Here is a 1,153,433-nt window from a genome sequence, read left to right on the forward strand (position 1 = left end):
TTTCGAGCAGGGCTCTCCTACCTCGATGACTGTTTGTTATTACCCAGTTTTGTTATACAGTATCATTGTTTTGTTATACCATTGTTATTTCCAATTGTAAAGCGCAACAGAATTTGCTGCGCTATATAAGAAACTGTTAATAAATAAATAAATAATTGCCTACCACCTGTTATTCTCTACTACAGTGGTTCCCAAAGTTTCTTTAATCATTGCATCCTAGAGCATCAGCATTTTTTACAGCACCCCTAGGCTAAAAATTTTTGAAAACATTCTGAAAAAATAATTAAAATAAGTAAATTGTGCTTATACATTTTGTCATTCTTACATTCAGTTATGTGGTGGTGGACAGGATTGCAATTCTGTTTGTCCAGTAGTTTTACTTATCACATGGACCATAAATAATTTTATTTGGTCCAGGACCATCAACCCATCATACCCCTGCAAGTATGATTATATCATACTATGTTCTTCCCATTATGCGATGCTCTTGCAATATTTGTGTCTGGTGTTATTGTTTTATGATTACAATTGAATAATAAGGATAAGATATACTAAAAGAATTATGAGTCATAACAAAACATCTGCTTAATGGTAATCTCTGCAAACAGACAAGCTCTAAATAGGACAAAATAAACATCCTATAATAAACATACTGCATTATTATATAATCATCTAATTATACAAATGAAAATGCAAAATATGAATGCAGTACATTTAAAACACCACTGACACTGCTATGATTTATATAGGCATCTTACTCATGATTTTGTCTTATCATTTATTAAGCTTTAGTAAACTGAATAAGTACGTAAAATTATTTAAAAGATGTCTAAAAGTAGTTACTGGCACAATGGTCCGGGTCCCTATAACAATCTCTTTGTACAGGCAGGGCCGGCAACAGACATCTTGGGGCCCGGTACAGTGATATCTCTGGTGCCCCTTCAGAGCAACGGAATTTGCTGCGCGATAAAATAAACTGTTATTAAATATATATATATATATATTTATCTATCTACAGTATACAGATAAATATGTATATCTCTCCTTCCTCCCCCACACACACACCACGGTCTGTCTCTCCCCAATAACTCCATGATGATTCCCCGCTCATATCCCTGCCGGACACTAAGTGGCATCTACTGTACTTGGGGCCCCTCTGAGCCCGGTACAGGTGTCCCCTTTGACCCCCGTCGCCGGCTCTGTGTACATGCATGTATAAACTTATCAGGTGAAAACAGGGTTTTGGTATCCCACAATGATAAGTAGTTTAAGCAGAAATATAAATATATAAAACCCCCAGAGCTGGCCCTAGGCGAAAGCAGTGAAGGCAAAAGCCTATGGGCATCTGAGCAGGCTGGAGGGCTAAATTCTAATTAACAATTTCGTGCTGCAGCTTTATTTCAGCAGCTGTAGCTGCAGTAGCTTTAGTGTACTGGTGGTGGCCGGTGAAATAAAGTTTTTCTTGTTCATTGTGGAACAGCGTGTCTGTGATATCATAACATCACACAGCACAGCTGAGACAGGTAGAGCAGGGGAGTTGCGGGTGTGGACAGCCAGAAGACAGCAGCGGGTGGCTAGAAAATATCAAAGAAGGTACAGTATGTGTGGTGCAGGAGAGACACTTGTGTAGGCTGAGGCTAGAGGTCTGCAGGGATTCATTCATTCATTATTTGAGATATTATATATATTATAATGAGTCAGGGTAATTAGCTCGGTAGAGGAGTTTATTTGGTGCAGCGTCTAGGTGCTAAATCAGGATTCACAGACAGCTTTTCCGGTGAGTAAATTAAATAATCAAGCTTTACTGGCATCATAAATACAAATGGACAGAAAATAACGAACACCTAGCCCCATGAAGGGCACTAACTCACTTCTCCACCCCTGACTATCATTGGGCAGCTAATCTGCCAACATAAAGTCTAAAGTCTCAGTCTTTTCAGATATACTGTAGTTAGCTTGGCCTATCTCGACCTCTGGCTTCTCCCACAAGGTCACAGTCCTGCTCCTGCAGAGTAACATAGGCTCTAGCCTACTCAGGCCCTCCGACCTGCTCACATTCAGGCTCTCCAGCCTGGTTTCTTCTCAGCAACACATAGCTCAGTCCGTGAGTTTAGTGGTCTTCCCTGTCTCCTCCAGGGTTAGACACTGACCTCCTGACCCTCAGCAGCTCCTCTGCAAAATGAGCTCTGACTGGCTTCCACACTGCCACTTTAACTGGACATAGAGAGTAGACCCCAGTCTGTCCTGTCTGCAGCGTCTTCCAGACTTACTCTCCACTGCAGCCATTAGGTATGGTCACACCTGTGAGTGGATCCCTGCCGCTGCACACAGCATCTGAGGCTAACCATCGCCACCTAGCTTCATTCCTATATTGATATATATATATATATATATATATATATATATATATATATAAATAACAAGTGGGGGGAAGCAGCGGCACTCACAGGTCTTGAGTACATGCAGTAGATAATTAACCCATCAGATCTCTATGTCAACATTTCAATTTATTATATAAATTTTCGTCAGGACAGCAAACTCACCTCTTCCTTGTATAAGAAGAAACATCCCGCCACCAAGACCATCACCGCGCACTGCTGCACCGCTGACGAGCTCCAGTGACATCACACTGTTGCGACATGCGCCTCCCATCGCCATTGCCGTGGAAACCCGCCGCCAGCTGCAGCGCTGAAAAAAATCAATAAGAGAGACATAATTCAAAAACGTACACAAGACGGTAGCCAAGCACATGTGTAGTACATTATAGATATATTATATACCAACACAAATATAGGAGGGTTATATATACTATTAAAAGAAATGTATATACTGAAGTATCATGTACCATTAGAGGCATTATGTATCAATATACTATAGTTATACTATTGATACATTATCATTAGCCTATATAAAGTAGGCCACAAGGACAATGTAATAAAACACTCATTGGCAACTATGAGACATAAGATCATTGATCATGCCCCCCCTAATATTAGAGGGGGTGACCGTGGAACCAGACTGTTGCAACTCGAGGCTCGATGGATTTATTCCTTACGTACAGTGGCCCCTTTGGGATTAAATGAGTCTAACAATTTAGGATGTTTCCTTTAATTTTCCCTTCCAATATTCTAATGATAATGTAGCAATAGTATAACTATAGTATATTGATACATAATGCCTCTAAAAAGTACATGATACTTCAGTATATACATTTATTTTAATAGTATATATAACCCTCCTATATTTGTGTTGGTATATAATATATCTATATTGTACTACACATGTGCTTGACTGCCATCTTGTGGACGTTTTTGAATTATGTCTATCTTGGTGATTTTTTCAGTGCGGCGGGTTTCCACGGCAACGGCGCCGGGAGGCGCACATCGCAATCGTGTGATGTCACTGGAGCTAGTCAGCGGTGCAGTAACGCACGGTGACGGTCTTGGTGGTGGGATGTCTCTTTATATATATATATATATATATATATATATATATATATATAGGTTGAGTATCCCTTATTCAAAATGCTTGGGACCAGAAGTATTTTGGACATCGGATTTTTCCGTATTTTGGAATAATTGCATACCATAATGAGATATCATGGTGATGGGACCCAAGTCTAAGCACAGGATGCATTTATGTTTCATATACACCTTATACACACCGCCTGAAGGTCATTTTAGCCAATATTTTTAATAACTTTGTGCATTAAACAAAGTGTGTGTACATAGACACAATTCATTTATGTTTCATATACAGCTTACACACACAGCTTGAGGGTCATTTAATACAATATTTTTAATAACTTTGTGTATTAAAGAAAGTTTGTGTACACTGAGCCATCAGAAAACAAAGATTTCACTGTCTCACTCAAAAAATTCCGTATTTTGGAATATTTGGATAAGGGATATTCAACCTGTATATATATTATATATATATATATATATATATATATATACAGAAAAATAGTGGAACTCGGCGCCTACAGTGTTCATTCAATCCTTACAAATCTATATATATAAATGCGAAAGCTCTCACTCTCTCACTGACTCATCACTATTTTTCTTATATATTAGGAAGCTGAAATTTAATATTGGTATTCTTTAGGTGGGAAATAGGAAAACTTCATAATTAGAATTCTACTAAACCTCCCCTAAGCGGATGAAAAGGGGGTTGACATAATAACGCCATTACTGATGCTTGGCTTGCGTTCCGTGAATGATAAAACCCAAACGGACAATCAAATCTAAATTTGGATTGCACCTCCAGTGTGTAGAACTTCATAAATTACAAAAATGGTCCTGTCACTTTTTACCGTATCTCTCACTCACTCTCACTCACTCACTCACTCACTCACTCACTCACTGACTGAGTCATCACTAATTCTCTTACTTCCCAATATGTTGGGAAGCTGAAATTTAACATAGGTATTCTTCAGGTGGGAAATATGAAAACTACATAATTAGAATTTAATAAACCTCCCGTAAGGGGAGGCGGCATGGCCATGGCAGCAAGGGAGTAGGACACATTCTTCTGGAGCTCCCCAGAACCTTACCCTAACTGCCCACCCTGCCTTGTGTCCAGGCACACATTTGGGCCACATACCTCGCCTATGTCCCTGTGAAGCTGCCGGTGGGCTGTGGCGCCGCCGTGTCCCTCCTGCCTGGTGTTACTGCTGCACTCTGAGGATCGCGGCCTGTGTGCACCGGGAGCCTCCTGAGCATCACTGGACTTCAGGTTGTGCACCCGTCGGCTGCCCGGCTCCTGTCTCCAAGGCGCAGCCTGACATTCTCCTGCATCGGGGGTGAGCGGTCTGGCCTCCGCTAGTGGGGGATTCCACGCTGCCTGCACCCTACATCTGGCTGTGTGGACCGGGGAGGAAGGGCCTCTTTGCCCGGCAGCCATCTTGAGGGAGTGTACTTCTCCCTGCAAGCACACCTGAACTGCTAGCCTGCTGTGACTACTCTGAGGGTGCAAACTCTTTGAGGCTCATTTTCGGTGCTCTGCTGCACAGCCACAGTGAGTAGGAGCTTGTTTCTGCCTCCATCCCTGCTCTCCTACTATTTTATATTGTTCCCTGCTATTACTGGGCTAGTGGACTGTTGCCCTGATTATAACCTCATATTGCTGCGCCCTTTTTTTTTTTTTTTTTTTTTGGAGTACCTGCATTATTGACTTGGGATTCTTCCTTAATATCTCTGTTATCGGCAAGATCATCTTATTTGTGCATTATGGTGAAAGGTGGTTCAGCTGCGGCTAAATTGGAGAAATTTGCCAGACAATCTGCAATTCAGGCTGCTGCCTACCCTCCAATGCCTGATCAGTCTGCTCATCCTGATTCCCCCTCTGCGGCGGGTCCCAGCCATAGGCACACGCAGGGGGGTTTCTGGTTGCCTGGAAACCCCTCTCCTCATGCCAACTGGCTTAAATTATGACAATAGCAATTATATATAATACAAATACTAGAGCTGCTGTCACATCATGCAGTTTAAGGTACAGAGCAGAGCTGCTGCGCATGCCCAGTGTAGCAGCTTTATCTACCAAGTTTGCTGTGAGTGGAGTAATCAATCAGTGCAATGGACCAGAGAAAAGCTGCCAGATAGAAGACACAGGAGCCTTATCATGATATGGGAGAATGTGTGCTTAGAAAATGCAGTACTGGTTCTATTATGTTGTGTATTTATTACGGTTTGTTTTTCCTTTTCCTGACCACTTATTTATATTATTTAAATACAGTCTATACTATAGACCATCTATAATGTTAAATATTAATAATGTATTCCATACAGTAACCAGTGTATAAAAAGACCAATGTGAACAATAATGTCCATGGTCTGTACTAGGTACTCCCACACTTGCTCCAGTGTTCTACAGAGTAGGAAATTATGGACTGTATTTGGAAACCCCCCTCTAGAAATCCTGCGTTTGCCACTGCCAGCTACTCCTCACAGCCTTCTATTCAGCAGGTACTTGAGGCTATTGCGGGCAGTGAAAAACGCCTATCTGACAAAATAGAAAAGTACAATGTGATCTCTCCTTATTACGGCAGGATGTGCAGCGTATCCGTGAACGAGTTGGGGAGGTCGAGACCCGTGTCTCAACATTGGAAGATATGAGTGGTCCCCTGAAACAGACTGTTTCTTCCTTGTCTCAGCAAGTTTCCTCAATCCAAACTAAGCTACTTGACATGGAGGGGCGTCTGTTTAGGAACAAGGGGGGGTCATTCCGAGTTGATCGCTCGCTAGCTGTTTTTAGAAGCCATGCAAACACATAGTCACCAGTGCTCGCCACCCATAGGGGAGTATATTTTAGCCTTGCAAGTGTGCGATCGCATGTGCAGCCGAGCTGTGCAAAAACCTTTTGTGCAGTTTCTGAGTAGCTCTGAACTTACTCAGCCCTTGCGATCACTTCAGCCGGAATTGATGCCAGACACCCGCCCTGCAAACTCTTGGACACACCTGCGTTTTTCCAACCACCCCCAGAAAATGGTCAGTTGACACCCATAAACGCCTTCTTACTGTTAATCTCTTTGCGATCGTCCGTATAAATGGATTCTTTGTAAATCCCATCGCACAGCAACGATCCGCTTTGTGCCGTGCAAGGCGCCTGCGCATTGCAGTGCATATACATGCGCAGTTCTGACCTGATCACAGCGCAGCAAAAAAAACTAGCGTGTGATCAGGTCAGAATGACTTCCAATGTCAGGTTCGTTTGCCTCCCAGAGATAGAGGAGGGTGCACACCCTGAAGAATTTCTGGAAACCTGGCTTAAAGAACTATATGGCGCAGCCTCCTTCACTCCTCAATTCGTGGTGGAACGTGCTCATAGGATCCCTTTCAGACCTTTACCACCTGGTGCCCCCCACGCACGTTCATCGCGGAATTTTTGCACTATAAGGCTAGAGACGCAGTCCTTCGCTTGGGGCGCTCTCAAGGCACACTCACCAGAAATGGTGTGAAGATATCTGCATTTCCTGATTTTGCCGCAGATGTCCAAAAACACCGGGCTTAATTCATGCCTATCAAAAGACGCCTTCGAGACCTTAACCTCTCCTACTCCATGTTGTTTCCTTCCAAACTTAGAGTTGTGGCGGAGGGGGAATCTACGTTCTTTAACACTCCTTGTGAGGCAGCTGCTTGGCTTGACCACTATGCACCGGGTGACCGACAAATGGCCCCGGGACTAATTGTTTGTATCACATAATTGGTATTGTGTCCTGGACCTATATATATTGTTCTGAGGAGCCACCATGCTTTGGTGGTATCCGTGTTATTGTTTCACTATTTTCTGCTATACATTGAAGTTATACTGCCTACAGTGGTTGTTTAGAGTATACTTGATTTTTGTCTTTTAGGTTTGGTTTAGGGAATAAAGTATGCCATTGTATACGGGGGGGGGGGGGGGGGGGGAGGGAGGGAGTTGGGGTTTGGGTTTGTTTCTCTGTTGCTGCTGTTTTTATGATGACTCTATGATTGTTCACTGCAACTGTCTATGGGGGTCATTCCGAGTTGATCGCTCGCTAGCAGTTTTTAGCAGCCATGCAAACGCTAAGCCGCCGCCCTCTGGGAGTGTGTTTTAGCTTAGCAGAAGTGAGAATTAATGTATCGCAGAGCGGCTACAAAGTTTTTTTGTGCAGTTTCAGAGTAGCTCAAAACCTACTCAGCGCTTGCGATCAATTCAGACTGTTAAGTTCCTGTTTTGACAACAAACCAGCCACACCTGCGTTTTTCCTACCACACCTGCGTTTTTCCGAACAATCCCTGAAAATGGTCAGTTGACACCCAGAAACGCCCACTTCATGTCAATCACACTGCGGCCACCAGTGTGACTGAAATGCTTCCCTAGACCCTGTGCAAAACTACAGTTCGTTGTGCCTGTACGACGCGTGTGCGCATTGCACTGCATACGCATGTGCAGAACTACCTTTTTTTAGCCTGATCGCTGCGCTGCGAACAAATGCAGCTAGCGATCAACCCTATATGCCCAGTATTATGATGGAAAGTCTGTGTGTGCCCTCCAGCGATGGATATCCTTAACTTGTATTTTGCCCTGTGTGAATCATGGGGTGGTATTCATGTGACCGGCGGTCTGCTGACCGACAGTCACATAACCTCCTCCACCATCCCGCTGGCTCAGTATCCCGATGGTCGGCATGCCGACCAACAGGGACTATTTCCACTCGTGGGTGTCCACGACACCCATAGAGTGGGAATAGAACCCGTGGCGACCGCAGGTCGCCACGGAGCCCGCAGCGTGGCGAGCGCAGCGAGCCCGCAAGGGGCTTGCTGCACTCGCCCCTCCCCGCCGGGATCCCGGCGTCGGTATGCTGCCGGGATCCCGGCGTCGGTAAGCTGGCGGTCTCGTCAGCCATACTACACCCGAATCATGGCCCTCATTCCGAGTTGTTCGCTCGCAAGCTGCTTTTAGCAGCTTTACACACGCTAAGCCGCCGCCTACTGGGAGTGAATCTTAGCTTCTTAAAATTGCGAACGAAAGATTCTCAAAATTGCGATTACACACCTCTTAGCAGTTTCTGAGTAGCTTCAAACTTACTCGGCATCTGCGATCAGTTCAGTGCTTGTCGTTCCTGGTTTGACGTCATACACACACCCAGCGTTCGCCCAGACACTCCTCCGTTTCTCCAGCCACTCCCGCGTTTTTCCCAGAAACGGTAGCGTTTTTTCACACATGCCATAAAACGGCCTGTTTCCGCCCAGAAACACCCACTTCCTGTCAATCACATTACGATCACCAGAACGAAGAAAAAACCTCGTAATGCCGTGAGTAAAATACCTAACTGCATAACAAATTTACTTGGCGCAGTCGCACTGCGGACATTGCGCATGCGCATTCGCGACTAATCGCTCCGTTGCGAGAAAAAAATAACGAGAGAACAACTCGGAATGACCCCCCATGTCTGTATTGAAATTTCTAGCATGGGATGTCCGGGGACTTAATAATAGAGTGAAACGCTCCTTAGTCCTCAAAATGCTTAAGAAATATGACCCGGACATTGCATGCCTTAATGAGACACATTTAGAAGGTAATAGACTGTTATCGCTTCGTAGACCATGGGTTGGGTGGGCATATCACGCATCGCATTCTTCCTTCTCGAGGGGTGTATCTGTTTTGATTAAAAAAAATTAGTACAATTTGAATTATTATCTCTGCAGATGGATCCCCATGGTAGATTCGTTTTTATGAATTGTAAACTGTACTTGCAACCGACTTTTATATTGGCTGTCTATGTCCTCCCCCCCCCCCCCCCCCTTTTTCGTACGATGTTTTACAAAAGGCTGCCACCTTTGTAGCTTCTTTTCCTTGTACTCCTGTTATCTGCTTGGGTAACTTTAATAACCTTTTAGACTTTTCCCTCGACAAATGGAGATCACCCCCCAACTCCATAACTAGTGATGGCCCCTCAAAATTTGCAGGATATATTGACAGTTTAGGTTGGGTAGATGGCGCATGGCGAACTCGTAACCCATTGTTACAGCAATTCTCCAGCTTTTCTAGAACGCATGGCTCTTTCTCCAGAATCGACCTGGCCTTAGTATCCCCTTCACTACTTCCCAGGATTACGGATGTCCACTATGAGGCTAGGGGTATCTCTGACCATTCACTTTTATTGTTGTCACTTAATGTTGAATGCCAATGGGGTCACTCTTACTGGAAACTACATCCGTCTTGGCTGGCTCAGATGGGGGCTGATGCTGATTTAGTGGAGCAGTGGGGGGAATATTTTACCACTAACATTGATTCTGCCCATGTGGCTGTTGTCTGGGATTCATTTTAAGCCTTCTTATGCGGCACGTTTATTAGAAGTATTGCTGCCATTAAATCATCTCGGCGGCGTACTGAAAAGGATTTTGAGTCTGACTGGAGTTAGAGATACAGTACCTGAGAGATGGTTCGCCCATTACCAAAACTCACTAGCAATTGGCTCAATCAACTTGGTTGGCCCACTTTGCAGATAAAAACTCCCATGGCCTTATGTTTCATGCAAATTCCATATACATGCAGGCTGACAGGCCTAATGGCTTATTGGCCCATTTAGTTCATTATGACCGCCCTGGGACTGTTGTCACACAAATGATTGTCCCTGCTGGTATCACTGTTAATACAACACCTGACATTGCACAAGTTTTTCTATCTTTTTATAAGGAGGTATATAGATCCAGGCTGTATTGCACTGACCGGGAACTGTGACAATATTTGGCGACAGTTCACCTTCCTAAGTTGTCTGTTGAAGCATGTGCCTTTCTAGACATTCCTATTACTATTGAGGAGATTTCTGCAGCCATCAGAGCCTTTCCTAACGGTAAAGCTCTGGGATAGCTATGAAAGCTCCAGGATAGCTACGAAATCTCTTAGATTTCAGCAGATCCAGGATAGCTACGAAATCTCTTAGATTTCAGCAGATCCAGTTTTACATACTTCACAGGACCTATATGACCCCTGTGAGACTCCACAATGTGCCCTAAGTGTAACACTACCCAGGGAACTTTTTGGCTTCTGGTGTGGGAATGCAGTGTATTACAGGCATTATGGATGTGGGTCAGGTTGATTCTGGAAGACACGGGTATAACTTCAGTAGTGCTTACTCCAAAGTTATGTGTTCTTGGAGCGGATGTCTCTGACTCTCTCTCCAAATGGGAGGGACTGTATGTTTATAATATGTGTGCCTTAGCGAAAGTGCGTATTGCCAGGGGGTGGATGGCACATTATCCACCTTTAAAATGCTAGTTAACGATACTGTATTTAAGGAACGCTATGTTTATATGCAAAATAATGCTAGCTCTAGGTTTGGAAAAATACGGTCTTTTTGCCTTGACTCTACACACTCTGCACCAGATTCTCCTCCAGAATTTTTTTCTCATTCTACATAGGGCTGTTGAGTACTATTGAGCAAAGATATGGAGAGTTTAGAGTGTATGCTTTTGGCATTATTGCTTATGCTTCATTTTGCAATGTAATTGGGGTTTATGTCAGCATGTTTGGATTTTCCCTTTTTGTCTTAGGTCTTACAGTGGCAAACGCAGGATTTGCATAGGGGGGTTTCCAGAACTGGGTGGAGCCAATCACGGGGGTGGGGACTGAGGTGACCCAGTATATGCTGGGTCCATAAAACTAGTGTGTCTGTGTATATATATATATATATATATATATATATATATATATATACACATACACACATATCTACACATATATATATATACCGTATATACACCTATAAATATATATATATATATATATATACATACACATATACATAGCATAATAAACTTGCATACACACATATATATATATATCCAAGAAGAGTTTAGGCACTCACCACTTCCTTGATGATAATGAATTTATTATACCTCACAGGTATATCTCACATAGAGAGGAACGACAGCATGTCAGCAAAAATGTCGATGTTTCGGCTCCATCCGAGCCTTTGTCAAGACAGACAAAATCACATCAGGCTGCTGGGTGTTAACCTGATGTGATTTTGGCTGTCTTGACAAAGGCTCGGATGGAGCCGAAACGTCGACATTTTTGCTGACATGCTGTCGTTCATCTCTATGTGAGATACACCTGTGAGGTATAATAAATTCATTATCATCAAGGAAGTGGTGAGTGCCTGTACTCTTCTTGGATATATTTTGGACTATTTGAGAGCCCTTTATGGAGCACCGCCCATGATGTAATTTGCAGCAGTGAGTGTGGATTCATTGGATATATATATATATATATACACACACACACACACACACACACACACACACACACACACACACACACAGTACACGTATATATACACATGTATATATATCATATGTGTGTGTGTGTGTTTATATGTATGTATGTATGTATATACATGTGTATATATATGCATGCACATGGATATATACTGTATGTCACACGCCATAGGCGGCGTTCACCGCGCTTACCCCTGCGTGCCTGCTGGTCTGTGTTGCGGCCTCCGCCTTCGTTGGTCCACGGGCTCCGGCGCCTGGCTGGCGCAGCTCCCGGCGGTTCTCCGGGGCAGGGGCGCTGCCATGACACCCGGCATCACGTGGGCGGGGAGCAGGTGACGTCATCAGACTGTTCCGCCAATCTAGCGGAGGCGGGAGATTCAAAGGCAGACGCCGGGCAGCGCCTCGGCGCCTGAGTATCGTCTTTTCCCCTGAAGTGAATGCCAGTGCTTCTGTCCTCGGCGGATCTCTCTGCAGAATACCCCAGTGTCTCCGGCATTTCCAGGTGTCAGTTGTTGCACAGCTTCCAGCGTTCCCAGCCGCTGCTGGGTTCCACTGCGCTCTTGTCACCAGTGCTTCTTGGAGTCAGCGTGGGCTGCAGGTTAAACGTCGCTCTCAAGTTATACAAGTCCTCAGTGTCTTTAACCCTCGCTCTCAAGTTATACAAGTCCTCAGTGTCTTTAACCCTCGCTCTCAAGGTATACAAGTCTTCAGTGTCTTTAACCCTCGCTCTCAAGTTCTTCAAATCATCAGTGTCTTTAACCATCGCTCTCAAGTTCTTCAAATCATTAGTGTCTTTGGCCACCGCTCTCGGGTTCTTCAATTCATCAGTGTCTTTCACCACCGCTCTCAAGTTCTTCAAGTCATCAGTGTCTTTGACCACCGCTCTCAAGTTCTTCAAGTCATTAGTGTCTTTGGCCACCGCTCTCAAGTTCTTCAAATCATTAGTGTCTTTAACCACCGCTCTCAAGTTCTTCAAATCATTAGTGTCTTTAACCACCGCTCTCAAGTTCTTCAAATTATCAGAGTCTTAACCACCGCTCTCAAGTTCTTCAAATCATCAGTGTCTTTTAACCACCGCTCTCAAGTTCTTCAGTCACCAGTATCTTTTACCGTCACTCACAAGTACTCCCTGGACATTTCTCCATACACTCCTTCTCTGTTATGTGACATTGTGTTGCTCTCTTCCTGCAATAAAGTCCTTTAATATTTTCACCAAACTTTTCTGTCAGAGTCCTGTATGAGGAAGACCTATATCAAGCCATCCCTGTTCCGACCCAACTGTGGTTCCTCTCCCCTACCATCGGGAGAACCCCCGAGTTCACAACACCCCCAACCTAGGTCAGTGACACTGTATGTACTGTAATTAAAATAAAGTAAACTTTTATTAAGCACTTACAAGTGCCACCAGGAAGACAGCAGGCTGCAGAGGACAATAGACAGCCATTAATAATACTCATGCAGCAAAAAAAAAAATATATTTTTTTTTTCTTTGGTGGAGGGGGGGTTTCTCGGTGCTCGGAAACCCCCCCTGGGTGCGCCACTGTCTTAGTATTAGTTTCAGTTAGTTGTAAAACTAGAAATTTTAAATTATATTGAAGAAGGTATAAGAATACACGTACAATTTTTTTTTCTTGAACAGATTCTTTTATTGCATTACAGTTCAACTGATTTTCTCTTTTTGATATGTGCTAGATGTGATTATATTGTAACTTGTTATACCTCCAATGTTTACTTATGCATCCGATTGTATGTACATTGCTTTTTCCTTTTTGTAATGTCTTTACGTGTAAGTATTACTTTCTCTACAATAAATAAAAATACTCTATTAAAAAAAAAACCTACGGGGATGAACAGGGGGTTTACGCAATGACATTACCGATGCGTGGCTTGAGTTACATGAACAACTAAACTAACCAAACTGACTAAAATTTGGATCGCACCTCCAGTGTGTAGAATTTAATAAACTACAAAAATTGTCCTGTCACTTTTTACCGTATCTGCTATGGGTGCTCCTCAGGTAACGCCAAGAACCATGGATTAATATTTACTTACATTAAGACGTCTCAAATTTACATCTCTAGAGATTTACCAAATTTTTAACACTCATTTATATTTACAACCATGAAAATCAGAAACTCCCATACGAAGAACGGATAGAACAGCTAGTTCTAAATATATGCGTACCAACAGTAAGAGTAATGCCAGCTCATTGCATTGTCTTTAAACCCTCTTCTCCACTTGTCCCTTTGTAAACCCTGATACGCTTTGAATTTGTTGGATCATGGGTATAGAGAAAAGGAATAAAGGTTGTTTATTGCATTAAATAAAGTGACTTGTGCTCACATTAAAAAAAGAAATATGCAGAAAGTCTTAGCTCTCAATAAAAAACAACATATTTCTATTTGGAACTCAATAAAGGCACCCAGTGTAAGGCAACACTATACAAACTGTGCCATAGACCACACAAACTCAAAGACATAAGGCAAAAAGATAGATTGATTAAGAAGAAAATATATATTGGCATATATACCCTTTGCAGTTGCAGTAATATGTTTGGCGGAGACGCAGTGGAGGTTTGGCAACTGACAGCTAGCCATGAATATCGTACATGTGGAGTTCCCTACTTACTGTTCTTGTAGACACGGGATGTCTTCTTATTTTTGACCACAATCATCCTCAATGCCCTTCTGTCTCTGGCACTTAGTTTACACTTTCCTCCATGCTGGTAGTTTAGCTGATATTTTTCCGGAAATAGTATATGCCATCATTATCTATGCTGTCCTCTCAATATCCCAAAGAAACTGGCTATTGCGGCCACATATGCACCCACTAGGTGGGCACCAACAATTTGAAAGTCCCTGAGCTCAGATATGATTCACTAACGCCTGCTCAAAACAATGTCGACAGAGATACTGAGACCCCGAACTAGAAACGAGCAGTCCGGATTCCACCGCTCTGAACTCCCAGGATTGGAGTCCACCAAGCCCTAGCTAGGTGTTCCTTCCCACCAGCCTTGGATCACACGTCGAGGCCGAATATCATACTCCCGGAGTCTGATTCTTGCGGGACTTGGATTTTATATAAGGCGCCACTGCCAGGTCTGCTGTATGCTGTACTGTACTCTGCTGTATTGGCTGTGCTGAGACTCTATACTTACAAGTGGCTATGTTCTATAAAGTGACTGTGTATACGGAGCACGCTGCTGTATTGGCTGTGATGTGTCCAGACTCACAAGTGGATGTTCTCTATAGTGACTGTGTATAGAGCATACTGGCCTACTCTCATGGAATGTCCGGGAAGCTCACGAAAATCGGATGATCCTTCCGGCGCCCGAAAGAACAGGCAAGTCACCTGATTTTGAAGGTCTCCCCGCCCGGTCACCCACTTAGTGAGTAAAGTGGATGGTCCGGGGAGTCGATGACTCGATTCTTGCTGAATCGCATCATCATAGCCATGCCCCCTGAAGTATAATGCCAGTAATATCGGCATTACAGAGTGTGTGGGGGGGGGGGGGTGACTTTAATGATGCGGATGCGGTAACCATGTCCCTTTCCACCTCCGCCCCACCCCTTCTATGCATCATAGCCCTGCCCCGCCCCCCTGCTGAGCTGACCTGGCTGCTCTCTCCCGGATGGGATGTAAGATGCAGGGGTGTCTTTGCAGGGAAGGGAGTTTCAAGGTGCAGGAGGACTGGTGCACAATAGGAGATTAAGGAACAAATGGTTAGTAGTGGGGTAAAATAATACCTTAGAGGTGGTGTAGATAAGGGTATTCAGAAACGGGAGCAGTGTCGGACTGGGGTATGAAGGGCCCAGCGGGGGAATGCAGTGATAGGGGCCCATACTTAGGGGTGTGGCCAGTCTACAAAGGGGGGTGTGGCCAGCCTCCACAGAGGCTTGAAATGTACAATAGTCTTGTGCAGTATAATGTAACATATCTACCATGTACAATACAAGTGCACAGTCTGGAACCTGATCCCTAGAGGAAGGAGTGGGCCCTCAGGCAGTGGGGCCTACCGGTGGTTTTCCCTGTACCCCTGTGGGCCAGTCTGACCCTGAAAGGGAGCATTCTACAGCAGCAGCAAGAAACCATAAGAAATGGACAGATGGGGGGTTACAACGCAGGGGCCAGAAGCCAAAGTGTCCATTCACAGCAGCAGGAGATCAAAGGGGAGCCCTGCAGTGAACAGCAGCATAGCCTGCCCTGACAGCGAGAGGCACCCGGGACCCCGCTCTCCCTTCCCGGCTGCAGATAGAAGTCTCCTGCTCGGACACATGCCGCATGGCAGGTACACTCGAGTTTGCTGCCTCGCAGCTCTCCTCCCACCACGTTGCTGTTAAGCAGGCAGGGGGAGAGCCAATCTACAGAGAGCACCCATGTCACCCCTCTCCCCGGCGCCAGCAGTGGAGCGCGTCACCTGCTAGATTGGGGACCAGGACACGCAATGAACCCCCTGATGCTGCGCCTCCTCCTCCCCGTGAGTGCCAGCGATCACTACAGCAGGCATGTGTGATTAGGGGGTGCCTGTGCGCACCAGGCACCTACCGTGCACACGCCTATGCGACCACTATTGGTCGACATGCATTAGGTCAACATGGTCATTAGGTCGACATGGAAAAGGTCGACATAAGTTTTTAAAACTTTTTTTGGTGTTGTTTTTTTCATAAATTGACGGGGAACCCCAATTAGTGCACAGTGTCCCCTCGCACTCAAGGTGCCTCGCTCCTCTACCACTGCGCACGGCACAGGTTACTATTCCCATTCGTAGTCCACGTGGATCGTAAAGTATGAAAAAGTTTAAAAAATATTTGAAAAACGCATGTCGACCTTTTTCCATGTCGATCCAGTGACCATGTCGACCTAATGAATGTTGACCAATAGTGGTCGACCTAATGACTGTCGACCCAAGTGTGGGCGCCCTAATGACCATATCCCGTGAGACCATGCACCTTCCATGAGGCCATGTCCCTATTTCATGTGTGTGCATGCCAAAGATGCACGCAAAAGCTCACACATTGGGGGTCATTCCGAGTTGTTCGCTCGTTGACGATTTTCGCAACGGAGCGATTAAGGAAAAAATGCGCATGCGCATGGTACGCAGTGCGCATGCGGTAAGTATTTTAGCACAAAACTTCGTAGATTTACTCACGTCTGAACGAAGAATTTTCATCGTTGAAGTGATCGGACTGACTGACCATTTTCTGGGAGTGTGCGGAAAAACGCAGGCGTGCCAGGATAAAACGTGGGAGTGTCTGGAGAAACGGGGGAGTGGCTGGCCGAACGCAGGGCGTGTTTGTGACGTCAAACCAGGAACGAAACGGCCTGAGCTGATCGCAGTGTAGGAGTAAGTCTCGAGCTACTCAGAAACTGCTAAGAATTTTCTATTCGCAATTCTGCTAATCTTTCGTTCGCTATTCTGCTAAGCTAAGATACACTCCCAGAGGGCGGCGGCCTAGCATGTGCAATGCTGCTAAAAGCAGCTAGCGAGCGAACAACTAGGAATGACCCCCATGGGGTGGGTTACAAAAAAACTTGCTTAAGGCAACAAATTGGTCAGGGACAGCTTTGAAAACCCCTCTAACTTTACCATTTAAGCAAATTCACATTTTTCACAATTGACTATTAGAGTTTTTATTTAATTTTGCTTAAATGAATTTGACCAGAAGAAAGATACAATTCCACTTATACAGAAATTATCTGCGCATGCAGCTATATATACCCTCTGTGAGGAGCCGAGGACCGTTGTTCATTCACTACAGAACCCACATACCCAATATTACTGCAATATACAGTACACTGCTTGTGCACTAGCAAAATCAAGATACTAACATAAGTTATAACAATAGTATATGCAGTCACAGTTCCAGAACAACTTTGAGTATTTTGTATGTCAAGGCTACTAAACAAGATGTAAAAATAACAGGAAGTTCAGGCTGCCACGTGAGCAGGTCTTAACGCTAATAATAACAACACCTAGAGTTAGTTTGTAAACTAGTTCAAAATCTCAAGAAAATAAAAATGAATATTTCACTAGCACTACTATACTGCCATCTCCTGGGCGAACCTAATGTTTACACAGATAGTTAGTTTCAGTAAAAATAAAACAGGCATAAAATGTAATGCAGCATTCTTTGCACACTAATATGAAAGAACTACAGTTAAAATGAACTATTAAGGAGCACTTTATACTGTAACAAACACAAAAGTATAATTGTAAAGTAAATATAATACAAAATGTGATCAGGTTTTCAAACAATAATAAAAATAACAACAGCCCATGGTATTCATGTACAACCTTAAAGGGGCCCATATACCTAAAGCTTTATCTTCCAATCTGGCTGTTTGGAACGAAAATCTGGCAATGGCATCCATGTCATTTGCTCCCATCCTTTACCAGATTGTTCGTTCCAACCAGCCAGATTGGAAGATAAAGCTTTAGGTGTATGGGAACCTTAATTCTTCATAAAAATGAAGCTAGTAACTTAGGCCCTCAGTCCGAGTTGTTCGCTCGTTGCCGAGTTTCGCTATATTGCGATTAGTCACTTACTGCGCATGCGCAAGGTTCGCAGAGCGCATGCGCTTAGTTATTTTACTGAAAAGTTAGGTATTTAACTCACGGCATAACAAGGATTTTTCATCGTTCTGGTGATCGTAGTGTGATTGCCAGGAAGTGGGTGTTTCTGGGCGTAAACTTGCCGTTTTATGGGAGTGTGCGAAAAAACGCTGGCGTTTCTGGGAAAAACGCGGGAGTGTCTGGAGAAACGGGAGAGTGTCTGGGCGAACGTTGGGTGTGTTTGTGACGTCAAACCAGGAACGAAACTGACTGAACTGATCGCAATGTAAGAGTAAGTCTGGAGCAACTCAGAAACTGCTAAGAAATTTCTATTCGCAATTCTGCTAATCTTTCGTTCGCAATTCTGCTAAACTAAGATACACTCCCAGAGGGCGGCGGCTTAGCATGTGCAATGCTGCTAAAAGCAGCTAGCGAGCGAACAACTCGGAATGAGGGCCTTACTTTACTTCCTCAACCTAAAATAATGTATGTGGAGAAGAAGGGTTATTACTTTGATTGTGATTTTTCTTAACTTTAAGAGGCCTATTTATTAACCTAATTCCCCTGAAAATCAACTTTCAGAAGCACTGTACTGACAATTAAGCATACAGTACTTGTCTACTTTTGAAAACCAGAATCAGGGAGATTACATTAGGATGTTCCGAGGGGGCGAGTCATACTCTGGCCAAAGAGCGTGTTTAGTTCCATAAATGGGCGTGTCTATGCTTAAATGCTTGCTGTTTCGAGATATTTCTATACAACATTAGTAACAATATATTTTGGGAAGTTTTACAAGTATTGATATTAACATTGCTGTCTGCAATATTTGGTTTCTTGTTTGTAATATATATTCGCTGTGATATTTCTTTTCCTCTCACTCAGCACAATATACATGATAAATGTGATGCCTGTGCAATAATTCCAAATGCAAGTTGACATTGTGTGAATTCACCCCTAAGCATATAAGAAAATAATGATTTTTGTGTATTAAATGTTATTTTATTGTGAACATTGGACTGTATCTTGTAGGCACTACCTATATTTATTGGATGTGCTGTTTTCCATACCATTACAGCATTATCCAAATTATTACAGACACCAGATACTCTAATTAGACAAATGTGTTTAACTAAAGAAAGAATCTTACCCTAACAACAGAAGCAGATGCTATAGATTAGTGCACTGCACATCAGCAAAGATAAGGGAGGTCATTCCGAGTTGATCGCTAGCTGCCGTTGTTCGCTGCGCAGCGATCAGTGAAAAAAATGGCTAATCTGCGCATGCGTATGCACCGCAATGCGCACGCGCGTCGTACGGGTACGAAGTCCTTTGTGGTTTTGCACTGGTTCTAGCGTTGATTCCAATCGCACAGCCGAACGCAAGGAGATTGACAGGAAGAGGGCGTTTCTGGGTGTCAACTGACCATTTTCTGGGAGTGTTAGGAAAAACGCAGGCATGACCGGGCGTTTGCTGGGTGGGTATCTGACGTCATTATCGCGTCATTCGTCGCAGCCATCATCGCACAGAATAAGTAACTACAGGGCTGGTCTTGTTCTGCACAAAATGTGTTTGCAGCCGCTCTGCTGCACAGGCGTTCGCACTCCTGCAAAGCGAAAATACACTCCCCCGTGGGCGGTGACTATGCGTTTGCATGGCTGCTAAAAACTGCTAGCCAGCGATCAACTCAGACTGACCCCCAAGAACTGAAGGGTATGGGGTCAGCATACTGCTCATCAGTATCCCGGCTGTCACAATGCCGACACCGGGATCCCAACAAGGGCACCGTGCCACCGTAGTTATACTGGCGAGGTAGGTGATACCCCTGTATAGGTGTTCACGAGCCCGCAAGGGGCTTCGTTGTGCTTGCCCCCCTGCCGGCATTCTACCGCTCGGGATGCCGATGTCAGTATACTGACATTCGGCATCCCGTGCGGCGGTAAAATACATACCGCTCCCAACTGAAGACCCTGTGTCTAATCATGTGCTGCTGTCTCTCTCTCCTGTCAGTGTCAGGGGTTCCCAGAAGGGGGGGGGGATAATGAGAGTCATCAGCAGTGACTCCTGAACAGCTACAGCAAATCACTGTTCTTGCAAAGTGTCGCCCCTGGAAGAATCTGAACAATCAGTGAGAACTGACCTACAAAGCAAGGTAGCAGGAGTTTTATGGCTGAAATGGGAATGCAACTATGCAAATAAGCAGTGTTGAATATCTCCTATAAATTGGAGGTAAGCAATGCAATATGCATTGTTATTTATCAGGTAAAAAATCCTCAAAATTAATAAATACACATTGGGCGATATTCAATTGTTTATCGCTCCCGATCTCTCATAACAAGTGATGGGAGATCTGGTGGGGGTGGGGGGCGATATGTAATTGTTTCTTTTTTATCGAACTTGTCACACCCACGTAAAGCAGCTAAACCTAACCAAACCAATGGGCGCGTCACAAAAAGTATAGTTTGGGCACTCAGACGAGTCACTTTTCGCTCATTTTAACTCGCCACCCCCGAATGGAGCAACAGTTGAATAGCTCTGTTGGGCGCCATCTACCAGCTGCTGGCAAAAGAGACAATTGAATATTCAAAGCAGTGTACGGTAAGGGAAGCAGTTTAATATATAGTGTATGTGGGCCTTGTATTAGACACCTTATTGGAATATAGGCCCTCATTCCGAGTTGATCGGTCGCAAGGCGAATTTAGCAGAGTTACACACGCTAAGCCGCCGCCTACTGGGAGTGAATCTTAGCTTCTTAAAATTGCGACCGATGTATTCGCAATATTGCGATTACTAACTACTTAGCAGTTTCAGAGTAGCTCCAGACTTACTCTGCCTGTGCGATCAGTTCAGTGCTTGTCGTTCCTGGTTGACGTCACAAACACACCCAGCGTTCGCCCAGGCACTCCCACCGTTTCTCCGGCCACTCCTGCGTTTTTTCCGGAAACGGTAGCGTTTTCAGCCACACGCCCCTGAAACGCCGTGTTTCCGCCCAGTAACACCCATTTCCTGTCAATCACATTACGTTCGCCGGAGCGATGAAAAAGCCGTGAGTAAAATTACTTTCTACATAGCAAAGTTACTTGGCGCAGTCGCAGTGCGAACATTGCGCATGCGTACTAAGCGGATTTTCATTGCGATGCGATGAAAAATACCGAGCGAACAACTCGGAATGAGGGCCATAGTACTTACCAAAATGAAATTTCTATCATTGTTGACAACTCGACAATCAACCCAACCCCACAAGCTCACTGCCTAGGTGTCATCCTTGCAGAGCGTAATTAGGGTTGATGGTGCCCAGGGCAAATGTTAAAAAATGTTGCCCCTTCTCCCCCAACTAACCAGGAACCCCCTGCCACAGTACCTTCAGATGGCCCAAAACATCCTGCCAGGATGCATACACCAGACACAGGACAGATGTCTGCCCTGTCAAAAGCCCTGACATTCAAAACAAGGTGCCTATAGTCGGGGAGGAAAAACCGTCCTCTAGAACAGTGCTTCTCAAACTCGGTCCTCAGGACCCCACACAGTGCATGTTTTGCAGGTAACCCAGCAGGTGCACAGGTGTATTAATTACTCGCTGACACATTTTAAAAGGTCCACAGGTGGAGCAAATTATTTCACTTGTGATTCTGTGAGGAGACCTGCAAAACATGCACCATGTGGGGTCCTGAGGACCGAGTTTGAGAACCTGTGCTCTAGAACATGAAGGCACCAGATGGGATGCAGCTGTTGATGGAAACCATCAGAGGGAACAGGCAAGAAACAGAATGGACATAACAGACTCGGAGCTCATTGCCATCATGATGAGGAGACAATAAAAATGTAGGTGCCGAGTGAAGTTGCAGGGTCCTGGTGAAACACCCTCTAGACTGATGGCCGGATGGAAGTCATTGTCAGAGCTGAGGGAGACATGAGAAAGAAAGAGACATGGGGGAGGGAGAGAGAAAGAGAGAGAGAGAGAAATAAAGACCTGAGGCAGAGAGAGAGAGAGAGAGACAGAGAGACCTGGAGCAGAGGGAGATAGAGATCTGGAGCAGAGGGAGAGAGAGATATAGACATAGGTAAGAGGAAGAGAGAGAGAGAGAGAGAGAGAGACTTGGGTCAGAGGGAGAGATACCCGGGGAAGAGAAAGAGACATGGGGCAGAGAGAGAAAGAGAGATTGGGCAAAGAGAGAGTGGCCAGGGGCAGAGAGAGAGACCAATAGCAGAGAGAGTGTGAGACCAGAGGCAGAGAGAGAGAGAGACATACAGACCAGGGACAGAAAGAGAGAGATCAGGAGCAAAGAGAGAGAGAGGGAGAGACCAGGTGAAGAGAGATGGAGAGACCAAGGGCAAAGAGAGAGAGAGAGAGAGAGAGAGATGGAGGAAACACGCAGGGAAAGAGAGAGAGAGAGACATAAAGGAAACACACAGGGGAAAGGAGAGAGAGACTTGGGAGGAAAACGCTTAAGCTTACCTTGATCTGCCGAGTGCAGGGTCACCGCAGGTTGGTGAATCCATGGTCAGGATTCTCCTACTGCCGGTTTCTAGCTTGGCAGCAAATGACTGGTGCTGTTACAGGTGCCTCACACACACTTTTCAGCACACACAGGCAGTGCAGAGACCGATGCTAGGATTCGCTTGGGAAGGGAAGCCCCTCACTTGTTGCCCCTCCTCAATGACTGCACAGCGCACAGTGTATACCATGCAGAACTCTTCCTCAAGCCGGGCATACACAGAGCAGCAGCCGCAGCTCCATGCACAGCGATCAGGAAGAAGTGGCAGGGCAGGCAGCCACACACTTCGGTTCAAAGCTTGCGGTCCTGCAGCCAATCAGGAGCCGCAGCCGCCGGACCACAAGCTCAGATTGGCTGATGCCCGGCACCACATTTAAGATGGCACATAAACCCCAGGCTTACACATTTCTCTGAAGTAGGCCTACATTCTGCAGATGATGAGACTTTCTTTTTCCTTTAAAAGGCACTGAAATAGTGCATTCAAAGGAAAATCTAACTAGCTAAATTCAGAGGCGTCACCGGGTCTGGTGACACCCGGTGTGCACTCTGTATCCCCCCCCCCGGACACTCAAAACAGAGGTGTGGCCTAACAATCACTCCGGGAGTGTGCTCAGCATTCCCGGAGTTCCTGGGCTGCTCCCGGAGACTAGTGCCTGCACTGGCGGCTCTCCTCTGAGCCGAGAGCTGTAGGAAAATGTCACCCTGCAACACCCTACTCCTGTCACTGTAGAGGAGCTGCCATTTTGGTGTCACCCACTCCAAGGCTGACACACGGATGCAGCCCGCACCCCTTAGTGATGTCACTGCTAAATTAAATATTGAAAGCGTATTGTAACAGGTGCTTTTCAGCGTTTTGGGTGTGGTTTCAACATCCAAAACCAAATCATATTTGAATACAGTCAGTATGCAGAAGACACATCTTCAAGGCATTCAACACTGTATTAGACTTTACAAACAGCCTATACTCACTAGGGGGGTAATTCAGATCTGATCGTAGATGTGATAAATTTAGCACATCTACGATCAGTTACTCTGACATGTAGGGGGACGCCCAGCACAGGGCTAGTCTGCCCCGCATGTCTGGCTCTGCCCCCCCTGCATGGGTGCAAAAGCTTTTGCACCCGCCGACTAGCTCCCTGCCTTCGCAGCTCCTGCGTGCTGGCAGTGAGCTACCTGCCGCCTCCCGGGTCCCGCCCCCGCAATGGTCAGTACAGCGCCCCACCAACGGCATTCTAATGCCGTTGGCACTCCCCCTCCCGCCCTGCGACCACCTCTGCCTGTCAATCAGGCAGAGGCGATGGCAGCCCTGAGATGCTGTTAGCATCTCACGCCCGCGCAAAGGGCTCCAGACTGCGATCGCTGCTGCTGCAGCGATCCAGTCTGGATTAGGCCCTAAGACCTGTAAATTACCTCATGCATTCAGCAATGCACTTTTCTAGCTAGCTACAGCAATTAAAACCCACAGGGTACTACACCCTTGCCATGCCTACTTGCTCTTGTCTAGACTCCATGGGAAATAAATAAACCCACAAGATGAATAACTTAATAAAAACTACAACACCCTACTTTCTCAGCTGACAAGAAAGACACACGGAGAAGTGGTAGTCAAACTATATGCCTTCTGGAGGCATTTGTTTTCCCCGTCTTTCCCCAACTGAGTCAGGTAAGTTTGCCATGAATAGAATATTGGGCCCAATTCAGAGCTGATCGCTGCAACGGCAGTGATCGCACTCTGAAGCCCTATGTGTTGTGCGCACACGCACACAGTGAGATGCAAAAGCATCTCACTGGTGAGATCACCTCTGCCTGATTGACAGGCAGAGGCGGTCGCAGGGAGGAGGGGGCGTGCCAGCGGTGTTCAAGCGGCGTTGAAGGGGGGTGGGCTGGGGCAGCTGTGTGACGTCACACGCAGCTGCTGTGACCCAAACATGGAGGATAGCTAGGCTGTGTAGACAGGGAGCTACTTGCCAGGTGCGAAAGCAACACTGCCATGCGATGCTTTCACACCTCTGCGGGGAAGGGGGGAGGGCTTGATATGCAGGGCGGACTAGCCCTGTGCTCATTTTCCCCCCGCATGTCAGAGATCATGATCGGAAATGTGCTATTTTTAGCACATCTATGATTAGCTCTGAATTACCCCTATTGTTTTAGAACAAAGATATTTGGGCTATTAATACATTCATCACAAAAATGATATGCGTTTGGTCTTAAATTTTAGCTCATTATAATCCAGTCACTGACTATATCACAATTTACACACACCTTTTTTCCTCCCAAAGCACTCATCCTTAAATCATAAGACATTTTTCATGTGCCGTATGGTACTAAAGTTCAATGACTATACATATAGCACGATCCTTATACAATAGTACATGTAAGGACGCTGACAGAACGGATGTGATACTTGTGACCGGCAGTCAGGATGCTGGTGGTCACTAGAGATGTGCACCGGAAATTTTTCGGGTTTTGTGTTTTGGTTTTGGGTTCGGTTCCGTGGCCGTGTTTTGGGTTTGAACGCGTTTTGGCAAAACCTCACCGAATTTTTTTTGTCGGATTCGGGTGTGTTTTGGATTCGGGTGTTTTTTTCAAAAAACCCTAAAAAACTGCTTAAATCATAGAATTTGGGGGTCATTTTGATCCCAAAGTATTATTAACCTCAATAACCATAATTTCCACTCATTTTCAGTCTATTCTGAACACCTCACACCTCACAATATTATTTTTAGTCCTAAAATTTGCACCGAGGTCGCTGGATGACTAAGCTCAGCGACCCAAGTGGCCGACACAAACACCTGGCCCATCTAGGAGTGGCACTGCAGTGTCACGCAGGATGGCCCTTCCAAAAAACACTCCCCAAACAGCACATGACGCAAAGAAAAAAAGAGGCGCAATGAGGTAGCTGTGTGACTAAGCTCAGCGACCCTAGTGGCCGACACAAACACCTGGCCCATCTAGGTGTGGCACTGCAGTGTCACGCAGGATGGCCCTTCCAAAAAACACTCCCCAAACAGCACATGACGCAAAGAAAAAAAGAGGCGCAATGAGGTAGCTGTGTGAGTAAGCGAAGCGACCCTATTGGCCGACACAAACACCTGGCCCATCTAGGAGTGGCACTGCAGTGTCAGGCCGGATGGCCCTTCCAAAAAATACTCCCCAAACAGCACATGATGCAAAGAAGAAAAAAAAGAGGCGCAATGAGGTAGCTGTGTGACTAAGATAAGTGACCCTAGTGGCCGACACAAACACCTGGCCCATCTAGGAGTGGCACTGCAGTGTCACGCAGGATGGCCCTTCCAAAAAACACTCCCCAAACAGCACATGACGCAAAGAAAAATGAAAGAAAAAAGAGGTGCAAGATGGAATTGTCCTTGGGCCCTCCCACCCACCCATATGTTGTATAAACAGGACATGCACACTTTAACCAACCCATCATTTCAGTGACAGGGTCTGCCACACGACTGTGACTGAAATGACGGGTTGGTTTGGACCCCCACCAAAAAAGAAGCAATTAATCTCTCCTTGCACACACTGGCTTTACAGAGGCAAGATGTCCACCTCATCATCATCCTCCGATTCATCACCGTGTACATCCCCCTCCTCACAGATTATCAATTCGTCCCCACTGGAATCCACCATCACAGCTCCCTGTGTACTTTGTGGAGGCAATTGCTGCTGGTGAATGTCTCCATGGAGGAATTGATTATAATTCATTTTAATGAACATCATCTTCTCCACATTTTCTGGAAGTAACCTCGTACGCCGATTGCTGACAAGGTGAGCGGCGGCACTAAACACTCTTTCGGAGTACACACTTGTGGGAAGGCAACTTAGGTAGAATAAAGCCAGTTTGTGCAAGGGCCTCCAAATTGCCTCTTTTTCCTGCCAGTATACGTACGGACTGTGTGACGTGCCTACTTGGATGCGGTCACTCATATAATCCTCCACCATTCTTTCAATGGTGAGAGAATCATACGCACTGACAGTAGACGACATGTCCGTAATCGTTGTCAGGTCCTTCAGTCCGGACCAGATGTCAGCATCAGCAGTCGCTCCAGACTGCCCTGCATCACCGCCAGCGGGTGGGCTCGGAATTCTGAGCCTTTTCCTCGCACCCCCAGTTGCGGGAGAATGTGAAGGAGGAATGTTGACAGGTCGCGTTCCGCTTGACTTGACAATTTTCTCACCAGCAGTTCTTTGAACCCCTGCAGACTTGTGTCTGCCGGAAAGAGAGATACAACGTAGGTTTTAAATCTAGGATCGAGCACGGTGGCCAAAATGTAGTGCTCTGATTTCAACAGATTGACCACCCGTGAATCCTTGTTAAGCGAATTAAGGGCTCCATCCACAAGTCCCACATGCCTAGCGGAATCGCTCAGTGTTAGCTCCTCCTTCAATGTCTCCAGCTTCTTCTGCAAAAGCCTGATGAGGGGAATGACCTGACTCAGGCTGGCAGTGTCTGAACTGACTTCACGTGTGGCAAGTTCAAAAGGTTGCAGAACCTTGCACAACGTTGAAATCATTCTCCACTGCGCTTGAGACAGGTGCATTCCACCTCCTATATCGTGGTCAGTTGTATAGGCTTGAATGGCCTTTTGCTGCTCCTCCAACCTCTGAAGCATATATAGGGTTGAATTCCACCTCGTTACCACTTCTTGCTTCAGATGATGGCAGGGCAGGTTCAGGCGTTTTTGGTGTTGCTCCAGTCTTCTGTACGTGGTGCCTGTACGCCGAAAGTGTCCCGCAATTCTTCTGGCCACCGACAGCATCTCTTGCACGCCCCTCTCGTTTTTTAAATAATTCTGCACCACCAAATTCAAGGTATGTGCAAAACATGGGACGTGCTGGAATTTGCCCATATTTAATGCACACACAATATTGCTGGCGTTGTCCGATGCCACAAATCCACAGGAGAGTCCAATTGGGGTAAGCCATTCTGCGATGATCTTCCTCAGTTGCCGTAAGAGGTTTTTAGCTGTGTGCGTATTATGGAAAGCGGTGATACAAAGCGTAGCCTGCCTAGGAAAGAGTTGGCGTTTGCGAGATGCTGCTACTGGTGCCGCCGCTGCTGTTCTTGCGGCGGGAGTCAATACATCTACCCAGTGGGCTGTCACAGTCATATAGTCCTGAGTCTGCCCTGCTCCACTTGTCCACATGTCCATGGTTAAGTGGACATTGGGTACAACTGCATTTTTTAGGACACTGGTGAGTCTTTTTCTGAGGTCTGTGTACATTTTCGGTATCGCCTGCCTAGAGAAATGGAACCTAGATGGTATTTGGTACCGGGGACACAGTACCTCAATCAAGTCTATAGTTGGCTCTGCAGTAATGATGGATACCGGAACCACGTTTCTCACCGCCCAGGATGCCAAGGCCTCAGTTATCCGCTTTGCAGCAGGATGACTGCTGTGATATTTCATCTTCCTCGCAAAGGACTGTTGGACAGTCAATTGCTTGGTGGAAGTAGTAAAAGTGGTCTTACGACTTCCCCTCTGGGATGACCATCGACTCCCAGCAGCAACAACAGCAGCACCAGCAGCAGTAGGCGTTACACGCAAGGATGCATCGGAGGAATCCCAGGCAGGAGAGGACTCGTCAGAATTGCCAGTGACATGGCCTGCAGGACTATTGGCATTCCTGGGGAAGGAGGAAATTGACACTGAGGGAGTTGGTGGGGTGGTTTGCGTGAGCTTGGTTACAAGAGGAAGGGATTTACTGGTCAGTGGACTGCTTCCGCTGTCGCCCAAAGTTTTTGAACTTGTCACTGACTTATGATGAATGCGCTGCAGGTGACGTATAAGGGAGGATGTTCCGAGGTGGTTAACGTCCTTACCCCTACTTATTACAGCTTGACAAAGGCAACACACGGCTTGACACCTGTTGTCCGCATTTCTGTTGAAATACTTCCACACCGAAGAGCTGATTTTTTTGGTATTTTCACCAGGCATGTCAATGGCCATATTCCTCCCACGGACAACAGGTGTCTCCCCGGGTGCCTGACTTAAACAAACCACCTCACCATCAGAATCCTCCTTGTCAATTTCCTCCCCAGCGCCAGCAACACCCATATCCTCCTCATCCTGGTGTACTTCAACACTGACATCTTCAATCTGACTATCAGGAACTGGACTGCGGGTGCTCCTTCCAGCACTTGCAGGGGGCGTGCAAATGGTGGAAGGCGCATGCTCTTCACGTCCAGTGTTGGGAAGGTCAGGCATCGCAACCGACACAATTGGACTCTCCTTGTGGATTTGTGATTTCGAAGAACGCACAGTTCTTTGCTGTGCTTTTGCCAGCTTAAGTCTTTTCATTTTTCTAGCGAGAGGCTGAGTGCTTCCATCCTCATGTGAAGCTGAACCACTAGCCATGAACATAGGCCAGGGCCTCAGCCGTTCCTTGCCACTCTGTGTGGTAAATGGCATATTGGCAAGTTTACGCTTCTCCTCCGACGATTTTATTTTAGGTTTTTGAGACCTTTTTTTACTGATATTTTGTGTTTTGGATTTTACATGCTCTGTACTATGACATTGGGCATCGGCCTTGGCAGACGACGTTGATGGAATTTCATCGTCTCGGCCATGACTAGTGGCAGCAGCTTCAGCACGAGGTGGAAGTGGATCTTGATCTTTCCCTATTTTTGGAACCTCAACATTTTTGTTCTCCATATTTTAATAGGCACAACTAAAAGGCACCTCAGGTAAACAATGGAGATGGATGGATACTAGTATACTTATGGATGACGAGTGACTGACGACACAGAGGTAGCTACAGCCGTGGACTACTGTACTGCGTCTGCTAGTATAGAGATGATAATGATATAAAAAATATATATATCACTACTGCAGGTATATATAATATAATGACGGACCTGCTGGACACTGTCATCAGACTCCTAAACTACTAGTATGAAGAAGATAGAAAAAAAAACCCCACCACAGGTAGGTATACAATTATGGATGAGCACTGACGACACAGAGGTAGCTACAGCCGTGGACTACCGTACTGCGTCTGCTAGTATAGAGATGATAATGATATAAAAAATATATATATATATATCACTACTGCAGGTATATATAATATAATGACGGACCTGCTGGACACTGTCAGCAGACTCCTAAACTACTAGTATGAAGAAGATAGAAAAAAAAAACCACCACAGGTAGGTATACAATTATGGACGAGCACTGACGACACAGAGGTAGCTACAGCCGTGGACTACCGTACTGCGTCTGCTAGTATAGAGTGATAATGATATAAAAAATATATATATATCACTACTGCAGGTATATATAATATAATGACGGACCTGCTGGACACTGTCAGCAGACTCCTAAACTACTAGTATGAAAAAGAAAGAAAAAAAAAACCCCACCAGAGGTAGGTATACAATTATGGACGAGCACTGACTACACAGAGGTAGCTACAGCCGTGGACTACCGTACTGCGTCTGCTAGTATAGAGATGATAATGATATAAAAAATATATATATATCACTACTGCAGGTATATATAATATAATGACGGACCTGCTGGACACTGTCAGCAGACTCCTAAACTACTAGTATGAAGAAGATAGAAAAGAAAAACCCACCACAGGTAGGTATACAATTATGGACGAGCACTGACGACACAGAGGTAGCCACAGCCGTGGACTACCGTACTGCGTCTGCTAGTATAGAGATGATAATGATATAAAATATATATATATATCACTACTGCAGGTATATATAATATAATGACGGACCTGCTGGACACTGTCAGCAGACTCCTAAACTACTAGTATGAAGAAGATAGAAAAAAAACCCCCACCACAGGTAGGTATACAATTATGGACGAGCACTGACGACACAGAGGTAGCTACAGCCGTGGACTACCGTACTGCGTCTGCTAGTATAGAGATGATAATGATATAAAAAATATATATATATCACTACTGCAGGTATATATAATATAATGACGGACCTGCTGGACACTGTCAGCAGACTCCTAAACTACTAGTATGAAGAAGATAGAAAAAAAACCCCACCACAGGTAGGTATACAATTATGGACGAGCACTGACGACACAGAGGTAGCCACAGCCGTGGACTACCGTACTGCGTCTGCTAGTATAGAGATGATAATGATATAAAAAATATATATATATCACTACTGCAGGTATATATAATATAATGACGGACCTGCTGGACACTGTCAGCAGACTCCTAAACTACTAGTATGAAGAAGATAGAAAAAAAAACCCCACCACAGGTAGGTATACAATTATGGACGAGCACTGATGACACAGAGGTAGCTACAGCCGTGGACTACCGTACTGCGTCTGCTAGTATAGAGATGATAATGATATAAAAAATATATATATATATCACTACTGCAGGTATATATAATATAATGACGGACCTGCTGGACACTGTCAGCAGACTCCTGAACTACTAGTATGAAGAAGATAGAAAAAAAAACCCCACCACAGGTAGGTATACAATTATGGACGAGCACTGACGACACAGAGGTAGCCACAGCCGTGGACTACCGTACTGCGTCTGCTAGTATAGAGATGATAATGATATAAAAAATATATATATATCACTACTGCAGGTATATATAATATAATGACGGACCTGCTGGACACTGTCAGCAGACTCCTAAACTACTAGTATGAAGAAGATAGAAAAAAAAAAAACACCACAGGTAGGTATACAATTATGGACGAGCACTGACAACACAGAGGTAGCTACAGCCGTGGACTACCGTACTGCGTCTGCTAGTATAGAGATGATAATGATATAAAAAATATATATATATCACTACTGCAGGTATATATAATATAATGACGGACCTGCTGGACACTGTCAGCAGACTCCTAAACTACTAGTATGAAGAAGATAGAAAAAAAAAAACCCACCACAGGTAGGTATACAATTATGGACGAGCACTGACGACACAGAGGTAGCTACAGCCGTGGACTACCGTACTGCGTCTGCTAGTATAGAGATGATAATGATATAAAAAATATATATATATCACTACTGCAGGTATATATAATATAATGACGGACCTGCTGGACACTGTCAGCAGATTTCTAAACTACTAGTATGAAGAAGATAGAAAAAAAAACCCCACCACAGGTAGGTATACAATTATGGACGAGCACTGACGACACAGAGGTAGCCACAGCCGTGGACTACCGTACTGCGTCTGCTAGTATAGAGATAATAATGATATAAAAAATATATATATATCACTACTGCAGGTATATATAATATAATGACGGACCTGCTGGACACTGTCAGCAGACTCCTAAACTACTAGTATGAAGAAGATAGAAAAAAAAAACCCACCACAGGTAGGTATACAATTATGGACGAGCACTGACGACACAGAGGTAGCTACAGCCGTGGACTACCGTACTGCGTCTGCTAGTATAGAGATGATAATGATATAAAAAATATATATATATCACTACTGCAGGTATATATAATATAATGACGGACCTGCTGGACACTGTCAGCAGACTCCTAAACTACTAGTATGAAGAAGATAGAAAAAAAACCCCCACCACAGGTAGGTATACAATTATGGACGAGCACTGACGACACAGAGGTAGCCACAGCCGTGGACTACCGTACTGCGTCTGCTAGTATAGAGATGATAATGATATAAAAAATATATATATATCACTACTGCAGGTATATATAATATAATGACGGACCTGCTGGACACTGTCAGCAGACTCCTAAACTACTAGTATGAAGAAGATAGAAAAAAAAAACCCACCACAGGTAGGTATACAATTATGGACGAGCACTGACGACACAGAGGTAGCTACAGCCGTGGACTACCGTACTGCGTCTGCTAGTATAGAGATGATAATGATATAAAAAAATATATATATATATCACTACTGCAGGTATATATAATATAATGACGGACCTGCTGGACACTGTCAGCAGACTCCTAAACTACTAGTATGAAGAAGATAGAAAAAAAAACCCCACCACAGGTAGGTATACAATTATGAACGAGCACTGACAACACAGAGGTAGCTACAGCCGTGGACTACCGTACTGCGTCTGCTAGTATAGAGATGATAATGATATAAAAAATATATATATATCACTACTGCAGGTATATATAATATAATGACGGACCTGCTGGACACTGTCAGCAGACTCCTAAACTACTAGTATGAAGAAGATAGAAAAAAAAAACCCACCACAGGAAGGTATACAATTATGGACGAGCACTGACGACACAGAGGTAGCTACAGCCGTGGACTACCGTACTGCATCTGCTAGTATAGAGATGATAATGATATAAAAAATATATATATATCACTACTGCCGGTATATATAATATAATGACGGACCTGCTGGACACTGTCAGCAGACTCCTAAACTACTAGTATGAAGAAGATAGAAAAAAAAAAACCACCACAGGTAGGTATACAATTATGGACGAGCACTGACGACACAGAGGTAGCCACAGCCGTGGACTACCGTACTGCATCTGCTAATATAGAGATGATAAAGATGATAGAGATGAACAAAAAAAATATAACACTACTGCAGGTAAATATTTATATAATATAATGAATGACGGACTTGCTGGACACTGTCAGCAGAATGCGTTTATAGAATAAAATAAAAAAACACCACAGGAGTGTTTAACTTTTTCAGGCAGACAATATACTGGTGGTCACTGGTCAGTCACACTGGCAGCAAAAGTGTGCACTGTACTCCTGCTATAACTGCACCCCAGTTTCCCCCACAATTCAGCTGTGTGAGCAGTGAGCACTCAGCACAGTCAGATATACATAGATATATCATGCAGCACACTGAGGCTGAGCACAGATATGGTATGGAGCATTTTTTTCAGGCAGAGAACGGATTAAAAAAAACTAGCAAAACTCTGCACTGACTGTACTCCTCCTAACAGCTCTCCCCAATCCTCCCCACAATAAGCTAAGCAGCAATCAGATCAACTAACTACTAACAGTAACTATAAACGGAGAGGACGCCAGCCACGTCCTCTCCCTATCAATCTCAATGCACGTGTGAAAATGGCGGCGACGCGCGGCTCCTTATATAGAATCCGAGTCTCGCGATAGAATTCGAGCCTCGCGAGAATCCGACAGCGGGATGATGACGTTCGGGCGCGCTCGGGTTAGCCGAGCAAGGTGGGAAGATCCGAGTCTGCCTCGGACCCGTGTAAAAAGGCTGAAGTTCGGGGGGGTTCGGATTCCGAGGAACCGAACCCGCTCATCTCTAGTGGTCACATGACCAACAGCAGCATCCCGACCTTCAGAATGCCGACAGGGGACGGGGTAATTATTTTATGCCTCCCCTGTCCACTACCCTAACCCGCCTGGGGTGTCAGCTAGGGCTTAGATTGTGGGTGTGGCAGCTAGGGCTAAGGCACAGAGGGTGGCGGCTACGGCTACCCCCCCCTTCCCCCAGCCTCTACTGCCTAACCCTAACTTCCCCTCCGGGCCCTAACCCTCACAGGCCCCCTTATATATACTTTCGGGATGTCAGCGGTTAGTGTTCTGACATTGGGATTCTGAGTGGTGTTGATATTCCGGCGTCAGTCACATGACTGCCGACAGCACGACTGCCGGGATGTTAACCGCATCCAGAAAGAACACTGTGCTTCCTTTCTCCAATTATCATTTCGCAATTACAATTAGACTAATTAGGCAATTGGTCATTCTGTTCTATCAAAGTTTATCTATTCATGAGAAGACATTATGGTTCTTATGCAAAGTTAGCATATGAACGTTTGCTTAGCATATCTTGCGTGAATTCCGAGAAAGGGAAAGCATCTATATGAAGTTATGCAACCTGTACGTATTTTGGATGTATCAATGTTTACAACTTAAAAGGCGGAAGGAGTGGGAACCATTCTCACATAGGTGAAGTTCAGTAAGGGCAAATTCATGCAAATGCGGCACAGTAATAAGTGCATGTACACCTGCCAGTACAGTGGCGTAAGTTCATATGAGACGCCCGGAGGGGAAACAGACTAATAGTGCCCCCCCTTCACTTTCAACACCAACACACACAGCCACATATATACAAACATAAATACACACAGCCACATATACACACATATGCACACTCACAGCCACATATGCACACACAACCACATATATACACACTTTACCACATATGCAGACTCACAGCCACATATAAACACACGTAACCACATACTGCATACACATTCACAGCCAAATATACACACAATTAACCACATATACACACTCACAGCCACATACACACACACACCACATATGCACACTCACAGTCTCATATACACACACTTAACCACACATGCACACTCTCAGCCACATATGCACACACATAACCACATAAACACACTCACAACCACATATGCACACTCAATGTCACATATGCACACTCACAGCCACATATACACACACAGCCACATACTGTATGTACACACATTACTACATATGCACACTCATCCACATACTCACACCCATAACCACATTTGCACACTCTCAGCCACATATGCACACTCATGACCACACATGCACACTCACAGCCACATATGTACATGCATTACTACATATGCACACTCACAGCCACATATGCACACACATAACCACATATACACACTCACAGCCACACATACACAACCATATATACACACTCACAGCCACATATACACACACCTAACCACATATACACACTCACAGCCATATGTACACGCATTACTACATATACACACTCACAGCCACATATGCACACCCATAACCACATATGCACACTCACAGAAACACATGCACACCCATAACCACATATGCACACTCACAGCAACATATGCACACATAACCACATATACACACTCAAAGCCACATATGCACACGCATTACTACATATGCACACTCACAGCCACATATGTACATGCATTACTACACATGGACACACAACCACATATGCACACCCATAACCACATATACACACTCACAGCCACATATGCACACACATAACCACATATACACATACATAACCACATATGCACACACATAATCACATATGCACACACATAACCACATATACACTCACTGCCACAAATGCACACGCATAATAAATTTATTTAACACTTTTCTCCTATTACACATACAGTATAATAAATCTGTCTAATATCTCAACCTCCTTTGTACTATTTAGTGGGGGACACAACATACTGTACAGGTACACGTCTCACAAAACCCTGGGCCGCACACAATAGCGAGTTCCCTGTATAGGATGCCACCCGCTCAAATGCCCATGGAGACCTGCATCCCCCCCATTCCCTCTTACTTACAGCCAAACACCACACAGTGAGGAACCCCATGGCTGTGGGCTGCATGATGCCGGACGCTGATTCCCACATCCACTGCCAGCCACTACCCCCATTGCTGTCGGCCGTGTCACCATGTTACAGGATAAAGTGCAGGACCGCAGGGCTGCTGCTCCCCGAGCTCACGTGACGCACAACAGAGGGGAAAGGAGGTTCGTTGCCTCTGCGAGCAGGAGCCAGCCTGTAAGGAGGCGGGTACTCTGCTGCTTAACACTACCGGTAAACCCCGCCACCCCTTGCATGGACTTGAGAGCTGCTCATTGCTCACTGGTGCACAGTAGTTGAAGTGACCAGAGGCAATGGAGGAGGTGCCCCCTTCAGAGCAGGAGCCCGGCAGCAACCAACTCCATTGACTCCGGTACTTTCACCACTGTGTCAGTAGGCATATCTTATGCACATACCGTACTATTGGGCAGGTGCAAGCACACACTGATGATTTTAAGAATACATTAATGATACACTGTACTTTCTACTAACTCTGTATCAGTCACTACAGTATGTTTCCTGGTAGATCTGGAGGAATAGGAATCTTGCTCTTTCAGTGGGATATATTGGTGCTATACAATATAAATGAAAGATGTAACAATACCTGAAAAGGTAACTCTCACTTTTATAAATCAAGTAATTCATAGGCTAAGTGCTCAGTGCCCAGTGTTCTCTTGCTGGGTCCAACGCTGCTGTCTTCTCTCCAATACGCACTCTAGGCACATGACTCTGCCCTTGATTAAAGGGCGGAGGGTTGCCCTCACTAAGGGCCTAATTCAGACCTGATCGCTCCTCTGTGTTTTTCCCCCGTAAAGGGAAGATTCTCAATGCCCCTTTTGGAATCAGCATCCGCTGTCCACTGTCGAAGCCACAGCGCCTTGCGAGCTGACACAGCCATAGCCGTGGAGCGTGAATTGATCAGGCCAATCTCCTTTATAGCCTCGCTCATGAAGTTAGCGGAATCCTAAATGTGTCACAGGAGTGTGAGAAGCTCATCCTGAGGCATATTATCAAAACCCTCAATTACGTTACCAGTCCATTTAACAATGGCCCTTGTGATCAAACCAGAAGCAATGGTGGGTCTCTGTGCGACTCCCACTGCAGCGTAAATGTATTTGAGCATAGTTTCCATCTTACGATCATCAGGGTCCTTTCCTATCTTCAGGGGGAAATGGGAAGGAAGTTAGCAACCGCTTAGGGGTTTGAAATTTCTTGTCAGGATTAACAAATTTCTTTAAAAAGTGTTTTTAATTTCTTTGACACAGGAAAGATAGCAGTAGTCTTAGGTTTTACATTAAAAAAACAACTCATCAGGTTCTATCCCCTTATCAGGAATACTAAGGACCTCCCTATTAGAATATATAAGGGCTTCCACACCCTGAGACAGAGTACCATCTCCCTTATCAACCTCCACTTCCCCCTCCTCCAAATCTGGCAACTCCTCATCAGAGTCAGATTGGAGCATATGGGGCAGTGTGCGTTTCTGTGAAACTGGCAGTGGGGGTTGAGAAGCAGGTCTGAGGTCTGAAGTGTGAACCAGAAAATCATCCATAGATTTTTTTTAAACACTTGTCTTTCCTGACCGGCAGTAGCCAGTTCAGATGATATGTTAGAAATCATCCTCTTAATAGAATCCAGCCATTCTGGTTCCCGTGTGCTGTTTATCTGAGAAGGGAGACTGCACTGAGTACACAACAGACACCCTCCTGGAGTAGGGGAAAACTTTGTGCTACAGGACTGACATAGCATTTTCTTGCCTTACATACTGTACAGCAGAACACACACACAGGAGCAGTGAAATAACACAGTAACCCAGAGAGCCTGGATGGAGTGAGACAGAGAGGGATAAACCAGCACACTCTTGCCTCAACAGCTTAAGCAGTGCTTGGCCGGGCAGTAACTAGAACCTTAGATAAGGGATCTAGATATAAACAGACAGTATATTGCTCCCCCCCTACTACAAACCCCCTTGGTACCAGTTTAAGGTGCTTTAGAGGGTCCCTGGAGGAGCAGCACGTCCCTGCATGCAGCCTGGACTGTGATGCAGCAAGAAATGGTGATCTGTGCCGCTGGTCCCGCTCTATGGGTTGCCCTGCCCCTTTAATGGTGCGCGGTGTCCCTGTATTAATTTATATTGGCAATTCTCACAAACTCAGAAAATGGGGTTAAAAATCCTTAACTGTGTCAGCACCAGTGTGGCTATATGCAGCGGGCTCCACAGCTCCGAGTGCCCGCTGCGCCCTTATGCCACCATCTGAACCGGGGACCCACTAACCGGTTCCTGTACTCACCAACCAGCATCTTCAGCTCTGTTAGGGGTGGCGGCGGGCTGTTGGAGCGAAACAACACCTCAGGAGCTAGCGTCCTGTCAGCGGGGACCAGGTCCATTAACCCTTCAAGAGGTTGGTATCGGTCCCACCCCTAAGTCCCACAATGCAGGCTGACTGGTGCCAGCCAGAAAACTCTCTGGAGCTCCAGAGAATGCACCCGGCACCTTGGGCACATTTTTTTAAACTGAGTCTGCAGGAGGGGCATAGAGGGGAGGAGCCAGCACACACTGAAGAATTTTTGAAGTGCCAAGGCTCCAATGGACTCCATCTACACCCCATGGTACTAACCCATCTCAGTATCCCCTAGGACGTTAGAGAAAAATGGTTTCCGTTAACCCTCTCAACACTGCAATCCTTAAAAAATATATCCCTACAAGTTCAGTCTTCCTGCACAGCCTCAAAAGACAGAGAAAAAGTTGATGTTAATCCTTTCATCACAGCAATCATTGTTTGTCTTTCAAAATACATGTACACACCCATAACAGTGTGCATCTCATCACTGCAATTATGCAGAATTGTTTTGTTCTTACATATACCATAGCGACAGATCAGTTCCTATGTCTGGTGTATATTTCATATTGCACAATATACATTGTAAATATTTTATTTCTTATCTTGTACAATAATTATTATTTATGCTTTCTGCGTAAAAACGTGAAACAAAATGAAATATCTAATAACGGGTGGCATATCCCTTATAACAAATTGGGCCAAAATAATTAATTGGGATAAATAACTTTCTTAATACAGACTGTACCAAGTCTAAGAGAAAATGTATATGTAGCATAGAAGGGTCATTGTAGTTACGGGTGGTCTTCAGGTTGCCGAATGTCGGGATACCGGCGCACAGTACACCGGCGCCGGAATCCCGACAGCCGGCATACCGACACATATTCTCCCTCGTGGGGGTCCATGTCTCCCCTGTAGGGAGAATAACTAGCGTGGCGCGCTACGCGTGGCGAACGCAGCGAGCCTGCAAGGGGCTCATTTGCGCTCGCCACGCTGTCGGTATGCCGGCGGTCGGGCTCCCGGCGCCGGTATGCTGGTCGCCGGGAGCCCGGCTGCCGGCATACCATACTACACCCGTAGTTATAGTATGCACATGGTTGCATGTTACATAATACTGGATGGAATTAGATATATTTAAAGCTATTCCTTAAAGATATTTAATATCTGTTTGAAGCTAAATTATATTCATTTATTGTATTGATAAGAAGTTGCTATAAACACATCAAATCATTTTAAATAGCATTAGTAGTCAAAATATAGGTTCAATTGAGAAAGCCTTTATATGGGGTTAAGTAGGTATAGGGTTATTTTAGCTTTGAGTTGTATAAAATGGACAGGATATAGGGACATGTTAGGATAAGGATGAGACCTGAGACTACTGTATATGGGGGGTCATTCCGACCCGATCGCTCGCTGCAGTTTATTGCAGTGCAGTGATTGGGTCGGATCTGCGCATGCGCCGGTGCCGCAGTGCGCCGGCACATGCTGGATGGCTAAAGGCCGTTGTACCGTAGCGATCGCCTCTGCCTGATTGACAGGCAGAGGCGGTCGCTGGGCGGGAGGGGGCTAGACGGCGGTGTCAAGCCACCGTTTAGGGGGTGCATTCCGGCCAACGCAGGTGTGGCCGGACCGTTGGGGGGCGGGCGGCGGCAGCTGCTGACATCACACGCAGCCACTGCGACCCGGGCAGCGAAGAGGTTCTCCCAGCCAGCCGCAGGAGCTGTGCTGGCCAGGAGTTACCACTGAAATGCGAAAGCATCGCCACTGTGCAATTTCTGCGGGAAGGGGGGGGGGGGGGGGGGGCGGCACTGACATGCGGGGCAGACAAGCCCTGGGCTGGGCATCCCCCCGCATGTCTGAGTGTCTGATCGTAGCTGTGCTAAATTTAGCACAGCTACGATCAACTCGGAATGACCCCCATGGTGATTTATTCAGTGAGGAAATAATGTAGAGCAGAAGGAGCAGATTTGATCTAACCCAGGCATTTTTATACCATTGCCCAAAGACAAATAAGACCCACTAACAATAAGCAAGGAAAGGAAAAAAAAAGACTTTGGGGGTTATTCAGAGTTGTTCGCAATCCAAAAAAGTTATCAACTGGGCAAAACCATGTTGCACTGCAGGTGTGGCAGATGTAACATTTGCAGAGAGATTTAGATTTGGGTGGGTTATTTTGTTTCTGTGCAGGGTAAATACTGGCTGCTTTATTTTTACACTGCAAATAGATTTCAGTTTGAACACACCCCACCCAAATCTAACTCTCTCTGCACATGTTACATCTGCCCCACCTGAAGTGCAACATGGTTTTGCCCAGTTGCTAACTTTTTTGGCTTGCAAACAACTCTGAATAACCCCCATTGTTTCCTCCGCTCTATGGAGTGTTGCAAAAATGTGGTGAAGAAAAAATCATGACCACAGCACTCAAAGGGGCTAATTCAGTAAGGATAGCAAATTCTGCTAATCAGCAGAATTTGCTATCCTTTGGATCGCATGCTGGGGGCCACCCAGCATGCTGACCGGCACCTCCCCCTGTTGATGAAGCAGAAATTGCAATTGCCTCGCAATTTCTGCTTCATTGTAAAAAATGATTGATGCCCCAGCTGGTGCAGCTAAGCTGCGGCCGCAGGAGACCTGGCGCCACCTTACCTATTGCAGCGGCTGCATGTGACGTCATGCAGCCGCCGTGATCACACCCCAGACATGCCCCCTTTCGCACTGCAGCGCCCCCCGTTCGGCCGCATCTGCAACGCTCCGTCTCCTCCATGGAAACGGAGCATTGCCTCCCTTCCCCCCACGACCACCTCTGCCTGATTGACAAGCAGAGGTGAACGCATTTTCTGCGGCCATCCCACAGAAAATGCGGGCACATGCGCAGGATGTGCGATGCACTCGCAATTTTTTTATCATAAATTGCGGTTGGATCGTTTACTGTGATCTAACCTGAATTAGCTGCAAAGTACACAGCCCTCTCCACCAACAAAGCAAAATGGCAACTTCTATTTAGAATACTATTTCTCCTGCCTCCATATTGCAAGTGCAAAGCATCTCCAAGGGCAAGTAAACCACACAGATGGCAGTCCTCTCCCAGGCTTAGAGCAAGTAAGTTTACAGGTGCCAGGGTTACTTTGTGTTCAAGCTCAGACTGGTAATTAGTTTCCAGGACTATAGCACTTGGCCCCAAGCCTAATGTGGCACCATGTCTGACAAAAGGAGATCATGGGAAAAGTGTTTACAGTATATTTCTCTATAAGCCACGCACCATCATTCAATTACTAACAGAACCCCAGGGGATCTAAGAGACACAGGGCCCTATGCACTGGCGTCATATAACGAATAGTTCATGAGTGAACTTCATCACCTGAGATATTTCTGTGTATACTATGGTGTACTCATAGTATAAAATGTGTGTTACATAAATGGAACAATATTGTACATTGTATTGTATGTATCCGCATTACTGTATATACTAGGGTCTATCTGAATATAGGGCCTGATTCTGATTCACATGTTATCATACTTCCCAACCTTCTCGATTTCATTGGGACAGTACTGCATTTTGGGCACTGTCCCGCTGTCCCACCACTGTCAGTGTCCCGTGGGAGGTTGGGGGACACAGTCACTGCTGCTCAACCGGCAGACGCAGGGACACAGTCTAACTCCCCCCTATTCATCTACTCTGGCCATTTAGCCTGAAAGGCATAGTCTGATTTGGCCACCAATGTGTGTGCAAAAATAGGCATTCCGGCAATACTGTTCCATGTGCAGGGCTGTCTTAACAGCAGTGTAGGCCCCTGGGCACAGCAATGCACTGGGGCCCCTACCCACTCATAAGCGGCAGGGGTGGGGGGTGCTATCAGTGGCAGCTTTAATGTCCAGCTTTGCTGGTGGTAGGAAGTTTTCTGTCTTCTGCTCAACATGTAAGACCTGGAGCAATCATTTCTGCTAATTATTCCTTTACTGCACAGATGGAGCGCGAGGGAGAACACTAAACTGTAGAAGGGGACATTGGGCTGAATGAAGGGTCCCCGATACATGACTTCCAAGGTGGTATGGGGTGTTTATTACATAGGGGAAGGTCAATAGTGGAGTGGGCTTAATATTCATAATTTTCTGGTGGGAGGGCAGCATGCTTGACTGCAGATATCTCCAGTTCCTGGAAACAGATTTCTTAGTTTTAATGGGATAAAAAAACGAGAGAGTCCCACCTTTCAGGAGGGACTGGGGACTTGAGGATCAGAGATCAGGAGCCAGAGCAATCCACCAACGAAAATTTAAAACTGCATATTAGGCGTGTGGAGCTGGATCAGGGACCAGCTGCTTGAAGGCTGATATCTCTGGTTCTGGGCATATTAGAGACAAGCTGCCAGTGCTTTCCAAAAGGGGAGAGTCCCAGCTTTTGAAATATACCCTCAGAAAAACTCTAAGTCAGACAGAACCCAAGATATCTGTCTGGGAAGAAAAATGAACAGGCTTGGATGGGGACCACTACTTTGGGGATACTACGGATATCTTTGGTTCCCCAGGGCCAATTTTCAAATATCTGGTACCCCTGGAAAGAGGGGACCCTCAGCTATCAGCCTAGGGCCCTTTTACCCCTGGGACCCTTGAGCAAGAGCCCATTGAGCCCATACAAAAAGATAGCCCTGTCCATGTGTGTCAAACTATGGCGCTTCCAAACACAGAAGATATATATTTTTAAACTGTTAACTTTTTTCCAGTTTGTCTTTCCCTTAATGAAGAGTTTATTAGTCTACATAATCTCTGGTCCAAAAGCTATTGTATGCTGTACATTTCTACAGAATGAATGGTTAACATACAGCTGCACTCTAGACATGTATAACGCCAGGTCTCACCTCAAGCTCTAACACATCACTAGCAATACAAGCAAGACACACACTCACACCTGCACTTAGCTCAGCTATTACTGTACACTACGCACATGCACTCATCTGTACAGCTCACAAACTATATTTCAAACGCTCATCCAAAGGTAACGCTTTAAGTGATATAAGCAAATAATTGATATAAGCAAATAATAAATGGATTATAAAAATGGAAAATATAGGTATCTGACAGCAAAGCATTTTTTTAAATGACCTTCTCTCCATGTTGTTATTCATTACATAGAAGTGAGTTCCATAGAAATGTATCCTTAATGCACTGTTGGAGGCTTAGAAAATTAATTAGGGAAAGTCTGCAAAATGTTCACTAAATACAGATTTGGCACAATTTATATAAAAGCTGTAATACAGAGATCCATTATCTGTTATAGTTTGCAGGCAATCTGCAACATGCAGCCAGTGGTGCTGAGAGAGGGGGGTACAAATTACCTGGGCCCCCGTGAGAGTCCAGGGCCCCTTACCTGGCAGCAGCTGCAGCTCTTCTCAGCACAGCACACGCTGCTGTGGCCATGGAGGCACTTAAAATACTATTTTTTTCAGTATTTTTTTCTAAGGATGTACCTGGGCCCAGCCAGGATCTCTACTGCCCTGCTCCCAGCAAACTGATGCGGGCAACAAGAAAGTGCCCAAAATACATCGACCAAACAGATCTACAATCATGCTATGGAATGGTATCCAAATGTCTGTAGCAAATAGTTTCCTCATGAATACTGAATAAAACCTAAAGGGCCATACACACTAGAAGATATTTGTGAAAGATCTGAAAGATAATGATGATTGTGAACTCAGGGGCGTGGCTTCATGTGTGTCATGGGGGCAGATCTAGGCTTCGTGTCCCTAGACTGTGAAAAAAAAAAAAAATATATATATATATCCGGTTGCTCTGTAACATTGATTGTAGGAAACCATCTTGTTCTCCCCAACGATGCTAAAAGTAGTTGCCATCGGTCATAAACCATTTACGATTTTGAATCATCAATGGCCATACCCCCCCACACCCCTCAGTCTGCTCCCATCCCCCCCCGCTCCACCCAGTCTGCTCACTGTGCCCTGCTCACATCCTGCTTGGTCTTGTAGGGTTGTGTCTATGTTACCTTGGTGATCAGGACCTGGAAGTGACATAACGAGAGGGCAGGAGCGAACTTCCGTCCTTACAGCACCTAAATGTTTTCTCCGTTTGTTTGAGGTTATTATTTTTTTTCAACCATTGGACGCTCGCCACGCTTCGGGCTCGGTGTCTCGCTCCGCTTGCCAAAGGTTAATATTCCAAATAGTTTGTGACATGGACCCAGGGGCTTATGGGAAAAGTCCTCTCCATGAAGGGGAACTAGACGCTACCGTCTTGTAGTGTAGTGCTGGCTTCCTCTGTCCCTGATCCACCAGTGCGCGCGCGCACACACACACACACACGTCCAGCTTGCCAAGACTGTGTAGACCCTCAGCAGAAGACTGCATCATGGGAGCCCACATTTTCAGGTCACTTTGCCAGAAAGGTGAGAATACGACGAGGCTGAAGTTAGCTTCTTATTCGGCCAGCTTCTTATTCACTTCTTATTCGAGCTCCAGCTTCTTATTCAGATCATTCAGTTTTGCAAGGGTTAATGAGTCTTGGGCAACAAATTTGACACCTGAAATTCACAGAGTAGGGTCCCTTTCATATGACCCACCTGTATTTTGGCTTGCCCAACGCTGGTTTGGGCATTAAATACGCTGCCCAAGTGGGCACCTTAACACTATCATTTTCTATCATGAATAAGTAGCTATAGTTTTGCAAGGGTTAACGAGTCTCTGGCAACAAATTTGACACCTTAAACCAATAGAGTCGGGTCACTTGCATATGACCCACATGGATTTTGCCTTGCCCAACAGTGGTTTGGGCATGAAATACCCTGGCAAAGTGGGCACATACACATTTTGATTTACTATTATTAATAAGTAGCTGTAGTTTTGCAAGGGTTAACGAGTCTCAAGCAACAATTTTGACACCTGAAATCAACTGAGTCGGGTCACTTGCATATGACCCACAGGGATTTTGCCTTGCCCAAAACTGGTTTGGGCATGAAATACGCTGGCAAAATGGGCACTTTAACAATATACTTTTCTATTATGAATAAGTAGCTGTAGTTTTGCAAGGGTTAACGAGTGTCGGGCAACAATTTTGACACCTGAAATCAACTGAGTCGGGTCACTTGCATATGACCCACATGAATTTTGCCTTGCCCAACACTGGTTTGAGCATGAAATACGCGGGCAAAATGGGCACTTTAACACTATAATTTTCTATTATGAATAAGTAGCTGTAGTTTTGCAAGGGTTAACGAGTCTCAGGCAACAAATTTGACACCTGAAATCAACAGAGTGGGTATCTTTTTAATAAGAAAATTGCTACATTTATATGATAAATATGGTAAATTTCATAAAACAAGACACACAATGGCCCTCATTCCGAGTTGTTCGCTCGTTGCCGAGTGTCGCTATATTGCGATTAGTCGCTTACTGCGCATGCGCAAGGTTAGCAGAGCGCATGCGCTTAGTTATTTTACACAAAAGTTAGGTATTTTACTCACGGCATAACGAGGATTTTTCATCGTTCTGGTGATCGGAGTGTGATTGACAGGAAGTGGGTGTTTTTGGGCGGAAACTGGAAGTTTTATGGGTGTGTGCGGAAAAACGCTGCCGTTTCTGGGAAAAACGCGGGAGTGGCTGGAGAAACGGGGGAGTATCTGGGTGAACGCTGGGTGTGTTTGTGACATCAAACCTGGAACGAAACTGACTGAACTGATCGCAGTGGCAGAGTAAGTGTCGAGCTACTCAGCAACTGCTAAGAAATTTCTATTCGCAATTATGCGAATCTTTCGTTCGCAATTCTGCAAAGCTAAGATTCACTCCCAGTAGGCGGCGGCTTAGCGTGTGCAATGCTGCTAAAAGCAGCTAGCGAGCGAACAACTCAGAATGAGGGCCAATATACACTGAATTGTTGTCTAGCTAACCAAAGAGAAAGCAACAAAGCTTGTATGGCTACATACACTGCCAGTACAGCTTAACACAAATCATCTAGACAAAACCAACCTACTATACAAACAAAACTCATCATAACCACTAGAGATGAGCGGGTTCGGTTCCTCGGAATCCGAACCCGCCCGAACTTCAGGTTTTTTTACACGGGGCCGAGCGACTCGGATCTTCCCGCCTTGCTCGGTTAACCCGAGCGCGCCCGAACGTCATCATCCCGCTGTCGGATTCTCGCGAGGCTCGTATTCTATCGCGAGACTCGGATTCTATATAAGGAGCCGCGCGTCGCCGCCATTTTCACACGTGCATTGAGATTGATAGGGAGAGGACGTGGCTGGCGTCCTCTCCGTTTAGACTAGAGTACTAGAGAGAGACACAAATTTTGGGGAGCATATTATTAGGAGGAGTACTACTTGCTGCTGATAGTGTGACCAGTGACCACCAGTTTAATTAATCCGTTCTCTGCCTGAAAAAAAACGATACACAGTGTGACACAGTCACATACCATATCTGTGCTCAGCCCAGTGTGCTGCATCATATGTAATACTGTATATCATTATCTGACTGTGCTGAGTGCTCACTGCTCACACAGCTTAATTGTGGGGGAGACTGGGGAGCAGTTATAGCAGGAGTACATATTTTAAGTACAGTGCACACTTTTGCTGCCAGAGTGCCACTGCCAGTGTGACTGACCAGTGACCACTGACCACCAGTATTGTGATTGTCTGCTGACCACCAGTATATTGTGATTGTCTGCCTGAAAAAGTTAAACACTCGTCGTGTGGTGTTTTTATAAACGCATTCTGCAGACAGTGTCCAGCAGGTCCGTCATTACATAATATATACCTGTCCGGCTGCAGTACTAGTGTGATATATATATATTTTAATTTTATCTCATTATCATCCAGTCTATATTAGCAGCAGACACAGTACGGTAGTCCACGGCTGTAGCTACCTCTGTGTCGGCAGTCGCTCGTCCATCCATAATTGTATACCACCTACCCGTGGTTTTTTTTTTTTCTATCTTCTTGATACTAGTAGCTTACTTTAGGAGTCTGCAGTGCTGAGTCTGACAGACAGTGTCCTGCAGGTCCGTCATTACATAATATATACCTGTCCGGCTGCAGTACTAGTGTGATATATATATATATTTTAATTTTATCTCATTATCATCCAGTCTATATTAGCAGCAGACACAGTACGGTAGTCCACGGCTGTAGCTACCTCTGTGTCGGCAGTCGCTCGTCCATCCATAATTGTATACCACCTACCCGTGTTTTTTTTTTTTTTCTATCTTCTTGATACTAGTAGCTTACTTTAGGAGTCTGCAGTGCTGAGTCTGACAGACAGTGTCCAGCAGGTCCGTCATTACATAATATATACCTGTCCGGCTGCAGTACTAGTGTGATATATATATATATATTTTAATTTTATCTCATTATCATCCAGTCTATATTAGCAGCAGACACAGTACGGTAGTCCACGGCTGTAGCTACCTCTGTGTCGGCAGTCGCTCGTCCATCCATAATTGTATACCACCTACCCGTGGTTTTTTTTTTTCTATCTTCTTGATACTAGTAGCTTACTTTAGGAGTCTGCAGTGCTGACAGACAGTGTCCAGCAGGTCCGTCATTACATAATATATACCTGTCCGGCTGCAGTACTAGTGTGATATATATATATATATTTTAATTTTATCTCATTATCATCCAGTCTTTATTAGCAGCAGACACAGTACGGTAGTCCACGGCTGTAGCTACCTCTGTGTCGGCAGTCGCTCGTCCATCCATAATTGTATACCACCTACCCGTGGTTTTTTTTTTTCTATCTTCTTGATACTAGTAGCTTACTTTAGGAGTCTGCAGTGCTGAGTCTGACAGACAGTGTCCAGCAGGTCCGTCATTACATAATATATACCTGTCCGGCTGCAGTACTAGTGTGATATATATATATATTTTAATTTTATCTCATTATCATCCAGTCTATATTAGCAGCAGACACAGTACGGTAGTCCACGGCTGTAGCTACCTCTGTGTCGGCAGTCGCTCGTCCATCCATAATTGTATACCACCTACCCGTGGTTTTTTTTTTTTCTATCTTCTTGATACTAGTAGCTTACTTTAGGAGTCTGCAGTGCTGACAGACAGTGTCCAGCAGGTCCGTCATTACATAATATATACCTGTCCGGCTGCAGTACTAGTGTGATATATATATATATTTTAATTTTATCTCATTATCATCCAGTCTATATTAGCAGCAGACACAGTACGGTAGTCCACGGCTGTAGCTACCTCTGTGTCGGCAGTCGCTCGTCCATCCATAATTGTATACCACCTACCCGTGGTTTTTTTTTTTCTATCTTCTTGATACTAGTAGCTTACTTTAGGAGTCTGCAGTGCTGAGTCTGACAGACAGTGTCCAGCAGGTCCGTCATTACATAATATATACCTGTCCGGCTGCAGTACTAGTGTGATATATATATATATTTTAATTTTATCTCATTATCATCCAGTCTATATTAGCAGCAGACACAGTACGGTAGTCCACGGCTGTAGCTACCTCTGTGTCGGCAGTCGCTCGTCCATCCATAATTGTATACCACCTACCCGTGGTTTTTTTTTTTTTTCATCCAGCGACCTCGGTGCAAATTTTAGGACTAAAAATAATATTGTGAGGTGTGAGGTGTTCAGAATAGACTGAAAATGAGTGGAAATTATGGTTTTTGAGGTTAATAATACTTTGGGATCAAAATGACCCCCAAATTCTATGATTTAAGCTGTTTTTTTAGTGTTTTTTTAAAAAAAACACCCGAATCCAAAACACACCCGAATCCGACAAAAAAAATTCGGTGAGGTTTTGCCAAAACGCGGTCGAACCCAAAACACGGCCGCGGAACCGAACCCAAAACCAAAACACAAAACCCGAAAAATTTCAAGTGCACATCTCTAATAACCACAAGCAATGAAAAAATGAATGAAACCTTTTAGCCACATGAAAACCGTTTCAACAAAAAAAAAACAGAAAAAGAAAATCTACGGGGAGGGGAAGAACAGAAAGCCAGAGGATGAACAAGAAAAGGATTTCTGCTACCCACTCAAGGGGGTTTCAAGTTGCACCAGAGCCTAGACCACCCGACAGCATCCAACCTCCTCCTGTCCATCTCCATCATCCTCCTAATCTCGTGTAGAATATTTCCCACCAACACTTCACAGGGGAGGACCTTTCCTCTGAGAGAAACCTGACACTGTGCACTCCATGGGGGTAATTCCAAGTTGATCGTAGCAGGAATTTTTTTAGCAGTTGGGCAAAACCATGTGCACTGCAGAGGAGGCAGATATAACATGTGCAGAGAGAGTTAGATTTGGGTGTGGTGTGTTCAATCTGCAATCTAATTTGCAGTGTAAAAATAAAGCAGCCAGTATATACCCTGCACAGAAACAAAATAACCCACCCAAATCTAACTCTTTCTGCACATGTTATATCTGCCACACCTGCAGTGCACATGGTTTTGCCCAACTGCTAAAAAATTTCCTGCTGCGATCAACTTGGAATTACCCCCCATGTGTGAAACCTAATTGCTAAACTAACTAAAAAAATTGTGGTTAAATCATATCCTTTATACCCTTTGAACGTCCCATAAACCCACTCAGGGTAACTATGCCCCGAAAGGCACGGGATGAAACCACTTTACAAACCTTTATATTGAAGGGACACTCAAGGAGGTCCATTGTCTCCTCTTCCCCTAGACATTGCTTACGATCATCTGCACTTCGGCACTTGAGATTACCCCGCACATAAAGTCTCCCTTGGAAGGAAAGCCAGGCAATATCCCTGAACTTCAGTGGGATTCTCAGAGAATTAATCAGAGACAACCCAACTGAGCAGACACTGCCCGGGCAGTCCCCTAACAACAGCGGAGCATAGAAGTGAGTCTATAAAATTCTTCTCACCAACTCCCTTCTAGAGAAGTTTTTGACTTCACCCACCTCCAGCCCCAAAGCCTCGTCATCTTCAATCACAGTATAACGTAGATCAGGAGGTAGCCATGCCGGACGCCAAGGGTTTTTACTCGGACACCATCCATCCATAACCCGAGGAAGGGAGACACCCAGGCCCTAAAACTTTCTACCCATAGATGGGGAGTTTCTAGAAACAAACTTCCTAGATTTAGCTTTCAAAAAGTTGTAGCGAAAAACACTACAGGGTTGACCATACTCAGCCCCCCTTGTTCCCTCGTTCTGTAGGTAATCCCTCTCTTGACCAGATTTATTCCATTCCCCCATAACATCAGGAAGAATAAAGAATACATCCTGGTCCACAAAGATTGTGGTAAAAAGCACACATAACGGACATATAAGAAAAGCGGAACCAAGTAGGTTTTGCACAAATCAACCCTTTCCCTGAGAGAGAGCTGTCACCCTCTCCAGGACCGCACCTTTCTAGTAGCATCTTCCAGCCTCTTATCCCAATTTTGAGTGGCATAATCACCACGGACAAATTTAATGCCTATCTCTGGACTGGCGCGGGGGAGACAATCCGGAAGGGCAAACTCGTCACCTTCCTCCCCCATCCAGAAAGCTTCACACTTGTCCTGATTGATCCTGGAGCACGAAGCCTGGAGTACTCACAGATAAGACGTTCAATATCACGCGCCTCTGCCACAGACGACATGACCACAGTAACGTAATCCGCCACCCTCAGTGGTAGCCCAGGGCTCAGCTGCACCCCTGCAACAGTACCGCACTCAATCCTCCGCACAAAGGGGTCAATTGCGAATACGTACATAAGGGGGCTCAGGGGACACCCCTGACGGGACACCCGAGTCAACCGAAAATGTGGGCCCAACCCAACCGTTGACAAGCGGGAAGCTCTCAGTCTGATTGTAAATGACTTGTAGCCAATCTACCACCCTTACTGGAAGATTATACCTTTCCAGCACAGCCCACAGGTACTGATGATTAACCCGGTCAAAAGCCTTGGACTGGTCCAACGCCAGCAAACACTTACCCCATTTTTCAGCACGACATTGCTCCACGGCCTCCCAGATGACAAGGACAGCACTAAAGGTGCTTCGACCCTTTACAGTGCAATGCTGAGACGGGGAAAGTAACAGCCCAGAAACTTCCATCAGCTGATTAAAGAGTACCTTTGCCAGAATATTTCTGTCCCTATTGAAAAGAGCGATGGGACGCCAATTCTCAATACGGGCTGGGTCCTTGCCTTTAGACAATAATATGAGAGCAGAGGATCTCGTAGAGGGAGGGAACACTCCCTCACCCAGGCTTTCATTAAATACCTGTACAAGATGAGGAGCCAAGATGTCTGAGAAAACTTAAAAAAATTCAGATGTTAACCCATCTGGGCCCGGAGATTTTTTTATAGACAAACCGTCTATAGCCTTCTTGACCTCCTCCACTGTCACATTATTCCCCAAAGAGTCAAAAGAAGGATCAAGCTGCTCAAGCCCAGGTGTCTCCCCCAGAAACCGATCCATCTTCTCTCTAATGAGTCGCTGCTCAGACAAAAGGTCGCAGTAATCAGACCTGATGACTCCCAAAATACCCTCCCTGTCTCCATTAAGAGTACCCTGGTCATCAAACAGGAACTCCCTCAAATCAACTGATTTTCTGCAACTCTGGTAGGGATCAGGCAAGTGGTATGTCCCATAATCCCTCTCCAAAATCAAAGAAGCCAGATGATTATACTGATATTCTCTCATCTGAGCCTTCACCCGGGAGATTTTCCCACAATCCCCATGCCCAGAGATCAAGAAATCTAGTTCCTTTCTCAGGCTCTGGTAGATACATCTTTTTGTCAAGATTTTCCTGACTACCAGCCTTTGAAAAAACCTTTGAGTCCTCTTTTTACACCCCTCCCACCACTCAGATCTACTCCAACCAGCCTCCAGAAGTGTTTCCTGCAGTTGAAAAAAGTCTCTAAAGGTCTCTCTAACTCCCTCCTCCTTGAGGAGCCCGGAATTCAAACGCCAAAGGCCCCGCTCTTTCTGAGGGGTTTCAGAGACGTTCAAAGCAACACACAGAAAAACGTGATTGGAGAACTCTACTGGCTTTGTCTCAGGAGGCAGTTTTTGAGGACTCCTTTACAAAAAAACCTATCTATCCTAGACCTATGGCTACCACAATGATAGGTGAAGCCGGTGAGGTCTGGGAAATAGCGAACATGCACATCTACCTAGACCAGCCTCTCTAATCATGCTAACTAAAAAACTGGAATCATAGCCCAGGGTCAACTCTGTGACTCCCCTATCTTTTGGCCTAATGATTGTGTTCAAATCACCAGCAAAGACAATCTGCCGGGCCGTAAAGAGAAACAGTTTTATCTCCCTGAAAAGATATTTCCTGTCCCAAGCTGTTTGGGGCTCATAGATGTTTATTAATCTCAGGTCAAGTCCTCTCAGGTTGACATCCAAAACCATGCACCTACCTACCTGTAATTCTATAATCCTGTGCACGTTTACCATACCAGTAAAAAGCACTGCCAACCCACCGTACGCAAGAGACCATAAGGAAGGCCCACGTTTCCACTGACCCTTGGCCTGATGAAGTGTGGCCAGGTCACCTATCCTGGTCTCCTGCTAAAATAAAAAATCAACATCAACCGTATTGAAAAATCAAAGGCCAAGAAACGAGCATGTTCGGAAAAACACGGAAGCCACATTAATGGTGGCACATAGCATAGGTTGGGGATTCATGTTTTTTGGATTATAGAAGTAGGATCCCATTCACTTTTTCTTTTCTTGTCTTTTAGAGTCCTCATCCGAGCATCCAACTCTTTTACATGCCACCCCAAAAGGGATAGCATCCTCGTCAGACAGGGAGATTTCTTCCACCACCCCCTCCTCCTCCTCACTCACATTATCAGCAACAAGGACCAAAGTCTCACTAAGTAGACTCTCGGACCCCTTCCTACCAATCCCCTCCCCAACAACACACCCCTCCTCCTTTACCACCTCATCCGGGCGAGGATCCGGATCAGGGGCCTTTGGGGTACTAATAAAGGAGCCGCCTCCGGGACCACTCCCACCCGGGGACCCAGGAGTTTTATCAACCACCAACAGCTCACCTGAAGAATGAGGGACTTCCCCTTCTGGACACTGAGCTACTTCAACCACGTCTAACAGGGGTCCTACACCTTGGCTCAACTCTATCCCCACAGGATCCCTCTCCAGCTCACCCTGAGAACCATTTCTTTCCAAGTGTTTAGTTTTGCTTTGGGCTTTACCTTGTCCCATTTTTCCCTGTTTATCCTTAGCTACAACCTACTTTGGCTTTCTATTTTTTGAGACATTTGGGACAAAAACTAATTCTTTTCCCCCAACAATGACCAACTCCCCCTCTTCTTCATCATCAGAAGAAGACAGGACATCGAACCTATTTGAGCAAACAACATCTGCCTTTTTTTAGGCTTCCTCCTCCCTATATTGACGATCTGAAAGGATGCCTCCCCCTTTTCAGGCTGAACCTTCTCTTTCCCACCATCTTCTATTTTCTTTGAGATGTCCTGATGCTGCAGAGTTACCGGTATGCTATCTTCGCGACCAGAACTAGCCTCCGGCACCACTTCTTCCACCCCTGCACTATAATTATGCGAAGCCTTAGGGCATCGACTGTAGGGATGACCAACTGCACTGCAAAGATTACACCTGACCTTGCTGCATTCCCGGGACCCATGCCCCAACTGGCCACACAAAGCACATTTAATCACCCCACAATCGCTACTGAGATGACGGAAGTCACCACACTTATGACAGGTTCTGTGTTGCCTAGGGCAGAAACACTGGAGCCGATCACGGCCAATGTAAGCGGCGGAAGGTATGTGTCTACTCTCAGCCCCTACCTGGTGTAACCTCACAGAGGCCGAATAGGCACCACCCAAGACCCCCTAGTATGATCAAACTTTACCAAAGGAGATAGTACTGTACAAGACCTAGACAACCAATATATAATATCAGCAGGGGGCAGTGATTCATTACGCACCAACACAGTGATCTTAACCCTGTCCTGTCTCGTGATGGTATGGGCTTTGAAAAAGCAATATGGTTCCTTCATCTTGTTTTTCTCCCAACGGGAGCCAAAGGCCTGCAGGCCATTCAGGGAGAGGAAGTTCAGGTCGAAATCTGGAGTTCTCACTGGGTGAATGCATGTGAAAAGATCTACAGCCTCAAACCCCAGTGAGAAGATCATACCTAAGAACTCTGACTTCAAAGGAGCCTCCCCATCCCCTACCCATCTGAACTGCACCACATTTCTTCTTTTTATGGGCTGACCCCCACTCACCCCGAACTGAGGCCCAGCACTCGCCCGACCAGGAGCCGCCAAAGAATTAGCATACGAACCAGAACCCGGCCTAACCTCAGATGGAGTTACAGGGAGACCTTCAGGTGCCAGACCACTACCAGCCCCTATTCCCACACTCCCCACTCCACCAGTCATCCTGACCAGGTTCGCCTGAAGCGAATTCACAGCTGCTAGAGCCCTCACCGGCATATCCATGTTACCATATACAGTTTCTACCAACATAACTTCTTCAGGGGTTAATTTGCTCTTATCTACAGCTGGCAGTCCTTGAGCCAATCTCTGCCCCTCTTTCAGTATGGCTTCATACTTTGAAACACCCATCGACGTGGGTAATGATGTCACCTGCGATGTCATACCCGATGCGTCTTTGGCCACGCCTCCCTCAGCCACCACGGCGACTAAGCCAGAGCCAGCCACCGCAGGCTTACAGGGATGGTAAGCCTCAGCATAAACCACGGCCCGCGCCGCCCCCACACTTGCAACCTTAGAGGCTAGCGTTTCGGGAACAAGTCCACAGGGAGCAGCGACAGTAACCAGCACCCGCCATTACCCCAGCAACCGCCAAGCCCAATGCACCGTCACCGCCCAGCACTCCCTCCAGGAGAAACGCCTCCCCCATTTGGAAGTAGAGATGTGCACTTGAAATTTTTCAGGTTTTGTGTTTTGGTTTTGGGTTCGGTTCCGCGGCCGTGTTTTGGGTTCGACCGCGTTTTGGCAAAACCTCACCGAATTTTTTTTGGTGGATTCGGGTGTGTTTTGGATTCTGGTGTTTTTTTCAAAAAACACTAAAAAACAGCTTAAATCATAGAATTTGGGGGTCATTTTGATCCCAAAGTATTATTAACCTCAAAAACCATAATTTCCACTCATTTTCAGTCTATTCTGAATACCTCACACCTCACAATATTATTTTTAGTCCTAAAATTTGCACCGAGGTCGCTGGATGACTAAGCTAAGCGACCCTAGTGGCCGACACAAACACCTGGCCCATCTAGGAGTGGCACTGCAGTGTCACGCAGGATGGCCCTTCCAAAAAACACTCCCCAAACAGCACATGACGCAAAGAAAAAAAGAGGCGCAATGAGGTAGCTGTGTGAGTAAGATAAGCGACCCTAGTGGCCGACACAAACACCTGGCCAATCTAGGAGTGGCACTGCAGTGTCACGCAGGATGGCCCTTCCAAAAAACACTCCCCAAACAGCACATGACGCAAAGAAAAAAAGAGGCGCAATGAGGTAGCTGTGTGAGTAAGATAAACGACCCTAGTGGCCGACACAAACACCTGGCCCATCTAGGAGTGGCACTGCAGTGTCACGCAGGATGGCCCTTCCAAAAAACACTCCCCAAACAGCACATGACGCAAATAAAAATGAAAGAAAAAAGAGGTGCAAGATGGAATTGTCCTTGGGCCCTCCCACCCACCCTTATGTTGTATAAACAGGACATGCACACTTTAACCAACCCATCATTTCAGTGACAGGGTCTGCCACACGACTGTGACTGAAATGACGGGTTGGTTTGGACCCCCACCGAAAAAGAAGCAATTAATCTCTCCTTGCACAAACTGGCTCTACAGAGGCAAGATGTCCACCTCATCATCATCCTCCGATATATCACCGTGTACATCCCGCTCCTCACAGATTATCAATTCGTCCCCACTGGAATCCACCATCTCAGCTCCCTGTGTACTTTGTGGAGGCAATTGCTGCTGGTCAATGTCTCCACGGAGGAATTGATTATAATTCATTTTAATGAACATCATCTTCTCCACATTTTCTGGAAGTAACCTCGTACGCCGATTGCTGACAAGGTGAGCGGCGGCACTAAACACTCTTTCGGAGTACACACTTGTGGGAGGGCAACTTAGGTAGAATAAAGCCAGTTTGTGCAAGGGCCTCCAAATTGCCTCTTTTTCCTGCCAGTATAAGTACGGACTGTCTGACGTGCCTACTTGGATGCGGTCACTCATATAATCCTCCACCATTCTTTCAATGGTGACAGAATCATATGCAGTGACAGTAGACGACATGTCCGTAATCGTTGTCAGGTCCTTCAGTCCGGACCAGATGTCAGCAGCAGCAGTCGCTCCAGACTGCCCTGCATCACCGCCAGCGGGTAAGCTCGGAATTCTGAGCCTTTTCCTCGCACCCCCAGTTGCGGGAGAATGTGAAGGAGGAGATGTTAACAGGTCGCGTTCCGCTTGACTTGACAATTTTGTCACCAGCAGGTCTTTGAACCCCAGCAGACTTGTGTCTGCCGGAAAGAGAGATCCAAGGTAGGTTTTAAATCTAGGATCGAGCACGGTGGCCAAAATGTAGTGCTCTGATTTCAACAGATTGACCACCCGTGAATCCTTGTTAAGCGAATTAAGGGCTCCATCCACAAGTCCCACATGCCTAGCGGAATCGCTCCCTTTTAGCTCCTCCTTCAATGCCTCCAGCTTCTTCTGCAAAAGCCTGATGAGGGGAATGACCTGACTCAGGCTGGCAGTGTCTGAACTGACTTCACGTGTGGCAAGTTCAAAAGGTTGCAGAACCTTGCACAACGTTGAAATCATTCTCCACTGCGCTTGAGACAGGTACATTCCACCTCCTATATCGTGCTCAATTGTATAGGCTTGAATGGCCTTTTGCTGCTCCTCCAACCTCTGAAGCATATATAGGGTTGAATTCCACCTCGTTACCACTTCTTGCTTCAGATGATGGCAGGGCAGGTTCAGGCGTTTTTGGTGGTGCTCCAGTCTTCTGTACGTGGTGCCTGTACGCCGAAAGTGTCCCGCAATTCTTCTGGCCACCGACAGCATCTCTTGCACGACCCTCTCGTTTTTTAAATAATTCTGCACCACCAAATTCAAGGTATGTGCAAAACATGGGACGTGCTGGAATTTGCCCATATTTAATGCACACGCAATATTGCTGGCGTTGTCCGATGCCACAAATCCACAGGAGAGTCCAATTGGGGTAAGCCATTCCGCGATGATCTTCCTCAGTTGCCGTAAGAGGTTTTCAGCTGTGTGCGTATTCTGGAAACCGGTGATACAAAGCGTAGCCTGCCTAGGAAAGAGTTGGCGTTTGCGAGATGCTGCTACTGGTGCCGCCGCTGCTGTTCTTGCGGCGGGAGTCCATACATCTACCCAGTGGGCTGTCACAGTCATATAGTCCTGACCCTGCCCTGCTCCACTTGTCCACATGTCCGTGGTTAAGTGGACATTGGGTACAACTGCATTTTTAGGACACCGGTGAGTCTTTTTCTGACGTCCGTGTACATTCTCGGTATCGCCTGCCTAGAGAAGTGGAACCTAGATGGTATTTGGTAACGGGGGCACACTACCTCAAGAAATTGTCTAGTTCCCTGTGAACTAACGGCGGATACCGGACGCACGTCTAACACCAACATAGTTGTCAAGGCCTCAGCTATCCGCTTTGCAACAGGATGACTGCTGTGATATTTCATCTTCCTCACAAAGGACTGTTGGACAGTCAATTGCTTGGTGGAAGTAGTAAAAGTGGGCTTACGACTTCCCCTCTGGGATGACCATCGACTCCCAGCAGCAACAACAGCAGCGCCAGCAGCAGTAGGCGCTACACGCAAGGATGCATCGGAGGAATCCCAGGCAGGAGAGGACTCGTCAGAATTGCCAGTGACATGGCCTGCAGGACTATTGGCATTCCTGGGGAAGGAGGAAATTGACACTGAGGGAGTTGGTGGGGTGGTTTGCGTGAGCTTGGTTACAAGAGGAAGGGATTTACTGGTCAGTGGACTGCTTCCGCTGTCGCCCAAAGTTTTTGAACTTGTCACTGACTTATTATGAATGCGCTGCAGGTGACGTATAAGGGAGGATGTTCCGAGGTGGTTAACGTCCTTACCCCTACTTATTACAGCTTGACAAAGGCAACACACGGCTTGACAAATGTTGTCCGCATTTCTGTTGAAATACTTCCACACCGAAGAGCTGATTTTTTTGGTATTTTCACCAGGCATGTCAACGGCCCTATTCCTCCCACGGACAACAGGTGTCTCCCTGGGTGCCTGACTTAAACAAACCAGCTCACCATCAGAATCCTCCTTGTCAATTTCCTCCCCAGCGCCAGCAACACCCATATCCTCCTCATCCTGGTGTACTTCAACACTGACATCTTCAATCTGACTATCAGGAACTGGACTGCGGGTGCTCCTTCCAGCACTTGCAGGGGGTGTGCAAATGGTGGAAGGCGCATGCTCTTCACGTCCAGTGTTGGGAAGGTCAGGCATCGCAACCGACACAATTGGACTCTCCTTGTGGATTTGGGATTTCGAAGAACGCACAGTTCTTTGCGGTGCTTTTGCCAGCTTGAGTCTTTTCATTTTTCTAGCGAGAGGCTGAGTGCTTCCATCCTCATGTGAAGCTGAACCACTAGCCATGAACATAGGCCAGGGCCTCAACCGTTCCTTGCCACTCCGTGTGGTAAATGGCATATTGGCAAGTTTACGCTTCTCCTCCGACAATTTTATTTTAGATTTTGGAGTCCTTTTTTTACTGATATTTGGTGTTTTGGATTTTACATGCTCTGTACTATGACATTGGGCATCGGCCTTGGCAGACGACGTTGCTGGCATTTCATCGTCTCGGCCATGACTAGTGGCAGCAGCTTCAGCACGAGGTGGAAGTGGATCTTGATCTTTCCCTAATTTTGGAACCTCAACATTTTTGTTCTCCATATTTTAATAGGCACAACTAAAAGGCACCTCAGGTAAACAATGGAGATGGATGGATACTAGTATACTTATGGATGGACCAGCGACTGCCGACACAGAGGTAGCTACAGCCGTGGACTACCGTACTGTGTCTGCTGCTAATATAGACTGGATATAATGAGATGAAATTAATATATATATATATAATATCACTAGTACTGCAGCCGGACAGGTATATATATTTATTATGTAATGACTGATGACGGACCTGCTGGACACTGTCAGCTCAGCAGCACCGCAGACTGCTACAGTAAGCTACTATAGTAATATGTATCAAGAAGAAAAAAAAAAAAAAAAACACGGGTAGGTGGTATACAATTATGGATGGACCAGCGACTGCCGACACAGAGGTAGCTACAGCCGTGGACTACCGTACTGTGTCTGCTGCTAATATAGACTGGATGATAATGAGATGAAATTAATATATATATATATATATAATATCACTAGTACTGCAGCCGGACAGGTATATATATTTATTATGTAATGACTGATGACGGACCTGCTGGACACTGTCAGCTCAGCAGCACCGCAGACTGCTACAGTAAGCTACTATAGTAGTATGTATCAAGAAGAAAGAAAAAAAAAAAACACGGGTAGGTGGTATACAATTATGGATGGACCAGCGACTGCCGACACAGAGGTAGCTACAGCCATGGACTACCGTACTGTGTCTGCTGCTAATATAGACTGGATGATAATGAGATGAAATTAATATATATATATATATAATATCACTAGTACTGCAGCCGGACAGGTATATATATTTATTATGTAATGACTGATGACGGACCTGCTGGACACTGTCAGCTCAGCAGCACCGCAGACTGCTACAGTAAGCTACTATAGTAGTATGTATCAAGAAGAAAAAAAAAAAAAAAAAAAACACGGGTAGGTGGTATACAATTATGGATGGACCAGCGACTGCCGACACAGAGGTAGCTACAGCCGTGGACTACCGTACTGTGTCTGCTGCTAATATAGACTGGATGATAATGAGATGAAATTAATATATATATATATAATATCACTAGTACTGCAGCCGGACAGGTATATATATTTATTATGTAATGACTGATGACGGACCTGCTGGACACTGTCAGCTCAGCAGCACCGCAGACTGCTACAGTAAGCTACTATAGTAATATGTATCAAGAAGAAAAAGAAAAAAAAAACACGGGTAGGTGGTATACAATTATGGATGGACCAGCGACTGCCGACACAGAGGTAGCTACAGCCGTGGACTACCGTACTGTGTCTGCTGCTAATATAGACTGGATGATAATGAGATGAAATTAATATATACATATATAATATCACTAGTACTGCAGCCGGACAGGTATATATATTTATTATGTAATGACTGATGACGGACCTGCTGGACACTGTCAGCTCAGCAGCACCGCAGACTGCTACAGTAAGCTACTATAGTAGTATGTATCAAGAAGAAAGAAAAAAAAAAAACACGGGTAGGTGGTATACAATTATGGATGGACCAGCGACTGCCGACACAGAGGTAGCTACAGCCATGGACTACCGTACTGTGTCTGCTGCTAATATAGACTGGATGATAATGAGATGAAATTAATATATATATATATATAATATCACTAGTACTGCAGCCGGACAGGTATATATATTTATTATGTAATGACTGATGACGGACCTGCTGGACACTGTCAGCTCAGCAGCACCGCAGACTGCTACAGTAAGCTACTATAGTAGTATGTATCAAGAAGAAAGAAAAAAAAAAAAAAACACGGGTAGGTGGTATACAATTATGGATGGACCAGCGACTGCCGACACAGAGGTAGCTACAGCCGTGGACTACCGTACTGTGTCTGCTGCTAATATAGACTGGATGATAATGAGATGAAATTAATATATATATATATATAATATCACTAGTACTGCAGCCGGACAGGTATATATATTTATTATGTAATGACTGATGACGGACCTGCTGGACACTGTCAGCTCAGCAGCACCGCAGACTGCTACAGTAAGCTACTATAGTAGTATGTATCAAGAAGAAAGAAAAGAAAAAAAAAACACGGGTAGGTGGTATACAATTATGGATGGACCAGCGACTGCCGACACAGAGGTAGCCACAGCCGTGGACTACCATACTGTGTCTGCTGCTATTATAGACTGGATGATAATGAGATGAAATTAATATATATATATATATAATATCACTAGTACTGCAGCCGGACAGGTATATATATTTATTATGTAATGACTGATGACGGACCTGCTGGACACTGTCAGCTCAGCAGCACCGCAGACTGCTACAGTAAGCTACTATAGTAGTATGTATCAAGAAGAAAGAAAAAAAAAAAACCACGGGTAGGTGGTATACAATTATGGATGGACCAGCGACTGCCGACACAGAGGTAGCTACAGCCGTGGACTACCGTACTGTGTCTGCTGCTAATATAGACTGGATGATAATGAGATGAAATTAATATATATATATATATAATATCACTAGTACTGCAGCCGGACAGGTATATATATTTTTTATGTAATGACTGATGACGGACCTGCTGGACACTGTCAGCTCAGCAGCACCGCAGACTGCTACAGTAAGCTACTATAGTAGTATGTATCAAGAAGAAAGAAAGAAAAAAAAAACACGGGTAGGTGGTATACAATTATGGATGGACCAGCGAATGCCGACACAGAGGTAGCTACAGCCGTGGACTACCGTACTGTGTCTGCTGCTAATATAGACTGGATGATAATGAGATGAAATTAATATATATATATATATAATATCACTAGTACTGCAGCCGGACAGGTATATATATTTATTATGTAATGACTGATGACGGACCTGCTGGACACTGTCAGCTCAGCAGCACCGCAGACTGCTACAGTAAGCTACTATAGTAGTGTGTATCAAGAAGAAAGAAAAAAAAAAAACACGGGTAGGTGGTATACAATTATGGATGGACCAGCGACTGCAGACACAGAGGTAGCTACAGCCGTGGACTACCGTACTGTGTCTGCTGCTAATATAGACTGGATGATAATGAGATGAAATTAATATATATATATATAATATCACTAGTACTGCAGCCGGACAGGTATATATATTTATTATGTAATGACTGATGACGGACCTGCTGGACACTGTCAGCTCAGCAGCACCGCAGACTGCTACAGTAAGCTACTATAGTAGTATGTATCAAGAAGAAAGAAAAAAAAAAAAACACGGGTAGGTGGTATACAATTATGGATGTACCAGCGACTGCCGACACAGAGGTAGCTACAGCCGTGGACTACCGTACTGTGTCTGCTGCTAATATAGACTGGATGATAATGAGATGAAATTAATATATATATATATATATATATATATAATATCACTAGTACTGCAGCCGGACAGGTATATATATTTATTATGTAATGACTGATGACGGACCTGCTGGACACTGTCAGCTCAGCAGCACCGCAGACTGCTACAGTAAGCTACTATAGTAGTATGTATCAAGAAGAAAGAAAAAAAAAAAAACACGGGAAGGTGGTATACAATTATGGATGGACCAGCGACTGCCGACACAGAGGTAGCTACAGCCGTGGACTACCGTACTGTGTCTGCTGCTAATATAGACTGGATGATAATGAGGTGAAATTAATATATATATATATATATATATAATATCACTAGTACTGCAGCCGGACAGGTATATATATTTATTATGTAATGACTGATGACGGACCTGCTGGACACTGTCAGCTCAGCAGCACCGCAGACTGCTACAGTAAGCTACTATAGTAGTATGTATCAAGAAGAAAGAAAAAGAAAAAACACGGGTAGGTGGTATACAATTATGGATGGACCAGCGACTGCCGACACAGAGGTAGCTACAGCCGTGGACTACCGTACTGTGTCTGCTGCTAATATAGACTGGATGATAATGAGATGAAATTAATATATATATATATATATAATATCACTAGTACTGCAGCCGGACAGGTATATATATATATTATGTAATGACTGATGACGGACCTGCTGGACACTGTCAGCTCAGCAGCACCGCAGACTGCTACAGTAAGCTACTATAGTAGTATGTATCAAGAAGAAAGAAAAAGAAAAAAAACACGGGTAGGTGGTATACAATTATGGATGGACCAGCGACTGCCGACACAGAGGTAGCTACAGCCGTGGACTACCGTACTGTGTCTGCTGCTAATATAGACTGGATGATAATGAGATGAAATTAATATATATATATATATATATAATATCACTAGTACTGCAGCCGGACAGGTATATTTATTTATTATGTAATGACTGATGACGGACCTGCTGGACACTGTCAGCTCAGCAGCACCGCAGACTGCTACAGTAAGCTACTATAGTAGTATGTATCAAGAAGAAAGAAAAGAAAAAAAAAACACGGGTAGGTGGTATACAATTATATATATATTATATACAATTATATATATATATATATATATATTTATTAAACTGGTGGTGATTAATTAAACTGGTGGTCAGGTCACTGGTCACACTATCAGCAACTTGCAAGTAGTACTCCTAAGCAGACAATCACAATATATACTGGTGGTCAGTGTGGTCACAATGGCATTGTGGCACTCTGGCAGCAAAAGTGTGCACTGTACGTTAAAATATGTACTCCTGCTCTCAGACTCTAACTGCTCCCCACTGTCTCCCCCACAAGTCAGATATACAGTCACACTATCACTTCAGCAAGTAGTAGTACTCCTCCTAATGCTCCCCAAAATTACTAAAGTAAATACTGTGTCTCTCTCTACTCTAGTCTCACTCTCTTCTCTATAAACGGAGAGGACGCCAGCCACGTCCTCTCCCTATCCATCTCAATGCACGTGTGAAAATGGCGGCGACGCGCGGCTCCTGCGATAGAATCCGAGCCTCGCGAGAATCCGACAGCGGGATGATGACGTTCGGGCGCGCTCGGGTTAACCGAGCAAGGCGGGAAGATCCGAGTCGCTCGGACCCGTGTAAAAAAACCTGAAGTTCGGGCGGGTTCGGATTCCGAGGAACCGAACCCGCTCATCTCTATTTGGAAGCCACCAGATACTGCCATCATTGGCCTTTCCACGATCTCTACAGCACCATGCACGATCTTAGAAACATCACTTCCATCACAGCTCCCGACAGCCACTTCCTTCTCCATAGGCTGGACTCCCACCTCCATACAACCTGCCAGGATTGGGCCGCCACTGCCATCCTGTTCAGGCAGAGATTCCTGCAACTCAGTTTTCCCCTGAGACAGAACCTGACTACACAATGCTGACGCTGCCACCGAAACTGCCGGGACTGAGCCGCTACTGCCCCCACCATCCTGCTCAGGTAAGGACTTCATCAACACTTCTTTCTCCTGAGAAAGAGCCAGATTACATAACGCTTTAATTCTTTCCTTTACTGCAGCAAGGCTAGTAATTAGCTCCCAGATCTCATCCTTTAGGAGAGCTCTCTCACGGCTGCTAAAAGTATTTTGTTTCCTTCTCTTGAGGGAAAGACGAGAGGTTAAACGAGTCTGCACCATTTTAAACTCTTCCAGGCTCATATTCACATATTCATCCACAGAGGATTCTGAGCTGCTATTAGAGACCACAGCATCCCCCGCTTGACCACAGGCAGGTAACTTCGCCATATCACCTCCCGGGTTTCCTCACCCGGAGAGCCAGCGTTCCATGGTTTGGGGGTCACCAGTTGGGGATCCTGTTTCTACACAGGGTCCACAATCACTGGGGCTGCCACACTGACCGAATCTCCCAATGCTGGAACTTCCACGGCTGTCTGCAGGCCAGAAATCCCGGGGCCTCCTTCGGGCCAAGCACCCCGGGACTCGCCGTCATCGTCCTCCCCAGGAGGACCCGTCCTCCCCTGGGAGGCTCCCAGGAGAAACACCGCAGGCTTCAAAAAAGGACCAGGACCTAAGAGCTCTTGGGCAGCCTCGTACAGTCTCGGGCAACAATTTTGACACCTGAAATCAACAGAGTGGGGTCAATTGCATATGACCCGCATGTATTTTTATACTACCGGTATCTGGTCAGTGGTTGACAGTGTCTGGGTCAACACATCAAAAGGTCAACATAGTTTATGTCAACATTGAAAAAAGCTCAACACAAGCAAAAGGTTGACTTTAAAAAGGTCGACACAGGAAAAAGTCAACATCTGTTTTTCATGTCTTTTTTAACCAACTTGTTCTTACTTTATGATCCACGTGGACATAGAGTGAGATTCCAACAGTGTGCCCGAAGCATGGCGAGTTTAACAGGCTATGCGAGGTTAGGCTTTGCACTAATTGGGGTCCATGTTGACAGTTGTCAACATGGACACTAAAAAACTAACTTTGTCATGGTGACCTTTTTACCCTGTTGACTTTTTGCATTTTGATCCTTTGCATGTCAACGTTTTTACCCTTATGACCTTTTGACCCTGTCGACCTATTGCCACCACTCTTTCTTTGAGGTGCGTGACGTCACTGGTGTGGCGCACATACCTCATTTCAGCTGGGCACGTGGGCTTCTTATTGTGATATCGGCTGCGCTAGTACTAGCTCTAGGCAGGCATCCATGTACAAAAGCCATGACCAGATGACACGCTAAGGGGGCGTGCGGGGGCACAGATGACAAGCGGCCCTGCACCCCGGGTGGCCAACCGGGGGACTTCAAAACGTGGGTAATGGCCAATGAGCAACTAGATACAACACATATATTACATGCATGATAACATGCATGTATATACTGATAATGTCGATATTATCTTAAACCATAAAGCTATACCTTTAAACACACTTTTACCATGGAGCCGCTGCGGCCGCTAAACTTAATATGCACTCTACGTACCTCTTACGCTATTTGCGTAATGAGTCCCGTACCATGTACGGACTCTGCGTACAAACGCTGCGCTGGGGGTACAAAGTACACGCAGCGCGTACACACCCAATTAATACACTTTTAAACCTTATACAGTTAGTCAATGTAATACACTTTAAACCCTAGCAGGGAAAAGAGGACACAACACCGATTTGTAGTTAATCACTGGGTTCCGACACCACAGAGTAATATTTCTGAAAGGGGGTCTTCAATAAAAATTATGCACTACAATACAACAGAGTAAATGGCTACAGTCAATGTACATACTAGTGATGAGCGAGGTTCGGTTTTACTCGGTTTTACTCGGTTCTCAAAACGGCATCTTATTGGCTATCCAAAACACGTGACATCCGTGAGCCAATAAGATGCCGTTTTGAGAACCGAGTAAAACCGAGTAAAACCGAGTAAAACCGAATCCGCTCATCACTAGTACATACGTGAGAATATTCGCATGCGCCTCCCGGTCCGGTCCTCCGCTATCAGGTAGATAACGTTAAGAGTCTTGTGTGTCCGGTCAGGCAGCAACAGGCTTTTTATACAATACTTCCAAAAGCAATACAATGGATACTGTAATCCCTTTGTCCATTGGACACAGGGATGCATCTTTACAGTACAGGAGAGGTCATAGGTTGTTTTTGAAAAGGTGGGCGATGTCTTTCTCAACTGTTCTTGTGGGTGGTCTCCTCTGGATTCCCGCCGCATACATAATATACAGTAAATACAGTTTATATCTATATTCTGCTTCTGCACATAACTATCCACAGGAACATGCGATCTTCCTCATACCAACACCGGAATGTTACCCTTAAAATACCCTACAGCTGGATACCAGACACCACCTTATAACCTGTCCCCTCCTTTCATGCAAAGGTGAATCCCTTTGTTCTGGAATCATTTAAACTGTTGATGCTTGCTGATGTGGTGCAGGGGGACTATGTGTACAATGTGCACTATTTGGATTAAATATGTAATGTTTTGATAGCCCTCCATGCGTTCACAAACTCCGCCGTAAATACCCACACCACGCGCAGGACCACGGGAGCGACCATACGCAAATTGCGGATATGTGCACGCACGGCGGAACAAGTGCACGCGCAGTGGGCATGTGTGTGTATTTTATACGTGCTGCGTGTTCTGTAATATTTTTCGACTTTGACAGTACACCCTTTGGCAGTCAACAATAACTGCCACTATCTAATCACTAAACAGAAGAATATCAATACAATATCTACAAACGATTGGATGGTAGGAGGAGAGTTGTAGGCGGGAAATGTATGACCTAGTGGGATAGTAAAAAGCATGTATGTATGAATCCATGTCTGAGGGGCATGTATCATCGTGCCGTATATGTTCTAGATAAGCTTCGAGGTATTGCGAAGTATACATTAAATCCTTCTTATCCCGTATTAAGGGTCTGTAAGTGGGCCAACAAACACTACCGAGCTCTTTTCGGCTTCTTGTTCCAACAAATGGGGTGCACATTTAGTTGATGATACATGGAGGGGGAACATATGTGAGTGCTAGTATATGTGGATATCACCTGTCGACTATGTGTGTCACTAACTGGAGGTTGTAGACATGAAGATAAGACATATATCTAAAATACATTCACATAACATTTTCATAATCATTCTTGGGTAGGATTGATGTCTTTTCCGGATGGGTGTATCTGGGCAGAGGGGGAGACAAAGGAAAAACGTGTGAAAGAAACAGGCCATGGAATTAATTTGCAATCATGTTTATCATAACACTGTCTCTATGGATGGGTCGTAAATTAAATCTGCTGCTGTAACAATGCCCCCGCTCCTTAAACTCATCAAATTTGTGCCGTGCTTGCGCCGCGTTAGAATTCGAACACTCCTAAATATCAAGCCAATAATTATGACGACTCCCAGGATACAAAGGAGAAATTTTCCTACACTCATAATAACATTTTGAGCCCACTCTCCTAATCCTGAGAACCAATTTCGTGGGTTCAACCATGAGACCCAGCCGGTCAGCTCATTACCCACAGCGGTCAGGGTAAGGTTGTGTCTCCTCCGGAACTCCCACTTCAACTGCAATATATCATCCATATTTTGATCGATAATCTCTGTGGGGTCGTCAGTGCTGTTTGTAATATACGTGCAGCACTTCACACCATATTGAGTTGCCAAAGTGACACAGTACCCACCCGTCACGGCTGTGATATAATTGAGGACCATCCTGTGCTGGATCAGTTCTGTCTTGTAAGCTTGTAAATCCCTACCCGTATACCTGAAGGTGTCGTCATACATCTCAGTGATATTATCTATCAAGTTCGCTAGCGCATGGATATACCTATAATTTATAATTCCTCTTGCAGTACGGGTGATGTCTAATGCGAGAAGGAATTGAATCCCGGTGGATTCGTGGATCAAATCAGAGGCTTCGTGCTCTGTCCTCTCTATGAGGTGTCTCTTGACGATGTGTTCATAGTGAGTATGAGTATAAGGAGCCTGAGCACTGCGGTGAACATCTTTCATCTTATCATGGGTTATGGTCATGACCTCTGGCAACACTCTTCCAACATAACACAATCCCTCTGAGTTCGGGGCAAGCCACTTATACGCCTTCCTCCCACATATGAAATAGGCATCATCGGGGAGAACATATGGGACAGAATATGACATTACCATATTACAAACTTTCCAAGTGAAAAACCCAATCCCTAGTTCTCCCATCTGCTCAGTACAAGTATCAGGCTGGATGATATGAGCACAGTACCCTGGTGATACTTCTCCAACCCACATGGTCTTGCTTCCTCGAGTATACCTATACCGAAAATACCTTCCACTGTTGGCTATTTGGCGTACAAGTTCAGAGTCTATGGGTATCCTATCAGCTCTGTGTGAAAAGGCCATTGTCTGGTTATTCCATGTCACCTCCCAATTTCCCGGTTTTCCGTAATTGGAGATATTGAAACATAATAAGGATCTATCTACATGATACTGGTGGAGCTTCAAACTAGGGGGCCTAGAAATATTGAATTTCTTGTCCACCGGTCTCCCACCCCGTAATTCGAGTACCTCATCTATTGCTAAAGGGTACGGTACTAATCCTGACTTGCTCTGACCTTGAGGTACTTGTGAGCACACCCAGCATTCTGTCTGGTTTAAGACCTTACCCACTAGTGAGTGGTAATCACTCAATGGATGACGGTCCATGTTGATATTAAGGCTGGACTGACATCTCTGGATGCACCCATCCTCGACTATGTTCTCACAATTCCTACAAATGCAATTTTCCTTAGCCAATAACCCTTCACAGTGCCTCCGAGCTCCCTGACTACCAGATCGCTTTCTGATACTCGCCTTTGCTCGAGTGATGTGTTGCTCTTGAGATTCTACAAATCCATCCTCGCCATCATAACCCATTCCAGATCCTTTCTCGACCTCTCTGGGACCCTCACCGAAACAGACTGTCCTGGTCAACAACAGCATTAACAGGAAAACCCGGAACGCAGTCTCTTGGGGTAAGTCCATCTTGTTAAGGGAAGAGAAGGGAAACAAGAAGGGGGAGAAAGGGAAGGAGAGAAGGAGGGTAGTGGGAGATGGAGAAAATAATAAAAAAGAAAAACTGGTGCGACAACCGCCTCTGGTCTTGTTGTTCTCCACGCTCAGGTGCCGTGACAACAGTCCTGCCTCTCAACCTTCCCGGAACAGACACTCCAGTGATACGATGTTCTCTACACTCTGCTCTTTGTCACGGGTTCTCTCTGGGTCAGCGACCTTCTTACAGTGGGACGAGTGGACCCAAGTCTCTCTTTCGGCAACCTCTAATGCTGTCGTGCTGGTTAGTAAGACTTGGTACGGTCCTTCCCACCTGTCAATAAGGCAACCTGAGCGTAGAAAATTTCGAATCATTACATAATCCCCAGGTTCAATGTCATGACAATTACTGTTCGGTAGGTCAGGAATCACCAGCTTTAGATTTCTGTTTTGATTCCTCAGCTGCTGGCTCATCTTAACCAAATATTTTACAGTCACTTCGTTATTGCATTTCAAATCATCCTGGGGGTCTATCATTACATGGGGTTGTCGACCAAAAATAATCTCAAAGGGTGATAGGTTAAGGGGGGACCTGGGAGTGGTTCTGATGCTGTACAATACTAGTGGCAAAGCTTCTGGCCACAACAATCCAGTTTCAGCCATCACTTTGCTCAGCTTGTTCTTAATAGTGCTGTTCACTCTCTCCACCTTCGCACTCGCCTGTGGGCGGTACGGAGTATGCAGCTTGCTATTAATTCCCATCAGTTTGCAAATAACCTGAAAGACTTCACCTGTAAAATGGGTACCCCTATCGCTTTCAATTATTCTAGGGATACCATATCTACACACAAATTCCTGCACAATTTTCTTTGCAGTGAACGTAGCAGTATTTGTGGCAGCAGGGAACGCTTCTACCCAAGTGGAAAACACATCAATACAGACTAACACATATTTTAAATTCCTACGCGGTGGTAACTGTATGAAATACATTTGTATTACCTGAAAAGGGCCGTCTGTCGGAGGGATATGGGATGGTTCTGTTGGTATTGACTTTCCAATATTCTTCCTCAAGCAAGTAAGACATGTCATTGCTCTCTTACCCGCATGAGAAGAGAATCCTGGCGCACACCAGTAGGCTCTCACCAGCTTACACATACCCTCTTTACCCAGATGAGTCAGACCATGTGCCGCCTCAGCTAAGCTTGGAAGATATGCTCTGGGGGCCACTGGCTTACCCTGTCCACCTGTCCAGAGTCCTGAGGACTCCTGGCAATACCCCTTTGACCTCCAGACCGCCTTTTCCTGTGGAGAACACAAATTTTGCATTTCAATAAATTTTTGTGTATTGATTGTGTTGAATGTCATCAGTGATGTGATATCTGTTTGTATGGGGGTGCTGGCTGCTGATTTAGCAGCTTCGTCTGCCCGGCTGTTACCAAGTGAGTTTGGATCTTAGTTGTAAGTGTGTGCTTTGCACTTGATAACAGCCACTCTGTCTGGTTCTTGTATCGCAGTTAGAAGCCTTTTTATGTGGGATGCATGCGCTACAGGTGTGCCAGCTGCCGTCATGAAATTTCTGAGGCGCCATAGGGCCCCGAAATCATGCACTACTCCAAAGGCATACCTAGAATCTGTGTATATATTGGCTGACTTACCCTTGGCCAATTCACACGCTCTGGTTAGGGCGACCAGCTCAGCAACTTGTGCTGAGTGCGGTGGGCCCAGGGGTTCAGCTTCTATGATACCTCTGTCATCTACGACTGCGTATCCAGTACACAAGTCTCCCAAGTCCGTCTGTCTGTGGCAACTACCATCAGTGTAAAAAGTAAAATCTACGCCTTCCAGTGGGTTGTCACTAATGTCAGGTCTTGCAGTGAAAGTCTGGTTCAGGTATTCCATACAATCATGCGTGTCAGTGTCTGCACTAAATCCTCCTTCACCATCATTCTCATCCTCCACCATTTGTGCCTGTCCAGGCACACCCGGCAGATAAGTTGCAGGATTTAGTGCGCTGCATCTCTTTATGGTGATGTTTACAGGGGCCATTAGTGCTAATTCCCACTTTGTAAACCGTGCCGATGAGACATGTCTGGTTTGGGCGGAGTTCAGTAAGGCTGACACTGCATGAGGTGTATGGATTGTCAGGTTGTGTCCTAACACTACGTCTTTGCTTTTACTCACTAGCAAAGCTATCGCTGCAACACTACGCAAGCATGTGGGGAGAGACCGCGCTACGGTGTCCAACTGTGCACTGTAGTAAGCTACCGGCCTGCTGGCATCACCATGTCTCTGGGTTAGGACACCTGCCGCACACCCAGCACTTTCCGTACTGTACAATTCAAAGGGTTTCCCATAATCTGGCATGCCTAATGCAGGTGCCTGTGATAGGCACTGTTTGAGTCTCTCAAATGCCAGTTCGGACTCATCTGTGTGCGAGATCCTGTTATGCACACCAGTGCCTGCAGGAATGTACTGGTGTTTGAACTGTTATGCACACCAGTGCCTGCAGGAATGTACTGGTGTCTGAACAGAGAGGGATGCAAAACAAATGAACTCACAGACAGACTGGGAAATATGACATAACGTACACAGAAGGTGATAGGGTAACAAAACCAACACAGAGTGAACAGAGAAGCCCAGAGGCTAAGAAACTGGGTGTCTCCCTAGTATTAGAAATGCTCAGATGGAAAAAGCAAGATGTTGTGTTTTAATACGTAGAGAACCCGAAATGCTGTTGCTAAGGGCAACAGCAAAACCCTAAAGGGTTACCAACGGGTGTGGCAGTAAACTCCTTGGTCAGAGATGGAATAATAGACACAAGGAGAGTCTCCACAATCCTAATTCTCACTTGCAGGGCCCAGGTACAGCTTACTGCCACTAAACTGACACATGGACACCCTGCACAGTGAGAGAGGATTAAGCAGGCAGGTCTGAAAGTACAGCCACAAACCTGCTGGGTTCACAGAATATCAAAAGAACCTCAGCAGGCTAAACGACTGACTCCAGTCTTACTGCTAGGTCTGGATTGGCAGAGTGTAGTACCAAATCCCCAGGCCTATTTGCAGTAAGCAACAACAAATACAAAGCTACACAGTACTGGCTAACTTTCAGGAACTGACTAACCAACAAAGATTCAGCAGCATCTGCTTAACCTGAGAAGAGGCCTTATAAAGCAGGTGCTGTCCACGCCCCCCTCAGACCTCACAGACTGTGAGCACAAAAACCAGCACCGGATCCCCTGCCTGTAACCACTGCACAGCAAAAGACCCGAACCGGAGTATCAGCTGCGCTCAGGTTACTCCGCTAGCACTTGTCTCCCGGTTGCCATGACGACGTGGCAGCACAGGGCAGGAGACCCTAACAGTACCTCCCCTCTGACGAGGGGTCAAAGAACCCCTACCACCGGGTTTATCGGGGAACTGCGAGAAGAAAGAGCGTATCAGTCTGGGGGCATGAAGATCACAACTGCGCACCCACGACTGCTCCTCCGGGCCATACCCCTTCCAGTGCACCAAAAATGACAGCCGACCCCGAACCATCTTGGAGTCAAGAATCCTTTCAACAACAAACTCCCTCTGGCCACGTATCAGAAGAGGGGAAGGTCCTCCTCTGGAAGAAGGATTACTAATCGCCCGTTTTAAAAGGGAACAATGAAATGTTTTATTGATACCCAAAGAACGGGGCAGATCTAACTGAAATGCCACCGGATTGATAACCCTGGTGATCTTATAAGGGCCGATGAACCGGGGGCCTAACTTATGAGATGGCTGTCTCAACTTCAAATTCTTGGTAGACAACCAGACGAAGTCTCCTAATTTGAAGCTGCAGGGTCTTTTCCGCTTATCAAAAACCCTTTTGGTCACTAATGACACAGACACAAGGGCTTTCTTCACTTTCCTCCAAATACCTCTAAGGACCGAAACGACAGAGGAACCACCAGGCGTGGAGTCCAGGGGGTCAAAAGAATTGGCCTTAGGATGATGCCCATACACACAAAGGAAGGGAGAGATCCCTGTAGCAGAGTGAGCCGCGTTGTTATAGGCAAACTCCGCCATTGACAGATGAGCAACCCAGTCAGTCTGACACTTGGAGACATAACACCTGAGGAACTGCTCCAAGGACTGGTTCACCCTTTCAGTCTGCCCATTAGACTGCGGATGGTAGCCTGACGACAAGCTGACAGAAATCTGGAGATCGGAACAAAATGCCCTCCAGAATTTGGCCACAAACTGGGATCCGCGGTCAGAGACCACATCAAGTGGCAACCCGTGGAGACGCACAACATGCAGCATAAATAATTCAGACAGGCGTCTGGCCGATGGCAGCCCAACCAGTGGAACGAAGTGCGCCATCTTCGAAAACCTGTCAACGACAACCCAGATGGCTGTCATCCCCGAGGATTTGGGCAAGTCCACAACAAAATCCATTGAAATGTGGGTCCATGGCTTAGATGGAATAGAGAGTGGATGTAATGGGCCAACAGGAACCCCTCTAGGAGTCTTATTTCGGGCACAGATGTCACATGCCCGAACCCACTGATCCACATCCTTAGCCACCGAGGGCCACCACACCGCCCTAGATAGCAACTCCCGAGTTCTGGCAATACCCGGGTGACCTGACGACTTCTTGGCATGGAATTCCAGGAACACTCGCTGTCTTAGCCTAGGGGGCACAAACAAAAGACCTACCAGAAGGTCTGGAGGAGCCTGCTCCTGTGCTCTAAGGACTAATGACAAGAGGTCCTGGGTAATGCCCACTTTAATACATGATGGGGACACAATGGGCAACGGCTCCTCGGTGGTCTCCTGGATTGGAGCAAAACTCCGCGAGAGCGCATCAGCCTTGATGTTTTTTGACCCAGGGCGATATGTTATCAAAAAATTAAAGCGAGCAAAAAACAAAGCCCATCGTGCCTGCCTGGCATTGAGACGCTTCGCTGACTCTAAATATGCCAAATTCTTATGGTCGGTGAGAATTGAGACCACAAACTTTGCCCCCTCAAGCCAGTGTCTCCACTCCTCGAGTGCATCCTTAATAGCCAACAATTCCCGGTTACCCACGTCATAATTCATCTCGGCAGGCGAAAATTTACGGGAAAAGTAAGCACAGGGATGAAGGCGATTATCAGACACTCCCATCTGAGAGAGCACTGCCCCAATACCCATCTCAGAGGCATCCACCTCCACCACAAAAGGACGCTCTGGATCTGGGTGTCGCAGCACCTTGGCCGAGACAAATGCCCTTTTGAGACGGGCAAAAGCCGCTTTGGCCTCACGAGACCAGTGAGCAACATCCGCCCCTTTCTTAGTGAGTGCCACCAAGGGCGCCACTATAGACGAAAATCCAGCGATAAATCGTCTATAAAAATTTGCAAAGCCCAGGAAATGCTGAAGCGCCTTCAAACTAGTGGGCTGCACCCAATCCAGGATTGCCTGTACCTTGGAACCCTCCATTTGGAAACCTTCTGGGGAGATAATATATCCTAGAAATGCGATTTGCTGAACTTCAAATTCGCACTTCTCCAGCTTCGCCCCAAGCCGGTGGTCTCTGAGTTTCTGGAGGACTAAGCGTACATGCTTCCGATGTTCCTCCAGGGAATGGGAGAAGATTAGGATGTCATCTAAGTATACAACTAAGAATCTATCCAAATATTCTCTGAGCACATCGTTCATGAAATCCTGGAAGACTGCCGGGGCATTACAGAGCCCAAAAGGCATCACCAAATATTCATAATGCCCTGAGTGGGTATTAAAGGCAGTCTTCCATTCATCCCCCTCTCTTATTCGGATTAGATTGTACGCACCGCGTAGGTCAATCTTAGAAAAAATGGTGGCAGTACGAAGCTGGTCAAACAAGACCGAAATGAGAGGCAGTGGGTATGAGTTTTTAATCGTGATACGGTTCAATTCCCTGAAGTCGATGCAGGGTCGCAATGAACCGTCCTTTTTACCCACGAAGAAGAACCCCGACCCAACTGGAGACTGTGAAGGTCTGATAAATCCTTTAGCCAAGTTCTCCTGAATGTACTCTGCCATAGCCTGAGTCTCAGGACGTGACAGGGAGTACAACCTGCTCTTGGGAAGCTTAGCATTCGGCAACAAATCAATGGCACAGTCATAGGGGCGATGGGGAGGTAGTACCTCTGCAACTTTTTTGGAGAACTGTCAGATTGTGTTCGGTCTGTGTCCCCGGAGGGGGCGCTAGTGGGTCAGTGGAGGTGGAAGGAAGGAAACGAGGAGGTTGAATAACGTTCCTGCGCATGAGCGCAAAGGTATTTTTATTAGGCAGATGTATAACAGTTATTGCAGCAGAAATAATAATAACAGGTGAAAAAAGTCAATCACTCAGTAATGAATCTGAAAGTCTATGGCAAATGAATGATAAATGAATTTGAGAAATAATATCCAGAATATAAATCAGAAGAGCAGAATGTCTTATGGAATGGTTCTGGCTTGGAAACCAGTGCAGGGTTAAAACGGGAAACTAGGCAGTAGATGATATGGCAAACCTGAGCATAAGCAGGAGACCGACTCACAGTGCAGGTGATGGGCACTGGCAGCAGCAAGCTGTGTCACAGGTGGAGGAAATGAACGCACCTGGAGTTTGTCTTCAACTGCAGGCTGAAGCACACAAGGTGGTGATGAGTGTGAAGCCTTATGCAGGTTGCAGGTATTGCTGAGCCTTGAAGTTCCACGGGAGAATGCAGAGTAACCAGGAGTATAATGTTCTTAGCAGAGAACCAGGAACTCAGGAGAGACAGGAACCGATCCTTTCATGTAGGTCGCAGATAGACACAAAGTCCAGGATGCCTGTGAGCTGTACCTGTAGCCTCCTATATACCCCATGGTACGCAGGGATTGGATGAATGCAGGAAAGGTGGGTGCGGCCACGCACCGGATTGGCCGCAGCATACTGGCTATTGCAGACTGTCATGGCGGCGCCCACGCCGCGGCCCAGCGGGGACGCGGCGCGCTACACGCCTGCTGTCTCAGCAGTGCCCCCAGGATCCAGATGATGACCCATGGCAGGGGCATAGGCGACCGGTGACCGCAGGGAGCCAGGACGGAGTCCGCAGCGGCGGACGGATGTCAGCCTGGTAAGTCGATTCCTGACAGTACCCCCTCCTTTAGGGGTGGACACCGAACACCCACGTGGTTTGGAGGGATGAGTGCTGTGGAAAACACGGACCAACCTAGGAGCATGGACATCAGATGAATTCACCCAGCTTCTCTCCTCTGGGCCATAACCGCACCAATCGACCAGGTACTGGAGACGTCCATACCGGCAACGGGAGTCCAGAATCTTGTTGATCTCAAATTCCACGCCCCGCTGAGTTCGGATCTTGGGACCTGCTGGAAGAGTATTCTGAAAGCGGTTTAGAACTAAAGGTCTGAGGAGAGAAATGTGAAAGGCATTAGGTATACGAAGTGAAGATGGTAATTTCAACTTGTAAGCCACTGGGTTGATGACACTCTCAATAGGGTAAGGACCAATGAAGCGTGGTGCAAACTTCATGGAAGGAACCCTGAGACGAAGGTTGCGGGTTGATAACCAAACTCGATCCCCAGGTTTCAAATAGGGAACCGCACGTCTCTTGCGGTCGGCAAAGATCTTATATCGACTGGAGGCTTTTTTGAGGGAAACGTGAATCTTTTTCCAAATGGTTGAAAACTGAGTTAGTGCAGAAGTGGCAGCTGGAACATCCATATGAGGAAGCTCTTGGAATTCAGGTACACGGGGATGTTGCCCATAAACTGCAAAGAATGGTGTCGTATCAGTGGCAGTATGATATCGAAAGTTATGGGCAAACTCGGCCCACGGGAGCAGATTGAACCAATCATCCTGGGAAGATGACACATATAACCTTAAAAAAGTCTCAAGTTCTTGATTGACTCTCTCTGTCTGCCCATTCGTCTGAGGATGGTATGATGACGAGAATTTCAATTTTACCTGCATGGCAGAACAGAGGGCCCTCCAAAACCTCGCTACAAACTGTACCCCCCGATCAGATATTATTTCAGAGGGTAAACCATGTAAGCGGAAAATCTCCTGTATGAAGATTTGGGCAAGTTTCGGGGCAGAAGGGAGACCCTGGAGGGGAACGAAATGAGCCATCTTGGTGAATCTGTCCACTACAACCCAAATGGTATTATGTCCCTGAGAAGATGGAAGGTCAGTGATAAAATCCATGGACAGATGAGACCAAGGACGACTAGGGACAGACAAGGGTTGTAACTGACCTGCTGGTGACTGACGAGGAGTCTTGTGCTGCACACATTTAGGACAGGATGCCACGAAATCCTGGATGTCCATTTTCATCTTTGGCCACCAATATGATGCGGAAAGGAACTTGAATGTCTTCAGGACACCAGGATGACCAGTGAACTTGGACTGATGGGCCCAAGATAGCAACTTGGGACGGAGCTCTGAGGAAACAAAAGTCTTACCAGGAGGAGGAGCTGGGGAGACTTGAGAGGCAGCGAAAACCACGGGACTCAGGATGGAATGTGGCACAGAGTCAGATGTTCCTTCTTCAGATTCCATGGATCGGGATAATGCATCGGCTTTCACATTCTGTGAACCTGGGCGGAAATGAAGCTTAAAATTAAAACGTGAGAAAAACATAGCCCACCTGGACTGGCGAGGGTTAAGGCACTGGGCTGCTTTTAAATAAAGCAAGTTCTTATGATCCGTGAAGATGTTAAACGGATGTTTGGCCCCTTCTAGGAGATATCTCCATTCCTCGAGAGCCAGCTTGATTGCCAGTAACTCTTGATCTCCCACGGAGTAGTTAGCTTCTGCAGGAAGAAACTTGCGAGAATAGAATCCACACGGGTGGACTTTCCCATCAGATCCCTTCTGGGAGAGAACAGCACCTACCCCAACTGTAGAGGCGTCTACCTCCAACTCGAATGGTCTGTCGACATCTGGCTGTGACAGCACTGGAGCAGACATAAAGGCTAGCTTGATTTTCCGGAAGGCTGCCAAGGCTTCTTCTGACCAGTTGGAATGATCTGCCCCTTTCCGAGTCAGGTTGGTAATAGGAGCGATGAGAGTGGAGAATCCTCGAATAAATTTTCTATAGTAGTTGGCGAAACCCAGGAACCGCTGGATAGCTTTGAGGGAAGTTGGAATGGACCAGTTGGCAATGGCTTCCAATTTCGTCGGGTCCATCTGAAGATCCGATCCGGAGATTATATAACCCAGAAAGGGTATAGAGGGAACTTCAAAGGTGCATTTAGATAGTTTCCCGTAGAGACGATTCTCACGAAGACGTCGGAGAACTTCACAGACTTGTAGGCGATGAGATGGAAGGTCTTGAGAAAAGATAAGAATATCATCTAGGTAGACAACGAGGTATTTATACAGCACATCTCGAAAAATTTCATTCACAAAGTGTTGGAATACCGCTGGAGCATTACTCAACCCAAATGGCATTACCAGGTATTCATAATGGCCATCTCGAGTGTTGAAAGCTGTTTTCCACTCGTCACCACTCCGGATTCTGATGAGATTATAGGCACCGCGGAGATCTAACTTGGTGAAAATGCGGGCCCCCTTAACTCTATCAAAAAGTTCGGTAATGAGTGGTAAAGGATAACTATTCTTGATGGTAATGTCATTGAGACCCCGATAGTCAATGCATGGGCGCAGTCCTCCATCCTTCTTTTTGACAAAGAAGAAACCTGCACCAGCGGGTGATGATGACGGACGGATGAATCCTTTCTGGAGATTCTCTCTGATGTAATTACTCATCGCCTCTGTTTCAGGAACAGATAAAGGGTAGGTGCGCCCCCTAGGTGGCTTCTTGCCAGGAAGGAGATCGATGGGACAATCCCATTCCCTATGGGGCGGCAGAATATCAGCAGCCTTTTCACAGAAGACGTCTGCGAAGTCTTGATAAACTGCTGGAAGACTTAGCTGTGACTTTACTTCGGTTGATTTAATGGGACACACTTGGGCTAAGCAGGATTGGTGACAATGTGAACCCCATGAGGTAAGCTGCAACGTTGTCCAGTTGAACTGTGGGTTATGTAGCTGGAGCCAAGGCATGCCCAAGACAATCTCCTGGGTGGCCTGAGGGATGACCAGGAACTTGATCAGTTCTGAATGAAGAAATCCAACTCCCAGAACCACTGGGGTAGTTTGATGTGAAATGTTCCCCTTAGAGATTCTACTACCATCCACAGCAGTAATGTATACAGGACAAGAAAGTTCACAGGTAGACAGACGAAATTTATTTACGGCAGCTTGGGTGATAAAATTTCCTGCAGCACCGCAGTCCACTAATGCTGACGCAGACTGGAGCCCAACGGAGGTTTCTAGAGTCACTGGAAGAATGAGGTCTTGTTGGGAAGGAGCTTGACTGAGAGATCCTAACTTGACTCCTCCCTTACAAGTCAGGATCTGGCGTTTCCCGAACGCATCGTGCAGGAGTTAATTTGATGACCCGCAGCAGCACAGTACAGGCAGAGCCTCTCCCGTATTCTTCTTGCCCGCTCTTCAGGAGATAGGCGGGACCTATTAATCTGCATAGGCTCGTCAGAAGAGGGAGACTGGAACTGTACAGGAGGTATGTACCTTGGTCTGCGAGACTCACTCCGAGCGCGTTCATTATTGCGTTCGCGGATGCGAGAGTCCAGCTTAATACATAGGGAGATCAAATCAGGCAGTTGAACAGGAATGTCACGGGTTGTCAATTCGTCCTTGATCCGATCCGAAAGTCCGTGCCAGAAGGCTGCTACCAGAGCTTGGTTGTTCCACTGGATCTCTGCAGCCAACGTCTGGAACTGGATGACATGTTGTCCCATGCTTCGGTTACCTTGACGAAGTTGGATCAGGTCTGCCGAAGCTGATGTTGCTCGACCAGGTTCGTCAAAGATCCGTCTAAAGGTTGACACGAAGTCTGAGTAGTTGTTGATCAGAGGGTCAGCACGTTCCCACAGAGGAGACACCCAACTCAGAGCAGAACCAGAGAGTAAGGAAATGATGTAGGCAACCTTGGACCTTGGTGTGGGAAAGTTATGTGGCAATAACTCAAACTGTATTTCACACTGATTGAGAAAGCCGCGACATAGTTTAGGACTGCCATCATATTTGCTCGGCACGGGCAGGTGCAGGCGTGATACTGGAACTGATGCAGCCGACGTAGAAGAATTTACAGCACTGGCAGGTGCTGGAGTAACTGGAACAGTAGGTGAAAGTACACTGGGCAGGGATTGCTGCAGTGTATCCAATCGGGAGGACATCCCTTGTAGAAAGTGAAGCATCTGCTGCTGCGCAACCTCTTGACCATCCAGACGGGAGACCAGATCTTGCAAGGCCTCTGACCCCACACTCCGTCCACCATCCGAGTCCATCGATCCTGGACTTACTGTCAGATTGTGTTCGGTCTGTGTCCCCGGAGGGGGCGCTAGTGGGTCAGTGGAGGTGGAAGGAAGGAAACGAGGAGGTTGAATAACGTTCCTGCGCATGAGCGCAAAGGTATTTTTATTAGGCAGATGTATAACAGTTATTGCAGCAGAAATAATAATAACAGGTGAAAAAAGTCAATCACTCAGTAATGAATCTGAAAGTCTATGGCAAATGAATGATAAATGAATTTGAGAAATAATATCCAGAATATAAATCAGAAGAGCAGAATGTCTTATGGAATGGTTCTGGCTTGGAAACCAGTGCAGGGTTAAAACGGGAAACTAGGCAGTAGATGATATGGCAAACCTGAGCATAAGCAGGAGACCGACTCACAGTGCAGGTGATGGGCACTGGCAGCAGCAAGCTGTGTCACAGGTGGAGGAAATGAACGCACCTGGAGTTTGTCTTCAACTGCAGGCTGAAGCACACAAGGTGGTGATGAGTGTGAAGCCTTATGCAGGTTGCAGGTATTGCTGAGCCTTGAAGTTCCACGGGAGAATGCAGAGTAACCAGGAGTATAATGTTCTTAGCAGAGAACCAGGAACTCAGGAGAGACAGGAACCGATCCTTTCATGTAGGTCGCAGATAGACACAAAGTCCAGGATGCCTGTGAGCTGTACCTGTAGCCTCCTATATACCCCATGGTACGCAGGGATTGGATGAATGCAGGAAAGGTGGGTGCGGCCACGCACCGGATTGGCCGCAGCATACTGGCTATTGCAGACTGTCATGGCGGCGCCCACGCCGCGGCCCAGCGGGGACGCGGCGCGCTACACGCCTGCTGTCTCAGCAGTGCCCCCAGGATCCAGATGATGACCCATGGCAGGGGCATAGGCGACCGGTGACCGCAGGGAGCCAGGACGGAGTCCGCAGCGGCGGACGGATGTCAGCCTGGTAAGTCGATTCCTGACAAGAACACGTCCGCAAAATCTGCATAACACCCTGGCAATCCTGGCAAACTTAGCTGCGAGAGCCTGACTGGAAGGCTCAAGCAACTCCTGAAACAATCAGTACCCCAACTAAGAATCTCCCCAGAGACCCAGTCAAATTGAGGACTGTGGGCCCTTAACCAGGGTAACCCCAACACCAATGGGGCAAAAGTACAGACAGTCACATAAAAGGACAATTTTTCAGAGTGTGTGGCTCCAATAAACAAAGAAATCTGGCTAGTGCAAGAGGTAATTTTACCCTGGGATAATGGTTCCCCGTTTAACCCACAAATCTCAATTTCCGACGCCAAGGGTACTAAGGAAACAGAGTGTTTCAGGGCGAATTGGCGGTCCATAAAAACCCCGTCGGCCCCACTGTCCACAAAGGCCCCAGTCTTGACAGTTTGACCGAGGATCTGATAAAAGTCTTCTTGGGAAATTCTGACTTCTAGCCTGACAGGATATTTCCCATCACCCTCAGGCCCTGAAGTTTTCCGGCTTTTCTGGGCATTATACTACCACATGACCCTTATTCCCACAGTACAAACACAACCCCTGCTGTCTCCTCCGCGTCTTCTCACGCGAGGAGAGGCGGGTAGCCCCAATCTGCATAGGCTCCTCAGAAAATTCCTCAGAGTCTGAGGTTCCCTTGGGAAAGAAGGAAACCTCGGTCTCCCTTTCAAGCCTACGCTCTCTCAGCCGTCTATCCACCCGGATGGATAACTGCATGAGCTGATCCAAGCTATCAGGCAAGGGATATTGTACCAGTTGGTCTTTTATCTGGTTAGAAAGACCTCTTCGGTACTGGTGTCTCAGGGCTGGGTCATTCCACTGGGTATCATGGGCCAACCTCCGAAACTCCGTACAGTAAACCTCAACTGGCCTTCGCCCTTGCTTAAGGATCGAAATCTGAGCCTCGGCTGAGGCCGTCTTGTCAGGGTCATCATACAACATGCCCAGTGCCGTAAAAAAAGCATCAACACTTTTAAGCGACAGACAGTCAGGCTGCAACCCATATGCCCAGACCTGTGGGTCTCCTTGTAGCAAGGAAATCACTATGCCCACCCGCTGAATCTCTGACCCAGAAGACTGAGGCCTAAGCTGGAAATATAACTTGCAGCTCTCCTTGAAACAAAAGAACTGCGAGCGATCTCCAGAAAAACGATCCGGAAGATTTACTTTCGGCTCCTTAACCCCTGAAGGTGCTGCTGCTGCGGGAGCTCCGCCAGCGGCCTGGGAGGTGTGCATTTTAATGGACAAATCATTAAATTGACGAGTCAGGACCTGCACCTGATCGACCACCTGTTGCAACGTATTTTGAGGGGTATGCTCCATATTCCCACAAAATTTCAACAGGAGTATTGGGCTGCTGAATATGTTATGCACACCAGTGCCTGCAGGAATGTACTGGTGTTTGAACTGTTATGCACACCAGTGCCTGCAGGAATGTACTGGTGTCTGAACAGAGAGGGATGCAAAACAAATGAACTCACAGACAGACTGGGAAATATGACATAACGTACACAGAAGGTGATAGGGTAACAAAACCAACACAGAGTGAACAGAGAAGCCCAGAGGCTAAGAAACTGGGTGTCTCCCTAGTATTAGAAATGCTCAGATGGAAAAAGCAAGATGTTGTGTTTTAATACGTAGAGAACCCGAAATGCTGTTGCTAAGGGCAACAGCAAAACCCTAAAGGGTTACCAACGGGTGTGGCAGTAAACTCCTTGGTCAGAGATGGAATAATAGACACAAGGAGAGTCTCCACAATCCTAATTCTCAGTTGCAGGGCCCAGGTACAGCTTACTGCCACTAAACTGACACATGGACACCCTGCACAGTGAGAGAGGATTAAGCAGGCAGGTCTGAAAGTACAGCCACAAACCTGCTGGGTTCACAGAATATCAAAAGAACCTCAGCAGGCTAAACGACTGACTCCAGTCTTACTGCTAGGTCTGGATTGGCAGAGTGTAGTACCAAATCCCCAGGCCTATTTGCAGTAAGCAACAACAAATACAAAGCTACACAGTACTGGCTAACTTTCAGGAACTGACTAACCAACAAAGATTCAGCAGCATCTGCTTAACCTGAGAAGAGGCCTTATAAAGCAGGTGCTGTCCACGCCCCCCTCAGACCTCACAGACTGTGAGCACAAAAACCAGCACCGGATCCCCTGCCTGTAACCACTGCACAGCAAAAGACCCGAACCGGAGTATCAGCTGCGCTCAGGTTACTCCGCTAGCACTTGTCTCCCGGTTGCCATGACGACGTGGCAGCACAGGGCAGGAGACCCTAACAGTACCTCCCCTCTGACGAGGGGTCAAAGAACCCCTACCACCGGGTTTATCGGGGAACTGCGAGAAGAAAGAGCGTATCAGTCTGGGGGCATGAAGATCACAACTGCGCACCCACGACCGCTCCTCCGGGCCATACCCCTTCCAGTGCACCAAAAATGACAGCCGACCCCGAACCATCTTGGAGTCAAGAATCCTTTCAACAACAAACTCCCTCTGGCCACGTATCAGAAGAGGGGAAGGTCCTCCTCTGGAAGAAGGATTACTAATCGCCCGTTTTAAAAGGGAACAATGAAATGTTTTATTGATACCCAAAGAACGGGGCAGATCTAACTGAAATGCCACCGGATTGATAACCCTGGTGATCTTATAAGGGCCGATGAACCGGGGGCCTAACTTATGAGATGGCTGTCTCAACTTCAAATTCTTGGTAGACAACCAGACGAAGTCTCCTAATTTGAAGCTGCAGGGTCTTTTCCGCTTATCAAAAACCCTTTTGGTCACTAATGACACAGACACAAGGGCTTTCTTCACTTTCCTCCAAATACCTCTAAGGACCGAAACGACAGAGGAACCACCAGGCGTGGAGTCCAGGGGGTCAAAAGAATTGGCCTTAGGATGATGCCCATACACACAAAGGAAGGGAGAGATCCCTGTAGCAGAGTGAGCCACGTTGTTATAGGCAAACTCCGCCATTGACAGATGAGCAACCCAGTCAGTCTGACACTTGGAGACATAACACCTGAGGAACTGCTCCAAGGACTGGTTCACCCTTTCAGTCTGCCCATTAGACTGCGGATGGTAGCCTGACGACAAGCTGACAGAAATCTGGAGATCGGAACAAAATGCCCTCCAGAATTTGGCCACAAACTGGGATCCGCGGTCAGAGACCACATCAAGTGGCAACCCGTGGAGACGCACAACATGCAGCATAAATAATTCAGACAGGCGTCTGGCCGATGGCAGCCCAACCAGTGGAACGAAGTGCGCCATCTTCGAAAACCTGTCAACGACAACCCAGATGGCTGTCATCCCCGAGGATTTGGGCAAGTCCACAACAAAATCCATTGAAATGTGGGTCCATGGCTTAGATGGAATAGAGAGTGGATGTAATGGGCCAACAGGAACCCCTCTAGGAGTCTTATTTCGGGCACAGATGTCACATGCCCGAACCCACTGATCCACATCCTTAGCCACCGAGGGCCACCACACCGCCCTAGATAGCAACTCCCGAGTTCTGGCAATACCCGGGTGACCTGACGACTTCTTGGCATGGAATTCCAGGAACACTCGCTGTCTTAGCCTAGGGGGCACAAACAAAAGACCTACCGGAAGGTCTGGAGGAGCCTGCTCCTGTGCTCTAAGGACTAATGACAAGAGGTCCTGGGTAATGCCCACTTTAATACATGATGGGGACACAATGGGCAACGGCTCCTCGGTGGTCTCCTGGATTGGAGCAAAACTCCGCGAGAGCGCATCAGCCTTGATGTTTTTTGACCCAGGGCGATATGTTATCAAAAAATTAAAGCGAGCAAAAAACAAAGCCCATCGTGCCTGCCTGGCATTGAGACGCTTCGCTGACTCTAAATATGCCAAATTCTTATGGTCGGTGAGAATTGAGACCACAAACTTTGCCCCCTCAAGCCAGTGTCTCCACTCCTCGAGTGCATCCTTAATAGCCAACAATTCCCGGTTACCCACGTCATAATTCATCTCGGCAGGCGAAAATTTACGGGAAAAGTAAGCACAGGGATGAAGGCGATTATCAGACACTCCCATCTGAGAGAGCACTGCCCCAATACCCATCTCAGAGGCATCCACCTCCACCACAAAAGGACGCTCTGGATCTGGGTGTCGCAGCACCTTGGCCGAGACAAATGCCCTTTTGAGACGGGCAAAAGCCGCTTTGGCCTCACGAGACCAGTGAGCAACATCCGCCCCTTTCTTAGTGAGTGCCACCAAGGGCGCCACTATAGACGAAAATCCAGCGATAAATCGTCTATAAAAATTTGCAAAGCCCAGGAAATGCTGAAGCGCCTTCAAACTAGTGGGCTGCACCCAATCCAGGATTGCCTGTACCTTGGAACCCTCCATTTGGAAACCTTCTGGGGAGATAATATATCCTAGAAATGCGATTTGCTGAACTTCAAATTCGCACTTCTCCAGCTTCGCCCCAAGCCGGTGGTCTCTGAGTTTCTGGAGGACTAAGCGTACATGCTTCCGATGTTCCTCCAGGGAATGGGAGAAGATTAGGATGTCATCTAAGTATACAACTAAGAATCTATCCAAATATTCTCTGAGCACATCGTTCATGAAATCCTGGAAGACTGCCGGGGCATTACAGAGCCCAAAAGGCATCACCAAATATTCATAATGCCCTGAGTGGGTATTAAAGGCAGTCTTCCATTCATCCCCCTCTCTTATTCGGATTAGATTGTACGCACCGCGTAGGTCAATCTTAGAAAAAATGGTGGCAGTACGAAGCTGGTCAAACAAGACCGAAATGAGAGGCAGTGGGTATGAGTTTTTAATCGTGATACGGTTCAATTCCCTGAAGTCGATGCAGGGTCGCAATGAACCGTCCTTTTTACCCACGAAGAAGAACCCCGACCCAACTGGAGACTGTGAAGGTCTGATAAATCCTTTAGCCAAGTTCTCCTGAATGTACTCTGCCATAGCCTGAGTCTCAGGACGTGACAGGGAGTACAACCTGCTCTTGGGAAGCTTAGCATTCGGCAACAAATCAATGGCACAGTCATAGGGGCGATGGGGAGGTAGTACCTCTGCAACTTTTTTGGAGAACACGTCCGCAAAATCTGCATAACACCCTGGCAATCCTGGCAAACTTAGCTGCGAGAGCCTGACTGGAAGGCTCAAGCAACTCCTGAAACAATCAGTACCCCAACTAAGAATCTCCCCAGAGACCCAGTCAAATTGAGGACTGTGGGCCCTTAACCAGGGTAACCCCAACACCAATGGGGCAAAAGTACAGACAGTCACATAAAAGGACAATTTTTCAGAGTGTGTGGCTCCAATAAACAAAGAAATCTGGCTAGTGCAAGAGGTAATTTTACCCTGGGATAATGGTTCCCCGTTTAACCCACAAATCTCAATTTCCGACGCCAAGGGTACTAAGGAAACAGAGTGTTTCAGGGCGAATTGGCGGTCCATAAAAACCCCGTCGGCCCCACTGTCCACAAAGGCCCCAGTCTTGACAGTTTGACCGAGGATCTGATAAAAGTCTTCTTGGGAAATTCTGACTTCTAGCCTGACAGGATATTTCCCATCACCCTCAGGCCCTGAAGTTTTCCGGCTTTTCTGGGCATTATACTACCACATGACCCTTATTCCCACAGTACAAACACAACCCCTGCTGTCTCCTCCGCGTCTTCTCACGCGAGGAGAGGCGGGTAGCCCCAATCTGCATAGGCTCCTCAGAAAATTCCTCAGAGTCTGAGGTTCCCTTGGGAAAGAAGGAAACCTCGGTCTCCCTTTCAAGCCTACGCTCTCTCAGCCGTCTATCCACCCGGATGGATAACTGCATGAGCTGATCCAAGCTATCAGGCAAGGGATATTGTACCAGTTGGTCTTTTATCTGGTTAGAAAGACCTCTTCGGTACTGGTGTCTCAGGGCTGGGTCATTCCACTGGGTATCATGGGCCAACCTCCGAAACTCCGTACAGTAAACCTCAACTGGCCTTCGCCCTTGCTTAAGGATCGAAATCTGAGCCTCGGCTGAGGCCGTCTTGTCAGGGTCATCATACAACATGCCCAGTGCCGTAAAAAAAGCATCAACACTTTTAAGCGACAGTCAGGCTGCAACCCATATGCCCAGACCTGTGGGTCTCCTTGTAGCAAGGAAATCACTATGCCCACCCGCTGAATCTCTGACCCAGAAGACTGAGGCCTAAGCTGGAAATATAACTTGCAGCTCTCCTTGAAACAAAAGAACTGCGAGCGATCTCCAGAAAAACGATCCGGAAGATTTACTTTCGGCTCCTTAACCCCTGAAGGTGCTGCTGCTGCTGCGGGAGCTCCGCCAGCGGCCTGGGAGGTGTGCATTTTAATGGACAAATCATTAAATTGACGAGTCAGGACCTGCACCTGATCGACCACCTGTTGCAACGTATTTTGAGGGGTATGCTCCATATTCCCACAAAATTTCAACAGGAGTATTGGGCTGCTGAATATGTTATGCACACCAGTGCCTGCAGGAATGTACTGGTGTTTGAACTGTTATGCACACCAGTGCCTGCAGGAATGTACTGGTGTCTGAACAGAGAGGGATGCAAAACAAATGAACTCACAGACAGACTGGGAAATATGACATAACGTACACAGAAGGTGATAGGGTAACAAAACCAACACAGAGTGAACAGAGAAGCCCAGAGGCTAAGAAACTGGGTGTCTCCCTAGTATTAGAAATGCTCAGATGGAAAAAGCAAGATGTTACCAACGGGTGTGGCAGTAAACTCCTTGGTCAGAGATGGAATAATAGACACAAGGAGAGTCTCCACAATCCTAATTCTCACTTGCAGGGCCCAGGTACAGCTTACTGCCACTAAACTGACACATGGACACCCTGCACAGTGAGAGAGGATTAAGCAGGCAGGTCTGAAAGTACAGCCACAAACCTGCTGGGTTCACAGAATATCAAAAGAACCTCAGCAGGCTAAACGACTGACTCCAGTCTTACTGCTAGGTCTGGATTGGCAGAGTGTAGTACCAAATCCCCAGGCCTATTTGCAGTAAGCAACAACAAATACAAAGCTACACAGTACTGGCTAACTTTCAGGAACTGACTAACCAACAAAGATTCAGCAGCATCTGCTTAACCTGAGAAGAGGCCTTATAAAGCAGGTGCTGTCCACGCCCCCCTCAGACCTCACAGACTGTGAGCACAAAAACTAGCACCGGATCCCCTGCCTGTAACCACTGCACAGCAAAAGACCCGAACCGGAGTATCAGCTGCGCTCAGGTTACTCCGCTAGCACTTGTCTCCCGGTTGCCATGACGACGTGGCAGCACAGGGCAGGAGACCCTAACAGATCCGATCTGGTTTGTTCGAAGAGACCATTTCTTGCAAAGGTAAAGCCAGTATGGAGAACCCTGGGATCCAGTTTCGGCAGTACCCACACATTTCAAGAAAGGTGCGGATCTGTTGCTGGGTTTGTGGCAGAGTCATGTCGCGAATCGCCTGTATTCTATCAGCGGTGAGGTGTCTAAGTCCTTGCGTCAAGCAATGTCCCAAATATTTTACCCTGGTCTGGCACAGCTGCAACTTATCCCTTGAAACCTTGTGTCCCGTATTAGAAAGGTGAAACAGAAGCTGTTTCGTGTCTTTCAAGGACGATTCGAGTGAATCAGAACACAGCAGTAAGTCATCTACATACTGTATTAATACTGATCCGCTCTCAGGTTGAAAGGATTGTAAACAATCATGCAAAGCCTGGGAGAAAATACTTGGGCTGTCAATGAAACCTTGGGGTAGGCGAGTCCAGGTGTACTGTACTCCCCTGTATGTAAATGCAAACAGGTATTGGCTGTCAGGGTGCAGAGGGACCGAAAAGAAGGCAGAACAGAGGTCAATGACAGTGAAAAATTTTGCTGTAGGGGGAATTTGCATGAGGATGACAGCTGGATTTGGCACTACGGGGAATTGGCTCTCAACTATCTTGTTTATCCCCCTTAGATCCTGCACTAGCCTGTAACCCCTCCCCCCACTCTTTTTCACAGGGAAGATGGGACTATTGGCAGTGCTGGACGTCCTGACTAGGATGCCCTGTTGTAGCAAGCGCTCTATGACTGGGTACACTCCTAATTCCACCTCTGGCTTCAGAGGATACTGAGGGATTTTTGGAGCTATCCTACCATCTTTTATTTGCACTACTACGGGAGCTACATTCGCCATCAATCCAGTGTCTTGTCCATCTTTGGTCCAGAGGGATCCCGGTATTCGTGAGATCATTTCCTCTACCTTTGATGGACACCTGTCTATAACAGCAGAATGTGACATTAGCCCTTGTGGGGTGTCTATCATATCCTGCACTTCCTGAACGTGATTCTCGGGTATATCCAAGAAGACACCCTCAGGAGTACAATATATGACACACCTCATTTTACACAATAAATCTCTCCCAAGTAGATTAGTCGGAGCCGATGCAGCTAGCAAAAAGGAATGCTTAATCTGCAAAGGCCCTATCGTAATCTCCGCAGGTCTACTCAAAGGGTAGTGTTGCACTACTCCTGTTACTCCCATTGCCGAAATTGTTTTACCCGTGGTTTTCATACCTACCGTAGAATTTAACACTGACCTGGCAGCCCCTGTATCTCCAAGAAAAGGTAATGATCTACCAGCTACATCAACTGTGACCTCAGGTTCACTACCAAGGCTAGTAATCAACTTCACTGGCTGCAGACTACAGGTGTGGCCCAACCCCTATTGTATATTGTGACCCTCCCGCAGCGCACTGGCAGCTACAATATGTGAGGGGGGTAACTGAGAATTTTCGGAGGTCTGCCAGTCCCTCCTAGGTGGGTACCTCCTTGTTTCCCCTGCATGTGGCTCATAACTTCTCCTATGCGATCCCTGATCCCAATTATGTGTATTATAGTGTGGTTCATATCCTGGTCTAGGGGGTCGATATACCTTATGTGTGTTTGTATACCTACAATTCCGTGCAAAATGGCCTTCCTTCTGACAGTTATAGCATACTACTACACGTGACTTACCATCAGGGGTCTGGGGTTTTGGCTGATGCGGTTTTGTTGTAAGAGCATTTATACTTACTGTCATTAGTTTATCCCCCTGTGACTCCCTGTGCTTAATAATGTACCGATCGTGCTCGATAGCGGACTCTCTTAATGCAGCCACCGAGATACCTCTCCAGTTAGGTAGAGTGGTTTGTACCCTTGTTCTTTATGTCTCTTTTAAACCGTCCATTAATACTGACACAGCTACCTCCCTGTGATGTACATTGTCCTTAATGTCCTCAATCCCAGTGTATCTAGCCATTTCCTGCAGTACTCAGTGGAAATATTCAGATGCCATTTCACCTTCTTTTTGTCTTATGGAAAAGATTTTATTCCATTTGACAACAGTAGGGAAATATACTCCTAATTGCAGATTTATTTGTCGTACATTCTCCTGAGTGTACTCATCAGTGAGAGGTACTTCTGTGTCTAATTTACAATCAGTAATGAATTTCGTGGGGTCAATATTGGAAGGTAAACATACTCGTAGCACTGTTCGCCAATCTTTGTTTGTGGGTTCGGTGGCGTTACCTAACTCTTTAATGAACCTCTGGCATGCGACTAGATCCTTTCTGGGATCGGGAAATTCTGACATAATTGCCCTCAATTCTGTCTGGGACCAGGGACAATGCATAGCAATGTTCCTGATGGGAGTGACTCCCTGAGCGTCAGTCCTCCCATTGGGGACTGCGATCACCCTGACAGGATTTAATTAAATTACGTCATACTGAGTTGACTCCACAATCTGAGGTGCTATTGTCTCTGCGTAATGTATGGTACCGTACTTACCTGTGGACACGACCTCACTTATCCCTCCGCTAGGGGGCCATACTACTGCTCTTACTGGTTGGGCCGTGCCCACCTGAGTATTCTGTATGGTGGCTGCTAGAGAGAGTGCCGATATCGTGCTGGGCTCATCTTCTTGCTCACAGTCCTGAGGAAAGTTTAAAATGGGATACAACTTGCAAGGGTTAGGGTTAGTACATTTATCAACTATACTCTTATCGGAAACCAATATGCCATTGTCTGTAGCCATTTTCTCCACTACAATATATGGTGGTGGTGGTGCGGTTGCCATCATTTGCCTGCTAGGTTTGGAACCTGCTGCGTGAGCTAATTCTCTTTGCATATCGCCCTCTTGCTGCCATAAGTTTAAACAATTTGTGTGTCTGACCCTTTGTTTTCGGGATTTTATCAGACATATCCTAATCCTTAAATTCTGCAATACCTCTGGTTCAAAACTGCCTACCTTAGGGAATGGTTCCCTATCTCCCGCAGTCATACGTTCCCATTCATTGCACAAAACCTCTGTGTGTGGTCCATACTTCTCACACATTATGAACCTCCCTGACCCCCTGGGCCGCGGTATGTCAACCTGAACCCTGGTTGAACGTCCCTTACTTGAGCAACTGGCCCCCATATTTTGCAGGTATTGTCCTTTAGGCTAATCCCACAAAAAACCAAAATACTCAATATAAGGCAACAGTGAAAGTTCTCCGAGCGCTCTTCACCCGCTCACCGCCCACGTTGGCCAATACTACCATACACTGTCGATAGCGAAGGCAATGTACCCAACTTAGGGCCCTATGTAACCTCTATTTACTGGAAGTTTCTGGGAATAACTTACCCTTTCTAGTAAATATAAGCTGTTGGAGATTTCCTGAGAGAGACCAGCGAATACTCCCTAAACCTTTATTATACACAAATCACGCTTGCGTATGCTATATACAGCGCTTATGATACCGCGATTTTATGCAAAGCTCGTAAAAAGGATATCACGTTGCGCTAAATATTGCACCCACGAAAGCGCGGTCCAATCGCACAGCGTATAGGTACTTGTTACTTATCCGCCGTACGACCACTGGAATCGATTTTCAGGCTGCGAAACCTCAGCCGGAGCGTATAAAAAAAAAACTAAATGGGTAAACCTCGCTGACCCCCTGGGCCACGGTACTCTAAACCTCGCTGACCTCCTGGGCCGCGGTACTCTGCTACCTTGCTCCTTTGTACTTCAATCTATATTAACATGAGTCAGCTGCCTCACGCCACCAAGTCTCCACTCACTTGATGTACCACTCGACGGGATCCCGAATTCCCTGGGTCCACTACGTTCTCTGTTACGTTTGCTCACTCACGTTCACTCATTCAAATACACTTTGTTTTTTTCTGTACAGAAAATTATTTTTCATTCAGATAAACAGCTCGACTACCAGAGGCAATACAGTAAAAAAGGTTTTATTTAAACTAAATCTTGGAAACCGAGCAATTTGTGCTAATGTAGCGTGGCTACTGTCCCGCCCCTAAACTAAACAATGCTATTGTGTAATTTGTACTTAGTGGTCGTACCCTTACGCACGTTGCATAAACACGTGACCGTGTGTATGTCTTTACGTTGCGTATGCAGTCCCGTCCTTTGTCCGAGACACGTGTACAGAAACCGTACGTCTGCAATAGTACAAATCCCACACTTCTATAAATGTAAGCGATGTTACCTATAATCGCTCACTTAACACAACACAGTTTCTTTCTGTATAAACCTTTTTAACTAGGCCAGACTGTGTTTGTGTTTTATGTTTATTTCCTTAATATTTATTCTATGTTTTAACTAAACAGCAACAAATTTCTCCGCACAGGTCTAAATGAATCTAGTAATCAGTACTTATGGCAACAATGTGAGCAGGTATACAGAGTACAGGTGTACGCTTGTGTTGTGTGCGCATTTGGCGCCAAACAGAAATTCACAGACTTTTTAAATAGCTTTGCGTATTTACTCTACGGGTCCCACCAGCATCCCCACAAACCATGCAGAGCAGACGCCATCTAATCAGCAATAAAATAGGGTTTCCAGTGTATCCTGCGGCCAGAAAAAGGTTTACGTAGGATACCTGTCCACCCTTTGCTGATAGATAAAGTCTGCTTTAACCTGCTAGGCTGCGGGTATGTGGAAAAACCGGACGAAGCCCCCAATTGATAATGTCGATATTATCTTAAACCATAAAGCTATACCTTTAAACACACTTTTGCCATGGAGCCGCTGCGGCCGCTAAACTTAATATGCACTCTACGTACCTCTTACGCTATTTGCATAATGAGTCCCGTACCATGTACGGACTCTGCGTACAAACGCCGCGCTGGGGGTACAAAGTACACGCAGCACGTACACACCCAATTAATACACTTTTAAACATTATACAGTTAGTCAATGTAATACACTTTAAACCCTAGCAGGGAAAAGAGGACACAACACCGATTTGTAGTTAATCACTGGGTTCCGACACCACAGAGTAATATTTCTGAAAGGGGGTTAACAATACAAATTATGCACTACAATACAACAGAGTAAATGGCTACAGTCAATGTACATACGTGAGAATATTCGCATGCGCCTCCCGGTCTGGTCCTCCTCTATCAGGTAGATAACGTTAAGAGTCTTGTGTGTCCGGCCAGGCAGCAACAGGCTTTTTATACAATACTTCCAAAAGCAATACAATGAATACTGTAATCCCTTTGTCCATTGGACACAGGGATGCATCTTTACAGTACAGGAGAGGTCATATGTTGATTTGAAAAGGTGGGCGATGTCTTTCTCAACTGTTCTTGTGGGTGGTCTCCTCTGGATTCCCGCCGCATATATAATATACAGTAAATACAGTTTATATCTATATTCTGCTTCTCCACATAACTATCCAGAGGAACATGCGATCTTCCTCAAACCAACACCGGAATGTTACCCTTAAAATACCCTACAGCTGGATACCAGACACCACCTTATAACCTTAGTCTGTCCCCTCCTATCATGCAAAGGTGAATCCCTTTGTTCTGGAATCATTTAAACTGTTGATACTTGCTGATGTGGTGCAGGGGGACTATGTGTACAATGTGCACTATTTGGATTAAATATGTAATGTTTTGATAGCCCTCCTTGCGTTCACAAACTCCGCCGTAAATACCCACACCACGCGCAGGACCGCGGGAGCGACCATACGCAAATTGCGGATATGTGCACGCACGGCGGAACAAGTGCACGCGCAGTGGGCATGTGTGTGTATTTTATACGTGCTGCGTGTTCTGTAATATTTTTCGACTTTGACAATACATTGCCTTGGTATTCACCCCCTTCGCATTTTTCATGTTTTGTTGCCTCACAACCTGGATTTAAAATGGATCATCATTTCATTCACAGAACACGCCTACAACTTTGAAGATTTTTTTTTTATTGTGATGCAAACAACAAATAGGACAAAATAACAGAAAACTTCAGCGTGCGTAACTATTCACCCCTCTAAAGTCAGTACTGTGTAGAGCAACCTTTTGCAGCAATTACAGCTGTAAGTCGCTTTGGATAAGTCTCTATGAGCTTGACACATCTTGCCACTGTGATTTTTGCCCATTCCTCAAGCTACAACTGCTACAGCTCCTTCATGTTGAATGATTTCCGCTTGTGAACAGCAATCTTCAAGTCTGACCACAGATTCTCAATAGGATTGAGATCTGGGCTTTGACTAGGCCATTCCAACACATTTAAATGTTTCCCCTTACACCACTCGAGTGTTGCTTTAGCAGTATGCTTCGGGTCATTGTCTTCATGGAAGGTGAACCTCCGTCCCAGTCTCAAATCACAGATAGACTGAAACAGGTTTTTCTCAAGAATATCCCTGTATTTAGCACCATCCATCTTTCCCTTGACTCAAAACAGTTTACCATTCCCTGCTGCTGAAAAACATCCCCACATCATGAGGCTGCCACCACCATGTTTCACTGGGGATGGTGTTCATGGGGTGATGGGATGTGTTTGGTTTGTGCCAGACATAGCGTTTTCCTTGGTGGCAGAAAAGTTCAATTTTACTCTCATCTGACTAGAGCACCTTCCTCCATACATTTGGGGAGTCGTCCACATGCCTTTTGGCGAACTCAAAACATAGTTATATAAATTGCATCCACAGGATATCCCACTTTTAATAACGTGGAATCCCCCATGCATGCGATAGGGCGCCAGCAAATGCCGAAAAAGAGGAGATTCCTAACTGAACACTAATAGATACTGCTGAGGAAGCCGCTGAGGGAGCGTTAAGGCGGAGAAACTCGTTTCCAGGGACTGTGTGAAAGACGATCACCTGCTCGACTGGTATGGTGCTGTGGATAAGATCCGTCCAGTGTGTATGCAATACAGGCTACTTCCAGCAGAGGGAGCCTGAACACTGAGACAATATATCAGGACACCAGAAGGAACTCCACTCTACCTGCATTATAGGTATACTACCAACAGAGGGAGCCTGATTATTAATACAAAGCACTTTAATACCTTGGAGGTGAAGTGATCTCAATGATATGCGATAACCACTAATTCTATTCGTATATTTTTATATATTTTTTCTTCTTTTTCAAATGTGTGCACACATATAACTCAGCACTCTGAGTAATTTGGGACTCTATTATAAAGCTCAATCATTAAGCCTCTTGATATATAATTCATATAAGTTTTGGAATCAGCCATTATGTGGGAATCAAGTTATTAAAATCCCACAAAATTCATTGAGAATTGTACATATATACGGGATTGGACATCTCCAATGGACTAATGCTTATCTGAAAGTTATCTATGAAGGAATAATATTAAGCGTTTAGGGAACTGAATGTGGAATATGTGTTATTAACCTTTTTAATATATGCTGCTGCAGCATTCTTGACATATATATGTATATAATAAAAATAATAAACATTTTTTTAATTCTAAGGATTAAGTGTATAATGTGATATATCAATACTGTTTAGGATAATTGATAGGTACAGCGCACCTGGTGTTTGCAGGGGATTTATCCCTTGCAAAGTGTTTTGTACTCAAAACATGCCTTATTATTTTTAACACTAAGTAATGGTGTTTTTCTGACCACTCTTCCATAAAGTGTGTGGAGTGTACTGCTTATTGTGGTCACATGCGCAGATACACAAGTCTCTGCTGTGGAACTCTGCAGCTCCTTCAGGGTTACCTTTGGTCTCTATGTTGCCTCTGTGATTATGACCCATGACCTCTACAAGGGGCGCACATCAGGCACGAGAGGACACTCCCTCTCTCCCCAGTCAGCACACAGCATGTAAAAATAATGTCCAGCACAGGACAATCCACCCACCAAGGCGTTCACAGTTTCATCACAAATAATAAGTACTGTACCTTTGAAAAATTTGGTTGACCCCAGGCTACTCAGAATATTGAGCATGCAGTTGCATTGGACATTATGTTTTAAGTCACATCAATAGCAGCTGACGTCACATGCATGCGTTGAAAACCACCATGACATTTCTGCATTTTTTAACCACGCACTGAAAATGCACATAAACGCCCATCATCTGTCAATCAATCTGTGATCGCATCCCGTCAGCTAACTACTGTAGCTTGAAACTCAGCAACCGCTGAAACATTACTTACCAAATAACAATGCAGTACTTATCTAAAAACAAAGTTGTACTGAACCAAATAACCACTGCAGGAAAATGAAGCGCTGGGCGGGCTCTCAGCATCCTCTACGGACTACGAGAAAAGGATTTACCGGTAGCTAATTAAAATCCTATTTTCTCTTACGTCCTAGAGGATGCTGGGGTCCACATTAGTACCATGGGGATGTACCAAAGCTCCCAGAACGGGAGGGAGAGCGCGGAGGCTCCTGCAGAACTGATTGACCAAACTTCAGGTCCTCAGAGGCCAAAGTATCGAACTTGTAGAACTTAGCAAACGTGTTTGACCCCGACCAAGTAGCCGCTCGGCAAAGCTGTAAAGCCGAGACACCCCGGGCAACTGCCAAGGAAGACACCCCCTTACGAGTAGAGTGGGCCTTAACCGATTTCGGACACAGCAATCCTGACGTAGAATATGCATGCTGGATAGTGAACCTGATCCAGCGAGAAATCGTCTGCTTAGAAGCAGGACACCCAATTTTCTTGGGATCATACAGGACAAACAGAGAGTTCGATTTTCTGTGACGAAAAATCCTCTTCACATAGATCCTCAAAGCCCTCACAACATCCAAGGACTTGGATGTTATCGAGAAGTCAGTAGCCACTGGCACCACAATAGGTTGGTTGATATAAAAAGCCGACACAACCTTTGGAAGGAACTGCTGACGCGTCCTGAGCTCAGCTCTATCTTCATGGTAGATTAAATAGGGGCTCTTACAGGACAAAGTAACCAATTCCGACACACGTCGAGCAGAAGCTAAGGCCAACAAAGTGACAGTCTTCCACGTGAGAAACTTAACCTCAGCCTCCTGTAAAGGCTCAAACCAATCTGACTGCAGGAACTGCAACACCATGTTAAGATCCCAGGGTGCCTTAGGCGCCACAAGGGGAGGTTGGATGTGCAGAACCCATTTCAAAAAGGTCTGGACCTCAGGGAGGGCAGCCAACTGTTTCTGAAAGAAAATGTTTAAGGCCGAAATTTGGACCTTTATGGATCCCAAACACAGACCCATATCCACACCTGCTTGCAGGAAGAGGAGAAACGATCCAAGTTGAAACTCCACCGTAGGAAATTTCTTGGATTCACACCAAGACACATATTTTTTCCAAATGCGATGGTAATGTTTAGACGTTACCCCTTTCCTAGCCTGTATCAGGGTAAGAATAACCTTGCTTGGAATACCCTTTCGGGCTAAGATCTGGCGTTCTACCGCCATGCCGTCAAATGTAGCCGTAGTAAGTCCTGATTGGCAAATGGCCCCTGTTGCAGAAGGTCCTCGCAAAGAGGAAGAGGCCACAGATCTTCCAGCAGTAGGTCCAGAAGATCCGCGTACCAAGCTCACCTTGGCCAGTCCGGAGCAATGAGAATTGCCTGAACCCTTGTTCTCTTAATGAGCTTTAGAATTCTTGGAATGAGTGGAAGTGGAGGGAACACAAACACTGACTTGAACACCCATTGAGTTACCAGGGCATCCACCGCCACTGCTTGCGGGTCTCCCGACCTGGAACAGTACCTCCAAAGTTTCTTGTTGAGACATGAGGACATCATGTCTATTTGAGGCACGCCACAATGACTGGTCACATCTGTGAACACCTCTGGGTGGAGGCCCCATTCTCCTGGATGGAGATCGTGTCTGCTGAGGAAATCTGCTTCCCAGTTGTCCACTCCTGGAAGGAAGATCGCTGACAGCGCCAACGTGTGCATTTCTGCCCAGAGGAGGATTCTTGTCACCTCTGACATTGCAGCCCTGCTTTTTGTTCCTCCCTTTCGGTTTATGTATGCCACCGTCGTCACATTGTCCGACTGTACTTGAATGGCCCGATCTTGTAGAAGATGAGCCGCTTGGAGAAGACACGGCTCTTAGTTTCAGAATGTTTATTGGAAGAATGCCTTCCTGATTTTGACCATCTGCCTTGGAAGGTTTCCCCTTGGGTGAACGCTCTCCAACCTGAGACTTGCATCCATGGTCAGAAGGATCCAGTTCTGGATTCCGAACATGCGGCCCTCCAGAAGGTGAGGCATTTGCAACCACCAGAGGAGAGGAATCCTTGCCTTTGAGATCCCGACCATTTGTCTAGGAGATCCAACTGGAAGGGTCAAGCATGGAATCTCCCGCACTGTAGAGTCACGTAGGAGGCAACCATCTTCCCCAGAAGGCGAATGCACTGATTAACCGATACCCGAATCACCAATGCTTTTTCCCTTGAAATAAACACCCTCTGCACTTCCGTGTCGAGGACCATCCCCAGGAAAGACAATCTCCTTGTCGGCTCCATATGTGATTTTGGAAGGTTCAGGATCCAACCGTGATTCCTGAGGGGTTGAGTCGTAAGAGCAATGGACTGCAATAACTTCTCCCTGGACACTGCCTTTATCAGTAGATCGTCCAAGTATGGAATTATGTTAACTCCCTGCCTGCAGAGGAGAACCATCATCTCTTACATCACCTTGGTGAACACCCTTGGTGCCGTGGAGAGACCAAATGGCAGTGCCTGGAACTGAAAGTAAATGTCCAACAGTGCGAAACGGAGATAAGCCTGATGCGGCTGCCAAATTGGAATGTGGAGGTACGCATCCTTGATATCCAGGGATACCAGAAACTCCTTCTCCTCCAGGCCTGAGATCACTGCTCTCAGAGTCTCCATTTTGAATGTGAACTCCCTCAGATAGGGGTTCAACGATTTCAAATTCAAAATTGGCCTGACCGAACCACCCGGTTTCGGTACCATGAAAAGGTTTGAATAGTAACCCTTGTTGTGCATATGAGGTGGAACTGGGACAATGACCTGTGACCCTTCCAATTTTTGGATGGCTTCCTGTAGGATAGCCCTGTCTCCAGCCTGTACCCCTGGGACACAATATCCTGTACCCAGGGGTCCATACCGGACGACACCCACACATGGCTGAATCGTCTGAGCCTCACCATCACCTGCCAATCCTCCAGGCCGTGTAGTCCACTGTCATGCTGAGGATTTTGATGTACCAGAAGGAGGCTTCTGGTCCTGGGAGCCTGCAGTAGCAGGTTTTTGGGATTTTTCCCGCCCTCCTCTAAATTGATTTAGGAGTCCGAATGGACTGTGATGTAGCTGAAGAAAAGGGCTTCTTTGTAGCAGGTGCAGCTGAAGGAAGAAAAGGTGACTTACCCGCAGTTGCCGTTGAAATCCACGCATCTAGCGCTTCCCCAAATAAAGCCTGACCTGTGTAGGGTAGGTTCTCCACGCCTCTCCTGGATTCCGTGTCGGCAGACCATTGGCGCAGCCAGAGTCCTCTACGAGCCGAGACCGACATGGAAGATATCCCAGCAGCCATCGAACCCAGGTATTTCATGGATTCCACAGTAAATACCGCAGAATCCTGTATGTAACGTAAGAACAATTCAACGTCACTTTTATCCATTGTTCCAAGTCCTCAAGTAATGTGCCAGACCACTTTACTATAGCTTTAGAAATCCATGCACAGGCAATGGTAGGCCGTAGTATCGTCCCCGAAGCCGTGTATATGGATTTGAGCGCAGTGTCAATTTTGGGATCAGCCGGTTCTTTCAACGCGGCAGATCCCGGGACAGTTAAAACCACCTTCTTAGTCTGGACACCGATGCATCAACTATGGGTGGGTTTTCCCATTTCTTTCTATCCTCCTCAGGGAAGGGTAATTTTTTATCTGGGTTTTACCAGGATTTTTCAAATATAGCATTTAACTCTTTAGACGCAGGAAAGGTTAGCTTTCTTATTATCCGTGAAGTAAGCCTCCTCAACCTGCTCAGGTATCGTGTCAGCAATATTTAACACATCTCTAATGGCTTCAATCATGAACTGCACCCCCTTTGCAAGAGATGCCGCAGCCCTCAGCACATCCCCATCACCGCCTACCGTGTCAGACTCGGTATCCGTGTCATTTTGCATAATCTGAGCAAGAGCACGCTTTTGAGAGTGAGTGCCAGGGGGCCCTGAAGGTGCCAACCCGGACCAAACAGCCATAGAATTCTGTAAAACCTGAGTTGCAGTTTCATTCTGTGCTACCCTAGCAGAAATCTGAGAGATCATACTCTTAATAGAGGTTAACCACTCAGGTTCTCTTATTGGAATCTGTGCTAAACCACAGCAATACTTATTACATGGAATGTGATCATCCTGAGAGGATGCAGCATATGACAGAGTCCCTAGACATGGCTTTTTGTGAGACAGCAAACACCCCCACACACACAGGGAAATGGCAGACAGAGTTTCCCCACTGAGAATGCCAAGAGAGACACAGAGTTTGGAGCTAACCCACACACAGCGCTTTTTAAGATAAAGGATACCCCTTACCAGCGCTAACTGTGTACCTTAATAGGTTACAAAGTCTATTACACAGCTTCTCCCCCTTCTACAATTCCCTGGTACCGTACAGATAGTTGGAGTTGATGTGGAGGGATAGCTCTCCCTTGTCAGCGTCCCTGCATGCAAGAAAGATGGCGCTGAACGCTGCTGGGTCCGCTCTGAGGAGAAGCTGCGCCCCCTTTCATGGCGCTGCTTCCCGCTCTGATTTGAATTTTATACTGGCCTGAGGTATGTGCTGGCGGTGATCCTGGGACCCTGACAGGCTTTCTAAACAGTGTAAGGTGTAGTCGCTGGCTCAGAGCGCCCCTCACAGCGCCGCACGAAGTACCACTAAGCCCTGGGCAGTTAGTACTGCGCTCCCTACCCTGATGCCGCCATCTTCACACCAGCTCCCCGCTTGTCAGGGGGGCCGGTAACTAACTCGCAACCGAAGTCTTCTGGCTCTGTAAGGGGGTTGGTGGCATGCTGCTGGGGTGAGTGATCCCCTGTGGTGGTGAACGTTCGATCCCCTCAGGAGCTCAGTGTCCTGTCAGTGGAGATAGTGGCTCAGACCCCGCAGGGCGGACACTACTCCCCCTCTTAGTCCCACGTAGTAGGGAGGCTGTTGCCAGCAGCCTCCTTGTGCCTAAACTCTATTGAAAAAAATAAAACTAAAGAAACTCCTATGGAGCTCCCCTAGCTGTGACCGGCTCCTCCGGGCACATTTTCTAAACTGAGTCTGGTAGGAGGGGCATAGAGGGAGGAGCCAGCCCACACTCTCAAACTCTTAAAGTGGCAATGGCTCCTGGTGGACCCGTCAATACCCCATGGTACTAATGTGGACCCTAGCATCCTCTAGGATATAAGAGAAATTGCGATCACCTCGCAATTTCTGCTTCATCGTAAAAACTATTGATGCCTCCTGCCGGCACAGCTTAGATGCGCCCGCAGGAGAACCGGTGCCATCTTACCCATTGCGGTGGCTGCATGTGACATAACACAGCTGCCGCAATCACGCCTATGACACCACCCCCATTTGTGGTGCCCTGCCTGCTGTTTGCGCTGCCCTGCAACGTTTTGTCTCCTCCCTGGAAAGGGAGCGTCGCCGCCCCCCACCCCGCGACTGCCTCTGCCTGATTGACAGGCAGAGGCGATTACTTTTTCTGCGCCACTCCCCCCCCACAGAAAGTGCGCCCCGCCTGCAGAAAGTGTGTGTGCATGTGCAGGACGGGCGCATGCACAGGACGGGCGCTGCGCATGCGCCAGCTGGGCCATCGTAAAAATTCAGGTTGGATCGCAATTTGCGATCCTACCTGAATTAGCCCCTATGTAAGAAACTTATAATAAATTAATACATTAAACATAGATAGGTTTACCATACCACCCCTTTAAACAGTGACACACATTAATTATACAGGTTCTGTGGCTGATTGAAACAAAGTGAAATTCAGGCTTGCAGTCAGACAGCCACAGAACCTGTGGAATTTATGAGTGTCCTGGTTTAAATAAGAATTTACTCACCGCTAATTCTATTTCTCGTAGTCCGTAGTGGATGCTGGGTACTCCGTAAGGACCATGGGGTATAGACGGGCTCCGCAGGAGACTGGGCACTCTTAAAAGAAAGATTAGGTACTATATCTGGTGTGCACTGGCTCCTCCCTCTATGCCCCTCCTCCAGACCTCAGTTAGGGAAACTGTGCCCGGAAGAGCTGACATTACTAGGAAAGGATTTTGAATCCAGGGTAAGACTCATACCAGCCACACTAATCACACCGTACAACTCGTGATAACTATACCCAGTTAACAGTATGAACAATAACTGAGCCTCTCTCAACAGATGGCTCATACAATAACCCTTTAGTTAAGCAATAACTATATACATGTATTGCAGAGAGTCCGCACTTGGGACGGGCTCCCAGCATCCACTACGGACTACGAGAAATAGAATTACCAGTGAGTAAATTCTTATTTTCTCTGACGTCCTAGTGGATGCTGGGTACTCCGTAAGGACCATGGGGATTATACTAAAGCTCCCAAACGGGCGGGAGAGTGCGGATGACTCTGCAGCACCGAATGAGCAAACTCAAGGTCCTCCTCAGCCAGGGTATCAAACTTGTAGAATTTTGCAAAAGTGTTTGAACCCGACCAAGTAGCAGCTCGGCAAAGTTGTAAAGCCGAGACCCCCTCGGGCAGCCGCCCAAGAAGAGCCCATCTTCCTCATGGAATGGGCTTTTACTAATTTAGGATGCGGCAGTCCAGCCGCAGAATGTGCAAGCTGAATCGTGCTACAGATCCAGCGAGCAATAGTCTGCTTTGAAGCAGGAGCACCCAGCTTGTTGGGTGCATGCAGGATAAATAGCGAGTCAGTTTTTCTGACTCTAGCCGTCCTGGAAACATAAAGTTTCAGGGCCCGGACTACGTCCAGCAACTTGGAATCCTCCAAGTCCCTAGTAGCCGCAGGCACCACAATAGGTTGGTTCAAATGAAACGATGATACCACCTTAGGGAGAAATTGGGGACGAGTCCTCCATTCTGCCCTTTCCATATGGAAGATCAGATATGGGCTATTACATGACAAAGCCGCCAATTCTGACACACGCCTAGTCCAAGCTAAGGCCAAAAGCATGACCACTTTCCACGTGAGATATTTCAGCTCCACGGTCTTAAGTGGCTCAAACCAGTGGGATTTTAGGAATCCAACACACGTTAAGATCCCAAGGTGCCACTGGAGGCACAAAAGGGGCTGAATATGCAGCACCCCTGTAACAACGTCCGAACTGCAGGCAGTGAAGCCAGTTCTTTTTGAGAGAAAAAGGGATAGGGACGAAATCTTGGCCTTTATGGATCCTAATTTTAGGCCCATAGTCACTCCTGACTGTAGGAAGTGCAGGAACCGACCCCCCTGGAATTCCTCTGTAGGGCCTTCCCGGCCACACACCAAGCAACCTATTTTTGCCATATACAGTGAAAAAGTCTTGCTGTCACGTCTTTCCTAGCCTTTATCAGCGTAGGAATAACTGCATCCGGAATGCCCTTTTCCGCTAGGATCCGGCGTTCAACCGCCATGCCGTCCAACGCAGCCGCGGTAAGTCTTGGATCAGACAGGGTCCCTGTTGCAACATGTCCTGACTGAGAGGCAGAGGCCATGGGTCCTCTGAGAGCATTTCTTGCAGTTCCGGGTACCGAGTCCTTCTTGGCCAATCCGGAGCAAAGAATATTGTTCACACTCCTCCGTTTATTACAATTCTCAGCCCTTGGGTCTGAGAGGAAGAGGAGGGAATATACAGACCGACTGGAACACCCACGGTGTTACTAGTGCAACCACAGCTATCGCCTGAGAGTCCCTTGACCCAGCGTAAAACCTTTTTTATCTTTTTATTGAGGTGGGACGCCATGTAGTCCACCTGAGGCAGTTTCCATCAATTTGCAAAACTACGTGAAGACTTCCTGATGAAGTCACCACCTTCCCGGGTGGAGGTCGTGTCCACTCCCGGAATGAACACTGCTGACAGTGCGCTTACTTGATTCTCCGCCCAGCGAAGAATTCTGGTGGCTTCTACCCTCGCCACCCTGCTCCTTGTGCCGCCCTGGCGGTTTACATGAGCCCCGGCGGTCTGACTGGATCAGAACCGGTTGGTCGCGAAGCAGGAACTACGCTTGACTTAGGGCATTGTATATGGCCCTTAGTTCCAGGATATTGATGTGAAGGCAAGTCTGTTGGCTTGACCACAAACCTTGGAATTTTCTTCCCTGTGTAACTGCCCCCCACCCTCGGAGGCTTGCATCCGTGGTCACCAGGACCCAGTCCTGAATGCCGAATCTGCGGCCCTCGAGAAGGTGAGCACTCCGCAGCCACCACAGGAGAGACACCCTGGCCCTGGGGGATAGGGTGATTAACCGATGCATCTGAAGATGTGATCCGGACCACTTGTCCAGTAAGTTCCATTGTCCTTGCATGGAACCAGCCGAAGGGGATGGCCTCGTATGATGCCATCATCCTTCCCAGGACTCGAGTGCAGTGATGCACTGACACCTGTTTTGGTTTTCAATGGATTCCTGACCAGTGTCATGAGCTCCTGAGCTCTCTCTATCGGGAGATAAACCCTCTTCTGGTCTGTGTCTAGGATCATGCCTAGGCGAGGCAGATGAGCTGTAGGAACCAACTGCGACTTCGGAATATATAGAATCCAGTCGTGTTGTCGTTTCACTTCCAGAGAAGGTGATACGCTGTCCAGCAACTGCTCTCTTGATCTCGCTTTTATGAGGAGATCATCCAAGTATGTGATAATAGTGACACCTTGCTTCCGCAGGAGCACCATCATATCCGCCATTACCTTGGTGAAATTGGTAATGACAATCCCGTACCGCAATTCTGAGGTACGCCTGATGAGGTGGATAAATGGGGACACGAAGGTATGCATGCCTTATGTCCCGATTCATTTCAGGCTTGCAATGACCGCTCTTAGCGATTCCATCTTGAACCTGAACCTTTTCAGGTATATGTTCATGGATTTTAATACAATATGGGTCTAACCGAACCGTCTGGTTTCGGGATTATAACATGGTCGAATAATAACACCCTCTTGTTGAAGGAGGGGACCCTTGACCACCACCTATTGAAGATACAATTTACGAATTGCAGTTAACACTGGCTCCCTCTCTTGGGGGGAAGCCCGCCGGGTCCTCGGTGAGGGGGCATCTTCTCACAGTCCAGCCTGTATCCCTGCGATACAATTTCTATTGCCCAGGGATCTAACAGGGAGTGAACCCACTTGTGGCTGAACTTACGAAGGCGTGTCCCCACCGGGCCTAGCTCCGCCTGTGGAGCCCCAGCGACATGCGGTGGATTTTTGTAGAGGCCGGGGAGGACTTCTGTTCCTGGGGACTAGCTGTGTTGTACAGCTTCTTTCCTCTGCCCCCGGCTCTGACAAGAAAGGACGCACCTCAGACTTTCTTGTTTCTTTATTCGAAAAGCTGCATTTAATAATGTCGTGCTTTCCTAGGCTGTGCAGGAATATAAGGCAAAATATCAAAATTACCAGCTATAGCTGTGGAGACCAGGCCCGAGAACCTTTCTCCACACAATCCTCAGCCTTCCATATGCCTCTTAAGTCGGCATCATCTGTCCAATGTATATTCTACAGGACACGTCAAGCAGAAATCGACATAGCTTTTGTCTCTAGGACCCAGTATACTCATGTCCCTTTGGGCATGCTTTATAATTATATATCTATCACTTAAGACAGCATCTTAAAATATTTATATGCATACTAGGGTCTCAATCTCTGCTGATAAGGTACCTGTCCACGCTGCCACAGCGCTATAAACCCATGCCGACACAATCGCCGGTCTGGGTAGTATACTAGAATGTGCACACTATCTGCAGGATCCCTGAGAATAGCTAGTGCAAACAGGACACCCAAGGGGAAGATTCTCAACACATCCTGGCCCTAGTGGGGAAAGGATACAGCCTGAGAATTCTCTTGTGGGAAGCTGCCGTCTCTTGTCTGGAGATTCCCGCTCTTTTTCCTCATGAGAGGAGGAAAATTTACCTCAGCATTCTTCCCCTTAACATGTGTACTCTCGTGTCAGGGACAGATGAGTCATCAGTGATATGCAAATCATCTTTTATTCCAATAATCATATATTGAATATCTTTTAGCCCTCTTGGCTGTAACTTTGCATTATCGTAGTCGACAGTGGAGTTAAACTCCGTGTCGATACTTTGTTATTTTGGATAGTGAACATAGAGAGACTCTGAAGGACTCTGTGACATAGGGACAGACCAGGGTAGATTTCCTTTCTGTTCCCTAACCTTTTGTGCAATAATTTTACCTCAGCACTTACACATATCCAAACAGGTGTCGGCGTTGTTAACGGAGACACCCTCCCACACACTTATCCGCTCTATCACCTCCTTAGAGGAGCCTTTTACCTCAGACATGTCGACACACGCGTACCGACACAACACACACACAGGGGATGCTCTATTTGAAAACAGTTCCCCCACCAGGCCCTTTGGAGAGACAGAGAGAGAGTATGCCAGCACACACCACAGCGCTATATAATACAGGGATGTACACTATACTGAGTGATTTTTCCCCTATAGCAGCTTATATACACAGTTTTGCGCCTAAATTTATGTTCCCCCCTCTCTTTTTTACCCTTTGTGTACCAGGATACTGCAGGGGAGAGCCTGGGGAGCTTCCTTCCAGCTGAGCTGTGAAGAGAAAATGGCGCCGGTGTGCTGAGGAAGAAGGCCCGGCCCCCTCAGCGGCGGACTTCTGTCCTTTTATGTACTTTAATGGCGGGGGTTAATGCACATATAAAGTTTATCAGACTGTATTATGTGCTTTTCGCCAAGTAAGGTAATCTGATTGCTGCCCAGGGCGCCCCCCCCCCCAGCGCCCTGCACCCATCAGTGACCGGAGTGTGTGGTGTGCTACGGGAGCAATGGCGCACAGCTGCAGTGCTGTGCGCTACCTTAATGAAGACCGGAGTCTTCAGCCGCCAATTTTCAACTTCTCTTCGTTCTTCTGGCTCTGCAAGGGGGACGGCGGCGCGGCTCCGGGACCGGACGACCGAGGACTGGGCCTGTGTTCGATCCCTCTGGAGCTAATGGTGTCCAGTAGCCTTAGAAGCCCAAGCTAGCTGCAAGCAGGTAGGTTCGCTTCTCTCCCCTCAGTCCCACGTAGCAGGGAGTCTGTTGCCAGCAGATCTCACTGAAAATAAAAAACCTAACAAATACTTTCTTTTCTAGGAAGCTCAGGAGAGCCCCTAGGGTGCATCCAGCTCTGGCCGGGCACAGATACTAACTGAGGTCTGGAGGAGGGGCATAGAGGGAGCCAGTGCACACCAGATATAGTACCTAATCTTTCTTTTAAGAGTGCCCAGTCTCCTGCGGAGCCCGTCTATACCCCATGGTCCTTACGGAGTACCCAGCATCCACTAGGACGTCAGAGAAAAGGGATATGGTAAACCTACAGTATATATAACTGAATGTTGATAACTTAGACTGTTGCTTTAAGGTGAGGTCATCTTGCTTAACTGACCCTCCCCAGCATCAGTAATTTACAGCACTACTGGGTGAATCTTATTGCAGGAGCAGTGCAGCCCTCAGCTTAAAAGTATAACTGTCTCAACTGGCATTTGCAGAGTTCACTGTCTCAAGTCTGGATGGTATTTAAGGCGATTTTCGCGGGACAGTCCCATTTTATGGGGACTGTCCAGCTGTCCCACCCGCAGGTCGCAATGTCCCGCGGTGGGTAGGGGCAGTTGGGAGGATCCTGTCATTGCTGCCCTGCTTAGCAGAGCAGTGGTGAATAGACGCTGTGCGCATGCGCACAGCGTCTATTCACTGGAGTCAGAGGGAGAGGGGGCATGCCCAGCGCTCTGTGAGCCGAAAATGAAAAACCGCTCAGTGATGAAAATGGGGGCGTGGCTCGCGATCACAGTCCTCCCGCGAAGCCACGCCCCCTTTTTCTTAGGCAACACCCCTTTTTCGGGAGCACACGCGGCGAAGCCTCCTTGGAAAAATGAAAAGTTGGGAGGTATGTTTAAGGTGATTGTTTTATTATTAGAGGTGCACTTTTTAACCATAATTTATACACATACATGTGGTTTTATTTCCTGTAAATGGCCATACCTTTGCACTTAGCATTTTTCAAAAAGCACAATGTCTTGGAGACTGTTCCCTGATCCAAAAGCAACAGAAAAAAAGATAGTTGAACTATTTTTTAAAAAACAATTTCATTTAAATCAGGAATGTTATAGCAGAGAGAAAACTCTGTGTGGGGGAAATTGCATGTTTGCTATCTGCAAATAATATAACAAAACAAAAGTGGCTTTACCAAATTTGGAAAGAAGACCGTCGAAAACTGCGTACTAAAGCATTACAGTTTACTTTAGATTTTTCCTCTCGTGATGAAATTCCACAAGTTGAGAATAGTGATCAAAGTGGCCAATTAAAACATAGTAAAGAATCATTCTTAATAAATGATGCAGGAGTAGAAGATGACCAACTGTATTGTTTATGTAAACAAAAAAACAACCCTGATGAACCTTATGCACAATGCAGTCGGTGTAAGGACTGGTTTCACCCATGGGGCCATATTCAATTAGCAGTGATAACGGACTTTTCACGTGAAAAGTCCGGTTTTCGGGTGAAAAACCGGACTTTTCACGTGAAATGCAATTACAGCCTATTCAATTATCCTGGAAAATTTATCGGTGATCATGTTTTCACTAATTTCACTTCACCTTCTCTGAAGCAGGTGAAAAGTTGGGAAAAGTCACTATTTTAAGGTAAAAATGTTTGGATATGGTACAGAACTCCTGGGACACCCCCCTTTATGACTAATTAGGCACGTTGAAGTTTTTAATTATTTTTAATTGGCCAATAATGACATGTCATTTTTGGGGTGAAAAAGTAAAAAGTGATGGAAATTGGGGTTCAAGGTATGGGACAGGTATATTGGGGTGCTTTATGAGTGGGACAGGTGTTTTTTAGGCTTGCAGATGGGAGTAATCGGTCTGTTTCCACTTTTTTTTAAAGTACCCTAAAATGACCCAAATATATACTTATACCCATTTTCATGTACCCCAAATTTAATGAGAGCATTTATTTTGCTCAAAAAAACTTGCGTTCTATCATTTTTTTGCATTTAAAAAAAAATGCATATAACCGCCATTTCACACAATTTAAGTCCCCAAAAACTCTCTAATGTGATCTCTAACACACTTCTCTTCTGTTTTCCTATGTTAGTTTAGCATTTTTTGGGGTACAGGCTGATTTCCCCATTTTCACCTGCACTTTTCACTGCAAGAATTTTCACGTGAAACCCGGTCGGAATTGAATAGGTCGAAAAATGGAGCGTTTTCGCGGAAATTTTCGGCCGATTACCGCGAAAAAAATTTCGGGCGAAAAATTGCCGCGAATTTGCGGAAAATGGAAAAACAGAGCGTTTTCGCGGCAATCGGCCGAAAATTTTCGGGCGCAAAATTGCCGCGAATTTGCGGATAATTGAATATCCCCCATGGTGTGTTGGTTACAAAAGTATCACTGACATTCAGGTTATTTCACCATGGTTGTGTCCTCTCTGTAAGCCAAAGAAACAAAAAATAATTAAAGTATCCCCAAGAAAAATACTGGGCCTGTAAGACACTAAATCAGCTCCTGGAGAAACAGAAAAAAACAAAAACTAAAGTTGTTACCCAAATTATATGCATTCCATGTGATGTAGCAAGATTATCTTTATCTGATGAAGGTGAGAATGTTCCAGTAATAGAAGATAACAGAAATGTGGCCTTAGAAAATGAGCAAAACATAACAGAATCGATGCAATTAAAGCCACAAGAGGAATGCAGTGATATAAATAGTGCAAATTATCAAGAAAAATCACTGCTACCTAATATTTTAAAAAAAGGCACAACTCAGTCCATGATTAATGCAGATCATCTCTCTATGAAGGAATTCATTAATGAAACATGTCCATCTAATTTCACAATTTCTCTATCAACTGAGGAATGGAACCAAATAAAACCAGAAAACAGGACAGGTTATCGTGTCCTTAAAAGTGGTTGGACTGAGACAATATGCAATAAAATAACGAAAATTAATAAGTTTTGCATTGTAACTTTCAAATACAATCGAGTGAGACAAGCTTGTTCCAGAAAAAGGCATTGGGGTATATTTACTAAAATTCGTATTTTTCCAAATGAGGTTAAAGTTCAAACACGAATGAAATTAAAAGTGTAATTTTGCAACTTTTTGAATTTTTTACGACTAATTTACTAAACTGACGTATTCTGCATGTTCGTATTTTCCGATGTCGATGTCATTCGTATTTTTTGGCAGTGTTTTACGGGAGTGAATAGTAAAACACTGCCGACATTAACACAATGAATCTCGGCCGGATCTGTGAGATCCGTGCAGGGCTTCATTGTGCACCTTTCGTAAAAAAAATAACTGTTAAAAATAAAAATGCGTGGGGTCCCCCCCCCCTAAGCAAAACCAGCCTCGGGCTCTTTGAGCCGGTCCTGGTTCTCAAAATATGGGGGGAAAAATGACATGGGTTCCCCCATATTTCATAAACCAGCACCGGGCTCTGCGCCTGGTCCTGGTTCCAAAAAATACGGGGGACAAAAAGCGTAGGGGTCCCCCGTATTTTTGAAACCAGCACCGGGCTCCACTAGCCAGGTACATAATGCCACAGCCGGGGGACACTTTTATAGTGGTCCCTGCGGCCCTGGCATTACATACCCTACTAGTCACCCCTGGCCGGGGTACCCTGGAGGAGTGGGAACCCCTTAAATCAAGGGGTCCCCCCTCCAGCCACCCAAGGGCCAGGGGTGAAGCCCGAGGCTGTCCCCCCCATCCAAGGGCGGCGGATGGGGGGCTGATAGCCTTTTGAAAAAATATGTGAATATTGTTTTTAGTAGCAGTACTACAAGTCCCAGCAAGCCTCCCCGCAAGCTGGCACTTGGAGAACCACAAGCACCAGCATGCGGTGGAAAACCGGGCCCGCTGGTACCTGTAGTACTACTACAAAAAAATACACCAAAAAAAACAGGACACACACACCGTGAAAGTATAATTTTATTACATGCATGCACACCTCCAAACATACATACTTACCTATGTTCACACGAGGCTCTGTCCTCTTGTCCCTGTAGAATCCTTGGGGTAAATTATGAAAAAAATTATACTCACATAATCCAGTGTAGAATCTGACCTTTGTATAATCCACGTACTTGGCAAAATAATAAAACGGAAACCCGACCACGCACTGAAAGGGGTCCCATGTTTACACATGGGACCCCTTTCCCCGACTGCCAGGACCCCCCCTGACTCCTGTCAAAGAGGGTCCCTCCAGCTGTCATCCTAATGCAAATCCCTCCCACTGCCAAATTTTTCACTGTTATTGACCTCTGCTCCGCTTTCTTTTCGGTACCTCTGCACCCTGACAGCCAATATTTGTTTGCATTCACATACAGAGGAGTCCAATACACGTGGACTCGATTACCCCAAGGTTTCATAGATAGTCCAAGTATATTTTCTCAGGCTTTGCATGATTGTTTACAGTCTTTCCAACCAGACAGTGGATCAGTATTGATACAGTATGTGGACGATTTATTACTGTGTTCAGATTCACTGGAAGCATCTCTGAAGGATACGAAACAGCTCCTGTTTCATCTTTCAGACACCGGACACAAGGTGTCCAAAGACAAGTTGCAATTATGCCAAACTAAGGTAAAATATTTGGGACACTGTCTAACACAAGGACTGAGACACCTGACCGCTGATAGAATCCAAGCAATTAGAGACATGACCCTGCCACAAACCCAGCAACAGATCAGAACGTTTTTAGGAATGTGTGGGTATTGCCGTAATTGGATCCCAGGGTTTTCCATTTTAGCGTTACCTTTGCAGGAAATGGTCTCCTCAAACAAACCTGATAGGATTTCGCATACAGACGAGTCTGAAACAGCATTTGAGAGACTCAAACAGTGCCTAACGCAGGCACCAGCACTAGGTATGCCAGACTATGGGAAACCCTTTGAACTATACGGAACAGAAAGTGCTGGTTGCGCGGCAGGTGTACTAACCCAAAAACACGGTGATGCCAGCAGGCCAGTTGCATACTACAGTGCTCAGCTAGACACGGTAGCGCGATCCCTCCCCACATGCTTGCGAAGCGTTGCTGCGATAGCATTGCTAGTGACAAAAAGCGAAGACGTCGTGCTAGGCCACAACCTCACAATCCATACGCCACATGCAGTATCAGCCTTATTGAATTCTGCCCAAACCAGACACGTCTCATCAGCGAGATTTACAAGATGGGAATTGGCACTAATGGCCCCCGTAAACATCACCATAAGGAGATGCAGTGCATTAAATCCTGCAACGTATCTCCCAGGTGTGCCTGGTCAGGCACAAAGGGTGGAAGGTGAGTGATGGAGAAGGAGGATTTAATACAAAGGAAGATACACATGATTGTATGGAATATTTGACCCAAAATTTTACCGCAAGGCCTGACATCAGTGACAACCCACTGGAAGATGCAGAACTCACGTTCTACACGGACGGTAGTTGCCATAGACAGTCAGACTCGGGAGACTTGTGTACTGGATACGCAGTCGTAGATGACCAAGACACCATAGAAGCGGAACCGCTAGGCCCACCTCACTCAGCCCAGGTTGCTGAACTGGTCGCCCTAACCAGAGCATGTGAATTGGCTAAGGGTAAGTCAGCCAATATCTACACCGATTCTAGATACGCATTCGGGGTAGTCCATGATTTTGGAGCCCTATGGCGCCTCAGAAATTTCATGACGGCAGCTGGTACAGCGGTAGCGCATGCAGCTCACATAAAAAGGCTTCTAACAGCGATACAGGAACCCGACAGAGTGGCTGTTATCAAATGTAAAGCACACACATATAGCCAAGACCCGGTATCACTTGGTAACAGCCGAGCAGACGAAGCTGCTAAGTTAGCAGCTGCTACCCCCATACAGACAGACACCACACAATTAATGGTATTTAATACCATTAACACACAGAAGTTGTGTGAAATGCAAAATTTGTGTTCCACACAGGAAAAGGCAGTCTGGAAGGCAAAGGGATGTGGCCAGGAGTCTTCAGGACTCTGGACGGATGGACATGGTAAACCAGTGGCCCCCAGAGCATATCTTCCATGTCTGGCTGAAGCAGCTCACGGGCTGACTCATCTAGGCAAGGAAGGGATGTGCAAATTGGTAAGAGCCTATTGGTGCGCCCCAGGATTCTCCTCTCATGCGAGTAAAAGAGCAATGTCATGCCTTACCTGTTTGAGAAAGAATATTGGAAAGGCAATACCTACAGAACCATCCCATATCCCACCTGCCGGCGGCCCTTTCCAGGTAATACAAATTGATTTTATACAATTACCCCCTTGTCGGAATTTGAAATATGTACTTGTTTGTATAGATGTTTTCTCGAATTGGGTCGAAGCATTTCCTGCAGCTACAAATACCGCTATGTTTACAGCTAAGAAAATTGTGCAGGAATTTGTATGTAGATATGGTATCCCTAGAATAATCGAAAGTGATAGGGGTACCCATTTTACAGGTGATGTCTTTCAAGGAATGTGTAAGTTGATGGGAATTGATAGCAAGCTGCACACTCCGTACCGTCCACAGGCGAGTGCGAAGGTCGAAAGAGTGAACAGCACTATTAAAAATAAATTGAGTAAAGTGATGGCAGAGACAGGATTGACATGGCCAGAAGCTTTACCCATTGTACTGTACAGTATCAGAACCACTCCCAGGTCCCCTCTTAATCTGTCTCCCTTTGAAATCTTGTTTGGTCGACAACCGCATGTCATGATTAACCCTCAGGATGATTTGAAATGTAACAATGAAGTAACTGTAAAGTACTTGATTAACATGAGTAAACAGTTAAGGAATCAAAATGATAATCTGAAGTTGGTGATTCCTGATCTACCTGATAGTAATTGTCATGACATTGAACCTGGGGATTATGTAATGATACGGAATTTTCTACGCTCAGGTTGCCTTATTGACAGATGGGAAGGACCATACCAGGTCTTATTGACTAGCACTACAGCACTGAAGGTTGCTGAGAGAGAGACTTGGGTCCATTCATCCCACTGCAAGAAGGTTGCTGATCCAGAGAAGTCCCGTGATAAGGAACAGACGGTAGAGGTTGTATCACTGGAGTGTCTGTTCCAGGAGGACTGAGGCGGCACCTGAGCCTTGAAGACCGAGAGCTGTTGTCGACTCCCCACTCCCTTTTATTGTTTTTCTCCACTTCCCATCCCCTCTCCCTCAAATTTATTTTTCCTCCTTCTCATTCTTCTCCGTTTCCTCCTATAAGATGGACTTGCCCCAAGAGACTGTGATCCGGATTTTCCTGTTGACCATGATGTTGACCAGAGCAGTCTGTTCCGGCGAGAGTACCATGGAGGTCGATAGAGGTTCTGGAATGGGTTCTGATGATAAAGATGGAGGCGTAGTTTTCCAAGATCAACCTAACCAACAAGCAAAGGCGAGTATCAGAAAACGATCCGATAGCATTGACCATAGAAGAAATTGTGACGGATTGTTAGCTGAAGAAAACTGTATCTGTAGGCTCTGTAACAATGTCATTGAAGATGGGTGCATTAAGAAATGCCAATCCAGTTTTAATATCCATATGGACCGGCATCCATTGAGTGACTATCACTCCTTAGTGGGTAATGTGTTAAACAAAACAGATTGTTGGGTATGCTCTCAAGTACCTCAAGGTCATAGCAAATCAGGGCTAGTACCATTTCCTTTAACGATAGGGGAGGTACTTGAGTTAAATGGTGGGAGACCGGTGGACAGGAGGTTTAATATCTCCAGCCCTCCTAGTTTGAAGCTCCACCAATACCATGTGGATAGGTCCGTATTATGTTTCAACATCTCCAATCCCAGAAAGCCGGGAAATTGGGAAGTGTCATGGAGTAACCACACCATGACCTTTTCGCATAGAGCAGATAGAATGCCTACAGATACAGAGCTTGTACGCCACATAGCCAGTAGAGGAAAATCTTTCCGGTATAGGTACACCTTAGGAAATAGGATTACGAGAGTTGGAGAAGTATCACCAGGATACTGTGCACATATCGTACAACCTGATACGTGTATTAAGCAGATGGAAGAATTAGGGTTAGGAGATTTCACCTGGAAGGTGTGTAATATGGTTATGTCCTTCTCCGTCCCATATGTTCTCCCCGATGATGCATATTTCATATGCGGGAGAAAGGCGTACAAGTGGCTTGCCCCAAACTCTGAAGGATTGTGTTATATTGGAAAAGTATTGCCTGAAGTAATGACTGTAACACATGATAAAATGAAAGACATACATCGTGGTGCCCAAGCTCCTTATACTCACACCCACTACGAGCACGTTGTTAAAAGGCACCTGATAGAGAAGACAGAGCATCCGGCCTCTGATCTGATAAGTGAATCCACCGGGATTCAATTCTTAATCGCGTTAGATTTCACCCGCACCGCTAGAGGAGTGCTAAATTATAAATACATATCGGCGCTCGCAAATTTGTTAGATAATATCACTGAAATGTATGATGACACGTTTAGATATACTGGAAGGGAACTTCAAGCTTATAAAACAGAACTGGTGCAGCATAGAATGGTTCTTAATTACCTCACAGCAGTGACAGGTGGATATTGTGTTACATTGGCAACACAGTACGGCGTGAAGTGTTGCACGTATATCACAAATAGCACCGAGGATCCGGTCGAGGTCATAGACCAAAAGATGGACGATATTCTCCAATTGAAGTGGGAATTTCGCCGAAAACACAATCTCACTCTTGCTGCTGTAGGTAATGAGCTGACTGGTTGGGTGTCATGGTTGAACCCGCGAAATTGGTTCTCTGGTTTGGGAGACTGGGCTCAAGGAGTCATAATGGATGTTGGGAAGTTTCTCCTATGTATCTTAGGTGTTATCATAACGATCGGTTTGATATTTAGATGCGGTCAGGCTTTAATGAGGTGCAATCGTCGTACTAAGGTAATGAGTTTGAGGAGTGAGGAAACTGTAATTAACCTGGATTTGATTTATGACCCAATGATAGAAACAATGATGTGATGAAAATGCGATTTCTACGGTCCGTTTCTTTCACCTGTTTTTCTGGTTTTTCTCCAAGATAAAAAGACCCACTTGGACGAGGAAGTTGACGAGACGCTATACAGACAACGGATAGACCAAAGAAGAAGTTTTGACCACTTGAGATATGGACATTTGATGAACTTTGCCATGGATCCCCAGTTTCCCTAGAATTCTTAAACTTACGCTAGCCCAACATTTTTTGTAAATCTAATGGCATTGACAAAGCTTTTTGCTCACCCCTAATGGGCAACACAGCGCAAAGAAGACGACTTTCAACTGATACCGAACAAAAACTTCAACCGACAGATGTACATTAACCTGACATAGAATACCACCGCATTTACCGTAATTATGTCTTTTCTTCATTTCTACAACCCTCAGGTAATGACACACATAGTATAGGGAATACAGGCACAGATATCAGCAATCACATATTCCCCCATTCATGTATCATCAACTAAAATGTGCTCCCCATTTTGTTCAAAACCCGAAAAGAGCTCGGTAAAGTTTGACAGCCCATCCACAGACCCGTACCACGGGATAAGAAGGAATTCAAATGTATACTTCGCAATACCTCGAAGCTTGATTTACAACACGTACGGCACGATGATACATGACCCCCCAAACACGGATTCATACACACATGCTTCTGCTATCTCACTAGGTCATACCCTCTTCACACCTACTCCGCTCTCCTCCCTTACCCAACCATGGAAATGAATTAACCCCTAACATATATTTTTCTCCTTTTGAAATGTTTTCAGGAAGTGGCAGTTATTATTGACTGCCAAAGGGTGGACTGTCAAAGTCAGAAAAATATCTCTATGCACACTACCATATTTGCACCCCACACAGGTCCGTGCTGCGCATGCGTACGCTCTCCCGTACGTGCGCATACTCACAGTCGCGGGCACCCACAGGCGCATGGTATGCGTATTTACGGTAGAGTTTATGTGGTTGTAGCGTGCGACTCAATCATTACATATTTTCACTTATAATGTATTTTGTAGATCATGGTCCCTTTGATAGATTCTGAAAGTTTGGTTAATATAGAATGTTTATGAACAGAGGAATCCCTCTTTGTTTGATACGAAGGGTCAGACAGGAGTAATACAGTGGTGTTTAGTATCCATCGGAAGAATATTTAATTAGAAATATTCCGGTGTTGGTTTGAAGCAGATCAATCGCTCGTGCGAATAGTTATGGACATAAGAAGTTTATGAACATTTACTTTATTTGCACTTTATTACCCATGCGGCGGGAAACCCAGTTTCCCTCCCACCTGAGCAGTTGGAAATAGTCACAGCCCACCTGTATGAATCAACCTATGACCTTTTGTTATAATGCGAAGCCGAATTCCTATGTCCAATGAACAATGAGATTGTAGGGACCATTGAATTGTATTGTGTGTGGGGCATAAATAGGCAGGCCGACCGTATCCAGTTCTCTCTCTTCAACGGTTCTCATTGCTGATAATCGGGAGCTGGATATCGAGGCGCATGCGATCGTTCCCCTTGTGCGTAAGTTTTCTCCGTAATCATATTGTCTTACTGTGAGCCATCTCTCTCTCTCTCTCTATCTCTCTCTCTCTACTCTTTCTCTCGTATTTTCCTTAAATTGTATTGTATTGTATTTCCTGTGTAGTTTATCTGGTTAGTTGGTTTATGTTATATTGTAGTGTATCATTTGTACTGTGATTCCTTTTGCAAGTATAATAGTTATAATACATATAATAGGTTTCGGACCCTAAGCCCAGGTATCTGTGTATTCTTTATAAGGGTTAAGTATTCTCTGAGCGTCGGTGACGCTCAAGCAGCTTTGTAGTTAATCAGGTTACACCAGGTTGCACTTACACTCTGTCTCTACACTAAGGTATACTGTGTATCTCACTGTTAAAGGTATAGATATAAAGGTTTAAACGTTGTAAGCGTCTGCACCGCTGGTGATCTCCTCGTGGTCCCGAGCGTACGCTACGCTATAGCGAATCATCACGTTAGTCGGCAGCCAATAGCGTGCCTGCCTGTGATCACTGGGCCGTAAGCGAACGTGACGCTTGAGCGTCTCGACTACGGTTGAGCGATCGCTACACAACTTGCGTACCCTTACGGTACTTCTTACGTAGACAGCGTACAGTGTTCTTAGACCTCTTAAGGGTTATATATACGATAAATATTCAGCTTTATCACAGGGGTTAAAGACGCTGTTGAGTTGTAGAACTCTGGACCGCAGAGAGATATCTGGAACCGGTGCAACGAACTGGCACCTGGAAACGAACTGGCACCTGGAAATGCCGGAGACACTGGAGTACAACTGCAGAGATCCTTGCCGGGAACAAGAGCGCTGGCATCCACATCAGGGAAAGATACTCAGGCACTGAAGCTCTGTCCGGCGTCTGACTTTGTATTCCCCGCCACCGCTGAATTGGCGGAGCAGTCTGATGATGTCACCTGCCCCCCGTCCTCATGATGCCGGGTGTCATGGCGGCGCCCATGCCCCGGAGAACCACCGGGAGCCGCGCCAGCCAGGCGCCGGAGCCCGTGGCCCACCGACGGCAGAGGCCGCAACACCGACCAGCAGACACGCAGGGGTAAGCGCGGCGAACGCCGCCTCTGGTGTGTGACAGTACCCCCTCCTCCAGGAGTGGCCCCTGGACACTTTCCAGGTTTTGTTGGATGTCTGGAATGGAACATCCGCACCAGTCGGGGAGCCGTAACCTCAGTAGCTTTGACCCAGCACCTTTCCTCGGGGCCAAAACCTTTCCATTCCACCAAATACTGTAGATTCTTGTGAAGATAGCGAGAATCAAGAATAGCTTTTATCTCAAAGTCCGTACCTTCTTCAGCCTCTGCAGAGGTTGGCCTTGGGCACTTGGAATGAAACCGATTCAAAACAAGAGGGCGAAGCAGAGAGACATGAAAGGAATTTGGTATCCGGAGATGGGAAGGCAATCCCAATTTGCAGACAACCGGATTCAAGACTTGTAACACGGGGTAAGGACCAATGAACCTTGGAGCGAACTTCATTGTGGGCACCTTTAAACGGAGATTGCGGTTAGAGAGCCATACCCTGTCACCAACCTTGTATTGAGGAGCTGGCCGTCGCTTCCTATCCGCAAAGAACTTATAGCGGCCAGAAACTCTCTTGAGGTTGGCATGAATTCGGCTCCAGATTTGGCTGAAATGCCGGAGAGTAGAGGATGCAGCAGGAACTTCTTCTGGAGGACAAATGGGTAATTCTGGAACTTGGGGATGAAATCCATAATTAATGAAAAATGGAGACTCACCAGTCGAGGAATGATATAGATGATTATGGGCGAACTCAGCCCAAGGCAACAACTCCACCCAGTTATCTTGTGAGGGGGAGAGGTAAATACGGAGAAAAGTCTCTAAATCTTGATTGACGCATTCAGTTTGCCCATTGGTCTGTGGATGGTAAGCGGATGAAAACTTGAGTTTTATTTGTAGGGCCGTGCAGAGGGCTCTCCAGAATCTTGCCGTAAATTGTACCCCTCGATCAGAGACTATTTCCAGAGGTAACCTGTGCAGGTGGAAGTGTTCCCGAATGAATAACAAAGCCAACTTAGAAGCTGATGGTAATCCGGTCAACGGAACAAAATGTGCCATCTTAGAGAATCGGTCGATAATCACCCAGACGGTGTTATGACCCTTAGAGAGAGGCAGTTCAGTAACAAAGTCCATAGAAATATGAGTCCAAGGCCTCTTAGGAATGGATAATGGGTGCAACAACCCCGCAGGAGGCAGACGAAGAATTTTGTGCTGAGCACATTGAGGACACGAGTTGACATACTCTTGAACGTCCTTCTTCATAGTGTCCCACCAGTAAGATCTTCGTAGAAATTCCCACATCTTCTGAGCTCCAGGATGGCCAGAAAACTTGGAAATGTGAGCCCACTGCAACAATCTTGGTCGAAATTTAGCTGGCAACGACATTCTTCCAGGAGGAGGACCCAACGCGGTGGGAGCCGCAGAAATGGAAACTGGACTGAGGATCAACGCCTTTTCAACGGAACTCTCCTCATCCGAAGCCATTAAAGAACGGGATAGGGCATCCGCCTTGGTGTTAAGAGTTCCAGCCCGGTACTTAATGACAAACGAAAATCGGGCAAAGAAGAGCGCCCATCTTGCTAAACGGGGATTCAAGCACTGGGCCGTCTTGAGATGCAGCAATTTCTTGTGATCCGTAAAAATCGCAATTAGGTGTTTAGCACCTTCCAAAAGATATCTCCATTCTTCCAAGGCAGATTTTATTGCCAACAGCTCTTTGTCTCCAATGGTGTAATTTAGTTCAGCAGGAGAGAACTTGCGAGAATGGAAACCACAAGGATGTAACTTCCCATCTGGAGCGTACTGCGAAAGTACGGCACCAATGCCTACCGTAAAAGCATCAACCTCCAGAAAGAATGGTTTTTGAAAGTCTGGTTGCTGAAGTACCGGAGTGGTCATAAAGGCTGCCTTCAACTGAGCGAACGCTGCTACAGCTTCAGAGGACCAATGACTTGGGTCAGCCCCCTTCTTGGTTAGGGCAGTAATAGGCGCCACGATAGTAGAGAAACCCCTTATGAATTTCCGGTAGTAATTTGCGAACCCTAGAAATCGTTGCACCGCTTTCAAGGAAAGAGGCTGAGTCCAATCCCGAATAGCAGAAAGTTTCTCCGGATCCATACGCAACTCCATGCCTGAAATAATGTAACCCAGAAATGGAATAGAGGGGACCTCAAAGGTGCACTTGGAAATCTTGCCATAAAGATGGTTCTCTCGCAACCGAAGGAGTACCTCCTTAACTTGTATTCTGTGCTCAGTGAGATTCTTTGAAAATATCAGGATTTAGGTATAACATGTCCCGAAAGACTTCATTAATGAATCCCTGGATGATGGTGGGGGCGTTGCTGAGGCCAAACGGCATTACCAGGTACTCATAATGCCCGTCCGTAGTATTGAAGGCCGTCTTCCATTCGTCCCCTTGTCGGATACGTATCTAGTTATAAGCTCCCCTTAAGTCGAGCTTAGTGAAGACTCGAGCTCCGCGAACTCTATCAAAAGCTCCGTGATGAGTGGCAGAGGATACTTATTCTTAATGGTGACTTCATTTAGACCACGATAGTCGATACATGGCCTCAGGCCTCCGTCTTTTTTCTTCACAAAGAAGAAGCCTGCTCCCGCTGGGGAAGTAGAGGGGCGGATGAATCCCTTCTGCAGATTAGACTTGATATATTCTGACATGGCTTGTGTCTCTGGTACTGACAAAGGATAGGTATGACCTCGAGGTGGCATTTTCCCCGGAATGAGCTCAATAGGACAGTCCCAGGGTCTATGCGGTGGTAACTTATCGGCCGCCTGTTCCGAGAACACATCTGTAAATTCCCGATAAGCCTCAGGAATGAGCTCATTGTCCGACTTGGACGAAACACGAAGCGGGTAGACAGGAATAAGACAATTCGAGTGTCAGAATGGACTCCAAGAAATTATCTGTGTCGACCTCCAGTCGACGTGAGGGTTGTGAAGCTTGAGCCAGGGAAGACCAAGGACGAGATCGTGAGGCATCTCCTGAATCACAAGGAACTCCAGATGTTCTTGGTGCAAAGCTCCCACCTGCAGCTTGATTGGCATAGTACAACTTGTAATTAGAGCATTAGGAATTTGGGCACCATTAATAGCAGTTATCGTAATAGGTCGTTCGACCGACTGTAACTTCAAACCCAGATTCTGGGCGCAGGAAAGGGAAATAAAATTCCCCGCAGCTCCTAAGTCCAACAGTGCCTTAACAGTTTTGACTTCAGACTCAGAAGACAGAGATACAGAGAGTAGACAGTCCACTGCCGGAGAAGATTGAGAAACAACCCCTAGCTTGACTTCTCCAGAACAAGCTAGGACTGCCTGTTTCCCGGGCGAGACTTGCAGGACTTGAGAAAATGATCTGCGGCTCCACAGTAGAGGCAAAGTCTACCCTCACGACGACGCTGACGCTCTTCTGGGGACAGCCGAGACCGATTAATCTGCATGGGTTCGTCTGGACTTGAATTAACTGTTTGCTTAGAAGGAAGAGATCGGAGTCTCGACCGGTCAGACCAACTACGTTCACCACCTCGTTCCTGCATGCGAAGATCCACCTTTACACAGAGTGAGATCAACTGTTCCAAGGAATCTGGCAGATCTCTAGTAATCAATTCGTCTTTCAAACGATCCGAGAGCCCGTTCCAAAAAGCAGCCCGAAGGGAATCATTATTCCAGCTCAGTTCAAAAGCTATAGTTTGAAAGTGAATTACATACTGTCCCACTGTACGAGAGCCTTGTCGAACTCGAAGCAAATCAGCTGAGGCAGCAGTCGTCCTGCCGGGCTCATCAAAGATCCTTCGGAATGACACAATGAAGTTGATATAACTAGAAACTAACGGGTCTGATCGCTCCCATAACGGTGACACCCACTCCAACGCTGAACCCTCAAGCAAAGAGATAATGTATGCCACTTTAGACCGATCAGTAGGGAAGTTATGTGAGAGGAGTTCGAAATGTACCTCACACTGATTGAGGAATCCACGGCAATTTTTCGGATTCCCGTTATAACGAGGATGAGTGGGAAGCTGAAGGCGTGACCTGGTTCCAGACAAGGAGGGAACATTGCCAGAGACAACCACTGGAGCGGATACTGGAACTGGAGCTGAAACCACTGAAGACAGCGAAGTCTGGATTTGATCCAGCCGGCCAGATAATTCCTGGAGATAATGCATCACCTGATTCCGTGCTGTTTCCTGACTCTGTACTCGGGAAACCAGGTACTGCATGGTATTTGCCTCTGGGTTCCGATTCCCCGGGTCCATGTGGCCTGAGTATACTGTCACTGGCCTAGGCTGAGGGTGTTGTGAACTCGGGGATTCTTCAGATGGTTGGGAAGAGGAACCACAACTGAGCCGGAAAAGGGGTGGCCTAATATAGGATTTCCTCATACAGGACGCTGACAGTGGAGTTTGATGAAATATAGAAGAACTTTATTGCAGGGAAAAAACAACTTAAAGTCATATGTCAAAGAGGAATTAATGAGGGAATGTCCAGACCCACTGAAGGGTTTTGTGAGCAATGATAACTGAGGAAACTGTGGGTGATGCTTAAAAGTTACTGATAACTTGAGGAGCTTGTAAATAATGATTAAAGGCACAGATGGATAAAGAACTTGTGAGCGGAGGTGAAGACACTGGTAAATTGAAGAACTTAAGTGCAGAGGTTTAGGACGCTGATGATTTGAGGAACTTAAGTGCAGTGGTTTAAGACGCTGTTGATTTGTAGGACTTGTGAACGGTGACTGAGACGATGATGATGTAAAGAACTGAAGTGCAGGGGTTAAAGACGCTGTTGAGTTGTAGAACTTGTGATCGGTGACTGAGACGCTGATGATGTGAAGAACTGAAGTGCAGGGGTTTAAGACGCTGTTGAATTGTAAAACTTGTGAACGTAGACTGAGACGCTGATGATGTGAAGAACTGAAGTGCAGGGGTTTGAGACGCTGGTGACTCCTAGAACTTGAGAACGGTGATTTAGGCCCGCAGACCACGCTGATTCCTAGGAGCACTGGTGATTGGACCGCAGAGAGATATACCGGCCGCTAAATACACTGGAACCGGTGCAACGAACTGGCACCTGGAAATGCCGGAGACACTGGAGTACAACTGCAGAGATCCTTGCCGGGAACAAGAGCGCTGGCATCCACGTCAGGGAAAGACGATACTCAGGCACTGAAGCTCTGTCCGGCGTCTGACTTTGTATTCCCCGCCACCGCTGGATTGGCAGAGCAGTCTGATGACGTCACCTGCCCCCCGTCCACGTGATGCCGGGTGTCATGGCGGCGCCCATGTCCCGGAGAACCACTGGGAGCCGCGCCAGCCAGGCGCCGGAGCCCGTGGCCCACCGACGGCAGAGGCCGCAACACCGACCAGTAGACACGCAGGGGTAAGCGCGGCGAACGCCACCTCTGGTGTGTGACAGACTTGACACAAATGAATACTGGAATTGTATGTTAATCCAAAAAAAACTTGATGAAAAGGAGTTAAATACAGTTGCTACAAAGCATGCTTACATACAGCACATAGGCGTGATCCCATGTGTTCTCCATATGTATTCAGAATCACAGTTGCATATGTTGAAAGATTTGCAAGCAGCGGCGCAATGTTTTCTGTACCTAGACGCAACTGGCTCTGTAGTAATGAAACCAAAAGACATTCAAAACAAAATTCTGTACTACACACTCTGTATTTCTTTGACCAGTGAAACAAGATCCACCATCCCTGTTGCAGAAATGCTGTCTTCAGATCAGAGCACACCAACTATTCAGCATTGGCTATCCTGTTTATGTCGTGATTTTTTTAAAGTATGCAGGAGAAAGCTTAGGCCACAAAAGGTTGAAATCGATTTTAGCTGGGCTCTAATCCATGCATCAACACAGACTTTCAATCAAAACAACATAATGGACTATTTAAAGAAATGTATCCTCATTTGCGAAGGAAAAATATTGTGTAATTTTACAATTCTCCATATATGTGCTGCACACATGATGAAACTCATGAGCATCAAGCTGTCAAAATTGAAGGCAAGCAAAGCCACAAAACAATTTTTCCTTTACTCATTTGCATTACTACAAAATGCAGGTAGTCTTGGTGAAATTGAAATTCAACTATTACGGATGACGTATGTTTTCTCAGTGCAGAAAGAAACAAATGCATGCAAAACACACATTGCAGAATTGAATGAAGCCATCAACATTCAGAAAATTGAAGGGATTGAAAACATTACAGAGACTGGGACAAATTAAAATTTGGGTAATGAACCAAATGAAGAATGGAATATCAACAGGAATTCACCATTTTCAAAGAAATTTTCTAAAATGTTCACACAAACAAAAACAAAAGCAGGTGATGATGATGATGATGATGATAGTGCAACAGCAGCTGATAATGTGCTATACTGTCCAGCATTAATAACCCTGCTTCAGGCATATATTGCCACAATCCCATTATGGAGTGGAATAATGTAAAAAAATCTAAGTCTTCTCAAAACTCGTGACACTAATGCAACAGTTGAAAATTGGTTCAGAACTACGAAAAAGGTGATTTTAAATGATAGACTTCATCGAAGCCCAGGAGATTTTCTACAGTGTATGTATGAGTTTTTGCAGGGAAGAATGAGAGAAATTGGTTTGAAGTTTTTCAAATGTGTACAAAAATTGGAGAATGAAAAATATCAAAGTGATAGACCAGAACAGGAACATCTTACCCAGTTAGAAAAATGGCAGAAAAGAAAAAAATAGGTAAGAGTAAACAGGCCAAATACTACCAGCCGCCAACACCAAAATCTACAAAACAAGTGTCTCATGCAAACTGTCCAGCTTGGCCCGGGAAAGGGAAACTTGGAAAAAAGACAATTATCCTACGCAATACATGTACCGTTGACAATTTGCTTTTTATAACTCATATGGCAATAAGGAAATATGATTGGATATTAAATGAATTAAATGGTCTAAAAACACAGGATTCAAGCATCAATACATTACTGAAGGTTCATCAGCATTTTCAGAGGAAAGATTGGATTAAAGGAAAAATTGAATGGTTAAAGCAACTAAACAGATTTAGAGGCCGAACTGTGTGGGACGCATATGGAAGTGAAGAGGATTTTGTTGTATGTTGTTTAAATTATCTACTTACAACAACAGTTGAGTCTATCTGCAGTGGACCTCTCTGCCCAGAGCCAGTTACCAATAGATTCACCAATCTTCTTGAAATTTGGTAAGAATGTTTTCTTTTTCTTTCTTTCTAGCATTAAATATATGTTTGAGATATTTGTCGACAGTCATTATGTAGACATTCATCATGTCGACATGGTCATAGTGTAAAAATTGACCATGTCAACATTCCATGAAGACAGTGATGAAATGTTGACAAATTACAATGTTAACATATCATTCTTGGTGGCCCAGTAGCGACGTACTGGCTCCTTGTGGCTGCAGCAACTCTACCACAGCTTAGAGGACACGATGGTCATGTGACTGTAACTTCGGCTGCAGTTCTCTGATCTTCCATGATTTACTTCCCTATCCATAACACCACCCCCTTTCAATCGTACCCTATTCCCTGCAGCCTAATCCTAACACCCCCCCCCTACCCGCAACAAAACCCTAACTTTCCACCCTGCAGCATTACCCTAATGTGCGGCCAGCAGTATAACCCTAATGTTCTGAGATTGTCAACACACTGCATATTGAAATTTTGAATAATGGCATCATAACTGTTTACTTTATAAATGTTGAATTTGTCATTGTCACATTTTGACTACATTCCAAATGGGTAAAGGTTTTGTATTGCATTTTAGTTATATAACATTTTAGGTAAAAGTAATTGTTCAATGAAAACAATGGAATTGCCCCAATCATTTTCCTGAAACATGGCAATAGCATTCCAAGCCATCATTATCCTATATAATAAAATTCTAAAATGGCCTACACATGGGGCGACTTCAGCACTTAAGCACAGATCGCTCAGCACACATGCTAGTCAGATTATTTAGAAAATAGGTACAAATCACTACTTGCGTAGGCCCTACAAGTCTGTTCCTCAGATAGGAACTGGGTGAGATAAGAAAAATAAGGATTAGGGGCAGATAGGGATTGGGGTGAGAGATAGGGGAGAGGGGTTGAGGTAGAGAGGTAATTCATAGAGAGTGGAGTGGTAGGGGCAGAAAGACAGTGGAGAGCGGTGCAGATTTTTTCAATATAGTATTGCATATCAATCGATATATATAACTGCTCCTAACTTTTATGGTGGGAATTTATGTGTTTTGCACACTGGTGGACACTACATGGTGGGGGTAATTCAGACCTGCTCGCTAGGCTGCGTGTGTTTGGAGCATAGCAAGCAGGTTAACGCAGCCCCTCCAAACGCACCCCCCCCCCCACTGCCCAAGCGCCTGTGCAGGGCTGCTAATGTATGTGTCAGCGCACACATCCATTCGCTTGTGCCTGCACAGAGGAGAAATCCTTTGGTTACTTACCATAGAAGGATTTCTCCTCCTGGCTCCGGCGCTTGCAGCCGCTGCGTGAGCCAGGTCTCGGAGGCTGGACGTATTTGTCCGAAATCGGTGCGGGTGCTGACGTCATGCAACATCATCCACCCACCACGAACAGGCAGGGGAATGCCTGCGTTCCCTAGGATGAGCCCAGCGTTTCTATGGGCGCGCCAGGAAATGCCGAGTCTCTACCCCGGAACACGCCCTGCCTGTCAATCAGGCAGCTATAGACCCCGCCAAATTAAAATTTTGCCAAAGGCGCTCACAGCGGAGGCCTGCACATGCGCATCAGTGCCTATGCGCATGCGCAGACCCCCACAATCGGTGACGGTGCCGAATTCGGACCTGTACGAACAGGTCTGAATCAGCCCCGGTGCCCAATGAAGTAATTCAATTGTTGCTCAGTTTGGGTTTGCACAGCCACAGGCACTGACATCAGTGCTCACAGCTCCCCAAGCTGAAAATAAAATAAAAGTGAAACGCGTGAATGCTCAAAGACGACTTTTCACAGGCAGAACAATTTACGGTGATTTTGATGGACTGGTAACTAATTCAATAAATGAATAGATTTTAAAATGTAAATTTATTTTAGCATTAACATTGTGATTTATTTTCCACAGTTGTGATGACCTTGGGAACATCCAAACTGTACTTAATACTTGGACAGATGAATATATAAGCAGTTGCAAAAGAAAACGGTAAAAAAAAATAAAAAAAACATTAAAGAAGGCAGTTTCATTATTGTGTTTTGTTTTAGATTTTAAACAACCTGATTGCACATATTAGACACATACTCACATGATGGTGCTGGAGATTTTTCAGGTGGTCACCCACACCCCCAGATTAGTGAGTAGATCTCCTGCATCCAGTCCACTTCCCTATGAAGTGAGCAGGATCGAGAGATAATACCGGGAACGGTGGTTACATATGTAAGAAATGTAAAAATTATGTCATTTAAAATCAACTTTCATAACCAATGACCCCAGTTCACAACATTTTATCTTGATGTGAGTGGGGCTTAATTACACGTGTCCTGAAGTAGTCTGCTGCATCTCCTCTCGGTTTTTTTCCTGAAGAGAATTTATAAGTAGGAAATTATGAAGAACACTAAAGTTTATAACATACATTTTATAGATTATAGAGTGGAAAGCCCCTTGGCTCACAATATCTTGGTTTCAAGAACCAAGCCGTCAAAGCCATCCAACTCAAATATGGGTGTAGACATGGAACCTGATTAAGAAGATCTTGATGTAGCTGAAGATGAGGATAAAGGAAGTTGGATGGGTCATTTAGGAAAGGGAGTAAGCTGTTAATTGATAAGTTCCAGACTCCAATAGAACAGAAACATATCTGAGAATAATTGCATCCCCCAGATTGTCGATAGAGGACAAGTCACTAAGATCTGCTTGATATTATATCCCCCCCAGTAAATCCATGCAGCATTAGAACCTTGAAAATTGCTGGATTAAAGATAGACTGCAATTTGTTCTTTTAATAGCATTTCCATACTAATAATTTAAGGGTCATTGTTCGATAGTTTCCAGCTTCTTCACTATTTCCAGTTTTATGAAGAGAGCCTACTAGTTAGTATTGATTAGTTATACTGCATTTTATTGTGGACAAATATTTGAAATGCATAACAAAAATATATATTAAGCAGAATCCATATACTGGAAAATTTTATATCATGAATATATTTTATGTTACCAGTGGAACAAGTTCTTGTGACGGGATAAGAAATTTTTCAAAAAGAGAATTCAAACATGGCTTACCATGCATATTGTTTGTTACTATTGTGAAAAAAACAACAGGTTATCCTTTGACCTGTCCCTCGCGCCATACTGTACTTCCATCTATTGTTACAGTTTCTGGGAGAAGTTAAGTTACTAATTACATTGTATAAGTATGTAAGTAACTATGTAATTAGTATGACTTGACATTTGTTTTTTACTTAAATAGTTTTGTTAAATTTAAAATCTTCATTTTTTAAAAATTTGTGCATCCTCCATGGTGCTCCTCTAAGGAGGCATCAGTCCTTTACTAAGATGGTTACTCTCTGGTATTCTGTGCATGTGTAACAGCATCTTGTAACTTTTTTCAAGCAGCAGTGTGCTACAAATGTGATACACTTAGCTCACAGATACCTTGCGTTATTCCTAGGATCAGGGCCATGTTAACGTATGGGCACACCTAGTAGCTTCACAGGTCCTACAATTCTAGGAGCCTTCAAGCAGTGGGGTGTTTGGGTATATGGGCACTGGGATAATGCCTCCGGAGCCTCTTGGTTGGCAGATAGAGAATGCTGTGTTGATTTTGAATTACACACAATTACAGTGTCTAGGCACCATTGTCTTCTGCCAGGCAGTGAATGGCTATCAGCACTCTGATTAGTGGATAGCGCCAGCCATCTACCAATCAAAGTGCTGACAGCCACTCACTGTATTGAAGCATGTGGACAGACTACACGGGACTGCAGGAGGAGGGGCCAGTTATGTTTTTTTAAATTATTACCGTCAATGGGTGAGTTAGTAATTATATTAATTTAAGCTAAACAAGTTTCTTCTTGCTAAACAAAGAACCAGAAATTGACACCTTCAACCCACTTTCAATTTCCTTTTTTCCCTATCTCCTTTTTCATACTGTACATCTTTTTATTTTATTAATATTTTTTTATGTATAGTGTGTTAGAATGTTCTCACCTTTTATAGCTTCATAAGTAAAGTTTAAACAGTTGTCTTAACAATTAACACGAGATTTGTATGTATTCTCAGATTATACTTTATTTATATCTCAATGTGTATAGACAATTTTGATTCTTTCCTTCTATGTCTATTTTTATGACATATAAGCCAGATGTTTATCTTATTGACTGCTACTGTACAGTTTTTATTCACTCAAATTTGAAAAATATATTTTAAAAATAAACACATTAACAATACTATATGCTTTCAGAATTTGAAGCGACATATATCAGAGTCAATAACATGTAAACTCTATTAAAGATTGATAGCCTTTTTTTAAACTATTATATATTTTCCCTACCTAGGTATAAGCCGGTAGCAGTAACCTACAATGTTGGAGAACATTTTATTTGCTTCTTCAGGCTAACAGATGATGATTCCTGGCACTGCTATGATGGAATCAAAGAATTTAAAGATCCTGGAAAGGGAATTGAAGTTGCCACCACAGAGTTAATAGAAGAAGCTCTTGTGCCAGGCGTCACTGTCGGTCACGTAATCATGGTTCGTCTCAATGAATCTTCATTGAATATTGTGCAGGTTTATGAATATTGAATGATTTTATATTTTTGGGTCTAACCCACCCCTCCCCAAATTTACTAGCAATATCAGAACTTCACTAGCACCCTATAGATATTACATTCTGGGTTTAATTCATGTTTGTAAGCAATGGACATTTATCATGAAACAGCGATTATTATCAGACTGCACATGTGCTGCAATTGCAATGTGCAGGTGCCACTGCGATTCCGCATGCAATGAGTATTTCACTGCAAAGCGATTGACATGTATTGACCATTTGGAGTTTATGGGAAGTGATTTGGATTGAGTCCAGTCTGTGTAGCCATAGACCAACCATTAGAGCAGATGTTCCTTGTGTTTGCATATAGGCTGTAAATGTGTACACAATTGTTGATAAGCTTGTGATGGCTCCGGTTTGTTGCTTAATTTATGGGCGGAAGCAGCACTTGATTATAATAGCAACTCTGTAGCCTAGATAATTTTAATACAATGTGTAGAAACATGAATTAGTCACTCTGAATGCCACTTTTACTCAGAATGCCTTAAGTATTATCCTCATAAGGATTGGAAGTATACCTGCACAGTCTGGTTTGGACTTTGCAGGCATGCCCCGCAAATGCCCAGGGCAGGGGCTTCCATGAGCCCTGTGGCACATGCTGCAGCTCTGGGGAAAAGGTGGATGGCCTCGTAGCAAGGGGATGTGGCCACACAGCCCAAACCAACATTTCCATAACTCCTGGGGTACGGGAGATGCTCATCTGACCCTGGAGACAGCTGTGACTGCACTGCCAGCTTCTTCAATGTTACAGGATCAGTGCTGCATGTAATGTTACAATGCAGCACTCAGCTCGTGTCACTGAGGAGAAGCTTGCATTTTGGTGTTAGCCCATTGGAGGACAACACCCGTGAGCATCCTTGACCCTCCTAGTGATGACACAGACCTGGATAACTTTTGTATTGTACAATTCATGCTGTTTGCTCAAGCGCATAGGCTGGTTTCCAATGAATCATTTTGGAAACTGACCCAAAGGGGAAGTCTGGATCAGTGGCCTTATTAACAAATAAATAACATTTTATATTTGATGTTATTATTATTATTATTATTATTATAAAAGTAACCTTTAATTTCCATTATAAATAAAAAAACATATTTTTATTCTATAAATATTCCATAAACAACATGTTTATATTTTAAAAACCGTATAACATAAAAAAATAAAATAAAAATTGTACGTTTTGTGCATACCATCACATTGCATGGTACACAAGGATAACATAATTTGTAACTCCTTTTTTAATGTTTCCAATTTTTTTTTAAAGGAACCTGCAATACTGAAAGACATGATTGCAGCACAGAATTGGGTAGGAGATCATAAACATACATTTTCCGGTCAAGTTTTTATACCATCACTACTATACTTTATGACAAAAAACGAGGCAGAAGATTGCATAAAAAAATACCATAATGACCTAAATTTGGATAGTGACATGGATGACTGTCGTGAGCATTTTATATTCACTTTTACAGGTAAAGATGACATGGAAAAGTTTCGAGACAAGAGACAAACAAACACTGCTTGTACATACCAAGTTAAGTGGGTAACTTAATTATCCTCGTTATATTTCATGGTGTGAAAAAGGGTGTTATCGTTAATATTTAACACCAGGGGCTATTAAATTAGAACCTCTTTTCTCACACAGTAAATTAGTTGTTTTATAGAGTTTACACAAATAATCTGGAATAGGTTCCTGGACATATCTGATAACATAGTCAAGGCACTCCAGAAACGGGCTACTTGTGCTAGCCATACATCAAACCAACTTTTTTCTAACTTTCCAAACCTCCAACCGTCCAACTTGTCTGTCCAACAAAAACAGTGCTCCACACATCTAACCAACTTTTCATCAGACCAACCAACCTACCAACTTCTGTCCAACTTGTGATGTCACCGAAGTAGGCGGACAGTGTCAGTGAAACTGTGCTTTTCTTTCACCATACATTTATTAAATTGACAAACAGCTCGCACCCACAAATAAGTGTGGCTGTATGTGGTACTCGCACCACCACCGGACTCACAGATTTTTATTATAACCACCTACTTTCGAGCTGTTCACACCAAATTGGATTCCCCCTAAGAATGGTATTCTCACTGCAGCTAAACACCATTCATTATTACTGTACATGTAAGCTCTCACGAGCAGGTCCCTCTCCCTCATGTGCTTTTGCTTCTCTTACACTATGCTATACTCTATACTCCCTTCGATGGCACCATAGTCTCGGTTTTCTGCCACCGTTACCTGTTCCAGTGTCAGGATTTGCTGGTGCAGCTATTGTTAAATATGTTGTACTTGTCCTATATCATCTTGAACTGTATGTGCTGTTTCTTGTTCTGCTCATTTGTTTATGTACTCTGTAATGGGCGCCATATATATATATATTAATAATAATATTATCTACATATTTTAGACTCATGGTTTACTGCCAGGTGAGGGGGTGGGGTGGGCAGGGGACACAGTGCAAGCCACAGCCTGTTCATGCCGGGACGAACGAAGATGCGTTGGGCTGCTTGCTCAGTGTGGACCTACAGTATAGTGCAGCTACAGTAATACTTTGGAAGATGCTGGTCAGTACTAATAGCCCTGTCTTGTCTCTGCGACATACTCCGTATTGACCTGCGGAGCAACTGAAGAGTACACTCTGTACTGATATACTATAAAGGGCACCCATTGCCTGTCAAAGGGAGGCAGTCAATTTCCCGCCTGTTGGGATCCCGGCGGTCAGGTTACTGATGCCGGAATCCCAACACCAGCTTAAATACTGGCGGTCGGAGTCCCGAACGCTAGCTGGTCACCCCTCTTGGGTGGTGGTTCACGCCACCACCCGGAGGGGAATATGACCCTGGGGCGACCGACACACTGCGCTCGCCGCCGGGATTCCGGCTGTTGGTCTCCTGACCGCCAGGACCTCGTACTGATCCCGTCATGTCTCTGGGAGATACTCGGTACTGTCCTATAGTGTAGCTGATGAGAATGGTCAGTAATCAGTACCTCACAGATAGCACTGTCAGTGGGTGCCCTATATAATGAATTTGTACTGACTATAGTCATCAGCTGCTCTATATGTCACTCCTGAGTATGTACCACAGACAGGACAGTGCTGAATGTGTGCCACAGAGAGCACAGTCAGTGGGTGCCTTATATAGTGTACCGTAGGTCAGTACTATCCTGCCCTGTCTCTGGGAGATACTCATTACTATGCTATAGAGCAACTGATGGGTATAGTCTGTATTAATATACTGTACTGTGTCGATACTCGGGACTGGCACATACAGCAGATGATCAGAATATGTATAGCCAGTACTCGTACACTGTGGAGGGCAGCACCTGCTGCCTGTCCTGCGCTAAGATATACTCAGCCCTAATGTACGGTCACCGTGCAGTGGGTGAGCCTGGCAGAGCAGGGGTTACTGGTAGTGGGGTGCGCTGATGCCGCTGTGTCACCCTGGCTCTACGCCCGGCGGCCACGTGCTCTGCCAGGGGGCGGGTATGAGGGGGGGCAGATCCTAAGTCCTGTGCTCAGCCTCAACCCGCAGCACCACTACTAGACCATCAGCAACTGTCAGTAACCCCAGGGGGGGGGGGGGGGGGGGGCGGTCAGCGCAGAGCCCTCTGCCCCCCGTCCCCCCCCACCCGCAGAAACTTTGCACCAGCTCCGGGCTCTGGCTGAGATGCGCCAGTTAGGACTTGGCACAGTGAGAGGGGGGCATGAGAGAGCCCGGGGCCGCCACAATGTCCCGCACGCAGCGGCTGATGGCAGCGGTGACGGGCTGCTGCTTCATCTGCGGAGGAGGGGTGCCCCGGGGACGTGAGGTCCGACTGACAGTCCGGTGCCCGGGATGGCTGCGCCTTCTTCCCCTTTCTGCAGCAGCAGAAGCCTGCACACGGGACGGAGCCGCTGAGCCCGGGGGGCAGTGCGCCGTGTATCAGCGCTTTCTGGGGGCGGAGTGTGACTCCTTCGAGCTCAGCCTGACCGCTCTGGGGAAGCTCATGTACTTGCTGAAGAGTGCAGCGAGGGGTCCCAGGCTCACCCCCGGGACTGAAAACCCAACTGGTTCTGGAGGCTGCACCTTTCTCAGGTGTGCTGCTGGCATGGAGGGGCACCACATAGCGTTGCTGTAGGACAGGCACACATTGGTCTCCGCCTACTAATCGACCAGTTGGGGGAAACTTTCCCCCTACACTAGAACAGGTTTGATTTTCCCAACTAGTTGGACAGACCGTTTCTGGACGTTTTTTTAGAGTGTGGGAGCAAACGGCTGATAATCGTTTGCTCCCACACACTGCCAGATTATCTTTCCAACCAGCCAACTAGTTGGCTGGTTGGAAAGAAATCGTTCTGATGTATGGCCAGCATTACTTATCACTGTTTATTGCAGCAGGCTGCATTCGGGGCTAATTGAATAGTACAGGGTGATCAATAAGATGGCATTAAATTATTCCATTTGTTATTCTGTTTTGTGGTTTCAGATATTTGTAAAAAAATGTGGGTATTTATGAATAGATATTCTCATTTTGGATACAACTGCTATATTATTTTTTATTTATTTATTTTTTTAGCTCCATTAAATAAGAATTTACTTACCGATAATTCTATTTCTCGTAGTCCGTAGTGGATGCTGGGGACTCCGTAAGGACCATGGGGAATAGCGGCTCCGCAGGAGACTGGGCACAAAAGTAAAGCTTTAGAACTACCTGGTGTGCACTGGCTCCTCCCCCTATGACCCTCCTCCAAGCCTCAGTTAGGATACTGTGCCCGGACGAGCGTACACAATAAGGAAGGATTTTGAATCCCGGGTAAGACTCATACCAGCCACACCAATCACACCGTATAACTCGTGATCTAAACCCAGTTAACAGCATGATAACAGAGGAGCCTCTAGAAAAGATGGCTCACTACAGCAATAACCCGATTTTTTGGTAACAATAACTATGTACCAGTATTGCAGACAATCCGCACTTGGGATGGGCGCCCAGCATCCACTACGGACTACGAGAAATAGAATTATCGGTAAGTAAATTCTTATTTTCTCTAACGTCCTAAGTGGATGCTGGGGACTCCGTAAGGACCATGGGGATTATACCAAAGCTCCCAAACGGGCGGGAGAGTGCGGATGACTCTGCAGCACCAAATGAGAGAACTCCAGGTCCTCCTCAGCCAGGGTATCAATTTTGTAGAATTTTACAAACGTATTTGCTCCTGACCAAGTAGCTGCTCGGCAAAGTTGTAAAGCCGAGACCCCTTGGGCAGCCGCCCAAGATGAGCCCACCTTCCTTGTGGAGTAGGCATTTACAGATTTTTGGCTGTGGCAGGCCTGCCACAGAATGTGCAAGCTGAATTGTACTACAAATCCAACGAGCAATAGTCTGCTTAGAAGCAGGAGCACTCAGCTTGTTGGGTGCATACAGGATAAACAGCGAGTCAGATTTTCTGACTCCAGCCGTCCTGGAAACATATATTTTCAGGGCCCTGACAACGTCTAGCAACTTGGAGCCCTCCAAGTCCCTAGTAGCCGCAGGCACCACAATAGGTTGGTTCAGGTGAAACGCTGAAACCACCTTAGGGAGAAACTGAGGACGAGTCCTCAATTCCGCCCTGTCCGAATGGAAAATCAGATAAGCGCTTTTACAGGATAAAGCCGCCAATTCTGACACGCGCCTGGCCCAGGCCAGGGCCAACAGCATGACCACTTTCCATGTGAGATATTTTAACTCCACAGATTTAGGTGGTTCAAACCAATGTGACTTTTGGAACCCAAAAACTACATTGAGATCCCAAAGTGCCACTGGAGGCACAAAAGGAGGCTGTATATGCAGTACCCCTTTTACAAACGTCTGAACTTCAGGGACTGAAGCTAGTTCTTTTTGGAAGAAAATTGACAGGGCCGAAATTTGAACCTTAATGGACCCCAATTTCAGGCCCATAGACACTCCTGTTTGCAGGAAATGTAGGAATCGACCCAGATGAATTTCCTCCGTCGGGCCTTACTGGCCTCGCACCACGCAACATATTTTCGCCAAATGCGGTGATAATGTTTTGCGGTTACATCCTTCCTGGCTTTGATCAGGATAGGGATGACTTCATCCGGAATGCCTTTTTTCCTTCAGGATCCGGCGTTCAACCGCCATGCCGTCAAACGCAGCCGCGGTAAGTCTTGGAACAGACAGGGTCCTTGCTGGAGCAGGTCCCTTCTTAGAGGTAGAGGCCACGAATCCTCCGTGAGCATCTCTTGAAGTTCCGGTTACCAAGTCCTTCTTGGCCAATCCGGAGCCACGAATATAGTGCTTACTCCTCTCCATCTTATCAATCTCAGTACCTTGGGTATGAGAGGCAGAGGAGGGAACACATACACTGACTGGTACACCCACGGTGTTACCAGAGCGTCTACAGCTATTGCCTGAGGGTCCCTTGACCTGGCGCAATACCTGTCGAGTTTTTCCCAACGGTTTATAATCATGTGGAAGACTTCTGGGTGAAGTCTCCACTCTCCCGGGTGGAGGTCGTGTCTGCTGAGGAAGTCTGCTTCCCAGTTGTCCACTCCCGGAATGAATACTGCTGACAGTGCTATCACATGATTTTCCGCCCAGCGAAGAATCCTTGCAGCTTCTGCCATTGCCCTCCTGCTTCTTGTGCCACCCTGTCTGTTTAAGTGGGTGACTGCCGTGATGTTGTCCGACTGGATCAACACCGGCTGACCTTGAAGCAGAGGTCTTGCTAAGCTTAGAGCATTGTAAATGGCCCTTAGCTTCAGGATATTTATGTGAAGTGATGTCTCCAGGCTTGACCATAAGCCCTGGAAATTCCTTCCCTGTGTGACTGCTCCCCAGCCTCGCAGGCTGGCATCCGTGGTCACCAGGACCCAGTCCTGAATGCCGAATCTGCGGCCCTCTAGAAGATGAGCACTCTGCAACCACCACAGGAGGGACACCCTTGTCCTTGGTGACAGGGTTATCCGCTGATGCATCTGAAGATGCGACCCGGACCATTTGTCCAGCAGGTCCCACTGGAAAGTTCTTGCGTGGAATCTGCCGAATGGGATTGCTTCGTAGGAAGCCACCATTTTACCCAGAACCCTTGTGCATTGATGCACTGAGAGTTGGCTCGGTTTTAGGAGGTTCCTGACTAGCTCGGATAACTCCCTGGCTTTCTCCTCCGGGAGAAACACCTTTTTCTGGACTGTGTCCAGGATCATCCCTAGGAACAGAAGACGAGTCGTCGGAACCAGCTGCGATTTTGGAATATTGAGAATCCAATCGTGCTGCCGCAACACTACCTGAGATAGTGCTACACCGACCTCCAACTGTTCCCTGGATCTTACCCTTATCAGGAAATCGTCCAAGTAAGGGATAACTAAAATTCCCTTCCTTCGAAGGAATATCATCATTTCGGCCATTACCTTGGTAAAGACCCGGGGTGCCGTGGACCATCCATACGGCAGCGTCTGAACTGATAGTGACAGTTCTGTACCATAAACCTGAGGTACCCTTGGTGAGAAGGGTAAATTGGGACATGAAGGTAAGCATCCTTGATGTCCCGAGACATCATGTAGTCCCCTTCTTCCAGGTTCGCAATCACTGCTCTGAGTGACTCAATCTTGAATTTGAACCTCTGTATGTAAGTGTTCAAAGATTTTAGATTTAGAATCGGTCTCACCGAGCCGTCCGGCTTCGGTACCACAACAGTGTGGAATAATACCCCGTTCCCTGTTGCAGGAGGGGTACCTTGATTATCACCTGCTGGGAATACAGCTTGTGAATGGCTTCCAAAACTGTCTCCCTGTCAGAAGGAGACATCGGTAAAGCCGACTTTAGGAAACGGCGAGGGGGAGACGTCTCGAATTCCAATTTGTACCCCTGAGATATCACCTGAAGGATCCAGGGGTCTACTTGCGAGTGAGCCCACTGCGCGCTGAAATTCATTGAGACGGGCCCCCCACCGTGCCTGATTCTGCTTGTAAAGCCCCAGCGTCATACTGAGGGCTTGGCAGAGGCGGGAGAGGGTTTCTGTTCCTGGGAACTGGCTGATTTCTGCAGCCTTTTTCCTCTCCCTCTGTCACGGGGCAGAAATGAGGAACCTTTTGCCCGCTTGTCCACGAAAAGACTGCGCCTGATAATACGGCGTCTTCTCATGTTGAGAGGCGACCTGGGGTACACACGTGGATTTCCCAGCTGTTGCCATGGCCACAGGTCTGAAAGACCGACCCCAAATAACTCCTCCCCTTAATAAGGCAATACTTCCAAATGCCGTTTGGAATCCGCATCACCTGACCACTGTCGTGTCCATAACCCTCTACTGGTAGAAATGGACAACGCACTTAGACTTGATGCCAGTCGGCAAATATTCCGCTGTGCATCACGCATATATAGAAATGCATCTTTCAAATGCTCTATAGGCAATAATATACTGTCCCTATCTAGGGTATCAATATTTTCAGTCAGGGAATCCGACCACGCCAACAAAGCACTGCACATCCAGGCTGAGGCGATTGCTGGTCGCAGTATAACACCAGTATGTGTGTAAATACATTTTAGGATACCCTCCTGCTTTCTATCAGCAGGATCCTTAAGGGCGGCCATCTCAGGAGAGGGTAGAGCCCTTACAAGCGTGTGAGCGCTTTATCCACCCTAGGGGGTGTTTCCCAACGCACCCTAACCTCTGGCGGGAAAGGATATAATGCCAATAACATTTTAGAAATTATCAGTTGTTATCGGGGGAAACCCACGCATCATCACACACCTCATTTAATTTCTCAGATTCAGGAAAACTACAGGTAGTTTTTCCTCACCGAACATAATACCCCTTTTTGGTGGTACTCGTATTATCAGAAATGTGTAAAACATTTTTCATTGCCTCAATCATGTAACGTGTGGCCCTACTGGAAGTCACATTTGTCTCTTCACCGTCGACACTGGAGTCAGTATCCGTGTCGGCGTCTATATCTGCCATCTGAGGTAACGGGCGCTTTAGAGCCCCTGACGGCCTATGAGACGTCTGGACAGGCACAAGCTGAGTAGCCGGCTGTCTCATGTCAACCACTGTCTTTTATACAGAGCTGACACTGTCACGTAATTCCTTCCAACAGTTCATCCACTCAGGTGTCGACCCCCTAGGGGGTGACATCACTATTACAGGCAATCTGCTCCGTCTCCACATCATTTTTCTCCTCATACATGTCGACACAAATGTACCGACACACAGCACACACACAGGGAATGCTCTGATAGAGGACAGGACACCCACTAGCCCTTTGGGGAGACAGAGGGAGAGTTTGCCAGCACACACCAGAGCGCTATATATATACAGGGATAACCTTATATAAGTGTTTTTCCCCTTATAGCTGCTGTATTGTTAATACTGCGCCTAATTAGTGCCCCCCTCTCTTTTTTAACCCTTTCTGTAGTGTAGTGACTGCAGGGGAGAGCCAGGGGAGCTTCCCTCCAACTGAGCTGTGAGGGAAAATGGCGCCAGTGTGCTGAGGAGATAGGCTCCGCCCCTTTTTCGCTGACTTTTCTCCTGCTTTTTTATGGATTCTGGCAGGGGTTAAAATTCATCCATATAGCCCTGGGGGCTATATGTGATGTATTTTCGCCAGCCAAGGTGTTTTTATTGCTGCTCAGGGCGCCCCCCCCCTAGCGCCCTGCACCCTCAGTGACCGAAGTGTGAAGTGTGCTGAGGAGCAATGGCGCACAGCTGCAGTGCTGTGCGCTACCTTGGTGAAGACAGGACGTCTTCTGCCGCCGATTTTCCGGACCTCTTCTGTCTTCTGGCTCTGTAAGGGGGCCGGCGGCGCGGCTCTGGGACCCATCCATGGCTGGGCCTGTGATCGTCCCTCTGGAGCTTATGTCCAGTAGCCTAAGAAGCCCAATCCACTCTGCACGCAGGTGAGTTCGCTTCTTCTCCCCTTAGTCCCTCGATGCAGTGAGCCTGTTGCCAGCAGGTCTCACTGAAAATAAAAAACCTAAAACTAAACTTTTCACTAAGCAGCTCAGGAGAGCCCCTAGTGTGCACCCTTCTCGTTCGGGCACAAAAATCTAACTGAGGCTTGGAGGAGGGTCATAGGGGGAGGAGCCAGTGCACACCAGGTAGTTCTAAAGCTTTACTTTTGTGCCCAGTCTCCTGCGGAGCCGCTATTCCCCATGGTCCTTACGGAGTCCCCAGCATCCACTTAGGACGTTAGAGAAATATATTAAAGTGTAGTTCTTTTAATTATGAGTGATAATAAGTCATAAAATAAGGATCTCAGAAGAATCACATTTTAGTCAAGATTCTGAATGGTTGTTACTCTTTTTAATGTGAAAGGGTTATTAATAGATGAGACTACATGAATGCAGGTCACCAACCTCAAATGTCACATTTTTTGCCCGATACTCGTTATCCCTTGCAAAACTACAGCTACTTATTCAAAATAGTAATTCATGCCCAAACCAGTGTTGGGCAAGGCAAAATACATGTGGGTCATATGACCCGACTCTGTTGAATTTAGGTGTCAAAATTGTTGCCCAAGACTCGTTAACCCTTGCAAAACGACAGCTACTTATTCATAATAGAAAAGGATAGTGTTAAGGTGCCCACTTTGCCAGCGTATTTCATGACCAAACCAGTGTTGGGCAAGGCAAAATCCATGTGGGTCATATGCAAGTGACCCGACTCAGTCGATTTCAGGTGTCAAAATTGTTGCCCAAGACTCGTTAACCCTTGCAAAATGACAGCTACTTATTCATAATAGAAAATGATAGCGTTAAGGTGCCCATTTTGCCAGTGTATTTCATGCCCAAACCAGTGTTGGGCAAGCCAAAATACAGGTGGGTCATATGAAAGGGACCCTACTCTGTGAATTTCAGGTGTCAAATTTGTTGCCCAAGACTCATTAACCCTTGCAAAACTGAATGATCTGAATAAGAAGCTGGAGCTTGAATAAGAAGTGAATAAGAAGTTAACTTCAGCCTCGTGTTTTCTCATTCCTTATGAATAGAGGCCTTAGTACTCCAATTTTCATGATTCGCTACTGCAAACTGTAGCCCACGAATCAGGTAACCAGGGAGAGAAACAAAATACTGTACACCTATTAAAATGCTCACACATTGGATGTATATACTACAAATAATTCAAGCGCATGATGTATGGCCGCTGCTGTGACTTTCTATCAAATGTAGACAGCAGCACTAACTATACGTGTTGCATCGATCTGCCCCGCACGGCACGAGAGTGTGTCTTAAAACCTGCCTTCTGCAGGAGTCAGGACCATAGCTGCCTCGTAGGCCACGCCTCATAGTTACGGAGTGTCATGCGACAGTACCCAGCGTGCAGTGCGGCGGCGGCTCCCGACCGTGTCAGGAGGAGGCGGAGCTACGGCTGGGGTAAGCGGCAGAGGGAGGACAGAACTGGGGGCAGGTGGCTTTTAGGTCAATATTCTGGGTAATGTCCTGTCCGTCGTCTCCCCTCACACCACTGCCAGCCGCATGGCCTCAGTGTTACCTGTGTCATTTACCTCCGTCATTTACCTGCGCTGTCTATACGGCAGTGCCCCAGCTCCATGTTACTGTCTGTGCGTGTGTCTCATGTACCCCCGGAGTGTGTGTGTGTCTGGTGCATGTGTCTGACAGCTCTCACATTGTCCTGGGAAAGCTTAACTGCATATCTATTATATCTGTCACACACACTCTCACTCTGAAGGGGAGATGTATCAAACCTTGGAGAGAGATAAGGGGGATGTATTATAGCGGCACGGATTGTGCTGCTATTACACCTCATTACCGAGGCAAAGCAGGAAGGACCTCGACAAGATGTAAAGGTCACTAACACACGTTTTTGTTCAAGTATGTAGTACCCCCCCGCCACGGATACATCACCGTAGTTGGCTGATTTTTTTCCCGTTTGTTTGGGAGAGGGGGCGGGTGGGCAGAGAGACGGAAGAGCTGTGTGAGACACGCTGGACCTGCCCCATCCTCATAGTCGCAATTGACAGCTGGCTGGCTGAATCTAGAGATAGGAGCTGCAGCGGTAGCGTACAGCTCCTCCTGTGCACTGTAGTTCCAACTTTCTATGGGTCTGGGGAGCCAGCCTGGTGATACACTCTTGTGGTCTGTCCTGAGTCCCGAACTTCCTTTTCTCACCGCCGGTGCCAGGATCCTGCTGCTGGCCTCTACAGTACTTTTATATATATACATATATATATACATATATATATATATATATATATATATATATATATATATATATATATATATTAGTTCCCCACCGCACGTCATTTCTCCACCACTTTGGAAACCCCTCTTCACAAATCCTGCATTTGCCCCTATCATTTCACATATCCTGCGTTTTCTCCCTATTAATCACTTAGCAATAAATTAAACGACGTCGTTCATTTTGACTTTTATTGAGCGACATTGTTTACTTTATCTCTGTGTGTATGCCGCCGCTGACGAGCGACGTGTGGCCCTGCGGGTCGTTAATGACCCTCGCAGCTCAATTTAGACTATCGTCCAAAAACTGCATGCACTGCATGACATCACTGAGTGATATCGTTTGCATATCGCTCAGTGTGTATGCACAGCCGTTGACTGCCCCAGCCCGGGAGGGAAACGTCGCTCATAGAGCACGTTGCTTAGTGTGTACCCACCTTAAGAACTTCTTGTCAGCCTAAGCAGCGGAATGCGCATTCTCCCCTCTGGCGATCCCCACCTGAGCACACAGCGCATCAGCGTGTCTCCCTGCACGGCCGGCTCCAGCGTGCATGTGCAAGATCTCGCTACTCGCTTTGCAAGATTTCACATGCAGCCGGAACCCGCCACAGCCAGGGATAGCGCTGTCCCTGGCTGTGGTGTATGGGCAACGTCACTTGCAGCTGCGATAGGTGCAGGTGTTGGATGGTCAGTACCACTGTCTGTTCATACATTGCCCTGCATATCGGTGCCCTAATACCACTTTCCCCTAATAACAATGAATAATACATCTACCCCAAAGTACCAGCCAATCAGCTCCTACTTGTCAGGCTGATTGGGTGGTAGATTATCTGTCCACTTAATTGTTCACCATGGTTTGACATATGTGTATTTATCAACCCATCTATATTTACTAATCGCAGTAGGTCCTGTTTCCTAAATGTGCACTTAGGGGAAGCCCTGGTGTGCGCCCAAATGGCTCCCAATGTGACGGAGACGTGACAGCTCTGGAAGAGGAGGGAATAGGGTAGGTATGGGAGCCAAGGGGGTGACGCCTGGGGGACTGTTTGGTGGGTGGGGTCAGAGCAAGGGGGTCGGGGATGATCTCTCCCTCCTGTCTCCCACAGTTCTTCACACTACCTGTTCCTCTGCTACCTGTCCTGGCCTAAAAAAAATATGGCGTTAAAATAAGCCATGGCAAAAAGCAGCCATTGCAGGCTCCTTTTCTCCCCTACAGGGCAATAGTTAATCAGCAAAACGCTGCTAAAATGGGCAGTGTTTATCATGCCACTTTCTCTGACGTCCTAGTGGATGCTGGGTACTCCGTAAGGACCATGGGGTATAGACGGGCTCCGCAGGAGACTGGGCACTCTTAAAAGAAAGATTAGGTACTATATCTGGTGTGCACTGGCTCCTCCCTCTATGCCCCTCCTCCAGACCTCAGTTAGTATCTGTGCCCAGCCAGAGCTGGATGCACCCTAGGGGCTCTCCTGAGCTTCCTAGATAGAAAGTATTTGTTAGGTTTTTTATTTTCAGTGAGATCTGCTGGCAACAGACTCACTGCTACGTGGGACTGAGGGGAGAGAAGCGAACCTACCTGCTTGCAGCTAGCTTGGGCTTCTAAGGCTACTGGACTCCATTAGCTCCAGAGGGATCGAACACAGGCCCAGTCCTCGGTCGTCCGGTCCCGGAGCCGTGCCGCCGTCCCCCTTGCAGAGCCAGAAGATTGAAGAGAAGTTGAAAATCGGCGGCTGAAGACTCCGGTCTTCATTAAGGTAGCGCACAGCACTGCAGCTGTGCGCCATTGCTCCCTTAGCACACCACACACTCCGGTCACTGATGGGTGCAGGGCGCTGGGGGGGCGCCCTGGGCAGCAATTAGATTACCTTACTTGGCGAAAAGCACATAATACAGTCTGATAAACTGTATATGTGCATTAACCCCCGCCATTAAAGTACATAAAAGGACAGAAGCCCGCCGCTGAGGGGGCCGGGCCTTCTTCCTCAGCACACCGGTGCCATTTTCTCTTCACAGCTCAGCTGGAAGGAAGCTCCCCAGGCTCTCCCCTGCAGTATCCTGGTACACAAAGGGTAAAAAAGAGAGGGGGGTACATAAATTTAGGCGCAAAACTGTGTATATAAGCTGCTATAGGGGAAAAATCACTCAGTATAGTGTACATCCCTGTATTATATAGCGCTGTGGTGTGTGCTGGCATACTCTCTCTCTGTCTCTCCAAAGGGCCTGGTGGGGGAACTGTCTTCAAATAGAGCATCCCCTGTGTGTGTGGTGTGTCGGTACGCGTGTGTCATGTCTGAGGTAAAAGGCTCCTCTAAGGAGGTGATAGAGCGGATAAGTGTGTGGGAGGGTGTCTCCGTTAACAACGCCGACACCTGTTTGGATATGTGTAAGTGCTGAGGTAAAATTATTGCACAAAAGGTTAGGGAACAGAAAGGAAATCTACCCTGGTCTGTCCCTATGTCACAGAGTCCTTCAGAGTCTCTCTATGTTCACTATCCAAAATAACAAAGTATCGACACGGAGTTTAACTCCACTGTCGACTACGATAATGCAAAGTTACAGCCAAGAGGGCTAAAAGATATTCAATATATGATTATTGGAATAAAAGATGATTTGCATATCACTGATGACTCATCTGTCCCTGACACGAGAGTACACATGTTAAGGGGAAGAATGCTGAGGTAAATTTCCCTCCTCTCATGAGGAAAAAGAGCGTGAATCTCCAGACAAGAGACGGCAGCTTCCCACAAGAGAATTCTTAGGCTGTATCCTTTCCCCACTAGGGCCAGGATGTGTTGAGAATCTTCCCCTTGGGTGTCCTGTTTGCACTAGCTATTCTCAGGGATCCTGCAGATAGCGTGCACATTCTAGTATACTACCCAGACCGGCTATTGTGTCGGCATGGGTTTATAGCGCTGTGGCAGCGTGGACAGGTACCTTATCAGCAGAGATTGAGACCCTAGTATGCATATAAATATTTTAAGATGCTGTCTTAAGTGATAGATATATAATTATAAAGCATGCCCAAAGGGACATGAGTATACTGGGTCCTAGAGACAAAAGCTATGTCGATTTCTGCTTGACGTGTCCTGTAGAATATACATTGGACGGATGATGCCGACTTAAGAGGCATATGGAAGGCTGAGGATTGTGTGGAGAAAGGTTCTCGGGCCTGGTCTCCACAGTTATAGCTGGTAATTCTGACATTTTGCCTTATATTCCTGCACAGCCTAGGAAAGCACGACATTATTAAATGCAGCTTTTCGAATAAAGAAACAAGAAAGTCTGAGGTGCGTCCTTTCTTGTCAGAGCCGGGGGCAGAGGAAAGAAGCTGTACAACACAGCTAGTCCCCAGGAACAGAAGTCCTCCCCGGCCTCTACAAAAATCCACCGCATGTCGCTGGGGCTCCACAGGCGGAGCTATGCCCGGTGGGGACACGCCTTCGTAAGTTCAGCCACAAGTGGGTTCACTCCCTGTTAGATCCCTGGGCAATAGAAATTGTATCGCAGGGATACAGGCTGGACTGTGAGAAGATTCCCCCTCACCGAGGACCCGGCGGGCTTCCCCCCAAGAGAGGGAGCCAGTGTTTACTGCAATTCGTAAATTGTATCTTCAACAGGTGGTGGTCAAGGGTCCCCTCCTTCAACAAGAGGGTGATATTATTCGACCATGTTATAATCCCGAAACCAGACTGTTCGGTTAGACCCATATTGAATTAAAATCCCTGAACATATACCTGAAAAGGTTCAGGTTCAAGATGGAATCGCTAAGAGCGGTCATTGCATGCCTGAAATGAATCGGGACATAAGGGATGCATACCTTCGTGTCCCCATTTATCCACCTCATCAGGCTTACCTCAGAATTGCGGTACGGGATTGTCATTACCAATTTCACCAAGGTAATGGCGGATATGATGGTGCTCCTGCGGAAGCAAGGTGTCACTATTATCACATACTTGGATGATCTCCTCATAAAAGCGAGATCAAGAGAGCAGTTGCTGGACAGCGTATCACCTTCTCTGGAAGTGAAACGGCAACACGACTGGATTCTATATATTCCAAAGTCGCAGTTGGTTCCTACAGCTCATCTGCCTCGCCTAGGCATGATCCTAGACACAGACCAGAAGAGGGTTTATCTCCCGATAGAGAGAGCTCAGGAGCTCATGACACTGGTCAGGAATCCATTGAAAACCAAAACAGGTGTCAGTCCATCACTGCACTCGAGTCCTGGGAAGGATGATGGCATCATACGAGGCCATCCCCTTCGGCTGGTTCCATGCAAGGACAATGGAACTTACTGGACAAGTGGTCCGGATCACATCTTCAGATGCATCGGTTAATCACACTATCCCCCAGGGCCAGGGTGTCTCTCCTGTGGTGGCTGCGGAGTGCTCACCTTTTCGAGGGCCGCAGATTCGGCATTCAGGACTGGGTCCTGGTGACCACGGATGCAAGCCTCCGAGGGTGGGGGGCAGTTACACAGGGAAGAAAATTCCAAGGTTTCTGGTCAAGCCAACAGACTTGCCTTCACATCAATATCCTGGAACTAAGGGCCATATACAACGCCCTAAGTCAAGCGGAGTTCCTGCTTCGCGACCAACCGGTTCTGATCCAGTCAGACCGCAGGGGCTCATGTAAACCGCCAGGGCGGCACAAGGAGCAGGGTGGCGAGGATAGAAGCCACCAGAATTCTTCGCTGGGCGGAGAATCAAGTAAGCGCACTGTCAGCAGTGTTCATTCCGGGAGTGGACACGACCTCCACCCGGGAAAGTGGTGACTTCATAAGGAAGTCTTCACGCAGTTTTGCAAATTGATGGAAACTGCCTCAGGTAGACTACATGGCGTCCCACCTCAATAAAAAGATAAAAAAGGTTTTACGCTGGGTCAAGGGACTCTCAGGCGATAGCTGTGGTCGCACTAGTAACACCGTGGGTGTTCCAGTCGGTCTGTATATTCCCTCCTCTTCCTCTCAGACCCAAGGGCTGAGAATTGTAATAAACGGAGGAGTGTGAACAATATTCTTTGCTCCGGATTGGCCAAGAAGGACTCGGTACCCGGAACTGCAAGAAATGCTCTCAGAGGACCCATGGCCTCTGCCTCTCAGTCAGGACATGTTGCAACAGGGACCCTGTCTGATCCAAGACTTACCGCGGCTGCGTTGGACGGCATGGCGGTTGAACGCCGGATCCTAGCGGAAAAGGGCATTCCGGATGCAGTTATTCCTATGCTGATAAAGGCTAGGAAAGACGTGACAGCAAGACTTTTTCACTGTATATGGCGAAAATAGGTTGCTTGGTGTGTGGCCGGGAAGGCCCTACAGAGGAATTCCAGGGGGGTCGATTCCTGCACTTCCTACAGTCAGGAGTGACTATGGGCCTAAAATTAGGATCCATAAAGGCCAAGATTTCGGCCCTATCCCTTTTTCTCTCTCAAAAAGAACTGGCTTCACTGCCTGAAGTTCGGACGTTGTTACAGGGGTGCTGCATATTCAGCCCCTTGACAATGCTAAATTCCTTGTCGTATAAACAACCCTTTATGAAGCTAAGAACACTGTACGCTGTTTACTTAAGAAGTACCGTAATGGTACGCTATTGGCGTAGCGATCGCTCAGCCGTAGGCGAGACGCTCAAGCGTCACGTTCGCTCGTGGCCCAGCGATCACAGGACACGTTATTGGTTATGTCTAGGGGAATGAATCGCTATGGCGTAGCATACGCTCGAGACCACGAGGAGGTCACCAGCGATGCAGACGCTCACAACACTATACCTTTATGTTAAAACCTTATACCAATGAAATACACTGAATACCTTAATGTGAGTACAGGGTGTAAGTGCAACCTTGTGTAACCTGACTAACTACAAAGCTGCTTGAGCGTCACCGACGCTCAAGTGAACACTTAACACTATAGAAAATACACAGATACTGGTTTAGGTTCCAAAGCCTATTAACTGTATTATATCTAATATACTTGTAAAAGGGGATAACAGTACAAATGATACACTACAATATAACAGAGACTTCCTAACCACAGAACTAAACAATAAATACAAAAGGACAATACTACTCTGACCTATATGAAATACAATACAATACTATAATACTATGGGAGATATAAGAGAAAAGAGGAGAGAGAGAGAGAGAGATGGAGAGAAATTGGCTCACAGAAAGACAATGATTACGGAGAGAAACTTACGCACAAAGGGTATGATCGCCTGCGCCTCGATATCCAGCTCCCGGCTATCAGCAGATAACCGTTGATGAGAGAGTGAGCTGGATGTGGTCGGCCTGCCTATTTATGCCCCACACACAATGCAATCTCCTGGTCCTACAATCCCATTGTCCATTGGCCGAAGGAATTCGGCCCTGCATCATAACAAAAGGTCATAGGGTGATTCATACAGGTGGGCTGTGACGATTTCCAACAGCTCAGGTGGGTGGGAAACTGGGTTTCCCGCCGCATACCTGAGTATGGGTAAATAATAGAAATGGACATAAACTTCTTATGTCCATAACTATTCGCACGAGCGATTAATACGCTCCAAACCAACACCGGAATATTGCTAATTAAATACTCTTCCGATGGGTACCAAACACTGCTGTATGATTCCTGTTAGACCCTTCGTACGATATAAAGAGGGATTCCTCAGCTCTGGGACATTGTATTTTAACCAAACTTTCAGAATCTATCAAAGGGACCATGATCTATAAACTACATTAATTGTGAAAATATGTAACGAATGAGTCGCACGCTACGACCACATAAACTCTACCGTAAATGCGCATACCGCGCCTGCGAGTGCACGCTATTGCGGGTATGCGCCTCCACGGGAGAGCGTACGCACGCGCAGCGCGGACCAGTGTGCGGTGCAAATATGGCAACGTCCATTGAGACATTTTTCTGACTTTGACAGTCCACCCTTTGGCAGTCAATAATAACTGCCACAAAACATTTAAGGAGAAAAATGTAAGTCAGGGGTTAATTGATTTCCATGGTTGGGTAGGGGAGAAGAGTGGAGTAGGTGTGAAGAGGGTATGACCTAGTGAGAAAGTAGAAGCATGTGTGTATGAGTCCATGTTTGGAGGGTCATGTATCATCGTGCCGTACGTGTGGTAAATCAAGCTTCGAGGTATTGCGAAGTATACATTTGAATTCCTTCTTATCCTGTGGTACAGGTCTGTGGATGGGCTGTCAAACTCTACCGAGCTCATTTCGGCTGTGGTTGTAACAAAATGGGGATGCACATTTTAGTTGATGATACATGAATGGGGGAGGTATGTGGTTGCTGCTATCTGTGCCTGTATTCCCTATCGTCTATGTGTGTCGTTACCTGGGGGTTGCAGAGATGAAGATAAAGAACACTTACGAAAAATGCAATGATATTCTATGTCAGGGAAATGTACATCTGTCGTCGAAGTTGTTTTCGGTATCTGTTGAGAGTCGTCTTCTTTGCGCTGTATTGCTCCTTGGGCATGAGCAAATAGCTTTGTCTGAGCCATCAGATTTACAAAAAATGTTGGGCTAGCGTGAGTTTAAAAATACTAGGGAAACTGGGGATCCATGGCAAAGTTCATCAAGTGTCCATATTTAAAGTTGTCAAATCTTCTTCTTTGGTGCTTGTCTGTTGTCTGTATAACGTCTCGTCAACTTCCTCGTCCAAGGGGGTCTTTGTATCTTGGAGAAAAGCAGAAAAACAGGTGAAAGAAACGGACCGTATAATCGCATTTTCATCACATTCTGGTTTCTATCATTGGGTCATAAATCAAATCCAGGTTAATTACGGTTTCCTCACTCCTCAAGCTCATCACTTTTGTACTTTGTTTGCACCTCATTAAAGCCTGCCCGCATCTAAATATCAATCCAATCGATATAACAACACCCAAGATACATAAGAGAAACTTTCCAACATCCATTATGACTCCTTGAGCCCAGTCTCCTAAACCGGAGAACCAATTTCGCGGGTTCAACCATGACACCCAACCAGTCAGCTCATTACCTACAGCAGCAAGGGTGAGATTGTGTTTTCGACGAAATTCCCACTTTAATTGCAGAATGTCGTCCATCTTTTGGTCTATGACCTCTACCGGATCCTCGGTGCTATTTGTGATATACGTGCAACACTTTATGCCGTACTGTGTTGCCAACGTAACACAATATCCGCCTGTTACTGCTGTAAGATAATTAAGAACCATCCTATGCTGAACTAGTTCTGTTTTATAAGCTTGAAGTTCTCTTCCAGTGTATCTAAACGTGTCATCATACATTTCAGTGATATTATCTAACAAATTGGCGAGTGCGGAAATGTATCTATAATTCATCACTCCCCGAGCGGTACGAGTGAAATCTAACGCTACCAGAACCTGAATCCCGGTGGATTCATGGATAAGATCAGAGGCCGGATGCTCTAACCTTTCTGACAGTTGTCTTTTAACTCGGTGCTCGTAATGAGTGTGAGTATAAGGAGCTTGGGCACCACGGTGTATGTCCTTCATTTTGTCATGTGTAACAGTCATCACTTCAGGCAATACTTTTCCAATATAACACAATCCTTCAGAGTTTGGGGCCAGCCACTTGTACGCCTTTCTCCCGCATATGAAATATGCATCATCGGGGAGAACATATGGGACGGAGAAGGACATGACCATGTTACAAACCTTCCAGGTGAAATCTCCTGACCCTAATTCTTCCATCTGCCTAATGCACGTATCGGTTTGTACGATATGTGCACAGTATCCTGGTGATACCTCTCCAACTCTAGTAATCCTATTTCCTAAGGTATATCGATACCGGAAAGATTTTCCTCTACTGGCTATGTGGCGTACGAGCTCTGTATCTGTAGGCATTCTATCTGCTCTGTGTGAAAAGGTCATGGTAAGGTTGCTCCATGACACTTCCCAATTTCCCGGTTTTCTGGGATTGGAGATGTTAAAACATAAGAGGGACCTATCCACATGGTATTGGTGGAGCTTCAAACTAGGAGGGCTGGAGATGTTAAACCTCCGGTCCACCGGTCTCCCACCACTTAGCTCAAGTACCTCCCCTAACGTTAAAGGAAATGGTACTAGCCCTGATTTACTGTGACCCTGAGGTACTTGAGAGCATACCCAACAATCTGTTTGGTTTAACACGTTACCCACTAGAGAGTGATAGTCACTCAATGGATGCCGGTCCATATGGATATTAAAACTAGATTGGCATTTCTTTATGCATCCATCTTCAACCAGATTATCACAGAGCCTACAGATACAATTTTCTTCAGCTAACAATCCATCACAATTTCTTCTATCGGATCGTTTTCTGATACTCGCCTTTGCTTGTTGGTTTGGTTGATCTTGGAAAACTACGCCTCCATCATCATAATCGGAACCCATTCCAGAACCTCTCTCGACCTCTATGGTACTCTCGCCGGAACAGACTGCTCTGGTCAACATCATGGTTAACATCAAAATCCGGATCACAGTCTCTTGGGGCAAGTCCATCTTTGAGGAGGAAATAGAGAAGAATGAGAAGGGGGAAAAAGAAATTTTAAGGGAGAGGGGATGGGAAGTGGAGAAAACAATAAAAGGGAGAGGGGAGTCGACAACTGCTTCCGGTCTTCAAGGCTCAGGTGCCGCCTCAGTCCTCCTGGAACAGACACTCTAGTGATACAACCTCTACCGTCTGTTCCTTATCACGGGACTTTTCTGGATCAGCGACCTTTTTGCAGTGGGATGAATGGACCCAAGTCTCTCTCTCAGCAACCTTCAATGCTGTGGTGCTGGTCAATAAGACCTGGTATGGTCCTTCCCATCTATCAATAAGACAACCCGTTGACACGACCTCACCTATCCCTCCGCTAGGGGCTTTCACTAATCTCGTGGGTGTCGCTGTGCCTACTGTGGTCTCTGCTATGGTGGCCGCAAGAGAGAGAGCTGAAATTGTTGCCGAATCTTCTTCTTGATCACACTCCTGAGGAAGGTTCAAAACAGAGTACAACTTGCACGGGTTAATACTTGCATGAGTTATTTGGTTAACATCATTAACATTTACAGTGTTACTAAGAGTTTGTGTTTTACAACCCAGTGCGTTTCTCTCCGCAATCAACTTCTCTCCTGCAATGTATGGTGGGGGAGGAGCTGTGGCAATCAACTTCCTGACTGCCCCAGATCCTGCCGCCAGAGCCAAACCTCTCTGTATCTCACCTTCCTGGTGCCATAACTGTAAACAATCATGATGCTGAATTCGTCTCTTTGTTGATTTTACGAGACATATCCTCCTCCTTAAATTTTGTAACACTTCTGGACTGAAGCTACCTATTCTTGGGAATTTGTCCCTGTCTTGTACAGTCATTCTCTCCCATTCATCACATAAAACCTCTGTGTGACTACCGTATTTTTCACACATTACATATCGTGCCGACCCAACTGGTCGGTTCTCTGAATCAACCCGAACCGAGGTTGATCGCCCCCTACCGGAACAAATGGCCCCCATAATCTGCAGGCGTTGCTTATTCCTCCTTGGATCTTTATCTCAAGGTTTTCAGCGAACCCTTACAAACAAACCAAGATGTCCTTGGGCAGGCCGGCGGTGGTGGTTTATCAAGTACCCCACTTACTTCTCGCCCACGTTGGCCTGTGCTGCAATCACTGTAACCAGAGCTGCGGTACCCAACCCAGGGCCCCTGTGAACCTTTATTTACTGGGGCGCGTTCCCCAGCAAGTATCGGTTGTTGGATAGTTCCTGAGTGACCAGCGAACTTCCCTTCCAAAAATAAAAAATTACACAAATCACGTCAGAATGTACAAATAGCGTTTGTGACCACTTTACTCTAATGGTATTAGGTCAGATTACTAACTACTGCACACAATTACGTGCGGTCCAATCGTTCAGTACACGAGCACTACTTGTCATGTACTGAAAGACCAATGGAATCGATGTTTCCGGCCGCGATTCCTTCAGCAAGAGCTTATGGCCTATATGGGTTCTGCACCAACACCCCAGGCGTTGTGCCACTGGACTTTTATAGCGGACCTTTTACCTTACGACCTCCTGGTCTTGTTCCTTATGACCTCCTGGTCTTGTTACCCTATGACCTCCTGGTCTTGTTACCTTATGACCTCCTGGTCTTGTTACCTTATGGTCCGCTATACTCTAATGCTCAAATATTATTTAACCAGGGATGCCTCCCTAGCCACCGTATATGTCACTTACACGTATGTCCCTTGACGAGTACCCGGCTTTCCTTTTGGTTCCACCTTAAAGTTGTATAAACTTTTGTATACAAAACACACTCACTCAACACATGTACACTTTTGTTTCTATATCTATTTCTGCGCAGAAATTGTCTTTAGGCCAAAAGTGTTACCAATTAGGAGCAGGATCTGTTAAACTAAATTTCAGATTTTTCCAAAAATAGATTTGCGTTATTTACCGCGTCGCGTTATCTACCGCTGTGCGTTAATTATCGCCTTTGCGTTACTTCACTTTATCACAACTTGAGCTACGTGGGCGTAACCGGACGCTACGTTGCGTAATGAACGCTGCGTGCGTCTGCCTTTGGATTGCGTACGCTAGTCTTTGTTAGTGACACGTGTACGCAATGCAAAGATCCACCGTAACACAATATATACTTTTATCAATGTAAATGATCCCTGATCATCTACCGCAATCCACACTGACTGCCTTATCTCCCAGGCAGATCGTGTGTTGTTCTATACTTTAACTATTACCTTTACTATGAAATAACAGCAAATCTCTTTTTAGCACTTTCTATCAACTATAAAATTGGCAAACAGGAATAGTGATATACGAAAATGAAACAGAAATGCAGATATATGCGTGCGTACGCAAGACAAGAGAAAAATAAACAGTTTTAAAAAGACACAAGCGTTTTGTTCTTACTTCCGGTTACCGGATTCCTTCAGCACTCTTTATCTAAGCGAAGCAGACGCTTATCCCGCCAGCACTATGAGACAATCTCCCACCCTTTGCTGGGGGATAATGTCTGCTGATCTACCTAGTGCAGATATGAGAAGGATAGGACGAGTCCCCAATTGACAATGCTAAATTCCTTGTCGTATAAACAACCCTTTATGAAGCTAAGAACACTGTACGCTGTTTACTTAAGAAGTACCGTAATGGTACGCTATTGGCGTAGCGATCGCTCAGCCGTAGGCGAGACGCTCAAGCGTCACGTTCGCTCGTGGCCCAGCGATCACAGGACACGTTATTGGTTATGTCTAGGGGAATGAATCGCTATGGCGTAGCATACGCTCGAGACCACGAGGAGGTCACCAGCGATGCAGACGCTCACAACACTATACCTTTATGTTAAAACCTTATACCAATGAAATACACTGAATACCTTAATGTGAGTACAGGGTGTAAGTGCAACCTTGTGTAACCTGACTAACTACAAAGCTGCTTGAGCGTCACCGACGCTCAAGTGAACACTTAACACTATAGAAAATACACAGATACTGGTTTAGGTTCCAAAGCCTATTAACTGTATTATATCTAATATACTTGTAAAAGGGGATAACAGTACAAATGATACACTACAATATAACAGAGACTTCCTAACCACAGAACTAAACAATAAATACAAAAGGACAATACTACTCTGACCTATATGAAATACAATACAATACTATAATACTATGGGAGATATAAGAGAAAAGAGGAGAGAGAGAGAGAGAGAGAGAGAGATGGAGAGAAATTGGCTCACAGAAAGACAATGATTACGGAGAGAAACTTACGCACAAAGGGTATGATCGCCTGCGCCTCGATATCCAGCTCCCGGCTATCAGCAGATAACCGTTGATGAGAGAGTGAGCTGGATGTGGTCGGCCTGCCTATTTATGCCCCACACACAATGCAATCTCCTGGTCCTACAATCCCATTGTCCATTGGCCGAAGGAATTCGGCCCTGCATCATAACAAAAGGTCATAGGGTGATTCATACAGGTGGGCTGTGACGATTTCCAACAGCTCAGGTGGGTGGGAAACTGGGTTTCCCGCCGCATACCTGAGTATGGGTAAATAATAGAAATGGACATAAACTTCTTATGTCCATAACTATTCGCACGAGCGATTAATACGCTCCAAACCAACACCGGAATATTGCTAATTAAATACTCTTCCGATGGGTACCAAACACTGCTGTATGATTCCTGTTAGACCCTTCGTACGATATAAAGAGGGATTCCTCAGCTCTGGGACATTGATAGATTCTGAAAGTTTGGTTAAAATACAAAGGGACCATGATCTATAAACTACATTAATTGTGAAAATATGTAACGAATGAGTCGCACGCTACGACCACATAAACTCTACCGTAAATGCGCATACCGCGCCTGCGAGTGCACGCTATTGCGGGTATGCGCCTCCACGGGAGAGCGTACGCACGCGCAGCGCGGACCAGTGTGCGGTGCAAATATGGCAACGTCCATTGAGACATTTTTCTGACTTTGACACCCTTTTGTGCCTCCAGTGGCACCTTGGGATCTTAACGTGTGTTGGATTCCAAAAATCCCACTGGTTTGAGCTATCTAAGACCGTGGAGCTAAAATATCTCACGTGGAAAGTGGTCATGCTTTTGGCCTTAGCTTGGACTAGGCGTGTGTCAGAATTGGCGGCTTTATCATGTAAAAGCCCATATCTGATCTTCCATATGGAAAGGGCAGAATGGAGGACTCGTCCCCAATTTCTCCCTAAGGTGGTATCATCGTTTCATTTGAACCAACCTATTGTGGTGCCTGCGGCTACTAGGGACTTGGAGGATTCCAAGTTGCTGGACGTAGTCCGGGCCCTGAAACTTTGTTTCCAGGACGGCTGGAGTCAGAAAAACTGACTCGCTATTTATCCTGCATGCACCCAACAAGCTGGGTGCTCCTGCTTCAAAGCAGACTATTGCTCGCTGGATCTGTAGCACCATTCAGCTTGCACATTCTGCGGCTGGACTGCCGCATCCTAAATCAGTAAAAGCCCATTCCACGAGGAAGGTGGGCTCTTCTTGGGCGGCTGCCCGAGGGGTCTCTGCTTTACAACTTTGCCGAGCTGCTACTTGGTCGGGTTCAAACACTTTTGCAAAATTCTACAAGTTTGATACCCTGGCTGAGGAGGACCTTGAGTTTGCTCATTCGGTGCTGCAGAGTCATCCGCACTCTCCCGCCCGTTTGGGAGCTTTGGTATAATCCCCATGGTCCTTACGGAGTACCCAGCATCCACTAGGACGTCAGAGAAAATAAGAATTTACTCACCGGTAATTCTATTTCTCGTAGTCCGTAGTGGATGCTGGGAGCCCATCCCAAGTGCGGACTCTCTGCAATACATGTATATAGTTATTGCTTAACTAAAGGGTTATTGTATGAGCCATCTGTTGAGAGAGGCTCAGTTATTGTTCATACTCTTAACTGGGTATAGTTATCACGAGTTGTACAGTGTGATTGGTGTGGCTGGTATGAGTCTTACCCTGGATTCCAAATCCTTTCCTAGTAATGTCAGCTCTTCCGGGCACAGTTTCCCTAACTGAGGTCTGGAGGAGGGGCATAGAGGGAGGAGCCAGTGCACACCAGATATAGTACCTAATCTTTCTTTTAAGAGTGCCCAGTCTCCTGCGGAGCCCGTCTATACCCCATGGTCCTTACGGAGTACCCAGCATCCACTACGGACTACGAGAAATAGAATTACCGGTGAGTAAATTCTTATTTTTTAGCATTCTTTTTAAATAGACTGCTGTGTTTAGGTGCTTGTGTGATTTCTGTCCACTGCTAACTCATTACTTGAGATTAAAGTACATCCTCTTTACCGTGAAAAAAGTGTACAGCACCAGACTGGTGTTACGTGGGTGCTTTAGAACATTCCAGTGGCAAAAGTTCTAGTGTTCACTCTAGGTACAGGGTACTGATCTGTGAGTAAGGCATATTTAAATTTTGGAGAGCAAAGTTTTCACATGATTTATCGCTTCAGAACATGTGGTAAACTAACCTTTTGCCATAGATTATGTATATATTGAGAGTAAAAGCTAAAGTAGGTTATATTACGAGTTTTCATGTAAGGTTAGTGTACCCTGTATTCTGAACTTTTACCCATTATAATATTTATTTCTCTAACGTCCTAAGTGGATGCTGGGGACTCCGTAAGGACCATGGGGAATAGCGGCTCCGCAGGAGACTGGGCACAAAAGTAAAGCTTTAGAACTACCTGGTGTGCACTGGCTCCTCCCCCTATGACCCTCCTCCAAGCCTCAGTTAGATTTTTGTGCCCGAACGAGAAGAGCTGCTTAGTGAAAAGTTTAGTTTTAGGTTTTTATTTTTAGTGAGACCTGCTGGCAACAGGCTCACTGCATCGAGGGACTAAGGGGAGAAGAAGCGAACTCACCTGCGTGCAGAGTGGATTGGGCTTCTTAGGCTACTGGACATTAGCTCCAGAGGGACGATCACAGGCCCAGCCATGGATGGGTCCCAGAGCCGCGCCGCCGGCCCCCTTACAGAGCCAGAAGACAGAAGAGGTCCGGAAAATCAGCGGCAGAAGACGTCCCGTCTTCAACAAGGTAGCGCACAGCACTGCAGCTGTGCGCCATTGCTCTCAGCACACTTCACACTCCGGTCACTGAGGGTGCAGGGCGCTGGGGGGGGGGTGCCCTGAGACGCAATAAAAAACACCTTGGATGGCAAAAAATGCATCACATATAGCTCCTGGGCTATATGGATGAATTTAACCCCTGCCAGAATACATAGAAAAACGGGAGATAAGGCCGCCGATGAGGGGGCGGAGCCTATCTCCTCAGCACACTGGCGCCATTTTCCCTCACAGCTCCGTTGGAGGGAAGCTCCCTGACTCTCCCCTGCAGTTACTACACTACAGAAAGGGTTAAAAAAGAGAAGGGGGGCACTAATTACGCGCAGTATTAAAGATACAGCAGCTATAAGGGGAAAAAACACTTATATAAGGTTATCCCTGTATATATATATAGCGCTCTGGTGTGTGCTGGCAAACTCTCCCTCTGTCTCCCCAAAGGGCTAGTGGGGTCCTGTCCTCTATCAGAGCATTCCCTGTGTGTGTGCTGTATGTCGGTACGTTTGTGTCGACATGTATGAGGAGAAAAATGATGTGGAGACGGAGCAGATTGCCTGTAATAGTGATGTCACCCCCTAGGGGGTCGACACCTGAGTGGATGAACTGTTGGAAGGAATTACGTAACAGTGTCAGCTCTGTATAAAAGACAGTGGTTGACATGAGACAGCCGGCTACTCAGCTTGTGCCTGTCCAGACGTCTCATAGGCCGTCAGGGGCTCTAAAGCGCCCGTTACCTCAGATGGCAGATATAGACGCCGACACGGATACTGACTCCAGTGTCGACGGTGAAGAGACAAATGTGACTTCCAGTAGTGCCACACGTTACATGATTGAGGCAATGAAAAATGTTTTCTCTATCGTCCTAGTGGATGCTGGGGTTCCTGAAAGGACCATGGGGAATAGCGGCTCCGCAGGAGACAGGGCACAAAAAGTAAAGCTTTTCCAGATCAGGTGGTGTGCACTGGCTCCTCCCCCTATGACCCTCCTCCAGACTCCAGTTAGATTTTTGTGCCCGGCCGAGAAGGGTGCAATCTAGGTGGCTCTCCTAAAGAGCTGCTTAGAAAAAGTTTAGCTTAGGTTTTTTATTTTACAGTGAGTCCTGCTGGCAACAGGATCACTGCAACGAGGGACTGAGGGGAGAAGAAGTGAACTCACCTGCGTGCAGGATGGATTGGCTTCTTGGCTACTGGACATCAGCTCCAGAGGGACGATCACAGGTACAGCCTGGATGGTCACCGGAGCCGCGCCGCCGGCCCCCTTGCAGATGCTGAAGTCAGAAGAGGTCCAAAAATCGGCGGCTGAAGACTCCTGCAGTCTTCTAAAGGTAGCGCACAGCACTGCAGCTGTGCGCCATTTTCCTCTCAGCACACTTCACACGCAGTCACTGAGGGTGCAGGGCGCTGGGGGGGGGGCGCCCTGGGAGGCAAATGTAACCTATATAAAGGCTAAAAATACCTCACATATAGCCCCCAGAGGCTATATGGAGATATTTAACCCCTGCCTGGATTCACTAAATAGCGGGAGACGAGCCCGCCAAAAAAGGGGCGGGGCCTATCTCCTCAGCACACGGCGCCATTTCCTCTCACAGCTCCGCTGGTCAGGACGGCTCCCAGGTCTCTCCCCTGCACTGCACTACAGAAACAGGGTAAAACAGAGAGGGGGGGCAAATTTATGGCGATATTTTTATATATATATAAAGCAGCTATCAGGGAGCACTTATTATAAGGCTATCCCTGTTATATATATAGCGCTTTTGGTGTGTGCTGGCAAACTCTCCCTCTGTCTCCCCAAAGGGCTAGTGGGTCCTGTCTTCGTTAGGAGCATTCCCTGTGTGTCTGCTGTGTGTCGGTACGTGTGTGTCGACATGTATGAGGACGATATTGGTGTGGAGGCGGAGCAATTGCCAAATATGAGGATGTCACCCCCTAGGGAGTCGACACCAGAATGGATGCCTTTATTTATGGAACTACGGGATAGTGTCAACACGCTAAAGCAGTCGTTTGACGACATGAGACGGCCGGACAATCAATTAGTGCCTGTCCAGGCGACTCAAACACCGTCAGGGGCTGTAAAACGCCCTTTGCCTCAGTCGGTCGACACAGACCCAGACACAGGCACTGACTCCAGTGGTGACGGTGACGAATCAACCGTATTTTCCAGTAGGGCCACACGTTATATGATTTTGGCAATGAAGGAGGCGTTACATTTAGCTGATACTACAGGTACCACTAAACAGGGTATTATGTGGGGTGTGAAAAAACTACCTATAGTTTTTCCTGAATCAGAAGAATTAAATGACGTGTGTAATGAAGCGTGGGTTGCTCCTGATAAAAAGCTGATAATTTCAAAGAAATTATTGGCATTATACCCTTTCCCGCCAGAGGTTAGGGAGCGCTGGGAAACATCTCCTAGGGTGGACAAGGCGCTAACACGCTTATCTAAACAAGTGGCGTTACCCTCTCCTGAGACGGCCGCACTTAAAGATCCATCAGATAGGAGGATGGAAAATATCCAAAAAAGTATATACACACATGCAGGTGTTATACTACGACCAGCTATAGCGACTGCCTGGATGTGCAGTGCTGGGGTAGTTTGGTCAGAGTCCCTGATTGAAAATATTGATACCCTGGACAGGGACAATATTTTACTGTCGTTAGAACAAATAAAGGATGCATTTCTTTATATGCGTGATGCACAGAGGGATATCTGCACACTGGCATCACGGGTAAGTGCTATGTCCATTTCGGCCAGAAGAGCTTTATGGACGCGACAGTGGACAGGCGATGCGGATTCAAAACGGCATATGGAAGTTTTGCCGTATAAAGGGGAGGAGTTATTTGGAGTCGGTCTATCAGATTTGGTGGCCACGGCTACAGCCGGGAAATCCACCTTTCTACCTCAAGTCACTCCCCAACAGAAAAAGGCACCGACTTTTCAACCGCAGCCCTTTCGTTCCTTTAAAAATAAGAGAGCAAAGGGCTATTCATATCTGCCACGAGGCAGAGGTCGAGGGAAGAGACAGCAACAGGCAGCTCCTTCCCAGGAACAGAAGCCCTCCCCGGCTTCTACAAAAGCCTCAGCATGACGCTGGGGCTTCTCAAGCGGACTCGGGGACGGTGGGCGGTCGTCTCAAAAATTACAGCGCGCAGTGGGCTCACTCGCAAGTAGATCCCTGGATCCTGCAGATAATATCTCAGGGGTACAGGTTGGAATTAGAGACAGATCCACCTCGCCGTTTCCTGAAGTCTGCTTTACCAACGTCCCCCTCCGAAAGGGAGACGGTTTTGGAAGCCATTCACAAGCTGTACTCTCAGCAGGTGATAGTCAAGGTACCTCTTCTACAACAAGGGAAGGGGTATTATTCCACTCTTTTTGTGGTACCGAAGCCGGATGGCTCGGTAAGGCCTATTCTAAATCTGAAGTCCTTGAACCTGTACATAAAGAAGTTCAAGTTCAAAATGGAGTCACTCAGAGCAGTGATAGCGAACCTGGAAGAGGGGGATTTTATGGTATCCTTGGACATCAAGGATGCGTATCTCCACGTTCCAATTTACCCCTCACACCAGGGGTACCTCAGGTTCGTTGTACAAAACTGTCACTATCAGTTTCAGACGCTGCCGTTCGGATTGTCCACGGCACCTCGGGTCTTTACAAAGGTAATGGCCGAGATGATGATTCTTCTTCGAAGAAAAGGCATATTAATTATCCCATACTTGGACGATCTCCTAATAAGAGCAAGGTCCAGAGAACAGCTAGAGATGGGATTAGCACTGTCTCAAGAAGTGCTAAAACAGCACGGGTGGATTCTGAATATTCCAAAATCCCAGTTAATGCCGACAACTCGTCTGCTGTTCCTAGGGATGATTCTGGACACGGTTCAGAAAAAGGTTTTTCTCCCGGAGGAAAAAGCCAAGGAGTTATCCGAGCTTGTCAGGAACCTCCTAAAACCAGGAAAGGTGTCTGTACATCAATGCACAAGAGTCCTGGGAAAAATGGTGGCTTCTTACGAAGCAATTCCATTCGGCAGATTCCACGCAAGAATTTTCCAAAGGGATCTGTTGGACAAATGGTCAGGGTCGCATCTTCAGATGCACCTGCGGATAACCCCGTCTCCAAGGACAAGGGTGTCTCTTCTGTGGTGGTTGCAGAGTGCTCATCTATTGGAGGGCCGCAGATTCGGCATACAGGATTGGATCCTGGTGACCACGGACGCCAGCCTGAGAGGCTGGGGAGCAGTCACACAAGGAAGAAACTTCCAGGGAGTATGGACGAGCCTGGAAACGTCTCTTCACATAAACATTCTGGAACTAAGAGCAATCTACAATGCTCTAAGCCAGGCAGAACCTCTGCTTCAGGGAAAACCGGTGTTGATCCAGTCGGACAACATCACGGCAGTCGCCCATGTGAACAGACAGGGCGGCACAAGAAGCAGGAGTGCAATGGCAGAAGCTGCAAGGATTCTTCGCTGGGCAGAGAATCAGGTGATAGCACTGTCAGCAGTGTTCATCCCGGGAGTGGACAACTGGGAAGCAGACTTCCTCAGCAGACACGATCTTCACCCGGGAGAGTGGGGACTTCATCCAGAAGTCTTCCACATGCTGGTAACCCGTTGGGAAAGACCAATGGTGGACATGATGGCGTCTCGCCTCAACAAAAAACTGGACAGGTATTGCGCCAGGTCAAGAGATCCGCAGGCAATAGCTGTGGACGCGCTGGTAACGCCTTGGGTGTACCAGTCGGTGTATGTGTTTCCTCCTCTGCCTCTCATACCAAAAGTATTGAGAATTATACGGCAAAGAGGCGTAAGAACGATACTAGTGGTTCCGGATTGGCCAAGAAGGACTTGGTACCCGGAACTTCAAGAGATGATCACGGAAGATCCGTGGCCTCTACCTCTAAGGAGGGACTTGCTTCAGCAGGGTCCCTGTCTGTTTCAAGACTTACCGCGGCTGCGTTTGACGGCATGGCGGTTGAACGCCGGATCCTAAAGGAAAAAGGCATGCCGGAAGAAGTCATTCCTACTTTGATTAAAGCAAGGAAGGAAGTAACCGTGCAACATTATCACCGAATTTGGCGAAAATATGTTGCGTGGTGCGAAGATCGGAGTGCTCCGACGGAGGAATTTCAACTGGGTCGATTCCTACATTTCCTGCAATCAGGATTGTCTATGGGTCTCAAATTGGGATCTATTAAGGTTCAAATTTCGGCCCTGTCGATTTTCTTTCAAAAAGAATTGGCTTCAGTCCCTGAAGTCCAGACCTTTGTTAAGGGAGTGCTGCATATACAGCCTCCTGTGGTGCCTCCAGTGGCACCGTGGGATCTCAATGTGGTTTTGGACTTTCTAAAATCTCATTGGTTTGAACCACTAAAAAAGGTGGATTTGAAATATCTCACATGGAAAGTGACCATGCTTCTAGCCCTGGCTTCGGCCAGGAGAGTGTCAGAACTGGCAGCTTTATCTTACAAAAGCCCATATCTGATTTTCCATTCGGACAGGGCAGAACTGCGGACTTGTCCGCATTTTCTCCCTAAGGTGGTGTCAGCATTTCATCTGAACCAGCCTATTGTAGTGCCTGCGGCTACAAGTGACTTGGAGGACTCCAAGTTACTGGACGTTGTCAGAGCATTAAAAATATATATTGCAAGGACAGCTGGAGTCAGAAAATCTGACTCGTTGTTTATATTGTATGCACCCAACAAGATGGGTGCTCCTGCGTCTAAGCAGACGATTGCTCGTTGGATCTGTAGCACAATCCAGCTTGCACATTCTGTGGCAGGCCTGCCACAGCCTAAATCTGTAAAGGCCCACTCCACAAGGAAGGTGGGCTCATCTTGGGCAGCTGCCCGAGGGGTCTCGGCATTACAACTTTGCCGAGCAGCTACGTGGTCAGGGGAGAACACGTTTGTAAAATTTTACAAATTTGATACTCTGGCTAAGGAGGACCTGGAGTTCTCTCATTCGGTGCTGCAGAGTCATCCGCACTCTCCCGCCCGTTTGGGAGCTTTGGTATAATCCCCATGGTCCTTTCAGGAACCCCAGCATCCACTAGGACGATAGAGAAAATAAGATTTTACTTACCGATAAATCTATTTCTCGGAGTCCGTAGTGGATGCTGGGCGCCCATCCCAAGTGCGGATTATCTGCAATAATTGTACATAGTTATTGTTAACAAATTCGGGTTATTGTTGAAGGAAGCCATCTTTCAGAGGCTCCGCTGTTATCATACTGTTAACTGGGTTTAGATCACAAGTTGTACGGTGTGATTGGTGTGGCTGGTATGAGTCTTACCCGGGATTCAAAATCCTCCCTTATTGTGTACGCTCGTCCGGGCACAGTACCTAACTGGAGTCTGGAGGAGGGTCATAGGGGGAGGAGCCAGTGCACACCACCTGATCTGGAAAAGCTTTACTTTTTGTGCCCTGTCTCCTGCGGAGCCGCTATCCCCCATGGTCCTTTCAGGAACCCCAGCATCCACTACGGACTCCGAGAAATAGATTTATCGGTAAGTAAAATCTTATTTTACACATTTCTGATAATACGAGTACCACCAAAAAGGGGTATTAGGTTCGGTGAGGAAAAACTACCTGTAGTTTTCCTGAATCTGAGAAATTAAATGAGGTGTGTGATGATGCGTGGTTTTCCCCCGATAACAGCTGATAATTTCTGAAATGTTATTGGCATTATATCCTTTCCCGCCAGAGGTTAGGGTGCGTTGGGAAACACCCCCTAGGGTGGATAAAGCGCTCACACGCTTGTAAGAACAAGGGCTCTACCCTCTCCTGAGATGGCCGCCCTTAAGGATCCTGCTGATAGAAAGCAGGAGGGCATCCTAAAAGGTATTTACACACATACTGGTGTTATACTGCGACCAGCAATCGCCTCAGCCTGGATGTGCAGTGCTGGGTTGGCGTGGTCGGATTCCCTGACTGAAAATATTGATACCCTAGATAGGGACAGTATATTATTGCCTATAGAGCATTTAAAAGATGCATTTCTATATATGCGTGATGCACAGCGGAATATTTGACGACTGGCATCAAGTCTAAGTGCGTTGTCCATTTCTACCAGTAGAGGGTTATGGACACGACAGTGGTCAGGTGATGCGGATTCCAAACGGCATTTGGAAGTATTGCCTTATTAAGGGGATGAGTTATTTGGGGTCGGTCTTTCAGACCTGGTGGCCACGGCAACAGCTGGGAAATCCACGTTTGTACCCCAGGTCGCCTCTCAACATGAGAAGACGCCGTATTATCAGGCGCAGTCTTTTCGTGGGCAAGCGGGCAAAAGGTTCCTCATTTCTGCCCCGTGACAGAGGGAGAGGAAAAAGGCTGCAGAAATCAGCCAGTTCCCAGGAACAGAAACCCTCTCCCGCCTCTGCCAAGCCCTCAGTATGACGCTGGGGCTTTACAAGCAGAATCAGGCACGGTGGGGGCCCGTCTCAATGAATTTCAGCGCGCAGTGGGCTCACTCGCAAGTAGACCCCTGGATCCTTCAGGTGATATCTCAGGGGTACAAATTGGAATTCGAGACGTCTCCCCCTCGCCGTTTCCTAAAGTCGGCTTTACCGATGTCTCCTTCTGACAGGGAGACAGTTTTGGAAGCCATTCACAAGCTGTATTCCCAGCAGGTGATAATCAAGGTACCCCTCCTGCAACAGGGAAAGGGGTATTATTCCACACTGTTGTGGTACCGAAGCCGGACGGCTCGGTGAGACCGATTCTAAATCTAAAATCTTTGAACACTTACATACAGAGGTTCAAATTCAAGATTGAGTCACTCAGAGCAGTGATTGCGAACCTGGAAGAAGAGGACTACATGATGTCTCGGTACATCAAGGATGCTTACCTTCATGTCCCAATTTACCCTTCTCACCAAGGGTACCTCAGGTTTATGGTACAGAACTGTCACTATCAGTTTCAGACGCTGCCGTATGGATGGTCCACGGCACCCCGGGTCTTTACCAAGGTAATGGCCGAAATGATGATACTCCTTCGAAGGAAGGGAATTTTAGTTATCCCTTACTTGGACGATTCCCTGATAAGGGTAAGATCCAGGGAACAGTTGGAGGTCGGTGTAGCACTATCTCAGGTAGTGTTGCGGCAGCACGATTCGATTCTCAATATTCCAAAATCGCAGCTGATTCCGACGACTCGTCTTCTGTTCTTAGGGATGATCCTGGACACAGTTCAGAAAAAGGTGTTTCTCCCGGAGGAGAAAGTCAGGGAGTTATCCGAGCTAGTCGGGAACCTCATATAACCGAGCCAAGTCTCAGTACATCAATGAGATGGTTCTGGAAAAAATGGTGGCTTCCTATGAAGCAATCCCATACGGCAGATTCCACGCAAGAACTTTCCAGTGGGACCTGCTGGACAAATGGTCTGGGTCGCATCTTCAGATGCATCAGCGGATAACCCTGTCACCAAGCACAAGGGTGTCTCTCCTGTGGTGGTTGCAGAGTGCTCATCTTCTAGAGGGCCGCACATTCAGGACTGGGTCCTGGTGACCACGGATGCCAGCCTGCGAGGCTGGGGAGCAGTCACACAGGGAAGGAATTTCCAGAGCTTATGGTCAAGCCTGGAGACATCACTTCACATAAATATCCTGAAGCTAAGGGCCATTTACAATGCTCTAAGCTCAGCAAGACCTCTGCTTCAAGGTCACCCGGAGTTGATCCATTCGGACAACATCACGGCAGTCACCCACGTAAACAGACAGGGTGACACAAGAAGCAGAAGGGCAATGGCAGAAGCTGCAAGGATTCTTCGCTGGGCGGAAAATCATGTGATAGCACTGTCAGCAGTATTCATTCCGGGAGTGGACAACTGGGAAGCAGACTTCCTCAGCAGACACGACCTCCACCCGGGAGAGTGGGGACTTCACCCAGAAGTCTTCCACATGTTTATTAAACTCTACAAGTATTGCGCCAGGTCAAGGGACCCTCAGGCAATAGCTGTAGACGCTCTGGTAACACAGTGGGTGTACCAGTCAGTGTATGTGTTCCCTCCTCTGCCTCTCATAACCAAGGTACTGAGAATTATAAGATGGAGAGGAGTAAGCACTATATTCGTGGCTCCGGATTGGCCAAGAAGGACTTGGTAACCGGAACTTCAAGAGATGCTCACGGAGGATCCGTGGCCTCAACCTCTAAGAAGGGACCTGCTCCAGCAAGGACCCTGTCTGTTCCAAGACTTACCGCGACTGCGTTTAACGGCAGGGCAGTTGAACGCCGGATCCTGAAGGAAAAAGGCATTCCGGATGAAGTCATCCCTATCCTGATCAAAGCCAGGAAAGATATAACCGCAAAACATTATCACCGCATTTGGCGAAAATATGTTGCGTGGTGCGAGGCCAGTAAGGCCCCGACGGAGGAATTTTCAACTAGGTCGATTCCTACATTTCCTGCAAACAGGAGTGTCTATGGGCCTGAAATGGGGGTCCATTAAGGTTCAAATTTCGGCCCTGTCAATTTTCTTCCAAAAAGAACTAGCTTCAGTCCCTGAAGTTCAGACGTTTGTGAAAGGGGTACTGTATATACAGCCTCCTTTTGTGTCTCCAGTGGCACCTTGGGATCTAAATGTAGTTTTTGGGTTCCAAAAGTCACATTGGTTTGAACCACTTAAATATGTGGAGTTAAAATATCTCACATGGAAAGTGGTCATGCTGTTGGCCCTGGCCTGGGCCAGGTGCGTATCAGAATTGGCAGCTTTATCCTGTAAAAGCCCTCATCTGATTTTCCATTCGGACAGGGCGGAATTGAGGACTTGTCCTCAGTTTCTCCCTAAGGTGGTTTTCAGCGTTTCACCTGAATCAACCTATTGTGGTGCCTGCGGCTACTAGGGACTTGGAGGACTCCAAGTTGCTAGACGTTGCCAGAGCCCTGGAAATATTGGTTTCCAGGACGGCTGGAGTCAGAAAATCTGACTCGTTGTTTATTCTGTATGCACCCAACAAGCTGGGTGCCCCTGCTTCTAAGCAGACTATTGCTCGTTGGATTTGTAGTACAATTCAGCTTGCACATTCTGTGGCAGGCCTGCCACAGCCAAAATCTGTAAAAGCCCATTCCACAAGGGAGGTGGGCTCATCTTGGGCGGCTGCCCGAGGGGTCTCGGCTTTACAACTTTGCCGAGCAGCTACTTGGTCAGGAGCAAATACGTTTGTAAAATTCTACAAATTTGATACCCTGGCTGAGGAGGACCGGGAGTTCTCTCATTTGGTGCTGCAGAGTCATCCGCACTCTCCCGCCCGTTTGGGAGCTTTGGTATAATCCCCATGGTCCTTACGGAGTCCCCAGCATCCACTTAGGACGTTAGAGAAAATAAGAATTTACTTACCGATAATTCTATTTCTCGTAGTCCGTAGTGGATGCTGGGCGCCCATCCCAAGTGCGGATTGTCTGCAATACTGGTACATAGTTATTGTTACCAAAAAATCGAGTTATTGCTGTAGTGAGCCATCTTTTCTAGAGGCTCCTCTGTTATCATGCTGTTAACTGGTTTTAGATCACAAGTTATATGGTGTGATTGGTGTGGCTGGTATGAGTCTTACCCGGGATTCAAAATCCTTCCTTATTGTGTACGCTCGTCCGGGCACAGTATCCTAACTGAGGCTTGGAGGAGGGTCATAGGGGGAGGAGCCAGTGCACACCAGGTAGTTCTAAAGCTTTACTTTTGTGCCCAGTCTCCTGCGGAGCCGCTATTCCCCATGGTCCTTACGGAGTCCCCAGCATCCACTACGGACTACGAGAAATAGAATTATCGGTAAGTAAATTCTTATTTTTTAGACAAGTTTATTTTTCTTTATGTAACTGATTAACGTTGGCCATACACTCATTGATATCACCTGTAGACTATAATCTCTGTGCTGTCCCCTGTCTGCACCTTCCTCATCAACCGATATGTACGTATTCGGTTTCCATGTTTTATTCAGTTTTTGCGTTTTTTTTTTTTTTTTATATAGGCTGTTGACTGGGCATGACACATTTGAGATGAGTCATATTATAGTTTTTATTCTAGCACCCTGCACCTGTCACAACCTGTGCAGTTCCTTTTTCTTGCCTGGGGTGTCACTCTCTGCTCCCGTGTTTCTAGCACACTTTGGTCTGAGATACAGACCAGAGTGTGCTAGAAGCACCAGAGCAGAGAGTGATACGAAAGAGGAACTGCATAGGTTGTGACGGGTATAGGGTGCTAGAATGAACACTACTATTAGGTGCGAGTTTGCTTCATGAAACATCGCATAAATGCACACACTTGAGAAACGTGAGATCCAATTAGAAATTCCGCTTCACGGTACTCTGTGTCAGGTTGCGTGATTTTTCTACAAAAAGTGACCTGGGAGAAGTGCATGGAAAAGTAGAGATACCATCCTGGACACTAGAAAAGTGGCAGCTGAGAGAGCAGGGCCATATAGATGGGTGTTAGTAGCCATAAAGAAAGTACTGGTTCTTAAAAGGTGTCGAATGGTTGGTTTCTGCATATCTTATTAATGGTGGACAGCATGCCAAATGTTTTTGGCAACTTAAAGTCTATGGTACTGAAAAATTTCTGTAAATTGTTTTTTCTGTTTTTATAAAAGTTTGTAAAATGTTGGGAAAAAACTTTTTAGCTTCCATTTACAAGTTCATAAACCTCTGTCCACAACACACCTCCACATACCTGTCCCACATGATTTAACCTATTATTGAGCTTTTTAGAAAAAATCGGAAATGTCTTTATTGGCCAAAGTAAACTGTTTAAACCTCCACATGCATGGTTTTTCATTGGGAGGGATACACCAGAGGTTCTACACTATGCCCTGACATTTTACCTTACGATAAAGCTTTTCCTACCTTTTCGCTCGTTGTGCACAAAAAAAACACAAACTTACATAGAAAATGCAAGACAAGTTTAGAATTGGATTGCTAATTAAATTTTTGGCGCATATTCACCATGAGAACAGCCTACAGAACGCAACTCTCACCTAATGAGATAAACCCCATTGTTTTCCTGGCCATCCTCCTTTCTCTTACACAAAACAGGTCTGTCAGTATCCTATCCCACTGGATTGAAGCTTTCTTATGTGATTCAGTACAGATTTTTAAAAAAATGCATCGATTGGTTGGGGTATGTGACGCTGGTTGCCGGGAACCTGGCATTCAGCATACTGATACCGGCAGCAGAATGCCGGCGGGGGGGAGGGGCAGCGCAACAATGCCCATTGCGGGCTCGCTGCGCTCGCCACAGGTTCTGTTCCCACTCTATGGCTGACGTGGGATTAGACCATGTGGGTCGGCATTCCGACTGCTGGCATTTTTAGCATTTGGGATCCCGACGTCGGCATGCTTACTGCCAGGATTCCGAGCTCCGGTAACATAACCGCATCCACTTGGTTGTATGACACTGCACAGCTTTCTCTGGAACTTTTGTCGACAGTTCCATGGTTGTATGGGCTCTAGACATTATTGGAATGAGCGAATATCTGATAAACTATGCTTGTTTTATGCACAATACCATCACAATATGTGGTGGAAGGCATTATGTACCAGGTGCATCATTGCTTAGAAAGTGATAAAATGGAGAGTGAAAACGTACCAGCCAATCGGCTCCTGACTGCCTTTTTTCAAACACAGCCTGTGACATGGCAGTTAGGACCTGATTGGCTGGCACTTATTCACTCTCCATTTTATCACTTTCCAAGCGATGATGCATCTAGCCATATGTGTTTGTGTGACATTGTATAATTACTAGTGACATCCTGGGAGATGTAGTCATGTGACCGGTGGTCAGGAGACCGACGGTCACATGACATCCCGCTCTCTCACAATCCCGACAGTCGGCATGCCGACCAACAGGGACTATTCACACTCGTGGGTGTCCACGACACCCATAGATTGGGAATAGAACCCGTGGCATCGCAGCGAGCCCGCTAGGGGATTGCTGCACTCGCCATTCCCGACGGTATTCCGCTGCCGGGATCCTGCCGTCGGTATGCTGTCTGCCGTTCAAACATACCACACCCACATCCTGGTGTTAGTATATCGTGCTTGGTTCTACAATTAGACAATTGTCGTGAAAATGATGCTTTAAGTTTCCTTGGTGATATGGAACACTAGCTCTTATTGGTAATAAGCATGGGCTGACTGTGAAACAGGCACATTTGCTTTGTGGGCACACATTGCTGACCTGAAAATGAATCCCATAGGTGCTGAGACACTCAACTTCTCTTAACCACTTGCGCAACCATGCTGCAAATGCTATATCTGACCTGGTCGCACAGGATGCAACCAATCAGATAAACTGTGTTAGCAGCGGCAGGGAAGGAAAACTTCCCTCCGCTGCTGTTGTCAGAGGGACAGTAGCAGCCGCGGGAAAGTGTAAACCAGCCTCCCAGGCCCCCCCTGTGTACCTGGCAGCTGTCCGGGCTCTAAATACTAAAGTCTCAATGTTACTGATGTTCCAAAGGTCGCGATGTTCCCAATGGATGTTTAAAAAAAATAAAATAAAAAATAAAATATAAAAAATATATATTTTTTTTCTCATTTTTTTTTTTATTTTAACTAAAATCATTTTGGATAGGGTTAAATTCAAGTTCTTCACCTAATTCACTCATAAAAAAACCCGACAATTTCTGAGCAGTTTTTTGGGAAAACATGGTTAAGCCGGGTACACACTATACGATATATTGTACGATAAACTGTTCAGACGCGGATTAGAATGATATATATCGTACACATCATACAGTGTGCACCTGGGAACCATTGTAATTGTTGTTGGTCACATCGAATGGGACGATTCCACAGATGATGCAATTTAATTTACATGCAGTATGCAATGATACATTGCACCGTTGTACGATACAGTTGCAAGAAAAAGTATGTGAACCCTTTGGAATTTCCTGGATTTGTGCATTAATTGGTCATAAAATGTGTTTTGATCTTCAGCTAAGTCACAACAATAGACAAACACAGTCTGCTGAAACTAAAACCACACAAACAATTATATGTTCTCATGTTTTTATTGAACACACCATGTAAACATTCACAGTGCAGGGTGGATAAAGTATGCGAACCCTTGGATTTAATAACTTGTTGACACTTCTTTGGCAGCAATAACCTCAACCAAACGTTTCCTATAGTTGCATATCAGACCTGCACAATGGTCAGGGGGAATTTTGGACCAATCCTCTTTACAAAACTGTTTCAGTTCAGCAATATTCTTGGGTTGTCTGGTGTGAATCGCTCTCTTGAGGTCATGCCACAGCATCTCAATCGGGTTGAGGTCAGGTCTCTGACTGGGCCACTCCAGAAGGCGTATTTTCTTCTGTTGAAGCCATTCTGTTGTTGATCTACTTCTGTGCTTTGGGTCGTTGTCCTGTTGCATCACCCATCTTCTGTTGAGCTTCAATTGGTGGACAGATGGCCTTAAGTTCTCCTGCAAAATGTCTTCATAAACTTGGGAATTAATTTTTCCGTTGATGATGGCAATCTGTCCAGTCCCTGAGGCAGCAAAGCAGACCCAAACCATGATGCCCCCTCCACCATACTTCACAGTTGGGATGAGGTTTTGATGTAGGTGTTCTGTAACTTTTTTTCTCCACGCATAGTCTTGCGTGTTCCTTCCAAACAACTCAACTTTGGTTTCGTCTGTCCATAGAATATTTTGCCAGTAGTGCTGTGGAACATTCAGGTGCTCTTTTGCAAACTTCAAACGTGCAGCAATGTTTTTTTTTTGGATAGCAGTGGCTTCCTCCGTGGTATCCTCCCATGAACTGCATTCTTGTTCAGTGTTTTACGTATGGTAGATTCGTCAACCGAGATGTTAGCATGTGCCAGAGATTTCTGTAAGTCACCCTAGGATTCTTCACCTCATTGAGCATTCTGCGCTTTGCTCTTACAGTCATCTTTACAGGACGGCCACTCCTAGGGAGAGTAGCAACAGTGCTGCACTTTCTCCATTTATAGACAATTTGGACTGATGAACATCAAGGTTTTTAGAGATACTTTTGTAACCCTTTCCAGCTTTATGCAAGTCAATAATTCTTAATCGTAGGTCTTCTGAGAGCTCTCTTATGCGAGGCATGGTTCACATCAGGCAATGCTTCTTGAGAATTGCAAACTCAAAACTGGTGTTTGTTTTTTATAGGGCATGGCAGCTTTAACCAACACCTCCAATCTCGTCTCATTGATTGGACTCCAGGTTGGCTGACTCCTGACTCAAATTAGCTCTTGGAGAAGTCATTAGCCTAGGGATTCACATACTTTGTCCACCCTGCACTGTGAATGTTTACATGGTGTGTTCAATAAAAACATGAGAACATATAATTGTTAGTGTGGTATTAGTTTCAGCAGTCTGTGTTTGTCTATTGTTGTGACTTAGATGAAGATCAGAACACATTTTATGACCAGTTTATGCACAAATCCATGAAATTCCAAAGCGTTCACATATTTCTCTGACGTCCTAGTGGATGCTGGGACTCCGTCAGGACCATGGGGATTAGCGGCTCCGCAGGAGACAGGGCACAAAAATAAAGCTTTAGGATCAGGTGGTGTGCACTGGCTCCTCCCCCTATGACCCTCCTCCAAGCCTCAGTTAGGTTTTTGTGCCCGTCCGAGCAGGGTGCAATCTAGGTGGCTCTCCTAAAGAGCTGCTTAGAAAAAGTTTTTAGGTTTTTTATTTTCAGTGAGTCCTGCTGGCAACAGGCTCACTGCATCGAGGGACTTAGGGGAGAGAAGTGAACTCACCTGCGTGCAGGATGGATTGGCTTCTTAGGCTACTGGACACCATTAGCTCCAGAGGGATCGAACACAGGCCCAGCCATGGAGTCCGGTCCCGGAGCCGCGCCGCCGACCCCCCTTGCAGATGCCGAAGATTGAAGAGGTCCAGAAACAGGCGGCAGAAGAATTTTCAGTCTTCATGAGGTAGCGCACAGCACTGCAGCTGTGCGCCATTGTTGTCAGCACACTTCACACAGCGGTCACTGAGGGTGCAGGGCGCTGGGGGGGGGCGTCCTGGGCAGCAATGTATAATACCTTTCTTATGGCTAAAAATACATCACATATAGCCCTTGAGGCTATATGGATGTATTTAACCCCTGCCAGATCTCACAAACTCCGGGAGAAGAGCCCGCCGAAATAGGGGGCGGGGCTTATTCTCCTCAGCACACAGCGCCATTTTCCTGCTCAGCTCCGCTGTGAGGAAGGCTCCCAGGACTCTCCCCTGCACTGCACTACAGAAACAGGGTAAAACAGAGAGGGGGGGCACTTTTTTTTGGCGATATTACTATATTTAAGCTGCTATAAGGATACAACACTTATATAGGGTTGTTCCCATATATATTATAGCGCTTGGGTGTGTGCTGGCAAACTCTCCCTCTGTCTCCCCAAAGGGCTAGTGGGGTCCTGTCTTCAATAGAGCATTCCCTGTGTGTCTGCTGTGTGTCGGTACGTGTGTGTCGACATGTATGAGGACGATGTTGGTGTGGAGGCAGAGCAATTGCCGGTAATGGTGATGTCACCCCCCAGGGAGTCGACACCGGAATGGATGGCTTTGTTTATGGAATTACGTGATAATGTCAGCACATTACAAAAATCAGTTGACGACATGAGACGGCCGGCAAACCAGTTAGTACCTGCCCAGGCGTCTCAGACACCGTCAGGGGCTGTAAAACGCCCTTTACCTCAGTCGGTCGACACAGACCCAGACACGGACACTGAATCTAGTGTCGACGGTGAAGAAACAAACGTATTTTCCAGTAGGGCCACACGTTATATGATCACGGCAATGAAGGAGGCTTTACATATCTCTGATACTGCAAGTACCACAAAAAGGGGTATTATGTGGGGTGTAAAAAAACTACCTGTAGTTTTTCCTGAATCAGAGGAATTGAATGATGTATGTGATGAAGCGTGGGTTAACCCAGATAGAAAAGTGCTAATTTCAAAAAAGTTATTGGCATTATACCCTTTCCCGCCAGAGGTTAGGGCGCGCTGGGAAACACCCCCTAGGGTGGATAAGGCGCTCACACGCTTATCAAAACAAGTGGCGTTACCGTCTCCTGATACGGCCGCCCTCAAGGATCCAGCTGATAGGAGGCTGGAAACTACCCTGAAAAGTATATACACACATACTGGTGTTATACTGCGACCAGCCATCGCCTCAGCCTGGATGTGCAGTGCTGGGGTGGTCTGGTCGGATTCCCTGACTGAAAATATTGATACCCTGGATAGGGACAGTATTTTATTGACTTTAGAGCAATTAAAGGATGCTTTTCTTTATATGCGAGATGCTCAGAGGGATATTTGCACTCTGGCATCGAGAGTAAGTGCGATGTCCATATCTGCCAGAAGAAGTTTATGGACGCGACAGTGGTCAGGTGATGCGGATTCCAAACGGCATATGGAAGTATTGCCGTATAAAGGGGAGGAATTATTTGGCGTGGGTCTATCGGATCTGGTGGCCACGGCAACTGCCGGGAAATCCACCTTTTTACCTCAGACCCCCTCCCAACAGAAAAAGACACCGTCTTTTCCGCCGCTGTCCTTTCGGTCCTATAAGAACAAGCGGGCAAAAGGACAGTCATATCTGCCCCGAGGCAGAGGAAAGGGTAAGAGAGGGCAGCAAGCAGCTCCTTCCCAGGAACAGAAGCCCTCCCCGGGTTCTGCAAAGCCCTCAGCATGACGCTGGGGCTTTACAAGCGGACTCAGGAGCGGTGGGGGGTCGACTCCAGAATTTCAGCGCGCAGTGGGCTTGCTCACAGGTGGACCCCTGGATCCTGCAGGTAGTATCTCAGGGTTACAGGTTGGAATTCGAGAAGTCTCCCCCTCGCCGGTTCCTAAAGTCTGCTTTGCCAACGTCTCCCTCAGACAGGGCGACGGTATTGGAAGCCATTCACAAGCTGTTTTCTCAGCAGGTGATAGTCAAGGTACCCCTCCTACAACAGGGAAAGGGGTATTACTCCACGCTATTTGTGGTACCGAAGCCGGACGGCTCGGTAAGACCTATTCTAAATCTGAAGTCTTTGAACCTGTACATACAAAAATTCAAGTTCAAGATGGAGTCACTCAGAGCAGTGATAGCGAATCTGGAAGAAGGGGACTTTATGGTGTCCCTGGACATCAAGGATGCTTACCTGCATGTCCCAATTTGCCCTTCACACCAAGGGTACCTCAGGTTCGTGGTGCAAAACTGTCATTATCAGTTTCAGACGCTGCCGTTTGGATTGTCCACGGCACCCCGGGTCTTTACCAAGGTAATGGCCGAGATGATGTTTCTTCTGCGAAGAAAAGGCGTATTAATTATCCCTTACTTGGACGATCTCCTGATAAGGGCAAGGTCCAGAGAACAGCTGGAAGACGTAGTAGCACTAACCCAAGTAGTGCTGCAACAGCACGGGTGGATTCTGAATTTTCCAAAATCTCAATTGAACCCGACGACACGTCTGCTGTTCCTGGGAATGATTCTGGACACGGTTCAGAAAAAGGTGTTTCTTCCGGAGGAGAAAGCCAGGGAGTTATCCGAACTTGTCAGGAACCTCCTAAAACCAGGAAAAGTGTCTGTGCATCAATGCACAAGAGTCCTGGGAAAGATGGTGGCTTCTTACGAAGCGATTCCATTCGGCAGATTCCACGCACGAACTTTTCAGTGGGATCTGCTGGACAAATGGTCCGGATCGCATCTGCAGATGCATCAGCGGATAACCTTATCGCCACGGACAAGGGTGTCTCTTCTGTGGTGGTTGCAGAGTGCTCATCTGTTAGAGGGCCGCAGATTCGGCATACAGGACTGGGTCCTGGTGACCACGGATGCCAGTCTGAGAGGCTGGGGAGCGGTCACACAGGGAAGAAACTTCCAGGGAGTATGGTCAAGCCTGGAGATGTCTCTTCACATAAATATACTGGAGCTAAGAGCGATTTACAATGCTCTAAGCCTGGCAAAACCCCTGCTTCAGGGTCAGCCGGTATTGATCCAGTCGGACAACATCACGGCAGTCGCCCACGTAAACAGACAGGGCGGCACAAGAAGCAGGAGGGCAATGGCAGAAGCTGCAAGGATTCTTCGCTGGGCGGAAAATCATGTGATAGCACTGTCAGCAGTGTTCATTCCGGGAGTGGACAACTGGGAAGCAGACTTCCTCAGCAGACACGATCTACACCCGGGAGAGTGGGGACTTCATCCAGAAGTCTTCCACATGATTGTGAACCGTTGGGAAAAACCAAAGGTGGATATGATGGCGTCTCGCCTCAACAAAAAACTGGACAGGTATTGCGCCAGGTCAAGAGACCCTCAGGCAATAGCTGTGGACGCTCTGGTAACACCGTGGGTGTTCCAGTCAGTGTATGTGTTTCCTCCTCTGCCTCTCATACCAAAAGTACTGAGAATTATACGGCAAAGGGGAGTAAGAACGATACTCGTGGCTCCGGATTGGCCAAGAAGAACTTGGTACCCGGAACTTCAGGAGATGCTCACGGAAGATCCGTGGCCTCTACCACTAAGACGGGACCTGCTTCAGCAGGGACCGTGTCTATTCCAAGACTTACCGCGGCTGCGTTTGACGGCATGGCGGTTGAACGCCGAATTCTAAGGGAAAAAGGCATTCCGGAAGAGGTCATTCCTACACTGGTAAAAGCCAGGAAGGAGGTGACTGCACAACATTATCACCGCATTTGGAGAAAATATGTTGCGTGGTGTGAGGCCAGGAAGGCCCCCACGGAGGAATTTCAACTGGGTCGATTCCTACATTTCCTGCAAACAGGATTGTCTATGGGCCTCAAATTGGGGTCCATTAAGGTTCAAATTTCGGCCCTGTCGATTTTCTTCCAGAAAGAATTGGCTTCAGTTCCTGAAGTCCAGACTTTTGTAAAAGGAGTACTACATATACAGCCCCCGGTTGTGCCCCCAGTGGCTCCGTGGGACCTTAATGTAGTTTTGGATTTTCTCAAATCCCATTGGTTTGAGCCACTCAAATCGGTGGATTTGAAATATCTTACGTGGAAAGTAACCATGCTACTGGCCCTGGCTTCAGCCAGGAGAGTATCAGAATTGGCGGCTTTATCGTATAAAAGCCCATATCTGATTTTCCATTCGGACAGGGCAGAACTGCGGACGCGTCCTCAGTTTCTGCCTAAGGTGGTGTCAGCGTTTCACCTGAACCAGCCTATTGTGGTGCCTGCGGCTACTAGCGATTTGGAGGATTCCAAGTTGCTGGACGTTGTCCGGGCATTGAAAATATATATTTCAAGGACGGCTGGAGTCAGAAAATCTGACTCGCTGTTTATACTGTATGCACCCAACAAGCTGGGTGCTCCTGCTTCTAAGCAGACGATTGCTCGTTGGATTTGTAGCACAATTCAACTTGCACATTCTGTGGCAGGCCTGCCACAGCCTAAAACTGTCAAGGCCCATTCCACAAGGAAGGTGGGCTCATCCTGGGCGGCTGCCCGAGGGGTCTCGGCATTACAACTCTGCCGAGCAGCTACGTGGTCGGGGGAGAACACGTTTGTAAAATTCTACAAATTTGATACCCTGGCTAAAGAGGACCTGGAGTTCTCTCATTCGGTGCTGCAGAGTAATCCGCACTCTACCGCCCGTTTGGGAGCTTTGGTATAATCCCCATGGTCCTGACGGAGTCCCAGCATCCACTAGGACGTCAGAGAAAATAAGATTTTACTTACCGATAAATCTATTTCTCGTAGTCCGTAGTGGATGCTGGGCGCCCATCCCAAGTGCGGATTGTCTGCAATACTTGTACATAGTTATTGTTACAAAAAAATCGGGTTGTTATTGTTCTGAGCCGTCTGTTCAGAGGCTCCTACGTTTGTCATACTGTTAACTGGGTTCAGATCACAAGTTGTACGGTGTGATTGGTGTGGCTGGTATGAGTCTTACCCGGGATTCAAAATCCTTCCTTATTGTGTACGCTCGTCCGGGCACAGTATCCTAACTGAGGCTTGGAGGAGGGTCATAGGGGGAGGAGCCAGTGCACACCACCTGATCCTAAAGCTTTATTTTTGTGCCCTGTCTCCTGCGGAGCCGCTAATCCCCATGGTCCTGACGGAGTCCCAGCATCCACTACGGACTACGAGAAATAGATTTATCGGTAAGTAAAATCTTATTTTTTTCTTGCAACTGTATGTCCTATATTGTGTATGGAAGCACAGTGTAACGTTACCATTGCTGGGTAACACATTGTTCTATTGTGTACTCAGCTTTTGATTACAAGCCTATTTCAACAAGGTCATCTTTCCTGTTTTTTTCACAGCTTAATAAGCATTTCTCAGACCACTATAGGGTGAAATATGTGATCATATATCAAAATCTTATAATTTCTGTATGGAATGTTGTGTTATGGCCTCGTCTATCCCGCCCATCGTCTGCCTTGCTGTAAGTTAACTGATTTGGAATCACTAGCACATAAGCTGACCTGGCTTGACATCACTGCATTGCCCGGCTGTGCCTTTTTCGTCCACTTACAATAGTGCAGACATCACAAGTTTCCTTGCTCACTTCTCAGGGAACACTTGCGATACCAGTTGTCCAAAAAGTAGATGGTTTGAAGAAATTTGAAGAAAACTAGTGTTCATTCTAGCACCCTGCAGTTACTGTAGCTGTAGCAGTACATCACTTATAAACTTTGTCTCTCCAAAATTAAAATATGCTCTGCTGCACTTTACAATTGCAAATAGTTGGAATTCATTTGTGATGCAAAAGATGCCATCCTACAAGTCATAAAATAAATTTCTCATACGTCCTAGAGGATACTGGGGTCACATCAAGAACCATGGGGTATAGACGGGATCCGCAGGAGACATGGGCACTTTAAGACTTTCAAAGGGTGTGAACTGGCTCCTCCCTATATGCCCCTCCTCCAGACTCCAGTTTAGAAACTGTGCCCAGGCAGACTGGATGCACTCTGAGGAGCTCTACTGAGTTTCTCTGAAAAGACTTATGTTAGGTTTTTTATTTTCAGGGAGAACTGCTGGCAACAGTTTCCCTGCTTCGTGGGACTTAGGGGAGAGAAGTCAGACCTACTTCTGTGAGTTTGAAGACTCTGCTTCTTTGGCTATTGGACATCATTAGCTCCTGAGGGTTTGATCACTAAGTACGCCTAGGGGATCATTCCCAGAGCCGGCCGTCACCCCCCCTTGCAGAGCCAGAAGTCAGATGACAGATGAGTAGAAGAAGAAGAAAAGAAGACTTCAGTGGCGGCTTATGAGGTACCACACAGCGATCGCATGCTGTGCGCCATGCTCCCACACACAGCAGCACTACAGGGTGCAGGGGGGGCGGCGGGGGGCGCCCTGGGCAGCATATAGACCTCTATAAGTAACTGGCAAGAGCGGACATAGTGCCAGGGCACTGTCCGGACCCCCGCCAGTATAAAAAAATTATTTGAAAAGAGCGGGTCTGAAGCGCGCCATTACGGGGGCGGAGCTTAGCCCTCACAGCAAACAGCCCGCCGCCATTTTCTCTACACAAGGCTGCGGAGACGCTGGTCCTTCCTCTCACTGCTGCAAGTATCAGGGTGAAAAACGGGGGGGCACAGTTATTTTGGTGCATTATATATATAAATTATAAAAGCGCTGCAGGTCTGGGGCACTTTCTGTGGTGTTTCAGACCGGGATTGAGCGCTGGGGTGTGAGCTGGCAATAACTCCCTCTGTGTCTCTCTGACAGGCTTTACTGTGGGTCTGTCCCCTATAGGCCCAGTGTATCTGTGTGTGTCGGCATGTCTGAGGCGGAGTGCTCCTCCCAGGAGGAGACTGTGTTAGGGACACAAACGGCTGTTGGAGTGACCCTGTCGGCAGCGCCGACACCTGATTGGGTGAATGTTTTGAGTGCTTTGAATGCTAATGTGGCTCTTATAAATAAGAGATTGGAAAAATCTGAGTCTCAGAACCAGGCATGGAAGAAATCCGTAGAGGATGTGTTGTTACAAGTCTAGACCCCCTCGGGGTCACAAAAACGTTCATTTGCCCGGCCTTCTGACACAGATACCGACACGGACACTGACTCAAGTGTCGACTATAGTGATGCCAGATTAGATCCAAAACTGGCAAAGAGCATTCAGTACATGATTGTGGCAATAAAAGATGTATTAAATATTTCTCTGACGTCCTAGTGGATGCTGGGAACTCCGTAAGGACCATGGGGAATAGCGGCTCCGCAGGAGACTGGGCACAACTAAAGAAAGCTTTAGGACTACCTGGCGTGCACTGGCTCCTCCCTCTGACCCTCCTCCAGACCTCAGTTAGAATCTTGTGCCCGGCTGAGCTGGATGCACACTAGGGGCTCTCCTGAGCTCCTTGAAAAGAAAGTATATTTCTCTAACGTCCTAGTGGATGCTGGGAACTCCGAAAGGACCATGGGGAATAGCGGCTCCGCAGGAGACTGGGCACAACTAAAAGAAAGCTTTTAGACTACCTGGTGTGCACTGGCTCTTCCCACTATGACCCTCCTCCAAGCCTCAGTTAGATTTCTGTGCCCGGCCGAGCTGGATGCACACTAGGGGCTCTCCTGAGCTCCTAGAAAGAAAGTTTATTTTAGGTTTTTTATTTTACAGTGAGACCTGCTGGCAACAGGCTCACTGCATCGAGGGACTAAGGGGAGAAGAAGCGAACCTACCTGCTTGCAGCTAGCTTGGGTTTCTTAGGCTACTGGACACCATTAGCTCCAGAGGGATCGACCGCATGGAACTGGCCTTGGTGTTCGTTCCCGGAGCCGCGCCGCCGTCCCCCTTACAGAGCCAGAAGCAAGAAGAGGTCCGGAAAATCGGCGGCAGAAGACATCAGTCTTCACCAAGGTAGCGCACAGCACTGCAGCTGTGCGCCATTGCTCCTCATGCACACTTCACACTCCGGTCACTGAGGGTGCAGGGCGCTGGGGGGGGGGGCGCCCTGAGCAGCAATAAAAACACCTTGGCTGGCAAATATATCACAATATATAGCCCCAGAGGCTATATATGTGATAAATACCCCTGCCAGAATCCATGAAAAAGCGGGAGAAAAGTCAGCGAAAAAGGGGCGGAGCTATCTCCCTCAGCACACTGGCGCCATTTTCTCTTCACAGTGCAGCTGGAAGACAGCTCCCCAGGCTCTCCCCTGTAGTTTGCAGGCTCAAAGGGTTAAAAAGAGAGGGGGGCACTAAATTTAGGCGCAAATCTGTCTATTATAGCAGCTATAAGGGAAAAATCACTGTGGGTAGTGTGAATCCCTGCATTATATAGCGCTCTGGTGTGTGCTGGCATACTCTCTCTCTGTCTCCACAAAGGACTTTGTGGGGTCCTGTCCTCAGTCGGAGCATTCCCTGTGTGTGTGCGGTGTGTCGGTACGGCTGTGTCGACATGGTTGATGAGGCTTATGTGGAGGCGGAGCAGATGCCGATAAATGTGATGTCGCCCCCTGTGGGGCTGACACCAGAGTGGATGGATAGGTGGAAGGTATTAACCGACAGTGTCAACTCCTTACATAAAAGGCTGGATGACGTAACAGCTGTGGGACAGCCGGCTTCTCAGCCCGCGCCTGCCCAGGCGTTTCAAAGGCCATCAGGGGCTCAAAAACGCCCGCTACCTCAGATGGCAGACACAGATGTCGACACGGAGTCTGACTCCAGTGTCGACGAGGTTGAGACATATACACAATCCACTAGGAACATCCGTTGCATGATCTCGGCAATAAAAAATGTGTTACACATTTCTGACATTAACCCAGGTACCACAAAAAAGGGGTTTTATGTTTGGGGAGAAAAAGCAGACAGTGTTTTGTTCCCCCATCAGATGAGTGAATGAAGTGTGTGAAGAAGCGTGGGTTCCCCCGATAAGAAACTGGTAATTTCTAAAAAGTTACTGATGGCGTACCCTTTCCCGCCAGAGGATAGGTCACGTTGGGAGATATCCCCTAGGGTGGATAAGGCGCTCACACGTTTGTCAAAAAAGGTGGCACTGCCGTCTTAGAATACGGCCACTTTGAAGGAGCCTGCTGATAAAAAGCAGGAGGCTATCCTGAAGTCTGTATATACACACTCGGGTATTATACTGAGACCTGCAATTGCCTCAGCATGGATAGTGCTGCTGCTGCGTGGTCTATTACCCTGTCAGGACAGGGATACTATTTGCTAACCATAGAGCATATTAAAGATGTCGTCTTATATATGAGGGATGCACAGAGGGATATTTGCCGGCTGGCATCCAGAATTAATGCAATGTCCATTCTGCCAGGAGGGTATTAGGGACCCGGCAGTGGACAGGCGATGCTGACTTTAGAAGGCACATGAAGATTCTGCCTTATAAGGGTGAGGAATTGTTTGGGGATGGTCTCTGGGACCTCGTATCCACAGCAACAGCTGGGAAGGAAAAAGTTTACCTCAAGTTTCCTCACAGCCTAAGAAAGCACCGTATTATAAGGTACAGTCCTTTCGGCTTCAGAAAAGCAAGCGGGTTAAAGGCGCTTCCGTTCTGCACAGAGACAAGGGAAGAGGGAAAAAGCTGCACCAGACAGCCAGTTCCCAGGATCAAAAATCTGCCCCCGCTTCCTCTGTGTCCACCGCATGACGCTGGGGCTCCACAGGTGGAGCCAGGTGCGGTGGGGGCGCGTCTCGGGAACTTCAGCGACCAGTGGGCTCGCTCACAGGTGGATCCCTGGGTTCTGCAAGTAGTATCACAGGGATACAAGCTGGAGTTTCGGGGCGACTCCCCCTTGCCGTTACCTCAAATCAGCCTTGCCTGCTGCCCTCGAGGAGAGGTAGTACTGGCGGCAATTCACAAGCTGTACTTCCAGCAGGTGATAATCACGGTACCCCTCCTTCAACAAGGCCGGGGTTACTATTCCACAATGTTTGGGGTACCGAAACCAGACGGTTCGGTGAGACCCATTCTAAAATTGAAATCCTTGAACACTTATATAAGGAAGTTCAAGTTCAAAATGGAATCGCTCAGGGCGGTTATTGCAAGCCTGGACGAAGGGGATTACATGGTATCACTGGACATCAAGGATGCTTACCTGCATGTCCCCATTTACCCTCCTCACCAGGAGTACCTCAAAATTGTGGTACAGGACTGTCATTACCAATTCCAGACGTTGCCGTTGGTCTGTCCCCGGCACCGAGGGTATTTACCAAGGTAATGGCCGAAATGATGATACTCCTTCGAAAAAAGGGAGTTATAATTATCCCGTACTTGGACGATCTCCTTATAAAGGCGAGGTCCAGGGAGCAGTTGTTCATTGGAGTAGCACTATCTCGAGAAGTGCTACAACAGCACGGCTGGATTCTGAACAGTCCAAAGTCGCAGCTGGTTCCTACGACGCGTCTACTGTTCCTGGGTATGGTTCTGGACACAGAACACGAAAAAGGGTTTCTCCCGGGGGAGAAGGCCAAGGAGTTGTCATCTCTAGTCAGAGACCTCCTAATACAAATACAGGTGTCGGTGCATCACTGCACGCGAGTCCTGGGAAAGATGGTAGCTTCTTACGAAGAAATTCCATTCGGTAGGTTCCATGCAAGGATCTTCCAGTGGGATCTGTTGGACAAGTGGTCCGGGTCGCATCTTCAGATGCATCGGCTGATAACCCTGTCTCCAAGGGCCAGGGTGTCACTGTTGTGGTGGCTGCAGAGTGCTCATCTTCTAGAGGGCCTGCAGATTCAGTCACACAGGGAAGAAACTTCCAAGGACTATGGTCAAGTCAGGAGACTTCCCTACACATAAATATTCTGGGACTAAGGGCCATTCACAATGCCCTAAGTCAGGCTAGACCCCTGCTTCAACACCAGCCGGTGCTGATCCAGTCAGACAACATCACGGCGGTCGCCCATGTAAACCAGCAGGGCGGCACAAGAAGCAGGATGGTGATGGCAGAAGCCACAAGGATTTTCCGATGGGCGGAAAATCATGTGTTAGCACTGTCAGCAGTGTTCATTCCCGGAGTGGACAACTGGGAAGCAGACTTTCTCAGCAGGTACGACCTCCACCCGGGAGAGTGGGGACTTCATCCAGAAGTCTTCAAAATGATTGTACACCATTGGGAAAGGCCACAGGTGGACATGATGACGTCCCGCCTCAACAAAAAGCTAAAAAGATATTGCGCCAGGTCAAGGGACCCTCAGGCGATAGCTGTGGACGCTCTGGTAACACCGTGGGTGTACCAGTCGGTGTATGTGTTCCTTCCTTTGCCTCTCATACCCAAGGTATTGAGAATACTAAGAAGGAGAGGAGTAAGAACTATACTCGTGGTTCCGGATTGGCCAAGAAGAGCTTGGTACCCAGAACTTCAAGAAATGATCTCAGAGGACCCATGGCCTCTGCCGCTCAGACAGGACCTGCTGCAGCAGGGGCCCTGCCTGTTCCAAGACTTACCACGGCTGTGTTTGACGGCATGGCGGTTGAACACCGGATCCTAAAGGAAAAAGGCATTCCGGAGGAAGTCATTCCTACGCTGATTAAGGCTAGGAAAGATGTGATTGCAAAATATTATCACCGCATATGGCAAAAATATGTTGCTTGGTGTGAGGCCAGGAAGGCCCCAACGGAGGAATTTCAACTGGGTCGATTTCTGCACTTCCTACAGTCAGGAGTGACTATGGGCCTAAAATTGGGTTACGTTAAGGTCCAGATTTCGGCTCTGTACATTTTCTTCCAAAAAGAACTGGCTTCACTGCCTGAAGTTCAGACTTTTGTTAAGGGAGTGCTGCATATTCAGCCCCCGTTTGTGCCTCTAGTGGCACCGTGGGATCTCAACGTGGTGTTGGATTTCCTGAAGTCGCATTGGGTTGAGCAACTTATATCCGTAGAGCTAAAATACCTCACGTGGAAAGTGGTCATGCGGTTGGCCTTGGCGTCGGCCAGGCGTGTATCAGAATTGGCGGTTTTGTCATGCAAAAGCCCTTATCTGATTTTCATATGGATAGGGCGGAATTGAGGACTCGTTCCCAATTCCTTCCTAAGGTGGTATCAGCTTTTCTCTAACGTCCTAGTGGATGCTGGGAACTCCGAAAGGACCATGGGGAATAGCGGGCTCCGAAGGAGGCTGGGCACTCTAGAAAGATTTATGACCACCTGGTGTGCACTGGCTCCTCCCACTATGACCCTCCTCCAAGCCTCAGTTAGATCTTGTGCCCGGCCGAGGTTGGATGCACACTAGGGGCTCTCCTGAGCCTCTAGAAAGAAAGTATAGAATTAGGTTTTTTATTTTCAGTGAGACCTGCTGGCAACAGGCTCACTGCAGCGAGGGACTAAGGGGAGAAGAAGCGAACTTGCCTGCTTGCAGCCGGATTGGGCTTCTTAGGCTACTGGACACCATTAGCTCCAGAGGGATCGACCGCAGGCCCAGTCCTTGGTGTTCGGTCCCGGAGCCGCGCCGCCGTCCCCCTTACAGAGCCAGAAGCAAGAAGAGGTCCGGAAAATCGACGGCAGAAGACATCAGTCTTCACCAAGGTAGCGCACAGCACTGCAGCTGTGCGCCATTGCTCCTCATGCACACTTCACACTCCGGTCACTGAGGGTGCAGGGCGCTTGGGGGGGGCGCCCTGAGCAGCAATAAAAACACCTTGGCTGGCAAAAATACCACAATATATAGCCCCAGAGGCTATATATGTGGTAAATACTCCTGCCAGAATCCAGAAAAAAGCGGGAGAATAGGCCGCGGAAAAGGAGCGGAGCTATCTCCCTCAGACACACTGGCGCCATTTTCTCTTCACAGTGCAGCTGGAAGAAAGCTCCCCAGGCTCTCCCCTGTAGTTTTCAGGCTCAAAGGGTTCAAAAGAGGGGGAGCACTAAATTTAGGCGCAATATTGTATATACAAGCAGCTATTGGGGAAAATTCACTCAGTTATAGTGTTAATCCCCACATTATATAGCGCTCTGGTGTGTGCTGGCATACTCTCTCTCTGTCTCCCCAAGGGGCTTTGTGGGGTCCTGTCCTCAGTCAGAGCATTCCCTGTGTGTGTGCGGTGTGTCGGTACAGCTGTGTCGACATGTTTGAGGAGGAGGCTTATATAGTGACGGAGCAGATGCCGATAAATGTGATGTCGCCCCCTGTGGGGCCGACACCAGAGTGGATGGTTAGGTGAAAGGTATTAACCGACAGTGTCAACTCCTTACATAAAAGGGTGGATGACGTAACAGCTGTGGGACAGCCGGCTTCTCAGCCCGCGCCTGCCCAGCTGTCTCAAAGGCCATCAGGGGCTCAAAAACGCCCGCTCATTCAGATGGCAGACACAGATGTCGACACGGAGTCTGACTCCAGTGTCGTCAAGGTTGAGACATATACACAATCCACTAGGAACTTCCGTGAATTGATCCCGGCAATAAAAAATGTGTTACACATTTCTGACATTAACCTCTAAAAATGGGTTTTTATGTTTGGGGAGAAAAAGCAGGCAGTGTTTTGTTCCCCCATCAGATGAATGAATGAAGTGTGTGAGAAGCGTGGGTTCCCCCTGATAAGAAACTGGTAATTTCAAAAAAGTTACTGATGGCGTACCTTTTCCCGCCAGAGGATAAGTTACGCTGGGAGATATCCCCTAGGGTGGATAAGGCGCTCACACGGTTGTCAAAATAGGTGGCACTGCCGTTTTAGGTACGGCCACTTTGAAGGTACCTGTTGATAAAAAGCAGGAGGCTATCCTGAAGTCTGTTTTACACACTCAGGTACTAGACTGAAACCTGCAGAGCGTGCTGCTGCAGCGTGGTCGGTGACCCTGTCAAACATACTAGTTTGCTAACATGAGAACATATTAAAGACGTCGTCTTATATATGAGGGATGCACAGAGGGATATTTTGCCGGCTGGCATCCAAAATGAATGTAATGTCCATTCTGTCAGGAGGGTATTAGAGACCTGTCACTGGACTGGTGATGCTGACTTTAAAAGGCGCATAGAGATTCTGCCTTATAAGGGTGAGGAATTATTTGGGGATGGTCTCTGGGACCTCGTATCCGCAGCAACAGCTGGGAAGAAATATTTTTACCTCAGTTTTCCTCACAGACTAAGAAAGCACTGTATTATCAGGTACAGTCCTTTCGGCTTCAGAAAAGCAAGCGGGTCAAAGGCGCTTCCTTTCTGTACAGAGACAAGGGAAGAGGGAAAAAGCTGCACCAGTCAGCCTGTTCCCAGAATCATAATTCTTCTCTCGCTTCCTCTGAGTCCACAGCATGACGCGGGGGCTCCACAGGTGTAGCCAGGTACGGTGGGGGGCCGTCTCAAAAATTTCAGCGATCAGTGGGCTCGCTCACACGTGGATCCCTGTTTCATTCAAGTAGTATTTCAAGGGTACAAGCTGGAATTCGAGATGTCTTCCCCCCGCCGTTTCCTCAAATATGCCTTGCCGACAACTCCCTCAGGCAGGGAGGCTGTGCTAGAGGCAATTAATAAGCTGTATTCCCATCAGGTAATACTTAAGGTGCCCCTACTTCAACAAGGACGGGGTTACTATTCCACACGGTTTGGGGTACCGAAACCGCATGGTTCGGTGTGACCCTTTTTTATATTTAAAATCCTTGAACACATACATAAAAAAATTCAAGTTCAAGATGGAATCGCCCAGGGCGGTTATTGCAAGCCTGGACGAGGGGGATTACATGGTATCCCGGGACATCAAGGATGCTTACCTGCATGTCCCCATTTACTATCCTCGCCAGGAGTACCTCAGATTTGTGGTACAGGATTACCATTACCAAGTCCAGACTCTGCCGTTTGGACTGTACATGGCACCGAGGGTGTTACCAAGGTAATGGCCGGAATGATGATACTCCTTCGAAAAAGGGGAGTTTTTAATGATCCCGTACTTGGACAATCTCCTTATAAGGGCGAGGTCCAAGGAGCAGTTGCTAGTCGGGGTAGCACTATTTTGGAAAGTGCTACAACAGCACGGTTGGATTCTAAACAGTCCAAAGACACAGCTGTTTCCTACGACACGTCTACTGTTCCTGGGGATGGTTCTGGACACAGCCCAGAAATAAGTGTTTCTCCCGGAGGAGAAAGCCATGGTGCTGTCATCTCTAGTCAGAGACCTCCTGAAGCCAAAACAGTTATCGGTGCATCATTGCACGCGAGTCCTGGGAAAAATGATAGCTTCCTACGAAGCAATCCCATTCGGCAGGTTCCATGCAAGAACTTTTCAGGGGGACCTGTTGGACAGGTGGTCCGGATCACATCTTCAGATGCATCGGCTGATACCCTGGTCCTTGGAGACAGGGTTATCTCTACTGTAGTGGCTGCAGAGTGCCCATCTTCAAGAGGGCCGCAGGTTCGACATACAGGACTAGGTCCTAGTGACCATGGATGCCAGCCTTTGAGGCTGGGGGGCAGTCACACAGGGAAGAAGCTTCCAGGGACTTTGGTCAAGTCAGGTGACTTCCCTACATAAATATTTTGGAACTGAGGGCCATTTACAATGCCCTGAGTCAGGCAAGGCCTCTGCTTCAAAAGGCCGGTCCTGATCCAATCAGACAACATCACGGCAGTCGCCCATGTAAACCAACAGGGCGGCACAAGAAGCAGGATGGCGATGGCAGAAGCCACAAGGATTCTCCGATGGGCGGAAAATCATGTGTTAGCATTGTCAGCAGTGTTCATTCTCGGAGTGGACAACTGGGAAGCAGATCTTCTCAGCAGACACGACTTCCACCCGAGAGAGTGGGGACTTCATCCAGAAGTCTTCCAAAGGATTGTACACCATTGGGAAAGGCCACAGGTGGACATGAAGGCGTCCCGCCTCAACAAAAAGCTATAAAAGATATTGCGCCAGGTCAAGGGACCTTCAGGCGATAGCTGTGGACGCTCTGGTAACACCGTGGGTGTACCAGTCGGTTTATGTGTTCCCCCCTCTGCCTCTCATACCAAAGGTACTGAGAATAATAAGAAGGCGAGGAGTAAGAACGATACTCGTGGTTCCGGATTGGCCAAGAAGAGCCTGGTACCCAGAACTTCAAGAAATTATATCAGAGGACCCATGGCCTCTGCCGCTCAGACAGGACCTGCTGCAGCAGGGGCCCTGTCTGTTCCAAGACTTACCGCGGCTACGTTTTGATGGCATGGCGGTTGAACGCCGGATCCTAAAGGAAAAGGGCATTCCGGAGGTAGTCATTCCTACGCTGATTCAAGCCAGGAAAGATGCAACTGCAAAACATTATCACCGCATATGGCGGAAATATGTTGCTTGGTGTGAGGCCACAAAAGGCCCCAACAGAGGAATTTCAACTAGGTCGATTTCTGCATTTCCTACAAGCAGGAGTGTCTATGGGCCTAAAATTAAGCTCCATTAAGATACAGATCTCGGCTCTGTCGATTTTTCTTCCAGAAAGAATTAACTTCAGTTCCTGAAGTTCAGACATTGTAAAAGGAGTGCTGCATATTCAGCCCCCGGTTGTGCCTCCAGTGGCACCTTGGGATCTCAACGTGGTGTTGAGTTTCTTAAAATCACATTGGTTTGAACCACTAAAAACCGTGGATCTAAAATATCTCACGCGGAAAGTGGTCATGTTATTGACCTTGGCTTCGGCCAGGCGTGTATCAGAATTGGCGGCTTTGTCATATAAAAGTCCTTATCTGATTTTCCATATGGAGAGGGCAGAATTGAGGACTCGTCCCCAGTTTCTCCCTAAGGTGGTATCAGTTTTTAACTTGAACCAACCTATTGTGGTGCCTGCGGCTACTAGGGACTTGGAGGATTCCAAGTTACTGGACGTAGTCAGGGCCTTGAAAAATTATGTTTCCAGGACGGCTAGAGTCAAGAAAATTGACTCGCTATTTATCCTGTATGCACCCAACAGACTGGGTGCTCCTGCTTCTAAGCAGACTATCGCTCGCTGGATCTGTGACACGATTCAGCAGGCGCATTCTGCGGCTGGACTGCCGCATCCTAAATCAGTAAAAGCCCATTCCACAGGGAAGGTGGGATCATCTTGGGCGGCTGCCCGAGAGGTCTCGGCTTTACAACTTTGCCGAGCTGTTACTTGGTCAGGGGCAAACACGTTTGCAAAATTCTACATATTTGATACCCTGGCTGAGGAGGACCTTGAGTTCTCTCATTCGGTGCTGCAGAGTCATCCGCACTCTCCCGCCCGTTTGGGAGCTTTGGTATAATCCCCATGGTCCTTTCGGAGTTCCCAGCATCCACTAGGACGTTAGAGAAAATAAGATTTTACTCACCGGTAAATCTATTTCTCGTAGTCCGTAGTGGATGCTGGGCGCCCATCCCAAGTGCGGATTGTCTGCAATACTGGTAAATAGTTATTGCTAACTAAAGGGTTATTGTTGAGCCATCTGTTGAGAGGCTCAGTTGTTTTCATACTGTCAAACTGGATATAGTATCACGAGTTGTACGGTGTGATTGGTGTGGCTGCTATGAGTCTTACCCGGGATTCAAAATCCTTCCTTATTATGTCAGCTCGTCCGGGCACAGTGTCCTAACTGAGGCTTGGAGGAGGGTCATAGTGGGAGGAGCCAGTGCACACCAGGTGGTCATAAATCTTTCTAGAGTGCCCAGCCTCCTTCGGAGCCCGCTATTCCCCATGGTCCTTTCGGAGTTCCCAGCATCCACTACGGACTACGAGAAATAGATTTACCGGTGAGTAAAATCTTATTTTCATGTGAACCAACCTATTGTGGTGCCTGCGGCTACGTGGGACTTGGAGGACTCCAAGTTACTGGACGTAGTCAGGGCCCTGAAAATATATGTTTCCAGGACGGCTGGAGTCAGGAAAACTGACTCGCTATTTATCCTGTATGCACCCAACAAGCTGGGTGCTCCTGCTTCTAAGCAGACTATTGCTCGCTGGATCTGTAGCACGATTCAACTTGCACATTCTGCGGCTGGACTGCCGCACCCTAAATCTGTAAAAGCCCATTCCACGAGGAAAGTGGGCTCTTCTTGGGCGGCTGCCCGAGGGGTCTCGGCTTTACAACTTTGCCGAGCTGTTACTTGGTCGGGTTCAAACATTTTTGCAAAAGTCTACAAGTTTGATACCCTGGCTGAGGAGGACCTTGAGTTCTCTCATTCGGTGCTGCAGAGTCATCCGCACTCTCCCGCCCGTTTGGGAGCTTTGGTATAATCCCCATGGTCCTTACGGAGTTCCCAGCATCCACTAGGACGTCAGAGAAAATAAGATTTTACTCACCGGTAAATCTATTTCTCGTAGTCCGTAGTGGATGCTGGGCGCCCGTCCCAAGTGCGGATTGTCTGCAATACTTGTATATAGTTATTGCCTAACTAAAGGGTTATTGTTATGAGCCATCTGTTAGTGAGGCTCAGATATATTTCATACTGTTAACTGGGTATAATATCACGAGTTATACGGTGTGATTGGTGTGGCTGGTATGAGTCTTACCCGGGATTCCAAATCCTTTCCTTATTGTGTCAGCTCTTCCGGGCACAGTATCCTAACTGAGGTCTGGAGGAGGGTCATAGAGGGAGGAGCCAGTTCACACCAGGTAGTCCTAAAGCTTTCTTTAGTTGTGCCCAGTCTCCTGCGGAGCTGCTATTCCCCATGGTCCTTACGGAGTTCCCAGCATCCACTACGGACTACGGGAAATAGATTTACCGGTGAGTAAAATCTTATTTACTGAGGACCCTACTGTTCCTAATACTAGGGTCTGTATGTATAAAGGAAAGAAACCTGAGGTAACGTTTCCTCCCTCATGAACTGCACATGCTTTGTGAAAAGGTTTGGGAAAATCCTGACAAAAAGTTTCAGATTCCCAAAAGGATTCCAGTGGCGTATCAGTTTCCCTCTGGGGATAGGAAAAATGGGAGTCACCCCCCATTGTGGACAAAGCTCTATCACGGCTGTCCAGAAAGGTGGCTCTTCCGTCCCCTGACACGGCAGCCCTAAAGGATCCTGTGGATCGTAGGCAGGAAAATACATTGAAATCCATTTATGTCACCACGGGTACGCTACTCAGACCAGCCATTGCATCTGCGTGGGTGAGTAGTGCTATCGAAAAATGGGCAGATAACTTGTCATCTGAAATAGATACCCTGGATAGGGATAGCATTCTTTTGACACTAGGTTATATCAGGGACGCTGCAGTCTACCTAAAGGAAGCTGCAAGGGATATTGGCCTCTTGGGATCAAGGGCCAATGCCATGGCAGTCTCCGCTAGGAGAGCATTGTGGATTCATCAATGGAATGCTGATGCTGACTCTAAGAAAGCTATGGAGTCTCTACCGTATAAAGGTGGTGTATTGTTTGGTGACGGCCTCGCTGATTTGGTATCTACGGCTACCGCGGGTAAGTCATCATTTTTACCTTATGTGCCTGCACCACAAAAGAAAGCACACCACTATCAGATGCAGTCCTTTCGGCCCAATAAATATAGAAAAGGCCGAGGGTCTTCCTTCCTTGCTACTAGACGAAAGGGAAAAGGTAAACGATCACCGGCCGTGGCCGGTTCCCAGGAGCAGAAGTGCTCCCCGGTTTCTGCCAAATCCACCGCATGACGCTGGGGCTCCTCTGTGGGAGTCCGCACCGGTGGGGGCACGTCTCAAGCTCTCCAGTCAGTTCTGGGCTCGTTTGACCCTGGACCCATGGGTTTTAGAAATAGTGTCCCAGGGGTACAAACTGGAGTTTCAAGACGTTCCCCCTCACCGATCTTTCGAATCGGCCTTACCAGCTTCTCTTCCGGACAGGGAGGTGGTATGTGCCGCAATACAAAAATTGTGTCACAATCAAGTCATTGTCAGGGTTCCCCCGTCGCAACAGGGAGAAGGCTTTTATTCGAGCCTGTTCGTGGTCCCGAAGCCAGACTGCTCAGTCAGACCAATCCTGAACCTCAAATCCCTCAATTTCTACCTAAGAAAATTCAAATTCAAGATGGAATCTCTCCGGGCAGTGATCTCCAGTCTGGAGGAGGGGGATTTTATGGTGTCGGTAGACATAAAGGATGCCTACTTACATGTTTCCATTTATCCTCCACATCAGGCTTACCTGAGGTTTGCAGTTCATGATTGTCATTACCAATTTCAGACGTTGCCGTTTGGTCTGTCCACGGCTCTGAGGGTTTTCACCAAAGTAATGGCTGAAATGATGGTTCTCCTGCGCAAGCAAGGAGTCACAATTATCCCTTACTTGGACGATCTCCTAATAAAGGCGAGATCCAGGGACCAATTACTGCAGAACATTACTCTCTCCCTGACAATTCTGCAGCAACATGGTTGGGTCCTAAACTTGCCAAAATCACAGTTGGTTCCGACGAGACGGCTGTCATTTTTGGTAATGATTCTGGACACAGAATTACAGAGAGTTTTTCTTCCAGTGGAAAAGGCTCTGGAAATTCAGAACCTGGTCAAACAAATTCTGAAACCAGCAAGAGTATCGATCCATCAATGCACTCGGTTGCTGGGGAAGATGATGGCAGCCTACGAGGCCATTCAGTTTGGCAGATTCCATGCCAGAGTGTGTCAGTGGGACCTGTTGGACAAGTGGTCCGGGTCCCATCTGCACATGCACCGAAGTATAATCCTGTCTTCCAAGACCAGAATCTCACTCCTGTGGTGGCTGCACAGCTCTCACCTCCTAGAGGGACGCAGGTTCGGGATTCAGGACTGGATCTTAGTGACCACGGATGCGAGTCTCCGAGGCTGGGGAGCAGTCACACAGGGGGAAAGCTTCCAGGGAAGATGGTCAAGCCAGGAAATTTGTCTACACATAAACGTTCTGGAGTTAAGGGCCATTTACAACTGCCTTCTGCAAGCGGAACATCTTCGCAATCGGCCCGTCTTGATTCAGTCGGACAACATAACAGCAGTACCGTACATAAACCGCCAGGGCGGAACAAAGAGCAGAGCGGCAATGGCAGAGGCCACAAAGGTTCTCCGCTGGGCGGAAAGGCATACAAGCGCTCTGTCAGCGATCTTCATTCCAGGAGTGGACAACTGGGAAGCAGACTTCCTCAGCAGACATGATCTCCATCCAGGAGAGTGGGGTCTTCATCAAGAGGTCTTTGCAGAAGTGACAAATCTTTGGGGAATTCCTCAAATAGATATGATGCCGTCTCGCCTCAACAAGAAACTTCAGAGAGATTGTTCCAGGTCGAGAGACCCTCAAGCAATAGCAGTGGACGCCCTAGTGACACCGTGGGTGTTTCAGTCGGTGTGTGTGTTTCCTCCGCTTCCACTCGTTCCAAAAGTGATAAAGATCATAAGAAGAACAAAGGTTCAAGCGATCTTCATTGTTCCAGACTGGCCAAGGAGGGCTTGGTATCCAGATCTTCAGGAATTACTCATAGGAGATCCCTGGCCTCTTCCTCTCAGGGAGGATCTGTTACAGCAGGGGCCGTGCGTGTTCCAAGACTTACCGCAACTTCGTTTGACGGCTTGGCGATTGAACGCCGGATCCTAGCCCGAAAGGGTATTCCCAAGGAAGTCATCCCCACTCTTATTCAGGCCAGGAAAGGAGTAACGTCTAAACATTACCACCGTATTTGGAGAAAATACGTGTCTTGGTGTGAATCCAGGAAGGCTCCTACGGAAGAATTTCAGTTAGGACGTTTTCTCCATTTTCTACAAGCCGGTGTGGATGCGGGCCTAAAGTTGGGCTCAATTAAAGTACAAATTTCAGCCTTATCGGTTTTCTTCCAAAAACAATTGGCCTCCCTTCCAGAAGTTCAGACTTTCGTGAAAGGCGTGTTGCACATCCAACCTCCCTTTGTGGCACCGTGGGATCTTAACGTGGTGTTGCAATTCGTTCAATCTCATTGGTTTGAACCTTTACAGAAGGTAGAGTTGAAATTCCTCACTTGGAAAGTGGTCATGCTGTTGGCCTTGGCATCCGCAAGGCGGGTGTCTGAATTAGCGGCCTTGTCTCACAAGAGCCCTTATTTGATCTTCCATGAAGATAGAGCAGAGTTGAGGACTCGTCAGCAATTTCCGCCTAAAGTGGTTTCGTCGTTCCACTTGAACAAACCTATTGTGGTGCCAGTGGCTACTGACGCCTTGCTGGAAACTAAGTTTCTCGATGTAGTCAGAGCTTTGAAAATTTATGTCACCAGAATGGCTCAGTTTAGGAAAACGGAGGCTCTGTTTGTCCTGTATGCTCACAACAAGATTGGGGCTCCTGCTTCCAAGCAGACTATTGCGCGCTGGATCTGTCATACGATTCAGCATGCTCATTCTACGGCTGGATTGCCGTTACCGAAATCGGTGAAGGCCCATTCTACCAGAAAGGTGGGCTCGTCCTGGGCGGCTGCCCGGGTGGTCTCGGCATTACAACTTTGCCGAGCTGCTACTTGGTCGGGTTCAAACCCCTTTGCGAAGTTCTACAAGTTTGATACCCTGGCTGATGAGGACCTCATGTTTGGTCAATCGGTGCTGCAGAGTCATCCGCACTCTCCCGCCCGTTCTAGAGCTTTGGTATAACCCCATGGTTCTTAATGTGACCCCAGCATCCTCTAGGACGTATGAGAAAATAGGATTTTAATACCTACCGGTAAATTCTTTTCTCTTAGTCCGTAGAGGATGCTGGGCGCCCGTCCCAGTGCGTACTGTATCTGCAGTTTTTTGTTACATTTCAACACGGGTTGTGTTACATTTTTAGTCAGCCTGTTGCCGACGTTGTTCATGCTGTTGACTTGCGTTATGTTGAATGCCATGTTGTACGGTGTGCTTGAGGTGTGAGCTGGTATGTATCTCACCTTAGTTTAACAATAAATCTTTTTCCTCGAAATGTCCATTTCCCTGGGCACAGTTCCTATAACTGGAGTCTGGAGGAGGGGCATAGAGGGAGGAGCCGGTTCATACCCTTTGAAAGTCTTAAAGTGGCCATGTCTCCTGCGGATCCCGTCTATACCCCATAGTTCTTGATGTGACCCCAGCATCCTCTACGGAAAAGGATTTACCGGTAGGTATTAAAATCCTATTATCTTCAATGACTGGATGATTTTATTATGACTAATTGTTTCCCAGAAATAAATTTAGAGGTCTTTTGTACTAACTTTGCAGAGAGAAAGTGGACAGAGATTAAGTACCAGCCAACCAGCTCCTAACTGTCATTTTTCAAATACAGGGGCAGATGTATTACCCTGGAGAAGGCATAAGGAAGTGATAAACCAATGATAAGTGCAAAGTTATAAACGCACCAGCCAGTCTGCTCCAATATGCAAATTGACAGTTAGGAGATGACTGGCTGGTGCGTTTATCACTTTGCACTTATCTCTGGTTTATCACTTCCTTATGCCGTCTCCAGGCTTAGTACATTTGCCCCACAGACTGTAACATGGCAGTTAGGTGCTGGTTGGCTTTTTCTTTATCTCTCTCCAAGGCTTAGTACATAGACACCTTCATTATCCATTTATACTCTTCCACTGCCTGCCACCGATTGTAGTTACTGTAGTATGTGTGAATGATGTTACTAACTTTTTGTTTTTCCCTACTACCAATATGTGTTTTATGTATGTTTCATCTTGTCTTGTGTCTTCACTGATAACCCTAATTTTCTATTTGCACATTACTGTTTTTATGCTTCCATTGTCGTTACACCTATTCACTTGACTTTGTTCGTTCTTCTGTTTGTGTTTCAAACTATTATTATATCTGATATCATGCAGGCTGTACTGCGGAAATTAATGAAGTTGGCTTTTTCATTGCAGCTGAATAGTTACTGGAAACATGGCTGCACATGCATTGGCCACTCGGCCTCGCACTGGAGATGTTCTGCAAGGCCCTGGGGAGACTTCAGATTTTAGCTCACTGCTTCTGTCACAACATGTTCTTGAAGGCTTAAAGGCAGCAGGATTCAACAAGCCCTCTCCAATACAGAGCAGGGCTATACCACTTGGGAGGTGCGGTTTAGGTGAGTGAAAGGAGAGAAAAGGTGACTTAAATAAATGTGTTAAATCTTCAAATGATGATTTGAAACCGCCAGGAGACACCTGAAGTGGTGTAGATACATTCTCCATTTTGAACCCCCTGTGTTGGTCAGAGTGAGTAGTCATGAAGCACTCCATCAGAGCAGATGAAGAATGGGAATTGTTATCCGCATCAAATGTGGGAAACAAGTCCCACTTGTTGTCCATACTTCAGCACCGCAGCTAAAAAGATCTAACCAGGTATGAGGCCCAGGTCACTGACTAAAAGTCCCCTATTTCTGCAGCGGAGTACACTGGTATCCCCACAGGGAATAACATCAGTGTGTAGAGTTGGATCTTGATCCGAGGCACCAACGGGCTAAAGCTTTGACTGTTCCCAGGATGCATTGCACCGCCTCCTATATAACCCTGCCTCCAGGCACTGGAGCTCAGTTTGTAAGTTGGTGCCTGCAGATCAGGCAGCTAACAGGCGCAGCCCTGAAAAAGAGCTTTTTTAGAAGACTTCAAGGGCCGCAGCACTGTTTGTCAGTCGAACATTCTGTGCTGCGGCTCCATCACCTCCCCCAGCAGCGCTGCATACTCCTGCGGCCTGGTTCCCGGGTACTTGCAGCGTAGGCGCACCGGACTTCAGGCACACACCGCTGACGCTCTCCTGGATCATGTGGCTGCACATCAGGGAAGGAGGTAAGAGGGTCCCCCAGGTGGTACCCACTAGTAAATCGCGGTCCGGCCGTGGTCCCAGTAGATGGACCGCGCCGCTAGCGTGGACACTGTACTACACAGGGACCCCACTATATCCACCAGGGCAAGGAGCACAGGTCGGATTTACTAAAATCCGTTTACAATAGGCTCCATAGTACCTGGTGGTGAAGTCCAGCAGAGCGGATAAGATGCTGACCTGTAGCCCCTCCCCCAGCTCCTGGCGCCATCTACTGCTGGTGTTCCCGCCCTGGAGCTGCATCTCTCTCCCTGACAGCGATTTTGGTGCCATATTCACTACTAGCTGGGCTGACCTCCGGGACAGCTGGGCTAAGTCTCCTCTGTAAAGCCGCCTGTCTCATCAGCGCTGTGCTTTTACTGGCACTTAAGTATTCTACATGTCATTTTAGACAGTGTTCGATAAGAACAAGTGTACTGCTAGCTGAATATTTGGTACAAGTATTCTTTGGTATACATCCAGTATCTACTGTTATATCTATACTCATACATAGTTATATGTAATTTACTAGTCCAGTGCAGCTTTATTGTTTATATGCAATAACTTCTGCATTGTACCTGTGACTGAGTGTGCCTGTTGCTGTTATGTGGGATTCCATTCTCCTTTATCACATATTGCTATCACTTACACAGAATATGCAATTTGGTATTTCTATAACGTCCTAGAGGATGCTGGGACTCCGTAAGGACCATGGGGATAGACGGGCTCCGCAGGAGACATGGGCACTTTAAGAAAGACTTTGACTCTGGGTGTGCACTGGCTCCTCCCTCTATGCCCCTCCTCCAGACCTCAGTTTGATACTGTGCCCAGTGGAGACTGGGTGCATTTCAGGAGCTCTCCTGAGTTTCCTGTAAGAAAGCATTTTTGTTAGGTTTTTTATTTTCAGGGAGCCTGCTGGCAACAGACTCCCTGCATCGAGGGACTGAGGAGAGAGAAACAGACCCAATTCTCTGAGTTCAGGGCTTTGTTTCTTAGGCTACTGGACACCATTAGCTCCAGAGGGATCGGTACGCAGGTCTCACCCTCGCCGTCCGTCCCAGAGCCGCGCCGCTGTCCTCCTCGCAGAGCCGGAAGAAAGAAGCCGGGTGAGTATGTGAGGAAAAGACCCATCTGAGGCGGCAGAAGACACTTGAATCTTCACTGAGGTAACGCACAGTACTGCAGCTGTGCGCCATTGCTCTCCTTCACCTCACACACTCCGGTCACTGTAAGGGTGCAGGGCGCAGGGGGGGGGGGCGCCCTGGGCAGCAATTTAAACCTCTCTTATGGCACAGATGTATATATACATGTACAGCTGGGCACTGTACATGTATAAAAAGAGCCCCCGTCATGTATTGAAAAAATTGAGCGGGACAGAAGCCCGCCGCCGAGGGGGCAGGGCTTCTCCCTCAGCACTCACCAGCGCCATTTTTTTCCACAGCACCGCTGAGAGGAAGCTCTCCGGACTCTCCCCTGCTTGACACACGGTGACAGAGGGTTTTAAAGTAGAGGGGGGGCACATAATTGGCGCAGATACATAAAACAGCGCTGCTGGGTAAACATTAATTTACTGTGTTAGTCCTGGGTCATATAGCGCTGGGGTGTGTGCTGGCATACTCTCTCTCTGTCTCTCCAAAGGGCCTGGTGGGGAACCTGTCTTCAGAAAAGAGCTTCCCTGTGTATGTGTGGTGTGTCGGTACATGTGTGTCGACATGTCTGAGGTTGAGGGCTCACCTAAGGAGGAGAGGGAGTTTATGAATGTCAGGTCTACGTCGGCGGTGCCGACGCCGGACTGGATGGATATGTGGAATGTTTTAAGTGCAAATGTTAATTTCTCTAACGTCCTAAGTGGATGCTGGGGACTCCGTAAGGACCATGGGGAATAGCGGCTCCGCAGGAGACTGGGCACAAAAGTAAAGCTTTAGAACTACCTGGTGTGCACTGGCTCCTCCCCCTATGACCCTACTCCAAGCCTCAGTTAGATTTTTGTGCCCGAACGAGAAGGGTGCACACTAGGTGGCTCTCCTGAGCTGCTTAGTGAAAAGTTTAGTTTTAGGTTTTTTATTTTCAGTGAGACCTGCTGTCAACAGGCTCACTGCATCGAGGGACTAAGGGGAGAAGAAGCGAACTCACCTGCGTGCAGAGTGGATTGGGCTTCTTAGGCTACTGGACATTAGCTCCAGAGGGACGATCACAGGCCCAGCCATGGATGGGTCCCAGAGCCGCGCCGCCGGCCCCCTTACAGAGCCAGAAGACAGAAGAGGTCCGGAAAATCGGCGGCAGAAGACGTCCTGTCTTCAACAAGGTAGCGCACAGCACTGCAGCTGTGCGCCATTGCTCTCAGCACACTTCACACTCCGGTCACTGAGGGTGCAGGGCGCTGGGGGGGGGGCGCCCTGAGACGCAATAAAAACACCTTGGATGGCAAAAAATGCATCACATATAGCTCCTGGGCTATATGGATGCATTTAACCCCTGCCAGAATACACAGAAAAACGGGAGATAGGCTCCGCCCCCTTATCGGCGGCCTTATCTCCTCAGCACACTGGCGCCATTTTCCCTCACAGCTCCGTTGGAGGTAAGCTCCCTGGCTCTCCCCTGCAGTCACTACACTACAGAAAGGGTTAAAAAAGAGAGGGGGGGCACTAATTACGCGCAGTATTAAAGATACAGCAGCTATAAGGGGAAAAACACTTATATAAGGTTATCCCTGTATATATATAGCGCTCTGGTGTGTGCTGGCAAACTCTCCCTCTGTCTCCCCAAAGGGCTAGTGGGGTCCTGTCCTCTATCAGAGCATTCCCTGTGTGTGTGCTGTATGTCGGTACGTTTGTGTCGACATGTATGAGGAGAAAAATGATGTGGAGACGGAGCAGATTGCCTGTAATAGTGATGTCACCCCCTAGGGGGTCGACACCTGAGTGGATGAACTGTTGGAAGGAATTACGTGACAGTGTCAGCTCTGTATAAAAGACAGTGGTTGACATGAGACAGCCGGCTACTCAGCTTGTGCCTGTCCAGACGTCTCATAGGCCGTCAGGGGCTCTGAAGCGCCCGTTACCTCAGATGGCAGATATAGACGCCGACACGGATACTGACTCCAGTGTCGACGGTGAAGAGACAAATGTGACTTCCAGTAGGGCCACTCGTTACATGATTGAGGCAATGAAAAATGTTTTACACATTTCTGATAATACGAGTACCACCAAAAAGGGGTATTATGTTCGGTGAGGAAAAACTACCTGTAGTTTTCCTGAATCTGAGAAATTAAATGAGGTGTGTGATGATGCGTGGGTTTCCCCCGATAACAACTGATAATTTCTAAAATGTTATTGGCATTATATCCTTTCCCGCCAGAGGTTAGGGTGCGTTGGGAAACACCCCCTAGGGTGGATAAAGCGCTCACACGCTTGTAAGGGCTCTACCCTCTCCTGAGATGGCCGCCCTTAAGGATCCTGCTGATAGAAAGCAGGAGGGTATCCTAAAATGTATTTACACACATACTGGTGTTATACTGCGACCAGCAATCGCCTCAGCCTGGATGTGCAGTGCTGGGTTGGCGTGGTCGGATTCCCTGACTGAAAATATTGATACCCTAGATAGGGACAGTATATTTTTGCCTATAGAGCATTTGAAAGATGCATTTCTATATATGCGTGATGCACAGCGGAATATTTGCCGACTGGCATCAAGTCTAAGTGCGTTGTCCATTTCTACCAGTAGAGGGTTATGGACACGACAGTGGTCAGGTGATGCGGATTTCAAACGGCATTTGGAAGTATTGCCTTATTAAGGGGAGGAGTTATTTGGGGTCGGTCTTTCAGACCTGGTGGCTACGGCAACAGCTGGGAAATCCACGTTTGTACCCCAGGTCGCCTCTCAACATGAGAAGACGCCGTATTATCAGGCGCAGTCTTTTCGTGGACAAGCGGGCAAAAGGTTCCTCATTTCTGCCCCGTGACAGAGGGAGAGGAAAAAGAAATCAGCCAGTTCCCAGGAACAGAAACCCTCTCCCGCCTCTGCCAAGCCCTCAGTATGACGCTGGGGCTTTACAAGCAGAATCAGGCACGGTGGGGGGCCCGTCTCAATGAATTTCAGCGCGCAGTGGGCTCACTCGCAAGTAGACCCCTGGATCCTTCAGGTGATATCTCAGGGGTACAAATTGGAATTCGAGACGTCTCCCCCTCGCCGTTTCCTAAAGTCGGCTTTACCGATGTCTCCTTCTGACAGGGAGACAGTTTTGGAAGCCATTCACAAGCTGTATTCCCAGCAGGTGATAATCAAGGTACCCCTCCTGCAACAGGGAACGGGGTATTATTCCACACTGTTGTGGTACCGAAGCCGGACGGCTCGGTGAGACCGATTCTAAATCTAAAATCTTTGAACACTTACATACAGAGGTTCAAATTCAAGATTGAGTCACTCAGAGCAGTGATTGCGAACCTGGAAGAAGGGGACTACATGATGTCTCGGGACATCAAGGATGCTTACCTTCATGTCCAAATTTACCCTTCTCACCAAGGGTACCTCAGGTTTATGGTACAGAACTGTCACTATCAGTTCAGACGCTGCCGTATGGATGGTCCACGGCACCCCGGGTCTTTACCAAGGTAATGGCCGAAATGATGATATTCCTTCGAAGGAAGGGAATTTTAGTTATCCCTTACTTGGACGATTCCCTGATAAGGGTAAGATCCAGGGAACAGTTGGAGGTCGGTGTAGCACTATCTCAGGTAGTGTTGCGGCAGCACGATTGGATTCTCAATATTCCAAAATCGCAGCTGGTTCCGACGACTCGTCTTCTGTTCCTAGGGATGATCCTGGACACAGTCCAGAAAAAGGTGTTTCTCCCGGAGGAGAAAGCCAGGGAGTTATCCGAGCTAGTCAGGAACCTCCTAAAACCGAGCCAAGTCTCAGTGCATCAATGCACAAGGGTTCTGGGTAAAATGGTGGCTTCCTACGAAGCAATCCCATTCGGCAGATTCCACGCAAGAACTTTCCAGTGGGACCTGCTGGACAAATGGTCCGGGTCGCATCTTCAGATGCATCAGCGGATAACCCTGTCACCAAGAACAAGGGTGTCCCTCCTGTGGTGGTTGCAGAGTGCTCATCTTCTAGAGGGCCGCAGATTCGGCATTCAGGACTGGGTACTGGTGACCACGGATGCCAGCCTGCGAGGCTGGGGAGCAGTCACACAGGGAAGGAATTTCCAGGGCTTATGGTCAAGCCTGGAGACATCACTTCACATAAATATCCTGAAGCTAAGGGCCATTTACAATGCTCTAAGCTTAGCAAGACCTCTGCTTCAAGGTCAGCCGGTGTTGATCCAGTCGGACAACATCACGTCAGTCACCCACGAAAACAGACAGGGTGGCACAAGAAGCAGGAGGGCAATGGCAGAAGCTGCAAGGATTCTTCGCTGGGCGGAAAATCATGTGATAGCACTGTCAGCAATTCCGAGAGTGGACAACTGGGAAGCAGACTTCCTCAGCAGACACGACCTCCACCCGGGAGAGTGGGGACTTCACCCAGAAGTCTTCCACATGATTATAAACCGTTGGGAAAAACTCGACAGGTATTGCGCCAGGTCAAGGAACCCTCAGGCAATAGCTGTAGACGCTCTGGTAACACCGTGGGTGTACCAGTCAGTGTATGTGTTCCCTCATCTGCCTCTCATACCCAAGGTACTGAGATTGATAAGATGGAGAGGAGTAAGCACTATATTCGTGGCTCCGGATTGGCCAAGAAGGACTTGGTAACCGGAACTTCAAGAGATGCTCACGGAGGATCCGTGGCCTCTACCTCTAAGAAGGGACCTGCTCCAGCAAGGACCCTGTCTGTTCCAAGACTTACCGCGACTGCGTTTGACGGCATGGCGGTTGAACGCCAGATCCTGAAGGAAAAAAGGCATTCCGGATGAAGTCATCCCTATCCTGATCAAAGCCAGGAAGGATGTAACCGCAAAACATTATCACCGCATTTGGCGAAAATATGTTGCGTGGTGCGAGGCCAGTAAGGCCCGACGGAGGAAATTCAACTGGGTCGATTCCTACATTTCCTGCAAACAGGAGTGTCTATGGGCCTGAAATTGGGGTCCATTAAGGTTCAAATTTCGGCCCTGTCAATTTTCTTCCAAAAAGAACTAGCTTCAGTCCCTGAAGTTCAGACGTTGTAAAAGGGGTACTGCATATACAGCCTCCTTTTGTGCCTCCAGTGGCACCTTGGGATCTCAATGTAGTTTTTGGGTTCCAAAAAAGTCACATTGGTTTGAACCACTTAAATCTGTGGAGTTAAAATATCTCACATGGAAAGTGGTCATGCTGTTGGCCCTGGCCTGGGCCAGGCGCGTGTCTGAATTGGCGGCTTTATCCTGTAAAAGCCCTTATCTGATTTTCCATTCGGACAGGGCGGAATTGAGGACTCGTCCTCAGTTTCTCCCTAAGGTGGTTTCAGCGTTTCACCTGAACCAACCTATTGTGGTGCCTGCGGCTACTAGGGACTTGGAGGACTCCAAGTTGCTAGACGTTGTCAGGGCCCTGAAAATATATGTTTCCAGGATGGCTGGAGTCAGAAAATCTGACTCGCTGTTTATCCTGTATGCACCCAACAAGCTGGGTGCTCCTGCTTCTAAGCAGACTATTGCTCGTTGGATTTGTAGTACAATTCAGCTTGCACATTCTGTGGCAGGCCTGCCACAGCCAAAAATCTGTAAATGCCCACTCCACAAGGCTGCCCGAGGGGTCTCGGCTTTACAACTTTGCCGAGCAGCTACTTGGTCAGGAGCAAATACGTTTGTAAAATTCTACAAAATTGATACCCTGGCTGAGGAGGACCTGGAGTTCTCTCATTTGGTGCTGCAGAGTCATCCGCACTCTCCCGCCCGTTTGGGAGCTTTGGTATAATCCCCATGGTCCTTACGGAGTCCCCAGCATCCACTTAGGACGTTAGAGAAAATAAGAATTTACTTACCGATAATTCTATTTCTCGTAGTCCGTAGTGGATGCTGGGCGCCCATCCCAAGTGCGGATTGTCTGCAATACTGGTACATAGTTATTGTTACCAAAAAATCGGGTTATTGCTGTAGTGAGCCATCTTTTCTAGAGGCTCCTCTGTTATCATGCTGTTAACTGGGTTTAGATCACGAGTTGTACGGTGTGATTGGTGTGGCTGGTATGAGTCTTACCCGGGATTCAAAATCCTTCCTTATTGTGTACGCTCGTCCGGGCACAGTATCCTAACTGAGGCTTGGAGGAGGGTCATAGGGGGAGGAGCCAGTGCACACCAGGTAGTTCTAAAGCTTTACTTTTGTGCCCAGTCTCCTGCGGAGCCGCTATTCCCCATGGTCCTTACGGAGTCCCCAGCATCCACTACGGACTACGAGAAATAGAATTATCGGTAAGTAAATTCTTATTTTATTGCACAAAAGGCTAGACAAAGCCGAAGCTGGGGCACAGTCAGGGAGTCAACCCATGCCTGTCCCTATGTCGCCGGGACCTTCGGGGTCTCAGAAGCGCCCACTATCCCAAATAGTTGACACGGATTCAGACTCCAGTGTCGATTACGATGATACAAAATTACAGCCAAAGGTGGCTAAAGGTATTCGATATATCGCAGTAAAAGATGTGTTGCATATCACTGAGGAACCCCCTGGCCCTGACTCGAGGGTACACATGTATAAAGGAAAGAAACCTGAGGTCTCCTTCCCCTCCTCACATGAGCTGAACGAAGTATGTGAAAAAGCGTGGGAAACTCCAGACAAAAAACTGCAGATTCCCAAAAGGATCCTAATAGCGTATCCTTTCCCGTCGCAGGACAGGATACGGTGGGAATCCTGCCCTAGGGTGGACAAGGCCTTGACGCGCTTATCAAAAAAGATAGCGCTTCCATCCCAAGATACGGCTACCCTCAAGGATCCTGCTGACCGCAAGCAGGAGGTTACCCTGAAGTCCATTTACACACATTCTGGTACGTTACTCAGACCGGCTATTGCGTCGGCCTGGGTTTGTAGTGCTGTAGCAGCATGGACAGATTCCTTATCAACGGATATTGAGACTCTTGATAAGGATACCATTTTATTGACCCTAGGGCATATAAAAGATGCGGTCTTGTATATGAGGGATGCTCAAAGAGACATTAGTTTTCTGGGTTCCAGGATAAACGCTATGTCTATTTCTGCTAGGCGTGTCTTATGGACCCGACAGTGGACTGGTGATGTCGACTCCAAGAGACATATGGAGTTGTTGCCTTACAAGGGTGAGGAATTGTTTGGAGAGGGACTCTCGGACCTCGTCTCCACGGCTACGGCAGGTAAATCAAATTTTTTCCCATATATTCCCTCACAATCTAAGAAAGCGCCTCATTATCAAATGCAGTCCTTTCGTTCCAATAAAAGCAAGAGAGCACGTGGATCGTCCTTTCTTGCCAGAGGTAAGGGCAGAGGGAAAAAGCTGCATAACACAGCTAGTTCCCAGGAACAGAAGTCCTCCCTGGCCTCTGCAAAATCCACCGCATGACGCTGGGGCTCCCCTGAGGGAGTCAGCTCCTGTGGGGGCACGTCTTCGACTGTTCAGCCACGTCTGGGTCCACTCACAGGTGGATCCATGGGCAATCGAAATAGTTTCCCAGGGTTACAAGCTGGAATTCGAAGAAGTGCCTCCTCGCCGGTTTTTCAAATCGGCACTGCCGAAACAACCCCTGGAAAGGGAGATAGTGTTACATGCGATTCACAAATTGTGTCTTCAACAAGTGGTGGTAGAGGTTCCCCTGCTTCAAAGAGGGCAGGGGTACTACTCAACTCTGTTTGTGGTTCCGAAACCGGAAGGTTCGGTCAGACCCATTTTAAATTTAAAATCCCTGAACCTTTACTTAAAACGATTCAAGTTCAAGATGGAATCGCTCAGGGCGGTCATCGCCAGCCTAGAAGGGGGAGATTTTTTGGTATCTCTGGACATAAAGGATGCATACCTGCATGTCCCCATATATCCTCCTCATCAGGGGTACCTGAGATTTGCGATACAGGATTGTCATTACCAATTTCAGACGTTGCCGTTTGGGCTTTCCACGGCCCCGAGAATTTTCACCAAGGTAATGGCGGAAATGATGGTGCTCCTGCGCAAGCAGGGTGTCACGATTATCCCGTACTTGGACGATCTCCTCATAAAAGCGAGATCACGGGTGAAGTTGCTGAACAGCGTATCACTTTCACTGAATGTGTTACAACGACACAGCTGGATTCTCAATATTCCAAAGTCGCATCTGAATCCTACAACTCGTCTGCCCTTCTTGGGCATGATTCTGGACACAGACAAGTAAAGGGTTTTTCTTCCGACGGAAAAAGCGCAGGAACTCATGACTCTAGTCATGAACCTGTTGAAACCAAAACAAGTGTCAGTACATCATTGCACTCAAGTTCTGGGAAAGATGGTGGCAACATACGAAGCCATTCCATACGGCAGATTCCATGCAAGGACCTTCCAATGGGACCTATTGGACAAATGGTCCGGGTCGCATCTGCAGTTGCATCAGCGGATCACCCTGTCCCCCAGGGCCAGAGTATCTCTCCTGTGGTGGCTAAACAGTGCTCACCTTCTAGAGGGCCGCCGGTTCGGCATTCAGGACTGGATCCTGGTGACCACGGACGCGAGCCTCCGAGGTTGGGGAGCAGTCACACAGGGAAGAAATTTCCAAGGACTTTGGTCAAGTCAAGAGACTTGTCTTCACATCAACATCCTGGAACTAAGGGCCATATACAACGCCCTACGTCAAGCGGAGATCTTACTTCGCAATCGACCAGTTCTGATCCAGTCAGACAACATCACCGCAGTAGCTCATGTAAACCGCCAAGGCGGCACAAGGAGCAGAGTGGCAATGGCGGAAGCCACCAGAATTCTTCGCTGGGCGGAGAATCATGTAAGCGCTCTGTCAGCAGTGTTCATTCCGGGAGTGGACAACTGGAAAGCAGACTTCCTCAGCAGACACGATCTGCATCCGGGAGAGTGGGGACTTCATCAGGCAGTCTTCGCGCAGATTGCAAGTCGGTGGGGACTACCCCAAATAGACATGATGGCATCCCATCTCAACAAAAAGCTACAAAGGTTTTGCGCCAGGTCAAGAGACCCTCAGGCGGTAGCTGTGGACGCCCTAGTGACACCGTGGGTGTTCCAGTCGGTATATGTGTTTCCTCCTCTTCCTCTCATACCCAAGGTGTTGAGGATAATAAGAAAAAGAGGAGTAAGAACAATTCTCATTGTTCCAGATTGGCCACGAAGGACCTGGTATCCGGATCTGCAAGAAATGCTCACAGAAGATCCATGGCCTCTTCCTCTAAGGCAGGACCTGTTGCAACGAGGTCCCTGTCTGTTCCAAGACTTACCGCGGCTGCATTTGACGGCATGGCGGTTGAACGCCGGATCCTAGCGGAAAAAGGTATTCCGGATGAGGTCATTCCTACGCTAATAAAGGCTAGGAAGGACGTGATGTCTAAACATTATCACCGAATATGGCGAAAATATGTTTCTTGGTGTGAGGCCAGGAATGCTCCTACGGAAGAATTCCATGTAGGCCGTTGTCTTCACTTCCTACAAACTGGAGTGAATTTGGGCCTAAAATTAGGCTCCATTAAGGTTCAGATTTTGGCCTTATCGATGTTCTTTCAAAAGGAATTGGCCTCTTTACCTGAAGTACAGACTTTTGTGAAGGGAGTACTGCATATTCAGCCTCCTTTTGTACCTCCGGTAGCGCCTTGGGACCTTAACGTGGTGTTAAGTTTCCTTAAGTCACATTGGTTTGAACCACTTAAAACAGTGGAGTTGAAATATCTCACTTAGAAGGTGGTCAAAGCCCCTATCTGGTTTTCCATATGGATAGAGCGGAGTTGCGGAACCGTCCTCAATTCCTACCTAAGGTGGTCTCATCCTTTCATATGAACCAACCTATTGTCGTGCCTGTGGCTACACGTGACTTGGAGGATTCCGAGTCCCTTGATGTGGTCAGGGCTTTGAAAATTTACGTGGCCAGAACGGCTAGGATCAGAAAAACGGAAGCACTGTTTGTCCTGTATGCAGCCAACATGGTTGGCGGCCCTGCTTCAAAGCAGACTATTGCTCGCTGGATCTGTAACACGATTCAGCAGGCGCATTCTACGGCAGGATTGCCGTTACCGAAATCGGTTAAGGCCCATTCCACTAGGAAGGTGGGCTCGTCTTGGGCGGCTGCCCGAGGGGTCTCGGCACTACAGCTGTGCCGAGCTGCTACTTGGTCGGGGTCAAACACCTTTGCAAAGTTCTATAAGTTTGATACCCTGGCTGAGGAGGACCTCCTGTGTGCTCAATCGGTGCTGCAGAGTCATCCGCACTCTCCCGCCCGTTTGGGAGCTTTTGTATAATCCCCATGGTCCTTACGGAGTACCAGCATCCTCTAGGACGTTAGAGAAAATAAGATTTTAAACCTACCGGTAAATCTTTATCTCGTAGTCCGTAGAGGATGCTGGGCGCCCGTCCCAAGTGCGGACTACTTCTGCAAGACTTGTATATAGTTATTGCTTACATAAGGGTTATGTTATAGTTTCATCGGTTTTGGGCCGATGATATGTTGTTCTTCATACTGTTAACTAGATAGTATATCACAAGTTATACGGTGTGATTGGTGTGGCTGGTATGAATCTTGCCCTTGGAATACAAAAATCGTTTCCTTGTACTGTCCGTCTCCTCTGGGCACAGTTTCTCTAACTGAGGTCTGGAGGAGGGGCACAGAGGGAGGAGCCAGTGCACACCCAGAGTCAAAGTCTTTCTTAAAGTGCCCATGTCTCCTGCGGAGCCCGTCTATCCCCATGGTCCTTACGGAGTCCCAGCATCCTCTACGGACTACGAGAAAAAGATTTACCGGTAGGTTTAAAATCTTATTTTTTTATTGTGTGTTTCAGTCACCTCCTATCGCTTAAATCCGCTGTTTTGTGTCCTGTGTTTACTGTCACATAACATAGGTTTTTTTTTGCAGATATTGTGTTTGGCTATTTTGTACCGTTACGCCCTACGGCTACATTCCCTATAATGTCTGCTACACAGGGCGGGAAATCCACGGACGCTTCTGCACCCTGCAGTACTGGCGCCACGGATTTACCTGAGGGGGAAGTTTTAGCTGCTGGTTCAGGCGCTGAGTGCCATACACCCAGTCTACCTGCGGTACCTGTGGCCCAATCAAGACCCACCTTGGGCAGTATTCTCAAGTATGCTGAGTACACTTGTGACACGTCTCGTGCCCCCTGTGGGACCTCCTGTGCCAATGCAGCCACATATTGTCCCTGTAGTTAATCCGCCCTGGGCGGATACTCTGTCTACCCAGTTGCAACAATTAAATCAAACCGTGGTTAGACAAAAGTCTACCCCCCCCCCCGCTCCTCTGGGGCCAAGGGGTCATCTAAAAGGGCCATTTTGTCCTCACAATCCACTAATAATTTGGATAATTTTTCTGATGAGGATGGGAATATACTGATACGGCAGACACTGATACAGTTGCTTCTGATGAGGAATCTACAACCCAGGTTGATGTTCCTGACCTGGTGGAGGCTATTAAGTTAATTCTTCAAATAGATGATGACGTTGTGTCTAAGAAACCTGCCAAGTTCAAACGTCAGATGGTTGCTAAGGTAGTCTCACCACATTCTCACCACTTAATTGACATACGTCAGGACTCCTGGTCGTCGCCAGTAAAGATATTTTCCCTGTCTAAAAAGATGCTATCCCGTTATCATATCCCTGCGGAGTTGAGTAACAAGTGGGAAACTTCACCGACAGTGGACTCTCATGTTGCCCGTCTTGTGTCATCTACTCTGCCTGTCACCACTGTCACCTCACTGAAGGAACCGACAGATAAGTGTGTGGAGGGATGCCTGAAGTCTATTTACTCCCTCACTGGCGCTGTACATAGACCCACTATGGCAGCCTCCTGGGCTACGAAAGATATTGAAGCATGGGTTCAGGCATTTGAGGATGAGCTGTCTCAGGATTTTTATGACACTGCCAGACAATATCTGTCTTCTATTACCACAGCCTCCCACTATTTTCAGGACGTGGCCTCTGATGCAGGTGTAATGGCGGCCAAGGCATCTACTACGTCCATCCTGGTTTGTCGAATTATGTGGTTGAGGTCCTGAAAGGTGGACCTGGATTCCAAAAAGACCTTGGAGGTGCTTCCTTTTAAGGGAGACATCCTATTTGGGGAGGATCTGAACAAGATCGTAACTGACTTGGCTACTGCCAAGACTGTGTGTCTCCCGAAAGCTAATCCTTCTGCTCGAAGGCTAAGAATACCACCTTCGTTCCTTTCTACCTCCAGGAAAAGCAAAGGGTCAGGCGTATCCGCAAAAGGCTCGCACTTCCAAAACCACTAAACCTAAATCTAAACAATCCTAGGCCGCCTGTCAGCCTGCTTCCAAACAAGACAAGCCTACTGCATTACGGGGCGGGCCTCCCCCTGGGGGACCCCAGTGTTGGAGGCCAACTTCTGCAGTTTGTTCAGGCCTGGTTAGAGACCACTTCGGACGCCGTGGTGCGGGAAGCTGTCTCTCATGGGTACGCGATCTCTTTCAAGAGACGTCCCCCTCGCCAGTTTTGCACAACTGTTATCACTGCTAATCCGTTAAGAGTGCGAGCTCTACACTTGGTTGTACAATCCCTCCTGGATACAGGAGTGGTAGTGCCTGTACCTCTGTCTCAGAGAGGCAGGGGATACTATTCGACCCTGTTTCTAGTTCTCAGGCCGAATGGGTCCTTCCGGACTATACTCAACCTCAAATCTTTGAACAAATTTGTGATAGTGTCCCAATTCCGTATGGAAACTCTGCGCTCTATTGTACTGGCCATGGAAGATTATATGGTATCCCTGGGCATACAGGATGCTTACCTACACATACCTATTGACATGCAATCGGCAACCAATCAGCAATATCTGCGGTTTGCTGTTGGCAACCTACATTATCAATTCCAGGCACTGCCTTTTGGATTGGCCATGGCTCCGCGGATCTTCACCAAGGTCATGGCCGTGACGGCGACTCTTCTCCGCTGTCGGAGAATCAGGATCCTGCCGGTTCTGGACGACTTGCTGATCCTGGTGAACTCCCAAGAGGTTCTCCTCAATCATCTGGAACTGACTGTCCAATTCCTACAAGCCCACGGGTGGCTCATCAACTGGAAAAAGTCCTTGATGGTCCCTGCTTGGAGCATGGTGCACCTGAGGGCACTACTGGACACACATAACCAACGATTGTTTTTGTCTTCAGAGAAAGTCCTGAAACTTCAGGACAGGATCAGATATATCCTCTCTCGCCCAAGAGTGTCGATAAACTCAGCGATGCAAGTACTAGGTCTCATGGTGTTGGCTTTTGACATGGTAGAGTACGCTCAATTTCATTCTCGCCTCTGCAGAGGTTAAACATTTCCAAGTGGGACGGCCTGCCTCATCAGATCAGGTCTCAAATGATCTCCTTTGCTCCGGAGATTTGTCTGTCACTGAGCTGGTGGCTACAGGACCAACAGTTGAGCAGGGGCCGTCCCTTCTGGATCTCCAGCTGGGTCCTCCTGACAACGGATGCCAGTCTGCGGGGTTGGGGCGCGGTGTTGGAGCAACACTCTCTCCAGGGTCGGTGGACAAGGGAGGAATCTCTCCTCCCGATAAACATGCTGGAATTGCGGGCAGTATTCAGTGCGTTGACACTGGCCCTGCCTCTAGTACAGAACAGGCCTGTTCAAGTACAATCAGACAACGCCACTATGGTGGCGTACATAAATCATCAAGGCGGCACTCAAAGCCGCATGGCAATGCTGGAAGGATCAAAGATCCTACGTTGGGCGGAACGCCATCTGCCAGCAATATCAGCAGTGTTCATTCCCGGAGTCCTCAACTGGGAAGCGGATTTCCTCAGTCAGGATGTTCACGCTGGAGAGTGGAGTCTTTCAACTCCTAGTGGACAAGTGGGGCCTACCAGATGTAGACCTGATGGCGTTTCAACACAATCACCAGGTTCCGATCTTCGGATCAAGGACAAGGGATCCTCAAGCAGTGTTCGTGGACGCACTGGCAATTCCATAGAACTTTCGGGTGACATACATGTTCCCTCCAGTGTCACTTCTGCCCAGGGTACTGCGGAAGTTCAAGCAAGAAAGAGGAATACTAATTCTAGTCGCTCCAGCGTGGCCCAGACGGCATTGGTTCTCAGACCTGCAGGGTCTCTCGATAGAGCGTCCTCTTCTACTTCCTCAATGCCCAGCCCTCCACGTTCAGGGCCCTTGCGTCTACCCGGACCTGGCCAGACTGGCTTTGACGGCGTGGCTCTTGAAGCTTGACTCCTGAGGGCCAAGGGATTCTCTGAGGCGGTTATTCAAACTATGTTGACAGCCCATAAACCGGCTTCTGCACGGATTTATCATAGGGTCTGGAATTCTTCCATCACCTGGTGTGCTGGCAAGAATAATGATGCATATACTTTCAAAACTTCCAGACTTTTGTCTTTTCTCCAACAGGGCCTGGACTTAGGCCTTCATCTGCCCTCCCTCAAGGTTCATATTTCTGCCTTGTCGGTGTGGTTTCAGAGAAACATTGCGCCTCTCCTCTCCCTGAAGTTCTTATTTTCACTCTGTGTTTTATGGATTCAATCTCCCTATGTCCCACCAGTGACTCCATGCGATCTGTCTGTTGTTTTGAATGCCCTACAAGAGTCTCCATTTGAACCTCCTGAGTCTGTGGACCTTAAACATCATACACTTAAGGTCGTGTTTCTGCTGGCTATTGCCTCTTCTATTAGGGTTTCGGACTTAGGCGCTTTGTCCTGTCGTCCACCCTTTCTTATTTTTCACCGTGACCGAGCAGTTCTTCGAACTCGCCCTGGTTATCTACCGAAGGTGGTATCATCTTTTCATCTTAACCAAGAGATTGTGGTTCTGGCCTTTATCTCTTCTGGTTTGTCCTCCAAAGAGCGGTCTTTGGATGTAGTATGGACTCTACGTATTTACGCAGAGAGGACTGCCTCCTTCAGGAGGTCAGATACCCTTTTTGTACTTTTTGGTTTTCATAAACGTGGCTGGCCTGCGAATAAGCAAACCTTGGCCAGATGGATTAGAATGGTGATTGCACAAGTCTATATGCAGGCTGGACTCCCAGCTCCTCCTGCTATGGGGTATATTCAATTGGCGTCGGATCCATTCCGACATGTATTTATCGGAATGGATCTGACAACCCCTAATCAATCTCATCTCAATTTGACTTTTTCAAGTCGAATTGAGAGGAGGGACGCAGAGGGGAGAGGGGGGGGGGGGATGGAGGCGAGCTGCGGGGAGACAAGCGGGAACAGCCGGCGGGCAGACAGAGGATATCAGCGTTACAGTAGCGCTGCAGGAGGATGTCACACAGCCGCCCGACCTCACGGCAGTGTCCACCCGGCTCCAGCACTCCAGCAAACGTGACCTCACTTGCTGGAGCCGGGTGGAAGCTGCCGCGAGCGGCGCAGCTGTGTGACATCCTGCTGCAGCGCTACTGTAGCGCTGATCTCCCCTGCCCGCCGGCTGTCCCCCCGTCTCCCTGCGGCTCCCCCCCCCTCTCCTCCTCTCGGGTCCCACATCTCAGTCCGACATTTGTTTTATGTCGGACTGAGATAGTCGAAAAGGGGGCCAAAACCTGACGGTTTTGGCCCCGTTTTCGACACAAGCTATTCTGCCGATCCACGTGCTTTTCGAATTCCTCGACTTGTCGAATAGCACTGAATAGGTCAAATCACGTTTCGACCTTAAAAAGTCGAAAACTGCTGTCTTTTCGACAGACGGCAGTTTTCGACACCAATTGAATATACCCCTATAACTGCTTTGGTAGTCTTCTGTATATGGAAGGAGAGCATATTTTGTTTTCCATTTCACTTTTAATGGGGCAAATACACATGATGCACCCTTGATTTAAATAGGGAAGTCCCCTCTTTCAAACAATATGCCTCTTAGTAGTTATTGTCTGGCATTTGCAAGGGATCACCAGAAATTTACACCCAACGCTGCTCAAAGCATTACATTTTCAACAAATGAGCAGTGAGGATGTAATGCTGAGATCTGCCCCATTTTGTTTAAAATTAAAACTAGTCCCCTCATTTAATACGGTAGTCTTCCTTTTTTTTTTGTTGAAAAAAAATAAAAAATTGAATGCATGTTGGGCTACCGTATTATTGCTATATATTGAATGTGTTTAGTTTAATATTGTGAAAAGTATTACAAAAATTAATAATTTCCTATTGTATCATTTTATAATAAAAGCATACTGTTTGTATAGAATACGGTCTTCTATTTTGGAATGGTGAATTAATACTGGACCACAAACCACAAAAAAATACTTAAGCTTGGTACGCATTAGGAGATATTTTAACGGATTGGAATGACAAATCGTTCAAATTGTCCAGTCTGTATGCACTACTTGTGCTCTTCTGCGGTCGTCAGTGATGTCTTCTGGTCATACCTGCATGCAGCAAAATCTGACCAGGTCATCAACGACAGCATACTTACTCATGGATGTGGCCACTGACTATATCTATATAAGACTATATAAGATTGCACAGTGTGTACACATTATATCGTTTCTCTGACGTCCTAAGTGGATGCTGGGGACTCTGTCAGGACCATGGGGATTAGCGGCTCCGCAGGAGACAGGGCACAAAACTAAAGCTTTAGGATCAGGTGGTGTGTACTGGCTCCTCCCCCTATGACCCTCCTCCAAGCCTCAGTTAGGTTTTTGTGCCCGTCCGAGCAGGGTGCAATCTAGGTGGCTCTCTTAAGGAGCTGCTTAGAAAAAGTTTTTAGGTTTCTTATTTTCAGTGAGTCCTGCTGGCAACAGGCTCACTGCATCGAGGGACTTAGGGGAGAGAAGTTCAACTCACCTGCGTGCAGGATGGATTGGCTTCTTAGGCTACTGGACACCATTAGCTCCAGAGGGAGTCGGAACACAGGTCTCACCCTGGGGTTCGTCCCGGAGCCGCGCCGCCGACCCCCCTTGCAGATGCTGAAGATTGAAGGTCCAGAAACCGGCGGCAGAAGGCTTTTCAGTCTTCATGAAGGTAGCGCACAGCACTGCAGCTGTGCGCCATTGTTGTCACACACTTCACACCAACGGTCACGGAGGGTGCAGGGCGTTGCTGGGGGCGCCCTGGGCAGCAATGTATAATACCTTATTCTGGCTAAAAATACATCACATATAGCCCCTGGAGGCTATATGGATGTATTTAACCCCTGCCAGGTCTCAGAAAAACGGGAGAAGAAGCCCGCCGAAAAGGGGGCGGGGCCTATTCTCCTCAGCACACAGCGCCATTTTCCCTCACAGAAATGCTGGTGGGAAGGCTCCCAGGCTCTCCCCTGCACTGCACTACAGAAACAGGGTTAAAACAGAGAGGGGGGGCACTTATTTGGCGATATGTATATATATATTAAAATGCTATAAGGGAAAAACACTTATATAAAGGTTGTCCCTGTATAATATAGCGTTTTTGGTGTGTGCTGGCAAACTCTCCCTCTGTCTCCCCAAAGGGCTTGTGGGGTCCTGTCCTCTATCAGAGCATTCCCTGTGTGTGTGCTGTGTGTCGGTACTTGTGTGTCGACATGTATGAGGACGATGTTGGTGAGGAGGCGGAGCAATTGCCGGTAATGGTGATGTCACTCTCTAGGGAGTCGACACCGGAATGGATGGCTTATTTAAGGAATTACGTGATAATGTCAACACGCTGCAAGGTCGGTTGACGACATGAGACGGCCGGCAAACCAATTAGTACCTGTCCAGGCGTCTAAAACACCGTCAGGGGCGTTAAAACGTCCTTTTACCTCAGTCGGTCGACACAGACACGGACACTGACTCCAGTGTCGACGGTGAAGAAACAAACGTATTTTCCTTTAGGGCCACACGTTACTTGTTAAGGGCAATGAAGGAGATGTTACATATTTCTGATACTACAAGTACCACAAAAAAGGGTATTATGTGGAGTGTGAAAAAACTACATGTGGTTTTTCCTGAATCAGATAGATTAAATGAAGTGTGTGATGATGCGTGGGTTTTCCCCGATAGAAAATTATTGGCGGTATACCCTTTCCCGCCAGAAGTTATGGCGCGTTGGGAAACACACCTTAGGGTGGATAAGGCGCTCACACGCTTATAAAAACAAGTGGCGTTACCGTCTCCAGATACGGACGCCCTCAAGGAGCCAACTGATAGGAGGTTGGAAAATATCCTAAAAAGTATATACACACATACTGGTGTTATACTGCGACCAGCGATCGCCTCAGCCTGGATGGGCAGCGCTGGGGTGGCTTGGTCGGATTCCCTGACTGAAAATATTGATACCCTTGACAGGGACAGTATTTTATTGACTATAGAGCATTTAAAAGATGCATTTCTATATATGCGAAACTCTGGCATCAAGAGTAAGTGCGATGTCCATATCTGCCAGACGATGTTTATGGACACGACAGTGGTCAGGTGATGCAGATTCCAAACGGCACATGGAAGTATTGCCGTATAAAGGGGAGGAGTTATTTGGGGTCGGTCCATCGGACCTGGTGGCCACGGCAACAGCTAGAAAATCCACCTTTTTTACCCCAAGTCACATCTCAGCAGAAAAAGACATAGTCTTTTCAGCCTCAGTCCTTTCGTCCCCATAATATCTGCCCAGGGATAGAGGTAAGGGAAGAAGACTGCAGCAGGCAGCCCATTCCCAGGAACAGAAGCCTTCCACCGCTTCTGCCAAGTCCTCAGCATGACGCTGGGGCCGTACAAACAGGTGCGGTGGGGGGTCGTCTCAAGAGTTTCAGCACGCAGTGGGCTCACTCGCAAGTGGACCCCTGGATCCTACAAGTAGTATCCCAGGGGTACAGATTGGAAATTCGAGACGTCTCCCCCTCGCAGGTTCCTGAAGTTTGCTTTACCAACGTCTACCTCCGACTGGGAGGCAGTATTGGAAACAATTCACAAGCTGTATTCCCAGCAGGTGATAATCAAAGTACCCCTCCTACAACAAGTAAAGGGGTATTATTCCACACTATATTGTGGTACTGAAGCCAGACGGCTCGGTGAGACCTATTCTAAATGGAGTCACTCAGAGCAGTGATAGCGAACCAGGAAGAAGGGGACTATATGGTGTCCCTGGACATCAAGGATGCTTACCTCCATGTCCCAATTTGCCCTTCTCACCAAGGGTACCTCAGGTTCGTGGTACAAAACTGTCACTATCAGTTTCAGACGCTGCCGTTTGGATTGTCCACGGCACCCCGGGTCTTTACCAAGGTAATGGCCGAAATGATGATTCTTCTTCAAAGAAAAGGCGTCTTAATTATCCCTTACTTGGACGATCTCCTGATAAGGGCAAGGTCCAGAGAACAGTTGGAGGTCGGAGTAGCACTATCTCAAGTAGTTCTACGACAGCACGGGTGGATTCTAAATATTCCAAAATCGCAGCTGTCTCCGACGACACGTCTGCTGTCCCTAGGGATGATTCTGGACACAGTCCAGAAAAAGGTGTTTCTCCCGGAGGAGAAAGCCAGGGAGTTATCCGAGCTAGTCAGGAACCTCCAAAAACCAGGAAAAGTGTCAGTGCATCATTGCACAAGGGTCCTGGGGCGATTCCATTCGGCAGATTTCACGCAAGAACTTTTCAGTGGGATCTGCTGGACAAATGGTCCGGATCGCATCTTCAGATGCATCAGCGGATAACCCTGTCTCCAAGGACAAGGGTGTCTCTTCTGTGGTGGCTGCAGAGTGCTCATCTACTAAAGTGCCACAGTTATGCATTCAGGACTGGGTCCTGGTGACCACGGATTCCAGCTTGAAAGGCTGGGGAGCAGTCACACAGGGAAAAAATTTCCAGGGAGTGTGATCAAGTCTTGGGACTTCTCTCCGCATAAACATACTGGAGCTAAGAGCAATTTACAATGCTCTAAGCTTAGCAAGACCTCTGCTTCAAGGTCAGCCGGTATTGATCCAGTGGGACAACATCACGGCAGTCGCCCACGTAAACAGACAGGGCGGCACAAGAAGCAGGAGGACAATGGCAGAAACTGCAAGGATTCTTCGCTGGGCGGAAAATCATGTGATAGCACTGTCAGCAGTTTTCATTCCGGGAGTGGACAACTGGGAAGCAGACTTCCTCAGCACGACCTCCACCCGGGAGAGTGGGGACTTCATCGAAAAGTTTTTTCCACATGATTGTGCACCGTTGGGAAAGACCAAAGGTGGACATGATGGCGTCCCGCCTGAACAAAAAAACTGGACAGGTATTGCGCCAGGTCAAGAGACCCTCAGGCAATAGCTGTGGACGTTCTGGTAACACCATGGGTGTACCAGTTGGTGTATGTGTTCCCTCCTCTGCTTCTCATACCAAAGGTACTGAGAATTATAAGACGTAGAGGAGTAAGAACTATACTCGTGGCTCCGGATGGGCCAAGAAGGACTTGGTACCCGGAACTTCAAGATGCTCACAGAGGACTCAGGGCCTCTGCCGATAAGAAGGGACTTGCTTCAGCAAGTACCATGTCTGTTCCAAGACTTACCGCGGCTGCGTTTGACGGCAGGGCGGTTGAACGCCGGATCCTAAGGGAAAAAGGCATTCCGGAAGAGTTCATTCCTACCCTGGTCAAAGCCAGGAAGGAGGTGACCGCACAACATTATCACCACATGTGGCGAAAATATGTTGCGTGGTGTGAGGCCAGGAAGGCCCCACGAAGAAATTTCAACTCGGTCGATTCCTGCATTTCCTGCAAACAGGAGTGTCTATGGGCCTCAAATTGGGGTCTATTAAGGTTCAAATTTCGGCCCTGTCGATTTTCTTCCAGAAAGAATTGGCTTCAGTTCCTGAAGTCCAGAAATTTGACAAGGGAGTACTGCATATACAACCCCCTTTTGTGCCTCCAGTGGCACTGTGGGATCTCAACGTAGTCCTGGGATTCCTCAAATCACGTGGGTTTAAACCGCTCAAATCTGTGGATTTGAAATATCTCACATGGAAAGTGACCATGATGTTGGCCCTGGCCTCGGCCAGGCGAGTGTCAGAATTGGCGGCTTTGTCTCACAAAAGCCCATATCTGATTGTCCATTCGGACAGGGCAGAGCTGCGGACTCGTCCCCAGTTTCTCCCTAAGGTGGTGTCAGCGTTTCATCTGAACCAGCTTATTGTGGTACCTGCGGCTACTAGAGACTTGGAGGACTCCAAGTTGCTAGATGTTGTCAGGGCCCTGAAAAAATAGATTTCCAGGACGGCAGGAGTCAGGAAAACTGACTTGCTGTTATCCTGTATGCACCCAAAAAACTGGGTGCTCTTGCTTCTAAGCAGACGAGTGCTAGTTGAATGAGTAGTACAATTCAGCTTGCACATTCTGTGGCAGGACTGCCACAGCCAAAATATATAAATGCCCATTCCACAAGGAAGGTGGGCTCATCTTGGGCGACTGCCCGAGGGGTCTCGGCTTTACAACTTTGCCGAGCTGCTACTTGGTCAGGGGCACACCCTGGCTGAGGAGGACCTGGAGTTCTCTCACTCGGTGCTGCAGAGTCATCCGCACTCTCCCGCCCGTTTGGGAGCTTTGGTATAATCCCCATGGTCCTGACGGAGTCCCCAGCATCCACTTAGGACGTTAGAGAAAATAAGATTTTACTTACCGATAAATCTATTTCTCGTAGTCCGTAGTGGATGCTGGGCGCCCATCCCAAGTGCGGATTGTCTGCAATACTTGTACATAGTTATTGTTACAAAAAAAAAAAAATCGGGTTGTTATTGTTGTGAGCCGTCTGTTCAGAGGCTCCTACGTTTGTCATACTGTTAACTGGGTTTAGATCACAAGTTATACGGTGTGATTGGTGTGGCTGGTATGAGTCTTACCCGGGATTCAATAGCCTTCCTTATTGTGTACGCTCGTCCGGGCACAGTATCCTAACTGAGGCTTGGAGGAGGGTCATAGGGGGAGGAGCCAGTACACACCACCTGATCCTAAAGCTTTAGTTTTGTGCCCTGTCTCCTGCGGAGCCGCTAATCCCCATGGTCCTGACGGAGTCCCCAGCATCCACTACGGACTACGAGAAATAGATTTATCGGTAAGTAAAATCTTATTTTTCCCAGGAGTTGAATGGAAATCGCTGACAATATCGCTTGGTTTGCTAGTCATCCAATGTGTATCCAGCTTTATGTTTGCCGGGCGTCTTCACATGCGACTTTTGGTATTAAAATGTGTCTTATTTGCAAACAGTGACTCAAGCAGCTTTTGCTGATTAAAATGATATGCAACATGCCTATATTCTTTGCGCCATCGTTGCTGTATCTACATATGAAATGGTAGGTTACAATGTTTTCCTAGAAATGCTTGTGTCTCCTATTCACATAGCGATGCGAATAAGACACATTTTCACAAAAAAAAAAGACGCCCAGTGCTAACTGAGTTCCACAGAACCTTCCAGTTCACTCATGCCAGACAACTCCCGCTACGTGGTGTATTGACGCAAGATGTATAACAACACATCTGTATCTGGGATTTTGTTTTGTCTGCCTCACGAAACCCAGTCCCAGATAAGTAAGCATTTTTTCAACTACTGCAGCTGTGAAAAAACATAGGTACGTGTCTTTTCACAGATTCTACGTGTTTTCTCACGAAAAAGGGTATTTTTTCTTACATCCACTAGGGTACACTGGAACTTCTTCATACAGCTGGGGTGTGAAGTATATGGAGATCGGAGGTAGCACAATTCTAACTGACAAATTTAGCCACAGCTGGCTTCTCCCGCTTCACGCCCCACAATCCCTCAGTTTGAAAAATTGTGCTGGAGGTGCAGAACATAAAAAAAGGAGCTCCTGCTCAAATAAGGGTAGATTTTTAAGGAAAATATCTGAAGCCAACCTATATAAAAGGGGGGCAAAGGTTTCCAATGGATAGACAGACAAAGACCCTGTTCGAAGGGGTCGGCATCTCTCTCTGGAGACTGAATTCAGCAGCAGAAGCAAAAAGTGAGTAACATTTACCTCAGGGCTTAAGCGCTAGACATGTTACGTCTTCCCCCATAGTGATCCCTAGAACCGCTTAAGATCTCCGCACAGATTAGGTGCTAGACGTGTGGGAAGAGAGCGTAGCTCATGGGCATTAGGAGCGGAGTCCCTGGTCCGGGCGGTAGGGACCGGAGGCTCCGGAGCGGGTGTAGTGTAGCCGTGAGGGTCGCCGCGGAGAAGGGGAAGTAAGCAAGTCCCGATGGCTTGCGTTGTACGGCGCGAGAGGCGTCAGCGAGGAGGAGTATTCAGGTCCTGCAGCATAGTGTAGGTTAGAGCCGTGTGAATAAGGACGTAGAGACTCCGTACAGCTGAGCAGAGGGCACTACATGAGACAGAGGCTAATGATGTGTCCTAAAAATTTCAGTTGCGCCCAGATTTTTTTTTTATAAAAGCGCGCAGCTGGATCTGGAATCCTCCCTGAGGGGAGGTTTAAGCAGAGGCCAATTCACGGAAAAGCAGTTAGCAACATATGTATATGTTTCTGGCATGCTGAGGCTAATAGATTATATTGATGGCGCTGCTAATGTAGAGCTCTGCTGCTGATAAATCTCTCTGAATTCAAGAAATAAAATTGTGTTTCTCTAGCATCCATAAGGGATATTGGGGAGACTTAGTACGATGGGGTATAGACTGGGTCCAAAGGAGCCGGTGCACTTTACATTTCTTTACTGGGTGTGCTGGCTCCTCCTCTCTATGCCTCCTCCCACAGGCAGTTTAAAAAAAAGTGCCCTCAGGAGACGATGCACATCTCTGCAGCTTCATTTTCTTTTAAATGTTTGTTATTTACGGTATGCTGTCTGCGGAACAGCATACCTACACCGTGGGAGTTGGGGGGGGTCGGGGGCGGACACCGGCCTTCCGAGGTGCAGAGCCGCTTCCCCGCTGCAGGACCACTGTCCTGAGGGGTGGTTGTTCAGCGGGGCACTGCGTCTTGGCTGTCACAACCGCAGCATGCCGCACACCCCTGGCATATGCCTGAAGGTGACTGTGGTGAGTACAAACCGTGGGCCCTGATTCAAAGTGCGGCTAAATGTGGGCGCGGCATACGGGACCATCCTGGGGTGGACCCGCTAGAGCCCCACGTGTAGACTGGCTAAAAACATCTTGAACTAGCACTTGTGTGATGTTTTAAGCAAACAGGAGACATTGCCAGTATAAAAAAATCACTGTAGCTCCGGCGCTACTGGGGTGGGGAGCTACCTCAAAGCGGGACCAGAGGCATTTTGATGCCTTCCTCTGCTTAATGCAGCCACAGACAGCACACACAGCGCTTCCTGCCTCACAAGACATGCTGGAAAACTGGTACAGGGTGTAGCAAAGGGGTAGAGCCACTATTGTACACTATCTGGGTACTCTACAGGACAGAAATTATTAGTGTTACTGTGATATAATTAGCGGTCAGCCTCATTGGGACTATGCAGCTAGGGGTGTGCTGGTCTCTCTCTGTGTGTGTCTCCTCTCATACAATAAGGGCAGACTTGAAAATAGCAGGGCATCCTGCTATGAAAAGCCACTCATCCCTGCTGATATCGCTGGGCAGAGGGGGAAAGCGCTCAGTGTGTATGCACCTTAACAGATTTTGTTCTATTTCCAGAGGTGCCTCTAATGCAAATAGATGCACCAGAGGTAAGTCAAAAAGACCTGCAACCGCCTGTTCTCAGGAAGAGAGCACCAGTTCTGCTTCCACTAAGTCCTCAGCATGATGGTGCCCACCCACCCCGAGGAGATCTCAAGGTGGGAGCCCGACTACGTCACTTCAGCCGCATCTGGGAAAGCTCCTACCAGGATACCTAGGTAGGGGACCACATTTCTCAGGGCTACAAGCTGGAGTTCGACGGCACTCCTCCCCAACTATTTTTCAAATCAAGTTTACCAGCTTTGGAGAATATGCGGGTTACGTTGCAACAGGCTATCCGAAAGTTGGTCCAGTCCTGTGTCACTATCCCAGTACCGATACCACAACGAGGCAGGGGTTATTACTCCAACCTGTTTGTGGTTCCAAAGCCGGACGGCTCGGTACGGCCCATTTTGAACCTAAAGTCCTTGAATCCTTTCCTAAAGGTTTTCAAGTTAAAAATGAAATCACTGAGGGCAGTGATTTGCGGGTCTGGAAGAACAGGAGTTCCTGGTTTCCCTGGATATCAAGGACACCTACCTTCATATTCCAATTTGGCCACCTCATCAGGCTTTTCTGAGGTTTGCCCTACTGGAAGATCACTACCAGTACCAGGCACTACCCTTTAGCCTGTCCATGGCTCTGAGGGTATTCACGAAGGTGATGGCGGAGATGATGTTCCAACTCCGGGTCCAGGGGATCAATGTTGTCCCTTACCTGGACGATCTTCTGATAAAAGCAAGATCCAAGGAGCTTTTATTGCTCCAAATTGACCACACTATCCAACTTCTGTCACACCAGAACAACTTAGCAGCTCCTGTTCTTGGGGATGTTACTGGATACAGTGGCCCAGAAGGTGTTCCTCCCACAGGACAAGGCGTGAACACTTCAGGAGATGGTCCGCATGGTGCTCCGACCTGCTCGTGTATCCATCCATCTTTGCATCAGATTGTTGGGAAAGATGGTCGCCTCCTACTAGGCGATCCAATATGGGAGGCTCCATGCCAGATCATTTCAATTGGATCTCCTGAACAAGTGGTCCGGATCACATCTACAGATGCACCTGATGATTCGACTGTCATCTCAGGCCAGGATTTCCCTCCTGTGGTGGCTACAGTCCTTGAATCTCCTGGATGGCTGGAGTTTTGGGATTCACGACGGATGCGAGTCTGCGAGGATGGGGTGCTGTTACCCAGGGGGCGCAGTTCCAGGACAGGTGGTCAGCCCACGAAGCCCTCCTTTCGATCAATATTCTGGAACTTCTGGCAATCTACAGTGCTCTGCTTCAGGCCTCTCCTCTGCTTGCGAATCGCGCAATCCAAGTTCAGTCGGAAAACGCCACTGCAGTGGCGTACGTCAGTCGACAAGGAGGGACAAAAAGCAGAGCCTGCATGCGAGAGGTGTCAAAGATACTCCTCTGGGCGGAAAGAAATGCAAGAGCAATGTCAGCAATCTTCATTCCAGGAGTGGACAACTGGGAAGAGGACTTTCACAGTCGTCACGACCTCCACGCGGGGGAGTGGGGGCTCCACCATCTGGTGTTTCAGCAGATCATCCATCGGTGGGGCTGCCCGCAGATAGATTTGATGGCGTCTCATGTCAACAAGAAACTCTCAAACCAGAAACCCTCAGGCGAGGGCAGTGAACGCACTGGCGTCACCTTGGCCTTACCGGCTGGTCTACCTGTTTCCTCCAATACCATTGCTCCCAAGGGTGCTCAAGCGAAAAAGAAATCGGGGAGTCCAGACAATTCTGATTGCTCCGGATTGGTCTCGGAGGGCGTTGTACGCGGGTCTTCTATACATGTCCGTCGAGGACCCTTGGCCTCTACCACTAGGAAGCGATCTTCTTCACCAGGGACCATTCGTCTACCCGGAGTTATGGCGTTCTTCGTTTAATGGCATGGAGGTTGAGCGGAACATCCTAGCTCACTAGGGCCTTTCCAAAAAGGTTATTGCTACCATAGTTCAGGCCAGGAAACCCGTGACGTCAAAACACTATCATCATATCTGGAGAAGATATGTCTCTTGATGCGAGGAATGCACCTATTAACCTGCGGAGTTCCACTTGGGACGTTTCTTACGTTTCCTGCAGGCTGGTGTGGATAAGGGCTTAGGTCTGGGTTCCATTAAGGTCCAGATTTCAGCTCTCTCCGTTTTCTTCCAGAAGAAATTGACAGTGTTGTCAGAAATTCAGACTTTCTTGCAAGGGGTACTCCACATACAACCTCCTTTTGTGCTGCCTAAGGCACCCTGCGATTTGAATGTGGTATTGAAATTTATACAGTCCTCCTGGTTTGAGCCTCTGACTGTAGAAGACAAGTACCTCACGTGGAAGACTGATGTTACTGGCCCTGGCTTCTGCTAGATGTCTCCGAATTGGGGGCCTTATCGTGTAAAACTCCGTACTTGGTCTTTTACGAGGACAGAGCTGAGCTCAGGACTAGGCAGCAGTTCCTGACGAAGGTTGTCTCTGCGTTTCACCTAAATCAGCCTATTGTGGTTCCGTCCATTTCGGACACTTCTGCTCCTCCAGAGGCATTGGATGTGGTGCGAACCTTGAAGATCTATGTCAAGCGGACGGCTCGGATCAGAAAGACGGATTCCTTGTTCGTGCTTTATGATGCGCAGAAGAATGGTTGTCCTGCTTCGAAGCAGTCCATTGCTCGTTGGCTTAGGCTTACTATCCAACAGGCCTATGTATCGGCAGCCTTTTCTATTCCTAAGTCTGTGAAAGCCCACTCTACAAGATCTGTGGGCTCTTCCCGGGCGGCTGCCTGAGGTGTTTCGGCCTTGCAACTATGCCAAGCTACTAACTGGTTGGGGAAGAACACCTTTGTGAAGTTCTACAGATTTGATACTTTGGCCAAAGAGGATACCCAGTTTGGGCAGGCGGTGCTGCAGCAGTCTCCGCACATTCCCGCCCGTTCTGGAAGCTGTGGGACGTCCCCATCGTACTCTCTCCAATATCCCTTATGGATGCTAGAGAAAATAGTATTTTAATTACCTACCGGTAATTCCTTTTCTCATAGTCCATAAGGGATATTGGGCGCCTGCCTCAGTGCGTTGACTTTTCTGCAGGTTCTCTGTTATGTGGTTACCTGTTCAGCTGTTGCTGTTATTGTTTCCAGCCGTTGCTGGTTGTTATATGTTCGTGGTGTGCTGGTATTATATCTCACCACTCTTCTCTCATATATGTTCTTTCTCCTTCGGGCACTGTTTTACCTATAACTTCCTGTGGGAGAGGGCATAGAGGGGAAGAGCCAGCACACCCAGTGAAGAAATTAAAGTGCACCGGCTCCTTTGGACCCGGTCTATACCCCATCGTACTAAGTCTCCCCAATATTCCTTATGTACTACGAGAAAAGGATTTACCGGTAGGTAATTAAAATCCTATTTTTTTTTTTTTTTATCTTCCAAAGGACTCTGCTGACAGGTCCAGCAAAGGTGGAGCTAAAGGAGTACAACCCAGCAACTCAAAGGCTGTATCATCAGTTGGTGGTGTGAGGGTTGCAGGAGTCAGACTGGTTTATTTACAACAAATCAATCCCAGCGGTGTGACTCAAAGTTACTTTGCTCCCCATATTTCCACAGTCTTTTTCTTCCTTTATTAATAGGGTGAAAGCACTGCTGACAGGTGTATGTGTATATGTGTTAACATGTCTAAAGCACCAACCAAGACCACAAAAACTTGCTATGTATGCGCAAAATGTAGTAATAAGAGCACTAATGTTGACCGTACCGGGGTGTGCGACACATGCTTAGGAATGGATGGGAGCAGTGGTCCTTCTACATCATGGGAAAGTGCTCTGGCTGATATTTCTAAAGAAATGGCAGAATCCCGCAAGCAACATTCAAAATGGGCTGCAGGGTTTTCCAAAACTATGGGGGAATTTCTAATAAGAATTACTCTGCCAGCACAAGTAGAAAGAAATGTGCGTAAAGTGGTCAAGAGAACACTCCCTCTCCTACGGGAAGACTCGGAGGAGGAGGAAGGTCCCATAGAAATTAGGAGGAAGGAGAGTATGTGGAACAGGTTATAGATATATGTCCTCAAGAAGAGGACTCAGAACTTAAGGGATTGACTTCCCTTATTGAAGAGGTGAAACAGATCCTTAATTTCAAAGAAGAGGAGGTTAAGGAGCCTGAGGTCTTTGAATTGTTTGAATCTCAGAAACCACAAACTGTGGTTTTTCCGATTCCTCAGATTCTCCAGGATCAAATGGCAGAGGCATGGAAGCAACCTGATAAACGCTGCCAAATTTCAAAGAAATTTACAGTTAATTACCCGTTACCCAAGGGGGTTATGTCTAAATGGGAGACACCGCCGATTGTTGACGCCTCCTTTACAAAACTGTCAAAGAAGACAATCTTACCGATACCAAATGTGACTACTCTAAAGGATGTGTCAGATTGCAAATTGGAAACATTAAAGTCTATTTTTATGGCTGCTGGAGCATCACACAGACCCACGATTATTAGTGCTTGGGTGTCCAAGGCTATTGTAGCATTGGTTTGTCAAATTGTTCAGGCAGTGGAGGAAGATAGTGACCAAGAGGAGATAAGTAGGCTAGCGGAGCATATTAGAGAGTCGACTACATACATTTGCCAGGATGCGAGGGACGTTAGTAGAATAGCATCTCGCATCTCAGCTTCAGCCATATCAGCCAGAAAGATTCTGATTCTAAGAAAGCTGTGGAGGCGATTCCCTTTATAGGGGAGTCTTTATTCGGGCCGGAATTAGATAAGTGGATTTCACAGGCGACAGCGGAGAAATCCACTCTTTTGCCTACCACATATCCTAGAACCACACCACCCACCGGTCAGGAGAAATTATTCGGGTCTGGTGTTCAATTCGTTTAGGTCTCAATCCTTTCAGGCCAGAAGTAGAGGCTTTGGTGGTCAGACTCGTGGAAACAGAGGTAGAGTTCGCTCCCAGACCACAACCAGAAAGCAGGACCCTAAGCCTACTGACAAGACCGTGGCATGATGGTCTCCCAGCTCACCTTGGGTCTCCTATGGATGGCGCAAGGTTGGAAAGGTTTCGGGACACCTTGGCTGAAACCTCACCAGAAGTCTGGATCAACAGTATTGTCTCCCAGGGATACAAGACGGATTTTTTTTATACCGGCCTCTCACTCAGTACTTTACAACAAGCATGCCTCGATGTCCTCAGAAAGCAAAGGCACTAGATATGGCAATCCAAAAGTTACTTCAAACGGCAGTTATCATGCCAGTCCCAACCTCTCAAAGAGGAACGGGATTTTATTAAATTCTTTTTGTAGTGCCAAAACTGGATGGGTCGGTCAGACCAGTTTCTTAATTTAAGAGTTTTAAATCAGTTCCTACAAGTTTACAGGTTCAAGATGGAATCAATACAATCGGTTATTGCAGGACTGGAACAGGGAGAGTTCATGGTCTCCTTGGACATAAAGGGTGCAAACCTTCATGTCCCAATTTGGACCCCACACCAAGCTTACTTGCGGTTTGCAGTGGGCAAGAGTCACTACCAGTTCAGAGCCCTACCATTCGGACTATCATCAACCCTGAAAATCTTTACAAAAATCATGGCAGTCATGATTGCGAAATTACGTGCGTTAGCTGTAACGATCATCCCATACTTGGACGACCTTCTGATCAAGGCTCCCTCTCAGAACCAGTTGATCTAGGATGCACAGACCACTCATCAGTTTCTGATTCGACATGGTTGGATCATAAATTAAAAAAAAACAAATCTGCAACCGACACCGAGAATCCAATTCCTGGGTCTAATATTAGATACGATATATTTGAAGGTATTTCTTCAAGAGGACAAGATACGAGACATCAAGGAAATGGTACATCAGGTTCTACAGAACCGGACGGTCTCGCTGCATCTTTGTGTAAAGCTTCTAGGAAAGATGGTGGCATCCTTCGAGGCGATCGAAGGATGCCACCATGGCAGGCTTCATTCCAGGACCTTTCAGATGAATCTGATTGCCTAAAGGGCAGGCCTGCACTGGTTTCTCAATCAAAGGATTCGCTTGTTGCACCAGGCCAGGACCTCGTTAATTTGGTGGTCGGTCCACAGGAATCTGGTGGCAGGAAAGATACTTGGAATTGGAAGATTCTGACAACAGATGCCAGTCTCAGAGGATGAGGGAGCTGTGCTGGAAGACCATCAGTTTCAGGGAAAATGGTCATTGCAGGAGAGCAGGCTTCCAATAAATGTGCTGGAACTCCGCCATTTACAATGCTCTGATTCCGGCGGAAGACCTAGTGAGGGCTCAACACGTGAGAGTACAGTCGGACAATGTGACGGCAACGGCCTACATAAACCGCCAGGGAGGGAAAAAAAAGCCAAATGGCTTTAAGGGAGGCCACAAATATCCTAGCTTGGTCAGAAAAGCGAAGCATAATCCTGACAGCAGTCTTCATTCCAGGGGTGGAAAATTGGGAAGCAGACTATCTCAGTCGCCAAGATATGCATCCAGGAGAATGGTGTCTCCATCCACAAATTTTCAAGACTGTAGTACGGCGGTGGGGACTACCGGAAATAGACCTTTATGGCCTCTCGAAACAACCATCAGTTACCAAGGTATGTGACCAGGACGCGGGATCCAGCAGCAGAGGCGGTGGATGCGCTGGCGATTCCCTGATCGTACAGCCTGGTGTACATCTTTCCGCCTTTTCCCCTGTTACCCAGAGTGCTAAAGAAGGTGAAAAGGGAAAGAGCATGGGTGATTCTAATAGCACCAGACTGGCCTCGAAGGAGTTGGTACTCAGACCTGACGGGACTCCTGGCGGAAGAACCTTGGAGGCTGCCTCACAGAGAAGACCTACTGTCACAAAGACCATTTCTTCACCCAGACCTGAACCGTCTACGTTTGACAGCGTGGTTCTTGAGACCAGGATTCTGAGAGACGGGGATACTGAAATCCGCTATTCCCACCGTGTTAACGGCAAGGAAAACAATCACTGCGTGGCATTACTATAGAATATGGAAAAAGTACATAGTCTGGTGTCAGTCTAAGGGATGGAATTCAAGGGCGTTCCGCCTCAATAGGCTTTTGAGGTTTTTACAAAATGGATTAGAGGGGAGCTTGATATTGGGATCCTTGAAGGTACAGGTCTTGGCTCCCTCTATTCTATTTCAACAACGTCTGGCGTCCCTACAAGAGGTTCAGACATTTTTACAAGGTATACTGAGGAGTCAACCTTTTCGTCCTCCCACAGCCCCGTTGGATCTAAATTTAATGCTGGATTTTTTAAATCTGCAATTTTCGAGCCTTTGGACAAAGCAGGTCTTAAGTACATATCCTGGAAGATTACCATACTTTTAGCCTTAGCATCAGCAAGAAGGGTCTCTGAGTTGAGAGCTCTATCTTGTAAAAGTATTTTTCTTATTTTTCATGAGGACAGAGCAGAACTTCGTACAAAGGCGGAGTTTCTTCCTAAGGTCGTATCAGATTTCACATTAACCGGCCTATTGTGGTTCCCTCTTTTGACGGAAGAGGACTTGTTGTTGGATGTGGTCAGAGCCTTAAGAATATACGTACAGGCTACGACCTCTATCAGAAAATCGAACTCTCTGTTTGTTCTGTATGATGGGCCCAGAAAGGGTTGGCCAGCTTCTAAACCGACTTTAGCCAGATGGATACAATTTACCATCAGACAAACTTATATCTCAAATGGTAAAAGAGTCCCATTTCGAGTTGGTGCACATACCACCAGATCAGTGGGTGCTTTATGGGTGGTAGCTAGAGGCGCCTCCTCTAACCAGCTTTGTAGAGCTGCAACATGGTCATCAGCTCACACGTTCACTCATTTCTACAAGTTTGATAGTTTGCGTCCAGGGATGCCAGGTTTGGACATTTGGTTTTGCAGGCTTCAGACACCACTCCCGCCCATGGGAGTATCTTTGGGACATCCCCAGCTGTATGAAGAAGTTCCAGTGTCCCCTAGTGGATGAAAGAGAAAAGAGGATTTTGGTACTTACCGATAAATCCGTTTCTCTGAATCCACTCGGGTACACTGGACGCCCGCCTTGGTGCTGTCAACATGCATGTTTCTTGTTAAAATAAGTTCAAACAGTTTCAATTATTATGTAAGTGGTTCTTGGTTGCTGTTTGACCTGTTGCTATGGTTGGTTCCTCTCCATAGGACCTATGTTTTGATGTTCCCTCTTCTCTCCGTAAACTTTTTCAAACTGAGGGATTGTGGGGCGTGAGGGGGGAGGAGCCAGCTATGGCTAAATTTGTCAGTTAGAATTGTGCTACCTCCGGACTCCATATACTTCACACCCCAGCTGTATGAAGAAGTTCCAGTGTCCCCGAGTGTATTCAGAGAAATGGGTTTTCAGTATCATCTGTACGCAGATGATACTCAAATCTACCTATCCTCCCCTGACTTGTCCCTATCTGTACTGGACCGTGTCACTGAATGCCTTTCTGCCATTTCATCCTGGATGACATCTCGCCACCTCAAACTGAATATTTCAAAGACAGAGTTAATTATATATCCACCGGCCAATAGTAGGTACCAACCTGATATCTCTATCACTGTTGAAAACTCGACTATCTACCCTACCCCACAAGCTCGCTGCCTAGGTGTCATCCTTGACTCTGATCTGTCCTTTGTTCCCCACATTCAATCTGTCTCAAGATCATGTTACATGCATCTAAAAAAACATATCCAAAATACGACCATACCTTACACAAGACACTGCTAAAACTCTAATCCACGCTCTCATTATCTCCCGCATTGATTATTGCAATAGTCTCCTAACAGGTCTACCCAAAACGAGACTCTCACCACTACAATCCATTCTGAATGCAGCGGTGAGGCTTATCTTCCTCGCTAGACTTTCATTGTCTGCAGATCCACTCTGTCAGTCCCTCTATTGGTTACCTGTACTCTACCGCATTTAATATAAAATACTTTTACTCACACACAAGGCCATTAACCAAACTACACCAACGTACATCACTTCGCTTATCACAAAATATCTCCCAACCCGACCTCTTCGCTCTTCACAAGACCTGCGTCTCTCATCCACACTCATTACTCGCTCCCACTCACGACTGCAGGACTTTCATCGGGCTGCACCCACTCTGTGGAATGCCCTACCACGCACAATAAGACTCTCCTCTAGTCTCCAAACCTTCAAGCGTTCCCTGAAAACTCACCTCTTTAGGCAAGCTTATCAAATTCCAGAACCGCTCAGATAACTTTCCTAAACCTTCCTATCAAATTGCATCCACTCTGTACAGTCCACACATATTCTCACATGTCTTCTCATTCTATGCAATAGATAGCACCTTTCCTTTTGTACATATGCCTATTTCCCTATAGATTGTAAGCTTGCGAGCAGGGCCTTCCTACCTCTATGACTGTTATCACCCAGTTTGTTGTTTTTTCAAATTGTAAAGTATGTGTGTGTCGGCAGTATGTAATAAAGTTGTACTTGTCACGGTGTGTGTGTCCTGTTTTTATTTGGGTATTTTTTTTCCAGTAGTACTACAGGTACCAGCGGGCCCGTTTTTCTCCCGCATGCTGGTACTTGTGGTTCTCCAAGTACCAGCTTGCGGGGGAGGCTTGCTGGGACTTGTAGTACTACTGGAAAAAACAATATTCTGACATTTTACTCAAGGCTATCAGCCTCCCATCCGCAGCCCTTGGATGGGGGGGACAGCCTCGGGCTTCACCCCTGGCCCTTGGGTGGCTGGGGGGGACCCCTTGATTGAAGGGGTCCCCACTCCCCCAGGGTACCCCGGCCAGGGGTGACTAGTTGGATATTTAATGCCACGGCCGCAGGGCGCTGTATAAAAGTGACCCCCGGCTGTGGCATTATCTGTCCAGCTAGTGGAGCCCGATGCTGGTGTATAAAATACGGGGGACCCCTACTCTTTTTGTCCCCCGTATTTTTTGCACCAGCATCGGGTGCAGAGCCCGGTGCTGGTTTTAAAAATACGGGGGATCCCCTGTCAAATTTTTCCCCGCATTTTTAGAACCAGGACCAGCTCGAAGAGCCCGAGGCTGGTTATGCTTTGGAGGGGGGACCCCACGCCATTTTTTTCCTTGATTTTACCGTTCCAGCTATAAAAAAAAAATATATATTTTTAAAAATATATAAATAATACTTGTGCCTCCAAAAAAGACAAACCAAGTACCTAATCCCTTCTAATATAAATAGATATGCTATTACCAAAAAAAAAAACACAAAAAAAAACATGTTTTAATTTTTTTTTATTGCTTTCACCCTCCAAAGTGTGGCGGATTGAAAATGACGAATTTACTGTCTAAAAGCACTGTTGTCGAATTTCCAAACTTCCATTGAATAGACTTTGGTCGAATTGCAGCATGTGTATCATTGCAAAAAAGTCGAATTTGTCAAAAGTCGAATTTCAAAAAGTCGAATTTTGAAAGTCCGTTTTTTTGTCGGAAAGTACTGAATTGCATTGTCGATTTTTTTTTTTTTTTTTTTTGGCGAAAAATTCCCGAAATTCGACAATTTCGGGAATCCGACCGCAATTGCATATACCCCTAAAACTGGCTCAGCACAGGATTGAGAAAACCTTCCCAGCAAAGAAATTGTTACGCTGTCTATTCTCTGCATTCTCAAAATCTCAGATAGTCATTAAAAGAAATGTAACAAAATAATTGTGATCAGTGTGTGTAGAAATCTGAACTCTGAAAATTAAATTGCTTTTTGAAATTGAAATGAATATAGTAAAATTGTTATTTGTATGCATCTTACCAGTGGAGCAAAGTGCATACTGCATTGAGCAAAAGCTATAAAGATAGGGAACAAGAACGTGGTGGTACTAAACTGCGCCTCTTCAGTTTTTCCAATAGGTCTGCTGGTTAAGGTAGACATCTTATTTGCAGAGGCAACTCCATAGTGTAGGCATGCACCTTGGCGTGTGCTGGGCAGAACATTGAGCTGCATACTGTAAGTGCAGTGCATTGTCTGCACATTGTACTGTAAATGACCTCCAATTAGTTAAGTACAAATACAGAAGGTAGATTTGACACCAGGAGGGGACAGCGTTGTTAGACCTGTGTAAGCTGTCTGCAATGGATTGGGGAGGTAATTGAAGAGACGAGTCTGTGAAGGTGTTATGTTACGTTTAGAAGAAACTGAGATATTTACAGTTAAAGATAAATTATTAAAACTAGAGAATTGGACATAGCACTTTTATCCACTGAATATCCGTAAATAAACTACCAACATTTAAAATAACATTGTTACTATGGTCCCTAGGTCATAACACCTTAAAAAAAAATAATAAAAAAAAATCTGAAAATTGTTAAATAATGCCTTCATCCACTCACATCATCTGTTATAATATAGCTGCCGTGGAAGGCCAGGTTAACACAAAACCCTGAATGCTTCATATCTGAAAATTGCTATTTTGTGCTTTATTGGTTACTTAACATCATCCAATGGTTTAGTAATTAATCTGACATCATCATAACAAAATATGCCCAAATATTCTTCTATTTACTGGTTATAGTACCATTTATTTTTTAAAAAGCATTGGTCACTAGGTTATGTTTTGACATGTTGTTTTATGTGTATCAAAAAATAGCGTACCTCTTTATTTCAATTCATCCTGGATAGTGCTTGCACTCTTCTTAACGTTTGCTTTCATTGTAATTTTAGATTTAATAGTGCAAGCGAAGTCTGGAACAGGGAAAACATGCGTCTTCTCTACAGTGGCACTAGATTCTTTGGTTCTGGAAAACACTGCAACACAGGTATATTCTGCATGTGGGTTATGTCCTCCATTGTATTGCAGTGTGTGTTTTATTTAATAGGCAACTAAATTGTTTATTCTTTTCAGATCTTGGTGTTGGCTCCCACAAGAGAAATTGCGGTTCAGATCCATTCAGTCATTATATCCATAGGGAGCCGCATGGAAGGACTAGAGTGTCATGTTTTCATAGGAGGGACACCATTGCCACAGGACAAAGCTAGGCTGAAGAAGTGTCACATAGCCGTGGGATCGCCTGGTAATTATTTTTCAGGCTGTCCTAATTTTTCCTGAATCTCATAGGTTATTCTGTATTTGTGTCCAGTAAATATAAATCTGCTTTTCAGTGTTTCCCTTCCTTACTGCCCAGTGCTTATTCTTAACAAAACGTTCAGATCTATAATGACTGTTAGGTTTCCTATTTTAAGTTTTCATTATAAGCAGGGAATCCATTTAGTCTTTGTACAAAGTATCATACTTTTATTCACTTATTGTGTGTGTAATGTTTATTAACTTGTATTTTGTATGTTGGGTCTGCATTCATACTATATGTCAGGGGTTCCCAAACACGGCCCTCAATGCACCTTAACGGTACAGGTTTTAAAGCTATCTATGGTTCAGCACAGATGGTAAATCAAATTGACTGAGGTACTAATTAAGTCACCTGTGGCCAAGCATGGATATCCTTAAAGCTGTTGGGGTGCCTTGAGGACCACTTTTGGGAACCTCTGCTATATGTTATTTTCTCTGTATTTACCCAACCTCCAACACAACTGAGTACTATAGATGTATTTACTGACATTTACTGACTGTCCTTTGCTGGGGTCTCTGATCTCTTGATTAGCCGATCATGCTATTGTGGTCTGCGCTACAGACCAGGGGCAGCAGCTGCCACTGACCGCGAACATAATGGCGACAGTATCTGCTGAGCTTGTTAGATTGCCATGTTTTTCTCCAGTGTTAATATTGCTATAGTTAGGTTTTATAGATATATATATATGTACATACATATACAGGTTTCTCTGTATTTATGACAATTAGATATTAAATTCAGTGGTACAAGTCCCTCTTTGTGACATCTGAATTATTGTAGTTGCTATGAGGGTTACAGATAGTTGGTCGTGTGATAGTTGCTCAACATTTTGCATTAGTGCGCTGCCCATTATTCAGCAGTCCTGATCCAGTGCTAGTAGTAAGGAGGAATTAACGAAAACCAACAAAGAGGCACTACACTACCAAGGAAAATGAGAACTGGTGAGGACAGAGATGCTCTAGGTGCCATGGGGGTCATTCTGAGTTGTTCGCTCGGTAAAAATCTTCGCATCGCAGCGATTTTCCGCTTAATGCGCATGCGCAATGTCCGCACTGCGACTGCGCCAAGTAAATTTGCTATGCAGTTAGGAATTTTACTCACGGCTTTTTCATCGTTCTGGCGATCGTAATGTGATTGACAGGAAATGGGTGTTACTGGGCGGAAACAGGCCGTTTTATGGGCGTGTGGGAAAAAACGCTATCGTTTCCGGAAAAAACGCAGGAGTGGCCGGAGAAACGGGGGAGTGTCTGGGCGAACGCTGGGTGTGTTTGTGACGTCAAACCAGGAACGACAAGCACTGAAATGTTCGCAGATGCCAAGTAAGTCTGGAGCTACTCAGAAACTGCTACGAGGTGTGTAATCGCAATATTGCGAATACATCGTTCGCAATTTTAAGATGCTAAGATTCACTCCCAGTAGGCGGCGGCTTAGCATGAGCAAATCTACTAAAATCCGCTTGCGAGCGAACAACTCGGAATGACCCCCCATGTTGGTGCATAGTTGATGAAGTTGGTGAGTAGCTTGTCGGTCAGCACAGCAGGACCCCTCACTCAGCGGCTTTAGACAATAGCAGCCGCTGGGGAAGTGTAAACCAAGCTGTATTCTTCTCCCGTGTACCTGGCACAGCTGTCTGGGGTGTAAAAAGTAATGTTGCAATGTTACCGATGTTCCCGACTGATGTTCCGATGTTTGAGGGGGGGAACTAAAAACATTTTTAATTTTCTAAAATCATTTTAGGTTAAATTTAATATTCTGCACCTAATTCAATCATTAAAAAAAGACAATTTGTGAGCAGTTTTTTGGAAAAAAAATGTCAGTTAAGTGGTTAAAAGATTTGTCCATTTTCGACCGATCGGAACAACAAATTGTTTAAAAAGTGGCGTGTGTATGCACTATAACAATGCTGATGTGCCACCCGTGGGTCGGTAGCAACAGCCTCAGCTGTTTTGTACCTGGAAGAAGATCTGGGGTAGTCGCTAGCGGTGCCATAGCACCCACCCCTGCTGTCGCTCTGTGCTGCCGGCATTAGTGTGTATGCCAATGCCAGCACCCCGCCGGGTCCAGTCACTGACAATATCACACTGGGGTACACATCGTCTCGCGTGTATTCAGCTTTAGATTAGATATGATTTAATTCCTCAGTATAGTAACCATATTTAGCAACATTGCAATTTGTAGCAAAGTTTTTTTTTAAATGGGTAGGCAATGACTTATGGGTCCTCTACTGTAAACCAGTGCAGTCAGTAGACTGCCATGTTCCCTGTGCTCTTTCATATCTCACAGCACTAGCAGGTGCCAGAGCAAGCACACATCAACAGAAGGGTTTTCAGCGACAGCTTGCACGACTGCTGTTTTTTTTAAGAATGGCAAGCATTTGTAAAGTATCCAGATTACAATCATGACCACTAAAATAAGACATGTACCTCTTTTTTTTTTTTATTAAATCAGGTAATGCGTATGGTAGAAATAGGGGTTGATGTCCACTCCTCAGTGAAAGGAGTGGACAAGTGGACCAGTAGAGAAGTTACCCGTAGCAACCAGCTTCTACCTATCATTTTATTGACTGTACTTGATAAATGCTGCCTCAAAGCTGATTAGTTGCTATGGGCAACTGGTCCACTTCACTTATTTCACTCCTTGATACCGCAACCCCATAGTTTTGTTGTTGTGCATGCTGTCGCCACAAGGGTTTTCCACTGGATCATTTTTTGCTCCTTGATCTTTTGTTCCCTGCACCTAGTCATTATATTGTAATTCAATTGTCACTCATGATATCCATAAAACCGACATGAGGGGTCTCATGCACACATATTTGGTAAGCTGAAGCATCTTTAAAGCTCATCCCATTGGGAAGCACAATGCAAACAAAATGGAAGGAATAGATCAGACTGAAGATCAGTTCTCTCTGCACCATGTACAGTATTCTGCCTGCATGTAATACTGAGCATGCCAGTGACCAATGTATGCAGACTTCAAATTTCATAATCAAGCAAATGTGATCACTTATAGTTAACACTAAATACAGGTATATTTAAAATAGATATATAGGATATGATACGCTGGGTTCAGTTTGAAATACTGGCGGCCGTGATGCCGGCCATCAGTATGCCGGAAGCGGGGCGTGCGCTAGAAAGCCCCTTGCAGGCTCACTGTGCTCAACATGCTGCGGGCACGTTGGCTCACTGCGCTTGCCACAGGTTATATTCTCCTTCTATGGGTGTCGTGGACACCCACAGAGGGAGAATAGCCTGTGTCGCCGGTATTCTGGTAGCGGCATTTCACAGCTAGTTGGGATTTCGGCGTCTTAACCGAGGGAGGCTGCATTTTAACCACTTCCCGATATGCCATCAGCAAGATCATAGTTACTGTCAGCTTGAACAATCTGAACAATTTGAAACTAATATCGAAAAGGCTTTCATGATAATCAGTATCAGAATGAAAAATAGCCTATGGTAGAAACTAACTAGAACCGTTCATTTAGATAAGAATGTGTCCATTGTATAGGACTGTCCAAGGGGGAGTATCTGTGGAAAAAGAAATGAAACATTCCATATTACAAGCATTGAATAACTTGACCAATGTTGAGATGTTTGTGCTCTTGTCCGTATTAGTATCACCATGAGTGCTGGATATAGATGTATTAGCAGCTGCAGGCACATTTTTTCTGCAGGCGATAGTGTGAATGATGGATGGAGTTCTCATCATTGCCATCAGGGGCTAGTGAAGGAGGTGAACTTTCCTCACCATCAACTTTCCACATTTGTGATGTTTATTCAAGAAGTGAACTGTCTGGCAGCCTTTCCATTCTCCTTTATTTCTGTGGGACTTGATTTGTGGTCTGAAGGTCATGTGGTATGCAGCCCTTCCTTTTTACCCCTTATTTCTCTGACGTCCTAGTGGATGCTGGGAACTCCGAAAGGACCATGGGGATAGCGGCTCCGCAGGAGACTGGGCACAAAAGTAAAAGCTTTAGGACTAGCTGGTGTGCACTGGCTCCTCCCCCTATGACCCTCCTCCAAGCCTCAGTTAGATTTTTGTGCCCGAACGAGAAGGGTGCAATCTAGGTGGCTCTCCTGAGCTGCTTAGAGTAAAAGTTTAAATTAGGTTTTTTATTTTCAGTGAGTCCTGCTGGCAACAGGCTCACTGCATCGAGGGACTAAGGGGAGAAGAAGCGAACTCACCTGCGTGCAGAATGGATTGGGCTTCTTAGGCTACTGGACATTAGCTCCAGAGGGACGATCACAGGCCCAGCCATGGATGGGTCCCAGAGCCGCGCCGCCGTCCCCCTTACAGAGCCAGAAGAGCAGAAGAGGTCCGGAAAATCGGCGGCAGAAGACGTCCTGTCTTCAATAAGGTAGCGCACAGCACCGCAGCTGTGCGCCATTGCTCTCAGCACACTTCAGAATCATCCCTAGGAACAGTAGACGTGTCGTCGGAAAAAACTGCGATTTTGGAATATTTAGAATCCACTCGTGCTGTCGTAGAACTACTTAAGATAGTGCTACTCCGACCTCCAACTGTTCTCTGGACCTTGCCCTTATCAGGAAAGCGTCCATATTTCTTTTAAGAAGAATCATCATTTCGGCCATTACCTTGGTAAAGACCCGGGGTGCCGTGGACAATCCAAACGGCAGCGTCTGAACTGATAGTGACAGTTCTGTACCACGAACCTGAGGTACCCTTGGTGAGAAGGGCAAATTTGGACATGTAGGTAAGCGTCCCTGATATCCAGTGACACCATATCGTCCCCTTCTTCCTGGTTCGCTATCACTGCTCTGAGTGACTCCATCTTGATTTGAACGCTTGTATGTAAGTGTTCAAATATTTCAGATCTCACCTAGCCGTCTGGCTTCAGTACCACAATATAGTGTGGAATAATACCCCTTCCCTTGTTGTAGAAGGGGTACTTTGATTATCACCTGCTGGGAATACAGCCTGTGAATTGTTCCCAATACTGCCTCCCTGTCGGAGGGAGACGTTGGTAAAGCAGACTTCAGGAACTTGTGAGGGGGAGACGTCTCGAATTTCCAATGTACACCTGGGATACTACGTGTAGGATCCAGGAGTCCACTTGTGAGTGAGCCCACTGCGTGCTGAAACTCTTGAGATGACCCCCTACCGCACCTGAGTCCGCTTGTACGGCCCCAGCGTCATGCTGCGGACTTGGCAGAAGCTGTGGAGGGCTTCTGTTCCTGGGAATGGGCTGCCTGCTGCAGTCTTCTTCCCTTTCCTCTACCCCTGGGCAGATATGACTGGCCCTTTTGCCCGCCTGCCCTTATGGGGACGAAAGGACTGAGACTGAAAAGACTGTGTCCTTTTCTGCTGAGATGTGACTTGGGGTAACAAAAGGTGGATTTTTCAGCTGTTGCCATGGCCACCAGGTCCGATGGACCGCCCCTTTATACGGCAATACTTCCATGTGCCGTCTGGAATCTGCATCACCTGACCACTGTCGTCCGGCAGATATGGACATCACATTTACTCTTGATGCCAGAATGCAAATATCCCTCTGCGCATCTCGCATATATAGAAATGCATCCTTAAAATGCTCTATAGTCAATAAAATCTTGTCCCTGTCAAGGGTATCAATATTTTCAGTCAGGAAATCCGACCAAGCCCCCTCAGCTGCACATCCAGGCTGAGGCGATTGCTGGTCGTAGTATAACACCAGTATATGTGTATATACTTTTAGGATATTTTTCAGCTTCCTATCACCTGGCTCCTTGAGGGCTGCCGTATCTGGAGACGGTAACGCCACTTGTTTTTATAAGCGTGTGAGCGCCTTATTCACCCTAAGGTGTGTTTCCCAACTCGCCCTAACTTCTGGCGGGAAAGGGTATACCGCCAATAATTTTCTATCGGAGGAAACCCACGTATCATCACACACTTCATTTAATTTATCTGATTCAGGAAAAACTACAAGTAGTTTATTCACACCCTACATAATACCCTTATTTGTGGTACTTGTAGTATCAGAAATATGTAACACCTCCTTCATTGCCCTTAACATGAAACGTGTGGCCCTAAAGGAAAATACGTTTGTTTCTTCACCGTCGACACTGGAGTCAGTGTCCGTGTCTGTGTCGACCGACTGAGGTAAATGGGCGTTTTTACAAGCCCCTGACGGTGTCTGAGACGCCTGGACAGGTACTAATTTGTTTGCCGGCCGTCTCATGTCGTCAACCGACCTTGCAGCGTGTTGACATTATCACGTAATTCCTAAATAAGCCATCCATTCCAGTGTCGACTCCCTAGAGAGTGACATCACCAATACAGGCAATTTGCTCCGCCTCCTCACCAACATCGTCCTCCTACATGTCGACACACACGTACCGACACACAGCACACACACAGGGAATGCTCTGACAGAGGACAGGACCCCACTAGCCCTTTGGGGAGACAGAGGGAGAGTTTGCCAGCACACACCAAAAACGCTATAATTATACAGGGACAACCCCTTATACAAGTGTTTTCCCTTATAGCATTTTTATATATGTAATCATATCGCCAAATAAGTGCCCCCCCTCTCTGTTTTAACCCTGTTTCTGTAGTGCAGTGCAGGGGAGAGCCTGGGAGCCTTCCTCACAGCAGAGCTGAGCAGGAAAATGCCGCCGTGTGCTGAGGAGAATAGGCCCCGCCCCCTTTTCGGCGGGCTCTTCTCCCGGAGTTTGTGAGATCTGGCAGGGGTTAAATACATCCATATAGCCTCAAGGGCCTCAATATAGCCTCAATTTTAGCCATAAAAAGGTATTATACATTGCTGCCCAGGGCGCCCCCCCCCAGCGCCCTGCACCCTCAGTGACAGTTGGTGACTGTTGGTGAAATGTGCTGACAACAATGGCGCACAGCTGCAGTGCTGTGCGCTACCTTATGAAGACTGAAAGTCTTCTGCCGCCTGTTTCTGGACCTCTGGACCTCTTCAACTTCGGCATCTGTAAGGGGGGTCGGCGGCACGGCTCCGGGACGAACCCCAGGGTGAGACCTGTGTTCCGACTCCCTCTGGAGCTAATGGTGTCCAGTAGCCTAAGAAGCAAATCCATCCTGCACGCAGGTGAGTTTTCTTCTCTCCCCTAAGTCCCTCGTAGCAGTGAGCCTGTTGCCAGCAGGACTCACTGAAAATAAAAAACCTAACTTAAACTTTTATTCTAAGCAGCTCAGGAGAGCCACCTAGATTGCACCCTTCTCGTCGGGCACAAAAATCTAACTGAGGCTTGGAGGAGGGTCATGGGGGGAGGAGCCAGTGCACACCACCTGATCCTAAAGCTTTTATTATTGTGCCCTGTCTCCTGCGGAGCCGCTATATCCCCATGGTCCTGACGGAGTCCCCAGCATCCACTAGGACGTCAGAGAAAGGCACATGGAAGTTTTGCCTTATAAGGGTGAGGAATTATTTGGGGATGGTCTCTCGGACCTAGTTTCCACAGCAACGTCTGGGAAGTCAGCATTTTTACCCCATGTCCCCTCACAGCCTAAGAAGGCGCCGTTTTATCAGGTTCAGTCCTTTCGGACCCAGAAAAACAAGCGTGGAAAAGGCGGGTCTTTTCTGTCCAGAGGCAGAGGTAGGGGAAAAAGGCTGCAACAAACAGCAGGTTCCCAGGAGCAAAAGTCCTCCCCCGCTTCTTCTTCCAAGTCCGTCGCATGACGGTGGGGCTCCACAGGCGGAGCCAGGTACGGTGGGGGGCCGCCTCAAGAATTTCAGCGTTCAGTGGGCTCGCTCACAGGTGGATCCCTGGATCCTTCAAATAGTATCTCAGGGGTACAAACTGGAATTCGAGGCGTCTCCACCCCACCGGTTCCTAAAATCTGCCTTGCCGATTGCTCCATCAGACAGGGAGGCGGTGCTAGCGGCAATTCACAAGCTGTATTCCCAGCAGGTGATAATCAAGGTACCCCTACTTCAACAAGGCCGGGGTTACTATTCCACACTATTTGTGGTGCCGAAACCGGACGGTTCGGTGAGACCCATTTTAAATTTAAAATCCTTGAACACATACATAAAAAAATTCAAGTTCAAGATGGAATCGCTCAGGGCGGTTATTGCAAGCCTGGACGAGGGGGATTACATGGTATCCCTGGACATCAAGGATGCTTACTTGCATGTCCCCATTTACCATCCTCACCAGGAGTACCTCAGATGTGTGGTACAGGATTGCCATTACCAATCCCAGACGCTGCCGTTTGGACTGTCCACGGCACCGAGGGTATTTACCAAGGTTATGGCGGAAATGATGATACTCCTTCGAAAAGGGAAAGATGGTAGCTTCTTACGAAGCAATTCCCTTCGGCAGGTTTCATGCCAGAATCTTTCAGTGGGACCTATTGGACAAATGGTCCGGATCGCATCTTCAGATGCATCGCTTAATAACCCTGTCTCCAAGAACCAGGGTGTCTCTACTGTGGTGGCTGCAGAGTGCCCATCTTCTAGAGGGCCGCAGGTTCGGCATACAGGACTGGGTCCTGGTGACCACGGATGCCAGCCTTCGAGGCTGGGGGGCAGTCACACGGGGAAGAAACTTCCAAGGACTATGGTCGAGTCAGGAGACTTCCCTTCACATAAATATTCTGGAACTAAGGGCCATTTACAATGCCCTAAGTCAAGCAAAATCCCTGCTCCTACACCAGCCGGTGCTGATCCAGTCAGACAACATCACGGCAGTCGCCCATGTAAATCGACAGGGAGGCACAAGAAGCAGGATGGCAATGGCAGAAGCCACAAGATTTCTCAGATGGGCGGAGAATCATGTATTAGCACTGTCAACAGTGTTCATTCCGGGAGTGGACAACTGGGAAGCAGACTTCCTCAGCAGACACGACCTCCACCCGGGAGAGTGGGGACTTCATCCAGAAGTCTTCCAGATGCTGATAAACCGTTGGGAAAAACCACAGGTGGACATGATGGCGTCCCGCCTCAACAAAAAGTTAAAAAGATATTGCGCCAGGTCAAGGGACCCTCAGGCGATAGCTGTGGACGCTCTAGTGACACCGTGGGTGTACCAGTCGGTTTATGTGTTCCCTCCTCTGCCTCTCATACCAAAGGTATTGAGAATAATAAGAAAGCGAGGAGTGAACACAATTCTCGTGGTTCCGGATTGGCCAAGACGAGCGTGGTACCCGGAACTTCAAGAGATGATCTCAGAGGCCCCGTGGCCTCTGCCGCTCAGACAGGACCTGCTACAGCAGGGGCCCTGTCTGTTCCAAGACTTACCGCGGCTGCGTTTGACGGCATGGCGGTTGAACGCCGGATCCTGAAGGAAAAGGGTATTCCGGAAGAAGTCATTCCTACGCTTATTAAAGCCAGGAAAGATGTTACGGCAAATCATTATCACCGCATATGGCGGAAATATGTTGCATGGTGCGAGGCCAAAAAGGCCCCAACAGAGGAATTTCAACTAGGTCGATTTCTGCATTTCCTGCAAGCAGGAGTGGATATGGGCCTAAAACTAGGCTCCATTAAAGTACAGATCTCGGCTCTGTCGATTTTCTTTCAAAAAGAACTAGCTTCAGTACCTGAAGTTCAGACATTTGTGAAAGGAGTGCTGCATATTCAGCCCCCGTTTGTGCCTCCTGTGGCACCTTGGGATCTCAACGTGGTGTTGAGTTTCTTAAAATCACATTGGTTTGAGCCACTAAAAACCGTGGATCTAAAATATCTCACGTGGAAAGTGGTCATGTTATTGGCCTTGGCTTCAGCCAGGCGAGTGTCAGAATTGGCGGCTTTATCATGTAAAAGCCCTTATCTGATTTTCCATATGGATAGGGCAGAATTGAGGACTCGTCCCCAGTTTCTCCCTAAGGTGGTGTCAGCGTTTCACCTGAACCAGCCTATTGTGGTACCTGCGGCTACTAGGGATTTGGAGGACTCCAAGTTGCTAGACGTTGTCAGGGCCCTGAAAATATATGTTTCCAGGACGGCTGGAGTCAGAAAATCTGACTCTCTGTTTATCCTGTATGCACCCAACAAGCTGGGTGCTCCTGCTTCTAAGCAGACTATTGCTCGCTGGATTTGTAGTACAATTCAGCTTGCACATTCCGTGGCAGGCCTGCCACAGCCAAAATCTGTAAATGCCCATTCCACAAGGAAGGTGGGCTCATCTTGGGCGGCTGCCCGAGGGGTCTCGGCTTTACAACTTTGCCGAGCAGCTACTTGGTCAGGGGCAAACACGTTTGCAAAATTCTACAAATTTGATACCCTGGCTGAGGAGGACCTGGAGTTCTCTCATTCGGTGCTGCAGAGTCATCCGCACTCTCCCGCCCGTTTGGGAGCTTTGGTGTAATCCCTATGGTCCTTACGGAGTTCCCAGCATCCACTAGGACGTCAGAGAAAATAAGAATTTACTCACCGGTAATTCTATTTCTCGTAGTCCGTAGTGGATGCTGGGCGCCCATCCCTAGTGCGGATTGTCTGCAATACTTGTAAATAGTTATTGCTAACTAAAGGGTTATTGTTGAGCCATCTGTTGAGAGGCTCAGTTGTTTTCATACTGTCAAACTGGATATAGTATCACGAGTTGTACGGTGTGATTGGTGTGGCTGGTATGAGTCTTACCCGGGATTCAAAATCCTTCCTTATTATGTCAGCTCGTCCGGGCACAGTGTCCTAACTGAGGCTTGGAGGAGGGTCATAGTGGGAGGAGCCAGTGCACACCAGGTAGTCATAAATCTTTCTAGAGTGCCCAGCCTCCTTCGGAGCCCGCTATTCCCCATGGTCCTTACGGAGTTCCCAGCATCCACTACGGACTACGAGAAATAGAATTACCGGTGAGTAAATTCTTATTTTCGGCCTTGTCCATTTTCTTTCAGAAACAATTGGCTTCTCTCCCTGAGGTCCAGACGTTCTTGAATGGTGTTCTGCACTTCCAACCTCCCTTTGTGCCTCCCACGGCACCTTGGGATCTCACTCAATGTGGTACTGCAGTTCCTCCAATCGGACTGGTTTGAACCGTTACTGGAGGTGGACATTTCACATCAACCAACCTATTGTTCCTGTTGTCACCGACACCTCTGCTACATCTTTGGATGTTGTGAGGGCTTTGAAGTTGTATGTGAAAAGAACAGCTCGTCACAGAAAGACTGACTCGCTGTTTGTTCTTTATGATCCCAATAAGATTGGGTGTCCTGCTTCAAAGCAGACAATTGCACGCTGGATCAGACTTACTATCCAACATGGTTATTCCACGGCAAGTTTGCAGTCTCCAAAATCTGTACAGGCCCACTCTACTAGGTTGGTGGGTTCTTCCTGGGCGGCTGCCTGGGGTGTCTCGGCTTTACAGCTCTGCCGAGCAGCTACTTGGTCAGGTTCAAGCACGTTTGCGAAGTTCTACAAGTTCGATACTTTGGCCTCTGAGGACCTTCAATTTGGTCAATCAGTTCTGCAGGAACCTCAGCACTCTCCCACCCGGTTTGGAAGCTTTGGTACATCCCCATGGTACTAAATGGACCCCAGTATCCTCTAGGATGTAAGAGAAAATAGGATTTTAATTACCTACCGGTAAATCCTTTTCTTGTAGTCCGTAGAGGATACTGGGCGCCCGCCCAGTGCTTTGTTTTTCCTGCACTGTTACTTGGTTAAGTAATGTTGGTTCAGCCGTTGCTGTTCCCGTTTCAAGTTTGGTTAGCTTGGCTTTCCTCTTGTTGTGTGTGCTGGTTCGGAATCTCACCCCTATCCTTATCTATCCTTCTCTCAAAGTATGTCCGTCTCCTCGGGCACAGTTTCCTAGACTGAGTCTGTTAGGAGGGGCATAGAAGGAGGAGCCAGCCCACACTCTCAAACTCTTAAAGTGCCCATAGCTCCTAGTGGACCTGTCTATACCCCATGGTACTAAATGGACCCCAGCATCCTCTACGGACTACGAGAAAAGGATTTACCGGTAGATAATTAAAATCCTATTTCTCTATCGTCCTAGTGGATGCTGGGGTTCCTGAAAGGACCATGGGGAATAGCGGCTCCGCAGGAGACAGGGCACAAAAGTAAAGCTTTCCGATCAGGTGGTGTGCACTGGCTCCTCCCCCTATGACCCTCCTCCAAGCCAGTTAGATTTTTGTGCCCGGCCGAGAAGGGTGCAATTCTAGGTGGCTCTCCTAAAGAGCTGCTTAGAGAAAGTTTAGCTTAGGTTTTTTATTTTACAGTGAGTCCTGCTGGCAACAGGATCACTGCAACGAGGGACAGAGGGGAGAAGAAGTGAACTCACCTGCGTGCAGGATGGATTGGCTACTGGACATCAGCTCCAGAGGGACGATCACAGGTACAGCCTGGATGGTCACCGGAGCCGCGCCGCCGGCCCCCTTGCAGATGCTGAAGTAAGAAGAGGTCCAGAATCGGCGGCTGAAGACCCTTGCAGTCTTCTAAAGGTAGCGCACAGCACTGCAGCTGTGCGCCATTTTCCTCTCAGCACACTTCACACGCAGTCACTGAGGGTGCAGGGCGCTGGGGGGGGGCGCCCTGGGAGGCAAATGTAAACCTATATACTGGCTAAAAATACCTCACATATAGCCCCCAGAGGCTATATGGAGATATTTAACCCCTGCCAAACTTCACTAAAGAGCGGGAGACGAGGCCGCCGGAAAAGGGGCGGGGCCTATCTCCTCAGCACACAGCGCCATTTTCTCTCACAGAAAGGCTGGAGAGAAGGCTCCCAGGCTCTCCCCTGCACTGCACTACAGAAACAGGGTTTAAACAGAGAGGGGGGGCACTAATTGGCGATATAAATATCTATATAAAGATGCTATTAGGGAGAAACACTTATATAAGGTTGTCCCTATATAAAATTATAGCGTTTTTGGTGTGTGCTGGCAAACTCTCCCTCTGTCTCTCCAAAGGGCTAGTGGGTCCTGTCCTCTATCAGAGCATTCCCTGTGTGTGTGCTGTGTGTCGGTACGTGTGTGTCGACATGTAGGAGGACGATGTTGGTGAGGAGGCGGAGCAATTGCCTGTAATGGTGATGTCACTCTCTAGGGAGTCGACACCGGAATGGATGGCTTATTTAGGGAATTACGTGATAATGTCAACACGCTGCAAGGTCGGTTGACGACATGAGACGGCCGACAAACAATTAGTACCGGTCCAGACGTCTCAAAAACACCGTCAGGGGTTTTAAAACGCCCGTTTACTTTAGTCGGTCGACACAGACACAGACAGGGACACTGAATCCAGTGTCGACGGTGAATAAACAAACGTATTCCTTATTAGGGCCACACGTTAAAGGCAATGAAGGAGGTGTTACATATTTCTGATACTACAAGTACCACAAAAGAGGGTATTATGTGGGATGTGAAAAAACTACCATAGTTTTTCCTGAATCAGATAAATTAAATAAAGTGTGTGATGATGCGTGGGTTCCCCCCGATAGAAAATTATGGGCGGTATACCCTTTCCCGCCAGAAGTTAGGGCGCGTTGGGAAACACCCCTTAGGGTGGATAAGGCGCTCACACGCTTATCAAAACAAGTGGCGGTACCGTCTATAGATAGGGCCGTCCTCAAGGACCAGCTGACGGGAGGCTGGAAAATATAATAAAAAGTATATACACACATACTGGTGTTATACTGCGACCAGCGATCGCCTCAGCCTGGATGTGCAGAGCTGGGGTGGCTTGGTCGGATTCCCTGACTAAAAATATTGATACCCTTGACAGGGACAGTATTTTATTGACTATAGAGCATTTAAAGGATGCATTTCTATATATGCGAGATGCACAGAGGGATATTTGCACTCTGGCATCAAGAGTAAGTGCGATGTCCATATCTGCCAGAAGATGTTTATGGACACGACAGTGGTCAGGTGATGCAGATTCCAAACGGCACAAAGGTGTATTGCCGTATAAAGGAAGAGGAGTTATTTGGGGTCGGTCCATCGGACCTGGTGGCCACGGCAACTGCTGGAAAATCCACCGTTTTTACCCTAAGTCACATCTCTGCAGAAAAAGACACCGTCTTTTCAGCCTCAATCCTTTCGTCCCTATAAGATCATATCTGCCCAGGGATAGAGGAAAGGGAAGAAGACTGCAGCAGGCAGCCCATTCCCAGGAACAGAAGCGTTCCACCGCTTCTGACAAGTTCTCAGCATGGCGCTGAGACCGTACAGGACCCCTGGATCCTACAAGTAGTATCCCAGGGGTACAGATTGGAATGTCGAGACGTTTCCCCTTCGCAGGCTCCTGAAGTCTGCTTTACCAAGGTCTCCCTCCGACAAGGAGGCAGTATGGGAAAAAATTCACAAGCTGTATTCCCAGCAGGTGATAATTAAATTACCCCTCCTACTACAAGAAAGGGGTATTATTCCACACTATATTGTGGTACTGAAGCCAGAAGGCTAGGTGAGACTTATTCTAAAAAAATTTTTTGAACACTTACAAAGGTTCAAATCAAGATGGAGTCACTCAGAGCAGTGATAACGAACCAGGAAGAAGGGGACTATATAGTGTCCCGGGACATCAGGGATGCTTACCTCTATGTCCCAAATTTGCCCTTCTCACTAAGGGTACCTCAGGTTCGTGGTGCAGAACTGTCACTATCAGTTTCAGACGCTGCCGTTTGGATTGTCCACGGCACCCCGGGTCTTTACCAAGGTAATGGCCGAAATGATGATTCTTCTTCGAAGAAAAGGCGTCTTAATTATCCCTTACTTGGACGATCTCCTGATAAGGGCATAGTCCAGGGAACAGTTGGAGGTCGGAGTAGCACTATCTCGGATACTGCTACAACAGCACGGGTGGATTCTAAATATTCCAAAATCGCAGCTGATCCCGACGACACGTCTGCTGTGCCTAGGGATGATTCTGGACACAGTCCAGAAAAAGGTGTTTCTCCCGGAAGAGAAAGCCAGGGAGTTATCCGAACTAGTCAGGAACCTCCTAAAAACAGTGCATCATTGCACAAGGGTCCTGGTAAAAATGGTGGCTTCCTACGAAGCAATTCCATTCGGCAGATTTCACGCAAGAACTTTTCAGTGGGATCTGCTGGACAAATGGTCCGGATCGCATCTTCAGATGCATCAGCGGATAACCCTATATCCAAGGACAAGGGTGTCTCTCCTGTGGTGGTTATAGAGTGCTCATCTTCTAGAGGGCCGCAGATTCGGCATTCAGGATTGGATGCTGGTGACCAAGGAGCCCAGCCCGAGAGGCTGGGGAGCAGTCACACAAGGAAAAAATTTCCAGGGAGTGTGATCAAGTCTGGAGACTTTTCTCCACATAAATATACTGGAGCTAAGGGTAAATTTATAATGCTCTAAGCTTAGCAAGACCTCTGCTTCAAGGTCAGCCGGTATTGTTCCAGTGGGAAAAACATCACGGCAGTCGCCCACGTAAACAGACAGGGCGACACAAGAAGCAGGAGGGCAATGGCAAAAACTGCAAGGACTTTTCGCTGGGCGGAAAATCATGTGATAGCACTGTCAGCAGTGTTTCATCCCGGGAATGGAAACTGGGAAGCAGACTTCCTCAGCAGGCACGACCTCCACCCGGGAGAGTGGAAACTTCATCGGGAAGTTTTTTCCACATGATTGTAAACCGTTGGGAAATACCAAAGGTGGACATGATGGCGTCCCGTCTGAACAAAAAACGGGACAGGTATTGCGCCAGGTCAAGAGACCCTCAGGCAATAGCTGTGGACGTTCTGGTAACACCGTGGGTGTACCAGTCGGTGTATGTGTTCCCTCCTCTGCTTCTCATACCTAAGGTGCTGAGAATTATAAGACGTAGAGGAGTAAGAACTATACTCATGGCTCCGGATTGGCCAAGAAGGACTTGGTACCCGGAACTTCAAGAGATGCTTACAGAGGTCTTATGGCCTCTGCCGCTAAGAAGGGACTTGCTTCAGCAAGTACCATGTCTGTTCCAAGACTTACCGCAGCTGCGTTTGTCGGCATGGCGGTGGAAAGCCGGATCCTAAGGGAAAAAGGCATTCCGGAAGAGGTCATTCCTACCCTGGTCAAAGCCAGAAAGGAGGTGACCGCACAACATTATCACCACATGTGGCGAAAATATGTTGCGTGGTGTGAGGCCAGGAAGGCCCCACAAAGAAATTTCAACTCGGTCGTTTCCTGCATTTCCTGCAAACAGGAGTGTCTATGGGCCTCAAATTGGGGTCCATTAAGGTTCAAATTTCGGCCCTGTCGATTTTCTTCCAGAAAGAATTGGCTTCAGTTCCTGAAGTCCAGAAGTTTGTCAAGGGAGTATTGCATATACAACCCCCTTTTGTGCCTCCAGTGGCACTGTGGGATCTCAACGTAGTTCTGGGATTCCTCAAATCACATTGGTTTAAAACCAGTCAAATCTGTGGATTTGAAGCATCTCACATGAAAAGTGACCATGCTCTTGGCCCTGGCCTGGACCAGGCGAGTGTCAAATTGGTGTTTTTTTTCTCAAAAAAGCCCATATCTGTTTGTCCATTCGGACAGGGCAGAGCTGCGGACTCGTCCCCAGTTCTCTCCCTAAGGTGGTGTCAGTGTTTCACCTGAACCAGCTTATTGTGGTGCCTTGCACCTACTAGGGACTTGGAGGACTCCAAGTTGCTAGATGTTGTCAGGGCCCTGAAAATATGTTCCAGGACGGCTGGAGTCAGGAAAACTGACTTGCTGTTATCCTGTATGCACCCAACAAACTGGGTGCTCTTGCTTATGAGCAGACTATTGCTAGTTGGATGTGTAATACAATTCAGCTTGCACATTCTGTGGCAGGCCTGCCACAGCCAAAATATGTAAATGCCCATTCCACAAGGAAGGTGGGCTCATCTTGGGCGGCTGCCCGAGGGGTCTCTGCTTTACAACTTTGCCGAGCAGCTACTTGGTCAGGGGCAAACACGTTTGCTAAATTCTACAAATTTGATACCCTGCCTAAGGAGGACCTGGAGTTCTCTCATTCGGTGCTGCAGAGTCATCCGCACTCTCCCGCCCGTTTGGGAGCTTTGGTATAATCCCCATGGTCCTTTCAGGAACCCCAGCATCCACTAGGACGATAGAGAAAATAAGAATTTACTTACCGATAATTCTATTTCTCGGAGTCCGTAGTGGATGCTGGGCGCCCATCCCAAGTGCGGATTATCTGCAATACTTGTACATAGTTACAAAAATCGGGTTATTATTGTTGTGAGCCATCTTTTCAGAGGCTCCGCTGTTATCATACTGTTAACTGGGTTTAGATCACAAGTTGTACGGTGTGATTGGTGTGGCTGGTATGAGTCTTACCCGGGATTCAAAATTCCTCCCTTATTGTGTACGCTCGTCCGGGCACAGTACCTAACTGGCTTGGAGGAGGGTCATAGGGGGAGGAGCCAGTGCACACCACCTGATCGGAAAGCTTTACTTTTGTGCCCTGTCTCCTGCGGAGCCGCTATTCCCCATGGTCCTTTCAGGAACCCCAGCATCCACTACGGACTCCGAGAAATAGAATTATCGGTAAGTAAATTCTTATTTTTTTATTTTATTTTTGTTACTCTTAAGGTGTAATGGGTGTTCGGTCATTGCTAGTCATAATTTCTCTATCGTCCTAAGTGGATGCTGGGGTTCCTGAAAGGACCATGGGGAATAGCGGCTCCGCAGGAGACAGGGCACAAAAGTAAAGCTTTTACAGGTCAGGTGGTGTGTACTGGCTCCTCCCCCTATGACCCTCCTCCAGACTCCTGTTAGATTTTTGTGCCCGGCCGAGAAGGGTGCAATTCTAGGTGGCTCTCATAAAGAGCTGCTTAGAGAGTTTAGCTTAGGTTTTTTATTTTACAGTGATTCCTGCTGGCAACAGGATCACTGCAACGAGGGACAGAGGGGAGAAGAAGTGAACTCACCTGCGTGCAGGATGGATTGGCTTCTTGGCTACTGGACATGAAGCTCCAGAGGGACGATCACAGGTACAGCCTGGATGGTCACCGGAGCCACGCCGCCGGCCCCCTCGCAGATGCTGAAGCAAGAAGAGGTCCAGAATCGGCGGCTGAAGACTCCTGCAGTCTTCTTAAGGTAGCGCACAGCACTGCAGCTGTGCGCCATTTTCCTCTCAGCACACTTCACACGGCAGTCACTGAGGGTGCAGGGCGCTGGGGGGGGGGCGCCCTGGGAGGCAAATGAAAACCTTTAAAAAGGCTAAAAATACCTCACATATAGCCCCAGAGGCTATATGGAGATATTTACCCCTGCCTAAATGTACTAAATAGCGGGAGACGAGCCCGCCGAAAAAGGGGCGGGGCCTATCTCCTCAGCACACGGCGCCATTTTCTGTCACAGCTCCGCTGGTCAGGAAGGCTCCCAGGTCTCTCCCCTGCACTGCACTACAGAAACAGGGTATAACAGAGAGGGGGGGCAAAATAAATGGCAATATATTAATATAAAAGCAGCTATAAGGGAGCACTTAATCATAAGGCTATCCCTGTCATATATAGCGTTTTTTGGTGTGTGCTGGCAGACTCTCCCTCTGTCTCCCCAAAGGGCTAGTGGGTCCTGTCTTCGTATAGAGCATTCCCTGTGTGTCTGCTGTGTGTCGGTACGTGTGTGTCGACATGTATGAGGACGTTATTGGTGTGGAGGCGGAGCAATTGCCAAATATGAGGATGTCACCTCCTAGGGGGTCGACACCAGAATGGATGCCTTTATTTGTCGAATTACGGGATAGCGTCAACTCGCTTAAGCAGTCGTTTGCCGACATGAGGCGGCCGGACACTCAATTAGTGCCTGTCCAGGCGCCTCAAACACCGTCAGGGGCTGTAAAACGCCCTTTGCCTCAGTCGGTCGACACAGACCCAGACACAGGCACTGATTCCGGTGGTGAAGGTGACGAATCAACCGTATTTTCCAGTAGGGCCACACGTTATATGATTTTGGCAATAAAGGAGATGTTACATTTAGCTGATACTACAGGTACCACTAAACAGGGTATTATGTGGGGTGTGAAAAAACTACCAGTAGTTTTTACCGAATCAGAAGAATTAAATGACGTGTGTGATGAAGCGTGGGGTGCCCCGATAAAAAACTGCTAATTTCAAAGAAGTTATTGGCTTTATACCCTTTCCCGCCAGAGGTTAGGGAGCGCTGGGAAACACCTCCTAGGGTGGACAAAGCGCTAACACGCTTATCAAAACAAGTGGCGTTACCCTCTCCTGAGACGGCCGCACTTAAAGATCCATCAGATAGGAGGATGGAAAATATCCAAAAAGGTATATACACACATGCAGGTGTTATACTACGACCAGCTATTGCGACTGCCTGGATGTGCAGTGCTGGGGTAGTTTGGTCAGAGTCCCTGATCGAAAATATTGATACCCTGGACAGGGACAATATTTTACTGTCGTTAGAACAAATAAAGGATGCATTTCTTTATATGCGTGATGCACAGAGAGATATCTGCACACTGGCATCACGGGTAAGTGCTATGTCCATTTCGGCCAGAAGAGCTTTATGGACACGACAGTGGACAGGCGATGCGTAGAGGAGTTATTTGGGGTCGGTCTATCGGATTTGGTGGCCACGGCTACGGCCGGGAAATCCACCTTTCTACCTCAAGTCACTCCCCAACAGGAAAAGGCACCGACCTTTCAACCGCAGCCCTTTCGTTCCTTTAAAAATAAGAGAGCAAAGGGCTATTCATATCTGCCACGAGGCAGAGGACGAGGGAAGAGACAGCAACAGGCAGCTCCTTCCCAGGAACAGAAGCCCTCCCCGGCTTCTACAAAAGCCTCAGCATGACGCTGGGGCTTCGCATGCGGACTCGGGGGCGGTAGGCGGTCGTCTCAAGAATTACAGCGCGCAGTGGGCTCACTCGCAGGTAAATCCCTGGATCCTGCAGATAATATCTCAGGGGTACAGGTTGAAATTAGAGACAGAGCCACCTCGCCGTTTCCTGAAGTCTGCTTTACCAACGTCCCCCTCAGAAAGGGAGACGGTTTTGGAAGCCATTCACAAGCTGTATTCTCAGCAGGTGATAGTCAAGGTACCTCTTCTACAACAAGGGAAGGGGTATTATTCCACTCTTTTTGTGGTACCGAAGCCGGATGGCTCGGTAAGGCCTATTCTAAATCTGAAGTCCTTGAACCTGTACATAAAGAAGTTCAAGTTCAAGATGGAGTCACTCAGAGCAGTGATAGCGAACCTGGAAGAAGGGGACTTTATGGTATCCTTGGGCATCAAGGATGCGTATCTCCACGTTCCAATTACCCCTCACACCAGGGGTACCTCAGGTTCGTTGTACAAAACTGTCACTATCAGTTTCAGACGCTGCCGTTTGGTTTGTCCACGGCACCTCGGGTCTTTACAAAGGTAATGGCCGAGATAATATTTCTTCTTCGAAGAAAAGGCGTATTAATTATCCCATACTTGGACGATCTCCTAATAAGGGCAAGGTCCAGAGAACAGCTAGAGATGGGTTTAGCACTATCTCAAGAGGTGCTAAAGCAGCACGGATGGATTCTGAATATTCCAAAATCCCAATTAATGCCGACAACTCGTCTGCTGTTCCTGGGGATGATTCTGGACACAGTTCAGAAAAAGGTTTTTCTTCCCGAAGAAAAAGCCAAGGAGTTATCTGACCTGGTCAGGAACCTCCTAAAACCAGGAAAGGTGTCTGTACATCAATGCACAAGAGTCCTGGGAAAAAATGGTAGCTTCTTACGAAGCAATCCCTTTCGGCAGATTCCATGCAAAGGGATCTGTTGGACAAATGGTCAGGGTCGCATCTTCAGATGCACCTGCGGATAACCCTGTCGCCGAGGACAAGGGTATCCCTTCTGTGGTGGTTGCAGGAGGCTCATCTATTGGAGGGCCGCAGATTCGGCATGCAGGATTGGATCCTGGTGACCACGGATGCCAGCCTGAGAGGCTGGGGAGCAGTCACACAGGGAAGAAATTTCCAGGGAGTGTGGTCGAGCCTGAAAAAGTCTCTTCACATAAGCATTCTGGAACTAAGAGCAATCTACAATGCTCTAAGCCAGGCGGAACCTCTGCTTCAAGGAAGACCGGTGTTGATCCAGTCGGACAACATCACGGCAGTCGCCCATGTAAACAGACAGGGCGGCACAAGAAGCAGGAGGGCAATGGCAGAAGCTGCCAGGATCCTTCGCTGGGCGGAGAATCACGTGATAGCACTGTCAGCAGTATTCATCCCGGGCGTGGACAACTGGGAAGCAGACTTCCTCAGCAGACACGACCTTCACCCGGGAGAGTGGGGACTTCATCCAGAAGTTTTCCACATGCTATTAAACCGTTGGGTAAAACCAATGGTGGACATGATGGCGTCTCGCCTCAACAAAACACTGGACAGGTATTGCGCCAGGTCAAGAGATCCGCAGGCAATAGCTGTGGACGCGCTGGTAACACCTTGGGTGTACCAGTCGGTATATGTGTTTCCTCCTCTGCCTCTCATACCAAAGGTATTGAGGATTATACGGCAAAGAGGAGTAAGACTAGTGGCTCCGGATTGGCCAAGAAGGACTTGGTACCCGGAACTTCAAGAGATGGTCACGGACGATCCGTGGCCTCTACTTCTGAGAAGGGACCTGCTTCAGCAGGGTCCTTGTCTTTTTCAAGACTTACCGCGGCTGCGTTTGACGGCATGGCGTTTGAATGCCAGATCCTAAAAGGAAAAGGCATTCCGGAAGAAGTCATTCCTACCTTGATAAAGGCAAGGAAGGAAGTCACCGCGAAGCATTATCGCCGTATTTGGCGAAAATATGTTGCGTGGTGCGAGCAGCGGAGTGCTCCGATGGAGGAATTTCAACTGGGTCGTTTTCCTACATTTCCTGCAATCAGGATTGTCTATGGGTCTCAAATTGGGATCTATTAAGGTTCAAATTTCGGCCCTATCAATATTCTTCCAAAAAGAATTAGCCTCAGTCCCTGAGGTCCAGATTTTTATCAAAGGAGTACTGCATATACAGCCTCCTGTGGTGCCTAAGGTGGCACCGTGGGATCTAAATGTAGTTTTAGATTTCCTCAAATCCAATTGGTTTGAACCACTAAAGAATGTGGATTTGAAATATCTCACATGGAAAGTGACTATGTTACTGGCCCTGGCTTCGGCCGGGAGAGTATCTGAACTGGCGGCTTTGTTTTATAAAAGCCCTTATTTAATTTTCCATTCGACATAGGGCAGAGCTGCGGACGCGTCCGCATTTTCTCCCTAAGGTGGTATCAGCGTTTCACCTGAACCAGCCTATTGTAGTGCCTGCGGCTACAGACGACTTGAAGGACTCCAAGTTGTTGGACGTTGTCAGAGCCTTAAAAATATACATTTAAAGGACGGCTGGAGTCAGAAAATCTGACTCGCTGTTTATACTGTATGCACCCAACAAGTTGGGTGCACCTGCTTCTAAGCAGTCGATTGCTCGTTGGATTTGTAACAAAATTCAACTTGTACATTCTGTGGCAGGCCTGCCACAGCCTAAATCTGTTAAGGCCCATTCCGCAAGGAAGGTGGGCTCATCTTGGGCGCCTGCCCGAGGGGTCTCGGCATTACAACTCTGCCGAGCAGCTACGTGGTCAGGGGAGAACACGTTTGTAAATTTTTACAAATTTGATACCCTGGCAAAGGAGGACCTGGAGTTCTCTCATTCGGTGCTGCAGAGTCATCCGCACTCTCCCGCCCGTTTGGGAGCTTTGGTATAATCCCCATGGTCCTTTCAGGAACCCCAGCATCCACTTAGGACGATAGAGAAAATAAGAATTTACTTACCGATAATTCTATTTCTCGGAGTCCGTAGTGGATGCTGGGCGCCCATCCCAAGTGCGGATTATCTGCAATACTTGTACATAGTTATTGTTAACTAATTCGGGTTATTGTTTAGGAAGCCATCTTTCAGAGGCTCCTCTGTTATCATACTGTTAACTGGGTTTAGATCACAAGTTGTACGGTGTGATTGGTGTGGCTGGTATGAGTCTTACCCGGGATTCAAAATCCTCCCTTATTGTGTACGCTCGTCCGGGCACAGTACCTAACTGGAGTCTGGAGGAGGGTCATAGGGGGAGGAGCCAGTACACACCACCTGACCTGTAAAAGCTTTACTTTTGTGCCCTGTCTCCTGCGGAGCCGCTATTCCCCATGGTCCTTTCAGGAACCCCAGCATCCACTACGGACTCCGAGAAATAGAATTATCGGTAAGTAAATTCTTATTTTCTGATGAGAAAACAGCTCTAACACTCACTGTTCAGGCCGTTCTTTTTTTAACTGCTTCATTATGAGCTTCAGGTGTTTGGAACTCATTCATGATGGCTGGAATCCATTGCTGAATTAAGTAGCTATCTGCTTTTAATTATGTGTAAAAATATTCTATGCTTTAATTTGCCAGGCTCCTTTTCCAGTTAGAGCTTACATGAAAATATTAACAATATTTATTTTGTTTTCCCCATTGCAGGCCGAATAAAGCAATTAATAGAAATTGGCTACCTTAATACAGGCAGCATTCGTCTTTTCATCCTTGATGAAGCGGATAAACTCCTAGAAGAAGGAAGCTTCCAGGACCAAATTAAGTACGGAATTGTAAAGATAATTAATATATTTATAATTAGAGTGAGAATATGACCTTTTTATATTTGTTTGGTTTAATAGCTGGATTTATTCGTCTCTCCCGGCCAACAAACAAATGCTAGCTGTTTCAGCCACATACCCAGAATCCTTAGCCAAAGCTTTGACAAAGTACATGCGTGAGCCAACATTTGTCAGATTGAATGTAACCGATCCAAGTCTCATTGGTATGTATTATGGACTGAAGCTGCACCATGCAGTAAACACTGTCACAAAATATGTCTTTCGGCGGGATGTAATGGCGTCCAAGATCGCCGGAAGTGTGGGATGCCGGCTGATCTTGGAAGTTTTTTTAAAGGGGCAGTCACTTACAAGGCAAAACCATGCCTTGTGAGTGATTGTCCCTTTAAAAAAATGTCCGGGATCAACCAGCGATTTTGCGCGCTATTACAGCCTGCTGGATATCTCCATTTTATTGAAACCAATGTTTGTCTTTTTATTTTGACTTAGGGTTGAAGCAGTATTACAGAGTGGTAAATTTGCACGCCCTCCCACACAAAGTTTTTGAAGAAAAGGTGCATCATTTACTGGAACTGTTTAGCAGAGTTCCATTTAACCAAGCCTTGGTATTCTCTAACCTTCACAGCAGGTAGTCATGTTTTCTCTGACTAATAACACTTCTAAAACTCCCTGTTTTATGTTCATAGTTTCCAGACATTTAAGAAGTAATTTGTCCCCTCCAGATGTTGCATTTGATGTTCCTTTGAGGTTTTCTTGCAGTGAATTTGGTTTAGAGCTCTTTGTCAAATTCAATGTAGAAGTGACTTTCTCTAACACTGATTACTGCATACATTTAAAACTAGATATATACAGTATATCCAAATTATAGCAGCAAACTAACGGGCAGTCTATCATTATATGTTGATTTATAGGTCCTATTATTATTATTACTATTATTATTATTATTATTATTATCCTTTAAATGGCACCATGAGGTGTCCGCAGCGCCTTAGAAAGTATATAAACAGAAATAAAAAGATAATTAGAGTACAAAATATTGTATAACATGGACTACAACCTTTATAAACATTGCTGCAGCATGGCGGCAGAACTCAAAGGTTGGTTGCCGTTGTTGGCAGTGGGATGGAGATGATAGTGTAAGTGAGGGAAGGAAAAGATCATGAGGAAAGAGGTCCCTGCTCAATCTACAGGGAAGTGGCAAACAGACGGGTGACTCAGCGTGCAGTGGCAGTGAGCGGGGAGTATGGGGCAGTGGGTTTAGATGAGAGTTGGATGGTTTTGATAAAGAAGTGGATCTTGAGAGCCCATTTGAACCTTTGTGCAGAGTCTGATAGAGAGAGGTAGGGAGCACCATGGGCAAAATCTTGGAGGGAAGAAGTAATCAGTCGGATGGCAGTCATGGATGGAGCGAAGTGGGCGGGCGGGAGTGTGAAGGGAGATGAGGTCAGAGATGTAAGTAGAAAAGTATTGGGTGCTGGCTTTGTATGTGAGTGTGAGGAGTTTGATCTGGGGTTGGAAGGGGACAAGTGTAGAGCCTGTAGGAGAGGGATGCAGATGCAGCACTTTTGGAGAGTGTCCATATATATGGATAACTGTAAACGTTTTCTATACGTTCAGGTATATTAAGCATTCCCAACCTTGGTCCTCAAGGCACACTAACAGTGCAGGTTTTAGTGATGTCCAGGCTTCAGCACAAATGGTACAATCAATATAACTGAGGTACTAATTAGGTCACCTGTGCTCAAGCATGGCTATAACAAAACCTGGACTGTTAGTGTGCATTGGGGACTGAGGTTGGGAATGCATATGGTATATATTTAAAAAAAAAAAAAAAAAAAAATTGAGTTAAAGTCAAGGAAAATGTTGAATTAGAAAACTATTTTTAAACATTTAGGAGTATATTCAATAAGAGTCGGGTCCATTCCATCATGCAGTTGTCGGAATGGACCCGACAACCCCTATTCAAAAGAGCGGCCAAATCCGACTGTCTGATTTGTCCGTTCCCTGTTTCCTGACCTGCTGCTGCTGTCAGCGCTGCGGGTATGCTGACAGCAGCGGGAGCTGTCAGTGGCGCCGGGGGTGAGGGGCGAGCGGTCAGCAGCGCCGGGAGTGAGGGGGGAGTGGTCAGTGGCACCGGAAGTGAGGAGATGTCTGCGGTGGTGGGGGGAGCAGTGGAGGAGATGGAGCGGACGAGTAGAGGAGGAGACAGGGGAGCAGCGGCTGCAGCAGCGGAGGCTCACGGCGGCGTCCACCCGCTTGCTGGAGCAGGGTGGACACTGCCGGTGGGTTCCTGCTCTCCCCGCTACAGCGCTGCTCTCCCCATCTCCTGCTCTCAGCTCCCTCATCTCAATCCGACTTTTTTTAAAGTCGGATTGAGATTGTCGGAAACGGGCCGCGATCAGCGTGCATTCCGACAGCATTCCAACAAGTCGGGTTTCCCGACTTTTCGGAATGAATGGGGCCGTAATGAATAGGTCGGAACCCCTTCCGACCTACAACTGTCTTGTCGGGAAGACTGCAGCTTTCGACAGTTATTGAATATACCCCTTAGAGTCTGATGCAGAGTTTACCGCAAGTCTGTCATAATTGCTCCTGTATTGCGTACACAGTATGAAATGCCTCATCCACATGCAGCTGTACACATTTGTGAGTGAACTGTCCCTGTGCTTTGTTTTATATCAGCCATTATCCGTTTGCATTTGTGCCAGCTCTGTCCTCTTGCAAAAGATCAGTCCCAAACAACAGGCGGATTTACACGTACACGTAACTTTGCATAGCCCCCTCACTGAGCTTAGCTTGTGTGCGAGACACCCAGTTACTGTATGCCCCTTCAGCCGAGATGGAGTAGTGTATGAATCTTAATCACGCCTAGTTGCATACACTCAGCTCCAGAGTCCGCAGAACTCTCTAGCATTTAACTCTTTAGTGCTCCTTTTAAATGTTATTTCTCTTACGTCCTAGAGGATGCTGGGGACTCCGTAAGGACCATGGGGATAGACGGGCTCCGCAGGAGACATGGGCACTTTAAGAAAGACTTTAGGTATGGGTGTGCACTGGCTCCTCCCTCTATGCCCCTCCTCCAGACCTCAGTTTGATACTGTGCCCAGAGGAGACTGGGTGCATTACAGGGAGCTCTCCTGAGTTTCCTGTCGGAAAGTATTTTAGTTAGGTTTTTTATTTTCAGGGAGCCTGCTGGCAACAGACTCCCTGCATCGAGGGACTGAGGAGAGAGAAACAGACCTACTTCTGTGAGTTTCAAGGCTCTGTTTCTTAGGCTACTGGACACCATTAGCTCCAGAGGGATTGGTACGCAGGTCTCACCCTCGCCGTCCGTCCCAGAGCCGCGCCGCCGTCCTCCTCGCGGAGCCGGAAGATAGAAGCCGGGTGAGTATGAGACGAAAAGAAGACTTCAGAGGCGGCAGAAGCCTTCAGCTTCACTGAGGTAACGCACAGCACTGCAGCTGTGCGCCATTGCTCCCATACACCTTACACACAACAGTCACCGTAAGGGTGCAGGGCGCAGGGGGGGCGCCCTGGGCAGCATATAAACCTCTCCTTTGGCAAAAATACATATATACATGTACAGCTGGGCACTGTACATGTATATAAAGAGCCGCTGCCAGTTTTTTAAGATTTTTGAGCGGGACAGAAGCCCGCCGCCGAGGGGGCGGGGCTTCTCCCTCAGCACTCACCAGCGCCATTTTCTCCACAGCACAGCGCTGAGAGGAAGCTCCCCGGACTCTCCCCTGCTTACTCACGGTGACAGAGGGTTTTCAAGAGGGGGGGGGGGGGGGGGGCACATAATTGGCGCATATACATATAAAAGGCGCTACTGGGTAAACTCTCTCTCTGTCTCTCCAAAGGGCCTGGTGGGGAAACTGTCTTCAGATAAGAGTTTCCCTGTGTGTGTGGTGTGTCGGTACGCGTGTGTCGACATGTCTGAGGTAGAAGGCTCGCCTAGGGAGGAGGGGGAGCGTATGAATGTGAGGTCTCCGTCAGCAGCACCGACACCTGACTGGATGGATATGTGGAATGTTTTAAGTGCTAATATAAATTTATTGCACAAAAGATTAGACAAAGCTGAAGCTAGGGAACAGTCGGGGAGTCAACCCATGTCTGTCCCTATGTCGCCGGGACCTTCGGGGTCTCAAAAGCGCCCACTATCCCAAATAGGAGACACAGATACCGACACGGATTCTGACTCCAGTGTCGACTACGATGATGCAAAGTTACAGCCAAAAGTGGCTAAATGTATTCGTTATATGATTATTGCAATAAAGGAGGTTTTGCATATCACAGAGGAACCCCCTGTCCCTGACACCAGGGTACACATGTATAAGGGAAAGAAACCTGAGGTAACTTTTCCCTCCTCACATGAGTTGAACGAATTATGTGAAAAAGCTTGGGAATCTCCAGACAAAAAACTGCAGATTCCCAAAAGGATTCTTATGGCGTATCCTTTCCCGCCAATGGACAGGATACGGTGGGAATCCTCCCCTAGGGTAGACAAAGCATTGACACGCTTATCAAAAAAGATAGCGCTGCCATCCCAAGATACGGCTACCCTCAAGGATCCTGCTGACCGCAAGCAGGAGGTTACCTTGAAGTCCATTTACACACATTCTGGTACGTTACTCAGACCGGCAATTGCGTCGGCCTGGGTTTGTAGCGCTGTAGCAGCATGGACAGATTCCTTATCAGCGGAAATTGAGACCCTAGCTAAGGATACCATTTTATTGACCCTAGGGCATATAAAAGATGCTGTCTTATATATGAGAGATGCTCAAAGAGACATTAGTCTACTGGGTTCCAGAATAAACGCTATGTCTATTTCTGCTAGGCGAGTCTTATGGACCCGGCAGTAGACAGGTGACGCCGACTCAAAGAGGCATATGGAGGTTTTGCCTTACAAGGGGGAGGAATTGTTTGGGGAAGGTCTCTCGGACCTCGTCTCCACAGCTACAGCAGGTAAATCAAATTTTTTGCCTTATGTTCCCTCACAGCCTAAGAAAGCGCCACATTATCAAATGCAGTCCTTTCGGTCAAATAAAAGCAAGAGAGTACGTGGATCGTCCTTTCTTGCCAGATGTAAGGGCAGAGGAAAAAAGCTGCACAACACAGCTAGTTCCCAGGAACAGAAGTCCTCCCCGGCCTCTGCAAAATCTACCGCATGACGCTGGGGCTCCACTGAGGGAGTTCGCCCCAGTGTGGGCACGTCGCCGACTTTTCAGCCACATCTGGGTTCACTCACAGGTGGATCTCTGGGCAATGGAAATTGTTTCTCAGGGATACAAGCTGGAATTCGAAGAGGTGCCTCCTCGCCGGTTTTTCAAATCGGCTCTACCGACTTCTCCCCTAGAAAGGGAGATAGTGTTAAATGCTGTTCACAAATTGTGTCTTCAACAAGTGGTGGTCGAGGTTCCCCTGCTTCAAAGAGGGAAGGGATACTACTCAACTCTGTTTGTAGTCCCGAAACCGGACGGTTCGGTCAGACCCATTTTGAATTTAAAATCCCTGAACCTATACTTAAAACGGTTCAAGTTCAAGATGGAATCGCTCAGAGCGGTCATCGCCAGCCTGGAAGGGGGGGATTTTATGGTATCTCTGGACATAAAGGATGCATACCTTCATGTTCCCATTTATCCACCTCACCAGGCGTACCTGAGATTTGCGATACAGGATTGTCATTACCAATTTCAGACGTTGCCGTTTGGGCTTTCCACGGCCCCGAGGAATTTCACCACGGTAATGGCGGAAATGATGGTGCTCCTGCGCAAGCAGGGTGTCAGAATTATCCCATACTTGGACGATCTCCTCATAAAAGAGAGATCACGAGAGAAGTTACTGAACAGCGTGTCACTTTCACTGAAGGTGTTACAGCAACACGGCTGGATTCTCAATATCCCGAAGTCGCAGCTGGTTCCTACGACTCGTCTGACCTTCTTGGGCATGATTCTGGACACAGACCAGAAAAGGGGTTTTCTTCCGATAGAAAAAGCTCAGGAACTCATGACTCTAGTCAAGAACCTATTGAAGCCAAAACAAGTGTCAGTACATCATTGCACTCAAGTCCTGGGAAAGATGGTGGCAACATACGAAGCCATTCCCTTCGGCAGGTTCCATGCAAGGACTTTCCAATGGGACCTATTGGACAAGTGGTCCGGGTCACATCTACAAATTAATCAGCTGATCACCCTGTCCCCCAGAGCCAGGGTATCTCTCCTGTGGTGGCTGCAGAGTGCTCACCTTTTAGAAGGCCGCAGGTTCGGCATTCAGGACTGGATCCTGGTGACCACGGACGTCTGCCTCAGAGGGTGGGGAGCAGTCACACAGGGAAGAAACTTCCAAGGACTTTGGACAAGTCAAGAGACTTGTCTTCACATCAACATCCTGGAACTGAGGGCCATATACAACGCCCTACGTCAAGCGGAGAACTTACTTCGCGACCAACCAGTTCTGACAACATCACCGTAGTGGCTCATGTAAACCGCCAAGGCGGCACAAGGAGCAGAGTGGCAATGGCGGAAGCCACCAGGATTCTTCGCTGGGCGGAAAATCATGTAAGCGCACTGTCAGCAGTGTTCATTCCGGGAGTGGACAACTGGGAAGCAGACTTCCTCAGCAGACACGACCTGCATCCAGGAGAGTGGGTACTTCATCAGGAAGTCTTCGCACAGATTGCAAGTCAGTGGGGACTGCCCCAGATAGACATGATGGCGTCCTGCCTCAACAAAAAGCTACAGAGGTGTTGCGCCAGATCAAAAGACCCTCAGGCGGTAGCAGTAGACGCCCTAGTGACACCGTGGGTGTTCCAGTCAGTCTATGTGTTTCCTCCTCTTCCTCTCATACCCAAGTTGTTGAGAATAATAAGAAAAAGAGGAGTGAGAACAATTCTCATTGTTCCAGATTGGCCACAAAGGGCCTTGTATCCGGATCTGCTGGAAATGCTCACGGGAGATCCGTGGCCTCTTCCTCTGCGACAGCACCTGTTTCAACAGGGGCCCTGTCTGTTCCAAGACTTACCGCGGCTGCGTTTGACGGCATGGCGGTTGAACGCCGGATCCTAGCGGGAAAGGGCATTCCGGATGAGGTCATTCCTACTCTGATAAAGGCTAGGAAAGACGTGACAGCGAAACATTATCACCGGATATGGCGAAAATATGTTTCTTGGTGTGAGGCCAGGAATGCTCCTATGGAAGAATTCCATCTGGGCCGTTTCCTTCACTTCCTACAGACTGGAGTGACTTTGGGCCTAAAATTAGGATCCATTAAGGTTCAGATTTCGGCCTTATCCGTTTTCTTTCAAAAAGAATTGGCTTCTCTCCCAGAAGTACAGACTTTTGTGAAGGGGGTGCTGCATATTCAGCCTCCTTTTATACCTCCGGTGGCGCCTTGGGACCTTAATGTGGTGTTGAGTTTCCTTCAGTTGCACTGGTTTGAACCACTTCAAACGGTGGAGTTAAAATATCTCACTTGGAAGGCGGTCATGTTATTAGCCTTGGCTTCGGCTAGGCGAGTGTCGGAATTGGCGGCTTTGTCTCATAAAAGCCCCTATCTGGTTTTCCATATGGATAGGGCGGAATTGTGGACCCGTCCTCAGTTCTTGCCTAAGGTGGTGTCATCTTTTCATATGAACCAACTTATTGTGGTGCCTGTGGCTACGCTAGACTTGGAGGATTCCGAGTCCCTTGATGTAGTCAGGGCTTTGAAAATTTACGTGGCCAGAACGACTAGAGTCAGAAAAACAGAAGCACTGTTTGTCCTATATGCAGCCAACAAGGTTGGCACCCTTAATTCAAAGCAGACTATTGCTTGCTGGATCTGTAACACGATTCAGCAGGCGCATTCTACGGCTGGATTGCCGTTACCAAAATCGGTCAAGGCCCATTCCACTAGGAAGGTGGGCTCGTCTTGGGCGGCTGCCAGAGGGGTCTCGGCACTACAACTGTGCCGAGCTGCTACTTGGTCGGGTTCAAACACCTTTGCAAAGTTCTATAAGTTTGATACCCTGGCTGAGGAGGTCCTCCTGTTTGCACAATCGGTGCTGCAGAGTCATCCGCACTCTCCCGCCCGTTTGGGAGCTTTGGTATAATCCCCATGGTCCTTACGGAGTCCCCAGCATCCTCTAGGACGTAAGAGAAAATAAGATTTTAAACCTACCTTTAAATCTTTTTCTCGTAGTCTGTAGAGGATGCTGGGCGCCTGTCCCAAGTGCGGACTACTTCTGCGAGACTTGTATATAGTTTTGCTTACATAAGGGTTATGTTATAGTTTCATCAGTTTTGGACTGATGCTAAGTTGTTTTTTCATACTGTTAACTGTTTAATGGATACACAAGTTATACGGTGTGATTGGTGTGGCTGCTATGAATCTTGCCCTTGGATTAACAAAAATCCTTTCCTCGTACTGTCCGTCTCCTCTGGGCACAGTTTCTCTAACTGAGGTCTGGAGGAGGGGCATAGAGGGAGGAGCCAGTGCACACCCATACCTAAAGTCTTTCTTAAAGTGCCCATGTCTCCTGCGGAGCCCGTCTATCCCCATGGTCCTTACGGAGTCCCCAGCATCCTCTACGGACTACGAGAAAAAGATTTACCGGTAGGTTTAAAATCTTATTTTTTATTGTTCCATTTCTATTCGAGATTTTCACACAAGTGTATTTTTGTAGAGCTCAACATTTGGCTGATGTTCTTACAAGTAAAGGTTTCCCAGCTGTATGTATTTCTGGTAAGTAAATGTGCACAATCTTCTTGCACTATTTAATATAACATCTGATGTAAGGGGCCTTTGAGTGTTCCTGCAACTTAATAGCATTAAAAATGTCTTCATCTGGGATAGCTGAACAGAGTCTGGGAAGTGGGAAGGTCGAAATCCCTCTAGAGCAGGCCTGGCAAACCTGTGGCTCTCCTTCTGTTGTAACACTGCAAGTCCCAGTATGCACTGCCACACTTTTGCTATTAGGGAATGCTAAAACTGTGGCAGGGCATTGCAGAATGTGTAGTTTAAAAACAGCTGGAGAGCCACAGGTTAGCCAGGCCTGCTCTAGAGCAGTGGTTTCAACCTCGGTCCTCAAGTACCCCCAACAGTTCATGTTTTACAGGTCACCTAGCAGTTGAACAGGTGTATTCATTACTCACTGACACATTATAAAAGATCCACAGGTGGAGCAAATTTTTTTCCCTTGCAATCCTGTGAGGAGACCTGGAAAACATGAACTGTGGGGGATACTTGAGGACAGCGGTTGAGAACCACTGCTCTAGAGGATAAATACTTTACAATCTTATTGGGGGGGAAGGAGGGCTATCGTCCTTGGGCTTTTTAACCTGAGCAATTATCACATTTCACCTTGTACCATTGAGCCTTCATACCTTTTGCTGTGGCTCCTTTATATGTATTGGCTGCATTGAGTCAGTGTACACTAACCATTGTATCTCCCCATAGGTGGTATGAACCAAAACCAAAGACTGGATGCCATGGCCAAACTGAAGCAATATCATTGTCGTGTCCTAATTTCAACTGATCTTGTAAGTTACTTGAAGTGAACTCATTTAATAACGAACTTGCACAATTAGTTGACATTTACTTTTGCTTATATGACGTATTTTACGGCTAATTTCTTATGGCCTATGGCCCTCATTCCGAGTTGATCACAGCAAGCAACTTTTAGCTGCTGCTGCGATCAATCGTTCACACCTATGGGTTAGTGTATTTTAGCTTAGCAAGGCTGCAATCGCTTGTGCAGCCCTGCTAAGCTAAAAAAAATTCAAGCAGTTTGAGTAGCCCTGGACATACTTACCCTGTGCGATGCTCCCTGCGATGCTGAAGCTGCTTCTGACGTCAGACATCCGCCCTCCGTTGGACTGGACACGCCTGCGTTTTTCGATCCACTCCCCGAAAATGGCCGCCAACGCCGTGGAGACGCCCAGGACCGCCTTCTTCCTGTCAATCTTCTCAGCTGTCCGCTCTGCGACTACTTTGTTCTTTGGACGTGTCGTAACCCGGCGACCTCTGTCGCCGGGCAACGTCGAGCACGCACAATGCGGGCGTCGCGCATGCACATTCCGAACCCGTTCGCACCGCAGCGATAAACCGCTGCGTGCGAATGGGTTCGGAATGACCCCCTATGTTATGGCAATAGGAGACACAGCATTGTTTATAAAATATATACAAGTTTTAATCCATGTGTTTTTTTTTAAAGTAAGAATTACTGTACAAACAAATAGTATAATTCACTGTTTTGTTTGTCTGCATTTGGTATAAAGGGTAGTATACTTAGTCATAATTGAGCTGCAATTAGTGGTTGCTATGGGAAGTTGCTTGTTAGAGTAACTGCACCTTCCATCTGCCCATCATTTTTTGGGTTGAACATTTAAAGGTACAGTTCTGACAACAATACGAGCATGGTTCAATAAGTAAGGTAGCAAGATCACTGACATATGTAATATTCTCTATTTCATTCTAATTTCCCACCAGGCGAGAGCATGCAGACCACTGCTTCCCCTCACGGCTGTCAGACTGCTCCTCATATCAGTCATACTGTCCCAGCATCAGTTGTAAGATGGCTGGCTGGCAGAAACATGGCTAAACATTGAGGTGCGGAAACCGGTTTCCATTGGTGATGAATTTCAGCTGCTGATGTGCATCACGCTACGCACCTCAATGGTTGACTGTAATTAGTTGATATGAATATGACCCTGAGTGTGGTTTACCCCTCTTATCTTGTTGTTAGAAAAAGTGATGCAGTATGTCATAAATAGTTTGTGACCTATTTTAACCTTTTTGTATTGGTTGTTAGGAGTTATTGAAATGTCTGAATAATTCAGTATTGGATTAAGATATTTAGAGTCAGATTCACAGGTCAATGCATTTGACCAGGTTTTGTTATGTGAAGATATCCCTCTTCTATGTTTACAGTATCCTGTGTCTCATTTTCAAGGTGGAACGGTTACCTGTATTAGTTTGACAACAGTGGTATTGACACTTGTGTTATAGGATTACCTTATTCTGCTGTTATCCTTTGGTACATAGCCTGTTTTGTTCATGAATTATTATTTTTTGGTCCATTTACCAAAAGCAATCATTTTAGGGGAGACATTTGGTACAGCACCTTTTTTTTTTTTCTTATCTGCATCTCACTTTCTGTAATACAAAAATACAACCAGGATGAATAATGTGCGTAGTATCACTCTCATAGCAGCTTAGTCATCCAAAATATCAGATTGTTTAATACTGAAAATCAGTATATACTCCGTTTAACACTTAAAGCCATGGTGTTTCATGTATTTGTACTTTTTAACTTTTTGTTTATTCATTGTTTGTACATGTATGTGTGTTACATTTTCTTTTGTATATTGAAGACATCTCGTGGTATCGATGCTGAGAAAGTAAATTTGGTTATAAACCTGGATGTGCCACATGACTGGGAGACTTATATGCACCGAATTGGAAGAGCTGGACGTTTTGGTAATTAGAAATAAATGTTTGATGTTTAGCTACGGTATTGTATATCTGCTATATGGATGCAGTGGTCTATGTAAGTGCTTGTCACAGTGACTTGTTCCGCAGCTTATATATTACCTCCCCTTGGTGTATTTCTGTATATTGTGGGCTGTCAAGTAACAGTATTAGGTCAAGAAATGCAGTTTCTTTAAATGGTTTTGCTTCACTTGATTTACTAAACAACATACTGTTTTACTCTATCCTTCTTACATGTTGTCACTTGTTCTTATACTGCTGGAGACCTTTTATCTGTGCAGCAAGCACTGCATGTTATCTCTAAAGCTTTTCTGTTTATACAGGTACCTATGGTCTGTCTGTCTCTTACTGTTGTCGGGGAGAAGAGGAGAATCTGATGATGTCAATAGCTCAAAAATGCAACCTCCGACTGCTTCCCCTACCTGGTAATAGGGATCATGTTCTCTTTTGTGGGTTATTCTGAACCTATGAGCCATATTTAAAAAAAAAAAAAATAATAATTTGGCAAGTGCACACACATTTATATACAACTATAGAATTGTATTGCTTGTCAAGATGTATTTCCATCTTTTGCACATATTCTCTATTCGGTTACATTAATGTGTTTTATGTATAGTGTCCATAAGATTGCAAATGTAACTTATTCTTAGCGCCTAAGTGGACAGAGACCAATCCGTTATTCAATAAGACCACACCCTCTGACATAGGGGTATATTCAATGAGAGTCGGAAACTGCCGTCTTGTTGGAAAGACGACAGTTTCCAACTGGAATAGGTTGGAAGGGGTTCCGACCTATTCAATACGGGCACATTTTTTCCGACAAGTCGGGAAACCCGACTTGTCGGAAAGCAGGTGGATCGGCGGAATACCAGCCTATCCGCCTGCTGCTGTCGGAAACGGGGGCCAAATCCGACAGGTTTTGGCCCCCTTTCCGACAAACTCAAAACTTGAAAAACAAGTCGGATTGAGGTGAGGAGACGGCGAGTGGTGCGGCGGGCTACGGGGATCGGGGATGAGAGGTACCTTGACGTCCGTCCCCCGGCCAGGAACCTCTGTCCCTGCAGTGCCTCCCCCGCTGCCGCAGACATCACCCCCGCTGCCAGCTCCGGCCGCCGATTTCCGCTCCCCCGCCAGCCGCCACTCTGTTCCCCCCGCTGCTGCTGTCAGCGCACTCGCCAGCGGCAGGACAAGACACAGGGAACGGCCAAATCCGACAGTCAGATGTGGCCGCTCTTTGAATAGGGGTTGTCGGGTCCATTCCGACAACTGCATGTCGGAATGGACCCGACTCTTATTGCATATACCCCATAGATGGTAATAATCCTCACTTCTAAGGAAATGGAAGAGGTGATTGACCCTCAGCTCCTCCATTTCCCTATTTTACATAAAGGGCGATGGTGACTTTAAATCTCCAGAGGGATCTCATGGGATCTCATTTCTCACAACGTGGTCCTGTTTGATGTCACTGAATCACTCATAAAAGAAAAGAGAGAACAGTAGTGCAACACCTTCAAAAAAGACTAAAAGGTTTTATTATTCCAGGGCACTCACATTTAAAACATAAAGAACAAGCATATCACCACATATAGTGGATATTCCCTAATGGACTCTCTTAAGGGGGGTACACACGTAGCGATGTGTGCTTAAATTCTAAGCAATTTAACTAGACTGCTTAGAAAAGAAGCACACATCGCTCCGTGTGTATGACCCATAGCTATTTGCAGCCCCGCACATCGCTATCGCTGACTCTAGATTGGCCTGCATGCAGGCACCGTCTAGTCAGACCGCTCACTTCACTGCTGGGTGAAGTGAGCGCCCCCCTTCCCCCTCAGCACACGTCTTGCTGTGCTGAGCGGGGGGAGAGATGTGTGCTGAGCGTTCTGTGACAGATCGCTCAGCACACATCTCCCTGTGTGTATCCCCCCTTGAGGATCTTAAGGTGCTTACCTGTTCCCAGATGGTATTAGGCACACATAGGAGCATCAAGGTCCCGAGTACCCCGAGTCCTATTTGTTTGTAAGCTACCCATATTTGTATCCAGCAGTTCCACAAAAGGTAGAGAGTCAGACAGGCTTAATGCATTTCATATCAAACAAGAGACTATATTTATACTCCTGTCAATTAGACACAAATTGCCCCATTCTCAATATGTTGATTTTCTGCTCCTGAAAAACTGGAAGTGACGTCATTCCACTTCCGCTTTGTGTTCCAAAGCAGCCATTGCATGCCACTGTAATTATAAACGGCTATTTATAATCCAGTCATGTGTAAAAGGTATCCCTCATTCTCCCCTTGCCGCAAACTGGGAGTTACGTTCTGCGGGAATGCTGATGGCATCATTTGGCTTCTGGTTTGCATTCAAAAGCAGCCATTTGCGTTCCATACATAGTAAAAATAGCCAGTTGTGGTCCACTTCATAATATCAAACAAGGTATATTACATTCCTCTTTAAAAGATAAATAATTTGTCGATATAAACCACATTGGTTGTCCAATGAATAAAGGGTCTAAGTATTCAATCATCCATATTACATAAAAATAGAAAAATCTGATCCAGGTGGCAACACACACTGAATCTGCCAAAAAGGACTAAATACAACACTCATTAGAAAAATGGACATCTTTAGTGTGAGTGAAGATAGTGTGGGATTCCAACCCCTTCCTAATATTATAGATGTGTTCAGATAACGGCACTTTGAAATTGCTATACGTCTTGTCTCCATCTACTATTAGATCGAATACTGGACCTATGACTCCTGTCTACTGAAAAATTTGTAACTTTAGTGGTACCCAGGGCCGGATGAAGGGTGTGGGGACTCCTGGGCAACAAAGTTGTGGGGGCCCCCACTAGTGACATTGCTGACAAAACTTTGAACACCTCATACACACACACTCTGGATGCAACAGTACTACCTGGCCACAACAGCAGGGATAGTTCACCGCTGCACCAGATGCAGCTGCACAGTGTTAGGGTCTTGGGGGAGTTCACTGCACTATTGTGTTGGGGAGCCAGTGTGTTGGGGCGCCTAATGTGTGGGGGCCTCGGGACTACTGCCCCTTTCGCCCCTCCCTTAATTCAGCCTTGGTAGTGCCCCCTTTATAGTAACACATAAGGCAGGAATCCACAATGGTAGAAACCCCTAGAACTAATACTGGACTTATGACCCTCTTCTATACTGATGAAATATTGTACCCAATTAGGAAATTCATAACCTGCCATATAAAGAATGTCCTCTGCGCCTAAAATGTGAATGTAGTCTTAAATATATGGGGGCGAGCCATCTACTGTAGGAGTTTAAACGTGTGGTTATCTGAACATATCTATGATATTAGGAATACGTTGGAAGCCCACACTGTCTCTCATTTTAAAGAAGTCCATCATTCGAAGGAGTGTTCTATTCTGTCCTTTTGGGGGATACAGTGTGTGTTGTCGTCCTGGCACACAACGGATGTGGAGATCAGATTATCTCAGGCTGAAATGAGAATGGATATTTAAACTAAATATAATGACTCCCAAAGGTTTAAATGGGGAGTTTGAACTGAAATGTGTCTTTAGACCTGTACCCATTGTTCAGTGATTTTATCTTTGAGTTTTTATATGGATGCTGCTAATATGTTTTTGTTTGATTTTTTTAAAATTAATGTAATATGGATGATTGAACACTAAAAGATTATCTGCCCAATCTGGCAATGTCTGGGATCAAATGACAAACAACCATTTGCTCCCAAATCAAGAACATGGACAAAAATGGTTGTTCAAATAAACTGGTTTAATGAAACAAACTTAACCAATTTGTCAGTTAATTTTTTTCTGTTTTCCAGTGTTTGAGAGCAAATAGTCCATTGTCATTTGCTCCAAGACATTGCCAGATTTTCTTTCCAATCAGCCAGATTGGACAGATAATCCTTAAGTGTGTAGGGCCCTTAAGACCCATTATCCACCGGACAACCAATGGGCCTTATATGAATGAATTATTTATCTTTTATAGAGGATTGTAATGTTCCTTGTTTGATTTTATGAAGTGGACTGCAAATGGCTGGTTTTACTATGTGCAGAATGCAAACCAGAAGCCAAATTACGTCATTGGTGGTCCAGCGGAACAACACTCCTGGTTTGCAACAATTGGAGAATGGGGCAGTCCTTTTACACATCACTGGATTATAAATAGCTGTTTAGAATCACAATGCAACGCAAAGGGCCACTTTGAACTGCAATGCGGAAGTGGCATGACATCCCTTCCAGTTTAGTTTCAGGAACAGGAAATACATATATCTATGGGGAGGTTTTTGTCTTATTGATATGGGTATAAATATAGTCTCTTGTGTGATAGTCAGCATGCTTCTGAGGAAAAACCTTAGGGTTAAAAATGCATTAGGCCTGCCTGACTGTCTACTCTCCCTGTTATGGAATTACTGGAAAGTACTCTGGGATGCTTACAAATAGGAAGCCTGGTGACAGGGATTTTGATGTGCCTATGTGTGCCAAATACCATCTGGGAACAGTTATGCACATTAAGATCCCCATCTGGGGATATCCACTGTATATGGTGATATGGTTGTTCTTTATATTTTGAACTTGAGTGCATTGGAAAACTAAAAACGTCTAGTCTTTGTTGAAGGTGTTGCACAACTGTTCTCTTTTATCTTTAATGAGTGTTTTTAGTAGAGATGTGCAGCGGGCATTTTTTGTGTTTTGGATTCGGGTCCGCGGTCGTGTTTTGGATTCGGACGCGTTTTGGCAAAACCACCCTTTCGGGTTTTGGATTCGGATGTGTTTTGGATTCGGGTGATTTTTGAAAAAAACACAAAAACAGCTAAAATCTGGGGGTAATTTTGATCCTATAGTATTATTAACCTCAATAACCATAATTTCCACTGATTTCCAGTCTATTCTGCACACCTCACACCTCACAATATTATTTTTAGTCCTAAAATTTGAACCAAGGTCGCTGGATGACTAAGCTAAGCGACCCAAGTGGCCGACACAAACACCTGGCCCATCCAGGAGTGGCACTGCAGTGTCAGACAGGATGGCACTTAAAAAAAAAAAAATAGTCCCCAAACAGCACATGATGCAAAGAAAAAAAGAGGTGCACCAAGGTCGCTGGATGGCTAAGCTAAGCGACACAAACACCTCAATATCACAGGAATTATTTATTCTAATTAATGGTATTATTTATTGGTCCAAATCACTGGAAGAAAATGACAAAAATAAGAATTTACTTACCGATAATTCTATTTATCGTAGTCCGTAGTGGATGCTGGGGACTCCGTAAGGACCATGGGGAGTAGCGGCTCCGCAGGAGACTGGGCACATCTAAAGAAAGCTTTAGGACTATCTGGTGTGCACTGGCTCCTCCCCCTATGACCCTCCTACAAGCCTCAGGATACTGTGCCCGGACGAGCGTACACAATAAGGAAGGATTTTGAATCCCGGGTAAGACTCATACCAGCCACACCAATCACACCGTACAACTTGTGATCTGAACCCAGTTAACAGCATGATAACAGAGGAGCCTCTAGAAAAGATGGCTCACTACAGCAATAACCCGATTTTTTGGTAACAATAACTATGTACCAGTATTGCAGACAATCCGCACTTGGGATGGGCGCCCAGCATCCACTACGGACTACGAGAAATAGAATTATCGGTAAGTAAATTCTTATTTTCTCTAACGTCCTAAGTGGATGCTGGGGACTCCGTAAGGACCATGGGGATTATACCAAAGCTCCCAAACGGGCGGGAGAGTGCGGATGACTCTGCAGCACCAATTGAGAGAACTCCAGGTCCTCCTCAGCCAGGGTATCAATTTTGTAGAATTTTACAAACGTATTTGCTCCTGACCAAGTAGCTGCTCGGCAAAGTTGTAAAGCCGAGACCCCTCGGGCAGCCGCCCAAGATGAGCCCACCTTCCTTGTGGAGTGGGCATTTACAGATTTTTGGCTGTGGCAGGCCTGCCACAGAATGTGCAAGCTGAATTGTACTACAAATCCAACGAGCAATAGTCTGCTTAGAAGCAGGAGCACCCAGCTTGTTGGGTGCATACAGGATAAACAGCGAGTCAGATTTTCTGACTCCAGCCGTCCTGGAAACATATATTTTCAGGGCCCTGACAACGTCTAGCAACTTGGAGTCCTCCAAGTCCCTAGTAGCCGCAGGCACCACAATAGGTTGGTTCAGGTGAAACGCTGAAACCACCTTAGGGAGAAACGGAGGACGAGTCCTCAATTCCACCCTGTCCGAATGGAAAATCAGATAAGGGCTTTTACAGGATAAAGCCGCCAATTCTGACACACGCCTGGCCCAGGCCAGGGCCAACAGCATGACCACTTTCCATGTGAGATATTTTAACTCCACAGATTTAAGTGGTTCAAACCAATGTGACTTTTGGAACCCAAAAAAACTACATTGAGATCCCAAAGTGCCACTGGAGGCACAAAAGGAGGCTGTATATGCAGTACCCCTTTTACAAACGTCTGAACTTCAGGGACTGAAGCTAGTTCTTTTTGGAAGAAAATTGACAGGGCCGAAATTTGAACCTTAATGGACCCCAATTTCAGGCCCATAGACACTCCTGTTTGCAGGAAATGTAGGAATCGACCCAGTTGAATTTCCTCCGTCGGGCCTTACTGGCCTCGCACCACGCAACATATTTTCGCCAAATGCGGTGATAATGTTTTGCGGTTACATCCTTCCTGGCTTTGATCAGGATAGGGATGACTTCATCCGGAATGCCTTTTTTCCTTCAGGATCCGGCGTTCAACCGCCATGCCGTCAAACGCAGCCGCGGTAAGTCTTGGAACAGACAGGGTCCTTGTTGGAGCAGGTCCCTTCTTAGAGGTAGAGGCCACGGATCCTCCGTGAGCATCTCTTGAAGTTCCGGTTACCAAGTCCTTCTTGGCCAATCCGGAGCCACGAATATAGTGCTTACTCCTCTCCATCTTATCAATCTCAGTACCTTGGGTATGAGAGGCAGAGGAGGGAACACATACACTGACTGGTACACCCACGGTGTTACCAGAGCGTCTACAGCTATTGCCTGAAGGTCCCTTGACCTGGCGCAATACCTGTCGAGTTTTCCCAACGGTTTATAATCATGTGGAAGACTTCTGGGTGAAGTCCCCACTCTCCCGGGTGGAGGTCGTGCTGAGGAAGTCTGCTTCCCAGTTGTCCACTCCCGGAATGAATACTGCTGACAGTGCTATCACATGATTTTCCGCCCAGCGAAGAATCCTTGCAGCTTCTGCCATTGCCCTCCTGCTTCTTGTGCCACCCTGTCTGTTTACGTGGGTGACTGCCGTGATGTTGTCCGACTGGATCAACACCGGCTGACCTTGAAGCAGAAGTCTTGCTAAGCTTAGAGCATTGTAAATGGCCCTTAGCTTCAGGATATTTATGTGAAGTGATGTCTCCAGGCTTGACCATAAGCCCTGGATATTCCTTCCCTGTGTGACTGCTCCCCAGCCTCGCAGGCTGGCATCCGTGGTCACCAGGACCCAGTCCTGAATGCCGAATCAGCGGCCCTCTAGAAGATGAGCACTCTGCAACCACCACAGGAGGGACACCCTTGTCCTTGGTGACAGGGTTATCCGCTGATGCATCTGAAGATGCGACCCGGACCATTTGTCCAGCAGGTCCCACTGGAAAGTTCTTGCGTGGAATCTGCCGAATGGGATTGCTTCGTAGGAAGCCACCATTTTACCCAGAACCCTTGTGCATTGATGCACTGAGACTTGGCTCGGTTTTAGGAGGTACCTGACTAGCTCGGATAACTCCCTGGCTTTCCCCTCCGGGAGAAACCCCTTTTTCTGGACTGTGTCCAGGATCATCCCTAGGAACAGAAGACAAGTCGTCGGAACCAGCTGCGATTTTGGAATATTGAGAATCCAATCGTGCTGCCGCAACACTACCTGAGATAGTGCTACACCGACCTCCAACTGTTCCCTGGATCTTACCCTTATCAGGGAATCGTCCAAGTAAGGGATGACTAAAATTCCCTTCCTTCGAAGGAATATCATCATTTCGGCCATTACCTTGGTAAAGACCCGGGGTGCCGTGGACCATCCATACAGCAGCGTCTGAACTGATAGTGACAGTTCTGTACCATAAACCTGAGGTACCCTTGGTGAGAAGGGTAAATTTTGACATGAAGGTAAGCATCCTTGATGTCCCGAGACATCATGTAGTCCCCTTCTTCCAGGTTCGCAATCACTGCTCTGAGTGACTCAATCTTGAATTTGAACCTCTGTATGTAAGTGTTCAAAGATTTTAGATTTAGAATCGGTCTCACCGAGCCGTCCGGCTTCGGTACCACAACAGTGTGGAATAATACCCCGTTCCCTGTTGCAGTCGGGGTACCTTGATTATCACCTGCTGGGAATACAGCTTGTGAATGGCTTCCAAGACTGTCTCCCTGTCAGAAGGAGACATCGGTAAAGCCGACTTTAGGAAAACGGCGAGGGGGAGACGTCTCGAATTCTAATTTGTACCCCTGAGATATCACCTGAAGGATCCAGGGGTCTACTTGCGAGTGAGCCCACTGCGCGCTGAAATTCATTGAGACGGGCCCCCCACCGTGCCTGATTCTGCTTGTAAAGCCCCAGCGTCATACTGAGGGCTTGGCAGAGGCGGGAGAGGGTTTCTGTTCCTGGGAACTGGCTGATTTCTGCAGCCTTTTTCCTCTCCCTCTGTCACGGGGCAGAAATGAGGAACATTTTGCCCGCTTGTCCACGAAAAGACTGCGCCTGATAATACGGCGTCTTCTCATGTTGAGAGGCGACCTGGGGTACAAACGTGGATTTCCCAGCTGTTGCCGTGGCCACCAGGTCTGAAAGACCGACCCCAAATAACTCCTCCCCTTATTAAGGCAATACTTCCAAATGCCGTTTGGAATACGCATCACCTGACCACTGACGTGTCCATAACCCTCTACTGGTAGAAATGGACAACGCACTTAGACTTGATGCCAGTCGGCAAATATTCCGCTGTGCATCACGCATATATAGAAATGCATCTTTTAAATGCTCTATAGGCAAAATATACTGTCCCTATCTAGGGTATCAATATTTTCAGTCAGGGAATCCGACCACGCCAACCCAGCACTGCACATCCAGGCTGAGGCGATTGCTGGTCGCAGTATAACACCAGTATGTGTGTAAATACATTTTAGGATACCCTCCTGCTTTCTATCAGCAGGATCCTTAAGGGCGGCCATCTCAGGAGAGGGTAGAGCCCTTACAAGCGTGTGAGCGCTTTATCCACCCTAGGGGGTGTTTCCCAACGCACCCTAACCTCTGGCGGGAAAGGATATAATGCCAATAACATTTTAGAAATTATCAGTTGTTATCGGGGGAAAACCACGCATCATCACACACCTCATTTAATTTCTCAGATTCAGGAAAACTACAGGTAGTTTTTCCTCACCGAACATAATACCCCTTTTTGGTGGTACTCGTATTATCAGAAATGTGTAAAACATTTTTCATTGCCTCAATCATGTAACGTGTGGCCCTACTGGAAGTCACATTTGTCTCTCCACCGTCGACACTGGAGTCAGTATCCGTGTCGGCGTCTATATCTGCCATCTGAGGTAACGGGCGCTTTAGAGCCCCTGACGGCCTATGAGACGTCTGGACAGGCACAAGCTGAGTAGCCGGCTGTCTCATGTCAACCACTGTCTTTTATACAGAGCTGACACTGTCACGTAATTCCTTCCAACAGTTCATCCACTCAGGTGTCGACCCCCTAGGGGGTGACATCACTATTACAGGCAATCTGCTCCGTCTCCACATCATTTTTCTCCTCATACATGTCGACACAAACGTACCGACATACAGCACACACACAGGGAATGCTCTGATAGAGGACAGGACCCCACTAGCCCTTTGGGGAGACAGAGGGAGAGTTTGCCAGCACACACCAAAGCGCTATATATATACAGGGATAACCTTATATAAGTGTTTTTCCCCTTATAGCTGCTGTATTGTTAATACTGCGCCTAATTAGTGCCCCCCTCTCTTTTTTAACCCTTTCTGTAGTGTAGTGACTGCAGGGGAGAGCCAGGGGAGCTTCCCTCCAACGGAGCTGTGAGGGAAAATGGCGCCAGTGTGCTGAGGAGATAGGCTCCGCCCCTTTTTCGCAGACTTTTCTCCTGCTTTTTTATGGATTCTGGCAGGGGTTAAAATTCATCCATATAGCCCTGGGGGCTATATGTGATGTATTTTCGCCAGCCAAGGTGTTTTTATTGCTGCTCAGGGCGCCCCCCCCTAGCGCCCTGCACCCTCAGTGACCGAAGTGTGAAGTGTGCTGAGGAGCAATGGCGCACAGCTGCAGTGCTGTGCGCTACCTTGGTGAAGACAGGATGTCTTCTGCCGCCGATTTTCCGGACCTCTTCTGTCTTCTGGCTCTGTAAGGGGGCCAGCGGCGCGGCTCTGGGACCCATCCATGGCTGGGCCTGTGATCGTCCCTCTGGAGCTAATGTCCAGTAGCCTAAGAAGCCCAATCCACTCTGCACGCAGGTGAGTTCGCTTCTTCTCCCCTTAGTCCCTCGATGCAGTGAGCCTTTTGCCAGCAGGTCTCACTGAAAATAAAAAACCTAAACTAAAACTTTCACTAAGAAGCTCAGGAGAGCCCCTAGTGTGCACCCTTCTCGTTCGGGCACAAAGATCTAACTGAGGCTTGGAGGAGGGTCATATGGGGAGGAGCCAGTGCACACCAGATAGTCCTAAAGCTTTCTTTAAATGTGCCCAGTCTCCTGCGGAGCCGCTACTCCCCATGGTCCTTACGGAGTCCCCAGCATCCACTTAGGACGTTAGAGAAATGACTAGAATTGCAAGCCAGTATTACGGGAATTGTATCAAATGGCAGACACTGAGCAGCACAAGACACTGAGCACTGACCAGTGATACTGAGCAGTGATGATACTACTGAGCAGTGATACTGAGAACTGACACTACTGAGAACTGACACTGAACAGCACGATGCAGCACAAGACACTGAGCACTGACCAGTGATACTGAGCACTGATGATACTACTGAGCAGTGATACTGAGCACCGATGATACTACTGAGCAGTGATACTCAGAACTGACACTGAGCAGCACGATGCAGCACAAGACACTGAGCACTGACCAGTGATACTGAGCACTGATGATACTACTGAGCAGTGATACTGAGCACTGATGATACTACTGAGCACTGACACTGAGCAGCACAAGACACTGAGCACTGACCAGTGATACTGAGCACTGATGATACTACTGAGCAGTGATACTGAGCACTGATGATACTACTGAGAACTGACACTGAGCAGCACGATGCAGCACAAGACACTGTACTAGTATTAGTATTAGTGAGCAGCACAAAAGCTCTCTGGAATTGTCACCCCCCAGATACCACTGTGACTGGAATGGTGATGACTGATGCACAGTCACAGGACACTACTACCACAGCACCCTACAGCAGCAAGATGCAGCACAAGACACTGTACTAGTATTACTGAGCAGCACAAGACAATGAGCACTGATACTGAGAAATGACATTGAGAGAACGTAGTCACGTCCTCTCTGTACTCTACAATGCCCGAGTGAAAATGGCGGTGACGCGCGGCTCTTTATATGGAATCCGAATCCCGCGAGAATCTGACAGCGGGATGATGACGTTTTGCCTCGTTCGGGTTTTCCGAGTCAGGCGGGAATAACCGAGCCCTCTCATCTCTAGTTTTTAGTCGCATCAAACCTGAACAAGATATGAGAAATGAGATTCCTCTGGAGATTTAAAGTCACTATCACCCTGCATGTAAAATAAGGAAATGGCTGGTTGCCTCCATTTCATGCAAGTGGATTAAAGATTTGGGAGGAGCCGAGTGACATTGACCTCTGCCATTTTCTTGAAGTAAGGAATATTGTGTTTATTTTATGTAAAAAGGTCTGGTCTTATTGAATCACGGATTGATGTAATCCATTATTAGTGCCTGAGTGGACAATCTTATTGACTGTGTTGTTTTAAGAATTGGTGAATTTTCCTTTTTTGTTCCACTGGCAGCTCTTGTGGGAGGTGTATTGCACATATTTTAGGTGTCTATTTTATGTTTTATCTACGTAGTGTTTTCTGATTGCTGATATCATTTATCTCTTTCCTTGCAATCATATTTATGTGCAATATTGGGAATTGTTTACTGGTAGTTTAAAACAATAGAGTTTACATTTCTGTGCTAGAATTTATTAAGGGAAGAAAATGCTGTTAGAAATTCAGAATATTTTGTGGCAATTGAACTTTTTAGCAATAGTTTTGTATTTCTGTATGGCAAAGTATCAGAAAATACAAAGGGGTATATTCAATTAGCGTTGGATCCATTCCGACATGCATTTGTCGGAATGGATCCGACAACCCCTACTCAATCTCATCTCAATTCGACTTTTTCAAGTCGAATTGAGATGAGGGACCCAGAGGAGGAGAGGGGGGGGGGGGGGGGGAGCCGCGGGAAGACCAGCGGGGACAGCCGCCAGCAGATGGAGGAGATCAGCGCTACAGTAGCACTGCAGGAGGATGTCACACAGCTGCCCAACCTCACTGCAGTGTCCACCCGGCTCCAGCAAGCGTGACCTCACTTGCTGGAGCCGGGTGGATGCTGCCGTGAGCGGCGCGGCTGTTTGACATCCTGCTGCAGCGCTGTACTGTGGCGCTGATCTCCACTATATGCCTGCAGCTCTCCCCCCTCTTCTCCTCTGGGTCCCACATGTCAGTCCAACATTTTTTTATGTCGGACTGAGATGGTCGAAAAGGGGGCCAAAACCGTATTCGACACAAGCATGTGGATCGGCAGCTATTCCGCCGATCCACATGCTTTTCAACAAGTCGAATTCCTCAACTTGTCGAATATATTGAATAGGTTGGAACCCCTTCCGGCCTAAAAATAAGTCGAAAACTGCCGTCTTTTCGACGTCAGTTGAATATAACCCAAAGTCTGTGTCCTCCAGCAACAGAATGAGTACAGTGTTAATATGCAAGGAACTCTAGGAGTAAGAGCCCCCAATACCTAAATATAGAAATTTTGTTTTTTCAATCCCACTTCCGCTTAAATCTTAACCAATTCTTCTGGTTTTGAGATTCCAGGACCATCTAGGATCATCTTGCACTGTGCTGTCAAACAGGGTGCCATATGTGGGATAGGTATTTAATGTTGTCAATGGCTGTACTATAAAATAGAAGTCCAGCATTAGTGTGGGAAATAATTTCCCCTGCAGACCTTCCAGGTGAAACTCGACCTTTTATTTCTCTAACGTCCTTGATGATGCTGGGACTCCGTAAGGGCCATGGGGAATAGACGGGCTCCGCAGGAGATAGGGCACTTTAAGAAAGCTTTGGACTCTGGGTGTGCACTGGCTCCTCCCTCTATGCCCCTCCTCCAGACCTCAGTTTTACACTGTGCCCAGAGCAAGATGGGTGCACTGCAGAGAGCTCTCCAGAGTTCTCTGCCTAGAAGCATTTTTGTTTGGATTTTTTTTTTTCTACCTTTTACTACTTTTTCACAGGGAGCACTGCTGGCAACAGGCTCCCTGCATCGAGGGACTGAGGAGAGAGGAGCAGACCTTCTTGTCAAAGATAGGCTCTGCTTCCTCGGCTACTGGACACCATTAGCTCCAGAGGGGGTGAACGCAGGTTCTTACTGGGCGTCCACCCCCGGAGCCGCGCCGCCGTACTCCTCACAGAGCAAGAAGTACAGAAGACAGAAGTCGTCAGGCGGCAGAAGCCTTCAGCTTCACTGAGGTAACGCACAGCACTGCAGCTGTGCGTCATTGCTCCCATACACCTCACATACTCCGGTCACTGTAAGGGTGCAGGGCGCAGGGGGGCTCCCTGGGCAGCAATATAAACCTCTGCATGGCAAAAAGACTATATACATGTACAGGTGGGCTCTGTACATGTATATAAAAGAGCCCCCGCCATATTTTACTAAGTTTGAGCGGGACAGAAGCCCGCCGCCGAGGGGACGGGGCTTCTCCCTCAGCACTCACCAGCGCCATTTTCTCTCCACAGCACTGCTGAGAGGAAGGTCCCCGGACTCTCCCCTGCTTACACACTGTGAAAGGGTGCTTAAAAGAGAGGGGTGGGGGGGGGCACATAATTGGCGGTTTACATATTTCTCTGACGTCCTAGTGGATGCTGGGAACTCCGTAAGGACCATGGGGAATAGCGGCTCCGCAGGAGACTGGGCACAACTAAGAAAGATTTAGGACTACCTGGTGTGCACTGGCTCCTCCCTATATGCCCCTCCTCCAGACCTCAGTTAGAATTTTGTGCCCGGCCGAGCTGGATGCACACTAGGGGCTCTCCTGAGCTCCTAGAAAAGAAAGTATATTTTAGGTTTTTTATTTTCAGTGAGATCTGCTGGCAACAGACTCACTGCTACGTGGGACTAAGGGGAGAGAAGCGGACCTACCTGCTTGCAGCTAGCTTGGGCTTCTAGGCTACTGGACACCATTAGCTCCAGAGGGATCGAACACAGGCCCAGCCTCGGTCGTCCGGTCCCGGAGCCGCGCCGCCGTCCCCCTTACAGAGCCAGAAGCAAGTAGACGTTCCTGGAAATCGGCGGCAGAAGACTTCGGTCTTTATCAAGGTAGCGCACAGCACTGCAGCTGTGCGCCATTGCTCCCCATGCACACCACATACTCCGGTCACTGATGGGTGCAGGGCGCTGGGGGGGGCGCCCTGGGCTGCAATATGAGTACCTTGCTGGCAAATACCACATAATATAGTCATAAAGACTATATATGTGTAAAATACCCCTGCCAAATATACATTTGAAAAAGCGGGAGAAGTCCGCCGGAAAAGGGGCGGGGCTATCTCCCTCAGCACACTGGCGCCATTTTCCCTCACAGCTCCACTGGAAGGACGCTCCCAAAGCTCTCCCCTGCAGTTTCCAGACTACATAGGGTAAAAAAGAGAGGGGGGGCACTAAATTTAGGCGCATATAATATATATATATAGCTGCTATAGGGAAAAATCACTTGTGTAGTGTGTATCCCTGCATTATATAGCGCTCTGGTGTGTGCTGGCATACTCTCTCTCTGTCTCCCCAAAGGACTTTGTGGGGTCCTGTCCTCGTTCTGAGCATTCCCTGTATGTGTGCGGTGTGTCGGTACGGCTGTGTCGACATGTTTGATGAGGAGGCTTATGTGGAGGCGGAGCAGGGGCCGATAAATGTGATGTCACCCCCTGCGGGGTCGACACCTGAATGGATGGACATGTGGAAGGAATTACGTGACAGTGTCAACTCCTTACATAAAAGGTTTGACGACATAGCAGATGTGGGACAGCCGGCTTCTCAGCTCGTGCCTGCCCAGGCGTCTCAAAAGCCATCAGGGGCTCTAAAACGCCCGCTACCTCAGATGGCAGACACAGATGTCGACACGGATACTGACTCCAGTGTCGACGATGATGAGACTAGTGTACATTCCAATAGAGCCACCCGTTACATGATTACGGCAATGAAGAATGTGTTGCACATTTCTGATATTACCCCAGGTACCACAAAAAAGGGTATTATGTTTGGGGAGAAAAAACTACCAGTGGTTTTTCCCCCTTCTGATGAATTAAATGAAGTATGTGAAGAAGCGTGGGCTTCCCCCGATAAGAAACTGGTAATTTCTAAAAAGTTACTAATGGCGTACCCTTTCCCGCCAGAGGATAGGTCACGTTGGGAGACATCCCCCAGGGTGGATAAAGCGCTCACACGCCTGTCAAAGAAGGTGGCACTACCGTCTCCGGACACGGCCGCCCTAAAGGAACCTGCTGTGAGGAAGCAGGAGGCTATCCTGAAGTCTGTATATACACACTCAGGAATTATACTGAGACCGGCTATTGCTTCAGCATGGATGTGCAGTGCTGCAGCTGCGTGGTCAGATTCCCTGTCGGAAAACATTGATACCCTAGACAGGGACACTATATTGCTAACCGTAGAGCATATTAAAGACGCTGTCTTATACATGAGAGATGCACAGAGGGATATTTGCCGGCTGGCATCTAAAATAAACGCAATGTCCATTTCTGCCAGGAGAGGATTGTGGACTCGGCAGTGGACAGGAGATGCAGATTCTAAAAGGCACATGGAAGTTTTGCCTTACAAGGGTGAGGAGTTGTTTGGGGATGGTCTCTCGGACCTCGTTTCCACAGCAACAGCTGGGAAGTCAGCATTTTTACCCCATGTTCCCTCACAGCCAAAGAAAGCACCGTATTATCAGGTACAGTCCTTTCGGCCCCAGAAAGGCAAGCGGGTTAGAGGCGCGTCCTTTCTGCCCAGAGGCAGAGGTAGAGGGAAAAAGCTGCAACATACAGCCAGTTCCCAGGAACAAAAGTCCTCCCCCACTTCCTCTAAGTCCACCGCATGACGCTGTGGCTCCACAGGCGGAGCCAGGTACGGTGGGGGCCCGTCTCAAGAACTTCAGCACCCAGTGGGCTTGTTCACGGGTGGATCCCTGGATTCTACAGGTAGTATCTCAGGGGTACAAGCTGGAATTCGAGACGTCTCCCCCTCGCCGTTTCCTCAAATCTGCCTTGCCGACAGCTTCCCCGGACAGGGAGGCAGTGCTGGAGGCGATTCACAAGCTGTATTCTCAGCAGGTGATAATCAAGGTACCCCTCCTTCAACAAGGACGGAGTTACTATTCCACAATGTTTGTGGTACCGAAACCGGACGGTTCGGTGAGACCCATTTTAAATTTAAAATCTTTGAACACTTATATCAGAAGGTTCAAGTTCAAGATGGAATCGCTCAGAGCGGTGATTGCAAGCCTGGACGAGGGGGATTACATGGTGTCACTGGACATCAAGGATGCTTACCTGCATGTCCCCATTTACCCTCCTCACCAGGAGTACCTCAGATTTGTGGTACAGGACTGTCATTACCAATTCCAGACGTTGCCGTTGGTCTGTCCACGGCACCAAGGGTATTTACCAAGGTAATGGCCGAAATGATGATACTCCTTCGGAAAAAGGGAGTTTTAATTATCCCGTACTTGGACGATCTCCTTATAAAGGCGAGGTCCAGGGAACAGTTGTTGATCGGACTAGCACTAGCTCGGGAAGTGCTACAACAGCACGGCTGGATCCTGAATATTCCAAAGTCGCAGCTGGTTCCTACAACGCGTCTACTGTTCCTGGGGATGGTTCTGGACACAGAACAGAAAAAAGTGTTTCTCCCGGAGGAGAAGGCCAAGGAGTTATCGTCTCTAGTCAAAGACCTCCTAAAACCAAAACAGGTGTCGGTGCACCACTGCACGCGAGACCTGGGAAAGATGGTGGCTTCTTACGAAGCAATTCCATTCGGAAGGTTCCATGCAAGGATCTTTCAGTGGGATCTGTTGGACAAGTGGTCCGGGTCGCATCTTCAGATGCATCGGCTGATAACCCTGTCTCCAAGGGCCAGGGTGTCGCTATTGTGGTGGCTGCAGAGTGCTCATCTTCTAGAGGGCCGCAGATTCGGCATACAGGACTGGATCCTGGTGACCACGGATGCCAGCCTTCGAGGTTGGGGGGCAGTCACACAGGGAAGAAACTTCCAAGGACTATGGACAAGTCAGGAGACTTCCCTACACATAAATATTCTGGAACTAAGGGCCATTTACAATGCCCTAAGTCAGGCAAGACCCCTGCTTCAACACCAGCCGGTGCTGATACAGTCAGACAACAACACGGCGGTCGCCCATGTAAATCGTCAGGGCGGCACAAGAAGCAGGATGGCGATGGCAGAAGCCACAAGGATTCTCCGATGGGCGGAAAATCATGTGTTAGCACTGTCAGCAGTGTTCATTCCGGGAGTGGACAACTGGGAAGCAGACTTCCTCAGCAGTCACGACCTCCACCCGGGAGAGTGGGGACTTCATCCAGAAGTCTTCCAAATGATTGTACACTGTTGGGAAAGGCCACAGGTGGACATGATGGCGTCCCGCCTCAACAAAAAGCTAAAAAGATATTGCGCCAGGTCAAGGGACCCTCAGGCGATAGCTCTGGACGCTCTAGTGACACCGTGGGTGTACCAGTCGGTTTATGTGTTCCCTACTCTGCCTCTCATACCCAAGGTACTGAGAATAATAAGAAGGAGAGGAGTAAGAACTATACTTGTGGTTCCGGATTGGCCAAGAAGGGCTTGGTACCCAGAACTTCAAGAAATGACCTCAGAGGACCCATGGCCTCTGCCGCTCAGACAGGACCTGCTGCAGCAGGGACCCTGTCTGTTCAAAGACTTACCGCGACTGCGTTTGACGGCATGGCGGTTGAACGCCGGATCCTGAAGGAAAAGGGCATTCCGGAGGAAGTCATTCCTACGCTGATTAAAGCTAGGAAGGAGCTGACCGCAAACCATTATCACCGCATATGGCGAAAATATGTTGCGTGGTGTGAGGCCAGAAGGGCCCCAACGGAGGAATTTCAGCTGGGTCGATTTCTGCACTTCCTACAGTCAGGGATGACTATAAGCCTCAAATTAGGTTCCATTAAGGTCCAGATTTCGGCTCTGTCGATTTTCTTCCAAAAAGAACTGGCTTCACTGCCTGAAGTTCAGACGTTTGTTAAAGGAGTGCTGCATATTCAGCCCCCTTTTGTGCCTCCAGTGGCACCTTGGGATCTCAACGTGGTGTTGGATTTCCTTAAGTCACATTGGTTTGAGCCACTTAAAACCGTGGAACTAAAATATCTCACGTGGAAAGTGGTCATGCTGTTGGCCTTGGCTTCGGCCAGGCGTGTATCAGAATTGGCGGCTTTGTCATGTAAAAGCCCTTATCTGATTTTCCATATGGATAGGGCAGAATTGAGGACTCGTCCCCAATTTCTTCCTAAGGTGGTATCTGCTTTTCATTTGAACCAACCTATTGTGGTGCCTGCGGCTACTAAGGACTTGGAGGATTCCAAGTTGCTGGACGTAGTCAGGGCCCTGAAAATCTATGTTTCCAGGACGGCTGGAGTCAGGAAAACTGACTCGCTATTTATCCTGTATGCGCCCAACAAGCTGGGTGCTCCTGCTTCAAAGCAGTCTATTGCTCGCTGGATCTGTAGTACGATTCAACTTGCACATTCTGCGGCTGGACTGCCGCATCCCAAATCTGTAAAAGCCCATTCCACGAGGAAAGTGGGCTCTTCTTGGGCGGCTGCCCGAGGGGTCTCTGCTTTACAACTTTGCCGAGCTGCTACTTGGTTGGGTTCAAACACGTTTGCTAAGTTCTACAAGTTTGATACCCTGGCTGAGGAGGACCTTGCTTTTGCTCATTCGGTGCTGCAGAGTCATCCGCACTCTCCCGCCCGTTTGGGAGCTTTGGTATAATCCCCATGGTCCTTACGGAGTTCCCAGCATCCACTAGGACGTCAGAGAAAATAAGAATTTACTCACCGGTAATTCTATTTCTCTAACGTCCTAGTGGATGCTGGGGACTCCGAAAGGACCATGGGGAATAGCGGCTCCGCAGGAGACTGGGCACAAAAGTAAAAAGCTTTAGGACTACCTGGTGTGCACTGGCTCCTCCCCCTATGACCCTCCTCCAAGCCTCAGTTAGATTTTTGTGCCCGAACGAGACGGGTGCAGGCTAAGGGGCTCTCCTGAGCTGCTTAGTGTAAAAGTTTAAAGTAGGTTTTTTATTTTCAGTGAGACCTGCTGGCAACAGGCTCACTGCACCGAGGGACTAAGGGGAGAAGAAGCGAACTCACCTGCGTGCAGAGTGGATTGGGCTTCTTAGGCTACTGGACATTAGCTCCAGAGGGACGATCACAGGCCCAGCCATGGATGGGTCCCAGAGCCGCGCCGCCGTCCCCCTTACAGAGCCAGAAGACGGAAGAGGTCCGGAAAATCGGCGGCAGAAGACGTCCTGTCTTCAATAAGGTAGCGCACAGCACTGCAGCTGTGCGCCATTGCTCTCAGCACACTTCACACTTCGGTCACTGAGGGTGCAGGGCGCTGGGGGGGGCGCCCTGAGACGCAATAAAAACACCTTTTTTGGCAAAAAATACATCACATATAGCTCCTGGGCTATATGGATGTATTTAACCCCTGCCTATTTTTACATAAAAAAGCGGGAGAAAGGCCGCCGAAAAAGGGGCGGAGCCTATCTCCTCAGCACACTGGCGCCATTTTTTCCTCACAGCTCCGTTGGAGGAAGGCTCCCTGACTCTCCCCTGCAGTCCTGCACTACAGAAACAGGGTAAAACAAGAGAGGGGGGGGCACTAAATTGGCATATAAATATATACAGCAGCTATATTAGGGAAAAACACTTATATAAGGTTATCCCTGTATATATATAGCGCTCTGGTGTGTGCTGGCAAACTCTCCCTCTATCTCCCCAAAGGGCTAGTGGGGTCCTGTCCTCTATCAGAGCATTCCCTGTGTGTGTGCTGTGTGTCGGAACGTTGTGTCGACATGTATGAGGAGGAAAATGGTGTGGAGGCGGAGCAATTGCCTGTGTTAGTGATGTCACCCCATAGGGAGTCGACACCTGACTGGATGGTCTTATGGAAAGAATTACGTGATAGTGTCAGCACTTTACAAAAGACTGTTGACGACATGAGACAGCCGGCAAATCAGTTAATACCTGTACAGGCGTCTCAAACACAGTCAGGGGCTCTAAAGCGCCCGTTACCTCAGGTCGATACAGACACAGACACGGACACTGACTCCAGTGTCGACGGTGAGGAAACAAACGTATTTTCCAGTAGGGCCACACGTTACATGATCACGGCAATGAAGGAGGTTTTGAACATTTCTGATACTACAAGTACCACAAAAAAGGGTATTATGTGGGGTGTGAAAAAACTACCCGTAGTTTTTCCCGAATCAGATGAATTAAATGAGGTGTGTGATGAAGCGTGGGTTTCCCCCGATAAAAAACTGCTAATTTCTAAAAAGTTATTGGCATTATACCCTTTCCCGCCAGAGGTTAGGGCGCGTTGGGAAACACCCCCTAGGGTAGATAAGGCGCTCACACGCTTATCAAAACAAGTGGCGTTACCGTCCCCTGATACGGCCGCCCTCAAGGAACCAGCTGATAGGAAGCTGGAAAATATCCTTAAAAGTATATACACACATACTGGTATTATACTGCGACCAGCAATCGCCTCAGCCTGGATGTGCAGTGCTGGGGTGGCTTGGTCGGATTCCCTGACTGAAAATATTGATACCCTGGACAGGGACAATATATTATTGACTATAGAGCATTTAAAGGATGCATTTCTATATATGCGAGATGCACAGAGGGATATTTGCACTCTGGCATCAAGAGTAAGTGCGATGTCCATTTCTGCCATAAGAGGATTATGGACGCGACAGTGGTCAGGGGATGCGGATTCCAAACGGCATATGGAAGTATTGCCGTATAAAGGGGAGGAGTTATTTGGGGTCGGTCTATCGGACCTGGTGGCCACGGCAACGGCTGGAAAATCCACCTTTTTACCCCAAGTCACCTCGCAGCAGAAAAATATACCGTCTTTTCAGGGTCAGTCCTTTCGTCCCCATAAGGGCAAGCGGGCAAAAGGCCACTCATATCTGCCCCGGGGCAGAGGAAGGGGAAAAAGACTGCAGCAGACAGCCTCTTCCTACGAACAGAAGCCCTCCCCCGCTTCTGCCAAGTCCTCAGCATGACGCTAGGGCCTTACAGGACTCAGGCACGGTGGGCGCCTGTCTCAAGAATTTCAGCGCGCAGTGGGCTCACTCGCAAGTGGACCCCTGGATCCTGCAGGTAGTATCTCAGGGGTACAAATTGGAATTTGAGACGTCTCCCCCTCGCCGGTTCCTGAAGTCTGCTTTACCAACGTCTCCCCCCGACAGGGAGGCGGTATTGGAAGCCATTCACAAGCTGTATTCCCAGCAGGTGATAATCAAGGTACCCCTCCTACAACAGGGATAGGGGTATTATTCCACGCTGTTTGTGGTACCGAAGCCGGACGGCTCGGTGAGACCCATTTTAAATCTGAAATCCTTGAACACTTACATAAAAAGGTTCAAGTTCAAGATGGAGTCACTCAGAGCAGTGATAGCGAACCTGGAAGAAGGGGACTATATGGTGTCTCTGGACATCAAGGATTCTTACCTCCATGTCCCAATTTGCCCTTCTCACCAAGGGTACCTCAGGTTTGTGGTACAGAACTGTCACTATCAGTTTCAGACGCTGCCGTTTGGATTGTCCACGGCACCCCGGGTCTTTACCAAGGTAATGGCCGAAATGATGATTCTTCTTCGAAGAAAAGGCGTCTTAATTATCCCTTACTTGGACGATCTCCTGATAAGGGCAAGGTCCAGAGAACAGTTAGAGGTCGGAGTAGCACTATCTCAAGTAGTACTACGACAGCACGGGTGGATTCTAAATATTCCAAAATCGCAGCTGATTCCGACAACACGTCTGCTGTTCCTAGGGATGATTCTGGACACAGTACAGAAAAAGGTGTTTCTCCCGGAGGAGAAAGCCAGGGAGTTATCCGACCTAGTCAGGAACCTCCTAAAACCAGGCCAAGTGTCAGTACATCAATGCACAAGGGTCCTGGGAAAGATGGTGGCTTCTTACGAAGCGATTCCATTCGGCAGATTCCACGCAAGAACTTTTCAGTGGGATCTGCTGGACAAATGATCCGGATCGCATCTTCAAATGCATCAGCGGATAACCCTGTCTCCAAGGACAAGGGTGTCTCTCCTGTGGTGGTTACAGAGTGCTCATCTCCTAGAGGGCCGCAGATTCGGCATTCAGGATTGGGTCCTGGTGACCACGGATGCCAGCCTGAGAGGCAGGGGAGCAGTCACACAGGGAAGAAATTTCCAGGGCTTGTGGTCAAGCATGGAAACGTCACTTCACATAAATATCCTGGAACTAAGGGCCATTTACAATGCCCTAAGTCAGGCAAGACCTCTGCTTCAGGGTCAGCCGGTGTTGATCCAGTCGGACAACATCACGGCAGTCGCCCACGTAAACAGACAGGGCGGCACAAGAAGCAGGAGGGCAATGATGGAAGTGGCAAGGATTCTTCGCTGGGCGGAGAATCATGTGATAGCACTGTCAGCAGTGTTCATTCCGGGAGTGGACAACTGGGAAGCAGACTTCCTCAGCAGACACGATCTTCACCCGGGGGAGTGGGGACTTCACCCAGAAGTCTTCCACATGATTGTGAACCGTTGGGAAAAACCAAAGGTGGACATGATGGCGTCCCGCCTCAACAAAAAACTGGACAGATATTGCGCCAGGTCAAGGGACCCTCAGGCAATAGCTGTGGACGCTCTGGTAACACCGTGGGTGTACCAGTCAGTGTATGTGTTCCCTCCTCTTCCTCTCATACCAAAAGTACTGAGAATCATAAGAAGGAGAGGAGTAAAGACTATACTCGTGGCTCCGGATTGGCCAAGAAGGACTTGGTACCTGGAAATTCAAGAGATGCTCACGGAAGACCCGTGGCCTCTACCTCTAAGAAAGGACCTGCTCCAGCAGGGACCATGTCTGTTCCAAGACTTACCGCGGCTGCGTTTGACGGCATGGCGGTTGAACGCCGGATCCTGAAGGAAAAAGGCATTCCGGATGAAGTCATCCCTACCCTGATCAAAGCCAGGAAGGATGTAACCGTACAACATTATCACCGTATTTGGCGTAAATATGTTGCGTGGTGCGAGGCCAGGAAGGCCCCTACAGAGGAATTTCAACTGGGTCGTTTCCTGCATTTCCTGCAAACAGGATTGTCTATGGGCCTCAAATTAGGGTCCATTAAGGTTCAAATTTCGGCCCTGTCAATATTCTTCCAAAAAGAACTGGCTTCTGTTCCTGAAGTTCAGACGTTTGTCAAGGGAGTACTGCATATACAGCCTCCTTTTGTGCCTCCAGTGGCACCTTGGGATCTCAATGTAGTTTTGGGATTCCTAAAATCACATTGGTTTGAACCACTCACCACTGTAGACTTAAAATATCTCACATGGAAAGTGGTAATGCTGTTAGCCCTGGCTTCAGCCAGGCGTGTCTCAGAATTGGCGGCTTTATCCTATAAAAGCCCTTACCTAATTTTTCATACGGACAGGGCAGAATTGAGGACTCGTCCTCAATTTCTCCCTAAGGTGGTTTCAGCTTTTCACTTAAACCAGCCTATTGTAGTGCCTGCGGCTACTAGGGACTTGGAGGATTCCAAGTTGCTGGACGTAGTCAGGGCCCTGAAAATATATGTTTCCAGGATGGCTGGAGTCAGAAAATCTGATTCGCTGTTTATCCTGTATGCTCCCAACAAGCTGGGTGCTCCTGCTTCTAAGCAGACGATTGCTCGTTGGATTTGTAGTACAATTCAGCTTGCACATTCTGTGGCAGGCCTGCCACAGCCAAAATCTGTAAATGCCCATTCCACACGGAAAGTGGGCTCATCTTGGGCGGCTGCCCGAGGGGTCTCGGCTTTACAACTTTGCCGAGCAGCTACTTGGTCAGGGGCAAACACGTTTGCTAAATTCTACAAATTTGATACCCTGGCTGAGGAGGACCTGGAGTTCTCTCATTCGGTGCTGCAGAGTCATCCGCACTCTCCCGCCCGTTTGGGAGCTTTGGTATAATCCCCATGGTCCTTTCGGAGTCCCCAGCATCCACTAGGACGTTAGAGAAAATAAGAATTTACTTACCGATAATTCTATTTCTCATAGTCCGTAGTGGATGCTGGGCGCCCATCCCAAGTGCGGATTGTCTGCATTACTTGTACATAGTTATTGTTACAAAAATCGGGTTATTGTTGTTGTGAGCCATCTTTTCAGAGGCTCCTTCTGTTATCATGCTGTTAACTGGGTTCAGATCACAAGTTGTACGGTGTGATTGGTGTGGCTGGTATGAGTCTTACCCGGGATTCAAAATCCTTCCTTATTGTGTACGCTCGTCCGGGCACAGTATCCTGAGGCTTGGAGGAGGGTCATAGGGGGAGGAGCCAGTGCACACCAGGTAGTCCTAAAGCTTTTTACTTTTGTGCCCAGTCTCCTGCGGAGCCGCTATTCCCCATGGTCCTTTCGGAGTCCCCAGCATCCACTACGGACTATGAGAAATAGAATTATCGGTAAGTAAATTCTTATTTTCTCGTAGTCCGTAGTGGATGCTGGGCGCCCATCCCTAGTGCGGATTGTCTGCAATACTTGTATATAGTTATTGCCTAACTAAAGGGTTATTGTTTAGAGCCATCTGTTGAGAGGCTCAGTTATTTTTCATACTGTTAACTGGGTATAGTATCACGAGTTATACGGTGTGATTGGTGTGGCTGGTATGAGTCTTACCCGGGATTCCAAAATCCTTTCCTTATTGTGTCAGCTCTTCCGGGCACAGTATCCTAACTGAGGTCTGGATGAGGGGCATAGAGGGAGGAGCCAGTGCACACCAGGTAGTCCTAAATCTTTCTTAGTTGTGCCCAGTCTCCTGCGGAGCCGCTATTCCCCATGGTCCTTATGGAGTTCCCAGCATCCACTACGGACTACAAGAAATAGAATTACCGGTGAGTAAATTCTTATTTATACAGCGCTGCTGGGGAAAAACATTTGTCTCTCCAAAGGGCCTTGACAGGGATACCCTGTGTGTGTGTATATGTGTGTGTGTGTGTGTGTGTGAAGTGTGTCAGTACGCGCGTGTTGACATGTTTGACGAGGAAGGCTCGCTTAATGTGGAGGGGGAGTGCTTGAATGTCAGGTCGCCGTCGGCAACGCCGACACCGGAATGGGTGGATATGCTGAATGTCTTGAATGCAAATGTCAATCTATTGCATAAAATATTAGACAAGGCAGAAGCTAGGGATCAGTCAGGTAGCCAGTCCATGCCTGTCCCTGGGGCGCCAGGTCCTTCGGGGTCTCAGAAGCGCACCATATCCCTGATCGATGAGACAGATACCGACACAGATACTGACTAGTGTCGACTATGAAGATGCAAAATTACAGCCGAAGGTGGCTAAGGGTATACGGTACATGATTATTGCCATTAAAGAGGTTTTGCATATTACTGAGGAACCCCCTGTCCCTGACACGAGGGTACACATGTATAAAGCGAAAAAGCCTGAAGTCACTTTTCCATCCTTATTTGAATTAAGTGACTTGTGCGAAAAGGCTTGGGAATCTCCGGATAGGAGACCACAAGTTCCCAAAAGGATTCTCATGGCGTATCCTTTTCCACAAACTGATAGGATACGCTGGGAATCTTCGCCAAAGAGGTAAAGGCAGGGGAAAAAAGCTGCACACAGCTAGTTCCCAACAGCAGAAGTCCTCCCCTGCGTCTGCAAAGTCCACCGCATGACGCTGGGGCTTTCCGAGGGGAGGCAGAACTGGTGGGGGCTCGTCTTCAGTTTTTCAGCCATGTCTGGGTTCACTCCCAGGTGGATCCCTGGGCATTAGAGATTGTTTCTCAGGGATACAGGCTGGAATTCGAAGACTTGCCTCCTCGCCGATTTTTCAAATCGGCTCTGCCGGCTTCCCCGTCAGAGAGGGAGCTAGTGTTGGCAGCAATCCAAAAATTGTATATTCAACAGGTGATTGTCACAATTCCTCATCTCCAGCAAAGAGAGGGATATTACTCAACCCTGTTTGTGGTCCCGAAACCGGACGGTTCGGTCAGACCCATTTTAAACCTGAAATCTCTGAACCTGTACTTGAAGAGGTTCAAGTTCAAAATGGAATCACTCAGGGCGGTCATCGCCAGCCTGGAGGGGGGGGGATTGGATGGTGTCCCTGGACATAAAGGATGCTTACCTTCCTGTTCCGATATTCCCCCCGCATCAGGTGTTCCTGAGATTTGCAGTGCAGGACTGTCACTACCAATTTCAGACGTTGCCGTTTGGGCTTTCCACGGCCCCGAGAATTTTCACCAAGGTAATGGCGGAAATGATGGTGCTCCTGCGCAGGCAGGGGGTCACAATTAATCCCATACTTGGACGATCTCCTCATAAAGGCGAGATCTCGGGAGAGGTTGCTGGACAGCGTGTCTCTGTCCATGAAGACGTTGCAAATACACGGCTGGATTCTCAATATACCGAAGTCCCAGCTAGTCCCTACAACGCGTCTGACCTTTTTGGGGCTGATTCTAGACACAGACCAGAAAAAGGTTTTTCTTCCGATCGAAAAGGATCAGGAACTCATAGCCATGGTCAGGAACCTATTAAAACCTAAAAAGGTTTCAGTGCATCATTGCACGCGGGTCCTGGGGAAGATGGTGGCTTCCTACGAGGCCATCCCTTTCGGCAGGTTCCATGCGAGGACTTTTCAATGGGACCTCTTGGACAAGTGGTCCGGGTCCCATTTACAAATGCATCAAAAGATCACCCTGTCTCCCAGGACCAGGGTATCTCTCCTGTGGTGGCTGAACAGTGCTCACCTACTAGAAGGTCGCAAGTTCGGCATTCAGGACTGGGTCCTGGTGACCACGGACGCAAGCCTCCGAGGCTGGGGAGCAGTGACACTGGGAAGAAATTTCCAAGGTCTCTGGTCAAGCCTAGAGTCTTGTCTCCACATCAACGTCCTGGAGTTGAGGGCCATATACAACGCCCTGCGTCAAACGGAGGAATTGCTTCGGAGAAAACCGGTTCTGATTCAGTCAGACAATGTCACGGCAGTGGCTCATATAAACCGCCAAGGCGGAACAAGGAGCAGAATGGCCATGGCAGAAGCGACCAGGATTCTATGCTGGGCGGAAGGCCATGTAAGCGTGCTGTCAGCGGTGTTCATCCCGGGGGTGGACAACTGGGAGGCGGACTTCCTCAGCAGGCACGACCTGCATCCGGGAGAGTGGGGACTTCATCAAGAAGTCTTCGCACAGATCACGGATCATTGGGGACTGCCTCAAATCGACATGATGGCATCCCGTCTCAACAAAAAGCTAAAGCGGTATTGCGCCAGGTCAAGGGACCCTCAGGCGGTAGCGGTAGATGCTCTGGGGACACCTTGGGTGTTCAGATCGGTCTATGTGTTTCCTCCTCTTCCTCTCATACCCAAGGTGTTGAGAATAATACGAAGAAGCAGGGTCAGAACAATACTCATTGTTCCGGATTGGCCACGGAGGACTTGGTATCCGGAGCTGCAAGAGTTGCTCGCAGGGGATCCGTGGCCTCTTCCTCTAAGGCAGGTCCTGCTGCGGCAGGGGCCCTGTCTGTTCCAAGACTTATCGCGGCTGCATTTGACGGCATGGCGGTTGAACGCCGGATCCTAGCGGAAAAAGGGATTCCGGAGGAAGTCATTCCTACCCTGATCAAGGCTAGGAAAGACGTGACGTTAAAACATTATCACCGTATATGGCGGAAATATGTTTCTTGGTGTGAGGCCAGAGCTGCTCCTACGGAGGAGTTCCATTTGGGCCGTCTTCTTCACTTCCTTCAAACAGGAGTGACTTTGGGCCTAAAATTAGGGTCCATAAAGGTCCAGATTTCGGCCTTATCCATTTTCTTTCAAAGAGAATTGGCCTCTATTCCTGAAGTACAGACCTTTGTGAAGGGAGTGCTGCATATTCAGCCTCCCTTTGTGCCTCCGGTGGCGCCTTGGGATCTTAACGTGGTGTTACGTTTCCTCAAGTCACCTTGGTTTGAACCACTCAAAACTGTGGAGTTGAAATACCTCACGTGGAAAGTGGTCGTGTTGTTGGCTTCGGCAAGACGTGTTTCCGAATTGGCGGCTTTATCACATAAAAGCCCATACTTGGTTTTTCACGTGGATAGGGCAGAGTTGAGGACTCGCCCTCACTTTCTGCCAAAAGTGGTCTCATCTTTTCATGTGAACCAACCTATTGTCGTGCCTGTGGCTACACGGGACTTGGAGGATTCCAAATCCCTGGATGTAGTCAGGGCTTTGAAGATTTATGTGACCAGAACGGCTAGAATCAGGAAGACTGAAGCTTTGTTCGTTCTGTATGCGGCCAACAAGGTTGGCGCTCCTGCTTCAAAGCAGACTATTGCTCGCTGGATCTGTAACACGATTCAGCAGGCGCATTCTACGGCAGGATTGCCGTTACCGAAATCGGTTAAGGCCCACTCCACTAGGAAAGTGGGCTCTTCTTGGGCGACTGCCCGAGGGGTCTCGGCATTACAGTTGTGCCGAGCAGCTACTTGGTCGGGGACAAACACCTTTGCAAAGTTCTATAAGTTTGATACCCTGGCTGAGGAGGACCTCCTGTTTGCTCAATCGGTGCTGCAGAGTCATCCGCACTCTCCCGCCCGTTTGGGAGCTTTGGTATAATCCCCATGGTCCTTACGGAGTCCCAGCATCCTCAAGGACGTTAGAGAAAATAAGATTTTACTTACCGGTAAATCTATTTCTCGTAGTCGGTAGAGGATGCTGGGCGCCCATCCCATGTGCGGACTTCTTCTGCAAACTTGTATATAGTTATTGCTTGCATAAGGGTTATGTTATAGTTTTTCGGTGGAACCGTGGCTATGTTGTTGTTCATACTGTTAACTGGGTAGGTTTATCACAAGTTATACGGTGTGATTGGTGTGGCTGGTATGGATCTCGCCCTTAGATTTACAAAAATCCTTTCCTCGTACTGTCCAACTCCTCTGGGCACAGTTTCCCTAACTGAGGTCTGGAGGAGGGGCATAGAGGGAGGAGCCAGTGCACACCCAGAGTCCAAAGCTTTCTTAAAGTGCCCTATCTCCTGCGGAGCCCGTCTATTCCCCATGGTCCTTAAGGAGTCCCAGCATCCTCTACGGACTACGAGAAATAGATTTACCGGTAAGTAGAATCTTATTTTTTATCTTGCAGCAAATTAGGCATCATAAAATGCCTACAAAAGCATAGAAATTAAGTCTGTATTCTTATTTGCGTGCGTGCGTGCGTATGTATGTATGTGTGTGTGTATATATATATATATATAGATATATATATATGTGTGTGTGTGTATATGTATGCATATATATATATATATATATATATATATATAATACAGGTTTTTTCCACACTAGTGAAAAAATTATAGCACTCTCCAGACTTCAAAATCAGTAAATCAAAAATGGAAAATTTTTAATGTAAAGGTTCCAAAGTTGTTTTCAAAAACGATCTCCAACGTTTCGGTCCTCAGCGGGACCTTTGTCAAGGAATGTACAGTCTAGTCAGTAAAGTCAGCATCACAGCAAGCATCAAAACGGCAGGAAACTGGAGACAGAGAAATTGCCTCACCGGCCCCTGTTAAATACCCTTCAAAAACGTGCAAAAACACACAGGACACGCCCCCATCGCGGCTGGGAGCCGTGTGGAACAAAGACGCATCACTTCCGCCGGAAGTGGGCTGCGTCCCTGGTGCTAGTGGAGTCACGGGCATAGCTTGCAAGTTGACCACATAGTGGAACGCATTACGTCACTTCCGGTATTACCGGAAGTGAGCGGTCACCATGGTGATCGGGGTAAATAGCGGACGTTACCTATAATAGCTCCGGTGCCAAGTGCACAGTGGAAAACTTAATCAGTCAAGTAAAGGGACAAGCACATATCAACACTAATAGTGTGTCCCACCGTTCGGGAGAATCACATCCCCGTTGTCACAGCAATACACTAGCTATAAATTAAGGTGCAGTTAGGGTATAGCAGAGGCCGGTGAAGCAACTCAGGAGGGATATACATAAACCATAAAGTAAATAAGCTAATATTGTAGATCAATATGAGCATTACAAATAGTGACAAATTATAATACCAGCAGTATTGTGGGCTATGCAAACGTATAGGGTAAAGACATGCGTGCAAGAAAAATAAATACAATTATTTCAAAAACATTGACAGAGGGTTGTTTTCATTCATGCTTCACCGGCCTCTGCTATACCCTAACTGCACCTTAATTTATAGCTAGTGTATTGCTGTGACAATGGGGATGTGATTAAGTTTTCCACTGTGCGCTTGGCACCGGAGCTATTATAGGTAACGTCCGCTATTTACCCCGATCACCATGGTGACCGCTCACTTCCGGTAATACCGGAAGTGACGTAATGCGTTCCACTATGTGGTCCACTTGCAAGCTATGCCCGTGACTCCACTAGCACCAGGGACGCAGCCCACTTCCGGCGGAAGTGATGCGTCTGCGTTCCACTGGTGCCACACGACTCCCAGCCGCGATGGGGGCGTGTCCTGTGTGTTTTTGCACGTTTTTGAAGGGTATTTAACAGGGGCCGGTGAAGCAATTTCTCGGTCTCCAGTTTCCTGCCGTTTTGATGCTTGCTGTGATGCTGACTTTACTGACTAGACTGTACATTCCTTGACAAAGGTCCCGCTGAGGACCGAAACGTTGGAGATCGTTTTTGAAAACCACTTTGGAACTGTGAGATTACCTTTACATTAAAAATTTTCCATTTTTGATTTATTGATTTTGAAGTCTGGAGAGTGCTATCATTTTTTCACTAGTGTGGAAAAAACCTGTATTGTACTATGGGCCCCACACCTTGCTGTGTGGGACTCTGATTGGCACCCCAGCCGATGGCTTTAGCTTATCTGTGAGAGTGCAGGATTATTTATGTATGTATGTATGTGTATATATATATATATATAGATTGCTGTGTACTCGGCACTCACGCATATGTTGAAAGGTGCTGCGGTGCCCTCCTGGAGGCGAAGACCTCTGATGTAGGATTGGTGATGAAGGCGGCACTCAAACAGACGTAGACAGCGGTGAAGTTTTTGTCAGTTTATTCCGACATGTTTCGGGGTAAATCCCCCGTCCTCAGGGTCGTCATGATGACCCTGAGGACGGGGGATTTACCCCGAAACATGTCGGAATAAACTGACAAAAACTTCACCGCTGTCTACGTCTGTTTGAGTGCCGCCTTCATCACCAATCCTATATATATATATATATATATATATATATATATATATATACACATATATATATTAGTGATGAGCGGGTTCGGTTTCTCGGAAACCGACCCACCTGAACTTCAGCCTTTTTACACGGGTCCGAGGCAGGTTCGAACCTTCCCGCCTTGCTCGGATAACCCGAGCGCGCCCGAACGTCATCATCCCGCTGTCGGATTCTCGCGAGATTCGGATTCTATATAAGCAGCCGCGCGTCGCCGCCATTTTCACACGTGCATTGAGATTGATAGGGGGAGGACGTGGCTGGCGTCCTCTCCGTTATAGTAGAAAAGACTGAGTGACTTAGTTATAATTGTGGGGAGGATTGGGGACGGGGAGCAGCTGTTAGGGAGTACAGTGCAGGGTTTTGATTATAATACCACCAGTGAGTTTAATCCGTTGTTTCTCTGCCTGAAAAAAAACGCTCCACCATATCTGTGCTCACTCAGTGTGCTGCACTGCTGCATGATATATCTGTGCTGAGTGCACTGCTCACACTGCCTAATTGTGGGGACTGGGGAGCAGTTATAGCAGGAGTACAGTGCACAGTTTTGCTGACAGTGACCACCAGTCCAGTATACGTTTGTCTGCCTGAAAAACACTCCTGTGGTGGCTTTTTTTTTCTTCATACTACTAGTTTAGCAGTCTGCTGACAGTGTCCACCAGGTCCGTTATTATTATACAGTATATTATATATATATATATATATAGCAGTACGGTAGGCCACGGCTGTACCTACCTCTGTGTCGTCAGTGCACTCGTCGTCCATAAGTAATATAATACTATACTATCCATCCATCTACATTGTATACCTGTGGTGGCTTTTTTTTTTCTTCATACTAGTTTAGCAGTCTGCTGACAGTGTCCACCAGGTCCGTTATTATTATTATACAGTATATTATATAGCAGTACGGTAGGCCACGGCTGTACCTACCTCTGTGTCGTCAGTGCACTCGTCGTCCATAAGTAATATAATACTATCCATCCATCTACATTGTATACCTGTGGTGGCTTTTTTATTCTACATACTAGTTTAGCAGTCTGCTGACAGTGTCCACCAGGTCCGTTATTATTATTATACAGTATATTTTATATATATATATATATATATATATATATATATATATATATATATAGCAGTACGGTAGGCCACAGCTGTACCTACCTCTGTGTCGTCAGTGCACTCGTCCTCCATAAGTAATATAATACTATACTATCCATCCATCTACATTGTATACCTGTGGTGGCTTTTAGTTGTGCGCATTAAAATATGGAGAACAAAAATGTGGAGGTTAAAAAAATAGGGAAAGATCAAGATCCACTTCCACCTCGTGCTGAAGCTGCTGCCACTAGTCATGGCCGAGACGATGAAATGCCATCAACGTCGTCTGCCAAGGCCGATGCCCAATGTCATAGTACAGAGCATGTAAAATCCAAAACACAAAAGTTCAGTAAAATGACCCAAAAATCAAAATTAAAAGCGTCTGAGGAGAAGCGTAAACTTGCCAATATGCCATTTACGACACGGAGTGGCAAGGAACGGCTGAGGCCCTGGCCTATGTTCATGGCTAGTGGTTCAGCTTCACATGAGGATGGAAGCACTCATCCTCTCGCTAGAAAAAAGAAAAGACTTAAGCTGGCAAAACCACAGCAAAGAACTGTGCGTTCTTCGAAATCACAAATCCCCAAGGAGAGTCCAATTGTGCCGGTTGCGATGCCTGACCTTCCCAACACTGGACGGGAAGAGCTTGCGCCTTCCACCATTTGCACGCCCCCTGCAAGTGCTGGAAGGAGCACCCGCAGTCCAGTTCCTGATAGTCAAATTGAAGATGTCAGTGTTGAAGTACACCAGGATGAGGATATGGGTGTTGCTGGCGCTGGGGAGGAAATTGACAAGGAGGATTCTGATGGTGATGTGGTTTGTTTAAGTCAGGCACCCGGGGAGACACCTGTTGTCCGTGGGAGGAATATGGCCATTGACATGCCTGGTCAAAATACAAAAAAAATCAGCTCTTCAGTGTGGAATTATTTCAACAGAAATGCGGACAACTGGTGTCAAGCCGTGTGTTGCCTTTGTCAAGCTGTAATAAGTAGGGGTAAGGACGTTAACCACCTCGGAACATCCTCCCTTATACGTCACCTGCAGCGCATTCATAATAAGTCAGTGACAAGTTCAAAAACTTTGGGCGACAGCGGAAGCAGTCCACTGACCAGTAAATCCCTTCCTCTTGTAACCAAGCTCCCGCAAACCACACCACCAACTCCCTCAGTGTCAATTTCCTCCTTACCCAGGAAAGCCAATAGTCCTGCAGGCCATGTCACTGGCAAGTCTGACGAGTCCTCTCCTGCCTGGGATTCCTCCGATGCATCCTTGAGTGTAACGCCTACTGCTGCTGGCGCTGCTGTTGTTGCTGCTGGGAGTCGATCGTCATCCCAGAGGGGAAGTCGGAAAACCACTTGTACTACTTCCAGTAAGCAATTGACTGTCCAACAGTCCTTTGCGAGGAAGATGAAATATCACAGCAGTCATCCTGTTGCAAAGCGGATAACTCAGGCCTTGACAACTATGTTGGTGTTAGACGTGCGTCCAGTATCCGCCGTTAGTTCACGGGGAACTAGAGAATTGCTTGAGGTAGTGTGCCCCCGTTACCAAATACCATCTAGGTTCCACTTCTCTAGGCAGGCGATACCGAGAATGTACACGGACGTCAGAAAAAGACTCACCAGTGTCCTAAAAAATGCAGTTGTACCCAATGTCCACTTAACCACGGACATGTGGACAAGTGGAGCAGGGCAGACTCAGGACTATATGACTGTGACAGCCCACTGGGTAGATGTATTGCCTCCCGCTGCAAGAACAGCAGCGGCGGCACCAGTAGCAGCATCTCGCAAACGCCAACTCGTTCCTAGGCAGGCTACGCTTTGTATCACCGCTTTCCAGAATACGCACACAGCTGAAAACCTCTTACGGCAACTGAGGAAGATCATCGCAGAATGGCTTACCCCAATTGGACTCTCCTGGGGATTTGTGGCATCGGACAACGCCAGCAATATTGTGCGTGCATTACATCTGGGCAAATTCCAGCACGTCCCATGTTTTGCACATACCTTGAATTTGGTGGTGCAGAATTATTTAAAAAACGACAGGGGTGTGCAAGAGATGCTGTCGGTGGCCAGAAGAATTGCGGGCCACTTTCGGCGTACAGGCACCGCGTACAGAAGACTGGAGCACCACCAAAAACACCTGAACCTGCCCTGCCATCATCTGAAGCAAGAGGTGGTAACGAGGTGGAATTCAACCCTCTATATGCTTCAGAGGATGGAGGAGCAGCAAAAGGCCATTCAAGCCTATACATCTGCCCACGATATAGGCAAAGGAGGTGGAATGCACCTGTCTCAAGCGCAGTGGAGAATGATTTCAACGTTGTGCAAGGTTCTGCAACCTTTTGAACTTGCCACACGTGAAGTCAGTTCAGACACTGCCAGCCTGAGTCAGGTCATTCCCCTCATCAGGCTTTTGCAGAAGAAGCTGGAGGCATTGAAGGAGGAGCTAAAACAGAGCGATTCCGCTAGGCATGTGAGACTTGTGGATGGAGCCCTTCATTCGCTTAACCAGGATTCACGGGTGGTCAATCTGTTGAAATCAGAGCACTACATTTTGGCCACCGTGCTCGATCCTAGATTTAAAACCTACGTTGGATCTCTCTTTCCGGCAGACACAAGTCTGCAGAGGTTCAAAGACCTGCTGGTGAGAAAATTGTCAAGTCAAGCGGAACGCGACCCGTCAACATCTCCTCCTTCACATTCTCCCGCAACTAAGGGTGCGAGGAAAAGGCTACGAATTCCGAGCCCACCCGCTGGCGGTGATGCAGGGCAGTCTGGAGCGACTGCTGATGCTGACATCTGGTCCGGACTGAAGGACCTGCCAACGATTACTGACATGTCGTCTACTGTCACTGCATATGATTCTCTCACCATTGAAAGAATGGTGGAGGATTATATGAGTGACCGCATCCAAGTAGGCACGTCAGACAGTCCGTACGTATACTGGCAGGAAAAAGAGGCAATTTGGAGGCCCTTGCACAAACTGGCTTTATTCTACCTAAGTTGCCCTCCCACAAGTGTGTACTCCGAAAGAGTGTTTAGTGCCGCCGCTCACCTTGTCAGCAATCGGCGTACGAGGTTACTTCCAGAAAATGTGGAGAAGATGATGTTCATTAAAATGAATTATAATCAATTCCTCCATGGAGACATTCACCAGCAGCAATTGCCTCCAGAAAGTACACGGGGACCTGAGATGGTGGATTCCAGTGGGGACGAATTAATAATCTGTGAGGAGGGGGATGTACACAGTGAAAGGGGTGAGGAATCGGACGATGAGGAGGAGGTGGACATCTTGCCTCTGTAGAGCCAGTTTGTGCAAGGAGAGATTGATTGCTTCTTTTTTGGTGGGGGCCCAAACCAACCAGTCATTTCAGTCACAGTCGTGTGGCAGACCCTATCGCTGAAATGATGGGTTCGTTAAAGTGTGCATGTCCTGTTTATACAACATAAGGGTGGGTGGGAGGGCCCAAGGACAATTCCATCTTGCACCTCTTTTTTCTTTCATTTTTCTTTGCGTCATGTGCTGTTTGGGGAGTATTTTTTTGAAGGGCCATCCTGCGTGACACTGCAGTGCCACTCCTAGATGGGCCAGGTGTTTGTGTCGGCCACTTGTGTCGCTTAGCTTAGTCACACAGCGACCTTGGTGCGCCTCTTTTTTTTCTTTGCGTCATGTGCTGTTTGGGAAATATTTTTTTCAAGTGCCATCCTGTCTGACACTGCAGTGCCACTCCTAGATGGGCCAGGTGTTTGTGACGGCCACTTGGGTCGCTTAGCTTAGTCACACAGCTACCTCGGTGCAAATTTTAGGACTAAAAATAATATTGTGAGGTGTTCAGAATAGACTGAAAATGAGTGGAAATTATGGTTATTGAGGTTAATAATACTATGGGATCAAAATGACCCCCAAATTCTATGATTTAAGCTGTTTTTTAGGGTTTTTTGAAAAAAAACACCCGAATCCAAAACACACCCGAATCCGACAAAAAAAATTCGGTGAGGTTTTGACAAAACGCGAACCCAAAACACGGCCGCAGAACCGAACCCAAAACCAAAACCCGAAAAATTTCAGGTGCACATCACTAAATTATATATACAGGTTGAGTATCCCATATCCAAAATGCTTGGGACCAGAAGTATTTTGGATATTGGATTTTTCCGTATTTTGGAATAATTGCATACCATAATGAGATATCATGGTGATGGGACCCAAGTCTAAGCACAGAATGCATTTATGTTTCATATACACCTTATACACACAGCCTGAAGGTCATTTTAGCCCATATTTTTAACAACTTTGTGCATTAAACAAAGTTTGTGTACATTCACACAATTCATTTGTTTCATATACACCTTATACACACAGCCTGAATGTAATTTAATACAATATTTTTTATAACTTTGTGTATTAAACAAAGTTTGGGTACATTGAGCCATCAGAAAACAAAGGTTTCACTATCTCAGTCTCACTCAAAAAAATGGCGTATTTCGGAATATTTGGAAATGGGATACTGAACATGTGTGTGTGTGTGTGTGTATATATATATATATATATATATATATATATATATATATATATATATATATATGTGTGTGTGTGTATGTATAAATGATTCTTTAGTCAGTTCAAAAACTTAATTAAATGTAGTATAGAGACTTGATGCATACAAAAAAAGGTGGACCACGCAATTAGCAATCACGGAATTATATACATAATGGTAAATTTATTGCATGTATTCACAGCAATCCCATGTTGCAGTAGCGCATGCAGAGATTTCTGCGTATCCATCTGAGTACAAATCCTGCGTTTGCTCCTGTGTTGCATATAAAATAGATCGTATTTAGGGTGGTATCCTATTAACAGCTATCCTATTAGCCTCAATGCCGGCACATATCGGGGATTATGCGTCGATGCATAATTCGCAATAACGTGCCGCCAGTACTGGGATTGGGGGATTTATCCCCAATCCCATGTGTTATCGTACGATTGTGGGTCCAATTTCGGCTGATAAAATTGGACTGTAATTGGATACCGTGATAATGACCATCGGTCAAACATCGGAATATCCGTCCATTTTTACAGACCGAAAGAGTTTCGGTTCTAATTGGATACCGCCCTTAGTGTTCATTTTAGCACCCTGCACCTAATCAGTAAGGAGGGCATATTTTGAAGGACAACATTTTATACCACGTCTAAAATTCTGACCTTCAAAATTAAAATATGGACTCCTTAGTGATTAGTTGCAGGGTGCTAGAGTGAACACTAGTATTCTTTAGTACATCACCGCCTTAATTGTAGGAAAAGTCCCTGTCTCTGGTTAAACAATGATATTTACAGTCAAATCCTCGAGGTAAGCAATTATGCCTACAGGTTACACAAGACATTCCTCTCTCTTCCAGCTTGTCTACCAGATTTTAGCACTGAATTTCCTGACAAGTACAGTGGGGATTGAAAGTTTGGGCACCCCAGGCAAAAATTCATTTTAATGTGCAAAAAGAAGCCAAGGAAAGATGGAAAAATCTCCAAAAGGCATCAAATTACAGATTAGACATTCTTATAACATGTCAAAAAAAGTTTGATTTTATTTCCATCATTTACACTTTCAAAAGAACAGAAAACAAAAAATGGCGTCTGCAAAAGTTTGGGCACCCTGCAGAGTTAATACCTTGTACTGCCCCCTTTGGACAACTGAGACCTGGAAGTGTCATGAATTGTTCTCAATCATCGTCTGGAAATACCAGGTGATGTCAATCTCAAAGGTTTTAAAAGCCCAGACTCATCTGACCTTGCTCCAACAATCAGCACCATGGGTTCCGCTAAGCAATTGTGTAAAACACTGAAACTGAGAATAGTTGACGCTCACAAAGCAGGAGAAGGCTATAAGAAGATAGCAAAGCGTTATCAGATGCCCATATCCTCTGTCTGGAATGTAATTAAGAAATGGCAGTCATCAGGAACAGTGGAAGTTAAAGCAAGATCTGGAAGACCAAGAAAAATATCAGACAGAACAGCTCGCAGGATTGTGAGAAAAGCAAGTCAAAATCCACGTTTGACTGCACGATCCCTCCAGGAAGATCTGGCAGACACTGGAGTTGTGGTACACTATTCCACTATAAAGAGATACTTGTACAAATATGGTCTTTATGGAAGAGTCATCAGAAGAAAACCTCTTCTACGTCCTCACCACAAAAATCAGAGTTTGAAGTTTGCAAATGAACATATAGACAAGCCTGATGTATTTTGGAATAAAGTTCTGTGGACCGATGAGGTTAAAATCAAACTTTTTGGCCGGAATGAGCAAAGGTAGGTTTGGAGAAGGAAAGGCACAGAATTTAATAAAAAGAACCTCTGTTCAACTGTTAAGCGTGGGGGTGGATCAATCATGCTTTGCGGTTGTATTGCAGCTAGTGGCACAGGGAACATTTCGCGAGTAGAAGGAAAAATGTATTCAATAAGATTCTAGCAAATTTTGGACGCTAACTTGATGCCATCTGTGAAAAAGCTGAAGTTAGAGAGGCTGGCTTCTACAAATGGATAATGATCCTAAACACACCTCCAAAATCCACGGTGGATTACATCAAGAGGCGTAAACTGAAGGTTTTGCCATGGCCTTCACAATCTCCTGACCTCAACATAATTGAAAATCTATGGATAGACCTTAAAAGAGCAGTGCGTCACAGACAGCCCAGGAATCTCAAAGAACTGGAAGACTTTTGTAAGGAAGAATGGGCGAAGATACCTCAAACAAGAATTGAAAGACTCTTGGCTGGCTACAAAAAGCGTTTACAAGCTGTGATACTTGCCAAAGGTGGCAGTACAAGGTATTAACTCTGCAGGGTGCCCAAACTTTTGCAGACGCCATTTTTTGTTTTCTGTTCTTTTGAAAGTGTAAATGATGGAAATAAAATCAAACTTTTTTTGACATGTTCTAAGAATGTCTAATCTGTAATTTGATGCCTTTTGGAGATTTTTCCATCTTTCCTTGGCTTCTTTTTGCACATTAAAATAAATTTTTGCCCAAACTTTCAATCCCCACTGTATAATACACTGTTATTAAAATAATTTTAATAAAAGAGTTAAACTTCAGTTGAAACAAACTATATTCCACTGTTCACCAATTAAGTCTGCAGGATCATATAGCCATATTTAATTTGTAGTAAGTATTTTAAAGCTTGAGATTTTTAATTCTTAAAGTAAATTGTTCACAAGAATATCTACTTGAAAATTAAGTTTTTTATATTTTTTAATTCATTTTACATTACTATACTGACAATGTAGGAATGTGTTAGCTTAATGCAAATAAAGTAAGACTGCTTACTGTATGCAATGTTCATGTCCAAGACAACTACCGTGGTTAGTGTAGATAATGAGTCTGTTAAAATGAGGGCCACCTTTTACCTGTGCACAAAAAGTTTGAATCCTTATACAAAGTGTCATCATTAGCTAAAAGTTCAGTTTATACACTCCACAATCATATACCAGATGAGCCACCAGGGACAGTGGAGGAGGGCCTCCATAGATTACACTATGTATGAAGGTGATATCCATTCACAGCCTGAATATGGCTGAACAACGGTTGGGTGAATCAGATGGGTTTGGAATCTAAACTATCCAGGCCATTTTTTTAGTGCCATGAATGATCTAGTAACCTACATTAAACGAAAATCATTCAGAGACCAATGATTTAGTTATCTGGTCCGTACGATTATCATGCAGTGTATGGTCAGCTTAACTTATTTCCTTCATAGCCAAGTTCTTACACATAGTGCTGTAATGGTCCTGTTTATTTTTGCAAATACGTGTCAATTGTAAAATGAATAATCATGGAATGAAGTTTGGGCTTGGAATGAGGTCATTTGGCAAAACTTTGGCCTAATGGTACTTCTATAACTTTACATAGATACATATTTATTTAAAAATGTTTTTGTACAGATCCAATTCCGGATGGACTTATGGAAGAAGCTTGTGAATGGGATGTCAAAATCACTCCAGTGAAGACCACACACACAGCTTTAAGTTCTGCAGAAAAAACAGATGATTCTTTAAAAAGCCATGTTTTCCAGGCAAATCCTGTAACAGAAATGTTCACAAGCAAGAAAGTGATTAAAGCTACTCCATACAAGCAGAAAAAAGTTCTCAAAAATAAGAGTATAGAAAAAGAGAGTCAGCACGAATGGGTAAATGCAGAGACTGCTAATTTGCATAAGAAAGTAAATGACATTAGTAAACCAAAAAAGCCAGTGGAAAGCCTAAAAAGTGACCGCAAAATCCAGGACGTGCTGGATAATTCCCTTCCTAAAATCCCAAGCTTATCTTCTTTCAAACGTCCTGTAGTCTGCACTTCATCCTTTGCTGAGCTTGTTGAAGACTATGAGCATTTCATCAAGGAAGGTCTAGAAAAACATGTAGAGATCATCCGTGTCTACACAGACTCTGGAAACCATGTAGAGGAAGATACACTGGAAAATCCTTACAAAGAAAATAACACTGTTGAGATGTCTTCAGATGCAGTGAGTATCCCAGAAACATTTCTCATCAGTGGTACTTCAGGTGTTGAGAGCAATAGCAGCTCATCCAGCTCTACATCAGAGCATGAAAACAGTGAGGAATTCCTTCAGTCGCAGGTGATGCAGGGGTCTATGGAACTGTCAAACCGTTGCCCAGATGTCTTGGCTGCAGAGACTGTTGGGGCCCCTGTTTCCATGCTAAATGTAGATGATTTTCCTTCATCCATGGAGGTGCAGCAAGCAAGCTTGGTTAAAGCTCATGGTTATGTTGGAGAAGGGGCAGTTTGCAGTAATGTCAAAAAGTCTAGAAAACGGAGTAAAAAAGTAACCCACCTGTCCAGAAGAGAACTCTGCCAGGAAACCCAGGATGATGTGTACCAGTTGGACTATGGGAATCCCGGTGCATTTCCTTATGACACCATGAACTATGCTGACTATTGGCGATCATACTATCAAGCATGGCAGACATACCACTCTACCATTTCAAGTTCCTATTATCGAAATGTCTACAAGTGCTCAAATTGGATGTCTGCATACCATATGCACTCTGTCTACCTCCATGAAATGCTGAAGCCATGACCATTCTGGAATGATGAAATGTAGCCATTTGTATTGAGTTTTTTCTTTATTTTTTATTTTTTGTTTTATTTGGGATATTTTCAACTCTTTCCTGAAGGTTTTCAGACACAACCCCTCGTACCACAAGTTACAACAGCTGGTCTAATTACTGGTTCATTTAAATAGGTTGAATTTATGTTCATGAAAGTGGTTGGACCAATAGGGCATGCTTTAACAAAACGTTTGATATACTGTGGTTTATTCTGCCTAAATAAACCAGTACAGTACTATGAATATCATTCCCAAAAGTTATGCTGAAAAATGCATATTACATTTATTGCATATTAAACCAAAACTGACAATCCTGTAAAGATGCACATCTGTGCCTTTTAGAAACACCAAATCATTTAATATCAAGCCAACTCTGTAAAAGGCAGCTTACCTTATTGTACCTTCACAATGCTACAGTGAGGAATTATCTCTTTTTAAATCATTTGCCTGCTGTTTCCCCTTCAATTTGCATATAAAGCCACTTGCTTTAAGGTGAATACAACTACGAATATGAAAGAGGAGCCTGGTAATGAAGTAAATAAGATGTAAGAAAAACCATAGATTTATATGACTCCAGATGCATCGAAAAATGATGGTGACCAGTCCGCATGAGATGGCTGAGAATGTCATAGAGTGGAAATAAGTGTTTTTAATGTAGACTAACTGGTTCTTCATCTAGTAGAAATGATATCATGTTTAAAGGAAAAATTCATAGTTTAATTCTGCACCATGTTAAAATAAAATGCTATTGTGATGCCTGTTTAGTTAGTCCATTGTGACCTATGCTTAAATATTCTAGTAGACTTTTCAGTCATTTGCCATCATAATTTCAGATTGCTGCCATGGCTGTAAATGTCTACAATTAACAGATAAATAGTGATCTACAGTTTAGTTATGTGGCTAGCCTGGATTGGAGTGTTAATAGTCAGAAGAGTTCACTTCTGCCATGCATTTTTACTGTAATCAGTGCAATCATAGTGGCTGCATACAGATCTAACCAGTTTACATATGCGCACGTATCGCTGCAGCAACTATTCGCACCTGGCCGCGAATAGTTAAGGGTGCATACGCACCACTGCATTGCAGTGGAAGCAAGTTCGTACGCACGTACCTGCACACACTCACGGGCACACTGTTTGTGGCAAATGTCCCGCCATTGTGAATAATCATAGGCCAGATGACCGTGAACACATCTCTATGCGTTTGGTTGATGTGAATATGCTTTTGCAGCATTTATGAAATATTGCATACCAGTGACATAACTCATGAATAAATTTTGTTTCTTACGTTTAAGCATTGATTTATTTTTATACACAAAGACATCCACAATTTATGAAGGTCGTTTCTTAAGCAAACCCAGCTAAATAAGGTAAGTTTATTTAATTGAAATGTATTATATGTGTGCTTTTTATCTATATAAAAATTAAAGGCTGTATTAGTTTTCACTGCTGGCATGTACTAGTTCATCTATTCACTTTTTTTGTGTAAATCATAAACATATAAGTCAGTACACTTTGGCTTTTTCATTTTTGTATGTAGAAATTAAATTTCTCTAACGTCCTAGTGGATGCTGGGAACTCCGAAAGGACCATGGGGAATAGCGGCTCCGCAGGAGAATGGGCACAACTAAAAGAAAGCTTTTAGACTACCTGGTGTGCACTGGCTCCTCCCACTATGACCCTCCTCCAAGCCTCAGTTAGATTTCTGTGCCCGGCCGAGCTGGATGCACACTAGGGGCTCTCCTGAGCTCCTAGAAAGAAAGTTTATTTTAGGTTTTTTATTTTACAGTGAGACCTGCTGGCAACAGGCTCACTGCATCGAGGGACTAAGGGGAGAAGAAGCGAACCTACCTGCTTGCAGCTAGCTTGGGCTTCTTAGGCTACTGGACACCATTAGCTCCAGAGGGATCGACTTCATGGAACTGGCCTTGGTGTTCGTTCCCGGAGCCGCGCCGCCGTCCCCCTTACAGAGCCAGAAGCAAGAAGAGGTCCGGAAAATCGGCGGCAGAAGACATCAGTCTTCACCACGGTAGCGCACAGCACTGCAGCTGTGCGCCATTGCTCCTCATGCACACTTCACACTCCGGTCACTGAGGGTGCAGGGCGCTGGGGGGGGGCGCCCTGAGCAGCAATAAAAACACCTTGGCTGGCAAATATATCACAATATATAGCCCCAGAGGCTATATATGTGATAAATACCCCTGCCAGAATCCATAAAAAAGCGGGAGAAAAGTCAGCGAAAAAGGGGCGGAGCTATCTCCCTCAGCACACTGGCGCCATTTTCTCTTCACAGTGCAGCTGGAAGACAGCTCCCCAGGCTCTCCCCTGTAGTTTGCAGGCTCAAAGGGTTAAAAAGAGAGGGGGGGCACTAAATTTAGGCGCAATATTGTATATACAAGCAGCTATTGGGAAAAATTCACTCAATATAGTGTTAATCCCTAAATTATATAGCGCTCTGGTGTGTGCTGGCATACTCTCTCTCTGTCTCCCCAAAGGGCTGTGTGGGGTCCTGTCCTCAGTCAGAGCATTCCCTGTGTGTGTGCGGTGTGTCGGTACGGCTGTGTCGACACGTTTGATGAGGAGGCTTATGTGATGGCAGAGCAGATGCCGATAAATGTGATGTCGCCCCCTGTGGGGCCGACACCAGAGTGGATGGATAGGTGGAAGGTATAAACCGACAGTGTCAACTCCTTACATAAAAGGCTGGATGACGTAACAGCTATGGGACAGCCGGCTTCTCAGCCCGCGCCTGCCCAGGCGTCTCAAAGGCCATCAGGGGCTCAAAAACGCCCGCTCCCTCAGATGGCAGACACAGATGTCGACACGGAGTCTGACTCCAGTGTCGACGAGGTTGAGACATATACACAATCCACTAGGAACATCCGTTACATGATCCCGGCAATAAAAAATAAGATTTTACTTACCGATAAATCTATTTCTCGTAGTCCGTAGTGGATGCTGGGACTCCGTAAGGACCATGGGGATATAGCGGCTCCGCAGGAGACAGGGCACAATAATAAAAGCTTTAGGATCAGGTGGTGTGCACTGGCTCCTCCCCCTATGACCCTCCTCCAAGCCTCAGTTAGGATACTGTGCCCGGACGAGCGTGCATAATAAGGAAGGATATTGAATCCCGGGTAAGACTCATACCAGCCACACCAATCACACCGTACAACCTGTGATCTGAACCCAGTTAACAGTATGATAACAACGAAGGAGCCTCTGAAAAGACGGCTCACAACAAGAATAACCCGATTTTTGTAACAATAACTATGTACAAGTATTGCAGACAATCCGCACTTGGGATGGGCGCCCAGCATCCACTACGGACTACGAGAAATAGATTTATCGGTAAGTAAAATCTTATTTTCTCTGACGTCCTAGTGGATGCTGGGACTCCGTAAGGACCATGGGGATTATACCAAAGCTCCCAAACGGGCGGGAGAGTGCGGATGACCCTGCAGCACCGAATGAGAGAACTCCATGTCCTCCTCAGCCAGGGTATCAAATTTGTAGAATTTAGCAAACGTGTTTGCCCCTGACCAAGTAACTGCTCGGCAAAGTTGTAAAGCCGAGACCCCTCGGGCAGTCGCCCAAGATGAGCCCCCTTCCTTTTGGAATGGGCTTTTACAGATTTTGGCTGTGGCAGGCCTGCCACAGAATGTGTAAACTGAATTGTATTACAAATCCAGCGAGCAATCGTCTGCTTAGAAGCAGGAGCACCCATCTTGTTGGGTGCATACAGGCTAAACAGCGAGTCAGATTTTCTGACTCCAGCCGTCCTGGAAACATATTTTTCAGGGCCCTGACAACGTCAATTAACTTGGAGTCCTCCAAGTCCCTAGTACCCGCAGGTACCACAATAGGTTGGTTCATGTGAAAAACAGAAAACACCTTAAGGAGAAATTGAGGACGAGTCCTCAATTCTGCCCTGTCAGAATGAAAAATTAAGTAAGGGCTTTATATATGATAAAGCCGCCAATTCTGACACACGCCTGGCTGAAGCCAGGGCTAATAGCATCGTCACCTTCCATGTGAGATATTTTAAGTCCACAGTGGTGAGTGGTTCAAACCAATGTGACTTTAGGAAACTCAAAACAACATTGAGATCCCAAGATGCCACTGGGGCACAAAAGGAGGCTGTATATGCAGTACCCCTTTTACAAACATCTGAACGTCAGGCACTAAAGCCAGTTCTTTCTGGAAGAAATTCGACAGGGCCGAAATTTGAACCTTAATGGACCCTAATTTTAGGCCCATAGACAGTCCTGTTTTCAGGAAATGTAGGAAACGACCCAGTTGGAATTCCTCTGTAGGGGCCTTCTTGGCCTCACACCACGCAACATATCTTCACCAAATGCGGTGAAAATGTTTTGCGGTTACATCCTTCCTGTCTTCGACCAGGGTAGGGATGACTTCATCTGGAATGCCCTTTCAGGATCCGGCGTTCAACCGCCATGCCGTCAAACGCGGCCGCGGTAAGTCTTGGAACAGACAAGGCCCCTGCTGGAGCAGGTCCTTTCTTAAAGGTAGAGGCCACGGGTCTTCCGTGAACATCTCTTGAAGTTTCGGGTACCAAGTCCTTCTTGGCCAATCCGGAACCACGAGTATCGTTCTTACTCATCTCCCTCTTATGATTCTCAGTACTTTTGGTATGAGAGGCATAAGAGGGAACACATACTCTGACTGGTACACCCACAGTGTTACCAGAGCGTCCACCGCTATTGCCTGAGGGTCCCTTGACCTGGCGCAATATCTGTCTAGTTTTTTGTTCAGGCGGGACGCCATCATGTCCACCTTTGGTTTTTCCCAACGGTTTACAATCATGTGGAAGACTTCCCGATGAAGTCCCCACTCTCCCGGGTGGAGGTCATGCCTGCTGAGGAAGTCTGCTTCCCAGTTTTCCACTCCCGGAATGAACACTGCTGAGAGTGTTATCACATGATTTCTCGCCCAGCGAAGAATCCTTGTAGTTTCTGCCATTTCCCTCCTGCTTCTTGTGCCGCCCTGTCTGTTTACGTGGGCGACTGCCGTGATGTTGTCCCACTGGATCAATACCGGCTGACCTTGAAGCAGAGGTCTTGCTAAGCTTAGAGCATTGTAAATTGCCCTTAGCTCCAGTATATTTATGTGGAGAGAAGTCTCCAGACTTGATCACACTCTCTGGAAATTTTTTCCTTGTGTGACTGCTCCCCAGCCACTCAGGCTGGCATCCGTGGTCACCAGGACCCAGTCCTGAATGCCGAATCTGCGGCCCTTTCATAGATGAGCACTCTGCAGCCACCGCAGAAGAAACACCCTTGTCCTTGGAGACAGGGTTATCCGCTGATGCATCTGAAGATGCGATCCGGACCATTTTTCCAGCAGATCCCACGGAAAGGTTCTTGCGTGAAATCTACCGAATGGGATCTTTTGTAAGAAACCACCATTTTTCACAGGATCCTTGTGCAATGATGCACTGATACTTTTCCTGGTTTTAGGAGGTTCCTGACTAGCTCGGATAACTCCCTGGCTTTCTTCTCCGGGAGAAAACATCCTTTTCTGGACTGTGTCCAGAATCATCCCTAGGAACAGTAGACGTGTCGTCGGAAAAAACTGCGATTTTGGAATATTTAGAATCCACTCGTGCTGTCGTAGAACTACTTAAGATAGTGCTACTCCGACCTCCAACTGTTCTCTGGACCTTTCCCTTATCAGGAAAGCGTCCATATTTCTTTTAAGAAGAATCATCATTTCGGCCATTACCTTGGTAAAGACCTGGGGTGCCGTGGACAATCCAAACGGCAGCGTCTGAACTGATAGTGACAGTTCTGTACCACGAACCTGAGGTACCCTTGGTGAGAAGGCAAATTTGGACATGTAGGTAAGCGTCCCTGATATCCAGTGACACCATATCGTCCCCTTCTTCCTGGTTCGCTATCACTACTCTGAGTGACTCCATCTTGATTTGAACGCTTGTATGTAAGTGTTCAAATATTTCAGATCTCACCGAGCCGTCTGGCTTCAGTACCACAATATAGTGTGGAATAATACCCCTTCCCTTGTTGTAGAAGGGGTACTTTGATTATCACCTGCTGGGAATACAGCCTGTGAATTGTTCCCAATACTGCCTCCCTGTCGGAGGGAGACGTTGGTAAAGCAGACTTCAGGAACTTGTGAGGGGGAGACGTCGCGAATTTCCAATGTACACCTGGGATACTACGTGTAGGATCCAGGAGTCCACTTGTGAGTGAGCCCCCTGCGTGCTGAAACTCTTGAGATGACCCCCTACCGCACCTGAGTCCGCTTGTACGGCCCCAGCGTCATGCTGCGGACTTGGCAGAAGCTGTGGAGGGCTTCTGTTCCTGGGAATGGGCTGCCTGCTGCAGTCTTCTTCCCTTTCCTCTACCCCTGGGCAGATATGACTGGCCCTTTTGCCCGCCTGCCCTTATGGGGACGAAAGGACTGAGACTGAAAAGACTGTGTCCTTTTCTGCTGAGATGTGACTTGGGGTAACAAAAGGTGGATTTCTCTGTCCTCCATCTGGGGGACGCTGCGCCGTTACTTGTGGGTTAGAGGTGTGTGGTAGTGGAGTTTGGCACAGAACTATCAAAAGCTGACTCCTCCCCCCTCTAACCACTCCCATCTCCTTCCTGCTCAGCCCTGTTCAGTTTTAGTTTTGTGCCTGTGGAGTACAGACACAGTTTTTATTTCTCTTTAGATTTTCTGTTTATTTTTATTTCTTTTGACAAGTACCTAGTCCCTGTTTACAGGTGACAGGTATAACAATGGAAGAGGGTTAGTATCCCATTCCAGACTGCTGCATGGAGGCCACTATACCTTGGTCACTGGGGCCTTCAGAGAAGAAAGCAGAATCAGGTAACTGGACAGCCACAATCTGTCACTGACAGTATTGGGCTGTCCCTATTTCCTATTGCCTGACTGGGGATTTTTATCCTATATATATATATATATATATATACAAGCCGTCGCTTCTCTCCCCTCTCCTCCCCCCCCGGAGCGCGCGACATCCACAGACAGCCGGATGACTGAACTGGGATGTAATTTGGTGGGGGCGGACTGTGTTTAGGTCCGGGAGGGTGTTATTCACTCCCTGGGACCGTTGCTGTGCTGCCATGACAACCGCTCTGTGTAGCGGCGCACGGGAGCCGAACTTCCGGTTTTGCCGGAGTGAGAGAGAAGTTACGTCAGGCGGGCAGAGGCAGAGCCGTCTTCCCGCCCAGCTCTGCCCGCGCGCGCGCTGCTGTTCACGGCGCCATCTTCTCTGCCTGCAGACGGGGGGACGCTGTGCTAAGAAGGGGGATCACACTTACACAAAAACCGCAAGTATAAGAGGCGGGGGATCACACTTGGGGGACAAGACATAGTACATCAGAGTACAAAATGACCAGTAAGCCAGAGAAACCTGCAAAGGGAAAAACAACCTCAGTGGTTTATTTCTCATGTTCACAATGTGGCACAAAGCTGGCTAAGGGGAGTGCTGACGCAGGGACCCTCTGTACATCATGCTCTGGGGCACCAGCGGCAGATCAGCAGGCCAGATCCACAGATCAGTCAATGCCCCCTTGGGTCAAGGCTATGGTGGATGCAATTTCAGATTTGCGTCAGTCAAGGTCGGAAGCAGCTTTGGCCCAGACTCAAGTGGAACCGCTGTGGGCCCAGAATATGGGAAAGTGTCTCACTGATTTGACTCAGTCTGTAAATAAATTTGTAAATTCTGCTAGTAGTTCGGCGGCTTCTAAGCGAACGCAGCCGCTGACCGCTATTACGTTTCCGGGAGAGGAGTTAGATACTCTGACATCTCCATTGGAAGAAGGGGAGGTAGATCCTGAATGGGACGAAAATTCGGCTTGGGAAGATGAGGAATTATCTACTAGTTCAGGTGTTAGGCTACTAATCGAAGCCATTCGTCAGACCCTTAATATTCAGGATGAGGCAGTAGCCGAGACTTCTTCCCCTTTCTTCAAACGACAGAAGAGACAGGTTACTGCCTTCCCTTCTTACTCGCACTTTGCGGATATTTTAAAAGAACCCTGGCTAAAACCGGATTCCCGTTTCCAGGCTCCTAAAAAGTTAAAATTTCTATATCCTTTTACAGAGGAGGATACAAAATTTTGGGAGACTGCCCCAAAGGTAGACGCTCCTATTTCGCATTTAGCAAAAGCTACGGTTATTCCGTCAGTACAGTCTGTGACTTTAAAAGACTCTACCGATAGGAAGATAGAAGCATTACTAAAATCTATGTTTTCCTTATCAGGTGTCTCTCTTCGTCCAGTTCTGGCGAGTGCCTGGGTGCTTAAAGCCGTAGATGAGTGGCTTGCACAGGTTGTATCTGGGATGCAGTCAGACGATCCGTCGGAGGCCATTCAATTAGCAGAACAGATTTCTGAGGCCCTTACTTACGTGGGTGAGGCCTTATTGGATTCGGTGGCGCTACAGTCCCGTGTTTCTGCCTTAACAGTATCCGCAAGACGATCTCTTTGGCTTAGGGTTTGGAATGCTGATTCGGACTCAAAGCAGACCTTGACGGCAGTTCCTTTTGAAGGCGAGTTTCTCTTTGGATCCGAGTTAAAGAAGATCATTTCAGATACTACGGGAGGAAAGAGCCCTTTCCTTCCGTCTGCTCCTAACAAACCAAAACCTACAAGATTTCGGTCCTTTCGTACGCAGGGCAGAGGTAACTTCCAGTCCTTTCGGCCCTTCTCCAGATTTCCACGGAGGGGATCATTCAGAGGTAGAGGAGCTCAGGCTACTCGCAGACCGGCCAGTAAGCCTGCCGACAAGCCTGAGGCATGACGCTTCGGGCCCTCTGGAGGGATCAATACAGGTTGGGGCTCGTTTACTTCACTTCAGGGAAGTGTGGCTCCTATCGAAACCAGATCGGTGGGTAATGGGGGTCATTTCCAGAGGATATATGTTGGATTTCGAAGAGACAGTCCCAACCCGACTATTTGTCACACCTCTCCCAGACGACCCCTCCAGACGTCAAGCTCTCCTTCAGGCAACAGCAACATTATTACAAAATGGAGTAATCCTTCCGGTCCCAGCTCCTCAGAGAGGTCGGGGTTTTTACTCGGGTCTTTTTCTCGTGGACAAGCCGGACGGTTCGTTTCGACCCATTCTAAATCTAAAAGCTCTCAATCCGTACCTCTCATCCCAAAAATTCAGGATGGAATCCATTCGCTCCATTATCGCAGCCATGGAGCCAGGGGAATATTTGGCTTCAATAGACATAAAGGACGCATACCTACATGTTCCAATTTGGATAGGACATCAATCCCTTCTGAGATTTGCAGTAGGGCCGTGGCATTTTCAGTTTCGGGCCCTTCCCTTTGGTCTCTCTACGGCTCCCCGGGTTTTTACGAAGGTCCTGGGTCATGTCGTCGCAGTTCTCCGTTGCAAAGGGGTCAACATCACCCCATACTTGGACGACCTGTTGATCAAGGCACCGTCACCGGAGATTCTCACTCAGAACCTGCGTCTAACGACAGAGACTCTACAGTCGTTCGGGTGGATAATCAATTTTCCAAAGTCGTCTTTACTCCCGTCGCAGAAAATGGTTTTTCTGGGTCTTCTATTCGACACCAACAGCCAGAGGGTGTTTCTGCCTACTGACAAGATTCAGGACTTACAAGCCAGAATCAGAACCCTGTTAAAGTTGCCGGCAGTGTCAGTCCTCAGATGCATGCAGGTACTGGGCAAGATGGTGTCCTCATTCAAGGCAGTTCCATACGCCAGATTTCATGCCCGACCTCTTCAAGCTCAGATTCTCCACTGTTGGACTCGGACGGATTCACGTCTCGAACTGCAGTTGATACGCTTGTCGATAAGGACTCGTCAGTCGCTCTACTGGTGGCTTCACAGTCACAATCTGAGGAAGGGTGCGCCGTTCACGGTCTGGTCTTGGATGATGGTAACCACGGACGCAAGCCTCAGCGGTTGGGGAGCAGTGTTCCAGACTCATCATTTACAGGGGCGCTGGAGCACTCAAGAGTCAAAACTACAGATCAACATTCTGGAATTGAGAGCGATCCGATATGCTCTCATTCGGATTCAGACCATGGTGCAAGGCCATCCAGTTCGGGTGCAATCCGACAATGCCACGGCAGTGGCTTACATCAACAAACAGGGAGGAACTCGCAGCTGGTCCGCAATGAGAGAGGTTGCTCAGATTCTCACGTGGGCGGAACGTTGGATTCCCGTGATTTCAGCAATTCACATTCCGGGAGTCGAAAACTGGGAGGCAGATTTTTTGAGTCGTCACACGATTCATCCGGGAGAATGGGAACTTCACCAGGAAGTATTTCTTTCTCTAGTGGATCGCTGGGGAATGCCAGACATAGACCTGATGGCGTCACGCCTCAACAAAAAACTTCCTCTTTACGGATCAAGAACTCAGGATCCTCAAGCATTTCTGATCGATGCACTAACAGCTCCGTGGCAATTTCAGCTGGCTTACGTGTTCCCGCCAATTCCCTTGCTTCCACGTCTACTCCAACGCATTCGGCGAGAAGGCCTTGCAGTAATTCTGGTGGCTCCGGATTGGCCGCGCCGACAGTGGTACACTCTTCTAAACAGCATGGTCGTCGGAGATCCCTTTCGCCTCCCTCTGCGACCAGATCTTCTTCTTCAAGGACCTTGTCGCCACCCAGATTTAAATCGGCTGGCTTTGACGGCTTGGTTCTTGAATCCAACATTTTGAAGGCAAAGGGTCTTTCTCGTGCGGTTGTTCAGACAATGATTCGGGCTAGAAAACCGGTGACTTCTGGCATTTACCATAGAGTATGGCGTATTTACATTGCTTGGTGCGAGAAAAGGAACTTGACTCCGCATTTGTTTAGACTTCCTCGCCTGCTCTCCTTTCTCCAGGAGGGTCTTGACAAGGGTTTAAAACTTTCTTCCCTGAAGGGTCAGGTTTCGGCCTTGTCGGTTCTTTTTCAAAAGAAGTTAGCAATCATCCCAGAGGTTCAAACATTCCTACAGGGTGTACTTCGAATTCAACCACCTTTTGTTCCTCCGATTCCTCCCTGGGATTTAAACTTGGTACTTAAAGCCCTTCAAAATTCTCCATTTGAACCTCTAGAATCTGTGGAACTACGTTATCTAACACAAAAAGTTGTTTTTCTTTTGGCTATTGCCTCAGCTAGACGAGTGTCTGAGTTGGCGGCTCTTTCCTGCAGGCCGCCCTTGTTAGTGTTTCATGACAATCGGGTGGTTCTGCGGACGAAGCCTTCATTTCTTCCAAAGGTTGTTTCAGCATTCCATTTAAATCAGGACATCGTTCTTCCAGCTTTTAATCCGTCATCTTCTCAGGGGGAAGATTCCCATTTGGCTCTCTTGGATGTTGTTCGGGCCTTACGTATTTATTTGTCTCGCACGGAGTCTTTCCGTCGTACGGATTCCTTGTTGGTATTGGTTGATGCTCCCAAACGAGGTTGGCCTGCCTCTAAGAACACTGTGGCCCGTTGGGTAACTTCGGCCATCAGGCAGGCTTACGTGTCCTCAAACGTTTCGGTTCCTGACTCAATTAGGGCTCATTCGACTAGAGCAGTTGGAGCGTCTTGGGCTGTTCGCGGTGGTGCATCTGTTGAGCAACTATGCAGGGCGGCGACCTGGTCGTCAGTCCATACGTTCACAAAGTTTTACCGGTTTCATACGGTTGGTTTGGAGACTGCCTCTGTTGGGCGTCGTATTTTACAGACGGCTATGCCGTCAACGTCTCCCTCCTCTCATTAGCTTGCTTTGGGAAGTCCCACAAGTAACGGCGCAGCGTCCCCCAGATGGAGGACAGAGAAATTGGGATTTTTGTTTACTTACCGTAAAATCTCTTTCTCTGAGTCCATCTGGGGGACGCTGCGATCCCTCCCATAGTTTGTCTGGTTTAATTGGTTAATTTTTTATTCTGGTCTATCTCCTTTGGCTTGGCTAAACGTTAACTGAACAGGGCTGAGCAGGAAGGAGATGGGAGTGGTTAGAGGGGGGAGGAGTCAGCTTTTGATAGTTCTGTGCCAAACTCCACTACCACACACCTCTAACCCACAAGTAACGGCGCAGCGTCCCCCAGATGGACTCAGAGAAAGAGATTTTACGGTAAGTAAACAAAAATCCCAATTTTTCAGCTGTTGCCATGGCCACCAGGTCCGATGGACCGCCCCTTTATACGGCGATACTTCCATGTGCCGTCTGGAATCTGCATCACCTGACCACTGTCGTGTCTTCGTCTGGCAGATATGGACATCACATTTACTCTTGATGCCAGAATGCAAATATCCCTCTGCGCATCTCGCATATATAGAAATGCATCTATAGTCAATAATGTCAAGGGTATCAATATTTTCAGTCAGGAAATCCGACCAAGCCCCCTCAGCTCTGCACATCCAGGCTGAGGCGATTGCTGGTCGTAGTATAACACCAGTATGTGTGTATATACTTTTAGGATATTTTTCAGCTTCCTATCAGCTGGCTCCTTGAGGGCTGCCGTATCTGGAGACGGTAACGCCCCTTGTTTTTATAAGCGTGTGAGCGCCTTATCCACCCTAAGGTGTGTTTCCCAACTCGCCCTAACTTCTGGCGGGAAAGGGTATACCGCCAATAATTTTCTATCGGAGGAAACCCACGTATCATCACACACTTCATTTAATTTATCTGATTCAGGAAAAACTACAAGTAGTTTATTCACACCCTACATAATACCCTTATTTGTGGTACTTGTAGTATCAGAAATATGTAACACCTCCTTCATTGCCCTTAACATGAAACGTGTGGCCCTAAAGGAAAATACGTTTGTTTCTTCACCGTCGACACTGGAGTCAGTGTCCGTGTCTGTGTCTGTGTCGACCGACTGAGGTAAATGGGCGTTTTTACAAGCCCCTGACGGTGTCTGAGACGCCTGGACAGGTACTAATTTGTTTGCCGGCCGTCTCATGTCGTCAACCGACCTTGCAGCGTGTTGACATTATCACGTAATTCCTAAATAAGCCATCCATTCCAGTGTCGACTCCCTAGAGAGTGACATCACCAATACAGGCAATTTGCTCCGCCTCCTCACCAACATCGTCCTCCTACATGTCGACACACACGTACCGACACACATCACACACACAGGGAATGCTCTGATAGAGGACAGGACCCCACTAGCCCTTTGGGGAGACAGAGGGAGAGTTTGCCAGCACACACCAAAAACGCTATAATTATACAGGGACAACCCCTTATACAAGTGTTTTCCCTTATAGCATTTTTATATATGTAATCATATCGCCAAATAAGTGCCCCCCCTCTCTGTTTTAACCCTGTTTCTGTAGTGCAGTGCAGGGGAGAGCCTGGGAGCCTTCCTCACAGCAGAGCTGAGCAGGAAAATGGCGCCGTGTGCTGAGGAGAATAGGCCCCGCCCCCTTTTCGGCGGGCTCTTCTCCCGGAGTTTGTGAGATCTGGCAGGGGTTAAATACATCCATATAGCCTCAAGGGCTATATGTGATGTATTTTAGCCATAAAAAGGTATTATACATTGCTGCCCAGGGCGCCCCCCCCAGCGCCCTGCACCCTCAGTGACAGTTGGTGACTGTTGGTGAAGTGTGCTGACAACAATGGCGCACAGCTGCAGTGCTGTGCGCTACCTTATGAAGACTGAAAGTCTTCTGCCGCCTGTTTCTGGACCTCTTCAACTTCGGCATCTGCAAGGGGGGTCGGCGGCACGGCTCCGGGACCGGACTCCATGGCTGGGCCTGTGTTCGATCCCTCTGGAGCTAATGGTGTCCAGTAGCCTAAGAAGCAAATCCATCCTGCACGCAGGTGAGTTTACTTCTCTCCCCTAAGTCCCTCGTAGCAGTGAGCCTGTTGCCAGCAGGACTCACTGAAAATAAAAAAACCTAACTTAAACTTTTATTCTAAGCAGCTCAGGAGAGCCACCTAGATTGCACCCTTCTCGTCGGGCACAAAAATCTAACTGAGGCTTGGAGGAGGGTCATAGGGGGAGGAGCCAGTGCACACCACCTGATCCTAAAGCTTTTATTATTGTGCCCTGTCTCCTGCGGAGCCGCTATATCCCCATGGTCCTTACGGAGTCCCAGCATCCACTAGGACGTCAGAGAAAATGTGTTACACATTTCTGACATTAACCCAAGTACCACTAAAAAAAGGGTTTTATGTTTGGGGAGAAAAAGCAGGCAGTGCTTTGTTCCCCCATCAAATGAGTGAATGAAGTGTGAAAAAGCGTGGGTTCCCCCGATAAGAAACTGGTAATTTCTAAAAAGTTACTGATGGCGTACCCTTTCCCGCCAGAGGATAAGTTACGCTGGGAGATATTCCCTAGGGTGGATAAGGCGCTCACACGTTTGTCAAAAAAGGTGGCACTGCCGTCTTAGGATACGGCCACTTTGAAGGTACCTGCTGATAAAAAGCAGGAGGCTATCCTGAAGTCTGTATTTACACACTCAGGTACTAGACTGAGACCTGCAGATAGTGCTGCTGCAGCGTGGTCTGTAACCCTGTCAAACAGGGATACTATTTTGCGAACATAAGACGTCGTCTTATATATGAGGGATGCACAGAGGGATATTTTGCCGGCTGGCATCCAGAATTAATGCAATGTCCATTCTGTCAGGAGGGTATTAGAGACCCGACACTGGACAGGTGATGCTGACTTTAAAAGGCACATAGAGCCTTATAAAGGGTGAGGAATTGTTTGGGGATGGTCTCTGGGACCTCGTATCCACAGCAACAGCTGGGAAGAAAAATTTTTAACCTCAGGTTTCCTCACAGCCTAAGAAAGCACTGTATTATCAGGTACAGTCCTTTCGGCTTCAGAAAAGCAAGCGGGTAAAAGGCGCTTCCTTTCTGCACAGAGACGAGGGAAGAGGGAAAAAGCTGCACCAGTCAGCCAGTTCCCAGAATCAAAATTCTTCCCCCGCTTCCTCTGAGCCCACCGCATGACGCGGGGGCTCCACAGGCGTAGCCAGGTACGGTGGGGGGCCGCCTCAAAAATTTCAGCGATCAGTGGGCTCGCTCACAGGTGAATCCCTGGATCCTTCAAGTAGTATCTCAGGGGCTGGAATTCGAGGCGTCTCCCCCCCGCCGTTTCCTCAAATCTGCCTTGCCGACAACTCCCTCAGGCAGGGAGGCTGTGCTAGAGGCAATTCACAAGCTGTATTCCCAGCAGGTGATAGTCAAGGTGCCCCTACTTCAACAAGGACGGGGTTACTATTCCACACTTTGTGGTACCGAAACCGGACGGTTCGGTGAGACCCATTTTAAATTTGAAATCCTTGAACACATACATTAAAAAATTCAAGTTCAAGATTGAATCGCTCAGGGCAGTTATTGCAAGCCTGGAGGAGGGGGATTACATGGTATCCCTGGACATCAAGGATGCTTACCTACATGTCCCCATTTACCATCCTCACCAGGAGTACCTCAGATTTGTGGTACAGGACTGCCATTACCAATTCCAAACACTGCCGTTTGGACTGTCCACGGCACCGAGGGTCTTTACCAAGGTAATGGCAGAAATGATGATACTCCTTCGAAAAAAGGGAGTTTTTAATTATCCCGTACTTGGACGATCTCCTTATAAAGGCGAGGTCCAAGGAGCAGTTGTTGGTCGGAGTAGCACTATCTCAGGAAGTGCTACAACAGCACGGATGGATTCTATACATTCCAAAGTCACAGCTGGTACCTACCACACGCCTACTGTTTCCTGGGGATGGTTCTGGACACAGAACAGAAAAAAGTGTTTCTCCCGCAGGAGAAAGCCAAGGAGCTGTCATCTCTAGTCAGAGACCTCCTGAAACCAAAACAGGTATCGGTGCATCACTGCACACGAGTCCTGGGAAAAATGGTAGCTTCTTATGAAGCAAAATTCCATTCGGCAGGTTCCATGCAAGAACCTTTCAGTGGGACCTCTTGGACAAGTGGTCGGGATCGCAGCTTCAGATGCATCGGCTGATAACCCTGTCTCCAAGGACCAGGGTATCTCTACTGTGGTGGCTGCAGAGTGCTCATCTTCAAGAGGGCCACAGATTTGGCATACAGGACTGGGTCCTGGTAACCACGGATGCCAGCCTTCGAGGCTGGGGGGCAGTCACACAGGGAAGAAATTTCCAAGGACTTTGGTCAAGTCAGGAGTCGTCCCTACACATAAACATTCTGGAACTGAGGGCCATTTACAATGCCCTAAGTCTGGCAAGGCCTCTGCTTCAAAACCAGCCGGTACTGATCCAATCAGACAACATCACGGCAGTCGCCCATGTAAACCGACAGGGCGGCACAAGAAGCAGGATGGCGATGGCAGAAGCCACAAGGATTCTCCGATGGGCGGAAAATCGCGTCTTAGCACTGTCAGCAGTGTTCATTCCGGGAGTGGACAACTGGGAAGCAGACTTCCTCAGCAGACACGACCTACACCCGGGAGAGTGGGGACTTCATCCAGAAGTCTGCCAACTGTTGGTAAACCGTTGGGAAAGGCCACAGGTGGACATGATGGCGTCCCGCCTAAACAAAAAACTAGATATTGCGCCAGGTCAAGGGACCCTCAGGCGATAGCTGTGGACGCTCTAGTGACACCGTGGGTGTACCAGTCGGTTTATGTATTCCCTCCTCTACCTCTCATACCAAAGGTACTGAGAATAATAAGAAAACGAGGAGTAAGAACGATACTCGTGGTTCCGGATGGGCCAAGAAGAGCTTGGTACCCAGAACTTCAAGAAATGATATCAGAGGACCCATGGCCTCTACCGCTCAGACAGGATCTGCTACAGCAGGGGCCCTGTCTGTTCCAAGACTTACCGCGGCTGCATTTGACGGCATGGCGGTTGAATTCCGGATCCTGAAGGAAAAGGGCATTCCGGAGGAAGTCATTCCTACGCTGATAAAAGCCAGGAAAGAAGTAACCGCAAACCATTATCACCGTATTTGGCGAAAATATGTTGCGTGGTGTGAGGCCAGGAAGGCCCCAACAGAGGAATTTCAGCTGGATCGTTTTCTGCACTTCCTACAGTCAGGAGTGACTATGGGCCTAAACTTGGGTTCCATTAAGGTCCAGATTTCGGCTCTGTCGATTTTCTTCCAGAAAGAACTGGCTTCACTGCCTGGAGTTCAGACATTTGTAAAGGGAGTGCTACATATTCAGCCCCCTTTTGTGCCTCCTGTGGCACCTTGGGAACTCAACGTGGTGTTGAGTTTCCTAAAATCACATTGGTTTGAGCCACTTAAAACTGTGGATTTGAAATATCTCACGTGGAAAGTGGTCATGTTATTGGCCTTGGCTTCGGCCAGGCGTGTGTCAGAATGGGCGGCTTTGTCAGGTAAAAGCCCTTATCTGATTTTCCATATGGATAGGGCAGAATTGAGGACTCGTCCCCAGTTTCTCCCTAAGGTGGTATCCGCTTTTCACTTGAACCTACCTATTGTAGTGCCTGCGGCTACTAGGGACTTGGAAGATTCCAAGTTACTGGACGTAGTCAGGGCCTTAAAAAATTATATTTCCAGGACGGCTGGAGTCAGGAAAACTGACTCGCTTTTTATCCTGTAGGCACCCAACAAAATATGTGCTCCTGCTTCTAAGCAGACTATTGCTCGCTGAATTTGTAGCACAATTCAGCTGGAGCATTCTGCGGCTGGATTGCTGCATCCTAAATCAGTAAAAGCCCATTCCACGAGGAAAGTGGGCTCATCTTGGGCGGCTGCCCGAGGGGTCTCGGCTTTACAACTTTGCCGAGCTGCAACTTGGTCAGGGGCAAACACGTTTGCTAAATTCTACAAATTTGATACCCTGGCTGAGGAGGACCTTGAGTTCTCTCATTCGGTGCTGCAGAGTCATCCGCACTCTCCCGCCCGTTTGGGAGCTTTGGTATAATCCCCATGGTCCTTTCGGAGTTCCCAGCATCCACTAGGACGTTAGAGAAAATAAGATTTTACTCACCGGTAAATCTATTTCTCGTAGTCCGTAGTGGATGCTGGGCGCCCATCCCAAGTGCGGATTGTCTGCAATACTTGTATATAGTTATTGTTAACTAAAGGGTTATTGTTATGAGCCATCTGTTGAGAGGCTCAGTTATGTTTCATACTGTTAACTGGATATGGTATCACGAGTTATACGGTGTGATTGGTGTGGCTGGTATGAGTCTTACCCGGGATTCAAAATCCTTCCTTATTGTGTCAGCTCTTCCGGGCACAGTATCCTAACTGAGGCTTGGAGGAGGGTCATAGTGGGAGGAGCCAGTGCACACCAGGTAGTCTAAAAGCTTTCTTTTAGTTGTGCCCAGTCTCCTGCGGAGCCGCTATTCCCCATGGTCCTTTCGGAGTTCCCAGCATCCACTACGGACTACGAGAAATAGATTTACCGGTGAGTAAAATCTTATTATTAGCTACATATTTTGAAAATGTAAACATATATTAATGAATACTATGAAACACATTATAAGCCCACGTCTCATCTCTTTGGTACCTGTGGAGATAGGATGCAACACCTATTCAGCTCTATATGATGTACTGTAGCATATAATGTCCAATGAGGTCTTTGGTTGACCAGCCAAGATCTTCTTTTGGATGCTATTTACATTATTTGCATGCAAAATGTATAAATGTATTAAATATTGCTTAATGTATATTCTGTTAATCTTACCACAGGTCCATAATTGGAGTGAGCAATTATCTCCATCCAGCTTTTAGAACATTATCATGATGTTCTGTAAAAGAAATGTATTGTACAACTTATGGGTGAGTAAACTTGTAATTTGTCTTTATTCCTTTCCAGTTAATATTGGTGCCTTGCCTGAGTTATAGTGGCAGCACGGACAGTTTAATGGTTAGCATTACTGCCTCACAGCACTGAGGTCATGGGTTCGATTCCCACCATGGCTCTAATTGTATGTAGTTTGTATATCCTCCCTTTGCTTGCGTGGGTTTCCTCTGAGTACTCTGGTTTCGTCCCACAATCCAAAAAATATAGTGGTAGGTCAACTGGCTCCTGACAAAATTAACCCTAGCATGAATGTGTGTACATGTGGTAGGGAATATAGACTGTAAGCTCAACTGGGGCAGGGACTGATGTAAATGGACAAATATGATCTGTAAAGTGCTGCGGAATATATGTGCGCTATATAAATAACTAGTGATAATAAATAATAAGAGTAGAACTATAAAAAAAAAGTGTTAAATATACTGTTATCTTTAGTGAACTGTGAGATAAAGTACCAACCATTCAGCTCCTAACTGTCATATTTATATGCGCACAAAACTATTTTATATTCAATATGAACTTGAAAGTGGTTGGAAGTAAAATACGGAATAGAACAAGTGCTTGTAGTTTTATTGTGCTAAGATGGGAATAAAAGTCAGCTTTTTAAAAGCGCTACTCAGCATCACATCCAGTATATAGAATTGATGCCAATCCATTGGTTATTAGCAACTTTAACTATGTGTTTGGAGGATCATATCACTTGTTGTGAAGTGTATAATTGTAGTATGGACAGTGGTTACAAGATCTTTGTTGCAAATGAAATGCTACAGATGTGTCCTCCTTCATCGTTGCCGCAGTCACGTTAAACAGCCCTTCTAGTCGCACCTAGTCGTGACTGCGTTTTCTAACACACGCATCTGCAAACAAAATGCTACAGCACATTACAGTTTCCTGGAAATCGCTGTAACTGAGCATTTTGTGTATAGATACAGCCATAGTCACACACACATTATAGGCATGCTGCATATCATTTTTATCAGCAGAGTCCGCGAATAAGACACTCGATGTTAGCAGAGCTCCCCGGGAACTGCTGGCTCACTCGCACCAGGCGTCTTGCGGTGCATGGCGTATTGAGGCAAGAAGTATGAGGACACATCTGTATAATACAATGTGACTCCTGGGAACAAGTGAGCCTTACATAGAAACAGAGAATTTGATGGTAGATAAGAACCACTTGGCCCATCTAGTCTGCCCTTTTATATTTGTGCACAATGAACTTACAAGCATGAGCAATTTCTAAACCCTATGGCTGGACTTCCATTAGTGAATCTAATCAGCATGAAGGAATTTACTTGATATAAAGAATAGCTTATCACATGAAAATGTAGACATTTCAAACAGCAAAGGAATACATCTAAAATACCACTCAGGATGGCCTTAGAGCCTACGTATTGCAAAGTGTACTCCTGAGATTTCTAGCTTTTTAAATCAACAGAACACTACAGTATTTCCTAAATGTAATAGCCTGCAATTTGTGGGCACCAGCACAATTCCTGCAGTATAGCCAGTAGATAAAAAGTGGCATTTAGTTTTAAGACAGAACCAGGACGGGACAAATTGGCACTTTAAATTCTGCGGTTATATCTCGGAAATAAGACTGGTGCTGGCCAATTGCTATTACATTTGGGTCTATATTCACAAACATGTTAATAATTGGATCTGCTTTTAAAAATGGGGTCATTGGTTTCTTTAAGTTGAGCTGCGGTTGTTGCACTGTATGACTTTTTTAGTTTTTTTTCTGCTGGAACGCATTGGAAAAGTACAGCCTAGTGCTTGGGAGTGACTACAGGGACATTTAAATGTAAGTAGTCTGAACATAAACCCACATTCTAATTTTAAAGCAAAGTTGTCTTTTAAACAATGTGAAACACATAGTAAATAGGACCACTGTTCATTTCACTTCCTAATGCTACAACATCACAATTACTTTATATGATGCTTTTTTACACTAGAAATGACAGGAACAGGGTAAAAAGTGAAATAACTTAAAAAGCCATAGGTACATCTCTCAATGTTTCAAACCTAAGAAGAGCAATGCCATGAGTCTTGTAAGCTCCAGCCCTGCAAGTCAGACTATAATAGGTACCAATCCAGCACTTCTATGCTGTTGGCTGCAGTATGGTTGTGTCTATGTTGCCTTCGTGCAAAGGACCTGGACGTGACAAAACGAGTGGGCAGGAGAGAACTTCCGCCCTTACAGCTCCTAAATGTTTTCTTCGTTCTCCGATCGTTTGGGGTATTTTTTTCTTCTATGCAGCATTGGACCCTCGCGGGCTCGCTTCGCTGGCCACGCATCGGGCTCAGTGTCTCGCTTCGCTCACCACACTTTTCTATTCCAAATAGATTGTGACATGGACCCAGGGGGTTATGGGAAAGGTCCTCTGCACGAAGAGAATCTAGACGCTACCTCTGCAGTATTGCACAAGTGAGAGAACCTGGGAGCTTTATCTGGCAACATGGGACCTCATAACAAGCCTGAAAGAAGCAGATTACCAGGGAGATTTTAGGATTTTATATGTTTTAACAACTTCAGGTTAGGAATTTATACGATATATGAAAATCAAACCATGCAACATATCATTATGTTGAAACAATGTGCCTTTATTACAGATATGTGCTGCTACTTCTTTGCAGCGTTTGCTCCCACGATTCGCTATTATGCGGGAGGCTGTGACCTAGCCGATGCTTTCCCACAGAAGTGAATGGACCGTTGTTGCGTGCGTACACTCATACATGCGCATATTGGAAGCCGGCAGTAAGCAAGGCTGCAACAGGACACATCTGTATAAATGAATTACATATGAAAGCTACTCATTCCACACATTTCCACAGTAAGTTTATGTAGTTTTAACAGAATTATGTTTTTAGGTTCTAACCATCAAAATAGGTCATTTTAGGCACTAACGCCCAGATTCTGTAATTTTTGGTCCAGTAGAAATTAAGTATGTTATTTCCTGGTGCATAAAACATAAAAGGAAACTGAAATTTGGGAATGGGAAATGATTAGCATAGGTAAGAACCTAAGAATCCAGAGTTTAGTAATAACAGTATAGTAACATATAATGTAAAATGGTTAGCAGTGCTTCTTAGACTTACCTGTGAATTGTTTAATGAACACTCAAAACATATGTTGTCCATGTGTGGCACATAATGAGTTTAATCCGGATTGGATACATTAGTTACAGTAGTGGCACAAGACAAATTACTGCAAATTATATACAATTCAACATATGCACTACATTTCAAATAAAAGACAACAGGATTTAAGCTGCAAGAAAGAAATTATACTTCTTTAGTTTTCCTCACTAGAAGAGCCAACCTGTAGTTTTCCTTCTTAATTATTATACAGTACTTCTTGTATTGGTATACATTGATTGCCTGCTAATTGCTTTGCTCATTGGTAATGATAAAAAGTAAAGCAATCTAGAGAACAGGTTTTGCAATCAGAGACAACAAAGAGAATGGGCTCTGCCATATGTTTAAAAAAAGAAAGAAAACAAACAAACACAGATTGTTATGTCAAGAAATGAAAATCTCTGAAAAGACATAGAATAGAACAGTAACATTGAAACATTTAAAACAATTCTATCTTTTACACAGCTATGCAACATTTCTAGGGCCTACTTTAGGCCAAACCTACACATATGTATCCACAAAGTATTTGTTGGGAATGACTGCTCTTCGTTCTGTGGGATATGGATTGTACTCCAGAACACCAAGGAGGATGGCAGTGAACATGTTAATACACTGCAGAAACGTCTCAAATTGAGTTTCTTTTGTTTTTTTTGTCCCATCGCATTATTTTGTCACATTGCATGTTGGGACATGTAGTTCTAATATATTTTTTGTTCTGCTTGTCAAGTCCAGTCAAATGTCTTTGGCTCTCAATGTCTTTCATTGCTGGAGAAGTTTACACATAAAAAGAAAGGAATGCTTCTTGTGAAAATTTAATCTGATACAGTAACTCACACAGGAACAAACAAGCTTGCTGCAGAGATTCCATTACCCGTCTTGGTAATGTACTCCCTGAAAAGGGTAGATCGATGCTCATCATTTCACACCTCCGCTTGACATTTTAAACTGAAGTAGTGGCAATTTGATTGTCACACGATGCCCTGATGTATGCCAGTTAGAATCTTAACATGGTGGAGACAGCAACAATTCACTAATAGGCCATACCCACCCATTGACAATTATCATAATTAGCATGGCCTCATTTTTGTTATCTATGTGGGAAAGAGCAAACATATTGTTTATAGCAAAGAAACACAACAAATTCCTGTAATCATAAAGAGAAATAGTTACAGAATATCCCTGCTTTGATTTGAATAGCCTAGTAAGTAACGTTGCTATTGTGTGTTGGCTTGGTGAACTTGTTGGTCTTTGTGTTTAGCCTGGCTTCTAACCAGGTACAGCTGGAAACAACTATTAGTGGATGGACAAGTAAACAAGACATATACACAGGGGATGTAAGAGGAAAAATAGATTTCCTTAACTGGGCAGCATTTTGTAGCCGTGTTACCTTGCAGCTCTTGGACCATCAGTATACTTATTAAACAAGTTGTCTTGTTGACAGGAAATTATAACCAGTATGAAATAGTGTTTGAGTGGGTTTTACATCTATAGATGACTTTAATTTATTGGCTTGTGCATGCCCTATTGCAACTTTTAATAAATACATTACTTGATCTTAACAACTGACCTGTGTTTTTTTTACCAGCAGCTTTAATCCTGAGGATTATTTTCGTTGGCCTTTAATATGACACAACTGCTCTATGCCTTTTAGTGTTCATAGAACAGTTGCCATATCCAAAGATATCAAAAATAATTTCTGCTGCCTAGTAGATATAAAGTTTTAGGTGACCAACACAGACAAAAGATGGAAAGAAAGCAGTGTATTAGTAAAAATTGAAGGTATGTATAAAAGCAGTTAAAGTTGTCGGTAATAGTCTTTCAGTTAAAACAGGACTGTGCAACACCCATTTTCTCAGTAATATTTCTAGACTGGACAAAATATTACTTAGAAGTTGATATATCCCATTAACCCTTTATGACCCCCTAGTCTATTTAAATGGACATTATTAAAAGAATGTATTGCGTAGAGCAGTGATGGCTAACCTTGACACTCCAGCTGTTGTTGAACTACGCATTCCAGCATGCCCTGCATCAGTTTTGCTATTTGGCCATGCTAAAATTGATGCTGGGATGTGTAGTTCAACAACAGCTGGAGTGTCAAGGTTAGCCATCACTGGCGTAGACTGTATTGTGATGACGGTTGCCATTCAAATCCCAATGTCCATTTAAATGTATGACAATCCTGTGAACACTTTCCGGCAGATGCAAGAGTATCTAAGTATCTGATTCAGCAAGTGCAGCTGTAAGAGAAATTTACCAGTGTAATTATCCTGACATAATTCATCATAACTTTGCACTAGTCTGCAGTTATTGTTCAAAGTCAGGTACTGTATATGGGTACTTCTATTTCAGATTAACACATTGCTTTTTAAATAGTATACATCATGCTGCACTGTCAACAGGGCTACTGCCGCAGTCTGTTGTATTATTAATAATTCAAGACTCTTTACATCATGGGTATTCATGCGGCCCTCTAGCTGCTGTAGAACTACACATCCCTGCATAACCTGCCAGAGTTTTGCTATTAGAGCCAGCTTAAACTGGCAGGGCATGCTGGGATGTATAGTTCCACATTAGCTGGAAGGCCATATGTTGAATTTACATCAATCATCTAAGTAACTTTATCTAGGCCATAACTGACCTTTCCATGGTCCAACTACTGACTTGAGGTTTTGTTTGTCACTACGATTGTTGTAACTTGCATTCTGCAGCTTGGGAGCTGAAGAGATGTTGCAGTGCTAATGTGCTGTAGTGTCCGTGGTTTGCTATAAATGCTGGAAAATGTTGTGTGTATGCCATGTAATTCAGGTGTCTTTTACCTCCACCTTGGTAAAAAGTCTTTTGAAACATAACTGCACATTTTTTGCCCCTGCTCTCTAATAGCCATTTTCCTGTACAATGTGGAAGAAAACTGAATGACACCAACAAACTTGGTTATTGGACTTTTAGCAGCCACTGTAATAATAGAAGTAAAATGTACACATCCAATGGGCAACAACAGTACAAAAACGGGTCTTCCAGTCACTCATTATAGAAGATAAAACATCAGGGTTTGTCAGCTTTTTCGTGGTAACTGTTGCTTGCCACCCTGTGTTGACGTAAAGCATTGCCTATCAGTCCAAGTGAAATTAAAAGGACATCTAGAGAGCAGGGAAATATTTTGTATGGATGAATACAATAATACCTATCCCTAAGCCTTACAAATCTATAAAAAGTCTGTTTATACCAGCACGCTGCAGCGTCATCAGTCTACTGTTTCAGTAACACCTGAGGTGGAGCAACAAGAGATCTATGTGAAAACAGCAAGGAACCTTTACAGTATATACACTGAGCACAAAGATCCAGGTTACTTGAAATGAATAAATCTCAGCAACACTGCTTTGCCATTGGAAATCCCCAAGTTTTCATCATACATTTTGTTTTATGCAGAATGTGCAGTGGCTCCTGCTTTTGAAGTCAGACTCTATAAAGCAGAAAATCAGTGGTGGTTTATAAACTTAATGCTATCAAAGCGACTTGTATTTTTTTTTTCTTTTTTGTTGGTTTTTTTCCGCTTTTTTTTTTTTGTTTTTTTAATGCTTCACAAATATGCTTTTTCACAGACAAAATACCTGACAACATTACAGTCTGAACTGCTTGGACATAAAAGGTCTATTACAAAATCATCTAAGAATTAAGAACACCAGCAAGGGAAGATGTATGCACTTGTGAGTTTGTGTGTGTGCTCGCCTCTACAATGTGCCTGATCCAAAATGTGCTAGGAGTTATCTGTTTTCTGAACAGTTCAATCTTCACAGAAAATGCAGGAAAATAGAATTTTCTTTGATAGATTCCCCAAACCCTACCCCATCCCCTTTGTCCAGCCTTTTTCCGAAGCACAAAACATTGTGTCGTTATGGTAGCTTGCAGATTCTCTTACAGGGAGAAAGCTGCATTTGTTTTTTCCCGTTTCACAACCTTCAAAAACTACTTGTCAATCCCTTATTTTATTTTTATTTATTTTTTTGTAATTTTTAGTCATTTCTTAATGAATAAATATTATCCACTGAAAACCTTAAAAAAAGGTGTTTAGACACAGTGTTGTCAATTTACTTTTGTGTTAACTCCTTTACTTGCCATGAAACTTCCTAGCAGCCAACATCCAAAATATACATACACCTATGTGTATGGTTATAGACATGTATGTATATATGTATATATATCCAGTACTCCCATCTCCTTTCCACGGTGGTAAATGGCAAGTTTAGCAGAAGCTTGTCACTTCTTCACTGCTAATTCCATTATATTGCAGCAAAAAAGGACACAAAACGGCAGCATTGGTTCGCTATGCTAGTTACATTGTCTTACAACGCAGAAACTTTAACAATGTTGCTTGTACTGTGAATGTTTGTGGTGCGTCCAGGCGGGTTTGCAGGCCTGTTCTCACCTTCGGGCGTCAAAGCTGGGGGCGTTGGAATGCTAATAATCGCTGTTGTGATCTGTGCAGCTTTGCAGTTTGATCTTAAGCCATCGTCTGACTTCATGTTCAGGCTGGATCGACTGGAAGACAGAAGATATTTCAGCAGTCATAAGATAAAAAAAAAAAAATTATATTCTCACAGCAATTCAGCTTCTGATGTTTTGTACTTTATCGGATTAATATAAAATATTAACTGCACTTGTCAAGTCGTAGCCATGATACTGTAGCTTTATTTCAATATTTTCCACTTAAAATTGAGTGGAAAGTGTGTTCTGTGCTATTTCGGCTTTTGTGAATATTAATTTAATGAAAATTGCAATTTACTGTAGTTTTTTTTTTCTCCTTTTTTTTTTTTTATTAGACATTTTTTCTATTTTGGGCCATTGAACGCCATCAGTTCTTTTGAGCCTCAGATGAACTCCTGTTGAAGTTTTAGTGACACGATAAAACTTTTTTTTTTCAAGATTGCCGAATGTTATTCTACATCTTAATGTGAACATATTTCTCAGGAATCAAGCAGTGTGTGAATTAAATACTCAGATAAGCAAATGTCATGAATAGTAAGACTGGTAGACTGAAAGTAATGTCATTTCATTTATATGGTACCTTAATGCTCCATGCACATACCGACATTAAACTTCTGCACTTAAGATGTCTTTCCACCACAAGTTAAGCGAATGTGATGGAAATATAATTGCACCAAATTAATCTTTCCTTGAAAAAGTATGTGTAATGACTGTGTAATGTAATGTTAAAAAAAAACTGTTACTATAAAATGATTTTTAAGAAATATTTTACCAGCTTGAGTGGGTGTGCTTTGGAATGCAGATAGTTGTGGGCATTCTAATTTAATTACCATGACCGAGCACAAGTAATGATAGCAGTGGATGTTATGGTCTTCTCGTGTAAACACTTCTTCATCCCACTACAGCAAAGGAGGTGAAAGGGGATATTTAAAGCTAGTTTAAGCAGATTGCAAGAACAAGTAGACATGAATGGCCCTTGTTCTGCTATAGAAAAATGCCCACTCACAGGTGCAAAATGTCTTGCCGGAAGGAGCTAAGAGAGTTTGAAAAAAGGATCATTGTAGGTTGCGTCATGTTTACAGGGCTGGTATACAGAACATTTACTAATCCAGATGGACTGGTCATTTTATAGTCCAGATCTTAACCCCATTGAGAACCACTGGGACGAATTGGAGCGACGGGTGCATTCTAGACCGACTCGACTTTCTTCATTGTCACAGTTGGTCACTGTACTTAAGGCGGAATGGCAAAACATACCGCCTGCTGTTGTCCAATCGCTTTTGTCTACATAGTGTACAACTACTTAATTTACTTTACCAATGACTCTAAAGAGAAAATCTACTTTCTTCCTGACTGGCCAACGAAGTAGATGAAACCATTTTGCATAGTTTATATTTAACTACATTGGTGAACATGCACATGTAAAAAGAGAGACAATTGTGACAATAGATTTGAGTATGTTACTGTGCGCAATCAAAGCAGCCTCTTTGACCAATATATTTAAATCCAGATTTCCGATGTCTCTGAAATATTTCAGGTTCTCAGAGAAACATAAAGGGAGAGACAATACAAACAAGCAATTGTGTAATACTGTTTGAAGAATGCCGCTCCCACCACCCAAGTAAATAATGTGGTATAAGTGAAAAGAATTTATTAAAGGTTCAGAACTAAATGTTAAATGAATGTTAATACAATGGTCACCAAGAATTCTAATGAACAGCAGTATATTCCATATTGGTTAAATAGTTTAGCTGCTGATGCAGTAAGTTCTCAGCCAATAGGGTAAGTCATTTTATTGAAAAATAACAAAAGAGGTATTACCAATAGTTTAAAAAATATAGTGTCATAAAATGAGGGCTTGAGGTACAACAAAATAGGTTATGGGTGAGTATAAAGGAGCAGAGTTGAGAATGTTAATTTAAAAACACAATTATATTTCAAACATTTTCCTTAGAAGAGTTTAATGTTCCTCTGCAGAACCATTATTTTTAGTTCATCTATAGCATACATACAGTATATAATGTAGTACATTTCTGATGTTTACCTGCAAGAAAATTGCTTAAACTATTTGTAAATGTATTTTATGTTAGTCCCCAATGTTCTATCATTGGATGGTACAAAGTCAGTGTCTTGATTGTCACTGTCTTGCCCCTACTCTGAGAGTTGACATGAAGGGGGCTGCAATTGACCGCTTCTTACTTCTAAAGCTACTGGCTGTTGCTTCTCTTAAGTTTGTAATGGATTTGTGGGTATGGTGCTGGACTATGACGGCACAGCACAATTACCAAGAACAGATGCTACCCCACTCCACACTAGGTTAGGAGGATCAGGGCATGCAGACAAAACTTATACACTGGCCCTGCTTGTTAACAGTGCTTGAGATATGTAAGCTTGATGAAAGTGCACCACGCAGTCTTGTGAAGTTAAAAAGATTTTTCTGCTGCGGGGTACACTGGGCTCCACAGGGAATGACATTGGGGTGTAGAGTAAGATCTTGAGCCGAGGCACCAACAGGCTCAAAGCTTTGACTGTTCCCAGAATGCCTAGCGCCGCCTCCTCTATAACCCCGCCTCCGTGCACAGGAGCTTAGTTTCTCTAACGTCCTAGTGGATGCTGGGACTCCGAAAGGACCATGGGGAATAGCAGCTCCGCAGGAGACTGGGCACAACTAAAAGAAAGCTTTTAGACTACCTGGTGTGCACTGGCTCCTCCCACTATGACCCTCCTCCAAGCCTCAGTTAGATTTCTGTGCCTGGCCGAGCTGGATGCACACTAGGGGCTCTCCTGAGCTCCTAGAAAGAAAGTTTATTTTAGGTTTTTTATTTTACAGTGAGACCTGCTGGCAACAGGCTCACTGCATTGAGGGACTAAGGGGAGAAGAAGCGAACCTACCTGCTTGCAGCTAGCTTGGGCTTCTTAGGCTACTGGACACCATTAGCTCCAGAGGGATCGACCGCATGGAACTGGCCTTGGTGTTTGTTCCCGGAGCCGCGCCGCCGTCCCCCTTACAGAGCCAGAAGCAAGAAGAGGTCTGGAAAATCGGCGGCAGAAGACATCAGTCTTCACCAAGGTAGCGCACAGCACTGCAGCTGTGCGCCATTGCTCCTCATGCACACTTCACACTCCGGTCACTGAGGGTGCAGGGCGCTGGGGGGGGGGCACCCTGAGCAGCAATAAAAACACCTTGGCTGGCAAATATATCACAATATATAGCCCCAGAGGCTATATATGTGATAAATACCCCTGCCAGAATCCATAAAAAAGCGGAGAAAAGTCAGCGAAAAAGGGGCGGAGCTATCTCCCTCAGCACACTGGCGCCATTTTCTCTTCACAGTGCAGCTGGAAGACAGCTCCCCAGGCTCTCCCCTGTAGTTTGCAAGGCTCAAAGGGTTAAAAAGAGAGGGGGGGCACTAAATTTAGGCGCAATATTGTATATACAAGCAGCTATTGGGAAAAATTCACTCAATATAGTGTTAATCCCTAAATTATATAGCGCTCTGGTGTGTGCTGGTATACTCTCTCTCTGTCTCCCCAAAGGGCTGTGTGGGGTCCTGTCCTCAGTCAGAGCATTCCCTGTGTGTGTGCGGTGTGTCGGTACGGCTGTGTCGACACGTTTGATGAGGAGGCTTATGTGATGGCAGAGCAGATGCCGATAAATGTGATGTCGCCCCCTGTGGGGCCGACACCAGAGTGGATGGATAGGTGGAAGGTATAAACCAACAGTGTCAACTCCTTACATAAAAGGCTGGATGACGTAACAGCTATGGGACAGCCGGCTTCTCAGCCCGCGCCTGCCCAGGCGTCTCAAAGGCCATCAGGGGCTCAAAAACGCCCGCTCCCTCAGATGGCAGACACAGATGTCGACACGGAGTCTGACTCCAGTGTCGACGAGGTTGAGACATATACACAATCCACTAGGAACATCCGTTACATGATCCCGGCAATAAAAAATGTGTTACACATTTCTGACATTAACCCAAGTACCACTAAAAAAGGGTTTTATGTTTGGGGAGAAAAAGCAGGCAGTGTTTTGTTCCCCCATCAAATGAGTGAATGAAGTGTGAAAAAGCGTGGGTTTCCCCGATAAGAAACTGGTAATTTCTAAAAAGTTACTGATGGCGTACCCTTTCCCGCCAGAGGATAAGTTACGCTGGGAGGGGTGGATAAGGCGCTCACACGTTTGTCAAAAAAGGTGGCACTGCCGTCTTAGGATACGGCCACTTTGAAGGTACCTGCTGATAAAAAGCAGGAGGCTATCCTGAAGTCTGTATTTACACACTCAGGTACTAGACTGAGACCTGCAGATAGTGCTGCTGCAGCGTGGTCTGTAACCCTGTCAAACAGGGATACTATTTTGCGAACATAAGACATTGTCTTATATATGAGGGATGCACAGAGGGATATTTTGCCGGCTGGCATCCAGAATGAATGTAATGACCGCCGTTTCCTCAAATCTGCCTTGCCGACAACTCCCTCAGGCAGGGAGGCTGTGCTAGAGGCAATTCACAAGCTGTATTCCCAGCAGGTGATAGTCAAGGTGCCCCTACTTCAACAAGGACGGGGTTACTATTCCACACTGTTTGTGGTACCGAAACCGGACGGTTCGGTGAGACCCATTTTAAATTTGAAATCCTTGAACACATACATAAAAAAATTCAAGTTCAAGATGGAATCGCTCAGGGCGGTTATTGCAAGCCTGGAGGAGGGGGATTACATGGTATCCCTGGACATCAAGGAGGCTTACCTACATGTCCCCATTTACCATCCTCACCAGGAGTACCTCAGATTTGTGGTACAGGATTGCCATTACCAATTCCAAACACTGCCGTTTGGACTGTCCACGGCACCGAGGGTCTTTACCAAGGTAATGGCAGAAATGATGATACTCCTTCGAAAAAGGGAGTTTTAATTATTCCGTACTTGGACGATCTCCTTATAAAGGCGAGGTCCAAGGAGCAGTTGTTGGTCGGAGTAGCACTATCTCGGGAAGTGCTACAACAGCACGGATGGATTCTATACATTCCAAAGTCACAGCTGGTTCCTACCACACGCCTACTGTTCCTGGGGATGGTTCTGGACACAGAACAGAAAAAAGTGTTTCTCCCGCAGGAGAAAGCCAAGGAGCTGTCATCTCTAGTCAGAGACCTCCTGAAACCAAAACAGGTATCGGTGCATCACTGCACACGAGTCTTGGGAAAAATGGTAGCTTCTTACGAAGCAAAATTCCATTCGGCAGGTTCCATGCAAGAACCTTTCAGTGGAACCTCTTGGACAAGTGGTCGGGATCGCATCTTCAGATGCATCGGCTGATACCCTGGTCCTTGGAGACAGGGTTATCTCTACTGTGGTGGCTGCAGAGTGCTCATCTTCAAGAGGGCCGCAGATTCGGCATACAGGACTGGGTCCTGGTAACCACGGATGCCAGCCTTCGAGGCTGGGGGGCAGTCACACAGGGAAGAAATTTCCAAGGACTTTGGTCAAGTCAGGAGTCGTCCCTACACATAAATATTCTGGAACTGAAGGCCTCTGCTTCAAAACCAGCCGGTACTGATCCAATCAGACAACATCACGGCAGTCGCCCATGTAAACCGACAGGGCGGCACAAGAAGCAGGATGGCGATGGCAGAAGCCACAAGGATTCTCCGATGGGCGAAAAATCACGTCTTAGCACTGTCAGCAGTGTTCATTCCGGGAGTGGACAACTGGGAAGCAGACTTCCTCAGCAGACACGACCTACACCCGGGAGAGTGGGGACTTCATCCAGAAGTCTGCCAACTGTTGGTAAACCGTTGGGAAAGGCCACAGGTGGACATGATGGCGTCCCGCCTAAACAAAAAACTAGATATTGCGCCAGGTCAAGGGACCCTCAGGCAATAGCTGTGGACGCTCTAGTGACACCTTGGGTGTACCAGTCGGTTTATGTATTCCCTCCTCTGCCTCTCATACCAAAGGTACTGAGAATAATAAGAAAACGAGGAGTAAGAACGATACTCGTGGTTCCGGATGGGCCAAGAAGAGCTTGGTACCCAGAACTTCAAGAAATGATATCAGAGGACCCATGGCCTCTACCGCTCAGACAGGATCTGCTACAGCAGGGGCCCTGTCTGTTCCAAGAATTACCGCGGCTGCGTTTGACGGCATGGCGGTTGAATTCCGGATCCTAAAGGAAAAGGGCATTCCGGAGGAAGTCATTCCTACGCTGATAAAAGCCAGGAAAGAAGTAACCGCAAACCATTATCACCGTGTTTGGCGAAAATATGTTGCGTGGTGTGAGGCCAGGAAGGCCCCAACAGAGGAATTGCGGCTGGGTCGTTTTCTGCACTTCCTACAGTCAGGAGTGACTATGGGCCTAAACTTGGGTTCCATTGAGGTCCAGATTTCGGCTCTATCGATTTTCTTCCAAAATAGAACGGGCTTCACTGCCTGAAGTTCTGACTTTTGTTAAGGGAGTGCTGCATAGTCAGCCCCTGTTTGTGCTTCAAGTGGCACCGTGGGATCTCAACGTGGTGTTGGTTTTCCTGAAGTCGCATTGGGTTGAGCCACTTAAATCCGTGGAGCTACAATACCTCACGTGGAAAGTGGTCATGCTGTGGGCCGTGGCGTCGGCCAGGCGTGTATCAGAATTGGCGGCTTTGTCATACAAAAGCCCTTATCTGTTTTTTATATGGATAGGGCGGAATTGAGGACTCGCTCCCAATTCCTTCCTAAGGTGGTATCAGTTTTTCATGTGAACCAACCTATTGTGGTGCCTGCGGCTACTTGGGACTTGGAGGATTCCAAGTTACTGGACGTAGTCAGGGCCCTGAAAAGTATATGTTTCCAGGACGGCTGGAGTCAGGAAAACTGACTCGCTATTTATCCTGTATGCACCCAACAAGCTGGGTGCTCCTGCTTCTAAGCAGACTATTGCTCGCTGGATCTGTAGCACGATTCAACTTGCATATGCTGCGGCTGGACTGCCGCACCCTAAATCTGTAAAAGCCCATTCCACAAGGAAAGTGGGCTCTTCTTGGGCGGCTGCCCGAGGGGTCTCGGCTTTACAACTTTGCCGAGCTGTTACTTGGTCGGGTTCAAACATTTTTGCAACAGTCTACAAGTTTGATACCCTGGCTGAGGAGGACCTAGAGTTTGCTCATTCGGTGCTGCAGAGTCATCCGCACTCTGCCGCCCGTTTGGGAGCTTTGGTATAATCCCCATGGTCCTTACGGAGTCCCAGCATCCACTTAGGACGTCAGAGAAAATAAGATTTTACTCACCGGTAAATCTATTTCTCGTAGTCCGTAGTGGATGCTGGGCGCCCATCCCAAGTGCGGATTGTCTGCAATACTTGTTTATAGTTATTGCCTAACTAAAGGGTTATTGTTGAGCCATCTGTTGAGAGGCTCAGTTATATTTCATACTGTTAACTGGGTATAGTATCACGAGTTATACGGTGTGATTGGTGTGGCTGGTATGAGTCTTACCCGGGATTCAAAATCCTTCCTATTTGTGTCAGCTCTTCCGGGCACAGTATCCTAACTGAGGTCTGGAGGAGGGTCTTAGTGGGAGGAGCCAGTGCACACCAGGTAGTCCTAAAGCTTTCTTTAGTTGTGCCCAGTCTCCTGCGGAGCCGCTAATCCCCATGGTCCTTACGGAGTCCCAGCATCCACTACGGACTACGAGAAATAGATTTACCGGTGAGTAAAATCTTATTATACCTCTTGAATTCCCTATTTGTGCTGATACACTACACAGGGAGTTCTTGTCAGGTATTGTGCTGCTGATATTGTTCTGTGTTGCCTTGCATTGAGCTTTTGATTATGTCCGCTACAAAGGGCAACGGAGCTGGGGCTGATCCCACATTGCGTGGTGTTGACTCTGCAGACACATTTGAGGATAACATAGCAGCTGAGAGTACAGGTTCTGGGGGTTCCTTGCCCCCCAGTGGGACTGTACTAACGGGGGTGCAAAATGACCCACCTTGGGCTACCTTCTCCACGCTATTGAATACGCTAGTAACTAGGCTAACGCCCCCTATGGGTCCTCCTGTGCCAGTACGACCGTTTAATGTCCCCGCGGTTAACCCGCCATGTGCAGATCAACTGTCCAATCAGTTACAGCAATTGAACCAATCACTGACTGCTCAAAAGTCTAACCTTCGCCCGCCTAAGACCAAGGGGTCCTCTAAGCGGGCAATTACTCCCTCACAATCCACCAATGTCCCAGACACCCCGTCTGATGAGGATGGCATTTATACGGACCCCACAGATTCTGATCCTGATGCTTCTGATGGGGAAGTTGTTTCGCAGGTGGATGTTCCTGACTTGTTAGAGGCTATCTGGCTCATTCTTCAGGTTGATGATGAGCCGGAGCCTGACACTGCCCCTAAGAAACCGGACAGGTTTAAACGTCGTCAGAAGGTGGTTAAAAAGTTTTACTTCACTCTGAACATTTAGTTGACATACGTCAGGAGTCCTGGGAAAATCCAGGAAAGAAGTTCACGCCTCACAAGATGATGCTGGCTCGCTACTCCCTCGCTGCGGAGCTTAGTAAAAATTGGGAAACACCCCCGCCAGTGGATTCGCAAGTGGCGTGGCTGGTAGTATCCTCAGCTCTGCCTGTAACTACCGTCACGTCCTTGAGAGAGCCAACGGACAAGCGTGTGGAGGGTTATTTGAAGGCAATCTACACCCTAAACGGTGCGGTGCATAGGCCCACTATTGCAGCAACATGGGCTGCAGAAGCTGTGGAAGCGTGGGCTCAGGAGCTGGAGGTGGAGTTGCCTTCCAGTGTTTCTGATCATGCTAGACAATGCCTGCCATATATTGTTACAGTGTCTCATTACATTAAAGAGGCGGCTTCTGATGCCGGTATTCTGGCGGCCAAGGCTTCTACTACGTCCATTTTGGCTCGCCGAATTCTCTGGTTACGGTCCTGGTCTGTGGACATGGACTCTAAGAAAACCTTGGAGGTACTCCCCTTCAAAGGAGACATTCTTTTTGGAGAAGACCTCAACAAGATATTGGCTGACTTAGCGTCTGCTAAAACAGCATGTCTTCCTAGTACTGCTCCTTCGGTGCTGAAGGCTAAGAGTACCTCTTTTAATCCTTCAGGGAAAGTAAAAGATCAGGCGTACCCAAAACAGGTTCACACTTCCAAACCCTATAAGCCCAAATGGGCCTGGGCTGCCCGTCAGCCTGCTTCCAAAACTAACAAGCCTGCTGCATGACAGGGCGGGCCTCACTCTGGGGGATTCCAGGGTGTGGGGCCGACTTCTAGGGTTTACCCAGGAATGGTTGAAGACCACTTCCGATGCCTGGGTACTGGAAGTCGTCACTTAAGGTTACGCCGTCTCCTTCAAGAATCGCCCTCCTCATCGATTTTGCCTGAAAGACGTCCCTTCGGATCAGGCGAAGGCAAAAACTCCATTCGGTGGTACAGTCCCTCCTGGACACAGGAGTGGTAGTACAGGTGCCTCTGGCTCAGAGAGGCAAGGGTACTATTCACCGCTGTTCCTAGTCCCGAAACCAAATGGATCTTCCCGGCCCATTCTCAATCTCAAGTCCTTGAACATATTTGTGAAGGTCTCCAAGTTTCGTATGGAAAGTCTTCGCTCAATTTTTCTGGCCTTGGAGCCTGGGGACTATATGGTCTCACTGGACATACAGGATGCTTACCTGCATATTCCCATTGCAGTGTCGCATCAGCAGTACCTGACCTTTGCGGTTAGCAACATCCATTACCCGTTTTGGGCGTTACCTTTTGGTTTGACCACGGCTCCGTGAGTCTTCACCAAGGTCATGGCGGTAATGACAGCTGTACTCCGCCGTCAAGGGGTCAGGAACCTACCGTACTTGGATAACTTGTTGATCCTGGCAAATTCCCCAGAGATTCTACTACGTCATCTGGATCTGACTATCCAGTTTCTGCAAGCCCACTAGTAGCTCATCAACTGGAAGAAATCCTCCCTGGTCCATGCTCAGAGCATGGTGCACCTGGGAGCGTTGTTGGACACTCACAACCAGCGGTTGTTCTTGTCTCAGGAGAAAGTCCAGAAGCTTCAGGACAGGATTTGATGCTTCCTATCTCGTCCGCAAGTGTCGATACATTCGGCAATGAAAGTGCTAGGTCTCATGGTGTCAGCTTTCGACATGGTGGAGTACGCTCAATTCCATTCCCACCCTCTCCAGAGGCTGATTCTTTCCAAGTGAGATGGCCTGCCTCACCGGATCAGGCCTCAAATGATCTAATTGTCTCCGGAGGTCCATCTGTCACTGTGCTGGTGGCTTCAGGACCAACGACTGAGCAGGGGTCGTACTTCTGGATCTCCAACTGGGTCCTTCTGACGACGGATGCCAGTTTGAGGGGTTGGGGCGCGGTGTTGCAGCAACAACTCCCTTCAGGGTCAGTGGACCAAGAAGGAGTCTCTCCTACCGATAAAAAATTCTGGAATTGCGGGCGGTGTTCAACTCATTGAACTTGGCCCAGCATTTAATACAGAACAGACCTGTTCAAGTACAGTCGGACAACGCTACCACGGTGGCGTACATCAATCATCAAGGCGGCACTCGAAGCCGCATGGCAATGAGGGAAATATCACATTCTTCAGTGGGCAGAATGCCATCTACCAGACATAACGGCAGTGTTCATTCCAGGGGTCCTAAACTGGGAAGTGGACTTTCTCAGTCGTCAGGACGTACATGCCGGAGAGTGGAGCCTCCATCCAGAAGTGTTTCAACTCGTGGACAAGTAGGGCCTTCCAGATGTGGACCTGATGGCGTCTCGACACAATCACATGGTTCTGGTCTTCGGAGCAAGGACAAGGGATCCTCAATCAGCATTTGTGGACGCACTGGCAATTCTATGGAACTTTCAGCTGCCATACGTGTTCTCTCCGGTGTCACTCCTGCCCAGAGTAATAAGGAAGTTCAAGCAAGGAGGAGGAATCCTACTTCTGATCGCTCCAGCGTGGCCCAGACGGAAGTGGTTCTTAGACCTTCAGGGTCTCTCGATAGAGCGTCCCCTTCTTCTTCGCAGCACCCAGATCTACTCGGGCCCCTGTGTATATCAGGATTTAGCCCAATTGGCTTTGACGGCGTGGCTCTTGAAGCGTCCATCTTAAGGGCCAAACGATTTTCTGAGGCGGTCATTCAAAACATGTTGAAGGCCCGGAAACCGGCTTCTGCTCGGATTTATCATAGGGTCTGGAATTCTTACTTTGCTTGGTGCGCATCTAACAATCATGACGCTTACAAGTTTAGTACGGCCAAACTTTTGGCCTTTTTACAACAAGGCCTGGACTTTGGCCTTCGTCTGGCCTCCATCAAGGTTCATATTTCTGCCTTGTCGGTTTGGTTTCAGAGAAAAATTGCGACCTTGCCTGATGTGCGTACGTTCACTCAGGGTGTGTTGCGGATTCAACCTCCTTATGTCCCGCCGGTGGCTCCTTGGGACTTGTCGGTGGTTCTGGAGGCATTGGAAGGGTCTCCGTTTGAGCCTCTTGAATCTGCAGACCTTAAGTGGCTTTCTCTTAAGGTATTGTTTCTGCTGGCTATTGCCTCTGCTAGACAGGTGTCGGATTTGGGTGCCTTGTCTTGTAGGTCACCATATCTAATCGGGTGATTCTTAGAACACGTCCCGGGTATTTACCTAAGGTGGTATCTTCTTTCCACCTTAATCAGGAGATTGTGTTTCCGGCCTTTGCCTCTCCTGGTTTGTCTTCCAAAGAACGGTCTTTGGATGTGGTACGGGCTCTCCGTATCTACGTGAAGAGAACTGCCTCCATCAGGAAGTCGGATTCTCTCTTTGTTCTGTTTGGTTTTCACAAACGTGGCTGGCCTGCTCACTAGCAGACCCTGGCCAGATGGATTAGAATGGTGATTGCACATGCTTATGTACAGGCTGGCCTTCCAGCTCCTGCTACCATCAAGGCCCATTCTACTCGGTCGATTGGACCTTCTTGGGTGCCCGCCGTGGTGCAACCCTTGAAGAATTGTGCAAGGCGGCTACGTGGTCCTCAGTGAACACGTTCATAAGGTTCTATGCCTTTGATACTTCCGCCTCCCAGGATGCTTCCTTTGGACGCCGTTTTCTTGTACCCGCTACAGTGCGTCCCCTCCCATAAGGAACTGCTTTAGGACATCCTCAATGTCATTCCCTGTGGAGCCCAGTGTACCCTGCAGCAGAAAACGAGAGTTATGGTAAGAACTTACCGTTGTTAAATTTCTTTCTGCGAGGTACACTGGGCTCCACAGGGCGCCCACCCTGACGCACTTAGCTTCTTTGGGTTGGTAAGGCCTTAGCCGCTGACACCCTCTCCTGTCGTGAGTGTGTGGTGTTTGAGGCTACTAACAGTTGTCATCTCTTTTACCTGCTACTGCATTGGACTGGTTAATAAAAACTGAGCTCCTGTGCATGGAGGCGGGGTTATAGAGGAGGCGGCGCTAGGCATTCTGGGAACAGTCAAAGCTTTGAGCCTGTTGGTGCCTCGGATCAAGATCCTACTCTACACCCCAATGTCATTCCCTGTGGAGCCCAGTGTACCTTGCAGAGAGAGATGTAACAACGATAAGTTCTTACCATAAATCTCGTTATTTATGTGGTATTATTGTTTGCAGTGCATACTTTGGTTCCGGTCTCTTGTTATTACTCTTTGTTGTGTTGAAGTTTCAGGTGTCCACATTATTTGGGCATGTAGGGCCTAATTCAGACCTGATCGCTAGGGTGCATTTTTTGCATCCGTGCGATCAGGTAGTCGCCGCCTGCAGGGGGAGGGAGAAATCGCTGTGCAGGGGTGCAATCGCATGTGCAGGAGAGCTGCACAAACAGGAGTTTGTGCAGTCTCTGCACAGACCAAGACTTACTCTTCCAGTGCGATGATCAGGGCCGGAGCTGACGTTAGAAACCCTCCCTTCAAACGCCTGGCCCCTCCTGCATTTCTCTGGACACTCCTTAAAAACGGTCAGTTGCCACCCACAAACGCCCTCTTCCTGTCAGAAACCTTGTGATCGCCCGTGCGATCGCTTTTCTCGCACCATCCGGTGAGCCCCGATGCTGCGGACCGGCGCACCTGCGCATTTCGGTGCATGCGCACTTCAGACCTAATCGCAGGCTGTACAAAAACGCAGCCTAGCGATCAGGTCTGAATTAGGAACGTAATCTATTTACATGTGGTCTACATCTAATGTTTTCATGCATATTGATATTTAGCAATATGCTCTGCTCTTTTTAAGACTGCATTAATGGTTCTGGGTCTGTGCAATTCTGTGAAAATGATTCTGGTGAAAATCCATTTTTTCCCCCATTATATTCCAAACCCCCCTATGCCATTTTCTGAGTAATTCAGTAGCATTCTGTGCAACTAAATGATTGGGATGTACACTTCAAATGTGATACACAGACATTTGCCTAAGAAAATAAGTGCTCTCACACCCTCCTCAGTAAAGCATACCTTAGCAATGTAGGAAGGGAACATTTAAATAACTTAAAATACAAATATTTAAAAAAAAAACTGTTGTTAAAGAATGAAGATATATACTTTTCATTTCTTTTTTTTTCAGCCTACTGTGACACCTCACCCTTTCTATGCAAATTTTGATAGGTTCCTTATTTCTTTTTCGGACTCTATGGCAGCCCTGACATATGGATTAATCTTTGGCCTGCTGGGTAGAGACAGGATACAGTTAGACTCCAGCCCCCCTCCAGAAGATATACAGTGCATCCGGAAAGTATTCACAGTGCTTCATTTTTTCCACATTTTGTTAGGTTACAGCTTTATTCCAAACTTGAATAAATTAATATTTTCTCCGGCAGGGTCCACAGGTTATCCGCAGGATAACATTGGGATATGATGAAGCGACAGCGGATTTGCACCAATCGGTCAAAGCTTTTCAGCCTCCCAGCATGCAACGTGCCCATCCATATAGCCCCGCCTCCTGGCTCAGGCAAATCATTTTTTTGTTTGGTGCGGCAGGAAGCGGACCATGGTCATTGGGCTGCTGGTTTTTAGCAGCCATAAGCTTTCTTATTTTATTTTTATAGTCTTACTATTTTATTGCGTGATCTTCCTAAAAAGCATCTTATACGTACCTAAGAAAGAGTCGCTCCAACAACTCTCCATTGGCCTGCGACAATACTTACCCATGAGTACAGTGCTGTTTCAGCGGGCGTCTGTGTCGGATATACTAGCAGGTCCAGCAGACATTACCAGGCTGTGGCCGGAGCATGGGGAAGAAGGTAAGGGATCGGTTCCACTTAGAGGGGGAATACGGACACGGATGCACTGCTTTGGGAGGAGACTACCAAACAGTCGCTGACGCGGCTGCCACCTCGGGTGCACCAGCGCTAGCCCTTAGGGATCATAGGCTCCAGGAGTAGTATGAGGCCACGATCCCTAGGGTTGATGTCAGCAGTGGGGAGTCAGATGCTCTCCTGGTCACCCCTTCCCCCGGTTCATGACCAGTTTCCTCCGAGTATCCCGCCATGAACTGTGTTCCTGCTTCCGTCTGAGACGCTGTGTACTAAGGGACCCAGTCGCAGCATAGGCGGCTGTGTGACTGGTGCATCAGTGTTCACTTGGGCATCTGTGTTCACTATAGGTTCACGGAGCAGACATATTGATCAATCCTGGAAGCAGGGTAAGTCTTCCTGTATCCCACTCTACTGAGTATGGGTTATACAGCACTAAGTATCTACCTTTTGAGCGCGAATAGTTGGATAAGTGCATAATGCATAAGAGTCTGATAATATTACTGTGGTTTCTCATACGTCCTAGAGGATGCTGGGGACTCCAAAAGGACCATGGGGTATAGACGGATCCGCAGGAGCTTGGGCACACTATAAAGACTTAAACTGGGTGTGAACTGGCTCCTCCCTCTATGCCCCTCCTCCAGACCTCAGTTAGACTTTGTGCCCAGGAGTGATGGGTCACACACTAGGGGAGCTCTCCTGAGTTTCTCTGAAAGACTTTATGTTAGGTTTTTTATTTTCAGGCAGACCTGCTGGCTACAGGCTCCCTGCATCGTGGGAGTGAGGGGAGAGAAGCAGGACCTACTTCTTAGTTTAAAGGCTCTGCTTCTCGGCTACTGGACACCATTAGCTCCAGAGGGTTCGATCACTTGGTGCGCCTAGCTGCTTGTTCCCGGAGCCACGCCGTCAATCCCCTCACAAAAGCCGGAAGAAAGAAGCCGGGTGAGTATTGGAAGAAAAAAAAGGCTTCAGTGACGGCAGAAGACTTCAGTAACGGAGGTAACAGCAGCGGTAGGGCTGCGCTCCAGGCTCCCACACACCAACGTCTCTATATATAGGTATATGTTGGGGGAGTGTTATTGAAATTGTATATGTATAATTCCCTCAGACCCCTCGGGGTTCCAAGATTATTATTATTTTTTGCCCGCTTACTATTCCTTGCTGTCGACATTTACTCAGTTTCTGTCGACCATAACGTTCCTGGTAGATCCACATCGGGGGCACGTCAGTACATGGTCATACACATTCACAACACATTACTGGGACCTGATGGGTCTGGACAATCCACTTGCGTATAGGTTATATCTATATGTATATATATATGTAGATATATGTTTATATATGCATGGTTAGGATATGTGTGTTTTATTGTGTATTACATTATGTAGATCCATGAATGCTAAGATAATGGTATTCTTCTCATGTGCTGATCGCTCTGTTGATTAAGCTCTAGATTGGCCGTGACGAGTCCGAATATTATTCTCTTCCCGACGCGGAGAGAACATTACGGCAGTCAACTCCTGGTCGACGCAGAGCCCGGTTGCAAAGGATCATACACAGGAAGCGAAGTGATATTTTATTTCTATACTTTGGCCTTATTTGCATTGCATGCACATGAGGGAGTGTTGTATTCGGGTAGGCATCCGATAGAATTACCCTACCCAGAGTGGGTAAGCTTGCTTATGTTGATTCTACTTTATAACATTGCAGCAGGCTGCCGCGTGACAGCAGGAGGTGTAGCCGGGAAAATGCTGAGGTTGTCTCCGAGAGATACTCGGGGGAGGTATACAGCTGTTTGGTGAGCCCTCTATTCAGTCACTCTCGGCGGATACAACTGGTAAGTCTAACTTCGTGAGTTAGCCTCCTTCACAACGGTTGGTGACGCATTTTTTTTGTGGGATGCAGTCGTTTTAACCGGTTCGATACTGTTCTTTTTTTCCTTTTCTGTGCAGACAGTGGAAGGTTGAAAGGTAAGAGTCTTGCAGCCTTGGTAGGTTCACAGAAGTGGATGTCGTTTTCTGTTTCCAACACATCCACCACTTGTCGCTGAGTCTATCTGGCTAGTCCCCACTCCGGTGAGCGCTCGTCTAATAATTTCAGTTAGTCCAGGAATAGACTAAGACTTGTGAGTTATTTATGGAATCCAAAAGGGGAGCATTCTGAGTTACGGTTGTTCCCCTTACTGTTTTTCTAATTTCTTGCCGTTTCCCTCTGGATGGGGAGGTAGTACGCTACGTCATACAGAGGTGCGTCAGGTTCATGACATTGTCCGGTTGTCCCTGTATAAAGGTGCAAATCGTTGTTTCTCTCTGACTGTTGTTCGACACAGGGATTGGCTGTTGTTCCCACCGTCACAGCTGTCGGAGGTGGGTTTCAGAGTAGATACTGACCGGTTAATGTTCGGTGTTTTTCCTGTGGAAAGAGGTCTGAGGATCCATAGTTGGATCAGCTTTGCTGGGACACTTCATCAATATGTTCTGTTACTAAAACAGATGGGTGCGGCCTACGAGGCCTGTTTTGGTGAGCAGGTCTACTGCCAGAGTGGCTTTCAAGGGGCCAGTTGGAATTGTGGTCCGGGTTTCACCTGCACATGCACCGGAATATAATCCTAAAGGCCAGGACATCACTCCTGTGGTGTCTGCTCGGTTATCTCCTTCTAGAGGGATGAAGGTTCGGGATCCAGGTTTAGATCCTGGTATCCGTGCATACAGATCTCCGAGGCTGGGGAGCAGGCCTTGCAAGGGACGTATTTCCAGAGGTTAAGGTTAAGTTGGAAAGCTTGTCTGCAAAAAGCTTTCTTGATTTAGGAGATATTTTCGACGAACGTATTCTTCGTGTTTGGCCCATGTTAGTTCTGCCAGACCACTTGTCAGCAGTGGCGTAAGTAAGCCGCTATGACGGAACAATGAGCAAAGCGGCAATGGCAGAAGATGCAGTTTTGCCGTGGGGCGAAAAGTCTGGTAGTATTCGTTCCGGTGGTAAGCGAAGGAGAAATAGATTTCCTCTGCTGACGCGATCTCCATCCGGGAAAAATTCAGTCATCGTCGAGAAGTTTTCACAGACGTGACAACTTTTTGTGAAGGGTCGCAATTGGTCATGTTGGCGTCTCGCTTCAACGAGAGGCCTCGGGGATATTGTTTTAGGTCAAGGGACACCCTCGTGACACCGTGGGTGTTTTTAGTCGGTCTATGTGGCCTCTCCTCTTTCATTTTTTCTGAAGGTGATAAACGTAAGAAGAACAAAGGTTCAGGCGATCCTCTCGGATCTGATCTAGCCAAGGAGGTTTTGCTATCCAGTTTTTCATGATTTGCTCATGGGAGATTCCTGCCCTCTTCCTTTACGTGAGGAACTGTTACAACTAGATCAGGGCGTGTATCAAGACTTACCGCGACTGCGTCTGACGGCGTGGCGGTTGAATGCCATATCCTAAGCCGGAAGGATGTTCTCAGTGAAGCCATTTCCTCAATGTTTCAGGCTAGGACAGAAGTAACGGCAAAGCCTTACCGCCGTGGTTGGCGTAATTCTGTGTCTTGGTGTGAATCAAGATGGTTCCTACGGAAGACTTTCAGCTTGGTCGTTCTTATCCATACTTACAAGCCGGTGTGGATGCAGGCCTACAGTTCGGCTCCATTTCGGTGCAGTATGGCCTTATTATTTTCTTTAAAAAAAAAAATTCTCTCTTGGAAAGTGGTCATGATATTGGCTTTGGCGTCCGCAAGGCGGGTGTCGGAAGTGGTGGTTTTGTCTCACAAGAGCCTTGTTTGATCTACCAGGTGGATAGAGAGGAATTGTGAACTCGGATTGTAGTTCTGCCAAAGAGTGGTTTCTGGGTTTTCAGAAAACAGTCTATTTTTGATGCCGGTGGTTACTTAGGCATTAGCTGATTCAAAGTCTCTCGGTGTTACCGGGGATTTGAATATTTAGGTCGCCAATTTGGCTCAGTTTGGAGAAACAGAGGCTCTGTTTGTCCGGTATGCTCCCAACATGCTTGGGGCGACTGCAGTGTGCAGTCTGTTACACGCTGAATCTGTGATACGATTTGGCATGTTTGTTCTACGGTTGGATTGCCGTGACCGAAGTCGTGGAAGCCCATTCTAATGGAAAGATGGGCTCTTCTTGGGCGGATGCCCGAGGAGTCTAGGCGGTTCAACTTTGCCGAGCGGATTATTGGTCGGGATCAAACGCTTTTGCTATGCTCTACGAGTTTGATACCATAATTGTTGGGGACCTTTTGTTTGCTCATAAGGTGCTGCAGAGTCGTCCGCACTCTCCCGCCCGTTTTGGAGCTTTGGTATAAACCCCATGGTCCTTTTGGAGTCCCCAGCATCCTCTAGGACGTATGAGAAAATAGGATTTTAGTACCTACCGGTAAATCCTTTTCTCTTAGTCCGTAGAGGATGCTGGGCGCCCGTCCCAGTGCGTACGGTGTCTGCGGTTAGTGTTTTTGGTTACACCCTGGTGGTGTGTCTTCTCTGTCAGGCGGTTGCTACCGTTTTTCATGCCATGGCATGCGGGGTCTTATTTTTGCTTATGTGGTTTTGCACACGGTTTGTGTTACATATTCTCTCAGCATGTGGCTGTGTTTTGTTCATGCCGTGGGCTGGTATTCTACTGAATGCCACATTCTACGGTGTGTTTGAGGTGTGAGCTGGTAGGACACTCACCGTGTTTATAACAATAAATTCTTTCCTCGAAATGTCCATCTCTCCTGGGCACAGTTTTCTAACTGAGGTCTGGAGGAGGGGCATAGAGGGAGGAGCCAGTTCACACCCAGTTTAAGTCTTTATAGTGTACCCAAGCTCCTGCGGATCCGTCTATACCCCATGGTCCTTTTGGAGTCCCCAGCATCCTCTACGGACTAAGAGAAAAGGATTTACCGGTAGGTACTAAAATCCTATTTTCTTTCGCTATGCTTCTGAATACGGTTAAAACTTTTATAAAGTAACTTTTTATAAAGTAATGCAGTACAGGTTGAGTATCCCTTATCCAAAATGCTTGGGACCAGAGGTATTTTGGATATCGGATTTTTCCGTATTTTGGAATAATTGCATACCATAATGAGATATCATGGTGATTGGACCTAAATCTAAGCACAGAACGCATTTATGTTACATATACACCTTATACACACAGCCTGAAGGTAATTATAGCCAATATTTTTTATAACTTTGTGCATTAAACAAAGTGTGTGTACATTCACACAATTCATGTATGTTTCATATACACCTTATACACACAGCCTGAAGGTCATTTAATACAATATTTTGAATAACTTTGTGTATTAAACAAAGTTTGTGTACATTGAGCCATCAAAAAACAAAGGTTTCACTATCTCACTCTCACTCAAAAAAGTCTGTATTTCGGAATATTCCGTATTTCGGAATATTTGGATATGGGATACTCAACCTGTAATATGTTTCTCCTACATACTTTAAATGTATCTGTAGTTGATTATGTGCGCATATTGCTTATTGTACTAATGCATAACGTGACTGACTGCTAGTGTGATTGCTGACTTTACTATAATTCAGTTTTCTCTTACGTCCTAGAGGATGCTGGGGACTCCAAAAGGACCATGGGGTATAGACGGGATCCGCAGGAGCTTGGGCACACTGAAAAGACTTAAACTGGGTGTGAACTGGCTCCTCCCTCTATGCCCCTCCCCCAGACCTCAGACTTTGTGCCCAGGACTGACTGGACACTCACTAGGGGAGCTCTCCTGAGTTTCTCTGGAAAAGCATTTTGGTAGGTTTTTTATTTTCAGGGAGACCTGCTGGCTACAGGCTCCCTGCAGCGTGGGAGTGAGGGGAGAGAAGCAGACCTACTTCTTCTTAGTGTAAGGGCTCTGCTTCTCGGCTACTGGACACCATTAGCTCCAGAGGGTTCAATCACTTGGTGCGCCTAGCTGCTTGTTCCCGAAGCCACGCCGTCACCCCCCTCACTGAAGCCAGAAGAAAGAAGCCGGGTGAGTATGAGAAGAACAGAAGACTTCAGGACGGCAGAAGACTTCAGTAACCAGGTACAGCGCATCGGTAACGCTGCGCTCCATGCTCCCACACACACACTTCCTCCAGCACTCACAGGGTGCTGGGGGGGGGGGGGGGGGGGCGCTGGGCAGCATGTTACTGAGGTTTGTAGGGCTGGCAGATGCTTTTTCGGTGCCTCGGCACAGTTTTCAAGACCCCCGCCGGCATTTTCAGGTTTTTGAACTTGGCGGGCTGGAGCGCGCCGGGAGGGGGCGGAGCTTAGCCGCGCGGCTCACAGGCGCCATTTTCTCCTCACACGCGGCATGCAGGAGACGCTGGTCCTGACCTGCACAAGCTCCACTAAAGTAACGGGGAGCTTATCGGGGGGGCACAGTAGCTGGTGCAGATTTGGTGTTATTGAGGCAGCGCTGCTACATATATTCGTTGGGTGGATATATGGGCGCTGGGGTGTGAGTTGGCATACTCCCTCTGTGTTTCTCTATCCAGGCTTTCTTGTGGGCCTGTCCCCTGGTTGAGGCATTGTGTGTGTGTCGGTGGGTCGATACTCTGTGTCGACATGTCTGAGGCTGAATGTTATTCACCGGAGGAGGTTATTGGGGGGGCAGATGCGGGTCTGGAGTTGGCTCTGTCGGCGCAGCCGACACCTGCTTTACTTGCACTGTTGAATACAATTAATTCTAATGTGGCTTCTTTATCAAAGAGATTAGATAAATCTGAGTCACAGACACAGGTGTGGAAAAAATCCATGGAGGATGCTTTGTCGCAGGTACAGACCCCTTCGGGGTCGATAAAGCGGCCGTTTACTCAAGTGGTAGATACTGATACCGACACGGATTCTGAGTCCGATGTCGACTTCACTGAGGCTCCTTTACATCCAAGATTAGTTAAGAGTATTCAGTACATAATTGTGGCTATAAAGGATGTGTTACGCATTTCTGAGGAACCTGCCGTACAGGAAACAAGGATTTGCTTGTTTAAAGAGAAAAAACCTGAGTTGCAGTTTCCTCCCTCTCATGAGATGAATACTCTTTGTGAAAAGGCTTGGGAGTCGCCGGACAAGAAGTGGCAGATTCCCAAGAGGATTTACATGGCATATCCTTTCCTCCCTAGTGATAGGGGAAAATGGGAGGCGTCTCCTCATGTTGATAAAGCTTTATCTCGTTTGTCTAAGAAGGTGGCGCTTCTGTCTCCTGACACAGCAGCTCTCAAGGATCCGGCGGATCGCAAGCTGGAGACGTCTATGAAGTCCATTTTCACTAATACGGGGGCATTGCTCAGACCTGCTGTAGCGTCGGTATGGGTGAGTAGTGCTATTGCTAAATGGGCTGAGAATTTAGCTGCTGATATGGATACCCTTGATAAAGATACTGTTCTTTTGACTCTTGGTTATATCAAGGACGCTGCAGATTACCTGAAGGATGCGGCGAGGGATGTTGGTCTCTTGGGGTCAAGAGCCAATGCCATGTCGATTTCGGCCAGGAGGGCGCTGTGGATCCATCAATGGAATGCGGATACCGATTCCCAGAGAGCTATGGAAGCGTTACCCTTTAAAGGTAATGTCCTGTTTGGGGACGGCTTGGCTGACCTGGTTTCTACTGCGACTGCGGGTAAGTCGTCTTTTCTTCCATATGTTCCCACACAACACAAAAAAAGCCACCACATCAGCAGATGCAGTCCTTTCGTCCGAATAAATACAGGCGAGGAAAAGGTTTGTCCTTTCTCGCTTCAAAAGGTAGAGGAAGGGGAAAGAAGTCGCCTACAGTGTCAGGCGCCCAGGACCAGAAGTCCGCCCCTGCCTCTACCAAGTCCGCCGCATGACGCTGGGGCTTCCCTGGGGAAGTCCGAACCGGTGGGGGGCCGTCTGCAGTTCTTCAGTCGGGTCTGGGTTCAATCGGACCTGGATCCATGGGTTCTAGAGATTGTATCTCAGGGTTACAGGTTGGAGTTTCAGGAGACGCCCCCTCACCGGTTTTTCGTGTCGTCCCTGCCAGTGTCTCTTCTGGACAGGGAGGTGGTGCTGGCAGCAATACAAAAGTTGTGTCATCAGAGGGTCATTGTTCCCGTTCCCCCGTCTCAACGGGGGGAGGGGTGCTACTCGAGACTTTTTGTGGTGCCGAAACCGGACGGTTCGGTCAGACCGATTCTGAACCTAAAGTCCCTCAATCCATACTTGAAAGTTTTCAAGTTCAAGATGGAATCTCTTCGAGCGGTGATTGCCAGCCTAGAAGGGGGGGACTTTATGGCGTCAGTCGACATAAAGGATGCCTACTTACACGTCCCGATATATCCTCCACATCAAGCTTTCCTAAGGTTTGCGGTACAGGAGTCTCATTACCAATTTCAGACGTTGCTGTTTGGGCTTTCCACGGCCCCGAGGATTTTCACCAAGGTCATGGCAGAAATGATGGTTCTCCTTCGCAGGCAAGGGGTTACAATTATCCCGTACTTGAACGATCTCCTGATAAAGGCGAGGTCCAAGGAACGGTTGCTGAGGAGTGTGAATTTGGTACTGCTGGTACTGCGACAGCACGGTTGGGTGCTAAATTTGCCGAAATCTCAGTTGATTCCGGCCACTCGGCTGTCTTTTCTGGGCATGATTCTGGACACAGGGTTACAAAGAGTATTTCTTCCAGAAGAAAAAGCTCTAGACCTGCAGTCGATGGTCAGGGAACTTCTGCGGCCAAAGAGTGTGTCCATCCATCAGTGTACTCGGGTTCTGGGGATAATGGTTGCGGCGTACGAAGCCATTCCGTTTGGCAGGTTTCATGCCCGGGTGTTTCAGTGGGATTTGCTGAGCAAATGGTCCGGGTCTCACCTGCACATTCACCGGAAGATAACTATCTCCCAGAGCTAGAATTTCTCTCCTGTGGTGGCTACAAAGTTCTCACCTCCTAGAAGGACGCCGCTTTGGTATCCTGGACTGGGTGCTTCTGACAACAGATGCAAGTCTCCGGGGCTGGGGTGCTGTCACCCAAGGAAGAAACTTCCAGGGGAGATGGTCGCTCCAGGAGGCGTCTCTCCACATAAATGTTCTTGAGTTAAAAGCCATTTACAACGGCCTGCTACAAGCAAGAAGCCTTCTTCAGGGTCGATCGGTCCTGGTATAGTCAGACAACATCACAGAAGTGGCACATATAAACCGTAAAGGCAGAACAAGGAGCAGGGCGGCAATGGTGGAGGCCACAAGAATCCTTCGCTGGGCGGAACAACACGTGAGCGCCCTGTCAGCAGTCTTCCTACCGGGAGTGGACAACTGGGAAGCAGATTTCCTCAGCAGACACGATCTCCATCCGGGAGAGTGGGCTCTTCACCAAGAGGTTTTTGCGGAGGTGACGAAGCGTTGGGGAATTCCGTTGATCGACATGGCGTCTCGTCTCAACAAGAAGCTCCCGACGTATTGTTCCAGGTCAAGAGACCCCCAAGCCAGCGCGGTGGATGCCCTAGTGTCTCCGTGGGTGTTCAAGTCGGTGTATGTGTTCCCTCCACTTCCTCTCATTCCAAAGGTACTGGGGATCATTCGTCGAGCAAGGGTTCAGGCGATTCTCGTCGTTCCAGATTGGCCAAGAAGGGCCTGGTATCCGGATCTTCAGGAATTACTTGTGGAAGATCCTTAGCCGCTTCCTCTAAGAGAGGACCTGCTGTTGCAGGGTCCGTGCGTGTTTCCGGACTTACCGCGGCTGCGTTTGATGGCATGGAAGTTGAGCGCCAGATTTTAGCTCGTAAGGGTATTCCCGGGGAGGTCATTCCTACTCTCATTAAGTCTAGGAAGGAGGTTATGGCAAAACATTATCACCGTATTTGGAAGAAGTATGTGTCCTGGTGTGAGACTAAAATGGCTCCTGCGGAAGATTTTCATTTGGGTCGTTTTCTCCACTTTTTGCAGGCAGGTGTAGATGCAGGCCTCAAATTGGGCTCCATCAAAGTGCAGTATTCGGCATTGTCTATTTTCTTTCAAAAGGAATTAGCAGTCCTCCCTGAGGTTCAGACGTTTGTGAAAGGAGTATTTCATATCAATCCTCCGTTTGTGCCTCCTGTGGCTCCATGGGATCTTGACGTGGTCTTACAGTTTCTCATGTCTCCCTGGTTTGAACCTTTGCGTAAGGTTGAGTTGAAATTTCTCACCTGGAAGGTAGTCATGATGTTGGTGCTGGCGTCTGCCAGGCGGGTGTCTGAGTTGGCGGCCTTATCTCATAAGAGCCCGTACTTGATTTTTCATTCAGATAGGGCAGAATTGAGGACTCGTCAACAATTTTTACCGAAGGTGGGGTCTTCGTTTCACATTAACCAACCTATTGTGGTGCCGGTTGCTACGGATGCTGTGGCAGTCCCAAAGTCTCTGGATGTGGTGAGAGCTTTGAAGATCTACGTCGCCAGAACGGCTGTTGCCAGGAAAACTGAGGCGCTGTTTGTCCTGTATGCTTCTAACAAAATCGGTCATCCTGCTTCAAAACAGACTATTGCACGCTGGATTTGTAGTACGATTCAGCAGGCTCATTCTTCGGCCGGGCTACCGATGCCAAGGTCAGTAAAAGCCCATTCTACCAGAAAAGTGGGCTCGTCTTGGGCGGCTGCCCGAGGCGTCTCGGCTTTACAGCTTTGCCGAGCAGCCGCCTGGTCAGGTTCAAACACTTTTGCAAAGTTCTATACGTTTGATACCCTGGCTGATGAGGACCTTGCGTTTGCTCAGTCGGTGCTGCAGAGTCGTCCGCACTCTCCCGCCCAGTCTGGAGCTTTGGTATAAACCCCATGGTCCTTTTGGAGTCCCCAGCATCCACTAGGACGTAAGAGAAAATAGGATTTTGGTACTTACCGGTAAATCCTTTTCTCCTAGTCCGTAGAGGATGCTGGGCGGCCATCCCAGTGCGGACTGTTACTTGCAGTGTATTCTTGTAGGTTAACTTGATTTATACACTGATTGTGTATTTCTGGTTTTCAGCTTGCTGCTGTTGTTATTTCATACTGTTATCTGGTTTACTGTTACTCCGGTTGTACGGTATGTTTGTGGTGTGGGCTGGTATGTTTGTAGCCCTTAGATTACACAAAAATCCTTTCCTCGAAATGTCCGTCTCTCCTGGGCACAGTTCCTATAACTGATGTCTGGGGGAGGGGCATAGAGGGAGGAGCCAGTTCACACCCAGTTTGTCTTTTCAGTGTGCCCAAGCTCCTGCGGATCCCGTCTATACCCCATGGTCCTTTTGGAGTCCCCAGCATCCTCTACGGACTAGGAGAAAAGGATTTACTGGTAAGTACCAAAATCCTATTTTTTCTATAAACCGATCCTCAATGCTGGTGTATAGCAGGGTAGGGTCGGATTGTATGTCACTTTAACGAGTCTTAAAGTGATTACAGTCACAAATTGTGTAGTACATTGTGTTGATTATTTATCATGTCTAAGAGCGGCAAAGGTGAGGAAGATACACTCACAGCAACACCAACACTCATATCATGTTTGTCTTGCAAAGCTGGGTAAACCTCTCAGAATCTGGTTCAGAATGGTTTGTGTGCAAACTGTTTTAGGTTTCACCAAGGTCTCTTGAATAGTACAAGGCAGATACAAGTGCAAGTTGATCCCCCTTGGGATATGTTTGCACAAACATTATCCAGTATAGCTGAGCGGATAATTCCAACTTCTGTACCAGGAATAGGTTACACAATTAACCCTAACATGCAGCTTCCCTCCTGCGGTTTTTCACTTCAAGCAGCACCCTCTCAAAAGAAACAGGCTGTAAATCTACATCTTCACAGTCTATACATGTTTCAGATGAGGATTCATTGGAGGATAGGTCTCAGCTCAGTGGACATAGCTGAGTTAATTAAGGCAATGAAAGCCATTCTATCCTTAGAAGAATCATCAGAGCCTGTGTTAAAATCCAAGGCACCTGTGTTTAAACGTCCCAAAACAGTTAAGATTGAGTTTCCTGGGACAGATCAGCTGACGGAAATCATGGAAGAGGCTTGGGCTACGCCCAGTAAAAAGTTTAGAATTCCTAGGAAATGGAATTCCAATTATCCTCTTCCAGCTCGGGATTGTTTAAAAAGGGAGGTGGCCCCGAAAGTAGATATGCATGTTATTCGTTTAGTGCAAAAATCTACATTACCTCTGCCTTCAACATCATTAAATGATGTCACGGATAGGAGAGTGGATGATTTTTTAAAAAAAAGCCATGTTTTCCCTGTCTGGGGCAGTCACATGACCAGCCATGGCTTCAGCTTGGATGGCAAAAGAAGTGGCTACCTGGGCTGATGCATTGGAAGGAGATCTTTCAATGGCATCTAGAGAGCAAAAATCCCATACGGCACATATAAAACAGGCTGCGATGTTCTTGGAAGAAGCACCATTGGATGTGGGTGCAATTGCCTCCAGGGCATCAGCTTCAACAGTAGCCGCTCGCAGAACAGTTTGGCTACCTACATGGAAAGCTGATTCAGAATCTAAAAAGGTTTTGGCGTCTTTACCTTTCTTTGGAGATATTCATTTGATAAATAATTTACAGATATTTTGGAGTCAGAAGCAGACTCCAAGAAAGTAAAATTTCCTTCTGTTGAAGTCGAAAATATTATGGTCACACGCATTACGTACAAACACCACACAGATGGCTTCTGTGCGTGTACTTGTTCTGCCGTACGTGCACATGCCCGCAAGTTGCGTAAAATCGTAGTGCGTATTAGCGCGTGGTATGAGTAATTACGGTAGCATAGGTATTCGCATGGAAAAGACACAAAGACGCATATATTTAATCCACATAGTGCACGATTTACACATAGCCCACATGCACCACACCAGCGAGTTACACTTGCTTAAAAGGTACAACAACAAAGGGATTCCCCTTTACAGGATATGAGGGGACAGAATTAGGTTAGGGGGTGGTGTTTGGCATCCAGCTGTACAGTATTTTAAGAGCAATATTCCGGTAGCAGTTTGCAGAAGATAGCATGCTTCTGCGCATAGATATGCGCAGGGACAGAATATTAATATTAACTATTTACTGTACTCTTGATATTCGGCGGGAACCCAGTGGAGACCATCTGCAAGTGCACCTTGACCAGGCATCGCCCACCTATTCAAACCGATCTATGACCCCTCCTGTACTGTAAATGACCAGCCCTTTGACCTATGGGTGAAGAGATTACAGTTTCTATTGTATCATGATTTGGACAAATGTATAAAAGCCACGCTGCCTGGCCGGTCATACACATTCTCTGAAGGTCATCTATCTTGATTGACTGAGGACCGGGACCGGATGGTGCTGGCGAAACAAACGTATGTATCATTGATTGTAGCCTCTTTTCTCTTAATTGTGTTCGTATTATCGTTGTAACCCCCTTTTAGTAAATAACTGTTGGTGGGTCGGATCCCAACATTTTTAAATACAATTGGTGTCGTGTTCCTTTCCTGCTAAAGTGTATTTCAGCCACACGTGTAGCTGCATTGTGCTTACAGCGTGTCGGTGTGTGTGTACTTAGTACATCCGTTGCAGCATGAGTACGCAAAGTACGTACACGTCACGGGCCTGTGTACGCTAAGTGGGTAAAAAGTACGTAGGTTAAGGATTATATTCAGCGACCGCAGCAGCTCGAACTTTAGTATAAAAGGTATTGCTTTTTCGTCCTGTAAGTTAACCAGCTTTAACACTTCCACGTACAAATTCAAACCTAAAGCTTTTCGGCCCTGTCAGTCTCAAGGAAAAGCTAAAGGGAAAAGTGACTGCAAACAACCCCAATGCAACAAGTCTGGTAAGACTAAAAAGCATTGGTCTACCAGAGGACCAGTTGGTAAAATAAGCCATCAGCCTGATGGTGCGGGCCTCCACCTGGAGGATTCCAGGGTGGGGGCCCAACTTCTTCAGTTTGCTCAGATCTGGCAGCAGTCTACAACAGATGCCTTGGTGCAGGAGGAGCTATCTCTCGGTTATGCATTTGCCTTCAAGAAACACCCTCCTCGAAGGTTTTTTTGTACTAGCCCGTTTCAGGTAGAGATGAAGGACAGGGCTTCGCAAGAGGCAGTTCAGAAATTGCTTCAGTCAGAAGTAATTATTCCAGTTCCTCCTGCACAACAAGGACAGGGTTTTTACTCCAACCCGTTTCTAGTTCAGAAGCCAAATGGGTCATTCTGGCCCATACTCAATCACGTTCCATCATTTTGGCCATGGAGCCAGGGGCATTATATGGTATCCCTGGATATCCAGCATGCTTACCTACATGTTCCTATAGCTCAGTCCCATCAGTGCTATCTCAAGTTTGCTATACTCCAACAGCATTTTCAGTTCCAGGCCCTACCTTTTCAGTTAGCACAGCCCCCAGAGTATTTACCAAAATTATGGTGGTAATGGCAGCTTATCTCCACCAGCAGGGAATAAGAATTTTTCCATACCTTGACGATCTTTTAATCCTGGCACAGTCTCAGGAACTGCTCCTGTGTCATCTTCAACAGACAATAACGTGTCTGCAGAAGCACGGGTGGCTCATAAATTGGGTGAAATAGTCTCTGGTTCCGCCACAGCGGATGACTCACTTGGGGGCTGTACTGGATTTAAGCCTTCAAAGAGTAATTTTACCCCTGAACTAGATATCCAAAGTTCAGTCAAGTATTCAGGAGCTGCTACACAGTCAAAGGGTATCCATTCACGCAGCAATGCGTGTGATGGGATTGATGGTGTCAACATTTGACATGGTGGAGTATACTCAGTTCCACTCGAGGCCTCTGCAGCATCTGATCCTTGCCAAATGGAATGTGTTTCATCAGATGATAAAAACGCAGACTATGGTCCTTACGGTGAAAGTAAGGAGGTCGTTAGCCTGGTGGTTACAGACATCCCATCTGGACAAGAGGAGACCATTTTGGATATCAGATTAGGAAATTCTGACAACAGATGCTAGTCTCCAGGGCTGGGGAGCAGTGTTAGGAAGGTTTTGTTGCCTGGGGCAATGGACCAAGGAAGAAGGTTGCCTGTCAATAAATATATTGGAACTTTGGGTTATATACATGGCACTGATTCAGGCAAAGTACATCCTTCGGGGAAAACCAGTTCAGATCCGCTCGAACAATGAGACAGCAGTAGCGTACCTCAACCATCAGGGAGGAACTCGCTGCCAAAAAGCTACGAAGAAAGTAAGTCTCACACAAAAGTGGGCAGAACTTCATCATCCAGCCTTGTCCGCAGTGTTCATTCCAGGAGTCCTAAACTTTCTCAGTCAATACGCCATTCAGGCAAGCGAATGGGCTCTACACCCGGAGGTCTTCCAGACCCTAGTCGACAAGTGGGTGTTACCAGAGATAGATCTCATGGCTTCCCGTCAGAAAAAGAAGGTTCTCGCATACGGGTCAAGAACAAAGGATCCCAGCGCAATCATTGTGGATGCCCTGTCGGTGACATGGGACTTTCATCTGGCCTATGTGTTTCCTCCAATCACCTTATTACCCAGGGTGATGAGAAAGCTAAAGCAAGGAAGGGGTGCCATGATACTAATAGCTCCGGCTTGGCCCAGAGACATGCCGATGGATGCTCCATTCCTACTCCCTCAACGTCCAAATATACGGACACAGGTTCCTTGTTATCACAGACATCTGGATCGACTGTCTTTGACGGCGTGGCTCTTGAGACCTCTATCCTGAAGTCAAGAGGATTCTTCAACAGCTAATTCAAACAATGCTCAGAGCAAGAAAACCTTCCTCAGCTCAAATTTATCACGGAATATGGCAAACCTATATTCAATGGTGCAGTGAACGGAAATTTGACCCTAGGTCTTTCAGAGTTTCCAGGGTCTTAGCATTCCTTCAGGCAGGAATGGATAAAGGTTTAAAGGTGACTTCCTTGAGAGTGCAAGTGTAAGCATTGACTGTGTGGTTTCAAAAGAAAATTGCCAACCTACAGGATGTGCGCACTTTTTTCCAGGGAATGCTGTGCATTGAACCTTCTTTTGTTCCTTCTATAGTGCCTTGGGTCTGAAGTTTAGTCCTAAAGGCCCTTCAAGTTGCCCCATTAGAACTACTTAATAGAGTGGATCTTAAATGGATGACAGCTAAAGTTCTTTTTTCTACTGGCCATGGCGTCAGCTAGAAGAGTGTCAGATTTAGGGGCATTGTTATGTCGTCCTCCATTTCTGATTTTTTTATCCAGATAGAGCGGTTCTCAGAACTAAATCTGGGTATCTTCCTAAGGTGGTGTCTAGATTTCACCTTAAAGAAATTGTAGTCCCGGTTTCCCAGGAACCGGGCCTTTCTCCGGAGATGCATCGCTGGATGTGGTCCGTACCTTAAGGTGGATCGTACCAGTGCCATCAGAAAGGCAGATTCTCTCTTCATTCTCTAGAGAGAGGATGGCCTGCCGATAAGCAGACACTGACGAGATGGATTCAGATGACTATTTCAGAAGCATATTCACAAGCTGATCTCCCTGTCCCGGCTAATGTCTCTGCTCACTCTACTCGTAAGTTAGGTCCATCATGGGCAGCACAACGTGGTGCTTCAGCAGAACAGATATGTAAGGCAGCCACATGGTCTTCCATTAACACATTCATTAGACATTATGCCGTGGATACCTTTGCCTCTCAGGACGCTGAATTCCGGCGAAGGATTCTCCTGTCCAATCAGAAGCGTCCCCACCACTAAATTGCTTTGGGAAATCCCAATGTTATCCCGTAGATAACCTGTGGACCCTGCCGGAGAAATATACGCTATGGTAAGAACGGTATTTCTCCTAAGTCCACAGGGATCCCACCCTGATGCACCTGATTTGAGGATCTTTTTACTCACTAACCTCTACCTTCTTGTATGGAAGTGTGTGCATGTGTGTCCTTCTCGCCTGATTTGGGCTATCTATGATGCTCCTGCCTTGAGCTTTGGCAAAACAACTGATTTGCCTGACCCAGGAGGCAGCGATATATGGACGGGCCTGCTGCATGCTGGGAGTCCAAAAAGCTTTGACCGATTTGTGCAAATCCTCTGTCGCTTCATCATATCCCAATGTTATCCTGTGGACTTAGGAGAAATACCGTTATCAGCATTAAGCTCTTACCATAATGTATATTTCTCTGACGTCCTAGTGGATGCTGGGGACTCCGTAAGGACCATGGGGAATAGACGGCTCCGCAGGAGACTGGGCACATCTAAAGAAAGATTTAGGACTATCTGGTGTGCACTGGCTCCTCCCCCTATGACCCTCCTCCAAGCCTCAGTTAGATTTCTGTGCCCGGCTGAGCTGGATGCACACTAGGGGCTCTCCTGAGCTCCTAGAAGAAAGTATCACTGGCGCCATTATTCCCTCACAGCTTCGCTGGAAGGAAGCTCCCTGGCTCTCCCCTGCAGTCCTGCACTACAGAAAGGGTAAAAAAGAGAGGGGGGGGGGCACAATTTAGGCGCAGTGTATATATATATATATATATATATATATATATATATATATATAATATAGGCAGCTATAGGGGAAAACACTCTGTATAGTGATATCCCTGTGTTATATAGCGCCCTGGTGTGTGCTGGCATACTCTCCCTCTGTCTCCCCAAAGGGCTTTGTGGGGTCCTGTCCTCTGTAAGAGCATTCCCTGTGTGTCTGCTGTGTGTCGGTACTGCTGTGTCGACATGTATGATGAGGATAATGATGTGGAGGCGGAGCAAATGCCTGAATGTGATGTCACCCCCTGCGGGGTCGACACCAGTGTGGATGGACTTATGGAAGGAATTACGTGACAGTGTCAGCTCCTTACATAAAAGGTTTGACGACATAGGACAGCCGGCTACTCAGCTTGTGCCTGTCCAAGCGTCTCAAATGTCATCAGGGGCTATAAAACGCCCGCTACCTCAGATGACAGATACAGATGTCGACACGGATACCGACTCCAGTGTCGACGATAATGAGACGAGTGTACCCTCCAATAGATCCACCCGTTATATGATTGAGGCTATGAAAAATGCATTACACATTTCTGATGATACCCGAGGTACCACAAAAAAGGGTATTATGTTTGGTGAGAAAAAACTACCAGTAGTTTTTCCTGCATCTTACGAATTAAATGAGGTGTGTGAGGAAGCGTGGTCTTCCCCAGATAAGAAATTGATCATTTCTAAACGGTTAATGGCTGCGTACCCTTTCCCGCCAGAGGATAGGTCACGCTGGGAAACTCCCCCTAGGGTAGATAAAGCGCTGACACGCTTATCAAAGAAGGTGGCACTACCGTCTCCGGATACGGCCGCCCTAAAAGAACCTGCTGATAGAAAGCAGGAAAGTACCCTAAAAGCTATATACACACACGGGCATTATATTGAGACCCGCTATTGCATCAGCTTGGATGTGCAGTGCTGCTGCTGCGTGGTCAGACTCCCTGTCGGAAAACATTGATACCATGGATAGGGACAATATTTTGCTAACGATTGACCATATTAAAGACGCGGTCTTATACATGCGTGATGCACAGAGGGATATTTGCCGGCTGGCATCAAAAATAAGCGCTATGTCCATTGCCGCCAGACGGGGGTTATGGACTAGGCAATGGTCAGGTGATGCCGACTCCAAGAGGCACATGGAAGTTTTACCCTATAAAGGGGTGGAACTTTTTGGGGAAGGTCTTTCAGACCTCGTTTCCACAGCTACTGCTGGGAAATCGACTTTTTTGCCACAGGCTACCCCACAGCAAAAGAAAGCACCGTATTATCAGGTACAGTCCTTTCGGCCCCAGAAAAATAAGCGGGCTAGAGGCTCATCCTTTCTGCCGAGGGGCAGAGGAAGGGGGAAAAAGCTGCAGCGCACAGCTAGTTCCCAGGAGCAGAAGTCCTCCCCTGCGTCCGGTAAGTCCACAGCATGACGCTGGGGCTGCTCAGGCGGAATCGGGAACGGTGGGGGCGCGTCTCAGGTTTTTCAGCACACAGTGGGCTCTCTCACAAGTGGATCCCTGGGTCCTTCAAGTAGTATCTCAGGGGTACAGGCTGGAATTCGAGACGTCTTCCCCCCCGCCGTTTCCTAAAATCTGCCTTGCCGGCAACTCCCTCTGCCAGGGAGGCAGTGTTGGTGGCTATTCAAAAACTGTATTCACAGAAAGTGATCGCCAAGGTACCCCTCCTTCAGCAAGGAAAGGGTTACTACTCCACAATGTGTGTGGTACCGAAATCGGACGGTTCGGTGAGACCCATCTTATATTTAAAAACCTTGAACACTTATATCAAAAGGTTCAAGTTCAAGATGGAATCGCTCAGGGCGGTTATTGCGAGCCTGGAGGAGGGGGATTACATGGTATCCCTGGACATCAAGGATGTGTACCTGCATGTCCCCATTTACCCTCCTCACCAGGAGTACCTCAGATTTGTGGTACAGGACTGTCACTATCAGTTCCAGACGCTGCCGTTTGGGTTATCCACGGCACCGAGGGTCTTTACCAAGGTAATGGCCGAAATGATGATACTCCTTCGCAAGAAGGGAGTTTTAATTATCCCGTACTTGGACGATCTCCTGATAAAGGCGAGATCCAAAGAACAGTTGATAGGGGGGGTGGCACTTTCTCAGGAAGTGCTACAACAGCACGGCTGGATTCTAAACATTCCAAAGTCACAGCTGGTCCCGACGACACGTCTTCTGTTCCTGGGAATGATTCTGGACACAGACCAGAAAAGAGTGTTTCTTCCACTGGAAAAAGCCGAGGAATTGTCATCTCTGGTCAGAGACATCCTAAAACCAGGAAAAGTGTCGGTACATCAATGCACACGAGTCCTGGGAAAAATGGTAGCTTCGTACGAAGCAATTCCATTCGGAAGGTTCCACGCAAGGACGTTCCAGTGGGACCTGTTGGACAAATGGTCCGGGTCCCATCTCCAGATGCAACAGCGGATAACCCTATCGGCCAGAACCAGGGTGTCGCTGCTGTGGTGGCTGCAGAGGGCTCATCTACTAGAGGGCCGCAGATTCGGAATACAGGACTGGGTCCTGGTGACCACGGATGCCAGCCTTCGGGGCTGGGGGGCAGTCACAAAGGGAAGAAATTTCCAAGGACTGTGGTCAAATCAGGAGATTTCTCTTCACATAAATATCCTGGAGCTAAGGGCCATTTACAATGCCCTAAGCCAGGCAAGACCCCTGCTTCAAAACCAGCCGGTACTGATCCAGTCAGACAACATCACGGCGGTCGCCCATGTAAACAGACAGGGCGGCACGAGAAGCAGGATGGCGATGGCAGAAGCCACAAGGATTCTCAGATGGGCAGAGAATCATGTGTTAGCACTGACGGCAGTGTTCATTCCGGGAGTGGACAACTGGGAAGCAGACTTCCTCAGCAGGCACGACCTCCACCCGGGAGAATGGGGACTTCATCCAGAAGTCTTCCAAATGCTGGTCAACCAGTGGGAAAGACCACAGGTAGACATGATGGCGTCCCGCCTCAACAAGAAGTTGAAAAGATATTGCGCCCGGTCAAGAGACCCTCAGGCGATAGCGGTGGACGCTCTAGTGACACCATGGGTGTACCAGTCGGTTTATGTGTTTCCTCCTCTACCTCTCATACCCAAGGTACTGAGAATAATAAGAAGGCGAGGAGTGAAAACCATACTCGTGGTTCCGGATTGGCCAAGAAGAGCTTGGTACCCGGAACTTCAAGAGATGCTTACAGAGGACCCTTGGCCTCTGCCGCTCAGACAAGACCTGCTGCAGCAGGGACCCTGTCTGTTCCAAGACTTACCGCGGCTGCGTTTGACGGCATGGCGGTTGAACACCGGATCCTGAAGGAAAAGGGTATTCCGGAGGAAGTCATCCCTACCCTGATCAAAGCCAGGAAGGATGTCACCGCAAAACATTATCACCGCATTTGGCGAAAATATGTTGCTTGGTGTGAGGCCATGAAGGCCCCGACGGAGGAATTTCAACTGGGTCGATTCCTGCACTTCCTGCAAGCAGGGGTGACGTTGGGCCTCAAATTGGGGTCCATAAAGGTCCAGATTTCGGCTCTGTCGATTTTCTTCCAAAAAGAACTGGCTTCACTGCCCGAAGTTCAGACTTTTGTCAAAGGAGTTCTGCATATTCAGCCTCCTTTTGTGCCCCCAGTGGCACCTTGGGATCTCAATGTGGTTTTGGCATTCCTGAAATCACATTGGTTCGAACCACTTAAGACTGTGGATTTAAAATATCTCACGTGGAAAGTGGTCATGCTGTTGGCCTTGGCGTCGGCCAGGCGGGTTTCAGAATTGGCGGCTTTGTCTTTTAAAAGCCCTTATCTGATTTTCCATATGGATAGGGCAGAATTGAGGACTCGTCCTCAGTTTCTCCCGAAGGTGGTCTCAGCTTTTCACTTGAACCAACCTATTGTGGTGCCTGCGGCTACTAGGGACTTGGAGGATTCCAAGTTGCTGGACGTAGTCAGGGCCCTAAAAATTTATATTTCCAGGACGGCTGGAGTCAGAAAGACTGACTCGCTGTTTATCCTGTATGCACCCACCAAGCTGGGTGCTCCTGCTTCTAAGCAGTCTATTGCGCGCTGGATTTGTAGCACTATTTAGTTGGCGCATTCTGCGGTAGGCTTACCGCAGCCTAAATCTGTAAAAGCCCATTCCACACGGAAGGTGGGCTCATCTTGGGCGGCTGCCCGAGGGGTCTCGGCTTTACAACTTTGCCGAGCAGCTACTTGGTCGGGGGCAAACACGTTTGCAAAATTCTACAAATTTGATACCCTGGCTGAGGAGGACCTGGAATTCTCTCATTCGGTGCTGCAGAGTCATCCGCACTCTCCCGCCCGTTTGGGAGCTTTGGTATAATCCCCATGGTCCTTACGGAGTCCCCAGCATCCACTAGGACGTCAGAGAAAATAAGATTTTACTCACCGGTAAATCTATTTCTCGTAGTCCGTAGTGGATGCTGGGCGCCCGTCCCAAGTGCGGATTGTCTGCAATACTTGTACATAGTTATTGTTACAAAAATCGGGTTTTGTTGTGAGCCATCTCTTCAGAGGCTCCAATTGTTATCATACTGTTAACCGGGGTTCCTACCACGTGTTATATGGTGTGATTGGTGTGGCTGGTATGAGTCTTACCCGGGATTCAAAATCCTTCCTTATTGTGTCAGCTCTTCTGGGCACAGTTCCTAACTGAGGCTTGGAGGAGGGTCATAGGGGGAGGAGCCAGTGCACACCAGATTGTCCTAAATCTTTCTTTAGATGTGCCCAGTCTCCTGCGGAGCCGTCTATTCCCCATGGTCCTTACGGAGTCCCCAGCATCCACTACGGACTACGAGAAATAGATTTACCGGTGAGTAAAATCTTATTTTCCCTCAAAATTCTACACACAATACCCCATAATGACAACGTGAAAAAAGTGTTTTTGAGATTTTTGCTAATTTATTAAAAATAAAAAACTAAGAAATCACAAGTATATAAGTATTCACAGCCTTTGCTCAATACTTTGTTGATGCACCTTTGGCAGCAATTACAGTCTCAAGTCTTTTTGAATATTATGCCACAAGCTTGGCACACCTGTCTTTTGGCAGTTTCGCCGATTTCTCTTTGCAGTACCACTCAACCTCCATCAGGTTGGATGGAAAGCGTCCGATATCTCCAGAGATGTTGAATCGGATTCAATTCTGGGCTCTTGCTGTGCCACTCAAGGACATTCACAGAGTTGTCCTGAAGCCACTCCTTTGATATCTTGGCTGTGTGCTTAGGGTCGTCCTGCTGAAAGCTGAGCCGTTGCCCCAGTCTGAGGTCAAGAGCGCTCTGGAGCAGGTTTTCATCCAAGATGTCTCTGCTCATTACTGCATTCATCTTTCCCTCTATCCTAACTAGTCTACCAGTTCCTGCCGCTGAAAAATATCTGTCACCACTATGCTTCACTGTAGGGATGGTATTGGCTTAGTGATGAGCAGTGTCTGGTTTCCTCCAAACATGATGCCTGGAATTCACGCCAAAGAGTTCAATCTTTGGGCCTATTTCAGATCTGATCGTAGATGTGCATCTACAATCAGTTTCACGGACATGTGGAGGGACGCCCAGCACAGAGCTAGTCCGCCCCGCATGTCTGGACCTCCCCTCCCCCCCGCAATGGCGTCCCGGGTCTCAGCAGCTAAAGGTGACATCATGCACCCGCCATGCCCCCCCCCCCCCCAACGGTCCAGACACGCCTCCGTTGTCCGAACTGCGCCCCTTCAAAGGTGTTCTAATGTCACTGGCACACCCCCTCCCGCTCTGTGACTGCCTCTGCCTGTCAATCAGGCAGAGACGATTGCAGCCCAAAGATGTTTTTAGCACCTCACTAGGCTCCCGGGCGCACTCCACAAAATAATTCAGACTGCGATCGCTGTCCAGTCGCTATTAGCCCCTTTGTCTCATCAGACCAGATAATTTTGTTTCTCATGGTCCGAGAGTCCTTCAGTTGCATTTTGGCAAACTCCATGCGGGCTACCATGTGCTTTTTACTAAGGAGTGGATTTCGTCTGGCCACTCTACCATACATGCCTGATTGGTGGATTGCTGCAGAGATGGTTGTCTTTCTGGAAGGTTCTCCTCTCTCCACAGAGGAATGCTGTAACTCTGATAGAGTGACCATCAGGTTCTTGACTACCTCCCTGACTAGGGCCCTTCTCCCCCGATCGCTCAGTTTAGACGGCCAGCCAGCTCTAGGAAGAGTCCTGGTGGTTCCAAACGTCTTCCATTTATCGATGATGGAGTCCATTGTGCTCATTGGGACCTTCAAAGCAGCAGATATTTTTCTGTACCCTTCCCCAGATTTGTGCCTTGAGACAATCCTGTCTTGGAGATGTAATTAATTGCCTGCGCTACGGGATTAAGCTGCTTTCTTAGATTGGATTTTTATGATATTTAAAAGAAAGCGCTAGGGATGTTTAGATGAAATATCCTGTCTTGGAGGTCTACAGACAATTCCTCTGACTTCCTGCTTGGTTTGTGCTCAGGCATGCACTGTCAAGTGTGGGACCTTATATAAACAGGTGTGTGCCTTTCCAAATCTTGTCCAACCAACTGAATTGACTACAGGTGGACTCCAATTAAGCTGTAGGAACATCTCAAGGATGATCAGTGGAAACAGGATCTACCTGAGCTCAATTTTGAGTTTGCAAAAATCTAATAAATTTTCACGTTATCATTATGGGGTATTGTGTATAGAATTTTGAGAAAAAAATTAATTTATTACATTTTGGAATAAGTCTGTAACATAACAAAATGTGGAAAAGGTGAAGCGCTGTGAGTACTTTCTGGATGCACTGTATAGTTTTGCATGTCTGTCCATTTGTTTTTCCATTTTCTTTAGCTGAGCAAGTTAAAAGTCTCATTGGAAGCAAACTTACTTAGTGCAGAGGGATCGGTTGGTCTTGGTGTTGCTTCAAGACAGATTGCCATGAAGTGGCTCCCAAAGCCTGTTGTCTACTGCAAAAAGTAGTAGACACAGTAAGCAGGTTTCTTAAAAATTCATGTGCAGTGCAAAGCGTAGTCTATGCAGTGGACATCATGAGGATGAGTCGCTGCACTAGAAGATATAGCTGCCTGCTGTAGAGAGTCATAACTTGACCCAAGAACCCTAAGGACACTTAAGTCTATGTAAGCCCAGTCTATATAAGCTATGGGGTATTTGTTTGTTTTTTTGACATTGGATAGTTTATTTTAGCCCTCGGTTTTCAGTCTCCATTTTTAATACTATTACAGAGCCTTGAGAGGTCAGCAACTGCAGGTAGTAAACTACAATACAGAAACTCTAGATCAAACTCTGAGACTGATGCAGAACATCTGATCTAATGGCAAGATAATACATTAACAGAAAAGAGAGTATGCCTTTCAGAACTGGCATGGACTGTTTTAACCACAGATTTCAACTACAAGTGTTGAAGTTTTAATTTATACTACAAGTGAGAACAACGTGATTGAAATCAAAAGGAAAATAGACTGCATGCAAAACCTTGGAAACAAGAGTCTGCAGCTTAATTACTGCAAAGCATCTACAAATCTTAATGGTAACCCTTGGCAAGCACATGTTGAATGAATCCAATTAACCACGAACACTTACGGTACTTCTGGACTCGCATATTTTTGTTCATAGCCCCATACGGCGAGTAAAAATGTGTGAGTTTGGCACTAGAAGGGGCCATGAGGCGGGGCGAGTTTGGGTACCGTTACCGGTGTTTGCACACCGTTGCAATGGCAACTCACTGCACCCTTTCCCCCTGCAGATTCCACCCTTAGATTGTTCTCTACTCATGATATTAGCACATTTAGGGGGTCATTCAGACACGATCGCACGCTAGCTTTTCCTTTTCAGCAGTGCGATCAGGTCTGAACAGTGCATGCATTTGCTCCGCAATGCGCAGGCGCGTCGGCAACAGGGATGAATTTAATGAAGAAAGCGATTGCACCGGCAATCTCATGTAGATTGACAGGAAGATGCCGTTTGTGGGTGTCAACTGAGCATTTCTAGGGAGTGCCCGGAAAAACGCAGGCGTGCCCAGCTGTTTGGAGGGAGCATTCCTGACGTCAGCTCCTGGCCGGATCATCGCTGCTGAGTAAGTCCTGAGCTGTGCAGAGACTGCACAAACTTTTGGTTGTGCAGCTCTGCACAAGCAATCGCACCTCTACACAGCGATTACCCTCTCCCCCTGTAGGCGGCAACTATCTGCTCGCAGCACTGCAAAAAAACGCCTGTGTGCGATCAGGTCTGAATTACCCCCTTAATGTAGAGATAAAGGACAACTATGTGGGCAGGACGAATGGTGTAATGGTTAGCATTACTGCCTCACATCACTGAGGTCATAGGTTTGATTCCCACCATGGTCCTAACTGTGGAATTTGTATATACTCCATGTGCTTGTGTGGGTTTCCTCAAAGTACTCCAGTTTCTGCCAACAGTCCAAAAATAGTCTGGTAGGTTAATTAGCCCCTGACCAAAAATGAACCCTAGTGTGCATGTGTTTAGGGCTAGGTTGGCCAAGTGGTTCTTCTGTGAATTCTATGTTTTTAAGGTGGCAAAATCGGTTGATTTTACATTCACACTGGAGAATGGGGGCTGCAAAAGGAGCTGTTTCATCAAATAATTTAGAATTGTTGGGATTATCCACATAGGTGCAAAATGGCAAATTTTTAAAATTCTACTCCTATCACAGAATCTTAAAATCAGAAAGCATAGATGTCTAAAATAATTGGAATCCTAAATAAGCAAAAGTCCTTCCATGTGTATCTCACTGGTATTGGTTTGCTATAGGAAAAAGAATGCTCCCAGATTAACCTCTTGCCCAGTTCTCCTCTATCAGGGACCTCCTGAGCTCATGGCACAGACATCAGCAGATGATCTCTGAAAAGCAGAAGAATAGTTGTTGCTCCATCATAAATTTTCCAAACTTCTGGAAGTCAGAAATCAGATGATCCTTATTTTGGAAAGATTCTTTAAGCAGTTGATCAGTATATGTTTTTATGTGAATGAATTGGTCTTTGCTCGATTTAATATTTTTTTACATTATATTTTTTTTCTGATACTGTTTCATTAACCCCTTAAAATATAGTTTTTCCAAGCTTTATTGCTTTTAAGCTCCTACTATATATTACCTTGTAGTTAGTGATGGTTGATCTCCACACTGGATATGAATAGTACTGAGCTCTTGCATGCTACGCAGCCTCGTAGCTGGTACATTGGAGTTTGGGAGATGTGTGGTCTTCTTATTCCGACGAGAGCAGCAAGATGTGGAGATCCCATGGTGACTGGACAGCGATGGGCTGCGGCTGGATGGGTAGTTCTGCATGGGACTCTCTCTACAGTTCTGTTCGAACATCTGTTCATCCATGAACTCATGGTTCTGTTGAAACACAAAGAGTGACTATCTAATACAATATACATACAGACTATTACAATTACAAAAGTGCAGCTCTTATATACTTGGGAATCTGCATTTATTGTTATCACTGTATAGTACCAAGAACTTTAAACAAAGGCTTAGGAATTAGCAAATTTAGGCTACAGTATTGTGATGAGTCATCATTTACACTTATATCTCATAGTAAATATAACAGCTGAGAAGTATTTTATCAGCTTTGTCTTGTATCTGATTCTTGCAAGGAGTTAAGCACAAGAGTTTTCAAAACATTATTGGGCAGTTGTGACATCTTTCTGTATCAATACAATAAGGTAGCCCCGATAAGCCGGCGTATGCCGCGGTTTATCAGGGATTATGTTTCTCCTGCCTCCGGCAGGCGAAGCAGAATCCCCGGAAATAACCCCATTTTCATCCGAAAACGGGTCTGTTTCACGCGAAAACACAGAGGTTTCATTGAACCTGTGTGTTTTCAGGAGATAGGGATTTTTTTGCAGGCGATCAATCTGGATAGTCTGTATGAAAAAAATCGGTTAAACATCAGAAAAAAAGATGTTTTACCGGGGATAATTGGATATGCCCTAAGTCTAAATATTTACAACCCTTAAATGGGTTTTTGAGATCCACTCTTGAATAATTTGAGGCTATATTAAAGAATTATCTGAAATCATATATTTGTAAATAGAACCCCATAAATAAGAACACTCTTAAGAATATTATGTACTTAACTTTTATGGCAAAATACCTAAAAAGTGTAATAAGCTTTGCCTTGTTTGAGGACACTTTGTACTAATGTACTAATACTACTTCTCATTTAAAATAGGACAGTCTCAAATTATTGTGGGGAACCAAAATAATAATTGAGTAAATTTTCCCGTGGAGCACTTTACTAACATAATTTCTGAACTGCAGATTGCTTTAGCGAGACGTTCTTGCCTACTGTGCAGTATTACAGTATAGCATTTACTAGAAAATTTGAATCTATCATTCATGCGAATTCTGTGTCCTCTCTCATCAGCCACCCTTTTAAACATCCTGTAATGCACGGATGAGCAGATTCCCATGTACAGAACCATTCCTAACACGTTCTCTTTGGGACATGACAAGACAATTACAATCCAGAGCAGTTAAAACTGAAAGCAACTCAAAACCAAGAGTGGGCATGTCACTGTGTTTCTTTTTCTTTTGTTCTTCAAAAAGAAACATTTCTTTGCCTATAGAAAAGGTATTATCATTCATAGGGGACTCGCCATAGTAGCACCCTGCTTGTTCTGTTCACTGGGGAATGCACAGACGAATCTGGACATTATAGGATCCAATAGCAAAACGAGCTTAACTGCTTGCACTTGCCGCCGTCGCCCCCCCCCCCCCCCCCCAAAAAAAAAAAAGTCAAATGATTAGCACACAGGAGGGTGGTTTGGTATGATTCCCTCTCATCTCATAGACCTGTAGCAGTCTCACCACCTAGAGAGACAGTACTGTTACCACTAAATAGTGCCTGGAGAGTTGTGGTTTGGAGTACGTCTGTGCTTCTCTGTTGAGTAAGATGATTAGATATGTGCACATGGACTGTACAAGCCACATTACCAGCACAGACTGGAGACATACCCTAAATGGTAAATTGCAAACTTTTTTTTTTTTTGTGTGAAAATCAATATACAAAACAGTAGAAGAAGAAAAAACCCTTGTGAACTTGCCCACTCTTATTTAAAAACATGCATTGAGAAATAAAATGAATACCTTGATAGTGGATGTTCGTACAGATAACAGGGGATCATCCACAAGATAGGACAATCCCTACCGGATAACATGCCAATAAAAGATAAGATTGATTTTACATTCCAGCATTCCATTTCTCAGCCCCAACATTCCAAATTGCACATGCAGGGTTTTTAAAGAACAAGGAGACTCTTCATAATCACAAATTCTAATCTGATTTTAAAAGTTATTGACTAAACAGCCTTTAATAAGCCAATTGGAAGAGCATTGGCGAATGGATTTGTCTTAAATGTATCCAAATTGCTTATTAAATTAATACTCTAATGAATGAAGATGTGTTGTTAGATATTTTGGTGACATGAAATCAACAATTCTTTATTGTAAATAATAGTTATATCTGATGTATTAAATATTTATATGTGGAAAATAACTGGATTAAGTACTTGTGAGAATAAAAAATTTCCATTGTACTCCAAAACATACTATTAATTCCCAATACTCTGTATAGTTAAAAAAAAACTTAAGGATTGGCTCACTTCTGGTTAGAGATTTCCTTCCCAGACAATAGGAAAGAGTTGATAGAAGCAAGAATATCAATACATTTAATAGCTGAATTGTGGGATTACAAGAAATCTATTTTGCAATTAAATTCTCTTCACTAACAAGGCCTCCACTGTAAGGACTCCATTGTGGCTGGCGAGGAAGTGTATTAAAATTGAAAAATCTTATAAACTGCAGAAGTTTTACTGGTCCCCAAAAAAACCCATAGAAATAGTGTGTGCAATATAAAGTAAAATGTTAACCCTTGCAAGACCTCACAATCACAAGTTGCCTGCTTTGTTGAATTTCATTTGTGGCAGTTAATGTTTGCCCTGTCACCTAGCTCCTATAACTTTCCAGACAAGTTGAAGAGATGTATTATATGCAACTTTCTTTTCTTTTTTTCCCACATAAACTGCTTACATTTTTCAGGATCAGATTATGGCCTGTATTGTCATCAATAAACACGCACAGAATTGGACTTTGGGCTTGAGCTTCCAGTTTCACCATTTCAAATAGAAGCTTTGTGACAAAAAAAAATGAGCCTGAAAAAAATATTCAGTAATTCATTTTTGCATCTTCTATCTGTTAATGCAATCCTGAGATGGCATTAACAGAAGTCTGCAATACTTGATAAATAGGCTTCCCATGAAACGACTGGAGGGGTTATTGGGGGTAATTCAAAGTTGATCGCAGCAGGAATTTTGTTAGCAGTTGGGCAAAACCATGTGCACTGCAGGGGGGGCAGATATAACATGTGCAGAGAGAGTTAGATTTTGGTGGGGTGTGTTAAATCTGAAATCTAATTTGCAGTGTGAAAATAAAGCAGCCAGTATTTACCCTGCCCAGAAATAAAATAACCCACCCAAAGCTAACTCTTTCTGCACATGTTATATCTTCCTCCCCTGCAGTGCACATGGTTTTGCCCAACTGCTAACAAAATTCCTGCTGCGATCAACTTGGAATTACCCCCATTGTCTGTATAACTCCTATGATTTATGGGGAAAGCAAAAAAACAAAGAAGTTTCATCTTTAGATCAATAAGCTCATTAGCATGTTTGTTTTTCATATAGTTTCTTGTTTTATTTTGTCAGAACTTAAATGGATGTCGCATCCACACCTTTTTACTTAACATTCCAATAAAGCATCTGCTCATTACTACTTCTGTCCTGTTATTGGATGTTAGGGAGTGGTATAAGTTGAGACTTTTTTTATCACAATTTTTACCACTGTGCATGTGCTTCTCTTCACTTTCCGCATATTTCTATTCTATCAAGTCTGACCTGCAACTGTCTGAAACTGGGGCTGGAATGGGCTTGTAATCATGGAGAAGTGGGTATAAATATGACTGCAATGGACATGCAGTTGCAACAAAAGTACAATAAGGTCATATTCGGGGCAAGTAGTCTCAAGCTAAGATAAATATGACCACCAAAAAGTCTGACTTGTGTCAGCTCTGAAACTGCTGTCAAGTTGATAGTGATGACTGCATCCTATTGGTCGCAAATGTGAAAAAAGCACCCATTTATTCATATACATGAAGTCACTTAAATCCTGCATGGAAACCATGTTTTCCAGAAATAAAAATGGATTAGTGCACAGTTGGGGAAGTGGAAGCCTGCACCTTTATTTATAAGTGATGAAATATATATATATGTGCATCTGTTTCATGGAGTAATTCAGATTCTCCAAGACTCTTGGAAATGTATTAGTATTGTGCGCTGTGATTTTTAGAGTTTTCTAGATTGTCATTGAAGCTACACTTCTCTCAGCCAGGTTCGACAAGCGGAGGAAGTCACAGCTCCAGATTTTGCGCACTTTCCCATTTGCTCCTGAAGGTAGGAAATTTTGGAAGGAACCCCCAGGGGTTGAGGTGTCAGTCTCTCGCCTGTCCAGAAAGGCGGTGCTGCCTGCCCCGGGCTCCTTTACCATGAAGGATCCTGGGGAAAGAAAAATAGAGACTACACTCAAATCTATTTACATGGCAGCAGGTGTATCACAAAGGCCGGTTATTGCGGGTTGCTGGATGACCCATGCCATTCATTCCTGGGCCACTCAAATTCATGGCGCCTCTCGGGGGATATGCCCTTGTTCACTATGGTGACCCTCCTAAAACACATTCAGGATACTACGTGTCCTCTGTGATTCGCTCAAGGAGATGGGGAACATTAATGCTAGGACTTCTGCCTTGGCAGTGTCAGCGCGCAGGGCCTTTTGGTTGAGTCAGTGGATTGTGGAATCCCTCCCCTTTTATGGGGAATGGCTCTTTGGGGTTTAATTACATACCCTGGATTTCCAAAGTTACGGCTGGGAAATCACGTTTCTCCCCTCTGGGGCCCCGCCGGCGAGACGCTCCTACCCGGGGCCATCTGTCCAGTCCGTTTGGTTTCACAGATTTCGATCTGAGGCCAGAGGTGCCTCCAATGCGTCTAGAGGCACCAGAGGTAAATCCAGAAAACCTGCAAGCACCAGCTATCAGGAAGAGATCACCAGTTCTGCTTCCGCTAAGGCCTCAGCATGATGGTGCCCACCCACCCCGAGTGGATCTTGAGGTGGGAGCTCGACTGCGTCACTTCAGCCGCGTCCTGGAGACTTCCTGCCAGGTTACCTGGGTCAGAAATCTCATTTCTCAGGGCTACAAGCTGGAGTTCGACAGTTCTCCCCAACGATTTTTCAAATCCAGCTTACCAGCTTTGGAGGATATGCAAGTTACGTTGCAACATGCCATCCAAAAGTTGGTCCAGTCCCACGTCATTGTTCCAGTACCAATACCACAACGTGGCAAGGGGTTTTACTCCAACCTGTTTGTGGTGTCGAAACAGGGTGGTTTGGTAAGACCCATTTTGAATCTAAAATCCTTGAATCCTTATTTGAAGGTGTTCAAGTTCAAAATGGAATCCCTGCAAGCAGTGATTGTGGGCCTGGAAGAACAGGAATTCATGGTCTCCTTGGATATCAAGGATGCATACCTCCATATTCCGATTTGACCGGATCATCAGGCGTACTTGCGGTTTGCCTTGCTGGACAATCACTTCCAATTCCAGGCACTGCCTTTCGGCCTGTCCACAGCTCCGAGGGTATTCACAAAGGTGATGGCAGAGATGGTGTTCCAACTCCGGGTCCAGGGGTTCAATGTTGTCCCTTACCTGGACGATCTTCTGATAAAGGCAAGATCTAGGGAGCTTTTATTGCTCCATATCAACTGCACTATCCAACTTCGGTCACACCATGGGTGGATCCTCAACTTACAGAAGTCCCACCTGGAGCCGACTCAGCGGCTCCTGTTCCTTGGCATGTTGCTAGATACTATTGCCCAGAAGTTGTTCCTCCCAGAGGACTAGGCGAGAACACTTCAGGAGATGGTCCACATGGTGCTCCGACCTACTTGAGGGTCCATCCACCTTTGCATAAGATTGTTGGGAAAGATGGTCGCCTCATATGAGGCGATCCAATATGGGAGGATCTATGCCCAGAACATTTCAGTTGGATATCCTGAGCAAGTGGTCCGAATCACATCTACAGATGCACCGGATGATTCGGCTGTCACCTCAGGCCAGGATTTCCCTCCTGTGGTGGCTGCAGTCATCCAATCTCCTGGAAGGCCAGAGTTTCGGGATTCAGGATTGGAGCCTCCTCATGACGGATGCGAGTCTAAGGGGATGGGGAGCGGTCACTCAAGGGGCGCAGCTCCAGGGCAAGTGGTCAGCCCATGAAAACCTTCCGATTAACATTCTGGAACTTCAGCCGATCTACAATGCTCTGCTTCAAGCCTCTCCTCTGCTCAAGGATCACGCGATCCAGGTACAGTCGGAGAACGCCATGGTAGTGGTGTATATCAATCAACTAGAAGGGACAAAAAGCAGAGACTGCATATGAGAGGTGTCAAAGATACTCCTCTGGGCGGAAAGAAATGCAACAGCTCTGTCAGTAATCTTCATTCCGGGTGTGGACAACTGGGAAGCGGACTTCCTGAGTCGTCATGATTTCCACCCAGGGGAGTGGGGTCTCCACCAGCAGGTGTTCCAGCAGGTCATTATCCGGTGGGGCTGCCCGCACATAGACATGATGGCTTCTCATCTCAAAAAGAAAATTCCCTTGTATTGCTCGCGAACCAGGGACCTCGGGCGAGGGCAGTGGATGCACTGGCGTCACCTTGGTCGTACCGGCTGGTCTACCTGTTTCCTCCGATTCTGTTGCTCCCAAGGGTGCTAAAACGAATCAGGAATTGAGTCCAGGCAATTCTGATTGGCCTCGGAGGGCGAGGTATGCAGATTTTCTGGACATGTCCGTCGAAGACCCTTGGCCTCTGCCACTAAGAAGCGATCTTCAACAAGGACTGTTCGTCTACCCAGACTTACGGCAACTTCGTTTGACGGTTTGGCGGTTGAGCGGAACATCCAAGCTTACAACGGCCTTTCCAAAAAGGTTATTGCTACCATGGTTCAGGCAACAAAACTGGTAACGTCAAAACACTATCATATCTGGAGGAGATATGTCTCTTGGTGTGAGGAGTGTACGTATCCGCCTGCTGAGTTTCACTTGGGACGTTTCTTACATTTCCCGTAGGCTGGTGTGGATAAAGGCTTACGTCTGGGTTCCATTAAGGTCCAGATTTCAGCCCTCTCCATTTTCTTCCAGAAGAAATTGGCAGTGTTGCCAGAAGTTCAGACATTCTTGCAAGGGGTACTCCACATCCAACCTCCTTTTGTGCTGATTACGGTACCCTGGGATCTGAATGTAGTGTTGGATTTTCTACAGTCGTCCTGATTTGAACCTCTGATGACGGTGGAAGACAAGTACCTCACATGGAAAATGGTGATGTTACTGGCCCTGGCTTCTACTCGACGTGTCTCAAAATTGGGGGCCTTGTCGTGTAAAAGTCCATACTTGGTCTTTTACGAGGACAGAGCAGAGCTCCGGACTAGGCAGCAGTTCATGCCGAAGGTTGTCTCTGCGTTTCACTTGAATCAGCCTATTGTGATTCCATCCAGTTCTGGCGCTTCTGCTCCTCTGGAGGCTTTGGATGTGGTGCGAGCCTTGAAGATCTATGTCAAGAGAACGGCTCGGATCACAAAGACGGATTCTTTGTTCGTGCTCTATGATGCACAGAACACAGGGTTGTCCTGCTTTAAAGCAGTCCCTTGCTCGTTGGATTAGGCTTACTATTCAACAGGCCTATGTGTCGGCAGCCTTACCTCTTCCTCAGTCTCTGAAGGCCCACTCTGCAACATCAGTGGGTTCTTACTGGGCGTCTGCCCGTGGAGTCACGGCCTTACAACTTTGCCGAGCTGCTACCTGGTCGGGGAAGTACACTGTTGTGAAGTTCTACAAGTTTGATACCCTGGCCAAAGAGGATACTCAGTTTGGGCAGGCGGTGCTTCAGCAGTCTCCGCACGTTCCCGCCCATTCTGGAAGCTGTGGGACGTCCTCATTGTACTAGATTCCCCAATATTCCTTATGTATGCTAGAGGAAATAGGATTTTAATTACCTACTGGTAAATCCTTTTCTCGTAGTTCATAAGGGAAATTGGGCGCCCGCCTCACTGCATTGACTTTTCTGCAGGTTCTTGTTATGTGGTTACCTGTTCAGGTGTTACTGGTTGTTTTAAGTTAGTGGTGTGCTGGTATATAAATCTCACCACTCTTTGTTATATTTCCTTCTCTCATATATGTCCTCTCTCTTTCGGCCACGTTTTTACCTATAACTGCTTGTGGGAGGGGGCAGAGGGGAGGAGCCAGCACACCCAGTTGAAGAAATTTAAAGTGCACTGGTTCCTTTGGACCCCATCTATACCCCATTGTACTAGATTCCCCAATATCCCTTATGGACTACGAGAAAAAGATTTACTGGTAGGTAATTAAAATCCTATTTTCACCCCTTTAGGAGTCAAAAAAATGTAAAAAAATCCTTGCTTAGTTGGTGCTTATGTCATGGAAGGAATATACTCCCCGAATTTCATGTTTGTAGGTCCAGGGGTATGTGCTGGGTGTTAATGTGTCAGGACATTTGGTTTTATATATGTATATAGATTAATTTCTAGCATTATAATCTAATTGTATATTATCTTTTATATGGAAAAAATAGTTTTACTAATATAGGTTGTCTTTTTCATTTATGTGCCTCTGTTTTGTTAGACTTATTTTTTATATCCTGCTTGCGTCTATGGTTCTTAAATGGTCTATGTAGTGACTGAGTCTGTGACCAAATGTTAACCACAAATAGAACATAATGAAGTGGAAGACCATCACAACAAATGTAAATAATTATATAAGTATATTATTTTCTTCCATTTAATAATATTTATTGGCACATCACCTCATGTATTTATTTTCCTCCGAGGCCGTGCCAATTTCTTTGTTGTCTAAATAGAGATTTTGTTTCTCCTTGGTAGTTGAGTCTCAAACCAGCAGTGAGCCAATTTATAAAAATATTACATAGCCAATCCGCTAGTATTCTGGCAAGAAATTAGTTCAATGAGAAAAAAAATATATAATATAAAAAAAAAAAACAATTTTAGATACACAGGCAAACTCATTCCAATATAACAAACTAGAAGCAAACAGTTTTGCAACATGAAGCATTAATATAGCATTGCCATCCAATGTCATATAATAATGTAAATGTCACAACTATAGAACTTTTCTCATGTTCACTTTTTCCTGTTAATATTTCTACATATCGTAACACACATGAAAGATGTGAGTATGCAGTACATTATCTGCACCATATTTATAATGCTAGTTGAAAGTGACTTGAACAACATGTACTGGGTGGATAGACATTTCTCCGGGGTGGTCTTCAGTTTGCCGGCTGTCGGGATCCCGGCGCACAGTATACCGGTGCCGGCATACCAACACCTTTTCTCCCTCTTGGGGGTCCACGACCCCCCTGGAGGGAGAATAGATAACATGGTGTGCGCCCCACCGTGCCTGCAGCGAGCCCGCAAGGGGCTCATTTGTGCTCGCCCAGCTTCTCCAGGGTGCCTGGATGTATACTGTAAGTGGTGACAACTTGTTAATGGTAACTGTGACCAATGTTTTCCACCGAATGTTATTGCTGCTTTCTGCTCCAACTCGCCAAGCAGCTGCAGATTACTGAAGCCGCTGCTTCATAGATAAACCCCTATGTTTCCTCTTCTAAAATGTGTGAGTGATCCTGCTGGACATCCTTGTACACACTGGGTAAAACAAAACGTGCATCTGAAAAGGGAGGGAGAAGTGTCCACCACATGGTGGATAGAGCTAGAAAGGCTATTATCATAGAGATAATTGATCTCTATGGTAATCCTGTTCACCTACAGTATAGCATGATGTTGTATTCTTGTACAGAGGTTGCAGTTACCATAGATACAGATATCCATGAGATCTATAATGGCAGGTATTCTCGCTGTGTCTGTCCCGAGGAGTGTCAGGCACAAAGACAATACATGTACTTTCAGCTGTGATATTTGCACTTTTAAGGCAAATATAACAGGACTCCCTGCTGACCGACAAAAATGATATATATCAATTTGCCGACAATAAATTGTCCTGCCTGATGTAATATTGAGAATAAAAGAAGCAGAGAATATCCAACAGTGCACTGCGTAAAGCAATCTCGATTTAATGAAAGAACAAAAACAAACATTGTTCCACATTCCAGACAATTTTATGTTTATTTTATTTGTTTTATAAGGACATTGTGAAGCCAAGTGTTCAGAAGCAAGAGGTGCATAGTTCTGAAATGTATTTTTGATAAAAGTTTTGGCAGGAACTCATTATATAAGCTTAATTAATGTGGGACTTTTAATTGCTACCTGCAACAAACATCTGGTACCTGGCTTATATATAGATTCTATTCCTGCATTGGATTTCCTTATTATATATTAACAACAGGGACACATTACTAGTTGTATGCAGTCCAACGATACTAATTGTATCGTAACTTCAGAGAGAGGCAGAGAGAAGGGATGATATTAACAGAGATGATGATATTAACAGAGATATTTAATTCATCAAGTTTCTGCAGCTAGATTAACCATGAGGTTCCTCCGGGATGCAGTCAGGAACCAGACAGTCACAATACCGACTGCAAAATCCCAACAGTCAGAGTCCTGACAGATCCTAAAGATAAGTACTGGGGTTAGGCTGCAGGGGTGGGGGAGGTTTGGGTTAGACTGTGGGAGGGGTAGGGTATGGTGAAACACCGCAATCTGTCCGATTTCTGACCTTCAGAATCCCAACTGCCGGGATTTTGCTCCCACCCGTACCTCCCATTGTAACTTAATGAATACTGGAAGTCATATAGATGTTATGTGATTAATATATGGCTATTGGCTGTGTACTTTTGATCATGTAGTTTATAGGTTTTAAAAAATTCTTTTAATCTAGATTATATGATATTGTACTTGCCTTTTAAATGTTCAAGTACTGAAAATATCTGATTATGCTAATATTCCTCTCAGTTATTAAATCATCTTTTTTAGTCTCATTTTGATTACACATGAGTCATCACATAAGTCCAGAACTACACTACAGCCCGGTAACCTAAATTCTGGCGCCCAGCACTTGCAGTGCATTCTAGGATCTGGAAATATTGTCAAACTGCAGCATCTTCCAGATGGAGCCAACATGATATATAACAGTCATGCTGCCACAAATCCTTGTACTTTGTAAATGCTACAGAGAGACTGCTACATTGGAGCAGGGCCGGTTCTAGCCCTTGTGGCGGCCCGGGCGAAAATAGGGGCGTGGCTTCATAAAGGGGCATGCCCCGTGTAGAGTTGTGCCCCTTAAAAAATAATAATAAATTAATACCAACCCCGCTCTTGATTTCCGACTGCTGCTGCCCTCCGCCGCTGGCCGCGCTCCTATGATCTATGGCAGAGACGTCATGACGTCTCTCCCATAGCACCGCATAGACACTAGACAATCATGACCCCTAGTGTCTATGTGCCTCTCCCACAATGCTGTGCGGTGCACAATGACTTCATTGCGCACTGCACCGCATCTACCGGGGGCACCAGTGCCCCGGGCAAAAATCCTGCATGCCCGTAGCAAGATCCGCTACTGCATGGGAGTGATCCATAACCTTGGGACTAGGCAGGCCAATCCCGGGCCGTTTTTTCAATCCCGGGATTCGGTATTGAAAAACGCTCAATCCCGGGATTGCAGTAGGGATCAGTTAAGAAGGGTGTAGGGAGCAGCGCTGGAGGGTAGGTAGCGGCGCGGAATGGAGGGAGGGTGTAGGTGGTGCAGGAGGGTGTAGGTAGCGGGGAGGGTTGGTAGCGGCACGGGAGGGAGGCTGTTAGCACTGCACGGAGGGAGGGTGGGTGTAAGTAATATCACTTACTTTTAGGTGGGCGGCAGCCATGGACACACTGAATGCGGCGGCATTTCAAATGAAGCGCCGGCCGCCAGCCAACCAGAGCTGGCGGACCGGCAGCCAATCAGGGAAGCGGCCGCTGCAGTCGCTACTGATTGGTTACTGCTGCTGCAGCAGCTTCCCTGATTGGCTGCCGGTCCGCCAGCTCTGATTGGCTGGCGGCCGGCGCCACATTTGAAGTGCCGCCGCGTTCAGCGTTTGTCTGTGGCTGCTGCCCGCCTAATTCTGACTAGTATTATTTACACACCCTCCCTCCCGCACATGCGCAGTGTAATCCCATGAATCCCGGGATTGGATGCTCCAATCCCGGGATTTGAATCCCGGCATTTTTGGGCCCAAATCCCGGGATTGGCCTCTCTAATTGGCTCGCTTTACATTTTGATATAACAGCTTGATACATTAGTAATTGATGGACAAAAGTACAGAATTGTGACACCTCTCCTTCACTGCTTACAAAGTATCTACTTATTACAAGTCTGGGCTAAGAGGCAGCAGTCTTGTAAGGCTAACTCAGACGAGCGAATTAAGTGTAAAAAATAATTATGGGCACAGTATGCATAGCTGCTAGCATTTAATATCATTTCCGGACACTTTGCTGCTGGGCAGATAAAAGGCATTCACTTACATTAATCTAGAGCAGGTACAGAGAACTGCACTTAGAGCTTAACTAGCAATACTGTTCAGGCATTATCTGGCACAAAACTCTTCCAAGGTTATGTTTTCAAACCTCAGGACTGCCCCTAGGAATTGGTAACGGTGAGCATGGCAGTACTCTGCCTGTATATCACCCAAAATACCTGTAATACTAGTATCTTTATGTGAGCACATAAGCCATTCATTGATTAGGCTTCCGAAGTTTACTAAACAACAAGCCATTAACATTTAGTTTGGTTCTTTAGGCATACCTATTAATTGCAGTGCAAGCAAAACATGCATTTTATCTCGTTATGTTTAATAATGTAACTCAATATTGCATATCTTGTAGCAGAATACATTCAATAAATATATTACTAGCCTAAAACATTTCCATATAGAAGCACTGTGATTAGAAGTTCCATAGTGTCACTGTTCTACTTACAGTTGTCTTTTCCAAACAGTGCAGCAGGTGGTGGTGTTGGCTTTCTATCAGTGATGATTTTCCAATGTGTGGCTCTTCCTCAGTGGAGCCCTAAACAGATACAGTTTATCATTAATGCACTTAATAAACCCAGTGATAAAGGGCTCAAGATGCTTTTGCACTGCGATATGTACATGGGGTTGTCCAAATACAGGCTACATTTTGGCTGTACATACTGTACTTGTCTTGATAATACTTCCAGTGTAATCCCTACTGACTGATTTCTTCATCGATAAATAGAACTTAAGTTTTAAAAAGAACAAGTTGCTTTATCCTAAATACAATACAACATAACTTCAGCATGCATGCTTACCTTAGGGAATACATGTATATATATATATATACATGCTTAGCTCAGAGATGTACATAATACTGATATATTTACAGAGCTGAGCAATTATTGGCCAACTGCACATGCATTACAGCCGCACTGCGCATGCGCCAAGCTACCCTAGACATGTTACATGCAGTGAGGAAATATAACACTGACTTCTCAAATCCCACCGCCATTCTGTGCGTACGTGGGGTTACTCAGATTATGGAAGGATCTGCAAACATTGCTGCGTGTTTGTACGCAGTTGCTTGGATCTGCAAATCCCCCAGTGGGCGTTTCAGTACATTTCCATGTGGCTACAGCATATTTTTGCACATCTGCTGTTTACAGGGTCACAGCTGCAATGCACAAACACACATCTCAATCAGTCCTATAGTGCAGGAGCTCATTCCCACTACAGCTTCAGATGTGTTTTAACACCCACATAAATTTAACATAAAACAATAGAACAAAAAAAAAGAACTCTATGGGGTAACTTTACTAAAGCTTCTAAAAGTGAAAAGAAGTGATGTTGCCAATAGCAACCAAATTCTGTCTGATTTCTATATTGTATCCTACAAAATGATCAGACCGAATCTAGTTGCTATGGGCAACATCACCTATTTTCACTTTTAGAAGCTTTAGTAAATTTACCCCTATGCGTGAAAGCAACATACACATTTATACTATTGCTGTTTTCTGAAGACAATATTTTCCTAATCCTTTTTTTTATTTCTTTATTTTTAAAGCCATGCCATCTCTACCATCACTGTTTGGTATAAACTGTTACATATGCAGGCACAGGTTCATTGTAATGGCTGTCCCTTGCAGGGGTGTATCTAGGGGTCTGAGTGCCCATGGCAAAGTAAAGGACTGGCGCCCCACACCTGCACATATTTGAAATATCGAAGGTGCATGCGCCAAAAAAAAGGGGCGTGGTCACTCAATAGTACCCAAATACAAATTACACCACACAGTAGCATCCCTTATTAACATTACACAGCACAGCAATGTCCGTTATTCACATTGTTACACAGTAGTACCCCTTATACACATTATGCCACACAGTAGTGCCTATATACTGTATCTCCAAAAAATCCTAACCCAGTATACCGCATCGGGCTATACAAAATATATCCATTCCGATAAGAAGAGGTGCACTCACCAGGCACTTTTCAGCAGGTTTTATTTACTCACATCACCAGTGTAGACAAAAACATAACGTAACTTTTCTCAAGACATCCCACCAGTAGAAGAGACAGAGACATGTCTCTGTCTCTTCTACTGGTGGGATGTCTCGAGAAAGGTTACGATATGAAACCGAAACGTTGCCACTGGTGATGTGAGTAAATTATATTTTATATTTAAATATATATATATATATATATATATATACTCACACACATGTATATATACATATGCACACACAATATTCTCCAGCACTCCAGGATTCCCTCAGGGTAATGTGTTCCAGGGCTCTCCTACGGGATATGTGCCCCCAAATATGCAGGCAGGAAAGAACAGGTGGCACTCGGAGACTCCAAAATAGAAAAATTCCCCATGCGCGGCATTGGTGATGCAGCCACCGGTTGTCCTGGTAACGAAGACGCCCGGCGCGGCTACCATCCAGCGCTGGAATTAAACATAGTGACTGTTTACAGAGCCCGTATATCCCATCATAGCTCTGCTGCGAGCAGGAGCACTCAAATACATGTTAGTGTTTTAGTGAACACCATATCAGAGGGAATTATGTGTATTATCTACCACACTCTTATCGTAATGCTTGAGGATCAAATCCAAAAGAAAATAAATAAGGGCTGATCCATATTGTTTTCTAAAAAATGTATCACATCCACATTAGGTTAATCTATAGTGGTCAGTCCAGGGCTGCCATCAGAAATTGTGGGGCCCAGGACTGCCGAAATAGGCAGGACCCCCAGCCTTCTCTTCACCCTTCTCCCTCCCCTCCAAAAAAGGGTGGGTGTAGTTATAGTGGGTGTGGGGAATTAGTTGGTGCATAAACCAATTTTATTTTAAATATAAAGTTTGGGCTGTGGGGTTGGGTGTTATTTTAACGTTAAGCTGTATCCACAGAAAAACACATTAATGATAAAGTCCTGCAGTGACACCAGTCAGGAACTGTGTCCCAAATCACGGCATAGGTATATTGTAACCATCATAAAAGTCCCCCAGGGAACCATGTGTCAAAGGTCACATTCTTATCTAACATACTCCAGTCTACACACTGACTGACACAACCCCAGGGTCAGAGCTTTACATGTACGACTATACACACCCCTCTGCACATCACATAGAAACCCTGCAGCTACAGGAGGCTGGGACCTATGGTTCCACAAGAAAAATACACCTTACAGATGTTACATACCTGGGAATGAGCAGAGAGTACCAGTCTCCCATGTACTTGTCACATGTCCTCTCAGTACTACCCACTGTGACGTCACCACCAATCATCTGCTCTCCTGGTCTGTGCCGTTAGGGTCACTCACTAAACTAGTTCTCCTGAGCTGCAGGTGGCCACCGATACTTCCACTCCTAGGACTATCCCCTCTCACCCATTCCCTGCTTCTAGCCAGACATAGCAAGCTGATCGTGATTCTGCAGCCGAGCATGAAGAGGAAGCGCAGCGGCATTTCGAGTGCTTGGCTCATGCCGCTGTGCATGAGCCAAGCACAACTCGCAGGCTGGTGGCCGCTCCTGATTGGCTGCCAGTCCGCGAGCTGCGAATAGCTCCAGGACAGCGGCAAATCTGAAATGCCGCAGTGCTGCCTCAGTCAGTGGCAGTGCCTCTGTACCCATGGCTGGCTGGTGGTCCAAGATGTTCTTTCGGGGCCCCCTGTCTTTCCGGGCCCGGGACGCCAGTACCCACAAACCCACCTTGATGGCGACCCTGGCAGCCACTGTAATTGGCGATGGGGTCCGCGGTGCGTGCTATAATCAAGAAACTACATAAACTACACCTCCCAGCAGCCCTTACTGCAGTGAGCTCCCAGCAGCCCTTGCTGCGGTGAGCTCCCGGCAGCAAGGGTTGCTGGGAGCTGTAGTTTATGTAGTTTCTTGATTGTAGCGCCGTGCTAATTACAGTGGCTGCCACTGCTGTCTGCTATAGTCATCAGTGTGGGTGACGAACTACCGGGGGGACGAACTTGGGGGGCGGAGGCGGGAGTGGACAGCTGCTGCGGCTTCTGCCATTAATATTAATCTACATATTGTCCGCGGGTGGCACCGCTGGGCGGCGCCCCTCCTCGGCTGGTGCCTCTGGGTAGTACCATCCTGGCCAATAGGTAGGTACGCCCCTGGTCCCATGCACAACTACAATTAGTCGCTACATTATTAACGTGCCACTCTACATTGCATTGTGTGTGCGTAGATTTAGAATGCCCATTCCACGCATCGTGAAAGGAAAAAGTGCAATATACCAGTGAGCTACTTATCGGTGCTGGTCATGCATTAGGCCTGCATTAAAAACTCAAGTCATCAAAAGTAATAATTAAAAAGATAAACTAATTCTATAAATAGGTTCTGACATTGCTGGGCTTGTTTTATGAATTAATAAATGAAAAGCAACTTTACTTCCCTATGAAAGGAATTCAGTGCTGAAGCTTATTAGGTCATTATCAGCATCTCACGGGCAGACTTGAAGAGAATGTAAGTACCCTAGTTAAAGACCAGCTCATACATACCGCTAGCTCCAGTGCCTCATTAAGTAAGCCATTCCTTTTACTGTGCAGGTAGGCAGTTGAAGTTCCCGTCTTGGCTACCTTTATTCTTGCAAGTCTGGCTTTCTGTGTAACAAAAAACAAAACAAGACGTAATCAGCAACATTAGACTTTACAGAGTCACAAAAACATCACATTCCTTTAGTAGTCAAATATTGGAGTCACTATAAAATGTCAGCCATCACTGAGCAGTACTGCTATACCATGATTTACAAATAAGTGAATAAAATAGTAACACACTTCTGTCTTATTTTTTAAAAGCGTCATATGTACAGTAAGTAGATAAAAAGTCTGCTGCAACCTTCACTGCAGATGCCAGGAAATGTGAGCTACTGTCCACTTTCAACCTTTTCTTCTGTAGAATGGTCTTACTATTTTATTAACTGTATATAACGCCAATATAGTGTGCTGGGCTGTGGGGCAGGATGTCAAATTAATTTCTTTGTGCCAGCCGCTGGCATACACAAAGTTACAGCACTGACTGCACTACCTATTGCTGTAATGAGGCAGGGTTGGGTACGACATCTCGGCAGCCTGGATCCCGACAAAAGACCGACAATGGAATATAGACTGAGAGAATTCCGACGTATCCTGGTATTTTCACCCAAATCCTAACTCACCCCTCATGCTGCCTTACCCTAACCTCCTCCTCCCGCAGCCTAATCTTAACCACTCCGCTACACAGCCTAACATCAACCCCAGTACTTACCTCTGGGATCCAGCTGTCGGGATTTTGACAGCATCCCACACAGCCGTATTATAGCAGCACAGTGCATGCGAACTTCCAGCGCCCCCACTTCATCTTCCCTTCTGCTCTGATGCTCTCCTATTGGCTGGACTGAATAACACATGCACAGACGTCAAATTCCACTTCTGTGCCTGCCCTGCATTCTGCACTGATGGGGGGACCGTCCAGGAGGAGGCATGACCAGCAACTAAAGAGGAAAGGGGGGCCCATTTATCAAACAGTATTTGCGGCCATGTGCCCATTTTCAGGGACTAACTGCAAATACTATGTTTCCCTTCAATGTAAGAAGGAAGGATTGAAGCAGGTATCCCTCCATTGATGCCCACAGCCACATCCCCCATAGGTTTCTATGGAGGATGCGATGCTGCCCGATGTAGCAATATCGGGAATGCGATATTAGCCACCACAGCTACCGCAATCTCCTGTTTGCGGTAGCCCATTGTAGGCTATGCTGCATGTAGTTCTGGCAGGGTTCCCCAGGAACCCTCTGCCAGAAATGGCCCCTGTGCACGGCGGCGAGGCTGACCGCACATGCGCAGAAGGCTTGGTTGTGCACATTGCAGGGACAGGCTCCGAACCCTTCCTGTGCTGAGTGATACATCCACCCGAAATGATTGCATTCTGCAAATGCGATCATTGATAAATGAGCCCCAAAATGTCCATATCTGCTCCAAGCTCAGCCCTGCCATACATGGGCCCTCATTCAGATGAGGATGGAGGTGCTATCATTGCAAACATAGAAGCAGCAGTGATAGCTATAATAAGGTACTGCAGCAGGAGGCATCACACCTTCTGCTGCATTACTGATCTGAGCTGCATCCTAGGACAATGTGTCAGATCATCTGTAACACCATCGGCCGGCTGCGTGACCCCCGCCGCATATGCTACCTACATGCTTATATGTTCAACCAATGGTCATTATCTGCTTCTCCCTAACTACCTTCCCCCCCCAGTATGTCTGTAGCTGTCACCAGCTGTCTCTCTCCTTGCTTTCCCCCTTTAGCACCAATTTTGTAGGTGAACGTGTCTTACATCTGCTCTTACCCAGGTGTTCAATACATACATACTCACTGTACCCCCATGTGTGCCGTTGCCCATACCGATGTGTGCCTCTGCTCCAGTTTGGTATTTGTGTGTATCACTGTGTGGCTGAATGTAGTTCTTAGAACCTAAATTAATTAGTTTCCCCTTATTACCGGGCCCCACTAGCTCACCAGTGACGTAACACCACTTTCTCTTACGTCCTAGTGGATACTGGGGAACTGTACTTTAGTATATCATGGGGTATAGATCGGGTCCACTAGCCTGGCACTATAAAACCTTTAGTGTGTGTGTGTATGTGTGTGCTGGCTCCTCCCCTCTATGCCCCTCCTACCAGACACAGTTTAGAAAAATGTGTCCAATGAGCCGGGTGCATTTCCCTGGAGCTCCAGAGAGTTTCCTTTATTTTTTATTTTAGTTATTTATTTTCAGGTAGTACTGGTTGGCAACCAGTCTACCTGCTTCGTGGGACTTAGAGGGGGGACCGAATCAACCTCCTGAGGTTTAATGGTTCGTAATCCCAGCTAACATGACACTGAGCTCCTGAGGTGCTGTTTCACACACCATACTGTGTGTGCCCACGCCAGCAGCTAGCCACCACCCTCTAACAGATGCCGAAGAGTTGCAGGTGCGGTGAGTGTTAACACCTGGGTCTCGGTTAGCGGGTCCCCGGTGTGGTTTGGCGGCATGTCATGCGGCAGTCACGGGCCAGACTACACTGGCTCAGCAGGGCTTTATGCGCCACAGGGTGCTCACTGTCAGTAGGCATTGTGTGCCAGTATAAACAACTTAGTGGGACCGTGCACCATTACAGGACCAGGGCTTCCTGGAGAGCAGGACCAGAGGCGGGAAGGCGCCATTTCCTGCTGCTGCGGATCACAGGCTGCATGCACGCTGCTCCTCCATGGACCCACACTGTTACAGGGGGGGGTCATAGCAGGGGGGGGGGGGGGCTCATCAGCGTTAGGTGATACACATACTTTTACACACTGCGCTGCTGTGTTTTGTGTGCTGGTCTCCATTTCTCTGTGTCACTCCAGGGGCTCTCTAGGGTCTGTGTGGAGGTGTTTTCAGTGGGTTTGTGCTGCATTATCATTGTGTGCAATATGTCTGTTGACATGGTTAGGTGTACTGCTTGAAACTCTACCCCTTCTTCTGCGGGGTCCCTCATTTGTGAACAGTGTTCCGTATCTCCACAGGGACACAGTTCACAGGCACCTGACTGGCTAGATACTTTTAACAGCATGATTCACAATGTGAATTCAGAACTAGCTTCATCTAAGAGGAGATACTGGTGTTAAAACAGATTATTGATTGTACGGCTAAAGTAGCAGATACCAGAAAGGCTTCTCAGCCACCTCTGTTTGTTTCACATAAACGCTCACTGCCACAGGCGCTGCAATCTGATTCTGATTCTGACCAGCCTGATGTAGATGATGATGATATGGATGAGGACAGCTCTCTGTCCCCCCAGGGTGGAGGCCCTGATATATGCTGTAAGAGAGGTTCTTCACATACCCGATCAGGAAGCAGAACCAGATGAGGAGTTGTACTTTAATGTTAGACCCAAGTCCTCAGCCATGTTTCCTGTGTCTAAGGAATTCAACTTCCTGGCTAGGCAGGCATTGGTGAACCCTGACAAGAAATTCAAAACTCCTCAGAGGTTTTTATCTACATTTCCCCTCCCAGCTGATGACAGGAAGGCATGGGAAAACCCCCCATCAGTCGATACGTCTGTGTCCAGACTGTCTAAGAAATTGGTATTGCCGATGCCAGAGGCTATATCCCTAAAAGACCCTGCTTACCGTAAAATTGAGACCACCCTCAAGGCAATATATACAGCAGCGGGCGTAGTACAGCGCCCCACAATTGTTTGTGGTTGGATTTCTAGGGCAGTAATCAAGTGGTCTGATAATATTATTAATGAATTAGACACTCTGCCCCAGGATGAGGTCATTACTCTGCTGCAACATATACAGGATGCTGCAAATTTTATGAGCGAAGCTATAAAGGAATTGTGTAAGATAAATGGGCGCACTACTGCTATGGCAGTTTTGGTACGCAGAGCTCTGTGGTTACGTCAATGGTCAGCAGACACTGATTTCAAGAAGGGTGTAGAAAATCTTCCCTTTACAGGTGATGACTTGTTTGGAGACAAATTAAATAAATGGGTCTCTCAGGCAACGGCCGGTAAGTCTACCTATCTGCCGTCGGCTGCACCACCAGCTCGACGTTCCTACCCAGGACCCTCCTTGCAGTGTGGCAAGGTTCAGAGGCAGGGGCTGAGGGGTCTCCACTACTCCCAGAGGATCTCGTGGTAAGTCCCATAAGCCTGCAACTGCTGCATTCCTGGACCAGACCACCGGGTCCCCTGCCACTAAGCCTTCCACATGACGGTTGGCCCCAATGGCAGGGCGACTTTCAGGCAGGTGCTCACCGGGATCCTTGGGTGAGGGACCTCATTTCCCAGGGATACCGGCTGCAATTTCAAGTCAGGCTTACCAGTTTTACTGGCAGCAAAAGTTACCTTGCAAGAGGCTGTTCAAAAACTTTTACAGACGGGAGTGGTGGTTTTACCTCTTCCTCCGTTACGCAACAGGGATTTTTACTCCACTATTTTTGTCGTTCCAAAACCAGACCGTTCGTTGCGACCCATCTTGAACCTGAAGTCTCTAAACCCGTATCTGCGGGTGTTCAAATTCAAGATGGAATCCCTGCGGGCAGTGGTGTCCGGTCTGGAGGAGGGGGAATTCCTTGTATCTCTAGATGTCAAGGATGCTTACCTACACATTCCCATGTGGCACCCTCATCAGGCTAAACTTAGGTTCACCATATTGGACGAACATTACCAGTTTTAGGCCTTATCCTTTGGCCTATCCACAGCTCTGAGGGTCTTCACCAAGGTCATGGCGGAGATGATGCTGTTACTAGCATTGGTGTCTGCCAAATGTGTCTTTGAATTGGGAGCCTTATCCTGTAAGAGCCCTTATTTGATTTTTCATGAAGACAGGGCGGAACTCAGGACCCAACCTCAGTTTTTGCGAAAAGTGGTGTCAGCTTTTCATGTGAATCAACCCATTGTGGTTCCAGTGTTGTCTGACGCTTCCGTTGGTCCAGAGTCCTTGGATATGGTGAGGGCTCTGAAGGTTTATGTCAAACGGACAGCTCGTCATCGGAAATCTGATTCGCTGTTTGTCCTTTATAATGCCACCAAGATTGGTCGTCCGGCTTCTAAGCAATCAATTGCTTGTTGGCTCAGATTGACCATTCAACAAGCCTATACTTCGGTGGCTCTGCCTTTGCCGATGTTTGTTCAGGCCCACTCGACGAGATCTGTGGGCTCTTCCTGGATGGCTGCCCGGGGTGTCTCGGCCTTACAGTTGTGCCGAGCTGCTACTTGGTCTGGTTCAAACACTTTTGTTACGTTCTGTCAGTTCAACACCTTGGCCAAGGATTATCTTCAGTTTGGTCAGGCGGTGTTACAGGGGTCTCAGCACTCTCCGACCCATTTGGGAGCTTTGGGACTTCCCCATCGTACTAAAGTATAGTTCCCCAGTATCCACTATGATGTAAGAGAAAATTGGAATTTAATATTTACCGGTAATTCCTTTTCACGTAGTCCGTAATGGATACTGGGTGTCCGCCTCAGTGCTTCGATTCCTGCTTACCTGAATAAGTGTTTGGTTGGCCCGCCATTGTGGTACCCTTATGTTGTTGGGATAGCTTTGCTATCCTGGTTAGGTTGGTGTTGCTATCCTCTGTTCTGGTTAGCGCCCTCCTTTTCGGTTATGGTTGTGTGTTGGCATAGGGCCTCCCCGCTGTTGTACCTGTTTTCTTCTCTCGTGGTATGTCCGTCTCCTCGGACACAGTTTCCTAGACTGAGTCTGGTAGGAGGGGCATAGAGGGGAGGAGCCAGCAGACACATACACACACTAAAGCTTTTATAGTGCCAGGCTCAAGTGGACCCGATCTATACCCCATGGTTCTAAAGTACAGTTCCCCAGTATCCACTACGGACTACGAGAAAAGGATTTACTGGTAGGTATTAAATTCATATTTTTTTTACAAGAGGGTGAAGCAGCGCTGGTAAGCTACAGCAACATATAAATACGTACCTTGTATCATTGTGTAAAAACTTATATAACCAGTAGTACAGTAAGCAAATGCTTTATTTTAGAACCAGGAGGTCCACCTTTAAGAACCAGAACCAGAAGGAGGTCCACCTTAAGGTTTCCTCAGTGAGGTTATCATAAATGGTAACACCATTTATATATAGGGCAAATGGATAACAAACCTTTTGTGCTAGTAAAGGCAACAGTTTTCTTCTGCAAAGCAGCTTTTCAGGTTTCATAAATCACCCCATGTTCAAAACCTTAAACCATCTACTAAGGATGGGCCACTCATGGGCAAGTACTTTGGCTCTCCCCCCAAGATAACATTTTCCAACCAGCCCCTGATAGTCTGAGGTACTTTACAGAGTCTTAGGGGGGGAATTCAACTTTGAGTGAAATAATGTGCCCGGCTGAACAAGCAAAATACCCACCACACTTCCTGACTGCTGTTGCCGGCATTTAAATGCAACGGCAATTTCCCCCCCTTCACTGGCAATTGAATTCCCACCATAGTAGTTCACATCTCTGTCCTTTATAATCTATATACTTATAAGATCATGCATATAGAGGTAGAACATACAAATGCCACACTGAACTTAATATTTATGTCACTAGTGGCAGTGGAAATAAAGTTTCATCCTACACAATGGGATGCCTGTTGCACCTTCCAGGTATACTTTGTACAACACAATATTTAAAACTGTATTTCTACATTTCATTTTGCAATGCTCTTGATGTGCACATACCATCCTGATCTATTTCAACAAAAAAGAGGCTAAACTGAACAGTATTGTAGATAGAGAAAAGCTGGAATTAGGGAGTGGGAGTCATCCAATAGTGCTACAACAGTGCTTTTTGTTTTTCTGTACAAGCGTATTTTCATCTAGACCCACAACGTTAATTATTAAGAGATTTCTTTGTTTTATAGAACAGCAGTTTCTTAAAGCAAAATTTTGGCATCTCCCTTTGTTCTACAAATAAATAGGGACTTTTAAGTATAGTTGCATTTACAGTGTGCACAGATATTTTGCAGATACAAACTGACTTTTATTGGGCCGGATTCAATTAAATGCGGTAATTTACAGCGAGAGGAAAGGGTGGTAGCCTCAGGCTTTAGCGCCCGGGGCTATTAAATTACAGCCCCTTTTCCTATTCGCTGTAAATTACCAGCTACTGCACGTTAACACATAGAATCTGCGATAATTTCCCAGAACTATGGGTTAACAGCTTTGCGGCACCCACAATCAGGATTGTTAAAGCAGATTTATTTTTGAGCCTCCTTGCGCTTGAACAAAAATCCATGTTAACTGCAGCCCGCAAGCTGCCGTGGGCTATAATTGAATAGCCCGGCAGATTAAATAGCCTGCGGTAATTAACTGCGGCTAATTGAATCCGGACCATTTACTTCATGAAGAAAAAGGATACTTTTGTAATATTCAGAAGGAATATATCTAACCTATAATTGCTATATATTTACACATGGGCAATTTTTTTGTAAGATGTTTGTGGGAAAAATGCAGTTTTGCTGGCAATGTATAAACACTATTTCTATAGAGGTGCACTTTAATGAGTTAATGGATAGTGACAAGGCTGCAGTAAATAACCATTATACGTGCATGTTAAAACAAAGTAACTGTCTGCAATAACCCTCAGTCCTCTTCCAGACCAATGGAGCAATACAAGAGAGACAGCAATGAAAACACTGCAAATAAGTTAGAAGCCATCCTTTGTCATTGATTAAAAGGAATTGCAATGCTACTGTATGAGAAAATTGGCTGGTGTGATAATCCTTTTCTGCGCTTAAGATTCCACACACTCCTCCAGTATCTGATAGTGGGAATCAGGCAATCGCAAGCATCAAACAGTACAGCTTCCTTTCAACACCAATCATTTCTGTTTCAGATAGTGGCTTAGTACTTGTAATTTGCTTAATCAAAAGCTCCAAGTCCTCTCTGTTGTATTTTTGTTCAAGTGGGCCCAGATACTTTGCTGTTCTATTCAATCACAAAGGTAAATATATGAAAATGAAGTCTGTCATAATTATATTTGGAGACATTTTCGAATGTAATCTTTCTGAGAGCTCATCCAGGACTGTGCTCCTTTCCCTCTAATTATTAATAGTTAATTAGATTTGGATTTAAAAGGAAGCAAAGTGTTGCAATTGTAGAGGTAAATATCTTGCTGTCACTGTTCCAAAGTGGGAAATAATGAGTACTCTATATTTATTCGGTGTTCTTATCTGGCAACTTTTAAAATTCATTTGAGACAGAATAACTTGCCGATGATATAAACTGATAAAATCTGGTGTTCTAAAACGCCAATCCAAATACAATGCCGCTGTATTGAATTGGCTGAATACTCAGAGATAAAAATTGTATAACATCTTGTACATTGGTAAAAGATTACTTACAGTAAGTAGCTGAAATATATATATATATATATATATATACATACATACATACATACAAACACAGTATGTATATATATATATATATATATATATATATATGCTCAGTCAATGTTCTTTTTGGTTTAGTCTGCTTGAGGCTTGGTATGCTGATAGTAATTTAAATCAGCCTTTGGCCTACCTCTCATATGATCTTCTGACAAATATAAAATAGTTAGAAATGTGTAAAGGCAGCGGGCAGTGCCTGGAATGGAACCCTGCAACCTGACTCTCTGCTGCTGTGCCAGCTGGACCAGGCACAGTGTAATCTGTGCATCCCCTGGAGTGTCCTGAGGATGAACAAATAAAAACGTAGTCTCGGCACACAACCTACATATTAAAACAATAATCTTTCTTGGTATTAGTCTATTAGAACCATATAAGAATGGTCACAATATGAACTCATAATTACACACAAAAGAGGTATACAGAATCTCAATTTATCTAGTCTAAAGTTATGATCTAAATAGCAGGAATATAGCAAAAGAAGTTAATAATCTAATGGACCCACCACTCAATGTTAATGGCAAAAATATAGAATACTTACATGTATATGGGGTAAATCACCTAGTAATATTTATTTGGCAATCACCATCACATGGTAATAACGAATCAATAGCAAATTATATACGCCATTACAGTAAATGGTATTCAAGTGCAAATGTAAATATATATGTAATGCTATACATTTGAACCATTTATTGTATTACTGTATACAGTTTGACTGCTTCTTACATGGTCATAGACAGTTGTCTTATGTTTCAGATGATTCTCTTAAGTATTGTGAGAGAGAGATGGTTTGAGATGACACTAGAGATATCGTTAATATACAGGCACCAATGATGATGGTTTGAGATGATGAGAGATGTCATTAATATACAGGCACCAGTGATGATGGTTTGAGATGATGAGAGATGTCATTAATATACAGACACCAGTGAACTCTTAGCACTGCTCCAGCAACTGATTGCTGAAAGATAGTGCTTGAGTTCTTTATACCTTAAAATGCACAATTACAAACACATATAATAATTGGGGATGGTTGTCATGTCCTTAACATGAAGCACCCTCCCCCTCCCCTCTGCCCAACCTTAGCCAACAGCTCGAGACAGCAGGCATTGGAGCTGGGGGGGCCGTCCTGTAAGAGAGGAAAGGAGGACCAGTACCTATAGTGGGGAGAGGATGGGGCAGAGTGGGGGTGTTAATAATAAGCATTGATAGGGTTATGGTCAATGTATTGTAAATATGGTCAACATACACTTTTCCTACTGGATGTTCTTTGTAGTGTATTTTTTCACCTCACATAGGGGGAGATGCACAAAGCCTTGGAGAGTGATAAAGGGGTCGGAGATAAAGTACCAACCAATCAACTCCTAATTGTAATTTTTCAAACACAGCCTTTAACATGACAGTCAGGAGCTAATTGGCTGGTACTTTTTCTCTCTCCAAGGCTTAGTACATCTCCCCCATATTGTTTATGGAGAAGTGACTCCAGTCTATTAACCTGTTGGCCCTAAAATCTGCATGCACATTTCCCTGGTTCCCTGGTTATACAATATGTATACCTGGATACTCTGAGTGGGTGCACTAAAATTGCTATAAAATAGCATATTCGGTTATTTGTTTCTACTGCAGGCTTTATTATCTGACACAATCCCTGGGAAGCTTTATTAAAGCAACAACATGTGAAATGCTACCTAGTTTCAACAGTAACAGCTATTTTTATCCTTTCAGCAGTTAAACAATTGCTAGAGCGGATACTTTAGTAAATCGCCCCATGGATCTCTAAAGCCAGAATACAATTTGCAGAAAACTAGGACATATTGCATTCTAGCTGTGACCAAGCCTTTATTTCTATGTAGAAGGCTGCACTAGATAGGACTGAGCTTACTGCCTCAGCTTTTATAAAACATTCACTTTAGAAGTATAGCAATAAACCCTTTCACTCTTGACCGTCTGGTTTCTGCAATTGCCAACATTTGTAACAGTTTTCATGGATGGGATGCTATACCTGCACAAAATTATACAATACAACACAACACAATACAATATAATACAATATACAACCGTAGGATATTATATAAAAGAAATTGTACTACACTCACCATAAGCATAATTTTGCTGAGACAAACAACTGACATGGTCAGACAACAACTGACATGGCCACTGTACATATACTGTATATTATATCATTCTTTACAAATCTAGAACACTACACCTACCATAGAAGTATTTACAATGAGTGCGGGGTGTTCTGTGCAAACAGCATACCCTTCACTCAGAGTATACTTACCTTGTGCCAGCAAATGGGTCCCTCCTCTTCTGGAGCACCATATTCCCAGTGACATCTTCTGAAAGATGGAGTTGTGCAGTGAAAGCAAAGACTCTAGCACTATGGCCATCATTCCGAGTTGATCGCACCAAGCAACTTTTTGCTGCTGGTGCGATCAACTAATCTCCGCCTATGGGGGAGTGTATTTTAGCATAGCAGGGCTGCAAACGCTTGTGCAGCCCTGCTATGCTAAAAAAGTTTCCTGCAAAACAAGACCAGCCCTGGACATACTTACACTGTGCGACGGATCCAGCGATGATGGGCACTGCTTTGACGTCAGACATCCGCCCTCCTTTCGCCTGGACATGCCTGCATTTTCCTTGCCGCTCCCTGAAAACCGAACCAAGCGGTGAGTTGCCACCCTGGAATGCCTTCCTGCAGTCAATCTTATTGTGGTCGCCACTGCGACCGCTTTCTTCGTAGTCAGCGTCATTGCCCGGTGATGGCTGATGCCAGGCAATGACGCACGTGCGCATTACGGCCCCCATGCGTGCGCAGTAGTGACCCGGTCGCAGCTGTGTGAACGAAAGCATGCTGCAATCGGGTCGGAATGACCCCCAATGCCAGAGCCTTTGCTTTCTTGTGCGCATGCTCTATCTTCCTGAATATCACTGGAAAAGGAGTGCCATGAGGAATAGGCATACACCCCTGACACCTACCCAACAAGACCATTATCACTACATGAGACACGACAACTCAAGTCTTTTATACCACTTTTCCACCAAAAACCAAATTCTCACCTGGGTTTCTGGACATGGGTCATTCCGAGTTGTTCGCTCATTGCCGATTTTCGCTATACTGCGATTAGTCGCTTACTGCGCATGTGCAAGGTTCGCAGAGCGCATGCGCTTAGTTATTTTACACAAAAGTTAGGTATTTTACTCACGGCATAACAAAGCTTTTTCATCATTCTGGTGATCGTAGTGTGATTGACAGGAAGTGGGTGTTTCTGGGCGGAAACTGGCCGTTTTCTGGGAGTGTGCGAAAAAATGCTGGCGTTTCTGGGAAAAACGGGGGAGTGTCTGAAGAAACAGGGGAGTGTCTGGGCAAATGCTGGGTGTGTTTGTGACGTCAAACCAGGAACGAAACTGACTGAACTGATCGCAATGTAGGAGTAAGTCTGGAGCTACTCAGAAACTGCTAAGAAATTTCTATTCGCAATTCTGCTAATCTTTCGTTCGCAATTCTGCTATGCGAAGATACACTCCCAGAGGGCGGCGGCTTAGCGTGTGCAATGCTGCTAAAAGCAGCTAGCGAGCGAACAACTTGGAATGAGGGCCCTGGTTCTAACCCGGGTCAGACCTTGTTTACACTGCACCTTGGATTTAGGTTATTTCCAAGTCGGCCCTGCATGTCACTCACAGACACTTCCTTGAGGTGGACCTCTGCATATATAGCCAATCAGCAGTTTTTAAGCATAACCTGGGTTGAGCTGTTTACACTGCACCATTACCTGGGTCCAACGCTGGTACCAGGGTCAGATTCGCTGGGCACCTTACCAGGGTTATTTTTCAAGGACTTTTTTACACCAAGCTGTAACCTGAGTAGACCCGGCAATAACCCAGGTTATTGTGGCAGTGGAAAAGGAGTGTTAGACAGTATGCAGACATCCACATGTTTCCCTGAACATGCATGACCATTGGACACAACTCTAGGGTTAGAGTTGACTTAAAAACGGGCATAAAACTGAATTTCAACCCAAGATGATCAGTAAAGAACATTACATAAACTTCTGTATCATTCTATACACTATACCTACCCAGCATGACTTGATCATTAAGCTTGATCAAAAGTACAGTTATGTACTGTGATCTATGCCATAGACTAACCTACCCAGTTACAGGGCCATGTGCACAATAATATAAGACTAATTTGCACTGAATTAGAGCAGCCAATTAGCATTAGAACAAGTTAGACAATTAAAGCAGCCAAATGTCTGATTGTGATGGTTTAATCCACATGTTGCAACAATATTATTACATCAGCCTTTATGCAGACATAGGGCATAATTCAATTGTTTTACGCTGGCAGCCAATAGATGGTGCCCAAACGGAGCTATTCAATTGTATCTCGGTTTGGGCGCGATGGCTGCCGGTGTCTTCATTTCAGCTTGCACCACCTGGGGTTGGCTAGCTGAAATGCATGAAAAGTGACCCTTTTGGGCACCCAAACGGCACTTTTCACAATTGCATCCAGCACTTTGGTCAGGTTTAGCTGCTTTACCAGGCAAAGCCTAATCTCAACGCAAAACACAGATGCAATTGAATATCGCTCCCATTTTAGATGGGATATCGTGCCCGATAATCACTTGAATATCATCCATAGATGACTACACCTATCCAACTTTACTTAATGCACTTCTATGATACTCTGTGCAGACATTTGACTCTACACCTACCCAATATGACCAATGACTGTCCATGAGCATAATGCATTTCCGTGGCACTCTATAAAGACATGATGCTATATCTACCCACAATTCTACTTATGTAAGGCACCAAAATCCTACGTATAGGGAAGACTGAAGGACATTTACGCACAGCAAGAGGTTTACCATGGTGCAAAGTTTGCAGAGGCAAAGAGGGGAGTTGACAGAATGAAGGTGACCTCACTGAAGTACAGAAGAGGCTTATCATTGCAGAGATGGAATTTCACTGGCAAAAAAAAGTACTGTAATGAGATGAAGGGTTGGAAAATTGGCATTGTAAGGGTAACCCTTTACCATGTGCAAGGACAGATACCAACTTACGTTCCACAAAGGTGTTGTACTATACACCACAAAAGGTCAGGTTTTGTACTATACTGTGAATGATAACAAAAACTCTTCCTGTATACACTACACTGTGTAATAATTTAGACTTCCCCTGCCAATAGTTATCTCTACCCAGTGCTAGCCATCTTGGGCTAGGTTCCACCAAGAAAACCTAGACTCACCCTACAGTGCTTAATACTGGCCCCATGCAGGTCAGAGCAGGGTAATTGCCACTAATGTTCAATTTAAACAATGCCCCCTTTCCAATTGCTACCATATCCAGGATGCAAGACATTGGGGCTCCTTAAGAACTTCTTGGCTGTGAAGATTCTGGTAATTAACAATATTTGGACCACTATAACAGGAATACCACAAGTGTGGCTCCTTTTGAAACGCAGTGACCAGTGGATTAGCGATGGATAGGAAGTATACTATGTATCTTTGCTCAAGCCAGGTGTTAGTGGAATAACTACTGGAAGTAGCACAGGTGACTAGTGTTACCCTGCTCTTCAGTATTGGAGAGTGCATGTGACCTAGCATCAATATCAATAATCCCAGGTGCCTTAAGGTGGCTTGTTTATACCAACAGAGAGGTTATACCAACAGAGAGGTGCTACATCAAGTGGAGAACCCCCCTCCCCTTACTGGACATCACCATATCACTTGACTGCATCTGACATACTCCTCTTCAATAAAGTTTAACTAGGGATAACTAGGCACAATAAAGACTAATAGTAAGGAGTCTATTTATCAAACTTTCTCTATCGTCCTAGTGGATGCTGGGGTTCCTGAAAGGACCATGGGGAATAGCGGCTCCGCCGGAGACAGGGCACAAAAAGTAAAGCTTTAGGATCAGGTGGTGTGCACTGGCTCCTCCCCCTATGACCCTCCTCCAAGCCTCAGTTAGATTTTTGTGCCCGGCCGAGAAGGGTGCAATCTAGGTGGCTCTCCTGAGCTGCTTAGAATAAAAGTTTAGTTAGGTTTTTTTTATTTTCAGTGAGTCCTGCTGGCAACAGGCTCACTGCATCGTGGGACTAAGGGGAGAAGAAACGGACTCACCTGAGTGCAGAGTGGATCGGGTTTCTTAGGCTACTGGACACTAGCTCCAGAGGGACGATCACAGGTTCAGCCTGGATGGGTCACCGGAGCCGCGCCGCCGTCCCCCTTACAGAGCCAGAAGAGACGAAGAGGTCCGGTGAAATCGGCGGCAGAAGACATCCTGTCTTCAGACTAAGGTAGCGCACAGCACCGCAGCTGTGCGCCATTGCTCTCAGCACACTTCACACTCCGGTCACTGAGGGTGCAGGGCGCTGGGGGGGGAGCGCCCTGAGACGCAATATAACGGAATACCTTAGGTGGCAAAACAGAATACATCACATATAGCTCCTGGGCTATATGGATGTATTTTAATCCCCTGCCATTTTACACAGAAAAGCGGGAGATAAGGACGTCGTGAAGGGGCGGAGCCTATCTCCTCAGCACACAAGCGCCATTTTCCCTCACAGCTCCGCTGGAAGGACGGCTCCCTGACTCTCCCCTGCAGTCCTGCTTCAGAATCAGGGTAAAAAAGAGAAGGGGGGGCATTTTTGGCAGCAAATAACGATAATAACAGCAGCTATAAGGGAATAACACTTATATAAGGTTATCCCTGTATATATATATATATAGCGCTGGGTGTGTGCTGGCAGACTCTCCCTCTGTCTCTCCAAAGGGCTAAGTGGGGTCCTGTCCTCTATCAGAGCATTCCCGGTGTGTGTGCTGTGTGTCGGTACGCGTGTGTCGACATGTATGAGGAGGAAAATTATGTGGAGGCGGAGCAGTTGCCTGTGTTGGTGATGTCACCCCCTAGGGAGTCGACACCTGACTGGATGATTGTATTTAAACAATTAAGTGATAATGTCAGCAATTTGCAGAAAACTGTTGACGACATGAGACAGCCGGCAAATCAATTAGTGCCTGTCCAGGCGTCTCAGACACCGTCAGGGGCGCTAAAACGCCCGTTACCTCAGTGGGTCGACACAGACCCTGACACAGATACTGAGTCTAGTGTCGACGGTGACGAGACAAACGTAATGTCCAGTAGGGCCACACGTTACATGATCACGGCAATGAAAGAGGCATTGAACCTTTCTGACACTACAAGTACCACAAAGAAGGGTATTATGTGGGGAGAGAAAAAACTACCAATATTTTTTCCTGAGTCAGAGGAAATAAATGAGGTGTGTGAAAAAGCGTGGGTTTCCCCCGATAAAAAACAGCTAATTTCTAAAAAATTATTAGCATTATATCCTTTCCCGCCAGAGGTTAGGGCGCGTTGGGAAACACCCCCTAGGGTAGATAAGGCGCTCACACGTTTATCAAAACAAGTAGCGTTACCGTCTCCTGATACGGCTACCCTCAAAGAACCAGCTGATAGAAGGCTGGAAAATATCCTAAAAAGTATATACACACATACTGGTGTTATACTGCGACCAGCAATCGCCTCAGCCTGGATGTGCAGTGCTGGAGTCGCATGGTCGGATTCCCTGACCGAGAATATTGATACCCTGGATAGGGACAATATTTTGTTAACTATAGAACATTTAAAGGATGCACTACTATATATGCGTGATGCACAGAGGGATATTTGCACCCTGGCATCAAGAATAAGTGCTATGTCCATCTCTGCCAGAAGAGCGTTATGGACGCGACAGTGGTCAGGGGATGCGGATTCCAAACGGCACATGGAAGTATTGCCGTATAAAGGGGAGGAGTTATTTGGGGCTGGTCTATCGGACCTGGTGGCCACGGCAACGGCTGGAAAATCCACCTTTTTACCCCAGGTCACTCCACATCAGCAGAAAAAGACACCGTCTTTTCAAACTCAGTCCTTTCGTTCCCATAAGTACAAGCGAGCAAAAGGCCACTCTTTTCTGCCCCGGGGCAGAGGAAGAGGAAAAAGACTGCACCATGCAGCCGCTTCACAGGAGCAGAAGCCCTCCCCTGCTTCTGCCAAGTCTTCAGCATGACGCTGGGGCTTTACAAGCAGACTCAGATATGGTGGGGGCCCGTCTCAAGAATTTCAACGCGCAGTGGGCTCACTCGCAAGTGGATCCCTGGATTCTACAGGTAGTATCGCAGGGGTACAAACTGGAATTCGAGGCGTTTCCCCCTCGTCGTTTCCTGAAGTCTGCTTTACCAAAGTCTCCCTCCGACAGGGAGGCAGTTTTGGCAGCCATTCACAAGCTGTATTCCCAGCAGGTGATAATCAAGGTACCCCTCCTGCAACAAGGAAAGGGGTATTATTCCACGCTGTTTGTGGTACCGAAGCCGGACGGCTCGGTGAGACCAATTTTAAATCTGAAATCCTTGAACACTTACATAAAAAGGTTCAAATTCAAGATGGAGTCACTCAGAGCAGTGATAGCAAACCTGGAAGAAGGGGACTATATGGTGTCTCTGGACATCAAGGATGCTTATCTCCACGTCCCGATATACCCTTCTCACCAAGGGTACCTCAGGTTTGTAGTACAAAACTGTCATTATCAGTTTTAGACGCTGCCGTTTGGATTGTCCACGGCACCTCGGGTCTTTACCAAGGTAATGGCCGAAATGATGATTCTTCTAAGAAGAAAAGACATTTTAATTATCCCTTACTTGGACGATCTCCTGATAAGGGCAAGATCCAGGGAACAGTTAGAAGTCGGAGTAGCACTATCTCAGGTAGTGTTACGTCAGCACGGGTGGATTCTAAATATTCCAAAATCACAGCTGATTCCAACGACACGTCTACTGTTCCTAGGAATGATTCTGGACACAGTCCAGAAGAAGGTGTTTCTCCCGGAGGAGAAGGCCAGGGAGTTATCCGAGCTAGTCAGGAACCTCCTAAAACCAGGACAGGTCTCAGTGCATCAGTGCACGAGGGTCCTGGGGAAAATGGTGGCTTCTTACGAAGCGATTCCATTCGGAAGATTCCATGCAAGAACATTTCAGTGGGATCTACTGGACAAATGGTCCGGATCGCATCTGCAGATGCATCAGCGGATAACCCTGTCACCAAGGACAAGGGTGTCTCTCCTGTGGTGGCTGCAGAGTGCTCATCTACTAGAGGGCCGCAGATTTGGCATTCAGGATTGGATCCTGGTAACCACGGATGCCAGCCTGAGAGGCTGGGGAGCAGTCACACAGGGAAGGAATTTCCAGGGCCTGTGGTCAAGCCTGGAAACGTCTCTTCATATAAACATTCTGGAACTAAGGGCCATTTACAATGCCCTAAGTCAAGCAAAACCTCTGCTTCAGGGTCAGGCGGTGTTGATCCAATCGGACAACATCACGTCAGTCGCCCACGTAAACAGACAGGGCGGCACGAGAAGCAGGAGGGCAATGGCAGAAGCTGCAAGGATTCTTCGCTGGGCGGAAAATCATGTGATAGCACTGTCAGCAGTATTCATTCCGGGAGTGGACAACTGGGAAGCAGACTTCCTCAGCAGACACGACCTTCACCCGGGAGAGTGGGGACTTCACCCAGAAGTCTTCCACCTGATTGTAAACCGTTGGGAAAAACCAAAGGTGGACATGATGGCGTCCCGCCTCAACAAAAAACTGGACAGATATTGCGCCAGGTCAAGGGACCCTCAGGCAATAGCAGTGGACGCTCTGGTAACGCCGTGGGTGTACCAGTCAGTGTATGTGTTCCCTCCTCTGCCTCTCATACCAAAAGTACTGAGAATCATAAGAAGGAGAGGAGTAAGAACTATACTCGTGGTTCCGGATTGGCCAAGACGGACTTGGTACCCGGAACTTCAAGAGATGCTCACGGACGAACCGTGGCCTCTACCTCTAAGAAAGGACCTGCTACTGCAGGAGCCTTGTCTGTTCCAAGACTTACCGCGGCTGCGTTTGACGGCATGGCGGTTGAACGCCGGATCCTGAGGGAAAAAGGCATTCCAGAAGAAGTCATCCCTACTCTGGTCAAAGCCAGGAAGGACGTAACCGCAAAACATTTTCACCGCATTTGGCGTAAATATGTTGCGTGGTGTGAGGCCAAGAAGGCCCCTACAGAGGAATTTCAACTGGGTCGTTTCCTTCATTTCCTGCAAACAGGACTGTCTATGGGCCTAAAATTAGGGTCCATTAAGGTTCAAATTTCGGCCCTGTCGATTTTCTTCCAGAAAGAACTGGCTTCAGTACCTGAAGTTCAGACATTTGTAAAAGGGGTCCTGCACATACAGCCTCCTTTTGTGCCTCCAGTGGCACCTTGGGATCTCAATGTGGTGTTGAGTTTTCTAAAGTCACATTGGTTTGAACCACTTTCCACTCTGGACTTAAAATATCTCACATGGAAGGTGTCGATGCTGTTAGCCTTGGCTTCAGCCAGGCGTGTGTCAGAATTGGCGGCTTTATCATATAAAAGCCCTTACTTAATTTTTCATTCTGACAGGGCGGAATTGAGGACTCGTCCTCAATTTCTACCTAAGGTGGTTTCTGCATTTCACATGAACCAACCTATTGTGGTACCTGCGGCTACCAGGGACTTAGAGGACTCTAAGTTGCTTGACGTTGTCAGGGCCTTGAAAATATATGTTTCCAGGACGGCTGGAGTCAGAAAATCTGACTCGCTGTTTATCCTGTATGCACCCAACAAGCTGGGTGCTCCTGCTTCTAAGCAGACGATTGCTCGTTGGATTTGTAGTACAATTCAGCTTGCACATTCTGTGGCAGGATTGCCACAGCCAAAATCAGTAAAAGCCCATTCCACAAGGAAAGTGGGCTCATCTTGGGCGGCTGCCCGAGGGGTCTCGGCTTTACAACTTTGCCGAGCAGCTACTTGGTCAGGGGCAAACACGTTTGCTAAATTCTACAAATTTGATACCCTGGCTGAGGAGGACCTGGAGTTCTCTCATTCGGTGCTGCAGAGTCATCCGCACTCTCCCGCCCGTTTGGGAGCTTTGGTATAATCCCCATGGTCCTTTCAGGAACCCCAGCATCCACTAGGACGATAGAGAAAATAAGAATTTACTTACCGATAATTCTATTTCTCTGAGTCCGTAGTGGATGCTGGGCGCCCATCCCAAGTGCGGATTATCTGCAATACTTGTACATAGTTACAAAAATCGGGTTATTATTGTTGTGAGCCATCTTTTCAGAGGCTCCGCTGTTATCATACTGTTAACTGGGTTCAGATCACAGGTTGTACAGTGTGATTGGTGTGGCTGGTATGAGTCTTACCCGGGATTCAAAATCCTTCCTTATTGTGTACGCTCGTCCGGGCACAGTATCCTAACTGAGGCTTGGAGGAGGGTCATAGGGGGAGGAGCCAGTGCACACCACCTGATCCTAAAGCTTTACTTTTTGTGCCCTGTCTCCTGCGGAGCCGCTATTCCCCATGGTCCTTTCAGGAACCCCAGCATCCACTACGGACTCCGAGAAATAGAATTATCGGTAAGTAAATTCTTATTATTTCTATTTTTAAAAGTTGAGGAAATGGGTGTGTCCGCATATTTAAGGCATTATTACTATTAGTTTAACAACAATTTATCAAAAGGTAAAAAGCAGGAGATATCTCTTTGTACAGTCCTTGCAGCAGCAAGTTTTCTATGGGGATGACGTTAAGGGGCTATTTACCAAGCTTCAAAAATATAGTTTTTGGAGCTTGCTTGCTATAGTTAACTCCATCTGCATATTGTGTTAGCCCACTTACTGTACATTACTGGAGCAGCCTGGGCAGAGAGAGTTCTTGCAGTCTCTGGTGGTCTGGAGGAAATTGTTAGGCCCATCATACTGTAACTTGGCCGCACATGTGCAGTTGTGATGCTGCATCCTGACCCATAAGTAAAGTAATATAAGCTATCCCTTTACTTCATACTAATAAATGGGATGACATTTTATCGGGGTATCCAATCAAAAGGATAACAGTAATCATGTCGCCATCGGAATGTCAACATAGTTCAAAGTGCCAAGAGGCACCAGGTCAATATGTCAACAGGTTCACAATGTGAAATGTTGCAATGTGAAATGTTGACATGCTGAGGCGGTCAAAGTTAGGCACCGCCGTGAGGGTTAGAGTTAGGCTGTAGGGGGAGATTAGGAACTACTTACCGGAATGCCGGTCCTCAGACGCCTCCAATGGAATGTATTCTCAAGTCACTGCTGGGACAAGGTAAGACACTGCTATACCACCAGGGAATGTTTGTCAACAGTTCATCATGTTGACATACCATACATGTAGACATGATCACTGTATACATGGTGACATGCCGCATTCTCATGTCGGCATGACTTATATTGACATTCTGATGATGACCATTTGTACCTATCCCTTTTATAGGAGCTCTGGCGAATGAACATTAATAGCCCCAAAATATATTCCTTATTGCCAGTATATGCATTGCTAATATGCAGGACTACACTGCATTTATAACAAATAGTAGCTTAAGAACAGAATCCAGCAAACAAAGAATGACAATAGTACTGGTAAATCGACCAGGGATATTGTTAGTAAAACTTTCAAGTATAAAATCTTAAAACTCCTGACAATCCATGGAACTGAATGACAGCTTGCCACTGTGAATCCGTGTAGAGAATTATCTGTCTACCTCTTGTTTTTCTGTTTAATGCAAATTCTTAATTAAAACTCAGCTCTCCTGTTCACAGATGGGGTCAGGGAAATCTATGCTCAGAACAGAACATTGTTAAAAGCTGGCCATTTACATTGGTGGTCAGGGTTTTAGGTATTACACAGTTTTCTCATCTCCTGGGGTGGGGGCTCGTGGTCATTTATTGAACTGTTATTGAGCAGCTTATTACAATTCCTGTCTGTGTTGGCATACAGTAATTTAGCACAAGTAATAACCAGTGGTGAGTTTTTATATAAGAAAGCAGTGGGTGAACACAGAGCAATGAAAACATTAAATATGCAGACTACGATAAATAACTCAAAAAATATTTTTGTAGTCAGTATAACATTAATTTTTTAATATACCTACTATTGCTGTGTAATAGATTATCTTGATTTACAGTAATCCTTAAAAATCAGTAGAAATTAACAATAGTCCTTACATTGTCTGGTTTACACAAAGCTACACATTTTTTAAATGAATCAAAGTAAATCCTTAGCTGTTTTTTTTTCTTGCATCAGATTATTATTTCCACTAACAATTGCCTGTGAAGATATCACCGTCTTTAGCTATTGCTGCTTTGTAAGTGTTGTTTTATATACGTATATATATATATATTAGGGCTGGGCAAGTTAACGCGATAATATCGCGTTAACGCATTAGCTAATTAACGGGCGACAATTATTTTAACGCGCACCGGCAGCTGCCTTGGAAGGACAGAGGCTAAGCCGCGGCGCTATTCTAACTACAATGCCGTCCGTGAGCCAATCGGAGGTCACGGACCGGCAGCCAATCAGGAGCTGCCATTTGGCAGCTACTGATTGGCTGCCAGCCCATGACCTCCGATTGGCTCACGGACGGCATTGTAGTTAGAATAGCATTGCAGCTCTGTTCCTCCTTGCCGTGGCTGCCTGGCGGTTCGCAGGCAGCTGGCCCTGTCCCAATCTTTGCTGCTGCCTCCCGGGTCCCCTCAAAATGTAAGTTTTGTAGAATGCAGGGGGGAGGAATGGGCAGCAGTACAAGTATGCGGGAACTTAGATATCTGGCACTGGGGGGGGGGATGTATACCTGGCACTGGGAGCATATCTGGCACTGGGGGAACTTGTGTACCTGGCACTGGGGTATAACTGGCACTGGGGGCATATCTGGCCCTGAGGGGCATGTATACCTGGCACTGGGGGCTTACCTGGCACTGGGGGCATATCTGGCCCTGGGGGGCATGTATACCTGGCACTGGGGGCTTATCTGGTACTGGGGGATATCTGGCACTGGGGGCATATCTGGCACTGGGAGGACATGTGTACCTGGCACTGGGGGCATATCTGGCACTGGGAGGACATGTGTACCTGGCACTGGGGGTATATCTGTCACTGGGGGGCATGTATACCTGGCACTGGGGGAACATCTGTCACTGGGGGGGCATGTATACCTGGCACTGGGGGCTTATCTGGCACTGGGGGATATCTGGCACTGGTGGGACATGTGTGGTGCATACAGTAGTTAGCTGCAGGCAGCCATGGAGACCGTGACAGCGCCGGTGCCATTTCAAGTGTATTGCTGGCCACCAGCGAGCCAATAGGAACTTGAGTACTGGCAGCCAACCAGGAGCGCAATACACTACTTTTGAATTCATTATTGAATCTTGCGCATAACAATGCGATTAATCGCGATTAATCTATGAAAATCATGCGATTAATCGCGATTAGAAATTTTAATCGTTGCCCACCACTAATATATATACATACATACATACATACATTCATACACACAGATAACAGGGGCGGCACTGTCCCAGACTCAGTACTTGGTGAAAAACAAAGTGCTTTACCTCAACATTTTGGGGTACACCCCCCCCCCCCCTCCCCCCCATTATCAGGTCACACGATTGTGGATTGTTTTATATATATATATATATATATATATATAGATAGATATATATAGATGGATAGATAAACAGGCAGGGAGAGGGAGAGATAGATAGATAGATAGATAGATAGATAGATAGATAGATAGATAGATAGATAGATAGATAGATATGGAGAAATATATTGCAAAATGTAAAGTGAAATGTCACCCAACACCGTATATTTAGCTCTGGCTGGAATATCACAAGTTGGTCCTGAGAAGAACCATAGAGAGGTTTTGAAGTCAGGGGGGAAATACGCACCATCTTGGGGGCATGGATATATCATGAGGGCCTTTGGTTACATTATAATGGGCATGGCTACTCCCTTTGGATCTGGAAAAACACAATTTAATTGCCACATGCATTGAAAGAACCCAGCCATGCACAAGAACCTTGTACTAGTCGGTGGGTCTATTAATTCACCCACCGCAGGCAGCATTTGAATCATCCCTCAACATCCAGCTTATTTTCTTCCCTTACACACTATAAAAATGCCAAAGGCTGGCTAAGCATGCTGAGGCCTATAGACCTACTTAAACCTTAGGCATCAGACAGTCACATGACTCACTTTTAGGCACATACATGGTGCTGTGGCTCAGCCTTATGTCTATGTAACAGCAGCAGTGATCTGTGAGGGAGTCTGTTAAGTTTAACCTGGCAGCTACCCAAGCAGTCTCCTTGTGGCAGTTGGAGGGCTGGCGGGTACTGGTCAGTAGAGGAAGGAGGCAGAGCAGCAGGCCTTCCCCCAGGGGTCTCTACATAAAGCAGAGAAAAGCTCCATTTTGCAGAAACAGGGTTTTTCTTTGCTTAGTGTCATTCACAGAGCATGTTTACATGGAGAGGTTCCTAACTTCTCCAGCAGTACCCACCGCTCTGTATCTAAATCGCCATCTAAGGATCAATGCGAAAATGGCAGGGAAGTTCAATGTTTCCCTGCTCTCTGCTCAGCACTTGCTCTGCACTCTTGATATCCCAGCAGCCCCTGCTGCTTTCCCTGACCTCAGCCACCGGTGCATGTGCAGAACGGACCTGGCTGCCAGCCCCACGCTTCACAGAGGCCTGCAGGAGAAGTGTGCTTCGCCAGAGCCCTGGATATGGATTGCTTCACCAGAAAGATAAGTATACATGAATTGTTTCTTATCTAAGCTATATATCACATCAAACTGATGCGATACATAGTGAAAAGGAACTATTCTGTTTTCATTTTCTACATGAATGGACCCCCAGTCCCTACTGAACAATAGCTGGTGGCTCAGTAGCAGGGGCTTGTTCCAGTCCGGTGTGGCACTGCAGGAGTGTAAGCTGGGGCAGGCCATGGTAGGGCAATAGGGGAGGGAAGAACAGACTGATTTGCATGTCCTGAGCACTACCATCACTGCATTGTAGCAGTGCCACTTGGGACTATTTATATGTTGGCGGAGCATTTGCTCCCCTCCTGACTACACACGCAGCTTACAGGTCTACCTATATGCTGCTTGTGCATCTTGCCAGAAGCAAATAAAGCGATGTCTGCTGCACTTTCCTTGCTCCTGCAGACTCTCTTTCTGTCAGACAGGCAGTGTGTAATGCAGTGATGTGCTGTCAGGTGAGGCATACTCCAGTATTCGCCAGAGTTTTTAATATATACAGCAGGCCTGACCAACCTGTTGCTCTCCAGCTGTTATGAAACTACACATCCCAGCATGCCCTGCCACAGTTTTAACATTCCCTAATAGCAAATCTGTGGAAGGACATGCTGGGTTCACAACAGCTGGAGAGCAACAGGTTGACCATGCCTGATATAAAGTATATGAAAAATGCAAAGAATGTATTATAAAGATCTTCTTTGTATTATTCTAATCATTTTTATAATCAAACCTCTGGAGTAAAAAGTCTATGATAGGTGAGGCAGGGTCTCACCTGCCTACCTTTTCTGCACATCTCTGATCAAATCTCACAAAATTCCCAGGAGTTTATACTGCTGCACCGGTGTATAATGCCCACATGAATCCTTTTCCTCATATATTGTGTGTAAATATGACTCTGGTATTAGCCAGCGCCTCCTGAGTCATTTACCTCACCACACGTCACTGGATAAGGCACTTCATAAACAATGAACCTCATATTAGTAACCTTTGTGTATAAATTGTCATTTCATCAAAGGCTAGATATTTGGATATAGTTTTCCTTTAACATTGGAATCTGTTCCTAGACTCACGTACACGGTATCCTATTTTTACGGACATTAAGTTTTCCCCTCTTTGGTAAACTGGGGGCCCATTTATCATAGTATATTTGTGGCTATATCCCCAAAAACACCAATTTTAAGGGGTTAGCCTCAAATATTAAGTAACACCTGAATGTTAGAAGAAGGGACTGCAGCAGATATCTCTGATACCTGCTGCAATCCCCCCATTGCTGCCCACAACAACATCCCCATAGGTTTCTATGGAGGATGTAATGCTGACAGATTTACCAATATCCGGAATGCAATGCACTCCCGATATTGGCAAGCAGAGAGAGCCCATGAGGGTATGCATTTGTACTGATGGCAGCTATTGTCATGTTGACCTTTTCCACCTGTCGACTGAATGCATGTCAACCATTTGGTGTGGACCACACCCCCAGGTTTACAGCTGTGTTTTTACACCCACAATTTTTTTTAATCAGTACTATACATCATTGACTTATTTACCGAACATCAATATGTCATTAATGCAGCTACAGACTTCAATCTCTCTCTTTTACAGTGATCACTGCTGGAAAGCTTGACTTAGGATATACTTAAAACATAAATTCAGTTCCAATTCATATCCAATAAGCATTATTATTACATCTTGAACATCTTCTGTTTGGGCCTCTGCTTTAGACTTTGTGGTACATTAGCTATAGCTATCCTGGATATCATTCCAGGGAGGAAGAAGATACTGTATGTTAGAGATGAGCGGCTTCGGGTTTACTCGGATTTACTCCGTTCTCAAAACGGCATCTTATTGGCTCACGAATGTCCCGTGTTTTGGATAACCAATAAGAAAAATCCGGATAAACCCGAACTGGCGTTAATTCTGGCGTAACATCCGAACCCACTCATCTCTACTGTATGTTTGACTAAGTGTCTTCCGTTAAAGGAACCAATTTAGCAGATGAGCGCTAATTTTGTGCATTATCAAGCAACCCTGCGGCCCGGTGGTGCTGTGTTTTTGCATTTACAGGTGATCTACATGTGAGATTATTGGAAAGTGGATTTTTTGGGCTATTTTCATTTTTTTTTTTAATAATAATTTGATTAGGAAGATGCCAATCAGCATGCCGGCCAAAGCATATGTGGCACCCCACCCAAAGAACCTTCTCCCCTTGTGCATTTACTGTGGTTATTCTTATATATATATATACCGTATATACTCGAGTATAAGTCGACCCAAATATAAGCCGAGGCACCTAATTTTACCACAAAAACCTGGGAAAACTTACTGACTCGAGTATAAGCCTAGGGTGGGAAATGCAGCTCTAGCCGTACACAGCCCTCATACTGCCAGATATGCCCCCACAGTGCCAGATATGCCTCCATACTGCCAGATATGCCCCCTCAGTGCCACATATGCCCCCACAGTGCCAGATATGCCCTCACACTGCCAGATATGCCCCCTCAGTGCCAGATATGCCTGCACACTGCCAGATATGCCCCCACACTGCCAGATATGCCCGCACACTGCCAGATATGCCCCCTGATAGTGCCAGATATGCCCCCTCATAGTGCCATATATGCGCTCCCCCCCAAGTGCCAAATATGCTCCCCCAGTGCCAGTTACTTACCTTCCGCCGCTCCCGCGCTGTCTTGTGAAGGAGGGACACGGAAGGCACAGCGCGCGCCTCTCCTGTGTCCCTCCGGCGGCCGCGGCGGGTCTGCTAAATGAAGTGCCGGTTCGTGAGCCAATCAGAGCTCACGAACGGGTACTTCCTTTAACAGACCCGCCGTTGCCACCGGAGGGACACAGAAGAGGCGCGCGCTGTGCCTTCCCTGTCCCTCCTTCACACTGCAGTGACTGCCGTCCGTGTCCCCACTCCTTCCCGTGCCCTGCACTCCACACACCTGCACTGACTCGAGTATAAGCCGAGGGGGCTTTTTCAGCACAAAAAAAAAGTGCTGAAAAAGTCGGCTTATACTCAAGTATATACGGTGTATATATATATATATATATATATATATATATATATACACACATACACACACACCTGATCTATTGTAATAGTACATATAGATATGGATGCATAGGATGCCCTGTAAGTTATGCTCCCTTATACATTGGTGACTTTTGTGCCCTTTCCCCTACTGAATGCAGCCCTGGCTGGACACTATTAATACTACAGCAAGGAAAGGGTTAACTGTGCCCTGAGTGCTGCTCCTGGCACTAGGACACTGACCAATCAGCAAGAGGCGTATGGATCCCAGGGAGAGAACCAGTTTGTGCTGTGGCAGTTACAGCCGGGTGCTGACAGGAGTGGCGCTAAGAGACAAGACCGGTGATGCTGCTGTGATTCCTAGCCAGGGAGGCGGGAAAGAGATATGGCTACCTGTAGCAGGTTAGAGCTGGAGACCCTGGGAGACAGCTCCATAGTGATAGAGCCCACCATACTTCCAGCAGCAGTGTGAGTGACAGCGGCCAGCAGGCCCTCTGAGAGAAGTACAGTAGCTATAGGAAGGAGCAGCCTCATTGACAGTGTCTATAGCGCAAACGTCCAGAGAGGTGTTCTTGCCATATACCTGACCGCCACACACCGGTGCAAGTTAGCACAGATTAATAGAGAGACCGGCCAAATAGAGTGTGGGTGTCGCAACAGCATTTAGAGCAGAGGTTCTCAAACTCGGTCCTCGGGGGCCCACACAGTGCATGTTTTGCAGGTCTCCTCACAGAATCGCAAGTGAAATAATTAGCTCCACCTGTGGCCCTTTTAAAATGTGTCAGTGAGTAATTAATACACCTGTGCACCTGCTGGGTTAACTGCAAAACATGCACTGTGTGGGCTCCCGATAACCGAGTTTGAGAACCTCTGATTTAGAGGATAAGCAGCATATGAAGGAGATATTGGCCCTCATTCAGAGTTGATCGCTCGCTGCCGATTTTTGCAGCGCAGCAATCAGGTGGAAAATCGGCAATTCTGCGCCTGCGCATGGTACGCAGCGCGCATACGCTAAGTACTTTCACACAAAACTTTGTAGTTTTACACAAGCTCGAGCAGCGCTTTTCAGTCGCTCGAGTGTTCGTTGTCTGATTGACAGGAAGTGGGTGTTTCTGGGCGGCAACTCAGCGTTTTCAGGGAGTGTGCTAAAAAACGCAGGTGTGCCAGGTAAAGACGCAGGAGTGGCTGGCCGAACGCAGGGCGTGTTTATGACATCAAACCAGGAACTAAACAGACTGCAGTCATCGCAAGCTAGGAGTAAGTCTTGAGCCACTCTGAAACTGCATGAAATTTTTAAGTAGCAGAACTGCTAATCTTTCGTTCGCACTTCTGCTAAGCTAAGATACACTCCCTTGCTAATGGCAAGTGTATCCAACTGTTCCTGCTTAATGCTAGTAATTTTGATGCATTTAACATAAAAGCATGGTCCTCCTCCATGAGACCACCGGTTGCAAATAGCAGATGTTGATTAAGGGGATCTTTGAACCCTATTATTACAAAATAAAGTGAAGTGTTCATTTAAAGCAACATAACTATTGTCTGGAGTGCATTAAGAATACTCACCTCTCTGCGAAGATCAGGAAGACTGAAAGTAAAAAGGAACGGCTATCCGAATACACAGTGTACACACCATCACACTTACAAAGGGTCTTATATTATAATCTCCAAGGGAGGATCACACATACTAGTGCTGCAATGGTTAGTTCAGAAAGCCCTGCTATAGTGGTGCTGGTCAGAAAGGAATTCACTAGCGACACCATTGTTTTGGTCAGTGATTTTCCACAGAGGTTTTATTTTATTCCAAAGAGAAAGCATTGCCACTTTGCTGTTAAGCACAGCAGCTGTGTGTTGTAGATGGAGATGAGAGAGAGAGCGGCAGTGCTGAAAGTAGGGTGGTACGGAGTACCACCAGCCCACTGCTGGGGCATAATTTATAAGGGGCATTTTTGTAAAATGGTGTCAGTGGCATAACTGTGTGTGGCATAATATGTAATAGGCATTACGGTGTGTGGAATAATGTGTAATGGGCATTATGGTGGGTGGCATAATGTGTAATGGGTGTTATGGTGTCTGGCATAATGTGTAATGGGCATTACAGTGTGTAGCAATATGTGTAATAACCATTACAGTGTGTGCCATACATCGTAATGCTTATTACACATTACCGTAATGCTTATTACACATGCCACACACCATAATTTGTAATGGGCATTACGGTGTTAGGCATAATGTGTAATGGGCATTATGGTATGTGGCCATGCCCCTATTGTCATGTAGCCACTCCTCTAGTTTGTGTGACCATGTCCCCTCATGAAACATGACCACGCCCATTTTTACTATCAGTACCACTAAGAAAAAAATTCTACTTGCACCACTGTAGACAGGGCTGGATTAAGCCTTGGGGGTGCCCGGGGCACTTAAGAAAGGGAGGCTCCAGTGGAAGGTGGAGGATGTATTATAGATTGTGCATACTTCCCAATATGTCCCAAATCAGGAGGGACAAAATGCTCTCTGCCTGGATTTCCCTTTTAATATATGATTGATGTCACCTGTGTTGAACTATTTAATAAATTAAGAAGGCAGTCCAGGTAGAAAGCATTTTGTCCCTCCTGGAATGGGTAATGGTGGGAGGTACAGATTGTGTATATTAAATTTAAACCAAAGGTGTATATTAGTTTTAAACTAGAAGTTTAATCATGCCTGGGTACTGTTTATACAGTAGCTCCACCTAATTGAGAGACAACTATTTTATAAAATGTTCTTGTAGTGGAACAAAGAAAACTTAAACAACCTTAAAATACACATAGAAAATTAAAATAATTTATCTTGTCACATGGAAGAATAGCAGCAGCCTCTGTACTACTTACACACTGGGACAGGACTCAGGAGGACTTTCTGTGTCTCTATCTCTAGACCCAAATGGTTTAGTTGTATAACAGTTTACACAGGAATCAGACACCCAGGCAGGGAGGAGGAAAAGCTTGGATCCCTGTGTCACTTACATCTCTCTCCACTCTCCTATTTCCCCTCTAGTCAGAAATCTCCATTAGTAGCTCATGAAACATGATATTCCTGTGTCTCTGCCTGCACTGCACACTGTCCTGCTCACATTCTGGCTCTTGCATTAAGAGGGAAAACTAGTGATATCAGTGTGCTTTGGCCGGGGGACCCCTGACACGGGGGGCCTGGGGTACAGTATGCCCTGTATCCCCCCTTAATCTAGCTATGACTGTAGAGTGGGTACGATATTACCAAGCCCCGCCCTCCTCATGGCAAAATGCTGCAATTTGTGGGTCTTTCTTGAGGGGGCGGGGCCAAAATGACAACACTGTAAACGAATTGCATCATATTGGCTCCACTCCCTCCCCAATCACCAGTGAATTGCTTAAATTTGCAGCGAGGGATCGGGGCCTTAGTAATATTGTGCCTTCTATCTCCCCTCTGTTGTGTGTGTGTGGGGGGAGGATGTCCAGGATTCTCTGCAGAAAAAAAGCTACAAAGGGGAGAAATCATATGATTTCATAGAGTAAAAGTGTGTGTTTAAGTGGAAGGCCAACAAGGACATTTGCATTTTCTCAACAGTCCAGAATATGTAAATTCATGGGACTGGGACTGACTATAATTCAACAGTGACTGGGGTTGAACATGTACATGTAGATCAATATCTGACAAACTACCCATACGTTGTGAAAGTTGCAAGAAATGTAGCATTTTTTTTTAACTCTTTTTATGTACCAAGCAATTTGGAATGCTTTTATTTATGCGAAAAATGAAGGTGGTAAAAACTATCTACAATTCACAAAGTAGGTGGCAGCGTTACTCATTACAAAATGAGCACTCAGCAAAGTCTAACCAGCAGGCATATACTAGAATTTATTCCTCAGGCAGCAGGGCGCTTTAAGAGAGGAGGGGGCCTGTGTGCACTTCCGGGTGGGCCCCCTCCTCTGCACGGCGCAGTAGTCTCCGGCAATGTGCCAGAGTCTATTGTGCATGCGCAGGTCTCTGGAAACATGGTGCCCGCCATATTACGGAGACCAATTTGGCTACTGCGCATGCGCAGTGGCCATTTTGGCTGCTATTTTCGCCGTGAGAGCAGAGCCGGATTAAGGGGGGGCCCAGGGGGTCAGTACCCCGGGCCCCCCCGTCATAAGGGGCCCCCCTACCAAAGCTGCTCTGTCCCGCTCTGATACAGGCAGCAATCTCCAGCCTCCACCGCCAGCAGCAGCTCTCCTGGCAGCAGCGGAGGCTAGAGATTGCTGCCTGTATCAGTCCCTGACCCGTGCTGCCCATGAGGAGGGAGCCGCACGCACAGTCGTGAGCGAGACATTGCACGCCCGCTGGCAGTGCGGAATCCTCCCTCCCCGGCAGCCGGGAGTCTTTCTCCTCCCCGCTGCTTTGTGTGCGTGCGGCGGGGGGTGGGGGGTCGGGGGGAATTTGGGTCGGGTCGGGGGTGGTCCAAAGTTTTTTTTCCAATGGCCATGGTCCTACGGCCGGCATTCGGAGCCCCTCCCCCTCGTGGCCGTGTGCCGCAATTCACGGGGCACAGCAGAGATAGCGGCGTTAATATGAGAATTCGTGTAGAATCACGTCAGAATGGTGAACTGTGCCCCTGGCTCCCTCCCAGCAATATGTCCTGCGGCATCCTCACCCCTTTCCTCAGGGCAGGCTTCAGTGAGTGTAAGTGTGCACACAGTTTGTGTTCTATATGTGTGTGTGTTTGTGTGTATATGTATTTGTGTATATGTTCTATTAGTTTATATGTATGTGTGTATATTTTGCTTAGTGATGAGCGGGTTCGGTTTCTCGGAAACCGAACCCCCCCGAACTTCACCCTTTTTACACGGGTCCGAGCCATACTCGGATTCTCCCGTATGGCTCGGGTAACCCGAGCGTGCCCGAACGTCATCATCCCGCTGTCGGATTCTCGCGAGATTCGGATTCTATATAAGCAGCCGCGCGTCGCCGCCATTTTCACTCGTGCATTGGAAATGTTAGGGAGAGGACGTGGCTGGCGTCCTCTCCGTTTATGTTGATGTATTGCAAATATTTTGTGCTTGCTTATTACTTAATTGTGGGGACTGGGGAGCAGCTGTATATAGGAGGAGTACAGTGCAGAGTTTTGCGGACAGTGACCACCAGTAATACGTTGTCTGCTTGACAAACACTCCATATCTGTGCTCAGTGTGCTGCAAATATCTGTGCTCACACTGCTTAATTGTGGGGACTGGGGAGCAGCTGTATTATATAGCAGGAGTACAGTGCAGAGTTTTGCTGACAGTGACCACCAGTATACGTTGTCTGCCTGAAAAACACTCCATATCTGTGCTCAGTGTGCTGCTTTATTGTGGGTACTGGGGACCACCAGTATAATATTATCTAGGAGGAGTACAGTGCAGAGTTTTGCTGACCAGTGACCACCAGTATATAATATATAGCATTACGGTACAGTAGGCCACTGCTGTACCTACCTCTATGTCGTCATTAAGTATACTAGTATCCATCTACATTCTATACCTGTGGTGCATTTTAGTTTTGCAGTTTGCTGACACAGTGACCACCAGTATACTATATATAGCAGTACGGTACGGAAGGCCACTGCTGTACCTACCTCTATGTCGTCATTAAGTATACTATCCACCTACATTCTATACCTGTGGTGCATTTTAGTTTTGCAGTTTGCTGACACAGTGACCACCAGTATATATAGCAGTACGGTACGGAAGGCCACTGCTGTACCTACCTCTGTGTCGTCAAGTATACTATCCATCCATACCTGTGGTGCATTTCAGTTTTGCACAGTTTGCTGACCACCAGTATATAATATATAGCATTACGGTACAGTAGGCCACTGCTCTACCTACCTCTGTGTCGTCAAGTATACTAGCTTAGTCACACAGCGACCTTGGTGCGCCTCTTTTTTTCTTTGCATCATGTGCTGTTTGGGGACTATTTTTTGAAGTGCCATCCTGTCTGACACTGCAGTTCCACTCCTAGATGGGCCAGGTGTTTGTGTCGGCCACTTTTGTCGCTTATCTTAGTCACACAGCGACCTTGGTGCGCCTCTTTTTTTCTTTGCATCATGTGCTGTTTGGGGACTATTTTTTTGAAGTGCCATCCTGCCTGACACTGCAGTGCCACTCCTAGATGGGCCAGGTGTTTGTGTCGGCCACTTGTGCCGCTTAGCTTAGCCATCCAGCGACCTCGGTGCAAATTTTAGGACTAAAAATAATATTGTGAGGTGTGAGGTGTTCAGAATAGACTGGAAATGAGTGGAAATTATGGTTATTGTGGTTAATAATACTATGGGATCAAAATGACCCCCAAATTCTATGATTTAAGCTGTTTTTTAGGGTTTTTTTAAAAAAACACCCGAATCCAAAACACACCCGAATCCGACAAAAAATTTTCGGTGAGGTTTTGCCAAAACGCGTCCGAATCCAAAACACGGCCGCGGAACCGAATCCAAAACCAAAACACAAAACCCGAAAAATGTCCTGTGCACATCACTAATTTTGCTATATGTGCATATGTGTTTTATGTGTATGTATTTGTGTGTATGTGGGTGTATATGCGTTCTATGTAACGTGTGTGTGTGTGTGTGTGTGTGTGTGTGTGTGTGTGTATATATACTGTGTGTGTGTGTGTATGTATATATATATATATATATACGCGCGCACACACACACATACGTGCGTGCATCAAAGGAAACCCCCCTTCCCAATCCTGCGTTTGCCCCTGCGGGGGGAGGTTGCTGGTGGGGGTCTTTGGTGCCCTGGGCCCCCCAAGGGCTTAATCCGGCCCTGCGTGAGAGCAGCGTCCAATGCTGGACTCCGAAAAGGTGAGTCTTAAAATATGGCTGCAGTGTGTACGGTGTGGGCCCCCCTGGACTTAGGGGCCCATGCACACACATTGCACCCATTATAGAAACGCCAATGTCCGACAGAGAAGAGAGGCAATCCAGCAGGCAAATGTGATGTCTGTTGCTCAAAGAGAGATGAGAGGGGCAAGAAAACGCGCAAAAAAAATCAAGATATTCTGTAGAGCGGGATGTCAGATGTTACAGTAAACACATTGTATAAAAGTTTTAAATAGATGTTCTTAATCTAATTCAGACATAACAAATTGACAATCTTTACACATTTTAAAATATACAGAAAAAAATTCTGAAGATTTTTTTAATAACCTTTTGTTAAATACATTTTAAATAGATGTTCTTAAAATAAATACTTTAAAAAAAAAAGCTAATAGAGCTTTAAAGCTTTTGAAAAAACATTAGCTAAATGGGTACCTACCATAGTGTTCTATTGTTTCAGCAATAGAGTATGCTGCTCTTAGCTGCAAACTAGCAGTCTGTTACCAATGTGCTTAATTTGTCAGCGATCTTCCCTTCTTCCCAGAGTTCATCTGCAGTGTGCATGGATAATAAGTCATCTGCAGAAAACTACACTTGAGAGTTAGATGTAAGATGAATATAGGGTGGAAAAAGAGCAAAAAGGATTGGAAAAATTTAAATCAAGCAGCTTTAACCAATTTGTCTGAGCGGGCAATGAAGACCCTTGGGGATGGCTGTGCTTGCCACGCTGCGCGCTCGGTGGCATGCCGACTGTCGGGATTTTGTGCTAGCAGGATGCATCTGCAGTGTGCATGGATAATAAGTAATGTGCAGAAAACTACACTTGAGAGTGAGATGTACAGATGGAGCCACGCTAATTGTGGCTCTGTCTGTGCCTAAGCGTGCCCATTGCATCGCCTGGGCCATGCGCTCGTCTGTGATGCACACGCTCCTCATTCACTACAATGGGAGCAACTCTGCACTCCTGTGCCCCCGCCGGGAGTGCACGTTTGCGATGGAGCCACACTTGATGAGTGCGACTCCATCTGTAAGATGAATATAAGGTGGAAAATAAGAAAAAACGAGTGTTTGGATAAATTTGTAAAATCAAACAGCTTTAACCAATTTGTCTGAAAAGGTGGGGTACGCTGTACCCGCGCTGGGGATCCCGGCGCTCACATAACTACATCCCATCTGAACGATTATTGTCTGTTTTCCACTGTGTGGGATCAAATGGTCTATAGTACTTTCCTCCCATATATTACCAGATTTTTGTTACCACCATACAGATTGGACAGATAAATCTTTAGGTGTGTACCCAGCTTTAGGAGCTGGTTGGTTGGTGCTCTCTCTCTTTCCACTTAATCTCTGTCCAAGGTTTAGTAAATAAATGCATTTAAAATATGTCCTATGGAATGACCCATTTTGTATGGGTGTTGTTCAGTCATGTGAAAATATGTTAAATAAATACAGAATGAGTGTGGCCCTAAACCCAACAAGAAAGGTTCAAGACTTCCATGTTTGTCAGCTATCCCTATCAGTAATCCCTAACAAAAGTGGTCTTCCATACCTATTTGCTGAAAAATAGTCTGTATCAAGTCTCCTTTTATGATAAGTGAATATAACGTTTTCAGAATATAAGTACAGCTAAGTTCCAAAAGGTTATTTACGTAGATTCAGCATTGAAGCTACCTGGCAAGATCTCCAGCCTCTTCCATGCACTCACCACAACTCTGCTCACTCCAGCATGCTTCCACTAGCAGCACATTGTTAGTATACATCATGTTCACCGATGTCTGCTGTGCACCACTCATCTTGTTGACTGGGTCTTTTTTATGACAGGGCGTGTTTGCTCTATGGAAATCATAAAGTGGGAGGAAGTAAGAGTGAGCATAGGGCACATAGGTGTGCGCATAGGATCTAGGGTATGTCCAGGAACAACCTAATGTTGGATGTGGTCGCCAAGCTTGGGTGGAACATGATATGGGTGGAGGCTAGGGGGTGACACGATGATGAGAGAGGCTATAAATTACATGAACATAGACACACTCCTTGATGCAGCATATACCTCTATATTTCCATAGGCGCACAGCGCAATATGTGCTGCACACTCCAATGAATGGACAGAATATGTGGGAAAACCTGCCAGATACCAGGAAAGTAACTTTCCAGAAGCGGATTCTACGTAGATCAGTCTTATTTTTAGAGAGACAGAAAACTGCAAATCTGTTCCAAATGGCACAAATTAGTTTACACTTTTTAAAAATGTGAGTTCTGTTAATACACTTACAGTACTTGGAGTGATAAGATGTAGTGTGGCACAACCCCTCACAATTACACTGTACTGCTATGGCTATGACATGGTTATGGCATCCACAATAAGCAACACCTGAAAATAATTAAGTGCTTAGAACATGCATGGCCAACCTGTGGCTCTCCAGCTGTTGTGAAACTACATATCTCAGCATGCTTTGCAAAAGGTTTAGTATTCCCTAATAGCAAAACTGTTGCAGGGCATGTAGGGTTGTAGTTTCACAACAGCTGGAGAGCCACTGGTTGGCCAGGCCTGGCTTAGAATATATGCAAGACCTACTGGAGTTGGCGGGATGCGGTTAAGATCCCGGCTGTCGGAATCCTGGCAGTTGAAATAGCGACGCCGGAATCCCAAAAGGGTCAGGATACTGACGCCGGACCACCGACAGCCAGGATCCAGACTGTTGTAACTATAGCCGCCGAGCTCGCGTTACTGCTGGGAGAAGGGGTGTAAGGTTTAGCTGACACCGGGACGGAAAGGGTTAGGCTGCGGACAGGGAGGTTGGGGTTAGGCACCACTGAGGGGAGGTTAGGGTTAGGCACTAAGGGGGAGGCTTAAGGTTAGGCTGCGGGGCAGGGTGTGTTAGGTTTAGGCACCACTGAGGAGAGGTTACGTTTAGGCACTAAGGGGGAAGGTTAGGGTTAGGCTGTGGAAAAGGAGGGTTAGGGGGTAGAGGACAGGGGTTAGCATAGTAAACTCACCTCTGTCGGGATTGCATACTTTGGGATGCTGGTGTCTGTATTTTGACCACCGGCATACTGTCTGGCGGTCATTCATACCGAACCCAACTGGACAAATGCAGACAAAAGGTGCAGTACTGAATTAATATCGGACATCATAGGAGTAGTTATAGCGGGTGCAGGGGGTGAATTTGCTATGGGGCCCAAAGGTGTAAGAGGCCCGGCTCATCTGCACCCAGGTCACATAGTGTAATTGTTTACCAAGTTGTCTACCAATATGAACTGGTACACGCAGTGTGACATAATACTGTATGTATTGGGAGTCACTGCGTGGCATAATATGTACTGGTGTCACTGTGTGGCATAATGTGAACTGGGGTCACTGTGGTATATTGTGAACTGGGGATCACTGTGTGGCATTATAGGAACTGGGGTCACTGTGTGGTATATTGTGAACTAGAACACTGCTATGGGACATAAAATGAACTAGGACACTATTGTGGGGCATAAAATATACAACTGCTGCAGAGAGAGGTGTCTCTCTGAAAGCATTGGGGTCCGGGCTCCTTAAAATAGTTGCTATAGGGCTAAGAAAGTTCTGGCAATGCGCCTGTTGGGCATCTAACCATATCACAGTGCAAAATGATAACAAACTTTCTCTATCGTCCTAGTGGATGCTGGGGTTCCTGAAAGGACCATGGGGAATAGCGGCTCCGCAGGAGACAGGGCACAAAAAGTAAAGCTTTAGGATCAGGTGGTGTGCACTGGCTCCTCCCCCTATGACCCTCCTCCAAGCCTCAGTTAGATTTTTGTGCCCGGCCGAGAAGGGTGCAATCTAGGTGTCTCTCCTAAAAATCTGCTTAGAAAAGTTTAGCTTAGGTTTTTTATTTTACAGTGAGTCCTGCTGGCAACAGGATCACTGCAACGAGGGACTTAGGGGAGAAGAAGTGAACTCACCTGCGTGCAGGATGGATTGGCTTCTTTGGCTACTGGACATTAGCTCCAGAGGGACGATCACAGGTACAGCCTGGATGGTCACCGGAGCCTCGCCGCCGGCCCCCTTGCAGATGCTGAAACAAGAAGAAGGTCCAGAATCGGCGGCATGAAGACTCCTCAGTCTTCTTAAGGTAGCGCACAGCACTGCAGCTGTGCGCCATTTCCTCTCAGCACACTTCACACGGCAGTCACTGAGGGTGCAGGGCGCTGGGAGGGGGGCGCCCTGGGAGGCAATGAAAACATATTTTTGGCTAAAAATACCTCACATATAGCCTCCGGGGGCTATATGGAGATATTTAACCCCTGCCAGAATCCGTTAAGAGCGGGAGACGAGGCCGCCGAAAAAGGGGCGGGGCCTATCTCCTCAGCACACAGCGCCATTTTCCCTCACAGAAAGGCTGGAGGGAAGGCTCCCAGGCTCTCCCCTGCACTGCACTACAGAAACAGGGTTAAAACAGAGAGGGGGGGCACTAATTTGGCGTTAAAAATATATAAAAAAGATGCTATAAGGGAAAACACTTATATAAGGTTGTCCCTATATAATTATAGCGTTTTTGGTGTGTGCTGGCAAACTCTCCCTCTGTCTCTCCAAAGGGCTAGTAGGTCCTGTCCTCTATCAGAGCATTCCCTGTGTGTGTGCTGTGTGTCGGTACGTGTGTGTCGACATGTATGAGGACGATGTTGGTGAGGAGGCGGAGCAATTGCCTGTAATGGTGATGTCACTCTCTAGGGAGTCGACACCGGAATGGATGGCTTATTTAGGGAATTACGTGATAATGTCAACACGCGGCAAGGTCGGTTGACGACATGAGACGGCCGACAAACAATTAGTACCGGTCCAGACGTCTCAAAAACACCGTCAGGGGTTTTAAAACGCCCGTTTACTTTAGTCGGTCGACACAGACACAGACAGGGACACTGAATCCAGTGTCGACGGTGAATAAACAAACGTATTCCTTATTAGGGCCACACGTTAAGGGCAATGAAGGAGGTGTTACATATTTCTGATACTACAAGTACCACAAAAGAGGGTATTATGTGGGATGTGAAAAAACTACCGTAGTTTTTCCTGAATCAGATAAATTAAATGAAGTGTGTGATGATGCGTGGGTTCCCCCCGATAGAAAATATGGGCGGTATACCCTTTCCCGCCAGAAGTTAGGGCGCGTTGGGAAACACCCCTTAGGGTGGATAAGGCGCTCACACGCTTATCAGAACAAGTGGCGGTACCGTCTATAGATAGGGCCGTCCTCAAGGAGCCAGCTGACAGGAGGCTGGAAAATATCATATAAAAGTATATACACACATACTGGTGTTATACTGCGACCAGCGATCGCCTCAGCCTGGATGTGCAGAGCTGGGGTGGCTTGGTCGGATTCCCTGACTAAAAATATTGATACCCTTGACAGGGACAGTATTTTATTGACTATAGAGCATTTAAAGGATGCATTTCTATATATGCGAGATGCACAGAGGGATATTTGCACTCTGGCATCAAGAGTAAGTGCGATGTCCATATCTGCCAGAAGATGTTTATGGACACGACAGTGGTCAGGTGATGCAGATTCCAAACGGCACAAAGGTGTATTGCCGTATAAAGGAAGAGGAGTTATTTGGGGTCGGTCCATCGGACCTGGTGGCCACGGCAACTGCTGGAAAATCCACCGTTTTTACCCTAAGTCACATCTCTGCAGAAAAAGACACCGTCTTTTCAGCTTCAGTCCTTTCGTCCCTATAAGAGTCATATCTGCCCAGGGATAGAGGAAAGGGAAGAAGACTGCAGCAGGCAGCCCATTCCCAGGAACAGAAGCGTTCCACCGCTTCTGACAAGCTCTCAGCATGACGCTGAGACCGTACAGGACCCCTGGATCCTACAAGTAGTATTCCAGGGGTACAGATTGGAATGTCGAGACGTTTCCCCTGCGCAGGCTCCTGAAGTCTGCTTTACCAAGGTCTCCCTCCGACAAGGAGGCAGTATGGGAAACAATTCACGAGCTGTATTCCCAGCAGGTGATAATTAAATTACCCCTCCTACAACAAGAAAAGGGGTATTATTCCACACTATATTGTGGTACTGAAGCCAGAAGGCTAGGTGAGACCTATTCTAAATCTAAAAAAAAAATTTGAACACTTACAAAGGTTCAAATCAAGATGGAGTCACTCAGAGCAGTGATAACGAACCGGGAAGAAGGGGACTATATGGTGTCCCGAGACATCAGGGATGCTTACCTCCATGTCCCAAATTTGCCCTTATCACTAAGGGTACCTCAGGTTCGTGGTACAGAACTGTCACTATCAGTTTCAGACGCTGCCGTTTGGATTGTCCACGGCACCCCGGGTCTTTACCAAGGTAATGGCCGAAATGATGGTTCTTCTTCGAAGAAAAGGCGTCTTAATTATCCCTTACTTGGACGATCTCCTGATAAGGGCAAAGTCCAGGGAACAGTTGGAGGTCGGAGTAGCACTATCTCGGATACTGTTACAACAGCAGGGGTGGATTCTAAATATTCCAAAATCGCAGCTGATCCCGACAACAAGTCTCCTGTGCTTAGGGATGATTCTGGACACAGTCCAGAAAAAGGTGTTTCTCCCGGAAGAGAAAGCCAGGGAGTTATCCGAGCTAGTCAGGAACCTCCTAAAATCAGTGCATCATTGCACAAGGACCATGGTAAAAAAATGGTGACTTCCTTCGAAGCAATTCCAGTCGGCAGATTTCATGCAAGAACTTTTCAGTGGGATCTGCTGGACAAATGGTCCGGATCGCATCTTCAGATGCATCAGCGGATAACCCTATATCCAAGGACAAGGGTGTCTCTCCTGTGGTGGTTACAGAGTGCTCATCTTCTAGAGGGCCGCAGATTCGGCATTCAGTTTTGGATGTTGGTGACCACGGAGGCCAGCCCGAGAGGCTGGGGAGCAGTCACACAAGGAAAAAATTTCCAGGGAGTGTGATCAAGTCTGGAGACTTTTCTCCACATAAATATAGCTAAGGGTAAATTTATAATGCTCTAAGCTTAGCAAGACCTCTGCTTCAAGGTCAGCCGGTATTGATCCAGTGGGATAAAACATCACGGCAGTCGCCCACGTAAATAGACAGGGCGGCACAAGAAGCAGGAGGGCAGTGGCAAAAACTGCAAGGACTTTTCGCTGGGCGGAAAATCATGTGATAGCACTGTCAGCAGTGTTTCATTCCGGGAATGGAAACTGGGAAGCAGACTTCCTCAGTAGGCACGACCTCCACCCGGCAGAGTGGGAACTTCATGGGGAAGTTTTCCACATGATTGTAAACCGTTGGGAATTACCAAAGGTGGACATGATGGCGTCCCGTCTGAACAAAAAACGGGACAGGTATTGCGCCAGGTTAAGAGACCCTCAGGCAATAGCTGTGGACGTTCTGGTAACACCGTGGGTGTACCAGTCGGTGTATGTGTTCCATCCTCTGCTTTTCATACCTAAGGTACTGAGAATTATAAGACGTAGAGGAGTAAGAACTATACTCATGGCTCCGGATTGGCCAAGAAGGACTTGGTACCCGGAACTTCAAGAGATGCTCACAGAGGACTTATGGCCTCTGCCGCTAAGAAGGGACTTGTTTCAGCAAGTACCATGTCTGTTCCAAGACTTACCGCAGCTGCGTTTGACGGCATGGCGGTGGAACGCCGGATCCTAAGGGAAAAGGCATTCAGGAAGAGGTCATTCCTACCCTGGTCAAAGCCAGAAAGGAGGTGACCGCACAACATTATCACCACATGTGGCGAAAATATGTTGCGTGGTGTGAGGCCAGGAAGGCCCCACGAAGAAATTTCAACTCGGTCGATTCCTGCATTTCCTGCAAACAGGAGTGTCTATGGGCCTCAAATTGGGGTCCATTAAGGTTCAAATTTCGGCCCTGTCGATTTTTCTTCCAGAAAGAATTGGCTTCAGTTCCTGAAGTCCAGAAGTTTGTCAAGGGAGTATTGCATATACAACCCCCTTTTGTGCCTCCAGTGGCACTGTGGGATCTCAACGTAGTTCTGGGATTCCTCAAAACACATTGGTTTAAAACCAGTCAAATCTGTGGATTTGAAGCATCTCACATGAAAAGTGAACATGCTCTTGGACCTGGCCTGGACCAGGCGAGTGGCAAATTGGTGGTTTTTTTCTCAAAAAAGCCCATATCTGTTTGTCCATTCGGACAGGGCAGAGCTGCGGACTCGTCCCCAGTTCTCTCCCTAAGGTGGTGTCAGTGTTTCACCTGAACCAGCTTATTGTGGTGTCTTGCGCCTACTAGGGACTTGGAGGACTCCAAGTTGCTAGATGTGGTCAGGGCCCTGAAAATATAGGTTCCAGGACGGCTGGAGTCAGGAAAACTGACTTGCTGTTATCCTGTATGCACCCAACAAACTGGGTGCTCTTGCTTCTAAGCAGACTTTTGCTAGTTGGATGTGTAATACAATTCAGCTTGCACATTCTGTGGCAGGCCTGCCACAGCCAAAATATGTAAATGCCCATTCCACAAGGAAGGTGGGCTCATCTTGGGCGGCTGCCCGAGGGGTCTCGGCTTTACAACTTTGCCGAGCGGCTATTTAGTCAGGGGCAAACACGTTTGTAAAATCCTACAAATTTGATAACCTGGCTAAGGAGGACCTGGAGTTCTCTCATTCGGTGCTGCAGAGTCATCCGCACTCTCCCGCCCGTTTGGGAGCTTTGGTATAATCCCCATGGTCCTTTCAGGAACCCCAGCATCCACTAGGACGATAGAGAAAATAAGAATTTACTTACCGATAATTCTATTTCTCGGAGTCCGTAGTGGATGCTGGGCGCCCATCCCAAGTGCGGATTATCTGCAATACTTGTACATAGTTACAAAAATCGGGTTATTATTGTTGTGAGCCATCTTTCAGAGGCTCCGCTGTTATCATACTGTTAACTGGGTTCAGATCACAGGTTGTACAGTGTGATTGGTGTGGCTGGTATGAGTCTTACCCGGGATTCATAAATCCTTCCTTATTGTGTACGCTCGTCCGGGCACAGTATCCTAACTGAGGCTTGGAGGAGGGTCATAGGGGGAGGAGCCAGTGCACACCACCTGATCCTAAAGCTTTACTTTTTGTGCCCTGTCTCCTGCGGAGCCGCTATTCCCCATGGTCCTTTCAGGAACCCCAGCATCCACTACGGACTCCGAGAAATAGAATTATCGGTAAGTAAATTCTTATTTTATTTATTACTCCTGCCTCATCAACCTGTCATCCTTTTCTCTTTCCTCACAAATGTGCTTCTAGTCATATAGTGTACCCTGCCTATCATGTCTTATTTGCAGTATTATATTCCCTGTGAGTCTGTTGCCTGCCTGTTGGAATTTATTTGTTAAATAATAGACTTCCTTACTGTATACTGTAACTGTATTTTTGTCTTTATAGATGGGGAGAACGATGAAAAGCTATATACTCTAATACAGTATGTGACCAAAAGAAAGTGATATTTATCCTGCACAAAAAAATAGCATCTATATATACATTATAACATTTCCAAGTATTCCAGGTGAAAGTGACATATTTCAAACATGTATAAATTATCAGGTCAGTAAAGCGCAAAAACCATCCAGTCATGATGTGGTTAATGAAAGGGACCTTGAATAAAGTTTGTTGACAAAAAAGAATCGTTGCCCTTCTAGGGTCTTTTTCTGTAATTTTTGTTAGTAAACAAAGCTTGCAACTGTCTGAAATACAAAGTAGAATGAAAAATGTACATTATTTAAAGAAAGTTTTTTTTCTGAACAGAAATTAGTTTAGTATAATTAACTAGTTCTGTTACTATGGATATTCATTGCAAATGTGTTTATGCAAATTACAAGGAAGTCTGTAGATTGTATATAGGGCCTAATTCAGACCTGATCGCTAGCGTGCATTTTTTGTATCCCTGCGATCAGGTAGTTGCCGCTGTCAAAGTCAGAAAAATATCTCTATGCACGCTACCATATTTGCACCGCACACAGGTCCGTGCTGCGCATGCGTACGCTCTCCCGTACGTGCGCATACTCACAGTCGCGGGCACCCGCAGGCGCATGGTATGCGTATTTACGGTAGAGTTTATGCGATCGTAGCGTGCGACTCAATCATTACATATTTTCACTAATAATGTATTTTGTAGATCATGGTCCCTTTGATAGATTCTGAAAGTTTGGTTAATATAGAATGTTCATGAACAGAGGAATCCCTCTTTGTTTGATACGAAGGGTCAGATAGGAGTAATACAGTGGTGTTTAGTATCCATCGGAAGAATATTTAATTAGAAATATTCCGGTGTTGGTTTGAAGCAGATCAATCGCTCGTGCGAATAGTTATGGACATAAGAAGTTTATGAACATTTACTTTATTTGCACTTTATTACCCATGCGGCGGGAAACTCAGTTTCCCTCCCACCTGAGCAGTTGGAAATAGTCACAGCCCACCTGTATGAATCAACCTATGACCTTTTGTTATAATGCGAAGCCGAATTCCTGTGTCCAATGAACAATGAGATTGTAGGGACCATTGAATTGTATTGTGTGTGGAGCATAAATAGCAGGCCGACCATATCCAACTTCACTCTCTTCAACGGTTCTCATTGCTGATAATCGGGAGCTGGATATCGAGGCGCATGCGATCGTTCCCCTTGTGCGTAAGTTTTCTCCGTAATCATATTGTCTTACTGTGAGCCATTTCTCTCTCTCTCTCCCTCTCTTCTCTTTCTCTCGTATTTTCCCTTGATTAGAATTGAATTGTATTGTATTGTATTTCCTGTGTAGTTATCTGGTTAGTTGGTTTATGTTATACTGTAGTGTATGCTTTGTACTGTGATTCTTTTTGCAAGTAATAGTCATAATACATATAATAGGTTTTGGACCCTAAGCCAGGTATCTGTGTATTCTTTATAGTGTTAAGTATTCTCTGAGCGTCGGTGACGCTCAAGCAGCTTTGTAGGTAATCAGGTTACACAAGGTTGCACTTACACATTGTCTCCACACTAAGGTTACTGTGTATTTCATTGTTAGAGGTATAGATATAAAGGTTTAACGTTGTGAGCGTCTGCATCGCTGGTGATCTCCTCGTGGTCCCGAGCGCTGCTACGCTATAGCGAATCATTACGATAAGTCAACAGCCAATATTCTGCTTGCCTGCGATCACTTGGCCGTGAGTGAACGTGACGCCTGAGCGTCTCGATCACGGCTAAGCGATCGATACGCAACTTGCGTACCCCTACGGTACTTCTTACGTAGATAGCGTACAGTGTTCTTAGACCTCATAAAGGGTTATATACACGATAAAAAATTTAGCTTTATCAATTGGCGGCTCGTCCTGTCCTTCACATATCTGCACTAGGTAGATCAGCAGACATTATCCCTCAGCAAAGGGCGGGAGGTTGTCTCGTAGTGCTGACGGGATAAGCGTCTGCTTCGCTTAGATAAAAGAGTGCTGAAGGAATCCGGGAACCGGAGGTAAGAACAAAACGCTAGTGTCTTTTAAAACTGTATTTTTCTGTCTTGCGTACACACGCAGGCACACATATATCTGCATTTCTTTTCCTTTTTTCATTTTCGTATATCACTCTCCTGTCTGCCAGTTTTATAGTCGATAGAAGTGCTAAAAAAAGATTTGCCGTTATTTCATAGTTTAAGAGTAAAGGTAATATAGTTAAAAGATAGACAAACACACAGTTTTGCCTGGGAGATAAGGCGAAGTCAGTGTGTTGTGTGGTAGATGACCAGGGATCATCTACATTGATAAAAATATAAATTGTGTTACGGTGGATCTTTGCTTTGCGTACACGTGTCCCTAACAAAAGACTTGTGTACGCAATCCAAAGGCGGACGCACGCAGCGTACATTACGCAACGGAGCGTCCGGTTACGCCCACGTAGCTCAAGTCACGATAAGTTGATTTTTAACGCAACGCGATAAGTAACGCAAAGCGGTAAATAGCGCCACAGGCGATAAATAACGCAAGTCTATTTTTGGAAATCCAAAATTTAAATTAACAGATCCTGCTCCTAATTGGTAACACAGCTGGGCTAAAGAAAAATTTCTGCGCAGAAATAGAAACAGAAGCAAAAGTGTACATGTGATGAGTGAGTGTTTTTGTATTACATAAGTTTATATAACTTAAAGGTTGAACCACAAGAAAAGTCGAGTACTCGTGAGGTACACGCGTGTAAGTGACGTGCACGGTGGCTAGGGAGGCATCCTTGGTTAAACATAATATTTGAGCATTAGAGTATAGCGGACCAGTATAGAACAAGGCCAGGAGGTCGTACAGAACAAGACCAGGAGGTCATAACAGACCAGGAGGTCCAGGTACAGTAAACAGGGAAGTCCGCTATACAGTTCAGAGGCACAACACCGAGAAGGGTTGGTGCAAGACCCATATAGGCCGTACAAGCTCTGGCTGAAGGAATTCGCAGTCGTAAGTTTCGATTCCATTGGTCTTTCTGTACACAAGCTTAGTTGTTTGTGTACTGAACGACTGGACCGCACGTAATTGTGTACAGTAGTTAGTAATCTGACCAAGTACCATTAGAGTAAAGGGGTCACAAACGCTATTTGTACATTCTGACGTGATTTGTGTAATTTTTTATTTTTCAAGAAGGGAAGTTCGCTGGTCACTCAGGAACTATCTGACAAACCTCACCTTTACTGGAAAGAGTAAGTGTTCTGCGGATAACCCTCACATGTTCCAGTAAACAACGGTTTTTATAGGTGCCCTGGGTCGAGTACGCCAGCACCATATCGGTGTGATCAGGTCGTATTGGTCGGCGTGGGCGAGTGAGTGGGGTACTCGGTAAACCGCCACCGTCGGCCTATTGTGAACAATCTGGTTTTCTGTAAGGGTTCGCTGACGACCTTGATATAGAGATCAGAGGTAGAGCAAGCAACGCCTGCAGAGTTATGGGGGCCAGTTGTTCAGGTAGGGGGCGATCAACCTCGGTTCGGGTTGATTCAGTGGTCCGACCAATTGGGTCGGCCAGGTATATCATGTGTGAGAAATATGGAAGTCACACAGAGGTTTTATGTGATGAATGGGAGAGAATGACGGTACAAGACCGGGAGAAATTCCCAAGAATAGGTAGCTTCAGCCCAGAGGTGTTACAAAATTTAAGGAGGAGGATATGTCTCATAAAATCAACAAAGAGACGAGTTCAGCATTATGATTATTTACAGTTGTGGCAACAGGAAGGTGAGATACAGAGAGGTTTGGCTCAGGCGGCAGGATCTGGCTCTAACAGAAAACTAATTGCCACGGCCCCGCCGCCACCATATATATCAGGAGAGAAGTTGATTACGGAGAAAGACGCACTAAGGGGTAACACAAAACCACTTAGTAACGGTGTAAATGTTAATGATAATGTTAACCCATTAACCCATGCAAGTATTAACCCGTGCAAGTTGTACCCTGTTTTGAACTTTCCTCAGGAGTGTGATCAAGAGGACGAAGCGACAACGATTTCAGCGCTCTCTCTAGCAGCCACCATAGCAGAGACCACAGTAGGCACAGCAACACCCACGAGATTAGTAAAGGCCCCTAGCGGAGGGATAGGTGAGGTCGTATCAACTGGTAAGTACGGCACCATACATTATACTGAGACTATTTCACCACAAGCTGTAGAATCTACACAGAATGAGGTTGTTAGAATTACTCCTGTTAGGGTAATAGCAGTTCCCAATGGGAAAACAGATGTATCAGGAGCCACTCCCATAAGGAACATTGCCATGTACAGCCCATTTTCCCGAATGGAATTAAGGACCATAGTGTCTGAATTCCCTGACCCTAGAAAAGATTTAGTTGCCAGCCAAAAATACATCACAGACTTAGGAAACACTTTAGAGCCCAATAATAAAGATTGGCAGATATTGCTAAAAGCTTGTTTACCCTCCAATGTCGACTCAGCTCAATTTTTAGCTGATTGTGGACTAGATCTGGATGTACCTCTTACAGATGTGTACAACAAAGATAACGTAAGAAGGATAAACTTACAGTTAAAGGAGCATTTCCCAGCAGTTGTTAAATGGAACAAAATATTTTCCATTAAACAAAAAGAGTCAGAAACAGCTGCAGAATATTTTCACCGGGCACTATTAGAAATGGCAAAGTACACTGGTATAGAGGACATTAGGACAAATCCAAACCATCGAGAAATAGCAGTATCTGTACTAATGGATGGTTTGAAGGAAACATTAAAGGCAAGGGTACAGACCACGCAACCATGTTGGCGCGGTCTGTCTGTGGCTACTTTGAGAGAGGCTGCTATTGATCACGACAGAAACATCACCAGACACAGGGAACAACAAGGTGACAAATTAATGTCAGTAAGTATACAGGCTCTGACCACAAAGCAGCCTGCGTAAGTACCATCCAACCCTGTGGGTAAGTCAACTATGATAACATGTTATTCTTGTCAAAGACAGGGGCACTATGCACGAGACTGTAGAGCGAAAAATTCGCAAAGATCATACCAACCCCCTAGACAACGACACGACACACGACATTGGGAGCAAGGTCCGCAGAAACGGAGTTATGAGCCACATACAGGGGAAACAAAAAGATATCCCCCCAAACAGAGACTGGCATGCCTCTGGTAGTTCCCAACTATCTCCCTCACAAATAGTTGCTGCCAGCGGGATTCAGGGAGGTCACCATACCCAATAGGGGTGTGGCCATACCTGTAATCTGCAGCCAGTGAAATTGATTGCCAACCTTGAAAGTGAACCCGAGGTCGCAATTAATGTAGCTGGTAAAACTTTAAACTTTCTTGTAGACACAGGGGCGGCCAAGTCAGTGATAAATTCGACAGTGGGCATGAGGACCACTGGTAGGACAATTCCAGCCATGGGAGTAACAGGAGTAGTCCAGCACTACCCTGTTAGCAAACCAGCCGAGATTACAATAGGGCCTTTGCATACCAAGCATTCCTTTTTGCTGGCTGCATCGGCACCAACCAATCTCCTGGGAAGAGATTTACTGTGTAAAATGGGGTGCGTCATTTATTGTACTCCTGAAGGTGTATTCTTGGACATACCTGAGAAACACGCTCAGGAAGTGCGAGACATGTTAGACTCCCCATCAAAATTAATGTCACATACCATTATGACAAATAGGAATCCATCCCAGATAGAAGAGATGACATCTCAGATACCAGAGTCACTTTGGACAAAAGACGGACAGGACACTGGATTAATGGCAAACGTAGCTCCAGTAGTTGTACAAGTAAAAGATGGTAGGATAGCTCCAAAAATCCCACAATATCCTCTGAAGCCAGAGGTGGAGTTAGGAGTTTACCCAGTAATAGAGCGCTTGCTACAACAGGGCATTCTGGTAAGAACGTCCAGCACTGCCAATAGTCCCATCTTCCCTGTTAAGAAGAGTGGGGGGAGGGGTTACAGGCTAGTGCAGGATCTAAGGGGGATTAACAAAATAGTTGAGAGTCAGTTCCCCGTAGTGCCAAATCCAGCTGTCATCCTAATGCAAATCCCTCCCACTGCCAAATTTTTCACTGTTATTGACCTCTGCTCCGCTTTCTTTTCGGTACCTCTGCACCCTGACAGCCAATATTTGTTTGCATTCACATACAGAGGAGTCCAATACACGTGGACTCGATTACCCCAAGGTTTCATAGATAGTCCAAGTATATTTTCTCAGGCTTTGCATGATTGTTTACAGTCTTTTCAACCAGACAGTGGATCAGTATTGATACAGTATGTGGACGATTTATTACTGTGTTCAGATTCACTGGAAGCATCTCTGAAGGATACGAAACAGCTCCTGTTTCATCTTTCAGACACCGGACACAAGGTGTCCAAAGACAAGTTGCAATTATGCCAAACTAAGGTAAAATATTTGGGACACTGTCTAACACAAGGACTGAGACACCTGACCGCTGATAGAATCCAAGCAATTAGAGACATGACCCTGCCACAAACCCAGCAACAGATCAGAACGTTTTTAGGAATGTGTGGGTATTGCCGTAATTGGATCCCAGGGTTTTCCATTTTAGCGTTACCTTTGCAGGAAATGGTCTCCTCAAACAAACCTGATAGGATCTCGCATACAGACGAGTCCGAAACAGCATTTGAGAGACTTAAACAGTGCCTAACACAGGCACCAGCACTAGGTATGCCAGACTATGGGAAACCCTTTGAACTATACGGAACAGAAAGTGCTGGTTGCGCGGCAGGCGTACTAACCCAAAAACACGGTGATGCCAGCAGGCCAGTTGCATACTACAGCGCTCAGCTAGATACGGTAGCGCGATCCCTCCCCACATGCTTGCGAAGCGTTGCTGCGATAGCATTGCTAGTGACAAAAAGCGAAGATGTCGTGCTAGGCCACAACCTCACAATCCATACGCCACATGCGGTATCAGCCTTATTGAATTCTGCCCAAACCAGACACGTCTCATCAGCGAGGTTTACAAGATGGGAATTGGCACTAATGGCCCCCGTAAACATCACCATAAGGAGATGCAGTGCATTAAATCCTGCAACATATCTCCCAGGTGTGCCTGGTCAGGCACAAAGGGTGGAAGGTGAGAGTGCTGGGGAAGGAGGATTTAATACAAAGGAAGATACACATGATTGTATGGAATATTTGACCCAAAATTTTACCGCAAGGCCTGACATCAGTGACAACCCACTGGAAGATGCAGAACTCACGTTCTACACGGACGGTAGTTGTCACAGACAGTCAGACTCGGGAGACTTGTGTACTGGATACGCAGTCGTAGATGACCAAGACACCATAGAAGCGGAACCGCTAGGCCCACCTCACTCAGCCCAGGTTGCTGAACTGGTCGCCCTAACCAGAGCATGTGAATTGGCTAAGGGTAAGTCAGCCAATATCTACACCGATTCTAGATACGCATTCGGGGTAGTCCATGATTTCGGAGCCCTATGGCGCCTCAGAAATTTCATGACGGCAGCTGGTACACCGGTAGCGCATGCAGCTCACATAAAAAGGCTTCTAACAGCGATACAGGAACCCGACAGAGTGGCTGTTATCAAATGTAAAGCACACACATATAGCCAAGACCCGGTATCACTTGGTAACAGCCGAGCAGACGAAGCTGCTAAGTTAGCAGCTGCTACCCCCATACAGACAGACACCACACAACTGATGGTATTCAATACCATCAACACACAGAAGTTGTGTAAAATGCAAAATTTGTGTTCCACACAGGAAAAGGCAGTCTGGAAGGCAAAGGGATGTGGCCAGGAGTCCTCAGGACTCTGGACGGATGGACATGGTAAACCAGTGGCCCCCAGAGCATATCTTCCATGTCTGGCTGAAGCAGCTCACGGGCTGACTCATCTAGGCAAGGAGGGAATGTGCAAATTGGTAAGAGCCTATTGGTGCGCCCCAGGATTCTCCTCTCATGCGAGTAAAAGAGCAATGTCATACCTTACCTGTCTGAGAAAGAATATTGGAAAGGCAATACCTACAGAACCATCCCATATCCCACCTGCCGGCGGCCCTTTCCAGGTAATACAAATTGACTTCATACAATTACCCCCTTGTCGGAATTTGAAATATGTACTTGTTTGTATAGATGTTTTCTCGAATTGGGTCGAAGCATTTCCTGCAGCTACAAATACCGCTATGTTTACAGCTAAGAAAATTGTGCAGGAATTTGTATGTAGATATGGTATCCCTAGAATAATCGAAAGCGATAGGGGTACCCATTTTACAGGTGATGTCTTTCAAGGAATGTGTAAGTTGATGGGAATTGATAGCAAGCTGCACACTCCGTACCGTCCACAGGCGAGTGCGAAGGTCGAAAGAGTGAACAGCACTATTAAAAATAAATTAAGTAAAGTGATGGCAGAGACAGGATTGACATGGCCAGAAGCTTTACCCATTGTATTGTACAGTATCAGAACCACTCCCAGGTCCCCTCTTAATCTGTCCCCCTTTGAAATCTTATTTGGTCGACAACCGCATGTCATGATTAACCCTCAGGATGATTTGAAATGTAACAATGAAGTAACTGTAAAGTACTTGATTAACATGAGTAAACAGTTAAGGAATCAAAATGATAATCTAAAGTTGGTGATTCCTGATCTACCTGATAGTAGTTGTCATGACATTGAACCTGGGGATTATGTAATGATACGAAATTTTCTACGCTCAGGTTGCCTTATTGACAGATGGGAAGGACCATACCAGGTCTTGTTGACTAGCACGACAGCATTGAAGGTTGCTGAGAGAGAGACTTGGGTCCATTCATCCCACTGCAAGAAGGTTGCTGATCCAGAGAAGTCCCGTGATAAGGAACAGACGGTAGAGGTTGTATCACTGGAGTGTCTGTTCCAGGAGGACTGAGGCGGCACCTGAGCCTTGAAGACCGAGAGCTGTTGTCGACTCCCCACTCCCTTTTTATTGTTTTTCGCCACTTCCCATCCCCTCTCCCTCAAATGTTTTTTTCCTCCTTCTCATTCTTCTTCGTCTCCTCCTCAAAGATGGACTTGCCCCAAGAGACTGTGATCCGGATTTTCCTGTTGACCATGATGTTGACCAGAGCAGTCTGTTCCGGCGAGAGTACCATGGAGGTCGATAGAGGTTCTGGAATGGGTTCTGATGATAAAGATGGAGGCGTAGTTTTCCAAGATCAACCTAACCAACAAGCAAAGGCGAGTATCAGAAAACGATCCGATAGCATTGACCATAGAAGAAATTGTGACGGATTGTTAGCCGAAGAAAACTGTATCTGTAGGCTCTGTAACAATGTCATTGAAGATGGGTGCATTAAGAAATGCCAATCCAGTTTTAATATCCATATGGACCGGCATCCATTGAGTGATTATCACTCCTTAGTGGGTAATGTATTAAACAAAACAGATTGTTGGGTATGCTCTCAAGTACCTCAGGGTCATAGCAAATCAGGGCTAGTACCATTTCCTTTAACGATAGGGGAGGTACTTGAGTTAAATGGTGGGAGACCGGTGGACCGGAGGTTTAATATCTCCAGCCCTCCTAGTTTGAAGCTCCACCAATACCACGTGGATAGGTCCCTATTATGTTTTAACATCTCCAATTCCAGAAAGCCGGGAAATTGGGAAGTATCATGGAGCGACCACACCATGACCTTTTCACACAGAGCAGATAGAATGCCTACAGATACAGAGCTTGTACGCCACATAGCCAGTAGAGGAAAATCTTTCCGGTATAGATACACCTTAGGAAATAGGATTACTAGAGTTGGAGAAGTATCACCAGGATACTGTGCACATATCGTACAACCTGATACGTGCATTAAGCAGATGGAAGAGTTAGGGCTAGGAGATTTCACCTGGAAGGTGTGTAATATGGTAATGTCTTTCTCCGTCCCATATGTTCTCCCCGATGATGCATATTTCATATGCGGGAGAAAGGCGTACAAGTGGCTTGCCCCAAACTCTGAAGGATTGTGTTATATTGGAAGAGTATTGCCTGAAGTAATGACTGTAACACATGACAAAATGAAAGACATACACCGTGGTGCCCAAGCTCCTTATACTCACACTCATTACGAGCACCTCGTTAAAAGACAACTGTCAGACAGGTTAGAGCATCCGGCCTCTGATCTGATCCATGAATCCACCGGGATTCAGGTTCTGGTGGCGTTAGATTTCACTCGCACCGCTCGAGGAGTGATGAATTATAGATTATAGATACATTTCCGCACTCGCCAATTTGTTAGATAATATCACTGAAATGTATGATGACACGTTTAGATATACTGAAAGAGAACTCCAGGCTTATAAAACAGAACTGGTACAGCATAGAATGGTTCTTAATTACCTCACAGCAGTGACAGGCGGATATTGTGTTACATTAGCAACACAGTACGGCGTGAAGTGTTGCACGTATATCACGAATAGCACCGAGGATCCGGTAGAGGTCATAGACCAAAAGATGGACGATATTCTCCAATTAAAGTGGGAATTTCGTCGAAAACACAATCTCACTCTTGCTGCTGTAGGTAATGAGCTGACTGGTTGGGTGTCATGGTTGAACCCGCGAAATTGGTTCTCTGGTTTAGGAGACTGGGCTCAAGGAGTCATAATGGATGTTGGGAAGTTTCTACTATGTATCTTAGGTGTCGTTATATCGATTGGATTGATATTTAGATGCGGGCAGGCTTTAATGAGGTGCAAACAAAGTACCAGAGTGATGAGTTTGAGGAGTGAGGAAACTGTAATTAACCTGGATTTGATTTACGACCCAACGATAGAAACAATGATGTGATGAAAATGCGATTTCTACGGTCCGTTTCTTTCACCTGTTTTTCTGGTTTTTCTCCAAGATAACAAGACCCCCTTGGACGAGGAAGTTGATGAGACGCTATACAGACAACGGATAGACCAAAGAAGAAGTTTTGACCACTTGAGATATGGACACTTGATGAACTTTGCCATGGATCCCCAGTTTCCCTAGAATTCTTAAAATTACGCTAGCCCAACATTTTTTTGTAAATCTAATGGCATCGACAAAGCTTATTGCTCACGCTTAATGAGCAAAACAGCGCAAAGAAGACGACTTTCAACTGATACCGAACAAAACTTCAACTGACAGATGTACATTAACCTGACATAGAATACCACCGCATTTACCGTAATTATGTCTTTTCTTCATTTCTACAACCCTCAGGTAATGACACACATAGTATAGGGAATACAGGCACAGATATCAGCAATCACATATTCCCCCATTCATGTATCATCAACTAAAATGTGCTCCCCATTTTGTTCAAAAATCCGAAAAGAGCTCGGTAAAGTTTGACAGCCCATCCACAGACCTGTACCACGGGATAAGAAGGAATTCAAATGTATACTTCGCAATACCTCGAAGCTTGATTTACAACACGTACGGCACGATGATACATGACCCCCCAAACATGGACCCATACACACATGCTTCTGCTATCTCACTAGGTCATACCCTCTTCCCACCTACTCCTCTCTCCTCCCTTACCCAACCATGGAAATGAATTAACCCCTGACATATATTTTTCTCCTTTTGAAATGTTTTCAGGAAGTGGCAGTTATTATTGACTGCCAAAGGGTGGACTGTCAAAGTCAGAAAAATATCTCTATGCACGCTACCATATTTGCACCGCACACAGGTCCGTGCTGTGCATGCGTACGCTCTCCCGTACGTGCGCATACTCACAGTCGCGGGCACCCGCAGGCGCATGGTATGCGTATTTACGGTAGAGTTTATGCGATCGTAGCGTGCGACTCAATCATTACATATTTTCACTAATAATGTATTTTGTAGATCATGGTCCCTTTGATAGATTCTGAAAGTTTGGTTAATATAGAATGTTCATGAACAGAGGAATCCCTCTTTGTTTGATACGAAGGGTCAGATAGGAGTAATACAGTGGTGTTTAGTATCCATCGGAAGAATATTTAATTAGAAATATTCCGGTGTTGGTTTGAAGCAGATCAATCGCTCGTGCGAATAGTTATGGACATAAGAAGTTTATGAACATTTACTTTATTTGCACTTTATTACCCATGCGGCGGGAAACTCAGTTTCCCTCCCACCTGAGCAGTTGGAAATAGTCACAGCCCACCTGTATGAATCAACCTATGACCTTTTGTTATAATGCGAAGCCGAATTCCTGTGTCCAATGAACAATGAGATTGTAGGGACCATTGAATTGTATTGTGTGTGGAGCATAAATAGCAGGCCGACCATATCCAACTTCACTCTCTTCAACGGTTCTCATTGCTGATAATCGGGAGCTGGATATCGAGGCGCATGCGATCGTTCCCCTTGTGCGTAAGTTTTCTCCGTAATCATATTGTCTTACTGTGAGCCATTTCTCTCTCTCTCTCCCTCTCTTCTCTTTCTCTCGTATTTTCCCTTGATTAGAATTGAATTGTATTGTATTGTATTTCCTGTGTAGTTATCTGGTTAGTTGGTTTATGTTATACTGTAGTGTATGCTTTGTACTGTGATTCTTTTTGCAAGTAATAGTCATAATACATATAATAGGTTTCGGACCCTAAGCCAGGTATCTGTGTATTCTTTATAGTGTTAAGTATTCTCTGAGCGTCGGTGACGCTCAAGCAGCTTTGTAGGTAATCAGGTTACACAAGGTTGCACTTACACATTGTCTCCACACTAAGGTTACTGTGTATTTCATTGTTAGAGGTATAGATATAAAGGTTTAACGTTGTGAGCGTCTGCATCGCTGGTGATCTCCTCGTGGTCCCGAGCGCTGCTACGCTATAGCGAATCATTACGATAAGTCAACAGCCAATATTCTGCTTGCCTGCGATCACTTGGCCGTGAGTGAACGTGACGCCTGAGCGTCTCGATCACGGCTAAGCGATCGATACGCAACTTGCGTACCCCTACGGTACTTCTTACGTAGATAGCGTACAGTGTTCTTAGACCTCATAAAGGGTTATATACACGATAAAAAATTTAGCTTTATCACCGCCTACAGGGGAGGGAGAAATTGCTGTGCAGGGGTGCGATCGCATGTGCAGGAGAGCTGCACAAACAGAAGTTTGTGCAGTTTCTGCACAGCCCAGGACTTAATCTTCTAGTGCGATGATCGGGGCCGGATCTGACGTCAGAAACCCTCCCTTCAAACGCCTGGTCCCTCCTGCATTTCTCTGGACACTCATTAAAAACGGTCAGTTGCCACCGACAAACGGCCTCTTCCCTCTTCCTGTCAGTCACCTTGTGATCGCTTTTCTCACACCAGCCCGTTGCTGCCCGTCGATCCCCGTCGCTGCGGACCGACGTGCCTGCGCATTGCGGTGCATACATATGCGCAGTTCAGACCGGATTGCTGGCTGTACGAAAATGCAGCCCAGTGATCAGGTCTGAATTAGGCCCATAGTGTTCAGGATCCTCAGATGTCAATACTACAAACCCTTATCCAATACTAAGGCCGGGTACACACTAGAACGATATATTGTTTGTTCGAGAGACAATATATCAGTAACGGGACACCGGGTGTGTACACCCAATATGTATGTGAGCAGGCATATCAAATTGGCCCTGCAGCACAGCTGTAGCTGCTGTATCTTGCAGATGTATCAGTATGTCTGGCTGTGTGTATGGCCAACCTGCCAGCCGTCTGTACACTGGCTGCAGGGACTGACATCACAACTGGGTGGGCAAATTCAGACATATGCACAGACATACTGAAATGCCGATCGGTAAGTGTATTTGCTTACCAAATCTCCGCCATAGTGTGTAGTGTGCCCAGCCTAAGGGATATAGTCAGCATCCTGGTGGTCAGGAACCCAGCGGTCAGCATACCAGTGCCAGGAACCCGGCCGCCAGAATGCCGGCAGGGGGCCCAGGACTATTCCCACTCCTGGGTGTAGCCAGAGTGGGAATAGAACCTGTGGCAAGCGCAACGAGCCTGCAAGGGGCTTTGTTGCGCTCGCCCCCCCCAAACCCCCAGCCGGAATTCTGGATCGGTATGCTGACCGCCGGGATCCCGGGCACTGGCCACGCAAGCACAATCCCCAGACTAAGTAGTGTAGTTTCATTTTTGTTCTTCCCATCTACAACCACTCCTTCTCCCACCTCTGTGTTTGACTCTCTGCACAAGCTGATAAAAGAGGGCATGCGTTTCCAGAGACACTGCCTCTGTCTTGTGTGATAAGAATAGTGTCATTCTTGTGTAGTCACCATGTGTGTTAACTTATAGAGCACTAAATATGACTGCAATACTGTACATCTTTATTCTTAATACAGTAACACATAGTTATGGACTGTTCTGACTGGAGGGTATGACATGATAAGCGCCTCTTGGGCTTTATGTTCTTGTAATGACTGTATAATATCCTGGATTGTTGGATCTGTTATGCATTGTGAACAATAAAAAAATTAAGTTGTCTGGTCTTTAAAACATGTTCAAAACCTAATTTTTTCCCCCATGCTGGCATACTGTATACCAATTACCATAAAGCAATATATAATTATTTATACAGTGTATGTAATATGTACAGGTGAAACTCAGAAAATTAAAATATCATGCAACAGTTCATTTATTTCAGTAATTCAACTTAAAAGGTGAAACTCATATATATTATATAGACTCATTACATGCAAAGTGAGATATTTCAAGTATTTATTTGTTATATTTTTGATGATTGTGGCTTACAGCTTAAGAAAACCCCAAATCCAAAATCTCAGAAAATTAGAATATTGTGAAAAGGTTCAATTTTATAGGCTCAAAGTGTCACACCCTAATCAGCTAATTAATCCAAACCACCTGCAAAGGGTTCCAGAGCCTTTACTTGTACTGGTTCAGTACAATTCACAATCATGGGGAAGACTGCTGGAATGACAGTTGTGCAGAAAACTATCTTTGAAACCCTCCGCAAGGAGGGAAAGCCTCAAAAGGAAATTTCTAAATAAGTTGGATGTTCTCAAGGTGCACAAGCAGCAGGGATGACCGCAGCCTGGAGAGGATGGTCAGGAAAAGGCCATTCAAAAGTGTATGGGAGCTTCACAAGGAGTGGACTGAGGCTGGAGTTAGTGCATCAAGAGCCACCGCACACAGACAGATCCTGGACATGGGCTTCGAATGTCGTATTCCTCTGGTAAAGCCGCTCCTGAACAACAAACCATGTCAAAAGCGTCTTACCTGGGCTAAAGAAAAAAAGAACTGGTCTGTTGCTCAGTGGTCCAAGTCCTCTTTTCTGATGAGAGCAAATTTTGCATCTCATTTGGAAAGCAAGGTCCCATAGTATCGAGGAAGAATGGAGAGGCACACAATCCAAGATGCTTGAAGTCCAGTGTGAAATTTCCACAGTCTGTGTTGATTTGGGGAGCCATGTCACCTGCTGGTGTTGGTCCACTGTGCTTTATAAAGTCCAGAGTCAGCGCAGCCATCTACCAGGACATTTTAGAGCACTTCATGCTTCCTTCAGCAGACAAGCTTTATGGAGATGCTGACTTCATTTTCCAGCAGGATTTGGCACCTGCCCACACTGTCAAAAGTACCAAAACCTGGTTCAATGACCATGGGATTACTGTGCTGGATTGGCCAGAAAACTCTCCTGACCTGAACCCCTTAGAGAATCTATGGGGCATTGCCAAGAGAAAGATGAGAGACATGAGACTGAACAATGCAGAAGAGCTAAAGGCCGCTATTGAAGGGTATCCGTTCACATGGTCGACCATGTTATGGTCGACAGTCATTAAGTCGACCACTATTGATTGACATGGTCGACATGGACACATGGTCGACACATGAAAATGGTCGACACATGAAAGGTCGACACATGAAAAGGTCGACATGAATTTTTTAACTTTTTTTCTTTTGGGGAACTTTTCCATACTTTACGATCCACATGGACTACGATTGGAACGGTAAAGTGTGCCGAGCGAAGCGGTAGCAGAGCGAAGGCACCATGCCCGAAGCATGGCGAGCGAAGCGAGCCATGCGAGGGGACGCGGTGCACTAATTGGGGTTCCCAGTCACATTACGCAAAAAACGACACCAAAAAAAGTTAAAAAACTCATGTCGACCTTTTCATATGTCGACCTTTCATGTGTCGACCATTTTCATGTGTCGACCATGTCAATGTCGACCAATAGTGGTCGACCTAATGACTGTCGACCATAACATGGTCGACCATTCATACCGGAACCCTATTGAAGCATCCTGGTCTTCCATAACACCTCAGCAGTGCCACAAGCTGATAGAATCCATGCCACGCCGCATTGAGGCAGTAATTCTTGCAAAAGGGGCCCAAACCTAGTACTGAGTATATATGCATGATTATACTTTTCAGAGGGCCGACATTTCTGTAGTTAAAATAATTTTTTTATTGATTATATGTAATATTCTAATTTTGAATGAGATTTTGGATTTGGGGTTATCTTAAACCGTAAGCCACAATCATCAAAATTAGAACAAATAAAGGCTTGAAATATCTCAATTTGCATGTAATGAGTCTATATAATATGTTTCACCTTTTAAGTTGAATTACTGAAATAAAAAAACTTTTGCACGATATTTCCCTATAGATTGTAAGCTTGCGAGCAGGGCCTTCCTACCTCTATGACGGTTTGTTATCACCCAGTTTGTTATCAGTAGCGGATTTAGGGGGGGGGCACCAAGGCACGTGCCCCCCCTGTCATTTTTAGTAGATTTTTGTATTTTTATTTTTATTATATTTTGTGCACTGATTTAGTGCAGACTGACATGCGGACGAGCGTCCGCATGTCAGTCTGCGGTCTCGTTTCCTCCCCTGCTGTTAGGAGGGACACGGAGGGCACAGTGCACGCCTCCCTGTGTCCCTCCTTGGTCTCCGGCGGCCGCGGGTCTCATAAAGGAAGTGCCGTTCGTGAGCACTTCCTTTATTAGAGTGACCCGCGGCCGCCGGAGACACAGGAGGGACACAGGGAGGTGTGCACTGTGCCCTCCGTGTCCCTCCTAACAGCAAGGAGGCGGGGGGAGCGGCGGCGGCGGAGGAAGCGGGGGGGGGGACGCACTGAGGGGGCATATCTGGCACTGGGGAGGAATATCTGGCACTGGGGGCATATTTGGCAGGGAGGGGGGGGGGGAATATCTGGCACTGGGGACATATATGGCACTGGGGGGAATATCTGGCACTGGGGGCATATATGGCACTGGGGGGGGGAATATCTGGCACTGGGGGCATATGTTGCACTGGGGGGGGGAATATCTGGCACTGGGGGCATATGTGGCACTGGGGGGGAATATCTGGCACGGGCATATGTGGCACTGGGGGCATATATAGCACTGGGGGGGGTGGATATCTGGCACTGGGGGCATATGTGGCACTGTCGGGGAATATCTGGCACTGGGGACATATGTGGCACTGGGAGCACAGCCCTAGCAACAAGGACTACCTCCTAGCAACGAGCATGACACCCAGTGCATGAAACCCCTGGCAACGAGCATGACACCCAGTGCATGAAACCCCTGGCAACGAGCATGACACCCAGTGCATGAAACCCCTGGCAACGAGCATGACACCCTGAGCATGAAAACCCCTGGCACCGTGCATGGAACCAAGAGCATGAAACCCCTGGCAACGAGCATGACACCCAGTGCATGAAACCCCTGACAACGAGCAGGTATTTGAAAAGTAATTAGAAGCCTTACTGTAGGACTTAATGTGTAATGGGCATTACGGTGTGTGGCATAATGTATCACGGACATTGCGGTGTGTGTCATAATGTGTCAGGCATTACGGTGTGTGGTATACTATATCACGGGCATTGTGGTATGTGGTATAATGTCTCAGGGTCATTGCAGTGTGGCATAATATATAACGGGCATTGCGGTGTGTGGCATAGGGTATAACGGGCATTGCGGTATGTGTCACAGGCATTACGGTGTATGGTATACTATATCACGGGCATTGTGGTATAATGTCTCAAGGTCATTGCAGTGTGTGGCATAATGTGTCACAGGCATTGTATGTGCTATAATGTATCGGGCATTGCAGTGTGTGGTATAATGTATCACGGACATTGCAGTGTGTGTCATAATGTGTCACAGACATTGTATGTGCTATAATGTATCAGGGGCAGTGCAGTGTGTAGCATAATGTATAACGGGCATTGCAATTCCTGTCATAATGTGTCACAGGCATTATAGTGTGTGGCATAATGTGTCGGGGGCATTACGGTATGTGGCATAATGTGTCGGGGGCATTACGGTGTGTGCATACTGTGTCATGTGCATTATTGTGTGTGGCATAATGTCTAAGGGCCATTGCAGTATGTGGCATAATGTATACTGGGCATTACTATAAGGAGGAAAAATGACAAATAATGTAAGGGGCATGAATCAGGATTATTTTTCTTTCCTGTGGTGGCCAACGTCTGGGCGTGCAGGTTGCAAAACTGGGGTATAAGGTAGTCTTTTCCTGCAATACCACGCCCATTCCAACGAAGCCACGCCCATTCCAACGAAGCCACGCCCCTTATGGTGCCCCCCCTGTAATTTTTTTCTGGATCCGCCCCTGTTTGTTATTGTTATTTGAAATTGTAAAGCGAAACGGAATTTGCTGCGCTATATAAGAAACTGTTAATAAATAAAATAAAATATTCTAATTTTCTGAGTTTCACCTGTGAGTCAACATCATTTTGTTCTAGAGTGACTGTAGAATGGATAAACCTGGCACAGGGGCAAACGCAGGATTTACCGAGGGGGGTTTCCGCATACATTTATATAAAAAAATATATATATTTATTTATATATAAATCTCGGCGTCGGTCACACAAATACATCCCAACTGACAGACGCAGGGACCAGGAGCACACTGACATATAGATTGTATATGGGCACACTGACACACACACACAGGGACCAGAAGCACACTGACACACACACACACACACACACACACACACACACACACACACACACACAGTATATGGGCACACTGACACACACATTGTACAGAGTCATACCGACAAATGCACACACAGTATAAAGGGGGAGCTGTCAGCCATGCAGAAGCACATACCTTCTCTGTTATAGTGCACAAAAATCATGCACTGTCAGTCTCCGGCTTCCCCATGTTTCCCTGCATCGCGGGAGGGCTGGGAGCTGGGAGGACACACAGCTGTCCTGGGTGAACGGGCAGGAGAGCAGGTAGGTGCTGGTGAGCGGGTGGCCGCGGCGGTGTAGAGCGTAAGTGACGGACAGTCACTCACACTCTGCAGTAGAGCAGCTTCCTCCTGACTCTGGCATACGCTGGCTGCCGCGTACCACTCGTATGCGTCGGGCCGGCACTGGCTGCTGTGAAGCCTGAGCTCTGCCCCGACGAGAGCTCCGTGCAGCAGCAGCTTCAGTGATCGTACTCAGAAACCCCCCCTGCGTGTGCCACTGTGCCACATAGCTGAAAGCCCTTTGCTCTCACCTGAATGCAAAAATTGAGTAGGGGGCTCTTTTTCCAAACTGTGGCAGTGGCTCACACTGAGAGTTCCCAAATTGCCATTGCAACCACTTTATCCGAGAAACATCCCATGTACAACATTGGCACACACTCCTCATTGCACAGATCCAATAGTGAAGATTCCTCCTTAGATGGCCTGGTGCACTTTCACATGGAACCCTGGGACTCACTTTACACCGGGGACTCTACTCTGCAGCACAGAAACCTCGATGGGATTGACTGCATCACATCTGTGAGATAATAATGGTACGGTGAAAGTCTCTATGCTCACAGATACACTTCTAGTAACGATATTTGGGACATATAAAGTAGGAGAGAAGCCCTGTGGTTTACAGTGTGTGTGACAGGAGATTACAGCCATAGGGGGGAAATTCAGACATGATCGCTGGGCTGCTAATTTTGCTGCCCTTCGTTCAGATAGTTGCCGCCTCCAGGGGGAGTGTATATTCGCCGTGCAAGTGTGCGATCCTATGTGTACGCTGAGCTACTAAAATCCACTTTGTGCAGTCTGTGCGCAACCCAGGACTTACTCCTCCAGTGCGATCACATCAGGCTGATCGGGATCGGAGCTGATGTCAGACGCCCTCCCTGAAAATGCTTGGGCACGCCTGCGTTTTTCCGGACACTCCCAGTAAATGGTCAGTTACCACCCACAAACGGCCTCTTCCTGTCAATCACCTTGCAAACGCCTGTGCAAATGGATTTTTCGCACCATCCCGTCACTGACCAGCAGATACCATTTGTTGCTGTCCGACGCGGTGCATACGCATGTGCAGTTAGTATCAGATCACCTGCTGTGCAAAAACAGCAGCAAGTGGTGCACGCAGGGGGGGGTTTCTGAGTACCTGGAAACCCCCCCCCCCCCCCCCTGATGAGCCAACATTTTTATTTTTGTTTTTATTTTTGAGACGGAGACAGGAGTGTCTCCGACTCCATAAAAGTCGCGATCGCGGCGCTGTAGCAGCAGAGAGCTATAAGCTCTCTGCATGGAGAATGTCCTGGGGGAGCTGCTAGCTGCGTATTCTCAGCCATAGCAGATCCCTCCGTCCACACAGTGCCACCCGCCTGCTCCCGCCTCCCCACCCCTGATGGTACAGTACTGTATATGCAATATGTAGTGTACTGTATACAGTATGTCAAGTTTGTTTGTATTTATGTATGTAGCTATGCATGAGTGATTGTGTATGTATGTTTGTATGTATGTACTGTGTGTGTGTGTGTGTGTGTGTGTGTGCTATGCTGTATGTATATGTATATATATATATATACACATACATACTGCATATACACACACAGTAAATATATATATATATATATATATATAATATATATACATAGTAAAGAATAGGCAGTGGCACTCAGGGACTTCAGTAGTGAAAAAGCTGTATTGAACAAGTCACAAAAACAAACAGACATTTCGAGGCTCGTGGGCCCTTGTTTACCTTGAAAAGGGGCCACGAGCCTCAAAACGTTGGTTTGTTTTTGTGACTTGTTCAGTGCAGCTTTTTCACTACGTAAGTCCCTGAGTGCCGCTGCCTATTCTTATACCAAAAATTAGTCACTCGAATTTGTGTCGTGAGGAGTGGGAGGCACTGCAGTCGCTCAGTAAATATGATGATGTGGTCATTCGCCCCGCCGATAAGGGTGGGGCCATAGTCATTCAGAATGTTTCAGACTATGTGTCAGAATTGGACCGCCAACTGAGTGACAACAGTGTCTACCTTAAACTCCCTGTTGATCCCACCTCCCAATTTAAACAGGAATTAGATAAGATTCTCAGTGAGGCTGTGTCTAGTGAATTGATCTTACAAACTACATGTGATGCTTTGACCACGAGATTTCCGGTAACCCCATTACTCTATTCGTTGCCGAAAATCCATAAGGATGCCCACTGCCCTCCCGCTAGGCCTATTATATCGGCTAGGGGATCGTTATATCAAAAAATTTCTATGTATTTGGATTTTTATCTCCAACCATGTGTACAGGCTAAGGCATCATATCTTAAAGACACAACTATGTTGTTGAAACGGTTGGGAGAGCTCCAACAGATTCCGCCTGAGTGCATACTGGCAACGATAGATGTCAATAGCCTATACACATGTATTCCCCATCAGGAAGGAATTTGGGCTGTGAGGTCTTTGATTGAAGGGAATCCATTGTACAAAGGTCCCGATATAGACCTTTTTCTTCGTTTTCTTGAACTCACCCTACAGCGTAACTATTTTATGTTTAATAATGCGTACTACCTGCAACTGCAGGGGTGCGCAATGGGGAGTAATGTGGCGCCTTCATTCGCGAACAGTTACATGTTTGCGGTGGAGGAATCCTTGCTCCTGAACCGTTTAGAATTTAACACCCAGATCATCTTATATGTACGCTACATTGATGATCTGCTGCTATTGTGGGGTGGGTCTCAACAAACTTTGGAGTCTCTGCTTGTTAGCCATAATGAATCAGATTCACCAGTAAAGTTTACCTATAACCTTGATCATAGGAGCGTTAACTTTTTGGATGTACGCATTCAGATCGTTGATGGTAAAATCAATACCAAGCTGTTTGTTAAGCCTACAGATAGGAGCAATATGTTGTTAGCTTCTAGCCACTCTCAAATGCTGCGGGTGCGCAGGATCGTGAGCGATGAGAGTGCGGTAGAACAAGCATTAGATTCCATGGTTATAAAATTCCAACAGAGAGGTTATCTACTTGATGACCTTATGGCCACTGAGCTTAAAGTATTGAGTACTCCTAGATCTGTTGCACTTATGTCTGCTGTTAAAAAACCTCAAGATCGCTTAATTTGGACCAATAAATTTCACAGTTCCAGCAATCAGATTAATAGACTAACTAAGTCCCTGTGGCCAGTGGTGCAGTCCGATAAACATATGAAAAGCCTAGCCCATACTAAAATCATGCCAGCCTATAAGAGGGGAAAGAACTTGAGAGATTATGTGGTAAAAACGGATATTCAATTTCCGTTATCTCATGAGGTTAAATCTTTGGGTTTTCTTAACCCGACACGCTTGGGCTGTTTCAAATGTTTGGGCTGCACGACTTGCAGTCACATGATTGCTGGTGACAGCTTCTGTCACCCCTATACCGGAAAGAAATTTAAAATCCTCCACCGGGTGACTTGTACAACCAAATTTGTGGTGTACCTGCTGAGTTGCCCCTGCGGCCTACATTATGTGGGCAAAATGGAATGCGCCTTTAAAGAACGCATGGCGGCGCATAGATCCGTTATTAGAGCGGCACTCAGTTCAGGAAAATGCGACCAACCGATCTCTAGACATTTTGTGTCAGCTCGCCACTCTCTGGCACAACTACGATATCGCATTATAGACCACATTCCCCCACTTAGACGGGGGGGTGATAGAGGTCTCCTATTGCTTAAAAGGGAAGCTAAATGGATCCATCTGCTTGACACAATGTCTCCTAGAGGTCTCAATGAACATCAGGGCCTCAATTGCTTCATTTAGAGGGTGTTTGCCTTAAGCAGTACTTAGTAGAAGCCTGTTGGTAGTTCTTGTGCTGGTGTGGAGTCTGTATGTTCTCCACACCTGTCCCATTTACATTTCATTGCCCCAAGATCTCCTGTATCCACTGCCAATGCGGGATGTTTGTATCTAGTCAAATTAGATTTTATGGACGATAACTGCTTGCTATGGTGTGGAGTTTGTATGGTCTCCACATAATTTCTATTAATGTCTGCTATCAAGCTGCGCTGTTTGTTAGAATATTTGTATTTTATCTGAGCTACTCTTTTATGCTAGCCATTATTCACAGGATATTGTCCTTTTGAGCTGTTATTTTTACCTATTTACTTTATTAATTATCTTATAATTTTGCTGTTTCTCTAACCCTGTATGAGGTTACCTTGAATATTATGCACTTCAATAGCATAGGACTTACAGTATCTGATATGCAAAACAGCTTTTATTCTCTTTATAGGAATGCAATATATATATTTCTTCTGCACCTTATGTGTGGTAGCACTTGTTCACTTTGTCTTTGTTGTTAATGGTGTGCTTCGTTCAGGTTGTCATGACGCCGGCGCCTGCGGATGACGTCATTGGACCGGGCGGGAAGTGACGGGCGGACGCGGCGGGCGGACGGCCTCATGCACAATCAGAGGAGGCTATATAGGTATGTATGTTTGCATGTTTTATTTGTCCTGATGAAAATTTAATTATTTACATTGAAACGTTGACAGTATCCTTGGCGTTTTGTCCTGTTTTATTCGCCGTGAGTGCCGCCCGCACAGACGTGGTATATATATATGTATATATATATATATATATATATTTATAATATATATACATAGTAAAGAATAGGCAGTGGCACTCAGGGACTTCAGTAGTGAAAAAGCTGTATTGAACAAGTCACAAAAACAAACAGACATTTCGAGGCTCGTGGGCCCTTGTTTACCTTGAAAAGGGGCCATGAGCCTCGAAACGTTGGTTTGTTTTTGTGACTTGTTCAGTGCAGCTTTTTCACTACGTAAGTCCCTGAGTGCCGCTGCCTATTCTTGACTATATATATATATATATATATATATATATATATATGTATATATAATATATATAATATGTTTGTGTGTGTATATAGATATATATATATATATATATATATTAGAGATGAGCGCCTGAAATTTTTCGGGTTTTGTGTTTTGGTTTTGGGTTCGGTTCCGCGGCCGTGTTTTGGGTTCGACCGCGTTTTGGCAAAACCTCACCGAATTTTTTTTGTCGGATTCGGGTGTGTTTTGGATTCGGGTGTTTTTTTAAAAAAACACTAAAAAACAGCTTAAATCATAGAATTTGGGGGTCATTTTGATCCCATATTATTATTAACCTCAAAAACCATAATTTCCACTCATTTTCAGTCTATTCTGAATACCTCACACCTCACAATATTATTTTTAGTCCTAAAATTTGCACCAAGGTCGCTGGATGACTAAGCTAAGCGACACTAGTGGCCGACACAAACACCTGGCCCATCTAGGAGTGGCACTGCAGTGTCACGCAGGATGTCCCTTCCAAAAAACCCTCCCCAATCAGCACATGACGCAAAGAAAAAAAGAGGCGCAATGAGGTAGCTGACTGTGTGAGTAAGATTAGCGACCCTAGTGGCCGACACAAACACCGGGCCCATTTAGGAGTGGCACTGCAGTGTCACGCAGGATGTCCCTTCCAAAAAACCCTCCCCAAACAGCACATGACGCAAAGAAAAATAAAAGAAAAAAGAGGTGCAAGATGGAATTGTCCTTGGGCCCTCCCACCCACCCTTATGTTGTATAAACAAAACAGGACATGCACACTTTAACCAACCCATCATTTCAGTGACAGGGTCTGCCACACGACTGTGACTGATATGACGGGTTGGTTTGGACCCCCCCAAAAAAGAAGCAATTAATCTCTCCTTGCACAAACTGGCTCTACAGAGGCAAGATGTCCACCTCATCATCACCCTCCGATATATCACCGTGTACATCCCCCTCCTCACAGATTATCAATTCGTCCCCACTGGAATCCACCATCTCAGCTCCCTGTGTACTTTGTGGAGGCAATTGCTGCTGGTCAATGTCTCCGCGGAGGAATTGATTATAATTAATTTTAATGAACATCATCTTCTCCACATTTTCTGGATGTAACCTCGTACGCCGATTGCTGACAAGGTGAGCGGCGGCACTAAACACTCTTTCGGAGTACACACTTGTGGGAGGGCAACTTAGGTAGAATAAAGCCAGTTTGTGCAATGGCCTCCAAATTGCCTCTTTTTCCTGCCAGTATAAGTATGGACTGTGTGACGTGCCTACTTGGATGCGGTCACTCATATAATCCTCCACCATTCTTTCAATGGTGAGAGAATCATATGCAGTGACAGTAGACGACATGTCCGTAATCGTTGTCACGTCCTTCAGTCCGGACCAGATGTCAGCATCAGCAGTCGCTCCAGACTGCCCTGCATCACCGCCAGCGGGTGGGCTCGGAATTCTGAGCCTTTTCCTCGCACCCCCAGTTGCGGGAGAATGTGAAGGAGGAGATGTTGACAGGTCGCGTTCCGCTTGACTTGACAATTTTCTCACCAGCAGGTCTTTGAACCCCAGCAGACTTGTGTCTGCCGGAAAGAGAGATCCAAGGTAGGCTTTAAATCTAGGATCGAGCACGGTGGCCAAAATGTAGTGCTCTGATTTCAACAGATTGACCACCCGTGAATCCTTGTTAAGCGAATTAAGGGCTCCATCCACAAGTCCCACATGCCTAGCGGAATCGCTCCGTGTTAGCTCCTCCTTCAATGTCTCCAGCTTCTTCTGCAAAAGCCTGATGAGGGGAATGACCTGACTCAGGCTGGCAGTGTCTGAACTGACTTCACGTGTGGCAAGTTCAAAGGGCATCAGAACCTTGCACAACGTTGAAATCATTCTCCACTGCGCTTGAGACAGGTGCATTCCACCTCCTATATCGTGCTCAATTGTATAGGCTTGAATGGCCTTTTGCTGCTCCTCCTCCAACCTCTGAAGCATATAGAGGGTTGAATTCCACCTCGTTACCACTTCTTGCTTCAGATGATGGCAGGGCAGGTTCAGTAGTTTTTGGTGGTGCTCCAGTCTTCTGTACGTGGTGCCTGTACGCCGAAAGTGTCCCGCAATTTTTCTGGCCACCGACAGCATCTCTTGCACGCCCCTGTCGTTTTTTAAATAATTCTGCACCACCAAATTCAAGGTATGTGCAAAACATGGGACGTGCTGGAATTTGCCCATATTTAATGCACACACAATATTGCTGGCGTTGTCCGATGCCACAAATCCACAGGAGAGTCCAATTGGGGTAAGCCATTCCGCGATGATCTTCCTCAGTTGCCGTAAGAGGTTTTCAGCTGTGTGCGTATTCTGGAAACCGGTGATACAAAGCGTAGCCTGCCTAGGAAAGAGTTGGCGTTTGCGAGATGCTGCTACTGGTGCCGCCGCTGCTGTTCTTGCGGCGGGAGTCCATACATCTACCCAGTGGGCTGTCACAGTCATATAGTCCTGACCCTGCCCTGCTCCACTTGTCCACATGTCCGTGGTTAAGTGGACATTGGGTACAACTGCATTTTTTAGGACACTGGTGAGTCTTTTTCTGACGTCCGTGTACATTCTCGGTATCGCCTGCCTAGAGAAGTGGAACCTAGATGGTATTTGGTAACGGGGGCACACTGCCTCAATAAATTGTCTAGTTCCCTGTGAACTAACGGCGGATACCGGACGCACGTCTAACACCAACATAGTTGTCAAGGCCTCAGTTATCCGCTTTGCAGCAGGATGACTGCTGTGATATTTCATCTTCCTCGCAAAGGACTGTTGAACAGTCAATTGCTTACTGGAAGTAGTACAAGTGGGCTTACGACTTCCCCTCTGGGATGACCATCGACTCCCAGCAGCAACAACAGCAGCGCCAGCAGCAGTAGGCGTTACACGCAAGGATGCATCGGAGGAATCCCAGGCAGGAGAGGACTCGTCAGAATTGCCAGTGACATTGCCTGCAGGACTATTGGCATTCCTGGGGAAGGAGGAAATTGACACTGAGGGAGTTGGTGGGGTGGTTTGCGTGAGCTTGGTTACAAGAGGAAGGGATTTACTGGTCAGTGGACTGCTTCCGCTGTCACCCAAAGTTTTTGAACTTGTCACTGACTTATTATGAATGCGCTGCAGGTGACGTATAAGGGAGGATGTTCCGAGGTGGTTAACGTCCTTACCCCTACTTATTACAGCTTGACAAAGGGAACACACGGCTTGACACCTGTTGTCCGCATTTCTGTTGAAATAGTTCCACACCGAAGAGCTGATTTTTTTGGTATTTTCACCAGGCATGTCAACGGCCATATTCCTCCCACGGACAACAGGTGTCTCCCCGGGTGCCTGACTTAAACAAACCACCTCACCATCAGAATCCTCCTGGTCAATTTCCTCCCCAGCGCCAGCAACACCCATATCCTCCTCATCCTGGTGTACTTCAACACTGACATCTTCAATCTGACTATCAGGAACTGGACTGCGGGTGCTCCTTCCAGCACTTGCAGGGGGCGTGCAAATGGTGGAAGGCGCATGCTCTTCACGTCCAGTGTTGGGAAGGTCAGGCATCGCAACCGACACAATTGGACTCTCCTTGTGGATTTGGGATTTCGAAGAACGCACAGTTCTTTGCGGTGCTACTGCTTTTGCCAGCTTGAGTCTTTTCATTTTTCTAGCGAGAGGCTGAGTGCCTCCATCCTCATGTGAAGCTGAACCACTAGCCATGAACATAGGCCAGGGCCTCAGCCGTTCCTTGCCACTCCGTGTGGTAAATGGCATATTGGCAAGTTTACGCTTCTCCTCCAACAATTTTATTTTAGGTTTTGGAGTCCTTTTTTTACTGATATTTGGTGTTTTGGATTTGACATGCTCTGTACTATGACATTGGGCATCGGCCTTGGCAGACGACGTTGCTGGCATTTCATCGTCTCGGCCATGACTAGTGGCAGCAGCTTCAGCACGAGGTGGAAGTGGATCTTGATCTTTCCCTAATTTTGGAACCTCAACATTTTTGTTCTCCATATTTTAATAGGCACAACTAAAAGGCACCTCAGGTAAACAATGGAGATGGATGGATACTAGTATACAATTATGGACGGACTGCCGAGTGCCGACACAGAGGTAGCTACAGCCGTGAACTACCGTACTGTGTCTGCTGCTAATATAGACTGGTTGATAAAGAGATGTCGTAGTATGTATGTATGAAGAAGAAAGAAAAAAAAACCACGGTTAGGTGGTATACAATTATGGACGGACTGCCGAGTGCCGACACAGAGGTAGCCACAGCCGTGAACTACCGTACTGTACTGTGTCTGCTGCTAATATAGACTGGTTGATAAAGAGATGTCGTAGTATGTATGTATGAAGAAGAAAGAAAAAAAAACCACGGGTAGGTGGTATACAATTATGGACGGACTGCCGAGTGCCGACACAGAGGTAGCCACAGCCGTGAACTACCATACTGTACTGTGTCTGCTGCTAATATAGACTGGTTGATAAAGAGATGTAGTAGTATGTATGTATAAAGAAGAAAGAAAAAAAAACCACGGGTAGGTGGTATACAATTATGGACGGACTGCCGAGTGCCGACACAGAGGTAGCCACAGCCGTGAACTACCGTACTGTACTGTGTCTGCTGCTAATATAGACTGGTTGATAAAGAGATGTCGTAGTATGTATGTATGTATGAAGAAGAAAGAAAAAAAAACCACGGTTAGGTGGTATACAATTATGGACGGACTGCCGAGTGCCGACACAGAGGTAGCCACAGCCGTGAACTACCGTACTGTACTGTGTCTGCTGCTAATATAGACTGGTTGATAAAGAGATGTCGTAGTATGTATGTATAAAGAAGAAAGAAAAAAAAACCACGGTTAGGTGGTATACAATTATGGACGGACTGCCGAGTGCCGACACAGAGGTAGCCACAGCCGTGAACTACCGTACTGTACTGTGTCTGCTGCTAATATAGACTGGTTGATAAAGAGATGTCGTAGTATGTATGTATGAAGAAGAAAGAAAAAAAAACCACGGTTAGGTGGTATACAATTATGGACGGACTGCCGAGTGCCGACACAGAGGTAGCCACAGCCGTGAACTACCGTACTGTACTGTGTCTGCTGCTAATATAGACTGGTTGATAAAGAGATGTCGTAGTATGTATGTATAAAGAAGAAAGAAAAAAAAACCACGGTTAGGTGGTATACAATTATGGACGGACTGCCGAGTGCCGACACAGAGGTAGCCACAGCCGTGAACTACCGCACTGTACTGTGTCTGCTGCTAATATAGACTGGTTGATAAAGAGATGTAGTAGTATGTATGTATAAAGAAGAAAGAAAAAAAAACCACGGGTAGGTGGTATACAATTATGGATGGACTGCCGAGTGCCGACACAGAGGTAGCTACAGCCGTGAACTACCGTACTGTGTCTGCTGCGACTGGATGATAAATAATGATATAAAAATATATATATATCACTACTGCAGCCGGACAGGTATATATATTATATAATGACGGACCTGCTGGACACTGTCTGTCAGCAGAATGAGTTTTTTATAGAATAAAAAAAAAAACACCACACAAGTGAAGTCACACGACGAGTGTTTAACTTTTTCAGGCAATCACAATATAGTATACTACTAACTATACTGGTGGTCAGTGTGGTCAGGTCACTGGTCAGTCACACTGGCAGTGGCACTCCTGCAGCAAAAGTGTGCACTGTTTAATTTTAATATAATATGTACTCCTGGCTCCTGCTATAACCTATAACTGGCACTGCAGTGCTCCCCAGTCTCCCCCACAATTATAAGCTGTGTGAGCTGAGCACAGTCAGATATATAATATATACATAGATGATGCAGCACACTGGGCTGAGCAGTGCACACAGATATGGTATGTGACTGTCTTGTACTCCTGGCTCCTGCTATAACCTATAACTGGCACTGCAGTGCTCCCCAGTCTCCCCCACAATTATAAGCTGTGTGAGCTGAGCACAGTCAGATATATAATATATACATAGATGATGCAGGCATGCAGCACACTGGGCTGAGCAGTGCACACAGATATGGTATGTGACTGAGTCACTGTGTGTACCGTTTTTTTCAGGCAGAGAACGGATATATTAAATAAAACAACTGCACTGCTGGTGGTCACTGTGGTCAGTCACTAAACTCTGCACTCTCTTCTACAGTATCAGCCTCAGGTCAATCTCTCTCTCTCTCTCCTAATCTAAATGGAGAGGACGCCAGCCACGTCCTCTCCCTATCAATCTCAATGCACGTGTGAAAATGGCGGCGACGCGCGGCTCCTTATATAGAATCCGAGTCTCGCGAGAATCCGACAGCGTCATGATGACGTTCGGGCGCGCTCGGGTTAACCGAGCAAGGCGGGAAGATCCGAGTCGCTCGGACCCGTGAAAAAAAACATGAAGTTCGTGCGGGTTCGGATTCAGAGAAACCGAACCCGCTCATCTCTAATATATATATATACATACATATACATATACACGCACATATACACCCCCATAGTGCCTAACACCTTTGCAGCCTCAACATGAAGATTGCTGCACAAGGGGTTGCAGCTCTGGCCCACTAGGTTCCCAGTAGCTTCTCCTCTGGAACAAATGAAAATGAGAGTGCAATGGATTTCTAAAAAGTGATTTCTTTAACAAAAGCCTTGAAAAGGAATCACTATGTACGGCAGCAATCACAAAGATCATCTACTGAAGTGAAAACTAGGGACAAATGATATATGCCTGAGTCCAGCTTGGAAGGCAGAATTAGGTATGTTTGTTGTCATGGTGTTTAACCAAGAATTGCTGCAGAGTGCAGACACACTGGAGCTTTTCTGATTCCTTCTATTAATTCAATCTACCTCCCAGTTAAAGCTCTTTGCATACTACTGTGGTGCATTCAGCTCAGTGCTAAGGTTAAATAATTGGAGCCTGTAGGCACATAATCTTTGTTACACTAATTGTCATTGCATCTACTAGCCACACTGTTATCACAGATAACTGTATAGCTTTTGCATTAACATCATAGAGCAGATTCTAGTTGTCACTACACTGTACAAATAATCCCCTTCTCCGATAAATTAATACACTTCATGTGCCATATGGTATGGGGGTCATTGATTCTTGCAGATGTGTATATCCTATATAATAAAAGGCTAACACTGCTCCTCACCTCTACAGGGGGATTCAAGTGTTTTGCTAGATGGTGCCCGACGGCGCAATTCAAGTGTTGCTTCATTCGGGGGCGTACAGCCGCCAGCGCTAACATTATTGTTGAGTTGTTCTGTCATTTTGACGGGCTTGTAACTAGTACAACTATTATATTGAAAGCTGAACAAACCGTGACTGTTGCCTGAGATGCTGAATCTTCCATATCCAAAATTCAGAAATACAGAATATTCCAAAATACTGAATTTTTTGAGCACGACTGAGATAGTGACACATTTGCTATCGGATGGTTCAGTGTGCACAAACTTTGCTTAATGCATATAAGTATTTCAAATATTGTATAAAATTACCTTCAGACTGTGTATACAGTTTATATGAAACAAAATAATTTCATGTATGTACTGTGGCAGTCCAGTCCGGATGCCACCCTGGGTGTTTGCAGGACAGGGCAAAAGTTCGGGTGCCCCCGGCTAAGGTGGCCTGGTTTTAGGGCATACTTGTCTACCTGACCCTCTCCATAAGGGAGAAAATACTCTGTTCCTGGACTTTCCTGGTAATGTATGATTGCCATCACCTGTGGTGAAACACCTTTCTTATCCATTAACTAGCTTAACACAGGTGATGGCAATCATACATTACCAGGAAAGTCCAGGAACAGAGCATTTTCTCCCTCATGGAGAGGGTCAGGTAGGCAAGTATGGTTTAGGGCTGGACCAAGAGGAAGCCCAGGGAGGTGTTGGGACACAGCAGGTTGTCTCTTTAATGTTGTGTCAAAGATTATCTGCCAGTTGGAAATGATGTTATTGTATTGCTGTTGATAAACAGATATACCCTGCAATTTCATACATGAGATCCATGTAGGTCCGGTCCAGGTATTGGAGCAAGCGCTCCCAGCAATCAGGCACACCTGTGCCATACTTTTATAAAGCTCGTTAGGGCAAGGGCTCAGGGCTCCTGATGCCAACAAGTGGCCAGGCGATAGAGGGTGGGCCAGTGGGTTAGAGACGGAGCCTGAGAATGTGTGCATGCTGTGAACCGGTGCCTAATTGAGGTACCCCTCAAACACGCTGTGAAACGTCGGTTTACTATGCTGTGGAAGTAAACGGTCTGCTTTTCTTTTATACAACTGTGTCAGCATCGTGTCTGGTGGAAGGTCACTTGTTACAGTACACAAACCTTGTTTAATGCACAAAATTCTTAAACATATTGTATACAGTAAACTGTCCTTCAGGCTATGTGTATATGGCGTATATGAAACATAAATGCATTCTGTTTTAGACTTGTGTCCCATCCTCAAGATATCTCATTATGGTATGCAAAGATTCCAAAATATGGAGAAATCAGATATCCAAAAAACTTCTGGTCCCAAACAATTTGGATATGGGAAACTCTACCTGTATATCTTGCATTAATACTATTTAACATTCCAAAATATTATTGGAATGGAGCCTAAAAGTGCCTTCCTACCACATGAGAACTTAAGACTAAATCTATTTTGCAGTAGAGTCTGTTCTGCAGTTCCAGTAAGTATAGTATTGTCCGTGTGCTGGCCGTGGGAGGCATATCCCCTGTCATCAGTGTGCAAGGTATTAAAGGGATGTCTTTAATCAATGGAAAGGCATAGGGACTAGGGCTAGGAATGGACATAGAAAACCAATGGTTGACAACCATCGATGTTCCCAATTCAATGAAAATGGTTTTCAATTCAATATTGTATTTGCAATGGTTGCCAATGCTGTCTACAGCACATGCAAACAATTTACGCATCAATTGTTAAACCACCAGCTAGTTTCCTTGCGATGGCTACCTGCCATAACAAGGCAAGTTGCAATGGGGGCATCACCGCCACTAATAAATGGCCAACCCTAGCTAGAGCTAGCGATGGCACATACCCCCTATGGCGCATGACTGCTCCCCTTCTAGACTGTGCATGTTCATCAGGCATGTTCTCTTGATATCCTAAGCAGTGGCGGATCCAGGGGGGATGGCGGCAGCGTGTCTCAGCTGTCAGGAGGAGAGCATGGCTATCTGGCGGCGTGTGTTGGACTTCAAACCAGCCGCCGGTTCGTGAGCCAATCAGAGCTCGCGGACCGGCAGCCAATCAGGAGCCGCCGGTCCGCGAGCTCTGATTGGCTCACGAACTGGCGGCTAGTTTGAAGTCCTACACGCCACCAGACATAGCCGCGCTCTCCTCCTGACACCCTCATAGCCAGCCGGGCAGAGAAGCAGCAGCAGTGGTAAGCAGCTGCAGAACTGCTGTGAGGGCATTTGTATACCTGCTGTGGGGGCATTTGTATACCTGGCACTGTGAGGGCAATTGTATACCTGGCACTGTGGGGGCAATTCTTTACCTGGCACTGTGAGGGCAATTGTTTACCTAGCACTGTGGGGGCATTTTTGGATCTGGCACTGTAGGGGCATTTTTGGATCTGGCACTGTGGGGCACTGTGGGGGCATTTGTGGATCTGGCACTGTGGGGGCAATTGTGGATCTGGCACTGTGGGGGCAAATAGTGGATTTGGCACTACACTATTGGGGGCATATGTCTGTGTATCATGTCGCATTTTAATTGGCCACACTCACTATATGACTGCGGGCATTACTACAGGCAACATTACTACTGGGGGCAATACGGACATTGCATAAGGGGCACCACTACTATGGGGTCTATATAAGGGGCACTACCAGTACAGTGGACATGCATAATGAGCGCTACAACTGTGGGCATTGTATAAGAAGCGCCACCTCACATGCACCGAAGCCGCACGCAAATGTACTTCCCCTTCCATGGTGCCCCCCCCTATCATTTTCTTCTGGATCCGCCCCTGATCCTAAGATAAAAGGTTGAGCAGTATGACACACACACTGCAGTTGAACACAATAATGTTTGCAGGATCATCCATCCCTTATACTGAATGCCTTTCTTAGCTAGAGTGAGTCATACATAAGATTCATTTATTGCTAACACTAACCTTATGTTTTAACCACTTTCATTGTGGCTGTGAGGACATGATATTAACTGTAAGGTCAAATCATGTATCAGTTGCGCTAAAAATAGGAATTACTCGGACTCTGGCAGATTAGGTTTCTTGTCTTTTAACTCTTTAATATAATTTGTTTCTGTTTAACATGGAATGGTAATGCCTGTGTCAGATTGAACTATTCACCCAGGGCTGTATTCAGTACTTTTTCAGAGATGATCTGCAGTGCTACAGTAGATATGATTTAGCTCCATTCATTTACAGAGAGCTTACTCCATCATCTGCACACAGGATCTGCATTACTACAACATAAGCAGGTCAGCAGCTGCTTGGTTCTAAAGTCTCAGAGCAATCAGGTTAAAATTAAACCTTGAGTTTTAGCACTTAAAGTGGAATTATAGCTAAAGGTTACTCTACAATATGAAAGCACAAATGTGTGCTACAATAATTTCAGTTGAACTAAACTTTGTGGCATATAGAAGAGAACCTGATGTTGCTGATTTGTTGCAGAAAATGTAACATGTCATATTTGGATCTTCGACTATTCCAAATACACACAAACATCATATAGCCAAGGCAGCCTGTTAGTGCACAATCACTTGCCCACTGACCAGTGTCGGACTGGGGCATGTAGGGCCCACCGGGGGAATGCAGTGGTAGGGGCCTATGTTAGGGGTGTGGCCAATCTGCAGAGGGGGTGTGGCCTGACTAACCATTAGAGAGTGCAACATCTGGGCCCCTTCATAAATATATACAGTAAATTCAGCTGCTGCATGCATGATAATGTACCAGATTAATAACAGCAATGCACTGTAGGAAATACACCATAGTCCAGTATAAGGTAACATATGTATAATGTATAATTCAAGTGCGCAGTCTGGAACCTGATCCTTAGAGCAGGAGGTGGGCTCCCAGGCAGTATGGCCCACCGGTGGTTTCCCCTGTACCCCTGTGGGCCAGTCCAAACCTGCCACTGACTGGGAAGACATCACTATTACCTAGTAGTGACTTTTTTGCCTTGAGCTGCTCCTTATTGTGAAATTCACTAGGACGAAGGAAAGGGGACTTTTCCTGAGGCACTACGCCAAATGTAGTTGTGAGCTGTCAACTACGTTTTCATCTGTTCATACCAAGTCCCTAGCTACACGTTACCCACTGGTCAAGAGCTGTATAGACATCTTCATGTACAGTGGTTTGGAATATGTTGGCACTATGTAATATAAACAGCAATGTTTTTTCATTGATTTTTACAGAAATAGCTATATACATGTGATGCCACACATTAGTGCTCCTTATACACATGATGCCACAGATTAGCACTCCTTATACACGTGATGCCACAGATTAGTACTCCTTATATGCGTGATACCACGCATTAGTGCTCCTTACACACGTGATGCCACAGATTAGCGCTCCTTATACATGTGATGCCACACATTAATGCTCCTTATACACGTGATGTCACAGATTAGTGCTCCTTATACACATGATGCCATAGATTAGTGCTCCTTATACGCATGATGCCACACATTAGTGCTCCTTATACATGTGATGCCACACAGCTGAGCCCCGTATTCACATTATGCCACAGTATTACTCATTATACACATTACACCACATTATTACTACTTATACATGTTACACCACTGTAGTATTCCTTATACACGCTATGCTACACAGTAGTAGCACCCGTTACACATTATGCCCACACAGTAGCAGTGCCCTTTACGTGATACCTCACTAAGGAGTACACACAAATCACACAGCCTCAGCTGTAACGGGTCAGATGCCAGGAGTTGTATCTGTCAGCACTGAGAGGGGGATAGTAAGAACCCTGGTAGAGCACTTTTTGCGCTGTTCTGCAAAACTTTATTCACAGGCTCTCACTGTGCCCATCTCCCTGCACACTATAAATGTGGTGCTATTGCTACCCAATAAAGAGGTTATTTACTATGGGCAGTTGGGACAGCAAGGTTGGTAAGCACAGCCACATCCATATGCTCTTGGCAGACACCCAGTCATACATGTTCAAGTAAGCAGCCCTTGCCAAATACTTTAATGACAGATAACTTTATAAATGCCCCTAATTGTACCCATTGAATTTGTTATTCCAGAAGAGGTTATAACCAGCAAAGCTCAACAACCCCATGTGTAGCTCCAGCGCTGAGACTCCCCATTCAAGGTATCTGTTACCAAGCCCCATATCCCCCCACATCCACCGTCTTTCAACCCCCCTGCCAGATCATGGAAGGTGAATGAAGGTGAGTGACAGTTCTGGAACTTACCTTGTACACTGCCTGAATGGCAACGCACTGTGACCCCACCATCTATCATATTCTTGGCTCCTCTCTCACATAATGATGCAGGAAGTCACATGTAGCACAACACAGAGGAGGCAGAGCAGGCACCCGGCAGCTGTCACAGTCCAATCAATGCTTTGACAGTCTACCGGGACAATGCACTCTATCAGACATTCCTGATGATGGGCCATTGGGACCATCCGCTACTGGCTCAGGGTCATGGTCAGATGGTGTCCACGACCAGAGCAACTGCGTCCAGGCAACAGGGAGGAGCACCATTGATGATGATTGGCACTCAGCCCAGCAGGGAGCACACAAAATGGGGCAGATTGGAGGACACATAACAGAGAAGCAGGGAGGACATGGAACTGGGGACAATGGGGAAGGTGCCCCCTTCAGGGCTGGAGCCCGGCGGCAACTGACTCCATTGTCTCCGGCAGTTCCGATCCTGGGTTAAAGTTACCCTAAGGATTTTCTATTGACAATATTCATGAAATCACGTAATGATTATTATATCATTGATTACTAAAATGGAAAAACATCCTCAATTGCAGATTATGACAACAAATGCAGCAGCGCAGGGCTGTCTTATCAGCAGTGTAGGCCCCTGGGTAAAGCAATGCACTTGGGCCCCTACCCGTCCTACAGCCATAGGAGTGGGGGGTGCTATCAGCGGTAGCTTTGATGTCCCGCTCAGCATGTAGAACCTAGAGCAGTAATTTCTGCTAATTACTCCTTTACTGCACAGATGTTGGGAGATGGGGTGGGATGGTGAACACTAAACTGTAGAAGGGGGCATTGTGCTGAATGAAGGGGCCCCGGTACATGACTTACAGGATAGTAGGGGGTGTTTAATATGCAGGGGAGGGGTGGATAGTGGATTGGGCTTAATATTTGCATAATTTTCCATTGGGTGGGCAGCTTCCTTGACTGCAGATATCTCCAGTTCCTGAAAATAGATTTCTTAGCGTTTAATGGGATAAAAAACTAGAGAGTCCCACCTTTCAGAAGGTACTTGGGGATCAGAGTTCAGGGGCCAGAGCAATCCGCAGACAAAAATATAAAACAGCATACCATGCGTGTGGAGCTGGAGCAGTGACCAGCTGCTGGAAGACTGATATCTCTGGTTCTGGGCATAGTAGAGACAAGCTGCCTGTGCCCACCGAAAGGGGAGAGTCCCAGCTTTTGGAGTCTATCCTCAGAAAAACTCTAAGTCAGACACAAACCGAGATATCTGGCTGGGAAGAGCAATTAACAGGCTTGGATGGGAACCACTACTTGGAAGTCGAATATCTCCGGTTCCCCCGGGCTGATATTCAAAAATCTGGTACCCCTGGAAAAAGGGGTCCCTTAGCCATCATCCTATGGCCCTTATAGTCCTGGGGCCCTTGGGCAACTGCCCTTTGAGACCATATGAAAAGATGCAGCAGCATATTAAACTGTACAAACCCTCAAACTGAATTTGAAATCATGTATTGCTGAATAAATAGGATTACAAATATTTTAAATCCTTTATTATTTTAAACGCAGTGGGTTCTGCTAATACCAGTTTAAAGAATGCCAGTTTATCCACCATAAAAATGGAGCTGCACAGACTTTACATTCTGTGACCATGTGTAGCATTTATTTATAGTTTTATAGCATTGGCAAAAAATGTATGTGATTACTTGGAGATGTAGATTCACACCTATATTTAGCTAAGATAACAATCACTCTTGCTTGTATAAATTATTTTTTCTTTAAAGAAATGTATTCCAGGAGAAGAAAAGATATTATAACAACGGAGGAAAGATCAGGTTTTCTTAAAATTGTGTCCTATACATTACTGGTAGGACATCACCTTTGCATCGCCATGGCAAATAATTAATAAATATGCAGTTTTGGGGTTTAGTTAGTGGAGAGTTATTTACTAATACTGGCCAAAGAATAAATCTGCAGCAAACTATAGCAACCAGATAGTTGCCGTAAATCTCTAATGAGGGCCATACATCTAAGGGACGTTGACTGGATATTACTTGGGTGATTGGTTACATCCAGTATGTTAAAAAAAAAATCCTGAAATGGTCAATTCCAATATTTTTTGTCAGAATCAGTGAGATTGTCCAACACGTTGAATTTTTTTCTGATCACCTGACCCAAGCATCGACAGAACAAGAAATTACCCTCAAGAGATGCCTGATGTACTGTATGGACCCCTTAACTTGCACAGAAAGATTATACAGTAGCTAAGCAGCCAAACAGTTACTCTGTGTGTCTGGTTAACTATTGATGATTTCCAGAGCCATGTTAAGGACAATAAGCCCCAGCACTCAAATATGTGGCATATTTTCATAGGCACCATGAAGTTGAAATTGACAGGCACAATAAATTGAAAAGAAACAGATGAACATGAGTGCTGTGCTCACTGTTAAGATTTGGAAATACCTGAAACATGGGGTGTGTTTTAATCAAAGCAATGAGGGACCAGGATGGTCACTGCTAGTGTCATCGTTTTTACTACATAGCTCCAGATAAAAATGAGGAACAACTCTCCTCTACAACTGCAATAAACTCCAACACTGAATATCACAAATACTTTTCTCAGCTGTGATTAGGGCAGTGGTTCTCAAACTGTGCGCCGTGGCTCCCTGGGGTGCTTCAGGGCACTTGCAGGGGTGCCTTGGGTTGGTGGTCCAGGACCAATTCATATTATGTATGGTCAATGTAATATGCTAAACCAGTGCTGGCGGCTGCCAATCATAAAATATGTGGCCAAACAGAAGCAACTCTCATCCCCCACCATATAACTAAACCTAAGGATGACTTATAAACACAATTTTCTTAATTTAATATTTATTTTCGAAATTTCTCAATAACAAACTTTTGGGCTAGGATGTAATGAAGTCCAAGTTCGGCAGCCGTGCGGGATGCCGGCTGAACTCTGCCCTTTTTTTTTTAAAGGGGCAATCATGTACAAGGCTAAACAATGCCTTGAACATGATTGCCCCTTTAAAAAAAAATCCAAATTCGGACGGTATCCCGAACATCCCACATCCCACCCTTGGCATAGGGGTGCCATGAAAAAATTCTGATACTCTAGGGTGCTGTGATGCAAAAAAGTTTAGGAACCACTGGACTAGGGTAACAAATGGAAAATGGGAGATTCCCAACATGAGGTTCCCACAGTCACCTTCTAAAAGTGGTGAACCGATTGCATTAAAAGAGCACTGAAATGTGCAGAGGTTTTCCAAGACACTCTGGTGAAGCGGTGCCTCAGGAAAGAAGTGGCGTCACTGAAATCACCATTACTAGGCCTAACAAAGACAGACTAAAGGTGGTGGCTATTAAAAGAGTTGAAGTGGGCAAGTCCTTAAGACCACTGCCAAATCCACAACTAACCACTTGCCTCATTATACAACATCTTAAATATTTTAAAGGTGTGTTGACTTCATTTTGAGCATTTTTATGTTATCAATATGCGTCTGCTATTCATGTGCACACTACTGCTTTAACAGAAATGATTGTCTATATCTTCACAGACACTCACACAAACCTCTGTGATGTTCACACATCCAACTTATTTTCTCTTTCTCAGAAAAAAAATCTTTATACACAATCAGAATACTGGGACTATGCAATAATTCTCCTCTGCAAACCTGTTATATCAATATGATCCCAGTGCAGAATAGTGTGGGAATTTTTTTTCTTCATTTTAGATACAACATGGGTTAGTAACAAAGAAACAAATAATTTGGTGTCAGATCAAAACCATTTGGCCCATCTAGTCTGACCCTTTAGGGACAGGGTACTAGGGTTAGGGGTTAGAGTTGGGTTACTATAATGAGCTACCTCAGAGGCAGATGGTAGAACTGAGTTGCCATTTGTCTGCCCATCCCCCATTGCCTATAAGGTGTAGGCAAATTCCTCAGCACTGTAAGAAGCAGCATATTTACTGCATGTGTGGGGACTGCAATTGCAGCTGTTACAATGCATTTCCATTGGAAATACTGCAGTGACTAACCAGTGAGAGATCAACAGGTCAACACAGCTTAGCAAAGGGGTTTCTTGGCTTGTGTTAAACTCTCAATGTTAGTCTGTGTTGTACATTTATACCTAAATATCTAAAATTGGTAAAAGAGAGAGAGAGTCCAGCATAAAATGTCCTTCCATGCCACACTTTATGGCCAACTCTCAGACCAGACTTAATGTAGCTAAACTTCTTCTGAATAAATCTCCTTCTAATTCTAGAATCGCTTTTATCTGAACATTGGCTGAATGACTTCACCTTGCAGATAAATATTACTACACAAAGGTTATTAGCATCTGAAAATAGGGGGTTATAATGGATGACTCAATTAAACATTAAAAATAGGGATTGCTTAAGACTTAAATTCAATATTAAGTTTAATCCTCTTAAAGACTGACTACAAGATGCTGTACACGCTGACATATGAAAATGTAGGGTACTATATGGAAAGTGCTGTATGCTGTGCTTCCCTGACTCTTACACATGTAGAGATGATGTAAATGTTTGTGTCATTATCTGCTTTTAGTGCAGTTGGTATCTATATTAATTACAGTATGGTTTTCATATTTAAGAGGATCAGTGGCAGATTTTATCCTAGGGGCTGCCAGGCTTCACTCCCCCCCAGCAAAATCCACCACCCCAGTGAGCCAGTGAGTATGTGCATTGGCTTCACTATCCGTGAAGCGCTACCTGCCAAAAACACACAGTACTGGCAGCCCCAGAGTGAGGTGGTTTTTCTCCCCATGGGTTGCTACTCTGTGGCATTCCATCAGCCTTATCTGGCTTCCTGGGGCTGCAACCGATGCAGTCCCTAGTAGAAACTGGTGTTTGTGTAAATACACTGGTCCATGAGCCTGCCAGATCCATTGCACAGACACTGTGGCTGTGGACGCTGCTTGTGCGCATGCGCCAGTCCTGGAACCTGCAGGCAGGAAGCCCACGTAGTCTAAAAGAGAAGGAACCATCGCTGAAGAGGATGGAACTTTTTTTAAATAACACTTTTCCTATTCCTAGGCTCTGCTCTTTACCATTAGCAATTCAAATTGAGGTGAATCTTCCTAAGATCATGTATTTGGCCCCCTACTGCTTGGGAAGGGGTGACGGTGTGTTGGTCTTGAAAACTGACCCAGGCCATAGTAATGTTAATCTGCAATGGAAAATATTCCAATTAATGTGGTATTCTGGGTAGTGCTGTAAATTGCTGTGGATTTTTCACACCCAATAAATATACTGAGAGAAAAACTGACATGTTAAACTGTTGTCCCTATCTTCAGCTGTTGGAGCCTTCTTCATACATTGAGCAGGAGTGCTATTAAACTACTAACCTTTTGTGCTCTCCTCTTGTCAGTCCGCTGATTCTGGTGGTAAATCCGGCTGAAGTTTGACACGATGACAGGGACTGGCAGTGCAATCACAAGGACCCCACTCAGCGAGCAAATGGATCCAAAGATTTTCCCAGCTATAGTCTTTGGAACCATATCCCCATACCTAACAGAAACATTAAGTGAATACAGTATTAAAATATTGGTTTTACTATCAGAGATCTTCTCACATAACTATTCAATTATAATTAAAACAGATCAACAAACTATAGATTCTTATTTTTAGTACCCATTTAGGGAGGGATACTTGGTTACGTCATTTTTGTAAAAAAATAAAATAAAAAAAGAGAGAGAGATATATGGTCAATTTACTGTAGGTCTCTTTTTACCATTGGAATAATGGGACATGATTATAACAAATGATAACATGTGGATTTCTGAGCAGGATGCTCATTATTGGAATATTCCCCAGAGTTCACCAATGCTATAATACTGCTTTAGACATGATAAGAATGGATGTTCTCTAATAACCAAGAGGCACATCTATATTTAAACATATTGAACAATGGTATTATGCAGCAAAGGGCTTAGTTAAAAACATCAAAAGGAGCATGTGCAAATCCCACTAGTGTCCTAAATGTTAATAGGTCCTTTGCCGTGCCGGATAACCAACAAAAGTGTTAATGATCAGGTCAGTGATTGTTTGGCCTTACATGTCCAAAATACAATAAAGTTTTCCCTAAATGACCTTGTGATACACCTAAATCATAAATGTAAATCTGAAACTGCCCTAAACTTGACAGGATTGGGATAATTCAAATATAAGCCTCTCTCAGTTTCCTCAGTGTGTTCAAAAGCTTTAATTAAAAAAGACAATGCCAGTAAGTGAATAATATTATGCATGCAAATCCTTCTAAGGAGGAAGCAAAATCGATGTCAGAAAGGTTAAATTGGGCTTACTTTGAAATTTATGAACTGTTAAACCTTTCTATTCTCTATGTCAACAGTGATTCATTTTTTTTAAATATCAGATGGTTATGTACAGTATTAATGGCAAAAGGACAGCACTAACCTATGCAGAATGTTGAAAATGGGATACAAAATCCAAGTACTGTATAAATTGGGTATATTTCTAAATATTGGGGCAGCGATATACATGCAAAAAGTGCTATAAACCAAACCGGCCAAGCCATTTTTGCTTTATTGTGTAAATTGTACTAGGAAGATGACTGAATGTCATTGTGTTTTACTGTAGCACTCATCGATGCCAACTGTCCCTTATTTCCTGGGAAATGTGTGGTCAAAAATAATATTTCCTCTAATGTTCAGTATTCACCATTTTTGGCTAACTAGTCCTCTTATTCTGTAAATTCTAAGTCATTTCACTATCTCTTCTCTGGGCTTTACAAATTAATATTCTTTAAAACACACTATCAGAAGACATCTTAGCAATTATTACCTCTCAGAAAATGTTTATAATAACTAATGAAAAAGTTCTTTCATTGCATGTATCACTGCATATTGTTTCTAGTAGGGACAAGACACATTAAATAAGTTGTCTATCTTTGCCTTAATAAAAACTACCCTCCCTTGTTGCAAACACGTCTAACTTATGCCATTCATTTCTGTTAAATAAAGGTTCATTCAGTTTCATTAAAGGGGGGACTGTCCAAAAGTAATATCAATAAAAAAAGTAATAAGCATACCAAAGTGATGCCCCTTTGAGATCAATACAATATACCTACATTAATTAAGATTGACATTGAATGACAAAAAAACAACAACCTTCATTACATGACATTTCACATAATGGACCAGCTGAAGCAATTACAGTAGAAGCAGATTTTTGGGAGCCCTCCTTGCCATTCACAGCTGGGCAGGCAGCACAAGGGTAGGTGTTTTCTTCCCCTGTGACTGCCAGTCCAGACTGCAATTAGCAGACAGATTGCTAAGCTTCCAATGAGAAGCCACTCCCCTGCTATGATGTCAGCCCTATCTGGCTTCTAGAGGCTTCAACCAATGCAGTTTTCTAGAAGCCTGGGCTGCTCGTTAATATGTGCGGGTTGCAATTCCACATATGTGCACAATCCACCCATTTCATACTGGCAGACTCAACAGACGACATGACAAGTAGCCCATTAGCTCATTGGGTAGTAATCAGAACTGGTTACTGTATAATAGGCAATTAAAAGAAAAAAAATGGAAAATAGTTAAAAGTGACTGTAAACTTGTATTCTGGTAGGTTACATGCTAAATTACATGCGTGGTTAGTTGTTAAATTAGAACGCCAAAGGCCTGAGACTATAAATTCTCATCTGTTGGGCATTCCTCTAGCTCATAGGTTCTCAAACTCGGTCCTCAGGACCCCACACAGGGCATGCTTTGCAGGTAACCCAGCAGGTGCACAGCTGTATTAATTACTCAATGACACATTTTAAAAGGTCCACAGGTGGAACTAATTATATCACTTGTGATTCTGTGAGGAGACCTGCAAAACATGCACTGTGTGGGGTCCTGAGGACCGAGTTTGAGAACCTGTGCTCTAGCTTATATGAGATGTATTTCCCATAAACCTACTGCATTTCCCTCCTAAGTATGTGAAATAGTATTTTCACTCCTTAAGAATCAATACATTAATTCCCTAGGAATGGAGCCATCCTTGTTGTTTTAGCAGCTCGTGTTTTCTTTCAGTCTTATTTTCTTACTTTTTTTTTCCCAAAGAGCAAATACTCAAGAATCTTCAAAACTAGACTGGGCATAATCTAATATGCGCCTCCTGTCACTATATATATTGCTTCTCACCCTGCTGGAATAATCTTATCATAGCCATCCAAAGCCGTGCACAACTGCTTGCCCACTGGCTGAGATGACATCACTATTACCTTGTAGTGACTTTTCCAATTTGCTCTTTAATGGTGAAATTCACTAGGACAAAGAAAAAAGGACTACTGAGGCACTACTATGTCAAATGCAGTTGTGAGCAAACTGTAAATTAGATTTTCATCTGTTCAAACTCAGTCCCTAGTTACACGTTCACCACTGGTCAATAGGTGTGTAGACAGTCTTATGTACTGTAAAGTGGTGCAGAATATGTCAGCACTATGTAATATAAGCAGTAATAGAAAAATGTTGTAAAACAATATGAGCTTGTTTAAAGAGACAATTTATACCTCATTATTATGAGTCATTTGGGGGTACAGGGAACAGATTCAGGGCGGTTATTTATTAAAGGGCAGTTTTGCAAATAAAATGTTGATTTTAGGTGAAGCTGTAAATTTCAGAAGCTACTGATGCCACACTTAGAACCACATTAGTTTGAAAAGCCATTACTGAAGTTATCAACTTAATTTTAACACATAGAAATGACACACACTAATACATCCTTGTTAAGAAAATTTTTTATCGTACTGTAGTTTAACATGATAAGTCAATTTACAAAACACAATATTGTAAAAGGGGAATAATTTTCGCTCTAACAAATTGCTAACTTTAATATATATATATATATATATATATATATATAGGAATTGTTTCTTTAGGGGGCGCCTATGTATATGTCTGTCTATAGGTTAGTATCTTTTGGATTTGTGTTTATGGTACAAAGATTATCCAATTTGTTACAGCAAACTATTCATTGAGTACAACCGCATCAATCTTTTCCAAGGTATATATAGACTTATTAAAATACTTTTTTTTAAATGTTCTTAAAAATTGCTGAAGCCTTGTTACAACAAGAAATTAGTTATACTGATACATAGGTACAATTGAGTTTTCAACAAGTACTTAAAAGACCGCTCTTTTCTTTTGTTTCATCATCTATGACTTTATCAGGGGTGTCTTATAGAAAGTCAGTATCAGTGTGCTTTCAACTATTATGTTATCCTTTCAGTTGGGTGATTTAGTATCTGAATTCATAAAGAAAGAAAATAGCTGTCTTTTAAGTACTTGTTGAAAACTCAATTGTACCTATCAGTATAACTAATTTCTTGTTGTAACAAGGCTTCAACAATTTTTAAGAACATTGTAAAAAGTATTTTACTAAATATATGTATACCTTGGAAAAGATTGATGCTGTTGTACTCAATGAATAGTTTGCTGTAACAAATTGGATAATCTTTGTACCATAAACACAAATCCAAAAGGTACTAACCCACAGAAAGACATATAGATAGGTGCCCCCAAAAGAAACAATTCCCATATATCTATTCAAGAGGCTCTTCCAGGTAGAGGACCAATCTGTGGGGTTGCTGCCGACTACACTCAAAGAACATCTAGTTATAGAAATCTTTACCAAATTTAATAATAGTATTATTAAAGTTTTATAAGCGGAGTACTAGTTACCAAATGAATATATATATATATATACATACACACACACACATCGAATAGGCAGCACTCACATGTAGACAAAGTATAAATGCCGGTGCCTTCCATGCAGGGTCCACGATACACCATACAGTCGGCACCCAGGAAAGAATGGCAGGATCCTTATGACGGGGCAATAAAGCAGCTTCGAAACGTTGATCTATCACACAGCAGTGTTTCCTGCCATTTTTTCCTGAGTGCCAGCCGACTATATGGTATATTATATATATATATATATAATATATATATATATATATATATATATATATACACAGTATATATATATATATATATATATAAATAAAATAATTTTAATGTCTTTAAATAAGTAATGCAACTGTTGTGAAAGTAAAGTTACCTCCACAAGCTGGCATACACTCGTTCATATACATGTAAATATACTATTTCCAGATGTTCTAGATCTCAGTGAAACTCACTATTTTAACAAGGCTACTTTCATAGGAATATAGTGAATTTGTTTTCTGTGCACTAAATAATAACACTTAAGGGGTCTATTCAATGCCTGTCGGATCCTCTCCGACGGACAGGATCCGACAGTGCAGTATTCAATTTCTGGGCATTTCCAACATTTTTCCCCATTTTCGACAATGTTGATCTGACTTTTTTTGAAGCCAGATCAGCATTGTCGAAAACAGGCCAAAAACCTGTTGGAAATTCCCGCAAATCCGACAAAATACGTGGACCTGCTGCTAATTCGCCAAACCACGTGTTTTCTGACAAGTCAGAAAAACGTCAACTCCATTGAATAGGCCGAATCCTGATTCGACCAAAAAAAGTTGCAAACTGCTGTCTTTCCGACTTGACGGCAACTCCGACACGCATTGAATAGACCCTTAAGTCAACATTATTTTTAAGTATAAAGAGAAAATCATTGGTGCTAATGAAATGCTCATCTACTCTGAGCAATATGTAGGAGTAACCCGTTGCAGAACACTATGCCCTATGTCTATTTCTATGAATGTCCCAATATATTATTTAACCTGTTTAGCTATTGTGTTAAAAACAGGATTATACAACTGAACACACACAAAATGAAAAAGTAGCAAATTGAAAGATCCCAGAAGATGGATAAGTACAATACACCAATCAGATAGAATAATTTAAGCATGACAATGTCGGATTTTGTGCTAGAACTATAAATGGAACCAGCATATCCCTGGTAAGCAGGTTCAAAACAGACAGAATTCAATCAGAGATTTCAGAAAAGAAAGTTTAATCAGTACAGCATAAGGTCTGTCCATGAGAGAAGTAGCACTACATCCTGGGGAGATTCATCTGACTCTCCATCCGAAGTGATCTATTAATATTGTACACAGAAAACCATTTCCCAGAGGCGGGAGAAACAAGTGAACCATAGATATTAAAGAAAAGCAAAATATAGGCACAAAGCTAAAATCTGTTCCCAGGAGCTTACAGCAAGCTTGAGTGTTCACTTGTAAATCACAGTGATTACAGTAAATTGCTCTTCCAATAAATTGGATGAATTCCAGGTGAATACTGATTTGTTTACATTACAAAAAATAAAGTAAAAAAAATATTATATAAATCTTTGGACAAAATATGTTGACTGGTGCTAATGATCAAAGATAATAGAATCTCATGACTATAATTTCCAGATGACTGCATTACGTAACCATCCATGAAAGTTCTTTGTGGATATCCACGTTCTGTAAGAGAGAAAGAGAGACTGCTTCTACTAGTGTGTGTGTGTGTGTGTGTGTGGGGGGGGCAAATGATGGAGTGAAGAGGGAAAATGTGTAGCATAAAGGTAGGTTTACAGTATCACTAGTGAACGGTTGATCCGTCATTGTATTCTAGTTTTCTGATAAGAAAACGTTGTGGTCAGTTTCAAGCCAAATATACTGTGGGTTCATATAAAACGGGAGATATCTCCTGCTTTTCCCGGCTTTGCTTATACACTTTTATAGAGAGACACACTAATGCCGTTATGAAGTAAAAAAACAAGCAAGTTTTTATAATGGCAATAAATGAGACTAGAAATTTGTTAATGCTAACCTTAAAGTACTTAATAGTTGTGTGGGTGGATCTTGTTCTTATATTTTGTACTTTCCTAATTTCCTAAGAATTTTGATGATATACAGCATTTACAAATGTATCCTTGTGCTTTGAAATATGTGAAAAAACAAAAATTTCCCTACTATTTAAAAAATACAAAAAAATGTTAGAAAACTAAAGATCAGAGCCAAATCACTTCTCTCTCTCTCTCTCTCTCTCTCTCTCTCATCCAGTGCGCAGATCCATAGTTTCTTACTTTCAAAGTGTCTCGATGAATGAAAGAAAATGGGAATAAAAGTTAAAATAATGTATCATATATACACTCTGCAAACCAGCCACCCTCATGGACCGGGTTACAGTTACCTGTATGAGATCTTTCCTTATTTTTTATCTTAATCTGAGTAAAACCTGTTTGTCAGATATCCCATTCTGAATCCACACACGCTTATATAAGTGTAGTATCTCTCTATTAGCTACTGTACATACTTAGAGCTTTATTCAGGTTGGATAGCTTATGCGATCCAACTCGTAGTTTCCCGATGGTTAGGAAACTGCATACACGCAGGACCCGTTCTATCCTGTGATTGCATTGTACAGTTGTGAACGCCTCTGCCTGATTGACAGGCAGAAGCATTCGGGGGAGGGACTGGGGCTGCTGGCATTGCTGGAAATGGGGGTGTGTAGCCCCGTTTTTCCAGGAGTTGCTAGGTCAAGTACTGAATGTTCCTTGTCCTCGCAAGCCGCATTCGCAGTCATATATGAACATCGTGACCGACGGTCACAATGTCCATCCAGAGCTGTCATGCAATTGCAGTTTTGAGATCGCAAATGCAGAAAGGAGGTGGTATGCATGGGTTGGGTATGTTCTACCAGCGTCTGGGATCCTGGTGGTCAACATCCCGATGCTGACCGCCGGAATCCCGACCGCAGAATGGCGGCGCGTGGGGGTGGTGGGACGAGCACAACAAAAGTCTTTGCGGGCTCGGTCGTGGACACCCACATGTGGGAATAGTCCCTTTTAGTCGGCATGCCGACTGTCAGGTTTATGAGGCTTTGGGATTTAGGGGAAGGTATTGTGACTGGCGGTCTCCTGACCCCCGGCAGGGCCGAAACTAGGATTTTCGTCACCCGGGGCAAGGCAGTAATTTGGCTCTCCAAACCCCCCCTCCCCCCAAAAAAACAATAAAATAAACAAAAACCCTGTCAGACTAAAATAATCAGATTATTAAAAAAATTAAAAAGGGGATACTATTGGACAATATTCCCCTATGTGCCTCAAATGCCCTATGCGTCACATGCCCCACTACATGCTCCTCTGTGTGTCCCCATACATTGCACTATACCATGACACTTCATCACTGCACTACATCACTATACTACATCCCCTACACGCTGAACTACATCACTACACTACATGCCCCTATGCACTGCACTACATCCCCTTATATGCTACACCACATCAGTGCCCCACATGCCCCTGTTTACTGCAATACATTACTACACTACATACCCTATATGGTACACTACATCACTACTCTACACCCCCCTATAAGCTACAACAAATCCCCCCATCTTGGAGGCACATCGGAGGTTGATACTGCTAACTGGGAGCACAGTTCGCTTCTATAACTTGTACGTTGCACTGCACGCTAGTCGCAGCACTGCATGGCAAAGAAGAGAGTTTAAGATATTAGCTGGCATAGGAGAGATCCCAGGTACTGGAGCTCATCCACACAGCGTCGGAGCCAGCTACGGGCAGACAGGTGGATCAGATACATTGCCACGGGAGCTGTCTGCTGTCTCACTGCGCAGCTCAGCACTGCCAGTTTAAAAAAAAACCCTGCTCCTCTGTAACTCCTTGGCACCCCCTCAAATCCTGCACCCGGGGCGCATGCCCCCTTAGCCCCCCCCCTAGTTACGGCCCTGCCCCCGGTCACATAACTACATCCCGTACTCATCTCCTGCAGAGCAGCTTTGCAAATGCAATCCTTACTGAATTAGGCCCTTAGGGTGGTTCCAATTAGCTGCAGTAATTTACCATGGCTAATTGACTTGCCCGGGGCTATCCTATTAGCCCCGATGTCGGCTTTTTAAGAGATTTATAAGTAAGCATTTTCTTTGCAATCACTGCCATGAAAACACATACTGTAGGTCTGTGGCTATCCATGGATCCTATGTTTTTCCGTACAAAAATGGGTAATTGGTTGTATGAAAAAACCTGTCTAAAATTGGATAGACTGTTAATGCCATAAGGGGAAAAAATGGCAATAATAGCCATTTTGTTCATGCGATCATTTATCACGGCTAATACCACCCATAATGGTCATATAAATTGACATGTACATTTCATGTCTTTTTTATGTTTTTGAATTTTGGAAATTTTATAATAAGCAAATTCATCTCGTGCCCATTGAAGCATCTGTTACTGTAATACATTGAACCTTAGAAATATGCAGTTAATAATGGGTTTCTCTATACCATATATATCATCATACAAAAGATTTTAGCAGCTGTAGTGGATGTAGTTAAAGTACTGCCGAAATACTGCCGCCGGATTCCCAAATGACGGCATAAGGCCGGTGTCAAAATCTGATGGAGAGCGTGATCCTGGCATCATAATACCAATTCCTGCAATCCCGATCATTCTTCCAGGGGGACGCACTTTCGTCCTGCCACGGGAGGAGGGTCGTTTAGGTTTAGGCATTAGAAGGGGGGTTAGGGTACAGGGACGGGAAGGTTATGGTTAGGTATCGGGGAGGGAGGATTAGGGTTAGGCAATTGGAAGGGGAGTTAGGGTTAGGCACCAAGCGGGGAGGTTTAGGTTTAGGCAGCGGGGAAGAGAGGGTTAGGGTTAGGCACCACCAGAGAGGGTTAGGCACCACCGGGGAGGGTTAGGCACCCACAAGGGAGGTTTAGGGTAGGGAGCAGGGGAGAGTTAGGGTACTTTTGGAGGGGCTATTGGGAATCTGATGGCCGGGATGCCACTGCGGGATTCTGACCGCCGGCATCCCATCCATCGGGATATCATACTGAATCCACTAATTGCTATATCAGTATTTTTTTTCTGGCTACAATAATTTACATATTTTTTTAATCACATACAGTATGCTCATTAGCCAACCATGGTTTTCATTACAGTAATAATTAGTCATGTGTTTTTTAGTGTACAGGGCTCATTTTGAGTTGGCTGCATTTGAACACACAAAAAAGAAACTAGTATATGTTTAGCTGGACATCTCTCAAGAAGCACCCAGTACTAAACCAGGGAGATTTGTGCTAGAAGTGCATCAGGCTTACAAGTTTGCAAATGTATCGTCCGCAGTAGTGTAAAGATGTGGCTTGATACTGTTAGTGATGGGATGTAGTCAGGATCCCCATGGTCAAAATCCCAACGTAAGTTTTCGGGTTAGGGTTAGAGTTAGGCCCTAGGGGAACGTTAGCTGTGGGAGGAGTGGGTTAGGGATACCATACTCATCCAATCAGTCAGGATTTTGACCGCTGAGATATAAATAGTAAAGTGACATTGCCCTGTGAAAAAACCCACTGTCTTGACAATTAGCAGTAAATGCAACTCACATTTTCCATATAAAATGTAATTAAACACAAACACCTCCACATCTGTTGTTTATCCTTTTAAAATCAAATGGTAATCTTCTTTCCTGCAGTAATCCAAATGGAAATGTCAATTAAGTAATGTGAATAGACAGTCCTGACTTTATATTATATAGCCGCAATGCAATATTTTAAGTACAGTACTATTGCTTAGTAGTGTCTACAAAGAGCAGCGGATAGTCATCATCATTACACCTATTCACTAACCCTCCAGTACCAACATGAAATACATCTCCTAATATGCATACAGTATGGTGTGGCTGTTACAATTACATGAACACATCATTACTGAGCTGTGTCTGCACTTGTCTTCGCCTCTCAGTCTACCTCTCCCTGTTCCCTTAACAACTCTCCATTCCTATGTTGTAACTCAAGAATATGCAAGAATTTACATACAGATGTAACCATACGTCCAAGTCAAAATGAGCCCCTATATTTATTGTATGTGGTTTCCTTGACATATTATGTGGCTATTCCTTTCTCTTTAAACATCTATGGTTATACTGCACAAACTCTGTATATACCTTATTCCACCTTAATACATTGACCTTGTTTCCTCACATATTGCCAAACAGAGCAGAATGAGGAACTCTTTTTGTTTGTATAATTGCCTAGCAACTATGAGGTCGCAGTCAGGAGCAGTCAAATACGTATGCTCCCTGCTGAATCAGTGGTGAGCCACTTCATAGTACGCTTGAGTACATGAATGAATGAAGAAAACTATGAAATACATTTACAATCAGCACTTTGTTTGTTCAATCACAAAGGTGTAAATATGGGAGTTTTAACATTGCTATAAGCAGGTACTAATTAGACAAACTTGCTACTCAACCATGGTTATCACTGTGCACTTAGATTAAATGGTAATTATGCACAGATTTTTTATACACTACAGGGCTCATTTAGAGTTGGATGTACTGGTACACCATATACTAGTCTCTCTAGTGTAAAGAAGTGTGCATGTCTAAGATATGATGCATAAGTGAAACTAGAGAAAGCAGAAGACATGCTCCTGTCCAATTGAATTACAGACATGTATTCCCCTTCTTCAGTACTGAGCTGCTTGCAGGGAGTCCTGGCTTCCTCCATCCTAAGACTTGTGTTTAGTGCATCCAGAGGTAAGCTGTCATCTTCAGAAAGATGAGTCCTTATAAGAGCAGATTTATAGACATCCAGATAGGCTTATTAAAGTTTGTTTGTATGTTACTGCATTATTAATTTTTACTTCTTCTTTAAACAGTGCATCCGGAAAGTATTCACAGCGCTTCACTTTTTCCACATTTTATTATGTTACAGCCATATTCCATAATGACAACGTGAAAAAAGTTTTTTCTAGATTTTTGCAAATTTATTAAAAATAAAAAACTAAGAAATCACATGTACATAAGTATTCACAGCCTTTGCCATGAAGCTCACAATTGAGCTGAGATGTTCATACAGCTTAATTGGAGTCCACCTGGTAAATTCAGTTGATTGGACATGATTTGGAAAGGCACACACCTGTCTATATAAGGTCCCACACTTGACAGCGCATGTCTGAGCACAAACCAAACATGAAGTCAAGGGAATTGTCCCGCTCCTCAATCCCAAGCTCCTTGGGATTGAGGAGCGGGACCTGGACACAGTCCGTTTTTTACGTTTAAACGGTCCTCCATTTCTTATCCATACACCGGAAGAAGGATATATGAAAGAAACCGCGATAGGAGTGGATATCGCTGACTTCAAGTAAGCATACATGTACGATTCTATACCGGACGAGTAAGAATATTTAAAGATACCATTATATGTATTGATTCAGCTTTTCAGTGTAAGCACAAAAGTGAGCATCATGTATTTTTGAGACACACGTTGTGGGTGACCCTTTAACGTTTAGCAACACGGTTTTGAGGGCGACTATAACCCGTTTTTCCAAGAGGTAACACAATACAGTACTACACATTGGAATACTCTTTTTGTCTCCACCTGTATATATATCCTGCGGAGGGTGCCTGCATAAGATTGCTTTTAGAAGACGCTTCCCAGGACCCCGATAAAGATACCTTTATAAGCATGGACCAGACTTTTTAAAAGTAAGGTTTGAAGTGAGCATCACCTTCTCTGATCCCTACACAGATTGGGTGATCCTATACACCTTTTCATCACTATATATGTGGAGGATTTGAAGATCCCTCGTACTATTTCTTTGACCCTTTGACTTTCATTATCAAGACTGTACTACACATTGGGACTTCCTTTTTGTTTCTCTTTCATATGAACATTCTTCTCTGATGAGCCCACATACTGGTGAAGATAGATGAACCAGTCTTAAGAAAAATTTGACGATAGATATCTCTAATTACCGTTAAAGATTGGCGCAATCCGATACCACCATTTTACCCTGTATGTGGTGTAAATGCCAGGCGTCATGTTTGGAGTAAACCAGGCACCACTCTTCACCAGGCCAATACCATCCCTACATTGAAGCATGGTGGTGGCAGCATCATGCTGTGGGGATGTTTTTCAGCGGTAGGAACTGGGAGATTAGTCAGTATAGAGAGAAAGATGAATGCAGCAATGTACAGAGACATCCTGGATGAAAACCTGCTCCAGAGCGCTCTTGACCTCAGACTGGGGCGATGGTTCATCTTTCAGCAGGACAATGACCCTAAGCACACAGCCAAGATATCACAAAAGTGGCTTCATGACAACTCTGTGAATGTCCTTGAGTGGCCCAGCCAGAGCAAAGACTTGAATCCGATTGAACATCTCTGGAGAGATCTGAAAATGTCTGTGCGCCGATGCTTCCCATCCATCCTGATGGAGCTTGAGAGGTGCTGCAAAGAGGAATGGGCAAAATTGCCCAAAGATAGGTGTGCCAAGCTTGTGGCATGTTATTAAAAAAGACTTGAGGCTGTAATTGCTGCCAAAGGTGCATTAACAAAGTATGAGCAAAGGCTGTGAATACTTATGTACATGTGATTTCTTAGTTTTTTATTATTAATAAATTAGCAAAAATCTCAAAAATAACTTTTTTCATGTTGTTATTATGGGGTATTGTGTGTAGAATTTTGAGGGGAAAATGAATTTATTCCATTTTGGAATAAGGCTGTAACATAACAAAATGTGGAAAAAGTGAAGTGCTGGGAATACTTTCCGGATGCACTGTATTTTACATTTCTCCATATAGTGGACTAGAGTAAAATAAATAAAAAAACATTTAGGAACTTTTAAAATGGCAAGAAGTAAAATCAATGGGGGTAATTCTGAGTTGATCGTAGCAGGAACTTTGTTAGCAATTGGGCAAAACCATGTGCACTGCAGGGGAGGCAGATATAACATTTGCAGAGAGAGTTAGATTTGGGTGTGGTGAGTTCAATCTGCAATCTAAATTGCAGTGTAAAAATAAAGCAGGCAGTATTTACCCTGCACAGAAACAAAATAACCCACCCAAATCTAACTCTCTCTGCACATCTTATATCTGCCCCCCCTGCAGTGCACATGGTTTTGCCCAACTGCTAAAAAATTTCCTGCTGCGATCAACTTGGAATTACCCCCATTATACACACCAATAATGGCTGGTCCATCATCATTCTGCAATACTGAGATTATCTCCAGTCAACAATTTTAGCCAATATTTTTAATAACTTTGAGTCATCAGAAAACAAAGGTTCCACTATCTCAGTCTCACTCAAAAAATTCCGTATTTCGGAATATTTGGATATGGGATACTTAACCTGTACTATATTTTGTATGCAATCTTCCAAGCTACATTAGACCGTCAATTTTCTGTCTAAATTACATAGTCTGGATTGTTAAAAAGAACACTGTATTTTATATCTTGACATTTCGTGATTTTATACTTTACAATAAAAAAGAAAGAAACAAGGCATTCCTATCTTCTCCATTGAACAGTACAATCATTTATGTGAAAGGTTTTTCACAAACTACCTTTTGGTAACGTCCTTGGAAACTCCAGAGCACTGGTTTATTTTCGTAAAGGAGATCTTGAAAATAATATGTAACTTACCCTCCAGTGTATTCAAAAGTATATTAAAATTGTTGTTCTTTCTGGATGACCATTTGTAGCACAATGAGAAAATCCAGATGTGTGTTGGCCTCTTGACTGCGGCCTGTGAAGACCTGTGTGTGGGAGGTGGAAATCAAGATAGTGCCAGGAGGCGGAAAACCGGTAGTGCCTTTAGGGTAAGGTGCCAGTAATTGTTGCTGATGAGTATCCTGTTAGATGTCACCAGAAGTATGAATTTGCAGGGATCCTGGACCATTTAGCTGCAGTGAGGAGAGATAGCAGTCTAATTTCTTAGGAGTACCCAAAAGGTGAACCTGCATTAGCAACGTTTTCATTGGATATACCAGCTTCATCAGAGGCAAGCTATGCACCTTTTGGGGTACACTGGAGAAATATGATCCCTATCTCTCCTTACTGATTTTGAATATAGTGACCCTGCACCTAAAGGGTTCCTGATCCCTGGTGATTCACAATCCTAGCAGGATTCTTATTCACAACAATTACTGTCACCTTACACTAAACTAAAGGATATGCGGTATTCCAGACAAGAGTCCGACATACATCCAGATTTTCTCATTGTGCCATAACTCTCATCAGATCTGGTAATTTATATAATCTGGAGAGACTCACTCCTAGTTGGAGTTTCTATATCCTTATTGGGCCCCATTAGTTTCTACCAATTGTTTTTTATTGAACTATTGTACCATTTACGTACAATTATAGTTTTTGTTTTTTTGTTTTTTTTAGTTCTTTATATCTGAACCTGCAGACATGCTCCTCTTGACTGATTGGATTGTTATCTACAGTATGTACTCACGATTTTATTCACTTATATAATTTTTATATGCTGGTTAATTTTTATGTTTATTGACGTATACTGTATTAAATAGCTTCTGAATATTTACACTATGGTCAATTCATGCATTTAATGCATATTATGTAGGTACTACTTACGTTTCAGTACACTGTGCCTTCTTTATTTTCCACTGTTGTACTTTGTTTACTGGTCACTATACCGTTTGCACCAGCACCACTGCATTGATGCCGTCACTAGATAACACCTACATATTATTGAGTCATTAGACTATAGACCAAATTCATTTTTCAGAGACAGACACAACCTTGTCTCCGTCTGTAGTGTTAGGTTTTAGGGAGCACCTAAACACTGAATAAGTGACAATGTACCTTAATCAAAGTCTTGATTTTCCTTGCAATGTTAGTTATGGGGGTTCCGTGATCATACAAGATTCACATGTTGGCTCTGCCCATTACTACACTAGTTTGTTTCTAAGAACTGACAACAAATGTTGTGTTATTGCATTCTTAATTCTACCTTTTAATCTGTTTTGGAGAAACTTTGAGATTCAAATTCTGCAAATTAAATAGGCTTGATTGACAGCAAATGGAATGAATGCATTTAGGAAGTAGCTAAAAATAGCATGGTCACTGTCTCTGAAGTGGGTAATTCCCAGTGTGAGGTCTACATGACCTTGAGTCCTTTCATCTCCCTGTGCCTCAGGAAATAACAAGTATACTCATGGGCCTCTTAGGACTATAACATTCTGTGCGCAGAACTCTCTAAACTGTCAATGCATTTGCATTATACCCTCTGCTTTTCTATGAATATATATTTTATCTGCTCTTCAGGGAGACAGAACCGACTGACCTAATTTATTGCTCTGCATGAGCCTCCTGGTTTTTTATTTGTAGCTCAAGGTTGCTTTGAACACAGCAACAGAGAGACCATCTGCCCATAATGCTCCAGGGCAAGGAGTATGGAGTGACTGGAAACTGATAGAGACAGGGAGTGCCATAGATTTCAACTTTTACAGCGTTCTTAAAAAAAGCTATTCTGTCATATAAGCCGTACAAGTGTTCAGAATAAAAATACACAATCAGACAGTGCAAACAATAATTTGGTGCCAGTAGAATCTTGGCAATAAGAAAGATTGTCACAGAAAGTGGAGTAACAATATACAGTACCTCACAATGTGTCAGATGTATAAATCGGGAGAGAATGTACTTGGGGGTATGGTTAGCAACACTTCCAAATCGGTAGGCAGCCACTTACCTTTTCTAGCACCACCACCACCTTCTCCCCCACCCTATCCCCTTCTCTCCACTGACGTTAACTTGCCTCAGCAGTCTCTTCTCTGGCTCCGGAGTCCAGACCACTCCTTACTACAGTATACACTCATGGTAGCCTTGCAATGTATTTACATCTCTTGCATGAAGATGCCAGGCCCAGGATACACTAACACTCGGAAACTCTTTAGGCACCCATTACAGCTTGCAGCCATGTGGGGGCTGTAGTTAGTGAGGTCTCCTGGGTGATCACCCTGGTCATCCTTCCTATAATCCACCCCGCTCCATCCCCTAGAATTTCATATCCACAGCTATGTGAATGGAACGTACCTCCCAAAATTCCATCAACTGGGAAAAGGTGAACTGAATGAGGACAGTTGGTAAGTATATAGACATGATAGCAAACTGGTAAGTGGGGGGAGCAAATGCTCACAGGCTCTGGATCTCTGGGTGCTAAGATGTGATTCCTATATGATGCACTGGTACACAACTGCTTGTTTCTTTTCCTTTCCTTGTGCCTGAGGAAGCACAAGCATCATTAGAATATAGGAAACTTTTAAAGTTGGGAGCCCTCAGAAAAGGAAGTATCCCTGATATCGTATTAATATGTGGTTTGCATTATCAGTAGTTGGGAAAGAGCCTTCAAGCTATGCCACTGACATACACATATTGTTTTATTTATGAGTCAGTGACAATGGCAACAAACCATTCCTGCCAAAGGTTAATTGGGACTGTCCCAAAGCAGCATGGCAGTTGGTGATTATGATATATATATGGTATGTTAAAGTATAACTTGTGTTATAATAAAAATAATGGGGCTAGAGTCTAGGGGTCACATGTAGCATGCAGAATTCCATCTTTATTTTTTCCTTTATAAAAAAATGATTTTGAGAGAAAAATCTTTTATTGGTTTCCAAATGTATCAATTTGATTACAATACAAAACAATGGCATTAAACACCGGCAGCTTTGTATATGCTGTTTTTTTCTCTATTTAGTTGAAATTCTATTAATTTGAGTGAGCATGTCTGCAATTTAAGGCATCAGTGTTACACTAATCCTAATTGGTCTCTGGGCATTTGATATGTTGAGAGGTACTGCATGTTATGCTGATCACTCAAACTGCTTGATATAAATTGGAGGTAGAACAGTGCAATGTGCTCGGTGGGCCTCCATAAATAACATACTAACAACCTTTAGAACAAAAACGAATAGAAATATTTTTTTGTAAAAAAGCCATTTCATTTTTTTTTCATTATACGAGTATATAATGTTATTCAAGGCAAAAATGTATTTTGTTAGTTTTCCTTTAATTGCCTGTATAAGTAGAATGCGTCCTTCTGATCTCATCATGAGCGTCTATGTTTTCCTTGTGTTGTCTTTCACCTCTTCTGCACTACAGAGTGGATCAACAGAGAGGCTCCTTTGATCACAACTTCTTATAAATGAGTTACTGGTTTTTTTAAGCAAGTGAATGAAGTTGCAGATCACTTTGAAGCCTTTTTAATGTCTGTCCTCATTTATGCGCAGTAACCGCAGTTATCCCACAGTGGGCTCATTTCGCTGGCAAGAGTCTAAAATTTTAAAATGCAGATTGCCTTTGCACCTGGTTAATATTTTCATTTCTGATTTCTATCCCTTGCTACATCATTTTAGTAAACTAATTTGCATGTAAAAATCCTTGAAATTGGCTGCCTGCAAGACAGGGACTGTGCAGCCTTTATCTGTGTTACACGTTAGCCTGTATACTGGGTCTCTATGAACATCTTCCAATGGTGATCTTCCAGAGAAAACACTTTGCCTTGGTTTAAAATAGGTTAACTCAGTTTAAAATAATGTAAATAAGAAGTTTGTTTCATTAAAAACAAAATATGGATTGCATAAAGGTATGGTAAGCGGCAACATTGGCAAAAAAGGCATATAAAGCATTAAAGCACATTTCTAAAGACAATAAGTAGCTCGTCTGTACACAACTTTTTATAAATATTCTCTAAATCAGTCCCATTCAATAGACAGCTTTAGGAAGGATACGATTCTGAATTTTTGTAGCCCCATAGTCTCTAGAAATATATGGTATGTCACATATATTTTTATATTCATATTTAGCCTGCAAGCACATAGCAGATACTCAAAACCAAATGTGAACTGCTGAATCACCCAATGCTTAAATATAACAATCCTTCGCCAAAAGTTGTGTTTGTAAAGTAACATTATATGTACTGTAACTGTGTTCAACTTGGTGAGAAACATGTAGTTTTATATGGCAAACACCAGAACTATGATGGTAAGCTGGGAAATGGGGAATCACTATTACATATTCTGAAGCAGTAATTCCCACCATTACAGTCTAGGTTTTAAGAATATCCATGCTTGAACACAGATGACTTAATTAGTACGTCAGTCAATTTGATTTAACCATATATACTGTGGGGTGGATGACTGCGCTCACTGTTTCAGCAATAGGATAAGTGCAGCTATACCTGGAGGTGTCCAACCTCCTGTGATAAGGAGGTAAGCGCAACTCAGTGTTGTGGGATGGTAAGCACAACTCAGTGGGAATGGGAAAGTCGGGGAAAGGGCGGAATCGGGGAGGGGTGAGGGTAGGCCCTAAAAGTACACCTGACATACACCCACTAGCTAAAGGTAAACCAATAAGGATAGTATACAGCAAAAGGGTAGTCTGTTGACCAACATAATGATCTGAGTATTGTGACTCTGAATTTATTTTAATAAAGACACATATCCTTTAACCTTATTGAACTGCCATTATTCATTAAGCATTTTGACAGGACACAACATATACCACTTCCCCTCCCCTACCCTCACCCCTTCCTGATCCAGTCTTTTCCCGACTCCCCCATTCCCACTGAGTTGCGCTTACCATCCCACAACATTGAATTTGATTTAACCATCTGGACTCTAGCATGAATATTCTGGACTCTAATGGTGGCATTTGGGGAGCTCTGCTCTCTATTGGAAACTGAATTAAAACAGGACTGAACTCCACATTTATTTATTTATTTACGAGGAGAATATACAAACTCCACACAGTTAGGACCATGGTGGAAATCAAACCCATGACGTCAGTGCTGTGAGGCAGTAATGCTAACCATTACACCATCCGTACTGCCCATACTCTCATGTGGTATTCATTTTAAATCCATTTGGGTGACTTAAAAAGCCTTGTGGCACACTGAAAAGCCGTCAAATATACTTAAGTGTCTATGTACTAAGCTTTGGACATAGATAAAGTACCAGCCAATCAGCTCCTGAAATTTTTCAAACACAGCCTGTAACATGGTAGTTACTTTAGGAGCTGATTGGTTGGTACTTTATTTCGGACCACTTTATCTCCATCCAATGGTTAGTACATAGACTCCTTAATTTCTACCCTTAACAAATTTCAATATCTTGTCCTTGCAAAATGTAATCATACTTTTGTGGGTGGTTTATATATAACCTGCTCCATCCTTATAGCTATAGGTTATGGGAGAGAAATGCCTATTATGCAAGCCAATATCTGGTCACTCTACAATGGATTATATTTGGAAATGCAAAGTTATGTGCAATCTTAATATAATAGGAGTACAGTTTGTAAATTACATTTTGTGATGTGATACATGACTTGTACATGCTTCATATATGAGATTTACATTTTGATGCTTAGTTGTCCCTTTAAGTAAAATTGAAGATGAGGCTTACCAACATGTTTATAATTTCTATTTGTAAGCAGGCATATAAAAATATTATAACGAGTAAAATGAGTTTTCTATCATTTCCATCATTCTCAGTTACATTAGTTACAGATTGTTCAGAAGCGGCATTTTATCTTGTGTAAAGTTAACAACTGATATATAAAAACAAAATTTACAAAGATAAAATAAACCAACCTTTTCATTGACTGAAAAAAAATCTAACAGCATCATTGATTAATTATTAATCAGGCAGACGTGATTTAGTAGCTGTTTGCAATCAATATCTAAATTGCTGATTTAACATGCGCGCTGCATAATTTTCAACCCATTTGTGGGCAATGTATGTCTCTCTGAAAGAATTACTGCTGTGAAAATATAAATTCATAGTATGTTCATAGCACTGAGTCTGGCAAGAGAGAGGATTTTATGCAGTGAAGTAGTAGGATTGATCATTTGGGTTCACTACGATATGCCGGCGGTCGGGCTCCCGGCGACCAGCATACCGGCGCCGGGAGCCCGACCGCCGGCTTACCAACAGTGTGGCGAGCGCAAATGAGCCCCTTGCGGGCTTGCTGCGCTCGCCACGCTACGGGCACGGAGGCGCGCTACGCAAGCCACACTATTTTATTCTCCCTCCAGGGGGGTCGTGGACCCTCACGAGGGAGAATAAGTGTCGGTATGCCGGCTGTCGGGCACCCGGCGCCGGTATGCTGGTCGCCGGGAGCCCGACCGCCGGCATACTGAAGACCACCCAATCATTTATATTTTGTCACCAAATGGCCTGCCCATTGCCCAGAGTAACATTAAATATATTTATTACTTAGTTTATTTAGTTAAGTGTCAACATATTATCCATAAGTAAATATTATCCAGCACTGTATATCAGAGTCGCAGCAGGGCAACACTGGACATACAGAGCAGGTCTGCAGCAGATCCTCAAGGCTGCCTTTTCATGCAACTTGCAAGTCAAATACAGGTGCCATGGGGCGGCAATGGTGCTGCACCCTCAACCTTGCATCCTGGGGACAGGCAACAATCGCTTACCCCTAGTTACGGCCCTGCTATACTGTACATTGATGAGGTCAGGACAACTATACATTACAGTACATACAGTACAACGAAATGAAAAAGGTAAAGATGGCCCTGCCTAAAAGAGCTTGCATAGTAAGAGGTGTGGGGAATAAACGACGCATAGTAGTAACATTTGTAGCTGCTGGTAGAGAAAGCAAGACAGAAGCATTGGTGCAGATGTATTAACCTGGAGATGGCATAAGGAAGTAATAAACCAGTGATAAACGCACCAGCCAATCGGCTCCAATATGTAAATTAACAGTTAGGAGCTGATTGGCTGGTGCGTTTATCACCTTGCACTCATCACTGATTTATCACTTCCTTATGCCATCTCCAGGTTAATACATCTGCCCCATTATCTGTAACAGATATTAAAGCAGCCTTGGCAACTGGTATTCCTGTGTGACTTCCATTGGTGAAGTTCAGTTGCATTTAGGGTAGACAGAGGCAAGAAAAATTAATTAGTTGTAGAAATTTTAAAAAGGTCATCTGCTTGTGGCTTGGGTGTTTGTGGTTGAGGGGTCTGACAGGTATGACCCCTATTTAATGGTTTGGGAAAATGACAAACATGGCCATACCCAACTGGTCATGTAGGGTTAAGCAGTGTCACATACGCACAGTAAATATGGATACAACATACCCAAGTTATGATGAACCCAAGCTTTTTAATGACAGATTCAGGGTTGGACTGGCCTACAGGGGTACAGAGGAAAACCCTGGTGGGCCCCACTGCCTGAGGGCCCACCCCCCCTCCTTTAGAAATCAAGTTTCAGACTGGGCACTTGAATGATATATTATATATATGTTACATTATACTGCACAGGACTATGGTATATTTTCTACAGTGTAATGCTGTTATTAATCTGGTACATTATTATGCATGTACTATCAGTATTTACTATACTACATATATATATATATATATATATATACTGTATTTATAAAGGTGTCCAAATAATATACTCTCTAATGGTTAGCCAAGCCTTTGTGTTAGCTAGCCACACACCCCTAGAGACTGGTTATACAACTAAGTGTGGGCCCTCACCACTGCATTTCCCTGGTCAGCTCTTCATGCCCCAGTCCGACAATGAACAGAATGTATCAAACATGGCTGTAATCAAATAGTACCATGATTTACAAATGAGGGATTTTTTCCCAGGAATCAGATGGCACAGACTATTCTACTTAGTGTCCTGTTTTAATTTACATCAGTAAGCAGGAACGTCAAGTTGTAAAACTACACTGTCGGCCACCGTCCCTAGAGAGCTGAGCCCTGCCTTGATAAAATGCTCGGAAATAGGTGTTATATTGTTGTAACGTGCAGTGAGAATTAAAAAAAAAATCTTCATGTAATAGTGATCTTGATAAATAAACCCCTTACTTTTATACCAAAGCTGAGTGAAATCAGAAAAGCTATTCAAGATGTAGTCACATTCTCATTTTAGTAAGCACTGTTACATTTTAATCTGGCTGCACTAAATGAATGGAGTTGCATTACAACAAAGTACATTCCTACAGTATATCAACTATCTCAGAAATAGAGCTCACTCAGATATATAATTTAACAATGATGGGTATAAAAATCATTTGTCCAGGGTGTTATATTGTAAATGAAGGGAGTAGAAGAGAGACTAGACAGCCTTAATGGGGAGAGGTATCTATGCCCAGAGACAATTGCCATCTCAATTGATCAATTAAGCCTCAAACAATATAGAGAAATGTCCATTAACATTTCCACTCAATACAAGTGACTGATCTGCAGAAGGATGCAGCCATGATTCTTAGTAGCCTCTATATTCCTTCCTTCCTATAATAATCTACTTACAGTATGTCTGCTTGCACCATGCCAAAATTTGCCATCGTAGAATAGATTTTAGAGATAATAAGATAAATACAGGTATATAATACTATGAAGCTTTTATCAGAGTCTCTTTATGTGTTCATTTTATATTCTATTAAAGCATGGTATCCTTTAAACATGCTTAGTTCTTGGAGTGTTCCCCAACAAACAGATCTGCCGCACTCAACAGTGAAAGCATACAGTATAAGGATACAGATTTCCCTCTGCGCAGAACAATTTGGTTGAGTCCTAAATCTTAGTTGTCCTTCTCTTTGTTATAAATAAACCATCCGTCTTCCTGCAATATATATTTCTTTCATGAAGCCCACTGCACCATTTTTTTCTCCATTCATCTTTCCTCTAATTTCATCAGGCCACATATTGAGTTTATTGTGCAGTGTTTTAATATTTACAGAACTGACTTGCTACACGATGTTTCATTTATATAGTTCCATTTCATTCAGTGAATTAGCTCCTTTCATATATTTTGTTTTGTATTTTTATTATTGCGGCAGTAATACAGCTTTATTAATGTGTCAATCCTAATACAATAACAGGAGCTCACTGGTGCTGCATCACATACAGAGATATTCTGCTAGTCACTTGTTATCAGAAGCTAAGGGTAAAATATTGGTCTTTTTCAAGTCAGGAGTCTCAGTAAAGCAAACATTTCTGTAGTGACATCAAAGATAGACTTTTCCAGGCTCAATTGACCCTTAAAGTATTTACAGTTTTAAGATTTGCTCTCTGCAGCTTTGAGCTTTCAGATACACACCGGGTAAGTCTGCTGGAAGCACTCATCCAACCATTAACTTTATAGTCATCATTGACTTTTTTTCCAAACGCAAATCTACCAGTTTCCAACATAACACAGGCAGGATTTATTCAACAAACGTGTGTACTGTAAATTGGCAATGGCTACAGGCTCCAGGGCCTAATTCAGCTTAGAACGCTGCTTCCGCAGCGTTCGCATGCTGAAGCCCTGTGCAGTGTGTGCAAGCGTAGAAGCCGCACTGCACGTGCGCACACAGTGAGATGCATTTCACATGCCTCTGCCTTATTTTGCTGATTAACAGGCAGAGGCATTCATGGTGCGGGAGGGGGCGTCGCATCAGTGTTTTGGGGGTGGCATTGAGGGGCACAGTCCGGACAACACAGGCATGTCACGGTGGTTGCGTGACATCACACGCAGCCGCTGTGACCCAAAAAATGGCAGGTAGCCGTCTACCTTCGCAGCTAGGCCACATAGGCAGAGAGCAACCCTAAACATGCAATAGCATCACCATCGTGCGATGCGCTCGCATGTTTCCAGGGGGGCAGGACTCGGCATGTGGGGCGGACTTGCCCTGTGCTAGGCATCCCCCCCACATCAGTGTAGTGGGTTGTAGATGTGTGATTTTTCGCACATCTACAACCCATGCTGAATTAGGCCCAAAGTCAAGACCTAATGCATCTGCTTGAGAATCCTGTCCCATTTAATGTAATGCTAATATCTATTGCCTACACCAGTATTTACTTATGATAAAGTTCTACATCATTACAGCTTGGTATAGCATTAGCACAGCACTGATGCTTTCAAACTGAAAATATGCTGTCACTATGGAAGCATGAATATCCCACTAATTGTTATTTTTTTTACAATGATTTTGGTCTCAAGCTCATCTCAAACTTGCTTATGGAGGTGGACATCACTCTATGGATGGACACAACCTTATGATGAAAAGTACCTGCTTCCGTTCATGGACAAAGCATCCACCTCTACCTCTATTCATTTCCCCCTACTCAGTGACCTCCCCAACACACTGAAAAGGGGTGGTATTCATGTGACCAGCGGTCGGGAGACCGACAGTCACATGACTTCCTCCAGCATCCCGACCCCTCACTATCCCGATGGTCGGCATGCCGACCAACAGGGACTATTTCCACTCGTGGGTGTCCACGACACCCATGGAGTGGGAATAGAACCCGGAGCCCGCAGCATGGCGAGCGCAGCAAGCCCGCAAGGGGCTTGCTGCACTCCCCCCTCCCCACCGGGATCCCGGCATCGGTATGCTGCCGGGATCCCGGCGTCGGTAAGCTAACCGGCAGTCTCCTGACCGCCGGTCAGCCATACTACACCCCTGAAAAGAGCTGAGAGGTCTCATTTTATTTATGGTCTCACTCCCCTGCCTGCACTTTTAGAAGATGAACGAAAGTGCAAGTTGATTTGTATGCAAATTTGTATGTGAAAAAAAAACATTTTCATAGCAATTCATATTGGATCAGCTTTTAACTGGATTGCCAATTAGCTTTATGGCTTCATCTCACTTGGGATGATGGATGAAATCCAAGTAGCTTATATTAGTAACGCCATAGCATTATTCATAAACGTAACATTTCAGGGGTCTGTATAACAGCTACATTATACAGGGGTGGAACACTGCCATGCTACCAATTTGAGACAGTAGAATAGAAAAAGAACAAAACAGGCTTACCGCTTACCTTTAAAGAACCTATAACTGGATAGTCTACCATCATAACAGAAGCAACATGGGAGACAGTGGAGCACCTTTATAAATGTGAAGTAAACAACTGGAGTAAGTTGTGGTATCATTGAATAATTCCATGGTCTCAAATAACTAGTTTTTACATTTTACTTCTCTTCTCATATGTAGAATACATACTATTCAGTCTGTACATTAAAACCATAATCCAGTATATTGTTTCCACATGTGATACCTTCCCATCACACTTGCACATTCTTTTAACAATCAGCTACGTTCAATAGATGGGTGTAGTATGGTTTGCCGGTGTTTGGGGTCCCGGCGACCAGCATACCGGCGCCGGAATCCCGACCGCTGGCATACAGACAGCTGGGCGAGCGCAAATGAGCCCCTTGTGGGCTCGCTGCGAGCACGGTGGCATGATACGCACGCCACGCTATCTATTCTCCCTCCAGGGTGGTTGTGGACCACCCAAGAGGGAGAAAAGATGTCGGTCTGGCGGCGGTCGGGATTCCGGCGCCGGTATGAAGGACGCCGGGAGGCCGGACGCCGGCAACCAATAGACTGCACAAACCAATCAGGAACCAGTAAGATTACATATTAGTGACAATCATACCTGAACATAACCCTTTGTGGACACGGACATAATATACCATGGGGGAGATTTATCAGAGCTTGGAGAGAGTTATTATAAGTACTATAAGTATCAACCAATCAGCTCCTGTAATTTTTCAAACATCTTATACCAGAAACTATCACAGTAAATTATCCTGTGTGTTTTATTAAGTGAGGAAAAACGTTGCATTGTATACTTTCATCAATAGCACCGTAGAGCCGGAGAACGGTCAGTATCAAACAGTTTGCATCTAAGACATCAGTTTATCTTCTCTGTCAATCAAACCTACCACACTTGCAGCAGAAAGCGTAAATGGGAAATAAAGCTCGATATATGTTCCATTCCATCAGCCAGTAAGTTTTAGAGACCATACCTCGAGTAAGACATAAATAAACTAGACACAAACAAACTGCATATAAAGTTCAAGGGTTTTACACATACCATAGTTGCAGCATAAAAGGATGAAGTGGGAAATGGATGAAGGCATGAAGAACCCGAAGGTTAGGAACAAAGTGGAGAATGAAAGCATAATTCAAGGACTGAGAGATATTAGGACAAGGGGTCATTCTTTATACCTGGGAGCAGAGGCGTATCAAGGGTAGGGCGAGTAGGGCACGTGCCCTGGGGGCCTTGGCAGGCCCAGGAGAGGGGGGCGCCGCCGGCGGCCAGGGCATCATGCCCCACTCGCCCCCGTCAACCCTAAATGTGAGGGGAGGAGAGCGCAGCATCTCTCCCTCCCCTCACCGCAGCTGCCAGCACTAGCAGCGCTGCCAGCAGCGCTGCTGTGTCCGGTCTCCGGCGTTAGCCAATCAGAGCTTGCGGACCGGCTCCTGATTGGCTGCCGGTCCGCGAGCTCTGATTGGCTAGCGAACCGGCGCCAGACACAGCCACCGGAGACGGGACGGGAGACCTGGACGGAGCGGTGAGGGGAAGGAGAGGCAGTGAGGGGAAGGAGAGGCGCTGCTCTGCGCTCTCCTCCCCTCACATAAGCGGCCGGTGAGTGAACGGGGGGGGGGGGGGGGGGCGCACAGGCACAGTGGGGCATGTAACTGGCACTGTGGGACATGTATCTGGCACAGTGGGGCAATGTAACTGGCACTGTGGGGCATGTATCTGGCACACTGGGGCAATGTAACTGGCACCAAATGGGGCATGTAACTGGCACTGAGTGGGGCCTGGCACTCTGGGGCATGTATCTGGCACTGTGGGGCATGTAACTGGCACTGTTGGGTATGTAATTGGCACTGTGGGGCAATGTAACTGGCACTGTGGGGCAATGTAACTGGCACTGTGGGGCATGTATCTGACTCAGTGGGGCAATGTAACTGGCACAGTGGGGCAATGTAACTGGCACAGTGGGGCATGTATCTGGCACAGTGGGGCAATGTAACTGGCACTGTGGGGCATGTATCTGGCACAGTGGGGCATGTATCTGGCACAGTGGGGCAATGTAACTGGCACTGTGGGGCAATGTAACTGGCACTGTGGGGCATGTATCTGGCACAGTGGGGCAATGTAACTGGCACTGTGGGGCATGTATCCAGCACTGTGGGGCATTGTGGCAATGTAACTGGCACTGTGGGGCAATGTAACTGGCACTGTGGGGCATGTATCTGGCACTGCGGGGCATGTATCTGGCACTGTGGGGCATTGTATCTGGCACTGTGGGGCAATGTAACTGGCACTGTGGGCCATTTTCAGTGGCCACACCCCTTCTGGAGCGTGACCTCACCCCTTCCGGAGTGTGGCCACACCCCTTCTGGTGTGTGGCCACGCCCATTTTTACGGCGCGCGCACACATGCCTCTTTTTGTGTGCTTTTTTTTTGGGGGGGGGGGGGGAGGGGGGCGCCATTTTACATCTTGCCCTGGGCTCCAAAAACCCTAGTTACGCCTCTGCCTGGGAGGCTCCAGGCAGTGGAAGCAATTCTTCCTTGAAACAGGTGGGAGACTGCAAGTCTGCAACCAAGGTTGATTCAAAGATGCTATCAATTATTTTTCACCCAGCACTAATATAGAAAAGGGGCTGTGTTAACAAAAAACAGGTTCTAAATGCCTTATGATAAATGTAATCATATTTGCAGCTTTTCTCAGCTGATTGGTAACATTATTCTACAGAAACTGTAAAAAAAAAAAAAAAGAGGTGAGGGTGGTATTTATCAGAGCATGGGGAGAGATAAAGTTTAGAAAGATAAAGTGGAGAGAGATGAAACATTAGAAGAGTGCCTAATACTTCATACAATTTGCATGAAAGAAACGTGCTTTTTGGTCTCCCAAATATTATTCTCAGAATCCATTATAGTGGTAATTGAAGAGTATGTGGAATGAAGATAATATATTGCTTGAAGTAATGTTTGTATCATTCATTCTAAAATCTTGTCTGCTCAATACTTTCTGAGTGCACACTGTTATGAGTGCACACTGTTCTGAGTGCACACTGTAGGCACAACACATTAACCATGGCAACCACTGACAAATACCTTCAACACTTTTTATTAAAGCTTAGTATTTTATATGTGATGAGCAGCAAAGGAAAATTCAGCCCCAGTAAATCATAATTTTAAAATCTTGGTGATTAATACATTTTCAATAAAATGATTAAAAACAAAATAGTGTTCTACTGGTAATTAACTCCAATTGCTACAGTATGTTTATTGCAATCGGCTGGGAGTAACTGTAAACTTAAAAACAGCAAAGATAGTTTGTAATGGATTTGATGCAAAGAATACATCATAGGATCATCTCACCTCCATTCATGCACAGTGCTGTTTGGCCTAAAACACCACTTTGTTTAATCTATACAATTATTCCTGGTATTGGATAAAACGTAACTTAATATTTTTTTTTTATAAAAACAAATAATTAGGAATTTACATGTATAACTTCAAGAAATTAGCAAAATTTGATGCAAAGCCCAATATAATGTACTGAAAAAACATACAATATATGAAATACACCAATACAAGTACTGAATGATTGCCCGCAATCTGCTTGTTCACCACTAGGTGGAGACCTTGCATTTCACTGAACATTTGCAAAGTACTGAGATCTGAAGTTGGCTATGTCTTGTGGTACGCAGTTATATTACACAGTGCATCACTAACAATGTCTGACATCCTCAGAAATGGCTCATCCTAACAATAATTAGGTTTCTTGTAATATACTTGACCTGTGCCCTATTGTAGATGCACAAATAACTTGTGGTCATAACCTGGAATTTATATAAAACTATTAATAGTCACAACAAACAGTACTTGTTTGCTATTGCTTCTGAAGCTTATACAACAGCGGGGGATGGGTGGACACTATCCTTTAGGACAGCATTGCATAGGCTCAACTGTCTTACCGAAATGACCTGGACAATGCAGTCTACAGGTGTATTGTAAATACAGACTTCAATAAAGCACGTGGCTCATTAGAGAATCAATTCCACTTTTTTTACAAAAGGCTGGAAGAAACATTTCACTTTTCCTACTGTATTTTATTAAATGTGTCTCTGAAAGCTTTCTGTCTGCTCTGGACAAACCTCTCACAGCAACAAAACATCTCCACAGCTTCAGAGCAAGTCTGCACAATCCACATATTGTTAAACATTTAATCATTTCTGCTAGGCATTTCTATTCACAAATTCCTCTGAAGATTGGTTAGGTAACACACCTGAGGCATCAATCTGCCTGATCCAATACCTGCTATCTCATGAGGAAAAGAATCAAGGAGGCAAAGCATCTATATGGCCCAATGATGGACAGCCTGTGCTGACCCAGGTGACACTTTCTGTTTTATTGCTCAACTGAATGTAAATACATGTTATTTTATATGACAGAGCTAATAAGATCATTTGTAAATATACTTGTAAACATCTGACAGGCTTATTAGAATGGAAGATATTCTGTACAAGGATTTGATCACAACGGAAGCTCCTTTCTTCTAAGGGCACTGCTAGATCTTCCTAGGGCCTAAAATATTTATGACAGGGCCTAGAACCGCAAGGTGGGTGTTAGACAGCAGTTCCAGAAGTAGAGGCTAAGGGGGTCATTCCGAGTTGATCGCTAGCGGATTTTGGTCGCTGCGCAGCGATCAGGCAAAAAATTGGCACTTCTGCGCATGCGTTTGCGGCGCAATGCGCACTCGCGTCGTACTATTACAACAAACTATGTAGTTTCACACAAGGTCTAGCGAAGCTTTTCAGTCGCACTGCTGGCCGCAGAGTGATTGACATGAAGAGGGCGTTTCTGGGTGTCAACTGACCGTTTTCAGGGAGTGATCGGAAAAACGTAGGCGTGCCAAGAAAAATGCAGGCGTGGCTGGGAGAACGCAGAGCGTGTTCGTGATGTCAAAACAGGAACTGAACAGTCTGAAGTGATCGCAAGCGCTGAGTAGGTATTGAGCTACTCAGAAACTGCACAAAAATTATTTTGTAGCCGCTGTGCGATCCTTTCGTTAGTACTTTTGCGAAGCTAAAATACACTTCCAGTGGGAGGCGGCATAGCGTTTGCACGGCTGCTAAAAACTGCTAGCGAGCGAACAACTCGGAATGACCACCTAGATTCTCCCTTTATTGCTCCATTCCCTTCCCACTGGGGATGTTTGGGATCCCGACTGCCGGTATACTGACCGGATACCCACTGGGCAGTGTGGAAAGTGAAGAGGTTCAGGTCGTTACATGGCCTAGAGGTAAGGAGTGCTGGCTCCTAAGAGTAGGCATTCCTTGGTAAGAACTGGAGACACAGGATGTACTTATGATCCCGGCGGTCAGCATACCGACGCCGGGATCCCGGCCACCAGAATGCTGGCAGGGGGCACAGGACTATTCCCATTCGTGGGTGTCCAGGACACCCATAGAGTGGGAATAGAACCTGCAGCGAGCTACTGAGCCCGCAAGGGGCTTCGCTGCGCTCACCCCTCTGTCGGCATACTGGCGGCCGGTATCCCAGCATCTGTATGCTGACTGCCAGGATCCCGACCACTGGTCACCCGTACCCAACTCAGAGACACTACCCTTTCCCCTTCTTAAATGGCTGAGTAACTATAGTATATTTGCTTGGTTTAAAAAGTTTGCATTCAGCAAATGAAGCATGTTAGTAGGAAGAACGTAGCAGTGAGTTAGAGATTTGAGTGTCTGTTAGTGGAGGTTGGAAAAAGTTGTTAACACCTGTTCTTATACCTAGACAGCTGAACAAGCACATGAAACACAACTATAAAGCTAGGTACACACTGGGACGACGGGCATTCATTCAGACATCAGATTGCCCGTATACAGTGCAGCAATGCTAATGAAGTTCAGAACAACCATGTTCCATCCTACATTAGCATAAACAAGGATGCTAGCGATATTGCTAGGTTTGATGTGCAGGACGTCAAACCAAGCGTCTGTCGCAAGCATTCGCGGGAGCGGGCAATTCTGCGCACACACTGAGCAATGTAAGTGATATGTCGTTCCAAAACTGCATTTTGGAATAGCATTGCTCCAGTGTGTACCCAGCTGAAGCTATTATGAGACTCAACTAACTTGAGTAAGAACGCAAGGGGTCATGAGTTAAAATGAAAATCACTCAATACCTTTGTTCTGCTGTTTATATTAAGTGGGATACAGACATTGGAAGATACATTTGGCTGCTAATATCAGGAACTGCTGTGGTTATTGCTGCAAACCGCAGAGTAAACTTTCTCCAGTTTGGACTTTTACTGGTGTCATACATTGTTAATAAACACTCCTAATGTATACACCACATTTCTTTTATAATATTTTATGATGATTGTATGATTGTCGGGTGACATGCATGTGACTGCAAAGGTTTCATATAATTTTACTGTATATATAGAAAGTGAATTTCCAGATGGATTTCTCTGCCCTGGTGAAGGAGTGACTAGATTTCAGTGATAATTCTATACACTTTGCTCAGTGCTGTTACGTAGAGTTTTTTGTAAAGATTTTAGTGTTTGTGGTCTAGCAATTTCTCCTGGCTGAACAGCTGCGACTAGGTAAATAATCTATAACCTAATTAATTTAGTAGTGATTTTTAGCTACTGATTCTTTTTTTCTTCTTCCATTTCTAAAGCTTCGTCCTGACAATAAAAAAAAATCATCATTGTACTGTAGTGCAATCTAGGTGTGGAGAAATGCAGGGAACATTGGCCCTCATTCCGAGTTGTTCGCTCGTTTGTGGTTTTCGCAATGGAGCGATTTGTCGCAAACTGCGCATGCGCAATGTTCGCAGTGCATCTGCACCAAGTAAATTTGCCAAAAAGTTAGGTATTTTACTCACGGCTTAACGAAGAAATTTCTTCGTTCTGGTGATCGGAGTGTGATTGACAGGAAGTGGGTGTTTCTGGGCGGAAACTGGCCGTTTTATGGGTGTGTGCGGAAAAACGCTGCCGTTTCTGGGAAAAACGCGGGAGTGGCTGGAGAAACGGCGGGAGTGTCTGGGCGAACGCTGGGTGTGTTTGTGACGTCAAACCAGGAACGAAACTGACTGAACTGATCGCAGTGGCAGAGTAAGTCCCGAGCTACTCAGAAACTGCAAAGAAATTTCTATTCGCAATTATGCGAATCTATCGTTCGCAATTCTGCAAAGCTAAGATTCACTCCCAGTAGGCGGCGGCTTAGCGTGTGCAAAGCTGCTAAAAGCAGCTAGCAAGCGACCAACTCGGAATAAGGGCCATTGTTCAGTAATGCGTTAGTCTAGGTCTGGCCAACCTGTAGCTCTCCAGCTGTTGTGAACCTACAATTCCCAGCATGCCCTGCCACGGTTTTGTTATTAGTGAATACTAAAACTGTGACAAAGAATGCTGGAACATGTAGTTTCACAGCAACTGGGGAACCATGATCCAGTCAGTCGGAATACCAATGTTGGAAATCCAACACTGGGATCATGACATGGATCAACATGCCAGCGTCAGAATACCGACTGGTGGCATCTGGAATGTAAATATGCTGTGGCTCCTTAGGGCCAGACCTCGGGGTGGGGGAGTTACATTAAGGCTGCTGGGGGGACCTCTAGGGTCAGGCTGCAAGGGGGGGGGGGTGGCAGAGGTTAGATTTAGGCATCAAAGAAGTAGAGTTAGGGTTAGGCAGTAGGTGAGGGGGATTGGATGGTTAGGGTCAGGCTGTAAGGGGGTGGGGGGGCAGAGGTTAGGTTTTTAGGCATCAGAGAAGTAGGGTTAGGCAATAGGTGAGGGGGATTGGATAGTTAGGGTCAGGCTGCAAGGGGGGGCAGAGGTTAGGTTTAGACATCAGAGAAGTAGAGTTAGGGTTAGGCAGTAGGTGAGGGGGATTGGATGGTTAGAGTCAGGCTGTAAGGGGGTAGGGGGGGCAGAGGTTAGGTTTAGGCATCGGAGAAGTAGGGTTAGGCAACAGGTGAGGGGGATTGGATGGTTAGGGTCAGGCTGCAAGGGTGGGGCAGAGGTTAGGTTTAGGCATCGGAGAAGTAGAGTTAGGGTTAGGCAATAGGTGAGGGGGATTGGATGGTTAGGGTCAGGCTGCGGAAAGGGAGGGTTAGGGGTATAGGAGGGGAGATTTAGCCTACTTACTTTCCAGGTGTTGGGATCCTGCGCCTCGCGATGCCGCTGTTGGTATTCTGACTGCCAGCATTCCAAGCGCCAGGATCCCGATACCATCCTGTAGGTTGGCCAGAACTGTGTTAGTTCATGGCAAAAACAATAAACTACAGTATATCATGCAAGTCGATGGATTTCCTGCCAGATTAATTTAACATGTCATTCGTTGCTTTGGTTAAAAACAAAAAAAACTTTATTTGCCCATATTCCTACAGCAGATTTTTTTAAAGATGCTTTAAGTAGACATTTGTAGTAAAACAAAAGTATGACTCTATACCTTAATTAATTTATACCATAGATGATATAGGAGGATTTGCTGCATTCTCTTAGGTGCTAGAAAACAGCAAATGCAGAAGTATATGACGTGTGGACCACATTACATGGGCATGAAAAAGACAAGTTATTTTCCTCCTTTTTTCTGTATTTGCAAAAGAAAATAGATATTTCCTTATCTTAAACAAGAAGAGTTTTATGTGGACAAAATCCAATTTGAGTTTCTTTGCATTTGATTTGGAATGCTCTGAATATCTGACAGTCCAATTTTAAATATATCACGCCACAAGGAATATGAATGAAGTTTTTTAGGATGTAACCTTTTTACTCTCTGGAAAATCTGCAATGCTAAGTAATTGTCTTTCTTGAAGAGAAGTAATGAACATAATGTTTAAACTTGTTAACATCTCAGAGTTTCAAAGCTGAGTATCAGATAAGACTGATGAAACAGATGTTCATTCTGTTGTCTACAATGTGTTTAGTCAGTTTTTTTAGTACAGGATCTACAGCATTGAAACAGTACCCACAGTGGGGGAGAGATAGGTTTGCGTACAGCACATCCGTGCAGACATTGTAATGGAGACCAGAGCATGCCCTGACTGATTAGTAAACTAGACAAGGTTTTAGCCGATGCCCTTCTCTAGTTCACATGAATATAATACAAATTAATGCTGGCTCTCACCTCACTGGTGACTGGTACAGGTGTGGTCACACTGCTGGTAGGGTTCACATATTTATTTATTAACAGTTGTTTGTGTAACGCACACATATTCCGCAGCACTTCATAGAGAATAATTGTCCATTTACATCAGTCCCTGCCCTAGTGGAGCTTACAATCTTTATTCCAAATAGCATCTACACGTTCATGTTAGGTTTTAATTTTGCTGAGAGCCAATTAACTCAACAGTATATTTTTGGATTGTGGGAGGACACTGGGGTACCTGGAGAATCGGCCTGATTCAGGCCTGATCGCTGCTGTGCATTTTCGCGCAGTGGGTGATCAGCCATTAACTGCGCATGCACCGCAATGCACACGCGCGTCGGCCGGTCAGTGACAGGCAGGTGCGAAAATTCTAATCGCACAGCCATTCTCATGCTGATTGTCAGGAGGAAGCCATTTGTGGGTGGTAACTGACCGTTTTCTGGGAGTGTCAGGAAAAACGCAGGCGTGCCCAAGCATTTTCAGGGAGGGTGTGTGACGCCAGCTCCGGCCCCCAATCAGCCCGTTCTCATCGCACTGTAGGAATAAGTCCTGGGCTGCGCAGAGACTGCACACACAGGGCAAATCATTCAATGGTGAGTGAGGTGCGACCGAATTTACAGCTGCCCGCTGACTGAGGGGTTTTTTCAGCAGCTCGGCGTACACATGCGATCGCACACTTACACTCCCCTTGGGCGCTACTATCTGATCGCAGGGCTACAATTTTAGCAGCCTATCGACAAGGTCTGAATCATCCCCAATATACAAACTCCAGTTAGGGCCATGGTGGATGTAAATTTTGCAGCCATGTTGGGACACATAAGGCTTTCGTTGATAAGCATTTTGGAATAACTTATTTAACGTTCATATTTTGGAGAGGATTGCATATCACAGCAGAAAGAACATAATGCATGCCCCCATGCACACTGCATTTCATTGTGTTTCCATGCAAACCCAATGTGGAAATCCAATATCCACACTGTGGTACATAGTGCTCATACGAGTCCAGTAACCAAAATTATTTTTCTCCAAAATATATATATATATCATATTTGAGCAATACAATAAAACATGTACATGCATTCAGTGAAAGTATCTGTATAGACATTACACAGAACATTATGATTTATTTGACTGACGAGATGTAGTCCATCCATATTGGTTAGTGTCCTGTCATATCTACTTACTAATCTCCAGATGACAACAGATAAGTCAGTTTTATAAAACACATAAGTACTAAAACAAACCTAATACCATAATATAATTAAACAGTCAACAATCCATTTATGGAGTTGCTCCTTAATGGTGATTCAGAGTTGCCCATTTTGCAGATGGAACTTTTATAACAGTGGATGCTCCATAGCCAAACATAGGCAGAGAACATGAGCATCTACAGAAGACTCAAATCGATGAACATCTCAGCTGTTTCTCCACTTGCGACTGAATAGGTGTAACTGGGCGGCAACTGGGTGTTCAAATGTTGCATAAGTGTTCCGAGGGCATATCATGGTGTGTAGGCAGAACTGCTGGCAAATCCAAGGTGAGCGTATGCAGAGATCATCTGGTGAGGACTACTTTCACAAGTGCATCCATAGTGGTGGCGTGGCCACATAGATCAGCATTTATTACAGGGCATCAACAACTTGCATGCAACTCTAAATTAGCCTTCAAAGTAAGTGCAGCATATAATAGTGTGTGTGTGTGTGTGTGTGTGTGTGTGTGTGTGTGGGGGGGGGGGTTATTAAAATGTTCATAGGTAGGTTGCAATATACACAGTAGTTAATCATCAATAGGATGCTGATCTGCCAGTATCTGACAGGAGTAGCCACTGGTGTGCTGGAGGAATGTCTTGATTCTAATTTGGTGACTGATGTGTTAGAAGGTCCTTATGCGGACTCAATTGATTCCACCATTGAAGAGCGCTAGGGATCACATAGGATGTGTACTATGAGTCCACTGTTATGAAATATCTTTAACGTCTCTTAATAGTAGTTGTTTTGATGTTGTTTTTTCATCAGCTCTCACAACATTTGATTGCTTTCCCACATAGTACATTTTCCCTAAAAAGGTATATCCAGAATATTATCACCATATCTGGTCATTTCCTCATAAACATTCTAAATGAACTTGTATTCATTCCAATCTGGAAACATTTCTGGTAAATTTAGATCATGTGGACAGCTTCAGGATTAGTAACACAAAAGGTCTTTCTTATTATCAACAATCAAGAACATGGCATGTTAAACTTTAAAGCACTTATACCCCTTTCATACCACCAATGCTGGATCCCACCCGGGAATTGGAAACGGGTCCTTCCCGGGTGGGATCCGGCATTGGATGCTGCTGCTGGCTTCCCCTACCCAGCAATATGCTGGGCGGGTTGCCATAGCGGTGGGAGGCGGGGCTGGCAGTGGGGGGCGGAGCTGGAAGTTGAGATCATCTCTGTGCCGCCTCTCCCTGTTGTAGTGAACGGGTCCCGGGTCGCATCGACCCAGGAGACTGTTTCCACTGCCATTGACCCGGTATTCAACCTGGGAATAACACTGCTTTATTCCCGAGTTGAATTGCTGGGTCAGGCAACCCGGGATTTCGGCTATGGCGCTTTCACACCGCACGCTAACCCGTGTTGACCCGGCAATATGCCAGCTCGATACTGGGTTATTTGTGCGGTGTGAAAGGGGTATTAAGTCATATATATGTATAATAAATACAGATACACAACATCATTTATATATATATATATATATATATATATAGAACCAAAGAAATCGGGTGGCACTCACAGACTTGTGGCTTGTAGTGAAAACAAACTTCACTCCGTGAAGAAATTTATTGTGAAACAATAAATTTCTTCACGGAGTGAAGTTTGTTTTCACTGCAAGCCACAAGTCTGTGAGTGCCACCTGATTTCTTTGGTTCTACATTGGTGGGCCTGCCGGTCCACAAGGAAGGGCACCACAGCCAGTTGCTTTGGAGGAGTGACGGGGCAATTCTGGGATATATATATATATATATATATATACATATTGAAATGAAGTATTCAGAGGGCGCACTGTGACTTTAACTCCAGATATTGGAAACCAGCATGAACCGAATAGCAATATTTTTTAATCAAGCATTAAAATCATACAGAAGTATAATAGTTCATAAGCACATTATTCATTTGTACATATGTAACACTTCATAAATACTTTCATAAACCCGTATATATATATAATGCTCTTTTAAATCACACCATATCTACAGAAACTACTTCTTTTTTACAGTGAGATTCTGCTTTTCACACTAATTTTCCAGTTGCAATAACCAGAGTCGAATTTGTTAACAGATGCTAATGAATGCATTACACTTAGAAAACAAGCCTGGAAACTGGAAGCAGAATATTTTCTTCCTGTGAAGAGGAGTCAGGTTCCAGGTATGTCATGCTGCAGAAAGTAATCTTTGCTGCTAAAAGTGATTGGCATCTTAGATCTTGCACAAGATTTTCAATTACTTTTCATCAACAGACTGACACAGGTATAACAATAAACACAATTCACACCTGCATTTGTTTCGCCACTGGCTTTTGTGAAACCTTTGTGCTAACTTGCTACCTGTTAGATGCCATCTTATGAATAAAAAGAAGAGATGTCACAAATCACTGTATGTAGGTCCAAAACCACCGCCAATCAACATCTAATTTGGACCAGCCTATTATGTTTATAAGGACTGGTGCAAGATGTGGCAGATAAAGAATCTAACTGTCCAGTCTAATGCTGGGTATACACTAGTCAATATATCGCTAATGGGTTGGCAGGTGTAGACAAACGATACTGTATGTCTGTGAACAGCGTTGTTCACTGACATATCGCATTGGCTGTACAGCACAGTCGATGGCTGATATATATTTTCAGATATTAGGTGCATCTGGCTGTGTGTCTGCGCGTACACTGGCTGAGGGGGCTGACATCATACAGTAGCTGGACGAGCAAATTCAAAAGCCCTTCTGGCTGTGACGCAAGACTGACATATCGAGCATGCAAACAGTAATTAGATCTACTTATCTGTCGGCATGACAATGGTTCTGCCTTCAAGTCATGACGGTTTGTACCCAGAGTAAGGGTCAAATGGCAATCTTTCTAGTAATATATATATATATATATATATATATATATATATACACACACACACACACACACACACACACACACACACACACACACAGTACTGTGCAAAAGTTTTAGGCAGGTGTGGAAAAAATATTGTAAAGTAAGAATGCTTCCAAAAATACACAGTCGAGTCACATTATTATAACCACCAGCTAATATCCAGAGCAACCACCATGTGCAGCACGGACAGCAGCTAGACGGGCTGAACTGTCATTTTAGACTTACGTCTGGTAGTCCCACGTTCATTTTGACGGTGACCTGCTCCACTGTAGCGTGTTGGTCAGTCCACCCTTACATACTGCACCTTTGTGGCACGTGGTGTTCTGCAGTTTCCACAATGTTTATTCGCAATGGTGCCATTTTTCCAGTCACAATACACCTTCACCACAGCAGCACGTGAGTAGTTCACAAATTGCACTGTTTCAGAAATACTGCCTCCCTTGGCCTGAAAGCTGATAATCATCCCTTTTTGCGACTCGGACAGCAAGGAGTTATATGTGTGCAGATAGCCTATCACACACCTTTTATACCCACCAAGCCAGCACATGACACGTGACGTCCTTCATGGCTACTCGCTGCTGACGTCAAATGTAGTAGAGGGTCATAATAATGTGACTCGACCATGTAGAAGTGTTAATATGTTTATTTTTATCAATTAACAAAATGTAAAGTGAATGAACAGAAGATAAATCTAAATCAAATCAATATTTGGGTAACTACCCTTTGCCTTCAACAGAGCATCAATTCTTCTAGGTACACTTGCACAGAGTTTTTGAAGGAACTTGGCAGGGAGGTTGTTTCAGACAAGTTGGAGAACTAACCACAGAACTTCTGTGTATGTAGGCTTGCTCAAATCCTTCTGTCTCTTCATGTAATCCCAGACAGACTCGCTGATGTTGAGATCAGAGCTCTGTGGGGGCAATGTCATCACTTTCAGGACACCTTGTTCTTTTTTACGCTGAAGATAGTTCTTAATGACATGGGCTGTATGTTTGGTGTCAATGTCCTGCTGCAGAATAAATGTGGAGCTAATTAGATGCCTCCCTGATAGTATTGCATTATGGATAAGTACCTGCCTGTATTTCTCATCATTGAGGGCACCATTAATCCAGACCAGGGGCCTGATTCAGCATGGATCACAAAAGCAAAATCTTTCTCTAATGGGCAAAACCATGTGCACTGCAGGGGGGGGGGGGGGGGGGGGGGGGCAGATATAACATGTGCAGAGAGATTTAAATTTGGGTGAGGTGTGTTCAAACTGAAATCTAAATTGCAGAGTAAAAATACAGCAGGCAGTATTTACCCTGCACAGAAACAATATAAACCACCCAAATCTAACTCTCTCTGTACATGTTACATTGCCCCATCTGCAGTGCACGTGGTTGTGCCCATCAGAAAAAAATATTTTGCTTTTGCGATCCATGCTGAATCAGGCCCCAAGTCCCCAACTCCATTTGATGAAATGCAGCCGCAAACTTGTAAGGAACCTCCACTGTCCTTCACTGTTGCCTGCAGATACTCATTCGTGTATCACTCTCCAGCCCTTCAGCGAACAAACTGCCTTCTATCATTGCCAAATATTAAAATATTTGACTCATCAGTCCAGAGCACCTGCTGCCAAAAGGTGGTCACACTAAGTATTGATTTGATTTAGATTTCTCTTTTGTTCATTCAGTTTGCATTTTGTTAATTGATAAAAATAAACCATTAACACTTCTATTGTTACTATTAATATATATATATATATATATATATATATATATAGGTAGGTAAAGAAGGCGGCACTCAGGCAGACGTTTTAAGCAAGTAACTCCGTGGTCAGTTTATTCCCACGGAGTTACTTGCTTAAAACGTCTGCCTGAGTGCCGCCTTCTTTACCTACCAGTATCCAGAGGTATTTGCCTCCAGGAGGGCACCGCAGCATATACTATTTGTTAAGAGCGTGTGCCGGGCACACAGTACAAGATATATATATATATATATTCAGCAGACACAAGATGAAAATATTTTAAAGCATTTTCATTTGTGTATAAAATAAACCAGGTCTGCAACAGGCTGTTCACTGATCGTTTTGGATACAGGGGGTCATTCCGAGTTGTTCGCTCGTTGCCGATTTTCGCTATGCTGCGATTTGTTGCGAATTGCACATGCGCATGGCACGCAGGGCGCATGCGCTTAGTTATTTAACTAAAAACTTAGCAGTTTTGCTGTGGATCCTGCGGCGCATTTCAGTCGCACTGCTGATCGGTGAATGATTGACAGGAAAGGGGCGTTTCTGGGTGGTAACTGAGTGTTTTCTGTGAGTGTGCTAAAAAACACAGGCGTGTCAGGGAAAAACGCGGGAGTGTCTGGAGAAACGGGGGAGTGTTTGTGACGTCAAACCAGGAACTAAACGGACTGAGCTGATCGCAATCTGTGAGTAGGTCTGGAGCTACTCAGAAACTGCAAATAATTATTTATTAGCAGTTCTGTTAATCTTTCGTTCGCTATTCTACTAAGCTAAGATACACTCCCAGAGGGCGGCGGCCTAGCGTGTGCAATGCTGCTAAAAGCAGCTAGCTAGCGAACAACTCGGAATGAGGGCCAGTATGCCATCTCTGAAAAACTGCTTGATGTTTTGTATTTCCTGCACTTGACCAAGAAACTGATCTTGCAGGAATATAGCAACAGCTATCAGCTGAGAATACTTCAGAAGCTAATCTGTAGGGGATGAAGGTGCACTAGATGGTGCTCTTTCTCAGGCTCTGATAATGTACTCTTGTTAAGTTATGAATTGAAAGTTTTACCTGCTTTGGTCACAGAGGGGCCTATTTATCAATATCTGTGGGATATCACCAGTGGTGCAAGTGGGCGGGACGGGTGGGTACGGCGTACCCGTAAGATTTAGCCGTGGGTACGCCGTACCCACACCGACGGGCCGCCGCCGCTCCTCGCACCGCCGCTGATGTGTGAGGGAAGGAGAGCGCAGCCTGTGCCTCTCCTTCACCTCAGTCTCCGGCGGCTGTCATAGTTTAATTCAGCGCCGATCCGTGAGCCAATCAGAGCTCGCGGTGCGAGCTCTGATTGGCTCACGGATCGGCGCTGAATTAAACTGTGAGACACCCGCCGGAGACTGAGGGGAAGGAGAGGCACAGGCTGCGCTCTCCTTCCCTCACACAGGACGGCAGCGGCCAGCGGCAGCGGTGAGCAGGGAAGGGGGGGGGGGGGTTATACCTGGCACTGGGGGATATCTGGCACTGGGGGGGCATTTCTATCTGGCACTGGGGGATATCTGGCACTGGGGGGCATATATACCTGGCACTGGGGGGCATATATACCTGGCACTGGGGGATATCTGGCACTGGGGGGCATATATACCTGGCACTGGGGGGCATATATACCTGGCACTGGGGGGCATATATACCTGGCACTGGGGGATATCTGGCACTGGGAGGCATATATACCTGGCACTGGGGGATATCTGGCACTGGGGGATATCTGGCACTGGGGGGCATATATACCTGGCACTGGGGGGCATATATACCTGGCACTGGGGGATATCTGGCACTGGGGGGCATATATACCTGGCACTGGGGGATATCTGGCACAGGGGGGCATGTATACCTGGCACTGGGGGATATCTGGCACAGGGGGGCATGTATACCTGGCACTGGGGGATATCTGGCACAGGGGGGCATGTATACCTGGCACTGGGGGATATCTGGCACAGGGGGGCATGTATACCTGGCACTGGGGGATATCTGGCACTGGGGGGGCATGTATACCTGGCACTGGGGGATATCTGGCACTGGGGGCATATCTGGCACTGTAGGGGCATTTCTGTATCTGGCACGGGGGGCAATGTATATCTGACACAGTGGGGGCATTTGTGTATCTGGCACTGTGGGGCAATGTGTATCTGGCACTGTGGGGCAATGTATATCTGGCACTGTGGGGCAACGTATATCTGACACTGCGAGGCAATGTATATCTGGCACTCTGGGGGCATTTCTGTATCTGGCACTGTGGGGCAATGTGTATCTGGCACTGTGGGGCAATGTATATCTGTCACTGTGGGGCAATGTGTATCTGACACTGCGAGGCAATGTATATCTGGCACTCTGGGGGCATTTCTGTATCTGGCACTGTGGGGCAATGTGTATCTGGCACTGTGGGGCAACGTGTATCTGACACTGCGAGGCAATGTATATCTGGCACTCTGGGGGCATTTCTGTATCTGGCACTGTGGGGCAATGTGTATCTGGCACTGTTAGTCAATGTGTATCTGGCACTGTGGGGCAATGTATATCTGTCACTGTGGGGCAATGTGTATCTGGCACTGTGGGGCAATGTATATCTGGCACTGTGGGGCAACGTGTATCTGGCACTATTGGGGTCATACGTGTATCTGCCCCTCCCCCATATGTGTATCACGCCCCCATTTCCATTGGCCACGCCCCATGTGGCATTTGGCCACACCCATTTTTTTGCGCGCGCGCCTTCGGCGCGCGCACACAGTACCCGTAAGACATTTTTTCTACTTGCACCACTGGATATCACCCAAATATTATGTATTCCTTGGATGTATCTACAGATGAACACAGCAGAGATTGGAAGTATCTGCTGCGGTCCCCAATTAATTACCTGTTCAATCATCAAAATGGTTATGAAATTGATATAATAGCAATGTCTGTTATGTGTCCCACATGTATTTTCTGCCTGAGTAAATAAGTGTGTCAAATGGCCTGGGGCTTTTTGAAATCATGGTGGGGGTCCCCCACACAGAAGGCAACCATGGGGCTTACGTGATGGTCTGTGAGCTGAACACTTTGTGGACATTATGGTGGGTCTGCCCGTATTTAATTTAAAAGGCTAAACCCAGCTGAGGTTGATTTTGTCTTTTAAATGTTTGCTGCTTTAAATATACGGACGGACTCAATGGAATTTCCACAGAGCGTGCAGCTCGCAGGCTATTAAATAAGCCCCCATATCTGATTTCCCCTGATTTGGGGATAACTGCATCAGTGCTGGTTACAAACTGGAGGGATCCCTTACACCTTTTTTTTTTTTTTTTTAAATACAGAAGTAGGACGACAGTGTCCCTCTATTTCTGTGACATCAAAACCACTGGAATATTTCCTCTTTTACTGGAATCATAAATATTTGGCCATCATCATCATGTTTAAACGACCATTTTCATGCTACCAACCAATTATCATTCAGTACCAAACCTGCCATTTAGTTGGCAAACTGGAATGAAAAACATGCATTGTATGGCAATCTTTAGTTGATTTAGAGGGACATTTACTAAACAGTGATAAAAGCAAATAGAAGTGAGCCAGTGGATAAGTTGCCCATGGCAACCAATCAGCACTGAAGTAACATCTATAATTTGAATACTATAAAATTATACAGAGCTGCTGATTGGTTAATGGGGCAACTTCTCCACTGGCTCACTGCTCCGCTCTTATCACTGCTTAGTAAATGTACCCCTTACTCTTGTAGAGCCATATTGCCTCAGAGACAACATCCATCCATTAAGCCATTTATATTCGGATAGTAAAAACTTAACTGATATAAATATCTGATTGTAATTAAATATCATTTTTTAAACCAGTTACTGTGGTTGAAACGTCAGTGAGAAATAAAAACAGGAGCATCCCATTAAGTGACTGTGAAATGTCACAAATTGGAAGGTATAAGATAATGCTTCCAAGTTTTCTGACATATACTGTATATTTCCATTTTATTTTAGATAGCAAATATACCATAACTAATACACAAACAACAGTGAGTAGTTTCTTTGTAGTCAGCCCATCACATAAACTGTAGTATAATACGAGGAGCAGCTGCTTAAAATCTGAGCAATATATTTTATAATTGCGATCCACCTTAGTAATAAACATATTTAGAATCCTATTAGTGGCAGAGCTTTCCTTTATTTGTGGCAGGAAAGCACGTCTGTTTTCCCCCCGCTTGGGCAGCGTTAGCTATCTTTAGAATGTGTGCAGTTTATAGATGATTTCACGATAATTGAACAGAAATCATCTTTCAAAGAGCTTTAATTTCCTGCCCGGAGAATTGTATTGCAAGTCTCTATGACGGCACACAGGTTATATTTTAGCATGCTGAGCAGTACTTGCTCAATAAATAGGTATCATTTATACTGAACCTGTAGAGACACAGCACTCCTCCCTTTACAAATACTTCTGGGAATGGGGAAAAAAAAGACATATTACTGTTTGTTTTTATTTGCAATCCTGTAAAACAACAGCATGATTTTTTCATAGTGGCAAAAGTGTGCAATGGCGACAGGTCTAATCTCCCCAGTGACATTCAAAGCCATTTGTGTGGTGTGTTCACCTTGAGTGAGAGATGGTATCAGTCAGAAGTCTGGGTACACAAGGGGTCTGTTGTGAAGATTCAAGAACTACAGCAAAGCAAGGGAATTATTTTTGCATCGCTTTACAAGAGAGATCATTTCAGGTTTTAATTTGCCTGACCCAAACTGAATTTTTAAGCATTTAAATTAAACTTTATGTATAAATAGGGTTTGTTTTAGTTATTTTCTTGATACTGTTCAGTAAAGCATATTGTACAGAAACCTTATTTTTTCTGTATATCGATCAGTAACGTTGGTTGTGGGGAAGCAAACCTGTAGCTGCAGTACATCTTGCCCATTTATTAATGAGGTCAGTCTAGTGGTGAATCAAAAGGAGCTTCCCTCTGATTCTTAACCGTGATTAGTTGAACCATGTAAAAGACTGTTCCTAATTGGCTATATGGCTAGAAAGTAGGAGGGGTCACCAGTGATTAAGGCGATTGAGGGCGGGATGTACTAAGCTTAGAAAAGCGATAATTTCACTGTGATAAAATACCAGCCAATCAGCTCCTAACTGCCATGTTACAGACTGGGTTTGAAAAATGACAGTTAAAAGGTGATTGGCTGATACTTTATCACAGTGAAATTATCACTTTCCTAAGCTTAGTACATCCTGCTTAACTCATTTGTGCTGGGAAGAGTTTGGATGCTGTTTGCAAGGCCAAAACTAGGATGTTTGTCACCCAGGACATGTCATAATGTCACGCACACAGATAGGGGGAAAAAATTATTGTGCCAGGTGATCAAAGTCCCTATATGCCTGCGTCCTGCTCATAAGTCCCTCGACACAGGCACTGAGCATGGTAACAATCACTGGACCATACAGCAGCTATAGATGTGTTGGGGGAACTTTGTCCGGGGGCCTTCTGAGAGACAGGGGCCTGGGGTTAATACCCCCTGTCCCCCTACCCCTTGATCCGACCTGGTTTACCCTCTGAAGCCTACCCAACTATGGCATGCTTCTGACTCATCACTGGTTTCCTGCTTTTTGTCTCCAACCGTCTCAGCGTCCCCACAAATCTAGCATGTTGGGAGATATAGGCCCTCATTCCGAGTTGTTTGCTCGCTAGCTACTTTTAGCAGAAATGCAAACACAAAGCCGCCGCCCTCTGGGAGTGTATCTTAGCATAGCAGAATTGCTAACGAAAGATTAGCAATTCTGCTATTAAGTATTTCCTTGCAGTTTCTGGGTAGCTCCAGACCTACTCCTAGATTGCGATCACCTCAGTCCGTTTAGTTCCTGGTTTGACGTCACAAACACGCCCAGCGTCCGGCCAGCCACTCCTCCGTTTCCCCAGCCACTCCTGCGTTTTTACCTGGCACGCCTGCGTTTTTCAGCACACTCCCTGAAAACGTCCAGTTTCCACCCAGAAACACCCACTTCCTGTCAATCACACTACGATCAGCAGAGCGATTGAAAAGCTTTGTTCGCCTGTGAGTAAAATAGCATAGTTTTGTGTAAAATTGCTTAGCGCGTGCGCCCTGCTGTGCATACGCATGCGCAGAACTGCCGGATTTTAGCCTATTAGCAATTCTGCTAAAAATAGCAGCGAGCGAACAACTCGGAATGACCACCATAGTTTCCAAAATTTGAGGTACATTTAGACAGCAGCCCTTTGCTGGTGGCCTCCACGTCCCCTGTCATTCTTTTCTTTTTAAACAGCCCTCCAAGACATATGAGTACTAAACACCCCTAAAATGTTAGAGCAATGAGAGATACATAACCATGTATTTATTTAGAAACCAGGAATAGGACACAGAACTAATGCTATGACATCTTATTTCCTGAGCAACTGCACTTTTGTGACCTTGGAAACATCAGTTTGTCTCTGTGTCCAAGGCACCAATAGTTGTCACCCGTGTTACTTTTTATTGCTCGGTGTAGTGTTTAAGAGCTCTCTAGCACTATCCGTTGATCAGAATCAGCATTACTGAAGGCCTGTTCTCACTCTGTAGCAAGTGTGAATGTGATTTGTAGAAGAGACTGGAGTACTACAAGCAACTAGAATCTGAAAGAAACCTGATTGCACAGAAATTTCACTGGCATTACCTCACCCAAAGCCCAGCATGTGTAATGTGTAAGGCACTTTATATGTGGCACAATCTCAAGGTCTTAAGATTTGTCATATTGCTAATTTAAAAAGTATCATTTAAGTTTCATACATATATTGAATCACTGCAGCCTTAATCAGGAGTTTTTGTCAGTTTTCTTTCTAAAGTGTGTCTATTCAAAACATCATTGATTTTGTCAGAGTTCCAATATAGGTGCAAGTAAGTTTACGAAGGGTTGGACTGGCCTACAGGGGTACATGGAAAGCACTGGGGCCCACCCCTCCTCTAAGTATCAAGTCCAGACTCTGTGCTTGAATTATACATATGTTACCTTATCTGCACAGTATTTTCTACAGTTCATTACCGTTATTAATCTGGTTCATTATCGTGCATGCACTAGCAGTATTTATATATATATATATATATATATATATATATATATATATTTATCTATCAAGGAGACCAGACAGTGCGCTCTCTTATGGTTAGCCAGATCTGGCCACACCCCTCAAGAGACTGGTCACACCCCTAGACATGGGACCCTACCACTGCATTCCCCCAGTGATCTCTTCATGCACCAGTCCAACACTGGTTAAGTATATACTATCTGGTGCAACTAACGACAAACTGTGAATTAAAACTTTCTCAATTTTATTTATAGATCCCATCATAAGACCCACAAGCTGTTTCTCTTTTTGACATCAATCTAAAACCTAATGACCTCATCCCATTTGAAGGACATTATATAATAGACTATCCAGTGCCTAATAAAACACAATTGGCTGCAATAACTGTATTTACTCCTCAGAAACACCATGTATAGTGACTAGCACCACGGACAGTTCTCTCAGGATCCATGTAAAATTAAAAGTGACCATTGCAAAGTTCCTAAATAAATATGTTATAGTTTCAACACTTTTGTGTTTCTAATAATTTTTATGCTAATACTTGCAATAGCAACAAAATTGTTCTGACATCTGAGTGGTTAACTAATACTTATAAATAATCCAGAAAAACATGTAAAACAAATTACTAAGTGTTGTTTTTTGGGTTTTTTTTTTTAGAAACAAACTTCACTTACACTTAAAGTTAGCTATGCTCCACTTTACACTGCTATTGCAAAAAGTTTTAGGGGACTTACTGTATGTTACTTTCTATACAGAAATAATAATCAATGATTCTACAATTAGGGAGTGTTTGCTTAGCGCTGTTAAAGGGAGTGTGTTACAATCTCAAAACAAATAAAAGTATAATTTGCAATCCCTATTTTAGAATCTGGGGAGTGTGAGTGGAATGGATTCCTCAGTGTACCCTCCTTTTTCTGTTTCACTTTCATTGCGTACTTAATTTAATTCCAAAAATATTCTGATAGGTTAACCGGCTCCTGATAAAAAAAATATTTATATACTGTATAGCGTGTGTACATCAAGTAAGGAATATAGATTGTAATTTCCACTTGAGCAGAGACTGGTTATATTAGAGGTAGCAAACATTTTCCCACTTAGTACATTATCATAATCCCTATTTAATGATCCACTAGTATAATGTGAGATACAATATAGTTATTTTCAAACTACATCCTCACCAAGATGCGTTCCAGGCTTTTCACTGCCCTGTGATAACAGCAAGCAAGTTTACAGGACAAGGACAAATTGCAGCTGTCAGGTTTAATGTGTATTGCACTGCATATTATCTTAGTAATATTAAAGAAATTAGAATTGTAAATTCAGGTTCCCAATTTAGCGTGGAATCAGTTATAGTATACACAAGCTCACAGCTCTGTACTGCACTTCATCACCTTTAAAGTCCACCAATTTTATAAAGCATTCTGACAGTCCATCATTCCAGTACGGTGGGACGAGACGAGCTATTCTAAAGAGCCATTATTATTCATGGACTATTATTAGTTTCCAGCTGGTTGAGACCTATATTCTCACCAGTTCCTTTGGGTCAGTTAAATGGGTTAGTTTGACTTCCTATGATTTCTTTGCCTCCAATGTTTATGTGACTTAGGTAGAAACTCTATTTCACGGCAGCCTAATTGAAGAGAGCTTATTTATATTCATGAGTTGTTTGGCAGTCGTCACCGAAAATCTTTGTGCGGATCCAGATTTTCAATTCAAATTGGATCAATAAATTTCAGAGGCACTTCTGCTATGATAAATATAATTACATGGCAGTGATAAATTCCTTCAAAGCAACATTGACTTTCTTCCAAAATATGTACAATTTGTGTTCATTGAGTACTTCATGAGTCTCAAATATCATACATTTTTCTATAATGTTACTATTGACTGATATCCTCAATCTGATATACCACAATGTAATCACTTGTGTTCTTTTTAAGCAAGTTGAGTAAGTGCTGATCAACATAGAATTACAACCATTTAATTGTATGGAAAAGAACACTGTTTCCCAAACTCGGTTCTCATGGAACTATAACAGTGCTTGTTTTCAAGGTATCCTCAGAAATAATTAGTTCCACCTGTAGATCTATTGTGTTAAGTAGGGTATACATTAGGCGACATATTGGATGATATATTGCTCTGATGTGAATCAGAATAATATATCACCCATATTGCCTAGTGCGTTTCCGCGATTGTGTGCTCCTGGCCTTCATCAGCAGGGTCGTCCCACCTGATGTGCTGCACATCAGATGAGCCAACCCAGCTTACGAAAGCATGCAGGTGGATGTGGCTGGTAATGATATATTGTGCGGCTGTACATATCGTTCCATTGGTCCTCAGGTTGGCTGGGACACAGACCATCCTGATGTGTACCCAGTCTTCGTCAACTAATACACCTGTTCACTAGCTAGATTATCTGGAAAACATGTACTGTTAGGGTTTGAAAAATGGTCTAGAAGCAGGTGAATCTGAGTTCCAAAACAAAAAGATAAATTGCTGGTGCTAAACAGTTAAGCTACCTCAAGCTCTTTGGATTGCACTCCTTTTCTATTTCATGGAATACAACTTTTAAATGTATTTTTACATTTGCATTTAAGTGATTTTCCAGTACATAGAGAGATCTTGAATGAAATTATGTATGATGTTCACTGCATTAAGCTTTATGTTTTTTCACATGATTGGTTTGACATCACACACACTTTGTCTCTGACTGTGGCCCTGGTAACTAGGCACAGAAGCAACACCTGGAAGATAAAGCTTCACATGCTAGATAGACCTCCTGTTTACACCACCTCTCTTTCTCAATAACAAGGACTTACAATATGTAGCACATGGCATGATTGCATCAGGCACTTTTTAACAGCCACATAGTAAATTCCCCTGTCACAGTAAAATAAAGCTTCATCAGTTCACCATCTTGCTACAGTGACAATTCTACCAAAACAGTGCTAATTCCAGATGCAGGAACTACTGTGAGTGAAGGAGGGAAAACTTCTCCTAAGATGCAAAATTGCAACAGTCAGACTGATTACTTTTAGTAGCATGTGGCAGCTCGGAGGCTGCAGTGCAGGTTCAACTACCAGTGAAAACAACTAAAATCGGACAATGATATCACTGCAGGTGACAAAGCCTCTGTCCATTCCCAATGCAAATGCCATTCCAGGACTGTCCATAATACTAGTGATGAGCGAGGTTCGGTTTTACTCGGTTTTACTCGGTTCTCAAAACGGCATCTTATTGGCTATCCAAAACACGTGACATCCGAGAGCCAATAAGATGCTGTTTTGAGAACCGAGTAAAACCGAGTAAAACCGAATCCGCTCATCACTACATAATACATGGCAAAAGTTTTAGGGCTAGATGTGTCATCGCTTGGAGAGTGAGAAAACTGAGAGAGAAAAATTACCAGCCAACCAGCTCCTGTCATTTTTGAAAACTCAGCCTATAAAATGGCAGTTAGGAGCTGATTGGCTGGTATTCTTATCTCTCTCCAAGCGATGACGCATCTATCCCTTTATCTTGATGATTTTTCTTTTAATCAGCTTCGTTGTGTGCTTTGCATTCTCTTTCTCTGCTACTTCTTTCTTCCTACTTCTGTTCCCTCTGTTCTACACTTTCTATTTTATTTTGTTCTATAGAGAATTTGACAGCAGATTAGAACCACTTGGTCCATCTAGTCTGCCACTTTGTTACCTTTTGGTAACCTGGACCCTATTTGATGCTTAGTTCTTTGTAAAGCTATTCATATGCCTATCCCAAGCATGTTTACATTGCTCTACTGACTAAAGGGGGGTACTCATGGAGCGATCGTTGCTTAAAATCTAAGCAATCTGACTAGATCGCTGCTTAAAATCTAAGCAATCTGACTAGATCGTTGCCTAAAATCTAAGCAATCTAGTCAGATTGCTTAGATTTTAAGCAGCGATCTCTCCGTGTGTAGCCCTCACAGCGATAGCGATGCGTCGCTCACTTCACCCGCTGTTTGAAATGAGCGCCCCCCGCTTCCCCCGCATGCTCAGCACACATCACGCTGTACTGTGCGGGGGGAGAGATGTGTGCTGAGCGGTTCGCTGAGGGTACTCTTTACCCAGGCCAGTTGGAGTGTCCTGGGTTCCGCTGCCCCCACTTTCCCCGTTGTAGGCAGCGGGGAGAGAGAGAACACTGCTCCCCCTGAAGCGTGCACCGCTTTATGGCTTCACAGAATTTTTTTAAAAATATACCCTAAGGAGGGGCCTGGCCACACCTTCCTGCATTGGCCACGTCCCCTCCGATTACCTGGGCACGGCACAGCTGTCAGCTCCCCTGAGCAAGGGTGACCACATTTTGGTGTGTACTATATTATCTATGGCTGCATCTTCAGGCAGCACCTAGAAGATATTAGACCATTCATTATTTTTGAATCTAAGATTATTTCAAAGCCTGATTCTAGGTACCAGCTTTTGCTACAGTATGGTGACCCTATCTAGGCTTTACTGTTATTGCTCCCTTATGTTCTGCAGCAGCCAGACATATGGTTATGATACAGTGTCTGAATTTAGGTCATTTTTATATAAATAAAAATATATTCAAGGAGCAGGAGCGGCTCATGGCAATATATAAGATGACTGAGGTTTCCTTATTAATTCAGCGTATTTTCTAATCCCAGTACTAGTGTGCAAACTAAGTCTGAAGAATTACATATTTATTCACAGTATTCCCACTGCATTTGGGCAGAATGGTTTATTTCTTACATCTTTCTTCAGTACAGTCCCACGGGCTCCCGTTCCCTCTGTAAATAGCAGGGAATTCAGCTTTCAAATGCTGCTGAAATTACAAGGTTTTAGATAAGTAGGCCTGCATTCTATTTCTTACATTCTATTTCTCCCTAGTTTGCCTTATAATTATTTAATCTAATTAAATATTTGAGGCTAAGTGCACAGGAATAGCTGTGTAATTGATAAGTGTTTATACGCTGCCCATGTAACATACTTTAATTTTTGTCATATTTTTATCTTGCTGTGAGTTATTAAACGTAATGAAACAGGTCTTGCCATATAATAGAGGTCTTTTAAAGGGAAATCTTACAATACATTTTAAAAATATTTCATTTGCTGGTTGAATTTAGAGTTAACAATCAACCATGGATGGAAAGCATTTTCTACAGGGTTGTGTGTAGGCATTTGCACTTTATTTTAATTAAACTTTTATGCAGCCTCTCCCAGCCAGACAGATACATGTCTGAATGCACTCCTTTACATTGTGCAAGTCATTCAAGGCAAAAGAAAGCAATTACCAAGATACAAATCTATGATGCTCTAATTAATAAGGGGGATCTCGTTTGTTGATGGAGACTGATAAGTGACTGCTGTGCACAAATGATTCTTTATTTTGCAGGAGGTACCAGGTTAGCACACTGAATAGTCAGGAGAAAAGCCGTGCAGAGGTGGTAACAGGAGTTTAAACATAACAGCACAAACTTTGAGAATCCTTTGGACATCCTCAGCTAGAATATCACAATAGTACTCATATCTCTGCAAAAGATCTATTTGAGGAAGATACATTCTTTATTGAGATACTGTTGCTTAGCAACATATGTTATGATTGGAGAACCAAGGAATGGTATTATGAGACATGAAGTTAAGAAGAATCTAAAGTGTCAAAAGTTGTTTATACTTTAATTAAAGCAGAGATTTTGCTATTCAACCAAAAGAGATAAGAAGCCATGAGGGCAGCACACAGACGACATAATGGTTAGCATTAATGCCTCACAGCACTGAGGTCATGGGTTCGATTCCCAAGATGGCCCTAACTGTGTGGAGTTTGTATTTTCTCCCTGTGCTTGCGTGGGTTTCCTCCCGGTACTCCGGTTTCCTCCCACAATCCCAAAAATATTGTCTCCCAACAAAATTAACCCTAGTGTGAATGAATGTGCATATACATGTCGTAAGGAATATAGATTGTAAGTTCCACTGGGGCAGGGACTGATGTGAATGGGCAAAATATTCTCTGTTAAGCGCTGCGGAATATGTGTGCGCTAGGGCCAACTCAAATTATTTATGGTCTGTGTAATAGGCAAAACCAGTGCTGGTGACATATATGGATGACATATAAACATAATTTACTAATTATATAAACATAATTTACTTAATTTTATTTATTTCTAAATTTCTCAAGAAGCAACTTTTGGCCTAGTGGTGCCGTGAAAAAAATTCTGATACTCTGGGACCCCATGATTCAAAAAAGTTTGTGAACCACTGCAATAAGCGCATCCCCTGTATGGAATACAGACGGTTGACTGGCGGATGGGATGCCGGCTGACAGCATACCGACAGCGGCATCCCATCGGCCGGAATCCCGGTAGCGAGTCCCCTTGCTGGATCGCTGTGATCGCCACTCTTCAGGCCTGGTGGCTTTGCTCACCACAGGTTCTATTCCCACTCAGGTGGTGGGAACTCTAGGCAGCGGTCAGGAATCCAACCGCCAGCGTTTCCACGGATGCAGGGATTCCGGCGTCGGTATACTGAACGGCAGGATCCCCACAGGCGGTATATTAACTGCATCCCCCCTGTATTGATGGTGTGAGACAAAGAGCATGTATAAAAGTAGGAACAGAGCATTAGAAAGTATTCAACCTCTCCTGGACACCTAACTTCCCACTATCTGTCACTGGAGGTGTGCATGGAGGTGGACACAGGACAGGTATGCCCCAGAATTAAAGCTGGGTGTATTTGTATACAGGCATAACCACACATTTCATAACAAGATTAACTGACATATTAGGTTTTATATGAGCTTTTTTCTCGACACATAACATTAAACAATGTTAAAGACTGTAGTGGAGCAAGGATATAGAAGTTACATTTTACCGTTGAATAAAGCTGCAATGGGGTGTCAGAGAAATGCTGATTTAAAATGAAAAGTTTTCGGTTTATTTGTACTTTAAATTTGTTGAATATGACACAATGACTGCTGCTGTCTGAGGCCTGTTTGTCCTTTATCATTGTGTATTATTATTATTATTATTACATTTTATTTATAAGGCGCCACATGTGTTTCGCAGTGCCGTACAAAGGACAGTACAGGGGACAAAACATTGCATTACAGTAAATAAATAACAGAAGTAGAGTACAGGTAACAGAGCACCACACATTCTCAAGACATAGTACAGCTAAGATGTAAGTATTGAGGGAGTGATCATCGTACTACTAGAGGCTGGTGGTCATAGATGAAGATGAGCCTTTACTAGCAGGATAAAAATGGTCGTTGAGTAGGGGAGAGCTGTGAGTGAAATGTGTTGAGACTAGGGCTTAGATAACAAGAGGAAAGAGGGCCCTGCTCTGAAGAGCTAACAATCTAAGTGTACATTATATACTGTGGCATCTAGCGGCCTATATAATAGAAATCACAGCAACGCCGTGATTATTGATAGTCCATCTCATTTACAAAAATTTCCCCACTATATACTAACTGTAATTCACAAGGAAACTTTCAAAAGCCTCATCCAGAGAATCTAACACAGCGCTTGAGCACAGTGTCAGATTCCGGAGCCGGAGGAAAGCAGCAGCAGAGGGATCGGAAGATCCCTGTCCTGCAAGAATGCCTCCATAGACATAAAGTGGTTTTTATGCCACCTGAGGATGACGTAAACTGAAGAGGCTAAACAAAGTTTGTTAGATAGGGGTCAGACCATAGTCTCCATTAATAATAGTGGGGACTGCAGTAGTTAATACCCTTCCTTTAATTTGCAACTTGTCTTACTATTATTATTATTATTATTATTATTATTATTTAGTAATCTACCTTTTGTGCTGCTGCAGATTCGTGAAAAAAAAAAAAAAGTAGGTCACACAGACAGAGTTCCAGTGCTGGGAATATTCCTCTGGTGAGCAGTTCAGTGCCCTATTTTTCTAGACGGCGACATTCAGTACGAGTGTTGTCTTCAGTGGCACTAAACGAATGCCACAGGCACTCTGTTGCAGAGAGATTCATGGCAAAGGAGAGAGATCCAATGTGAATTTTGCACGCTAGCTTCATAAAGTATTTAACTCTATACGCTACAAAATAGTTATTGTCCAGAAGTGCTGACAATACACCAGAGCCATGTGAATAACTGGTGGAAAAGCCTGACAGTTACAGCTGAATACACTATAGAAACTGGTTTGAGCCTGTCAGTAACAAGACAAGTCCTAGGTTCTGTTTGAAGTCAAGATGACGATTTGGCAGAGCTCTTCTGGAGAATGCACAGAGCAGCCAGACTCACACAGTAACACACAGTGCTCTCTCTGTTTATAAACATGTGACCTACTGTCGTTTCTTGTACTTCCTCATAACACATACAGCATTTACATGGAAATTATAGTGACATATACAGATGTTTGATTGCATCGGATACGGTTAGGTTTCCTCTAAAAGTAAACAAAAAGATTTGTTCCAGAAATCGAAAGAAAAAGTTGTGAGCAACAGGCATCTATCCGTAGATTCATCTGAGAAATGGGGAGATATTACCAAGGCTGACCCTCAAACAGGCTTCACGGTGAAGCCTTCAATAGAAGTGTTAGATCTCTAAAGAAGGAGCTCAATATATTTATGTACTCTAAAGTAAATAGCTAGATAATTACTAATGTAAAGTTTATAACATCTAACAGAATAAGTGAAGACATGGATAATATGAGGTAACTGGTTATGCGTTGAATGAGTCGGATATTTTGCCTACAAACACTGACATGTGCATAAAGACCACTTCAGGGTGTTTACGGTCTCCAGGAACCTGAACCCCCAACCTCCTGCCCGCAGACACAAGGTTTTGCGAAGGGATTCAGTATGGGATCCTGATGGTCATAAGGCCGATGCCAGTATCCCGACGCTTAGCTCACCACACTAATTTATTCCCCCTCGGGAGGTGGCGTGGACCCCCCCGCGAGTGGGGATTCCGGGTCCTGGTCAGGATTACGGCCGCCGGGTTTCCCTTGACTGTCGGGATTCTGGCGTCGGTATCCTGACCGCCGGGATCGCGACAGCCGGGAAACTAGCTCCTCCCTTTGCTAAGGTGTAAAATTGCATCTTCCCTTCAGTTATAAAGAATACTTGCAAATGCTCTGCTACCAAACTTCACACTTAATTTTCCGTTGCAAATACTTGTGCTGAACTAATTAATTGATGTTTTACAACACACCTTTCATCAATTAATTTATTCAGCCCAAGCACCTGTATTAGTAAATTAAATGGGGATTTCAGGTATAGAGCAGATCTGTCTGTGAGGGCCGATAGGATAGAAGAACTCTATTTTTATCATTTCATCATATGAGCTATGACTGCCATGCAGTTAAAATGTTTATTTTCAAAATGACTAAAAGGGGAGCGACAGGAACACTGAAAATGTGGACGAGTGCTCAGCAATGTACTCGTGGATATCTGAGGCTTAAATCAATTGGCTTCAATACGCAGAAGGAATTGGTTGCAGTGCATCATATTAAAAGCCAAATAGCTCTAGTTCTTAGAGACAACATGTTTTGAAGCCACCTTTTTTGTGAGCAGAGCTGTAAAACCTTGCTATGTAAATAAAATAGGTAAGATTTTATGATAAGGCAAGTTTTCCTGTAGGTAGTGCAGCTATTTAATGATTGAAAATGCATTGCAAGCCCTCACCGCAGCAGAGGCTGCAAATGTATTTGACAATTGAATGCTGTTAACACCATTTTAGAATGAAACAGCGTCTGTCTCCAACATTAATCATGCAATGTCGGTTTCATCCCTAGCAGACTGTGCAAAGAAAACTCAGGAAAATCATCTCTGTCAAAGCCCTTCCTATTCTGTAATGCAAAGCATAATTACTTTAATAAATAGGATTTTTGGGACTCCTGCCTACTGCCATAATGCAAAATCTAATCTGTGGTTGAGGTACAGATGAAGTTTGTTAATGAAATAGATCACAAGCATATGGATAAACACCTCCAGACCAAATGGTACACATTACTCTGACCTGCAATTAATTCTCCTGGCAGCAGGAAGAAAGCTTCAGCCCACACGTTACTAGTAAACATAAATACTCCCAGTAGAGGCAAGTGTGTAGAGCTTTGCCATCAAATGAGTTTGTACTCAGAGGTGGCAAATATTTAAAAGAAATTAATATTGCCATCCATTTATTATAAATTAAAGATTAAATTAATGAAATAATGGATACGGTTGCAATTATTACAATCAGTATTTAGAAAGCACAAACATTTCATAGATCACTATACAATTTCTAAAGGGGTAAATATGCACTATTTACTAAAACAAACTGATAAAGGGGTAAAGAGAACCCTGCTCACAAGAAATTAAGCGGCAGATGTATAAAGCCTGGAGAAGTGATAAAGAAGTGATAAGTGGAAGGTAATAAAGCACCAGCCAATCATTACGGGTTTGAGAAATGACAGAAGCTGATTGCCTTGTGTGTTATCACCTTCTACTTATTACTTCTTTATCACTATTTTATCACTTCTCCAGGTTTAATACGTCTGCCCCATTCTCTGCCATTCTCAACTCCCGTCCTCAAGTACCCGTAACAGGTCATGTTTTGATGATATCTGTCTGTGTGAGCAGGTTGGATAATTACTGACCAAGCAAAATAGTTTAACTCACCTGTACATGATTAAAAAAATTCAGAAAACGTGATCTGTTGGTGGTACTTGGGGACTGGAGAAGTGAACCACTGATCTAAATGGAATAATAAAACAAGCGAGACACAAGGGGCCGGATTCAGATGTGGTTGAAGTGAGCATTGCAGTGATGCTCAGATATGGTAATGCAGCAGGACACACTTGTGAGATCACTGGCTGGTTGAGGGACCCATGAGGTCACGCAAGCCGTCTACCACAGCTATTTCCAAGAGGTCAGGAACTTTCAGTCACAAGACAGAGACCTGGCCTCGGCACTCCCATGAAACGATGGTGACACACCTCAGTTTTATGAAACGGCTTCCATTTCCGCCCCCTACCCACTCCCAAACAGCAGCAGACTGTCTCAGTCTCTTGACGTCTGCAGCCATACTGCATCCAAAGACACAGGACCCATAATGCACATGCACTGTACTGGTCTGGCGCATGAGCAAAGTACCAAACATCACACCGCACACCCTGCTGCACCCATTGTAGATGTGCCCTTGAGTCAACACCATTATGTGAGACACTAGGTCTGTGGTTGAAAAGATAGTAAGAAGCTCAGGAGAAAGTCTTTATAGAAGGGATCATGCTGGTGTGGTTGCACTTGCTCTATCATGCGCAAAGTACCAATGTTTGATACTTTGCACATATGCAGGACCTGTTCTGCGCATGCACGAATGGGGCCTGCGATTTCGGAAGCAGGATGACAGCAGACTGTCAGTGATTGACAGTCTGCTGCCATCTGGTTGGCTGGCAAGGGGTGGTGACGGCCTCTGTTTGTGAAAATGGAAGTGTGTCACTGCCATTTAGGGGGTGGGAAGAGGTCAGGGATCTCTGTAGTAGGATTGAGATCTCATGGCTTCTGCAATGGGTGGCTTGCACGGCACCATATGTGCTATAAGCCGCCGGATGGTGGGAGAAAGCTCCAATGCTGGACACAAGTCAAATCACTACTGCAACAGGAGTAGATAGACGCCTCCTGCAGTATTACCATACGGTAATACTGCTTCCAAGGAAGCAGCAGTGATAGCAACTAGAACAACACCTGGATTAGGCCCAGAGTCTGAGAGAATGGGGAATATTAAGGAGAGATTGTGATGAACTGTATGACAAACTGCTGAAAGTCCATGAGCATTAACAAGGAATAATGACCTTTAGACTTGGCAGGGAACAACTCATTAGTCAGTTTAGAAAGGGCAGTGTCAGTGGAACGTTTTGGGGGCCTACACCAGATATGAGCAGCTGCAGAGGCAGACATCTATGTAAAGATTTTCCTCTACCAATGTGCACTTCCAAGAACAAGAGAAAGATCTCTCACAATGTTAGCATGGTTGAAAAAAGGCATAATGCAGGGAAAGTTCTGTTTGGCTCTTGGCTGTGCCTCGAGAAGGGGGGGGGAGCAGTAAAAATATATATTTCTCAATATGACTGAAAAAAGTATGCAGTTTGAACCGATTTGATCTGAATTTTGGAGTGTTGCTATTCTTTTTTTAGGGGATTTGTGTGGTGGTTTGAAACCTTAGTGCATCACCGATATTTTTTAAACCTTCAAACCACCTCATTTACTATTCAGCGGTCTGGAGAGTTAGGGGGACATTTACTAAGCAGTGATAAGAGCGGAGAAGTGAGCCAGTGGAGAAGCTGCCCCATCAACCAATCAGCAGCTCTGTCTAATTTTATAGTATGCAAATTATAGATGTTACTTCAGTGCTGATTGGTTGCCATGGGCACTTCTCCAATGGCTCACTTCTCTGCTCTTATCACTGCTTAGTAAATGTCCCCCTAATTCCCAAGTGCCTGTCAATACTGTATGTCGTGTTTAGAAATCACCATACTGCTGGAACGCTTCCTTATGAGGAGGGCTCCAATGCATTTGTTATGTGGGCAATCATTATGTATTGAATTAGTTCGTGAAAACCCTAATAAGTATTTTATGGGGGCAATATTATTACATTAATATATTGGGGGGCATATTAATGAGTAATTAATAGACCAATATTGTTTATTAAGGATATTAAGCTGTCTATACTAACTATGCTTATAGGGACAAAAATATATTCATAAATGGTACCCACGTCATAAAATAGTGTCATTAATATATTTTAATTGACCCAGTTAGCAATAATATTGGTCTATGAATCTAATGACTCATTAATTTCCTCTCTAATATATTCATGAAATAATACCCTGATAAGGTAAGAATTCATGTTTTTTTCCCACCTTCTTCAATACATAATGACTGTCCACATAATAACTTTTCTGCGCATCCTCAATTTCTGATAGATTACTGAAAAAGCATTCTGTTTCCGCTATCTTGCATGCCATTTCCCGACATTTTTTTGCTAGTGTTACTAGTGGGTTTTCTTTGCATAACCGCCCTTTGATATCAGACTGAATTTAGATGTTGATGTCCCACACTAAAGGGTTTAAGTATTATTATTATTATTATTAATAATTATGTTACCATTATAAGCAGTTATAATTGTGAACATACTGGATCTGAAACAAATGCTAAATACTGCAGTAAGTAATCTCTTTGGCCCTCATTCCGAGTTGATCGGTCGCAAGGCGAATTTAGCAGAGTTACACACGCTAAGCCGCCGCCTACTGGGAGTGAATCTTAGCTTCTTAAAATTGCGACCGATGTATTCGCAATATTGCGATTACTAACTACTTAGCAGTTTCTGAGTAGCTCCAGACTTACTCTGCCTGTGCGATCATTTCAGTGCTTGTCGTTCCTGGTTGACGTCACAAACACACCCAGCGTTCGCCCAGGCACTCCCACCGTTTCCCCGGCCACTCCTGCGTTTTTTCCGGAAACGGTAGCGTTTTCAGCCACACGCCCCTGAAACGCCGTGTTTCCGCCCAGTAACACCCATTTCCTGTCAATCACATTACGATCGCCGGAGCGAAGAAAAAGCCGTGAGTAAAATTACTTTCTTCATAGTAAAGTTACTTGGCGCAGTCGCAGTGCGAACATTGCGCATGCGTACTAAGCGGATTTTCACTGCGATGCGATGAAAAATACCGAGCGAACAACTCGGAATGAGGGCCTTTGTTTGTACAGTACTCTTAATTTTCTCAGTTTCATTTTAGGTACAACTTTTGCTTGATGGTATTATATGTCAGTGGGATACTAGTGCCCCAGAGGGGCACTCGCTGTACATTTCAGGGGCATTTACAAATATTTCTGTAATAGCAATGCAGTGCATTCATGTGATAATAATTACACACCTCGGGAAAGCAGTGTCCTAGGGATCTCTAGCCCCATTAGAACCATGAAAACAAAATGAAGAGTCTATCCCTGTAAAAGAATGTCTATGTGGACTATAGCTTTATTGTGTAATTTAATGTTACTTTTTTCATAAACTGTAATACTGTATGTAAGAAATATACATGCATAATTAATACTATTCTTGTGTCTTGTTTTAAATGATTTCTATGGAATATATGCTTTACCGGCAGTCGGGATGCCAGCTGTCCATATCTCGACCGCAGCATCCTAGCTGCAAGAATGCTGGCAGCATGGCGAACGCTAAGAGTCCCCTTGCGGGCTCGCTTCGCTCACTACGCTGCGGGCTCGGTGGCTCACCACAAGATCTATTCCCACTCTATGGGTGTTGCTGGCTGTCAGGATTCCAGCATTGATATCCTGACCGCCGGGATCCAAACAGGTGGCAAATTGACTGCATCTCATTTATACAACATTTAGAACTTTAATATATAGGTGTAAAAGATTGAGGACAACTGTTCTATATTACCAGCATTGTTACATGTTTGCACATTTGTGCGTCATCCAGTTATGTGCTTGTGGGGAGGAGTATTTATTACTAGCGCTCAACCACAGATACGATTTACTGGGATATTGATAACTTGTGTGATTACATGTTTTATATATTGTATTGAAAAGGTCTTATTAATGCTTACTTAAAATATGAAATAAATAAAGATGAACTTGTAGCTTTGCGCTGCATGACAGACTTTCTTCAGTATTGCTTTCCAGCTTGCAAGTCAGATGTAACGCATGGCATGTCTTCACCAATAATAGTACATCCTGTTACATCTACTTGTATCCGAGCCTAGATAAAGCTAAGGCTTTTTTCTTTCCTTATCACAAATGGGTTCTTAATGAGTGTTGTAAAAATGCCAACTCTCTACAATATAGCTTAAAGGCATGTGCAACAAAGTGATTTCCAGAATAAGAGCGCTCTATTAACAATCAAAAATAAAGTATTCATCTAGGAGCCCCAACAGTTATAAAGAGCTAATGCTATACCTCCAACCAAACTACCAGCTAAATGAGCTGAGTTTTAAATTCTACTTCTCAAATGATGAAAGTCTTTTCCCACTGTCGCACTGCATGGCTGTCTGATTCTACAGTTTGAAATCACTTCAAGGATGATGATTTTTTTTTTTTTTTTTTGCATAGGCCCATTATCCTTTAAAAAAATCCATAGTTTTGGAATTCCTAATTTCTGTAATAGTGTCAGTGCACATGCATATTGAACATATCTGCAGATGTCTTATTCAGTCCATTACCACACAACAAGACAGTTCTACCACACATGGATTAGCTGCAAAGTTGGCCACAATTCAAAAAAACAATATTGGAACAGAAGCAATGTAGAAAAAATGCAGTATATAAAAATAAGAGATATTCCCTGCACACTTTAGAGCAGCTACAGTAGGTGTCAACGTGAATGTGTCACCAGTCACATGCAGGGGTAGCAATATACAAAACAGAAAGTGTTAACACCTTCCGGGGTGCTCTAACGAATAGGATGAGTGTATGTAATACAGGGTTAATAAATGAAATACAGTATATCAAAAACAGTTTCCAGAGTCCCATCAAAGTCACTTTCGATGAGTGCGTAGTCCTTGTGTTCTCATATACAATGGAAAAAAAGAAGAGTGGAGAAAGATCATATTTTCTATTTCCAATATGGTAGTCACTAATAATTAAAACAAGGGGAGTCTCGATCCTTTCCAGATATGGGTGGTGAGAAGTTCTTATTCTGAAGTCTTAAGGGTTTGAATGAGGAAGAAGTATAAAAGAAACCTTTATGGGCATACCATCATTCGCCTTTATGTAAGCATAGTGTGAGCATCAGTCAATCATCGTGCAGGATGGTGAACCTGCTGGGTCATAAACACGGAATTCCTTTTCAGAAGAGCTGTCCTTTGCAATTTGAATTACAATTGTAAGTGCATACCAGCATTATTAATGCTACTATGCACCTGATAAGAGGCGGCATGCAGAAAGTATACCTCCCTACTGTACCGATTTTCGCAGGACAGTCCCGTTTTTTTCCGCACTGTCCCGCTGTCCCACCCGCGGGCCACAGTGTCCCTCGGTGGGGGGAGGGGGGCAGTTGTGAGGCAGCTGCTGTCGCTCTCTGCCAGCGCTGAATAGACACTATGCGGATGCGCACAGCATCTATTCACGGGAGACAGAGGGACTAGGGGCATGCCAGCAGCCCAAGGAGCGCTGGGCATTCCCCCTCAGTGTCAAAAACAGGGCATGGCTCGAGATCGCAGCAATCCCATGAAGCCATGCCCCCTTTTCCATATGCCATGCCCCCTTTTAGGCCACGCACGGCTTCGCCGCGCATAAGGTTCCTGCATTGCTGGCTGATGATGTTGGGAGTAGAGATGAGCGCCTGAAATTTTTCGGGTTTTGTGTTTTGGTTTTGGGTTCGGTTCCGCGGCCGTGTTTTGGGTTCGAACGCGTTTTGGCAAAACCTCACCGAATTTTTTTTGTCGGATTCGGGTGTGTTTTGGATTCGGGTGTTTTTTTCAAAAAACACTAAAAAACAGCTTAAATCATAGAATTTGGGGGTCATTTTGATCCCAAAGTATTATTAACCTCAAAAACCATAATTTACACTCATTTTCAGTCTATTCTGAATACCTCACACCTCACAATATTATTTTTAGTCCTAAAATTTGCACCGAGGTCGCTGTGTGAGTAAGATAAGCGACCCTAGTGGCCGACACAAACACCGGGCCCATCTAGGAGTGGCACTGCAGTGTCACGCAGGATGTCCCTTCCAAAAAACCCTCCCCAAACAGCACATGACGCAAAGAAAAAAAGAGGCGCAATGAGGTAGCTGTGTGAGTAAGATTAGCGACCCTAGTGGCCGACACAAACACCGGGCCCATCTAGGAGTGGCACTGCAGTGTCACGCAGGATGGCCCTTCCAAAAAACCCTCCCCAAACAGCACATGACGCAAAGAAAAAAAGAGGCGCAATGAGGTAGCTGTGTGAGTAAGATTAGCGACCCTAGTGGCCGACACAAACACCGGGCCCATCTAGGAGTGGCACTGCAGTGTCACGCAGGATGGCCCTTCCAAAAAACCCTCCCCAAACAGCACATGACGCAAAGAAAAAAAGAGGCGCAATGAGGTAGCTGTGTGAGTAAGATTAGCGACCCTAGTGGCCGACACAAACACCGGGCCCATCTAGGAGTGGCACTGCAGTGTCACGCAGGATGTCCCTTCCAAAAAACCCTCCCCAATCAGCACATGATGCAAAGAAAAAGAAAAGAAAAAAGAGGTGCAAGATGGAATTGTCCTTGGGCCCTCCCACCCACCCTTATGTTGTATAAACAAAACAGGACATGCACACTTTAACCAACCCATCATTTCAGTGACAGGGTCTGCCACACGACTGTGACTGATATGACGGGTTGGTTTGGACCCCCCCCAAAAAAGAAGCAATTAATCTCTCCTTGCACAAACTGGCTCTACAGAGGCAAGATGTCCACCTCATCTTCACCCTCCGATATATCACCGTGTACATCCCCCTCCTCACAGATTATCAATTCGTCCCCACTGGAATCCACCATCTCAGCTCCCTGTGTACTTTGTGGAGGCAATTGCTGCTGGTCAATGTCTCCGCGGAGGAATTGATTATAATTCATTTTAATGAACATCATCTTCTCCACATTTTCTGGATGTAACCTCGTACGCCGATTGCTGACAAGGTGAGCGGCGGCACTAAACACTCTTTCGGAGTACACACTTGTGGGAGGGCAACTTAGGTAGAATAAAGCCAGTTTGTGCAAGGGCCTCCAAATTGCCTCTTTTTCCTGCCAGTATAAGTACGGACTGTGTGACGTGCCTACTTGGATGCGGTCACTCATATAATCCTCCACCATTCTATCAATGTTGAGAGAATCATATGCAGTGACAGTAGACGACATGTCCGTAATCGTTGTCAGGTCCTTCAGTCCGGACCAGATGTCAGCATCAGCAGTCGCTCCAGACTGCCCTGCATCACCGCCAGCGGGTGGGCTCGGAATTCTGAGCCTTTTCCTCGCACCCCCAGTTGCGGGAGAATGTGAAGGAGGAGATGTTGACAGGTCGCGTTCCGCTTGACTTGACAATTTTGTCACCAGCAGGTCTTTCAACCCCAGCAGACCTGTGTCTGCCGGAAAGAGAGATCCAAGGTAGGCTTTAAATCTAGGATCGAGCACGGTGGCCAAAATGTAGTGCTCTGATTTCAACAGATTGACCACCCGTGAATCCTTGTTAAGCGAATTAAGGGCTGCATCCACAAGTCCCACATGCCTAGCGGAATCGCTCCCTTTTAGCTCCTTCTTCAATGCCTCCAGCTTCTTCTGCAAAAGCCTGATGAGGGGAATGACCTGACTCAGGCTGGCAGTGTCTGAACTGACTTCACGTGTGGCAAGTTCAAAGGGCATCAGAACCTTGCACAACGTTGAAATCATTCTCCACTGCACTTGAGACAGGTGCATTCCACCTCCTATATCGTGCTCAATTGTATAGGCTTGAATGGCCTTTTGCTGCTCCTCCAACCTCTGAAGCATATAGAGGGTTGAATTCCACCTCGTTACCACTTCTTGCTTCAGATGATGGCAGGGCAGGTTCAGTAGTTTTTGGTGGTGCTCCAGTCTTCTGTACGTGGTGCCTGTACGCCGAAAGTGTCCCGCAATTTTTCTGGCCACCGACAGCATCTCTTGCACGCCCCTGTCGTTTTTTAAAAAATTCTGCACCACCAAATTCAAGGTATGTGCAAAACATGGGATGTGCTGGAATTTGCCCATATTTAATGCACACACAATATTGCTGGCGTTGTCCGATGCCACAAATCCACAGGAGAGTCCAATTGGGGTAAGCCATTCCGCGATGATCTTCCTCAGTTGCCGTAAGAGGTTTTCAGCTGTGTGCGTATTCTGGAAAGCGGTGATACAAAGCGTAGCCTGCCTAGGAAAGAGTTGGCGTTTGCGAGATGCTGCTACTGGTGCCGCCGCTGCTGTTCTTGCGGCGGGAGTCCATACATCTACCCAGTGGGCTGTCACAGTCATATAGTCCTGACCCTGCCCTGCTCCACTTGTCCACATGTCCGTGGTTAAGTGGACATTGGGTACAACTGCATTTTTTAGGACACTGGTGAGTCTTTTTCTGACGTCCGTGTACATTCTCGGTATCGCCTGCCTAGAGAAGTGGAACCTAGATGGTATTTGGTAACGGGGGCACACTGCCTCAATAAATTGTCTAGTTCCCTGTGAACTAACGGCGGATACCGGACGCACGTCTAACACCAACATAGTTGTCAAGGACTCAGTTATCCGCTTTGCAGTAGGATGACTGCTGTGATATTTCATCTTCCTCGCAAAGGACTGTTGAACAGTCAATTGCTTACTGGAAGTAGTACAAGTGGGCTTACGACTTCCCCTCTGGGATGACCATCGACTCCCAGCGGCAACAACAGCAGCGCCAGCAGCAGTAGGCGTTACACGCAAGGATGCATCGGAGGAATCCCAGGCAGGAGAGGACTCGTCAGAATTGCCAGTGACATGGCCTGCAGGACTATTGGCATTCCTGGGGAAGGAGGAAATTGACACTGAGGGAGTTGGTGGGGTGGTTTGCGTGAGCTTGGTTACAAGAGGAAGGGATTTACTGGTCAGTGGACTGCTTCCGCTGTCACCCAAAGTTTTTGAACTTGTCACTGACTTATTATGAATGCGCTGCAGGTGACGTATAAGGGAGGATGTTCCGAGGTGGTTAACATCCTTACCCCTACTTATTACAGCTTGACAAAGGGAACACACGGCTTGACACCTGTTGTCCGCATTTCTGGTGAAATACCTCCACACCGAAGAGCTGATTTTTTTGGTATTTTCACCTGGCATGTCAACGGCCATATTCCTCCCACGGACAACAGGTGTCTCCCCGGGTGCCTGACTTAAACAAACCACCTCACCATCAGAATCCTCCAGGTCAATTTCCTCCCCAGCGCCAGCAACACCCATATCCTCCTCATCCTGGTGTACTTCAACACTGACATCTTCAATCTGACTATCAGGAACTGGACTGCGGGTGCTCCTTCCAGCACTTGCAGGGGGCGTGCAAATGGTGGAAGGCGCATGCTCTTCACGTCCAGTGTTGGGAAGGTCAGGCATCGCAACCGACACAATTGGACTCTCCTTGTGGATTTGGGATTTCGAAGAATGCACAGTTCTTTGCTGTGCTGCTTTTGCCAGCTTGAGTCTTTTCATTTTTCTAGCGAGAGGCTGAGTGCTTCCATCCTCATGTGAAGCTGAACCACTAGCCATGAACATAGGCCAGGGCCTCAGCCGTTCCTTGCCACTCCGTGTGGTAAATGGCATATTGGCAAGTTTACGCTTCTCCTCCGACAATTTTATTTTAGGTTTTGGAGTCCTTTTTTTACTGATATTTGGTGTTTTGGATTTGACATGCTCTGTACTATGACATTGGGCATCGGCCTTGGCAGACGACGTTGCTGGCATTTCATCGTCTCGGCCATGACTAGTGGCAGCAGCTTCAGCACGAGGTGGAAGTGGATCTTGATCTTTCCCTAATTTTGGAACCTCAACATTTTTGTTCTCCATATTTTAATAGGCACAACTAAAAGGCACCTCAGGTAAACAATGGAGATGGATGGATTGGATACTAGTATACAATTATGGACGGGCTGCCGAGTGCCGACACAGAGGTAGCCACAGCCGTGAACTACCGCACTGTACTGTGTCTGCTGCTAATATATAGACTGGTTGATAAAGAGATAGTATACTCGTAACTAGTATGTATGTATAAAGAAAGAAAAAAAAACCACGGTTAGGTGGTATATACAATTATGGACGGGCTGCCGAGTGCCGACACAGAGGTAGCCACAGCCGTGAACTACCGCACTGTACTGTGTCTGCTGCTAATATATAGACTGGTTGATAAAGAGATAGTATACTCGTAACTAGTATGTATGTATAAAGAAAGAAAAAAAAACCACGGTTAGGTGGTATATACAATTATGGACGGGCTGCCGAGTGCCGACACAGAGGTAGCCACAGCCGTGAACTACCGCACTGTACTGTGTCTGCTGCTAATATATAGACTGGTTGATAAAGAGATAGTATACTCGTAACTAGTATGTATGTATAAAGAAAGAAAAAAAAACCACGGTTAGGTGGTATATACAATTATGGACGGGCTGCCGAGTGCCGACACAGAGGTAGCCACAGCCGTGAACTACCGCACTGTACTGTGTCTGCTGCTAATATAGACTGGTTGATAAAGAGATAGTATACTCGTAACTAGTATGTATGTATAAAGAAAGAAAAAAAAACCACGGTTAGGTGGTATATACAATTATGGACGGGCTGCCGAGTGCCGACACAGAGGTAGCCACAGCCGTGAACTACCGCACTGTACTGTGTCTGCTGCTAATATATAGACTGGTTGATAAAGAGATAGTATACTCGTAACTAGTATGTATGTATAAAGAAAGAAAGAAAAACCACGGTTAGGTGGTATATACAATTATGGACGGGCTGCCGAGTGCCGACACAGAGGTAGCCACAGCCGTGAACTACCGCACTGTACTGTGTCTGCTGCTAATATAGACTGGTTGATAAAGAGATAGTATACTCGTAACTAGTATGTATGTATAAAGAAAGAAAAAAAAAACCACGGTTAGGTGGTATATACAATTATGGACGGGCTGCCGAGTGCCGACACAGAGGTAGCCACAGCCGTGAACTACCGCACTGTACTGTGTCTGCTGCTAATATATAGACTGGTTGATAAAGAGATAGTATACTCGTAACTAGTATGTATGTATAAAGAAAGAAAAAAAAACCACGGTTAGGTGGTATATACAATTATGGACGGGCTGCCGAGTGCCGACACAGAGGTAGCCACAGCCGTGAACTACCGCACTGTACTGTGTCTGCTGCTAATATAGACTGGTTGATAAAGAGATAGTATACTCGTAACTAGTATGTATGTATAAAGAAAGAAAAAAAACCACGGTTAGGTGGTATATACAATTATGGACGGGCTGCCGAGTGCCGACACAGAGGTAGCCACAGCCGTGAACTTACCGCACTGTACTGTGTCTGCTGCTAATATAGACTGGTTGATAAAGAGATAGTATACTACTAATATTATATATACTGGTGGTCAGGTCACTGGTCACTAGTCACACTGGCAGTGGCACTCCTGCAGCAAAAGTGTGCACTGTTTAATTTTAATATAATATTATGTACTCCTGGCTCCTGCTATAACCTATAACTGGCACTGCAGTAGTGCTCCCCAGTCTCCCCCACAATTATAAGCTGTGTGAGCTGAGCAGTCAGACAGATATATAATATATATAGATGATGCAGCACACTGGCCTGAGCCTGAGCAGTGCACACAGATATGGTATGTGACTGACTGAGTCACTGTGTGTATCGCTTTTTTCAGGCAGAGAACGGATATATTAAATAAACTGCACTGTGTGTCTGGTGGTCACTCACTATATAATATATTATGTACTCCTGGCTCCTGCTATAACCTATAACTGGCACTGCAGTAGTGCTCCCCAGTCTCCCCCACAATTATAAGCTGTGTGAGCTGAGCAGTCAGACAGATATATATAATATTATATATAGATAATAGATGATGCAGCACACTGGCCTGAGCCTGAGCAGTGCACACAGATATGGTATGTGACTGAGTCACTGTGTGCTGTGTATCGCTTTTTTCAGGCAGAGAACGGATTATAAAGTAAACTGCACTGTCCTCACTAGTAAACTCTCTCCACTCAGTCTCTACACTTCTACAGTAACAGTACTCCTCCTAGTCAGCTCCAGTAAATCTCTCTCAGTCTCTTATAATCTAAATGGAGAGGACGCCAGCCACGTCCTCTCCCTATCAATCTCAATGCACGTGTGAAAATGGCGGCGACGCGCGGCTCCTTATATAGAATCCGAGTCTCGCGATAGAATCCGAGCCTCGCGAGAATCCGACAGCGTCATGATGACGTTCGGGCGCGCTCGGGTTAACCGAGCAAGGCGGGAAGATCCGAGTCGCTCGGACCCGTGAAAAAAAACATGAAGTTCTGGCGGGTTCGGATTCAGAGAAACCGAACCCGCTCATCTCTAGTTGGGAGGTATGAGAATGTGATGATACATAGTACATCCCACCCATAATCTTTAATGGATAACAACTACACTCATAAGGGTAAATGTTCCAGGTAATTAGGTCCTTAGTATAATCAACAGCCAAAAAATTAAATTTTGTGTAAAATTCCATAAAGCATCAGAGGTAAAGTTTGGAGATGTACTTTTCATTATTTTTGTATAATCGAATTCACAGGAAAATGTCATCTGCTTAACCGGCCTATGAGCAATGTGTGTCTCTTATCCTCACTTAGGTCTCTGCACCCATAATTACTTTCTATGCCTAAGGTGTGTTCTATGCTTTCATTTTGTCATGAGAAAAGACGGCAAGAGCTCTAGGCAGATAGCTGCAAAATGGAGATATGGCTAGCAAAAAAAGGTCACAAAAGCACAGAAAAGACCAGCTATTCTCAGCTAAGCTAGAAGAAATCTTTGATGAAGTTTCAGCATTGAAAATATGAAAACATGAAAGTTTGGTATGACGACAGATAAAAACAAACAATCTAGTTGTCATTAGTTGTGGTGGTTGCTTTTTGTATACTCCTTTCATTTTCTCCCAATATGTTTGAATTTAGCATTTTTCTCTATGTCTGCTGTGGTGCCTCCCATTTTCAAATAGCAGCCACAGCTGTCATATTTACCAGGCTCCAGAATGGATGCAATCACTTTACTTGTACTGATGCCTGCCCTGGCCACTCAGTAATAATACATTTATGCTAATAAGGAATCCGTATTGCCACAAATTGCAGTAATTAGAATCCTTATTATCGGGGTCTGGTCTGTTAATAAATATACCCCTAACAGTGGTCATTAATGCTCCCCTTCCATTCATTTCTTATTAACATCGCATGTATACAGATTTACAGTGGAGAGGCGCTGTTTGAATCAGGCATGTGGTAAGAGGAGACATGCGGCTGGATGTAATAGAGTCCGAGATCACCAGAGTTGCAGGATGCCGGCTAAACTTTTACCTTTTTTTTTTAAAGGGGCAATCACTTACAAGGCAAAACCATGCCTTGTAAGTGATTGCCCCTTTAGAGAAACATCCGAGATCGGCTGGAATCCCACACCTCTGGCGATTTCGGACTCCATTGCATCTCGCCAATGGTTGCAATGCTGGACCGGTGAAGAACGGCCTGATCAGCATTTTACTGGACCAAAGCTACTGTAAGTAGAATGCCTAACAAGGTTTTTTTTTTATTTTTAAGTCAAAATTCTTTTTTAATCATGTTCTGCAAAAGGATATGAGCATTCAGGAGGTACTTTAATACAGGTTGTGAATTTTACATTTGTTCTCCTTACCGGATTAGATGTTGGATCTTAAAATATTTCTTTCTATTCAGAGTCAAACATATGTCTTTAATAAATCAAAGTGTGTTCTTATTAGAGCTGAATGAAGGTGCAGAAATTTTTTCTTGGCAGAACAGGATTTTTCTAGACATACAAAGTTCCGGCAAAACAACGGAGTTCCGCTTCTCCTGTATTTGGAAAATGTATAAATAGATTCCGGGAGGATAATGTCTGTTCATTGTGCAAAATTCGGCAACCAAATGTGCAATGTCGTGAACTTTCTGAGTGACAGTTTTTAAAATGCTGCTTTATTCCAGTCTAAATTTTGGAAAATGCCTACTACACTCACACAGGGGTGTCATGGATGCACTATTATGTTAATGATTTGTTTCTTTTTTACTTTGCTTAGTAATGATACCAGAATGTAGAAAAAAAGGTAAAATGTTAAAATAAGAATTTACTTACCGATAATTCTATTTCTCGTAGTCCGTAGTGGATGCTGGGAACTCCGTAAGGACCATGGGGAATAGCGGCTCCGCAGGAGACTGGGCACAAAAGTAAAAGCTTTAGGACTACCTGGTGTGCACTGGCTCCTCCCCCTATGACCCTCCTCCAAGCCTCAGTTAGGATACTGTGCCCGGACGAGCGTACACAATAAGGAAGGATTTTGAATCCCGGGTAAGACTCATACCAGCCACACCAATCACACCGTACAACCTGTGATCTGAACCCAGTTAACAGCATGATAACAGAGGAGCCTCTGAAAAGATGGCTCACAACAATAATAACCCGATTTTTGTAACAATAACTATGTACAAGTATTGCAGACAATCCGCACTTGGGATGGGCGCCCAGCATCCACTACGGACTACGAGAAATAGAATTATCGGTAAGTAAATTCTTATTTTCTCTGACGTCCTAGTGGATGCTGGGAACTCCGTAAGGACCATGGGGATTATACCAAAGCTCCCAAACGGGCGGGAGAGTGCGGATGACTCTGCAGCACCGAATGAGAGAACTCCAGGTCCTCCTCAGCCAGGATATCAATTTTGTAGAATTTAGCAAACGTGTTTGCCCCTGACCAAGTAGCTGCTCGGCAAAGTTGTAAAGCCGAGACCCCTCGGGCAGCCGCCCAAGATGAGCCCACTTTCCTTGTGGAATGGGCTTTTACAGATTTTGGCTGTGGCAGGCCTGCCACAGAATGTGCAAGCTGAATTGTACTACAAATCCAACGAGCAATAGTCTGCTTAGAAGCAGGAGCACCCAGCTTGTTGGGTGCATACAGGATAAACAGCGAGTCAGATTTTCTGACTCCAGCCGTCCTGGAAACATATTTTCAGGGCCCTGACTACGTCCAGCAACTTGGAGTCCTCCAAGTCCCTAGTAGCCGCAGGTACCACAATAGGCTGGTTCAAGTGAAACGCTGAAACCACCTTAGGGAGAAATTGAGGACGAGTCCTCAATTCTGCCCTGTCCGTATGAAAAATTAGGTAAGGGCTTTTATAGGATAAAGCCGCCAATTCTGAGACACGCCTGGCTGAAGCCAGGGCTAACAGCATTACCACTTTCCATGTGAGATATTTTAAGTCCACAGTGGTGAGTGGTTCAAACCAATGTGATTTTAGGAACCCCAAAACTACATTGAGATCCCAAGGTGCCACTGGAGGCACAAAAGGAGGCTGTATATGCAGTACCCCCTTGACAAACGTCTGAACTTCAGGAACTGAAGCCAGTTCTTTCTGGAAGAAAATTGACAGGGCCGAAATTTGAACCTTAATGGACCCTAATTTTAGGCCCATAGACAGTCCTGTTTGCAGGAAATGCAGGAAACGACCCAGTTGAAATTCCTCTGTAGGGGCCTTCCTGGCCTCACACCACGCAACATATTTACGCCAAATACGGTGATAATGTTGCACGGTTACATCCTTCCTGGCTTTGATCAGGGTAGGGATGACTTCATCCGGAATGCCTTTTTCCTTCAGGATCCGGCGTTCAACCGCCATGCCGTCAAACGCAGCCGCGGTAAGTCTTGGAACAGACAGGGTCCCTGCTGGAGCAGGTCCGTTCTTAGAGGTAGAGGCCACGGGTCCTCCGTGAGCATCTCTTGAAGTTCCGGGTACCAAGTTCTTCTTGGCCAATCCGGAGCCACGAGTATAGTCCTTACTCCTCTCCTTCTTATGATTCTCAGTACCTTGGGTATGAGAGGCAGAGGAGGGAACACATACACTGACTGGTACACCCACGGTGTTACCAGAGCGTCCACAGCTATTGCCTGAGGGTCCCTTGACCTGGCGCAATATCTGTCTAGTTTTTTGTTGAGGCGGGACGCCATCATGTCCACCTTTGGTTTTTCCCAACGGTTCACAATCATGTGGAAGACTTCTGGGTGAAGTCCCCACTCCCCCGGGTGGAGGTCGTGTCTGCTGAGGAAGTCTGCTTCCCAGTTGTCCACTCCCGGAATGAACACTGCTGACAGTGCTATCACATGATTTTCCGCCCAGCGAAGAATCCTTGCAACTTCTGCCATTGCCCTCCTGCTTCTTGTGCCGCCCTGTCTGTTTACGTGGGCGACTGCCGTGATGTTGTCCGATTGGATCAACACCGGCTGACCCTGAAGCAGAGGCCTTGCTTGACTTAGGGCATTGTAAATGGCCCTTAGTTCCAGGATATTTATGTGAAATGACGTTTCCATGCTTGACCACAAGCCCTGGAAATTTGTTCCCTGTGTGACTGCTCCCCAGCCTCTCAGGCTGGCATCCGTGGTCACCAGGACCCAGTCCTGAATGCCGAATCTGCGGCCCTCTAGAAGATGAGCACTCTGCAACCACCACAGGAGAGACACCTTTGTCCTTGGAGACAGGGTTATCCGCTGATGCATCTGAAGATGCGATCCGGACCATTTGTCCAGCAGATCCCACTGAAAAGTTCTTGCGTGGACTCTGCCGAATGGAATCGCTTCGTAAGAAGCCACCATTTTTCCCAGGACCCTTGTGCATTGATGCACTGACACTTGGCCTGGTTTTAGGAGGTTCCTGACTAGCTCGGATAACTCCCTGGCTTTCTCCTCCGGGAGAAACACCTTTTTCTGGACTGTGTCCAGAATCATACCTAGGAACAGCAGACGTGTCGTCGGAATCAGCTGCGATTTTGGAATATTTAGAATCCACCCGTGCTGTCGTAGTACTACTTGAGATAGTGCTACTCCGACCTCTAACTGTTCCCTGGACCTTGCCCTTATCAGGAGATCGTCCAAGTAAGGGATAATTAAGACGCCTTTTCTTCGAAGAAGAATCATCATTTCGGCCATTACCTTGGTAAAGACCCGGGGTGCCGTGGACAATCCAAACGGCAGCGTCTGAAACTGATAGTGACAGTTCTGTACCACAAACCTGAGGTACCCTTGGTGAGAAGGGCAAATTGGGACATGGAGGTAAGCATCCTTGATGTCCAGAGACACCATATAGTCCCCTTCTTCCAGGTTCGCTATCACTGCTCTGAGTGACTCCATCTTGAATTTGAACCTTTGTATGTAAGTGTTCAAGGATTTCAGATTTAAAATAGGTCTCACCGAGCCGTCCGGCTTCGGTACCACAAACAGCGTGGAATAATACCCCTTTCCCTGTTGTAGGAGGGGTACCTTGATTATCACCTGCTGGGAATACAGCTTGTGAGTGGCTTCCAATACCGCCTCCCTGTCGGAGGGAGACGTTGGTAAAGCAGACTTCAGGAACCGGCGAGGGGGAGACGTCTCGAATTCCAATTTGTACCCCTGAGATACTACCTGCAGGATCCAGGGGTCCACTTGTGAGTGAGCCCACTGCGCGCTGAAATTCTTGAGACGACCCCCCACCGTACCTGAGTCCGCTTGTAAGGCCCCAGCGTCATGCTGAGGACTTGGCAGAAGCGGGGGAGGGCTTCTGTTCCTGGGAAGAGGCTGCCTGCTGCAGTCTTTTTCCCCTTCCTCTGCCCCGGGGCAGATATGAGTGGCCTTTTGCCCGCTTGCCCTTATGGGGACGAAAGGACTGAGCCTGAAAAGACGGTGTCTTTTTCTGCTGAGAGGTGACCTGGGGTAAAAAGGTGGATTTCCCAGCCGTTGCCGTGGCCACCAGGTCCGATAGACCGACCCCAAATAACTCCTCCCCTTTATACGGCAATACTTCCATATGCCGTTTGGAATCCGCATCACCTGACCACTGTCGCGTCCATAACCCTCTTCTGGCAGAAATGGACAGCGCACTTACTCTTGATGCCAGAGTGCAAATATCCCTCTGTGCATCTCGCATATATAGAAATGCATCCTTTAAATGCTCTATAGTCAATAATATACTGTCCCTGTCCAGGGTATCAATATTTTCAGTCAGGGAATCCGACCAAGCCACCCCAGCACTGCACATCCAGGCTGAGGCGATTGCTGGTCGCAGTACAACATGTGTGTATATACTTTTTAGGATATTTTCCAGCTTCCTATCAGCTGGCTCCTTGAGGGCGGCCGTATCAGGAGACGGTAACGCCACTTGTTTTGATAAGCGTGTGAGCGCCTTATCTACCCTAGGGAGTGTTTCCCAACGCGCCCTAACCTCTGGCGGGAAAGGGTATAATGCCAATAATTTTTTAGAAATTAGCAGTTTTTTATCGGGGGAAACCCACGCTTCATCACACACCTCATTTAATTCATCTGATTCAGGAAAAACTACGGGTAGTTTTTTCACACCCCACATAATACCCTTTTTTGTGGTACTTGTAGTATCAGAAATGTTCAAAACCTCCTTCATTGCCGTGATCATGTAACGTGTGGCCCTACTGGAAAACACGTTTGTTTCCTCACCGTCGACACTGGAGTCAGTGTCCGTGTCTGGGTCTGTGTCGACCATCTGAGGTAACGGGCGCTTTAGAGCCCCTGACGGTGTTTGAGACGCCTGGACAGGTACTACCTGACTTGCCGGCTGTCTCATGTCATCAACAGTCTTTTGTAAAGTGCTGACGCTATCACGTAATTCCTTCCATAAGACCATCCAGTCAGGTGTCGACTCCCTAGGGGGTGACATAACTATTACAGGCAATTGCTCCGCCTCCATACCATTTTCCTCCTCATACATGTCGACACAACGTACCGACACACAGCACACACACAGGGAATGCTCTGATAGAGGACAGGACCCCACTAGCCCTTTGGGGAGACAGAGGGAGAGTTTGCCAGCACACACCAGAGCGCTATATATATACAGGGATAACCTTATATAAGTGTTTTTCCCTTACATAGCTGCTGTATTGATTAATCTGCCAAATTAGTGCCCCCCCTCTCTTGTTTTACCCTGTTTCTGTACTGCAGGACTGCAGGGGAGAGTCAGGGAGACGTCCTTCCAGCGGAGCTGTGAGGGAAAATGGCGCTTGTGTGCTGAGGAGATAGGCTCCGCCCCCTTCTCGGCGGCCTTTCTCCCGCTTTTTTAAGGAAAAACTGGCAGGGGTTAAATGCATCCATATAGCCCAGGAGCTATATGTGATGTATTTTTCGCCATCTAAGGTGTTTTTATTGCGTCTCAGGGCGCCCCCCCCCCCAGCGCCCTGCACCCTCAGTGACCGGAGTGTGAAGTGTGCTGAGAGCAATGGCGCACAGCTGCGGTGCTGTGCGCTACCTTATTGAAGACAGGACGTCTTCTGCCGCCGATTTCCCGGACCTCTTCTGTCTTCTGGCTCTGTAAGGGGGCCGGCGGCGCGGCTCTGGGACCCATCCATGGCTGGGCCTGTGATCGTCCCTCTGGAGCTAATGTCCAGTAGCCTAAGAAGCCCAATCCACTCTGCACGCAGGTGAGTTCGCTTCTTCTCCCCTTAGTCCCTCGGTGCGGTGAACCTGTTGCCAGCAGGACTCACTGAAAATAAAAAACCTATACTTAAACTTTTTCACTTAGCAGCTCAGGAGAGCCACCTAGTGTGCACCCTTCTCGTTCGGGCACAAAAATCTAACTGAGGCTTGGAGGAGGGTCATAGGGGGAGGAGCCAGTGCACACCAGGTAGTCCTAAAGCTTTTACTTTTGTGCCCAGTCTCCTGCGGAGCCGCTATTCCCCATGGTCCTTACGGAGTTCCCAGCATCCACTAGGACGTCAGAGAAATAAAGCTAGCTGTCATTGTGGGGATCCGGTCTGAAGGTCGACAATGTTTCTAGGTCAACATGTGCTAGGTCGACAGGTCAAAAGGTCGACATGAGTTTTTCACATTTTTTCTTTTTTTGAACTTTTTCATACTTAACGATCCACGTGGACTATGATCGGAACGGTAATCTGAGCAGTAGCGGAGCAAGGCACCTTGCCCGAAGCATGGCAAGCGAAGAGAGCCATGCGAGGGGACACGGTGCACTAATTCGGCTTCACGGTCACTGTACGCAGAAAATGACACACAAAAAAACAACAAAAACCAAATGTCGACCGTTTGACCTGTCGACCCAGCACACGTCGACCTAGAAACCCTGTCGACATTGAAACCCTGTCGACCTATAGTGGTCGACCTAAACATTGTCGACCTAGACACTGTGGATTTGATGATCCACATTCATCACTGTGTTATTTTAGGTAACTAATTTATCCTCTGAAGCTTTTGTAGCCTAAAAATGTTATGTATTTAAATACATTCAGACATTTACACACACAAAATCATGTAAAAATAAGCCACAACCAAAAACCACCCCAATAAAAAACAAATCATTCTTCTGTGAAACTATGCCCCTTTGAGGTATGTGAATTGAGACCTGACAATATTTGGTCAGTTTGGAGGTATGTGTTTGAGCGGGTTGGGTATGGGTGACTGGCACATGGGATCCACCGGTCACCATACCGACACCGGTATCCCGCAAAGTAGAATTCCGGCAGGGGTGTGTGTGTGTGTGTGGGGGGGCGAGCGCAACAAAGCCCATTGCAGGCACGGTGACGAGTGCAGGTTCTATTCCCACTACATGTGTGTTGTGGACACCCACGAGTAGGAATAGTCCCTGTTAGTTGGCATGCTGACTGTCGGGATTTAGAGGGGACGGGATGTAGCCGTTGGTATTGTAACCGCCGGTCACCTAACTACATCCCGTTTGAGCCTCTAGGGCTACTTTTGCTTGTTATAGTCTTTATATAAAGCTGAAGAAGGATAAATATTATGGGGGAGATGTAGTACTAAGCCTTAGAGAGAGATAAAGTGGAGAGAGATAAAGTACCAGCCAATCACCTCCAGTCATTTTTCAAACACAGCCTGTAACATGGCAGTTAGAAGCTGATTGGCTGGTACTTTATCTCTTTCCAAGGCTAAGTACATCGGACCCTATGTCATCATGTTGCATGTAATGACAGCTGGTATGTACAGTACTCTGACAACTCCCAAAAGTGTAAATGATGTCGCTTCCAAAGAGTGCTGTCATAATACACATCTACAGTCTCCAAACACTTCTGTTAATTCCCAGACTTATTCATGACATACCACTTCAGGATAAAAAAGACCCAATCAAACAATAACCACATCGCAACATTATTCACAAAACTCTAACTAATACCCTCTTGCGCTATACTAGATATATGTTATGGCTGAAGAATTCAATACATCAGATCTTATATTTTATAAGTATAATAACATTTATTCATACACAATAAATCACAAATTTTAAAGTAAGACTGGTCTCATTATTACCATAACAATCTTTGAATAAGAATAACAAGTATATATTATACTATATGGAGGTGGACTTAAGCATAGTCTGTGCACAGAAGTGTATATACTATTGTGTAAATATATAACTTGATAAAGCCCCTGTGACAGGAGTGAAACGCGTCAGTAGTATTGGTTTTTGGACCCCTGCATTATAATTGGACCCGTACTTTGCATCATCCATTGATACCATCATCTGCTGGAATAATTGCTGGGAGGAGAGAAACCGCTCACCAGTGCCTGCACACGGCACGAAGAGGTGTGGACTCACAGAGCATTGAAGTCGGGCAGGATCGTATACGACAGGCGCCAGCATAGGTGCTGTTTCCCGCAGCCAGAGACCACCTCGGTACACACTGGGACTCCTCCTTGCTGACATCACTGGCTTAAGCCTCATGTAAGACTCCGGTTCGGAGCGGTTCTCACGCAGCTTATTGCTTTGTGCTGGATGGTTATTTATACAGGAACTGTGATACAAATTAACTATCTACGGATATATAATCAATGTACGGGTTCTAAATAGCAGCTGATATTGGTTACATATTGACTAGTATTTACGGACTGAGTTTTATATTTACACAATAGTGTATACACTTCTGTGCACAGACTATGCTTAAGTCCACCTCCGTATAGTATAATATATACTTGTTATTCTTATTCAAAGATTTTTATGGTATTAATGAGACCGGTCTTACTTTAAAATTTGTGATGTATTGTGTGTTATGCACACCAGTGCCAGCAGGAATGTACTGGTGTCTGAACGGTGAGGGATGCAAAACAAATGAACTCACAGACAGACTGGGGAATATGACATTACATACACAGAAGGTGATAGGGTAACAAAATATACACAAAGTGAACAGAGAAGCCCAAAGGCTAAGAAACTGGGTGTCTCCCTAGTATTAGGAATGCTCAGATGGAAAGAAGCGAGATGTAGTGATTTAATACGTAGAGAACCCGAAATGCTGTTGCTAAGGGCAACAGCAAAACCCTAAAGGGTTACCAACGGGTGTGGCAGTAAACTCCTTGGTCAGAGATGGAATAATAGACACAAGGAGAGTCTCCACAATCCTAGTCCTCACTTGCAGTGCACTGGTTCAGTTTACTGCCACTAAACTGACACCTGAACACCTTGCACAGTGAGAAAGGATTTTGGCAGGCAAGTCTGAGAATACAGCCGCAAACTTGCTAGGTTCACAGAGTAGCAAAAGAACCCCAGCAGGTTAAACGACTGACTCCAGTCTTACTGCTAGGTCTGGATTGGCAGAGTGTAATACCAAATCCCAAGGCCTATTTGCAGTAAGCAACAAACAAATACAAAGTTTACACAGTACTAGCTAGCTTTCAGGAACTGACTAACCAACAAAGATTCAGCAGCATCTGCCTAACCTGAGAAGAGGGTTTATATAGCAGGTGCTGTCCACGCCCCACTCAGACCTCACAGACTGTTAGCACAAAAACCAGCACCGGATCCCCTGCCGTGCACAGAGCCTGTAACCACTGCACAGCAAAAGACCCGAACTGGAGTATCAGCTAGAGATGAGCGGGTTCGGTTTCTTTGAATCCGAACCCGCACGAACTTCACTTTTTTTTTCACGGGTCCGAGCGACTCGGATCTTCCCGCCTTGCTCGGTTAACCCGAGCGCGCCCGAACGTCATCATGACGCTGTCGGATTCTCGCGAGACTCGGATTCTATATAAGGAGCCGCGCGTCGCCGCCATTTTCACACGTGCATTGAGATTGATAGGGAGAGGACGTGGCTGGCGTCCTCTCCATTTAGATTAGATTTAGAAGAGAGAGAGAGAGAGAGATTGCTGTGATACTGTAGATTAGAAGAGAGTGCAGACAGAGTTTAGTGACTGACGACCACAGTGACCAGTGACCACCAGAGACAGTGCAGTTGTTTGTTTTATTTAATATATCCGTTCTCTGCCTGAAAAAAACGATACACAGTCACACAGTGACTCAGTCTGTGTGCACTGCTCAGCCCAGTGTGCTGCACATCAATGTATTGTATATAAAGCTTATAATTGTGGGGGAGACTGGGGAGCACTGCAGGTTGTTATAGCAGGAGCCAGGAGTACATGATAAATAATATTATATTAAAATTAAACAGTGCACACTTTTGCTGCAGGAGTGCCACTGCCAGTGTGACTAGTGGTGACCAGTGCCTGACCACCAGTATATTAGTAGTATTGTATACTATCTCTTTATCAACCAGTCTATATTAGCAGCAGACACAGTACAGTGCGGTAGTTCACGGCTGTGGCTACCTCTGTGTCGGCACTCGGCAGGCAGTCCGTCCATCCATAATTGTATTATAATATATACCACCTAACCGTGGTTTTTTTTTCATTCTTTATACCGTCGTCATACTAGTTGTTACGAGTATACTACTATCTCTTTATCAACCAGTGTACAGTGCGGTAGTTCACGGCTGTGGCTACCTCTGTGTCGGCACTCGGCAGGCAGTCCGTCCAACCATAATTGTATTATATACCACCTAACCGTGGTTTTTTTTTCATTCTTTATACCGTCGTCATACTAGTTGTTACGAGTATACTACTATCTCTTTATCAACCAGTGTACAGTGCGGTAGTTCACGGCTGTGGCTACCTCTGTGTCGGCACTCGGCAGGCAGTCCGTCCAACCATAATTGTATTATATACTACCTAACCGTGGTTTTTTTTTCATTCTTTATACCGTCGTCATACTAGTTGTTACGAGTATACTACTATCTCTTTATCAACCAGTGTACAGTGCGGTAGTTCACGGCTGTGGCTACCTCTGTGTCGGCACTCGGCAGGCAGTCCGTCCAACCATAATTGTATTATAATATATACCACCTAACCGTGGTTTTTTTTTCATTCTTTATACCGTCGTCATACTAGTTGTTACGAGTATACTACTATCTCTTTATCAACCAGTGTACAGTGCGGTAGTTCACGGCTGTGGCTACCTCTGTGTCGGCACTCGGCAGGCAGTCCGTCCATCCATAATTGTATTATAATATATACCACCTAACCGTGGTTTTTTTTTCATTCTTTATACCGTCGTCATACTAGTTGTTACGAGTATACTACTATCTCTTTATCAACCAGTGTACAGTGCGGTAGTTCACGGCTGTGGCTACCTCTGTGTCGGCACTCGGCAGGCAGTCCTTCCAACCATAATTGTATTATAATATATACCACCTAACCGTGGTTTTTTTTTCATTCTTTATACCGTCGTCATACTAGTTGTTACGAGTATACTACTATCTCTTTATCAACCAGTGTACAGTGCGGTAGTTCACGGCTGTGGCTACCTCTGTGTCGGCACTCGGCAGGCAGTCCGTCCAACCATAATTGTATTATAATATATACCACCTAACCGTGGTTTTTTTTTCATTCTTTATACCGTCGTCATACTAGTTGTTACGAGTATACTACTATCTCTTTATCAACCAGTGTACAGTGCGGTAGTTCACGGCTGTGGCTACCTCTGTGTCGGCACTCGGCAGGCAGTCCGTCCAACCATAATTGTATTATAATATATACCACCTAACCGTGGTTTTTTTTTCATTCTTTATACCGTCGTCATACTAGTTGTTACGAGTATACTACTATCTCTTTATCAACCAGTGTACAGTGCGGTAGTTCACGGCTGTGGCTACCTCTGTGTCGGCACTCGGCAGGCAGTCCGTCCATCCATAATTGTATTATATACCACCTAACCGTGGTTTTTTTATACCACCTAACCGTGGCAGTCCGTCCATAATTGTATACTAGTATCCAATCCATCCATCTCCATTGTTTACCTGAGGTGCCTTTTAGTTCTGCCTATAAAATATGGAGAACAAAAAAGTTGAGGTTCCAAAATTAGGGAAAGATCAAGATCCACTTCCACCTCGTGCTGAAGCTGCTGCCACTAGTCATGGCCGAGACGATGAAATGCCAGCAACGTCGTCTGCCAAGGCCGATGCCCAATGTCATAGTACAGAGCATGTCAAATCCAAAACACCAAATATCAGAAAAAAAAGGACTCCAAAACCTAAAATAAAATTGTCGGAGGAGAAGCGTAAACTTGCCAATATGCCATTTACCACACGGAGTGGCAAGGAACGGCTGAGGCCCTGGCCTATGTTCATGGCTAGTGGTTCAGCTTCACATGAGGATGGAAGCACTCAGCCTCTCGCTAGAAAACTGAAAAGACTCAAGCTGGCAAAAGCACCGCAAAGAACTGTGCGTTCTTTGAAATCCCAAATCCACAAGGAGAGTCCAATTGTGTCGGTTGCGATGCCTGACCTTCCCAACACTGGACGTGAAGAGCATGCGCCTTCCACCATTTGCACGCCCCCTGCAAGTGCTGGAAGGAGCACCCGCAGTCCAGTTCCTGATAGTCAGATTGAAGATGTCAGTGTTGAAGTACACCAGGATGAGGAGGATATGGGTGTTGCTGGCGCTGGGGAGGAAATTGACCAGGAGGATTCTGATGGTGAGGTGGTTTGTTTAAGTCAGGCACCCGGGGAGACACCTGTTGTCCGTGGGAGGAATATGGCCGTTGACATGCCAGGTGAAAATACCAAAAAAATCAGCTCTTCGGTGTGGAGGTATTTCACCAGAAATGCGGACAACAGGTGTCAAGCCGTGTGTTCCCTTTGTCAAGCTGTAATAAGTAGGGGTAAGGACGTTAACCACCTCGGAACATCCTCCCTTATACGTCACCTGCAGCGCATTCATAATAAGTCAGTGACAAGTTCAAAAACTTTGGGTGACAGCGGAAGCAGTCCACTGACCAGTAAATCCCTTCCTCTTGTAACCAAGCTCACGCAAACCACCCCACCAACTCCCTCAGTGTCAATTTCCTCCTTCCCCAGGAATGCCAATAGTCCTGCAGGCCATGTCACTGGCAAGTCTGACGAGTCCTCTCCTGCCTGGGATTCCTCCGATGCATCCTTGCGTGTAACGCCTACTGCTGCTGGCGCTGCTGTTGTTGCCGCTGGGAGTCGATGGTCATCCCAGAGGGGAAGTCGTAAGCCCACTTGTACTACTTCCAGTAAGCAATTGACTGTTCAACAGTCCTTTGCGAGGAAGATGAAATATCACAGCAGTCATCCTACTGCAAAGCGGATAACTGAGGCCTTGGCATCCTGGGTGGTGAGAAACGTGGTTCCGGTATCCATCATTACTGCAGAGCCAACTAGAGACTTGTTGGAGGTACTGTGTCCCCGGTACCAAATACCATCTAGGTTCCATTTCTCTAGGCAGGCGATACCGAAAATGTACACAGACCTCAGAAAAAGAGTCACCAGTGTCCTAAAAAATGCAGCTGTACCCAATGTCCACTTAACCACGGACATGTGGACAAGTGGAGCAGGGCAGGGTCAGGACTATATGACTGTGACAGCCCACTGGGTAGATGTATGGACTCCCGCCGCAAGAACAGCAGCGGCGGCACCAGTAGCAGCATCTCGCAAACGCCAACTCTTTCCTAGGCAGGCTACGCTTTGTATCACCGCTTTCCAGAATACGCACACAGCTGAAAACCTCTTACGGCAACTGAGGAAGATCATCGCGGAATGGCTTACCCCAATTGGACTCTCCTGTGGATTTGTGGCATCGGACAACGCCAGCAATATTGTGTGTGCATTAAATCTGGGCCAATTCCAGCACGTCCCATGTTTTGCACATACCTTGAATTTGGTGGTGCAGAATTTTTTAAAAAACGACAGGGGCGTGCAAGAGATGCTGTCGGTGGCCAGAAGAATTGCGGGACACTTTCGGCGTACAGGCACCACGTACAGAAAACTGGAGCACCACCAAAAACTACTGAACCTGCCCTGCCATCATCTGAAGCAAGAAGTGGTAACGAGGTGGAATTCAACCCTCTATATGCTTCAGAGGTTGGAGGAGCAGCAAAAGGCCATTCAAGCCTATACAATTGAGCACGATATAGTAGGTGGAATGCACCTGTCTCAAGTGCAGTGGAGAATGATTTCAACGTTGTGCAAGGTTCTGATGCCCTTTGAACTTGCCACACGTGAAGTCAGTTCAGACACTGCCAGCCTGAGTCAGGTCATTCCCCTCATCAGGCTTTTGCAGAAGAAGCTGGAGGCATTGAAGGAGGAGCTAACACGGAGCGATTCCGCTAGGCATGTGGGACTTGTGGATGCAGCCCTTAATTCGCTTAACAAGGATTCACGGGTGGTCAATCTGTTGAAATCAGAGCACTACATTTTGGCCACCGTGCTCGATCCTAGATTTAAAGCCTACCTTGGATCTCTCTTTCCGGCAGACACAGGTCTGCTGGGGTTGAAAGACCTGCTGGTGACAAAATTGTCAAGTCAAGCGGAACGCGACCTGTCAACATCTCCTCCTTCACATTCTCCCGCAACTGGGGGTGCGAGGAAAAGGCTCAGAATTCCGAGCCCACCCGCTGGCGGTGATGCAGGGCAGTCTGGAGCGACTGCTGATGCTGACATCTGGTCCGGACTGAAGGACCTGACAACGATTACGGACATGTCGTCTACTGTCACTGCATATGATTCTCTCAACATTGATAGAATGGTGGAGGATTATATGAGTGACCGCATCCAAGTAGGCACGTCACACAGTCCGTACTTATACTGGCAGGAAAAAGAGGCAATTTGGAGGCCCTTGCACAAACTGGCTTTATTCTACCTAAGTTGCCCTCCCACAAGTGTGTACTCCGAAAGAGTGTTTAGTGCCGCCGCTCACCTTGTCAGCAATCGGCGTACGAGGTTACATCCAGAAAATGTGGAGAAGATGATGTTCATTAAAATGAATTATAATCAATTCCTCCGCGGAGACATTGACCAGCAGCAATTGCCTCCACAAAGTACACAGGGAGCTGAGATGGTGGATTCCAGTGGGGACGAATTGATAATCTGTGAGGAGGGGGATGTACACGGTGATATATCGGAGGGTGAAGATGAGGTGGACATCTTGCCTCTGTAGAGCCAGTTTGTGCAAGGAGAGATTAATTGCTTCTTTTTTGGGGGGGGTCCAAACCAACCCGTCATATCAGTCACAGTCGTGTGGCAGACCCTGTCACTGAAATGATGGGTTGGTTAAAGTGTGCATGTCCTGTTTTGTTTATACAACATAAGGGTGGGTGGGAGGGCCCAAGGATAATTCCATCTTGCACCTCTTTTTTCTTTTCTTTTTCTTTGCATCATGTGCTGATTGGGGAGGGTTTTTTGGAAGGGACATCCTGCGTGACACTGCAGTGCCACTCCTAGATGGGCCCGGTGTTTGTGTCGGCCACTAGGGTCGCTAATCTTACTCACACAGCTACCTCATTGCGCCTCTTTTTTTCTTTGCGTCATGTGCTGTTTGGGGAGGGTTTTTTGGAAGGGACATCCTGCGTGACACTGCAGTGCCACTCCTAGATGTGCCCGGTGTTTGTGTCGGCCACTAGGGTCGCTAATCTTACTCACACAGCTACCTCATTGCGCCTCTTTTTTTCTTTGCGTCATGTGCTGTTTGGGGAGGGTTTTTTGGAAGGGACATCCTGCGTGACACTGCAGTGCCACTCCTAGATGTGCCCGGTGTTTGTGTCGGCCACTAGGGTCGCTAATCTTACTCACACAGTCAGCTACCTCATTGCGCCTCTTTTTTTCTTTGCGTCATGTGCTGTTTGGGGAGGGTTTTTTGGAAGGGCCATCCTGCGTGACACTGCAGTGCCACTCCTAGATGGGCCCGGTGTTTGTGTCGGCCACTAGGGTCGCTAATCTTACTCACACAGCTACCTCATTGCGCCTCTTTTTTTCTTTGCGTCATGTGCTGTTTGGGGAGGGTTTTTTGGAAGGGACATCCTGCGTGACACTGCAGTGCCACTCCTAGATGGGCCCGGTGTTTGTGTCGGCCACTAGGGTCGCTTATCTTACTCACACAGCGACCTCGGTGCAAATTTTAGGACTAAAAATAATATTGTGAGGTGTGAGGTATTCAGAATAGACTGAAAATGAGTGTAAATTATGGTTTTTGAGGTTAATAATACTTTGGGATCAAAATGACCCCCAAATTCTATGATTTAAGCTGTTTTTTAGTGTTTTTGGAAAAAAACACCCGAATCCAAAACACACCCGAATCCGACAAAAATAATTCGGTGAGGTTTTGCCAAAACGCGTTCGAACCCAAAACACGGCCGCGGAACCGAACCCAAAACCAAAACCCGAAAAATTTCAGGCGCTCATCTCTAGTATCAGCTACGCTCAGGTTACTCCGCTAGCACTTGTCTCCCGGTTGCCATGACGACGTGGCAGCACAGAGCAGGAGACCCTAACATTGTGTATGAATACATTTTATTATACTTATAAAATATAAGATCTGATGTATTGAATTCTTCAGCCATATCATATATCTAGTATAGCGCAAGAGGGTATTAGTTAGAGTTCTGTAGTATACTGCACTTGGGAACTCCAGTGCATATAAATCAACTTGCTAACCCCAAGTCAAAAACCCTCCTGCAGCTTATTTGAATTAATATTACATACATATATATATATATATATATATATATATATACATATTGGTTAACTACAAGATTTTTTAATATATTGTATTAGCGCCCGGTGATAGTGTTTTTTTTGGCATTATTCACATAATGTATTGCTAAGACAGATCTATATACTAAAATCAAGTGCTTAAAAGATAAATAGATTAGCGGGAAAACAGATATGTAGTAAGAGGGGGGAGAAAAAGAGTGAGAGGAGCTCTGAAAAAAGATGAGAAACAGAAAAGACAGGAAAGAGACATAAAAAAAACAGGCAGTGCTGGGACAACCTCCAGTACAGTATATACCTATATATAGTGTCACTTTGTTTGCTAGCGTTCACAGAGAGAATAAACATTGTTCAGGCTGACAGAAGGCTCACTAAGGGGCAGATGTGCCTTGGAGAGAGATAAAGTGGAGAGACTACCATCCAATCACCTCCTGTCATTTTTCAAACACAGCCAGTAACATGGCAGTTAGCAGCTGATTGACTGGTTCTTTATCTTTCTCCACTTTATCACTCTCCAAGGCTTAGTACATTTGCCCCTAAGCCTAAAGTGGGTTAAACACTGCGGCATTGACCAGCCTTTGCTACGGGATGTATTTTTTATATAGAGAGTTAGCATGATAAAACAGGATTTAGTTAAGGGGAGGGTCTATGCCTCACAAATCATTATTATTTCATGTTCCCCTGTTGTTCTAAATATCCTTACTCTCTCTCTACATGATCCTTTGTACTCCTTTTGCTGCCAATTTCCTTCTTTTTTTTTTTCTTTTTTTTTTTTTTTAGGAGGGAGGGATCAGTAAATGTGTGCTGCATCCTTCTCGGACTCGCATTGTCTGCTATCGCCCGTCAGTTAGGGTTGATAAGTAGGAGTAGGCAGCAACAACTGTAAAGACATGCTTGGGCAGGACACTACCAAAGTATTAGAAATTGACATTAATTCAGGATTGCTGGCCCTCATAGACTACATCGTATCTGCTCACTCTTGATACTTACCACCTTACAAGTTATTCTTATCTTTTTAGATGCTATCAAAAAATGTATAACCACAATTTACAATTCCAATTACCTGTGTTTGTGTCATTATTTGCATTTATGGTATTGGGGATCCTAGCTAATCCTAGCTAATATCACACCGTTGGCATCTACCATTAATGGGTTTAACGTAGACAGACAATTAGCAATCCGGGTATTCTGTAAAAGTAGAACTTGTGTGGTTAACGTGTATACTGACTGTTTACAGTCTCCTATATCTAGTTTGTTGATAAGACAATGCAGAGATCAGCCTACAGCCTATGGGATGGTTTAGAGTAGACGTTAGACTATAATAGCAATGGTCTGTAGGCTGCTTCTCGTCTAAAACATCAACATTGTGAAGCCTATGTAGAGTACACCAACAAACAGAGCCGGCCCTAACCAGTATGATGCCCTAGGCAAGATTTTGGCTGGTGCCCCCTAGCACCGCCGCTAGTTCTGAAGGACATGCCTGGCATGAGTCAGCTGGCAGCTCTGCTAACCTTGGGGCACCTTTTGTTTATGAAAATGTGAAATGTGTCTTATTTACATTACTATGTGGCTAGGATGCACAAGCAGTTTTTGCTGATTAAAATGATATGCAGCATGCCTATATCCTGTGTGCGACTGAGGCTGTATCTGCATACGAAATGCTACATTACAGTGATTTCCAGGAATACACTGCAACGCAGCATTTCGTATGCAGATACAGCCTCAGTTACACACAGAATATAGGCATGTCGCATATCATTTTAATCAGCAGAAGCTGCTGGTGCCCCTAAGCATACCAAATGCCCTAGGCATTTGCCTAGTTTGCCTATGCCTAGGGCCGGCTCTGCCAACAAACAAAGGAAATATAGTACATTTTGCTCAAATATTTTATGAAAAATATACAGATCTAACAGTAGGGTTAAAATCACACAGAAAAGTGCACATCAGTTTAGTTTCATGTGACAGGTTAAGTGTTACCTGAGTGGTTTTAATATTCACTCTTTTCTTTTTCCAAGGCTCCTCACAGCGGAATGTCAGCATGCCAGCTAACCTGTCTTATAAATTAGATTAAGAGCTACACAAATTGTAAACAGCTGCAGCCAGGAATTCTCCATCTGAAATGTGAATTCTGACTCACTTTACATCGCAGCCAGCATAGTGGTAAGTGGCAGTGCAGAAAGGCAGAGATATGAACTGTGCTCTCTGACTCTGCAGTAACTGCTTATCAAGCTGTGTAAATTGCCAGAAATTCTTGGTGATGAATTCCAGCTTTGCTGGAAACAGGGACAGTGGAGATCCCATCTTCACTGAGCTATGGAGAATGCTGGGGTGTCGGGTTGCCATCCCATTCTGCACCTCCACTTTACTCCTAATGTGGGTAATGGAATGGAACATGGTGAAGTTATAGTCCTGGATGTAACTTCTTTGACACCCTCAGAAAATATTAATTCCTATCATCTTCCCTGTTGCTGATCACCATTGCCACTGATGTTCACAGCTCTAAACACTACCATGTAACATAGTGTAAAAGAAATGTAGCTTCCTCTTCTTTACAATTCGGTTTGCATTGTTTATGCTGGTAGCCACAGAGAATACAGGTGGTAATATTATAGAATGAAAGAGTTATGCTAGACTAGTTCCCCAAACCCAGTCCTAGTGACAGACACAAGCAAACATGGAGTATGAGGTGGAGTAAGAGTATGAGGGCTTCCCACCCTCCATGAGTCACAATGACACATGTGGGCTTGCGCATTCCACTGTAGGAAATGTTTGATCAAAAGAGATTGATGGTGACGATAACAAACCACAGTGCACCATAAACTATACACTATAACTTGGTTATACCTACTCCAATGAGTGTACTTAACCACAATGAGACAGCTTCCAAGTGCTGTTGTACCATCAGCTAACATCAGTGTCCACAGAGGACATCTAACATGGAAAGTATTTAGCAGTTTCATATGATAACAACTAAGTTGTTTTGCAGGTCACATCTAAAGCCATAAAATGAAAGTAGCAAACATGAACAAGTAAGTCCCTATAAAAAATTAGCCATTTATTCTGTCATGAAACTATGGGGTCTATTTACGAAGCCTTGTTTGGAGATAACGTCGACGGAGTTAAAGTACCAGCCAATCAACTACTAACTGCCATGTTACAGTCAGGGTTTGAAAAATGTCCGTTAGGAGCTGATTGGCTGGGACTTTATCTCCATCTACTCCGTCCAAGTCTTAGTAAATAGACCCCTATACATCCTAAACCAGTGCTATCCCAACAGTCAGTCACACACCGGCGTTGGGCATACAAAGGTACATATACATAAACCCGTGTGTAATGTAATGCTTTATTTTATGCTGATTCAGATCCACCATATACTAGATTGTAAAAATGATGTGGCTGATGCAGTGTTGAATGTAAGTCTTATTTTTAGATGGGCCTTGCCTGAGTTTTCGTACTGCACATGCTCTGGGGCCAAGTGTATGCATCTAAGGACAATTCAGAGCGGCATGCATCTCCGCGTGGGGTTAAAAAGACATAACTGGACGATAATTGGGCATTCATTTCATACATAGGGCAAGTTTAGCAAGGGCATGCTGATGGAATTGTGAGCTCTGTAGAGATGCACATATGCATAGATGCACCAGGTTGCTGCAAGTGCGTTTTGATAATGATGGTGGCTATGAAACCAAGTATATGGATTGGGGTGGTGTGGTCACATAGATATGTACAACTTGGCATATGGGTTAGTATGTGCACTTAGAATGTACATGTAATGCAGGTTTAATTAAGCCTGAGATGCAGACTGAATAGAATCTTATTTATTTATTACCAGTTGTTTAAAATATAGCGCACACATATTCCACAACGCTTTACAGAGAATATTTGGCCATTCACATCAGTCACTGTCCCAGTGGAGCTTGCAATCTATATTCCCTTCCACATGTACACACAATCATACTAGAGTTAATTTTGTTGGGAGCCAATTAACCTATCAGTATATTTTTGGAGTGTGTGAGGAAACCGGGGTACCCAGAGGAATCCGACGCAAGCATTGGGAGAATATACAATACAGTTAGGGCCATGGTGGGAATCGAACCCATGACCTCAGTATTGTGAGGCAGCAATGCTAACCATTACACCATCCATGCTGCCACATAGATACCTATGTGCAGTCATTGGTGGTGACAGTAAATGTTATGTAACAAAGATTTAAACTGCTCCATTATGTTCCATATAAGATATGTGTTATGTTACTGTGTGTTTTATCCATGCTCAATCTGTGCTCAGATTTGACTACCAGAAGCAAATCCTGGTTCACTTGGCACATGCACTACCAGTACAAGCCAAAGTACTGAAGCCCATTCTCTTCCTAATGGAAATCTCCTGCAAACTTCCATGTCGGCTAGCCTAAGGCCTGCAATAGATTTCTATTTTAAGTAATGGTCTGTCCGGACTTTTTTCTTTTTGTTGTCAAGAATATACACAAACTCCCAACCCTCCTGATTTCAGCATTATGGTCCTGTTTTTCAGGCACTGATCACCCACTATCCCCCCCCCACGGCTGCAGTGCCCCACTGGCAGGTGGAAGGCTGGGAGACACTGTGCAATACAGGTTGGATTTGGATGACCGGCGGTCGGGAGACAGGCATTCACCATACCGCCCCCAGGATCCTGGTTGTTAGATGGCTGGCGGGGGAGGGTGAGCACAAGTAGGCATAGTACCTGTTGGTTGGCTTGCCGACCGGCGAGCTGTTAACTGTTCTGGATTCCGGCATCGGTATAATGACCGACGGTCACATAACCGCATCCCTGCAATACCACTGCTCTGGCTGCACTGCAGCCTGCAGAGCAGCGGTGAATGGACAGTCAATGCCGGGAGTAGTTGCCGGGGTGCTGAGCTGCCCCAATGTGACAAGTGACATGCAGCCACACCCCCTTAAACAAAACACTTCAGGGGGCTTGATCTATCAGGCATGAGACTATACCCTTTTTCCATGAGGCTCTGCCTAGCTTTGAATATCAGCAAAGTTGGGAGGTATGAAGTATATTTATTACGTTTTCAAAGGTAAAACACATAAATTTGTTAACAAAACAAACGAATAAAAAATAATATAATTACTAAATAATGATACAAAAAGTATGCACAATGAGACCAACAAAGATATTTAACATAAACAAATAGCAAGCAATAAAAAAAAAAACAGTACAAAAATAGCAGTAAAGAGACAGGCAGTAAATACCAAATGCAGATGTGCCCTTATACACTATTTCTACAATCTCGCAAATAGGCCATCTTGGTACGTCAGGCACTGTGCATCCTTTTCCCTTTAAGATTATCTGTCCAATCTTTCTGGCTGGAATGAAAATGACAATCAACCATTTGCACTTTGCTGAAAAATGGGTAATGGTTAAAAATGGTTGTTTGTATAAATTTATTAAATCAAATGGATTTAACCAATTTGTCTTAACGTAAATTTTTGTGTGCTTTCCAGTGTTTAGGAGCAAATGGTTAACTGTTATTTGCTCTCATACATTACCAGAATTTTGTTCCAACCAGAAAGATTGGACAGATAATCTTATAGTACGTATCCAGCTTTAGTGTATCTTAGTGTCACAAATTAAACAATCAGATACAGCAAAGTCACTTAACGAGACTACACTGATAAATTTAATATGCAAGACTTGTACATCTGTGTGTAAAGGAGTCTCATACTTGCCTTTCTGGCAGCCAGGTCGGTTTTGTGGGGTAGCAGTGGTGGTGTGGCTGTGGCATATGGAGGCATGCTTGTGGGTGCTATGATGCAAAGAGGCGGAGCGTGGATGTGTCTGCAAAATTGTGTCGTTGTGGCCAAAATAACTGGCATTGTTCGGCAGGGGAAGGGACCATGATGACGCGATTCCGTGCGAATTGCATCATTGGCCCCTTCCGAGTGCTGGGAGGTTATGTGCGGATGTGTAGGGTGGCGGCAATCCAGGAGACTTGCCCACTCTTCCGGAGGGCCAGGAGTACCACTCGATTTACGGGAACCTCCCAGCCGATCTGGGAGAGTAGACAAGTATGGGGAGTCTGAATATGTATACGAAGTGCTACGATGCAGCATCCGCAGCAAGCATCCGCAGCTATTTTTCAAGCCAGGTTCCATTGTTCTTCATCTTCAACTTTGTACATACATTAAATTAAAACTAATTCCTGTGTGGTTAAAGTTGCAGCTCGGCATCACTGGTACAGATTGAGTGGTGTTTTGCTGCATCTGCAATGCAAATAAAATGCAAATTTAAAACAAAAAAGTCTCAATGCCATAGTGTTCAGTGCAACTCACTCACGTCGGTCATCTTACATCGTATGTTGCATTTGAGGTTTGGTGAAAGAGGACACATCTGTATGTATAATGCATAGAAAAGAACAGCCAGGGAGACAGGTTAAATGACTCTTAAGGGGGAGAAGTATGCAAATCTAAGGAGTAACCAGTGGACGGCCACAGGGACCACATCCTTTAACGGACACTTCTGTTTAATACACATACTGTAAACTAACCAGACCTATCCAGGAAGGAAGTGGTGGAGCCATCCACTTTCTGGCAATACACACTTTGGCCAATGTAGATAGACTAACAACATACGTTTGCAGATTATGATTGAGGACATCAGCAAGGACAGGACCAAACCAGCAAATTGTCAGGTCAATCAGATATATTCTAATCCCAGAAGCAGCCATAAAGCCTAGAACCTGAGGCCTGAAATCAGCAATGAAAGGACAGGACTAAAGCAGCTGACAAAAATCAGCAGCCAACTCTCCACACTTAGGACAGGAAGTAGAAGTTGAAACTCCAATCCTTCCTAGTTGTACCAGAGTCCAATACACTTTATGGAGTATGTTTAAATGAATATGCTGAAATATGAATACACTGTGGCAGCATGAGGAAAACCAAGAATAACACTCTAGTCCTCATCAGTAAGGGGACCTAATTCTGCCTCACATTAGGTCTCAATACTGGCAAACCAATAAGATCTAACAGTATGTAGAAATAAGTACATGATACAGGTTTTTGGAAGGACAAGTACAGTACCTAACAAAGCACATAGGGTAGGTGTGCCCCCATCCCATTGTGCACACAGTGTATGTCTCAGCTGCAAATACCAATTAAACAGACCACAGGAGACTGAAATCATTGCTAAGTTGCATAAAGTTTCCTCATGATAATATGATTCAGATTGGATACCCCCGAAGACACCCACCAACCACCCTCCAAGCCAAAGGAATCAGCAAAGGCTTTTTTGCCCCAAAAAGGAGAACAAAGGTCTATACAACAGGTTCAAGGACCTTCAGTACCTTTTTTTGTCTGAACCAACAGTGGAGGACAGCCTGTAAAATTGTAATGGAGTGAAAGAGGAGCCAGTCTGTGGGATTAGTGCTCAAAGAGCATCCCCACAGTCCGACTCAACCACCCAATCCCATAATTGCATTAATTGTGCAGCCAAATAATTATACCTCAAACCTGGAAGGGCCATCCCAACATCACCATAAGGTTTACACATAGCAATATGGGCTGAATAACCATTTGCACCAGATTCACACTACCCATGACCGACAAAGGTAGTTTTAAACCAGACATGCTATTTATTTTTATGGAAATCAATTTGAGGTTGACCATTCAGGGAGACATACTGTGTTACATCATGAGAAATTTTAATCCCAAGGTAAATGGAGTACAGAGTACAGCATCGTAACAGAGGAGAATACATGGATTGCTGAAACAAGGTTGGGAGCACAGAAAACACCACAGATTTACTCCAGTTAATTTGAACGCCTAAACATGAACCAACAATAACGCCAATTTGTTTCCTCAGGCATGGAATGCCTTAAAGGTATCTCAAAGTAAGGGGGGGGGGGTTAGCTAATCAGGAATTGACCACAAAACACCCATCCCAGGCAACCAGCAATTCCTAAGCTGACCCCATCAGTGTCAACCAAAAGGGGATAAATATCCAAATGGATGCTCAATAAACAAAAATCAAGGGTCATCAACAGTAGAGAGTGATTCAAAACATCTTGGGGCAAATCAGCTACCAAATGCAAAGCAGACAGTGAAGAGATGGATACCAGACACATTTCTATGCAGGAAAAAGTATATATGGAATATTTATATCACCAAGCATTCACTAATCCAATCTCAGAAACAAGACGAGGAACAATAGAGGCCCGGTTATGAAGAAGGCACAGGCCATCCTGCCATCTATCCAACTCATCTTTTAAGACCGTATTAAAATCACCCACAGAAATAATGGTTACCATAGGTAATTCATGCAGACAATCACAGCCCTTAGCAAGGACCTCAGAATTATAGGGTGGCGGAATATAGATTGCCAATTTAAAAAAACAGAGGGGCATGGACCAACCCACTAAGACAATTTGCCCTGAAGGATCCACTTGTACTTTGTATCAGACAAAATTTAAGTTTATTAATAAGAACGGATACTCCCCTGGAACACATATGAAAAGTAGAGTGAAAAAACAACCCTAGACAAGGCCGCATAGTGGATAACACCTTACTACTAGATAAATGAATTTCTGGGAGACCAAATATTTCAGGGGTCTGAGCTTTTAGTTGACATAAAACAAGGGATCATTTTATCTTGTCATTTAGTCCATGGACATTCCAAAACTTTAAACATAAAACAAGAAAATTAGGTGTCAAAAAATTCAAGGGGCCTTTACTACCCTCATGAGTACTGAGAAAACAGTAAAAGTACTGCAAGTGTCACGTCAGCCTCAAATACAGAACAAACTGTCTTATGTGCAAAAAAGAGACATTAGTAAGAAAAGCAAAAAAATTATATACTCAATTTAATATAACTAAAACACTCCCAACACCCACCAACCTGCATACCAACCTTAATGAGGTACACATGGGAGCTAATCCAGATCCCGAAGGATCTGCGCCCTGATGCACAAAGTACAGATATTCGGTACTCTGTGCATACACAGGACCCATTCTGTGCGTACTCAAACAGATCCTGCAACACAGGACACAGTATGGCATCAGACTGTCAGTGATTGACAGCCTGATGCCATTTGGGGGAGAGGAAGGGGCAGCGACAGCACTTGTTTTAGAAAACAGAGGTGTGTTGCCACAATATACGGGGAGGGCAGAGGCTAGGATCCCCGTCACTGGTTGGAGGTTTCCTGGCCTCTTACGAGGATCTGTGACGGACAGCTTGTGCAACACCATGGGTGCCATAAGCCACCCGATGGTGTCGTAGTGATCCAATGCTGCATCCTAGGACACATCTGAATTAGCCCAATAGTCCCTAAACACCAAGAAAACAAACTAACTACCTAACTGAAAACAGGAATGGGCAATAAAGAAAAGGGGGAAGCTAACTACTGTATTGTACCCTAAGGACATGGCGCAGCCAGCCCAGGAGCTACAGAGCAACCTCGATCCTCCTAAGAGGAACAAAAACAGGATATACACCAGACAAACATCCCAAACAATAGGTCAGGGAAAAAAAGGAAATAAACACGATACAGATTTAACCTCAAAACACATGCAAGCAGAAAGTAAAAGTCTTGAAAGATTTAAATCTGCTGACCATTATATTCCAGTGTACCCTTGACGCCAGACGCAGCACAGTATCACAGTTCGTATAATGCAGGATTTTTGCAATAAAAGTCTGGGCCGGTGGTCCTGGCCAATGCGGCCTGGTAGGAAAGATTAGGGAAATTGGGGAGAAAAAGACATCACGTCTAAAGGTGGTAGTCAGCCAAAAATCCAAGAAGCCCTTTGGGTCAGAGCCTTCTTCGTTCCCTGGTAAGCCAACCAAACAAATATTATTGTGTTGGTGTCATCCTTTGATATCCACTAACTTCTACTGACAAGTCACCACCAAACTTGACAAAAGGCCCGGGACAGTATCCTCTAGTGTAGAAATATATATATGATCAACCATTTTCTGCATATTTGGTCTCAGCAATGATATATCAATAGGGGCCTCATCTATGGGGTCCGTCACCTGCTTTTTGGAATCAGCGATAGTCTGCAGCAATTGATCCATTTGTTACACTGGATATTCAAACTCAGATACTGTACAGCAGGAGAAGCAACAGATGGCTAACAGACAACTAGAGAGGAAGCCGGTTCCAGCAAAGCGGTGGACCGTGCAAATTTTTCCAACTTTGCAGCTGCTGCAGATTGGGATTTGCTGCCCATGATTAATGGCAGAGGAAATCATAAGTAAAATCAACACCTCAGTCTTAGGAGTACTAAAAAATCCCAGCAATCTGATAGAGAAAAAGAGTCCAAGATATCAGAGCAGCTGTGGGATATGATGCAGGTATAGAAGCTGAGCAGAGTACTTGCGTATATAATAATATTTATACATATTTAGTGCATCAGAATAAATCAGGAGGACCCATCTCAGCACAGGAGATGAAAAGGGCCCAACTTTCCTCAATGCCAGGGACCAGTGGGACTACATACCTTAGCAGAGACCTCTCAGGAGCAGGCAGAGGAGAGATGTATTGGTTGCAGGGCGAGGATGATTTCCAATTCCCTGGGCACCAGAGGAAAGCCAGTGCAGCAGCCGCAGATAACGATAGGGTAGTTCCTGGCACGCGAATCCCACAACAAGGGAGGCCATGCAGGCCAGGAACCCCTCAGCAAGAAAGTGACAGGGGCACATAGAATCAGTGGCAGATTCCCCAGATGGAGAACATTCTCAGCTAGCCGTGACCAGAGCACCAGAGGCCAAAGGCAGCAGCAGGAGGTAGGGTCAGGATATATAGGCTGTACCCTGCGACCTACTCCATGCCTGACCTTACCACATCCCCGTCTGTCTGGAATTTCTAGGAATTTTATGCATTTTGTAGGAATCTTCAACAAACAAGATTTTTTTTACTATATACTTTTCTTATGTTTCTGTCGCCCATTGTATAGCCACTGCTCTAATCCAGATGTTGCTGTTGATAATTACAATGATTTACTGCAGATGATCCTATTTGTGTTGAGCATGAATTTACCCACCTAAAAATCAACCTCTGGGCAATTTACCTTTGTACTTGAGGTTCAATATTTCTATGGCCTGTCACTGTGGGAACACAGTTAAGTAGGACTCATTTTGTCATAATAATACAAATGGAATTGTAATAAATTGCTTTTCCTTCAGCTGCCATATCCAAAACCAGTGAACGCAACTAGTTGAGAAATGTGACTGGCAGTTTTCTGTGCAGGCTCTTTAGTAGCTGAATAGCAGTATTGTATGTGAAAGAAAGGAGACTATGAAATGCAGGATCATTAGCTGCAGCTCTAGAAGAGTTTTGAGTTTCTGTGCTATTGTGATAATGGCCAGTGTGCACAATAGCTGGTTATCACTCACAGTGCATAACGTGATGCCGACATTACTCGTAATCTCTCAATTACTCTGTATAAGCTGAGTAAGGGAAAAATGGAAATCTTAACAATACAATAAAACATTTCTTTGCACTAACCAGCGTATAAAGACATCTGTTTTTCAACCTAATCATGCTATATATACAGTAGTGTATCTGGGGAATCTTTCACCATGATCATTTCCTTTTCCTGGCTAGGCAGTGAATGACAAATGATTCAGAAATTAAAATATTAATAGCATCTAATGAGAACACAGTCAGAAAGGACACATTGAGAATTCACTGTATAGTTGATTATATATATATACATGTAAATGTGAAATCCCTCACTCACTCTTTTACTGACTCATCACCAATTCTCTTGCTTCCCGATATGTTAGGAAGCTGAAATTCAACATCGGTATTCTTCAGGTGTATCATAATTAGAATTTTAATAAACCTGCCCTAAGGGGATGAAAAGGGGGTTGAAATAATGATGTCATTACCGATGCATGGTGTGAACGATAACGCCCAAATGGACGATCAAAATTTTGGTTGCACCTGCAGTGTGTAGAATTGAATAAACTACAAAAATGGTCCTGTCACTTTTTACCATATCTGCTAACGCCAAGAACTATAGATTAATATTTACTTACATTAAGATGTCTCAAATTGATATCTCTATAGATTTACCAAATTATTAACACTCGTGTATATGTACAACCTTGAAACTCAAACTCCTGTGCGAAGAACGGGTAGAACAGATATATATATATATATATATATATATATATATATATATATATAAACACAATAGAAGAATTGGCGCCAAGGGGTCATATCAACACCCAATCTTAAGCGTGAGAGATGTGTGCTAGCACCAGGCCAATCTAGCACCAGGCCAATCTAGCACCAGCGATAGCGATGCGCGGGGCTGCGCATCGCTATTGCTGTAGGGGGTACACACGGAGCGATCAGGCTTAAAATCTAAGCAATCTAGTCAGATTGCTTAGATTTTAAGCAGCGATCGCTCCGTGAGTACCCCCCTTTACTGGTTTCTCTATAATCTCCTACTTCTCCTTATTAATGGTTCGGAGATAATTTCACAAAAAAAGACAATCCAACGCGTTTTGTCTCATTCCATGTCTTGTCTCATGTCTTTTTTTGTGAAATTATCTCCAAACCATTAATAAGGAGAAGGAGGAGATTATAGAGAATCATCTGCATTTTGTCTACAACATTGAATGTCAAATTGTAAGAAGTGTGGAACAATATACCACACTTCCTCTGTATAAATATTGTCATTGTATTTTTATAATACATTTTATGATGGAACATGTTACTAATATGTTTTAATTTTGAAACCAGTTAAGGGTTCTGCTTACGACTGGGTGTTGATACGACCCCTTGGCGCCAATTCTTCTATTGGTACATATTCCTACACTTAGTACCTCCTAACAGGGAACTTAGTCGAATTAGGTTGCCATTTATAAGTTGCTTTTCATCAATTACAGTAATTGTATCAATTATATTATACGGGTGGTATTCATGTGACCGGCGGTCTGCTGACCGACAGTCACATGACCTCCTCCACCATCCCGCCGGCTCAGTATCCCGATGGTCGGCATGCCGACCAACAGGGACTATTTCCACTCGTGGGTGTCCACGACACCCATAGAGTAGGAATAGAGCACATGCAGGTCGCCACCGAGCCCGCAAGGGGCTTGCTGCACTCGCCCCTCCCCGCCGGGATCCAGGCGTCGGTATGCTGCCGTGATCCCGGTGTCGGTAAGCTGACCGGCAGTCAGGAGACCGCCGGTCAGCCATACTACACCCATATTATACTCATCAGCGCAGAAGGAGAGTTTTGGTTTGAGATATATATATATATATATATATATATATATATATATATACACACACAAATTACAGTATGTGTATTTTTTTAAACAGGCATGGTTATACTATAAATTTGTAGTTCATCCAGTTTAGTTCGATCGAAACAACCTAGAGCTAACAAATATACACTTGTGAAATGCCAAAGTATCAAGCATGAAAAAATCAGTTTTGTTTAATGAACTATTTTTTTTTGTTCTGAGGTCCACTGCCATTTTTTTTTTATTCTCCGCCTTATACACCATTATGTTGGCAAAATACAGTACGTTGTTTGTTTTAGATCTCAGTGGCTGCCAGTCGTCCTATTAAAATCAATGCATTTACTCACTGACATCTGATCAGCAAATGTCAGTACAGCAGTGAATGGAACTTAACAGTTGAGAAAATTGGGATAATGCAGTATTGATTAAGAAGGAAGCGCCGAGCCCGCAAACTGGGACTGTCCAGCATAGATCAGGACAGTTGGGATGATGCATAACCTAAAGCACCTCATGATGCAAGGGGATACAGTCACATGGTCATCAGTCACCATGTTGACATTCATAATGTAGAAACCACAAAGTCAATACTAGAATGTTGATGTGTGCCAACATGTCAACAGTCACCATGTCAACATGCTCAGAATCAGTGACGTGTGGTGGGGTGAGGCAGGTGAGGCAGAGCCTTTCCTATCATACTTACGTTTGAACCAGAGTTTTGACTGAATAAAGTATATGAAAAATACTAATAATTTGTTTGAAATATCTTCTTTCCATTATTCTAATAATTTTTATAGCCCAAACTCTGGAGTAAAATGTCTATGGCAGGTGAGGCAGTGCCTCCCCTGCCTATCTTTTCCGCACATCTCTGATCAAAACTCACAAAATTTCCAGAAGTTTATACTGCTGCACCTGTGTATAATGCCCAGATGTACCCTTTGGCTCATATATTGCATGGAATTCTGGCTCTGGGGTTAGCCAGTGCCTCCTGAGCCATTTAGCTCACCGCACGTCCCTGCTCAGAATGTCAACATGTTAACAAAGTCATCATCTGACATGTCACCATGTGATATGTCAACATTCTCAGAATGCCAATGTACAGAGTAAGAGAGTAGTAAGGGTTAGGATGCAGGGAGAGGTGAAGGTTAAGCTGCAAGCAGGGGAGGTTAGGTGTAGGGATTAGGGTAAGAGAGAGGGGAAGAAAAATCCCCTTGGCACAGGTCACTACCAGAAGTGCTAGTCACATGGCCGCCGGGACGTGGAAGTGAACTCAGCTGCCGCTGGGACCTGACAAGTAGCCGCTTAGCCAACCAGGGTGGTTAGGTCAACAATCTATCATGTCAGCATATTAACTATGTAGATATGATAAATGTTAACATGCTAAGCATGTTGATATTGCGACCATGGCAACATGGTGCATGTTGACCTGATGCTTGTCGACCTACCACACCACACCTGATGTAAGACTAAACTGCATACCGAGGATGTTAAGCTATTGAATACATTAATTGTGCAGTATATGTGTCTTACCACTGCTAAGTAGGTCTACACTTTATAAAAGCTTTGCTTCATAAGCTGTTTTACACTCAACTGGAAACATTAATTATATACTATATAAGTACAGCTCTTCACATTTTCCAGACTTCTTTTAGAAGGGCTGCTCTGAACTAGATTTTTGTCCTTGCTATTTCTGAGCAAAACAAGTGAAAATCAGTAGAGCAGTAGATCTTTGTTCCTTGACAATAGCATAGAGGAGCAGACAGGCTGCTTATGTTAATGTTTGCATCAAGGGGCTGATTGCTATCTTTGCAAGGCTTGGGTGCATTAATCTATTGCGTCTACACAGTTCACTCGGTCAAGTGCAGTCAAAGTGACTTAAAATGAGAATATCAACGCAATAGCTCCATTTTAAGTTAATTAAAATATACATCTGGATTTTGGGGGGGAAAAAGAAACACTGTGAAATCATTTGAATTAGTAATCATCCATCTACTTACTACTGATCAATCTGCATACAAGTATATAGTGAGGAGGAGTGTAGCTCACTGAGAAGGACGTTGCCAAATCACTCAAGAAATGAAAGGAAACCTAATGATTGAAATAAGAAAAGAGGTGGTTTAAACCTCTAGGATGGGGTCTGGCATGGGTATTGATCACACTATTTTAGTAGCCTATAGCAGTGTAAGAGGGCATAGTTCTGTAGGCTGTTTATTTAAGGGGCTGGGTTACAGGCCAAAGGCTCTTTGTTTCCACCCTCTCTTCCCTTTTCTTGAAGTTAGTGTTTTTTTGGTGTTGGCTATTTTGCTGTGGGAAAAAACGGCAGGTCACTAGTACAAGTGCAACTGTTTAGTTGAGGTGCGCTTCCTTGATTGACTGGCAGTTGGCTGTACCACCCCAATGGGGGGGCAGTATCATCACCCAAACAGGTGGGTAGTCAAGGTAGAAAGTGAGTGGTTACCTTTTGTGACTTATAAGGGTTTTATATTTGTGTTTGTGAACTCCGGGCGGATCCGCTTGCAATGCCTGTTTTGGTTGTGTTTGGGTATTGCAGAATGGCGGAATCCTGGCTGTCCTTTCTTTGCCACCATACATCCTTAAATAATAATAATAATTTGCATTTAATAAATAGCTAACAGTTTCTCTGCCAAAATCTACATCTCAGTGTCTTTATTTACTTTTGAGTTTAAGGTTAAGGGGGCCATTTATCATAAATCACATATTGCATGCGATCTGGGCAGGATCTTACCACCCAGGATCGCATTGCAATATGCGATCTTATCAGTTTTCGGAGCCCTTGTCCCTGCAATGTGTTCAGATGCCTGCCAGGGGTCTGCGCATGTGCAGTCAGACAGACCGCACAAGCACAGAAGCCACTTCCGGGGAAAACCTCTGCCCAGTCAGCTATGTGATCTGTAGCCCGTAGGCTATATAATCCGCCCAACACCTTCAATTGGCAATAATTGTCCTTTTAAGGAAATAGTGTTGGATTTAACAAACATCTATGTGCTTCCAAGATGCCTACATCTGCTTATATCCTGTGACCACCAGAAAACCATGAAACACACTAGCTGTCCTAAGTTTGAGACCAGTTTCTCATACTACTGTAGTACTGTGCTTGCTACCACAGCAGACTGGTCCACAATCAGTGACCAGTGAGGAATGTGCTGTCATCACCCTGGAGGTGCTACAACAGTGTTGAAATTAAGCCCCTTTCTTCATCACTCTGGGAGTATGCCCAGCATTTCCGAAGATGCTGGGCTGCCCCCGGAGACACTGCCTGCTCCTCCTCAGTGACAGGAGATGGTTGCTGCACGATAATGTCACAGTGCAGCACCTGGTTCTCTGTCTCTGCGGAGGAGCCTGCATTTTGCTGTGATCCCCTGGAAGGATGACACACAGGTGCGGTCCACACACCCCTAGTGACACCTCTGCCTTATATGATGGACATGTCCACTATGGTGGCGTGGAATGGCAGCCACCTCTAGAAAGCATGTGTTTGTCCTGTGTGCCATGATAGAAAGTTGACAAGTATGTGCTGCACAGGGATGAATGTACACTGAAGGCAGTTCTATGGAGACTGCAGCAGCATACAGCACCTCACTATTTCTAGATGTATTTACAGCTGCTCCGTGTTTATACTGATAATATACACACTGTTCTGCTTACTCTGACATTGTATTGACTGTATATTGTGCCTCACAGAGATTTACATAGAACAACTCTACCCAAAACCAGGTTTGTCTCCTAATCAGAGATGTTTGTTACAATTATTGCAATAAAGCTAACTTTGCATATAACATTTACATAATTACCTTGTAATATTTGAAATGGACAAAGTTGAAAACATTTACAACTCATTACACATGAAAAGCCCTTACAAAATAGCAATATCTAATGGAACCTTTGTAAAATAAACAAAAATACATAAGTACAGTGTAGCTGCTTTTCATGGCATTGATTTGACCAGTGTGCTTTATCTGTCATGCGCTTTGTCTGGATTTAGACCTGATTGGGCTGCGTGCTGTCTAATATGACCACTGCCTGAATACTGTACCATTATTGCAATCTGCTTGACCTAACGGTCATTTTACAGGCTGTGTGTACTTTATTGCTCTCAAAGGGGGAATTCAGAACTGATCGCTGCTGTGCATTTTCGCACAGCGGGCGATCAGGTCCAAACTGCGCATGCGTATGCACCGCAATGCGCAGGCATGTTGCACGGGTACAAAGCTGATCCCTGCTCAGCGATGGGTTTGTGCGACAGATTTGTTCGCACAGGCAATCGCAAGGACGGTGACAGGAAGAAGGCATTTGTGGGTGTCAACTGACCTTTTTCAGGGAGTGTCTGGAAAAATGCAGGTGTGTCCAAGCAATTGCAGGGAGGGTTCCTGATGTCAATTCCGGTCCCGGACAGGCTGATGTGATCGCAGCGGCTGAGTAAGTCCTGGGCTATACAGCTCTGCTACACATGCGTTTGCACACTTGCACAGCTAAAATACACTCCCCCTGTAGGCGGCGACTATTTGATCGCAGCAGTGCAAAAAACGCTTGCTAGAGATCAGATCTGAATTACCACCCAAGTTATCTCTCTCCAAAGTTTGATTTTTCTTCCCCTTAGCCTTTTGCCCGTAAGCACAAATTTAGAAGAAAAAAAACATTTACTACTATGTGCTCAAGCAAAAGGGTGCCAGTGAGTAATTTTACTATTAGGGCAAGGGGGACTGACACAAAGAACACAAGTTGCCTGGTATTAAAAGTTTATTCTAGAAGTCCATTGTTTAGCATCACAACTACCTCTCTGAACAGGGTGTGAAAATGTAGAGCAGGCTTAGTTTTGGAGGAGGTGGTGGTTGCCTGGTTTAAGGTAAAGGTTATGACTAATGCCAAGTTGCCTAAAGGACCTCTGATGTCACCAGGGCGAGGAGCAAGGCCAGCACATGCTACTCGAAATGTACCCTCGTGGGCTCGCTTTGCTTGCCACGCTTAGGGATCGGTGGCTCACCTCCGGGTTACTAAAGGGAATAGTTGTTGACATGGATAGTGACAGTGCTATCCCGCTGGCCTAGCTCCTCCCCCTGACATCAGAGGTCCTTTAGAGCCACTTGGATCTAGCATCTACCTTAGGGTAAAGGAGGTTATGGTGGGGCACTTGAAACCTTGGTGTCCCTCGTCACAATCATAATCAGTTATTTTTTCTGGTTACCCACCTCATTTCATTGCAATTAGTTGCAAGTATATAAAAACATTTTACTGATGCACAATTTTATTCAAATATGTTTCAATATAGAGTATAATAAAAATGGGAGGTCAGTTTATTTTAGAAAATAAATCTCTGCACATCTTTTTATTTTCAAGCATGTCATTTACTAAGCAGACAAGGAGCAATGTCATGATGAGAACATGTTAGTTATTTGCTAACAAGGAAGATGTTTCTCTCAGCATTTGGGCACCAGCTGTGGTCTGTCTAGGCCGTTAACTCCATAGCAATTATTATAAATCAGTTAAACAATCTGTATATGTATCAGACATGTCTTTTGCAGTCAGTTAGGGGATCTTACTAGCTGCTACAAAGGTGAATTCGCCGATAACTTGAAACCCACGCCAGAAGTAGATCACAATATCACTTTTCACTGTTATGCCAAGGCTTAGGGGCCTATTTATTAATGCTTTATTTTAGATGTGTGCGGCGGGCACTTTTCGTGTTTTGTGTTTTGGTTTTGGATCTGGATCCTCGCTCGTGTTTTGTATCTGGATTGGTTTTGCCAAAACCATCCTTTCGGGTTTTGGCAAAATTATCTGGATGATTTTTGAAAAAAACAACACAAAAACAGCTAAAATCACAGAATTTGGGGGTAATTTTGATCCTACAGTATTATTAACCTCAATAACATTAATTTCCACTCATTTCCAGTCTATTCTGAACACTTCCCACCTCCCAGTATTGTTTTTAGGCCAAAAGATTGCACCGAGATAGCTGGATGACTTTGATAAGCGACACAAGTGTGCGGCACAAACACCTGGCCCATCTAGGAGTGGCACTGCAGTGTCAGACAGGATGGCACTTTTAAAAACTAGGCTCCAAACAGCACATCATGCAAAGAAAAAAAAAAGAGGTGCACCAAGGTCACTGGGTGACTAAGCTAAGTGACACAAGTGTGCGGCACAAACACCTGGCCCACCTAGGAGTGGCATGCAGTGGCTGAATGTCAAAAGTGGCCCGCAATTTTTCTGGCCACCGACAGCATCTCCTGCATGCACCTGACATTTTCCAAAAATTCTGCACCAACAAATTAATTGTGTGTGCAAAACATGGGACGTGCTGGAATTTGCACAGATGTAATGCACGCACAATATTAGTGGACTTATACGGCAGTAACCCTGGACTTATATGGCAGTACCCCTGGACTTATATATCAGTACCCCTGCACTTATATGGCAGTACCACTGGACTGGACTTATACGGCAGTATACCTGGACTTACACGGCAGTACCCCTAGACTTATACAGCTGCACCACTGGACTGGACTTATACGGCAGTACCCCTGGACATATACAGCAGTACCCCTGGACATATACGGCAGTAACCCTGATCTAGAACAGCTGCACCACTGGACTGGACTTATAAGGCAGTACCCCTGGACTTATATGGCAGTACAACTGGACTTATACGGCAATATACCTGGACTTATTCGGCAGTACCCCATGACTTATATGGCTGCACCGCTGGACTATACTTATACGGCAGTACCCATGGACTTATACGGCAGCACCACTGGACTTATGGCAGCAAAGGACACCACCACTGGACTTATGGTAGAACAGGACACCACCACTGGACTGATGCAGCACAACAAGGCACCACTGCACTGGACTTATACAGCAGCACTGGACTTATGGCAGCACAGGACACCACCACTGTGACTGGACTGATGCAACACAACACACCACCACTGGACTGATGCAGCACAAGACCGCACTGGAATGACACATAAGAGCAGGTCACCACCCCATGCACCACAAAACTTTCCCGCACAGACACTGAGGAGACACGTACTCTCAGTACACTCTCCAATTCCGGAGTGAAAATGGCAGCGATGCGCAGCTCCTTATATGGATTCTGACAGCGGGATGATGACGTTTTGCCTCATTATGGTTCCGATCCGGGCTCTGGACGTGATGTTTGGGTTGGTTTGGTTCTCAGGGAACCAAACTCGCTCATCTCGACTTTATTTGCTTTTAATCTTCTGAAAATGGACTGGCCAGAAAATCTACATATGCCTCTTGCTGTAGCCTATACTTGCGCAAGCGTGGCCCGATGCCTAAACTTCAGCAGTTGGTAAGCTGAGTATGAACCTGGCAGTAAAGTGATAGTGTAACAAGGGGCAGTTTAAGAGAGGAAAGGGTCCACGTGTAGACTCTGTGCAGGCCCCCTCTTCTCTGTGCCGCAGACTCTGACATGCTGCCAGAGTCTACGGCGCATGCGGTGACTATATCTACTGTGCAAATCACCAGGGGATTGGCTACCACGCTATTTTCCGGGTGATTTCTGCTGTAGCTGCAGTGCCAACGCGGGACTCCGGAGAGGTAATTAAACATAGGTGCAGGATGTGCAGTGTGGGCTCCACTGGACCCAGGGGCTTGTGTGCACCGCATAGACTGCACCAATTATAGATATGCCAGTGAGTGTAAGCGATCATTTTACTCTTCATATATCTTTTCATATATCTTCTGTATCAGAACCACAGTCCCGGCAAAACTATTAACTAGTCCCCAAAAACATTGAGTAATTTGGTGATAAGCAATGAAACCCTACGTGACTGCTTTAGGCAACTGTTATTCCTGGGCTCAGTAATTTGTCTTTAAGTCCTGTTGAAAAACCAGGCTGTGTCATGCTGGAGAGAATGGTATTGCTGTGCGGACCAGTGCAAAACCACTAGAATGGAGATTGCAGATTTGTTTTGGTCTCATCCCATGTTTGTACTGCAAATAAACATTACTCCTACATCGAGCCTGAAGTGCACTTTTAAAGTAACAAACTCATGTGTAATTCTAAGATGACATATATAGTAACATAGTAGCATAGTAATTGAGGTTGAAAAGAGGCAAAATGCCCATCGCGTTCAACCTGTATTTTGTATTAAGTTGAGTTGATTTTACTGTACCTGCTGAAGAATGTTTTATGACTAGTTAACAACTACAAATCATGTTACACCCGGATTAACAACGTCAATATTTTAAATGTTGTAACCTTAGATATCCTTTTCAATCAGAAATTCATCCAATCCCCTTTTAAATGCATTTACAGAGTCCACCATTACCACCTTTCCTGGCAAGTAATTCCAAATCCTTATTGCCCTAACAGTGAAGAACCCTTTCCTCCGTTGCGTGCTGAATTTTCTCTCCTCCAGCCTCAGTGAGTGCCCACGTGTGTTAAACAGAGTTCTTTTAATGAATAATTCCTCTGATAACTCTTTGTAGTGCCCCTTTACATATTTGAAGACATTAATAATGTCTCCTCTTAGACGCCTCTTTTCCAGTGTATATATGTTCAACCTAGTAAGCCTTTCCTCGTAATCCTGTCCCTCAAACCCTTTAATTAAATTTTATACAGTGGTGCCCAAAACTGAACACAATATTCCATGTGCGGACGTACCAATTATTTGTACAGCGGCAGAATTACATCCTCGTCCCTTGTCTCAATTCCCCGTATTATGCACGCTAACACCTTACTTGCCTTCTTTACTGCGCTTTGACATTGTGTACAGTTATTAAGTTTATTATCAATGAGTACCCTCAAATCCTTTTCCAAAACTGTTACCCCTAGACTTTCCCCATTTAATATGTAGGATGCAAGTTTGTTTTTAGTCCTGAAATGCATAACCTTGTATTTTTCTATGTTGAACCTCATTCTCCATTTGGACGCCCAGATTTCAAGTTTAGATAAGTCATTCTGCAGAGACTCCACATCTATTTCTGAATTAATTACCCTACACAGTTTAGTATCATCTGCAAAGATTGACACTGTGCTTTCCAGGCCTATTTCTAGGTCATTGATAAATATGTTGAACAGTAGTGGCCCGAGTATGGACCCCTGTGGTATTCCGCTGATTATTAGTGTCCAACTTGAAGACTTCCCGTTGACCACTACTCGCTGTACCCTGTTGTCCAGCCAGTTACTTATTCATGTACTGTACAAATAGTTTTTCCTAGGCCAAGCTTTTTTAATTTGATGATTAGTCTCCTGTGAGGCACTGTATCGAAGGCTTTTGCAAAATCTAAGTAGACACATCCACTGCTTTTCCTTGGTCAAGATTGTCGCTCACTTCCTCGTAGAAGTTAACTAAGTTAGTTTGACATGATCTGTCCCTCACAAACCCATGCTGGTTCTTGCTAATAATCTTAGTGGTCTGCAGATACTCCTGTATGCTATCCCTTAGAATTCCTTCCAATATTTTCCCCACTATAGATGTCAAACTAACCGGCCTGAAGTTACCCGGATAATTTTTGGATCCCTTTTTAAATAATGGCACTACCTCTGCTATATGCGAAATCCTTCGGTACCATGCCAGACCTAATTGAACTATTGAAAATGAAGTATACAGGTCTTGCTAGTTCTGACCTAAGCTCCATAAGAACTCTTGGATGAAGTCCGTCCGGGCCAGGTGATTTATTAATCTTTATTTTGCGTAATCTCTCTCTGACTACTTCTTCACTTAAATAAGTATCTAACCACGAATCCTTACTGTCACTATTGCTATGCACTAACTACTCCCACCTTCAGTTCTTCTCTGGTGAACATTGATGAAAAAAATTTGTTCAGTATTTCTGCTTTTGATTCGTCATCATTTAACAATACTCCAAATTCATCTTTTAATAGACCTATGTTCTCCTTTTTTAAACCTTTTACTGTTTATGTATTAAAAAAATTTAGGATTGGTTTTACTCTCGTTAGCAATTTGCTTTTCGTTTTCAATTTTAGCTGCTCTTATTGCATTTTTGCTTCTTTTATCGCATTCATTGTAGTACTGGAATTAATCCTCCTTTCCATTAGATTTAAATGCTTTGAAAGCACGCTTCTTTCTATCGATTTCGGCCTTGACCTTCTTTTTAAGCCACATCGGTTTGAGTTTGGTACTCCTGCGATTACTGCCCATGGGAATAAATTTGTGAATATTGCTATCTAGCAACCCTTTTAAAGCATCCCACATTTCCGAAGTGTTCTTACCATGAAACAAAACTTCCCACTCAATACCATTTAATGCACATCTCAGCATACTGAAGTTAGCTTTCCTAAAGTTATATTTTTTTGTTGAACCCTTATAGCTATGTTTCCTGAAACTGATGTCGAATGTGATCATATAGTGATCACTGTTACCCAAAGTCTCCCCAACTTTAGTATCCGATATGATGTCCACATTATTAGTAATTACTAGATCTAGAATAGTTTTACCCCTAGTTGGGTCCTCAACTAATTGAGACAAGTAGTGATCTTTTAACATATTTAAGAACCTGTTGCCCCTAGCTTTAACACTTGAATCATTACTCCAATTAATATCAGGATAGATAAAATCCCCAATCACTAAGAGTTGTTCTTCCTCATGTATGCTAATATCTGGCTGTTTGTAGCATGTGCCTATAACTAATTTTTTTGCATAAATACCCCCACTAGAGATTTCAACCCATAGTGACTCCACATTATCGCCTGTCCTCTCATAAATAACCTCCCTTAAGTATGGTTTAAGAGATGGTTTAACATAAAGACATACACCTCCTCTTTTGCTTGCCCTGTCCCTCCTGAAAAGAGAATACCCCTCCAAGTTTGCAACCCAGTCATGAGAGTCATCCCACCATGTTTCCATAATACCTATAATATCATACTCAACCTTTGATGCTAACAATTCCAATTCCCCCATTTTACCTGCTAGACTTCTTGCATTTGCAAGCATACATTTTAGTTTAGTGGTTCCCTTATCCGCTTGTTTTTTTTAAAGGTATCCTATCATGGTTTACTAGAGCCTCCCTAGAGTTACTCTTACGGAATGTCCTTCTCGCTCCCTTTCCACCACCACCATACTTAATACTGCCCACCTTACTCTTCTCTTTGATCAACCCAGTGTTTTGGCCTAAATTCTCCGCACTGACATAAGTATTTTCCCTTATGCTATGTACATACTTTTCTATATGCTGTAAAGATGACACATAGATGTTGTTAGTTAATGTTTTGGCAATACCTTTGTTAATACCCTTTTTATAACCCATGCAAATACCCTTGCCCTTGCCAGCTGCTCTTTCCATCCCCCCTTCTCCACCCCCATTTAGCTCACTTCCACCGTCTTTACTATTCTCGCTACAGGACCCGTAGTTTCTAACTACGGCGGTATTCAATTCTTCACCCCCTTCCACACCCGTTCTGTTTATGCTGATGGGTGATGTGTTCCATAAGGTACCCTGGCACAGAATCACCCCTTAGCCAGAGTCCCGCGACTAACATGAGGAGCTGAACTGTGCAACCTCTTTTAAAACCTTCCAAATGCCCATCAAGCCATGCTCACCTGGGGAGGATACACAGGTTCCTGATTGGTGGGATCCCATTTCAGGTATCTCCCTCCTCCCTCCCACAGCTGGCCTTCTCTTGCTGACCACATGCGGGGTAGGCTCCAAATTGTCTGTCGGAGACCAGGGTTTAACAGAGGAAAGTAAACAGAAGGAACAATGACAGGGAAATTGGTTTGTCCTGATTGTCCCCTGTGGAGGAGCATCTTCAGAGAGAGATTACCTGTCCCTCATGTTTATTTCCGGTGCGACCATATAAGGATAATTGATGGGTTAAGCAGGATTATCCATGATAACTTGTAACCTTATACACAGAATGGCATCCTCCTACAATAACATGACATGACAGCACTATGTGCCAGGTCACAGCACACCTGTATTTACCCGAGTAAGATTATAGTTCAGAATATATAGGCTAACGAATGAACACGCACATGGGGTAATAGTGACACAAGCCAGAGAGACAAGGAAACTGAGGGCTAAAAAGTATATTAATCGCTACAGAGATTGAAACACCATAAATGCAGTTTTACCCTCTGCCTCATATCTTCACAACCGCCCATAGATGTACCCAACTGATAACATATGCCCACAGTGTTGGTATAAAAAGGCATGTTACATGAGTGGTTGATTTAAAACAACTTGAAATGCACAGTAACTTTGGCTATGAGCTTTAGACTACATGCCCCTTTACCATTAACAATGAATGCGAAGTTATGGTATGTGCCTTATTTAGCGGATTAATACATATGTCCACCATTCTCTCTTCCACTATTCTGAAGTAGATTACCTGGGTAGGAGAGAGAATCTTCTGTAACTAAGCAGGCAGAGTTTGAGTGACAGTTTAGCAGACTATGCAGAGATGTACTGTGTGGATTGGTCAACATAAACAGGAGCAGGACCAATGATGTTACATCTTTGTGACCTGTATCAAATCCCATTGGGATACACTGTTAAAGATGTGGAATGAATTTCAGTTGGGTTAGGTAGGTAAGGTTAGTTATACACTAGTGTTAAGAAAATGATAGGCATATAAATTACCTTCCCTTCAACAGCAAGTGCTTGATCCCAATATAAAAAGAGCAGGCAGCATCTAAAAGACACCAATATCCTGCAGTTGGTATAGCATAATTGGAACCAATAAATTCCATCCACATTCCTGTTTACATTCTTGTTTAGTATTTAACAATAAGCACAGGAAAAACATCACATATGAAACCAGTGGGAAGAGGCCTAATACTCATCAGTGTGGCAGTGGAATGTCAGGTTATCACTAAACAATATATTTTACCTTTATGATTCATATCTGAAAATGTCAATTTTGGGGTTTATCCGTCCTTTAAGTGTTCCCAGTTCTTACTTGTTGCTTGTTAGGCCATAATTCATGGCTGAGATACTTCAAGACTCCATTCTCTTTCCACATGCCTGGCAAACTCGGTTACCATTTCTCCTCCTGCCAGCAACTCCCAACCACTGAATCCTATGTGGGATACAGGTAGGCAGGCAGGTGAGTGTTTGTTACTGCTACTGAATAGCATATATCTTGTACAGATTATTATGTAGTGTCAATTTTTATGAGTTGCCACTTGTAGCTGGGATAGAAACTGCTGTAACATTTCCATTACAGTTTCTTATTAAGAAATTGTTACAGGCAGACACTGGTTTGGAGAATGCTGCTGACTGTTTCAGAAGGGACAGTACCTCTGATACTGAGGCTGTTAAACTGTGACTTGTATGGTTACTGACCTAGGTCATTATGCTCTATCCTCGCTGTCTCTTCCCTGCAGGTACTGAAGGCCTTAACTTGTTTAAAAGGATTCTCACTTTATTTTTTACACTTTTTTTCCCCCCCAACTCCACCATCCTCATGCTGTGCAGAATCTCTGTGACAGTGTGGGAATGCAATATGCCTCTTAGATCTGCAATACTGTACATGCAACACAGATTGTTGTTTTCTAAGGAAACAACATGGAATCAAGAATTATGTTCCATTAGCCCATATGAACAGGAACTTCTTTCCATCTTTATATTAATTATAAACTAATCCACAATGATGCGCTCCAGGCAGCACTCGAGGTCTCCACAAACTAAAGAAAAATCTAATGTGGTGTTTCAGTTTATTGGTTCTAAACTTTCATCAAGAACATTTAGAACCAATAAACTGAAACATTGGATTAGATTTTTCTGCATTTTGCAGAGACCTTGAGTGCCGCTTGTAGCTCTTTATAGTGGATTGCTTTGTTTTGTTGGCATATGTTTACAACAATGGAAAAGAGTGGCAGATACTAAGAATTTCTTATTAATTTTAAAATATATTTAATTTTAGCTTAAATAAAAATGTAAGGACTGTATTGCATTAAGACATGTTGTAGTATTTCCATTTATAATGATTTATCAGTGTTATATAAATATATATTAACTGTAATTGCTCTAAATTGCATATGATCTAGGTCCCGAAAGTGTGCCAAAAATAGCAAGATCTGTAAGTAGATGGATTGCATAAACGCAGATTGATTTGCATATTTAGAAAAATATAAATGTTATGGTGCTTCTGGAAACATACCATCCTCTCTGTATGCTATATAGGGAATAACTGCTAACATACGCTTGCATACACTGGAGTTGAGGACTACTATTTTGTATATTTTTAAATAATACTTTGTTATTATATAAACTATAATAGAAATAAATTCTATTGCTCAATATTTTTTCCGAGCAGCTGGGGGGAGCTGGAAGGTAAACTTCCAGTAGGTAATCTTCCAGCAGCCACCCGGTCACCGGTCAGCGGCCACCAGTCTCAGACCCCCCAGCTGGCCCCTTTTTCACCGCGGCTGTAGGAAGATAATCTCCTGCGACCTGAGCTCAGGGCTGCTGTGGGTTGCCATATTTCTCTCCCCCAGACACAGTCATTGGCTGTGATCGGTGACCCTCACCTCAGTTTCTCCACTAGGAATGGTAATCAGTGGGTCAAACATAAATGGTGACCATCAATGGTGCCATCAGTTGTTAACATTAATGCAATGAAACCATCAGTGGTTTGCACCTATTAATGGACATCCTTGCTGTTGGATGGCAGGTCAGTCATGGAAGGGGGTGAGTCTTGGTCGGCTAATTGGAGCAATGGGAACCATCGCATCTCTGCCATCAATGTAAAAAACATCAAGGGTTGTAATGAGGATCCAAGACCCTCATTACTCTGTGACTACTCATGTACTTTGCAAGTTTCAAATCAATTTAATGCAGACTAAAATAAAATCCTGTGTCTGTTCTACATCAAGTAAGAATTATATTCTGTGCTAAATCAGTAGCCCTCCCAAGACCTACACCTGGCTGCACTTACAATTATGTTTTACATGATTGGCATGAATAAATAAATAAATAAATGATAGATATGTACAGTATACACTACATGCTTGTTATAGATATTGCTGGTGTTACAGGTAAGTATTGGTGAATCCCTGCTATATATCTAAGGAGATGTCACATGCGTCATGCTATGGTGAATCTTAGTGACAGATCTCAGGAGAAATATCATGCTTTTCTTTTACCTAGAGTATGATACTAGCTCCAATGACAAGATAGCAATGACAGGTAACCTTTCATTCTGTATAAACGTATTTACATAGGTGTACAAAATATGGACATGGGCAACAAAATCGATTTTGTAGGACAAAATCAATCTAATAAAAAACATGGAAAATACAATATATCCACAAAACGTACTTGTTTTTTGTCCACAAAAAAAGTAACCAATCAGGGCCGTAACCTGGTGTGTGCGGAGGGGGTACCGCACATAGCACTGTAGGGTAGGGGGAGCTGTTGGCAGCACTTGTCAATTATCTGTTTTAATTTCTTTCACTTGCAGCATTCCGGCTCTTTGAAGCCCAGCATCTCCTGACCGCCACTGTCTCCTACCATGACTCCTTCTGTCGCTAATACCTATAAAACATTCACGAACTCAACTTGAGATTTCTTTGTTATTCAGTCACACTGTCTTTTATTACATTTCAAGATGCTGACATACCCGGGATTCAAACCGATTGCCTGTGGCATTGCAGTCAGGCAATCTATTCATTGAGCTATCTGCCCTTGTATAGAAAGGTAGATAATACTAAGCTAGAAAATTATTTTTGAAGCTTACCTTGTACTTTGTGAAAAAATGATCAACACTGCGGATGTTTAGTGTGTGGCTGGAAGGGATTGGATGTGTGGCTGCACACTACATAGATCTGCTCAATTGCAATGCTGATTATTTATTTACAAAGTACCAGTAGCTTAGGAAGGGGCATAATAGCATGGGCTTTCTCTAGGATTAATCTTGCCATGCTCATTCCCCACGAGGCATGCTCCCTTTGTCCCTATTGAATGGGTGGAGGGGGGGACGGGACGCAAATGCTCTCTCTGGCACAGGGCACCAAAAAGTCTAGTTATGGCTCTGTAACCGACCTCAGTATCTGGGTGCAATTGCAGTAACCCCAGAGTCAGACTGGCCCAAAGGGGTACGGAGAGATCCCTGGTAGGCCCCAATCCGTCATCCAATGTCAGACTGTGGTTCCAGACTGTGCACTTGCATTATACATTGTTGCTCTTTTAGAGTGTCAGTTACCTGGCAAAGCAGAAATATGGATGAACATGGCTGCTTGATTTGTTTTTAATGAAACTGCACCAAGATCGTCCCTCCTGACAGTCAAATTTAGTGGTTGCGTTAACATATGTATATGGGCCCAGGCACTGTAGTATTCATGCTGTCTGCAGATTATGTCCTTTTTAATGGTTGTCCAAATCTCTTAATCATGGTGCCCTTTTGATGCATTCCCCGGGCAGGCCCTTTATGCCTCAGTCTGACACTGAGTAGCCCTATACTGTACCCGGTGCAAGAGATCCTACCAAATCTGACTGATCTCTGCATACAGTCAACTCTACTTTGCTTACAGTTCTGCCTACACACTCTCAGAACACTTAGTCTTGATGAAAACGCCTCATTGCCGCTGTTACACCCACTCAGATGCGACTGAGTGGTGTATGAACTGTCCGTAGTTGCTCAGAGTTGCATAAGCTAGGCCATGGAGAAAGTGCAGTGCTAAACATTGCAAGTTCTATCCCAAAGACGGAGTTGCATGCATGGATCGCTTGTTTATTCCAGAAGAGTAGGCAGCTATGCTACAACCTGGGTTTTTTATGCTCCTACAGTATAGTCCACTTAGCTGCCAAATGCTCCCCTATGCTTATTTTATCACATCAATAAAGGAATACACACATTGCTGCACTAATTCACGTTTTAATCAATAGGCCCTTGTAATGTTGTGTCCAAAATTCAACTTACTCCTATCTAACTTGTGTATGATTTTACATTTTAGTGCTTTCAGTTTTGTAAATCATGTTATTTTGAATTGTGACCATAAAGCTGCCAAGGTTTGATATATGCCTCTGCCAGAAGACAAGCAAAGAGTTGGTATTTTAAAAGTATGTGAAATGTTAGCACTCATCCAGCGAAATATTAATAATGAATAAGTAGAAGGTCTGTTTAGTATAGCTTAATGGTCTATTTAGTGAAGCCATCATATCATAGTAACAGGAGATGCAGCTTCTAGGTGCCCGCTTAACCTGTCAAAGCTAACAGACAGCTAAAACATGAAACACACCTGCTGCATACAAGAATGTAACATGCATCTATATCCAATCTGGTAGCCATGGTGTACTCTACAATTGGCATATAGTTTAGTTTAATGGCTGATCTGGAAAGCCTGACTCTGCCACGGTACTAATGTCTACAATATGATCTGTTTACAGACATCAAAGATTAGAGTAACCAGATCTCACTGTCATGGATCCTGATGGCTAACCCGTCCACTTGGAAACACCATGCCTACCTAGTAGTCCCTTATATTTAAGTTACACTTATAATTTACATTTTATGGTCTTTGGAGGTTCTCTGCAAACTAGAATTGTGCTTAGGTGTACAGGGAGGCAGAAATATTCCAGTGATGCACAACTTTTCAGTTTTACTGCTTAAATACTGCTTGTCTTAACCAATACCCACTATCCCAAAATGTCAGGGAGACTCCTAAATTTCAGAGAGATTAAACCAACCTCCAGAATCCTATCTACTTCCCTAATTAAGTGGGCAGTGTAGGGGCTTCATAATGTTATTTGCGGTATCATACAGTGGGGGCAGGGCTCAGTCGCATATAAACTCCACCTCCTCATGATCGGACTGGCCCATAGGTGTACAAGGGAAAATCCTGGTCAGTTGCACCCCCTTTAGGGGTCAGTAACTTGGTGGAGCAGGATCATGGATGAACTTTAGTACTTGGTTTGTGTCTATGGAAAATATACCAAGATTAACTCTCCTGTCAATCAAAGTGGGTGGTCCTGAAACACAACTTTTTAAAGTGACCCTATTCTTTGCATGTCCTCTCTACTGGTTGGTCAAGTCCCTTTATGGTGGCTGGCAACACCCCTTATCCTTGGGCCCATACCACTGTATTTCCTGGTGGGCCCTTCATGCCCCAGTACAACACTGCACCTCCCATACCTCATTTGTAATTGTAACTCTCCTCCAGGTTTAACATATTGGCTAATATGGTTTAGACTAAATTATCCTAGAGTGATCATGAGAGTGAGGGTACAATAGGATGTATATAGTACATGTATCACTTTTTGTATTTTAAATTTTATCCGGTGACATGCAATTACAAATTTTGCAAAATTTGTAAAATGTAAGTGTTTATAAAAATTTGTAAAAGTTAAGTGGTTAAGTGCAAAATGTAAGTGTTTCTGTAAATGGTTCTCTGTCCTTTTGCAAAGCAACACAACTAAAATCATGAAACCTTCTCCACCCATTTATATGCATAATGCAAATTTCTCCATCTTCGCAAACCAATGTACCTAGAGTGGATAGAAATATAGTCATCCTAGTGTCATGTCGCTAAGGAGGATTTTGTGTAGCACCTTAACCATTTTTCATATTTATATGCAGTATTTTGTTCCCATGTGGTGTCTGAGTCCAGTACAAACTGATATGAGCAATGTTTCTGCAATCATAAGACTAATTTGTCATTATATAAGTATGCACAGGCATGTATTCAGCTAATAAGGACTGACCCCAAGTTCTTGCATCTTGTTTGTTTCCTGTTTTAAATGAACAGCTTGTGCGTAGCAGTACAGGGATATTAAATAACCGCACATGGCATGAGTTCCATCTATCTTAAGGTGTGTACACATGGAGCGATATGGCTCAGTGATGTTGACTATATAGTCAAAATCGCTAAAAAAGTTAGTGCATATTGCTGTGTGTGTACACAGCGCGCGATATCGATGCGCTTCCCCCCAGGTCGCTATCGCTATGAAAAATAGACTGTGCAGGCACATCAATTTTGACTATGTCGCTTGAAAAGTGAAAATATCCCCCTATTTGAATGAGTAAGTCAAGATCGCACATAGCCAAAATCGCTTGCACGCTTAGTCAAAATCGCTGGTAAAGTTAGTCAAAATCTCCTACTGCCAGTTCAAGGTAAATCGCTCAGTCAAAATCTCTCATAGTCAAAATCTCTCCGTGTGTATGCACCTTAAGATCTAACACGGTTTACATGCGAAAAAGAAGAATCTCTACAATGAAATTAATAAAATAATAATAAGCCACAATTAGGTATACAATATGCTTCAGAATGGTAAAAACGACAACACTGTAAAACATTTCTGTAGTTAACCTTCCATTAAAATAAATTGGATCTTTTGCTAAACTGCTTTTGTATACATAGTGAAACCACGGCGCGTTAATAGGCAAAATGAAGGTCATCATCATACTGTTTTACTGTCCAGTAATTAACAATGTTGTTTCTCAAAAGCAGTAATGGTTCCTTATCATGCAATAATTTAGCTATAGCCAAGCTCTGCATATGAATTATGAATAAATGTGCTTTTGTATTACAAAATAATTATTATGAGGCAGTCTGTAAAATATTATGGAGTGCATTGAAACAGGTGTGGATTGCCTATAATAGGATCCTCTATCTTCATTCCAGCCGCAACATAGGATGTTTTCATACTGTTTATAGGGGGAAACATGCTGTGATGTGATCAGTCCAAATGCTACCTAGAGACCAGAGCAATTGACTGCTAAATAGCTGCATGTGCTGTTTCCAATGAGCTCTCTTTATAAGACAACAGATCATGTGACGGCCTGCTGAGAAAACCTGGATATCAAACTGCATGGATAACATCTGGCAAGAAATAGTTAATCTGTTCTTTTTTCAACCTTAATTACTGAGGTGCTGATGCAGTGAGAGACCTATGCTAGTTTGCATAGCATAAAATATGTAAACTTTCTTTGTGCATGCCCAAAAAACAGGCAACAGGCATAAGCGCTCATGCATCCTAGCAAGAATTTGACATTTATGCTTGACATTATGCAGAGGCTGGATGGAGGATGGAAGGGGTGGACTAATGAAGGCTAGGTACAACAAAGACATTTTTACAAAAGCGTGTAGACTTGCACGGGGGCACAACTAGGTCCGTCCATGCTGTACTGAAAGTAGGTGTAATTTACGCAATGATTACCCAATGATTATGACATACCTCCCAACTATCGATCCGATTTTCATTGGACAGTCCATTTTTTTTGAGACTGTCCTGCTGTCCCACTTGTGGGCTGCAGTCTCCTGTGGTGGTAGTGGAAGGGAAGGGGGGCGGGAGGCAGTTGGAAGGCTCTTGTCAGTCGCTGCGCACAGCATCTGTTCACAGGAGTCAGGGGGACTGGGGGGCATGCCAGCTGCTCACAGAGCGCTGGGCTTGCCCCCTCAATGATTAAATCTGGAGGCGTGGCTTGTGATCGCAGCATCCCCACAAAGTCACACCCCCTCTCCCTGAGACCACGTCCCCTTTTCAGATGCGGGCGTGGCTATGCCATGCAGAAGTCCCGACTCCCAAAGCAGCAATGTTGGGAGGTATGTTTGTTATGATGGTGTCACAAGCATTCACAACCTGTTTCTGATTGGCTGATAGCTAATGCACTGCTGTGACTGATAAGTGCTGTCTTCATTGCCCATGAATATAATATGTTGTAGCAATCTTTTTCTTGTTGACATGAGCTGGAGAGTGTATCCACAATATTGGAGAGGTTTTTTTCCAAGATATTTTGAAGCCTGATAAAGTAGAAGTGTATCTGTTTCCAGCAATGGTATATAAATCTTCATATGTCCAAAAGCTGAATGTAACTCCAGTGGTATTTTAGTAGGAAACAGAAACATGTATTCACTTTAAAGGGGTCATTCAATTCAAAGTTGTAGGAAATTGAACTTATAAAGATTTGATCACCTCTCTTTGCTGTGGTCTAGGTTTATGCTGGAAAAATGCTCTCAAGTGCAAATCCAAATTTTGTGGTGTACATAGGGTGCATTTTAGAAATGACCTCCACCATCATGTAATATCCAGCACAGTAATATCACCTTGAATAACTGTTTGCCTTGCATAGAAGATCTGTATGGCCTCCTTGAATAAAAACTGCTGCTTGTGAACATTAATCAAATTATCAGGCGGAGATCTATACCCACTGAGTGTTTATAAGATTAGAAAGCTATTTTTGGTCCTGTGTTCCATTTAGCTCATGAATGCTATTTTGGTGCCAGGCCGCTGCCCTTAAGGTGCACAAATTGTACAATGATACATTCATTTATTTTCTTCCTTTGGTTTCTTGGAATCATTTTACCATCCTTTTCTATCCCTCTTATACAAATGTAAATGCAATACATAATCACGCTGTCTTCTAAATGTTTATGTTCACAACACACTTACTTGTTTACCCTGGACACCAACCTACTTACTGTGATGCTGGGTACACACCGGTAGATATATCTGCAGATCAATTGATCTGTAGATAGATCTATGGACAGACCGGGCAGTGTGTTGAGCATATACACTGCCTGATCTGTCGGTACTCACATCACGAACTGGCAGGCGTTTACATGCGTCCACCCATTTCAGCTGTCAATCACAGCCGGAGGGTGTAGCATGTGTACAGACACACAGCGATGCACCAATATATTGGTAGATATATTGGTTATTGGCTGTGCTGCAGGGTCAATGCGATATGTCTGAACGATGGCGTACACACTAGCCGACGGACCCGTGATACATCGGCCGTTCAGTAGAATGGCCGATATGTCATCCAGTGTGTAAGCACCGTAACAGTGACTGCAAGATGAGACAAACAGGTACTGTTTAAATATTATTATACAAATAAGACATTTATACATACAATGATGTGATTGATACACTACATGTTATTAAATGGTTTAACCACAATTTTAAAATAAGTGTCCAGTTGGACAACAGGGCTTAGCAATTGGAAACAGGGTTCACAACTCTTATGCACCACCACTGTGTTGGGCATTCCATGTGTAGGTGGTTTATTTACTGTTTAAGAAATAAAGAAATTGATTTACCTTGTATGGCATACCTTTATACATACACTGTCCCATTCACCAACACACTACTTCATACACTCAAAGCAGGAGCTGGCACAAAGTGTTTGGTCAGTGAGTACAATCTTTAGGGCAGCCAGTAAGACTCACCTCTCCAGCTTATATCTTAACTTCATCCTTACCTGATCACTCTTCAAATATAAAATGGCATACATATATATACATATATACACACACACACATATATATATTTTATCATATATATTTTATATTCTCTCTTGCATGCAATAATCAATGACAGCAGAGCGAAAGTTCTGACATAAAAAATAGGGCACCGTGAATTTGCAATGAATGAGAGTACAACACTAACAATCAATTGGCCACAAAATTAGTATTAGTAATAGGGGCCGTAGTGCCAACATAATTTACAGAACAGTACTTGATCAATTTGGTCATAGGGGGTCATTCCGAGTTGATCGCTCGCTGCTGATTTTCGCAGTGCAGCGATCAGGTAAATAAATGGCAAAACTGCGCATGCGTGTGCACCGCAATGCGCACGAGCGTCGTACTGGTACAAACAGCATCGTTGCTGTGCAATGCTTCTAGCGAAGATTCCATTCACACATCCGATCGCAAGGAGATTGACAGGAAGAGGGCGTTTATGGGTGTCAACTGACCGTTTTCTGGGAGTGGTAGGAAAAACGCAGGCGTGACCAGGCGTTAGCAGGGCGGGTATCTGCCGTCAATTCCGGGACCTCCGTCGCTAGGATCATTGCACAGGATAAGTAACTTCAGGGCTGGTCTTGTTTTGCACAAAATGTTTTTGTAACGCTCGGCTGCACATGCGATCGCATACTTACAAAGCGAAAATACACTCCCCCGTGGGCAGCGACTATGCGTTTGCACGGCTGCAAAAAGTAGCTAGCGAGCGATCAACTCGGAATGAGGGCCATAGTGTGGGCCTACTACAAGCATAATGAATGGAGAACAGTGCAGCACAGTTGTTCACAAGATCAGTGGGGCAAGTTTGTTGGCACCGTAAAGCTATAATTAGTCCAGGCACTACAAATATGTTTAGTATAATGACCAGGAAAGACAACTTTTAAAACTGATTGGGAGTGCTTACAATTCATCTGATAATGCTATGCATAGACATGATTGTGGGTAGCACAAATATGGGGGCTGGCCGAGCCCCCACATAACAATGAGGATATAAGTAGAAGGACGCTGCAGGCCTCAGGGAACTATTTGGAATTCCTTAAAGTGGTTTTACACAAAATAAGTTTGAGCCAAACACCTCTATTCCCAATATTATAACTAGTGATGTGCACCAGACATTTTTCAGGTTTTGTGTTTTGGTTTTGGATTCGGTTCCGCAGCCGTGTTTTGGACCCGGACGCGTTTTGGCAAAACCTCCCTGAAAATTTTTTGTCGGATTCGGGTGTGTTTTGGATTCTGGTGTTTTTTACAAAAAAACCCTCAAAAACAGCTTAAATCATAGAATTTGGGGGTCATTTTGATCCCATAGTATTATTAACCTAAATAACCATAATTTCCACACATTTCCAGTCTATTCTGGACACCTCCCACCTCACAATATTATTTTTAGTCCTAAAATTTGCACCAAGGTCGTTGGATGACTAAGCTAAGCGACCCAAGTGGCCGACACAAACACCTGGCCCATCTAGGAGTGGCACTGCAGTGTCAGACAGGATGGTCGATTTAAAAAATAGTCCCCAAACAGCACATGATGCAAAGAAAAAAAGAGGTGCACTGTGGTCGCTGGATGGCTAAGCTAAGCGACCCAAGTGGCCGACGCAAACACCTGGCCCATCTAGGAGTGGCACTGCAGTGTCAGGCAGGATTGCACTTCAAAAATAGTCCCCAAACAGCACATGATGCAAAGAAAAATGAAAGAAAAAAAGAGGTGCAAGATGGAATTGTCCTTGGGCCCTCCCACCCACCCTTATGTTGTATAAACAGGACATGCACACTTTAACAAACCCATCATTTCAGCGACAGGGTCTGCCACACAACTGTGACTGAAATGACTGGTTGGTTTGGGCCCCCACCAAAAAAGAAGCAATCAATCTCTCCTTGCACAAACTGGCTCTACAGAGGCAAGATGTCCACCTCCTCCTCATCGTCCGATTCCTCACCCATTTCACTGTGTACATCCCCCTCCTCACAGATTATTAATTCGTCCCCACTGGAATCCACCATCTCAGGTCCCTGTGTACTTTCTGGAGGCAATTGCTGGTGAATGTCTCCACGGAGGAATTGATTATAATTCATTTTGATGAACATCATCTTCTCCACATTTTCTGGAAGTAACCTCGTACGCCGATTGCTGACAAGGTGAGCGGCTGCACTAAACACTCTTTCGGAGTACACACTGGAGGGTAGGCAACTTAGGTAAAATAAAGCCAGTTTCTGCAAGGGCCTCCAAATTGCCTCTTTTTCCTGCCAGTATACGTACGGACCGTCTGACGTGCCTACTTGGATGCGGTCACTAATATAATCCTCCACCATTCTTTCAATGGTGAGAGAATCATATGCAGTGACAGTAGACGACATGTCAGTAATCGTTGGCAGGTCCTTCAGTCCGGACCAGATGTCAGCACTCGCTCCAGACTGCCCTGCATCACCGCCAGCGGGTGGGCTCGGAATTCTTAGCCTTTTCCTCGCACCCCCAGTTGCGGGAGAATGTGAAGGAGCAGCTGTTGACGTGTCACGTTCCGCTTGACTCGACAATTTTCTCACCAGCAGGTCTTTGAACCTCTGCAGACTTGTGTCTGCCGGAAAGAGAGATACAACGTAGGTTTTAAATCTAGGATCGAGCACGGTTGCCAAAATGTAGTGCTCTGATTTCAACAGATTGACCACCCGTGAATCCTGGTTAAGCGAATTAAGGGCTCCATCCACAAGTCCCACATGCCTAGCGGAATCGCTCAGTTTTAGCTCCTCCTTCAATGTCTCCAGCTTCTTATGCAAAAGCCTGATGAGGGGAATGACCTGACTCAGGCTGGCAGTGTCTGAACTGACTTCATGTGTGGCAAGTTCAAAGGGTTGCAGAACCTTGCACAACGTTGAAATCATTCTCCACTGCGCTTGAGTCAGGTGCATTCCCCCTCCTTTGCCTATATCGTAGGCAGATGTATAGGCTTGACTGGCCTTTTGCTGCTCCTCCATCCTCTGAAGCATATAGAGGGTTGAATTCCACCTCGTTACCACCTCTTGCTTCAGATGATGGCAGGGCAGGTTCAGGAGTGTTTGCTGGTGCTCCAGTCTTCAGAACGCGGTGGCTGAATGCCGAAAGTGGCCCGCAATTCTTCGGGCCACCGACAGCATCTCTTGTACGCCCCTGTCATTTTTTAAATAATTCTGCACCACCAAATTCAATGTATGTGCAAAACATGGGACATGCTGGAATTTGCCCAGATGTAATGCACGCACAATATTGCTGGCGTTGTCAGATGTCACAAATACCCAGGAGAGTCCAAATGGGGTAAGACATTCTGCGATGATGTTCCTCAGTTTCCGTAAGAGGTTGTCAGCTGTGTGCCTCTTCTGGAAAGCAGTGATACAAAGCGTAGCCTGCCTAGGAACGAGTTGGCGTTTGCGAGATGCTGCTACTGGTGCCGCCGCTGCTGTTATTGCTGCGGGAGGCAATACATCTACCCAGTGGGCTGTCACAGTCATATAGTCCTGAGTCTGCCCTGCTCCACTTGTCCACATGTCCATGGTTAAGTGGACATTGGGTACAACTGCATTTTTTAGGACACTGGTGACTCTTTTTCTGAGGTCTGTGTACATTTTCAGTATCGCCTGCCTAGAGAAATGGAACCTAGATGGTATTTGGTATCGGGGACACAGTATCTCAATCAAGTCTGTAGTTGCCTGTGAATTAACAGTGGATAACGGAAACACGTTTCTCACCGCCCAGGCTGCCAAGGCCTGAGTTATCCGCTTTGCAGCAGGATGACTGCTGTGATATTTAATCTTCCTCGCAAAGGACTGTTGGACAGTCAATTGCTTACTGGAAGTAGTACAAGTGGTCTTCCGACTTCCCCTCTGGGATGACGATCGACTCCCAGCAGCAACAACAGCAGCGCCAGCAGCAGTAGACGTTACACTCAAGGATGCATCGGAGGAATCCCAGGCAGGAGAGGACTCGTCAGACTTGCCAGTGACATGACCTGCAGGACTATTGGCTTTCCTGTGTAAGGAGGAAATTGACACTGAGGTAGTTGGTGGTGTGGTTTGCAGGAGCTTGGTTACAAGAGGAAGGGATTTAGTGGTCAGTGGACTGCTTCCGCTGTCATCCAAAGTTTTTGAACTTGTCACTGACTTATGATGAATGCGCTGCAGGTGACGTATAAGGGAGGATGTTCCGAGGTGGTTAACGTCCTTACCCCTACTTATTACAGCTTGACAAAGGCAACACACGGCTTGACACCTGTTGTCCGCATTTGTGTTAAAATAATTCCACACCGAAGAGGTTATTTTTTTTGTAATTTGACCAGGCATGTCAATGGCCATATTCGTCCCACGGACAACAGGTGTCTCCCCGGGTGCCTGACTTAAACAAACCACCTCACCATCAGAATCCTCCTTGTCAATTTTATCCTCAGCGCCAGCAACACCCATATCCTCATCCTGGTGTACTTCAACAGTGACATCTTCAATTTGACTATCAGTTCTTTGCTGTGCTTTTGCCAGCTTAAGTTTTTTCATTTTTCTAGCGAGAGGATGAGTGCTTCCATCCTCATGTAAAGCTGAACCACTAGCCATGAACATAGGCCAGGGCCTCAGCCGTTCCTTGCCACTCCGTGTCGTAAATGGCATATTGGCAAGTTTACGCTTCTCCTCAGACGCTTTTAATTTTGATTTTTGGGTCATTTTACTTAACTTTTGTGTTTTGGATTTTACATGCTCTCTACTATGACATTGGGCATCGACCTTGGCAGACGACGTTGATGGCATTTCATCGTCTCGGCCATGACTAGTGGCAGCAGCTTCAGCACGAGGTGGAAGTGGATCTTGATCTTTCCCTATTTTACCCTCCACATTTTTGTTCTCCATTTTTTAATGTGTGGAATTATATGCCAGTATCAATAGCAATGGCCTACTACTATATATACTGCGCACAACTGAAATGCACCACAGGTATGGATGGATAGTATACTTGACGACACAGAGGTAGGTAGAGCAGTGGCCTACTGTACCGTACTGCTATATATTATATACTGGTGGTCAGCAAACTGTGCAAAACTTAAAAACACCACAGGTATGGATGGATAGTATACTTGACGACACAGAGGTAGGTAGAGCAGTGGCCTACTGTACCGTACTGCTATATATTATATACTGGTGGTCAGCAAACTGTGCAAAACTTAAATGCACCATAGGTATGGATGGATAGTATACTTGACGACACAGAGGTAGGTTGAGCAGTGGCCTACTGTACCGTACTGCTATATATTATATACTGGTGGTCAGCAAACTGTGCAAAACTGAAATGCACCACAGGTATGGATGGATAGTATACTTGACGACACAGAGGTAGGTAGAGCAGTGGCCTTCTGTACCGTACTCCTATATATTATATACTGGTGGTCAGCAAAATTATGCACTGTACTCCTACTATATACTACAATGCAGCACAGATATGGAGCATTTTTCAGGCAGAGAACGTATAATACTGGTGGTCACTGGTCAGCAAAACTCTGCACTGTACTCCTCCTATATAATACTGCTGGTCCCCAGTCCCCACAATAAAGCAGTGTGAGCACAGATATATGCAGCACACTGAGCACAGATATGGAGCGTTTTTCAGGCAGACAATGTATACTCAGAGCCGGCCTTAGGCATAGGCAAACTAGGCAATTGCCTAGGGCATCTGGTATGCCTAGGGGCACAAGCAGCTTCTGCTGATTAAAATGATGTGCGGCATGCCTATATTCTGTGTGCAGCCACAGTCGCACACAGTGGGTTCACTACGGCTCCCGGCGACCAGCATCCCGGCGCCCGACCGCCGGCTTACCGACAGCGTGGCGAGCGCAAATGAGCCCCTTGCGCGCTCGCTGCGCTACGCGCGCCACACTATTTTATTCTCCCTCTATGGGGGTCGTGGACCCCCACGAGGGAAAATAAGTGTCGGTATGCCGGCTGTCGGGCTCCGGGCGCCGGTATACTGAGCGCCGGGAGCCCGACCGCCGGCATACAGAAGACCACCCGCACACAGTATATAGGCATGCTACATATCATTTTAATCAGCAGAAGCTGCTTGTGCATCCTAGCCACATAGCAATGCAAATAAGACGTATTTTCATAAAAAATAGGCACCCGACGTTAGCAGAGCTGCCAGTTGATTCACGCCAGGAACTATATGTGTTATTATTTGTATAAGGGCATTAATAATGTGTAACATATGTGTAAGGGGCACTATGTGTGTCATTATGTGTATAAGGGCACTAATAATGTGCAGCATATGTGTAAGGGAAATTATGTGTATAAGGACATTAATAAGGGTTGGCATAATGCGTAAGGCGCATTATGTTTATAAGGACATTAATAATGTGTGTCATATGTGTAAGAAGCATTACTGTGTGGTATTATGTGTATAAATGCATTACCAATGTGTGGCATTATGTGTATAAGGTGCTCTACTGTGTGGCGTAACATATAGAAAGGGCACTACTGTGTGGTCTAATGTGAATAAAGAGCAATATGGTGTGGTGTAATGTGAATAAGGAACAATATGGTGTGGTGTAATGAGAAAAGAGCAATATGGTGTGGTGTAATGTGATAAGGAGCAATTCAATATGATGTTATGTGAATGAGGGGCACTACTGTGAGAAGAACCCACTTCCTGTCAATCACACTACGAACACTCGACCGACTGAAAAGCGTCGCTCGAGCTTGAGTAAAACTGCATAGTTTTGTGTGAAAGTACTTCGCGCGTGCGCGCTGCGTACCATACGCATGCGCAGAACAGCTGATTTTTAGACTGATCGCTACGCTGCGAAAAACAGCAGCGAGCAATCAACTCGGAATGAGGGCCCATGTGCACTGCAGGGAGGCAGATATACATGTGCAGAGAGAGTTAGATTTGGGTGAGTTATTTTGTTTCTGTGCAGGGTAAATACTGCCTGCTTTATTTTTACACTGCAATTTAGATTTCAGTTTGAACACACCCCACCCAAATCTAACTCTCTCTGCACATGTTACATCTGCCCCCCTGCAGTGCACATAGTTTTGCCCAACTGCTAACAAATATGCTGCTGCAATCAACTTTGATTTGGGCTCATTATCCCAGTTCTGGATTTATTTAAGTGCTAGCACCCAACAAAACAGGTGTAGTTTGACTGGCCGGATGTCAGGATCCAACAAAAGACAGCGAAAAGTATAATACCATATTAAGGCTGAATGGTTACTTAAGACCGACTAACATAAGATATTTTGCAAATAAGTGTCTTAACTTCATACAAATAATTTGTCATCTTTACCAGGGCCACCAAGAGCTTGCCCCAATACTGGGGATGGGGGGTTAAGTGGGTTACCTGGTGACCCCCAACAGGTGCCCTTTGAAGAAACTATGCAGTAGTGTGAAATGTGGGGCATGACCAGGCCTGGATCGAAAAGGCTTTATGTTAATGATAAAGCATTTTTTTCCCAGTGGATATGCCCAGCTAATGCCATACTGAGATGACAATAGCAAAAGTAGAACAGTTTCTGTTCCCTTATGACAGATATCGATAATAGACTTCACTAGCGCACACAGGGGGGGGTTCTGAGTACCCAGAAACCCCCCCTGACAGACCAAATTATTTTAAGCAAAAAAACCCGGAGCAGCAGTCCGCTCTTTAGGCTCCACCCACTCCAGAATTTGGCCCCGCCCCTTCAAACACCCGCAAATCGCGGGTTGTGCACTTGCCCAAGCTGTGCTGTGTTTGTATTGGAAGCTGCTCTGAGTGCCTCAGTCCCCACTGGCTGCTGCTTCCTGTTACTACCCAGCCCACTGTCTGATCTTCACTTGTAAGTGCAACTATTATACTTGCATATATTTTTATCATGCAGTATCATTATATATATATATATATATATATATATATACACACACACACACACACAAACACACACATATATATATATATATATATATATATATATATTCAGCATAAAGCCTGGCACTCCCCAAGCATAATAATTAACTGCAGCCGGTGCCCTCATAGAAATGTGAATATGTATTGCAAAGATACGGCACTCCAGGCTTAAATAATTTACCACCAACAAGTTCTTACTTATCCAGCAACGTTTCAGTAGTCGCACCTACTGTCGTCAGGCTTTATTACAAGATTAAAATAGTGTACATACCTTTATACTGTCACCCCTATGTGAATTCCCGCCGACTCGTGCCGGGACTCCTCACCCGCTGAGCCGCATAGCGTCTGACGTCATCGTCAAGCGACGGCGCCGTGAAACAAACACCCATCACCATAGCAACCAAGAAACGTACAATGTAACATACGAGGTTAGCTGTAACAATAAAATAACAGTATAGAATCCTGTATCCTCATTACACAAATTGTTAAACAGCATCTATGTATTCTTATTATCTGAATTTAGTCAATATTAAACTTTACAGCAATACAACCTCTCGTTGATACACTCTCTCGGCTATTACCCACTGTATTATTTATTTTAGAAAACATGAATATGAGATATTTTCATTGAGGCCTTTGGGATATATTACATCTAGACGTAGTATCCATCTTGTTTCTAATTGCAATAATCTTACGCCTCTATTGCCTCCTCTCATATCTTCCACCACACAGTCTATCATTCTGTATCTAATGCTGTGTAGCGGATGTTTATTTTGGGCAAAATGCCGGGCCACAGGTTGTTCACTGTCACCTGTGTCCAAGGCATTGCGGATGGCTGACCTGTGAGCTGACATTCTTTCCTTAAATTTTCGTTCGGTCTTCCCGATGTAGCTGAGGCCACATGGACAGATAATTTGGTATATTACAAAACTCGAATTACAGGGTAGCTGATGTTTGATGGGGATTTTTTGTCCTGTATGTGGATGGTTAAACGAATCACCTGTTAGAAGGTACTGACAGGTGACACAGGCACATTTGATGTTACCTAGTTTGACTTTCATCGACAAAAAAGTTGTTTTTTGGGGGGGGTCTCTCTTTAATTTTGCCACATCTGTTTTTACAAGTAAATCTCGCAAGTTCTGTCCTCGCGAATAACAGGGCATGTTAAAGAATGTCAGCTCACAGGTCAGCCATCCGCAATGCCTTGGACACAGGTGACAGTGAACAACCTGTGGCCCGGCATTTTGCCCAAAATAAACATCCGCTACACAGCATTAGATACAGAATGATAGACTGTGTGGTGGAACATATGAGAGGAGGCAATAGAGGCGTAAGATTATTGCAATTAGAAACAAGATGGATACTACGTCTAGATGTAATATATCCCAAAGGCCTCAATGAAAATATCTCATATTCATGTTTTCTAAAATAAATAATACAGTGGGTAATAGCCGAGAGAGTGTATCAACGAGAGGTTGTATTGCTGTAAAGTTTAATATTGACTAAATTCAGATAATAAGAATACATAGATGCTGTTTAACAATTTGTGTAATGAGGATACAGGATTCTATACTGTTATTTTATTGTTACAGCTAACCTCGTATGTTACATTGTACGTTTCTTGGTTGCTATGGTGATGGGTGTTTGTTTCACGGCGCCGTCGCTTGACGATGACGTCAGACGCTATGCGGCTCAGCGGGCGAGGAGTCCCGGCACGAGTCGGCGGGAATTCACATAGGGGTGACAGTATAAAGGTATGTACACTATTTTAATCTTGTAATAAAGCCTGACGACAGTAGGTGCGACTACTGAAACGTTGCTGGATAAGTAAGAACTTGTTGGTGGTAAATTATTTAAGCCTGGAGTGCCGCATCTTTGCAATACATATATATATATATATATATATATATATATATATTGTACGGACGGCACTCCCTTATGTGCAAGATAAAACTCTGGTGTCCTCCAGCAGCAGCAACAGTCCAACAGAAAAGAGGCGGCATTCTGAGATTTAAAATAGTGTGAATAGTGTGTTACACACACATATTGACAGATGACGTATTGGGGCCACTCGCGCCCCTTTCTCATCTCATAATTGAAGTTTATTTTAAATTGTTTTTATTATCAGTGTTCTTAGTGCTAGGAGTGTGCATCTGCATCTCTCTTCCCCCAGCATAGTATTAGAAGCCTCAGCATGATAGCACCTCTTGATATCTTTAGTAATAGGATGTGCAATCCAGGTTCCCCCCTTTTGTCCACTATATTTGTGTATATATTGTACACTGGAAGGCAAGGCTTCCTTCCTCTGGATTGGCACTCCTCCCATTCACCCTCAGGTGTATTAATTAGCTGGGTTCCTGCATTTCAGATCACACATTGATAAGGCCCTATTTAGAGGTAAGTCCTGTATAAATTTATAGAATGTGATAGTATTAGGGATGTTAGGGACCCATGTGATGAAGTCACCTGACCGCGGTACATGGGCCCGCATATTTGCGCAAATGTGTGCTAAGAACTTCAATTATACTCCATGAGGGTTTATTTAAATTATTTTTATTTATCAGTGTTCTTAGTGCTAGAAGTGTGCATCTGCATCTCTCTTCCCCCAGCATAGTATTAGAAGCCTCAGCATGATAGCACCTCTTGATATCTTTAGTAATAGGATGTGTAATCCAGGTTCCCCCCTTTTTTTCATCTCATCTCATGTAGGTCTGTCTATCTACAATAGTTTAACGAACCCAACATAGACTGGGTCACTCCAGTCTCCACACCCGTGCTTGGCTCCTCCCCATCTGGAAACCCCCTCCTGCAAATCCTGCGTTTACGCCTGGACTTCTCCATGCACAATGTCACCAGTGAAGCTTATGTGGGAAATAGGAAATAACCTTGAATCATGCAAAAACATCTCTTTTCACTGGATTTAAGGCTTTTGGTGAAATGCATCATCACTTGGAGAGTGATTAAGGGAAGAAAATGGAGAGTGATAAAGGGGTCTATTCATGAAGCAGTGAAAAGGACGGAGAAGTGAGACAGTGGAGAAGTTGCCCATGGCAACCAATCAGCATTGAAGTAACATTTATAATTTGCATAAGATACAATTATACGGAGCAGGTGATTGGTTGCCATGAGCAACTTCTCCACAGGCTCACGTCTCCACTCTTTTCACTGCTTCAGGAATAGACCCCAAAGTACCAACCAATCAGCTCCTAACTGCCATGTCACAAGCTATGTGGTCTATTCATGAAGCAGTGAAAAATGTAGAGAAGTGAGCCAGTGGAGAAGTTGCCCAATCATTGTTCAGGTTCATTTATAAAGTGCATTCTATAAAATTATACATAGCAGCTGATTGGTTGCCATGAGCAACTTCTTCACTGGCTCACTTCTCCACTCTTTTTACTGCTTTATGAACAGACCCCTGTGTATGAAAAATTATAGATAGGAGCTGGTTGGTTGGTAACTTATCACTCTCCAAGCAATGATGCATCTCGCCCCTCTAGATATGCAGGTAATTACGGAGTGGGCAGTGCGTGCTGTTTTGCAACATAATGCCTGGAATCATAGGTTGATGGGTGGGGCTAAAATGAAACAACTCTCATAGATTCACATCAGATTGGACCTGTTCCTTCCCCACAGACCTGTGATTCCCAGCATTACACTCCCCATCTTACGCACTTAACTAGGAAATAGGTTGGATGCGAGAGGATGATGGACTTCTGGGAAAGTATTAGAGATGAGCGCCGGAAATTTTTCGGGTTTTGTGTTTTGGTTTTGGGTTCGGTTCCGCGGCCGTGTTTTGGGTTCGACCGCGTTTTGGCAAAACCTCACCGAATTTTTTTTGTCGGATTCGGGTGTGTTTTGGATTCGGGTGTTTTTTTCAAAAAACACTAAAAAACAGCTTAAATCATAGAATTTGGGGGTCATTTTGATCCCAAAGTATTATTAACCTCAAAAACCATAATTTACACTCATTTTCAGTCTATTCTGAATACCTCACACCTCACAATATTATTTTTAGTCCTAAAATTTGCACCTAGGTCGCTGGATGACTAAGCTAAGCGACCCTAGTGGCCGACACAAACACCGGGCCCATCTAGGAGTGTCACTGCAGTGTCACGCAGGATGTCCCTTCCAAAAAACCCTCCCCAAACAGCACATGACGCAAAGAAAAAAAGAGGCGCAATGAGGTAGCTGTGTGAGTAAGATAAGCGACCCTAGTGGCCGACACAAACACCGGGCCCATCTAGGAGTGTCACTGCAGTGTCACGCAGGATGTCCCTTCCAAAAAACCCTCCCCAAACAGCACATGACGCAAAGAAAAAAAGAGGCGCAATGAGGTAGCTGTGTGAGTAAGATAAGCGACCCTAGTGGCCGACACAAACACCGGGCCCATCTAGGAGTGGCACTGCAGTGTCACACAGGATGTCCCTTCCAAAAAACCCTCCCCAAACAGCACATGACGCAAAGAAAAAAAGAGGCGCAATGAGGTAGCTGTGTGAGTAAGATAAGCGACCCTAGTGGCCGACACAAACACCGGGCCCATCTAGGAGTGGCACTGCAGTGTCACGCAGGATGTCCCTTCCAAAAAACCCTCCCCAAACAGCACATGACGCAAAGAAAAAAAGAGGCGCAATGAGGTAGCTGTGTGAGTAAGATAAGCGACCCTAGTGGCCGACACAAACACCGGGCCCATCTAGGAGTGGCACTGCAGTGTCACGCAGGATGTCCCTTCCAAAAAACCCTCTCCAAACAGCACATGACGCAAAGAAAAAAAGAGGCGCAATGAGGTAGCTGTGTGAGTAAGATAAGCGACCCTAGTGGCCGACACAAACACCGGGCCCATCTAGGAGTGGCACTGCAGTGTCACGCAAGATGTCCCTTCCAAAAAACCCTCCCCAAACAGCACATGACGCAAAGAAAAAAAGAGGCGCAATGAGGTAGCTGTGTGAGTAAGATAAGCGACCCTAGTGGCCGACACAAACACCGGGCCCATCTAGGAGTGGCACTGCAGTGTCACGCAGGATGTCCCTTCCAAAAAACTCTCCCCAAACAGCACATGACGCAAAGAAAAAAAGAGGCGCAATGAGGTAGCTGTGTGAGTAAGATAAGCGACCCTAGTGGCCGACACAAACACCGGGCCCATCTAGGAGTGTCACTGCAGTGTCACGCAGGATGTCCCTTCCAAAAAACCCTCCCCAAACAGCACATGACGCAAAGAAAAAAAGAGGCGCAATGAGGTAGCTGTGTGAGTAAGATAAGCGACCCTAGTGGCCGACACAAACACCGGGCCCATCTAGGAGTGGCACTGCAGTGTCACGCAGGATGTCCCTTCCAAAAAACCCTCCCCAAACAGCACATGACGCAAAGAAAAAAAGAGGCGCAATGAGGTAGCTGTGTGAGTAAGATAAGCGACCCTAGTGGCCGACACAAACACCGGGCCCATCTAGGAGTGGCACTGCAGTGTCACGCAGGATGTCCCTTCCAAAAAACCCTCCCCAAACAGCACATGACGCAAAGAAAAATTAAAGAAAAAAGAGGTGCAAGATGGAATTGTCCTTGGGCCCTCCCACCCACCCTTATGTTGTATAAACAGGACATGCACACTTTAACCAACCCATCATTTCAGTGACAGGGTCTGCCACACGACTGTGACTGATATGACGGGTTGGTTTGGACCCCCCCCAAAAAAGAAGCAATTAATCTCTCCTTGCACAAACTGGCTCTACAGAGGCAAGATGTCCACCTCATCTTCATCCTCCGATATATCACCGTGTACATCCCCCTCCTCACAGATTATCAATTCGTCCCCACTGGAATCCACCATCTCAGCTCCCTGTGTACTTTGTGGAGGCAATTGCTGCTGGTCAATGTCTCCACGGAGGAATTGATTATAATTCATTTTAATGAACATCATCTTCTCCACATTTTCTGGATGTAACCTCGTACGCCGATTGCTGACAAGGTGAGCGGCGGCACTAAACACTCTTTCGGAGTACACACTTGTGGGAGGGCAACTTAGGTAGAATAAAGCCAGTTTGTGCAAGGGCCTCCAAATTGCCTCTTTTTCCTGCCAGTATAAGTACGGACTGTGTGACGTGCCTACTTGGATGCGGTCACTCATATAATCCTCCACCATTCTTTCAATGTTGAGAGAATCATATGCAGTGACAGTAGACGACATGTCCGTAATCGTTGTCAGGTCCTTCAGTCCGGACCAGATGTCAGCATCAGCAGTCGCTCCAGACTGCCCTGCATCACCGCCAGCGGGTGGGCTCGGAATTCTGAGCCTTTTCCTCGCACCCCCAGTTGCGGGAGAATGTGAAGGAGGAGATGTTGACAGGTCGCGTTCCGCTTGACTTGACAATTTTCTCACCAGCAGGTCTTTCAACCCCAGCAGACTTGTGTCTGCCGGAAAGAGAGATCCAAGGTAGGCTTTAAATCTAGGATCGAGCACGGTGGCCAAAATGTAGTGCTCTGATTTCAACAGATTGACCACCCGTGAATCCTTGTTAAGCGAATTAAGGGCTCCATCCACAAGTCCCACATGCCTAGCGGAATCGCTCCGTGTTAGCTCCTCCTTCAATGTCTCCAGCTTCTTCTGCAAAAGCCTGATGAGGGGAATGACCTGACTCAGGCTGGCAGTGTCTGAACTGACTTCACGTGTGGCAAGTTCAAAGGGCATCAGAACTAGAGATGAGCGCCTGAAATTTTTCGGGTTTTGTGTTTTGGTTTTGGGTTCGGTTCCGCGGCCGTGTTTTGGGTTCGAACGCGTTTTGGCAAAACCTCACCGAATTTTTTTTGTCGGATTCGGGTGTTTTTTTCAAAAAACACTAAAAAACAGCTTAAATCATAGAATTTGGGGGTCATTTTGATCCCAAAGTATTATTAACCTCAAAAACCATAATTTACACTCATTTTCAGTCTATTCTGAATACCTCACACCTCACAATATTATTTTTAGTACTAAAATTTGCACCGAGGTCGCTGTGTGAGTAAGATAAGCGACCCTAGTGGCCGACACAAACACCGGGCCCATCTAGGAGTGGCACTGCAGTGTCACGCAGGATGTCCCTTCCAAAAAACCCTCCCCAAACAGCACATGACGCAAAGAAAAAAAGAGGCGCAATGAGGTAGCTGTGTGAGTAAGATTAGCGACCCTAGTGGCCGACACAAACACCGGGCCCATCTAGGAGTGGCACTGCAGTGTCACGCAGGATGGCCCTTCCAAAAAACCCTCCCCAAACAGCACATGATGCAAAGAAAAAAAGAGGCGCAATGAGGTAGCTGTGTGAGTAAGATTAGCGACCCTAGTGGCCGACACAAACACCGGGCCCATCTAGGAGTGGCACTGCAGTGTCACGCAGGATGGCCTTTCCAAAAAACCCTCCCCAAACAGCACATGACGCAAAGAAAAAAAGAGGCGCAATGAGGTAGCTGACTGTGTGAGTAAGATTAGCGACCCTAGTGGCCGACACAAACACCGGGCCCATCTAGGAGTGGCACTGCAGTGTCACGCAGGATGTCCCTTCCAAAAAACCCTCCCCAATCAGCACATGATGCAAAGAAAAAGAAAAGAAAAAAGAGGTGCAAGATGGAATTGTCCTTGGGCCCTCCCACCCACCCTTATGTTGTATAAACAAAACAGGACATGCACACTTTAACCAACCCATCATTTCAGTGACAGGGTCTGCCACACGACTGTGACTGATATGACGGGTTGGTTTGGACCCCCCCCAAAAAAGAAGCAATTAATCTCTCCTTGCACAAACTGGCTCTACAGAGGCAAGATGTCCACCTCATCTTCACCCTCCGATATATCACCGTGTACATCCCCCTCCTCACAGATTATCAATTCGTCCCCACTGGAATCCACCATCTCAGCTCCCTGTGTACTTTGTGGAGGCAATTGCTGCTGGTCAATGTCTCCGCGGAGGAATTGATTATAATTCATTTTAATGAACATCATCTTCTCCACATTTTCTGGATGTAACCTCGTACGCCGATTGCTGACAAGGTGAGCGGCGGCACTAAACACTCTTTCGGAGTACACACTTGTGGGAGGGCAACTTAGGTAGAATAAAGCCAGTTTGTGCAAGGGCCTCCAAATTGCCTCTTTTTCCTGCCAGTATAAGTACGGACTGTGTGACGTGCCTACTTGGATGCGGTCACTCATATAATCCTCCACCATTCTATCAATGTTGAGAGAATCATATGCAGTGACAGTAGACGACATGTCCGTAATCGTTATCAGGTCCTTCAGTCCGGACCAGATGTCAGCATCAGCAGTCGCTCCAGACTGCCCTGCATCACCGCCAGCGGGTGGGCTCGGAATTCTGAGCCTTTTCCTCGCACCCCCAGTTGCGGGAGAATGTGAAGGAGGAGATGTTGACAGGTCGCGTTCCGCTTGACTTGACAATTTTCTCACCAGCAGGTCTTTCAACCCCAGCAGACTTGTGTCTGCCGGAAAGAGAGATCCAAGGTAGGCTTTAAATCTAGGATCGAGCACGGTGGCCAAAATGTAGTGCTCTGATTTCAACAGATTGACCACCCGTGAATCCTTGTTAAGCGAATTAAGGGCTGCATCCACAAGTCCCACATGCCTAGCGGAATCGCTCCCTTTTAGCTCCTTCTTCAATGCCTCCAGCTTCTTCTGCAAAAGCCTGATGAGGGGAATGACCTGACTCAGGCTGGCAGTGTCTGAACTGACTTCACGTGTGGCAAGTTCAAAGGGCATCAGAACCTTGCACAACGTTGAAATCATTCTCCACTGCACTTGAGACAGGTGCATTCCACCTCCTATATCGTGCTCAATTGTATAGGCTTGAATGGCCTTTTGCTGCTCCTCCAACCTCTGAAGCATATAGAGGGTTGAATTCCACCTCGTTACCACTTCTTGCTTCAGATGATGGCAGGGCAGGTTCAGTAGTTTTTGGTGGTGCTCCAGTCTTCTGTACGTGGTGCCTGTACGCCGAAAGTGTCCCGCAATTTTTCTGGCCACCGACAGCATCTCTTGCACGCCCCTGTCGTTTTTTAAAAAATTCTGCACCACCAAATTCAAGGTATGTGCAAAACATGGGACGTGCTGGAATTTGCCCATATTTAATGCACACACAATATTGCTGGCGTTGTCCGATGCCACAAATCCACAGGAGAGTCCAATTGGGGTAAGCCATTCCGCGATGATCTTCCTCAGTTGCCGTAAGAGGTTTTCAGCTGTGTGCGTATTCTGGAAACCGGTGATACAAAGCGTAGCCTGCCTAGGAAAGAGTTGGCGTTTGCGAGATGCTGCTACTGGTGCCGCCGCTGCTGTTCTTGCGGCGGGAGTCCATACATCTACCCAGTGGGCTGTCACAGTCATATAGTCCTGACCCTGCCCTGCTCCACTTGTCCACATGTCCGTGGTTAAGTGGACATTGGGTACAGCTGCATTTTTTAGGACACTGGTGACTCTTTTTCTGAGGTCTGTGTACATTTTCGGTATCGCCTGCCTAGAGAAATGGAACCTAGATGGTATTTGGTACCGGGGACACAGTACCTCCAACAAGTCTCTAGTTGGCTCTGCAGTAATGATGGATACCGGAACCACGTTTCTCACCACCCAGGATGCCAAGGCCTCAGTTATCCGCTTTGCAGTAGGATGACTGCTGTGATATTTCATCTTCCTCGCAAAGGACTGTTGAACAGTCAATTGCTTACTGGAAGTAGTACAAGTGGGCTTACGACTTCCCCTCTGGGATGACCATCGACTCCCAGCGGCAACAACAGCAGCGCCAGCAGCAGTAGGCGTTACACGCAAGGATGCATCGGAGGAATCCCAGGCAGGAGAGGACTCGTCAGAATTGCCAGTGACATGGCCTGCAGGACTATTGGCATTCCTGGGGAAGGAGGAAATTGACACTGAGGGAGTTGGTGGGGTGGTTTGCGTGAGCTTGGTTACAAGAGGAAGGGATTTACTGGTCAGTGGACTGCTTCCGCTGTCACCCAAAGTTTTTGAACTTGTCACTGACTTATTATGAATGCGCTGCAGGTGACGTATAAGGGAGGATGTTCCGAGGTGGTTAACGTCCTTACCCCTACTTATTACAGCTTGACAAAGGGAACACACGGCTTGACACCTGTTGTCCGCATTTCTGGTGAAATACCTCCACACCGAAGAGCTGATTTTTTTGGTATTTTCACCTGGCATGTCAACGGCCATATTCCTCCCACGGACAACAGGTGTCTCCCCGGGTGCCTGACTTAAACAAACCACCTCACCATCAGAATCCTCCTGGTCAATTTCCTCCCCAGCGCCAGCAACACCCATATCCTCCTCATCCTGGTGTACTTCAACACTGACATCTTCAATCTGACTATCAGGAACTGGACTGCGGGTGCTCCTTCCAGCACTTGCAGGGGGCGTGCAAATGGTGGAAGGCGCATGCTCTTCACGTCCAGTGTTGGGAAGGTCAGGCATCGCAACCGACACAATTGGACTCTCCTTGTGGATTTGGGATTTCGAAGAATGCACAGTTCTTTGCTGTGCTGCTTTTGCCAGCTTGAGTCTTTTCATTTTTCTAGCGAGAGGCTGAGTGCTTCCATCCTCATGTGAAGATGAACCACTAGCCATGAACATAGGCCAGGGCCTCAGCCGTTCCTTGCCACTCCGTGTGGTAAATGGCATATTGGCAAGTTTACGCTTCTCCTCCGACAATTTTATTTTAGGTTCTGGAGTCCTTTTTTTTCTGATATTTGGTGTTTTGGATTTGACATGCTCTGTACTATGACATTGGGCATCGGCCTTGGCAGACGACGTTGCTGGCATTTCATCGTCTCGGCCATGACTAGTGGCAGCAGCTTCAGCACGAGGTGGAAGTGGATCTTGATCTTTCCCTAATTTTGGAACCTCAACATTTTTGTTCTCCATATTTTAATAGGCACAACTAAAAGGCACCTCAGGTAAACAATGGAGATGGATACTAGTATACAATTATGGACTGCCTGCCGACTGCAGACACAGAGGTAGCCACAGCCGTGAACTACCGTACTGTACTGTGTCTGCAGCTAATATAGACTGGTTGATAAAGAGAAGATGTCTATGTAACTATGTATGTATAAAGAAGACTGAAAAAAATCCACGGTTAGGTGGTATACAATTATGGACGGACTGCCTGCCGAGTGCAGACACAGAGGTAGCCACAGCCGTGAACTACCGTACTGTACTGTGTCTGCAGCTAATATAGACTGGTTGATAAAGAGAAGATGTCTATGTAACTATGTATGTATAAAGAAGAATGAAAAAAAACCACGGTTAGGTGGTATACAATTATGGACGGACTGCCTGCCGAGTGCAGACACAGAGGTAGCCACAGCCGTGAACTACCGTACTGTACTGTGTCTGCAGCTAATATAGACTGGTTGATAAAGAGAAGATGTCTATGTAACTATGTATGTATAAAGAAGAATGAAAAAAATCCACGGTTAGGTGGTATTACAATTATGGACGGACTGCCTGCCGAGTGCAGAGACACAGAGGTAGCCACAGCCGTGAACTACCGTACTGTGTCTGCTGCGACTGGATGATAAATGATATAAAAAATATATATATATCACTACTGCAGCCGGACAGGTATATATTATATATTATATAATGACGGACCTGCTGGACACTGTCTGTCAGCAGAATGAGTTTTATTTTTATAGAATAAAAAAAAAAAAACACACAAGTGAAGTCACACGACGAGTGTTTAACTTTTTCAGGCAATCACAATATAAGTATACTACTAACTATACTGGTGGTCAGTGTGGTCAGGTCACTGGTCAGTCACACTGGCAGTGGCACTCCTGCAGCAAAAGTGTGCACTGTTTAATTTTAATATAATATGTACTCCTGGCTCCTGCTATAACCTATAACTGGCACTGCAGTAGTGCTCCCCAGTCTCCCCCACAATTATAAGCTGTGTGAGCTGAGCAGTCAGACAGATATATAATATATATAGATGATGCAGCACACTGGCCTGAGCCTGAGCAGTGCACACAGATATGGTATGTGACTGACTGAGTCACTGTGTGTATCGCTTTTTTCAGGCAGAGAACGGATATATTAAATAAACTGCACTGTGTGTCTGGTGGTCACTCACTATATAATATATTATGTACTCCTGGCTCCTGCTATAACCTATAACTGGCACTGCAGTAGTGCTCCCCAGTCTCCCCCACAATTATAAGCTGTGTGAGCTGAGCAGTCAGACAGATATATATAATATTATATATAGATAATAGATGATGCAGCACACTGGCCTGAGCCTGAGCAGTGCACACAGATATGGTATGTGACTGACTGAGTCACTGTGTGTATCGCTTTTTTCAGGCAGAGAACGGATATATTAAATAAACTGCACTGTGTGTCTGGTGGTCACTCACTATATAATATATTATGTACTCCTGGCTCCTGCTATAACCTATAACTGGCACTGCAGTAGTGCTCCCCAGTCTCCCCCACAATTATAAGCTGTGTGAGCTGAGCAGTCAGACAGATATATATAATATTATATATAGATAATAGATGATGCAGCACACTGGCCTGAGCCTGAGCAGTGCACACAGATATGGTATGTGACTGAGTCACTGTGTGCTGTGTATCGCTTTTTTCAGGCAGAGAACGGATTATAAAGTAAACTGCACTGTCCTCACTAGTAAACTCTCTCCACTCAGTCTCTACACTTCTACAGTAACAGTACTCCTCCTAGTCAGCTCCAGTAAATCTCTCTCAGTCTCTTATAATCTAAATGGAGAGGACGCCAGCCACGTCCTCTCCCTATCAATCTCAATGCACGTGTGAAAATGGCGGCGACGCGCGGCTCCTTATATAGAATCCGAGTCTCGCGATAGAATCCGAGCCTCGCGAGAATCCGACAGCGTCATGATGACGTTCGGGCGCGCTCGGGTTAACCGAGCAAGGCGGGAAGATCCGAGTCGCTCGGACCCGTGAAAAAAAACATGAAGTTCTGGCGGGTTCGGATTCAGAGAAACCGAACCCGCTCATCTCTAATCAGAACCTTGCACAACGTTGAAATCATTCTCCACTGCGCTTGAGACAGGTGCATTCCACCTCCTATATCGTGCTCAATTGTATAGGCTTGAATGGCCTTTTGCTGCTCCTCCAACCTCTGAAGCATATAGAGGGTTGAATTCCACCTCGTTACCACTTCTTGCTTCAGATGATGGCAGGGCAGGTTCAGTAGTTTTTGGTGGTGCTCCAGTCTTCTGTACGTGGTGCCTGTACGCCGAAAGTGTCCCGCAATTCTTCTGGCCACCGACAGCATCTCTTGCACGCCCCTGTCGTTTTTTAAATAATTCTGCACCACCAAATTCAAGGTATGTGCAAAACATGGGACGTGCTGGAATTTGCCCATATTTAATGCACACACAATATTGCTGGCGTTGTCCGATGCCACAAATCCACAGGAGAGTCCAATTGGGGTAAGCCATTCCGCGATGATCTTCCTCAGTTGCCGTAAGAGGTTTTCAGCTGTGTGCGTATTCTGGAAACTGGTGATACAAAGCGTAGCCTGCCTAGGAAAGAGTTGGCGTTTGCGAGATGCTGCTACTGGTGCCGCCGCTGCTGTTCTTGCGGCGGGAGTCCATACATCTACCCAGTGGGCTGTCACAGTCATATAGTCCTGACCCTGCCCTGCTCCACTTGTCCACATATCCGTGGTTAAGTGGACATTGGGTACAGCTGCATTTTTTAGGACACTGGTGACTCTTTTCTGAGGTCTGTGTACATTTTCGGTATCGCCTGCCTAGAGAAATGGAACCTAGATGGTATTTGGTACCGGGGACACAGTACCTCCAACAAGTCTCTAGTTGGCTCTGCAGTAATGATGGATACCGGAACCACGTTTCTCACCACCCAGGATGCCAAGGCCTCAGTTATCCGCTTTGCAGTAGGATGACTGCTGTGATATTTCATCTTCCTCGCAAAGGACTGTTGGACAGTCAATTGCTTGGTGGAAGTAGTAAAAGTGGTCTTACGACTTCCCCTCTGGGATGACCATCGACTCCCAGCAGCAACAACAGCAGCGCCAGCAGCAGTAGGCGTTACACGCAAGGATGCATCGGAGGAATCTCAGGCAGGAGAGGAATCGTCAGAATTGCCAGTGACATGGCCTGCAGGACTATTGGCATTCCTGGGGAAGGAGGAAATTGACACTGAGGGAGTTGGTGGGGTGGTTTGCGTGAGCTTGGTTACAAGAGGAAGGGATTTACTGGTCAGTGGACTGCTTCCGCTGTCACCCAAAGTTTTTGAACTTGTCACTGACTTATTATGAATGCGCTGCAGGTGACGTATAAGGGAGGATGTTCCGAGGTGGTTAACGTCCTTACCCCTACTTATTACAGCTTGACAAAGGCAACACACGGCTTGACACCTGTTGTCCGCATTTCTGTTGAAATACTTCCACACCGAAGAGCTGATTTTTTTGGTATTTTCACCAGGCATGTCAGTGGCCATATTCCTCCCACGGACAACAGGTGTCTCCCCGGGTGCCTGACTTAAACAAACCACCTCACCATCAGAATCCTCCTGGTCAATTTCCTCCCCAGCGCCAGCAACACCCATATCCTCCTCATCCTGGTGTACTTCAACACTGACATCTTCAATCTGACTATCAGGAACTGGACTGCGGGTGCTCCTTCCAGCACTTGCAGGGGGCGTGCAAATGGTGGAAGGCGCATGCTCTTCACGTCCAGTGTTGGGAAGGTCAGGCATCGCAACCGACACAATTGGACTCTCCTTGTGGATTTGGGATTTTCGAAGAACGCACAGTTCTTTGCGGTGCTTTTGCCAGCTTGAGTCTTTTCAGTTTTCTAGCGAGAGGCTGAGTGCTTCCATCCTCATGTGAAGCTGAACCACTAGCCATGAACATAGGCCAGGGCCTCAGCCGTTCCTTGCCACTCCGTGTGGTAAATGGCATATTGGCAAGTTTACGCTTCTCCTCCGACAATTTTATTTTAGGTTTTGGAGTCCATTTTTTACTGATATTTGGTGTTTTGGATTTGACATGCTCTGTACTATGACATTGGGCATCGGCCTTGGCAGACGACGTTGCTGGCATTTCATCGTCTCGGCCATGACTAGTGGCAGCAGCTTCAGCACGAGGTGGAAGTGGATCTTGATCTTTCCCTAATTTTGGAACCTCAACATTTTTGTTCTCCATATTTTAATAGGCACAACTAAAAGGCACCTCAGGTAAACAATGGAGATGGATGGATACTAGTATACTTATGGATGGACTGCCGAGTGCCGACACAGAGGTAGCTACAGCCGTGGACTAACGTACTGTGTCTGCTGCTAATATAGACTGGATGATTGATAATGAGATGAAATCAATATATATATGTATGTATATATAATATCACTAGTACTGCAGCCGGACAGGTAGATAATATATTTATTAGGTAATGATGACTGATGACGGACCTGCTGGACACTGTCAGCTCAGCAGCACCGCAGACTGCTACAGTAAGCTACTATACTCTATAGTAGTATGTACAAAGAAGAAAGAAAAAAAAAAACCACGGGTAGGTGGTATACAATTATGGACTGCCGACACAGAGGTAGCTACAGCCGTGGACTAACGTACTGTGTCTGCTGCTAATATAGAGTCTAGACTGGATGATAAATTATTGATAATGAGATGAAATCAATATAATATCACTAGTACTGCAGCCGGACAGGTACTATATATATTTATTATGTAATGACTGATGACGGACCTGCTGGACACTGTCAGGTCAGCACAGCACCGCAGACTGCTACAGTAAGCTACTATAGTAGTATGTATAAAGAAGAATGAAAAAAAAAAAACCACGGGTAGGTGGTATACAATATTATATATATATATATATTATATACAATTATATATATATATATATATATATATATATATATATATATATTAAACTGGTGGTGATTGATTATTAAACTGGTGGTCACTTCAGGACAGGTCACGTTGCAACTTGCAACTAGTACTCCGAGGCCTAAGCAGACAATCACAAAATATATTATTATACTGGTGGTCAGTGTGGTCACAACAATGGCAGTGTGGCACTGACTCTGGCAGCAAAAGTGTGCACTGTACGTTATATGTACTCCTGAGTCCTGCTCTCAGACTCTAACTGCTCCCCACTGTCAGTGTCTCCCCCACAAGTCAGATAATACACTTACAGTCACACTATCTAATCTATAAATATCACTTCAGCAAGTAGTATAGTAGTATACAGTAGTACTCCTCCTAATAATGCTCCCCGAAAATACTGTGTCTCTCTCTTCTCTAAACGGAGAGGACGCCAGCCACGTCCTCTCCCTATGACTCTCAATGCACGTGTGAAAATGGCGGCGACGCGCGGCTCCTTATATAGAATCCGAGTCTCGCGATAGAATCCGAGCCTCGCGAGAATCCGACAGCGTGATGATGACGTTCGGGCGTGCTCGGGTTAGCCGAGCAAGGCGGGAAGATCCGAGCCTGCTCGGACCCGTGTAAAAAACCTGAAGTTCGGGCGGGTTCGGATTCAGAGGAACCGAACCCGCTCATCTCTAGAAAGTATGCAAGTATGCCTACAGTATATAAGGTTTTGTACCACTGAGAACTTGCCATGCAAATGGGCCGTTTATATAGAAAAGTATCACCATGAGAACAATCTATTTCCCATACTAATACCCCTTTTCCACTAGCTTAAAAAACACGGGTAAATGCACGGGGGCGCGCATTTACCGGTGTTTTTTGCAAGTGGAAAAGGGTAGACCCGGATCAAGTGACCCGTGAATCCTACCCGGCTATTTACCTGGGTAGGACACGGGACTGATCCGGGTAGGGTTGTAGTGTAAACGGGAGCCGTGTCGATGCGACACGGCTCCCATTTACACTGTATGGAAGGGCGGCGCTGGGAGATCATGTGATCTCCCTGCGCCGCCCCTGCCGCGTCACTAGAAGCGTCACCAACCCGGCATATGCCGGGTTGTGACTGCTGATCGGAAAGGGGCCGAGCACGGGTCGCAGCAGGGGGCAGCTCCCATGTCAGGCTCCCGGCTGCGACCCGTGCTCGTAAGTGGAAAAGGGGTATAAATGTGAAGTGTTTTTTTTTTTAAGGCATCTTATACCCCTTTTCCACTAGCTGTTTTTACCCGTGTTTTTGCACGGGGGCGCGCATCGACACGGTTTTTTAGTAGGTGGAAATGGGTCAACACGGGTTGAGTGACCCGGGAATCCAACCCGGCTATTTACCTGGGTAGAACACGGTAATGACACGGATAGCGGTGCAGTGGAAACGGTCATTACACGTGTTTTCAGACCCGAGTAACGCTCTGAGACGCTGATTGGCTGCTTCTGGGGCACTGGAAGATGATGTCATCCCTGGGAGACATGCTGGGCACATGCAGGCACCGCAGCAGCAAACAACACTACGCTGGGCACATGCAGGCATTGAGGCAGCAAACAAAACACTCTGAAGTCGCGCTGGGTACATACAGATATTTTTATTGCAGCAGCTTCCAAACAAACAGACAATATACAGCAGCAGAAGCTCCAGCACAGCAACATGGCTAGCCATACCTGGTCAGACACAGAGATCAAAGAGCTGCTTAATATTCGGGGAGAGGAAGAAATAAGAAGGCAGGTGACTGGAACAGTTAAGGATGCTATCGTCTACAAGAACATATCCCTTATGCTGGCAGAAAGGGGCATCCAAAAAACCCAGCAACAATAAGAATTTACTTACCGATAATTCTATTTCTCATAGTCCGTAGTGGATGCTGGGACTCCGTCAGGACCATGGGGAATAGCGGGCTCCGCAGGAGACAGGGCACATCTAAAAAAGCTTTTAGGTCACATGGTGCGTACTGGCTCCTCCCCCTATGACCCTCCTCCAAGCCTCAGTTAGGTACTGTGCCCGGACGAGCGTACACAATAAGGAAGGATCTTGAATCCCGGGTAAGACTCATACCAGCCACACCAATCACACCGTACAACTTGTGATCTGAACCCAGTTAACAGTATGATAACACAAACGAAGTAGCCTCTGAACAGATGGCTCACAACAACAGTAATAACCCGATTTTTGTAACAATAACTATGTACAAGCATTGCAGACAATCCGCACTTGGGATGGGCGCCCAGCATCCACTACGGACTATGAGAAATAGAATTATCGGTAAGTAAATTCTTATTTTCTCTAACGTCCTAGTGGATGCTGGGACTCCGTCAGGACCATGGGGATTATACCAAAGCTCCCAAACGGGCGGGAGAGTGCGGATGACTCTGCAGCACCGAATGAGAGAACTCCAGGTCCTCTTTAGCCAGAGTATCAAATTTGTAAAATTTTACAAACGTGTTCTCCCCTGACCACGTAGCTGCTCGGCAAAGTTGTAATGCCGAGACTCCTCGGGCAGCCGCCCAGGATGAGCCCACTTTCCTTGTGGAATGGGCCTTTACAGATTTAGGCTGTGGCAGGCCTGCCACAGAATGTGCAAGTTGGATTGTACTACATATCCAACGTGCAATCGTCTGTTTAGACGCAGGAGCACCCAACTTGTTGGGTGCATACAATGTAAACAACGAGTCAGATTTTCTGACTCCAGCTGTCCTTGAAATATATATTTTTAATGCTCTGACAACGTCCAGTAACTTGGAGTCCTCCAAGTCGCTAGTAGCCGCAGGCACCACAATAGGCTGGTTCAAGTGAAATGCCGAAACCACCTTAGGGAGAAATTGAGGACGTGTCCTCAATTCTGCCCTGTCCGAATGGAATATCAGATATGGGCTTTTGTATGACAAAGCTGCCAACTCCGAAACTCTCCTGGCTGAAGCCAGGGCCAACAGCATGGTTACCTTCCATGTAAGGTATTTTAAATCTACCGATTTTAAAGGCTCAAACCAATGAGATTTGAGAAAATTTAGAACCACGTTCAAATCCCACGGTGCCACTGGAGGCACTATTGGGGGTTGTATATGTAGTACACCTTTGACAAAAGTTTGTACTTCAGGCACTGACGCCAATTCCTTCTGGAAGAAAATTGATAAGGCCGAAATTTGAACTTTAATGGACCCCAATTTGAGGCCCATAGACAATCCTGCTTGCAGGAAATGTAAGAATCGACCCAATTGAAATTCTTTCGTTGGAGCCTTCTTGGCCTCACACCACGCAACATATTTTCTCCAAATGCGGTGATAATGTTGTGCGGTCACTTCTTTCCTGGCTTTAATTAAAGTAGGAATAACTTCCTCAGGAATGCCCTTCTCTTTTAGAATCCGGCGTTCAACCGCCATGCCGTCAAACGCAGCCGCGGTAAGTCTTGGAACATACAAGGTCCCTGCTGAAGCAGATCCCTTCTTAGAGGTAGAGGCCACGGATCCTCCGTGAGCATCTCTTGAAGTTCCGGATACCAAGTTCTTCTTGGCCAGTCCGGAGCTACCAGTATTGTTCTTACTCCTCTTTTCCGTATAATTCTCAGTACCTTTGGTATGAGAGGCAGAGGAGGGAACACATACACTGACTGGTACACCCACGGTGTTACCAGAGCGTCCACAGCTATTGCCTGAGGGTCTCTTGACCTGGCGCAATACCTGTCCAATTTTTTGTTGAGGCGAGACGCCATCATGTCCACCTTTGGTTTTTCCCAACGGTTCACAATCATGTGGAAAACTTCTGGATGAAGTCCCCACTCTCCCGGGTGAAGGTCGTGTCTGCTGAGGAAATCTGCTTCCCAGTTGTCCACTCCCGGGATGAACACTGCTGACAGTGCTACGACATGATTCTCCGCCCAGCGCAGAATCCTTGCAGCTTCTGCCATTGCACTCCTGCTTCTCGTGCCGCCTTGTCGGTTTACGTGGGCGACTGCCGTGATGTTGTCGGACTGGATCAACACCGGCTGACCCTGAAGCAGCGATTTTGCCAGGCTTAGAGCATTGTAGATCGCTCTTAGCTCCAGTATATTTATGTGAAGAGACGTCTCCAGGTTTGACCACACGCCCTGGAAGTTTCTTCCCTTTGTGACTGCTCCCCAACCTCGTAGGCTGGCATCCGTAGTCACCAGGACCCAGTCCTGTATGCCGAATCTGCGGCCCACTAACAGATGGGCAGTCTGCAACCACCACAGGAGAGACAACCTTGTTCTCGGTGACAGTGTTATCCGCTGATGCATGTGCAGATGCGATCCGGACCATTTGTCCAGCAGATCCCACTGAAATGTTCGTGCATGGAATCTGCCGAATGGAATCGCTTCGTACGAAGCCACCATCTTTCCCAGGACTCTTGTGCATTGATGTACTGACACAGTTCCTGGTTTTAGGAGGTTCTTGACAAGTTCGGATAACTCCCTTGCTTTCTCTTCCGGGAGAAATACCTTTTTCTGAACCGTGTCCAGAATCATGCCCAGGAACAGCAGATGTGTTGTCGGGGTCAATTGAGATTTTGGAAGATTTAGAATCCACCCGTGTTGCTGAAGCACTACTTGTGTTAGCGCTACACCGACTTCCAGCTGTTCTCTGGACTTTGCCCTTATCAGGAGATCGTCCAAGTAAGGGATAATTAATACGCCTTTTCTTCGTAGAAGAACCATCATTTCGGTCATTACCTTGGTAAAGACCCGAGGGGCCGTGGACAACCCAAACGGCAGCGTTTGAAACTGATAATGACAGTCTTGTATCACGAACCTGAGATACCCTTGGTGTGAGGGGTAAATCGGGACATGTAGATAAGCATCTTTTATGTCCAAGGACACCATGAAGTCTCCTTCTTCCAGATTCGCTATCACTGCTCTGAGTGACTCCATCTTGAACTTGAATTTCTTTATGTACAGGTTCAAGGATTTCAGATTTAGAATAGGCCTTACCGAACCGTCCGGTTTCGGTACCACAAATAGTGTGGAATAATACCCCTTTCCCTGTTGTAGGAGGGGTACCTTGACTATCACCTGCTGAGAATACAGCTTGTGAATGGCTTCCAAAACCGACGTCCTTTCTGAGGGAGACGTTGGTAAAGCAGACTTTAGGAACCGGCGAGGGGGAGACCTTTCGAACTCCAGCATGTAACCCTGAGATACTATCTGCAGGACCCACGGGTCCACTTGTGAGTGAACCCATTGATTGCTGAAAATCTTGAGTCGACCCCCCACCGTTCCTGAGTCCGCTTGTAAAGCCCCAGCGTCATGCTGATGGCTTTGTAGAAGCCGGGGCGGGCTTCTGTTCCTGGGCAGGGGCTGCTTGCTGCCCTTTCTTACCCTTTCCTCTGCCTCGCGGCAGATAAGACTGTCCTTTTGGTCGCTTTTTATAGGAGCGAAAGGACTGCGGCTGAAAAGACGGTGTCTTTTTCTGTTGGGAGGGGGTCTGAGGTAAAAAAGTGGATTTGCCGGCAGTTGCCGTGGCCACCAGGTCCGAAAGACCGACCCCAAACAATTCCTCTCCTTTATATGGCAATACTTCCATATGCCTCTTGGAATCCGCATCACCTGACCACTGTCGCGTCCATAAACTTCTTCTGGCAGATATGGACATCGCGCTTACTCTTGATGCTAGAGTACAAACATCCCTCTGAGCATCTCACATATAAAGGAAAGCATCCTTTAATTGCTCTAGAGTCAATAAAATACTGTCCCTATCCAGGGTATCAATATTTTCAGTCAGAGAATCCAACCACACTACCCCAGCACTGCACATCCAGGCTGAGGCTATTGCCGGTCGCAGTATAACACCAGTATGTGTGTATATACTCTTCAGTGTAGTTTCCAGCCTCCTATCTGCTGGATCCTTGAGGGCGGCCGTATCAGGAGACGGCAACGCCACTTGCTTTGATAAACGTGTGAGCGCCTTATCCACCCTAGGGGGTGTTTCCCAGCGCGCCCTAACCTCTGGTGGGAAAGGGTATAATGCCAATAACTTCTTGGAAATTAGCAGTTTTCTATCGGGGTTAACCCACGCTTCATCACACACGTCATTCAATTCCTCTGATTCTGGAAAAAATACAGGTAGTTTTTTCACCCCCCACATAATACCCCTTTTTGAGGTACCAGCAGTATCAGAGATCTGCAAAGCCTCCTTCATTGCCGTGATCATATAACGTGTGGCCCTATTGGAAAATACGTTTGTTTCTTCACCGTCGACACTAGATTCATCTGTGTCGGTACCCGTGTCGACTGACTGAGGTAAAGGACGTTTTACAGCCCCTGACGGTGTCTGAGACGCCTGAACCGGTACTAACTGGTTAGCCGGGCGTCTTATTTCGTCAACTGACTTTTGTAATGTGCTGACATTATCACGTAATTCCATAACTAAAGCCATCCATTCCGGTGTCGACTCCCTAGGGGGTGACATTACCATCATCGGCAATTGCTCTGCCTCCACACCAACATCGTCCTCATACATGTCGACACACACGTACCGACACACAGCAGCCACACAGGGAATGCTCTAATCGAAGACAGGACCCCCTAGCCCTTTGGGGAGACAGAGGGAGAGTTTGCCAGCACACACCAAAAGCGCTATAAATGTATATAAACAACCCTAGAAGGTGTTGTTTACTATATATGCGCTCTTAATATATAAATATCGCCAATTTATGCCCCCCTTCTCTTTGTTACCCTGTTTCTGTAGTGCAGTGCAGGGGAGAGACCTGGGAGCCTTCCTCACCAGCGGAGCTGAGCAGGAAAATGGCGCTGAGTGCTGAGGAGAATAAGCTCCGCCCCTTTTTCGGCTGGCTTTTCCCCGGTTTTTAAGAAACTGGCCTGGGTTAAAATACATACATATAGCCTTAATGGCTATATGTGATGTATTTATTTTGCCACTAAAGGTAATTATATTGCTGCCCAGGGCGCCCCCAGCAGCGCCCTGCACCCTCCGTGACTGAGTCAGTGAGCCGTGTGACAACAATGGCGCACAGCTGCCGTGCTGTGCGCTACCTTCAAGAAGACTGAGGAGTCTTCTGCCGCCTGCTTTCCGGACCTCCGTTCTGCCGTCTCTTCAGCGTCTGTAAGGGGGATCGGCGGCGCGGCTCCGGGACGAACCCCAGGCTGACCTGTGTTCCGACTCCCTCTGGAGCTAAGTGTCCAGTAGCCTAAGACTCCAATCCATCCTGCACGCAGGTGAGTTGGAAATCTCTCCCCTAAGTCCCTCGATGCAGTGATCCTGTTGCCAGCAGGAATCACTGAGATTGAAACCTAAAAAAAAACTTTTCTAAACAGCTCTTTAGGAGAGCCACCTAGATTGCACCCTCTCGGACGGGCACAAAAACCTAACTGAGGCTTGGAGGAGGGTCATAGGGGGAGGAGCCAGTACGCACCATGTGACCTAAAAGCTTTTTTAGATGTGCCCTGTCTCCTGCGGAGCCCGCTATTCCCCATGGTCCTGACGGAGTCCCAGCATCCACTAGGACGTTAGAGAAAAGTCGTTAACAAATTGAAGGCACTACGCAGACAATTCACCAAAGTACACGACCATAACCGCAAGAAAAGTGGTGCTGGACGTATGGAATGGCCATATTATGACCTATGCTATAGTGTCTTCGGCAAAACTGCGATAACAAATCCCATAGCACTATCGTCATCCAGCTCTGCCAGTCGCCAGATGTCAGTCGACGAGGACTGTGACGAAACACAGCACAGCCTTCCCAGCTCACAATGCAGCCCATCATCCCCGCTGCTTATATCGGACAGCAGTTTCGAAGACTCGACCGTCAATGATGATTCCATCAGTGCCACTATTGAGGACGTACCACAGTCTCAGGCGGAGACGTCGCAACCCCCAAGACCATGACTTTGCGCTCAAATAGTAAGTATTACCATTACAAATACAGTTGCAGCAGTCCCTATATGTAAAGGCATGGTAATGTTGCAGAGTATAGCTAGTGTGCAGGTGGGAGAAGGCCACAAACACGTATATGCTACCACTGCTATTTTTTTATAGAATCATGGTAATGTTGCAGAGTATAGCTAGTGTGCAGGTGGGAGAAGGCCACAAACACGTATATGCTACCACTGCTATTTTTATATTGTTGCTTACATTCTGTTTCATCTCCTTCACAGTCTACAACGTTCCACAGCGGAAAAAGAAACTGAACAAAACAGAACAAACGGTCAAAGCAATGAAGTCCATTATCGTGGATCACCTGCGTGAGGCAGATAGTGAGCTCAATGCCCAGGAAGATGCACGGCTTGAGAGATTTCTTGCGTCAGAAAAAGAAATGCATCAAACTTTTATGAGTCAGTTAATGACCATACATGATAGGCAGATGACATTTTTTGAACGCACGTTTGCACGTACCATAGGGAATACCACACAAACACAACAGCAAGACACAGCCTACCCACAGCACCCATATGGTCCATACAACTATGAGCCTCCCTCAAATCCCCCAACACAAATCCCGCAATCCTCAGAATTTCGGGTATATAGACAACTGCCTTAGAGCAGCGGGTTATAAAACAATGTTTGTGTTTTAAGGTTCTGTTTGCACTGTATCCTCAACCCTGATACATACAAATGCAAACATTATTTTGATTTTACAGAGTGCCCTGTTAGCACTTTAAACTTTTATATTGTTACCTCAGATAATGGGCAGTGGGATCCAGATATTGGTGCTACCTTTTTATATTGTTACCTCAGGAAATGTGCGGCAGTGTGATCCAAATATTGGGGGTAACCCGATACCTGCCAAACCAAACATTAGGGTTTTTTTTTTTACAGAGTGCCCTGTTTGCACTTTACTCTTTTACCTCAGGGCAGGTGTCTTCACCATGTGGCCCTCTAGCTGTTGTGGAAACACATAGCAACACATGCTGGTACATGTTGTTCCACAACAGCTGGAGGGACACATGTTGAAGACCCCTTGCGTTATGTGGAATTTTACAGTGACATGTTTGCACTTAAATATTTTATATTGTTACCTCAGAAAATGTGCGGCAGTGTGATCCAAATATTGGGGGTAACCCGATACCTGCCAAACCAAACATTAGGGTTTTTTTTTTTTTTTACAGAGTGCCCTGTTTGCACTTTACTCTTTTACCTCAGGGCAGGTGTCTTCACCATGTGGCCCTCTAACTGTTGTGGAAACACATAGCAACACATGCTGGTACATGTTGTTCCACAACAGCTGGAGGGACACATGTTGAAGACCCCTTGCGTTATGTGGAATTTTACAGTGACATGTTTGCACTTAAATATTTTATATTGTTACCTCAGAAAATGTGTGCCAACTGTTTAAAAGAAAAAATATAATAACAACTTTTGAACCAAATTTTTATAACTGAAAATCGAAATAAACAAAAATTTTTGCACACAAAAACTTGTCTGTCTTCTCTACTGCAACATTGTTTGAAGATTAGCTGCAATGGTGGCCCTTATGTACTCGCTGGCAGCGTCATGCCCCCCCACCAAGCCTGGTGCATCATGTACAGCGACCCCCGCCCCATGATCATGTATATTCCACTCGGGGAGAAAGTTTTCCTTTTGAATCTCACATATGTTATGGAGAATGCAGCAGGCCGCTACTATATCTGGCATTATTTTCAAGTCCACATCATTCCTCTTCATGAGGCAGCGCCAGCGTCCTTTTAAACGCCCAAACGCATTCTCCACTGCCATACGGGCCGAACTTAGGGCATGGGTATATGATGTCTGTTCGGGGGATAAGTGAACATGCTGGGTGTAGCCCTTCATTAGCCAGCGCTGTAATGGGTATGCTGCATCACCAATGAGATGGACCGGGATGTCCACACCATGTACGATCACCGATTTCTGTTAATAAAACATTAATATTATTACAGGGGTAAAACTTGACTATTGGTTTATGGGCAAACATTTCAGTTTAAGTAGTAAATAATCTTACCTCTCGAGGGAAAAGCCATCCACCAAGCTTGTCCTCAGCAATACTGTAAAGATCGGAGTTGGCGAGAACCCTTGCATCATGTGACTGTCCGGGCCACCCTATGAAGACATCTGTGAAACTAAAAATAAAGGTTTATGCATTATCATAAAACAGGCCAAGCCTATTTCAAACACATTAGTGAAACAGTGCTTACCAGTATTTGTGGTCCACTACCGCTTGCAGAACAATGGAATGCCAACCCTTACGATTGTAATAGTCTGCTGGGTTGTCACGGGGGGCGATGATGGGGATGTGGGTCCCATCTATGGCACCAGCACACTGTGGGTAGCCACGCTTCTTAAACCCTTTTATAGTCTCATCTAGCCGCTGTCCTTGTGGCAAGGAAATAAAGCGATGGTACATGGTATCCAGCAATGCCCGCGTGACCTGGTAGACAATCTTGCAGACCGTGCCAATCCCTACTCCAAATAAACTGGAAACTGTGCGATACTCTCCAGGGGTAGCATACCACCAGAGAGCAATCGCTAATCTCCTGGCTGGCTCAATGGGCTTACGGAACCTGGTGGTCTGCATGGTTATTGCGGGGGACAGTAGTTCCAAAACATACTCGAATGTAGCGCGAGACATCCTGAAGTTTGCCATCCACTGCTCCTCCTGATATGCTAGAATAGTCTGCATGAATGCTTCCCCATGTCTGCGATCTCTCATCCACATTCTTCGGCTTGGTGTAGAGTTCATTGTTATGAGAGAAATAACAACAGTGGATGATATACGCGCTCTCCTCCTTTTCAAATATTTGCGTCGATAGGTAGCCCTCTCTGCAAAGAATTGAGCTCTCCTTCTCCAGCTCTGCAGTAGGTAGCACAAGGTGAAAAGCTGCATCAAGCTGTCTGTAGCAGAAAGCAGCAGTAAACTGCAAACAGTCTGCGACTCCATGCTAGACACAGCTACTGCACCGGCGTCCATTGCTGCAATGCTGTGAGCAGGCCCCACCCCTCTGTTTTGGTCCTTTTGATGACATCATCTTGATGAGACAGTAAAAAGTCCATTTGTAATGACAGCAATAGGCTTTTACAGAGCTTACCCGGGTTAGGTGGAAACAGATCAGACACGGGAATAACCCGTGTCGAAGTGTAGTGGAAACGGGGGAGCCGACACGGGTTGTAGCCGTGTTAAACATCCCGGATCGGACACGGTACGTAGGTGGAAAAGGGGTATTACTTAAAAGATGGACATTTCAGACATAGGGGTTGGTGTATCAAGAGTGGAGAAGTTGCCCATACTGTAGCAACCAATCAGCTTTGAGGTAGCATTTATCAAGTACATTCTATAAAATTTTAGGCAGATACTGATTGGTTGCTATGGGAAACATCTCCATTGGTCCACTTCTCCGCTTTTTTTACTGCTTGATACATCAACCCCGTAACATTTTATATTCACTATTTTAACTTGAAATACAGTTAATTACTGAAGTGCAAACATGAAATAGCCTACAGCAGTGGTTCTCAAACTCGGTCCTCAGGATCCCACACTGTTCACGTTTTCCATGTCACCCAGCAGGTGCACTGTGTATCACATTTTAAAAATCTACAGGTGACCTGCAAAACATGAACCGTGTGGGGTCCTGAGGACCGAGTTTGAGAACCTGTGGCTACAGCAATCAAACATCAGAGATTATGGGGGTAATTCTGAGTTGATCGCAGAGGCAAGTTTGTTTGCAATTGGGCAAAACCATGTGCACTGCAGGGGGGGGGGGGGGGCAGATGTAACATGTGCAGAGAGAGTTAGATGTGTGCGGTTTATTTTGTTTCTGTGCAGGGTAAATACTGGCTGCTTTATTTTTACACTGCAATTTAGATTTCAGTTTGAATACACCACACCCAAATCTAACTCTTTCTGCACAGGTTATATCTGCCCCCCTGCAGTGCACATGGTTTTGCCCAACTGCTAAAAAATTTCCTGCTGCGATCAACTTGGAATTACCCCCTATGTCAAATTGGCTGCAAAGGGATTAGTCACATTTGCACTTTTGTCGGAGTGCAGTCTATTTAAACAAGATCTGTTCATCTCAGAACCACAGAATAAGCTAAACCTAACCTGGAACTCCCATACTGTAGAGCGGATTTTACACTCATTTTAAAAACTTACCACAAATTGCTAACAAAACTTCTCTTTGCTACTACACCTGCTGACAAGCTTTCATTGAAAGGCTTATGATATGGGTCAGATGATGCAGTAACCCTTGAACTTCTGCATGATGGCTGTACAGGAAGCACCCTGTACCTAGCCTCAACACTAGTACACAGTGACTTTACGCTCTCAGCATAAAGGGTGAGCTCTTTCTAACCTTATTTGGACACACCAGTTGTGTGTGTCAGGGGGTCTGGCAGTTGGGAACAGGCGGTGTTTACAGCTATAGTATACACACACAGAGCAACACGGGGAACTTCATCAGATAAAATGCAAAAAGCTCTTTCAGAGTTTCCACTCTTCCTGTAACAGTGTAAGCTTGTCATGTTCAGTTTGTTCTGTGTCACAGTAGTTTGTTCAGTAAGATATTAAGAAAAGTATTTAGCATGCCAAAGCTTTCCTTTCAACAAGATTTTCAATTTTCAGTGTATAGCATTACCATTCTGTGTCAGCAATTTTAATGCCACAACAATGTGAATAAATGACAAACTACAGCACAAATGCATTTTCATGACATTACGCACCTACTTTTGCCAATGTGCGCCTAGTTTTGTGAGGAAGTGCGTTAATCTTCATGTTAAGATGTAGACGTGAAGGTGCCAAAGCTTCTTTAATGGGAAAAGCAAAAACACCCATTTAACTATGATAAATAGACCCCTACATATATTCAGTATTACATGGATTCATTTTATCAATGCAGTACACCTACACATGCAATCTCTTATACTGTATAAGACTGTGGTTCCCAAACTGTGCGCCGCAGCACCCTGGGGTGCCTTGGGGAACTTGCAGGTGTGCCCTGGGTTAGTGGTCCAGGACCATGGATGGACTGAGGCTTCCGAATTGGCCCTGGCATTTGTGAAGGTACATGCACGCGTCACAGGGGGAGGGGTGCATGGACATGACGCACAGGAGCGCGCCGCGAGTCAGAGGGGGTGCAGATTCATAGCATGACCCCATTTCCATGGATACGCACACTTTGTGCGGTGGGGGCCGCTAAACCTGTGCTGCGCACGCCCTTCATGGCTCTCTGCGGGACCGGACCGGCCCACCAGCCGATCCGCTCTTCTGGCATGTGCCAGATGGGCAGTTTGATCCTGTCCAGGACCAATCCAAATTATTTATTGTCAATGTAATAGACAAAACCAGTGCTGGTGGCTTTCGGTCATAAAATATGTGGACAAACAGAAGTGAATCCTGTTCCACTTCCTCACCACATAATTGAACCTGTCGGCACCGGCGCATGCGCTGTTCTGACCTGATCGCTGCGCTGCGAAGAACTGCAGCAAGCTATCAAGTCAGAATGACCCCCATTGTACTCTTCTTTTAGGAAAACTGTTCAGAATTTTATGATAATTAATAGGATTTTGCTGTGCGCTTTAAACTGTATAAAAATGCCAACAAAAAGCATTTTTTTGTTTGACTAACAATGGGCTTCTAATTACTTTGTAAAAAAGAGCAAAGTTAACAATGCACCTGTGGTTTGGAAGATTGACGGCTTTATTACTAAAATGCATTAGATGCACAATATGAAACTTTGCAAAATTGCTATTTACAATTAGAATGGTAAGATATGAGAGAGCAAAAGAGAAAGGCTTAATTTGTTAAAATCTCAACAAATGCAATAATTTACAGTATATGTACTTTATATTTACCAGGCACTAGTGAATGTATGCAAATGTTATGTGCGACAGTTGGAAAAACAATGAGGGTAATTCAGACCTGATCGCAGCAGCAAATTTGTTAGCAGTTGGGCAAAACCAGGTGCAAACTATGGGGGTCATTCCGACCTGTTTGCACGCTGTTGTTTTTCGCAGTGGTGCGAACGGGTTGGTTCTGCATATGCGAGGCGGCCGCAATGTGCAGGTGCGACTTGGCCCAGCGACATGTGTCGCTGGACAACAACAAGAAGAACAAAGAAAGCGATTGCTGCCGCGATTGCAAGAAGATTGACAGGAGGAAGGCGTTCCAGGGCGTTAACTGACCGTTTTCTGGGTGTGGTGCGTAGAATGCAGGCATGTCCAGTCAATTCCGGGACCTGACAGGCTGAAGACATCGCAGCGGGTAAGTAACTCCAGAGCTACTTAGAAACTGCACAAAATGTTTTTGCATAGCTCGGCTGCACAAGCGTTCGCAGCCTTGCTATGCAAAAAAACTGTCCCCCATAGGCGGCGTCTAGTTGATCGCACGGGCAGCAAAAAGTTGCTACGTGCGACCAACTCGGAATGACACCCCATGTGCACTGCAGGTGTGGCAGATATAATATTTGCAGAGAGAGTTATGGCCCATACACACGGTGAGATTCGGGCTATGCCCAAATCTCTCTATGCGACAGGGGCCAGGTCGGCACATAGTCAGTATCGCAAGCACACTCATTATGTGCTTGCGATTCTGACTATGTGCGATTTTGGCTAAGTGTCAATTTTGACTCTCTCTTTTATAGAGATAGTCAAAATTGACTAGCCTGCACAGTCTATCTATTCTTGCGATGCCGATCGCGCGGGGCCGTGCATCGGCATCGAATCGGGATCGCAAGGTGACTTTTACCTTGCGATCTGCAATAACTTTTCTTACGATTTTTACTATATAGTCAAACACACCCCACCAAAATCTAAATCTCTCTGCACTTGTTATATCTGCCCCCCTCCTCTCCCCCCTCCCTGCAGTGCACATGGGGGGTAATTCTGAGTTGATCGCAGCAGGAATTTTGTTAGCAGTTGGGCAAAACCATGTGCACTGCAGGGGAGGCAGATATAACATGTGCAGAGAGAGTTAGATTTGGGTGGGGTGTGTTCAATCTGCAATCTAAATTGCAGTGTAAAAATAAAGCAGCCAGTATTTACCCTGCACAGAAACAAAATAACCCACCCAAATCTAACTCTCTGCACATGTCATATCTGCCACACCTGAAGTGCACATGGTTTTGCCCAACTGCTAACAAAATTCCTGCTGCGATCAACTCAGAATTACCCCCATGTTTTGCCCATTAGCTAACAAATTTGCTGCTGTGATCAAGACTGAATCAGGCCCCAAGTTTCCACCAAAGGTATAAATATGTGTTGTCAAATTCCCCTCAGAATGAAACTAAGTAATTGGTGTAGTAAGCATTTTTTTTGTAAACTGTCCATGCAAGGCACCCTTCTGCTACTGTTTCAGTGTATATTATTATGGTTATAATTATCTTTAAACATATTATGTTGTACTTCAGTTTATGACAGAGATTATTGTAAGGGCCATTCTTCATTAATAAAATGTGGAAAACTAAAGGTACAGTTACAAACGTTATCATTACATTTAATCACTCTATGGGGCTCCTTCTTAGCATTCTGTGGTGCATGGACTGAGACACTCATTATCCGTAGATGCTGAAATACCATATGGTGCATCTATAAATGCACCATCGGTTGCACCGTTAAAACTTGCCCCAGCCCTATGGCAAGTGCAGTTTCTCCTTTGAGTACAGCTTTCTATGGGGGTCATTCTGACCCGATTGCACGCTGCAGTTTTTTGCAGCGTAGCGATCGGGCCAGAACTGCTCATGCGCTGGCGCCACAGTGCGTCGGTGCATGGCTAAAGCTGCGCTGGTCGGGAGCTACTCTTGAAGTGCAAAGGCATCACCGCTGTGCGATGCCTTTGCACTTCTGCGCGGGGGGGGGGGGGCGGCACTGACATGCAGGGCGGACTAGCCCTGTGCTGGACGTCCCCCCGCATGTGAGTTCATGATCGTAGCTGTGCTAAATTTAGCACAGCTACAATCAGCTCAGAATGACCCGCTATGTGCATGGCTGAGTGTCTCTGTGAGGAAACCACTTTTAGTGACACTCCCATAATACACCTATAAAGTTCACCACTACAATATTTCTGTCTCCCATATGCCTCAATCGCAACTCCAATTCCGGCTACCTAGATGCATGCACAGTGCGACATAGATGCATGCACAACAGGAAAAAAGCCATATGTAATTATGATCATTTAACTAACAGCATTTTGGTTGGTAAGACAAATTAATTTAGCATAAAGTTACAATATTTATTTCCAGTTATGAAAAAGATTCATCAATAGTACTGGTAATACTACACCCATAATTGTAATGGAAAATAAATTCTCCTGAGAGAATAGAAGGGGCAAGCACCTTTATGTGACCAGCCAGATCATACTTATCACACTTCAAGCCCAGAGAGGTCAGGTTTAGTCGCGTAAAGCAGCGCTCAAACGGGTCACTTTTCACTCAATTCAGCTCGCCACCCCCAGGGGGTGCATGCTGGAATGCAGGCGCCGACAGCTATTTGTGCTAAACAGAGCAATAATTGAATAGCTCAGTTGGGTGCCATCTCCTGTCTGCTGGCGAAAAAAACAAATTGAATATTGCCCTATGAATGAAGTCCTCTACTAAACTAAGCATACTGGTTAAAACCATAACTGTAAAAACAGTTACATTAGTCCTTTACTTCTGGGCCAATGCACACCACACATGATGCTCTCTAGACACACACAAAGCAGAACAGGTCACAATGCCCTCAGAGGCCCCCAAACACAGGAATCCCCAGATGCTGCCATCGCTAGAGGATGCAGAATGCCTGGAGAGAAAGGCGGTGGGCGCCAGGTTGCCACCGCTGCTATCTTACTATCTGCATGCACGCTACCTCATCTGACTCCTTTGCCTGATGTTCAGTGAACCTGCATGTGTGAGCGGCTCCATCTGCTCCCTGCTGCCGCAGTTGCAGCCCCAGGACTATGATGCTGCTGATCTACCCTCTAATCTCCTGCTGCCATGAATGGACATCGTCTGGATCCTGTGCTGGACCCCCTCTCAGGCTGCCTCCACCTTGCCTCATGCTGTTGAATGATGGATACTGCAACGCTCTGCTCCTGGATCCTTTTTATCTAGCGCCTATCAGTTCTGCAGACTGTAGCTTATTGCTGGACCCACCTTTATGTTGCCTACTTTGTCCAGTACACATGATAGCATTATGCTTTGTTCAAATCTGCCGTTCGCAAACATGTAGATCTGTTACTATAATTTCTTTATGTTTGATTATGGTATATTTCTGTGTGCCCTATGTTGCGATACTGCCTCCTGCTGTCCCTACTGCCGCCTCATGATCTCCACTCCAATTGTGCCTTTTCTTGGCTCTAATTCCCCACTGCATGTCACATGGATCTATCCATAGAGAGGATATCATACTGCCACACGCATCTCTGTTTTCCCATTTATGCCTTGTGTCCTTGGATGGCTCATCTCCCACAGTGTAACCTTTGTTTTGCACCCAACTTGGCTGTCTCATTGATAGAATGAAAAATACATGGACGTTATGGTTATGGTGGGACCCTACTCCTAACGGGTTGGTATCAGGTGATGGGTGGTTGGGAGACAGCTGGTCAGCATACCAACGCCAGGATCCCAACTTTCCCACCATGCAGTGGGTTTGGTGGCTCGCTGTGCTTGCCACAGGCTCTATAGGTGTCTTGGACACACAGGAGTAGGAATAGTCCTTGTTGGTCGGCATGCCGAGCAGCAGGCTAGTCAGTGTTTGGGATACCAGCACCGGAATTGTGACCGGCGGTCTCCTGACCACCATTCACATAACCGCATCCCCTCCTAAAATTAGGACGCTAACCCGTTTTGTGTCATCTCTTCTAGGTGCGACCTATTCCACTCAGGGTAATCCTATGTAGTGCGTCCAAGACGGCTGCATCACCTGGAATCTTCCGAGGGTGGATTATATATAACACATGGAAGTTACTATCCAAAATGTCTGCACCAACCCTGCAATGTGTTTATTGTGCTCTCCAGTGACTGAGTCCTATGGGATAAAAGCTCTATATAAATAAAATTATTATTATTATTAATATTAATATGGCATAGCTATTAGTCGGGATTCACAAAATCTTTAAAAAAGATTAACAAACACAGCATACAGAATAATATGATAGGCACTGAGAATCTGTGGCATCAGTGACAGTGTGAATCCCGAAAAAGTATCAATTACAAAACAACCTATAATTGTCATTGGAACTCTGGCAACATAGGCTTGTCAGAAAGATTATTTTAATTATAAGTCATTTATTAATGTATTTTCATTTAACCTGCCTTAAATGGTAATCCATACTCTCCATAGAGATGTGTTCCACTAGATCTAAGCAGTAAATTTACTCCTGGGAGAGAAGTGGTTGTGTAAAAACCACATCAATGACATTTATACTTCTTCAATAGGCAAAGCATTAGTGGCGTTAAGCAATTATAAATGTGGTCAGTGTTTGTAAAGTAAACTAATACCAACTCTAATACAGTAGGGTAAGCCAATTTACAGTGTTTTTTTCACTGTGGAAAATATGTATAGACATCACTTTAATCCTTTGGAAATATACCCCACAATAGAACCCCAATGTAGCCTATTAAACAGGGTTTTCTTTCTCACATTGCATAATGCCTAATCCAAGAAAGTTGTGAAACATTCAAAAGGAGGTTTTAAGCAGAACTTTCCCAAATTTTCCAGCACTCATATTCTTATCAAATATAGCATTCAGGCATCAAAAAAGGAGTACTTTAATGATAATAAAAAATGTAATAAAAAAAAAATGCAAGTAAGTATGAATTAGTTGAAGGAAGGGAAAGAAAAGGCACTGAACACTGGGCTTGATTCAGATGTGGGGATAGAGCACATATCGTTCCATGTAAGAGGCAACGATAGCTCTTACAGTATGAGAAAATGCAGAAGGAGACCATCTACATGCATCATAGATCTGAAGTGCATCCAAGGACAGAGCAGTGGATCATCTGCGACACCATTGGCTGGCTGCGTGACCAATCTGTCTACTGTGTCAGTGTCAGTCTTGTTCTAGACTTTTCCTTTGTTAAATAGATTAGCGACTACTTCCTACTCATCCCCCCACCCCACCTTAGAAAGACAAAACTACTTATAGTGGCCTGTTTATGAACAATCGCATTTTAGCCTCGATGGTTACTTCTTTTTGTCACATATTGCAGCAATAAGTTATGTACAGTATCAGGGGTATTTAGCAATATTTTTGTGCAGGAGCACGGGCTAATCTGACTTTTTGCAGCTTCGTGAATTGGGTATTTATTTACACGGTCTCCATAGAAAACTATGGGAACTGCATTTGCGATCTACAGACTGGGGCCACATCAGATATCTCCACCATTTTATAGATAGTATTAGTGTCACTACAACACCACCACAAAAGCTCTATTTAGGGGCAAATGTCATTATAGCCATCCCTAGCACTTTATTATCACCACTTTCTCCAAAAATATCAAAGTGTACACCATAAACAGGCCCATGTATGGTTATATTGATTACAAATCTACACTCCTTATATGGTACTCCAAATGATTATGGATGTTGATACAGATAACTACAGGCCCAGTGTTACCTGATTACATTAGGGGATGGCCGTTCAGCTTCTTGCTCTGGCACAAAACTTCAGCAGCGCTCTTTTGCAGTCCGTGTCCTCACACCAGAGAGTCAGGAGGTTCCAACCCAACACAGTATATACCCACAAATATAGCACAATAATATCTTAATTTGGAAGGAGTGATTAAAGCAGCAGATATGCACTTTTGTGAATATGTGCAATAAATATAGGAAATGATGCACTTTTGTGAATAAGAGCAATACACATTTGAAATAATGCACAATAAGGATACTTTCAATGAGCATTGTATTCAAATCATACAAATCATGGTCACTTGTACTTAAGAGGGGTACTCACGGAGCGATCGCTGCTTAAAATCTAAGCAATCTGACTAGATTGCTTAGATTTTAAGCAGTGATCACTCCATATGTACCCCCACAGGTCACTCCATATGTCCCCCCCCCCCCCCCCCCCCCCCCCCCCGTCTCCCCACTTGATCAGCACACATTGCTCTGTGCTGAGCGGGGGAAGAGATGTGTGCTGAGCAATTCACTCAGCACACATCTCTCCCCAAATCGAGCCATGAATACGGGCCTGTAATGTAATGCTTTTCGAAGATAATGGTATCAGATTTATCACTGTTGGCTGGAACCTACTAATGCTCACTCAGTACAGTAAAGCAATGACACTATTGTAAATGGCAAAACTATAGATACTCCAAGATCACAACAACATTGATAGTCAAGAAACCAATAACATCAATAATCACAATTTTGTAAGGTATAGAATGCACTATATGTGATTCCAGTAGATTCCAGGTAACTTTCTGAATCTTACAATAATCACTTTGTATTTGTAAACAGTGGCGCCGAGAGAGGGGGGGAGAGGGTACAAATTACCTGGGCCCAGGTCTGATGGAGGGGCCCAGGTGGGGCCCAGTTTCCCTCCTCTTACCTGGAAGCAGCAGCTTTTCTCCTCAGACCAGCACAAGCTGCAGTGTGGTCAGGGAAGTGCTTTAAATACCATTTTTTTTTTTCGGTATTTTTTTTCTAAGGGTGCATGGCCACGCCTCCTGTGATTAGGCCTTGCCCCCTGAAAAGTACCTGGGCCCAGCCAGACTCTACCGCACTGGCTGGAAGGCATGCCATGCTCCTGTGAGTGAGTGCATCTCATGTGCTAGACATGCCCCCAAAGAGGTGTGGTCATGGGCCCAGCATGCTGTGGTCACACGCCCTCCAGGAAGGGGGGGGGGAGTGTGTATGTCCGATATGCAAGTGTACATCAACATAAATACTGGTTTTATCTCACCAATGTGATGCATTCACAATAGGAGGATGAGGCTCTCTCAGATGCAGATTAGGAGGCACTTGTTCCATCTTGTGGCACAGAATAACCTGACTGTCCTTCCTCTACAACATTAGGAATTAGCATCTGAGAACTCAGCAAGGGCTCCATCCCTCTTCCTCACTCCAAAACTCTGCTCCAACAATGGTGGTCATTCCGAGTTGTTCGCTCGTTGCCGTTTTTCGCAATGGAGCGATTAGGTGGAAAATGCGCATGCGCATGGTACGCAGCGCGCATGCGTTCAGTAATTTAACACAAAACTTTGGAGATTTGCACAAGCTCGAGCGACGTTTTTTCATTGCTCGAGTGATCGTAGTGTGATTGACAGGAAGTGGGTGTTTCTGGGCGGAAACTGGTCGTTTTCAGGGAGTGTGCTAAAAAACGCAGGCGTTCCAGGTAAAAACGCAGGAGTGGCTGGAGAAACGGGGGAGTGGCTGGCCGAACGCAGGGCGTGTTTGTGACGTCAAACCAGGAACTGAACGGACTGAGGTGATCGCAATCTAGGAGTAGGTCTGGAGCTACTCAGCAACTACAAGGAATTATTTAGTTGCAGTTCTGCTAATCTTTCGTTCGCTATTCTGCTAAACTAAGATACACTCCCAGAGGGCGGCGGCCTAGCGTTTGCAATGCTGCTAAAAGCAGCCAGCGAGCGAACAACTCGGAATGACCACCTATATCTTAACAGTGGATAGACTCTCAGCAGCTTGGCTCTGTATTCAGCAAACCCCTTCTAACTTACGCTTAGCTGACCCGCTTCCAGTTCCACATGCCACCGCAACTCTCCAACAACTCCGCCTTCAAGGACGCACAGGCTTCCTCTGCATGTGTCTCTCCCTTCTACTGACTGCCCCAAGGCCTCATGGGATGTATAGCCTCAGAGGTTGGTTTACATGACAACCATGGCCTTTAACTGTGTCACATTGCAGCATACAGGGTATAACACACCAGCACACCAGTGCTGTTTTCACAGGACTCATTCAGGTCATAGTAAACATAAATAATTAGAAAACTGGGAAGTAGTCAGCAACCCGACAGTCAGGATGCCAAAGGTCACAATACCGACAGCGGCATCCCGACTGTCATGATCCTGATTCCACCAGTATTAGGGTTAGGATCAGGTTGCTGTGGTGCGGGAAGAGGGGGGAGATGAGGCGGGCTCAGGATTATGTTTCTATAGGGGAGGGTTAGGCACATATGCTGACATTCTGGATGTCACCACACGAGCAGCCAGAATGGAGGAGGCAGCCAGGTCGGCACAGCAGGGGGCGTGATGCTGCATGAGGGTGCGTGGTTGAAGATGTGAGGCTGAATAGAGGCAGAATCGGGGATGTGACAGCATGATCATGTCATTGTGGCCCCGCCCCTGATACACAATGTCAAGATTACGGGGCTTGTGAGGCAGGGGCGAGGCCATGATGACGCAAAATGCATCATCAGAAACCCCCATTGGACCATGACAACTGCAGGGGGGGTGTTGGATGCAGGGGACTGTGGGTCGAGGGTATGCCCACTCTGTTTTCAGGAGCCACTCCGCCACTCCAGGAGAGTAGGCATGTATGGGGTTAGGGTTAGGCTGTAGGAGAGGAGGGCTAGGGGGAGGGGAAGAATAAGGGTTATAGTACTTACCAAGATGTGTTGGGATTATGACAGTTTGGATGCCACTGTCAATAGTTTGACCGCCGTCATCCTGACTGTCGGGATCCCGTCCTCAACCCAGAAAACGGGCAGCATATCTCCTACCATACATCTCCCGAGCCTGTGCGAACAGCTTATTTTCCACAAATGTAGCAGTTTTACTCTACAAACCTTTGTGTCCCAGTGAGAATCAAGGTGTACTTCTGCATATTGTGGTGCTTGGCAGGTCCAGAGTTGCCCTTGTGCCGAACAGCGCTAATTTTGCACTTCATAAAGGATTTTTAAAAATGATATGCATTTCAGAGTTCTGTAAAAAAAACATTCCTATCTGTCCCTAGAAAAAGATAGAGAATACGAGCTGCCTTAGTTCAATGAGAATTAAAATTTGTGTTTTGTGCCGTACACTAATTTATTGAAAACAACTTTATTCTAAGATTCTGAGGTTGTCATTGTTATAGTCATAATAACTATCTTTTACATAGCATGGTTTTAAGAGGAAAACTATATTCATTTTATATTTAATGGAAATTCTGTTGAAGAAATAAATTAATAGATTTTTTGCACAATTAATTTTTATGTGGATTTTTCCCCCACTTTGGCTCTGCCTTTCCAATACTGGGGGTGATTCAGAGTTGTTCGCTCGCTAGCTGCTTGTATCTTAGCATAGCAGAATTGCGAACGAAAGATTCGCTAATTTTCTCGTAACGATTACCCCGCAGTTTCTGAGTAGCTCCAGACTTACTCTGCCATTGCGACCAGCTCAGTCCTTTTCATTCCGGGTTTGACGTCACAAACACACCCAGCGTTCACCCAGCCACTCCCCCGTTTCTCCAGACACTCCCGCGTTTTTCCCTGAAACGCCTGCGTTTTTCCGCACACTCCCAGAAAACGGTCAGTTTCCACCAAGAAACACCCACTTCCTGTCAATCACACTACGATCAGCAGAACGATTAAAAAACTTAGTTACGCCGTGAGTAAAATACCAAACTTTTGTGCTAATTTACTTGGCGCAGGCGCACTGCATACATTGCGCATGCGCAGTTTGCGACTAATTGCTCCGTAGCGAAAAAAAATAACGAGCGAACAACTCGGAATGACCCCTCACTGTTGTAGAGCCACAACAAAGTCTGTTGTAAACCAACTATAAATTCTATATAATTACATCTCTTTTAAATACAAGTGCTAAATAGTTTTTCCAGCTTCCATTTCTCTTCTTCCAGTGCTTCTAGCCCCACCGTAAAATGGGGGTGGAGGTGCTAAAGGGTGAGGTTTATTTTACTTTCCAATTTATAACACTGTGTTAACAGCTCCAGACAAGCCTTTAAATAATAAAATGCTCCCACTGTGAATCATTAATGAAAGCAAGTGACAAATTCTCTCCTGTGTTTTTTTTTTTAACCATACCAAAATGTCATGTTATCAGATCCATCATTTTTAAGATTTAAGACCGTTAATAATGAAAATCCCAGATGGATTCCAATTTTACCTTAAATGGAATCATACAGGCATATCAAAGTAAACAGTGGTCTGTCCTGGTATCAGTGAGGAGATGTATTTTCCAATTAACTGATGTGTGGAGCTACAGATGTGTCCTCATACACTGTTGCTCAAGTTGCTGCATATAGAACCCTCTCGGTGCGCCAGATCGCAGACAACTCTGTGGCAACAAGAGTCTCTTTCAAAATGTGCATCTTATTTGCATAAACAACTGGGAGCGACAAAACAACATTGTTTAAAATGAATTCCTGTGCGGTTATGTCACAGCGCGGCATCTCTAGCAGTGAGAGCGGTGTCTTGCTGCATCTGCCATACGAATATTAATAATACTATGTATGTTACTCCTCTCGGAGTGTTTCACTCATGCCGTATGGCGTATAGATGCTAGTGGTATGAGCACACATCTGTTTACGGTCATAAATAGATGGCTTAGTACATATAAACCCTTGTAGAAAAGCCTGTTTTAAAGTTGGCAAGCTTAATTGAAAAAACTAGATTTTCAATATTTTTCAGGCTTTCAATAAATGTTCCATTGTGACGTTTGCTAAATAAACTTGCTAAACATTTCAAATATAGTGTGTGCACCCTGATTTTTCAATTTTGTACTGGAATCTACTAAATGCATCTGGGTTGACACCCCAGTCACCGTGGATTGAGGACAATTGCATTATATGTAATAGATATATCACTCATGGGTGTGCAGTCATGCAACCACCCAAGGCATGCGTATATCAGAGCGTGACCGCACACCCAAGAGTGGTATATCTGTCTTATAAAAGGGTCGCTGTTCTGACAAAATAGTTTTCTGTGGAGACAATGTGGGGTGACACAGATGTTTGCTGATTCTGAAGTGGCTGCTTGAATAGATTATCACTGTACAAGTCATGTGTGATGAGGTCTGGTGTGATATCAGTTATGTTGTAAATTTGGCATTTTGGGTAATGTTTCTGACAGAAATTTCAGTCATAGTGAGGCAGTGATGTGCTGCTTCCCTGTGAGCAGTGTCTGTGTGAAAGTTGGTACTGTTTACACAACAGAACAGGACACATGGATACACAGATTGGTAGAAAAATTGACTGCGATGTTTGAAACCATTGTGAATACTGTTTAAAAGTTGGAAGTCGATAAACACTTTGTTGTCAAGTGATTGGGTTACATTCATGTGAACTAGAGATGAGCGCCGGAAATTTTTCGGGTTTTGTGTTTTGGTTTTGGGTTCGGTTCCGCGGCCGTGTTTTGGGTTCGAACGCGTTTTGGCAAAACCTCACCGAATTTTTTTTGTCGGATTCGGGTGTGTTTTGGATTCGGGTGTTTTTTTTTTAAAAAACACTAAAAAACAGCTTAAATCATAGAATTTGGGGGTCATTTTGATCCCAAAGTATTATTAACCTCAAAAACCATAATTTACACTCATTTTCAGTCTATTCTGAATACCTCACACCTCACAATATTATTTTTAGTCCTAAAATTTGTACCTAGGTCGCTGGATGACTAAGCTGGGCGACCCTAGTGGCCGACACAAACACCGGGCCCATCTAGGAGTGGCACTGCAGTGTCACGCAGGATGTCCCTTCCAAAAAACCCTCCCCAAACAGCACATGACGCAAAGAAAAAAAGAGGCGCAATGAGGTAGCTGACTGTGTGAGTAAGATAAGCGACCCTAGTGGCCGACACAAACACCGGGCCCATCTAGGAGTGGCACTGCAGTGTCACGCAGGATGTCCCTTCCAAAAAACCCTCCCCAAACAGCACATGACGCAAAGAAAAAAAGAGGCGCAATGAGGTAGCTGACTGTGTGAGTAAGATAAGCGACCCTAGTGGCCGACACAAACACCGGGCCCATCTAGGAGTGTCACTGCAGTGTCACGCAGGATGTCCCTTCCAAAAAACCCTCCCCAAACAGCACATGACGCAAAGAAAAAAAGAGGCGCAATGAGGTAGCTGACTGTGTGAGTAAGATAAGCGACCCTAGTGGCCGACACAAACACCGGGCCCATCTAGGAGTGGCACTGCAGTGTCACGCAGGATGTCCCTTCCAAAAAACCCTCCCCAAACAGCACATGACGCAAAGAAAAATTAAAGAAAAAAGAGGTGCAAGATGGAATTGTCCTTGGGCCCTCCCACCCACCCTTATGTTGTATAAACAGGACATGCACACTTTAACCAACCCATCATTTCAGTGACAGGGTCTGCCACACGACTGTGACTGATATGACGGGTTGGTTTGGACCCCCACCAAAAAAGAAGCAATTAATCTCTCCTTGCACAAACTGGCTCTACAGAGGCAAGATGTCCACCTCATCATCATCCTCCGATATATCACCGTGTACATCCCCCTCCTCACAGATTATCAATTCGTCCCCACTGGAATCCACCATCTCAGCTCCCTGTGTACTTTGTGGAGGCAATTGCTGCTGGTCAATGTCTCCGCGGAGGAATTGATTATAATTCATTTTAATGAACATCATCTTCTCCACATTTTCTGGATGTAACCTCGTACGCCGATTGCTGACAAGGTGAGCGGCGGCACTAAACACTCTTTCGGAGTACACACTTGTGGGAGGGCAACTTAGGTAGAATAAAGCCAGTTTGTGCAAGGGCCTCCAAATTGCCTCTTTTTCCTGCCAGTATAAGTACGGACTGTGTGACGTGCCTACTTGGATGCGGTCACTCATATAATCCTCCACCATTCTTTCAATGGTGAGAGAATCATATGCAGTGACAGTAGACGACATGTCCGTAATTGTTGTCAGGTCCTTCAGTCCGGACCAGATGTCAGCATCAGCAGTCGCTCCAGACTGCCCTGCATCACCGCCAGCGGGTGGGCTCGGAATTCTGAGCCTTTTCCTCGCACCCCCAGTTGCGGGAGAATGTGAAGGAGGAGATGTTGACAGGTCGCGTTCCGCTTGACTTGACAATTTTCTCACCAGCAGGTCTTTCAACCCCAGCAGACTTGTGTCTGCCGGAAAGAGAGATCCAAGGTAGGTTTTAAATCTAGGATCGAGCACGGTGGCCAAAATGTAGTGCTCTGATTTCAACAGATTGACCACCCGTGAATCCTGGTTAAGCGAATTAAGGGCTCCATCCACAAGTCCCACATGCCTAGCGGAATCGCTCCGTGTTAGCTCCTCCTTCAATGTCTCCAGCTTCTTCTGCAAAAGCCTGATGAGGGGAATGACCTGACTCAGGCTGGCAGTGTCTGAACTTACTTCACGTGTGGCAAGTTCAAAGGGCATCAGAACCTTGCACAACGTTGAAATCATTCTCCACTGCGCTTGAGACAGGTGCATTCCACCTCCTATATCGTGGTCAGATGTATAGGCTTGAATGGCCTTTTGCTGCTCCTCCAACCTCTGAAGCATATAGAGGGTTGAATTCCACCTCGTTACCACTTCTTGCTTCAGATGATGGCAGGGCAGGTTCAGTAGTTTTTGGTGTTGCTCCAGTCTTCTGTACGTGGTGCCTGTACGCCGAAAGTGTCCCGCAATTCTTCTGGCCACCGACAGCATCTCTTGCACGCCCCTGTCGTTTTAAAAAAAATTCTGCACCACCAAATTCAAGGTATGTGCAAAACATGGGACGGCTGGAATTTGCCCATATTTAATGCACACACAATATTGCTGGCGTTGTCCGATGCCACAAATCCACAGGAGAGTCCAATTGGGGTAAGCCATTCCGCGATGATCTTCCTCAGTTGCTGTAAGAGGTTTTCAGCTGTGTGCGTATTCTGGAAACCGGTGATACAAAGCGTAGCCTGCCTAGGAAAGAGTTGGCGTTTGCGAGATCCTGCTACTGGTGCCGCTGCTGCTGTTCTTGCGGCGGGAGTCCATACATCTACCCAGTGGGCTGTCACAGTCATATAGTCCTGACCCTGCCCTGCTCCACTTGTCCACATGTCCGTGGTTAAGTGGACATTGGGTACAGCTGCATTTTTTAGGACACTGGTGACTCTTTTTCTGAGGTCTGTGTACATTTTCGGTATCGCCTGCCTAGAGAAATGGAACCTAGATGGTATTTGGTACCGGGGACACAGTACCTCCAACAAGTCTCTAGTTGGCTCTGCAGTAATGATGGATACCGGAACCACGTTTCTCACCACCCAGGATGCCAAGGCCTCAGTTATCCGCTTTGCAGTAGGATGACTGCTGTGATATTTCATCTTCCTCGCAAAGGACTGTTGAACAGTCAATTGCTTACTGGAAGTAGTACAAGTGGGCTTACGACTTCCCCTCTGGGATGACCATCGACTCCCAGCAGCAACAACAGCAGCGCCAGCAGCAGTAGGCGTTACACGCAAGGATGCATCGGAGGAATCCCAGGCAGGAGAGGAATCGTCAGAATTGCCAGTGACATGGCCTGCAGGACTATTGGCATTCCTGGGGAAGGAGGAAATTGACACTGAGGGAGTTGGTGGGGTGGTTTGCGGGAGCTTGGTTACAAGAGGAAGGGATTTACTGGTCAGTGGACTGCTTCCACTGTCACCCAAGTTTTTGAACTTGTCACTGACTTATTATGAATGCGCTGCAGGTGACGTATAAGGGAGGATGTTCCGAGGTGGTTAACGTCCTTACCCCTACTTATTACAGCTTGACAAAGGCAACACACGGCTTGACACCTGTTGTCCGCATTTCTTTTGAAATACCTCCACACCGAAGAGCTGATTTTTTTGGTATTTTCACCAGGCATGTCAACGGCCATATTCCTCCCACGGACAACAGGTGTCTCCCCGGGTGCCTGACTTAAACAAACCACCTCACCATCAGAATCCTCCTGGTCAATTTCCTCCCCAGCGCCAGCAACACCCATATCCTCCTCATCCTGGTGTACTTCAACACTGACATCTTCAATCTGACTATCAGGAACTGGACTGCGGGTGCTCCTTCCAGCACTTGCAGGGGGCGTGCAAATGGTGGAAGGCGCATGCTCTTCACGTCCAGTGTTGGGAAGGTCAGGCATCGCAACAGACACAATTGGACTCTCCTTGTGGATTTGGGATTTCGAAGAACGCACAGTTCTTTGCGGTGCTACTGCTTTTGCCAGCTTGAGTCTTTTCATTTTTCTAGCGGGAGGCTGAGTGCTTCCATCCTCATGTGAAGCTGAACCACTAGCCATGAACATAGGCCAGGGCCTCAGCCGTTCCTTGCCACTCCGTGTGGTAAATGGCATATTGGCAAGTTTACGCTTCTCCTCCGACAATTTTATTTTAGGTTTTGGAGTCCTTTTTTTACTGATATTTGGTGTTTTGGATTTGACATGCTCTGTACTATGCCATTGGGCATCGGCCTTGGCAGACGACGTTGCTGGCATTTCATCGTCTCGGCCATGACTAGTGGCAGCAGCTTCAGCACGAGGTGGAAGTGGATCTTGATCTTTCCCTAATTTTGGAACCTCAACATTTTTGTTCTCCATATTTTAATAGGCACAACTAAAAGGCACCTCAGGTAAACAATGGAGATGGATGGATACTAGTACTAGCTAATAATACTAGTACTAATACTAGCTAATAATAATAGTACTAGCTAATAATACTAGCTAGATACTAGCTGCTAATATAGACTGGTTGATAATGAGATGTAGTATGTATAAAGAAGAAAGAAAAAAAAAACCACGGGTAGGTGGTATACAATTATGGATGGACTGCCGAGTGCCGACACAGAGGTAGCTACAGCCGTGAACTACCGTACTGTGTCTGCTGCTAGTATAGACTGGATGATAAATAATGATATAAAAAATATATCACTACTGCAGCCGGACAGGTATATAATATTATATAATGACGGACCTGCTGGACACTGTCTGTCAGCAGAATGAGTTTTTTAAAGAAGAAAAAAACACCACACAAGTCACACGAGTCCACGACGAGTGTACTTTTTCAGGCAGACAATCAATAAATATAGTACTATAGTACTGGTGGTCAGTGTGGTCAGGTCACTGGTCACAGTGGTCAGTCACACTGGCAGTGGCACTAGTCTCTCTCTGGCAGCAAAAGTGTGCACTGTTTAATATGTACTCCTGGCTCCTGCTATAACCTATAACTGCTCCCCAGTCTCCCCCACAATTAAGCTGTGTATCGTTTTTTTCAGGCAGAGAACAAGAACAGAACGGATTATTATTTAAATATTAATAAATTATAAAACTGCACTGGTGGTCAGGTCACTGGTCATCAGTCACTAGTAGTATAATATAATAACTCCTCCTAAGCTCCAGTAAGTATAGTAATGAACGTGTCTCACTCTCACTCTCCTATTTTAATTTCTAAACGGAGAGGACGCCAGCCACGTCCTCTCCCTATCAATCTCAATGCACGTGTGAAAATGGCGGCGACGCGCGGCTCCTTATATAGAATCCGAGTCTCGCGATAGAATCCGAGCCTCGCGAGAATCCGACAGTGTGATGATGACGTTCGTGCGCGCTCGGGTTAACCGAGCAAGGCGGGAAGATCCGAGTCGCTCGGCCCCGTGTAAAAAAAACTGAAGTTCGGGCGGGTTCGGATTCAGAGGAACCGAACCCGCTCATCTCTAATGTGAACCCCAAAAAAGAGTGGTTAAAGAGACTGATAACCATTTTTTGACATATGGGAATACCTTCCTTTCACTTTGTCTGAATATTCCCTGATTTAGTCTGCTAAGACTAAACACATAATGTATTGAGATCAGTGTTTAAACTCAGTTGGTATAATAGAAGTGCAGAATTCCATCTAGGATGGCACCAAAAGAATCTTGTTATTCCAACTTAGCAGCAAAAAGTGACACTTGACCACCATCGATTGTAACATCCATGAAGGATGCGGCCACAAGATAATTGACAGCAGTGGCCGTTCAATGCACTCCCCTATCCTTCATTAACCACCTCACAGCACCCCCCTCCCCCATCTCCTTCAATTACAACTACACAGCACACCTCCGCAGTCAGTCATGTAAATGCAGAGTGCTGCTGTAGGCGGCCCTGAAGAACAAACATTTTTACTGGTAATGGGGGGAGATGGTACCCTGCTCCCCAGCCCAGACTGCCACTGCACTAAACCATCTGCAGTGCATGATGTGTGGTCTCATAAGATGAATTGTGTCATGGATTAAAGCCTATTGTTCTCTCTCTTTTTAAATTAATGTGCTAACAGACTTAGGGCAGGATGCACTAAAGCTTAAAATGCAGTAAAAACTCTGAAAACCCCATTTTCTAAGTTTTTACAGCTTCCCTATATGTACCAAGTCCCGGAATGCAATTAATTCCTAAGCTTGGACCTGATGAGTAATGCCATCTGTAGCTGGCATTCCCAATAGAAGCCTATGGGCTTCTCTTTGCAGTTACCCCCGAGAAGGATCCAATGGGATCCCTCCCGGCATCCCCTTGTCACTCAGCATGCTCAGAAGAGCTTACGAGTTCTAAACCCAGATGTCCTTCTATTGCAAAGGACAGCTCTTATCGGGAGAGCTGTCCTTTGTGATACTAATCACATTTCTATGTACATACCTATAAAAAAAAACATACTTGGGTAAAAAAATCTATGCGATACCTGATGGCAAATAATGCAGAGCAATTGTCATCTTTTTGATTATCTTTATATAGTATATCTATATACTGTATCTATAGATCAGGGGTAAAAGACCTTCCCGTGTCCCTAGCTTTTCCTTGTGTGTTTACTTATTACAGGTTGAGTATCCCATATCCAAATATCCGAAATACGGAATATTCCGAAATACGGACTTTTTTGAGCGAGAGTGAGATAGTGAAACTTTTGTTTTCTGATAGCTCAATGTACACAAACTTTGTTTAATACACACAGTTATTAAAAATATTGTATTATATGACCTTCAGGCTGTGTGTATAAGGTGTATGTGAAACATAAATGAATTGTGTGAATGTAGACACAATTTGTTTAATGCACAAAGTTATAAAAAATATTGGCTAAAATGACCTTCAGGCTGTGTGTATAAGGTGTATATGAAACAAATGCATTCTGTGCTTAGATTTAGGTAATATCACCATGATATCTCATTATGGTATGCAATTATTCCAAAATACGGAAAAATCCCATATCCAAAATACCTCTGGTCCCAAGCATTTTGGATAAGGGATACTCAACCTGTATTCAGCAATATACAATGTTTGTTGTTCTGTGCAACTGGGTCACACCTTTTAGTACATTCACTCTAAGATTCAAAATATTGCCTTGTTGTATATTCTTGTCAGACCAAACTAACGTTTCTTGCACATCCTGTAGTAGACGAATGCTTGGTTTAATGCTTCTGTCTGCAGCTTAAGTAGAAGAGGATGCAATTTGCAGTCACTAAGGGATAGTACACAAATGCATGGTGACATTTGTTGTTATGAAGAACTAGCATTGTAGTAATGACTGAATGGTTTGGCAGCAGCAGTCATCTAATTCGGGACATCAACTGTGATTCATAGTCAATACATTTTCATCATGAAGGACATGGTAAGCGTTTGGGAAAATAGAGGTTTTTATTAAATTGTCCATATTATCCCTCAGTGTTGATCAGAACTTGTCTGTCTCACGCAGTCTACGTCTGCTCTGCTAACGCTAGTGACCTAGATTAAGAACAGCAGTTAATATTTTAACACATATTTTACTTAATGTGAAATATTTAACAAGTCCACCTGAGCATTTGATGTGCTAAGTAACTTGTTGTTTTTCTAGGAAACTATGCAGATACAGCAATTAGGCATCCACTTTTAGGGGTGTATCAAGGGGTCTGAGCGCTCCTGGCAAAGTAAGGAACTGGCGCCCCCCACCTCCCCCACCCAGGGACACAGAGGGGGGAGTTGCAGAAAGGCTGAGGTCAGGGACACTGAGGGAGAATTACAGGGAGGGAGCGAGTAGGGACAATGAGGTGGAGGGCTTACAGGGAGGCTGAGGTCAGGGACACTGAGGGGCAATTACAGGGAGGGTGTGGGCAGGGACACTGAGGGGGAATTACAGGAGTGAGCGGGCAGGGACACTGAGGGGTAATTACGGGGAGGGTACGGGCAGGGACACTGAGGTGGAATTACAGGAGGGTGTGGGCAGGGATACTGAGGGGGGAGTCATAGGGAGGCCGAGGTCAGGGACACTAAAGGGGGATTACAGGGAGGGTTCAGGTAGGGCAAATGAGAGGGAGGGGCTACAGTGACGCTGAGGTCAAGGACACTGAGGGGCAATTACAGGGAGGGAGCGGGAAGAGAAACTGAGAGGAATTATGGGAGTGTGCGGTCTTGGACACTGAGGGGGGAGTCACAGGGAGGCTGAGGTCAGGAACACTGAGGGAGAATTATAGGGAGGTTGCAGACGGGTACACTGCGGAGGAATTACGAGGAGAGTGTGGGCAGGGACACTGAGATGGCATTACAGGGAGGGTACAGGCAGGGAGACTGAGGGGGAATTACGAGGAGTGGTCAGGCAGGGACACTGAGATGGAATTACAGGGAGGGTGCAGGCAGGGACACTGAGGAGGAATTATGAGGAGGGTGCGGGCAGGGACACTGAGATGGAATTACGGGGAAGGTACAGGGGTATCCGTTCACATGGTCGACCATGTTATGGTCGACAGTCATTAGGTCGACCACTATTGGTCGACATTGACATGGACACATGGTCGACACATGAAAATTGTCGACACATGAAAGGTCGACACATGAAAAGGTCGACATGACTTTTTTAACTTTTTTTCTTTTGGGGAACTTCTCCATACTTTACGATCCACGCGGTCTACTATTGTAACGGTAATCTGTGCCGAGCGAAGGCACCATGCCCGAAGCATGGCGAGCGAAGCGGTGCACTAATTGGGGTTCCCAGTCACTTTACGCAAAAAAACGACACAAAAAAAGTTTAAAAACTCATGTCGACCTTTTCATGTGGCGACCATTTTCATGTGTCAACCATGTGTCCATGTCGACCATGTCAATGTCGACCAATAGTGGTCGACCTAATGACTGTCGAACATAACATGGTCGACCATTCATACCGGAACCGGTACAGGCAGGGAGACTGAGGGGGAATTATAAGGAGTGGGCAGGCTGGGACGCTGAGGGGGAATTATGGTTAGGGTGCGGGTAGGACACAGAGGTAATTACGGGGAGGGTGTGGGCAGGGATACTGAGGGATAATTATGGGAAGGGTGCGGGCAGGGACACTGAGAGGGAATTACAGGAGTGTATGAGCAGGATTACTGAGGGGGCAGTTACAGGGATGGTGCAAGCAGGGACACTGAGGGGGAATTACAAGGAGGGTGCAGGCAGGGACACTGAGGGGATATATGCACACACACATACAGTTAAAAACTCCTCCCTAGGTGTGATGGCACTACATGTCCCAGCAAATCCAGTTGACAAGGTGTGCTGGGACTTGTAGTCTCAACACAGCTGGACAGGCAGTCACTGGTCTAGATACCTCTCTATACAGATCTCTTTGTAAGCTGTGATCCAGACTGCCAGGATAGACCATGGAGTGCAGCTACGGTACCACAGAAAATGTTCAGGTATGCTTAGGCTGTACTGCTGACTGGTGCTGATTGTAGTGGCTGGTGTTTGGTGACAGACCGCGTGGGACCAATGAGAAGGGGAGCGGATGAGGAAGAGCCCCTCCCCATACCTGGAAGTGCCCCGCTCCCCGGCTATATTCACCATCATTGTGACTGTAGTCACAGAAAGTGTCAGAGTGCAATACGCTTCTGAGAGTCCGGCAGTGGATGTGCACTGCTAAGGGATGTACTCAGTGAGAACTACTATGTCATTCTACCCCCTGGTGTGGGTGGCACTGCCGGGCGGCGCCCCCTCTTTGGCTGGCGCCCCTGGCAAGTGCCATCCTGGCCAATAGGAAGAAACACCCCTGTCCACTTTATAGCTTATATTTCCTACTTTTATCTTTAGGCATCTAAATATATTTATTGTATTTATTTGAAAAATGTTTACATGCCACTTCATGATTCTCTAAGTGCGGTAGCTAAAATAAAGCATGCAAACTTATATGATAAAACCCAACAACAACAATATAGGACATTTATATACAGTATATCAACATTCAGATTTTAAAGACAAGGTACTACAGAGTAGTATTTACAGTTGTTTCTCCATAGGCTTTGTTTGTTGCCAAAATTACCAATTTTACACTTCATGTACAACATTACATGTTGCTGTTTCCATCAAACCCCATCCTTTATTGAGATAAACAAATAAGTAGGTAGCTGGTATAAATCAGCTTTCAAAAAAGGAAACAATTTCTTTACTGCCCACTGGAGATGGTACATACAGTCCTGGGTAATGGAGAATAGACTTACAGGCTGGTGCAGGGTGAGAAGCCCACCAGTATATGTAGTGCAGCACGTGTGAAATCACTCTGCGAATACTCAGAAAGACGTAGCATGCATATGCACCTATGCACATGGGCGGATTAACAGAGGAGGGGGCCCGTGTGCAGACTCTGGCATTGTGTCAGAGTGTACTGCGCATGTGCAGGTCTCCGGAAACATGGCACCTGCCACTGCGCATGTGCAGGTCTCCGGAAACATGGCATCTGCCATGTTCCGGTGACTAATCACTACTGCACATGCACAGTTGCCATTCTCCCAGAGATTTTTGCTGCAGCAACCAAGGCAGGACTCCGGAAAGGTATGTAAGTATACTTGGATGCAGGGTGTGCGGTTTGTGGACCCCCCTGGACCCAATGGCCCATGTGCACTGCAACCATTATAGACACACCAATGCCTATGCCCACTTGCAGCATCCTGGTTCGTTATCTGGTCTGCGCCGGTGCAGCCAGGATAAGTGAGGGTCTTCTAATGTAAGTCAGGTACAGTTCAGGTGTGTTTGCACAATAGCAAACTCATGTATACCTGGACATCCCGGACAGCGCTGCATGGCGCATCTAAGTGGGTAGTGCAGTGGTATGACACTGTGATTACGCAAGTATGTGCATATCCTCAGAATATGGACATGAATGAGCTAGTATTATGCTTTTGGAAAATATGACCAATTTGTGAACAGTTTTCATATTTCACCTTACTCGCCAAAAATACTAGCACACAAGTACAGGTTGAGTATCTATTATTCAAAATCCCACATTTTTGGGTCCCCTACTGAGATAATGACGTATGTATTATATATATTATTTATAAATAATATATATAATACATATAATATTTATGTCATTATCTCTGTAAAGGACCCAAAAATGTGGGATTTTAAATTTTGGATAAGGGATACTCAACCTGTATACCGTATCTGCAGGAAGAGCTAGTAATCCAAATGGCCACTTTTTATAGTCTGAAAGTTTTCATGATATGGATTTGGACCCTGATTGCACTGACATGATGATGATGTAAACACTAATAACAAGGTAGCTGTTAACTATTCTTATAGCTGTTAATATACAGTATAAAGTACACGTGTTAGCAGTATCACACTGGCCAACCAGCAATTAATGAACAACATCCAATATGTAGAGTAGGGCTTATTAGGATAAGAATAAACCACATAACTGGTAATTACTACAACTCTGCCTCTGATTGGTCAGTATTATTCACTGCCATAGTCCACCTTTGAGAAGGTCCCACCTAAGCCCACACTGTGATAAAGTAAATTTAAAAGGAGCCAGGTAGGGTATATAATTATTCACAATCAAAGAATGTTATATATACAGACCCACTAAAAGTGGAGTTGTCCTAGAATATGTTTCTACACAATGCACCTGAGTCGAATGCCTGAATGATGACTTCATGAGACACTATGGGAGAATGGCGCCTCTTGAATTCTTCTCAAAACTGTCCCTGTCTGCATTGCAGCTTATGTTACTGCAATGCCACAGGGTAGAAAAGGAATTTCACTGCTGCAAGATCATTATTTAAGAAGACAGTATCATAAAAGAACCAGATTTTGTTACCTTTTTTGGCAGATAACTACATATGTAAGTAAAAACTAGAGAAAGTGAGTACTGCAGTAAATCCACAGTGTATGCTCTCTCCTTCTGTCTGCAAAAATCCATAATTATGTTAGTTATGTGCTAGAACATGTAAGTAAATGCTCTTTTTATGGATAGTTACATTTATGAAGTAAAACTACTTCACATCCTCACAGCTCTTTTAAAAAAAGATTAAACATTAGTTTCAAATGATAATGTCTCTTTAAGGGCTTTTGTATTGTTAACTGCCAAAGCGTAAAATGAGTACACCTGCCGACGGGACATGACAGAAATGACTAATAGTGCCAAGACGTGATGAATTTGGGGAAGATGTAAACGTATTTCTGCAATACACGGATACTGACAAACCAAAGGCGCAGAATCAGTGTACAGTAAAGCAAAAATTTAATAACATTGTCTATGCAATATAGATCCAGGAAAGCCGTATGCTTACCTTTCTACATTATGCTGCATCTTGTGTTCCCTCATTTCGTAAAAGGAGAGACAGTCAATTTTACATGTTTGCCAATTATGTTTTACAGTTCCTCACAATGTCCCATTTGATGGTTTTGTCAGCCTGGGTTTTCCCATATTCCATTGGCTAATAAACATAGCAAAGTCAATACCCTCACTGCAACCATCTGCATCCTACAAAGTCATCTCTTGCAGATCTGCAATAAAGCTGTGATCCATAATTGCTTGCATTTACCTTAAGGACGAATTGCTCAGTGTTATTGACGCCGAAGAAAGACAAGTTTATAGGTATTGTAAATTCAAAGAGTCAACAAACATATGGCAGCAAGTGGAGGGATGGGAGAAAGTTTGAGGAAGAGAGAGAGAAACTAGAAGAAATTATTTGCATCATGATTCATGAGTGAGGTGTATCAAAGTTAATCATTCAGTACAACCTCAAGAACTACTGTTTTCTGAGTCTACCACAATTTTATGGATCCCCATATGTATTTTAAAAGAGTCCATCGTGGGATCCGGTCTGAAGATCGACACTGTCTAGGTCGACAATGTTTAGGTCAACCACTATAGGTCGACAGGGTCTGAAGGTCGACAGGGTTTCTAGATCGACGTGCTAGGTTGACATGAGTTTTTCACATTTTTTTCCTTTTTTTTACTTTTTCATACTTAACGATCCATGTGGACTATGATTGGTACAGTAATCTGTGCTGAGCGAAGCAAGACACCTTGCCCGAAGCATGGCGAGCGTAGCGAGCCATGCGAGGGGACACAGTGCACTAATTGGGCTTCCCGGTCACTCTATGGAGAAAACGACACCAAAAAAACATGAAAAACTCATGAAGCCTTTTGACCTGTCGACCTAGCACATGTCGACCTAGAAACCCTGTCGACCTTCAGACCCTGTCGACCTATAGTGGTCGACCTAAACATTGTCGACCTAGACATTGTCGATTTGATGATCCACACCCATCCATCGTTGACCATTAGCACAGCAGCCAACGTGCCCATATGTAAAGCTTATCAGAGCTCCTACACTATAGGTAATTTCTCTATAGATGGCATTGCCTATAGAAGCCTATGGGATTCATTTCACAAGAAGCTTCCAAAGATATTCAAAGGATCCCTCACCATCATCTTCTGGTCGGAAAAGATGTCCCGAGAGGTAGGTGTTCATGCATACTGGCAATAATACACACCGGTATGCATGTGATATAGGGTGGGACATATCACATAGTATACAGTACATAGGTTGACAATTTCAGGGGACATTGAGGCTGATTCAGAGATAGGCGCTGATGTGGCCTGCAACGGCAAACTGTGCATATGTAACAGGCGCATCGCATCTGCGCAACCTTACACATTGCAGCAGAAGGATGCGGCCGCAATGTGAGTAACAGCAGCGGTGAAGCAGCGTTGGAGGGGGGGTGGGCTGAATGGGGGTGGGCCAGGAGCATTTTTGGGGTGGCTGCATGACATCACACGCAGCCTCTATGATTAAAAAAATGTCAGCGTACCGCCTGATAGGGCAGCCAGGCTGCACTGCCAGGGGTCAACCTTAATTCGATACGTCCACAATATACTTGCGGATTCATCAGGAGGCAGCCCTTCACACATGCTGGGCGACCTTGCCCTGTACTGGGTGGCCCTCAGCATGTGAGGAGATGGATGTAGATCTGGCTGCATATTCATCAATCCTCTCCATCTCTGAATAAGGTCCATTATACTGAAACTTCTTCTTTTATTACAAAAGTAAACTACTTGAGAGATGTTCCATTGAAAATTAAGTAAAACATTGGCTATCACAGATCCACTGGACATTGATGTTTACAGATATATTATTTTATCCAGTTACTACTCTAGTAATTCCACATCTACAAATATGCATCAGTAACTTGTGATCATTTTTTTTATTTAATATTTTGAGAAACATTTCCATTTAAACGGACAATAACCCTTTTTATTTACCCTTTGTACAGTATATGTCTAACACAAATATTAAAGGATGAATGTATGATAATATTATTGTTATAGGGCAATAATATCTAAGATGATGGTATTACGTCTGCTTGTAGAATATACCATTCAGGTTCTCCTCAATTCTCCATAATCTCTTAATCTCCTCTGGCAGTTCTGCTTTCAAAGGACGTCAAAAATGACAGAGAGCACACACAAAGGTAGCAGACACAAAGCTGAGAGTTTTCTCAAAGGGATAATGTAAAACCTCAGTGTACTGTACACATGCTCCAGAGTAGGGGCGGATTGGAATGGAAACCCAACCCAGGAAATTTATGGAAGCAGCCCTGATAGGGTGTGGTCTGATGAGGGGGTGTGGTCTGTTGAGGGGACGAGATCACTCCTTATAGGGCCTGAATGTACGCAGTTGTGGCTTACTTGCGTCTTTTGCTGCGGTTGTGTCCACGATTTACCGTAAATCATGTCCTCGCCCTACCCACTTGTCCTGTGTGGCCAGATGCTGCAGACGGCAGTGACAGGTGGAGCAGGGGGGTTCGGACGTGGGGTGCGCGGGATGTAGGAGACATGCAGGTTGAGTATCCCTTATCCAAAATGCTTGGGACCAGAAGTATTTTGGTTATCGGATATTTCCGTATTTTGGAATATACCATAATGGGATATCATTGCGATGGGACCCAAGTCTAAGCACAGAATGCATTTATGTTTCATATATACCTTATACACACAGCCTGAAGGTAATTTTAGCCAATATTTTTAATAACTTTGTGCATTAAACAAAGTGTGTGTACATTCACACAATTCATTTATGTTTCATATACACCTTAGACACACAGCCTGAAGGTCATTTAATACAATATTTTTTAATAACTGTGTATAAAAAAAGTTTGTGTACATTGAGCCATCAGAAAACAAAGGTTTCACTATCTCAGTCTCACTCAAAAAATGCCATATTTTGGAATATTCCGTATTTCGGAATATTTGGATATGGGATACTCAACCTGTATACACAAACATATCTAAACATCAGAGAAAACAATAATGTGTGGTTCGTGATACAAGAAATTTGCAATATCACTATTACCAGTATATCAGATTCCTCATTAAACATATCATCTTTAGAACTATATAGCTATCAAAAGTATTCCCCCAGGGCCTACAAATGTCTTCACATTAGCAGGCCCTAGAGGAAACACCAAGCAGTTTGTTCCTCCAGGATACACATTTTTTTACAGAATGTTTAACCTCCACATAATATATACGATCAGTGAGTATTTACAATGTGTTTTCTTGTGGAAACAAATAAATATTTAATCAACACATCGACTCTTTTACATCTGGGGATTCTAATACATCTGCAATGGGACTAGTTTCATATGCACTGCGTAAAAGTGATTTATCCCAGTGTTGTATATTTTACCCAGCAAGCTTTAATCTGGGCCATTCCCACCATACTGTATGTATATAAAGGGCCCATAATTACCACAGCTGCAGAAACAATCACATCCTGTCCTGGGTGTCTTATGGCATTATATCCATTTATGGTATTTTGCAGAATTTCTTTGCATTTTTCCTCTGGGATGTCCTCACCAAAGCACTTGCTATTTTCGAAGTTGTATTTCATTTTCATATTTTGTAGTACTGGTTCAAATAAATAGAACAATAGGCAAATGTACTTGTTGACTGTCATGGCAATGTTCTTTTTATGAGAGAAACTAACCACTATTTGCAGGCAGGTGCAAGCCATCTATCTGACAGGACCCCAGTCTGCTTTGCACAGTACTGTAATGTTCTTGGCTGCTATATAGCCAATACCCATAGTCTTTCTGTAGGTAATTGCTGATGCAGCTGAGTTGGCACAGGTTTCATTATTATACCTGACTCTAAAAGGGCGATAATTATCAACAAAGGATTTGAGCTTTTCCAATGTAAAAGTGGCAAGTTGAACAGAGAAGTAAAGCTCAATGCCAGCTTAGGGATTTTGCATATTACGTCTTTCGTTCATCCATACAAATTCCGGAATTAGTTAAAAAAAACTGTAACTTTGAGCAATTTGATATTCAGCTTTTGTTAAAAATCATAGTATTATTTAAAACTAGCTGTTCTACCCGTTCTCTGGTAAATCTATAGAGATGTAAATACGAGATGTGTTAATGTAAGTAAATCCATGGTTCTTGGAGCAGATACGGTAAAAAGAGATAGACATTTTTTTTGCTTATGAAATCCTACACACTGGAGGTGCAATCCAGATTTTTATCCGATTGTCCGTTTGGGCGTTATCATTCACACAACGCAAGCCCCGCATCAAAAATGACATCATTAAGTCAACCCCCTGTTCATCCCCTTAGGGGAGGTTTATTAAAATTCTAATTACGTTGTTTTAATATTTCCCACCTGCAGAATACCTATGTTAAATTTCAGCTTCCTAACATATTGGGAACTAAGAGAATTAGTGATGAGTCAGTCAGTCAGTCAGTCAGTCAGTAAGGGCTTTCGCATTTAGATATATAGTTTATAGATTATTTTTTAAGGAGTTTAGGGGCTGGCTTGATGAGTAATGACTAGGAAATGTTAACTAACAGCCCCGCAGGGGAGATGTACTAAGCCTTGTAGAGAGAGAGAGAGAGAGAGAGAGAGAGAGAGAGATAAAGTGGAGAGAGATAAAGTGCCAGCCAACTAGCTCCTAACGGTCACCTTTCAAACACGGCCTGTAACATGGCAGTTAGGATCTGATTGGCTGATCCAATAGCTTTCTCCACTTTATCACTAGGCTTAGTACATCTGCCGTTTGAATAAAAGGGTTTAGACATGTTAAGTTCCAAACTATCTATTTGTTCTTTAACAGCTTGCTTTATGGTGAGAGCAGAGAGTTAACAGTGCATTTGTATTACTGCATATGTAATCACAGCCTTCTTTACACCTACACGTTATATAAAGAAAGCTAGAAGGGTGTGAGAAATGTTTTCTTCACATAGATATGTTTTTTTTTCTTTGTTTTATTTAAAGATTAGGTAAAACTGCTATTAGACTGTAATACAGCAAAGGCAAACAGTTATTATTTGTGGGTATCCTGAAATAATAAGTTTTCTCCCAAGTGCATGTACATAGGTTTCTTCTATGTAGAATGCAATGGTTTATAGAACTTGTCCCTGGTAGCTAACGCTGTCATTGTAGCTTGTAGGCTATAGATTGCAAATAGTATTGGAAGCGGGATCTGTAGGACCCGTCCCCAGCCCTCGCCAGCATGCGATAGGCATGCATGGTCAGGAGACCTCTTTAAGGAGTAGTGAAGAGATCATTAATGAGATACCTTCACTTCTTACACACACAGATTCTGTGACGTGTATTCGTATTTCCTAAAATTGCTTTTTTACGTTGACATTTAGTAGAAATATCGTCTCGCGATCGGCATAACTGTTTGGAGTAGTACAGCCATCCGTTTGCCTCTATCACAATTTGGATATATCTTATCCCTTAGGATGTAATTAAATAAGAGTCAAACAGTATACTGTATATTTTCGCTAAGAATATCATCTTAAATTTGTATTTATCTCAATTCCCCTGCTAGAATGTACCCTCCAACACAATATCAGTGCTGTACGCAATAAAGGGAAATACAGCTTATCCATCATAAGGGGAATTTTGATCCATTTAATAACATTTTACTATTTTTGTTTGTATTTATATCGTCCTGATCTTTGAAGTGTATACTAATAAAAGTGATGTTTTAACAATTTCACAAATGAATATATGAATACAAAGGTGTGTCCCAGTTGAACTAATAATCTGCTTGCCCTTGCAAATCCCCGTTTTTGAATACAGTTTTTTCTGAACTATTATCTGGGAGCACTACCAACCCAGTGCTATTACAATTGTAACATAATAGCCATACATTGGTAATACAACAATTTATATATCCATGATCTATATGCTGTTTTTCAACTTCCTGTGTAGATTCTAAAACCGCAACAGATAAAGTTTTAACTTTCCCCTGCTTCTGTCTGTCACTGGGGACAAAGCTCCACCCCTATTTCCTACATTCCTCCTTGGATTCTGGCGCATGCATGGTCAACAAGAGAAGCCCAGAATCCAGGATCAACAGCTGCAATATAAAACAGAGAAGCCAGAGAGAGACCTGGATACCCGATTGCTTCGTGGACCATGTTAAGATTAATGAATTACGGCAAGTACATGAAAAAAACGGACATAAGAATGCAATGTTTAGTGAAAAGTAAACTGTAAATATTGCACTCTTATACTCCGTTCACACTGCACAAAAAACCCGGTATCGACCCAGTATTTTGTGGCATCGATGCGGGTCGCTGTGCATTGTGAACAGGTCACTGCTGAATTCCTGGGTCGTCTGACCTGGTAACTCAACTCGGGAATAAGGAAGGGTTATTCCCGGGTTATTCCCGGGTCAGGCGCAGTGTGAACGGGTTACCCGGGTCGATGCGACCCGGCATCTATTCACAGCAGAGGGAGAGGCGGCGCAAAGATGATGTAATCTCCAGCTCCACCTCCACACCCGCCGCCGAACCCGACTCTGGCCCAGCCTCGTTTGGCAACCCGACCCGGCATATTGCCGCGTTAGGAAGCCACCCCGTTCACACTGCACACGTCCAATGCCGAGTCACACCCAGGAAGGACCCGTATCCAATTCCCATGTGTGACTTGGCAATGTGAACGGGGTATTACATGAATAGACCCCTAAGAGCAAACGGTGACGAACAGTCTGGCAGACTTGCTTTCCAGAAAGGTTACATTACGATTAGTTCCGTTATTCTCTTATCCCAGTGCAGTATGTTACTGTTACAGTGTGCATAATTTACTAGGGTGAGGTACGTGTCCCAAGCGGGTGTGGATCATTAGATCGACAGTGTCTAGGTCGACAATATTTAGGTCGACCAGTATAGGTCAACAGTCACTAGGTCGACAGGGTCAGAAGGTTGACATGTTCTAGGTCTACAGGTCAAAAGGTCGACATGAGTTTTATGTGTGTGTCGTTTTCTTCGTAGAGTGACCGGGAACCCCAATTAGTGCACTGTGTCCCCTCGCATGACTCGCTACGCTCGCCATGCTTCGGGCAAGGTGCCTCGCTTCGCTTGGCACAGATTACCGTTCCAGTCGTATAGTCCTCGTGGATCGTTAAGTATGAAAAGTAAAAAAAAAAAGAAATAAAAATAGAAAAACTCATGTCGACCTTTTGACCTAGGACATGTCGACCTTCTGACCCTGTCGACCTAGTGACTGTCGACCTACAGTGGTCGACCTAAGCATTGTCGACCTAGACACTGTCGATCTTTAGTTTCATATGCACTGCGTAAAAGTGATTTATCCCAGTGTTGTATATTTTACCCAGCAAGCTTTAATCTGGGCCATTCCCACCATACTGTATGTGTATAAAGGGCCCATAATTACCACAGCTGCAGAAACAATCACATCCTGTCCTGGGTGTCTTATGGCATTATATCCATTTATGGTATTTTGCAGAATTTCTTTGCATTTTACCTCTGGGATGTCCTCACCAAAGCACTTGCTATTTTCTAAGTTGTATTTCATTTTCATATTTTGTAGTACTGGTTCAAATAAATAGAACAATAGGCAAATGTACTTGTTGACTGTCATGGGAATGTTCTTTTTATGAGAGAAACTAACCACTATTTGCAGGCAGGTGCAAGCCATCTATCTGACAGGACCCCAGTCTGCTTTGCACAGTACTGTAATGTTCTTGGCTGCTATATAGCCAATACCTATAGTCTTTCTGTAGGTAATTGCTGCACCAAATTTCGTGGGCTCCATATTTATGGTTAAAGAATTGCAATGGGCTTTGGTAATGAGGGCAAAGAAAAGGTTGTATATTCTTGTGATCTCACAATTAGATGGCATTTGCCATTTGTACTGTGTCAGATTTTGTTGAAGGTCACTGCACAACAGTGTATGTGTGCATGTAGTATTCTTAGCTATAGAATTGACATTTTGCCTTTCTCATGAATTTCCCTAATTTGTATTTCCAGTGTGGGCATCATCAACTATAGTTACACACTGGTAGACATATGAGATTATTGGTCATACAGTAGCTTTGGGGTCTGAAAACAGGTTGCATTAGAAAGAACAGTCTGGAGGCACAGTATAGCAGTAAGTTAAATTACCAAAATCAGCATCACAAATTCAGGTTAGTCAAAATATAAATTTAGAAAATGGCATTTTAAAGGCACTTAGAAATGATAAAGCTGATCTAAACAAATGATTGCAAGTTTCAAAACCACTATTTTTGTATAGACAAAAGAATGAGAGCTTCCCCATCAAATTGTATTTATTGGCTGAACAGACCATGGGCCTAATTCAGACCTGATCGTAGCAGCAAATTTGTTAGCATATGGGCAAAACCATGTGCACTGCAGGGGGGGGGGGGGGCAGATATAACATGTGCAGAGAGAGTTAGATTTGGGTGGGGTGTGTTCAAACTGAATTCTAAATTGCAGTGTAAAAATAAATCAGCCAGTAATTGCCCTGCACAGAAACAATATAACCCACCTAAGTCTATCTCTCTCTGCAAATGTTATATCTACCACACCTGCAGTGCACATTGTTTTGCTCATCTGCTAACAAATTTGCTGCTACGATCAGGCCTGAATTAGGCCCCATATTGGGCCTCTTAGAATCTGAGTGTTTCAGTCATATACTGAATAACAAGATCAGTTGGCAATTTTATGTTTTTAGCTATAAAGCCAAAATTGGCTAAATATTTAGTTGTTCAGTCGAACAAATAAATAAACATATGGTTAGCATAGCAGTGGCAATAAAATAACATAAATCAGATGCAAAATACTGGTAAATGACAGCAATGTGGCAACCCGCTGTGATGTTCTAGGAGAATATTAAGGGCATTTAATTGCTATAGCAGGTTAATTTGGCGGGGGCATCGTGACTAGGAAGAAGGGCCGTGCCCTGAATGTCCTAAAGATGCTTAGGGTGGCTCTACAGTCTGCAGGGTGCCATTCGAGGCACACTATAACCCACATGAAGGTGCCACAGGGCAGCAACTGTGTCGTACCTAGGTATTAAGCCTTGGGTGGCGGCTCCACTCGCTCACCACTAGTTATGACCCGAGAACATTTACACAGACATGCGTGTGGGCACCAAGAAGGAAGCACAGAGTAATATCCACTGTTTCAGAATACTGATCATGGTTTCTGACAGACTGAGCCAAATTCTTTAGCTTTACAATTCAAACAACTGAGAACTGTTCGCTATCTAAATAGTGGAGGAGCCGCATATAATTCATTATACAATCTTAGCAGGCTTTTTCTGCAGACAGTCGGTGCAGAACGGACTCTTGACACGCTCCAGGAAGCAGTAGGAAGTATGGCGAAATATATCAAAACTGACTCAAATACCACAAGGGAGCGTGTACAACACGGCAGAATGTGAACCAACAGGGAGTATCAAATCCTTCTTGTGTAGACTGTCTCAAAGTTATAATTATACATTGATTACCAGGCTTTCCACTGGCTGGTTGCTTTTAGCCTGGAAATCTAGTTAAACTGGGAAAATAAGGGAGAAAGAACCTAACAAGAACAGAATAAAGGTTGCAATCTAAGTTTCTACAGAATTGCCAGCAGGAAGTAATAATGCTATATTGATGACATACCAGTACACATGAAAGTGAACCCCTCAGCTAAAAATAATGATAGCTGCCAGTATACAGTACATGCAGAATCACAATACAAAATGATACAGAATACAAATTCACTAGGAACAATAATATATCCTGGAGGCACAAAATGGCTGCCTCCACTACAGTCACTGCCCTCTAATACTGTAGTACTGAAAAGAGCATACAGTACAATCAATATAAAATAAAAATATTGTCATTTTTATTTAATTATGTAACAGAATTAGATGAGGTTTGATGTTAACACATATTGAATAATAATGTATATGAATGGCAATATATCTGACAATAAATCACATTACATGAGAAATATACTACCACTCTTTACTCCAATAGCAGATTCTCTGGTTCTCACGACATACTGTAATTATCAAAGGTTGGGACCAGTGGCAGCTCCAGTGGTGGGGCTGCAGCATTGTCTGAAATTCAAATAGGGGAGCCACACCTACTGCCCCCAACTGTCATCCAAACTGACTCGCTGGCAGTTGGTGTGGCTCCCCTATTGAAATTTGGAGCGGACTGCTGCCCCACGCTGGAGATGCCACTGGTTGGGACAGTATCCATGCTGCCAATTGATTTTACACAACAAGCCACAACTGTCATTAGTCCCATGCTAGGTGCAAGAGATCCATCAGAAACAGGTTTCCCTTCCCCGTACACACATAGAGCTTTTGATACACACCCACAACACTCCCATGGCACACAGTAAAGGTGCCCATACACTAGACCAGTGATTTTCAACCTTTTTTTACTTGCGGCACACCGAACAATATTTTACATTTGCCAAGGTACACCATCAGTTCCCCACAGAAAAAAAACAAAACACACACATTGGCCTTCACAGTAAAAAAAAAAATCCACACATACATTGGCCTACACAGAAAAAAACAATCACATTGCTCCCCACATAAATCATGTTGCCCTACATAAATCATATTGCTCCACACATAAATCAATCACATTTCTCCCCACATAAATCCTATTGCTCCCCACAGGAATTATTCACATTGTTCCCCCCATAAATCCATAAATTCTTATTCTCCCCACATAAATCCTATTGTTCCCCACAGGAGAAATAAAATAACAAATATTATTATCAGCTGTCCTTCCTGTCCCTCAGTGGCAGGGGTTGTTCATAGTGGAGTTCTGCGAATACTGAGCAGCGGGCGGGCGGGCAGGTGTGGGTGTGGGTTTGGCAAGGAAAGCTGTGTATGCTGGCGGGAACTGGAAGATGTGTATGCAGGCAGGTGGGCTGGCTGGGTGGTGAGACGTGGCAGCCGTGGCCTATGATATCACACCGTTTTCAAGGCATAGGTCACGTCCGGATCACGACTGATCCTCTAAGAAGAGCCTTGGCCAACAGTTCACTCTGAAGGTGCAGGAAGCTGCTCTGGCTCCGTGGCACACCTTGCAACTGGTCACGGCACACTAGTGTGCCACGGCACACTGGTTGAAAAAGCCTGCACTAGACGAACTGTAAATTATGATTTCTTATTAAGGTTTTCCCTTGAACTCCCCCGGCAGCTCCCCGGCAGACCTGAGCAAACAATATAGTACAATACACATGATATATCTTTCAACTATATCTTAAGATCTGGGAGTGGCTACATCCAGGAGCATGCGGTCATTGACAATAGCTTCTTATCTTCCCTGCAGCAGGGAAGATCAGAAGCTCCGACCAACGACCAGCGGGACCGCGCATTGTGATCATTATCATTAACAGACACTGAACGATCTGCAGTATTATGAACAATTTGTAGTTCTGATCCATCAAAAACTTTCAAATCGCTCATAATATCGTCTTTTGTATGGGCACCTTTAGGGTGGCTCTGGGCGCTCGCATTGTTGCCAACCAGAAATGCCCAAATGCATGGTAAGACAGAGCTGACGAGTTCCATACAACTCACATAAAGACAGAGATACTGCATAAATTCTCATTTGAGTATCCGCTGGATGCAGAAACTCGCTGTTAGCATTAGTGCACAGAGATCTGTTCAACTCGGAGTCAGCTCGTAATCAGCTTGTGATTTATTTTGATTTCAGACTTTACTTCACAATAACTTACAGTGTCAGTAAGGCTGTGTAGACTTCTTACAGCCACTGTATGTGCAAGACACTGAGAAAACAGTACTGATTGCTATCTTATTAATGTGCTTGGTTTTGCTTCTCGATTCAAAATTTGTACATATAGAAAATCTCCCTGTCTCTTTCAGGTTTGTATGTCTGCCTATGATTGTTCACATGTGGTTGTGGCATTGTGAAAATGAACCTACTATGTTATGCTGTTATCGTCTTTATGGGGCGGATTCAATTAGCCACGATTAATTACCGTTGGCTAATTAATATACCAGGGATATTCAATTATAGCCTGCGGAAGCCCATACCTGACCCACAGGCTGCACTTAATGTGGAGTTTTGTTTAAGTTTGAGGTGGCTCGAACAGAAATCTGCATTATATGCCCTGATCCTGGGTGCCACAAAGCTGTTAAACCATAGCTCCATTTTATAAGTTAATGCCCGTTAGCAGATAATTTACCACACATGGAAAAGGGGCTGTAATTATTTTAAAGAACATGCACAGTTTAACAAACTAAGCATTTTAGCCACAAGGACTGCTACTTTTGTGGCTAAAGTGCTTGGTTTATTTGGGACCCCACCAATTTTTTTGGAAGAACTATCTCTGATCACTAATGAGCAGGTTGATAATGAGGATGTTGTCAATGGAGATTGCATTGGCTCTCCAAACTGCTGGTAGCGGATACTGGACTGCTTGTTATTATTTTAGAAATTATTATAATGTTGTAAAAGAAATGTTGTGAAATGACATAACATGGAGAAGGTGCCTAGATGGTTAAGGTCCCTACCTCTACTAACTTTGGCCTCACAAACAAAGCAGATGCCTATGCCAAGGCACCACAAAGGCTTCCTTTTTATCACAGGCAAGAACTACTGCCAGTGGTGGCTGATTTACACAAACAACATCATCAACATCATCATCCTCTTTAGTTTCAGATCGTACACAAATATCCCCTCATCCTGTTCCACTTCCACACTAGCATCCTCAATTTCTATTATGTCATCATCACCATCTTTACTTGTACTGCTCATTCCCACATTTGCAGATGGTTCAGACATGGTGTAAGGAGGCCAAGGAGGTTTCTCAATAAGTATGGTGTGAACACCACTAGACACTCCTCAGGGATTTGTTAACACACAGTTTGTTCTTCAGCCTTGATTAATAAAGAATACAAAAATAATGCTGCATAGATATCCTTGTATACAGTGATAGATTATAAGAATTATAGTTATTGGGTAAAATATAGGCTTTGTTGTAATTTATCTGCTTATTGTGAGTGATATACTGTAGCTCCCAACATATTTGCCCCCTCTAAGGTCTCATTTAACTTACATGCTTCTCAATTTTTTTCCCTATTCTCTATTTTTGTTCTTTTTTTATTTTATTTCTATCTTGTCTGCTGGGACTAGGTTCAGGCTGGCAAGGGAAGCATTCCTCTAGTCTTCTTGGGGATGACACATTATGGTGTCATAAAGTCTTCGTCACTAATTTGTGCGACTAGTGCCGCTGATGCACTCGGTAGGGGGGCACTCCCCTCACATATTATACATTGCAACTGTCGCCCAGCACTTTGTTGCAGGCTGACAGGTGCATCATGGACTGGTGCAGTGGATGTGTCGCCCTCATGGCATTGTACCCTATGCAGTGGTACTGGCTACACTGCCCTTACTATAACCCTGTGCTAACATAGGTTTGCAAGTTTTTTACAATCCAGCCAAAGATGGTTATTTTATAACTTTTGGGTTCTCACTGAAACACAGTAAGTAATCTGAGTAGGGGAGTATATTTATGGTGATAGCAGTTACTGTAAATATAACATTATGGAGAGTGTCTACTGGTCCTTTATAAAAAATAAATGATAATGTTAACAATAATGATAATAATAATAATAATAATTATAATGATGATGATGATGATAATAATAATGATTTTATTTATATAGCACTTTTTATTTATATAGCACTTTTCTCCCATGTCTCCCACTCATGTGCCTTTACAACACAAAATACAAAGAAGCTTAACAAGGGACTTTAGTGAAATGCTTGAGTAAACAGGTTTTGAGACTGTTTTTGAAGAAATCTAGAGAAGGGCCTCTCAAAGGTCTTTTTTAATTAATGCGAATGGTGGGTAGCTATGAGAGCAATTTAACTAATGTACGATCTGGCTGACATTTTGGAGAAAACTAGCTGCTGAGTTTTGGATTGACTGCAGAAGAGAAAGCTGGGAAAAATGTCAACTACAAAAACTTGGAATTAAAAGGACATGCTGAAAAGTTAAGAGTGTTGGATGAAGAAGCGGAAACACAGGTGCATTGAAACCCCCTACTGATTTTAGATATACCCCTTGACCGTTTCTAGCACTGCATAGCATGTCTGCATGATATAAACTTTTCAATGGCACACACATACAAGCAAGGGGAGCTACCAAAACCTTTTTAGCAGAGATATTTTTAAAATGTTATTCAAACCTTATTACACATATATATTTTATCACAAGTGTTTAAAAAATTGTGATGCAGGTCATCAGTAGGAAGTCATACTGATAAAACACATAAGGAGTGTGGCCCGACACATTACAAGTGGTACCAACTCTGAGTCCCTCTTATTGCACTCGGTGCTGTCATACAATCAGCTGAGACTCCCCCACTGGCCAGTATAGTAAATACAAACATGATGTCTCACGTTAGCATCAGAGTGTTGACATTTCTCCTAAAGGCCAGCTATGCATGGGAACTGCAATATTAGATTGATCAGCTGACTTTAGGTTTGTCCATTTGTTGAGAAGCTAGTTCTCACAGGACTTGAGCCACCAATGACTGATCAGAGCACTCTATTTAAACCTCTCAGTAGCAACTGCTCATTGCCAGTACAACTTGTACCTCCCAACATCTAGTAGATTTGGGACTCTTCCATGAGTCTCTAGTGTGTGCTCCTGAAAAGGGGGCATGGCCTTGGTAAAAGGGGGTGTGGCTTTGTAGGAATGACGCTACACTACATATATTGATTGGATGGATTCCCAATTTGTTTGTCCTGTTATAGAATTCCTATAAAGTAGCAGACTAAAGTAGTATATTTGAAGAAAAATGAAAGGACATGGCTAATTTTCAGATTAGTTTGCGTGGCTAATTATGAGAAAGGTGTATGTGGATACAAATGTATAATATTAGTATGCAATACCATTCACAACCGGCAGTGTGCACATGACTTGCCTACTCTCCCAGTTCCTGAGGGAGACGCAGGATTTTTCAGGTAGTCCCCCACACCCTCCAAAAGAGTGGACACCCCTCCTGCATTCTGCCCACTACCTAGTGAAGTGGGCAGAATGGGGAGATAAATAAAATAAATCAGTGGTCCCTGCGGAGAATAATAACGCGATTATATGCAAATTTGCCCCAAATCGCAGCATTTTCCCCAAGAGGGGGCAGGACCTAGTGATGCAATTAGCCCAGCCTTGCACATGTCGCTGCCCACCTGCTTCTTCGAGTGGTGTATCAGTCAAAGGACACACAGGGAAGAATCCCGGTGGCCCAATGTGCATGCAGGGCCTGTTTTGTTTGTTGTCATGTGAGGGGTGGTGCTGTCGCCATGGTTACACGGTATACCTCTGGTGCTGTCCATGTGAGGTCCCTTCCACAAATGTTTCCAGAGCCACTTTCAATTCCCAAACCACCCCTCTCCGACTTTGAAAGAAAGTGTAATGGAATATGCCAGTGTTACATAAATGTTAATAAATAAATTAATATATAGATGTTTCAGCCAAGAATGATAAAACCTCCTGGTGTCATTGGGCCTTTCAAACAGCAGTGGGTGGAAATTTGAAACAAATTGTAATACCAACAGCTATATTATACATGTATTTGTTTTCCCTGTGGGGACCAATCTATTTTAATGTTTTCTGTAGGGACCAATGTGTGTGTTTTTTTCCTGTGAGGGCCAGTGTTTTTTTTTCTTGTGCAATATTTTTCATCTGTACTTACGTCTGAGTTGCACTATGCATGCATGCATGCATGCATGCACAGCAATGGTGTTTGTACAGAGTTCCAGTACAGAGTCAGACACATGCATCAAGTAGTGTATTAGAAATGTATAGGACATGCTAATCAGGCGCAGATATAACATAGTATGGGAGTGTTGCTGAAAGTGGTGTATAGAGAAACTGAATTGCTCACTTTGGAGGCCATACTCAGATGGATGATCTGCACCTAGCATAGGGCTGTCGAAAGTTTAAACGGTGCGGCTGATGGTGTTGTCTAAAGATGCACAAAGCATGATTTCAGACTCTGCAGACACTGAAATTGGGTATCTTAGTCCTTGCATATTTGGATGCATGGATGTACACCAGCGAAGGACATTGTATTGTTGTCATTAGCACAAAGTCAAAGACACAACTGCAGCAAAAGATACAAGTAAGACCGCAGCTGTATCCAACTCAGAATCAAACCCTCAACAGACCCCACCCCCATAAATTCCCCAGGCTGATTTTCCATCCCAATCCGCCCCTGGCTTCAACTGTACGGGCTTCTGCCAGGGAAGAAAACATGAAAGTAGGTAAGTATGGTGCACATAGATTCTAGTGTGTATTATTATTCTCACCAGCTTGGTACATACCTGTGTATCACTCAGGGACGTGTGGTGAGGTAAATGGCTGAGGAGGCACTGGCTAGTACCAGAGACAGATTTACACACAATATATGAGCCAAAGGGCTCATGTGGACATTGGGGGTAATTCAGACCTAATCGTAGCAGCAAATTTGTTAGCAGTTGGGCAAAACTATGGGGGTCATTCCAAGTTGATCGCACGTAGCAACTTTTTGCTGCTCATGCGATCAACTAGACGCCACCTATGGGGGAGTTTATTTTAGGATAGCAGGGCTGCGAACGTTTGTGCAGCCCTGCTATGCTAAAAAAGTTTCACGTAAAACAAGACCAGGGCTGCAGTTACTCACCCAGCGCGACGGATCCAGCGATGAAGGCCCCGGTTCTAACGTCAGACATCCGCCCTCCAAACGCCTCGACATGCCTGCGTTGGACTCGCCATGCCTGGAAAACGGTGAGTATCCGCCCCGGGTGTATAACCAGCCTCGGGCTCTTTGAGCCGGTCCTGGTTGTTAGAATACAGAGGAAAAAATGAGTAGGGTTCCCCCATATTTAGACAACCAGCACCGGGCTCTGCGTCCGGTCCTGGTTTAAAAAATACGGGGGATAAAAGACATAGGGGTCCCCCGTATTTTTAAAACCAGCACCGGGCTCTACCAGCCAGGGAGATAATGCCACAGCCGGGGGACACTTTTATATTGGTCCCTGCGGCCGTGCCATTACCCCCCAACTAGTCACCCCTGGCTGGGGTACACTGGAGGAGTGAGGACCCCTTAAATCAAGGGGTCCCCCCCTCCAGCCACCCAAGGGCCAGGGGTGAAGCCCGAGGCTGTCCCCCCCCATCCGTGGGCAGTGGATGGGAGGCTGATAGCCTTTCAAAATGACATAAAAAGAATATTGTCTTTTGCTGTGGAACTACAAGTCCCAGCAAGCCTCCCCGCATGCTGGTACTTGGAGAACCACAAGTACCAGCATGCGGGGAAATAACAGGCCCGCTGGTACCTGTAGTTCCACAACAAAAGAAATACTCAAATAAAAACACAACTCACACACCGTGAAAGTAAAACTTTATTTAAACACACTTACACACTCACAAATACTTACCTACATCCCATGCCGAGAATCACGTCCACTTGTCCAGTAGAATCCAATAGGGGTACCTGTAAAAATCAAACAAAAAAACCCTTACCTATTATCCGGTGAAGTTCGTTCCAGTAGTCGGGTCCGGGGGTGGAGGGAGTGGCTGCACAGTGGGATGGTGCTGAGTGTGTCCCTGTAGCCGGCCGGTGCACATAGTGTTTAATATTACATCATCCATACACAGCGTAGGCACCCACCACACACAGACAGCGCAGGCACCCCCCCCACGCACACACTCACACACATACAGACAGCACAGGCTCCCTCCACATACAAATAGCGCAGGCACCCCCGCTCCCTCCACATACAGAGAGCGCATCCACCCACACCCTCCCTCCACATACAGATAGCGCATCCACCCACACCCTCCCTCCACATACAGACAGCGCAGGCACCCCCCCTCCCTCCACATACAGACAGCGCAGCCAACCCATACCCCAGCAACCCCCCCTCCATATACGGACAGCATGGGCACATAATTGCCCCCCCCAGCAACCCCCTAGCCTCCATAGATATACAGCCACAGCACCATCATTCCCCCAAGCAACCCCCCATAAACAGACAGCACAGCTACCACCCCACCCCCTCCATAGACTGTAAGCTATGAAATAGCTATTATTCCCCCCCCAACAGCCCTCTTCCTTCCATAGACAGACATCACTCATTCTCCTCCTCCCCATAGACAGACAGAACTATCATCCCCCCCTCCAATAGACAGATAGGACAGTACCAACCCCCCCACCCCCACAGATAGAACAGCACTATCATTCTCTAACCCCCCCAGTGACTGACAGTACTGCACCACCATGCTCCGCCCATAGACTGGCGGGACAACAGCACCTCCGTCCGTCCATCCGTCCATCCGCCCGACCCCCCCCCCCCCCCCCCCCGCCGGCAGCATAGCACCATCACAGTCCCCCCCCCCCCTCCATAGACAGGACAGCACCATCATTCCCCCCCTTCCCCATAGACTGACAGCACAGCACTATCATAAACCCCCTTCATGTACCTTGGTCCTGCTCCACGGACACAGAGTGAGTCAGATGCCAGAGTAATGATCTAAGCTGCAGTGCCGGTACAATGATGCTGTGCCAGCGGCTCTCACAGCACTTCAGCCTCAGAGGGGGAACACACTCCGCGGACCTGACCACTAATGTGCGCGGCCCGGCTACATTGACACATTCAGCGCCATCCCCCCCCCCTTCCCCCGGCCTGACACTGTAGAGCGGCATCTCCCCCCTCTCCCCACCTCCCCTCCCAAACCAGTAGCCAGGCTGAGGAGAGGAGCTGTGTGCATACTTACCTGAGTGTATGGAGCTCCTGAACGCTGCTTGCTGTGCTGCTGGCTTGTCCCTCTTCAGCCTCCGCGAGGTAACACAATGGGCGGCGGGGGGTGGCTATAGATCGCTATCGCTGGGAAAAATCGCTAGGGACAAAACACATGAGCGATTTTAACTAACTTTTGCAGCGACCTAGTCAAAATTGACTTGCCTGCACAGACTATTTTTCCCAGCGATAGTGACCTGGTGGGGACGCGCATCGCTATCGCTGCCTGTGTACACACAGAGCGATATACACTTACTTTCTGAGCGATTTTGACTATATAGTCAAAATCGCTCAGTTATATCGCTCCGTGTGTATGCACTTTAACCCCCATTATACACAGGTGCAGCAGTATATACTGCTAAAATCTGGTGAGTTTTGATCAGAGATGTGTGAACAAGATAGACAGGGGAAGCACTGCCTCACCTGCCACAGACTTATTACTAAAGAGTTTTGACTCTAAAAATTATTAGAATAATGCAAAGGAGATATCTCTAATATATTCTTTGTATTTTTCATATACTGTACGTTATATAATCAAACCTCTGTTTTAGACGTTAGTATGATAGGAAAGGCTCTACCTCACCTCACCGCACAGGACTGGCATCACTGACACATATAACCTACAGTGAGCACTCATCTCACATCCAGGCTTCAGCTAATGTCTGTCTGTTACCATTGCTAGGCAACATACCAGTCCTATAGTCTAGTTCTAGTATTTTATATGTTCTACTTACTGTTTAGTACTATTCATCAGACCACCTAACTTTATATTTCACTCGTTCTAAGTTCTAACAAGTCCTGCACAGTGGTCTCACATCAATCTCTGAACCATACTTACCTACATTGTAAGTCTCCTCTCCGGGAGAAGCCCGGAGAGGAGACGCAGCAGGTGTCTTCGGGGGGCGGGGCCGGACTGTGACATCACTAAGATTTGCGTCATTTTAACCCCTTCTCCACCCGACGGACCCGCGAATGCAGGAGGTTATCTCCATCCTGCTCGCATCACTAAGATGCGAGCAGGATGCGGGAGACCTGCCCACTCTTCCGGGGGTGCGGGGGGCTACCCCAAAAAACGTGAGCCTCCCACAGCTTCCGGTAGAGTAGGTAAGTATGCTCTGAACCTGACAAATTGTTTTCAGTAGGGGTATTGTATATTCTGTACTGGAGTTGTATTCTGTTTCCTGTGAAGCTTTTACTTCTTTGGAGACACATTTTGTTTAGCATGCCTTTTTGATTAAACTTGATTGTGAGCCCCCAAAGTATATTTTTATGCATCTTTAATCAAGAGGCTTTTAGAAGGTTTTGCAGAGTTGTTAGCAAACTAAAAAAACACAATTATGGACAATACCATGTTGCACTGCAGGTGGGGCAGATGTAACACGAGCAGAGAGATTAGAGTTGGGTGGTGTGTGTTGAAACTGAAATCTAAATTGCAGTGTAAAAATAGAGCAGCCAGTATTTACCCTGCGCAGAAACATTAAAACCCACCCAAATCTAACTCTCTCTGCACATGTTACATATGCCCCAACTACAGTGTAGCATGGTTTTGCCCAATTGCTCACTTTTTCAGTTTGCTAACAACCCTGCCTAACACATTTAGGGGAACATTTACTAAGCAGTGATAAGAGCGGAGAAGTGAGCCAGTGGAGAAGTTTCCCCATCAACCAATCAGCAGCTCTGTATAATTTTATAGTATGCAATTATAGATGTTACTTCAGTGCTGATTGGTTGCCATGGGCACTTCTCCACTGGCTCACTTCTCCACTCTTATCTCTGCTTAGTAAATGTCCCCCTTAATGTGTTATAGTGAAGCACCCAATTGCTTAGATTTTTTTTAGAGGGTTTTTTTCCCCCTTTCTACAGGACGCATACTCCATTATCATAAGGATAGGCTTACCTCAGGCGTACATCAAATACACTTTACACACAGTTTATAAGCATTTGTTTTTAGAACGAAATACACATTTGCAATTAGCGATCAATAACATTTATTTTTTTAAATGTCTCCATAACATGTAACTTTGTATGTATAACTATATACAGATATAATGCTCCTGAAAATACTGAATAAATATGCCCACAGAATCATATAATACACGTACAATCAATGAAGAATGAAGCACCTTTTAGCTTTGGTGCTGAATCTGCAATCAGAAGGAGCTAGGTAATACTGTTTCTGTCACCATAATCTGCATGTATTTACAAATGCAATCATTGTGACATCTCGCCCTCAGAGTGTTTAGGAGCATGGCTAGACTAATGTTTACTCGTGCTTTTACTAATCATGTAGTTTCCAAGGGGTCTATTTACTAAGCCGTGGACAGAGATAAAGTACCAGCCAATCGGCTCCTGTCATTTTTCAAACCCATCCTGTGACATGGCAGTTAGGAGCTGATTGGCTGGTACTTTATCTCCATCCAAGGCTTAGTAAATAGACCACTCTGATTGTAAACGCCTATTAGCAGGATTAAATGATAAAAATATCTGACTAATAATAATAATAATAATAATAATAATAATAAACACTTGCTCATCTGTCTAAAATGTAACTACTGTACAGTATGCTTTGAGCGATTATGGCAGATAATGACTTTGAAAGTAATTAGCTGATATGTTGCATTGTGCATAAACATGTACAGTACAGGGGATGCAGTGTGTGTAAGTGCTTTCTCTTTGGATTGATGCTGCCTCATTTGAAGTCCAGAAGAGCTTTGGCATCTTCCTGTGTAACAAACGGTCCATAAGACCAATTCCTTGTGGCATTTGTCCACTTATTAAATATGTATCATTGCCATTGGCAGTAAGATGTAAAAGACTTCAGAACTACTATGGTAACAACCAGATGAATGACCTGAAGTGCTTCTTAGAATAATAGAAAAAAAAAATGTCCAGCATAAAAAGTCTTTGTGGATGAAGTTCAAAGCTTTTAATTGCCTAGAGAGGTGTCTTTCAAGTGCTTTTCATAAGTGATCAAGAATACACATATGAAAGTTTGGTAATAGCATATAAATCAAATCATCGGCAGTTTCACAGATTATCGCTCAATTACTCTTCTATGACTTTGGGCCAGATGCATCATTGCTTGGAAAGTGATAAAATGGAGAGTGAAAAAGTAACAGACAATCAGCTAATAACTGCCATTTTTCAAACACAGCCTGTGACATGGTAGTTAGGACCTGATTGGCTGGTACTTTTTCACTCTCCATTTTATCACTTTCCAAGCAATGATGCATCTAGCCCATTGTCAAGTAGGTGTACTTAAATGTTTTATTGCCTGGACTGGAGTAGTGACACATGGGGGCACATGTATTAAGCCTGGAGAAGTGATGAGTGCAAGGTGATAATGCACCAGCCAATGAACTCCAATATGTAAATTGACAGGAGCTGATTGGTTGGTACATTATAACCTTCCACTTATCACAGATTTATCACTTCTCCAGGCTTAATACATCTGCCTTCTCAAACTTGGTCCTCAGAACCTCAAACAATTTACAATTTCTAGGTCACATAGCAGGTGCACAGATGTATTCACAGACACAGCTGGGGCTAATTATTTCACTTGCGATTCTGTGAAGAGTCCTTGAAAACATGAACTATTTGGGGTCCTGAGGACAGAGTCTGAACGACTGGCATACACTGCTTCCCTATCATCCCCTTCAGGTGTAAACTCCACTATAGCATTCTCATGCATTCTAGTGTTCCACAGAAGAGGTCTAGCCACTGATTGTTAATGTAGGTGTGACTACTTGACAGTAAAAATGTTTTTTTTTTATAAAGACTTGGGTCACTTGGGTGTTTAAGAACATCACACGTTCCCGGTCAGAAATGAGGGGTGGGATTAAAATTTCATGACATATAGCAGTAAATGGCATAACAAGTTTCTGGTTACACAAAAACTGTTTCAGAGTGCTTCCCCTGTGACAAGGAATGGGTCTCCTATTCACTGATGCATGTCGCTATAAAAGATTCAGAATAGTGAGATTGTGTGGCTGGAAATGTGCTTGATCTAAAATGCACAAGTGACACCAATAGGGTTTGTGACACCAGTCAGAGAAAGAGAAAAGGGATAAAATCAATGTTTTCACTGAAGAAATTTGTAGATGGATAACGTTGGATTCCGAAAGAAATACATGCTTGTGCTCAAATCCACTATGCTAAACAGGGGAATATATAAAAGCAAGTACAAGCTTGTTTGAAATTGTGTGTAGATTCTATGGAATCATATACAATTTATTAATGCCTGGAGCAGAAACACTGAAGGGGATGCATAGTGTGACAGATGGATGGAACCGTGTGAATGCATATACTGCCTCTTTAATAGTGTGTTGCTAAGCATGATTCAGATGAATAGAGATGGATTAAATAAACTGTACGAGGAGGATGCACATGTGATATAATTATTCTAAGCAGAGACCAAAATAGTACTGTCTCTTTATATATAGCATTGCGTGGGAGGCTGTCTTAAGTAGCTTCTTGATTTTTTCTTTTTACCTATTTTGAGCATGTAAACTTTATTCTAACATGCAAATATATCTGACATTTGAACGATGAATAATTGTTTGTGAATACACTAGTCCATGTTTATTTGTACTTACTGCAAAGCTTTGGATTTTTACACTGGAATGTGCCATCATATTTTACTGTATTTCCTTGTACTTATTCATTTAACTAATGTCTTTACTGTACATACATTGTATGTGTGTTTGTGTGTACAGTATATTATATGTAGATTATACTTATGTCCAGTGCCCCCTGCTGTTTGGACCATGCATACAAGGTCGATGTACAACACTCTAAATGGTGGAGACAGTAGGCTACAGGACCCCAAAGTCAGTTTTAATATTTCATAACTTTATTTTCATGTTCCTTCATCAGGAGTGCAAACAGATAAACAGTTATTACCTTAAATATAATTCTCCTGGTGCAGGATGCCGGTAACCCACTCTCACGTGGCTCCACTTTCACTTAAAAAAAGTGTAAACCATCACAGGTAAGAACTGTTTATCTCTTTGTATTCCTCATGAAAATATAGTTCTGAAACATTGAAACTGGCTCTGAGGTCCTGTTGCTTACTGTCTTTGCTGTCTAGAGTGCCACCCTTCTGACTTATAGAAATATATATATGCTGTATGTATAAGAGCATTGCATATGAATCTCACTCTCCTCATATGTATCATTGCTGTGCCAATATGTACCACACTGCATGGTATATACCACACTGCAGTGATATTAATTCTTATGCAACTACATCCTGTTATGATGCAGTATCCCCTTATGCATCATTAGTTTTGGGGAAGAAGCAAGAACAAACACTGTAAGTGGAAAGACAGTGAGCTGAGAGTCGCAGAAGAAAGGGAGCACTGGAGGACAGTCTGAGCTTGGACAGCCCACCTACCCTCCCACTGGCCACTAGTATGGCAAAGAGCTGGAGGCTGAGTTGTAGCTTACTCTAGCACTCAGCTTCCTGGTTTGGGTGCAGAGCGCATCCTGCACATGCGCGGCAGATGACATGTGTCAGTGGGGCTGATGCAGAGGAATCCCCACCTGTAAACTTTGCAAAAGAGTATCCCATAGACTACTATAAACTTACACCAGGGCGGACTCCAAGCCACGGAAGGCTTGGTACAAATCCTACTACATACGTAGCAGCCCCCATAAGATTCTGCTTTGCAGATGGAAAAGGAGAAACAGTGACAGATATTGGAGATATTTGCTGTGGTTCCTCCTTCTTAAATACTGGAGATCCTTAATGTTTGCAGATATCGCACAAATATACCTTAAATTTATATTCCTTAAACAATACATGATGGATTCTGTTTACATTAAATAGCTACTGTATGCCCAAAGATAGATCCCTATGATAGCCATGCTTATCCAACACAAATAAGTATGCTCCAGTCATGTGAGCAGTTTGTCCTTAGAGAAATGTTAGAATTTGAGAAAGAGCTTGCACTTTGATACTCATAGTGGTTATTGCTTACACAAAATAGGACAGATAGATATAGTTAGGGCTGTGAAAGCTCAATTTTATTTTTGTAGTGTGATATACAGTACCAGAGCGGAGTTCAAAGCCAATTGACTGCACATGGAAGTATCTAGGCAAACCTGGGGTAGGTAAAAAGTACAAATAATCTAATGGTGTCCTTTAAAGAAGTGGTTATTCTTTTATATCTGTATTGGAGCTGCGGAGAGTCCCTTGTAGAGATAATTCATTCCTACACAGATATACTGCTAGCTTAGCACAGGCTGGCCTACCAACTGAGCGAAGATGGATTTAATTTTAGCGTCTGCGGAGCTGCCTGAGATCTTACAGAAGATGAAAAGCCGGGCTCATTTTTCTCTTTTCCAATAGACATATTACCTGGAGCAGCATGACATATTGCATCAGGAATCTTGTTTGAGGCTTATTTATTTCGCCTCTCGTGATGGTGATGTTACACGGGCAAGCTATGCTTTTGCAGGTCTGGAGATACGGTGAGTGCCTGTGAATGTACTTGCCAGCCAGAATGCCATTCATCTCGGCATACAATCGGCGCTGCGGGTGACCTAGGAGCCTGCTAAGCTTTATATACAGACTGAATGAGAGGTATCTCCAAATTCAATTTCTGCAAGTAGCAGCAGGTGCAAAAGCTGGTTGTGTTATTAACCCTTTACCTGCCATGTCCATGTGTTTTCATTTACTAAAGATACAAATCTATTTCTGGAAAACATGAGGGAACTATAGTGACTATTGTAGCTGTAGTCATTACAGTTATTTTCACACTTTAAATAATTACTCTTGCTAAATTCATATGTTATTTCTGGTTAGTTATTACTACCATGAAAACAGTGGTTAGTTATTCCTCGCAGCTGAATCTAATCTCCAGTTTTTTCCAAACCACATTGCCTGGAAGTTTGTTATTGCCAGTAGGTGTTATAGGTGGGTGGCCAGACAAGGAGATTTAAACCATCACAAAGATGATCACTGTGTGACCCATTAGACTGGCTAAAACACATTTCAACCACATTGATAAGCCATGTACAAAAATGTTTCGAAATTTATTTATTTGTAGCCTCCAATACTTCCATTCTGCGCATGGTCACTGGGCACCATTGCTTCCCACATGTTTGAAAAACAACCAGATTTTCAGGCCAAAATGACACAGAGCACCGAATACAGTATAATACATTCAATAATATGAGCGTGTTGCTCTTATGGGCTCTAATGGCGTTATTCAAAGAAATCTGCTCATATCTCATTATTTCTGTTTGCTCTCTATTTCTATAGGTCTAAACCTATTAAACTCTTTGTGGGATATTTAATAAACATAATTAACTAAAACAATCAGGAAAATTTGATATATGGGGGAAATTCAATTGTTTATTTGTGCCCAATCTCCCATCTAAAGTAACGAGAGATAGCGGGCGATATTCAATTGCCCCCCACTTATCACGCTGATCGCGCCCATTACACTCGGGTTTAGGTGCGCAAAGCACCTAAGTGGGGGGTAGTGAGCTGAAATGAACTTTTTGTGCCCGCTGGAAGCAACATTTGAATAGCTGTCGGTGGGCACTCACGGGTGCTGGGACCCGCAATAAGAATTGAATCCAGCCCTTTATCTTTTCTTGAGATGGAGAGGTTTGTCTCTTCTCCAGTGGCAGTTGCAGCGCAGTCCAAAATTCAAAGAGGGGAGCCGAGCCACACCAATCACTACCAAACATCACTGACTGGGACTCACTGGCAGTTGGTGTGGCTACCCTATTTAAATTTTGGACTGCGCTGCAACTGCCACTAGAAAAAAATACAACCGTATCTCCATCTCCAGAAAACATAAATATCACAATTTGTTGATTTTTTTTAGATAATTATGTTTATTAAATATCGCCCTTTATCAGCTGATGTCAGCCCACATTTACGTACAAGAGCAAATTATAATAAACTTATCTAAATGAACCTTACTAATATAAAGACTCTGAGACGTATTGGCAAGGAAAAAGGATAATCTTTTATTGTATAAAAGGGGGGAAAGGAATGGTGGCGAAGAAAGAATGACCCTACAATGCAGCAGCACTATCTGCTTTAACAAACTGACTTGTACAATGGGGTCAACTGTCAGTTCATCACCATCCTCTTAAGGTATCCAAACTCCCATCCCAATGACACAAAAGAAGCCCATCTGAACTGGTGGTACTGTTGATCCCAGTAGGGTATTGGTGGGGAGACCTACATCTAGACAGCCACTGCTACCATTCTTACCTGCAAAGAATCCGACGACAACAACAAATTAACAGAGAGGGAAGGTGGAAATGACTGTAGCAAGAAAAACCACCCCGAATAGAGGAATGGTAATATGAACACAAATATAGCAGCCTAAACACACTCACTGACAGTGCTGGACTGGCCATCTGGCATTTCCGGCAAATGCCAGAAGGTCTGATGGCAGAGGTGGATTTAGACTTCCATTATTACACCTGTGAGTTACTGCATTTTAGATCAGTGCTCCCCTCTCTGAATGTAGCATGTCTTTATACCCCATTACATCTTCACTCACTGACAGCATTTTATAATACCCATTAATTGACCCCTCAGTCAGTGACTGTATTGCTTATATATCAATGCCCCCTCCCCCACTGAATGTAATGCGTGCTACAATCAGTGAGGAGGACAGAGGGGGTAGCACTGATATAGTATAATGGAGTCACACTAAAGGCATTGATATATAATCAATACATTCATTCTCCAAGGGGTGCAATAACGGGTATTACAAGGGACGAGGGACCTGCTAATAGGGGATGGGGGTTGTGCTAATTTTGCACATTTATAATGCTGGGATAATTTCAGACCCCCGGTCTGTCTCTGCTCACTGATCCCCAATACAACAAACTTAAACCAAGCAATAAGACTATGGAAAAAGCATTAACCGCTTGCTCCTAAATGTGTCCTGACCATAGCCTAGAGGTTTAAACGCCGACAGACATATTTAAAATGCCTTCTGTCCTCTGTACAGCTACAGCAGGCTTGCGATATCTGTATAGTAATTAGAAATACTCGAAAAAAAACAAGAAATCAGAGAACGATCGGTATCAGTTTGCGTAATGGTACAGTTGTGGTTATAGTAAAAAAAAGAGCACTTGTCATGGGAATGTTAGGTGAAGTGTTAAAAGTAGTTGCAGTGTTTGTAAAGATAAAAAGAAAATTTAAATAGGAATGAAATTCTTCCCTTGGCGGTGGTTATTGTGAGTCTGAGAGGGAAGATGAGCTGATGAGCCCCATATATTTCAGGGGGCAGGATTTTCTTCAGTGGGTTGTACGTCTCGTTATCTGCATGTATTCCTTTGTATACCCAAGTATTCACTTGTAAATAACGCAAATCAGTGAAGCAACATCAAACGTAAGTAAGCCCAGCATTTCCTCAGTTTTGTAAATTGCCCACAAATTTTAACTATAGCCTAACATATTTTTCTTTATTATGTTAATTAACTTCCTCAGTGCCATATTCTGTTGCACTTTCTAATTGGAAACAGAAACGGTAATAACAGACAGACAAAGAGGTAAGAAGGCCATACTCGTAAGCTTACAATTTATCTGCTGTTATATATCTTCCATATCACTGGCTTTATCATTCAAATGAGAACATACTGTATGCTTATTTTCATTTTGTTATCTATGATAGGTATTACCTGCAGTACAATTTTATCACCTTATTATTTATTACTTCTATAACTCGACTAATTGTTTCCTCTATTCTTTGGAACTTTCATGTTAGCGTAGGATGCGATGGTAAAGATGAATAGGATGCAACAATGATAAAGACACGGGTCTGGTAATCCATCGATGCCTTGCCCAGAAACATATAATAACAATAGTTCTGTTTGCGGACTTCTACAACAAAAATAAAATGCCCACACACCATCTTGTGTAATAGCACCCCTGTTGCAATGAAGAGAAGAAAATGTAATAGGCTTTGTGCTGACTGTAACAATCAGAAGCAGTTTCATTTGTAAAGTTCAGTATTTTATGCATTATGCCACAGCATAATGTCCATTTTACTGCCTGTAACACTGCAATTTAATTCACATAAAAATGAACTACAATGTATGTTCCTTCAAATACATAATATTACAATTTGGGAAAGAAAAGTACAAAAAATAAGTATACAGTACATTTAAAAGGGATGCAGTTAAAATACCGGCTGTCGGGTTCAGGAGACCGACGCCAGAATCGCGACAGCCGGTGAAATACCGTCGGATGGAATCCCGACCAACGCAACTTAATCTCACTCGGTTGGTGAGTCCAAGCCATCAACTGAGTGGGAATATAACCCATGGCAAGTAAAGCAAGCCACCGGGCATGAAGCATGGTGAGCGCAGCAAGCCTGTGAGGAGACTCGCTGCTGGGATGCTGCTGTCGGTATACTAACAGCCGGCATTCTGTCTGCCGGTAAAACATACCGATCCCCATTTAAAGCCCTGTAGGCAATAATGAAAATGTTTTATTATACACACATGCATAATCTCTCTCTCTCTCTCTCTATATATATATATATATATATATATATATATATATATATAGACAGAGAGAGAGACATCAGCCAGAACACTAAACCCACCTGCCTGATATTGGGGGAGATGTAATAGGGTGTGAGAATCAGAAAGTAAGAGATTTTATGAGAGTTTGTCTGTTTTCTTTTTCATAGTGGCAATCATTTAAATAGTTGATTTTGCCATGTAAATGATTGCCACTTCAACAAAAAAGGCAAACTCTCACAAAATCTCTCAATTTCTGATTCTGATACCCTATCACATTCTCCCCCATTGTGTGGGTGCTCCTTGTGCCACCAAAATAGCTTTCAAGGTGTCCTGTGGTATATGCCACCAAAACGTTAGCAACATATAGTTTAGCAAGTTGCGAGATGGGTCCTCGGATGGCTTGGACATGTTTTTCCAGCACATCTCATCGATGCTTGAAAAGTTTGAGATCTGGGGAATTTGGGGCCAAATCAACACCTTGGAGTCTATGTTCCTCCAACCACAGTGTGGCAGTGCGCGCTATCGTGCTGACAGAGGCCACTGCCATTAGGGAATACTACTGCCATGAAGGGATGTACTTGGTCTGCAACAATGTTTATGTAGGTGGTATGTGTCAAAGTAACATTCACATGCATGCCAGGACCTATGGTTTTTCAGTAGAATATTGCACAGAACATTAAACTGCCTCCGTTGACTAGCTTTCTCTGCATAGTACATCCTGGTGCTATCTCTTCCCTAGGTAAGCAATGCACAAGCACAGGGCTGTCTACTTGATGTAAAAGAAAACGTGATTCATCAGACCAGACCACCTTTTTCCATGGTTCCAAGGTCTAGTTCTGAGGATTACGTGCCCATTGTAAGCACTTTTAGCAATGGACAATCGTCAGCATGGGCAATCTGACCAGTTTGGTGCTATGCAGCCCCATATGCTACAAGCTGCAATGCACTGTGTGTTCTGACGCCTTTCTATAATAGCCAGCATTAAGTTGTTCAGCAACTTGTGCTACAGTAGCTCTTCTGTGGGATCAGGCTAAACAGGCTATTCTTCACTCCCCATGTGCATCAATGAGTCTAGGGCACCGATGATCCTGTTTCAGGTTTACTGGTTGACCTTCCATGGACCACTTTTGATAGGTACTAACCACTGCTTACCAGAACAACCCACAAAGTTGCTGAGATCCATAGGCTAGCCCATTTTTTCAACACATCAACTTCAAGAACTGACTGTTCATTTTCTGCCTAATACCGTATATACTCGAGTATAAGTCGACCCGAATATAAGCCGAGGCACCTAATTTTACCACAAAAACCTGGGAAAACTCATTGACTCGAGTATAAGCCTAGGGTGGGAAATGCAGCTCTAGCCGTACACAGCCCTCAGTGCCAGATATGCCCCACAGTGCCAGATATGCCCTCATGCTGCCAGATATGCCCCACAGTGCCAGATATGCCCTCATGCTGCCAGATATGCCCCACAGTGCCAGATATGCCCTCATGCTGCCAGATATGCCCCACAGTGCCAGATGTGCCAGATATGCCCTCATGCTGCCAGATATGCCAGATGTGCCCTCATGCTGCCAGATATGCCCCACAGTGCCAGATATGCCCTCATGCTGCCAGACATGCCCCACAGTGCCAGATATGCCCTCATGCTGCCAGATATGCCCCACAGTGCCAGATGTGCCAGATATGCCCTCATGCTGCCAGATATGCCAGATGTGCCCTCATGCTGCCAGATATGCCCCACAGTGCCAGATATGCCCTCATGCTGCCAGACATGCCCCACAGTGCCAGATATGCCCTCATGCTGCCAGATATGCCCCACAGTGCCAGGAAGGGTACTTACCCTCCATCGCTCCCGCATTGTCTTCTGAAGGAGGGACACGGAGGGCACAGCGCGCGGCTCTCCTGTGTCCCTCCTGCGTCTCCATCTCCGGCAGCGTGTGTGTATTAAATGAAGTGCTGGTTCGTGAGCCAATCAGAGCTCACGAACGGGCAGTTCATTTAACACACACACCCGGAGACGGAGACGCAGGAGAGACACAGGAGAGCCGCGCGCTGTGCCCTCCGTGTCCCTCCTTCCACTGACTCGGGTATAAGCCGAGGGGGCTTTTTCAGCACAAAAAAACGTGCTGAAAAAGTCGGCTTATACTCGAGTATATACGGTATATCTCACATTTTAACAAGTGCCATTGGAATGAGATATAATCAATGTTTTTCACTTTACCTTCTGTGGTTTTAATGTTATGGTTGATGGGTGTATAAATAAATCAATACAAAAAATATATTATTTTCTTTCCTAATTTTTTTGGATGGCATCTCATCGCAAATTGGTTGGCGGTCCGGATTAGAGAACAGTATGGAATTATGGAGAGGGAAAAGGGTGGCTAATCGTGTAGTATTTTTTAGTTTGTAATTATCCATAAAGTGTCTGTGCTTAATATTCGTCTTTGTTACTGTATATCCAGAAGTTGGCACTCACATAGGCCCTCATTCCGAGTTGTTCACTCGCAAGCTGCTTTTAGCAGCATTGCACACGCTAAGCCGCCGCCTACTGGGAGTGGATCTTAGCTTAGCAAAATTGCGAACGAAAGATTCTCAAAATTGCGAATAGAAATTTCTAAGCAGTTTCTGAGTAGCTCGACACTTACTCTGCCACTGCGATCAGTTCAGTCAGTTTCGTTCCTGGTTTGACGTCACAAACACACCCAGCGTTCGCCCAGACACTCCCCCGTTTCTTCAGACACTCAAGCGTTTTTCCCAGAAACGGCAGCGTTTTTTCACACACACCCATAAAACGTCCAGTTTCTGCCCAGAAACACCCACTTTCTGTCAATCACACAACGATCACCAGAACGAAGAAAAAACCTCGTAATGCCGTGAGTAAAATACCAAACTTCTTAGCAAATTTACTTGGCGCAGTCGCAGTGCGAACATTGCGCATGCGCAGTTTGCGGAAAATCGCTACAATGCAATGAAAAAGAACGAGCAAACAACTCGGAATGAGGGCCATAATGCATTTCATCATCTTGGGTGCATATAGCATCAGACAGGAGCAAAGTTCTAATCATCAATAATAATTAAAAATAACAGAGAGCAATCACCAGTCTTCTTCATAAGGAAAAAAACGGTTTTAATCTCTACATATGTTGCAGGTCAAAAAGTAGAAAGTTAGCAGGTCGATGTCAGGACCTCCCTGAACAATCTCATGTTGCGGTTTGTGTATATGGTAGGTACACTTTGACATATCTATATCATAAATACAGTACATACAAAACAAACAAACAAACACTGGGATGCATAAGTATTCAACCCCCCATAAGAAGTCAAAACATTTGTGTTTTATAAGAGACACACAGATGTTCCAGACAGTATTTTTTATTACAAGGCAGTACGCTCTTAAACTACACTTTCAAACTCATAATTCATTCATTGTTTGTCAGCAGATTTTTTTTTAATGCTGCTTACATAAGTATTCAACCCCCTAAACTGTGGAAGCTCCAAGATTACAAAGATGTAACATATTATGCAAACAATTACCCTTTAATTAACCTCTGATTTTGAGTCATTAAAAAAGGTCAGGTTTTAGGGATACGATACCCCAAATCCATATACTATTGTCCATACTGAGAATGTGAAGGAAAGCTGTGAAAATGAAGGCCACAGAGCATGCTAGGACAATGAAAGATAAAATTATAGATATGCTCAAGATAGAAAAATGCTAAATAATAATATCCAAGTGATTGGAAATTCCATTGAGCAGTGTTGGAGGAAATTAAAGCTGTATCATACTGTATTACTCGAGCACTGCCTAGACAAGGCCATACCTTAAAACAGAGTAATATGCTGCTTTGACCATTTTAGCATATTTTGATGTAATTGTGTCTGTGAATTTATGCTAATGTAGGTACCAATACTGTTCTTGTATAAAGCCAAGCGTCTGGATGTGGAGAAGGGCTGGAACACCAACTATGAGTGGCTGCAGGTTGAACCATTGGAAGCACCCCTAGGTACCCTAGTGCCCAGAGCTACAGTGCTGCCGGCTAGAGAGGAGGGAGCCCAGACGGAGCCTGCACATGAGCATCCTCCTCTCTAGATATGCCCCTGGCTACAGAGTGCAGTGGCTGAGACTGGAGTGACGGTGCATGAATCAACCATATCCAATAATAGGCCTATATGGAAGAATGAAATCAAGTGATTTGTATTGCCACATCGCCACCTGGCGACAACCAGTAATTTTTTTTCTACTAATGGTTAGCGTCCAATAAGAAGTATTTGTTGGCCAAATTTCTCTTCATTGCGAGACTTAGAATTTACTCCAGATTGATCCTACAGGGATACTTTTAAAAGAACTAACATTAATGATAGAAGGCTATGAATTGAAAGAATTTATCTATGACACAAATTAATTGTTGCTTCTGGAAATTATCATTGTGTATCCTTCCATAAGCCCTCCATTACCCACAAGAGATACACCACATAATCTGGAGATGCATCCATGTCTAACTGTGTTGTTCTTACATCAAGTCAACGTTTCTGTGCTAAGCTTAAGCTTGCATGCCCCTTCCTGCCCAGTTCCACCTCTACAGTCATTAGTGGATGCAAGTTTTCAATATGCAAATATCTAAATACAGATTTTTAGGGTGCAGATTTCACACAAAGAAAATTAGCATATGCACAGCTATAAATGAGGATGAAAATGTCTCATTTGATAGCTGCAGCTCCATTCAATGAGTTGCTGCTAAAGATGTGGCTATTGGACATCCCACATTCACAAAATTAGTCCCCTCTCTTCTTGAAACAACTCTCGGCTTTACTCTCAGTCAACTTACAAATACTGTAAATGTGCACAAAATGAGCTTAATAACAAGATGGGTTACAAATACAAGTGCTGTATAAGTTTCAAAAGTGCAAAATCTAAACAAAAATAATGTAGCAGAGTAACACTCACTTAAACAAAATGCATGAGTATTCACATAAGATGCAGGGCCGTCTTTTCGTATGGGCTCAATGGGCTCTTGCCCAAGGGCCCCAGGAGTAAAAGGGCCCTAGGTGATAGCTGAGGATCCCCTCTTTCCAGGGGTACCAGATTTTTTAAAATCGGCCCTGGGGAACCGGAGATATCTGACTTCAAAGCAGTGGTCCCCATCCTAGCCTGATAATTGTTCTTCCCAGCCAGATATCTCGGGTTCTGTCTGACTTTTTTATGATGGAATATTCCAAAAACTGAGACTCTCACCTTTTCGGTGGACACTGGCAGCTTGTCTCTACTATGCCCAGAACCAGAAATATCAGCCTTCCAGCAGCTGGTCCCTGCTCCAGCTCCACACGCCCAATATGCAGGTTTATATTTTCATCGGTGGATTACTCTGGCTCCTGAACGCTGATCCCCAAGTCCCCAGCACCTACTCAAAGGTGGGACTCTCTAGCTTTTTATCCCATTCAAAGCTAAGAAATCTATTTTCAGGAACTTGAGATATCTGCAGTCAAGCAAGCCGCCCTTCCACCAGAAAATTATGACTATTAAGCCCACTCCACTATCCACCCCTCCCCTACGTATTAAACATCCCCTACTACCCTGGAAGCCATGTACCAGGGCCCTTTCATTCAGCCCAATGTCCCCTTCTACAGTTTAGTGTTCTCCCTCCGCCCCATCTGTGCAGTAAAGGAATAATTAGCAGAAATTATTTCTCCAGGTCCTACATGCTGAGGGACAGTTAGAACACCCCCTACCGCCCGCGGGACATCAAAGCTGCCGCTGACAGCACCCCTACTGCTGGAGGATGGGTAGAGGCCCCAGTGCATTGCTGTGCCCAGGGGCCCACACTGCTGTTAAGACGGCTCTGATAAGATGGAAGGTAATGAAAGCCCTGCTCACGTGGATTGAAGGGTAAGCATAATGTGATCTGAAAGGTGAAAACTTATTAGACAATGGTATGGGCAGGGACGTATGCAGCAGGCACTTGTTTGGGGTACCAATCCCCAATAATGGTGTGCTGCTACACAAGTGGTAAGGTAGTTACATGACAAGTCTTGGCCACTATCTCCTTGGCCACACTGCAGTCATGTTGTAACTTCTGTGACGGTGTACCTCCAACTGTGTTCAACTGGGCCAACTGTTGTTTGGTCTCGGGATCAAAATGTTAGATCCAGGATTTGTTGACACGGACGATCTCCCAGACAGAGGCAACTGCCATCAAACCTGGCCAGCATTTTGCAGCACCAAGTCATCTGAGCCTTCTTCTGCATTTGAATCAGTTGATGGGGCATCCAGCATGCAGAAGCCTTGCTCAGGCAAAGCTTTTCATAGAGTATCAAGTGGATAGAACTCAATGAAACATCTAACTCCTTCTCTAACTAGGCCATCTGCATCCTGACATCTAACTCAACTATGGCAGAAATGTTGTCCTTGGTGATTGCAGAGATAGGTTGGCTTCAGTGTTCCTCATCTTCCAGGGATCATCTCCCATGCTGAAATTCTGCAAACTACTCAAAATGGTACGATACGGTGCTTCCTCACCATAAGCAGCTCGCAGTCAGTAAAAATTATCCTACTGTTGCAGACCACTCTTGTAGTTGTAGAAGATCATGGCTCTCCAGTGGCCTCTGTTGAGCTCCATAACAAGTTTGTGAAGGAAGTGAACATGCTGACATCTTTGGTTATAGTTCACAACCAATCAGATTGTGTCTACTCTACCTATGCACTGCCGGAAACTTATTGCACACCTCTCGTATAAGAAAGCCTGCGTATTATCGAGATAAATAATATATTAGAATTACAGTGTGACTTACACACATCTGTCATCCTATTTGTCCTACTAATTTGGAAAATGCAGATATGTTTATTACTATTTAGGGCTGTGTTATTCAAATCCAGTCTTTGGGACAAATTAGCAGTGCATGTTTTCCATATCTCCTTGCTGGAGCACAGGTGTATTATTTACTGTTTGACATATTTGAAAAGATCCACATGTGGTTCTAATGAGTTCACTTATTATTCTGCAATGTAACCTTTGAAAATATGCATTGCCCTGAAGACTGGATTTGAAAAGGACTGAGAGAGCGCAAATTTATCTTGTAAAATTTCAGTGCTAACAAGGAGAGGAGGGGCTTGCATAATAGCCCGTAGCTTCAAAGATCTGAGTGATTGACTTGCTTGTCTCATGTGTAATAGAAATGTTCTGTACAAATTAGCAGATTTACATATAATGGCCAGTTAAGGACATATTTCATTATAGTCACCATCATGACTGCTGCAGTATTCAATGCTCTAGACATATTTTCCTGGAAATCTTAAATTGGAGTTGAAGGTATGGCAGCACCCAGTTACAAGTCCATGGTTCCCTCCAATCATATACCAGTATTTCATTAAGACATTTGCAAGTGGTGTCTGCATCCCTTTTGTTAATGATATAGTCCATATGTGATACTGAGCATAATGGGATATGTGTCAGTGAGTGAAAATGTACCTTTAATACCTGAAGGGCTTACAAATACTGTATTCCAATTGCTCTCTGTTGCTACAATAATTGAAAAGACAAATGGGATATGTTGCTGTAAGAGCATTATCAATGAGATTTTAGCTATGTATTTTCTAGTACAATTTAGAAACATTTGATATCTTGCTATGAGTTATAGCATTTTTGAACATATACTTGGATGTCAGTTTTCGCCAATGTCCAGCAATTACTGTATGTTGTGTGCTTTATGGTGTCTAGACAAGTCATGTTTTGGCCATACTGTTGGATTTTGAGAGCACTACAAGTAATAATGCCACTATATAGGTCATTGGCAAAGGCATCATCTACAATACTGTGTTCAGTTCTGGAGGCCATATCTTCAGAAGGATATTAGTACATTAGAGAATGTACAAAGAAGGGCATCTTAAATGGTACATGGCCTACAACACAAAACATACCCAGATACAAAGACTAAAAAAATCTTAATATGTATAGTTTGGAGCAGAGAAGGGAAAGGGGGGATATTATAGACACTTTCAAATATATCAAGGGTTTTAACAAAGTCCAGGAGGGAAACTTTCTTCAAATGAAGAGAAGTATTAGAACACAATGACATGCACTGACACTGGAGGGAAGTAGGTTAAGGGGAAATTTGAGGAAAAATTACTTCACAGAAAGGGTAGTGGACAAGTGGAACTGCCTCCCATCAGAGGTGGTAGAGGCTAAGACAGTAGAGTAATTTAAACATGCATGGGATAGACATAAGGATATCCTTACAAAGAAATAAAGATCAAATAAAGTTTGAGGTAAAAATATGGTAAAAAAGGGGACAGAGTAGATGGGCCAAGTGGTTCTTATATCAAACATATCAAATGTTTCACTATGGCTACACACTCCATCTTTAGGTTTCTTAACCTTAATGGGAGGCTTCAAGACCCTAACCAAGCTGGCCACCGAACCTTGTACTGCGCATGCAAAGCACCATCTTGTCACTGTTAGAGCACCACAGTGGGAGACAGACGTCTTCACTTAGCTCCAGTGAGACCTGCAAACTACAAAGGCTTGCTTCACCTTTCACCACTACCAGCTGCCCACATACAGTCACTGGCTGGTGATGTGTATGCTTCCACTCTACTCCTCTCCTGTCCGTGACCAGTCTGACTGCGTATAAATGTAAGACTGTATGGTCACATTGCTACTAAGTAAACCAGTACCACTGGTTAAGTACTGGGCTCTTTGCTATCTCAGAACATCCACTGGTGGGTACATTATCTCTGCCATACCACCACCACCTGTAGACACATACGCCAACAAGTATAATTCGTAGCACTCAATATCCAGTCAAATCTATGTGCTAATTATCTTTTACTAATAGAGATTAACAGGGCTGGATTAAGGTTTGTGATAGCCCATACCAATAAACCTGTCAATATGAATTGCCGGCTATGTTATTAAACAAAAAGTATAATGTGTAAATACTGTACTTACACCATAAATGTGTTAAACACACTGTAATGCCCCCAGTTCACATTAAGCCACACAGAAACATTATGCAAATTGCCCTTCATGCTGGTGATGTAGCTACAGTATGTGTGGGCTCCCCCGCATGTGGATGCCTGCAGCTGCCCTATTGTTGTTCCGGCACTGGAGATTTGCCTGTCTCACTTTACCTTGTGAAGGTTCACACAAATCGGTTAATATTTAGTTGTTTTTAACTTATTTATGTGACTAGGCTTTATGAATCAATATCCACTTTTTATTGATTTATGTCAAAGTCTGCAGTTGTCATTATATATATATATATATATATATATATATATATATAATATATATATATATATATATATATATATATATATATATATATATAATAACATTTATTTTTTATTTTTTTCTCTATTCCCTGTTTAGGTCTTTTTTCTTGTGGCCTGGACATTAAATAATATCATTACCATATATGTAAATGTAGAACAGAGATTTGTGGGTATAAGAAAAGAATTTCACTGACACTTTTACACTGTTTGCTAATATATTCTAACAATGTATTTAACATTACTGTAGCACCTTGATCTACAGGGTTAAAACAAATTCCCTCCACATGAAGCAATTATTCACAGTTCTCTAGTTTCTATGACAACCCCTGAAGCCGTGTGACTGTCATTTTAATATGTGCCTAGGATGGTAAAGTGGTTCTGCCAGCACACATAGTGTTAAAAAATGGTGAGATCATCAGTTCTTTTAATTCTTCAAAGTGAGATTGCTGTGTATCATGGACATGCTGATAATAAGATTCTGCATATGTGACAAATTTCTGTGTTCCTGTGACAATTTTTTGTTTACTTTTTTTTTTTAAGTACAAGATTCATATAACAACTTTTAGTTCCTTTTACAATTTTTTTATTTACTTTTTAAGTACAAGATTAATTTACCATTTGTTTGCTCTAAGGCCACATAACTGCAACTCTGTGCTTGAAAACAAAAACTAACACATCCTAAAGTCACATTATTATATTTACAGTGATATTAAGCATAATGCCTAAGGACAGCAATTGCCTGCACACTTTTATTCCATATTATGGCTGTTAAAGTCATTTTGTGCTGCTTTGGGAAATCTCTCCTGACTGTCTTAAAAAGCTATTTCCATTGTCTTTTTTTAATATCCCTTTATCACATCATTGCTTTATTTGACTAGACAGACCAGCTTCATCCAAAGAAGCATTTATTGCGACTTTATTATTAACTGATCCCTACTGCGCTGGGAATTGACAAGTGGTACCTATTAGCAGCATGCGTACTAGAGCTTCTATTTATAGACAGACAAGGTTCTCATGCCGGCAGCAGAAAGGGGAGTAAAAATCAGTGTCATTTCTGACATGGCTTCTTGGCAGACATCTGCTGGAAATGTCTTATCTGCACCTGTTTCTGATTGGTTCCAATCCAATCCAACATCACATTTAAAGGCCACATCACCATGGATACACTCATCCACCAGGCATACTGTAGATGGCCCCATATGCACAAGGAGAAACAAATGTAGGCTAGATACAGGGACAATGTGTGGCTTCATTTATATGGCATGCAAAGTGTGTGTGTATATTTCATATTATATATATATATATATATATATATATATACACACATACATACATACATACACACACACAAACGTACGTACGTACGTATATATATATACATACACACATATACACACACCTCACATTATGTAGGGTGACCATAATATCCCGTTAATCTGGGACACCTATGATTTACACAGGTTCTGTGGCTGGCTAAACTCTGGCCTGTAGTTCACCTGGTTTTAGCCAGCCACAAAACCTGTGTAGATCATATGTGTCCCAGATTAATCATATTATGGTCACCCTACGAGTATGTATGATGCTACTATACAGAGCAACCGGCAGAACCAGCTATAGCTGAGTAGTCACCCAGGTTTATTTGGCTACAATTGAGGGGGTAAATATTTCATTTCTTGCACCATGTGCAATATTTCTAGAAATTACCTATATATACAGTATTTTTTTTTTTTTTTTTTTTTGGGGGGGGGGGGGGGGGGTTATCTCTCAGAGACGACCGATTCTCAAATGTTCTGTATTGACTTTGAATAAAGAATTATATTACTGTATATGAACCTGAGCATTTCCTGGTATTACATTTGAAAATATTCATTGGTAAATTGCACCATAAGGATTTCCCTGTCAGACAGGAATCTGGATAATAGTAGTTGTGTGATGTTTGTGTAAGACAGTATGACAGTTTGTTATGCTCCTTTTAAGTCATTGTCAACAGCTATAACATTTAAACAAGCGCTGGTAAATTACCTACAGGCAGCTCAGAGGGTTTGTAATTGCACAGCGGTAAAATAGCTCTGTTTCTTTGTTGATTCCATTAGGATAAGGTGAATTGTAAGAATGTGCCCCTTCTAGACCTCTGGCTTTCTTTCTCTTGGCAGTTGAATTAGGGTGAAGCCGTACACATATCAGAGCAAATATGTACTTGTTTACTTGTTGCCCGAAAAAGGAGGTCAGGACTGGTAAGAAAACAGATCGAGGCTCAGGATAAGGTATTTACAATTTGATTAGGAACAGCGGAACTAAGACGGTAACATTTCTGAAACCTGCTGCTATTGAATAGAATGTCATACTGCTTGGCACTCACTATGTCAGTGACGTCTCTGGCTTCCTAAGGAGAAATAAGGAGAAATGTGATTGAACACAACCCAAAACTAGTGCAGTAGGAAAAGGATAGTACTGTAGCTACTGTATCTACACTGCAAGTAGAGATCTTCTCTTCTAACTTTCTACATCTCCATGCACATTCAGATTTCTCTCTGGTCAAAAGAAAAATAAATATTTCTAAAATAAATGCTGCACTGATGAGTGCGCAACATCTGTAGGATTTTATCACATGATACTATGGGGGCTGTTTATGAGACAGTGCAAACCCATATATCTGCTATTTTTGCCACTTCCTCCTGTTTACCAAGAGGGATGCCACAGTGAAATTACTGATTTCTCTACCGGTCCCTCTATTAGGTTTCCGCAACCTAACGGCCTGTTATACGGAACTGCAGTGTCCTTTATCAAGCAGTTAGGTAATGCTATCTTGATATGGTGTTACCTATATCCAACAATGGGGACCCACAAAGCTGGGGAAGCCTCACTGGACCACTGCCAGGTCATATTGTTGGAACTCCTCGTCCAAAGGATAAGCCTGCTGTTGAAAATGAGAATATCACCATTTAGGATTGATAAATTGGGGCAAACTGCATTCTGCATGGATGTAATATGCAGCAAATACAGAAGACACCCAAAGTGCCAGGATTATATTATTATACTACATAGGTTACAAAAAGTACTTTACTTATATTGATATTTACTATTAAAGCAATAGAGTTAATATAGTAGCATAGAACAATATCAAGCCAAAGAACTTCTAAACGACTGGAAATTAGCATTTTACTAATAGTCAAAATATATAACACTGCAGTCAAAATACCTTTAAAAATCTGACTGAACCCTTTAACATAAATGTATTAAACTAAATACGGTAATTGGTCATTATCTGATTTAAGTTTCTAACTTTTCTGTGTCAATTCTTAAAAATTGGCACATTATTGGTTCTATAGTGCTTATAGAACTAAAATTATTCCTGTCCCCATATCTATTTTATTAGCAGGCAAACAAAAAAAGCCTGAGAAGCAGTAATTACACACTCAGAAAGCTTTCCCACCCCAATTCCCAACAACAAAAAACATGCCCTTTTTTCAGCCCTTCAGTCTCTCATCTGTCCGCCCCCCCATTTACCACTACAGTATGTATACTTTTATAGTAAAACAATCGCTTTGATTGGCCCTTGAAAGATACTCCAAATGAAATTGGGAGGCTTAACTAACTACAGTTGAAAGAATTATCTTAAAGTGCCTACAAAGCCTTCTGTTTAATGGACAAACTCTTGAAATAAGAAAAGACGAAGATAGAGGAGCACAAAGGGCACGCTTATGCAAATTGGTGCTTTGTACTATGTGCCAGAGCTATTAAACTTAAGTGAATGCTGTGAGGCTATAGCACTTTGTACATAAATGGGGACAATTAGACATTATCTGTAAAGATATGGACCCTGTCTAGGACCAAGCAGAGGTGAAAAAGCAGAGCCAAGTGGCAAAGCTTTTTATACCAATCAAAAGTACGACCTGTAACATTGTTTCCTATTATCATTGCTCTGACACATAGCAATAACTTTTATTACATGTGAAACTGTGCTGAAGTAACCTTTAGGGCTTATATAAAATTGAATTTAATACCAGATATGCTCTGATGACATCTCTACTTGTTTTTAAATTTTAGAGACCACTAAAGCCGCAAACTAAATTTTTTAGATAATAAACATAAAGGGGAAACTACTAAAACTGCAGGGGTGCTACATTCTACGGTGTCTCAACTCCCGAGAAGCAGGTCTTATATAGTGTATAGCAGCCCTCACATTATACAGCATTATACCATATATAAGTCTGGGAGTGGGCAGCTGAGAATGATGGGAATAGTAGAAGAACAGATGGGTATGAAATAGGTAAGAGGGTTGTATAACAGAGCAGCATGCTGAGGGTGCACAGTAATCAAACTTAACCTGGTGTCAGATCCACACCCTGCAGTAATCACTATAGATGTGTGGTTTGGTTTTCCAGAAATCTAAAACCACTAAAATTTTGGGGATCAGAACCAAAACCTGGTCCAGAACTCCCGAGGAGATCCAATCCAAACTGTGTCCCTGTTCAGATCTATCCACGGTTCTGAAATAGAATTTTATATCCGAATTTCAAGTTTTGGATTGCAAAATTTGCATGATTATTGCTGTTTTTATCAATTAACAAGAAAAAAAAACAACAGATATAAAACCAATACACTTGAGGGTGGTTTTGCTAAACCAAAACACGAGGATGAAATTATAACCCAAACCAAAACACGGGGTCTGCTCATATCTTCACTTAATCACAGACCTGATTGTGCTGCTATAGTGATGGTATAGCTTGTCACATCTACTCCCACACTGACCTCCCCATATACACGGGTGTGATACACTTTGCTGGCATTCAGGATGCCAGCGGGCAGAAGACCGGTAAGTATAGTTACCCTCCTTCAATATCCCCCGAACCCTAACCCTCCCTTTCCATAGCCTACCTCCCCTCCTGCAGGTTAACTAACCCTCCCTGGTGGTGCCTAAACCTATCTCCTCTTCCCGCAGCCTAACCCTCCCTTCCCCTCAGCCTAACTCTAACTCTCCCCAGTGGTGCCAAAACCTAACCCCCTCCTCCGCGGCCTAACCCTAACAGTCCCCGACATTCTAAAGGCCCATATAGACGGGCCGATGAGGGGAGAGATGTGTGCTGAGCGAACCGCTCAGCACACATCTCTCTTGCCGCTCAGCACAGCGCGATCTGTGCTGAGCATGCGGGGGGAGATGGGGGGGCGCTCACTTTACCCAGCGGGTGAAATGAGCGACCCGCTAGATTGGCCTGCACAGCAGGCCAATCTAGCAGCAGCGATAGTGATGCGCGGGGCTGTGCATCGCTATCGCTGTAAGGGGTACACACGGAGCGATCAGGCTTATATTCTAAGCAATCTAGTCAGATTGCTTAGAATATCGCTCCGTGAGTACCCCCCTTTACAATCAGGATGCAGGCTGTAGGGATTCGTGCATCGGCATTTCATCTAGTGTTGGTATTCTGGCGCCGGTCTTCTGGTCATGTATCCGATACTATCTGGATTCTGGCATCGGGATTTCGACTGCCAACAGCCCAACCACCGGCATCCTGAACTTATCCCATATACACATGACCGGAGCCCTTACACTGCATTGTACTCATGGGCAGTGTGGTTCACAGGGCCAGCACTAACTCCACCACTGCTACTTACCTCTGGAACCTTAACCCAGCAGTCCATATTAGCTGTTGTGCTGTGCCATGCACAACGATCACATCTACATAAAGAAGGATTATTAGACAGAGCTGTAAGGCATATGTACTATGTAGTCATTGCATCTAGAAAAACACATTTGCTGCATAATATATTGAAATTATTTTATGTGAGAATTATTGCTATATGAAAATGAAATAGGGGTGTTTTCATCCAGCGACAAGACAATAACAACCTGTTGATGTTGCACCATTTGCTTAGTAACACGGGTTAGGAAAATAGCAATCTCAGGTAATTTAACAAGAAAGAAGGCAGTGAAGCAAAATGATATTGCCTATATTCGCATTTGAAATGTAACAAAGTCATAGTATGATTTATATCAGTTCTCCAAACATTTACTATAGCGCCAGAAGAAGTTACAGATGGTATCTACCATATCGAGTTTTAATAATTAACACTACTGCCCTGTATCTCATTTTATATGTTCATTTTCATTGAGCATTCACACTGTAATATGCTCTACTTCCCCACTGTAAGGCACTACACATTTTCATGATACCTAATTAATAAATAAATGATTAATATCATACTAATATTGATCTATGCCACACAATCTCTCCAACTCATGCTGTAATGTATGTCATAAGATCATTTTGGCCACAGTTATTCAGCAGACAATGTAAACATAACATTTATTGACTGTACATAATTTTGCATTAAATAAACCAATTTTCTTTCTCAGCAAGTAAGGTGATTAATGTGCAGAGACCTCGTTTGAGGCACTGTCAGCTTCCCTATGTCTCATGGATTTTAAATACTTTTTGCTGTACAGGCTACTGAAAGTGTGGCTCATATATTACTATAGGTGGATTGTCCCTGATCATGTAATCTCAGAATAAAAGCAGGTTGATCTGTGCAAGTCCATCGCTCCTGTTGGGTCTGGGAATCAGGGGTCTTATGCACAGTTGGAGCAGACATTGGTCAAAAGAAATGTGAACTGCAAAAATACATATACTGTATATGCCCTTATGCAGAGTTGTATGCATCTCCAGATATGACTGCCTCTGTAAATTTGCGTGGTTTGCTACTAGCCATCATTATGATCAGTGAGCACTTACGTTTGTGCTGTACTTGGTGCAAAAGATGCTACACAAATAGTTTGATGATCACTTGCATACAGACCTGCATAGCCTGCAATTGTGTTAAAGCAAAGTCACTGAGTGTGACTATGAACTCTTGATACTGGATTGTCTTATTTTTTTTGAGTATACTATACTGAATAGTCACTGAAATATCTTAATGTTTAAACTTTCATAATAATTCATAAAACAAGTTAAGAAACTTTAGAAATTGCTAAGAGTAAATGTAGAAACATTTAAATCTTGAAGGACTGTTATACAGCAAATTATGAGTCATTACCAAGGATTAGTGTATTGTCTCCAGGGATTTCACATCCACTTGCAGAAATTCACTATTTTTTCTATAAGCAGCATAAAATATAGGCAGTAAACTGCTCAAGACAGCTGTAATGAGCAAACATTTCCATGGTAACAGACACTGTTGCCAGATCCTCCGAAATGGAACATTTAGGATATACTGTTGTGCAATATGAAAAATCTTAAGGCAAATTTACAAAGGTATGCAACCACGGGCAAAATGTTCAAAATAACTGGGGATGCTCAAGTTACTCCCCATCATATGACTGGAAGAAAAACACAAACATGCATAGACATGGCTAGAGGTTTTAAGACTGAATACAACCACTTACTGGTCTGTCACAGTTGTCCCCTGTGCTGTGTGCAATATGTCCCCCCGCTTGATCTCAACCTCACTCCAGGGGCAGACGCAGGATTTTCTGTGGGGGTTTACACTCACACACATTCATATACTGTGGTTTCTATTTTAATTGTTTTAAAAACCACATAAACATATATATTCTATACATATATCACACTTATACAGTATACATAATTACACTTACTTTTAAAACAGTAGCCGCTACTGGTTTCTAATGGGATTGGGCACCTAGCATTAGGTCATGTCCTCCTGTGGTGTAATGGTATGATTTGTGTGGATTTTGGGGTGGGTCTATTAATACTGGGAAGGGAATGGGGGGGGGGGGAGGTTGGTCAGGGAGGCAGTTCTGGGAGCTCAGCAACCCCCCTGCTTGCACCAGTGCCTTCCAGACATTACAGATCCATAATTGGTTACCAACAGTGATTTGTCTTCCAAGATGTTGACCATCATGTTTACATCTACTTTTAATGTGTTGAAAGAACCTGCAGCATTTCTGCAATGAAAAAGCTGCACAAGTGCAGGCAGTTAAATGCAACTATTCATTATGCAAATTTTGTACGCACTGCTTACATAGGACAGTGGGGGTAATGCAGACCTGATCGCTAGGCTGCATTTTCGTACAGCGGGCGATCAGGTCTAAACTGCACATGCATATGCACCGCAATGCGCAGGCGCATCGCACGGGTATAAAGCGGATCGCCACTCAGCGATGGGTTTGTGCGAAGGATCCATTTGCACGGGTGTTCGCAAGGAGATTGACAGGGAGAAGGCATTTGTGGGTGGCAACTGACCGTTTTCTGGGAGTGTTTGAAAAAATGCAGGAGTGTCCAAGCGTTTGCAGGGTAGGTGTCTGATGTCAAATTCCAGTCCTGAACAGGCTGAAGTGATCGCAGCGGCTGAGTAAGTCCTGGGCTGTGCAGACACTGCACAAGATCTGTTTGTACAGTGCTACACATGCGTTCACACACTTGCACAGCTAAAATACACTCCCCTGTTGGTGGCGACTATCTGATCGCAGCAGTGCAAAGATCACCTGCTAGCGATCACGTCTGAATAAGGCCCAGTATGTGGTGCTGAAACTAATCAAGGAAGTTGCACAGTCAGTAAGATACTGTGGAGATAAGACACTCCTAGCACCACTAGGCATGGGGGTGGGAAGGGGTGACACGTAAAAATCCAAAGTTTTCTGCATAACTCTGGAATGCCTGGAGCAATTTACACAGAGGCACACATGGGTAGGGGCAGAGACACCCACGTGTAAGGGCAGAGGTACCCACGGGTAGGGGCAGAGCCACACACGGGTACGGCAGAGGCACAAATGGGTAGGGACAGAGGCACACATGGGTAGGGGCAGGGGCACCCATGGGTAGGGGCAGGGGCACCCATGGGTAGGGGCAGGGGCACCCACAGGTAAGGATAAAGGTACACACGGGTAGGGGCAGAGGCACATACAGGTAGGAGCAGAGGCACTTACGGTTAAGGGCAGATGCACACATGGGTGGGAGCAGAGGTATACTTTAGTGTCGAAGCTAAACAAGGAGACCTAGGGACCTTTGACATAGAGTCAGCCTGCAACCTAACATATTTAACATACAGCGGGCGGAGCTTGACCTGTCGTCCCATCATTTACAGCACTGAGCAGGGCAGCATCAGAGGCGGGACGGGGCAGAGAAGGAGGCAGGTTATTCTCCTCAGCACCACCATTTTGAAAGCATCAATCCGGGGAAGTCCAGGGGTGCGGCCTGACAAAGATTTTCATTATTCTTTAAATTCCGTAGCGAAGCACGGGTATTCAGCTAGTAGTTTATGTACAGTAAGTACATGTTTTGGCCGTTATACAGGAAAAGTAGAATGTGGCAAAAGGTCTACGTTCGCAAATTCTTATGGTGCTCAAGTTTTACCAACTATAGGGCTGATAAAACAATATGATTGTTTAAGGTTAAAATATGTAGGCTCCGGGATTAACTGATAAAAGCACTTCAAGTTTTCTGGAACAAACTTCGAGAGATGCGTCTATCTCCTCCATATCTGACCTCTGGAGTGGAGATAAATGTTCATACAGTAATTGTTCCGCATTTAGCCACACAATTTCACAGCCGGCTGATGCCATTTGACCTTGTTATTCCATCCTACCCCTCAAGGAGAGACAGTCTAGAGCAAGATAAACTTGTGAAGCAGAATACATTGGGCAAGATGCAACATACTGAGTTGGTTGTTTAGTCCAATCAGCAAAGTACCATAAGTGTGGTCAATATGGCATGCCAAATTACATAGAGTAAATTATTTGAAGACCAGGTCAAATGACTACATACACTGTACAGTACCAAGGAGCCGGCAGTCAACTGCACACACATAGCAATGTGGTCATACTGTATATCTATCAGATTTTTAGCCAACCAGATCAAATCAACAAAATAGTAAATAATTGGGTAACAGAATTGCCACAACTAAAGAAGTTAAATAAAGATCTGCAACAGGATTATTATTATTATTATTATTATTATTATTATTATTAACTCTTTGTATTTTAATTAAATTAGCATTATATGGGGACGGTGCATTGCAGGGCTCAAAAGTGCCTTGTTCCGGCCCCAACATCATAGCATCACATGCATAACATCATTATGTCATGCAGAGGGGTCTGCCAGCAATGGTATGTGCAACACTGAGGATGCTCCTGAGGGTGCTCCGATCGGCAATACAGATTGCAGGGTGTCTGTCTGGAGCAGCCAATGACCCCTCTGGCCGTGCCGCAGCAGCTATCCTGGCTGCATTGTGCTATTCCAGGTACCCTGCTTACCAGAAGCAAGGGAGCAACAATGGTGCACCGGTTGTGCACTCCTAGTTATGGCCCTGTATGGGAACCCACATTTTATTCTAGCCCTAGTAATCTGGGGCAATGCATTGTATTTTCCTATATATAGCAGGCAATGGAAGCACATAGGCATGTGCAGCACATTTCATTATAGTGTGCACCCAAAGAATTCCCCCCATTATCTCTTCTGTCACGTCATTCTATTACTGACATTGTCACCTCATTCATCACTAGGTTATATATCACACCATCACCATTCTCAAAATGATGTCATTAGAAATACAGTATCATCACACACCAGTATCACAATGATTTCACCCTAATTACAGTCCCTACACTACCCTGTGCCTGTCGCTAGCAAATATCAAGCAGGCATCTTGCCATCCAACCATGGCTCCAGCAGCAGGCAGCTTGTGTTCCTGAACATTGCTCTCTGGTCTACCACAGTTCATAGCAACCCGTGCAAGCGGAAGATATGGCATGGAATCTGACAGAAGAAACATACAGTGTACAGCATTAGCATCTAGTGTTATAACTTACTATATAGCATTGAAAGTTGCTGCTCTACACATATACACTCACCTCTTCACTGGCCAAATGGTGGGGCCATGCATGTACTCACTGTATATATTAAAAAGGAGCAAACCTCATAGGACATTGAGGGACACATTCATTATAGGGGGACAGAGCCCATACACAGAGCTGACTTCATCGGACCTGAGGCACTGAATACAGGGAGGCCAACTATTGTTGAAAATTCAGAGAATGGTGTAATCATGCATATACCCTGAACTATCCGGCCAATATGTCATTCCAGTTCTGCCTGAAATGACATATTGGGCTGTTATCGCTGTAGTGTGCACCCAGCCACAGAAGGATGACATGCACCCTCATCACACAATCCTACTATAGTACATCTCCTGCTGTGGTTTATGTGTATGGCAGGTAGCTGTTTGCTGTGTAGGTCATGGACCATGACTGCATAACTAAGATATGCCCACTTATATAGATTTATGCAATTTGTTAATTTATGTAGATTAAAAGAGACAGAATTTTCTTACAAAACCACTTGCTTGCAATGTGTATTGCTATTATAACATATTTGCCAGCATCACAAAAGTGGAGCTAATTTTTCCAATTTGCTTCTTAATTTATTGCTGTTTTTATGATTTCCTCCAGGAATGAATTTAAGAAAAAGCCTCCCCCTCTTTGTCTCTAATCTTCTATGATACATGTAATACTCTTTCATCTACAGTAAACATTCTAAACCTCCTTCTAATTATCAGGTAATTAGAAGAGTGTGGGAGGGTTTATTAATGGAAACCTTGTCTAGTTTAATTACAGTACACATGATACATCTTTGAAAGACTCCAATATGTGGCTGCACAGGTGGTGGGAACTCTGGCTTGAAAAACCATGTGAAAAACCAATGAGTGGGGTTCTTTAGAAAAAGTTTTGCTTTACATTAGTAATCCCTTTTCCTTTGTTTAGAGTTTTATTATGACTTCAGAGTTTTAAAGAGAATTTAAGCATGTGTACTTTGTGCCCAGCACTAACGTGGTTTGATCTGCCGCTGACATTTGTGTTACTTTTGTTTCTCTTTTGTAGCTACAAAGTCACTGTAGCTACAGTGATGTTATTTCTGAATTTTTTTTCTTTGGAAACAAAAAAGTTTCAAACTTTAAACTACAAGTGGATTGAAAGGGAGTAACTTCTGCCACATGCAAGGCTATGGAGACATTGTGTAGGCCAGGCCTGGCTAACCTGTGGCTCTCCAGATGTTGTGAAACTACAAATCCCAGCATTCCTTGCCACGGTTTTAGCATTCCCTAATGGTAAAACTATGGCAAGGCATGCTGCAACTTGTAGTTTCACAACAGCTGGAGAGCCACAGGTTGGTCAGGCCTGGTGTAGGCCCTGATGCTAGAGGGAGCACAGCCACTACTGCTCAGAGAAAGATCTACTACGATGACTGTGCACCTAGGCAATCTCAGTAGTTGCTACTGAAGCAATGCTGAATGTTTGTTTAATGCATAAATTCCTGCCCAACTTTATGTAGGTCATGGGTCCATTATCTGGACTGTAATTTGCCAATCGGATGAGGTTTCTTTGTGAAAAGCCACTGCGTTGCATTGCATTGCATTGTATTATGGCTGTTGTTATTATTAATCTACCTTTAACCCTCAGAAGCTTCATTTAATCTCTGAAAGTGAGAAGCAGACAATATAAAGCTGCCAGTTTTCAGTATTAATTGTGGTGACTTGAACACATGTTCTGTGCTGAACTAGAACAAAAACAAAATGTTAGTATAAATAGTAACATAATATAACTATTTCAATACTAGCCTGCTTGTACAAATTATATCACTATTTTATATATCAAGCTATGTTGTATAAGGCCAGTGGCACTCTCCTAGTGTGATGCCGCAGGTGCCCACATTGGGTAAGAGCAGGGGAGGGTAGGAGTTAAGTGTCTGAGGATGAGGGACAGTATATTTTTATTATAGATGAGTCGTTTGCTTAACACCTAAGCTTTGGGGATCAGGTGGACTAAGTCCCGAGTCAGGCCTTCCCTCTAGTTCAATACTCTGATTTAAAAATGGAATCTCGGGTTTTGGATCACATGTAGGTCTTTCCTCATGATTTTAGGTGCCATTTCATTCAGGAGTTACATGATTTTATCGATTTTTATAGAAAACCAGATCCAGAACCAAACACAAAACCACTGATTGAAGGCATAGGACCCACATTATTAGGAGAAATACAAGTTATTGTATTAAAGATGACATTCAATATTAAATCATTATTTAAACTATTTACGCATGTATTCATTTATTTTTATGCAGCAATATTTTATCTGTATAGTGATTCCACATATTTAGATATAGGTTATAGGAATCAATAAATGGGATATCCCTGGGTGCTGTTGGTATGCAGCGCAGAGCACTTCAGCATACTCAGGAGGAGATGGGTGGTAAATCTAGTAATCTCACCTCATACTCAGTTTCTCAAACCCATTGACACAACCTCACAGTCATGTTCTTTCTTTGGGACATTTTTAACAATATTATGAATTCTGCACAGATATATATTTCACAGCGAAGAGTTAGAAGTAAATTGATAGTTTACACCATCACTTTACTTCCTGGTATGGAACCAGCGAGGCTAATGCACTTGCTTAGCCGTCGGGCTGCACATACACCAGTATAGGCTGAAGAGGAAGGATCCTCATTATAAATACCAAAATTAAAATGTTTTTAGACGATTGGCAACACATTTAGTTTAATAAAAATGACTTCCTGTAAATGACTAGTGATAACATTCAAATCAGGTAAAGGAGACAAGCCGTTTAGCAGGTATATTAAAAGGGCTATCTATTGAAGGTCAATGACATAATAAATTATGATTAAAAAGTCAACCTCTGATAAGGTTAAGTAGTTAAGGTCAATGTGACCATGAAATGGAATGACATACAATGACAATGATACAATTGTAATGGAGTAAAGATTGCCTGGACAATGCCGTTCAACAATGGTACTGAATAAAGCCATCAAGTATGATAACGCAATAAAGAAATGTAATAGCAGTGGTGAGTGGACGGATTCACAATGAAAATACTCTAAAATTACTATAGCCTCCTATAGGAGATATGGCTGGAATGGGAAAGCTACAATCTGATGAACTATAACATCACCCTGTGAATTATAAAATATGAGGTAGCCGCTTATAATGATAGGAATATTTTCTATAACTACAATGATTAAGATCACTGAAACAATGAGTTTATAGAACATAACCCTCACTTGGATGAATAAGATAATTACCGTATATACTCGAGTATAAGTCGACCCGAATATAAGCCGAGGCACCTAATTTTACCACAAAACACTGTGAAAACTTATTGACTTGAGTATAAGCCTAGGGTGGGAAATGCAGCTCTTGCCGTACACAGCCCTCATACTGCCAGATATGCCCCCACAGTGCCAGATATGCCCTCATACTGCCAGATATGCCCACACAGTGCCAGATATGCCCTCATAGTGCCAGATATGCCCCCACAGTGCCAGATATGCCCCCACAGTGCCAGATATGCCCTCATACTGCCAGATATGCCCCCCACAGTGCCAGATATGCCCTCATAGTGCCAGATATGCCCCCACAGTGCCAGATATGCCCTCATAGTGCCAGATATGCCCCCTCAGTGCCACATATGCCCCCACAAGTGCCAAATATGCTCCCCCAGTGCTAGTTACAATTTACCCTCCGCTGTTTTGTGTAGGAGGGACACGGAGGGCACAGCGCGTGCCTCTCCTATGTCCCTCCTGCATCTCTGGCGGCAGCGGCGTGTGTGTGTTAAATGAAGTGCCGGTTCGTGAGCCAATCAGAGCTCATGAACGGGTACTTCATTTAATAGAACCGCCGGAAACGCAGGAGGGACACAGGAGAGGCGCACGCTGTGCCCTCCGTGTCCCTCCTTCCCACTGACTCGAGTATAAGCTGAGGGGGCTTTTTCAGCACAAAAAAAAAGTGCTGAAAAAGTCGGCTTATACTCGCGTATATATGGTATAAGGGTTGTAGTCCTGATAGTAACAATTATGAGGTGGTGGTAATTAGCCCTAGCATATGTAATGCTTGGAAAGAAGACTTAAGGAGGCTAGCTACCCCATGAAGAAAAATAAGGGCATATAAATGGACAATATGATGATTGTAACAGTCCTGGCAGTATTTGGCAGCTCAAGAATAATCCTCTAGGTCAAATAGGCTGTAGTAGTGGTGATTAGCCCCAATTTATGGTGTTCTGTAGTATATAGAAGATTAATCACATGTGCCCTGGACACTGACCTGTTCTGGAAACCTGGAGATAACTTTAAAACAAAGATCATCGCTTTATAGGCTGTAATATAGCAGTATTAAAAACAGCAGCAGGCACATTGAAACAGAACGAGATCTTCTGAAAACATTTGGAACACTACAGAGTCTCTCTGGAATTGTGGACTGGATCTAGTCTCTCCTTAGACTTCTGGATTCAACCAGTACTGGTCTTGGACTCCCTCTGGATCTCTGAAATGGATCTAAAAACAGTGCAAAAAATCTCACATCACAAACCGACATTTCTGGGCCCGTAGCCCCTTTGTCAAGGTGTAGAACAGTGCAAAAAGAAAACCTCTTACCTTTTAAAGGCAGTGGTCCCCACTTGTGAAGAGGAGCTTCGTCCATAGCACTGGTTGCTATGGTAACCGTGTCACGGACCGAGGACAACATCCCCTCTGCCAGTCACCGGAAGTCATCCAGCATCCAACAAGGCAGGCGGCAAGGATGAAGCTCCTCTTCACAAGCGGGGATCACTGCTTTTAAAAGGTAAGAAGTTTTCCTTTTGCATCGTTCTACACCTTGACAAAGGGGCCACGGGCCCAGAAACGTTGGTTTGTGATGTGAGATTTTTAATACATAAAATTTTTGGAACTATTCAAATCCCAGAGTGCCGCTGCATATATATTCTGATTGTACAGCCTGCATCCTGAACATTTCTCTGCGGTGTATGCATATTATACATGAACAGAAAGACATGGCAGTGTCACGATAATGTTATAGGATTACATACATCTTTATAAGATGACAAGAAAACAAAATACATACTATGAATAAAGATATGAACATAAAAGCACCAAAATCATATCTCTGTAGTACTTATTGAAAACTGGAAGCAGCGATGGCCTGGCATAGGGACAGATCATGGGATTTGTAGGGCTTTGTGTGCCACTTTGCTTTGCCAGCGGTGCCATCCGCGTCTGCATTTGGCTCCCAGCTTGTCACTTGTTCTGTTCTTTTACCGTTTTTGCTGATGCCTTCTGACAGCTGCACCAATGCCCACAGTGATGGTAGGAGGTCAGCGCTCTGCTGGGAGTACGTCAGCTTCTGCATGCTGTGCCCAAGCTGAACTCATACCTAGGAGTCTCTCATTATTTCACGCTGCTGTGTCCCAGACTGTGCAAATTGATTTTGTGCATACAGTAACAGTGTCATCACATCTTATTAATATATTAATTGTGTGCATGCCACTAAAAATAATGACTGTGATATAACAACAAATAAAAAGCTGCATTTATTAATAGTTAAACAGTGTCTGACCATCTGCCAAAACCAAAAAGGATGCAGTACTTCACAAAAGTGACGGAAAACTGGTGGCATAACCAACTATTTGCGCAGATACTTCATATACCACAATACTAACATTTAAGCTGACCAATAAGATATACTGTACGGAGCATGCCCCTGTAGAACAGTTAACATGCAGAAAACTTACTGTAGAAAATATTGCCTTTGCAGTCTCATGCATTCAGAAATAAGTAATAAAAGTTTATAATGCTTTTATAGGATAAATGTCAAAATTGTAATATTTCATTCTGCACCCCACAGGAACCACTGACCATGTTTATTGAGGAGCGTGGCTCTAATTACCCCTGTTCGGCTATGATAATGTTCCATGAAAAGACATTGGGGCCCATGTGCTAAGCCTTGGAAAGAGATAAAATACCAGCCAATCAACTACTAACTGCCATCTTGGAGGCCGTGTTTGAAAAATGAAAGGAGCTAATTGGTTGGTATTTTAGGGGACATGTACTAAGAAGTGATAAGAGCGGAGAAGTAAGCCAGTGGAGAAGTTGCTCCATCAACCAATCAGCAGCTCTGTATAATTTTATAGTATGCAAATTATAGATGTTACTTTAGTGATGATTGGTTGCCATGGGCAACTTCTTCATTGGCTCACTTCTCAGCTCTTATCACTGCGTAAATGTCCCCCTAAATCTCTTTCCACTTTTTCTCTCTCCAAAACTTAGTACATACAGTAGGCCCCCAATAAACCTAAAACTGACAAATCAACCCAACTCCTTCATGAGAAACCCAAGTCCATTTTAGGACTATAAGCTGTTCATAAATAAATATAAATATATAAATAATAAGTGTTCTGCAGATATCTGAAAAGGTTAGCAAACATATAAACTGCAATTACAATAATTACACTGTATAGAACTGTAGCTATAAGGATTTCTGACACATGATGAGCTATAAAAGTTGTGGCTGATGATACATTATAGGTTGAAACCTCTAGCAAACTGAACAAAATTCCCAATATATATATATGGAAAAAATAAACTAGCCAAGCACGAATACATCCAGATCAGTGGCAGCTGCTGTTGTGGGCCGTAGCGCTAGCAACACATAGCATGGGGTGGGGGCAGTTAAAACATGTAAACATACCTTTAATGTTACATGCTATATGTGTGATGGCTGCCTGACCCCGGGAATCAACAGCGCAATGTTTCACATCTGCTGCTGTACTTGGGATGCAGCACTATGCATCAGTCCTCCTTCCCGTGTAAGCCTGCCCCCTGACTCCCATTGGGTAGTTACATAGGAGTCTGGTGGTAGGCTTACACAGGTAGGAGAACTGAAGCTCAGTGCTACATCCCGAGTGCAGCCATGACTGAGAAACACAGTGCTGCCGGTCCCTGGGGTCAGGCAGCCAGCACACAGTAGCGGATCTTGGTACGGGCAAGCAGGATTTTTGTCTGGGGCGCCGCCGTCCGGAGGGCGCCGCCGCCGTGGCAAGATCCGCTACTCATGGCGGTGCTGTATGGTGCACGATGAAGTCATTGCGCACCACACTGAATTGTGGGAGCGGCACATAGATGCTAGAGGTCATAATTGACCTCTAGGTGTCTATGCGGTGCTATGGGAGAGTCGTCATGACGGCCGGAGATGGAGGGCAGCAGCAGTCAGGAAGCAGGAGCGGGGATTGTAAGTATTCATTTTTATTTTTTTATTTTCTACTCTACAGGTGGCACAGTACTGGGGGCACAATACTGGGGGCAATTCTACAGGGGGCACAGTACTGGGGGCAATACTACTGTGGGCACAGCTACAGGGGGCATAACTGACCACGCCCCTTCTCCATGAAGCCACGCCCTATTTCTCTAACGTCCTAGTGGATGCTGGGGACTCCGTAAGGACCATGGGGAATAGACGGGCTCCGCAGGAGACAGGGCACTTCAAGAAAGAATTAGGATACTGGTGTGCACTGGCTCCTCCCTCTATGTCCCTCCTCCAGACCTCAGTTTGAATCTGTGCCCGGACGAGCTGGGTGCACCTTAGTGAGCTCTCCTGAGCTTGCTAAAAAGAAAGTATTTTGTTAGGATTTTTTATTTTCAGAGAGATCTGCTGGCAACAGACTCTCTGCTATGTGGGACTGAGGGGAGAGAAGCAGCCCTACTCACTAGAATATAGGTCCTGCTTCTTAGGCTACTGGACACCATTAGCTCCAGATGGATCGTACACAGGAACGCACCCTTGGTCGTCCGATCCCGGAGCCGCGCCGCCGCCCCCCTCGCAGAGCCAGAAGACAGAAGCCGGCGTGAGAAGCAAGAAGACTTCGAAATCGGCGGCAGAAGACTCCAGTCTTCATATGAGGTAGCGCACAGCACTGCAGCTGTGCGCCATTGCTCCCACACTAAACCCACACACTCCGGTCACTGTAGGGTGCAGGGCGCAGGGGGGGGGGGGGGAGGCGCCCTGGGCAGCAATTGGGAACCTCTTGGCAAAAAGCAGCAAATATACAGTTGGGCACTGTATATATGCATGAGCCCCTGCCATTATTTTACACACAAAACGCGGGACAGAAGCCCGCCGCTGAGGGGGCGGGGCTTCTTCCTCAGCACTCACCAGCGCCATTTTCTCTCCACAGCTCAGCTGAGAGGAAGCTCCCCAGGCTCTCCCCTGCAGAATCACAGTAGAAAGAGGGTAAAAAGAGAGGGGGGGCACATAAATTTGGCGCAAAAACAGTATATACAGCAGCTACTGGGTTAACACTAAGTTACTGTGTGATTCCTGGGTCATATAGCACTGGGGTGTGTGCTGGCATACTCTCTCTCTGTCTCTCCAAAAGGCCTTGTGGGGGAACTGTCTTCAAATAGAGCATCCCCTGTGTGTGTGGTGTGTCGGTACGTTTGTGTCGGCATGTTTGACGAGGAAGGCTATGTGGAAACAGAGCGGGTACAAATGAATGTGGGGTCGCCGCCGACGGCGCCGACACCCGATTGCATGGATATGTGGAAGGTTTTAAATGATAATGTTAATTCCTTGCATAAAAGGTTGGATAAAGCTGAAGCCTTGGGACAGTCAGGGTCTCAACCCAGGCCTGATCCTACAGCGCAGAGGCCGTCGGGGTCTCAGAAGTGCCCACTATCCCAAATTGTTGACACAGATATCGACACGGATTCTGACTCCAGTGTCGATGGCGATGATGCAAAGTTGCAGCCTAAAATGGCTAAAGCCATCCGCTACATGATTATAGCAATGAAAGATGTGTTACACATCACAGAGGAAACCCCAGTCCCTGACAAGAGGGTTTATATGTATGGGGAAAAAAGGCAAGAGGTGACCTTTCCCCCTTCACATGAGTTAAATGAGTTATATGAAAAGGCTTGGGAATCTCCAGATAGAAAACTGCAGATTTCCAAACGGATGCTTATGGCGTATCCTTTCCCGCCAACGGACAGGTTACGCTGGGAAGCCTCCCCTAGGGTAGACAAAGCTTTAACACGCTTATCCAAGAGTGTAGCCCTGCCGTCACAGGATACGGCTACCCTAAATGATGCTACGGATAGAAAGCAGGAGGGTATCCTGAAGTCCATTTATACACATTCAGGTACCCTACTAAGGCCGGCAATTGTGTCGGCCTGGATGTGTAGTGCTGTAGCAGCATGGACAGATACCTTATCTGAGGAACTTGATACCTTGGACAAGGATACTATAGTACTGACCCTGGGGCATATAAAAGGCGCTGTCCTATATATGAGAGATGCCCAAAGAGACATTAGCCTACTGGGCTCTAGAATAAATGCAATGTCGATTTCTGCCAGAAGGGTCCTATGGACTCGGCAATGGACAGGCGATGCCGACTCAAAAAGGCACATGGAGGTTTTACCTTACAAGAGTGAGGAATTGTTAGGGGACGGTCTCTCAGACCTGGTCTCCACAGCTACGGCTGGAAAGTCAAATTTTTTGCCATATATTCCCTCACAACCTAAGAAAGCACCGTATTACCAAATGCAGTCCTTTCGATCACAAAAAGGCAAGAAAGTCCGAGGTGCGTCCTTTCTTGCCAGAGGCAGGGGTAGAGGAAAGAAGCTGCACAATACAGCTAGTTCCCAGGAACAGAAGTCCTCCCCGGCTTTCACTAAATCCACAGCATGATGCTGGGGCTCCACAGGCGGAGCCAGGCCCGGTGGGGGCGCATCTCCGAAATTTCAGCCACAAGTGGGTTCACTCACAGGTGGATCCCTGGGCTATATATTGTGTCTCAGGGATACAAGCTGGAATTCGAAGTGATGCCCCCTCACCGTTACCTCAAATCGGTCCTGCCAGCTTCCCCCATAGAGAGGGAAATAGTGTTAGCTGCAATTCACAAATTGTATCTCCAGCAGGTGGTGGTAAAGGTTCCCCTCCTTCAACAGTAAAGGGGTTACTATTCGACAATGTTTGTGGTACCGAAACCGGACGGTTCGGTCAGACCCATATTGAATTTAAAATCCCTGAACATATACCTGAAAATGTTCAAGTTCAAGATGGAATCGCTCAGAGCGGTCATCGCAAGCCTGGAGGAGGGGGATTTTATGGTGTCTCTGGACATAAAGGATGCTTACCTTCATGTCCCCATTTATCCACCTCATCAGGAGTACCTCGGATTTGTGGTACAGGATTGTCATTACCAATTCCAGACTTTGCCGTTTGGTCTGTCCACGGCACCGAGAATATTTACCAAGGTAATGGCAGAAATGATGGTGCTCCTGCGAAAGCAAGGAGTCACATTTATCCCATACTTGGAGGATCTCCACATAAAGGCGAGGTCCAGAGAGCAGTTGCTGATCAGCGTAGCACGCTCTCGAGAAGTGTTACAACAGCACGGCTGGATTCTGAATATTCCAAAGTCGCAGCTGATTCCTACGACGCGTCTGCCCTTCCTGGGCATGATTCTGGACACAGACCAGAAGAAGGCTTTTCTCCCGACGGAGAAGGCTCAGGAACTCATGACACTGGTCAGAGACCTCTTAAAACCAAAACAGGTGTCCGTGCATTACTGCACGCGAGTCCTGGGAAGGATGGTGGCGTCATACGAGGCCATTCCCTTCGGCAGGTTCCATGCAAGGACCTTTCAATGGGATCTGTTGGACAAGTGGTCCGGATCGCATCTACAGATGCATCGGCTGATCACCCTATCCCCCAGGGCCAGGGTGTCTCTTCTGTGGTGGCTGCAGAGTGCTCACCTTCTCGAGGGCCGCAGATTCGGCATTCAGGACTGGGTCCTGGTGACCACGGATGCAAGCCTCCGAGGGTGGGGGGCAGTCACACAGGGAAGAAATTTCCAGGGTCTGTGGTCAAGTCAGGAGACTTGCCTTCACATCAATATCCTGGAACTAAGGGCCATATACAACGCCCTAAGTCAAGCAGAGACCCTGCTTCGCAACCAATCGGTGCTGATTCAATCAGACAACATCACCGCAGTGGCTCATGTAAACCGCCAAGGCGGCACAAGGAGCAGGGTGGCGATGGCGGAAGCCACCAGAATTCTTCGATGGGCGGAGAATCACGTACGAGCACTGTCAGCAGTGTTCATTCCGGGAGTGGACAACTGGGAAGCAGACTTCCTCAGCAGGCACGACCTCCACCCGGGAGAGTGGGGACTTCATCAGGAAGTCTTCACGCAGATTGCAAGGCGATGGGAACTGCCACAGGTGGACATGATGGCATCCCGCCTCAACAAAAAGCTACAGAGGTATTGCGCCAGGTCAAGAGACCCTCAGGCGATAGCTGTAGACGTACTAGTGACACCGTGGGTGTTCCAGTCAGTTTATGTGTTTCCTCCTCTTCCTCTCATACCCAAGGTGCTGAGAATCATAAGAAAAAGAGGAGTGAGAACAATACTCATTGTTCCGGATTGGCCAAGAAGGACTTGGTATCCAGAGCTGCAAGAAATGCTCACAGAGGACTCATGGCCTCTGCCTCTAAGACAGGATCTGTTGCAACAGGGGCCCTGTCTGCTCCAAGACTTACCGCGGCTGCGTTTGACGGCATGGCGGTTGAACGCCGGATCCTAGCAGAAAAAGGCATTCCGGATGAGGTTATTCCTACGCTGATAAAGGCTAGGAAGGATGTGACGGCTAAACATTATTACCGTATATGGAGAAAATATGTTGCTTGGTGTGAGGCCAGGAATTACCCTACAGAGGAATTCCAGCTGGGCCGTTTCCTTCACTTCCTACAGTCGGGAGTGACTTTGGGCCTAAAATTGGGGTCCATTAAGGTCCAGATTTCGGCCCTATCCATTTTCTTTCAAAAAGAACTGGCTTCTCTTCCTGAAGTTCAGACGTTTGTAAAGGGAGTGCTGCATATTCAGCCCCCGTTTGTGCCTCCAGTGGCACCTTGGGATCTTAACATGGTGTTGAGTTTCCTGAAATCACACTGGTTTGAGCCACTTAAAACCGTGGAGTTAAAATATCTCACGTGGAAGGTGGTCATGCTATTAGCCTTGGCTTCGGCTAGGCGTGTGTCAGAATTGGCGGCTTTGTCACATAAAAGCCCCTATCTGGTTTTCCATATGGACAGGGCAGAATTGCGGATTCGTCCGCAATTTCTGCCAAAAGTGGTGTCATCTTTTCATATGAACCAACCTATTGTGGTGCCTGCGGCTACTCGTGACTTGGAGGATTCCGAGTTACTAGATGTAGTCAGGGCTTTGAAGGTTTATGTAGCCAGAACGGCTAGAGTTAGGAAAACTGAGTCGCTGTTTATCCTGTATGCATCCAACAAGCTGGGTGCTCCTGCTACAAAGCAAACTATTGCTCGCTGGATCTGTAACATGATTCAGCAGGCTCATTCTGAGGCTGGATTGTCGCTTCCAAAATCAGTAAAAGCCCACTCCACAAGGAAGGTGGGCTCTTCTTGGGCGGCTGCCCGAGGGGTCTCGGCATTACAGCTTTGCCGAGCGGCTACTTGGTCAGGTTCAAACACTTTTGCAAAGTTCTACAAGTTTGATACCCTGGCTGAGGAGGACCTTGTGTTTGCTCATTCGGTGCTGCAGAGTCATCTGCACTCTCCCGCCCGTTTGGGAGCTTTGGTATAATACCCATGGTCCTTACGGAGTCCCCAGCATCCACTAGGACGTTAGAGAAAATAAGATTTTACTTACCGGTAAATCTATTTCTCGTAGTCCGTAGTGGATGCTGGGCTCCCGTCCCAAGTGCGGACTTCTTCTGCAATACTTGTATATAGTTATTGCTTAAATAAGGGTTATGTTATGGTTGCATCAGGGTTATCTGATGCTCTGTTGTTGTTCAGACTGTTAACTGGGTAAGTTTATCACGAGTTATACGGTGTGATTGGTGTGGCTGGTATGTATCTTGCCCTGGATTCCAAAATCCTTTCCTTGTACTGTCAGCTCTTCCGGGCACAGTTTCCTTAACTGAGGTCTGGAGGAGGGACATAGAGGGAGGAGCCAGTGCACACCAGTATCCTAATTCTTTCTTAAAGTGCCCTGTCTCCTGCGGAGCCCGTCTATTCCCCATGGTCCTTACGGAGTCCCCAGCATCCACTACGGACTACGAGAAATAGATTTACCGGTAAGTAAAATCTTATTTTTTCCACCCGGGGCGCTGCAAGTTCTAAATCCGGCCCTGCCAGCACACATATTACATACATTAAAGGTATGTTTATATGTTTTAACCATTCTCCTTTATGCTACAGTATGTGTGGTCTGCGCTGCAGCCCAGGGGCAGCAGTCGCCACTGATCCAGGTCATGTTCCTAGGAGTAGAAATGTGATAACCTGCGCACTGGGATCTATTTGTGTGGACGAGCTGCTACACCTTCAGGTGACTGACCTGATGGGACTATATGGATAATTGGGAATGGTGTTGCGCTCAATCCGGGTGATTGGTCTGTTTATCCAATTAGTTGGTTGATAAGATATGAGCCCTTGATTTCTTCAAGTATGGATAAGGATAAATAAATAATAAATGAGTAATTGGATTGATGAATGGTTAATGGTTAATTGAATATAAACCCTTAAATTCAGCAAATACTGGTGCGTATGTGATAAAATGATCAATGCATATAGATTTGAATGAGAAACGAATATAAAATAAAAATCAAATAAATGATGTATCAATTGGGTGCTTGGTGGTCCTATGTTTCAGATTGAAATGTATTGAAATCAATGATGATCATAAAAATTAGGTAACAATGTAACAATTTATTGTATTTAACTAAATAACTAAATAATGTGAAGAGGAGTGCTGGATGGCACTGATACGTAATGTCACTCTTGGTCAGCAAATAGTTTCAAACTAGCGGCGTCCCGCATGCATTTATTACTGTCTCTGTTAGAGTGCACTCTAGTTTTTCAGTCTCACAAATAGCGTTTATTCTGTATGTGCCACACTTGGAATCTTCACGGTGTGGGTATGGGGCAATTACACATGGAAGGTATGATAGGGAGGCTCTGGACTAATCTTACAGGCCGGCCTCAGCTTCCCGTGGTGCGCCTTGGAACAGACACCCCCTGAGAGCCGAGGCGCCGCACCGGTAATCTCGTCTGGGGCGAGAGAAAACTCAGAGAGCGCTCTCCGGAGCCGCCTAGTGAGTGACCCTCGCCGCAACAGAGGCTCGCTTCCTACCTTCTCCTGTGTTTGCCCAGTCCTGTCACCGGCTTGTCCGTCTTCTGTTGCTCAGCAACCTGGTCCGCTTCCGGGTTTCTCCCGATCACGTGACCGGGTCTTGTTAGATGTGAAGCTCGATGTATCTGGTATGCAAAAGTAGTTCTGCAGAACTTGAAAGTCTGTATGTCTTTACTCCAACGCGTTTCAGCCTTTCCAAGGCCTTCCTCTGGGAGAAGTGGATGCTCTTCTCCCAGAGGAAGGTCTTGGAAAGGCTGAAACGCGTTGGAGTAAAGACATACAGACTTTCAAGTTCTGCAGAACTACTTTTGCATACCAGATACATCAAGCTTCACATCTAACAAGACCCGGTCACGTGATCGGGAGAAACCCGGAAGCGGACCAGGTTGCTGAGCAACAGAAGACGGACAAGCCGGTGACAGAACTGGGCAAACACAGGAGAAGGTAGGAAGCGAGCCTCTGTTGCGGCGAGGGTCACTCACTAGGCGGCTCCGGAGAGCGCTCTCTGAGTTTTCTCTCGCCCCAGACGAGATTACCGGTGCGGCGCCTCGGCTCTCAGGGGGTGTCTGTTCCAAGGCGCACCACGGGAAGCTGAGGCCGGCCTGTAAGATTAGTCCAGAGCCTCCCTGTCATACTTTCCATGTGTAATTGCCCCATACCCACACCGTGAAGATTCCAAGTGTGGCACATACAGAATAAACGCTATTTGTGAGACTGAAAAACTAGAGTGCACTCTAACAGAGACAGTAATAAATGCATGCGGGACGCCGCTAGTTTGAAAACTATTTGCTGACCAAGAGTGACATTACGTATCAGTGCCATCCAGCACTCCTCTTCACATTATTTAGTTAAATACAATAAATTGTTACATTGTTACCTAATTTTTATGATCATCATTGATTTCAATACATTTCAATCTGAAACATAGGACCACCAAGCACCCAATTGATACATAATTTATTTGATTTTTATTTCATGTTCCTAGGAGACCTGCACCCTTTTTGCACACCAACAACTGTTGTATGACCCATACCAATTAATGAATGTAAATAAAAAAAATATACACAAAAATGTTAAATCTTTAACACACACTTGCAAAAAGCACATCTCCATAAGACTCTATTTGTTTTAAAGAAATATACTTGTAATCTAGAAATGTAATGAATTATTCATATTTTAATATGGAATGCAACAGTAATTTCATTGGATTATAGTTCAAAATGTAACAATGGGCTGCATAATGTAACTCAAAATATAATATCCCTTCATCCACATAATTAAAAATAATTAGCATTCATTGTATTTTAAATATTAATGCACACTTTATATACTGTAATGCCAATTTAATTGATATGATTTGGAGCTGTAATTAAAGATTTGTAATTAAATACACACATATACCAGCAGTAACTTAGAACATGCTATTGATTAGTGGGGATCCAGTTAGAAAATCATAAAGTATTCATGTTTGTATTGCTCGCATCACAGTATGCATGGAATGTGATTAGATTTGTATATTTTATATTCTTTTCTAATAAATAAATTATTTTGAGTTATTTAACAGTCTGTAGACTTTCCCCTAGGGGTGCTTTAAAAATATTGCTCATGTAACCTTCTGTGTAATCAACATATTTGTTTGTTTCCCTAATGCACAACTCTGCAGTGATTATGTGTATATTCATAGGAGTTTACTACCTTTACCCTACAGTGCTGCTAGCAAAATATTCAATTTTGGTAGATAGCAGAGGTTCTCAAACTGTGTGCCGTGGCACCCAGGGGTGCCTCGGAACACTTGCAGGGGTACCCTGGGTTGTTGGTCCAGGACCAATTAACCAAATTTATGGTCAATGTAAAAGGCAAAACCAGTGATAGTGGCTGCCAATTATAAAATATGTGGACAAACAGAAGCAAATCTTGTCCCTCCCCACACAATGGAACCTTAGGATGACATCTAAACACAATTTACTTAACTAAATATTTCTTTCTACATTTCTCAATAAAAAAACTTCTGGCCTAGGGGTGCCATGAAAAGAATTCTGATACTCTAGGGCAGGCATTCCCAACCACGGTCCTCAAGGCACACCAACAGTGCAGGTTTTAGTGATATCCAGGCTGCAGCACAGATGGTTAAATCAAAATAACTGAGCTACTAATTAAGTCACCTGTGCTGAAGCCTGGATATCACTAAAACCTGCACTGTTGGTGTGCCTTGAGGACCGTGGTTGGGAATGCCTGCTCTAGGGCACCGTGCTTCAAAAACGTTTGGGAACCACTAGTATATAGGATTTCCACCTGCTGGTCATTAAGGATACCGCAGTGCATATTATGTAAGTCTTCCTTTTTCAAAGCAATACAACATTTAGAGGAAATGTGCATTTTATATGGGGAATGAGCATGACATGCAAAGGTTTGCATTTCTTGATGATTGTCAACTGAAAAATACTGCTATTAAAGAATAGGCTAACTCCTGTCCTGTCCATCCATCGCTTATACCTCACAGTGTTAACTGAGGGTATGGCAACACCCTCTGTGAAAACTTTGTTGCAGTGGGTTAGCATGTTATTGCACAGCTATCCCTTTAGATTATCTGGCACAGGCCAGTTTGTCAGTACCTGCGCATTGTGTCCTGGTCGGCAGCAATGGGGTTACGTGCTGGAACCTGCTCTCAGATATTGGACAGACAAGACCTGGGGCCAGAATGTTAACATCTGTGCAATTACATCATCATGCACATATAGGTGCAAAGAATTATATGGATGGGCTCACAGGAATAGCAAATCAAAGTAGGAAAAGCAGTAAAATTGTATGTACATTGTGATTATGGGTTTTCCATAGTACTGGCCCTTCGATAAACCCCCATCATAATGATATAGTGAGGAGCATAGTCAGCCACAGGAAAATCAGTGTGGGGTGGAAATAAATAAATACATTTATAAATACAGGTTGTGTATCACTTATCCAAAATGCTTGGGACCAGAAGTATTTTGGATATCGGATTTTTCCGTATTTTGGAATAATTGCATACCATAATGAGATATCATGGCGATGGGACCCAAGTCTAAGCACAGAATGCATTTATGTTACATACACACATTATACACACAGCCTGAAGGTCATTTTAGCCAATATTTTTGTGCATTAAACAAAGTGTGTGTACATTCACACAATTCATTTATGTTTCATATACACCTTATACACACAGCCTGAAGGTCATTTAATACAATATTTTTAATAACTGTGCATTAAACAAAGTTTGTGTACATTGAGCCATCAGAAAACAAAGGTTTCACTATCTCACTCTCATTAAAAAAAAAGTCCATATTTCGGAATACTCCATATTTTGGAATATTTAGATATGGGATACTCAACCTGTGTATATTAGAGATGAGCGCCTGAAATTTTTCGGGTTTTGTGTTTTGGTTTTGGGTTCGGTTCCGCGGCCGTGTTTTGGGTTCGAACGCGTTTTGGCAAAACCTCACCGAATTATTTTTGTCGGATTCGGGTGTGTTTTGGATTCGGGTGTTTTTTTCCAAAAACACTAAAAAACAGCTTAAATCATAGAATTTGGGGGTCATTTTGATCCCAAAGTATTATTAACCTCAAAAACCATAATTTACACTCATTTTCAGTCTATTCTGAATACCTCACACCTCACAATATAATTTTTAGTCCTAAAATTTGCACCGAGGTCGCTGTGTGAGTAAGATTAGCGACCCTAGTGGCCGACACAAACACCGGGCCCATCTAGGAGTGGCACTGCAGTGTCACGCAGGATGGCCCTTCCAAAAAACCCTCCCCAAACAGCACATGACGCAAAGAAAAAAAGAGGCGCAATGAGGTAGCTGTGTGAGTAAGATTAGCGACCCTAGTGGCCGACACAAACACCGGGCCCATCTAGGAGTGGCACTGCAGTGTCACGCAGGATGGCCCTTCCAAAAAACCCTCCCCAAACAGCACATGACGCAAAGAAAAAAAGAGGCGCAATGAGGTAGCTGACTGTGTGAGTAAGATTAGCGACCCTAGTGGCCGACACAAACACCGGGCCCATCTAGGAGTGGCACTGCAGTGTCACGCAGGATGTCCCTTCCAAAAAACCCTCCCCAAACAGCACATGACGCAAAGAAAAAAAGAGGCGCAATGAGGTAGCTGTGTGAGTAAGATTAGCGACCCTAGTGGCCGACACAAACACCGGGCCCATCTAGGAGTGGCACTGCAGTGTCACGCAGGATGTCCCTTCCAAAAAACCCTCCCCAATCAGCACATGATGCAAAGAAAAAGAAAAGAAAAAAGAGGTGCAAGATGGAATTATCCTTGGGCCCTCCCACCCACCCTTATGTTGTATAAACAAAACAGGACATGCACACTTTAACCAACCCATCATTTCAGTGACAGGGTCTGCCACACGACTGTGACTGATATGACGGGTTGGTTTGGACCCCCCCAAAAAAGAAGCAATTAATCTCTCCTTGCACAAACTGGCTCTACAGAGGCAAGATGTCCACCTCATCTTCACCCTCCGATATATCACCGTGTACATCCCCCTCCTCACAGATTATCAATTCGTCCCCACTGGAATCCACCATCTCAGCTCCCTGTGTACTTTGTGGAGGCAATTGCTGCTGGTCAATGTCTCCGCGGAGGAATTGATTATAATTCATTTTAATGAACATCATCTTCTCCACATTTTCTGGATGTAACCTCGTACGCCGATTGCTGACAAGGTGAGCGGCGGCACTAAACACTCTTTCGGAGTACACACTTGTGGGAGGGCAACTTAGGTAGAATAAAGCCAGTTTGTGCAAGGGCCTCCAAATTGCCTCTTTTTCCTGCCAGTATAAGTACGGACTGTGTGACGTGCCTACTTGGATGCGGTCACTCATATAATCCTCCACCATTCTATCAATGTTGAGAGAATCATATGCAGTGACAGTAGACGACATGTCCGTAATCGTTGTCAGGTCCTTCAGTCCGGACCAGATGTCAGCATCAGCAGTCGCTCCAGACTGCCCTGCATCACCGCCAGCGGGTGGGCTCGGAATTCTGAGCCTTTTCCTCGCACCCCCAGTTGCGGGAGAATGTGAAGGAGGAGATGTTGACAGGTCGCGTTCCGCTTGACTTGACAATTTTGTCACCAGCAGGTCTTTCAACCCCAGCAGACCTGTGTCTGCCGGAAAGAGAGATCCAAGGTAGGCTTTAAATCTAGGATCGAGCACGGTGGCCAAAATGTAGTGCTCTGATTTCAACAGATTGACCACCCGTGAATCCTTGTTAAGCGAATTAAGGGCTGCATCCACAAGTCCCACATGCCTAGCGGAATCGCTCCGTGTTAGCTCCTTCTTCAATGCCTCCAGCTTCTTCTGCAAAAGCCTGATGAGGGGAATGACCTGACTCAGGCTGGCAGTGTCTGAACTGACTTCACGTGTGGCAAGTTCAAAGGGCATCAGAACCTTGCACAACGTTGAAATCATTCTCCACTGCACTTGAGACAGGTGCATTCCATCTCCTATATCGTGCTCAATTGTATAGGCTTGAATGGCCTTTTGCTGCTCCTCCAACCTCTGAAGCATATAGAGGGTTGAATTCCACCTCGTTACCACTTCTTGCTTCAGATGATGGCAGGGCAGGTTCAGTAGTTTTTGGTGGTGCTCCAGTCTTCTGTACGTGGTGCCTGTACGCCGAAAGTGTCCCGCAATTTTTCTGGCCACCGACAGCATCTCTTGCACGCCCCTGTCGTTTTTTTAAAAATTCTGCACCACCAAATTCAAGGTATGTGCAAAACATGGGACGTGCTGGAATTTGCCCATATTTAATGCACACACAATATTGCTGGCGTTGTCCGATGCCACAAATCCACAGGAGAGTCCAATTGGGGTAAGCCATTCCGCGATGATCTTCCTCAGTTGCCGTAAGAGGTTTTCAGCTGTGTGCGTATTCTGGAAAGCGGTGATACAAAGCGTAGCCTGCCTAGGAAAGAGTTGGCGTTTGCGAGATGCTGCTACTGGTGCCGCCGCTGCTGTTCTTGCGGCGGGAGTCCATACATCTACCCAGTGGGCTGTCACAGTCATATAGTCCTGACCCTGCCCTGCTCCACTTGTCCACATGTCCGTGGTTAAGTGGACATTGGGTACAACTGCATTTTTTAGGACACTGGTGAGTCTTTTTCTGACGTCCGTGTACATTCTCGGTATCGCCTGCCTAGAGAAGTGGAACCTAGATGGTATTTGGTAACGGGGGCACACTGCCTCAATAAATTGTCTAGTTCCCTGTGAACTAACGGCGGATACCGGACGCACGTCTAACACCAACATAGTTGTCAAGGACTCAGTTATCCGCTTTGCAGTAGGATGACTGCTGTGATATTTCATCTTCCTCGCAAAGGACTGTTGAACAGTCAATTGCTTACTGGAAGTAGTACAAGTGGGCTTACGACTTCCCCTCTGGGATGACCATCGACTCCCAGCGGCAACAACAGCAGCGCCAGCAGCAGTAGGCGTTACACGCAAGGATGCATCGGAGTAATCCCAGGCAGGAGAGGACTCGTCAGACTTGCCAGTGACATGGCCTGCAGGACTATTGGCATTCCTGGGGAAGGAGGAAATTGACACTGAGGGAGTTGGTGGGGTGGTTTGCGTGAGCTTGGTTACAAGAGGAAGGGATTTACTGGTCAGTGGACTGCTTCCGCTGTCACCCAAAGTTTTTGAACTTGTCACTGACTTATTATGAATGCGCTGCAGGTGACGTATAAGGGAGGATGTTCCGAGGTGGTTAACGTCCTTACCCCTACTTATTACAGCTTGACAAAGGGAACACACGGCTTGACACCTGTTGTCCGCATTTCTGGTGAAATACCTCCACACCGAAGAGCTGATTTTTTTGGTATTTTCACCTGGCATGTCAACGGCCATATTCCTCCCACGGACAACAGGTGTCTCCCCGGGTGCCTGACTTAAACAAACCACCTCACCATCAGAATCCTTCAGGTCAATTTCCTCCCCAGCGCCAGCAACACCCATATCCTCCTCATCCTGGTGTACTTCAACACTGACATCTTCAATCTGACTATCAGGAACTGGACTGCGGGTGCTCCTTCCAGCACTTGCAGGGGGCATGCAAATAGTGGAAGGCGCATGCTCTTCACGTCCAGTGTTGGGAAGGTCAGGCATCGCAACCGACACAATTGGACTCTCCTTGTGGATTTGGGATTTCAAAGAACGCACAGTTCTTTGCGGTGCTTTTGCCAGCTTGAGTCTTTTCAGTTTTCTAGCGAGAGGCTGAGTGCTTCCATCCTCATGTGAAGCTGAACCACTAGCCATGAACATAGGCCAGGGCCTCAGCCGTTCCTTGCCACTCCGTGTGGTAAATGGCATATTGGCAAGTTTACGCTTCTCCTCCGACAATTTTATTTTAGGTTTTGGAGTCCTTTTTTTTCTGATATTTGGTGTTTTGGATTTGACATGCTCTGTACTATGACATTGGGCATCGGCCTTGGCAGACGACGTTGCTGGCATTTCATCGTCTCGGCCATGACTAGTGGCAGCAGCTTCAGCACGAGGTGGAAGTGGATCTTGATCTTTCCCTAATTTTGGAACCTCAACTTTTTTGTTCTCCATATTTTATAGGCAGAACTAAAAGGCACCTCAGGTAAACAATGGAGATGGATGGATTGGATACTAGTATACAATTATGGACGGACTGCCACGGTTAGGTGGTATAAAAAAACCACGGTTAGGTGGTATATATTGTAATACAATTATGGATGGACGGACTGCCTGCCGAGTGCCGACACAGAGGTAGCCACAGCCGTGAACTACCGCACTGTACACTGGTTGATAAAGAGATAGTAGTATACTCGTAACAACTAGTATGACTGACTATGACGGTATAAAGAATGAAAAAAAAACCACGGTTAGGTGGTATATATTGTAATACAATTATGGATGGACGGACTGCCTGCCGAGTTCCGACACAGAGGTAGCCACAGCCGTGAACTACCGCACTGTACACTGGTTGATAAAGAGATAGTAGTATACTCGTAACAACTAGTATGACTGACTATGACGGTATAAAGAATGAAAAAAAAACCACGGTTAGGTGGTATATATTATAATACAATTATGGATGGACGGACTGCCTGCCGACTGCCGACACAGAGGTAGCCACAGCCGTGAACTACCGCACTGTACACTGGTTGATAAAGAGATAGTAGTATACTCGTAACAACTAGTATGACACTATGACGGTATAAAGAATGAAAAAAAAACCACGGTTAGGTGGTATATATTATAATAATACAATTATGGATGGACGGACTGCCTGCCGAGTTCCGACACAGAGGTAGCCACAGCCGTGAACTACCGCACTGTACACTGGTTGATAAAGAGATAGTAGTATACTCGTAACAACTAGTATGACTGACTATGACGGTATAAAGAATGAAAAAAAAACCACGGTTAGGTGGTATATATTGTAATACAATTATGGATGGACGGACTGCCTGCCGACTGCCGACACAGAGGTAGCCACAGCCGTGAACTACCGCACTGTACACTGGTTGATAAAGAGATAGTAGTATACTCGTAACAACTAGTATGACTGACTATGACGGTATAAAGAATGAAAAAAAAACCACGGTTAGGTGGTATATATTATAATACAATTATGGATGGACGGACTGCCTGCCGACTGCCGACACAGAGGTAGCCACAGCCGTGAACTACCGCACTGTACACTGGTTGATAAAGAGATAGTAGTATACTCGTAACAACTAGTATGACACTATGACGGTATAAAGAATGAAAAAAAAACCACGGTTAGGTGGTATATATTATAATACAATTATGGATGGACGGACTGCCTGCCGACTGCCGACACAGAGGTAGCCACAGCCGTGAACTACCGCACTGTACACTGGTTGATAAAGAGATAGTAGTATACTCGTAACAACTAGTATGACACTATGACGGTATAAAGAATGAAAAAAAAACCACGGTTAGGTGGTATATATTATAATAATACAATTATGGATGGACGGACTGCCTGCCGACTGCCGACACAGAGGTAGCCACAGCCGTGAACTACCGCACTGTACACTGGTTGATAAAGAGATAGTAGTATACTCGTAACAACTAGTATGACTATGACGACGGTATAAAGAAAGAAAAAAAAATACCACGGTTAGGTGGTATATAATTATACAATTATGGATGGACGGACTGCCTGCCGAGTGCCGACTGCCGACACAGAGGTAGCCACAGCCGTGAACTACCGCACTGTACTGTGTCTGCTGCTAATATAGACTGGTTGATAAAGAGATAGTATACAACAATATACTACTATACTGGTGGTCAGGCACTGGTCACCACTAGTCACACTGGCAGTGGCACTCCTGCAGCAAAAGTGTGCACTGTTTAATTTTAAATAAATATAATATTATGTACTCCTGGCTCCTGCTATAACAACCTGCAGTGCTCCCCAGTCTCCCCCACAATTATTATAAGCTTTTATACATTGATGTGCAGCACACTGGGCTGAGCTGAGTGCACACAGACTGAGTCACACTGTGTGACTGCTGTGTATCGTTTTTTTCAGGCAGAGAACGGATATAGCAGAGAACGGATATATTAAATAAAAGTTAACTTAACAACAACTGCACTGGTCACTGTGGTAAACTCTGTCTGCACAATCTCTCTCTCTTCTAATCTATTCTAATGGAGAGGACGCCAGCCACGTCCTCTCCCTATCAATCTCAATGCACGTGTGAAAATGGCGGCGACGCGCGGCTCCTTATATAGAATCCGAGTCTCGCGAGAATCCGACAGCGTCATGATGACGTTCGGGCGCGCTCGGGTTAACCGAGCAAGGCGGGAAGATCCGAGTCGCTCGGACCCGTGAAAAAAAAAGTGAAGTTCGTGCGGGTTCGGATTCAAAGAAACCGAACCCGCTCATCTCTAGTGTATATATATATATATATATATATATATATATATATATATATATATATATATATATTTATTTATTTATTTATTACTCCACATTATGTCTATAGGCTGCCTGGATTTGATAAACCATGAATTGTCACAAGTAACAATTTAAGACAAAATCGGAAGAAGAAATTCTGGCACCAACCTAATACATGTCACAACTGAGGGCCTGAGCTGACGGGAGGCAGCCTCAGTTGTAGGGGCTGAGATGTACAGGAACCTGGGAGGTTGTATCAGACCCCTGGACATGTGTACTACAGGATGGCAGGAGCCACAGGGCACTGGTAGTGTGAGATAGTTCTTATGATCTTCTAGATGGAAAGTCCTTACCAGGCCCGACTGTAGCAATGGAGATAACCCAGGATTGTGCCAGCTGGTGTTCCAGGAAAAGCTGGGTTGCTGAAGATAAAACAGCTGCTGTGGATACTGGCTGGAACCAGACTGTTGTTAGCACGGAGTGGATACTGGCTGGAACCAGTTAAATAATAAATGAACTTGGGAGCGATGAAATATGAACTGAAATGTAGAACTTGAGAGCGGAGAAATAATAATACCGGTGGAGAGTGGTAAAGTGTAGAAAGGACACCGGCCCTTTAAGGGAAGCTGTACTCTGCTGGAAGCTGAGCTGGAAGCAGGTAATGTTGTAGCTGGAAACAGATGAATCCACAATGGATTGGAGAGTCAGGCTACACCGCAGGTGGAATGCTGGTGCGGGTCTCTATGGTGGAAGTCTTGAGACAGGAGCTGGAACCTGGAAGACAATCACAGGAGAGAGACAAACAGGAACTAGGTTTGACAACCAAAGCACTGACGCCTTCCTTGCTCAGGCACAGTGTATTTATACCTGCAGCAAGGAAGGCATTGGCTAGGCAATTATGCAGATTATCAATACTGAGAACAGATTGGTGGAAATGATCAGCTGACAGAATCCAAGATGGCTGCGCCCATGCAGACACTTGGAGGGAAGTTTGGTTTGTAATCCATGTGGTAATGAAAACAGTAATGGCGGCGCCGGCCACCGAAGACAGGAGGCGCCAGGCTGACAGATGCACATCCAACCACGCGGACACAGCGGAGGCCGCGGCTGACGTAATCGCCACTCAGACACTCTGCATGCAGAAGTTCAGGGACGGCGGCGGAGGCCGCGGGAGACGCCATGCCAGGTGTAATATGGTGTTTACTGTGACAGCGTCCCAGAGTGACAGGAGAGGATACAGGAATGTACACATCAGGACAACAGATGGGATCCGGTCCTGGAGCGCTGAGCCAGCCTTAGGAGGCATCTGATGGGTAAGAAATGGCGTCCAGATACCCGGATCGTGACAGCACCCCCCCCTTTAGGAGTGGCCCCAGGACACTTCTTTGGCTTTTGAGGAAACTTGGAATGGAATCTCCGGACCAAGGCAGGAGCATGGACATCAGAAGCATTGGTCCATGAACGTTCCTCAGGACCATAACCCTTCCAGTCAATAAGATATTGTAGTTGACCGTAACGGTGACGTGAGTCCAGGATCTTGGCCACTTCATACTCAACGCCTCGTTGAGTTTGGACTTTCGGAGTTGGAGGAAGTGAGGAATGAAACCGATTCAAGATCAGCGGTTTCAACAGGGAAACATGGAATGTCCTGGGTATTTTTAAGAAGGGAGGCAACTGGAGTCTGTAAGCAACAGGATTGATGACTTGTTCAATCTTGAAAGGACCGATATAGCGAGGTGCAAACTTCATACTGGGAACTCTTAACCTCAAATTCTTCGTGGATAACCATACCCGATCACCCACCTTGAGAGCAGGAACTGCTCGACGCTTCTTATCCGCAAACTTCTTGTACCTGAACGATGCCTTGAGCAGAGCTGATCGTACGCTCTTCCAGATATTGGCAAACTGATGCAAGGTGATATCAACTGCGGGAACAGAAGTTGCTGGAAGCGGTTGGAACTCAGGGACTTTAGGGTGGAATCCAAAGTTAGTGAAGAATGGTGTTGAAGCAGATGAAGAATGATACTGGTTGTTATGACAGAACTCGGCCCAGGGAAGTAATTGAACCCAGTCATCTTGAGAGGAGGACACATAGATGCGGAGGAAGGCCTCCAAGTCCTGATTCACCCTCTCGGTTTGACCATTGGTCTGAGGATGGTAAGCCGTGGAAAACTTTAGCTTGACTTGGAGGACTTGACATAAACTTCGCCAGAATTTGGCTGTGAATTGAACTCCTCGATCTGAGATAATTTCTTCAGGAAGACCGTGGAGTCGGAAGATCTCTTGTATGAATACTTGAGCCAACTTGGAAGCTGACGGAAGACCGGTGAGAGGAATGAAGTGTGCCATCTTGGTGAACCGGTCAACTACCACCCAGATGGTATTGAACTTGTTGCACATGGGTAAGTCTGTAATGAAATCCATCGACAAGTGGGTCCATGGTCGACGGGGAACGGATAGTGGAACCAGTTGCCCCGCAGGCGACTGGCGGGATACTTTATGTTGGGCACACTTTGGGCAAGATGCAATAAACTCCAAGACGTCCTTTTTCAGAGTTGGCCACGAATAGGACCTAGAGATAAACTCCAGGGTTTTTTGGATACCTGTATGTCCGGCAAAACGGGAAGCATGGGCCCAATGCATGAGCTTCTTCCTTAGCATCGGCTTCACAAAACTTTTCCCTGATGGGGGCGTAGAGTCCATCCCTACCGTGGAGAATGCCAACGGATTTATAATAGGATGCTTGTCTGAAGACTCTGACTCATTTTCTTGCTCCCATGAGCGGGAAAGGGCATCGGCCTTGCGATTCTGAGAGCCCGGACAGAACTGGAGTTTAAAGTCGAACCTGGAAAAGAAAAGTGCCCATCTGGCCTGACGAGGGTTGAGACATTGTGCGCCCTTCAGGTATAAAAGGTTCTTGTGGTCTGTAAGTATGGTGATTGAATGAGAAGCTCCCTCCAACAAATACCTCCACTCTTCTAGAGCGAGCTTGATGGCTAGCAACTCCTGGTCGCCAATGGCATAGTTGCGCTCAGCTGGGGAGAACTTCCGGGAGAAGAAACTGCAAGGGTGTAAATGGCCATCTTTAGCCCTCTGAGATAACACCGCTCCTACTCCAACGGAGGAGGCATCCACCTCTAAGATGAAAGGAGAGTCGATGTCAGGCTGTTTCAGAACAGGCGCAGAGATGAACCTTTGTTTTAAAAGATGGAATGCTTGCATGGCTTCTTCAGACCACTTGGACGGGTTAGCACCCTTCTTAGTGAAAGCAGTAATAGGCGCCACAATGGTGGAAAAGTCTCGTATAAACTTTCGGTAATAGTTGGCGAACCCTAAGAACCTCTGGACCCCTTTGAGGGTTAAGGGTACCGGCCAATTTTGGATTGCTTGTAGTTTCTCAGGATCCATCTCTAGTCCGGAACCGGACACAATGTACCCTAGAAACGGAATGGACTTGACTTCAAAGACGCATTTTTCTAATTTGCAATAGAGATGATTGACACGGAGACGGGACAGAACCTCTTTAACCCAAAAACGATGTTCCTCTAAATCGTTGGCAAAAATGAGGATATCGTCTAGATAGACCACGACATGACGGTATAGAATGTCTCTGAAGATCTCATTGACAAAATGCTGGAAGACAGCTGGAGCATTGCTCAATCCGAAGGGCATGACGAGGTACTCATAATGTCCGTCACGGGTGTTAAAGGCGGTCTTCCACTCGTCACCCTCACGGATCCGGATGAGATTGTATGCACCTCGCAAGTCCAGCTTTGTAAAGATGGTAGCTCCGCTAACTCTGTCAAAGAGCTCAGTAATCAGGGGTAAAGGATAACGGTTCTTGATGGTAATGTCGTTCAAACCTCTGTAGTCGATGCACGGCCGCAGACCACCATCTTTCTTTTTTACAAAAAAGAAGCCTGCGCCGGCTGGAGAAGAAGAAGGTCGAATGAACCCCTTTGCTAGGTTCTCTTTAATATATTCCTCCATAGAATGCGTCTCAGGCAGAGACAACGGATAAGTTCGGCCTCGAGGTGGAACCTTCCCTGGAACGAGATCAATCGGACAGTCCCATTCTCTATGAGGAGGAAGGATATCAGCAGAAGCTTTACTGAACACATCCGTGAAATCTTGATATGGAGGAGGTGGAACATCAGACGACCTGGGGGAGGAAGAACAGACAGGCAATACTTTAAACAAACATGTCTCAGCACAGGAGGAACCCCATGCCAGGATTTGCGTAGTCGTCCAATCAATTGTAGGATTGTGAAGACGGAGCCATGGAAGGCCCAGGACCACAGGATGTGTGGCTCTTGGAATCACTAAAAAAGAAATAAGTTCGGAATGAAGAACTCCCACTCTCAGACGAACTGGTAGAGTCCTTAAAGAAATAACTGCATCAAAAATTTTGCTGCCATCCACGGCAGTTAAAGAAATGGACGAAGGAAGTCTCTCGGTGGGTAGGGACCACCGTTTAACATAGGCTTCGGTAATAAAGTTCCCAGCTGCTCCGGAATCAAGGAGGGCAATGACGTTCCGATAACGTTGAGCAACTTGAAGCGAGACTGGGAGATTACAATCTTGAGGAGATGGAGAGGAGATTATTACTCCTAGCCGGCCCTCTCCTTGGCGAGCTAGGATTTGGAGTTTCCCGGACGTTTGGGACAGGCATTAATGGTGTGAGACGGAGCTGCACAATAGAGACAGAGAAACTCGGAGAGACGTCTTCGGCGCTCAGCAGGAGTTAAACGGGAACGGCCAAGTTGCATGGGCTCATCTTTAGATGGTGACAGTTGACGAGGAGGAGGAGCAGAAGATTTTGGAGCAGATGATCTTCCACGCTCAGCTGCTCTCTCTCTGAAACGTAAATCAACTTTCGTGCAGAGTGAGATTAGCTCATCTAACTTAGAAGGTAAGTCTCTGGTAGCTAACTCATCTTTAATACGCTCAGATAAGCCATGCCAGAATGCAGCATACAGGGCCTCGTCGTTCCATGCCAGTTCGGATGCCAGGATCTGGAACTGTATCAGATATTGTCCTACAGTACGTGACCCCTGGCGTAAACGGAGAATCTCGGATGAAGCTGAGGTTACCCGGCCTGGCTCGTCGAAGATGCGCCTGAATGTTGACACGAAGGCAGTGTAGGAAGATAGCAGGGTGTCGGACCTCTCCCATAACGGTGATGCCCAATCAAGGGCTGAGCCACTGAGAAGAGAAATAATGTAGGCAATTTTTGTACGGTCACTGGGAAAATTGCCAGGTTGTAGCTCAAACTGAATCTCACACTGGTTGAGAAATCCCCTGCAGAATCTTGGAGATCCGTCAAATTTTGCTGGCGTTGGAAGATGAAGACGTGGAGCAGAAATGGGTAAGATGGGTGGGGTTATAGCTGGAGTCACTGTGGTTGACGCACCAGACGCGCCTGATCCACGGAGAGTTGTCTGAATCCCATCCAGCCGAGTAGAGAGATCCTGGAGACAGCGGATGATGTGGCCCTGTGCAGCCTCCTGATGTTCTAGTCGGGCTGCCAGTTCTTGCATCGGCCTGGCCGCTTGATCCTGGTCTCCGGCTGGATTCATTAGGTCAGTGCTTACTGTCACAACTGAGGGCCTGAGCTGACGGGAGGCAGCCTCAGTTGTAGGGGCTGAGATGTACAGGAACCTGGGAGGTTGTATCAGACCCCTGGACATGTAAGTAACATGAATAATAACTGCCCGAAGGCGTGACCACGACAACTTGGATAAAAGTCAATGATGTTTATTATGACAACTCCGCAACACAGCAGCAGTAAAAGAAAACGTAAAAGTCAGCAAAGAATAAATACAGTTCCTGGGTACTACAGGATGGCAGGAGCCACAGGGCACTGGTAGTGTGAGATAGTTCTTATGATCTTCTAGATGGAAAGTCCTTACCAGGCCCGACTGTAGCAATGGAGATAACCCAGGATTGTGCCAGCTGGTGTTCCAGGAAAAGCTGGGTTGCTGAAGATAAAACAGCTGCTGTGGATACTGGCTGGAACCAGACTGTTGTTAGCACGGAGTGGATACTGGCTGGAACCAGTTAAATAATAAATGAACTTGGGAGCGATGAAATATGAACTGAAATGTAGAACTTGAGAGCGGAGAAATAATAATACCGGTGGAGAGTGGTAAAGTGTAGAAAGGACACCGGCCCTTTAAGGGAAGCTGTACTCTGCTGGAAGCTGAGCTGGAAGCAGGTAATGTTGTAGCTGGAAACAGATGAATCCACAATGGATTGGAGAGTCAGGCTACACCGCAGGTGGAATGCTGGTGCGGGTCTCTATGGTGGAAGTCTTGAGACAGGAGCTGGAACCTGGAAGACAATCACAGGAGAGAGACAAACAGGAACTAGGTTTGACAACCAAAGCACTGACGCCTTCCTTGCTCAGGCACAGTGTATTTATACCTGCAGCAAGGAAGGGATTGGCTAGGCAATTATGCAGATTATCAATACTGAGAACAGATTGGTGGAAATGATCAGCTGACAGAATCCAAGATGGCTGCGCCCATGCAGACACTTGGAGGGAAGTTTGGTTTGTAATCCATGTGGTAATGAAAACAGTAATGGCGGCGCCGGCCACCGGAGACAGGAGGCGCCAGGCTGACAGATGCACATCCAACCACGCGGACACAGCGGAGGCCGCGGCTGACGTAATCGCCACTCAGACACTCTGCATGCAGAAGTTCAGGGACGGCGGCGGAGGCCGCGGGAGACGCCATGCCAGGTGTAATATGGCGTTTACTGTGACAGCGTCCCAGAGTGACAGGAGAGGATACAGGAATGTACACATCAGGATAACAGATGGGATCCGGTCCTGGAGCGCTGAGCCAGCCTTAGGAGGCATCTGATGGGTAAGAAATGGCGTCCAGATACCCGGATCGTGACAATACACATATAACTGACTAGAAACATCAATTGTTACTTATTATAACAGTATGTAAAATGATGAACACAGTGTCAGGCAATATATCCCTCTTGTGAGTAGTTCAGCCTTTGGCACATACGAAAAACAGAAATCAAAATAACAACATAGTATAATACAGTATGTCATATAAGCAAAATAAATATCCCTCTGGTCGTGCAGCACTATAAGACTGTGTAGTAAGATGATATGACCAGTCAGTTCCAATCATTAAAGGAAAATTAATTTGTACAGTATATTCATATGGACATAGTGATCACCTAAAAAGAAAAGGACGTCTCTTAGCTAATAAACACCGATATGCAATGTGTGGTGGGATGCATACTGTAGACACAAACACTGACTTATGTGTAAAAATTCCACAATGATCAGATTTGTTTCCTGCCATAGATCATAATAGAATCAAGCCTCTAAAAGGCTAGGTGTACAGATAATTGTCCCTTGAACAGCACTGGGCCAGGTCTGGCTCACAGAATCCAAATTAGGAGTGAAGCTATATGGGCTGCAGAAACAGCTGCAACAGGAAATTCACTTTGGGATAGCATGCAGCAGTGGTTCCCAAACTGTGAGGCAGATGTATTAAGCCAGGAGAAGTGATAAAGCAGTGATAAAGAAGTGATAAGTGGAAGGTGATAACACACCAGCCAATCATTACAGTTTGAAAAATAACAGAAGCTGAATGGCTGGTGTGCTATCACCTTCCACTTATCACTTTTTAACACTTCTTCACGCTTAATACATCTGCCCCACCCTGGGGAGCCTCAGGTTGGTGGTCCAGGACTAAAACAAATTATTTATGGTCAAATTGATTAGCAAAACCAGTGCTAGTGTCTGCCTATCATAAAAATGTGTACAGAAACACAACTGTACACCACTACACAGGCCCAGCGACAGGGGGGGGGGGGGGGGGTCAAAGGGGACACCCGTACCAGTCCCAGAGCATCAGAGGTGCCCCGAGGATCAGGTAGAAAATAAAGTGACCAGTTTCCCCTCCTAGCTCAGGCACCCGTACCATCACTACTCTCTCATCATCCCTGCCCTCAAAGTTAATCTCACCTCATTGCTACAGCAACCCTGATAATCTCATTCACATCTCTCCCACAAACTCATACCCCCTATCCTGTGCCCTCTGGAATGCCAGATCTGTTTGTAACAAACTGATCCCCACTCATGACCTTTTCATTTCCAACTCCCTACACCTACTAGCCATTACTGAAACTTGGATTACGCCCTCTGACACTACTTCTCCTGCTGCTCTCTCTGCTGGGGGCCTCACATTCACACACATTCCCCGACCTGGGGGTCGCCATGGGAGTGGTGTTGGGGTCCTTTTACCTTCTAGTTACTCCTACCAATTCATACCACCAGAACCATCCCTTACATTCTCTACATTTGAGGTCCATGCCATACGCCTCTTCCAACCAGTCTATCTTAGAGTAGCTGTCATTTACTGCCCCCCTGGCACTGCTTCCAAATTCATCGACAACTTTGCTTCCTGGCTTCCTCACGTCCTCTCTTCTGACATTCCCTCCATTATCCTAGGTGATTTCAACATCCCTATTGACATCCCCACACAATCCCCTGCCTCTAAACTCCTTAACCTTACCTCTTCACTTGGTCTCTCCCAGTGGACCTCCTCACCCTCCCATGTGAATGGGAGCTCACTGGATCTGGTCTTCACATACCGCTGTGATATTTCTGATTTTTCCAACTCCCCATTTCCCCTCTCTGACCACCACCTGCTCTCCTTTAACCCATCTCTCTCGACTTCCCAATCTCTACCTCCTAAGGCTACCATCACCAAGCGTAACATTGAAGCTATTGACACCACATTCCTTTCCTCCCTGTTTGACTCACTTCTCTCTCCTATTCTCTCTCTCTCATGCCCTGAACAAGCCACTTCCACATACAATGCATCCCTTACTTCTGCTCTTGACTCTGTTGCTCCACCAACCACTATTCACCCTCGCAAATTAACACCTCAACCCTAGCACACCAAATGCACCAGATATCTGCAAAAATGCTCACGTACTGCTGAGCGACACTGGAGGAAATCACGCTCTAAGGCAGACTTCCTCCATTTCAAACTTATGCTCTCATCCTTCAGTGCTGCCCTTTCTCTTGCTAAACAGTCATACTTCAAGAACCTCATCTCCTTCCAGTCTTCCAACCCCCGGCGCCTCTTTGCCACTCTCAACTCACTCCTCTGCCCACCTCCACCTCGTCTCCCCTCCTCACTCTCTGCTCTTGACTTTGCCACTTACTTCACATCCAAAATTGACTCCATACGTCAGGACATCACATCACACCAGACCATCAGTAACCAGCCTTCTCCCATCCCTTACCAACCCTCCCCATCCCTCGCACCTACTCTGACATCTTTCTCCCATGCATCTGGAGAGGAAGTCATGGCCCTCATTCGTTCCTCTCCCCTCACCACTTGACCCTATACCCTCCCTCCTCCTCCGCTACCTCTCTCCTTCTGCTTGTTCCCATCTTTCCCACCTTCTCAATCTCTCCCTCTCATCAGGCACTGTCCCCTCTGCCTTCAAGCATGCACTCATCTCTCCTATTTTTAAAAAACCTACCCTTGATCCAAACACTCTCTCCAACTACCGACCCATCTCTCTCCTCCCTTTTGCCTCCAAATTCCTTGAGCGTATTGTCTACAACCGTCTTACTTCCTTTCTTTCCTCACACTCACTGCTTGACCCATTCCAGTCTGGCTTCCGTCCTCTCCACTCCACAGAAACTGCCCTTACAAAAGTATGCAATGACCTCCATGCTGCTAAATCCAAGGGACACTACTCTCTACTTATTCTACTTGATCTCTCTGCTGCTTTTGACACTGTGGACCATCCTCTCCTACTGCAAATCCTTCACTCCGTTGGTCTGCGTGACACTGCCCTCTCTTGGCTGTCCTCCTACCTTTCTGACCATTCATTCTCTGTCTCCTCTCATGACTCCACCTCCCCCTCATTTCCACTAACTGTAGGGGTACCCCAAGGTTCTGTCCTTGGTCCTCTTCTCTTCTCTCTCTATACGTCCTCACTAGGTAAGCTCATTAGTTCTTTTGGTTTCCAATATCATCTCTATTCTGATGACACCCAAATCTATCTTTCCTCTCCAGACCTCTCCCCTGCTCTCCTCACTCGTATCTCCAACTGTCTCTCTGCTGCCTCTTCCTGGATATCCCAGCGCTTTCTTAAACTTAACATGTCTAAGACCGAGCTGATCATCTTCCCTCCCTCCCGCATATCCTCACCTCCTACAATCTCATTATCTATTGATGGCACTACTATCTCCTCTAGCCCCCAAGTGCGCGGTCTTGGAGTAATCCTTGACTCCTCCCTCTCCTTCAAACCACACATTCAGCACCTCTTACAAACCTGCCGTTTTCATCTAAAAAATATTTCCAGGATCAGACCCTTTCTGACCCAGGATGCTACTAAGACTCTTATCCACTCACTGGTCATCTCCAAACTGGACTACTGTAATCTCCTCCTGACTGGCATTCCTGACAAATACCTCTATCCACTCCAATCTATCCTCAATGCTGCTGCCCGGCTCATCTTCCTCACCAAATGCACTACGTCCACCTCTCCTCTCTTACTAGACCTTCACTGGCTCCCCTTCCCTTTCAGAATCCATTTCAAGCTTCTCACACTTACTTACAAAGCCCTCACCCACTCCTCTCCCATCTACATCTCTGACCTTATCTCCCTTTACACTCCCACCAGTCCTCTTCGCTCTGCTAATGCACGCCGACTCTCCTGCCTACGGATTACTTCCTCCCACTCCTACCTCCAAGATTTTTCACGTGCTGCACCACTTCTCTGGAATTCCCAACCTCTCCCCCTCAGACTCCCCACCTGTCTACAAAACTTCAAACGGGCTCTCAAGACCCACTTCTTCACAAAACCCAGCCAAATCTCATCCTAACCCTCTGTTCCATGTTCTCTATGTACCCCATCTGTGTCACCCCTGTCTGTCTACCCCTCCCCTTTAGAATGTAAGCTCTCACGAGCAGGGCCCTCTTCCTTCATGTGCTTATCCTTTCTTAATTTAATAATCTTCAACTGCACCAAATCCAGCAGTCTTCTACCACCTGATACTTATTCCAGTATCATCTGCTGATGTAACTATGTTCATTTACCCAGTACTTGTCCTATACTGTCATCAACTGTAAGTTGCTGTTTTCCTGTTTGATTATTTATGTACTCTGTAATTGGGCGCTGCAGAACCCTTGTGGCGCCATATAAATAAAGGATAATAATAAATAATAATAAATAGAGCCTATTCATTATTTTGATACTGTCCACCCCGCTCGAAGAGTTGGAGTGGACAATCAGCATGTCCCAATCAACCTCCCCCTCCTCCCCCACAGTTACCAGTCACTTAGTCTAGTCCCGATGGACGTTCTGACGTTGTATGTCATGACCCTGCATTGTTCCGGCTCTGCCCTGCCTTTCTGCTGCTGCCGCTCCAAGCAGCTCCCCTGAGTCCAGAAGGCATCAGGAAAAACTGCCTTTCATCAGGCACATCAATGTAATAGGTAGCAGCAGCCCCTCCACAGCCCCACCGCTGTCCCTACAAACAGAGTCATCCTGTCTGTGGTAAGTCCCCCCTGGGTTCTGGCACCCAACCACACTACAGTATATATATATATATGTGTGTGTATGGGGTGAACAAACAGCGCCAAAAAAATATATGCAGTGGACACAAGTTTTTCACAGTATGTCAGCTTAAAAATACCCCAAAAGACAGTCTCTATATGCCACTCCCTAAAAACATAAAAGGCGCCTGCTACCTCTTAAATGGGTTCTGCACTAGTACGAGTGCAGGATAAAAATTAAAGTTGGAAGTGATGGATAAGATCTGAGCGACCAATGGTGGCAGAAGGATAAAAAGGACTGCTAATATTAATTAAAAGAAGGGGGTTTATTTATGAACAGAAAGATGTTTTATATGTAAAAAGGCTTATAAAAACACATAACTGGCCAAAACAGGGTTACAACATCCAAGGTGCTAAACACTAGCACGATGGGACCCTAGGCACATAACAGTGAAAAAGCATCAGAATTACACTGGCAAGAGAACAGTTTAAAATTTACATAGAGCACATAAAAAATTGAAAGCAAATGTGTTTTTATAAAGCCTTTTTACATATAAAACATCTTTCTGTTCATAAATAAACCCCCTTCTTTTAATTAATATTAGCAGTTCTTTTTATCCTTCTGCCACCATTGGTTGCTCAGATCTTATCCATCACTTATATATATATATATGTGTATGTATTTGGTGATCCATGTATTGGCACAGGAAGGGATGTTTGGAGGAGGGGTCAAGGGGGTTTGAGGGGGGGGGGGGGGGGGGGGGGAGTATAGATTTCAGAGTACCGGGCCCCAATATTTCTGTTGCCGGCCCAACCGCTACATAAATGTACCGTAGGATGACAGGCTCAATTTTCTAATTTAATTTATTTTCAAATATATCAGTACAGGTTGAGTATCCCATATCCAAATATTCAGAAATACGGAATATTCCGAAATACAGACTTTGTTTAATACACAAAGTTATTAAAAATATTGTATTATAAGACCTTCAGGCTGTGTGTATAAGGTGTATATGAAACAAATGAATTGTGTGAATGTAGACACACTTTGTTTAATGCACAAAGTTATAAAAAATATTGGCTAAAATGACCTTCAGGCTGTGTGTATAAGGTGTATATGAAACATAAATGCATTCTGTGCTTAGACTTGGGTCCCATCGCCATGATATCTCATTATGGTATGCAATTATTCCAAAATACGGAAAAATCCCATATCCAAAATACTTCTGGTACCAAGCATTTTGGATAAGGGATACTCAACCTGTAATACATTTTTATCCTATATATGCAGTGAATAAATGTTGATATTCCAAGGCACCATAATTCAGGAAAGTTTGGGAGCCACAACACCTATACAAGAAAAAGGAAGCAGTTATGTGGGTGCACTAAGAACCTGATTTTATTATTTAATTAAAACATACAATTTTTATTTAAAATGATATAAATCTACCAGCCAATATTAAATATATTTAAAATAAAGAATGAATAAAGAGGATGAAATTTGTGATTTGTGTGGCCATGTCTGTGCGATTAGGTCACTGCACACAGCTGGGTCATTAAAGATGCTGGGAGGGCAGATGGGCTTTACAAGCTCAGGCTGTCCTCCATAGCGCTCTCTTTCCTCTGGACACATCTGTATGCAAATGATTTAGAAAAATCTGACAATATGGATATTGAAGGTTGGATTGCACCAAGCAACAGGTAGTTAATGTTATTGTGGGACAGAACATGAGACACATTAAAAAAAAAAAATTATTCAGCTGATAGGAGGTTGTTCAGTTAGTTATGCATACAGATTACACACACACACACACACACACACACACACACACACACACACTCTCTCTCTCTCTCTCTCTCTCTCTCTCTCTCTCTCTCTCTCTCTCTCTCTCCTGTATTTTCTTTGCCATCTTTCGAAGTAGAGTAAAACTATAAACTAACTGCTTAGATGACATAAGTAGTTCATATAGATATGGACATTTCCTCCAAATGGCTATTTCTAGTAACATTAAGCATATAGTGTGTTTTAGCTGCTATTGGTAAAATGTCCTTGCTGGAAGATGCCCTTCACTGTTTCATCAAAGCACATACACTTTGTCTTGACAAGAACAGGCAGGATTTTCTGTCCCCAGACACAGTAAATTCAGCAGGACTCCCCACTGTGTGATTGCTCCTTCAAAATGACACAACCTTTACCAAAAAGCCCATTTCCTGCCTAATGATTATGAGCTTAGACTGCAGCAGGATGATTGACAAGAGGACATGAGAATAGCAAGTTGGAAGAATGATCACAGGTACCACACAATACTGCAGTAAGAGATCTGTAAATTATGTGTACGTGAGTGTGCGTGCGTACATGTGTATTTAGTGAGTGTTGCAAATATATTATAGCTTTGGTTACTTGCACATCTTTCCACACACCAGCACACTATAATCAATTAATAGTCACAGCAATCAATTGGATCTCTGCATCTATTAAATAAAGTACACTTTTAAAATCTGTGTAAAAAGGATTGGTTGTTATTATGGGTTATAACATACCATTTATCTTAGCACCAAGGGTTTAGCCTATTTCATTCAAGTCTGAACATTTAGGGGCCAATTTATCACAATCCACATCTGACAATGAGGATGTGAAGTAATAACACTGGCTCAGACTGCAATGGGATTATTGATTACATCGCATGGATGTATCAATAATCACATGCAGAGACAGAGCTTGCGAGAAAGCTCTGTCCCTGTGACAGACACATTGGGGTATTTTTCATAAAAATATTCCAAGTATGTGCTGCGCATGCGTCACTGCCATCACCAGGCACTGCCCCCATGTCACAACTACCCATGCACCACTAGCCCCCCCCCCCCCCCTTACCGCTGCGCTCATACTCACCAGACCCAGGGATCAGTGTTCTCAGTGATCGGTGCTCCTGGAGGGTTGCCGGTCATTGGGGCTCTCTGCTGCTGTGACCTCAGGTGCAGTAAAGTGAGCTGTTACTTTGTAGGATCACTTTACTGCACGGGGAAGGGGGGTTACAGGAGCAGCAGGGAGCCCTGATGACATGTAGCCCTCACCGGAGTACTGATCACCGGCAGGGACGTGCAGTCAGGGGAGGCAGTGCCTCCCCTGTCATGAATGATTACAGTAATACAAAGAAGATACTTATGACACATATTCTGTGTCATAAGTATCTTCTTTACATTATTCTAATCATTTTAAGGTGTTAAAGCAGTTTGGGAGGCACTGATAACAGTGCCTCCCGCTGACAATGGTAACCGGGATAGAGAGGGGGGGCGGGGCTAAGCACTGGGCAGTAAATGCCCATTGAAAAAAGCTGTCAAAGCGGCACATCTACATGTGCCTCGTTGACAGCTACATGCTTCCCCTGCCAGCAAGGCACATGTGATTGGACAGCAGATCCAGTGCTGGATCCGCTGTCCAATCACCCTTTGGAGGCAGCAAAACAAGGCTCACCTCTCTTCATTCCCCCTGAATCCTCTCTCCTCCTGTGTGCAGATTGAGTCCATGCTGAGCCGCCTATACAGTAAAGCAGAGAACCCGGCAGTCAGAGAGCTCTCCTTAACAGTGTCTGGCTGGCCCCTCCCCCCTGGCTTAGAGTGGGCTGCGTGTGTCAGCCCTCCCCTGTCTTCCTGCTCCTCGGCTGCATACACTTCCTGGCTGTCTCTGTCCCGGGCTGGCTTCCTGCTCTTTACAGGACTACACTAAAAAGCCAGGTAGGGGCTGTGGTTACTGGGGGGTACTATGGAGGAGGGAGGGGGGCACTGTGTATAATGTAGTATGGGTGTCCTGTGGGGGAGGGGCTTCTGTACAATTCAATATATTATGGATGTGGGGAGGGCTGTATATATTATAATGTGCTTTTTTTTTGGGGGGGGGGGCTGTTTATAATGTACTATAGCATGGGTGTGCTATGGGGGAGGGAGTGTTTGTGTACAATGTAATATACTATGGGTGTGTGGGTGTGCTATGGGGGAGGGAGGCTGTGCATAATGTTGCATGGGTGTGCTATGGGGGAGGGGCTGTGTATAATGTTGCATGGATGTGCTATGGGGAGGGGGGCTTGTGTACAATGTAATATACTATGGGTGTGGGTGTGCTATGGGGGAGGGGGGCTGGATATATTATAATATACTATGGATGTGCTATGGGGAGGGGAGGCTGTCTATAATGTAATGTAGTATGTGTGTGCTATGGGGAGAGGGCTGTGTTTAATGAAATATAGTATGGGAGTGCAATGCGGAGGGGGAGGCTGTGAATAATGTAAACAAACATATGTGCTATGGTAAGGGGGCTGTGTATAATGTAATATAGTATGGGTGCGTTATGGGGGGACTGTGCATAATATAGTCTACAGTAAGCTGTGTGTACTGGAGACAGTGGCAGATTCAGGGGAGGGGGGGGGGGGGGCACCTAGGTATGTGTCCCCAGGTCGTTCAGTTGATTTTTCTTTATTTTTTTATTTTTTTGCAGCTACATGGACAAGGCTGCTGCTGACAGCCCTCCCCCATGCAGCTATGATTGTACTCAGTGGTGGACTGTTGCCGGCAGTTACAGTCAGGACCCGGCGTGGCTCTGTGGTCTTCATTTTCAGCATCCTCAGCTGGCCTGCAGCCGTGAAGTGGATTGAGCAGCAGTGGCCAGGTGTTGGTGAACCTCATACCATGTGGCATAATGTGAATTTCGGCTCATAACGTGTGGCGTAATGTGATTTTCGGCTCATACCGTGTGGCGTAATGTGATTTTTGGCTCATACCGTGTGGCGTAATGTGAATTTTGGCTCATACTGTGTGACGTAATGTGAATTTTGGCTCATACCGTGTGGCGTAATGTGAATTTTGGCTCATACTGTGTGGCGTAATGTGAATTTTGTCTCATACCGTGTGGCATAATGTGAATTTCGGCTCATACAGTGTGGAGTAATGTTAATTTTGGCTCATACCATGTGGCGTAATGTGAATTTCGGCTCATACCGTGTGGCGGAATGTGATTTTTGGCTCATACCGTGTGGCGTAATGTGAATTTTGGCTCATACCGTGTGACGTAATGTGAATTTTGGCTCATACCGTGTGGCTCAATGTGAATTTTGGCTCCTACCGTGTGGCATAATGTGAATAAGGGGCACTACTGTCAGTAGCTGGTGAGCATGGGTGCATGTGTGACAAATGCTGGTGTCCTGCAGAGGAGGGGTCTGATGGTATAGGAAGAGGCAAATGTGGCTCTGATAGCACATGTGTAAATTTTAATCTTTACTTGTGTTATATTAAAACTCAAATATTTGGCTCCCTAAATATCCTGTAGTTTTCAGAGTGGCCAGCTCAAAATCAGGGTGTAGGTGCTGGGGGTGCAAGGGGTGGGGTGTGTGTGGGAGGGGGGGAATGCATATGCACTTAGACCCACCACTCTCTAATTCAGGCCTGGCCAACCTGTGGCTCTCCAGCTGTTGTGAAACTACACATCCCAGCATGCCCTGCCACAGTTTTAGCATTCCCTAATAGCAAAACTGTGGCAAAGCATGATGGGACTTGTAGTTTTACAACAGCTGGAGAGCCACAGGTTGGCCAGGCCTGCTCTAATTCCACCACTGGGTCAGGGATAGGTTCTGGAAGTGTAAGCAGCGATAGGGTGCAGCAGCAGCTAGAACTCAGGGTTATCCATAGCGGACAGTCAGTACTGGCCGGTGGTTGCACCATTATGTTTCATTTTATTTCTCTGGGGTGTATTATATCTACTTTATTATTAGGAACTAGGGATAAATTAGATTAAGCCATGTGATTTTACTGAGAGAATGTAAAATAGTGATAGACACGCCCCTGGGTGGTGCTAGGTACACCCGTCCTGCGGTGCACCCCCTAATATATTTAGCTGTGCACGCCTATGGCTGGGAGTGCATTGTGCAGCGGAGGCCGGCGCTCTCCTCCTCCTCCTTTCAGGTAGCAGCTTCAGCAGCGTCAATGCCTGCTGTAGTCTCCCACCGGAGGCGTGACACACAAGTTGATGGGGATGTACTGGAGAAGCCAGTGCCTCCCCAGCCATTGAACTCACCGCACGTCACTGATCACCGGTCCCTGAGTAGGTGAGTATAAATTATTATTTTTTTACAATTTTTTTTTATTATTCACAGTGATCAGCTTGTGTGTCCATCGTACACACATAGCTGATCACACCGCCGGGTCCCTACATAGTTTTCTCTGCCTATGAGCAGTAATATCTGTGCAGGAGGTAGCATATCCCAGTAAGCCCTCTGGCAATGCTGTCTCAGGACAGCGTTATTATCACAGGGCTCACTGCAGTATTTTTTTACATTCAGTCAGATCACATTTCCCATTCTAAGTATGGGAAATGCGATCTGGCTACTAAGAAAATAAAAAAATTAAGAGTTTGGAGCAGTTTCACATTACACATCGTCTTACATTGTTTTAGTAAACAAAACTGTTGATAAATCTGCCCCTTATAAAGTACAACAAATATTATTTACTTTACACCAAAGAATAACTATAGCAGCAAATATTCTAGTACTGTACTCCGTATCTCTAGGTTGTGGCTGTAATGCCTGTTTACACATAATTATTGTAACTCCCCACTGTAGAATGTACAGGTAGATTCACTATAGGTTGATTAAACAATTCCTAGCTCATCATTTTAGCCTAATTTAACACGCTAACAGGCAGCACAGATAAGAGTCACTGTAAAAATGGCAAGCATGCATTAATAGACTCAAGCTGTGATATCTCCAAACAGAACTGTGATTTTCAAATCATGATGTACTTTACTAAATACAAATTAAAATGTCTTTGTGGCAGCAGTAGATTGGGCATGAATAAATTAATGATGAAAAGTATTATATTCCTTCTGAACGGAAAAAACTCACTGTATTATTTTCATATGTACTAGAATGAGCCTATTATTATATACTGGTCAGCCAGAGCTCTTTATTGATTATTGGACTTCCAATGATTCTGTGTATTTTATATGGGACATCTGCTTTTAAAATGTTGTCCACTTTTGGGAAACCTTAACAAATGAAAATAAATATGATCTCTATGTGTATGGGTGGTTATTAGATGGGGAGGATGTGTCTCCATCAGAACTAGATTATGGATGGGGAGTATGTATACTGTATGTGGACCAAGAGTTTTCTTCTTCCTTTAGCCAAAACTAAGAGATGCCTAAAGGTGGTCCTAGAAAAATCAGCTGCACAAGAGCCCATTAATCTTCTCATTGATTTGGTTCCCAGATTTAGTATTACCTGAAACCGACAGATGAATCAACTGAAATGGTCTAATGCCCCCTACAGACTCGGCAATCCGCCGCCGAGCTACCCGACGGCAGATATGGCTGACGGGTGACCCAGCGGCGTGGGGGGGGGGGGGGGGAGGTGACAGGGGGAGTGAAGTTTCTTTACTACCCCGTCACCTGGCTCCATAGAACTGCATGCTAATATGGACAAGATTGTCCATATTGGGCTGCATGCATAAGCGATGAGGCACCAATGATGAACGAGCGTGGGGCCACGCATCTTTCATCGTTGGTGCCTACACACTGAACAATATGAATGAGTTCTAGTTCATTAATGAACGAGAACGTTCATATATCATTCTGTTATCTGCCAGTGTGTAGGGCCCTTAAAGCAATGAAATCGGGCGCACACAGGAAGTCAGCCCAATCCTTAACACTAGATATCTGCACAATCAGATATAAAATAAAGGTAAAAAGAAAAAAAGTAAAAGGATCAAAGGCGACAACAATAATCCCAAAAGGACAATTATTAAGACTAAAAAGGAATTGCAGTGAGGATACACAATATCAAGAACAAAAGTTGATTTTGAAAAATAAATGTCTTAATAAAGGATATGCTGAAGAACTTTTGATAAAGGCAGAGCAGGAAGTTGATGCAATAAAAAGAGAAGACATTTTGAAAGGTTCTCAACAGAAAAAGGAAACAAGTGAAGTCCAATGGGCATTTTTGTCTGGATTTGGAGCAATTATAAGGAACATGAAAAAATCATTATAAAACATTGGCATCTCCTATGCAGGGATCCGATACTAAAAGAGATTATACCAGATAAACCCTGGTTTATTTATAGAAGAGATAAAAATCTGAAAAATTCCCTGGTAAAGAGTGCACTCCCGTATGAACCCTTGAACCCAGTAAGAACAAAGGGGTTCCATCAGTGTGTAATATGCACAGCCTGCAGAACCATCCAGTCCAAAGATTCCAAGTTCACCAAATTTATAGGAAACGATCAAAGTTATGAGATCAAGGATTTCATCACATGTCATTCTACAAATGTGGTATATTTAATCAAGTGTGAATGTGGCCTCCACTACACCGGTAGAACTGGAAGATCCCTAAAAACACGTATATCTGAGCATATACTGTACGTAATACTAGGAAAGGCCTTACTACATATTCTTTGTCTGAACACTTTTTAAATATACATAAGTATTCTACTAATAAAATTCTATCATTTATAGGGATACAACATGTTAAATCTAATTGGAGGGACAGAGATGTGGAGGGAAATCTAGTTAAAGCATAGATGCAATGGATATTCAAATTAAATTAATTCTGACTTTGAACTCAAGTGGTTCCTCCAATAACATCTTTGTCCACCTCCCCGTCTCTTTCCTCATTTCTCTTTTTCCATACTGTTAAGAGTATATTGTACTTTACGAATGTTCTTCTGTTGAGACTTGTTTTTCCATCATCCCGCGCCCTACTGTGATAGATGTAACGCTGGAGGTATTCTCTTCTTCATTAATTGGATATCTGCCTTATTTAAACTAATGAACATTTTAAACTAATTAATATTTTATTATGATATATTTATTTCATACAATTTGGTTTCCTCTATTGGTGTTATACGGTAGAAGTCCCTTACGTATGCATTCCACTGTGGTAGGTGGAACGCATGAATAAATTGTACACATTTTTTCCTTGCCTAAATCATTACCATCCTGGCAGGTGAAATGTTGGAAGCATTTTTTGTAACTAATATAATCCAACCTTTTTTATCTGGATATTTTCCTCACTAAAATTAATTAACATTCCATTTTGATATATTCATTTCCAGTTAATTTAGCCTCCCTCACTGGCGTTATACAGAAGTAATCCTCTCCGGTTCTGTGTATATTTCCCACTTCCAGTCGCCACTCATTAAGTCTGTTTAGATCCCGGAAAGACTATGCTTTCCACCGCGGGAGGTGGAACGCATTGACTAGAAACACAGACACCTTTAAACTACGGGTTGCTGCCGCACTTCCTTTTTAATATGGGCAGCACCAGACACCCTGAATGTTTGAGTCTAAGAAATATGTTTTAGCAATACAGTGATTTTAGCTTATGCATTTCCTGGACCTTTGGAACGCATAGTGAATTACATCACTACCAGTCTATGTTTATTTTATCATACAGTATGTTTTCCATTACACGTGTTAAGGTATAATTCAGACATTACCAATTACTTTCATTATCAGTAGAAGTAATCTTGGTTTAAAGAACTGTGATTATATATTTTATAATATGTGTTTTTAATCATGTTAGTTGTTTTACCCATAATGCATGTAGACACTTCCTGTTTCTTTCCACTTCCTGAACATGTGGTATAAATATTGCTTCAGTCCACTCCACTGGTACACCTTGAAAAAGATCCCTGTGGATCGAAACGGCGTTGGTGCTGAGACCAGTGGACCAGTTCAGGACTGCACCAGAGACTATTTCTTACCCAGTTTGGCATATATTTTGAAGTTTCTACCACAGGTTTGAGTCCGGACTTTCTTACCTGTTACATGGACTTATATTATATTTTTGACCACAATTGGGAAACATAGCTCTGTGTGTGAACAATTTTAAAATATTAATTGTCTTATGACATTTTTATGGAAATTCTTATGGAAATTTTATCTATTTTGAAATAAATGTTTTTCGGTTTCCTGTTTCCATTGGTGTGGAATTCATGTCTAAAGAAACCTTGATACGCCGAACCCACTCCATTTAGAAGTGAGTTGGGTACGCTTAATTAAATTCTGCGGTCATATCTTTGTCTGGCTACTATGTTCCTGGTGAAAAGATACCTTTATGTGCTTTCCTCTGTGTACACTTAAGTGAGTGTTGGTACGTCCCTGTTATAATTCTCTACTTACCTGGGTGACGAGATATGACCACCTTTCCACTTCCGAAACACATGGAGATCTAATTATGAGACTGAGAATTTAAAGCAGTACTACACATTGTTTTGTTTTTCTGTTTTCATTCCATGGTTTCATTGGACTTCTCAAACAACTGTGAGGAAGAATTTTGGCTCAAATACAGATGATAAGGAATATAAGGATTGTACAATCTCCAGTTTATAATTTATTCATTATTGTTGTCGCCTTTAATCCTTTACTTTTTTTCTTATTTACCTCGACAGATGAATCAGCCTGAACCTTTTGACACTGGCAGACCTAGGGCCTGATTCATTAAGGATTGCGAATGCAAAGCTGATTGCAGTTCTTCGCAATGAAAATGCAGGAGGAAATTCATACCACCTCCTCCCTGCATTTGCGATGCGATTGCATATTAGATCGGTCGAGATGTTTATCTGTGTTGGCAGGCTGAGTAAGCTTCAGCTTACTCAACCTTGCTGTCACAGTGCGGCTTGCAGCAGGGGCAGATTTAGGGGTGATATACATATTTACTAAATAGGACAGCTTACAGGGCAGTACAGAATGTGCATGTCCTACCCATTTATCCTCCATTGAAGATGACATATGGTCAGTACAGTGGAATTAGTTGACAGTACCAACACAAGCATCAAGTGCCACCCAAAAACAAGTGCCACCTCACGTGCCTACTGGGAAATTCACTACTGGCTTGTGGGGCCAAGCAAACTGCATCTCGCGAAGCAGTCCTTGGCCTTGCCACTCCCAGAAAATGGGAGTTTTCCCAAACAGTGGCCATTTCCCACCCCTGTTCCTCTTCGCGAACACCTCTACCTGTCAACAATGCAGAGGTGTTTGCATATGTGTGCTGTGACTGCAGATCCAGTTCTGCACAATGGTTTCTGCCTATGTGCAGTTTCCCCACTATCGGGAAACTGTACATAGTATCGCATAAGCGATCCGTAATAAATCAAGCCCTAAGTCTACATATAGTATACAGTGTAAAAAAATCTGCAATATTATTACCATTCTGCAGATCTGATACACTCATACAGCAAGTAGTTACATTTATGCCGAAATTACCAGTGTTTTGATGGCATGCCATAACTATTTAATATATTAGGGCCTGTTTATCAATTAATATTTAAAGGATATCCCCCCAAAACATCCATTTGCCCTGGGATGCAGAGGAAGGATCCATAGTATCCCTCCCCAGCAATAGCTGCTCACACATGCATTGCCAAAAACCCACCGGGCAGGGCCCTGAAGGAGAAGCGTCCCCCTTTATGTAAAATAGTGGCAGCGGGCGCCGTAGGTGTGCGTCAAACATATAGGGGCGTGACTTCATGGGGAAGGAGTTTGGCAAAAAAATATTACTAATTCACATTACAGTGCACATTAGTCTCCATTATTCAAATTACGCCACACAGTAGCGCCACTAAACCAGGTAGAGCCTCTTTTTACATATTACGGCAGACAGATTCCCCTTTTTACACATTGCGGCAGACAACATCCCCTTTTTACACATTACGGCAGACAACATCCCCTTTTTACACATTACGGCAGACAGAGTCCCCCTTTTACACATTACGACAAGGCAGCGTCCCCTTTTTACACATTATGGCAGACAGCGTCCCCTTTTTACACATTATGGCAGACAGTCCCCCTTTTTACACATTACGACAGGCAGAGTCCCCTTTTTACACATTACAGCAGACAGCGTCCCCTTTTTCCACATTATGGCAGAAAGTCCCCCTTTTTACACATTACGGCAGACAGCATCCCCTTTTCACACATTATAGCAGACAGAGTCCACCTTTTACACATTACGGCAGACAGAGTCCACCTCTTACACGTTAGGTAGACAGAATAAATAGATAGATAGATAGATAGATAAATACTGTCTCTCCGCTGGCTCAGGCAGTCAGACTCCTCGGTGCAGCAGCAGCTGGCAGATCCCAGGCAGGGGAGGAGGAGGAGGGAGGGGGACTCGGGAGCCGAAGCAGCGCACTATAATTGGTGGCTGCAGCTGTCGCTCTCTTTCCACATTGGCTGGCTGCCGCCGCTGTGAATACTGGGATGAGGGAAGTGCATCCCAGCATTCACAGCAGTGGCGGCCAGCCTATGTGGAAGGAGAGGGACAGCTGCAACGGCGCCGCCACCAATTACAGTGCGCTGCTATGGCTTCCGAGTCCCCCTCCCTTCTCTTCCTTCTCCCCTGCCCCCAAAGCTGCTGCTCTTCTCCTCGCACACACAGGTGGCTTGTAATGAGTCAGTTTGACTCATTACTATGCAGCTGACTAAAGTCCTCTTGAAACGGGGATGCGGCCATTTACGCCCTCAGGGCGACTGCGCTATGTGCCAAGCACACCTGGCACACACGTAGTTATGGCCCTGACTTCACTTATAACACATCACAGGGAGCTTTTGGAGCCTCTATCCCTGGATATGATTTTGAATACATTTCGGGAAAATATTCATTTCTTATTACCACAATAACCTGCAATAATAAATGATACATTTTGTGACTATGTGGCTTATTTATTAAGCCATGGAGAGAGATAAAGTCCCAACCAATCATCTCCTAAGTGTCATTTTTCAAACACAACCTGTAAGATGGCAGTCTGATTGGCTGGTACTTTATCTCTTTACATGGCTTGGTACATAGACCCCCAAGACACAATAATAATTAATAAATATGCCCAATTATCTTGCTTCTAATTAATTTTTTTTTCTTGTATCAAGTAACTCTGCATTTTGGAAGCTTATGGTCAATCCCAGGGATAATTTATTCTATATAACAAAGTGTATTACATTGGCGGAGCAGTGTATAAATTGATCATGAGTCAAAAAATCCTTATTCATAGCAGTTCATGGTCTATTTTCACAAATGCCTGTGTATGAAAATATCTATAAGTCTGAAAATAAAGTGAGGAGTCATGCAGTATAAAGTACCAGATTATGCACTGTAGTGAATATTCCATAGTCCTGGGAATGCAGTATAATACATAGTAACATAGTAACATAGTATCTAAGGTTGAAAAAAGACAATTGTCCATCGGGTTCAACCTATTTGTGGTCTCCTATGCACGATTATTTTGTATAAAATTTTAACTTAAGTTGCTGACTGCCGTTCCGATTAACCCCTTTTTTTTATAATAACCATAGTGCGTGACTATGCCCCGTAACCCTGGATATCCTTATCCATTAGGAATTTATCTAACCCATTCTTAAAGGTGTTGACTGAGTTGGCCATTACAACTCCCTCAGGCACGGAATTTCAAACACGTATCGTCCTTACCGTAAAAAAGCCTTTACGCTCTATTGTGTGGAATCTCCTCTCCTCTAACCTCAGCGAGTGTCCACGAGTTCTCTGTGTTGATCTAACCAAAAACAGGTCCTGCGCAAGATCTGTATATTGTCCCCTTATATATTTGTAAATGTTGATCATGTCCCCTCTTAATCTCCTCTTTTCCAGTGTAAACATGCCGTCTTGCAAGCCTTTCCTCGTATTCCAGCGTCTCCATACCCTTAATTAGTTTGGTCGCCCGCCTTTGAACCGTTTCTAGCTCCAGGATATCCTTTTTGTAGTATGGTGCCCAGAATTGTACACAGTATTCAAGGTGTGGCCTCACAAGTGATTTATATAACGGGAGTATAATACTCTCGTCCCTAGCATCAATTCCCCGCTTTATGCATGCTAATATCTTATTAGCCTTCTTTGCTGCAGTCCTACTTTGGGTACTACTGCTTAGTTTGCTATCTATGAGGACACCTAAGTCCTTTTCCAGTACAGAATCCCCTAATTTTAGCCCATTTAGTAGGTAGGTGTTATTTTTGTTCTTGTTACCACAGTGCATTATCTTACACTTGTCTGTATTGAAGTGCATTCTCCATTTCGCTGCCCAAGCTTCTAATTTAACTAAGTCATTCTGAAGCGACTCAGCATCCCCCTCAGCATTTATAACTTTACACAATTTGGTATCATCTGCAAAAATTGACACCATGCTCTCTAGACCTTCTGTTAGGTCGTTAATGAAAATATTGAACAATAGCGGTCCTAATACTGAGCCTTGCGGCACACCACTTAGCACTTCAGTCCAAGTTGAAAAAGATCCATTAACCACAACGCGCTGCTCCCTATTATCTAACCAGTTTTTGACCCAAGTGCATATTGTGCTTCCTAGCCCTGATTCTTGTAGCTTGCAGATAAGTCTCATGTGTGGTACAATATCGAACGCTTTGGCAAAATCTAAAAAGATTACATCCACCTCTTTACTCTGATCTAGGTTTGCGCTTACTGTTTCATAAAAGCTAAGTAAGTTGGTTTGACAGGATCTGTCCTTCATAAACCCATGTTGATTCCTTTTAATGACCTTATTGACTTCAAGGAACTTCTGAATACTATCTCTTAGAATACCTTCCAATACTTTCCCGACTATAGATGTAAGACTAACTGGTCTATAATTACCTGGTTCAGCTTTACTTTCCTTTTTGAATATAGGCACTACTTCCGCTATACGCCAGTCTTTGGGAACCATACCTGATATTACTGAATCCTTAAAGATCAAAAATAGCGGTTTTGCAATTTCAGAATGAAGCTCCATTAGAACCCTTGGGTGAATACCATCGGGACCAGGTGACTTATTAATCTTTAAATGTTTTAATCAGTCACAGACTACTTCCTCGCTTAAATAAGTACCTATCAGTGGGATATTCTCATTATTGAGATTATATGTTAGTCTCTGAATTGGGTTCTCTCTAGCAAATACTGTTGAATAAAACTAATTTAGTGTGTCCGCTATGTCATTATCATTTTTGCTTAAGACTCCCAACTTGTCTTTTAAAGGGCCTATACTCTCCTTCTTTAATCTCTTGCTATTAATGTATTTAAAGAATTTTTTGGGATTCGCTTTGCTTTCCTTTGCTACTAGTTTTTCAGTTTCTACTTTAGCCGCTCTTATTTCCTTTTTGCATATTTTGTTACATTCCTTATAGTGCTGAAATGACTCTGCTTCCCCGTCAGATTTGTATTTTTTAAATGCTCACCTTTTCTTGCCCATAAATTCCTTAATCTTTTTGTTAAGCCACATCGGTTTATGATTTTTATTCCTTTTTTTTGCTGCTCGTAGGAATAAATTTGAGTGTATTTTTAGCTAGCAGGAATTTTAGTACCTCCCATTTCTCCGTAGTATTTTTTCCTAAAAACAAAACTTCCCATTCAATATCCCTGAAAAATACCCTCATCTTATCAAAATTTGCTTTGCTAAGGTTTAGAGTCCTAGTTGAGCCAGTATAGGGCTGTTTATGGAAACTGATATTGAATGTGACCATATTGTGGTCGCTGTTTCCTATGGGTTCCCCTACTATAATACCTGATACCAAATCCCCATTGTTTGTTAATACCAGGTGTAAGATTGCATTGTACCTAGTTGGTTCCTCAATTAGTTGAACTAAGTAGTTATCATTTAGTGTGTTTAAAAACATATTGCCCCTAGCAGTATCACATGAATCGTTTTCCAGTTTATCTCTGGATAGTTAAAATCTCCCATCACTACTATGTCTCCTAATAATGTTAGATATGAATAATAATTAAGCACATGATGATAATCCTGTATATATATATAAAATATTAATGTACTCTGCATATGATAGCAGAGCCCCGTAAACACCAGCCGCTGTCTAAAACTCAATAAGATCTGCATTAGGTCTAGTACAGGCCAAATACATGCCATTGTAAAAAAAAAAAGAGGATATAAGTAATAACCACTGGGATGACTAAAGTGTTTTATTTTTTGTTTTTTTTTACAACTACATTGGTGTTTGCAATACGCTTCATAAAATAAAAAACAAACATTAAATTTGTTAATTCAACCATTACTTTTGATTGTCAGGTGGGTGAATCTTGATGTAATTTCTGTAGAAACAAAAGAAGTACCCATGTTCTTCCATGTTCCGGCTATACCAGGTAACAGATTCTCTCTTAGAGTAACAATGTATTATTTTAGCGCACATTCTGGAACTTGATATTAAAAGGAGGAAGTAGAGCCCTCAGTCAATGGGGCCCACCGAGGATTCCCACTGTACCCCTCTTTGCCAGTCCGACCCTGGACAGGCAGCTTATTGTTTTATCACCATACTGTATATCAATTGTAACTTCTGTATGTCTGACATCAGGGGAGAAACAGTGCATCACCGGTAATAGACTGTTCTCATGCTATCGTGTGCTTGGCAACCCCCCCCCCCCCCCCCACCCCTTCCTCCCAACCGCTGTGTCAGGGGCAACTTCTGAGCATGCCCAGTCTGGCTCAAAAAAGACCCCAAAGAGGGGAGTGGCCATCCTCATCTCCAAGACCTACAGTACAGCGACTACTCCCCTTGTACTTTGTGTTTACTGCCTTACCAGGGACCATAAAAAATACACAATTGTTTTTAATGACTTTTCGAATGTGCTCTGTTAGAAAGCATGATGGACGAGGAAGTACAGCATAAGCAACCTAATACCCATTTTCCACTGCACAAATAACCTGCATTATTGTCAGGTCTACCTGGGTCACAGTTTGATATAAAGGGGTCCTTAAAAAATAATCCAGCTCGAGTTACCCGGGAATCTGACCCTGGTAGCTACGGTACCTGCAGTGTAAATGGGTAACCCGGGTCAGGTTAAAATCCTATGGAGAGTTGGATCGCCAGCGCTTGCCAACAGAGGGAAGACCAGCCACTAACAAGCCTGTGGTGTGAATAGAGTTAAGTGGCCTACAGTACAAGATATGTTTACAGTGCCTCATTTTGGAGACTGTTGATATTTTGTGTCTCAATTAACAGGATTAGGGAGTAGAGGATTTTAAGGCTAATTTGCTACTTTTGGCACCCAAAGAGAGGCTGAGGAAACAAAGTAATTATAATGTGACATTCTTCATGTCACATCGCTGTCCTTTCTATTTTGAAATGATGGTTTAAGACCTAGTGGCACCTTGCTGTGTCCTTAGCAGTCCTGTACACAGGTAATTACCAGGCAATCCTTTTTACAAAGCATTCATTGATTCACAGGCTACTGTCTGGATTTGTAAAGCGTTTTGTCTCCTGATGACCCATTCTCATGAAAGCCCAAGGGAAATTAAAAAGGTCAAATTATCACACTTGCTAGGAAAGCATAAACAGCAAATGTGATTGTAACTGTAGGGAAAAGCATTGTAAAGAAAACCAGGTAATTATGTGAGCAAAACAAATCTAATACAGAAATACTGATTTGTATGTAAATTAAGAGCAAATACCAGACTTTGCTAGATGAAGGCTTTCACCAAAGCACTGCTTGCCACATTACATTCGTCATATATAATTGCGTTACATATGGGGAACATGCAAAAATGATTGGGCAATTCCATAGATTACCTTTTTGGAAATAAGTCTTCTTAGGGCCTAAGTCAGACATGATCGCAAAATTGTTCTCTAATGGGCATAACCATGTGCACTGGGGGGGGGGGGGGACAGATATAACGTGCAGAGAAATTTAGATTTGGGCAGGTACATATTGTTTCTGTGCAGGGTAAATACTGGCTGCTTTATTTTTACACTGCAATTTAGATTTCAGTTTAAACACACCCCACCCAAATCTAACTCTCTTTGCACATGTTATATCTGCCCCCCTGCAGTGCACATGGTTTTTCCCATTAGAGAACAATTTTGCTGCTACGATCAGGTCTGAATTATGTAGGCCCTTAACACAAATGAAAGATTGCAAATCCCTTCACAAAACAGATGTTTTCACACGTCTTTTTCTAGGATCCTCCACTAGAAGGTCACTAAGAATTACGTTTAGCTGCAAGGATCCGTAACTTGTGGGAAGGAATTTTTGTTCTTTCTACTAGACTATCAGTATAAAGAAACCAATCAGATACAGTATATTGTATACCATATACCACAGTCTAGTTTGAATAGGATTCGAAACGTTGATGGCTGTTGTTGTTTGAATAGGGTGGTCTTCAGTTTGCTGGCTGTCGGGATCCCAGCGCACAGTATACCGGCGCCAGAATCCCATCAGCCTGGAGGGAGAATAGATAGCGTGGCGCGCATAGCGTGCCACCATGCCTGCAGCGTGGCGAGCGCAGCGTGGCAAGCACAGCAAGCCCGCAAGGGGCTCATTTGTGCTTGCCCAGCTGTCGGTTTTGCCGGCGGTCAGAATTCCGGCACCGGTATGCTGGCCACCGGGGGCCCAGCCGCCGGCATAACCTACTACACCCATTTGAATATATTCCTGGGGCAAGGGCTGATATTTTCCTTTTTACTGTGTTGATACTGGTGCCAAAAACAGTTAGCTCAACGTTAAATGCAATATATGTGAATACAGAATATATATATATATATATATATATATATATATATATATATACACACACACACAAACACACACAGCATATTTACATATGAATTGTCTTTTGTGTGTATATATATTTGGCAATGAATGAAAGGCAGCACTCTCAGGACTTTCCACAATAAGGATACACAGACAATGTTGTCACTTGCTCATTAGAGCATGTGACAAAATTGTCTATGCACTCTTATTGTGGAAAGTCCTAATAGTGCCGCCTTTCATTCATTACTGTTTGTGGTGGTTGTCCCCATGCATGTGTAATTGTTGGACCTGGGGAGTGCACAGAGGAATTAGGCAAATTAATGTCCTTGGAGTATTTTCATCCACTTTCCAACTTTAAAAGGACATTACTGTGAATCGCTTAATTTCTTCTCGCACACCGCAGGACCAACAATTATGCAAATCTACTTTGGTCCTTACTGGCAAAAGGACACTACCTGGACTCAGCAGTCATTTCCATAAAAAATGTATCTTAAATACGTCATCTTGTACACCTGTTCTTCAGAAAACTAGGTCCTCTCAGAGCAATTTGGGTATTGTATACTATGTTTTACTTTCTTGCCAGAACCTGTTAATTGCTGCTAAAAGAAATAAAGAAATACCTGTGTTTAGGTCTAACAGGGTACAAACTTGTGAGAATATATTTGTTGATGAGGAAACTGTATTGCATTTAGATGAGGATGATTTTTTACATCTTCTTAATAATGTGGAGAAATTGACAGTTCATGAATATAAGTATTGGTACAATATTGTGACACTAGAAAAATACCTGGAAATTGGTAGAATACCAAGAGGTCTGAGACTGCAAAAGAACTCCACATTTGGGTTTAATAAAGAGAAATTTATGGCCAGTTGAAATAAAATTTTGGAGGATAGTTCAGACAAACTTTAAGCCTCATAATAACAGAAAGAAAGAAAGAAAGAAAGAAAGAAAGAAAGAAAGAAAGAGAGAAAGAAAAGAAAAGAAAGAAAGATGATCTCAAATTCTCAATAAACTTGAAACTAACTTGTCTAAATTTAAAGTTTTTATTAATGAGGTTGAGGCAGCCTATAAAAGGTTAGATCATTTAGAAAATGGCATTATAAAGAGGAAACAGAAAAAAATCTTTAGAGATAAAAAAAGACTACGAAAACAACAGCATACACAGTTGGCACACTTTTGCAACGGGTCCCCAAGATCACCAGTATGGTAGACACAGATTAAGAAGTGATAGAGAACAGGATTGGGAAAGGCTAAGAAACAGATTCTCTAGGTTTCAAGATTACAATGATTGGAAACAAGTTAAAAGTAACTATAGATATAGGTCATCTAATAGGTCCCCACGTCCTCAGAAATAAAGAAGCCAAAGAAAAGAATTTCCCACTAGTAGGAACAGATATGAGGTACTAAACGTCCCCCCACCTTCATCCCTCCTCATCATACAGATGTTTTTTAGGAGACAGAGAGGGCTCATCTACACACAGAGAAGAGAGGAATTATATTGGAAATTAGACTCTCCGCAGGGACTAAAACAAAGACTGTATAATGGGGAAGAAGAAAAAGGGGCAGTGGGAGGCTCACCAAAGAAAAGCACAAATCACCACATAGTAGGACAACAGACAGGAACATTTAACATCTAAAACCCCCCCACAGTTATCAGACCCACAGGCCAAGGTATTAGACAAAGGATTTGAAGTTTGCACTTGATTCACATTAAATAAGTTTGATCTATTTATAAGTCTTAATAAGTTTTTCAAAACGCTAACACTCCAAAGAAATTTTCTAAAGAACCCTGTACCAAAAATGGCTTATGAGCCAAAAAAGAAACCCATAGTTTCCCTACCCTCCAAATACTGTCCAGCTGAATCAAAAGGTAGCCACATATATTTTACAAGCGTGTTAAAGATTTTAGAAAAATCAAAGTAGACAATAATAAAAAAAAGTATAATCTTAACCCCATGGAAAAACAACCTGTGAAACAACGTAAAACAGATTATAGTCTGATTATAAAACAAAGCTAATAAAGTGGTAGTTCAGAATGTGGAATCCTATCTTGAGGAAGCATATATAATTATTGGGTATAATTCCTCATATGAAAAACTAAAAGAAGTTCCTACAGTAAATTATCAGATACAATTCTATTCACTGTTATTTAAAGCAAGAATAGATAATATAATATGTGATAAGGAGTTTGAATACCAATACGTAAAGAACCAATGCATGGCAATATTTTACCTTATCAGTAAAATACATAGGGGGACATTTACTAAGTGGTAATAAGAGCGGAGAAATGAGCCAGTGGAGAAGTGGCCCCATCAACCAATCAGCAGCTCTGTATCATTTTATAGTATGCAGATTATAGATGTTACTTCAGTGCTGATTGGTTGCCATAGGCAACTTCTCCACTGGCTCACTTCTCCGCTCTTATCACTGCTTAGTAAATGTCCCCCATAATCTCTATCACTGTTGAGAACTCCGCAATCATCCCTACCCCACAAGCTCGCTGCCTACTGTAGGTGTCATTTTCGACTCTGAACTGTCCTTTGTTCCCCACATTCGACATATATAGTTTGGCAGATGCTCAATTAGCTTAGTGATATCATTCAGGTGCTTGAAAGGGAGGGGTATTTCTAAGCAAGAAAAAAAGGGCATTTTGTTTCCCCCCGCACACTGAATGATAACAGTAACTAGATATAAATCCCACATGATGATAATAGAATTCAGAGATCTTCGTTACATATATTTGCGCAAATGTATGGTTAAGCCCCAAAGACACATTAAGGCTTATCTGTACATTTGGGGTCCCTAGCGCTATATCTAGGTGCAGGGTGTGGCACCCCAAAACACCAGCATAAGCTAGAAAGCCCATGGCAGCATACCAGTGAAAAAACTATAGTGTTAATAAATTAATGTTAGGAAGCCGAAGCTATAAAGAAGGTGATACAAAAATGAAATATTATTAAAATGGAGAAATAGTGTTAAAGAAATTAGTGTGAAAAGTGTTAATAGAATGTAAAGGTATGCCACACTTAAGCCATCCAGCTCAGCCAGTCCAGAGGCACCACACTTCACACCTCCACATTCAATCTGTCTCAAGATCATGTTACATACATCTAAGAAATATATCCAAAATACGACCATATCTTACACAAGACACAGCAAAAACTCTAATCTGTGCTCTCATTGGTGGTCATTCCGAGTTGATCGCTGGCTGCATTCATTCGCAGTGCAGCGATGTGGGGAAAAAACTGAACTTCTGCGCATGCGGCACAATGCGCACACGCGACGAACGATGTAGTTTCACACAAGGTCTAGCGATGCTTTTCAGGCGCACTGGATGCCGCAGAGTGATTGACAGGAAGAGGGCGTTTCTGGGTGTCAACTGACCGTTTTCAGGGAGTGTTCGAAAAAATGCAGGCGTGCCAGAAAAAATGCAGGCGTGGCTGGGCGAACGCAGGGCGTGTTTGTGACGTCAAAACAGGAACGGAACAGTCTGAAGAGATTGCAAGCGCTGAGTAGGTTTTGAGCTACTCAGAAACTGCACAAAAAAACTTTGTAGCCACTCTGCGATCCTTTCGTTTGCACTTCTGCTAAGCTAAAATACACTCCCAGTGGGAGGCGGCATAGCGTTTGCACAGCTGCTAAAAACTGCTAGCGAGCGAACAACTCGGAATGACCACCATTATCTCCCGCATTGATTATTGTAATAGTCTCCTGAACGGTCTTCCCAAACATAGGCTCTCACCACTGCAATCTATTTTGAATGCAGCTGTGAGGCTAATCTTCCTCGCTAGACGTTCATCGTCTGCAGATCCGCTTTGTCAGTCAGCCCTCTATTGGTTACCAGTATTCTACCGTATTAAATATGACATTCTTTTACTGACATACAAGGCTGTTAACCAAACTGCACCAACATACATCTCTTCACTCATCTCAAAATATCTCCCTACCAGAACTCTGTGCTCTGCACAAGATCTGCATCTCTCATCCACATGCATTACTTGTTCACACTCAAAATTACAGGACTCTATCCGGGCTTCACCCACTCTGTGGAATGCCCTCCCACGCACAATAAGATTTGCCTCTAGTTTCCAAACCTTTAAACGTTCCCTGAAAACTCACCTCTTCAGACAAGCCTATCAAATTCCAGACCCACCCACATAACCGTCAGTGCTTCCTTATCTAATTACATCCTCTCTGTACAGTACACATAACATCACATATCGTGTCTTTCCTTACTCTCACACCCTCCTGACACTTGGCCAACATTGTGGGGTGATCATATCATATACAACCCATTAAGAACCTAGCAATCTGTTGGACCATTATGCAATAGGTTGCATCTATCCTTGTGTATCAATGCCTATTTCCCCATAGATTGTAAGCTTGCGAGCAGGGCCTTCCTACCTCTATGTCGGTCTGTTTTTACCCAGTTTTGTTCTATTACTGTTGTTCTAATTGTAAAGTGCAACGGAATATGCTGCACTATATAAGAATCTTAATAAAGAAATAAATAAGGATAAAAACTTTTCATTTCATATCCTACATTAATACAAATAATTATAAATTTACATATAAATGTCATTCATATACCACTGACTTCCTTGACCTCAAACTGGAGGGACAAGGGGTTGGTCCAATAGGTTCCTCTACTTTCTTTAAAGAAATCAATGCCAACAGTTATATTCCAGCAACCAGTTGTCATTACCCTAGTTGGAAAGACAATGTACCATATGCACAATTTTTAAGAATATGAAACAATTGCAGTAATCCTGACCTGTATTGGAACTAGTCTCAGATATTGATGAATAGATTTTTTGAAAGAGGGTACAGTAAAAAGATAATTGAAGAAGCTCAAATATGAGCTTTTTACAAAAAGAGGATGGAATTAATGATGATGAAAAAAAACTAAGGGAAGAAATTCCCAAAAAATAAACTTTTATAGAAAAAATATAGAAACAAACTATAGAAAATAGAAAAAAGAAAAAAAAAACTCTTGAGAAACACTGGGGCATCTTGCTCAGAAATTCAGTACTTGGACCCCACCTCCCAGAGAAACCTATGGTAACCTATAGGAAGGCACTCAATATTTTTAAAACATTTTTGACCCAAGTGAGCTATGCCCAGTCAGAAATGATCAACAGAAACAAACATAATTTTTTTACTAAAAAACCAGGCTGCTACCCATGTAAAAAAATGCATGTGTTGTAAACATATGGAAAAAAATCCCCAATTATACTATATGTAATGAAGAAAATAAAACTTTAAGCATACATATATACTCTACATACTTGCAATTCTAATTATGTGATCTACTTGCAATTCTAAAAATGTAATCTATAGGATTACATTTTGTTGCAATCTCCTCTGTGTGGGGAAAATTAAAAGAACTCTTAAATTAAGGGTAGAGGATCATCTAAGAAATGTCAAAAATAAATTGATGACATAGTCTGCTAATACACTTTTTGGAGTGTCACAATTTCCATGTAAGCAGTCTAAAATATATTGTAAAAGAAAATCAGAAAGTAGGTAGTAAGGACCTCCAAAAATCCAAAAAGGAGTCCTTTGGGATTTTTACCTTAAATACATTAAAACCAAAGGGTGACTGACATTGTGTCATTTTTATATTATACCTAAAAGTACATCTATGACCTATGATGTTATTTTATCCTTATATTTACATTACATCATTTTTATGTCAATTTTAAAGACCATATTTTAGTCTACTGTACTATAATTTTAACTGCATTTATTACCTTGGAATCAAGTTAGTTATATATGGTGCATATGGTTGGGATCATCATTTATAAAGTGAAGTCATTTTATTATATATACTGTTTTCTATACACTTTTTTTTCTGCTTTGGTTTATTTAGGATCCTATTATGAATTTTGTAATCGTATGATGGGGATTGCTTCCTAGTATTGTAATAATCACCTATATTGAGAAATGTAAAAAATGTGTAAAACATGATACAGTATATTATTGCGTGTTGGTTTCTACTGTGAAATATTGGTCAATTGTAAGACTCTAATGTGTGAAGTTCTAGTTTTCTGGTAAGGTCAGGAGATATGATTGACAGCTACCTGTTAGCTCTAATTACTTTAGTTGTGCTATGATAAGCTCCCTAATATATAAAATAGAAGAAATAGTGATATAATAAAATTCAAAATCAATGTCAATCTAGTAAAGTTTGTCAATATAACAAGTTAATTAGGTACACCAACATGGTTTTATTAAATAACAATGATAGCAATTAATTAACCTTTAGTGCAGCTAAGTTTGTTTAATATCATTAAAACGTTCCATAATCAATACTGGAATGCAAAGAAAGTTACTACCACATTCCATGAGGGCTGTGCATGCACTATCCGGACACTGCTGCGCAGGGGCTTACCCATATATAAGAGTATTGAAAAGCGTATGTGCCCGTATAAGCGGCGATGAGATGCAGCAATGTTGTTATACAGTAGAAGGTGGAGTCCATCTGGGAAGTGGGTCGTGTTGCTTCTGGAAGTATACATGAACGTCTGTATTTGGACTATAGCCACATCTGAAGAGTTGTAATAGAGAGGAGGAACGCATCCAGGAAGTGGATGCCCTGCTCTTGCGACCCATAAAACCTTATGGCACATTAATTAAGCATTATGTTAAGTTCTAAGTTAAGATTTTCACATCACAGAGACAACCATAATACATTAAATAACTGGAGGTCACTTGTATTTCCATCACACATATCTAATCTTTATGAAAACCATTTCTTAGTATCAACTAGAACAGGAAGTGATGTAAATAGCAGATGAGGATAAAATGGATCCTGGTTCCATAAGCTCATTCACAACCTGACATACAGTACAAAGAGACTACAAATGCTGACTATATCACATATAGGATCTGAGTAAGCAACCTTTCTGTGACTAGGAACCCTCTATCTAGTTTAAAGGGAAACCATTTTCTTCTCCTTTCCCCCTTTATTTTCCTATACACTATTAATAATCAATGTAAATATTTAATTGTTTTCATGGGATGTAGTTATGTGACTGGCGGTCAGGAGACCACCGGTCACAATACCTCCATCTACATCCCGCCCCCTGAAAAACCTGACAGTCGACATGCCGATTAAAAGTGACTGTTCCCACGATATCCATAGAGTGGGAATAGGGCCTGTGGCGAGCACAGCTTGCCACCGAGCCAGCAAAGCCCGCAAGGGACTTCGTTCTACTCGCCTCCCCCTGTCAGCATTCTGCAGGCGGGATCCCTGCGTCGGGATGCTGATCACCAATCCATATTCTCTATATACTATTGGTACTGAGTTTATCTAATTTATCATCCACTATTGGTATTAAAGCTTTCTAAAGAAAATAGTTAAATACAGAATTGTATGGTTAAAAATTATGTATAAATGTCTTATATACACTATTAATAATTTACTAATTTTAGTTAATGCACTAATACACAATTATTAAAATCTATTAGGAGTGTGAAACTTTTGGCAGATGGAACCAATTAAGATCTAAATTGGATAAATAATCCTTGTGAATATAAATTTAGACCTAAATATCTAAAGGGTTGTGTCAAATCCAAAGTGGGTTGTGAACCCGGTTCGGTACTTGCAGGATTGATTTGACGGCTTCTTTAAGTAAGAGCTGGGCCAAATGGATAAAAGTCTTTCTCATAGGTTTATTTCTGCAAGGCACACAAGATTAGATCAGTGGAATAGGCAATGCTCAGGAGTGAGAACTCAGGTGAGACAAATCCATGGGAGACCGCTTCCGTGACCTGACTGAGAGGAATTACCTCCAGAGGGTTTGGTCACAGCTGCGTTAGATGCGAAGGTGTTGGCCAAGCTATGTCAAGGTGGACTGAAGCTGCAAAATGGCACCTGCTTATACTCTAGAAGGTGCACACAGGATGCTATGGAGGCGAGACTGCAGAGCACAGGTAAGCCACAAAGCTATAGCATGAAGTGAGACATTGCACTGGCAATCTGAACACTAGAAAACTCCAGTTAAATACCTGCTGGCTAGCACTGATTGGCTCAATACTGCACAGAGCTCCAGCACTGCCTGATCGGCTCCTGCAGTCACATGATCTCATCCAAGATGGCGGCGCCACTAGTCTCCCGCAGCCAGCTCAGACCTAACTCCGGCCGCAGTGACCCTCACCAGTCTACATGCCCGCTGCCAGCAGCCCACCCACTCCCGGAAGGGCCCCGCTACAGTGATCGGGCCAGTAAGTCCCGGACCTCCTTGTGTCTGCGACCCCGTACCATGACAAGTTGCTATGAGTCTTATTAATGAATATAAGAATTGTCTATATTATTTTGTAGCTATGAAAGTGACAAGTAATGCATTCCATCTAGAAGATCTTTCTATGCACATTTAGGGGCAAATTCAGTATGAATCACAAGTAGCGATTCGTACGGAATTTTTGCTGAGGGCCCGCAGAAAATATGATCGCCTCTGCCTGTCAATCACGCAGAGGCGGTCGCGGGGCGGGAGGGGGCGGCAACACTCCATTTTCTGGGTGGAAATGGAGTGTTGCAGGGGCGTGCCAGCCCAAACGGTGGGATGGTACGCGTGAACGGGGGCGTCGGGGGTGCGGCCGCAGCGGCTGCGTGACGTCACACGCAGCCGCTGTGACAGCAAAAATGGCGCCGGGACTCCTGCGGCCACAGCTAAGCAGCTTGTTAGCAGAAATTGCGTGCTGTTCGCAATTTCTGCTTGAAGCAGGGGGGGAGGCGCCAGTCAGCATGCTGGGCGGCCTTGCCCAGCGCTGGGCGGCCCCCAGCATGCATACTAATGGTTAGCAAATTCTGCTGATTAGCAGAATTTGCTAACCTTACTGAATTGGCCCCTTAATAACTAAGTTGAGAGTGACACAGCTGACCAATATTGGTTGTATACTGTTCTTGTATACATACATATGAGTGTACAGTACTATAATGTATCAATTTTTACAGAACTTGTTTTATACAGTATGTTGTGTTGCATTACTTACCTGAACTATCCTATGGCTTGTAACTGTCAAAATAATCTGTGTCATCCCTGTGTGTCTGCCCCTCCCCTTTAGAATGTAAGCTCTCACGAGCAGTGCCCTCTTCCATCAAGTGTCCTTCCTTCTTTTACTTAAACCATCTTCTACTCCATACTACCTTCGAAGGCACCAAATCCCTTGGTTTCAGTGCCTTATTTCAGTGCTGTCTGCTGATGCAGATATGTTTATATACCCTGTCCTATATGACCTTGAACTGTAAGTCACTAATAATAATAATTTATCAGCACACAAGCCTAAATGCAAAAAGTCACAGTTCTGGTTCCATTCTGGAACTGTGACTTTTTGCATTTAAACTGGTGTGCTGATCAGTTCATTATTGCTTAGCAGCTCCTGGTGGAGTAGTGTATTGACTACAGTTTTCTAGGCAACTTATTTCGATGGAGCACCCTACAGTTGTTAAGTGAAGCTGGTGAGGCTTAATTTCTCTTCATACTATACACACACACACACACACACACACACACACACACACATATACATACATACATATCTCACATGAAGAAATGTGGGGGCATTAGCAAGAGGTTATCAAGTTGATTTTTATTTCTAGTCAAACATCCATTTTATTTATTTTAGAATTCAAATTGAAATTTAAAATGTAAAATGTGAAGATACTTGAGGTGCTTCTCACACATAACAACTCATGTGAACATCTGCCCCTCAGGTTTTGTCAAGGATTTTTTATTTATCCTCAAAATACTCTTAAGGGAGTCTGTGCTTTCATTGACATTTCTAAAGCAAAATGCAAGAAGACAATATAATTTTCCTCCTGTACCAATATGTCATATTCTTTACTGGAGTCCATATCATCTGTGACTCAGCTTGTGACTTGTCGGACAGTCAGAAGTTAGGGCTGGAAGTATAAGGGACCACACTATTCAGTTATCCTTATCTTACATTTAAAAATTGTAACCTTACGTTACATAAATATTGCCTATGCAAAAAATAAATAAAAAAATTACCTGCAGAGAGACAAATGTATAAATATTCATTTAGGGCCTGATTCTCATTCAAGTTTTGATGGTGCGTCTGATAGTGGAAACTAAAGATGCACCAAGCGGTATTACGGAATCTAAAGATTTTCAAAGGGGGTGTGTCAGTCCTTGCATATTAAGACACAAGCTTGTACACCAGAGGAAGGGTTTGATACTAGCATTCGAATTTAGTCTTAGATGCGACAATGTCAAAAGATGCCATTGGGTTGCAACAGCGTGCAACTAATGGTGTGTACACACGGTGAGATCCTTGCTATGCCTGATTTTCACTTTGCGATTTCCTCTGAACTCCCCAGAGCCCAGCACCACCGATTTTGACTAACTTTTCTTGAGATATGGACTATGTGTGCTTACGATTTTGGCTTATGTGAATTTAATTGACATGTGAGATGAACTAGGTACACCGATCTAGCAAGGATTGACTTGCCTGCACAGTCTATCTTTTCTTGCGATACCGTCCTGCGGGACCGCGCACCGGGATCGACTCGGGATCGCAAGTGGCATAACACCTTGCGATTTGCACTAACTTTTCTTGCGATTTTGACTATATAGTCAAAATCGAAAGAAAAAAATCTCCCCGTGTGTACACACCATAAGAATCAAACCCTTTGTGGCTGCAGCCAAGTTAGATGCATTTGCATAAAAATAAGAAGATCTAAAGATCTGCACTAGGAAATAGCATAATCTGAAGATGTCGCCATAGTATATGTTTCAGGTGTATATTAGGTATACCCAGATACTCTTACATTCAAGCCAGTTCATAAGCACATGAAAGGGTTATCTAAATAAAATCTATCTTGTAGCAGCTGTAATTTTGCTTCTTCTGTATGAAAGAAACAGACAAAAACAGAATACAAAATAACAAAGAAGACAGGGGCATAAGAACTTGACAGGCACCCGTATACAAAATAGTCAGTAGTGCATCCCCATGCCTTCACCACCAACACCCCAGCAGCATTTAGACCTCCATGTACCCCGTGCACTTGGCAAAGAATTTTCACTTTTAAACATTTAATAATTTTCTCATTCAAAAATTCACCCACAAAATCATATAAACTGGTATGAGCAATAAAGAAAGCTTTAGAGGTAAATCCACAATCAGAAGTGGCCGTTGGCCATCATTATTATCAGTATGTATCTGCACCATTCCTCTGGCACCTGCAAGTCATACAACTAGCATCAATGCATCTCTGCAGGTCAATCTGTATTTGAATGCCCTTTCGCCTTCCCATCTCTCCAAGCATATGAACTGTTGAAAGCATACATTTTCATCCCTGCATATATGCCAATTAAAAAAGTTCGCAGGAGTCTCAGTTTTCTCTGCATTTCATGTTCCTGCAGTCTCCATAGCTTGTAATGGTGGCAGTACATGTCCGCAATTTATAGAGATGAGAGAAGCTTGGAATCTCTGTATGGCATTATGTCTGCTTACATTCCTCCCACACTGAGGAACGGAAGGGTAGAGTCAGTTCTACACCTTTATTTTTCCACACAGCGCATCCTTACCTCAGCCCCCACTCTGAGAATGAGTGTGCAGACACATGTGCAGTGGGCCACAATCATGCCACAGACAACTACAAACACACACTCAACATGACTAGGGTACTTGGCAACGGGTACCAATTGTGCGGGCCAAGGCTTCTGCCACCGGCCCCCTTCCTTACCTGTCTCCGCAGCCCAGCATGGCTGCAATGGGGACAGAGAGGCTGAACAGCAGCAGCAGTATACATATTTTATGCTAAGCAAATACACATACGCCCAAAACAGAATAAGCCTAAAGTTTCAAATACTTTACATATTAAAAACATTATCAGTTGTACAGATTATAAAAACTTATTGTAAAATAATTAATAAACAAATAACTGCATTATCTCTAAAATAAATACTGCAGATACTTTCAACAAAGACAGGGAATACAAGATCTGCCAAAGTAAAATAAGATATATAATGCCACTCAAAAAATAGAAAGACATCATGTTTAAAATAAAAATATTCAGTATTTTGTAATACTTTAGACATCATAGTGGGGACAGTTTTATGTTGCCCATATTTCTAAATTGATTGGTTGTTAGATAATCCAACAATCATTTTCATTGATATATTCCCTTTAGTATTTTATGCTTTCTTGCATTAGAGAATATGGTCCACAAAGTTCTGTTGATTGTAAATTTCTTTTGAAAACCATGAAGTGTTTTATGGAGAAAGACATATCAGAACAGTAAATACTGCACACTCCCCAGCCATTATTTGTAGCCTGATAAGCACTGTGGCAATGTAGTTTTTATTACCAAGAACACAAGCATAGCACTCCAAGGGAAATCATAGCTTGCTCCAGGAGCAGGTCCACTAGACAAGGCCACCAAGGACATAGTATTTCAAGAGGAAAATCACTGTCGCAGATCCCTTTGTGAAGTGTAAGCCCAAAGAGTTGGAATGATGGCAAAGAAATCAATGTAAGTACATATAAAGACTTACAGTGTACTGTGGTACAGTATGTATCTAAAAAAAAAAATCCATACACAAATTATGAGTTAGTGCCAATAGGGAATGACTGAGAGAGCCTCTGAGTAAACACAGATATCCCAATGTTAGCATTATGATCATGATAACTTCAAAATGAGCCAGTAGACCTTATCTGAACGTCTATCACACCTTGATCTAATGCATATATGAGATCGAAGAAAACATATATATATATATATATATATATATATATATACACATACATACATACATACATACATACAGAGAGAGAGAGAGAGGTGTCCGCATACATTAAAACATCTATTAAAATGTGCCTTATTATTCACAAAATGATGCTAATAGGACGCACAAGCAGCTTTTGTTGATATGCGGCATGCCTATATTTTGTGTGTGTACCATTTTGTATGCAGATACGGCTGCAATTACACACAGAATATAGGCATGCCGCATATCATTTTAATCAGAAGAGTATGCGTCTTCAGATAGTGATATGAATAAGATGTGTTTTTAGCAAAATAATATCTAACACAGTTGCACAGGACCTGTTAGCTCACTCACGCCAGGCATATTGAGGCAAGCAGGCTGATTTAGAGATGGACGTAGCCGTGCATCTGTACGCAGCAGCCATATCCATCTGGTCTGTGCACGCGCACTGGCTGCAGAGCGCTTACGTGACCCTTCTCCTTGCGGCAAGATGATTGACAGCGGTGGGTGTTCAGGGGTGGTAGTGTGGCATTTTGCGGGCATGGCAGGACAAACGAGGGCATGCCAGTAGTGTTTTAAGGTGGCTGCGTGATGTCACACGCAGCCACTCCGATTAATAAAATAGCGGCAGGTCATCAGCATGTAAGGAGATGGACGTATATTTTATATATATATATATATATATATATATATATATATATATATATATATTTATTACTGAATATATATGTACACAAAAGTGTGAACCATTAAAAAGATATTGCATGTATGGTACATCAAAAAATAACTGCATTTTCCCAGAAGTATTAGTGGGATCTTAGATCATTAAGTGATCCCGGCGGTCATAAAGCCGATGTTGGCATTCCAATAGTCATGATACCAACAGGGGCAAATGAAGTATTCAAATTCCCCACCCCTCCATCTAACCCTAACTTACCGCAGCCTATCCCTAACCTCCCCCTTAGTGCCTAAACCTAATCCCCCCTTTCTGCAGCCTAACCCTCCCCCCTTAGTGCCTAAACCTAATACCCCTTCCCCCCGGTGGTGTCTAATCTTAACCCCTCACCTCTCCGCAGCCTAACCCTAACCTCCCCACACCCGCAGCCTAACTCTAATCCACCCAGGTGGCACCTAAACATAACCATCCCCCCGCCAGGATCCCGACAGACAGTATCATGAACGTATACCATATAACCACACAGCATCCCCAACCCTATGCTTCCAGGAGCTCTGGAAGTGGTAAGATGAAGTTTAGCAAATTAATCCATATCCAGTTATAAAGCACCTGTTGGAATCTGAATGTATTATTGTAAAGAATTAATTGTTGCCCCACCAGACAAACCAAGCACAAAGGTGTCTTTTGGGAAAAACTCCAGTTGCAGTGCAGGCAGCCTGTTTGTATGTCCTGTTTAAAATGGCTGATGTGAAAATGCTAGCCTGTACTTACCCCCTTATGCTGTTAATGAGATCACCTTGGTGCTAAAATATAGGTAACAACAAGAAACAACAAGAAAAATACTCATCACACAAGGATTGGCTCAAGTTGCACTTTGGAAGAACACTTGCCATTTACTACTTTCGGCGTTGCACCTTGCTGCTTTTCCTCTACATCATCTGTTGGGCTCTAGACAGCAGACCGCTGCACAAGAGCAATTATACACAAATGGCAAGGGGTTGTCAGAGGAGCGATCCCCATCAGACATACCAAGAACAAAGGTGTCTATTGGTAAAAACTACACTTCAGATTTTAAAGGTGAATACACTGAATGATATTTAGAATTTTTGCTACAAGATCGATTATTATTTTATATTTAATTTACTGTTTAAATAAAGCTCAGAAGCAGTTATATATTCTGTGCAGTGATGCAGGTATATGCAAAGGTTAAGGTAAAACATATCAATGACTCATTGTTACCCAGTGACCTGTATCCACTCTATAACTGCAAGCATGATTGGAAGGAGGGATATTTGCTGCAGTGTGACAGTAGAATTTATCATATTCCAAAATAAGTGTGTCAACATTCATCGAGATCAAGATGCTGAAAATGTACTCTTTGAACTGGTCTTGCAAATACTTTACCCCAGGCTATAGTTTATGCAGCTTATATGTGCTCCCTCGTACTTTGCAAAGCAAATAAGAATAGAAACAGCAAACCACGCGCACATATGTTTTGTTGATGTGCTCTTTGTGACTTCATTGCTTTTAGTTTAAAATGACTCCTGTTTTGATCAAAAGCGAGCCAACACAAGTGAACTGCATGGCTAGTTAAGAATTACAGATCTGGAGCTGACCAGGTTTTGTATTTTATTTATTACTTTTTTCATCACAAGCAAAAGTAAATATAGGGCCTAATTCAGAGTTGATCGCAGCAGCAAATTTGTTGGCAGTTGGGCAAAACCATGGGGGTCACTCCGACCCATTTGCACGCAGCAGTTCTTCGCTGCGGTGCGAATGGGTCGGAAATGCGCATGCGTGACGGACACATTGCACACACGCGTCATTGCCTGGTGACGATCGTTGCCGGCCAACTATGCCGCCGGTGAGAAATGTGATCGCAGTGGCGATCGCAAGAAGATGGACAGCGGGAGGTGTTCCGGGGTGGATACTCACCGTTTTCCAGGCGTGGGGAGTCCAACACAGGCGTGTCGAGGTGTTTGGAGGGCGGATGTCTGACGTCAGGAACGGGACCTTCATCGCTGGATCCGTCGCACTAGGTAAGTAACTACAGCCCTGGTCTTGTTTTACTTGAAACTTTTTTAGCATAGCAGGGCTGTACAAGCGATCGCAGCCCTGCTATGCTAAAATACACCACCCCATAGGCGGCGTCAGGTTGATCGCACGAGCAGCAAAAAGTTGCTACATGCGATCAACTCAGAATGACCCCCCATGTGCACTGCAGGGGAGGCAGATATAACATGTGCAGAGAGAGTTAGATTTGGGTGGGGTGTGTTCAAACTGAAATCTAAATTGCAGTGTAAAAATAAAGCAGCCAGGATTTACCCTGCACAGAAACAAAATAACCCACCCAAATCTAACTCTCTCTGCAAATGTTATATCTGCCACACCTGCAGTGCACATGGGGCCTAATTCTGAGTTGATCGCAGCAGCAAATTTTGTTAGCAGTTGGGCGAAACCATGTGCACTGCAGGGGAGGCAGATATAACATGTGCAGAGAGAGTTAAATTTGGGTGTGGTGTGTTTAATCTGCAATCTAAATTGCAGTGTAAAAATAAAGCAGCCAGTATTATTTACCCTGCACAGAGACAAAATAACCCACCCAAATCTAACTCTCTCTGCACATGTTATATCTGCCCCCCCCTGCAGTGCACATGGTTTTGGCCAACTGCTAACAAAGTTCCTGCTGCGATCAACTCAGAATTACCCCCATGGTTTTGACCAACTGCTAACAAATTTGCTGCTGTGAAAAACTCTGAATTACCCCCATAGTCTGAAAAATGTCAAAATCTATCTAAAAGACTTTGAATCTAAGCAGGGGCGGATTTAGTGGCGAGTACCCCCTTGCCTAATTTTATTATTTTCATTGATTGGTTATAAGCCCTTATTTAATGATAGCCATTTTAATAGTATAAAAAAACCACTGTCATGATCCAGGCTATTTCAAGTAGGAATAGTCCTGTTAATATCAATGTATGGATATCTGAGTGGTCTATCAAGGGATGTGATGCCAATGCATCTGGGTTATATCGAAATGGGCATGAGTGAAATTTGTATTATTCTGATTGATGTATGAATGTACCATTGTATAATCCCAGTCAAATGTCTTTGCATGTTAAATGGTAGAGACTTAATTGATCTGCTTGTATAGAGCTTGTTTACAGTACAGAGGGGTCAGATACCCTTTAATTCAGGGAACCAGAGATACTGGGTGTGACTGGCCTTCCTGGGACCCACACAGGCCACATACTACAGCTGTAAAGGCAAGCCATAAAAGATGAGTAGAACCAGAGCTATGGCCAGAAACATGTTAAGCCCTTCCTGACATGTGTCTCTCAGAACTGTCCATTTGTTTACACAAGAACCATGGCCAGAGATTCAAAGGCTATTAGAAATCCAATCGCCCCTGACAGAGTGGCTGGGAAGCCCCGTATGAGCTGACACGCAATACCTTCCCTGCTTGGAAGAGTTAAAACGAATCCTAAAGAAGGGGGCTGAAGGAGGTGTGCAGCCTGACTTTTAAATAGGAGAAACGCAGGCTGTTTAGTGTTCATTCTGCATAAGGCTATCGAAGGATACAGGTGTTCCATAAGCCAAAAGGAAGGCCTCATCCCATAACTATTGAATCCAAAGAGACTGGATTGGTTTGTTTTATTTATTTCCCTATTTTTTTTAATTTTATTTGAAATTGTATTTACCTGTGTGACTTTTCAACTATTATGTTCTTGTAACTTCTTTTTTCTGTAACAACAAGCTCTGAAGTTTTTACTTGGATTAAAAATTCTTACATTTTATTTCTGGAATTTGTGTTTTCCAAACCCAAAGCCTCGAGGAGGTCAGGTTACCAAATTTTTACATATTAATAACTTTGTGTGCGGGTGAGAGCAGAAGCTCACCCTGGTCGTGGTCCCTCAAAGTAACTTAGCCTGGCAGATGCAGCGACTGGTACTTCTGCTGATGGCAGTTTACTGCGTGGATTTACCTCACATGCTGAGGTGTTCAATACAGTGTCACAGGCAGCGTTCTCAGATTGGCGTATCTGGAGAATCGCTGTGCTAGGATCGTGACAAACACTATTAATTTTTTTATTTGTAATTACTGTATGTATACATATTTACTAAGTAGGACATTTTATAGTGGTAGTACGTGCATGTCCTACCCATTTACACTCCATTCAAGATGGCATACGGTACAGTACAGTGGAAATATTTATCAGTTTCTGGTACATTTCAGGCTGACAGCACCAACACAAGCATCCAAGTGCTGTCCCCAAGCAAGTGCCGCCTCAGGCACATGCCTCACATGCCTAATGAGAAATCTGCCACTGAATCTAATGGTGGGTACACACTGATAGATATATCTGCAGATCAATTGATCTGCAGATACATCTATGGACAGATCAGGTAGTGTTCTGTGCATACACACTGCCCGATCCGTCGGGGACTGATGTCATGAACTGGGAGGCGTGTACACACGCCCGCCCAGTTCAGCTGTCAATCACCGCCGGCTGCCGCAGCTTGAGTACGGGCGGTTGGCTGTTCGCCCATACACACACAGCGATGCGCCAATATATCGTAGATATATTGGCCGTCGGCTGTGCTGCAGAGCCGAAGCGATATGTCTGTGAACAGCGGAGTTCACGGACGTATCGGCCATACACACTGGCTGACGGAACCACGATATATCTGCCATTCAATAGAATGGCCGATATATTGGCCAGTGTGTACGGGCATTGAGAGCATTTTCAAACTGCTCCTTGTCAGCTATTGACATATTTATAACCACATAAACAAAAAATAATAATAAAAAAAAAAAAAAAAAAAAAAAAATTAATATATATATATATATATATATATATATATATATACACACATATATATATATTTTAAAATATCAGAATTTGATGCATCAAAAACATTTAAATATGTGCACTTGAGAATATGAAAAAAAAGGTTCATATATGTTAGTTTTTAATAAAAAAAACCTGCAATAGTATCCATATTTTGTATAATGGTCGGTATGTTAGTAACAACGGGATCCTGCAGTAGCAAGTTAGTATTACCAGTCCAAAATTATTGCTTTAATATACATGCTCCTTTGTATATATACCTTTGAGAATTGCTCAGATGTAATGGCTGTAATGCACCTTCCAGTCCCCTGGATTAGATGGATTTTGCTCTCCCACCTCCCCGTTTCAAGGAAGCCCACTTGCAGTCCAGGTCAGTCTTAGAGAGATCCTAAGGTCGACAGCTTTCCAGTGCACTGTCTAAGGAAGTTGACAATCGTTTTCAGGTGGGGAAACACGTCATTTGTGTTCCTGAATAACTGCATGCTACATAGAGGATCATACCAGCTTGGCAAACCATACAGCTCCCCAACTACCAGCTCAGGGAAAAACTGTGGACCTTAGGATCTCTTAAAAGTAAAATTACAGCTAGCTTTGGACTGCAAGTGGGGTTACTGGCAGTGGAGAGGAAGGAGAGCAAAATCCAGCTAATCCAGGGGACTGGAAGGTCCATTACAGCAATTCCAGATATTACATCTGAGCAATTCTCAAAGGTACAAAGGTTCTAAATAGGTTATGGAAACAGAACAAAATGACAGATAAAGAGGTGGGGTTGGTGTTATCTGTGCCTGCCGAAGGCATGCATTCTCCCAGAAAAGTGGGTGTGATGTCACAACAAGGGGCGTGGTCTTAAAAGGGAATGCTGTATTCATATAAAGGGAAGTGGGTGATGCCTTGGAAATGCAGACGGTGACAGGAGAGAGGGTGATCGGGAGATGATGACAGGGAATAGGAGATGGAAAGAAGCTATGGGTGACAACAGGGAGAGGCAGTGGGTAATGGAGAGGGTGCCAGGTAGTGGGTGACAGGGAGAGGCAGTGAGTGGTGCCAGGGATAGGTAGTGAGTGACAGGGAGAGATTGATAGGGAGGGTGATGCCAGGGAGAGGCAGTAAATGACACCAGGAAGAGGGTGACAGGGCAAGGCAGTGTGTGACAGGGCAGGTGATACCAGGGAGAGGTAGTGGGTGACACCAGGAAGAGGGTTACAGCAGTGGGTGATGGGGAGAGTGTGACAGCAGTGGGTGACAAATCAAAAATTTCTTACCTGGGTCCAGAACTGCAGTAAGTGGATGGTTTTAACACTGGGGATGGTCACGAGTTTGTGATGCCAGATCCCCACACTGGCAGCAAGGACAACCTCAGAGGAAGCGATTACAATACCGCTAATCGGGATCCTGGACATCACAATGCCCACGTCAGAACCCTGACTAGCGATGAAATACTGACCCCGGAATCCCATCACCACAGGTTTCTCTCCCTCTATGGGTGTCCATGACACCCATAGAGGGAGAACATAACCTATGGCGAGTGCAGCGAGCCACTGTTCCCACAAGCTTGCCTGGATGCTAATGGTGAACACTTTCATCACTTGCTATGACTTCCTTACTTGTGTCATAGACCAAGGTACAGATGTGTCCACTATTACCTTTCTGAAAAAAGTATAATGGCCTGCCGTTCATGGCACGAGATAAGCTTTCCTCTCAAGATATACACGGCAAGCCATGTGTATCTCGTCTGAAATATAGTGCAGTACCACTTTTCAGACAGCAGGTGGCATTTTCAGAAACTGAGTAAGCAGAAAGTCTGATAGAGAGATTCTAGAGGGAGTAGTTCAGACCTGATCCTAGCAGCATTTTATTTGCAAATGGGCAAAACCATGGGGGTCATTCCGAAATGATCGCACGCTAGTTTTTTTTGCAGCGGTGCGATCAGGTCGAAACTGCACATGCGTATGCACTGCAATGCGCATGCGCGTCGTACGTGTACAAAGCGGATCATTGCTGAGCGATGGATTTAATGAAGAATCGATTCGCACAGCAGATCGCAAGGAGATTGACAGGAAGAGGGTGTTTGTGGGTGGCAACTGACCGTTTTCTGGGAGTGTTTGGAAAAAGGCAGATGTGTCCAAGCGTTTGCAGGGCAGGTGTCTGAAGTCAATTCCGGACACGAACAGGCTAAAGTGATTGCCCCGAATTTACGTCAGACACCCACCCTGCAAACGTATGGACACACCTGCGTTTTTCCAAACACTCCCAGAAAACGGTCAGTTGACATCCACAAATGCTTTCTTCCAGTCAATCTCCTTGCGATTGTCTGTGCGAATGGATTCTTTATTAAATCCATTGCTCAGCAACGATCCACTTTGTACCCGTGCAACGCGCCTGCGTATTGCGGTGCACATGCATGCGCAGTTATGACCTGATCGCAGCGCAACGATAAAAACCTAGCGTGCGATCAGGTCTGCATGACCCCCATGGTTTTGCCCATCTGCTAACAAAATTGCAGCTATGGGGGGTCATTCCGAGTTGATCGTAGCCCTGCAAAATTTTGCAGGGCTACGATCAGGAACAGAGACATGCGGGGTGACGCCCGCCCAGCACAGGGCTAGTCCGCCCCGCAGGTCTCAGTTCCGCTCCCCCCCGCAGAAGTGAAGTGCAAAAGCATTGCACAGCGGCGATGCTTTTGTACTTCAGGAGTAGCTCCCGGCAAGCGCAGCTTTAGCGTGATGTCCAGGAGCTACTCGTCGCTACACGGCCCGCAGCGGCTGGTCAGCAGCAGCGATTGGGTCAGAATGACCCCCATGAGCCGTATGTGCAGGGCAATTTATCCATCATGCACACGGGAATATCAGCTGCAGCAGCTAATTGAGAAGTATTAATATATTTCCAATACATCTCTCATACTAACTTCCAACATGTACCTGGCTCAATGTTGCCTATATGTTTGAAAAAATCTTTTCCCTTATGATTGATAATGTGCTGATGGAGAGTTCATACAAACTCCACACAGAGATTCGATATGGAAATTATGATACTAACTAAAAGGCACTATTGATACTTGTCATTTTTTGCAATTGTTTGGTGGTTAAGGTGTGAGTAGAGAGGATTTTTGGTATTTCAATACCGCATATATTTCACTGGGATCCGGTCTGAAGATCGACAGTGTCTGTCATACAAGTGGGTGCTGCGTCTGTCTGCCACAAATCGGTTCAGTGCTGAGGCTGTGTTGCCATAATAAGTCACTGGGTGCTCTGTCTGCCATACAAGTGGGTGCTGTGCCTGTCTGCCACAAATCAGTCCAGTGCTTGGGCTGTGCTGCCATAATAAGTAACCGGGTGCTCTGTCTGCCATACAAGTGGGTGCTGCACCTGTCTGCCACAAATCAGTCCAGTGCTTGGGCTGTGCTCCATAAATAAGTCACTGGGTTCTCTGTCTGCCATACAAGCGGGTGAAGAAACATGAGACCCAGGGCCTGATCAGCCATAAGGCTGCAGCCTGGATGGCTGAGTCCTGGGGGGGGGGGGGCGCAGCACTGGCACAATAGATGCTTAGGCTCTACCTACTACTGGAAGCTGCAGATTCCATGCAGACAGCATGGAAGACTGCCCTTCTAGGAGACAGATGCCAGGGGTATTACTAGACCATTACCCAGCGCTACCCAGAATGAGCATATAACCCCCTGGCACTAAGCATGTAACCCCTATGGCAACAAGCATATGTAACCCCTGGCAACGAGCATGTAACCCCTGGCAATGAGCATGTGACCAGGTCTGACTTCCGGTCAGCAGAATCACGGATGCCGGCGGCTTCTCCCACCTCTAGCCACCAACAGCACCGTGGGCAGCAACACGGACATCTGTATGCGCAGGGCAATTTATCCATCAGGCACATGGGAATATCAGCAGCGGCAGCTAATTGTGAAGTATTAATATATCTCCAATACATGTGGGAGTGCCAGCAGTGTCCTTGGTGCAGAGGTGCAGGTGGTGTAATCAGTGCAGGAGGGCTGGCAGTATCCCCAGTGCAGGAGTGTCGGCAGTGCGGGAGATGTCCTCCTTGCACATGGTTGGTGGTACCGAGGACACTTCTGGCACTCCCGCACTGCCAGCACCCCATAACTACTGCAAGGAGGACACCTCCCACACTGCCGACACTGCCGGCACCCCTGAACTCCTGCACCGAGGACACTTCTGGCACTCCCACACTGCCGACACCCCTGAACTCCTGCACTAAGGACACCTCCAGTACTCCCGCACTGCCGACACTGCCGGCACCCCTGCACTGAGGATACTGCTGGCACTGCCAGCACCCCTTAACTCCTGCAAGGAGGACACCTCCTGCACTGCCGACACTGCCGGCACCCCTGAACTCCTGCACTGAGGACACCTCCCACACTGTCAACACTGCTGGCACCCCTGCACCAAGGACACTTCTGGCACTCCCACACTGCCGACACCCCTGAACTCCTGCACTAAGGACACCTCCAGTACTCCCGCACTGCCGATACTGCTGGCACCCCCGCACTGAGGACACCGCTGGCACTGCCAGCACCCCATAACTCCTGCAAGGAGGACACCTCCTGCACTGCCGGCACCCCTGAACTCCTGCACTGAGAACACCTCCCTCACTGCCAACACTGATGACACCCCTGCACCGAGGACACTTCTGGCACTCCCACACTGCTGACACCCCTGAACTCCGGCACTAAAGACACCTCCAGTACTCCCGACCTGCCGACACTGTCGGCACCCCTGCACTGAGGACACCGCCAGCACTGCCCGCACTGCCAGCACCCCTGAACTCCTGCAAGGAGTACACCTCCTGCACTGCCGACACTGCCGGCACCCCTGCACTGGGGATACTGCCAGCACTCCTGCACTGAGGACACCTCAGCAGGAGGCGTCCTGCTATGGAAAACCATTCACTCCCGCTGACATCGCTGGGCAGGGGAAAAATCGCTGTGTGTATGCACTGAGTGATTTTCTGCCCAGCGATATCGGTGATCATACGGGCTCAGCAAGATCACACAGAGCTGCACCAGCGATGTGTGCTGAGCGATCTGTCACTGCCCGTGTTCGCAATAGAGAAAACATGGGTGATGACTAGATCTTTCAAGCATGCGGGGACGCGCATCACTATCGCTATAGTCCATACACACATAGCGATTTTTGCTGAATTTCTAAGTGACTCAGTCAAATCACTTAGAAAAGCAGCCCAAATCGCTATGTGTGTGTGATCGTATGCAGGTCGTTCTGATGTACAGTATGGCCAGCTTTAGAGTCCAATTCCTAATTGTGTAGGTGTGAAAATCTCAGTGTGAGAGGCCTTTGAAGTAGATTTCTTGAGGGATAGAGATACAGCACAGTAACATGTATTCTGGGTGGGGGAAGGGCTGCTGTCCTGGAATTTGAAATGAACAGTGAACTTTTAGCAATTCAGAGCCTCAGTTTATTTATGCAAAAATTGGAGTTATTTGTTACTCAGAGCACAGAGGTGAATGAAGTCTAAAGTGACATTAAAGAATAAGTTAATTAAAACCTAATAGTGCTACAAAGTAACGGAACATATTATAAGACTTTGCAATGATAAAATAATTCCAAATAAAGAGTATAAATATACTGTAAGTTAGACGAAAATGAATGCAATCACTTGGATGCTTTGTACAATCCATACACAATTACAGTATACAGTGTTGCAGAGGTGACTTTACTTTTTTTTTTAAACAATTTTCAAGATTGCATAACAAATGTAATACTAGGGTGAAGTACATGTTACAGATAAAATATAACAAATTAATCAATTTAAGCAGGTAGTCTAATTGTGATATTTCAAGCATTTGCAGAAAGGATGAGTACGATAGGTAAAGGGCCCTTTATGCAAATTCTGTGCATTATTCATTTGTGTACTGTCTTTTTTGATGTGTCGACATATGGCCTGTCAACCAATATTGGTTGACCTAATGACTGTTGACCTTCTTATTGTCGACAATATGACCCATTCCAATTACATGCAGCTGACTTGTCCATTTCTTTCTATAATCACTGGCAGCACAGAAAAGAAATGGTCTACATAATTATTACAGGTCAGGGGGTCGGCAGTGTGGGAGTGCCAGAAGTGTCCTTGGTGCAGGGGTGCCAGCAGTGTTGACAGTGTGGGAGGTGTCCTCAGTGCAGGAGTGCTAGCAATAGGTGTGCCGGCAGGGCGGGGGTGTTGGCAGTGCGGGCGGTGTCCTCATTGCAGGAGTGCCGGCAGTGCGAGTGGTGTCCTTATTGCAGGAATTCAGGGGTGCTGGCAGTGTGGTAGTGCCAGAAGTGTTCTATGTGCAGGTGTGCTGGCAGTGTCGGCAGTGCGGGAGGTGTCCTCATTGCAGGAGTTCAGGGGTGCCATCAGTGTGGGAGTGCCGGAAGTGTCCTCGGTGCAGAAGTGTCGGCAGTGCGGGAGGTGTCCTCAGTCCATGAGTGCTAGCAATAGGTGTGCTGGCAGGCCGGGGGTGTTGGCAGTGCGGGAGGTGTCCTCATTGCAGGAGTGCCGGCAGTGCGGGCGGTGTCCTCATTGCAGGAGTTCAGGGGTGCCGGCAGTGTGGGAGTGCCGGAAGTGTCCTCGGTGCAGGGGTGCCGGCAGTGACGGCAGTGCAGAAGGTGTCCTTAGTGCAGGAATTCTGGCAGTATCCCCAGTGCAGGAGTGTCAGCAGTGCAGGCAGTGCCGGCGGTGTCATCAGTGCAAGGGTGCCGGCAGTGTCGGCAGTGCGGGAGTACTGGAGGTGTCCTTAGTGCAGGAGTTCAGGGGTGTCGGCAGTTTGGGAGTGCCAGAAGTGTCCTCGGTGCAGGGGTTCCAGCAGTGTTGGCAGTGTGGGAGGTGTCCTCAGTGCAGGAGTACAGGGGTGCTGGCAGTGTCGGCAGTGTGGGAGTGCCGGAAGTGTCCTCGGTGCAGGGGTGCCAGCAGTGCGGGAGGTGTCCTCAGTCTAAGAGTGCTGGCAGTATCCCCAGTGCAGGTGTGCCGGCAGTGCGGGAGGTGTCCTCATTGCAGGAGTTCAGGGGTGCCGGCAGTGTGGGAGTGCCGGAAGTGTCCTCGGTGCAGGGGTGCCAGCAGTGCGGGAGGTGTCCTCAGTCTAAGAGTGCTGGCAGTATCCCCAGTGCAGGTGTGCCGGCAGTGCGGGAGGTGTCCTCATTGCAGGAGTTCAGGGGTGCCGGCAGTGTGGGAGTGCTGGAAGTGTCCTCGGTGCAGAAGTGCCGGCAGTGCAGGAGGTGTCCTCAGTCCATGAGTGCTAGCAATAGGTGTGCCGGCAAGGCGGGGGTGTCGGCAGTGCAAAAGGTGTCCTCATTGCAGGAGTGCCGGCAGTGCGAGTGGTGTCCTCATTGCAGGAGTTCATGGGTGCCGGCAGTGTGGGAGTGCCGGAAGTGTCCTCTGTGCAGGAGTGCCAGCAGTGTCGGCAGTGCAGGAGGTGTCCTCAGTGCAGGAATGCTGGCAGTATACCCAGTGCAGGAGTGTCGGCAGTGCGGGAAGTGCCGGTGGTGTCCTCAGTGCAGGGGTGCCGGCAGTGTGGGAGTACTGGAGGTGTCCTTAGTGCAGGAGTTCAGGGGTGTCGGCAGTGTGGGAGTGCCAGAAGTGTCCTCGGTGCGAGAGGTGTCTTCAGTGCAGGAGTGCTGGCAGTATCCCCAGCGCAGGTGTGCCAGCAGTGTCAGCAGTCAGGGGTGCCGGCAGTGTGGGAGTGCCGGAAGTGTCCTCAGTGCAAAAGTGCCGGCAGTGTCGGCAGTGCAGGAGGTGTCCTCAGCGCAGGAGTGCTGGAAGCATTCCCAGTGCAGGGGTGCCGGCAGTGTCGGCAGTGCCGGCGGTGTCCTCAGCGCAGGGGTGCCGGTGACTTACTTACTTGCTGCAACGTTTTCAGCCTGTTCGGTCCTGGCTCTGACGTCAAACACCCGTCCTGGACACGCCTGCGTTTCTCTCACCACGCCTGCATTTTTCTTACCACTCCCCGAAAACGGCTGCAAACGGTAAGTTGATGCCCAGGAACCCCCTCCGCCTGTCAATCTTCGTGCGATCGTTGCAGCGATCGCTTTTTTCGGTTCCAGCGTCGTTGCACGGCGACGGCCGTGCGTGCGCATAGCGGCCGTTGCGCATGTGCAGTAGGGACCCGATTGCAGCTGTGCGAACGACGACACGCTGCGATTGGGTCGTAATGACCCCCTAAGTCCAGAACTACTTAGAAACTGCACAATATTTTTTTGCCATAACAGGCCTGCACAAGTGATCAAAGCCTTGCTATGGGAAAAAAACAACCTCCATAGGCGGAGGTTAGTTGGTGGCACCGGCTGCAAAAAGCAGCTTCGTCTGATCAACTCGTAATGAGGCCCTTTATTTGGAAATATTTTATCATTGCAAAATCTTATAATATGTTCTTTTACTCTATAGCACTAAGGTTTTTATTAACTTATTATTTAATTTCACTTTAGACTTCATTCACCTCTGTGCTTTGAGCAACATACTGTATAGTAAGCAGGGACGTGCCCACCACACTTCCCTGATAGTAACATCCCCCAGCCAGGATAAAATCTGTACCCCCCAAGGAGTCTACTTCAAAGGCCTCTCACACTGAGATTTTCACACCTACACAATTAGCAATTAGACTTTAAAGCTGGCCATACTGATTACAGTGTCTATTTAACAGCAATGTTAGTGCAAAGCTATGTTACGTGATGCACTGGCCACCCAGTGGTGAAACTATGAATTGTCATGAATTGTCACGGCACAATATGACGGCACAAAAACACAAGGAATATATGTCATGCCAAATTTACTACCATGGCACTGTTTTCAGAAAGGTAATAGTGGACACATCTGTATGTCTGTGTCAAATTACACAAAATTAAGTTAATTACTTAAAAGTTATAAGAAAAACTTTGGGGTCTACAGTGAGTGAATCACCCTGTACAATTCTGATAATAAATCTAGAGTGGATAACCATTCCAGACTATAAGATGTTATAATAATGTGTTACTTTATATCTTTTTTAACTTGGTTTCATTGAATAATCAGCTACAACCTGGACTAGTTGCTAAAGTGTGCAGAGAAGCCTATAAAGTGCATGCCGTTGGTAATTTATTGTACTGAAAGTTGTGCTTAACTTAGAAGATATATTTGGAAGACATTATTAATATTATTGTATAAGACAGTGTTTCTCAAACGTTTTTGAATCACGGCACCCTAGAGCATCACAAATATTTTCACTGCACCCCTAGGCCAAAAGTTTCTTATTGAGAAATTTAGAAAACAAAAAGTTAAATTAAATAAATGATGTATATATGTCATCTTTAGGGTCAGTTGTGTGGTGAGGGACAGGATTTGCTTCTGTTTGTCCACATGTTTTATGACTGGGAGCCACAAGCACTGTTTTTGCCTATTACATTTACCATAAATAAGTTGAAGTGGTCCTGGACCACCAACTCAGGGCACCCCTGCAAGAGCATCGCGGCACCCCAGGGTGCCATGGCACACAGTTTGAGAACGACTGGTTTAAAATGTTAATGTATTGTATAATTTACTGCATAGATTAAGAAGAGATTCTTCCAGCCGAACAAGTTTCTAGCGTAATACATTTTTAGTAAACATTATTGTGCAAGTTTTTGGAAATTATAATATTCCTTGTGTGCAAAGATATCTCTTTTCATTTTAACAGTGGAACCTTTGTCAGTCAGACTACCCATACACTAAGTTCTGGTAAGAAGTGAGATCCAGGTTATACAGTAAATCATACTTTAGAGTGTCTAAAGTGTAGTTGTACATTTGGGTTTTGTGGACTCAAAAGTCTAAGAATAGGAATGAAATAACAATGGTCAATTAATTCTTCTGTGTGGTGACATTGTTTTAGGAATTGTAATAGATAATGCCAAATTCTACCAGTGAAATGATCTACTCATGGCTAAACGTGATATAGGGCAACTATTACATATATTTAGTAGTACTAAAAGAAGGATTATATAATACTGTCTATTAGAGAGCAAAATTATATAATTTACATAACTAAAAATCTATCCAGGAAGCAATCTGATCCTCATGTGGAGAGATCCCAGTAGGATAGTGTAGTAAAGATGAGACAGATGGCTTTATGTATGCCAATAACATGCTGGTAAATCATATGGTCCCATTTAATAAGTAGAATGATGACTTATACAGGGAAAAATCACACTAATAGATTTACATATCCTGCAAATAGTACATAGCAATAGTGCAAAAAGATTTTACTTGGGGGTATGGCCCTCACAGTCCAAGATGTATGGTTATAGAAATGCTAAGGTTACCCATCTATCCATCCCCCATACCTTCTCAACCCTCCCCAATCATAAGCTTATTTATGCTTTTCCATACCTCTCAGCCCACATGGGGCCTTGAGATAACTCAAGGAGACTGGAAACAAAAATCCATATCTTATGGAGAAGCAGGTGAGCAAACTGTAATGATTTTATGAGTTTAAAACAATGATAAGCAACCTGATACACTTCAGGATCTGCAGAGGACAGCATATAACTTTTAGTGTTCAATTAATTAGTGAATGAGACACCTCTCTATGATAAAATATCTGCAGGTATTTTAAACAATCTTTAAAAGGTACTGTATAACAAATATGACAACAAAGTAGGAAGGAGCCGCAAGCTACAAGTGAAGATTTGGAGGGCCACATCCAAAGGTCGCCAATTGTCCTTCACTGCTGTAAAAAGACCTGCTTGGGTTACTATGGAGGAATAGGTTATAATGGTAACCAGTGGTGGCTGCGGAGGTGGGGCTGCAGCACTGTCCAAGATTTAAACAGCGGAGCCACACCAACTGCCAGTGAGTCCTGGCCGGTGAAGTTTGGCAGCATTTGGGGAGGCATTTGGTGTGGCTCCCCATTTTATTTTTGGACTGTGCTGCAACTGCCACATCTGGAGCTGATGGTTAAATATAGTAACAATCAGAGGTGTAGCTAGGTGCCACCGTGCCCGGAGCAAGGGTGTGTTTCGGCTCCCCCCCTCCTGTACTGAAATGGGTGCTTGTTACATTTGAAAAGAAAAAATATTTAAAAATCCTAAATTGGTGACAGGGCCAGTTCTACACCTAGTGGAGCTTAGGGTGAAAAGCACCTTTGGTCTCCCCACACGTATAAAACAGGGACAGTGCACACCATAGGCATGCAACAAAAATATAGGTTTGTGGCTTCATTGGGAAGTGGCTTGTCCACAGAATAGTACAAATTCAGATTACACCACACGGTAGTACCCCTTACACACTTTATGACACACAATAGAGCCGCTTATACATGTTATGCCACAGTAGAGCCGCTTATACATGTTACTCTGCAGATTCTAAAGCAGAGAGAGGTGCTGCAGCAGCTGCTGGGGCAGAAAGAGGTGCTGCATCATCAATGTAGAGAGGAGTGCTATAGCAGCCGGGGCAGAGAGGGGTGCTGCAACAGCTGGGGCAGAGAGGTGCTGCAGCAGCTGAGGCAGAGAGAGGTGCTGCAGCAGCTGGGACAGAGAGAGGTGCTGCAGCAGCTGGGGCAGAGAGAGGTGCTGCAACAGCTGGGGCAGAGAGAGGTGCTGCAGCAGCAGGGGTAGAGAGAGGTGCTGCAGCAGCAGGGCAGAGAGAGGTGCTGCAGCAGCAGGGGCAGAGAGGTGCTGCAGCAGCTGGGACAGAGAGAGGTGCTGCAGCAGCTGGGACAGAGAGAGGTGCTGCAGCAGCTGGGACAAAGAGAGGTGCTGCAGCAGCCGGGGCAGAAAGAGGTGCTGCAGTAGTGGGGGCAGGAAGTGGTGTAGCAAGACAGAAGTATCCCAGCTGCACAGATGCAAGCAGACAGTAGGACATATAAAGAGGGCAGCAGACCTCCGGAATGTGCCGGCTGTTAGTGTCTCCTGCTGTCGCCTCTGGCCTGCCCAGTTCCCTTCCTAGTCTCCAAGTCCTAGTCAGTGTGCTTCTCCTCCTGCTCTGCGACTGCCTGTACAGCAGTCTGTGGTATAGTGGGCGGACGGAGGGAGGGGAAGGTGGCGCGCCCTCTAACTTTTCCAGCGCCTGGAGCTCGTGCTCCACTAGAGCCACCCTCGCTACACCCCTGGTAAGAATGGAGACTGTAATGGTAAGAATGGTAAAAAGGAAACAATTTACACCACATACTGTACTTGTTATATAATATTTCTACAATCTGTGCATTTGTGAAATCAGCCATTAGTAAGATATGAGCCACACAGGCTATTTTCTATCTGCTTCATAAAATCAACTGCTTACAGTACAATACAAAGTGCAACTTTACTGTATGCTACTTATACAAATTTTAATCTGTCTACATTACACAGGCCTTAACATCACTGTGGATCACCCAATAGAAAACAAGTTGCTGCAAAATGGGTATTCAAGATATAATAGGATTTATTCAGCCTCTATTGAAGGTTGCAATAGAGCTAGTAAACTCTGTATCAGTTACTTTTTCTTCATACATACCCTCTTTTAAAACTTGCAACATATAAATGACTTCTATGTAATAATAGACGCATGTACAACAGGAGTTGGGACTTCAAATTAAGGGCAAATTTAGTTCAACAAAATAAAATTTGAAAATTAATTTTGATTGAACTGTTAATGATGGCGGACAAGAACGGTTGAGAAAACTGAGGCTACAAAAACACTCATGCAACTCCTTCATTGGTGTTCAACTTTCCAAATCTAATATCATACCCAAACTGGATTGTGTTAATTCTCGGACGGGACAGTTTCTTGGCACAATGCATGAGAAGAGAGCAGCCACTTGTAACAAAACAATTCAAACCAGGGAACTGTTCTAAATTACTACCAACAAATGTGAAACAGAAACAGCAGAAAGGAGAAGAAAAAATAGGGTGGGAGGGCGGGATCTCCAGAAGAAAGGAGGGGAGTTGACCACAGCCATAACAATCAAAACTTAACTGGATACATAAAATCAATCAACTGCCATAAAAAGATAAAGCAGCAAAACTCAAAGCTGGTCTTAAATGAGCTTTGCGCAAATTATGCTCAGCCAGATCACCAGACTTGCGCTTCAATGATGAATCAAAATACAGAGTTTTGCATAGGAACACAAAAAAACATTAAGGATTATAGTCATTAGTAGTGCTATGGCTATCTATGGAAATAACTACAACAAACAGTGAAGTAGTATTTTAACCACAATCTGATTATTCAAACAGCACATATTTAAAATCTGTAATAAGGTATCCGTTCACATGGTCGACCATGTTATGGTCGACAGTCATTAGGTCGACCACTATTGGTCGACATTGACATGGTCGACATGGACACATGGTCGACACGTGGAAATGGTCAACACATGAAAAGGTCGACATGAGTTTTTTTTCTTTTTTTTCTTTTGGGGAACTTTTCCATACTTTACGATCCACATGGACTACGATTGGAACGGTAATCTGTGCCGAGCGAAGCGAAGGCACCATGCCCGAAGCATGGCGAGCGAAGCGGTGCACTAATTGGGGTTCCCAGTCACTTTACGCAAAAAACGACACAAAAAAGGTTAAAAAAACTCATGTCGACCTTTTCATGTGTCGACCTTTCATGTGTCGACCATTTGTCCATGTCGACCATGTCAATGTCAACCAATAGTGGTCGACCTAATGACTGTCGACCATAACATGGTCGACCATTCATACCGGAACCCTGTAATAAATGGTTCCAGGAGATGAAACATGTACAGTACATGTAGGGGGTAACTCAGAGTTGATTGCAGCAGCAAATTTGTTAGCAGTTGGGCAAACCATGTGCACTGCAGGGGGAGCAGATATAACATGTGCAGAGAGAGTTAGATTTGGGTGGGTTATATTGTTTCTGTGCAGGGTAAGTACTGGCTGCTTTATTTTTACACTGCAATTTAGATTTCAGTTTGAACACATCACACCCAAATCTAACTCTCTCTGCACATATCTGCCCCTCATGCAGTGCACATGGTTTTATATTATTATTACTTTAATAATAATAATAATTATAATGATGAGGATGATGATGATGATGATGATGATGTCTGGGCACAACATGGTAACTATATTTATTGAATTGTAGCTTATATATTTGTCTTTTAATTAAATGCCTCCTCACTGTACTTCAGTTATATAATCCTATAAAAACGTGGGATTGCATAGGACTGGATTGTCTTCAATAAAACACATTTACAAATATTTGCTGTCTACTAACTCAGCCAGCCCCAGATTGTCATAGCCTCGTAGGAACTTCGCTATTAGCGGGAACTGCAATAGAATTGTGGGGACTCAAACACTAGGCCTGATTTAGACTCGGTGCAGACAAATCATGCGGAGCTGCGATCCCTGAAGTATTTGCATGTGCAAAAATATACAAATGTCACCTTGAGCATGCCTCTTCTTGGCTTCCATGCGACAGACTGAGCAAACCCTGTGACACTCACTTTGCATATCTGAGCAGTGCTCAAATGCACTGGTGGATGAATAACCCCACCATCAATCTCAATATTGACTGCCTGAACAGTCCTGTCCTAGCGCACCGCTTCCCTTGTAACTTTCCCAAAATATGGCAACTGGTACTGCGGTACTGTGGAAGAGAGTGCAGCCACATACAACACTCCCATGACACCTTCTCTTTTTGCGATCATTTTAGGTCAATTCCCAGTCTTCACCCTGAAATGCCCATGGATCACAGATGCCATCTCAAGTCAAAGCAAAGTCGTACAGAAATGTATACACCATCACACACATTGGTTCACCCGTGCATATTTCGGAAAATACTTTGTGCATATACAGTTGCAAATAATCTCTCAACTGCGCAAATATTGGCGGTGTGCACCTCTGGATCAGGAAGAGTAGAAAAAGAATGTACTGGAGCAATGACAAATACTTGTTCTAGGTGTCCCTCTCATACAATGGCATATGACCTATCTGCCTTACCGGTAAAGCAGCCCTGACCCTGCTACTTTAAAAAATAAAATTGAAATACATTATTTCTTCCAGCACATAGTAGCAAAGTTCATATAATTTAAGCATCAACTGCAAAATAGATCAGAATTAACTATGAACCGAAATTGGAATCCACATCTTCATTCATCAGCCAAACTTAGAAATCGGGCCAGTGAATCCCAAGTTATCCATCTCTATGACAAACGTAATGCAGTCCGATATTTATTGATGGCATGCAATTATCTATAGATCCTTATGTAATTATCCCACTAATGATGCCCAAGTTAAAATTGAGGAGTTGGGCATGGCTGTGAAAGAAATCGTTTAGCCTCTGGATCTTCTAAGATGTAATTTATATTGCAAACACCAACTTTGTTTTTTATCCTGTTAATTTGATAGACATGAGTAAGATTCATAAAGCAGTTAATTAATCTTAGAGAATTGAATCCCTTTTCATTTTGCAATCTGCAAGTATTCTACTCAATGGGAAGAGAATGAATAAGAATGTTTTATTGTCTTGCAAAAATACCTATATTTGTAGGAGGGAGAATACTGGGTCATATATACAGGCTATATGTGAGAGGTATGTTAAATATGAAAACCCTCCCAAAAAAACTATTTATTAAAATAGTCCCCACAGAACATTGATTCCTATACTTTTTTGGATTCACGGTGCCCTAGAGGATCAGTATTTTACCACAACATACCTAAGCCGAAATTTTGTTATTGAGAAACTCAGCAAGAATATTGAAATTATGCATATTATGCTTACAGTCATCCTTAGGTTCAGTTAGGTAGTGGTGGACAGGGTTGGACTTCTGTTTGTCTATATATTGTATTATTGGCAGTAACTGGCACTATTTTTCCCTAACACATTGACCATTTTATTTGGTACTGGACCACCAACCTATGACACCCCTGCAAATGCCCTGCAGCACCCTAGGGTGCCACGGCACCCAATTTGGGGACCACTGTCCAAGATAATACCTCCTACAAATGAAACCTGATTTTAGGCATGCAGTGTATCTTATAAGCATCTAAACTGGTCTTGGTGTGTACATACCAAGAAAGAGGTAATTATTTACAAAAGTTGCCTCAGGGACAACATCAATTCCTAGTAATATTCTTACCATACTTTAAAATATTAATTAAACCCACAAAATGGCAGCCTCCTCTGTATACAGTGATCCACTTCCAAACATCTTCCAAGCATCCATTTCCCTGGTTTACCAATATCCATATCCTCTCTATAGTATATTGTTTGCACAGCTGGTATAACCCTAGAAAAGCTAGAGTAACATCTACTGTAAGTTAGCTGAGTAACTTTATGCAGTAATGAGAGTCTTAAGCCAATCCTGCATAAATCTGTACATGCATGAACTGACTTTGCTGGTTGACTCATGTGCAGTGGACTGGAAACCACTGACTTGTGCTTTCAGTTTTAATTTCATAAAAAATAAATATAAAAAGGTTTAGACATAATTAAAGCAATTTTGTTTCCATAAGCTACAGTCTCCCTGCTATGGCCATCCAGAGATAGTGAATAGGCGATTGCAGTGGTACACATATTGCTGCAATCCTTCTTAAATAGGCACATGGAAATAAACACTGGGGTAATCTTGAAATACTGTAGATAGGTAAAAACGCACAGAACCACATGTAATAGGCTCTGAGATTTCTGTGCGGGACCTTTTCGCACATTGAAAAATGCATGGTTGTCACAAAACTCGGCCGATGTAATAGCCTGCGAGTTTTTAAGTTTGAGGCTATTACATTGTGCGAGTGTGTACAAGTTTTCTCAGATGAAAACTTACACATTGTAATGCGAGTTTCATTACATTGTGCAAATTTGACAGAAACATGCACAGATCAGTGAGATCCATTCATGGTTCTGTGCAAAAGCTAACAAAGAGTTAAAGAAAAATGATGTGGGGTCCCCCCCAAAAAGCGTAACCAGCACCGGGCTCTTTGAGCTGGATTTGGTTGACAAAAATACAGGGCGGTGTGGAGTGGGGAGGACATAGGGATCACCTGTATTTTTTAAACCAGCACTGGGCTCCACTGACCAGAGAGGTAATGTCACAGTTGGGGGACACATTTATGTTGGTCCTTTGGAATGTAGAGGACCGATCTACACTGAAAAAAGATGAGTATTATATTTTGTACAGGCCCCCGTGGATTCTACTGAGGAAGAGGACAAGGGATGTAGGTAAGTATTACCCCTTTCACACTGCCAATGCCGGATCCCACCCGGGAATTGGAAACGGGTCATTCCCAGGTGGGATCCGGCATTGGACCCTAACAGGAGGCTAACCGACTCGGCAATATGCCAGGCCTGTTACCATAGTGGCGGGGGAAGGGGCGAGCCGGCAGTGGTGGCGGAGGTGGAGCTGGGAGCTCATCTCCGCGCCGCCTCTCTCTATCTAGGTGAACAGCTGCTACTGATCCGGTATTCAACCCGGAAATAACACTGCTTTATTCCCGGGTTTAATTACCAGATCAAACGACCCGGGATTACAACCATGTCGCTTTCACACCGCACACTGACCCGTGTCGTCCCGACGATATGCTGGGTCGATACCGGGTTATTTGTGCGGTGTGAAAGGGGTATTAGTGTGAGTTTGAGTATGTATGTGAGTGTGCAAGAGTGTTTAATAAACTTGTATAATCTACGGTGTGAGTCCTGTCTTTATTGTAATATTTATTTTACAGGGGGGGACTACAGGCACCAGTGGGCCCTTAGTGCTCCACATGCTGGTACTTGTGGTTCTCCAAGTACCAGAATGTGGGGGAAGCTTGCTGGGGCCTGTAGTTCTAACTGTAAAAGACAATATTATTTCTAAATTTAACACTTTAATGCTGTCAACTTGGCGCCCACGGGTGCCGGGGATAGCATTGGACATCAGCCCTGCCTTTGGGTGCTCTGGATGGGGGGGCTTTATTGGGGAGTCCCACTCCCCCAGGAACTCCAGGCCAGGGCAGACTAGTTGGATGGGGTAATACTACGGCCAATATAAATATATATTACTACCAATAAAAATGCAACGCCCGGAGCTGGCTATACTTTTCTTTCAGGGGGAGGGGGGCACTTTTTTATTTTTATTATTATTTCTAATTCTAGGTATTATTTTCTACCTTTGTTAATGTTTACACAGAAGCTTGCATGGATCTGTGCATGCTACTGTCAAAATTCGACTATAAAAACCTAATCTAGTTAGAGGAGAGTTTTTGGTCAGTTTTTGTGTGCAAGTTTAACAATGTTTTTTTTTTTTTTTTTTTTTTACATGCTCTGTCATATAAGAGTAATACAATATCTTATGTTATTTGTTACAAATGGTTCGCTTTCTGTAATGAAAAATGTTTCTATGATCTGAATGACCCTGGTAAAATCATTTCATCATGAGGTGAATTATTACTGGAATGAAATCCATTTTATCATGTGATTCTTGTCAAGTTTCTTTCTTCCACTTTTAGCTTGCATGTGTCAGGCTACAGATTTGAGAAGTGTCAAAAAGAAGCTTTTGAAGTCAAATAGGAAACGGTCACATTAAAACTAACCTACGGTATGTTAAGAGTTGCATTTCTGCACCAATCAGGTTTATTATTCACTTATTTGTAATCATGTTTAAACTTCTGTGTAAGTGTTGCGTGAAATCTTGTTACCCATTTTTGCTACTATGCTCCTCATTAAAATAAGGTCTAAGATCTCACTTCAGACTTGGAGAGGCCAAGCATCAAATGAATATTAACTTCAACCTAATCACTCCAAGTACATCATAACTGGATAGAAAACTTCAAGTTTCAGTCTAGTTAGAAAACTCTACCTAACCCCAGATAGAATGTATACAAATATGGTTTTATTTTAAAAAGTGGAACCAGCACAAAAGGAGAGGGAGCTGAGATACACCTGTGCGGAGCAGATTGTTACAGCAGTTGACACTTTAGGTGCTAAAGGAGAGTACTGACGGGAGAGATGTGTGCTGAGCGATATTAACACAGACCGCTCAGCACACATCTCTCCCCACGCTCAGCACAGCGCGATATGCTTCAGGTTCAATCTAGCACCAGCGATAGCGACGCGCGGGGCCGCGCATAGCTATCGCTGGGGGGCATACACACGGCAGATCCGTGCTTAAAATCTAAGCAATCTAGTCAGATTGCTTAGATTTTAAACTAGAGATGTGCATCGGAAATTTTTCGGGTTTTGTGTTTTGGTTTTGGATTCAGCTCCGCGGCCGTGTTTTGGATTCGGATGCGTTTTGGCAAAACCTCCCTTAAAAATTTTTGGCGGATTCGGGTGTGTTTTGGATTCGGGTGTTTTTTTCCAAAACCCCTCAAAAACAGCTTAAATCATAGAATTTTGGGGTAATTTTGATCCTATAGTATTATTAACGTCAATAACCACAATTTCCACTCATTTTCAGTCTAATCTGAACACCTCCCACCTCACAATATTATTTTTAGTCCTAAAATTTGCAACGAGGTCGCTGGATGACTAAGCTAAGCGACTCAAGAGGGCGGCACAAACACCTGGCCCATCTAGGACTGGCACCGCAGTGGCAGACAGGATGGCACTGGCCCCAAACAGCACATAATGCAAAGAAAAGAGAAAAAGAGGTGCAGTGTGGTCACTGGACGGCTAAGCTAAGCAACACAAACACCTCAATATCACAGGAATTATTTGTTCTAATCAATGGTATTATTGGTCCAAATCACTGGAAGAAAATGACAAAATCACTGGAATCATTTGGCAAGATCACTGTAATTAATAATTAATTATAAATCACTGATATTAATTGGTAAAATCTCGCTATTGCCTGCCTAGTGAAGTGGAATCTCGATGGGATTTTGTACCGGGGACACAATAACTTCATCAATTGTTTAAATCCCAATGCACTAATGGTGGAAAACGGGCGCACGTCTAACAGCGCACTGATTATACTGAGAACTGATTATACTGATCAATCACTGATTATACTGAGCACTGATGATACTACGGAGAAGTGACACTGAGCAGCGAGAAAAGCACTGGACTATTGTACTGTAGTATACTGGTCACCACAATGCTGCACTGTACTACTATATACTGCTCACAACAATGCAGCACAGATATGGATACTTGATGTGACATGGAGCTGCAAGATACAGCAATGGCCTACTGTACTGTACAACTATATACTGTTGTTCACCAAAATGCTGCACTGTACTACTATATATACACTGCTCACAAAAATGCAGCACAGATATGGAATGGATACTTGCAGTGACACAGAGCTACAAGATACAGCAATGGCCTACTGTACAGTACAACTATATACTGTTGGTCACCAAAATGCTACACTGTACTACTATATATACTGCTCACAAAAATGCAGCACAGATATGGAATCGATACTTGCAGTGACACAGAGCTGCAAGATACAACAATGGCCTACTGTACTGTACAACTATATACTGTTGGTCACCAAAATGCTGCACTGTACTACTATATATACTGCTCACAAAAATGAAGCACAGATATGGAATGGATACTTGCAATGACACAGAGCTGCAAGATACAGCAATGGCCTACTGTACTGTACAACTATATACTGTTGGTCACCAAAATGCAGCACACTGAGCACAGATATTTGCACCCCCTAGCACAGATATGGAGATTTTCAGGCAGAGAACGTAGATATTTGCAGCACACTCAGCACAGATAATTGCAGCACACTGAGCACAGATATTTGCAGCACACTGAGCACAGATATGGAGCTTTTCAGGCAGAGAATGTAGCCATGTCCTCTCCGTTCAATCTCCAATGCACGACTGAAAATGGTGGCGACGCGCGGCTCTTTATATAGAATACGAATCTCGCGAAAATCCGAAAGCGGGATGATGACGTTCGGCCGCGTTCGGGTTATCAGAGCAAGGCGGGAAGATCTGAGGCTGCCTCGGAACCGTGTAAAATAGGTGAAGTTCGGGGGTATCCGTTCACATGGTCGACCATGTTATGGTCGACAGTCATTAGGTCAACCACTATTGGTCGACATTGACATGGTCGACATGGACACATGGTCGACACATGAAAGGTTGACACATGAAAAGGTCGACATGAGTTTTGTAACTTTTTTTTCTTTTGGGGAACTTTTCCATACTTTACGATCCACGTGGACTACGATTGCAACGGTAATCTGTGCCGAGCGAAGCGGCAGCGGAGCGAAGGCACCATGCGAGGGGACGCGGTGCACTAATTGGGGTTCCCAGTCACTTTACGCAAAAAACGACACCAAAAAAAGTTAAAAAACTCATGTCGACCTGTCGACCTTTTCATGTGTCGACCATTTCATGTGTCGACCATGTGTCAATGTCGACCAATAGTGGTCGACCTAATGACTGTTGACCATAACATGGTCGACCATTCATACCGGAACCAAGTTCGGTGGGGGGGGGGGGGGGGGGGTTGGGGGGTTCGGATCTGGATGGACCGAACCCGCTCATCTCTATTTTAAACTCCGTGTTTACCCCCCTTAAAGTTAGCTGCTGCCAGCAATGTGTGGAGATAAACGGACAATTGGAACCAAGTACTGTACGGTACCATTTAACATTGGTACCTTTTAGTAGAATTAAGTCACTGACACTAAAAGAGCACCAAGGGCCAACTCTCACTAAGGGGTCATTTTACTAAGCCTTGAATAGTGATTAAGTTGACAGAAATAAAGTGCCAGCCAACCAGCTACTAGCGGTCATTTTTCAAACACAGCCTTTAACATGGCAGTTAGGAACGGATTGGCTGCTACTTTATCTCCATCCAAGGCTTAGTAAATAGACCCCTTTGTAAGAAAAATAAGCACCTAGCAATAGTATTTTTATTCTGCTTCAGGCGCTATTGAAGTGGTTAAGGAGTTGCCACAGCTTTCAGCAATTGTCACTGTAAAACAGAAACAACTTATGACCTGTTATCTATGGTAAGGTTGGAATAGCAGCAGTATACAACACTCGGTCCTCCCTTTCCATTTTAAAGATCAGTGTCTATTGACTCCGATAACTTCACCTACACCAGGGTTCCTCAGTCAGTGGTACTGTACGTGTTCCCCTGTGGGTGCGTCGGAAAGAGAACGGAGGACATTTTATATGGCTGTAGTGACATAAAATTCTGAATAGCAGGCTGAATGAAGCAGCTGTGACAGGTGGAGGTGTCCATGCTAACAGTGGGCCTATGAGTTGACTGAGGAATCTGGTGATGGGAGGGACTTAGCCCTTATAAGGAGAGGACTGACTAGGTTCTCCCTCTTTTCCTCAGAGAAAATTGAACAATGAAGTGCTCTGCGTTTGTGACAGTGTTGTACTGAACTGTGTATTACTTGTGATTTTGTGGTATTTTTCTTCTTATTTCTTTCAATCTTTACTAATCTTTAATCTTTTCACCCCCTTTTTGTTCTTTGACTCTTTCTTTATCTATCATTTCTACTTCTAACATGCCGAGGCCCTGTCGTGCTGTGCGTCCCCCTATCCATTTGATTGAAAGTGGTGACAGGGATGCTGTGTTAGTGTCAGGTAGGGGACAGCATTTGTCAGTACAAGGACTAGGTCAAGCTAGGAGCAATGTGGGTAATGCCGCCGCCAGGGGTCGGGCTCGACCGCCTGAGAGGCTTTTGGCGGGCGAAACTGCATCACGCAGAGGCCGGGTCAGCAGCTTGTCTGTGTCACGAGCTGTTGTTTCAACTCGTGCTGTGGGAATTGATTCTACGGAACTAATTACCGATAGTGCAATGTCTCGAAGCGTTGGTGCTATGGTGGAGTCGCGGAGCAGGGTGTTGAGGAGAGCGGTAACATCTCGAGGATTTACCTCAGCAGTGCATGTGCCGGAGGTACGTCGCGGTCGCCCTGTGGGCCCGCGGGGGACCGTGACTGCCAGAGGTGGTCGTCGTAGCACTGTTCTTTCTAGAGGTGAGCAAAATGAAAGAGCAACAAGGGAACAAATGTTGGAGCAAGGAGTGGGAGCACCTAACGGAGGAATTAACAGGGGTCCGGTTAGATCAAGGGATACGGAGGTAGCGGGCCAGCGCGCGGGTAGCTAGGGCATGAGAAATGCTGAAAGGCAGCAAGGAAGGCTCGCCAGTATGAATATTAGGGGTAAAAAAGGGGTGCCTAAGGTACATAGTATGAGGGGCACAGTGACGGGGAGGTCATACGCTGATGCTGTGCATTTTGGGCGTAATAGCGCTGGATGGATGGCGCTGGATTCCCCATCATGGTAGCTCTGGAGTTATGGCATGAGGTCTTGGCCAATCTTTCAGTAGTTTTTTGGTGTGACAATTTGGGTGAGGTTCATGTGTTTAATAGTCAGAAAGCTGCTGGCCTTCCTGTGCGCTGCGATTGTTGGTTCAGATGGTTTTGCGTTGCCTTCAATCGAATATAAGTTTTTTCGCGCTAGGCATGTTCAAGGCATTAAAAACGGTGTGGCAGATGTGCTTTCGCGTTTTGAGTGGCGCAGGTTTAGGGTGCTAGCTCCGGATGCGAATGTATCTGGTGACCCTTGCCCGTCTTATGCCTGGCAGGTGATACGCCCGGATTGGAGGGCTTAGCTCTACGATCCTTGGCACCTTCTACCCTTCGAGGGTACAGAAACGCTATGGGAGAGTGGGAGAGATATGTCCGTTTACATCAGGACCAAGGTAAGACTGATTATGCAATGTTATTAAATTATGTTTGGGAATGTTTTAGTGCAGGCAGGTCAAGAGGGTTTGTAACCAGTTTACGGTCTGCTCTTTCTTATTTCTTGAGACTTGAAGGCCCGCATGATTTTACAAAATCTTTCCTTCTAGCAAGGATTCTTAAAGGGTGGGCTCGAGTGATGCCCCCTGTACAAGATGCACGAAGGCCAATAATCATTTCAATATTGCGGCGCATGGCGGTCTTGTTGCATGAGGTCTGTGCATCTGATTACGAAGCACTTATTTAAATTGTGTTTCGCCATGGCCTTTTTCGAGGCCTTTAGAGTCAGTGAACTGGTGTCAGCTTCGAAAACAGCAATGTCACCTATGCTTTGGGAGTATGTGTCACTGGAAGATGGAGGCTTATGGTGCAAAGTACAACGTTCCAAAACGGAACAATTAGGTAAAGATTGTTGAGTTGTTTTGAGATGTGTGGACGACAAGGAGATTTGTCCAGTGTCCTTGGCGAAGGTTTATTTGAGAACAAGGGCTGATATGCCAGGTCCATGGTTGCAGCATATGGATGGTATGCCGGTTACTCAATTTCAATTTAGATGGGTGCTAGAACGTTGTATTTGCATGATGGATTTGCCGGTATTGAGATACGGTACCCATTCGTTTCGTATAGGTGCGGCGACAACAGCAGCCACCGAAGGCTGTTCGAGCGGGCACATTAGAGCTCTGGGGAGGTGGAAGTCTGATGTATTTCAGAAATATATCAGGTTTTGACCTGGTTGATTAAAAATCTGACTTGAGGTATCTGCCACTAGCCATATTTGGGGGTTTTGAGGAATTTTTTATCCTGTCAAGTGCCTTAAGCCTTGGGGTTCATACCCGCTTGGCAGGTGTGTTTTTCGCCTTTCGTCAAGTCTGATCCCTCATACCCATCTCCCCTTTCATCCCCGCTTCAAAAAATTTCTCATCTTAGAGGCCAAATTAAACTAGTATATATATATATATATATATATATATATATATAAAAAACAAAAACCTATTTTAGTAAGTTTATAATGGGATGTTTTTTGGGTAATGTTGTTTCAAGAATTTTGTGTTGGGTGTTTTTTGTATGTTAAGGTTCTGTGAATATGGTTTTCTGTACTTTCAGATTTGCGCTTGGACGAGTGTCCGATATGGATTATTGGGCACTCATATGTTTACTATGGTGAGAGGTCTGGTGTGGAATGCCTTCAGTCCCCTGAAGCTTATCTTATCAGATGGATCGGTGTGAGGGGACTTCGCTGGGAGCAAGTCATGCCCCTATTTTGGCAACAGTCGGAGAGGTCGGGATACCCGCTGAGGGTGGTGTTCCATGCTGCTGGAAATTATCTTCGGAAAACTATAGTCAGGGACTTAGTTAGCTTGCAGAACAGGTTGTGTTTTTTGAGTGTGGGGTGGTCGGACATTATCCCACGTTTGGTTTGGAGAGATGCGGACAGACCGGCTGCCATAGAGTTGGTCCGGCGCCGGATCAATTCTGTGGTGGGCAGGGCTGTTAGTGAAAATTGGGGGTTTGTGGTCCCACATCCCTCAATTTTAGTTTCTGCCCCTCATCTTTACATGGCCGATGGTGTCCATCTGAATTTGATGGGTATGAACATTTTTATGGAGGTTCTCTTGTTCGCTGTATGTAGTCAGGAATTTTATTGATAGGTAGGAGGAGTTTAGGAGTAGTAAGAGGAGTTTTAAGGTTGAGGTATGGTGGTGGGAGTTTCGTTGAAACTGTGTCGGGTTGGGACGGCCTGAAATTGTGGCTGTAATTTAAAGAGTTTTATAGGTGCTCAGGAGATGTGAAGGTGGTGGAGTTTGATACATTACGGGGCCGGAGTTCCATCGGACCAGGTGGGCTTCGGTCTCCGGTGGAGTTGGTACACACCTGAGCACCTTTTGGTTTGGAGTTGGGGAATACCTTGAGTGGAGAGTTGGCCACGGTATTTCCGGTAAAGAGCAAGTAACACAAGGGGTGGCAAATGGCCCATTATGGCCCCTTGTGATGTGAGGGGGGCTGGGCTAAAATTGGGCCCTTAATAGCCTCCCCTTGTGATGTGTGGGGGGCTGGGCTGAAATTGGGCCCTTTAAAGCCTCCCCTTGTGATGTGATGGGGGCTGGACTGAAATTGGCCCTTAAAGCCCCCTTGCTATGTGATGGAGGCCGGGCTGAAGTTGGGCCCTTGCCTCCTCTTGTATTTTGGTCAGCCACAGTTAAAAGGTTTTAAAAGGTTAGAATAAATAGGGACTTTATTTAAATAGGCCGTCCCTCCTTGCCACCATACCATTTAATAAAAGCTGACAATTTTAATGGCAAACATTATTCTGGTGTCAGTGTCAGTTATTTCTTTATGGATGTTGGTGTATGCGTATGAATGAAGAACAGTCTATGATAGACATTTTTAAGACTTGAGGGATACTTCAGCCAGTTAGAGTTTAAAAAAAAACAACGAAAAAATCAATTGTTTCATTTAAAAATAAAAGTGTTTCAAAAACACATTAAATAGAGTATATTAAATTACTTTGAGGTAAAAATCATTATTTGTTGTACATTTAATGGTCTTTAGAGATGTCTCTTAAAAGAAAAAAAAAAGGATCGCAATTTAGGATATAATGACATATAGTGTTAATCATTTGCAGTTATGACAGGGTTATATAATGAAAAAGCAAAGATAAACCAGCTACTATGTACAGTAGTTTAAATCAACCTCCAGTGATGCTCTTTCAGTAAGGCTGAGTATATTGTGCTTCATCTTGGTTTGCCCCTACAGAATCTTTACATAATTCATCCAAGATAAAAGAACATCAAATTTGATTGAGTGCTCACTGGTGCGAATACAACTACCTGGGGGCAAAGGTAGAACTAATTCATGCATTTATTGACATTCAACATGTGCACCTGGGGTGGTCTTCAGTATGCCGGCGGTCGGGCTCCCGGCGACCAGCATACCGGCACCGGGAGCCCGACAGCCGGCATACCGACACTTATTCTCCCTCGTGGGGACCCCCCTGGAGGGAGAATAAAATAGTGTGGCGCGCGTAGCGTGGCGAGCCCGCAAGGGGCTCATTTGCGCTCGCCACACTGTCGGTAAGCCGGCGGCTGGACTCCCGGCGCTGGCATGCTGGTCGCCGGGTGGCCGGCCGCCGGCAGATCGTAGTGAACCCGTGCACCTGAATTAATCTCTATGGGCCTAGAGATAGTGGTTATGTAAAACAATAAAAACATAAACTGAAATGGAAGCATTACACCATTTCAGAAAAATTCTTATCTAAATAGGTTTCTATTGCATATGCATAGCACTACTTAACCACAAGCATTAAGAATCTCTCTAGATCTTATAAATGGTCTGTTTGACACAGGGAAATCTTGATCCATTTCTACACAAATTAAGCCACACTTTAGGCCTGACCTATTGATCTGACTGGTAATAATGATTTATTTGTGTTTGTCAGTTTGGGTCTGACCTGTAACCAGTGCAGTTACCTGGCTCATTATCTTGTGCTGCAGTTAAGGTACCACTATGTTGATGTGTTCATGAATATAATATCTAGGTATAAACAAATGTCAAATTTCTGCTATTGTCTTTAAACAGTGGAGTCCAGATTCCTAAACCAGGAATGAAGAGTAGTATTGTATGCTAGTATCAGCAATTATAATATTTTTACGTTCCTCTTCCACCATACTGTACCACCACCACCTCTGCAATTAATGAAAAACTCCTTGACCAGAACCTCCACCATATCTGGTCTGCCCTACTACACTAGCTACTGTATGCCACTGTAAGTATATATATATATATATATATATATATACACACACACACACACACACACACACACACACACACACACACACCATACCAAATACATTAAAAGGATCTGCACAATTTGAGAATGGCAAGTTCTCTTTATTAATTGAAGAGTCAGCAATCCACCATACACCTGAGCCTATATTTACTTTCCACATATCCTGACTTGTCCGCTGTGTAAAATTGTAACCTGGTCACGTAAGACTTGTAATTAATCTTGAGTATAATTAATTTATTTTAGATGAGAGAAAGTATAAATTTTACTTAGTTCAGCGTTTCCCCAATAGTGCAGATTTCCCAAGTGCTCCATGATTAGGCCACTACTGCAGTCCTTTCTCATGCTGCTACTTTTCAGATTCAAAAAGGCAGTGGTGTCATCAATCTCATCTCCTGGGAACATCACCTTTATGTTAACGGGAAGCTCTGAGAAAAGCCTACCTTAATAGAGAGAGAACACTGCAGTGCAGGAGTGTTCGAGCCACTGGTAGGGGTTGCTATCGGGATCCCGGCACTTGGAATGTTGGCCATCAAAATACAAATAGTGGCATCCCGACATGCAGGATCCCGACACCTGTTTGGCAAGTATACTAACACTAAGCCCCTAACCCTCACTTCCCACGGCCTGGCCATAACTTTCTCCCCCGCAGCCTAACCCTAACCCTCCCTGGTGGTGCCTAACCCTAACCCATCCTCCCCACAGCCTAACCCTAACAGTCCCCCAGCAGCCTAAACCTGACCCCCTTCTCCCCACAGCGTGATCCTAATCCGGCACAGCATACTTATGATTCTGGCGCCGGCATCCTGATAATCGTAATGATGAGCAGATCCCATTGGTAGGGATCTACCAGACCTCAGGTACGTAAAACTGTTTACATAAATTATTGAAATCTATAATTTAATACAAATAGTCACCAAAAGCTGAAACTAAATTTTACACACACCAAAACAAAGTTGAGGCCAAAATGTTACAATACAACAACATTTATGCAAATTTAAAAGGCCTACTATACACTGGGCATTTTAGTAGTGATAATGGGGCTTTCACTATTTTGTTCTTACTGTTGGATAATAAGCATAATGACACGTTGCATGATGGAAGTTATGTCAAATAAAAGGATATTTTATATACAGTAAATATATAATGTATTCCATATACTGCTCCGTATTCATGATGTCACTTCCCTATACTGGAAGAGATTATCAGCTCATTTATTAGGATGTAGACGACATTTTCTACAGTACAATGGAACAGTTTCAGAAAAGAGTGCTAACATACAAATGAGTTCTTTTTATGCAGAGAATTACTGAAATTGTGTTCTAATAGATTAGCATATCAGGCTTAAGGTTTTATTTTGCATATAATTTCAAGGTGCCAGAGGTCTCTTATTCAGATATGCAGTATGGCAAAAAAAATGAGAATGCTCTAGAAATAAAAATGTTAAAATGTAGTTAATCTTGTTTTAAATTTAAATCAAACTGGTTTGCGTTGATTACAGTTCTGGCTAAATAATGTGTTCTTTTCTACATGACAACACTATTTTTGGATGCATAACATGCCATTATGCTTTGTTATACTCCTGAAACAAAGACAGAGGCACACAGAGAGAAAAATATATAGTAACACTTACAGGGCTCTCATCAGGCAAGCACAACGGAATTTGTTGTTTTGAATAAACCTCTTGGGCATGGCTGGTTATAAAGCCCACACCAAGATGATAGTTCCTCAACCCTAAGCTCACCTGAAAACTACCCTCTCTACCATCTTTAACCCACCGTAACACTAGGAAGCACATAATATTTAAATACTCACCTACCAGCTATTTGTGGCAGCAAGTAGCTGTGTGGAAGCCTGGATTGTTGCAGCATAGTCATATTGAGGTTTTAAATAATATATATACATTTTTTATGGTAATGCACTAGTGAGTTCAGTCTCTTATAGAAATTGGCGTTTCTATAATGGGTGCAGTGTGTGCGGTGCAAACTGGCCCCTGAGTCCCGGGGGTGCCCACACCGCACACACTGCACCCATTTCTCCTAAACGTACCTTTCTGCTGACTGTGTGTGGGCCCCCCTCCTCTCCCGTAGCGGTCATGCCGCTGCTAGCGCACTGACCACTAGAGACTCTGGCACAGTGCCAGAGTCTACAGGACATGCGCAGGACTCCGGAAAAATGGCGCGGCGGCCATTTTTCAGAGTCCTGCACATGCGCTGTAGACTCTGGCACTGTGCTAGAGTCTACAGTGCTCAGAGCGCTAGAGGCGGCGCAACAGCTATGGGAGAGGAGGGGGCCCACACACAGAGTCTGCACACAGGTCCCCTCCTCTCTAGAGATGCCCCTGGGCCTAATTCAGCAAGAGTAGTAGATTCTGCTACTGCAATCACATGGGCAAGGCAGCCCAGCATGCTACCCACCTCCCACCAACTGCAATCACGCTCTAATTGCGATCGCGACTCAATTAGAGCATGGTCGCAGAAACTATGTGCAGCCTGGCCGCGGCAGCAGGACTCCCGCCGTTATTTTTCTGATCGGAGTGGCTGCATGCCCCAAAAATATTCCGTCACTGACCCCCCCCCCTCCCCAGCCCGCCCCGGAATGCTTCTGCCTGTCAATCAGGTGCACATATTGCGGGACGACTGCATTATCTGCTCACGCATGCACAGAATGAGACCTGCACACAGAAATTGTGGTCGCATTGCATTTTTGATGCGACCTGAATTAGGCCCATTGCCCATAGCAACCAATAGGCAGCATTTATCAATAGATAAAGGTACAACAGAAAGTGATTGGTTGCTATATGCAACGTTTCCACTTGTCTACTTCTCTACTCTCTTTATATGATATGATACAATTAACAATCATATGATATGATTTATGATATGATACAATTAACAATTATATGATACAATTAACCCCCAACTCTGCTGTTAGATTCTAGTTACCCTGGAACTAATAATGTAAACTGCAGGTAGCTCAGACTGTGGCCTCTGTGACATTGCTATTAAAAGGGCAACACTAAAAAAATGGCATGGGCCCAGTTACTGAAGATGGTGTGGCCAAGTCCAGGACGATGGGGGCATGGCCTCTTAAAATAAACACATGTAAGAACAGCTTTACCAGCACTGCAAAGTAGTGCAAGTGGTGCCAGCAACCCCTCAGCAGCAACCCTCCAGCAAGTCCGGGCAATTATACTATCCCTCCCACACCCCCCACCCAGTGTTGGACTGGTCCACAGGGGTATAGGGAAACCCTCCAGTGGGCCCACCTCTTCTTCTAGGGATCAGGTTCCACACTGTGTACTTGAATTATACATTATTCATGTGTTACCTTATGCTGCACAGGACTATGGCATATTCTCTATAGTGCATTGCTGTTATTAAACTGGTACATTATCATGCATGCACTGGCAATCTGCACTCTCTAATAGTTAGCCAAACCTCTGGAAACATCCCTAAACATGGGCACCTACAAATGTATTCCCCCGGTGGGCCATTCATGCCCCAGTCCGACACTGCCCCCATCCCCCTATCCCTGCACCACTGGCTATTATAACTAATAGTGTAAGTTGCTGGTGGCTCAGACTGAAACCTCCATTACATGAAAATTGAAAAATTGAAATTAATGACTGACATTTCTGCTGTAACGTATTCTCAGCTTGACCTGAAAACAGAATGTGCTCCTTGTTATGAGGCTGATATTTAGGCACATTTACATAAATATTTTAAGTTGCAGTCAAAATATAAATAAAAATGTTCCAAAAAATATCGTTTTTTTTTTTAACATTTGATAAGCTTTGCTTAATGCAAATTACAATACTTAACAATAAATTACTTCTATAATTTATAAACTTTTTGATTACCTCATGACTGTCACTTCAATTACATCTATTTCTGTAAAATATGTAAAAGTCACTTCACATACAGGTAAAAGGAATGTGCACTCCACGACATGTTTACGTCTGTGGTGTACCCCTTCTGTTTTTTTTTCTTAATGATTTCCAGGCAATGCTGACAAGGAGGTTCTCCTTGAAACGGTTTCTGCTGGTTGCATAATAGGAATAGTGCAGATACCAAAGAACTGGACCCAGTTATGCACATTGCAAGAAGTAATATGTTCAAAGTTCCATGAGACCATTCCCTCCCCATTGTACATTATATTATATTAGATAAGTCACTGAGGACATTTAGCTGTAGCCTGACTACTTTTTTTTTTTACAGGTCAAAGAAATCTTAGTAATGGTTGTACCTTGCAGTGCATTTTCTTCCCCATGATCAGTTTTTGAATGATTAACATGTCGGGTTCTGAGCAAGTTGAACAAAGAAGAGACTTTGGGCATCCATGTAATATTCTAACTTGGGGCTATGCAGCCATCAATCACATCAACACTTTGTAAGGAAAACAAAGTCTGAGAGCCTGTTTCATATGACTTCAATTTTCTAAATGTCATTTATTCTTCAGAAAAGTTGCATGTCTGATATTATTGTGCCGCTCTGCTTATGGCCATATGTTCTCTTCCTCTGCTTCGCCATTATGCAACCTGTTCTTAATTACTTCAGAACATTAGTCATCATGTTTGGTTTTATTACCTGGTGACAAGGCCAAAAAGAAATCACGTTTTAAAAACAATTAAATAAAAAGACTGATGAGCTTTGCCCAGCTTTGAAATTTGTGTACATCTATTTTGATATGTTGGTCTTTGGGCAGCACATTGAGCCATTTTCCACACAAAGCCGTCTGAAACAGTGACACTTATTGAGTGGCTTGGAAATATTGGACCAAAATAGCATCCATCACATAAATGCTGGAGACTTTACGCTGCTTGGCAGCTGTGTCATCGAAAGGCCGATGTGAAATCTCTACTCATGCTGGTCTGCTAAGAGGTGCTGAAAGCTAGTGGAACCCACAGATAACTGAAGCCAAATGAATGTTGCATTACATGAACGCAGCATCTTGTGGGAATAACTCTTTTTCTTTTCTGGCACGATGGGCCATGCTGACTAAGAGGTGATTTCAAGCCTCTTTCTAAACACTTTCTTTTTCTTTTTTTAATGCTTCTTAGCATGAAATAAAGTGGACTTGCATATATTATTAGTAAGATATATGCTGCTGTTGTAACAGTTTACTGTTATTCCCTGATAACAACAAAACCGGATAACTAAATTATATTATTAGACCAGAGCAGCGGCCTGTGATTCAGTTGGATTATTATTAGATTTTACCAGTGCAAAATACAGTATGCTAACTGCTTCTTTGCTGGGAAGCAGTTGTAGAGTGTCCATATAGTGCATACAGTACATAAGAGTAAACTACAGTATGGTAGTTCCTAGAACCTAGCAACTGTATCCAAAACAAATTAAAATCTCTTTGAAGTTTATCATTCCTGGCTGAAAATGTGAATAACCAGCTGCTATAATCATTATGTGTACACAATTATCATCTGTACTTATGTGGCCCTTTGGGAATGGCAAGGCTGCCAATGATTACACTGAAATATGTAATAGATGTAGACTTCCGAGGTAGGTATATGATCATGCCTGTGTGAAAGTGTGCTGGTTTTCAAACACAAAAGTGCTTCAAGGATAAAAGTGTAGAGTACTCACAGGCTGGATTCAATGCTTTGCTTATACCTTAATATTCAAGTAGCATGTAGGCCTATATGTATACGCAGCATACATTGTATATAAAATACATTATAGATGTACTGCAATGGATTATAAATTCTCTGCATTAGATAAGATTGCCAATGTAAGCATTTGTACAGTGATGGATTTGGCTGTGCAGTAGCTTTTCTTTTTGTAAACAAAGCGGGAGGGGGGGGGGGGGGGTTATCCACATGTATGTAATACCTCAACCTCCCATTTTTTCCCAGAGAAAGTCCACTTCCCCAGAGAAGTTTGCTGTATGGGGCTTGGGGATTCGTTTCAAAGCATTGTGGCCCTACAAATTACTTTTGGGATGGGCACACAATTTGCAGCACCATGCCCCTCAGCTTCCCATTTGGACGTATCCTCCAGGATTTCCCATAGGGGACAATGAAAAAGTATGTATGTATGATAATGTGTTGAGAGATCTTACAATTTATGTTATAAAGCAGAAACTAAGTTGCTATAAGCAGTATCTGATGGGCTGCAGGGGAATCCAGACTGGTCTACTAGTTGTTTGAGGTATTGAGTACAGGCCAGGGTGTCACCCCATAAGAGGCGCAGTGCAGCGGCTGCCAGGACCCAATCACCGGTGGGCTGGCGGGCCTCGTGGCAACTGCCAGCAGCAACGCATCCTCTGCAGTCAGTGCTACGTTGTGACCTGACTTCGCTGAGCTCTTCCAAGCAGCTAAGATGCGGCCCGGGGCCATGACCTATAAATGGAGCTGTGGCAGCATGACTTACTGGTGCACACCATCCCACCTACACAGTACACCGCAGTTACTGAGGCTTCTCTGTGCTCAGGGTGAGGGAGGAACTGGGAGTTCATCTTCTCTACTGTGTTCTGCTGTGCAGCAACAGTTACATAACCATGATGATTTCTGGCTTCTAATATGTGTGTGTGTGTATTTTTCCTGTGGGGTTCAATGTAGAGGGGTTCGCCAAAATTTCTCCCACAGTGTGCTAGAAGTCCTAGGCCCATACCCAGTACAGGCCCATGTTAACAAAATGGCATTTCCTCAAAACCAGATTATAGTGTATGATAATAAGTACATATAATTGTTGGTGTATCTGCATACCTCCCAACATGACCCTCTCCAGGAGAGACAAAATGCTCTGCTTCTGGACTTTTCTCTTAATTTCTGATTGCTGGCACCTGTTTTGAACAGGTTAATGGACAAGAAAGGTGTTTCAGCACAGGTAATGGCAATCATACATTAAGACTGAAGTCTAGGATCAGAGCATGCTGCCCCTCCTTGAGAGGGTCATTTTGGGAGGTACTGTATGTATCTGGTTGGAATTCCATGAGTCAGGTGTGAGAGATTATGTCAGTAACTTAACATGTGCACACTTTGCTTATTTTAATACAAGTCTACGGATGTTTCATTTGCTTTCTGACTCATTCACACACATATAGTCATTACAAGCTGTAAAAGTAAGATGTTAAACACCATGAGGGCTATCATTTCCTGTAGCTGTGAATTTTTTTTCCACTTAAGCCTTCATTATCTCAATTCAAGTTTGTATGTTTGCTAGAGAAAGTAATGAGTTTTCCCATCTCACTTGTAGACTCAGCTGAACGCAATTCTTTTGTGTTTTGATTAAGTATTACTTAACAGGTTGATGGAAAGTGAAATGGCATGTCTGTCCTGTAATTATGGGTCAGTGTGATCATACTTCTAGGATTTTTTAACCATAGATAATGCTGTTGAAAGAACGGTCTTGTAGCAGCAATACTGATGGTAAATGGTGTGTCAATAAGGAAATGTGCAAAACCGTGGAGAAAGCGGAGCAGTGTAATATAGGAAGTCAGCAGAGAAAATCTTCCAGTAGATTCAACCAACTTGGCTGCTTCACTATAACAGAAACCACGAGCATGGAGTGTCCTTGCCTGAGGCCCCTCTGGGAAAATAAGTCCTAGGCTGGTCAGCACAAAAGTGGCATCTCATTGTGGGCAACAGGTACAAAAACCAACATGCCACCCCCACAGAGGCTATCAGCTTCACACTGAATACTGTTAAAACTTTTTTGAACCCTCCAGGCTGTGGGTCAGTTGAATAAAAACAGATTTAGTGACAACCAGTATAATGGAAAGGTCCATAAGTTCTCTGCTCATTATACCAAAATAAAACATACTTACAAATTTAAAATAAACTTTAAAAGGACAAAGATGACACCAAATCTTTGTTCGCCATTTTAATGAAAACTTTTCTTCTTCTTCTTCTTTCTTGATCCACCATAGCCAAATGGAAAAACACAACCAAAATGACACACACGCACATTGAAGTGGAAGCTTCTGGGCCTCCATAGTCAGCCAATCCCAAGAAAGACACTTTGATCATTTTATGTCAGTCATCACTTTATATACATAATATAATGGTGAAGTATAGATAGGGAAGCCTTTATTTTTATTTATTTCAAATTGTGTGCATTTTGTTCTTTACTCTTTTGGTATTTAGAACCTGTCCATTATACTGGGAACACCTGAGGCCTGATTCGGAGTAATACGAATACCAGTTTATTGTGTGGATCAAATACTGCTTGCACCTCCTTATAACTAGAGAGGCAAAATGGGGAATGCAGCAGTCTGGCATAGGCCTGGTGACGGTAAGGGCATGTTTATGCAAATGTGGCTCATGCAGACCTACAGAAATACATGTATGTATGCTAGGAGGCATAGCTTTTGCACTGGCTAAATGTCAGGCCTTTGGGTTAAGGAGCAATTTACCCCTATTTTGAAAACAATTATGCATCAGACCTGAGGACACTAAAATTGTCACTTCAGGCCTAGGGGAGTGGCATGGCATTGCTTTGTGTCTTTGCCATGATAGATGCACCAGTGCTATGGTGACCAGCCTTGTTGGTGTCTTAGTTAGAGTGGAAACTAGCCCAGGCTGGTTGAGAACTACGGAGTAAGTCATGCTGCTAGTTTTGTAATTATTAAAACAGTGAACTCAGAACCTACTGTAGGTCAGAAAAGTATTTTTCATGTGTTGACATTTTTACATTTGAGCGAAACTTGTCATAATTCAGGAATACAGTACAGCATTAATTTGGATACTGTACACTATTTATGTAAAGTCACAGAATCAAGATTGTGATGGTCCTACATACTGTATATATTTTCCTGTAGCAGTACTTCCCAATCTGTGCAACAGGAAATGTTTATTTCACAAAAAGCCATGTGTGTCAGAAAATGATCCATGCAGACGTCACTAGCTTTCTCCTAAAGAGAGGTACACACACAGAGATGTGTTTAAAAAAAAAAAAAAGGAGAAAAACCGCGCTGTGGCCGGGATTTATGTGTTTGAGCTGCCCTGAGTGGAAATAGATAGAAACTGACCATGAATTATAACAAGGCGCTTGTAACAATGTATTGAGTGTTTTGCAACAAGTGAATGTTGCCAATGCTGCAGTGCAATACCTGTGAAAAAAAGGGGGGATTAGTTAATGTTTAACAGCCCTTTTGCTTATTTTGTGATCCTGTAGGGTTCCAATATCGCCGTTGTTTATATATATATATGTGTCCCGGTATGAAAAAGTTAAGACCTAGCTTTCCCTATACTACCCACCTTGTACTTAGGAGCGGTGGGACGTAGTCTTGTCTCCGGGCGGCTGGACTCCCTTTCACCGCAAAGCCGCTGCTCTGTGCTGTGCCCGTAGTGCTTCACACGCACTATTACCCCTGTGTGTAGCAGTACGGGCACAGCACAGAGCAGGTGGGTAGTACAGGGAAAGCTAGGTCTTGACTTTTTCATACCGGGACACATACATATATATATATATATATATATATATATATATATATATATACAACGGCGATATTGGAACCCTACAGGACCACAAAATAAGCAAAAGGGCTGTTAAACATTAACTAATCCCCCCTTTTTTTCACAGGTATTGCACTGCAGCATTGGCAACATTCATTTGTTGCAAAACACTCAATACATTGTTACAAGCGCCTTGTTATAATACATAGAGATGTGTGCTTAAATTCTAATAAATCTGACTAGATTGCTTAGAAATTAAGCAAACATTGCTCCGTGTGTATAGCCCATAGCGATAGCGACGTGCAGCGGTATCCGTTTGGTTGGTCGACCATGTTAAGGTCGACAGTCATTAGGTCGACCACTATTGGTTGACATTGACATGGACAAATGGTCGACACATGAAAATGGTTAACATGGCTTTTAAAAAAAATAAAATAGACTTTGCACTTTTTCATACTTTACTATCCATGGTTCCGATATTAATGGTCAACCATGTTATGGTCGACCACTATTGGTCGACATTGGCATTGTCGACATGGACAAATGGTCGACACATGAAAATGTTCACCACATGCAAATGGTCGACACATGAAAAGGTCGACATGAGGGTGTTTTTTTTGTTTTTTGGTGTCATTTTCTGCGTAAAGTGACAGGGAACCCCAATTAGTGCACCTCTTCGCTCGCCATGCTTCGGACAAGGTGCCTCGCTCCGCTACCGCTGCGCTCAGCACAGTTTACCATTCCCAATCATAGTCCACGTGGATCGAAAAGTATGGAAAAGTTCCCCAAAAGAAAAAAAAATGTGAAAAACTCATGTCGACCTCTTCATGTGTCGACCTTTCATGTGTCGACAATTTTTATGTGTTGACAATGTGTCAATGTTGACAAATAGTGGTCGACCTAATGACTGTCGACCATAACATGGTCGACCATCCAAACGGATACCACCATCCACGTGGACTACGATTGGGAATGGTAACCTGTGCCGAGTGCAGCGGTAGCCAAGCAAAGTGAGCCATGCAAGGGGACTCGGTACATTAATTGGGGTTCCTAGTCATGTTACGGATAAAATTACACCAAAAACAGTTAAAAAAAATCCATGTCGACCTTTTCATGTGTCGACCTGCCCTGTGTCGACCATTTCCACGTGTTGACTATTAGTCCATGTCTATGTCGACCAATAGTGGTCGACCTAATGAATGTCAACCTTAACATGGTCGACCATTCATACCAGAACCACACACAGCATGCATGCCAAATCTAGTCAGATCACTCACTTCACCACTGGGTGAAGTGAGCGGTTTTTGTTTTTTTCCCCCTCACTTAGCACACATCACGTTGTGTGCTGAGCGTCCTGAGATGTGTGCTAGATCCCTCAGCACATCTCTGGGAGAAATCTCCCCGTGTGCACCCCCCTTAAATCTGTAATTCTATGAGATTGGTGGGAGGGCTGTGGGTATGATGACAGGATTTGTGTTATCACATGCTGGTCACTGCTGTATTATTATGATGAAAAAATGTGTTATCTCATATTATACACCAAACACATACAAATATATACATACACACCCAAAATATCATATATATTACATTATTATTATTATTATTATTATTATTATATTGCTATGATGATGCTGAGAAGTCATTCATTTTATTTCCACATGATAAAGTCTGTTTGTTTTTTTAAACTGATTTCTAAATGCAGATGTTGCAGATGGCATCAGGGTCCATTCATATATCTGTAGGTGAGAGAGCTCCAGTAGTTGAATAGCCTTGTTGTATGCCGCAGATTGCAGAGAATAAAGCACTGCTCCATGAGGGAACTGTGTGATGGAAAGTTGCATTGTTGAGAACATCTGGTCTGTTGCAGAAAGTGCCAAGCAGATGTATACAATAACAGATTGTGAACAGCACTATCACTTTATCCCTTGACTTAAATGTTCACAATTAGGAGTAATATGAATAGCCATACTATCTTATAATTCAAGGAAATGATATGGGTAATGTATCAAACTTTGTAAAGAGCCTCTAGCATGTATTTATCAGGTACAGTCTATAAAATGATACAGTAGCTTACTAAAGTTAAAATGAATGACATTAATAAAAGAGGACCACAAAACCTATAGCGATAGTTTTAATTAATTACTGAGTAGATCCCACTGTATAACTAATATTATTATAAGGTGTGCTGTTTGTCTGCAAGAAACGAGCTCCATCCGTGCACTACAGATGTGTCCTCTTACATCTTTGCTCTGTGCGCTATAAGTCACGTTACACATGATGTATGAGTGCTCAGTGCTGTGTGTCTCACTAGCGCCAAGCGTCTTTCTTTTTGTTTTTTCCCACAAATATGTATCTTAGATGTAGTGTAATAGGATGCACAAGCACCTTCTGATGATTAAAATGATATGCAGCATGCCTAGATTCTGTGTGTGACTGCAAATGTATTTGCATACAAAATGCTGTACTACAGTGTTTTCCTGAATGTAGCATTTCGGATGCAGATACATCCGCAACTACATACAGAATATAGGCATGCCACATATTCTTTAAATCCGCAGATGCTGCTTGTGCATCCTATTGCAGTACATTGCATCTTCGTGGAAACAATCTAAAAAAAGATGCTTGGCGCTACCGAGTCCCGCCACATCATGCCGCAACTTGAAGGGCTATTTAGCGTGACTGCAGCAAGGATGTAAGAGGACCCACCTGTATATTGTTCAATAAAAACCTCTCTATTGTTACAGTGCAAACCCCTCTGCCCATTTTTTATTCCAAATTTGTTGGGAGGTACAGTATAGCCCTCAATTCAAGCCAGTGCATAAAACATGTTGGAAGATAGAAGTAATCTTGACTTGCTGTTTTATGACCTAACACACATTTATACAGTGCTTTCTGAAGAATGGATGCCTTTCTATTTTGCTTTCTGGTTTTCCAGATGAACATTCATCAATCCTTAATAAGCTTATGTTTGCAATAGCTAGTACACACATCTGCAGCTGGTCTGCAAATTCCAATCTCAGTCTCCTGACATTCAGCTGATGTGACCAGGCTACTGTAGGGGCCTCTGCAATCTATACTGCCTCCTCACGCATGCATATGTGGCAGCCCAGCTTCTCTAACTGTGTTTGCTCTGTAAATACACTGGCAGGTGAGGCCTAGTCTGAACTGTATCTGGCACATGCTGGTGGGCGCTGTGACTAACACTTTGTTTTCTCATCATCTTTCTTTTATGGAGTGACTGTTCCAGATGACAATTTATTTGATCTGGCATTTAACAATAATAAAACAAAATTTAAGATATGTTCCTGCGCACTCCCTTTGCTGCCTGATGTGGGGTCGTATCCTGATATGTTACCGCACACACCAAAAGGGGGAATTGACAAAATATGGGTTTGGATAGGATCCCACTTATGGCGCAAAGATGAGATAACTGTGGTATTTTACCGTAATGTTCACTGTTCATCAATTTCACTGGGAAAGTCAGTCAATTTCACAATGAATGGTCCATGTGCAGATTCAATTCCATTATGCGATATGTGAAAAAAGCACAATGGATATACAAAGTTCAATTTCAATTCCCAGAAAAGATGGAAAAATGTGGTGACTTCTGCCCAGATTCCTTCGACTAAGGCTATTCGGGAAGTGCAATGGTATCCGTAAGGTTCACCCCAGTGTAGATGGTGTACAAATGCTCCTCACATTTGTGCTTACTTTCATATACTCAAGACAAAACGTATAAAGGTTTCTTTACAGCCTCTGTGAACACCTCTTCTATACGATTTTTCTCATGCCACAGACATTCAAGGTAAAATTCACCTATATGTGATGCTCACATCAATGCTTACTTCAAGAGACGCCGTTATTTCATGTAACGGTTTCTTTCTCAGCAAGCCTGTTTGTCGTCCTCAATCATTCCACAAATTCGTATTTTGCTCGGTTTTAAGCACAAACACGAAGGGATGTATGAGGATTTATGTATTAAAATTATTTATTGATGAAATTTCTTAAAAACAATTTCTGGTTCATATGCCACAACTACATCAGCATTATGGATGTTATACAACACAGCACAACAGTGAAACAGACGGTAACCTGAGATATCTCACCGTGTTGCTGAGTGTACTGGTTAGTGTGGTTCCCAGAACTTCACATGCTCCACCAACGCGTTTCTACTAGTTAGTCTTTATCAAGGCATCACATACAGATGAATTTTACCTTGAATGTCTGTGGCATGAGAAAAATCGGATAGAAGAGGTGTTCACAGAGGCTATAAAGAAACCTGTATATGTTTTGTCTTGAGTGTATGAAAGTAAGCACACATGTGAGGAGCATTTGTACACCATCTACACTGGGGTGAACCTTACGGATACCATTGCACTTCCCGAATAGCCATAGTCGAAGGAATCCGGGCAGAAGTCACCCCATTTTACCATCTTTTCTGGGAATTGAAATTGAACTTTTGTATATCCATTGTGCTTTTTTCACATATCGCATAATGGAATTGAATCTGCACATGGACCATTCATTGTGAAATTGACGGACTTTCCAAGTGAAATTGATGAACAGTGAACATTACGGTAAAATACCACCGTTATCTCATCTTTGCGCCATAAATGGGATCCTATCCAAACCCATATTTTGGCATATAACAATGTTTTATGTACAATTACTAATTTACAGGCTATTTATTCACAGTGGCTCAAAACAGTTCACATTTAACACACAACTTTGGAATACTCTGAGACAAGTTGATTTGGCATCCATATGATTTTATAAATGTTATTATGTAGGCATTGGTCTCTAAATGAACTCTTTTTTTATGGGATTACTTTGCTTCTTATGGTGCATACACACTGGCCGCTATATCGGCTGTTCTATTGAACAGCTGAACTGGGCAGGCGTATGGAAATGCCCACCCAGTTCATGACGTCAGTCCCGACAGACCGGGCAGTGTGTATGCTCAACACACAGCCCGGTCCGTCCATAGATATATCTGCAGATATATCTACTAGGGTGTTCCCAGCACATACATGCCTACTTTTGAAAAAGCATTTCAGCGAGATTGTTTAAAAGTAACACTTACAAGCAGGGGCGTATCTACCCATTGGCCAGGATGGCACTCGCCAGGGGTGCCAGCCAAGCAGAGGGCGCCGCCCGACAGTGCCACCGCCGGCCAATGGGTGGAATCCCTTAAGCTGTAGTGTCTGGCGATACCTGCTGTGCCAAGCTGCCTGTGCATTGCCTGGGATGGAGGGTGGAGGATCGCTCTGCAGGCAGGAGCTGGCACCAGTGTCCGGCAACGCAATGCACTACAGGGAAGAAACTGAAAATAAACTACAACTCCCAGCAACCCTTGCTGTCGGGAGCTCCCGGCATCAAGGGCTGCTGGGAGCTGTAGTTTATTTTCAGTGTCTTCACGTAGTTTGGTGCGGTGCCGGACACCGGCGCCAGCTCTTGCCTGCTGAGCGATCCTCCGCCCTCCATCCCAGGCAGCATTGCCAGACACTACGGCTATCTGCTGGGATGTTGTGGGATGGGGACTAGGGCTATGTGCTGTGTGGGGAGGCTATGTATGTGCTAGGAGTGGGGGAGACTACTACTATGTGCTAAGGGCAGACTACAGCTATGTGCTGGGAGGGGGACTATGGTTATGCACTTGGGGAGGTGAGGGGCTATGTGCAGGGAGGGGGACTATGACTATCTATACTGGCAGGGAACTATTGTTATGTGAAGGGAGGGGGGTGGGGACTACTGTATTACTGTGTTGGGAGAGGTGGAGACTACGGCTATATGCTGGGGGACTACAGCTATTGCTTGGGGAGGTGGGGGCTATGGCTATTTACTGGGAGGGGAATATGGCTATGTGCTGGGAGGGAGATAGGGACTATGACTATATGACTGTGGGGGCTTATCTGGCACTGTGGGGGCATATGTTTATCTGGCACCGTGGGGGCATATGTATCTGGCAATTTCGGGGCATATCTGGCAACATGGAGGCATATCTGGCAACATGGGAGCATATGTGTATCTGAGACTGTGTGGGCATATCTAGCACTGTGGGGGCATATGTGTATATCTGGTACTGTGGGGGCATGTGTGTATCTGGCACTATTGGTTGCATGTTTGTATATGGCAATGCACTATTGGGGTCATATGTGTATCACGCCTCCATTTTCATTGCCCACGCCACACCTGATGTGAATGACATGTGGCCACACCAATTTTTGGCGTGCACGTGCCTTCAGCACGTGCACACAGTACCACTGAAAAAAAAATTCTACTTGCACCACTGGGTGGTGCGCTGCACTGCAGTTCTTTGCACGGGTTCACTACGGCTGGCCGGCGGTCGGGCTCCCGGCGACCAGCATCCCGGCGCCGGGAGCCCGACCGCCGGCTTACCGACAGCTTGGCGAGCGCAAATGAGCCCCTTGCGGGCTCGCTACGCGCGCCACACTATTTTATTCTCCCTCTATGGGGGTCGTGGACCCCCACGAGGGAAAATAATTGTCGGTATGCCGGCTGTCGGGCTCCCGGCGCCGGTATACTGAGCGCCGGGAGCCCGACCGCCGGCAAACAGAAGACCACCCCTTTGCACTGCTATTTGATTATACTACCTGGCCTTGGGTGGCATTGCCTCCTGATCTCGGCCAGGCACTGCTGATGTCTCCTCAGTGTTATAAAAATTACTGTATGGGCATAATGTTTAAAGGGAACTGCTACTGTGTGAGCATAATGTGTATAAGGGTTACTACTGTGTAGCGTAATTTGAATTGGGGGAACTATTGTATAGTCATGAACCTTTCCCACAAGATCATGTCCCTTTTTTCCACGTGCACCTTCCTTATTTCAAATATGGGGGACGCCAGTCCCTTACTTTGCCAGGGGTGCCCGGACCCCTAGATACACCGCTGCTTACAAGCACGGACATGTATTGCTACATATGAGAGACGTGTCATATAAATGACTTGCATCCAAATGTAAATGAGCCCCAAAGTTTTAAGATCACTTTTTGATGAAAAGATACTGATATTTTTCAGGATTTCTTTGTGTAGTGTGTTTTCCTAAGAGGTTCCATATACTGTGAGGGGTGTCGTACGGTATGCCGGCGCTCGGGCTCCCGGCGCCCAGCATACCGGCGCCGGGAGCCCGACCGCCGGCATACCGACAACGTGGCAAGCGCAAAGGAGCCCCTTGCGGGCTCGCTGCTCTCGCCACGCTGCGGGCATGGTGGCGCGCTACGCGCGCCACACTATTTTATTCTCCCTCCAGGGGGATCGTGGACCCCCACAAGGGAGAATAGTTGTCGGTATGCCGGGTGTCGGGATTCCAGCGCCGGTATACTGTGCGCCGGGATCCCGACATTCGGCATACAGAAGACCACCCACTGTGAGTGGCTGGGAGAAACCTTATTTAAAATGCCTGTAGCCATGGGGATCATTGTGCCTTACAACCAATTCAGGGAAATGGCACGGATGACCCCATTTTAATGTATGTATCTCTTTTTCCTCAAGAATGTAAGTTACATAATGAGCATAATGAGGATAAAGGGCCTAAGTCAGACCTGATCGCAGCAGCAATTTGTTAGCTAATGGGCAAAACCATGTGCACTGCAGGTGTGGCAAATATAACATGTGCAGAGAGAGTTAGATTTGGGTAGACTATTTTGAGTCTGTGCAGGGTAAATACTGTCTGTTTTATTTTTACACTGCAATTTAGATTTAAGTTTGAACACCACACCCAAATCTAACTCTCTCTGCACATGTTATATCTGCCCCCCCCCCCCTCACCCTGCAGTGCACATGAAGGGTCATTCAGAGTTGATTGCAGCAGCAAATTTGTTAGCAGTTGGGCAAAACCATGGGGGTAATTCCAAGTTGATCGCAGCAGGAATTTTGTTAGCAGTTGGGCAAAACCATGTGCACTGCAGGGGAGGCAGATTTAACATGTGCAGAGAGAGTTAGATTTGGGTGGGGTGTGTTCAATCTGCAATCTAATTTGCAGTGTAAAAATAAAGCAGCCAGTATTTACCCTGCACAGAAATAAAATAACCCACCCAAATCTAACTCTTTCTGCACATGTTATCTGCCTCCCCTGTAGTGCACATGGTTTTGCCCAACTGCTAACAAAATTCCTGTTGCAATCAACTTGGAATTACCCCCCCTGTGTGCACTGCAGGTGTGGTAGATATAACATTTGCAGAGATAGTTAGTTACTCTTAGTGCCCGTATTGAATTCTCTGTGATGTGCTACATTGTGTGGCTGCATACATTGTGGTAGAATACAGTTCCCCAAAATCACCATTTGTGCTATACATATTTATAGGTTGCCAGGGAAAAATGGACAATGTTAGTGGTTTCAAAGCGTTTTGACTGAATTCCAATGGCACTTTCAGAAATCACTCTCAATTAATAAAAAGCTACATATACATCTATTATGAATAACATTTTGTAAAATCAACAGCACAATTGACAGGAAATTTCCCCTCCAAGTTAGTTTTCCTGGGCTGAGTAGACTAGTGTTTGCACCTGAAATATATAGCAGTGCTAAATATATAATTTATTAAAAACTTGGGATTTTGCTTACCTTTATATTGTTATCACAAAAATCCAAACATTTGTCCTGGGCAACCAAGATAAGGGTTCCAATGTATAGATAGTGTCTTAGATAGTCAATAGGTCAACCCATATGGTCAACATACAGTGTCAAAAGGACAACAAGTAAATGGTAGACAGTGCTTAAGGTCGACCGGTACAAAAGGTCAACATAGACTGGTCAACACAAGTTTTTTTTTTTAGGGGGTTTCCACATACTTTTTAACTGTTGCTTGATTTAACACCCACGTGGACTACATTTGGGATTAGTAACCTGTGCTGTGTGGAGCAAGGCACCTTGCCTGAAGCATGGCGAGTGAAGGGAACTCATGAGACTATACATTTGCAATAATTGTGGTCACATTAAAAAACAGAGAAAATTTCACCAAAAAATAAATAAATGTCGACCTTATAACCCTGCCAACCATTTCTAATGCCAACCTTTTCCATGTTGACCTTTTGACTCTGACATCATTTTGTACCTGTTGACTTAATGCATGTCGATCATATGGGGTCCACCTAATTACTGTCTATATAATTACTGTAGCTCTTCCATACCACACTCCCCAGATAAAGTAAGAATACTCAGACAGTTTCTTTCTTATTTGGCTTTACACCATACACAAGCTGTATATATGATTATTTATGATTGATTTAGGTTTCATCTCAGCTCAGAACATGTAAATACCCAGGCTGTTAGGCTTACGGAAATATAGGACATCGATTTAAAACTTGAAACACTCAAACATACCAACATGTTTTAGGTAGTTGCACAAAGTGACATTCAATACATGTAAATTAACAATTAGACACATAATAACCAGTCATTCATCTGCAATTACTAGATTGAAGTTCCCATCTGCAGTAAGAAAGACTGAACCCCAAGCCACATCACTGACAGCATTCATGCGCCTAATGAAACCTTCATTAGAGTACTGGAGAGTAATAGAAGTCATCCTGTAGGTTATGGTATAATAGGTTCACAGTCAAAAGGTCAACAGTGTCTAGCTCAAAACCAAATGAACAACATGGTCAAAAGGTCAACACTGAAATGGTCGACACATGAATAGGTCAACATGAGTTTTTCATGTTTTTTGTGTCAAATTTGACCTTGCAGCATGTGGAATCACAATTAGTGTGCGGCTTCACTTGCCACGCTTCAGGCAAGGTGCCTTGCTGCACTTCCAGTGCACTCAGATTATGAATCAGTTGAAAAAACAACTCATGTCGACAATATGTGGTATCGCCCATTGTCAAGTCGACCATTTGACCATGTCGACCTTTAAAAAATGTTGACTATTTGCATGTAGACCATTTGGTGTCAATTTATCATCCGGATGCCATCCTGTAACACAGCTAAGCTCTCTGCCAGATCATGTGATGATTGCACTTCTTAAATAATATGACAGTAATATTCTTTTTAGAAAATAGAATCCGCAGGTACAAATGATGTGTTACAGTTTATTATGGAACCATTTAAGAGAGGAATGGTCTGAATACAACATCAAAGGTTGACCCTGGGTAGGGTTTTAGGAATACACAAGGAGCCCAGTCTCTTCTAGCAGTATGCCAGATTTAAATAAATTAAAGTGATGAAAATATTGTGATGGTATGATGCTTGTACGGTTATTCTTTCTCCTATATGTATTGCTTATGTTATGTACATTTGAACTGAACTGAAGCTCCCAATTAATAGGTTTTTAAGAAGAAAAAGGTGGGCTTGGCTAATGTGGGTGTGATAACATACATCTACCAGAACCATGTAAATAAATGCAGACTATTACAGAAATCTTACTAGAAGACAACATTAACGTGAGCAATGCATAATACAGAGTGCAATACAGAGCATTTTAGTGACCTTTATATAACAGAGACATGATTCTTGTGACTTATTTACAATATACAGACCTTTCTAGTAACCAAAGAAAGCAGTCTAATAACATAAATTCAGTAAACAGCAAATTCTATTAACACATATATACAAATACAGAGAGCAATCTAGTGAAATTTATATAATCTATGGACAGGATTCATGAGATTTATTTACAATAATCTGAACAGTGTAGTGATCAATATACAATACTGTATACAGTATAGTGACTGATAAACAATACATAGGTACATACTGTAGTTAGTGTTATACAACAGACCCTTGGGATTTGTATACAAAACAGAGGGCATTTTAGTAATCAATATAAATTTCTAATGATCTCAATACAATACACTGAGTGTCTAAATAATCAATATATAATCCAGAAGACATAATATTAAATGTTATATATTTAAAAGAAAATGTAAAAAGGGGCCGCTGTACTAAATAGGTTTATAAATATGATGATATACTGTAATACAATGAGTATCTTATTAAACAACATACAATACAGATATCCCCCTCATACAATATATTAAAAAAAAGACATTTCCAGAGACTATATAAAATACAGACACTATACAGTGTTTATAGCTGATTTACAACTAATAAAACAATACAAAAGGATCTTAATGATATCCCATACAGAGAGCATCTCAATACATAAAATATAGAGCATATTTCAGCAATGTCTCCTGACTGTTGGACAAAGCATAATGCATATTGATGACTACCATTCAATACCAAATTTATAAGGCTATTGAAGAATGCATTTACCTACATCACTCACGGTTTTATAATATGGACTACCTCAAATATCTGGTTGTTTTGTAATATGGTGGTGTTTTGCAGCAGAATATCCCCATTTATTGGGGGTGACAAAAATACAAATCTCAGATTTACCTCCCTGCCGGACCCAACCTAAGGATTGCTACCGATGTGCCTACCATCGATGGCGATATAGCAGGTGTCAATCAATGGTTGCATACTATGCTAAGGATGACCTTCGAAGGATTCACCAAACGATGGTCATCCCTGTTGTTTTACTGAATGGCCTGTAGGCCAATCAGAGCCTGGGGCAGAGCTTCATGTCCCGCCACTCTGTAGAAGAACAAAAAATGATTAGGTAGTTCTAAACCATTGATGTTGGGAAACCATCTGGTTCTTCCCCATCGATGGCAAATGTATTCTACAGCGGTCACAAACCATCAATGATTTAGACTCATAGATGGTCGATGGACATCTCTAACCCCACCCATTTAAACTAAGAAAAAAAAGTTGATACAGTGCTTAGTTTTCATCATTGTTAATCACTGTTTGTGATCTCTTGACATGTAAAATGTAGTGGTGATGTAATGTTGGAGCTGGGATCTATACGGTTGCTTTAATGGGGAATATGGAAATTAGGTGAAGGGAGACACATTTTAGCACTCTTTTAGTGGATAGTTCTAGCCATTCACCAATCAGTGTGTGTGTGGGTGTGTGCTCCAAACATTGTGATTATTTGCCAGTTCCATCAACCAACCAGTGAGCCAGTGGTTCTAGGTGCCATCTACTAGGTATAACAAATGCCATCATACAAGCTAACTTGGCTACTGCACAGCTCATGACTGCTCCTGTAATAAGCACCATGTGTGGCAATGGGGGCTACAGTCAGCCTAATTGTTTCAGCCAAGCAATGGATTGTCCATTTACAGTACATTAATATTGCATTTTTGTCTTTTAAGCTGTTGTTGTTATCATCATCAGATAATTAAGAGCATACAGCTTCAACATTTTATGTTGTCTTGTGGAATGACAAAATAGTAGATTACATACAGGAAGCATCTCAAATCAAGGATGAATAGTGCCTTGCTTGTGAGAGTTTACAATCTATTTGGACAAAGACAATAAGACAGGTGGATGGTGCTTGTGGTACAGAAAAAAAATGCTGAGATTTTTATTGCCTGTAAAGGATTTACTTTGTTGAACATGATCATGTTAGCCCTTCTGTGTAGCCAATTACTTGGTGTTAACTAAGTAACCAAATATATTTTCCCACAATTGTGCTATAATAACCCTAATTTATACCAACAAAATATGTTTTAAAAAGTGGGTCCTGTCTCTTTCCTAGGAGAGTATAAGCTAAGTTCAACAATAAATAAAAAATAAAAGAAAAATAGAAATATAAAAATGTAATATACCTCTAACATTCTAATAATCTTAAATAGATGGATTACATTTTACAGCACAACAGCTTCTTTATTAATAAATACTAAAAATAGTATAATGGTATACATGAAATAATTGAATTACATATTCATAAAGAACTGCATGTTCCAAAATAAAAAGCCCCAAGCACTAACATTTATCACAGTTCTATTCAATATTAAGTATTGCCAAGTCCAGAAATAGATAGGCTCTGAACTCTGTGGTACATAAAAAATGCTTATGAACAGCGGCAGCTCCTACTTACTTTAAGTAGGGGGCTTGCCGCTACTCCCAGCTCGGAGGGGAGGAGTCACGGAGCCCTGGGACCCGGCACCTGTGCAATGGGTCCAGCAGGTGCTGGGACCAGACCATGCGCAGACGCCATGGTGCGACTATGCATGTGCAAACCCCTGGCTTCTATGGACTGCATCGGCTGCAGCCCATAGAAACCAGATTGGCCTGCGAGAAAGGCAGGATGTGGGTTCTTACAGGAAAAACAGGACTGTCCCGCGAAAATCGGGACAGTTGAGAGGTATGTAAATGTGTCTTCATTTTTCATACGGCATATTTGTGTAACCACTCTCTCTGGCTGGCAGGACACACTGGATCTTATATACTTGGCAAACCACAAATTTCCTGCCTTAGTTTTATATTAAATGATTAACTGTAACGTAACTGCATAGATTAGATTTTCAGTGTCACTTCATTCTGTAAAAGCTGAGGTCATACGATTTGTAAAGTCATTGGTAAAATGACTCTGCTTTCAGAAAGAGATGTGATAAAATGATTCTGAGAAACACACAATACTGTACATTGTAGACACTCACATTCATTCTCTTCTCCATTCTATCATTGCAATTGGCTTGTTTTTCATAACTATGGAAGCTAAGAGGTTGTGTCATTTAAATTAATGTATGCAGTACATACACACCCTGACATTTAAACACCAGCAAATGCAGTGTCTAAAATTGCCTGTAGGTAAATACAAGTGTATAATAATCATGAGACATGAGCATCAGCCTTTCACAGCATATTATTTCCAAAACACATAATATGTCCTCCCCATCGAGAAGTCAGAAGGCCATTGGCTGCTAAAGATATCACCAATGCTAATGCATAATAGAGAAGGCAACACATCACAACACTCATAAATACACTGTGCCTTCGGCTTTCCATACATCAATGTCCAGTAGCTGGAATAACAACGCTCCTTTCTTTCTTGATTAATGTTAAAATGTGTGATTTGCCTATTTTCTTCTTTTATTATTTTCCCAGTGATTCATGATCTTTTGGCACTCAAATCTGTTAAGTATGTGTGATGTTACACGTTGGGAGCAGTGTAAAAAGGCTATTCTGAAGCACAAATGATCTAATTTTGTATGGCCTGACTGCATGGACTAGAAAAGAGATGTTTAACATAAAACAGAGCTATAATAGCGGTAATATAAAAATAGATAAATCTATTGCTGTTCATTGCTTGTTCCCAAAGCATGGAAATGTTATGTTCACCTTTAGGATTTATTTAGCACAGCACATTGGGACATTAAGTGACACTTGTAGTGGACAGATGAAGCTACAGTTATCTACTGCTTTTTACCAGTTGTGATATGTGACACGATGAAAACAAATATTTTGCTTAATATAAATAAATTTGTTATGCAGAGTACACGCGACTATACGATGTGGCTGGAGCCCAGCACCACTAATTAAGTTAATGTTGGGCTGCCTGCACAGTCTGGTTTTTCTTGCGATGCCTATCCCGCGGTACCACGCATCGCCATTGCAAGGAGTTTCCACACAGTGGGAAATGCACTATTTTTTCTTCTAATATGGACTATATGGTCCATATCGGAAGAAGTATTGCACCATGTGTAGGTCCTATTAGAGCTAAATCCCAGGGCAAAGAGGAGACATTGGGGCAGATGTATTGAGCCTGGAGAAGTGATAAAGCAGTGATAAGTGCAAGGTGATAACGCACCAGCCAATCATCTTCAATATGTAAATTTAAAGTTAGTAGCTGATTGGCTGGTGCATTATAACCTTAAACTTATCACTGCTTTATCACTTCTCTAGGCTTAATATATCTGCCCCATTGTATAATAATTCTGGAAGCAAATCGACAAGTAGACAGTTGCAGAGGAAACAAACTATCATGCTCACAATACTCGCAGTCTCAGAAAAGCTAGTTGAGGGTTATGTAAAGTGTACCACTTTAAGGAGACCATACAATGTCAGCTAAAACTCACCATCAGACAGACATACCAATTACCTGACATTGTCATACACAGTCAGATAATACGTCTGTCTGATGGAGAGTATATAAATTGTCGCATGCTAAAAGATTTTTCATATCCAACAGATTGACAATTGGTGCTCGGTCATGGCCATACATTATGCAGGTGTCAACCCGAACATCAAAGTAGTAGTGTCATCACCCTGGTTCATGGATTTCACATAAAGAAAGTTTTATGATTTTTTTTTAAAGATATATTTATTGACATTTTTCAACAATAATAGAACAAGATAGTTTAAAACAAAATGGCATGCAGATCAAAAGGTTTCCAGAAAGAATATTAATACATTACAAATACATTATCAACCTGCATGATATATTTTAAACTCCAGAGTATTGGTGTAAGTGGACATATATATGTGATCAAATAGGGTAGGTTGTTATACATTGAACCTGTAAACAACATAAGATCAAGTCCAGATCAGGCTCACTCATTTGTGATAGAAAGTTCGTTCATAGGTAAAAATAGAACACTAGCACAGAGTTATAACCCACTGGATTATTAAAGAGAAAGCAAATATATTTTAGTAAATCCGAGTTGGAAACGATCACAATTAAATTGTAGTTAGATAATCAAAGACCTTCTTCACTGCAAATTTCTAATAAAAGGTGTAGTTAAAATAATAATAAAAGCTGAACATACAAAAGTAGATGATACAGTGATATGAAGGAAGGGTGTGGGGACAAAAGGGAAAACATTAGGGAGGGAGGTATGGAGGGAAGGAGGAGGTAAGGGAGTGGGGGGTGGGGGAGGGGGAAAAGTAGGAGTAGAAGATAACTAAAGATCCACCTCTATATAGATGATATTTACAGAATTACTGATTGTGTATATGAGGATAGAAATTATGTGTCAGGTGAGCTATTACAATGGATTTGACTTTGGCTGGATGCCTGGTAAAAAAAAGTTTGTTACAATTTACGACTTCCAATATGTGTGTTTTTGTGGAGCGATCCAAAGAATCAATGTAGATACACCACTTGGTAAAGAATTTACGTGGTCCAATATCAGGATCTGTACTCAAAGTTTTCCGATCAAACTATAATAGTAGAAGTAGCTTTTGTTTCACTTTGGACACAGAGGGAGAGGAGCGTTTCACCCAATGTATTAAAATACATTTTTTTCTAGCGTTAATATAGTAATAAGTAGAGGAAGTATAACCTGTTTGTTAAGTAGTAAAGACCAGTTTTAAAAATGTAAACATAAACAGGCTAAAGGGTCTGGGTTTAGTCTGAGTGAAAACAATCGATTGATATAAGGTAAAGGTTTAGCCCAGAAGCTAAACTCTGTTTCCGAGAGCCTTGGAGGAGATTTGTGAGAAGGCGGCCTGTTCGGTTTCCGAATTTGTGGAATTTGTAACTGACATTAAGGTAATATTTATCTCTGTCTGATTGAAGGAGTTCATTAAAATGAGTTTTTGCAATTATATAGGCGTATTTGTTCGCAGAGGTGCGGTGTAATCTGTAGGATTGATATGTTAATGATAAGGATTGTTGTTTTTCTAGGTATAAGGAAGTGTGTTGTTTTTTAATGTGCAAACAATAAGAGATTATCTAGCCTCTCAAAACAGACTTGGCTGTTTGCCAAAAAAGGGTGGGGTTATCACCTTCGTGGATTGAGTTATTTAATTTAAAATTTTCCCATGCTCTTTCTAGTTTATTTTTGAATCCATCAGATTTAGTTAAGTGGGAAAGGAATTTCCAAAGAGGTCTAGATAATCTATTTCTAACCAAACGAAACCATGGTCTGAGATAGATATTGGTTCTATAGTAGCCTGTCTAATATTTGGGAATAATGTAGTAGAGATTAGAATATAGTCTATTTAAGACCAAGTACTATGGGCCATGGATAAGCAGGAAAATTCTTTGTCGGTGTGTTGAAAAGTACGCTAGGAATCGACAAGATGGTCTTTTCACTATCCATGGAATTCTAATTTTCAGGAGGGGGTTTGGATGTCTGCTATGATGTGATCTATCTAAGTATTGTGAGAAAACTAAGTTTAGGTCACCACAAAGTATTAAAGGGGATAAATTACATGTGTATAGTATAGTTATAAGAAAGGTAAAAAAGGATTTTTTAGATTTATTGTGCAGGTAGACATTACATATATAATATTGCTTACCACCCAATTTAATATGTATTAATATAGCGATCCTCTGGATCTGCTATTTCAGATAGGACTTCTAATTGTAGTGATTTTTTTGCTAAAATCACAACACCACAGGACTTTTTTTTCATCAATAATTTTGAAACACCACAGGATTTTTAATTGAGGTAGGAAGCGCCTAATAATGTCCTATTTAACATTTGGAATTTTTTAGTTTCATGTAAGACCAGGTGCGTCTCTTGTAAACAAGCAATGTCTATAGACTTGTTATTTAAGTACAACAATATCATACAGCGCTTTGCCGGAGTGTTGATACCTCCTACGTTAAATGTGCCAGTTTACAAATTGGTCATATATAGTAAGATGTCAGGAATACGTCAGACATTGTATAAATATATAGAGTCAAATATAATAGCCATACAGTAAAGGAGGGTGGGTGGGCAGGACACATTAGGGAGGAGACAAAACAAAGGACGAGGAGGGACATAGGAACAAAATTTACAGTAAGCAATAAACAGAAATAGCAGAAGTGCTAATAAATTTAGCCATTTGGGCTTCAGGTAGGACAGTAGAATCATAGTATAATTTGTTGTACAAGAACAATATTGTGGCGAAGCTACCTCCACACCACCAGTATCCGGGTGGGTTGAGAATGTAGAATAAAAATATAAATGCTCACAATAACCACATTGTAGATTAGTTTTATAGCTGATCAGCTAATGGTACCAAAAAATATGCAGTCAAAAATCATAGCTAAGGGAAATGGGTCAAAAAGGATCTCTAAATAACAGAACAAGCATAGTATGGCATAAGAACCTTATGTTCTGGTTGCAGGGATTTTGGTAATATCTTGAGATAGGGAGTCATTTAACTCTTTCAGGAAGGCCTCAACATCAGCAGGATTTGTAAAATCAAAAGTATTTTGAGCCCTTGAACAGGCGAAGACGTGTGGGGTACAACATGGCGAACTTGCTCTTTTAATCTTGGATAGTTCCAGAGAGTAATCTTGAAAAATTCTCAGGGTGTTGCCTTCCCATAGGAGAGGATTTATTTTACTTGACACCTTCCAAACAGCAGTTTTGTGCAGATAATTGAGTGTTTCGAAAATTACAACACGTGGCTTGTTAGTGGGTTGGCGTGGCGATTCTCCCATTCTGTATACCCGTTCTATCACCATGTCCGTACAGTCTGATTCGATTTTCAACAGCTTAGGGAGAATGATGCGCACAAAATTGATGAGTCCTCAGGCTTTAATGGACTCTGGCAGACCGAATATACCTAAATTATTACGAAATGTACGGTTTTCAATTTCATCAATTTTTTCACTGAGCCATTTATCTGTCTGCAGATGAGTAACTGTGGTTTTTAGAGATGCCACTTTATCTATAGTGTTCCCAGTTTCTCTTCAGCGGTGGACATTCTATGTGTGAGAAGCTGCAATTGTGCAGTTATATCACTGACAGCCTTCAGGAGCAGGGGAGTCATAGTGCACTGAATGGCAGACACTACCTCGTCATATGTAACAAGAGGGGAAGTGCTGACTCGTACCTGAGGCTGATCAGGATCATCAGAGGCAGCTGCAATGGTTTTCTTGGCTGCTGGTGTACCTGCAGTAACATCAGTGTGCGGCGCCATGTTCTGCTCAACGCGGCGCTTCTCTCGTCTGGGAGGGAGAGCCGGCGGGCTGTGCTTAGGATGAGCCGCCGTGCCCAGGAACTTGTCCATGTGAATGGTATTACTTGCTACGGGGGTTTTGTGAGCTGGATACGTCTGCAGATTGCAACGTTAAGCGGGTAAACCAGCGGTGTGGAAGGAGCTTGCGGGAGCTGCTGCTCACTCCACCATGCCGGAACCGGAAGTCAAAAGTTTTATGATGTTATTATGGTTAACCTGCCAGCCTACCACTACACTGGATGAACATCCTGAGAGCCTAGGGGGGCAGATACAGCATGGAGGCCACTGATTGCCCTGTGCAGGTGTATCAAGCTGTCATACCCGGCGCTGATCGCTGGTGAGCTTACTGACTCCCGGCAATCACTGTTGCTCCTCCACTGCCTACATCTGCTATCTGATCAGAGCAATGCAGGCGAACTCCACAAACAGACTCTGCTCTGTTCTTCTAATGTTCAAAATTCTATTATGGTGCTCTATCTATTTTTTTTAATTTCCTCTAATGCAAAATAACTAATCGTAAATACAGATTTCCAAAACCATATACCTAATGCATTGTACTTAAAAATTAATTTTAAATAAATAAATCGCACTTCTCTTGAGTTTGCATTCTTACCTATAAGAATAGTACAGTGATGTACTTTACACTTAATTATTATTCTACGTACTTAATACCACAAATATAATTCTCCTGTAATAAAGGATTAGTTTTTCTGTTGACTTTTCTTCAGAACTCTGGTAAACAGAAATCAGTATAAAGTAATTTACCTAGATATGTAATACTAGGCTTACCATACCATCCCTGTAACAGGGGCGCTCATGAATTACACAGATTCTGTGGCTGATTAAAACAATGTGAAATGCAGGCTTAAAGTCAGCCATCCACAGAACCTGTGTAATTCATGAGTGTCCCAGTTTGAATGAATAGTATGTTAAGCCTATGTAATACTGAGGCTACAAAAAAGAATAGAAAATACACACTTGCACATGGATATACAGTCAGACATACTGTATCTTAGAATGGGAAAAAAGAAGAAATCAGTTAAACAATGCTTTATATATACGGTAATATACAGGTGTGTGTGTATATATATATATATATATATACATACACACACAATTATATATATATATATATATATATATATATATGAAATATAATAGTTTAATTTATCCCTAAAAGTAATTGTGAAGACATGTTAGCTTAACAGTTCACAAGGAGGCAGTCAACTCATTCAATCCCAATTTTATATCAGGTAATATACTCTATGGGTCTATTTTACTGATAATGGATACCTCCGGAGGTGTGGCACTCCCTGAAATTATTATTAGGTAAGTTGTATTATATTAGGTAAATTGTATATTTCATATATACACTGACAGATGACCCATTCTCTCAAGAGTGTATTTCAAGAAATTTAGTTTCTTACTATTGAAGCAATGAAGAATTTAAAGTCTTGCTTTATGGCATATTCTCCTGTGATACTAAATGCCAGTTTACCAGTATTTACGTTTCCCCACTGAACCAGAATAATTACACTTTAAATGAGTAGCAATATGTAATCATTTTCTACAGTGCATACAGCCGTACTCTTGATCTTGTGATCTAGGCTTTGGTGGCAGACACTAGAAGACACAATGATTTATCAAGAGAAACAAGGAGCCAACACAATAATTAGAACCAGGTTTTTCAGTAGCATCCAGTGTCATTGTTATGTGGATAGCACCCACCACTAACAAGGAGTTACCCAAATAATTAGTAGTATCCACATATTTAGTTATAATTTCTGTTCTCTTTTTATTGTTATGGCCTGCCATTTATTGTCCATGTCATTTAATAACTTATATTACAATGAAACATCACTATAATGGGATGGGCTTTATAAATAATCATGCATTTTTTGGGGTTTCACTAGTTACCAGTAATTATTAATTACTTACTGCTCTATTTTGGTACAACATATCCAAAAAAATCATTGGGAGTTCCATGTCGAGTACTCTACTTGAAAGAAAGTACTCCATGCCACCACTAGGCTCAGTGTTGGACTAGCCCACGGGAAACACCCAGTGGGCCCCACCTCCTCCCCTAGGGATCAGGTTCCAGGTGTGCACTTGAATTATACATACAGTATGTTACCTTATATTGCACAGGGCTATGGTGTACTTTCTTCAGTGCATTGGTGCTATTAATCTGGCACATTATCATGCACGCACTAGCAGTATTTACTATATGTACAGTATATTTATCAAGGGTCCCAGTGTATGCACTCTCTAATGGTTAGGTAAACCAATGTGGGGGTTGGCTACAACCCAAAACAACACTGTTTTCCCCCGGTGGACCCTTCATGCCCCAGTCCAACACTAGGCATGGCTCCTGGGGCAATTTGTACCTACAGCAGAATATCTTTGTTGGTTGTAATGGCTGAATCATTCCTCACCACTTATTGTGTGTTCAAGACCTACTGTGACAAATGGACACTAATTACACAATTCTCTGCAACAGAGGCAGTGATGGATCCCTGTAACACTTCTCCCCTACCCACTACAGCTGCCCGCAATATAGCAGTGCAGAGGCTCATCGGCAGGGAGAGAGCAGATACTGCTGCATCACCAGCATCCCCAGAAGTCCCCTACAGTCCCCCACAGTTGTTGCTGTCTGTCAGGGGGTCGGATGACTCTCATTCACGCTGAAGCGCGTCATCATAGCCTCCTGTAGCATTGTGTAGTGGGGTCGGGGCTGCGATGACGTGCTCCAATGCCATGTACCCACTACACCCCCTCATCTCATGTCACATCCCCCACTTTGCAGTCCTGCTTGCAGTCTCCCAGAGGGGGAAGCCAGAATGTCGGCATATATGCTAGGGAGGGAGACACTGCCTAGTGTGCTGCTACGATGCTCTACATCAGCCATTTGTAGTAGGCAGGGAAGAAGTGTTACTGGGTGGGAGTTGGCAAAAGCCCCCTTTCTCTAGATCTGCCCCTGACCAGCAGTTTCCAGACTGAGGGGGACATTTACTAAGCAGTGATAAGAGCGGAGAAGTGAGCCAGTGGAGAAATTTCCCCATCAACCAATCAGCAGCTCTGTATAATTTTATAGTATGCAAATTATAGATGTTACTTCAGTGCTGATTGGTTGCCGTGGGCACTTCTCCACTGGCTCACTTCACCGCTCTTATCACTGCTTAGTAAATGTCCCCCTTAGTCCTCAAGGCACCAGAGGCGTAACTAGGGTTTTTGGAGCCCAGGGCAAGATGTAAAATGACGCCCCCCCCCAAAAAAAAAAAAAAAACCATAGCAAAAGAAGTATGTGCGCGCGCCGAAGGCGTGTGCGGCGAAAATATGGGTGTGGCCACACACCAGAAGGGGTGTGGCCAAGCTCCAGAAGGGGTGCGGCCACTGAAAATGGCCCACAGTGCCAGATACAATGCCCCACAGTGCCAGTTACATTGCCCCCCAGTGCCAGATACAATGCCCCCCAGTGCCAGATACATGCCCCACAGTGCCAGTTACATTGCCCCACAGTGCCAGTTACATTGCCCCACAGTGCCAGTTACATGCCCCACAGTGCCAGTTACATGCCCCACAGTGCCAGTTACATGCCCCACAGTGCCAGATACAATGCCCCAAAGTGCCAGATACATGCCCCACAGTGCTAGTTACATGCCCCACAGTGCCAGATACAATGCCCCACAGTGCCAGTTACATTGCCCCCCAGTGCCAGATACATGCCCCACAATGCCAGTTACATTGCCCCACAATGCCAGTTACATTGCCCCACAGTGCCAGATACAATGCCCCACACTGCCAGATACAATGCCCCACAGTGCCAGATACAATGCCCCACAGTGCCAGATACAATGCCCCACAGTGCCATTTACATGCCCCACAGTGCCATTTACATGCCCCACAGTGCCGGATACATTGCCCCACAGTGCCGGATACAATGCCCCACAGTGCCAGTTACATTGCCCCACAGTGCCAGTTACATTGCCCCACAGTGCCAGTTACATTGCCCCACAATGCCAGTTACATTGCCCCACAGTGCCATTTACATTGCCCCACAGTGCCAGTTACATGCCCCACAGTGCCAGGCCCCACTCAGTGCCAGTTACATATGCCCCATTTGGTGCCAGATACATGCCCCACTGTGCCGCCAAGCCCGACGCCACCCCCGCCCCCCCGTCACTCACCGCTTGCTCTATGTGAGGGGAGGAGAGCGCAGCGCCTCTCCTTCCCCTCACCGCTCCAGGTCTCCGGCGGCTGTCTGGTGCCGGTTCGCTAGCCAATCAGAGCTCGCGGACCGGCAGCCAATCAGGAGCCGGTCCGCAAGCTCTGATTGGCTAGCGCCAGAGACCGGACAGCAGACTGGCAGCAGCGGTGAGGGGAGGGAGAGACGCTGCGCTCTCCTCCCCTCACATTTAGGGTTGACGGGGGCAAGTGGGGCATGATGCCCTGGTCGCCGGCGGCGCCCCCCTCTCCTGGGCCTGCCAAGGCGCCCAGAACACGTGCCCCACTCGCCCTACCCTAGATACGCCTCTGCAAGGCACCCTAAATGCCCAGGCTTTAATGATTTTCATGCTTGAGCACTGATGACTTAATTAGTACCTTGGTCTGTTTGATTGCACAAACATAGATATCCTTAAAATCTGAACTATTAAGGTTCTTTGTAAATTTATTGATGTAGATCAGGTCTACAGACACCTCAAAGGTCCACGAGGCTAAAAAAAATATTCCAAAAGAAATATGAAGCAGTGTCAAGTGTTTTTAACCAACAATTTTCAAATGTAAACCATGAAATAAATGAAGATGATAATGAGGCTGATGGTACTGTGCATGTTAGTAGTCTAAGTAAAATGACCAGTACATGTAAACATCAGAAGCATCTATACACTCATATAAAATCACATTTACACTAACCTTCAATGTAGCAGCTCCTGTTGGAGATGAGGCCAGGTAAATAGCATTATTAGGTGCTACAGGTGTATGGGAGGAGGCAGAGCTCTGGTTGTGGTCAGTCAGGTGCGGTTTCCAGGTTCTCCATAATATACCCTGCGTGCGCCGCTGTTCTCCATCAACAATGGGCCCATATATATTTTGCTATACATCTACATATGCCAAACACAGTAATGTTTAACCACATAGATATACCCGGATGTACCCTCACATGATATGCCACCCCATACACATACCAGTCTGTGCTTATACCATACTAGCTCTGATTATATACACCATATCAGCCTTACTTTATATAACAACATTTGTATTTTATGTACCCTCCGTCCACCACTGCTGCAGCCAGGCCTACTTTTCTGCTGGTTTCTACTTTCTAGCTTCCATACACATTATGTCACTCATTTGTTTTACGGTCCATGAAATGTTGGTGCTCTAGGCAGCTCTCTTAGATTTCCCTGTAAACCTGTCAGCTGTCCACATGTAAGATCCATTTTCACCACCTACACTATGCCACTCAAAATGTACTGAGCTTCAGTTATGCTGCAATGTGCAACCATAATGTACAGTACACATGCAAAAGGAACTTCCATTATCAACCTGCCAGTGGCAATGACCAGTTCACTTTGCCAGTGTCCTGAAAAATAAATCATACTCAGAATTTAACATGATGCAATCTGCTATTAGTTCTCAAACAGGGCAAGAGACAAGGGAATGATTTAACATTAACCTACAGTATAAGTCTGTTTTCCCTTCTTTTGTTAATGTACTTAATGGTTTGGTTTATTTTAAAGTGTACTTAAGGCCTAATTCAGATTCAGTTACCTGAAAATCGCAAACGGACAATCTCCGGATGTCTGTGCAAGCGCTGCGGCCGTACAGCAGGTGTGTCAAATTGTGATCGCATCCTGGAAGTAAGCAATCACAACTTGATTGACAGGGGTGCCCGTCGGGGGGAGGGGGGCAACGTAGCATTAGAGGGGAGTGGTCTGGACAATGCAGGCGTGTCCTGACTGTTTTAGAGGTGGCCGTATGATGTCACACACGGCAGCTGCGAGGTAAAACATGGCGCTGATGTGCCTGCATACACAGCCATGCTGTGTATGCAGGATCCTACCTCTAATTACTGATTCTGTGATGCGATTTCAATTTAGCATGCTGGGTAGCCTTGCCCTGTCCTGGGTGGCCGTCAGCATGCGATCGCAAGCAGTGGCAGTTTTTCTATTTTAGCAAAACTGCTACGGATGCTAAATTAGGCCCTTAATTCAAGATAAATATTACAATAAAAGTCCTTCACCTACTTGTGTGCAGCTTTATTTCTTTTTTTTGGAATTTGCAAAATACATTTTTCATCAATAAATGTTCAGTATATGGTAAATCTGTTGACATTTGTTAATTTATGGATTATCAGGATACTGTATACTAGGAGCAGTGCCTATTTCATGCTGCTTTCATTAGGTGGCTCCATAGGCTGGAGGTTTATTCACTAATAGTGACATGTATCAAACACTGGAGAGAGATAAAGTTAAGAGCGAAAGTACTAGCCAATCAGTTCCTAACTGCTATTTTACAGACTGTTGGGTCTATTTACTAAGCCTCGAATGGAGATGAAGTGAATGGAGATAAAGTAACAGCCAATCAGCTCCTAAATGCCATGTTACAGATTGTGTTCGAAAAAAGACAGGAGCTGGTTACCTGGTACTTTATCTCTGTCCACTTTGTCCCCATCCAAGGTTTAGTAAATTGACCCCTGTGTTTGAAAAATGGCAGTTACAGCACAGATGTGTACTTATACAGCTCTGATAAATTGGGAGCGACTATACGGAGCCTGGTCTGTCATAGCATTACTACGATGCATGCACCCACGCATGGGCAAATGTATCATCATGGCAACAATATATAAGTACACATCTGTATGAACTGATTGACTGGTACTTTGGGGGAGATGTACTAAGTTTTGGAGACTGATAAAGTAGAGAGATTAAGGGGTACATTTACTAAGCAGTGATAAGAGGGGAGAAGTGAGCCAGTAGAGAAGTGCCAATGGCAACCAATCAGCACTGAAGTAACATCTATAATTTGCATGCTATAAAATTATACAGAGCTGCTGATTGGTTAATGGGGAAACTTCTCCACTGGCTCACTTCTCTGCTCTTATCACTGCTTATTAAATGTTATGTCCCCCTAAGTAACTTGAAACCCATTCACAGTCAAACCATAGGCTGTCCCAGGATATTGCCGGCGCTTCTATCTGCCAGTCCTTGGAGATTACATCATATCCAAGTGCTCCAGAATGTGGCTCTCCCTATGCAGTGAACTGTACTCGGGTCAGAAGACCTGGATTAACTGTTCTCAATGCCCTGTAACCTGGGTCTTTCCCAGACCAAGCCGGGTCACTAGACCCGGGATAACTCTTTCACACCAAGTCGCGACCAGGGCTATCCTGGGTGTGTGTGGGGGGGTATCATGGAGAGAGATTAGAGATTTGTGAGGAAAAAAGATAAAATGGAGAGAGACATAAAGTACAAATCAAGCAGCTCCTGTCATTTTTCAAACACAGCCTGTAAAGTGAGATAGAAGCAAATTGGTTGATAATTTTGTTCTCTCCACTTTGATATATCTCCCTCTAGAAGTTATATGCCCACTTATCATCAGGCACTGATCAGTAGAGATGAGCGGGTTCGGATTTAACGCCAGAATTAACGCCAGTTCGGTTTTATCCGGATTTTTTCTATTGGCTATCCAAAACACGTGATATCCGTGAGCCAATAAGATGCCGCTTTGAGAACCGAGTAAATCTGAGTAAAACCGAACCCGCTCATCTCTACTGATCAGTGCCTCTCAGGGCAAGTAGCAGGTGTATTTACTATGATTGCATACATGCCGACATTCTGGCTGTCCACTCCAGGAGGGAGCAGCCAGGTTAGCATAGCAGGGGGAGTGGTGCAGCATGGAGGGGGTGTGACAAACTATGTGATGACGGATAGGGGTGGAACTGGAGATGGGACAGTGTGTGCAACGTCATCGTGGCCCCGTCCCCACTACATAATGCAGGCATAATAACTAGTTCCCAGGTATATGTTGACAGTGCATGTTGTCAATGACCTGATAGCATCTTTTGTGGATGTGGTATTCAAGTCTCCTGTGGCACTGAGTTGCCTGGTATGACCCTCCATTACGTATGTCATTTTCTCCTCAAAACAAATGTTATGTGGGTATCTATTGGGCTGCTCCTTATTGGGGTTTATTAGTTATAGAGGGGCAATAACTATGTCCAATCATTGCCATGCTACCACACTCCCATGACTGGAGAGCAGCAATCTTCTCCTCATGCTCTATTTCCTGCATGATGAGGAACTTCTGCCCAGCAAGTTCAGGGAGTCAGCAAGCAAATGTCTGTTAGAACAGACAAACTTGGGAAAGCACAGTCAGAAGTAAAACAAGTCCAAGGCTGTGAGCAGATACATAAATCCACAGCCTGAGGAAGGGAAACTGAAAACGCATTTGCTGGTGGGGGACACCATGCGGACTTGGATGTCTAGATTTTGGCGAGCCTGATCGGACTTAACATTGGGAGGAACCGGGACTCTGATATATGTTCTCTCCGATTCTGATCATTTGTTCTTACCACCTGGTAGGCATATAAACCTATGGGATCTGTTTCTTTTTTAATGTGTGTAAAAAAACAAACAAAAAAAACATTTTTAATACAATATTATGCTATGCACATTTTTAGATATTTTAGGAAAATCTGCCTTGGAGTTTGAATAAAGAATTTTGGTACATGAAGGAGCTGATGTCCATGGGATTTGTGCTTAAGCGACCCATACCTCTTATATGAGGTTATTTGAGGTAACTTCACAACCAAAGGGGCAAGAATAGGAGGTGATATCTTTTTTTCCTTGGTGTATGGTTGTGATTCCTGTGTGCTGGAGGGATTTTATTGGTGCTGTTTTAATCCTTTAATACATGGTTTTCTTAACAGGTAATTTCACCACCAAAAGGGGTATTCAGTTGGTGTACACGTCCCTCATTGAAGTGTGATCACTATAATGTGGTAGTATTGTTTTAATATAACAAACAAAACTACACTATGAAAGATTTCTTCTTTTTTTTCTGAGGAACATAAGAACTTTTGAAGCGTTGAAACTGGGACTTTGCTTCTTCTTATACAGATGCATAAAACCAGTAAAAACTTGCAATACGGAAGTCTAGGATAAAGAATGAAAGTGAAAGCAATTGCAAATGTTCTTATTACCATTATTCAGCATAATATGTTTGTTTAGCTATGTGCACTTGGAGGAGTCCTGCTACTGAATGACAGCACAGTGACAGCTCCTTGTAAGTGGCTCGAAAACTTCTTGACCTTCATGCTTCACAGAGCAGAAAATTTCCTCAAGTGCTTTCTTGCAAAAGCCGATTTGTCATGTGACTTTATCCACATATGATCTATGATTACTGCTGTAAACGCTGCTGTTATATCATGTGTGGCCAGAATAGCAATAAGGCTGCCAATGTTGGCTACGGCTAATTTCTGGGATTGTCCCTTCTATATGAATCAGAAATTATGCCTGCTTAACAGGGAAATCAGCCTTTACTATATCATTTTAAGTATTTTTTGCTTGAATTTATGTGAGGAATTTGACATTTTTTTTGAGAAGCTAGCTATTTCGTACAAGATAAGCAAATGCTTTTGGGCAATTTTAGTTCACATCATTTGTAAAAATGTATAGTTTCCAGTCGTATCTGGATAAGGTCCCTGTTTTGTCCCCTAATTAACTGCTTTTCAATAAAGAAAAACTATATTGAGGTCACATTTACTGACCATAGCATGCTTTAATTTATTTGCAAATGTGTGCTGCTGAATATTGTTACATTAGTTACATTCATTTTAGTTGTTTCGTTATTAAAACAAGAAACTTGAGCGTTAAATACCAGCATCAATTCCAGCATGATTCTCTTCTGATAGCAAAGCCGAACATAAGCATCTATTGCAAATAACTAAATACATAACTCAAAATATTTGACATTTATTTTTTTAATATCTTTTTATTCTATATCTTTTTCTATTTTTTTATTGTTTAGGAGTATTAGTATTGGTCTTTGTGGTTGTATGTTTATATCACTGTATGGCTCTGATTTAGGGCCAGGGTGAACATAGTGCTTGTGAGTATTCACAGGCATTTTACAATTTTGGTCTAATTGATGTTTTGATCTTATGTTGTTATAAGTAGATGATTTGCCATCCTGTGCAGAAGCCTAAATTGCATTATTATAGCCACAACACTATTTCTGTCCATGATAGTGCACCGGCGGAAGCCAGAAGGATGTTTTCCACTGCTTCGGAATGCATAAACTGCATAGTGAATACTGGAAGCGTCTGTGACCATGTGACAAAGCATTCCACTAGGAAGACTTGTGCTGAAAGTGCCTAGGTGCTGTGTAATAGGGGATAGGCCACCAATATAGTCATGTGATGATGCATTCCACGGAGGTAAAACACATTTGCCAGACACTATTATCATCTGAGGAGTCTGTGGGTAAGATATAGAGGCACAGTAGCCTGAGTGTGGACAAGGCAGCGGTGGCTGCAGGCCATTTGAATAAAGGTAAAAATGGAAAAAGCTATGCGCTCAGGTGAATAGCACTGCACTTGGTTGTCAGCAGCCTCTTGAAAAAGGGAATTGCCAATCCCTTAAAACACAACCAATAAAACAATTAACAAGTGGCGCTGGACAACCAGAGTAAATTAAAACATTTATTTTCTTAAATGCATGTAAAAATTACAACAACCTCCCGGGGGTGATAAATCTTAAAACAACACAATGTCTGTATTAACATTGAATGAGCCTAATTGATAGCATGTAATTAGTTTATAAATAACACCTGGAAGGTAAACAGCCTTTTATGGGTTATATATATGCACACTATTATTACTAATTAATAGAACAAAAGTCACTAGCAACGGTTTTCTTTTAGCCAGTTGTAAAAATTTAAGTTCATAACAGTGGGTAGCTATTGCAGAAAAAAAACACGTGTATATTAATAGCTGTGTGCACACAGTTACCACTGGGCAGGAGCTCCTACGGCAGGCCTGGCCAACCTGTGGCTCTCCAGATGTTGTGAAACTACACATACCAGCATGCCCTGCCACATTTTTAGCATTCCTTAATAGCAAAACTGTGGCAAAGCATGATGGGACTTGTAGTTTTACAACAGCTGGAGAGCCACAGGTTGGCCAGGCCTGTCCTACGGTCTCTGCTCCCCGGTATTGTCCCACAGTCCGGACGGAGACACTCACCAGAGCCTCAGTGGACAATCTGGAAGCCGTGCCGTGCGGGGTGTCTCAATGCGCCGTCCTAGCCCAATTCACACCGTCTCCGGTACCTCCGTGCTTTGCAAACGGGGGCTATTAGCTGGTATATCCGGAGTTGAATGAGGTAAACTTTCCTGGTGTGTGTGACCCACAAGGAGCCTAACTTCTATTGGGCGGGCATCCGACAGGGGCTCCGTTCGTCGATCTGTGCCGGACTTGAAGAGGCAGCTGACGTAGCTTCCACCGCTCAGCTTGGCGTGTGCGATCTGGCTGCAAAGGATGAAGAAATGCAGCATAGATGTTCCCAGTCGCAGTAGTGAGCCGTGGATCCAGAAAATGCAGGGCTTATCGCTGTTATGTGTAACAGCTCCCCGTAGCTTTAGAATATAAATCCTTGTGATAGAAAGCCTGTATCCTTAACGCGTTTCAACGCCAGCAGGGCGTCTTTCTCGAAAGGCAAGGAAAGATACCTGCCTTTCGAGAAAGACGCCCTGCTGGCGTTGAAACGCGTTAAGGATACAGGCTTTCTATCACAAGGATTTATATTCTAAAGTTACGGGGAGCTGTTACACATAACAGCGATAAGCCCTGCATTTTCTGGATCCACGGCTCACTACTGCGACTGGGAACATCTATGCTGCATTTCTTCATCCTTTGCAGCCAGATCGCACACGCCAAGCTGAGCGGTGGAAGCTACGTCAGCCGCCTCTTCAAGTCCGGCACAGATCGACGAACGGAGCCCCTGTCGGATGCCCGCCCAATAGAAGTTAGGCTCCTTGTGGGTCACACACACCAGGAAAGTTTACCTCATTCAACTCCGGATATACCAGCTAATAGCCCCCGTTTGCAAAGCACGGAGGTACCGGAGACGGTGTGAATTGGGCTAGGATGGCGCATTGAGACACCCCGCACGGCACGGCTTCCAGATTGTCCACTGAGGCTCTGGTGAGTGTCTCCGTCCGGACTGTGGGACAATACCGGGGAGCAGAGACCGTAGGAGCTCCTGCCCAGTGGTAACTGTGTGCACACAGCTATTAATATACACGTGTTTTTTTTCTGCAATAGCTACCCACTGTTATGAACTTACATTTTTACATTTGAATAAAGGTGTATAATATATTTGGCATGGTCACCATTACTGGTGTAAGATACATAACATGCTTTCTGGTTTTCAATTTAATTGACACAGGTGGTATCACTAATTACTATGCTCTAGCATACCTCCCAACATGACCCTCTCCAGGAGGGACAGAATGCTCTGCTCCTGGACTTCCCTCTTAATGTATAATTGCCATCACCTGTGCTGAAACACCTTTCTTATCCATTAACCTGTTCAAAACAGGTGCCGGCAATCATAAATTAAGAGGGAAGTCCAGAAGCAGAGCACTCTGTCCCTCCTGGAGAGGGTCATGTTGGGAGGTATGCTCTAGGCTTCATCAGGCTGCACACAGGGTGGGTAGATGACTTTCTATTCTGCTTTTGGTGTTGGAGGATAAGCCATGATTAAGGTCTATGAATAGACAGAAATGTCGGCCTCAATTTGTGACACTTGGTGAGTCCATTATGAAATAAAAGCTGTTTTTGCAATCTGAAGCCTGGTGAGGGCCCTTTTCAATGGAAACTATGTGCAATTAAACTAGTGGATGGACGATGTTCACCTGCAATGTCTGCAGGAGAATCCCAGCAGATGTTTCTTTCCAGTCAGGATAAAATTTTAAATCCAGACCTCCTTCCCTAATTTTACCTTATCTGTCAGTCATGATGAAGCTTTGCTTCCGTATGCTGATGATGTGATTTAGCTGCTGCACTAAGGAATACCATTTTCTTTTTTTTATTTGATAAAATAATAGACATAAAACACTGTTACACGCAACAGACAATGGCCCTCATTCCGAGTTGATCGGTCGCAAGGCGAATTTAGCAGAGTTACACACGCTAAGCCGCCGCCTACTGGGAGTGAATCTTAGCTTCTTAAAATTGCGACCGATGTATTCGCAATATTGCGATTACTAACTACTTAGCAGTTTCAGAGTAGCTCCAGACTTACTCTGCCTGTGCGATCAGTTCAGTGCTTGTCGTTCCTGGTTGACGTCACAAACACACCCAGCGTTCGCCCAGGCACTCCCACCGTTTCTCCGGCCACTCCTGCGTTTTTTCCGGAAACGGTAGCGTTTTCAGCCACACGCCCCTGAAACGCCGTGTTTCCGCCCTGTAACACCCATTTCCTGTCAATCACATTACGATCGCCGGAGCGAAGAAAAAGCCGTGAGCAAAAATACTTTCTTCATAGTAAAGTTACTTGGCGCAGTCGCAGTGCGAACTTTGCGCATGCGTACTAAGCGGATTTTCACTGCGATGCGATGAAAAAGAACGAGCGAACAACTCGGAATGAGGGCCAATATGTAAAGAAAACCAAACAGTAATTGAAAAACAGCAACAATTTTCTATTTTAAATACATTTCAGCCCATTATATAAGGGAACAGATGTAGTGAAGTCAAAGAAAGGTGGGGTGAAAATTATTAAGTTAACAAAAAGTTGGATTTGCACCCTTTCCCCACTTTTTTCCCCTTATCCCTTCCCTTCTTATGTTCCTTTATTGCTTCCCTTTCCATTCTCTATAGGTAATATTTTGTCATTTCAAATAATCTGTACCCAACGTTACTTTTATTTTTTGAATGTATTGTGAAATATCTGCTTGTTTGCAATGTTTTACCATTGAGCAAACTGTGTTTTTTGATACTCCTTAATAAATACTGTATTCTTTTAGTATAAGGAAATCAAAAACAATGCAGGGGTGCAAGGGGGAGGGGTAAGGGTGTCTGTGCAGTAGGCAATTACGATTCATTCTGCATTTCTATAAGGTCACAAAAATAGTATTTTCATTTTGAAGTGCAAATATTACCATGAAAATCTAGCTGTGAAATTAAGCTTTTTTTGCAATTTTGGGAAGGTGGATTAATACCAAAGCAACAAACACAAAGTGTTTCTTGGTGTTGATTTGAAAATAAAAAATAAAAAAATGCATTTACTGTATATACTCGAGTATAAGTCGACCCGAATATAAGCCGAGGCAGCTAATTTTACCACAAAAACCTGGGAAAACTTATTGACTCGAGTATAAGCCTAGGGTGGGAAATGCAGCTCTAGCCGTACACAGACCTCATAGTGCCAGATATGCCCCACAGTGCCAGATTTGCCCCACAGTGCCAGATGTGCCAGATATGCCCCACAGTGCCAGTTATTCCCCACAGTGCCAGATGTGGAGATAATCGGAGATGAACAGGAGAAGAACAGAAGGACAGCAGACTATCTACCACACCTGCAACCAACAGCCTACAGAGAGTAACCTAATCCAGTACCACCAACGCCTGCAATCCACACAGCCAGGACACTGACCTCCCTGTCTGATTAAGTAACAGCCATACTGCTCTCACACATTGCTTTCTGCTCCTCATTTATACTCTCTTCAACCACTGTGTAACATTCTCAGTGTTTCCATTCCCTCCATTATTTACAGAAAAACTGGTCTCCACTGTCTCTGCTTTGACTACATCCCCCTTCTCATTGTTATTTCTTTATTACAGCCACTCCATTCAATACTATTCCTCAGAACAACACTACTGAGCAGGAATTATGGCTCCTCGATCCTGTCCCATACCAATTCTCACTGCTAGATCACCCGCCACCCAAATTTCCAGACTACCCACACGCATTCAGAACCCAGCCAACTTGATCCCCATTTCCCCCGTCCCCTCCCTTCCCTTCTCCTGTGCACTCTGGAATGCTAGATCAATCTGCAACAAGTTGCCTACTATCCACGACCTCTTCATCTCCCACTCTTTTAACCTTCTCGCCATCACTGAAACCTGGCTCTCCTCCTCTGACACCACCTCCCCTGCTGCCCTCTCCTACGGAGGCCTCTCCTTCACCCACACGGTCAGACCTGATGGCCGCCAGGGTGGAGGCATGGGCATCCTTCTCTCTCCTAACTGCACCTTTCGTGCCATCCCACCTGAGCCCTCCCTCACCTTCTCCACCTTTGAGGTCCACACTATCCGCCTCTTCTACCCCATTCACCTCCATGTGGCAGTGATCTACCGCCCCCCTGGCCGCTGTACACCTTTCCTTGACAACTTTGCTGCCTGGCTTCCCCCACTTTCTCTCCTCCGACCTCCCCTCTATCATCCTCGGTGACTTTAACATCCCCATCGACATCACTAATGCAGCTTCCTCTAACCTTCTTGCTCTTTCCACCTCCTTTGGACTTTCTCAATGGTCCTCCACCCCTACTCACAATCTCGGCCACTCCCTCGACCTTGTCTTCACCCACCGATGTGATCTCTCCGATTTCTCTAACTCTTCCTTCCCTCTCTCTGACCACCATCTGCTTTCTTTCACCCTCTCATCTTCCCCTCTCTGCTCCACACCCAGACCCACCATCACCAGACGCAATCTCGGGTCCCTCAACCCCACTATCATGTCCTCCCTCGAGACCTTCCTCTCTCCTCTTTCCACTATGACTTGTCCCAACCAGGCAGCCTCCTTCTATAACTCTTCCCTTACTGCTGCTCTTGACTCTGTGGCCCCCCTCTCATCTGTCTCCCTCCGCCGCTCCAAACCCCAACCCTGGCACACCAAACTCACACGATTCCTACAAAAATGTTCACGGTCTGCAGAACGCTCCTGGAGGAGATCCCACTCTCTGGCGGACTTTCTACATTTCAAGTTTATCCTCTCTTCCTATAGCTCTGCTCTTTCTCTCGCCAAGCAATCCTTTTTTCCAAACACTCATCTCTTCTCAGTCCTCCAGTCCACGCCGACTCTTTGAAACTTTCAACACTCTTCGCCCCCCTCCTCCTCCCCTCCCCTCTTCCCTCACTCCCACTGACTTTGCCTCCTTCTTCATCTCCAAAATTGAGGATATTCAAAATTACATCTCCTCCCGTCACCCCTCTGCTGCCCCCCTGCTCCCACCATCCCTCCCGTCCATCTATCCCACTCTGTCCTGCTTCCGTCCCACCTCAGACAAGGAAGTCCACTCCCTCATCCTATCCTATCCCCCCACAACCTGCCACTTGGACCCCCTCCCCTCCCGTCTTCTCCGCTCCCTCCCCCCCACTGCATGCTCCCACCTTGCTCACCTCTTTAACCTATCGCTCTCTACTGGCATCTTTCCCTCACCATTCAAACATGCTCTGGTGTCCCCTATTCTCAAAAAAGCCAACCTCGACCCTTCATCACTCACTAGCTACCGCCCCATCTCTCTTCTCCCTTTCGCCTGCAAACTACTTGAACGACTGGTCTACAGCTGTCTCACAAGCTACCTCTCTGACCACTCCATCCTTGATCCACTACAATCTGGCTTTCGCCCACTCCACTCCACCGAGACTGCCCTGGTGAAAGTCACCAGTGACCTGCTTTCGGCCAAATCCAAGGGCCACTTCTCTTTGCTCATCCTTCTGGACCTCTCTGCTACCTTTGACACCGTGGATCACCCTCTCCTCCTCCGCACACTCCAAAATGTTGGCCTCTCTAGCACCGTCCTTGACTGGTTTACCTCATACCTCACTAACCGCTCCTTCTCTGTGTCTGCCTCCGGAACCACCTCACACCCTTCCATCCTTCCTGTTGGTGTCCCTCAGGGTTCTGTCCTAGGCCCCCTTCTGTTCTCCCTCTACACCTCTTCCCTGGGTGCGCTCATTAACTCCTTTGGCCTTCAATACCACCTCTATGCTGATGACACACAACTCTACCTCTCCTCTCCTGATCTGTCCCCCTCTGTCCTCTCTCAGGTCTCCAGCTGCCTCTCTGCCATCTCCTCCTGGATGTCTGAGCGCTCTCTGAAGCTCAACATGGATAAAACTGAACTTATTATCTTTCCCCCAGCCAGAGCAACACCCCCTACAAACATCTCTATCACTGTTGACATTATCATCTCCCCCGTTCCCTAACTCCGCTGCCTGGGCGTCACTCTTGACTCCTCCCTCTCCTTTGCACCCTACATCCAAGCTCTGGCGCAATCTTGTCGATTCCAGCTACGCAACATTGCTCGCATTAGGCCATTTCTCTCCCAGAGTGCAACTAAACTTATCATCCACTCACTGGTCATCTCACGACTTGACTACTGCAATGTGCTCCTCACTGGCCTCACTTGCTCCCACATCGCTCCCCTCCAATCTGTCCTCAACTCTGCAGCTAGGCTCATCTTCCTCTCCCGCCGCACCACTTCTGCCACTCCCCTTCAACAAAATCTACACTGGCTCCCATTCCCCTACAGAATCCTCTTCAAACTCCTCACCCTCACATACAAGGCCATCTCTAATTCCACTGCTCCCTACATCTCCAACCTCCTCTCCCTTCATACTCCCTCCCACCCACTACGGTCGGCTGATGACCGTCGCCTCTCCTCTGCCTTGGTCACTGCTTCCCATGCACGAGTTCAGGATTTTGCCCGTGCTGCACCCCTTCAGTGGAATGTGCTCCCCCGCTCCATTAGACTCTCCCCGACCTTGCAAAGCTTCAAACAGGCATTGAAAACCCACCTATTCATCAAAGCGTACCCCTCCAATGCATAACCTAGTCCTTAGGCTGCTCCTCCATCCCCCTGCCCCATGCCTTGGACATCTCTGCTTTGCTCGCATACCACCATCAGGCTTCTACCTGCTTGCACCTCATGTCATCTGTCTGTTGCCCCTCCCCACTAGATTGTTAGCTCTTCAGAGCAGGGCCCTCTTTCCTCTTGTCTAAACCCTCTTCTTGACACATTTCACTCAGCGACCATCTTTACCTGCTTTCTCTCCTGCTGGTAAAGGCTCATCTCTATCTATGGCCGCCAGCCCCAAGTAGTACAATGATTACTCCTTCGCTACTTACATCTAAGCTGTATTATGTTTTGAGAATTGTGTTGCTCTTTGTTACCTGCACTCCATTTTTGTTATTTATTTACTGTTATGCTAAGTTTTGTCTCCCTGTACTGTCCTTTGTACGGCGCTGCGAAACACTTGTGGCGCCCTATAAATAAAATGTAATAATAATAATAATAATAATAATAATAATAATAATAATAATAATATGCCACACAGTGCCAGATATGCCCCACAGTGCCAGATGTGCCAGATATGCCCCACAGTGCCAGATATGCCCCACAGTGCCAGATGTGCCAGATATGCCCCACAGTGCCAGATGTGCCCCACAGTGGCTGATATGCCCCACAGTGGCTGATATGCCCCACAGTGCCAGATGTGCCAGATATGCCCCACAGTGCCAGATATGCCCCACAGTGCCAGATGTGCCCCACAGTGCCAGATGTGCCCCACAGTGCCAGATGTGCCCCACAGTGCCAGATGTGCCAGATATGCCCCACAGTGCTAGATACTTACCCTCCGTCGCTCTCGCGCTGTCTTCTGAAGGAGGGACACGGAGAGCGCAGCGCACGGCTCTCCTGTGTCCCTCCTGCGTCTCCGGCGGCAGCTGTGTGTGTTAAAGGAAGTGCCGGTTCGTGCACCTCCTTTAACACACACACACACGCCGCTGCCGCCGGAGATGCAGGAGGGACACAGGAGAGCCGCGCGCTACGCTCTCCGTGTCCCTCCTAACGCTTACTCGAGTATAAGCCGAGGTGGCTTTTTCAGCACAAAAAAAAGTGCTGAAAAAGTCGGCTTATACTAGAGTATATACGGTAGTCTTTTTTATAAAAGGGTATACTATGGCTATTACATAAATAATTACTGATATTGAGGTGTTTTTAATGGGTGGTATTCATGTGACCGCCGGTCAGCTGACCGACAGTCACATGACCTCCTCCACCAGCCCGACGGGTCACTGTCCCGATGGTCGGCATGCCGACCAACAGGGACTATTTCCACTCGTGGGTGTCCACGACACCCATAGAGTGGGAATAGAACCCGTGGCGACCGCAGGTCGCCACCGAGCCCGCAAGGGGCTTGCTGCACTCGCCCCTCCCCGCCGGGATCCCGGCATCGGTAAGCTGACCGGCGGTCAGGAGACCGCCGGTCAGCCGTACTACACCCGTTTTTAATCGTTGTTAAGTTGCAGTGATAAAATCTTTTAGTTAGTCCAGGTTATTGTGTAATGCCAACATTATGACCTGCTGTCCACATTTGTCCCTTCCACCAGGAACTACAGTATGTGCTAAATCCCTTGTATATGGGGACCTTTCTAGTTATGGATGTATTTACACCATAGCCAGAGCGTAGCAGGGTTAACATGAGGGAGTGTGCCACACATCTGGTCTCCCAAGTAACATCACAGTGATCAGTAGGGAACACAACAGTACATGATATTGTTTTGTATTTTAAATTCATATTTTGGGTAATTCTGTGGTAAACTTGGGAAAAGAGTATGAATAGAGCTGGCACAGGAATGATTGCAAGAGTAACAAATACCACAGCTGAAATTATCTTCATTTGGTACCAGGCAGGAGTGTATTACATGAGGAGAGGGCGTATGTTTATGCTCTGCCCGGGGCCCCTCCTCTGTAGCCAGCAGGAAGCAGATTGGCCACTAGGGTCACTATTAGACCCTAATGTGTTTCAGTCTAGTGCAAATATGCAGGTCTCTGGGAAAATAGTGCGGCAGCCATTTTACCTGTGAATTTTTCTGCTGCGCATGCTTGGAATGCAAAAAAAATGGCTGCCATGCCATTTTCCCAGTGATTTCTGCAGTACTGCTGCCGGGGGACTCAGGAAGGCTAAGTATTGAAGAAATTGGTGCAGGTTGTGCAGTGTGGGCCTCCCTGGACCCAGACACCACACACCCTGCACCCATTATAGATACGCCACTAGTAAAAAGGGTTAATAATATATATCACAAGTTGTGCATTGTTGTTTATAGGACTCTTCTCTGTGCATGGTTAAGTGAAACCTCAATAAAAAGATTTACCAACTATATATCACTAGTACTGCCAACTCATAGTTTATACAAATGGCTAGTATTTGTCCAACACACTTATTGATCACTGTGAGAATCTTTCTTTTCTGTTGAAGTCATTGTCCCATATGTAATAACCAGCAAGTTGCAGGAACCAGCTGGGTTAAAGTTATTAGTTAAATTTACTGTATGAGCTAAATTGCTGGAATCTCGCCTGTTCCAGTAACTAGCATGCCATCATGTATGGGCCTTAGCTTTTCAGAAATTTAATAAGTAGTGTCTGTAATGAGTTGCAAGTGAAAATTTACACAAATCATGTATCTGCCTATGATGCAATTTTAAAATGAACAAAATATGGCAATTGACTAGTTGGAGGATTTAAATGAAGAATGAATGTCGTCTTCATGCCAGATGGCATAATAGAAAAGCAAATATGGCGGCAGATTGTTGAAACTAGTTAGAACAAAATGCTGAATGGGAAAGTAACAGAAGCTGGAAAAAAGATGGAATTATGATAGAGGAACTTCATGAAAGTAAGGAATTGTGTGTCAGCCAACCCAACTTTGTTATATGATGAAGCATATTGGAACATAACACCAAATAAAAGAAAGACTGTGGTAGCAAGCATCCAATTGGCATATTAATACCAGCTGCATATTAATAACAGACCCACAGTCACCCACCCATTATGAACGACTTACAATCCACCAGTAGCAAATGAAATAGTGCGGCAGACAGTGCAAAGTAGGACAAATAATTTAAATGGAAACCATGTCTTATGTCATCTATGGTAAATCACATCTAGATGGAGGATATTGAGATTGAATAAAAGATGCAGACAAAACGCCACTTGCAGACGCTTTAGGCTACCAACTGTTGCATCAGCTGGTGCAGTGTGTTAGGGTATTACACACACATACACCATATCCTTTCTCCATAACTTTCTCTCTTCTCTTTTGTATGGCTCCATCTTTTGTCTTCCTTTTTCACTCTTGCTGTGCCCCAGTGCACAGCGGCGCTGAGGGGGGGAGCAGGTAATCTTTACCCGGGCCCGGTTCCTGCTGCCCCCCCCCCCCCACACTTCCCCGTGGCAGACAGTGGACAGGCAGGAATACAGCTTCTCTCCTATGAGCAGTGGAAAGGGGATCGCACCTACCCACCAAATCGGACACAGACGCTCCCCGCATGGCGGCCACACAGAATTTGTTTTTTTGTCTTATTTTGTAAGGAGGGGGCTTGACCACACCTCCCCCATTGGCCACACCCCTTCCATTACCGCGGCACAGCATAGCTGTCAGCGCCCATGCCTGTGTAAGTTGCTTCCTTCTAACAGCAGCGGTTACTGTGACAGACCATTTTTAGCATTTTTCATGTTTCAACATTACATGGAATAAGGCTAAAGTTAAATGTCGGAATTCACCATGGAATATTTAAGAGCAAATTCTGCTTGTGGAATATTCCTAAATTCTACAACAAACTACTGTAAGACAAAAGTTTTACCTATCTGGAAATAAAACCATGGGGACAGAACACAATGCATGTACTAAAGTCTGTTTCAGATCTGTTGATTCACTGATCAATAATTTCTTCAACTCCCCTGCGTACATGGATGCAAAAAAACAACAAAAATCAAAGAAACCAGCATTTAAAATCTTGCATGACCGTAGGGACAGTCCACACCTCAGAGTTCCTGTGCTGGTGCTCTATATCAGAGGTTCTCAAACTCGGTCCTCGGGGGCACACACAGTGCATGTTTTGCAGGTCTCCTCACAGAATCGCAAGTGAAATAATTAGCTCCACCTGTGGACCTTTTAAACTGTATCAGTGAGTAATTAATACACCTGTGCACCTGCTGGGTTACCTGCAAAACATGCACTGTGTGTGCCCCCGAGGACCGAGTTTGAGAACCTCTGCTCTATATAATCACAAACCTTTAATAGTTTGACTTCTGGTAAGCTGCAGCCCTCAGCAGAAGGAGTAGTGGGTGCATGCAGACTTCACAGCCCAGGTCGCAGGGCACTAGAGGCGGCACAGCCGATGCTGCACAGCACCTGCTTTGGCTTGCACGGAGCCTTCAATGGCACCCTGCAGCCAATGGAATCCTTTGGACATAGGCACACACCCTGCAGCCTCTAAAGCCGACCAAACCGTCCTAAGGAAGTTTTTTATTTTTTGCATGAACCCAACAGACGCTAGAGTGCAAAGATCAAAGAGGAGAAAAAAAGTAATTTCTGTTCCCTCTGCGGATCATGAAACATACGTCGCTCGTGATTGGGACAAATATACTAGCACTAACAGTAAGAGGATTCTTTTTACTATATTTTATGTTAAACTTTTACAGTACATAATTGGTGTTTACATAACAATCCGCTAGGGCAGGATGTAATGGTGTCCGAGATCGCTGGAGGTGCGGGAAGCCATACAATCTCTGACTTTTTTTTTTTTTTAAAGGGGCAATCACTTACAAGGCATGGTTTTGCCTTTTAAGTGATTGGCACTTTAAAAGAAAGTCTGAGATTGGCTTGCTTCCCGCTCCTCCAGCGATCTCGAACACAAGTGTGAGGATAGATAGATAGATAGATAGATGGATAGATAGATGGATAGATGATAAGCAGTACAGCACATTGGGACAGATTAGCTGCAGAAAAAAATGCTGTTAAATGTAACCTCTGAGGTTAACGCATACCTCCCAACTGTCCCGATTTTCGCGGGACAGACCCATTTTTTGGGGACTGTCCCACCCGCGGGCTGCAGTGTGAATAGATGCTGTGTGCATGCGCACAGCGTCTGTTCACTAGAGTCAGAGGAAGAGGGGGTATGCCAGCGGCTCACAGAGCGCTGGGCATGCCCCCTCAGTGATGAAAACAGGGGCGTGGCTTGCGATCGTAGGTCCTCCCTTGAAGCCATGCCCCCTTTTCTTAGGACACGCCCCTTTTTGGGAGCGACACGCATGTGTCCCTATTTCGGCATAGAAAAAGTTGGAAGGTATGTTAACGTGTGGGGTTTCCCATTAGCCCATATCTTCCTGTAAATCTATGAGTTAACACGTGTATACAGGAGGTTTGCTGTGTGGGAAATCTGCATAAAAATGTAATAGCTCTGGGCGTTAAAACTGGAGCTTTATGCACATGGTAAACACAGAGGCTAATTCAGAGGAGGGGTCCTATGTGCATTCTCCATCTGGAACCCTCCTCTCTGTCAGGCAGTGGCTGTGACTCTGAGCACTAGGTGGTGTGCAGATCTTCAGGAAAATGGTGTGATGGCAATTTTCCTGGCCATTTTCCCTACTAAGTATGCACAAATCACCAGAAAAATGGGCACCACACCATTTTCCTGGAGACCTATCCACTACCTAGTGCTCAGACTCACTATCGCTGCTTCAGGACTCTAGAGAAGTATTGTAAAATTGGAGGCAGTGTTTGCAGTGTGGGCCCCTCTGGACCCAGAGGCTCATGTGCACTGCACACACTGCATCCATTATAGATATGTCTCTGGGTTATTTGTATGTGCCCCATAGGCTAGTTAAAATTAAGTATAATTTGTCCAATTTTCTGTATGATTTTTTATTTACAGTTATGTATTTAGTGCACATATATTATTCAGCACTTCATAGAGAATAGCCATTTACATCCATCTCTGTCCAAGAGGAGTTCACAGTCAATATCCTCTATTACAGTGGTCTCCAACCTTAATTGGGGTGTGAGCTACTTTCGGAAAATAAAACCTCTGAAGGAGCTACCCCCTCCCCCCAATGCGCGTGCATTCCTGGGAAAGTGGGTGTGGCCTCACAACTACAAGTAATGCCCCCGCGTAGTGCCAGATACACAAATAATGTCCCTCAGCAGTGCCAGATACACAAATAATGCCCCTCAGCAGTGCCAGATATTCAATTAATGCCTCCCAGCAGTGCCAGATATTCAATTAATGCCTCCCAGCAGTGCCAGATATTCAATTAATGCCTCCCAGCAGTGCCAGATACACAAATAATGCCCCAGCCGTGCCAGATAAACAAATAATGCCTCCCCCCTCAGTGTACGATACAGTGCCCCACATAGTGCTAACCCTTGCTGGCTTCTTCTACTGCTGCCGGTGCTGTTCCTCCTGTATGAGGGATGGAAGGAGAGGAGAGTGCAGCGCGAGCCTGTCCTGTGAAGTCCGGAGAGTGGCTACGGTGAGGGTGACAGAGTCTCTGACGCCGGCGGGAATTTAAAATATGGTGCCAGTAAGTGAGCCAATCAAAACTCGCGGCTCAGCAGCCAATTTGTTGGAGCAAATATGGCCTTCACTATGAAGTTCACAACCAAAGAAAATTATATACCTGTTCACCCATACTACCAGAGAGTAACAAGGGGCGGTGATACTACGCAGGATGTAAGGTCAAGGGGCTGACACAGTTGCTAACCCAATCGAATCATGGAGGGGCACCCTTTTCTGCCATGCTGAAATCTGGCTGCACTGAAAACCGGGGTGCTGTATGCAGCCGGTAGCCATCTTCATGCTCCCAGTGCTCCCCCAGCACTTGCTATGTGACATCATGATGGCAAATGCACCAGGAGCCTGGCAGTGCCGAACCAGGTCAGAGAAGTGCCCTTTTATTACAATGCATACTGCCATCATTTTAGGTATAGTTTCTCAGTTGAGCTTCTGTTCAGAATCTGGGGCTCTATGAAATTTCAAGTTTCAAGTAGGACAAAATGCATAGAATACAAAACAAAACAAAATAACTTCAAAAATGCAACATACAAACTTTTCCGACATCACCTATAGCACTTTTACAAACTTTCAAAAGCTCATATATTAAAACTTCATCACACAAGCCTTGCACAGCTGAAGATATAAGATTTCTAAAGATATAAATTCAGGTCTCTCTTTTTTCTTTTCCCATTTCATTTCAAGACTGGTGTCCAGTTCAACAATTAGTGTCTGGCCGTGGAAAAAGAATATGGGTTTAATTTACCATTTACAATCTGAATTAGGCTCTGCTGCCAGAAGAAATGTTTCATCATCTGGCATCGCACTGACTCAGCTGCTTCATGGGAAATGTAGAAAGTGTCCGCCGCCAGAGTTAGACAGTACTGATGACAGAGGGTCCGGGAAGATAAATGATTATCAGTTATAGTGGTGTAGGGTGGGGGGCACTGCACACCTAGGTAGATAAATCATTAGTTGCACACATAGCTCCATAAAAGTCCATGGAGACAAATTATCTCTCAGCGAAGAAGGAGCATGACTGGTTTCCTTTTCAGTACATACTCAAACATATATGGGCTGATTCAGAGCTGGGAGAAAAGCAAAAAAAGCAAGCACTACAACTTTGCACCCTGGCAAAACCATGTTGCATTGCAGGTGGGGCAGATTTAAATATGCAGAGAGATTTATTCGCCCTACACACTGGATGACTGCAGCAATTTGGACGATGATCAATCTAGATATCATCCAAATTGACTTGCATTGCAAAACGATGGAAAACCAAAGATGAATGACCGTGGGGCCGCGTATCGTTCATTGTTGGTGCATACACACTGAGCGATATGATTGATTTCTCGTTCTATCGCCCTGCAACATCGCCCAGTGTGTAGGGCGCATTAGATTTGAGGTGTGTCCAATAAAGCGGTCAAGCATTAAGGGGAGATGTACTAAGCAGTGATAAAAGTGGAGAAGTAACCCATGGCAACCAATCAGCTGCACTGTGTATTTTTATAGTACGCAAATTATACATTTTAAGTCAATGCTGATTGGTTGCCATGGGCAACTTCTCCACTGGCTCACTTCTCCATTTTTATCATTGCTTAGTACATCTCCCCTGTAGTGGGATACAAGCAGACAGTAGTTACACCACATGCAAAACCATAAATGTATTTGCACATGTTGCATTGCAGCTTGCTTGGCCCAGGTGTAGTAAAAAAGGTTTGCTTTATTCCTAACTCTGCCCCATAGTATAAAAACATATTTATATATTTCAGATGCATTCATGTTTATAGATTTGAAATTATAGAGAAAGCACAAGATCATTTGTAGTGTGTACACAGATGATAGACAACATTAAGGAGCAAGGGCATGGTATACCACAGTGCTGCAAAATAGGAAAATGCCATTAACAAAGTTCATGTATGAAGGAAGGCACAGGACTGCAGTTTTTTCTCTGTAGCTATTCTCTACATTATTAAATATCAAAGCCGATATATGATGCATTTAGACTTAAAATTAGAGATGTGCAGTTCTGATCTCCAGAAATCAAAATCTACTCGAATTTTGTGGATTCGAACCGAAGCAAAACCCAGTCTGAATCCTCCAAGGAGATCAGTCCCAGTTCAAATCTTCCCACGGTTAGGAATTAGGATTTTAAATCTGAATTTTGGGTTTTGGATTGCAAAATGACATTATTTTAGCAGTTTTTATCATTTTTTTCCCCAATGATTATCAACTTTTTTTAAATCAATTATTTAATTGAACAAAAACCGAATCCTAGCAAAAACACTTGAGGGTGGTTTTGCCAAAACACGATGATGAATTAGAACCAAACCATGGGGTCCACGCACATCTCTACTTTGAAGATCTGGCATGCAGGCCCGGCGCTACCCGCTCAGCAAAGGGATGCAGAGCAGGTAGGCGCCGGGCAGGAGAGGCGCCTTCACTGCTCTACATCCCAGCTGAAGCGCCGTCCTGTCCCTCCCTGCTGCTACTGCTGCGCCTGCCCTGTCACACAGACAGGCAGCCGCAGCAGCGCCGGCAGCATGAAGCCTTCTCCTCTCTCCCCTGTGACAGGGAGAGGAGTGTCAATGATCGTTCGGCCGAAAAGGGGCAGAGCTACACGGACCAAGGGGGCGGAGGTACACAGGATCATGCTATTGAAGATCTGGCCAGCACAACTGTGGTAAGTGGATGTAAAAAGAGTGAGAATGTGTGTGTGTGTGTGTGTGTGTGTGTGTGTGTCTGGGTATGTGTGTGTATCTGGGTATGTGTGTGTATGTATGTGTGTGTTTGTATTTATGTATATACTGTATTTATGTATGTGTGTATCTGTATGCAGGGCCGTAATGTGTAATAAGGGGGATGCTGTCTGCCGTAATGTGTAAAAAAGGGACACTGTCTGCCGTAATGTGTAAAAAAGGGACACTGTCCGCCGTAATGTATAAAAAGGGGACGCTGTCTGCCGTAATGTATAAAAAGGGGGACGCTGTCTGCCGTAATGTGTAAAAAGGGGGACGCTGTCTGCCGTAATGTGTAAAAAGGGGACGCTGTCTGCCGTAGTGTGTAAAAAGGGGACGCTGTCTGCCGTAGTGTGTAAAAAGGGGACGCAGTCCGCCGTAATGTGTAAAAAGGGGACACTGTCTGCCGTAATGTGTAAAAAGGGGGACGCTGTCTGCCGTAATGTGTAAAAAGGGGGACGCTGTCTGCCGTAATGTGTAAAAAAGGGACGCTGTCTGCCGTAATGTGTAAAAAAGGGACACTGTCCGCCGTAATGTATAAAAAGGGGGACGCTGACTGCCGTAGTGTGTAAAAAGGGGACGCTGTCCGCCGTAATGTGTAAAAAGGGGACACTGTCTGCCGTAATGTGTAAAAAGGGAGACGCTGTCTGCCGTAATGTGTAAAAAGGGGACGCTGTCTGCCGTAGTGTGTAAAAAGGGGACGCTGTCCGCCGTAATGTGTAAAAAGGGGACACTGTCTGCCGTAATGTGTAAAAAGGGGATGCTGTCTGCCGTAATGTGTAAGAAGGGGACTTTGTCTGCCGTAATGTGTAAAAAGGGGGACGCTGTCTGCCGTAATGTGTAAAAAGGGGGACGCTGTCTGCCGTAATGTGTAAAAAGAGGACGCTGTTTGCTGTAATGTGTAAAAAGGGGGATGCTGTCTGCCTTAATGTGTAAAAAGGGGGGTGCTGTCTGCCGTAATGTGTAAAAAGGGAAATCTGTCCGCCGTAATGTGTAAAAGGGGCTCTACCTGGTGTAGTGGTGCTGCTGTGCGGCGTAGTTTGAATAATGGAGACTACTATAATATGAATTGGTATTATTTTGTGGCCACAACCCTTCCCCATGAAGCCACGGCCCTAATTTTTGGCACGCGCCTGCGGCGTGCAGTGCCCCCATTTTGCATACAGGGAGGCCGCCAATGCCCTCTCTTGCACACAACGCTAAAATGTCTAGTTACGGCACTGTCTGTGTGTAGGGCCGTAACTAGCGCTGCACAGGGTGTGTATGGGCAGAGAGTTCACATCCATAGGCTTACACGGATCTCCTGCAGCTCAGCGGCCCAAGAGGCCATGGTAACTCTCCGGCCCTGCATGTAAAGTATGGGAGGGCGCAAATTTATATTTTGCAGGAGGGCGCCGAACACCCTAGCACCGGCCCTGCTGGCATGTTGAAAACATAAAGCAGATCTCTGTTATCCAACTTACCAACCTGAGCATTTCTGATACATTTGCAAGTCTTCTTCTGTAGGTACTGTAACACATTCTTTGCACAGCATGTTTATGGAGGATGGGTTATTTCAGAATAAGTGTAGGAGAAGCTAAGAATATATATTAAAAATATCGCTGTAGAAGGTGATGCTTATATGTTTCCTGAAAATAACAACAATGGCCTATTGTACTGTAGTAAGATTTACACATTTATTGGATTACAATAGTTTAAAGAAATTCTACAAAAATGGATTGTCCATATCTTGAATATTGACACTGTGGTTAAGAGAGTTAGGGAAGTAAGCGATACCGGATGGTATAATAACAGGGCAGGATCTAGCTCTTAGTGGCATCCATTTAAGAAGTAAGCTGTATAGTACAGTATATTATATACACTACAATTTACCTGAAAACAAGGTGACTCTCCATGTATTACTTCTTTTGGAAACGATGTGTGTGCAGGTGTTGATGTTCCAGGATTATTTAGCCACACACCAGTGTATAACTCAGTGCAGGGGCAAATTTAGGGGTCAGGACCTCTAGGCATGTTATTGATTGCCCCTCATCACGTCACTGCCCTCCTTCATGTTGGGGCCAGTTCTGATGCCCCCAGACTGCCAAAGCAGCCACAACCCCATCCCCCACCACCTTACTGCCCATTATCATAATTACAAAGAAACAGAGAATCACTTGGCCATCAGCCTAGCAGGACTCATGCAGGGGAGCCTGCAGTGCTGCCCCCCAGCAAGTTGCCCCCCCTAGGCATGTGCCTCATGTGACTAGTGGGAAATCCACCACTCACCAGTGCTGTTGGTTTATTGATAGATAGCAGGAACAGCTGTACTCACTGTTATACACTGGTTCTCATTGAGTGGAGATTGAGTGTATGTATGTAGGCACTGGGTGAAGGAACACTGGGAAATGTTGTGGATTGCAGGTAATTGTAGGTCTCCCTGGAGGAAATTGGAAGACATGTGCGATGCTGTGATGCTCTAACACAGTCTCTGATGTAGTTTGAAAATGACTCTGCACATGGGGGGGTCATTCTGACCTGATCGCTCGCTGCAGTTTGTCGCAGCGATCGGATCGGAACTGCGCATGAGGCACCGGCGCATGGCAGCTTTCGTTACCTAGCGATTGCCTCTGAGACTCAGGTGGTCGCTAGGCGGGAGGGGGCTGAACGGCGGCGTTAAGCCATTTAGGAAGAGCGGTCCGGCCAACGCAGGCGTGGCCGGACCATTGGGGGTAGGCGGGCCGCGGCGGCGGCTGCGTGATGTCTCAGGAGCTGCGCTGGCCGGGAGTTACTCCTCAAATACAAAGGCATCGCCTCTGTGCGATGCTTTTGTATTTGTGCGGGGGGGCCAGCACTGACATGCTAGCCCTGTGCTGGGCATCCCCCCGCATGTCTGAGTTTACGATCGTAGCTGTGCTAAATTTAGCACAGCTACGATCAACTCGGAATGACCCACATGGTCAGTAGAGATCTTGGCTGCCCTCTTGGCACAGGGCATGAAGCCTCTCTGGAGAACAGGAAGATTGACATATACGCAGTAGCACACTCCTTTTTCAACCTCTTCCAGACAACATATTTTAGAAATTAAATACTACAAGACATGATAGTAGCGGTGTGATGATTCCCGGGGAAGGAACCCAGGACATATATTACATACAACTTCACATGTATGTTCATATGTCCTGGCCAGCTTCCCCCTGCAGCTTTCGGACGACGCTTCAGCCCAGGACCAGCCACAGCCGCCGCTGCTTGACAGCATGAATAAAGAAATACAGGTTTGGATTTTCAATGGGTACTTATAACAGAAATATGTAGTGCAGAAAAAGAAATAATCTAGTAATAATTTTTTTTTTTTTTTAGATTAGCACATAGCCTGATAGGCAGAGACATTTGGTTACTTTTGCAGTTTTTATGTGAAGTCGATTAGCGCTAATTGTAATCTGCAAAATAATGATTTTACACACTGCTACAAACATGAACTTACTATAAATGCATATATTTAAATGTAGTATTTTCCTGGGGAAAAATGAAACACACATAAAACAAATACCTGTAAACTTCAATAGCACACACTCCAGTTAAAGGTAACTAGGAAAATGTTCAATATATTAACTCATCCTTAATCCCTACAATCTAGAACTCCTGATTATGGACGAACTGTTCATGATCTATTACAACAACTCCAAGACATAGGGAATGCATTAGGGTTCTAATATCCTTGGAATGAATTCTAGGAACACAAATTTTCATTAGCATTTTCATGATATTTGCATTGATTACATTGGCTCTATTTGTCCAAGATCTGGAATAAAATGTAAATGTAAAAAATGTTATGAAGTGCTGTGATGGCTGGAAGATGACAATAACATGAGATGCTTCTGCTTATTCATTTATATTCTGATCGGATATGTGGAGCTCTTTACGGATAATGGGAAATATTCATCCATGTCATGTCTCCAGCAAAGAGGAGAGGTAGATCAAAGCTACATACAGTATTCATCAATTCTGTTAGCGCTCAGGATATAGTTCATAGCTGGAGATGGGTGAGCATGAAGCACTATAGTGCCTACTTGAGAAACATTCCCATGAAGTTAATGGGGTCAAACAGGTCCCCTCTATTGCCATTAATACATGTCAGTAGCCCATGTTCTTGCACTGTGATGTCCTAAATTGTTGCCATTATCAGAGCTTTGATATGTTTGGTATTATAAAATGACAACTAAATGCTACAAGCCTTCAACATCAATGACAGAAATTGGTCATTACACAGCTAAAAACAATTATGTAATCATTCATAAACCAAGATCAATGGATGCAAGTTTTACATATTTATTTGGCTGCCTTACAATATAATACCAAGACAAATCGCACAAAGATCTTAAAATAAAATGTAAAACAAATACATTCCTGATTTTCAAAGGACCAATACAGCTATAAAGAATAAATGAAAGATAAATCTCAATGTTGCACTAATCTGAATAAGCTAAAACTCTGAAATCAGTGAATGACACCATGTCCATAACATCCTAATATAACATTTGATATATACTATTCTAGTTTAATTTAGCCTTCATTCGCTCTAGTAGACTTTAGAATTTACGGAGTTTAAAACATACAGGGCGGGATGTACTAAGGGTAGAAATGCCACCTGTGGGTAATGCCATCATTAGATAGTGTTACACAACAAAAGCCTATGGGCTTCTTTCCATATTATACCTGAGAGGGATCTGTGCCAGCACCCCCCACTCTCTGCATGCGAAGGACTCACTGGTCCTAAACCTGGAAGACCCTCTATTGCAAAAGACAGCTCTTATCAGCATTTCTAGGTAAGTACCAGCATTAATAAACGTACCGGTACACCTTTGTAAAAAGATATGACCCGTGAAATGGAAATCAGCTGAATAAAACTCTGTGTTTCCAATCCCCCCCCCCCCATTTAACTTTTCTCCAATCCACCATTATATGCCCATACATATATATTTTTGAATGATTTGCAGATTATTATTTTTTCCATCAAAGATCAGATCTGCGAACCATGAAAGTGACAATTTTTCTAGTTTTACTAGTAAAATACCAGTGATGGTCTGGAAATTCAGCTGATCATCACCATACACTAGCAAACTTTAGCCTTGATTGGTCGGCTAAATCCAACATGTTGGAAAACCTGATTTACTGATTCCGATCACTCTTTAGTCGGAATCGGCAATTGGTGAACCCCATACATTTCCATTTTTTTTAACCAGTATTTGACTGCTGATGTATGTGCCCCATTACTTGGATTACTCCTGATATTTGAGATCTGACTTTGACTTGAAACCTTTCTGTTAAACTTAAAATGCATTGTTGCCACCATCTGACATAAAGATAGTGAATAACTGTTTTTACTCTGCAATGGCTGTAAAAAATAAAAGGAGTTATTGCACTAAGTTTTATTACCCAGCTAAATAATTTTAAAATAACCTTTTTTGATTGGAGATCATCAATAAACTAGCCCCACTTTTTTTCACACTCCACATACATTGGGGTAAATTGACTAAGATGGGAGTTTTGTTTAAGATGGGATGTTGCCCATAGCAACCAATCAGATTTTACTTCTCATTTATCTAGCACCTTATAGAAGATAATACCTGTAATCTGGTTGCTATGGGGAACATCCCATCTTAAAAAGAACTCCCAACTTAGTCAATTTACCCCATTGATGGCGGTTGGAGAAAAAGTAATGGATGGGACCTACCTAAAATTTCCTTTTGGCTTATGACTAGCACACAGACTAAATAGTAGGACAATTTTTTGTCAGTTTGAAAATATCATCCAAAGTGCTATAAGATCTGTAAATGTGCGGTAAATGTTACTTTCTTCTTTGCTACATTATACTAAATCTATGAAATATCAGTTCATAGGGTTATATGTTACAAATACATCAAACCATACACATGGCCATTTTAATCAATTTCAGTAGATAGAAAAACCTGGGAAATATAAAGGTTTGGCTTACTGTATCTTACAACAATCAAACTGGACCGCAGAATGGTCAAAGGTCTCCCTGTGCCAGCTTCCCTGCATTTCCCAATTGGTAGGTACAACCGGTCATACAAATCACACACTTACAAGAAGCTCAATCATGATTTTCAATCTCATTCTTTTTTCTTCTGCAGGGAGAAGTACAGGTAAATGAATGATTTATATTATATAGTATCCAGAGACAGACCTGATCTTCTACTAGATGGTTAAAAATAGCACAGTTTATCTTCATGATTTGCTTTTAATTTCCGTAGCTTCCTGGGCACTGTCTATGCTCCACGGAATTAAATACAGTGAAAAGTTTCAATTGTAAGCAATCTGCATGCTTCAAAGAAGTGCATAATTACAATTTCTAATTATATATTTTTCTGTGCTATAAGAGACAGGGGATCTCTAAGTCAGCAGTGATCCATTATCTATTAATGTACACATTTCCCTATAAACAAATAAGAATTTTACTGTATTTGTGATAGTAGTTGCTAAATTCCCTGCCAAAAATGGCAATTATTCATGAAGTGGGATCACTGAATATAAGGTATGTGCATCAGCATTACAGCTTCTAACAATGATTGTAGTGTATAGAGTAGTAAAGTATTTTATTTAAGTTGTGCATTATTAAACAATGATGTACTATCTAAACATTTATTTTTATGTAGCTTGCTGTATACTGTAAATGTGCATTTGTACTTGGAGTACTGTATGTACTAATATACTGTATGTACCACCATTATGTACACACGTACGTGTGTGTTATATATATATATATATATACATACACACACACACACACACACACACACACACACACACACACACTTATCTCACATAAACACACAGAATAATGACTACCCCTTTTCCACTAGCTCAAAAAACACGGGTAAATGCACGGGGGCGCGCATTTACCCGTGTTTTCTGCAAGTGGAAAAGGGTAAACCCGGATCAAGTGACCCGTGAATCCTACCCGGCTATTTACCTGGGTAGGACACGGGAATGATCCGGGTGGGGATGTAGTGTAAACGGGAGCCGTGTCGATGCGACACGGCTCCCGTTTACACTGTATGGAAGGGCGGCGCTGGGAGATCATGTGATCTCCCTGCGCCGCCCCTGCCGCGTCACTAGAAGCGTCACCAACCCGGCATATGCCGGGTTGTGACTGCTGATGGGAAAGGGGCCGAGCACGGGTCGCAGCAGGGGGCAGCTCCCGTGTCAGGCTCCCGGCTGCGACCCGTGCTCGTAAGTGGAAAAGGGGTATGAATTGCAATAGTTTTGTACATGTAATATAATGGATTACAATTTATAGGACAGTATTGCACTTGCAGAAGGTAGTTATAGTATATGGAAAGTATATATAAATAAGCCAATATATCACTGTAGCTTACAATACTATATTCATTAAATAATAAATATAGTAGTGTAAGCTAAAAGAGCTCTGATTGGTTAATGGCACTCCAGAATACCTACATTTACAATTACTCTGCTTGAAAAATCTGTTAGCAATCTCATGCAAGCAACCAATTACAAATTACTGAGCTGGGACATTGCTTCATCTCTTTTTATCTCCCTAAATATAGACCATTCAGTGCACCAGTAATTACCGTTTTACCTATGGCAATGAAAGGCCTTTTCATTGGTTAACCAACATTATATATCAAACCAGTTGATCATCCAGCGATGAAATGATACAGAATATTATGGAAACAATTTAATAACTGAAAGAAACGCATGTACAGTACCAGTCAATTGAATGCATTCCTGTGGTGGTGATAATATTTATTTTTTAATAACAGTTATCTATATAGCACATGTTCCATAGTGCTTTGCCTTACAATATTCAGTCATTCACAGCTGCCACAGCTGAGTTTACAATCTATAATCCCTATTATACAAGCATATGTACACACTTGTGGTGGCATCAGGTCCCTCCTCCTCCACGACACCATCTTCCCAGTGATTATGGGAATATGATGCATGCGCACAAAAAAACTAAAGGCTCTGGCACAGTGCCGGAATGTTTGCCTTTACTGCGCAGCGCCATATTTGTGAAGATGTAACTGGGAAGATGTTGTTAAGGAGGATGAGGAACCTGCTTGCAAGCAAAAGGCAGCATACTATTAGTGCAGGGTTTGCAATGCTCCCCCACCCCCCCTGACAATACCGTACATACTGCACTCATTTTATATACGGCTATACAGGTCTATGTATAAATGAAACATAACATAAACTGCCAAAGGGGGGAAAAAAATTGATGGTCGTTTATACTTTGAGAAAGAATTTGAATAGTTTGTTAAGGTATAATTTGTCCTTTTCAAGCTAGATGTCATGTGATGAATAAATCTACATCTTATTGGTGAGTGCAACCTGGTGCGAAGACCAATGAACCACATCTGACTTGTTGCAATGGAATACAATATATTTTTTTTACTGCTACAGTACATACAACCTGACTGATAAAAATGTCCCCAATACTCAGGTGAAATAATTGTCCTTCTGCCTCAGATTGAAGCAGAGTGAGGTTGCAGCTAATACGGTACCATTGCTGGGGATGGAAATATCCAACACAGTATAGGGAAAATGGATGTACTCTTTGTCATGCTTCATAGGAGAAGTGACAAGGAATCCATGGGCTATAAATAGATTAAATGCTTTGGAATTGGTTTTGGGTGAATGAAAGTAATTTTCTGCACTAGCTATAAAATACACTAACAGTCTTCTAAGGTTGTAGGGGAAGTTGGGTTACTGCTACCTAATTATGGGAGAGGAAGCAGAGAACCCTTCTAGTCCCAGTGAGCATTCTGTAATGTGCTTTCAAAGTATTGCAGTCAATCATACCTCCAGTGACTTCCCAGTTGGCTTACAGCAAGGTTTCAAATGAGTGAAAGTGTATCTGAAGGACAGTCTCTAAATAGATTTAAATTCTGGCTATTTTTGATCGAGTGAACAATGGAAATCAGATTTATATGTTAATTTTTCTATAAATTCAATTTTCCATTTGAAATCACAAAAAAGACAGAAAAAATATATTAGAATTGACCCCCATCTTTAACAATTCATAAAACTCAGGTGCTGCACACCATTATAAATGGTCGGAATGTCTCCCCCTGCTCACAGGCCTTGGGAATAAATTGAGAAAAAATTGCAGTTCAATATTCAGCTTATTGAATAAAATGTTAAAACATGATTAAATGAGTATTAATAGAATTCAATCCTTCAAAAATGCTTCTCTTTTTTCATCATTCCATTTGACAGTAACCACAAGCCTACCCTACAGGAGAAAAAGATACAGCATAAACCCAAGAAAAATAAACAGCACAGAAAATATTTATATATATATATATATATATATATATATATACACATACACAACCATATACTGCCGGCACTCCACTAATGAAAACAGCTTGCTCCGGTGCCACATCAGGTAAAATGCAAATCCCAGTAAAGAAGGCACTCTGGAGTCATCAATAATGGCAAAAGTAGCAAAAAGTGTATTGAAGGTTCAATGACCTGAACCTTCAATACACTTTTTGCTACTTTTGACTCCAGAGTGCCTTCTTTACTGGGATTTATATATTTACATACACACACACACACACACACACACACACACACACACACACACACACACACACACACTCCAATAATATGGAGGTGCACTCATCCAATAAGACGGTTTTCAACAGCTTCAATTTCACAATAACTTTATTTCAGTAGAAGTCAGGCTTATTGTTGTCGACGTTTCGATCCACTGTTAGGGATCTTTATCAAGACAAGCTTCCGTATGCAAAAGATCATTTCAAAACATCAAATACTGATCATGTACCAAGATAATACAGTATGTCGTATTCAGACAATATGGTGGCCGTGTAGTATCAATTCATGGTGCATATGACAAATTAGAGCGTGATAAATCCGCTTTCAGCAAACAAGGGTCAACCAGACACATGGACACCAAACATCACGTTTGATGTCACATCGGGGTCACAATACTGCTACAGCCACACAATACTGCTACACACAGACACATATATATATATATATATATATATATATATATATATATTAGAATTTTTATTTCTTCATATTATTACAAAGAGATAAACCAAGGCTGTGGGATAACCAATTACCCGTGCTACATTACCATAGATAATGATATCACCCAAGACCCTGATAAGCTGGTGCAAGCTGCGGCTTTTCGGGGTTCTACTGTTGCTGCACTGGGTGCCGGCTCCTGACAGCTCCTGATGCAGTGCTGCAACTCTGGCTCCCCCATTCACATGGCCACTCCCCCGTCATGTGACCATCCCGTGGGCAGGGGAAGTGGGTCACGGTGTTGCACTGGCCTCCCCGTCAGGGCTCACAGCGCTGCCCTCACTGCAGTCCTAGCCTGTTGCTGCTGTGGTGTGCATGGAACACTGCAGATAGCCGCAGCTTATCTGGGATTTTGTTTCACCAGAAACGAAATCCCCAGAAACAGCCCCATTTTCAAGCAAAAACGGGGCTGTTTCTCACGAAAACACACAGGTTTCACTGAACCTGTGTGTTTTCATGAGGAAAGCTGTTTTTTTTACGGGCAATCCTTTTTGGATAGCCTGTAAAAAAAAATATTGGTGATACATTGGAAAAAAATGCCAAAAAAGTATGTTTTTTGCACCTGATGTTTTATCTCCTGTAATAGGATACTACCCTATGTCTTCCTGATCATGACTTTGCAGAACTATATTGTATTAATAGATGAGCAAAGTTGTAGAAAAAAAAATCTATGCAGACTGGTTTTTGCTGCAGAACGGGTCATTTCACAGATGTTCAATGTTACAGCGAAACAATCTTCAAGTTTAGTGTTTGCTTTGCCATTTCGCACTGTGGGCCTCATTCAATCCCGACAGTTTTGAAGCACCTGTTGCAAAGTACTGATGTTCTGTGAATGTGCAGGATCAATACTGCATATGTGCAGTACAGGTCCTGCACAGTCAGAAGCCAAACGGAGAAGGGTCTCCGTTTCCCAAAATGGAGGCACGTTGCTTCCGTTTTGTGGTAGTGCCGAGGCCAAGGTCTTCCGATTAAGTTTTCCTGGCCTCCATGTAGGAGCTGCGGCAGCTGGCTTGGGTGACCCCATAGGTCACTCACCCGGCTGATGGTGTCGCAGGGGATCTGATGCTGCATCACCATACGCAGCACTGGATCACAATGCCAGACACCTCCTGCTGTATTACCATATCTGTGTATTGCTGCTGCTTCAGCAGTGCTCTCTCTAACCAGATCTGAATAAATCTGTATTTGTTTGTACATTTGAATATCACAAGATTTTTATAGCATATATACAGATCTGGGAGGGTTATAGTCAGTTTATTCTGCATGTAGTGTACAGTACTGTATAGCAAAGTAATGAAAATTGGATACATCAGCAATCTAACAATAAACCATGTGTACTAAAGCAATTAGTGACCCAAAGTGAAAACCCCATAAACAGACAGATTCATTGATTTGTAGATGTAGTCTTTTCTATAAATGCTGTGACACAGGTACACACAAAGAAACATACAGGTCATTTTTACCGAAGACACAAAATTGTAGCAAACATAAGAATAGTGGGTGAACGTTATAATGTAAAGCTGCTGAAGGTATTATAGTATATATAGAGGAATCGCTGCCACTGCATGTTATAGACTTCAGTTACAATTTCACAACTTGTGAATCCAAGTCATGTCCATGCTGTACCACCAAGCTTTTCCAATCACCAAAGAAGAAAATTAAAGATATACTGCACTTTGTCCTGAGATGTGTGCCAATAAGGACAAATCAGTGACGGGTGCTGGTACAGAGGGGCAGAGGCAAACTAGGCAATTGCTTAGGGCATCTGGTATGCCTAGGGGCACAAGCAGCTATTGCTGATTAAAATGATATGCGGCATGCCTATATTCTGTGTGTAACTACGCTGTATCTGCATACGAAATGCTACATTACAGTGTATTCCTGGAAATCACTGGACCGTAGCATTTCATATGCAGATACAGCTACAGTCGCACACAGAATATAGGCATGTCACATATCATTTTAATCAGCATAGTAATGCAAATAATACGCATTATTGTCAAAAAAAGGTGCCCGACGTTAGCAGAGCTGCCAGCTGACTCAGGCATCTTCTGCTGCTTGGCCTATCAAGGCAAGATGTATGAGGACACATCTGTATCCAAACAGAGGCAGAGGTCACAGTGTTAGCGGCCATGTGAGTGCTGCGTGTGAGTGGCTTGGTTGTGCAGTAGTGTGTGACATATATGTAAGGGGCATTATGTGTGTCATGAGTATAAATGCATTAATAATGTACGGCATATGTGAAAGGGACATTATGTGTGTCATTATGTGTATAAGGGCATTAATAATGTGCGGCATATGTGTAAGGGACATTATGTGAATACGGGCATTAATAAAGGTTGGCATAATGTGTAAGGCGCATTATGTTTTTAAGGAAATTAATGTTTGCCATATGTGTAAGGAGCACTACTGTGTGATATTGTGTATAATGCATACTAATGTGTGGCATTATGTGTATAAGGTGCTCTACTGTATGGCGTAATGTATAGAAAAGGCACTACTGTGTGGTCTAATGTAATTAAAGAGCAATATGGTGTGGTGTAATGTGAATAAGGGGCACTACTGTGCGGAGTAACATATATAAGGTAAAGTGGTACTACTGTATGATGTAATGTTAATAAGGGGAACTACTGTCAGGAGTAACATATATAAGGTAAAGTGGTCCTACTGTGTGATGTAACATGAATAAGAGAAACTGTTGCATGATATAATGTGAATAAAGTTGCACTACTGTGTGGCGTAATTTGAATTGGGGATACTGTTGTGTAGCCATGCCCCTTCCCAGCAAGAACATGCCCCTTTTTGAGTTGCGCCGAATGTGCGCACTGTTCCTATTTATAATATAGGGGGTCAGAGCACCAAAATGAGGACTGCTATAGGTGAGGGGTGATGGTGCTGGGAAAGGGGTGCAGGGTCAGAGGCGCAGCTAGCGGTGGTGTCGTGGACACCAGCCAAAATCTTGCCTAGGGCATCATATTGGTTAGGGCCAGCTCTGCAAAGGGCTATTTAATAATAAACATAGGAGGAGATGTACTAAGCAGTGATAAAAGTGGAGAAGTGAGCCAGTGAAGAGGTTTCCCATGGCAATCAATCAGCTGCTCTGTATACTTTTATAGTATGCACATTTTAAATGATTGGTTGCCATAGGTAACTTCTCCACTTTTAGAACTGCTTAGTACATCTCCCCCATAATCTAAAAATAAAATAAAAAATACAGTAGATAAATATTTATTTTCCAGTGGCAGTTCAATTCAAATAAGGGAGCCACACCAACTGCCACCCCAAACACTGCCAAACATTGATTGCTAGGACTCACTGGCAGTTGGTGTGGCTCCCCTATTTGAATTCTAGACTGTGCTGCAATTGCCCCTGGAAAACAGACATTAATCTCTTATTTTGATTTTTTTTTTTTTTAGATAATTATGTTTATTAAATATCCCCCAGAGTGTCTAATCCCAGTGTTGGTCAAGAAGTGGAAGAGTTTTGAATTTGGAGCCGGCCGCAACCCAATCGCGGATTGTGGATCGACAGCCAATCAGGAGCAGCTACGATTGGGAGCATGGCATCTGTTCAGTCTGGGTAAAGCCTAGTGGCATAGAGTCCTGTTCTTGCCCAGGGGAATACTGTTCAAGTTTATCCATGTTATAAGATGTTCCCTGCTGCTTTCTTTAAAGTGCTTGATTGAGTCTGAGCTCAGAGAGAGAGAAGCTCTTCAACCCAGTGAAAGAAAGGAGCTGGACATATTTTCGAGAATCATGGCGCATGATTGTTGTTCTCTCTGAGAGACATCCTGTAGGTATAAAGTTTGAGTTGACTCCACTGAGGAGTTCCATGTGTGGCACCAGTGTTGGACTAGGGCATGAAGGGCCCACCCGGGGAAGGCAGTGTTAGGGGTCATTGCTTAAGGGGTGTGGCACCATGAAGGCTTGGCCAACCATTATAGAGGACATAGCCTGCAGACAACATGGACACTAAAGTGCATGGTGTGTTCATCCATGTTTCGACTCTACTAAGTAATTGACCCTGTAATAGAGTAACAAAATGTGATTACAGTATACTGTCTGAAACAGAAGAGGAGGTGGCGGGGCCCTCAGACAGTGGGTCCCAATGATGATTTCCCCTGTACCTCACTGGGCCAGTCTATTCCTGTGTGGCACAGTCAGAAAATTAGATAACTGGTTCTGTAGTATGCGTTGTACGATAATGATAGTCACACACGGTCCACATCAGGGAGAATGCCAGCTTTTGTGATTAATTATATGATAAACTAGAATTAATGAAGCCGAGAACAGTGCTGGAGAGTGGACTGGAGGATGCACTTAAGTTTAATTAAAGAGAGATGATCTAGTGCCCATTACTTTAACACTGGGAGCCGAGATATTTTAGGAGGCGAGGAGGCAAATGTACAGCAATCTCTCTCAGCATGCAGCAGACCCCACCAGACCAGTGCCAGCGGTAGGCGCATCCTGGTGATGTCCCTTCTTCTTTTATATTTGCTCTGGCAATGTAGGCACCTTTACTGTAAGATTTTTGTAAAGAAGGCACATGTGCAAAGGACAGAAAGAGACTCTGGCACAGCAGCAGGTAACATGGTGATTGTACAATACTTACACCACCCCACCAGTTCTGGAAGTGTATCCATGCATATAAACTGTACATCAGACCCCAAAACCACTGTGGGAATTTGTATAACACTATTACTCTTCTAGTTTTATAATAAATCATTTTCTATTAAAAGAACTATTTGAAAATACAATTTGTTAATACCTAAATAATGTTGATGCCCTACTGAACTTCGCTGGCAAATGTAAAAGCCGTTTTAATCTTATGAAGTAACTAATTGGGTTTTTTGGCACGGATACAGGAAGATCACCTTAAAAAGCAATTGTCCATTAGAGTCCTTTTTACTTTCATTTAATCAAAGTGAGAGATGGCTGTTTATCTAAGCTGCAAGAATCAATACAAAAACATGGCATGCTCATTTCATGTCAAGGAAGACAAAGCTACAGGGGGATTTCTAGGTTTTCTTTTTCCATTTGAAAGCATTAATGTGACTTACACAAGGTGGTGAAGCCCCAGTCAGATAGAAACGTCATTATAGTTTTCATTGTATAAATGACTGCTGACAATGCACTGTTCATACCTAACATTGTTATTCTGAGGACAGGGCCAGTTTGAACAAAACTGATGCCAGTCCATCCGTCAACAATTTGGCATCAGTTCTTTAATATTCCATTAAGCTCTCGGCTCATTCTGCTTTTCAATGTGAATTCAAATATAATAAACACTGGGGCAGACAAAAGTATATTGGCATTTTCTTCCTCTCCTGTTTTCTGAATGTATCAATCTCCACACTCCTTTGGTTTCGCTCTTATGAACACAGACATATGTCCTGTCTCTGACACATGCATTATCTCCCAATCACACTGTGCTTTGTTATCTGGACACATGTAGGCTCTGCCCCTCGTCATGAGCCATCATCTAGAGATGTGGCATGCCTGCCTAAGGCGTCTCCCTGTAATGTGAATGTCATACAACATTTTCAAGTTCAAATCCTCCATTTGACTTTTTGAAGCTGAAAGAACAAATGCTGATGCGGCAGTTGTGACCTTGAGCGTCTTTGTGACAAATTCCTACTTGCATTATTAGATGACTTTATTCACATACATTTTGCAAAGGTTACAAGGTAGTTATGCAATATACACATGCACAGAATCATAGGATGATCCTTGAGAACCCAGACAATAGAGTTTGTACAATGTTAGTTTTCAAAATGACCTTTCACTGTGATTAAAAATAATTTGAATGTCTTTCTAAATAGTAGCTATTACTAAAGACATTGCTATCACTAAACAGACAGAAAAAAAGATTTCATGGTCATCTTATTGCCTGGCATGGGTGGTATTCATGTGACCGGCGGTCAGGAGACAGACGGTCACATGACCTCCCCCAACATCCTGCCCCCTCACTATCCTGACGGTCAGCATGCCGACCAACAGGGACTATTCCCACTCCTGGGTGTCCACGACACCCATAGAGTGGGAATAGAGCCCGTGGTGACCGCAGCTCAGGAGACCATCGGTCAGCCATACCACACCCGCCTGGCATAAACAGTAGAGCTGTGGAATGTTTGCATGGAACACTTTGCATTTGAAAGAAGCATGGCAGGGATAAACCTACCTGAGGCCAATAAGGTTAGGAGAAAGCTCACAGCTGCACAGAGATGACCATGCCAATCTTGTGGGAGTAAGGCTATTCACACTATTCATGTACAACTCAAATGATAGGCAAAATAGACATTATAGCATACTATACATAAAACCCCCCAAAATATATTCACCACCAGGTAAGTATTGCATGCACATACAAATTATACTGTAGGAAATTTTTCATGTAATTATATGGCTCAGTGGTTGCCATACTGATTGCCGTATAACCCTGGGGTGTGTTTAGATACCTGCAGGGGTGCCATGGGTTGATGGTCCAGGACCAAATAAAATTACGGTCAATGTGGTAGGCAATACCAGTGATAGTGACTGACCAGCATAAAATGTGTGGACAAGCAGAAGCATTACCCTCTCTACCATTACATAACTGAATCTAAGGATGGATGAATGATAAGTAAAATATACTTAATTTAATATTATTATCCGAATTTCTCGATAAGAAACTTTTGGCCTTGGTGTGTCACAAAAAGAAAAAGAAAAAAAAAGCTGATCCTATAGGATGCCGTGATTCAAGAAAGTTTTGGAACCACTGATACGGCTGGTTTCCCTCTGATTCACATGTACTGTAGTGAACGTCTGTGGGATACCATAACAAATAAATATAAATATATAAGAAGGAACACTTACCAAGAAGGATCCCTAAATCATGCTTTACTGTTTTTGACACACCCTAAGAGGATCGTTGAAAAATGGTGTCTCACTTACACACACGATACTAGTAATGAACTATACCAGCGTGATCTGTGGAATGCTTCATAAATGTAGCCTAATTGATATCACAATGTATCAAAAGGAAAGATAATGTATCATACGGTTCTAGGACCTCAGAATGTAAAAGACTGGGGTAAATGTATGATCTGTCAATATGGGGGAGAAGTGGTATCAGCATATGTTATGTGCACCGATACCGCTTCTCGCCCATGTATTACAGTGACGGCAAAATGACGGGCACAATACACCCATGTCCATATCGGCGCTGCTATCTATAAGATAGTACGCCGATGTGGCAGGCAATGTATGAATGGTCACGGACCGTTCCAATACCTGCAACTATCGATTTCGACAGGTGAAGATGTTGTTGTCTATACACCACAGCCAGGGACAGCGCTGTACCTAGCTGTGGTGGGTGCCGGCTCCGAGCTGCATGTGAGATCTTGTGACACTTGTGGGATCTCACGTGTATCCATTGAGCCAGCCAGGGGGGCATGAACAGCGCATAAGCACTAGGCTGACACGCTGCAGCCACTAAATGTGGTCACTCCCCCTCTCCAGCAGCCGAGATAAAGCCGGAAGAGTGATACCGGCACGGTGTGTGCCGGTATCATAGATAAACTCCTGTGTCATAGCGAGAAAGCCTATAGAACATCTCTGACAGTGTCGGACATCTACCAATCACTCTGTTTATTTGGGATAAGTCATACAGGTGTACTGTATACAGACAAAAAGAAAGGGTTTCATATCAAAGCAACAGATCAAATCACCTACTGCAGATATCAGGGGGTATATTTACAAAATTATGAAAATTGATCTACACTGCTCAAAAAAATAAAGGGAACACTAAAATAACACATCCTAGATCTGAATGAATGAAATATTCTTATTAAATACTTTGTTCTTTACATAGTTGAATGTGCTGACAACAAAATCACACAAAAAATTATCAATGGAAATCAAATTTATTAACCCATGGAGGTCTGGATTTGGAGTAACCCTCAAAATTAAAGTGGAAAAACACACTACAGGCTGATCCAACTTTGATGTAATGTCCTTAAAACAACTCAAAATGAGGCTCAGTAGTGTGTGTGGCCTCCACGTGCCTGTATGACCTCCCTACAACCCATACAAGTGGCTCAGGTAGTGCAGCTCATCCAGGATGGCACATCAATGTGAGCTGTGGCAAGAAGGTTTGCTGTGTCTGTCAGCGTAGTGTCCAGAGCATGGAGGCGCTACCAGGAGACAGGCCAGTACATCAGGAGACGTGGAGGAGGCTGTAGGAGGGCAACAACCCAGCAGCAGGACCGCTACCTCCGCCTTTGTGCAAGGAGGAACAGGAGGAGCACTGCCAGAGCCCTGCAAAATGACCTCCAGCAAGCCACAAATGTGCATGTGTCTACTCAAACGATCAGAAACAGACTCCATGAGGGTGGTATGAGGGCCTGACGCCCACAGGTGGGGGTTGTTCTTACAGCCCAACACCATGCAGGACGTTTGGCATTTGCCAGAGAACACCAAGATTGGCAAATTCACCACTGGCGCCCTGTGCTCTTCACAGATGAAAGCAGGTTCTCACTGAGCACATGTGACAGACGTGACAGAGTCTGGAGACGCCAAGGAGAACGTTCTGCTGCCTGCAACATCCTCCAGCATGACCGGTTTGGCAGTGGGTCAGTAATGGTGTGGGGTGGCATTTCTTTGGGGGGCCGCACAGCCCTTCATGTGCTCGCCAGAGGTAGCCTGACTGCCATTAGGTACCGAGATGAGATCCTCAGACCCCTTGTGAGACCATATGCTGGTGCGGTTGGCCTTGGGTTCCTCCTAATGCAAGACAATGCTAGACCTCATGTGGCTGGGGTGTGTCAGCAGTTCCTGCAAGACGAAGGTATTGATGCTATGGACTGGCCCGCCTGTTCCCCAGACCTGAATCCAATTATGCACATCTGGGACATCATGTCTCGCTCCATCCACCAATGCCACGTTGCACCACAGACTGTCCAGGAGTTGGCGTATGCTTTAGTCCAGGTCTGGGAGGAGATCCCTCAGGAGACCATCCGCCACCTCATCAGGAGCATGTCCAGGCGTTGTAGGGAGGTCATACAGGCACGTGGAGGCCACACACGCTACTGAGCCTCATTTTGACTTGTTTTAAGGACATTACATCAAAGTTGGATCAGCCTGTAGTGTGTTTTTCCACTTTAATTTTGAGGGTGAATCCAAATCCAGACCTCCATGAGTTAATAAATTTGATTTCCATTGATAATTTTTGTGTGATTTTGTTGTCAGCACATTCAACTATGTAAAGAACAAAGTATTTAATAAGAATATTTCATTCATTCAGATCTAGGATGTGTTATTTGAGTGTTCCCTTTATTTTTTTGAGCAGTGTAGATTGATGCTGTGTTTCCAGGGCTAAGAAACACGTTTACTAACATTTTAAAAAAGGAATATCAAAAATCATCTGTTGGTAAATGTATGTTTTAGCCCCTGAAACACAACATCAATTTAGATCGATTTTCAACAATTTGGTTTTGATAAAAATCTCTGACCATTAACCTTTAGTTTATACGCCAAGGTGTATACAGAGCAGACCAATTCAATGTCCTTTGTGAGAATTGATAAATCGCCCCATAAAATGTCTACATGCATCCCATGCATAATGGTCTCATTACAGAGCATCATACATAATATAAACTAACATTTCTAAACCACTTTGAGGTAAAAGGAATACTGGCCTATTCTATTCTACTGCATGTATGGCATCTAATGAGTACATTTATTGTTTTCACTCGTGCACTAAAATGATGTAGAAAATAAATCTAAATAAATGAAGAATGGAGGCAAGTAGGAATAGATAGATAACTGAAGGACGAGCGTTCCTCCACAGCACAGAGTAGTGATAGAAGGATCCTATGAAACTGATGTGAGAATATGGTTGTGTCACTCAGGCATATTGATAACTCTCTCTAAGCATGCATGGTTACGGATTTGGAGCCAGCTTTCTCATTTGGATAGCAATGGCAAGACAGCAATCTATTAATGAAATGGTGTCCGCAGAAATGACAGATAGAGTTCTACATTTTGCAGAATCTGTAACAAAGAATAGGGCCTGTCACTAAATCAACAACAATAGAGAAAAACAATGCTATACAGCAACAATTTATATTCTCTAAATGCACATTTTTGCATAAAAGAGATTACAGGGCTGAATTTTAGTTCATCCAAATTCTACGGTGCACAATGTGTCACTAAACAAACCGCAATTGTGTGCATATGTAAATATGCAGAAAACCCAAGATGACGCAGGTCTGCACCATTAAGATATGCGCCACTTATACATCGGATACACTTTTAAAACATTTGTTTTGAGACTAAAGTATGCATTCATTATTAGATTTGAATAACATTAAAAAAAAATCGGTTTCGGCAAGTAGAACAAATACATGTATTAAAGCATAAGCAGTGCCAATAAAGGATGGATCAGTTTCAGAAGGGAATCCACAGTGAGCCAATTAGATGGGATTATCTATTGCTGGTCATCATCATCATTTACGTGTATATGCACCTGCCCTCATGTACATTCAATAGATATTACTTAGACAGGCATACACCTGTAAATGTTTGCACTTAGATGAACATGATCTTTCTGTACCCAGCCTACATTAGAACGCCCTTTTTCTTTCCAACTTTCCAGTTGCTTATGAGACTGCAGAAGCAACTGGAAACTTTAACTGTGCCTCATATGCAGGTAATGTTTAAAGCCACAAGGAGCCCCGGCTGTGTGGAGCCACACACCTCAAGATGCTCTTGGGCAGAGTGACAACTGGACACATGCAGATGCGGAGCTTAGTTCACAAAACGTGTGAAAAGTGGGCTGGGGGAGTGCTCGTAACCTGGAAGAAGGGAGAGGAGTCATGGAGTTAATAGAGCACTTTAAGAAAGATGCTCTGGGTTGGATGAGAGAAGCTCTGGAAACCAGCAAGAGTGATGCAGAGAATGCCAAGACAGCAAGAGAGTATACTTGGTGAAGTGCTGATCCATCCAAAGAGAAGCACGCTACCCTTCTACTACAATTAAAACGTTACAGTACCTTAGTCCTTAACAAATTTGAGTGCAAATTTTTGCCTGTTGCATTGGTTATGTAATCACCATTGATTCTTCAGACTGCAGTAAAAACACACAGTAAAGTAAAAGTAATTAAATAAAGCTACTGAAATGCTATAAAACAATAGTAGCTTTTAAAAATGAAGGTGTTGAGAAGATGTTATGCACACCAGTGCCTGCAGGAATGTACTGGTGTTTGAACTGTTATACACACCAGTGCCTGCAGGAATGTACTGGTGTCTGAACAGAGAGGGATGCAAAACAAATGAACTCACAGACAGACTGGGAAATATGACATAACGTACACAGAAGGTGATAGGGTAACAAAACCAACACAGAGTGAACAGAGAAGCCCAGAGGCTAAGAAACTGGGTGTCTCCCTAGTATTAGAAATGCTCAGATGGAAAAAGCAAGATGTTGTGTTTTAATACATAGAGAACCCGAAATGCTGTTGCTAAGGGCAACAGCAAAACCCTAAAGGGTTACCAACGGGTGTGGCAGTAAACTCCTTGGTCAGAGATGGAATAATAGACACAAGGAGAGTCTCCACAATCCTAATTCTCACTTGCAGGGCCCAGGTTCAGCTTACTGCCACTAAACTGACACATGGACGCCCTGCACAGTGAGAGAGGATTATGCAGGCAGGTCTGAAAGTACAGCCACAAACCTGCTGGGTTCACAGAATAGCAAAAGAACCTCAGCAGGCTAAACGACTGACTCCAGTCTTACTGCTAGGTCTGGATTGGCAGAGTGTAGTACCAAATGCCCAGGCCTATTTGCAGTAAGCAACAACAAAATACAAAGCTACACAGTACTGGCTAACTTTCAGGAACTGACTAACCAACAAAGATTCAGCAGCATCTGCTTAACCTGAGAAGAGGCCTTATAAAGCAGGTGCTGTCCACGCCCCCCTCAGACCTCACAGACTGTGAGCACAAAAACCAGCACCGGATCCCATGCCTGTAACCACTGCACAGCAAAAGACCCGAACCGGAGTATCAGCTGCGCTCAGGTTACTCCGCTAGCACTTGTCTCCCGGTTGCCATGACGACGTGGCAGCACAGGGCAGGAGACCCTAACAGAAGAATATTGTGTAAACTTCTATATAAGGCAACTATCAACTATTCTCATTACCGCAGACATTTATCAGACAAGTAGTGTGAGAACCACTTTCCTTTCCTTAACTGTATGCATTTATTAACAAGTTTATCATTTCATTTGGTAAAGCAGAAATTGATCGGTGAACTTTTATTTTGCATATACAGTAGATCTGATCTGCACACTTTTATTTAGAAAATGTTAATTAAGAAAACTTTGCGACTGGTTGTTTAATCAGATTCTGGACAACGGATATAGTGAATTTGAGCTCACATTCTCCAGGTATGATGTGTGCAAAAGCAAAAGACACGTGATTCAGCTGTGCAGGGCTTCTCCTGTAGTGCATGATCCAACGCATGGGATCAGCACTGCTTTACTATTCAGGCAGGGGATGTTTAACATTAAGGGGCCTGTCTCTAATCAAATATTCCCCGAGAACACATGTTTTTAGGGGTTCATGCACATTCTAATGATCATGTACTATGGGGGGGGGGGGGGGGGGAGATCAGATATTGGAGGTCCCTCCATTTTCGTCTGCAAATGGGGACTGCTGGATTTACCAAGTTATGTGACGCAGAGCATTTCAGGGATTGACCCCAATAGGTAACGGGTGTGTATTGCGTGACCGGCGTCTAGGAGACCGCCGGTCAACATACTTCCGCCCCCCCAAAAAACCTTGCGTGCTTGCTGCTCTCGCCACGCTGAGGGCTTGGTTGCGTTCTATTCCCACTCTATGGGTGACGTGTACACCCATAAGTAGGAACAGTCCCTGTTGGTCGACATGCCGACCATTGGGATAGTGACGGGGCGGGATGTAAGGGGAGGTAATGCAACCAGCGGTCTCCTGACTGCTGATCACATAACTACATCCGTAGGTAACACCATCTCCAGAATTACAGTATAGTAGTCTACGAGAGGATCCCTCTTTGTCGGCCACCAGTGACACATGTGCAGGCTGACGACCATCACGTGCATTGGCAGCGGGGAGATGGAACCAGGAAGCTTTTAGCTATGCTATATCCATGCTTGTAGCTCTGTGTTAGGGCGGGCTTTTATTGCAGCCTGTCTCCTGGCGAGAGACCTATGGTAAATTTGCAAGAAAAATTCAAAATGCGCATTTACATGAAAAATTATTATCACACCAACATTAAAAATGTAGATAGTGATAAATATGCCCTAAATGTTACGGAGAGCAATGTAAAAGCCAGAAAAAGCCTTGCAGCACATTTCATTATATGCTATTACACCCATTTGACCATTTAACAAATAGATGCATGTCTGCTTTCCACTTCATCATTCTGCACCTATTTGTGGGAGGTTGTGGGTCCAGCTGGCAACGGAGGAAACAGGTCAATAAAAATGTCACTTCAATGTCTATCTAACCACGGCCTAATTCAGAGTTGATCGCAGCAGCAAATTTGTTAGCAGTTGGGCAAAACCATGTGCACTGCAGGTGGGGCAGATATAACATGTGCAGAGAGAGTTAGTTTTGGGTGGCGTGTGCTCAAACTGAAATCTAAATTGTAGTGTAAAAATAAAGCAGCCAGTATTTACCCTGCACAGAAACAATATAACCTACCCAAATTTAACTCTCTCTGCAACTGTTATATCTGTACACCTGCAGTGCACATGGGGGGTAATTCAGAGTTGATCGCAGCAGCAAATTTGCTAGCAGTTGGGCTAAACCATGTGCACTGCAGGGGGGGGGGGGGGGGGGGCAGATATAACATGTGCAGAGAGAGTTAGATTTGGGTGGGTTATTTTGTTTCTGTGCAGGTTAAATACTGCCTGCTTTATTTTTACACTGCAATTTAGATTTCAGTTTGAACACACGCCACCCAAATCTAACTCTCTCTGCACATGTTATATCTGCCCCACTGCTAACAAATTTGCTACTGCGATCAACTCTGAATTACCCCCTGCATTAGGACCAATACCTCCATTAAAATTAAACTTTACCAATTTTCTACTAAAATACTGCTCAGTATAACTTCATTTACATCTTAAATAACATGAGGAGAAATCAGGCAGGGTATAAATGTATGGTTTAATTACATTGTCCACATTTTGCCTCTAAGTTAATTTTAGAAAAGACATACACTGAAAGTATATTCTAAGTCTAACACACAATGGGGCCGTTTCTGAGAAAAATAGTTAACATTTTTATATCTGGATGGAACCATGTTATTCTTCAAGGGGAGCAAATACATTTATTATTTTTGCACGCAGGGTGAATACTGGATGCTTTTGCATGTAGCCCACAAATGTTGGGCAGCTTTATTTTTCACTGCAATTTAGCTTTGAGTTTTGACACATCTAACTTGCACATAAATATCTCTGCACATCTACCCCACCTACAGTACAACATGCTTTTACCATGGTGCAAAGTTACTTGCTCTGTTTTGATTTGCTCCCATCTCAGGATCAACCCCAATCTCCACCACCTCCAAGGACATGTAATAATCAGACATATTCAACACCCTACACACAAATGGGAATAACTCTATTAAAACACTCTCTCCATCCCTTCAATCTCATTTTAATATATTGCCCCACAAAACAAGCTTGTTTTAACATGTGGGTATAATCAAAAGTTCATGAGATGCCAACATTACAAGACCCTATGGGGCTGAAACTGAGTCAGCTGCATGCGCATTTGCGTCTTTATGTGAATTCTTCTAGAATTTCCTCCCCTTGTCTAAAAGCAGGCATGCGTATGTGCATGGACTGAGATGCCCATTGCACCATCTACAGATCCTGCATTACTATCTGGTGTGTCTTCTTCATTTGAGTATGGCTTTCCATGTGAGCGGCTAAATATCTGTGTACATAGCTGCTTTCAGAGACACATTCTCAACACACCTACAAAATGATTTGTGTGCGCCTGTTTTTCCATCCCATTACTTCACAGAAATGCCTACTAAAACTTTCAAACATGGCCTCCAAAATGAGTCTTTATGCGGAGAGAATCAGGATGCATGCGATGTGTGACTCGGATGAAAATGCAGTAGTTAAAAAAGGCTGCATATGGGTGAATATCGGCACTGGTTCAACTCAGAATACTCCCCTATAGGTGTAATTCAAATATGTGCACATCACAGATACTTATAGTAAAGCAACATCACCTACCTTTATCAATGCTTGAAGAAAGATAAAGTGGAGAGAGAAAATACCAATCAGCTCCTGTTACTTTTCAAACTTAATCCTTAAAATGATAGCTAGAAGCCGTTTGTCTCTCCACGCTTTGATAAATTTCCCCCAAAGCCTCTATAAATGACAGAAGCTTACTGGTTGGTACTGTCTCTTTTTTTACTTTCTCTCTCTCTCTCCCCAAGGTTTGATAAATCTCCTCCAAAATGAAATATATGTTTGTGATAATGCTGCCATTTGCAGTGTCCCCCCTCCATTCCAACTGCCGGCTTCATTAGTAATCGAATCAGTGCCTATATTTTGCTTTAGCACCCTTTTGTACAATTCCCTGTTTCGTAAAGAAATACATTTGGCTACATAAACTGTACATTTTATCACATTTAAATATGCAAATCCTTCTGAATGTTTGTTCCCATATGATTACAACCATAACACATTAAAAGGTTTAATTTCAGGAACCTAATGTCTCTAATTTAAATAGGTATTAATAATACTAATGCAGAGGCATGGTTCATATTCTGTATACAAATCCCAAGTGCTTAATATTGTCTATCATTTCTTTAACATGCATACTGATAAAAACATTTTGTTTTATTAGATTTAAAAACAAAACAAAACCCCCCCTCCAAAAAAAAAAACAACAATAATTTTCCAGGACAGTACATTACGGATTGATCCTAATCTAGAAGACCATAGAACGTACATAATCCCGCTGGACGGGATCCCGGCGGTCGAAATACCGACGCCGGAATCCCGACCACACAATCCCGACAGGGGTGGCGAGCGGAACGCAGCCCCTTGCGGGCACGGTGCCTCGCTACGCTCGGCACACTATTATATTCTCCCTCCATGGGTGTCGTGGACACCCACGGAGGGAGAATATGTCTGGATTCTGGCGGTCGGGATTGTGGCAGTCGGGATTCCGGCGTCAGTATTTCGACCGCCGGGATCCCGTCCAGCGGGATGTTGACCGCATCCCCATAGAACATGAGATCTTTGGGTATAACTAATAAATGGTGCTATTACTGGAATATGGTCTATGGCAGCATATCACAACTAAAGAAAATACATGGATATTTCTAAATTGCTTCTATACTATTCTTTACTTTATTCATAGCCTTACCTGCTTGATTCAGTTTATGTTGTCATAAACGCATCTCACATTTGGCATCTTTAAACCACATATAATCAATAAATGTACTTTCTTATATGTCTTACAACCAGTAACGTGCCTTCATAAAGGTCATACAAAAGCAATAACAGTCTCATATGTGCACATGTAACAAAACGTTTACTTGTTTTGGACAGAATTTTACCAGGAATAAATATAATACGAGTCAGCTGTTTTTAGGTGCGTCTTGGATCATACTTGCTGACATTGCTGCCCACTCTTTCCGGGAGGGGGCAGCCTGGTCGGCGAACAGGGGGCGTGTCAGGTGATAGGGAGGCGTGGCGGCATGAAAACGTCATTGTGGCTCTGTCCCCCACTATCCAGTGTCCAGGAAACATGCACTGAATAGTGGGGGGCGAAGCTACGATGACAGGATTCATTGAGTCCCCCTCGGACTGCCCACTGGTGGTCCGTTGTGACGAACCGAGGGGAACGGACCTGGCGGCAGATGCGGGACACTTGCCGACCTTTCCACACTTGCCACCCGATTTTAGGGAGCCTCCCGGCCTTTCTGGGAGGATAGGCAAATATTGTCTTGGATAAAGCTAACGCAGTTCTGACCTCACTGCAGACCATAGTTATTAAGCATCAAAATGACCATAGAAATGTGCTTATAGAACCAAATAACAGACATTTTGAAACATATTGGACAGGTGACAGATTTAAGTGATTCAAGCAGTAGGTTCAAAAATGTGGAGCCCAGTAAGTGAAGGGAGGGTGTCCATTAGCAAGCTTCCTGAGGTAGTACATAGCATTGTTATTCAAACTGGGTAACTTGATTAGAAAGTATTTAAAAATCAGGTTAAAATATGTCAAAGGACAGCCAGCCTAGATCTGACTGATATCACATTGGTTTATTGCGTGTTTACACAGCAAGGCAAAAGGGCAGCCTAAGTACAGTTGATCAAACTTGCATTACAACCCCAGCCTGAAATGGCATATCTATAATGGGTGTGGAATGTTTGGTGAATACAGGCCCCTGAGTCCAGGGGAGCCCAAACCTCAAACACTGCAGGTATATATAGCTACACCATATCCGGTGTAGAGAAGCAAAAAATCACAGGGAAAATAGTGTGACGCCCATTTTCCGGTTGATTTGCACATGTGCAGGTGCCATGTTTCCAGAGACCTGAGCATGTGCAGTAGACTGGCACAAAGCAAGAGTGGACTGCTCTGCCAGAGAGGGGACCTGCATGTGACTATATTAATCCTCTATTAATCCGCCCTGCCAGCTTGTAATGTATTTTGTATGATAGCATACCTCTCAACTTTACCATAGTAGAAAGAGGGACTCCTGCGCGTCGAAGCCGCGACCGCCGGGAAAATGGGGCATGGCTTTGTAGAAAGGGGCATGCCTTTGCGGTAATGCCGCTATTGCGAGCCACGGACCACGTTTCTCGTCACTATGGGGACATAGCCAGCGCAGTCTGAATTAAGCCCTACAGTATCCCTATGCTTGCGGAGTGTGCAAGCGCATTGGGAAGCACTGCGCGTGCGCACCCCGGGAACCCAGTGAGATGCTAAAAGCATCTCAGGGCTACGATTGCTTCCATTGGTGGGGCGCGGTTCGGACAACACAGGCATGTCCAGACCGTTGCGGTGGCTGCATCACGTCACATGCAGCTGCTGTGACCCGGGACACGGCGGGTAGCCGCTTGCCTGCACAGCTAGGATGTGCACTAGCTGCAAAGGTAGGGAGCTACTCGCCGGGTGTGAAGGCATCGCCGCTGGGGGGCAGAGCCAGACATGCGGGGCGGACTAGCCCTGTGCTGGGTGTTCCCCCGCATGTCTGAGAAAATGATCGTAGATGTGCTAAATTTAGCACATCTACGGTCAGGTCTGAATTAGGCATATAGTATAATCAACATATCTAGTAATTTAAGTGGATTTTAAGTCTTTACAAAAGCCAATTAGAAATACGGAACACCCTTATGGCCTTAGAACAGTGCAATGAGAGACCACACAAATGGTACATAGTTGGTTAGATTTGAAGCCAGAAATTGAATCAATCTAGGATCTCTTTATGCTGGCCATACATTGCTCAAACGCAACATCAGACAGACGGACAGATAGACAGACAGACAGACAGACCAATTATCTTTGCCATAATTGATCTGTCTGTCATGTGGTGAGTATATCTACTATCAGAATCGAGCAGCAATTATCACATCTGTCAGGCATGTTAGAAGATTTCTCATGCCCAACAGACCAATGATTGCTGCTTGTTCATGGGCATACACTGTGTGTATGGCCACCATTAGAGGTGAAACAAATATATATATATATATATATATATATATATATATATATATATACACACACATACATATACATACATACATACACACACACACACACACATATAAAATATATATTTCAATACCTGAGTACTAATGTCACATTAGTCACGTCAACATTATAGTCACATTTTTTAAGTTTTTTTAATTTGATCTACAATAATGGAACAGTCTACTCCCATATTTTATTTTACCAAATCATTTTTTCCCCTAGAAATTGGTGGAAAGCCAGAGGGAAATGGACTAAGGATATTTGCTGTTTACTGAAAGCTGCCGATTTGAAAATGAACATTTTCCTTGACTTTGGATAACATATAGAAAGGTAAAAGAGAAGTTTGTTGTTTCAAACAATTTTTCTGTTAACACTTTTGTCTTTGGCTGGCTTCTGACCCTTGAGGTTTGACAAAGTGACAAAGGGGCACATGTATCAAAGCCTGTAGAGAGATTAAGTGCCAACCAATCAGCTCCTGTCAGTTTACAGGCAGATTGGTTGGTACTTTATCTCTCTCCAAGCTTTGATAAATCTCCCCCTACGTTTTTGATGGGGGCTTTGTAGGAGTGTGCTGGAAGAGGGCATCTGACTTCTGATGGCACACTCTGCAAGAAATGCTTAGCAAAGCTAGACACAAGGCATCTCGGACGTTGTATAGGTCATTAATATTTGAAGTAACCTGTCATTTTTCAAACACAGCCTGTAACCTGACAGTTAGGAGCTGATTGGCTGGCACTTTATCTCTCTACAAGGCTTAGTACATCTCCCCCTATGTAAAGTATGAGAATGTGGCCTATAATTACTTTACTTGTGTGTCATTCTAGCATTTTCACCACATGCTAACAGGTCTCTCCTTTACTGCCGTGATGTACAGTAATTCACTTAAAACATCCTGCAGCATAATACCAGTCTAGTTCTAGATGTCACCACCTGGTTATACAGTAGGTGTTAGAGCATACTTGCCTACTCTCCCGCAAGCTGTGGGAGGCTCACGTTTTTTGGGGTAGCCCCCAGCATCCCCGGAAGAGTAGGCAGGTCTCCCGCATCCTGCTCGCACCCTAGTGATGCAGGCAGTATGGAGACATACTTTCCCGTATTCATGGGTCCTTGGGGAGGGGTTCAAATGATGTAAATCGCGTCATTTTAGCCCCACCCCTTTCCCGCGAATCGCAGCATTTTCCCGATCTGGGGGTGGGGCTTGGTGATGTCACAGCCCGGCCACGCCCCCCGAAGTATCCTGCATTGTCTTCTCTCCATGCTTCTCCCAGAGAGGAGAAATTGTAAGTAGGTAAGTATGTGTTAGAGCCCAGGCTTGGCATTGTAGAATGACTATATAGGCAATGACCTAAATGACAGAATTGATCTGCCTCAAGTGGTCTTGTTTTATAATGTTGTTGTTATTATGATTTTACATGCACTATGCCTTCCAACAGAGGCGTCACCGGGTGTGGTGAAGCCCGGTGCATGCCCCTGATCTCCTGCCGCGATCGCGGCAAAAAGGGGCGTGGCCTTGTACTTAGGGGGTGTGGCTTTGCGGGGATCATGGAATCGTCACTCTGGGGGCGTGCCCAGCATCTCCAGAGATGCTGGGCTTCCCCCAGAGCCAGTCTCCGTCCGCTGTCAGCTCCTCTCTGTGACAGGAGCCGGGTGCTATAGGAGACTTTCTCACTGCAGCACCTGGTTCCGGTCAGTGCGGAAGAGCTGACATTTGGTTGTCACCCTCCTCCAGGCGTCACACCCGGGTGCGGGCCGCACCCCCCACACCCGCCTTGTGACGCCACTGCCTTCCAACATAAAAAATATATACTTTACAGGTATAGGCTGGGGTCATAAAGTGTTAGGGTGAGCATAAAGGGACAAATGTACTATATGAAATCTCAAGCTATATCATATAATAGAGAATGAAGTAATGTTTCTCTCCAAATTTTTTTTAAAAAGTGTCAAATTATTATATAGGTATATAGGGTCCCTAGGCCAATTTTTCTTTAATGGTGGCTCCCTGATCTATACAGATTTTCTATCAATTACTAATGTTGAATTGCAAATAAGTGTAATTACACATTTATTATTATTATTATTATTAAGAATTTCATGAATAAAAGTATTTGATTAAATTCAAGTGTGTAGAAACTACTGTTACAGGCTGGGTTTTAAAAATGGCAGTTAGGAGCTGATTGCTGGCTGCAGGTAGTTTGTCACTCTCTACTTTATCACTTTTCAAGGCTTAGTACATCTAGCCCAAAGAGTAAAGGGCATATTTACTAAAGTGCAGGTTTTCAAATGAGAAGGTGGTGCCCATGGCAACCAATCAGATTCTGGCTATTATCTTCTAAAGTAGAAGGTGCTAGATAAATAAGTAAAATCTGATTGGTTGCTATGGGCAACATCTCCTCACTTAAAAACCTGTACTTTTGTAAATATACCCACAATCATTCATATAGTTACCTCAATTTAAAACATATTTCCTGTGCATGAAAAAATAATCCCAAATGCATTTAAAATGACATAATATAAAACAAAACATCCTTCTGACAGGCAACAAACCCAAAAGATAACACCTAGACACTTGCTTTAAATATTGTACATTGGTTCTTTGCAGCATTCACAACAGAAATGAAGAACTAAATATGACTTACATATCATGTTCTGGAGAATAAAGCTCTGACCCAGAGGAGTTAATTAGCAGAAATATTTTTATGTAACAACATTAAGACAATAGCATGGCTTACCACGTCAAGAATGTAGCTGCTAAATTGCTTTAGATTTAGGAGGCCGGTAAAAAGAGTTTAATGATTCCTAATTTAACAAAGTATACACAGATTTTTGTCATTTAGTTAAAATAGAATCTTGTTAAATATGTAGAACTTGGAACTATCCTCAAAGAGTATGTTAAACAACTAATGAATAAAAAACTAAAACAGTAGATATCAAGCCAATTCAATTTGGACAACCTCATACTGTGGAATATGTGCCAGACCGTGCCACACATACACCGTCCAGTGTATTGTATCCTAGTGGCAGTGTGGAGTGCATTGAGGTGAATGTAATAAACAATGGGGCAGATGTATTAACCTGGATAAGACATAAGGAAGTGATAAACTAGGTGATAAACACTCCAGCCAATCAGCTCCCATATGTAAATTAACAGTTAGGAGCTGATTGGCTGGTGCGTTATCACCTTGCACGTAACACTGCTTTATCACTGGTTCATTACTTCCTTATGCTTTCCCCAGGTTAATACATCTACCCCAATATGTTGGTGACAAGCATGTTCCTATTATCTCAAAGAACTATGCTTCATCTGCACTTATTTGCCTAGCACACTATCTGTCCTGTTCCCTTGGTGAAGAAGGACATGATAAAGGTGGTCTGTCTCGATAAAGGCCCAGGCCAGGGCTGAAACGCGTTGACAAGCAGGAGTGTGAGTAGTGACAAACTTCTTTCCGGATTTTTATTCATTAGACTTTTATTCAATTTTTTTATGCTTTACTAAAAGGGGACATCCCGTGCTTTTGGGACCCCCTTCAGTCTTTCCTTGCCGGCTCCGCATAGGAATTGTTTTATTTTTGTATACTGTGTTTTTATGGATCCAATACAGTCTGTCTGTATCCGTGACTTCCAATACATTTTTGTACCCCCCCTATATCCATCTGAGGAGAGCTGAGTTCTTTCTTTTGGGGAGGCAAGACTGTCACCATTAAGGACAGTGGACAGGGGAGTCGAACCTAAAGATACCTTGATGGGAGTACGACGATACTTAGAATTGTGAGTTTGGGTACGCACAAGTTGTTCCACAGATTTTCATGCTACCTTAAAGATACCTTGATGTGTTTACTATCACCTTCATGAGTGTGAGTTTCTGGGTACGCTCCATCTAGATATTACAAGTTTCTAAAGATACCTTGATGTGTTTACCACCCATCTCGCGAGTGTGAGTTTTGGGGTACGCTCCACCAATATATTATTGACTACACCTATTTGCCAGGCGCAGTTCAAGTGAATCAGGCCTTGGTACTGGAAAAAGAAACCTTGATGGGCTTAGATATATCTGATTAAAGTGTGAGTGGGGTACGCTTAGAACCACCACTAGTTCCCTTGTAAAAGACTCATCTGACATATAGAAGGAATTTACTACACATTGGTTTTTCTTGTTTCTATTTTTCCCTACATGTTGCCATATCCTGGAGAAATTACACCAGCCAATATCTATTGAAGGATTCACCACAGGAAACTGCTAATAAGGGATGTAACGGTGATATTTTCATTATAAGTGGTTTTGTTTTATTAGAGCGCTGTTGGTGTAAATACAGATCTCAAATTTCTGGTGTTGTGAGTAGTGTCTGAGATGTGGTGACATCTCCTGAGATCTGTTATACCATAAGCTGCTTGGCGCCTGTCCTGGGACACCCCCGAAAAAATCTTTGTTTCATGATAAAGGTGGATGTCCACCTACATAAACTACGTATCCACTGTCCGTCTGGCAGCCTGTGCAGTGACGACAGTTCTCTCTACACCTTTCCTGGCTTCTCTCTGTGATGAGAAATGATCTGACATGTTGATGGCTGATATATCTCCTTTTCTGTACTAATTACCAAAGCAGAAGGTGTTTGGGTTAGCACTGTATGTAGCTATGAGATCGCCTCTCAGTTGTATCACATAAAGAAGAATACAAAGCAATGTAAAACATTGAGAAACCTGAATCTGATCAGTTTCATTGTTAATGAATAGCTCTGTACAAATTGGCAGAGCTATACAATTACACAGGCGATGCATCTACTAGTTTAAGTGTAACACTATACAAACCAAGAATGTCTCTTTTTATCCCTATGAGAGTGATTATGAATGCTGCACTGCAGCTGCACTATTCGTAAATGTTTCCTACTGAATGGCTGTTGTGTGAGATGCTACACTCTGGCTAGGTGGCAGTGTGGTTACATTATGAGGGAGAGGGCAGAACTTTCCCTACACAGGAAACCAGTAATTCATTATCCTGATTTAGGCAGTATCTTAAAATGCAAAGATTACAAAGATGGTAATGATTTATCACTAACCCTCCCGGCGCTAATAGACAATGAATAAAGAAAAAAAAAATGTATATGTATAATATATATATATATATATATATATATATATATATATATATATATACACACACATACATACATACATACACATACACACACACACACACACACACACACACACACACACACACACACACACACACACACCTTCTTAATATTTATCTTCAAAATGCAGTTTTTAAGTAACTGTTGGTAGGTTTCCTTTTTGTGAGAATTTAACAGAAGCTTAAACTTGAGCATAAAAGGATTACAGCAAATATAGGAATTGCCCAGGCCATAAATTATACAGTTTGTATCGTGCTCCTCTTCCACTATCTCCATGCTGTCCACTCTCACCCATCACACTTAGCATTATATATGCCATGTAGTACTCTTAACCGTCAACGTGAAAGCTACATTTTGCACCCCGTAGTCTTGCGAGTACCATCAAATTCCGATTAGGTGATTCATGGATTATCTGCTGTTTATTTACAGAGTAGAATAAAGTACAGCAGCTTGTAAAGTTCTATGAATTTTACAGGAACAGGACTTGCATTAATTTCACAATACAGCTTATGTGTCAGCATGCATGTCTATTAAGCCATGCCTTCTTTCCTAAAGGCTCCAATATGATAAGGTACTGTAATATACTTTACGCAGATTTTAGCCTTTTACTTGACTGCAATGACTTTATGGAGATAAGGCAATTACTTGATGCAGAGCACAAAATGATGTTCAAGCTCAGAAACTGAATACCCATGTTTCATTCCACTTATCTCAAATCAACAGCTGTAGAGCCTAGATATCAGAATCCATCTGAAATTAATGTGGATTCAGTGGCTTAAGAGTATAGCCCAGTGGAAAACCATCGCTCCTGTCCTGATACTATATAATGAACTGCACGTGCAGTGATAACAGGGAACAGTGCTTGAATTATTTAAGTGTAAATTTTGTTTTTAATTTAATATTAAATATCAAAACATATTAGAAACACACACACACATATATATATATATATATATATATATATACATATACACACACACACACACACACACACACACACACACACACACACACACACATATATAATCTACCAGGGGTGTCTTCAGAGAGGAGGCGGCCAGTGAACAGTTTCCTTCTGGGCCCCCTCCTCTCTAGCTGGCAGGGCTCTTTAGTCTGGGAAGTAGGGTCACTAGGGCGGCCAATGGTGTGGCAGCCATTTTCCCAGTCATTTCTGCAGCCCAGCTGCAGCAATGTGGGACTCCAAAGGGTAAGTATTTAAAAAAAACAAATGGGTGCAGGGTGTGCGGTGTGGGCCCCCTTTGACCCTTTGGGTCGGTGTGCACTGCACGCAAGGCACCCATTATAAATACGCCAGTGATAGATAGATAGATTTGAAATAGCTCATTAATGCAGTATTATACTGTATTGCATAAATGTATATAATGTAAAGGATATATGTGCAATAGGGTTGGGGTCGGGATCCCAACGGTCAGCATACCGATGCCGGGATCGGTGTCTTACTGCGCTCGCCACAGATTCTATTCCCACTCTATGGTGTCCCGGCGTTGGTATGCTGACTACCGAGATCCCAACCGCCGGTCCCCTGACTACATCCCGTGCAATGCTTACACTGTCCACACCACACATTAAATAAATTGAACTATGAAAGCATTGTGAGGGTAGCTGGCTGCACAGACTCATGCTGGGTAAGGCAACAGAAACAATAATTAATTCAATGTGAAATGTATTATATATGACATATTCTTGTGTACCTGGAGATTTTATATAAAACTCTGCTTCTCAGACAGTACAGCCAGTGCTGGATGCCAGTGAGAGGGGATGAAGCGAATAATTATATCAGTACTTTCCATTCCAGAATACCTTAGTGTCCTGACACATTCTACTGAATGAGAGAGGTTATTTACCTTGTCCTATGAGAAGCACTTCTAAAATACACATGTGATACAACCCTGTGCACACTGCCACTGACAGGTAGAAACAAGAATATCAGGTGGCAAAACTGCTACTGTACAACCAGTATTTACAGGAGTTTGTCACTTAATGAGCAACCTGTCACTCACAGGCCCATATGACATTCAATACATGTGGCCCACTTGGAGCTGTGTCAATACCAGCGAGGAAATCATAAAGGTGAAGAGAGCCTGACTATTTTCATGTCAATAATTTTCTGCAATGAAAAAATGTCGAAGTATTTCACAAAGGAAAGAGGGGAACAGAAACAGTAAAATGTTACTTATGAATTATTAAATATTTTCTGAATAGTTGATTTGATACTGTAAACAGACATTAAAATGTGCAAGTCATTTCACAGTTTAAAAAGGAGCATGTTGAATGACACTGGAGCTATTATACCTATACAATATCAATTTTCCATAGTTCTTTCAGGATGTCAGAGCAAGATTAATGCCTTCAAAACAAACACGTTGTACAGAAGAACAGAATTTGATAAATCCGAATACGGTGAGAGCTAAACCTATTTGACGGTTATGAAATTTAAAATGCTTTTCCAACTAAATACAAATGACTTTATTTTATTGGTTTGCACATCTATTCTTGCAACATTACTAAATACAGTGAAATTCTTTCTTATATCTGTATGCCTTCCAACTGTGTTTTTCATCAAAGCTTTTATATCAATAGAGGTGTTTATTCAGTGAACCTTGAATACACTGTTTCCCATAAAACTGTGAATGGAACACACCGCATAGGGAAATGTTGAGTAGCTGCCTGAGACACCCTGTTTACTGCTTCATTGTGCTTGGGATGAACCTGCATATTCTCAGAAGATGGCAACAACAGGTGAGGGACCATCAAAGGGTCACCCAGACTATGCTTGGCAGATGCAATAGTGAATGAGGTCTGAAATATCAAGCAATGAATTAATAAAGGCCAGATTAGCAATAGGGCGTTTGGGCTAGAGCGCCATGTCTCCACATAAGAATAAGATCGTCATGACAATGTGATGATATCCAGATGGCAAGACAGTATATCTCTATTTTCCTGACAAAACAATGCAATTTTTCTACTTTTACATATAGGTTAGTATTGGGGCTGATAGTGATACATGAACACTTGGCACTGGCCTCACCCACACAGCACTAGTAACAGCTCCTCCACTTCCGAAGCTTATCTTTACTCCCAGGCTCATGTGGCTCTTAATCTGGCTCTAGGATTGATAAAATATTCCAGAAAGACATGTACACCCCAATACATTTGGAATTTATATTGAAGTATTTTTAAACATTTGGAAAAGTCATTTATTGATAGTAATGCAGATGTCAAGAACCTTTGCTGCCAAATTTACATTTACAGTAGTAGACAATTTATCCCATCCTCTGTCTTATTCAAGCTCCATCTAGTCTCCATCTATGGTTGCTTTAGTTGTTACAAGTAGAATACAATCTACACTGCGAGACAATAACAGCTTCCATGTAATTACTAGTGATCAATAGAGGGGGCTTTAGTAATTCACAGGTGGCATGTAAAATGTGGAGCTGACCGCCAGCCAATTGAAACTCGGGGTCGGGCAGCCAGCACTTCCCAGCTACCACCAGCCTGAACCTGCCTGAATGAGGTACCTGGAGAAGATCCTGGTAAGATGCCCCTCATGTGGATCTGGCTTTTCAAAAATATAAATGGAAAAAAGAAAAAAAAATTCTGTCTTGTTCAGTGTTTTGTTTTGCTTTTTTTCTATCTGGCTTGCTCTATGTTTTGATATGTGGATCTTGGGGCTAATTCAGACCTGATCACTAGGCTGCGTTTTCGTACAGCGGGCGATCAGGTCCAAACTGCGCATGTGTATGCACTGCAATGCACAGGTGCATCGCACGGGTACAAATCGGATCGCTGCTCAGTGATGGTTTTGTGCGAAGAATCTATTCGCACGGGCGTTTGCAAGGAGATTGACCAGAAGCCGTTTGTGGGTGTCAACTGGCCGTTTTCTGGGAGTGGTTGGAAAAATGCAGGCATGTTCATGCGTTTGGGCAGGCAGAGTTCCCGACGTCAATTCCGGTCCCGTATAGGCTGACGTGTTCAAAGCGGCTGAGTAAGTCCTGGGCTACTCAGAGACTGCACAAAATCTGTACAGCTCTGCTACACATGCATTCGCACACTTGCAAAGCGAAAATACAGTTTGCGGCGGCGACTATGCGAACACAGGACTGCAAAAACCCCTAGCAAGCGAACAGGTCTGAATTAGGCCCCTTGTTGGTTCGGTGTTTTTTTATGTGGCTTGTTCACGGTCGTTTTGTGGATCTGGCTTTTGTTTATGTGAATCCGGGGGGTGCAGGGTAGAAAACTGGGGTGTATGGTAGGATTTTCCTGTGAGGCAACATCTCTTGCAGTGAGGTCACGCCCCATGATCACCTTCGGTGTGCGCAAAAATGTTTACGTTTTCCAGTGTGTGTGTGTGTGTGTGTGTGTGTGTGTGTGTGTGTGTGTGGGGGGGGGGGGGGGGGGGGGGGTTTACTGTTCCCACTGGGAGCTAAGTTTTCTAGAAAAGGCAAACAGCCCTGGTAACAAGTCACTATTGTAGGGGTGTATACTCCTTATTTACAGTTTATATGACAATTTACATAACGCCAGCTTTGTCAATATCAGTAATGTGGAAGAAGGGTTGGGAATACTCAATGCCAAAGGTCTTTTCTCTCTTTTCTGTCTCTTATGGTTTGTTAAAGGAGAGGAAGTGCTCCAATGTGGAGTTAAAACAGTGTGTGATTGGCTGGATGTGATCCAATCACTTATGGTCATCATCTTGATTCTTTACACTCCCTTTCAAGTTTCCAGTCTTGTTTGCGGTCATACAAATAGTGAACATTATAAAGGGTATTGGAGAAGCTCCAAGTTATTTTCTTTAATAAATAAATATATTTTAAAAGATTTAAACAGAGGGAATTGTTAATTATATGGGCACAATTCTATCAGCTCTGTTTGAACAATTTTAAACCTTAGTTCCCATTACTTACTCCTGTAACTGACAAGCATTATGGTGTTCATCTGTTTGCCGTTTTAAATCTCCCGCTGCCTGGCTCATTGCTTTGTTTAAAATGCCATCCAGGCCGCAGGCATTTCAGCTCTGATTCAGTCAGTCACTGGCACCTTTAGTGTGCTTGTGCAGAGCTAACAGAGATGGGGATCAGAGAGCTGATTACTTGTTTCCTATTTGGGCATCATGTTAACTATGTGTGCCCCACACAGTTCCTTACACTGCTAGATGTAATCGCAACACAATTTAAAATCATAGTATAAAATGTATCTATTGTGATCACGATTCAAGTTTTTGGCCTTGAGGGGGATTTCCGGGCAACTGGAAACCCATCCCTGCGATTACCTAATGGTTATGAAAATTGTTACTGGTGAACACTGGAGATATAAATGTATTAAACAAAAAAAAACAAAAACCTAATTCATTCGGTAGTAAAAAGAAATTCTAACACCATGTACTTTCCAAAATCTTATCAGTCATCTAAATTCTACCGAAGGTAGGAAGGCACAAGAGAAATGAGCTCTACTATTGTCACATAACAAAACGTATTGTCCCGCTTCTCTTATTCTGCAGTTTTCATAGGAGAATCCTGGCAATTTTCCAACTGCTCTATTTAAAAGGATGATCATAGAGAACAATACAGTGATATCAAATAATATGATTTTACCCGTGTTGGTCAGATGACAGCGATACCACAATTCCTAACTCTGTGTAGAACAAGCAGTTTAAAAATGTATTTGACAATGAATAATCACCTTCTCCCTTTAGGTATCAGAAATATACATACAGATCACAAGCTAAGTTTCCTCACAGCTGTCTTGCTTTCAATAGCAGCAAAGGAACCCAGAAATAATGGTTTTTAGATACAAATACAGACATCCTATCACATGCAACAAAAAGACGTATAATTTTGGACATGGTTTAGACTTCTGGCCTTACAATTGTTTTGGAAATACTATGTAACTAAGCATGCGTTATATCAGCCTCACACCCATAGGTCCCTTAACTGTAGTCTACAGTAGACTACCACCTAGCGGCTATTGCTCAGAGCCTTCAATACACAAGTCTGCTTAAAGCAGGGATGCAAAGAACATACTATTAACAGTAAACTCCAAACCACTTCAGACATCCTGCTTCTTCAATATTTTAATAGCTATCTCCTACTTTTAATATTGTCGATGGAAACTTTTTCCTCCAGTTAAGGCTGTGTATACTGTAGGTTAGAGATTTACTGGATTCCAGAAGGTATATATAGGACTTCGTGAAAACATAATTCCTTTAGATCCAACATATGCAGTTCTGACCAATGATTTGTGATATCTTCCATTTCATCCCTACATAGGCTCTTTGGTAGCATGAAAAACAACTTCCTCATTTATAACCTTTTCTATTCATTCCTAAGAATACTCATGTACAGTTCAATGCAAGCTGTCAGTAAATGCTTCCACATTCTGTGCACGGAAAGGATGTACATTGTAGTCCATATGCAGAGTTGTACGAATCTTAAAGAGCGGAATTCCCCCGTCAGTAAGCTTAGTTAGATACCCATCATTATCATCACTGTAGACTTTCACCAGTCCCATGTCTGGTGCTAAAGATATGTTTGAAAATAAGAGTCTCTGTGCTTCCGGAAAATGCCCCCCCCCCTCCCTGAGAACAGTGCTGCACCCATAGGCACAGTACCCCTATGCCCCCCTTAATCCGCTCCTATTCTGACTGCAACTCCACTCCACAATCTGCAGCAGCAGCAGCAGCCGGGTTGTGGGTGCACTTTCCTACTGAAGGCTCACCGCTTGCTCTCTCCCATTGTTTGGTACTTGTCAGCTATCAGATGCCTATAGTCAGGGAGATATGTCAGTCACTGGGGCACACATAACCAATAGGGGTGATGCTGACAAGAAGGGGAGGGCCAGAGGAGTGGGGGCGTACAACCAATGACCTAGTTCACAGAATGCTTCATCCAGTTTGGGTCACAAGTGTAGATACAACTGTAAAGCATGTGCAGTATGCAAGATTCCCTCCACAATTGGGCATACTTTAAACTTTGCATCAATCCCATTCAGTGTCGGACTGGGGCAAGAAGGGCCCACCAAGGAAATGCAGTGGTAGGGGCCCATGCTTAAGGATGTGGCCAGGTAATAGTGGAGGTGTGGCCAGCCACCACATAGGCCCTCTCAACCGTAAGAGAGTGCATGGGCTGGGCCCATAGTCCTGTGCAGTATAAGGTAACATATGTATAATGTATAATTAAAGAACACTAGGATACAGCCTGGAACCTAATCCCTAGAGGAGGAGATGGGCCCACAGGCAGTGGGGCCCACCGGTGGTTTCCCCTGTTCCCCTGTGGGCCAGTCCAACCCTGATCCCATTGTGTACTGTTGTCATAATAAATGCATCTCATCTATATGTCTAACATTTGCATATTCAATTGTGAACATTAAATGAAATGTACATACAGTACAAACATGGAATAGGTTATCTTATAGGCAGTACTCAGTCCCACATCTAAGAGCATTAACTCAACACATTCTATTTAGAAAATATTTCGAGTAGAGTTCTTTTCTGATGAGCTGACTGATAACTGCGTTTCTCTGGTATGTTGGTTACATAACAGGCATCATGTGACAGGCTCTACGTTTACATTATAAATTCTTTTAACGCAACAATGGAATCAGGACATGATGCATTGCTGGCGCACACTTGCATCTTTAACAACTGTATGAATCTGCATTTATTTTGAAGACATCACAGTATAAACCGAAGCCTAATCCTATATAACAGGATCAGATATGCTTGAGGTTCTCATGTAGACAATTGATGCAGATAGCATGCAGTACAATATGAGAAGGGGTGGACAGAAAACATAAACAGAAATAAAAGCATTTAAGAGCATTTCTTGCACATAAAAGGATTATTCATAGCCACAGACAGCCCCATCACAGGGACAGACGGCAAAGCTGCATTTTCCCCTGTTACATTTTAATGTCTGTGCATATAAGGTTAATGGGATAATCTTCATCACGCCAGTTGTTCCTCTCATTCAAGTTAATGACACAGTGTTTAATGTATACACAGACCTCCCTGACTCCCAAGATGTAATATAAAAAAGTCACCTTCATCTCATCAACCGCTAGCTAATCAAGAAAGCAGGTAGACTCAAAGCGCACACAAAGAATAAGCATAATTATAATCTGTTGTTTTACTTCAGCCCTATCTCCTCTAATTGATTTTGTGTGTCTATGTAAGCAGCTTAGCGAAAAGGAAAATGCATTTGAAATCCCAAGGTAGTGTCATTAAATGTCATTGTACACACATGGTAATCTACCTGAAGGAAAGAAATGAAGGGCTTCAAAAGCTGCAGAAAGGCTCTGATTCTGTGTTCAACAAATATTATAAATGAAACACTTACCCCAGAGTTGTCATGGTAACAATGGTATACCAAAACGAAGCAGGGATGCTAGTAAACTTGCTAGATGAGGACCCTTTTTCAGCATAAAACATCACAGTGGCAAATATAATGATTGCCATTGTTAGGGAGAACAGAAGGAATCCCAGTTCCGAGGCACAGCTCTTCAGAGTGTACCCAAGGATCCGTAAACCCTGGGAGTGGCGCGAGAACTTGAAAATCCTGAAGACCCGGAAAACCCGCAAGGTGACAAAGGCGCCACTCACATCCTCATTGTTTGTCATCACCAGACCTATGTAGTATGGCATGATGGCTACCACATCGATGATACTCATGACGCTTCTCATGAATCTGTAACGACTTGGGGCTGCAAAAAGTCTCAAGAGGTACTCAACTGTGAAAATCATGACACAGGCTGTGTCCAGGCAAAAGAAGGCTACAGCAAACCTTTCACCACATGGAAGCTCTTTATTTCCAGGCACAGTTCCACAGGGAACAGTCTCCACCACATTGGTGATCACGGACACTGCGATAAAGAAGCCAGTCACATAGTAGAAGACTAAGGCTAAAGTGCTGGTGTGAGGGTTTTCAAAGGCTCGCCACATAGTCTGGCGTAATGAAAGGGAGGGCATGGCTTCTTGCCTATTCTCAAATTCATTATCATCCATCAGCCTTTCCACATTTTCTCTTTTCCTGTCTTTATATTCTTCATAGCAGCAGTCACCTATTATTTCAGGCAATATGCCATAGAAAGCCAGTTCTTCATCATAGGCAGAGATGCACTCATACCTAGGGTAGTGCAGCTTACCAGTTCTATAAAAGTTTAGAATAGATCTGAAGACTTCAGGATCACGATCAAAAAAGTATTCCTTAGTCTCCTCATTGAAGAAAAAGTCCTTCTCTGTGCTTCCAAGTAGGGTGTCAGGGTACCTCTCCAGGGTAGTTCGCCAAGTTTGGAATCTTCGCCCACTGACATTGAGTATCATCAGCTCATCCTGTCGTTTGTTTTTATCAGCTGGTGCCAAAGGCATGGGGCAGTTGGCCACTGGCATCCATCCAATGGCAGCTGCCCTTGCAAAGGGCAGCCATGCTGCGACCCCGGAAGCCATGATGGCGCCAGGTCCGGTGGGTCGCTCAAGTAAGTTTAAAACCAGCTTGATTTCAAATCAAGACCATCTGCAAACAAGAATTCAGAAAGTCAGTGTCATTAAAAGTGTTATACAGAAGGCAAAACGTGCACTGAATTCAGGTATTTTGCTACAAAGGAACTAAACATACACAATGCAGAAATGTATGGAATCGTTACTCCTTGCTTAACCTTCAGAATCCACCAATAGTTTGCATTCACAGGAATAATTTACTAACTGACCCTGAAAATATTGATTTATGATGATAATTTCCAATAATAGAATACTAATTTGTTTTGCTTTCAAATAATCTGTCTTTGACTGAAGAGAATTACGGTGTATGTATTGTGAAAGTCTAACAGCTAAACAGACATAAAACAAAACCATTGCTCTTATTAACACAAAGTAGAGTCTTTATCCAGGTACCAGTTATAAAAAATGTTTAGAAAATCAGAACGGAGTCTGCTGCTATTTGGTTATTTTATTATGCATACAGGTCAGGGGCTGGCTGGCAACTTTTAGCCTGGGTGGCAAATGCAATAAAGTGGCCCCGGCTTCTCTACCAGCACATGGCAATGGCAAAATGGACGTTTCAGAAAAAAACTGCAGGCATGGTTTATCTAATGGAGATGCAGTTTAAATGTGTAGTGAAATATCTGAAAAATCATTATGTCTAAGAACAATAGCCAAATCCATTGCCTACCAGCCCTGTCTGACACACAGAAACTATTCTAATGACTGATATAAATCATAGGAAACAATTCAGATGTGGATGGAGTCGCTGTCACCTCCTTGGAAACAGCAGTGATAGCGCTGTATGGTAATGCAGCAGGAGGCGTCTATAAGTAGACACCTCCTGCAGCAGTAGTGATCTGACGTGGGTCCTAGGACGCAGGCATTGGATCACCGACTCCACATCGGACAGCTTACGGAAATCCCTGGCTTCTTCTCTTCCCCTAAACAGCAGTGACATACCTCCGTTATGGGAAACTGAGGGCGTTGCCACCCCTCCCCAATATGACAGCAGACTGTCTATCACTGACATACCTCACAGGACCCATTTGTGCACACACTCAATAGGTCCTGAGCATGAGCAAAATACAGATAATAAATAACATCAACTGGACCAGAATGAGGTCCAATATACTGTACAATATCCTCTTCACATCACCTCCCTCAGCTCCTTCAGTGTCCAAATTACATAAAATGTATATCAAGACAAAAAAAGTAAGAATGTGTAGCACAAACCAAACACATTCACAACACTGAGGCATTTGAATAAGCAATTCATAAATCACAATAAACCATTAATATTACATCTCCATTCCAGAAGCATACAGATGGCACGGTATTGTAACTCACTTCGGCAACTACATTTGCGCAGAGTAAGTATCAGTTTATAGTTTCTGGAGGTAATGCATGTACACAAATGTGTTTTTTGCCAAAAACTATAGCACCTATCAAGTTGCTGATGATGTTCAGGTGGTGCTGCACATGTCAGTGGGCACAGGTGGTGCTACATAGTACCAATGTACACAGGGTGGGTGTACAGGGGGATGCACAGTGTCAGTGGGCACAGGTGGACTGCATAGTACTAGTATACACAGAGTGGGGGCACAAAGGGGATGCACAGTGTCATTTGGCACAGGTGGGGCTGCATAGTACCAGTGTACACAGGGTTAGGGCAGCGGGGGAATGCATGCAGTCAGTGGGCACAGGTGGGGCTACATAGTACCAATATACACAGGGTGGGGGTACAGGGGGATGCACAGTGTCAGTTGGCACAGGTGGGGCTGCACAGTACCAGTGTACACAGGGTTAGGGCACTGGGGGAATCTATGGAGTCAGTGGGCACAGGTGGGGCTGCATAGTACCAGTGTACAAAGGGTGGGGCACAGGGGGGATGCACAGTGTAAGTAGGCAAAGATGGGGCTGCATAGTACCATTCAGTGACTGATTTTACCTATGGGCTGCAGGACTAACTATGGGCTGCAGGTAAAATCCACCACTCCTCTCCGTGTTAGTGAAGCTAGATGCAGTCCGTGACTGCACTGGCTTCACTGTGACTGGCAGTAACTTCCTATTGGAAGTCCTACCTGTCAGTCATAGACACACAAGTCAGTCCCATTGGGAGGTGTATCCTCCTCTCTGACTGCCAGACAGGACTGCAATAAGCCGAGACCTGGCTTCTTGTAGGAAGCCACTCTTTGCCTTTTGCACAACCCTATCTGGCTTCTATGGGTTATATAGTAAAAGAGTATAAACAGTGGGGGTACAGGGGAGATGCATGGTGTCAGTTGGCACAAGTGGGGCTGCATAGTACTAGTATACACAGGGTGGGGGCACAGGTGGGACTACACGTGTCAGTGGGCACGGATGGGGCTGCATAATACCAGTGTACACAGGGTGAAGTCGGAGTGGGGCTGCACAGTGACAGAGTATACACATTGGGTGTACAGGTGGGACTGCATGGTGTCAGTGGGCACAGGTAGGGCTGCATAGTACCAGTGTACACAGGGTGGGGGCACAGGTGGGACTGCACAGTGTCAGTGGGCACAGGTGGGGCTGCATAGTACTAGTGTGGTATCAGAGGGGGGCCGCTCAGTGACAGAGTATACACAGTGGGGGAACAGTTGGGTCTGCACAGTGTCAGTGCACATGGGGGTAGAGCTTTACAGTGGCATTGTCTACAAGGTGGGGGCAGAGCTGGAGCTATACAGTACAATACCAGTGTACTAGTTTTTACCTGCTCTAGTTTGCAGACAGTTGCTAACTCGCAATACAATCTCTCCAGAGGCGAAGCTGGCCCAGAAGTTCACTCTTTACACAGGGAGTTCACATTACACTATTCTAGACTGCTCCAAACTACACTGGCCTCTGCCCCACCCTGACCCCTTCCCACTCCCTGTACATACTCCCACAGAAGGAAGAACAGCCTGACTCCACCAGCAAGCCCCAACCCCTTTATCCACTCTCCAGCCTCTAGGGTCCTGGGAAAGGACACCTGGCTTACCATTGGTCAAGGGTGGCCTTTTTCTTATAGCCTGCTATGGAGGCAGCCATTTTCTGCTAGCCCCTGCTGTTCTGCAGCTATGCAGGGGGGTTAAACATTATAACTGAGAGCAGTTGGAAGCAGGAGGACCTCTGCCTCCCACAGCCAGGCGGCCCTGGATCACAAAAATGTTACTGGCCCAGGGGGTAGATGGCACCCTGCCCCCTTGCGAGTCAGCCTCTGACACAGATATGATCAGGGAGGGGAGGATGCAGAGCTTTTAGCATACTGTACTGCATTGGTTCCCAAACTTGGTACCACAGTGCAATAACGGGTGTTGCGGATGGCAGAGTCACAAATCACAATAATTTGATCCCGCATATTTGTAGTCTTGGCTGTGTTAACCATAGAGATACAGTATATATCCATTTATGCGGACTGCACTACCATACCTCCCAACTGTACAACTTTTGCCCACTGTCCCGCCATCCCACATGTGGGCCACTGCGATAGGGGGTAGGTTGCGATGGGGGGTAGGTTGCGTCCTGCGATGGGGGGTAGGTTGTAAGGCCCCCATAAAACTCACAGCTCTGCAGAACAAGTGTTGAATAAATTCTGTTCATGTGCATGTAGTCTCTGCTCAGTGGAGAGAGGGACTGGGGGCAGCCCCCAGTGTCATGAAGACAGTGAGGCATGGCTCATGGGTGTTGCATTTCCCGGGAGACCAAATCTCCCAACCGAAAAGTTGGTAGATTTGGCACTACTTGTGTGTGACTTTGCTGTCAAATGGGTTGTGTACGGGATCCCGACAGTCAGGATGCCGGCAGTCAAAATACTGACAGCGGCATCCCGGCTGTCATAATCCCGACACATTGTGGAAAGTAATGTAACCCTCACTCTTACCCTTCCTCGAACCCTCCCTTCCGGCAGACTAACCCTAGCCGCCTCCTACCGCAGTCTAACCCTAATACTTACCAGCGGAATGTGTCAAGATTCTGACAGTTGGGACGCCACTGCCTGTATTGTGACCATCAGCAAGCTGACTACATCCCCCTCAACTTCCACTCTATCCTCCTCCTCCTCCTCCAGGTTAATGAGCACTAATGATTTTCCAACAAGACATTCTCTCCAAATCTATATAATTATCTGGCAACTAGGAGAATAAACTTAAAGTGAAGATGGTTCTTGCACAGAATCCTGAGCTCTCAGAACAATTCAATGTACGTAGTGTTCCCTCTCTTACTTATATGGCTTCTACCAGTGTGTATTTTTCATGTGTGCCTAACATTTAAAGAAAGAACTGAGAATCCTTGATAGATTACATATTAACCGGCCTATATAATGTCGCTGAATTTCTTACCATGTGTTTGATTGCTTATTTACGGATACATACCTCCATTTGACAGTATTGATGTTTGTAAATGTGTGATTAGCATTTTCAATGTTTGGTGGAAAAAGAAAACAGATTGTATTTTTTGTAATACTACTAAGGTCTCCAGTAACGCCTTCCATTGAGCAGTAAACACCAACCTCTAGAATACGTGACAATAGGTCACATTGCTTTTATGTCTGAGCCCCATAATGGTGTATAGTAGCTCTAGGAAAAGAGAACAGCAAAGATGCGCACACAAGCTTGGGGTTATTTATTTAACCAGTGACGGAAACAAAAAGGTAATATTTTAATCTCTGATAGCCGTAAGAGTCTTTTGTGCAGTTTATTATTGCTTGGATATATATGAATATTTAATAAGTCAATCAATCAGGTTACAGGGCACTCTGTTAACAACAAAAGTGATGTGGCAGTAAAATATACAACGTGTATGTCCTATGTACCTGACCTGTATATATTATTTATTGCTTCAAGTTATTTTAGCATCATTGTATCTTTTATGGACTAATGATTGTCATTTTTTACACTTGTTCTATTTGTTAATCATTCATTTAACAATTTAATACGAATGCATGCAGATCAAAAATTATTTGTACAGTGTATACATTTCTGTTTATATTCTATACTTGTTACAGTTTATACATTTGTTTATTACAATTTAAAATGATTAATTTAAGGCACTAAACCAGTGATGGCTAACCTTGACACTCCAGCTGTTGTTGAACTACACATCCCAGCATGCCCTGCTACAGTTTTGCTATTTGGCCATGCTAAAACTGATGCAGGGCATGCTGGGATGTGTAGTTCAACAACAGCTGGAGTGTCAAGGTTAGCCATCACTGCACTAAACCATTCTTTGGGGCAACGTCTCAAAGCTAGGAGAGAGAGTGCAACGAAATAAAGTGCCAACTGTCATTTTTTTTTTTTTTAATTCTTTATTTATACGTGGTTAAGCATAGTATGGAAAAATTACATGAACATAAGGGACCGGAGGCCAACGGGACCAACGTCCAGCATAAACCACAAATTTTCAGATAAACAACAAAGTTAATAAAAAAAGAAAGAACAGTAACATTCAAGTATGGAATTCAGGGGGGGGGGGGGGGGAGGGAAAGGGGAAGAGGGGGGGGGAGGGGGGGAACCACAGTATAATCTGTGCGCAGTGTATATCCTGGAAATGGTAGGATTAAGAGAAAGAGTGAGAGGGTAATCAAGGGGTAGACAAAAGAAGAGTAGAAAATGGGAAGGAGGAGAAGAGAGTGAGAGAAGAAAAGAGGGGGAGGAAAACATAGGGGGGGAGCAGTAGGCAGTGCCCATGGGTCTGCGGACTAAGTTAGGGGCAAGGGTGGGGGGCTGGGCCTCTACGTTCAGCAGCGAGCCAGGCAGGGCCGGCGCTATCACTAGGCAGCTTTAGGCAGCTGCCTATGAGCGGCGGCCACTGGAGGGCGGCAGAACACACTGAGAAAATGCTGTCTCTACAAATCTGTCGCCCCCCACCTCCGTGATAGCGCCTCACATATTCACTTGAGGGTTCAGGCATGTTGCCTGCACCCTTACCACCCCCCCACCCCCAGGGCACTTTTATTTTCCCTTTGCAGCCACATGCTGCAGTGTGCTCATACAGAAGCCGACGCTCTGCTGAGTTTGCTTCCTGCATGGACAGGAACAGGAAGTCACCTGGTGCACATGTGACAGTGAGAGAGGAGAGGAGAGGAGCCTTCAGACGTGAGGAGCAGCAGCCCAGCAGGTCTATCAGAAAGCCATACCATACGGGGGGGCACAGACTCCGGTACATTCTGCTGCTAATGAGGGAAACTGGTAATTTTAGTGTGTGCAGGGGAGGGGGGGGTATATTAGTGTGTGCAGGGGAGGGGGGGTATATTAGTGTGTGCAGGGGAGGGGGTGGTATATTAGTGTGTGCAGGGGAGGGGGTGGTATATTAGTGTGTGCAGGGGAGGGGGGGTATATTAGTGTGTGCAGGGGAGGGGGGGTATATTAGTGTGTGCAGGGGAGGGGGGTATATTAATGTGTACAGGGGAGGGGGGTGGTATATTAGTGTGTGCAGGGGGGTATATTAGTGTGTGCTGGGGAGGGGGGTGGTATATTAGTGTGTGCAGGGGGGGTATATTAATGTGTGCAGGGGAGGGGGGTGGTATATTAGTGTGTGCAGGGGGGGTATATTAGTGTGTGCTGGGGAGGGGGGTATATTAATGTGTGCGTCAGCTCCCTTTCCCACTGCACTCGCCAACCCGGCATATTGCCAGTGACGCGGCGGGGGTGGCACTTGGAGATCACATGATCTCCAAGCGCCGCCCGCACATTCACTGTACACTGCAAAGTTTGCTGAGTTGAACACGTGTTCAACCCTGCAAATCACCCGAGTTGGAATACACTCGACCCGGATTATTCCAACTCGAACCTTTTACACCAGCCAGCAACACGGGTTATGCACCTTCATGTGCAATAATCCGTGTTATATGCTGGCGGTGTAAAAGGGGTATTAACCCTCACTCCGTCACCTCTCTTCTATTACACTCTTCCTGTTGTTCACCATTTCCCCATCACCTCTCTCGCTTGTTACCCAGTGACTCTCACCCTCTCAATGTCACCCTCTGTTTTCACCCTCTGCTTGTCACCTTCCTCCACTCACTGGTCACTGCCTCTCCCTAGCTTCACTCTCTACCCTTCTCTCCCTGCTGTTACCCTTTTCCCGTCCGCTCTCTCTCCTGCCACCCTCTCCCTGTCACCTACTGACTTTTCTGTCACCCACCGTCTCTAACACTCACCCGATCACCCTCTCTCTCTTTTCACATTTCTGTGGGGTCTATTCATGAATCAGTGAAAAGTGTGAAGAAGTTGCCCATGGCAACCAATCAGCTTATATAATTGTATAGAATACACTTTATAAATGTTACCTCAACACTGATTGGTTGCCATAGGCAACTTCTCCACTGTTTACACTGCATCATGAATAGACCCCTATGAAACATAGTAAAGAGACATGTCAAGCAGACATACAGCTGTGTCCCTCCTCAGCTTAAAGGCTAATTGTGGCAAATGCAACTTGTTTTCTGCAATAAGCGTGCCTGCGGGTGTCCATGAATGCGCTATTAGGATCGTATGGTGGCCCTCATTCCGAGTTCGCTCGCTAGCTGCTTTTAGCAGCTTTGCACACGCTAAGCCGCCGCCCTCTGGGAGTGTATCTTCGCTTAGCAGAATTGCGAACGAAAGATTAGCAGATTTGCGAATAGAAATTTCTTAGCAGTTTCTGAGTAGCTCGAGACTTACTCCTACACTGCGATCAGTTCAGTCTTTTTCGTTCCTGGTTTGACGTCACAAACACACCCAGCGTTCGCCCAGACACTCCCCCGTTTCTTCAGACACTCCCGCGTTTTTCCCAGAAATGCCAGGATTTTTCCGCACACTCCCATAAAACGGCCAGTTTCCGCCCAGAAACACCCACTTCCTGTCAATCACACTCCGATCACCAGAACGATGAAAAATCTTCGTTAGGCCGTGAGTAAAATAGCAAACTTTTGTGCTAAAAATTTGCGAAAAAATCTAACGAGTGAACAACTCGGAATCACCCCCGGTGTGTACACTCCTGCGAATGGGATGCAGCTTGCCGTGGCTAGTCATCAGCGCAATGTGGCTGCTTGCTGGTAGGATGAGAGTGGCCACATCTGTATTTGTAGGAGGGCGCAAAATGTATAGTTTGCAGGAGGGCGCTGATCACCTTAGCACCGGCCCTGCCTGCAACCCCCGCATGATGCCCGCACCCTGCAAATTGTGGACTCGGGCACGATGCCCGCACCCCTTCTCCCCCGCAATTGTGGACTCTGTAATGATGCCCGCACACCGACTACTATATACATGATGTATATTATATCTATATCCCACGGAAACCCTTCCACACAAATCCTGCGTTTGCCCCTGGATGCCCACACAACCCCCCCCACCACGAATTGCGGACACTTGGGGATGAAGCCCACACCCCTCCACGAATTGCAGGCTCAGGCATGATGCCTGCATCCCCCCATGATTGTGGAGACGGGCATGATACCCGCACAACATACACCCCCCCCCCCCTGCACGAATTGCGGACTCGGGCATGATGCCTGCACCCCCCCACGATTGCGGACCCGGGCGTGATTCTCTCCCCCACCCCCCCTGCGAATTGCGTTCTCGGGCATGATGTCCGATCGCCACTAATCCTCCGCCCCCTGATTGCAGACTCCAGCTTGTTGCCCGCAACACCCTCACGATTGCAGAGTCGGGGGCATGTAGCACACACCACCAAATCCGCCCCCCACATCCCAGCGCGACTCCAGATTCTGGGATGTTTCAGTCTCCCCCCTCCCCTGGATGGCAGACTCAGGTACCCCTCCCTCGCGATTGCAGACTCCCACATGTTGCCCGCAAACACCCCCCTCCCCACACTACGTAGAATCAGGCATGTTGCTCACAACCCTCCCTTCTATTGCAGACTCGGTGAGGTTTCCTTTTCCTTCCCGCGCGATTGCAAACTCCCGCTTGTTGCCCGCACCCCCCCTCCCAACATACTGCGATTGTAGAATTGGGCATGTTGCCCGCAAAACACAAATCCCCCCCCCCCTATTGTAGACTCTGTTATGTTCCTTTCCCCCCTCGCGATTGCAAATTCCCGCCTGTTGCCTGCAGCCCCCGCCCGAGCGATTGCAGAATCGGGCATAGTGTCCGCATCTCGCCCATTCGCAGACTCTGGCATGTTGTCCACATCCTCCCCCCCCCCACACACACACCTTGCGATTTCAGTCTCAGGCGTGTTTTTGACTACCACCCCATCAGCGATTGCAGACTCCCGCTTGTTGCCCGCTAGCCCCCACCCCCACAATTGCAGACTCCTGCATGTACGGCATCCACCACGTACCACTATGTAAGCATGCAGAGGGGGGGGGGGGGGAGCAGGCTAAAGTTTTGCCTAGGGTGTCAAGAAACCTTGCACCGGCCCTGGAGCCAGGGGGCCCAGACCTGCTCAAAGATGTGGCCCCGGTCGTGGAGATAGTATGTGATCTTTTCCATTGAGGCAATGTGCCAAATTTTGGTTTTAAGGGACGGGAGAGAGGGTGGTGAGGGGTTCTTCCAATTAAGAGCTATCAGCGACTTTGCCGCTGCCAGGATGTGTGTGGCCAGCTTTTGCAACTGTCATTTTTTAAACACATCCTGTAGAACAGGGCAGGCCTAACCAGTCCTCGAGATCTACCAACAGTTCACATTTTCCAGACCACCTAGCTGGTGCACAGGTGTAGTCATTACTAATTAAGATGTGCTGCATTCATTCCTAACAGACAATTCCACATATCTCCAGGAGGCCTGGAAAACATGAACTGTTGGTAAATCTCGAGGACCGGTTTGGCCAGCCCTGCTGTAGAATGTCAGTTAGGAACTGATTGGTTGCTACCCTCTCTCTCTGTCTCCACATTGGGGGTTATTCAGTTGTGGAAGCAAGCAAAAAAAGTAAGCAACTGGACAAAACCATGTTGCACTGCAGGTGGGACAGATGTACAGTAACATGCAGAGAGATTCAGATTTGGGTGAGGTGAGTCCAAACTGAAATCTAAATTGCAATGTAAAAATATAGCTAACATTTCTGGGCTACATGCAAAATCAGACAGTATTTACCCTGCACAGAAAAAATCTAAATATATTTCCTCCCCTTGCATTGCAAAATGGTTTGATCCAGATACAAACTTACATGCTTTTTCTGCCTTGCTTCCAAATCCGAATCAGGTCCATTATCTATTGCAAGGTTTGCTTCATCTACCCCTTTGTATATCTTATTTACAAAAACTGATACAATCAATGGGACCATGCTACTTATTAGAATTTACAATGTTGTAGATAATAGGTAAGGCCAGATGATATGGTACAAATGTCCTTAATTTTCTGAATTGTAGTGTTGTTTTCATACTGACCCAAAAAGGTGTCTGTAAATTCCCAAATTAAAGACTAGGCATGAGCCCCAAGAGTGGATCCAGTGTATGGGCCAGGGAACATTGTGGCATCTTCCCCCTGGACTGGTTTGAAAACAGGGTGGCATCTTTCCCTCTTACCTGGCTGGTTGCACATTATGTGTTTAGTGGCTGATTCATCATCTTCTACCTGCTGTTTAGGTGCCGCCAGGTGCAGTCATGAAGCGTACACTTGTTGGGCGTGAGTCTAAAGGGGGATACACATGGGGAGATTTCTCTAAGGGATGTGTGCTGAGCGATCTGGCACCGACCGCTCAGCACACATCTCAGGACGCTCAGCACACAGCACAATGTGTGCGGAGCGATGGAAAAAAAGAAAACAAAAAAAACCCCTCACTTCACCCAGCGGTGAAGTGAGTGATCTGACTAGATTTGGCATGCATGCAGGCAGAGTCAGTGACAGCAGCGCACGGAGCCGCGCATCGCTATGGGCTATACACATGGAGCGTGGGGGCTTAACTTCTAAGCAATCCAGTCAGATTAATTAGAATTTAAGCACACATCTCTACGTGTGTAGGTAGCCCCCTTTACTCTTTACACCAATATAGACAAGTGAGGTGGAAACTCCCTAATCTATATTTAATGCCACCAGAGACTGGGGTCCGATTATGTATTATTACAAACATTAGTCAGAGGGCTATGCTAAATCACCTGCAGGTGTTTCCTTTTGTACTGTGCCACCGGTCATGCCAAACAGCCCCTCTCAGCCAGATCCAATGATAATTGGCCACGGTGAGAGACTTTTTCGTTCAAGATATGTGTACATACAGTATGTAAAACCAATTCCTGTGCAGTTAAAGTTATAGCCTAGCGCCTCTAGTACACTGTGAGTGGCTTTTTGCTGCATTTGTGAATAAAACGCAAAGTTGAAAGAAAAATATGGCCTATTACTTCTCTAAGAGCATCTCAGTCATGCAAAGTGTCTTATGCCGAATGACAAAGACGAATGGTGTATGAGGACATATCTGTACCCCCTAAAAGAAAAGTCTTGATTTGCCTTTGGTAGGTACCTCTTATTGTGTTGGAAATGGGCTTCACAGCAGAGTAAAAAAATATAATTTTTTTTTTCAGTTTCATTTAATGACTTGTATGTGCAACCTTTGTTGAATACAGTGTTTTATGTGTTTTTAGTCATGTGTGCATGTCATCAGGCAATGTACAGTAGTTTACTTTAGTTTGCCTTGATACAACACAAATCTACTGTACTCTGCATAGGATATTACTGTATGCAAAACACATCTTTGTGACCTAGTCAAGTGTAATGAAAATGAATAACGCTGCCCAATAACAAATATTTGGCAGTGCACTAAAGAACAAAGACAGAAAGATGAAGTGCTTTTGGTAAAAGTTGTTGGATTACATGGTAAGTCTAACATTTTAGTTATCTCCAAATAAACAACCAATTTAAGGATTTCCCATTTACTTGATCATTAATTTGAACGTTTCCCTTTTCTGAATGTAATAGGAAGAAATCACTGACCACATAAGAACTCAAGCTATTTATATGGGTGCCCTTATTTGTACGTTAAAGGACGTGATGTGTTTAAGATGCCGTTGGTCAGTATCCCGGCAGTTGGAATCCCGAAAACCCCTCAAAATGCCGACTGTGGAATCCCAACAGGGTCAGGAGACTGATGTTGGAATCCTGACAGCCAACATCCCGAATGCAAATATAGCAGATGGGTTAGGGTTAGGGCTGGATGAAGGGCAGGGGTGTAGCGAGGGTGGCTCCGATGGAGCGCGAGCTCCGGGCGCCAAAAAAGTTAGAGGGCGCGCTGCCGCCCACCACCCCCATCCCTGTGGGCCACTGTACTGGCAGCCAAAGAGCAGGAGGAAGGGAAGCAGAGGGGGTGCACACTGGCTCGGAGACTAGGTAGGGAACAGGGCAGGCCAGAGGTGATAGCGGGAGAGACTGACAGCTCTGCCCACCCTCTTTATAGTGCTGTGAGGCAGTAATGCTAACCATTAAACCATCCGTACTGCCATGCCCCTATATTGTTGTTGCAAGCCTTCAGCATGTACTGAGCCTATTTTAAGCATGGGGGGCACCCAAAGGAAACTTTTGCCCTGAGCTCCATAAGGTCTAGAAACGCCCTGTCACCAATTTAGGATTTTTAAATATTGTTTCTTTTCAAATGTAACATGCACCCATATGTTGGCTAGGCCCACAATTCAGTACAGGGGAAGGGGGCGCCAAAACATGCCCTTGCTCTGGGCACCATGGCCTAGCTACACCTCTGATGAGTGGGGTTAGGTTTAGGCACCACCGGTATGAGGTTAAAGTTAGGCTGCGGGAAGGGAGGGTTTGAGTTAGGGGGTAGGTTCAGAGGGTGGAATGTACTCACCTTGCCCCAGTTGGGATTCCGCTGTCGGGATCGTGACTGCCGGCATCCCGCCCGGTGGTCACTCATACTGATCTCTAAAGGACATGTGGGCAAATGTGAGCCTTACAGCCACGGTACGCTAGCATACAGCTCAGCTATTTTTGTCGGCAAATGATGTTCTATGAGGAGATGGAGGCAAGGCCTCACAATTAAGCACCGCTGTTCGGGCAGCTTTGAGTGAAATTTGGGTATTGAAATCTTTGGCATAGGAAGGTATGCTCATGCAAGTTTTACTGTCTTTTAAGGTTTTTGGTTTACAGATGTGTCCTCATACTGTACATCTAGCCTCAATACACCATATAGCGAGAAGCCTGGCATGAGTAATCTGTCAGGTCGAGGAGACGGTGCAGATTAATTTGATATTTGGCAGTGTAATATTGTGTGTGACTTATTCTGTATACGAAGCGCGACGAAACTTGTAGTGGAAAAAAGCTGCAGCTGCTACATTGTACATTGCATTTTCTATGCAGATTCAGAGACTCAGTCGCACACACATATACAAGTGTTGCATATTAAATTTATCAGCAAAGTCTTCTGGCATGTCCAAGTCGCATCATGTTGCAACTAAGATGCATTTTTCTAGCAGAACCTCACGGGACGTGGAAGGCTGAGAAGGGCTGTTTAGCGCGACTGCAGTAATGATGTATGATGACACATCTGTATTTGTATTTTTTTTTCAATGCAGTCCTAGTGGTCTGGGGAGAATACCTGCAGTTTTGTCACAACACTATTTGCAACAATTAGAACAGTATATCCATACTTGGCTACTGTCCTACAATGTCCAGGATAGTCATGAATTTCAGAAAGCCTTCTCAGAGAGATGGTTGTGTCTTTGTACATAAGCGGTGGATCTGAGATGCCTCCAGTAAACATTACATTACAAATCCCAGCAGCTGTGACATTTACATAGCTGTCAAGGCATTTGCATACATTTGTGTATCAGGCCTTTGTCACATTGCAGACGCAGCAAAAAGCTACTCACCATGTACACTATGGGCTACGACATTAACCATAAATTAACTGGTTGTACAAAATCACACCTGAAGCAAAACGGAACTTGGTGTAAGGATAAGATATAGCTACATTCATCAGAGCCTGCTTACACAGATTCCGACTCAGTTGCAAACAGAAAAATGTTGGACACCCCACCCCACAATGCTAGCAATGCACTCGGTCACTCCCAGTTGTTTTTGTTATACAAATAAGATGCACATTTTGAGCTAAAAAGACTCTCTGCATGGCCAAGTCACACAGGAATTGGCGCTCTAAGATGAGTTACAGTATCTGGCATGACTGAAGCCACAGTAAAAAAAAAAAAAAGGACATATTTGTAGATCCTGGTTGTATACACCTAGTAATTTACAAAGAGTGTAACGTACACATAGGATTGCCCAATCCCACTTCAAATCTATCTTAATGCTGACCCTACATGGTGCAATACTCCAGCCAGGATCATCGGTTTGATATTGCGATGTCTTTAAGTAATGAAAATGACTACAATGCTCTAAAATAATCTAAATAAAACAGCGTGAATCATTATTGGCAATGGTGGTAAATGCTGTTGGAAGATCACCACTATTACTCTATCGGGCATATTTATATTTTTCACACCCATTTTACATTATTTTAATATCACCTAAATGTACTATAGGGCAATTGGAGGAAATTTTGTAAAATTTTCCTCCAAGCCCTTTATATTGCATTTTTTTTAGTAACCAAACTGGATTACCCATACTTGTAATTGGAAATGCAATCTGGGCAAATTTAAAAACTGCAAAAAAAACAAAAACAAAAAAAAAACACACAACAGAAAGAACCCTGTGATAATAATGCTATCTTAAAATAGCGTTATGGCAGCGTCCCCGCTGATACACATTTAGTGTATCTTTTATTATTTTTTATACAAATACAGGTACAGTGGTGCCTGGGCTGTACTGGAGGCTAGAGCAGAGCCAGCAGCAGGCAGAGGTTGGGAGTTTTAGGCAGCAGGGACAGGAGCCCGTGGTGGGGAGCAGGAGCCGGGCAGACGGGTTTAGGCAGGCACAATGACTGCGACGCATGCTCATACACTATATTTTCCAAAAAATACAGTGATATGTCTGTGAAGCAGATTTGCAGGGACAGAGCTTTCTCGCAAACTCTGTCCCTGCATGCGTTAATCGATACATCCCAGCACACATGCTTTAAGAGAGGAGGGGGCCCGTGTGCAGTCTCTGATTGGTACCCCTTCTCTCCAGTGGTGCAGTGGACTCTGGCATTTGCCCAGGAACATGGCGCCCGCGCTGCGTCCCTGGGGACATCTCTATTGCACATGCGTGAATCACAGGAAAACAGCCATGGCGGACATTTTCGAGTGATTTTTGTTACTCTGTAGCAAGTATCGGGCCGACAGAGTGGTGAGTATGGCTATATAGGTGCAGGGTGTGTGGTGTGTGAGCCCACTGGACCCAGGGTCCCACGTACACCACACCCCTTGCACCCATTATAGATATGTCAGAGCATCCCTGCAATGTATTCAATTATTGGGGCAAATGTATGGTGATTAAAATTGCCCCTATGTGAGGTATCAAAAGTGATCTGGCAAGCTGAGCTTAGAAACCAAGGAATTTGACCTTGTCCAATTTAACCACATGGCACACGTTGTGCTGTTCTCTACAAGTTTGGTCTGTGTATAATTCCTATGTGTGGATTATGTGTTCAATGAATGGATGTGTGTGTGTTTCCATTACACTTTAGGGGTAATTCAGAGTTGATCGCAGCAGCACATTTGTAAGCAGTTGGGCAAAACCATGAGCACTGCAGGTGGGGCAGATATAACATGTGCAGAGAGAGTTAGATTTGGGTGGGTTATTTTGTTTCTGTGCAGGGTAAATGCCGGCTGCTTTATTTTTACACTGCAATTTATATTTCAGTTTGAACACACCTCACCCAAATCTAACTCTCTCTGCACATGTTATATCTGCCCTCCTGCAGTGCACATGGTTTAGCCCAACTGCTAACAAATTTGCTGCTGTGATGACCTCTGAATTAGGCCCTTTGTGCAGCTTTGGTCTTGGCAATGAGCCCTAACGTAATCCATAATAAATAGAAACACATGCTTAAGTTGCTAAGGGTTTGTCAGTGGTACAGAGGGAGATACAGAGTGGGGGAATGGTGATGGTAATGATTCATGGTGAGCAGAATTGTGATTGGGTAAAAAAAATTACAGTGCGGACCAATGACTTTGGTGGAGCTTCCATAGTCAGACTCCCTAGGCTTTGTGCTGAGGAGTAGCCAGAACTTTGTGGGCCCGATAGCAACATTTTAAAGGGGCCCCTGTTCCAATGCTTCTACATAGACACCACTCCACAGCAGTTGTAAATTTTATACCCTATAAAAGTACAATAGTAATACCTTAGTTAATGTTATGCCCCATAGTAGTGTCTTAGTTTATTTTATAAACCATAGTGATACAATGTGACATAATGTGAACTAGGGTAAGTAAATATAAGTGGGTTCAGTTTCCCGAGAACCGTATCCCCCCCTACCCCCAAACATCATGCTCCGAGCCGGTATCTAAGCCCGGCTCGGGACATCCTGCCAGACTCCGAAACCAGAACAAGGCAAAATGTCATCATCATGGTGTCGGATTCTCACGGGTTTTGGATTCCACATAAACAGCCGCGCATCGCCGTCATTTTCACTCCAGATTTGAAGAGTGAGGGAGACAGACCTCTTTCTCTCTATGGGTGGTGGTGTCATGTGAGGTTAGTATGTGCTCTGTAGGGGTGCTACTGCAGTCACTGTGGTGTACCTGTGCGGTCCTGGTTGTCACTGGTGTTTCATGTGCTGTTAACGGTGGTGCAGCTGTACATGGGTGTTGCTGTCCTGGCTATCACTGTGTTGTACAAGTAGCAGGGCCACGGTCCTCCTGTATGCTGTAAAACATAGGGGTGCTGCTGTTAAAATAACATTACCCTGGCCCTGTATGCTGTAAAAATTCAGGGGCGCAGTTATTTGAATAAAAGTACACTGGTCCTGTATGTTGTAAGAATACAGGAGTGCTGTGAAAATAAAGGGGCACTGTTCTGTGTGCTGTAATAATAAAGGGGTGCTGTCCTGTGAAATGGAGAACAACAATTTGGAGGAAAAATAAAAAAGTTCCTAGTACTAGTGCTGAAGCTGCTGCTGCCACCAGTCATGACATTGACGATGCAATTCCATCAATGTCGTCTGCTAAGGCCGATGCCCAATGTCATAGAGGGCATGCAAAATCCAAGAAGCAAAAATTAATAATAAAATTTTTTTTTATCTGATGAGAAGCGTAAAATTGGCAATATGACATTCACGACACGAAGTGGCAAGGAAAAGCTAAGGCCTTGGCCTATGTTCATGACTGGTGGCTCAGCTTCTCATGAGGATGGAAACCTCCTCCCTCTCAAAAAATTAAAAATGAAGCTTGTTAAAGCACAGGAAAAAACAACTGTGCATTCAGAGAGATCACAAATCTCCAAGGAGAGTCCAAGTGTGTCCGCAGTTGCGATGTCTAGGCCTGACCTTTCCAAGACTGTATGGAAAGAGGAGGCTCCTACCACCATTTGCATGCACCCTGCAAGTGCTGGGTAGAGCACCGCCAGTCCAGTTGCTGATATTGAGATTGAGGATATCACTGTAGACGTACACCAGGATGAGGAGGATATTGGTGTAGCTGATGCTGAGGAGGAAGTTGATGATGAGGATTCTGATGCTGATGTGGTTTGTTTGAATAAGGCACCAGTGGAGACAGTTGTTGTCTATGGGATGAGAAAGCCCATTGTGATGCCTGGGCAAAATACCAAAAAAGCCACCTCTTTGGTGTGGAATTATTTCTCCACAAATCCGGACAACAGGTGTCAAATAGTGTGTTGCCTTTCTCAATCCGTAATAAGTGGGGTAAGGACGTTAACCACCTAGGAACATCCTCCCTTATACGTCACCTGCAGCGCATTAATCAGAAATCATTGTTACGTTCAGAAACTTTGGATAAGAGCGTAAGCAGTCCACTGACACCTAAATCCCTTCTTTCTGTTGTACCCAAGCTCCTGCAAGCCACACCACCAACTTCCTCAACATCAATTTCCTCCTCAATCAGGTACGGAAGTAGTCCTGCAGGCCATGTCACTGACATGACTGGTGAGTTCTCTCCTAACCAGGGGGGTAATTCAGACCTGATCGCTCGCTAGCGTTTTTTGCAGTGCTGCGATCAGGTCAGAACTGCGCATGCATATGCACTGCAATGCGCAGGCGTGTCGCACAGGTACAAAGTGGATCATTGCTCAGCGATGGGTTTGTGCAAAGAATGCATTTGCACAGGCATTCACAAGGTGATTGACAGGAAGAAGGCATTTGTGGGTGTCAACTGACCATTTCCTGGTAGTGGTTGGAAAAACACAGGCATTCCCAAGCATTTCCAGGGTGAGTGTCTGACGTCAATTCCGGTCTCAGACAGGCTGAAGTGATCGCAGCAGCTAAGTCCTGGGCTACTCACAAACTGCACAAAATCTTTTTATACCGCTCAGCTGCACATGCGATTGCACACTTGTACAGCTAAAATACACTCCCCGGTAAGCGGCGACTATGTGAATACAGAACTGCAAAAAACAGCTAGCAAGCGATCAGGTCTGAATTACCCCCCAGGATTCCTCCGGAGTATCCTTGAGTGGTACGAGTACTGCTGCCACTGCTGTTGTTGCTGCTGAGAGTCGATCATCATCCGAGAGGGGTAGTCAGTAGACCACTTGTACTACTTCAACTAAGCAATTGGCTGTCAAACAGTCCTTTGCGAGGAAGATGAAATATGACAGCAGTCACCCTGTTGAAAAGCGGATTACTGAGGCCATAATAACTATGCTGCTGTTAGACGTGCATCCGGTATCTGCCATTAGTGCAGTGGGATTTAGACAGTTGATGGACGTAATGTGTCCCCAGTACCAAATCTCGTCTATATTCCACTTCACTAGGCAAGCGATTCCAGGACTGTACAGGGACATTAAGAAAAGTGTCCTCAATGTCCTGAAAAATGCGGTGGTAGACACTGTCCACTTTACCATGGACATGTGGATAAGTGGAGCAGGGAAAACTAAGGACTACATGACTGTGACAGCCCAGTGGGTAGATGTAATGCCCCCCGCAGCAACAACAGCAGCTGCAACAGTAGCAGCATCTTACAAACGCCAGCTCGTTCCTAGGCAGGCTACACTGTGTATCACTGGTTTCCGTAAGAGGCACACCACTGATAACCTCTTACGGAAACTAAGGGACATCATCGCACAATGGCTTACCCCACTTAGACTCTCCTGGGGATTTGTGATATCGGACAATGCCACCAATATTGTGCGTGCATTACATTTGGGCAAATTCCAGCACGTCCCATGTTTTGCACATACAATTAATTTGGTGGTGCAGAATTTTTTTTTAAATGACAGGGATCGCACAGGAGATGCTTTTGGTGTCCTAAAAATTGCGGGCCACTTTCGACATTCAGCGACTGCGTGCCGAAGACTAGGGCACCAACAAACACTCCTGAACCTACCCTGCCATCACCTGAAGCAAGAGGTGGTAACGAGGTGGAATTCAACACTATATGCTTCAGAGGATGGAGGAGCAGCAAAAGGCCATTCAAGCCTATACATCCACCTATGATATAGGCAAAGGATGAGGAATGCACCTGACTCAAGTGCAGTGGAGAATGATTTCTGTGTTGTGCAAGGTTCTGCAACCCTTCGAACTTGCCACATGTGAAGTCAGTTCAGACACTGCCAGCTTGAGTCGGGTCATTCCCCTCATCAGGCTTTTGCAGAAACAGCTGGAGAAATTGAAGGAGGAGCTAAGATGGAGCGATTCTGCTAAGTTTGTGGGACTTGTGGATGGATCCCTTTATTCGCTTTGCCAAGATTCAAGTGTGGTCAATCTGTTGAAATCAGAGCACTACATTTTGGCCACCATGCTCGAGCCTAGGTTTAAAGCCTACATTGTAACTTTCTTTCCAGCAGACACAAGTCTGCAGAGGTGCAAAGACCTGCTGGTGAGAAAATTGTCAACTCAAGCGGCACATGACCCATCAACAGCTCCTCCATTTTCTCCCACAACTGGGGCTGCGAGGAAACAGATACAATTCCCTAGCCCACCCACTGGTGGTGATGCAAGGCAGTCAGAAGGAAGTGTTGACATCTGATCTGGACTGAAGGACCTGCCAACGATTACGGACATGTCTACTGTCACTGCATGTGATGCTGTCACCATTGAAAGAATGGTTGAGGATTATATCGGGGAAAGCATCCAAGTAGGCATGTCAGACAATCCGTATGTATACTGGCAGGATAGAGAGGCAATTTGGAGGCCATTGCACAAACTGGCTTTATTTTATCTAAGTTGCCCCCCTTCCAGTGTGTACTCCAAAAGAGTGTTTAGTGCAGCCGGTAACCTTGTCAGCGATAGGCGTAGGAGGTTACTTCCAAAAAATGTGGAGAAGATGATGTTCATCAAAATGAATTATAGATTTCCCCAGGAAGACCTTTACCAGCAATTGCCTCCAGAAAGTACACAGGGACCTATGATGGTGGATTCCAGAAGGGACGGATTACAGTAATACTCTGTGAGGAGGATGAGGATGTACACACTTAAAGGGGTGAGGAATTGGAGGATGAGGAAGACATCTTGCCTCTATAGAGCCAGTTTGTACAAGGAGAGATTAATTGCTTCTTTTTTTTTGGTGGGGGCCCAAACAAACCAATCATTTCAGCCACAGTCATACGGCTGACCAGGTCGCTGAAATGATTGGTTTGTTAAAGTGTGCATGTCCTGTTTATACAACATAAGGGTGGGTGGGAGGGCCCAATGACCTTTCCATCTTGCACCTCTTTTTTTTCATTTGCATTATGTGCTCTTTGGGGCTTAGTTTTTAAAACTGCCATCTTGTCTGCCACTGCAGTGCCACTCCTAGATGAGCCAGGTGTTTGTTCCACACACTTGTGTCGCTTAGCATAGTCATCCAGCGACATCGGAGCAACCATTTGACAAAAACAATATTGTGAGGTGTAAGACTGGAAATGAGTGAAAATTTATGTTATTGAGGTTAATAATACCGTAGGATAAAAATTACCCTCAAATTCTGTGATTTTAGCTGTTTTTATGTTTGTGTTTTTTTTTCAAAAAATCATCCACATCCAAAACCAATCCAGATCCAAAAACACGAGCGGTGATCCAGATCCAGAACCAAAACCCGAAAAAGTGTCTGCCGCACATCTCTAATTGTAAGCTGGCTAGTACACATTATGCAACACAGTACCTCCAAGTTACATTATGACACACATTGTCTACTGTTCATAATATGCCACATTACAGTTTACCCTAATCATTTACTGCCACCCTATAATGCTTCCCTTTCATACTGTGCCACATTACAGTGCTCTCAAGTTCAAATTATGTCATATATATTACAGTGACCCACTTCATATTACACTGTGCTATAGTGCCTCCATTTCATATTGTGCCCCATTACAGAGTTCCAGTTCATATTATGTAACATTAAAGTACCCTCCAGTTCATATTATACTTCATTACAAGAGGCTGGTCAAATTAGGGCACTTTAAAATGGCATCATTTGAAACGAAGGCACTGTACACTGCCCAGTTCAGATTATGCCACATTACAGTGCCCCCTTACCACTATAACATCAATTACACAAAATGGAAAGACACTCAATCAGGCTGGGCAACCCGGACCCCATTCCTTAGCAGGAACACTCAGGAAATGAGTATGCAACTATATAACCTGTGTCTGGGGCCCCTAAGCCTCTGCGCCCCGTAGCAATGGCACCCCTTCTACCCACAATAGCTATGCCCATAATTTTGTGTATCCTGGGTTCGGCTTGGGACTATTATCAAGAATGACAAAGCAATGACTAAATCTTCTGCTGTATTGCATTGTTGCAATGGCTGCTTTTGTACACTATCAAGCATAGGCTTGCAATACTATACCATCCCTTTAACCCCTTCAGTAATGTCTTTATTATTCCCATGTCACATCTCCCAGGGTGGGTTTTTAAATGAATTACCTACTCTTTGCCAGGGGATTTACGCGCTGGGTGTTATGCTTGTTGCCAGGGGTTTCACGCGCTGGGTGTCCTGCTTGTTGACAGAGGTTTCATGCTCTGGGATCTATGCTTGTTGCCAAGGGAGTGTATATTCCCTGGAGGGCACTAGCCTGCCAGCACTTAAATCCCTCTCCCCCTTCTCCCTAGTACTCTGCTCGGGGGGGCGGAGTTTCACGGAATTACGCAGTTGCATCGTGAGGTTGCGATGCAACCGCGTCATTCTGCAAAACTCTGCCCCCCAAGTGGTATTCACGGGAGTAGAATGCATCCACAAAGTGCACAGGTGGATGGCTCACCTGATGCTAGAAACGGCACTGCTTGTCGGATTGGTTGGACATGTCCCGTAAATCTTCCGGGATAGCCAATATCAGTAGTGGAGCTAGCCACAGAGTTTTTCCAGGCATACCACTGCTAATGGGTTACACAGGTTCTGTGGCTGATTAAAACCAGGAGAAATGCAGGCTTGAAGTCAGCCAGACACAGAACCTGTGTAACCCATTAGTGTGCCAGTTTAAAGGGATCGTGTATTAAGCCTAAGCATAAAGACCCTTGTACATGTAGGTATGGCTATGCAGTGGGTGGCATGACAATACAGCTTTTGGGCTGTTTCAGGGTTTTTTCTTAAATAGAGGTTTAGAAGCATTGAACGCTTGATGGTATCGGGATCCCGGCACTTGGGATGCTGGCAGTCAGAATACTGGAAGCAGCATCCCGACGTACAGATTCCCGACACCTGCGAGGTATGTATTGTAACCCTCCCCCCCTACCCCTAACCCTCCCTACCCACAGCCTGGCCCTAACCCTCCTCCCCCCCTATAGCCTAATCTTAACCATCCCCCCTTAGTGCCTAACGCTCACTTTTTATTGACTAACCCTAACCCTCCCTTGCCGCAGCCTAACCCTAAGAATTCCCCCCAACTGCAGCCTAACCCTAACCCTCCCCGGCTTACTTATGATCAGGATGCAGGAAGTTGGAATTATGATGTCGGCATTGTGATCTACGTCGGAATCCCAGTGTCGGTATTCCCGAATGCTGGTATGGTAACCGGATCCCATTTGAACGCCTGTTAGGCTTTTTGTCCTATACACAGGACATTTAATTTCACTATAATTTTCCTTGCTAGTGTACATATTTAGCTACAGCTGGTACAGACTGCAATTAACCAGTAAGAAAAACTGTATAACACACTAAGCATTAAGTCCAACAAGCATGACCTCTCAGTAGACCCTGGGAAATGAATGGAAGATTTTTCTGCCTTCCGCTCTGGAAACACTCAGAATATTGCCTTACACACTAGAGCATGGCACAATATAATAACAAACCTAAGAATACAATAGCATGTAAGAATGTCTAGATCATTTTCAGCTTAAGAGACATTTGTAAAGAGAGTGTTAGCCATGGTGATACAAATCTGTATCTATAGCAATTTGGAGGATGAACAGATCACATTCTGGTAATATTACCGACCTTTGAGTGAACAATTCAGGCTGAAAACCTATGATATTTTCCTGACAACACAAAGTAATAACTTTCTATTATCTGACCTTGAACTTGCCACATTGTAGAAGAAAATGTAACATTACATTAGGAACAGTCCATTTACAGCTTATGTTGAATTAGTTGTAAATATCATCATGAGGAAATAAGTCTTTTTGAAGGTATATCTAAAATGATATAAGAGGTACATTATGAGGCTGCTCTCAGTGGTGAAACTACCACAAGTGCAGAGGATGCTGGCACTGTGGGTCCTTGAGGTGAAGGGAGCTGGTAAACTCCCATTATGACCCACTGCAGGTGAAACACAGCAGTGGTCTTGGTTGTGGCTTCACTGAACATGTTCAGAAGAGTAAAATAAGAGCCAAGGAGTATGGGAAGGCCTCACTGGGCAAACTTTGCTTGCAGGCCCATGAGGACTGCTCTACCCTTGGTGATTGTATAGGTATTTAGTACAGGTTGAGTCTCCCTTATCCAAAATGCTTGGGACCAGAGGTACTTTGGATATGGGATTTTTCCGTATTTTGGAATAATTGCATACCATAGTGAGATATCACGGTGATGGGACCTAAATCTAAGCACAGAATGCATTTATGTTACATATACACCTTATACACACAGTCTAAAGGTCATTTTAGCCAATATTTTTTATAACTTTGTGCATTAAACAAAGTGTGTGTACATTCACACAATTCATTTATGTTTCATATACACCTTATACACACAGCCTGAAGGTCATTTAATACAATATTTTTAATAACTTTGTGTATTAAACAAAGTTTGTGTACATTGAGACATCAAAAAACAAAGGTTTCACTATCTCGCTCTCACTCAAAAAAGTCCGTATTTCGGAATATTCCGTATTTCGGAATATATGGATATGGGATACTCAACCTGTATATGAAACATCACATAACATTTGTTTTTTGGAAAACACTACTACTGAGATGTCTACCGAGAACTTCCTCATTGTAGAACCAGTTTCTGCTGGGCAGGAAGCAGATTTTTTTTTAAATGTTTTTCATGTAAGAATCTGTTCTCTAAATTTGAAAGTAAACAAATATAAAAAAGAAAAGAAAAGAAAAAATGTTCAATGATATTGCAGTGTATGCAAACAGGTGAGCCAGGAGAACTTTCTGGTCCTGTACTGGGGAAAAGGAGTGGGCAATACTGTAGAGAGCATGGTAACACTGCACTGGGAATACCAGTGATACACTCTTTACATCAGGTGGTACATAAAAGAAGGGGTATGGCCAAACCATCTTGGGTGGGAGACACGTTTGCCTCCTATTACGCAGGCTCAGGCCCAGTCACTGCCTCCTCTGCATTAATCAGATCCATACTTGACAACACTGTATGCCTTCCCTTAAGGAGATCCTTAGCAGGGAAAACAAAGTGGAATGCTCAGTAGAAGATAGCAAAGTGATTTACATCATGAATCACTACCGTGAAATGATGCAAACTGTGGCATGAAGCAACAGGGGTAGGGCTTAGGGGGTCATTCCGAGTTGATCGTTAGCAGCCGTTGTTCGCTGCATAGCGATAATTGAAAAAAACAGATAATCTGCGCATGCATATGCACCGCAATGCGCACGCGCATCGTATGGATACGAAGTCAGTTGTGGTTTTGTACTGGTTCTAGCAAAGATTCCAATCGCAAAGCCGTACGCAAAGCGATTGACAGGAACATGGCGTTTCTGGGTGTCAACTGACCGTTTTCTGGGAGTGTTTGGAAAAATGCAGGCGTGGCCGGGCATCTGACGTCATTACCGTGTCACTCGTCGCAGCAATCATTGCACAGGATAAGTACCGTAACTACAGGGCTGGTCTTGTTTTGCACAAAATGTGTTTGCAGGCGCTCTGCTGCACAGGCGTTCGCTCTCCTGCAAAGCGAAAATATACTCCCCTGTGGGCGGAGACTATGCGTTTACACGGCTGCTAAAAACAGCTAGCGAGCGATCAACTCAATGAAGTGATTCACTGCAAATCATTTCACAAAGCTCCTGAACTATTCACTTCACTGGCAAAATGTGCAAGATCCAAGAGGTTTATCTAGTGGGGGAAATTCACGACATTCAGTCATTTTAGGAACATTCCAGGGGGCAGATGTACTAAGCCGTGAGAAGTGATAAAGTGGAGAGTGATAAAGTATAAGCCAATAAGTTCTGAATTGCCATGTTACAGGCTGTGTTTAAAAGAGACAGTTAGGAGCTGGTTGGTTTGTACTTTCTCTCTCCACTTTATCACTTTTCAAGGTTTTAATTAATTAGAGATGTGCACCGGAAATTTTTCGGGTTTTGTGTTTTGGTTTTGGGTTCGGTTCCGTGGCCGTGTTTTGGGTTCGAACGCGTTTTGGCAAAACCTCACCGAATTTTTTTTGTCGGATTCGGGTGTGTTTTGGATTCGGGTGTTTTTTTCAAAAAACCCTAAAAAACAGCTTAAATCATAGAATTTGGGGGTCATTTTGATCCCAAAGTATTATTAACCTCAATAACCATAATTTCCACTCATTTTCAGTCTATTCTGAACACCTCACAATATTATTTTTAGTCCTAAAATTTGCAACCGAGGTCGCTGGATGACTAAGCTCAGCGACCCAAGTGGCCGACACAAACACCTGGCCCATCTAGGAGTGGCACTGCAGAGTCACGCAGGATGGCCCTTCCAAAAAACACTCCCCAAACAGCACATGACGCAAAGAAAAAAAAGAGGCGCAATGAGGTAGCTGTGTGACTAAGCTCAGCGACCCAAGTGGCCGACACAAACACCTGGCCCATCTAGGAGTGGCACTGCAGTGTCACGCAGGATGGCCCTTCCAAAAAACACTCCCCAAACAGCACATGACGCAAAGAAAAAAAGAGGCGCAATGAGGTAGCTGTGTGAGTAAGCTAAGCGACCTTAGTGGCCGACACAAACACCTGGCCTATCTAGGAGTGGCACTGCAGTGTCAGGCCGGATGGCCCTTCCAAAAAATACTCCCCAAACAGCACATGACGCAAAGAAGAAAAAAAAGAGGCGCAATGAGGTAGCTGTGTGACTAAGATAAGCGACCCTAGTGGCCGACACAAACACCTGGCCCATCTAGGAGTGGCACTGCAGTGTCACGCAGGATGGCCCTTCCAAAAAACACTCCCCAAACAGCACATGACGCAAAGAAAAATGAAAGAAAAAAAGGAGGTGCAAGATGGAATTGTCCTTGGGCCCTCCCACCCACCCTTATGTTGTATGAACAGGACATGCACACTTTAACCAACCCATCATTTCAGTGACAGGGTCTGCCACACGACTGTGACTGAAATGACGGGTTGGTTTGGACCCCCACCAAAAAAGAAGCAATTAATCTCTCCTTGCACAAACTGGCTCTACAGAGGCAAGATGTCCACCTCATCATCATCCTCCAATTCATCACCGTGTACATCCCCCTCCTCACAGATTATCAATTCGTCCCCACTGGAATCCACCATCACAGCTCCCTGTGTACTTTGTGGAGGCAATTGCTGCTGGTGAATGTTTCCATGGAGGAATTGATTATAATTCATTTTAATGAACATCATCTTCTCCACATTTTCTGGAAGTAACCTCGTACGCCGATTGCTGACAAGGTGAGCGGCGGCACTAAACACTCTTTCGGAGTACACACTTGTGGGAGGGCAACTTAGGTAGAATAAAGCCAGTTTGTGCAAGGGCCTCCAAATTGCCTCTTTTTCCTGCCAGTATAAGTACGGACTGTCTGACGTGCCTACTTGGATGCGGTCACTCATATAATCCTCCACCATTCTTTCAATGGTGAGAGAATCATATGCAGTGACAGTAGACGACATGTCCGTAATCGTTGTCAGGTCCTTCAGTCCGGACCAGATGTCAGCATCAGCAGCCGCTCCAGACTACCCTGCATCACCGCCAGCGGGTGGGCTCGGAATTCTGAGCCTTTTCCTCGCACCCCCAGTTGTGGGAGAATGTGAAGGAGGAGATGTTGACAGGTCGCGTTCTGCTTGACTTGACAATTTTCTCACCAGCAGTTCTTTGAACCCCTGCAGACTTGTGTCTGCCGGAAAGAGAGATACAACGTAGGTTTTAAATCTAGGATCGAGCACGGTGGCCAAAATGTAGTGCTCTGATTTCAACAGATTGACCAACCGTGAATCCTTGTTAAGCGAATTAAGGGCTCCATCCACAAGTCCCACATGCCTTGCGGAATCGCTCAGTGTTAGCTCCTTCTTCAATGTCTCCAGCTTCTTCTGCAAAAGCCTGATGAGGGGAATGACCTGACTCAGGCTGGCAGTGTCTGAACTGACTTCACGTGTGGCAAGTTCAAAAGGTTGCAGAACCTTGCACAACGTTGAAATCATTCTCCACTGCGCTTGAGACAGGTGCATTCCACCTCCTATATCGTGGTCAGTTGTATAGGCTTGAATGGCCTTTTGCTGCTCCTCCAACCTCTGAAGCATATAGAGGGTTGAATTCCACCTCGTTACCACTTCTTGCTTCAGATGATGGCAGGGCAGGTTCAGGCGTTTTTGGTATTGCTCCAGTCTTCTGTACGTGGTGCCTGTACGCCGAAAGTGTCCCGCAATTCTTCTGGCCACCGACAGCATCTCTTGCACGCCCCTCTCGTTTTTTAAATAATTCTTCACCACCAAATTCAAGGTATGTGCAAAACATGGGACGTGCTGGAATTTGCCCATATTTAATGCACACACAATATTGCTGGCGTTGTCCGAAGCCACAAATCCACAGGAGAGTCCAATTGGTGTAAGCCATTCTGCGATGATCTTCCTCAGTTGCCGTAAGAGGTTTTCAGCGGTGTGCGTATTCTGGAAAGCGGTGATACAAAGCGTAGCCTGCCTAGGAAAGAGTTGGCGTTTGCGAGATGCTGCTACTGGTGCCGCCGCTGCTGTTCTTGCGGCGGGAGTCAATACATCTACCCAGTGGGCTGTCACAGTCATATAGTCCTGAGTCTGCCCTGCTCCACTTGTCCACATGTCCGTGGTTAAGTGGGCATTGGGTACAACTGCATTTTTTAGGACACTGGTGAGTCTTTTTCTGAGGTCTGTGTACATTTTCGGTATTGCCTGCCTAGAGAAATGGAACCTAGATGGTATTTGGTACCGGGGACACAGTACCTCAAACAAGTCTATAGTTGGCTCTGCAGTAATGATGGATACCGGAACCACGTTTCTCACCGCCCAGGATGCCAAGGCCTCAGTTATCCGCTTTGCAGCAGGATGACTGCTGTGATATTTCATCTTCCTCGCAAAGGACTGTTGGACAGTCAATTGCTTGGTGGAAGTAGTAAAAGTGGTCTTACGACTTCCCCTCTGGGATGACCATCGACTCCCAGCAGCAACAACAGCAGCGCCAGCAGCAGTAGGCGTTACACGCAAGGATGCATCGGAGGAATCCCAGGCAGGAGAGGACTCGTCAGAATTGCCAGTGACATGGCCAGCAGGACTATTGGCATTCCTGGGGAAGGAGGAAATTGACACTGAGGGAGTTGGTGGGGTGGTTTGCGTGAGCTTGGTTACAAGAGGAAGGGATTTACTGGTCAGTGGACTGCTTCCGCTGTCGCCCAAAGTTTTTGAACTTGTCACTGACTTATGATGAATGCGCTGCAGGTGACGTATAAGGGAGGATGTTCCGAGGTGGTTAACGTCCTTACCCCTACTTATTACAGCTTGACAAAGGCAACACACGGCTTGACACCTGTTGTCCGCATTTCTGTTAAAATACTTCCACACCGAAGAGCTGATTTTTTTGGTATTTTCGCCAGGCATGTCAATGGCCATATTCCTCCCACGGACAACAGGTGTCTCCCCGGGTGCCTGACTTAAACAAACCACCTCACCATCAGAATCCTCCTCGTCAATTTCCTCCCCAGCGCCAGCAACACCCATATCCTCCTCATCCTGGTGTACTTCAACACTGACATCTTCAATCTGACTATCAGGAACTGGACTGCGGGTGCTCCTTCCAGCACTTGCAGGGGGCGTGCAAATGGTGGAAGGCGCATGCTCTTCACGTCCAGTGTTGGGAAGGTCAGGCATCGCAACCGACACAATTGGACTCTCCTTGTGGATTTGTGATTTCGAAGAACGCACAGTTCTTTGCTGTGCTTTTGCTAGCTTAAGTCTTTTCATTTTTCTAGCGAGAGGCTGAGTGCTTCCATCCTCATGTGAAGCTGAACCACTAGCCATGAACATAGGCCAGGGCCTCAGCCGTTCCTTGCCACTCCGTGTGGTAAATGGCATATTGGCAAGTTTACGCTTCTCCGACGACGATTTTATTTTAGATTTTTGAGTCCTTTTTTTACTGATATTTTGTGTTTTGGATTTTACATGCTCTGTACTATGACATTGGGCATCGGCCTTGGCAGACGACGTTGATGGAATTTCATCGTCTCGGCCATGACTAGTGGCAGCAGCTTCAGCACGAGGTGGAAGTGGATCTTGATCTTTCCCTATTTTTGGAACCTCAACATTTTTGTTCTCCATATTTTAAAAGGCACAACTAAAAGGCACCTCAGGTAAACAATGGAGATGGATGGATACTAGTATACTTATGGATGACGAGTGACTGACGACACAGAGGTAGCTACAGCCGTGGACTACCGTACTGCGTCTGCTAGTATAGAGATGATAATGATATAAAAAATATATATATATATATCACTACTGCAGGTATATATAATATAATGACGGACCTGCTGGACACTGTCAGCAGACTCCTAAACTACTAGTATGAAGAAGATAGAAAAAAAACCCCACCACAGGTAGGTATACAATTATGGACGAGCACTGACGACACAGAGGTAGCTACAGCCGTGGACTACCGTACTGCGTCTGCTAGTATAGAGATAATGATATAAAAATATATATATATCACTACTGCAGGTATATATAATATAATGTCGGACCTGCTGGACACTGTCAGCAGACTCCTAAACTACTAGTATGGAGAAGATAGAAAAAAAAACCCCACCACAGGTAGGTATACAATTATGGACGAGCACTGACGACACAGAGGTAGCCACAGCCGTGGACTACCGTACTGCGTCTGCTAATATAGAGATGATAAAGATGATATAGATGAACAAAAAAAATATAACACTACTGCAGGTAAATATTTATATAATATAATGAATGACGGACCTGCTGAACACTGTCAGCAGAATGCGTTTATAGAATAAAAAAAAAAAAACACCACAGGAGTGTTTAACTTTTTCAGGCAGACAATATACTGGTGGTCACTGGTCAGTCACACTGGCAGCAAAAGTGTGCACTGTACTCCTGCTATAACTGCACCCCAGTCTCCCCCACAATTCAGCTGTGTGAGCAGTGAGCACTCAGCACAGTCAGATATACATATAGATGATATTATCATGCAGCACACTGAGGCTGAGCACAGATATGGTATGTGACTGTGTATCGTTTTTTTTCAGGCAGAGAACGGATTATATTAAATAATAAATAAAACTGGTGGTGGTCAGTCACTAGTAACTATCAGCAAAACTCTGCACTCTGAGTACTCCTAATGCTCCCCAAAATTACTAAGTAATCAACTCAAGTGTCTCTATCTATTCTAACGGAGAGGACGCCAGCCACGTCCTCTCCCTATCAATCTCAATGCACGTGTGAAAATGGCGGCGACGCGCGGCTCCTTATATAGAATCCGAGTCTCGCGATAGAATACGAGCCTCGCGAGAATCCGACAGCGGGATGATGACGTTAGGGCGCGCTCGGGTTAGCCGAGCAAGGCGGGAAGATCCGAGTCTGCCTCGGACCCGTGTAAAAAGGCTGAAGTTCGGGGGGGTTCGGATTCCGAGGAACCGAACCCGCTCATCTCTAGTTTTAATACATCTGGCCCCAAGAAAGTACTGTAGGTAAATATGAGTGAGGATATGTACAAATGTTCTACAACAATGTACCTGCATGCTTATTTACCAACACTTCAATACAATTAGCCTCTCTCAGCACTGGACTCAACATATATCTTAGACACTCATCTTAGTTTCCTCAATACAGTACATGTTAGTGTTCGGTTGTATATGAATGCGGCATAGCTATTAAATACACTGGATGAGTGACTACTTCAGTATTTTAGAGTCCCACTAGCTCGTCTCTTAGGTTTGCCTAATGGAAGTGGTGGACTTGTCTTTACAATATATTCAGATTTCTTTTTATGGCTTTGTAAAATATCTCTTGTCACATGATACCATATGGTTTGTCTGGAAGAAAGTTTTCGGGCAGTGGTGCCTCACAGTGCTCCGACACCTGCACTAACTGTGTGGAGCCGTTTGTGTTGGTTTCCTCCAGTCGTGCTGATTTTCCTCCCATGGTCCATACATACTAGGAGTTTCTGTGGTTTTTGTTGGTTATTGTTGAGAATCTAGACTGTACATACAGTACCACTAGGACATGGACGGATATCAATGATTGAACAATAATGTATAATTAAAAAGCTATTTGTATTGGAAGATGATTTGAGGGTAGAGCTGACAATTTTTGGGACCTGTATTTATGTTGTGTATTTATTTAGGATGTCTTAATTGACTGTACTACAATGAAAAGAATGGGGTATGCAGAACAACACTGTTTGATACTATTGTGTATCTTAATTTATAAACTCCACAATTTGCACAGAATACATTTTCATCATTCATCTACATGGGAAAAGATATGCAACATTAGATAAGACGTTCACATAATACATCATTGTTTTTCTTTGTGTTTTTCTTTTGCATTCTTTCCCAATGTGAATCCATCTTATGCTGAGTGTACTAATGGTAACAAATAATGGGGTAAATTTACTAAGATGCGAGTGCTATATAAGGTGGCATTTTTCCCATAGCAACCAATCATATTATACTTCTCATTTATCTAGCACCTTCTAGAAGATAATACCTGGAATCTGATTGGTTGCTATGGGACCATCTTAAATAGAACTCCCATCTTAGTGTCTGAGTTTTGTCACAATCTCTTATATGTATTTTGAAATAATTTCACACTAAAGGGGATATTCAATTAGCTCCCAAAGAGACATCGGGAGTAAAAACTCCCGATGTTTCTTTGGGTTTTGCGGTCGGCCTATTCGATTTGACCAGCCATTAAAAAGTGCATTTTCACCTGAAAATACACAAGTTCAGTTAAACCTGTGTGTTTTTGGGTGAAATAACAGCCCTGTTTTCATCTGAAAACTAGGCTAACAGGGATTTTGCTTCGCCTGCCGGAGGCAGGTGAAACAAAAATCCCCAATTAGCTGCGGCATGTGCCTGCTTATCAGGGCTAATTGGATAGTTACCCCCCAGCGATACTTTTACACCCGCAGTCAGTGCAGGTAATTGAATATCCCCCTAAGTGGCAAATTTACTAATTACTGGGTTTCAGCCACAATAATTACATTTTCTTTTCACGGCTATTTGCCGCAATAAGAAATTATACATTATGTATAACACAGTTAATGTACCATTCTTCATATGCAGAAAGGTGCTCATTCTTTGGTGTGTATAAAGTAACATGATGACAAAAGTGATAATTTCACTTCCCCTTAAGGGTTCTGCGCATGCAAGGCCTTCTCACTATGCAAGTGTGGCAGCCACTGCCGGGGAGAGTTCCTGTGGAACCATCACTTGGTAAGTTTTGCAAAATGTAGCCCATAGGCTACAGCAACTGTTGCATTTGAAATAACATAACATAGGTACATAGGAGCCCTTGCAAATCTATGTAGTCACTTCCCTGGTAGGACCAATTAAATATTGTCTGCAGCGTACTGTGTATTATGTATAGTAGGTGCTATATAAAGAAAAACCTAATCATTAAATGATTTCCCAATAACTTTTACCACTTTTAGAGAGAGGCCTAAACGTTTTTGCATATTTAAAAACCGCTTAAAAATGATAGAAAAAAAGTGTTCTGCAAATAAAGACTCATTTAGGATGCATACAAACGTAGGCTAATTTTTGTGTCATTATGAGCAACTTTTTAAAAACTCTCACCTGCAATCTTAAACAAACACCGGTCCCATCCATACAATACCCCCATATACCGGTTCCACGTCTCTTAGCCCATTATTGTGCACTTTGCAGAAGATCATCCCAAAAAGTACATGACTTTATTGGCCACATGTAGCTAATTCTAATTAAGTGCCAAATTAATCATTAGGGGGGTGCTCCAGAGGTTCTGTAGAAGTCTAGATATTTTACCTCAGAATACATCTTTTCCCAAAGTTTTCAGTTGCTCAGTGGCTGAGAAAAAAAAAAGCTGTGTATAATTGAATAGGATAAAAGTTGCAACCAGCTGTGTTAACTTGCATTGTGGGTGAACACAGCTAACTGAATATTCACCAGTGTGTAAAGACTGTCACGGTCATCTCTCTGTATAAAGCATACATTCATCTGGTTTCATTTTCTCTTCACTTCATTTTTCGTTTGTGCAATTGTAAAGTAAAAACACAGCACACAAAGCAAAAATGTGTAGTAACACATAATTAAATATTAGGTAGTGAATAAAAGTCAGAAACTCACGTTGTGTTGCTACAGTACATATTAAAAGCTCCAAGAACATTTTAGCTGGTAATGTAATAAGTCACTGATTTCTCTGCTCTGGGGAGCAGTCCATATGTTTTATTTACAGTATGTCTATTAGACAGTATTTTATTTAAACATGGTTCTAGGATACACAAGACATCAGATCAGACCTTAAACCGTCCATTCTTCCAGCTGACATATAGTATATGAAAATATAGTATCTAAATATTTGGACATTAGTCGTTTTCAAAAAGAACCATAGTTTAAAGGACCAACTCTTATCTCCATGGTATCCATTTTGTCCTGTCCATCAATGTTGATTCAATCAAGAGAAGCTTGTGGGACAAGGCAACCTCTGTTAATACAGCCGCTATATAAAACCTAGTTCTTCAAGTTGGAAACAGAACAACCATTGACATTTTTCATGTTTGCACTGCAGCTTAATGTTCAATCTTATCAATGGTCTCCATTATAATATACATATGTTAGTGCTATCTATGCACAAAAACTATGCACAGGTTTACCTACAACATTTTGACTTCTCACACACTCATGTTAAGGTATCTAGATTATAATTATTTAGGTCTGGCATAGAACCCTATATAAATTCTATAGAGATGCATTTCTTTTTAATTGCAACAGTCTTTTGTTACAGAAGCCTCCAGTGGGACCATATTTGATTGGACAGCTCTCATTAGGAAACAAATCAAGAAAAATGAAATGTTAAGTTTTGTGGTCAGTTTCTATTACGTTTTATAGCTTGTTTTCTATATCAATAGAAAATGATTATTAAGTGGTTCTTATTTGTAGAAGGGACAGGTTACTGCTATTAGGGGAGTATTTATCAAAGCCTGAAGATATATAAAATTGTGAGAGATAAAGTATCAACCAATCAGTTCCTGTCATTTTTCAAACACAGCCTGTAAAATGTAAAGCAGAAGCTGATTGGCTAGTCCTATCTCTCACAATTCTAACACTCTCTGAGCTTAAATAAATACTCCCCCCCCCCCCCACCTTAATATTGAACCTTTGAAACTGAAGTGTGGGTAATTTCACAAAAACTTTAAGTAATTTGTTAACATTTTAGGTGAATGTGAACCAGTCATCTTTGTTATGTAGACACCTGGCCTTTAGCAAGCAAGACACATGAAAGCACTCAAAAGAAATATTAGTATATCTCTGAATGACGTTGCAATGTTTATGTGAATGCAGGAAGAGGCCCATATAGATTATATAGCTAGTATGATGATGTTTCTATAAACCTGGAACAAATGCTCATTCAATTACTTGACACTAAGCCAATGTCTGCAAACACTGTAATAATACTCTTCAATTTTCCTAAAGGATGTATACTAGAGACACTAGTTTTCACTCGACATAAACGTACTGTACGTCTTAGTTTTAGAACATAACATTATGATGTGAAGCAGACTTTCCTAACCTCTACAATGTGTGACATTCTTTAAAATGGTGAATGGATTTCCAGACATTTTAAAATGTACCTATATATAAATAAATACTATGCTATTACTTACAGCAGGCAAAAAATGCATTTAAATAGGCAACTCAAAGAAGAGAAACCATTCATTAGTAGAGCTATATACTAGAATTCTCTATGGCACAAAAGTACTATATGTGGTTTTATCTGAAGAATAGACACAAAGCCGTGGTTATTTATTCAACATGCACATCACTCGATGTTTGTATAAAGAGGTTTCGTTCGAAGCGCACTACACTGTATTTTTACGTAGAGTAAATTAATCCCTTTTTTAAAGCCAGTGGACAGGAATTTGACAGAAGGTTTTTCTTTTTTAACAGATGAATACAGGTAAGATGGGTTGGCTGAGTTTGGTTTACACAAAATTGTAAGTATTCTGCTCTGATGGCTCTTGGTGACATCATACATGCCATCTAAGCACTACAGATGTAGTCACACACAGGAAATGTTGGAGCAAAGGCAGGAGAAGAGGAGGGGGAAGAGAAATACATCACAGTCTTAATTATAGTTTGGAACATCAGTTAATTAGAATTTAGTGACTCCCACATCTCACTGCCTTCTCATAATGCCATCACTAGTGTCTTACTCTTATATGAATGATTATTGGAAAGATGGTGATTGGAGTCTATAACAATTCCTTTATACTGTACGCATTATCATCAATAGCATTTCATTGGTAACAGTAGTCACATTTTAATATGAATCCTGCGAGTAAATATATAGATGCATAGAACAAAATACTTGCCTTACCAGAAACTGTATACAAAGTTAACAGCACACATCACTTCTGACAATATATTTTTTACCTCTTTAAAAGATAAGATAGTGTTCATGGAACACAACGTTATGTCTTCCTTTTTAGTACTGGAGTCTTCCACTTGTGTGAACATTTATCACAGATTCATCGCTACAAGCAGTGCTGGTGCTATTTGATCAAAATGACTCTTAACACAGGGTGCCAGTCATTGATATGATTTGCATAGCATTATCTTCTAAACATGAGGCCAACCTTATTAAATGCCTATTAATGCTCTTTTATCAAAAGAGAGGATTTTAGTTCTCATTCTATGAAAATCCCTAAAGAATCATAGAATCCAAATAAACAAACCAAAAACCTAGAAGTAATCCTTTCCAAATGAACCATGTTTCTGCCAGGAGGTTGCTATACCATACAGGCCCTTAGTTACATAATGGATAATATATTATGAGATCACTTACTTGGTGTAGTGCTGTGCTTTTTCTCCTGTGTTAACTCTCTCATACACTTTTCAGGTAAATTAGCTTTTTCTTTGGCATTTTATACAAAAACCAGCAATACTATTCAGTACAACACTTAATATTGATTTGAGATCACAAGCTATTTGGCTTTTCAATACATATAAAATAAGATTGCAGATTACCAGTGATTGCAAGGCAAATCTCAATAGTAAATCACAGTGTGATTGTGATCAGCAACAGGCTAGGCATACACAGAATTAAAACTTCTCTCACAGGCACAATCAACTGGTAGGCAGAATAAAAATGTAATAATAATAAGCTTACCTTAAGTGTAGGGCAGGCATCACTTGCAGAAAACCCTTCAGATGCCTGCTTTTATTCCTCTCTTTGTCAAAAGGGGGAAAAAACAGCCAGAAGTAATCAGGGAGAGAAATCAGCAAGAGAAAAGTGGAAGGCAGAAGTGCCACACCTCCGGTGCTCAATATGCTTCTGTCCGGGGTCTACACAGTACTTGCCATGCTGATTTCATCAAATCCAAGCAGGATCTTTACCCCCCTATATGCTGCTGGAAATGGTACCCAGATCTGAGAGATGTAGCAGAGATGATTGTAGCTGAAAGTCTTTTGGTCTCTCCCAGGCAGCCCCAGTGCTGTAAAACAACGGAAAGATGTGAGCTACAAATGCAATCATTAAACACACAACACATCTGACACTGCATGCTAATGGGCTCAGTACCAGGAGCCAGCTGAAAAGTTACCCACAGAGCTGCCCATTCTATTGAATCTTCAAGAGGGCAAAACTGTTAGTAACACATGCAAACCACACTGCTTGCATTCTGTAATGTAATAAAAAAAAAAAAAAGCCTTTGATTCCCTACATTTCCAGCACCACAGGTTCATTGAATTAAATGTTCAGTCTCCTCCATTTCTAGTTTGCATTTGCAGCCTTGTGATCTCTATGAAGCTGCTTTACAAAGTACAGAGCAGCAGTAAATACTTCTCTCAAACAAGGATTTCCAGAGAGCCAGTGTAGTCCTATTAAATAACCAACAGTTCTCTTTTTTTCCCACAGCTTCACTTTTCAGTCAGCCTGTCCTCTTCTTTCATATGCTTTCACATGTCCAAAAAATAAATAATAATAAAAAGAAGAAAAAAAAAATGGAAGCTGTACTTCAAAGAGGAGTGATCAGTTTGAGGTTCCCCAACTATCCAATCTTTCATGTGGAAATAAGAAATGTCAGCTCTCATCTGTCAGAGGTAATGAAGAACAGTTACAGGCAGCTCCTTCCCTTATTTGGACACAGTCTCCTTACCTGATGTAGAAGTCTCAATATTTGGGATCCGCTATTTCCCAGCTGCGTGAAGTAGAGATCCTAGAGGAACCTTGCAGAATGGAGAACAGGAGCAGTCACGCGAAAGGGATTAGAAAGTCCTTGATGAGCATCCATAAAATAAGCAGATGATAGTATCAGGACTTGAACCTGGTCACTTGGTAATAGTGACATGGTCCTGGCAGCATCACCTCCCGTGCATGCAGGTTGCATCCAGTAATTCTCATTTTTATTCCCTTTCTCTGCCTCTATATCTCTCTCCTGCAGAGAATAATATGGATTAAAAGGCAGGTGGCGCCCTGCTCTATAGCAGAATGTAGACCTAATATTTCCTCCTCACATGCTGAAGAAGCAGACTCTGAGCTTTTGCATTTAATTCCGCACAAGCGTGTAACAGGTCCACAGACTGTAGAGGAAACAAGGCTTACTGATTTTTTCCCTTGCCTCGTTCATCCTGCTGATGACTTCAAGGTTGCTTTTTTTTTGTGTGTGTGGCTATTTTTAGGTTCTTACACTGTCCTATATCTCAGAGGTGATGCTGTGATACAGATCAACTGCTAGATGAACAGACCTCCCATGCTCACTAGGAGGGTTTGGTGGTGATGGAGAGATTAACCCCCTAGCTTCCAACAGGTCACCGGATTCTTGGCCCTTTTTGGCAGCAGCAAGAGTTAATCCAGAATCATGTTTGGTGTAACGCTTTGCAGAGATGACTGCACAGAATTGCTCTGGTAATACGTGAAAAGAGTATGTGTTATGACAACCACGACATGATTTGCATTCCCTGGCACAGGCAAACAGCACCATTAGTCACTTGCTTGTGTGCTCGGGGAGATTTCAGCAAATGCACAAATATGTTTCAAGACACAAAGCACTGGGTTAAAGGTTCATTAACCATTCCTTCTCGCAGGTTTAGTGCTCAGCATAAAACCACCATTGATAGCATTTAATTCTGTATAATAAATAGAGCAGGAACTACAATGATTACTATATTATCTGGCTGGCAAACAGTTTTAGATCATGAGGCTGGTTCATGCCAGGAGTGCAGGATGAGCTTAACATCCATTCATGAAAAGAGAGGAAGAGATTCAAATGATAGAAATGGTTAACACCATCATCAGCTCAGTAGATTTGCATGTAAGTTACACTGGGCGGATATTTGTGTGTGTGTGTGTGTGTGTGTGAAGCAGACAGGGTCACAAGCTATTAATTTCCAGAATACCAATTGAGTATCCATTTTGAGTCTTATCCTAACCATTTTATTGTGTTTTCATTCTTTGCAATTCTGGTCTCAGTGGTATCTTTACAAAGTGCCAGGCTCATAATTAGCTCATTCTAAGAAAAGATTTGCAGGGATTGAGAGATATCACATTGGGACTTCAGGGTTTGGACACATTAATATTAATCTTGCATATTAAACCATGATGTTATTCTAAATGAATGTATTACATGCATTACCTATGCTTTTCTTTTTCTACCAAAATGATACAGACAGGCGATCATTCATATTTTAAACCTCTCCTATGAGTATACATAACACTGGAACATTTTGGGCAATTATTATTCTTTGTGGCCCTTAAAATTTAAAGCGATCAGAAACAAAAAATAAATAAGAAAGTACTAAAAAATATGAAGGAAAGACAATGGTGGGTAGTCCGGCTTTGGTATGCGCTGGTCTCCTGAGTGGTGTCGGAATTCCGGCATGGGCCGCATGACCACCGGCATCCCGACAGCCAGGACGCTAAATGCATCCTGATAGTCCAGGTTCATTATTTAATATAGTCCAGCTGTACAATATTAATACATAGCATTAGCATTATAGGTGAACGCTCATGTCTGTAATGAGTGATGCAGATAATTCAGGGTTTCTTTATTTTCCAAATATCTCTTGGGAATACATGAAAATAGTAGACCGGCTTGCGCTAATCTTTAATTTGAATATAACTACTGGAAAAAAGGTAATTTCCTTTTTTATTTTGAATGTGTGTAAGCAAGGGCTGACTGACAAATTTTAGTTTGGGGGGCAAGCACATAGCACTGTAGGCAGGGCCGTAGCCAGAACTTTGTGGACACCATAGTAACATTTTTAAGGGGCCCCCATCCCAATGCTTCTAAAGTTACACCTCTCCACAGCAGTTTTTAATTGTATGCCCTATAATAGTGCCCTAGTTCATTTTCTGAACCATAGTAGAGCTTTATTTAATGTTATGCCCCATATTGGTGCCCTAGTCTCTTTTATGAATCGTAGTAGTTCTTAAGTTCAACCTATGTCACATTTCCGAGCTGCCAGAACACATTATGCTGCACAGTATCCCCAATTCACATGATAATATTGTGCCTCATTACAGTGCCCGAGTTCATATTATATAACATTAAAATGCCCTCCAGTTCATTTTATACCACACTACAAAAAGCAAGTCCAGAGGCATACCTAGACATACTGCAGGCCCCAAGGAAAAAGTTTGAAAGGACTTCTAACTTTGGCCAAAAATGTATATAACACATGTAACTTTAACAGGGAAGGTGGGCCCCTCTCAGCTCTGGGCCCCATAGCAGCTGCACTGCCTGCACCTATGGTAGCTACGCCCTTGACTGTAGGCCCAAGAGGAGCAGCTCTTTCTTAAAAGATTTTTTATAGGTATAGAATAGAGGGAATGCTATATCAAAAGCAGAGGCAGATTTAGACCTCATGGGGCCCTAAGCAAGACAAATATTTGGGTCCTGCTATTTATGCCACCCCAGTCAGTGTATGCTCCCCAATCTGCCCCCGCTGATTATAGAGGGTGGATGGTAGTTGTACTAGTTTAATATTTATTACTAGTTATTTATATAGCGCACACATTTTCTGCAGCACTTTACAAAGAACATTTGGCCATTCACATCAGTCCCTTTCCCAGTGACGCTTACAATCTATATTCCCCATTGCATGTACACAATCACGCTAGGGTTAATTCTGTTGGTAGCCAATTAAACTATCAATATATTTTTGGATTGTGGGAGGAAACCGGAGTACCCGGAGGAAATCCATGCAAGTACAGGGGGAATATACAAACTCCACACATTAGGTCCATGGTGGCAATTGAACCCATGACCTGAATGCTGTAAATCAGTAATGCTAATCATTACACCATCTGTGCTGCCCTTAAAATCACACTGTAGGCACTGTACACAGGCAGGTACAGGCATGGCCGGTTCTAGCCATTGTGGCGCCCCGGGCAGAAAATAGGGGCGTGACTTCATACAGGGGCGTGGTCAGTTACGCCCCCTGTAGAGTTGTGCCCCCATTTGTGCCCCCAGTAGCGCCATTTGTGCCCCCAGTAGCGCCGCTTAAAAAAAAAAAAAGAATACTTACAATCCCAGCTCCTGAGTCCCGGCCGTTGCAGACCTCCGCCGGCGCCGCTCCTCTCCTCTCCTCGGATCTATGGGAGAGACGTCATGACGTCTCTCCCATAGCACAGCATAGACACTAGAGGTCAATCATAACCCCTAGCGTCTGTGCCAGTCCCACAATGCTGTGCAGTGCGCGATGACGTCATCGCACACCGCACAGCAAAGGTCCTCTCCCCAAAGGGAAACTAGACCGATAGCGTCTAGTTCCCTTCACAGCGGGGGACACAGCGGGCAGCGGGGGGCACAGTAGCGGATCTTGCCATGGTGCGGCGCCCTCCGGACGGCGACGGCGCCCTCTGGAAGGCGGCGCCCCGGGCAAAAGTCATGCTTGCCCGTGGCAAGATCCGCTACTGGGTACAGGCAACTGGCACCTGGCAGTTATCTAGTCACTGGCAGCCTGCCAGGAGTATTAAACCAGCCTAGCATTCAGACATTTCTGCAGAAAACAGAAATGCCATATCGAGTTCATGATCTGTCGGCGAGCCTCCTGGAACCCGCCGATCCATTGGGGCTGCTTTGGTTGCCTACTGGTAAATTCGCTATGGCATGGTAGCGAGTTTGCTAAGTTAATTGTCAGACCACGTATAATGTCACACTAAATGCAATGATATATAGTCAATACAGTCACTGACTGAGTGGCGTGATAATGGATATTATAAGGAATGGGGGACCTGCTAACAGGGGATGGGGGATGTGCTACAATAAGTGTGTGTGTGTGGGGGGGGGGAAGGGGGGGGGGGGTTGCACGGATATATAATGCAGCCACCCATATCTTATAATACTTGTTATTACACCCAAATATATTAGTGTTTTTTGTCTTTTTTTATAATTTCTTTATTCATCACAGCATATCATGGCATATCACATGGTAGAACAAATATGTAATAAGTACATGAATACTTTGCAGGAGGAAGTAATTCAAAAAAGAACAACAGAAACCATTTGAAAACAATATTATGCAGCAATAATATGCTTACTAAAGTAAGCAGTTCCCCCACCCTAGGCATGGTTGTCAGTCTCCCACCTCCATCTCCGGTTCTATTCACTGAAAGAGCATACAGTAGTTTAGCTTGAGGGTGACAAAGCAATCGGATGGGGCATCCAACAATATACTGTCGGTGTCTCATACCAAGATGTGTATCAGAAGCAGTTATATATTTGGCGTTTAAGTTCTGGGGTTAGGGAATCTATAAAGCCTTTTTATAGTGTTGACTGTATTGTGTATGAATGCCTCTCCTCCACTTACTGATTGTAGCAGCATTGTAGGTCCCCCCATCCCCTATAATACCCTTTGTTACACCCTTCAGTCAGTGTGACTGCATTGAATATATATCAGCGCCTCGCTGATTGTAACAGGCATCTCCCATTCACGGTAGTACTTAAAATAGAGTATTATAGCATATTGATATATCACCGGTCAGTGTGTGCCTCCTCCCCGGCCATGATTGTAGCAGGCGGATGTTAGACTCTGTACTTAACCCCCCCACCCCCTTCCCCACTCCCACCTGATTGGAATTTGAAGAAGGTGGATGTTTTATGAAATAAAAATAATACTGTAATAAAGTACACTGGAAGATCTCATGTTGTTTTTTCTGTGCACATCCTGGCTCTTCTCTCTAAGCATCTGACATCATACACACAGTACTGCAGGACTGGAGACACAGGCATACGCTAGAGATGGCACCCAACAGCTGTCTAATCACTGGCAGCCTGCTCGGAGTATTCAGCCAGCCCAGCTCTCTGACAATTTTTCTGAAGCTTGTGGTCCACCAGAAATGCCCTTTATAGAGCCTTGTTGCGGGCCCCCTGGGACCAGTAGGCTCCACTGGAACCAACAGGGCCCTAAGCAGCCACTTTGGTTGCCTTGTGGAAAATCGTCCACTGATCAAAAGCCCTTTTGCTCGAGAAAATATAGGCTTTTCTTGTGAAAATATGCATTTTATTTGCATAATTAAAACTAATAGATGCAACAGAACTACTTGCTAGTGTACACCAGTGATGTGCAGTTATGGTAGTAAGGAAACATGGAACCTCGTCTGTCATATTACAGTATACTTCACAGTTTTGACTATAAAAAGTATTAGAATAATACAAAAAAGGCATATTTACAGTATATAACTTAATAAATATTATGTTTGTATTATTCTAATCATTTTTATTGTCAAAACTCACCAAATTTGCAGCATTTCTCACATCAATGCCATGTGGTGCTCCACAGATTCCACGTCGGTTATTCACAATGGTGCAATTTATACAGTCACGATACACCTGCACCACAGCAGCACACGAACAGTTCAGAAACGGCACTGTTTAAGAAATACTGCCACCCTTGGCCCGAAAGCCGATAATAATCCTTTTTTGCAACTCAGATAAATCGCTGCTTTTACCCATGTCAGCAACAAGTGATATGTCTGCAGATGGCATATCACACAAGTTATACATAGAGATGTGCAGCGGGCATGTATCGGGTTTTGTGTTTTGGTTTTGGATTCGGTTCCACGGTCGTGTTTTGGATTCGGACGCGTTTTGGCAAAACCTCCCTTAAGAATTTTTGTCGGATTTGGGTGTGTTTTGGATTCGGGTGTTTGTTTTTCAAAAACCCCTCAAAAACAGCTTAAATCATAGAATTGGGGGGGGGGGGGGGGGGTAATTTTGATCCTATAGTATTATTAACCTCAATAACCATAATTTCCACTCATTTCCAGTCTATTCTGAACACCTGACACCTCACAATATTATTTTTAGTCCTAAAATTAGCACCAAGGTTGCTGGATGACTAAGCTAAGCGACCCAAGTGGCCGACACAAACACCTGGCCCATCTAGGAGTGGCACTGCAGTGGCAGACAGGATGGCACTTAAAAAAATAGTCCCCAAACAGCACATGATGCAAAGATAAATAAAAAAAAAGGTGCAAGATGGAATTGTCCTTGGGCCCTCCCACCCACCCTTATGTTGTATAAACAGGACATGCACACTTTAACAAACCCATCATTTCAGCGACAGGGTCTGCCACACGACTGTGGCTGAAATGACTGGTTGGAATGGGCCCCCACCAAAAAAGAAGCAATCAATCTCTCCTTGCACAAACTGGCTCTACAGAGGCAGGATGTCCACCTCCTCCTCATCGTGCAATTCCTCACCCCTTTCACTGTGTACATCCCCCTCCTCACAGAGTATTAATTCGTCCCCACTGGAATCCACCATCACAGGTCCCTGTGTACTTTCTGGAGGCAATTGCTGGTAAATGTCTCCACGGAGGAATTGATTATAATTCATTTTGATGAACATCATCTTCTCCACATTTTCTGGAAGTAACCTCCTACGCCTATCGCTGACAAGGTTACCGGCTGCACTAAACACTCTTTCGGAGTACACACTGGAGGGGGGGGGGGGGCAACTTATGTAAAATAAAGCCAGTTTGTGCAAGGGCCTCCAAATTGCCTCTTTTTCCTGCCAGTATACGTACGGACTGTCTGACATGCCTACTTGGATGCTGTCACTCATATAATCCTCCACCAATCTTTCAATGGTGACAGAATCATATGCAGTAACAGTAGACGACATGTCAGTAATCGTTGGCAGGTCCTTCAGTCCGGACCAGATGTCAGCTATCGCTTCTGACTGCCCGGCATCACCGTCAGCGGGTGGTTTTGGAAATTTTATCCTTTTCCTGGCAGCTCCAGTGGCGTGAGAAAATGAAGGAGGAGCTGTTGGCGGGTCACGTTACACTTGACTTGACAATTGTCTCACCAGCAGGTCTTTGAACATCTGCAGACTTGTGTCTGCCGGAAAGAGAGATACAACGTAAGCTTTAAAACTAGGATCGAGCACGGTGGTCAAAATGTAGTGCTCTGATTTCAACAGATTGACCACCCATGAATTCTGGTTAAGCGAATGAAGGGCTCCATCCACAAGTCCCACATACCTAGCGGAATCGCTCCATTTTAGCTCCTCCTTTAATCTCTCCAGCTGCTTCTGCAAAAGCCTGATGAGGGGAATGACCTGACTCAGGCTGGCAGTGTCTGAACTGACTTCATGTGTGGCAAGTTCTAAGGGTTGCAGAACCTTGCACAATGTTTAAATCATTTTTCACTGGGCTTGAGTCAGGTGCATTCCCCCTCCTTTGCCTATATCATAGGCAGATGTATAGGCATATAGAGGGTTGAAATCCACCTCGTTACCACCTCTTGCTTCAGCTGATGGCAGGGCATGTTCAGGAGTGTTTGGTGGTGCTCCAGTCTTCGGCACGCGGTGACTGAATGCCGAAAGTGGCCTGCAATTCTTCGGGCCACCGACAGCATCTCTTGCATGCCCCTGTCGTTTCTGCACCACCAAATTCAATGTATGTGCAAAACATGGGACGTGCTGGAATTTGCCCAGATGTAATGCACGCACAATATTGGTGGTGTTGTCCAATATCACAAATCCCCAGGAGAGTCCAATTGGGGTAAGCCAATCTGCGATGATGCTCCTCAATTTCCGGAAGAGGTTGTCAGCTGTGTGCCTCTTATGGAAAGCAGTGATACAAAGCGTAGCCTGCCTAGGAACGAGTTGGCGTTTGCGAGATGCTGCTACTGGTGCCGCCGCTGCTGTTGTTGCTGCGGGAGGCAATACATCTACCCAGTGGGCTGTCACAGTCATATAGTCCTTAGTCTGCCCTGCTCCACTTGTCCACATGTCCGTGGTTAAGTGGACATTGGGTACAACTGCATTTTTTAGGACACTGGTGACTCTTTTTCTGACGTCTGTGTACATTCTCGGTATCGCCTGCCTAGAGAAGTGGAACCTAGATGGTATTTGGTACCGGGGACACACTACCTCAAGCAATTCTCTAAGTCCCTGTGAACTAACGGCGGATACCGGATGCATGTCTAACACCAACATAGTTGTCAAGGCCTGAGTTATCCGCTTTGCAACAGGATGACTACTGTGATATTTCATATTCCTCGCAAAGAACTGTTGGACAGTCAATTGCTTATTGGAAGTAGTACAAGTGGTCTTCCAACTTCCCCTCTGGGATGACTATCGACTCCCAGCAGCAACAACAGCAGCGCCAGCAGCAGTAGCCGTTACACTCAAGGATCCATCGGAGGAATCCCAGTTAGGAGAGGACTCGTCAGACTTGCCAGTGACATGGCCTGCAGGACTATTGGCGTTCCTGTCTAAGGAGGAAATTGACACTGAGGGAGTTGGTGGGGTGGTGGGGTGGTTTGCAGGAGCTTTGGTACAAGAGGAAGAAGGGATTTAGTTGTCAGTGGAATGCTTCCGCTGTCACCCAAAGTTTTTGAACTTGTCAATGACTTCTGATGAATGCGCTCCAGGTGACGTATAAGGGAGGATGTTCCTAGGTGGTTAACGTCCTTACCCCTACTTATTACAGCTTGACAAAGGCAACACATGGCTTGACACCAGTTGTCCGCATTTCTGTTGAAATAATTCCACACCGAAGAGGTGTTTTTTTTTTTTGTATTTTGACCAGGCATGTCAATGGCCTTATTCATCCCACAGACAACAGGTGTCTCACCGGGTGCCTGACTTAAACAAACCACCTCTCCATCAGAATCCTCCTTGTCAATTTCCTCCCCAGCGCCAGCAACACCCATATCCTCATCCTGGTGTACTTCAACAGTGACATCTTCAATTTCAATGTAAGGAAGAGGACTGTGGGTGCTCCTTCCAGCACTTGCAGGGGGCGTGCAAATTGTGGAAGGAGCCACCTCTTCCTGTCCAGTGTTGGGAAGGTCACGCATCGCAACCGACACAATTGGACTCTCCTTGGGGATTTGTGATTTAGAAGAATGCACAGTTCTTTGCTGTGCTTTTGCCAGGTTAACTCTTTTCATTTTTCTAGCGGGAGGATGAGTACTTCCATCCTCATGTGAAGCTGAACCACTATCCATGAACATAGGCCAGGGCCTCAGCCATTCCTTGCCACTCCGTGTCGTAAATGGCATATTGGCAAGTTTACGCTTCTCCTCAGATGCTTTTAATTTAGATTTTTCGGTCATTTTACTGAACTTTTGTTTTTTGGATTTTACATGCTCTCTACTATGACATTGGGCATCGGCCTTGGCAGACGACGTTGATGGCATTTCATAATTTCTGCCACGACTAGTGGCAGCAGCTTCAGCACTAGGTGGAAGTGGATCTTGATCTTTCCCTATTTTACCCTCCACATTTATGTTCTCCATTTTTTAATGTGTGGAATTATATGCCAGTAATATATCTGGAATTAGACGGCAGTAATGTCTGGAATTAGATACCACTAGATAGATACCAGATACCACTGTGACTGGTATGATGATGACCTATGCACAGTGACAGGACACTACCACAGCACCCTACAGCAGCAAAATACAGCACTGGACTACTGTACTTTAGTATTATATACTGGTCACCACAATGCAACACTGCTACTGAGCACAGATATTGAGCACTGTTCAGGATACTAGAACTGACACGGAGCAGCAAGATACAGCAATGGACTACTGTACTGTACTACTATATACTGGTAATGTTTTTATTTGAAATATTGCAACCTTCTTACATTTTATTTACACATTTACAAATATACAATAAATAAATAAAATAAAAAAAAGAACAAGAATCTCAAACAAATTTTCCCATTTGTTCCTACCACTTCTCCCCTGTTTGACATATTTCCAAATTCCATCTTTCCCTTCACTTTTCCCCTTAAGTCTAACAACTTCCTTAAGAACCTACTTGTCCTGAGACTAGCCTCCTCCTACTCCTTACTCCTCCCTCACCTGTTCTTGAGCCCATGCATACCACTCTCACACTTCCTTTCATTCCCCACCACCACCTTTCACTCCACTCTCAACCCACTCACCCTCTCACCTACCACACCATACACTCTACTTTCTCCCAGGACAATCCAACATTTAATGAGGAGTCAATTACAAATCTTGGTAGCTCTTCCAGTGTACGCAGCCATTTAAAACCAAACCAAATCTCAAAATTCTATTTCATCTAAAAAGTGAGATAGTTATAGAAAAGTTTCTACCAGTACCTGGAGGCTGAAAATTTTCCATCACCCACTAAGGGGGCTTCAGCCGGCGCCACAAGTGGGACCAACTGGTGACATCCAATCTCTCCTCCTCCATTTCCATCATCCGCTTCACCTTGTGTAGTATTAAGCCCTCCTCCACTTCGCAGGGAAGGATTTTATTTCTCAATGAAACCTGACACCGTGCATTCCATAAGTGATACCTGACAGCTAAACTTATCATAAAAATTGTGCATAAATCAAATTCCTCATAGCCTTTGAGTGCCCCATATGCCCATCCCCGGTAATCCAAACCAGAAAGACAAGGTATTCCTAGAGCGCTTGACACTCTTTTGCAAATGTTTATATTAAAAGGACACTGAAGCAAGAAATGGTCCATACTCTCCTCCTGACCTTGACACTTCTCCCGTGGACAATCACGATCATTGGATCTTCTAAACTTCAGGTTCCCCCTAACAAAGAGCTTCCCTTGGAATGAGAACCAGGCGATGTCCCTAAATTTCAACGAGAACCTCTGAGAATTTACCAGAGAAATCCCTTCTGAACATACAGTTTCTGGGCAATCCTTCAGGGCCAATGGGACATGGAAGTGAGTTTGCAAGACCCTCTTCCCCAACTCCTTCCTACTGAGATCTCTTAACTCCCCCACTCCCAAGCCCTATCGCCCAATCACTCTCAAGCACTGGATCACGTAGATCGGGAGGTGGCCTCTTCTGGGCCGAGAGTTTCTCAAGTGACCTCCTTCTATCCACACTGTGAGGGAGGGGGATATCCATTCCCTAAAACCGTCTGCCCACCGAGGAGTGGTCTCTGAAAACAGACCCCCGAAATTCATTTAAAAAAAAGCTGTTATAAAAAACACCACCGGGTTGACCATATCCAGGGTTCGTCCTCGGTTTGCATGCAATGCCTCTCTTGACTATATTAATTTTGTTTCCCCACAACAGCAGGAAAAACAAAGAGCCAATTTCAGACCACAGTGGTTGTGGCAAAAAACATACATAACTGACATATAAAAACAATGGAATCAGATAGGTTTTACACAAGTCAACCCTTTCCTCAGGGAGAATTTCCATCCTCTCCTACTTCTTATTTTCTGGGTCGCCTCTTCCAGTATCCTTTCCCAATTTGCTGTGGCATAATCTCCCTGGTCAAATCTTATTCCTAGAATCTTAATTTGGTGGTTGGCCACAGGGAGGCTGTCCGGAAGGTCGAATTCTCTACCTTCCTCCCCCCATCCAGAAAACTTCCTGATTTATCATGGTGCCCGAGGCTCCAGAGTATTCACCTATCAGTTGGTCCACATCACAGGCCTCTGTCTTTGATGACAGAACCACTGTGACATCATCAGCATAGGCAGTTACCTTTAGTGATTCACCCCGGCCCAGCTGCCCCCCTCCCACCATGCTGTCCTCAATCCTCCGAATAAAAGGATCGATCGCAAACACGTAAAGGAGAGGGCTCAGGGGGCAACCCTGACGGACCCCAGAATTCACCACAAAGGCAGGCCCTACCCAACCATTAACAAGCGGGAAGCTCTCGGCCTTGCTGTACAAAGGGGGTCATTCCGAGTTGTTCGCTCGTTGCTGATTTTCGCTATACTGCGATTAGTCGCTTACTGCGCATGCACAAGGTTCGCAGAGCGCATGCGCTTAGTTATTTTACACAAAAGTTAGGTATTTTACTCACGGCGTAACTAAGTTTTTTCATCGTTCTGGTGATCGGAGTGTGATTGACAGGAAGTGGGTGTTTCTGGGCGGAAATTGACCGTTTTCTGTGAGTGTGCGGAAAAACGCAGGTGTTTCAGGGAAAAACGCGGGAGTGGCTTGGGAAACGGGGGAGTGTCTGGCCGAACGCTGGGTGTGTTTGTGACGTCAAACCAGGAACGAAACTGACTGAACTGATCGCAAATGTAGGAGTAAGTCTGGAGCTACTCAGAAACTGCTAAGAAATTTCTATTCACAATTTTGCTAATCTTTCGTTCGCAATTCTGCTATGCTAAGATACACTCCCAGAGGGCGGCGGCTTAGCGTGTGCAATGCTGCTAAAAGCAGCTAGCGAGCTAACAACTCGGAATGAGGGCCAATATGCGTAGCCAATTGACTAATTTAACTGGAATGCCATACCTTTCCAGCAAAGTCCAGAGGTACTCATGGTTGACTCGGTCAAAAGCTTTGGACTGATCCAATGCCAGTAAGTACTTCCCCCACTTCTCAACCCTGCACTGCTCTATGGCCTCCCGGACACCAAGGATAGCACTAAATGTGCTTCGACCTTTCACAGTACAATGCTGAGAAGTAGGGAGCAACTGCCCAGAAAATTCCATCAGCCTATTAAATATGATTTTTGCCAACACCTTCCTATCCGAATCGAGGAGTGCTATGGGGCGCCAGTTCTCAATACGGACCGGGTCCTTTCCTTTAGAGAGTAAGATAAGTGCAGAAATCCTCATGGAGGGAGGGAGTTCACCCTCTGCCAGGCCACTGTTAAAAACCTCCACAAGACGAGGTGCAAGGACATCTGAGAATTCTTTATAGAATTCAGTTATCAAACCATCTGGCCCAGGTGTCTTTTTTGATGTTAAACCGCCAATCGCTTCTCTGACCTCCTCCACAGATATCTCACTCTCTAAGCAATCAATTGAGGCATCCGGTTCCACAAGCCCTGGTATCCTCCCCAGAAATTCCTCCATCTTTTCTCTGCTAAGTGCCTTCTCGGACAGCAGATCAGTGTAATAGGTTCTAATGACTTCCAGGATGCCCTCTCTCCCCTCCTGCACGACACCCTTTCCATCAATCAGACCTCTGATTTCCTTTAACTCGCTCTTTCGCCTACAATTCTGGTAGGGATCCGGGGAGTGGTACTTGCCATAATCCTTATCCCGAATCAAAGACGAAAGTCGAATATACTGAAACTGCTGCATCCGAGATTTCACCCGGGAGATTTCCCCATCATCTCCTCTTTCAGAGATCAGGAAGTCTAATTTCCTCCTCAGAGCATAGTAGGCACTTTTCTTTACCAAGTTTTTCTTTGCTACCAGCCACTTGAAAAACCCTCGGGTCCTCTCTTTGACCTCCTCCCACCACTCCGATCTACTCCACCCTGCCTCCAACAGTGTTTCCTGTGCTTGGAAGAATTCCCTAAAGGATTGTCTTACCTTCTCTTCCTTTAGGAGCTCTGAGTTCAGCCTCCATAGGCCCCTTCCTTTTGAAATGGACTGTGAGGCATTCAAAGAAAAAGTCAACAACCCGTGATCCGAAAATTCCACCAACCATACCTGTGAAGGCAAAGTCTTGGAAGTTTCTTTAACGAAAAACCTATCTATTCTTGTCCTACTCTGACCACTAAAGTAAGTGTACCCCGTGAGGTCTGGATTATGCCGAATATGGACATCAACCAACCCAGCCTGCCTAACCATTGACACTAAATAATTTGAATCATAGCCCATGGTTTTTTGGCACCTCCCCTGTCTTTTGGCCGAACTACGGAGTTGAAATCGCCACCAAAAACAACCTGCTGGGCGGTAAAGAGAAATGGCTTGATCCTCTTGAAAAGGCATTTCCTATCCCAGGCTGTCTGGGGCCCATAGATATTGATCAGCCTTAGGTCATGCCCTCTCAAGGTGACATCTAAGATCATACACCTTCCAATATGTAGGTCAATAACCTTGTGCACAGTTACTATGCCGGAAAAAAGTACCGCCACCCCACCATAAGGCTCAGCTGCAAGAGACCAATAGGATGACCCACCTCTCCACTCGCTTTTGGCTTTGTGAAGAGCTGCCAACCTGCTAACCCGGGTCTCCTGCAAAAACAAAATATCAAAATCCTGGTTGTTAAAAAATTCAAAAGCCATAAACCGAGCCTTATCGGAAAGAACGGAAGCCCCATTAATCGTGGCACATCGTATAGGGTGGAGATCCATGTTTCTTTGGTGATTGAGTTTCACTACCCATTTTCCTTATTCACTTCTCCCCACCACCTCCTTCACCATCACCACCACCAACACCACATTCCATTCTTACAATAGCCTCTCCTTCTTTCATCCCGGCTCCCTCCACGCCTGAACCAGGATCTGGGGGTTTCCGGGCAGGATTCATTGAAGGTGGATCCTTCTCTGTTAGGGATTCCTGCACCCCCTCCCCAATTCCTTCCATGTTTGACTCTACATTTTCACCCTCCTCCTTGTCTTTTCCCACTAATGTAGATCCTACCGGGTCCCACTCCAGCTCACTTTCTGATTCTTTCCCTGAAACTTCCGTCAAACTTCCTTTTCTTTCCTTCTTCTTTCTCCCTCCTTCCCCACTCCCTTTCTCTCTCTTCCTTCTCTTCCTTACTTTCCTTTGCTTAAGCACTAACTCTCCTTTTTCTCTCACTATTTCCCCTTCTTCTTCCTCCGTAGGCACCCCCTCAAACCTATTGAAAAGCAACAAGTTTTCTTTAATTCTTTCTGACTGCCTTTTTCCTCCCTTAATTACTAGCTGGAATCCCTCATCCTTCTCTTCCTTTCCCTCCTTTCCTTTCCCCTTTACTCCTACCAACTTCCATTCCATCTTTCCTTCCTGAACCTTCGCTGACCCTACTTGCACATTTTTCTCTCTTTCTTCCATCTCTCTTTCCCTCCTCTGCGTAGCTAATTCCTCCACACTTTCCCTCCTTCTCCCCCATTCCTTCATTTTTACCGCCTCGGGGCACCTACTATATGGATGACCTTCACCCCCACCTAAATTGCATCGAATTATGTTGCAAACCTTTGACGTATGGCCCAGTCTGCCGCATAAGTTGCATTTGACCGCGTCACACTCATTGCTCAAGTGCCCAGGGTCACCACACTTAAAGCAGGTCTTTGGCTGACCCTGGTAGAACACCTGAATGCGATCGCGGCCAATGTATGCGGCGGACGGCAGATGTTTCACTCCTTCTACATTTCGCACCAAGTGCACATTTGCTGACCATGTTCCTCCCCACACTCCCAGTGTATAATCAGCTTTCTCTAAACTCAACACTTTTTCACATTGCCTGCTTAACCAGAATTTAATGTCATTTTCTGGTATTGTCTCATTTCTTACTAATATAGATACTTTAACACTTTCAATCCTCCCCCTCATGAAAAAGGAAAGTTGACTAAAGTAGCCTCCCTCTACTTGATCAGTTAATTTTAAGAAGCACTCCTGCATCACCCTGTTTGCCATAAAGGCCACGTCAAACTCTTTTGAGTTCACAGGGTGAATGCAGGAGTACAGTTGCCTGGCTGAAAACCCCAATGCAAAAAATTATTTAAAAAAAATCAACTTTTGAAGGAGCATCCTCCTTACCATTTCATTTAAAATGTATCACCTTTCTCTTCCCAAAACCTTCCGCATCTCCTCCCTCCCCCCAAACATCTTCACCTTTTCTCACAGACAGTGGTTCGTACAGTACCTTTGCATAAGACGCGACTCCTTCCTTTGATGTTCCACCTTTACCTGCAACAGGGACAATGGGAACAGGGAAAAACACAGGGCCAGGGGCTGAAATAGGGACAACTGCAGGCTTCACCTGTTTCCCTGGAACCACATTCTTGCTTTTATCCTTATGTTTAAGCATTTCAGTACTTATGAGCTTTGCCGCAGCTTGCATTCTTTCTGGTGCCTGTAGTTCCCCATAAACTGTATTCACCACTTCTAACTCTGCTTTAGAAAGCGAGCTTTTATCCAGCTTTGTCTGGCCTTGAACTTCACCAGATTTTCCTTCATTTCCATGGTTTTTATTTATCTCCCCATTTGCATTTTCATCTTCATTTTCCCCACTTTGTCCCTCCACCCCCCCTGCAAAGCCCAACTGGGCCCCCACCACCCAAACAAAATTCTGGAGCCTCCTTTGCTCTTTCTTTTCCTCCGCTGTCTGGTTCACACACCTCTTGTCTGCTGCTCTCAGCTGCTTTGCAGGGCTTCACGCTGGCCGGGACTCCCGCTGATGTCACTTGTCTTCCAGCTGGGATCCCCACACGGGTCTTTTCTGCCTCTACCGCTCTGGCCACCGCTGCTTGATCTTCCTGCTGCTTCTGCATCACCGCTGGCTCACCTTTGTCCATGGACCCCGGCTTTCCCTCGGTCTCCATAGCAATCAGGATTTCTTCCACATCAGTGGCCACGTCACCGGGGTTCCCTCGACTTCCGCATTGGTCCTCTGCTCCCGACACCCCTTCCACACTGACGTCGCATGGAATTCCTCCCTGAGGCCGTTCCTCCTGCACCGCTGTCTCCGGCTGCTCTACAGGGAAATCCTTTGTAGATGGTACTGTCATTAACCCCTGTAGCGCTGGCAAGTTTTCAGTACTGTCCTTTTTATTACTTCTTTCTCTGGCTACCATTTTTCCTTTAATACGAGCATGGTATATAGTTAAGTCCTCAATTTGATTTACATACCGCTGTCTCTCCCACACTTGACTTTTATTCCTTCTTTTCTTTGCTGTCACAATACGATTGCTTATTTTCTTTGATTCCATTATCAGTTCTTGTAAGGACCTCTTCGCTAATATTTCCTCAGTGTCAGATGTATCTTCGGATACTGACTTCTCCTCCGATTCTGACACTTCCTCCATACTGTACTCTTCTTGATTAACCCCTAACCCCCCGGTTTCTGCAGATTTGCCCCCAGGAGCTGGCTTTCCCCCCAAAGGTACTCTCTACTAACTCAGGGGGCTCGGGGCCCTCAGAGGATGCATCATACCATGACAATGGCTCTTGAACTTTAATATTTGCTTTTTCCACTAGCGGCACCAGCTGCTCCCCTCCGTCCCGCAGCTTCTCCCCTCCGTCCCGCAGCTTCTCCCCAATCCCCTCACGGGGACCCCCGTCCTTTGCAGCATTATCCCCAGGAGCTACACTACCCCCAGGGACACCTGCTGCTAGCACAGGAAGGGGGGCTGCCCTGGACAGGGACCCTTCTCGGGATTTACCTTCTTGCTGTGCCGTTCGCCGCTCCCCTTCTCCGGACAGACCCGCAGACTCCACTTTCCCTTCTACGGGCGGACCTTTCTCGGCTCCAGGATTCTCTGTTCCCACCGCTGCTTGCTTTGAGGTACCCCCCCCCCCCTTTGCACGGAGGGGGTGCTTTGCCTTCCTCTTACTTTCACCGGTCCCGGGCACTCTGTTATTGGATCCTGCAACTTTCCTTTTTCCTCCTTTGCAGCAGCTGCAGCTGCTGCAACATGGGCAGATGGTCTGACATCCTCTTTCTTTTTTACTTTAGCTGGGGAGGCCGGCAGGACCCCCCGCTTCTTCATCCTGGTAATAGGGCTCCTCCAGGCACCCTCAAATGTTCAGGAATACAGACCCCAGCCTGGGCCCTCCAGGCAGGGGATTCTCCTGCTGCAGCTGCCCACTCCCCAGCTCCCACAGCTTGGAGAGGGTGCGGGATCCCTCAGGTAACCAGATGGAGCCCAGGAGCTCCTGCAGACACATCCAGAACTGAGTAGTATACAGGTCACCACAATGCAGCACCGATACTAAGCACAGATATTGAGCACTGTTCAGGATACTAGAACTGACACGGAGCAGCAAGATACAGCAATGGACTACTGTACTGTACTACTATATACTGGTCACCACAATGCAGCACTGATACTGAGCACAGATATTGAGCACTGTTCAGGATACTAGAACTGACACGGAGCAGCAAGATACAGAAATGGATTACTGTACTGTACTACTATATACTGGTCACCACAATGCAGCACTGATACTGAGCACAGATATTGAGCACTGTTCAGGATACTAGAACTGACATGGAGCAGCAAGATACAGCAATGGACTACTGTACTGTACTACTATATACTGGTCACCACAATGCAGCACTGATACTGAGCACAGATATTGAGCACTGTTCAGGATACTAGAACTGACATGGAGCAGCAAGATACAGCACTGGACTACTGTACTGTACTACTATATACTGGTCACCACAATGCAGCACTGATACTGAGGACAGATATTGAGCACTGTTCAGGATACTAGAACTGACATGGAGCAGCAAGATACAGCACTGGACTACTGGACTACTATATACTGGTCACCACAATGCAGCACTGATACTGAGCACAGATATTGAGCACTGTTCAGGATACTAGAACTGACACGGAGCAGCAAGATACAGCAATGGACTACTGTACTGTACTACTATATACTGGTCACCACAATGCAGCACTGATACTGAGCACAGATATTGAGCACTGTTCAGGATACTAGAACTGACACGGAGCAGCAAGATACAGAAATGGATTACTGTACTGTACTACTATATACTGGTCACCACAATGCAGCACTGATACTGAGCACAGATATTGAGCACTGTTCAGGATACTAGAACTGACATGGAGCAGCAAGATACAGCAATGGACTACTGTACTGTACTACTATATACTGGTCACCACAATGCAGCACTGATACTGAGCACAGATATTGAGCACTGTTCAGGATACTAGAACTGACATGGAGCAGCAAGATACAGCACTGGACTACTGTACTGTACTACTATATACTGGTCACCACAATGCAGCACTGATACTGAGGACAGATATTGAGCACTGTTCAGGATACTAGAACTGACATGGAGCAGCAAGATACAGCACTGGACTACTGGACTACTATATACTGGTCACCACAATGCAGCACTGATACTGAGCACAGATATTGAGCACTGTTCAGGATACTAGAACTGACACGGAGCAGCAAGATACAGCAATGGACTACTGTACTGTACTACTATATACTGGTCACCACAATGCAGCACTGATACTGAGCACATATATTGAGTACTGTTCAGGATACTAGAACTGACACGGAGAAGCAAGATACAGCAATGGACTACTGTACTGTACTACTATATACTGGTCACCACAATGCAGCACTGATACTGAGCACAGATATTGAGCACTGTTCAGGATACTAGAACTGACATGGAGCAGCAAGATACAGCACTGGACTACTGTACTGTACTACTATATACTGGTCACCACAATGCAGCACTGATACTGAGGACAGATATTGAGCACTGTTCAGGATACTAGAACTGACATGGAGCAGCAAGATACAGCACTGGACTACTGGACTACTATATACTGGTCACCACAATGCAGCACTGATACTGAGCACAGATATTGAGCACTGTTCAGGATACTAGAACTGACACGGAGCAGCAAGATACAGCAATGGACTACTGTACTGTACTACTATATACTGGTCACCACAATGCAGCACTGATACTGAGCACATATATTGAGTACTGTTCAGGATACTAGAACTGACACGGAGAAGCAAGATACAGCAATGGACTACTGTACTGTACTACTATATACTGGTCACCACAATGCAGCACTGATACTGAGCACAGATATTGAGCACTGTTCATGATACTAGAACTGACATGGAGCAGCAAGATACAGCACTGGACTACTGTACTACTATATACTGGTCACCACAATGCAGCACTGATACTGAGAACAGATATTGAGCACTGTGCAGGATACTAGAACTGACACGGAGAAGCAAGATACAGCAATGGACAACTGTACTGTACTACTATATACTGGTCACCACAATGCAGCACTGATACTGAGCACAGATATTGAGGACTGTTCAGGATACTAGAACTGGCACGGAGAAGCAAGATACAGCAATGGACTACTGTACTGTACTACTATATACTGGTCACCACAATGCAGCACTGATACTGAGCACAGATATTGAGCACTGTTCAGGATACTAGAACTGACACGGAGCAGCAAGATACAGCAATGGACTACTGTACTGTACTACTATAAACTGGTCACCACAATCCAGCACTGATACTGAGCACAGATATTGAGCACTGTTCAGGATACTAGAACTGACACGGAGCAGCAAGATACAGCACTGGACTACTGTACTGAACTACTATATACTGGTCACCACAATGCAGCACTGATACTGAGCACAAATATTGAGCACTGTTCAGGATACTAGAACTGACACGGAGCAGCAAGATACAGCAATGGACTACTGTACTGTACTACTATATACTGGTCACCACAATGCAGCACTGATACTGAGCACAGATATTGAGCACTGTTCAGGATACTAGAACTGACACGGAGCAGCAAGATACAGCAATGGACTACTGTACTGTACTACTATATACTGGTCACCACAATGCAGCACTGATACTGAGCACAGATATTGAGCACTGTTCAGGATACTAGAACTGACACAGAGCAACAAGATACAGCAATGGACTACTGTACTTTACTACTATATACTGGTCTGGTCTTTACTACTATATACAATGCAGAACTGATACTGAGCACAGATATTGAGCTTAGATTTTGCTGATATTGGGCTATTCAGGTAGAGAATGTAGCCACGTCCTCTCCCCTCAATCTACAATGCGCAAGTTAAAATGGTGGCGATGCGCGGCTCTTTATATGGAATCCGAATCTCGCGAGAATCCGACAGCGGGATGATGACATTTTGCCTCATTCGGGTTTTGCGAGTAAGGCGGGAAGAACCGAGGCTGCCTCGGACCCGTGTAAACCACGTGAAGTTTTTTTTTGGGGGGGTTCGGATCTCGATGATCCATACCCACTCATCTCTAGAACTTATACAGTATACCCACCAAGTAGCTCATAACACATCATGTGCAGTGCATCGCTGGCGGCAAATGTAGGAGGTGGTCATAATAATGTGACTCAACCATGTGTATGTATGTGTGTGTATATATATATATATATATATATATATATACACACACATATCGTGTATACCGACTGTCAGGATCCCTGTAGTTGGAATACAGACACCTGTTGCTGGAATCCTAGCAGTTTCAGGATACCAGCACCAGAATCCCAACAGCCGGCATCCCGACTGTAATTATTTTGAGCAGGTTAGGGCCGGGGGGGGGGGGGGGGGGGGGGTGGATGTAGGCGCTACCTGGGGGATTAGGATTAGGCTTTGGGGGTGGGGGGGATTAGGGGTAGGCACCACTGGGGGAGGATAGGTTTAGGCACTAATGGGGAAGTTAGGGTCAGGCTTCGGGAAGGGAGGGCTTGGAGGTAGGGGTGAGGGGATGAAATAGTGCCTGCTTCCCTGTCAGGATTTTAAAGATTGGGATTCCAGCGTCGGTACTGTGACTGCTGGCATCCTGTTTGCCGGCAAATCATACTGAACCCATATAGATATACAAAAGGAGAGCTAATCCCATTTGTCACCCAATACAACACAGCCAGTGCAATAGTACCACGGGCGTCTAGGGCCCTATGGCCCTTGGTATCAACGGACTCTTCTCTTCCTGTGTTTAGGAACAAACGTCCAATGTCCAGCTTCACGAGAGGCTGAAATATTAAGGACATCATTGTCCATACGGATATCACGGGCTTTAGTGTCAAAAATGAACGCCCCTCTGGCTTCCTCACGAGACCTCCAGGATGTTATAAGTGCCCGAAGTGTACCACCTGTACCCACATGCTCACAGGACCCTCCTTTAAACACCCACATGAAGATCAGATCATCAACATCAAGCATGTTCTTACCTGCACTTCATCACTTATAATTTATATTATAATTTGTCCTTGCAATTTGGTGCAGGTGGAAAAATCCATCAGAACCATGAGGGAACGAATGGCCCTTCATAGGTCTGCTATCAAACAAGCCCTAACAAAAAAACCAGCAGATCAACCAGTTGCCAGGCACTTCGTGGAAGCGGGACATTCCATAAGTGATCTCAAACATATGGTCATCGACCACGTGGAGAAAACCTTGAGAGGAGATGACCGGGAAGGTAGACTTCTCCGTTTGGAAGCACGATGGATCCACAAACTCGGAACTATTAATCCAAAAGACTTGAATGAGATGATGCCTTGTTTACCCACAAATAATCCACTGCATCTGTGAAACTATTCCTGATTTAATCTATTTAACTGCCTTGTGCCTACAATCTCCTTTCTTTGTCTTTATAACCCTCCTTTACGGTCTGCTTTATTTTATATACATCACTATATGTTTATGGCATGTTTACCCTCAGGTTAATAGTTTTCTAGACTATATTTCTTCACTAAGTGCTCTCCACGTCATTTTCCTTCAGTTATGTTCTGTTTTATCACGCAACATTGTTACAGTATGCCCTTAGCAGCAAGTTTGCTACAATATCCATTTGTATCCATGTATCATGCTCATAATAGCTCTGTACTCGGGCGGGATTAGAGTACCAGACCTTTAGTGGCTCAGTGACCGATCAGATTCTCCATCGTGTCCATCCATTTCTTGTTGATTAAATATACTGCTTAGGTCATACTGTACTAAGCTTTTTTTACTATATTGGTGTTTGGTTTTCTGTATTTATTTTCAGTTCACTTTAATTTGAACATCAGTGGCGGTGACATGTGCCTGGTTTCCATGGCACCGAACGGCCGCACACTAATGACGTCAGAGAACACCGCTGATCCTCGTGATTTTGAATACATACTTTTGCTCATTTAATATGCTGAGTGCCGCTTCCTCTTTTCTATATTGTCTAACCATCGCTTGGTAGAGGGCACCGGCGCAGCTGTCTATGATACTAGGAGTGCCAATCCATATCCTCATCGTTTTAGATATATATATATATATATATATATACACACACACACACACACACACACACACACACACACACACACACTACAGTGCTTCCAGAAAGTATTCACATCGCTTCACTTTTTCCACATTTGGTTATGTTACAGTTTTATTCCAAAATGGAATAAATTAATTTTCCTTCAAAATTTTACACACAATACCCCATACTGACAACCTGAACAAAGTTTTTTTTGAGATTTCTGCAAATTTATTAAAAATAAAAAACTGTACAAAAAAAATGTACATAAGTATTCACAGCCTTTGCCATGAGGCTCAAAATTGAGCTCAGGTGCATCCTGTTTCCAGTGATCATCCTTGAGATGTTCCTACAGCTTAATTGGAGTCCACCTGTGGTAAATTCAGTTGATTGGACATAATTTGGAAAGGCACACACCTGTCTATATAAGGTCCCACATTTGACAGTGCATGTCTGAGCACAAACCAAGCATGAAGTATGAAAGCATGAAAGGAATTGTCTGTAGACGTCTGAGACCAGATTGTCTCGAGGCACAAATCTGGTGAAGGGTACAGAAAAATATCTGCTGCTTTGAAGGTCCCAATGAGCACAGTGGCCAATTGCAGACGTCGATAGTAAACATACAGCAATCCACAATATGGTCTTCTTTCAAGTAGTTGCCACCCTCATCCACTTATTAAAGGCCTTCCCTATTCTCAGCTTTAAAGAGTCAGGCGTATCACATCTGATCCAGTTCTGGCTCAGATGCAGATGGAAGCGATGATTAAACATTTTCTTGACCGTGGTTATGATCCTAAACATCTACAGGATTGTAAACGTAGGGTATTATTGCTTGATAGAGGTTGATAGATAGATCATCTTTGTTTGAGAAAAAGAATAGGGCACAATCCCCTGCTTTACCTTGGTCAATAAATATAACCAGGCTTTGATCAATAGAGTGTCTAAACATTTGTGGCCAATCATTCAGTCTGATGTAGATTTACCACTCACAGAAACACGTATTATGTCTTGTTATAAACATGGTTCCAATCTGAGGGACATTTTGGTAAAGTCTGATTTTTCCACTAATAGTGACTCTAGTATTGTTGGTAGAAAGGGCTGTGTTCGCTGCACTAAATTCATTCCATGTGATACTTTTAATCATCCTCATACTGGTAAACCTTTGAAGATCCGTTTTAGCCTCACCTGCAGTACTAAATTTACTGTATACCAAATTGTTTGCCCGTGCGGCCTATCATACATAGGCAAAATGGAACGTTCCTTTAAAGAACGGATGGCTGCACATCGCTCTGCCATTAAGGCAGCATTGGTTTCAGGTACTAGTGAGCAACCTGTAGCCTGACACTTTGCTGCAGCATCTCATAGTTTGACATCACTCCGTTATCGCATGATAGACCACATTCCACATCACTTAGAGGTGGCAATCGGGGTTTGCGACTCATGCAGTGTGAGGCTAGATGGATCTTCTATTTAGGTACATTGGCCCCTCGAGGGTTAAATGAACAGTCCGGTATTAACATCCTTACTATGTAATCATCATAATCTGAATATAGCTGTGGGTCGGTTCTCTTAACCTGTGCATTTTTATGTATAGACATGCTTTAGCTTCTTTTCTGCTGCTGTTTCTTGTTTAGATGTATCCATGGTGATGGCACACGTCATCGGTCTTCCGTGATTGGCTGACCGAAATTCCGTCACTTGTTTTGCACCGCCGACTGGGTGTGCAGTCCCGCCGCAGCTTTTGGCGCCTCACTGGGTGATTGTTTCTTTATAAGGTAAGGCACATTTTTGTATTTATCCCGATGAAAATGCCACGTTATTAAAGGCATTAAAATGTCTTACTACATTGCCGTGAGAAACGTTTTATTATTGGAGTGCCGCACCTGCTGCATTGTATCTTAATTTTTCGTGAGGGTACCCAAAATATTATCCATATAAGAGGTTGTGCCAGGTCCTATTGTTGTATGTATGTATGTATATATATGTATATATATATATATATATATATGTAAAAAAAACTTGCTTGAATCGCACACATCTCCAAATTATCAACACGGATTCTGGATATAAATAGTTAATCATGACTGTGGGTACAGGATAAAGCATGGGTAGCCAATCATATGCAAAACATTTGTTATCATATGGTCATAAACAACCAATGTCTCCTAATACTGCAGTGAATAATGTGGGTATGTGCATAGTCACCCATTCCTCAGTAATACAAGGGTTTCAAAAGGTCCCCCATCATTTAGCCAATGATATCATTTGGGTGGTATCGCCACCTTCCTGCCTCCTGATATGAAAGCTGATGTGCCCTGATTTACTAAGGAGCGGGGTATAGGGGTACATATGTGGGTCATTTGCACTGTATAGTTATCTTGACAAAGGTCCCACATGGGACCAAAACATTGATGGTTCCTGTATCTTGTTGATGGTCTGATCAATACATTTTCTAAGTAGGAAGACTGGTGAGTGCTCCCATTTTTGTATTTATATATATATATATATATATATATATATTTATTTATATATGGAGATCAAGGGGTAGGAGTGACCTCTCCTGGGGTAGATGGGCACTTACAAACACACAGCAGCCAGCAAGCTGTACACCAGTGTAGAGCAGAAGCTAGTTTTATTGTGCAGTACAGAAAATATAAAACATAATTATAAATCTCAGGCCATCTGAGCACTAATTATACAATACAGATTCTCTTTCTGAGTGGTAGAGCCTTATCTCCCTACCACAAACACAGGTATATACACACTAATCACAGACAGCAAATCACAATGTCTTTTTACAAGCCTGTCGCCCATTTCCCCAGATAGTGAGACCATGAGTACACTTCTGACATACCTCATATCAGCCTTTTACAGGTGCAGGTAGTAATTAGCCCACTCTTAGTCTGAGGATGCTAAATAGGCCTTATGGATGGAACCAACCCTCTTTCTACATCCATACCCCCCAGGAACCCTTAACTGGCTTTAACTAAAGTCCCAAACTCTAATCAAGTCTAATCTGAGGCAATTCAAAATGATTTACGTGAATGTGGTGTAAACATCAGTGCCAGGACTGTTCGACTCAATCTTCAATATTTTATATTAAATGCCAGAATTCCAAGAAAAAAGTCACTTTTATCTCTCAAACAAAGACAGAAAAGATTAGAATGGGCTAAAAAGCATATAAATTAATCAGAAGAACGATGGAACAGTGTCATCTGGAGTGACAAATCCAGAATATCCATATTTGGTAGAGATGGAATGGAATATGTCCACAGAAGAATTGGAGAGGATTTGCTACCTGAGTGCACAACACCTACTGTGAAGCATCCAGTTAGTGTTATGCTGTAGGGATGTATGACCGACGAATTTGTGTGATCAATGGCACTTTAAATAGCAGTAAATACATCAGTGTCTTGCAGTGGGGAGGAGAGAGCAGTTGGAGTGAGCACAAACTATGCAGAGCAGTGGGTAAACAGTGGGTGAATAGACACTCTGCACATGCGCACAGCATGTAAACTCAGTGCAGTGAGAGCCTTGGGGCAGCCCAGCATCTCGGAGAGTGCTGGGTACACCCCCACAGTGCCAGAAACGGGAGTGACATGTGGCTCTGACCCCTTATCCCTAGGCTCCACCCCTTTTCTGACTTGGGTGCTCTTTTGGCTAGCAAATGGTCCCGACCCACTGCCCACCAATTTTGGGAGGTATGTATTTGCTGCAAAGGCTTCCTAACAAAGTACTAATGAATATTGGCCCTCATTCCGAGTTAGTTGTTCGCTCTCTAGCTGCCTTTAGCAGTCGTGCAAATGCTAAGCCGCCGTCCTCTGGGAGTGTATCTTAGTTTAGCAGAAGTGCGAACGAAAGGATCGCAGAGCGGCTACAAAAAAGGATTGTATAGTTTCTGAGCAGCTCCAGACCTACTCCTAGCTTGCGATCACTTCAGGCTATTTAGTTCCTGTTTTGACGTCACGAACACACCCTGCATTCGGCAAGCCACGCCTGCGTTTCCCCAAGCACGTCTGCGTTTGTATCTGACACGCCTGCGTTTTTACACACACTCCCCGAAAACGGTCAGTTACCACCCAGAAACACCCACTTCCTGTCAATCACTCTGCGGCCAGCAGTGCGATTGAAAAGCGTCGCCAGACCTTGTGTGAAACTGCATTGGCAGTTGTGAAAGTACGTCGCGCGTGCACATTGCACCGCATACGCATGCGCAGAAGTGCCGCTTTTTCACCTAATCGCTGCGCTGCGAATGAAAACAGCTAGCGATCAAGATGGAATGAGGGCCATTGTGCGAAACTAAGAAATGTACTTTCCCACAGTTCAGTACGTATAACTGTTTTCAAAATGTAAAATTGTGTTATATAGTTCATTGCATTATGTTCTAAATTAAATTGCCATTGTAATGATGTATGCTTTTTGGTATAATTCTAAAATGTACTGTATTAGTGCTATAAGGTTTCCACAATTTTGGCCACTACTGTATATAGAAGCAGTGTGTATTTGGCACTCCTAAATAATCATAGAATGTGCCTTGTACCTTCTTGTGCAAATCATTGCTGTAAATACACTCACAGATAAGTGGCACTCTAAAGGGGGGTACTCACGGAGCGATATTCTAAGCAATCTGACTAGATTGCTTAGAATATCGGCATGATCGCTCCGTCTGTAGCCCCCTCAGCGATAGCGATGCGCGGCCCCGCACATCGCTATCGCTGCTGCTAGATTGGCCTGCATGCAGGCCAATCTAGCGGGTCGCTCACTTCACCCGCTGGGTGAAATGAGCGGCCCCCCCCGTCTCCCCCCGCACGCTCAGCACAGATCGCGCTGTGCTGAGCGGCAGGAGAGATGTGTGCTTAGCGGTTCGCTCAGCACACATCTCTCCTGCATCGGCCCGTGGGTACTGGGCTTTAGGACTTTACTTGATTAACGAGCCATCACCCCAGTTTAGCAACATTTCGGTATTTTATTCCAAACGTCATCAGCTCACCTTTATAACATAAAGACAGCTCATGCAACGGTCCATAGACACCCAGCTCCCTGGACTTCCGCTGACATCACTCAGCACAGACCAACTCAGTAATACAAATGTTAACCCTTCACTACAAGACTGGAATTAATTCATATACATGCTGAAAAATAGAATAGACATCTGTCCAAATACTAGTTGCACATAACAGACAATTTTGCAACATATTTTGATTCAAGTTACATTGTATTGTTACTTCTGCTCACCATAAGAATCACAATTGCAAGCTTTGTGTAATATTCACAGTTATTACTTAATATACTGTTGGTAGATGTTGTAAAGTATCTACCCCATGGGATTTGATATTATAGGGCAAGTACATAAGAGAATATAACCTGACTCATTTTCTATAAAAATCTGTGTAACTACTGGATGTCAAACTAGTTTGGTTTATGTCCAAAGTCTCGTTATGACTAAAATAGCATAATATTACTTAAAGTTTAAGGGGGTATTCAATTAAGTGCCGTTTTTTTGAACTGGTCAAAAAAAAAAAGGCACTGATTCGACAATGTGTATCCAATAGCACACATTTTCGCCTGTTTTTAAATCCATTTTCACCCATGCCTTTTCACTTTTTTTTTTTTCTTAATCGGCATGGGTAAAAATGGACCCAAAAATGGGCAAAGACACCCGCAAATATGACAAAAAACACATGTATCGGAGGCGAATTTGCTGTTCCATGTGGTTTCCACCAGTGCCGGATTTTTTGACCAGTCACAAAATCGGCATGGGCATTGAATAGGGTGATTATAATTTGCCCTAAAAATGGGGAAAAGCGCAGATTTTCCTGAATACCCCCCTATAACTTCATATTTTCAGTTCGTAAAATGCTATAGTTCTGTACAAAGCAAATAAAGACAGGGATTCATTCAAACCATAAGGTGCTATGGTATTAAATCGAATTAATCCAATGTGCCTCACATTGTAACAGAAGTACTGTATACCCATCTCCTCTTCACCTCCCTTAAGTGATACAATGGATCATCTTGTATCATAGGCTTGAAAGCCTGTGGCCACAGTTTTTGGAGTAATTGGCATGGTTCCTCTGACAGGTGCAGCAGCATTACAGCGACACTGCTGGGTGCAGACATTTAGTCAGAGCCAGGATGCAGGGACAAGGAGAAGGTGTTTCGGGGCTATGAGGATCGACCATGGTGGCACTCCTCGGGAGCTTTAGTTAAAACCGCCTCCTATGTGCCTTCACATGACTTGATGTTATATATGTGTCAGCATGGAGGAAGCGCGGATTTGAGCCCGCAGCAACAGCCAGCACTGTGTAAAAGGAAGAGGCTGCATGCAGAGACATCCTTCAGTTTTTTGCTAGATGAAATCAGTGGTGCCCTCCTGGGGCCGGAGCCCCTAAGCAGCTGCCCAAAGCTGCCTAATGGTAGAGCCAGCCTGTGGGGGTCATTCAGATCTGATCACTGCTGTGCGTTTTTGCACAGCGGGCAATCAGATCCGAACTGCGCACGTGTATGCACCGCAATACATCGGCGTGTCGCACAACAGTAACAGGCATCGGCGCCTAGCGACGGTATGGTGCGAAAAATCTGAACACACCGGCGTTCACAAGGTGATTGATAGGAAGAGGTCTTTTGTGGGTGGCAACTGGCCGTTTTCCAGGAGTGTCTGGAAAAACGCAGGCGGGCTCAGGCGTTTTCAGGGAGGGTGTCTGACATCAGGAATCAATCGCATGGGAAGAGTATGTTCTGGGCTACGCAGAGACTGCACAAATCAGTTTGTGCAGCTCTGCTACACAAGCGATCGCACCCCTGCACAGCGATTTAACCCTCCCCCTGTAGGCGGTGACTACAGTATCTGATCGCAGTGCAGCAAAAAACTCAGCCCAGCGATCATGTCAGAATGACCCCCTGTATGCATTGATTTCAAAGTGGGTAGTTTGCTACTAAAGAGCAAATAGAAAGTTTACCAAATAGAACTCATCATTAACTTCATTACTTTCACTACTTTATATGGGACCAAACATTGGATGCCAGTACAGGTTGAGTATCCCATATCCAAATATTCCGAAATACGGAATATTCCGAAATATGGACTTTTTTGAGTGAGAGTGAGATTGTGAAACCTTTGTTTTTGATGGCTCAATGTACACAAACTTTGTTTAATACACAAAGTTATTAAAAATATTGTATTTAATGACCTTCAGGCTGTGTGTATAAGGTGTATATGAAACATAAATTAATTGTGTGAATGTAGACACACTTTGTTTAATGCACAAAGTTACAAAAAATATTGGCTAAAATGACCTTCAGGCTGTGTGTATAAGGTGTATATGTAACATAAATGCATTCTGTGCTTAGACTTGGGTCCCATCGCCATGATATATCATTATGGTATGCAATTATTCCAAAATACGGAAATATCCCATATCCAAAATACCTCTGGTCCCAAGCGTTTTGGATAAGGGATACTCAACCTGTATTAATGTCCTACTACAGTAACAGTATACAGTATGTGTTACCTGGTTCTTTTCTCCAACTATGCATAGAAAAATAGGTGAGTGTGCATGGGGATATACAAGTCAGACCTGATATGGGATGAAATATTCATGGTTTAGGGGCAATTATGTAAAAACTAGTTTCTGCATGATTTTATGCTCAAACGTTGTGTACCTATTTGCCTAATGCAGGAGAAATGTCCTATAAAAAAAACTAATTAGCTCTCCAGACCACAATCCACTTTTTTCTCAATAGGAAATGCAGTCTGAACTATATGTATTAAGCTCCAAAAAGAGTAGCTGCTTTATGCCTCTGGAGGCATTTTTGGAGGAGAGGGATCTTGCAATCTCTCTGTCGTGTTTGTGTTTGCCAGTGGAAGCAGGGTCAGTGAAAAATCTGTATTGGTGTCTAGAGGAGTGTAGGTGAAGTTAATAGGCCTGAGAAGACTGGCAGACATAAAAATCAGTAATGCTTCTTTGACTGGGAATCGAACCTGGGTCTCGGTGGAGAATGATGGATTATAACCACTAGATCACCAGGGATGTCAGTGTTGGCGATAGGACAGCATATGTTGCTGAGAAGAGTGTGGCAGTAGATTAACCAAACTGGATATTGGATTGATACTGCAGATATGACAATTAACGCTCTCCTTATTTGATAACCAGTGGCGGAACTACCGCCAGTGCAAGCTGTGCCTTGCACTGGGGCCTGCCACTGTCCAGGGGCCCAAAGCCAGCCAGTCAGTGTGACTCATTACAGGAGGAGGAGGGAGGTGGAGGAGGGAGCCGCAGCAATGCAGTGTAATTGGTGGAGGCGCTGCTGCTGTCCCTCTCCTCCACCATAGGCTGCCCTCCGCCGCTGTGAATACTGGGAAGCGCATCCCAGTAAAAAGGGGGACTGGCTGCCATAATTTGTAAAAAGGGGACGCTGTCTGCTGTACTGTGTAAAAAGGGGACGCTGTCTGCCGTGTAACATGAATATGTTTTATTTCTTTTGTAAATATTAATTACGCATTTGTATATTTATGTATATATATGAATTGTAATGAAGATAATATATGTATATTTGTTGTGGTACAGAAATAGAGGGGTCAGGAGGGTGGGGGCAATTGCTGCATCCTTTCCCCTGTATTGCATATATGGCAGGCTGAGCCCTCACCCCCTCGGGGAAACAGCTGTGAGAGGAAAATAGCCGCGTGCTGGTAATGTAGGGAGGCCGTGCGCAAAGAGGGACCGCGCGCCGGTAACCTAGTGGAGCCGTGTGTAGAAGGGAGACCACGCGCCGGTATAGAAAGGGGAGCCGTGTGCAAAGGGGGACCCGCGCGGTCGGTAACTTAGTGGAGCCGTGTGCAAAGGGGGACCCGCGCGGCCGGTAAGAGAGCGTATAAAAGACGCTCTCAGCCGCCCGACGGTAGTATGCTGATCCATCTTGCAGTGCTGGCACCTGGTTCTCTCCGGCGCTGCTAAGAGCTGTAACGCTGTGAACATTACAGCAGCAGCCGGAGAGCTCTTGGGGTAGCGCAGCCAGTCAAGGTAGTTTTTGGGTGCTGGGAGACGGAGCGGCTGGGATAGCGAGGCAGGAGGCAGGAGAAGCGCTAAGGTTGCCTGCATGTCCTCGGATCCCTAGGCTGCTGTTCTGCTCCAGAGTGCCATGCCGTAGCGCCCTTGCTCCCGCAGACAGCTGTAAACATAACTGTGGGTAGCAGGAGGCAGAAGGCGGCAGTAATATAGAGGGAGCTCCGGCATCTCTCACCCCTGGCAGCAGTGCGACTAGAAAGGAGGAAAGGAGGGGGTACCCTGCACACCTGAAATTCAGAAAGGGGGCCACCCCATTGCTGAGACTCCAGACAAAGGGAGGTGACGCTTGCAAGCAGAGCCAATAAGAGAGTCGGGGAAGAAAGTGACAGCACCGCTGATACGCCAATGATCGTGGAGGTGTAAGTGAACTATTAACACCTGCACATATTAAGTGTTTGAGGCTGCCCCACTGAGATGAGAGACATTTAGCTGCACGCATACTGTATTTTATACTGTATTATTCAAAGGAAATTCTTATTGCACACTAAAGTTAACCCTCTAAAGGACTGAGAACTGAAAATATACATACAGTAAAGAGCAGTGGTGGCCAAACAGTCGATCGCGATCGACTGGTCGATCGCGGACATGCGACCAGTCGATCGCGATCCGCCGCCCAGCCACCCGAAGCCGCGCCTCTCCTGCCCTCCGCTCCCGCTCTGTCTCCTCACAGTCTGACGGCCGAGTGTATAGCTCAAATCAGGTGCCGGTTCGTTAGCCAATGAGAGCTCGCGGACCGGCACCTGATTTGAGCCATACACGCTGCCGTCAGACTGAGGAGGCAGAACGGGAGCAGCAGGCAGGAGAGGCGCGCGCTGCGCTCACCACACACCAACGGTGAGCTGTTCTATAATCTATACATGTCTGGCACTGGGGGAATATCTGGCTCTGCAGACACATGGCACTGTGGGGGCATATCTGGTACTGTTGGGGCATATCTGGCACTGTGGGGCATGTCTGGCACTGTGGGGTCATGTGTGGCACTGGGGGCATATCTGGCTCTGCGGGCACATGGCACTGTGGGGGCATATCTGGCACTGGGGGCATATCTGGCACTGTGGGGCATGTCTGGCACTGTGGGGTCATGTGTGGCACTGGGGGAATATCTGGCTCTGCGGGCACATAGCACTGTGGGGGCATATCTGGCACTGGGGGCATATCTGGCACTGGGGCATGTCTGGCACTGCGGGGTCATGTGTGGCACTGGGGGCATATCTGGCTCTGTGGGCACATGGCACTGTGGGGGCATGTCTGGCACTGTGGGGTCATGTGTGGCACTGGGGGAATATCTGTCTCTGCGGGCACATGGCACTGTGGGGGCATATCTGGCACTGTGGGGCATATCTGGCACTGTGGGGCATGTCTGGCACTGTGGGGTCATGTTTGGCACTGGGGGCATATCCGGCTCTGCGGGCACATGGCACTGTGGGGGCATGTGTGGCACTGTGGGGTCATGTGTGGCACTGGGGGAATATCTGGCTCTGCGGGCACATGGCACTGTGGGGGCATATATGGCACTGGGGGCATATCTGGCACTGTGGGGCATGTCTGGCACTGTGGGGTCATGTGTGGCACTGGGGGCATATCTGGCTCTGCGGGCACATGGCACTGTGGGGGCATGTCTGGCACTGTGGGGTCATGTGTGGCACTGGGGGAATATCTGGCTCTGCGGGCACATGGCACTGTGGGGGCATATCTGGCACTGGGGGCATATCTGGCACTGTGGGGCATGTCTGGCACTGTGGGGTCATGTGTGGCACTGGGGGCATATCTGGCTCTGCGGGCACATGGCACTGTGGGGGCATGTCTGGCACTGTGGGGTCATGTGTGGCACTGGGGGAATATCTGGCTCTGCGGGCACATGGCACTGTGGGGGCATATCTGGCACTGGGGGCATATCTGGCACTGTGGGGCATGTCTGGCACTGTGGGGTCATGTGTGGCACTGGGGGCATATCTGGCTCTGCGGGCACATGGCACTGTGGGGGCATATCTGGTACTGTGGGGGCATGTCTGGCACTGTGGGGTCATGTGTGGCACTGGGGGAATATCTGGCTCTGCGGGCACATGGCACTGTGGGGGCATATCTGGCACTGGGGGCATATCTGGCACTGTGGGGGCATGTCTGGCACTTTGGGGTCGTGTGTGGCACTGGGGGCATATCTGTCTCTGCGGGCACATGACACTGTGGGGGCATGTCTGGCACTGTGGGGTCATGTGTGGCACTGGGGGAATATCTGGCACTGCGGGCACATGGCACTGTGGGGGCATATCTGGCACTGTGGGGGCATATCTGTAATCTGGCGCTGTGGGGGCATATCTGTATCTGGCACTGTGGGGTCATATGTGGCACTGGGCATATCTGGCTCTGTGGGCACATGGCACTGTGGGGGCATATCTGTATCTGGCAGTGTGGGGGCATATCTGGCACTGTGGGGTCATATGTGGCACTGGGCATATCTGGCTCTGCGGGCACATGGCACTGTGGGGGCATATCTGGCACTGTGGGCACATGGCACTGTGGGGGCATGTGTATCTGGCACTGTGGGGGCATATCTGGCACTGTGGGGGCATGTGTATCTGGCACTGGGGGCATATGTGTTTGAGGTTTTTACCTGTGGGGGCCAATGTGTTATTTTGCGTGAGGTAGTCATTACACTCTGCGCAGCAAGGCTACGTCCCTTTTTTTTTGTTATACCACGCCCATTTTTAGTTATAGCACGCTCACTTTTTGTTATGCCACGCCCCTTTTTTTGCGCGCGCGCCTGCGGCGCGCGCTATTATTCCTCCTAGGTAGATCACAAAAGCTTTTTAGCTTTCACAGTAGATCACCGACTCCAAAAGTCTGGCCACCCCTGCAGTAAAGGGTATATTAATAAGGATGTTAAAGTTCATATGACTGGCAATAGACTATAAAGGCTTGTGACTTCCTTGCTATTTGGAGTTCCTGAAGTATATAAATAGCGATTAAAATCATTTGGGGACTCAAGAACTTATAGATATGCATTAATGAGCCCCTGCTTAATTACACTAATAACCTGGAAGTGTAATTATTATTTATAGCCGGCACTACAGTAGTTATAAGAACAAAGGAAATGCTGGACATAACTGTCTGTCAGTAGAGTGGAACCTCCTGTCATTTAATAAGATGGAGATTATAATAGTATATATATATATATATATATATATATATATATATATATATACACACACCAAGGTAATGAAATAGAATATACTCCTGAGCAGGAGGAGTGAATATTTAAGTAATTCAAGTTATATGTAACAAATCCTTTAATATATTGGAATTGGAGCATTATTTAGGTAAGGATTCAACTATTCAACTGGACAAGCCTTTATAATACTTATGAGAGACTATTTCTGGCAGGAGTTGCAGTGTCATTACTAGAAGACTATAAAGGTTACATTATTGATACAAACTATGTGAACAATATAAAGGAAAGAAACAAAAGTAACCAAACAAACAGAGAGAGAGAGAGAGAGAGAGAGAGAGAGAGAGAGAGAGAGACAGAGGCTAAATAAGAACCCTAGAAATCTTTCTAACTAAATATATATGCCAAATGGAGATCAAATAATACGTTTGATTATTTGTCAAGTACTGCAGATTGAAGGATAAGAAGATAGGGAAAGGAGAAGGAACATATATTATTCCCAGAAAAGGAAATTGACTAATTTTAGGTCAATAACTGGAAAATATCCATCACTTTCTAAGGACAACATTTTCCAATGTACTAAACGGGCCCCAACTGCGCAAACTATTTATTAGATGAGAGTACCCGGGTCACTCATTATAGTATATTCAAGTGTTTTTTTTGTAATGCATGCAAAAATATTGAATGTATAGGAAAAGACATTGCTTAAATAGAGGAATATTGTAATAGGGGGTTAGACACAAGTATTGAGTAGAAGTTAAGTAAAGAATGTATTAAAACTAACCTATATACTTACCATATAAGTGTTTTGTTGGTATCGTTGGACTCTGGGACCCTGAAAAGAGAAGAAAAACAGGTATTCAATATATTAAGGGGATTGATATATTAAATGTATATTTAACAAATGGTACACATATTTTGCATCTGGCTTTCCCAGGCAAGCCAACATAGAAATTAGCTTGGGTGGAGGCACACAATTATACTAGTGACCCTCATCTAGGGGTAAGGTAGGGTTACTTTTGGAGGCACTTAGCCGAGACGAATATTCAGGACATTAAATGGAGAGGATCTCAGGAGAAGAATTATACAATTGGTGTACACAGAGAGGAACAAGTTTAAAGAAGTGTTTGGGAGTAGGGGGAAATTTTTCTGACATTCATGATGATGTGGTATTAGAGACTTTAGACAAATTGTATGGTGTAAGCAGACCCAGGATCATAGACAAATGGAGAGAGGAATTAGGGAGAGTTGTGGCTATTTTAATAGAGACAGAAAAAGAGTTAGATGCTAGGTTAATACCTACCATGATAGTAGCTGGGGGAGAGAGTGGAAGATTGTGGTGCATTATATGGCCTAAAAGCAGTGAGGAGGAAGCAGTTAGTGCTCGTATTTCAGCTTCTGCAGAAAATCCAGAAAGGGTTAATGAGAGCAGCAATACCCAGGGGGATGGTGCCAATGTAAATGGAGGGCAGTTCGAGACCATGGTAGATAGAGTGGTCACACAGTTGGAACGATGGCACTATGAGGGAAGTTATAGGAGATTAAGAATATTTTCAGGAATAGTGCCAGTGCCACTTGGGGAAGAAACATATGAAGCATGGAAAGAAGCCGCTGTTCAGCAAGCGGAAGAGTGGCAATGTCCCGACCAAATAAAAAGGCAGAGGGTAGTAGAGAGCTTAAGGGGACCAGCCATGGGTATTATTCAGGCAGCTAGAAGAAGCAACCCACAAGCCACACTTGAAACATATTTCGAAGCTTTGGATTATGCATATGGCACTTTAGAGGATGTGGGAGATTTAACATCAAGATTCCATCACACATTTCAAGAACCTGGGGAGAAACTTAGTGCTTATTTGATTAGAATTGATAAACTCCTGTATAAAATAGTGGATAAAGGGGGTATTACTAGAGAGGAGGTGAATGGAAGTAGGATGAAGCAGCTCCTTAGAGGAGCATTGACCACTGATTTTGTGGCTCAAATGTTAAGATGCTCAGCGATAAGAGAGACCCCTCCCACTTTTAATAATTTGTTAAAAGAAGTGAAGCAGGAGGAAACATTAATTGAGATGAGAGAAAAAACTATAAAAAAGGTAAAAGTGATACAACCAGTGGTAGAAGTGAATCCATTTGAAGAAAAAATACTTAAAATAATAGAAGAACAAAATAAAAAATTAGAACAGTTTATGGGTTTACATACCAACAGTAATTCTGGTATTTCCTTGTCAAGGACAAACAATAATATATCTATGAGGGGAAGGGGAAGTAATTATAATAATAGAGGCCGAGGATGTTTTAACTGTGGTAGGTTAGGACATAGAGCATATGAATGCACTGTTGCTACTAGAAATTTATCGCAAAGAGTTAGCGATAATAATAACACTGTAATGAACAGCCATAATCTTTCTGGGCAGGGAAACGGGAGGGGGAGGACTGTGAACCCCTCACAGTCCCCCTAGAAGTCAGCTACTGCGCTATGGGGAATTCTTGGTGGAATGGTAAAATTCCAGAAGGTCTGATGGGTCCTACGCCAATAGTCTCTGCATCCATTAATGGGAACAAATGTAAAGTATTACTAGACAGTGGTTCCCAGGTGTCAATTATTTTTGAATCCTGGTATAATGAATACATTTCTGATGTGCAAATACAACCCCTTAATGGATTAATAATCTGGGGTTTAAGTGTAAGTAAATATCCTTACCTAGGATATGTACAAGTTACTCTCGAATTTGATAGAGAAATCCCTGAACAACCATTGCAGGTTCCTTTTATCGCTTTGATTTGTCCAGAGATTCAAGGAGGTAGGAATGAACTTCCAGTAATTATAGGTACAAATACCCAATTGTACAATGAATTATCAGAATGGTGTCAGGATAGATATAAGGAGGAAAAGATTACTGAAGCAGGACGTACATGGATAATTCAACCTAGAGATAGAATTGAGGTGGAGAAGGGTAAATTTGAAGTTTGTTTCCAAAATAGCGATATTTCAGAAGGGGACAAAGATTCTTTGATAAGGGAAATGAGTATTAGGAGAAAGGCTTTTTCATCTGATGAATGGGATTTAGGAGAGGCAAAAGGAGTAGAACATATTATAGAACTAATGGATACAAGTCCTTTTCGTGAAAGATCTCGCAGGATAGCTCCTGCGGATTTTGAAGATGTTCGGTTACACTTAAAGGGGTTGTTAGAGAATCAAATTATTATAGAATCTCGTAGTCCATATGCTTCTCCAATCGTAATTGCTAAAAAAAAAATGGCAAAATTCGTATGTGTGTAGATTATAGGACCTTTAATGCAAGAACTGTCCCAGACCAGTACACAGTCCCTAAGATTGATGAAGCATTAGACTGCTTGCAAGGAAGTGTATGGTTTTCGGTATTAGACCTACGGAATGGATTCTACCAGATTCCCATGCGCCCAGAAGATAGAGACAAAACTGCATTTATTTGCCCATTAGGTTTTTTTGAATTCCTAAAAATGCCCCAGGGAATTAAGGGAGCTCCAGCTACATTCCAGAGGACAATGGACAAAGTAATTGGGGATATGAATTATAGAGAAGTCATTGTTTATTTAGATGACATTATTGTTTTTGGGAGTTCCCTTCAAGAACACAATACCCGTCTTATTAAAGTGTTGGATAGATTAATTGAAGGAGGATTGAAGTTGTCTATTGACAAATGTCAGCTATGCAGATCCTCAGTGAAATATTTGGGACACATTGTAGACAGAGAAGGAATATCTACCGACCCTGCAAAAGTTGAGGCTGTGGTAAATTGGCCTAGGCCAAGTAAACTAAAAGAACTCAGATATTTTTTATGGTTTTGTGGATACTACCGCAGATTTATTCCCAATTATTCAAAAATCTCAAAACCCCTTACTGATTTGACTAAAGGATATCCACCTACTAATAGGAAGAAAGAGACCAATATGACCCTTAAGTGTTGGTTTAAACCTAATGCACCTTTTGGAGAGCGGTGGACTGAGGAATGCGAAATGGCATTCCAGAACTTGAAATTGAAATTAACTGGGGCTCCAGTCTTAGCTTATGCAAACTCTTCACTTCCATATGTACTTCATATAGATGCTTCACAAGAAGGTATTGGGGGAGTATTGTATCAAAAACATCAAGAAGAGTTGAAGCCTGTGTCTTTCACTAGTAGGGGGTTATCTGCTAGTGAGAGAAATTACCCCACACACAAATTGGAGTTTTTAGCTTTAAAATGGTGTGTGGTTGAAAAATTTCATGAATATTTATATGGAGTAACATTTGAGATTCACAATGATAACAACCCTTTAACATACATCCTTACTACTGCAAAATTAGATGCAACAGGACACAGATGGCTTGCAGCTTTGGCTCTATATAATTTTTCTATGAAATATAGGCCAGGAATTAATAATATTGATGCTGACTCATTATCCCGAATACCTAATCAAAGTAATTGTGTTACTGTTGATGAATGGATTGAAGTACCTGCTTGTGAAGTGAAGGGGATGTGCCATCATATTCAGATTAAGGAAATAACCCCAGGAGAATCATTAAGTTCATTGGGTGCCACTGAAAAAGTTCTGCCTTTATCATACTGTTGGTTGAGTCATTTAGAATTAGAAGGGTTGCCAAAATTTAGGAAAACCCAGATACAGGGAGATCAGAGGAAAGATCCCGACATTGGATTTATCATATCTGAAATAAAAAATAATAATAATAAAAGTAATAAAAAATGGGACTCTTTAACATCTAATGCTTCTGAGGAAGTAAAATTATTAGAGAGACAAAGGAAACATTTATTGATGATTAATGGATTGTTATATCGGGTAATTGGGAGGAGAGGAGAAAAAAACAAATACCAAATAGTATTACCAAAGATATATCGATCTATAGTAATGAAGGCATTACATGATGACCATGGCCATTTAGGAAATGATAAGACCTTAAATCTAATATATGATAGGTTTTACTGGCCTGGAATGAGGAAAGACGTAGAAGCATATTGCCAAAATTGTGGGAATTGTATAGTACGGAAGACTGTAAGTAGCCAATTTGCCCCACTAGTATATTTTAGGAGTAATGGTCCTATGGATCTAGTTTGTATGGATTTTTTAACATTAGAAGTAGAACCCGGAAAGAAATGTCACATATTAATAATTACAGATCATTTTACAAGATACGCCCAAGCATACGTTACACCAAATCAGAAAGCCCATACTGTAGCCAATACTCTATGGGACAAATATTTTGTTTATTACGGTCTGCCTAACCGATTACATTCTGACCAAGGGAGAGAGTTTGAGAGTAAGTTGATTAAGGAACTTTGTACGATTTGTGGGATAACTAAATCACGAACCACCCCTTATCATCCTCAGGGAAACCCTCAGCCAGAAAGGTTCAACAGAACCTTGTTGAATATGTTAGGGACTCTAAACCCATTTGATAAGAACCATTGGAAAAGGCATATTGATCGTTTAATACATGCTTATAATTGCACTCGGAATTAGGCCACAGGGTATTCCCCATATGCTTTGATGTTTGGGCGAGAGGCTAGACTTCCCATAGACATATGTATGGGGATCTCTACTAGTGGTAAGCCTGTTATTTCTCATCTTAAATATATTAAGAAACTAAGAAAAGATTTAAAAGAAGCATATGACTTAGCCAATAAAACTACTACAAAATTAGAAATGAAAAATAAAAGTCATTATGACAGAAAAGTACGGGATCAAGTCTTGGCTCCTGGGGATAGAGTATTATTAAGACAACTTGGGACCCCTAGAAAATTTAAAATAAGTAATAGATGGAGAGAAGATCCCTTCATAATAATAGAAAAGTTTCCTGGACTACCTGTATATAAAATTAGGCCAGAAAATGGGGATGAGATTGTATTAACTTTCCATAGACAACACTTACTTCCAATAGGACGAGAAGTTCGTTTAGATAATTATAGGAATGACTTTGAGTCAAGTTCTGATATAGGGGTCATGGAGGACGGATCTGAGCAAATTATTGAGGTTGACGATATGGAAAATTTAGAGGATGAAGTTACAGGGCAAGGATGCTACTTTAAGGATGGGGGTGTTGACTTACGGGAGTTCGATCAAGAGGGGAATACTGATGGTCCCATTGGATTCCTTTTTGATAAACACTCAGAGGGTAATATTGACCAGTTTTATTCAGGAAACAGCAATAATATGAGTGAGTTGGAGGAAAATGTACCAGAAGGATTAGATGATAGTTTTATGGAATATAGTGACAATGAGAGCATGGGGGAACAGGCTATAGAAAGACCCAGGAGGATATGTCAACCCCCATGCATACTTACTTATGATGAACTAGGAGTACCTAGCATTGTGCCAAGGGTAGTGCACCCTAATATGGTCAATGTATGGCCATATTATGGAGATGAATTTTATCAGGTGAAGTTAGGATGGTGATCCAGTGAAATATTTATTTAATGGATCACCAGGGGAAGAAGTGTAACATGAATATGTTTTATTTCTTTTGTAAATATTAATTACGCATTTGTATATTTATGTATATATATGAATTGTAATGAAGATAATATATGTATATTTGTTGTGGTACAGAAATAGAGGGGTCAGGAGGGTGGGGGCAATTGCTGCATCCTTTCCCCTGTATTGCATATATGGCAGGCTGAGCCCTCACCCCCTCGGGGAAACAGCTGTGAGAGGAAAATAGCCGCGTGCTGGTAATGTAGGGAGGCCGTGCGCAAAGAGGGGCCGCGCGCCGGTAACCTAGTGGAGCCGTGTGTAGAAGGGAGACCGCGCGCCAGTATAGAAAGGGGAGCCGTGTGCAAAGGGGGACCCGCGCGGTCGGTAACTTAGTGGAGCCGTGTGCAAAGGGGGACCCGCGCGGCCAGTAAGAGAGCGTATAAAAGACGCTCTCAGCCGCCCGACGGTAGTATGCAGATCCATCTTGCCTGCATGTCCTCGGATCCCTAGGCTGCTGTTCTGCTCCAGAGTGCCATGCCGTAGCGCCCTTGCTCCCGCAGACAGCTGTAAACATAACTGCGGGTAGCAGGAGGCAGAAGGCGGCAGTAATATAGAGGGAGCTCCGGCATCTCTCACCCTTGGCAGCAGTGCGACTAGAAAGGAGGAAAGGAGGGGGTAACCTGCACACCTGAAATTCAGAAAGGGGGCCACTCCATTGCTGAGACTCCAGACAAAGGGAGGTGACGCTTGCAAGCAGAGCCAATAAGAGACGGGGAAGAAAGTGACAGCACCGCTGATACGCCAATGATCGTGGAGGTGTAAGTGAACTATTAACACCTGCACATATTAAGTGTTTGAGGCTGCCCCACTGAGATGAGAGACATTTAGCTGCACGCATACTGTATGTTTATACTGTATTATTCAAAGGAAATCCTTATTGCACACTAAAGTTAACCCTCTAAAGGACTGAGAACTGAAAATATACATACAGTAAAGGGTATATTAATAAGGATGTTAAAGTTCATATGACTGGCAATAGACTTTATTACTTCTAACAGTGGGAGACTATAAAGGCTTGTGACTTCCTTGCTATTTGGAGTTCCTGAAGTATATAAATAGCGATTAAAATCATTTGGGGACTCAAGAATTTATAGATATGCATTAATGAGCCCCTGCTTAATTATACTAATAACCTGGAAGTCTAATTATTATTTATAGCTGGCACTACAGTAGTTATAAGAACAAAGGAAATGCTGGACATAACTGTCTGTCAGTAGAGTGGAACCTCCTGTCATGTAATAAGATGGAGATTATAATAGTATATATATATACACACCAAGGTAATGAAATAGAATATACTCCTGAGCAGGAGGAGTGAATATTTAAGTAATTCAAGTTATATGTAACAAATCCTTTAATATATTGGAATTGGAGCATTATTTAGGCAAGGATTCAACTATTCAACTGGACAAGTCTTTATAATACTTATGAGCAGTGGTGCAAGTGGGCGGGTACGGGTGGGTACGGCGTACCCGTAAGAATTTAGCCGTGGGTACGCCGTACCCACACCGACGGGCCGCCGCTCCTCGCACCGCCGCTGATGTGAGGGAAGGAGAGCGCAGCCTGTGCCTCTCCTTCCCCTCAGTCTCCGGCGGCTGTCATAGTTTAATTCAGCGCCGATCCGTGAGCCAATCAGAGCTCGCGGTGCGAGCTCTGATTGGCTCACGGATCGGCGCTGAATTAAACTGTGAGACACCCGCCGGAGACTGAGGGGAAGGAGAGGCACAGGCTGCGCTCTCCTTCCCTCACACAGGACGGCAGCGGCCAGCGGCAGCGGTGAGCAGGGAAGGGGGGGGGGGGGGGTTATACCTGGCACTGGGGGATATCTGGCACTGGGGGGGCATTTCTATCTGGCACTGGGGGATATCTGGCACTGGGGGGCATATATACCTGGCACTGGGGGGCATATATACCTGGCACTGGGGGATATCTGGCACTGGGGGGCATATATACCTGGCACTGGGGGATATCTGGCACTGGGGGGCATATATACCTGGCACTGGGGGATATCTGGCACTGGGAGGCATATATACCTGGCACTGGGGGATATCTGGCACTGGGGGGCATATATACCTGGCACTGGGGGGCATATATACCTGGCACTGGGGGATATCTGGCACTGGGGGGCATATATACCTGGCACTGGGGGATATCTGGCACTGGGAGGCATAAAGCCTGGCACTGGGGGATATCTGGCACTGGGGGGCATATATACCTGGCACTGGGGGGCATATATACCTGGCACTGGGGGATATCTGGCACTGGGGGGCATATATACCTGGCACTGGGGGATATCTGGCACAGGGGGGCATGTATACCTGGCACTGGGGGATATCTGGCACAGGGGGGCATGTATACCTGGCACTGGGGGATATCTGGCACAGGGGGGCATGTATACCTGGCACTGGGGGATATCTGGCACTGGGGGGGCATGTATACCTGGCACTGGGGGATATCTGGCACTGGGGGCATATCTGGCACTGTAGGGGCATTTCTGTATCTGGCACGGGGGGCAATGTATATCTGACACAGTGGGGGCATTTGTGTATCTGGCACTGTGGGGCAATGTGTATCTGGCACTGTGGGGCAATGTATATCTGGCACTGTGGGGCAACGTGTATCTGACACTGCGAGGCAACGTATATCTGGCACTCTGGGGGCATTTCTGTATCTGGCACTGTGGGGCAATGTGTATCTGGCACTGTTAGTCAATGTGTATCTGGCACTGTGGGGCAATGTATATCTGTCACTGTGGGGCAATGTGTATCTGACACTGCGAGGCAATGTATATCTGGCACTCTGGGGGCATTTCTGTATCTGGCACTGTGGGGCAATGTGTATCTGGCACTGTGGGGCAATGTATATCTGGCACTGTGGGGCAATGTATATCTGGCACTGTGGGGCAACGTGTATCTGACACTGCGAGGCAACGTATATCTGGCACTCTGGGGGCATTTCTGTATCTGGCACTGTGGGGCAATGTGTATCTGGCACTGTTAGTCAATGTGTATCTGGCACTGTGGGGCAATGTGTATCTGACACTGCGAGGCAATGTATATCTGGCACTCTGGGGGCATTTCTGTATCTGGCACTGTGGGGCAATGTGTATCTGGCACTGTGGGGCAATGTATATCTGGCACTGTGGGGCAATGTATATCTGGCACTGTGGGGCAACGTGTATCTGACACTGCGAGGCAATGTATATCTGGCACTCTGGGGGCATTTCTGTATCTGGCACTGTGGGGCAATGTATATCTGTCACTGTGGGGCAATGTGTATCTGGCACTGTGGGGCAATGTATATCTGGCACTGTGGGGCAACGTGTATCTGGCACTATTGGGGTCATACGTGTATCTGCCCCTCCCCCATATGTGTATCACGCCCCCATTTCCATTGGCCACGCCCCATGTGACATTTGGCCACACCCATTTTTTTGCGCGCGCGCCTTCGGCGCGCGCACACAGTACCCGTAAGACATTTTTTCTACTTGCACCACTGCTTATGAGAGACTATTTCTGGCAGGAGTTGCAGTGTCATTACTAGAAGACTATAAAGGTTACATTATTGATACAAACTATGTGAACAATATAAAGGAAAGAAACAAAAGTAACCAAACAAACAGAGAGAGAGAGAGAGAGAGAGAGAGAGAGAGACACAGAGGCTGAATAAGAACCCTAGAAATCTTTCTAACTAAATATATATGCCAAATGGAGATCAAATAATACGTTTGATTATTTGTCAAGTACTCTGCAGATTGAAGGATAAGAAGATAGGGAAAGGAGAAGGAACATATATTATTCCCAGAAAAGGAAATTGACTAATTTTAGGTCAATAACTGGAAAATATCCATCACTTTCTAAGGACAACATTTTCCAATGTACTAAACGGGCCCCAACTGCGCAAACTATTTATTAGATGAGAGTACCCGGGTCACTCATTATAGTATATTCAAGTGTTTTTTTTGTAATGCATGCAAAAATATTGAATGTATAGGAAAAGACATTGCTTAAATAGAGGAATATTGTAATAGGGGGTTAGACACAAGTATTGAGTAGAAGTTAAGTAAAGAATGTATTAAACCTAACCTATATACTTACCATATAAGTGTTTTGTTGGTATCGTTGGACTCTGGGACCCTGAAAAGAGAAGAAAAACAGGTATTCAATATATTAAGGGGATTGATATATTAAATGTATATTTAACAAATGGTACACATATTTTGCATCTGGCTTTCCCAGGCAAGCCAACATAGAAATTAGCTTGGGTGGAGGCACACAATTATACCAGTGACCCTCATCTAAGGGTAAGGTAGGGTTACAGCCGTAATGTGTAAAAAGGGGACGCTGTCTGCCGTAATGTGTAAAAAAGTGACTCTTTCTGCCGTAATGTGTAAAAAGGGGGACGCTGTCTGCTGTAATGTGTAAAAAGGGGAATCTGTCCGCCGTATTGTGTAAAAGGGGCTCTACCTGGTGTAGTGGCGCTACTGTGCGGCGTAATTCAAATAATGGAGACTACTGTGCACCGTTATATGAATTGGTATTATTGTGTGGCCATGCCGCTATATTTTTGCACGCGCCTGCGGTGCGCACTGTCCCTGTTTTGCATAGAGGGGGGGCTCCGATGCCGTTTCTTGCACACAGCACTAAAATGTCTAGTTACGGCACTGTTGCTAGGTATCCATTTCCCTGGCCCTGAGCAGGACCCCCTCACCAGATCCTCTCCAGGGGTGAGGCGGTGGACTTGGATGGGGGGCCCTAAGCATTTTGTCGCACCTGGGCCCACCGCTCGCTAGTTCCGCCACTGTTGATAACTATAATCCAGAAATACTGGAGTGGCAGATTTGACATGGTATTGACCAGGCTTTTACTAGATTGTCACTTTAGGCCAAGATCTAAGAGCACTTAGATGGAAGCAGAACTGTAAAGCAGGCCGAACACCGGAATGGTGGGTAGCAGATAATCTGGAACACAACCAGTAAGCCAGCATGGACTGTATAGCCTATGGAATGGTTTACACAGGTATGGAGCAGAATCAGGAGCCAGGAATGAGCTGTAACAACCTGTGCAGCAAGAGGAACGGTAAGCACAGGTTCGGAGCTGAAGCAGGATTCTGTACAGCAGGGTCAAAGAACTAGCACCGAGTGGTTGGCTGAGATCCAGAGCAGGAGAGAAGAGTCAACTCGCAGGTGGTTTTTACAGGGACTCCCGCAAGGAGGTTTGGGCTTTGCTGTGCCTGACTACCTGTCTGTTTCACTTGCAGGTAGCATTGGTTAAACTGAGGAATGTAGCTTGCGGACTGTGACTCGGAGACTGGAATTGATAGAACACTGGAACCGATGGTAACTGGTAATGGGCTAAATCCAATGACACAGATTTCAGGCTGGAACCAATAATGCAAGATATCAGACTGGAACCAATGACTTAGGAAATTGAACCGGAACCGATGACTCAGGAGCCAGTAATGCAGCAAGGTGGAGTTTGCCACTTAGAGCAATAGAACAAGGTAAAATGCAGGAGTTCACTGGAAAGGATACAGTTAGGCTGTAGACAATATTGCACTGGCCCTTTGAGAGTGTCCAGGATGCTCCCTGTCTGGGACATCACTTTATCCCTGACTTTTTCAGATGGACCCTGTGCTCTAACTACAGGTCAGGGTGCAGTAATTCGTCACATATGGCTGCCACCACCTGTGCTAACATTAAAGAATAAAGAAACTCGGGGAGTCACAGGCCTCCCAACACACCTTTATATACTATGCGCACAAGGCTTAGCGATATCCACATCCACGCAGTCTGAGATAATGCTCCCTTCTTCGGCAATTTATAACAATGTATCACTAATATCCCAAATTGCTCAGGCTCAGCAACACAGACATCCATGCAGTATTGTTGTGTGGCTACTGTTTCAGCAATTAACACCACCTTTGTATAACAATTGTGTATAGGCTCTGCAGACAGACGTCTATGCAGTATGTTGTCGCACCCTACTTGGCAATTTATAGCATAGCTTAGCGAGCTAACAGTCTACTCAAAGAATTTGGGTTCTAGACACGTATATGACAGATTAAATAAACAGGAAGGTTTTTTTATTGAAAATGATACAATGCTTATCTTAGAAATAACACTACAAAAAGGTGGTTACAAATAAAAGGGATACAAAGTATATATACAGGTAAGCAAATTGAACATAAAAATAGTATTAAATTTACAGCCTTAACACGCAGCCAAATCTTCCCGGAGGGGACGGTAAGGAAATGTAGAGTCTATAGTTTAAAACTCCCATGCAGCAGGAATTCCTCAGTTCAACCTAGAACAATGGGTGGTCATACTTTTTATTACCAGAATATCACACTTTTGGTGATGTTATCTGAGGCCCTGCTGATTGGCTGATTCAATATTCAATCCTTGGACCTCCCACGACCGGCTTATACAATTTCTAACTCAAATTCACATATTTGGGCATGAATTCCCTGCAAGAGGATGATCTAAAATATGGGTGGGGGTGGGGATGGGGGCTAGATGTAATGACACCCGAGACACCCGCAAAACCATGCCTTGTAAGTGATTGCCTCTATAAAAAAAATCCAAGAACGGCTAGCATCTCGTACCTCTGGTGATTTTGGGAGTCATTACATCTGGCCCTGGGTGTCCATAATACTCTCTGCTATTCAAGCAACCATATGATAGTAAATATCATATGTTTGTGATGTGGGATAGTGGAGAAGTTTTATATCTGGGAAGCATTGATTCGCCGTCTGTACTTCAGCTTGGTGTCATCTTATTTTCTACATGCACAACTATTAATAACATATAATTCACATCATAAACTATATCTTATATGATGCTCCTTTAATTGAATGTAATGTAGTCACCTTTTGTGGATGTCTTATTACACATGGCCTGATCAAACCTACTGGGTGCTTCGTTTGTGAGCAGAAACAAATTGGCATCTTCCTCTGAATTCATTTTCCTTTGATGTAAAGACCTGACATCACCCAAAGGCCTTCCTTGGCCTGTATTAGTATTGACATGCTAATGCTATCCTCCTAGTTGCTAACCAAAATTTTCCTGTGGCTGTTTATTCTGGGGGGTGGATTATTAGCTCTACACTCAAATGTCTACAGTCAATAGGTCTACCACTAATGGTAGACACGCATTAGGTTGACAGGGTCAAAAGGTCTACATATAATTGGTAGACAAAAAGAAAGGTCGACAGGGTCAAAAAGTCGACATGAAAATGGTCAACACAAAAAAGGTAGACACACTTTTTTTGGGTGTTTTGTTTTTTTCTGCCACAAACAAGCCTCATTAGTGTACCACGTCCCCTCCCATGGCTTGCTTCACTCGCCATGCTTAGAGCAAGGTGCCTTGCTCCGCTACCGCTGCGCTTGGCACAGGTTACTATTCCCAAACATAGTTCACATGGATGGTAAAGTATGGAAAAGTAGAAAAAAATGAAAGCAAAAACAAAAAAACTTGTGTCTACTATATGTGTGTTGACCATTGTCATGTCGACCTTTTGACCGTCAACCTGTTGAACTGTCTCCCTTTTACATGTTGACCTTTTGACCTAATGCTTGTCTACCATTAATGGCAGACCTATAGACTGTAGACCTTTTTAGTGTAGATCTTTAGTCAAGATACCATGTATTCCATAGCTAACAAAGCCAGCAGGTTAAATCAATCAGTCAGTTGACAAGTGTGAGGTAGCTTCATAACTCAGACATAAATTTAACATAACTTGCAAGGTCCCAATATGGAGTGCAGTAACTAGACATTTTAGTGCTGTGTGCAAAAAACGGCATTGGCCCCCCCCCCCCCCCCTCCTTATATAAAAAAGGGTCAGTGCCCACCGGAGGCGCGTGCAAAATTATAGGGGCTGGGCTTCAAGGGGAAGGGGTGTGGCCAAAAATTAATACCAGTTCATATTACGGTGCACAGTAGTCTCCATTATTCAAATTGCACCGCACAGTAGCGCCACTAAACCAGGTAGAGCCCATTTTACAAATTATGGCAGGTAGAGTCCCCTGTTACACATTACGTCAGGTAGAGTCCCGTTTACACATTACAGCATACAGTATGCATTGTGTGCAGTGCCAGATACATATGCCCCCAGTGCCAGGTACACATATGCCCCCAGTGCCAGGTACACATATACCCCCAGTGCCAGGTACATATATACCCATATGCACCCAGTGCCAGGTACACATATGCCCCCATAGCCAGATACACATATACCCCCAGTGCTGGGTACATATATACCCATATGCCCCCAGTGCCAGGTGACATATGTCCCCAGTGCCAGATACACATATACCCCCAGTACCAGTTACACATATGCCCCCAGTGCCAGGTACACATATACCCCCAGAGCCAGGTACACATATGCCCCCAGTGCCAGGTACACATATGCCCCCAGTGCCAGATGCACATATAGCCACAGTGCCAGATGCACATGCCCCCAGTGCCAGGTACACATATGTCCTCAGTGCCAGATACGCATATGCCCCAAGCCCCAGCAGTTTTGCTTACCGCTGCCTGTCACCGCTGAGACTGAGAGGGTCCGGTGTCTGGGAAGTATGCGCGGGGCCGGCTCTGGCTGCTGGTGGTGGTCATGTCCATGTGCGGGGCAGGAAGCTGCCATCAGAGAGGAGAGGAGCAGCTCCGGGGGCAGGGGAGGGGGAGGAGGGAGCAGCAGCAGCGCTATGTAATTGGTGGTGGCGCCGCTGCAGCTGTCCCTCTCCTTCACATTGGCTGGCCATGATCGCTCCCTCCCTGCTCCTGGCGTTGTGTGTGTGCTGCCGCCAGAGAGGAGAGGGGCAGCTCCGGGGGCAGGGGAGGAGGAGGAGGAGGAGGAGGAGGAGAAAGGGTGATTTAGGAGCTGCAGTAGTGCTATGTAATTGGTGGTGGCGCCGCTGCAGCTGTCCCTCTCCTTCACATTGGCTGCCCACGATTGCTTCCTCCCTGCTCCTGGCACCCAGGAACAGGGAGGGAACGATAGCGGTCAGCCAATGTGAAGGAGAGGAACAGCTGCAGTGGCACCGCCACCAATTACATAGCGCTACTGCAGCTCCTAAATCACCCCTAAATCACCCCAGAGATATCATTGTATCGGGCCGCAAGATTTCTGTTGCTAGCCCTGCACATTGGTAGAGATAATGTGGCTACATGTTGTATATTAATGCAAGGAAAATGCATATTACAGTCAAACACAGACGTGTTTCATTCGTTTTTACTATTAGTTTCAGATATGTTTTTTTTATTACACAGACTCTAAAACTTCATAATGCAATGCAATGCAAGAATGAAGACAACAGTTACAGGAACATATATTGCTAAGGTTTCTAGAGCCAGATCTGTTTAAATGCACATTAAAAATGATAAAACACCCATTAAATGCATTTAGAAACTTCCAGTGTTTTTGTGGTCTAGAGATGACAGTATGGAAATATACTGCTCGTGTACCAGCAGGCTGCACAATTTGTTCATTTGACAGCTTTTACTTTTTATGCATAAATAAAACAGTAATGTGTAATATTTTTTTTAATTTGCAGAGCTAAATATATATTACTAGGCTTAAGTTTCTTTTATTGTTACTGTTTACATTTCTACGGTATCTTTTTAAAAACTTGTGAATAAGTATTAAAATCTCATCTATTAACAGCTTTCTGAGTTGCTGCTAATATTTTCTCTTCGGGATTCTAACTGTGGGAGGTAATTCAGAGTTGACCGCAGCAGCAAATTTGTTAGCAGTTGGGCAAAACCATGGGCCTAATTCAGACTTGATCGTAGCCGTGCAAAATTTAGCATGGCTACGATCAGTTACTCAGACATGCGGGGGGACGCCCTGCACAGGGCTAGTCCGCCCGCATGTCTGGCTCTGCCCCAAAGCACAAGTACAAAAGTATCACACAGTGACGATCCTTTTATACTTGATGAGTACCTCCCTACCATCACAGCTCATGCTACTCATCGCTATTCGGGTCGCAGCGGCTGCATGTGATGTCACGCAGCCGCTGCGCCTCCCCCCGCATGGTCCGGGCATGCCTGTGTTACCCGGACTGCCCCCCTAAGAAGGCAGCCTAACCTCCCCCCTCCCGCCCCACCACCTCCCTCCCTCACAGCGACAGCCTCTGCCTGTCAATCAAGCAGAGGCGATCGTAGGGCTGGGATGGCTGTCAGCTGTCTGGCATGCGCCAGTGCACTGCGGTGCTGGCCCATGCACAGTTCAGGCCTGATTGGCTGCTGCGTGAAAACGCACAGCAGCGATCAGGTCTGAATTAGGCCCCATGTGCACTGCAGGTGTGACAGATATAACATTTGCAGAGAGAGTTAGACTTGGTGGGTTATATTGTTTCTGTGCAGGGTAAATACTGCCTGCTTTAATTTTACACTGCAATTTAGATTTCAGTTTAAACACACCCCACCCAAATCTAACTCTTTCTGTACATGTTATATCTGCCACCCTGCACTCCACATGGTTTTGCCCAACTGCTAACAAATTTGCTACTGCGATCAACTCTGAATTACCCCCAGTGTGCAATAATTTTATTGTATTTCTCATTAATCGGTAATCTTTCCAAAGTGAACCTTGATCTTTATTTTATCACACAGGCAGACTTTGTTATCACAGTATGGATGACATCAGATATACTGTGTGTATATATTATTATTATTATTATTATTATTACATTTTATTTATAGGGTGCCACAAGTGTTTCACAGCACCATACAAAGGAAAGTACAGAGAGACAAAACTTAGCATTACAGTAAATAAATAACAAAAATAGAGTACAGGTAACAAAGAGCACGCTGATTCCTGGTCTCACCCATTACTATGCACCCAGGGATGCCTCTGTTTATGCAGCCCCACAGTGGCAAGTTGTTAGCTCATTAGGGGGCTAGTCTGTCTGGCTCTCTGCAATTAATTCCTGGTAATGGTAAAAGGCAGCCATCCCTACACAGTCTTACCAGTTATAGTTTCTATTTCCAGTGTCTAGTTTCTAGTTGCTAGTTCTAGGTTCTTATTTGAAGTCTTGTCAACTGGTCCCTGTTCCAGGAACAGTAACTGCCTTGCCATGATCAAAAGGATTCTCTCATCTAAGTTCCAGTACTATTAGACCTTGTTCTTGCTGCTTCAGGTATTTGTTATATGTTCAATACATTTACTATTGCTGAGGCTCTCATCTGTGCTTTGCTGGGAATCCTGGCTAATTACCACTGCTATTTCACATTGGTTTCTTGTTTCTGTTAGACAGTGGATCACTCTGCTGTCTGTCTCCATTTCCAGCACTAGAGGCAGCTTCCCTGCTCTAGTGTTTTCCCTCCTAGTGTCAGCCCAGTGCAGGAGGAGGTGCTTAGTGCACAGTCTGAGAGAGCTCTTCCCAGTAGAAACAACTGCACTAACGTGCAGCTTCTGCTCTCCTGAGTGTGTGACCTTGTCTACGCCGCAGCCGCACCCTGTGTGTATGCAGCCGCATCATGTGTGTACTGCGACGGTGTGACCGCTGTACTGCTTCACATGTATACTGTGAGTTCTTGCTGCTACAGAACATCTTCTATATACTACAAGCTGTTATCTCTGTTATATAAATAAATCAATCTTCCTGGTTAAGTGCCATTGTGTGGACTAACATCCCTATCTGACACCGCAACACTCTGCCAACAGATTATGGGCCCAGGACCCCAAGTCGGAAAGGCATCCTAAAACAGAGGTACATAAGAAATAAAAGTGCAGCTGATTAAAGGAGGAGGACTTTTTTTTTTTTAAATATAGAGAAGAATGCACAGTACAAGGAACAATGGGGGTAATTCTGAGTTGATCGCAGCAGCAAGTTTGTTAGCAATTCGGCAAAACCATGTGCACTGCAGGGGGGGCAGATATAACCAGGGGCGGATCCAGAACAAAATAACAGGGGGGTCACCACAATAGGGGAAGGAAGGGGGGGTTCGCACATGTGCTCCTGTGAAAAGAGTGTGGCATTGTAACAATGCCATACCCATGCGTCACGCCCTCGTTTTCATCACGCTGGGGGCATGGAGTACTAGGGCAGTGGGTGACAGGATGAGAGTGCGGGGATGGTGAGTGAGCAGGGACAGGCCTGGTAGGGGACAAGGCGATGTGCGGGGACAGGCCTGGTAGGGGACAGGGTGAGTGTGCGGGGACAGGCCTGGTAGGGGACAGGGTGAGTGTGAGGGGACAGGCCTGGTAGGGGACAGGGTGAGTGTGCGGGGACAGGCCTGGTAAGGGACAGGGTGAGTGTGCAGGGATAGGGCAAGTGTGCGGGGACAGGCCTGGTAGGGGACAGGGCAAGTGTGCAGGGACAGGCCTGCCGGTATGGGACAGGGTGAGTGTGCGGGGACAGGGCAAGTGTGCGGGGACAGGCCTGGTAGGGGACAGGGCAAGTGTGTTTTTAGTTACAGCGTCCCTTTCTGTAATTATTTTTTTTATAGTCCCCATTTTTGTTGGAGTGGTCCACCTGCTTTTGTTTTTTTTATAGTGCTCCTCCTTTTCTGTTTTTTGTTATATACACCTCAGCTCCTGCCAGTGTGTTTTTAATATCGTGCCCTCTGTCAGGGGCGTCAGAATGATTTCACGCTGGGGGGACAAGTTTGAATTTCATTCTGGCGCCCCTGCTGTGGTGCCGATCTCCTCTCCTTCAAACACCCCCCCTCCCTCCCCTCCGCTTCCGCTGTGGTGCTGGTCGCTCTCCTTCAGTGCGGGGGGGCACTTACCTCTGCATCCCCGTGGGCGGCATCCAAAGCAGGGTGCGGTGTCCCCTCTTCTGTAATACCCAGCTGTCTCCTCAATGGTGATGCATTACTGGGAGAAGGCGTGGCCCACAGCCATGCCTCCTCCCAGTAATACATCACCAATTGAGAGACAGCCGGCTAGTACAGAAAGGGGCGACGCATCATGTTTTGGGGGGGTCAAGCTGCCCCCCCCCGTTCCGACGCCTATGCCCTCTGTCCCCCGTCCTGTTTTCAGCATCTACCTGTCCCCTGACGTCCAGCCACCTCACAGCAGCAAAGCCTGCTTTCTTCTCCCGGCTCCCCTGTCAGGCTGTGGCAGTGTCGCATCATAATTACAGCAGATGTGCGACGTTGCCGGGAGCTGGGACTGGTGCTGCTGTAAGCGACACGGAGGCAATGCACGCTAACACAGCTGACTACGCACCCTGTTACTGTATGGTATCAGTGGCAAACACAGGATTTTCATGGGGGGGGGGGGGGGTTTCCGTACGTGTGTGTGTTTGTAATTGAGCAGCCAGCACACTGCACAAGCTGTGTGTGTGTGTGTGTGTGTGTGTGTGTATACACACACACACAGAACATCTGTACATAGACATACACACACATACATACTGTACACAGCATACATGCGTACACAGTTTACATGCACACATCATACACACACACACAGTATACATGCACACAGTATACATACATACTAACACGGTATACATGCAAACATACATACATAGTATGCATGCACATACATAGTATACATGCACACAGCATACTATACATACACACACTGTACATACACATATACACAGTATATATGCACACAGCATACACACACACACACTGTACATACATACACACACACAGTATACATGCACACACAGTACACATGCATACAGCATATATACATAGTTATACACACACACACACACACACACACACACTATACATTTACATAACAATACACACACTCATTAACAGTAAACAGAACCCCCTCCTCACCTTATACTACTCACAAACTACAATGGGAGCCGAAGACAGCAGCCACTGCCTCACGTAGCTCTGTCTCATGGCCCCTTGAACTGCCTGAGAGGAGCTGCGTGCTTCCGCTGCAGCTCCCTTCTACAGGCAGCCACCAGCGGCAGCAGCAGCAGCCACTGCCAGGTTCTCACTGTCACTCGGACAGTGTAAGGAGCTTAACGAGCCTCGTTAAAAAAAAAAAATCGGACGGCAGCGACGATGGATCTGAGGCCAGGGGGGGGTTCTAGGTACTCGGAACCCCCCCCCTCCCCCCGTGCGCGTATGGGTATGGCTCTGGGCAATCATAGCTGCACATGGGAGGTGCAGCTAAAATGAAAGTTAAAAAGAAATCTTCCTTCTATATGACAGGGGGGGCACGTGCCTGGGTGCACCCCCCCTGGATCCGCCACTGGATATAACATGTGCAGATAGAGTTAGATTTGGGTGGGTAATTTTGTTTCTGTGCAGGGTAAATACTGGCTGCTTTATTTTTACACTGCAATTTAGATTTCAGTTTGATTACACCCCACCCAAATCTAACTCTCTCTGCACATGTTAAATCTGCCTCCCCTGCAGTGCACATGGTTTTGCCCAACTGCTAAAAAAATTCCTGCTGCGATCAACTTGAAATTACCCCCAATGTGAACTTTATAAAGCTAAAAGGCTCAGAGAATTATACAATGTGGAAATTCACCATGGAGATGCAGCTTAATTGAGAAAAGTTGTGGAAGGTCACAATTGAGCCAGGAGCAGACCCAAACCTAGTTGAGGTGGATAGAGCCATCAGGACGATAGGCTTGGCCATGGAACAACACGTCTACTCCATTATCAGTGGGAAAGTATCAGCTAAAGACATGTGGGCAGCTCTGCAAATGGCGTATGAGGACAAAGGTCTGATGAGAAGAATAAACTTGAGGCGTATGCTGTACAGGATAAAGTTAAATGCCTGTAAAGACATGAACGATTATATTGAGAAAATACTGTCAATAGCTCAGCAGTTGGCATCTGTAGCGGACAAGGGGGACGACGAGTAAAAGGCGGTTACAAAATCTGACACCAGAATTTGATTTCCTGGTAGTAGTTTTGGAGTCTAACAATACCAAGCTGACAACAGAAATTGAACGAACCATGATGCTGCAGTTCCAAGAACGTATTCCTGTTGAGACACATGCTGAGAGTTCTGCCTTACACACAAAAGCAGAGACGTAACTAGGGTTTTCGGAGCCCAGTGCAAGATGAAGAGTAGCGCCCCCCCCAGGAAAAAAAAACCCGAAAGGAGTATGTGCGCGCGCCAAAGGCGCGTGCAGTGAAATAATGGGTGTGGCCACACACCAGAAGGGGTGTGTCCACGCACCAGAATGGGTGTGTCCACGCACCAGAAGGGGTGTGGCCACACACCAGAAGGGGTGTGGCCACTGAAAATGCCCCACAGTGCCAGTTACATTGCCCCACAGTGCCAGATACATGCCCCACAGTGCCAGTTACATTGCCCCACAGTGCCAGATACATTGCCCCACAGTGCCAGATACATTGCCCCACAGTGCCAGTTACAATGCCCCACAGTGCCAGTTATAATGCCCCACAGTGCCAGTTACATTGCCCCACAGTGCCAGTTACAATGCCCCACAGTGCCAGATACGTGCCCCACAGTGCCAGATACATGCCCCACAGTGCCAGTTACAATGCCCCACAGTGCCAGTTACAATGCCCCACAGTGCCAGTTACAATGCCCCACAGTGCCAGATACATGCCCCACAGTGCCAGATACATGCCCCACAGTGCCAGATACATGCCCCACAATGCCAGATACATGCCCCACAGTGCCAGATACATTGCCCCACAGTGACAGACACATTGCCCCACAGTGCCAGTTACAATGCCCCACAGTGCCAGTTACATTGCCCCACAGTGCCAGTTACAATGCCCCACAGTGCCAGATACATGCCCCACAGTGCCAGATACATGCCCCACAGTGCCAGATACATGCCCCACAATGCCAGTTACATTGCCCCACAGTGCCAGTTACATTGCCCCACAGTGACAGTGATTTTTTAAGTTTACCTGCAGCATTGAGGAGAAAGAGAGGGGACAGGCAGCAGTGTACACTGCTAGAGCCTGCCCCCACTCTCTGCAAGCACTCGCGGCTCCCCACATGTGCTTCATGTGGGGATCGGTGGACCTTTCCTCCCTTCGTATGTGCGCCGTGGCCGCGCACCCACGGTCGCGCACGCTCAATGTACATTTTGCGGAGGGGGGGGGACGAGGCTCCTGGCTGCCGCTGCCTGTACTGTGTGACAGGCACAGCAGCCAGGGAGACAGGGAGAGCGCCGCGGGTAGCGCCAGAAGAATCCCTGTCGCATGGGGCAGAGGCGGTCGCTGGGCAGGAGGGGGCTGAATGGCGGCATTAAGCCGCCGTTTAGGGGGAGCGGTCCGGCCAAAGCAGGCGTGGCCGGACCGTTGGGGCAGGGGGGGCGGGCCACGGCGGCGGATGCGTGATGTCACATGCAGCCGTTGCGGGCCAGGAAGCGACGAGTAGCTCCCGGGCAGCATGCTAAAGCTGCGCTGGTCGGGAGCACTCTTGAAGTGCAAAGGCATTGCCGCTGTGCGATGCCTTTGCACTTCTGCAGGGGGGCCGGCACTGACATGCTGTGCGGGCTAGCCCTGTGCTGGGCGTCCCCCCGCATGTTAGTGTGAATGATTGTAGCTGTGCTAAATTTAGCACAGCTACGATCAACTCGGAATGACCCCCAAAGTCCTTACTGCTTCAAAATTTGGGACAATCACAATTCGTCTGAGATTTAAAGGCGAAACAGTCATTACGGACATTCAAGACGTCTTGTTCATGCCAGATTTGGGAAGCAATCTCATTGCTATAAGTGTCCTGGAGAAAGAGGGTTACAGAGTCCAGTTTGCAAAGGGCAAATGTATGTTGCAAAATGAGAAAGGGACTGTAATTGCTGCAGCAACCCGGTGCAACCAACTGTATGTCCTGGACACCAAACAGTGTTTTGCAATGGTGGCCTCTGATTCAAACCAGTTGATGGAGCTGTGGCACAGGTGCCTAGGTCACCTGGGATATGAAAATGTCCAGAAACTACTCGATGGAATGGCAACTGAAATCACTGTGAATAATACTGAGAGACCTGTGTGTGAGAGTTGTATAAAAGAAAAGCAGACTCGCACCCCATTTCCTAAATCTGCTAGTAAAGTGGAAATACCACTAGGTTTTTTTAATAACATTTAATGATGATGCCACAAGGATGATACGTGTATTTCATGAAAGCTAAAAGTAACATATAGTAACATAGTAACATAGTATTTGAGGTTGAATAGAGGCAAATTGCCCATCGTGTTCAACCTGTTTTAAGTTGTGATGATTCTACATACATGCTGAATAATGTTTTATGACTAGTTAGCTACTATAACTCATGTTACCCCCGGATTAACCACGTTGATATTTTAAGAATTATAACCTTGGATAGCTTCTTCATTCAAAAATGTATCCATTCCTTTTTTAAATCCAATTACAGAGTCCGCCATTAACACCTTCCCTGGCAGGGAATTCCACATCCTGATTGCCCTAACAGTGAAGAACCCTTTCCTCCATTGCGTTTGGAACTTTCTCTCCTCCAGTCGCAGCGAGTGCCCACGTGTCCTAAACTGTGTTCTTTTAATAAATAATACCTCTGATAACTCTTTGTGATGTCCCTTTACATATTTGAAGATATTAATAATATCTCCTCTTAGGTGCCTCTTTTCTAGTGTATACATATTCAGCCTAGTAAGTCTTTCCTTATAGTCCAGTCTTCTAATCCTTTAATCAATTTAGTAGCTCGCCTTTGAACACTTTCGAGTTCACTGATGTCTTTTTTATACAATGGTGCCCAAAACTGAACACAATATTCCAGGTGCGGAAGTACCAATGCCTTATTCAGCGGCATGATTACATCCGAGTCCCTTGTCTCAATTCCCCTTTTTATGCACACTAGCACCTTACTTGCCTTCTTTACTGCGTTTTGACATTGTGTACAGTTATTAAGCCTATTATCAATGAATGCCCCCAAATCTTTTTCCAACTCTGTTTCCCCTAGGCGTTCCCCATTTAATATGTAGGATGCAAGTTTGTTTTTAGTCCCAAAATGCATAACCTTGCATTTGTCTGTATTGAACCCTTATTTTCCATTTAGACGCCCAGAGTTCAAGTTTAGATAGATCATTCTGCAAGGACTCCACATCCAATTCTGAATTAATTACCTTACGCAGTTTAGTATCATCTGCAAAGATTGACACTGTGCTCTCCAGGCCTATTTCTAGGTCATTGATAAATATGTTGAACTGTAGTGGTCCGAGTACGGACCCTTGTGGTATTCCGCTGACTACTAGGGACCAGGTTGAGGACTTTCCCTTGACCACTACTCGCTGTACCCTGCTATCCAACCAGCTGCTTATCCATGTGCAAATAGTTTTTACCTAGGCCAATCTCCTTTAATTTGATCATCGGTCTCCTGTGAGGAACTGTATCGAAGGCTCTTGCAAAATCTAGGAAGACCACATCCACTGCTTTTCCTTGATCAAGATTATTGCTCACTTCCTCGTAGAAGCTAATTAAGTTAGTCTGACATGACCTGTCCCTCACAAACCCATGCTGGTTCTTGCTAATAATCCTAGCGGACTTTGGATATTCCTGTATGACGTCCCTTAGAATTCCTTCCACTATTTTCCCCACTATAGATGTTAAACTAACTGGTCTGTAGTTTCCCGGAAGATTTTTGGATCCCTTTTGAAATAATGGCACTACCTCGGCTATACGCCAATCCTTCGGTACCATGCCTGATCTAATTGAACTATTGAAAATCAAGTATAGGGGTCGTGCTAGTTGTGAACTAAGCTCCATAAGAACCCTTGGGTGAAGTCCATCAGGACCAGGTGATTTATTAATCTTAATTTTGCTTAGTCTCTCCCGGACTACTTCTTCGCTTAAACAAGTATCTAACCATGAATCATTACTGTCACAATTGTTGTGCTCTACTCCCACCATCAGTTCTTCACTGGTGAATACTGATTAAAAGAATTTGTTCAGTATTTCCGCTTTTATTTCGTCATCATTTATCAATTTTCCTAATTCATCTTTTAATGGACCTATGTTCTCCTTTTTTAACCTTTTACTGTTATGTATTTAAAAAACTTTTTAGGATTGGTTTTACTCTCTATAGCGATTTGCTTTTCATTTTCCATTTTAGCTGCTCTTATTGCTTTTTTGATTTCTTATTACACTCCTTGTAATACTTGAAAGACTCCTCCTTTCCATTAGATTTAAATGCTTTGAAAGACCGCTTTTTTATCCATTTCTGCCTTAACCTTCTTGTTAAGCCACATTGGTTTGAGTTTAATACTTCTGCGTTTACTGCCCATGGGAATAAAGTTATGAATATTGCTAACCAGCAACCCTTTTAAAACATCCCACATTTCTGAAGTGTTCTTGTTATTAAACAGAACCTCCCACTCTATGTCGTTAAGTGCACATCTAAGCATACTGAAATGAGCCTTCCTAAAGTTAAAAGTTTTGGTGGAACCCCTGTAGCTATGTTTCCTGTAACTGATGTTGAATGTGATCATATAGTGATCACTGTTACCCAAAGTCTCCCCAACTTTAGTGTTTGATATAATGTCCATATTATTAGTAATTACCAGATCCAGGGTAGTTTTACCCCTAGTTGGGTCCTCGACTAATTGAGACAAGTAGTGATCCCTAAACATATTTAAGAACCTGCTGCCCCTCGCTTTAGCACATGAATCGTTACTCCAGTTTATATCCGGGTAATTAAAATTCCCAATGACAAGGATGTCCCCCAATCCCACAGTCATTTTGATTTGCTGCAATAGTTGTTCTTCCTCATGTATGCTAATATCCGGCTGTTTGTAGCACGTGCCTATGACTAGTTTTTTTTGCATCAATTCCTCCACTTGAGATTTCAACCCATAGTGACTCCACATTATCGCCAGTCTCCTCATAGATAACCTCCTTTAGGTATGGTTTAAGTGATGGTTTAACATAAAGACATACACCTCCTCCTCTTTTGTTACCCCTGTCCCTCCTAAAAAGAGAATACCCCTCCAAGTTAGCAACCCAGTCGTGAGAGTCGTCCCACCATGTTTCCGTAATACCTATAATGTCATAATTTAGCCTTTGATGCTAACAATTCCAATTCCCCCATTTTACCTGCTAGAATTCTTGCGTTTGCAAGCATACATTTTAGTTTATCGGTTCCTTTATTTGTTTGTTTTCCTAAAGATTTCCCATCCTGGTTAACTAGTGCATCCATAGAGTTATTGATACAGACTGTCCTTCTCGCTCCCTCTCCAACCCCACCGTACTTAGTATTGCCCACCTTACTTTTTTCTTTGGTCAACCCAATGTTCCCGTCTAAATTCACCGCCCTGAAATAAGTATTTTCCCTTAAGTCCCGTACATTTTCTATAGTCTGTAATGATGACACATAATTGTTATTATTTAATGCTTTAGAAATACCTTTCTTAACACCCTAAATAGAACCCATGTAAATGCCCTTACCGGCTGCACTTTCCCTCCCCCCTTCTCCACCCCCATTTATCTCACTACCACCATCCCTACTATACTCGCTGCATGACCCATAGTTTCTAGCTAAACCCTCCCCCCAGGCTCCTAGTTTTAAAGCTCCTCCAACCTACTAACCATCCTACCCACCAGCACCGCAGCCCCTTCCTCATTCAAGTGCAATCCATCATAAGAAAAAAGATGGCGCCTGACTGAGAAGTCCGCCCAGTGTTCCAAGAACACAAACCCCTCTTTCCTACACCAGTCTCTGAGCCACACATTTACCTCCCTAATCTCCCTCTGTCTCCCTGGGCTAGCGCGTGGCACTGGTAATATTTCGGAGAAAATTACCTTAGATGTCCTTTTTTTTTAGTTTCTGGCATTAGTCCCTATTATCTTTCTTAAGGACATCCCGCCTACCACTAACTTTGTCGTTGGTGCCAACGTGCACCAAGACTGCCAGGTCTTTCCCAGCCCCTCCCAACAATCTATCTACCCAGTCCATGATGTGCCGTACCCGAGCACCCGGGAGACAACAAGACAAGTGAAGTTGTCAATAAAATTGTGGAATACAAGAACCTGGTAGAGCCTCAGATGGGTCTGAAATTAAAAGTCCTGAGATCCGACAATGACAGAGAGTATGACAACAGAGCTTTAGCACAGATCCTGAAAAAATAGGACTTACAGCATCAACTAACAATTGCTTACACGCCAGAACAATATGGTGTGAGCATGTAAATCATACAATTGTTGATATAGCACGGACTATGTTAAAGTGACGCAGTCCTATAGAAAAGCTTTTGAGTGGAAGCAGTATCTACTTCAGTATATCTTAAAAATCGTGTGCCCACAGTAGCTGTAAAGGTGTGGTCCAGGAAAAATCCAACTGTCAGTCATCTCTGTGTCTTCGGTTGTAAAGTTATGCACATATACCTAAGGAGAAAAGACAGAAATTAGATATAATGTCAGTAGAATGTATTATGCTAGGATACTGTGAAGAAAGCAAAGGATACAGGCTTTGGGACACTACAAACAAATGCCTTCTAAAGTCTAGAGATGTAGTGTTCCATGAGAAAGCACCAATCACTGGAACAGTGGAACAAGAATCACAGCAACAATACATATCGCTGTATGTACAGGCAGCGGAAAGCGTATATGAACCTGAAAGTGTTAATGCGGATTCCCAATCAGGAAACAGAATTTCCATGAGGAGCAATAAAGGTGTTCCATCCAAAAGATGCAGTGAGGAATATGCAAATATAGCTTAATGTGAACCCCAAAATATACTGGAAGCAAAATTAAGCAGCGACTGGAAAGAATGGAAGTCAGCAATAGATACAGAGCTGTCAGCTGGATGATAAGAGTACAAGGACTGTAGTTGACAGGCCGAATAACCATAAGACAATCAAGAAAAAGTGGGTCTTTTGCAGAAAGCTAAATGCAGATGGGACTATTACTCATTATAAAGCCCGCCTTGTTGCTAAAGGATACACACAAAAATCCGGGATCGACTACGGAGAGATGGTTTTTGACTGTCGCAAGGTACAGCACCTTCAGGTTAGTTATTGCCATTGCTACACTTCATTATTTATTTATTGTTATACCAGTTAGACTTTGACTCTGCATTACTAAATGGAGAGCTAATTGAGGAGATTTTTATGGAACCACCTGAACATTATGACGAGATGTGTTCCAAGAGGGAAAAGTTTGCCTGTTAAAGAAATCTTTGTACGGCCTAAAGCAAAGTGGTCATTGTTGGCATGTAAAGCTGGATGCTGTGCTGCTAGAGATGACCTTTGTTAGGTCAAAGACTGATCACTGCTTATACCACAAAACTATAGTAGAAAAGCGGTTCATCATAGTTGTATATGTGGATGATCTATTGCTAGCAGGTCCAGAAGACCACATTACTGATGTAAAACAGCAGCTGAAACAAAGATTCAAGCTGAAGGATTTCGGCCCTGCAAATAATTTGTTTGGCATGAGGATTGTACAAAACCTGAAAGATGGGACTCTTACAATGGATCAACAGACATATATTGAAGTAATACTTCACAAGTATGGAATGTTTGATGCAAAACCCAGAGGGCACTCCTATTGACAAAAGCATAAACATGGTAAAAGCCATGTCACCAACCAGCAAGGAGGAGACAGAGGAAATGAAAGAGGTTCCTTATCAAAATGCTGTTGGTAGCTTAATGTATGCAAGTATTTGGACTCGCCTTGACATCACACTTACAGTGAGCCGGGCAAGCCAATTTGCAAATAACCCTGGTAGGCAACACTGGATTTCAGTCAAAAGAATCTTAAGCTACTTAAAAGGTACAAGTTAATTAAAGTTGGTGTTTACAAAGTCAAAAGGTATGACTTTGGAAGTTTTCTGTGATGCTGATTGGGAATCAGATGAGGATGACCGTCATTCCTATACAGGATACATGTTTGTTTAGGCAGGCGCAGCCATCAGTTGGGAGAGCATAAAGCAACCCACTGTTGCCCTATCAACTACTGAAGCGGACTACATGGCACTTCCAGAAACTGCAAAAGAAGCTTTTTGGATGAAGGATACTTTATGTGAGCTAAGCCTTCTTTACCACAGTGAGACTATCAACATTGCATGTGATAACAAGGGAGCAATTGATTTGTCTTCCAGCACCAAGCATTATGGACTGTCACAACTTAGGGCTGAGGCTTACTGAGGGAAGCCTCAGATGTAGGGGCTGGCATGTAGGTGAACCGTGGAGGTGAGATTAGGTTCCTAGACATACAGGATGTTAGAACACCATGAATCCGAAGGCGTAACCACAACAATGGAGTAACAGATAAGTCAGTTTATTAAACACACAGTATAAATCTTGGCAATGAGATATCTTCAACAGTGAGTGCAGAATGTAAATGCAGTACAGTTCCTGGGAATGCAACTGGTATTTGAGACTGTGGCTATGTAGAACAAGATAACAAAGTCTTTGCCAAAATTCGGAGTTGGAAAGTCCGTGGCCACAGCTAACCGCTGTAATGAAGAACGAGCAAGTACTGCCCAGTAGGTGGTAGACAGGAGACTGGAATAGGCACTGATACACTGAGGTTGAAGTGATGTAGATAGGATTGCCAGAGACTACCGGACGGAACCGGTGTGAGGAAAGATGTGCTGAACTCACCACTGGAGCAACAGTACGATGGTGAGCATTGATGGATACTGTGGCCCGATGTTGTGTGGAATGATACGCAGGGCGATATAGGAATACTGCTGGAGATAACGTGAAGCACCGCTGTAGGCAGATGGTAACACCAATCACTGCTAGAAGCTGAAAGCGATGTAAGTGACACGCTGGAATCTGGAAGCCAGTGACATTTTACCACAGAAGCTAGTGAGCGATGCTGTAGATAATGGAAGCAATAGCGATACCAGGACACCGCTGGAAGCTGGAGGCAGGAAAGAACCAACGCTGGAAGCCGATGTCAGTACCGCAGTAGAAAGCCATGAACCAGGGCTGGAACACTTCAGGAGTCAGGCTGCACTGCAGGATGGTAATTGGTGTTGATCTCTTGGAGAAGCTGAATCACAGGCGCTGGAATACCTGGAAAGTCAAGCTGAGAAGTCACCAAACAGGAGAGACATGTATGCAGGATTGACAACCAAAGCACTGATGATTATCCAGCCCTGGAGCAGGATAGTTATACCAGATGGTGAGCAAGGATTGGCTGGATAATTAAGACAGAGTCCAGACTGCTGCGGATAGGCTGAAAACAACATGTGATGAAAAACAAACATGGCTGCACCCATGTTTGAAACAGGAGGGAAAGTCTGTTTGTACTTTACATATGGGAATCGGTAGTAATGACGGCGGAGGCCCTAGAGGGCAGGAGACACCATCATTTAAACAAATGGATATTTTGTGTAATGTTGCCATGCCAGTGCTGCCGCGATCACTGAAGAGATCCTTGAGACACAGACATGCAGCGCGCTGCCCGCAGACAGCACAGGTGGAATCCATTCCTGGAATGCCGGGCCAATCTCAGGAGGCACTTAGCAGGTAAATAATGGGGGCTAATAACCCGGATCGTGAAAGCACCCACCCCTTTAGGAGTGGCCCCAGGACACTTCTTAGGCTTACAAGGAAATCTGTCATGGAAAGTCTGGACTAACTTGGGAGCATGGACATCCAATGCATTTGTCCAGAACCGTTCCTCGGGGCTCTAGCCCTTACAATAAATCAGGTACTGAAGATGACCATACCGGAAGCATGAGTCCAGAATCTTGGCAACCTCATACTCGACACCTCGTTGAGTTTGAACCTTGGGTGCTATGGGAAGCGCAGAATGGAAACGATTCAGGACCACTGGCTTGAGAAGAGAAATGTGAAATGTCCTAGGAATCTTCAGGAATGGAGCCAACTTGAGTCTATAAGCAACTGAATTGACGACTTGTTCAATCTGAAATGGGCCGATGTACCGAGGAGCAAACTTCATACTTGGAACTCTTAATCTCAGATTTTTAGTAGACAGCCAAACACGGTCACCTGGTTTGAGGGCTGGAATTGCCCTACGCTTCTTGTCTGCAAACTTTTTGTACCTTGAGGAAGCTTTCAAGAGAGCTGTCCGGATATTCTTCCAGTTTTTAGAAAGCTCACGAAAGGTAACATCAGCTGCAGGTACTGCTGTTGCTGAAAGCGGTTGCAACTCTGGAACCTTTGGATGGAGACCGTAGTTGGCAAAGAATGGCATAGAAGAGGATGAAGAGTGGTACTGGTTATTATGAGAAAATTCGACCCATGGAAGAAGATGAACCCAGTCATCTTGAGAAGAGGATATATAAATTCAGAGGAAGGACTCCAAGTCCTGATTCACCCTTTCAGTTTGCCCATTTGTTTGGGGGTGATGAGCTGTGGAAAACTTTAGCTTGACTTGGAGTGCTGAACACAGACTTCGCCAGAATTTGACTATGAACTAGACACCTCTATCAGAGATAATCTCTTCTGGAAGACCATGCAATCTGAAGATTTCTTGAATAAAAACTTGATCCAGCTTGGAAGCTGATGGAAGACCGGTGAGAGGAACGAAGTGAGCCATCTTGGTGAACCGGTCAACTACCACCCAGATGGTATTATACTTGTTACATTCAGGAAGATCTGAAATAAAGTCCATAGATAAATTGGTCCATGGGCGATAAGGAACAGGCAAGGGTACCAGTTGTCCAGTTGGTGACTGGCGAGGTACCTTGTGCTGGGCACATTTAGGGCAGGATGCAATAAACTCTGTAGTGTCTTTCTTCAGGGTCGGACACCAGTATGATCTGGAAAAGAATTCAAAGGTTTTCTGAATACCCGCATGTCCAGCGAAGCGAGAGGAATGTGCCCATTGCAAGAGCTTCCTTCTAAGGGCCGGTTCCATGAGGCTTTTCCCTGACAGAGGCATAGAGTCCACTCTCACAGCGAAGAATGCCACTGGATCGAGAATTGGATATTTTTACCAGTAGACTCAGAATAATTTTCTTGCTCCCAGGAGCAGGAAAGAGCATCAGCCTTACGATTCTGTGACCATGGACAAAACTAAAGTTTATAGTCAAACCTAGAAAAGAAGAGCGCCCATCTTGCTTGATTATGGTTGAGGCATTGGGCGGCTTTTTAAGTATAGAAGGTTCTTGTGGTCTGTCAGGATAGTAATGGTATGAAAATCTCCCTCCAGTAGATATCTCCATTCTTCAAGAGCGAGTTTAATAGCTAAAAGTTCTTGATCACCAATGGCGTAATTACGCTCAGCAGGAGAGAACTTTCATGAGAAGAAGCCACAGGGATGTAAGTGACCATCCTCTGCTCTTTGAGAGAGCACAACGCTGACTCCAACTGAAGAGGCATCCACCTCTAAGGTGAAGGGTGAGCTGATATCAGACTGTTTCAGAACTGGAGCGGAGACAAATTTCTGTTTGAGTAGATAAAAAGCTTGAGTAGCTTCATCCAACCACTTGGAGGGATTAGCACCTTTTCTTGTAAGAACAGTGATAGGTGCTACAATAGTAGAGAAGCCCCGAATGAACCTCCTGTAATAATTGGCAAACCACAGAAATCTTTGAACACCCTTGAGTGTTGTGGATATTGGTCAATCACAGATAGCCTGGAGTTTCTCAGGATCCATCTCTAATCTGGAACCGGACACGATGTACCCCAGAAACGGAATTGACTTGACCTCGAAGACGCATTTTTCCAATTTGCAATAGAGATGGTTGGCACGGAGATGGGACAGAACTTCCTTGACGCAATGATGATGCTCCTTTAAGTCATTAGCAAAGATTAAAATATCATCGAGGTAGACCACAACATGTCGGTGGAGAATATCACGAAAAATTTTGTTCACAAAATGTTGGAATACTGCTGGAGCATTACTGAGTCCAAAAGGCATGACAAGGTACTCGTAATGTCCATCACAGGTGTTAAACGTGGTCTTCCATTCGTCACCCTTCCAGATATGGTCCAACTTGGAAAAGATGGTGGCTCCACTGACACGATCAAATAGCTCAGTGATAAGAGGCAAAGGATACCGGTTTTCACGGTGATGTTGTTGAGCCCACGGTAGTCAATACAGGGTTGCAGACCACCATCTTTCTTTTTCACAAAGAAGAAGCCTGCACCAGCTGGTGAGGAGGAAGGTCGAATGAAACCTTTGGCAAGGTTTTCTTTTATATACTCCTCCACGGAGTGGGTCTCTGGAAGCGACAATGGGTAGGTACGTCCTCGAGGTGGAAACTTCCCTGGAATGTGATCAATGGGACAATCCCACTCCCTATGAGGAGGAAGAATATCTGCAGAGGATTTACTAAAAACCTCAGTGAAATCTTGGTATGGTGGAGGTGGAACATCTGTAGACTTGGAAGAAGAGGTGCGAGCTGGAAGTACCTTTTGAAGACAAGTTTCTGAACAGGAAGGACTCCATGCCAAGATATGCATAGTCTTCCAATCAATTTGTGGGTTGTGGAGACAAAGCCATGGAAGGCCTAGAACCACAGGATGCGTGGCTTTTGGAATGACCAGAAAAGATATCGACTCGGAGTGAAGAGATCCAATCTTCAGACGGATAGGCAGGGTCTTGAGATTAATGACTGCATCGGAAATCCTGCTGCCATCCACCGCAGTCAGGCACATGGAGGACGAGAGTCTCTTGGTGGGTAGGGACCACCGCTTAACGAACTCCGCAGTCACGAAGTTCCCGGCTGCTTCAGAATCCAACAGAGCAATGAGATTACTGAAGCACTGAGATAACTGAGGAGAAACTGGAAGGTTACAGTCACATAAAGATGGAGAGGAATTCATTACTCCTTGGCCAACCCTCTCCTTGATTGGCTAGGATTTGGAGTTTCCCATATGCTTCGGGCAAGCGATGACATGATATGGAGCAGCACAATATAGAAACAGGTGTTCTGATAAGCGTCTTCTACGCTCTGCAGGAGACAGACGTGAGCGGTTGATCTGCATGGGCTCATCTTTGGATGGAGATAACTGACGAGGAGGTATAACACTGGAGGTTGTAGGAAGTGTGGACCTTCCTCGTTCAATTAAGAAATACCATACAAAAAGTTTAAGCCCTCTTTACACACTCAGCGCAACATAAAGGTATACGTCCCTTTTATGTTTTGAATGTTGTTGTCCCTTCTTACGATTCCTCTGGTAGGTGCTCTCTGATCCGTTGCCTCCAAAATGTGGAAATAAAAACAAAAACAACCACCAATGTGTAGATCGTCCTTTTTTTTTTTTTTTTTTAAATAGATCGTCTCTATATCAATTGTCTCTAAATCAAACTTGACTTCAGCGTACCGAGACTCACACTAAATAGCATGAATATATGTTCATAGAGGTATCTTTATCTTCTCTTCCCAAATATCTAGTGTTCAATTCACCACAGAGTGTAAAAACAGAAGTAGAATAAGTGAAGGATAGTCTGGTTGGGAGCGTACCCCGAAACTCACACAGAAGATGCAGGTTATGAACACATCTAGGTATCTTTGGGGTATGACACACAGCGTACCCAAACTCACACTGCACGACGTATGGTGACTCCTATAAAGGTATCTTTCAAAGATTTAGGATTCATCGGTCCGTTCTCCAGCCAGATAATTAGTGTGCTCAATGTTTGACGTGAAAAAAATAAATAATAAAAAAGTATTATGTACGTTTTATTAGGTCACTTCAGATATGTGTCAATAGAGCATTCAGACCAGCTCGTACCCAAACGTAGAAAAAAATTAACATGTGCTCAGAAGAGTGTACTCTGACTCCTTTCTTTTGGTGTTCTATCAATGCACCATAGGGTGTAAAAGGTGAAAAAATAAGTATATCCAAAACTAGAACTTAACGGGACACGTACCCCAAGACTCACAGGAGAAATGCAGACTATAGACACATCTAGGTATCTTTGGGGTGAAATCACATAGCGTACCCAAACTCACTCTGCAGGGTATATGGTGACTCCTATCAAGGTATCTTTCAAGGCGCTGTGGTTCAAATACATAGGTCTCCAACCATGCAGCTCGTATTCTCAGGAAGGAATGGAAATAAATGGAAAAGATATGTGTAGTAGGTTCTGAGGTCAGTTGGTAGATCTAACACAAATAATTCAACTAGAGCGTAACCCCACTCACACAAATAGGGAATGGTATCTACACATCAAGGTATCTTTTTGGACACTCCTATATTCACAAATACGTGTGGAAATGTGGGGCCCAAGAGGGAAACTAATCACAGAAGGATGCGTACCACAACACTCACAGGAACAGTGCAGAAATCAAACACATCACGGTATCTTTGAATGTGAAATGACCATATACATCTCGTACCCTGACTCACACTTGGAAATGAAGTGCTGCTCCTATCAAGGTATCTTTTCTAGACGATCAGTGAGATATTCCTTTTCCAATTCTCATCCACCAAGTTACCATGTATCCACAGGTTTTACTCGTAAAAACAGATTTATTGGTATACAACAGTCTTAAAACGATAGTCCACGGCAGAAAACCATCCACAACGATAAAGGATAAAAAAAAAAATCCAAAAAAATAGAAAAAATGAAAAGAAGAAAAATTACATAAATTAAAAGATAATCCTGGCTACTCACACTCCTGATGGCAGTATCAACGCGTTTCGGTCATGTGACCTTTATCAAGATAATGTGGTGTGCAGGAGCAAGATATTTAAAGTAGGAGTAGCCAATAAAATCACAGCAGGAAATGACATCATCCAAGTCCTATAAAAACATATAAATCTCATCCAAAAAGAATCTACACACAGGTTTAATACAGAATTAAGTGAACTAAATCAACAATATTGCACAACCTAATATAAACCGCGCTTCTAAGCGGCATTAAATACTTAAACAGCAACCTAATCGCGCTGGCCGGAAGTGTATGACCGCCATGGTTGATGGAAAACGTAGTCCGTTTCTGGGTCCTCTGTGTAGTTCAATGCGTGTGGTTCCCGGAAGTGACATTGCGCAAACGTCACTTCCGGGAACCACACGCATTGAACTACACAGAGGACCCAGAAACGGACTACGTTTTCCATCAACCATGGCGGTCATACACTTCCGGCCAGCGCGATTAAGTTGCTGTTTAAGTATTTAATGCCGCTTAGAAGCGCGGTTTATATTAGGTTGTGCAATATTGTTGATTTAGTTCACTTAATTCTGTATTAAGCTTGTGTGTAGATTCTTTTTGGATGAGATTTATATGTTTTTATAGTAATTGGATAATGTCATTTCCTGCTGTGATTTTATCGGCTACTCCTACTGTAAATATCTTGCTCCTGCACACTCCACATTATCTTGATAAAGGTCACATGACTGAAACGCGTTGATACTGCCATCAGGAGTGTGAGTAGCCAGGATTATCTTTTAACTTATGTAATTTTTCTTATTTTCATTTTTTCTATTTTTTTGGATTTTTTTTTTTAAATCCTTTATCGTTGTGGATGGTTTTCTGCCGTGGACTATCCTTTTAAGACTGTTGTATACGAATAAATCTGTTTTTACGAGTAAAACCTGTGGATACATGGTAACTTGGTGGATAAGAATTGGAAAAGGGATATCTCACTGATCGTCTAGAAAAGATACCTTGATAGGAGCAGCACTCCATTTCCAAGTGTGAGTCAGGGTACGAGACGTATATGGTCATTTCACATTCAAAGATACCGTGATGTGTTTTATTTCTGCACTGTTCCTGTGAGTGTTGTGGTACGCATCCTTCTGTGATTAGTTTCCCTCTTGGGCCCCACATTTCCACACACGTATTTGTGAATATAGGAGTGTCCAAAAAGATACCTTGATGTGTAGATACCATTCCCTATTTGTGTGAGTGGGGGTACGCTCTAGTTGAATTATATGTGTTAGATCTACCAACTGACCTCAGAACCTACTACACATATCTTTTCCATTTATTTAGATTCCTTCCTGAGAATACGAGCTGCATGGTTGGAGACCTATGTATTTGAACCACAGTGCCTTGAAAGTTACCTTGATAGGAGTCACCATATACCCTGCAGAGTGAGTTTGGGTACGCTATGTGGTTTCACCCCACAGATACCTAGATGTGTCTATAGTCTGCATTTCTCCTGTGAGTCTTGGGGTACGTGTCCCGTTCAGTTCTAGTTTTGGATATACCTATTTTTTCACCTTTTACACCCTATGGTGCATTGATAGAACACCAAAAGAAAGGAGTCAGAGTACACTCTTTTGAGCACATGTTAATTTTTTTCTACGTTTGGGTACAAGCTGGTCTGAATGCCCTATTGACACATATCTGAAGTGACCTAATAAAACGTACATAATACTTTTTTATTATTTATTTTTTTCACGTCAAACAATGAGCACACTAATTATCTGGCTGGAGAACGGACCGATGAATCCTAAATCTTTGAAAGATACCTTTATAGGAGTCACCATACGTCGTGCAGTGTGAGTTTGGGTACGCTGTGTGTCATACCCCAAAGATACCTAGATGTGTTCATAACCTGCATCTTCTGTGTGAGTTTCGGGGTACGCTCCCAACCAGACTATCCTTCACTTATTCTACTTCTGTTTTTACACTCTGTGGTGAATTGAACACTAGATATTTGGGAAGAGAAGATAAAGATACCTCTATGAACATATATTCATGCTATTTAGTGTGAGTCTCGGTACGCTGAAGTCAAGTTTGATTTAGAGACAATTGATATAGAGACGATCTATTTATAAAAATAAAATAAAAGGAAGATCTACACATTGGTGGTTGTTTTTGTTTTTATTTCCACATTTTGGAGGCAACGGATCAGAGAGCACCTTCCAGAGGAATCGTAAGAAGGGATATCAACATTCAAAAGATAAAAGGGACGTATACCTTTATGTTGCGCTGAGTGTGTAAAGAGGGCTTAAACTTTTTGTATGGTATTTCTTGTTTTACATGTGGTGACATTTATCTAAGCCTGTAACATCTTAGCTGCATTGCGCCTTATTGGTTAACTCTCCAAACCCAACCAAATTTCTTCCTCGTTCAATTGCCCTTTCATGGAATCTGAGATCAACTTTGATGCTGAGGGATATGATTTCATCAATTTTAGGAGGAAAGTCTCTAGTAGCGAGCTCATCTTTAATTTGCTCAGACAACCCTTGCCAGAAAGCTGCGCAGAGAGCGTCGTCATTCCATGAGAGTTCAGACGCAAGGATCTGGAATTGTACTAAATATTGATGACTGTCCGTGTTCCCTGACGTAGCCGGAGGATATCAGTGGAGGCAGATGTCACAAGTCCTGGCTCGTCGAAGATGTGCCTGAAGGTCGCCTTGAATTTTGTATAAGAAGAAAGCAGGACATCAGACTTCTCCCATATAGGTGAGGCCCAATCCAGAGCAGGTCCACTGAGGAGGAAGATTATGTAGGCAACCTTGGTGCGGTCGGTGGGAAAGTTGCCAGGCTGCAACTCAAAGTGAATTTCACACTGGTTTAGAAAACCTCGACAGGCTTTAGGAAAACCATCGAACTTGGCTGGTGTCGGTAGATGAAGACGAGGAGCAGAAACGGGAATGGTGGGTGGGGCTAGCACCAAAGGTACTGTAGTCGGCACACTGGACGCCCCTGAACCATGGAGGATTGTTTGAATTCCATCCAGCTGGGAGGAGAGGTCCTGGAGACAGCGAATCACTTGATCCTGTGCAGCCTCCTGATGTTCTAAACGGGCTGCAAGTTGTTGTATCGGGCTGGTCGCTTGGGCCTGGTCTCCGGCCGGATCCATATGGTCAGTGCTTACTGTCACAACTGAGGGCTGAGGCTGACTGAGGGAAGCCTCAAATGTAGGGGCTGGTGTGTAGGTGGACTGTGGAGGTGAGGTTAGGTTCCTAGACATACAGGATTTTAGAACACCATGAACCCAAAGGCGTGACCACAACAACGAAGTAAAAGATAAGTCAGTTTATTGAACACAGTATAAATCTTGGCAATGAGATATCTTCAACAGTGAGTGCAAAATGTAAATGCAGTACAGTTCCTGGGAACGCAACTGGTATTTGAGACTGTGGCTATGCAGAACAAGATAAAGTCCTTGCCAAAATCCGGAGTTGGAAAGTCCGTGGCCACAGCTAACTGCTGTAATGAGGAACAAGCAAGTACTGCCCAGTAGGTGGTAGACAGGAGACTGGAATAGGCACTGATACACTGAGGTTGAAGTGATGTAGATAGGATTGCCAGAGACTACCGGACGGAACCAGTGTGAGGAAAGATGTGCTGAACTCAGCACTGGAGCAACAATTCGATGGTGAGCATCGATGGATACTGTGGTCCGATGTTGTGTGGAATGATACGCAGGGCGATATATGAATACCGCTGGAGATAACGTGAAGCACCGCTGTAGGCAGATGGTAACATTGATCACTGCTGGAAGCTGAAAGCGATGTAAGTGACACGCTGGAAGCTGGAAACCAGTGACATTTTACCACAGAAGCTAGTGAGCGATGCTGTAGATAATGGAAGCAATAGCGATACCAGGACACCGCTGGAAGCTGGAGGCAGAATAGAACCAACGCTGGAAGCCGATGTCAGGACCACAGTAGAAAGCCAGGAAACAGGGCTGGAACACTGCAGGAGTCAGGCTGCACTGGAGGATGGTAATTGGTGTTGGTCTCTTAGAGAAGCTGAATCACAGGAGGTGGAATACCTGGAAAGTCAAGCTGAGAATACACCAAACAGGAGAGACATGTATGCAGGATTGACAACCAAAGCACTGACGATTATCCAGCCCTGGAGCAGGATATTTATACCAGCTGGTGAGCAAGGATTGGCTGGATAATTAAGACAGAGTCCAGACTGCAGCGGATAGGCTGAAAACAACTTGTGATGAAAACCAAACATGGCTGCACCCATGTTTGAAACTGGAGGGAAGTTTGTTTGTACTTTACATGTGGCAATCGGTAGTAATGGCGGCAGAGGCCGCGGAGGGCAGGAGACGCCATACTTTAAACAAATGGATATTTTGTGTAATATTGCCATGCCAGCGATGCCGTGATCACTGAAGAGAACCTTGAGACACAGACATGCAGCGCGCTACCTGCAGACAGCACAGATGTCTCTCTCCGTTCCAAGCACTAGACGCAGCTTCCCTGCTCCAGTGTTTTCCCTTCTAGTGTCAGCTCAGTGCAGGAGGAGGTGCTTAGTGCACAGTCTGAGAGAGTTCTTCCTGTGAGAGACAACTGCACTGACATGCAGCTTCTGCTCTCCTGAGTGTGTAACCTTGTCTACCCCGCAGCCGCACCCTGTGTTTACTTAGACACTGTGTTATGGCTGTACTGCTTCACATGTATACTGTGAGTTCCTGCTGCTGCAGAACATCTTCTATATACTACAAGCTGTTATCTCTGTTATATGAATACAACGATCATCCTGGTTAAGTGCCGTTGTGTGGACTAACATCCCGATCCGACAATGCAACACTCTGCCAACAGTTTCATGCATTTTACTCTGCTGCTCTATTAAAGGTATTGAGTATATCACCATTACAGTGGATGTTTATTACAAACAGCAGTAGCCACTGTGTTATATTCTTGTACTGCATTAAAGCTCTGAGTCAGATCTGGTAAACACCCCTCAGCTGCATTCCACCTTTGATTAAGTATTGTGCTGCACTCCTGAATTCACATGACTCTTTTTGGCAAAGTCCACATCTATAATCTGCATACTACTATGCTGAGAGATCCCTGCACAACTTGCTCCTGAATCCGGAACACATCTAGTATCCTACAGTCATACTGTTTCCTTGCCATTCTGCGTCTGCCTGAGGTTACTACTCCAGCCAATAATTCTGCAGTCTCTAGCCAATTGAATAAACCCCTACAGCTAGAGGTTTAAGTCCTGGTGGCATTCTAAGTACAGATGTGTACATCAAACAGTAAGGGAACAACGAGCAGCTGTTATAGACAGATGACCCTCTTGTGGGCTCTAGGTTGCATGGGCTAAATTGTGCTGTAGTTCTGTAACAATAACTCTTATCCTGAGGCCTTCTTTTTGCAGAAGAATTGTTTCTCCCTACTTCCACACCACAGCAGAGAGGCAATGGTATTTTCTCCAGATGCAAACAGTAAATCAAGACCAGTATTGCAAAAAGATTTTTAGATTTCTTACTAAGGATTCCACTCTTGAAAGTATGTGATCATTAGCAAAGGATTTAGTAGAATACACATATAACAAGAGGTTTTTTTCAACAACTCGGTTTTGTTGATTTCAGAAATACCATTAGAAGTAGGATTCAATGATTTTGGTACTCTAAAGTTAAAACATAAATAATTATATCTGCTCAGTATGAACTCTCAGAAATTTGTGCAAACCTAATAATTATACCTAGGGGGTCTTTGTGTGCACAATTAAGGACTATAAATACTGTATGTGTAGCAACACTGCTATGTGTACTATTACTTGAATAGCAGCAATGTCTTTTTACAGAAAACAAGTGCACTTACTGTACATATGGTTATAGCTTTCTGCATAGCAGGTTTCAATGGGAAATCAGCTCCCCTTCTTGAACAATGGATACAGATCCCTGTGGTACACTGTCACTATTTCATGGCACTGCAAGTTCCAGGCACTCTAGTGTTTTTCTTTAGAGGATTAGAAAAACTTGTCTGGCTTTCAGACAGCTTATATCTGGTCAGTAAAGAGGGGTACACATGGAGAGATCTATGCTTATTTTCTAAGCAATCTGACAAGGATCTCTCTGGGTGTATGCCCCATAGCGATAGCGATGCACGGCCCTGTGTGTCGCTATTGCTGGTTCTAGATTGGCCTGCCTAAATGCACAATCAAGTTACAGCACTCACTTCACCGCTTGGTGTAGTGAGTGTCCCCCCCGCCCCACCTTTCACTCAGCATTCATCGCGCTGTGTGCTGAGCGGGGGGGGGGGGGGGGGGGGAGAGATGTGTGCTGAGCATTCTGTCATTGATCGCTCAGCACACATCTCCCCATGTGTACCCCCTTTACTTGAACTACTTTGCCGGCTCTGCAAGTTGACCCATCTCCCTACCTATTGTGCAACTGACCCAGACCCCTCCAACAAGATCCAGAACCAGGTAATGACTGAGTACCCCCTCCCCACCACCTCTTGGCAACATTGAAGAAGATGAAAGAATCTGCATGGGAGGAGCTGGGTGTACGCATTGCTACCTGAGGGGAGGTGCTAAATGTTTTCATTGCTATCTTATGGGAGAAGTTCAGGAAGTCCTTTGCTTAATGCAGTTTATGTAAACCTGTTTATCTTGTTTTGCTGTGAAGCAAAGAATCAAGATTTTACTGTATGGAATGGGTTAATTTAAATTAAATAAAACGGGGAGAGCATGAACTTGCAGGGGGTTTTAGTTGCTTTGCAGGATGGGGCACAGCCCTTTTCTACCCTCAAATGGATGTCAATTCAAAAGCACCACTGATGTCCGACAGATTAGGTCTTTTCCCTCTGCTCAATTAAAATGTACATTTCAAACACACAAAAGTGGCTTATGTAGAAAAGAGAAAAGAGAGTCCCAATGTCATCTCACTCACATGAAATATTTTAGCCATAAATGAGGCTTAACCAAGCTGTATTTTAGAATAAAAACATAAATGTTTAAAGTGGGTGGTCCCAAAAAGGTCAATCAATAGATAGCACTATAGTTAATCAGATGGTATTGCCGTGACAGAAATTAGATCAATCAAGACTTGTTGTAAAATTGAAAAAATAAATAAAAATTGAATGACTAGTGGGGGCAATTCAATTCAGTGTGATGTTGAATAGCGCCGGAATGAGTGCCCAGCGCTATTCATAAAGCTGCACTGTAAACCTGCGACTAGAGTATTACTGCTCGCACCTTAATGATGTGCTGGCAGAAATCTGATGAAGCTAGTGCCATAATGCTAGATAGATAGATAGATAGATAGATAGATAGATAGATAGATGTAAAGTAATAATGGTACAGTAGGTTAAACGTTTCAGAGCATCCTCTAAAATTAGAGCAAATTGTTTTAGTCAAGACCATAACATTTAGCTTAAAATGCTCACATAAAGAACATTATATTATTTCAGATTCATGCTATTGTATATGCTTGTATAGCAATTGTAAAAAATGGATTTACTGTATATTTCTAGTTAACTAAGCCAGGAACACATTTTAATATTTCTCCATTTTATTTTTGATGATTTAGTTGTAATTGTCAGAACAAGGTGTAAGTCAATGAATAAAATTAAGTTCCATTATAAACCGCCATAGAATGAGCTAAAGGTGTTATGGAAAGTTTGATTTTGTGCATTTGTTTTATTAGTTATAGATAACAGATCAGGTCATTTTTCATTAAACCCTATGAATAATTAATGTCAGTCAGTGCAAATAATTGATACTCAGCTCAACAAACAGACATCAGTGAGCCTCTCATGCAATTAATGGAAGGTGAAAGTGGAGTAAACTCTTATTATGCTGGATGACTTTTAGCAGTTGCTATGGAAATTCTTTTCAAGGACTGAGTCTCTCTCTCTCTCTCTCTCTCTCTCTCTCTCTCTATATATATATATATATCAGCTCGGGGGTCCGGCACTCCATAGTTAGAAACATGCAGCTGCGCCGGTGCCCTCGCAAGAGGGGAAGATACAGAGACTCGGCGGCGCGGCACTCGGCTTCACAACAGGTAAAAAACACGGACACCTTTCCTTTTGGTCAATGTTTCAATGTATTAGACACATTTTCGTCAGGACATGATACAAACACAAAACACATACCTTTTTATACACAAAACATCACCATGTGTGCTGCGGACGTGGGGACGGGACCGAACACCCGCCCACGAGTCGCTGATTGCTGACGTCATACGCACATGACAAGTCAGACGTGAGATTACCGTTACCATGACAACTAAAAAGAAAGCATAGGGCACTTCAACATACCGCAGTGACTGCAAATTTAAACCAAATGTTGTTAAATAGCTGTATATATAAAAGTATTATTATATTACCATATACCATATACATAATGTCCAAATGGACAGCATATTAACTGATGGGGTAATGCCACACTTAATATTAGAACCTGAAGGGGAATAATACGATCTTAAAGTGAACGCTACATAATACTTATCTTAAAGCTGCATAAGAAATATTTTCATTAAGGCCCCTAGGATTAATTACATCTAACCGATAAATCCACTCCGCCTTAAAAATAGACTGTTGGCTTGACACATGTGTAAGTTTAATTGGACCCTCCTTGGTGTTGTGTGCAAGTAGGATTTTTTAGACGTGAATGTTACCATTGTAGAAGGTACATTAAAGACCAATTTGTTTATCAAAACCACAGACAGGAATACATTATTGCAAGCTCAGAGTTGCCATCCCCGCCCTCTCATTAATGGCCTCCCATATTCGCAGATGATACGTGTTTATCGTATCAATAGCGACAGAACCGTGGCAGAAAGAGAAATTGACACTCTGATTAATAAATTTATGGCAAGAGGCTATAACAAAGATAGATTACAGGAAACCAAAACAGTGGTAATGACTTTAGATAGGAATCTATTATTATCTAGATCTCAAACTAATAATGATAATATGACTAGCAGATTTCCCTGGGTTAATAAATATCACACCCTCTCACTTATGGTTCATAAGACGACCAAAAAACTCTGGCCTTTGGTCCAGAGTGATGAAGCACTTAATATTGGCCAGCGCAGCCTTATGCCATGCTATAAAAGAGGACGCAACCTTAAAGATATTCTTGTTAAAACTAATTCCAACCTACCAAGAAGTTCATCTTCTTTAACTTTTCTGGATAATACCCGAGTAGGATGTTTTCGAAGCACGTGTGTCACCTGCCAATTCATGCTGGCGGGTGACACTTTTTCTCATCCACATTCAGGCAGGATTTACAAAATTAGACACTACTTTAATTATAACTCTACATTTGTGGTCTACCAAATAATATGCCCTTGCGGCCTCTGTTATATTGGCAAGACAACCTGTAAATTTAAGGTCCGGATGGGCCAACACAGAGCAGCCATTAGAGCAGCCCTGCTTTCAGGTAAGAGCGACCAACCCGTCGCCCGACATTTTATCGAATATAAACATCAACTCAATACTTTGCGATACAGAATGATTGACACGATACCTGAGGATATTAGAGGGGGCAATAGAGGTTTAAAATTGTGAAGACGAGAGGCGGAGTGGATTTATCGGTTAGATGTAATTAATCCTAGGGGCCTTAATGAAAATATTTCTTATGCAGCTTTAAGATAAGTATTATGTAGCGTTCACTTTAAGATCGTATTATTCCCCTTCAGGTTCTAATATTAAGTGTGGCATTACCCCATCAGTTAATATGCTGTCCATTTGGACATTATGTATATGGTATATGGTAATATAATAATACTTTTATATATACAGCTATTTAACAACATTTAGTTTAAATTTGCAGTCACTGCGGTATGTTGAAGTGCCCTATGCTTTCTTTTTAGTTGTCATGGTAACGGGAATCTCACGTCTGACTTGTCATGTGCGTATGACGTCAGCAATCAGCGACTCGTGGGCGAGTGTTCGGTCCCGTCCCCACGTCCGCAGCACACATGGTGATGTTTTGTGTATAAAAAGGTATGTGTTTTGTGTTTGTATCATGTCCTGACGAAAATGTGTCTAATACATTGAAACGTTGACCAAAAGGAAAGGTGTCCGTGTTTTTTACCTGTTGTGAAGCCGAGTGCCGCACCGCCGAGTCTCTCTCTCTATATATATATATATATATATATGTGTGTGTGTGTGTGTGTATATACACACACACACACACACACACACACACACACACACACACACACACACACACACACACATATATATATCTATATATACCCAATGGGGGTGATAGGATATTGGCTCTAAAAAAGAAAGAAAGCTTTTGGATCAGTATGCCTGATACTGTTGCACCAAGGGGCCTTAATGAATATAATACCATGAACATCTTCTTGTGATGTGTTCATCAGGGGTGTATCTACCTATTGGCCAGGATGGCACTCGCCAGGGGCGCCAGGCAAGGAGGGGGCGCCGCCTGGCGGTGCCACCCCCGGCCAAAGGGTAGAAGAGTAGTACTGTCAGATTGTACCTGGTGAGAGTCTGTTACTGCCGGCACGGCGTCGGTGTCCGTCAGCACCGCACTGCACTAGTGATCACACTAGTGTCCAGCAGCACTGCACTTGAAATCAGACTCAAAATAAACTACAGCTCCCAGCAGCCCTTGTTGCTGGGAGCTCCCGGCAGCAAGGGCTGCTGGGAGCTGTAGTTTATTTTGAGTCTGATTACAAGAGCGGTGCTGCTGGACACTAGTCTGATCACTAGTGCAGTACGGTGCTGACGAACACGGGCGGTAACACACTCTCACCCAGAGCCGGCCCTAGCCAATAGGCATTATATGCAAATGTCTAGGGCATCTGGAATGCCCAGGGGCATCCGTTCCCAAGCCTAGGGCCAGCTCTGTTATCGCAGCCAGCCAGGAGGAGAGAGGAGAGTTAAGGGCCCCATACACTTATACGACATGACGGTCCATCATTTCGTCTAGGATTTCCCTTCAACCTCCCGGCAGCCTCCCGGGCGGCAGGATAGTAAAAGATACATCGTATGCGGTTCTTTTGCATACGATGTATCTTTTACTATTCCAGCCATTCCTGCGGGATCTGACATATCAAGAGTGCAGCACTCTTCTAGGGTGATCCAATCCGATGCTCACGGGAACAAGCATCATTTCAGTTTGGGTGTAAAGTACAACGAAAATGCCCGATTTCACCCAATATATCGGCACGAATGCCCGAATTGGGGTGAAATAGGGCATTATCGTTCTAGTGTATGGGGCCCTTTAGGACGGAGGTTGCAGCAGCAGCACACAGAGCCGGATCTCTGCTCACACAGGTACAGTAGGAAGTGACTTTACTTTCACTTTCTGCCTGCCCTGTGGCTGAGCACACTCAGCACAGACGGCAGCTGCAGAGGAAGCCAGGCACTGAACCTGCGGAGCCAGAACCCTGCCCCAGCACTGCAGCATCACAGCACAAAGGTAAGATATGGATGGGGTAACAGGGGACTTATGGGGAGAGGAAGGTGGCTAATAACTCGGTAATGGGGGGGGGGGGGTGAGACCTATGAGGAGTGGGGGAAGGGGGGTAATGACACTGCTATGTGGGATGGGAGACCTATGGGGAGTGGGGGAAGGGGGTACTAATGACACTGCTATGGGAGGGGGGAGTCCTATGGGGAGTGGGGGAAGGGGGGTAATGACACTGCTATGAAGGGGAGAACTATGGAAAGTGGGGGCGCAGGGGAATATGACACTGGTGGGAGACATGGGGGTGTAGGAGCAGCTGATAACACTGCTATTAGGGGGTAGTGCATGAGGCAGAGACACATGGGGAGTGGGGGCCAGGGGGGGATAATTGCTCAGCTATGGGGTAGGGGGCATAGGCATGCACACGGTGGGTGGCATGTGTGCACAGGCACACCCTGATGTTGGGCACCCCCCCACATGCCTAGTCAGACACTGCACAAATATATATAATATAGAACCAGCCCTGGCCAGCACTTGCTGACTAATTACACATAATACACACTATGCAGTCACAATGTGCGGGTACCATCTCTTCCCGGCTCCCATTGTGTCACTGTCCGCCGTGATTCCTTACCTGCCAATGGAGCGGACACCGCATACCAGGAGAAAGTTCTGTGTGTGACCCGTACTGCCTGATAGGGGGAAATCTGTCTCAGGGGGATGGGGGAATCTTCTATATTGGGCTGAGGGGGCTATTCTGTGCTACGGGCGATAATGTGTCTGAGAGTAAGGGGGGTCCCTGTACTAGGAGGAAATAATCTGTCTGAGGGAGCAAGGTGCAGGTGTGGGAGATGGAAGGTGGGAGCGAGGTGCAGGGGAGATAGAAGGTGGGAGTGAAGAAGAGGTGTGAGAGATGAATGGTGAGAGCGAGGTGCAGGGGAGATGGAAGGTGGGAGAGAAGACGAGGTTTGAGAAATGGAAGGTGGGAGCGAGGTGCAGGGGAGATGGAAGGTGGGAGCGAGGTGGTGGGGAGACGGAAGGTGGGAGCGAGGTGCAGGGGAGATGGAAGGTGGGAGCGAGGTGGTGGGGAGACGGAAGGTGGGAGCGAGGTGCAGGGGAGATGGAAGGTGGGAGCGAGGTGCAGGGGAGACGGAAGGTGGGAGCGAGTTGCAGGGGAGATGGAAGGTGGGAGCGAGGTGCAGGGGAGACGGAAGGTGGGAGCGAGGTGCAGGGGAGACGGAAGGTGGGAGCGAGGTGCAGGGGAGACGGAAGGTGGGAGCGAGGTGCAGGGGAAACGGAAGGTGGGAGCGAGTTGCAGGGGAGATGGAAGGTGGGAGTGAGGTACAGGTGTGATGTGAGAGATGGAATGAGGGAGTGAGGTACATGGGTGATAGAGCGAGGGAGTGAGAGGTGCAGGGGTGAGACTGAGAGATTGAATGAGGGACTGAAAACTACAGGGCTAAAGAGGAACAGGGGGCATGAGAGGTACAAGGGGGTAAGTAAGGGAAGGAGGAAGTTCAGGCAGGGGTGACATATGAGACATTAAGGCATTTGGCATCCTGGCGTTCAGAAAGCTGACGCCAGCATCCCGAAACTGCTCGGAATGCTGATGCTGGCATCCCAACATAGATAGCGATGCAGAATGCCAAAATCCGGATTGAGTTGGTGCCAAAGTCTCCACTGGCAAGCCGTGTGGGAGGGTTAGGGTTAGGCTGTGAGGGTGGGAGGGTTAGGCTGCAGGGAGGGAGATTAGGAAGGGTGGGTTAGGGTTAGGCACCACTGAAGAGGCTGGGGGGGCGGAGGGGGGGGGGGTTAGGGTCAGGTTGCAAGAGAAGTGAGTTAGGGTTAGGGGGGAGGGATGGTGTAATGTGAATACGAGACACTACTGTGCAGTGTAATATGAATAAGGGACACTACTGTGTGGCATAATTTGAATAGGAAGTACTATTGTGTACGTGCCCTTCCCCCACAAGACCATGCCCCATTTCCAGTACTCACACCTTATTTCAAATGTGTGTAGGGGGTGGGGTTGGGGTGCCTGCCCCTTACTTTGCCAGGGGCGCTCGGACCCCTAGATACACCCGTGGTGTTCATGATTGTTTTCGGGCATGGACAGATGATATTTTTGTCCAGGTGGTTTCTGATACAGATTGTATTACCCTTTTTAATTGTATGTTTTCAATGTATTTATGTATTGTGTTGTGATTTCTTATGTTGATTGTAAGTCTTGTCACACGGGCCTGATTAGATACACCTATATATGTTTGTATTTTATAAGTACTTTTTGTCTATCGGTATCAGAGCCGGCCATAGCTATAGGCAAACTAGGCAATTGCCTAGGGCATTTGATATGCCCAGGGGCATCAGCAGCTTCTGCTAATTAAAATGATATGCGGCATGCCTATATTCTGCGTGTAGCATTTCATATGCAGATACAGCCACAGTCTCACACAGTATAAAGGCATGCTGTATATCATTTTAATCAGCAGAAGCTGCTTGTGCATCCTAGCCACATAACAATGCAAATAAGATGCATTTTCATTAAAAAATGTGCCCGACGTTAGCACTGAGGCAATATTTATGAGGACACATCTGTATCCAAGCAGAGGCAGAGGTCACAGTGTTAGTGGCAGTGTGAGTGCTGTGTGCATGTGAGTGGGTTGGTTGTGCAGTAGTGTTCGGAATATGTGCAAGGAGCATTATGTGTGTCATGTAAAAATGCATTAATAATGTGCAACATATGTATAAGGGGCACTGTGTGTGTCATTATGTGTTTAAGGGCATTAATAATGTGTGGCATACTGTATGTGTAACAGGGTACTACTGTATGTGTCATTATGTGTATAGGGGCACTAACAATGTGCAGCAAATGTGCAGGGGGCACTATGTGTGTCATTATGTGTATTAGGGCATTAATAATGTGCGGCATATGTGTAAGGGACATTATGTGTAAAAGGGCATTAATAAAGGTTGTCATAATGTGTAAGCACATTATGTTTAGAAGGACATTAATAATGTGTCTCATATGTGTTAAGGGCATTACTGTGTGGAATTATGTGTTTAAGGTGCTCTTCTATGTGGTGTTGCGTATAGAAAGGGCACTACTGTGTCGTCTAATGTGAATAAAGAGCAATAGGGTGTAGTGTAATGTGAATAAGGAGCAATTCAGTGTGATGTAATGTGAATAAGGGGCTCTACTGTGAGGAGTAACGTTTATAAGGTAAAGTGATACTACTGTGGGATGTAATATGAATTATGGAAACTATCGCATGATCAAATGTGAATAAAGTGCAGTACTGTGTGGCGTATTTGGAATTGGGGTTACTATTGTGTGGCCATGCCCCTTGCCAGCAAAAACACACCCCTTTTTGGGCTGTGCGCCAAATGTGCGAACTGTTCCTATTTAAAATATAGGGGGTACAAACACCAAAATAAGGACTGCTATGGCTGAGGGGTGATGGTTCTGGGAAAGAAGTGCAAGGTCAGAGGCGGAACTAGTGGTGGTGCTAGGGGGCACTAGCCAAAATCTTGCCTAGGGCATCATATTGGTTAGGGCCGGCTCTGATCGGTATGAGACTCTGGCGCATCAGCACACGATACACACTTTAATTGAAGATATTTGTTTATAATTTGCGGATAGGTTGCGTGAGTTACTCTATATTCCCCTTTATTTTGGGGTTTTTACCTGCTTATGGTGTGAGTTCTAGGGGAGTGCACAGATGCTAGTACAGATTGTTTGTTTGTGGTGAACAGTGAGTATCCACCTTTGAGATTATGTTGTCCCCGGCGTCGGCACACTGGTTTGGTAACCGTTTGCGTGTGTTGTTTGGTGGTTGCCATGAGGCGCCCTGTGAGGATACTGTATGTGACCTGTTTTGCCTATAACATGGTGGTCGTTTGTAGTTGTGGCATGCACCCCGCTGGCTGTTTTCCTTACAATTCAGTATACTTCTAGCGTGCGGCGGTGCTAGGCAATGGCCGCAATGCTTGCTGGGCTCTTCCGGCTGGTGGAACGCACCCGGCGCGCCATTTCCGGATTGTGGAACGCACGTCGCTCAGACGAGCAGCGGCTCTGAGCTTCCCTCCACAGGTTCTGTTATGTATATGTATGACCTCGCGGTATTAATGTGGGTCCCACGGATATGAAATCCGAGGGGACTTAACATATTCCTTTCTGTAATATTACAATAGGGTGATGTACTAGTCTGCTTGTGCTGATTGCACTTCCGGTTGTGTACTCATATAAGGTGCCTAGTGCACATTAGGAACACACAGTCACACTGAATGGAAGTCCACCTTTAGCCTCCAATGGTAAGAGTTATTTTGTCCCTTCCTGATGAGTACAGTTTTGACTATTTGATTAGATATCAGGTTTGGTTTACCCCTGAGATGTCTTTATGTTGCATTACTCATATTACAGAGGGCTTATTGACTGATGTGTTCCTGTATGGATTACTTTCCTGGAATTATGTGTGAAGTAAGTAGAGTTCTTTATCAGTTTTTCTCATGATAAATTTAGGTATCTTTTAGTACCACACTTGATTTTGATTATGTTGGGAATTTGCAAAAAATATATATATTTGTGTTGTTCCATTAATAGGGCTTATATGCCGACTTGGCCGTTTGTCCTATTACAGTGCTATACATAAAACGCAGAGATGGTGCGGCACTCCAATAATTTGCAAACGGATTCAATGTGAAAGGTAACGTTTCAATGCCATTTAATAGTGTGTCATTTTCATCAGGTAATGCAAAGATAATCAATGCTCAGGAGAATATCACTCAGTGTCGCGCCAAACCGCAGCGGGACGGCACACCCGGCAGCGGCGCATTCATAATGACAGCATGACGCTGTGTAAGCATGCGTCAGCTGTCACGTGTAAAATCCATCAACGCTGTAACATCTAAAATCCATCAACGCTGTAACATCTAAACATAAACAACAATACAAACATAAGCGCAATCATGTTACAGCTGACTATCAGACACATAGTAACTAATGTCATATACAATAGGTTATTAACTATTAGCAGCTAACAGATTAATAACTGAAAGTTCATTTAAACCCTTTGAGGCTAATGTCCCCAAATGGAAAATCCAGTTTCAAGCTACGATTACCGCCACGTAAAGATGGCAGCACGTGGTCGATCATTCTGTATTTAAGGGTTGTAAGACTATGAGCAGACAGCGCAAAATGTCTGGCAACTGGCTGCTCAATCTTACCAGATGCCAAAGCCGCCTTAATGGACAAACGACAGGCTGCCATCAGTTCCTTAAAGGGCCGTTCAGTCTTGCCCACGTAGGACAAGCCGCAGGGACACACTATTTGATAAAAAGTAAATTTAGTATTGCATGACAATCTATGTCTTATATATAATGATTTGCCAGTATTTGGGTGATAAAAGTTATCACCAGGGATCAAAAACTTACAAGTAACGTAAGTGCAACAGCACAGCCCACTCTACCCCTGTAAATACTGGGTTAAGGTTCAGCGATGTCTGATCTAACCTAAATATCACGCAAATTGTGGCCCCTTTTATAACAAGACATGATCTGTTGTTATGCACACCAGTGCCTGCAGGAAAGTACTGGTGTCAGAACTGTTATGCACTCCAGTGCCTGCAGGAATGTACTGGTGTTTGAACTGTTATGCAAAACAAATGGACTCACAGACAGACTGGGGAATATGACATAACGTACACAGAAGGTGATAGGGTAACAAAATACACACAAGGTGAACAGAGAAGCCCAGAGGCTAAGGAACTGGGTATCTCCCTTGTATTAGAACTGCTCAGATGGGAAAAGCAAGATGTTGTGTTTTAATACGTAGAGAACCCGAAATGCTGTTGCTAAGGGCAACAGCAAAACCCTAAAGGGTTACCAACGGGTGTGGCAGTAAACTCCTTGGTCAGAGATGGAATGATAGACACAAGGAGAGTCTCCACAATCCTAATTCTCACTTGCAGTGCACAGGTTCAGCTTACTGCCACTAAACTGACCCCTGACACCTAGCACAGTGAGACAGGATTAGACAGGCAAGTCTTAGAATACAGCCGCAAACTTGCTAAGTTCACAGAGTAGTAACAGAACCCCAGCAAGCTAAACGACTGACTCCAGTCTTACTGCTAGGTCTGGATTGGCAGAGTGTAATACCAAATCCCCAGGCCTATTTGCAGTAAGCAACAACCAAATACAAAGCTACACAGTACTGGTTAACTTTCAGGAACTGACTAACCAACAAAGATTCAGCAGCATCTGCTTACCCTGAGAAGAGGCCTTATAAAGCAGGTGCTGTCCACGCCCCACTCAGACCTCACAGACTGTGAGCACAAAAACCAGCACCGGATCCCCTGCCGTGCACAGAGCCTATAACCACTGCACAGCAAAAGACCCGAACCGGAGTATCAGCTGCGCTCAGGTTACTCCGCTAGCACTTGTCTCCCGGTTGCCATGACGACGTGGCAGCACAGGGCAGGAGACCCTAACAGTACCCCCCCTCTGATGAGGGGTCAAAGAACCCCTACCACCGGGTTTATCGGGGAACTGCGAGAAGAAAGAGCGTATCAGTCTGGGGGCATGAAGATCACAACTGCGCACCCACGACCGCTCCTCCGGGCCATACCCCTTCCAGTGCACCAAAAATGACAGCCGACCCCGAACCACCTTGGAGTCAAGAATCCTTTCAACAACAAACTCCCTCTGGCCACGTATCAGAAGAGGGGAAGGTCTTCCACTGGAAGAAGGATTACTAATCGCCCGTTTTAAAAGGGAACAATGAAATGTTTTATTGATACCCAAAGAACGGGGCAGATCTAACTGAAATGCCACCGGATTGATAACCCTGGTGATATTATAAGGGCCGATGAACCGGGGGCCTAACTTATGAGATGGCTGTCTCAACTTCAAATTCTTGGTAGACAACCAGACGAAGTCTCCTAATTTGAAGCTGCAGGGTCTTTTCCGCTTATCAAAAACCCTTTTGGTCACTAATGACACAGACACAAGGGCTTTCTTCACTTTCCGCCAAATACCTCTAAGGACCGGAACCACCAGGCGTGGAGTCCAGGGGGTCAAAAGAATTGGCCTTAGGATGATGCCCATACACACAAAGGAAGGGAGAGATCCCTGTAGCAGAGTGAGCCGCGTTGTTATAGGCAAACTCCGCCATGGACAGATGAGCAACCCAGTCAGTCTGACACTTGGAGACATAACACCTGAGGAACTGCTCCAAGGACTGGTTCACCCTTTCAGTCTGCCCATTAGACTGCGGATGGTAGCCTGACGAAAAGCTGACAGAAATCTGGAGATCGGACCAAAATGCCCTCCAGAATTTGGCCACAAACTGGGATCCGCGGTCAGAGACCACATCAAGTGGCAACCCGTGGAGACGCACAACATGCAGCATAAATAATTCAGACAGGCGTCTGGCCGATGGCAGCCCAACCAGTGGAACGAAGTGCGCCATCTTCGAAAACCTGTCAACGACAACCCAGATGGCTGTCATCCCCGAGGATTTGGGCAAGTCCACCACAAAATCCATTGAAATGTGGGTCCATGGCTTAGATGGGATAGAGAGTGGATGTAATGGGCCAACAGGAACCCCTCTAGGAGTCTTATTTCGGGCACAGATGTCACATGCCCGAACCCACTGATCCACATCCTTAGCCACCGAGGGCCACCACACCGCCCTAGATAGCAACTCCCGAGTTCTGGCAATACCCGGGTGACCTGCCGACTTCTTGGCATGGAATTCCAGGAACACTCGCTGTCTTAACCTAGGAGGCACAAACAAAAGACCTACCGGAAGGTCTGGAGGAGCCTGCTCCTGTGCTCTAAGGACTAATGATAAGAGGTCCTGGGTAATGCCCACTTTAATACATGATGGGGAAACAATGGGCAACGGCTCCTCGGTGGTCTCCTGGATTGGAGCAAAACTCCGCGAGAGCGCATCAGCCTTGATGTTTTTTGACCCAGGGCGATATGTTATCAAAAAATTCAAGCGAGCAAAAAACAAAGCCCATCGTGCCTGCCTGGCATTGAGACGCTTTGCTGACTCTAAATATGCCAGATTCTTATGGTCAGTGAGAATTGAGACCACAAACTTAGCCCCCTCAAGCCAGTGTCTCCACTCCTCGAGTGCATCCTTAATAGCCAACAATTCCCGGTTACCCACATCATAATTCATCTCGGCAGGCAAAAATTTACGGGAAAAGTAAGCACAGGGATGAAGGCGATTATCAGACACTCCCATCTGAGAAAGCACTGCCCCAATACCCATCTCAGAGGCATCCACCTCCACCACAAAAGGACGCTCTGGATCTGGGTGTCGCAGCACCTTGGCCGAAACAAATGCCCTTTTGAGACGGGCAAAAGCCGCTTTAGCCTCACAAGTCCAGTGAGCAACATCCGCCCCTTTCTTAGTGAGTACCACCAAGGGCGCCACTATAGACGAAAATCCAGCGATAAATCGTCTATAAAAATTTGCAAAGCCCAGGAAACGCTGAAGCGCCTTCAAACTAGTGGGCTGCACCCAATCCAGGACTGCCTGTACCTTGGAACCCTCCATTTGGAAACCTTCTGGGGAGATAATATATCCTAGAAATGCGATTTGCTGAACTTCAAATTCGCACTTCTCCAGCTTCACCCTAAGCCGGTGGTCTCTGAGTTTCTGGAGGACTAAGCGTACATGCTTCCGATGTTCCTCCAGGGAATGGGAGAAGATTAGGATGTCATCTAAGTATACAACTAAGAATCTATCCAAATATTCCCTGAGCACATCATTCATGAAATCCTGGAAGACTGCCGGGGCATTACAGAGCCCAAAAGGCATCACCAAATATTCATAATGCCCTGAGTGGGTATTAAAGGCAGTCTTCCATTCATCCCCCTCTTTTATTCGGATTAGATTGTACGCACCGCGTAGGTCAATCTTAGAAAAAATGGTGGCAGTACGAAGCTGGTCAAACAAGACCGAAATGAGAGGCAGTGGGTATGAGTTTTTAATCGTGATACGGTTCAATTCCCTGAAGTCGATGCAGGGTCGCAACGAACCGTCCTTTTTACCCACGAAGAAGAACCCCGACCCAACTGGAGACTGTGAAGGTCTGATAAATCCCTTAGCCAAGTTCTTCTGAATGTACTCTGCCATAGCCTGAGTCTCAGGACGTGACAGGGAGTACAACCTGCTCTTGGGAAGCTTAGCATTTGGCAACAAATCAATGGCACAGTCATAGGGGCGATGGGGAGGTAGTACCTCTGCAACTTTTTTGGAGAACACGTCCGCAAAATCTGCATAACACCCTGGCAATCCTGGCAAACTTAGCTGCGAGAGCCTGACTGGAAGGCTCAAGCAACTCCTGAAACAATCAGTACCCCAACTAAGAATCTCCCCAGAGACCCAGTCAAATTGAGGATTATGGGCCCTTAACCAGGGTAACCCCAACACCAATGGGGCAAAAGTACAGACAGTCACATAAAAGGACAATTTTTCAGAGTGTGTGGCTCCAATAAACAAAGAAATCTGGCTAGTGCAAGAGGTAATTTTACCTTGGGATAATGGTTCCCCGTTTAACCCACAAATCTCAATTTCCGATGCCAAGGGTACTAAGGGAACAGAGTGTTTCAGGGCGAATTGGCGGTCCATAAAAACCCCGTCGGCCCCACTGTCCACAAAGGCCTCAGTCTTGACAGTTTGACCGAGGATCTTCAAGGTCACCGGAATGATAAAAGTCTTCTTGGGAAATTCTGACTTCTGGCCTGACAGGATATTTCCCATCACCCTCAGGCCCTGAAGTTTTCCGGCTTTTCTGGGCATGATACTACCACATGACCTTTATTCCCACAGTACAAACACAACCCCTGCTGTCTCCTCCGCGTCTTCTCACGCGAGGAGAGGCGGGTAGCCCCAATCTGCATAGGCTCCTCGGAAAATTCCTCAGAGTCTGAGGTTCCCTTGGGAAGGAAGGAAATCTCAGTCTCCCTTTCAAGCCTGCGCTCTCTCAGCCGTCTATCCACCCGGATGGATAACTGCATGAGCTGATCCAAGCTATCAGGCAAGGGATATTGTACCAGTTGGTCCTTTATCTGGTTAGAAAGACCTCTTCGGTACTGGTGTCTCAGGGCTGGGTCATTCCACTGGGTATCATGGGCCAACCTCCGAAACTCCGTACAGTAAACCTCAACTGGCCTTCGCCCTTGCTTAAGGATCGAAATCTGAGCCTCGGCTGAGGCCGTCTTGTCAGGGTCATCATACAACATGCCCAGTGCCGTAAAAAAAGCATCAACACTTTTAAGCGACGGACAGTCAGGCTGCAACCCATATGCCCAGACCTGTGGGTCTCCTTGTAGCAAGGAAATCACTATGCCCACCCGCTGAATCTCCGACCCAGAAGACTGAGGCCTAAGCCGGAAGTATAGCTTGCAGCTCTCCTTGAAACAAAAGAACTGCGAGCGATCTCCAGAAAAACGATCCGGGAGATTTACTTTCGGCTCCTTAACCCCTGCAGGTGCTGCTGCTGCGGGAGCTCCGCCAGCAGCCTGGGAGGTGTGCATTTTAATGGACAAATCATTAAATTGTCGAGTCAGGACCTGCACCTGATCGACCACCTGTTGCAACGTATTTTGAGGGGTATGCTCCATATTCCCACAAAATTTCAACAGGAGTATTAGGCTGCTGAATATGTTATGCACACCAGTGCCTGCAGGAAAGTACTGGTGTCAGAACTGTTATGCACTCCAGTGCCTGCAGGAATGTACTGGTGTTTGAACTGTTATGCAAAACAAATGGACTCACAGACAGACTGGGGAATATGACATAACGTACACAGAAGGTGATAGGGTAACAAAATACACACAAGGTGAACAGAGAAGCCCAGAGGCTAAGGAACTGGGTATCTCCCTTGTATTAGAACTGCTCAGATGGGAAAAGCAAGATGTTGTGTTTTAATACGTAGAGAACCCGAAATGCTGTTGCTAAGGGCAACAGCAAAACCCTAAAGGGTTACCAACGGGTGTGGCAGTAAACTCCTTGGTCAGAGATGGAATGATAGACACAAGGAGAGTCTCCACAATCCTAATTCTCACTTGCAGTGCACAGGTTCAGCTTACTGCCACTAAACTGACCCCTGACACCTAGCACAGTGAGACAGGATTAGACAGGCAAGTCTTAGAATACAGCCGCAAACTTGCTAAGTTCACAGAGTAGTAACAGAACCCCAGCAAGCTAAACGACTGACTCCAGTCTTACTGCTAGGTCTGGATTGGCAGAGTGTAATACCAAATCCCCAGGCCTATTTGCAGTAAGCAACAAACAAATACAAAGCTACACAGTACTGGTTAACTTTCAGGAACTGACTAACCAACAAAGATTCAGCAGCATCTGCTTACCCTGAGAAGAGGCCTTATAAAGCAGGTGCTGTCCATGCCCCACTCAGACCTCACAGACTGTGAGCACAAAAACCAGCACCGGATCCCCTGCCGTGCACAGAGCCTATAACCACTGCACAGCAAAAGACCCGAACCGGAGTATCAGCTGCGCTCAGGTTACTCCGCTAGCACTTGTCTCCCGGTTGCCATGACGACGTGGCAGCACAGGGCAGGAGACCCTAACATCTGTGTATCAGACAACTTCAAATCAGGGTCGGTTTTAACAATGGGCCACAACGGCTTAGAGCTCTTATTGATCTCAGGGCTAACCTGTGTAAACTGAGTAACCCATGGAAGAATGGATACATCTTTTTTTTTTATTTTAGGTTGTAACACAGTAGATCTGCCTAAGCTCAAAACTTTCTCTTTGGTTTGTTGAAGTTGATGAAAATCATAGCCACGTGCTAAAAAATTCTGTAACATAATTTCTATCTGTACTTCAGCTTGGTCTATATTAGATGTAATACGTCTGGCACGGACAAATTGGCAATATGGTAATCCCTTGATTAAAGAACTAGGATGACAACTACTCGATAGTAGCAGATTATTGCTATCTGTGGGTTTAGAATATAGGGGGTGATTCCGAGTTGTTCGCTCGTTATCTTTTTTTGCTACGGAGCGATTAGTCACAAACTGCGCATGCGCAATGTGCGCAGTGCGCCTGTGCCAAGTAAATTAGCACAAAAGTTTGGTAATTTACTCACAGCGTAACAAAGTTTTTTTCATCGCTCTGCTGATCGTAGTGTGATTGACAGGAAGTGGGTGTTTGTGGGCGGAAACTGGCCATTTTATGGGAGTGTGCGGAAAAACGCAGGCGTTCGAGTTGCAAAACGCAGGGGTGGCTGGAGATACGGGGGAGTGGCTGGGCGAACGCTGGGTGTGTTTGTGACGTCAAACCAGGAACGAAAAGGACTGAGCTGGTCGCAATGGCTGAGTAAGACTGGAGCTACTCAGAAACTGCGGGGTAATCGTTACTAGAAAATTAGCAAAGCCTTCGTTAGCAATTCTGCTATGCTAAGATACACTACCAGTAGGCGGCCGCTTAGCGTGTGCAATGCTGCTAAAAGCAGCTAGCGAGCGAACAACTTGGAATCACCCCCATAGTTGGTGGAAATGAAACCATCCTGCACAGATATAGCAACATCTAGGAAATCAATCTCATTCTGACTTTTTGTATAGGTAAATTTTACAGGACTCTCACTGGAATTATGTTGGTCAATATGATTCACCAAATCAATACTATCACCCCTCCAAAAAATCAATAAGTCTTCAATGTAGCGACAAAAAAAGATTATCCAGTTTGCTAAGGATATATCTGAAAAAAATACTGACTGCTCAACATCAAACATTAACATATTTGCATATGAGGGGGCTACCGCCGCCCCCATAGCACAGCCAATTAACTGTAAATAAAAAGTCTTATTGTAAAGAAAAAAAAAATTGGTCAAAATATGCTGTAATAACTCAACCACAAAAGACACATCTGGACCATTATAAGATGGCTGACTATTCAAGAAACATCTAATTGCCAACAAACCTACATCGTGAGGTATAACAGTATATAAGTTAGTCACGTCTATGGTGAACATATGTATGTCATTATCCAATCTTGGGAGTGTTTGTAGTTTAACAAGCAAGGATGTAGTGTCCTAAAGATACCTAGAATGGTCACGAATATAGGGCTGTAAAATACTGTCAAGGTATACTGTAGAAGGTTGAAAAAGACCACCCTGGACTGCAATGATGGGTATACCCGGGGGGGGCAGGCAATCAAGGATTTGTGAATCTTCGGAATAGTATAGAAAAGTGGGATCAATGGGGATGCAGGTATCAGTGCATTACTCAATTGTTCCGAAATAGTCCCCTTATTCACTGCAATCTGTAAGATGGTCGATAGTTCTGTTTTAAAAAGATTAGACGGATCTTGAGTAAGTTGTCGGTATGTTGAATTATTGTTAAAGTTTTGTGCAACTTGAAGTTTGTCGTTGGCAAGGTCTTGAATTACCAAGGCACCTCCCTTGTCAGCTGATCGGAAGACCAAATCTTTGTTACTTGCCAGATTATCCAAAGCCTGTTGTTCAACAAGTTTCAAATTATATCATTTAGGAGGAAAGTTAGACACCGCAGATTGTACATCCTCATCTAATAACCGCATGAAGGTTTTGATTGAAGGGTTAAAAGATTGCACATCGAAGGTGGAATGCAGCAATAATGTAGATAATTGTGGAGGAATCTCAGGTCTAGTAGCGGAGGTGTTTTCAAATTTTCCATAAAATTCCTTTAGTTTAAGCTGACGCTGAAGTTTAATTTGTTCAACTCGCCAATCTAGAGGGTTAAAATGGGATGATGGCACAAATGATAGACCTCTTGCCAGGACTTCAGTCTCGATCATCGAGAGTTCATATGAAGAAAGGTTCACCATTAAGTTTTGTTCACTGCTGGCGGTCTTCTACCACAACACCTTCCTTTTCCTTTGGCCGCCCCTCCTTGTATAGCCGCATTTCCTCGGGTATATTGTGCCCAAGTCGTAACCCCTAAAGGGTACTACTGTTGTCAGTCAGGGCCATCAGAGCCACTTCTTCAATTGTCACTGGCTGATGAATTGAAGTCAGTGGATGAATCTGTCTGGCGCCCAGCTTTCCTTCTATTTCTTCTGAAATTTTTTTTTTTTATAATCCGGACCTCTGGATGGATAAGTCCATTGGCAGACTGTGTTCAATTCGTAATCAGAGTCTACCTTATCCCGTTTTGCCTTTTTGAACTTAATAAAATCTCTTTTATAAATCTGCAACTGAGCATTTAACTTAGAGTACCAATCTGTAGTCGTATCACCAACTAAACTAGGTTTATGTATAATTTCAAATGCATCAATCTTTTTTTCATAGCCGCAACTTCTTTAGTAGAAAATTCAATATTTAACAACATAAGGTCAAATGAGCATTTATTGATTATTGAGACTAATTTTTTTTTACAAAAGGAGGGATTGTGTTTTCCAATTGTAGGGCCATTGGCGGACACGTAGTCCCCTAGGGATTTTCTTAGCCCTGTAACAGTCGCTAAGCGACAGACCATGGTAATGATAATCGATTTCTCTCCTCTTGAATATCAATAGCTCACGATAAATGTGATCCCTGGTGATTCCTTTTATCACCCACATACTGGCAAACCCTTATATATAAGACATAGATTGACATGCAATACTAGATTTACTGTTTATCAAATAGTGTGTCCCTGCGGCTTATCCTTCGTTGGCAAGACCAAACGGCTCTTTAAGGAACGGATGGCAGCCCATTGTTCGTCCATTAAGGCGGCTTTGGCATCTGGTAAGAGTGAGCAGCCAGTTGACAGACATTTTGCTCTGGCTGCTCATAGTCTTACATCCCTTAAATACAGAATGATTGACCACGTGCCGCCATCTTTACATAGCGGCAATGTGAAGCCCACTGGATTTTCCGTTTGGGGACATTAGCCCCAAAGGGTTTAAATGAACATTCAGGTAATAATCTGTTAGCTGCTAATAGTAATTAACCTATTGTATACGACATTAGTTACTATGTGTCTAATATTCAGCTGTAACATGAATGCGCTTATGTTTGTATTGTTGTATATGTTTAGATGCTACCATGGTGATGGATTTTACACATGACAGCTGACGCGTCCTTACACAGCGTCATAACGTCATTATGAAAGCGCCGCCGCCGGTTGTGCAGTCCCGCTGAGGTTTGGCGTGACACTGGGTGATATTTTCCTATTTAAGATAAGACACTTTGATTATCTTTGTATTACCTGATGAAAATGGCACACTATTAAATGGCATTTAAACATTGTCTTTCACATTGAATCCGTTTGCAAATCAATGGAGTGCCGCACCATCTCTGCGTTGTATTTACTTATGCTGTGAGGGCACCCAGTGCTGTATATTATTAAGTGGCTGTGCCGGACCCCTGATTGCTTTTATATGTATAAATATATATATATATATATATATATTAGAGATGAGCGGGTTCGGTTCCTCGGAATCCGAACCCCCCCGAACTTCACCCATTTTACACGGGTCCGAGGCAGACTCGGATCCTCCCGCCTTGCTTGGTTAACCCGAGCGCGCCCGAACGTCATCATCCCGCTGTCGGATTCTCGCAGGATTCGTATTCTATATAAGGAGCCGCGCGTCGCCGCCATTTTCACTCGTGCATTGGAGATAATAGGGAGAGGACGTGTGCAGCGTTCTCTCAATTGTGTTCAGTGTGCTGCAAATATCTGTGCTCAGTGTGCTTGCAAATATCTGTGCTCAGTGTGCTTGCAAATATCTGTGCTCAGTGTGCTGAAAATATCTATGTTCTCTGCCTGAAAAACGCTCCATATCTGTGCTGCATTGTACTATATAGTAGGAGGACAGTGCAGAATTTTGCTGACCAGTGACCACCAGTATTATATCAGTACGGTACAGTAGTCCACTGCTCTTCCTACCTCTGTGTCGTCAAGTATACTATCCATCCATACCTGTGGTGCATTTAAGTTTTGCGCAGTAGTAGACAGTAGACAGTGCATAATTGTGCTGACCACCAGTATATAATATATAGCAGTACGGTACAGTAGTCCACTGCTCTACCTACCTCTGTGTCATCAAGTATACTATCCATCCATACCTGTGGTGCATTTTAGTTGTTGTGCAAAGTAGTATGAGGACAGTGCATCATTTTGCTGACCACCAGTATATAAAATATAGCAGTACGGTACAGTAGTCCACTGCTCTACCTACCTCTGTGTCATCAAGTATACTATCCATCCATACCTGTGGTGCATTTTAGTTGTTGTGCGCAGTAGTAGGAGGACAGTGCATAATTTTGCTGACCACCAGTATATAATATATAGCAGTACGGTACAGTAGTCCACTGCTCTACCTACCTCTGTGTCGTCAAGTATACTATCCATCCATACCTGTGGTGCATTTTCGTTGTGCGCAGTAGTAGGAGGACAGTGCATAATTTTGCTGACCACCAGTATATAATATATAGCAGTACGGTACAGTAGTCCACTGCTCTACCTACCTCTGTGTCGTCAAGTTTACTATCCATCAATAACTGTGGTGCATTTTAGTTGTTGTGCGCAGTAGTAGGAGGACAGTGCATAATTTTGCTGACCACCAGTATATAATATATAGCAGTACGGTACAGTAGTCCACTGCTCTACCTACCTCTGTGTCATCAAGTATACTATCCATCCATACCAATGGTGCATTTTAGTTGTTGTGCGCAGTAGTAGGAGGACAGTGCATAATTTTGCTGACCACCAGTATATAATATATAGCAGTATGGTACAGTAGTCCACTGCTCTACCTACCTCTGTGTCATCAAGTATACTATTCATCCATACCTGTGGTGCATTTTAGTTGTTGTGCGCAGTAGTAGGAGGACAGTGGATAATTTTGCTGACCACCAGTATATAATATATAGCAGTACGGTACAGTAGTCCACTGCTCTACCTACCTCTGTGTCGTCAAGTATACTATCCATCCATACCTGTGGTGCATTTTAGTTGTTGTGCACAGTAGTAGGAGGGTAAAACAAGGCGAGCTGGGTGTCACTGGCGCTTGATCGATAGGATGTGAATACTGTTTCCAACAAAAATTGTCACCACAAAACCCCTTAGATTGTGTTTTATCACTGAATGGCGGGTGTTACCATGTGGTGGAAAGGTATATAAAAAATGGCAATTATATGACAATGTAAACCCAAAGGATTACAAATTTATTCACAAACATAAATAGATAAAAATGGATAAAAATACATGACTGGTAAAAGTGCAACTGAATACTTCCATAAAGTGGCTGGTGCTTAGTATTAACAGGAAAGAAGCTCTCACCCTCTCCCTGTATTGCGGTGGGCTAGCATAAGAAATAAGCTGGTGTGGTCCTAGGCTGAAATAGCCAAGCACCACCGCAAACAGTTTTTCAGCATCAGATCCCCTTCAGTCCACATGTATCAGTCCTCAATCCAATAATATAATATAATATATAGCAGTATGGTACAGTAGTCCACTGCTCTATCTACCTCTGTGTCATCAAGTATACTATCCATCCATACCTGTGGTGCATTTTAGTTGTTGTGCACAGTAGTAGGAGTACAGTGCATAATTTTGCTGACCACCAGTATATAATATATAGCAGTACGGTACAGTAGGCCATTGCTATTGATATATTACTGGCATATAATTCCACACATTAAAAAATGGAGAACAAAAATGTGGAGGTTAAAATAGGGAAAGATCAAGATCCACTTCCACCTCGTGCTGAAGCTGCTGCCACTAGTCATGGCCGAGACGATGAAATGCCATCAACGTCGTCTACCAAGGCCGATGCCCAATGTCATAGTAGAGAGCATGTAAAATCCAAAAATCAAAAGTTCCGTAAAATGACCCAAAAATCAAAATTAAAAGCGTCTGAGGATAAGCGTAAACTTGCCAATATGCCATTTACGACACGGAGTGGCAAGGAACGGCTGAGACCCTCTCCTATGTTCCTCATGACTAGTGGGTCAGCTTCACATGAGGATGGAAGCACTCATCCTCCCACTAGAAAAATTAAAAGACTTAAGCTGGCAAAAGCACAGCAAAGAACTGTGCATTCTTCTAAATCACAAATCCACAAGGAGAGTCCAATTGTGTCGGTTGCGATGCCTGACCTTCCCAACACTGGACGGGAAGAGGTGGCACCTTCCACCATTTGCATACCCCCTGCAAGTGCTGGAAGGAGCACCCGCAGTCCAGTTCCTGATAGTCAAATTGAAGATGTCACTGTTGAAGTACACCAGGATGAGGATATGGGTGTTGCTAGCGCTGAGGAGGAAATTGACAAGGAGGATTCTGATGGTGAGGTGATTTGTTTAAGTCAGGCACCCGGGGAGACACCTGTTGTCCGTGGGACGAATATGGCCATTGACATGCCTGGTCAAATTACAAAAAAAAATCACCTCGTCGGTGTGGAATTATTTTAACAGAAATGCGGACAACACTTGTCAAGCCGTGTGTTGCCTTTGTCAAGCTGTAATAAGTAGGGGTAAGGACGTTAACCACCTAGGAACATCCTCCCTTATACGTCACCTAGACCGCATTCATTAGACGTCATTGACAAGTTCAAAAACTTTGGGTGACAACGGAAGCAGTCCACTGACAACTAAATTACTTCCTCTTGTAACCAAGCTCCTGCAAACCACACCACCAACTCCCTTAGTGTCAATTTCTTCCTTAGACAGGAACGCCAATAGTCCTGCATGTCACTGTCAAGTCTGACGAGTCCTCTCCTGCCTGGGATTCCTCCGATGCATCCTTGAGTGTAACGCCTACTGCTGCTGGCGCTGCATTTGTTGCTGCTGGGAGTCGATCATCATCCCAGAGGGGAAGTCGGAAGACCACTTTACTACTTCCAGTAAGCGATTGTCCTTTGCGAGGAAGGTGAAATATCACAGCAGCCTGGGCGGTGTTAAACGTGTTTCCGGTATCCAGCCTTAATTCACAGGAAACTAGAGATTTGCTTGAGGTACTGTGTCCCCGGTACCAAATACCATCTAGGTTCCATTTCTCTAGGCAGGCGATACCGAGAAAGTACACAGACCTCAGAAAAAGAGTCACCAGTGTCCTGAAAAATGCAGTTGTACCCAATGTCCACTTAACCACGGACATGTGGACAAGTGGAGCAGGGCAGACTAAGGACTATATGACTGACAACCCACTGGGTAGATGTATTGCCTCCCGCAGCAAGAACAGCAGCGGCGGCACCAGTAGCAGCATCTCGCAAATGCCAACTCATTCCTAGGCAGGCTACGCTTTGTATCACCGCTTTCCAGAAGAGGCACACAGCTGACAACCTCTTACGGAAACTGAGGAACATCATCGCAGAATGGCTTACCCCAATTGGACTCTCCTGGGGATTTGTGACATCGAACAACGCCACCAATATTGTGCGTGCATTAAATGTGGGCAAATTCCAGCACGTCCCATGTTTTGCACATACATTGAATTTGGTGGTGCAGAATTATTTAAAAAATGACAGGGGCGTGCAAGAGATGCTGTCAGTGGCCCGAAGAATTGCGGGCCACTTTCGGCATTCAGCCACTGCGTGCCGAAGACTGGAGAACCAGCAAACACTCCTGAACCTGCCCTGCCATCATCTGAAGCAAGAGGCGGTAACGAGGTGGAATTCAACCCTCTATATGCTTCAGAGGATGGAGGAGCAGCAAAAGGCCATTCAAGCCTATACAGCTACCTACGATATAGGCAAAGGAGGGGGAATGCACCTGACTCAAGCGCAGTGGAGAATGATTTCAACGTTGTGCAAGGTTCTGCAACCCTTTGAACTTGCCACACGTGAAGTCAGTTCAGACACTGCCAGCCTGAGTTAGGTCATTCCCCTCATCAGGCTTTTGCAGAAGAAGCTGGAGACATTGAAGGAGGAGCTAAAACATAGTGATTCCGCTAGGCATGTGGGACTTGTGGATGGAGCCCTTAATTCGCTTAACCAGGATTCACGGGTTGTCAATCTGTTGAAATCAGAGCATTACATTTTGGCCACCGTGCTCGATCCTAGATTTAAAACCTACTTTGGATCTCTCTTTCCGGCAGACACAAGTCTGCAGAGGTTCAAAGACCTGCTGGTGAGAAAATTGTCAAGTCAAGCGGAACGTCAACAGCTCCTCCTTCACATTCTCACGCAACTGGGGCTGCGAGGAAAAGGCTAAGAATTCCGAGCCCACCTGCTGGCGGTGATGCAGGGCAGTCTGGAGCGAGTGCTGACATCTGGTCCGGACTGAAGGACCTGCCAACGATTACTGACATGACGTCTACTGTCACTGCATATGATTCTGTCACCATTGAAAGAATGGTGGAGGATTATATGAGTGACCGCATCCAAGTAGGCACGTCAGACAGTCCGTACGTATACTGGCAGGAAAAAGAGGCAATTTGGAGGCCCTTGCACAAACTGGCTTTATTTTACCTAAGTTGCCCCCCCTCCAGTGTGTACTCCGAAAGAGTGTTTAGTGCAGCCGCTCACCTTGTCAGCAATCGGCGTACGAGGTTACTTCCAGAAAATGTGGAAAAGATGATGTTCATCAAAATGAATTATAATCAATTCCTCCATGGAGACATTCACTAGCAATTGCCTCCAGAAAGTACACAGGGACCTGTGATGGTGGATTCCAGTGGGGACGAATTAATAATCTGTGAGGAGGGGGATGTACACAGTGAAAGGGGTGAGGAATCGGACGATGAGGAGGAGGTGGGCATCTTGCCTCTGTAGAGCCAGTTTGTGCAAGGAGAGATTGATTGCTTCTTTTTTGGTGGGGGCCCAAACCAACCAGTCATTTCAGTTACAGTCGTGTGGCAGACCCTGTCGCTGAAATGATGGGTTTGTTAAAGTGTGCATGTCCTGTTTATACAATAAGGGTGGGTGGGAGGGCCCAAGGACAATACCATCTTGCACCTCTTTTTTTTCTTTAATTTATCTTTGCATCATGTGCTGTTTGGGGACTATTTTTTTAATATGCCATCCTGTCTGACACTGCAGTGCCACTCCTAGATGGGCCAGTTGTTTGTGTCGGCCACTTGAGTCGCTTAGCTTAACCATCCAGGGACCTTGGTGCACCTCTTTTTTTCTTTGCATTATGTGCTGTTTGGGGACTATTTTTTAAATCTGCCATCCTGTCTGACACTGCAGTGCCACTCCTAGATGGGCCAGGTGTTTGTGTCGGCTACTTGGGTCGCTTAGCTTAGCCACACAGCTGCCTCATTGCACCTCTTTTTTCTCTGACGTCCTAAGTGGATGCTGGGACTCCGTAAGGACCATGGGGAATAGCGGCTCCGCAGGAGACTGGGCACAACTAAAGAAAGCTTTAGGACTACCTTGTGTGCACTGGCTCCTCCCACTATGACCCTCCTCCAGACCTCAGTTAGAATCTTGTGCCCGGCTGAGCTGGATGCACACTAGGTGCTCTCCTGAGCTCCTAGAAAAGAAAGTATATTTAGGTTTTTTATTTTCAGTGAGATCTGCTGGCAACAGACTCACTGCTACGAGGGACTAAGGGGTGAAGAAGCGAACCTACCTGACTGGAGATAGTTTGGGGTTCTTAGGCTACTGGACACCATTAGCTCCAGAGGGATCGAACACAGGACCCGACCTCGATCGTTCGGTCCCGGAGCCGCGCCGCCGTCCCCCTTACAGAGCCAGAAGCATGAAGATGGTCCTGGAAATCGGCGGCAGAAGACTAAGGTCTTCAACAAGGTAGCGCACAGCACTGCAGCTGTGCGCCATTGCTCCTCATGCACACCTCACACTCCGGTCACTGATGGGTGCAGGGCGCTGGGGGGGGGGGGGGGGCGCCCTGAGCAGCAATATGAATACCTTGGCTGGCAAAAAATCACAATATATAGTCCCAGAGGCTATATATGTGATAAATACCCCTGCCAGAATCCATGAAAAAAGCGGGAGAAAAGTCTGCCGAAAAAGGGGCGGGGCTATCTCCCTCAGCACACTGGCGCCATTTTTTCTTCACAGTGCAGCGGAAGACAGCTCCCCAGGCTCTCCCCTGTAGTTTTCAGGCTCAAAGGGTTAAAAAGAGACTGGGGGGCACTAAATTTAGGCGCAATATGTGTATACAAGCAGCTATTGGGGGAAAAATCACTCAGTTATAGTGTTAATCCCTGCATTATATAGCGCTCTGGTGTGTGCTGGCATACTCTCTCTCTGTCTCCCCAAAGGACTTTGTGGGGTCCTGTCCTCAGTCAGAGCATTCCCTGTGTGTGTGCGGTGTGTCGGTACGGCTGTGTCAACATGTTGGATGAGGAAGGTTACGTGGAGGCGGAGCAGAGGCCGATAACTGGGATGTCGCCCCCTGTGGGGCCGACATCAGAGTGGATGGATAGGTGGAAGGTATTAACCGACAATGTCAACTCCTTACATAAAAGGCTGGATGATGTAACAGCTGTGGGACAGCCGGCTTCTCAGCCCGCGCCTGCCCAGGCATCTCAAAGGCCATCAGGGGCTCAAAAAACGCCCGTTACCTCAGATGGCAGACACAGAGTCTGACTCCAGTGTCGACGAGATTGAGACATATACACAATCCACTAGGAACATCCGTTGCATGATCTCGGCAATGAAAAATGTGTTACACATTTCTGACATGAACCCAAGTACCACATAAAAGGGGTTTTATGTTTGGGGAGAAAAAGCAGCCAGTATTTTGTTCCCCCATTAGATAAGTGAATGAAGTGTGTAAAGAAGCGTGGGTTCCCCCGATAAGAAACTGGTAATTTCTAAAAAGTTACTGATGGCGTACCCCTTCCCGCCAGAGGATAGGTCACGTTGGGAGATATCCCCTAGGGTGGATAAGGCGCTCACACGTTTGTCAAAAAGGTGGCACTGCCGTCTTAGGATACGGTCACTTTGAAGGAGCCTGCTGATAAAAAGCAAGAGGCTATCCTGAAGTCTGTATATACACACTCAGGTACTATACTGAGACCTGCAATTGCCTCAGCATGAATAGTGCTGCTGCAGCGTGGTCTGATACCCTGTCAGATAATATTAATACCCTAGACAGAGATAATATTTTGCTAACATAGAGCATATTAAAGACGTTGTCTTATATATGAGGGATGCACAGAGGGATATTTGCCGGCTGGCATCCAGAATTAAGGCAATGTCCATTCTGCCAGGAGGGTATTAGAGACCCGGCAGTGGACAGGTGATGCTGACTTTAAAAGGCACATGGAGATTCTGCCTTATAAGGGTAAGGAATTGTTTGGGGATGGTCTCTGGGACCTCGTATCCACAGCAACAGCTGGGAATAAATTTTTTTACCTCAGGTTTCCTCACAGCCTAAGAAAGCACCGTATTTTCAGGTACAGTCCTTTCGGCTTCAGAAAAGCAAGCGGGTCAAAGGCGCTTCCTTTCTGCACAAGGGAAGAAGGAAAAAGCTGCACCAGACAGCCAGTTCCCAGGATCAAAAATCTTCCCCCGCTTCCTCTGAGTCCACCGCATGACGCTGGGGCTCCACAGGTGGAGACAAGTGCGGTGGGGGCGCGTCTCGGGAACTTCAGGGACAAGTGGGCTTGCCCACAGGTGGATCCCTAGGTTCTGCAAGTAGTATCACAGGGATACAAGCTGGAGTTCGAGGCGACTCCCCCTCGCCGTTACCTCACATCAGCCTTGCCTGCTGCCCTCGGAGAAAGGGAGGTAGTACAGGCGGCAATTCACAAGCTGTACTTCCAGCAGGTGAAATCAAGGTACCCCTCCTTCAACAAGGCCGGGGTTACTACTCCAAAATGTTTGGGGTACCGAAACCAGACGGTTCGGTGAGACCCATTCTAAAATTGAAATCCTTGAACACCAATATACGAAGGTTCAAGTTCAAAATGGAATCGCTCAGGGCGATTATTGCAAGCCTGGAGAATTTTATGGTATCACTGGACATCAAGGATGCTTACCTGCATGTCCCTATTTACCCTCCTCACCAGGAGTACCTCAAAATTGTGGTACAGGATTGTCATTACCAATTCCAGACGTTGCCGTTGGTCTGTCCCCGGCACAGAGGGTATTTACCAAGGTAATGGCCGAAATAATTATCCCGTACTTGGACGATCTCCTTATAAAGACGAGGTCCAGGGAGCAGTTGTTCGTCGGAGTAGCACTATCTCGGGAAGTGCTACAACAGCACGGCTGGATTCTGAATATTCCAAAGTCGCAGCTGGTTCCTACGACGCGTCTACTGTTCCTGGGTATGGTTCTGGACACAGAACAAGAAAAAAGGGTTTCTCCCGGAGAAGTCCAAGAAGTTGTCGTCTCTAGACAGAGACCTCCTAATATAAATACAGGTGTCGGTGCATCAATGCACGCGAGCCCTGGAAAAGATGGTAGCTTCTTACGAAGAAATTCCATTCGGCAGGTTCCATGCAAGGATCTTCGAGTGGGATCTGTTGGACAAGTGGTCCGGGTCGCATCTTCAGATGCATCGGCGGATAACCCTGTCTCCAAGGGCCAGGGTGTCGCTGTTGTGGTGGCTGCATAGTGCTCATCTTCGAGAGGGCCGCAGATTCGGCATACAGGACTGGGTCCTGGTGACCACGGATGCCAGCCTTCGAGGCTGGGGGGCAGTCACACAGGGAAGAAACTTCCAAGGAAAGTCAGGAGACTTCCCTACACATAAATATTCTGGAACTAAGGGCCATTTACAATGCCCTAAGTCAGGCTAGACCCCTGCTTCAACACCGGCCGGTGCTGATCCAGTCAGACAACATCACGGCGGTCGCTCATGTAAACCGACAGGGCGGCACAAGAAGCAGGATGGCGATGGCAGAAGCCACAAGGATTCTCCGATGGGCGGAAAATCATGTGTTAGCACTGTCAGCAGTGTTCATTCCCGGAGTGGACAACTGGGAAGCAGACTTTCTCAGCAGACACGACCTCTACCCGGGAGAGTGGGGACTTCATCCAGAAGTCTTCCAAATGATTGTACACCGTTGGGAAAGGCCACAGGTGGACATGATGGCGTCCCGCCTCAACAAAAAGCTAAAAAGATATTGCGCCAGGTCAAGGGACCCTCAGGCGATAGCTGTGGATGCTCTGGTAACACCGTGGGTGTACCAGTCGGTGTATGTGTTCCCTTCTCTGCCTCTCATACCCAGGGTAATGAGAATAATAAGAAGGAGAGGAGTAAGAACTATACTCATTGTTCCGGATTGGCCAAGAAGAGCTTGGTACCCAGAACTCCAAGAAATGATCTCGGAGGACCCATGGCCTCTGCCGCTCAGACAGGACCTGCTGCAGCAGGGGGCCTGTCTGTTCCAAGATGTACCGCGGCTGCGTTTGACGGCATGGCGGTTGAACGCCGGATCCTGAAGGAAAAGGGCATTCCGGAGGAAGTTATCCCTACGCTAATTAAAGCTACAGTATGAAAGAAGTGAACGCAAACCATTATCACCGCATATGGCGGAAATATGTTGCGTGCTGTGAGGCCAGGAAGGCCCCAACGGAGGAATTTCAGCTAGGTCGATTTCTGCACTTCCTACAGTCAGGGGTGACTATGGGCCTAAAATTGGGTTCCGTTAAGGTCCAGATTTCGGCTCTATCGATTTTCTTCCAAAATAGAACTGGCTTCACTGCCTGAAGTTCAGACTTTTGTTAAGGGAGTGCTGCATAGTCAGCCCCCGTTTGTGCCTCCAGTGGCACCGTGGGATCTCAACGTGGTGTTGGATTTCCTGAAGTCGCATTGGGTTGAGCCACTTAAATCCGTGGAGCTAAAATACCTCACGTGGAAAGTGGTCATGCTGTTGGCCTTGGCGTCGGCCAGGCGTGTATCAGAATTGGCGGCTTTGTCATGCAAAAGCCCTTATCTGATTTTTTTATATGGATAGGGCAGAATTGAGGACTTGTTCCCAATTCCTTCCTAAGGTGGTATCAGTTTTTCATGTGAACCAACCTATTGTGGTGCCTGCGGCTACTTGGGACTTGGAGGATTCCAAGTTACTGGACGTAGTCAGGGCCCTGAAAAATATATGTTTCCAGGACGGCTGGAGTCAGGAAAACTGACTCGCTATTTATCCTGTATGCACCCAACAAGCTGGGTGCTCCTGCTTCTAAGCAGACTATTGCTCGCTGGATCTGTAGCACGATTGAACTTGCACATTCTGCGGCTGGACTGCCGCACCCTAAATCTGTAAAAGCCCATTCCACGAGGAAAGTGGGCTCTTCTTGGGCGGCTGCCCGAGGGGTCTCGGCTTTACAAATTTGCCGAGCTGTTACTTGGTCGGGTTCAAACACTTTGGCAAGAGTCTACAAGTTTGATACCCTGGCTGAGGAGGACCTAGAGTTTGCTCATTCGGTGCTGCAGAGTCATCCGCACTCTCCCGCCCGTTTGGGAGCTTTGGTATAATCCCCATGGTCCTTACGGAGTCCCAGCATCCACTTAGGACGTCAGAGAAAATAAGATTTTACTCACCGGTAAATCTATTTCTTGTAGTCCGTAGTGGATGCTGGGCGCCCATCCCAAGTGCGGATTGTCTGCAATACTTGTTTATAGTTATTGCCTAACTAAAGGGTTATTGTTGAGCCATCTGTTGAGAGGCTCAGTTATATTTCATACTGTTAACTGGGTATAGTATCACGAGTTATACGGTGTGATTGGTGTGGCTGGTATGAGTCTTACCCGGGATTCAAAATCCTTCCTTATTGTGTCAGCTCTTCCGGGCACAGTATCCTAACTGAGGTCTGGAGGAGGGTCATAGTGGGAGGAGCCAGTGCACACCAGGTAGTCCTAAAGCTTTCTTTAGTTGTGCCCAGTCTCCTGCGGAGCCGCTATTCCCCATGGTCCTTACGGAGTCCCAGCATCCACTACGGACTACGAGAAATAGATTTACCGGTGAGTAAAATCTTATTTTTTCTTTGCATCATGTGCTGTTTGGGGACTATTTTTTAAATCTGCCATCCTGTCTGACACTGCAGTGCCACTCCTAGATGGGCCAGGTGTTTGTGTCGGCCACTTGGGTCGCTTAGCTTAGCCACAGAGCTACCTCATTGCACCTCTTTTTTTCTTTGCATCATGTGCTGTTTGGGGACTATTTTTTGAAGTGCCATCCTGTCTGACACTGCAGTGCCACTCCTAGATGGGCCAGGTGTTTGTGTCGGCCACTTGGGTCGCTTAGCTTAGTCTCTTAGCGACCTTTGTGCAAATTATAGGACTAAAAATAATATTGTGAGGTGTGAGGTGTTCAGAATAGACTGGAAATGAGTGGAAATTATGGTTATTGAGGTTAATAATACTATGGGATCAAAATTACCCCCAAATTCTATGATTTAAGCTGTTTTTGAGGGTTTTTTGTAAAAAAACACCCGAATCCAAAACACACCCGAATCCGACAAAAAATTTCCAGGGAGGTTTTGCCAAAACGCGTCCGAATCCAAAACACGGCCGCGGAACAGAATCCAAAACCAAAACACAAAACCCGAAAAATGTCCGGTGCACATCACTAATATATATATATATATATATATATATATATATATATATATATATCTTTTTATCCCTCCTTTTTTTCCCTCTCTTCTTTCTTATTTTTCACCTATTTTTCTTTTCCACTGTTCTATCTTTGTTCTTTTCTATTTTTCTATTTTTCTATTTCTCTAGTTCAGTTTCTCTTTTTTTCGTTTTCTTTTTCAGCAGCTCCCACTATTTTCTCTCCCTTCTAATGTCTCCACTTTTCCAATATTCTGTTCTTATCTCTCTCTTGTCCTCTGTATATCTGCTCCTCATAGCCTCTATAAATTGTGTCCTGGGCCAGGATTGCTAGTAGTTTGCCCTCTCAGACCTGCGATTTAGCACAGATGGTTTTCACCTGTGTTTAGGATTACCCCATTGAGCCCCGTCATTTCCAGTGGGCAGTGTAATATGTTATAATTCATGGGTATTCACTAATCGTTATTTGTTATTTGTTAGTTCTTATTTTCTTATTTTGTTTTTCCTTAATGAGATGCTTGTATTCCCACACAGTTTGCCCCGTGGAGGGCCGGGGAGATTACTCAGCGGCAAAGCGTCGGCACCATGGCAACCTGACAGCGCTGCTGTACTGAGGTTGCCTAGGTAACCAGGACGGAAGCCGGCGTCCACGTGCCTGTATGACCTCCCTGCAATGCCTGGGCATGATCCTGATGAGGTGGCGGATGGTCTCCTGAGGGATCTCCTTCCAGACCTGGTCTAAAGCATCCGCCAACTCCTGGACAGTCTGTGGTGCAACGTGGCGTTGGTGGATGGAGCAAGACATGATGTCCCAGATGTGCTCAATTGGATTCAGGTCTGGGGAACGGGCGGGCCAGTCCATAGCATCAATGCCTTTATCTTGCAGGAACTGCTGACACACTCCAGCCACATGAGGTCTAGCATTGTCTTGGCAGTCATCTAATGGCAATCAGGCTACCTCTGGAGAGCACATGGAGGGCTGTGCGGCCCCCCAAAGAAATGTCACCCCACACCATTACTGACCCACTGCCAAACCGGTCATGCTGGAGGATGTTGCAGGCAGCAGAATGTTCTCCGTGGCATCTCCAGACTCTGTCACGTCTGTCACATGTGCTCAGTGAGAACCTGCTTTCATCTGTGAAGAGCACAGGGCGCCAGTGGCGAATTTGCCAATCTTGGTGTTCTCTAGCAAATGCCAAACGTCCTGCACGGTGTTGGGCTGTAAGCACAACCCCTACCTGTGGATGTCGGGCCCTCATACCACCCTCATGGAGTCTGTTTCTGATCGTTTGAGTAGACACATGCACATTTGTGGCTTGCTGGATGTCATTTTGCAGGACTTTGGCAGTGCTCCTCCTGTTCCTCCTTGCACAAAGGCGGAGGCAGCGGTCCTGCTGCTGGGTTGTTGCCCTCCTCCACGTCTCCTGATGAACTGGCCTGTCTCCTGGTAGCGCCTCCATGCTCTGGACACTACGCTGACAGACACAGCAAACCTTCTTGCCACAGCTCGCATTGATGTGCCATCCTGGATGAGCTGCACTACCTGAGCCACTTGTGTGGGTTGTAGACTCCGTCTCATGCTACCACTAGAGTGAAAGCACCGCCAGCTTTCAAAAGTGACCAAAACATCAGCCAGAAAGCATAGGAGCTGAGAAGTGGTCTGTGGTCAACACCTGCAGAACAACTCCTTTATTGGGGGTGTCTTGCTAATTGCCTATAATTTCCACCTGTTGTCTATTCCACTTGCACAACAGCATGTGAAATTGATTGTCAATCAGTGTTGCTTCCTAAGTGGACAGTTTGATTTCACAGAAGACTTGGAGATACATTGTGTTGTTTAAGTGTTCCCTTTATTTTTTTGAGCAGTGTATATATATATATATATATATATATATATATATATATATATATATAATTGGCATTTCAATGTTGTTTGATTGTGAGAGGTACAATGTGTTTCCAAAATTTTTGATCATGCCTAAAAAGCCTTAATGGGACATGAAACTGTAAGTTTTTTTGTCTATGGAACTTTATAGCTTTTTTAAAGTTAATATATTTATGCTGTAAAATTATGAAACAGAGAATTTGTCAATCCACCCTGAGCCCACCAGCGTTATCCTTACTCATCACTCTATCGGGGTCATTCCAACCCATTCGCACACAGCGGTTCTTCGCTGCAGTGCGAATGGGTCGGAACTGCTGCTACGCGGCGCCTGCATTGCGCAGGCGCGTCATTGCCCAGTGATGGCAGTCACCGTGCAACGACGCCAGAACCGAAGAAAGCGATCACAGGCCCGATCGCAAGAAGATTGACAGCGGGAAGGAGGATTGGGGCATCTACTCACCGTTTCCCGGACGTGGTAAGGCGAACGCAGGCGTGTCCAGGCGTTTGGAGGGTGGATGTCTAATTTCACAGTCGGAACCTTCATCGCTGGATCCGTCGCACTTGTTAAGTAGGTGCAGGGCTGGTCTTGTTCTGCACAAAACCTTTTTTAGCATAGCAGGGCTGCACAAGCGATCGCAGCTCTGCTATGCTAAAATACACTCCCCCATAGGTGGCGTCAAGTTGATCGCATGAGCAGCAAAAAGTTGCTACGTGCGATCAACTCGGAATGACTACCCATGCCGATCTGCATTTCCCTGACAAGCTATCCCTGGCCAGTGGATGCTCTTGAATCCAGCGCTGGTTCTACAAATAGGCACATATAAAAGTGTGTGTTTGGTGGTACCAGATTTTTAGAACCAGAACCAGGCTGGCGTAGCAAGTGTGTAATGCTACAGCTGTTTCACACACTTCACAGGGTCCCCAGTAAAAGCATTCACACTGCCAACTAGTCAGCCCTGGCTGGGGATCATTGGGAGGTGGTCAGGGCTATACCAAAATGTCCATGGACAGTGGATGCGAATATAGGGGAAAAAAGTGCATGGGGGTGTCCTCTCCTAAACATAATCAGCTCAAGGGTCTTTGAGCCAGTCCTGTTTCTAAAAACACAGGTGAAAAAATGCATGAGGTCCCACTCTATTTAATGAACCAGCACCGGGCTCTTGGACCAGTTCTGATTCCAAAAATACAGGAGGAAAAGAACATAGGGGTCCCCCATATTTTTAAAATCATCACCGGTCTCAACTAGCCAAGAAGATAATGCCACAGCGGGGGGGACATGTTTATTCTGGTCCCTGCAGCCATAGCATTACCCGTCCAATTAGTCAGCCCTTGCTGGGTTTCCCTGGGGGAGTGGGGACCCCCCAATAAATGAGTCCTCTGGGGCACACAAGGGCAAGGGTTAAAGCCCGAGGCTATGCCCTCCACCCCTGAGATGTAAGTGGTGAGTTTATAGTACCTTAGTTAAATATTGTCTTTTACCGGAGGATTATAGGTCAAAGCCAGAACCACAAGCACAAGCAGGCAGGGCATTACTTGCCGGCTGGTACCTATAGTCCCCATATAAAATAATTATTAAAATTAAGACACAACACTGGTTGTTTAAATATTTTATTAGGTATCACCTTCACCTGGGGGAGAAACGGCCTATAATCTCTTTTGCATGGCCTCCGTTCCCCCCAGGACTCCCACGTCGTCTTCATCTGGAGGGCAGCGGCCTTTAAGCTCTTTTCCATGGTCACCACCCATCCAAGAGTTCCATGGTGTCTTCACCGGGAGAGTGATGGCCTTAAAGTTCTCTTGCATGGCCGCCGACCATCCAGTACTTCAACAGCATCCTCACCTGGAGGGCGATGGCCTACAAGCTCTTTTGCATGGCTGCCGCCCATCCCAAGCTTCCACAGTGTTTTCATGTGGAGGGCAGTGGCCTTTAAGCTCTTTTGCATGGCTGCCGCCCATCCGGACCTTCACAGTGTTTTCACGTGGAGGGCAGTGGCCTTTAAGCTCTTTTTCATGGCTGCAACCCATTCAGGACTTCCTCTGTGTCTTCTTTATTCAGGAGAGCTTCTGTCTGTGGACAGACTGATAAGCTCTGCCTCATACTGGCTTATATATGCCTGTGTAAGGGATCAAGGTAATGATGTGGTGAACTAGATTGGCTTGCTGTTGCCAATTTGAATTTTAAAAATGGTGCGTAAATGCAGCCCCTTCCCTACTGCTGCCAAACTCTGCATTTATGACAGATAGTGAAAAATGATAGTAGCTTCCTAAGTGACATTAAAGGATTTTTTAACTGTGGGAGCTGTAAAGTCTGCAATAGAGAAGAAAGGGGAACTAAGTAATTTATGGGGAATGTGGATCAGAAAACAAAAACTATAAAGATGTTTATTAATTGCAATACAGGTTTTGAGTATTCCATATCCAAATATTCCGAAATACGGAATTTTTGTGAGTGAGAGTAGGATAGCCTTTGTTTTCTGATGGCTCAGTGTATACAAATTTGTTTAATACACAAAGTTATTAAAAATATTGTATTAAATGACCTTCAGGCAGTGTGTATAAGGTGTATATGAAACATAAATGAATTGTGTGAATGTACACACACTTTGTTTAATGCACAAAGTTATTAAAAATATTGGCTAAAATTACCTTCAGGCTGTGTGTATAAGGTGTATATGAAATATAAATACATTCTGTGCTTAGACTAGGTCCTATTGCCATGATATCTCATTGTGGTATGCAATTATTCCAAAATACGGAAAAATCCGATATCCAAAATACTTTTGCTCCCAAGCATTTTGGATAAGGGATACTCAACCTGTACTACATTCTGCATATACATGTTAACTTGCCCCTGTGGCCTTAAATACATAGGCAAGACAAAGAGGGCATTAAAAATTAGAATATTAGAACACACCAGAAACATAAAAAAACGAGTGTTGAATCATAGTATACCAAGTTGTTTTAGTGAACATCATGGTGCCGATCCAGATTCTTTGAGATTTATTGGGATAGAACATGTACCGGTGGATAAAAACGGGGGTGACAGGGAACAGGTACTTCCAAAATGTGAGACCTTCTGGACCTTTTCTTTAGACACTTTAATTCCAAGAGGTCTCAACAAAAATTATGAAATTACCCCATTCATTAGAGAGAGGTAAAATCATCAAAATTGTGTATATCATTTTAAATGATTCCAGTACAGGTGATGGGATCAGGTTTTATTCCATCTAAAATGTAATATTGCTGTCCCTGTTTCATGTAAAATGTGTCTTTTAGTGAAGATCTAACAAAGTAAGATTTTGATAGGGTTATATATCCTTTAAATGTTGATTATATCTAGATGCTTTGGAGGTATTCAAGCATCTTTAATGTATTGTTCTGCTCTAAGTTCTCAACTACCATTTGTTTCTTTTTAATATTTTGTTTTAACATTTGTGAAACATTGTTGCTAGAATTGAAACTGTTATAAATGGAATTCTTTGATTATGAAATCTGCTAATAGAAGAAGTATGTTCTAGTGGAGTAATTGCTCCAGGTGTCATGATTCATTAAGCTGCATCTGGGTGAAACCAGCACTATAAATGACAGAGGGAGGTCAATTAGAGAGAGAGGTAATATCATCTCAATTGTATGTACTGTATCACTTTAAATAATTCTATTATAGGTGACTGGATCGGGCTTTATTCCATCTACGATGTAATACTGCTATCTCTGTTTTATATAAAACGTTTCTTTTAGTGAAGATTTAACAAAGTAAGATTATGACAGGGTTATGTACCTTTAAATGCTGATTACATATAGATGCTTTGGAGGTATTCAAGCATTTTTAATATAATGTATTTATTTCTTACCAGTATATTATAGAGCGCACACATATTCTACAGCGCTTTTCACAGAATATTTGCTCATTCACATCAGTCCCTGCCCCAGTGGAGCTTACAATCTATATTCCCTATCACATGTACACACACACACACACACACACACACACACACACACACACACACACACACACACACACACACACACACACACACACACACACACACACACACACACACACACACACACACACACACACACACACACACACACACACTCACGCTAGGGTTAATTTTGTTGGGAGCCACTTAACCTACCAGTATTTTTTGGGATTCTGGGAGGAAACCGGAGTACCCGGAGGAAACACACGCTAGTATGGGGAAAAATACACAGTTAGGGCCATGGTGGGAATCGAACCCATGACCTCATTGTTGTGAGGCAGTAATGCTAACTATTACACCATCCATACTGTCGTAATGTATTGTTCTGTTTGAATTTCTCAGCTACTGCTTGTTTATTTTTAATATCTTGTTTTAACAATGCTGCTAGTATTGAAATTGTTATAAATGGAATGCTCTGAGCAGTAGCGGATCTTGCCACGGGCAAGCAGGAATTTTGCCCAGGGTGCCGCCTTCCGGAGGGCGCCATCCGGAGGGCGCCGCACCATGGCAAGATCCGCTACTGCTGTGCCCCCCGCTGCCCGATGTGTCCCGCTGTGAAGGGAACTAGACGCGTAGCATCTGGTTTCCCTTCGTGGAGAGGACCTTTACTGTGCAGTGCGTGATGACGTCATTGCACACCGCACAGCAAAGGTCCTCTCCACGAAGGGAACTAGACACTACGCCTCTAGTTTCCCTTCGTGGAGAGGACCTTTGCTGTGCGGTGGCGATGATGTCATCGCGAACCGCACAGCATTTCAGCGGCGCTACTACTGTACAGGGGGCGTAACTGACCACGCCCCCTGTATGAAGCCACGCCCCTATTTCCCGCCCGGGACGCAAAAATCCCTAGAACCGGCCCTGGCTCTGAGTTTGAAATCTGCTAATAGAAGAAGCATGTTGTAGTGGAGTAATTGCTCCAGGTGTCATGATTCATTAAGCTGCATCTGTGTAAAACCAGCACTATAAATGACAGGCATCACGTCCAGCAGGCCAGTCTCCTGACGAAGCTACATGTAAAACTAGTAGAGGCGTGGCCTGCTAGACGTAACTGCCTCCAAACTGACAAACGGTTTGTGCCTTCTGCCTGTGTTGGTATCCAGAAGAGCCGTGGCCAGGGGTTAAAGTGAGCCGGAACGGGGCGGAACTGCGTTCCGTCAGTTCCACCAGGAGACGGAACGCAGTTCCGTCTCCCCCGGCTCACCTAACCCGATGTCCCGGGCGGCGCTGCAGGGAGATGCCGGGCGCCCGCTGAGATCGCGTTACCAGCGGGCACCCGTCTCCCTCTCCGCAGCGGCAGCCGGAGCTCAGTACTGAGCTCCGGCTTCCGGCTCTGTCAGTGCGCGCTATGGGAGAGACGTCATGACGTCTCTCCCATAGTGCCGAGGAGCGGGCGGCGAGAGAGGACTGCGGCGGGAGCGGGGCTTGGTAAGTATGGTGCTCCCCCCCCCCCTCCCTCCTATATGTGTACCACTAGCGGTGTTTCTACTGGGGGCTAGTTACTGGGGGGCTTTTACTACTGGGGGGCTTTACTAATGGGGCAAACTACAGAGGGGCAAAACTACTGGGGGGCTTTACTACTGGGGCAAACTACAGAGGGGCAAACTACTGGGGGGCTTTACTACTGGGGCAAACTACAGAGGGGCAAACTACTGGGGGGCTTTAGTACTGGGGGCAAACTACTGGGGGGCTTTACTGCTGGGGCAAACTACAAGGGGCAAACTACTGGGGGCATTACTACAAGGGGGCAAGCTACAAAGGGGTAAACTACTGGCAGCATTACTACTGGGGGCTAAACTACAAGGGGGCATAATTACAGGAGCTAAACTACTGGGGGTATAACTACAAGGGGGCAAACTACTGGGGACATTACTAACTTTGGCAAACTACATGGGGGCTAAACTACAGGGGCTAAACAACTGGGGGCACAACTGCAGGGGGCATTACCACTGGGGGATAAACTACATGGGGCAAACTACATGAGGGCAAAACTACTGGGGGCATTACCACTCAGAGGCTAAACTAAAGGGGGGGGTGGGAGTAAATTGCTGGGGTCATAACTGCAGGGGCATTACCAGTATGGGCATGACTACTGGGGCTAAACGACTAGGGGCAATACTACACAGGGGCATTACCATTAAGGGCATTACTGATGGGGTGCACAGTTAATGAAGGCATTGTAAAGGGGGCACTTCATAAGGGGCACTACTGTTGGGGGCATTGCATAAGGAGCACTACTACTGTGGGCATTGTATAAGGGGTGCTACTGCTGGGGGCATTACTGTATGGGCCGACAAAGAAGCTGCGTTCCCGGTCCGCCGTCCGTCGCTCCACCCCTACCATCACCGCCGCACTGGAAGCCCAGGTTCCAGACTCCCAGCTGCAGCGGATCTGGGACCAGGCCGGCTTTATTATCCCTGCCGCTGCATCGAGCTCCTGTGACCGCGGCGCTACTAGTTCAAATCTGTCGCTGATTGGCTGCCGGTCCGCAGCAGTTTTGAAATATTAGCGCCGTGGTCACAGGAGCTCGATGCGGCGGCAGGGATAATAAAGCCAGCCTGGTTCCAGATCCACTGCAGCCGCCCTCAGCCTCTTCTGCCGCCCCGCCCTCGGACCTCTGCGCACCCACAGCCTCCTCCTCCGCACTATCTCCGAGGCCCACAGCCTCCTCCACGTCACGCCTACCACAGCCTACTCATCCACAGCACCGCAGACCAACGCCGCTGCTAAACAGGTAATCTAACCTGCTGCCTTTCTCTCTCCCTAGTCCCTACTGTATTCCCTTGCTGTCACTTTCCTTGTCCCTGCTGTCACTTTCCATGTCCCTGCTGTCACTCTCCCTGTCACTCTATAATGTGAATTTCGGCTCATACCGTGTGCTATAATGTGAATTTCGGCTCATACCGTGTGCTATAATGTGAATTTCGGCTCATACCGTGTGCTATAATGTGAATTTCGGCTCATACCGTGTGCTATAATGTGAATTTCGGCTCATACTGTGTGGTGTAATGTGAATTTCGGCTCATACCGTGTGCTATAATGTGAATTTCGGCTCATACTGTGTGTTGTAATGTGAATTTCGGCTCATACCGTGTGGTGTAATGTGAATTTGGCTCATACTGTGTGGTGTAATGTGAATTTGGCTCATACTGTGTGGTGTAATATGAATGTGGCTCATACTGTGTGGTATAAATGTGAATTTCGGCTCATACTGTGAGGTATAATGTGAAAGGGGTCCTACTATTGTGGTGCATAATGTGTATAAGGGGTATATGGTGTGGTAAACTACACTGAAGGGCATGCCCCCTTTTGCGTGGCCACGCCCCCTTGTCAGGAGTGCGCGCGCCTTTGACGCGCACATAATTGCACCCTTCACTTTTCCATACCCCCACTTCAAAATTTCCACTTGGGTACTACTACTGTGGGCATTATTACTATTGTGTGACCACGCCCCTTTCTTTTTGAGGCCACACACCCTTTTTGCTGCGCGCGCCTACGGCGCACGCAATACCTTTATTACATGGGCACCGTGGGGAGGGGGGTGAGTTCCACCACCTCTCTAGGACCACTTTAAGCACTGGCCGTGGCGTTGTCCCATAAGCCGCTGGCATGGTGTGATGTCCCGATTCCCAGTGCAGCACAGCTCGTACCTGTAGGGAGAGATTGGAGGTTTCATTCTGTATACATCATGTGGTAACCAGTCCACACGGGTGAGAACCTCGATACAAGTCTCATTCATTTAATGTGGATTCTACAGTATGTCATAGTAATCTTATGTGCTAACGTGGATCCTTTCTTAAAGGGATTTTACCTGTTTTAAATAAAAGTGATTTGCACTATGTGCACCCCCTCCTTGTGTGTGTGTGTGTGTGTGTGTGTTTATGTATGTATATATATATATATATATATATATATACTGTGTGTGTGTGTATATATATATATATATATATATATATATATATATTCCAATTCCATTTGTGGATTTAATTTTTTTTTTTTTACACTGGGGTCGCACCCCTAGTTTGACAGAGCACCCTGGATGAACAATGCAGCACCCCTGGGACTGACCACCTACAGTGTTACACAATACTTGTATATAACACTGCGGTCTGACCGGCAGTGTCACAGAAAAATAATAGTATAATACACTGTGGTATAGCACAAAACAGAATTGAATTTTGTTAAACCTGATATTTATTTTTTATTTTGTTTAAAAAACTGGGGCAGAGCACCCCTGGAGGACACAGACCCAGTTTATGGATGGAGAGAGTACCCCTGCAGAACACAGCACTCCCTTATGAATGCAGAGAGTACCCATGGAGGACACAGCACCCCAGTAGTCCTTAATGGATGGAGAGAGTACCCTTGGAGAACACAGCACCCCTTTATGGATGGAGAGAGTACCAGTAGCACCCACTGGATGGACAACACAACACCCCTTGACGGACACAGCATGGACACTTTCATTCACCCCCTCGAGGACACAGAACCCAATATTGTGAGCTGTGAGGTGGTCAAAATTGACTTGAAATGACTGTAAATTAATGTTATTGAGATTAATAAGACTATATGAAAAAAAAAAGCCAAAAAAAAAAACAAAACGCAGATCCAAAACCACAACCAAAAACATGAAGCTCATACAAATCCAAAACCAAAACATGGGGGATCAACAAAATTGCAGAGAATTTGTTGCAAAACAAGTATCATACATGGGTGAACAGGCCATTTTTTTGTTTTTTGTTTTTTTTATTTTTATTTGCAGGGGTGGAACATGCATTTTCCATTTCCAGTCTTGTTTCACCATTCCATGGAATACCAGTCATTAACTGCTGGAAGTATGGGCCTGATTCAGAGGTGGACACAAATTTCACTGCCGCTGCATCTTTGTACTCCGTGGCTGTAAAAAGTATATACAAAAGTCACAGGAGGAGTCTTGTGTTAAAAGACACCCACAGCAAGCTTCTCTGATCCTCTGCCTGTGTCTGAAGGCGCAGCATTAGAACGACATTGTGTTATGAACCACAGGTAGTGGTTCATTCCTATTTTATGTTATAAAGTTGTCTTGCATGCCAGGATTTCCTGTTGCTCTGTTTTAGAATACTCTTGTCTGCTGCCGCTGGTGAGTCTGTATAATTGCAGCTTGTTCCCTTGTGTTCAGCCTCACCTGGCTGCTAATTGCATCTGGTCAGTTTGGAATCATGCAACAAGGCAGCTGCATGGGATTATTAATTAGGCCTCTCTGTTATATGCTGGCTGATTGCAGTTTGCAGATGCTGGTGATATTCCTGGGTTTTCAGTCTGCTTGAGTTCTGAGCTTGGTTCCTGCTAGTTCCTGAGCTTCCTGTGTCGATTCCTGTGTCAGTCCCTGTGTCGATTCCTATGTCTGATCCTGTGTCCTGCCGTGAGGCATTCCTGTCCTGAGGTCCAGTACCTTTGCCTGTGCAAGTTTCTGGCTTCTTGGTGTCCACCGGTCTGTCGTTTGGGATTCTGCCTATCCTCCAGTTCTGAGAGTCTGTGTCAGCAGCATTGGGAGTTCCTGTCCGTTTGCCAGTATTCGTACCGGTTCCGTGAGTAGCGGCACGGCCGCGTCCGTTGGCTTAGGCCGCTGTATTCCCTTATTATTTCTGTCACTGGTGTTTTGCAGAGGGTTCTGCTTATGTTGTCACCGCCGGTACACAAAAGTATTGTGTCGGCGTGTGCTCAGCATTTCCTTTGTTGTTCTTTTCCTTTGGCGGCAAGCCGCACATACTTTGGTTTTAGGTTTGTTAGTAGCCCCTGGCCTTGTTGTTTAGTCAGAGGGCCCCTTGTTATCACCCTGTCTCGGTTCACTCTTTGTCTCTCATTAAGACCTGAGGGGGCATCGAAGTTGGGCAGACGTAATCCGCCCTTCAAACGCGGCTGCCATGGGCTCAAGCAACCATAGTCTCGCAAGAGTGTACTGACAGCACGGGTGAGACAACGGAGATAGGGCGCCAGGGGCTATTCCCTTTCCATTCCCCTTTCCCAGCATTACGTCCTGGTGCTCTGGACTCGCTTCATAACATCTCCCTTGTTCTGAGCACCAGGAACCTAACACATTGTGCTCCGATTCTCTGAATAACACGCCTGCAGCCTGCCAATCAGGCTTTGCCTAACGGCACTGCGACAGGAGCCACAGCATCATCAGGAGATGTGTGCTGTGGTTCCGACACATGCACAGTCCTGACAGGTTGCAGTTAAAATGCCAGCTGTCGGGATCCCAGCATTCAGGATACCGATGCCAAAATCTCAACAGCCGACAATACTGACACCAGTAATTCCGGTGCAACAGGGCTATTCCGAGCCGTGTGTGTCCATGACACCCATAGAGTGGCAAAATATCCTGTGGCAAGTGCACCAAGCCACTGAGCCCGCAAGGGGACTCTTAGCGCTCACTTGCTGCCGGCATTCTGACGGATGGGATGCCACTGTTGAGATATTGACAGCCGGCATCCCGTCCGCCGGTAAATAGTATGTATTCCATCCTGACAACATTGGTCAGCTGAACTATATCTGGGTGCAGTGCTGAATCCAGTGATGTGCAGTGAGGTCAATGGCTGGGGAAGACAGATTCAACACAGACATACAGTGCCTTGCTATAGTATTCACCCCCTTGGCTTTTTACTTATTTTGTTACATTACAACCTGTATTTTAATTTTTTTTTAATCTGAATTTTATGTGATGGATCTGCACAAAATAGTCTAAGTTGGTGAAGGGAAATGAGAAAAGTTTATATAAAAAAATAATTTTTATAATAAAAATTTTAAAATTGGCATGTGCATATGTATTCACTCCCTTTGCTATGAAGCCTCTCAAAAGTTCTGGTGCAACCAATTACCTTCAGAAGTCACATAATTAGTGAAATGAAGTCCATCTGTGTGCAATCTAAGTGTCACATGATCTGTCAGTATAAACACACCTTTTCTGAAAGGCCCCAGAGGCTGCAACACCAATAATCAAGAGACATCACACCATGAAGACCAAGGAGCTCTCCAAACAAGTCAGGGACAAAGTTGTTGAGAAGTACAAGTCAGTGTTGGGTTATAAAAAATATCCAAATCTTTGATGATCCCCCGGAGTACCATTAAATCCATCATCTTCAAATGGAAAGAACATGGTACCACAACAAACCTGCCAAGAAAGGGCCAGCCACCAAAAATCACAGACCGGGCAAGGAGGGCATTAATCAGAGAGGCAGCACAGAGATCAAAGGTAACCCTGACGGAGCTGCAGAGTTCCACAGCAGAGACTGGTGTATCTGCGCATGTGACCACAATAAGCCGTACACTCCATAGAGCTGGGCTTTATGGAAGAGTGGCCAGAAAAACGCCATTACTTAGTGTTAAAAATAAGAAGGCACATTTTGAGATTGCCAAAAGGCATGTTGACGGCTCCCAAAATATATGGAGGAAGGTGCTTTGGTCAGATGAGACTAAAATTAAACTTTTCAGCCACCAAGGAAAATGCTATGTCCTGCGCAAACCCACCACATCCCATCACCCCCAGAACACCATCCCCACAGTGAAACATGGTGGTGGCAGCATCATGATGTGGGGATGTTTTTCAGCAGCAGGGACTGGGAAACTGTTTCGAGTCGAGGGAAAGATGGATGGTGCTAAATACAGGGATATTCTTGAGCAAAACCTGTTTCAGTCTTCCTGTGATTTGAGACTGGGTTGGAGGTTCACCTTCCAGCAGGACAATGACCCGAAGCATACTGTTAAAGCAACACTTCAGTGGTTTAAGGGGAAACATTTAAATGTGTTGGAATGGCCTAGTCAAAGCCCAGATCTCAATCCAATTGAGAATCTGTGGTCAGACTTGAAGATTCCTGTTCACAAGCGGAAACCATAAAACATGAAGGAGCTGGAGCAGTTTCCCCTTGAGGAATGTGCAAAAATCCCAGTGGCAAGATGTGTCAAGCTCATAGAGACTTATCCAAAGCAACTTGCAGCTGTAATTGCCACAAAAGGTGGCTCTACAAAGTACTGACTTTAGGGGGGTGAATAGTTACGCACGCTGAAGTTTTCTGTTATGTTGTCCTATTTGTTGTTTGCTTCACAATAAAAAAAAAAAAAAAAAAAAACCATCTTCAAAGTTGTAGCCGTGTTCTGTGAATGAATTGATGCAAACCTTCAAACAATCCATTTTAATTCCAGGTTGTGAGGCAACAAAACATGAAAAATGCAAAGGGGGGTGAATACTTTAGCAAGACACTGTATATGATTTTGTGGTGTTTTGTCTATAAAAATTATTAGCATAATACAAAATGATCTATACTGTACATATTAAAAAAACTGTAAGGCTTGTACCTGTGCATAGCAATTATTTTGAGAAATATATTTCTAGGGACTGTTAATGAACTACTGTATGGAGACAAAATTTTTTTTTACATTTTTGTCTAACTGTTCGTTCCAGCACACGCAAAAACTACTGGATGAATTTGGATCATGTTTTCACTATTGTATAGCTTAGTGACCTAGAAAGAAACTGTGGTACAGTATGTATGATCTCGATGTGACAGCAAAAAAGTCGCAGGCGCAAACGCTCAGGGCTAAAGGCATAGATCTTAGGACCAGCTGCTTCTCCAATGGGTAGCTTTACCTGGCTTGCTCACTACTTAGTAGCCCCAGGCATCTTTTTGTATTAATCCTTGAAGGAAAATCTGCAAATATTGTTTACAAAGAATGTGTACAATATAAAATATACAACACAATATTAGATGGCACTACTGTCTTTGTATAATTAGTTCCGCTGAGCAATAACACACATCCACATGAACTTAGCCGTGGGCGAACACTAGTATGAATAATACAAAGATGATTTTATAAGTTATAAATATCATCTTTGTATTATTTTAATAATTTTGACACTCAAAGCTCTGGCGTGTACTGGAGTATAACAGGTGAGGCTTTGCCTCCCTTGCCTACTATGACCGCACATCACTGGCTAATTCATCCCCTCAATCAGTGGTCGACCTAATGACTGTCGGCCTAAGTTGAGTCGACCCAACGACCCATACCCTCATCCCCTCTAAGTGCCAGCACGATCTGACAGCCAAGACTTGCTGTAACACAATAGTACTTAATAGAAAACAGATACATTTTGAAAAAAAAAGAAGTTTATTAATATAAATACACATATCCTTAAGCTATAGGAAAACTTATTTTATGAATATTAAAGGGAAATTGCAGAACTGCTCCTTCCATTAAATAACATTGAAGGGAAGCAGACAAGCTATACTGTATCTTATATACCACATAATTGTGGTATTATATGTATGATGCATCTTTTCCTCAATGCAAACATATACCAGCATTTTTCTTATCATATAGTTCAATAATAAATGTGCAATCTACATGAGGCTGGTGTTATGTGTAAGAAGCATTTTCCTTACCTGCTTTCCATAATATAAATATTTTAATGTCAATCAAGAACAACTCCAGGAGTATCAATTTAAAAATGAAATTTAAATGAATGTAGGGTTGGTAAGGTTACTTTTGTTCATATTTTAAATGTTCGCAAAGATATAGGTTATGATGTATTTTACACTGTCTGGGCTCATATTAAATTGTATGATTTTCAAAGTCACATTGTGTTGGAAGCGAGAGTAACATAGGTTTTTTTAAGCAAACTAATATTAAACAGAATACAATATCATTTTGATCCCTCCTCTAATGCCCTTTAGCTTTCAATACTTAATTGGTAGAGTATTTTTTACATTCCCCACTTCTTACAGCTACTGTTGTTATTGAAAACAAACATAAGAAACACAAAACTTTACATGCTGTATGTGTGCCAGGTGTGGCTTTTGCATACTGTAGGCAACAAATACTGGTGAAGATTTTAACAGTATTTTGGATAGCTCCTGAAAACATACCTTTGTGTTGGGGCGGGCTGGTCAATTAGCCATGGGGCTTACCATGAGCTTATTGCACAGAGCTATTCAGTTGCAGCCTGCAGACTGCTCTTACTGCAGGTGTCTGCTCACACCCTCCTGAGATGCCAAAATAAATCTGTATTAAGTAGGACTGTCACACGCCAGGGGCAGCGGCCGCCGCGCTTACCCCTGCGTGGCTGCTGGTTCGTTTGGCGGTCCTCGTCTCCGGCGGTCCTCGGGTCCCGGCGTCTGGCTGGCGCGGCTCCCGGCGGTTCCCCGGAGCATGGGCGCTGCCATGACAGCCGGCGTCACGTGCGCGGGGAGCAGGTGATGTCACGAACCCGCTTCACCAATCCAATAGAGATGGGAGATTCAAAACCGGACGCCGGGCAGAGCCTCGGCGCCAGAGTATCGTCTCTTTTCTGAAGTGGATGCCAGAGCTCCCGTACGCAGTGTGTTTCCCAGCAGCTATACTCCAGTGCATCTAGCATTCAGGGTGCCTCCCTGCAGCACAGTCTCCAGTAATCCGAGTAACTAGTGTGTTCCTCTGCGGTGCAGTTGCCAGCGCTCCCTGGATTCAGCAAGGCCTGCGGGCCGAACCAACTTTAGTGTTTCCAGCATTCAGTGTCATTTACCCTCGCTCACAAGTTCCTCATTCATCAGTGTCCTTATACATCGCTCACCAATTCTTCAGTATCATTCATCATCGCTCACAAGTTCCTCATTCATCAGTGTCCTTAAACATCGCTCACCAATTCTTCAGTATCATTCACCATTGCTCACAAGTTCCTCATTCATCAGTGTCCTTAAACATCGCTCACCAATTCTTCAGTATCATTCACCATCGCTCACAAGTTCCTCATTCATCAGTGTCCTTAAACATCGCTCACCAATTCTTCAGTGTCATTCACCATCGCTCACAAGTTCTTCATTCATCAGTGCCTTTTAACATCGCTCACAAATTCTTCAGTATCTTTCATCATCGCTCACAAGTTCTTCATTCATCAGTGTCTTAAAACATCGCTCACAAATTCTTCAGTGTCATCTACCATTGTTCACAAGTTCTTCATTCATCAGTGTCTCCAAACATCGCTCACAAATTCTTCATTCATCAGTTGAACATTGCTCACGAATTCTCCAGTAACTTTCTGACATTGCCCGCAAGTTCACTTCCTTCATGTGCCGCTGTATTGCTCCCTTCCCTTAATAAAGTTCCTCAGTATTCTTTCACCAAGCCTAACTATCAGAGTCTTGTATGAGGAAATCCTATATCCGACCATCCCTGCTCCGACCCACCTGTGGTTCCTTTTCCCGACCATCGGAAGAACCCCCGAGTCCACAACATCCCCAACCCAGGTCGGTGACAGTATACTCAGGCGCCATGGACCCGGGGGATCGGAACCCAGAGGCAAGCGCCATCCAGGATCTGGTTTCCCGAGTTCAAAGTCAGGAGACGGCACAAAGCCAAGTGATGCAGTATCTCCAGGAGTTATCTGGTCGGCTGGATCAAATTCAGGCTTCTCTGGCTTCAGTAGTTCCGGCTCCAGCTCCAGTACCCGCTCCTGTGGTTGTCCCTAGTAATGTTCAATCCCTGTCTGGAACCAGGTCACGCCTTCAGCTTCCCACTCCTTCTCGCTATAATGGGAATCCAAAGAATTGCCGTGGTTTTCTCAACCAATGCGAGGTTCATTTTGAACTTCTCTCACACAACTTCCCCACAGATCGGTCCAAGGTGGCGTACATTATTTCCTTGCTTGAAGGTTCAGCGTTGGATTGGGTGTCTCCTTTATGGGAGTGTTCTGACCCGTTGGTTTCCAGTTACACCAATTTCATCAAATCATTTCATAGGATCTTCGATGAGCCCGGCAGAACGACCGCTGCTTCTTCGGATTTGCTCCGAGTCCGACAAGGCTTCCGTTCAGTGGGACAGTATGTGATTCATTTCCAAACCATATCCTCGGAACTGTGCTGGAATAATGATGCTCTCCGGGCCACTTTCTGGAATGGTCTCTCTGACCGTCTAAAGGATGAACTGATCACTAGGGACTTGCCGGATTCCTTAGAAGAGTTGATCTCACTCTGTGTAAAGGTGGATCTTCGTATGCAGTAACGAGGTGGTGAACGTAGTCGGACAGAACGATACAGATTCCGGTCTCTCCCGACTAAGCAAACGATCACCCCAAGTCCAGACGAACCTATGCAAATTAATCTATCTCAGCTGTCCCCGGAAGAACAACAGCGCCCTCGTGAGGGTAGACTCTGCCTCTACTGTGGAGCTGCGGATCACTTTCTCAAGTTTTGTAAGTCCCTAAGTCCCGTCCGGGAAACGGGCAGTCCTAGCTTGTTCCGGAGGAGTCGAGTTAGGGGTTACATCTAAACCTTCTCCGACAGTGGACTGTTTACTCTCCGTGTCTCTGTTTTCTGGGTCTATAGCCAAACCTGTTAAGGCCCTGCTGGACTCTGGGGCTGCAGGGAATTTTGTTTCTCTTTCTTGCGTTCAAAAACTGGGTTTACAGTTACAATCCGTCGAACGACCTATTACGCTGACTGCCATCAATGGTACCCAAATTTCTAATGGTCTTATTTCAAGTCGCACAGTGCAAATCAAACTGCAGGTTGGAGCTCTACATCAAGAACATCTGGAGTTCCTAGTGATTCGGGAGATGCCTCACGATCTGGTTCTTGGTCTTCCTTGGCTTAAAGTACACAACCCTCACGTCGACTGGAAGTCGTCACAAATTGTATCTTGGAGTTCATTCTGTCATTCTAATTGTCTCACTCCTGTCTGCCCGCTCCGTGTATCTTCCAAGTTGGATGAGGAGCTCATTCCGGATGCCTATCGGGAGTTTGCAGACGTATTTTCGGAACAGGCGGACGATCAGTTACCACCCCATAGACCCTGGGACTGTCCCATTGAGCTCATCCCAGGGAAGATGCCACCCCGGGGGCGCACTTATCCTTTGTCATTGCCCAAGAACCCAAGCCATGTCGGACTATATCAAGTCTAATCTGCAGAAAGGATTCATTCGCCCCTCTACTTCTCCGGCGGGAGCAGGCTTCTTTTTTGTGAAGAAGGACGGAGGGTTGAGACCATGCATTGACTACCGCGGCTTAAATGAGATCACCATTAAGAACAAATATCCTTTGCCGTTCATCACGGAACTATTTGATAGGGTTCGCGGAGCCTATGTCTTCACGAAGCTCGACTTAAGGGGAGCTTATAATTTGATTCGTATTCATAAGGTGGACGAATGGTAGACGGCGTTCAATACCAGGGACGGGCATTACGAATATCTGGTAATGCCGTTTGGGCTCAGTAATGCCCCTGCCGTCTTCCAAGGTTTTGTGAATGAAATCTTCCGAGATATGTTATACCTAAGTGTAGTGGTATACTTGGATGACATTCTGATATTTTCTAAGGTTCTCACGGAGCATAGAATTCAGGTCAAGGAGGTACTTCTTCGTCTACGAAGGAATCATCTCTACGGTAAGATCTCCAAATGTACCTTTGAGGTTCCTTCAATTCCATTTCTTGGTTTCGTCATCCCAGGTACGGAGTTTCGCATGGATCCGGAAAAACTCACTGCTATTCGGGACTGGACTCAGCCTCTTTCTTTGAAAGCGGTACAAAGATTTCTGGGTTTTGCGAATTACTACCGGAAATTCATAAAGGGATTTTCTACCATTGTGGCACCTATTACTGCTCTAACCAAAAAGGGGTCTGACCCAGGCACTGGTCTTCTGAAGCTGTAGCAGCGTTCGCCCAGTTGAAAGCAGCCTTTATGTCCGCTCCGGTACTCCAGCAACCACATTTTTCAAAACCATTCTTCTTGGAGGTCGATGCTTCCTCGGTCGGCATCGGTGCCATGCTTTCACAGTACTCCTCTGACGGTAAGTTACATCCATGTGGTTTCCATTCTCGCAAGTTCTCTCCTGCTGAACGAAACTACACCATCGGAGACCAGAAACTCTTGGCAATAAAATCTGCCCTGGAAGAATGGAGATATTTATTGGAAGGTGCTAAACACCTAATTACGATTTATACCGATCACAAGAACTTACTGTATCTCAAGACAGCCCAGTGCTTGAATCCCCGTCAAGCTAGATGGGCGCTCTTCTTCACTCGATTCTCGTTTGTCATTAAGTACCGGTCCGGGACGCTTAACACCAAAGCTGATGCTTTATCTCGTTCCTTGATGGCTTCAGATGAGGAGAACTGCATTGGAAAGGCTTTGATTCTCAGTCCAGTTTCTATTTCGGCAGCTCCCACCGCTTTGGGTCCTCCTCCTGGGAGAATGTCTGTACCAGCTGAATTTCGACCAAAGTTGTTGCAGTGGGCTCATACCTCCAAGTTTTCCGGTCATCCTGGAGTTCAAAAAATGTGGGAGTTTCTACGAAGGTCATACTGGTGGGACACTATGAAGAAGGACATACAAGATTATGTCAACTCATGTCCTCAATGTGCTCAGCACAAAATTCTTCGTCTGCCTCCTGCAGGGTTGCTTCATCCACTGTCCATTCCTAAGAGGCCTTGGACCCATATCTCTATGGACTTTGTCACCGAACTGCCCCTCTCCAAGGGTCACAATACCGTGTGGGTGATTATTGACCGCTTTTCTAAAATGGCACATTTTGTTCCTTTGACCGGGTTACCGTCAGCTCCCAAATTGGCTTTATTATTTATCCGTGAACACTTCCGCCTGCATGGGTTACCTCAGGAAATAGTCTCTGATCGGGGGGTGCAGTTCACTGCAAGATTCTGGAGGGCTCTCTGTTCAGCCTTACAAATAAAATTTAAGTTTTCATCTGCCTACCATCCTCAGACCAATGGGCAAACTGAACGTGTTAATCAAGATTTAGAGACTTTTCTCCGCGTTTATCTCTCTCCTTCGCAAGATGATTGGGTGGAACTGTTGCCCTGGGCCGAGTTTGCCCACAATCATTTGTACCACTCTTCTACTGGTGAGTCCCCATTCTTCATTAATTATGGATTCCATCCTCAAGTTCCAAAATGACCCGTCTGTCCTCCAGAAGATGTTCCTGCTGCTGCTTCTACTCTTCGGCACTTCAGTCAAATCTGGAGTGGGGTTCACGTTAACCTCAAGAAAATCTCCAGCCGCTACAAATTCTTTGTGGATAGGAAGCGGCGGGCAGCTCCCCAATACAAAGTTGGTGATAGAGTATGGCTCTCTACCCGCAATCTCCGTTAAAGAGTGCCTGCTATGAAGTTTGCCCCGAGGGTCATTGGTCCTTATCCCGTGTTGCAAGTTCTGAACCCGGTTGTCTGCAAATTGGGTTTGCCTTCCCAATTTCGGGTACCAAATTCCTTCCTTGTTTCTCTTCTTCGTCCCCTTATTTTAAATCGGTTCCATTCAGAGTCACCTAGGCCAACCTCTGTAGAAACTGAAGCCGGAACGGAATTTGAAATTAAAGCTATTCTTGACTCTCGTTATCTTCACAAGAATCTGCAGTACTTGGTGGAATGGAAGGGTTATGGCCCTGAAGAGAGGAGATGGGTCAAAGCTACTGATGTTATGGCCCCACGACTGGTGCGGATCTTCCATTCCAGACATCCAACAAAGCCCGGGAAGTGTCAAGGGGCCACTCCTGGAGGGGGGGGGTACTGTCACACGCCAGGGGCAGCGGCCGCCGTGCTTACCCCTGCGTGGCTGCTGGTTCGTTTGGCGGTCCTCATCTCCGGCGGTCCTCTGGTCCCGGCGTCTGGCTGGCGCGGCTCCCGGCGGTTCCCCGGAGCGTGGGCGCCGCCATGACAGCCGGCGTCACGTGGGCGGGGAGCAGGTGATGTCACGAACCCGCTTCACCAATCCAATAGAGGCGGGAGATTCAAAAAAGGACGTCGGGCAGAGCCTCGGCGCCAGAGTATCGTCTCTTTTCTGAAGTGGATGCCAGAGCTCCCGTACGCAGTGTGTTTCCCAGCAGCTATACTCCAGTGCATTTAGCATTCAGGGTGCCTCCCTGCAGCTCAGTCTCCAGTAATCCGAGTAACTAGTGTGTTCCTCTGCGGTGCAGTTGCCAGCGCTCCCTGGATTCAGCAAGGCCTGCGGGCCGAACCAACTTTAGTGTTTCCAGCATTCAGTGTCATTTACCATCGCTCACAAGTTCCTTATTCATCAGTGTCCTTAAACATCACTCACCAATTCTTCAGTATCATTCACCATCGCTCACAAGTTCCTCATTCATCAGTGTCCTTAAACATCGCTCACCAATTCTACAGTATCATTCACCATCGCTCACAAGTTCCTCATTCATCAGTGCCTTTTAACATCGCTCACCAATTCTTCAGTATCTTTCATCATCGCTCACAAGTTCTTCATTCATCTGTGTCTTTTAAACATCGCTCACAAATTCTTCAGTGTCTTTCATCATCGCTCACAAGTTCTTCATTCATCAGTGTCTCCAAACATCGCTCACAAATTCTTCATTTATCAGTTGAACATTGCTCACGAATTCTCCAGTAACTTTCTGACATTGCCCACAAGTTCACTTCCTTCATGTGCCGCTGTATTGCTCCCTTCCCTTAATAAAGTTCCTCAGTATTCTTTCACCAAGCCTAACTATCAGAGTCTTGTAATAGGAAATCCTATATCCGACCATCCCTGCTCCGACCCACCTGTGGTTCCTTTTCCCGACCATCGGAAGAACCCCCGAGTCCACAACATCCCCAACCCAGGTCAGTGACAGTATACTCAGGCGCCATGGACCCGGGGGATCGGAACCCAGAGGCAAGCGCCATTAGTCTTAAAATTGAATAGCCCCAGGGGTTAAAGCTCAAGTGATTCCTCCTAAGATAAACCTTGCAGTTATTGATATACCACTTAAAGAAAGACCCAGTGGCTAAAGCTCTTGCTAGATGTAATGCTGGAGATGTTATGTATAGACTATTTAGCACAGGAGGAGAAAAACAGAGTGTAGGAGCCCGAGTGCCGGCATACCGTACTACACCCCTCTTAAAGGGCTTGGCCCATTTGAAGGCAGTAGTAGTAACACAGAGACGTAGCAGAAGCCAAAAATCTGGTACACTGATAAGCACGTTGGAGTTTAACTGGGAGTAGTGTAATGATGAATATGGGTACTCAATCTGCAACAATACAAATAGTTGGAGTTCCCTTTCATATACTTCCTCCAGGATTCCGAGGGGACACCAAGCCATCGAACACTCAAGGGTATCAATGATCTTCATAAGGAAGGTTAATGATCATCACAGACATTGATGCCTCAGCCATCCTGGTTTCACCTATTAGCACTCTTGCGCTGGGGTGAAACATGGGCCTTGCATGGGCATACAAGGATCACCTAAGTCTGGAAGGAAGAGAAAAAAAGAAAAGAAAACAAAAACACACACACTCATCGCAGATATTCTTATCACTTTGGGGTATTGCTACTGTGCCTGAAGGAGATACAGCACACCCACCAACACAACCAACTCAACATATATTATAGCCCTAATTTACAACTGGCCTAGTGCGTACAACAATAACAAGTATTATCTCAGGTGTGGTGCACTATACTTCAGGCCTACACAACAATGACCCTGTGAATATATAATACCCCAGAATTAACCTGAAGTGACAAAAAATAGCACAATGGCATGTGTTCTACTCCTCCTTTTAGCCCCACATTCCCCCTACTGTGAGCATTGCAAGCCTGACAAAGAGAAGAAGGCACCACACAAGGCTTGATTGGTGTAATGAGTTTTGGTACTGAAATTACTTCTCTGAGACCTGTGAGGCAGGGAATGGGTGTCAGGAAGGAAAATGGTTCTTCAGCAGAAACTTCCTCCATTCCTAGCAGGATGACCTAATCTTCCACAAAATTAGGAACCCTCCAATCATCACCAGAATATCTTGGAACATTGCTTGCCTCTGGAGCTGATCCTGAAAGATTTCTGGAAACAGACATTGGAGTAACAAATTGCAGTCAAGGATCCAGGCTCATGCAGACCCATCTGTATAGTCAAGAGCTTGTATACTAAAGCACTAGATGACATGCGCTGCTAGACTATAAATAGCGCAGCCTGTCATCTATTGCTGAGCTTACTACTTGGCCATTTTAACACAGTCAAATAGTCCAGCATCATGGTATTCATCTGTTAATACACTACACAATGTGGGCTCAGCAACTGGTGCTTTAATTCCTAGTTCCCATTCAGAATAAGCCCACACTTCCTGTCTATCTGATATGTCCAAGTACAACTCACCTATCTCCAGTCTTGAATGCGCAAACACCAGGAAGTATGATACATATATATATATATATATATATATATATATATATATATATATATATATATAGTAAGATGGACCCATTTTTTGTAGGCCCCAACCAGATTGGGCACTATCTCAAGCCACTTCCTCTTCTGGTCTGCTTCAAGATTCCAATGGATTTTGAAAAGGGTACAGTTCAAGCATATGAAGATCTTGTCCCCTCTGGATGGTAAGGGGTGGTCTGGGACTCACACGAAATGTAAACCTGTTCTCAACTCATGCATCAAGCATACCTGTAAGTATGCTCCTTGGTAAGGATGGATTCTTTCTTGGCAGCCATGCTTGCTGTAAAACTGTTCCATAATGACCTGATGGGTAACTCTTCTGTTTGGTCTCTCGTGAGACAACCATATCTTACTGGACAATCAGATCTTACTGATGTCAACCAGATTTTACTGATGTCCACTAAAAGAATGCCCTAGGAGGACATAATCTACAATGAGTAGCCCTAAAGGCTTTATAGTCTTGATTATTTGGACTTTTGCATGTTGATCATACAAGCAAACATCTTCCACCGCCCCTAGAGTATGGATGTATAATTATTATCAGAACAATAGTTTTTTTCACACCCAAGTTAACTCCCTGTATGTGGGCCTTCTGCAGCACCTTGTGTGCCATTTATCCAAGCAGGACAAATGTGGTGTCCCTCACATGTCTATGAATTGTGTCAGTCACAAACCACCCTATACCTAAGTGATGTGGCATCCCTCACAGACCAAGTATTCTTTCTGACCTAAAATGCCTCCTTTCACCTCTACTGAGGCTGACTACCTTCCTAGGAAGGGATGAGAGCCATTACCATAGATAAGGTGATACCTGTTAAGATTCTATGGAGTTGATCGCCAAAATTGCAGAGCTACATTAGGTGTCAGGAATCGGCGGTCAGCTGCGTCTCACCTACCAGCGCGCTGGTGTGCAGGCCTCCGGAGGTCATGGCCCCAGTCGTGGCTGTATGGATGCGCTGACAGCGAGCGTCATCTCCCGTGTTGCTGAGTACCCCTGAGTCTGGTCCTGCGTTTGTGTTCCGCTGTGTGCCGGCATCCGGTCCGTGTGGATGCTGCTATGACTCCTGCACTCAGCTATTCCCGGCATCTAATCCAGCCCTGTGTTTCCAGCCAGAACACTGCGACCAATCACTGCGGAGCAAGGGGTATAAGTTCCTGTCCGGGGCTCACTCTCATCGCCTCGGACAACGAGTCACATACCGTGTGTCTAGTTCTTCCAGTTCCTGCGTTCCTGTTCCCAGCGTTCCCCTGTGGATACTTCATTTGTTCCAGCTTCCATTTCTACAGCTCTCCTGTTACTCCGGACTTCAGCTACATCCAGCTTCAAACCCATCAGCAGTAAGAGACTCTCCTCAGGTGTTCTTTCTCATTACTTACCTTTGCACTAATTGTCAGCATACCATCTGTGCAACTCAGCCGTATAACATCTACTTGCTTAGAGACTGTCTCCTGCTTTAGCCTAAGTGTGGCTATATGAACTTGTGCTTTACAGGGACTGTGAGTTACTTATATATTCCGGAGTTCTGCTTTCCTAACCATTATCAGTTTACCCTGTGTTATTCAGAGACTGTGTATTTCCAAATACTACTGGAGTTTTGTTATTTCACCTGCATTCATTATCAAGTTATTTTACGTTCTGCTGCAAGAGACTTTTATGTTGTTTGGATTCAGTTACCTGTCACAGTTTTCCACATTATTGTATTCAGTATTATACCATCTGCTTTGCATTAATAAATATCAGCGCTTATGCGCAGGACTTTCATACTGCCTCCCCGCTTTGTCCATCGCACCAACACTGACCCACTAGCGCCCCCGCCGGGGACAGACAAAACCAGAGACCTGACAGTTTATCTGAGGCCCATGGACCCGGACGGTGGTCAGAGTTTGGGGTCAGGGACACTCCAAGGCTTAGTGTCACGTCTAGATGGTCAAGAGGCTGCGCAGCAGCAGATTATACAATACCTGCAGGAAATGTCTTCTCGCTAAGATACTCTGCAACAGTCATTTCCAACTTCAGCTTCTCCAGTGTCCCCATCAGTTTCTGCTCCTGTTCCTAGTTCCATAGTTTCTAGCTCTCCAGTTGCTTCTATTCCAATGTCTCGCATCCATCTTCCTACACCAACTAAATTTGATGGTAATCCTAAAATGTGTCGTGGATTTTAGAATCAATGCGAAGTCCACTTTGAATTGCAACCACAGAACTTTCCAACACCTAGAGCAAAGGTTGCATATATTGTCTCTCTTTTAGCTGGTTCTGCTCTGAATTGGGTCTCTCCGCTGTGGGAGCGAGCAGATGCATTGCTGAATAATTATACAGAGTTTGTTGCCGCATTCCGACGCATCTTTGACGAGCCTGGGCGCACGACTTCTGCTTCCTCAGACCTCCTTCAGATCCACCAGGGAACACGTACTGTGGGTCAGTACGTCATTCAGTTCCAGACATTGGAATCAGAGGTGAAGTGGAACAACCAGGCATTGGTTGCCGCCTTCTGGCATGGTCTGTCTGACCGCATAAAGGATGAATTGACTACCCGAGATCTACCAGAGCAACTGGAGGCCCTAATCTCTCTATGTGTCAAGTTGGATCTACGTTTATGCGAGCGAGCCTGTGAACGCTCTCGAGGTGATCTTCGCAAGCACCGAGTTATGCCTCCTGTACAGTCTCCACCTATTACTGCTGACGAACCTAGGCAGGTAAACAAATTTAGTTTAACACCTGAGGAGCGGTCCAGAAGATTAAAGGGAAGACTGTGTCTCTATTGTGCTGCTGATGGTCATCTGATTGGTTCCTGCCCTGCTCGGTCGGGAAACGCCAGGTCCTAACTTGCAAAGGAGGAGTCAAGTTAGGGACCTTGAATAAAGCTCCTTCATCTCAAGACCTAATATTGCCTGTCACTTTGGAAATGCCAGATGGTCTCCAGTCTTTGTCCGCTTTAGTGGATTGTGGTGCTGCTGGGAATTTTTTCACACAAGCTGCAGTGGATAGACTTTCTCTCCCTGTGTCAAAGCTGTCTCATCCGGTTTATCTTTCTGCCGTAGACAGAAGCCGTATTGCTGAAGGATCCATCACTCAGCAGACCAAGTCGGTAGTTCTGGGAGTGGGCTTCCTGCATTCTGAGCTCATCAAATTCCTGTTCATACCAAAAGCTACCTATGAGATTGTACTGGGTATGCCTTGGCTTCAATTGCACAATCCACAATATGACTTGTCTACCTTACAGTTGACGGCGTGGAGTCCCTCCTGTCTCCATTCATGCTTAGCTCAAGTATGTCCAATAAAATCCACAAGTGTAAAACCTCAGTCTGGCCTTCCAGAGGCCTATCAGGAATTCACTGACGTCTTCAGTGAGAAAGCTGCTGATGTCTTACCGCCTCATCGAGAATGGGACTGTCCCATTGATTTGGTCCCAGGGAGCAAGCCACCTAGAGGGCGAACATACCCTCTTTCAGTTCCAGAGACTCTAGCAATTAGCGAATATATAAAGGAGAATTTACAAAAAGGATTTATCCGTCCATCTTCTTCCCCGGCCGGTGCGGGATTCTTCTTTGTTAAGAAGGATGGAGGACTACGCCCCTGTATTGATTATCGGGGTTTAAATTACATCACGATTAAAAACAGCTACCCGTTACCTCTCATCACAGAGCTGTTTGACAGAGTCAGAGGTGCCTCCATCTTCACGAAACTGGATCTTCGCGGGGCTCACAATTTAATCAGGATTCGAAGTGGTGATGAGTGGAAAACCGCCTTCAATACTTGTGATGGCCACTACATATATCTAGTTATGCCCTTCGGCTTGAGTAATGCCCCGGCTGTGTTTCAAAACTTTGTCAACGAAGTATTTAGAGATCTCCTGTATAAGTGTGTGGTAGTTTACCTCGATGACATCCTGATATTTTCCCGCGATTTAGTTACTCATCGCCAACAGGTAAAAGAGGTTCTTCGACAGAATCATCTGTATGGCAAATTATCTAAATGCATGTTTGAACTTCTTCAATATCTTTCCTGGGATACATTATTTCCGGAACAGACCTTCAAATGGACCCAGCTAAACTAGAAGCCATGGAGAACTGGTCTCTTCCAACAACACTCAAGTCAGTTCAACGTTTTATTGGCTTCGCTAACTACTACAGGAAGTTTATTAAGGGCTTTTCCACATTAATAGCCCCAATTACCTGCCTAACCCGAAAAGGGGGAAATCCTTCCCAATGGTCTGATGAAGCACTGTCTGCTTTTCATAAAATAAAACAGGCTTTTATTTCAGCTCCCGTGTTACAACAGCCAGATGTCAACAAGGCCTTCATATTGGAAGTAGACGCCTCAACGGTTGGCGTGGGCGCAGTCCTGTCCCAGGTGGGCGTTGATGGTAAGACTCACCTTGCGGGTTTTTCTCTCGTAGATTCTTGCCCGCAGAAATGAACTATACCATCGGTGACCAGGAGCTGTTGGCAATCAAATTGGCCCTTGAAGAATGGAGATATCTGCTGGAGGGTGCGAGATTCCCTATTGCCATCTACACGGATCACAAGAACCTTCTTTACTTGAAGGCAGCGCAGTGTCTGAATCCCCGACAAGCAAGGTGGGCCCTATTCTTTTCTCGTTTTGATTTTAAGTTGAGGTTTAGACCTGGCTCACAAAATGTTAAGGCAGATGCATTATCTCCCTCTATGAGTTCAACTGAGGAATCATCAGAACAAGCTGCTCGACCCATATTAAATCCTGTGGTGTTCGCAGCTACAGGGGTATCCCAAGTTCCACCTCCAGGCAAGATGTTTGTCTCTCCTGAGCTTCATCCAAATCTCCTGTCCTGGGCTCATACGTCTAAATTTACTGGTCACCCTGGAGTCCTAAAAACTTTCAAGTTTCTGTCCCAAACTTATTGGTGGCCTCATATGAAAGTAGATGATCAAGAATTCATAGCTTCATGTCCCAAATGTGCTCAGCACAAAGTTCCTCGTCAGGCTCCTGCAGGCCAATTGCTACCAAATTCCATTCCCAAGCGCCGCTGGTCTCATTTATCAATGGACTTTATTTCAGACCTTCCTCCCTCTAATGGATATGATAGCATCTGGGTAGTGGTTGATAGGTTTTCAAAAATGGCACACTTCATACCACTCATGGGGTTACCCTCTGCTCCAAAGCTGGCACAGTTATTTCTTCATGAAATCTTTAGGTTACATGGACTTCCATCAGAAATAATATCCGACCGTGGTGTACAGTTTGTGGCAAAGTTTTGGAGGGCTCTGTGTTCTGCGCTACAAGTCAAACTTTAAGTTCTCTACGGCCTATCACCCTCAAACAAATGGGCAGACGGAGAGGGTAAATCAAGAGCTTGAGACCTATCTAAGACTGTATATTTCCTCTTCACAGGATGACTGGGTAGATTTATTGCCTTGGGCGGAGTTTGCTCATAATTTCCGTTATCATACTTCTACAGATACAACTCCTTTTTTCGCAGTTTATGGTCAACATCCTAGAGTACCAGATTTCCAAGATTTACCCGTCATAGACGTGCCTGCAGCTGCTTCTGCTCTTCAGCGGTTCTATCAAATTTGGAAGAAGATTCATCTATCTCTTAAAAAGGTTTCTCAGCGGTATAAAATGTTTGCTGATCGAAAGAGACGAGCAGTTCCTAGTTTAAAGCCAGGCGACAAAGTCTAGTTATCTACTCGGAATCTCCGTCTCAGAGTTCCTTCGATGAAATTTGCCCAACGGTTTATTGGACCATTTCCAGTAGAAAGTGTTATTAATCCGGTGGCTTATAAATTAAAACTGCCTTCCTATTTGAAAATTCCCAACTCATTCCATATTTCTCTACTCAGACCACTAATTCTCAATCGTTTCCAGAGAGCGCTTCCAGTAGGCCCAAAGGTACAAACTCATCGGGGCGTGGAATACGAGGTGGAAAAGATCTTGGACTCTCGTCATCGCTACGGTCATTTGCAATACCTAATTGACTGGTCTGGATATGGTCCTGAAGAGAGGAGTTGGGTCAATGCTACGGATGTGCACTCTCCACGGTTGGTACAAGCCTTCCACAGACTCTTCCCTGCCAAGCCTCGTGGGTGTTCGGAGCCCACCCATAAAGGAGGGGGTACTGTCAGGAATCGGCGGTCAGCTGTGTCTCACCTACCAGTTTGCTGGTGTGCAGGCCTCCGGAGGTCATGGCCCCAGTCGTGGCTGTAGGGATGCGCTGACCGCGATCATCATCTCCCGTGTCACTGAGTACCCCTGAGTCCGGTCCTGCGTTTGTGTTCCGCTGTGTGCCGGCATCCGGTCCGTGTGGATGCTGCTATGACTCCTGCACTCAGCTAATCCCGGCATCTAATCCAGCCCTGTGTTTCCAGCCAGAACACTGCGACCAATCACTGCGGAGCAAGGGGTATAAGTTCCTGTCTGGGGCTCACTCTCATCGCCTCGGACAATTAGTCACATACCCTGTGTCTAGATCTTCCAGTTCCTGCGTTCCTGTTCCCAGCATTCCCCTGTGGATACTTCATTTGTTCCAGCTTCCATTTCTACAGCTCTCCTGTTACTCCGGACTTCAGCTACATCCAGCTTCAAACTCATCAGCAGTAAGAGACTCTCCTCAGGTGTTCTTTCTCATTACTTACCTGTGCACTAATTGTCAGCATACCATCTGTGCAACTCGGCAGTATAACATCTACTTGCTTAGAGACTGTCTCCTGCTTTAGCCTAAGTGTGGCTATATGAACTTGTGCTTTACAGAGACTGTGAGTACTCATATATTCCGGAGTTCTGCTTTCCTAACCATTATCAGTTTACCCTGTGTTATTCAGAGACTGTGTATTTCCAAATACTACTGGAGTTCTGTTATTTCACCTGCATTCATTATCAAGTTATTTTACGTTCTGCTGCAAGAGACTTTTATGTTGTTTGGATTCAGTTACCTGTCACAGTTTTCCACATTACCGGTTTCCATTGTATTCAGTATTATACCATCTGCTTTGCATTAATAAATATCAGCGCTTATGCGCAAGACTTTCATACTGCCTCCCCGCTTTGTCCATCGCACCAACACTGACCCACTAGCGCCCCCGCCGGGGACAGACAAAACCAGAGACCTGACAGTTTGTCTGAGGCCCATGGACCCGGACGGTGGTCAGAGTTTGGGGTCAGGGACACTCCAAGGCTTAGTGTCACGACTAGATGGTCAAGAGGCTGCGCAGCAGCAGATTATACAATACCTGCAGGAAATGTCTTCTCGCTAAGATACTCTGCAACAGTCATTTCCAACTTCAGCTTCTCCAGTGTCCCCATCAGTTTCTGCTCCTGTTCCTAGTTCCATAGTTTCTAGCTCTCCAGTTGCTTCTATTCCAATGTCTCGCATCCATCTTCCTACACCAAGTAAATTTGATGGTAATCCTAAAATGTGTCGTGGATTTTTGAATCAATGCGAAGTCCACTTTGATTTGCAACCACAGAACTTTCCAACACCTAGAGCAAAGGTTGCATATATTGTCTCTCTTTTAGCTGGTTCTGCTCTGAATTGGGTCTCTCCGCTGTGGGAGCGAGCAGATGCATTGCTGAATAATTATACAGAGTTTGTTGCCGCATTCCGACACATCTTTGACAAGCCTGGGCGCACGACTTCTGCTTCCTCAGACCTCCTTCAGATCCGCCGGGGAACACGTACTGTGGGTCAGTACGTCATTCAGTTCCAGACATTGGCATCAGAGTTGAAGTGGAACAACCAGGCATTGGTTGCCGCCTTCTGGCATGGTCTGTCTGACCGCATAAAGGATGAATTGACTACCAGAGATCTACCAGAGCAACTGGAGGCCCTAATCTCTCTATGTGTCAAGTTGGATCTACGTTTACGCTCTCGAGCCTGTGAACGCTCTTGAGGTGATCTTCGCAAGCACCGAGTTATGCCTCCTGTACAGTCTCCACCTATTACTGCTGACGGACCTATGCAGGTAAACAAATTTAGTTTAACACCTGAGGAGCGGTCCGGAAGATTAAAGGGAAGACTGTGTCTCTATTGTGCTGCTGATGGTCATCTGATTGGTTCCTGCCCTGCTCGGTCTGGAAACGCCAGGTCCTAACTTGCAAAGGAGGAGTCAAGTTAGGGACCTTGAATAAAGCTCCTTCATCTCAAGACCTAATATTGCCTGTCACTTTGGAAATGCCAGATGGTCTCCAGTCTTTGTCCGCTTTAGTGGATTGTGGTGCTGCTGGGAATTTTATCACACAAGCTGCAGTGAATAGACTTTCTCTCCCAGTGTCAAAGCTGTCTCATCCAGTTTATCTTACTGCTGTAGACGGAAGCCGTATTGCTGAAGGATCCATCACTCAGCAGACCAAGTCGGTAGTTCTGGGAGTGGGCTTCCTGCATTCTGAGCTCATCAAATTCCTGTTCATACCAAAAGCTACCTATGAGATTGTACTGGGTATGCCTTGGCTTCAATTGCACAATCCACAATTTGACTGGTCTACCTTACAGTTGACGGCGTGGAGTCCCTCCTGTCTCCATTCATGCTTAGCTCAAGTATGTCCATTAAAATCCACAAGTGTAAAACCTCAGTCTGGCCTTCCAGAGGCCTATCAGGAATTCACTCACGTCTTCAGTGAGAAAGCTGCTGATGTCTTACCGCCTCATCGAGAATGGGACTGTCCCATTGATTTGGTCCCAGGGAGCAAGCCACCTAGAGGGCGAACATACCCTCTTTCAGTTCCAGAGACTCTAGCAATTAGCGAATATATAAAGGAGAATTTACAAAAAGGATTTATCCGTCCATCTTCTTCCCCGGCCGGTGTGGGATTCTTCTTTGTTAAGAAGAAGGATGGAGGACTACGCCCCTGTATTGATTATCGGGGTTTAAATGACATCACGATTAAAAACAGCTACCCGTTACCTCTCATCACAGAGCTGTTTGACAGAGTCAGAGGTGCCTCCATCTTCACAAAACTGGATCTTCGCGGGGCTTACAATATAATCAGGATTCGAAGTGGTGATTAGTGGAAAACCGCCTTCAATACTCGTGATGGCCACTACGAATATCTAGTTATGCCCTTCGGCTTGAGTAATGCCCCGGCTGTATTTCAAAACTTTGTCAACGAAGTATTTAGAGATCTCCTGTATAAGTGTGTGGTAGTTTACCTCGATGACATCCTGATATTTTCCCGCGATTTAGTTACTCATCGCCAAAAGCTAAAAGAGGTTCTTCGACGTCTTCGACAGAATCATCTGTATGGCAAACTATCTGAATGCACGTTTGAAGTTTCTTCAATATCTTTCCTGGGATACATTATTTCCGGAACAGACCTTCAAATGGACCCAGCTAAACTAGAAGCCATAGAGAACTGGTCTCTTCCAACAACACTCAAGTCAGTTCAACGTTTTATTGGCTTCGCTAACTAGTACAGGAAGTTTATTAAGGGCTTTTCCACGTTAATAGCCCCAATTGCCTGCCTAACCCGAAAAGGGGGAAATCCTTCCCAATGGTCTGATGAAGCGCTGTCTGCTTTTCATAAAATAAAACAGGCTTTTATTTCAGCTCCCGTGTTACAACAGCCAGATGTCAACAAGGCCTTCATCTTGGAAGTGGACGCCTCAACGGTTGGCGTGGGCGCAGTCCTGTCCCAGGTCGGCGTTGATGGTAAGACTCACCCTTGCCGGTTTTTCTCTCGTAGATTCTTGCCCGCAGAAATGAACTATACCATCGGTGACCAGGAGCTGTTGGCAATCAAATTGGCCCTTGAAGAATGGAGATATCTGCTGGAGGGTGCGAGATTCCCTATTGCCATCTACACGGATCACAAGAACCTTCTTTACTTGAAGGCAGCACAATGTCTGAATCCCCGACAAGCAAGGTGGGCCCTATTCTTTTCTCGTTTTGATTTTAAGTTGAGGTTTAGACCTGGCTCACAAAATGTTAAGGCAGATGCATTATCTCGCTCTATGAGTTCAACTGAGGAATCATCAGAACAAGCTGCTCGACCCATATTAAATCCTGTGGTGTTCGCAGCTACAGGGGTATCCCAAGTTCTACCTCCAGGCAAGATGTTTGTCTCTCCTGAGCTTCGTCCAAATCTCCTGTCCTGGGCTCATACGTCTAAATTTACTGGTCACCCTGGAGTCCTAAAAACTTTCAGGTTTCTGTCCCAAACTTATTGGTGGCCTCATATGAAAGTAGATGATCAAGAATTCATAGCTTCATGTCCCAAATGTGCTCAGCACAAAGTTCCTCGTCAGGCTCCTGCAGGCCAATTGCTACCAAATTCCATTCCCAAGCGCCCCTGGTCTCATTTATCAATGGACTTTATTTCAGACCTTCCTCCCTCTAATGGATATGATACCATCTGGGTAGTGGTTGATAGGTTTTCAAAAATGGCACACTTCATACCACTCATGGGGTTACCCTCTGCTCCAAAGCTGGCACAGTTATTTCTTCGTGAAATCTTTAGGTTACATGGACTTCCATCAGAAATAATATCCGACCGTGGTGTACAGTTTGTGGCAAAGTTTTGGAGGGCTCTGTGTTCTGCGCTACAAGTCAAACTTAAGTTCTCTACGGCCTATCACCCTCAAACAAATGGGCAGACGGAGAGGGTAAATCAAGAGCTTGAGACCTATCTAAGACTGTATATTTCCTCTTCACAGGATGACTGGGTAGATTTATTGCCTTGGGCGGAGTTTGCTCATAATTTCTGTTATCATACTTCTACAGATACAACTCCTTTTTTCGCAGTTTATGGTCAACATCCTAGAGTACCGGATTTCCAAGATTTACCCGTCATAGACGTGCCTGCAGCTGCTTCTGCTCTTCAGCGGTTCTCTCAAATTTGGAAGAAGATTCATCTATCTCTTAAAAAGGTTTCTCAGCGGTATAAAATGTTTGCTGATCGAAAGAGACGAGCAGTTCCTAGTTTAAAGCCAGGCGACAAAGTCTGGTTATCTACTCGGAATCTCCGTCTCAGAGTTCCTTCGATGAAATTTGCCCCACGGTTTATTGGACCATTTCCAGTAGAAAGTGTTATTAATCCGGTGGCTTATAAATTAAAACTGCCTTCTTATTTGAAAATTCCCAACTCATTCCATATTTCTCTCCTCAGACCACTAATTCTCAATCGTTTCCAGAGAGCGCTTCCAGTAGGCCCAAAGGTACAAACTAATCGGGGCGTGGAATACGAGGTGGAAAAGATCTTGGACTCTCGTCATCGCTACGGTCATTTGCAATACCTAATTGACTGGTCTGGATATGGTCCTGAAGAGAGGAGTTGGGTCAATGCTACGGATGTGCACGCTCCACGGTTGGTACAAGCCTTCCACAGACTCTTCCCTGCCAGGCCTCGTGGGTGTTCGGAGCCCACCCATAAAGGAGGGGGTACTGTCAGGAATCGGCGGTTAGCTGCATCTCACCTACCAGCGCGCTGGTGTGCAGGCCTCCGGAGGTCATGGCCCCAGTCACGGCTGTATGGATGCGCTGACCGCGATCGTCATCTCCTGTGTCGCTGAGTACCCCTGAGTCTGGTCATGCGTTTGTGTTCCGCTGTGTGCCGGCATCCGGTCCGTGTGGATGCTGCTATGACTCCTGCACTCAGCTAAACCCGGCATCTAATCCAGCCCTGTGTTTCCAGCCAGAACACTGCGACCAATCACTGCGGAGCAAGGGGTATAAGTTCCTGTCTGGGGCTCACTCTCATCGCCTCGGACAACGAGTCACATACCCTGTGTCTAGTTCTTCCAGTTCCTGCGTTCCTGTTCCCAGCGTTCCCCTGTGGATACTTCATTTGTTCCAGCTTCCATTTCTACAGCTCTCCTGTTACTCCGGACTTCAGCTACATCCAGCTTCAATCCCATCCGCTGTAAGAGACTCTCCTCAGGTGTTCTTTCTCATTACTTACCTGTGCACTAATTGTCAGCATACCATCTGTGCAACTCAGCAGTATAACATCTACTAGCTTAGAGACTGTCTCCTGCTTTAGCCTAAGTGTGGCTATATGGACTTGTGCTTTACAGAGACTGTGAGTTACTCATATATTCCGGAGTTCTGCTTTCCTAACCATTATCAGTTTACCCTGTGTTATTCAGAGACTGTGTATTTCCAAATACTACTGGAGTTCTGTTATTTCATCTGCATTCATTATCAAGTTATTTTACGTTCTGCTGCAAGAGACTTTTATGTTGTTTGGATTCAGTTACCTGTCACAGTTTTCCACATTACCGGTTTCCATTGTATTCAGTATTATACCATCTGCTTTGCATTAATAAATATCAGCGCTTATGCGCAGGACTTTCATACTGCCTCCCCGCTTTGTCCATCGCACCAACACTGACCCACTAGCGCCCCCGCTGGGGACAGACAAAACCAGAGACCTGACAACTGGCCCTCCTCCATCTTCTAGAGGCCTTACTGCCTCCACCAAAAACCCCAGGCCCTCAAGTCTCTTCAGTGACTGTACATCCAGGTACCTAATGATCTCATGCCAGGGTGGAACTTCTAACTTCCTCTACTTAATGTGCACTAACTTACAGTTCAGATATTGCTGACAAAGGACAAAACTCCACTGTAGGTGGATGTATATATTCAGCACACATCTAATTTCACAAATTATAATCTTTATTCACCCGCGTAACATGCCTCACAATAAAAGCAGCAGAATAAACTTATACTATTCTCCCTTATCCAATCAGGCACTGCTTTTGGTGTGAGGCATATATATTCATTTAATAACAACACTAGTAAGCATAGATGCAGTCTACCCTTTTGCTAATAGAGTGTGAAACATATTATTTGTTTAAAATGAATATTCACTGCAGTTTCATTTTAATTTTAATTCACAGTTGCAGCAATTCATTCTTTTTGCATAAACGGGTGTTTTAATTACTTTTGTCCAATCAGGCGCAGTTTGTGTCCAGCTTCATCATCAGTTCACAACTTGCATTAGAGTTTCAGTACCTGCTACTCAGATCCCTCCAGGGAGATGTGATCATGTTGTTTTGGCAGCCAATTAGCCCGCAAATCACATTAACTTGCCCACACTCCACACTTAATGTACTTTGTTTGCCTCTACACACCACCTTCAATTCTTGTCCCAGCCCTTTAGTCGTAGGGAGTAACAAGTGCAACCTGTGTGAAAAAGCAGAATTTACATTAATTTCCAACTCTGAATAACATGTGAATAGAAACCAGGTCTTATGTACTAATAATACAGAATCGCATTCCATATAAAGTCTTCCTTCATAATCTGATATAGAGTAGGTTTATATGAAGCACTGGTAATAATATTGGCCAAAAACCATTTTGTCCTAAGGTGTAAAACGTATACTTTTTTTATCCAAAAAAGCAATTCTATATTTCCCGTCAAACTCAGTTTTCTTGTGGCATCAGGCTTATTTTTCTCATTATGGAGTATAAAATAACCATATTATGATTTTTTTTTATATTAAGCAGAATTTGCAGAACTGATAAAATTTCTCCTGAAAAGATGCACTTGTGTTTTGTAAAGGTGTTACTTCAGTCATGGGGACTCTTGTCATGAACAGAATATGGATGAATGGCGATTTTCATTGATTCCTCAAGTCATCTTAAATGTGGTCCTTCTTCAAAACGGAAATGCATTTCCCTATGTGTCTAATGCACATTTCTATAAACATGAAAGAGTCTTACAACAGAATTAAATTGCTTTTAGAAAGCTTCAGTATCAGATATTTAAGTGGAAAATCTGCGGTAAGCTAAAGTAGAGTTGCCATCCTATCCCTTTAATCTGGGACACATATGAATTACACAGGTTCTGTGGCTGGCTAAATTCAAGCCTGCATTTCACATGATTTTTAGTCAGCCATAGAACCTGTGTAATGGTATACTATAGGTGTCCCGGATTCAAAATATATTATGGCAATCCTATCTAAAGAGTTTATCTTACTGGAAGAATAGGAACAAGCAAAACCATCCTTCTCCCTCCTACTCCTCTTACCCGCTCCCTACTCCCTGTGTTGCCCACTAAGGCTCTTCGTCCTATATCGATACCCCAACAACTTTCCTTGACTTTGTCTTCACCGATCTGTGTGCTCCCTCTGACCTCTCGAACTCTCCCTAACTGCCGTCTGACCACCATCTACTCTCCTTCACTCTCTCACTTCCTCCACTCCTCCCCTTGCCAAAAGCTACCATCACCAGACTCAGTCTCAAGACTCTCAACCTCATTGTCCTATCCTCCTCACTCATACTCTACTCTCCTCTATAGCCACCATGGCATACCCCAACCATACAGCCTCCTTCTGCAAAATCATCCTAATTTTCACACTCAGTTTATTTACCCCATCTTCTCTGTCCCCCTCCACAATTCCAAACCCCAACCCTTGCACTCCAAACTGACCCGGTTGCTGCAAAAATGCACTTCTGAGTGTCTCTGGAAGAAATCTTGCTCTCTGGCAGCCTTCCTCCAACTCAAGTTTGTCCTCTCTTCCTTCAGCTCTGCCCTCTCCCTCGCCAAGCATCCTTCTTCCACTCATCTCCTCTCAGTCCTCCAATCCCCCTGCCTCTTCGATATTTTCAGCACTCTAATTGATCCCCCCCTTCCTCCCCTCCCATTCTTCCTCACTGTGACTAAATTTGCCACCTTTTTCTATTCCAAAATTGAGGCAATTCATCATGAAATCTACCCCGCTGCAAGCCCATCCCCTACTATCCTATCCTTCTTGACACCCTCCACCTGCCCCCTGCAACCCCTCCCTTATTACCTCCTCCGCATCCTCTCCACCACTGCCTACTCTCACCTTCCTCACGTCTTCGACATATCTCTTTCCACATATATCTTTCCCTCGTCGATCCAACTTGCTCTTGTCTTACCTATTCTCAAGAAACCCAACCTTGATTTGTCCTCACCTGCTAGCTACCGCCTCCCTTTTCTTCTCCCTTTCCCCTCCAAACTGCTTTAGTGATTTGTCTACAACAATCTCACCAGCTTGATCCTCTCCAGTCTGGCTTTCACCCACTTTACTCCACTGAAACTTCCCTAGTCAAAGTCACCAAGTCAGCCAAATCCAGGGGCCACTTCTCTCTGTTCATCTTCCTGGACTTCTCTGCGGCCTTCAACACCATGGACCATCCTTTCTCCTTCAAACCCTTCAGACCATTTTCCTCTCTAGCACCATGCATGCTTGGTTTACCTCCTACCTCACCAACCTATCCTTCTCTGTGTCTGCCTCCAGCTCCACCTCACTTCTTCCATCCTTCCCATTACACCTCCCTGTATACCTCACCAACCTATCCTTCTCTGTGTCTGCCTCCAGCTCCACCTCACTTCTTCCATCCTTCCCATTACGCCTCCCTGTATACCTCTTCCCTGGGAGAGCTTATCAGTTCTTTTGGCCTCCAATACCACCTCTATGCCAACAACACACAACTGTACCTCTCTTCTCCTAACCTCTCCCCTTCTGTCCTCTCTCAGTTATCCAGCTGCCTCTCTGCCATCTCCTCCTGGATGTCTGAGTGCTTTTGGAAGCCCAGCATGGACAAAACTCTGCTGCTTGTGTGTCATCCTTGACTCTACCCTCTCCTTTGCCCCCCACATTCAATCTCTGGCTCAATCTTGTCAGTTCCAGCTATGCAACATCACTCACATCAGATCGCTCCATTGTGTTCTCCCTGACCCTGCATAGCTTGAAATATGCTCTGATACACCTGTTTATTAAAGTGTACCCTTCCACCACATAATCTTGTCACCAGGTCGCTCACCCCACCCTCCTACCTAAGTCATCTCTACCTCACTACCTCCTGCCCTCAGGTCTCCATCCACATGGTCACCCTTTATGTCATCTGTAAGTCTCCCCACTCCCCTAGATTGCAAGCTCCTAGGAGCAGGGTCCTCCTCCCTACTGTTCTCACAGACCTCTACTCTAGCTCTTCAATGGCAGCCATCACCTGCTCAATGGTCATTTAGCCCTGAAGTCCTCTCATTCACAGCCGTTCGTCTCTTCCAGCAACTCTACTTCTGCTACTCCACCCTTCGCTGATTAATCCCTCACTCACCGTGCTGTATTGTTTACAGATAATTGTGGAACTGTGTTACCTGTGCTCTGTTTATGTCTTTGTTACTATAATGCTATGTAATCTTCTGTGTATCCTGTACTGTTCTACTGTTGCTGTATATATGTCGCTGCAGATAACTAGTGGCACCTTATAAATAAAATGTAATAATAATAATAATAATGATGATAATGATAATAGTAGTGCTGCTGTCCCCTGTGGTGTCTGTCCAGCATGTTCTAGCCTTAGTAGGCCTTGGCACATCTCTAATCCTGCAGCCTGGAATATTTGTCTATTTTAACAGCTGTGGGCTGTTCCTTGTGTCACTGATGTATACCTGCCTCGTAATGTTTCCTTTGCCAGTTCATTGTGTCACTTCTTCCAAGTCTGATGCTTATTTTGTCCTGGGCATCAGTGTTTTCAGCAATTCCTGTATTTTTGCAGGGACCCTGCATTATTCTACTCCATGCTTCTCACTCTCAAGTTCTCTGCAATTGTTCAGTTGTTAGCTTCTCAGCAAGGACTCTGCTTTACACTAAAGTGCCTGCTCTCCTGCAAATGCCCTGCAATACTTAGTGCTTGCCTACATATAGTGACTCTGTTCTCAGCAAAGTATTCGCCATTTATTACAGTGTATACTCCTCTACAAGTGTTCAACATTTATTACAGTATCTGCTTCAGAAATTACCCGTTTTATATCAAATGCTTGTCTATCTACAGTGACTCTGCATCTGCAAATGTTCTGCATTCATCACAAACTTTATTAGTGTATTTATTGTTGCATTGTGTTATCTACAGAATCTGCATCAGTTATTTCCCTGATTATACCAATTGTTTGGTTATCTACAGTACTCTGCTAGCAGGGCAATATTAACATATTGACACACTGGGCAGCTGCTCAAGACCCCACGATCCTATGATCATTTTGAGTAGGGGCAGGTGGTAGTCACACAGTGGTGAGGCAGCATGCTCTGCCTGCTTCCCAGGCTGCAATCGGACTGTCACGTCTAGCAGAGTTTGAGGATCCGGCAGCTGAGATTTGCCCGAGGAGGTAGCAGGCTGTGAATGAACCAGATGAGGGGGCTGGATATAAGTCCTTTGCATGGGACATGGAGCAATGAAGAACGTAGGCAGGGTTGGAGAGTCAATGGAAAGTATTTATTATGTACAGGGCTGAGGTAGAGAACCGAGGCTAGAGCACGATGGTTAAAGATGTGGCTGGAAGCAAAGAACTGTGGACTGTGATTTGAAAGACGAGACTGTTGATGATGAACTGTGGAACTGTGGAAGATGGTTGAAGACGTGGCTGGAGACAAGGACTGTGGTTTGGAAAACGAGGCTGAAGATAATAATCTGCAGGCTGTGGTCGGTGGTACAAAGGCGTGGCTGGTGAAGGAGATCTGTGGAGTGTGGCTTGAAAGACGAGGCAGAAGACCCGGGCCGACTGTGCCCAAAGTCTTACTGGACCGTGTTTTCCAGGGGCGCTTCCACAGGCAGTAGCAGGCTAGAAACGGCAGGGCTGCAGCAGAAACGGAGAACTGACCAAGCAGGATCATGAGGAACCAGAATACAGCAGGAATCCTGGGAGCACAGGCTAAAGCACCTACAACAGGGTTGTAACTTCAAGCACTGGCGTCCCTGTCCTAAACTAGCCCCCTTTTATAGGGAGAGCTTCCCCTGGATTGGCTGGAAGAAACAGGAAACAGGAACTATGCTTAAAACTTGGTCTCCAACATGGCGGCGCCCAGTAATGCAGACCTTTTTGCAAAGCCACATTGCTCACTGCCCCCTGGTTTCCAAGCAACGGCTCAGCAAGAGTGACCCGCTGTAGCGGCGTCCCGCCGCCACGAGCTGACCCCCTCACCGCCGCTACTGCTGCCCACGGATCCGGCGCAGCAGCCCACCTCCGCCGCTGCCCGCACATCGCCAAGGAAGCCAGCCCCGCGGCCCCGGCGTACTGGTAAGACTCCGGATGCTGACACGGACAGTGAATTGCTATCAGCATGCTGATTGGTGGTAGCTGGAGCTACCCACCAACCAGAGTGCTGTATTCACTACCTGCCTCCTCCTCTACAGCCAGTGAATGGATGTCAACATGCTGATTAGTGGATGTTTGGAGCTATACACCAATCAGAATGCCAACAGCCATTCACTATATGGAAGCATGCAGAGATATGGCACAGAACCACATGAGGGTCATGTTATGATATATTTTTTAATTAGTACCCGTGGATGGTGCTGCTAAAACTGCCCTAGCTGCTGGTATACCATAAGCTGCTAGTATCTGGTTTCTCAGCTTTGGGTTCCTGGTAGTGAAGGATAATGTTCAAGTTCCAGTTCTATCTTCAGTATGTAGATTCCAAGCCTGTACCAGACTCCAGCTCATACCCTCTGTGTATATCCAGCACCAGCTCATTTCAGCCTCAGCCACTGACCCTTTATGTATATTTATTGAATTACTATCCCCCTGCCCTTTATGTATAACTATTGAATTTTTAAGTCACAGTCACTGTCGACCTGACCACCCATCCAAGCAAATATTATTTTTTTAATAACTAGATGTTAACTTTTGTCAGTGCTGCATCTGCAGACTCACTCATCATTTTCAGCCCCCACAACGGTGCTGTGAGGAAATCTGGCCCAATACATCCACTTGTTCACAGGCACTAGATTATAACACAGACGTATACTCCAGTGAAATATACAATATAGTACCATATATTGAAATTTCTATGACCTGGCTATATTTCAACTAATTCTGGTCATACATGGTATGATTAACTGGCTGATCAGCCCAATATCGGCGGATCGCCCAGATAATTGCGAAGCATATGTGGGCGACTGTTTCGAAAATATCTATTGGTCAGGCATGCCAGATCGTCCAGCATGTTTGTTTGACACATTATTTTCAAAGCTGAAAGTTGCCTGACTTCTCATGGGAAGTAACTGGGATACGTCTTCTGCCCTGGGGCGGAGTGCCAATATTGTGGCCAATGTACTGTGAGTGATCTCACAGTGTATGGCCAATAATATTTGTAGTGTCCAAGGCTGCCAGATAAAATGCCTGTCAGCCTAAGAGGCATTTTATCTGTACGTGTATGCCGCCCACTGTAGGAAACTGTGGCCACTTGGCTGAATGTTGATACATTGTGTTGCCAAACTGTATCATAAACAGTAACAGAACAAAATACCACCTGGAATATTGTTGGTATAAAAGAGATCTTTATTATTCTGTTAGACCCTATTTATTAGATACATTTATCGCAATTTATTGTGTTTGTCCTTGTGGGGCAGATGTACTAAACTTTGTAGAGTAATAAAGTGGGGAGAGATAAATTATCAACCAATCAGCTCCTAACTGCCAGTTTTCAAACACAGCCTGTAACATGGCAGTTAAGAGCTGATTGGCTTGTACTTTATCTCTTTCCACTTTATCACTCCCCAAAAGGGTGTGGCTATTTGAATTTGCTTAGACAGGGCTTGATAAGGATCTGTAATGCTACTGATAAGTTTCCTGTTACAGTATTTCAAAGTAAAATGTATTCCAGAAACGGTGTTAAACATTCTTAGTGCCGTAACTAGACATTTTAGCGCTGTGTGCAAGAAACATCATTGGCGCCCCCCACCCCCCCTTACATATAAAACAGGGTGAGTGCGCGCCATAGGCGCGCGTAAAAAGTTTAGGGGCGTGGCTTCATGGGGAAGAGGAGTGGACACAAAATAATACCAATACATTTTACACTGTACAGAAGTCTCCATTATTCAAATGACACCACACAGTAGCGTCACTTACACACACATTATGCCAAGTAGAGCCCCATTTTACACATTACAGCAGGTAGTCCCTGTCACACATTATGCCAGGCAGAGTCCCATCTTTACACATTAAGGTAGGTAGAGTCCTGTCAAACATTATGCCAGGCGGAGTCCCCTTTTTACACATTACAGCAGCAGAGCCCCCTTTTTACACATTATGGGCCTAATTCAGAGTTGATCACAGCAGCTAATTTGTTAGCAGTTGGGCAAAACCATGTGCATTGCAGGGGGGGCAGATATAACTTGTGCAGAGAGAGTTAGATTTGGGTGGGGTGTGTTCAAACTGAAATCAAATTGCAGTGTAAAAATAAAGCAGCCAGTATTTACCCTGCACAGAAACAATATAAACCACCCAAATCTAACTCTCTCTGCACATATTATATTTGCCCCCAATGCAGTGCACATGGTTTTGGCCAGCTGCTAACAAATTTGCTTCTGCGATCATCTCTGAATTACCCCCTACAGCAGCAGAGTCCCCCTTTTTATTTTTACACATTATGGCAGGCACAGCTCCCCTTTTTATACATTACAGCAGCAGAGTACCCTTTTTACACATTACAGCAGGCAGAGTCCCCCTTTTTACACATTACGGCAGGCAGAGTCCCCCTTTTTTACATTAGGCAGCAGAGTACATGGGATCACTAATTACACTGTGCCCCAGGCCTCACCTTCCTTCTTCTAGTGTGTGAAGAGCGGTACCACAGGCTGACTCAGACTGTTCAGAGGGCTGGAGCAGCAGCAGCAGCAACAGCTACAGCCGCCTCTCCTTCCACCCCCAACTCCAGCTCCGAACTCATCCTAGGACCGGGTCTTCTCCTCTGTCACAACAATGGCTGTGCAGGCTGTAAATCCAGCCCTGCTGTGGAGAGATCACGTGACCGTGGCTGCAGCCGACAGCAGGGTTGTATCTACAGGTCCAAGCCCCTGGCAAAGTAAGGGACTGGAATCCCTTATTTTCTATGTTATACTGTAGATATAGATATATATCTATATAGTTGTTGAAGCGGCATTTTGAAGTGGGGTCATGGGGATTTTGTATTCACCCTACAAAAGGGTGAGTGTCCTTTAGATGGGATGCAGTCAAGATCCCGCCAGATGGAATCCCGGCGGTCAAAATACCGACACCAAAATCCCGACCGGCACAATCCTGACATATTCTCCCTCCATGGGTGTCCACGACACCTATAGAGGGAGAATAAAATAGTGTGCCGAGCGTAGCGAGGCACTGTGCCTGCAGTGTGCCCTGTCGGGATTGTGCCGGTTGGGATTCCTGTGTCGGTATTTCGACTGCCGGGATCCCATCTAGCAGGATTTCATACTGATCCCCTTTAGAGTACAGGGAAGGGGGGGGGGGCAGACTGGAGTGGTGAGCCCTTCATCAGCCTCTTCCTATGCCTCTCGACACCCTACTCTCACCCCTCAGTACATTCCTATGCACCTCATCACTGTCCTCAGCCACTCTCCTTTCCTCAGGGAGAGGAGAAGGAGGGGGAGAGAGAGAAAGAGGATAGAGAGGGGGGAGAGAGAGCAAGGACGAAGAGGAGAGAGGGGAAAAGGAGAGAGGATAGAGAGGGGGTGAGAGAGAGGGTAGGGGAGAGAAAAGATAGGTGAGAAGGGAGAAGAGAGAGGTGTAGGGAGAGAGTTGAGAGATAGGGGGTGAGAATGAGAGGAGAGAAAGAGGAGAGGGGGAAGGAGAGAGAGAGGGCGTGCATGTGGATGAGAGAGGGAGTATTAGGGTCCCGTTCCTTAGGGCAACTGGGGGATGGGGACTGTTTAGGAGCAAAGCTTCCTCCGGCAGTATGCTGGTATTTATTGATTTCCTGCTGCAATTAACTCAGGGTACATTAACTCAACCCTTAAGCATGGGCAGAATTCTTTCTTGTGTAGGAGCGTGATGATGCGGGAGTGGCTAGTGTGCCCATAAGTTAGATCATGCCTGCGGCTCCTTTTTTTATAATCATCTCACCTCAATTCCTCTTCTATCTTCTACTGGGCTGCAGCCGGATGCTTTGTTGGCTGCCGTGCACAATCAGTTCTGCTGCATACCGGACCACTGCAACCGTGTAAATGACACCAGATAAGGTGGGAAGAGGGGTGCCGCAGGCTACACGATCACTGCAGGCCACAGTGATTGGGACGTGGCCACTTATGATGACACAGCATGACGTGAGCTCTGCAGCGGCCGCTGTATAGTAAACAGCTAAGCCGCTGAGTACAGGCAGTTATATGCTGTTTTACAGACACTGTCACATAGCAGCCGCAGCTATAGCCGTGTGAAACACTAGACCACCAGGGCTGTCCGAGGCACGGAGGAGACCTGGAGAAGACTTTGTATTGCAACGGAGCAGCCGGGATTGACCGTGGTGCATGGCACCCTGCTCAGTACGTCATTGCCACACTACCAGAGCAGGGCGGCCAATTTGGGGACAAGGCGCATGTGATGCACTCCTATCACAAGTGCGCTGTGAGCAAAGCACACAGTGCACACACCTAGTTATGGCACTGCTTACAGTACATGGGTGGAATGTAATAGGGTGTAAATCAACCTGGTTTGCCACTGTAAATGATTGCCACTTGTTAAAAAAAACAGGAAAACTCTCACAAAATCTCTCACATCCTGATTCTCACCCCCTATTACATTCCCCCATGGTGGGATATTCTAAAGTTTGTAGCTTGATCTTTTTCTGGGAATATTATACTATGATTTATTATTATTTGTGCATTTGGTATTCTGACCACCATATAAGAGCTTTGTAAAGTTAGAACATACAGAATATCCCAATTATGCTGAATTCATCATACTTTCTCAGCTACTATACGATGGTGTTTAGTTGCAAAGATTGCATGCGGCAATTATTTAATTGACCCAAAGTTTGCATGTAGTTGGTGAGTTTCTTTTTAGTCCACTCTTAGAGCTCCAACAGAGCTTGTTAATTCAATGCCTCTAACGCTTAATTTTTAGCCAAGGTGAGGTTCATCTGTATACATGTAAAGTCCTTGCTGTCAACAAAGCCATACACACATACATTCCCAGTAATTTGTATTGCTTCATGTTCCAAGCAATTCTTTTTTGTAAACAGACAACACTTTTCTGTTTAACATGCATTAAAATGTAATTAGCCTCAAAGGAAGTGCATGATAAATACTATAGAAGCTTTATTTTGCACTAACAACATATGTGTTTGATCTACTTTAGTAGAATGGGTGTAGTATGGTATGCCGGTGGCTGGGATCCCGGCGGCCAGCATATCGGCGCCTGGATCCCGACCGCCGGCATACCACAGCTGGGAGAGCGCAAATTAGCCCCTTGCGTGCTCGCTGCGCTTGCCATGCTGCGCTCGCCATGCTGCGCTCGCCACGCTGCAGGCATGGTGGCGTGCTACGTGCACCACGCTATTTATTCTCCCTCCAGGGGGATCGTGAACCACCAAAAGGGAGAATAGTTGTCGGTATGCCGGGTGTCGGGATTCCGGTGCCGGCGGTATACTGAGCGCCGGGATCCCGACGGCCGGCACACTGAATACCACCCAGTAGAACATCCTGTGCCATGACCCTTGTAAACAGAAGTTCCCAAAAACAAAATAAATTCTGTAACTTACAGTTTTTTTTAAAAGGTAGGATGTCCATCATAAATTCGGGAACATATTCACGAAATATTCCACAGTAAAATAGACTTCCTGGCATAAAGATATGCTTAAAAAATAAACCATTTTACATAAATGAAAATATCGGGTGGTATTTAGGTAGCCGGCTGTTGGGATCCCGGCGCACAGTATACAGGTGCCGGAATCCTGACACCTGGCATACCGACACCTTTTCTCCCTCTTGGGGGTGCACGACCCCCCTGGAGGTAGAATAGCTAGCATGGCGCACAGCGCGCCACCATGCCCGCAGCGTGGCGAGCACAGCGAACCTGCAAGGGGCTTATTTGCGCTCTCCCATAGGGTTACAAGAGAAACTCCCGGTGGGCCCCACCTTCACTTCTAGGGATCAGGTTCACTTATGCACTTGAATTATACATATTTTCCGTTATACTGTACAGACAGTAAATTTAGGTATACCAATAGCGCTGTTAACACATGTTCACATACAGAAAAATATCTTACATCAACAATGGTTTCCTATTGCAGCTTAGCAGAAGGAAATTCTGTGAGTAGCAGGCCACAAATCGACAATAGGCTCGTATCTCAGATGTATTCACCTCATAAATGAGGATAGGAGTCACCTTCAAATATTTAAAAAACAAATGGACATGGTGCAAGTACAGCCAGATATTTGAATAGTCGTGGTGACTGACGTATTTGGGGACTACTATTGACCGACACAGCTTCCTGTTACCAGTGGGTTGGAGATTCCGGAGCTCTGATCTGCTTCCTTGTTGAAGACCTGGGAGAGTAACGGTGTTGATGCCTGGTCCTATGTCCTAACCCACAATAGTGGTTACATGCTTATGTTTTCTCTCTGTTTGTGAGTTTCTTGTATTAAAATAACCTTTTTATTCAAATATCTGGCTGTACTTGCACCATGTCCATTTGTTTTTTAAATATTTGAAGGTGACTCCTATCCTCATTTATGAGGTGAATACATCTGAGATACGAGCCTATTGTCGATTTGTGGCCTGCTACTCACAGAATTTCCTTCTGCTAAGCTGCAATAGGAAACCATTGTTGATGTAAGATATTTTTCTGTATGTGAACATGTGTTAACAGCGCTATTGGTATACCTATATTTACTGTGTGTATGACTATTCTGAGACTAGTGAAGAGTCTCGTTCAGGTTTACTAAAGCTGCATTTAACGATTGGCGCTGTGTGTGAATTACCTTCCTTTCTATTGACTTATACTGTACAGGACTATGGTGTTTACACACGGTGAGATACTTGCTAGGCCCAATTTTCACTTGCCATTTCCCTTGAACTCCCCAGAGCCCAGCACCACGATTTTGACTAACTTTTCTTGAGATATGGACTATGTGTGCTTACGATTTTGGCTTATGTGAGATTTTGGCTTATGTGAGATGTCATTGACATGTGAGATGAACTAGATAGTACACCGATCTAGCAAGGATTGACTTGCCTGCACAGTCTATCTTTTCTTGCGATGCCGACCTGGCGGGACCGCGCATCGGGATCGATGTACCAGATGAATAACAGCAATGCACTGTAGAAAATACACCATACGGTGTGTACACACGTTGAGATATTTTCTTTCGATTTTGACTATATAGTCAAAATCACAAGAAAAGTTAGTGCAGATCGCAAGGTGAAAATCACCGGGCAAAAGTCCTGCTTGCCCGTGGCAAGATCCGCTACTGTCCTTAGGCACATGAGGCATATGCCTAGGAGTACCACTTGCTGGGGGGGACACTTGTTTTATTACTGTCATTAAGACATTTACCAGTAACTATAAAATATTTCCACTATATTGTACTGTACGCTATCTAGAGTGGGCGCGGATGAGTAGGACATGTGCAGACTACTGTTGCAAGCTGTTCTAATTAGTAGCTATGAATGTAATTAGTAAATATGAATGCATAATTAAAAATAAAATAAAATGTCATAGCTCATGTCTTGTTTTATTATGCTATATTAAACTACCAACAATTACTGTTGTGCCTAGGGGTGACCTGACCCCTAAATCCGCCCCTGGTGCCACTCACATCCTCTACAGCCAGAGCTATTTTTCAGGCAGAACCAGCAGTAACTCATTTCTTGAACTTTTCATTAAGTATAACATAATCAGGAACTGGGTTCCTCAACCTGTCCTGGACTAAAATGTATTTTCCATAAGATAAGTTTTATTTTAAAGTCCATTTTGAGTGCTTTTTTCCCCTAAAAACTATAAATAATTTTATTTTAAGTCCATTTTTAGTGCCTTCTTTTCTAAAAATGATATCACTTTTTTTAATAGCTCCGCCCCCATACCCATAGTTTCCGAATCTATTTTTCCAGAATAATAGTACTGCCTACAGCTCTTCTCTCCATATTATGTACACCTCTAGAATTCCTGCTGGTCATGACCATTTTGGCTAACTCCAAATAACCAGAATGGATATAGCAAATGATGAAACACAGCACTCTTGTGGTTGCTTATTAGCGAAACAGAGAGAAGATTGAAATGTAGTGAAATTTTATGATTGGTTTTGTTATGTGAATGATAACAGTTTAAAAAAATACAAATGGTGTGATTTATCTAAGCTTGGAGAGAGAGATAAGTACTAACAAACCGCTTCTGTCGTGTTATGGTCTGTGTTTAAAAAGAGACAGTAACTGATTGATTGGTACTTTATCTCTCTTCACTTCATCTCTCCAAGCTTTGATAAAGCTCCCCCCAGCGAGGTATTTGGCATTTTGTAATTGTCCAGATAGTTAGTTCATTTCACTTGTTTAGTGTAAAGTGGTTGAAATTAGCTCCTTTAACCCGCTGTTTATAAGGTAGTGTTTGTAATTGGATATTATCCTCACCGGTAGTCCCATACTGAGGTGGTATATGCTCCATATAGTTCTCCATTGGGGTTCGGTATGTAACACCGCCAAGAGCCGGATTAAGACCATGGGGGGCCCGGGGCACCTAAGACAGTGGGTCCCCTAATAAATAGAAGGCAGATGAGTTATATCAACATATATGTATGTATATATATATATATATATATATATATATATATATATATATATATACACGCACACACATACACACATACACACATACACACATATATACAAATACTACCTTACTTTTATACACATGCCAGTCGAGCCAAACTCCGCTGTGCGCTAGCTCCACGATCAAGCTTTTCTCCTTCCCTGCGCTCCCGTCCCCACTGCAGCGGCAGCTGCACAGACAGAACAGCTGAGCTGAGCGACGGCTCAGCTGTCCAATAATGTATGAATGAAGCAGCCTGCCGCTCAGTCATTGGCTGGGCGCGCAGGCTGCAGGGGCAGGCTGCTTCATTCATACATTATTGGACAACTGAGAGACAGTAACTCAGCTCAGCTGTCCTGTCTGTGCGGCTGCCGCTGCAGTGGGGACGGGAGCACAGCACCGCAGATTGGATCGGAAGAGAGATCCGATCTGTGGTGTGGCAGGGGGCCCCTTTGGGAAGGGGGGCCCTGGGGGTACGTATCCCCTAATCCGGCTCTGATACCTCCGCCCGGGATGCCGAATTTCACTATCCCGACATTGGCATCCCAAGAGTTGGCATGCCGGCAGGGTGGCATGCCGACAACTAAGCTCCTTGCGGGCTCGCTGCACTCGCCACAGGTTCTATTCTCTCTCTATGGGTGGACACCCATAGAGGGGGAATCACCTACCTCTTCAGGTATACCAGTGGCGGTATGGTGACCCCGTTGGGATCCCGGCATCTGTATTGTGACTGCCGGGATCCCGACTGTTGGTATGATGACCACATACCCCCCCTAGTGTGTATCCTCTACACCACTTCCAAGTAAAATACATACAGGTATCATTACATAACAGACTGGACATTTTAACAGGATCTGTATATGGGGACATGTACCAAGTACACTTTGTAGCAGTTTATTCTAATTGGTCCTGGTCCTCTCTTCTGATATTGTACTTCAAACTAGAGGTGCAGATGGTAGTGGAAAACAATCTAACATAGTGTTCGTACTGTATGAAAACTATTTCATTATTCAAAAATTGACAGGCGGCTGTGATCAATAACAAATGGCACAAATGCAAAGCTCATAGAATTTGCTGAGAGTCTGACTCAAATTATGGGTATTGTTCAGCACAATTCATCACAGGGTTGTGACTTCATCATGGGTTTGAGTAAAGCAGATGGAGACCTTTGTTAAAAAGCACTTAAGGTGGAACAGTAGGGGAAAGTGAGTCTGATGGATGGCCACAATGTCAACGCAGTCAGCAGTCAGGCTGCAGCAATCTAGACTAATCAATGTGTGGACATTGAAGAAATTGCCCAAACCCTATTCCATTCATTGGCACATTAAACCTCTGGTCTTTTGGGTACTGAAACCATGGATGGGTTGGAATGGAAAACCAGCCTGGGCAATTTAGGGAAGCAGCCCTAATGGGGGTGGTGTCTGTCGAGGGGTTGTGGTCTGATAAGGGAGGTGGGATCGCTCCTCATAGGGCCTGATTCTGAGTTGGACACAGTTGAGGTCTTCCTTATGTCTTTTGCTGCAGTTAAGTCTTCGACTTTATGCTAATGCCCAGTGACAGATTAAGATACACATGGGCCTGAAGCTGAATATTATGAAGGGCCTGTTTTGTGCTGCTGCAGGAGGTAAGAGCAGTGATGTGGCAATGTAGCTCTTTCACTGCCATCTTTTCTCATATCATTACCCACTCCAAAGCTGTTTTATTGCTCCTGCTCTGCATATCTCCATGATTGCCTCCTCCATGCTCTCTCATTACCCATTCCAAAGCTCTCACAATGCTAGATCACTCCATATAGCACTGCTCACCACACAGCTTAGACTGCCACGTCACAGCTACCTCTGCCCCCTTCTAAATGTACTGCTTCCTCACTGCTCACACTGCCCCATCACACCTCACCGCTCACCTTGCAGCTCACTCTGCTCCCGTCACACCTCACTGCTACCGCTGCAACTCACACTGTCCCATCATACCTCACTGCTCCATCTGCAGCTCACTGCCACCTTCATATGCCTCACACTTTACTGCTCACCTCACAGCTCACTACCCCACAACCACAGGTCCCTCTGCTCCCCTCAAACCTTACTGCTCCCACTGTAGCTCACTGCCACCATCATGCATCACACTGACCTATTACACCTTACTGCTCACTCCCCCACAACCATACCTCACACTGTCCCATCATGCATCACACTGACCTATTACACCTTACTGCTCACTCCCCCACAACCATACCTCACACTGTCCCATCATGCATCACACTGACCTATTACACCTTACTGCTCACTCCCCCACAACCATACCTCACACTGTCCCATCACGCCTCACTTCTTCCCCTGCAGCTCACTGCCATCCTCATGCCTCACACTATCCCCTCACACCTCATAGTTAGCATATCTAAAGATCCATGTACAAATGACAACAAAACACATCTCATTAGGGCATGCTTAGCTTACTGCTTTGCACTTGCACATTAACACCACTAACCTGCCTCTGTAGGAGTAAATACCAGATACATTCAGCTCTGAATGCAGATCCTAGTTGTGCGCATTGCGTCAAAAATTCTTAACTTGTCTCATCTTTACATTATGCAAATACACTTTAGTGACTTTTCTGAAACTTTTTCTGAACAATCAACTAATGTTATGATTTGCTGTAGTATAAGTTCTTATGATGTCCCCAACGATATACAATGTGTCCAGCATGGGAGTATATTTTGATACCCCCTGTGCACATTAAAAATATTACAGGCATCAACTGAAAGGTGTTCCACAAATTGATTACTGCCTCCACTGTTTCAGGCTCATCTTCATGTCAGTTATAATAGAGCCCTGCTTGGCAGGTGATTTGATGAGTAGCAGACCATGTGTTCTCACAAATCTCATATTAATTGATTCTGCATTGGAGCAAAATATCCTGTGTTTGTCACAATCCAGGATTTTCTGACCTGTGGGAATGAGCCAGGGAGCTCTGACTGCTGTAAAAGCACAGTCCTGCTTCAAAGGGACATAAAGGGAGTCTGTACATGAATATGAAGGGGCCCCATTAATCTTAAAGGCATAAAGTGAATAGGGGGGTAGGTGGTACTTTGAACATAAAGTCACAGGCCAGCCATTGTTTCAGCAACAGTAATATAATACAGGCCCGTCTAAGTGGAGATGTTGCACATGGCAACCAATTAGATTCCACTTAACATTTATCTAGCTACTTTTTAGAAGATAATAGGTAGAATCCGAATGGTTGCTATGGGCAACATCTCCACTTCTAAAAAACACACACCTTAGTAAATATACCTCATACAGTAACTTACAAACAGCAGATTACACTGTCACTGGCTGGGACGGCCCTGGATCGGCAACAACTTCTCCTCTCCCTCCCTGATAGCAGCAGCAATACTGAGCCTGAGTTCCCGTGTAGCCCATATCCTGCTGAGTTCAGTGTAGCCCCGTCCCCTGCTTAGTCTCCTGTGACCCCTGCTGGAGCCATGCTATTCTACTGCTGCTTCGGGCTAATGGCTCCCAGTCAACAATGTAAGCAGGCCCAGCCGTGGAGACTATAGGACCGGTACAGTGGTAGACTTTCCCACTGCCCCAGTGGGCCAATACACTCCAGAATGAAACTTAATCTGATTGGTGCGGGTCATGCCTCTGCATCATGTGTTTGATCCCAGTATTCTGAATGTGGTAGTGACTATTTACTCAAGGTTGTAGTCTGCCTAAAGATGGTCTGTTGATATGCTTTTTAGTAAAGACATTTTTTTCTGTAACTCTTTAAATGTACTACTTCCATCTCGTGTCCTTCTAACCAGAAAAGTGAACACTTCATACCACCATTTTTGTCTATGTAGGAGTAGTGAATAGTATTATGCAATAGGAAACCGATAATTCCTTGTGTCTGCTTAAAATACAGACATGATACAACTCATGCCATGTTCACACTGCCTCCAAAAATCCAGGTTATTGCACGTGAACTCGCAGTAATCCGGGTTTATGTGCAGTGTGAACGGGGAGCAGGACAAATTCCCGGGTCGCCTGACCCGGTATTTCAAATTGGGAAAAAAGAAGGGTTATTCCCGGTTAAATACCGGGTCAGGCGCAGTGTGAACAGTGTACCCGGGTCGATGCGATCCGGGACCCTGTTCACACTATAGGAGCAGGCGGTGCTTGTAGATCATCTGATCTCCAAGCGCCACCCCCGCATGTTATCCGGTGACATCATCGACACGGCAATATGCCGTGTCGGGCCGCCAGTCTGAATGGGGTCTCAAGCGGGTTGAACCTGGGAAGGTCTCGTGCACGAGTCCCGGGTGCATCCCGCCAAAAGACAGTGTGAACATGGTATTAATGACAATTTATACAGGACAAAAGAAATCTTAACTGTGCAAGATAAGGAACTTTGGGGTGGTGGTTGATAGATCGACAGTCAATAGGTCGACAGTCAATAAATCAACACCATATGGTTGAGAGTCAGAAGGTCGACACGCACAAAGTGTTGATAGGGTCAAAAGATTGACATGTAAAAGGTAGACAGTACAGAAGGTTGACAGGTACATCAGGTTGCCAAGTTCAAAAGGTTAACATGACAATGGTTGATAAACATGTGGTCAACATTTTTTTTCATGTTTGTACAACTTGTGTTGAATTTAAATCCATGTCACAAACTGTTACCTTTAGCAACCTCGCAAGAAGCATGGCTAGCAAAGTGAGCCTGCGAGGTATGCGTTTATGCTATTTTTGATCATAAATTGTGAAACACAAAATAACACCCAAAAAACCCCCAAAACCTTGTGTCAACCTTCTTTGCGTCAACCATTTTCATGTCAACCTTTTTACCCAGTCGACCTTTTGTACCTGTCGGACTTTGTACAAGTCTACCTTTTTCATGTCAACCTTTTGACCCTATTGACTGTCGACCATATGGTGTCGACCTATTGACTGTTGACCTTTTGACTGTCGATCTGTTAATCCACACCCAGATTTGCGTAGGCTTCCTGGTTGTTGAAGAACCTTATTTGCTCATTTATGTCAATCTTAATAAGTAACTTACTGTAATGATTACGCTAAACCTTCCGTGTAATGACAAAGACTACCATGGACTGTACTAAAATACAGAACGTAAAAAAAATGAAATGTTAACAGTTGGTAAAGGGTGAATAGAATACATGTTCTGTAGCTTTGGTTTGCCTAGATTACAATTCCATATAATGTCTGATCAATAGTTAAGGGTATTGTGCTTATGGGAAGGAAAAGAATTGGGAGTTCATGCATTATCCAGAAATATTATACTAAAGTAATTAAACTGAAAATCATGATGCAAACATTTGTAAGAAATTAAAACTAATTAATCCTGTTTAAATGGGGGTATATCTACTGGACACTTCTTTTCTTGTCTTGCGTCAGAAATAGATAAATCTTATTACTAATCAGAAAGAACATTAGTCTCCATGGAAAAGTGAGACTGAACTGGGTATATTGCTAAATCACACTGACTACTTTTATCTAAGACTGAACTGGATACATTGCACATTCACATAACTAATAACTTTTGTATGTACCAACCCTGAATCTATAAAACAGATGTTATAAAGTTTCTATTTACAATGATTTTTTTTAGTTGGGGTCTTTGTTCCAGAAATTTGTGGTGTTCTGAACAGTAAAATGAACTGACCTACCATAGGGTCATTTTGCCTGTAAAGGTAGAGTGGACTACTGGTGACCAATAGTACCACACTGTATACTGTTTTTCAAAAGGTCTTTTGTTTCTAATCTCACTTCTTTTGGATATAGATTCAGAAATAGAAATTCTGCTATTTGTTTCCTGTGATAGGTGGTGAATTTCAAATTTTGGTTGTTTGGGTTCAGATTTACTGTAAATGTAATGAGGAATCTATCATTGACTTTCCATATGAATAGCATGTCATCTATATACTTTTGCCAAAGGATGAGGTTTGTTCTGTGCTCTGGTCAGACCAGATGGCATTGTATTTCCAGTCTCTCATTAATAAATTACCATAACTTGGAAGAAACATGGTGCCCATGGCTGTGCCTCTGGTCTGTAGGCAAAATGTATTCTTAATCTATAGATAGTTATGTTTTAGGGCTGTAGTCAAAAAGTTGACATTCACAGTGTTGAATTGTCAAAATGTTGACATGTATTACAGTATTGACATACTAATCAGAAAGAAAATGAGTCTCCTTAGGAAGTGAGACTGAAATAGGTATATTGCTAAATTACATAATGACTACTTTTATCTAAAACTGAACCATGAAATTATGGTGGAGGGTGCCCCTAAGAACAATAGTAATGCCCGACCCCTGCCTGCCTAATTTTATTATTTTTATTGACTGGTTATAAGCCCTCATTTCATGATAGCCAATTTAATAAAATAATAAAGAAATAAAGCCACTAACTTGACATATTTTATTTGTTATTATGTATACATAATTACTAAGTAGGGCAGCTTACAAGGGCAGTTTGCACATATGGTATAGTACACTGGAAATATTTTGCAGTTACTGGTACTTTATGGGCTGACGTTAACAACACAAGCATCCAAGTGCCACCCCCAAACTAGTGCCGCAGCTAGGCTGTGCCTCAAGTGCTTAATGGAAAATTCACCTGTGGACTGAACTGGAAACATTGCACATTCACATAACTACTAGTTTCTAGTGCAAATCTGACCATTTAATTTGTATTAGGATCCACCTCATGACCAAGCACCTTTTAATACTAGCAGAGCCAGATTATCCCTTTAGGGGGCCAAGGGCAGGTGCACTTAAGACCAGGGAGATGCCCCCAATCCTCCTGCCCTCCCTTTATTGTCAGTACTGGTCACATCTGGTGGTGGCACAGTGGGTGGATGGAAAGGAGAAGAAGATGTGGCAGGGATGGAGTGTAGAGGAAGAATCAGCATGCGCAAAAGGCACATGTTGGAGGTCATGACTCCGTAGAGAGCCACTGCATCCCAGAGCTGTACTGAAACCTCATGGAGCCCTAGACAATATACTTTTTTCAGGGCCCCCTACCTAGTGATCTAGTCATCCTTTAGTGCATTAACGCATTTTCTATTGGGATTTGATTTTGATGAATAGGACCCATATAATGTATCAATAGATGCCTATTCTGTACCCCAGCAAAATTATTAAAAATCAACAGATTATGCTTACCTGCCATGTTTGTTTTCAGTTATGTGCTGTTAGACAAAGCTGTACATCCATTTGTCCATGTAGCTTCTGGTGAGCAACCACCAGGACATTCCCAATTTCAGAAAAAGAGTAGGAAACAGGTAAGGAGTGACGAGAGCAGAAGAGGTATAATGTCGTCTCACATTGTGATGCTTACCAAAATCTGCAATACCTATTTTTTGTCATTGACATAATTTTTTTTCAACGTACAGTATTTTGCAGGAATCTATCAATACAGTATGCTGTTAGATGTTTGAGGTTAGTGCATGTATGACAAGAAACAGACAGAGGGGTTTCCCCACCACACCAATGGGTATCAGTTACCAGACTTGAGCTCTATACGGTAATAGAAAATTCAGAGATCTTAGCTACATATATCTGCAAAGATATGATTAAGCCTCCAGGCCAACTTCATGGCATCTCTGATACTGGATGTCCCTATACTATTTTTAAGTATAGGGTGCAGAACCCCACAAAAGCCGACGAAGGCCAGCTGCCCCAGGCCAGCACACCAGTGAAAGGCTAAGGTGTTAGTGAGTGTTAATAAGATAGATGCAAAAGCTATGTATTAAACGATCATACACAGGTGAAAATGTGTTAATTAAAATGCTCAAAAGAGTAGTATTAGTGGAAAAATTATTTGAAAGTGTTAAAAAAAGGGCTACATAAAATGTTATGGCGTGCCACCCCAAAGCAGCCCGACCTCATCCACTTGGGAGGCACTGCACCACAAACTCATCCATAAAATTGATAACAGCACCCACTCTGGCTCATATAATTGCTCAATGTAAGGCCACATGATAATGGCACATACAAAAAATAATCTAAATTAAAAGCCAGATTACCTGGAGTCACTCCGTGATCCTCCAAATGGCACTTCAGGAACCAGCATGCTCTCTAAATGCTGGTCCAATCAGTGCATCTCTTAATTGCAATATAGGATGAAAGTTGCTGAATCAATCTCGTAATATTCCCCAGGTGCTGAAAGGGAGGGTCCATTCTAGACTATAAACAAACAGGGGGCTTTCCCCACCACATCAATGGGTATCAGTAACCAGACTTGAACTCTATATGGTAATAGAAAATTCTGAGATTTTAGTTACGTACAGATGTAGCTACATACAATGGTGATCGCATGGTACGTCCGGGGCACGCACGCATCATAGACACGTACATGCCCCATTCCCATTAATGAGAGTGTATTTTGCGCTGCCTCGGCGCGGCTAGGCACTTGATCACCTAGCCGCTCCAACAGTGCATGTTTGCGATGTAGCCACGCACAAATCTGTATATTTACAAAGATATGGTCAAGACTTCAGGCCAACATCTCTGATACATTTAAACAAAGTTGTTTGTTTCTTGTCTAGAATGGCCAATCCCTTTCAGCACCTGGGGGGTATTATGAGATTCCATCCTATATTGTAAGTGTGTTTATGCCGGAGACTATTAGTTTCTCAGTGGTTTTGCTAGGTTTTATGGACCTTAAGGAAATAATAAAAAATGTTAAATTATCTGGTACCTTCCTATGGTCTATGCATTTCATATACTTATGACAATTGGTTACACTAGACTAACATACTGTACACAAAGAGGGAGATGTGGGGGAAAGGCAGTCTGTTGCACAGGAAAAAAATGCTTCACTCTACCTGGAGAGTTGATACTAGAAAACCCTAATAATAACAGGACCAAAATAATGTATAAAGCAATGGGGGTGCGACCACAGATCATCATATTGTCACAAAGAAAGAAAAAAGAAAGAAAAAAGGATCTGTTTAGGGTGCACTATTGTTAAAATATAACATGTATTAATTAATTTAAAAGTGGATAATCCTGTATATCACAATATGAGAAACAACATTTATACAAAATATTTAAAAAAACATATAAAGATTAGAGACAATGTGAAATTAGAAAGAAAAATGAATAAAGATATTGGGGCTAATTCAGACCTGATCGCTGCTGTGCGTGCCAACGGCTGTCTTAGCCCTGCAATTGCCTCTGCCTGATTGACAGGCAGAGGCTGTCGCTGGGTGGGAGGGGGCAGGCCAGCGGCGTTTGGTCGCCATTTAAGGGGCGTGGTCCGGACAATGCAGGCGTGCTCAGACCATATGGCGGGCGGGCTGCGGTGGCTTGGTGACATCACACGCAGCCGCTGCGACCCGGGCAGGGACGAGTAGCTCTCTGCCAGCGCACAGGAGCTGCGCTGGCTGGGAGCTTCTCCTACAGTACAAAGCATCGCCGCTGTGCGATGCTTTTGTAGTTGTACAACGGGGTAGGGCCTGACATTCGGGGCAGACTAGCCCTGTGCTGGGTGTCCAGGGCCGGTTCTTAGCTTTGTGGCGCCCCGGGCAAAATATAGGGGCGTGACTTCAAATGGGGGCGTGGTCACGACGCTGAAAGAAAAAATGAAATTAAAAAAAAGTATACTTACCATCCCCGTTCCTGATCCAGATCGCTGCAGACCCCTCCGCCGGCGGCGCCGCTCTTCTCCTCTCCCCTCTTCGATCTATGGGAGAGACGTTATTACGTTTCTCCCATAGAACAGCATAGACACTAGAGGTCAATTATGACCCCTAGTGTCTGTGCCACTATGCTGTGCGGTGCGCGATGACGTCATCGCTCATCGCACAGCAAAGGTCCTCTACATGAAGGGAAACTAGACCGTAGCGTCTAGTTTCCCTTCATGGAGAGGACCTTTGCTGTACGGTGCGCGATGACGTCATCACGCACCGCACAACTAAGGTCTTCTCAATGAAGGGAAACTAGACGCTACGCGTCTGGTTCCCTTCAAAGCGGGGGGGGGGGGCACAGCAGGGCACTGCGGGGGGCACAGTGGCGGATCTTGCCCTGGTGCGGCGCCCTCCGGAAGGCGGCGCCCCGGGCAAAAGTACCGCTTGCCCGTGGCAAGAACCGCCACTGTGGGTGTCCCCCGCATGTCAGGGAAGCAGATCGTAGATGTGCTAAATTTAGCACATCTACAATCAGGTCTGAATCACCCCCATTGAGTTTAAAAAAGCCTAAGCATCTTATTGTGTATACGGGTGGTCTTCAGTTTGTCGGCTGTTGGGATCCCCGCGCACCGCATACCCAGAGCCGTCTTAACCGCAGTGTAGGCCCCTGGGCACAGCAATACACTATGGCCCCTACCCACCCATCAGCGGTAGGGGTGGGGGGGGGCTATCAGCGGCAGCTTTGATGTCCCGCGGGCGGTAGGGGGGTTCTATCTTTTGCTCAGTATGTAGGACCTGGAGAAATAATTTCTGCTAATTACTCCTTTACTGAACAGATGGGGCAGGAAGGAGAACACTAAACTGTAAAAGGAGACATTGTGCTGAATGAAGGGGCCCTGGTACATGACGTCCAGGGTGGTAGGGGGTGTTTAATACAGAGGGGTGGGGTGGATAGTGGAGTGGGCTTAATATTCATCATTTTCCGAGGGTCAGGGCAGCTTGTTTTACTGCAGATATCTCCAGTTTCTGGAAATAGATTTCTTAGCTTTAATAGGATAAAAAAAACTAGAGAGTCCCACCTTTCAGGAGGTACTGGGGACTAGAGGATCAGAGTTCAGGAGCCAGAGCAATCCACCAACAAAAATATAAAGCTGCATATTAAGCGTGTGGAGGTGGAGCAGGGACCAGCTGCTTGAACACTGATATCTCTGGTTCTGCACATAGTAGAGACAAGCTTCAAGTGTCCACTGAAAGGGGAGAGTCCCAGCTTTTGGAGTATTTCCTCAGAAAAACTCTACATTAGACAGAACCCGAGATATATGGCTGGGAAGAACAATTCACAGGCTTGGATGGGGACCACTGCTTTGAAGTCGGATATCTTCGGTTCCCCAGAGCCGATTTTAAAAAATCTGGTACCCTTGGAAAGAGGGGACCCTCAGCTATCAGCCTAGGGCCCTTTTACTCCTGGGGCCCTTTGGCAAGAGCACATTGAGCCCATACGAAAAGACGGCCCTGAGTATACTGACGCCGGAATCCCGACACCCGGCATACCGACACCTTTTCTCCCTCTTGGGGTTCAACGACCCCCCTAGAGGGAGAATAGATAGCATGGCATGCATAGCGCGCCACCATGCCCGCAGCGTGGTGAGGGCAGCGAACCCGCAAGGGGCTCATTTGCGCTCGCCCAGCTGTCGGTATGCCAGTGGTCGGGATTCCGGCGCCTGTATGCTGGCCGCCGGAAACCCGGCCCACAGCATACTATACTACACCCGTATCTACTCCTTTTTAATGTTTCAATATAAATAGTAACTGTTACTTGTCCTTGTTTAAATACATGTTACTATTTGAATAAGGATTAGCAACAAATGTCTCTTTTCTTTACACCACTTTATATGGGTTTTTTTTATATTTCGCATAAATGTTGTTTCTTATAGTGTGATACACAGGATTATCCACTTTTAAATGAATCAATAAATATTACACTAGACTAGTAATACAAACGCTAGGTCATAGTGTGTATCATAATACAATAAAAACTCTCACATATGCACTAGAAGATCGTAATCATGTGATTGTACAACGTATATAGTTCATGCTGATTTCCCATATAAAACATTGTTCTTTCTGACCAATAATAAGGTTTATCTTTTTGCAACATAACATTAGAACTCAAAGGTCCAGTGTAAGCCCTAGGTAGACTCCCAGATTGTTCAGGGGATTAATTCCTACCCAATTTTTACAAACTTGTATAACAATTAACACTTTAAGCATGTTAGTACTGCACTACTCAACATGTCTTATATAGAAGTATGACCTATTTGTATGAATAAAGTTGTTTAAACAAACTGTCATCAATATAAATCATTATTGGATTTCTTTTTAAATATTAAAGTGGTTTTATGTGAAGAGTGAAGACGGCATTAGAAAAAAGGCTTTATTGACGTACATAGCATTAGGATGTCAGTCACATTATTATGAGATTTTACAGCAGTATAGCGCTGTGTTTCTCCTTGATCGAGGAACAAGGCTGTCAGCTTCAGGGATCCTGTCTTAGAAGAAACTGAAATGTACTCTTTAGAAAGTCATACAAACCAGCAGAGTATTTGAACTGTGCATCCATCTTTGCCCAAAGGCAAGTTTCTTGTGTGGAGTCCTCGTGAGAGAATTGAATGGACAGTGTTGCTTGAAGGTATGACTCATTACTGTCTCAGCTAAGGACTGTGGGACTATTTGTAAATGTTTACAGTTTTAATTGATATATTTGCTGTCCTGCCAGTTGTATTTTTAATAAATATCTATTTTTTGGGCAAGTACACTTGACTGCGTTACAGTTGTTTATCTTGTTATAATGTCCATAAACATGAACACATTCAGGAATTTACTCTACTTTTAAAGAACAGTGATCATTATGCTGCATGAACATAATGACCCATCCATCATTGACACTTCATTCTAAACTGTTTTTTTTTCTCACCAGTCCAAAAGACTTCATGCATTTCTATTTTGTCAGCAATTTTATTTGCTGTTGTCATGCCTGCTAGAATTCTAATGATACATCAGATCTACTATCAGCTTTGAGCAGGTGATTCATACTGTACTGGGTTAAACCATTTTTCACTGCTTCAGAGGATTACCACCTCCTCATAAGTGTATGTAGTGCACCTCAGAATTATATTGAGTACTACAGTATTTGAGCCTCTTCTTGCAAACTTGTGTCCACCGTGGAAGGTTTATGCTTCTGTTTGGCACTTTCTCCTGACATGAATATACACATTCATCTAAACTACTCTATTCCATTTTCTGTTAAATGTGACTCAATTTGAGCTATGTTTGCTCATGGCTTTGATCTGTTATTTTGATTGTGCTTTGCCTGTTCTGACCATTTGGCTTGTTTATTGTTTTATACATTTTTTTATTTTTTTTATTTAGATATGTCATCTGATTTTTTATTGTGTCTTTGTTACTTTTATTCTCCTTACAGTACTGTCAAAATCCATTCAATAGTCCTCTTGTGACAATCACCACAGACACTGTGGGTGAATTTTCTATCTCCAAACCAAAAGCAATGCTGATTGCAGAAGCCCAAAGCTATGCTCCACATCTCTTTTCAACGTCACACTTACTGCACTCTGAGGTGATACATATTCAAATGGCATGAGAAAGGGCTGCCCATTCTCGCCAGTAATCTTTGTGCTCTGTATAGAGGCTTTGGCAAGAGCGATTAAGGCAAACCCGGATATTACAGGGGTAAAAGTGGAAACACAGGAGTACAAACTAAGCCTCTTTGCTGATGACCTACTTGCTTCTATTACCAACCAACTAATATCTCTTCCAAACTTGATGTAGAAAATCTGTAGCCCTTAACATTACAGCTTCGACTGAGATAATAACATCTTTTACCGGCTCATTCCCTTTTAAATGGAGTTCTTCACACATACAATATCTAGGGAATCAGATCTCTGGGAAACTAGACAATTTATTCACTTTAAACTTTTCCCCAGTGATTAAGAAGATAAAAACAGACCTCTCTCGTTAGCTTCCACAAAATATATCCTGGTTAGGACGTGCTAATATCATAAAAATGAATGTGCTTCCCAGACTTCTCTATCTATTCCAGACACTTCCAATCTATCTATCACCACGATTTCTGTCAATGATACATAATATTTTGTGTGATTTTGTGTTGGGGCGGGGGGAACAAAGATTTAAACATCAAAATCTTTTTAGACGCATGTCTCAGGGTGGCAGACAATTACCAATCGTCTCAGATTACTATCAGGCGTCTTTACTGAGTATAGTTTTTGCTTGGACAAGAGGTTCCAGGGACAAGCAAAGGGTGGCAATAGAATCGCTTTCTACTAATGTACACTTAAACTACATTCCAAGGTGCTCACGGATAATTCAAATTGGTCATCCAACTGTAGGCCCTACTTTTATGATGTGGAGGAGGCTATGAAGTAAATTGAATATCTCTACTCCAGTGTCCCTGTTGACCCCCGTAGTACATAACCCAGCTTTTAGGCCAGGTGCTTTGGCCAGGGCCACTGCACCCTGGATCGAGGAAGGAATCACTAGAATAGGTAATATGCTCATAGAAAGCTCCTTTAAATCATTTGAGAAGTTATTAGACGATATCAGTCGAACTACATCTGACTATTGGTTTTACATCCAAGTAAAGCATTTCATCTCTTCGTTGAAATTGCCTCTTGGATGGGGAGCAGATCTGACCACATTTGAAAGGTTTGCATACAACCACTCCCTCCCACTCATGTTGTTTCCAATATATATCAACTTCTTCTTCTTTCCGCACTCCTACCCCCCAATCTGACTTATCAAGATATATGGGATAAAGAATTCTCACTTATGGGGATTGAGATAAACTGGGATACATCTTACCAAATTAATAGTACATGTTCATCTAGTTTGGATGAAGTGGAGTATAAATTGCTTTCAAGGTGGTATCGTTGCCCAACTATAGTACATAAATCTCCTCTATGTTGGAGATGTAGCAAGGAACAATGGACTCTGTTCCATATCTGGTGGGACTGCCCTCAGATCACCCCCTTTTGGGATGGAATTAAAAGATTAGCTTTGGAAATCTAAGGTTACCCTATTCCCCCAGGGTCCAGACTTCTGGTTGTTGTCACACTCAAATATACCCATTTCAAAGAATAAAAAGTCTTTACTAAATCATATAAACAACGCAGCAAGAGCCGTTTTGCCAGTCCGCTGGCGCTCCTCTACTCCACCTACTCTGTGGGACTAGAGTCAATGCATGGACTTTTATATGACAATGGACAAAATATACTATTCGACACCTGAAAAGCCTAGCACATATGTAGCTACCTGGTATAGCTGGATGGAGTGTAACTAACCTGAAATAAGTCGATTGGGATATAAATACGGTCTTTGTTAAAATACCTAGCCCAAGTACAGAAACTTACTTCCTTCTTTCATTAAAAAGTTCTATATTAACTGTTGAACATTTAACAGACAGATATTTACTCTTCTCCTCTCTTCTTCTTTTTTCTTCTTCTTCTATTCTCTCTCTTGTTTCTATCCTTTATTTTCATTTGATACATTAGCACAACAGATGTTTATTATCTTGATGTCTATTTTGTATTCTTTAGATTAAATAAGTTTGCATCAACACTTGAACATGACCATGCCTGGAAATAATTTCGTTTGGCTTTCGAATTTGTTCTTTAACAAACTCTTTTGTACTAGTATATCATATGTGTTTTATATTGTTTATACTGCATATATATATTGGCTGTATCTCTCTCTTTGTTTGTGAAAACTGAAAATAAAGAATTTATAAATAAAAGTCACACTTACACCATAGGCAAGCAAAAAAGACAATACTAGGACTCTGAATCTGCTTATAACCCAGCTCCTCTGTGTGACTGGTAGAGTTTCCCAGAGCAGGTCATAGTACTTACCTGCATAGCATGCATATGAATATTTTGTTAAAAAGCAACAGAAGATTTCCTCTTCTCAAAGGGATTGTGAAATCACTTTAAATACATAATTCAAGGTGATGTACAGTATACATGAGTTCTCTAATAGTTGTCCCGGCCACCGACATCCTGACCGCATCCCTTGTATATGATAAAAAGGAGTTGTAAAATACTTTCTTGGATTTGTCAATAAGATAGTGTTTTCTTTGTACCTTTCTTTGTGTTTTTCTAGTTTTAACTTTTTTTATTAATAGTTTCTAATAGAGTATCATCAATTTATGTAGTCATATTGCCGAAATTATGTCATCTGAAGTATTACTGAGGTGCTGTGGAGCAGAGTTTTTCAATTGTTGTTCAGCACTTCTGACAGTGCATGTTTTTCATGTCTCCTCACAGAATAACAAATTAAATAATTATTACTAGGGTGGGTCCTTTTGTCAGTCAGTCAGTGATAAACTTGTGCTCCAGTTGAGAGATATAATGTAGAAAATATGCAAACTTAGCAGTATCTGAGAAATGGATTTGAAAAACACTGTTGAGAGTACATTTTATGTAATAAAACTTTGTACCATATGGAAATTATTTTCTAAATGAGCTCATAAGCATATACAGAAAGATAATGCTATAAATGTGTCTCTCATTGTAGATGAGGAAGTTTAGTTTATTACTTGTTCTCACTCATTACAATTTATATAGAGGTATTAAATGTACAGTATACAGTATACACAATAGTTTTCTTTGTATTAAATAGATTGTGCGTTAAATCCTTATAACATTTAAAAATGTTTCTTTTCCTTAGATTTGTCTGCAAATTTCCAGTGAACACTTACTTTGATTTCTGCCAAAGCTGTAATGGTCAAAAGCAAAGCTTATTTAGTAAGTACAATTACGTGTTTTTGTTAAGGTGGGACCACATGGACAGATATGGCTATTTGACCAAACACAAAATAAGCAGATCTGTGTGTAATTTGTACTCCCTTTGCAGACCAAACCTTAAAACAAAGAAGTTTTGAAGATGTCATTCTGGCATTATTTTCCATAATTAGAGATACGGCAATCATGAAGATAAAACAGATCCAATGCTTTCAGTCCTTTGGCACAATCCTCTACCATGGTAAGGAGAAAAATGAGGTACAGATATTCACCAGAAACCCGATAAGGATGTACAGACCTTGCTGATGACAGCATAAAGGTAGCAGCTCCCTGTGTGTGCACTAGATTTGGCCATCCGGGACAGGGATTGAGGAGATGCACCAATGATGGTCTGATGATTGATTTGGATGTGACTCAAGGCACTGAGGATACCTCTAATACAAATATACTTATGTGGGTAAGTCGCAAAGAACCCTGGATATCTGAAGCAAAGGAACTGGATGTAAGGTTCAAGGAAGTAAGTTGATTCCAGGAGCAAGGAACTCCCAATAGTCAAATAAGATTCATGTAGCAGGGCTTAGATAGACTACACACCTGGCAAACTAGTGGGCCTTCTCACTGTTCATGAGAAGGGCTCTTGGCTGGGCTTGATCATGTAACTAAGTTTTTAAAGTGTACTTAAACATCCTTTGGGTGACAGGAGACAATGGTTAGTGAAATGTTATATGTTTGAAAACATTGGTAATTCTACATAGTTACTAGAGATATGCGGCGGGCACTTTTCGTGTTTTGGTTTTGGTTCTAATTCCCCGCTCATGTTTTGGTTTTGGCTTGGTTTTGCCAAAACCACCCTTTCATGTTTTGGTTTTGGATCTGGATGATTTTTTAAAAAAACATAAAAACAGCTAAAATCACAGAATTTGGGGGTAATTTTGATCCTATGGTATTATTAACCTCAATAACATTCATTTCAACTCATTTACAGTCTACTCTGAACATCTCATACCTCACAATATTGTTTTTAGGCGTAAAAGTTTCACCAAGGTGGCTGTATGACTAAGCTAAGCAACACATCTAGGAGTGGCACTGCAGTGACAGACAGGATGACAGATTTAAAAAATAGGCCTCAAACAAAACATCATGCAAAGAAGAAAAAGAGGTGCAATGAGGTAGCTGGGTGGCTAAGCTAAGCGACACAAGTGTGCGACACAAACACCTGGCCCATCTAGGAGTGGCACTGCAGTGTCAGACAGTATGGCATTTTAAAAAACTAGGCCACAAACAGCACATCATGTAAAGAAGAAAAAGAGGTGCAATGAGGTAGCTGTATGACTAAGCTAAGCAACACAAGTGTGCGGCACAAACAACTTGGGACGTGCTGGAATTTGCCCAGATGTGATACACGCACAATATTGGTGGCACAGAATATCGTACCCCTAAACCAATTACACACACACGGCAAAGCCTGTAAAATTAATTTGGAAAATAATAACCCTTTTATTTGAAGCTATTATAATAATATGGAGCACAGGTGAGCGTACCCCTACACCACACAGGGCAAACCCTGTAAAAAATGTATGGATAATAATATAAGTAATGTATATAACCCTTTTATTTGGAGTAAATAATATACAGCACAGGACACCACTATTGGATTTATGGCAGCACAAGACACCACCACTGGACTGATGCAGCACAAGACAGCACCACTGGACTGGACTTATACGGCAGTACTACTGGACTTATATGGCAGTACCGCTGGAGTTGTACGGAAGTGTCAGACAGGATGGTACTATAAAAAAACTAGTCCCCAAACAGCACATGATGCAAAGAAGGAAAATAGGTGCAAGACGGAATTGTCCTTGGGGCCTCCCACCCATCCTTATGTTGTATAAACAGGACATGCACACTTTAACAAACCAATCATTTCAGCGACAGGGTCTGCCACACGACTATGGCTGAAATGACTGGTTGGTTTGGGCCTCCACCAAAAAAGAAGCAATCAATCTCTTCTTGCACAAACTGGCTCTACAGAGGCAAGATGTCGACCTCATCCTCCAATTCCTCACCCCTTTCAGTGTGTACATCCTCCTCCTCACAGAGTATTAATTCGTCCCCACTGGAATCCACCATCTCAGGTCCCTGTGTACTTTTTGGAGGCAATTGCTGGTAAAGGTCTTCCCGGAGGAATATATAATTCATTTTGATGAACATCATCTTCTCCACATTTTGTGGAAGTAACCTCCTACGCCGATCGCTGATAAGGTTACCGGCTGCACTTAACACTCTTTCGGAGTACACACTGGAAAAGCCAGTTTTTGCTAGGGCATCCAAATTGCCTCTTTTTCCTCCCAGTATGTGTACGGACTGTTTGACATGCCTACTTGGATGCTGTCACTCATATATTCCTCCACAATTCTTTCAATGGTGACAGATTCATATGCAGTGACAGTAGACATGTCAGTAATCATTAGCAGGTCCTTCAGTCCTTACCAGATGTCAGCTATCACTCCTGACTGCCCTGCATCACCGCCAGCGAATCTTATCCTTTTCCTCACAGCCCCAGTTGCGGGAGAAAGTCAAGGAGGAGCTGTTGACGGGTCACGTTCCACTTTAGTTGACAATTTTCTCACCAGCAGGTCTTTGAACCTCTGCAGACTTGTGTCTGCTAGAAAGAGAGATACAACGTGGGCTTTAAACTTAGGATCAAGCACGGTGGCCAAAATGTAGTGCTCTGATTGACCACCCTTGAATCCTGGCAAAGCGAATGAAGGGCTCCATCCAGAAGTCCCACATACTTTACGGAATCGCTCCATCTTAGCTCCTCCTTCAATTTCTCCAGCTGCTTCTGCAAAAGCCTGATGAGGGGAATGACCTGACTCAAGCTGGCAGTGTCTGAGCTGATTTAACGTGTAGCAAGTTCGAAGGGTTGGAGAACCTTGCACAAGACGGAAATCATTCTCCGCTGCACTTGAGTCAGGTGCATTACCCCTCCTTTGCCTTTATCGTAGGTGGATGTATAGGCTTGAATGGGCTTTTGCTGCTCCTCCATCCTCTGAAGCATATAGAGTGTTGAATTCCACCTCGTTACCACCTCTTGCTTCAGGTGATGGCAGGGCATGTTCAGGCGTGTTTGATGGTGCTCAAGTCTAAAGCACGCGGTGGCTGAATGCCGACAGTGGACCGCAATTTTTCAGGCCACCGACCACATCTCCTGTACACCCCTGTCATTTTTAAAAAAATTCTGCACCACCAAATTAATTGTATGTGCAAAACATGGGAAGTGATGGAATTTGACTAGATGTAATGCACGCACAATATTGGTGTCAATGTCTGATATCACAAATACCCAGGAGAGTCTAATTGGGGTAAGCCATTGTGCAATGATTTCACTCAGTTTCCGTAATAGGTTGTTAGCGGTGTGCCTCTTACGGAAAGCGGTGATACATAGCGTAGCCTGCCTAGGAACGAGTTGGCGTTTGCGAAATGCTGCTACTGGTGCCGCTGCTGTTGTTGCTGCGGGAGGCCATACATCTACCCAGTGGGCTGTCACAGTCATATAGTCTTTAGTCTGCCCTGTTCCACTTGTCCACATGTCCGTGGTTTAGTGTCCTGCATTTTGTAGGACACTTTTTTTTAAATGTCTCTGTACATTCTCGATATCGCCTGCCTAGAGAAGCAGAACCTAGATGGGATTTGATACCAGGGACACAGTACCTTAGACAATTCTCTAACTCCCACTGAACTAGTGGCGGATACTGGGCGCACGTCTAACACCAACATAGCTGTCAAGGCCTCAGTTATCTGCTTTGCAAAAGGATGACTGCTGTCATATTGCATCTACCTCACAAAGGACTGTTGGACAGTCAATTGCTTACTGGAGTTAGTACAAGTGGTCTAACGTCTTCCCCTCTGGGATGACAATCGATTCCCAGCAGCAGCAACAACAGCAGTGGCAGCAACAGCAGGCGTACCACTCAAGGTTCCTCCGGTTGAATCCCGGTTAGGAGAGGACTCCTCAGTCTTGCCAGTGACATGGCCTGCAGGACTGCTGACGTTTCTGACTGAGGAGAAAGTTGACGTTGAAGGAGTTGTTGGTGTGGCTTGCAGGAGCTTGGGTACAAGAGGAAGAAGGGATTTAGGTGTCAGTGGACTGCTTACGCTCTTACCCAAAGTTCCACAACTTGACACTGACTTCTGATGAATGCGCTGCACGTGATGTACAAGGGAGGATGTTCCTAGGTGGGTAACATCCTTACCCCTACTTATTACAGATTGACAGAGGCAACACAAGGCTTGACACCTGTTGTCCGGATTTGTGGAGAAATAATTCCACACCGAAGAGGTGGCTTTTTTGGTATTTTGCCCAGGCATCACAATGGGCTTCTTCATCCCACAGACAACAGGTGTCTCCCCCGGTGCCTCATTTAAACCACATCACCATCAGAATCCTCCTCGTCAACTTCCTCCTCAGCACCAGCAACACACATATCCTCATCCTGGTTTACTTCAACAGTGACATCTTCAATTTCAATATCAGAAACTGGACTGTGGGTGCTCCTTCCAGCACTTGCAGGGGGCATGCAAATGGTGGAATGAGCCACCTCTTCCCATCCAGTGTTGGGAAGGTCAGGCATCGCAACCGCCGATACACTTGTACTCTCCTTGGGGATTTGTGATACCATCTTAGAACGCACAGTTCTTTGCTGTGCTTTTTTTAACTTAACACTCTTCTAGCGGGAGGATGAGGGCTTTCATCATCATGTGAAGCTGAACCACTAGTCGTGAATATAGGCCAGGGCCTTAGCCGCTCCTTGCCACTCCATGTCGTAAATGACATATTGTCAAGTTTACGTTTCTCCTCAGACCATTTAAATTTATTTTTTGGGGTCTTTTTACTGAACTTTGCCTTTTTGGATTTTACATGCTCTCTACTATCACATTGGTCATTGCCTTGGCAGACGACGTTGATGGCATTTCATCATCTATGTCATGACTAATGGCAGCAGCTTCAGCACTAGGAGGAAGTGGTTCTTGATCCTTCCCTATTTTAGCCACCAAATTTTTGTTCTCCATTATTTCTCTGGAGTTATATAACACAATATGTGGCACACGAGACCATACCACTACACCTCATAGGGAAAACCCTGTCAAAATTATTTGGATTAAATATTAATAACCCCTTTATTTAAAGTTAATAATATACAGCACAGGACAGCACCACTGAATTTATATGGCAGCACCACTGGATTGGATTTATACAGAATTATATGGATTTATATGGAATTATACGGCAGGATCACTAATTATATGGCAGTATTACTGGAATTATACAGCAGGATCACTGGAATTATATTGCAGGATCACTGTAATTCTACAGCAGGATTACTGGAATTATATGGCAGAATTACTGGAATTATACGGCAGGATCACTGGAATTATACATCAGGATTGCTGGAATTATACGGCAGGATTACTGGAATTTTATGGCAGGATCACTGGAATTTTATGGCAGGATCACTGGAATTATATGGCAGGATTACTGGAATAATATGGCAGGATCACTGGAATTATACAGCGGGCTTACTGGAAATATACAACAGGATCACTGGACATATACGGCAGTACCGCTGGACATATATATATATGGCATTACCGCTGGACATATACGGCAGGATCACTGGACATATACAGCAGTACCACTGGACATATACGGCAGCACAGGGACACCACCACTGGACCAATGCAGGACAACACAGCACCACTGCAATGGACTGGATTTATACAGCAGCACTGGACATATGGCAGCAGAGGACACCACTGTGACTGGTCACTGGACTGACTGATGCACAGGACACTACCACTGGTCTGATGCAGGATAACACAGCAACATTGTAATGGACTTATTATACAGCAGCACAGGACATATGGCAGCAGAGGACACCACCACTGTGACTGGACTGATGCAGCACAACACAGCACCCTATACAGCAGTATTGGACATATGGCAGCAGAGGACACAACGGGTGGTCTTCAGTATGCCGAATGTCGGGATCCCAGCACACAGTATACCGGCGCCGGAATCCCGACACCCAGCATACCGACATATCTTCTCCCTCGTGGGGGTCCACGACACCCTGGAGGGAGAATAAAATAGCGTGGCGCGCGTAGCGTGCCACCAAGCCCGCAAGGGGCTCCTTTGCGCTCGCCACGGTGTCGGTATGCCGGTCGCCGGGAGCATGGCCGCCGGCATACCATACTACATCGGACACAACCACTGTGACTGGACAGATGCAGCACAAGACATGGACACTGAGGACACTGAGAGAACGGATTCACGTCCTCTCTCAACACTCTTCAATGCCAGAGTGAAAATGGCGGCAACACGTGGGTCCTTATATGGCATCCAAACCCCGTGAGAATCCGACAGCGGGATGATGACGTTTTGCCTCATTCTGGTTCCCGAGTCAGGCGGGAAAACCCGAGCCCGAGCCTGACTCTGATCCGGGCTTGGAGCATGAAGTCCGGTAAGGTTCAGTTCTCTGAGAACCGAACCCGCTCATCTCTAATAGTTACAGTATATATGGGAGTGTATGTCAATTAAATATATAAAATTGTATTTATTCGCTCTAAATTTTTATGATTATAAGTTTTTTTTATCTGTTTGATGTATTTTCTTCATTTTATATGCTAGATTTTTGTGGTAGACTAATCAAAAACATATTTTTGTCAATAACAGATACAGTATTGATGCTTATTTTTCCAAAGATTTCTAAATTCATGTCTAGAGAACCATTTACAGTATGTCTCTGAGATTTGCTTGCCTACAGGAATGTATTGTTATTTTTAACTGGTTAAGGACATACTACGTTTATAATAATATATTATATCTCTTTGTTATATTAGATAAAATGTTAATTTTGATTAAATCATTCCTTCCAGTTTATTATATGATGGTAATACAGGCCCCAGTGCTACAATAAGTAGGCAGTAGCATAAGATAAATGGACCTACTTTGTGACCATCCGGTAAATGAAAGGTAAACTGTTAAAACTAGAAAATTCATATGAAAAGTTTATGAAATGTGCATAAATTCTAGTCTGCACAAAACGTATTATTACTAGTTTTATATTATGATGTGTTTACATATATTATATAACAATATTCTGCATATGATGGTGGTCAGCAGCAATTTCAAAATACAATAGTCTAGGGTAGAGATGAGCGGGTTCGGTTCTCAGAGAAGCAAACCCCCCCCCAAACGTCATGCTTCGAGCCCGGATCCGAGTCCGGCTCGGGACTTCCCACCAGACTCTGTAACCAGAACGAGGCAAAATGTCATCATCCCACTTGTGGATTCACTTGGATTTTGGATTCCATATAAACAGCTGCGCATCGCCGCCATTTTCACTTAGGACTTGGAGAGTGAGGGAGACAGACCTTTGTCTCTCTGTGGGTGCTGGTGTCAGGTGGGGTTAGCATGTGCTCTCTAGGGGGGCTGGCCTGTCACTGTGATGTTAGGGGTGCTGTCTTGGCTGTTACTGGTGTTTCATGTGCTGTTAGGTGTGCTGCAGCTGTACATGGGTGTTGCTGTCACTGTTGTACAGGGGTCAGGGGCACGGTCCTCTTGTATGCTGTGAAAATACAGGGGTGCTGCCTGTAAAGAATCTGGGGTGCTGTGAAAATAAATATACACTGGCCCTGTCTTGTATGCTGTAAAAATTCTAGGGTGCAGTAAAATAAATGTACACTAGCCCTGTCTTGTATGCTGTAAAAATTTAGAGGTGCAGTAAAATAAATGTACACTGGCCCTGTCTTGTATGCTGTAAAAATTCTGGGGTGCAGCAAAATAAATGTACACTGGCCCTGTCATGTATGCTGTAAAAATTCAGGGGTGCAGTGAAAATCAATGTACACTGGTCCTGTATGCGGTAAAAATACAGGGGTGCTGTTGTTAAAATAAATGTACACTGATCCTGTATGCCGTAAAAATACAGGGGTGCTGTTGTTAAAATAAAAGTACACTGGTCCTGTATGCTATTAAAATACAGGGGTGCTGTTGTTAAAATAAATGTACACTAGTCCTGTGTGCTGTAAAAAAACAGGGGTGCTGTTGTTAAAATAAAAGTACACTGGTTCTGTATGCTGTAAAATACAGGGGTGCTGTTAAAATAAAAGTACACAGGTCTTATATGCTTTAAAAATACAATGGTGCTGTTATTAAAATAAAAGTACACTGGTCCTGTATGCTGTTTAAAATATATGGGTGCTGCTGTTAAAATAAAAGTACCCTGGCCCTGTATGCTGTAAAATATAGGGGTGCAGTGAAAATAAATGTACACTGGCCTTGTCATGTATGCTGTAAAATTACAGGGGTGTATTGAAAATACAGGGATGCTGGCATTGTCCACTGTTATGATGTCTAGGTCTGACCTTCACAACACTGTATGGGAAGATGAGGCTCCTACCACCAATTGCATGCCCTCTGCAAGTGCTGGGAGGAGCACTGCCAGTCCAGCTGCTGATATTGAGATTGAGGATGTCACTGTAGAAGTTCACCAGGATGAGGAGGATATGGGTGTAGCTGGCACTGTGGAGGAAATTGTTGATGAGGATTCTGATTGTGATGTGGTTTGTTTGAATAAGGCACCAGTGGAGACAGTTGTTGACCATGGGATGAAAAAAAAGCCCATTGTCATGCCTGGGTAAAATAGCAAAAAAGCCACCTCTTCGTGTGGAATTATTTCTCCACAAATCCGGGCAACAGGTGTCAAGCCATCTGTTGCCTTTGTCAATCCATAATAAGTAGAGGTAAGGAGGTTAACCTTCTAGTTACATCCTCCCTTATATGTCACCTGCAGCGCATTCATCATAAGTCATTGTCAAGTTCAGAAACTTTGGGTAATAGCGTAAGCAGTCCACTAACACCTTAATGATGTGGTTTTGTTTGAATATTTTTTCTCTGTGAGGATGTAAACACTGAAGGGGGACGGGAACTGAAGATGAGGATGACATCTTGCCACTGTAGAGCCAGTTTGTGCAAGGAGAGATTAATTTGTTTTTTTTGGTGGTGGCCCAAACAAACCAGACCCTGTGGCTGAAAAGATTGGTTTGTTAAAGTATGCATGTCCTGTTAATAGAACATAAGGGTGGGTGGGAGGGCCCAAGGACAATTCCATCTTACACATCTTTTCTTTGCCACATCATTCCAGGGGTGCTACCCTATATGGGGTGCTGCCCCTCTGCCCTATTAATCCAGGGGTGCTGCCTCACTGCTGTTTATGTCCAGGGGGGTTGTTGCCTGTGAAAACATAGCCACAAAAGTGGGGGATGGAAATTGCTATTTTGACGAAGTGTTTTTAAATAAAGTAGGGAGAGACCACATTTGTGGCCAAAGTCAGTGTGACTCAGAAGAGATTGAATCATTATACAGCGCAACTGCAGGAGAGGTAAAAGTGAGATTTTCTGGTGGAGCGTTAGAGAGAGGTTCTTCTCAATTATTTCATGTTAGGAAATCACTGAAATGAATGGCTCCAATTAGTCAACATTATTTTTGATATATTATTGATGTTCCACATTTTGGGATTATTTATTTACAAAATGTGCATTTGTTGTACAGGGATCTTCTTTTCCTAAGGGCTGCATAGGGTTATCGCAAGACCTTGTGGTGTTAGAAGAACAGAGTTTCAGTGAACTTGCATAGCATCAGCTTTCCATTGCACTTGAGCACTAGATGGGCCATGAGCTCCTGTGAGGCACAAACAGTTACTGAATAAGTATGGAGTCTCATGGTGACTTACAGCCAGGAGTATGTCCGGCTTGCCAGACTGAGGCATGCTGTGGGCACAGAGGTTAGCATTGTTTCCTCCCACAGTCCTACTTATAGTATGAAATGAGTTTCGACTATAGAGTGGTAAACTCCACTAGGGCAGGGGCTCAATAACAATCTGCATAGTCATGCTTAGTACTTTACCGAACCCATCGAAACTCAACTTGCCCCATCCAGGGCTGCTGTGGGGGCTCAGAAGGGGCTGCTAAAACATCTAAGGGGCTGCTTTATTTAAAAATAAAATATAAATAAAATAAACAATACACACAGGTATGCTCACATGCAGGGCCGGTGCTAGGGGGTTTCGGCGCCCCCCTGCAAACTATAAATTTGCACCCTCCCATATTCCTTTGGTGCGCGCCGGGAAAAGGGGTGTGGTCTCACAAGTAAGGGGCACGGCCACACAATAGTACCCCCATTTAAAATTCCGCCACAATGTAGCACAATCTTATTCATCTTATATGTAATGCCCCACCCATAGTAGTAGCGTCCTTCTATGTAATGCACCCCAGTAGTAGTAGCATCCTTATACATAATGCCCCCCAGTAGTAGTAGCATCCTTATACATAATGCCCCCCCCAGTAGTAGTAGCATCCTTATACATTATGCACCCACAGTAGTAGCGTCCTTATACTTAGTGCAACCCCAGTAGTAGATGCGTCCTTATACATAATGCCCCCCCCAAGTAGTAGTAGCGTCCTTATACGTAGTGCACCCCCAGTAGAAGTGTTCTTATACGTAATTCCCCCCTAGTAGTAGTAGCATCATTATACGTAATGCATCTCCGGTAGTATTGCCGTCCTTATACGTAATGCCCCCCAGTAGTAGTAGCTTCCTTATACATAATGTGCCTCCAGTAGTAGTACCGTCCTTATACATAATGCCCCCCCAGTAGTAGTGTCGTTATACGTAATGCCCCCCTGTAGTAGTTGCGTCCTTATACGTAATGCCCCCCCAGTAGTAGTAGCGTCCTTACACATAATGGCCCCCTCAGTAGTAGTAGCATCCTTACATGTAATGCCCCCCCAGTAGTAGCGTTCTTATATGTAATGCCCCCCCCCAGTAATAGTAGTGTCCTTATACGTAATGCCCTCCCCAATAGTAGTAGCGTCCTTACACATAATGGCCCTCCTAGTAGTAGTAGTAGCATCCTTACATGTAATGCCCCCCCAGTAGTAGCATCATTATATGTAATGCCCCCCCCCACAGTAGTAGCGTCCATTAAGCGGGCGCACACACACACACACACACACACACCATACACACACATACATTTATCTCTCACCCTCTACTTACCTAAGCCACTGTCTCCCTCAGTACAGCAGCCTGGTCTGTGTAGCTCCGCCCCCTTCTGTCCCGTTTATCTCTGCCCATTCCAGTCCGTGTAAATCCGCCCCCTCCTCTGATATGTACCCAGCTGCTGTCACAGAGGTGAGGGAAGGGGGGGAGGGGGCTTTTCATGCTGCCAGCGCCACACAGCAGCTGGCAGCAGCAGCAGCAGCAGGGGGGACAGGACGGCGCAGAAGGGAAGGGCTGCAGAGCAGGGGGAGCACCTCTCCCTCCCAGCGCCTCCCTGCACTGCATCCCTTTGCTGAGCAGGTAGCGCCAGGCCTGCTCACATGCTTGTAACTTGGACACACAGGTATGCTCACATGCATGTAACTAGGGGCTGTGAAAAACAAAAATAAGGCATCTGTCAGAAAATATATAAATAAAAATGCAATTACAAAATGGAAAAAAAGAAACCCACAAGGTTTTCACAAAATAAGTCTCCAGACTGCGTGGAGGGGAAAATATCCAATCTTGGTCCTGTGGTATACACCAGTTTATTTGCATCACAGCATTAAGTCCGAGATGATCTTAATCCCTGAACATGAAGAAGGAGGTACAAATTCGGAGGCTTTGGTTCCTAGTTTTTCAGTTTGTCCAGTAATAATGTGGTAATTAATTGGTTGAAGTTATTTCTGTTCCACACCAATATATAGGAGTGGAGGTGAAAACCTGTGTGTTATTTCTGATTGCATGTGCCTCTCCAATTTGTAATCACCTTCTTGACACTGTCCTCTTCCTCTTGCCTCTTCTCATAATGTGGAAAGTCATCAAAGAAGGAGGTGGTATGTTTGTAGCTAGCTATGATTCAGAGAAGTTGGTGAGCTTTTTCCAGGGGGACCACCTAACGCTGAAATGATGGGTTTATTAAATTGGGCATGTCCTGTTTAAACAGTGGGTGGGAGGGGTCAAGACTTCCAGACTTCCATCTTGCACCTCTTTTTTTTTCTTTGCATTATGTGCTCTGTGGGGCCTTTTTAAAAAAAAACTGCCATCCTATCTGCCACTGCAGTGTCACTCCTAGATGGGCCAGGTGTTTGTGCCGCCCACTTGTGTTGGTAAGCTTAGTTATCCAGCAAACTCTGTGCAACCCTTTGGCCTAAAAACAATATTGTGAAGTTTGAGGTGTTCAGAATAGACTGGAAATGAGTAGAAATTTATGTTATTGAGGTTAATAATACCATAGGATCAAAATTACCCCCAAATTCTGTGATTTTAGCTGTTTTTATGTTTTTTTCAAAAATCATCCAGATCCAAAACAAAAACCCGAAATGGTAGTTTTGGCAAAACCATTCCAGATCCAAAACACGAGCGGGGATCCAGATCCAATACCAAAACACAAAACCAAAATGTGTCCACCGCACATCTCTAGTCTAGGGCTAAATACATCCCACATGGGTGAGATGTCGGGTCTACAAGTATCAAAACATTCCTATTGTAAACTATTGCATGCAAATTTATTTTTAATTAACAGCATTGCAGGATAATTATGCTTTATAGCTAATTATATGATCGAATAAGAATGTGAGTATTTTCAAATGTTTACTTTTTGGAGTTTTTGTAAATGTTTTTTTTTCCATTATTTATAAAGCTATGCATTTTGTGTGATTTATACTCTGTGACGGTATGTGACACAAATTATAAGAATGCGGTAAAAGTTAAATTCTGATTTATAAATTCTTTGAAAAAAAGAAAGTTTAATTATTCAGCTAGTCTGGAGTTGTTTTCTGAAGGGGAGCTACATAGAACTATAAATTACATTGTGCCTTAATTAAATTGTATCTACCCAAATTATTAGAATTCTTGTCTTTCCTATTAAATAAACAAATTTACTAATTGCTATTGTAACACCTCTAGATTGTTGGTTGAAATATGTTTTTGGAGAGAAGGGAATGCAAATTATTTCCAATTAATTTCTTCCGAAAGACACCTTTTTTAAAACTGGTTTTGGTGATATGTAACAACAGCAAACATGGCAGGATGCAGAGAAGAATTTCAGTCCAAGCAGTGGCTTATCTGCAATTGGTGCAGGGTGTGCAGCACACGGGCATCTGTGTCAAGGGGACCTATGCCGCCCACACACCCTGCATTGATAAGTGTCACCCTCACTATATATGCTACCGACGACCATCATTTGGGTGATATATTTTGGAGTCCCCCTTTTTAAATGATATGTCCACTTAGAGGATATTTTTTGGTAATACCCTTTGATATTACGCCGTACTACAGAATTACTAGTAATATAAGGGAATAGGGGACGCACTAAAATGCCCGATGTCCCCCATCCTGGCATATATGCACAATTGGGGCACACTTATTTGAATGTGGGGAGTTCCCCTTTATCATTTTTTTTTCTGGTTACCAGGCAATAACATCTCATACTACAGAATGCTTCAACAAACAGTGATGAGGGAGTCCAAATGCTCAGAACTCTCCGATTCTTTTATCAATAAACACACGGTACATTCTTAAGTTGTAGTGGGTTGTCTACTTTCCAAAATGGCATGACTTGTTGGGCTACCATATTATTACTACATATTTTATGCATTTCATTCAATCATGTAATAAAAGAATAAAATATTTCTGGGGCTGTGCGCTGACCCTCATCATGGGTTTTGGTTTTGGACCTATATCTCTCTTGATGTTTTGGATCTGTATTTGGTTTTGCTAAAACCGCCTTTTGGTGTTTTAGTTTTGGATATGTATTTTGTTTAAATATATAAAACTGCTTTTTTTTGTTCCTACACTATTATTAACCTCAATAACATTTATTTCCAGTCCTACCCAGACTGTTTTGACAGCTCACAATTTTGTTCACTAACATAGGCCAAAGGCAGGCAGTTTAAACTAAACAACAGAGCAGAAGCACCAACACATGGCAGTTATTTCTATGTTTGGAAAAGTAGTAATGTACAGTATTAACAATAACCAATCGAACTAACTCACAAGTACGTTCAATAGAAAACAATCCAACACAGAAATTTACTAACAATCATGCGTGCAATATCATTGCTCAAAACAAAAGTAGTAGTGGTTAACAAGAGCAAAGAAAAAACCCCAAACTATGTGTAAAATAGCAACAGCACAGCAGACATGAATGCCCCCTAGACAAGTGCACATTCCTATTCTCAGTGCACAATCTGTACTTCATTCCTGGGGGCACTGGGCCTCTGATGACTGGCACTCTGTCCATGTAAAGCCCCAATCAATCAACCTTTTTGTTGAGCAGTTCCCCAAAATATCCACAACCATAAAACAGTCTGGGGCGGATACAGTGCAGGTTACAGTGTTGGTCGGATACAGTGCGGGATACAGTATGGTTTTGAAACAGTATGGGTCAGATTCAGTGCGGGTCGGATACAGGGTAGGTCATATACAGTGCTGGATATAGTGGGATGAATACAGTGTTGGTTGGATACAGTGTGGGTCAGATACAGGGCAGGTTGGATACAGTGTGGGATATAGTGTGGGATAAATAGAGTGCAGGTTGGACACAGTGCGGGTCGGATACAGTGCAGGATGTATAAAGTGCAGGTCGGAAACAGTGTGGGTTTGATACACCAATAGTGCACTTACTGTGAAGGTGGTGTTGGCAATGCCAGTGGTGTTCTTAGTGCAGGGGGTGATGGCAGTGTCCTCAATGTGGGGGTGCCATTGGTGTCGGCAGTGCAGGGGTGCCAGTGCTGTCAGCAGTGTGGGGTTGCTAATGGTGTCCTCTTTGTAGGAAGGCAGCAGTGCAGGGGTGCTATCAGTGTCCTTCGTTCAAGATTACCGGTGGTGTCGGCAGTGTGGGGGTGAAGGTGGCATCCTCAGTGTAGGGGTTTCAGCAGTGCAGGGCAGCTGTGTCCTCAGTGCAGGGTTGCCAGTGGTGTCGAGATGCTGGAGGTGTCCTCAGTGCAGGGGTGCCGGCGGTATCGGCATAGCAGGGGTGCCAGCAGTGTCAGAAGAGCAGGGTGCCATTCATGTTGGCTGTGCAGAGGTGCCACTGGTGTTGGCAGTGCAGGGATGCTGACGGTGCTCTCAGTGCAGGCGGGCAGCAGTGCGGGGTTGCCGTCCATGTACTTCATTCAGGGTTGCCAGCAGTATGGGGGTGCCGGTGGTGTCCTCAGTGTGGGGGTGTCAGCAGTGTGGGTGTGCCAGTGGTGTCAGCAGAGTGGGGTTTTTGGTGGCGTCCTCAATGTGAGGGTGCCGGCAGCATCGGCAGCAGGACTGGCGGCAGCGTCTCTGCGGGAGGACGGGCGGCAGTCATGGCACTTTCTTTCTTCAAAGTGCTATTGAATCCAGTGGGTTACCGCTGAGTGCTGCAACAGAAATCTCTTAGTCAATCAGCGGTAAGCCTTTTTTATTCAATAGGAATTTGCAAATTGGTACCTGAGGCAAAACTATAAGATCTGACAACAGGATGTGTCATGGTTTTGTCTCAGATAGGGATCCGGGGTGGGCAGAGAGATACAAGATGTGTCTTGGATCTCCCTGGATCCCAAGAGTTCGGGTGGGTTTGGTTCTCTGAGAACCGTGCCACACCTTAATCTGTTTATTGGCACAGTCTGTGTAGAGTCCTCTCACACTGGGTGCCTTTTCTATATATATATTTAGTTGCATATGCAGGACATTCTAAGTTTGAAAAAAGCAGTTAATGCCTATCAGTTGCTAAGCCCCATCCCACCACTAACCCCCATAAACATGTGGTTTGCAAGCACTGCACAGATTCCTAGAAATTCTTTGTCCTGCAGGGTTGGATCCGCTTTGGCCAGCCCTAATGGTCTTTGCTGTAACAAAGTATGGTAGGTGCAGAGAGACTGAAAAGCTTATGATGATGATTATTATTTTTAATAGTAATAATAATAATAATAATAATAATGTTGGTCATTTCGAGTTGTTCGCTCGCTGCCATTTTTAGCAGAATTGCGATCAGGCTAAAAACCGGCAATTCTGCACATGCGTATGGGCCGCAGGGCGCACGCGCAAATTACTTTCACACAAAACTATGCAATTTTACACAGGGCTGTGTAACGCTTTTCAGTCGCTCTGCTGAACGGTGAGTGATTGAAAGGAAGTGGGTGTTTCTGGGTGGTAACTGAGCATTTTCCGTTAGTGTGCTAAAAAACACAGGCGTGCCAGATGAAAACGCAGGAGTGGCTGGGGAAACGGAGGAGTGGTTGGCCAAACGCAGGGCGTGTTTGTGATGTCAAACCAGGAACCAAACCGTCTGCAGTGATCGCAATCTAGGAGTAGGTCTGGAGCTACTCAGAAACTGCAGGGAAATATTTAATAGCAGAACTGCTAACCTTTCGTTAGCAATTCTGCTAAGCTAAGATACACTCTCAGAGGGCGGCGGCCTAGCGTTTGCAAAGCTGCTAAAAGCAGCTAGCGAGCGATCAACTCGGAATGACCACCAATAATACAAATAATAATAAAAAGTCTTAATAATATTATCATTTTTTTGCACACTATGTGGGGAAGTAAATTGCACGACATCCGTCACACTTTATGGCAGCGGGATCTTACACATGAGTGTTTGCTACAGAGCACTTTTTGTGAATCAGGTTGCTAATAGGCATGGCAAATGGTGCGAAACTGAGGGCTGTTGCCAGCATTTAAACGCAGCAGCAAAGGAAATTTGCACCCTTCGCCGGCAAATGAATTACCCTCGACAAGCAGTTTCTTGTATAATTTTTGGTGTTGCCAGGCACTTCAAAAACTACAAGTGACACTATGGGCAGACAGTACCTTGTTGTAAGGGAAATATTAAATGTGTATATGTAAAAGAAATATTAAAATAAACTCACACCTAGCCATCTTTTGCAATTTTTTTTTTACATTTTTAACACAAAAGCATACATACTGTAGCATGCACAGAGCCTAGGGAAATGCACACAATCCAAAAAATATACTAATAGGTTTAATGGCTTCTGAAAACTGCATTACTGGAATGTACAATATGTGTGTAACTGTAAATGTTGTAGGGGATATATATTGTGAGCTTCACTGGAGCAGGAACTCATGGAAATGACTAAAAATGACTGACAAGCACTGCGTAATATGTGTGAGCTACTCTATATCAATAACATCATAAATTAAAGTAACAGATCTATTTATTTGATGCATCACGACGTTCAGCACCATGGACAGAGGACAGGAACACTGTATTACAAAACAATGTAATGTTGACTGTGTGATACTGTAGCTTTTATATGCAAGCACTTGTTGATGTTGATAGTAACTAACAATAAAAAGAATCAGATTGAAATGACTTATGTACAGTAACATTACAATTGTTTTTTCACTTAATAATGATACAATACAATGTCCAGCTGGAGAATGTGACTTTTTGCAGTTTCCTAAAGCAGTAAGCTTGGCACCCAGGGCCGGATTAAGCCTTTGGGGGGCCCGGGGCACTTATGACAGGAGACCCTTGCCTCTTGTCAGCATCTCCCCCCTCCCCACCCGGCTGTGGCCACCGTGTGTGTGCTTCCTCCCCCTGTACCACCACTTGACAGCAGCAGCAGTGAAGGAACGGAAAGGGCCCATGTACTGTGTCTCATAGCCTAGTCTCCCCAACTGTGCCTCTCAGCCTCATCCTCTTTATCTCTCAGACTCACCTCAACCCCCCCCATGTATCTCAGCCTCCCCTCTCATGCCCTGTGTCTCTCAGCCTCGTTGCACACTATGTGGGTTTTTCAGACTTGATCGATAGGCTGCATTTTCGTACAGCTGGTGATCAGGTCTAAACTGCGCATGCATGTGCACCGCAATGCACAGGCGCGTCGCACAGGTACAAAGCGGATCGCCGCTCAGCGATGAGTTTGTGCAAAGGATCCATTCGCACAGGCATTTGCAAGGAGATTGACAGGAAGAAGGCATTTGTGGGTGTCAACTGCCCGTTTTCAGGGAGTGTTAGAAAAATGCAAGCGTGTTCAAGCATTTGCAGGGAGGGTTCCGGTCCCGGACAAGCTGAAGTGTTCTCAGTGGCTGAGTAAGTCCTGGGATACTCAGAGACTGCACAAAATCAGTTTGTACCGTTCTGCTACACATACATTTGCACACTTGCAAAGCTAAAATACACTCCCCCTGTGGGCGACCACTATCTGATCGCAGTAGTGCAAAAATTGCCTGCTAGCGATCAGGTCTAAATTACCCCCTATGTTTCTCTCAATCTTAACGCCCCCCTGTGTCTCTCAGTCTCCCCATCCTCCGCCTTGTGTCTCTGTCTCATTCCCCCTTTTGTGTCTCCCAGTCTGCCCCCATGTGTTTCTCTGCCTCATTTTCCTGTCTCTCATCCTCAATGGATCTTAACATCTAGCATGCATGTCCTCATTCCGTTGGCGTCCCAGTGGGCAGCTGTGTGCAGGATCAGTACATCTGATACTGTCACTCTTCTCTGTTCACAACAGCAGCAGTGACTGAAGAATGCATGGGATTGCTATTGAGGAATGATTGCTGAATAGACGAGACTGAAGAACACTGAAAAATCTTGATGGGAAATGGATGCTGAATAGTCGTCACTGAAGAATGCTGTAGAAGCATGAATGCTGAGTAGACGTGACTGAAGAACACTGAAGAATACTGCTAAAGAATGGATGCTGTATAGTTGTGACTGAAAACACTGATGAATAATGCTGAAGAAAGGACGCTGAACAAATGTGGCTGAAGAACTCTGGTTTGAATGCTGGACCAACGGTGCTGTAGAACAGTGAAAAAGCTGCTTTAGGGTCTAACGAAACGTAGCTGATGTACACTGTGGATGACTGGGAGGCACCTCAACGGTCACCGGGCTCCCAGGGACGCTGCTGGAGGATGGACAGCTGAGAGCCGTGGATTCGAGAAGTGTCGGCAAGGGTGCAGCGGGAAAACTTGTGGAGTGGAGTTAGAGACCCTTGAAGCATGAAAAAACACAGGAAATTCCTGAGGGAGCTCAGAGCTGGAGCTTCTGCACAGGGCAGTAACATAAAGCACTGGCAGCATGCGAGCGTGGGATGACCTCTTTTGTAAGAGAAAACTGTCTATGATTGGACTGAGCATTCCACAGATCTCATCCATTGGATGCAGTGGAACTTGGTCTCCAACATGACTGCCACAAGAGCTTGGCCCTTCCCCATCGGTATCTCCTGTCTCCTGCTTCCCGAAAGCTGCACCATCACCTCTGCCCACCCGTCGCGTATCTCCATGGCCACATCGCATCGCCAGCACCGAATGGGTAAACCCCGGACCCTGGCTCCGGAGGTTAGCCCCCGGCTAGTGACACTTATCCGGTACAAGTGATACTACTGTATATCAATATAATTCTTAATCATGAAATTTACAAGACATTTTTGACACTGTTTATAAGGTATCTTATTCATCCATTTGTCTCTTTTGCACACTATAGTAAGGTAAAGGTTATTTATCTTATTATTATTTATCTTATTAGTATTTACACTAGTAAATACTCATTAATATTTAAGTTTACAATCAAAGCAAAAAAAGTCACACAGGTATAGAGCACTTCAGGAGTTTAAGAAGTAGCTGCCTTGAATATAAGATAGCGGGCTAGATGCATCATCGCTTGGAGAGTGACAAAATGGAGAAAGAAAAAGTGCCAGAAATGACAGTTAGGAGGTGATTGGCTGGTTCTTTTTCACTATCCATTTTATCACTTTCCAAGCGATGATGCATCTGGCCCAGCATGTCCCGTGCCATATTCACATACAGTATTCATTTACTGGTAGCAGGGATCCTTCAATGGTACTAGAAATTCTATTTTTCTATTAATATATTTAGAACATTTGGCTAGTTGGAGAGATTTTCAAAGGATCTAAGGGGCTAATTCAGACCTGATTGCAGCTGTGCGTTTTCGCACAGCGGGCGATCAGGTCTGAAATGCGTATGCACAGCAATGCGCAGGTGCAATGGTCCGCAACGCCGGAAAGCGATGGGATAGTGCAAAAAATCCGATCGCACCGCCCATCGCAAGACGATTGACAGGAAGAGGGCGTTTGTGGGTGGCAGCTGACGGTTTTCAGGGAGTGTCCGGAAAAATGTAGGAGGGACCTGGAGTTTTGTGGGAGGAATTGTGACGTCAGCTCCGGCCCTAATCATCGCAGCAGCTCAGTAAGTCCTGGGCTGCGCAGAGACTGCAAAAACTTCTGTTTGTGCAGCTGTCCTACACATGCGATTGCACACCTACACAGCGAAGTCCCCCTCCCACTGTAGGCTGCGACTACCTGATCGCAGGGATGCAAGAAACGCACCCTATGATCAGGTCTGTATTACCCCCTAAGGGCCTTATTCAGGTTTGTTAGCAAACCAAAAGAAAAAAACACACACTAATGGGCAAAACCATGTTGCACTGCAGGTGGGGCAGATGTAACATGTGCAGAGATTAGATTTGGGTGGGCTGTGTTCAAACTGAAATCTAAATTGAATCATCCAGTATTTACCCTGCACAGAAACAATATAACCCATCCAAATATAACTGTCTGTGTCCCACCTGGAGGGCAACATGATTTTGCCCAGTTGCTTGCTTTTTTGGTTTGCTAACAAACCTGACTAACCGCCTATGGCCCTCATTCCGATTTGTTCGCTCGCTAGCTGCTTTTAGCAGCAGTGCAAATGCTAAGCTGCCGCCCTCTGGGAGTGTTTCTTAGCTTAGCAGAAGTGCGACCGAAAGGATCGCAGAATGGCGTCTAAATTTTATCAAGCAGTTTCTAAGTAGCTGCAGACCTACTCCTATCTTGCGATCACTTCAGACTATTTAGTTCCTGTTTTGACGTCACAAACACGCCTTGCGTTCGGCCAGGTACACCCCCGTTACCCCAGGCACGCCTGTGTTTGTATCTGACATGCCTGCGTTTTTCAGCACCCTCCCGGAAAGCGGTCAGTTACCTCCCAGAAACGCCCCTTTCCTGTCAAGCCCTCAGCGGCCAACAGTGCGACTGAAAAGCGTCGCTAGACCTTGTGTGAAACTGCATCGGCTTTTGTGAAAGTACGACGTGCGTGCGCACTGCGCCCCATACGCATGCGCAGAAGTGCCGCTTTTTGACCTAATTGCTGCGCTGCGAATGAAAGCAGCTAGCGATCAACTCGGAATGAGAGCCTATGTCCACATATTACTTTAACATAAAATGTGACTGGGATATTTATTCCGACTTTCACTATCAGCTACTCAGCTTTGTACAGTTCATAAAGGTGCTGTATTGCAAACTAAGGGGTTGATTCAGCATCAGCCGCAGAAGTGTAGAAATCGCTATTTGCCCGCATGTGTGCTGGGCGGCACCCTGCATGCAGGCAAAACTACAACGCAGGGGTGTATTCAAAAGCTGTCAGAAGCTGCCGTCTTGATGGTAAGACGGCAGCTTCCGACAGATTTAGGTCGGAAGGGGTTCCAACCTATTCAAAAAGGGCATTTTTTTCCGACAAGTCGGAATAGCCGCCGATTCGCGTGCTTCTGTTGGAAATGGGGCCAAATCTGACAGGTTTGGTCCCCTTTCCAACAATCTCAATCCGACTTTTAAAAAAGTCGGATTGAGTTGAGGAGACGGGGAGCGGTGCATCAGGCTACGTCCCCCGGCCAGGCACCTCTCTCCCTGCAGCACGGCACTGGGCAGCAGTGATGTGTGGCTCCAGCAGCTCCCTGTGTTTTCACACACGGGGTGCTGCTGACAGCCGCACGGACACTGGCCAAATCCAACAGTTGGATTAGTCTCAAATCCGACAGTCGGATTTGACCACTCTATTGAATAGAGGTTGTCAGATCCATTCCAACAAATGCATATCGGAATTGATACGACTTTTATTGAATATACATCTCATGCTGTATTAGGCCCTAAAGGTGCATACACACAGTGCGATGTGTACTTACGATTTTGACTATGTAGTCAAAATCGT

The 1,153,433-nt window shown here is 44.9% G+C and overlaps 2 protein-coding genes across 14 annotated transcripts; one reads left to right on the forward strand and one right to left on the reverse strand.

Annotated features, from left to right (window-relative positions):
• Window positions 1-1,505: 1,505 nt before the first annotated feature.
• Window positions 1,506-316,120, forward strand: DDX20 (DEAD-box helicase 20). 4 transcript variants are annotated; one of them, XM_063955364.1, is made up of 14 exons: window positions 1,506-1,593; window positions 129,314-129,391; window positions 131,740-131,935; window positions 199,296-199,498; window positions 237,507-237,601; window positions 237,688-237,856; window positions 261,232-261,346; window positions 261,426-261,568; window positions 261,852-261,990; window positions 270,028-270,086; window positions 270,801-270,883; window positions 272,717-272,822; window positions 273,158-273,259; window positions 313,644-316,120. In XM_063955364.1, exons 4-14 carry the CDS (start codon window positions 199,315-199,317, stop codon window positions 314,795-314,797), a joined length of 2,349 nt encoding a protein of 782 aa, XP_063811434.1. In that variant the 5' UTR covers window positions 1,506-1,593; window positions 129,314-129,391; window positions 131,740-131,935; window positions 199,296-199,314; the 3' UTR covers window positions 314,798-316,120. The 4 variants fall into 4 exon arrangements, with proteins under 4 accessions (XP_063811434.1, XP_063811435.1, XP_063811433.1 ...); XM_063955365.1 differs by lacking the exons at window positions 1,506-1,593; window positions 129,314-129,391; window positions 131,740-131,935 and adding an exon at window positions 143,211-143,413; XM_063955363.1 differs by lacking the exons at window positions 1,506-1,593; window positions 129,314-129,391; window positions 131,740-131,935 and adding an exon at window positions 143,211-143,368.
• Window positions 316,121-336,172: 20,052 nt separating this feature from the next.
• On the reverse strand, window positions 336,173-955,081 carry KCND3 (potassium voltage-gated channel subfamily D member 3). 10 transcript variants are annotated; one of them, XM_063955370.1, is made up of 10 exons: window positions 954,372-955,078; window positions 953,384-953,708; window positions 915,314-916,486; window positions 484,120-484,282; window positions 398,918-399,019; window positions 394,865-394,954; window positions 383,904-383,960; window positions 381,901-382,148; window positions 341,121-341,233; window positions 336,173-336,340 (listed from the first exon to the last, which is right to left on the reverse strand). In XM_063955370.1, the coding sequence occupies exons 3-10, from the start codon at window positions 916,417-916,419 to the stop codon at window positions 336,216-336,218; spliced, it is 2,004 nt and encodes a 667-aa protein (XP_063811440.1). In that variant the 5' UTR covers window positions 916,420-916,486; window positions 953,384-953,708; window positions 954,372-955,078; the 3' UTR covers window positions 336,173-336,215. The 10 variants fall into 10 exon arrangements, with proteins under 10 accessions (XP_063811440.1, XP_063811437.1, XP_063811438.1 ...); XM_063955367.1 differs by lacking the exon at window positions 336,173-336,340 and adding an exon at window positions 336,690-337,459 and having other exon boundaries at window positions 954,372-955,077; XM_063955368.1 differs by lacking the exons at window positions 336,173-336,340; window positions 954,372-955,078 and adding exons at window positions 336,690-337,459; window positions 953,937-954,351.
• Between the last annotated feature and the right edge of the window lie 198,352 nt (window positions 955,082-1,153,433).

The sequence above is a fragment of the Pseudophryne corroboree genome, chromosome 2 (genome assembly GCF_028390025.1).
Source record: "Pseudophryne corroboree isolate aPseCor3 chromosome 2, aPseCor3.hap2, whole genome shotgun sequence".
Taxonomy (NCBI): domain Eukaryota; kingdom Metazoa; phylum Chordata; class Amphibia; order Anura; family Myobatrachidae; genus Pseudophryne; species Pseudophryne corroboree.

Coding starts and splice junctions, on each gene's coding strand:
- DDX20 (XM_063955364.1), top strand. CDS start 199,315: ATGGCTGCACATGCATTGGCCACTCGGCCTCGCACTGGAGATGTTCTG. Junction 261,569..261,851: donor AACCGATCCAAGTCTCATTG/GTATGTATTATG, acceptor ATTTTGACTTAG/GGTTGAAGCAGTATTACAGA. Junction 273,260..313,643: donor CCGACTGCTTCCCCTACCTG/GTAATAGGGATC, acceptor GTTTTTGTACAG/ATCCAATTCCGGATGGACTT.
- KCND3 (XM_063955367.1), bottom strand. CDS start 916,419: ATGGCTTCCGGGGTCGCAGCATGGCTGCCCTTTGCAAGGGCAGCTGCC. Junction 399,020..484,119: donor ACAAGAGGAGAGCACAAAAG/GTTAGTAGTTTA, acceptor TTTGTTACACAG/AAAGCCAGACTTGCAAGAAT. Junction 341,234..381,900: donor CAACCATCACTAACTACAAG/GTAATATATAGT, acceptor TCTGTCTTCCAG/TCGATCCAGCCTGAACATGA.